Source organism: Malaclemys terrapin, chromosome 1, assembly GCF_027887155.1.
Source record: "Malaclemys terrapin pileata isolate rMalTer1 chromosome 1, rMalTer1.hap1, whole genome shotgun sequence".
NCBI lineage: Eukaryota > Metazoa > Chordata > Testudines > Emydidae > Malaclemys > Malaclemys terrapin.
The window spans coordinates 219,101,513-220,254,945 of NC_071505.1; the positions used below are offsets into that span (position 1 = coordinate 219,101,513).

Here is a 1,153,433-nt window from a genome sequence, read left to right on the forward strand (position 1 = left end):
CAACACAGAAAACAAAGTGTACACTGTTCACTTTATATTATTTATTACAAATATTTGCACTGTAAAAATGATAAAAGAAATAGTATTTTTCAATTCATCTCATACAAGTACTGTAGTGCAATCTCTTTATCGTGAAAGCTAACAAATGTAGATTTTGTTACATAACTGCACTCAAAAACAAAACAAGGTAAAACTTTAGAGCCTACAAGTCCACTCAGTCCTACTTCTTTTTCAACCAATCGCTCAGAGAAACAAGTTTGTTTACATTTATGGGAGATAATGCTGCCCACTTCTTGTTTACAGTGTCACCTGAAAGTGAGAACAGATGTTTGCATGGCACTTTTGTACAGGCATTGCAAGGTATTTACATGCTAGATATACTGAACATTCATATGCCCCTTCATGCTTTGGCCACCATTCCGGAGGAAATGCTTCCATGCTGATAATGCTCGTTAAAAAATAATGTGTTAATTAAATTTGTGACTGAACTCCTTAGGGGAGAATTGTATGTCTCCTGCTCTGTTTTACCTGCATTCTGCCATATATTTCATGTTATAGCAGTCTCGGATGATGACCCAGCATTTTAAGAACACTTTCACTGCAGATCTGACAAAACACAAAGAAGGTACCAATGTGAGATTCCTAAAGGTAACTACAGCACTCGACACAAGATTTAGGAATTTGAAGTGCCTTTCAAAATCTGATTGGGACGGGGTGTGGAGCATGCTTTCAGAAGTCTTAAAAGAGCAACACTCCAACGCGGAAACTACAGAACCTGAACCACCAAAAAAGAAATTCAACCTTCTGCAGGTGTCATCTGACTCAGATGATGAAAATGAACATGCATTAGTCTGAAGTGCTTTGGATCATTATCGAGCAGAACCCATGAGCAGGGACACATGTCTCTGGAATGGTAGTTGAAGCATGAAGGGACATATGATTCTTTAGCGCATCTGGCATGTAAATATCTTGCAACGCCAGCTACAACAGTGCCTGTTCTCACTTTCAGGTGACATTGTAAACAAGCAGCGGGCAGCATTATGTAAACAAACTTGTTTGTCTGAGCAATTGGTTGAACAAGAAGTAGGACTGAGTGGACTTGTAGGCTCTAAAGTTTCACATTGTTTTATTTTTGAATGCAGGCTTTTTTGTATACAATTCTACATTTTTAAATTCAACTTACATGATAAAGAGATTGCACTACAGTACTTGTATTAAGTGAAATGGAAAATACTATTTCTTTTATTTTTACAGTGCAAATATTTATAATAAAATATAAATATAAAGTGAGCATTGTATACTCTGTATTCTGTGTGGTAATTGAAATCAATATATGTGAAAATGTGGAAAACATCCAAAAATATTTATATAAATAGTATTCTATTATTGTTTAACAGTTTAATCACAATTAATTTTTTTAATTGCTTGACAACCCTAGTTTTAAGTCAACCTTGCATCTTACTCGGATCTTAATGGAAGATCACTAATTGAGTGATAAGACTTGACATTGTGTGATACTTAGTGTTATAATTATTCATAATAATACACCTAGTTCTTACATAGCACTTTTCATGAGTAAATCTCAAAATGCTTAACAAAGGAGGTAAGTGATGTCATCCCCATTTGTAGTAAGCACTGAGAATATGTATCTTAGGTAGAACCAAGTGCCTCCAACACTCCTGAGAGAGGTTATTATTTAGTACTTCTGCTGTAAATGGTGCAATTATAAAAGGAAGACCATATAAGGAAAAGCTAGAGGACTTACATTTCCAAAGTGACTAGTGGTTTTGGATGCCTCCATTTTGGGATTTCTACTTGAGACCCATTAAAGAGGCTGATTTGCAGAAACTGCTCACTACTCACCTTCTGAAAAGATGATTCCTTTAAAGTGTCAAGTTTGGCATACAAAACACTAGTTACTTTTGAAAATTTATCCCAGAGTTTTTTCAAATAAAGGAATATTGCTATAGTAGATCTTTAGTTTTAAATATGGGCAAACAGGTTTGGCTAAGAACCAGCTTGAACCCTCACTTGAAATCAAATCTTTGAGGTTTAAAAATGTTAGTTTAACTCAGAAAATCTCTTCTTTGCCTGCGTCTGCATTTCTGGTTTCCACAAGCCCCAGAAGTATTGAAACTTAAACAAGAAAAGTTGACCTCATAGTATTTCTGATGCAAACCAAAACCAAGGAACTATTATAAAAAATACCTGTTTTCCTGAAATATAATGCCTAATTTTTTAATCAGTGAGGCACAAATAAGCTTTGGAAAAGCATCCAAACTTTTAGATGTTTATCTAAATGGATTTTCTGAAGTTCTGAGAATTACTTGTCACTAATAAAAATGGCATCTTGTAACGTGTAGTGTTTGAAGCAAAGTTCATGGCAAGATTTGCCTCCTAAAGATTTATGATAAATATATAAACTTTAGTTTTATTTGGGTTTGGCGTTGTGGGCATTTTTTGTTAGAACTATGCATTTTTGTTTTCTGTTTGCAGTAATCTACTGAAATCTTTCTCTGGGCTAAAGGGGAGTAGGGAGTGGGACAGTTAACCTCTTCACAACAGAAGAAAGAGACCAAATCTAGAACTTCTGACCTATTTCCTGCCATCTGGACTTTAGAGATTTAGTTAAATTAGGGGCTGGATTTGTCCCTTTCCCACATTTCGCTTTGTACAACCAAAACCTTGACTGATGAGGTTATGCACATTTAAAACCAGTCTCAATATGCACACTTTGCTGGAAACAGAGACTGGATAAAACGGGAACTATTTATCCAACACCTACCGCCTTGAGGTGAAGATTTGGATAATATGGGACTTGGATGTGAGCCACCATGGTTTTGCTAAATCAAAACTTAACCAACAATGTTTTGTGAATCCATCCCCAGTTTTGCACATCTCAATTTGCTAATTGTACATTTGTATCAATATATTTCATTGGACTTCCTGGAAGTTCCCTTCTGCACAAAAGCCCTATCCATTGTGAACAGCGTGGTCATTGCTCTCAGATAACATGATCGTAGCTTCTCTGATGGGACTGCCAAGAGCGAGGGAAATGAATTCCAGCTGTGTTAGTGGATTGCTGATGTAGAGATATGTCCATTAAGATCTGGACTGAAACCCCTAAGTTACTTCACACAGGATACTAGGATACCAACAACTCTCACATTATTGACTTGGCTTGAATCAAACCAGCGATCTAGAGGTGAAAGGTTTGATATCCCATTACCAGTCCTCTGAGCCATCTACAACATTCAGTAGTCAGGAGATCTGAAAAATAATTTTATGTCAGTAACTAAGGACACTATTTCCATTTAAGAAAGCACATGCATTTTCTTTTCTCTTTCTTTGTCTGTATTGATGAGTTTACTGATTTTCATATGGATGTTATCAAAGGAGATCAAAATCTAACCCATGTGGTTAGGAATCAATATTTGGTTGTTAGTCTCCCTTTGTAGTCGATGTATGAGAGTCAGTTTGTTTCAGTGTGTCTTCTTGTGCGAATGTAAACCGATGAGGGATGCACAGATGCAGTCTCATGTCAGGCAGATGTGGCCATATGTTTTTGTCATGACCTGCTCTTCTTTGCTCATGCTTCTCTTTGGCTTCTTCTGTTCTGCTATTCTTGATGGTTTTAATCGCAGACCACGAGGTTTGCTGCCATCCTTACCTATTAGCTGCAGCAGCTTCCCAAGTGTTTGGGTTGACTTGGCCAGCTTTTAGGTGAGCTTTGAGAGTGTCCTTATGTTGCTTTTGTTGGTCACCCAGTGTACATGCTCCTGTTTTCAACCGTCCATAAAATATGGCTTTGGGGAGTTGTGTATCATCCACATGTACAAGGTGACCAGCCCAGTGAAGTTGAGGCTGTGTGATTAGGGATTTAATGCTGGTCATGCAGCACTAGCAGGGCCGGCTCCAGGCACCAGCGGAGGAAGCACGTGGCTGGGGCGGCACATGCTAAGGGGCAGCATTCCGTGTCCATTCCATTTTTTTTTTTTTTGCTTCGGCAGTTTGGGCGGCTTTTTTTTTTTTTTTTTTTTTTTTTTGCTTGGGGCGACTAGTCCTGAGCACTAGTCCAGGACTTCAGTATTTGGTATCCTGTCCAACCACTTGATGTTCCAAATCAAGTAATCTGTAATAGATTTACATGGGCCATGGATATTTATGACCCATTACAACAAAGGAATTTCCAATTTCATTTTTAATCCGAGACTTCAAGGGAAACTGTTTCTGCCTCTATTTCCTTTGTTTTGTCCTTTCATAGTACGCTATCAATAAGTGTCTGATTCTGATCTTATTTGGTGTTAATAAGGAGTAACTCTACTGAAGTCAATGGCATTACATCAGTGGTAAGCCAGTGCAGGTGAGAAGAATCAGGCAATAAATGTCTTGCTTTATCCACGGTTGTCCTCCTGTTACAAACAGTATTTCAAAGAGCCACATGTAAAAAAGCACTATTTCAAACACTGGCACAAAAGCAAGGTGCAATATATGTAAACACTTTCTTGTTATGCCTTTAATTTTCCTGCATTTGTTCACCACAGGAAATACTGACAAATAACCTGCTGCCATACAATTTGAGGATTAATTTGAAAAGAATCAATTATGTCTGTAAGGCCAGGCTGATTCACTTCATGTGAATGTTTGAAGAAAGCAGGAGTGATTATGGTTTTCATAAAAACTTGTGAGTGAAGCATAATAAATATGTAGGAAATGTTTCCACCGAGATAAAAAGACAAAGGATATATACTCCCCTTGATTTGCACTGGCCATTTCTAGGATATAAAGCAGTGTGCATTACTAAATATCTTAGTCCTGATTCTAAATCAAGAGAGCTACACTGGTATAAAATGGTTGTAATATCAGAATTAGGACCTGTGACACATAGGCCTATTGGTGGTGCACTACTCTGTGTCAGCAACTCTTGCCAGTCCTGACGTATTTATTATATACCTAATATACTGTTGTCTTAGGGCTGATCTACACTGAAAACTTATATCGGCATTGCTATGTCTCTCAGGAGTATGAAAAATCCACCCCCGAGAGACATAGACATGCCAGTCTAACTCCCGGAGTAGACAGTGCTAGGTTGGTGGAAGGATTCTTCTGTTGACCTAGCTAGGGCTTCTCGGGGAGGTGGATTGCCTACAGCGAATTCAGAATCCCTGCTGTTGCTGCAGTGAGTGTCTACCCTAAAACGCTGCCGCTGTGCTGCAGCTGTGTCGCTGTAGCATTTCAAGTGTAGATATAGCCATAATCTTTATCTAAAAGGTGTCATGTAAGGCATCCTATGCAAACTGGTAACACACTGGTCCCTAAATCATTGCATGATGTGTGTGTACAAAGTTATAAATATGTGATAGAGTTATGTTCTTAAAATGTGTTCGGCAAACAATGCATAAGCCATCTAGAAAGGGATAGGTATTTGCTTGTCTGACCAGCCTGGTTGTCAGACAGAGGCAATGAAGGAACATTTACATGCAAGGTAAACAAAGCCATCAGGAGAGCAAGTGGGGAAAGATGACCATTTAACAATCTCCCCTGAAGATGGAGACTGCATCCCCAGCAAGCCTTCCTGACTCTTGAAGCAGGGTCAATGAACTTTGGGAAGATATAAGGAGAGAGAAAAAAGGCCATTTTGGCATCTTTCACATGAGTGGACAAAGGACCTGAGCATTTTGAGATCTGTGAAGAATCCTGTGCACAGAGTCTGGTCAGCCAAGCTGGAAAAGAGACTTGGTGAGAAACACTTATTTGAACAAGAGAATCTAATTTGTTAAATCAAGTTTTAGTCTTAGAAGCAACAAGGAGTCTGGGGGCACCTTAAAGACTAACAGATTTATGTGGCATAAGCTTTCGTGAGTAAAAACCTCACTTCTTCAGATGCATAGAGTGAAAGTTACAGATACAGGCATTATATACTGACACATGGAGAGCAGGGAGTTACTTTGCAAGTGGAGAACCAGTGTTGACAGGGCCAATTCAATCAGGGTGGATGTAGCCACTCCCAATAATAGATGAGGTGGTGTCAATTCCAGGAGAGGAAAAGCTGCTTCTGTAATGAGCCCAGTCCCTATTCAAACCCAGATTAATGGTGTTAAATTTGCAAATGTATTTTAGTTCAAAGAGAAACAGCAGAAGTCTGTTTCTGAAGTTTTTTTGTTCAATGATAGTGACTTTTAAATCTGTAATAGAATGACCAGGGAGATTGAAGTGTTCACTTACTGGCTTTTGTATGTTACCATTCCTGATGTCCGATGTGTGTCCATTTAGTCTTTTGCGGAGGGACTGTCTGGTTTGGCCAATGTACGTGGCAGAGGGGCATTGCTGGCACATGATGGCATATATAACATTAGTAGGTGTACAGGTGAATGAGCCCTTGATGGTGTGGCTGATGTGGTTGGGTCCTCTGATGGTGTCGCCAGAGTAGATATGGGGACAGAGTAGGCAACGAGGTTTGCTACAGGGATTGGTTCCTGGGTTGCTGTTTCTGTGGTGTGGTGTGTAGTTGCCAATGTACACGGCAGAGGGGCATTGCTGTCGGATTATGAACAGGAGGCTGCCAGCAACTCTCCAAGACCACATTCTACAGGCCACTATCCTCTGATCCCACTGAGGAATACCAAAAGAAACTACATCATCTGCTCAAGAATTTCCCAGCTACAGTACGGGAACAAATCTACATGAACACACCCCCAGAACCCCGACCAGGGGTATTCTATCTGCTACCCAAGATCCATAAACCCGGAAACCCTGGATGCCCCGTCATCTCAGGCATTGGCACTCTTACAGCAGGATTATCTGGTTATTTGGACTTTCTCCTCAGACCCTACGCTACCAGCACTCCCAGCTATCTTTGAGACACCACCGACTTCCTGAGGAAACTACATTGCATTGGTGTTCTTCCTGAAAACACCATCCTGGCCACCATAGATGTAGAAGCACTTTACACCAATATTCCACATGAGGATGGACTACAAGCTGTCGGGAACAGTATCCCTGATGAGGCCACAGCAAGCCTGGTGGCTGAGCTTTATGACTTTGTCCTCACCCACAACCACTTCAGATTTGGGGACAACTTATACCTTCAAGTCAGTGGCACTGCTATGGGTACCCGCATGGCCCCACAGTATGCCAACATTTTTATGGCTGACTTAGTACAACGCTTCCTCAGCTCTCGTCCCCTAGTGCCCCTCCTCTACTTGTGCTACATTGATGACATCTTCATCATATGGACCCACGGAAAGGAGGCCCTTGAAGAATTCCACCTGGACTTCAACAATTTCCACCCCACCATCAACCTCAGCCTGGACCAGTCCACACAAGCGATCCACTTCCTGGACACTACAGTGCAAATAAGTGATGGTCACATAAACACCACCCTATACTGGAAACATACTGACCGCTATATGTACCTACATGCCTCTAGATTCCATCCAAGACACATCACACGATCCATTGTCTGCAGCCAAGCCCTTAGATATAACTGAACTTGCTCCAACCCCTCAGACAGAGACAAACACCTACAAGATCTTTATCAAGCATTCTTAAAACTACAATACCAACCTGGGGAAGTGACGAAACAGATTGACAGAGCAAGATGGGTACCCAGAAATAACCTACTACAGGACAGGCCCAACAAGGACAATAACAGAACGCCACTGGCCATCACATACAGCCCCCAGCTAAAAGCTCTCCAGCGCATTATCCACGATCTACAACCTATCCTGGAAAATGATCCCTCACTCTCTCAGACCCTGGGTGGCAGGCCAGTCCTCGCTTACAGACAACCCCCCAACCTGAAGCAAATACTCACCAGCAACTACACACCACACCACAGAAACAGCAACCCAGGAACCAATCCCTGTAGCAAACCTCGTTGCCTACTCTGTCCCCATATCTACTCTGGCGACACCATCAGAGGACCCAACCACATCAGCCACACCATCAAGGGCTCATTCACCTGCACATCTACTAATGTTATATATGCCATTATGTGCCAGCAATTCCCCTCTGCCATGTACATTGGCCAAACCAGACAGTCCCTCCGCAAAAGAATAAATGGACACAAATCGGACATCAGGAATGGTAACATACAAAAGCCAGTAAGTAAGTGAACACTTCAATCTCCCTGGTCATTCTATTACAGATTTAAAAGTCACTATCATTGAACAAAAAAACTTCAGAAACAGACTTCAAAGAGAAACAGCAGAACTAAAATTCATTTGCAAATTTAACACCATTAATCTGGGCTTGAATAGGGACTGGGAGTGGCTGGCTCATTACAGAAGCAGCTTTTCCTCTCCTGGAATTGACACCTCCTCATCTTGGGAGTGGACTACATCCACCCTGATTGAATTGGCCCTGTCAACACTGGTTCTCCACTTGCAAAGTAACTCCCTGCTCTCCATGTGTCAGTATATAATGCCTGTATCTGTAACTTTCACTCTACGCATCTGAAGAAGTGAGGTTCTTCCCCACGAAAGCTTATGCTCCCAATACTTCTGTTAGTCTTAAAGGTGCCACAGGACCCTCTGTTGCCAAATAAATCTGTTAGTCTTTAAGGTGCCACCAGACTCCTTGTTGTTTTTGTAGATACAGACTAAAACAGCTACCCCGATACTAGTCTTAGAAGCATGTGTTTACTTTTGTTTGCCTGTAACCCTTTCTATATCTATTCCGGATACTTGGCAACCATTAATCCCATGTCATTTTGTTAAATACCTGTGTTTTACTATAAACCAGTTCAGCACTGTTTGAAGAGAAGGGTGTGTTAATCCAAGTGTGCGAACAGGCTGCATCGTCTCTTTGAAAAGCAACAAACTAGAACATCTGAAAGTGTTGAGTGAGTGGGCAGGACACTACAGGGCCGATGGTTTTGGGGAAATTTGGGACTGGGAAGATGTTGAGTCACTCTGCAAGAAGTAACTGGGGTCGGTGGAAGTTAGGGTGTGGCCAGCATGCTTGTTAGGCTTGCTGTTGATGTCTGGGCTGTGAGCTGGAGCAGCATAGCATTTAAGGTACCCAGAGTTTCAGGGCAGGTCGTGACACAGCCCCTTACTGGTCTGGGTTGAACCCCAAAGCATCACAGGCCTTTTGCGTATTAAGAGGTAAACTACTGTTTTTCTGGAACCTGGGAATAATCCTCATAATACCCCTGTATAATACCATCCTTAGGAGGCTCTTGAAGTACCTTCTACACAATTGTTAAGGCTTTCATCACTACTGGAAGGTATGAATTATCATTATCCCCATTTTATAGATGGGGACTCTGAGTCAGGGAGAATATTGACTTGTCCAACGTCATGCAGAAAAATTATTGCCAGATCCAGAATCCCGAACTGCTGACTCCCAGTCCTTAAACTTTATTCCACTTACCCTCTACCTTAATAGCATTGATGCATATATTCAGCAAGCTTGTTGTGCATAGCATGTGTATTCAGTACATTCGGTGCACAGTCCATGAATGCGTCCATTGAAAATATAAAGAAGCTTACAGCATTCACTGACACTTCTTTTTGACATGTGCTAGTATTTAATGTTGCTGCTCCAGAATCGAAAATGAGCCCAGCATGAGGTAATTAAGGGCCCAGTTCTGTCAAGGGACTGTCCTTTCACTGCAGTGGGGCTGAGGGGACTCCATAGCTTGCATGATCAAGCCTGAAGTATACACAATGATATTTTCTACAAATGTACAGAGAAACTCAGTACCCTGCAACACGCTCCCCACATATTGAAAAGGTTGAGTTGGAATATAGCTCTGCAACGTCCCCCTGATGGGGCTGCAGTACAGCAAAATCCCCATGTACCAGGCCCAAAACGAAGAGGAAAATGGCACCCAAGAAAAGATTGCATCCATATATTGCAGCCCAGCTTCAGTCTGTTTCAAATGCATAACTTAATAGTTGAGGATCTAAGTGGTGTTTTTTATAATGTTTTTATTACCATTATTGTTAATAGAAAGGGAGGGGGCAGAGGTGAGTAGCAATGAAAAAAAGAGATGAAAGGCAAAAGCTAAACCCCCAGATATATTAGACAACAACTTCAATTAGATTGCTCCATTCATTTCAATAGTGGTTTTCAGATGGGGTAGAAATATCTGAAGTGATCCGCCGTTATGGTGCGGCTGCACAGAGATGAGCTTTTTCCACACACTGATTGGACGATCTTCGTAATCCCCAACCCGTAAGGACTGCCATTGCTGATGCTGAACGGAGTCATTCTCTTTCTATTTCTATATTGGTTGGGTCTGGCCCTCTTCAGCACAGAGCCTCGGCAGTTGTTTTTATTCTAAACTGCATGATATGGTAGATTAGCAATGCTGTCCTTCTGGACTGATGCCAGATGAATGCAACCTCCATTACCTAAAGACTTCAGGCTACAACTGAGCATAGCAACACAAAGGAAAAGAGCTTCCCCTCAGCCGCCTGAGTTTATCAACATTCCGAAAATGTTTGACTGATGAAAGGGAATGCTTTTGCCACATTCCTCCAAAATTGTTTTCCTTAACAGTGATAAAATGTCATTTTCTCAGTGGTGTGCAATATCTTTATTTCCCTCTGACTGTGGGAGAAAAACCAAATTACCTCTAGCTTAATTGATATGGTTTTACTTGTTGGTTTTTTTTGTTGGTTTTTTGCTGCTAATATCTTTAGCGTTCAACAATATTTAACTGATTTCAGTTATGCAAAGCCAGGCATGTGCAGCCGTGAATTAAGGTGGCCTGAAATCCAAGTGCTATCATTTGATGGGCATAATCGAGTATAAATAATACATTCATCTTTTAGAAGGCCTTTTCCAAACAACTTCATTCCTCAATACACAGCAAGGAAAGGAAATATACATTTTTAAAGCATGAGAGAACTCCAGGCAGTTTCAGGGAATGCACATTGATTAAACAGCAATTCTGTGACATGGTTCCTAATGAGCAGAAAACAACATCCATTATTTCAGATTGCCAAATCAATCCCAGCTCCTTTTCTTTCTGGCTTCTCTCTCCTTTAGAAATATTTGCAAATTCCAGTCTGCTGGAAACCCACAGCACTCGTGTGACCACAAAAACACATATGCAAGCGCATGTGTATACACAGAGCAATGGAATTATAACCATTGCACTCTATCATTTCGTGCTTGCAATTTAAAAGAGGTTATTTATTCTTGGTTTTAGCTTTGATGGAGAAGTAGTGGATTTTCTTATGTTCTCACAGTTCAGAAGGTTAACAACTATCCCATGTCCATGCAAAAAATGTTCACATCCACGTCTGTCCTGGATTTCTCAGCAATGAATCCACTGGTCTTAGTCCCCCACCCCCACCCCCCATGTGTGTTAAAGTTACAATCCAAGGATTTGAAGAATTTCAAAGGGAGAACAAAGAGTCACTAATGAAGACCACATGTGCAGCGCACTGGGTCCCTCTTACTTTAGTATGGAACAAAGCTGAACAGTCAGAGGCTGCTCTCAGAAGAGGAAGCAAGGGGACCTCCTTTTCTTTCCCCCCATTTACCCACCAACAGTTTCTGAATTAGGATCACAATTATTTCTGACATTGCCATTTGATGTCAGAATAATCTGAGGAGAGGGAGAAAAAAGCATCTTTACAGCAGAATGTTGTAAAGCCAAGAGAATTTGTTTCTCTGCCAAAGTTTCAGTGACATCCCCATAATCACACCCGCATACTTAAAAATGTACTACAGCCTTTGGCTTAGGGGCAGCACATGGTGGTGTTACTTTTCATGAAGGATGACCCATTTTAGGGATGCCTCTGCTACACAGTCTCCAAATCTGAATTAAGTCAATATTGTAAGTAGAGAAGGGCCCCCCCCCCCCCCCCAAAAATCACCCTAGTTCTGAATGCTGCAAACTTTGAGGGGGGGGTCTGAAGTCCAGAGCTGAATCTCTCAACCGTGGCTCATCTCTGATTGTAACTAACTACAGTTGTAGGAAACTTTCACCAAATTATGGATTTTGGCACTTGACAAAAGCAGTTTTCATATGCAGAAATGAAATACATCCTCAATGTTTGCAGTGAATTCCCTTTGCCAACGCATTTGGATATGGTACTCTGACTTCCTGTTGCAACAAGCTGTTTAACAGTTGTGGCTTTCCATCCCCGAGGTGGCTGTGTTTCCGTGGTGAGTCAAATGATTTAATTTTTACTATGTACTTTGTAAGGCACTTTTGGGTTCTTGGTGAAATTTACCAGGTGGAATGGCCCTATAAGAAGGTCTCAGTATCCTCATCCTCCAGGAAAGAGAGACACTGCAGCAGTGGACAGGGGTGAAGGGAAGGGTTTAGTAGCGCCCTCCCTATCCTCCTGCCTTCACCCTCATTGCAGCCTCTCTGACTGACAGCTCCTCCTGGATGTCTTATTCTTCACTGAAACTTAACATGACCAAAACCCAGCCCCCTTATTTCCTCCTTAACTCCACCCCTCACCCACATTCTGTTTCCCTGTTGACTACCATACCATCCTGTCTGCCACTTGGACCCCAAACCTAGGGTTATCTTGGTAGAATGGGAGGGGAAGGAGCAGGGGTGAAAGTAAGTCCAGTGACTTCCTGGTACGCTGGGGCCAGCTCTGGCCCCCGGAAGGGGCGGGGCCTAGGGCGGAAGGGGCGTGGCTGAGGGAGTCCGAGCCAGCCCCAGCCCATCCTGTAAGGTATGTTCCCCTCCACCCCCACCGGGGTAGCAGCAGCCCGGTGCTCCGGGGGCTATTTAAAGGGCCCAGGCCCCCCCTGCTTCTACCACCCTGGCCCTTTAAAGAGCCGCCGGAGCCCTGGAGTAGTGGCGGTGGGGCTTGGGCAGCTATTTAAAGGGCCGGGGCGGTAGAAGCAGTGGGAGCTCCCGGCTTTTTAAATAGCCCCCGCAGCCCTGCTCCAGCAGTGTGGCTCTGGTGGCAATTTAAAGGGCCTGGGGCTCCAGCCCCTGCTGGGAGCCTCAGGCCCTTTAAATTGCCCCCTGGGGAAGCCGGGCTGCCCCGGTACGGCAAACCGGCTCTTGCCGGTACGCTGTACTGGGGCGTACCGGCTTACTTTCACCTCTGGGAAGGAGTCAAATATCCAAGCTGTATCCAAATCCTGACACTTGTCCCTGCACATCATCTCTAAGATCTGATCCTTCCTTTCTGTCATGACACCTAAACCCCTCATTCAAATACTCATTGTTTCCTGACTTGATTATTTCCCCTCCCTGGCTGACACTAATCTCAACCTCCTCCAATCTGTTCGAACTGCTAAAATGCTCTGACCATATCCTTCCATCTCTGAATTTCTTCACTGGCTCTATCTCTTCCGCCACTTCAAGTTCAAGATTCTCATCCTAAACTGTCTGTCCACTTCTTGCACAACAATGGTCCCTTCTAGCCGTGGAATCTATGGAATCCATGCGACTGTCTGTCTCAATGGTTTCCACCAAACTGCTCTGTATGCATGAAGGCCTTTCCTGAGCTGGTCCACAAAGCTATTACTCTGTCCCAGTTCATATGCCTCCTGAAGACCCATTGCTGCCAGGATTACAAGAAATTAGATGGTTATAAGTGGAAAGTATTATCACGATGAAGCCAATCATCACCTTAACAAATTCACTTGGGTTAGGGTTAGGGTCTAACCTAACCTTTGTTTGTCTGTGAAAGTGCATCAGGACAGTCTCTCTCTCTCTCTCTCTCTCTCTCTCTCACACACACTTACACTTACTTACTTACTGCTTGTTTATATTAGAGATTTAATGGGGTAGATGAGCATTGTGTAGCTGGAAGGAATATTTCCTCTATAAAAACAGAACCACAATACTAATATGTGGTTGTAGGCTCCTGCCTGTAAAACGGTGTCCATTTTCTGATAGGTAGATGGTGCATTCCACACTGATTTCTGTAACGTGGCTTCTGACAATTTACGGTTTGTTTCTACAGCAAACTATTTCTGCCCAGGAAGCTGCTCACAACCAACAACAATTGGGAGGCGGGAGAACAGGGGAATTTTTTGGAGGCGAAGTGGGAGGGGAGGGAAATGACCTATTGAAGAGTTATAGTGAACTTGAAAGAAGGGGCTGGGATTGGCTATTGTGAAACAGAAAATATTGAAAGCTCTTGAGGGATCATAGAACTTTCATACAATCAGTTTTCAGTAGAGGATTAAGCCACAGTGTATATGACTTATGAGTAGTTTGAGAAATTTTGTTTATGCAAGTTTACGCATAATTGATCCAGGGTTAGCAAAGCATTCCAAGGTTTTATGAAAACATGTTTTTTTAAACAAATAAACATTCCTCTGCCGCATTTACAATCTAAATTCAGTGCTGGCACTTCAGCATTATGCTAGTCCATGAGAACACAAGAGCAAAACTGACTACAACCCAAGAGCAAAATAGATTAGTCTAGTAGTTTCATTGCCTAAGCAGATAGGAATGCAAAAAGTAAACCCAATAAATAATGAAAAGTAAACTCAAATTTTAAAATTGCATAAGATTTCATAATCCAAAGTGTAATTTGTCACACAGTAAAGCTTTGTTTAAAAAACTTGGTTTTTAACCTGACAGTTTATTTTATATTTATATTTGGATCTTTTTGATATCAATGTGGAAGGGATTTCTCTTCTTTAGAAGACAATGGCATTACACATGCAAACCTGGAGAATTCTCAGAGTTTCAGGCAATTCTTTGAACTCTGTGTTGGAGTCAGTTCACCAAATAAGGCATTCTAAACCTATTTCTGCTTTTTCTGGATTTCTCTCATCGCCGCTGGGTTTTTTGCTGAGTATTTTGTCTGCTTTCCAAACATATAGCGAGGTCTTGAGATTTAAACCAGCTGTGATCTCATTCAATACTGATCGAGTTAAATTCAGTTAAATTGTGCTGTGCTCCTCCTGAAGGGAGAGAACATGTGGCTACAGCAGTGAGAGCAACTATGTGCTGCTAGGACATAAGAAAAGGAGTGCCTTCTGCTTGGCTGAAAGGGGAAACTCTCTTAGCACTGTCACTGCATGGATAAAGGAGTGTGGATTTGGTGTTGATCTTCCACAGATATACAGACCAAAGATCCAGTCCTGGTCACTGATTTTGCATACCCACTTTTTGCATATAGTTGGCATGTTTTGGATGTGCTCTTGGCTTCTGCAAAATTGCTTGATGCACAAAACTGGGCTATGGGGAGCACACCTCCTCAGAGACCCAGGTTGGAAATTTGGCTCTGAGTATTCCAGGTTAATACAATCCTGTGCAACCCAGCAGCATTCCCAAGGTTGTTGGATTTACTGTTCATTGCACTGGCTGCCATTTCCCCTGAATGTAGGGTTTGTGAGGGGAGAGGCACCCACAGTTTGCCTTGAGGACTGTCCTGGAGAGAATCTCATTATTGTTCAATATTGTTTGGGATATCTCGTGTTATTAAGTAGCTCTCTCCTTTGCGGGCTGTTTTCTTTCCAGCCCAGTTTGTATGTATTTATAAAAGGGGGAAGGGGAAAGCCAAGAAGCATTCCTGTGGCCTAAATTCCCAGAGTGGGCCAGATACCTCTGAGGCTACGTCTACACTATGGGGGGGGATCGATTTCAGATACGCAAATTCAGCTACAGGGATAGCGTAGCTGAATTCGACGTATCTGATCCAACTTACCCCGCTGTGAGGACGGCGGCAAATCGACCGCCGCGGCTCCCCCATCAACAGCGCTTACTCCTACCTGGGCAGGTGGAGTACGCGTGTCGATTCGGTGATCGACAGTCGCGTCCCGATGAGACACGATAAATCGAGCCCCGAGAAATCGATTTCTACCCGCCGACCCGGGCGGGTAGTGAAGACAAGCCCTGAGGGTTTGTCATTGCCCAATAGATATGGCCATTGATTATCTTGATAAAACTTAGTAGCAATGGCCTTTGGAGACAACATCAGTCTGGCTTATAGCTCTCCTGGTCTGTGTTCCTTCTGTGAAAACTTCACCCCTGCAATGCTCTTGCCAGTCTTTGAAGGCTTGGTTGCCAAGTGATCCAGACAGCACTCCCAGAAGCACAGCCTCAGAGGCACCCCCATAACTCAATGCTTGAAATAAACACTAGTGTTCACTTCTGCACTACTCTGCCAAAAGAGTATGGAGTTTTATTAACAGCTTGCTGTTTTCACAGTTCAGCTACACGGATGGTAAAATATCCCATATCGCAGATCGAGATAATGCTGTTGAAAATAAGGGCAAAAGTTCTATTCATAAATACTAAGATTTGGGAAAACCCGACATCATCATGTTGTAAATCCAGATTGGATTACTACAGAGCAGGCAGTTTTCAGAAGAGATTGACACACTGATATGGATAAAATGAGAGCCCTCCTCAAACCTTTTTTGTCTAAAGGTTCCTCACCTCCCTGCAACCATTTCTTACTTACAGTGGCAGTTTCTGTTGGGCGGAGGAAGAAAAGAGCCATATGCCCCACATACCCTCCTGGCAGCAGGTCTCCTTCCCAGGGGCCTGACAGTACAGATCTGTACTCCTGGTTTTCTGCAGTGGGACTCAGTAACCCCTCCACTGTGTGGAACCCCTGTTCAGGAGGTCTCTCACACGTAGGCTTTTGTCTTCTGCAGCAGACCTCTGTTCTTCTGTTGTGGGGATGGTGTAAAAACACTCTGGGATTTAGGCCCAGAGTGCACAGTGAGACCCATATAGACTTCTCCCGCCCTCCCATCAGAACAACTCATCCCATAGGGGAGACAGGGATTTCATATGCTTATTAATTTACAATCTTTCAGTGCACTTTGGGTATGAACTGAAGAGTAGTTTTTATACAGGAAAGTGCCACCTAACCCAGGATACTCATACCCCCTAATCTGGGGTCACTAGCACTATTGTATTTTGTAAGGACTTTATGATGAATAAATATAAATACTCCTATATCAACTCCCAGTATAAGTTTGACTCAACCATAAAGTGTGGCTTTACTCTGCAAAGTGCCTCTATACAAATGATTTTGAGGGATTGCATGTTAACTTTCTATCATGGTCTCCAGAGTAGTGGAGATAGGGTTGCCAACTTTCTAATGGCACAAAACTGAACACCCCTGCCCTGTCCCTGCCCCTAGGCTCCGCTCCTTCCATGAGGCCCTTCCCCCACTCACTGCATCACCCTTCCTCCGTCACTTGCTCTCCCACACCATCACTCACTTTCACCGGGCTGGGGCAGAGGGATGGGGAGGGGGAGGGCTCTGGCTGGGGGTGCAGGCTCTGGGGTGGGACCAGGGATAATGGATTTGGGCTGTGGAAGAGGGCTCCAGGCTGGGGCAGGGGGTTGGGGTGCGTGAGGGGGTATGGGATCTGGGCCTGGAGTGTGGGCTCTGGGGTAGGGCCAGGGATGAGAGGTTTGGGATGCGAGGGGGGCTCAGGGCTGGGACAGGGTGTTGGGTGGGTGCGGGCTCTGGGAGAGAGTTTGGGTGCAGGAGGAAACTCTGGGGTGTGGGAGTGGGTTCTGGGTGTGGGGTCTCAGCGGTGCTTACCACGGCTCCCAGGAAATGGCCACCAGGTCCCTTCAGCTTCTAGGCACATGGGCGGCCAGGGAGGTGCTGCACGCTGTCCTCACACCTGCAGGCACCGCCCCCGCAGCTCCCATTGGTTGCAGTTCCAGCCAATGGGAGCTGCAGAGCTGGTAGTAGAGGCTGGGGCAGTGTGCGGAGCTTCCCTGGCCTCCCATGCACCTAGGGGCTGCAAGGACATGGCGGCTGCTTCTGGGAGCCATGTGGAGCTAGGCCAGGCAGGGAGCCTGCCTTAGCCCCAGGCCCCTGCTGCGCCACCGACCAGACTTTTAATGGCCCAGAAGATAGTCCCGTTGGGAGCCGTCAGGATTGTTTTTCGACCAGGCGTTCCAGTCAAAAACCGGACACCTGGCAACACTAAATGGAGAGGCAGCTCTATTGTATTTAAATTGAGACTTCCTTTCTATTTAATATGAGCTCGGTTTTCAAGTAAACTGATGGTTTTTTGTTTTTTTTTTTTTTTTTCCAATCCTGAAATAAAATGTGCTGCAAACCCAACCTGGGCTTTGAGTCAGTCTGGGATTTTTCATCCTTACCTATTTTCTTTATCGGTAAACGTTCTGCAAGGCCGAATTAGTCCCTAAATGACACCAGTTTAGCCTCATTACCTTCAACGGCTGTAACTGCTTGGAATCCAAGAAACAGTTGTGTTGATGATGCCCAAGAAGTAGACTCCATTTCCCTTGTTCACTGCTATGTTGGCTCTGCAGGGCTAAGCAGGAGTAACAAACAATGAAAGTTTGTCTTGATAAAGAAATCATCAAATATGATGCCAGGCTTGGACCTGCTGAGTAAGAAGGTGCTGTTTTGTGCATAGTCATTTTTCAGAATAGAACTACATAACCAAGATCTTGCTCCGGAGAGAGCTCTGTGAGGAAATGTTCACAGAGAGGATTTCTGGTAAGAAATGTTAAGATTCTGGAATATGCAAGAGCTAAGTGTGCAATGGAAAATAAACCTTTCCTAGAGCGCCAAGTAATGTTTTGTATTTGTTGTATTTGATGCTTCTGAAGAAGTGAGGTTTTTTACTCACGAAAAGCTTATGCCCAAATAAATCTGTTAGTCTTTAAGGAGCCACCGGACTCCTTGTTGTTTTTGGGGATACAGACTAACACGGCTACCCCCGATACTTGGACGGTTATGTATTTATGTGAATTTTGGGGAATAAAGGAAGAGTTATGGGCAGAAAAAGAAATTATGCTTGTAAGGTATGTGTGTAGTGCCTGCGCTGTAGGTCAGCTGCCTTGTGATGCCTTCCCCCCCTTTCCCCCTGCCATCCTCCCCCAGTGGGAGAGAGGAGAAGAAGCATGACTTTCCATATTCACTGAACTATAGTCTGTCTAATTACGAGGAGCTGCATGAATAATTCGCAATGAATAATTTAGCCAACAAATTGAGTCCCATTTTCTATTCATGGAAATGTATTTGAAATCATTCAATGAATTTTTATATGTAACAAAGAGCTTAACAGACCATTAATGAGTCCATAAAATTAGAGATGGGTTTGAACCAAAACCCTGAATCCAAAGACACCTGAACTTTCCAAACATTCCTGAACTTGGATCTGAATTCTATGGTTGGGGGCCAGATTGTCTTCTGTGCCAAGTATGTCTTGGCATGCAGGAGGAGGGGAAATACATCCAAGAACTAGTTACAGCTCCTTGATTCTCACTCTGCTCCCGCCTAAGCTCTGCATAAGCTAGTGCAGCCAGGGGCCAGCTGGCTATGGTCACTTGCCCCACTCCTGACACATCACTTCACTTCCCCAACACGCCCCCATTGGCAGTTAGTTGTAGAAGCCAGCTCTCCTGGCTTTATACGAGTTCAGAATTCCTCTCTACCAAAAGAATATTCTCAGGTCATCAGCAGTCAGATTACATCCCCTTTGTGTCGCTCTTGCATCACTGAGCTGGACCTGTACGCCTTGAACCTTGAGTAAGCAGCATGAAGTGGGCTTATTTCCGTTGGAAACTTTTTAAAGAAATGGGCACATTTAAGTGCAATTTTCATATAGCATTCTAAGGAAAAGATAACATATGCTTACAGCTGACTAGGAAATAGTTTTCCTGTCCCAGGAAAATGTTTAAGATTTCTGACATGTTAAGTCTTCTGCTCTGGGACAAAATGGAGACCTTTCAACTTTTTTCATGTAAAAGCAGCAAGTGAGATGCCAGATTAAGAAACAGTCTTGTGGTTTGGGCACTTAGCTGGGAGACTACCTTCAAGTCCCTGCTCCAGAATGTTGGTATCCCACATCCCAGAGAAAGAGTCCATCTTTCTCTGGTCCCATGAATACTTAATTATTTATATGAAGTGAAACAGCTCCAGCAGGAGAGACAGACAGAGGGAGACTTGGTCTAGAGCCCAGTGGACTCTGAATCAGGCAGAGAAGGGATATAAACCTGGGTCTTCTGCCTCCCAGGTGAGTGCCCCAACCAGTGGGCTCTTGGCTAATCTGAGGTAGTTTTGACTACAAATTCCCTTCTGGATCTGAAAAATATTCTTGATGAAAATTTAATCAAAACTGATATATTCCCATGAAAAGTTTCCATTTTGACAAATTGGCATTTTCCCACAAAAGAGTTTTATTCAAAAATTCTTGACCAGCACTACATGTATTAGATCAATTCATCGTTTGAAATAGCCAACATCTAGAGAATAGCATGGCCTATGGAAGCTGCCCTGAAAAATGAGAGCAGAACTATGATTACAATACAGTAAATTATGACTATAAAATAATATAAATTGCTTGGTTGTCCATTGCATTGCTATGTTTTATATTTGTTTAGTTCATCAGTAATTTCCTCTTTCCTAGGATCACTACTCTGTGTTCCTTTGCTCTAAATTTGATCTTGGTGTTTTACATTGCACTGTTCTCTGGTACTGACCATCCAATAGTGCATGGAATTTGGATCTGTGCAGGTATTAGCCTGATCTCTGAATAGCTGTACTTAATTTATAACTAAACTCTGCAAACAGTGCAAGTATCCCATAGTGGTTTCATCTGCAATATCCACGTCTTTCTTGAATCAATATACACTGCCCCGACATTTGGCTTAGACAGCTTCAGTACAGACACCCATCACATATAATAAGGCTGCTGAATAACAAATGTAGAGGTGGACAGTTCTTTGAATTCTGAAAAAGCAATGGATTTTGAAATCAATAAATGCAGAAAAATATTCAGCATAACTGAACCTGCTATCTAAAGATATTTTTGCTCAGACCTGTTGTTATCCAAGCAATCTAAGGCATGGAGAAAATGGGATAAACTTGTTATTAATAATAATAATCTATTTTGACAATATAGATGATGTCTATGTGGTTTGGGGAGGCAAGTGAGGGTGGTGCAAAGCTCTCTCTGCCAATCCTGTGGAATGTCCCAGCTGAAGTTAATGCTGCCACAAGTGGTGTTGAGTCTCCTTTTGAGCAGCCAAGAGAGAATGCAGCCAAAAGGCAATATGCAGCCAAGGAGAAGGAGAGACAGCAGAGCAAAGTGGCACTATATACAGATGGTTCCTGCCTCCACAGAGATAAGGAATTCCTTCCACGTGGATTTCTGAGGATCTGTCAGGGAAATCAATGACTAAAATCTTGCAGACTTTTCCTGCTTCTCTGGCTCCTTCCCCCAGATTCTCCAGGGGGAACAGGGCGACTTAACTAACATTTGCAGCCTATCTTTTTAAATATGAATTAAAATCTTGTTTGAGATATAATTTAAAGTGTGACCAAAAAAAAAATCTCTCCAGCTAGTCTTTCAGTGTGGGCTGTACCTGCTTGTATGTAAATAGGGGATGCTGTTGCTTACAACAGCTCCCTTTGAAAGCTCATCATCTGAATGCCTCGTGGCATACAAGGAAACATTCCTTGGACTAGGGGTGGAGTTTGATCACCCAAGGGGAAAAAATGTCAACATCTGTCTGTCACTGCACAGCGAATGGCCAATTATCATTTTTTCTGTTTCTGTGAGCGCCAGTCAGACAATGACCCTGAGCTCCATCCTTTGTTTCCTGCACCATTTCCCACCACAGTTCCACCTCTGATATGCAAATAGAGAAACTGCAGTTTTTGTCTTACTGAAAAGATCTTTGGGCACATTCACTGGGTCAACAATCCAAACTTCTGCACAGCGATTCAGCCTGCTGTGTGAGAAGCAGGGTGCCCAGGGGGCTTTCCTCCCACATCCTTTTTTTTTTTTTTTTTTTTTAAACTGGAATTAACCATCTGGCTGTTTGGTCCTCAGAAAAATAGCTGAACAAATTATGACCTGACACACAGTGAGTGAGGACTTTTCAGTTGATAAGTGATAAGCGGAACTGGCACTCCAGCGCAGAGTCACTGCTGCACTCAAATGCAACTCATGACCGGAAAGATAACCGAGCTCATCTACTTTCAAAGGCAATGTGGACCTCAGAGAAGCGGTGCAGCTCAGTGGTATAAAGATGTTTTGTGCTTCTACAATTTGCTTGTTAATGTTATTTTGGTCTTAATGTACTACATTTTGTTTGGAAAATCAAAATTGTTGTCACTTGGAAAAATAAATGCCATGCATTTGACTCTGAGTATGAAATGGAAACCTAATGACCTAATCCTATGTATGTACTGGTAATGCCATGAAATAATAACTCTACATCTGGCTGAATAATGTTTGTAAATATTGTATTGGGTGGCTCTTTTTCCCTGTCCCCTGGTGAAATGGTATTGTGGAAGTCCCAGCAGGATGTGCATTAGTGGGCAGAAGAAAGACAAGGTGTTTAAAGGTGCATGATAAATAAATTGATAAGTGTATGTAATATATATATCACTGAACTAACTGTAAACTTTTGTGAATAGTTCGTTCCTTTTGCTAATGCCCTAGTGATACCATGATTGCCTTATAAAAACAGCAAGTTGGGCAGGTGCTTTGACTGAAAAATTTCAAAGGCTTCCATTAGAAACATAATCTGTTTACAGGCACAGTGAGATGCCATCGTTATTCAGAACGATTAACATATAGGAGTCCATCTATTGCAAGCGTCCAATAAAAACAGCAGGACAGAAGCCCCAAGGACATCAGATCAAGGTGGCATTTAAAAGCTGAATAAGCAAAGTAGTTCTATAGTGCTATGACTTTTAAATGATCCTGAGCAGAATTCTGTGAAGCACTGCTAAACTAACATTCCATCAAAGAGCAAAGGAGATAGCTGTGTGTGTGTTTCTAATGAGACTGCCGCGTTAATAAAGCCCGCTCTGTAAGTAATAGTATAATAAAACCTGTCCCGTGTCATAATTCATTAATCCCTCTTTTCCCAGACCAACTTTATAGTGGTGTTCATATGCTGAAAGAGACAGATGAAGCTGTCATTTGGATCCAGAAACATCCCAGTTTGGAGATTGCTGCTAATTGTTCCTAGATAAGAAAGTTAGCAAGATGTACATGTCTGTCTCCAGACTTTTTTTTTTTTTCCAGAGTGTGATCAAGATTGTCATCTTTGTCTATTCTGGTTGGGCAAGGTACACTTTTGCTTCACTCCGTTAGGCGCTGGTCCTTAAGCCTTTCCTCATGCATGAATTCCTGTTGACTTCAGTGGCTAGAAGTCTTAGGTATGAGCATTCCGATAGTTCATTGGAAGTGCTGAATGTTATATATTCTGCTGTTTCACAATGAAAGACTGCTTAAAAAGGCTTTCGTAGGGTGTAAATCAGTGAGGAAGCAGGTGCAGAACTGCCCCTCACCCCAATTCCTTGCACTGTATGGAAAAAATGGATCTGAATTGTGTTGTGAAAATCTGTAGTTTCTGAATCACAAAAAGTAAAATCTCCATTTCTGATCATGCATGAAGGATTTTCACTGCTGCACCCACAGGTTCAAATCCTGAAGGAATATTTTAAATTCATAGTTTTTAAGGCCAGAATAATCATCTAGTCTGACCTCCTACATAACACAGGCCGTAGAATTTCACTCAGTGATTTCTTCATCTTGTCCATAACATCTGATTGAACTACAACATATCTTTTTAAAAAGACATCAGAACAGGACATATTATTGCAGTGATGGTCTCACTAATGCCATATGCATTGGTAATACCACTTCCATACTTCTTTTCGATATTTCCCCATTTATACAGCCAAGGATTATATTTGCTTTCTTAGCCATTGCATTACATGGGAGCTCACGTTCATTTGGTTATCCACCATGACCTCCAACTCCCTTTCAGTCACAGCTTTCCAATACACTGGATTTCTTTATCTTGCAAGCATGACCTATTTTTGTTTTGTTTGTTTCTAAGCATATGACCTTGCATTTAGCTATATTAAAGCACATGTTGTTCGAATGAGGCTAGCTCACCACGCGATCCAGATCACTTTGTAGAATTGACCTGTTGTCATTGTTTACCACGCCATCATTTTTTGTGTCATACTCAAGATGATTTTATGTTTTCTTCCAGGTCACTGACAAAGATACTGAATAGTGCTGCCCCTTTTTGGCCCAAGGAGTTAGCTAATATTTGGGACTTTGCCAGGTTGTTTCTGTTAGGAGGAGAAATTGATGACAGGGTATTTCTGTGGTGCAACCCTCTTTATTTAGAAAGAATCTACACAGTCTCCTGTTTCCCTAAACATAGAAGAAACAATCAGGAGGCAGTTTCCTTGTTCAGAAATCCAAGTCTGCCTTTCCATGCAATTCTGTGCCTAAAACAGCTCTGTCTTTCAGCTTCCTCCCAGGGAAATGCTCATGGTTGCTTTTCTCACTTTCTGTTGACTTTCTTATCACTTTCCACCTCTCCCACACAGATACACAAAGCTGAAAACAATCTCCCTACACCTGCATTTGCAGCCAGTCCCAAGGGAAACCTCTCTGCCCACCTGGATAGCTTAGCATCTGATCAGCCTTGTCATGCAGACCATTGCCTTGAGCAGTGACTTCCCATTTTTTTCAGCTATTGCTACACCAAGGAAAATTTAATTGTTCCTTCTATTTAGCCTAATTGAGTTAGTTAGCACAACTGTCTATATTAACCATGTTTGCTTGATGGCAGCCATTAACACATTCCAGCATAATTAGAGAAGTGGACCAAGAACAGATCCCTGTAGCACCCCACTAGAATTATCACTATTCAGCGATGATCACCTGATTTACAATTACTTTTTGAGATCTATCAGAGAGTTTTTAATCCATTTCATTTGTATTACCTAGATCAGGGGTTGGCAACCTGTGGCATGAGTGCCAAAGGTGGCACATGGGCTGATTTTTAGTGGCACACTGCTGCCAGCTGGGGTCCTGGCCACTGGCCCTGCTCAGCCCACTGCCAGTTTGGATTACGGAACCCCAGGCCAGCAGCAGGATGAGCCGCTCAGCCCACTGCCAGTCTGGGGTCCCGGCCACCTGCCCCTTGCCAGCCGGAGTCCCAGCCACTGGCCCTGCTCAGCCTGCTGCCGGCCTGGATGATATGGATAAAATGAGAGCCAGTCCTCTGTGCAGCATAAGACAATATTACTTTGGGTTTACACCCAAAGGGGGTGTGCACATGAGTGCTGGGTAAATCCTCTGAGCTGATTTCAGTCTGTATCTGTAGCTGGGTGTGGCCTTACCTGTGTGTGTGCTGGAGGAGGCTTGAGGGCCTGGCACAGCAAGGACAGGTATGAGGAAGCCCAGGCTGGTGGAATGGACAGGCTCAGTGGGACCCTGGCACAGCTGGTGGCACCTCAAAAGGGGGGGTCCAACCTGTCACACCGTGCACCTTGTGTAGTCACTTACGTCTGTGAAAAGTGAGTGTAAAACATTACCATCCTGACCTGGTAGCATTTGACATTCACTTTGCACCTGGGTAAATGACTGCACAAGAGGCAAGATGGTGGAGAACTAGATCTGGAGTGCAAATGATCAAATATTTCTCAAGAATCAGACGTTGACACAAATGGGAAGTTCCTCTTCTTTATACATTTGCTTTTCCAGGGCAGAGGTGGGATTATCTTTTTCCAGCTAAGGGCCTGATCAAGGGTAGTTTGCCATAGACTTAAGGGGGAACAAGTTCAGCCCCCAAATGGAACTTTCCATTTGCTGGTAAAACTTTTGAGACCATTAAAACTTTATTCACCTGGATCTCTTCAAATTCTTTTAGTATGCAGTGTAATATTCTTGTCTGGGGTGCATAAAACAGGCCTAATTCTAATGCTATTTATAATGGCTAATGTCCCTGTCACTATGTCTTCTCATTTCCTCCTGTTGCTGCTCTTATTCCACTGGGTGAAAATCAGAACCATAAAATACCTTACTAGTCCATGAGGGGGGAAGTTGTTGAAAAAGTACAAAATGATACTCTCTGTGCTTTAAGGGCTGGATGGAATGTAGTTTTCAGACATAGCCCACACTGGAATGGGGGTTGGCACAGAAAGATGTGCTGTAATGGGAGCGCCTAATGTGAATGTTTGCTGGGGCTTCTCCTAGGGTTTCCAGGGAGCACTTGGTGTAGCAGCAGCAAGCTAGGTCACATCAAGACAGGATGCATCATATGCTTACTCCTCACATTAATATGGCTATGCTGGCCAGTGTTCAGAAGGTGGAACAATATCTCTACTCTCTCTATGTCTTTACTGCCCCTTTTTTGAATGGTCAATGTCCCCACCAGTGGTAACCGCCCACCACCACCACCCAGGTTATTACTATTATTATTTGTTATGGTAATGACTAAGGCTCCAATCAGTTATGCTGAGTGGGGTACAAACATGGAAGATGAGGACCCCAAAGGCTATATAAGCACTGGTCAGCCACAGTACAGCCCAAATACTGTTGTTCATATGCTTCTATTTTTGTGTTTAGTAATGAGCGCCATAAAGAGCTATATGACCAGTAGAAAGGCCACTTTCCTCTGTTGTTTGATTTTCAATTGTAATGGCTTTCATTGTTTCAGGTTTCAGAGTAGCAGCCAGGTTAGTCTGTATCAGCAAAAAGAACAGGAGTACTTGTGGCACCTTAGAGACTAACAAATTTATTTGAGCATAAGCTTTTGTAAAAAGTAAAACTGTTTTCCCATGCTAATCCCCCCCCCCCATTGTTACTCACAACTTCTTGTCAATGGTTGGAAATGGGCCATCCTGATTATCACTACAAAAGTTTTTTTTCTTCTGCTGATAATAGCTCACCTAATAGCTCACCTTAATTAATTATCCTCATTACAGTTGGTATGACAATACCCATTTTTTCATGTTCTCTGTGTATATATATTTTCCTACTGTATCTTCCACTTCATGCATCCGATGAAGTGGGCTGTAGCCCACGAAAGCTTATGCTCAAATAAATTTGTTAGTCTCTAAGGTGCCACAAGTACTCCTGTTCTTTTCATTGTTCCAATTTCACAAGACAGGCACAGCTTCTCTTCCCCTACTATAGATTCTGAAATGTAGGTTAGGTGGAGGAAAGGATTTTTTTTCCAGGATACATGATTTCAAGAGGATCCCAAAAACACAGCATTACTCAATTAAAAAGAAGAAAAGCAGACGCGTTGGCTCATACTCATTTATCAGTAGCTGAAGTCAGTTACATTACAGCAGGAAAGAACTGAAAGGGAAATAGGAAAATGTAACCATTTTTTCTTTTAGTTCATAAATGTTGCTGGTATATTTAAACCCATAAACAGAAACATATGTTGCAAGTTACTACCAGCTGCATGCCAGTTTGCCTGTGTGTGGTCAAATAAGGCATCAGGGTTTAGAAATAAGATTGTGTAGTAATTCAGAAGCCTCTATTGCCCACTGTAAAGTGGACATATTGACAGGCTTCAGCCCAGTTTGCTTTTATGTCCAATAGTACCCCCATCACCAGATAAAGAAACACATCTTAAGATGGTTAAAGAAAACTTTTGATTGCATTCGCTCTGGCAAGGAATCACTTATCTACAGTTGTGGTTGTGAAATCCCTACTTCTTTATTGTTTTGTCTTTATGATCCCCACTTCTCTATTGTTTATCTGTATGGTCTCTGTCTGGTTCTTTGATTGTTTCTGTCTGTTGCATAACTAATTTTGCTAGGTGTAAGTTAACTATGGTGGTGGGTCACGATTGTTTAAAGAATATGTTGGGATTGGTTAGAAAATTGTTTAGTAATATTTTAGTAAAATGCTTGATTAAGGTCTAGCTAAGCAGGACTCAAGTTTCACTATATAAACTGGGGTCCAAAAGGAAGTTCTTTGGAACTAACTCCAGGACACAGCCCCAAGATCAGAGCTGTCAGACCTCAACACCCTGCCAATCACACTGTGCAGAAGCTGGAGTCCCCTGGTGACCTGATCCTGACTGGCCAGCAGCAGAAGTTTATGTGCCTTATTGGGAGTGGTGAGCATTGCATGCTTAACGTGTGCATTCTGTTTTGGTGATTGTTAATAAATAGACTCTTTCACTGGTAAAAGACCCCGCAGACCCATAGGGCCCTAAGTCCACAGGGAATGAGTGTTTGCTCTGAGTCCACAGGTAATGGGTATTATACCCTGAGCCTGCGGAGGAATAGAGCCTGAAGCCCAGAGAAGGGTAAAGTTAGGTGCCTTTCTCCTGGAGCCCTAAGAACTGGGAAAGGGTGGGGGTGCCTAAATTAATAGGGTTACACCTTGAGCCAACGGAAGGGTAAAGGTGGGTGCACTAGAGTGTGCAGGTACCAGGCTAGCCACCTAGATTATGTGCCTAGGGTCTTAAGTGGGCATGAACTCAACATGGCTAGCTCATGCTGCCGTTGCTACACTCTATTTTTAGCATGCTAGTGTAAGTATGTCTCCACAAGCTGGAAATCACATCCCCAGCTCCAAGTGTAGACACACCCTTAGAGCTAGAAACATTATCAGGGCTCTGGCAAGGGGCCCTATTGCTCCAAATAGACTATCTGAGCTAGGTCAGAATTGAAGGAAATGTATTCATCGGCAATACCAAGAGGGATGAGCTGGAGTGCCGATGAGAAGCACAGTCAGGAAAGATACAAATACTTTACTCATGGATTGTATTTTCTAAATGGACAACCAACCTAATTCTCAATTACTGAGGAACAATCTCCACTCATTGATATACTTTACTTTCCACAACCAAATCTCGGTACAACTTTTCATGAGTGATGTACCCAAGTATTCAGATTCTATTGTATTGTTAAATCTATTCACCTAAATTTGGGTTATTGCTGATTATGTACTCTATGTTTTATATGACTTTTTAATACAAACTTTGTATTTGTGGATAATCTGAGTACTATACCCAGATGTACAGACACTCGTTTTCCAACCTATGTATTATATATATATATATATATATATATATTAACATTAGCTTTAATAAAAAATTTATACACTGTCAAAGGTACACTACCCCAAGTCTTCTAGAGATCTTGCCTGCTTCAGGCACTGTGCCTCTGAGTGTTTCTACAGTTTTGCAGCTCTGTCTCACAATCATCCCCCCATTATTGGCAACAGCAGGGAGCCACAATCTAGGCCTTTGATTTATACAGCAGCTCAGATTGCCTCTGTTAGTGACTTCAATTTCTCGCTGTCACTGCTAGGTATCTAGGACTTAGTTTCCATTTATTGTACTCTGTATTCTCTGTTCCATTTCTCATTGCTACAGGTTCTCTAACCACTAGATGCCTGTATGCATTTTCCAGCATTCAAGCAATAAATTGGCCACTGGGGCCTGGTTTAAAATCTCTTGCTTTCAAAACATGCTTTGCTTCATTTACACCTGAAAATACCAATCACTAAAAGGGCAGATGGCCTGAATATGTAAACATTATCATAGGTATCAGAGGAGATGCTATAGCTGAGGAGAATATATGATGCTAACGTTCTTTTATAAGCCACAAGTGGCATCTTTGAAATATAGAGAGCTGGGGTCTGACTTGTATTGGGAAAATTGTAGCAATGAGAAGGGTTGAATATAATTTGAACCATCATGTGCAACAATATAACAATCTCAATTGATGAGGTTTTATGCCTTTGAATTGGTTTTGTTTTTCTGAAATGATTTTTTGGTCGTTTTCATGATATGTGCAGTGGAAAGATTTACTGCCAGAAAAGAAAGGGAAACTTGTGCTGTTAATCAGACTATAGGGACCCTCAGACCCTTTCTTCTCCCGACTTCCTTTGTCTTTCTCAACCCTTTTCTTGCCCTTTTGGGATTTGACTAGCCTGAGAATTATAAAGAAAGAATATGTGTATATGCTCTTTTCTTCTATAACACCATTCCCCACTCTCTCCATATATAATGACCGAAGAATATAAATGTCAAATGAGCCCAAACAGAATGTTTCAGTTGTCTGTTATGTACATGCTGCATAAATTAATGACAGATGCCTTTTTCTCACCCCAAAACAGATGTCATTTTCCCCTTGAAGCATCTCTTTTTGGATTCCTGAAATGCTTTTTTTGCTTTGATAATTGCCAGTGAACAAACATGCCTATAGCTGGAGGGAGAAGAAACAGAGGTTGAATAGGTATTTCTGAAGTATTGATCTCTTTTCCCCTTCAAAACAAATTCAGCTGAAATGTTTATTCTCCAGGCAGCAGCTAATAGGAAACACTGTGTAGACCGCAAAAAGAAGAACAGGAGTAACAGCCGTGTTAGTCTGTATCCGCAAAAAGAAGAACAGGAGTACTTGTGGCACCTTAGAGACTAACAAATTTATTAGAGCATAAGCTTTCGTGGACTACAGCCCACTTCTTCGGATGCTGTAGTCCACGAAAGCTTATGCTCTAATAAATTTGTTAGTCTCTAAGGTGCCACAAGTACTCCTGTTCTTCTTTTTGCGGATACAGACTAACACGGCTGTTACTCTGAAACTTGTCACTGTGTAGACCACATTTTCTTGGGCTAAGACAGTCTTATATAATACCACAACCTTGCAATCAAATTCTACCTAGGACCAAGGATTTTATCACTTCTCATATGAGTATATGGTGCTCCATCCTGGTCCTATGGTCTCCTAATCATGTTACATGGAGTTTTAGCAGTGCTTGGTAATGGCAAATCATTTCATATGTATGTTGGCTCAGCTGGCCCTATGTCAGACCTCAAATGGTTTAAGCATCAGTTCAAACACATGAAAGGAAATGGCTCTCAAAAAGTGATTACCTAGGAAACTTTAGTTTAACATGGTTAACAGGAAAACAAGTTGAAAGGGGTAATTGTCATCTGTTTGTATTGTGGCTTTTGACTTTCTTGCTGCAAAGGAATGCTAAACAGCTTGCAAGGCCTTCCCTGTATCTGCCATCTCTCCAGTTAAGATTACTCAAGCAGAAAAATACAGTGGTAGAAAAACAAAAAGTTTACAAACCAAAATGCACTAGTGGCCATTGTTATATCTGAAAAAGCAGGTTTTTTTCAGCGAATGAAACTATAACTACATTTTTAGCATATTCTTCAAATTCCTTTAAATGGCAGCAGATACTGTCTCACATAATACAATATTATGTCAGGGTATTCGATTCAGATTGGCCTAATGATTTGGAAAGTATTCAGGCTTTTTGTTCTGGGATCATTGTAAAACTTCACTATGTCAGTGGCTGTTTATACCTGTCTCGCTAGATAATTTTTGAAAATTGTGCTCTGTAATTGATTAATGTGTATGCAAACCATTTTTTTTTTCTTTTTACAGGTTGACTTTGGATTCTATGACTGCTAAGGAACCCTCTTCTTCTCTGATCTAATTTGGTAAGATCATCACATACAATAAAGCCTAGCTTCACTTTCCTTTAAATTCTTTATTATTGCCCAGGATCAAATAGTCATGTGGGCTCATTTTCTGTGCAGAATGGAAGCAGGTTAGAATGAGAACAGCTAAACTGTACAGTGATCTACATTGTATGTATATTAATTACATCCTTTTGTTTCATGCACTATTGCAATGGGTTATTTGAATATAGGGGTGTAGTGAGGCCGAGTGGCCTCCCTCTGAGTGGGAGAGCGAGGGACCATTGCACTCCCCTTGGAGAGCGGAGCCTAGATCACCCCGCCCCCCTCGCTAGAAGTACTGGGGCGTGGCCAGAAGTATAAAAGGCAGGCTCTGCAGCACAGTTGGGGCAGAGCCTACGGAGGAGAAGGATGCTCCGCCTGTTCTGCTGTGGCCCAGAGGGGAACCTATGCCTGGCTGTTCCCAATCCCCAGACGCCGATGAGGACTGGCCTGGAGTGCCTGCCGCTGTGTATCCTGAGGAGCCGGAGGAGGCCTGGAGGCTACAGGTACCAAACCTCGGGTAGGCAGGAAGTGGCCCAGGAGCAGCCATGGAGCAGCTGGCTGCAAAACCAGGCGTGGCTTGGTTGGCATGCTGCGGCTGGATCCCCGCTGACACAGAAGCAGCTAATCCTGCCCCTGCCAGGGCCCTGGGCTGGGACACGGTGGAGTAGGGTGGGCCTGCATCCCCCCGCCACCCCACCCTGGGGTGGCTGACTCCCTATACGGTGCAGGGAAGCTCTAGCCCTGAGGAAGGAGCCTCCCTTACCAGCTCACCCATAGACAGTTTGTTTGCTGGCTGCCTGAGCCCCGCCCAGGCTAAAGCCAGCCCTGAGACTGTTGGTAGCCTAAGCCTCTTCAAGCCCAGGACCAAGTTCCCCTAAGAACTGTTTATTTGCTGGCTGCCTGAGCTCTGCCCAGACCCAAGCCAGCCCTGATAGGCTCTGTTTAAGGGCTGACAGCTTGAGCCACCCAAACCCAGGCTAAAGCCCGACAGTGACTAGTGATCACCCAGCCCTATTGGCTGTCCTGCGGACTCTGGTCCTGGCCAGACAGGACCAGCCTGAGTGGCCTCCCTCCGAGCGGGAGATTGAGGGACCATTACAAGGGGTTATTTGAATTATTACAGGAATCCAGTTCTCCTGAAACAGAGATCTTGAAAGTATCAAACTAGGTTACAAAATAGCTCCATCATCTCTCTCTTATTCTTCTAAAACAATGCTTTGTATTGGCACAAGGTATGAGCCTTTGAAAATAGCACAGTTAAAGCAATTAATACAATAACTCTACATTGCAGGTACAAGCATCCCATGATTTGTGTCTCATTATAGCTCAGCTTGCTCTAGATGGATTTGATTATACAGAATTAGCACAAGTCCAAGACAGTCATGAGGAGAAGCCCCAATCTATCCCAGGCTGGGGGCAGCATGTGGAGAGGAGGATACTGACGATCCAGTGCGGGTTTAAAGTACTCGTTATAAATCCGGGACACAAACACTCCGGGAAGGATCATATTTTCAGTTAATAAACACTGTTGCCAAGTTTTAAAACTTGTTTCTCCTCTCCATAAAATATCTAGAAAGGTGATGACTTTGGCAGTTAGTTAAACTGATTTAAGAGGAGACAGCGTAGGTGACGCAGACTGTTCCCTTTACAGCTCAGACTTAAAATAGGGTGCTGTAAATAACCTGTTCTGTTCAACAGAACCTTGTACAATCCCAGATAATTAATACATCATCTGCGCTGACATTTGAAACACTAGTATAGGTTTCAGCTTTGTTTGATACACAATGAGGACATTTCCAAAGAATTTACTGGAGTCTTTTAGATTCTTGCCATAAAAGTTTCTGCTCATGGGGCCAAATCCGCAACTGGTGTAAACTGGTCTATTTCCATTGAAGGCAGGTGAGTTTAATGCATAGTGTTATTCCTGCTTAGTCAGTTCCTCGCAGGAGCAGCGAACATCATTTTGCTCATACAAGTGAATTTACGGGGCTTGCGTCTCCTTTAAAGCCAGAGTAACTCCATTAGATTCATTGGAATTATGTAAAACTGATGCAAGTGGTGAATTGGACCTGCCACGTTTTGAAATCCTTTTGATAAGTTCAAGACCAGCCCCTGATATAAAAATGAAAAGACCCTCTTGTCTCCTGTTTTAAGGAAAGTCCCCTGTAATTTAAATTTGATCTGTTTTTGATGGTGACCTTCCATCTAACGAGGTGAGACCCTGAAGCTGCCATCTTTTTTGCAATGCTTTGAGAAGTTAATGTTGGTATTAATGTTAACACCCCTTGACTTATATCTGTGGTGTCAACTGTCATCTGTTTATTTGGTACCTATAAAGGTTAAAAAAAAAAAAGGCTGCTCTGATAGGTGTTTGTTTTGAATTGTAATGATTATGGTTACTACAGAACAAGAATCATCCCTATGATGGGATCTGGCTGAATCTTGAACCAAACATGTGGACCTGATCCTCAGTTGGTGTAAAACTGATTGTCTTGGTGTACACTCACCCCCAAGAGTACCCCCGGCCACGGTTCAGGAAGCTGTATTGCAGGGACTCTTCCCACTGTAGCACTCCGTTTTGGCAGCCAACCTGGTACTGCAGCAGTGGTCTTCTGGGTGACCCAGCCCTCCAGCTTAAAGGTTCAGTCGCCTTCTCGGCCATCCAAGTCCAGCTGTAACTGTTCAATTTCCAAGCTGGCTTCCCTGGCTTCCAAGCTGGCCTCTTCAGTGTCTTAACCTAGCTGTCCATGCAGGCAACAGCAAAGTCCCTCTAAATCAAACTGAACTTAACAGAATCACACTCTTCTTTCACAGAGCAGCAGGTCCCAGGGCTTGTCACTGGGCCCCTTAGTAGAGCTCAAAAGTATAAACAAAATTAAACATCCCTCCTCAGGCAGGAGTCTCTCGTCCCTATTGGCTCCTCTTCACCTCTCTGTTCCTCTTATGGAACACCAGTCCCAACACTGCCTCCCTGGGGAGTTAGCTCCTGTCCCCCAGCTCTCCAGCCACAACCCAGCTCAACTGCTCTCCTCCTGATTGCTGGGCTTCCTCCCCTTTTAAGTGCTACATCCAGCAACGGTATGGCAGGACTGGGCTAGCTAGCCCTGGTACTCTCGGACTGTAAAGGGGCAAGCTCCCTTCTTACATTGATGTACTGTAATTTTACTGAAGTGCAACACTATCTTGAAGGAATCATCCTAGGGATTTATAGCCTGGGGAGACGGAGTTTGTTAACTGGCTGAATCTCAAGTGAAACATACCAGGTAGCCAGTTAGACATGCACCGGGGGGGAGTGCTCAGCTCTCCTGCCAAATAGCATATATGCTGTGGTGTGCACCACACACTAGCCGGAAGCGCATCCTTTTCCATTCAGCAAGAACAGTACCAGGCATATTCCCCTGTGCCTACCCCATGGAATCCCACTTGAACAGCAAGACTTGAGGAGCAGAGAATGCATCTGTCAACATCTCTGCTCTCCTAAAAGCTCTGACCAGAAATGCGTACAACCTGCAGGTTTTATGGGCCAGAGATTCAGTGGATGTAAGTCAGCATTGCTTCATCAAAGTCAGTGAGTTCCCATGAGACTTTCTGCTTCTGGAAATATTAGTATTAATTGTGTGTATTACTATAGCATCTAGAGGCCACCATTGTGCTAGACCAGGGATCGGTTTGCCGCTTCAGGCCAATGGGGGCTGCAGGAAGCAGCACGGGATGTGCTGGCTGTGGCTTCCCACAGTCCCCATTGGCCTGGAGCGGCGAACCATGGCCAGTGGGAGCTGTGATCGGCTGAACCTGTGGATGTGGCAAGCAGGGCCGGCTCCAGCATTTCTGCCACCCCAAGCAAAAAAAAAAAAAAAAAAGCCGCAATCGGCGGCGGCAGTTCCTTCGCTCCTAGAGGGGGTGAGGGACCTGCCGCCCCCAAATTGCCGCACATGCTGCCCCTCTCTCTTGGCCTCCCCAAGCACCTGCTTGTTAACCTGGTGCCTAGAGCTGGCCCTGGTGGCAAGTAAACAAAGCGGTGCAGCCTGCCAGGGGGCTTACCTTGGCGGGCCACATGCCAAACGTTGCCGATCCCTGTGCTAGACAGACCAAGGATGGGAGGGGAAAGAGAGATGAAGTGACTTGCCCAAAGTTACACAGCAGGTCAGTAGAAGAGTCAGGAATAGAACTCAGGCCACCTGCCTCTCAGGCCAGTGCCCTTGCCATTGCCCACATTGCTTCCCTAAGAGGCAGCCCTACAATGGCCTCCCTTCTTCTGTTTCTGCAGTTCTTCTTCCACTGCCAACTAGGACCAGGAAGTACAGAGACAAGAAAAGATGACAAATAAGAGGCATGTCATTTGAACATTTTGGAATATCAAAAAATGGCTCAGTCCAAAATGGTTCCGTTCAGATTCAGTTTGAATTCTGGATGAAGGACTACATCTATTTTATTCAAGTCAAGTAGCCATCTTTAGCCTTCACATAGTTTTATATTACAGTTGATCCTTCTGGGAGAAATAGATTTGAGTTTCTGGAACAGGTGATGGTCAACTCTAAAAACGAATAGTTTCCTCAACGTTATTGCCTCCTTCAGGGACCCAGGTAACAAAACCAAACCCAAAGCCTTAATGTACAATAATGCATGCTGTGAACCGGGTTTAATTGGGGGAGGGCTGGGGTGGCTGTGGAAGTTATTTTCAGGCAACATCTGCATCTATCAGGAGTTCTTTATTTGCAAAAAGAATTAAGAAAAGCTACAGGGGTAAGAGTATACACTAGGGCCCCAACAGAGGAGGATCAATCATACAGATGGAACATAAATGAGAAGGTCCAGAGGAACAGAAGGGAAGTGTGCTCTTGTAATGGAAGTGAGTTAGCTGGGGTGCAGTATATTTATCACATATGGTCACCATGGTGTGGGGAGGAATAAGTTAACAAAAAAAAAAGATTACAAATACATTCACATGTGAAAAGTGGTTAGCTAAGAAATGTAGCCACGCTAAGGCAGGAGTCATTTTTCCATAGCTATACAGTATGGTCTTTTTAATGATTCTAGATGAGATGAATATGCATATTGCTGTTGTTCAATGAAATTTCATCCCTCAGGCTATCTGTGGGGAACCAGGAATGCCCTGGTGAGGCTGCTGGCTCAGAGCCAGGAGACCTGCCTGACAGTGGAAAAAACTGCTCCTGCTTCAAAAATGCTCTGGGTAGAGAAAGGCTGTTCCCAGAGCTTCATCCAATTATAAAACCAGACAGCAGAAAGACCTTTTCCCCTTGGGAAGCTGTTACTAAAACCAGGCACAGCGAGTACAGTGCGTGACTATTGCATTTCAAAGAGAAGTTTTACATGCGAGGGTAGGAGAGCAACCCCAAGGCCTCCAGGTGCAGGGCTGATCCAAGGTCAAATGGAGCCCCTGCAAACATCAGAACAGAGGCCCTGGCACTGCCTCAGATCACACAGACTCAGCACACATTAGACCTCCTTCCATTGAGAGGTTACTGAGTGCTGGGAGGGGGTTGCTGCAGTTCCAGGGGCCATAACTGAATAGTCCAGGTAAATCAGAAATCACAGGGAATAAAGTGAAGTGTTTGGACCTGGTTTGTTGTTGTATTTGACACACCATTCTAGGATCAGACAGCAGGAGAATTCAACTAGTTTCCTGATACATATGGAAGAATTAATTAGCAACAATATTTTGTTTGTGACAGTCACAAGCAAAATCTAAATGAGATTTGTGAGTGTCTTGAACAGACTCTGAGAACATATCGGCTTATTATAGTTCCTATACAGTAATACTAAGATTTGAAGAGAAAATGGGAGAGATGAACACATATGCATTGAACAAAGACTGACTTTAAGGACACAGTTGAAATATAGTTGATACTCTGTATGATAATTAAGGCCCTTTGTATCCCATGATTCTCTAGCTATGGAATTTGCTATAGATCCACCTGAAAGGATAACTTTGAGAGGTGTGAACTGTCCCAAGCCTCTCAATGGGATTGTTAACTCTTAAACCTAAATATGTCAGTTTAAATTGAAACACATTTAACCATTTCAGTGCTATTCATTTTAAAAGAAGCATCCAGCTTATCACACAATACCAAATGCCTCTCGTGTCTACCCAGTTGTTCCCAAACTCAGCTGCACTGACCTCCATCTTTCCACCTGACAACTTCCGCGCAGTCATGTCTTGTCGATACAAAAATCTGTGACACAATGAAAACCAAACATGTGGGGCAGTGTTGAATACGTGGAAGTTAATATCAGGAAAAATAACACAGAGGTTATGGTATTGTATTAGATTGACCCTGCTGCAGACTTTAGCTCCAGTTTGGTATGGGGTACACAGAGCCCTATGAACTACAGCCAACAGCTGGAGATGACAGCCTCTTCTATCCAAGGGTTTCAGATCAGGAACGGCTCAGAGGAGTATGTTGTCATAGTCTATTTGATCAGAACAACTGGTCTATGAAGTTTAAAAAAATCAAGTAATCTCTAAGTAGCGTAAATAAACATTTAAATAGCTAAACGTGTAATGCATGTTTTAATCAGACCATGAAATATTCTCTATAGAACAAAGAAAATATGAAATAAGGAAAAGATAACTGTGAATTCGAAGGCTATAGTACCATCAACAGTGTCTGCCTCTCCTCCTTTTCCCTTTCTCCAACAGCTGCCTCTGCATTCTTCTTAAACTAACACTAGACTAGAGTGGCTTACTATCCTGCTTTGGCTGTATTTCCTTCACCATTCATAATGGTGGCTCCTCTTTCTCCACTGAAGTATTCTTTAACTTCTTCAGTGGCCTCTCTGCTGCTAGAACAGCTCTTGCTTTGTTCTCTAGTGGCTCTTAATTAACTGGAGGAATCCCACAATACCTGGATGTAATTACAAGAGTTTTCTCCTTGTGCTTAGCACTGTAATCCATTTATTAGGCTGCGTGTATGTACTGTTCAACTTTCTGAAGTATCCTGGGATGGTTTTTGTACATGTCAGACTCAATTACCTGGGAATTAGGTTTTCGTGTTTTGCTAAAGACTTTTTCATTGAAAAGTGGATTTTCCTAGGATAACTTATTACAGCACCACTTCTCACAAGTAAAGCCTATGGATAGTAGCCCACAAAGTGCAGTTTTGTGGATGTGAGTGTGTCATTCTGGTGACACTGTTTCTGGGACAATGTCACAGCTCAGTGTGCCAATGAGTATATGCTCGGAATTTCACTTCAGTTAATAGTGATAGGAAAGCATTCTGAGGGCATTGTACTGGAAGACAATGCACATTCAAGGAGGATTCTTCAATAAAACCATTTTCCAGGGGCAAAGCACATCCAGCTGTTTGGGGAGGACCACAATATAAAGCAGGGCGCAATACTTGTTGAACCTATGGAACCTCGTGAAATGGTTAGTTTTATTTAGACAGAAGAAAAACTATCACAGAGCTTGTCCAAACTCCAACTGACCACTGTAAACTTAAATCTCACTTCTAGCACACTTCACGTGGGACATGTGCATGTCTTAATTAGGCACAATGTCACTGTATCCAGATTTAGAGATTTTTTTCCCCCCATATTATTTCTTTTGGTTGTAAACCAAAAGCAGACAAAATTCGGCCCTTGGCTCTGAGAACACATACAGGGATGCAGTACTGCCACCTATTGCAAGGGTGTAGGACACACAGTTCAATGAAATTACTACCAGATACATTTCGCTAGAGCATCCATCAACTTTCATCTTCTACAGTGTTTCAGGCAAGGGCGTCAGGGGTCTGTGACTCAGGCTCCTTGGTGGTATCCACAGTGCTCTGCAGGGTGCTAGTGGGGTCTCCACCAAGGATGGCATGCAGCTCATTGTAAAAGCAGCGAGTCTGTGGCTCAGCACCAGATCTGTTGTTGCACTCCCTGGCCTTTTGGTGTGCCTGCTGCAGTTCAGGAACCTCATTGCTTCAAATCCATCCATGATGTCCTGCACATTCCTTAGAGTCGCAGATATGATCACATTTACATTACAACAGCATGTACTGTGGATTTTCCAATTCCAAAACAATTGTCCATTGATCAGTGGCAATACGTCATTGAAAGCTCCCACAGTGCAATTGCCACTCACATCTTCACAGTGCAGTTCCCAATCAGGTGTCCATGTGCTGGAAGGAAGGTAGCCTTTCATAGCCATAAGTTTCACAGCCATTGCTCATCATCCAAAACCAAATTGTATTATGATGCAATTCCTCCAGTCAGTGCTCATTTCCCAGGGCCAGAAGCCACATTCTACCATCTGCAGCTGCTCCGTGAACGCCACCAACAGCCTTGATTGTCTCTATGTCCCTTAGCAATTTGTCCTCTAAGAAATCGTCAGAATCCCCCATTGTTGATGTACTTCCTACACCTCTACCAGAGGACTGTTCATCCTGAGTTTGCAATGTTCATGAGAATACACAGTTGATTCTGTCACAGTTAACGAACAGTGATGCGTGCCACATGGGTTTGTGTGATTGGAAAAAAAAAAGAGCTGTGGAAAATTATGGGATTGGGATGGCATTAGGGGCTGGAGAAAGATGCATGATGGGAACTTGACCCCTTATGCCCAGCCCCCCTGTGTGACTCATGTATGTCTCCCTATGCACTGCAAAAATTCCCCAAAAGGCATTACACTGGAAGGTGGCACATGGCACACTGGGATACCTAGCCATCATGCACTGCACTTTGCATCGACACAAAGACCTCCTGGTGAGCATGTGAAGCACTGACACAAGGTGACAATTATGTACGCTCGAGTGTTATACTAACCATGGGAGCTTTTGAGTCACAGCCAGGAGAGAGAGCTTTCCAGGGGAACACACCTTCTGTCTCCCCTCTCCTTGGCTGAGTGAGCTAAGGAATGTATCTTTGTAAACACAAAGCTGCACAAGTTCGTAAAGGGGATGGGGAGAACACTGGGTTTGACCAGAAGAAGGTCTCCAAGCAGTTTGTGTCTGGAAAAGAGACAGGAGTGGGATGATGCTCTGTCATATGAGCATTGCAAGCACAGACACACAATCCTCTGGTACTGGCAGAGTGACGAGAACAACTGCATCAGCAGTAGAGGACAGATTGTTGTGGGACATAGCGAAAAACAATCCAAGCTTGTTGGTGGTGTTCACGGGGCAGCTGCAGGCAGCGGAGCACCATTTCTGTGTCCAAGAAATAAGCACAGACTGGTGAGATTACATCTTAATGCAGGTTTGGAATGATGAGTTGAACTTTTGGATGCGAAAGGCCACATTCCTGGATCTGTGAGCTCATCCCAGGTCAGGGAGACCAGAATGAGAACTGCACTGACAGTGGAGAAGCAAGTAGTGATTGCACTGTGGAAACTTGCAATGCTGGATTGCTACTGGTCTGTGGGCAATCAATGTGGAATTGGAAAATCCACTATGGGGGCTGTGATTGACAGAGCCAGGCGAGTACCCAGAAGTCACCTCCTACAAGACAGGCCCAACAAAGAAAATAACAGAACACCACTAGCTGTCACCTTCAGCCCCCAACTAAAACCTCTCCAGCGCATCATCAGAGATCTACAACCTATCCTGAAAGATGATCCTTTACTCTCACAGATCTTGGGAGACAGACCTGTCCTCGCTTACAGACAACCCCCCAACCTAAAGCAAATACTCACCAGCAACCACACATCACTGAACAAAACCACTAACCCAGGAACCTATCCTTGTAACAAACCCCGATGCCAACTCTGTCCACATATCCATTCAAGTGACGACATCATAGGACCTAATCACATCAGCCATACCATCAGGGGCTCGTTCACCTGCACATCTACCAATGTGATATATGCCATCATGTGCCAGCAATGCCCCTCTGCCATGTACATTGGCCAAACCGGACAGTCTCTACGCAAAAGAATTAATGGACACAAATCTGACATCAGGAATCAAAATACTCAAAAACCAGTGGGAGAACACTTTAACCTGTCTGGTCATTCAGTGACAGACCTGCGGGTGGCTATATTACAACAGAAAAACTTCAAAAACAGACTCCAAAGAGAGACTGCAGAGCTAGAATTGATATGCAAACTAGACACAATCAACTCCGGTTTGAATAAGGACTGGGAATGGCTGAGCCATTACAAACGTTGACTATCTCCCCTTGTAAGTACTCTCACACTTCTTATCACACTGTCTGTACTCGGCTAGCTTGATTATCACTTCAAAAGTTTTTTTTTTTTTTTTTTTTTTTTTCCTCTTAATTAATTGGCCTCTCAGAGTTGGTAAGACAACTCCCACCTGTTTATGCTCTCTGTATGTGTGTATATATATCTCCTCATTATATGTTCCATTCTATATGCATCCGAAGAAGTGGGCTGTAGTCCACGAAAGCTTATGCTCTAATAAATTTGTTAGTCTCTAAGGTGCCACAAGTACTCCTGTTCTTCTTTTTACAAGAGTGTTAGAAAGCTACAAGTAGGGCCTTTTCTTTCCAAATCAGCAGATCACCACTGGCAATGATGAAATGCCAATAGTGATTCTGGGGGACTGTGACAAGGTTGGGATTCACCACCTCAGCACCTCCTGCTGGTTGCCTCTGGGAATTAGCTCTGTCCAGTGGCGCGCCCCCTCCTGGTGGTGTCCCATCCGTCATCTCGCCCTTGGTTGGCGTCTGAGCCCGCGTCGCTCACCAGCTCGCGGTATCTGTTTCAGGCCACTGCCCTCCAGCAGTGCCCTTAGTCCATCCTCGCCCCCTTCCGGGGGGGGGGGGTGTCAATCAGCTATCTCTCTACACCCCAGCCAATGTGGGCAACTGCACCTCCAAAGTCACACCCCTCTTGGCAGGGGGCTAGTGCAGCTCAAGACGGCCACTGCTGTCGGCCGGGTGTAAGGCAAGGGCGAAGGGGGGTACCCAGGCCCACCCACTACTCTGGGTCCCAACCCAGGGACCCTCTAGTGGCAGCCAGGGCCAGCTCCAGGCACCAGCTTGCCAAGCAGGTGCTTGGGGCGGCCACTCTGGAGAGGGGCGGCACGTCCAACTATTCGGTGGCAATTCGGTGGACGATCCCTCACTCCTGCTCGGAGCAAAGGACCTTCCGCCAAATTGCCGCCGCAGATCACCATCGCAGCTTTTTTTTTTTTTTTTTTTTTTGGTGTTGCTTGGGGCGGCAAAAACCCTGGAGCCGGCCCTGATGGCAGCCGTCCTGCCCTCCTTCTCTCCCTCCGTCTGTCCACGTCCCTGGGCTGCTTCCCCTTTGGCCCCTTGCACCAGCTAGGCCCTTCCCCTCAGGGCTTGCAGTCTGGCAGACAGCGGGCTGGAGTTCCCTTCTGCTCCCTGGAGCCTGCCCAGCACTGCGCTGTCCCAGGTGCAAGTCTCCCGCCTCTGGAGGCAGACCTTCCCCTGTCAACAGCCTGGGACAAACTGCCTGCTCCCTTCCTGAGCAGCCTTTTTATAGGGCCGAGCCGGGCCCTGATTGGCTGTCTCCAATCCGGGCCCTGATTGGCACCCAATAAGCCCTTCTTTTATTGGCTGTCCATCTGCGCCAGGCCCACTGGCCTGCTCCAGCCTAAATTCTCAGGGAGTGGGGCAGCCTCCCCATTACAGGGACCCAGCCTACCCCTTGGTCCTCTGGCTCATTCCTTGACAATACCAAGGAGAGATTCAACTACCATCTCAGCAAGTGCAGAATGAGAGTTGATAGTGCTTTAGATAGATTTAAAGGACAATGGTATTTACTGACAAGATTAGATCTCAGTGAAAAAAATATCCCAATGGTTATAGCTGCCTGCGGTGTCCTGCATAATATCTGTGAAACAAAGGGGGGAAAGTGGATGCTGGGGTTGAGGTGGAGCAGCTCTCTACTGAGTTTGGACAGCCAGACACAAGGGCCATTAGAAGAGCTCAATGCGAAGCTGTACAGCTGCAGGAGGCTTTGAAAGAGCACTTAACGTGAGCCACAGTGATTCATTGTAGTGGACTGGGCTCTATCCGGCCCTTAAATTTTGGGGCCCGTTAGGAACTGTGTGGTGCTTGGTGCACATCTATGGCTATAACACTCTCAATGCACTATTAATTTTGTGGTGCTTGCTGTGCATTTGTGATGATTACACTCTGTCACTGATCCTATGAGTTCTTTCACAGTGGGTGGGTGCTTTAAGTACTGGTAGGCATTTTGCAGCATATGTTGTGAACTAGTAAAGATGAATTATTTTTCCAAAAATAGAATTTTATTGAGTAACAAAACCAGTGCAAAAAATCTGTTAAATTTAAAAGCAAATATATTAAAAACTTAATTAACTAATGAAGCAGAACTTAAGGGGAAAGAACATTCATGTCAATTTTGGCTACACATACACCAGTCATAGCTCTTTCAAGTCAGTGTAGCTATGGTAGTCTTTATTGTCCCTCCGGTGTGGTGTGGAAGGGGTAGGGATGCAGCCCCTGATGCCATGTGGAATGTTGAGGGGGGATTGTAGGGATGTGCTAAAATGGATTTCTCCGTGGATGGCAAGGCGGGGGCAAGCCAGTGACTGTTGAACCTGTAGGTCCACAAGAGTCTGCAGCATCTATGTTTGCTGCTAGAGAATCCCCATTATGTTCTGGTGCATCTCCCTCTCCTTTTCTTGCTGGGATCTTGGGCCTTTCTTCTGTCCACTTTTTCCTTCTCCACATAGTCTGAAATATTCACCCTCCAGGCCCCCTGCTCATGGTTTGATGCAGCTCTGGCTTGCAGGATCTCAGTGAATATGTTATCCCAAGTCCTCTTCTTTCTCCTCTTCAGCTGGGTCAGACATTCCATGGGTATGGACGGGGAGACCCTCAAGACTGCAGTGGCAGGAGCTGCAGATAAACACAGAGAGGTATAACTGTCAATATAGTCACGATGCAAAGCAAAAGTTAACGTTCAGAACTCCCTTCCTTTGCTGCCCTAAAGTTTTAAACAAGATGTGCTCATTGACACTTCTGCTTGGGCATGCTCACGCACAGTACCACTCACAGCACCTGCCAGGGTGAGTATGGCCCACTAGGGTTGAGGGAATTGAGAAGGGAAATGCTCGGTTGCATGAAACTATGAGCCTGGGGCCATGACACTGAGTTCTGGCACCATGTTCCACAGGAGGTGGTGATTTTAACTATCATCTCACTCCTGAGGTTAGCAAAGGCACAAAGAGCACAGCTGCTGCAGGCATCCTGAAGCTGCCTGAGCCCATAGGCCACTAGCCGGTGCACCGCAATGCTGCCTGCTGAAGTTATCGCCGACTGGCGTAGGAAAGTGTCCTCCTGCAGTGGATGAAATAAGGCAGCCGCCCCTAGAAGCCTTCAGCAGAGGATTGCAGAGTACCTCCATGATAGTTTCATTGAGATCTCTCAGGAGGATTCAAGGGACATCCCTGTGTCCCTAAACAAACTGCTCTACATGTCCCCCTTCCCTCCTGCCCAACTCTACAAGGGAATGAAAAGTAGATAGCAACATTTGCACTGCATTGTCCTCAGTACATTGAGTGTCTCAATGGCATTCGAGGAGGCAGACACATGCACAACTAGGTTGACAGAAGGCTGCTTAGGTCGACCTAACTTTACAGTGTAGACCAGTCCTTGCAGGCATTGAGGCCATGTGGCCTACCCTTAGGAAGGAGTGGGACCTCTTGGGGGTCTGGCACACTGCAGGGGCATATCCAAGGCACTATTTAAAAGTCAGCACATAGTACAGATCCTGTGGATCTGTGACAGATGCACTTAAAGTTAAGCCCATGCTCAAGGCATAGATGCCAACTCATCAGTGCCTCCCTCCACCCAGCACCTCCGCCTGCCGTGATCAGCTGTTCTGCAGCGTGCTGGGGGAGCATGGGGGAGAAGCAGGGACAGGGTGGGGCCTTAGGGAAAGGGATGGAGGAGGGTGGGGCCTGGGGTAGAGCCGGGGGAGCACTCCCTGGCACATTAGGAAGCCTATGGCTCAAGGGGGTTGCTGAATCAGGGTTCAAGAGCTCTCTCTCCCAAATTCCTAGCATGAGGAGATAGGCCCATGAAAGCCAATTTTGTTCCCCATATTAAGTTTATCTCATGAAGGCAAAAGGAGATAAAGATCAATGAGAGGTGGAAAGTGTTGCAGGGATAGCTGCAGGCTAGCAAGATCTGTTAGAGGGCTATAGGGACAGTGGAAGAGAATAGCAGCCATTTTGGGACCCTCTGTCTTTCTTCTCCTCGGTGGGTTATATATCCATCACCAAACTCTGTCTTCAACAGATGTTTAATTCAAAGCCGCAGGAAAAGGTTCAGCTTAGTTTACATATAGTTGAATATGTTTACTCATCCCTAATTACAAGCTGCACAGTATGAATTATAGCACGGCTGAGAGCAGGATCCAGCACTTGACACTGATCAATGACAATCGTCTCTTGCAGAGAAGTCTATCCAATGGAATGTTTTCATGCTCCACTGGCGAGACACCTGTCACAGCGTGTATTAAATGATGTCTGATGTCAGAAGCATTGGTTACATAGGGAACTATTCCTCTCATACCCACAGGAAAATAGAACAAAAATCATTTGCTTTCTCTTTCTGAGGGTGTATATTAAAGAAAAGCTGGGGTCCCTAGAGCCTGGGATAGGTGACTTTTTAGTTTCTTAAAAACCAAAATAATAAAAGAATTATATAAGGAGATCTGCTGAAGGAGAATTCAGTAATATACGGTACAGGGCATTAGCTCTGCATAATGTGTATATGCACTCCCCTATACACACTAGCAGGAAATGTATCACCCATTTAAAATATAATATTTACATCTCTTTTTTCCTCCAATTCCAGCTGATAATAGCAAAAATGACCTCACATCTTTGCATTTCCTGAGAATTAATGGAAAATGTGGATGAACTAGTGCTTTCTTCAAATGTGGGATGTCAATATCATGAAGGAAGACCTGGGGCATTATAAGGCTCAGCAGTTCTTGAACCTGGGCCTGTTGAGCTACTAAGGCAATGAACAACACCACATTGCCACCCAGCTGCAACAGTAGGCAGCTTGTAGTCCGCTAACCATGACCTGATTGAGTTGGGAATTGGTCCTGCTTTGAGCAGGGGGTTGGATTAGATGACCTCCTGAGGTCCCTTCCAGCCCTGATATTCTATGATTTTTATGACACAGACCATGGGAAGTCCCACTTCAAGGGGCTTCGACAGGCAGTAGCCTCATGACTCCTGATTGGCTCCCCGCCCTATATAAACCCCAGGGGCTTTCTAGGAAATGTCAGGCAACAGTGTGGACCTTCTATAGCTGCCACAACTATTTTTGCTCTGGCTTTGACCTTGGCTTGATTTGGACTCACCTCCTGACCTAAAACCCAACTTGAACTCTGATCCTTTGTAGCAACTCCAACTTAGAACTGGACTATGAACTCCTCTGCTATGCTTAGCCTCAGGTTTGACTGTGCTCTGACCATTGGTCATGACTGCCCTCATCAGGATCCTTAAAGGTATATCCCCCAAAGAGCTGCAACTATAAGTAAGAGAACAGTCCTGCAACTGGATCATCAAAGGTGTTGGTGGTGTTATTAATTATTATTTATTTGTTTTACCGAAGTACCTAGAGCCCTTGTCATGGGTCAGGACCCCATTGTGCTCGGCACTAAAGAAACCATACAAAAACATGGTCTCTGCCCCAAAGATATTTACATTCTAGTGGGTGTGGGGGAAGGGAAAAGTATTTCTGTAAGATATGCTTCAGTTCATCCACAAGTTATTGGGTTTGATAGTGTTCACTTGTATGATAGGGCAGACTAATTCCCTCCACTACGGGAATGACTTGGTGAATTTCTAGGGCCTGTGATTATGCAGTCAGACTAAATGATCGTAATGGTCCCTTCTTGCCTTAAAATGAGTCTATGAACATCAGGGCGCTTTCTGTGTGCGCAGCGCTGGAGGGAAAGACCTGGCAACTGTCAGTAGGAGCTCTAGGAAAGGACCTCCACAACTTGAAACACTCAGAAAAGCAGCTGAATCTCCAATCCCTCTGAAGGGGACTGTGATGGGTTGCCTCTCCCCACCCCGGGGTGCCACCTGGTGTACTGGGGTACCACTGAGCCCGCCTGTTCCACCAGCGCGGGCTCCCTCACCCTGTCCTGCTGAGCCAGGCCCTCAAGCCTCCTCCATCACACACAGGTAGGGATACACCCAGCTGCAGAAAGACACAGACACTGAGATCAGCTCTGCGTGGGAAGGCTTCAGCTAAGGAATTGCCCAGCACTCAAGTGCACACCCCCTCTGGAGCGTAAACCCAAAATTTGTCTTGTCCTCCGCTGCACAGAGAACTGTACCGCGTAAGCTCATGAAATTTGCCCCCTCCCTCAATGTGGAGGAAGATATGCACAGCTTTTGCCCCCCCCCAGTTATAAATTCCACAAACTGGTTTTAGAGAAAACAAAAACAAGCTTATTAACTACAAAAGATAGATTTAAAATTATTATAAGGGATAACAAACAGATCAAAGCAGATTACCTACCAAAATGAAACAAACACGCAATTTAAGCTTAAGATACTAAAGTAACTGGTTACAAGTAGTAATTTCACACCCTAAATGTTGTTTTAGGCAGATAGCAGAGGTTCTTGAATACAAGCTGCTCTTACTTGCAGCTTAAAACTTCTGATGTTTCTTTCACAGGCTAGACAGCTTTCCAGCCCGGGCTCTGCTCTTCTCCGCCTGCCCCAGTCTTTTTTCTTAGATGTTCACAGCCATCATCTTGGGCGGGAATTCAGTAAAGAATGAACACTGATTATGTCTCTTCCCTGACATAAATAGGTTTTACATATGGTTGGAATCTTTTGTCTTCCCACCCCTATCACTGGAAAAACACTAGTATTCTATCATGGAGTCCAGTACAGGTGACTTGATCACATGACCCTGCAGTGTCAAAGCAGCCATGAGTCAGAGGCTGTTTATAGCATCTCAGGAAAGCTTCCCAGGAAGGTGGGAGATTAGTATCTTCAAGGACCTATTATTTTCCCTAATGGTCCATTGACTTGTTCCCAGCTAGCCATCTAGACTGATTGCATTCTGTCTAGTGGGCATTCCCCATGTGTAAACCCAATTTGTAGTACAGATATATAGTCAATGTTCCTAACTTCGGATACAGAAATGATATATGCATACAAATAGGATAATCATATTCAGTAAATCATAACCTTTCCAATGACACCTCACATGACCAATCTTGCATAAAACACATCTTAGTTATGCCATAATTATATTATAATAATATTTCTATGATTAATATGGGGTGTAATGTCACAGGCACCGTTCAGTTATTACATGTAACGTCGGTTGCTAAGCATGTATGCCCTAGCTGAGTAAATGACTTTACAAGGTGGACATAGTCACTCACTCCCCTTCCCCCCTCTTTGACACAAGGGAGGGAGGCTCCTGGACTCAGCAGGCATGCCATTTCTTTTCTAAATATAGAAATGTTACAGGCAATCAGAAAGGAGCCAGACAACCGCTCCCCTTGTAATGAACCTTAAACAATTACACAGCTAGATTAATTACTTGGGGATTTCCACAAGGCTGTTACTAAGGTAACATGAGAAGGTGTGTTTAAACATGGCTGAATGGACTGTACACACTTGGGACTGTATTGTGGCTTTGAAGCAGCAGCCTGCATTGTGGGTTTCATATATTACAAATGCTGAAAAAGTGGGGAGTGGGGGAGAGAGTAGGGACCACACAGCACCGCAAATTCCTGGAGACATTCTGGCTGTCTCAGACAAAAATTCTGCCCTGGCCTATGAGAACACCAGATTTGGGTTCCTATTCCAAACCAGCCCTGTGAGCTCTGGGTTTTTGTTTGTTTTGTTCAGACTCATCTCCAATGCTAAAGCTAAAGGCGGTTGACTCAGAAGACTGTAGGGCTCATTGGCTGGCTAAAAGTCTCCCCCTGCTCCCCGCCATTATATCCATGTTTCATGTTTACCAGCTTGGATGTTAACATTATTATATCTGTGGTTTACAAAGCACACAAGATCATTGCTCTCCCTCTCCCCTGCAACCAATTTTTTCCATAGATTCTTAGGAAGGCATGTGGCCTTTAACAGAATGAGCTCTTAATTTGTCCTGTATTGTATTATTCTCTTTCTTGCACATTCTAAATAGAAAATGAGTTACCTTTATGGAGCATGGCACAGCCTAGACTACTTATGGATCTAAGCTCACTGTACTGCATCAGCACGCAAATACTCTGTAATTCTGCAGGTAAAGGCAGGTTGTGGCTGGCAGTGCACCTGTGCAAGGGGGCAGGTCAGTATGCATGCTTAGGTTCTGGAACTAGGGGTTCTGGGGGTGCTGCCGCACCCTATGGCTTGAAGTGGTTTCCATTATATACAGGGTTTACAGTTTGGTTCAATGGCTCTCAGCACCCCATACTATACAAATTGTTCCAGCGCCCCTGTGTGAGTGAAGACTTTTCACCTTACACCTCTGAACACACTCCCACAGAGAGCACAAGGACTGTGTGAGGCTAGCTTTGTGCTGGCTGTATGTTCCCCAAAGGTGGTGGGGTGAGGATGGAACTCATTTTAAATCAGCCAGCAGAATTAAGATGTGGAGATGGAATAGATAGGGGAGAAGTGTACCTGGTACCCTTTGAATAGGAACCCAAATCTAGTTCTGAATGTAATGCCAGGCCCTAACCTTCGTAATGGCCTGAACCATCTCACCACCCGGGAGGTTGCACTTTTTACTTCTGTTGGGCTCATGTTATCTCTATTTTTTCTTGCAGATACTTTGCATCCTCTTCATATATTCCCACTGCTGACAAAAGACACTCTCCCTGACCTCTTCAGTTATTCAGCTCTAAAGCTGAGCTGGGCTTCTGAGCCTGAAAAGAGTCATGGTGACTTGTTTTTTTTTTATTATTTGTGGGCTTTCCTTTTCCTTTTATCAGGTCCCTGACAGTGACCAGTGTACAACCGTGGATAGAAACTGTCATGTTTACAAAAGGAACCATCCAAAACCACTAGAAAAAGCAAAACAATACATCGTTGAGTCTGAGGAGAGCTGTTGCAATGGCAGGAAATGGATTAGATAACCTTCTATCTCCTTCCATCCCTACTTCCTATGAAATAGAAGTCACTCCAGTAGTTGCTCCAGTGACATAATTCCTCGTTTTCCTGAGCTCTTACAGAAATACTTCCACAGGTGAACTGAGGAACAGTCATTATAAGGTTTTGAGGCACTTGGGGCCAAAGAAGGAGGAGCTGTTTTCTTTACAAGTGTCCCATAGTGCGGCAGCTGATATCCACATGTAAGGTTGTGTCTGTACTGCACAGTCAACCTGGGTGATTGGCACCCGGGTTAGTGTAGCTTTGGTGTGAGTCCCCAGTGCAAAGCCCCACCCATGTTACTGTGTCCTTGCTGTTACAGGACACACCCATGTGTGCCTGGGTGCCTACCCCATGGTTCTATGTGCTGAGCAGGGCCGGCTCTAGGCACCAGCAAAGCAAGCAGGTGCTTGTGGCGGCACATTTTCAAGGGCGGCAAAAACCTAGAGCCGGCCCTGATGCTGAGATGCTCTAGAATTCTTTCACAGTTGAGGAAGAACATATGTCTGTCCTTCATGGGGAATTGAGAGAAGTCATTGGAGGACTACCAGTGCTCGAGTAGGTTAGCCTGCATTCTTCTCACTGCAAAGTGGGCATGTTCCAGCCTGAGTTAAAGGGGAGCCTGTATTCTAACCCATCCCCCACATAGATAAAGTAGCCTGGGCTTAAAGCATCTCCAAACCAGTTCCGAGATTTTTCTGTGTGTTTGGGGAGGGGAGGAAGGATTTAAGACTAAAACCTGAGCAAGAGCCTGAGTTAAGTGTGCAATGTAGACATACTCTTGTCAAGCACCATTAACTCCACAAAGCCAGGTGACACTACCTTTCTCAATGTGCATGGCCCATCAGAAACCACTTTACTTATTGGACAGACCAATCTCTGAAAAGCTGTCTTTGAGATAGGTCATTAACTCTTTGAAACAGGGCTATTAAAGGTCATTGCATCCTCAATGGGCTCTCTTAGGTGATGTCTTCACTGCCACAAAGTGTTTTTACAGCACTGTAACTGACATGCAATAGTTCTCTCACTGTGAAATCCTAGTGGAGGCGCTTCTCTTCATTGACAAAAAAGATGGGTTTTTTGTTTTGTTTAACCACAGGACAGGATTTAGATTTACTGCAAGGTAAACTAGGTGAGGTCAGCCCCAGGCAAGGTACATTGCTGATCTCACTTAGCTACCTCTTAGTAAACACTGCAGGTGCCTTGTCTCCACTTGGGATTTTTCAGCAAGATAACTCTTGCATTTGCTATCTCATTGTAAAACAAACAAAACAAAACACCTTTTAAAGCAGTGACAAAAAATTCAGAGGCAAGGCACCTGTAGTTCTTAGCCTAGGGTACCTAGGCAAGGTCAGTGTTATGCAGGGCCAGCTCCAGGCACCAGCTTAACAAGCAGGTGCTTGGGGCGGCCAAGGGAGAGGGGCGGCACCTGCGGCAATTCGGGGGCGACAGGTCCCTCACTCCCTCTAGGAGCGAAGGACCTGCTGCTGAACTGCCGCCGCCGATCGCGGCTTTTTTTTTTTTTTTTTTTCCAATTGCCACCGCTGATCGCGGCTTTTTTTTTTTTTTTTCCTTGGGGCGGCAGAAATGCTGGAGCCGGCCCTGGTGTTATGCTCCCTCCCATGCCCCCACCCCCCAATGTTGACCTCTCAGTAAAAATTTTATTAAGATGTGTTTTAAAAAGACGTGAATGATACAGAGCTTAAGCATAGAAATTTCTGGTTATCAGGGAACAATGTACAGATTATCAAGGGGTGCAAAGTTTGGTTTAAGATCGGATGGCGTAGGAATATAAAATCTGCAATATCCCCAATTGGGGGTAAAAGGTTAACGGGTCAAAGTACAGACATTGAGATATGAGGGTATGTTGTTCATATAATGGCTATGTTCAGATGTGGAATATAATGAGTGGATACGATGATGAGGATGGATTGACCCTCATTTGGTGAGATTTAACGTTCAGTGAGTTTATGGTTCCAATTCATATGGTCCAACGGATGAAGTCTCTTGGTCCCTTTCTCGTAATCGATGCACAATGTTGCTCCGGCTCACGCCTCCTGGTACTGTCGGTGGCTGGTGATGTGTTCAATGTAGATGTCCCTGGACCATCGGATGGTACCTTGCCGTCTCTCCACTAGGATTTCACAGCAGGATATCTAGTGTGTGGTACGTCTTCTGTAGTAAAAACACTTTTTTTTAGCAGTGAAAAAAAAACTTCAGCTTTGGCAGCAAGTCCAAAATGTTTTTGTGTTCCTAAGTAACCAGGGAAACCTGAGCTGAAGAAGAACTAAGACCTTATCTACACAAAATATTTGTATCTGTTCTGGTACAGTTAAAGTGGGACAATTCTCCACTATTGTAGATATTGTTTTACCATACTGTTTGAGAAGAACATAAGGAACCTTTATACAGCATGAATGCATCTACATTACGGTTGTGTCCATATAATCATTTTGGTTTTTAAAAAAAAAATCATGCCCCGTAACTGATATAGTTATAGTGGTACAAAATCTGGGTGTAGACCAGGCCTTAGATGATGAGAGACATGTCTGGGAAGGAGTGGAGGGGCAGGGAGAAAGGCTCTTTCACTTGCTGGGGTCAGCGTGGCGTTGGAACTCAGGCACTGGAGTTGGAGCCAGAGTTTGTTTGTTTTGGAACATATACACATGTGTTTCCTTTCTATAACTTAAGCTGAGACTGCCTGGCCTAGTTTATCTGATGCAAGCTGGGTTTTTTGTTGGTTTGTTTTTACTCCATGTTCTTCTCTGCTTTTAATTAACATTGGTCTTATAAATAAATCTGCTGTGGGTGTGGGGAAGTCTGTCGTCAAGGAAGGAAAGGCACTCTGCAACCATCTTTATCAAGAAGTTATGGGCAAAAGTGCCCTCTCCTGGTGTTGCAAAGGCTGTGGCAGCCAAACACCTGGTGAGACACCAAGAGGACCAAGGAAGAGATGAGAGTTGGCAGAGAGGTCAGGTACATCATTTTCAACATTAAAAATATGTAACCTAAGTAACTCTAGGACGAAAATAGGTCTCTTTCAAAATGAGAAGCAGTTGAGAGAGATTTTAGGCCTGATGTTTACATCTTAAACGTTAGCCCTGCAGAATATCCTGTATGATGACCTTAGCCCTATTGGGTTGCTTGAGACTGAAAAGGAGAGAGTTGAGGGCATTTTTGTATTGATGCAGCAGCAGAAAATGAAAGCAAACAGATGGACACACCACTTTGTATGTACAGTCGAGCCTCGATTTACACGGTGGTTACGTTCTTGAAAAAACACCGTGCAAATAGAAATTGCATAAAAAGATACCAAGAGTCTATGGGAAATCGGCAAGGCTGGCTGGAGGTGGAGAGGTGGCCCCGATCCCTCCTGGCCCATCCCTGCTGCCTCCCCTCCCCTGCCCCTATCATTGCCCATCCACCCACAGTTGGGGCCCACCCAAGTGTCCAGTCCTGGCTACGCCACTGATCTGCACATCTTGGCAACTGCGCTGCACCATGTAAAAGTGAATCCATACCATGTACAAAAATAAAGGGTCACAATTTATTGACTGTGCATAGCTGAAACTGTGCAAAAAAATACCATGCAAATCGAGGTCTGACTGTATTTATTTTGTTTATTTTCATTTATTGAGGATTTATTTTTGTGCTCTGTGTACTAATTTCTTGAGAATTGACAAATAACTTCCTGGAATATTTTCACCCCCTGAAGAACTTGTCTTACTGTAATAAGTTCCCAGAGAACACAAGATGGTCAGAGGGACTTTTGTTCCTATTCTCCCACAAAGAATATCTTGGGGAAAGACAAGAAAATCTAATAAAAGGCTACATGAAGGAGGAAGAAAAGTAGAATAGCTCTTCCTTAGAAAGATGTCTTATTACAGCCCATGAATATAGCACTGTTACAAGTCAGAGCTTACTAGGAGAAACAAACAGGCCTCTAACCATTTGACTGCTGCTGAAATTTTCACCTAAATGAAAATTTAGGGACATATCACTGATTATACCAGGTACATCTCAATGTTCCACTAATATCAAGGGGTGATTGATGGGCAAAGGTAGCATAACAGCAGCAGAGTTAAGCCAGGAACTCCTTGTGGTGCTGCTTGTTAGGCTACATCATGACTTTCAATAACCTTGTAGACTGAAAATCAAGATCTATAACTAAAATTGCAAAAAGTAATAAATATGGATTTTTCTTTGCTTTGTGCAGAGCTGATTCAGTACTGTTCACTTATTACTCTCTATCCCCTCCCCCCTCCCTGCATATCTCTCTCTCTCTCTCTCTCTCTCTCTCTCTCTCTCTCACACACACACACACACACACACACACACACACATACACACACACTTGGCTTTCAAATGTTCTTCATGGAATTAGGGTTGGAAAATAATGAAAATGATCTTGGCAAAGGGCAATTTCTATAGCCTTTCATTTTTAGAAATAAAATGTATTCATTTCAGTAGGTTAGTGCTAACATAGTAGATTTACCAGACTCTAGGCAGTCCTTTCAGTATTTCATCTATGCCAGCATGTTCACTTTCAAATATTGATATTAGATATTATCGTTGCTGTTGTCATCAATCTAGAGCCACATATATGGTTTGTTTGTTTTTTTAATCTGTTTGCCTTATGATAGAAACTATGAAGAGAATTGGTGAGAGGAGGTTCTGTAAAGTCTGAACGGATGTATGAGCAAGAGGAGTGATGGCAGTTCAGGTTTCCTCCTCCTGCTTCCACCACTGTGCCTCAGCTCTGATCTGGAGGGACTGCAGTGACAGGTCAGCATTAATCTGTCATTCTCTCGTATTAGAGAGACAAGGTGGTGAGGTGGTATCTTATTGGACTGACTTCTTTTACAAGTTGTCTTTCTCACCAACAGAAGTTGGTCCAATAAGATACCACCTCGCCATCTTCTCTCTCTAATACCTAATAAAGTGTTGTAGTGGTACCGACACCACTACAATACTGCAATAACTCATATGAGCTAGAGTAGTATTAAGTTGAGGGACTTATAAAACAATTATAGCCTCTGTTTTTCTTTGAAGGCAGACTGAGACAGAATCAGGTTGTCACCCCCCTGCCAGGACAAATAACATGCCAAAGCATGGTCATTGGGATAGAACAAAGAGCAGATAACCCATGGTGTGAATGACACTGAGAAAGTATGCAGTGGACATAGCAGGAGGGACACAGGGCAATCTCCTCCCCTGCAGAGGTACACCAGTGGTGGTGGGGGGTACTGTTGCTTTTTGAAGGTTGGATGGTCACTGGTAAACCTGTCAAAGCCCCGGGGAAAGAAAAGGACAGCAATTGCTGAACCAAACTCAGACTTGCTAAGATGATCACAATGAGTTGTGGGAGGAAGTTTCAGCCAAACCCCTGACTTGATGATAAACTTGGTTTAATTTAAAATACTGATGTTGAATGTCATAACTAATGAAGGGGTTAACCACTGTTGGCTACTTGTGTGATGTACCTAAGCTGACCTAAGTGCCGATGTAGACATGGCTAGGTGAGAGAGGTTGTAGATAATGTTTTCACCCCTCAGCTCATACTACAGTGGTGGAGTAAGCGTCTGCACTACAGCAATGCAGCTGCCTCTGTGCTGCTGTAGCATTTCTAGTGTAGACATAACCTTAAGTTAGAGGGCATGTCTACACTACCAAAGTAAGTCGACCAGACTCACGTCGGCGTACAGCTGCCACAGTAATTGCTGTCCTTTTCTCCCCAAGGGCTATGACAGGTTTCCCAGTGACCATCCAGCCTTCACAAAGCAAAGTATTTTTATTTAGGACAAAAGCATTACAGAGGAAATATATCTTAAACAGTAAACAACTTATATGCATGTGACTCATACTCTCCATGGAGTCCCTGGTAGGTTTCAAAGTCCTTCAAGCCCTTTCTTCAGGATCTGTCCCTCTTGGTCACTTATGCCATATCAGTTCTTCCATCCAGTAAGAGTGACCCTTACTATATAGCAGGTTGAGCACTCTGTACAACTCTCTGTTCTCTGTTTGCTGGGCCTCTTGAATTTGGTCAAAACCAGCATATGCAATTTACGTCAGGGGATGGTACTTCTACCCCCCTTGTTTAGCTGTCTAGAGATTTGTATTAATTACCCTCTAGTGATGTTAGTTCATTCATGCTTAGTGACTTGCCCTCAGTCACTGCATTGCATGTCTTGTGTCAAAGAAAGGAATGAATCCCTTCTTTACCGGTGTGTAACAATACTTGGTGAGAGGGGAAACTGAGTCACACCTATTATTCCTTAACTATATAGCATGTTTCCCAGTTCTCCACAGGCAGAACTGTAAGTATAGAAATAGAGGTCTGAACATGTGACCAAGGGTAAAAGGGATTGTGATCCCTTGCTCAAATTGTGCTGTGAGGAAGCTGGCTGAGGTCATTGTGGGCATGGGGAAAGCCAAACTAACTGAATAATGCCCTGCTTGATTACACAAGAATATGGAGACTGCTGCATCTTCCTTCCCAAATAGACCCACAAGACAGCTGCTGTAGCCACTGAGGGCACTAAGAGAGTCTAGTGAACTGGAAGGTACCAGACACTATATTACATCCTTCTAATTATGTCTTGCTGCTTTTATCCATTTATATAGCTACCCTTTACATTTTCTTTAACTCATTATTATTATTAATTATAATTATTTATTATTTTATTATTGTTGTTTTTGTTTATTATTTATATTTATTATTATTTTGAAAGCATACAGAGGCCAATCACTATCCGGATCCTTTTGTGCTAGGTACTATACAACCACATAGGAGGACACAGCCCCTTCCCCAAGGAGCTTGCAGCCTAGTTTAAGACCATACAAAACATAGGCGTGTATCAAACAGTAGGAGGTAAGGGGAGAGAACAGTAATAAGAACATACATTTACACAGACTGACTATGTGCAAACTTTATTGTTCAGAGTCCTTTCCTAAATATCAGTGATCCTCCACTGGCCCTCTAAACAGTCATTATCATCTGGCCTTTTCCTGTACTTGCTGTAACAGAAGTAAAAGCTGAGGAGAGCTTTGAAAAGGAGTGGATATTGGCTATACAAACTAGTTGGGGGAAGATATTCTATGCATAATGGGTGGAGTAAGAGGAATCATTAAAATGCTTGTGAAAGTAGACAGGTGGGTGGGGTTTCTGCATGGTAAGTAGAAACCTGCATAAATGGTGGTCATCAATATTCATTTGAATGTTCAATAGCTTTTTGGCTGAACCATGATTGTGCCTCTTTGTCTTCACTGTTTGTGAGCATTTCAGTAACTGGGTTTTCACTCCCTTGCGTGGCTGGAGAATGGCTATTCTTCATATCAATACCTATATTCACACATGTGCAAGCATATGTGCAAGTAAACAAGAGTATTTTGCTATTTTTCACTTGCTTTTTGTTTATTCTCCTGTTCAAAATATTAAACATCCAGTCAGGGAGCAGAAAGAATTCTATGAGACTCATACCGCAAATGAGCAAATACTGAAATAGCAAAAATAGTCAAAGTGAAAAGTGTATGAGCAACCAACAGTTGAAGACTGTTCATTTAAAATATTAGGAAAATATAGATGAATATCAAATACATTTGGATAAATCAGTCTGAGCATGAACACAGAAAAGGTCAAAATCTGTTGGATGGTTCATATGTGATGAAAATTTGAATCAAGTATAAAGTTGGGGTGAAATTTGCAAGAAAAAAAAATAAGTGCACAAATTGTGTACTCATAATTGTATATACAGGTATTAAAATTGCCTGGGTAACTGGGATAAGAGCATAGCAAATGACTAATTAGGCATCTAACTAGCAATTTTCATGCTATTTAATCTAGGCTGAGTGTGAAGTTTTGGTAATTTCATGTGCACATTCTGGGTGTTCCTTTGCATCCATTGTATGTAGACTTTGGCCTTAAAATATTTGCACATTTATTTTTTATCAGTTAATAAATACTGAATCACTCCTTCCAAGCCATATGCTGAAATATCAAGAGTGTATCTCTGCTGGCAAGGAATACAGCAGCTGCATTGGATAAAGCATAAGTATTGTACAGAAGAGCTAACTAATGAAATGGCACATGAATAGAATATTCTTTTAAATGTATTTGGCTACTTCAGTACATCCTGTTTATGTTTTAATCACTTTCTCTAGCAGTGTACGGACACTCCCCTCTTGCTGGCTTTCTACCAGATGGATTTTAATAACCAATTGTTGCATTTGTAAGCACTTTCCTGGCTCTTAGTAATTGCTCTTTGCAATATTTAAACATGTGGCAAAGAAATGCCAAATTCTATAGCCATATCCCTCAGCTGCTTAGAAATGATTTTTAAATAGATCTTACCCTTTGAGATTTCTGTTAAGTCACTATCTTCTTTGCACCCCAATCTTTTTGCTGTTCATCTCAAACCCTCCTTCCTTTATATGCAACAGGCTTTTATCTTCTGGCCCTTATTTACCTTTTCCCAACCCCACTGTACCAGTGTTGAAAAGGTATGAGTAAAAGGAGAATCAGGAATTTTGGGCTACATCTTAATAGACCCTAGGGGACTGCCATACTGGAATTCTACCCCACTCCCTGCCTGCCCTTGACACATCCTCTCCCACTCTGAACTCACCCGTTATACTGGGAGGGGTGGGTTAGAAACACTCACAACACTTGTTCCATCTGGGAGTTTTCCTCCCGTGGAATTCTCTACTGGGCTAGATTATGGCCCCTTTATATCTACTGAGTGGTGCAAAAGGGCTTCACACTGTGTAGGGAATCTGGCCCATTGCTTCAGGGTAGTAGTGGCAGAAGCTCCCTGAAAGTGGAAACCCAAACTGTGGCCCCATCCCTGCGCTGCCTCTTCCCCGAGGCGCTACTCCTGCACCCTTCCCCCTGCTCTCTCCTCTCTCCCCCTTACCCGCCACCACTCGCCTTTACGGCCAGGGCTGGCCTTACCATGAGGTGAACTGAGGCGGCCGCCTCAGGTGCCAGACGGGGGCAGGGGGAGCACACCACTAGGATCCAGAGTGTAGAAAATTGTGTCTGCTACTGGTGCATATGTATTCTCTCTGCTCTAGATGCACAAAGATGGTAGAGTGCTGTTCTGGAGGAAGGAGGGCACAAGAGACATAGGCAGGCAGGATAAAAGGTGAGAGGGAATAACAGAAAGCAGCAGGAGCTGCAGGGAGAGAGAGGAGGAGGAGCCTCTTATGTACCTCTCTAGCACCCCCAGGAGCCTGCACTGATTAACACCAGCTTCTCAGGGAGCTTCCTGTTTCCTGCTGCTTCCCTGAACCCACTTAAGGAGAACAGGCAGTCAACTGAAGTAGTAGGAGCCAGTTAGGCCCTTAAGATGCTGATATCTTCCCTCACTCAGGCTCTGCTACCAGCCTGCTTATTTGTCCCCTTCACTGAGTGTTGAGAGCTGGCACAGAACAGCAGTCATGAATGAAAGATGAAAACGCCCCTCTGGGGCAGTATTCAGAAAAAGAAAGAAAGCAAAGGAAGCTTTTCTATCTAAGCAGGAAGGAGCTTATATAGAAGATACATAGACACAAATGTTCACGGTGAGCCTTCCAGCCCCAGTGAGGATGTGAGTGGTGAGGAGATGCCTGATCTTCCAGTTAGTCAGAGTGCAGGTGACCTGGCAGCTACTGCAGCATCCATATCTCCATCTCAAATGGATGTAACCATGCACATTACTGAGGAAAAGTGTAGATCGGAGAAGAGTGTGGTGGAGGCGCAAGAAACAGCTGCTGCTGAGTTTAGTTCCTTAAGTCTAGATGATCCAGGGCTGTGGACCCTGAGGGACTTCCTTGTCCTGCATGGGCCACAGCTAGTGAAAAACTCCATGTTCCCCAAAGACAATGAAATGAGAAGTTTCCATCCAACACATTACTGGCATGAAATCCCCAATGGTGACAAAATGGAGAGGCCATGGCTTATGTACTCAAAAACCCAGAATGCTCATACTGTTTTTGTTGCAAACTCTTCCAGTCTAATGTTCCAGCCACATTGGGGTCTACAGGAACAAAGGACTGGAAAAATCTGGCTAGAAATCTGGCATGCCATGAGAAGGCAGCAAATCACCAGAGAGCATTCCATAGGTGGAAAGAGCTTGAGATGAGACTAAGGTTAAAGGCCACCATAGATTATCAAAAAGAACAGGAGTACTTGTGGCACCTTAGAGACTAACAAATTTATTAGAGCATAAGCTTTCATGGACTACAGCCCACTTTTTCGGATGCATAGATTATCAGCATCAAGAGAAGATTGCATCAGAGTCTCTTTATTGGCAAAATGTTCTGAAAAGGCTCATTGTCATTGTGAGAACACTTGCTACCCAAAGCCTAGCACTGTGTGGCACTTCAGATTAGCTGTATGTGCCAAACAGTGGAAACTTCCTTAAAATTGTGGAGCTGATGGCTGAGTTTGATGCTGTACTCCAGGAGCATCTAAGAAGAGTCACCACCCAAGAAATGTACACACACCACTACCTTGGAAAAACAATTCAAAATGAGATCATACAGTTACTGACAACAAAAGTCAAACAGAAGATTGTGGCAGATCTGAAGTCAGCAAGATATTACTCTGTTATTCTGGACTGCATACCTGACATCAGCCATATGGAACAAATGACTTTAATGGTACGTTTTGTAACAATAGAACCTACTGAAAATGTCCCTGCAATGGTGACTGTCAGAGAGCATTTTCTAGAATTTATTGACATTGATAATACTACAGGAGCTGGTATGACAAATGTGCTTCTTAAAAAGCTGGAAGGTGGGGGAATTGCGATAGCTGACATGAGAGGTCAGGGCTATGATAATGGTGCCAACAAGAGAGGAAAGAACAGAGGAGTGCAGACATGGATCCGAGAGTTAAACCCTCGAGCTTTTGCATGCAGTTCTCATTCATTGAACTTGGTGGTCAGTGACGCAGCATCAGCTTCTAGTGAGGCTGCTGAATTTTTTAATGTAATTCAAAGCATCTATGTATTTTTCTCTGCATCAAATCATCATGGCAAATTTTGAAGCAACATCTGGAAACATCCTTTCTGACACTGAAACCACTGAGTGCCACATGATGGGAAAGTTGAGTGGAGGCGATAAAGCCTATCAAACACCAAATTGGGAAGATAGATGATGCCATAATTGCCATTATGGAGGATAATGCTATGACAGAAACTGTTTGTGGGAGAACAGTGGCAGAGGGAAATAGAATCACCAGAAACATAACATAACTTCAAATTTCTGTGTGGCTTAGTGTTGTGGCATGACATACTGTTTGAAATAAATGTTGTAAGCAAGAGACTCCAAGGTCTCCCTGTGGCCCGCACCATTTCCCGTAGCTCCCATTGGCCAGGAATGGTGAACCGCAGCCACTGGGAGCTGCGGGGGTCATGCCTGCAGACAGTCAAAGTAAACAAAATGTCTCGCGACCCACCTGCGTGCTGAATGTTGCCGACCCCTGCTCTAAAGAATAACTGCAGAAATGGCGTAATGTGGTTCCATGTTTCTTACTGATTCCATCAAATTTGTAAAACCATCCTGGGAGCTGAAAGTCAAGCTGTAGCTGAGATCCAACAACGTCATAGTAAAAGTTCTGCAATCGAAACTTATTTAATGGTTCTGCTGATGCGTGAGTCAAAATGAGACCCAGCATAATCTCCTGTACTGCAGCTCTGCTAGCACTTGAATATCAGCTTAAATAAAACAGGAAGGCAGACTTCTTTTTTTGTCATTTAAGTCAGCAGAGAGTGACTCTGAATACAAACAGGGAACACTGTTGTTGACGATAATGGCGCCATTTTGGTCCTATAGAAGATATTACCAAACCTACCTTGTCTCTCATATCCTGGGACCAACTGAGCTACAACAACCCTGCAAACAACCTTTTTTGCCTAATCACTTTTCTGATCATAACTTCTCTTTCATAAAACACATTTATGTATTTATTACATTTTTGCACAAAGCCTATCAAATAACTGATGAAACTGTGCATTTGACAGTGTTACTTTTGTCTTCACACCAGTACTTGCTGTTAGTTGTGTTGGCAAATTTAAGACTGTATCAGCATAACATATCATTGTGATATTTAAATCGGGTTATTTTTCTTTCTTGGCTGTGTTCTAATCTGTTACCAAGCCATTATCTACAGATAATTTCTAGCACAAAATTGTGCTTATTCCATCCAATTTGTTATTCTGTATGGGCAATGTGTTCCTGGGCATCTGTAAATATTTTGGTTTCTTCTTTTTCAGCATCCACAGCAGTGGAGCTTTTCTACACCCCATGAGTTTCCCACTGCTAAATCCTTGCAGAGGTGATGATGTGTTTATGCAGAACATCTGAAAGTTAATTTCATTGTTTTCAGTGATAGCCAAGAATTTCATGTCATATCAGATGGGGGAATTTTCAACACATTACTGACATGTAGGTGTAAACTGTGTGAATGATGTCCAAGGTATTCCTGGTATGCAGCTCAGTTCACAGTACAATGTCAATATATCTCTCTCTTCCTTCTTGGCTCCAGTGTTTACATAAATATGCTTGGCCTCACTTCAGTTCCTCTCTTTATTTGAAACTTCTGTTTTCACTGATGCATGAGAAATACTCAGCAAAAATTAAGCTGTGGAGGAGGCCTCCAAAAATCTGCATGTACTTAAGTATTAGGGCCAGATCCTTAGCTGGTGACATAATGCAGCCAATGAAGTCAAGGATTTATACCAGCTAAAGATCTGTCTCTTAAATGTCTCTAGGACCCCTTGAAATTCACTTCCTCTAAGGCCTAGTCTTCACTTACCGGCTGGTCCGGAGGCACGCCATCGATGTTCTGGGATCAATTTATCGCGTCTGGTTAAGACGCGATAAATCGATCCCGGATCGATCCCGGAAGTGCTCACAATCGACGCCGGTACTCCAGCTCGCCGAGAGGAGTACGCGGCGTCGACGGGGGGAGACTTCCGGCCGCGTCTGGACCGCGGTAAGTCCGGAGTAAGGTACTTCGAATTCAGCTACATTATTAACGTAGCTGAATTTGCGTACCTTAGTCCGAAGTCCGGACTAAGTGTAGACCAGCCCTTAGTCACAAGAGGAGCAGTATGAAATGTGGTGGCTAGGTTTTCACATGGTTTTGTCAAGCATTTTCTTTGGCTTAGCTGCATGGATGTTTAACTAACCCAAATAGCCCAAATTTTGCTCTGCATTTCTGTTTAAACCATACCCCAAAATCATTAAGTTTCACCTGGTTTTGTTATGAGATAGCATACAAAGGCAGGCTTCACTTTCTTTAGAAGTGAGTCAGGATCCCCCTGCGGGTTTGTGCATCCTAGCCAATCTTTCATTGGCTCTGCTCTGAGTGTTCAGATTGAAATGGAGACCAACAAGGAGTGAGTTTTATGAGGTTTGGGGGGGTTAATACAAACCTGGTCCTAAATGGCTTTGTTGTTTGGATTGTGCTTTTACTTCATTCCAGCGCTACTTGCAATGCGGCTTTCTGCAACAAGCAACCCATCTATCTAGCTGCCTATCTCCAGTACTTGCTGGTACCAGTTGGGCCTTGTGTACCATGAGAATAACGTCTCTTGCAGTATTGTGGTACTTCTATTGCAAGTTCCAGCTAAAACCAAAAAACGAAAGGGCTTTTAAAATGGAAAAAAACTTTGTCAAACTTTGTCAAACAAAAAGAGGGGCAAGTTTAGAGTGCTTTGAGCTTTATGGACCTTCAACTTTTGGTAGTGGTGGTAGGAGTAGTCAAAATGTCTGTGTCAAGATCACAGTTATGTAAATGAGCCTTATATTGTCCTAACAGAAGTATTAATAAGAAAATAAATCCACTCTAACAAAAAACTGTGGAGCTAACATGACGAATGCTAATGTTGCCATGTGCTTTCTTGATTGCTGTTGTGACACTGGCAGACCCGGTCATGCTAGAGTATTCAGGTCAATTCATGGTGTATTAGTGTAGATCAAAGTAATGGTTAGGTGTATAAGACTGTATTTGGTGTTTAAACTTCATGAAAACTAATGGGACATTGTTTTCACTTGTCTGTTATAATGTAATAGCAAACATTTACATTGTGTATACTCCTGTAACTAAATAATCCATCAAAGAAATCTTGTGAAATGCTAATGAAGGACTTCAAAAGGAAAATGCTAATTTCAAAGCAAGTGGTCATTATATATGATGTTTAGAGGTCGAAAGACTAAGTGCATTCTTCACTCACTGTCATCAAAGGAAAATCCCACATGGGTAGAGACACTGTCAGCTTGTCTTCTGTCAGAAGAAGATATAAGAATGAATTCAAAGAAAGATCCTTCATCTCTGGACTGTTGGGACTCTTAGAGGGAAGTGTACCAGATGCAAAGCGGAGATCCCCAGAGACAATCTGGGTACCCCGAGGCAGGGATGAAAGTAACTTACTGGTACGCAGGACCGGGGTCCTGAGCAGGTGGGGGGGGGGGTCCCTCGGACAGAAGGGGGCCTTTTAAATCTCCAGGCCCTTTAAATCGCTGCCACTATCCCGGGGCTCCGGCAGCAGATTAAAGCGCCTGGGGCTCCGGCTTCAGTAGCGGCGGCCGGGTGCCCCGGGCCCTTTAAATCACTGCCGGAGCCCCTTGGTAGCAGTAGCTGCAGCCAGGAGCCACGGGGCTCTGGCGGCGATTTAAAGGACCAGAGGCTCTAGCTGCTGCCAGAAGCCCAGGGCTCTTTTAAATTGCCAGCCTGGGGAAGCTGTCCCCTGCCAGTACGGTTGGCTGTGTACTGGCTCTTGCCGATATGCCATACTGGACCGGACCGGCTTACTTTCACCTCTGCCGAGGGGACTTTTGGAAAATGCCTTTTATTACATCATTGCCACCATTTGGAATTACAAACTGTGATTCACCCGTGCATGTGTTTTACCTTCTTTAACCTCTCAATAACTCTCATTCTTTTGCTTAGTTAATAAATTGCTAGTTAGTTTATTATTGAATTGGCCACCAGTGTTGTCTTTGATGTAAGATCCAGAGTACCAATTGATCTGCCTAAGGGGACTGTCTGTGACTCCATGGTGAGACTGGTATAGTGATCCAGGAGTTAACATTTGTTACTGGCTTGGTGAAATCTAGTTATATAACATTGTCATCGGCGAGCCCTTGATTCGAGGATAATCTCTACCAGGGATTTACATATGGGTCCTGAGATGACTCAGGAGTCCAATCCTGGAACCACAGATCAGCCCGCAGCAGGCACAGACATTTCCTGGCAGGGCAGCTGAGAGAAAGTTCTTTCTTTTTCCTTGCTTCTCTCTTTTTTCAGCTTCAAGGGCAAGGTGCTTCTCCTCAAAGTAGGCACTTGCCTGTTGGAGGATGTGGCACCATTGGGGTCGGTTGGTAGCTTTCTTCTCCCAGCTTGTGATGTCCACATCAATTTTCTTGAGATATGCTTTCAGTGTCTCTTTGTAACATTTCTTCTGACCACCCCAGGATATCTGACCATGGGTGAGCTGAGAGTAGAGGACTTTTTCTGGGAGGTGAGAATCTGCCATCTGCACTTGTCCAACTCAGCAGAATTGGTGCATTATGATCACTTCTTCAATGCTGGTGACATTGGCTTCAGTGAGGATGCTAGCATTAGTGCGGCGATCTTTCCACTTGATGTGAAGGATCTTCCTGAGGTATCTTTGGTGGTATCTCTCCAGACTCTTGAGGGCCTATCGGTAGGTTACCCAGGTTTCACATCCATAGAGGGTGTAGGGATGACAACTGTCTTATAGAATCTTGGAATCCTTCCACACGTCACGGTCCGTGAAAATACATCAGAGCAATTTCCCAAAGGTGGCACTGGAGCACTGGATCCTGTGCTGGATCTCACTGTCAATTTTTGCATTTTGAGAGAGTTGGCTACCGAGGTAGCAGAAGTACTCGACTGTCTCTAAACTTTATCCCTCTATGGGTGGTGGGACATGTGCAAGGCCTGGGCAAGCTGATAGAGCACTTTAATCTTCTCGATATTAAATGAAAGTCCTAGGCTTCGGTAAGCTTACCAAAGTTTAAAGAACATTCCACCAGTTTGGGGTGTCTGCTGTTATTTTCTGACAGTCTGCCCTGAGATAGCCTCTCCATACAACGTGACAGCTGTATCCTATCTTGCATCCTTCATTTATTTGATGTCTATTGAGCTCTTCAAGGCAGGTACTTAGGGTCTGATCCAAACCCCACTGTAGACAATGGAAAGATTCCCACTGGCTTCAATAGGTTTTGAACTAGGCCCTTATTCTTCATGGTTATCTCTAAGGTCCTAGAATGGTAAATGATACTCATAATGACCCAAACCAAAGTTTTGGAACCAAACACTCCCCGCAGACTTAGTGGTTGTTTGTTGTTTTGTTTCATTTTTTTGTATCTGGACCCAGATTCTTCAACTTGAGTCTTTCTCTAGTTTTGTGTGAAGGTTCAGATCAGTTGTGTGAACTAATCAGTTTTCACAGCCAAATCATCTATGTCCCGTACTATGGACTGCATTTTATTCCAGTTCTCTAACTCAGCTGAATTATTTTCCAGATTTCTTCTCCACAGTCTTCGTGTTGGCTCGACTCTAGCAGACAGTGTCTAGTACAATGTTATCTTCCCCGAATTAGTGGAATTTCCCCCAGTTAGTGGGAATTGTCTCTTTGCTATGGCCTATTTTGGCTCACATAGTAATTCTAGCCCATTTTTTCTCATTTATTTTCCCTGAGATCTGCATTCTGATCTATTTCTAATTCGAGACCCTGCAAGCTTGTGTGCACCTTTTGTTGGATGAGCATGAATCTTGCTTAAAAATTCACAATAAGATTCAAATATGGGAAAATTTTTTGTTCAAACCGGAACCTCCAAGGCCTGTCCTCTGAACCTGTGCAAACCAGATATCAACACACACAATAATCTCCAGTTAGTTCCATCTAGACTTGGATGGGTTCACACTGCTCTATTTTTCATTGATCTGCCAATGGTTTCTATTTTACTTGAACTGTGTGGTTTCTTTCTAAGTAAATTGTTACTATTTTATTTTCATGCTCTATTAATCCATAATCCCAACCTCTCTGCAGCAACCTACTCCACGTCCTCTCCCCAATACACCTTGTTAAAGTAATCCATAAGACATACTTTGAAGAACCATCAACTTAATTCTCTAGCAAAAGAGAGGGACTCTTTAGAAAACTGGATACTTTGGTATAAATTAACAGAGGTATAGAAATTAATAAATATCCTTTAATTACAGTCTCTAGTGGTCTGACCAACTAGAGTTCTGGGCAGATATGGAGTAGGAAAATGGAATGTCACTTTCAAGGAAAATAAGGTCTGAGATGGTATTCTTTTTGTGAAAACACGTATATTAAAAATAATGCCTTTGAATAACAGGGTTAACAGAAGCTAGGGGACTCTAAATGAAAGAACCACTGGTCTGCATTGCCAACTGATGAATTCTCTACTTCAAGAGGAATATGACTAGTCACTACTTTCCAAATGACACCCAACAAAGTACAGCATTAAATCTTAATAAGTACAAATAATCATTCTTCATATAGAAATCTCTGTGCACTCAGACACCTTTGGTAAAAAAAAAATCTAGTCTGAATTATAAGCAATAACAAGTAAAACCAAAACTGCTAAAATTGCTATACCGCATAGAAAGTACCCCTTTAACTTATTATCCTGTTTTATTCCAATATAACATAAAATAAGCCCTGATAGTGGGTGGTGGGTGGGGGTGGTTGTTAAATGTACTAGATACTAGAAATGCAGGACCAGCACTAGAGCTGCATTAGAAGAACCCTGCAGTGGAATGCCATCCTAGAACTGATTGGTAAGGTCACTGCCCTCTCCTTGAACCCCCATCTCTGCAGTAACACTTTTATCTATGAAGGCTAAGTTTATGTGCATATATTTTTTAATTATAGGTATTTGATTATTTCTTTGTCCCACCAACACTTGATACATCACTTGTCTATTTAGTCCTCAATCCTGCAAAGACTTAAGCACATACTTCATTCTGAGCACATAATTCCTCCCATTGGCTTTGAGAATGTGTGTAAGTCTTTGTAGGATGAGGGCATTAGGTTGTCAGCTCTCAGGGCAGAGACTGTCTTTTACTATGGTCCACATTAGGAAATTAGCTTGGCATAACTTTGTCACGCCAGGAAGTGAAAAATCCACCCCCTTGAGCGATTCAGTTAAACTGACCTAAGCCCCGAGAAGTCTTCCATTGACCTAGCTACTGGCTCTTGGGGAGGTGGAGTACTACACCATAGGTTGCATCTTTGCTGAAGGTGCAGTGGCAGCGTTTTAAGTGTACACAAGCCCTAAGTGTTTGTACGGGGCCTAGCCCAATGTATCCTCATTCCTGCCAGTGATTGAGGCCTCTGAGCACTAATAGAAAGTAAATATTAAATCACAATTACAGGGAATGATGATGTTTTGGGTAGAGGTGGCTCAATATCCTTTTGTAGCAGTGTGTGTGAAACAACTGTGAACGTTATTAGGTTGGGACCACAAACATTTTTACAGTGTGGACTATAGTTGAGTAGAAAGAGTCTCATGGCCACATCTTCTACCATTCAGAATTGTGTGAGCCACACAATTACAATTACACTTAATTACAATTGCACAGCCTGCCTCCCCTCCTAGTCACAACTCTACAGCACACCAACACGCCCATTCACAAACACACATGGTCCCTGGGATAACTACAGCAATTGTTTACATGGGAAAGCTCTACTAGGAAACACTTAGTGTATTTGTTAGCTTTTATTACTGTGATTTAGCAGCTGGAAACAAAGCAGCTTAAACTATGTGACCAGCCAAATCTGCACAGACCAACAGTTGGGGAGCACTGAAATAGCTAGATGCATCACACAACGTGACAAAGCTTTTACTTCCCTTGAAGTCTCAGGACTGTTAATTCCTGTAAAAAAAAAAACACTTCAACAATAAAAACAAAGGTGGCTTGGGGGGATTTCTATGCTACTTTTTTTTAAAAGAAGTGCCACTGAGACTGTTCTATGGTTGGCAAGAATATGAAAATGTGCTAGAGTCAGAAAGAAATGAATACTGCAGCAGATGTTTCATGCCAACACATCTCAAGTAAATTAAATACTTTCATAATACACATTTTCTGTGAGGAATTGGCATGTTTTTTTATTTGCTGCATCATCTATCTTTTGCATTGCTAGATGTGTCCTGCTCCTACAACATGTAATTCTGGCAGTTTTTCTTAAGTAATAAAAATATGTTTTCAATTTAGGAAGCAGCTCTGAGATTATATAGCTCCTTTTCCCAGCTTAAATGAAGGCACTAACTGGCACAGGGTGATCTGTCATCTAGAGCCATCTCATATGTATACTTTGGAAACTGTGTTTGGCAAAAAGTTCAATCTACAGTGTCAATGGATCAGCAGGGATCACTTTGTAGGCTCAGCAACACAGAAAACAAGACAAACAAACGAACCATTTTCTAGCCCCTTCAATATTTTGCAGTGCCTCGTATTATCCACTCTTATGATTCATGGCTATCAATTACCTGGGTCAAATAAGTGATTTAAATGTTGGAAATTTGAGGAGCCATCTTCAGTTACAATGGCATTGATTCAAAACTAAAGTAGAACTGGCGGTCGGAGCTGACTTTCCAGCTTCTATTAACATCTTAATTGATCTTTATCCTAATACTGTAAATACCTGTTGTACACCTATGTTCCTTCAAAAGGCATTTTAAGGATGTTTTTTGTCAGACATTTGTCAAAATCTGCAAAGGGTTATGTTTAGTGTTCAAATCCTAGCAGGAATCCCATGCCAAATAAGATACTGATAGCAATCGAAATGCAAAATTGGTCTCCAGTCCCGCATTTGGATGCGCACAGGCAGACCCATGTGCCTGTGTACAGCCCCAGTAAATTTCAGAGGGCTGAGTAGAGCTAAAAAGAAGAGCATACACAAATGGTGTATTGTTATGGTGCTTTCCTTATCAGATATGTCTGTGACTAACTTGACTCACAGCAAAACAGTGCAGGCCAACAGAGTATCTATCCTAGTTCCAAGCTTTTAGCTGTCCCCGCTCTGCCCCTTGTTCCTTTCTGAGTAGCAGCCGTGTTAGTCTGTATCCGCAAAAAGAACAGGAGTACTTGTGGCACCTTAGAGACTAACAAATTTGTTCCTTTCTGTTTTCCCATACTCTGACACTCATCCTCCTTCTAAAGCAACAGTGTCTGAAACACATAAGAGCTTGATTAATTATATGTAGAATTTAGGCAAGGCAGAAGCAAGTCTTTTGAAATGAGGAGATTGGGAAAAACAGCCTCTCTCTTTCAAACTTAAGTATTTCAGAGTTAATTGGTTAAAAAAAAAAAAGGAATTTATTCGTTGCAATCTCAGCTATTGGGACCAAGCTCGGTAGGTTGCACCTTTAACTCGCATTGACTTCAGTGCGTGTTTGAGTGCTCAGCAGCTCAGAATTGATTGCTTTAGAACCCACAAAGAAATACATGCATAGACCTTTACATTTTCATGGTGTCCCACTGAAGTCAATGGGATTCAGTGCAAGCTTCAGGCCTGTCTGTCTGGATTCCTTTTCAGGACAAAGTTTTGTTTGATATCTGTTAGATCTGGGCACATGCTCCAGCAGGGATTTCACAGTTGGAGAACAGACCAGTTCACTGGTATGCTACTTTTGCTCAAAATGGATTTTAGTCTTATAAGAATGTGTTTAGTGTTTAAGCTCTATGAAATACTTGTAAATTGCTGCATGCATTAATCTCACTTGTAATGTCTATATTCCATGCTATAAGAAAATATGTGTGTTTTGCTTTATAACTTTGAAAATGTTTGCTCTGAACTTGTGAACACAGGCATGGAAATTGTCCCTCCCCCAACTCATCCAGGGGGACTATTAAAATTTAAGCAGGCCATTATAAGGCAAAAATTTTGTTAATTGCCCCATCCACCTATGGAGAAGTATGTGCTGAAGGCCTCATTAGATAGCTTTGAATGCTGGTAGTGGGAAATAAAAATAGTTGACATGAAGATTTTTCTTCTCTTTGCTGTTTGAACTCTCACAGGGTCAGACAAACCAAACTGAACTTAGAGATCCCCAAGGGATATCTCCTGGATCTGTCCTGAAAGAATTGACAGATCTCTACAATTGTGTCATTCTTAGGATTTAGATGGTAACTCATTTGTGTGTATATGTTTACTTGATTTAACATGTAAACAACTCTCTCATTTCTTTTTCCTAGTTGTTAAACCTTTAGATAGTTTATTACAGGATTGGCTACAGGTGTTGTCTTTGGTGTAAGATCTAGGGTACCAGTTGATCTAGGGTAAATGACTGGTCTCTTGGGACTGGAAGCAACCTGAATATGGAGTGATTTTTGGTGTAAGTGACCATTTATCACTAAGTCTAGTCTGCCAGGGTAGCAATATAGACTAGAAGTCTGACTCTATGGTGAGACTGGTATAGTGATCCAGTTCACATTTGTTACTGGCTTGGTAAAATCTAATTATGGAACACACCAACAGTGTGGGGTATCTGTCCCATTTTATGGATCTGATATAGAAATTAAATGGATCCAGAAGTACAAAAGTTGATAAGGAAAAAGAACGGGCATAGCACTTAATTTGGCATTGTAATTATGTGTCTATAAGGTAGCTATACAAAGATGTTAACATTAATGTGTTTTACAGACTTACCTAGCCTCTTTTGCTTTACCTACCACTGCGTTTTTAAATTGGTGTTTACTAAGACCTGGCCTACACTATACAGTTATGTCGACCTAATAATGTCTGTGTCAACACTAGCAGGTCCCTTCCGCCAATGTAACTAACCTGCTCTGTCAACTTAATTACTCCACCTCTGTGAGAGGTGTAGCACTTAATTCAGCATTGTAATTATGTGTATATAAGGTAGCTATACAAAGATGTTAACATTGATGGAAAGTGGGATTAATATATAGCCCAAAGTTTATCTGCTTTAGGCAGGGAAACCATTGAAAGTACTTTGATATATAGAAGGCCCCGTGACAAACTCTAGGCAAGCTTTGCAAGAATTAATATTCACAATAACCAAAAACTTAGGCTATGTTTATACTACCATCTATATCAGTAAAACTTATGTCACTCAGATATGAATATTCCACCCCTCTGAGTGACATCAATTATGCCGACATAAGCAGTAGTGTGCACAGCACTATGTCAGTGGAAAAAGCTAGTGAGAGAGCTTTGGAGTCTGGTGTTCACTAAAGAGGCTTGGGGCTGTAAGCTACAAAACTGCTGCTTTTTGTTCCTTTTGCATTCAGAGACTTTGTACCTTCCTTGTAAGTAAACAAGATTTCATCATATCAGACTCCAACAATTTCTACTTCCAACTGGAACATCCCCAGAGCCCCAAACTTTGACCAGTCGTTCAGGTCAAAAAAGGGTAACAGTTGGCTCAATCCACTGCCAATATGCACCGGTGAGAGGTGAGTCATTCTCAGCATTGACAGTAATTCTGTGTTTCATTTGTTTGTTTGCTCCTTGTTACTCAGTACAGTAGCTGACCTGAAAAAAGCTTAGTGCCGGAGCTTCTTGCTTTGCTTCCCTAAAGTGATGAAGCAAGGGAAGAACCAGCTACCTAGTTTCTCAGAATTCGTTACATACTGCAGAAACACTTCATAACTTATTTGGGTCTCTTCCAGAACAAAAGTGGTTTTAGGGACTTTTCCTAAACACAGAGTAATTTACAGGATGCGTACCGGTAACTGCTAAATAAATAATGTGACTAAATCAGTGGTTAGCAGCAGCTGTATGCTTTCACAGATAAGACTGAGATGTTTTGGTCTTTGAACTTTAATGTGTTTTACAGACTTACCTAGCCTCTTTTGTTTTACCTACCACTGCGTTTTTAAATTGATGTTTACTAAGACCTGGCCTACACTACACAGTTATGTCGACCTAATAATGTCTGTGTCAACACTAGCAGGTCCCTTCCGCCAATGTAACTCATCTGCTCTGTCAACTTAATTACTCCACCTCTCTGAGAGGCGTAGCACTTAATTCGGCATAGTTAGATCAACGTGGTGGCAGTGTGACATTGCGTTGCTTATGTTGACTTAACTGGCCTCCAGGAGCTGTCCCATAATGCTCCACTGTGACCACTCTGGTCACCATTCTTAACTCCGCTGCCGCCCCAGCCAACTACACAGGAAACAGCCCCTTCCCTATTAAAGGACCGGGAACTTTTGAATTTCAATTTCCTGCTTGTTCGGCCTGGAGAGCTCGCCTGCCCAGCAGATCAGTCCAGTTCCAAATGCGCTCCTGCCTGGAGTACACAGGAAGTGGTGGATCTTCTGAGTCTGTGGGGAGAAGATAGGGTTACCATATTTTGTGCCTCCAAATGGAGGACACTCCATGGGGCCCCGGCCCCGCCCCCAGCCCCGCCCCTTCCCCAAAGTCTCCGCCCCCTCCCCTGCTTCCCGCGAACATTTGATTCGCAGGAAGCCTGAAGCAGGTAAGGAGGGTGTGGGGGGAGGAGACGCGGCCCAGGCTGGCCTCCCCGGCGGCTCCAGCCTGGGTCAGCTCGGGCCCTGGGGTGCTGGCCCCGGGCCCGAGCACCCCCGGCCCGCCCAGCTCTGCTGGCCTCCGGGCCCCTGGCCGAGCACCCCCGGCCCGGCCTCCGGGCCCCCGGCCGAGCACCCCGGCCCGCCCAGCACCGCCGGCCCCCGGCGGCCCGGCGCACCCCCCCGGCGGCCCAGCACCGGCAGCCCCCGGCGGCCCGGCGCACCCCCGGCGGCCCAGCACCGCCAGTCCCCGGCAGCCCGGCGCACCGCCCGGCACTGCCGGTCCCCGGCGGCCCGGCGCACCCCCCGGCCCAGCCCCCGGCCCAGCGGCGCCGGATTTTCCCGGACATGTTCGGCTTTTTGGGATTTCCCCCCGGACGGGGATTTGAGTCCCAAAAAGCCGGACATGTCTGGGAAAATCCGGACGTATGGTAACCCTAGAGAAGAGGCTGTGCAGGCACAGCTCCAATCCAGCTGAAGAAATGTAGACATATACGAGCAGATCACGTGCGGCATGGGGGAGAAGGGCTACACCAGGATCACACAGCAGTGCTGTGTCAAAATCAAGGAACTGCAGCAGGCGTACCAGAAAGCAAGGGAGGCAAACAGTCATTCTGGTTCAGCACTCCAGATATGTTGCTTTTACAAAGAGCTGCATGCGATTTTCAGTGGCAAACCCACCACAACTTCCCAGAGCAGCGTGGATACCTCTGAAGAGTCAGAGTCCCCAGACACTGCAGGCAACACTGAGGAGGAGTCTTGGATGAGAAGGAGGAGAAGGAGAATGGGAGACAGGCGAGCGGGGAATCCATTGTCCCAAAGAGCCAAGAGCAGTTTGTAACCCCAGTTGCAGCACAGCAGCATAGTTGAGTGTGCTGGGGAAGGAACCTCTGCTAAGTATGTCATTCCAATTAATATTTTGGGATCACATGTTCTATTTTTAATTTTTTTTAAACCAGTTGAGGTAGAGTGGCTATTGCCTTCCCAGTGGCCACACCAGCTAAGCACAGGGTGCCATGAGAAAAAGATTGTTTATGTGCACAGGCATGTCCTGAGAATCCTCCATAGAGATCTCCAGGAAACTTTCCTGGAGGTGCTCTGCAATCCATTGTAGAAGGTTTCTAAATAGAACTGCATTATTTCTTCCACTGCGGTAGAACACTTTTCCACACTGCTCCAGTATTAATTCAAGTGGCATCATTGCAGCACACAGCATAGCAGCATAAGGACCCGGTCGCATATATGCCGGTCTGTACCCGGACGCATATATGCCGACTTTGCGGGTGCTCCAGGGTGCTTAGCACCCACCAGCAGCCAAGCTCCCCTCCCTTCCCAACTGTGCCTCCTGCCCGCCAGCAACCCCACTGATCAACTGCTTCTCCTCCCTCCCTGCACCTTCCACCCAGTGCGGATCAGCTGTTCCGCGACATGCAGGAGGTACTGGGAGGAAGTGGGAAGAGCGGGTGGAACTGGGAGGGAATAGGCAGGGCGGGGGATGGAATGCGGGCAGGAAGAGGCTGGGTGGGGGCAGGCCTGGGGCTGACCAGGGGTTGAGCACCCTCGGGGAAGGTTGGAAGCCGGCTCCTGTGTGGACTCTTGCGGCATCTGTTCCCTTGACAACTCTGTTGCAGTCAGGAGCATGATATCAGCTAGGATGACCTATGGGAGACAGCATTCCAACATCGCCGTACTCCGCCTGCCCCCTTCACACATGTTCCACTAGGCAAGGGGGGGACAATGCAATATCCCTTCCACTCAGCCCCGGGGTAGGGTGCCAAGAACAACAGTTGCACACATGATGAGGTATGACAGGCAAGGCCGCTGTACTCCTAAAGACAAAATGAATGTGTTCCCCCCCACCAATTTTATTCCACTGTCTTTCCAAGGTTTAATTCTTTGTCAGATCTTTCAGCATTTATATATGTGTGCAATAAAAGTCCATGTCTTGAAAATGAAATCATCTCTATTAATTCAAAGCGTGGGGGGGGGGGAGGGGAGGGATAGGGAAACCGAGGCACGGGGATATGCACAAGAAAGAAACACAGTGATCACAGCAAGCAGCGATCACAGAAAAGCAACACACATTGCTATGGGTCATTGCTAAAATGGGTTTTCAAAACCTCCTTGAGCTGCATTGCTCTCCGCTGAGCTCTTCTTATAGCTCTGGTATCTGACTTCTCAAAATTAGCAGACAGCCTGTCTGCCTCCGTGCCCCACCCCAGTGGAAACTTCTCTCCCTTTACTTCACATGTATTATGAGGCACACAACCTGCAGCTGTAACCATGGGGATTTTTTTCACTGAAGTCTAACCTAGTGAGCAAACCCCTCAAGTGGCCAAAGGCACATTCAACCATCATTCTGCACTTGCTGAGCCTATGGTTGAACCAATCCTTGCTTCTGTCCAGGTGTCCAGTGTACGGCTTCATAAGCCATGGGAGTAAGGGGTAGGCTGCGTCTCCCAGGATCACTATTGGCATTTCAACATCACCAATGATGATTTTGCGGTCAGGAAAGAAAGTCCCTGCTTGCAGCTTTCTGAACGGACCTGTGTTCTTAAAGATGCTCCTTCCCAGACCATCCCAAGCTGATATCGGTAAAACACCCCCGGCAATCCACGAGTGCTTGCAACACCATAGAAAAGTATCCCTTTCTGTTTATGTACTCTTTGGCAAGGTTGACCTGTGCCATTTATTGCCCTGCCACAGTTAGGGAACCCCACTGCAACAAAACCATCTGGTATGTCCTGTACACTGCCCAGAGTCACTACCCTTCTTGGCGGAAGGCAATTAATGGCCCTGCACACTTGGATCACAGCAACCCCCATGGTGGAGTTACCAACTCCAAACTGATTCCCTGCTGAGCGGTGGCAGTCTGACGTTTCAGGCTTCCACACAGCGATGACCACTCGCTTCTCCACTATCACAGCAGGTCTCATTTTAGTGTCACTGTGCTGCAGGGCTGGGGAGCGCTCCACACACTGTTCCTGGAACGTGGCCTTGCACATACAAAAGTTCTGCAGCCACTGCTTGTCATCGCATAGCTGCATAACCATGCGATCCCACCAGTCAGTGCTGGTTTCTCGGAACCAGAACTGGCACTCCACCATGTTCAGCTACTGTGCAACTGCCAACTGTAACAGGGAATTGTTTCATTCCATGACTTCCAGCAGTGCTGCTTATGGTGACCAGATGTCCCGATTTTATAGGGACCATCCCGATTTTGGGGTCTTTTTCTTATATAGGCTTCTATTACCCCCCCACCCACGTCCCGATTTTTCACATTTGCTGTCTGGTCACCCTAGTGCTGCTTGAAGGACATTGCCATGTTCTACATGGCAGTTCCTCTAGCAGCTTTGGAAACACTGCAGGATAAGTTGCGTGGTGTTTGCAACACTCAGTACAATAGTGCACAGCTGAGTGGGGTTCATGCTTCTCTGGGGATGGTGTACGCGCAGCTATGCCAGTTTTTTGAAAAAAAAGGGTGTGAAATACTATGGGATGTGGATGAAATCAGGGGAGGGAGAAAACTGCATCTTGGGGTGTTAAAGCCATGTTCCCAGTCACCCCTGCAAGAATGTCAAACATTTTACAGAAGTCTAAATATATTACATCAATACTATTTCAGCTCATAAAAAAAATATCAATTTAGTTTGACAGGATCTATTTTTCCATAAACCCATATTGATTGGCATTAAATATATTACCGTTTCAATCTTTATTAATCGTCCCATATCAGCTGCTGCATTATCTTCAATTGGGTCAATGTCAGACTGACAGACCTATGATTACCAGGATTATCCTGTTTACTCTTTTCAAATATTGGCACGACATTAATTTTCTTCTAGACTTTGGAACTTCCCTGGTGTTCCAAGACTTATTGAAAATCAACATTAATGGTCCAGTGTGCTCCTCAGCCAGCTCTTTTAAAACTCTTAGGTGCAACTTATCTGGACTTCCTGATTTAAAAATCTCTAATTTTGGGACATGTTGTTATCATTCTGATATACTAGTGAAATTGAAAGTGTGTTATGATATGACTGCATAATCTGTTTTTTTTCACAAATGCAGAATAGAAATATTTGTTGAATACTTCTGCCTTTTCTGCATTATTATTGATAATTATAGCATTTCTATCTAGTAATGTACCAATACAATGATTAGGATTCTTTTTGTCCCTAATATATTTTTAAAAACCTCCTACTTATTGTCTTTAATGCAGCTGGCCATAGATTTCTCCTTGTGTCCCTTTGCTTCCCTTATCAATTTTCTACAATTCCTAGTTTCTGATTATATTAATTACTATCAATTTCCTTTTCTTCCATTTTATATTTCAAAACTCTTCCTGCTCAATAGGCAAAATTGTGACCTGAATTATATACTACCGATACTGTGGGTCACAGTGTGAGTGGAGCAGGAGAGCAGTCTCTGTAGGTTACTTCTCCTTTTTCATTAACAAATTGGCAGGAGTGGGTGGAGCCTTAATTCTGCCTCCACAACTTGCTAGCCAGAGCAGTTGAGCTGGTGAGAAGGCGAGTCCTATAGCTGGCTTAGATTACTTCTTCCACATCCGTTACTGTAGTAGCCCAACTACACAGTGCCGCTTACTTGAACTTATTTGGGTAAAATCACAATCTAGACCCAGGTTTAATGGGCGATTCAGAATTGGGATTTGTGATTTGCTCATTATAGAGTTAAGCACCAGGTGCAACATTTGGATACTGACAAGAGTTTCAGTGTTTAATCCAAATAACCTCCAAATTTGGAGGTTGCTCGGATCAGGATTTTGGTTCAGGCCCTCCAGTACAACCTTAGCCCAAAGCAATTTATTTCCCTAAACTGTGAAAAATTGATTTGGACATTTTTCACTTGCAAAACAAAGTTTTAATTGTTTAGAATGTTTTGCATTTGTACAACTGAAAATGGCTTTGTTTTTAAAACTGAAATTCTGTAGACCACAAATCCATAATAGGAATTTATTCCCTTTAGGTATTTGAGGGGAAATCACAATATTGTATTTAGAAATGCAATTTATTGAGTATGTTCCTCATTTTTTCTAAATACAACCTCTTAGATTTTTAGCATGTGCATTTTAGTGTTTGTGGCTGGCAGCTAGATTGACAGCATATCATTATGGAGTATCTGATCAGTAATCCACATGCTAAGAAGGATTTATGTGAGAGACCATAACAGCTTAAGCATCAGTAAACAACACATAACATGGGACATATATAGCAGATATTCTCTAAATAATAACATGGTCAAAATATGATAAACCATAACAGCAGCCTTCCATTACAATATTCTATTGGGAAAAAATTCCTGTAATGTCCAAAGCAAAGTACCTGTTTAACCAGGTAAATAAAAATCCTTTTAAATGCAGCTAAATACATATTACATTGATCCTAAGTACATATTTGCATGAATTACATTCAGCTGACTGAAATATCAGAACAAAAGGTGCCATTCCAGTCTAGGTCTATTTTATCAACTTCCATGATAAAAAGGTTTTCTTTTTCCTCTTCCCTTTTTGAAGTTTAAATCACAAACCCCAGAGGAATTCACAGGGGAAGAAACCCCTCTATATTTAAATATTGCAAAAGCCAAGAAATTCAAAAGGTACATTTAAGTCAATACTCTTTTCTGATTCTTGTCATTATGCCCCTGTCATGTATCGTTTCTCTGTTTCCGCAGATGTAGCATCGATCTAAGCTTTGAATATCCTGGCTTTCATGGTTTGTATCAAGATGTAAATGTGATCCAAACTCCTTTCTTTACCTCTGAGATGCAGGCACCAGGAGCTTTGATTTCCTTAATTTCATTCATCATTCTGGAAAGGTAATTTTCTATTCTTGTTGAGTACATTGGGAAAGGTGGACTAGTTCTGAGCTCATCAAATATAATCACAATGCAGTGATGCGTGGTTGTGGTTTTGTTGTTGTTGCTGGTAACAGTTCTATTCTCAAGAGCTTTCACCTAGCCAGGTAACAGAACATTATTTACAGTTTGATTTTTAATTACTCGCTACATACTTGGTTCCATTTCTGCATTATGCAGCCAAAGAGCTCAACCCTGAAGTTGCTAAACTCCCTGGCCATCACCCAGCAAAGTATTTAACCATGTGCTTAACACTGAATAGCTGAGTAGTCCTGTGCACGTCAGCGCAAAAGTGTTTTGATGGATCAGAGCCAGAGCGCTCAGCAACTTACAGGATTGAGCCCAAAGTAAGGCTCGGTTAGTTTTACAGGGGAAAATATGGAAGAAGAACATCCTAGTCTGTAAGCACTCAGAAGGCAGGCGCAGCACTTCTGTTAACTGTTGGCCTGATTCAGGGCCAGCTCCAGGCACCAGCCCAGCAAGCAGGTGCTTGGGGCGGCCAAGGGGAAAGGGCGGCACGCTGGGCTCTTTGGCGGCAATTTGGCAGCGGGTCCGTCAGTCCCTCTCGGAGGGAAGGACCTGCCGCCGAATTGCCACCTAAGAAGAGAGCGGCGCAGTGGAGCTGCCACCAATCGCGATCGCGGCTTCTTTTGTATTTATTTATTTTTTTTCTGCCGCTTGGGGCGGCAAAAATCCTGGAGCCGGCCCTGGCCTGATTCAATGCCCACTGAAGTCAAACTTAGCGGGGTTTGAATCAGGCCCTGTATAATTAGCGAGGCAATCCCGTGACTTGTCAGGCTTCTGGAAATAAATAGGGTGATATCCTCAGCTGATGTAAATCAGTGTCGCTCCATTGACTTTTTTGACTGACCTGTCCCAATTTACACCAGCTGAGGATCTGGCTCCTAGCACACAGTGAATATACCAGAGGCAGTGTAACAAAGACAGTATCATAGGAACACCCTGATATCTTACATCTCGCATATTAGTGTCTTTAATTCCTCAGCCAATACCTCCAGCTTTGAAATAACATTACACTGGGAATACATTTTTAAAAGTTATTCTATTAGTCATCTGTGGTTTATTTCAGCCCTGTGTGTATCTGGCTGCACCTCTCAGAATATGGCCGCTAATGTGACTCACTCCAAGATGATTATGTTGCGATTTCAACCAGCTGCTACTTGGACTTGGAAGCCTTGGTGAGGCTTGTCTCTGTAATAATTCTGCATTTGGTAACCTTGGTGATGCGAGTATATGCAGTGATTCTTCTGGCATGGATACACATTCTTTTCCCCTTATCTATTCCTTGAGGATTTTAGTTTTCACCTTTTTCTCCTGTACCAGCAGGTGGCCTGTCACATCTCTGATATTTCAAGTAAATCTCAATGATTTCTCCATTTTCCCTAACTGTTCATTTCTAGAATATAGGATTGTGGTCCTGCCCTGGAGATAAAATGACACTTACTGGTGTCTAGTTGTTGTTGTCACTTGCCCTATGGACTGCCTGCTGAGCTGTCAGCCTGAACAGTGGTTTTTCGTCTGCTTCCAAAGTAACATTTTTTTCCTTTGCCTTTCGTCCAGTATTTGTAAGCCTGGTGTTTGTTCAGGTCAAGCAGTTCTTATGGAAAGTAAAGTCTTTGTTTATGTGCCCATTAATAGCCATGCTGGAGAAGATACTTCTACTGGCAATATCTGAAATCCAACAGAACTAGAAATGAATCTTCATCATGTTTTGCCTCCTTTAAGATATTTTTCACTTTCAGCCATCCTGCTCCTCTGGAGATGTTTCAGTGAGGCAGGTTACGCTCAAACTTCCTTCACAAATTCCTAAAATTCTCCACTTGAGAACTGGGGTCTACTGTCAGTAACTGGAACCTCTGATATTCCATTCCTTACTTGTTATAATTCAATAATCGTCATTCTACTGCTTAAATATGGTATAGGCTAGGCAGAGTCCCTTCTGCCTTCTCTGTCTCCAGCCAGTCCTGCTTACATGTGGTGATGGTCTGCCCCCTGCTCAGAGAAGCACACCTCACCCTTAAATACAATCTCTTTCCTCTTGCCATGTGCCCAGACTGAAAAGATACAGGCATGTTGGCCATGTTGAAGCCCCTGTGTAGAAAATGCATTGTTCCATGGGGGTGTCTGTTGAGAGAAAATCCAAGTTGATGGCTCCAGATTATTCTGTGGTGGCTTCTCAGTGAAGATCCTCCTTCCACAAAATATCAACAGGAGTACTTGTGGCACCTTATAGACTAACAAATTTATTTGAGCATAAGCTTTCGTAGGCTACAGCTCACTTCATTGGATGCATAGAATGGAAAATATAGTGAGGAGATATATATACATACAATGAGGGATAGGGGGAGGGATAGCTCACTGGTTTGAGCAGTGGCCTGCTAAACCCAGGGTTGTGAGTTCAATCCTTGAGGGGGCCACTTAGGGATCTGGGGCAGTACTTAGTCCTGCTAGCAAAGGCAGGGGGCTGGACTGAATGACATTTCAAGGTCCCTTCCAGTTCTAGGAGATAGGATATCTTCATTAATTTTAAAAAAAAATATTTAACATGAAAAGGTGGGAGTTGCCCAACCAACTCTAAGAGGCTAATTAATTAAGATGAACTGTTGTCAGCAGCAGAAAAAAAACTTTTGTAGTGATAATCAAGGTAGCCCATTTAAGACAGTTTGACAAGAAGCTGTGAGGATACTTAACATGGGGGAAATAGATTCAATGTGTGTAATGGCTCAGCCATTCCCAGTCTCTATTTAAGCCTAAATTGATAGTATCTAGTTTTTACTCCTGTTCTTTTTGCGGATACAGACTAACACGGCTGCTACTCTGAAACAAAATATCAAGTCCCTTTCCCAGGCAGGGCACCTGCCTGGAATGCATTACAATATCCTGCCTTGGGGAAAGTTAGGCTTTGATGAGTACATAATACAAAATGGAGTTCATGGAGCAACATGGAGTTCATAATTTGACACAGATCTATCCCACTGGGTCACACAAGGTCACTTGTGGGATGTTCCAAAGCCCTCTGAAGTCAATGGAAAGCTTCACATTAATTTCAGTGAGTTTTGGATAGGGTCTTAGAGTCTGAATTTGCATTTTACTAATTTCACTGGGTCTTCAAGGCAGTGTTTACACACTGAATTTTTTTTCATAAAATTTCCCACTCTTGCTATCACAGAGGCAGCTCCAAAGATGATGACAACATTGGGAGTGCTAATGTAGTAAAGTGACCAGCATTTTATCCACCAAAAAGGGGGAAAAAACAACAACCCTCATTCCATTTTCCCAGGAGATTCTGGAAAAAGCGCAGCGCACAGAATTGGCTCATATTATCAAAAATCTGCTCAGTATAGATGCTACAGGGGATTTCTGATGAAATGATTTAACCAGACCAGTTAGGAAGCTTATGTAAAGACAAGTTAACAAGCGTGTGGGTCCAGTTGTCCCAGCCTGATCTATGCTCTGACCTCTGCACATGGACACCCCTCCTGCCCACCCATGGGGGTGACAGTCACTCACTTCCATGGTACCAGCCATAAGAAGGGGGTTCTATGCCAATCTTTGGGGAAGGACAGATCCGGCTGTATTTTGTACATCATCCCCCATCACTGCAGAGAAGAATATTCTGAAAAGTTAATACAGGCTCCGATAGTGTGGCGAGGAGATGGGGGGGTGGGCATGGTTTCCCCTGGGCAATACAGAAGCACAGGGCTTACCTATGAATTCCCAGGATCAACAGTTTCTGCAGGACAAACCTCCTACTTCTTCTGCAGGGGAGCTAATCCCTGCTCCTCAGTTGAATGATCTGTGAGAGAAACCTTATGGGGCTATCCTTCCTTGGTCCTCCCACAGGTTTCCTTTAGATAGGGAATCCATGTCTGACTGTAGAGGAAGGTTTCAGGTTTCTCAATGGGAGGGTGTAATGTGGCCCCATGTGCCTCAAAGTTGCAAAGGATTCACCTGTTTGAATGGGATGATATAAAAATGCCTGTGAGTGAGCCAGGAATACTCCCTAGGCATGTTTAATACCTACTGCAGCGTTCGCTGGGGCCAGCATTTCAGATGGCCCAGGTTGGGGACCATGTACAGTATTAAAAGAAAAGGAAAGAGTCGGATATGTAATTTCAAATAATTTGCCAAATGTGGTGAGTGTAGCCAAGCGGAGCTGCTGCTAATAAACATTCTGAGTCTGGTTTCAGAGTAGCAGCCGTGTTAATCTGTATCCGCAAAAAGAACAGGAGTCCTTGTGGCACCTTAGAGACTAACAAATTTATTTGAGCATAAGCTTTGTTAGTCTCTAAGGTAACACAAGTACTCCTGTTCATTCTGAGCCTGGTGACCCTGAAAAATGAACAGCACAATTTTATTTATTTGTGTATTCATTCATTTATTTATTTATTCTTTTTGTGAACTTGAGGGTAAGAAAAGGACAAAGGGACCCAGGTACCAAGCTTGGACCTGGTGGAAGTTGAGTGAGGGTGAGATCAGGCTTGATTCTCTACTCACCCACACCAGCGCAACTCCATTGACTTTAATCACATGAAACCTCCGTTACCCTGGCGTAAGGGAAAGGAGAATCAGCCCGTTTGTGTGTAGTGGGGCTGCAGCCAGCTATTGAATGAATCTGAGCATCTGGCCAAAGAACCACACTGACATTTACTACAGCGGAAAAACTGGCTGGCTCACATTCTCCTTCCCTAGCTAAAGGAAAGAGGATGCCTAGGCCGAGAGCTTGTGTGGGGGAGACATTTAAGAGGGGAAACAATCACATTTTTCTCCTTGAGTTTCTATTTTCCTTGTCTGAATAATGATCCTTCAGTATTTCCCCAGAAGGGGTATCACTTTCATAGGGATGTTATTGCCAAATATCTATCTTCAATGTCGAACGCTCCCTGAGCAGAACACATAAACAGAGTGCTGGATATGAAGTGGTGCTGATAGCCAGAAGCTGATAATGAAAGTATTCTTTCAGGATCTTATGTAAGCTGTGGTGTTCGGCTGAACCATTTTCCACTGTGATAGTTGAGTGTGCATCATTGTTATGGTCCTAAACAAACAAATAATATTAGCTGATAGAATTAATTCTTATATTTGTATTCTCTGATGTGTGTATTGTTAATCACCTCCACCCAATGAATATTTCAGCTGTTTACTGCAATAGAACACTTTTATAATAACTAATCCCCCGCCCTCCCTACTCCTTCTCTGGCCCTTTCACTTGCTTTAGTTAAACACAATGAATTAACCCCTGGCTTACAAGTGACCCTTCCCAAAATACTGCTGAAATCGAATTCATTTTCACCGCTTGATCATCACGTGTTATGCTGCATGAAACTGCAATACGCTATGAAGATGCTGGATGGTCCTCCTGTGGACATGCTGCCAGCAGGTTCCACTTTTCTAGATATGTTAATTTCTGCTGCTGCTTCTATAAGAATAATGAATGGTTGTGATCAAAGAACTGAGATCTCATCCCGCTAGGTGCCGTACAAAGAGAAGTAGACACAGGGCCAGAATGTCAAAGGTGTTTAGGCATCTGAAATGGAGACAGGCACTTAAATACCTTTAAAAATCTGGCCCATAGTCCCTCCCCTAAAGAGTTGACAAGCTAAGGGCCCCATTCTGGATTGAGAACCTTGCCGACAGCCCGCTGACTCCATCTAGGAAATAAGTTTTGCAGATAGAAAACACATTATAGCCAGAAAGCAGAAGTCAGTGGGTTCTGCTGAGGGTGCCAGGTCTGCCTGCACAATGCTCAGTGAAAGTGTGGGGCTAGGCCCTGAGAAGACAAGTAACATACTGATGGGGAGGAAGGGGGAAGGGAAACAAATACATGCAACAAATTTTTATATACATTTGCTAGTAAAAAATTGTTAATGCATAATCACCTTTGCCCAGTTGCCCTTTAGTTGCCTGCCCCAACTGCTTATCATCTTGACCATTAAACATTGGCTGACAGAGAGGAAAGATGGAGTTAATTGTCTCCAGGTGTCCTGGTAAGAAAAGTGGGATTGTGTTCCATCTGATCACAATAAGCCTGGCTTTTGTGTGTCCAATATTTTAAGTAATTAATACAGCATAAATTCTTAACAGTCAGAGCAACAAGAGAGGAAAATATCTGGAATCTTTATCATTCCAATGTAAACATTTTTTTCCCAATTTCATTTTTAAGGGGATTCCTAAATAATGTTAGTTTTCAACTTTGGATTATTTCCTGTCAAAACTTTCATAAGAGAAACTAAAAATTGGATGGAAACACCAGGTTTTGCAATTTATACTAAAATGTCACTAAAAGAGTTCCAATGCCTAATTTCTCAGCTCTCTTATGTAATTGTAGAAACTGCATTATGTACCACTTAAAGCAAGAAATAAATACAGTCAATGTAAGCCATGGAAATAAAATAGGTAACACTTCTTCAGATAGACATGAATTCTCTCTACTGATATTTTTACTCTAGGTACATTATATCTGCATAGTGGGCTTAGAGCCTGTAAAGCCTCCAATAAATAATAATAATGATGTATTTATTCTTGTGGTAGTGCTTAGAGGCCCCATTCAAGGATCAAGAGCCCCATTATACTAGACACTGACACAGAAATGAAAAGTGGTCTCTGCCTGTCACAAAACGTTTTGTAGTTTCATTTTTAATTAATCACCACAGAAAGAGAGGCAGGTTTTTCACAGATTTTTGCATCAAAAGTGTCTCTGTTTGTCTTTTCTAACTTTGGTCGCCTCTAGGCAGGACACACAATCCAGCTAGTTTGGTGCTTAGTTGAAGCCTGATTTAAACATGGTTGTTGTAATACTGCTGAAATCAAATTTATTTACACTATTTGATCACCACATGTTATGCTGAGTGAAACTGCAATACGCTATGAAGATGCTGGATGGTCTTCCTATGGATGTGCTGCCAGGTTCCACTTTCCTAGATCAGATCCGTTCTTCTTCGAGCAGTCACAGTGGTTGATAGGTTAGATTGCAACCTAACTGTGGGTTGGCTGGCCATTGTGCATGAGATCAGACCTCATTACAACCATTCTCTGGACTCTTTCAGGCCAGTTTTGCCACAGCTAAAGCTGACTGAATAAGGAAGAAAAAATCCTTCAAATGTTCGCTTGAATTTTAGATGAATTCACTTCAGTCATGCTCATAAGTTTTATGGCACACAGATGTTCATGGAAAGCAAATTTCAAATTTGCATTCATGAATATTCATGGTTGCTGAACTTTAAATTCACACATGTGACTATTTGCTCCATAAAAGTTTACATTCTCTTCCAATCAGGGGGCAGAAATGATATTATGTGGCTTACATGACCAATCACTGCGAAATAACAGCTTAAATTTCAAATGTACACGGCGAATCTATAGAGTAAAAAAATTTAATTGATATTGACTGAATACATTTGAATCTATTTGAGGATACTGCATTCTGCTTGCAGATAGTCTGTGAGCAAAAAAACAAAGCTTATTTGCTGAATAATGTTTTTGTCAACTAATCACGCAACTCCAGCTGCAACAGCATTTAAGCATTTAAATTTGTTAGTCTCTAAGGTGCCACAAGTACTCCTGTTCTTCTTTTTGCGGATACAGACTAACACGGCTGCTACTCTGAAACCTAGCATTTAAACAGTCCTTAAAGATAGCTCTTAAACATGCTTACTTATCCTGGGTAGACTTTTTATACCTTTTGAGGCTGAGGTAGATACAAAACTAGAGAGCTAGCTCTGTAATCATTTATACCGTTCACCTTTACGCATTTGCAAAACTGTCTATAAATAATTTTCTTATCAACTTCCAGATGTCTTTACACCAGCTAGGCCAATTCTACATGATGCAATTAATAAACAGCCCCAAAATTTTCAGTACTTGACATTTCCTTGTTTAAATAATTCAATCTCTAAATATGCTTGAGCAAAGATTAGCAAAATGCTATCATCGATATTCAATGCTTATCTGATGCTCAAAACCTTATGAAATTCAGTAGTGTAGTAGAAATTCAGTAGTGTGAGTGCTTCTCAAATGCTTGTGAAAAGCATTTGTGTGTGTGACATGGGTAATCTTTCATGTCTCTGTGAACTACAGAATTCCCACATAATATCATACTAAAAACATTTGTATCTTAGCACAAAAAGGGCTATGATTCTTTGAGCCTCCAAATCTAGAATGTCTTTTTTTAAAAACATAGATTTAAACTCTTTCATGTTTCCTAAAATAAGAGCTAATATACATTCAGTAAAACTTTTGTTTCCCTGTGCTGTGTTTCTAATCTCAGCCCGGGTCTGTCTATCTCTTTGTATTTGTGTGTGAAAAGAGAGCAAATATGAATCTGAAAAGCTACAAAGGGTCTCAGCTGTTGTGGTTTGTTGGTTTAGATCTCCATTCACTAATGAAAAACATAATCCCCTTCCACATGCCCCACTTTTAAACCATCTTTTATTTACAGGCTTTTAAAGATTTTCATGTTCCTGTTTGTATCAGCTGAAATTCCTTCAGTTGTAAACAGAATTATTTGGAGGAATGAATTTGGTGCAGGGAAAAAAAAACAACTAAGAACCTCTGTCATGATTGTTGTGATGTTAGGAAAAATATCTTCAAGAATAGAAACTATTTTCATTTCCATCAAATCAGATAATGTGTAATAATTCCAGGACAATGAGCCAGACTGAGCTAGTTATTAGTTTTGATTGATTAGTATCCAGACTGACCGACAACTGGCTCCTACTCTAGCAGAAACAGCCTCTGAGCATTGCAAAAACATTTTAGCTGGAAACCACCCTCTCACTTAATTGAGATGTAGAGTATTCCTTACTAGTTGTTCTAGTCAGCTCTGGCAAGAACCCTAATCTCCGCTACCTCAGGGCATGCAGATGGTACAACACAGAATCTGCATATCTACTAGCACTACAGCCATTAATGCTTTTTACTGAAGTACATGCTGTCTTTGATATCCTTCATCCAGGAACAATATCTCACCCAGTCAATCAGGCTAACCATTTCAAAAATCTTCCTTTGTTTTGGGTGCTTTGATTTATGGGTCATCCAACTTGAGACATATATTTGACTCTGGTATTAGGGTTATAATACAATAAACATTGTACCTCATGTTCACTACCATGTATGGCCTTTTTATTTTGCCATTCAGTTCTCCTCCTGTCATTATTATAAAATCATATCCAGCCCAGATCAACCTTGGAAGATCTATGGAGTCAGCACAAAGCTGATTTGTGAGCTCTTTCTGATTGGTTTTGTTAGTCTTGTGGCATGCGTGAATCTTCGCTCCCCGCAGTCTGCATTTTGAGATTGTCTCTGAAGTCTTGGATTATTCTCCCTAATTAGAGAATGAGCAAGCTGTTATGAAAACATTTGTGACAACATGAGCTGTGTGATAAAAGACATGAGGTCTGTCTCCCAAGAACCAGGATATAATGCAATGAAATTTGATGGAGCTGACTGGAGTTCAAGCATAACAAGTTTCTAATATTGGGGTCAGCTGGGATGCATGTCTGTTTTTTGCTGCCAGTGTGCTGTAGGCTTACTTCTCTCCTGGGTTTGGAGTACTGGAAATACCTGCTACTTCAGACTATTCCATCCTTCGTGGGTGGTTCTTCTGCAATTTTTCCAGCCACAGGCTGTGCTCTGGAGATGAAGCTTGGGGGTACAGTGTGAAGTACTGTCTATGATGTATCTGCAATATATTGTTTTAGGAGTAACTATCCATTTGTCTTTGCATGGCATGACTATACTGCCATGGATCTGCATTTGGAGCTCCTGGCATGGGAAATAAAAATCTGTGGCAGGATATAACCCGAAAGTGATACTGGAAGGGTATAGGCCAAGGCCCTCAAAGGTATTTAGATTCCTAACTTTCATTGATTTCAGTGGAAGTTAGGAGTCTAAATATCTTTGAGGATCTGGGCTATAGCTGCTACTACATGAGTTCTACTAAAAGTACCTATTAGTGGGTATGTTGGGCCAAATTTTGAAAAACAGCTTCCAAAACTCACCTTCAAAATGTGTGAGTGCACTTCTCTGCTGGTGCCAAATAAATGTGTCCACACCTTTTGACAGTGCAGCTTTGGGGAACTGCTTTGAAAATGTAGCCCTTGAAGAGCTTCCAAGTGTTGACCTGGATCTATAATGCCTTATATGGCCGTGACCCTCATTGTGAGCTAAACCTAAAGGTTACGTCTACACAGCAAGCAGAAACCTGTGGCGGCAAGTCTCAGAACCCTGGTCTACAGACTCTGGTTCACACAACGGCACTCAAAATAACTGTAGCTCCTCCCAGGGCTTCAGAGTCCAAGCTCCAGCCTGAGCCCAAACATCTATACAGCTACTTTTAGCACCGCAGCATGAGCCCAAGTCTGTAGGCCCAGGCTCTGCAGGCTCAAACTGCCATGGGTTCCTGCTTACCATGTAGACATATCCTAACTGGCTATGCATGGGAGTAGGAGGGAGTAAGGATCTATCCCTTTGCCTGGGCTGTAAGATCCAGTCACAGGTGCAGCTGCAGAGCTTTCCCTAGGAGAAACTGGGTGCAGACTGAGTGAGGTGGGCAGAGACTAGGCAAATCCAGCAAAGATGGCTGGCTGCATGGGGGATGAGAAGGAGTATCAAATACACCCTGTAAAGGGCTGTAGTCAGTTACTGCCTTCTCTCCCCTCTATCACAGCCAGGGAGACCGGGAGGATGGGTGGTCTCTGAACAATGCCTCCTGGTGCTCCCTCTGAGGTAGTGTGCCTATGCAATATATCCCTGACTATGGACTGCATGCAGATAGCATGACCTACCTTCTCTCTCTCCATGTGGTTGTGGCATTTGAGGTCAGCTAAGGGGCCTGAGCTGACATTCTTATAGTTAAAAACCCAGGGATGGTAGCAGGGTCCTTGGTGGTGCTTCATGAGTCAAACTTCACTTCCTCCACTGGTCTGACAGAGCTGGAGTTTGATGGCCTTTAGGGCACAATGCAGTGCTCACTGTTTCTTAGGTATTAAGGGGCTAAATCTGTGCATATGAAACCATCACTGTGTCCTGAAACAGGTTGTCAGGGTGCATTGTTATAAACCTAAATACAAATAATGACTGGAAACCAAAAAAGAGAAACAGTTTGCTGTTACTTTTTGTATGGTAGAATAACAACAACTTCCAGTGCTGGCATGCCGAGTACCACTATTGGCATGGTCAGGGAGAAGCTGCTTTTTGGTTCACCTGCTGCCCAGAGCGGCCCTAGTTGTTTTGCCATCCAGGGTAGAAAATATTTTCAGCTCTTTTCCCATAATCCCTTCCTGCTGCAGCAGGGGAGGAAAATGGCCAAATGGCACAGCTGTATGGTGCCCTCTCGGAGTTGGTGCCCAGGGAAACCACCCTGTTTGCTCCTAGAACTAGGACTGCCTGTGGACAAAGATGGGATCCTAGTTTGAGGCTTGGCTGAAGTAATGTGCAGGATGCATGTCAAGTAGGCTAAATTCTGCTCTCAGCCTACACCAGAGCATAATTTGGTCCATCAAGTGTAGATGCCAGATCTGGTGCTCAACTAATTGGTTAATCTAGAACTGGCCATCAGTTGGCAGATGCATAAAGAAAGTGAATTCAAAGTTCTAAATAATGTTAAATTCTAAATAACATCCTTGCCATCCTCACCACTTGTGCCAAAAGACCTGGTGGTGAGAGGTTTTCTACAGCTCTTTCTGGAGTTGATCTACAAGAACCAAGACACCCTGGAAACTTTGCTCATTAGCAGATTGATCCAGAGCTTACTAAAATTAGGGGGCAGCTTTTCATTGATTTCAATTACCTTTGAAGGACCAGAGCCTGTCTATGTGAAGAACAAACTATTTTCTAAAGCTTGAGTTAAACAATGAGAACTTAGCTGCCAAAGCAAACTGTGAATGGTTTTCTTTTGTTCACTCCCTTCTCCCACTGCCCTCTCTCTTTTACCTGAAAGTTTGGTGTGGAACTGCAATGGTGTTCCTCACAAACAGATTAAGAAGGGAAGCACCAGGCCTACTGACAGATAGGTCTGTACTTGAGAGTGGCACCATTGCACCTTGTGCTAGTGTGTATAGTGGGTCCACATTACACCTCTTGTTCAAATGCCACACTCCCTGCAAGTGCTGATGGGCCTGTGGAGTGTTATACACACCCCTAGCTCCTCTCCCTTGAGCAGGAACATAGTGTCTATGCTAGGTAGTGTACGTTTGCACTTGTTCACTCTTCTGGTTTCATCTAATGAACCACATGAAGAGCAAGGTATGCTTTGTGCTCACACTTGCAGAGGCCACACCAGAGAGTCACCAGACTCTCTCCAAACCACGGCTGAGATAACTTAGGGCCCAATTCTGCTCAACCTGCAGTCAGTGACAGCTTTGCATTTGAACTCAATGAGTGCAGGATCAGACCTTCTGTCTCTAGCTGCGCGTGCGCACACGCATACACACACACACACACACATTGCCAGATATTCTGATTTACACTTGGTATGTTTATATGGCCTGAGCCAAAGCTTACTGAAGTCAATGGATCAGGCCCATCTTGAACAGTGAATGTGTCTAAGCGCAATAGTAACACAATGTTGCCCAAACAAGGAAAAATAGTTTAGTAAAATTCCTATGGAATTATGAATTAGTTCAATGTAACTATAAACATGGTTAAACCAAGGATGTAACAGTATGCACTTTAAAGTGAGGATGTTTTTTTCCCAGCATTTATTCGTTTGAATTCCAACAGGAAGGAAATGGTTTTATGGATTTGGATCTGGGCCCAGTCTGCCTTTCCTTAGCCCTCAGCGCTCGGATATGGGAAATAATGTCCGAGGACCATTCCACATGCCTTCTTTCCCTTTTTTATTAATATTTAATCTTAAGCTTCATTGTTTTAAAATGTTGCTATTGCTTCCCCCCGTCCCCTCAGAAAATGAAAACAAATGCAACAGTTTCTTTAGTCATCATTCATTCTCTTACTGCTCAATTTCCAGATACACATCTATGCTGCTCTTCTCACTAGAAAACACATGCTCATAAACAAAAGCATTTTAACCAGTCTGTGGAGTACACTGAAAACAGCCGCCTCTTAATTCCCAGAGTAACCTTAGACTTTACTGCAAGCGCTAGCAACATGTTTTCAAACAGATGTTTAAAAAGTTGAACGCTGGACAAGTGCCCTTCCAAGGTCATTTAATGTGCAGCAGAATCGTGGCTGGTTTGTTTTTGAATACCCAGTGCATGAATGGTTATTGTCTCTAGCATTTAGAGTCCTTGAAATAAGACTTAAATAAGGCCCAGTCTTTGTGCTGGTCCTTTGCACAGGGGGAAATTTCAACCACTGAAAATATTTTTAGAGTCTTTTAAAACTCAGTTAGTTTCAAACCATTATGTTCAAGGACTTAGGAACTGTTTTTCAGCTCCCAGGTGGATGTGTGCATATCTGGAGGTACTTGTGCAATTCCCCTAGGAAGATGCTTTGGGCAAAGGGTTTGGGACATGAACTGAGTGCTAGCTTCCTGTTTGGGACCCACAGATAGGGAGAGGCAGGTGAAAAATCCCCCTTCATTCCCCTCAAACAACGAGGGAGGACTGTGGCCTAGAAAGGGTGAAGAATGGTTTGTTGGAGCTATTGCTTGTTCGGACTTGTGGAGTTTTCCTAATTCCACCAGACAGCTGATTTAAGCTACTTTATCAGACATCAGCCGCATCGCTACAGGACAAGGTAAAAGAGATCCATGACAGGCTCATTGACTCTAAGCTAATGTAACTCACACACTGAGGAGTCAGAAAAGCAATTAACAGGATGAGATGAGAAGGTGTAGGCTATGCCTTATTTTTACATACCCTTTAGTTGATATACCTTCTTTGGGTTCCTCAGATTAGACAACGTTGTGATAAAAATGCTGGCATATAATCTATGCTAGTACTCCCAGCTTTGCTACCACTGGTGGATCTGCTTCAGTGACAGAAATTGTAGGAAATTCAGGTCCAGAGTTGATTTTAGATCCTGAGCCTTCCCCCCCCCCCATTAAACTCAGGGGAGGGGGGTGTCTGGATCTCCGGTTTGGATTTGGACCCATCTCTACACAAAGGCTCTGGAAAGCAACAGATAGTTTAGTTGTGTACCCAGACCTTTTGGGCCTAGAAGTCAGACTCTCTCTCTTGCTTTCCTCGTATGGCTCAGGCTTGTTAGAGTAATTGAATCCTAAGTTTTAAAAGTTGTAAGGCAGTGATGGGACTAGTCAAAATGTCAGAAACGCTACAAAAACAATATGATTTTATTTATCAAAAATGCTAACAAACTGTGTAAATGTATGTGACCCAAAAGACTCAATGGCTTTTCTTTTAAGACTGTGCACAAGAGTAGGAGGATACATCCTGGGGATCCTGGCTACATTCCAGTTTCTCCCAACCTTAATTTCCCCGATCGTTTCAATTGGATATTACTGGTGGACACAGGTCAAAAGTTGCTAGTGTCACCCTTGAGATGGCTGTGTAACTCACACACCAAGGGCCGGCTCCAGGCACCAGCTTGCCAAGCCGGTGCTTGGGGCGGCCACTCCAGAGAGGGGCGGCAGGTCCAGCTATTCAGCGACAATTCCGCGGATGGTCCCTCACTCCCGCTCGGATCGAAGGACCTCCCGCTGAATTGCCACCGCAGATTGCGATCGCGGCTTTTTTTTTTTTTTTTTTTGCACCGCTTGGGGCGGCAAAAACCCTGGAGCCGGCCCTGCACACACCTCCTGGTTGTGGTGCTCTGTTCCATCTAGTGGCATTGAGACCACTTAGAGAGAGTCAAATGAGTCTGCTCTACAGCCTTAGCTAAGAGCCAGTTGGCGTTTCACTCATATGGTAGAGGCTCATGCACTAAGCTACAGAGACCCCAGGTTTGATTCCACCTCCTGACAACTGGGGTCTGTCAGCATTACAGCCGCTCAGTGTTTTAGCTCAGAATTTTCTCACGAATCTGCTGGTATTTGGTGTTCTTAAGGCTTCCAGCTTAGGGCTTCTCTATACTTGCAGCAGCACAGCACCACTGCAGTACTGAGTGAAGATTTAACCTAGTGCTGCCTGCACCAGGGGTGAAGTGATTAGATATCTATGTATCGATCTGTGTTCTCCTTACTTTTTGTTGGTTTTCTGATGCATCTGTCTCCACCAAAGCTAGTTTCTGATCACATTTCAACTGTCACCAGAGGAAATTGACAAACTCTCAACTCCCTGAACTCTGCCACACCCATGCTGTGTCCCTAGGTTAAAAAAAAAAAAAAAAAAAAAAAGCTTTATAAGGGCCTCACATAATAGCAGCTCATAGAGTAACTCATGAACTGTTTCAGTTAGCCCTGCTTGAGTTCTTTTCAGCTTAGTCAGTTTGGGAATGAATTATCTGGTCCTCACCAAAATTATTCTATGTTCATGTTGCTGTAAAACGTCTTTGAAATGGTAACGCTCAATTGGTGTCTCTGCATGGCTTCAAAGGCTTGATTGCCCAAGCTGAATTCCTTTTACAAACTTCATTTGAATAATAAACTAGCAAAGCCCAGCATAGTCAGGTTATCTGTTAGCTCTGACCAGTAGACTCTTTGAAGTGTTAATTGTTTAATTGGTCAAAGCTCTCAGACCTTGTAGCTTTTACAGCAGGTAAAAAGCCCTTACCACAGTGTTGTGCAGTCAACATTTTAATAAGGGGCTGCTGAAACACTTTTCTCCCTTAGCTACTGATAAACCCTGTGCCCCAGGGGTGGATGTGCTCACAGAGGAGAGAGGAAAGGAAAGAATGGGGAATCTATCATTTCAATAACAATGCTGTCTCAGGGCTTGTCTACACTGGCAAGTTTCTGTGCAGTAAAGCAGCTTTTTACCCTCAAACTGCAGATGTGTACACACTGCCAAGCCATTTTGTGCACAGAAACTCCTCAGTTGCAGTGTTGCAAAAAAACCACCTCCACAAGAGTCATAAGGCTATTTGCTCAGAGGGTCCAGCGCTCTATTGCCAGTGTGGACACTTGATTGCTGTCTGTGCTGTAACTGGCTTCCAGAGCTGTCCCATAATGCCTCAAGTGACCAAGTGGCCACTCTGCTCATTGTTTTGAACTCTGCTGCCCTGGAGACATGGCCCCTCCCCTTTCAAAGCACCGTTTCTGACAGCTGTTGTGCGCTATGCTTCGGGTGACCAGATGTCCTGATTTTATAGGGACAGTCCTGATATTTGGGGCTTTTTCTTATATAGAGGCCTATTACCCCCCACCCCCGTCCCGATTTTTCACACTTGCTGTCTGGTCACCCTGATCTGCTCCAGGACACAAAGCAAACCATGAATGTGGAATGCTTGTGTTGCTGAACACAGAGGCAGGTGTCTGTGTGCGTGTGTGTGTGTGTGTGTGAGACAGAGAGAGAGAATACTGTGCAGAGAGTCCAGGGAGGGAGGCGGGGGCTGATGTCGGGGTTTCCCCCTCTCCCAGGACTGGTTGCTTCCTGCCGCTGTCTGAATTTACAAGATAGCATGCTGATACACTCTCTGGCCCACAAAACACACTGTCTCTCTCCCCCCCTCCCCCTCCCCCTGTCACACACTCCCTCCTGCCACACACACTTCAGTTGGAAAGCAGCTGGCAATGTAGGAGGATGCCCATGGAACAATGGGATTGGGAAACCTGCATCATGTGACGCTGTGCCTGCCCCATGAGGCATTGCAAACCCTTCCCAAAGCACCCTGCGGCCAGTGCACAGTGGGATAGCTACCCACAATGCACTGCTGTCTTTGCCGTAGCAAGAGCTGCTGACATGGATGCGCTCCAGTGTCACAAGGAGCACAGTGTGGACACGCAACAGTGGTTTAATTCCAGCATTTTAATAAAAGTGTAATTTGTGGCGCAGAAACTTGCCAGTGTAGGCATACCCTCAGAATCATAACTAAGCTGCAGTCAGTAAATTTATATTTTTACTTTGCTTATTTCGTGAAACATGTACTGAGTGTATTGTTCAACCTGAGTAAATAGAGAGGCAATGTGACCTATTAGATAGAACATTTGACTGGAACATGGGAGACCTCAGTTTTATTTCTGGCTTTGCCACTTGGGTGCCCTTGGGCAAGTGACATTACCACTCTGTGCCTCGGTTTCCCCAGCTGTAAAATGGAGATAACGATGCTGAGCTCCCTTGTCAAGTGCTTTGAGATCTATGGATGACAAGAGCTATATAAGAGGTAGGTATTATTACTATTACATTGAAGATGGGAGCCTCTTTTCTTGTTTTTTTTTAAATACCTGCCATTAGTCCATTCCAACCCCCCTACCCGTGCCCCAAACCATAATGTTACAGAAGTACTTTTATGTAAAGTTGTGTGAATTGTAGATTTTTCTGTTCACTGGCAATTCCGACACTCCCCTCCCCTCCAATCGTGTAGATTTGGAATACTAGTGTACTTTAATTTTTAAAAAAATAAAAAGGACATTTCAAAAATGAAGTTATTTCAAATCAAAATGTCAAAGCAAAATGTTTCCATTTTCAGATTTTTTTTTTCACTTTTTTTTTTCTTTTTACCAAAACAATTTGGCAAAATAACCACAAATTTGCTAAATACTTTAGGGTCACCCAATCTTCCTTTTTCACTGAAAGGTTTGGGCAAAATTTTTTGCCCAGCTCTAGTTTTACAAGTCGTCAGATAAGTCACCTCATCACAGAGTTGATCAAAGCAACTGGAACTGGGGAAGTATTCAGAGAGAAGATAATTACCTCAGGCAGGGAAACCATTACAACTCCCCTGTTGTCAATTTGGTTGCAGAATTTTAACTAACTCTCCCCTCACCCATTTCCCAGTACCTCATTGTTGTACCCACAATACAACTATATTTAAAATAATGTCTCATGCCTCTATTTTAACATATTGTCTCATATATATATTTCATATATTGGGTCTGATCTGTTTCCTACTGAAGTTATTTATGGGAGTTTTCACATTAAGATAAATGGGAGCAAAACTGGGCTATTACATATGCATGATAGCTTTTATGAAATACAGTAAAAAACTGAATGACACAAAGTTTCAAGCAAGGCCTTTTTATTGGAGTAACTAAAAATATAGTCCAGATCCTCAGTGGATGTAAGGCAGCTAAATTACATGTAAGTCGAGCACCACTGAATTGGAGATAGTCTGATTTACACCCGCTAAGGATATGGCCTTTAAGAGCCATTCTATGCATCCGATGAAGTGGGCTGTAGCCCACGAAAGCTTATGCTCAAATAAATTTGTTAGTCTCTAAGGTGCCACAAGTACTCCTGTTCTTCTTTTGGCCTTTAAGAGTATAAAGTGCAGGCTTTAGAGAGTTTGTTTCTTCATCAAGCCACAGGGAAGCAGAACAAAGAGAAAGTAGAAAGTTTTCTGGCATGATGGTGCATCACATTTCATTCAGAGATCAAAGGAGAAACACAGGAGACTAGGAGGTGCAGTTAGGAGTATATCCACTTAATAACACCGTCTGAATTAAATGACACGTGGCTTTATCAATCAGAGTGAAAACTAAAGGAGAGGATAAAATGAAAGGATATAGTAGCAGGAAAATCTCCTGAAGTTAATTGACCCCTTTGGAACTACGATTGACAGACACCTGAAAAGCAGAGTGATGTGTGAATCTGGACAAACTAGTCATAACAAATAATTTATTAGATGAACTTAGCTCTTTTTCTGTCCATGTATTGTTCATGAAGCAGACCTGTGCCGATTTATACTTGCTGAGGATCTCACCCTAAAAGTATAAAAGGAAGGTTTTTGAGATCACTGGCTTGTCTACACAAGAAAGTTGCACTGGGATAACATAAAGTGTGAATTTAAACCAATATAGTTAAATCAATGCAAAAGGCTGCATGGAAGCTTATTTTGGTAGAAGCATCTTAAGTTAAACGTAAGTAGGTTAGGAACAGCTAAACCAAAATAAGCCACTTCTCTACTGAAATAAATGTCCACACAGCTGTTTGCACTGATTTAACAATATTGGTTTAATATTCAATTCGAATTATACCAATACAACTTTCTCATGTGGACAAGCTCTTAGGCCTCATCTACACATAGGTTTTGTACTAGTATAATTATGTTCTTTAGGGGTGCAATTTATTTTTACCAGTATAGCTATATATAGGTACAATCCCTAGTGTAGACACAATTATACTGGTTTGAAGGTGCGTTACCAGAAGTTAAACCAAAGTAAGACTTAGGGCATGGCTACACTTGCGAGTTAGAGCGCATTAATTCACGACACGTCCACACTGGCAAGGCACGTAGAGCACCTGGACTCCACGGCTAGAGCGCTCCTGGTAATCCACCTCGGCGAGTGGAATAACGTTTGATGTGCCCCTGCTGGAGTGCCGAGGTGCCAGTGTGGATGCCCTGGTCTGTTAATGCGCTCTGATCGTTGTGTCCCACAATGCCTGTTCTAGCCACTCTGGTCATCACTTTGAACTCTACTGCCCTGCCCTTAGGTGACCAACCATCAGATCCGCTCTTTGAATTTTGAAAATCCCCTTCCTGTTTGCTCAGCCAGGCATGGAGTGCTCTCAGCAAGTCTTTCCAGGTGACCATGCCTCCACGCGCCAGGCGATCCCCAGTATGGAGCAATGGCGAGGTGCTGGACCTCATCAATGTTTTGGGGGAGGAAGCTTTCCAGTCCCAGCTGCACTCCAGCCATAGGAATTATGATACCTTCTGGCAGATATCAAGGGACATGATGGAAAGGGGCCATGACGGGGACGCTCTGCATGCCTAGATGCGGAATAGGGCGTTGATGTGCTCTCTCACATCACGGTAATCAGCTTCAGTGATCTCTTCAAAGGTCTCATCCAGGAGTTGGGCAATGCGCTTGTGCAGGTTTCTTGGGAGAGCCACTGTGGTCCTTGTCCCAGTCAAGCTAAAATGTCCGCGCCGCTGTGCTGTGAGGGGTGGAGGGACCATTGCTGCACACAGGCAAGCTGCATATGGGCCAGGGCAGAAGCTGCATTGCAGTAGAAGACCCTCCCTTGCTTCCCAGGTCACCCTCAGCAGCGAGATATCTTCCAGGACAAACTCCTATGGAAAATGTGGGGACAGTGTTCAGAATAGGGGCCCCCTGCCGCTGTTGGCTCTCCCCAAGGCACAGAAACCCAGAGGACAGTAGGGCCATGAAACAATCAGTCCCCCTGGACCCTGTGCTTACTCACCATTTTGGGGCTCCCATGGGTTATGTGTGCTCGCTTTGGGATGGGCAAATTATGCTATTGTGTAGAGCAGGGATCTCAAACTCAAATGACCACAAGGGCCACATGAGGACTAGTGCATTGGCCCGAGGGCCGCATCACTAACACCCACCCCGTGCTGCCCCCCGCCCCCGCCCCCATGAATGCCACAAGCAATCTCGTGTCGTATGCATTACTTGAGTTGATATCATCGTCGGAGTCCTCACTGTCACTTTGGATCTTAAGGAGTAATTCGACTGCCAAACGTGACATGCTGGCGAGACTTGTCAGCATATTCCTCAGCAGTTTGGGCTCCATTCCCGCAGATCGAAAGGGAAGACAGAGCGCGCAGTACAAAAAACGTTGAAAGTTGGCACCAAATGTGGACAGAAGCACAGGAATTGCTGGGATACGAACCGATACATCACGGGGCGTTGGGACAGGACCCAGAATGCCCCGCAGCCACCGCCCCCTTCAGCCATAGTGCCAGAATGGGAAGAGGTGCTCTGTGGGATGGCTGCTCATAATGCACCTCTCCCAATGCCGCTGTCATTGTGAACAGACTGCGGCGCTTTCCCTACTGCGCTCTACGAAGGCTGGTTTAACTCAAAGCACTCTACATTTGCAAGTGTAGCCATGCCCTTAGTCTACACTACAGAGCTTTGGCAGCATAGCTATGTTGGCTAGCAGTGTGAAGAAAATCACCCCACAGCCAACACAGCTATGCCAGCAGAAGCGCTAGTATAGACACAGTTATACCAGCAAAAGAGTCCAAGCTTTTGAACCCCATGGGGCTTCTCTCTCACCAACAGAAGCTGGTCCAATAAAAGATGTTACCTTCCCCCACCTTGTTTCTCTGATATCCTGGGACTGACCCAGCTGCAACTACACTAGCACTTGCTGTGTGTTGTTCATGCTGTGGGAATGGTAGTCACACAGGGTATCTGACTCTCCATCCATTATATTGTTGTTGTTTTCTTCACCATTGCAACTGTTTAGCAGTTCCACACTTCATTGTGGAGTGAAAAGCAGTGTGAGAGAGTTAAGAAGTAGACTCAGGATGTGGTTTCTGTTCTCAGACCGCATGATTGAACTTTCATAAATAGGAAGGACTGAACAAGTCATTTCCAGGTTGATCCTTCACAAAGAAATATGTTCACACTAATATTTGTTAGACCGTTTCTTTTCATGAACATGCTTGTGAACAAAATTCCCTTGTATGCATTTCTATAGGAAAACAAAGGAAAAGGGATGTGAAAAGTATCAGAACAACTGTGCCTTTATTTGAGCAAATGTTGATGAATAATTTCTTGCAGTATCTGCCTACCTGAATTTTCTCTGAAGAAGTCTCAGTCTAGGTCCAGACTTCATGGGTTGGGCAAAGCTCACAAATTAAACAACAAAATGCACAACATTAAACAACATTAACATTGTGCATTTGTTTAATGCACAACATTAAACAAAAAATGCACAACTAACTGTAATTGTCCCTCTCAGTGTGAAATGTTTTTACAGAGCTCTGCTTTTCATTTCAGTATTTATTGCAGGCTCATATTCTCGGTTGACTTGCAACAAGCTTGTTAATTAATAAGCAAGAGAAACTGAATATAACTGCTTGAAAAAAGAGTAGGAAGTGCAAGATTTTTTGATGACACATATATGGCCCCATTACTGTAGTATCCGAGCACTTCACAATCTTTAATGTATTATCTTCACAACACCACTGTGAGGTAGAGAAGCGCTATTATCTCCATTTTACAAATGGGGAACTGAGGCACAGGGAGGCTGTGGGCCACTTTTGTAAAGGTACTTAGGTGTCCTCTTTTAAAAATTTGGCCCTAGATGACTTGCTCAAAGTCACATGGGAACTCTGTTTTAAGGAACTTGATTAGCTTCAAAACTGAGTACCAGTTGCATAGTGGCAATAGAACCATTGCTTGCATAGATTCTCTGTCATGGAATTTGGGTCCTGATCCTAAGCTTATTGAAGTAAATGGGAATCCTTTCATTTACTTCTGTGGGTTTAGATTAAGCCCCAAAAAGAGCAGTTTTGCTTATTGCCTTGTCCTGCTTGTGAGTTATACCATGCTTAATGTAAAGCTATGCCCATTTTCAAGATGCTCAAACAAAACAGCAGATAATTAGCTGTAAAATGTGAATGTCTTTGAGGTGAACATAACTGGTTTTCTGGTAGTCTGCATTATGTTTATCATTATAGGTAGATCTGTACTTATTAGAGGATGAAATTTGTCTCAAAAGGAACAGACATTCAGGAAACCCCTTTTCTCAGTCTAACGTTTGTTTTTATAACAAGGGAATAAAAAGAGATTGAGTTTAGAAAACTGAGTACAAACAGATGTTACAATTAGGAGAATTAATTAGTATTTGTCCAGTGGTTTGAACTTGTACATCTCTGAAGTTATTTCTTTTTTTATCTCAACAGAAAATTGCTCCAGCTCCTAACACACACTCTAGTATTTGTCATGATCTTCAGTAGTACTTGCTGGTTCTAAGATGTGTAGGGAGCAATGTATTTCTGAGACCAGCTTTGCATAAAGCCTACTAGGGTGCTCAATGAGAAGCTACTTTTCTATTCTATTCTATTCTGCTTCTTATACTTCATCCATAACTGTGAATTCTGGAAGAGTTGTTCCCTTAAGGTACCATGAAGGTCCTCATTTCAAGGGTATGTGAAATGCTATACAGGGCACACAAAAAGTGGATCAAATTCATCTTTGGTGTAACTCCATTGAATTCTCCACCAGATGGGCAATTCTGCTCTAATACTGGCAGATGCAACATCTCTTTCAAAAAGAGGGTTTCTTTTGTTAAAAGAAAGATGTATTTTAGGACATACTGGAATTGGAGAAACAACAAGGAGTCCGGTGGCACCTTAAAGACTAACAGATTTATTTGGGCATAAGCTTTCGTGGGTAACAAACCTCACTTCTTCAGATGCATGGAGTGCTACCCCCTGATACTTGACACCATACATGGAATTGGAGAGTTTCTTATTAGGTTTTCCTCATGCCTGCTGTTAAAGTAAAAAACTCTAGAGGTCTATGAACCTTAAGGCTAATGGTCACGAGGTGTTTCAGCATCTGACAAACCCTTTCCATGCTGGTCTTCTTTTAAGCCACCACATTCCATGTGACTCTAGCAAATATTTTTCAGGGCAATGGTCCAAAAATAAATGGGAGCCTGGTTGAGGCTTCAGAAATTTAGACTCTTTTAATGGGGCAGTTCCCCCATTCAGAAGTGAAGCTAATACAGAGCTATTAAAATTAAACTGAAAATATAATCATTACAAATTGTTTAGTGGATATGAAAAACAGTAATTATATATGACTGATTACTCTGGGCCAAAGAAGTACTGAAAACTGGCTATTCCCATTCAAGTCAATGGGAATGGTGGGTGCTCTGATTACTTTTAGAATATTTTTGTATCTTTCAGCACACTAAGCATGTTCAAATTAGGAATTGTGTTGTTACTTATAATTAGGGCTGGTGCTGGCATCCCAGCAGAGAACCTTAGAAATGCCTCCAATCTGGGCCTAAAAGCATAGAATATCAGGGTTGGAAGGGACCTCAGGAGGTCATCTAGTCCAACCCACTGCTCAGAGCAGGACCAACCCCAACTAAATCATCCCAGGCAGGGCTTTGTCAAGCCAGGCCTTAAAAACCTCTAAGGATGGAGATTCCACCACCTCCCCAGGTAACCCCTTCCAGTGCTTCACCACCCTCCTAGTGAAATAGTATTTCCTAATATCCAACCTAGACCTCCTCCACTGCAATTTGAGACCATTGCTCCTTGTTCTGTCATCTGCCACCACTGAGAACAGCCGAGCTACATCCTCTTTGGAACCCCCATTCAGGTAGTTGAAGGCTGCTATCAAATCCCCCCTCACTCTTCTCTTCTGCAGACTAAACAATCCCAGTTCCCTCAGCCTCTCCTCATAAGTCTTGTGCCCCAGACCCCAAATCATTTCTGTTGCCCTCTGCTGGACCCTCTCCAATTAGTCCACATCCTTTCTGTAGTAGGGGGAGGGGGAAACTGGATGCAATACTCCAGATGTGACCACACCAGTGCCGAATAGAGGGGAATAATCACTTCCCTTGATCTGCAGGCAATGCTCCTACTAATGCAGCCCAATATGCTGTTAGCCTTCTTGGCAACAAGGGCACACTGTTGACTCATATCCAGCTTCTCATCCGCTGTAATCCCCAGGTCCTTTTCTGCAGAACTGTCGCTTAGCCAGCAGCTCAAGCACTCTTCTGTTTGGGGAAAATAGGTAGTCAATTTCCTCATTTAGCATTAGGGCAAAAGAAATACAATACAAAATTAAATTGAATTGTATCTTCAGATTATATCCCCAAGAGCTTTACTGAGTTAAGTACACTTACAGTTAATTAATGCATGATAGGAGAGGGTAGAAAACTTTAAAGGCAACTATATAGGCATAGATAAAAAGATGTTTTCAGATCAGATTTGAAAAGAGATTAAGGGCATGTCTACACTGCAATTAGACACCTGCGGCTGACCCATGCCAGCTGCTTTGGGTTTATGGGACAGGGGTTAAGGGGCTGTGTGATGCTCTGTACCTCAGGGGAACATCCTGCACCCCCATGTTCATCTTTATAATATGATTGTGTGGTATCCAGTGCAAAGTTTGTCATGTCGGGTGTCTTTGGATGCACTGAGCATTGTTGTTATAGTAATGTTATAGGCTGTAATTTCAGTGAGGCTGAAAATGTGTCCTCATGGCTTAAAACAAGCCCAGGCAAAAACTCTCCAGGAGCAGAGAGGCAGCTCTCCCCTCATCAGGGCATGTATGGGACAAATCCAGCCCAGCATCACAGAAACAAAGGACACTGGCCTAGGCAGCAACAAAGGATCTGTTAGACTCTCAAGTGAGTCACCCCACTTCCTTTGGTCAGTTTGGGACTGCGATGAGGTAATGCTCACCTGACTCTGAAGGGAGGGGGGGAAAAGCCAAGAGGGAAGAAAGGACATGTTAAAAGGGAGAGACATTGCCATGCTCTTCCTCTCTCTTCCACCTCCATCCACAGACACCACACCAAGCGACTGAAGCACTGATCAAAGAGGAGAGCCTGGCTGAAGGGCAACCAGCCAGCCTGTGGTGAGAAGCATCTAAGTTTGCATGGGCACTGAATGTGTTAAGATCAGCTTAGAATGCATTTTGCTTTTATTTCATTTGACCAAATCTGACTTGTGGTTTGACTTATAATCACTTAAAATCTACCTTTATAGCTAATAAATCTGTTTGTTTATTCTACCTGAAGCAGTGCGTTTAGTTTGAAGCGTGTCAGAGACTCCCCTTGGGATAACAAGCCTGGTACATATCAATTTCTTTGTTAAATTGACGAATTTATATAAGCTTGCAGCTTCCAGTGGGCATAACTGGACACTGCAAGATGGAGGTTCCTAGGGTTGTGTCTGGGACTGGAGATATTGGCTAGTATCATTCAATTACACAATCCAAGCAGCAGCTGCCCAAAAGTGCTCACTCACGTAGCTGGGAGCAGCTTACATGCTAGAGGCTGTGCGGAAACAACCCGGGAGTGGGGGTTCTCACAGCAGAGCAGGGTAAGGCTGGCTCCCAGAGTTGAGGATTGGAGTGACCTAGCAGATCACCAGTCCAGATAATACCAGAGGGGAACTTCACAGGCTGTTTGCATTGTTTACAATATATACATTCTGGCTCAGGCTGAAGCTCAGGGCTCTTGGACCCTGCAAGGTGGGAGGGTCCCAGAGCGCCAACATCTACACCACAATTAAACAGCCCCTTAACCCAAGCCCCACGAGCCTGAGTCAGCTGGCATAGGTCAGCCGCAGGCATCTATTTGCAGTGTAGACATACCCAGAGAGTCAGTGAGAAGGAGAGATTTAGGAAGGGCATTGAAGGAGAGAGCTCTTGCACCAATAAGGGTGAGACTATATCATAAGAACACTAATTCCCACTGTTCACAGAAATCCATTCTAGAATCCCATTCACTGTTACAGACTAGGGACTGAATGGCTAGGCAGCAGTTCTGCAGAAAAGGACCTAGGGGTTACAGTGGACGAGAAGCTGGATATGAGTCGACAGTGTGCCCTTGTTGCCAAGAAGTCTAACGGCATTTTGGGCTGTATATGTAGGGGCATTGCCAGCAGATCGAGGGACGTGATCGTTCCCTTCTATTCGACATTGGTGAGGCCTCATCTGGAGTACTGTGTCCAGTTTTGGGCCCCACACTACAAGAAGAAGAACAGGAGTACTTGTGGCACCTTAGAGACTAACAAATTTATTAGAGCATAAGCTTTCGTGGACTACAGCCCACTTCTTCGGATGCATATAGAATGGAACATATAATGAGGAGATATATATACACACATACAGAGAGCATAAACAGGTGGGAGTTGTCTTACCAACTCTGAGAGGCCAATTAATTAAGAGGGAAAAAAAAAAAAAAAAAAAAAAAACTTTTGAAGTGATAATCAAGCTAGCCGAGTACAGACAGTGTGATAAGAAGTGTGAGAGTACTTACAAGGGGAGATAGTCAACGTTTGTAATGGCTCAGCCATTCCCAGTCCTTATTCAAACCGGAGTTGATTGTGTCTAGTTTGCATATCAATTCTAGCTCTGCAGTCTCTCTTTGGAGTCTGTTTTTGAAGTTTTTCTGTTGTAATATAGCCACCCGCAGGTCTGTCACTGAATGACCAGACAGGTTAAAGTGTTCTCCCACTGGTTTTTGAGTATTTTGATTCCTGATGTCAGATTTGTGTCCATTAATTCTTTTGCGTAGAGACTGTCCGGTTTGGCCAATGTACATGGCAGAGGGGCATTGCTGGCACATGATGGCATAGATCACATTGGTAGATGTGCAGGTGAACGAGCCCCTGATGGTATGGCTGATGTGATTAGGTCCTATGATGATGTCACTTGAATAGATATGTGGACAGAGTTGGCATCGGGGTTTGTTACAAGGATAGGTTCCTGGGTTAGTGGTTTTGTTCAGTGATGTGTGGTTGCTGGTGAGTATTTGCTTTAGGTTGGGGGGTTGTCTGTAAGCGAGGACAGGTCTGTCTCCCAAGATCTGTGAGAGTAAAGGATCATCTTTCAGGATAGGTTGTAGATCTCTGATGATGCGCTGGAGAGGTTTTAGTTGGGGGCTGAAGGTGACAGCTAGTGGTGTTCTGTTATTTTCTTTGTTGGGCCTGTCTTGTAGGAGGTGACTTCTGGGTACTCGTCTGGCTCTGTCAATCTGTTTTTTCACTTCAGCAGGTGGGTATTGTAGTTTTAAGAATGCTTGATAGAGATCTTGTAGGTGCTTGTCTCTATCCGAGGGATTGGAGCAAATGCGGTTATATCTTAGAGCTTGGCTGTAGACAATGGATCGTGTGGTGTGTCCTGGATGGAAGCTGGAGGCATGTAGGTAAGTGTAGCGGTCAGTAGGTTTCCGGTATAGGGTGGTATTGATGTGACCATCGCTTATTAGCACAGTAGTGTCCAGGAAATGGACCGCTTGTGTGGATTGATCTAGTCTGAGGTTGATGGTGGGATGGAAATTATTGAAATCATGGTGAAATTCCTCAAGGGCTTCTTTTCCATGGGTCCTACACTACAAGAAGGATGTGGAAAAATTTGAAAGAGTCCAGCGGAGGGCAACAAAAATGATTAGGGGGCTGGAGCACATGACTTATGAGGAGAGGCTGAGGGAACTGGGATTGTTTAGTCTGCGGAAGAGAAGAATGAGGGGGGATTTGATAGCTGCTTTCAACTACCTGAAAGGAGGTTCCAAAGCGGATGGATCTAGACTGTTCTCAGTGATACCTGATGACAGAACAAGGAGTAATGGTCTCAAGTTGCAGTGGGGGAGGTTTAGGTTGGATATTAGGAAAAAGTTTTTCACTAGGAGGGTTGTGAAGCACTGGAATGGGTTACCTAGGGAGGTGGAGTCTCCTTCCTTAGAGGTTTTTAAGGTCAGGCTTGACAAAGCCCTGGCTGGGATGATTTAGTTGGGAATTGGTCCTGCTTTGAGCAGAGGGTTGGACTAGATGACCTCCTGAGGTCCCTTCCAACCCTGATATTCTATGATTCTATGATTCTCTTCCTGTTGCAATCTCATGGGCTTTTGGTACTTGACAGGGGTGACAACCAAATGTTATTTATTTATTAAATAAATTAAAATAATAATCCACACCTTGAACTTCTGAGTAAAGAGATATTCTGAGAGTATGTTAATCAGACATAAAAGAAATCTATATTGAATCTATATAGTTGTCAGTTTATTAAATAATTACTATAGCTATTTACAATTCAATAATAGGAGAACTCAAGGAGAGGAGGAACCTATTCTACAGATGCAATATTTCTTGATTCAGTCACTGAGTGCTGAGTGCTTGTATACTATAAGTGATACTTATACTATACTGAGCACTTATACACTATAGTAATGGGTTTAAACTCAGTTGTAAAGGCAAGGGTAGTGTGGATATGGTCTTTATTGGAACTGACTCTAGTAACTCATTTTTCATGGTGATTCGTTCTGACCCTATTCTCTGGGCTGCCAGGAGTTGTACCTTTAGCAATCGCTCTTCTGCATGGCTTTTACAGTTCCCGTGACCTAGTGAGACTATGATTTCACTTTGGCTTATTGCTCTGCCTTTGGTCAAAGAAAGTTACTGTGACAAATTGTAGTAGGGCATGTTTTTCAAACTGCAGTCCATTATATTAAACATCACTTAGCACATCTAATCTCAGTCTATCTCTCAGGAAGGTACTCTAATCTGAACCATGTCTTCAGATGATCAGCTCACTGATTCTTCCCAGAATGGAACTTGCTGAGATTTTTTGCTGCTATGCTTTTGTCAAAGCTTTAGCAACAGTTAGGAGGACATTTTCTGCCCCTCAGATACCCATCAAACTTACTGAGAATCTTCAGGGAAGTCCTTGTTCAGCTTTACTTCCGTTCATATGCCTGTTGTGTTATCCCGCATCCTTCCCTTTCAGATGCACCAGAGCAGTAATTTCCTTCTTCCCTTTGGCAGAATTCTCTGGGTACAGTGTGAATAGTAACTAAGGCTCCATCATTACTAAAACTATGATTCTGTAATTGGTTCGTTATAAGATAAGCCATTTGGTTTGTGTCCACAACACAACATTTCTGCTCTCACAACTGTGATTTTGTGCCCACACCCAGCGCTCTGCCTAACCATATTGCTATGGATCCATTCTAGAATAATCTAGGCAATTATCGCATAGCACCTCAGCAGCAGCTACTTGTCCCTGGGCATTTTCTCAGAACCCCCATCCCCCCCTTCACAGGATTATTGGACTGCTATGCTAGTTACCAGTGTCCTTGTTTGAGTCCTTCACCTGAGTATATTGCAGCTACACTTCATCTTTCCTGGTGCTATACAGCAGCTTACTGACTCCATTCTGATGCATTTTCTGATTATGTCTTGCTGATTTCAAGTTGGCTTGGATGCTCTTCTCGCTGCAAATAAACGGCAAGAGCTCACAGCAAGTCTCACCCTCCTAGCAAGTGAATTGTCCTGACTTTTCCATAGCAGAGAGCTGGTGGATGTGGTTGCTTTTCAGCTCAAAATATTCAGCTATCTGGACAGTTTTGTATGAGTGCCATGATCAGCAAACAAGTCCTACGCTCTTAAACTAGCCAAGAGATTTCAGGTTACTCACACAGCCAAATAACCATTTGTGGAACTGAACTTGTTCCATGCTGGCAGGGGCATCATCCAGTAAAGAGTCACTGGTTACTAACCGTGTTGTGTGGACAGGAAACATTGGCCAGATCCACAGCTGGTGTAAATTGGCCTGGCTCCACTGGAGTCACGAGAAGATGGGGACTAAGAGAAAAGTAGGAAGGAGAGAAGGGAGGAGGGAATAGTGACTGAAAGATCTAATTCCAAACGGTCACTTACAAAGCACCTTTTATGCTCATTCGGGCTAGTCATTGAGTAACCACAACACATTGCTTAGTATTTCCAGTAGCTAGATGATAGCCTTGGGTAGCCCCCAACCCCTCCCCTTCCACACCCCGAGTCCTGCCCCCGCACGAGGAGCCCCAGCCATGCTGGCCAGCCGCCCCAAGCAGCCCCAACTGCCCCAGCCCCGGGCTGGCCCGAGCAGCCCGGGCGGAGAATGAGAAATGCAATGCACCTCCCCTCCTGAGACGCTGAGCTGCTCAGTGGAAGAATGCTGAGCTTTTTATATGTGCCATGCAGCTTCCTGGGTGGCTGAAGAGGCAGTATCTATTACTCAGCTTCCTGGGTTCATCAGTGATCTCTCTGGAGTCCAGGGAGAATACTGATGAACCCAGGAAGCTGAATAGCAGATACCACCTCCTCAGCTGCTCTGGAACCTGCATAGCGCATAATACTAAGGGCTTGGCTACACTTGCTAGTTACAGAGCAATAAAGGAGCCCCGGGCGCACTAGCTCACTACCCGTCCACACTGGCAAGGCACGTGGAGCTCTCTGACTCCACGGCTACAGCGCTGCTGGTACTCCACCTTGGCGAATGGAATATCGTTTGCTGCGTCCCCGCTGGAGCACTGCGGTGCCAGTGTGAATGAGGTGTTGCATTACTGCGCTCTGATTCACCTCCGGAAACATCCCATAATCCCCTTAAGTCAAGTGGCCACTCTTGCCATTGTTTGAACTCGCTGTAGGAATCTGGATATGCCCTTTCAAAGCTCCGTTTCTGACAGCTGGCTGCTTATCTGCTCTGGGACAAAGGAACCATTATTGAGGAATGCTGCTTGCTTTGAGTGAGTGAGCGAGAGATAGGCGGGCGGGGGGAGGTCTGCTGCTGTCTGAACTTACAAGACAGCATGCTGACACGCTCTCAGCCCCCCCAAAAACCCACTCTCTCTCCCTCGACATACACATAACACACTCCCTGTCACACTCCACCCCACTCCCACATTTGAAAAGCATGTTGCAGCCACGTGCATGCTGGACTAGCTATCACAATGCACTGCTCTTTGTGGCATTGCAAGAGCTGCTAATGTGGCCACACCAGTGCACTTCCAGCTGAGAGTGTAAACACTCGGCAGCGTTTTCCCTGCTGTGGTCTCCAAAGGCTGGTTTAATTTCCAGCGCTCTACAACTGCAAGTGTAGCCATGCCCTCAGTAAAAACACTCAACCTGTCATCCCACGGCAGCAGCTGCACTGGGGAAGGCTGAGCCTTCCCTGGCCCATTATACCTGCCGCCTATGATGGTAGCTACTCACTAGAAAGGCTATTAACTGTTAGCAGAGGCATGATGGCATTGCAGCAAAGGATTACGAGTCAATCTGAAAAGTATGGAAGAAACAAAAGCACACCAGGCCTGCTTCAGAAGAGTGGAGAATTTTGATCTGAACTCAGTGTTGCCTCTTGAACTAGGAAGAGGTGATTAGAAGGCAGGTCTGGGAGTTAGGAGATTTGTTCCCAGTTCTGCCATAGACATATTTGGTGAGCTCTGGAAAGTCCCTTCACTTTTCTGCTCCTCAGGCTCTCCAACTATAAAATTGGTATAATAGCGATCTGTCCCACAGGGGCATATTATGAGGCTTAATTCCTTCTTTAGATTCTGGTTAATGATAAATGCACACGTGTGGAAAGGAATATTGACCAAGATTTTGAAGGGTACTTGCTGGGAGTGGGAGAGGGTCATGCTATAGTTCAGAAAATCAGGACTGCTGCCCCTGCTTGTGATAAAAAATGTTTTCTGGAAACTAGTCAGACAGCAACTGCCACAGTGGTCATAGCATAAAGTATTATTGTGCTGATGCCACTTCTGGGTGTAACTGAGCATATCGCTACAAGGGATTTTTTCTCATCCTTTGAGGAAAGGCGGGGGGCTACTCAGGCAAACTCATTCTGTGAAAGAAACCTGTGATGAAAGGTTGACAGAGGTCAGGGAAGACATTTTAGTATATTGGGAAATAAGTTGCATGTGGCTAACTCTGGTAAAAATTACATTAAATATTCTGTCTCAGCCCCATTATCCACATATGGGTAAAGAAAGCTGCTTAAGGTAGCTCATGCTAAGTACTTCACTTTAAACAAAAGAGAAAACTTTCTGGAAACATGATTATAAACCTACCTCTTTATTTTGGTCCGAGAGGATAAAGCTGATCAAGGAAATGATGCAAATTTATTTATTTATTTGCAAACATTTATTTCAAGTGGCTGGACTACTCACAGTCTTCTTCTATGAAAATATCCGTGTCTGACTTGTTTGCACATTCAAGTAGAAGCTCAACAAAATCCGAATAATGGGTACTGAAGTCAGAAGAGAGGTCTTCCCAGAAAGATGTGCTTCAAAACTAAAATAAGAGTAAAAATAAAATTTGCTTTTCTGGTGGAAAGGAAACAAATAATCAAAGCCAAAACTGTAGAGCAGCAGCTCCATATTAGAGGTAGGCTAAACCCATTTTGAGGTAGGGCTGCACATTGTGTTTGGGGCTGGATTCCCTGTGTCCATTGGTCAGCAGTGTCAGCAATTTGTTTCTTGTAAGCAATCACTACAGCTCTGGAAGTTAGGGCCAATGCAATAATGACATTTCACAGTATCGCCACCTCCTGTTGCATCATATGGCTGAAATGTGCTGTGCCAACATTCTACTTATTACATCATTTTAGACCTTGTAGAGTTCTAGAATTCTTTGAAAATGCCTTTTGAAAGTCTAAGGTGTCCAAATTGTTGATTGAAGTGAAGGCAACTGTTTCAATGTGTTTCTTGATTCAAAATCTCTTCATGGTAAGTGGCTTGGGCTTTGAACTCACTGCCAAAAAAAGGAGTGTTTTTAGTGTGGAATAACTAGCCCGCATTACCTATCCAGCTGTAAAATCCTAGTGGAGACAAGAGCACTGTAGTTTTACTGTGAGGTAGCTAGGCGAAGTGAACCATGGGAGTAGTGCGTGGAGTGGAGCATTGACCTCACCAAGGGATGTTTACACTGCAATAAAAGACCCATGGCACAGCTGTGGCTGGCCTGGGTGAGCTGACTTGGGTTTGTGGGGCTTGGGCTGCGGGGCTCTAAAATTATAGTGTAGACAAAGCCTCGGGCTGGAGCCCAGGTTCTGAGACCCACCCCCTGCAAAGAGCCACTTAGTTTTACCATATTAAAACCCCATCATTTTTAGACATATCCTTGGATTGCATATTGGCCTGTAGTATTGTGATGTTAAAGGATTTAAATGCATTAGGAGTCTTAATTTGAATTCCCTATTCTGTAACACTGTGAGGTGTGTATCCAAAGAAGAGCTGGTGAGGAAATGTTTATTTTTCCACTGGAAATTTTTGATTTGAAATTTTCAGAGAAAATTTTCTCTTTCCATTGCAAAACTGAAAAAGTTTTCCAAACTTTGCCAAAACCCAAAAACTTTCAGCTGAAAATGTTTAGATTCAGTTTGAGGAATGCAGACGTTTTCTGTGGAAGTTTTTATTTAGTTGGAAAACCCAATTTTCAATGCAAAATTTTCAACCAGCCGTAGTTGTCAGGCCTTAGGGCCCTACCAATTTCAAGACTTTGTAGCTGGGAATTTCAAAGGCACTTAAGAGAATTAGTATGAATATCTTTGGTAGTTGGATGCCTGATTTCCTTGGGCTCCTTTGAAAACTCAACCTATATCTTTTAAAACCAAGTTTGAGGACAGGTTTATTTTGTACCCTTTCCTAGTCATCTGCTATCTCCACACATCCAATTTCTGAAGCCATGTCTATATGTACAGCGCTGTAGTGGCACAGTTGTACCGGTACAGCCAACCACTGCAGCACGTGTGGGGAACACACTCTAAGCTGATGGGAGAGAGCTCTCCTGTCAGCATAAAAAAAAACACCCCCACGAATGGCAGAAGCTATGTCTGTGGGGGAAGCTCTCCCACCAACATAGCACTCTCCACACAAGCATAATTTATGTCGCTCAGCGGGATGGTTTATTCATGCCGCTGAGCAACATAAATTATGTCGGCATAAACTGTAGTGTAGATATAGCCTGATTGTAAGCTATGTTTATTCCCCTAGTTAAAAAATAATTTTAAAATCTGTAATTATTGGATCTTAACAAGCAGATATCTTTATACAGGCAGAATACCCTGGCTGAATATGCTCTTCTTATGAACTTGTTTCTTTTTACTACTATGTTACATTGATTTTTTTAAAAAATAGCTATCAGTGGTCTTGTGGTTATTCTGAAACCAACACACCCTTTAAAGATCAGCGTACTAGATAGTGCTGTTCCTGGAGTACCAGGACATAGCTGGGGGTGCAGCGTGATTTTGTGAAAACTACACTTCAGTTTGCCTCATTCTTCAGCAAATTTCCACGGTAGGCTTCAGACTTATTTTTCAATAAGTGCAGTTTTATTTAAGAGCCAATCCCATCCACCTCAGATGAGTACATATTGACAGTGGGTGGGGCTTGACACCTGCTATCAGATCACCACTCCTCAATCTGCCAGATAAACAGGATCTCTCTCTATCTTTCTGTACCAAAAACAATAGCAGAGAACATAGCCACGGGACACCGTCAAGCACTCAACTCAGCACCACGAGTAATTTGTATTTGACTTGTAATATATACCCACTCTGCATTTTCTGTTACCTCCCAAAGGGAGTTGAAAGAATAATTTCCAAGCCTGAGAGTGCAAGGAGTGATGCAGTGAATTAGACCGCAGTGGCTTGCAACCTTTCCAGACTACTGTACCCCTTTCAGAGGTCTGATTTGCCTTGCATACCCCAAGTTTCAACTCACTTAAAAATTACTTGCTTACAAAATCAGACATAAAAATACAAAAGGATCACAGCACACTGTTACTGAAAAATTGCTTAGTGTCTTATTTTATCATATAATTATAAACCAATTGGAATATAAATCTTGTACTTATATTTCAATGTATAATATAGAGAGCAGTATAAACAAGTCGCTATATGAAATTTTAGTTTGTACTGACTTCACTAGTGCTTTTCAATGTAGCCTGATGTAAAACTCGGCAAATATCTAGAGGAGTTGGTCCCTGAAAGACTTCTGTGTACCCCCAGGGGTATGTGTACCGTGGTTGAGAACCACTGAATTAGAAGTGCAGTGTGTATCAGATCCATACAGACCAATATGCAATTCAAGTCAGTCTACCTTGAAAGCTTTGTAAATTGAAACTGGAAGGTGTAGAGAAACCTGACCTCTCAACACTTGTCAGGGCTGTAAGCAGTCACACACCCCTAGTTTCCTTTACCTTTAGATGGGTAGATACGTACATTGTACCCTTATGTTTGTGATTTGGATGAATGGGGAAGGAAGAAAAGTCCTGTATACGGGCTGACACTGAAGATAACCTGCATGATACTTTGTATCATCTGAAACTTAGGTTTTGAGCAGGAGTTTTTGCATGTAGAGTGCGCTAAGGCAGGGTTAGGGGGTGGTATTTCTGCCAGAAGAGGAGGGTACGGAACAATCTATATATAAAGTAGAAAGTGGTTTCCACAAGAGGCCAATGGAGGTAGACCAGCTTTCACCACATGTCAATTTGTTCGTATGTGTTTGACTAAAGTCTGGGTGGCCAGCTTGTTGCTCCTTTCCAGAAAGAGAAACTCATGCTTCTGAAAGCTGTGCATGCTGCATGGTTTAGTGAGTCCATAGCCAAAATAGCTTTAATCATATAATTTATAAGTTTATAGTGAGGGGAAAAAACAGGTTTGTCAGAACTGGCGCAAATATTGTGCCTATATCATACACACACCGCCTTATCTCTAAGTGAACCTCACCAGTTCTGCCTAGTCCAATGGAAGTGAGGTAATCTGGGGCAAAGTACATGGCTACCGCAGGATGAAGAAATCCTGTTTTCAGTTGAAGCAGGGAAGTGAGTGACTCATGCAGTACAAATAGCAGAGCTGTGGGGGTAGCATTAGCAGACAATTGCTTATAATGACTATAGCATGCAACATAATGAATGAAACACTGAAGAAAATGAGTTCTCAGCAAGACCTTTCTATGTGAATGGCAAGCCTCTGGTTTAAAGCTAAAGCTCAGGATCTCAAACCCTGGGTTTGCCGTGTTCATTTTGAAGGTGTTAAAGTACATCCCCTTAGCTGGGGCGAGGAATAAAGCAAGTAGACAGGGTGTCCAATTTACCAGCGGAAGACAGAGATGACCACATTTCTCCTTTACTGGCTTCAAGGGATGTGCAACATGATAAAAGAGAATTAAAATTATAACAGGGTTCAAAAAAGAACTAGATACATTCATGGAGGATAGGTCCATCAATGGCTATTAGCCAGGATGGACAGGGATGGTGTCCCTTGCCTCTGTTTGTCAGAAGCTGGGAATGGACGATAGGGGATGGATCACTTGATGATTACCTGTTCTGTTCATTCCCTCTCGGGCACCTGGCATTGGCCACTGTCAGAAGACAGGATACTGGGCTAGATAGACCTTTGGTCTGATCCAGTATGGCCGCTCTTATGTTCTTATGTTAAAAGAGAAAATGCACTTTTGAAAGCTGTGTTTTCCTTTGGCTTTTGAGACCCAGCATAGAAAGGATGGGGGTCTGATTATTTTTATTCTAGTTACAGTTAGGTCTGTAGTGACATACCACATCCACTTTACCATCTGCAAATACCTTCCTGCTACTTGACCTGTGGAAGTTGATAATACAAGTTGACTTCTGGCCAAAGAGGGAAGGTTTCTCTGAGACAAGTCCAAGTCTCTTGTGAACCAGCACCATGGGCAGCAGGTATAATAGACCAGGGGAGGCTAAGCCTCTTCTGGTGCAGCTGCCACTGACCCGCTGCCGGACACCGTGGTGCCCCACCTGTGCTGTGGCTCTTTCCCTCCCTGCTTTGCCCCTTCCCCAAGGCCCCCACTGCTGCCTCTCCTCCAGTCCACCCCCCAACCCCCCGGAGATCTGCTCGCCATGACCCTCCTCTCCTCCACCCTTCCCTCCGGAGGTCCCCGCCGTTTGCCACATCCCACTTTTCCTCCAACCCCTTCGTGGAACTCCTCTGCCTGCTGCTCTCCGCATCCCTCCTCACCCCTCATCCCCGCAAGACCCCCCCCCCGCCCACCATCTCCTTCCTCTCCTCCACACCCCCACCCTCATGAGGCTGCCTGTCACTCAACACGTCCCCCCTCACTCCTCACCCCCACAGGGGAGGGAGGTGGAGGACAGGAGGGAAGTGGTGGGTGGTGAGGGCCTTACGGGGGAGGAGAGGAGGGATGCGGCGAGCAGCAGGGGGGCAAGCAGGGATGGGGCCGAGCAGGGTAGGGGACGGGGGCTGGGGCAGAGCAGGTGTGGAGTGTGGGCGGGGACGTGGGCAGAAGAGGAGGGACAGGGAACTAGCCTCCCCCAGGGGTAGCTTCACCCGCTACCCATGACCAGCACTCAGGTCACTTAGAAATCATGTCACTACTGTACCGTCAGGAACATCAAAGGACCCCAGTATGTGACATGTATTAATGTCAGTCCTAGACGCACTGCTACTCAAAGGCTGAACTTTCAACTGTCCCAAGCAATACCAATTTGGGGACATTATATAACTTCTACTAATTGCCTGATACTCACCATCAGTTTCATTTAATGTAAAGAACCCACCCAAATTGCAAGACTTGTTCACTAGTTTCTAAACGATTTTGGCTCATTTCTAGTTTTAGCTTACTAGTTTGAGTTGTTTCTATTCAAACATCAATATTGTCCACTGACTCTGTCCTGATGTTATCTAACAATGGGATGTGTTAGCTATCTATGTTGTAGGCTACATTTCAGCTACTATAGATAATCGCGTTGTGCTGTGTTTCTTGATCCCAAGAAATCCAGCAACAGTCTTCTAATAAAAACAATGAAGAGTACTTGTGGCACCTTAGAGACTAACAAATTCATTTGGGCATAAGCTTTTGTTAGTCTCTAAGGTACCACAAGTATTCCTTGTTGTTTTTGCTGATACAGACTAACATGGCTACCCCTCTGAAACCAGTCTTCTAATAGTGGCTGCTGTTGCTCTAGCAATATAGTCATAGTGGGGAGAACTTAGGTTTCCTAAGACCCAGTTCTTCTTTTGCCTAGTCTTAATAAAAAGAAAATCTAGGTGTTTGGGTGAAACTTTAATAAAGTCATATGGGCCTTGCAGACATAGAGTGATGCAGTGCCTCCTGCTGTTGCTATGGTTTCTGTGTCTCTGCTAGTGCCCTCTGACCATAAGTCTCTTCCACCTAAGTTGCTTCATGAAGCTCTTTTGACAGAGGAGAAGGCTGTAACTCATGTGGCTTGCCTGATAGTTGTTTCTTCTTTCAGAGGCACTTTTGACTGGATCTTTAGTAATCCACTGTGGCTCATATACATTTTTTTGTTGGTTTGGTGAATTCCTCATTAGAAAATATTCATCAAGCAAACAATTAAAATCAGCGTCTTCCCCGGCACAGTTGTCCACAATGAAACAAAACTAGGAGAACTTGAAGAAACCTAGGCAAAATTCTCAGCAGAAAGCTAACGTGGAACAAAAAGTAACCAATGTACATACGCTTCACATTGCTGTTAAAGGGCAAGGAGAAAACAGTCAATGCAACAATTTATCCCATTCATAAAAAGAAAGATGATCCAGTGTATTACAGAAGAGAGGAATGGAAAAATCTATTTGGTTATTCTTTCTCTCTTCCTCTCAGTGCAGGATTGTTCTCCACCATATATTTTCTAATCCTTTTCCGGTTTTGTTTTAAATATCTCAGTCAGTTTACTTTCTCTCACATTCTTTGTTTAGTCCAGTCTAATAGTTCTCAAATTAAAGAGTTTTAGTTCATGGTGAATATTACATTTCCCTTTTCTGAATTTCAGTCCATTTCTCCTCGTTACACCCATTTGGCCCAACATAACCGGTGTCTCTCCCTACATGGTATTTCTTCTTTTGAATCTTTCTTTCCTCAACTATTAACTTCCATTTGATTATCCTTTTGAAATTGAATAAGGCCTCTGCTTAATTTTTAAATTCTGTAACCTCAAACTGAAAACTTCAAACTTTTCACAAATATTTGGAAAATTGACAAGTGTCCAAATAAGAGCTGCTTGGCTACTAGTACTACGCATATCTGAGGTAGATATCATCTATATTTTAGCTTTGATACCTGTGATAAATGAAGGGGGGAGGGGTAGCTCCCTTTTATGGACACCCAGCCAGCCAGTTGGCTATAAAATTCCTCTTAGTAGCTGTTCTCTACTTGCTTTACCTGTAAAGGATTAAAAAGTCCCCCAGGTTAAAAAAAATAAAAATAAAAAAAGGAGTGGGCACCTGACTAAAGGAGCCAATGGGAAGGCTAGAACTTTTTAAAATTGGAAAAAAGCTTTCCCTTTGTCTCTCTGTTGTTCTCTCTGGGCTGAAGAGACGGGGGACAGCTGAAATGCTGTGTAAAGTTTGGACCAGGTATAAAAATTCATCGTCCACACCTAGAAGGATTCATTGGGACAGGGAATGTTTAGAAAGACGCAATTAGGTTTATTTCTGTTTATTGCTTGGCTTGTGGACTCCTCTGTGCTAACCCCAGATGCTTTTGTTTTGCTTGTAGCCTTTAAGCTGAGCCTCAAGAGAGCTATCTTGATGCTTAATTTTTGTAACTGTTTCTTTAAAGATCTAGCAAAAAGCCTAAGTTTCAAATGTATTTCCTTTCTTTTTGTTTTAATAAATTTTGCCTTTTTTAAGAACAGGATTGGATTTTTGTGTCTCTAAGAGGTTTGTGCACATGTTGTTTAATTAGCTGGGGGCAACAGCTGATTTCCTTTGTTTTTTTCCTCAGCTCTTCCGCAGAGGGGAGGTGAAAAGGCTTGAGGGTACCCCACAGGAAGGAATTCCCCAGTGTTCCTTCCTGAGTTCTCAAAAAGGGGGAGTGTTGCACTTGGGTGGTGGCAGCATCTACCCATGCAAGGTCAGAAGCTGTGACCTTGGGAGTTTAATACCAGACTGGAGTGGCCAGTATTAATTTTTATAATCCTTGCGTCCCCTCACCTTCTGCACTCCAATTGCCAGAGTGGGGAATCAGCCTTGACAATACCCAATACTGTTGTCACAAAATAGAAATATCTGGGCATGGTGCTGAATTAAAAATCTGGGAGCCAAATTCTGAGTGTTGCAGCCTGTTCGGTTATCAGCCATCTGAAATAGAGAACTCAAAAGTTTAACTAACTGTGCAACATTATGATTTATCACTAACCGTTCTCACAGACTGGTTAAATGGAATACCCTTGATGTGCTTGAATGGGTAAGGTCTTTTGTAAAATAGGTGGTAAACTAGGAATTTTAAAAGAGTCTGTTAAAGATTAAGAGTTAAAAGGGGCCATGATCTCATATATTTTGATGCCAATATGAAACACCTTTAAGGGCTCTGATTTTCAGAGTAGATGCTCAACATTCTCTTAAAAGCAGGCCTCTTTAATGTTTCTCAAGTTGGGCATCCAAATACTGAAGCATCCAAACTCACTAGTCGCTTTTGAAAATGTAGGTTTTGTTGCATCCTTATTCTTTCTTTTCCTCTGTTTGTACTTGTGGGGACAATTTTTCGAACATGGCTCTGATCCAACCACATAAAATGGTGATGGGCACAGTAGAAACACATGGATCTCAATATCACTGATGGAAGAATAAGATTACTTTTTTGCTGAATTTTTGTGTGTGAAATATTCATCCTTTTTTTTTCCCAGCAAAAGTCAAAATTCAGAAAATTTCTAACAGCTCAGGGTCTCAATGGTTCATTCATGACCCCCACAGATGTTTCCTTCCTCAACTGAGTATATTAGTGTGCTTTTGTAAGTTACACACATCCAACACTGTCATCCCATTACCAACAACTGTGAACCTACAGTATTATTTCCTTGTGGACATTCAGTTTCTTGTAACATACATTGATTTCTGTGATTGTACATACAATAGTAAGGTATGTCTTAAAATACACAATTACACTGCAGAATGATGCTGTCAGTGATAAATAAATGCTCTGCTTTGACAGATGCAAATATATATTCAGTAAGTACAAGATCATTTCTTGTTTGATTTTTGCTTTAGCCCAGTCTATACCTAACACTCAAGACAGTGAGGACAAGTGGGTTGAAGGGAATAAAACAACACTAACATTTAGTCATCATTTTAAATTATTTCATTAATAGTTTATGCAAACATATTTCAGACTCTGAATTGCTTATGCAATATTTGCCACTAGTAACATAACTATTTGTAATTCAGTATTTGAGTAATGTGCTTGATTACATGATCTTTGACTGGCTGACTCCCAAGGCTACAAAAGCTTTCAGGTTGGCCAGGGAAATCCTTCCACTGTGGACATATATATTTCTGATGTGACTATATATTTCCAAGAGTATTCGGGACATTTTTTTTCTTCTCAGGAACATACATCCAAACAAAAATGTGCACCCACAACTGTGCAGTTTTAATTTGAATGTAATTTGCGAATACTCATTTGGAGTTTTGACTCAGATCTAAACAGCAGGCAAAGATACATTTCCCCCCCCCAAAAAAAAATTCCTATCTCACTGCTGATTCTAATATCACCTCTTTGAATTAGAAAAACCTATTTCAGGACCTGAAATAGTAGCATCCATCAAAGCCCCTGATGGACATTGGGATAGACACACAAAGGATTTTGGGTGCAAACCTGCCACTTCATGTGCCTAAGTACAAAATTTAGATCCTCAAAATCCAGACTCAGTTGCTGCCTCACCCTGTAGGTACCTAAATTCCCTATGCACCTAAGTTTCTGTGGGCAAAGTGCCATAGGTGCCTAATTTCCTGCCTGTAGGAATGTACAAAGCCATGTAAGTCCTGATGCTGTCTAAGCTCTGGCGTGATCCTTAAACTAGGCATTCTCTGCCTGTGGGGCCCAATCCAGTAGGCATTCTTAGAAGCTGCCTTAGAGCACACATACTGGATCAGGCCCTGCACAACAAAAAGGGTATCAGTCCCTTTCTACCAGATCAATAGCCTAGTGGGGTTAGAGCATTCACCTTGGCTGTGGGAGACCCTGGCTTAACTCCCCCCATCTGCCTCACTCAGATGAGGGATTTGAACACAGGTCTTCCACCTTCTAGAGGAGTGCCCTAACCACTGGGTGGTGGGTCTCTCTCTTCTTGACTGTTTCACTTTTTAAAAAATACTTAAATATTAATTGGTTTCAGAGTAGCAGCCGTGTTAGTCTGTATCCGCAAAAAGAAGAACAGGAGTACTTGTGGCACCTTAGAGACTAACAAATATATTAGAGCATAAGCTTTCGTGGACTACAGCCCACTTCTTCGGATGCATATAGAATGGAACATATATTGGGGAGATATATATAAACACATACAGAGAGCATGAACAGGTGGGAGTTGTCTTACCAACTCTGAGAGGCCAATTAATTAAGAGAAAAAAAACTTTTGAAGTGATAATCAAGATAGCCCAGTACAGACAGTTTGATAAGAAGTGTGAGCATACTTACAAGGGGAGATAGAATCAATGTTTGTAATGGCTCAGCCATTCCCAGTCCTTATTCAAACCGGAGTTGATTGTGTCTAGTTTGCATATCAATTCTAGCTCAGCAGTCTCTCGTTGGAGTCTGTTTTTGAAGTTTTTCTGTTGTAATATAGCCACCCGCAGGTCTGTCACTGAATGACCAGACAGGTTAAAGTGTTCTCCCACTGGTTTTTGAGTATTTTGATTCCTGATGTCAGATTTGTGTCCATTAATTCTTTTGCATAGAGACTGTCCGTTTTGGCCAATGTACATGGCAGAGGGGCATTGCTGGCACATTAAATATTAATGGGGCCAGAGAGATAGTGAGAATGACTCTAAAGCCCGGTGGCTCATGCATGCACCTGGGAGACACAGATTTCAGTCTATGCTCCAATGAATAAAGTATTTCAAAGTGGAACAGCTTCTACAGTCAGCTCTTGTGTGAGACATACCCTTTAGTCTAGTAACTGGGGCCATCATCCGGGGGGAGGGAGACACAGATTCCAGTTCCTGCTCTGACTCAGGAAGAGAGGGAGGGGAGGAATTGAATCTGTGTCTCCCACATCTGGGGTGAATGCGCTAACCACTTGGCTACAGGTTATAAAAATGGGTTCGGGGGAGGGGCATCACCACCACCTCTCTCATTTGTTTGTTTACAAGAAAGGGCTGACATCATGTAAGTATCTGAGTTCAGTCAAGGCTTCATGGCTGTGAATCCTGCGTGGAGATAGGCATTTCCGTCTGGTTCAAATTTAGGTGCTTAATGCCCTCTGAAGGGCGGGGCTTAGGCCTCATCCTTCTCAATATTTCCTCTGGGCTAGCTCAGCTTGCTGGCTTCTGTGGATCCCATCCCTAAGTGCCTAAATCTCCCCATGCACTGTACAGGGAGCCTGGGCACTTAACTCATGGCGGAGGATCCACTGGGTGGTAAGGCAGCTAAAGTCAGGCATAGCAACTCTGTGTCTAAGGGCTGCTCTACTCTACAAAGTTAGGTCAGCATACCTACATTGCTCAGGGCTATGAAAAATGTCATGCCTATGAGATGTAATTAAGCCAATCTAAGCCCTGATGTAGACACTGCTAGTCAGAAGAAGTCTCCCATCAACCTAGCTACCACCTCTTGAAGGTGGATGGAAGAATCTCTTCCGTCTCTGTAATAAGTGTCTACATGGCACTGCTACAAGCGCTGTAGCATTTCTAGCATAGACATGCCCTCAGTCCCCTTTGTGGATCTAGCTCCATGGCTACTCCGCTGCTTTTCGGAAATGCTGGATAACTCCCAGGCTCTTCATCTAAAACCCATTTTTCCAAAATGGATAAAATAAATTAGGTTTAAGAAGCCTCTTTATAAGGCATGAGTGCAATTCCCAAACTTCATAAAGAGTGGTGAAGAGCCTGAGGCCCATGTTCGGGGGTATTTGGATGCAGTTTCCCAAATACTGGGCGGGGGAAGTGGAAGAAGTGGGATCTAGTTTTAATTTGACCCATTATGGAGATAGGGCGTTATCCTGAATTTTGAATCGGGGCTGGCTGTAGATGTTTTGCCACTCAGGGCAGAAATTGTTGGCAGAGCAACCCGCTCCTGAGCAGCTGAGCAAAGAAAGAAGGAAAATAAAAAGAAAAGACAAATTAAAAAAAACAGCCCAGGGATATGCCCTCTTGGAATATGGTGTTCAGGGCAACTGCTCTTATCACTCACCCCTAAGGCTGGCCCTGATTTGGATCCAAATCCAGACTACCTCAAAACTCTGAGGTGTTTAGATATGAGTCTTTTGGTGCACCCCATTACAACCAGGGGTGGCTCTATGTAATTTGCCGCCCCAAGCACGGCAGTCAGGCAGCCTTTGGCGGCATGCCTGCGGGAGGTCCGCCGGTCCCATGCCTTTGGCATACCCGCTGCCGAATTGCTGCCGAAACCGTGGGACAGAACCCTTTCACAAAGGCTGCTTAAACACTGAACCATTGGACTGCTTGTATGATCTTGGGAAATCCTTGAATTCCTCTCAGGCCCCAGTTCCTCATTTGTCAAATGGGATAATACTTTCTCCTTCCTTTGTCTGTCTTATCAGTTTGGACTGTAAACTCTTTGGGGCAGCCTGATCCTTACTCTGTACATACAACTCAGAGCACAATGATGGTCTGTTCTCTGGTTGGCCTTCTAGTGTTACTGCAATATATATAATAACCACTCTCTTAGTGTATTATGGGACAGATTCTGCCCTCCTTACTAAGGCTTTAGCTACACTAGACAGCTTTTGGCAACACGGTAAAAGTCGGGCAGTGTAGCTGCTGTTTGTCAGCACTTTTGCCAACAAAATACTTTCACCCCTAACGAGCGGCATTCACATTGTCAACAGGACAGTGCTCCTGCTGACAACGCACTGTTCACACTGATACTTGCTGTGGCAAAACTTTTGTCTTTTGGGGGTGGGGTGGGGGGTTAGCACCTCTGAATAACAAAAGTTTTGTCGCTCAATTACCAGTATAGACATAGCCTAATATTGAGTAGTCCCGTACTCTCTAAGTGGCCCCATTGTAGGCAAGAGGGCAGAATCTAACCATTGATAAGTATCTCAATGTCCCTCTGTTTATATTCCCTATCATACCACGGGCTAGATTCTGACAGTCTCATTCTTGCTGAATAAGATCTTATTCCATTAGTAGCCTCACTGAGTTCGGGGGGACTACTCATAGAGTAAGGCGCTACTCAGTGTGAGAAGGGGATCAGAATGTGGCTCTTTGGTAATCTGTGCCATACCCAACACCGCAGCTTTTTCATTGCATGCACTCCTCTGCCTCCAGTACATCATGTATTTTATGAACTGCAAAATTCAGCCAAATAGCAAGACAAGTATGCTTGCTCTTCCTCACTTTCCTCTGCTGTGACATTCTGTGAGTGAAATCAATCAATCAATGATTTTTCGCAAAAAAAATTATTTTTGCCTGTGTGAAACCACCAAAAGAAGAAGAAATGTATTGGGGTTTGCTTGATGTGCAAAACCATTTTGCACCTCTTTAGTTCTTCCTGTTTTTGTTAGTTTCTCTCCACTGCAGTTATGTTAGCATCTGGCTCTTCTCACAGCCAAGGAGGCAGCATTTCAGTAAGAGCTGTCCTGCTGTGCTTAAACGTATTTAAAATGGAAGAAAAATGTAAACGCTGATGACCAAAGTGACTGTGAGCATTGTCCACTCCAGGCTACCATCGCTTTTGAACTTAGCCTGGGCAGGCAGCCACAGGAGAGGAGGCACCAGCTTCTTAGTTTGAATGCAGCAACCCACCCTTTTAATGCTGGAGTGATTTTATGCAGGAGCCTCTGATGTATGCAAGGCTAGTCTCTGGCATCAAGCAAATAGCAGCACAGGAATGCATTACAGATTGGGGGAGGGGAGACAAGAGGAAGTTCATCTGTGGAAAACAGAGGCTTCTTTTTCTGTTTTTACACAGAGTTATTTTAGAGCTCAGGCCAGGCAATTTCATGATTCATCAGAATCTGTGTTTTCTCTTCAACTACCTGTATCCATGCGACATTATTTGCAATTACCTCAAGAAACCAGAAGCTTAATGGGAGTGTCCTTTGTGAATCAGTGTTATTTCCATGCAGTGGGTGCTGAAAAGCTATTACAGCTGTACTATCTCTTGGTGACTGGCTGGGTGCCAGGATGAAGGATTCCTTTATTAACTGTATCCCCCCCCCCCTTCCCTTTTTAGCAGTCTTTCAGAGTGTGGTTTATAATCTAGCATGTAAGTAACTACATGCCATTTTACATGCACCATAAAAGAGCATTGTAAGCAGAAAGGCTATGTGTCTCTTTTCAAATAGCTGTCAATGTGCGGAAAGGATGAGGGAGAAAATGAGTTCAATGCTTTTAGCCAAATGTTTGCTCCTAGTGCTGCTGAAAGGAGGGCTCCTTTGACAGGAGCATGTTTCTGGTAATGCATAGAAGCTGCTGGCTCTATATTTTTCAGTGCTTTAGTAAGTAAAGGCTCCTGTTGGATAGGAGCATTGCTGAATAGAAATTTATCCTCTAATGGGTTGGGAACAGCTGATACGGATGGTTGAATAGTTTGAACTGATCACAGAAGCTATAAGGTATTCACCAGGAATTCTTTGAAATACTTCTTGAGTAGTTTATCTCATTTGCACTGATGCTTTGTAAAATGCTCAGTATTTTACTACAAGTCCTGGTTTGTCTTATGACTATATTCAAAAACTGCATACATATTTTCACTGAGGGAAGTAGATAGCTAAGGGGAATGGTAGGACAATGTAGTCCCAAGACTAGCAGTCTGGGGGGTGGAACAGTGTCCTTCGCCCTTCCTCTCCTCAGTTACCCAAAGGGTTGCTTGGCCACAGCTGAGAGGTCTAGTCCCAAGTGTCTAAAGAGATAAAGGGTCTCAGCAATGGAGGCACATAATGGTTGCGGCTACTTCTAAAAATTCAGGCCTGCCCCTATCTGGACCTCAATTTCTCCATCAGTAAGATGTAGATCAGGGGTCAGCAACCTTTCAGAAGTATTGTGCCAGGTCTTCATTTATTCACTCTAATTTAAGGTTTCGCGTGCCAGTAATACATTTTAACCTTTTTAGAAGGTCTCTTTCTATAAATCTATAATATATAACTAAACTATTGTTGTATGTAAAGTAAATAAGGTTTTTAAAATGTTTAAGAAGCTTCATTTAAAATTAAATTAAAATGCAGAGCCCCCCGGACTGGTGGCCAGGACCCAGGGCAGTGTGAGTGCCACTGAAAATCAGCTCATGTGCCGCCTTTGGCACGCATGCCATAGGTTGCCTACCCCGATGTAGATAATAAAGCTGCCCATGTCCTTATGTTGTGTCTAGATCTTCAGTGAAAGGCACTACATAACGGCTGGAAAAGTATTACTCCTGTTTATTACGGTTACCATATTTAAGGTTTTAAAAAGAGGACACGCCACAGGGCCCTGCCCCGCCCCTTTCCCGCCCCAACTCCGCCCCTTCCCCAAAGTCCCCATCCCAACTCCGCCCCTTCCCCGCCCCAGCCCCACCCCAACTCCGCCCCCTCCCCTGAGTGCCCCGCATTCCCCCTTCTCCCTCCCAGCCACGCGAAACAGCTGCCCGAGCGCTTCCGGCTTTACGGTTTGCTGGGCAGCCCCCAGACCTTCAGACCCGCTGCGCCCCCAGCTGGGCGCTTCCCCAGCGCAGCCGGAGCCCGGGAGGGGAAGCACCCAGCCAGGGGCGCAGGGTCTGGAGGTCTGGGGGCTGCCCAGCAAACCGTGAAGCCGGTAGCGCTCGGGCAGCTCGGCTCTTCAGCTGCACAGAGCTGAGGTGTCTGGGGGGAGCAGCAGCAGCCGCCGCCACAGCGGGGAATCCGCTTGCAGCTCACAGCCTGCCAGAGCCGCTCAGGTAAGCAGGGGACTGGGGCAGGGATGACATCATTTTCCCGGACATGTTCGACTTTTTGGCAATTCCCCCAAACGGGAATTTGAGGAGCCAAAAAGGTGGAGATGTCCGGGAAAATCCGTACGTATGGTAACCCTATGTTTATTTTATGAACTCTGATGAAGGGTTTCTAAAACACAGAGGAAATGAACTGGTGGGAAAATACAAAAGTTGTGCTGTTGAAGTAATTGAAGGCTGTTCATGGCAAATTTTCAAGTTCCCAGACAACCTGGAAGCCTCTACATGTGATAGACATTTACTCTGCTCATGGCAATTTATTTGCATGGGAACCTTTACCTGTTTTCACTCATTCGGTGCTGTTAGCACCTCTTATCAAATATTAGTGCAACAATTTGGAGAGCTTTTATTTGGTTGTTATTGCTAAGAAAATATTTCTCAGGTATCCACCACATTTGTCTTTCCTTATCTATGTTTTTCAGTCAGCACAATGTCAGGGGTATACCAGAGGGCAATGTTAATGTTCCCAGCATCCAATTAAGCCACTAGTCACATCAGTATGTAAATCTACCAAAACAGCATGACATATTTTATGCTAACCTTAGAAAGAAAAAAACAACCCATCGGTTGAGGAGAAAATGGAGAAACTAGGGGTGAGATTATCACCTCAGCGCTGGCCCCTTTATGCCACATAAAAGGGCCCTAAAAACCTAGTTTTAACTTGGGAAGGGGAAGGACCAGTAGTATAATTGAGGATACAGGAAGGTAAATGGAGTTTAACCACTTCTCATTTGGGGAATATAGAGTTTAGTTTAGATTAGTACCCACTTCTTTTTTTACTACTGCCTCACTGGGGAGGACCTAATCCGCACAGGAACTGTATAAAACAGCTGTGAGACTGCCTTCTGAGGACCACCAGGCAAACAGAATAGGATAATGCAAAGGTGACTTAAGCCACCATAGCTCTCACTCCTCCTGGGCTGCAGGTTTGTGCTTGGCTAGCGTTCCTTAGATCTATTATAATATAATATATGGAGATATACCTATCTCATAGAACTGGAAGGGACTGTGAAAGGTCATTGAGTCCAGCCCCCTGCCTTTGCTAGCAGGACCAACTACTGATTTTGCTCCAGATCCCTAAAGTGGCCCCCTCAAAGATTGAACTCATAACCCTAGCTTTAGCAGGCCAATGCTCAAACCACTGAGCTAGCCCTCCCTCCTAATTAGATCCTCTTTCAATATGTAAAGGAGTGTAATGTACATGCCAAGGAGCTGAAGTAACGGTATAGGTTAAAGCAGCAGACAGAGGTGATGGGGGGGGGGGGGCATGTGGGGTCACGTGCCTCCTAGATTTTCTGCTTGGTTTGTACTGAGCATGCTCACACGGACTGAGCATGTTCAGTAACATTGCTGAAGCTGGCTACCCTCACTCTGACCTCTTCTCTACCTCCTCCTCCCTTCACCCCTCCCCCGCAGGTCATCTCTGGCAGAAGGCAATCTATTTTAATTTACAACCGTTCACTTTCCTGTTAGTTGCATTTCTTTCTCTAATCCTGTCTTCCAGCCCCTTAGCATGAGGGTTACCTAGGACTCCATTAGATTTATGACAGTGTAAAAAGAAGGATTGAAGTTTTTATTATGAAAAGAGGGTTACTGTGATGATCGGAAATCTGAGGACAATTGTAAAAATTGATGTGCAGCTTACGTGTGTGTATGAGACTGGATTGTGATCTGAAAGGGAGACTGCAAGTGTTGGCCGGATAAGAAGGTTGTGAAAAGTGATCTCTCTGAATGTGCATGTCTGGACTGAAAGGTAATCTGCAGAAAAAGAGCTCTCTCAATGTGTGTGCCTGTGAGAGCAAGGCTCTGCTGATGCAGTTTGAGAGACACTGGTGTTTAAGAGGATGCATTTGTTCTTGAGTCCAGGTGAGGTAATGGTCTGAAAGGTGCATGGCTTTCAAGATTGGCATCGAGTTTTGGATATGAGATAAGGTTTTTAACCCATTCAGTGATATTTTAGGAGCTTGAACATGACCTTTTCAACAACCACCAGAAATCCCCACATATTCTGTCCACGGTGAGCCCTCCCTTCCCTATTAATCTTTTTTTAAATAAGTTTAATATAATAAATAAGATCTGATATTGGATAATTAGAGAAGCTTAAGGATGTGAACTTGTTCTGTGTTTGTACAGCTCCCTAGCACAATGGAGTTTGGGTTCATGACTGGGGCTACTGGGTGCTATGGTAATACAAATAACCAATAACAACAACTGGGGCTCAGATTGCTACTGAGGTATAGAGGTTTTACATGAGGAATGGAAAACCTAATAGTAAGCAAATTAGCCCTGAAAAAAAGGTGAATATAAGATGATAAACCAGAAAGTTTTGCTCCCTTAAAAAGTATCTGGTGTCACTTAATCTGTCTGTAGAGGAGTTGCCAGCCACACATAGCAAATAATGTAAATACCTAATGTATGCCCCCAAACTCTACAAAAACAATCTGCTGACAGCAGCAGTCTGCATTAGCAAAATGTCACCTGGGTGGATAAAGGATAAAGAGGTCTCTGGAGTTTCACATGTCAGACATAAGGGGAAAAAAACCCTGAATGTACATGAAATTATCATGCGCTGGTGTTTGTTTTCTTTCTTTCTTAAAAAAAAAACAACCTACAAAGAAGTTGAAAATCAGCATTTTAATGAATTATTTGACATACAAAAGCCTGGATTCTTTATTCATGAAAATATTTTAGATACCCAGGCAAAACAGTCACAAATCATTATTCTCATTGCAATTGTGCTGAAATTTTTTGTCAACATCTTTCATTTTCAATTTGCATCAGTCCAGGGCTTACAGACGTTGCAGTATACATAGTGACATATTGAAAAACCAGGCTGTGCTGAGGCACGGAGGCCCTACTCTCCTTCGGTGGCAAGTACAGTGGGTGCTTCTTTTTGGAGTAGGTATTTTGCAAGTACTCCCATTATTTATTGAACAGAAAGTTCTGTCTCCCATAGATGAAGTTGTGTATGTGGTGGGGTTAGACACATACAAGAGTCATAAATAATGGAGCTGGACGACCCTTGTGTGCTGCAGTCTTAAAGCCAGATGATACAGGGTGAGCCGTGGGGAGCAGTTGTATCGTGCAAGTGATTTATTAGTGTCTACTTTTAATTTAAGGAATATTTATTTCTAAAGATGGACGGGGGGCTTTTAAATAGGAGGCTTTTATCAAGTGGAGGCTACAGGGGCCCTTTAAGAATCTTTGATTTATGAGTAATAAGGAAGCAGGAGGCTTTCCAAAAGCTGTATAAGCTTGAAAAGGCAACTCTTCTGTCTCTCACCCAAGCCTCAGGAACCAGGGTCAGGCTCCACGGGGAAAGAAAAGGAATTTATGTAAATGCATGAACTCTAGCTGGAGGCTTAGCTAACGTATTTTACTCCCCAACTCCTTAAAATCTGAAACAAAATCTTTCTGCAAAGTTGGCTGACCAGGCCTGCTTCTGTTTTTTGGTAAACGGATGAGTTACGTTGTGTTTTTATTCTCATCACCTTAATGGAAACTGACCGGCTTTTGGAAAAACAAAATAGTTTATCAACCTGGTGACAGGCAGTGAAATGAATATGTTACTGTTTACTTGTAGGACATTTTATATTAAATAGAACTCCCTTAATGTACTCTAGATCATTTTTACATGAGGAATGGAAAACCTAATAGAAAGCAAATTAGCCCTGAAAAAAAGGTGGATATAAGAAAAACCCCTTTGAACAGCTTACATTTTCTTTCTTACAAATGGAGTGAGAACAAATCTTAAGGTTCAATTATCCTTCTGCAGGGTAGACCATCACTGAGGGGAGAGAGGTCAACCAGCCAAAAGCCAGTGCCTTGAACATTAAACCTATGTACAGCATCATGTCTCCATGGATGGGAGGGAAAGCCACTATACCCAGACATAGTCAGCACTTTTCCTAGTGCGCTCTGGATACGTAGTGGGGCAGGACCATGGACTTGCCTTGCCATGTTCCCTCTGGGGCCACTAGCACTGCAGACAATGCTGGCGGCCCTTCTCCACCTTGCACTTCACCACCTAACTGTTCAAGTGACAGCTTCCTCTTGTATGGACAAAAGGACATCCCTGTACAGTACCTTCTCAACATTATGTGTTTATTTACTTAGTTATTTGTAGTACCATGGTCCCTAGGAACCCTAGTCATGGATCAGGACCCCATTGTGCTAGGCATTACACAAACACGGATCAAATCCCCAGCCTACCCATCATCTCTCATTCACTCTCGAGCTGTCAATGCTGAGCTCTGATTGGCCCATGACATCCACTGCCCACTCGTTAAATTTTCAAATAAGCACTTTTCTCCCATGCTGCCCCAAACACTTAGCTTTGCTTGCAGTAATAAAACTGTAAGAGTCCCATAACAGGAGACAATGAACTAATAAACTCAGCCACTGCTGGGTCTGGGGAATAACTGGCAAAATGGTAATAATGCCTCTGTTAGATTGTCAGGTTAGCTTTAGCAGATGGTTTTTCCTTCATCAATAAATTCTGGTACTGATTCAGCTGATCTCAGCAATCATTTCTGCCAGGTACTGTTAAATCACATATAACAAAGCACCATGTGACTAGCAGCTGATGATGACTGACAATATTTGCCTTAGATACACAGGTAGATTCTACTCCCATGGTTCTGCTAAAGCAACAGGGAACCATGCAGCGTTTAGATAAACAGTATGTTGTCTCTTGTTATTGTTTGTACTGCTTGAGCCAGTCTCACAGTCACTGTGGTATCTCAACAGCATACACAACATCTTATCAAGACAGTCTGACTACAGGAAAAAAAAAACATTTAGGGCAGACATGTCTCCCTTACACACCACCTCCACAAATCAAATACACAGAGAACTGTCAAGAACAGTATGTCTGTTCAGAGCGCATAGCAGCAGGCAAGGCCAATCTCTCCCTGGAAAAAAGATGTGCTGAATGTATATTTCATGCCTAAACTATTGTAGCTCCCTCTGCTATGGCGTCCCCAACTCCCAGCTCTCCAGACGCAGGCAGGTGCAGCATGCCACTGCCTGTTTTTATCACAAGTGCAAGGAAGCATTAACCATGTCACCCGTGCTATCAGACAACTTCCCTGGCTCCTCATTCTTTCCTGGGTCCCACTCAAAATAGCCTTCTAAACAACAAAATGTAACCTCTCAGAGTGAAATTCCTACCCGCCCTCCCAGTGTTTACAAATGGGTTTTGTGTGGGGGAGGAATATGTGGAGTTATTGGGGAATGAAATCCATCCACCCTTCCCCCTCCCCCCTCCTCTTAGGGCTTGGTTATTTTTCTGCAGAGGCGGAGTCTCACTGAGACAGGAGTGGGGTAAACCACCCAAGGAGTGTGTATGGAAACATAATGCCTGTGTAAGGCTACGTCTACACTGGCACTTTCATCGCTAAAACTTTTGTCACTCAGGGGTGTGAAAAAACTGCCTCCCGCTCTTCATTGGAGGTGGTTTCATTTTGTCGCCAGGAGAGCTCTCTCCTGGTGATAAAGAGCGGCCACACAGTGCACTTTACAACGGCGTAACTGCAGCCGCACAGCTGCGCCATTGTAAGGTGTGCAGTGTAGACATACACTAAGAGATCAGGGATTCTCAGGCACTGCCATTTGGCTGCCTGGAAGAGTTAAACATGAAAAACATTACTGGGAACCTTTATGGGTAATAGCAGGCCCTCAAGGTATCTGACCAAGGAATAGGTAAGTGCTGTTTATATGTAGCTAGACTTTGTATTAAAAGAGGGATCATTAAATCCAAACAGGCTCTCTTTGCAGTTGAATATGGCTTCCTTTCTGTAGGGCTGAAGAGCACCTAGTTGAGGCTGACCCCTTGCTCGCACTGGACGTTTACCAGGCTCAGTTACAGTCATTGGTGTAACTTTGATGGTGCAAATCTCTACTTTATACAGACAAAGTATTGTAAGCCACCATTTGCACCAATGTGGTGTATGCCAGATTAGAGCAGGGATGAAATGCACTGCCGTGAACTGCAGTTTATAGGAGCTTTGCCTGTCTATACTTGGGGTTTGCGTCATTGCATCTAGAGGAGTGGCTGATGTCCCCAGTGTAGACAAGGCCTGAATGAAGTGATGGCTGAGTGACAAACCAAGGATTGAAGGCCTCAGTGTGGTTGAGGCAGGATTAACACACACACACACACCCCAGAATTTGGGAAAGGGGATGAAATCCTGGTGCCACTGAAGTGGGAGTTTTGTCATGGCCTTCACTGGAGCCAGGATTCCACCCAGAGCCTTCTGAGGCAATTAAAATAACAGTTTTGATGCTTGAGTTTGGTGCTTGTTAGCTGAAGCACCAAGGCAGAGCTGCGCCTGTGAATTATAAATATGGCTCCTGCATTAGCTCACCAAATGCCTTATTCAAGAGTATAAACACACTAGGAAATGTGCTCTTGGATCTTCATCCACTCACTTCTCTGCCACTGAAAAACTGACTCACTCAACAACTGCAAGCTCTTCTTCAACTCCTCAGCAGCTGGGCTAGTAAATAAACAATGTGGTGGGGCCTACATGACTCTCAGACTCCTATAATTAGTTTGTACCCAGGATTATTATCTAGCAAAAGTAGAATAAATGAAAAGGGGAAAAGGGAAGGCCTTAAAATAAAGCCCCAACCCTTCACTGAGCTCCACCCATGCAGACCCCTGTTCAGGGCATGCGTCTGACGAAGTGGGTATTCACCCATGAAAGCTTATGCTCCAATACATCTGTTAGTCTATAAGGTGCCGCGGGACTCTTTGTTGCTTTATACAGATCCAGACTAACATGACTACCCCTCTGATACTTGACTACCTGCCAGATGTAACTTCTCATTGCCAAGGTATATGCAAATCCTAACCTGGTGGTGTCTGGGGCTCCCAAACCCACAAACTCTGAAGCTGCTGCTTCTAGAGAGGAAAGACTTAAACAGTTCTTCCCCTTCCTCTCTTGGCAGAGGAGAGGAATGGGGGGAAGTTCTGAATTGTCACTGTTGCTGTAGAAAGCTGCAGCTGGAGGAAGCAGGTGCCATGCAGCTTCTTTGAAGCAGCTTATCCATCTGTCTGCAAACCGACCCCTGCCTTCCTCCCCCTTAATGCCAGTGTTGCTCTTTGGAGCAGTATGTGTAGGAAGGCAGTAAAGTGTGAGTAGTACTCAGTGGCCTCTTGCTGACCACTCTGGGGAGGGTGAGGGTAGTGAGGACCGGTCGGGGGCTAGCCACTATGGATTGAGTGAGGGAGTGAGAAGAGGCTGGTATGGGAAGGGGCACTCCACAAACATGTAGAGAGGTCCCATGCTTTGGATATGCCTGCCCACCTAGTATCATTGTGCTCTGTGTTTGAGCAGTAACAAACAAGAGCAACGTATCCAATCATATGCTTCACAAAGCAAATAATCACTATTAAGGTTTGACCTATATTCAAGCCATTTGCTAGTTTTCATCTTCTGTCCTTAAATCTGTTTCCATTTCATTCTGTTCAGTGTGTTGCAATACTTAATTCAGGAGCTTATCTGCTTATTCTGCTTCCTAAAGCAATATGGATTTTTGGTGAGACATACTGAAAATTGGTCAGGATACAGCAGATAGATGCTTCACCATCTCTCTGTACGCAAAGTGGGAGAAGATTGTTCCTTCATTCCTGGAAGCCAGATTTTACCAACTTTACTTATGTTGTTTTGTATCTTATTCCACAAGAAGGCTCACTTATTACAATGGAACTACTGGTGGACAAAGGTATGACTCAATGGGAATAAGTGAGGCAGAATCTAATCCTTCAGTAGCTAAAGAGATAGAGGAGATGAAAAGAAATTTACGCCTTGATAACAAAGCGAGACAAGGTGGATGAGGTAATATCTTTGACTGCAGGGGTGCCCAACCGATGGCCCACGGCCTACCAGAGCATTTCATAAGGCCTGCAGCCTGCTTCAACACAATATACGAATGGTCGATTCATTAGCATTTTGTTGTCATGTATATATCATTTTAGTTTACACAAATGCGTAAATAGACAATATTGTCCATAGTAAGAACCTATCTAAATTCATATGAAACAAGCTGAACTTAAAAAAATATAAATCCGTACAGGTGACTTTAAATCTTATCAAAATATGTAGAATCTGTTTGGCCCACACAAGGTTGTGCTTAGGTTTATGTGTCCCTCCTGAGTAATAAGGTTGGGCACCACTGTTTTATTGGACCAACTTCTGTTGGTGTGAGAGACAAGCTTTTGAGCTACACAGAGCTCATCTTCAGATAATTAAGATCAGATTCTTCTCTTGCTGGATTAATTACCATTCTAACCTCACAAGGGTGTCATAAAGCCTAATTAATTAGGGCCAAATTCTGCTGTCAGTTACACCAGTGTAATCTAGGGTAACTCCACTGGATTTACAGTCATAGTCTCCATCTCAAGGAAAATTTAGTGCTTGCCTCTAGTCTTGTGGTAGCCAACTGTCTAGGAATCCGATAGATATCTTTTCCTGCTGCTCCTTCCAGGAATCCAACCAGACTAATATTTAAATAAATAGTGTTTTCCACGCATTCTAGTTTAAATGTGAGTGACTTATTTGCTTTGGTCTTTAGGGCTTTTGCTTTTTTTAAAATCTATATAAGACTAATTTGTAGTATGGTGTCTATTACCATAATTTGTTTTTCCAGCATATCATTTTGTCTGCCAGGCTCATCACTCTGGAGCCCATCTGGTCTCGTTTGTTGTTTAACAAAGCTATCCCAGGCTGTGCAAGGTCCATTTAATTTTCAGATTGCCTCAGAAGAGCCTGTAAAGAACTCTAGAGCCTCTTCTGTGAGGCCTGTGTACAAAATGGTGCAAGCAGGTTATTTCTGCAACACTTTTGCTACATTTTACTGATAAAATATCACACTGTGAAGAAACACCAGCCAGCAGTGATTTGTTTGTTTGTTTTTCTTTTCTTCCAGATTTTTGAAAGGGCAACACTTTCCAAAATCCCTTATCCACTGCTAAATGAAGGGAAAAGAAACTCCTGAGTAGGTAAAATTGAGGTAAACCTACAGTAACCTCACTGAAAACAGTAGCAGCCAGTAGCAAATGAGAATGTTTTCTTCAGTATGAGAGAATAATTTTCATAATTTACGTAGGACTTCAGTTTATGAGAAGTGATTGGCATAGATCAATTCTTATATATATATATATAAGTAAAATATTACAGGCCCTAAGATATAAGCTAAAGATCTTCCAACATTTCCATTACTAAATAATAAGAAGTTGTAGATAATCTTTTATTGGGCTAGTTAAACGATAAAATGTTACAGGAAAGCTTCTAAAAGTCCTTGAAAATTCTTGAAAGCTTGAGTCTTGGAAATCAGTTGAATTGGAACCATCCTTCACAGATAGGTGTCAGCTCTAGCTTTGATTATCTCCAAGTTGAAGGTGATTCCACAACCTCTTACATCCAGACCTAGCAAAGCACTCAGATACGGGCTTCCCTTTGAGCAGTTTTGTTGATTTCTATAGGACTACTCCCATGTTTAATGTTAAGCACACGCTTAAGTGCTTTGCTGGACTGGAGTTTTAGCAAGTTCACTGGAGTAACTCTAAATCAATAGGAAAGAGGGGCATAGATTGTCTTTTTGTTTTGTGTTTGTACAGCACCTAGCACAAAGGTGTTCTGGTCCATGACTAGGGCACCTGGGCACTATGGTAATACAAATAATTAATAATAACAATGATTATAATACTTACTATGATGTCTTACATTGTATACAGTGCCTTTCACCACAAAAGGTACCCCTATGAGGTAGGTAAGTATTGTCTTCTCCATTTTCCTTGTGCAGACACTGAGGCACAGCAGTCTTCCTTTACCATTGCCCTGTTGTAACTTACACCAGTCCAAAGTGAGTCCAAGGTGAGCGTAAGACACTCCATTTCTGGTCTGTTATGTTACAACTAAAGCGGGTGAAATTCAGGATTTCCTTCCCTTTGATATTTGTTTTCAGCCCTGTGATAGGCTCTCTGGCACCCCTTTGGGGGTATCCCTTTCTTGTCTTGGATGTCATTCTCTGGAAACTGGCATCGCTGTTGTCTGGGTTCCAAGCTTGGGGTACAGCCCTTCAGCTGTGCCTCTTAGGCCATCTGCCCTCTTCCAAGGTGTTTCAAGTAGTCCAAGTGAAAAAGGCAAAATTCCTCAATAGCTCACAAAAAGGGCCAGTCCTTGGGAGGAAAGTCTGGGCACCTTATCCCTTGCCTAGGAAGGCTGTTCATCCAGTCTTGAACCAGACAGTCCTCTTTTGGGGTGGCTTATCCCCCATCTGGTGCTGGGACAACCCAGATGTGATTTTGTCCGGTATCAGACATGGGATTCCATTTTTAAGAGCGCACCACTCCACCCCCTGTGGTTATCCAGTTATGGATGGATCATGCATGCAAGGTCATGCTGGCCAGGTGTCATGGCCCCCATCTGGCATGACATCACATGCATCGCTCTTCCAACAAATACCAGAATGTCCAGTATTCCAGAAGCATGTGAGTGGCCTCGCTACCCTTGTGTGTCCACCAACCAAGGCTGTGCCAGGGCTCCAAAAAGAAAAGCTGTGGTCTCTATTTCCTCAGAGGGCTAGGGTTCCTGGTTCTCTCAAGCAATTTCCCAGTAGACAGCTCCTGGGAGCTCTGGGCCCTAGCTCTCTTTGCTCTTGAATGTCACAGACTGAGCTGGGATTCTCCCTTTGAGGCCTTGCCCTTCTCCAGGATTGAAAGACCTCACAGGTGCAGTGAGTTGGGACTGACTGGGCCCAAAGGAGCACTTTAACCCCTTCTTGACTGGGGCCGAAAGTTGCCCCAGCACAAGCTCAGATTGGGACAAAAAGGTTGGAAATACTGCAAAACACTGTGATTTGGAAATGTCAAAATGTTTCTTTTGGGTTTGTTAAAGTGACCTGAAACACTTTGTTTTGAGTCAGTTCAACACTAAACTTCATTTCCCTATTGTGGCACATTGCTTCCTGGGAGTTTAGTTTCAGAGCCTGATGCCCCCATTTTCCCCTATGGGCCAGGCTCCCTGGGTGGACACATCTCCTAAGATGAACTGAGAATCATGTGTCTACTATGATGCACCACAGAGCTTGGCCAAAGAGGGTCCGCATTGCATTATGGGAGATGTAGTCCTCCAGTGAGTGTAGCCCACTGGAAGGAATGAGAGCCCAAACTGCCACTCCCATGAGGCAATGTGTCATGATAGAGAAGTACAGTTTAATGTTGAACTGATTCAAAACTAAATATTTCAGTCAATTCAACAAAACAAAATATTTCAATTTGCTCCAACTGACTCGCATTGAATCTTTGCTTAGATTTTCCCAACAGAAAATCAAATGTTTTATGGCCAGCTCTAGTTACAGCTCCCTCTGTGGCAGTGTAAATGACAAGACAAGGGGCAGCACAACAGTGAGTTCGACTTAGGTGATTTAAGTCATTTTTCCAAGGTCGCACAGAAAGTTTGTGGCAGTACATGCAACAGAAGCTTTATATCCTGATTTCCAGTCTTTTAAATATTGCCTTCAGGTACATTACTGAATAGCTTCAAGTGCCATTTTAATCAAAACATAAAAAATGCGTTTGACATCAGTGTCCAAATATATCTCCTCTGATATTTTCTCAAACAAAAATACTTGTAAATTTTAGGCCAACAGTAAAAAATTAGTCCGGCAAGTTTGGGATCACTTTTTATCTAATTTTTTTACTTATTTTACTTTGACATTGTTTTTATTGATTGCCTGACCAAGTGAGGCAGTTCAAAAATCTAATATGTCTGAGGCAGCTTAAATTCCAGATAATGCAAACTTTAGACTAGCATATGAGTCCAAGGAAATGTTGAATATCAGGGGGTAGCCATGTTAGTCTGTATCTACAAAAACAACAAGGAGTCTGGTGGCACCTTAAAGACTAACAGATTTATTTGGGCATAAGCTTTCGTGGGTAAAAACCTCACTTCTTCAAATGCAGAGTGAAAGTGAGGTTTTTACCCATGAAAGCTTATGCCCAAATAAATCTGTTAGTCTTTAAGGTGCCACCAGGCTCCTTGTTGTTTTTCAAGGAAATGTTGTCTATTGCCCAGACTTGGTGAAATCTACCTTGCCTCCACAGTTTGCTTTTTGAGCAACTACCCTCCCCCAATCCTAAGCAGACACATCCCTAGTTATTGTCACGCTCATCTTTACATTGTTGATTGTCAGTCATAGCTATTTCCTAAAAGCATGGCATAATTGGGTAATCATATTGCAGATAATCTTGTTTATTGGATCTCCTCGCCAGAGCAAAGATTTATTAATAGCTCCTCTTGAGGATTTGTCTCCTTGGATACACCTTATACACGAACCCCTGAAACATGTCCCATAAATATCAGAGCTTCTGGTTTTCCAGCTCCAGATATTAACGGGGCTTCTGTTTTCTCCATTGTCTCTCTTGAAGACTGTATTTGGTGGGGAGGATGTTTATGAAGGAAGGCAGGCTTCCTGGAAGACTTTTTGAGCTTAGTTGTTATTTAAAAAAGATCAGCATATAACAAACAATTAGGTATTTTACACTAGATTCAGGCAGTTATAATACACCAAGGAAAACACTGTAAATTACAAATATTAGTTCAAAAATCAATATGGCAACACTGAAGAAGTGAATGAATATAACCAAACATAGTGTTAGGCTTTGTCTTCCCCAGATTGTTCAGCTTTAACTATATGGGTATAGTAACAATGCCCAGTGTGGACAGAGTTATACCAGTAAAAAGTTATACCACTCACCCTGCAGCCTCTGTGCCCCCCACCCGTCCTGCTCCTCCTCGCCCTGCAGCATCTGCACCCCCCTCCTCCCCCCCGCTTGCCCTGCTCCCCTGCTCACCCAGCAGAGGGAGAACTGCGGGCTCCACGTGGACCCAAACACTGTGCCGCGCTGCTCTGCAGGGAAGGGGGAGGGACTCTGGCTGCTAGAGGCCTCAGTGGCTGCGAGTGGCTTTCAATCAGGCCCAGCCGTCCAATCAGCCGTGCCACACTCTGCATGAGGGGAAGGGGGAAATCCCGGACATTTCTACTTTATTAGAAATCCCCCTTGGACGGCCGTTTAAAGGTGAAAAAGCTGGACATGTCCGGGGAAACCCGGACAGATGGTAACCCTAATCTATAGGTTTAGGTGGCAACTGAATGGGGGTTTTGTGAATCGCACTGCCATCTAAACTTGGGCTTTAGGCATCTAACCCCCTTTGTATTCACTAGGCATAGTATAGTTCACAATTTAGCCCAGACATATCCCACCCTGTCACAGTTGTGTCTTCAGCCCCAGCAGATTTCCTGGGATCCACAGATCTAGGGACACCGACAAGGAGGCATCTACAACCTCTCTAGGCAATCCCCAGCTCTCTGAGAACACAGCTGCATTGGAATGGTTTTCTATAGCCATGGTTGTCAGGTGCAGGGAGAGGTCCCACAAGTTAATGAAGCCTCAAGGTGAATTAATTTTTTGCTATCTTTTTCATGGCAGTTCAGAGGGCTGATACACATCTCCCAGTCTGATCATACATCACTGTAAGTCAGTGATTTGGGACAGAGCTGGGGGATGTGTATTAACCCTCCTAAACCTCCTGGAAAAACCAACATGAGCAACAAAACAACACCTTCCTGGTACCTACTAGCCCTCCATAATGGAGGGTTATAAACACTCTGCCTCCCCCCCTCCCCTTTCTGGGGCTAGTCCTTTAAATTTGGCAGACTCAAACAGCTGCAACCCTAAAGTGGCCATTTTGCAACTGATTGCTTCTGGCTACATCTCTTCAAGTTGGTAAGTTCCTGTCCTGTTTTGCCCCATTTTCCCCTTTCTTATTGCTGAGGAGATGGTATGTTCTCCCTAATCCTTTAAATATTAATTCAGTATGTGAGTGTATGGCTGCATCTCTAATTTCTCCTTTCTTTTTGACCCTGTAAGAGTAGCATAAAATATATAACAACCAGTGCTTTGCAATCCAGATTTTTAGGGGTTGGAATATATCAAAAATATATGCTCCTAATTATGCCACAAATATTCTCCTTAGTTTGGGGGGGGGGGGAGAGAGGCATGTTTTTACACCTCTTCTAGAAATACCATTTTTGAAAACCGTTCTTTTTTTATTCTGCAGTATCTATCACAAAACATTGCCTGCCTCTGTGGTGTCCTTTGAAATACTGAATTTTGGAGAGGAGCAGGGCAATATTTGTGTCCAAGTATCCTCTCTACTTCTTCATCAATGACCAGATATAGACTGGCCTCAGGAAAGAATATAGCAAAGCAATTAATGCTTCATAAAATTATAGGTTCATAGATTCCAAAGCCAGAAGGGACCGTTATAATCATCTAGTCTGACCTCCTGCATAGAAAAGGCCATAGCACTTCCCCAAAATAATTTCTAGAGCATATCTTTTAGAAAAACATCCAATCTTGGTTTAAAAATTGCCAGTGATGGAGAATCCACCGTGACACTTGGTAAGCTGTTTCAATGGTTAATTACACTCACTGTTAAAAATTTACACTTTATTTCTAGCCTGAATTTGTTTAACTTCAACTTCCAGCCATTTCACTTGGGCAGAGCAGAAAGCTGTGTCTGAAAATAATTTCCCTGCTCTTAGGTTCTAAAGATCAGGTTTGTCTGCCAGTATGACTAGTTTCCTAGGAATCCTCTATTAGTTTTTCATGAGGAGGGCATTCTTGACATTCCAGTTATTTCACCAGTGGCTTGCTACAGCTTTCTATGGAAGTTACAATGCTTTTTGTTGTTGTTTTAAAGTCTGTGTTTGTGGAAAATTATAGAGGCAGGGCTGCACTGATTTGAGTGTATTTAATATAGGTACCCACGTGTTAACCAAATATTGAAGGCCTTGTTTTACAGCATTAAGGCTTCATCTACACATGGAGCTGGGGGTGTGATTCCCAGGGCAAGCAGACATACTTGCTAGCACTCTAAAGATAGAAGTGTAGCTGCAGTAGCCCAGGCAGCAGTCAGTGGCAGCACAGGCTAGCCATTCTAAGTACAAAACTGCCCAGCTCCTATGGGTATGTACCACGGCTACACTATGGTTTTCAGAGTGCTAGCTCAATGAAAGCTGGTGTGAGTATGTCTACTCAAGCTGGAAATCATCCCTGCCCCAGTTCCAAGTGTAGGCGTAGCCTCAGGTGCTCTAAAAATAGAATGCAGTGAGAGAGAGAGCTGTGTGTGCTAAAGTGTAGCTGGCTAAGGCTTCCACACTGCAAGCTGCTTAGTGACTTCAGTGGAACTCTGTGGGGCACTGGGCATCCACCTGCATTCAGTAGCTTAAAGGGTCAAGGTCTAACTGACAAAATCTGATCACTACAGTGGCTAAACTGTAAAAGAAACCCCAGATGGGAATGTGTATCGGTTTTCTTTTTTTGGAAGAAGTAGGGCTTTGAGGTGGGGGGGTCATTCTCAGAACTAGTGCCAGTGATGGGACATTTGTGTGACTATCTGCTCTCCTGTGGTGGTAACTGGGTCACTATCCAGTCCTCAGTGAGGTAGAAATGCATTTGAAGCTTCTCATGTTCAACTGAAATTCAAAGAGCTATGGGCAGGTTTCAACAACGTTGGTATTTGCTAACTGGGTATTATGAAAAACTTTCTAACTATAAAGGTAGTTAAGCTTGGCTTTTAAGGGAGGCTGTGGAATCCCCATCACTGGAGGTTTTAAAGAACAGGTTGGACAAACACCGGTCAGGGCTAGACTTGATGACTTCTCAAGGGCCCTTCCACTCCTACATTTCTATGAAAGTATATATCTTCCAGAGAGGCATCCAGACTTGAACTGAACACCAGAGATGGAGAGTCCATCACTTCCCTTGGTAGTTTGCTCCAGTGGTTGAACATGCTATAACTGTAGTTCATCCCAGCCCAGTATAATCTTACCTTTTTTTAAAAAAGCAATCTACGACCACTACCTTACGTTTGACCTGAGCTAGATTTAGAAGTAAGTGAACTGTCTCCACACTAATATCATTTTATTGCCTGGGACACATCAAACATTATTGCTACAGACAGTATCTGTGCTTGGAATGAATGGTTCAAAGAACTTCAATTTTAAGAACCATTTATTTGCTCATATAAACAATAATGAGATATTACAACCTGTACAAGAATAGAAAATTCATGCTGTCCAATAAAAATAAAGTACCGTATATCCACATGTTACTACGTTATCTCCCAGTTGTGAAAGATGCTGTTCTGCTGAGTAGATTGTCTATCACCTTTCTCTAGCTACAAGGGAGCCAACCAGTTCTGCTGATCTTTTGGCTCTGTCGCAGTGGTTGCTGGATACAATAGGTCGTGATCTAAGCTACAGCTAACAAAACGTATAAAGGACCTGGGAACACTTCACTGCACTATTGACTTCATGGCAGAACACAAAAGATCCATAAGTCAAAATTAATTATATTGTCTTAAAGAGAAGCAGCATGATCTAATGGGTAGGGTGCTAGGGTCTGATTCCAGAGACCTAGATGCTATTCCTGGCTCAACTTGGGACAAGTCACTTTTGCCTGTGCCTCTATTTCCCCTTCCATCTTTTGTCTCCCTTGCATATTTAGATTGTAAACTCTTTGGGGCAGGGTCTATCTCTTAGATTGAGCTCCTCTCCCCACTCCCCCATTTTGGCTGGGGCCTCTGGGTGCTATTGTAATGCAAATAATTATTCATTGGAGTATACCATCTCCAGATTGTTACAGAATTTCACAGTGAGAAGCAGTGGCTTCTTCTTTCTTTTTTGAAACTGTGATACTAGGAAAAAATGCCATGAAATGGTTAAATTCCTGTAGAATCTGTACTTGCCATTCAAATACTTCCCCTTCCTTTTGTTTTTAACCTTGTTTTCCTGTCATATGCTAATGCTATCCTGTCCCCCACCCCATCCCTTGCTGCCAGCTGCATTTTTATGGGAACACATAGCTCCATAGAGCTAGTGACAATGTGGCTCTGTAAATGGAGCTGGAAGGGGCGCTGATGCTGGGTAGTGCAGCCAGTATTCTCCGGAGCTGCTCATAGGCTCAATATCCCTGGTCTGAAAACATTCACTCCCACCTCCCTGACCTTGATAGCCACTTTCCTGCCTTTGATGGTTACAGGAAGAATCCAACTAAAATCCTACTCTGTACTGCAAGTGTGTGTGTGTGTGTGTTTATTATCCATGTGCCTATCTGTATAAAATGCTAGAAGAAACATCAGGATTATTTTGAGCCATTTGAACACCAATGTTTATTGAACTCTGCTGCCTGCTAGCAAGAGGAAAGGCACATAAATAATAACATGCTGGCTCAGTAACCATGGATTGTGAAGTAAGAAATAATAATGGGTCTACAAAAGGAAAGTTTAGGGGGGGAAATACCATAAGAAATGTTAGAGGAGGCAGTAATGAAACCAGAGACTGGGTTGGCAGTAAATACCTTTCAGAAGCAAAGAAAGGGAGAAAGAAGTAGTGCAAAATCATTCTAGTGAAAGGAAGCATGAAAGACTTGTAATTACTATTAATATAGCATTGAAAGTGCAGACCTTCTACAGATGCATCCAGGAGGGGAAAAGGAAGTGAAGACAAACCAAAAAAAAAAAAATAAAATAAAATAGTTTGCTGATAGGGGAAGCTGAGTAATGAATGATTGAGGTGGCTGAAATAATAAATGACTGCTACTGTTTAGCATCCTGCTCCTTACTTTAGTAGCAACCTCCACCCCCCAAAAAAATCCCAAATCTAAATTATGGAGAACAGAATGCATACAATTCTCATAAAAGCTCTGTGGATTAAGAGAACATACTGCGAGGGGGGTGGCTCAGGATTTCAGCAGCTCCTCCCTTTAAAACTTCAGAGAAATTAGTGACCTAACTCTTCACTGAGTTACACCAGTTTTATGCTGGTGTGATGCCATGGCCTTCAGTGAAGTGTTACTGGTATAGTGGAGAAGCAGGCCCTACACACTTGCGTGCTTTTCTAGAGCAGAGAGCAGACATTGGCTGAGGGAACAGCTACTTTATTTCTATAGGTTCCTGTTCAATTTTATTAACTCCTTCTGGAGGGTGGAAGGGGCCAGATGAACAACAACCTAATGCTTTCACAAATAGCTTTTTAAATAAATATTGGCTGGGAGAGTTCAGAGCCATTAGATACCCTAGAGCATGATAATAAGCAGCAATGTATTATGAGCAATACCTGACTCACTGTACTCCTGTGACTAGACCACTGCCACTTGAATTTCAAGATCTCCTTGAAGCACCAAGTATTTGTTTAAAATGCAGCCAATTAAAATGCAGATTTTTTTGCAAGAGTTTCTACCCATATTTGGCATCAGAGTTACTTCATTCCGCAAACCTTATCACACATACTGACTAGTTTTGAAACTCTTTATTCAAGAAAGAAACAAACCAAAGAAGGAGGAAATTTACTTTGTTTAATAAGAAATGTAGAAAAACTCACATTTTTCTTTAGGCGGCGCCTTGCTTCCAGATAATTTGCATTAAAATGAAAGGGATCTACATAAATATGCAGAGGTAGCTTGCAAGGGATTGGTTAAATGTGAGATTGCTAAAGGCAGCTGATGCAACTAGGGCAAAGGCCTTGGTCCTGTGACAGTTGTATCCTTTCTCTTTAACAATCTTGCATGTCTTGCAAACTACTTCTGCCTGTCTATGCAGATCCCTCTCATTTTAATGCAAATTAGTTTACTCTAAAGAAAGAAGCAAGGTATCATCGAAAAAATGCAATGTTATCCACATTTACATTAAACTTATTGGAGGATGGGGAAACCACAAAGCAAATGAAAAAAGACAAAACTCTTTCCTTGCCTGGCTTTTCTCTTGCTGAACATGAGACTTCAAAAGCATCAGCAAATCTGCAAAGATGATGAAGTTTCCTTACAAAAAAAGGCAAAAAAGAGGTAATATTCAGATCAAAAGTATGCCCTGTGATTAGTCAATATGATATTAGGTATATGGAATGAAGCAAGTCTGATGCCAAATATGGAAAGGGTTTCTTCCCTAACCTGCATTTTAATTGGCTGGAAGGGTTATATTAAACTAATACTTGGTGCTTTAACGTTTGTTGCAGGAAATGTTGACGTTAGCAAGATTTAGATCCATCGTGTTTGGGCAACGAGGCTGGGTCTCTCTGCTCATCTCTGCTGTAGTCTTGTAGGACAACAAAAAAGACGTGGGTCTGTGTATGATTTTAGTGTCTTTCGGACGCAGACGCTCCTGCTGTTTTATGGTATGCCAAGCAGTGAGGGTGACACATGAGACACATGCTCTCACTACTGATGCTTCACCACATCAGAGTTTTCCTTTTTTTTTTTTTTTTTTTCACTTTGGATGCTAGCTTCCTGGTAAACTTACAAATGGAAAATATGCCATCTGAGAAAATGAATGCACAAGCTCAGCAATAATAATTAAAAAGAACGACTTCCATTGAATGCAGAGAATGTGGATAGGGCATGAATGTGCTGGCCCAGCATAAATGAATGTGCTAAGACAAAAATGTCAGCTGCTTTCAGGAGCTTGCATACACCTTAACACTTTCTTGTGACATGTTCTCAGATGAGTTTGCTCCTCTGCTTGCGCAACCACTTTTTTGTTATCTGAGATACACTCCATGGGATTAAATCAAAGCCTGTTGCATAACTGGGAAATGAGTTCCAAAGAGAAAGAAGATAATAAATCTAAGCCTTATTTAGTGGAACATGCCAAGACAGACATAACTACCCCTGCACTCAGTTAAATAATAGCAAGTTTTTCCTACCAAACATGGGATTTCTTTAAACCCATTTAAAACTCGCTTTATCTGGGAAGATGAGCTCTGAAATATTTCACAGGGCATGGGAGGAGGGGGGCAGACTGGTGAGAAACTACTCGCGCTCTTTTCTTGTCCTTTTGTACCTCTCTTCCTGTAGTTTTCCTTAGACTCTAGATAACCTTGTGGCACTGGGGTCTTTTTATTAGTTTTATTTCTATAGCATTGTAAGCATACATGGTACTGTGCCAAACAAACAACAGGCCTCTGGTCCTAGAGAGTTTACGGTGTAAAGGCAGGAGCTGGTACAATGTAAGTACAAAGTGGTACTCGGAATTTTCCTTTAAATAGAGAAGCAGTGCCTGGGGTCACTTGGCAATTTTGCAGTTCAGCAATTCAAGTTCCATCTGGACCTGATCCTGGAGCCCTTATGCTTACTTCCATTGACGTGAAAGGGAGTTTTATGGCCATGATTGAAAGCCCACTGAAGTGAGTAGGAATTATTTTAATTGACTTCAATGGGCTTTAAACCAGGCCCTATGGGTATGTCTCTACAGCAGCTGGGAAGTGTGATTCCCAGTGTGGGTAGACTTGTACTAGCTCAGGTTGCCCTTGAGTGCTAAAAAATTTTTTAGCCTAAAAATAGTAGTGTGGACACTGTAGACTGGGTGGTGTTTCATGCTAGCTCAGGCCCAGGGAGTTGGGTGGGCAGGGGTGGCTCCAGGCACCAGCGCAGCAAGTGTTTGCCTGGAGCGGCAAGCCGCGGGGGGCGGCCTGCCAGTTGCCGTGAGGGCGGCAGTCAGGCTGCCTTCAGCAGCATGCCTGCAGGAGGTCTGCCAGTCCCGTGGCTTCGGCAGTAATTCAGCGGCAGGGACTCTGAAGGCACAGCACTGGTGGACTCCCACAGGCCTGCCACCGAATCTGCATGACCAGCAGACCGCCTGCAGGTGAGCCGCCGAAAGCCGCCTGACTGCCATGCTTAGGGCAGCAAAAACCATAGATTTCAGAGTAGCAGCCGTGTTAGTCTGTATCCGCAAAAAGAACAGGAGTACTTGTGGCACCTTAGAGACTAACAAATTTATTAGGGCACAAGCTTTCGTGGCTGTAGTCTAATAAATTTGTTAGTCTCTAAGGTGCCACAAGTACTCCTGTATTTTTAAAAACCATAGAGCCGCCCCTGTGGGTGGGCTTGGATTTAGGTGGCTAGCCTGACCCAGTACCAGTGCCGCAACATCCACACTGCTATTTTTGGCATGTTAGCTTGAGCTGAGCTAGTACAAGTCTGTCTGCCTGTGCTGGGACTCACACTACCCTGCTGCTGTATAGACATACTCTAGACTAGATGGCCAAGATTTGCAAAAGAGATTAGTGATTTGGGGTTACAATTAAAAAAAGACTTTCAAGTGGTGTTAGAGCTCATTTCAGCCACAGCTGAGTTTAAAATATATATATACCTAAAACCACACATGCATGAAGTGCTTCATTAGTATAAAGAAGCCAACTTAAATCCACAAAAGCCAGAAAATTCATCATTAAAGTCATCCTTGACAAGAAAAACTCCAGCATTCTACAGAATGGGTTCTACTCACGATATGGGGAATTTTCAAAAGAACCTAAGTGACTTAGGCACACAAGTCCCCAGGAAGATCAGTGGTTACTTCGGCCTTTTGTTTCACTCTACATCTAGTTACAAAGAAGACTCATTTTGTTGTTTATCTGTATTCTAGAATGGCCCAGTCAAGTGAGGGCCCTATTATGCATGATGCGGTACAACTGCATAGTCTCTGTCTTAGTCAGTGATAGGCCAAGTTAAAACAGGATGCAAAAAGGTGGACGTAACAAACTCCAGGGCTGTGAGAGTGAGGGCCAGGGTGATAGTGAAAGGAACATTGGCTGTGTAGTGACTGCAGAGACTAGCTGTGTACACATTTTACAAAGGATTTTTTGTTTGAGGTGTTTTAAAGGTATGCACAAATAGGCATTAATCATTAGCCCTTGCTGCCACCTGTTAATGCCAAAGTGCTTAAAGCATCCAGCAGAACTATTCTGGATAGCGAATAGCTAGGGAAATTTAGGCTGCCTCTGCTGAAGCAGACTTGAACCTTTCTTACAGTGAACTTTACTATTATGGTTTGATTTGACTCAAATTGATTCTTTCATGGTGATAGATCCATGCCCAAATGGGACAAATGTAGCATCTTCTCTCGTTACGTTTCTTGGGCTCTCCCTCAGGGCCAGTAAAATCAAATCAGGAAGTAAGACTCTAATGTTTGAGCTTATTTAATACCTCACTAAGGAAGGGCAAGATCTGGCTTCCCTCAGGCAAGCAGTGAAGTTCGTGTTCAAGTAGCTCTCTTGAAACTGGTAATTTTGCCAGTCATCATCCTGCCTTCCCTTTGCTTTGGGGGTAAGTTATCGAGAAGGTTGTGATGAGGCAAGTTTGCTGTAAACCAGAGCCCCCTGACTTCCCTGATTCATTTTAGCCTGGGAATAGTATAGGGTATGCAGTAGTCTCACGGAGTGAAGATCATCTTTTAAGGTCATCTGAATAGAATTTCTTCTGGAAGCATCAGCAACCTGACAGCTCCCAGTGGTGGCGCCTGCCTCATTCACTGAATGGAGATACTGAAATAGCAACCAGTATTTCTACAGAAGCTCTCTGTTGCCACATATAGGCTTGGTGTACGCTGCGTGCGAGGGCTGTGATTTCCCCTGCCTGTGTAACCATACTCGTGCTAGCTCTCGTACTCACTGGTTTCAGGCAGGTTCATACGCAGCATGGCTCAGCTGGGCCTCTGCTGCTGCTACCCATCGTACCATGGCTACGCTGCTATTTATACTTGTGCTAGCTCAATGAGAGCCAGCCCAAGTTTGTGTACACAAGCAGGGAAATCACCCCCCTAGTTTGTAGTGTAGACGTAACCATAGAGGAGTAGTGCTGAATTTGTAATGAAAGAGGTGCCCAGGCTCAAGCGATTTTTTTTTTTACTTGCATAACTGACATGCCAAACCCGGAGGTGCTGGGGCTATGAACTGCCAAGCGCTAGAGGTGCCAGGGCTCAGCTGAGCACTGAGTAGTCGCAAGTAGGAGCTGCACACCCATTGTGGTAACACCTCCCCATGGGTAATGTAACTAAGAGGTGCTGAGATTGATGCTTATCTTACGCATTATAATGATGTAACACCACTGACTTTACTGGAGTTATTACTGATTTACACTAGTGTAAATGAGAATAGAATCAGGCTTATTGTTTCCAGACGGGAACAATCACCACACAAAAAAAGCATCATGCTTTGGCCACATCATACTGGGGGATTTGAAACTGCAAAGTGCTTAGAGACCCCAGTCACAGCTACCTGTAAGTAACAGTGATGACCACACAACAGTAGATAGAATACCAGATCTCAATGTGTTTTCCCCTGACCTGTGTCTGTGGATTTAATTGACATTTTTTATTTGAACGTAGTTTTATTATGGTTTAATTTGCAGGGGGGAGGGGGAAATTTCACTTTTACTATCTCTGGTAAGGATTATCCATGTTTTGTGCATTTTTCTTAGTGTGCCAAGAGCATGCATTGTACCATATCTTTCTACAAATCTGCGCATTTAATATCATGGTGCTGGGGCCCTTTGTGCCAAATGATTTTCTTTATTGAGCCAAGTTATCTTCTCCTTGAAATAGGGGGTTTCTAGTAGAAATACTGATGGATCTTTAACTCTAGCAGTGATAGAAAATAACTGCTACAATGAACTTACTGAACGCATGCTGTGTCGTGTAACCTTTATCTTGAGCCATAAGAAACAGGAAACCTATGTGGGTTTTCTTGCAACGATTTGACATTTATAGTTGCTTTCAGAGCAACAGCTAGTGAGATTATGCAGCAATGAACATATGAGAGGGAGAGAATTTATCAGAGAGGCTCCTGTCTGGCTATGGAATGCAGTAGAAAGAGCTCCACTTGAGCTTTCAAATCTTCCTTTGATTTTCCTCCCACTAGTTTGTCTGTTTTCATCATCCAATGGGGTGCTAAGCAAACTGCTGTAAACTAGGTGATCCTTACATTTGGAGTGGATTTAAGGAAACAGCAGGATAGCTCTTAAGGTGTGCTACAGTCCATGCGGTTCTCTCAGCTGCTCAATAGGACTCACAAGGGAAAAAAACAAAATAGCATTTCTTTCTCCAGTATTATCCAATAGGACCTCAAATATTCTTTAACACAAAAAGACAAAATCCATCTTCCATCTTAGTGAATGTCTTCCCCAACAAAGAGCTAAAAAAAGCTGTTTAATACTCCCCTCTTGCTGTCTGCTCTCCTGGCCAACCAATGTTCTGTATCATCATTGAAGTAATCTCTTTAATATAATAAAGCACTGTTGGGGGTGGGTGGGTCAATCCAATGAGAATTGTCTGTGATAGCAGGGTACTGGCCTTGATGACCTATGTTCCAGTGCAGGATTTTTCTTATGTATTCGAGATTTATGTTACTCTTAGGACACATTTTAATAAATATAATCTTGGTCTTGGGGACTGTTCAATGTGCATCAATAACTACAGCTGTAATAAGAGGTAATTCTTTGGGTGTTTAAGGATTTCTTTAGCTGTGGAAAGCATTACTCTTTCCAGAGGGGTGGAGGAAGAAAGAAATGTGGTATGATTTGAAGTAAAATGAGTCAGGAATATGGGTTTTGTTCCCATGAAAAATTTTTGATGGAGATTAAAAACACTTCATTTTTATCTAACTTTTTCTTCAAAAGTTTTTGGGTTTCGGGGGGGGAAAAAAACAAATTGCTTTGGTGGGGTTTCCACAAGAACCTGATCTGTTTTGTTGAAATCTGATATTTCTCACAGAAATTTCTGTTATGATATAAAACACTTTTTGTTTGTTTGTTTTTGTTGAAGAAAGGTTTAGAATTAAAAATGTTTGCCAGCTCAGATTCAAAGAGTATCTGTATGCTGAGGGCCAGGTTCTCAAAAGTGCTCAGCTCCCACAGCTGGGACTAGATTGCTAGCTGGGCTTAGCTTCCATTTACACACCAAAATAAGTAGCCATATTTTCAGAAGAACACAGCACACTGGACGCTGAGCTAAAATCTGGCTGCAGCTATGAGCGTTGAGCACTTGAAAAATCTGGCCTTGAGTTCTTTTGAAAATCTGACCCAGCATGTCAAAGGTTCTTTGCATTCAGTAATATTATGGGAGTATATTCCAGCCTCTCTGATTTTCAAAACTATAAAGCTAAGAGCTAAAGTAACCAATAAACTAACTGTGCATAGCCCTCACTGTCTGTCACTTGGATGTGTTTTCCTTGGAATCACCGTCAAATTCTTCCCAGCTAAACTGAGTGACTTATGGGTTTTAAGTATTACAAAAATATCCTTCCATCCACCATGACAGAGACTGAAACTGAAGTTAAGAAAAGCATCCAAAACAGATGATACCAAGAGAGAAGTTTATTTACTTAATAGTGTTAGAATACAGATATTTAGGCCTGTTTGCAAAGGCCTATACTTTAAGAATTTAGGTGTATTTTTATTACTAAGCTAGTTACAGAGGTATAAAAGAGACAATTAAAATCACTCTCTGTATGTGTAAGGGCCTTTTTTTACTGTGACAGTCTGAGGCCTTGTTTTTAGGCTAAGGCCTTTGGCTAAGTAGCAGAGGCAGCCATAAACTGGGAAGTGTATGGTTACATTTTTACATTCCAAACTAGTTACATTAAAATAAGGTGCTATTGGGCTGTTAAAAATACAATTCTGTTCTGATATTTTTATCACCTTTAGAGAAAGGGATGAGCCTAGAAGATGTAAAAGAAAACTTAGTTTAATACCATCCTGTCTGGCATGAACTTACGTATTAATAGCTGGAATGTAAAATCCTTATTTTTGTATTGTTTTATTACTGTAGTTTTTACTTTTCTATTGTTTGTTTGTATAATCTGTGTCTGGTTCTGTAATTGTTTTTGTTTGCTGTATAATTAATTTTGTTGGGTATAAAACAATTAAGGTGATGGGATATAATTGGTTAAATAATTATGTTACAATGTGTTAGGATTGGTTAGTTAAATTTTAGTAAAATAATTGGTTAAGGTATAGCTAAGCAGAATTTTAAGTTTTACTATATAGTTTGCAGTTAATCAGGAAGTAAGGGGGGGAATGGAAACAGGGAATGGGGGTGGGAGAATTGAAATCATGTTTTGCTAAGGGAGGGGGGGATGGGAACAGGGACACAGGCAAGGTAAAGAAATAAGCCCTCTAACAAATAGTATTACTTTGTATTTTGTTCCAGAAGTGTTGAAAACAAGCTTAGTAAAATAAGACCTTAAATTGCATAAACTTAAGCTAACAGCCAACACAATAGGCACAGATTTCAGAAGGGACTGCCTAATAGCACCTGTATACCCCAATTTTGCACCTTTGGAGGATGTGGGTGCACAAAATGGTTAATTACGCACTGAAGAGACAGTGTGAGTAAAAATGGGATTTGTGACCCTAGAACTCAATGCTGCTAGAGGCAGGATACCTCCAACTAGATGCTGTGTGCCCTACACTCCCCTGAAGTGAAAGAGAATTGAGGGTGTTCAGTGTCTCTCAGGAAGTATTCAGTAAGGTTGCAGGATCAGAATCTAGGCAGGCACTTCTGAAAATTAGGTTCCCTCTCTGATGATGATCCTTATGCCTCTCAGTTACCCTTAAGGATTATAACAGCTTGCAATATTTGCAGAGAGGAAATGTATATTAGAAACAGTACTGCAGCCTTTGATAACACAGGGGCAGCCCTCAGGGACTTTCAGATGGACCTTTAGTATAAGACAATATTCCTTTTTTTCCTAAGGAGCTCTGCAGTGAGGTAAAATGGATGCAGAATTTTGTACTGTTGGGATATTTTTTTATCTCCAATAAGCACCAGATGATAATTTGTAATCACTAAACTACTTATGCAAGCTCTCTTTGCAACATTCTGTGGCATGGCTCCTGAGACTCCACTTGCAAAGAGGAGTCAGACAGTGAATTTATTCTATGTTCTTGTCTTTTCTTCCCTTGCTTCTCTAGTTTTCACCCTTGTGAAATAATAAATTCAACTTACAAAGCACTGGAGCACTCCCCAGAGAAGCACTAAGGCTGCTGTTTGTCAATATAAAACCATTTTAAAATGCTTTTAAAAAATTAAAGACTGGCCTCTGAAAGCTTAACAAATGACAGCAGCTGAGGGCAAAACGGACTGAGAAAAGTAGGAAAAAGAGCTGAAAAGGAATAAATATGGGGTTGCCAGAGTGGTCAAACTGCAAAAAAGCTTAGGAAGAACCAGGTTACTTGTACTTTAAAGATGTACTTCGAAGATGTACTTTAAAACTGGGAAGAGGTGGCCATACGAGTACCTCAATTCACTCTGAGCCCTCTCATCTTCCCCCAGTGCTCCTGTCCATCCAGTCCCCAGCAAGCTCCTAACCTGTCACATTTTATGTAAGCAAGACTGCAAATCTGGTGGTTGCTTAAAAGTGTTTGCCTGTTTTTGTGTCATATCCAAAATGAGACTTTAAGCACGGTATAAACAACAGGGTTATCAAGTTTTAGGCATTCTACTGTTAGAGGAAGTTTGCTCCTAATTCAGCTAAGTATGTGCTTAAAGTTGAGCACATGCTTAAGTGCTTTATCTAATGCATAGCAATTTAGTTAAGTACAGAGCCAAATACTTTCAATATTTAAAATTTGCTAATTTTGGGGGGGGTGTGTGTGTGTGTTCTTCACCCCCTTCCCCCTCAGGAATGATAAAAAGTAGTAAAGGCTTTAGCAACTCTGAAAACAGAAATGAGAACCAGTCTTGTGGTTGATCTCAGTTCCCTGTATGCTTTTGTGCATGTTCTACCAATCTCAAAACAGAACATACAAATGTGGGCTAGACGGGGGGAAGGGGAGGAGAGGGGGAATTCTACTGATTACAATAGACGCGTAGGAGTTCAGAGTTCTGGATTCTGTTCCCAGCTCTTCCCCTAAATCATTGTGTGACCTAGGACAAGTCATTTAATCATGCTGTTAAAAGCTTTCAAATGCACCCAAGTGATTTAAGAGTTTAAGATTTTATTTTACGTCATTTGGGCATTATGTCTGTCTTGTTGAAAGTCAATGGACTTGGGCTCCTAAGTGCCCAACTTGCTTTTGAAAACAGGACTTAGGCTCCTAATTCACTTAGGATACTTTTGAAGATTTTTGCTCTTTATGCCTCAATTTTCCCATAGGAACAAGGGGCCGATACTACCTACGTCACAGGAGTTTTATGAGGATTAATTCATTTCTAATGTAAACTTATTTGAGATCATTCTATAAGAAGTACAGTGTATCGTTCTTTCCATTACACAGTAGGGTATAGACTATAGAATCTGTTATAGACTCTTATTCCAGTTTTCAGGCTGAATAGTAAATAACATGCAACCAGTTTAATAGTAAATAATAAAATGGTCCAATGCTGCTCCCATTAAAGTAGATGGTGGAACTCCAATTGATTTTCAGTGGAAGCAGAATAAGGGTGAATTCTCTAGTTATCAATGTGAAGCATTAGAACTAACTACTTACATGATCTTATCTGCCTTTTTCAAAAATAAAGCAATTAAATGTAATTGCCATATTAATTACCAAAGTCATAGAAGTAACACAAATACATTTTATTATTGTCTCATCACTATAATAGCTGCATAATTTCTTCCTTCCCATTTGTATTTTATATATTTAAATAGAGAGGAAAAATTGCCATAAGAGCTGTTTACTGGGCATTTAGTTAGCCATTCATTCATTCTTCAATAGATTTTTAAGGCCACGTTTTAAATACTATATTGTAAAGGTAGCGAGGCTAAACTGAAACTAGCATGAAGAATATTGATGAAATATGCTCAGTTTCAAATGATGGCAATATCTCACTTAACTACAGCTCTTCTGAAGGCTCGGTTTCCCATTGGGATTGAACTGAACCAATCCACTGTGTAGTTTCAGGTTAGTTTTCCTTCTTTCCACATAGGATTATTTACTCCTTCACTGCTCCTGCATGAGCAGAGAGTCACGAGTGTCATTTGGTAGCACTGAAACTGCTTTCTCCAAAAACTAAGATGGGATTCTTGTACACTTTGTTTCACAGCCTGGTTGGACAAATGGACCAACTTTTGTGGTGTTTCCTTTCTAAGCAAGGAATGCTGTGCTTTTTAGAGTAACAGCCGTGTTAGTCTGTATCCGCAAAAAGAAGAACAGGAGTACTTGTGGCACCTTAGAGACTAACAAATTTATTAGAGCATAAGCTTTCGTGGACTACAGCCCACTTGATAATAAGTCAATATAATGTAACTGAGATAGTTTTAGAGAAAATACGGTAATAAGTGAATGTAAGTAACTGGGATATGCCTCATGCAAAAGGTCTCTTGTAAGGTATCATTACAAAGCTTATAATCTACTGAGTGTGATCATCTGATTTGTATAAATGTACCACTCTTGTATCTAAAACTAGAAATATAAAATGTAACTCTGAGGGCCTATTGTAATTGTGTAAAGTGTGGACCATTAATGATGGTTTGGAATCTTGATGACTCCCATTGTCTCCCCGAAGAAGTGGGCTGTAGTCCACGAAAGCTTATGCTCTAATAAATTTGTTAGTCTCTAAGGTGCCACAAGTACTCCTGTTCTTCTTTGTGCTTTTTAGTTTAACATTTTGCTATAGCAGGATAACAGCATCATTCTTTCTTTGAAGCAAAACTCATTCACTCAACCACAAGGGTTGGGAACATAGAAAAAGGGGTTTGTGGCCAAACTTGCATAGGAACTGCCAGACAGGATCAGACCAATTTTTCCATCTAGCCAAGTATCCCTTTTCCTACAGTGGCCAGTACCAGATGCTTCAGAGGAAGGTGTAAAATATTCATAATCTGCAATGTTATGCATGAATAAACCTGGGGCACATCCTGCCTTTTTTCCCCTCTAGTTTCTCATCATTGTTCCTTTCTTTATCAGGTTCAATTTCCACTGTCAACAAAGCTTCCCTTGCATCTAAATCAGACAGCGGAATAGTAATTTCCAACCAGCTAAATATAGGCAGATATTACAGCAATAAAAAATGAAGGCTGGGTCACACATTTTAGGACCATTGTCCTTTTTTAAAAATGTGGTTTGATTTCTTGACTGAGTCTTTCATTCCTGGAGGTGGGAGCAAGCAGAAATCAAGAGAGCCCAGGAAATGGCAATTTTCTATAGTTTTACCAGGTAAAACCAGCTATCGTTTATTTGTATTTTTGCAAAGACGCTAACAATTTCCAAGGGAAGGGATATGTACAAGATGGAGAGTAGCCTGTTATGGAAATGTTTACTATGTTACCTGTGCTAAATGTGTTGCTGTGTGTACCCTACATTGGGGTTTAGAGGCACCCAGAATTCTAGGATGAGATTTTCAAAAGTGTTTGGGTACCTCAATTTTTATATAACTTGAGAAACCTTACAGGAGCCTGACTTTCACAGCTGCTGAATACTCACTCTATGCAAATCAATCCCCTTTATTGCATGTCAAGCTGGCTATCCAAAAATTGATGCACCCCAAGTGATCATTTTATAAAATCTAGGCCTGTACACATTATTGTGATAACAAGAGAGTTCTCTTGTAGCTAGATACAAAATAGAGCAGGTCAAGATAAAAATCATTCCATGGGGGGCAAAAGTGAGACGAGAAATTGATAGATTTATGATTCAAAAAAAGGTTCCATAAAATCAAAAAAGAGGAAAATACAAACATATGGAACATCAACCAAATATAGTACAAGGACATGCAGTGATTATTCAGTGCTGAATGGAAACAATTGTATCACTTGGAAAATTGATGGCTATCCAATTTTGTTTTTCATATAGTCTGATATATTGGGTGTTCAGTGTCTAATGTTAGAGTGTGAAGACTTTTTGTGCACCTCTGCTAGCAGGAAGGGGCTCAAATATCATGCCCCTGATTTGGAGAGGTCAACTATGGCTCATGAGGGAATTCCCTCTGGAGGAGAGCAGACAGCCCTTTCACTGAAGGACTAAGACAACTCACAGTCCATACCCGATACCTCTAACAAAGACCTCCCAGTTAAACAAGTAAGACAGGAATTAGTGTTCTGAATATTTTGAAGGTGAAACACCAACCAGGGAAATAAAACCAAACATTTTAAAATAAAAATGCTCACACTTCCATACACCATAATGGGGGGTGGAAAGGGTATATACTTAGCTTTTTTTCTTTAAAAAAAAAAAATTAATACCACAGGCTAGATCCCATTGAGTCATGGTAAAATTGCCATTGATATCAATGGGGCAGGATCAGGTGGAACTAACATTACATGACTCATCATTCAGCTCACAGTCTGCAAACCTAACTTATCTCAGTCTATTTACACTGTAAGCTCTTCAGAGCAGGGACTATTTCTTATTATATGTTTGTACGGTGCCTAGTGCCTTGGGACCCCAAGGTGCTAGTGGCATACAAATTTGTAGAGCTCTATTAAAGTATTATAAACTGCTTCTCTCCCTGTCGCAGGGAGGGTATGACCTCAAATACACTGTCTTGTTTATAATCACTATTTCTGTTTGCTGTAGTGTGGAAGTCTCTCTGAAGGCAAAGGCACACCATGTAATGTACCAGCCACCTAGAAGCAGGCACCCACCATTCACCATTTTCCATGGCCCTCAAAACTTGGCAAAAGTATTGAAATCCTCTTCCATTTTGAATGGGTGGGCATTTCAAATCCCCCATAGATCAATATGGTGTTTAAAATGGAAAGGAGGAAGGATCCCCACTCAGTCAGATGACTCAATATCATTGCCGCAGTTTTTCTCCAGAAAACATCAGGGCTGTTTGAACACAAACTGCTTTAAAATTACCCACCATCAGAAGATGCGCAATGAATTTGTTACTAAAAGTGCCATAAATCATGTTTTGCTTTGCTTGCTGCTTAGAGGGTAATTAAAAAAACATTTAAATGGAAAATAAATTATGTGGAAAACAGAAATTGAATTTTCATGCAACAAAACAATTCAGTTTTAACTGCACCTAGGGCCCATGGTGGAAAGTTCCATTTTGTTTCTTTATGGGGCTTCCAGTGTAAAATGCCCCCAAACTCTAGTGAACCGTGTTGTATATGCAGCTTGACCCAAAAAACTTGTCATAGCTCAATCAAACTCTTGTGACTAGATGCTCTATTTATGTGAATACCTTTCTGGAGCGGTTCCTGGCAAATGAGCGCATGGTATGAAGCGGTATAAACTCAAAATGAACGGTGATGGTATTTGAGTAAATCACACCAGAGATTGTGCCCTCCTCTTTGGGTAGGAGGCTTATTTCTCACTGACATTAGTGCTTTACCCAAAAACAATGGTAGTTAGTCACAGCAGGGCCTGCAGGGACCCTTCCATTCGGAACAGTCTGAGGGCATGTCTACAGTACGGGCACTGCAGCACTGAAGCTGTGCCGCCATAGTATAGATGCTGCCTAGATTGGCAGATGGGGGGAGGGAGGGGGTTCTGTTGCTGTAGGTAATCCACATCCCTGAGCAGTAGTAGCTAGGTGGATGGAAGAATTCTTCAGTCAAACTAGCTGTGTCTACACTGGAGGATACTTTGCTTTAACTATGGGCCTCAAGGGTGTGATTTTATTTTTTTTGCACCCTTGGGTGACCTACTTAGGTCGATCTAAAGTGTAGACCAGATCTGAGGCAGGTAATACTACCTTGTGCAAAAAATGAAGATAGCATTATCACTAATAAGTCTGTTTTTCAGTTAGTCAGACTAAATCAAAAAATAATCTGGTGTGGAACAAGCAAACCAATCTTAAGAGCATAATTTTCTTTCTGGCTTTAGGTTAACCTACAGTCAGGCTGGAAGAAAACCCCAGACCTGAGCAAACCTGACCTCTGGGAAAGTGTGGGCATGAATCAGATTTTTGTAGCTGAAGCCCATCTATTCTAGAAATGGCTGCAGGCATTTTATAGTGAAAGTCATTTAAATCCCAGAAAGCACATTGCAACTGAGAGTCTCCAGTAGGGTGACCAGATCACCCAGGTGAAATATCGGGACGCGGGGGGTGGGGTGGGGGGCCGCAAAAAAAAAAAGCCGCCGGAGCTCCACACCCCGCCCCCGCACCAGCTTGCCTTCGCCTGTCTCAGAGACACTCTGCCACAGCTCAGCCGCCGTGGGCCCATGCCCGCCCCGCTTGCCCCCCCCCCAAACACGCACACACACAGAGCCCTGCACAGCTCCACTAGTCACTAGACCAGCCCCTTTCTCAGCTAACAGCTCTGGTGTCCCCAGACCAAAGCTCCCCAACCCCCGACCACCCCGTGAGGAAAGCCAGTCCTCCTTTCCAGCTCCCCGGGGCCACTGGACTGTCCGGGACTTGCCCCCAGTCCAGATTCGAGTCCAACACACCCAGCAAGCAGCGCCCCGGGCCAACTTCCAGCGGTGGCTGGGCCTGCAGAGCCGAAAGGCGGCGCAGCCCAGCGTGGAAGGTGTCTCGGGCTAGGCGGCCTGCGGGGGCAGGTTTGAGAAACCCCTTCCCAGGCTGGGGGCTGCTCCAGCTGCCGGCGTGCAGGGCTGGGCTGGAGGGGGCCGGGCAGCGCTGGGCACAGAGAGCGACGCTAAGACGCGGCGTTTGCGGGCCTGGGCTGGGCTCGGCTGCCGGCGGAGGGGCCCCGGGACAGCTCGAGAGGCAGGCAAGGTCCCGGGAAGACGCGCGGCCGCGGAGGGGCTGAGCTCCTGCCTCGACTCGGGAACCCCTGGCGCGGCGGCTGCAAACGCGTCTCGCTCGCCCCAGGCCGGGCCCCTCCCGCCGCCGCCGCTCACTACCCAGCCCAGTGCGCCTCATCCCTGCGGCGGGACGGGCAGGGGACCGGCTCCCCCACCCGCTGAGGAAGAGGCTCTGCGCGCCAGCGGCCAAGCTCCGGCTTCCGGTCCCTCCTCAGTCACCCGCCCCCCACGCTGAGCCAGCTGCGGCCAGGGGAGCAGACTGGGCTGGCTGCAGCGTGCCCAGAGAGTGCTTGGGGAAGAGGCGGGGTCAGGGCAGGGATTTGGGGAGGGATCCAATGGGGGAAGGAGGGGACGGAGTCGGGGCGGGGGGGTGCAAGCGCCGGAGCGGAGGGCAAAATTGTTTGTTTGTCCAGTGTCCCGGCCGAACATCAGTCGGGACGCGGGACAAACAAACAGATATCGGGACAGTCCCAATAAAATCGGGACGTCTGGTCACCCTAGTCTCCAGAAAGGCTTTTCTTTGGGGATTGTTTCCATTGCAGGCCATCAATGGTGATTTTAAGCACCATATCAATTAGACCTGTTTTGAACGGAATTATATGACGAAAGGAAGCATGGTCCAGTCTTTCTGGACTTCAGTTCCCAATCTGTAAAATAGGGATAATAATGCTGACCTACCTCACATGGGTATTATGAGGGCAAAAATGCATTGAAGGCCATGAGTTCAAGGCCATATAAAGGTATGTCTACATAACTAAGAAAAATCTGTGGCTCACCTGTGCCAGCCAACTCTGGCTCACAGTACTCTGGCTGTGAGGCTGTTTCATTGTTGTGTAGACTTCTAGGCTCGGGCTGGAGTCCGGGCTCTAGGACCCTGTGGGGTGGGAGTGTCCCAGAGCTCAGGTTCCAGCCCTAACCCAGAAGTCTACACAGCAATGAAACAGCCCGCTCTCCATGAGCCCGAGCCAGCTGGCACAGGCCAGCTGCAGGTTTTTGGTTGCTCTGTAGACATACCCAAAGATACTTAAGATAGGTAATGCTTAAAAAGATGATGACAACTAGTGGTCTTCCTTTATGATGTCGCCAACATTGCTAATACCACTGGAGTTAAATCAGTGTTAGCAATAGTGCCCTAGTGTAGACTCCCAGAATTAGAACACAGCAGTCTTTCTGCTGGATAATCCAAATTAGGTTAGATTAGGCCTAGTCCTGCATGGATCTAAGAGGGACCATCACAAACTCAATCCTTGTATTTCCAGCCTGCAAAGTGCTGTCAGTGGTACTAGAATCCCTATGGGAAGGTGGGGCATGGCCTCCTCTTCTCTTCTACTCTGGCTGGCAGACATGAGCCAGTTTTGTGGAAATGCATGCTGAACCCTGTGACAGAATGCTTCTTGGACAAAGAAAGCCACAGTGCAACTTAAGTGTTACTGCTTCCCCAGAGCTTTTGGATGCACTGTGGCTTTCTCAGTCCATAAAATATTATGATCTAAGTAGTTTAAACACTAGATCGAGCTAGATTGGATCCAGTGGAAGGCTGGATTAGACTCAATATGAACACTTCATAAAGCCTGGATAAGATTCGGGAAAACTGAACTGATCACGGTGGTGGGGTGGGGAATGTAGAAAGCTGCAATGACAGCTTTATCTGACTCTGGCGGTGTCTAGGTGGGGGAGGTGGCACCTGGTACACTCATGGACTGTCATCTGTGGCTGATTCTTGGAATGGCCTCGATAGGTTCTGGAGAGAATTGTGTCCAAGCCTTCCATGGCTATGGGGTGGGAGACATTTACTGCAGTGAGACTCCTTTGAGGACAGAAGGGAAGTAATGGAGGGAGAAACTGTATGTGGGGAGGGTGGTTGAATACCTTGGAAGGCCCCCCAAATAATTTCATTAATAAATGTTATCACATCTACATATTTACCCTTGTTTTGTCTGTGGGCCTCTAGCAATTTTAACCTATGAAGCAATTATTTGTTTCCATCATAGCTGTTATACTTTGGGTTGTTTGATTTATTTTTCCATGGGGATGAAATCATGTTGCATGCATTTTATTCATGATGGACATGGAGAAGGCAAATAGCCAATGAATAAAAATAGGCTGACTTGCAGAATGTACTTTTTAGGACAGATTGGGCCAGACCAGTCATGTTTATACTACTGGTTATTTTTATCCAATTACCAACAGATGCTTGGTACCAAATGGGGTAGGAAGTATTTCTGAGCATAAGAAACGGCCATCGCAGAACACATGGGAATTTCCAGTGTTCTAGAACTCAGGAACAGGGTAAAGGAGTGGATGAGTTGATGTGGTATAGGTTCTAGATATTGTTTACAGTACTCGCTTGTGCCTATTTTCTACTGTATGTCTTCATCAGAGAGATCCGAGTATTTTAGGAAATTTAAACCCACAAAACTGAAAATAGACTTGATTCAAACAACCTAGAAATGTTGTGACCTTTCCAATTGTATCTTACAATAAAAAGACCAAAAATGGGGCTTTCAAATATTAACAGGATGCTTGCAGCAACCCAGGAATTGGGGAAGGACTGATATATTACTTCACCACTCTTCCACTTTCTTTGATCAGCAGCCAGTTTTCTCTGCATAACAGATACAAGATGAAGAAGGCCAGGGGAGGGGGAAAAGAATAGGCTAAATGCATAGGACAAGCATATTTGAAAAAGAGATGTACATTCCAATGTTAGGAATACATTTACAATACCTTAAATTCAAGTCTATTCTCTAGAGATGTAATGTTTCAGAATAGCAGCCGTGTTAATCTGTATCCGCAAAAAGAACAGGAGTACTTGTGGCACTTTAGAGACTAACAAATTTATTAGAGCATAAGCTTTTGTGGACTACAGCCCACTTCTTCGGATGCAAGTGGGCTGTAGTCCACGAAAGCTTATGCTCTAATCAATTTGTTAGTCTCTAAGGTGCCACAAGTACTCCTGTTCTTTTTTAGAGATGTAATGTCACCCATAGTAAAGTAATACAACATATCCTGATTCTATAAAATATTACTTTAAACATGTGTGATGGAGTGACTACCATAGTCAAAACTAAATGGGGCTACAGTAGAAAATTTCTGGTAAACATTGGCCTGCATCAGAGGTCAGTGTTGAGCCCCTTTTTGTTTGCAGCTGTGGATGGATGTGTGATGAGTGAGACTATACGAAGGGATTTGCCTTGGAAGATGCTGTTTGCAGATGATTTAGAGAGTGTGGAAGATTGTGAGATACAACAAGGCAACTTTGAATAGCGGCAATATAGTTTTGAGCTGGCTAGCCTGACGGTACATGTTAGTAAGACTGAGGTTATGATATCTAAGGGAGGAGCACTCACCATAAAGGATATTACAGGCAGAGAGCTTAGAAGAGTGAAACAACTTAAATACCAAGGATCAATGGCAGCTGATGATGGTGAAGCCCAGCATCGTACTAAAGCTGCATGGTGCAAATGGCGACAGCTGACCCCAGTTCTCTGTAAACAAAAGATGCCAATAAAGTTAAAAGGTAGAGTATAAAACTGCAGTCTGACCCATCTTAATGTACGGAACAGAAACTTGGCTTGCCACAAAAAAGGAAATTCGTATGCTCTCCACCATGGAAATGAAGATGTTGAGATGTGCCAAGTATTTGAACTTCATGATAGAAAATGAAACAGGGTTGAAAGGGGATTCATGCAGTTTGCTCCAATTGAAGACAGGTTCAGGGGTGGCAGGTTTGTATAATTTCTAGTGATGCCCAGACGGGTCCAAGTCTTGCCCCTCCCTCCCCCCACACCTGCCTGGGAGGGAGTTTGGGTGTGAGAGGGGGCTTGGGGTGCAGGCTCTGGGAGGAAGTTTGGGTGCAAGAGGGGTGTGGGCTCTGGGACGGAGTTTGGGTGCTGGGTGCAGGCTCTGGGCTGGGGTAGGGGGTTGAGGTGCAGGAGGGGGTGCGGGGCATGGGGCTGGACCGGGGATGAGGCATTTTGGGTGCAGCAGGCAGGCTGCCCCAGGGCAAGGGCCAGAGAGGACTCCCCCCACCCCCCAGCCCTCTCCCTGCCAGCAGCAGTGAGCTCCGGGGGAGCGGGGACCCCCTCCCTGGCACGACACTCACACAAGCCCCCCCAGGTTGCTGTTCAGGAGGTCCCGCCAGGATAAGCTCCCTCCCCCCTGGAGTTGACTCGGAGTCGCCTGCTGGGGAGAGGGGTATGCCATGCACCTCCTCCGGCACAGCAGCAGCCGCCTCAGCCTGCCCCTGGCACCGCTCCCTTGTAGCGGGTGGTGGCAACGGCCGGCGAGGGAGCGCAGCACGGAGCTGCAGGGGGCAGCTGTCCACTGCCCAGGGCAGGGAGGGGCAGCAGGCAGGGCTGGTGGAGAGACCCGGCCATGAACAATGGTGGAGCCCAGGCCGCTGGGCCCTGAATTTGCTGGAGCCCGGGCACCACAGGCCCATATAACTCACCGCCCCTGGACAGGTTCAGGGAGGTTAGGCTCCCTCAACCTGGTATGGGCATATCCAGTGGAGACTGGAGAACTGTGTCAGTACAATGACTCTTGCGATGACCATGGATGGAAGATGACCAAAGACTCGGCACGTGGACTGGATACCAGCGGACCTCAGAAAGACCAATCTGCATGACAGCCTGGCGTACGATCATGAGTTTTGGAAGAAGGCTGAATAGGAAAGTTGCAAGAAAGAAAAAGATTAAATACCTTCCTAGTTACCCTGTTTCCCCGAAAATAAGACATCCTCCGAAAATAAGGCCTACTTACAGTTTTGCCTCTCGTTGTAATATAAGGCATCCCCCCGATAATAAGACCTCCCAGATAATAAGGCATCCACCGATAATAAGGCATTTTTCATTTCTGAAAAATAAGACATCCCCTGAAAATAAGACCTAGCGCATCTTTGGGAGCAAAAATTAATATAAGACACTGTCTTATTTTCGGGGAAACAGGGTAAGTAATTAAAAAAATAATAATAAAATTCAGTCCTCTGTGTCATTCATTCAGACCCTCCACAACAAAGTAAAACAGAAATCTGTTCTTGGTTTTTTGTACATCTATGATCCAGTCATAGAGGTTTGAATCTGGTACTAGAGGTAAAAGATTGGGCTTGGCTCCTAAATCATTCAGCTTGTGTTTGCTTTTGCCACAGTTGCCCCAGCAAAGCAGAATACTAGGCATATTCTCAGTAAGTGATCTTGCAGACACATATAAAATTGTACTTATTGCTCTTCCTTGCATAAGGGTTGCATTTTAGATGTTCTAACATAATGAGGCTTGTTTTAGTTTAAGGTTGTGAAAGAATTAGGAGTAATTTAAGTGACTGTATTGTATTTTATGTCTCATTATGTAGACTATTTTATCATCTTTCTTAACAGTTAACCCTATTTCACTTCCTCTTTCGTCTTCCTTCCATGCTTTATGGCACCACAATGCAGTGTTTCATCATAAGTTAAAGACTTAATATTTTCTTCTATTTTTCCAATTCTTTAACTATCCCCACAAACTAAAGTATTTGGCATATTCAGATCACATCACATTCATGGGAAATATTTTACTGCTAGGTCCCCTGTCAAATAGGCAGTGAGACTGCTGCTTATTACACCACCCACGCACGCACAGTCATGTCACTATTACCTTGTCTTCTCCCATTTGTTTTTCTCCAACTGTTGTCTCATCATAGACTGTAAACTCTTTGTTGCAATGCCTGTCTTTTTTCAAAGTGTGTACAGCCCCTAGTACATGGGGACTTTGAGTAACGTGACCTCAGAGTAAATGTTTTAGATCATTATGCAATAAATTGAGTGTTTAATAGCATGACCTCTTTTAATTACTCTGTCACAATACAAATACTAAATAATTACAATAATAAATTTTGCAACTATTGCATTCAGCTTTGAGCAGGGCCATGCAGAAGTTCTTGGAGGGCCAGGGCAAAGTTTGTCATGACGAAGGGACAGCTGGGCCAAACTTGAGTGACTCTGCAACCCCATGTGCCAGGTTGCAACACCACTCAGTTCAGGAGCCCTCTCAAATGGGGGGCCTGTGGCAGCCTGAGCCTTTTGCCCTCTCTTCCCCCCCCCTCCCCCCCGCCAGATGGCCCTGGCTTTGAGCATCTCATAATGGAGAGAATTCTGCAAAGAGTAACAAACGGGACTAAGGGACTGGTGTCACTGACCTGGGAGGAAAGATTAAAAAGCACAAAATTATGTACAGTTGACTAAACAGTGACTGAGGGGAGCTCTAGTAATTGTCTACAAGTATCTGCAGAGTGTAAACTCAGCGGAGAGAAAGAAACTATTCAGAGTGTCAGTCACTAATGCAGTGCCACAATACAGGAAAGCTGCCAAAGCTACTGCTCCAGTGGTGTGTACCCACTCAGTCACCCAGAAACCACCTCTCTGGGTCCACTACTCTAAAGTGTGATCTTCTGTTGTGCAGCTAACGCTGCTGTGCCAACACAAGGAAATACGGGATTAATATTTATTTACCTACCTACCACTGCTCGCTTTTCCTCCAATCAAGAGTCTGAAAGTACCATGTATTGTTCTCCTCCTGTCTTTAGCCATTTCCCTACTGTGTCACCTCATTTACATAACATTCTCCTGAGCATCTCAAATTGTTTTGATGAGTGCTTTTCTATTTGGTTTTGGATTCATTATTTCTCCTATTTCCGAACTAGGTAATCTCAGCCCAGGTGCAAAGGCAGCCGACAGCCCTGTTAAATTAAAAGCAATGGGCACAATATAAAAGGAGTTTCTTCTATCTCATCTGTACAAGCCTGAGATTGCTGCCTGGTGCATGGACTATTTCATTTGAAAAAGAACAAGGAAGAAATCATCATGATTTGCAGCTCTGGGATAGGCAATGGGATAACTTACCACTTGGAGGGATCTTCTGTGCCTTTGTAAACTTGGTAATGCCAAAAAACACAACATTTTGAGCACAGGGGGGCAGAGGGAGGGGACTGGGGGAAATGAGCTCTTTCTGCTAAAACCTACCAATCATGTCGACATTCCTCTGCATTACAATTTCAGCTGAAATGATTGAAGCTGAAAGATTGTTATGCTTTTCTTTGGCAGCTCCTTGGTGCATTTGCTGGGAGGTGACCTAAATGTTTTTCAAAGGTTTAGCTCAGCCTGCACTCCCCATGCTCTTGACAGTCACGGAAACTGTAAAGAAAAGAGAGGACTCACAAAGGAATTTATGGTCTCTGCTAAGAATCTGTGCATTGCGTTGGAGCTGAGCAACTTGATAGGTCTATCTGGGAGAACCCTGATTCTTAAAATAATAATTTGTGTTTGAAAAGACCCATTAGGCAACTGGTGGATTCTCAGTCACTTGAAGTCTTTTAATCAAGATTTGAGGACTTCAGTAACTCAGCCAGAGGTTATGGGGCTATGGCAGGAGTGGGTGGGTGACATGCTGTGGCCTGCGATGTGCAGGAGGTCAGACTAGATGATCATAACGGTCCCTTCTGGCCTTATCTAGGAGTATGATCTAGACCCTCTCCCCCAGCACAACGATTCCTTACAATATCTTTCCTATTGTTTTTGCCTAGTTTAAATGCCCCAACGATGGGGAGACTTCCACCACAGCTATGGGGAAACTGTTCCCAGTATTATAGAATGCCCTCTTGGGAAGATCTTCTTGATATTAAACCTTAAATTTTCTTTTGTTAATTTTCGTCCCAGTGTCTCCCCTAACTTGTACCACACTAAGTAATTTCTCTTTTAGGGCCAGATGCTGAGCCTTTATTCACACTTAGAATCATCTTACTTCAGTACTAGTCCCATTGGCTTCAAGGGGGCCACTTATGGAGCAAGACCTTACCCATGTTGAATAATATATCAGAATCTGGCCCTGAATGTTTCCATCCTTCAAATAGTTGCAGATGCCCGTTTTTAGTCATTGCTTAGCCAAGAAGAACCTATTTAGTTTCTCCAACCTCTAATAAGTCACTCCCTCTTGTTCATTAGTCACTGTTAATTACCCTCCTCAATACATGCCGTGAATGCAGCAAAAAAGCATTTTGTGAATATTCCTGTGAATAAAACACACTGATTCACTCCACCAGTATCCTAGACCACCTTCACTTGATTATGTGTTAACAGTTGAGTAAGCAAGGTTTTGTTCACAAGAGGGTTCATAGAAAGAAAAATCTTGGTGAATTCTGGGGTACATAAATAGCCTTGAGAACAATCACACTGAAAATGCTATAATGGCGATTATGGAAAAGTGGTCTTATTATTTGCACAGTAGATTTGTCCAGCTGATAAGAATATTTGTGGCTAATTAGGTCACCTAATCAGGGAACGGAAATGATGTCATATAATTTAGCTGATCAGTCATGCAGCATGAACAGTGACTATTCGTAGTCCCTGGGTTATCAGAATCAATTTGTTCCGAGATCACCTGCATACAGAAAAAGAATATATCAATCAGATGTTGAATTATCAATTATAATTAAGTCAGATATAGTTTTCAATCCTTTTCTGCAAATCTGTAATCAGTTCCGGGCACCTTAACACTGGGCCGATGTAGAAAAGTCAGAAAAAATTCTGCCACTTCCCGGCTCAATCTTGTGATGCTTCAATAGATGCAACCCAAAACTGCACTATGCTTTTGTTTTCCCCTGCCATTTTGAACAGCAAACTCGTATCCAATTTTCAGGCCACTGACACCCTAGGCCTCTGCATTACTGTTTCCATGGTTTTGTCTTCCTTTATATTACACATACACACACACACCCCCGCCCGGGGATGGGGGAAGAGGTAGAGCAGTGGTAAATGCTACTGTGCGATGCCTGTCTGTAATGTTTTCACCATTTTTACTGTTGAAAATGTAGAAACTGACCATGGTACTTAGAATGGTTACTGAGAAGAGAAAAAAGTAATATGACAGAGATATTGCCCTAAACGCTGGTGGTGTGCACATTTCTAGGGTCGCTACAACACTAGAACCTAACTTGGGTGTCTTGGGCCATAAAAGTATGTTGCCTACTGGCATTAAAAGTCGGGGGTAGAGGGGAATATTCCAAAAGCCGTGCATCCTTTTAGGATACGTCTACACTGTATCTGGGAGAATATTTCCCAGGGCAGGTAGACAGGCACAAGCTAGCTCTGCTTGAGCTAGCACGCTAATAGTAGCAATGTAGCTAGGGCAGCAAGATGGGCAGCAGCTCCGTTTAGCCACCTGTGTACCACCAGGTGTCCCAGTGGGTTTGTACTCAGGCAATTAGTCTGCGCGGCTGCCTGTGCTATCCCTGGCTACGCTGCTCTTTTTAGCATCCTAGCTCAAGCAGGATCCCAGCTACAGTGCAGATGTACCCTTAAAGTGCAGCTAGAAGGTTACATTTCTCCTATCTAAAAAAAAAAGAACAGGAGTACTGTACTTGTGGCACCATAGAGACTAACACATTTATTTAAGCATAAGCTTTCGTGGGTTACAACCCACTTCATCAGATGCACAAAGTGGCTGGGAATGGAATGTGAAAACGGGCAGAGGCTAATGATCTATGTAGTTAAGAAAGGGTTTTTCACACACCCACCCAGAGGGAAGCATGGTGGCTCATCCCCTCCTAGTGCCTGCTGGGCCACCTCTCTCCCTCTCTGAGCACTGCAAAAGACAGTCAAGGTGGTGAGGTAATTAAGCTTTTATTGGACCAAACTGGTTCAATAAAAGCTATTACCTCATTCACCATGTCTCCCTAATATACTGGGACCAACATGGCTACAACTACACTGCAAGAGGCAGCTCCTGGCCAGGCATTTTGCCAGTTAGCTGTGGGGCTGCACTGTGTGACCCTGCCGATGGAGGAAATAAATCCTGGAGGAGTAGCTGATGCTGCTCTGAGCAGCATTAACTAATCCCAGGTTTTTATGTGAGCTTCAATATGCAAAGGAAGGGGAACAGACCATGTAGATTTGCTGTTATCTGGCTCCTTGCCAGCTCCTCCCCTCCTGTGTAGCTTGTCAGCTGCCCAGATATTCTGCAGAGGCAGGGAAATATCTCACGTAATCATCCTTCACTGCCACATGGTACCTCCATGACATTGTGTGTTCAGTTTAGCTTCCCTCCTGCTCACGACTGGGCAGCCCAGGAGCCCTTTCAGTAATATTCATGTAGGAGACTATATTTGGAATCATGGCACTTTCTTTGTTGAAAAAGAACAAAGAACATCTTTCACACAATGGAACAGACATTCCAAGGGACGGAATAGTTTCTGTATTTGTGCAAAACTCCCCCCCCCCCAATATTTATGTTAAAATGCTAATTTAAAAAACACATGCAAAACCTTTCCATTGGCTTCAAAATATCTGCAATTCATTGATATATGCCATAGAAGCTGTTGGAAAGTTTATAAGTGCCATTTGTTATCACAGTTACCTTAGATCTCCCTATGGAAAGTCTTGTTTCAGCCTGCTGTGGTTATTAGCAAATGTTGACTGTTCAGCGGCTGTCACTAGGCTCTGCAAATATTCCTCCAGCAAGAGTCTGGATTGGAGAGGGTAGATAGATGGTAGAATAGCACTTTTTTATGAGTTCACAAAAGAAACTGCAGTAATTAATTTAGAAAGAAAATGAGTCAACACAACAGTGCTGAGAAATATTTTTATGGAATTGTAATCTACTTCACATATGTAGTTGTGTGTGCAATAAAGGTTCTGATTTTTAACAGGTTGCCACTACATATGTTAACGGAAATAAGATGATAGCAAAAAACAAACACCCCCGCCCCCCAAAAACAAACAGGCAAAGCCTACATAGCTAATTCTGCTGTTTCCATACAATTGCAAATGTGACCCATTGAGAGCCATTAGGACTAGCATGTACTACGGAGGGGAGGAGATTAGAATGTTGTCATAAAACTGACAGCTCTTTTTAAAAGGCCATGCCCACATTAACACTTCATGGCTGAAAGGTGGAATTTTTGATGCAACTCAATTCCATTTAACCTTCACAAGCAGCTAAGAAGGAACCCCTGCTCCCTCAGCACCCCCTCTCATGCACACAACTGCTGTTGGAAACAAACCACATTTGTACACACCCAGATTGATATAAATGAGCACACATTTGCTAAGGAAACTTCGAGTTACCTCGGTAAGTATGTAGCAATAATCCTCAGACCGAGCTCCCCTCCGCCATCATGCACATTGTTTGAATGCTCAGTTTTGCTCATAAGAGTGCTCTTGGGCAAGAATGTCGATTTACAGCAAACGTATTGCAAATGGAATGGGCTGATTACTTAACTCTGCAGTCCAAATTAAATAAGTGGGTTGCTTTTTTTAGCTACGCAAACTGAGTGCAAGTGTGAGGCCTCTTAGTTTTCTTTTTACTCTCCCCAATTTCTTCTCTAATTCCGGTCTGTTATTGCATCTCCACCAAGCTGGAAATCATTCGTGAAGCTCGTTCACTCCATTCCCTCTTGGGATAACAGCAAGGATCAGACAGAATTGCCTTTTGCTTTATGAAACAGGCACTAGCTCTGCTATGGGACGGCTGGGAAGTGCTTGTCAGGTCCTTTTCATTATCAAATGGCACCCAGCTGGAAGTCTGGAATTCAGAGACGCAGGGGGAGAACCACGTGTGCATGAATTGTTAAAACTGTCTACTTGCTGGGGGGAAATTATCCTGCAACAATTGAATAGCTTTGCCTCTCACTGGAAGAAAAGGGAATCCCAACGGTTGCTAAAAGCAGAAGAGAAACCAAACTTCTCCTTGCACTGTCTGTTCAGAATCTGATTGTGGCGGCTGCTGCTGCTGCCTTCTTGAGCTTTTTGCGTTTGCTGCAAAATAATTTGCATGTGCAATATTTAAAAAAAGATAAATATACATTATAAAACGAGAGATGAGCAGAGATCTGAAATTCTCATTTGGCTAGAAACTGACCTTAAATTGCCACTAATTCCTTGTTGAGTAAATAATCACACAGCTCTAGCAGCCTTGGGATTTAGTTTAAACACACACGGAATGAAAGCATACTGCTGATCAGTTTTAAAGTAATAGTTTTAAATGATGTGCAGCTGGCCACAAGTCAATATTAAATCTAAAATATTGAGTCTGTTAACTCTAAGGCAAAGGCCAATGCGTAGGATCTAGGATAACCAGATAGCAAGTGTAAAAAAAATTGTTATGGGGTGGAGGGCAACAGGCGCCTATATAAGAAAATGCCCCCAAAATCAGGACTGTCCCTATAAAATTGGGACATCTGGTCACCCTAGAAGGATCCATTCAGGAAGATTTTCAGAGGGGATGCCTCTTCATGAAAGAATATATCTGTGTTACTGGATTCTGACTGGTGGGGGTTCACAGCCAGAGCCCATGACAACAGTTCAGACTATTACCCTCTCAAATCCAAACTAGTGAATGAATTGGAGGAATCTTCCGCTTACCTGACTCCCAGAAAAACATGCTTAGTTATCCTTGTCATCTGTGACAGCCACAGACAAATCCCATATTGGATATCAGTCTTCCCCTGATATGGAGCCCCAGTGCTCACCTGTCACTTGGTCTAGAAACATGTTCATTGCTGTGAAATTGGGCTAGTTCTGTTCCATGGTTCCGTCGTGCAAACAAAGAAAGGGAGTGCAGCAACAATAGCTGTGGAGTTCTCCTTTTAGGCCCGATCTACACTTAACATTCAGATCGACCTAGCTATGTTACTCAGCAGTTTGAAAAGTTCACACTCTTGGGCGCAGTAGTTCAGCCAGCCTAACCCCTGGTGTAGACACGATTACGTCAATGGAAGAATTCTTCCATCAACCCAGGGCTACCACTGCTTCTGGAAGCTGATTACCCACATCAGTGGAAAAACCCCTTCTGTCAAAGTAGGAAATAGCTACAGGATGGCATTACAGCAGCAGAGTTGCAGCACTGCAGCTGTGCCATTGTAGTGCCCGTAGTCTAGGCATACCCTTACGCTCTTTCTCTTCCTTTATTTCTCACCCTGACCTATCACAAAAAGCAAGTATTTTTGTTTTGCCTAGATTAACAAAAATAGCTAAGGCTTAGAAGCCTGGTGTTCATTTGACTCCCATTTCTTAGAGGTTTGCACACAATGCACTGTGGTTTGAACTATTGTCCCTGACAGTGTCTAGCTCAAATTACAAGTATTTTAAGAAGCAATGCCAGGCTTTGCTTTTTTTTTCATTGTGAGCAATCAGTTTTGTTTTGTTTTCCTGCAAGGAAAACGGTGGTATGTTAAATAGGGACTATATCTTGTACATAGTACATTGCTTCTAATGGCTGTGCTTCCATCTAAATCGCCTCTACTCCAGCCATAATACATTTCACTGAAGTAACAGGCTGGCAATCAGCCAAGATATTAACTGAATTAAGTCAGCCTAAATGGCGAGATTTGATGGCTAAAGTAGTCAAACCAGGTTATTTTATAAAAGATAAATGTTGGGAGGGTTTTACAATTAAGTAAAGCTAAGAAAAAAGTTTCAAAACTTCATACACACACACACACATATATATACATATGAAGGATTTCATGTTAAAATAGCCAGTAACAGGGCTATATAGCTCAGGCAGTTAGTAATGGGAGTAATTAAGTTTTCTCATACTTCAGACCTTTTTTGCACTGGGATTTTAGCCACCTATGAGCACAGCCATGCAAACCCCTGGTCCAGAATTGATTTACACCTGTTCAGTTCAATTTGCCTCAGTGCAGCTGCTCTAGGTGGTTAAAATCACAGTGTAGGCAGGGCCTCAACCACCGGTTTGTATTCAGCATAGGCCAGTAGTGCCACAGTTATTACCAGTTGGTGGCTGGTTTATAATATGAATGAATTTGATCCAGTCCAGTTTATGGTGAAAAGTGCCATTTTTAAAATAGACACTGAACTGGCATCTTTGTTGGCAGTTTCAGCAGATAAACTGCCTGGAAATGGAACTAACCTCTTTCTTTGTGCTGCAGCACGTCAGGATGGCCCAGAGACGCTTGTACTGCTTTGTGCTGAACTCACATGCTGTGGGCTGACAGAGGACATCAGACTCCAGAGATGTCATCTTTCATGAACGTGTATTCACTTTGAGAAACCAAAAATACTAAATAAGGAACTGCAGTTAATGATGGTATAGCTCCTTGAATTGCTAAATAAGCAATTCCATCAAGTATACTGTGTCATGTATTTACATGGTGTCATTTCTGAAAACACTCTTTAAAAATATAAAATTGATATTGTACAAAATCCTCTGTGTGTGTGTGTGTATATAATATAAATTTTTCTTGCCTTCCAATATCTTCTACAGGTGCATGTCACCTTTCCACATCCATTCCCTTTAGTCATTACCTAAATTAATCCAAAGAGAGAAGCAGTACTAATCTTTCATATGTTATTGCAGGTCATAAACTGAAGACACAATCACACCACCACCCTACCTAGCTAGAGTCTCCAAAACTCCAAGCTCATATGCTTGTCTGCTTCATACATCTTACAAGCTCACAATATTCTTCACATCCTTATATGATCAGGATTTGCAGTTGAATCAATGTACGGTAGGACAAAATAAAAACCTAGTGTTAAAACAGCACATACAACTCCCAGTCATCCTGACTAACCTAGCATTTGGGTTTGGTTTTTGTGGGATGATTTTTGTTTGTTTGTTTGGTATTTTTTTTAATAAAAAGCCAAAAGCTTCTCCCTAAAGCAGACCGTATTAAAAATGTGATCGCAATCCATCTTCCTCCTTACAGCTCCTCCAGGCTTCTTCATGAAAGAAAAATGCTTGGCTCCCCAGCAAAACTCTCAGGCTCCAGGGACATATTCAGAGATGTGATTAGTTTCAAGCAGGATTTTTTTAGTCGGGGTCTCTGTCTATAAAAAGCTCAGACACACTCGTACTTGTGCATTATTAATCGGATCCTCATTGGTGCTGCTTCTGTGTTCCCCATTAAGACTCAACCTCAAGGTCTCTTTACTGACTGCACAGTTTCATGGACATGAATCAGAAGAATTTTTGTCCTAAAATTTTATACACTTCTATTCTGAGGGCATTAGGACCCAGGTGGTGCCTTCCCTCCCAATGTGCCTTAGGGCAAAACTGAAGAGAGATTCCAGCTAGTAGGGACAGAAGCTGCCAAAGCAGGGACTTCTGGACATTCAGGGCATGTCTACATTACAGCCAGGGGTATAATTTCCAGGACCCACATTAGCTTTGATCAAGCTCGATGCTAAAAGTAGCAATGTAACAGCAGCCGCTTGGACTAACTACCTGTGTATAGGTTTCAGAGTAGAAGCCGTGTTAGTCTGTATCCACAAAAAGAACAGGAGTACTTGTGGCACCTTAGAGACTAACAAATTTATTAGAGCATAAGCTTTCGTGGACTACAGCCCACAGCATCCGAAGAAGTGGGCTGTAGTCCACGAAAGCTTATGTTCTAATAAATTTGTTAGTCTCTAAGGTGCCACAAGTACTCCTGTTCTTTTTACCTGTGTATAATCCCACCCGATCCCCTGGGCACATTCAGGCAGCTAACCCAAGCTGCTGCAGCCATACTGCTAGCTTCAGCACACCAGCTCAAGCAGAGCTAGTGTGTGTAAGTCTGCCTGCCCTGGGAGTTGCACCTTCCAGCTGCAGTGTAGACATATTCTCAGAGACCTTTCAAGAGTTTTGATTAGACTTTCTCTGTCCTGGACTGATTGGCTGTTTGTGCCAAACCTCCCCCTTGCAGTCTCTTCACCTCAGCGTCACTCCATACCTGCCACCTTTTACCTTCTTCTCCCCTGCCCTGTCCCTCTCATGCTCCTTCCCTTTAATGGCCCTTTGCCCTTTCCTTTTCTTACCATTCGTCTGCCCCCCTTCTAACTAAGGCCATTTGTTCCAAATATTGTCTTGAGACTAATAAAGCAAGAGAATCATATAAGACAGTTTAAACATTCTAGGCTGGATTCTCTGGGCCAGCTGGCCTGGGCGTGGCACAGGAGCAGACAAAGGTAGCTTTATGCTACTTTTATGGTGTCTGTCCTACTCTTCCCCACCACTCCCAATTCTTGGGATGTCTAGTCACAAGTCTGATCCCCAGCATGAAGTTGCCTATGGCCCCAAGGGACTGTTCCAGCAATTGGAGATGACTACGTTTTAGATATGTTCTTGCCACTTCCTCTTTCCCCAAACATGCCCGCAGTGCTAGATGTTGAGGGGGACCTACACGATCAGCATATTCCCCTATTTAGGGGAGATCCTCCACTGGACAGTTCTGCTCCTTTTTATGTGGCACAAATTAGCATGAATAGTCAAGAACTTAAGGCCTGATCCTGATTCATTAATCCAGTTGAGTTACTCCTGATTTATATTAAAGTCAATGGAGTTGCACTGGTATAAAGCCGGCAGACATGAGAATAAAATCAGGTCCTACAACTGGTTTTACAAAATGTTATCATAGTGTTATGCACTTGCCAGACAAAGGTTTTCATTGTATGTGTGTAGCCAAGGTGACCCACACAGATTAGGACTCGTTACTTATTACAAATAGGTTATCCAAAATATTTGATAAAAACAATAACACTTTAAGAAGGGCAATTACATGGAAGACCTGAACTAGTCAGGTGGTTGAAGATTCTTGATCTTCAGTCACGTGTCTCATAAAGTAACAGTGGTATGTGGTCTATCTAGTAGCAACAGGCTATCTTCCAAAGCTTCGGAATGGTTAAGCATCTAAAAATCTGGACACTATCAAAAGCTTATCTGAACTGCAGAGGCCTCTGGACCTTTTTTAAACAATCAAACAAATTGGAAGCAAGGTTCTTATTTTAACTAAACTGGCTTGCACATCCCTACTATCTAATGTAGTTGCACACCTTGTCATCTGTTGGACCTAAACTGAAACCCTGGACCTGAACCATAACAGTGAGGGGCTTGAAATCAGAACCCGTATCTTGGTCTTAATTTCACAGCTAATCTCTCTCTTTATTATCCAAACACTTCCAAACTTGGGAGGTTTGAAATCTGAATCAGGGTTTGAATTTCATGGCTTAGGCTTATTTCTAGTCATCACTTTCAAATTAGAATCCATATGCCTAGCATTGAAAAATGAAAAATCTACACAAATTAATCCCCTTTTAGCATGTGTGACGAACTGGGCCTGTTCTCACTGTGGTCTGTGAATGCTGACAGGGAAGTGTGGCTGAATAGTCTGCATTGGGGGATGGGAGACAGCCCGAGGGCGCATACCTAAGTGTGTAACACGAGAACCCAGGGAGGGGTTGAAGGCCAGGTGACTCCTTAGCCCGGGAAACTGAACAAAGGCTGTGGGAGGGGTCGCTGAAGCCAGAGTGTGGGAAGCAGGCTGGAGAGATGGCTGGGGGGCAGAGATGGCTCTGACCTCCCAAGGGGGGCTGGGACCCCAAGATGGACCAAACTGAGGGGGTCCCTGTTGTCTGTGCCCGCAAGACCTGTCTTGGACTGTATTCCTGTCATCCAAATAAACCTTCTGCTTTACTGGCTGGCTGAGAGTCATGGTGAATCGCAGGAAGCCGGGGGTGCAGGGCCCTGAGTCCCCCAATACTCCGTGACAACTGGTGGCAGCGGCGGGATCTACTGCACCCCGTGGACGGCGCTTCCTGCAGTAAGTGACTGGGAAGCTGGGCTGGAGAGATGGCTGGGAGGCAGAGATGGCTCTGACCTCCCAAGGGGGGCTGGGATGCCCTGGGACCCCAAGATGGACCTAACTGAGGGGGTCCCTGTTGTCTGTGCCTGCAAGACCTGTCTTGGATTGTATTCCTGTCATCCAAATAAACCTTCTGCTTTACTGGCTGGCTGAGAGTCATGGTGAATCGCAGGAGGCCGGGGGTGCAGGGCCCTAACTCCCCCACACTCCGCGACAGCATGTATGGCACATACTCTGAAAAATGGCATTCAAGGATTCTATAGATTTAGCCCCCACCCCATAGTGGACAGGCATGGGCAGAGCCCAGTGAAATTGTGTGTACTATATCTCAGCAACTAGAACTGATCAGGAATTTTTCAACAAAACATTTTTCATTAAAAAACATTGATTCATCAAAAATGAAATGGTTCATGGGATAGGGTCAGATGTGACAAATTTCCTGAAAAAAGTTGAAGAAAAAGAGTTTTCTTTCAATATTTTCTAAATTCAAAGTTTTTGGTTTTTGGTTTGGCTTGAAATGACTTCTTGTTTTGAAATTTAACTTCATTTATACGAACAATCAAAGAATCATGGAATCTTAGGGTACATCTTCACTACCCGCCGGATCGGCGGGTAGCTATCGATCTATTGGGGATCGATTTATTGTGTCTAGACGAGACGCGATAAATTGATCCCCGAATGCGCTCCCCGTCGACTCCGGAACTCCACCAGGGCGAGAGGCGGAAGTGGAGTCGATGGGGGAGCCGCGGCCATCGATCCCGCGCTGTGAGGACGGGAGGTAAGTCGATCTAAGATACGTCGACTTCAGCTAGGCTATTCTTGTAGCGTATCTTAGATTGATTCCCTCCCACCCCCTAGTGAGGACCAGCCCTTAGAAATGTGGGGCTGGAAGAGACGTTCAGAGCTCAAGTCCACCCCCACCCCAGTGCTGAGGCAGGACCAAGTAAAGCTAGACCATCTCTGACAGGTGTTTGTCCAATCTATTCTTAAAAACCTCCAGTGATGGGGATTCCACAATCTCTTTTGGAAGCCTATTTCAGACCTTAACTAACCTTATAATTGGGAAGTATTCCATAATAACCTAAAACTCCATTGCTGCAGATTAAGCCCATTATTTCTTGTCCTACCTTCAGTGGACACTGAGAACAATTGATCATTGTCCTCTTTATGACAGTCCCTAACATACCTAAAGCCTGTAATCGGGTCCCCCCTCAATTTTCTTTTCTCAAGATTAAACATGTCCACTTTTTTCCCCTTTCTTCATACATCAGGTTTTCTGACATCTTTCTTTTGTTGCTCTCTTTTGGACTCCTTTGGCACCCAGAATTGGACATAGTATTCTAGCTGAGACATTATCAGTGCCAAGTAGAGCAGAACAATTACCTCCCAGCTTTTACGTAGGATGTTCCTGTTAATACACCCCCGAATAATATTAGCCTTTTTAGCAACTGCATCATATCGTTGACTCACATTCACTATGTGATCCACTACAACCCCCATATCCTTTTCAGCAGTACAACACCTAGTCATCTCGTCTCCATTTCATAGTTGTGCATTTGATTTTTTCCTTCCTAAGTAAAGTACTTGGCACTTGTCTTTACTGAATTTTCATGATGTTAATTAAAGACCAATTCTCTAATTTGTCAAGGTCACTTTGAGTTCTAAACCTATCTTCCAAAGTGCTTGCAACCCCTCCCAGCTTGGAGTCATCTGCAAATTTTATAACATATTCTCCACTCAATTATCCAAGTCATTATTGAAAATATTGACTAGTACTGACCCCTGTGAAATGCATTAGATGCATCCTCTCAGTTTGACAGTGAACCATTGATAACTACTCTTTGAGTATGGTCTGTCAACAAATTGTGCACCCACCTCATAGTAATTTCATTTAGACCACATTTCCCTAGTTTGCTCTCAAGAATGTCATGTGGGACTGTATGAAAAGCCTTAGAAAAATCAAGATTAAATCATGTCTATTGCTTCTTCCTATCTACTAGGATAGTAGCCCTATCAAAGAAGAAATTAGGTTGGTTTGGCATGATTTGTTCTTGACAAATCCATCCTGGCTATTCCTTATAACTCTATTGTCCTCTATCATGCTTACAAATTGATGATTTAATAACAAAATTATTTAAAATGTTTTTTAAAAAAGGTTAGAAATGAAAACTTCTGATCTGACTTGGAATTTTTTTCATGTCAAAATTTTGTGAACATTTCTGAGATTTTGACTTTTTGTCATGGGAACATTTTTGGAAATCTTTCACCGTCCTTTGAAAGAGGGGTTGGCTACACTTGCAATTGTAGAGCGCTGGGAGTTAAACCAGCCTTCGGAGAACGCAGCAAGGAAAATGCTGCTGACTGTTTACACTCTCAGCTGGAAGCTCACTGGCTTGGCCACATTAGCAGCTCTTGCGATGCCAGAAAGAGCAGTGCATTGTGATAGCTATCCCAACATGCATGTGGCTGCAACATGCTTTTCAAATGCAGGGGTGGGGTGGAGTGTGACAGGGAATGTGTTGTGTGTATGTGGAGGGAGAGAGAGTGGGTTTTTGGGAGGCTGAGAGCATGTCAGCATGCCATCTTGTAAGTTCAGACAGCAGCAGACCTCCCTCCCCCCACCCAGCCCCCCGCCTCTCTCTCACTCACTCAAAGCAAGCAGCATTCCTCAGTAATAGTTCCTTTGTCCTGGAGCAGATAAGCAGCCAGCTGTCAGAAATGGAGCTTTGAAAGGGCATATCCGGATTCCTACAGTGAGTTCAAAACAATGACAAGAGTGGCCACTTGACTTAAGGGGATTATGGGATGTTTCCGGAGGTCAGTCAGAGCGCAGTAATGCAACACCTCATTCACACTGGCACCGCAGCACTCCAGCAGGGGCGCAGCAAACATTATTCCACTCGCCGAGGTGGAGGTGACTCCGCTGTAGCTGCGGAGTCAGAGCGCTCTATGTGCCTTGCCAGCGTGGATGGGGAGTGAGCTAGTGCGCCCGAGGCTCCTTTATTGCTCTGTAACTCGCAAGTGTAGCCAAGCCCTCAGATTCTTGTGGGACAGGAAAGCCAGTTGTTGCCTAGCTCTACTCACAACCCTATTGTTGCAATGAAATCCAGGAGGGTCACCCTCAGAGATCATAGCCTTGGACGTACATGGAGACATGAGCATCTGAAAACCCTAGCCCTGAATTCAGTGGAAGTTTCAGAATTTCACCCATAGTATAGATAAGCCTGAGAGAGAATTCTACCATGCAGACTGGCAGGATGACTTTCATTTGTGTATTACATCTATGCTAATCCATTCATATCCAAAGCAATGGACGAAAGAGAAAGCAAAGCTAGTATTTATCAGAAATGCATGTCAGGCAGCTGTCCGTTGCCAAAGGAGAACATGCCTAGTTTGCCCACATTGCCACAAAGGCCTGTCACCTTTAATGGTATGGTATTTCTGAGCAGATTACAAGAGGTTGTTAGGCATTTCTGTATGCTGTCACAGTAACTTGCATGAACAAGTAAATGCCATATGGTTCAGGATCAGCATATTGTATGCACTATGGATCAGATTCTGCTAGGTGCCAAATGCCTCCTGCAAGCTGCTTAGCCTGCTCCACTTAATGGGAGCTGAGGGTGCTCAATGTGTCCTCTGATCAGGCCCTTTGTGATACAGAATGCATACAGGGGCTTGTCTATGTGTGGAAATTAATCAGAAGAGCTACTGCAGAATAAACTATTCCATACTAGCTTTCTGTGTGGCCACTATTACAGAATAAAAGTGATTTGATCCGGGAATAATTACTTCTTATTGGAAGTGAATTAAGCTAAATTGAATTAAGGCCACTTTTGTTCACAATGAGAGTGGTTTTACTAATCCATTATACTTTTGGCTTTCACAACATCCAAAGAATTAGATAAATTCATGGAGGATCCATGAACAACATCCCCTGGCAACAAGTTCCATAGGTTGACTGTGCATTGTGTGAAGAAGTATTTCCTTTGTTTTAAACCTACTGCCTATGAAATTCATCAGGTGGCCCCTGGTTCTTGTGTTATGTAAAGGGCTAAATAACACTTCCTTATTCACTTTTACCACCCCATTCATGATTTTATAGACCCTTAGTCTATCATATTCCCTCTTAGTCTCTTCTCCAAACAGAATAGTCCCAATCTTTTTAATCTCCCCTCATATGGAAGCTGTTCCATACCTTTTATCATTTTTTTTTTTTTGCCCTTCTCTTTTCCTTTTCTAATATATCCATGGGTGATGGATATCATAGGCTGGCAAGGCTGTGCCTCCCCAAACAGACTGGCATGGCCCCGCCCCCAGACCCTTCCTGCAGTTCCCTGTGCTCTGCCCTGGCCCTGGCCCTGGCTGGCTGGGGCTGGGGCTGGCCAGCCTTCCTGCCACGGGGACTCGGGGCAGCTGGCGCTGGGGCCATAGTGGGGGTGCTCTGGGTTCCTGCAGGGGAGAGGAGACCGGAAAGGGAGGGGAAAGGCTGGGGCCTCAGGCACAAGAGGAGGGGCCAGAGGTTAGCCTCCTCCAATGGCTGGGTCACCAGCCGCCCATGAATATATATATTTTTTGAGATGGGGCAACCAGAGCTGCATGCACTATTCAAGGGGTGAACCTACCAAAGATCTAGTAATGGCATTGTGATATTTACTGTCTTATTGTCTGCCCCTTTCCTAATGCTTCCTAATATCCTGTTAGCTTTTTTGACTGCCACTACATGTTAATGAACTATCTGCAATGACTCCAAGATCTCTTCCTTGAGTGGTAACAGCTAATTTAGACCCCATCATTTTGTATTTTGGTTGGGGTTATTTTTCATTGTGCATTACTTTGTACTTATCCACATTGAAGTTCATCTGCCATTTTGTTGTCCAGTTACCCAGTTTTGTGAGATCCCTTTATAACTCTTTGCAGTTTGCTGTGGACATAACCAGTGATGAGCAGCCAGAATGTTAACAACCGGTTCCCTACCGGGTCTTCGGCGGCACTTCGGTGGCGGGTCCTCACTCGCTCCAGGGTTTCGGTGGAGCTTTGGCGGCGAAGACCCAGAGCGAATGAACGACCCGCCGCTGAAGTGCCACTGCCGACCCAGTAGGGAACCGGTTATTAAGCACTGCCCGGTGAGTACAAGCCTGAAATCCCCCCACCCTAACTGCCCCCCAGGGCCCCACCCTCTACACAACTCGCCCCATTCCCTGTCCCCTGACTGCCCCGACCCCAGGGGTGAAAGTAGAAATAGGGACTTACCGGTAGGGGCCTGGGTTAGGGCCAGCTCTGGCCCCCGGAAGTGGCAGGGCCTCAGGCGGAAGGGGCAGGGATGGGGGGGATCAGAGCCAGCCCTGGCCCGCCCTGTACTGGTAAGTGCCCTTCCCCTCCCCCACCGGGGTAGCAGCGGCAGCTGGGGGCTCCAGCAACAGTTTAAAGGGCCCAGGGCTCGGCCGCTGCTACCGCCCCAGGCCCTTTAAACCGCTGCCAGAGCCCCCAGCTGCCGCTGCTACTCCAGGGCTCCGGGGGCTATTTAAAGGGCCCAGGACTCCCCAGCTTCTACCACTCCAGCCTTTTAAATAGCCCCTGGAGTAGCGGCAGCGGGGCTCCAGTGGCTATTTAAAGGGCTCAGGGCAGTAGAGGCAACGGGAGCCCTGGCCCCTTTAAATAGCCCCCGGAGCCCCACTGCCGCTACCCCTCCTCCCAGGCCCGGCCCCCTTACCATGCTTCTCAGGGCAGCATGTATGGATGCCGTGCGGCCCACTGGAACTCGCAGCCCCACCCCCTTACCATGCCACTCAAAGCAGCAGGAGCTGCAGAGCTGCCCAGGAGCAGTCCAGAGCGCTGGCGCCAGGCTCTGCGAGAGGGGGGAAGGCAGGGGAGGGGCCAGGGGAGCCTCCCCAGCCGGGAGTTCAGGCGGGTCGGACAGGACGGTCCCACGGGCCAGATGTGGCTCACGGCCTGGAGTTTGCCCAGCCCTTTAACAGCCGGTTCTAAACCGGCTTCTAAATTTAACAACCGGTTCGCGTGAACTGGTGTGAACCAGCTCCAGCTCACCACTGGGCATAACTATCTTTAGTAGTTTTGTATCATCTGCAAACTTTGCCACCTCACTGTTTCCCGATCTATGAATGTGTTGAACAGCAGTGGTCCCACTACAGATCCCTGCGAGATACCACTATTTACTACTCTCCATTCTGAAAACTGACCATTTATTCCTACCCTTGGTTTCTGTCTTTTAACCATGTTCTGATCCATGACAGGACCTTCCCTCTTATCCCACAACTGCTTACTTTGCTTAAGCACTTTCGGTCAGGGACCTTGTCAAAGGCTTTCTGAAAATCCAAGTACTCTATATCCACTGGATCACCCCTGTCCATGTTTGTTGACACCCCTGAAAGAATGCCAGTAGGTTGGTGAGGCATGATTTCCCTTTAAAAAAGCCATGTGGACTCTTTCCCAACAAATTATGTTCATCTATATATCTGACAATTTGCCTGGTACCGAAGTCAGGCTTACTTGCCTGTAATTGCCAGTATTGCCTCTGGAGCCTTTTTAAAACATTGGTGTCACATTAGCTATCCTCCAGTCATCTGGTACAGAAGCTGATTTAAATAATAGGTTACATACCACAGTTAGTAGTTCTAGTATCAGGGGGTAGCCGTGTTAGTTTGTATCTACAAAAACAACAAGAAGTCTGGTGGCACCTTAAAGACTAACAGATTTATTTGGGCATAAGCTTTCGTGAGTAAAAACCTCGGATGCATCCGAAGAAGTGAGGTTTTTACTCACGAAAGCTTATGCCCAAATAAATCTGTTAGTCTTTAAGGTGCCACCAGACTTCTAGTTAGTAGTTCTGCGATTTCATATTTGAGTTACTTCAGAACTGTTGGGTAAATACCATCTGGTCTTGGTGTTTTCTGATTGTTTTATTTATCAATTTGTTCCAAAACCTCTCTAATTGACACCTCAGTCTGGGACAGTTCTGAAAAGAATGGGAATCTTCCTCACATCCTCTGCAGTCAAGACTGACGCAAAGAATTTATTTCACTTCTCTGCAGTGGCTTTGTCTTCCTTGAGTGCTCCTTTAACACCTCAACCATACAGTGGCTGCACTGATTTTTTGGCAGGCTTGCTGCTTCTGATGTAATTTGAGCCTCTATTATTGTGTTTTTAAAATGCTTCCATGCAGCATGCAGGTATTTCACTTTTGGGACTGTACCTTTTCATGTCCATTTAATTGGCTTCCTAATTTTTGTGTAGTTCCTTTTCTGAAGTTAAATGCTTCTTTGGTAGTCCCCCTACAAGGATGTAGCATTTAATTACATTATGGTTGTTATTACTGAGCAGTTCAGCTATATCCACCTCTTGGACCAGATCCTGTGCTCCACTTAGGACTAAATCAAGTATTGCCTCTCCTCTTGTGGGTTCCAGGACTAGCTGCTCCAAGAAGCAGTCATTAATGATGTCTAGAACTTTTATTTCTGCATCCCATCCTGAAGTGACATGTACCCAGTCAATATGGGGATAGTTGAAATTCCCCACTATTATTGAGTTTGTTATTTTTATAGCCTCTCTAATCTCCCTGAGCATTTCACAATCATCGTCACTATCCTGGTCAGGTGGTTGATAGTATATTCCTACTGCTATACTATTATTATTCAAGCATGAAATTTCTATCCATAGAGATTCTATGGTACAGTTTGATGCATTTAAGATTTTTGCTATATTTGACTGTATGCTTTCTTTCATATATAGTGCCACTCCCCCACCAGCACGACCTACGCAGTCATTTCTATATATTTTGTATCCTGGTATTACCGTGGCCCATTGATTGTCATCATTCCACCAAGTTTCTGTGGTGCCTATTATATCAATAGCCTCATTTAAATACCAGGCACTCAAGTTCACCCATTTTAGTATTTAGACTTCTAGCATTTGTATATAAGCACTTATAAAATTTGTCACTTTTTAGTTGTCTGCCTTCATGTGATATAACTGAACAGGCCTCTTTTCATTTTACTCTTTCTCTTCAGTTCATATCTGTAATTTATAAACTTCTACCCTCTCCTCTTTACTAGAAGAGAGAGAATCCCCATTAACAGATCCTCCGTGTGGGATGTCTCTGTCTGAACCACATGCTCCTCTGTACCTGTCGGCTTTTCTCCAGCCCTTGGTTTAAAAACTCCTTTATGACCTTTTTAATTTTATGTGCCAGCTATCTGGTTCCATTTTGGTTTAGGTGCAGCTCATCCTTCCCGTATAGGCTCATCCTTTCCCAAAAGGTTCCCCAGTTCCTAATAAAACTAAACTCACCTTCCTACACTATTGTCTCATTCACCATTGAGACCCTGCAGTTCTGCCTATATAATTGGCCCTGTGCATGGAACCGGAAGCATTTCAGATAATGCTACTTTAATCTCTTACCAAGAAGCCTAAATTTGGCCTCCAGGACCTGTCTCCTACCTTTCTCTATGTCACTGGTACCTATGTGTACCATAATCACCTGGTTCTCCCCTGCACTGCACCTTTCTATCGGCAATTTTTGCACCCTGCAGGCAATTCACCATGCGATTCTCCTGGTCATCACAAATCCAGCTATCTATATTTCTAATGATTGAATCTCCCATTACTATTTCATGTCTCTTCCTAATAACTGGGATTCTCTCCCCCAGAGAGGTGTCCTCAGTTTGCAAGGATACCAAGACATCATCTGGAAGGAGGGTCCCAATTATGGGATCGTTTCCATCTGCTCCAGTTTGATGTTCTCCTTCCCCAAGACTTTCATCCTTCTCAACAGCACAGAGGCTGTCAGATGTGTGTGTGTGTGGGGGGGAAGAGGGCGACCGCTGTACTGTGTCCCAGAAAGACTCATCTATGTACCTCTGTGTCTCCCTTAGCTCCTCCAGTTCAGCCAATCTGGTCTTGCAATCCATATAAATATCCAATCCTTTTTTACTTTGTCTGGATACTACTCAACATGAATAATATTGAGAAAATCTGTCCCTTAGCTTGCAAGTAAAGCCAAATAAGTGCTATTTTAGGTCTAATCCCCAATGTCTTCTCATTCTCCCATCGCTGCCCCAGGATCACCTCACAAATACTAACAAGAAAATGCTTGAAACAAAGTGATGACACTGTGATCCCATCCCGGACCTTCTCTTGTGTCTCACCCTCTATGGAAAACTCCTCTGTTGGCACTGGAGAGATGTTATCTCTCAATGCAATGACACACTTGGAGAAGGAATGTCTTCACATTTCTGGGTGGGCCTGCCAAACAGCTTTTTCAGGATTCTCCTTGCCCCGCCCCCCCAAATGTCACCCCCACACACACACCCGCTGCCTCCTATCTGCCATGGTTCACATGTGTATAGGGCTGACTTCAGGATTCTGAGGATGGTAGGTGTGACGACTGTGTGGAGCATGCCATTACTTACCTGACTCATATTATAAAAAAGTAGCAGGCAACAACACTGAGCAGTCACAATTTCAGTTCATTTTACTGGTAAGACTTCTTTAGATAAGGGATTAAATGTTTTTTAAAACCAATTATACATCCTGTAACTCCTCCAGCAGCAAGTCTCTTGCATTCTTGTACAGAGAGGCCTTTCTTCTAAGTACTAATGTACTAGGAGTCTACTTATTGCTTACACAGTTACACATGCTGTCTCTGGTGTCATTCCTGTAAATCCATTCTCAGCAGTTTTCTGGTATTTTCAACTAGGATAATATTTGCATAGTGCAAAAGATCTCCCCTCCCCCTCATAAAAACAAAACACAAACAAACTCAAGTTAGAAATACTGAAGTCTCTCGAGTGTCATATTTCCAAGGCTCTAATATGCTCCGCTCCCGCTCAGGGATGAGTTAATCATTTTGAGAAAAGTTGTTTCTGTATATGTTTGAAGGAAAATAGGAAATACCTGAGTTTGATAACAGTTGGGTTTGAATCAAAGCAAATATCGTGTAGTCAGAGCCTGGTTCACATAAAAGGGCGAGGTTGCTAGAAAATCATAATTATACAGCTTCCTGTTTTTAAAGATGTATTTCAACAAGGATCGCAGCCGCTTCAAAGCAAATAGGTGCCTGCTATCGTTAGGAAAGCACCGAGTGAGCTCGCCCCAGAATATTGCTCAGTGCCAGCAAGTTGCACGGCTCTCTTCTTTCTTAAAAGTGGTTCATGCTGGAAATGAAACGAGGCTTCCTTTTTTGGGTTTCAGCTACAGCGGGGTCAGTAAACGTTTGCAAAGTTGGACTCTCTTTCTGCTTTTGCTGTTGCACAAACTTTAGGCCTTCTCCTTGGCAATGCTGAGTGCGCTCAAAAGTTTAAGGTGCTCAGTGCCCTGCTCGATTTGGCCCTTTATATACAAAATGATTAAAACACAAAGCACACCAGTTATTTTTAGGGAAAAACATCCTGCAAACAGACCATTGCAATCTTTTATATAGCACCAAAATACCTCTCCTTTTCCCCCCACCCCCTCCAAAGAGAACAACTTATACTCTAAATTGTCTGTTCTTTGTACTACTTACTCTAAAAATACCATTTTATTTCTGAAATGAGAAAACAGGTTGTATGTTGCAGCTTGGATACTTATATTAAAGGTACAAACTTGCTAATCTTGTACATTTTCTTTTCTTAAAATATACTTTTTAGAGGCAGCAAAATGCTTTCGCTCTTTTACACAGCATATGTTGACCAGTTTAAAACAATGTCATGTTGGGCCTGTGATATAGTTGACTGGTTTCACGTCCACTGGGGTATGGCAGTGAATTGTCTTGAGTTAGTCAGCCACAAGTTTCTTGATCACCTCTTGTTGTTGGCATGGGTCACCTTTTCCAATGCTGGGAAGGGAGAGATGGAGGAGGTGAAACACTGCATGATTTCCTGTTTAATCAGTGTACAAACATTTGTACTTTAATCCAGAACAGTTTTATTAACTTCGATCACAGGGGTCTGTAGAGAAGCCTGAAGTTTGTCAACTCCTGGTCCACCTTTGCTGTCAGATGTTACTATGGCAACCACCTAGATTACCTCAGAATGATACAAATTGGGGAAATAGAACCCTTTTAAAAACAGGATTGGAATATAAACCTGGGGCAAGATGGTCAGGGATGCAACCCCATGCTCTGGGTGTCCCTAAGCCTGTGATTGCCAGATGTTAGGACTGAATGACAGGGGAAGGATCACTTGATAACTGCCCTGTTCTGTTCATTCCCTTTGAAGCATCTGGCATTGGCTGCTGTCGGAAGACAGGATGCTGGGATAAATGGGCCAATATGGCAATTCTTACGTTCTTAAGAATATTCAGGCTTTATTGCTAACAACATTTTTGGAAGAGATATTAAACTACACATTTCAGGAGTTAAGCCTATCTTTAACTATTCGAGATCAAGATGAGATAAAATGTGGAGACAGATTACCCCCCATCTACCTACTGCAGGGTTCTGACCTTCCCGATGAGGCATCTCGTGCTGGCCACTGTCAGAGACAGGATATTGAACTAGCTGAACCTCAGGTCTGATTCAATCTGGCAATTCCTTTGTTCCTATTTTACTCCTCAAACACTTCCATTGACTTACTTAACGAGTTGAGGCCTTATTGTTTGCATCACTGTATCTGCACCAATGCAACCCCATAGTGTAGATGTGCTGTCCTGGTGTAACTACCCCAGGAAGCTATCAGAGTAAATCACACCAGGGTGAGCCTGATGGGAAGTTACTGCATTGAGTAGTTCAGCTGGTGCATATGTACCTAGTATAAATAATCTCTAAGGTGTTACTCAGACAGAATCTGGCTGTCAAAAGGAAATTTGAAGCCGTCAGCCCCTCTTTCAATTGCTTTATCTCCTAAGTGTCTGGGAAGCTGTTAGAGGAAGTGAGGAGGCCTGAATATGTAGGGCACATGTGCTGGCTGTGAACTGTGCAGTCAGGAACTGTAAAAGACTTTTGTGAGCTAAAGCAACAGTTTCAGTGCTTTTTACCCTCAGATTTATTTTGCTTTGGATATATCCAAGTCCAGCGATATAGCTGGGAAAACAGAAGAAAGGGAGTTCTGATTTAAAATCTGTTGCAAACACAGCTCTCTGACTTCAGACTGAAGAGTGTTATGTAAACTGTTTAATCAGGAAAACAGAAGCTGGCTATGCCAAATGTGATATGCTTTACTCCCAAAGTCTCTCCAGATTTTACAGTATAAGCCTGAACTGAGTTAGAGGAAAGACCATACTCAGTCAGCTGTATTTCTGCTAGTGTCATTGGTGAAGGGCCTGAGCATGGGAAGTTCTCAGCATCCACGAGTCTCTGAACAGCAGGGAGGGTAGGATTGTGGGGCATGTGGAAGATGGGTGGAGGGATGGGAACCTGAGGGTGTGGGTGAGGACGGAAAGGACCTCTTGGAATGGGAGACCAACTGCAATGGGCAGAACAAGAAAGCAAGCAGCTTCTAAGAACCATAAGAGGAAACTGGGCTGGAGGTGTGACAAGTGGCCTCTGACATTGCACATACACCTTTTGTTCACTACAATACTTTTTCATGATTGAAAACAGTCATGAAGAATCGAGTTAGAGGTCCCTAGCCTCTGATTGCCAGAAGCTGGGAGTGGACGACAGAGATGAATCACTTGGTGATTCCCTGTTCTGTTCTGAAGCACCTGGCACTAGCCACAGTCAGAAGACAGGCTACTGGACTAGATGGCCCATTGGTCTGACCCAGTATGGCCGTTCTTATGTTCTTATTGCTGCAGTTTGTTCTGGGGTATTGGGAATGTAGTAGTACTATTCAAGTCACTGAGCACTGAATTTCCTGTTGTGTAATTCTCAAAACTGCCATAGTCAAAGTTATTTTATCCTTCCAGTCCCCCAAGCCCTGAAGCAAATTAGCTGTAACAGTCAATGATTTATTGTGAAATAACTATTACAGTGATTCCATTTCTATATGGGGCATGAGTCTGACTTTATGGCTAAGGTTTTCAGTGGGCACATGCTTTAGAGATCCTGGCTTTGCACATTGGGTGTTGTGCACATGCAGTTCAGGCACTGCAATACAGGGCTGCCCAGAGGATTCAGGGGACCTGGGGCAAAGCAATTTCGGGGGCCCCTTCCATAAAAAAAAGTTGCAATACTATAGTAACATCTATTTGGAAATGTAAAAAATAACCAGTAAAATGCATTCAAAAATTAATTTTTAATAATTTGAAAATACATGAAATGCATTATTTAAAAACATGAAATGCTTTAATGGTAGGTATACATTTGCAATTACATAATGGGCTGTCGCTGGGTGATGGTGATGGTTGGTGTCAATGGGCTGTTGCTGCCTGGGGGTGGCGCTACTGTTGCCCAGGGCTGGGTGGGGAGCTGGGCTCTGGGTCGGGGGGTGCCCAGCTCAAAGGGGCTGGGCTCAGAGCTGGAGGTCAGGACTGTGGGGGGAATGGGGTTGGGGGGTGTTCAGCTCAGAGAGGCTGGGTTCGGGGCTAGGAGTCAGGGCTGTGGGGGAGATGGGATGAGAGGGGTGTCCGTCTCAGAGGGGCTGGGCTCAGAGCTGGGGGTCAGGGCTGCGAGGGCAGATGGGGTCGGGGGTGCCTGGCTTAGAGGAGCTGGGCTCGGAGCTGGGGGTCAGGGCTGCGGGGGGGGGGGGTGCCCAGCTCAGAGGGGCTGGGCTCAGAGCTGGGGGTCAGGGCTGGGGGGGTGCCCAGCTCAGAGGGGCTTACCATGCTGCCTCCCCCTTCTCCCAGAGTCTCAGCGAACTGCGTCCAGGAGCTCCTGCCGCTCCGCCCACCGGAGCTCGCAGCCCCACCCCCTTAGCACGCGGCTCCGAGCAGGAGGACCTCAGGCTCTGCCTGAGCCACGCCGCTGCAGCGCTGTCCAGGGCCGCTCCTGGACGCGGCACGCTGAGGCGCCGGGGCATGGGCGAGGTGGGGGGGGTCTCCGACATTCTCGTGGGGGCCCCTGCGGGGCCTGGGGCAAATTGTCCCACTGCGCCCCCCCCCATCCCCCCCCCCGGCGGTCCTGCTGCAATAGTGTCTCAAAATCTGGGCCCAACAGTACAGTACTAAAGACATGCATTCCTCTGCTTTCAGAGTAGCAGCCGTGTTAGTCTGTATCCGCAAAAAGAACAGGAGTACTTGTGAGCTATCCCTCCCCCCTTAGAGACTAACAAATTTATTAGAGCATAAGCTTTCGTGGACTACAGCCCACTTCTTCGGATGCATATAGAGTGAAACATATATTGAGGAGATATATATACACACATACAGAGAGCATGAACAGGTGGGAGTTGTCTTACCAACTCTGAGAGGCCAATTAAGTAAGAGAAAAAAACTTTTGAAGTGATAATCAAGCTAGCCCAGTATAGACAGTTTGATAAGAAGTGTGAGAATACTTGCAAGGGGAGATAGATTCAATGTTTGTAATGGCTCAGCCATTCCCAGTCCTTATTCAATCCTTGAAGCTTGATTATCACTTCAAAAGTTTTTTTCTCTTACTTAATTGGCCTCTCAGAGTTGGTAAGACAACTCCCATCTGTTCATGCTCTCTGTATGTGTGTATATATATCTCCTCAATATATGTTTCACTCTATATGCATCCGAAGAAGTGGGCTGTAGTCCACGAAAGCTTATGCTCTAATAAATTTGTTAGTCTCTAAGGTGCCACAAGTACTCCTATTCCTCTGCTTATGGTTCCTACCCCATCCTTCCTCATACTTACCCTTTGCCTTTGATTCTCGCCTCTTGGAATTATCCTGCTACTCACACATTACATTATTAATGTCTTGATAATAGTTAGTACTTACATACCACTTTTCATTTTCCCAAGTGCTGGACTAACACTAAGGCCTGGCCTACACACAGATTTTTATACCAGTATAACTATTTCTGTTGCGGGCGGCGGGGGGAGGGGAAGATTTTTTTTTACTAATATATTTATATCAGTACAACCCCTAGTGCGGACGCAGTTATTCCAGTATAAAAGTGTTTTATGGCAGTGTAGCTATTCTCATATGGGAAGGGGAATTATTTATAAAGGGGTTGTAGCACTTTAACTCTACCAATACTTATGTGTGTAGACAAGGCCTAAGAGCCAGAGTTTGCCACCCTTATCCACACTGAGTAATTTCATGACTAGTCCTGGAACCAAGATATAGATGGCAAAAACTGGCCCTAACTAATGAGGCATCACAGCCCCCATGAATACAAGGAGTATTACTATCACCATCATGCAGATGGGAAAACTGAGGTCTTGTCTATGCACTAAATTCAAATGTACAGAGTTGCACCAGTTTTAATTAATCCAGTTTAGTGCAGATTCCTATGTGGACACTTTTATTTGGTCAAGAGGATCTTATTTTGGTTTAGCTCTTAGCTGCTTCTGAGGGCACGTCTTCACTACCCGCTGGATTGGCGGCAATCGATCTATTGGGGATCGACTTATCGCGTCTAGTGAAGACGCGATAAAATCGATCCCTGATCGCTCTGCCGTCGACTCCGGAAATCCACCGTGGCAAGAGGCGGCAGCGGAGTTGACAGCGGCGTGGCAGCGGTCGACTTGCTGCCATCCTCACAGCCAGATAAGTCGACCTAAAATACGCAACTTCAGCCACGCTATTCACATAGCTGAAGTTGCATATCATAGGTCGACCCCCCGCTGTAGTGTAGACCTAGCCTGATCAACCTAAACTAAACTGAAACAAGCTTAGTATAAACTGCCATAGAGTGTCCACACAGCCTTTTGTACTGGTTTAACTAAGTGGGTTTAAAATCCCACCTACAGTTAAACCGGTGCAACTCTGCGTGTAAACACTCTGTGAGACAAAGGATGAGTGGCCTAGCCAAGTCCCTCCAGTGGGTCAATGGCAGAAGCGTGATTAGAATTTCCTTGCTCAGTGCTCAATCCAGTAGAAATTGCTTTCTCTCCTCACTTAGCATTCTGATCTGTGGTTCTGAGGGGATGTGATATCCCTTTGGAATAAAGATGATGGTAATAGTAATAGATTTGATGGCTGCTGGATTTTATTTTGGTATCTTGAGTGCAAAATTGTTAGAAGGTACAATTAACATCTAGAATTGCCAGGGAGGCGTTCGGTTTTTAAGATGCACCGTGGGCAATATTATTTTAGGTGTTAGTAATTTTAACAGATTGTCATAATTTTAGTATTTATTTGATTCAACGAACATGAAGAAGGGTTGGTTCCTCAGAACCCTCCCTGTTGGAACCTCCTTCAGCAGCCTGGCTGGCTCACAAGCTCCTTAGAGCATCCCCCTGGGGATTACTGCTGTGTTACACTGGGAAAATATCCTGGTTTCTTAGCAGCTTATCTGATAGAAGAAAAAGAAGGTTAATGCAGCAGTGTCTGTGATGTTTACACTAACACATGCTTGGTCAGTTTATACAAATAAGTGAGAAATGTACTTCCAGTTCCCTTGCTTCAGAAGATGAGGCATTTCCTGTCTTGAATAATGGTAAAGAACATGTGCAGTCCATTATGCCTTATAGTAACACTCCTCATTCCCACGTTACCAGGAGGAGCAATGGAGCTCAGTGAAATCCATTTAAAATCTAAGAACTTGAGGAAATAGTCAAAGTTTCAGGATATTGGCATTTTATTTTCTCACTAAACATGAACCATTTATTCCCCACTTGCCTTCTACAATTGGTGTAGGTGTTGTTCCAATGCAGTTATGCAGAGAGCAGCTCTGCGCTGTTCATTTGTCTTTATCTAGCTTCAAATTGTGTTTTGTGGCTGAGTGTTGTTCATCAGTTTGGCATTCTTTTCCCCGAAAAATGAGAGAGCATTGAAGTATTTGCTGGATAATGCATTTCTACATGTGTGTTTGTTTTTACAGATTAAAAATCTGGCTTGGCACAGTATTTGCTATTGAAGTCTTTGCCTGCAGATATCCAGTTTTGACAGGGATGGCAAATCTTGGATGCTTATACTTAAAATGGCCTCTTCTGATAGCATGGTAACAACCAAGTTTATCGGGAAGTAGGGTCAAGGATAGAGGTTACTGTTGTAGCCCAGAAGATGCTCATCCTTCAGGAAAACTGAGACTCCAAAGGTGAAGACAGAATACACAAGTGTATGTGTAAGGGGAAAAACAACAGGAGGGAGTGGAGAAGGGATGAATTGAACAGAGAGGAAAGGATAGTACCAGCTGATGATGGATCCAGGGTGGGGAAAAGAAAAGTCCATGGAAGAAAAGAAAGATGGGGTAAAAATGATGGAGCTGGTGTTTAAGAATGGCACTTAGCAGCCAAGTGGCACTGTGATTAATTCTGTTCTGCCTTTTCCCACGGAGACCCTGGGCTTGCGTTTTAGGTACAGTCTCATACTCCCTGGACTTGAAGGAGAGAACACTTCATGCCACTCTGCAGTGACCCCTTTGTGCATTGATGAGCTCCCGAAGCAACTCCATCCCGTCCTTGTCAGCCACACAAAGAAATAGTCATGAATGAGCCTTGCAGGAAAGGAGGCTGGTGTAAAATAAGGTGAGAAATACTCTCTCCCGGGGGTTGGGGGGGAGGAAGAAATGACTGGCACACAAGGCTGTGCAAAATGTTAAGAGCAAACACTTCCCCATCACTGAAATTGCTCAAATAATTCCTTAGCCGTTTTTATGCTGAAATAGTTTCCAATATATCTGCCACAATGGGATGAGGTAAAAAGAAAGCTAACATTGCTCTGCAATCATTAGACTGCAGTAAATTGCTTACCATAGAAGAGGATCATTATAAGGTCATGTTCATTTATTTTTTTGTTCTGTCATTTCAGCAGTTGTAAAACTTTAACTTGCATTAAAGACAAAGTCAGTGGCCTGAAGCAAGCTGTGATTGATCTAAAGACTTATCTAGTCCCACCAAAACCCTAAAGACTAGTTAGTGCAGCCTCCTTACTCATTTACGATTCAGGCAAACCTTTCTTAGGCATGTCTAATTTACAGAATCTTCTTTTTGAACTGTCAGATTTTTTTTTTTTTTTTTTTTTTTTTTGGCTGCTGCTGGTTTGACTCACTGATAAGCAGAAGTGCAGCTTCCTTAGCCTAGGACTTTCCCTTTTGTTTTGTTCCTTTTTTTTTATCCTCGTTATTTAGGGTGGGTTGGGCAGGGAGTCTTTCCCATGTATCATCCACACTTTGCAATATGCAGGGATAGTTTAATTTAAGCTTTTATTCCACCTTTGAGAGCTTAAACAACATGTTTTGCCCCTATTCCCATTTCTCAAGCACACTACATCCTCATTGCTAATGAAATTGGCTCTGTCTCCTTTGAGATATGGGGTCAGATTGTTCTGTCAGCTACACCAGCGTAAATCCAGAGTAATTCAATGGAGTTGAGGTGAGTGAGTTACTCTAGATGCACACAGGGGTAACAGAGAAGAATTTGGCCTGCTGCTTTAACCACTCTGCTTGGACAGCCTTGTTTAACTTCAGAAAGCGTTGATGACTCAGATCAGCTTACCCTAGTTACATGCAGCATTCCAACAGGCTTCTTCTCTTGCAGAAAAATAGTGAACAGAAACAGGAAGTTCACATCAGGGTTGTTAATGCTGGAAAGATCAATTAATCCGGCTCTGCACCCCCATCTTTAGTTGCTTCTGTCTCAGTTTCACAGTAATGGAAAATGGGCCAAACCATCTAATTGGGTCTTTAGACACTAAATTTTCAAGTCTCTCATACAGTTTCAAGAGTGGGTAATTTGCCCTGATCCACTTTCTACCTTGAGATTAAAGTTGCAATGGCAAACATTAAATTTTGAATAAAATCATTCACATACTGTCAAGAGTTTGCCAGATTCTAAAACAGCTCTGCCATGGCTGAATAATAGTCTGGCTTCTTACAAGCACAGGCTTTTCAATCTCTTTATCACTTTCTTACATATACTGTCATGTTAATTGTGCTATGCATATCAGCAAACTCTGTCAGATCAGTACTTAAATGAACTGTAGTAAACAGTTTCCACCCCTTCTTTCTGAAGTGATCTTCCCTTCCAAACTCTCCACATCCAACCTGCTACACAGTGGGGACAAGCCAGGAAATGAAATTTCTCAGAATCTCAAGCTCCGGCTTGGAAGGCAGCCAGGATGCACTCTAGAGTATGAGCTCTGACAGCGGGCATCAATGCTTCTGCCTTAAATGTAGGTCATCATTCAGTTATGGAAATTCACTGCCTCGAATACTGCATGGGAAATGCCATGAAGCACAGCTTTGGAGAGACAAAGCAAATGTGTAACGTGGTCTGTGTCATAACTGCAAATGTGTGAATGGAAATCCTTCCGTTTTGCTTTAGCTCTATGTATTAAACACTCAGTTTGGGTGGCAAAGCAAATGGCATCGCTAAGCCAGCATATAGATACTTGGGAGCACATATAGGGCTGCTGTTAAAATAGAAAAAACTGTGACATAAATGAGGCATCTGTCCTTTGTATTTCTGAATGGTCTATGCTCAAGTAATAGTTCCATTCCAAGGGCTGGATTCTAGTCTCAGGGAGATGCGATGTCTGTGAGCTAATCTCCTCATTGTCTGCAGATCTCTATCCTCTGATCTGGCCAGCAGCAATTAATGTGAATCTTTCCTTGCCTGTAACACACACACACACACATACACTTGCTGTGTGGATCTGACTGGTGCTAGGTTTTCAGTTCCATATTGTTCAAACATAGCGTGCTTAGTTTTTTAAACCGTTCACGTGAGATTGACTCCCGCCTCTGATTGGCCCGCCCATGATGCCAGACTCCATCACCCACTAGTTAAATTTTCAAAAAAAGCACCTTTGTGCTTTCTCACATTCTGTCCCTCATGCTTGGGAGGAGCTTCCTATACACATCATGGTCCTCCTGCAAATCCCTCCTTTGTCATGGTGCCTACAAAAAATTTGGCATTGTTAGACCACAATCTACCATGCTGACCAATACTGTTGCCTTGCGCTCCTCCATCTGTCTTTCTGTATCCACCTTTTGTCTCTTGTCTTATACTTAGGGTATGTCTACACTACGGGATTAATCCGAATTTAGATAATTCGGATTTGAGAAACAGGTTGTATAAAGCCGAAATGAGTGCGGCCACACTAGCACAGTAATTCGGTGGTGTGCGTCCAAGTACCGGGGCTAGCGTCGATTTCTGCACCGTTGCACTGTGGGTAGCAATTCCATAGCTATCCCATAGTTCCCGCAGTCTCCCGCGCCCATTGGGATTGTGGGTTAAGATCCCAGTGCCTGATGGGACAAAAAACATCGTCGCAGGTGGTTCTGGGTACAGCCTCACTTCCTCCCTCCCTCCCTCCCTGCATGAAAGCAACGGACGGCAGACAACCATTTTCGCGCCTTTTTTCCTGGGTGGGTGAACACTGCAGACTCCATACCACGGCAAGCATGGAGCCCGCTGAGGTCAAGACAGCACTCATGAATATTGCAAACACCTCGCGCGTTCTCGTGGAGTTTATGCTCAGCCAGGACCAGAAAAACGAGGCGAGGAGGCAGCGGCGGCGGCAGCGCAGCGACAAGCATGATGAGGACATGGACACGGACACGGACACAGAATTCAGTGAAACCACAGGCCCCGGTGCTTTGGAGATCATGTTGTTAATGGGGCAGATTCTATCCATGGAACGCCGATTCTGGGCAAGGGAAACAAGCACAGACTGGTGGGACCGCATAGTGTTGCAGGTCTGGGACGATTCCCAGTGGCTGCGGAACTTTCGCATGCGTAAGGGCACTTTCATGGAACTTTGTGACTTGCTGTCTCCTGCCCTGAAACGCCAGAATACCAAGATGAGAGCAGCCCTCACAGTTGAGAAGCGCGTGGCGATAGCCCTGTGGAAGCTTGCAACGCCAGACAGCTACCGGTCAGTCGGGAATCAATTTGGAGTGGGCAAATCTACTGTGGGGGCTGCTGTGATGCAAGTAGCCAAAGCAATCACTCAGGTGCTGCTACGAAAGTTAGTGACTCTGGGAAATGTGCAGGCTATAGTGGATGGTTTTGCTGCAATGGGATTCCCTAACTGTGGTGGGGCAATAGACGGAACCCATATCCCTATCTTGGCACCGGAGCACCAAGCCACCGAGTACATAAACCGCAAGGGGTACTTTTCAATGGTGCTGCAAGCACTTGTGGATCACAAGGGACGTTTCACCAACATCAACGCGGGCTGGGCGGGAAGGGTTCATGACGCTCGCGTCTTCAGGAACACTACTCTGTTTAAAGGGCTGCAGCAAGGGACTTACTTTCCGGACCAGAAAATAACCGTTGGGGATGTTGAAATGCCCATAGTTATTCTTGGGGACCCAGCCTACCCCTTAATGCCATGGCTTATGAAGCCATACACAGGCAGCCTGGACAGGAGTCAGGAGCTGTTTAACTACAGGCTAAGCAAGTGCAGAATGGTGGTAGAATGTGCATTTGGCCGTTTAAAAGGTCGCTGGCGTTCATTATTGACTCGCTCTGACCTCAGCCAAAGAAATCTCCCCATTGTTATTTCTGCTTGCTGTGTGCTCCACAATCTCTGTGAAAGTAAGGGGGAGACCTTTATGGCGGGGTGGGAGGCTGAGGCAAATCGCCTGGCTGCTGATTACGCGCAGCCAGACACCAGGGCGATTAGAAGATCACACCATGAAGCGCTGTGCATCAGAGAAGCTTTGAAAACCAGTTTCATGGCTGGCCAGGCTACCGTGTGAAATATCTGTTTGTTTCTCCTTCATGAAAACCCTCCCCCTTTACTGACTGATTTTCTGTAAGGAACCCACCCTGCCCCTTCCCCCAGCTTTCTTTCAAACCAAATAAAGTCACTATCATTTAAAAATCATTTATTCTTTATTAATAGATTAGAAAAAGAGGGAGGGAACCCGGGTGGTATTTGGGAGGAGGATTGCTGGGAAGGAAAAAGCCACAAAGAAAAGGTTAAAAAAATGACAGCCTTTTGCTTGGGCTGTCTACTGGGGTGGAATGGGAAGGTGTACGGAGCCTCCCCCCCCGCGTTCTTACACGTCTGGGTGGAGGAGGATACGGAACATGGGGAGGGGGGAGGGTGGAACAGGGGCTGAAGCGGCAGTCTGTTTTCCAGCAGTCGTTCCTGAACCTCCACCAGACGCCGGAGCAGCCCCAGCGTTGCATCCTTCATCCTCTGGTCTTCCTGCCGCCATCTCTCATCTCGATCGTCTCTCCTCTCCTCACGTTGGTCCCTCCTCTCCTCACGTTGGTCCCTCCTCTCCTCACGTTCACTGACTTCTTTCCTATACTTTGAAACTGTTTCCTTCCACTCATTCAGATGAGCTCTGTCACTCCTGCTGGATTGCATAATTTCAGAAAACATGTCCTCCCGCGTCTTCTTCTTACGACGCCTTATCTGTGATAACCTTCGGGATGGAGGAGGGAGGCTTGAGGAATTTGCAGCTGCTGTAGGGAGGGGAAAAAAGAGAGAATTGTTTTAAAAGCTACATTTTGCAGAACAATGCTTATACTCTTTCACGGTGACCAACACTGTTCACATTACATAGCACATGTGATTTCTGTGCAAGGTCGCATTTTGCCTCTTAATGCTGAGTGCTTGTGGCTTTGCTGCTAGAGATCACAGGTCTGGGCAACAGAATTCGGCTTGCATGCGGCCATGGTAAGCCATTGTTTTACAGCTTCTGCACCCTCCTTTCCCACATACCAAGCATAGCCTGTAGAGTGCTGCAGAAGCCTGGCCAATCTCAGCCAGTTGGGGGGGGGCAGTGTGGGGGGGCTTGTCTGGGCCCCTTCAGGCAAGTAGAGTGCTGCGGTTTTTCTGTTAACATTCAGCAGCACCAGAAAACAAACTAACCCCCCCCCCGCCATGAATTCTCTGGGATGATCACGGTACCCCTCCCCCCACCGCGTGGCTGGTATCAGGGAAGATCCCTGCAGGCACCAAACTACCCCCCCCCGCCGCCGACCCCCCCCCCCTCGCCATGAATTCTCTGGGATGATCACGGTACCCTCCCCCCACCGCGTGGCTGGTAACAGGGAAGATCCCTGCTAGCCAAACGCGGAAAACTTCAGGGCCAATTTCCCATCTGCGCTTGGCTAACTGCAGGGAAGGATTTATTTTCCGCCACAGGCAAACAGCCCAGTAGGAACGGCCACCTCTGTCCCCTTAATTAAGTTCCCGTATTTCAACCAGGTTACCAGGAGTGATATCACTCTCCTGAGGATTACACAACAAGATAAAGAACGGATGTTGCTTGAATGCCAGCAAACACCGGGACCATACGCTGCCAGGCTTTGTCAGGCAATGATACCAGATTACTTGCTGCAAGCATGGCGTGGTCAAGTGTCCTACCATGGAGGAGGGAATAAGGATGCACTGCCCAGAAACCTTCTGGCAAGGCTTTCGGAGTACCTCCAGGAGAGCTTCATGGAGATGTCCCTGGAGGATTTCCGCTCCATCCCCATACACGTTAACAGACTTTTCCAGTAGCTACAGACTTTTCCAGTAGCTGAACTGACCGCGAATGCAAAGTCAGGCAAAGTAATCATTAAAAACCGTTTGCTTTTAAAACAAGTTTTATATTTTAAAAGGTAAACTCACCTGAGGTCCCTTCCATGGGGTCAGAGTCTTGGGTACTGGCTTGGGAGGCTTGGGAGGGTACTTCAGTCAGGGTGATAAAAAGATCCTGGCTGTTGGGGAGAATGGAGTGCTGTGTGCTCTCTGCAAGCTCATCCTCCTCCTCCTCCTCCTCCTCTACCCCATCGGCAGAATCCTCAGGCGTCGAGACTATCCCCGACCCAGAATCCACGAACAAAGGTGGGGTAGTGGTGGCAGCCCCCCCTAGAATTGCATGCAGCTCGGCGTAGTAGCGGCATGTCCGCGGCTCTGACCCGGAGCGACCGTTTGCCTCCTTTGTTTTTTGATAGGCTTGTCTGAGCTCCTTGACCTTCACGCGGCACTGCTCAGAGTCCCTATTGTGGCCTCTCTCCATCATGCCCTTGGAAATTTTTTCAAAAGTTTTTGCATTTCGTCTTTTAGAACGAAGTTCTGCAAGCACTGAATCCTCTCCCCATACAGCGATCAGATCCAGTACCTCCCTCACGGTCCATGCTGGTGCTCTTTTTCGATTATCAGCCTGCATGGTTACCTGTGCTGATGAGGTATCTGTGGTCACCTGTGCTCTCCACGCTGGGCAAACAGGAAATGAAGTTCAAATGTTCGCGGGGCTTTTCCTGTCTACCTGGCCAGTGCATCCGAGTTCGGATTGCTGTCCAGAGCGGTCACAATGATGCACTGTGGGATAGCTCCTGGAGGCCAATACCATCGAATTGCGGCCACACTAACCCTAATTCGAATTGCTAAAATCGATTTTGGCGCTACTCCGCTCGTTGGGGTGGAGTACAGAAATCGATTTAAAGGGCCCTTTACATCGAATTAAATGGCGTCGTTGTGTGGACGGTTACAGGGTTAATTCGAATTAAAGCTGATAAATCCGAATTAAAGTCGTAGTGTAGACCAGGCCTTAGTCTCTACCCCAAAGAGCTTACAATCTATCTTTGTGTTTGAACAGTGCCTAGCACATTGTGACATCTAGCAAAATACAAGTAATAAATAATACAACATAACAATTATACTATTGCACTTCTGAGAGGTATTGTGGCCAATGGTTAAAAAGAGGCACAAGGAGTCAGTATTCTTGGTTTCTACATCCAGCTCTGCTCTGACTTGCTATGTGTGACCTTGGATAAGTCACTTAGTCTTTCCGTGCTTCAGTTTGGTGGCCTGTGAAATGGGTATGCTAAGAACTCATGGGATGTTGTGTGACCAGTTAATTGTTTACATAACAGTTGTCAGCAGGGAATGAATCTGGGACCTTCCACTCCAAAGCATAGGCCTCTACTACTTTAACAATAGTTGGTAGCAGTAATAGGTTATTCTACTTTATTTGGATCAGAGAGGCATGATACATTTGGCAAATGTCTTATATTTATAAAATTCTCTAAGATCCCTAGATGGAAAAGGCTGGTACAACTTCAGCACACAGAGTTAATAATTTAAATAATATATCATAAATAATCTATTATTTTAGTATAAAACTCACATCCTATCACCAGGTCAACATTATTTATACTTTTCCTTCTTTTGCGTGATTTTGATTGGCTTGCATCATGTGATTTGCCTAGTGTTTGCGTTTTCTGAAGTAAAATGGAGATACAATGGAGCAAATCAATAATTGTATAATCACCGTGTTGTATGAAAAAATAGTATTTGTTAATATATATCTAGCCCACCTTTGGAACTGGAATCAGTGGAAAGCCCACGTTTCTCGGAACCACAAACATTTGGCCAGGACTGCATAGATGCTGAATGACAGGAGCAGAAAGAGTGAAGAGGCTTCTTCATCCTTTCTTTGAGAAAAGCTGATGGAGAGAGAGGAGGAGGAGAAGAAGAGAAAATGAGAGAAGGGGAAAGCCAGTGTGGGAAGAAGACAGTGATAAAGGAAGAGAGAAAAGTGCAGTGCAGAAAAAAGTCTGCATGTCATTTTCAGACAGCATCCTAGATTGGTGTTTGAGGTTCCAAACAGGAAGATTGATGACTCTGTAAGCAGAGAGTATGAGCCCTCAAAACTGGACAGGTTTTATATTTTCCTTTGCCTAGCTCTGGTAGGCTCTCCAGTCACTCTGCTCTCCTTCTAGACACACACTTAATGAATCACATTGACACTCAGGCACAGTAAATCACATCCCATCACAGAGCACTCACACTTCCATTCTCATACGTGCTCATTCATTACTATGGCTAGGTATATCACAAATAAGAACAGTGTCTTTCGCTTTTGGCAGCAGTTATTAAGTAACGCTGTCAAAGAAGGAGCGAGGCCCCCCCTTTCCCCAGCAGTCTCCTGTTGAATACTCACTCCCTGCCATTGAGACAACTGTCTGGATAAGGGAACAACTGATGGAAGAGAGGAGGTAGCCAGTACTCAAGTCCACTGGATTTGCATGATTATATGTGGGGACCGATGCATTTAAAATACTTTTAAAGCAAACTCATTCATTCAAGGTACTCCTAAGCATTTGGTTAAGTGAGACATGGGTTACTGGAATCATGATTCCACATTGAAGGTCAGGGTTAATCAAAGGCATTTGCAGTCTCTTCTTTTGGCATCTACATCCAGTTGTTGTTCTGGTCTCAAAATGACACATCTTCTACTTTCTTCTGTTAACAATAGAAGATAGCTGGGAGGACAGTTTTCTTTGCTTTAAAAGAGGCCTGATCTTTCATACATTTTGGTTTACTTTTAAAAAATATCTAAAGAGATACTCCCCACATTTTCTAAAAATTATAAACAGTTTACATGCCCCACATACTCATTTTTAGAAATAATCAGGTAATTGGGGGCGGGGGGAGAGGAATGGAAGCTTTTCCAAAGTTCTGATGCCACTTTAAAAATGAGATTTAGGCTGCTATGTCAGTTAGATGCTTTTGAGGTAAATTTTTTCAAATCTCCTACATTTATTATTAAAGGGGGTAAGCCTGATGAGATGTTGCAGGTATTAAACTTAATCACTTCAAAGAAATCCACCTAAGCTAGCAAAAAAATCCAAAGCTACTACCATTAAACATTACAAAACTGTAGAGCCTTGTTCATGTCATCTAGTAACATTATCTTATGTTGTAACATCAAAGTGAGAAAGATATGGAGACAGAGTTCAGAGGTGAATTGTGAGACGATGTAAGTTACACTGTGATCTACACTGGGGGGGGGGAAATCGATCGATCTAAGGGTACATCTATACTACCCACCGGATCGGCGGGTAGTATTTGATGTATCGGGGATCGATTTATTGTGTCTCGTCTAGACGCGATAAATCGGTCCCTGAATCGACGCCTGTACTCCACCTCGGCAGGAGGAGTAAGCAGAGTCGACGGGGGAGCTGTGGCGGTTGACTCGCTGCCGTGAGGACAGCCAGGTAAGTCGAACTAAGATACTTTGACTTCAGCTACGTGAATAGCGTAGCTGAAGTTGCGTATCTTAGTTCGACACCCCCCCCCCCCCGCCCCAGTGTAGCCCAGGCCTAAGTTACGCAACTTCAGCTACGTGAATAACATAGCTGAAGTCAATGTACTTAGATCAACTTACTGTGGTGTCTTCACCGCAGTGAGTCGACTGCTGCCACTCCCCCGTCGACTCTGCCTGCGTCTCTTGCAGCGGTGGAGTACAGGAGTCAACGGGAGAGTGCTCGGGGATCGATTTATTGCATCTAGACTAGACGCGATAAATTGACCCCTGCTGGATCAATCGCTGCCCACCGATCCAGCGGGTAGTATAGACATATCCTGAGATGCACTCAGCCTCCATCAGGACTAATTACACCCACTTTCCAATGTGTGAGTGAATGTAAGGAGATGCTTAAGTGGGTATAATTTACACACTGAGGAAATGTAAGTTAAAGTAAGGGGTGGCTTATTTATACCTTTGAGATACCCTCCTGTTAGCACAATTCTGGCACAATAGCCAAAATTAGTCAGGCCATAGGAATGTCCTGGCCATGCCCCTGGCATGCTTCCTGCTTTGACTGCTTTAGATTTATTTAGACTTGCCACAAAATTTGAGTCATAGAAAAAAACCCAGTTGTCAGACCAGTATCTGTTATGCCATGTCTCTCTCTGTAACAACAAGTGAAAAGGAAATGGATCACAGGAAGTTTTCGGGGGCCAACAGCTCCGGTAGCCCCTTGTTCTCCAAATTTAAATCACAGGGCTGCTTCTTATTCTGCTGTGGATCATCACTTAAAAAAAAAAAGGGAACTGGGCAAACTTTTACTTTCTGAAACAATGGCAAGAATATGCTACTCAACACAAAATCATATTGATCTATATCTGACCCATAAAAAGAGAGAGTGAAGCATGGTGCTCGGATGATTTATATATATATATTCCTTCATAAAACAATAGAACTTAGAGATAGAAAAACACCTCCTAGGCCATCTAGTTCACTTCCCCTGCCTGTGGAGGATTTTTTCTTGTTGCTTTAGTGCTAACATGCACAGTATCCTTTGGTTCTCATTGCATCAACAAGTAGTGAGAGTGGATGGCGGGGGGCGGGGGGGGGGGGGGAGGGGTGACTCTTAGAAGACAAGAACAATATATGTGGTGTGCAGAAAAGACGCCACGCCACACTCACTCCTGCCAGTGATGTGGGAATATAACCCTGCCCATAGCCCCACACCAGCCTGGGAGGTAGCATTCGCTCTGGGGAAAGGCACTATCTCTCCCCCACCCACACACCCAGGACTTCATCTGGTAGAGGACAGCTTTAAATTACAGCCAGGGATCCTTCCAGCAGAAACTGCCTAGAGATGGGCTGAATCAGTGCATCACCAAGCAGGCTGGCCACATTCCTTCTGCACAGAGCACCATCCTGTTTTGGGCTTGCACTGACTGACTGTGCCCCCCCACCCAGGCAGAGTGAGGTTCAAAGATGCAGCCCCTTCTTGCCAGACTTTCCACTACCGCAAACCCTTCCGCTGATGTAACCAAGAGTTGAAACAAGCCCAGGTGCTGATCCCGCAGTGCAGTAGCGGGGGCGGGCTGGGCTGCACCGTTACAGGCACTATCCTTCTAACTAGGCTTTGATGTTAAGTCCCTTCTGCCTGTGTCTGACAGTTGTTCAAGTAGATGTAAAAATATCCCATAGTGAGTTTCAAAAAGAGGCTAAGAAAAACTGGGAGCTCGGCCAATGACTTCCTCCCCCAGTGAAAGAGGTTTTAATATCCAAGGCCAGGCGTGTATGTAGGGCTTGGTTTCAGTTTCAGTCGTAACTGCCTTCCCCATATTTCCTTTCTACTTCAACCTCAGTGTTTCTCATCACAAACAGACCCTCCAACAACCTTCTCTCCTCTCTGTACAGCTCCCTACGCCTGATCTCATTTACACGCAGCGCTATTTACACTGCTCTTTGCACATCCAGAGTTGTGAAAAGGGGCCAGCGGGTCAATGAGAATGAGAGCTCACTGTCCATTAGGTGTTTGCCCGGCTGGGCTCCTTTGGAGTCTTGCACTCTTCTAAGATTTCATCTTCAGAGATATGCTGGATACACTCATTGCCTCCAGAATTTTGTTTGAAAGAACATCTTTCAAGCCACTTCTGTCTTTGTAGGGTAAAAGTCTGCTCTTGAGACATGGATCAAGCTGTGATGCCAATATATATTCTCTTTCAAATCTTTGACTAAAACAAAGGTCTGAAGGCTGAGTTTCAATCTTGTTTTCTCATCAGCATTTAAATTGTTTCCTTTAGTTTCTAATTCACATTATATTTTTCCATGGTAGATATGGCTAAAATCAAATGTACAGCAGTGCCCGTTTAATGTTGACGTGGCCTTTTTCAAGATATTGTAACCTGCACATGCAGGGCAATGGACTTGATGGGCTAACTGGTCTTTTCCATTTCCAATTAGATAGGATAAGTACTATATGTGACACTCTGTGCCTCGGGGAAACACCCTGCACCCTCATGTTCATCATTATAATATGATTGTGTGGTATCCAATGCAAAGTTTGTCATTTTGGGTGTCTTTGTGGTGCACTGAGCATTGTTGTTATAGTAAAGTTATAGGTTGTAATTTCATGTATATAGTTATGAGGCTGAAAATGTGTCCTCATGGCTTAAAACAAGCTCAGGCAAAACTCTCCAGGAGCAGAGGGGCAGTTCACACCTCATCGGGGCATGTATGGGATAAACCCAGCCCAGTCTCACAGGAACAAAGGACACTGGCGTAGGCAGCAACAAAGGATCTGTTGGACTCCTGAAAGAGTCACCCCCCTTCCTTTGGTCAATTTGGGATTAGGATGCGGTGGATGATTGGAGTGACCTAGCAGATCACCAGTCCAGATAACACCAGGGGAATGTCACAGTGGCGCAGCAAACAGGGTGTATGTGCGGCTTGTTACTCCAAGTGAAATTCACACTTTAAGCACTGATATTTGTGATTTTTAAGTGAGTCTTAAGTGCAGTGGCTAAGAAAAGTCAAGGATTGGAGTGACCTAGCAGATCACAGGTCCAGATAAAACCAGAGGAACATCACACTATAAACACCATGTTTATTTATATCTATATTATGATCACTCCCATCCCAGAATAATTGAGGGGACATCCCAGAATGTCTCGGGAACATTAAGCTGGCAATAATTTTTCAGCAGATGAAGTTAAGGGCTCCATCTTCTTTTCTAGTCCTGTGCTTGCCAGTATAGGCATGTATGGCTTTTTGCTGTGTACTGTTGCTATGTGCTTCTGAGTAGTTGTGACTCATCCAGAATATGTTCAGAAGAGACAAAATACCAGCTAAGGAAAAGAACTGCAAGAAATTTATTTTCTGCCAAATTCTGTGCTCTCCAACGCACAGAGTTTTGTTTTTCTTCAGGCCTACAAGGCCCATTACGTCGATGATGGTACGATAGAGGTACAAGAGCAGAACGCATAGGCAGGCACAGTGGCATCTTCATACACTAGCACCATTTATTAGGCTTCAGAATTGTGCATTTAAGGTAACTATTAGTCATCATGAACTGCAAAGATCAGGAAGGGAGTTTTCCCACCAACATTACTAATGACTGTATTGTGCCTTAAGATACAGCCCTGAGCACAGAATAGTATATAAGGCACTCAGTGCCAGGAGTAACTCTGAGAGACATTATGCCTCAGAGAGATCTCTCCTATGTACAGCTTCTTCAGAGCTTCTCCTCTTGTGTAGAGAGAGGGGTAATCTGCTACATGTTTTTTACAGGCCACAGCATACTTCCCCACACTTATGTCCAGCCAGATCCACACAGGAGAATGGAAATTGGAGGAGTTCCAGTCTGACTCTAAGTGAAGAAAATAGCATATACTGGGTGCTGGAAGGAACCTGACAGGAATATAATTGCCCTTCCCCTTCTCTACAATATTACCGTCCTATCCAGGGCCGGCTCCAGGCACCAGCTTACCAAGCAGGTGCTTGGGGTGGCCACTTTGGAGAGGGGCGGCACGTCCAGCTGTTCGGCAGCAATTCAGCGCATGGTCCCTCACTCCTGCTCGGAGCGAAGGACCTCCCGCCAAATTGCTGCCGCAGATCGCAATTGCGATTGCGGCTTTTTTTGTTTTGTTTTTTGTTTTGTTTTTGGTTTTTTGTTTGGCTGCTTGGGGTGGCCAAAACCCTGGAGCCGGCCCTGGTCCTATCTGGATGTAAAACCGAAAATGGTGGTGTATTAAAGTTACAGAGAGAGCTGCAAACTTCACTCATTATGTTTGCTACCTCAAGACTGCACCTCTATTCAGACTTGTTTTGTACTTTTAATACTCTGTTATACTTAGCTGGAATTTGTACTTTTCAGTGCTGTGTTTTTAATGCTAAGCTGAAATTTGTGTACATTCTGCAGGTGAGAAGTAAGTCCCTGAGCCTATATATCTAGCATGTGACTGAGACAAGGAGGCAGAGCACAGCTGTTCCACTTCTCCCAAAATGTGTACCACAGAAGCAGTAAAAATAAGAACAAAATGGGTCACATTCTTGTTCTCTTCTGAGTTCCTGCTTTGCTATTCACTAGGTCTCACAATGGAAAGCCATCTGATGGGCTGGTCATTGGCCTTTGTGAAATGAATTGGTGGTCTCAATCCAATTCCAACTTCCTGGTAGACTCTCATCCTTCACTGTAGCTGGCATGAATTGGCATATTTGTTAGTAGTGTCAGGAGAGGGAGGAAGTGAGAGATCGTAGAAATTGTCCCTCTAGGTCGGGTGAGAGGCAAGTTGATGAGACAATATTGGTGAGCCTGTCCTACTGTTGCTCATGATGTTCCCAATAAACAGATGGCTTCCATCTTCACGGCTGTCAGTCAAGCCACATTCCCAAACATGATAGTCACTATAAACTATTTTACAAACAAAATGAAAAGTAATTGCCCTACTCTTTGTGCTTAAAGGATACAAATGGCACAGCTAAAGTATCCACCAAAGACTATATATAACTCATTCTAAAGAATTAGCGGGACTAGCGGAGTCTCCATTTCCAACTGGTTTGCTCTCTCTACTAGTAGAACATGTGTGATTGGTTTGGTTTGGTTATTGTTCTTGTTCCAATGGGAGAAACAAAATCCCTTTGAAACGTTTAAAGTTACTTTAATTAGACTATCAATGAACTCCCTGAGTTCATGCCATAGGAAAAAATTTTACACATATGGGGCCAGATTCAGCCCAGGGATGCAAGGATGCCATCAGCATGAGTCAGGGCCTTCCCAGGTGTCAGAATGTCTGTTCTGAGTGAAGGTACAGTGATTCAAGGCACCCACATCCTATACTCCACGTACAGGCCAGCTTAGCTCCAAAATTACTCAATGCTAGTCAGGAATGGGGTGATATCATTTTACCCTGAAGCGGTACTATACAAGTTCCCAGGTAACTTCTACCTGCAATTATCTTATCGAGTTTGATCCACAGTTAAAGATGTCCTCCTCTAGTGAAACCTCTTTAGCTGACTTCTCCCAGGACTGAATTTCCCTGGGATGCAGCAGTCTCTCTTGGTACAGGGGTATGGGAGAACAATTTGACCGTCTAATACAAACAGAAAAAAGCCCAGGATATATTCATTCTTCCCCTCCCCAGCTGTAGCCCTTGTTGTGTGATCTTTTGCGGTGGACTGTCATACTTGACAAATCACGTGTAAATGTCAGAAACAAATACACTATTATAAATTACATGATTTTGCTGTGAAAATAGAGGCCTGTTCTATTCTGCTTAGGAATTTTGGTTCTTAAGACAAACTTAAACCTTGCTCCTTTCAAACACAACTTTTCCATTGGACTAAGTGTTTTAATAAATATTACAAGCTATGTTTTAATACCTCCAAATCCCCCCCTTCCCTTGTTCATCTCCAATTATCTCTGTAAAGCGCATTAGCTTACAAATGTGCAATATATGCCTTTTGTACCACATGTATTATAAGATGAACTGCAGCCATCCAGGATTGCTTCCCAACAGTATGGTGATTCAGAATGATTTGTATGACTAATGTGCTGCCTGTCCCTCTCAGGTACTTTATTTCAGCTTCTTGGCTGCATATCCAGGCTCCATTTTTATTGCCAGTTATCACAGTATTTGAAGTGTGGGTGTATTTCTAGCAAATAATCCACTTGGATTTACTTAGTAAATACCGTGAGCCATGCTTTCGTGAGCCATGGTTTCAGCTCATCTGCAGTTGTTATTACTTAACAATGTGCAAATATCGTGAAGTGTATTTGCTTGTTCTTTCACACCTCTTACTGAGCTGCATGTCGAAAGGTATAGGCCACAAGTGTGTTTCATACTGTGGCCCATTTATTCTGCTCTATTAGCACAAAATGTCTATAAACGGAGCTTAAATAGTCCCCGCAGAATAGATCATGGAGGAGGGTTTTCTCTTGATGGCATAGAGCCAATATGCCTTCCATACCAGCACCCTCCTAGCCCCCGCATAGGGGGAATGTAGGGATTGGCAGGCAAATAATGAGGAAGGAGGAGACTGGCATTGTTTTCAGATTGTTTTGTAGCAGGATAATGGCCCCATAAAGTGCTGTTACAAGTTGGTGCAATAGAGTAACCATGACACAGGCACAAAGGTAGCTCCCGGCTACCTTCCCTATGTCACTCCCCTGCCCCTGCTTTCCTGTTCTAAGGATGGACAAACAGGCATGCAGCACACAGAGCCACTTGGTAAGGCTAATTGTTGATGTGATGGGCTGTTTCATTTTTCAAGTGCTTTATAAACAATATGGCCACTTACACCGTGAGGTAACACACAGTTACCAAGATTTATACCAGGGTAATTGAGCTTAGAGTCTGGCACTTTGAATACTAAGATTATTATTTTCTACACGCTTGTGGGGGGAAAAAAATTGCTTGTTGCTGTCTTTTTCTTTTCTGGACCTGCTGAAGTTTCTAGCAGCACTAGATAAAACAGGCATTAAGTCTTCTAGATACCATGGCGGAACTAAGAATCTTTGTTCCTCATTATTGCACAAAATTTTGCAGTCCCCAAGCTGTTATGAAACATTGTACAGGGGTCACAACAGGAAGTACCATCAACAGTGAGTAAATAAAGCCACCCCTTCCTATTTTACAGATTTCAGAACTTCCTTATCCTCCAGTTCCAAATCCTCTTACAGCTGTTGCTCTCATTTATTTATGGATTTTAGTTTTTTCTGGTTTTTGCATGGGCTGCTTTAATGGGACCACCACCTGCTCCCTCTTACTGGCATTCTCTTTTTGCATGCAGGAAAATAAGTTTCAGCTTAATCGGTCTCCAAGGAAGACCGTGAAGCCATTGTCAAAGATCTGCAGACTGCATCCTGCTGCAGCTCTGCAGGAACTGATGTTGAGTCCTCATCCCCACTAAATATTAGTGGAATGATTCATTTCTTCTATTAAAATCTTTCACTAGCAAATCAGACCTGATGCTGTGGCTTGTAACAAGCAATAATCCTATAGTCTGTACCTGTTGACTCTAGCATAGCAATTTAATCAGAATTTGATAGGATTTTGAGGCAATCTGTTTGTTTATAAGCAGAACGAATAAATCCTGATAAAGTATTTTCAAAACTCAGAAGATAGATTACTTGTGCCCATGCCACATCAACAGCAGAAGCCAAGGCAAGAGTCATTATTTACAGATTTACATTATTTGCAGATACTGACTAGCAAAAATTGGGTCAGATCCTGTTCACCTTACTTACATGCACAGTCCCATTAAAATGAATGTGATTACTCATCTGAGTAAGGCAATCAGGGTTTGGCACATTATTTCCAACTCATTTAATATTCCAGCCCCTGATTCAACAAATGTTCTTATGCACCTTTAAGCATGTTTAAACTTAAGCAGCGAATGAAGCATGCTTCAGTGGCACTACTCAGGTACTTAAAATTAGGCCTGGGCTTAAATAATTTACTGAATAGAATTCTGTTAAAGAATTCACATCTTCTGAGGCTTTGTCTTCTCTAGGAAGAAAGGTGTGCTCTTAACATGAGTTGGCTAACATGAGGTAAGATCCTAATGAAGACAAGGCAATTTGTGGTTTTCACAGGCGTTAGCAAGTCAAGGTCAGCCCTACGTTTTCCCATAGTCTTTAATTCAACCTCCTAATGCGTGTGAAAACTTCAGACTCTATACAAACACAAAACAAAAAGACTGTCCCTGCTACTTGATTTTTAAAATTTTTAATAGTGGCTGTTTGAAACTCTAGCGATGTGCAGTGTGTTAGCGTTAGTAGGGAGAGAGCAGGTATGGTGGTTAAAGTACCTGATAAATTTGTTGATCCTGTGGGATATCTACCTTCATATACATGGTATGTATAATATATACATCCATATCTCTATATTGTGTGCACAATACATATAACATGTATGTGTATAATTATAAAAAAGAAGAAATATAGCTGAGCAGGCCTGCAGCAAATGCTGTTTTTGTCTTATTCTTTCTTGGAAAGGCTGCTCAGAAGAAATTAATAATTAATCTCACTCCAACAGCTGGTGATTGCAGACTGTCTCCCCATGCACAGTGCTTAGTCTCCCGCTTTTGTTTTAGAATTCTGTAGTCACTTCAGCTGGAGTAGCCCTCAGGCCTTACACTGCAAAGCAACCTCTGTATCTCCTGGATTATCTGCTTGTCACTGCCCAAGGCCTGTTGATTATCACTTCATCAAGCAAAATGAGGTAAGGGGATGGGAGAGGGATATAATGTAAGTGTGCGCCACAATCTTCCAAGGTTACTGAGGGGCTGGTCTAAGGTCTGAGCTGTTGATCTAATGATCATTTCTTTGTTTCTGTTAGATGGGACTGTCAAGGCTGCAGAAAAGCTTCCAGATAAATGACAAAGGAACAACACATACCCCAGCCCCCACCATTCAATCACTTTCCCTAAAGGGACAACTGAAAAATAGGGATGTGTAGCAGTTAGGAAGGATCAACCTTCATCAGATGCTTTATATAAGGGATTGGTGGGAAATAGCCTCAGCCCCCACAAAAGGACCCCGCTAAATGAAGTTAGTGAAATTTTTAGATTAAACTCTCTAAACAGAATTACAATAGAGTTATAATAATGTGAGGGGACTGAGGCTTAACCTGGAAAAGACAAAAAAATTCAGAGCATTGTAGACACTCCCTTCTTAATTCGTCACACTGCCTCTGAGTAGGCATGTCTTCACTAGCAACGGTAAAGCGCTGCTGCGGCTGTGTAGTCGTGGCACCAGCAGGACCAGAGGATTCAGGGGGCCTGGGGCAAAGCGGGGGAGCAGACATAAAAAAAGGCACCACCCGCTGCAGCGCTTGTACTCACCGGGCGGCGCTGTGAGTCTGTGGTGGCGGCGGGTCCTTCACTCACTCCGCATCTTTGGCAGCACTGAAGGACCCGCCGCCGAAGACCCGGAGCGACTGAAGGGCCCACCACTGAAGACCTGGATTGCCACCGGGTGATTTGCCAGGTAAGGGATTCTCGGCCAGGGCTTGCGGGGCCCCTGTGGGGCCTGGGGCCTGGAGCAAATTGCCCCACTTCCCCCCCACACCCCTCCCGGGCGGCCCTGCCTCCACGAGGGGTGTAGCTACCAGCGCTGGGAGCCATGGCTGGTGCATTGTCTACACTGCCACTTTACAGCGCTGAAACTTGCTGCACTCATGGAGGTGTTTTTTCACATCCCTAAGCAAGAAAGTTGCAGCACTTTAAAGTGGCAGTGTAGACAAGGCCCTGCTTGGCTACATTAATAAGAAAACACTTTAGAAAACTAGATTAGCAGATCCCTTCTATTTTATTTACTGTTTTTAAAGGGTAGACAATGCACGTAAGAGATATCTTACTACAACAGGTCATAAAGTCTAAACTGGGAGGTAAAATGGTGTAGTGGATAGGGCATGGCATTAAAGAGTCCTGGGCTCTATTCCCATCTCTGGCAAACCATATAACATTTTTGTCCCTAGTGTATGTCTGTTCTACAGCTGCTACAGTGGCACACCTACAGCTCTGCATTTGTGCCACTTGTAGCATTCTTAGTGTAGAAACCTCCTACATAGACTGAAGGGGTTTTTCGGTCAATGTAGTTAATCCACTGCTCCAAGAGCTACATTGATGGCAGAATTCTTCCATTGATCTAGCCACATCTACCTAGGGGGCTAGGTTGACCCAACTATGTTGCACAGGCACAAAACTTTTAATAGCTGTGACCAACATAGTTAAGTTAATCCAATTTTTAAGTGTAGACCAGGCCTTAGTTTTACCATTGGTAAAATGAGTATAATAATGCTTCCATACCTTGTTAAAGCACTTTGGCTAAGTTTTTTTCAAAAAATGTTTAGTGATTTTAGGGGCCTCAACTACTTGGCTCAACCAGTTTGAGATATCTTATATACATAAAGCAGCCGCCACTCTGGAAATCAGGCTGCTTTAAGGCATCTCAAGTTAGGCATACAAAATCCCATCACTTTTGAAAACCTTGGCCTTTGGGATGTATGCATGAGAAGTTCTCTAAGTACTAGTATTAAGTAAGAATGTCTTAAAAAATAAAATTCATAAAACAAAAGGCTATGCATGGACAAGTGTGTTTCAAAGGAACCTCAAACTGAATTCCAATTTTTCAGGCAATCTGTATTTGCATGTGCAGACCTGATGACCGGCAGGTATAATATCTGTCTGAACAATAATATCTGAACAATTTTAAAGCCCATAAAAAAAAATGGCTCCAAACATAGAGAACTCAAACACTTATTTTTTGTACCATATTGAAAAACATCAATTCAATGAGATGCCCACTTTTTTTTTAACATTCAGCCTCTACTTATGCAGCAACATGAAAAAAGAGATAGCAAACCACACACAAAATGGTTGAACTCTATAATGCAATCGTGTTTAAAGAAATAACAGCTCTTTCCCAAGATAAACACTTGCCTGCAAAGTTTCAGCTGAAAAATAATCTCTATGGCTGAGTTAATATTTTTTGAATGGAAAGATGCCTCGAAAGGAAATACCAACAGAACCTTTAGCAATAGCAGCCATGTCGTGTGCACTTCCCTGATGTGTGAACTTATTCGTTGAAATTCAGATACTGCTTTCAACAAACAACTGCAAAATATTCTTTTGTTCCTGGCTATTATTTTTTCCCTCTGCACTGACTAGTATCCCTCAGCAGTTTCAACATTAAGTCTGCTTCTAAGGCTAAACCAAAACCAAAAACATTTAAACTAAATCTACCCAGATAAATCAAATTAGCATGTAAATAATTGGCTCTCAAAGTCAGTGTGTTGCTATTTTAAATACTATATGCAAACTCATGATGTTTTGGAGCTTCAGTAAAGACTGAATTTCTGTTGCAAAAATTTCTGTCTCCTTATTCTTTTTACATGGGCATGTACTGTGCAATGCCAAGGACTTTCACTAATAATATTTATGGTGCAATAAATCTTCTTCCATATCATTTTTGTGGTTGATGTTACCTTTGGTACCTGGACATGTTCCAAAGTAGAATCTACAATTACTCATCCCCAACAATTGGTTTTAATAGGATCATTTGGCTAAATAACTATTTGATTTCCGGACATGTTTAAAGGTAGCACAGGAGGCTGACGCAGTGTTTAAGATCACTTTTCTCCATGGGATCACTATTCTGTCTAACGACATGCTGAACTGATTTTGAACTCTTGCAAGATGGAGAGAGAGAAAAGGGGGTACAGGAGACCAACAGGTCTTTACTACCCACTACCAAATCAGGTGAATGCATTAGTTTATGAAGCAAACAAACAACAACAACAAAAACAGTCCCCAACAGTGGCTTCATAATCTACACAGGTTCGAAGTTCATATCTATAACTCTTAGAATGCTCAGTCTTTCTATTGTGTTTACTAGACCTCACCATTCTTACTCTGTCTCCTCAGAAAAATGCCCTTGTTTCCTCTTACACTTTTATGATCTTTTAAATACAGATGCTCACTTGATTAATCATCTACACATCTTCCCATTACCTGCTTTCTGAGTCCAAATGTGGAACTCCCTACAGGGCAGGAGTGGTAATTTTCTTACTGACATCCCAATAAGTGCTTCATTTTACCATGGGCAATGCAGCATATGCATCTGCAACTTTCACCCGTGATTTCATCTAACTTCACAAGCTATGCAGGAGTGGGCCAGGTCAGTTTTTGAAGAATGATATAGCCTTGAGAAAATGCCAGGTGCTGCAAGAAGTACAATTGGCTATTTATTAGGCAATTCCATTGGACCCAGCCTGTTCTTAATTAACCCACCCGGAAGTTAGAGAACACCAAGAAGAAGGAGATGTGCTGACTATTATTGGTCATTATAATTGCATATTATTTTGCAGCATCCAAGTTTATGCTAGCCAGGAGTTCTCCAAATTCATTGCACCATGACCCCCTTCTGACAAAAATTACTACACGACACCGGGAGGGGGGACCGAAGCCTGAGCCTGGTGGCCCAGGGAGAGGGTGGGACAAAGCCAAAACCCAAGTCCCAGCCCCTGGGTGGGTGGGAGCAAAGCTCAAGGGCTTCAGCCCCATGCACAGGGCCTGTAACCTGAGCCCCGCCATCCAGAGCTAAAGCTCTCAGGCTTCAGCTTTGGCTGTAGGTGGCAGGGCTTTGGCCCCAGGCCCCAGCAAGTCTAATGCCAGCCCTGGAGACCCCATTAAAAAGGAGTCACAACCCACTTTGGGGTCCCGACCCACAGTTTGAGAAACACCGTGCTAGGCAATCTACAGCACAGGTAAACTGCGCAAGATCCTTGCCTTGTGGAATAGCTAACAACATGTTCCTGTGTGAATTTTGGCACAGCAGAGGATTTGGCTGTATGCTTTGTTGTGTGTATTTTGGCAAAGCAGAGGGCTTGTGAGCTGCTTGCTCCTAGAGAGTATATAAAATAATAGTGTTTAGCAAGGGATTTTGAAAGAGTTTTTTTACGATCCCATTAGCAGTTCTAAAATTAGGGCAAGAATTATCTGAAGAGGGTTATTATTTTAGATGTTTAATGTGAGAAGTGAGAAAAGGCAACATGGAATCTATGGGCTGTAAATGCAAAATAGAGGTGTTTTCTTTTTCTTTTTCCCCCAGTGGAAAATGCAATGATGGAAGCTATGCCAACACTACATATTAATTACACTAATGAGCAACAATGGGGAGGGGAAGGAGAATTAAGCAAACCCAGCTATAAATAATAAAATTCCATGAAAACTCTAGTGTTAAAAGAAATTGTTCTGTAAATGTTTATGCAGTTATGCAAACATTTTGTATATATTGCTGATTGGTAGATATTCTGGATATGACAAGAAAAATGTGAAAAGTCACATTTTTAGTCTGTCTTCTTGCAAAATGTACAGTAAAACATATCTTTAAACTAGTTTCCTTCTCACTCCATTTAGAAGACTTAGTAATACATCAGTATTGTAACTGTTGGGAACTTTTGTGGATCCTGAAATAGCTAATCTTTGCAGGACATTACAGCTGTAAATTACCTTTTGAAAACTTGGCCAGGAATCCACTAACCAAATGAATAGATTATTCAGTTATGAGGTACTACCCTGCCCCACCCCCCAGAAACCATAATGGGAACAGTTTGGTAGAACATCAGTCAGTTTTTCTAACTGCAATATTAATACTAGAGCCACCACTTTTCTGTTCTGTACCTTCAGAAGACAAAAAATTCAGTAGTGTAGTAGAATTGTGCTGGCTACTACAGAAAGGAATGTATGTAGCAAGATTGGCATCCTACCTGCCACTGCAATTCTCAGCACATTTTTCCTTATTAAAATAATACAGAATATTTCATTTTTTGTCTTGGTTAAGGTTTATATTTGTACGTTTAGAACTCTGGTTACATGGGATAAAACATGGACTTCATTTGAGTGGTTTTTCCTTCAGTGTCTTCAAATGATATCAATACAGGATGGCATATCTTACAGAAACACTGCCTTAATGTTCTTTCCTGACATTCAGGAAGGCTCAAAGTGGAATCTAGATGAAATAAACTGAATTTTAAGCAGGCTACATCTGTAGTCCTCAGCCTTCCTCTTGTCATCTGCCCATACATTTTTTTCTGTCATTCCTTCTCTTACCCTATAAATGGATTATTACTTGTAAATTATAGTAACTCAAGTGGTACTTTGTCAAGTAAAAAAGCTTATTGCCTTTGTGCATTTACTATCCTCTTTTACTGATGTATCCTCTAATATGTAGTAGTATTATTCCTAAAATATTATTCCATCAGTGAGCTAGAGGATTTAAATAAATTCTCTGGTCAATGAGCAATTCCACAGCCAAAGAAATATTATAAACCAGCATTCTAGTGCAGGATTAATGCATTGACTTTTCACCGGCAGACCAGACTGGCTAACGTCTATTTAGTGGTGTCAACTTAAACAATTACAATGATATTTGTCCACATCTCTCACACTCACACTCACACTCACACACACACACACACACAGAGCACAGTTGACTGGACCCAGTTCAACATGAGTGTCTCTTCAGGCTCTCCCCAAGGCTGTAGGCCCCTCAGTTAGCACAATGGACATACTATGAGCACAATGCCTGTCTCTCACCAGTATTGTCACACCCCAAAGGGGAATTAACATTCACCAGCTTCAATGGAAAATTGAAAAAATAAAGAAGCAAAGCAATGAAAACTTAAAGCCAGTGCTGTTGGAAGAGCATCGTGACAGTGGATCCTGTGGGCGGGGATACCCAGGTCCTCAAAGGTATATAGACTCTTAACTTCTATCGTAATCAATGGAAGTTAGGAGCTAAATACCTTAGAGCAAAGGTTCTCAAACTTCAGTGCACCGCAACCCCCTTCTGAAAACAAAAATTACTACAGGACCCCAGGAGGGGGGACCAAAAGCCTGAGCCCACCCGAGCCCCACCACCCGGGACTCACTTTGGGGTCCCAACTCACATTTTGAGAACCAGTGCCTTAGAGGATCTGGGCTAGAATTGCTTAGTATGGTTTGGTATGGCTGGTGGGCATAGATAGCTAGTGTATATAGGATCAGTGATGTAGTGTAACAATGACTGGTATCTGCCTCAGAATGCCTGTACGTACAAAACACTTGCATTGCAGCAACCCTGCTTATCCTTTAATATGTACTGGACGGCTATGTCATTATTAAAATAAGAACAAAAAAAGGCTTTGGCTTTTGCCAGTTCATTAGGACCTTGTTCATTCATGCTCCCTATGACTGGGCGCCCATTGTGAATGACTGAATTTTGTAAATTAGTGAGTAAAGATCTGATCCTGCTCCCAATGCAGTGAGTCAGAATTTTGCCATAGAATTCAATGGAAGCAGGACTGGTCCTGAATGACTTGATCCTGCATCACTGAAGTCATAAGAGGCTTTACCATTGACTTCTATTGGTGCAATGATCAGGCCCTAAAGCAAGTATGTGAAATAACAAACAAAACAAGGATCCCATGTCACAAAATATATTTTGTTAATTTATTTTGCCAGTGGTGATTTGTGTAATTATTTCTTATATTTCATAATTAAAATTGCCATTAATTATTGGATATATTATTTTACAGCACCCAAATATGTGATGAGCTCATACAGTACAAGTAAGAAGTGATGGGGATAGATGCTCCGTTGGCGTGGAGTGCTGTAGTTCCATTGACTTCAACTGGGGATCTGCCCCATCTTAATCCTGACGGAGGATGCTTTACATTCTAATTTCAGGCATGATGCAACAAAGGGATGGGGTCGGGTAAGAAATCAATATGAAGGGGTGCGTTGGGGGCATTGGGAGAGAAAAGCAGCAATACTTAGCCAAGGCTTGTACAGAATATGTGGTGTAGTCAACCCCCACAAACTTTGTATAAATATCTTAGCATCAATATACATAAGTATCTTTGACTCATTTCTTGTGGTAAAGGCCTGGCAGTAGGGTTAGTTAAAATAATGTAGTTTTAATATAATTCCTCACTCCAGCATCTGCTGCTAAGGCTTAGATGAGGCATTAAGAGGGACTGCTATTCTTCTGTGCAAATTATAAGTGCCCTGGTTTTACAGTCCTCTCCTGAGCAAGGACTGTAGGAACAGACTCAAGGAGTGAAGTCCTAGCCCCACTGAGTATGGCTGCAATATTAACCCAGTGTTTGAACTCAAGCTCAAGACTAACCCCTCTTCCATCTACACACAACTATCACTTACCCAGGGCTTGGACCCAGGGTCCCAGGACCCCATGCAGGTGGGGAGTGGTCCAGTCTGAATCAAACCAGGACCTAGACACAGCCCCACTGGACTAGTGCTCTGGGAGTCTGCCAAGAGTATTCCACAATAGCAAAGGATGACTTTCTTTGTCCTCTGGACAGTCAAATTTGGTGGACAGTCAAGTTTTCCCACGTTGCACCATGAAGAAATGGCTAGAGCAGCCACATTTTGGGAGGGTGCCAGGAAGTCTGGGATATGGGTGGTTGGATTCGGGCCCAGATAATGCAGTGTAGGTGTTGGAACTCCAGGTTATAATCTGGGGTTACAAATAAGTGTAGACACTTAAGACTAGATTAGCAAACACAGGGTCTGCTAACTCAAGGTCAAATGACCCTGGGCTTACTTTTCACTGTACACATACCCATTGAAGTCAATGGAGCTTTGCTATTGACTTCAGCAAGGTCAGGTTTTCACCCAGGTATGCAGGTTAGTGAAGTGTGGATTAGCAAAACTCTGTTCTGTTTAAGGAAATCCAGCACTCATGTTTCACAGTATTTTATTTACCATGAATGTTTTAGCGATTTGGTGATATATTTTTCACAGACTATTTTTAAGCACTTTCTTTTTTAACCCGTACAAACAATGTGTATCTGCAGCTTTTTGCCCTTGTCTTAAATAAAACTAACAGTAATAAAGAAGAGCTGAGGGTTTTTTGTTTTGTTTTGTTTTGCTTTGCTTCCTTTTTGCCCTTCTTGTTGAAAATTGCTATTTGAAAGTGCAGTCTCCGGGGAACAGTCACTTCCTGACCGTATTTGGCAAGAGAAGGAGTCTGTAATGCATGATACTTTTTCATACTGAGGCAGGAAGTTCTGGTCTTTGTGCTCTTCATGAATATATTTTACACATCTTTTTGCTGTTTTCTATCCTAAATGAAGATATATTTTAAATATCACAAAAAAATGTACTTGTTTCATGGGTAACAACTTTATTTGACAAGTTGAGTTCAAACTGAAACACAGGGCAAGCTTAAAGAAAACTTACTCAGTGAAGACTTACTGTAAAGGTGGCTAAGAACCAAAAATGTCTAATGAATATTTGAGTAAGTGAATTTACATTATAGAGCATATAAAAACAATTAGGGCCCGCCCCCCCCTTTCAGCCACTAACTAAAGGGTGGCTTAAAAAATAAAAGTAGTTTTGCCACCATGTAAATCTCTATACAAACGAATGTGTTACCAAGAACCCAACGCTTTTTGCAAGATAGCCCAGATGGAATCTGACAATTAGCACATTATTAGCTGAGCTTCATTTTTGGAATGCTAGGTACTTTACCTGGTTCTTATAAAATGTCTTTTCTCTTGTTCCTTGAGGAGCATCTGGATGAACTGAAGTTAAAAACAGATCATGGGGCCAGATGACCCACTACCAGGCATCTTGAATAATTATTCATACCTGTGTGAAGTGGGTATGAAACATGAGGGAGCAGATCCTGGCCTGGCACTGGCTACTTTGCACTATGATAGTAGCATGAAGTAGCTGTAAAACTGGTGGATCCTGCCTCTTGAGATTTCTTCTCTATGCCAGGAAATTATCAGGTAGCATACGCCACCCAGCTTCTAAGCCTCTCGTGCATAGGGTATAACTGAGAGGAAGGGGGTGTAACCAGGGCTTACTTCCTGGTGATCCCAGTGATGTTGGGACCAGGGGTAGGCCTGAGACCCAGTCTCCAGCCAGCCCTAGTATTGTTTGAATGAAAAGGTAACTTAGAGCCATACAGCCTCCTAAACTGTGTCAAGTGCAACTTGAATGCAGCTTAGAATCTGGGCCTTGGTAATGTTTAAAACTCACTTTGCAGCAGTGTTCATAAGTTTGCAAGGTGCAAGGCAGTGCCTAACAACCTAATGTTGAAAGTGCTAGGGAGGTTTTACACCCCCTCAGTTTTAGATCCTGGGCCTTCCAATGCCCATTATCCTGCACTTGTCCCCCACGTATTACTGTCTGGCATACTACTACCTGACAAAGCATGGTGCTGGTATTGTTACATTTTGCAGAAGTTCCATTTTGTTCTGAATAAGCCTGGACAGTGCACCTGTTCCCTCTGCTAAAATAATCTGGAGGAAAAAATTAGAATATGCACATGTAAGTAAGTACGTAAACTGCTTTATTGTTTTAGTTTTGCTCTATTGTGTTGGGCCATGAGGTAACTCTGTGCATTCCCTGAGTACTGTATCAGGAAGTCTGCAACAAGAGGAAATTTATCTTTTTCCCAAGGACAATGGAATATGTGTTAGAGTTTGGGGTTTGTTTGTTTCTCATAGGAGAGAGGTTTGTCAGGTTCTCACTGCTGTATTACTCACTTCTCAGTCCTGAACTAAATAAATCCCATTCTATAGGACAGGGTACATCCTGTCATCTGCCAAAACTGATGTTTGTGTTTTCCCCTGCTGACTTGAAAAGCTGTGCTCTATTGGTGAGAGAATTCTGAAGCCCAGGATGTCTGGACATTTTTTCCCCCACAGACTGTTGGTCTGGAGTGAGGAGATTCCATATATTTTATTGACATGATGTTCTGCGACACAGGAGATTAAAATCCCCCTCTTCAGAAAAGCTGGTGATCCAACTCCTAATGGGAAATATGTCAATGGCAATTTGATCAAGAGGGGAAAAACTTGTTCCAAGAGAATAAATCATTTAGTTTGAGATTCACTACATTAAAAAAATCTATAGTGATAATTCCCCTCTCATAGTAGTTTGACATCAATGTATAAGCATTTACTTCAGTAGAGCTCATCCTGATTTACACTGGTCCAAGAAAGAGAAGAATCAGGCCCTTTTTGGTACCAGCTGATTGTTAAGGCTAGGTTGTGACTGGCCCTTGGGTGGGTGCTCACAGAAAGGGAGGACACAAGCAACGTCCTCACCATGCACATCATGCACAAGGTCTAGTCTTAGATGCACATTTTGTGCTGGGGAAAATGCAGGAGCATGAGGAATACTCTTTTCATGCCCCCATTGTGGATGGAGAAGAAGTGGGGCCACAGCCAGACCCCTCTTCCACAGCAGCTCATGACCCTGTGGGGCAGACCCACCATAGGGAAGATGCTGCACAATTCGAAAGGACAGTGCAGCCTGCACATCTGCTGTATGTGCTCCCTGAGTTACCTTGGATGACATGGCCACAGGCCACAACCAATTCAGACTCTGTACTAACTACACAATTAGGTCCTTTATCACTGATCAAGAAGCTCTTTCCTCTTATGCACAGTCTGAATTTCCCTTCCCTTTTCCTGTTTTTGCATGAGATGTTCCTCCTAGTCTCTTGTGAGACTCCAGTGTGTGTGCTTGTGGCTGATATCTTTATGATTCACTGCTTATTGCTTTAAGGGATATAAAAGACTATTGAGTTTAATGGTCAATCCTTTATACATCCCATAAGCACCGAAAACACATGCAAAATGTTAATGGACAAAACAAACCTTTTCAATGACAAATTTAGCACATTCCATCCTACCTATAGTGCCATAGATTAATAAGCCAGTCTTTAGAGCATCCTACAAAGGTGTTAGCTACAAACCTGATTCTGACCACTACTATCAATGGGAGTTTTCCTGTGGACTTCAATGGGAACAGTATTAGGATCCTAGTGATACTATTACAACTAGGTTTCATTTTTATTAAATTATGTCTTTAGTTTATGATATATAAAATGCATTACCCAATTTATTACATAATGATCCAAAACCGATTTACTTTGAGATATTGGTTATTATTTACTTAAACTATTTCTAGTGTAGTAGAGGCTCCAGTAAGGGATTGTGCTAGAACTTGCACCCAGCAAAAATCTTTACAATCTAAGCATACAATGAGAGACAACAGGTGGACAGAACAAATACATGGGGGGGAAGGAAGGAGGAAAAAAGTAACTGAGGGACAATTATGTTTGGCATAACAACCAGCAGTCACAGCACACCCCTACACTTGCCATTGTCGACAGCTGGGAATCACTTCAAGAGTGGCCCTAATTGCTTTAGTTTATGTCACTAAATAGTGCCGATAGGGGTTATCATTTACTGTATATTTGTAGGCTGCCTAGCATAATGGGGCTTTGAACCTAATTGTTAGAAGAGGTTGTTGAATTTAGGAAGTTGTGGAAATACCTTTCCTGGTAGATTTAGAAGGAACAAATACAGCGCTCCTTCAACCATACTGCATTCCTGTTAAACAAGGTAACTTAGGAGCTCATAATACTTGGTAACAATCCATGTTTCATTCCATCTATGAAAACACACCCCATTCCATGTTTACCGATTGTTGTAGTGTATTGTTTGTTCATTACTATATCACTTCATGTATTTAGATTGTTTGCCCTTCATGTCAATGGCTTTGTACTTGTTTGGCATTGTCTCCCTACTGCACAATATAAATACATATACCAACTTGATACTACAGTAATGAGTGCATAGGAATGAAGACCGTGTTTAACTTTGGTAAATAGGGGCCTGATCCAAAGCCCATTGAAGTCAATGGGACTTGAGCTCTAAATGAAGACTTCAACTCATGCTACCTTACAGATGAATCCCAGGGATTTGTATGCATATTCAGACACTACAAGGATAAAACCACTGATTTTCTGTCTTTGTGAGAAGCACATTTTATTATTTTTAATTATTATTCCATGCATAGCTAAAGTTCCCCCTGTGGGTCTTGGGACTGAATAGGCCCACTGCTCCTCCTGCATGTCATAAGAGGCGACTAAAAGGGGGCTGTCTAGAGAGGGATGGGCTCCACCAGGTTAGGAATTCGCCCAAGACATACCATATAATGAGCAAGTCAACCCTGTCCATACCGGATTGGTCGCAGCCTGGGTTAATAATGACTGCACCATCCATCTCCCACCAGGGCAGATGCGACAAGTATACTACTGGTGTAACCTCAACAAAGAGGATCCGTGGAAGAGATAACATCACCATAGCCACATGGAATGTAAGGACATTGAGACAAATAGGGAGGTTGAAAGAACTCACGTACGAAATGGAACAACACCTGGCACCTCCCAGGAATCTCTGAGGTCAGATAGAAGAACTTTGGAGAGGCACCAACAGAAGAAGGCCATGTACTCTATTACAGTGGAGAGGACAAATGTGTCAAAAAGATATCAGGAATTCAGTATTAGGATGCCGCTCAATATCCAGCAGTCTTATTTCCATCCGTCTAAAGGCAGTACCATTTAATATCACAGTGGTACAAATCTATGTGCCCCTACAACAGACTATGACAATGAGCAAATTGAAGATTTTTACAATCAGCTCAATAAGGTACACAAGGAAGATATCCTGATTGTACAGGGAGATTGGAATGCTAATGTGAGTACTGATGCACAGGCAGATTGGCGAGATTATTGTGGCCCTTTCTGTAATGCGGTAACCAATGAGAGGATTGAGTCTTTTGGAGTTTGCCAGCTATAACAATCTGGTTCTTGCAAACACATTAGGAGCACATAAAGTATCCAGACAATCAACTTGGCATGCACCTGGTGGTCTACATCACAGCCAGTTCGACTACATCATGGTGCAAAACCGATTCATTCTGGGATTAACAGAGCTAAAACAAGGAGCTTCCCTGGTGATAATATTGGAAGTGATCACGACCTTGTGATGCTAAGCTTTTGGCTGCGGCTAAGGAAAATCTTCATGCCAAAATTCAGCAGAACCAAGTTTGACTTAGAAAGACTCAGAGACTGAAACTTTGGAGAGTCATTCCAAGCAACAACAACAAAAACGGAAAATTTGCCCTGCTGCTTGCTCTAGAGGAAGACATAGAAACAATGATGAACAATTTCAACACTCTAATGAATGAGGCACCAATGGACATCCTTGGGAAATACCATAAGAAGATAAAAACATGGGTCACAAATGCAATACTACATTACTGCAATACTGTGACATTAGAAGAGAACTTAAGAGAGACAAGAACAGCACCGAGGGAAGCTGATAAATACAAAGCGATTGGCAGAAAGATCAAGAAAGGAATGAAGGTGGCCAAAGAGATATGGACTGAAAAACAATGCTCTAAAATTGAAGAGTGTATCAGTAATAAAAATAGCAAATGAGCCTTCCAGGTTGTAAAAGATATGACGAAGGAAAGATGGATCAAAGCTAATGCAATTCAAGACAAAGAAGGGAACAGTCTTACAGAAGAAAGAGACATTATCAATAGGTGGACAAACTACTGCTCTGATCTATACAACCACCAGACGAATAGAGATCCTAGTGTCCTAGACAGCCCAGATTCAACAGAGGAGGACGACTTTCCAATACTGCATGAAGAAGTGGAGACAACTGTGAAATCACTCAAGAATGGAAAGGCTACAGGTATTGACTGATAAAATTCGGAGGAGAAATAGTAATAGCCATACTCACCAAGATCTGCAACAAGATCTGACAGACCAGTGTGTGGCCGTCAATGTGGACACAGTCACTAATCGTCCCTCTGCCAAAGAAAGGCAACCTGCAATTGTGTCAAAATTACCAGACCATAAGCTTAATTAGCCATCCCAGCAAAGTGATATTGAAAGTCATATTGAACAGATTGAAGCCACAAGTGGAAAATATCATCACTGAAGAACAAGCTGGCTTTCGTGCAGGAAGAAGTACCACAGAACACATTTTCAACCTTCGTGTTCTTTGTGAAAAATACTTACAACACCAGCAGGACATCTACCAAGTCTTTATTGACTTCAGAGTATGGCATGAAGCTCTCTGGACAACCATTAAGAAGTACGATTTTGGTCGTAAGCTTATTCTTACCGTTAAACAACTGTAGGCCAAGGCCAGCAGTGCAGTTCTTATCGGTGGCACAATAGGAGAGTGGTTTCACACCACTGCTGGAGTCCGGCAAGGCTGCCTTCTTTCGTCCAAACTGTTCAACATCTACTTGGCGGCATAATGACTGATGCCCTAGAAGATCACATATGCACAGTCAGCATTGGGGGGTGAACAATCTCAAATCTTCGGTTTGCTGATGACATTGATAACCTGGCAGGCAGCGAAGATGAATTTGCCAATCTTGTGAATGATTGGATGAAACCTCTGCAAAATACGGCATGGAAATCAGTGCAGAGAAAACCAAGCTGATGACAAACAACTGTGACAGGATCAGCTCACATATCACTGTCAGTGGTCAAGAGCTGGATACAGTGAAACAGTTCAAGTATTTGGGGCAGTCATCACTGTTGGAGGATCCAAGGCAGAAATTCTGGCAAGAACTGCGCAAACAACCATAGCAGTTGGCTAAAGCCAATTTGGAGGAATAAAACATCTCCCTGGAATCCAAACTGAAACTGCTGCATACTCCATTTTTCTGTATGCATGCAAGACATGGACCCTTACGGCAGAACTTGAATGGAAAATACAGATAGTAGAGATGAGATACTTCTGTAAAATTCTGGGCATCTCCTACTTCAACCACGTCACTAATGAAGAGGTCCGCAACATTATCACCCAATGCACTGGGTCATATGAAGACCTCCTGATGACCGTGAAGAAGCGCAAGCTGAAGTGGTGTGGCCATGTAACAAGATCATCTGGCCTATACAAGATCATTCTCCAAGGGACAGTACAGGGGAAGAGAAGAAGAGGTAAAGCGAAGAAGAGATTGATTGACAACATAAAAGAGTGGACAGGAATGGATTTCACAGAGACTCAAGCACTGACACACAATCATCAGGGTTGGAGACAATTGGTTGATTGCTCATCAGTGATGGTGCCCCAATGACCAATGCGGTTATGGGAGTGATGATGATGATAGCTAAAGTTCCCATCACCATAGTATCTGACTGCTCCGATCATACCACGATACCAATGGATGGTATGGTGAGAATGTCCTTTAAGCACCTGTCCTGGTGGGCTAAGAATTTTGTTGTATGCCAGGATAGCACCCTTGTAACATAATTTTTGTTAATTTAAGAGGTTCTGCACTCTTACAGTATTCTAAGGCAAGTAACCCTTTAGAAGAAATACAATTTGATGACAGTAACCACTAAAGATAAATAAGTGTTCAGTCTTGCAAGCTTCAGGCAGCAGAAGGTACTATTGACTCCAATGGGAGTTCCATGTCTAAGCTCTTTGGGTCAGACATCATCTTTTTGTTCTGTGTTTGTACAGTGCCTAGCACAATGGGGTCCTGGTCCATGACTGGGGCTCCTAGGTGCTACCACAGTACAAATAATAAATGATGAATGGCGGGCTTTCAGGACCAGGCGGTAAGTTTGTACTACTTGAACCATTTACCATGTTCTAAATACGGAAATGGAAGAACTGTCCCCTTGTCTTTCAGGATGGTTTCCTCCTCCTGAGACTGGAACTGCAGTAGTGGCAGATTGTATGTTGGCTGCAGTGTAAATAATCTGGAAGGGTAACCACATTTCAGTATCAGGGGGTAGCCGTGTTAGTCTGTATCCACAAAAACAACAAGGAGTCCGGTGGCACCTTAAAGACTAACCAATTTATTTGGGCATAAGCTTTTATGGGTAAAAAACCCACTTCTTCAGATGCACGGAGTGAAAGTTACAGATGCAGGCAGTGTTATACTGACACATGAAGAGAAGGGAGTTACCTCACAAGTGGAGAACCAGTGTTGACAAGGCCAATACAATCAGGATGGATGTAGTTCACTCCCAATAATTGATGAGGAGGTGTCAATTCCAGGAGAGGAAAAGTTGCTTCTGTAATGACCCAATCACTCCCAGTCCCTATTCAAGACCAAATTAATGGTGTTAAATTTGCAAATGAATTTTAGTTCTGCAGTTTCTCTTTGAAATCTGTTTCTGAAGTTTTTTGTTCAAGTATGACTACTTTAAAATCTGTTATAGAATGTACAGGAAGATTGACGTGTTCTCCTACTGGCTTTTGTATGTTACCATTTCTGATGTCTGATTTGTGTCCATTTATTCTTTTATGTAGGGACTGTCCGTTTTGGCCAATGTACATAGCAGAGGGGCATTGGTGGCACATGATGGCATATATCGCATTAGTAGATGTGCAGGTGAATGAGTCCCTGATGGTGTGGCTGATGTGGTTGGGTCCTCTGACGGTGTCGCTAGAGTAGATATGGGGACAGAGTAGGCAACGAAGTTTGTTACAGGGTTTGGTTCCTGGGTTAGTGTTTCTGTGGAGTGGTGTGGAGTTGCTGGTGAGTATTTGCTTCAGGTTGGGGGGCTGTCTGGAAGTGAGGACTGGCCTGCCTCCCAAGGTCTGTGAGAGTGAGGGATCGTTTTCCAGGATAGGTTGTAGATCGTTGATGATGTGCTGGAGAGGTTTTAGCTGGGGGCTATATGTGATGGTCAGTGGTGTTCTGTTATTTTCCTTGTTGGGCCTGTCCTGTAGTAGGTGACTTCTGGGTACCCATCTCATTCTGTCAATCTGTTTCCTCATTTCCCCAGGTGGATACTGTAGTTTTAAGAATGCTTTATAAAGATCTTGTAGGTGTTTGTCTCTGTCTGAGGAATTGGAGCAAATTCAGTTGTATCTTAGGGCTTGGCTGTAGACAATGGATCGTGTGATGTGTCCTGGATGGAAGCTGGAGGCATGTAAGTAAGTGGAGAAGTCAGTAGGTTTCCGGTATAGGGTGATGTTTATGTGACCATCACTTATTTGCACTGTAGTGTCCAGGAAGTGGATCTCTTGTGTGAACTGGTCCAGTCTGAGGTTTATGGTAGGATGGAAACTGTTGAAATCTAGGTGGAATTCTTCAAGGGCCTCCTTCCTGTGGGTCCATATGATGAAGATGTCATCTATGTAGTGCAAGAAGAGGAGGGGCGCTAGGGGAAGAGAGCTGAGAAAGCGTTGTTCTAAGTCAGCCATAAAAGTGTTGGCATACTGTGGGGCCATGCGAGTACCCATAGCAGTGCGGCTGACTTGAAGGTATAAGTTGTCCCCAAATCTGAAATGGTTGTGGGTGAGGACAAAGTCACAAAACCCAGCCACCAGGTGTGCTGTGGCCTCATCAGGAATACTGTTCTTGATAGTTTGTAGTCCATCCTCCTGTGGAATATTGGTGTAAAGAGCTTCTACATCCATGGTGGCCAGGATGGTAGTTTCCTCAGGAAGTCGGTAGTGTCTCGAAGATAGCTAGGAGTGTTGGTAGCCTAGGGTCTGAGGAGAGTCCAAATAGCCAGATAATCCTGCTGTAAGAGTGCCAATGCCTGAGATTATGGGGCGTCCAGGATTTCCAGGTTTATGGATCTTGGGTAGCAGCTAGAATACCCCTGGTCAGGGTTCTGGGTGTGTGTCCGAGTAGATTTATGCTATAGCAGGGAGTTTCTTCAGCAGATGGTGTAGTTTCTTTTGGTACTCCTCAGCAGGATTGGAAGATAGTGGCCTGTAGTAAGTGGTGTTGGAGAGTTGCCTGGCAGCCTCCTGTTTATAATCCAACCTGTTCATTATGATTACAGCACCTCCTTTGTCAGCCCCTTTGATTGTAATGTCAGAGTTGTTTCTCAGTGTTTATCTGTCTCCTTTTTAAGTATAGGAAAAGTAACATCTACAAATTCTATCAAAGCAATACATTACAAGAATGGTAGCAGCATTATCTCCCTGAATGGTTACTTTCTGTATCTCGGTAATAGGTAGGGGGAAGGAGGTGTGTGGGGGGAGGGGTAGTTATACATCATACCATGATGATCCTGTGATAGCTTTATCTGATAATAGCTTCTGCTGTTTGATTTTTATGCTAACATTGATTTCATGAAGCTCCTGATTTCATGCCTTAATTCTAGATGCTAAATTATTAAATAAGGTGAGGTTTTTTTCATGTTGAATATTTGTCAAAACATTTCTTAGCATGGTCTGCAGACTGCTGTTTCTAGCCTTTGTACTGCTTTCAGTCTTTATAAGAAGGGAGAGACTAATTCAGCTATTAAAAAAGAAAAAGTCACCTACACTCTCTCGGTAGATCTCTGAAGGCACATTTCTAATTGTCCCTTTCTAATATTGCTACTGTAGGTATGTCATAGTCATACTGTTAAATTTTATACTGTTCGACTTTATCTGTGAATGTTGCATATATGTACTATTGAGCAACAATGGGCAGCAATTTACAAGATATGTATCTAGGTAAGTGGACAAATATTAAGTTTTCTGATTTTGGGGTGCCCAGCTTGACATGTTACAGGGGCCTGATTTCCAGAGGGAGGGTGGGTACTTAGCATTTATTAACATTCGTGCCCATTTAAGGCATCCTAAGTTGGGCACCCAAAAAATGAGACACTCAAAATCACCAGTTCCTTAAAAAAATTAATCCTTTAGGTTAAACTGTGAAAATATCTAAAACAATAATGATGCTAAATATGCTGTTACATTTTGCAGTTAAGAACAGTTTTCAGTATCAATGCAGGAGTTACATCATAGACTATTTGGTGGTTGTTCAAAAATAATTTTACCACTGATATGACTCAACAGAAAAAATAAATGTATAGATGGAGAGAACCAAATGTGCATCTAGTCCATCTGCTTGCCTTATAGCAGGCGCTGCTTGCTATTTAACAGTCATGACCACTATAGTTTTGAATTCCACCTTCTTTAACTCACACCTCTTCTTGCCCTTCAGCATGTAAGTTACAACAATTCTGAGGGCTTGTCTAGGGGACACTAAGGAAAATTAAGCCAAATTAACTAAAGATGTGAAATTGATATACATACATTAAAGCACTTTTTAGTCCTATGTGGACGCTCTCTTTCAGAAGTGCAGTGCCCTTAGTTCACACTAGTTCAGTGGTTCCCAAACGGGGTTCTTGGGAAAAAATTCCCTAATGGCGGACAGAGCTGTCCCTAGGGACCCTGGGCAGCACGGGGCCAGCAGCCCGGAGCCCCTGGACTTCCAAGAGCGAAGCAGATCAAAGCAAGCCTATCTATCACACTGAGGAGATTTAAACTTCAAGACTCCTTATAAGAAATGGAAAGGGAGGTGGATATTTTTTGCTGTTTTTAAAATTAAATAGGCAGCTAGTATTGTTTTTAAAATTATTATGAAGAACAAGTTTAAGCTTTGTTGTAATGTGCGTTGTTTGCCTGGACTACTCATGACCTGAATGCTTGTGTAGGAGGAACTCTTTGAGTTGGCTTCTTAAATACCTTCATTCTGTTTCACATCTGATACTCCTTGATGAAACATAGGAGCCTTGTCTTATAACAGGCTTATTCAAAGTGATACAAGCTATGGAAGTGAGATCTTGGAAGAGTGTTGCCATTTTCATAATGTAATAAATAAGAATTAATAATAAATAGTGTGTAATAAGCATGTCATGAAAACAAATTTTATATTTCCAAGATCACTGCTTTTATAATTTATACTCAGGTAAAGGAGAAAATCCCTGGAAATATTCATTTTTAGGAGGGGGTTCGTGAGACTTGACATTTTAGTGAAAGGGGTTCACAGGTTGTTAAAGTTTGGGAACCACTGCACTAGTTTAATTCTCCTCCAAGGAGGAGGGATGTGGGAGATATGAAACATCAGCCATGCACCGTGTCCTTTTAACATAATGTCAGAAAATAAAGACAATAAGTCAATGACTATAACAACTCTTTGATGTTTGACTCAGTTCACTGGGAATTTGTTTCTCACTCTAGGCAAAATAATTAGGGTAAATACATTATAAAATGGACTAAACTATAATACTCAAGCCCGGTAGACAAAATTAGAATCAACCAAATAAAGTCGACATATTTCAGTTTGCACAGGGGAAGATAGTAGAGATGTTCCCTTTCCTAAATTTTATTTGCCTTGAGGATGGAACCTCTAGCTAATATGATATCCATAGACTATTTACACCAAGATATCCAAGTCATACCACTATAATAAATGGGGAGATCTATTTATTGTCTATTACTGACCCTAATGCTGCTCCCAGATGCTACTGACCATACAGCATTATGGTAAATGATCTAAATTATCTTTTAATATTAATTGATCAACAGCTGGAGTGTTCCCTTTAATACATATGTGCCCTGACAATATATACAACTAACTTACCATTCATTTGGTGAGCACAGGTGATGAAATGTTTAGGCATTTAAAAACATCATTTAGCACCTACTTTATTTACAGGGAAATATGCTTGCAGGTCTGAAGCAGATTGAGCAGAAAACATGAGGTGGGGTTTAAAAGGCAGGTGCAATTGGAAGCCTTTAAGCTACCACACAAAGAGGAAGAATTAGCAGTTATTTATTTCCAACCCTATTATTCGGGGCACAGAAGCCATTTGTAAGTATGTAGCAAAACAAATGGAAACAACTGAAATAACTGTTAAAACAATGAGAATAACAAAACTATTGGCTATTCTGAGCTTAGTTTACTTCCCATGTATATCAATATAAAAAGTGTTCAGAGGTGGACAAACATTCACTATCTATACATAGCTCCAATGCAGTCGTGTTTTGAAAGTGTTTTGGTTTAAACTGGGAAGCGGGAAGGAGACTTAGCCACCAAATCCATAGAGAGTGCAATCCATTCAGACTGCATAACAGCATCCATGGCCATCACAATCTTCCCCTGGCAGGACTTCTCCTACAACCTACTGCCCATGCAAGTCCCATGTACAGGGGAATAACTCATCACAGAGGGAGTTTTGAACAAATGTTAGTGCAGCCGCAGGCTACACCAATAGTTTGGTGAATTCAGTGCTAGCTGCTGTGGGGTGGGAAAGGTAATAATTCATGTGCACCTTGGACTTGCATCTTCCCGAGGATGTGGTTACTATGAGGCCTGACGATGATGGGATGATTATCACAGAGGTGCTCACCCTCCCCTTTCACTTGTAGAAAGGAGATCCGTGTGTGGATGTGGAGCTGACATGTCATAAGGTTATGAATTCTGAGCTCTAACCATATTATGAACACTGCATGTGACCTGGTAAGTGAGAGGAAGTTATGGTATATTGTGATTATTGGAATTTCCTGCATGACAATATTGATCTAACTAATAGGGGACTGTGGGAAGAGCGAAAACAGGAAAGTCACATAATAAATCTAGATAAGGACATCCCTAGACACACTGTGGCAAGCCGTTAGTTTCACTAATCCTGCCTCTGGCCTCTAAGAAGTAGCAAGTCTAATTTTGCCAAAGCTGTGAGGCTAGAGATCAAAAGAACACTGAAGAATTAAAAGCTTTTTGTCAGTGGCAGAAGGGAGTCACTTGTCTAAGGAGACAGGCTGACACTGAAAGAGAGACTCTGGGGAGTCTAAACAGTAGGGCCTGCCCCTATCCGGAGAAGAGCTAGATATGTGTACAGTCCATTTTATTGTTTTAAAGATGTTTTCTCTTAAATGCTTTTGTTCTAATAAATCATACTTTGCTTCAAGGAGGCTATTTGGTTACTGATTACCACTGCCATTGCCCTGGTGGGAAGAGAACTCCAAGGTCTGAGCCAAAGTCAGACCTTCTGGGGTAATCATGGTTGATACACAGAGGACTGCTACTCAGAGGCCAATGAGTCTGAGTAAGTGAATCACTCCACCCCAAGAGAAAGGTGACAGCTTGAGGCCTGAGACCCAGAAGGGTGTGTGCTCAGAGAGACCAGGAGGAGTTAGAGGGGCAGCTCACCCAGGAACTGTGTCACTGCATTATTCTTTGATTATCTCAGGCTAAGCATACTCGCCAGGAAAGATACAAAGGCAGATTCACAGCTGATATAAATTGCCATCGTTCCACTGAGCTCCATCAGTGGTGCTACCCCAGTTCATACTAGCTGAGAATCTGACCCATAATCTCCAAATTACAGACCGTAATGACAAATGTAGAAAACAGACACTTGCAACCTATTAAGGTAAAACTGGAGCAGGATTTACAACCTAACATTGATTTGTCAGAATGCTCATATATGTGAATTAAAAATATATTGCTGTTAAGTAGATGCAAATTAACACATTACCAGTTTTCACCCTGCATTTATATAACTGTTATAAATCTGTACCATATGTACCCTAATAATTCTAAATACTTTAAAATTACACTGGAGACCATTAGCCATCCATCAACTATTGGAATGTCTGCTTGATCAAAGAGTATTGGGTGTCTGGCCTCGCCATCAGAAATACTGTTTGCATATGTAGAGTGAACTGGGCTTGTGTTATGCCTCTTGTCTATAACTGATTAAATGTGTATTAAGCACCCTGAATTTGTGAAGATGGGCTTGTTACTTGCAAAACAGAAAGAACTGTGTGAAGAGCACATTGTTGACAGTCTATTATTGGATTAAAGATATTATATATTCTGCCTGTGTAAAAGAAACAAGTTATAAGGAATATACTAACATGGAGAAATTTCACAAGTATGGGATAATTTTCTGGACTTTATTAAATTTGATGGAGGAAGTCAATGCTTATAACTGAAATGCTGCAATGGATTATAAATAATTTAGCTTTCTGAAGAATGAAGAACGGGACTTGGTCATGTAATCAAATGATATAGTCACACAAAGAAGAAGAACAGAACCTGCACCTGCAAACATTTATCCATCTAAACAGGTACTTACAGAAGTAGCCCCATTGCCTTCTGCCCCTGAAATTCAGATTGAATAGCACCTTTCACACACATAATTCTGATGGGATGGCTCATTTGAATAAGGGTTTACAGACTTGACCATTAGTGACTGACAGATGAGTACTAGTTTATATTAATTTGTTCTTTCTATTGTCTGTTTTCTTTCTTTCCTCTTTTAATGCTGTTTGCTCATGAAACAGCACCGTGGCAGAGGACAGGCGTTGTAAAGACGACACTGCTGAAAACTGTATCACTTCTGTAAGAAAATCAATAAAAATGAATTTTTAAAAAGATGTCAAGTACTGGAGTATTCAGCAAGCCATCGATTTCTTTTTCCACCTGTCCTTCTTTTTTAATGTAGATTGTGTCTTAAGGCACGGCCCTGGGGTGATGCATAAAATGCCTCACCACAGGAGGAATGGTGACACAGGCACACCTTACAAGGCACAATTCCCTTCTTGCTTTCCCTACACCAGAAGCAAATTACAACAGCACCCTACCCATCCACCAGCTTGGTTGTAATGGCTGGTGTTTCATTGGGGTCCCATTTATCCCTGCCCACATGCTCTGAGGGGAGGAGGTGAAGCGGGAGAGGGAAGGATAAGCAGCAGGGGAGTAAGTATCTGAACCCAAGGTCCTAACCAGAGCCTACCCTTCCCCTTGTGTATGTAGTCCAAGTCACAACCTAGCCCTTAATCCCTTGGGTCTCAGTTTTTCACCTTCACTGATGTTTGTCTCGCATGAAAAGCCGCACTGAAAACAAAGGGGATACTAGTGTGGATAAGGCAGTATTCAGGGTGAATAGAATCTGAGCCTGTGATCACACTGGGAAAATTTCAACCTACACTTCATTGGAAATTACAGGGTTTTTTAAAATGGGGTCAAATTCTGCAGTTTTTACTTAGGCCAGTTTTGCACTGACTCAAATTCTGAAAAGGACTGAATATCTGCTACTCCCTTTGACTCTAATGAGAATTGCAAGCACCTGGCTTTTCTCTGGATTTGGCCTATTGATTTCAACGTGCATTTGCCTTAGTATACGTACACGTGTGCCATTTCTATTTTGTTAGCTCCTAGCCTATACTTAAGCCAAATATTTTTATTGTCTCCACATACAATCTAGCTGTACTGATAAAAATCTAATTGATTTCTGTGTCAGAACCTAGTCTGCAACTCCAAGGCACAACACTGAAATAATTTACAAGGAATCAATCTTCTATTAGCAAGTAGAGCAATATTACATATCAATAGGTTTTGGGTCTGCAAGTCCATAATTTGTAATAAATTCCTTTTTTCCTACGTAACTTTAACCTCCTTATAGATCTACACCTGTATAAGCACCCCTGGAGAATGCAATGTGAGAAAAGAAGCTACGCAGAGACTCAAATTTACTGATATGTCTAACAGAAAAGGCCTAAATGTTTCAAATCTCAGTAGATGTGTGGGCAGGATGTTGCCTGCGATTACTGTCTGCATTATTGATCCTCTTCTCACTAGCTAGTTACCACTAGGAATAAGTCAACTCCTTCAAGGAAAAAAAACAAACAAAACACTGTCCTGAAGCTGAGGTAAACAGTAAACTAAGATTATATGAATATTTAGATTAAATATCCTCTTCTTCCTGATGAACAGTCTATACTGTCCCTAATTCTGCCCCATTTGCTGATATTCCACTGGCCTACTCTGCTGGGTCAGCTTTTGTCTTTCTGTCTTGCTTATCTGAGGAAGAGTGGGAGGGGACGAATGGAGTGTTACACAGGTCTAGCACAGTTCTTGCCACCTGAGGCAGAAGATTTTTGGAAGGAGCCTCCAGTTAAAAGTTTGGCAGGATATCACTGCTGAGTGTGAGGGATTTGGAGATACCAGACAGCCCAGCAGACCTGCTGTGACACGGTATGAGGGATTCAAGATATTACCAAAGGCAGTGAGAGTGCTTGGTGGGAGAGGTGGCACTGTGATATTCCCCAGGGGTACGCAGAGCTGTGAGGTACCTCACCACTACTTGCCCTTAATATGAAGGAGTCTAGTCTGGGTTGTGCCTGCTGTGGACCTGCTACCTGAAACCAATGGCCACTGACAGCATAAGCACCACCTTTCAGGCCTTACCCTTTCTGTACAGGTAGTGACAGCCACACATCAATCCCTAAGTTCTCAGAGCATTCCCTGTAGCATCCTGCCCCTTATCCATGGGACACTCAGAGACTTACCAGGCCTGCTGTTCCCAAAGGAACAGTACACACCAGCTTTATTTGTGCATACCAGAATCAGGATCTTCCTGTAACACCGTTGGCAGCTGGCATTAAGAGGTTCTTGGGTCACGGGCATACGAAGAGATTTTGGATCAGGGCAGTGTGAGTGCTGAGGAAAAGACAAGGTTCATGGGAATGCAGAACTGGAATTATTGGGGGATCAGCCAAAGATAAAATTGTATTCAGAGAGTGGGGGAATAGGAACAGAGAGGAAAACAAGAAGTTGGGAGGGGAGGGGAAAGGACTAGGTTTGGGAAAAAGGGAGAAAAATGTCAAATAAAGAAGGCAGTGGGAAAGGAAGGAGAAAGAAGAACTTAGAAGATTTAATTAAATTTTACATAAGCATCCAAAGATGGGAGATCTATCCAACCCTCCAGGCCTTCTGATGAGCACTCATCACAGTTGACACCTGCCTGACAGGTACAATAGAAGCTAATTTAGGTTTTGTCTACACTACATAGCTTTTAGCGACACGGCAGTGTTGCTAAAAGTCTGGCAGTGTAAATGCTGTTTATCGGCACTTTTGCCGACAAAATACTTCCACTTGCCGTGGCAAAACGTTTGTCTTTTGTAGTTCAATTGGCATTAGAGTCTTGGGCCAAACTTTACAAAAGGGGATGCCTACAGTTAAATTCATATTTAGGCACTTACATAGGAGTGGCCTGATATATCAGATGCACTGAACAGCCACAAATCTCCCCAAGGGGCTAGGGGAAGCTGTGAATGCTCAGCACCTTTGAAAATCAGGGCACTTATTTGGGGCACAGGATTTGCAAAGGGAGAAATGTGAGTTAAGCATCTTTGGGTGCCTCACTGACCTTTGTCTTCCCCTTTTTCTCCCCCACTCATCCTAAATATGGATTTAGGAGCCTAACTTTAGGCACCTAGGTTTTAAAAAGTGAGCTTAAGTTATTCCAAATCTAAATACAGTGTCTGTATTTTCCCATGTTAGATACCACAGGCAAAATATACATTGATATCCACAGAATGCCCTATATTCTGTATTGAAAACAAAGTTGTGTAGGTATCATTGGCTCACCAAATCCCACCCAAAATATGTGAAGCGACATTTATTAACATTAGGATATTACTGTACGTGTGATTATACAGCTTTCCTCAATGATAAACATGCCATCATTTACAGACCTTTCAGAGAATGCCAGGCAGAAGTTTACTGTTCCTAGCTCTAACCTTTAAAAAGGCAGCAAGGACACTGAGAGCTACACTGACATTTCTCAATGGAACTAACACCTCCCACACGCTGCAGAGATGATTTTTAACAAGCGAAGCACCCGGGAAGCAGCCTGCTGTACATGTACATGTTTAGAACTGTGCAACATGCAGCCTTTTCCCTTAAAGGTTTATTCACCTGCAATCTTTTGTGCATTACACTAATACCTCTCAGTGAGAAGCCCTGCTACACTCATTTTGCAGTATTCTCCCATTTAATGCTGGCAAGCAAACTGCCATGCCCAAGGCAAGCTGCTGATTTTTGTACATTTCACAGAGTGGTCATTAAAGTTGTTCCCCCCAAAAAATGTGAACCTCTTCATGGGCGCTTAATTCTCTGCATGGTCCAAACAAGCATCAGCTGCTTTTACAGTCATGAATTGTGTGGCTAAGGCTGTCTAAGATCCACCTTGCTCTCTTTCGTGTGTCAGACCAGAGGGTGAACAATTCAGCCTTCCACATGAGACACTTCTTTTCCCTAATGCTGTTGGAATGATAAGGAATGAATAATATCACTGAAGCCTATAACACTCACTCACTTTTTACATTTCCCTAGCTATCTCTGGAAATGATTGCCCTTATAAAAATCATCACAAATTTGAATTCCTTTTAAAGCAGTGTTTCTCAAACTGGGGTCGCCGCCTGTGTAGGGAAAGTCCCTGGCAGGCCGGGCCGGTTTGTTTACCTGCCCCGTCCGCTCCCATTGGCCTGCAGCAGCGAACCGCGGCCAGTGGGAGGCGCGATCGGCCGGACCTGCGGATGGGGCAGGTAAACAAACCAGCCCAGCCCGCCAGGGGCTTTCCCTACATAAGCGGCGACCCCAGTTTGAGAAACACTGTTTTAGAATCATATTAATACCCACCTAGACACATCTTCATGAGAACCTCAGACCTCCTCATGGCTTCAGATGTATTCTTAGTCTGAGATTTGTTGGTAGGCCTGGCTATGCCACTATGAAGCATAGGCTGAAGTCTTAGGCTGAACAGTGATATTTCCCTAAAATAGCAACGTCTCTATAATTACATAAAATGAAGGTCCGGCTGCACATTCAGGCTACTTTGCACCACTCCTATGATGGAAAGCAGCAATAAATCCAACTTAAATGGCTGGTTAAACCAGCTTTATGGCTGCTCTCCATTAGTGGAATGGTGCAAAGCAACCCGAATGTATTGGTACCAACCAATCATTTTACAAATGTATCTTAAATTCCCCACCTCAACGATTTGTTACCTAGCATCATCCTTGAAACAGCTGCATTGGCAATGAATGTAACAAAATGTAATGGATATTTTTCAAGAAAGAGAAAGTGGGTATTTTCCAAGACATTTTCCAAAGTAGTTATAGGAAAAGACTGAAAATGACAAATATGAAAAACAAGGAAAAAGCTATCTTGCTTGCTTCCCTCCCTTTAGCTTCAACTAGTTAGCCCCCTTCCCTCTTGAGTGCTTCCCTCCCTCCCCACAAAAAAGCTTTTTTCCATTATTGTTGTGGTTTTAAAGAAACCATGTAAACAACTTGCCCTCTTAGTCTCTTCTTGCCATCAGGAAGCAAGGAGATACCAATACTATCTGTTGTTCTATAGGCAGATGAGCAAAAGATAAGGATGACTCAAGGTCTAGGCACCCCTGAATGGTCCACAGGCTAGAGTAAAACAAACTGCAGCTTAACAAGCACACAGGAACTTGGCAGCCTGCAACATATACAACATGGAGCAACAAATTGTCTGCCCCAGGAGCAATCTGGAAGACAGGCCTAACTTTGTCTATTCTGGAGAGGCAGATTGCAGTGCACCGGGATGAGACATGAAAAAAAAAGCAGAAGAAAAAGGTAAAAGCAGAACAAACATAAGTTGGCATCAGCAATGTTTCAGGCCTTGCTGGTTTCTCCTGTGCCCCTGAACGCAGAGGAGATCAAGGACACTGTGGAGATGATGCCTTTTTCAGGGAACGTATCCCTAAGGTAAGACCTTGCCACATTTCCATTTGAGAAGGGTGCTCTATAGCTGGTTCACTCTTCTTAATCTCTCCCTTGACTGACCATGTTAGGCTTCAGAAAATGGGTTTGATATCATTAGGATACTGGGCTAGATGGACCTGTGGTCTCACTCAGTCTGGCTGTTCTTATGTTTTTAGTTTACCTTTCTGCGTTAATCCTCTCAGTACCTCCACCTGGGACCTTCCCTTTCTCAGTGGCACATTGCTCTGCCCCAACCAGCCATAGAGTTAAATGCTACAATTTTAGTAATAACCTTCTTGGCCACCTGTGGTGCTCAGTCAGTGAAGAGTATAGTGCATGCTTATTCATAACCACATAAGTGGAAATAATCAAGGTGATAATGCATTTACCACTTGTTAATTATATGGTCATCCAAAACTCTTGTCAGAACAATCTTACTATTCTGGGCAATTGATGCAAGTTAGAACAGCCCTCAGCCTCTTCTAATTTATCCCAGGGAATGATCAGGTGTGGACAAGCCCCAGGATTGTGGGGTAGCTTACAATTTAAACTTTTAGAGTGAGAGCTCATCTTTTTGCTTTGTGTTTACAGAATGCCTAATACACTGGGATCCTGATTCATGACAGGTGGTACCATAATACAAACAGTAAGTAACAATAATAAAGCTATGCCAGTTCTCAAGGCACTCAGGGTTGTAAGTCACCTTGTTACCCCCTGCCTCCTGCATGAGGGTGACCTGCTTGTGCTTAACTGCGTGTCAGCTCCCTGACACAATCAGCCTGTTAGTCACCCAAACACTCTTCTCTGGGCTCTGCCAGCCCTTCCTTTGCCATGCAAGTTAAAATAAGTGTACCCAGTTCCCAAAGTGTTCCCATGTAGTGTGCAGCCACTTCTTCACTGAGCACTCAGAGAAATAGTAGGTCTGCTCTCCCCAAAGGAATTGTGTACACACTAGCTTGTATGATTCAACTAAGATCAGCTTCTTCTTTAATACCACAGCACTGAGATATAGTTATAGTGAAAACAACAAAAAGTTTTTTATCAGAAATTCAAGAGATCATGAATGAGGATAATGGAAACAAAGGGTTATATATAAAACAAAATCATAACATGGTTTCTAGGGAATAAACTTAACAGGCTAACAGGCTAACTTCCTGTCCAAAGCCTTTTTCAGTGCCTTCAACCAAGGCTGGTTGAGATCACATTTTTATGAATGTAAATACACTGTCCACTTACTTCCATGGTGCGGGATAAGGTTTGTCTTTTCTGCCTTCTGCTTATATCCCCAAAATTTATTGTTTGTAATTAGCGACAATATGCCCCCCAGCGGTTTATTTTTCCAGTGTGCTCTTTCCTGTTGACATTCACACCCCTTCAATAATTTCATATGCAAATAGGAGTCCACTGTGTTAGCTTGCAAAGTTTAATTTACATCCAACAGAGAGGTGGGTGAATAAATATCTCTTGTCTGACGGGAAACCTGTTTCTCCACCTCTGTTGTGATGCAGAGTCTAAGAACATATTTTCAGTATACATACATAACTCCGTACATAGTATCTGTATATACACCTCACAGCCAGAACAATGACCAATATGTCCCTGGTTTTTATTTATGTCCTCACATGACATTCTTTGGTGAACCAGAATGTACACACCAGAATCAGGATATTTTTGTAACCTTCTTGCCAGTTGGCATTGAGGGATAGATGGATCACAAAAACCACATAAGCATATGCTCCCTGCTAATCTACACAGACCCCAGAAGCTGGCCTAATATTGTGGTGTGGGGTAAAGTTTGTATTGTATGAGTTTAGGAAGGCCACATTACTCTTACATGGTAAAGCCAGGGACTAGCTAATTTAGAAATATTTTAGAGAGTTTTCAAAAAGGTTATTGAGATTATTTTTTCTATCCCTCCACCTGGCCTACTAATTTAGGTTCCATGGTGCTACGTGTGTAGGGATCAGAGGGAGCCATATAAACTTTAAAAATGACCTCTCTAGCCATAAATGTAAGGTCCAATATTTGAGTCTGGCCCCTCCAGAGCTAGAAACAAGTTTTGGATGTCTCATTGGAAAAGGGGATGCTTCCCTTTCCACTAGTGCAAGGTTCCCATTTCTGTGTCTGCAGGGTCAAGAGCTATCAGACCTTAACCCTGTCATTAATGTAGTGCCGATTGTTTTCCACACTGGGCTTTGAGTGGGTGTAATTTCAAGAGGAAATTCCATATTTGGAGGAAAGGAAGAAAAACATTTCCTTGGGAGATTTTTTTGTTTTTATTTGTTGTTGTTGTTGTTGTTGTTGTTTTTCAAATGGCAGCTGCAGGAAGCTGTTCAGAAATTTGGAACGTAAGAACTATTGCTCCATCAGATGTGTTAGTAGTCAGAGGGCTGGTGAGGGTCCTAGTTGTATGAGTAATTAATTTATCACATGACTTCTCATTTGGTTCCACAATTATCACATGATTATTACCTCCAGATATATTTGTACTTAACTAGAGTGACTTGAAAATGAATTCCAGTGCTAATAATTGTGTTTTGCAGCAATATTTCATCATTTCAAAATGTTTTAAAAAGCCAAAACATATGGTAAATAAGCACCAGTATTCGAAATCAAGTGAACACTAATATAAAGAACATTTGATATTTAAAGTATTATTTATGTTCTAGGTTCTAGTTATGGACTTTTTCTTAATTTCCCGATTTACGGCCATTTCTACCATCTCCTCTACAATCTCTCACTTATATGCATCCGAAGAAGTGGGTTGTAGTCCACGAAAGCTTATGCTCTAATACATTTGTTTGTCTCTAAGGTGCCACAAGTACTCCTGTTCTTTTCTGGCTAAGGGGACTTGGAGAAAGACACGCATCCATGCATTTCCTACTGGTTGGTGGCCAATAAGTGCACAAACTGTCCTTTGAATCAGATTGTAGAGGGAAGACAACTGTTGAGCTGCCCTAAGTGGAAATGCCACCCACAGCAGTAAGGTGCTGACAGGCAATTACGAGCTGGCAAGATTTACGGCTCTGGCACTCTGCCCTAGCTGCAAAATGTCCAGTAACAGTGTAAGCGCAGTGGGGGTAAAGACATATCCACCATAGAAATTTGTGTTCAGATTTATTAAAAACAGCTTGTAAACTATTATGGGTGAAATCCTGGCCTCATTGAAGGTAATGGGAATTTTGGTATTGATTTCAATTGGGATATCACCCTATAAATCTAGCTATCACATCTACATCTGTCTCATCTTTCTAATTTTGGCACTACTGCAGGTTCAGACCATCACAGGAAATTTGGGTTGACTGAATTATTTATTGAAAATAATAGTACATGCTAATTTACCACCACCCCATTGTCAAATGCCTCCTAAGCAGATTCTAATTTCTGCAAGGGTATTCAGTATTCACAAGGATTATGCAAAAAAATGTCAAACTATGGGTTGTTCTTGAACTGTTCACGTTAATTATTTGCTAACCATGGTGTGTGATTGGTCAATAAGGTCACATGATACTATTTCTGCTCCCTGATTTCAGGAATTAAACATTCTGAACAGCAGAATGATGAATAACACACAATTTTTTTGGATGAGCTGTCATGAGTGGGTGACCATCCAGATAATACGATCCCAGATGAATAACAGCAAATACGTTGCAGTACTTGTATTTGCTAATCATTTTTTCATTATTCAACACAAGAAACAGTCTATATTAGGTAAATAAATTAAAAAGCATCAGAAAATAAATCCAAAGGCATCAGAAAACCCAGAACAACAGGTTCCATATATTTTAAGAGATTTTTGCTTATAGCTGATAGCCTCCTTTGATGACTCTTCTCATACTGTGTAGTAAGTAGTGAGTAGTCCTATTGATTTGGGCCATAAAATACTACCTTAATGTGCATAAGGGTGGCAGAACCAATTCAGTGTTGCCAAATCTCACAATTGTATTGTGAATCTCACACTATTTAACATTTTTCTTAAAGCCCCAGCACTGGAGACCAGAGGTTTTGTGAGAATCTCAGGTTTTGCGTTTTCTTTTTTCCCCATTGTTTTAGTCCTTGTGGCTAAGAAGGAAAGCTGGAAAATGTGACCTCAGTGCACAGCAAAACAGAAAGCAAATTAAAAAAAAAAACCAAATGTATTATTTCTAAAAAAAAACCTCATGATTTTTGGGGGTCTGCCTCAGGATTTTTGAAAGCTCAAGGCAGCAGTATTGAAATCAGGCCTTTAATTTGGAAATCCTTCACTCAGAGCAGGAGGGAAAATGGATTCTTCCTTGTCACAAGTTATACAGCTTTAAAATAGGTACACGGTTAACAACAATGCTTTCTAAAAATAATTATATCACAGAGACGGTGGCAAATTAATCTGTCAAACAGTGAACAAATAACACAGAAATGATATATAAAATTGCTTTTATACAAATTAATAAAATAGACAGTTTTATTTACAATTCCATTTCCCATTCTGTTGCATTGCAAAGTGTATAAAATAAGCACATCAAATGCTGTCAGAGGAAACTGCCTTCCCCAGCCTTCTCTTACAGATTTCTAAGGTTGATTTGCATATTTGTACTAATGTATATGAATAAGTAAACTTCAACTATATTTTTAATTGCATTAAAGAAAATTCTACCATATGTGGAATTAAAATGCCCACTTTCTCTTTCCTATGTTATTTTTTGCATCATCCCCATAGCTTGGCTTATCATTTTCCACAGTCAAACACATGAATTACTTTAATATACCATTTGGACTTGTACTTATTCATTCCTTCTTTTTAAAAATAATTTTCTTCAATGGCTACGTGCGTTAGCCACATATGATTAAACTAAAAGCTAGAAATGTGTCTTCGGTGTTCATTTCTACCCGGTTACTAGGGAAGTAAAGGTTACTAAGGGAAGTGGTGTTTTATCACACATTCAGCATTGCACAAAAATAGCCTAAATGTTTGCATTAAGGAAAGGCTCAACAATTTTTTTCTATAAATTTAGTACCAAAGGAGCTATTTTGGATATTGGGAATGTATGTTTTCTGTTCAATACATATATCTTGCAGCTTGTATGACAGTGAAAAATCTTATTTAAAACCCTAAAATGAACAATTTGCTTCAGAGCTTGAAGGCACAGCTAAACGTTTCATAACCTAGGCAGTTCTCTAAAGCTGAGCCGCATTTCTGGTGGGGGTGGGAGAGACAGCACATCAGACATCATAAAGACTTTGTCTCTGAGGGGGCTGGGCTGATGTGGCTGCACAGCATGTGAGATCAAAAACCATATGTGCTGCTCTGTTTCAAATGACCTTTTCTCATAACCAGGTTTCTTGCCTGTAATTTTTGTAGTGAATTTAATACTGGTGAAAGTTGCTAGATTGACAGCGCTACAGCCTAAACCTAAACCCGTCTGTTTATTATCCACAGTATAGCTATAGAAGAGTCAGGAGCAACATAGTAGGTCTGATTCTCCCCTGCCTTGCACCTTGTGTGCTCGCTTACACTTGTGCTACGTGAATGTAAGATGCTACCATATTTAGAACTCTCTTTTCACACTGTGGGGAATGTTTTGCAGCCACTGTGCACTCACTTTGCACTGATATAAATGGCTACACATGGTGTAAAGCAATGGAGAATGAGCCCCAGTATTCTTCAAATCTGACCTGGAGGGATCACCATCAAATACTGGTGACTGTAGGGTGACCAGACAGCAAGTGTGAAAAATCGGGACAGGAGTGGGGGGTAATAGGAGCCTATATAAGAAAAATACCTATAAAATCCGGACATCTGGTCACCCTAGGTGACTGCATATATTCATTCAGTGGTTTGCCTCTCTATTGAGGATCCTGACAATAGGACTAATTCACATCAGTTGTGAAGTAATCACGTCCCTACTGGAAACCGGGCTGGAAACTCATCATATACTAACATCCAATGAATTGGGCTGTAGCCCACGAAAGCTTATGCTCAAATAAATTTGTTAGTCTCTAAGGTGCCACAAGTACTCCTGTTCTTTGTGCGGATACAGACTAACACGACTGCTACTCTGAAACCTGTCATTATGCAAGGCACTGCATTTAGCCGTCTGGAGTGGAAATCCATCATCATATACTATAGGCCACCAAACAGCCAGCAGATGGTAACACTCTTTGGACATTATTGACTTCTGGTGCATTTGGACCAGTGACCTAGAAGGGAAAGGCTCTATATCCAATTACCATTTGCCTGAGCCATCCTATGTTCACTTACACACACACACACTGCCTGAGCCATCCTATATTCACTTACACACACACATACACATTGAATTATAATTTATCAAAGCTGCAATCAAATAGCTACAGGTCAAGTTCATGAGTCATCCATCTAAATGCATGCCAAAAAAGGTAATGTGAAGCTACTGGTCCCAGTACCACAAATACATAATATTGGGCCAGCTCCTCAACTGGTTTAAATCAGCATAGCTCATTGATTTAAATGGAGCTATACCAATTTACACTGAGGAGCTGGTCCTCTGTGTCTAGTGCTCTAATTCTTTTAAAATATATTGCTCCGATATTGCTATGGTTTTCTTTGCAGAGAACCAGTGCAAGCAGATGCTCACTGCCACTCTAATTGACCACGACTCGCATACATACAACGTAGACTGTAACACTCTTGAATTTAGTCATATGCTACTTCCTGTGCTGGCTGATTAAGATCAGAAGCTAGGATGTGATTGTCTAAACGATTTTTCAGAGACTCAATTAACTGGTTTCCTGTACCTTTTCTACAATGCATGAGGAAGAAAATGAAAGCCTAAAAATCTAACACCACAAGCAAAGATAACATGACTTTATTTTCTAATGGACCACCCTAAACATAATGGAATTATCCTGAAGCATTTTTGCCAACAGATTTTCAATGGATTAAATCAGCATTTCACTGAGTCCCAGTTCTTAGAATATGTAGACTTCCTTATTAAACACTTGATCATACAAGATGCTGAATACCTTCAATTTTCATTGACTTCAGTGGGAGTTAAGGCCACACAGCATCTTACAAGATTGGGCCTTTATTCTGTTCATAAGTATTAAGCTAGAGGAATCAAGTTGTGCACTCATGCTGGTGAGAATTCAGTCAAGAGCAGAATTCATCCTGTGAAGTGGTGAGTGCTCCTAGTACCTTGAGTACGGACTAGGTGCACTGAGCATCTTGCAGGATTAGACCCCTGATCTATGTCTTACTCAGGGAAAAGGCTCAATGAAATCAATGGGGTTACCCCCAGGGATGAATTTGTCTCCATTGCAGTTCATTCACATGGCACCCCTGGGTACAGCTGATCCTGCATCAAGAAGAAAGTGCAGGACCAAGTGCAGGACCAAGTCTTACATACACCGAATAAGCTAAGATATTAGTGTCAAGTATCAGGGAGTAGCCGTGTTAGTCTGTATCTACAAAAACAACAAGGAGTCTGGTGCCACCAGACTCCTTAAGATATTAGTGACCTTCACAGACCATCCCCACAACACCCATATGAAAAAAGTGTCATTTCAGGCTGCAATATGCTTAGCCATGAAATCCTGGAGAAAATGGATGAAATCCTGATGCCCATTGCCTTTAAAATGGGTCCAGAATTTCACCCAATGTCATGTGACTGGGAAGGGAGATGAATGTGTACATATGAATTTTGCGAAGCAGATTATGTGAAATGGCATGTTACTGTCTCCTGGTTTACAAGATTGTTTTATTCCATAATTGATTTTTATTTTTTAAATTAACATGGATTTTATCCCCAAATTATTAATTTAAAATTTTACAAACCAGATTCTAGGTCAGATCATCATACAGTGACTAATAAGACAGACATTACCCAATGGAGCTCTGAACAGATCCAAACCATATTTAATTCTGCTGAATTTCATTTGCACAGAATACCCTTTATTAAACGATCATTAATAGTTTTACTTTTAGCACAACACAAAGAATGAGTGGTCAACAATAAGCAAAGGAGTCTGGCTACCCTTGTTGCCGTCTTCATGTATTTATTCTAAAAATTTAAGGTTCAGTTTATTATTGTATAGCCTACTAAACTGAATGCAGATTAATTACATATTTGCAGGAAGAAAGTGCAGTTCAAGGGTGAAGATACAGAATGGTTTCTATAAAAGGAAATGTTTTTAAAAAAAAATACAAAAATGCTGATTTATCTCAAGTTTGAAAAATAAATATTAGAACGAAGCATATTTACAGGAAAGCAAACAAAGTTAGCTGTGATGCATATAAATAGGAATGAAAGAAATCTATTTTAAGTGTTATAGGACTGAAATTGGCAAGAACATATATCAAGAGCCAAAAACATGTTTTTTTTTTTTTTTAAATAATCTCCAAAGGTCTTAGAGCATCCCACATGTTAACACAGGCACTTACGCTTCATCCTGTGATATCACTGTCCAAAAGATAGCACATCAATACCATCCAGGTTTTAAAACATTTTATTTGCATATTAAAAAAATTGTGCATTCCAATAATTAAAATCATTTGAACAAAAAAAAAAAATGGCACTCGATTAACTGCATTTTACAGCTCGCAGGACCTTGGTACAGCTTTGCATTTATTCGTGTGTTACTAGTTTACTGTAGTCCCACCCAAGTTCTTCTTTCATCAACATGCAAGCTCTTTCATGCCACCAGGACCAAACCCAGACAGGCAGATGGAAAGGCAGCGCGCCTTCATTCAGTGTCAGTAGTTCTCTCTATTTTTTGATGTGAAAGGGGCAGTACAGTCATTTAAACTTTATCCAACCTCTTTGCATCTTACAAAGTTAAACAGCTAAAAGAAGTAAAATAAGAAGGCAATGCTTGTGGAATGTACAGTGCATAATTTGGAAGGGCAGATTTCATTACGATTCACCCGCTTGCTTCTCCTGTTCAATTGCTGGAAGAGAGGGAAAAAAAAATAAGAATTTTAAAAATAAAGATGAAGTACTTTACTTTTTTTAAATATAAACTTTATATTTTTATGGAATATAGAAATCAACTGTAGATTTATAAAATTGGTAGAAAATTATCTTAATTGCAAAATGTACTAAATGTAACTTTACAGTGGTTCAGAAATTTTATATCTATTCAGTAATCATACACATATTTCACATAATGTATATGTATAAAAACTGTCTCTCTACCCGTCTTTATCTTTTCCTTGCCTTTTCTCTCTCCCTGTTAAATTATACATACTTACTTTCTTTTGAAGGCAGTGGATTTTTCTCTTGCGTTTCTGTTTTCTTCAATTTAGTCTTGTCAAATTTCTCAATTTCAGCCATATCTGGTTTGTCGGACATTTTTGCAGATTAATCTGTACGTGGAAAGGAAAGACAGTTAGACTCCTCCACCTTTTATTCAGAAATGCGTTACTCACTCCTTGATCTCCAGCCAGAACCCCGCCTCCCACCTCAAACTCCCTCTTTAAGAGGTACGTAATAGCCTCTTCTTTTTTTTTTTTTTTTTGTAATAAGATATATATTCAGCGAAATAAAATTCATCGTGTAACATGTGGGGTGAAATGGTTTGTACAAATCTAGCCAAGGCTGATTAAGGAGTTTAAAACAAAATCAATGCAGGAAATATGTTGTTTTATCATCAGATCATTTTTTTAAAAGTGGAAATGTAATCCATTATCAAAACAATTGCCTATTGTTGAGACTGTTTTCTTCTCATTAAAATCTCTTCAATGTTTCCACGTTGTTCTGAAGAGAACAATAGGAGGATGGTGCCTGGAAGAGGCTATTTATCTTTAAAAAAAAGATTTAATGCCCACACACAAATTTAAAAATGTAAAATAATGCCAATGCCAAGCAAGTGGACTATGCTAATCACATTCTCCACCTTGGGGTCTGTCTGCTCTTTCTTCCCTTAGCACATTTGGATGAAGTCCTGCATTCTTTTCTCCTCACAAAGAACTGCATGCAGCTGCAGTCTGAGGAAGCTCAAACCACCGCCCTTGCTCTGTTTGCTGCCTTTCTCCTTCTCAGCAATGCAGCCACACATACAACGCTGCCTGGATTTAAACAAAGATTTTCTTGTACAGATGCACACACACACAAACACTCACCCCTTCTTTCAGCAGCGGAAGGTTTAAACAATACCACCTTCCCTTTGCTCCCCTCCCTGTATTAGGAGTTTGAGATTTTAGCACACATCTGCTTGTGGTAAATTCCCTTCTAAATAGCAGGGAAGGAAGAAGTAATGCGTAGATCAACAAAATCTCCTGTTGGTGGGTCACAGATACTAAAATAGTCAATTAGTGTCGACAAAGATGCCAGCTTTTTTTGTCAAGCCAGAACAAAGGAAATCGAGAGGGCTTCCCCCATTCTTTCCTTAGACTCGCATTTAACATTTTCACTCAATCTGTCCAACTTTAACGACGCCACTAGTCTTAACCACTGGATTACAGTTAACATCTCTTGGGTGCATTTGAAAGCATCAGGAATATTCCATCCTGAAATTTAGTAACAAAGCAAAGGGCGTTGAAGAAGGACTTGGGTTAAAAATCCACACTCCTCAGCACAGACACGGGGAAATGCATGCTAATAAAAGGGGAGAGAGCGAGGGAAAGAAAACCATAGTTGAAATATAAATTGTAGCCTCACCACTGATGCTCTGCACAGAAGTCACTCTAGTCTTTGCAGCTGCTGCTCTGGACTGTAGTATAAACGCTGTCTCTGCATGAGCAGTTATATCCTCACTTCTATGCAAATGAGAGTGATGTCATTTTAGTCGACTTTAACCCTTTCTCTACACTCCCAGTTCCTGCTTCCTTTTTTATGTTGTTATTATTAACTATTATTATTTATTACACCGTGCTAAAAAAGCAAAAGCCAGCAACCAGCTCCCCCATGGAAAGCATTCGTTTTGTAGACAGCTGTCCCTGAAAAGAATGTTAGGGAATTTGTGGGTGTGAGATTCGTACTAATGCCAAACTATCACAAGGCAAGGCCTGTTGTAGCAGCTAGGACATGACATGCACCCCCGTACTAGAAAACGGGCATCGTAAATACAACACAGGGGGATGCTATCTCTGTGGTCCTAATGCAATGATGGAAGGCGGGAGGGGGGTGAAATGACAATGTCACTCCATGGTTCCCCTTCATGTCGATGTGAAAGGATTTTCCCCTTATATTTTTGTTTACAGTGATTATTGTCTTCTGGCCCTTGAACACTGTCTGACATCAGGTGGGTTATTGCATTTGGTGCTAAAATCCCAGCTGGGGGGGAGGAATCCCATTTTAAAATCACTCTAGTTAGAACAATACCTTTTTAACAGATGATAACTCTGGGCAATATCATGCCACCCATTATTAAGCAGAAATCTCAGTTGAAATTAATGGGAAGTTTTGCTTAAAAAATCAATGGCAACAATATGCTGGCTCCAGAAAATAGCATAACAAAGTGCTTACTGTTTGTAATTGCTGCTTTTCTTTCTTCATTTTTACTTCCTCTTAGTGTGTCTGAAGGCGGGAGGGTCCAGTGATAGCTGTCTTTTTACATTTTGCAGAGAAACTGCAGCCATGTTGTGACCATATTGTGCTGCATTTCCAAAACCCTGGTATATTTTTGCTCAAACTTTTTGTAGATTTCTTTTTGTTGAGCAATAGTTTCTTGCTGCTCATGTTACTCAAATTTCCTCACTTACAAAACCTCATCTCTATCAGATAGCAGACTCCAGGAGCTGCCCCCCTGCTGTCCTTGCGATTGTGCTGCGAGTGAAAGAAAGAAATCATATAGGCAGGCTTTCTCGCAGCTTCAGCAGACAATAGCTCTAAGGAGACCCTGACTTGCCCCTCTCCACCCCTACCTCCATTCACTACAGCTGGGTTATCACAAACCATGCATCTCCTTGTGTGCTTCAAGTTCTCATTCTTTGTGGTTGGAGGGCAGACAGAGGCATGGTATATGGATTTCCACAATACTAGGCCTCAGCTAAGCAAAGCCTGGGACCTCTCCATGCTGTATATTTCAAGCTTCCCTGCACCAAGCATTGCAAACATAAGCAGCACATCTAAAGAAGTAAAATGATCCATTTGTGAGAACACGAGGGTCTAGATGTTTGGGTAATTTTTGGATATGGGGGAGGGGAGGATGGCTGGAATATTGTTTCTGTGTATACAGGATTGGACAGTGCGCCAAACTATCCATGCAAAAATAGACGCGAAAAAGTTCAGTTAAATCTCTGAATTTTAACTATCCTGATTCATTGTCTCCTGGAGAATGGGGGAAAGGGAGTTTCACAGTTCACACCAAAAGGGCAAGGTTTGTGGGGTCCTGAATTGTGTATGTGGAAATTCATTTAATCTTCGCTGATCCTGGGACATCTATTTGGAGACCCATGCTGCCCGCTGTGTTGCTCCTTGGCCCCACGCCCTGGAAACCTCTGTGTGTGTATGTGTGTTGGAGGGCATTTGAAGCCACAATTCCTAAGCAGCATTAATTTACACTAATTAATTAATTAGCCTCTAAGAGTTGGTTGGGTAACTCCCACCTTTTCATGCTCTCTGTATATATATATATCTCCTCACTATATGTTCCATTGTATGCATCTGAAGAAGTGGGCTGTAGCCCATGAAAGCTTATGCTCAAATAAATTAGTCTCTAAGGTGCCACAAGTACTCCTGTTCTTAATTTACACTGGTCATTATGAATAAATCTATGCCAGTTCCTGAGGGGAGCATGCCACACAGAGTGGCTGCTAAATGGTTTTGCCTTCACCTATTACCAGGCAGGCTCCATAAAATCCACAGTCTTAATTTCATAGGGAGAAATCCTGGCCCCATTGGAGTCCCCGCAAAAGTCTCGTTGACTTCACTAGGGCCAGGATTTAACTCATATTGTTCACACAGGAGGCAATCCCATGTATGGGGGCAAAAGGGGTCAAGAAATTGTTTCCATGATCTGGGAAACACACAAGACTGAAGGCCAACGGAACTGTTTAGAAAAGAAATGGAAAAGAACATACAGTACTAAAGTCTCTTGAGAAATGGTTGGGACATAGATGTTTATTCTAGATTTTCATAATAAAAGGATCCTGGAATATTTTCTTTATTAAACACAAAGCAACTTTGCTAATATGTGAGCAAGATTTATAGGATAGCATTATGATTATTTCACGACTTCCAAATTTTGTGAACGTTGAATCTTGTAAATCTGAATAGTTAAAATATTCCAATTATTAGCCCATCTTTTTCTACAGGGTATGAAGTCAATTATGGCTCTACAATCTCAGATCTTTGGGCTTTCAAAAGGATCTTTGTAACCACTGAAATGAATGTTGCTAAAGAGTTGAGTGCAAATTTTTCTTGAAAATTCCCTGAGCAGACTGCCTATTTCTTCACTTCTATGGCTCCAGCAAACACTTATGCATGTGCTTATCTGTAAGTATGTGAGTGATCTCATTGTACTCTCATTGACTTCCATGGGGATACTTATGTGCTTAGAGCTAGGCATGTGTGTGAGCGTTTACAGGATTTGGGCCTGTATTTCTGAAAGCAGTTGGCCCAGTGGCAGGTACCTCATCTTTTGTTTCTTAGTTTGGGACAGATGCCCAGCTGGCATAAATCAGAGGAGCTCCATTGATTTCTGTGGTGATTTATACCCACTGAGTATCTAGCCCTAATTTAGATTCAGTTATGGTTCCGAATGCCAGAGCCATGCTAGGGCTCTAGTCTTTCAGCTTCAACTTGCCACCCTCCCTAGTCCCGCCTGCTCCCATGCACGCAGGCTGGGATATTTAGAATCTACTCCTATGATAAATACCGAAAGCCTGTTTATCGTAATACACTTATGACCTGATGCTGACATTTTTCTCCCATTGAAATGAATGTGCTTATTGAGTAATGGCAGGAAATAAACTGGAAGTAATTTCTGACTGTAAATGTATCTCTATAGGGCATATTTTATTAGTGATGGGAGTTACAGAATTTGCGTACCTTAGTGCCATACTTTTTAGGTATATTGTGACTGTGAGAAAGGTGCTTGATCATCCAGTACTAATCCATTGCAAAATACTCTAGGGGACAGGAAACTTCAAAGTGCACTTGAAGGTACCAATGCAAAGCTCATAAATAGACCAACCAGGACATAGTCTGTATTGGATAGCTGGCTTAGAAATTCTCATTCTGGATATTGATGATCTGTTAAATTTTTCATTACTTCATTAGGTTTTGTCATCAATTTCTTCTCCTGATTTTTTAAAAAATTTAAATCAATACATCTTCAGTGATGTAATGCCTCAGTGGACATGCATTCTGGTAGCTGTTTGCATGTTAAAGGCATGCACTTTTCCGCATGTTAGACAGGAGTTGGCCTCATGCTAATTTAATGTCCTGTAACTCAATGAAGGAACAAAAACACAGAGGCTGCAAATCCTGTCTCGTGTTTTTGCTAGTTGTAACAGGACAAATAGTGAATAGTGATAATAATTCAGAGCCCTCATGCATCATTTCATATATCCAAAGCATTGTACAAATATAACATCACCCATTTAAGGTAAATATTGCCCTTATTTTGCAGACTGGGAAGCAGAGATGCTAAATGACTTGCCCAGGGCAAAGCAGCAAGGGCCCAGTCTGAAATCCACTGAAATCAATGCAAGTATCTCCACTTGGGAGTATGTCATTGACTTCAATGGATGCTGGATCAGGCCCCAGTCAGTGGCAGTCAGAGATGTGATTAAAATTCAAGACTTGCAACCTGGTACTAATTCCTCCAGACTGTGTCTGAGTTAATTAAAACACATATACAGGGAAGTAATTATAGTAAAAATGAGGAACGAGAAATATCTATGTGACACAGTGGCAGAGATTAATTCCCATGTCATTTAGTCCGTTATAATGGAAAGAGTGCTCACTGGCACAATAAATAAATGAATGAATAAAAAATAAATCTGCATATAAATTTCTCCATCATCTGACAAGTAAACTTAGAGAAGAGCAACCAAGTGATTGGTTGTCCAGGATTTGAACTTCACATGAGAAATCTTATTCTCAGATGACTTTAATTGTCTGCCAGAATTTACTTTCTCTGCAGTTTGCAAAAAAGGTTACATAGAACCAGGAGTTGGCAATGAGAATGGAAAATGTAAATAAGAAGATGCTCACGTGTTGCAATTTTTTAAGTCTCTGCTAGACTAACAATGCTCCTTGTTGTAGGCTATTTGCTGACACCATGATTTTGCTATTATGATATAATTGAATAAAGCACTCAAATACAGCACTCAATACATCCCTTTTTATATTCCACTCTACTTGGTACTAATTCCAGCAGGTTATTGAGACACTCAAAACGTGTCCAAATCTTTTTTTTTTAGGTAGATATAAAAGTATTCATTTAACAGGCTATTTAAAGGGGCATACTATTTTTTCACAGGTTTAACTCCAAAAGAGCAGTTACAAAATGTCTCCTCCCAGTGCTAATTGGCTTTACAAATAATGTAGTCTCCTTTTTGTTGGGCCGGATGATGGAAAGTTTGCAACAGGCCATGACATTAATAAGGTAAAACTCATGGGGTAGCAACAGAGGGTTTAGGAAACTGAGGTTTATCTCTTGGAGTTCAAGGGCTTCCACAGGCTCTCATGGAGGGAGGAGGCTGCTGAGGCTCCCTTCTGCGTCTGTGTCTGGGTTTGCTTCCTTCCCTTTTGTCTGCATAGGTGAGCCCGTATTTCAATATGCACAAATAACAATACAAAGAAGTTGTTTAGAAAATAAGCCATTGTGACACGCTGATTAGAACGTTCTCAGCATACAGTCTAAAACCAAGGGCAGACAGTAAGAAGGCACTGCACTCTAGTTTTCAACTTCTGATGGAAGTGAGTTGTTTTCTTCTCACATTCTTCTGTCTGTTACGTACACAGCAGAGGGAAGGAAAGGTGGGTGCTACATTTCGGTGGGAGTATTTTATTGGCTGAAGTGTTTGTAAATACTATACTGAGTTTAAAATTTATCTAAAAACTGTGTATTTTTGTTATGCGAAGTATCTGAAAGAAAAGTAAACAAAACACTGCCAGGAAATCTCCTGTCAAGTCATTCTTCTCTTTCAATTTATGTGTGTGAATATAATGCTTTTGAAAGCATTGGTATAGTGCATGAAGGTATTGTGCAGACTTTACCATACAGCTCTGCTAATGCACCTCAGTCCTAACTAACAATACCCTTGCAATCCCAGTGCCAGGCCTCTCCTATGTAGTGGCTGCTAATCGTATCCTGTGTATGTGTCAACACAGAATACAATTAGAAATCTGAGGCAAATGAAATGTGACTACATAAAACATATAGAGTAAGGGTGGGGAAGAGAGGGAGATTGGACCTTTATGTGACCACTGAATGTGGTTTCCTATCTATGTAAAGATAAAGCTGGCTTTGCCTCCAAAATACCACAGCCTCTTTGTTGAACATATAAACAAACCAATATACCTGTATGTAAATGACAGGAAAAGAATTCTTATCACAACTTCCTTGGAGAGGGGATGGCCAAAATTAACACAAGGGAAGAAACAATAGCCAGTGGCACTAGACAGATTTCATTAGGAGTTAGGTGTCTAAATACCTTTGAGGATATGGGCCTACATACATAAGTGGTCCTAACTAGTACTATGAGATTTTTATGTTTTTAAAGTAGCACCATCTCTTATATTATAGGCACTCCAAGCCTTATACATTTGCTGTCTGGCTTTACTCACCCTGTGGTATAGTCCTGATTCTTCAGCTATTACTAAGATTCTTCCTTTTGTAGCAAGTTGCAAACATCATCATCAATTGTGCAGGGTAAGTTAGAGGGGAAGGTTCTATAGAAAGAGTCCAAGGGACTCTAGGTTTCCTCAGGCAAACACCACAAGCAGCATAGTTTTGTTTTAAGGGAATTTCTTGAGAAGGGGTGGAGGCAGGGAGGGGAGTCTGAATGCTTTGTCACTGCAGTCAGGAGTCAGAAAAGTGTATTGTTCGGGATATGATCAGTACGGTTCTTTCTTGGAACTGGCAAGTGTTGGGTCCCCAAGTTCATCTTTCAAGGGAGAGGGCTTTTTCATGATGTTACACAAGAGTGCAGTCATAGATGCCTGCTGGGAAGGGGAACTGTTGAGCAAAGTCACGAGTTTGTTTCTTTGGGGGGGATGGGGATGGAGGGGGGTTGTTTTCTTTGAGATACAAGATTGGCATGTGCCTGGGGCTGGCCCTGAAATTGTACATGTCTTGTGTTTGCAAGCAGGGCTAAAGATTGTTTGTCACTGGGGGGGAGAAGGGGGGGAGAAGGGGGGGAATAACATTGTTCTGCAGAAAGCACTATTTTTTTTTATAGAGCTATCGTTTCAACTTATTCATGCAGCACAATAAGGGCCAATGCCAGAGGTTAGTGATTGTGAATGCTTGTGACTTTTATTTTTAAAACTTCCCGTTTAGAGAAGTAAACCTACACACGAAAATACCAGGAAGGGAACTTGTTGTTCAGGACAAAAAGTTGGTGGGAGCTGCGGGGTGGGAAGGAGGGAGAGGGCTTTTGTTTTATTTCTCCCTCAGCACTTTTGTGGGGGCATCCTTCCCTGGGCACATATTCTCAGGATTAAATGCACCGAAGGGAGAATATCTCTGTTTTCAGGCATTAACACAATCTGGTATGTCTGCTTTTTTGTGGTATCACCTCCTACCTTCTCTGTTATTCATATTGTCAGTAGATACAGATTCATTTATATCTGAATGAAGCAAAAAGAGACAACAGATAGCTCATTTCCTTGTGATTATCTCGTGTCTCTGGTCACCTTGGTGTTCTGAAGCACAGGGTGATGAGGGCTAAAGGCTGAGTGACTTCAAACACCTCAGGAATGCAATAAGCTCTCAGAATGTTTTCTGGGGTGTGTTGCAGTTCTCAGGAAATTATCATATACACACTCAAAAAATCATTAACATACAGAGGGCAATTGCCAGCAATGTGTCATCACAGCCAGCCACTTAGAAAGCTCCATTTGTGTTTATGGGTCAAATACCCTTTGTAACTGAACTTACTATAAAACGTAGTAGCAGAGAGAAAAATATGCAGGCTCCAATCTTAAAGTCAAGGGGAATTTTGCTAGTGATATCAATAAGAACAGGGTGGAACCCATACTTTTTATTTATGTAATGTGCCTTAACATACGGAATTTATGTGAAACACACTTTCTGAATGGAACATTTCTTGACTTGGATTTACACCATCTAAATATTCGGCTGATTAATCTCACACAATAATTCTGGTAAAATCAGAATTCTGGGTTTAGAAACAGGAATAAAAGGCTAGATTGAATTATAAGTAAAAGTTCAATGTTTCTTTGCCCTTGAATCTGGATACTTAAAGCCCATGCTATTGTCCAAAGTTCTGTACACTAGCAGCGAACTGCTGCCACCAATAGGCTGGGATTTGTATTGGCACAAACGTTAATACTGTTAAAACATCCAAAATATTTGTAATAGTGTTCATAACTTTAAAAATGTGTCTAAAATTAGACACTTCGATCCATATTTAGGCAGCTAAGAAAATCTTATTAAGGTGCCTAAATATGGATCTGGAAAACTAACTTTTGTCATCAATGTTTGAAAATGTTGGCCAGTGATTACTAATTTTAATAGTTATCTGTTGTGATCATGTGATTTACTGACACATACTTCAGTAGTTAAATGGATAGTTTCAACGGGCACCATGAGTCCTTTTGGAGCTGTTCTCTTCTGAGCATAACAGGCTCTATTTACCTCTTGTTTACACTGGTGTTAGTCCACTGGGCTTGATTCTCAATTGTTCTGCCACCTGTAGTTATTTTCACCAGTGCAAAGTCAGTATAAAATGTTGCCATCTTGATTTGTTAGTGTATAACACACACTTCACTGTCTCTGTGCACAGTTATTCTTGAGTCAAACAGGACTGAGTGAAAGGAGAATTAGCCCTGATGTTTCTGACTAGTGTTGATGAAAACAAATCCATGTGCTTGGCCAGCCTACTACAGTGTTTCACACACTTGGCTAATATTGAATGTTTATTTAAGGGCTACTATCATCCTACTTTTGTCAATTTCACCAAAATCCAGTCATCAAGATACTTTTGGAAAATACATCTGCCTTTGAATCTGACCGGCTATCTCTTGCTTTTCAGAATTGTTGGACTAGGGCAGGGTTGGTTTCTCTCATCCTGGAGCTCATTAGTTGTGGACAGCTACTCGAAACACAATTAATCGCTGTTTGTTTTGTTTAATTTTTATGCAGAAGCTATTAAGTGGTTTATCTCCATAAGGAGAAAAATATTTTTTTGATCAAATGTATGCAGCTTCCTAGTCCTTTTTAAGTATGATAAGATTTATTAGAGCTATTTCTCCTGTCAAAAAAGTACCAGTATGAACGGAGTCATATGCTGCTAAAATGGGCCCAAACACCAATTCAATATTCAAACTGGCTTCACATATGTAAATATTATTGCTGAAAAGTGGAGAAACTAGGGGCTTCTCTATGTGATGTGGCAATGCACACCAGAGGGGTGTAAACTGTAGAGCACTCTTAATATGCTGCACTGTAACTGCCCTATGTAGATCCTGCTGATGCACTTGACAAGGTACCTAGTGCGCATTGATGTAGTCCCTTTTGAAAGAGTTCTACATTAACACACATCAGGAACCATTTAGAGTGTGTCAGAAGGGTTTGCAAGGGCAGTTAGAGTGCAACACTTCAAAGCGCTCTACAATTTACCCCCCTCTGATAGGTATTGCTGCACTGTGTAAAGAAGCCCTGAATTTTGTCCCAATTTTATCCAGGCTACAAGGGTCTAGGACACTGTGGAAGCAGCATGTTCTTCCCCTTGGGGGGGAAAATGCCTCATGCTGCTCTTGACAGCCTCCCTCTGGCTGATGTGTGGTGTAGCGTTAATGACCATTAATACAGCACTCCTGTGGCAGGAGGATTGCCAACTTTTGGGGACTGTGTAAGCGGTAGAGGTAAATAAGGGAATCTAAAATGCTCTTCCCTTCATTCCCAAAATTGGGACAACTAAAAATATTGTATAGCTCTTTCCAGAATCCAGGTGATCAAGTGAGGTTTTAATCAGTCCAGGAACTTAATTGCATTACCAGCAAGATTAGAATGTTCTGTCCATTTCTGTGAATATTAATAATCCCATGGAAAACTGTATATGAGGCAGAAGATTGCCTTAGTGTTCTGATCAAAAGCCTTCCTTCAGTCCACTGAAATTGGCTATCCACATGACTGCTGCCCTTCACTCCAGAGGCAGCTAAATTTTGGTGTGCTGAATGTATATAGTTTGAGAACTTTTGGATACTAGAGATTCTTTGGTCTGTGTATCCAGCCAAGAAGTAGAAAGTAGATCTGAACTCAATACTGCACATGAAAAAGCTCCAACATTACACAGGTTGATACTTTAGAATTTATGCCTTCACTGCTCATGAACTTCATATGAATCATATGGATAAATTATTCTACAACAGCTCTTCTGGAATATCTCCCCATAAAGATACTCTTATTCTGGAATAAAGAGTGACTACTTCTGAGTTATCTTATGAAATGAGCTAAATCAGGGAAAGGCACTCTTATTCCAGAATAAGAACATCCTCCCAGGAAGGTATCTAGATAGTTATTGCAGTATAGTTTATTCCACAATAGTAGTCTGGTCAATTTCTAAGAATAGATAAGTTCTTAGCACTTGGGAACAGTTAGGTTGCTGATGTGCTGAGACCATAGCCTATCATGCTGACCAGTAGTGTCTCATTGTTTCCTTGTACTCCCCCATCTGTCCATCTGTGTCCATCTGTCAGAAATTAATTTGTCAAATGAGGAGGCATTGGAACAAACCGATAATTTAAATTACAATAAGTCACTCTGTCTTACTCACTCACAAAAGCTTAGAAGGAGCTGAGCTGCTAACAAAAGCATACAGTCTCCTAGGAAGTCATCCACTATACCAGAGGACTGGAAGGTAAATAGTGTTGCATTTATTTTCAAAATTAAGATTTTGGGGGTAATTCTGAGAACCACAGACCAGTGAGTCTCTTACTTCAAGACCAGATACATTAGTTGAAACAATAATCAAATATAGTTATAATACCTGTTCATGACGTAGATGATAAACCATTGTAACTTCTTGAAAATAAAATTATGCCTTCCTCCCAACCCATTAGAATGAGAGAGTCAGAGGAATAGTGGGTAAAAGAGAATGGGTAACTACATTTATTTGGACGTTCAAAAATCTATTGGCAAGACTCTATTATGGAAACTAAGCCACAAGATGAGATGAAAGTACTGTCATGGATTAGAACCTGGTTAAGAAATAGAAATCAGAGTAGAAATAAATGGTCAGCTTTCACCAGGTTAACAGTGAGGGGCCAGAAAGCCCTGTCTCATCACATAAATAATGTATTAATGATTTGGGAGCCCCATCTGTTTGCTGTTGACTTACGGTATGAAGCATGAGACTTTATATTCCTTCAAATAAAAAATTACCCTAATGGTACTGTGCATGGTCTTATTAGTCATATAAATATTTAATCCTTTTGTGAATACTACTAAGCTCTTGATCTCAGCTGTATCTTGTGGCAACGAGCTCCACAATTTAATTATGTGTTTTATAAAAATATATTTTTATCACTTGTAAATTTGTTACCTTTCAATTTCATTGAATGTCCCCTTGTTGTATGATGAGACAGGGTAAATGAAAGTCCCTGATTAACTTTTCTCTGTCATTCATTGTTTTTGTATAACTCTGTCACGTCCCCTTTCACTCACCTTCACTCTAAACTTGTCCCAGTCTTTTCAGGCTCTCTTGACATAAAGATCTTTCCATGAATCTTGGAACCACTTCAATTTCTGATATATTATCTGGTTCCATCTATCTTCATATATATATAAAATAAGATGTGATGACTAGAACTCTCAGTTACACTAGGACTGTCATGACCCACATGTCTCAAACCTGGGTCCACATAGTCCCTGGGGGGCATCACTCACTAACCCTCCACCCTGTGGTTTGCTGGCATCAGCTAGAACTGGGACTCCTTGAAGCTCAGCTGAGATGGATGACTGCACCTCTGATGCCCAACCGCTGGAACACTGGAGCTCTTGATTGGCCCACTCCCTCTAGTGAAGCCAGAAAGAGAAACAGGAAGTTGTCTGTACCAGTGGGCTCCACCCTGCTTTGGACTGCTCAGTGCTCACCCAGCACTATGCACTCCTGACCTTGATCTTCTGACTCTGCCTGATTCCTGGTCTCTGACTCTTGGTTCCTGAGCTCTGGCTCATCTCCTGACCCTGACCTCGTTGTTCCCTGACTTGGCCTGATTCCTGGTATCTAACCTTCAGTTCCTGACCTCAGATCATGACCTCCTGGTTCTGAACCCCAGCTGGTGTGGGGACCTGGCCTCTCACCCTACGATAAGTAGATCCTGGGCTTGATAGTATGTATGGACCATGCAGTAATCCTCCAGGGGTGGGTCCTGTGTGAGAAGTATGGAACCAGCAGCCCAACCATTACCTCCAGAGACCCCGGGCTTGGGTAATAAAGTGCTGCAGGCCCAAGTCATGAAGCTGACCTCAATCAATCAGCTATCGTGGGATCAAATAAGCCAGCTTTGCGCAGGGAGCACTGCACTTTGGACACAGCCCACAGTGTCCTTTCCTAAACCATTACCAGAACGATTCAAGGGGAGTTGCCACTTCTGGGGCTTTGTGAACCAACGTTGCCATCTGTTCCTCTTGTGATCAGCCTGCTGATGGGGGAGGTTTTGTATTAGGCCTCCTCCTTGCTGGAGAGTAACAGACCTGTGCTGTCAAACTGAAACGTCTTCCTGGATGACCCACATTGTGCCCGTTGGCCAAGGCTGCTCTAAGGAAAGATGCTTCCTATGTGGCACTTCTGCTGTCTCTCTGCGGGCATGGAGTAGAGCTAGGCAGCACAGCGGTACCATTTCCAGTGAGGTCTGCAGGAGAAGATCAAAGATGAACTGGCCCACGTCTAGATGCCTTCACTGACCTCTCTATTCCATGTTGTAGATAATCAGTTACAGGAACAGAGGGAGGAAAAGAAAGGCTCCCTACAGCCCCCTGCTGTGGGTTCTGAAAACCCCAGAGAACACCTTATCTGTACCGTTACCTCAGCACCTGTTCCACCCACTGAACCAATGCAGATGGATCTGGCTTGTCAACAGCTCACCCCTGAAGAAAAGGAACAACACCATCACTACCACATATGCTTCTATTGCAGCAAACCTGGCCACACCATTTCTGCCTTTATCCTGCAAACCTCCAGGAGACAAGTCAGCTCTGGTTACAGGCTTGTCCCCTTACTGGCTTTGTGAGAAAAGTATTCCCTGCACCTCAGTCCTGACTGGGACATGCACCAAACTTGACCCGGGGACTTCGCATTTGCAGCTTCCTATCCAGCTGTGTATCCCTGGAGAGCCCCAATGAATTCCCATCCAGTGGGCCCTCATTGATTTGGGGAGCAGCTGACAATTTCATAGATGTAGCAGCAGCCTGGGCCTTGCAGATTCCTTTGTGATACAAGGCCACTCCAGTCTAATAGAAACTATTGATGGCTCCCCTCTGTCTTCGAGTCCAGTGATTTCCCTTGGAAACCATTTCCCAAGTGCACTAAGAGTATTGTGATTTGGTGGTATAGTTCAATACCTGCACTTCCCTCTTTCTCAGCATCTCCTAGCTGACCCTTCATAATCCACTCATTCACTGACAAGAACAGGAGGTCAGTTTCCCTTAAGAATTCTGTCAGCAGTATTGTCGGGATCAAACTGATGTTGCTCCAGCACCCAGGCTACAGAGGGCTCATGCAGAGATGATCACCTAGGCAGGGATGCCTGCCGAACATATGCCGGAACGCCCCCTTAAATATCATGATTACACTGACGTGTTTGAAAAGAAGCACACAAAAAACCTCCCTCCTCACAAGGACTATGACTGCCCACAGAATTGCAGCCAGGAGCAAAAAATACCATTTGGATGGATTTACAGCATGTCAGAATCCAAGCTGGTTAAGCTACCTGACTACCTTTAGGAGAACCTGGCCTGAGGGTTCATCTGCAAGTCAACCTCGCTGGCGGGTGTGCCAGTCCTCTTTGTCAAGAAAAAAGACAGCAGTCTATGACTCTGTCTCACTACTGAACCTTAAACCAGATGATGATCAGGAACCAGTATCTTCTACCAGTATCTTCTATCACTGATTCCAGAATTATTGGACCATGTAGGGGCCACATGTACATTCAGCAGATTGGACCTCTGAGGAGCCTACAAACTTGTGTACACCAGAGCCAAGGAGTTTGAATCTGCTACGGCTCCTTTGAATAGTTAGTGATGCTATTCAAGTTGACAAGCGCCCTGGCAATCCTCCAACATTTTATTAATTGTGTGTTATGAGATGTATTGGATCAGAACATGGGGGTCTTTCTGGAGTATATATTGGCCCTTTTGGATAACCCTGTACAGCACACCATCCATGACTGAACTGTCTTGGAGACATTATTGCAGCATGGTCTCTATGCCAAGCCTGAGAAGTGAGCATTCGACAAGACCTCCACAAAGTTCTTGAGCTTTAACCTGTCCCCTGAGGGAATCAAGATGGACCGCACAAAGTCCAGGCTGTCTGAGATTGGGCAGCTACCCCCTGTGTATGTGATCTACAGCAGTTTGGGGGTTTTGTAAATTTCTATTGACTTTTCATTCCAAATTTTTCGAAACAAATCACACCCCTTACCACTCTACTCCAGAAAAACATCCAGTTCCATTAGGCCCAGCATGCTTTTGAACAATTCAAGCTTACCTTCACCATCACCACCACCACTTCCATATTGGCTCACCCAGCTGTCATGCAAGCTTGTGTCATGGAAGCCAACATCTCCAGCGTTACAATTGGAGTTGTTTTCTTCTGAAAACACAGGCACAAGCCAGTATTGAACCCATGCACCTATTACTCTGGGACAGTGGTTTACAAACTTTTTTTCTGATGACCCAGTTGAAGAAAATTGTTGATGCCCGTGACCCAATAGAGTTGGGAATGATGGGTTTGGGGTGTGGGAGGGGCTCAGGGCTGCTGCCGAGGGTTGGGGTGCTGGGGTGAGGGCTGCAGGGTGGGGTCGGGAATGAGGGGTTCAGGGTGTGAGAGGGGGCTCTGGGTTGGGGCAGAGGGCTGGGGTGTGGGAGAGGGTCAGGGCTCTGGGCTGGGCGTGCAGGCTCTGGGCTGGGCCCGGGGATGAGGGGCTTGGGGTGCAGGAAGAGGCTCCAGGTTTGGGGGAGCTCAGGGCTGGGACAGGGGATTGGAGCATGGGCTTATCCCAGGCGGCTCCCGGTCAGCAGTGCAGTGGGGGTGCTAAGGCAGGCTTTCTGCCTGTCTTGCCACTGCGCTGCGCCCCGGAAGTGGCCAGCAGCAGGTCCGGCTCTTAGGCGGAGGTGTGCAAGCGGCCCCGTGTGGCTCTCACCCACAGGCACTGCCACTCCCCCCCCCCAGTACCCATTGGCCGGGAACCAGCCAATGGGAGTGCGGAGCCGGTGCCCGGGGCGGGGACAGCACGTGGAGCCCCATGGCCCCCCCGCCTAGGAGACGGAACTGCTGCTGGCTGCTTTGAGGTCGCAGCGTGGTGTCAGAACAGGTAGGGACTAGCCTGCCTTAGACAGGCAGCACCACTGATGGGACTTTTAACAGCCTGGTCAGCGGTGCTGACCAGAGCCACCGTGACCAGTGCCTTTCATTCCGCGACCCAGTACTGGGTTGCGACACGCAGTTTGAAAACCGCTGCTCTAGAAAAGTAATACCCACAGAGCAAAACAATGAGATCCTGGATAAAGAACTTCTGGCAATCAAGACTACCTGTTAGGAGTGGCAACATTACATAGAAGGGCCTTATCACCCGGTCCAAGTGTTTACTGACCATAAAACCTGGAGTACTTGTGCAGGGCCAAGGCTCTGAGCCAATGGCAGGTCTGGGGGACTTTGTTCTTCTCAGAATTCAATTTTACCATTACATACTGCCCTGGGACCAAAAATGGCAATGTCAACACCCTGTCCTGAAAGGGAGAATATGGTACTGACCAACGCGGCCTCAGCCAGGAACCAGCCCACATTCTCAAGCTTCAAAACTTCCTTAATGCAACTGTCCACCAGGCTCTATTCATACTGATTCATTCTGCGCCTGCTTTGGAGATTCCACCTGTTGAATTGGCCACAGTAAACAAAGAAGCACACGATACCCAGGAGGGAAGCACATTCATGAATGAATGTATTTACATTCCCCTGGGTCCTGCAAGTGTGACGGACCTACAGTTATGTCATGACTCTGCTTTGGCAGGACACTTTGGACACTCTAAGACCCAATGGCTAGTGACCCATTTCTTCAAATGGCTCCAAGTGCGACCCACAGTGCAGGCATCTGTTTCTCCTGCAGTGTGTGTGTGCTTGCCTCAAGACACCACTCTACAAACCTTGTGGTCTTCTCCAACTTCTGGAAACCCCATCCGGACCTTGGTCGGCAGTCGCCTTGGATTTGTCATGGAACTACTGGAATCCAACAGATTTATGACAATTTTAACTGTGGTAGACCACTTCACCAAGATGACCCACTTTATTCCCAGCACCAGTCTACCCTCTGCTGAGGAAGTCACCCAGCTATGGATAAACCACATAGACCAACTCAGTGGCCACCCAGATCACGTTACCTCTGATAGAGGGCCACAATTCAGTTCCAGGTTCTGGCATGACCACCAATCTCATCCAAAACTACCCACAATCTCCTGTAACCCAGCCACCTCAGACTGGTACAATGGATCCATCAAATTCAGGAGGAAGTGGGAGAAAAGGAGAAAACAAACTACAAACAATAAGGAGCAGGGCCCCACCTATTCAGTGGGACAAATACATGGCTCTCAACAGAGCACCTTCACATGGACAGACACTCTCATAAACTAGACTACCAATTCTTTAACTCCCATTGAATCTGTCAACAAATTAATCCCGTTACATTTGAGCTCCACCTATCCTATTACCTTCAAATCTACCCAATGTTCCCTGTATCACTCCTAAAATGATACTCAGAGAACTCATTTTCCCACAGGACACAACCAGCCACCCCACCCCCACCAGTGCACATGCAAGGCCAAAAGGAATATATATTCACTAAGTCCTAGCCTTCAAACTTAAACAAGAGAGACTCTGGTATCTAATTGACTGGGAGGGCTACAGCCCTGAGGAGCACACCTGGGAGTCAGCATAAAATGTTCATGCCCCTGCCCTCACGCAAGCCTTCCATGAGAGTCATCCTGGACTGATGTCACTCAGAGGGCACCTCTAAGAGACAGGTGGTATCATGTGCCACTGATCTCAAACCCAAGTCCCTGGGAGTCATCGTACTCCAGTCTTCCACCTGATGGCTTTCTAGCATCAGCTTGGATCAGGACTCCTTGAAACCCAACTCAGATAGACAGCTCCACTCCTGAATTCCAATTGCTGGAAAACTGGAGTTCCTGATTGGCCTGCTCCCCCTGCTTAAGCCCAAAGGTGGAACAGAAAGTTGTCCATGCAGCTGGGCTCCACCCTGCTTTGGACTGCTCACTCCGTGCTACCCATGCCTGATCCTGGTCTCCTTTTTTCTTGACTTAGTCTGATTCCTGGTATTTGATTCATGGTTCCCGATCTCTGGCTTGTCTCCTGATCCTGGTCTCCTGGTTTCCTGAGTTGGCCTGATTCCTGGTATTTGACTTGCGGTTAATATCCCTGTTACATACTAAGAGTCGGTATCCACTAACTCCAGTGGCCATTGGATGCCCAGGTCTTTTTCCTGGGTGGTTACAAGTAATTGAGAGCCCAGTAATGTATATGATTAGTTCAAATTATTCCTCCCATCTTGACTTTATCAATACTGAATTTCATCTGCTATAGTGATGCTTTTAACATTAATCACTGGGGTGGGGTGGGGGGGGGGGAAGGGAATAGAGAGGGAAGAAATAACATCATAAAATATATATTGGGCAGGTGGATAGTTGTGGAGTGGAGTGTTTTGTTGAGGTAATGCTATATGTAGCTGTGTATAAACTGTACTAATGAATTATACTGGGCAGATCTCTCATTTTCTGAAGTCGTTAAGACGTCAGTGAAAGCTGACAGGAAAAGTCACTATGCACAGAAAGCCACTTGTGATTATTAATATAATCCAGGTAGTTGTCCTTTAACATTTTAATAAAAATGTGTTAGATCTGTGCCTCGCTTCTGTAGTAATTGTCCTTGAATTAAAAAACTTAATAGCATCCATTACTTTTTATGTGGGCAAGCAAAGAGTATGACAATTGATAGTATCTAAAATAGTGTTCCATTAGCCTTAGCCTTTGTCCTGTAGTACTGTGCCAAAGTGGGCCTGGGGCACTGACCAACTCACTCCTACCTCATATTAGTCAGCGAGGTGAAGGAGACTGAAATGAGATGGTTATATAGATTGGTGCCTCAAAGATAGCTCTTGGCTCTTGCAGTCAAAATTGTATTTGAGAAAGAAAGATACTGTGTGTTTTCAATTAATGTATAACAGAAAGGAATGAAAGGTGAAGTGGTAATGGAGAAGGAATGAGGTCTCAAGTGAGACTGATCAGCCTGCTCTAGAGAATGGATCACTTCTTTTGGCCAAAGCATTTTTTTGGTGTAGACCCCAGAGGTGCTGTAAAATGACTTTTATGTAAATGTGAATTTAGGGAAACTTTTCCACAAGCATATTAATGAGTTAAATAAATCTGTCTCCTGTCACTTGGTACATTGCACCATTGTTGTTTGCAATGGTGTTGTAGTCATGTCAGTTCCAGGCTATGAGAGACAAAGTGAGTGAGGTAACATCTTTGATAACAAGATGGTCCAATAAAAGACATTACCTCACCCAACTTGTCTCTCACATTGCACCATTGTCATTCCTGCCTAATCTCAGCATTCCTGTGAGAGTTTACAAATAAATAAGCAGTCTGACATGCTTAGTCCTCTGTCGCTGGGAATCAGGAGGGACTAGTTTTCTTAGAAATATGAAAGATTCTCCTTTTCTCTCAGGCCCAAGCACTAACACATCAAGCATAAAGCATGATGGAAAACCATACAGTTAGGAAGTTAGAACAAGGCTGTTTTCATCCTGCAACTCGCTGTTTCACCCCCTAAGGGTGAAACAATTTCTGTTTATGTTTTTAAAAACCACTTATCAAGTACTCATATCTTCAGCTAAAGACATGGGATATAATTTTCAAAGGCACATAAGTGATTTGGAGCTGAGTCCCACTTTTAGCATTTAGGAACCAAGTTCCATTGAGTTTCATTGAAACTCCTGATTGCCTAAATCACTTTTGAAATGGCATTTAAACTGCTAAAGCGCTTAGATGCTTTTGAAAATCTTGCCTGTGATCATTTGGCTGACTGATGAGGATTCCAGTGAGGAACAGGCAATCTTAAGGGCAGTGTCTACTCCTGCATTCTGTATGCAGAGAAAACAACCACTGGATTAACTAGGAGTTCTGTGCAGGAGCAGGCCCTTTAAGCATCAATGATGATTAGCACAAATATGAAAGCTACAGTGAGAGCCTGTTGTTAAAACCAGTGCAGTTCCACTGGATAAAGTGAAGGCAAGTTTCCATGAGCTTGAGCTGTGTTATGTGAGGGCTTGCTGTGAACTAGGCCTTGATCCAAAATGCATTGAAATCAATAGGAAGACTTCCATCAACTTCAGTGGGCTAGATCAGGACGTATGTGCACAGAGGATGTTCAGGATGGGATGGTGACTACACAGATGCATTGAGTTATTCCCCCACTAGTGGGAGGGAAAGTAGAAGCTGCAGGGAGGTCTGAATTAGCTGCTGTGGAAGAGCAATTCTGTTTCTTCATAGACTCATGGGGCGGGTTACCAATGGAGCTCCTCAGTGCACAGCCCGACTATATTTAAAGGTTTTAAAACGTTTCTTCAGCATATTATCCAGACTTCCTGGCTAACCCTAAACTCTTTCAACCATAATACATGGGGACATATTTCACATACATTTTCTCAGGCTCTTATCAGTGAGCTACCTTCTTAGTAGTTCTTGGTACAATAGAATTTGGCATATAGGGATAATGAATAAATTTAAAGCATCAAATAAAACTCAACAATGGAGACCAACCCTTCCATCCCAAACAAATCTGAGAAGCTTTCACTTTCATGCACCCTCCTTACTGGAATGGGCAACAACTAAAGGACATGTATTCTTCTGAGACATTACTCCAACTCAGCACAGCACAAACACTACAGAGACAAAGGCAGATTCTTGAGTTTGATGTAACTGGATTGGGGTCTTAGATACAAGCAGCTCTCTGATCAAGTCAGGAATTAGGGGATTGACTTTTCCACTGGTGAGTGAGAGCCATTTTGTCTTGTCACCAGGAAGGCCCCCTGGTTTAGATGGGAGGCTTCCCTCTGTTGAAATCCTGAAACAGTTTTTCCAAAGGTGCTTGTATCCACTTCAGGCTTCCCTTCCTGCTGAAAGACTCCTGCTTCTATCTATTGCTCTACTCACCTATTCGGGCTAACACAAAGAATGAATGCGAAACAATAAATACACTGCTCCATTTTGAAAGCGTTAAGCCATCTGGCTTTATAGAATAAGAAAGCAAAGGCTTTTGTGTAGATTGTGTATTTGTCAAGACATCTATAAGCATAAATAAATGCAAAAGAATCAGCACAAACAGAGTCATAGATCCTGACTGTTAGAACTTTAAAAGGATCTAAATTCTAATGGACATTGGTGCCTATTTAAAAGTAAGTACGTCCATGCTGCAGTGCACTCGAGGAATTTCCTGCTGTAAAAATCCATTTCATTCAGTACCAGTGCAATGTATTTCCTACTGGACAAATTGATTTGTTAGAGTAGAAAACAGAGGAGTGCATATTTTTGCCCCCTCCTGTACATGAACACACAATTTTAGTCAAACCATGCTGGACTTATGGAACTTATGCAAAGTTTCAGATGCCTTGTAAAAATGTTGCATCTTTAGACCTTTTAAAAACATATTTTTGTGGGGTTTTAAAATGTACTGTGGAATCTATAGAAAGGTATCTTTTCTGAAATTGGTTACTTTACCTCTTATGGCTCCATGGGGAAAATGAAAGTCCTGAATTTATTTTGAATGTCACGGCATACATCAGATCATTAAGAGACAAAAGTTGCAACATCATGCTGAATCACAGTGCTGGGATGTGATTATTATTAATTATTATTAATAATGTTATTTATTGTTTTATTTATCTATTTATTTATTTATGTGGGACAAAAACAAACCTTATATTTTCCTGTAGGTACTGCTGCTGGTCCCGTTCCTCTTTCTTCTCCAGGCCTTCTCACACACTTCCATCTGTCCCATTCTCTTTTGATTGCATCGCTTAGCTGCAAGTTTCTTTTTCTGCACTGCCTATGCTTCTGGCATATCTACTGCTCTGTGTTTGTAATGGGACCCCATTTTCAGTTGGTCCCTAGGCACTGCCATAATTAACATGATTAACAGTAATACCACACTAGAGTTGATGATACAAAGGTGCTTAAACACCACGTTGAAGCGCACCTTGGAAATATTTTTCTTTGTTCTTGTTTTTTAGTGTGACCTTTGTTCACTTCCCTTGCCTATGCTACCTCTTCATAACACCGTCCCCAAGTTTGACCTGCATTTATCTACCACTTCCATCTGCCCTTCTTATCATAAGACCTAACACCTTTTGTCTTGCTAGGGCTCAACCCTATATCCTGACTGAGGGGTGATTCAGCCAGTTTTGAGAGAGGAAAACCAGCTTCTATGTAGAGCACAGAAAGGTTCCAATCAGAAATGCCAAACCTACTGAGCCAAATCATCCCCGGTCACTTATATCAATGGTGATACACCCGGGATAAATGGAGCCCACAAGTACATTTTGGTTGGAAGGTTTCCAGAAGTAAAATTGTCCACATTGTGCCTATACAATACAGATCTAGTACAGGCAGGGTTTTTCCCAATTTACATAATGACAAGTTAATTGGACACTGAATTAATGTTATTAATTTATACCATTTGGTGTTTGAACTTAATCACTGAAGTCCATTTTTGTAATGTACAAAAGATATTGGCACAAAAGATATTGGCAATAATTACCTGAAGGGACACTGTAAGGTTAGTAAAGCAAAAATTTGACCTACATTTTTTGTATTTCTCTGTTTGAAAAGTACATACCATTATTTATATGTGACATTTTTCCAAAACAAATGTTTCAGTGCTTTTTTCTATTAAAAAAAAAAATCAATGCTATCAACACAGCACTCGTGAGAAACCCTACAGCCTACAGTGATAAACTACTACCATTCCAAATACAATAGAGAAAAGAAAATCCTGCCAGGAAACATATTTCTGTTTTAAAATGTTAAGGGATTATTAAAAATCTAGAGATTACAAAAAAATTGAATTTAAAAATTAGGAAAATTGTCTTGATAGTATATGAAACACTAATTATGGCTATCGTCCAGGAAAGCACGTAAGCACATGCTCAGTTTTAAGCATGTGGGTAGTTCTAGCTATGTGTGAGGCAATTTGTGTGATTAAAGTTGAGCATGTGCTTAAAGTATGTTGCTGGATCAGGGCCTAGGATAGACTGCCAGAAAGAATAATGCTACGTGCAGATATTGTTAATGCTACATGCATGTGCTTTAGACATGAATTCCACTGATTAGTAAGCACAGTTTAAAGGGCACCAAATTTCAGAGAAATGTAATAGTTTTATAAATGGTATTTTAAATAGTGGAGGGCTATGGAACAGAATGGGCCTATTTACATTACTATTTACATTATTACTGGTGTTCATTTATGTTATTACATTTTAAGGGAAACACTGCACTCTAGAGGCGATCTCTGTTCCCGAACCAGGTAACAGTTTAAAAAAGATCATAGGAATGGAAGGGCAGATTCTCCATGTAGAGAAGACTGGTGAGTACTACATAAATAGCGAAGTACACTCCCCAAAGTGCACTTTGCTTTTATAAGCTAGTGTGACTGTTCTTTCCTTCTCCCCTTCCCACCTTGTGCCAAGTATTAAACAGCACTAAAGGAAGTTGATCACTGTTAAGATATAATTGTATATAGCTAACCTGTCTGATCTACTGCAGTAGTACAGTAGTCTTTGTGCATTTGCATAATTTGTGTAATGAAGCAAAAAATTCAGAGAAAAATCTGAATGTGTCCATTAGGATTTTCCAAATGGTGCTCCAATAAAATGAACTTCCAGATTAGGACTGGGAGTATTCAACAAACCTACAGTCTGATCCTGCACCTTTGAATCAGCCCCAACTCTTCTTTTCTGTTCCATCTGTCCTTCCTCCTCCATCACTGTCTCCCAACTCAAAGGACTCTTTCCTACTATCTGCTTGTATCTTCTGGATGAGCCACTAGATGGCCCACTATACCATATTCTTTCACCTGTTCTCAATCTCCCTCCTTATCTCCTTGCCAGCAGATTACAAGCATGTTTTGTATCCACTGTCCTAAGAAACCCTTCCCTCTACCTGCCTTTCCAACTCACTCACAGTCTGGTTTACAGTTAATCTCTAGATCTATTGGTGGATCTCCTGAGAGAAAGATTTTAAAGAAAATATTAGTTTGTACCTAGAAGCTTGAAAAATTCTTGGTACAATTATGTATTGGTACCCATGTTTTTACCGCATAGTTACATAAAATTACATGTATTTAATATGTAAGAAATATGTACTTGCATTGTAGGTGGCACATGTAGCAATGCATATAGTTAAGGTTGCCCAATACTTTCCATTATAAGACTTGTTTTCAGCTGCTTATAATTTTGCCAATCTCTAACCACTCAGCCTGAAATTTCCCATGTCAGGTGCCTGCCTCAGGATGAATTTTTGGTTAAGATTTAGCTAAAACAATTCAGCCATTTCCAAGTGTAAGCAGGGTCTGAATGAGCTTTCCCCTGATATCTAGACATGCCAGGTCGCTTAACTCCTCTCCCCTCCCCTCAGCCAGGGCTGGTGTAACCACTAGGTGAACTAGGCGGCTGCCTAGGGCACCAAGGTTTGGGGGTGTCAAAAAGCGGTGCCCAAAAATTTTTTTTTATACTATTGCTCCCGGCGGGGGGACGGGCCACTCGCAGCCGCGTTAGCACCTACTTCTGCGGGCGTCCTCTGCAACCGCAGGCCCCGCCACCTCCCTCCGCCGCGCTCCACATCACTGCCCGCCTGCGCCCCCCTTGCCAGCCTGGAGCTACCTCCTCCCCGAGCCTCCGGGCTGACGCATCGCTCCCTAAACCCTCTCCCTCTGGCTCTGGCAGTCCCAGACCCCCTGCCGTAGCAGTGGCTGCTGCCCAAGGGCTGCCGGCTGCAGATCGGAGCGGGTGACATCAGCCCGCCTGCAACTGGCCCTATTGACAGCAATGCAGTGGTCGGGGGGAGGAGGGAAAGGAAGAGGTGAGCGTGGCCACCAGTCCACCTGCGGGGGTGGATCATGGCCCTGCCAGAGGATACAGGGTTAAAGAGCTGCAAAAGTGTAACCATCCTCAGCACATGCCACCTTCCAAGGCTTCATCCCCATCCATCCCTGCAGCCCTGTGGAGCAGGTAAATAGAGCCCCATATTTGGGAAAACCAAGGCAGAGAACAGGGACGTGACTTGCCCAAGGTCACCCGGGGAGTCATTGTCTGCCCACACAAGGTATTAATCTGGGATTCAGGGGCAGCACTCTGCAAGTTTTCAGTGAAGAAACACGGCTGTCTCGAGCACTTATGGCTACTAGGAAAACCTTCCAAAGGTGATGGGCATCTAGCTGACACAGTTCTGTCTGCCTGAGTCTGCAGCCAGCCTGAGACAACAGCTCTAGGAAATGTGGCAGTAACTGTTAAGTCTAATTACGACACCGTCAAAGCCAGATTTTCATGTAACATGGGGGACCAGTTGCATGGTGCACCACCATTGCAAGTGTCCGAGCAACTCAGGTTAAGTGCACCTGTACCTGGGCAGGCTGCAGCACCCAAGAGATTTTTGTTCTCCCACTGAATGACAGCAGATGCACTAGTAACTTTACTAGGTAGAAGTATAGTGACCACATTAAGGCCATATCCTCACCACTCCCAGCATTGGGCCAACTGCCCCTCATAATTCTCCTGATTGCTTGTATTGTTATTGATGGGAGATCTGCTGGGGATTGAGGGGTGTATATGGACCTGCCTTTGCAGGCTCAGTCCTGGCCCAGCATTCGAAATAAATTGCCCTGAGTATCAGAAGTACTGAGAACCCTGGAGTTCCCACAGACATCAGGGGAACCGCAGGTGCTCAGCATCTCTGAAAATCAAGCCCAGAATGACACTGACGCCTCTGCCCTGGACCAGAGCTCTCTGAGAAAGGGGCTTCAGCAGCGATTGGTGTGGGGCAGAGTAAAGCAACCAGTACGGTCATGACGGAGGCTGGAACTCTGTCCTCGCCTCACGCCTGTGGGGAAGACAGGCCTTCAGACACCCCCTCTTGCCTGCATTGCACGTTCCAGCCCAGGAGCAAGGAACCATTTCACACCTTAGCGCTGGGGGGAGCTGAAGCCCAGAACGGGGAAGTAACTTGCCTGAAGTCATCCAGTGAGTTGGTGCCAGGGTGGAGAATAGAAGCCAGATCCCAACTCCCAGCTCTGTGCTCTGATCCCCAAAACAGTCCTTTCCAGATCTGGGGTGGAGGGGGACAGGAGGGACTCTAGTCACGTGCAGGAGACCCAAGGCCATTTATTTTCATTAAATATGTAGACTAAATAATGAAATTAATAATTTTTCAAGCTGGATGTGTATTAATTCTAATAAACAATGCCACGTTATGCAGCATTCATTTTTGAAAGTTTATAATAAGCGATACTCCGGGGTGTGGGGGGGTGCAAGGTGGAAGTTTCGCCTAGGGTGCAAAATATCCTTGCACCGGCCTTGCCCTCAGCAGCCAGGAGCAACTGTTGCTTGCTCCTCTCCCCTCTTCCCGCCCCCCCCAGCCTATTCTTTGCTCAGCCAATAGGAATGCAGAGGTGTATCTGGCAGAGCCAATAGCAGGGCTGGAAGCTTCTGCAGCACTTTTTAAAAATTCATTCCTGAAACAAATATGCGCAGGGAGTGGTGGGGGGAAGGACGCGCTCAAAGTCTGTGCTTAGGTCAGAAGATGCTTGCTGCAAATTTCATCATGATCTGCCATTCACCTTCACATGTTGATGTGTTACAAAGGCAGGAGCAAGCCCCCTTGTGACACCAGTAGACACAGGGCTGCTCAAGTGTGTGTGTGGGGGGGGGGGAGGGGAGGCTGCTGCCCCAGGCACATTCAGGGGATAATTATTATCCCCACAGACAGCCCAGCTTTGGAAGTTTCAGGCTGCAAGAGCAGCTGAAGAATGACCACCTGGAATCTTTCCCTGCTGTCAAGAAACAAACATGCTGTCACACCACAAATATTGTTTTAATTATACTTAAAACTTTCCCATTATTTCCAACTCTCTAATGTTTTGGGGAATGGCAGTACCCCAGAGTGGCCATTTATTCTGCCATTTAGTCCCATTTGTCTGTGAGGGTCTTTCCTTTGCCAGCAATGGGCTTTGGGTCAGGTTACTAGGTAAGTTCATAGGCTGTTACACACAAATGCAGATTCCTCTGTGAATGCCCTGATCTTACCAAATCTCCCCAGGGTTCGGCTTTTCTATGACCTTTTTCCCAGAACACCCTTTGAGGAGCTGCTGGTCCTTTATATGTCCAGATATAAGCAACTGCTGCCTTTTCGCAGCCATTTTATAGCTGTGTGTCTGCTGTGCTGTATGTCTTGCTCTTCTAACTGGTAAGAAATCTTAGCTTCTGTTTATTCACTCTTTAATATTTCTCAGGCTAGGTCTATACTGAGGGGAGGATCGATTTAAGATACGCAAATTCAGCTACGTGAATAGCGTAGCTGAATTCGACGTATCCGATCCGACTTACTCCGCTGTGAGGACGGCGGCAAATCGACCGCCGCTGCTCCCCTGTCGACGGCGCTTACTCCTACCTGCCCTGGTGGAGTACAAGCGTCAATTCAGGGATCGATTGTCGCGTCCCGACGAGACGCGATAATTCGATCCCCGAGAGATTGATTTCTACCCGCCGATCCAGGTGGGTAGTGAAGACAAGCCCTGAGGGTGGCAGAGTCTCACTAACTTGAGTACCATCCGTGAATTTCATTGAAGTGATGTTTACTCTCTCAAATCCTTCCAACTTAATCCTTTGTATTTATCATAACTGTTTGTATAAATCCTTCAGTGCACATAAACCCAAGCCAATCTGAACAACTTGTAAGATTTATCTGCCAAAATTTGTTCATTATAGATCCATGTTGCTAACATCCATCATTTAATTACACTCTAGATAGTGATTTTTAAGAGATTTTTTTTAAAAAATCTCTCTTTTAGGTACCTCAGCTACTTTTGAACAATCATTAATTTCATCCCTCCCTTCATTTGTTAATTAATGCACATACTTTCTCTCTAATACTACTTTCCCCCTTGGCAAACTTTTAAACTTTTTCATCTTAACCCCTGTAGTTTAGCATCAGCTCATTTATGTTAGTGGTGAAAGATCAAGTTACAACACATAATCTGAAAATTTCTTTCATGATGAATTAAAAAGATCTCCAAAAATATCATGCCTAAGAGTAATTTAGAGATCATTCAGTCACTGTGCTGGCCCTGTATACACCTCTACCCCGACATAACGCTGTCCTCGGGAGCCAAAAAATCTTACCACATTATAGGTGAAACCGCGTTATATCGAACTTGCTTTGATCCGCTGGAGCGCGCAGCCCCGCCCCCCCCGGAACACTGCTTTACCGCGTTATATCCAAATTCGTGTTATATCGGGTCGCGTTATATCGTGGTAGAGGTTTATTGTTAAGATATAGATATTCAGGCCTGTCTGTAAAGGCCTATACTTTAAAAATTTAGGTATATGTTTATCATTTAGCTAGTTATAGAGGTCTAAAAGAAAGAATAAAAATCATTGTCTGCCTGTGTAAGGGCCTTCTCTCACTGTGACTGTCTGAGGCCCTGTTCTTAAGCTAAGACCTTAGGCTAAGCAGTGGGAGCAGCCATAAACACGTCCTCACACATTTCAAACCAGTCATATTGAAATAAGGCAATCTGGGGCTGTTAGAAAGGTGATCCGTTCTATCACCTCCAGATAAAGGGAAGAGAGCCTAGGAGATGTAAAAGGAAATTTAGTTTGATAGTTTTCTGTTTGGTAAGAACTCACTTATCAATAGACATAGTTGGGAAACCCTTATGTCTTTATGGATGTAATTGTGAAATCCTCACTTCTGTATTGTTTTGACATTATAGTTCCCACTTTGCTATTGTTTATTTGCATGGTCTCTGTCTGGTTCTGTGATTGTTTCTGTCTGCTGTATAATTAATTTTTCTGGGTGTAAACTAATTAAGGTGGTGGGATATAATTGGTTAGCTAATGATGTTACAATATGTTAGGATTGGTTAGGTAAATTTCAGTAAAATGATTGGTTAAGGTATAGCCGAGAATATTACTATATAAATTAGGGGCAAACAGGAAGTAAGTTGGGATTCGAAAATAAGGTAAAAGGAACTTGATTTAAGCTTGCTGGAAGTTCACTCCAATAAACATCGACTTGTTTGCACCTTTGGACTTTGGGTATCGTTGCTTTCTGTTCACGTGAGAAGGACCAGGGAAGCGGGAGGGTGAAGGAATAAGCCCCCTAACATATATGATGGTAACCACTTCAAGCCAAGGGGTGCTGCACCCCCAGCAACTCTAGTTCCAACACCTATATCTTTAAAAAAACCACTAAATTACAATACCAATGGTTCTAAAACCAGTTTTAAAAAGCTACCTATCTGACTGAAAATAGTTCATAGACCAAGATTCCTGTGCAGTGTTTGAAACCCAAACAAGGAGCATGAGGACATTGAAAGGGAAATGAATTAAAAGTAATAGAACTGATTTTTTTCATTGTCTACACTTAGATAAATGCAGAAAGTAAAGCACACAAGTAGCTACCAATTACATTACATTTTTAAAATTCTTTCATTTGTAGTCGCCTAACTCAGTGTTGTCATTATTATCTACCTAGCCAGTTGTGCATTGTGGCAAAGTGGGTGAAGTATGGAAATAAAGAAATAGATTGGGCCAGTTTGGGGCTACTTTTTAAGTGACTTTAAGCTGTCAATGCAGGAGAAACCTAGACAACCTGGAATCTTTCCCTGCTGTGAAGAAACAAGCATGAGCTGCCACCACCACAAATAGTGTTTAAATTACACTTAAAACTTTCCAGTGTTTTCCAATCTCTAATTTTGAAGTGAATGGCAGTACCCTGGTGTGGCCATTTGTTCTGCCATTTAATCCCACTTGTCTGTGGGAGTCTTTCCTTTGCCAGCAATGGGCTTTGGGTCAGGTCCATAAGCTGTGACACAGAAACGCTGATTCCCCTGTGAATGCCTGGATTTTACCAAATCTCCCCACACATGGGGTGGGGGTACAGCCCTCTGGCTGCAGGCTTGGGGAGGGCACAGTCCCGGCCCCAACTGCAAGAGTGGGGGAGTGCGCAGACCCTGCTCCAGCTGCAGCCATGGTGGTCACACAGCCCTGGCTCCGGCCCCGGCCCTGCTGTGGGGCGGGGAGGGGGCAGAAAGAGGCAGGGCATGGGCAGAACAGGGGCAAGAGGGGCCAGAGTGGGGGCAGGAAGAGGCAGGGCAGGGTTGGGGGCTTGGGGAAAGGTGGAGTGGGTCTGGGGGCAGAGCAGGGGCGGGAAGAGGCGGGGCAGGGGTGGGGACTTGGAGGAAGGGGTGGACTGGGGGTGGGTCAAAGGCGGAGGGGAGGGCTCGAGCACCCCCCAGGTAGAGAGGAAGTTGGTGCCTATGCATGGGAAGCACTGCTTGGCTGAGTAGAGAGCCATGAAGGGTACGTACCCACAGGTTTCAGAAGTGTCTTTCCTCACCTAAGCAGTGCCTCACCATCAACAGTACTATTTATACCCATGCTGGGAAATGCGGGGAGAGCTGTGTATGTACCCAGCACCGTAAGGAGTGTGCAGTGTAGATGTACCTTTAAAGTACTGATGAGAAAGTCTTTATGTAACCAAAGCAACACAGGAAACATCAGCTAATTCTGAAGGATTTATTATAGTATACTTCTGTCTTTTGATAGATTTTAATATCATATCTATTTTTCCCTTGAGCTGCCGAGGAACTTACATGAAATTACCAAAGCTAATTATTAATCTTCATTTTCAAACAGAGAAGTTGTGGTTATGCGGCAAATAAAATAAAAGAAAGGAGGATCAGATGGGGCAATACTTCCCTTTTAATTCCTTATTATTTTTTTTCTGTGAGATAGATACTAGTTTTAAAAAATGTCTGGTCTCAGAATCATTTCCTTGGACATTTCACTTTTTTAAATGCATGATGAAGTGTTGGATTCTACACATGGTAGCATGAATATTTGTCTGTGAGCGCACATTGTTGTTTTTTGTACATGAAACCACTTGTCACATGCTAAAAATCTGGAATTTACCCAGGATATTATTTTAAGTAGGGCTGGTTTTTGCTCCTCTATGCTGGAATTTCCATATAAAAGGTATGAGATAGCTCTGTCTCTGTGTATGTAAATAGTAGTTTAGGTGACAGTAGATTGTGCTGAAAAATATGTAGCATAGTTCTTATTTATTTTATTTATTTATTTATTTAGGGATTATTAGGACTAATAAAAATGTGTTGTTGTGCACTGTAAATGGCTTCCTCTGTGCATCTCCTTACATCAGCACTTAACAGTAAGCAGGGCTTTTAAAGATAGGCATCTACTTTTTAAGGTCCCAGTCCAGCAAAGAACAGGGACTGCTCATGTGCTTTACTGGGTTGCGGCAGCAATGGGTATAACTAGGAATACTGAGATGAAACTGAGAAAAGCAAATATAGTATGAATGTCAGGAAGAACTTCCTGCTAATCACAATGTGATAAATGAAAAGGGTCGGGGGTAGCTCCCTTTTATGGACCCAGCCAGCCAGTTAGCTATAAAACCCCTCTTAGTAGCTGTTCTCTACTTGCTTTATCTGTAAAGGATTAAAAGAAGTGAGTGGGCACCTGGCCAGGAGAGCCCATGGGAAGGCTAGAACTTTTTAAAATTGAAACAAGACTCCCCTTTTGTCTGTCTGTGGTTGTTCTCTCGGAGCAAGGGGACAGGAAGAACTATGCTGTAAGAAGCTTGGGGCCAGGTATGAAAAAATCATCAGGATCATACCTAAAAGCTAACAAATTTATTAGAGCATAAGCTTTCGTGGACTACAGCCCACTTCTTCGGATGCATCCGAAGAAGTGGGCTGTAGTCCACGAAAGCTTATGCTCTAATAAATTTGTTAGTCTCTAAGGTGCCACAAGTACTCCTGTTCTTTTTGCGGATACAGACTAACACGGCTGCTACTCTGAAACCTAAAAGCTACTCATTTAAAACCCCAGATATGTAAGTAGATCAGGAAATGTCTAGGAAGACGTGATTAGGTTTATCCCTTTTATTTCTTTACGGCTTGTGGACTCCTCTATGCTAACCCCAAATGCTTTTGTTTTGCTTGTAACCTTTAAGCTGGACCTCAAGAAACTATCCTTGATGTTTAATTCTGTAGTTGCTCTTTTTAAATCTAGCAATAGTCTAAGTTCCCAGATATATTTTCTTCCTTTTGTTTTTTAATAAAATTTACCTTTTTTAAGAACAGAATTAAATTTTTATGTCCCTAAAAGGTTTGTGCACATGTTGTTTAATAAGCTGGTGGCAACAGCTGATTTCCTTTGTTTTTCTTTCTCAGCTCTTCCCCGGAGGGGAAGGGGGGTGAAAGGGCTTGAGAGTACCCCACAGGAAGGAATTCCCAAGTGCGCCTTCCTGGGTTCTCAAAGGGGTTTTACACTTGGATCGTGGCAGCCTTTACCCATCCAAGGTCAGAAAAAAGATGTAACCTTGGGAGTTTAATACAAGCAGGGCCGTCCCTAGCTATTCTGGGGCCCTAAGCGGGGGTGGGGGCAGGTCTGGGCTGACTTGGGGGCAGGGGTGACCCACCCCCAGCACTCACCAGCAGCATGGCTGGGTCTGGGTCGCTGCACTCCCGCCACTGGTGAGTGCAGCCCCGGCCCTGCTGCAGAGCTCAGGGGAGTGGGGGCGGGGCTGGGCAGGGGTGGGAAGAGGCAGGCCTGGTGTGGGGAAGGGGCGGGGCGGAGCAGGGACGGGGGCCCTGGGGAAGAGCTGGAGCAGGGGCTGGAGCAGCATGGAGCTGCGCAGGGCACCAGGAAATTTGGTACCCCCAAATTTCTTGGTGCCCTACACAGCTGCGTACTTTGCATATGGGTAAGGACAGCCCTGAATACAAGCCTGGAGTGGCCAGTATTAATTTTTAGAGTCCTTGCAGGCCCCCACCTTCTGCACTCGAAGTGCCAGAGTGGGGAAATCAGCCTTGACAACATATAATGGATCCTAGAACAGTGTCCTAAGGAATATAGTGGAAACATCATTGCTTGTGACAGTTAAAAGATTGGCTAAAGCTAGGAAATCTACTGTAGGGAAGCATCCTGTATCGGCAGGGGTATGGATTAAATGATGTAACAAGTCATTTCCGAGCCTAATTTCTAGGATTCTGTGATTAAGGGCTTGTCTACAGGGCAAGTTACTATGTGGCAAGCCAGGGCGTGACTCTACATTGCATGAGCTTGTCACACAGTGACATCTCGTGTGGGCCCAGCTACAGTGCACTGAAAGTCCCAGAGTGGAGCTTTCAAGTCATAGTGTAGCAAGCCGCACTCCAGGACTTTCACAGCACTCTAGCGGTGACCACATGGGATGTTACTGCACAGCAAGATGGTGTGTGTAGATTCATACCCTGGCTTGCCACGCAGCAACTTGCCATGTAGAAAAGCCCTGAATGGCATCATTGGACAAATCCTGCTGACTTACAAAAATATTCCCACTGAAATCAACTTGTATGAATAAGTAAGCAGGATCTAGTCCAATATCTAGACTTGCTAAACTCAGCAGATATGTCCTCACATAGGGTTACCATATTTCAATAGTGCAAAAAGAGGACACTCCACGGGACCCCGCCCCTACCCCAACTCCGCCCCTTCCCCGCCCCGCCCCAACTCCGCCCCTTCCCCACCCCAACTCCGCCCCCTCCCCTGAGCACCCCACATTCCCCCTCCTCCCTCCCGCCCCCTGCCTGCTGCTGTGCTGGGGAAGTTGCTTCGGCCCCCACTGCGGTGGAGAGCGGCGGGAGCCGGGAAAGTTGGAGCCCGGGGAGGAGGCGGTCCCCTTACCATGCCTCCCTATTTTCCCAGACATGTTCGGCTTTTTGGAAATTCCTACCGGACGGGGATTTTGAGGACCAAAAAGCCGGACATGTCTGGAAAAATCCGGACGTATGGTAACCCTACCTCTGACACTCACCTCTCCCTCCACTGGAGGGACTCCCTCGTCCATACCTGTCCCGGGGCCTTCCTTTAAAGAAGCATCCCCATATCAGCGTGGTCTATTTGGGAAAGATAATATTTACTCCCTTGTGTGGCTGAGCTGGGCTGTGACAATCCAACCCATCATGAGTACTGTGAGAAATGGGGCACAACACTAACCAAGGCAGTGTCATTTCAGGGACTGTATGGGCCTCAAAGTTCAAACAAACAAGCTATATAAAGTCCTTTTCTTTACTGGGAAGCCAAATGGAAGTTTTTCTAGAAGGGTATTTTTAGAAATCTCAGTATAATGACAAATTTCAATAATTTTAAATAACTTTTTTGTGAAATGATGCAGAGCACAATTAGTACAGAGACATGAATAGTGAGAGATCCAAGCTGGTTTGCCTGATATTGTGTAAAAATGTGTGTAAGTTTGATATAGAAGGCCTTGCCAAACTAATTATTGATGCATATGCAACCATCATCATAGACAGTGACTTGTTTATACTGCTCTATATACTATACCAGTGTTTCTCAATCTGGGAGTTGTGATTTATTTGATAATTTATATGGTAAAAATGAGAAAATAAGCAATTTTTCAGTAATACTGTGCTGTGATACTTGTATTTTTATGTCTGATTTTGTAAGCAAGTGTTTTTTAAGTGAGGGGTACTCAAGACAAATCAGCCTCCTGAAGGAGGTACAGTAGTCTGGAAACATTGACAATCACTGCTCTAATTGACCTGGATCAAGAATGTCTTTGTTTTACTTTCTATTTCTATAGTAAGGCTATTGGGATATCAGCATTAAAATACAGTCTCAGAAGGATTTTTTTAATCATGTTTTTAAGAAATTTCATAAATGGACCACTGCACTTCCCCCAAATTAATGAGTCTGATGTTTCATTTTTTAAGACCAAAGGTCCCTGCATCTTTCAAGTATTAGAGTGAGTTGTTTTCCAGAAATCCAAAGGTGGAAGTTCATTAGCAATCTATTGTGTGTAATACATTTTATAGTAACAAATAAAAAGGAAGTCACAACTGGTCTAGTCAAATTTGCTTCCTGTCCTCTAGTCAGGGACATATTTCCCTGCTGTCAACAGTTCTCTCCGGAAACAGCAAAAGAAAGATCACAGATCAATCTATAAACTGAAAAGGGTATTCCCAGAAACACTGAGAAAATGAATGCCAAGGGCTTTTGTTACACTTTACCAGGGAGATCAGGAGTGAATGCACCAAACCGAAAACTCACTGCTGCGGAAATAAACACTAAGGGCTAGACTCTGCTTGGAGACAGCAGAATCTGCTACCATTTGCTGCTCTGAGGTGTACAGTGCCTCACAGAGCTGGGGAAAGGAGGCAAGACCGTGGCTGGCAGTGCAGGAGAGAGTAAGGTGCATCGCTGGCCTCCCCTCTGCGCTGCTATGGTGCCGAGCACCCCCCTCGCCGGGCCCCCCAGGTGGGGGGTGAGGTGACACCCCCACGTGCCCCAGGCCGGGCCAAGCCGCGGTGGGGTCCCTGTCACTTTAAGAGCAGGGCTGGGCTGAGCAGAGCCGGCTGGGGGTTGCTCCGCTCCCGGCTGCAGGCTGATGCCGGAGCCCAGGCTGAGAGCCAGGCTCGTCTCCTGCACCAGCTCTGGGCGAGGCTTTGCTGCGGCTCCCCCAGGCCTCCCGGGCCGGGCCGCCGCACAGTAGGGGCGGGTTGCATGAGGCAGAGCAGGACCCAATAGGGCCGAGGGCTGAACAGGCCCGGCAGGGGGCTGCTGGAGGGGGGAAGCTGGGGAAGGGGTGGCACGGCCTCAACCCCCTGGGGCTGCCTGCCCCGCGGAGGAGGCAGAGGGGCGCAAGTCACAGCAGGACCACAGCCCCCCGGGGGAGGGGATCTGGGGCCAGCCCAGGGAGGCAGGAGCAGCCCCGGGGGTGCTGGGCGCGTGCAGGGCAGAGCCCCGGGAGAGCCCCAGCCCCGCGGCGGGCAGTGCTGCAGAGGAGGAGCCCGCGCCCCCCGGCGGGCGAGGGGATCCCCAGGCAGGGGGAGCTGGGCCGCCCGCGCCCACCTCTCGCGGCCGCTCCATGCTGCTCCCAGTACTGCTTTCCGCCGGCACGGCTGCCCTGTCAGCCGCTTTTGGATCTTTAAATAGCCGTCCAGGGGAAATCCCGGACATTTTTAACTTTTTACAAATTCCCCCCGGACGGCTATTTAAAGACCCAAAAGCCGGACATGTCCGGGGAAACCCGGACGTATGGTAACCCTATCCTCGCAGTAAACTTGTGAATAATAAAGGCCCCAGCCTGCTACTACTGAGGTCAATTGATATTTTGCTATTGATTTCTATAGCAGCAAGGAGAGGTCTTTAACAGTCATTTAAAAAAACTGTTACAGAATATTTTTATGGTAGCTTTTTAGCAGATGACCTTAATTTTTTTCAAAGATTTGTTTTGAATTCTAGGAAATAGCTAAACAAATGTAGGGGATAGTGTTCTCTTTTCAACCTATTCAGAAGTAGAATTGAGTTCTGAAAGAAAAAATAAGGACTTTGAATCCAATCCCAATACACTATGCAAACGCCCACAGAAATAGACTTTACAAAGAGCTCTAGCTCTACTAGTTATTGCTAGCAGCAATTATTAGCAGACTAGGCCTCTGATTTCTCATACTGTCATGAGATTTAATTGAGATAAAAGACAAGGGGCATGACTAGGAAACGAGACTTTGGGTATTTTTTCCCGCTTTGCAATAGCAGAGAAATGAAAGTGAAAATGTGAAACTACCTATAGAAATATTCCGAGCTCAGAACAGTCAGTTCATGTGTTGTTTCAAAGTTGCTTTTTGTTAAACTTAGAAGGATAGTGAAAACTAGACTTCCCATGACCTGGCATCACCTGATGTGACCACAGATTTGTGTGCTCCCAGTTTGCATCAGCACAGTATGAACCAATCAGTGACAAAGTCACTCTGTAAATGTCAAGAGAGAGAAAATTAAAAGTGGAGCTGGTCAGGAATTTTTCAATGAATCATCTTTTCCCCCCAAAATGCTGATTTGTCACAATAAAAACTGCTTGCAAAACAGGGCCAGTTTTGACAAATCTCCTGATTCAGAAAATGACTGGGGACAAATGTTTCAATAGTGTCCCATTTTGACATTTACCAAATGAAAAGTTTTGGGAGTTTAAGTCTCAAAAACTGTTTCAAATTTTTAGTAAATTTAGACCAAAAAAAAAAAAAAGGTCAGAACTGAAATTAAATATGATTGAACTGAACCACATTTTTTTCAGATTTTCAGTTTGTGAAAATATTTGAGATTTTGTCTTATTCCAACTCAGGATGGGAAAATGTATTGCTATCTGTAATTTTTGCAGGATGGAAAAATCATTTCTTGCCCAGCTCTAGTTATAAGGAAAAAGATAATAGAAAAGCTCCTATAAGCTTTATTGGGCAATGTATTCATTTCTGTTAAAGGGTCAAAGTACCACATCCAAAATCATTGACGTGAGTGGAACTGCTCAGGTATAACTGAGAAAAGTATTGCTCCATTGTGTTCTGTTTTACATTCAGTCAGTTGGATTCTCCCATTTAAGTGTTACTAGCTGATGACTTGTACAAACATTTTTGATTTTGTTGTCATCTAACCTTCATGTCATTGCTCCTGATAAGTGAGTTTGGTTTAGATCTTCAGTGGGGCCTATGGGAGTTAGGCACCCCAGTCTTATTGATTTCTAATGCAGTAGCTCTCAAACTTTTTTACTGGTGACCTCTTTCACATATCAAGCCTCTGAGTGCGACCCCCCTCCCCTTATAAATTAAAAGCACTTTTTAATATATTTAACACCATTATAAATGCTGGAGGCAAAGCAGGGTTTGGGGTGAAGGTTGACAGCTCACGACCTGCCCATGTAATACCCTCACGACACCCTGAGGGGTCCTGACCCCCAGTTTGAGAACCCCTGTTCTAATAGGATTTGGGCACCAAATTCCTTTATGTATACTTGAAACTATCAGCCTTTATTAATAGGTTTATCAGTGAATCAGTTTATTAGGATGATTTCCACTAATAGAGAAGAATTATTTTATTCCCTATGGTAGATAGCCATTTGCATCCATTAAGAGGATGCTGATGTAAGAGAAGACACAATTTTAAGGGTAATAATGCAGTCCACGAAGTTACAGAGCCCACCCAATTATATAGTGTAATATAATGCCCCATGCCAGGAGCAAGGGCAGTTACAAGACATCTGACACTGGATCCAAGCATGGGTAATTGATGGCTAACAACCAGAGTCAGGCAGTGAGGTCACAGTGCATACACTTTCCACGTGTATAACAGGTATACCAGAAAGCAAAGTCTGATTTTAAAGAAGCAAACATTCTAAATCAACACAAGACTAAAACACACAAAGAAGCACCACTAGCCCACTTGAATGTGTCCCTGTTAAGCCGCACCTATAGGTAGCTAAAGGTAAGACTGTTCTTAATTCTCATTAGCAAGTTAGACAGTTTTGGAAGTTCCATGATGTTAAAAATACAATTAATAATGGCTAATTACATGTATAATTAGTGGTGATAACTGACAAATATTGAGAAACAGTTTACACAAATCATCAGTACAGCACAGTATGTGTGTATATGATCTTCCACTTGCCTGTAGTATCATAACTGGCAGGAATTCAGGCCAAATGTTTGTTTCCTTCAAACTTCCTCAAACACATTAGTAGAGAATCAACATGTCCAATGATGCTGTTTTAACTAGATTCTAATTAGGTACTCAAAACTGATAATGTCTCAATACAAAGATATCTGTACAAGAAAGAAAGACATTTTTCTGTCTTTACTGTCATTTAATGGAATCTGTGTACAATGCATTATATCTTTTATAATTTTCTGTTAGCACTACACTTTTTAGATTTTGCCAGAAAAGGCCTTCAGCGTGTGGATTCTTAGGCCAGTCAAGAACAGAGCTCTTGCAGATCCTCCTTCTCAGCCTCAGGTACTGGGAATGCTGTAGCACCGGCTCCAGTAGAATAAACACAATCACATCTGTATTCTCATCCATTAGTCTCTGCAGAGCGATATAAAAAGCAGTTTTAAAGTTCCCGTTTTTCACATATCTTTCAGTTAGAACAAATATTGTCTTTCTGCTGTGATGGATGCTCTGTGCAAGGTTATCAATGACAGCCTTTCCCGGCTCCCAGTCCCTTTCCTCCAAACAAAGCAGAACGTGCTTGTCTCCATTTTCCTCTAGACGAAATCGTAGCTCATTTATTACCCAATCAGTTACTGCCATATCCTGAGTATCATAGGCTATGTAAGCATCATAGAGAGCTTTGGTCATGCCAAGAGATTTATATCCTTTTAGTTTTGCTGTACAAAAATAGTAAATATACCAGGCATCCCAATAAAATAAATGTTTTGTGATAGCTGTCGTCATAATGGTCAAAATAATGAAGAATGATAAACTAAAGCATATTGCTGCAATGTTATCCAAAGTACAGGCATATATGTCTAAACTTATGATGCTCTTCCCTCTTTGGTCTCCAGGTGTTGCACAAATGACATCTGTTGCCAGTCGTGGGATACTAACATTAACATAATGGTTTATCCAGTTTTTGAAATCAACAGTTGCACAGGTGCATTCGAAAGGGTTTCCTTTTAAGTCCAAAAGCTCTAAATAAATGAAGTTATCATACTGACGTATTGACTGGTTTATGGAAGGCAGCTCATTGTAACTTAAATCAAGGTGCAGCAGGCTGCTGGCTTTGTTAAAAAATCCATCAGCAAGCTGAGAAATCTTGTTTTGTCGAAGCACTAGTCTCTGAAGGGAAGCTGTGCAGTTGGCAAGGTTATCGGTTACAAAAGACAGTTCGTTTGAGCTCAGATCCAATAATGTAAGGTTCTGAAACCGTTGCAGGGCTGACCAATCAAAGTACTTTAATTCATTGTTGTTTATGTGTAGCTCAATTAGACTTTGTGGCAGGCCACAAAATGCCTTGGTGGGAATTTCATGAAGTCTGTTGTGGGATATGTCGAGGTGAGTCAGATTGCAGAGGTTTTTAAAAATATTTATGTATCTATTATCTCCTTTTTTCCATAAAATATCAAGGCGGTTTCCTTTGAACACTAATTCTTTCAGGGAGCTGCTTGTTAGATTAGGCTCTGTGAGTGTAAAAATTGCATTGTAACTTAAATTTAAAACTTTTAGATATGGAAGATTTTCAGTAAATCCCAATCTGTGTGTTATCCCTGACACAATAAAATAGTGTACGTTGTAGCTGAGGTCCAGTACCTCTAGCTTAGGCAGTTCATAAAATGCATAGTGATAAGCCAAATCAAGTTTATTAAAAGACAGATCTAAATATTTGAGATTAGGTAGAAAGATAAATTCAGTGCCATTCAAAGCTTGTCCAATGCCATTTGAAGACAAATTCAAACAGGCTATATCATGGAAACCTTTAAATTGCTCTTGGTCAATGAAGAAAATACTATTTAAGCTTAGATCTAATGATTTACCATACATGCTGCATTGGGGTTTGATTAAAGGAAAAATGGAATTATACACACTGCTACTGGATTTGCCTTCTGCCGGTAGCATACTATTTACTGATGGCTCAAGATCAGTATCTGTTGAACGACTTCGAATTACATGATTTTGGACTGATTCTCCTCTAATAACACTGTTATTGCTGCCCTCTAATATGGGTGATATCCTGTTGTCAGACAAAGAAATTGTAGTCAGATTAGCAAAGAGCTGAAACACACTGAAATCAATTTGCTTGATAAAGTTGACTCCTAAATTGAGGGTGTTTAGTTTAGTAAGATTTATGAGAGGCCGAAGGTGTTTGCTCTTAAGTTCCTTGAACACGTAACCTCTTAAGTGCAGTTGCTGGAGAGAGACCAGGTTGGAGAACTTAACTGAAATATTTATATACCTTGGGTATGATTTCCTTGCATAGTTAAAAGATAAATCAAGCACCTCCAAATAAGGCAGCTGGAGTAAAAACTCTCCAGAGGCTATTTCCTTTATTAAGTAGTTAAATTCAAGATGCAGCACCTTTAACTGAGTTGTGTTATAAAACCAGCTGGCAGGTAAGCGAATGAGAGAGGTGCTGGAGAGGTTTAAATTCTGTAAATTTTTCAGATGCTGGAAAGCAAGAGGATGTATTTGAATGGCGGAGTCCCCACTGCAAGGTTCACATGGGTAGGGGGCATTGTAGCACCTTGGACAGTTTCCACTTAAGTCAAGGACTTCTACATTAGACAGTTCATTAAAATCATCTTGGTTGATGGTTTTGATCTTGTTGCTGTTGAGGTAAAGTTTCCTTAGAGATGAAGGCAGTTTGCTTGGAACTCGGGTCAGGTTGTTGAAGGCGAGTGACAGGACTGTCAAAATCGTGAGGTCTGAGAAAGCCCCATTGTCTGCGAGGAAAGGTTTTTCGCAGGGATTCCCATAATAACAATTCCCATCCATATAGAGTTCTTTCAGTTGTGTGAGTTCTGAAAAATGTTGCCGACAGACAGAGAGCATGTTGTTATATCTCAAACTCAGTGAGGTTAAGGACAATGGCATCCCAACTGGTATTTTACATAGGTGATTTTCATCAGCTAGTAGTTCCCTTAGCTTTGTTAAATTAGCAAAAGCTCCATTTTCAATTACCATTCCTTTTTTACACAAATCATGAGCCTCTTCCTCTCCCTTAAAGTAGTGATTCCTGTTTAGATCTATTTTCATAAGATTATTCAGGCCCTGAAAAGATTTTTTAAACACCTCCTTTATAAGGTTGTCTGAGAGCTTTAATTCTGTTACATTACCATGCATTGCAGCAGGCACACTTCTCAGTTGACGGGCACTGCAGTCAAAAATGACGGAGGAGTTATTCACGCTGACATCACATGGCAGGGTTCTAGGATACTTGGTCTCAGCAAGAATTTCTGAAGTACCATAGGCCAGAAGTAGCCGCCATATCAGATTTGGGATTGTGGGATTCATGTTTCCCTTAAAAAAGAGAGTGTGCTTTTAATAATAATAAATAGGTGGCATTGGTATAGCAGTTTTGAAAATAGCATCATCAGTTCATCAATTCATGGGCCAAGATTTGCAAAACTGTATGCCTGAATTTCTGGTGCTTAACGTAAAACAAATGTAAAGGGCCTGATTTTTAGTGGATGGGGCTGAGCAGTTTCTGAAAAGCAGATCTTGTCAAGGGTATCTCAGCTTGAATACCCAAAAATACAGGCACCCAAAATCACTAGTCTTTTTTTGTACATTGTAGCTATGGTTTTTAAGACATTTTAGTTTGTCTTCTTTATCCCTCCCATTACAAGTGCAACCAAAAAGTTTAGTTACAAGGTTGATGGGAAATTATATATAGTATAGAAATTAATTATAATGGCATCTTAGTATCATCCAACCTGTGCACAGCATTAGGCAGGTGCCTTGTATATAAAATAGTATGTGTTCATGTGATTAAAGATTGTATCATAATGCATATGCACAAGGGAGCTGAATTAAGGTTGCACAGGCAAACTTAATTCTGGCATTTCCTAATTTTCAGTGATTGCCTTTGAAACCTTCATGTTCTTTTGAATATAAGTTTTTTTCTGTTACTTTCTAAAAAGCAAACTGACCCTCCCCCCCCCCCCGCCATCTGGCATCTCATAGAATCATATTGACACCCACAAGGGTCGTCAGAAGGGTGAGACCTTTAGATCCACCACGCAGTCCTCTACTGCTTGAGCTAGTGGAGTAACTAGCAGCATTAGTCGGCTGTTCTCCTCTATGCTGCACCAACCACTACAGGCAGATGAGACATATTTTGTCAGTGCATTTCTCAGCTATTTGCCAGACAGCAGAAGAATATTGGCATGCAGGAATCTAGACTCCAGTTGCTGGTTCTGGAGGGGAGTATTCTCCAGTGGTTACAGACTGTTTTTGCTTCTTTCCCCACCATCATGTCCCCCACACACTTTTGTGTCTGTACTTTAGCATGTATCCCCAGCCTGTCCTCTCCCCTTCTGTCCTATCCAGGTTGCTCCTCTTTCACTCTGTTCCTCTACTCCCCACACAACCTGCTCCTAACTCTGCCCCTCCAACTCTGCCCTCACTCCTCTGCATTCATGTCAGGATGCTTCTCCCTTCTTTTCCATGCTGCCTGGGTATCACTGGGGGTGGGGATGGGGGAGCACTGAGAGCACAGGAGAGGCAATCTCCTGCTCTCATTTCCTGTGCCCGGTACCACAATTACAGGGAAAGCCTTGCTCCAGCCCTGGAGCTGGACCACATTCAGAAATGAACAGCCCCAGTCTTTTCGGTCTCTCCTCAGGTGGAAGTCTTTCCCTGCCATCTGTTTGCCAGCTAGATTTCTTCAGTGATTTAAAAAAAATGGACAGCTAAACATCCTGATGCCGGTTTTAAAAAGCTCTACCTAAAAACTGCATAACAGAATAAATAGGGCACGTAGTTGTCAAAACAAAAGTAATATGGGAGAGGAAGTGGCGGGAAGAGCCTGGGAGGAGTACGAATAGGAAGGCACTGGCAACCAGTTCGAAAATGCTCATCCTGCCTCAGCCAGGCTACCAGTTAGGCATATGGAGCGGATTCAAACCTGTGCTCACAGGCACAGGGTTCCTTATCATTCATTGTACCAGTTCCCTTGAACTCTCCAATTCCTTCTCCCATTTTCTAGTTTTAAAATATCAAAGTATTTGGGGCCACGCTCAGACATGCTGGAGATGAACACAACTTCCTTGATTTCACCAACTTATGCCAAAGCTGCGGTAGACCCCATGAGTGTCCACATTTTGCCAAGAATCCAGCGTTGATTGGTGCTAATTTCCTGTATAAAAAGCTAGGTGGGAGGCATGTGATTTCTGTACAGCTTTGTGATTCCCCTATGTAACAAGCTAGCTGGCTGAGTTCACATGCAGTTTATGTTAACGGGACCCTGAAATGAAGACAGTAATCCTGCACAATCTACACATCCATGTTTAGAAGCAATAATTCAGTGCCACCTTTCCAACAGCATGTTACATGCATTTATTATTTGTTGCCTGATTCTTTTCTAGGGCTAATTACAGATGCTGAAATAAATGTATTAAAACAATTACTACTATGGCATCATTTGTTAGGAAAAACTTGAGGACACACAAGTCATGCAATTCAGTTTGAATTCAGTGGAGGTTTTGCCTGAGCAATGAGTGCAGGACATAACGTGGCTTTTACTGCTACTCTACAGAAATCACGTGCTTCCCTGAACATGTACAAACAGCAATTCCGGTTGTGAAATAGGAAATATGATTTATTGCTAGCAGAACACAAACAATTTGGAATAGCTTCTTTGACTTAGAAAAGGCTGATTAGAATTGCTTACCAGGCAGCATTTTCCTGGGAATTCACTCTACTACTTTTCCACTGCTTTACTTCCCTTTATTAGGATTATTGGATAAAAATTATTAGGGAATTATCCAAAGCCCATTGAAGTCAATCTAAAGACACCTATTGACTTCACTGGGCTTTGGATCAGGCCATGAAGGTTTTTACGTGACTATTATTGTCACAAAGAGACTCGCGCTTTATTTACTCTGCATTAACTGTCCCAATAGCAACGTTGGTTTGAAATCACTCCATGATAGCTGCTTGTGTCATGTTTAGAAATACCTGAAATTCTGAGGATCATTTTGACCCCCTGCTCCCAATGAAGTCAGTGGTAAAATTTCTATTGACTGAATTGGAAGCAGGAGCAGGCTCCTTGTCAGCATCTGTGGTTTACAAATGAGATGCCAGCAAAAACCACAAAAGCCAAAATATTTGAACCCTGTTTTGGAAACAGAGAATTAAACGTTAGATAACAAGTCAATTTAGCATCTCATTACAATCTTCAGGGAGTGTCTACACTGCAATCTAAGGTGTGATTGCAGCTCCGATAGACAGAGCTGCACTAGCCTGGCTAAAAATAGCTGTTTAGATGCAACAGTGTGAGCTGTACACATCTGCCTGGAATCCTGGGTACCAACATGTGTTGCTACAGCCCCCGCATCTACGCTGTTCTCTTTAGCCATATTAGCGCAGGCATGTAAAACTGCTGTGCGCACATCAGTTTGAGCCATTTGTAATGTTGTAGCCAGGCTAGTCCCAGGATATTAGAGAGACAAAGTAGTTGAGGTCATATCTTTAACTGGGCCAATTTTTGAAGTCAGACCTCAGATTGGAGTGTACAGCTGGTTCTGATCCTGCAAACACATAGGTGAATGAGTAACAGTTGTACACAGGAATAGTCTTATTGAGCTCAGTGGAAATACTCACAACCATGAATCTATTCACTTGTGTGTCTGTGGGATCAGAGACAGTTTTATCCTTCAGATGTCTTTAATTTTTTAAGATTCATGCTAAAGAGAGGAAAATTGATAGGAAGGAAACTCCTAACATGCTGAAGGCAAGATTCATAATGTGACAGACATATAAACAGGAAGAATGAAGGGGTGAAAGAAGTGGAAAGAAGAAAGGCAAAGAAGCCAAGGAGACCATAGTCATACTTTTTTTTATTATTATTTTGTAAAAATTGTGTTCAAGTTATATATCAGATAAAACTAGGTACTGTATGATCAAAACACTTTACATTTTAACAAAATTGCATTTAACTTAGAAAATGATGAATAAAAGCATCCAAGTTTTAGAATGATCTGTAAGAGATGGTAAATCTATACAACTTGATTGGTAAGCCACAGAAAAAGTAAGACAACATTTAAACAAAATATAACATTGTCTAATTAAACATTTTTTAAAAAAAGATTGAAATGTTTTTATTCCTTTCGACATGATAGAGTTACCAGTGCCACTTCCCAACATACAGCTGCAGCTTGCACAATACTTAAAAGCACATATTTCTTCCAAACTTCCTACTAGTTAGAGATTTTCTAATTAGATGCTGTGGTGCTGATTCGGATCTCGTTTACTCTGACATAAATCGGGTGGGAAAATCAAAGTTTCTTTAAAAATGGCTGAATGTATGCACTTTTGTAAAATAAAAATACTTACTTAATTTTTCTGCTATAAAAGATGTCAGTCCAGTGAAGAGTTTTTTTAAAAACAGAACAGAAGGGATAGGCACCAGAAGCTGATCGCACAGATAGTAACTGAAGTACACTGATCAACTTCCCCAAATTGTCACTACAGTGACAACAAAGCTGGCTTGTGGTTTGCTATAGTCCAAGTGGGAAGAACAGAAGCCACACCTATTTTGATAGTGTAATTTATTGATTCATTTGGCACAAGAATATGCTGATAAACTGAAATGACAAAACATGGCAAATTGAAGCATGGTTGAACAATAACTTTGTAAGCCAGGGAAAGTCCATAATAGAGAACAGAAAGCAGGCAAACTATTCAGAAGATAAAACATAAATCAGAGGGGAAAAAAAAAAAATCACAAAAGCTGAGATTTTCTCAGGCAGCATAACATTAGGATTATTCTTTGTTGTGTCTTTTGCCCTTTACACAATGAAAATTGTGGGAAGAAAGAAACCACATGAGCACAGTGGGATCCAGTTTACCATGTTTACTAATGATAACCAACATGCAAGGCCTAATTAACCTATACAGATTGCTGCTTTGGCTGGTTTGTAAAGTGTAGAATACAGTGAGGCCATTAGATGGCTCCCAAACTGCTTAAAGAAAGGGTGGGCAAACTTTTTGGCCTGAGGGCCACATCGGGGTTGTGCAAGTGTATGGAGGGCAGGGTAGGGAAGGCTGTGCCTCCCCAAACAGCCTGGACCCCGCCCCCTCCCACTTCCTGCCCCTTGACTGCCCCCCTCAGAACCTCCGACCCATCCAACGCCCCCTGTGCTCTTCATCCCCTAACTACCCCCTCCCAGGACCCCCCGCCCCTAACTGCCCCCCAGGATCCCACCCCCTTATCCACACAGCCCCCCCCGCTCCCTGTCCCCTGACTGCCCTCCCGACCCCATCCACATCCCCGCCCCCTGACCAGGGCCGGCTCCAGGCACCAGCATTCCAAGCAGGTGCTTGGGGCAGCAATCTGCAAGGGGCGGCAGTCCGTGTGTTTTTGATGCTCCAAGCAGCGTGCCGAATTGCCGCCGCAGATGGCGGGGGAAGTCCGTGGGCCGTTAGGGTGGCACGCGTGTTTCCGTGGCGGCGGCAATTTGGTGGCAGCTTCTATGTTCAGCTGCCCGCGGCGGCAATTCGGCGGCTTCTGTCTTCCGGCTGAAGACAGAACCTGCTGCCAAATTGCCGCCACCACGGAAATGCGCGTGCTGCCCTAACGGCACACGGACTGCCCCTGCTGTCCGCGGAGGCAATTCAGTGCGCTGCTTGGAGTGGCAAAAACAGTAGAGACGGCCCTGCCCCTGACAGGCCCCCCAGGATTCCCACTCCCAACCCTCCCTGTTCCCCACCTCCTGACCACCCCTCCCCCCAGAACCTCCACCCCATCCAACCGCTCCCTCCTCCCTGACTGCTCCCCAGGGCCCCCTGCTCCCTTACCCAACCTCCCCGCTCCCCGCCCTCTTACCAGCAGCAGGAGCTCGCAGCCACAATACCCGGCCAGAGTCAGCTGCGCTCCCCATGCTGCCCAGCAGGAGCGGCGGGCCAGAATGCGGCCCGTGCGGCGGCGTGGCTGCGGGAACAGTGGGGGAGGGGCCAGGGACTAGGCTCCCCAGCCAGGAGCTCAGGAGCCAGACAGGACGGTCCTGCAGGCCAGATGTGGCCTGCGGGCCATAGTTTGCCCACATCTGACCTAAAGGGATATTATTCTGTTCAGGGGCAGCTTTGAAAATTTTACAGTGAAATACATGCTCAGCTGAAAAGTGTAGCTTTCAAATAGTAAGGTGGCATGTGAGTGCTAAGTAAGATAGTTTTGCAAGGTAGTTGTAACATGCATACAACAATGTCCACATATTCATACGTTACTGTCTTCATGGCTGGAAGAGGTTTGATTTGTGTTCCCACCAACTTCACATGATTGAGGACCCCACCAGGTCCTTCTCTTCCCTCTCCCTTGCTCCTCGTCCCCTGACCACCCCCTCCTGGGACACCCCCCGCCCCTAACTGCCCCCCAGGATCCCACCCCCTTATCCAACCCTTCCTGCCCCCACCCCCCGCAATCTATCAAGGGAAGGAAGAGAGCCCAGAGACTTCAAAGTGTGTAGGTTTTTTGGCTGAGCACCTGTGAGATCAGGTTCATGTAATAAGCAAGGGACTGCCTGGTTTCAGTCTCAGCTCCTAGTCGGAGGCACACGCTGCATGTTATCTTGGGGGTTGGACTGGATTTTGGAGAGGTGAAGATATATTTTTCATTATCATGTCATCTCCTTCCCCATGCTTAAGTCAGGACCTATCAAGGTGAAAGACCAGTTTTAATTATTAGTTGGGCTGCCGATTCTGAGACATTATACTGCTCAGATGCACTGTTACAGGCATGGTGGAATTATAAGGCTATTTGCTATAAACAAACATTGACAGACTGACACATAGATCTGCACGCCCCCCTCCCTCTGTCACATCATCTTGCTAGGTCTCCAGATGACTTGTCACTTGTGAAGGGTTGTGGAAACAGGCTTGATACCTAATGCTCCAAACCAGAGCAACTGCAGCCCACAGAACTTTAACCATGCTGTGATTGTGAACGAAGCAATACCTCTGTGACGGTACCTCCCATAAGGCTTTATGGGAATATGAGATAACTGGAATATGTTTTGTGCTGCCTGTGCCATGTAACATATCTCTGTAAAGGTTATGGTCTACTATATCTATTCATCCTATTTGTACACATATATCATTTTGTACTTGAGGTTAAGAATATTGGTTGTATATTTGCTTAATTTCTAAGTAAGCTTTGTGAGGCATTTGGTCAGCTTCTGTAGGAAGGAATTCACAAGGTTAAGTACCCAGTCAGGAAGCACTTGGGGAACAATGCATCTTGGAGAACAATGCATCTTGGAATGCTCCGATCCACATAAGAATTCTTCCTGGAGACATACAAGATACCAGGTGGACAATGGCTTCTGCCTGTAAAGACTGAGTCATGCATGGACATGTGACTTGCCCAGGTGACTCCAGAATTCCATCTTGGAGCTGGACTTTGCATAGCAGTGAGGAGGGGGGGTCTCCACCCACAAGAGAAAGTCTATTTAAACCCGTGGGAGACCCCTCCATTTTGTCTTCAGCTGGCTAAGGGGAGACCTTCCCCCCGCCCCCAGGATACTTGGAAGAAACTGGCACAAAGGAGTGTGAGTGTTTGCTGGGCCCAGTCTAAAAGGAGATTAGTCTGTAAAAGGGAGCATTCTGGAACTGGTGAAGATCTTATCTGTATTTAGTTTGATTAGACATAGATTTGCGCATTTTATTTTATTTTGCTTGGTGACTTACTTTGTTCTGTCTGTTACTACTTGGAACCACTTAAATCCTACTTTCTGTATTTAATAAAATCACTTTTTATGTATTAATTAACTCAGATTATGTATTAATATCTGGAGGGGGGGCGGCAAACAACTGTGCATATCTCTCTATCAGTGTTATAGAGGGCAATTTATGAATTTACCCTGCATAAGCTTTATACAGGGTAAAACGGATTTATTTGGGTTTAGATCCCATGGGGAGTTGGGCATCTTAGTGCTAAAGACAAGCACACTTCTGTGAGCTGTTTTCAGGTAAACCTGCAGCTTTGGGGCAAGTAATTCAGACCCTGGGTCTTTGTTGGAGCACACGGGAGTATCTGGCTCAGCAAGACAGGGTGCTGGAGTCCTGAGCTGGCAGGGAAAACAGGAGCAGAGGTAGTCTTGGCACATCAGGTGGCAGCTCCCAGGGGGTTTCTGTGATCCAACCTGTCACAGTGGCGTAGTGGAACAGGGTCTGTGCACAACTGATTGCTTTGAGTTACTGGTAGTGATTTTAAGTGAGGTTTTAAGTGTGGTGGCTGGAGAACAGACAAAGTGGTTACTGGTTTGTTATTTTCTGTTTGCTTATTTCGGGTAAGGGAAGTAGGGACAGAAAAGGAAGCAAAGTAAGTAAGAAGGAAGATCAGAAGAAGCTAAAACTGCACTGGATGCAAATTTCCCAGAAAGGCTGAACACTGTGAAAGTCTTTGTTAACTAACAATCCCCTGAGCTGAGTGCATCCCAGTTTCAGTGAACTGCAGGGGTGTGTGGCCCAGCAGAAGAAAGCAGGAAAATGACTACCAGTGAAGCAGCTAACAAACTCGAGCTGGCTAGACTGGAAGCAAAAGAGAAAGAAAATGAACATAAAAGACTGATGGAGAGGGAGGAGGCTGCCCAGAAGAGAGCTATCGAGGCAGAGACAGCAAGGGTAGAGGCAGAGGCAACTGCCCACAAGAGCTATGGAGGCAGAGGAAACTGCCCACAAGAGAGCTATGGAGGCCCAGAAACATGAACTGGCTGTTATGGAGTTGAAGAGACAAAACCCCCCACCTGCTGGCTCACTTCCCCAAAAATCCACAAATGGGAGCGACTATGTCCACAGTCTGACGAGTCCAGCGATATTGCCGAATATTTCATCACCTTTGGGAGACTGTGCACCCTCCATGCCACCCCTGAAGATCAGAAGATGACCACATTGATAGCAAAATTGATGGGCAGAGCTCTGGACATATTTAATAAGATGCCTATTGATGATGCTTCAAAAACTATGGTAAATTTAAGGAACTGGTTTTGAAACAGTTTCAGGTTACACCTGAAACCTACAGGGTTAAATTCAGGAGTCTTAAGAGGGGATCTGGATTGAGTAATGTGGCTTATGTCAATGAAATGAGAGATTTGGTAAATAAGTGGGTGAGGGGGAAGACATTGCAAGCTTTGAAGGGATGTGTGATCTGGTTACTCAGGAACACTTCCTGAATATGTGCAGTGATGATGTAAAAAACAGTATTTATGGGACAAAAAGGTAAATGCGGTGGGTGAATTAGCTGGGTATGCAGACTCTTATGAGCAAGCACAAGCTGCAATCAAACATAAACCACTGGCAGAGGGGTATAAGGTTGGGGGAAAGCAGAATCACCGTTTTATCCCTGGGAAAAAGGAGGCTGGGCGGTCACCTCCCCATTCCCTTGGTACTCGTCCCAAATTTCCTGTGCAAGCCCAAGAGGTGCCATCATTGTAAGTCCACTGAGCACCTGAGGAATAAGTGTCCCTTGCTGAGTGGAAACAGGCAACAAGTAACACATGAAGCTGCGGCTTCTCAGAGCCAGGCTGTGGCCTCTTTTCACACAGGATTTGTAAAGCTTGCTTCCACACAACCAAACAATTAGTATATGCATGCTGTTAAAATTAATGGTAAAGTGCTTCTGGGATTGAGGGACACGGTGCTGAGATTTCTGTGGTCAGGAGGGAACTGATCCAGGAGAAGGATTTGTTGCCGGGTAAAATGGCAGAATTAGAGCTGGTAGGGGGTTACAAAGTCCTTGCACCTTTAGCTAAAGTACACCTGCAAACTCAGGATTTGCAGGCTGAACTGACTGTTGCAATGGTGGCACACAATTTTGCACTGTTTCTACTGGGGAATGATTTATTTAGTGTGGCAGAATCTGTCCCAGGGTTAGTTAGCAGTGAAAAGGTATCTTGTGCTAAAAGGAGTGGGGAGGGGTGAAGTCACACGGACTGCTGGGGGAATAGGAGGGTGTCTCTTAGATTCCTCTGCAGCAGTGAAAAAAATGCAGCTTCGGGGGCAGGGATGGTTGTAGCCAGTTCCTGTAGCCCTGGGGCTCAAGGCAAGTTCCAGAGGGAGGGGCTGGACAAAGCCAGCTCCTGTCCCGTGATCATCTCCCTGGGGGAGGGGAATGTACTACCTTCTAAGAGGGGGGCCACCACAGCTGCTGACTGCCAGGAAGTTGCAGGTTAGCAGGGGGCAGGGCCTGCCCTGGGGTGAACAGAGGAGTGTGTCCCAAAGGTGGAAGTTGGGGTCCTGGTGACCACGGCAGTGGAAACAGACCCCACGATCTCTGTAGCTGAAAGCAAACCCAACCTGAGTGAAAAGGGGGGAATTTTGCTGGCCAGTGAAGAGCCTACCAAAACTGGTAGCTGTGAGCCCACAGCTGGACCAGGGTCACCTTCCCTTTCGGGGAACACAGGAGTGTCTGACCTGGAGGGGAGCCCAGAGAGGGAAGCCCAGATGGAAGGTGAGGGGGAACTAGAGAGTCCGCCCACCTTTTGTAGAAAGGGACTTTCCCAGGAGGAGGGTGAAAAGTCTCCATTTAAAATGCCAGCCCCCTCTCCTGTGGATCAGGTTTTAAGGGAAACCTGGGGGTCAAGTCTCCTGGAGGGGGAGTCCATCCAGCTGAGCTGTTGGGAACAAAGTGGTGTGCCCAAAGGGGTCCAGAGCACCCCACAGAAAGATGTTGTTCTTGCTGCACTTGTAAGAGATAAAACTCTCTCTCCAAGGGGGGCGGGGGGAGGGAGACTCTGCATGGGTGGAACTTCACAAGGGAAAGGGGTCCAGCCCAGAGAAATTCCAGAGGGCGGGGCAGAGGGCAGGCATGGTTGCAGTACACCCCTTCCTGGCCAAAGACCCAAACACATGCCTGAATTAGAAGTTTTCCCCAAAGAGGCAGGAGAATCTACATCAGAGTGTCTACCAGAGGGCACAGAAAACTGGGAAAATGCAATAGACGCCAAACAAGTCAAATTGAGTGAACGAAGCCTGTCCACCGTAGATTTGCTGTTAACTTTGTGTCTTTTGCTAATTCACCGATGGGATAAAACAAAAGAATTCATACTAGTGGTAAACCCTTTAAAGATGTGGGACATACCTGATTTGTGGAAGAAACTGTTGTACGTGCTAGGGATGGTGACAAGACAGCCCCACAAGCAGGTTACTTTTCAGCCTATACCTGTAAACAGACTGGAAGCTTGGCACAGCAGCAAAAGCATAACAAACCCATGCTGCTATGTAGAAGGGGAAACGGAGGCACACCGCCTCATGGCATTGGTGGTTAAATGTCAAGACACCTCCACTTTAACAGATATTGCGGTCTGCATTCTGTTAGCAATACTACACCCCAACCTGTTTTCAGGCATCTGGGGACCAGGAACTCCAAAACTGGCTAGAACCCCTAGGAATGACATCATATGGTTTCAAGGTACTGAAAAGGAGTGTGACCAAAGACAAACAGGAATTTTACAGGTACTGCCTCCGCCATGGACAATGTCCAAGTCTCTGGCAGTAAGCTCAGGGGGAGGGTGGGATGTTACCTCCCATAAGGCTTTATGGGAATCTGACATAACTGGAATATGTTTTGTGCTGCCTGTGCCATGTAACATAACCTTTACAGAGATATGGTCTACTATATCTATTCATCCCATTTGTACACATATATAATTTTGTACTTGAGGTTAAGAATATTGGTTGCATACTTGCTTAATTTCTAAGTAAGCTTTGTGAGGCATTTGGTCAGTTTCTGTAGGAAGGAATTTGCAAGGTTAAGTACCCAGTCAGGAAGCACTTGGGGAACAATGCATCTTGGAGAACAATGCATCTTGGAATGCTCCAATCCACATAAGAAGTCTTCCTGGAGACATACAAGATACCAGGTGGACAATGGCTTCTGCCTGTAAAGACTGAGTCATGCATGGACATGTGACTTGCCCAGGTGACTCCAGAACTCCATCTTGGAGCTGGACTTTGCATAGCAGTGAGGAGGGGGGTCTCCACCCACAAGAGAAAGTCTATCTAAACCGTGGGAGACCCCTCCATTTTGTCTTCAGCTGGCTAAGGAGAGCCCCTTCGCCCTCCAGGATACTTGGAAGAAACTGGAACAAAGGAGTGTGAGTGTTTGCTGGACCCAGACTAAAAGGAGATTAGTCTGTAAAAGGGAGCATTCTGGAACTGGTGAGGATCTTATCTGTATTTAGTTTGATTAGACATAGATTTGCACATTTTATTTTATTTTGCTTGGTGACTTACTTGTTCTGTCTGTTACTACTTGGAACCACTTAAATCCTACTTTCTGTATTTAATAAAATCACTTTTTATGTATTAATTAACTCAGTGTATGTATTAATATCTGGGGGGGGGTGGCAAACAACTGTGCATATCTCTCTATCAGTGTTATAGAGGGCGAACAATTTATGAATTTACCCTGCATACGTTTTATACAGGGTAAAACGGATTTATTTGGGTTTAGATCCCATGGGGAGTTGGGCATCTGAGTGCTAAAGACAAGCACACTTCTGTGAGCTGTTTTCAGGTAAACCTGCAGCTTTGGGGCAAATAATTCAGACCCTGGGTCTGTGTTGGAGCATATGGGAGTGTCTGGCCCAGCAAGACAGGGTGCTGGAGTCCTGAGCTGGCAGGGAAAACAGGAGCAGAGGTAGTCTTGGCACATCAGGTGGCAGCTCCCAGGGGGTTTCTGTGATCCAACCCGTCACAGCCTCCATTTATGGCCACTGACACAGCTTCAGCAAAAGCTTGACCAGATGAGTTCTTCACAATAGTGAGCAGTTTCTTAAGCTTCCTTCCTGCACCTGTTGAGGTAGCTTAAGCACCTTCTCTGCAGCTCAGTGCTCCAACTTGCCTCCTTAAATACATTAGGCTGGATCCACTTTATTGTATGAAACATACCACTGAAAGTCAATCACACTCTCATTGAACTTAATGGGAGTTTTGCTAGTCAACTGAAGCATGACTGGGCCCTGTGTTAACTAGAGAAGGAGATAATATGATAAATACAAAGTAGGGATCAGATCTTTTCCGACATTTTGTGCATTGGTACTCATTGCCCTAGCCCTCAGGTGCATCCAAGCTGCACTTTGGGTAGGACCAGAAGGAGTGAGAGAGCAAAGGCTCTGGGTGAGATGACATAGAAATGGCTCTTCCAGCACTATGCCACTTGGGGATTCCCATAGGCCAAGATGGGCCAAATATCCAGCTTTACTGGGGCTGGGGCTTTGGCCACTGACTAGTATGGGAGTCTCACATGTGGAGTAGCTGCAGGATAAGGCTAGAGGTGAACTTCAGTAACTAGTTATGAAATGAATACGATATAACGGCCTATCAGAGGAACAAACCTGATCAAATCCTCACAATAATCACATGCATCCATGTGATGGGATGCGACTCACTATTGTGGCACCTTCTGCTGGCTGTCCTGAGGATTAGCTCTTTTCACCAGTGTGCCTTCTTCTGGTGATGTCTTGCCACCGTCACTTCTGCTCCTGGACTCAAGTCACTTCCAGGACCATAGCATCCTTTTCATGACACAGCCCTCTGGCTGTGCAACACTCTGTGCTTCCCCCCCTTCCAGGGGAACAGCAGTCCTCTGTCCAGCCACTTCCTCAGTGGCGAGTGGGGGCAGGGGGAACCCAGGCCTGCCTGCTACTCTGGGTCCCGGCCCAGGGACCCTGTAGAGGGCAGCCACATGCTGCATCCCCTCCAACCTCTCCAGTCTATTTCCCTGGGCCACTTCCCCACAGTCCCAGGACCTTCTCCGCCCTTGTCTCAGGGCCTCAGCACGCCAGTCTTAGCAGTCAGCCAGGAGCTTGCTCTCACTCCCCTGACCAGCACTGCTCTGTCCAAGGTGCTAGTTTTCTTCCTCCTGTAGGGCAGCCAGTCCTCCCTCCTTGAGCTCCACGGAGAACTGAAGCTGCTCTGCTCTGCAGCCCTTCTTATATGGGCAAGCCCGGCCCTGATTGGCTACTCCTTGCAGCCCCTCTCTAATTGACTGTCTCCTGCACAGCCTCCCTAGGGCTCTATTAACCCCTAATGGGCCAGTGTGGGGCAGACACCCCATCACAATCTAGTACAGAAAGAGAGGAATCATTTGAACAGATTATCAACATTACCTTATTAATAATAGTAATACCATGAATAGACACAGGGCCCAATCTTGAGCCTAATAAAATCTATGGAAAAACTCCGATTAGCAAGATCAGACTTCTAGTGCCTTTGATAAGGGGACCTGTAACGGGGTGATGACTCACCGCTACGGCGCCTTCTGATGGTTGTCCAGGGAATTAGCTCTTTCCACTCAGGAGTGTCTTCTGCAGGCCTGTGTCCCACTTGCCACTGGCCCCAGTGTCCCCCTGCAGTCTCACTGTGTCTCTCCTCCCCAGGGAACCCCCAACTCCCTATCCCCACCTCACCTCAGCCTTTGACTACTGCCAGTCACCATCTAGCCCCCACTCACTGGGTTGCACTGCAGTATAATTGCCACTCATCATTGGCAAGGAGGGTCTGGACCTGCTGCCTTTGCCTACCCTTGGGCTGCCCCTCTGCAACCACAGTACCTTTCTTGGCTTTTAACAAGGCCTGCAGCCTGGGGGATTTCCAGGCCAGAGCTCCCCAGCTCCTCTGGCCTTTCCCCAGCCCTGCTCCACTTTAGGTACCCTGCTCAGCTCCCAGCAGCCAGGCCCATCCCTCTCAGCATGTAGAGAGAGACTCTCTCACCTCCAGCCTAGCAGCCCCTTTATAGGGCCATCTGTGGCCTGATTGGGGTGTGGCCTAGCTGCGGCTGCTTCCCCAATCAGCCCAAGCTTAGTGTTTCCCCACCACAGCCCTCTTACAGGGCTGTTTTAAGCCCTTCAGGGCAGGAGCGGGGTTACTCCCCCGCTACAGGACCGCATAGCACTTTACAAACATTAATTTAGAAGTGAGTCTTACAGAAGTGTAAAGGGAGGTATGCAGAGGTAAAGTTAGTTGCCCAGGATCACACAGTATTAAAGAATAAACTTTCTATAGATGAACAGTAAATATTATTAAAAGCTGAAAATTCTCTGAGCACTGAGGTTATGCATTTCTCAGAATAGTTTCATATTACGCATTTTTAGCTACAGGGCTTTAAATATGCAAGGCAGAATCTTTGGAACATAAAGCTTTGTCACAGTTACATTAGATGAAAGGTGCTTCCCATAAAACATCCCCATTCAATCAGCAAGGAAAATGATGGGCTAACCCCTTTCTATATACTGTACACCCCATCATCTCGAATGCTGTTATCAGTTAGCACTACACTTTTTAGTCTTTGCCAGAAAAGGCCTTCAGCGTGTGGATTCTTAGGCCAGTCAAGAACAGAGCTCTTGCAGATCCTCCTTCTTAGCCTCAGGTACTGGGAATGCTGTAGCACCGACTCCAGTAGAATAAACACAATCACATCTGTATTCTCATCCATTAGTCTCTGCAGAGCGATATAAAAAGCAATTTTAAAGTTCCCGTTTTTCACATATCTTTCAGTTAGAACAAATATTGTCTTTCTGCTGTGATGGATGCTCTGTGCAAGGTTGTCAATGACAGCCTTTCCCGGCTCCCAGTCCCTTTCCTCCAAACAAAGCAGAACATGCTTGTCTCCGTTTTCCTCTAGACGAAATCGTAGCTCATTTATTACCCAGTCAGTTACTGTTGCATCCTGAGTATCATAGGCTATGTACGCATCATAGAGAGCTTTGTCTGTGGCTGTAGATTTGTGTCCTTTTAATTTTGCTGCACACATATAGTAAGTATACCAGACATCCCAGTAAAAAAAATGTTTTGTAACAGCTATCAACATAATGTTAATAACAACAAAGAATGAAACATAAAATAATGTTGCAGCAACTTCTTCCAGAGCACAAGCATGCAGATCAATAGAGACAATGCTCTTTTTTCTGTGCTTATCAGGGATTGCACAGTTGACTTTTGTTGCAAGCTGTGGTATATAAATATTAGTTGTTTGTATCCATTTTATGAAGTCACTATTTTGGCAAGTGCAATCAAAAGGGTTGCCCTTTAACTTTAAATATTTTACACCTTGTATATGAACCAGTGTTGACTGGTTCATATATTTTAGCTTGTTGTGACTCAAATCAAGGAACAGAAGGCTGCCATTTGTATTTGAAAAGTCCAGAGCAATCTCTGAAATCCTGTTACCCCTCAACAGCAGAGACTGAAGGGACTGTTTGAATGAAATATGAATAGTTCTGAAATTATTTTGACTCAGGTCAAGCAGCTTCAAATATTTCAGTCTGGTGAGGTTTGCAAAGATAAACACTTGCAATCTGTTGTTGTTTAGGAATAGCTGTGTTAGGTTTGGTGGCAGGCTCAGGAATGCTCTAGTAGGGATTTTTAAAAGTCTATTGTGGGATATATCAAGGTATGTTAGGCTACCGAGATTCTTAAAAAAATTTATGTAACTTTCATGTTTGTCGCCCCATAAAATATCAAGGCAATTTCCTTTAAACACTAATTCTTCAAGGGATTTGCTGCTTAACTGTCTGTCTGTCAGTCTGGAAATAGCATTCCAACTTAAGTTTAAAACCTTTAGCTGAGGAAGCTTTTCAATAAATGCCAGTCTAAGTGTGACTCCTGCCAGGCGAAAATAATGCTTGTTATGGGTCAGGTCTAACACTTCGAGAAGTTTCATTTCATTAAATGCAAAACCATAAGCAAAATCCAATTTATTATTTGATAGATCTAAATATTTGAGTTTGGTTAGGTTGAATTCAGTGCCATTGAAAGCTTGGTTAATACCATTTGAAGACAAATTCAAGCAGGCTATATCCTTAAAACTTTTAAACTGATTTGGGTTAATGAAGATGAGGCTGTTTGAGCTCATATCCAATGCTTTGCCATATGAAGAACACTGGGGTCTAAGAATGTAATACAAGTAACGGTCTATTTTTTTGTACTTTTGCATAACTGAAGGGCTCGGCTGGCCTTCTCGTTCCAGAGTTAGATGGCAATATTTTCGGAATGCCTTTTTTCCAACCTGTTCTAAAAGACAATTATTGTCCCCTACAAAAGGTGATATTCTGTTATCTGTTAAGTAGATTTCTGTCAGGTTACTAAAATTCTGGAATACAGCGAGATCAATTTGTTTAATAAAGTTTATCCCAAGATCAAGGATATTTAGCTTTTTTAGAGCAATTAGAGGTTTTAAGTGCTTTTCACACAGGTCTTGGAAAACATAACCTTTAATATATAATCGTTTTAAAGAGATTAGAGAAGAAAAATGTTGTGAGAGGTTTAGATACGATAAGTATACTTGTTCCTCAAAGTTGAAAGATAAGTCAAGTTCCTGTAAAGAAGTCAACTCCCGTAAGAATTCGCCAGAAGCTATTTCATTTTGTAAATAGTTAAATGCCAGGTGCAGCACCTTTAGCTGTGTCATGTTCTGAAACCAGATGGCTGGTACACTAGTAAGTGAGGTGCTGGTGAGAACCAAAGTCTTTAATTTGTTAAGATTTTGGAAAGCAAATTGGTGTATTTGAATGGAAGAGTTTATAGTGCAGGGTTCACATGGAAAAGGGGCATTATAACATCTTGGACAGTTCCTGCTTAGGTCAAGAAGGTGCAAATTAACCAGTTCATTAAAATCACCTTGGCTGATTCTTGTTATCCTATTAAAGCCAAGATAAAGTTCCCTTAGAGATGAGGGCAAATTGAGGGGCACTCGGGTCAGGTTGTTATAGGAAAGTGACAGCACAGTCAAATTGGTGAGGGCCACAAAAGCCTCATCCTCTATTTCAAAAGTTTTTCCACAGGGATTGCTATAGTAGCAGTTCCGATCCATGTAGAGTTCCTTCAGATTTTTGAGTTCTGAGAAGGTGTTGTTCTTAATAGAAACTATTTTGTTGGCATTCAGCTCTAATGAGATTATACTAGGTGAGAGACCTTTGGGTACTTCCTGCAGGTGATTGTGACTGAGAGCTAATTTCTCTAATTTTGTTAAGTTTCTAAACAAGCCAAGAGGCTGTGCCATTGACTGATTTATTGCATTATAGTTAAGGTATAACTGCGTAAGATTTCGGAACTTTTGAAAGATCACATTAGAAACATTTTTAATACGGTTATATGAAAGTATCAAACAGGTAGCATTGTCATTTATTTCCAGTGGCACTGCCTTTAAATGTTGATGCCTGCAGTCAAAGATTATGGAAGAACTACTGTTTTCTACATGCACTTTACAAGGCACTTTCTTAGAAACCCAGGGATAATAGAAGATTCCAGACTCCACATGGCTCATGAAGAGTAAGCAAAGCAGTTTGTATGAGATGGCAGCCATTTTATCCTAAAAAACAAACAAACAAACAAACGAAAAAAACAGTAAGAGGCAAAAAGGCATCCTTCAAAAAGTGGAAGTTAAATCCTATAGAGGAAAGTAGAAAGGAGCATAAACTTTAGCAAATGAAATGTAAAAATATTATTAGGAAGGCCAAAAAGAATTTGAAGAACAGCTAGCCAAAGATTCAAAAAATAATAACAATATTTTTAAGTACATCAGAAGCAGGAAGCCTGCTAAACAAGCAGAGGAGCCACTCTATGATTGAGATGATAAAGGAGTACTCAAGGACAATACGTCATTTCAGAGAAACTAAATGAATTCTTTCCATCGGTCTTCACATCTGAGGATGTGAGGGAGATTCCCAAACCTGAACCATTCTTTTTAGGTAACAAATCTGAGGAACTGTCCCAGATTGAGGTGTCATTATAGGAGATTTTGGAACAAATTGATAAAGTAAACAATAATAAATCACCAGGACGAGATGGTATTCACCCAAGAGTTCTGAAGGAATTCAAATGTGAAATTGCAGAACTGCTAACTGTGGTATGTAACCTATCATTTAAAGCAGCTTCTGTACTAGATGACTGGAGGATGGCTAATGTGATGCCAATTTTTAAAAAAGGTTCCAGAGGCGATCCCGGCAATTACAGGCCGGTAAGCTTAACTTCAGTACTGGGCAAACTGGTTGAAACTATAGTAAAGAACAAAATTGTCAGACATATAGATGAACATGATTTGTTGTTGAAGAGTCAACATGGTTTTTGTAAAGGGAAATCATGCCTCACCCATCTACTAGAATTCTTTGAGGGGGTCAACAAGCATGTGGACAAGGGGGATCCAGTGGATATAGTGTACCTAGATTTTCAGAAATCCTTTGACAAGGCTCTCTCACCAAAGGCTCTTAATCAAAGTAAGCTGGGATAAGAGGGAAGGTCCTCTCCTGGATCGGTGACTGATTAAAAGATAGGAAACAAAGGGTAGGAATAAATGGTCAGTTTTCAGAATGGAGAGAAGTAAAAAGTGGTGTCCCCCAGGCAGGGCCGTTCCTAGACATTGTGGTGCCCTACACAGCACCACTCTCCACGGGGGGAAGGGGAGGCTGGCCCCAAGCCTCTGTGGTAGGGGGGCAGGAGCAGGCTTGGGGGCCAGGGTGGAAACCGCCCCCCAGCACGAACTGGCAGAGTGGAGCAGGTGGGGGACGGGTTGCTCCACTTCCTGCCACCCGGTGATTGCAGGGCAGACCCACACTCATGGGGCAGCGGGAAGTGGAGTGACCTGGTCCCAGCCCGCTCTGCTCTGCTCCCCTGGCTCCCAGCAGTTCCTTGGGGGAGGGAACCGTCCCCCAGCAGTCACCGGCGGCGCAGCTAGGATCCGGCGGAACGGAGCGGGCTGGGGCCAGGTTGCTCCACTTTCCGCCACCCAGTGAGTGCAGGGCGCGCCCAACCCCTGCTGCAGTCCCCCAGGATGTAGCTCAGGGGAAGGAGTGTAGTGGGGGGCGGGGCTGGGTCGGAGCAGGAGTGGGGGCTTTGGGGAAGGGGTGGAGTTATACATATTACAATTACTTGAAATTAAATGACCACAGTCCTCAGCTACACCCAGTATCCACTGGCCACAGCTGAGGGAGGTGGGTGTATTTGCAGCTCCCCGATCCTGGAAGTGGCTAGGGATCAGTTTGCTTTCAATATAGTTTACAGCAGCCCTGCTCTAAACCAGGGTTTCCCAACTCATGTGTCTCTACCCAACATTGGGACACCAGAATGTGTCAAAGGGTTGTGTGGGAGTCCTGGCGCAGTGTTGAAAGGCAGCTCTTTGTGGCTTTGGTCCTGTGGGGTTGGCTGGGTTCAGCTCCCCACTCCAGGTGGGTTGTGACCTGGTGCTCTGGGCTGCAGTGCTGCTCAGGTTTGACCTGGACACCCTTCCATCATGATCACAGGGGGCCCAGGCCAAACCTGAGCAGCACGGCAACCCTGCAGGTCACAATGCCTAGAGTGGGGAGCTGAACCCAGATAGCCCCACAAGTCTGGAGCCACCACTCTGGTACGTTTGGTGTCTTTATTTAGTACTTGTTACATGGGAGTTTGGGCCTAACTTGGAGGATCTGGGGCCTACTTATTTCAGTGAACTTAGGGCCTGGTCCAATGTGCATGTGGAGCACATGATCCTGTATATGTACAACTATCTTAGCCTTTGCAAACATTGTCAGTTCTAGCTGGGTATTTATTAAAGTTGTGAGTGAATTTAGGCCCTGGGGATCATTGCATTAATAGCTCAGGCATGGGCCATGTATAGTGCAATTTCTCCATTCAGCTCAGCCACTGTTCACCCAAACTTCTGCTATACTGCTCCTATCTCTCTTGAGCAAAGACTGTTAGTCGTAGCAAGTAGACTGAATTATATGGTGGCTATGCCTTGTTCAGAAATAGGAGCTAGATTAAGATCAGTAAACGGAGGGCCTGATCTCACATCCAATAAAGTTAACCGGGTCTTTCTATTGAATCAATGAGCATGGGATCAGGCCCACAAACTAAAGTTGCTATATTAGCCGACTTTACCACTGAGCTCTTTTATTTGAGTATTGCTGACTAACACTCCCAAATTACACCTTTGGTTTTAAACATTCAAAACCTTCACATTCACCTCCAATAGATACCAAAAAGCAATGCGCAGCGCAACGTCGTCAAATTAGCACTCTAGTACAAAGTCTTCATATTGCTTGGGTGCCCCCTGTGTCAACAGATCAACTCATCTCAGTCACACATTCAGAAAATGATTCTGCTTTAACAATACTGAGGTCACTTTTAATGTTTTGAATGTGAGTTTGATAAGTTGGTGTATGCATTGCTTTTCGGTATCTGTCTGCTGGAGGTGGAGGTGAAAGCCTTATGGAGAGTGGTAGTGTCTTACCAATAGTGCTTTGGGCAATACAAAAGTGCCCAGGAACATAGGAGACTTTTCCCCTAGCTTCTTTCCATACTTTTCACATTTTCAGTCGGTTGGGCACGTCCTGATGCAACTTTAGCTACCATTATGTGACATTTTTGTGTTTTCTTTCCTACCTTTTATATATTTGTAAAATGAGAAGGCAAGTCATACCAGATTGCCTGGTAGCTTTGATGAATAATAAGGCTGGTGAGATGCATGGGAATATAAACTACAGTCAGTAGAGATGAAATTTGAACTCGTCTCTTTCCTAATTCAGGGAGCATTCAACTAGACTACAGGAATATTTGGGGGTGGGGGAAGCAGGCTTGCATATGTATGTGTGTGTCAGTCCCTGGCATCACTGAATTAATCACACAGCAAGTACAGATTAGCGCATTTTTTTCAGTTATGTAGGAAATTACAAATCATGACACAGATGAAACTCCCTTACGTATAACTGCTTTTATATTAGTCACTAAATCAGGATCAACAGAAGAATGAAACACAGCTCCCAGAGTGGTTTTTGTTTTCTTTCAAAGAGTATCCAGAAAAAAGATGAAACAATAAGGTGAAAAACTTCAAAAAAGGAGGGGTCATTTTGGAGCTCTGATTATTTTTTCTGTATCAAACCAGTTTCCATCAAATCCCCAGGAAAAATACAAAGAGTTCAGAAAGTTTACTTTCTATGTTTTGTGTGTTGCTATTTTATTGAGAATTTAACCAAATCGTTTTAATGCTCCTGTTACACTGAACACTCAATCTTAACTAGGGATTTGCAATCAACAACTCCCATCATAAAATGTTTGCCCAGTAACTTTTTCCCAATCTGCCTACAAAAGTTAAAATTTAAACAATGTTGCATCTCTAACTCCATGATCAGGCGATTCACCAACGACCAACTCAGGACTCGGATAAGAAAGAGTGAGGGCCTGATTTTAAAATGTATTTAGGCATCTAAAGATACAGATAGTTGCCTATTGTGATTTTCAAAAGCACCAAGGTGCCTAACTTCCAATTTGGTGCCTGAGTGCTTTTGAAGATCCCATTAGATGTCTATCTACTTTATAAAGCTAGCTCTTAGAGTCTGATTCAAAATCCATTGAAGTCAATGGAGAGGTTCCCACTGACCTCAGTGAGCTTTGGATCAGATCAATATAGCACTGTTCCTTTGCTTTCCTTGTGAGCTCCATTCCTGTAACCTGAAATCAGCAGCGTATCTGCCCTCTCTTTGTGTGGCAGATTAAAGAAAAAAGGATAGAAATTGTAGCAGAATGGAGTAGAAAATCAAATGTTGGAGCTGACAGCCTTGACAATGTCTGTTCATTAAAGAATGAAAGATAAGCAGTAAAAATGATTAGCAGTGATAAAGTTAGAACAAAATGTTAATTTTAATACAATGGATATAGTAGTTTTTTCTAAAATCCCTAAGAATTACTAGATATTTACTAACTTTAAAATATATATATGTGAGAAAATGGAAAGTTCTCAACTTATTCAAATAGAAATAGACAGTCTTATAACTGTACCACTTACTTACAGAAATGAAGAATTCTCACTAGTAGGAAGAGATACATCGATAATAATGTGTTCTTGCGGTAAAGAGCGTGTCCATGGAAATCAGTTGCAGAAGCCTGACTTGTACATCATTGGAGAGTAGCATAAAGTCTGCCTTAAAGAAATCCTTTTCTCCAGCATATCAAAAATCACTGCTGGCAAGAAATTAAATGTGAAATCCTCCATCTCCATTTATGTCCGGGTTTGGAAATAAACAGTTAATTTGAGCAGATAGTGCATGCTGCGTTTTTTCTATAAATAACAGGACTGTTTCAGAGTTAATAGAGACATACTTCTTACAAGTTTGCATTAAGAGCAGGAGTAGGAAGCCTTCAGAATTGGGAAGTGAAGAAGAGCTAAAAGGGAAGTCTCATGTTTTTAATGGAATCAAGAACTAAGAAACAGGAACAAGATGTTTTAAAGCAGGGGTCAGCAACCTTTCAGAAGTGGTCTGCCAAGTTAACCGTAATTTAAGGTTTCCATGCCAGTAATACATTTTAACATTTGTAGAAGGTCTCTCTCTATGTCTATATTATATAAATAAACTATTGTTGTATTTAAAGTAAATAAGTTTTTTAAAATATTTAAGGAGCTTCATTTAAAATAAAATTAAAATGCAGATCTTATCAATTTAGTGTGATCCTTGCCTGGGATCCTTGTCTGGAGTTCCAGCCACCAGCCCCGCTCAGCCCGCTGCCGGTCTGGGGTTCCATTCACTCAGCCGGCAACGGGCTGAGCGGGCCAGTGGCGGGCTGAGCAGGGCTGGTGGGGGGCTGAGTGGCTCAGTCCGCTGTCAGTCTGGGGTGCCAGCAGCACTCAGCCTGCTGCTGGTCTGGGGTTCCAGCTGCCGGCCCCTTGCCAGTCGGGGTCCCAGCCACCGGCCCCACTCAGCCTCCTGCTGGCCTGGGTGAGCAGAACCCCAGGCTGGTAGCGGGCTGACGGGGGCTGGCGGCTGGGATCCTGGCTGGCAGGACCTTGCCGGCCAGCCCCTCTCCCCCGACCTCTGGAGGGAGAGGCCAGGACCCCACCACCACTACCGTTGCTACCACCTGTGCGGGGTCCTTCCTGCCCGGCTGCTGTGGTTGCTGGAGCTGCTGCCGCTGTTGCATTTGTCCTGGGGAGCTGCTGGAGCCTGGAGGAGGAAGAGGACTGCGCGGACCATCGGCTGCTGGGGGAGCGCACAGGACTCTGGAGACCACTGTGGAGGGGTCCATTCAGGACTGAGTAATTTTTGAACTATGCTCTAGTGATGGGGGTCTAGACTGTGTCTGTGGGGACACAGGGGGTGTGGCGTGGAGCTCTGCTGCTCTCCTGGCCTGCCGTGCCCTATTGCCATCGTTTGGGCCTGCAGCAGCAGGCAGCTCGCACTTTGCCTTTTGGTGCAAGCGCTCGTGGGTGCACCTACCCCCCACCCTGGACTGACCCCTTCCCCTTTGCACCAGGTCCCCCAGCTTTGCCCCTTGCTGCCTACCCCATTTGCCCCTTGTAGCCTTTTGCCCCTCCCCAGCTTCAGTTTGTTTGTAAAAAAAAAAAAAAAGGACCTGGCGGACGGAACCCCAGACCAGCAGTGGGCTGAGCAGCTCAGCCCGCTGCCGGTCTGGGGTCCCAGCCACCGGCCCTGCTCAGCCTGCCGCTGGCCCCACTCAGCCCACTCCAAGCTGAGTGAATGGAACCCCAGACCGGCAGCGGACTGAGCGGGGCTGGTGGCTGGAACCCCAGACAAGGATCCCAGGCCCTGCTCAGCCCGCTGCCCGTCTGGGCTGAGCGGGGCCAGTGGCCAGGACCTCAGATTGGCAGCGGGCTGAGCGGCTCAGCCCACTGCCGCTCTGAGGTCCCAGCCGCCGGCCCCGCTCAGCCTGCTGCCAGCTGAGCGAATGGAACCCCAGACCAGCAGTGGGCTGAGCCACTCAGCCCGTTGCCGGTCTGGGGTTCCATCTGCCAGCTCCTGCCAGCCGGGATCCTGGCCACCGGCCCCCCTCAGCCCGCTACCAGCCTGGGGTTCTGCTCAACCAGGCCGGCAGGAGGCAGAACAGGGCTGGCGGCTGGAACCCCGACTGGCAAGGGGCTGGCAGCCAGAACCCCAGACCGGCAGCAGGCTGAGTGCTGCCGGCACCCCAGACTGGCAGCGGACTGAGCCAGTCAGCCCGCTGCCAGCCCTGCTCAGCCCGCTGCCGGCTGAGTGAATGGAACCCCAGGCCGGCAGCAGGCTGAGCAGCTCAGCCCACTGCCACTCTGGGGTTCTGGCCGCCGGCTCCTGCTAGCCGGGGGCTCAGCCACCGGCCTGCTCAGCCCGCTGCCAGCCTGGGGTTCCTTGGGGGTCCCCAGGCCAGCAGCGGGTGCTGAGTGGGGCTGGCGGCCGGGACCCTGGCTGGCAACGGGGCAGCAGCCGGAACCCCAGAGCGGCAGTGGGCTGAGCCGCTCAGCCTGCCGCCACGTGCCATCACAAATGGGCTCGCGTGCCACCTTTGGCACGCGTGCCGTAGGTTGCCAACCCCTGTTTTACAGTTTTATAATAAAGGCGAAGCATAAGTGTAATGGTATTCTGTACATCGAAAGTGTGAATAATGTCACATTAATAAGTCGGCTAATAATTTTATTTAAATAGAAGTCAGTGGCAGTATTCATGTGAGGAACTGTGAACCCCTCCCTCACAATGGTGAGCAAAGTGACTTTTAGATATTTCTGTATCTAGGTGGCTCACTTGATCACAATAAACACTCCTACAATGCTGTTCATTCAAGGACCTTTCAGTTATAACACCTCTTAGAGTAACGTTGTATGGGCACTGAAAAAAATCAGCCTATTTTCTATATCAAACATAAATAACACCCCACAAAGCTAGTAGATATCCCTAATATCTTTGAGAAAAGTCTATTTTGGGCTAAAATAGCCAACTTTTCTTCCTCCTTCTGAAAACAAAAGGAAAAGAACAAAATATAAGTTTCACATTTTGTTTTTCTTGAATGAACTAATTTGTTGGTGGATCTGGAGTTAACCCAGAGTATCCACCAGTAAAAGTTGCTTTGTTTAAATAAAAGCAAGTTTATTTCATTTTATTTTTTCTTTATAAGTTACTGAAAATGTTGAGCCTTATTCTCTTATTTACACCATTTTTACACCATTGTAACACCCTTGTCTTTAGTGGAATGATATCTGCATTATCCCATCCAAATACATGTTAACGATACTAGCTTGGGTGCAACTGCTCAAATTAAGCCCCTTCCTTCCAACCCTGTGTCAGGGCTTTCATTTCAATAAACTCATAGCTTCTGTTATTTACAATTACACTATCATTATCATGGAAACTTGCTAGATCCATGGAATTAATGGCCCCAGGTATCAGTATGTAGCAGGAATGGATTCCAACAGGGGAAAATCCAAGCTATTCCTGAAAACCGATAAGATCTGAAAAGGCAACAAAAAGGCTGAAGGAAATCTAAGTTTAAACCTAAAGCTTAAAAAGACGTATTGTTACTCTCTATGCGGCTCTCAACAGGTAAGTCACAGCATACATAAGTAGCACAGAAATCAGAATTTCAGGATAATGCTAAAATGGCAGGTGATCAGACATTTTCAAAATGCCCAAAGCACCACTCTTCTCACCCTCCTGGAGAAAATTGTAATAGCAACTAGTGACAGGCCACTTTTAGCTCCCAGTGCTGACCAGCAAAATGAATTTGAATAGCTCCAACCTCTGCTGGACAGGACAGGGGCAACTCAGTCCCCACACAAATTTCTGGGCCTGGTCACCCATTCACAAACATTTACAGAAAACCTTTGACATAAACCATAATAAAAACTAGACCCGTTTTTATGTCCTGGTGGGCCTTTTCATGAACTTTCAGAACAGTTCATAACAGACTATACTCGTTCAAAATATTGACAACTACAAGAAAATGCTTAAATGCAAGAAAATATTCTGGCTCATGAAGGAAAGCGCAACAAATGAGATGTGGCTAAAGAAACTAAAAGAAATATGAGAGATGGAACAGATCACAGCTGGAATTGGGAGTTGTTTCACTGCTGTGTTAGTCCAAGATATAACTCAAATGTTGCCCCTAACCCAACTCTTGTCCACGCACAAAAGTCTCTAGCTCGAGTTAGGTGGTGCTTCAAACTCCAGCTAGCTGGCCACCCGGGGGGTATGGGTTGAAGCCCAAGTGCTGCTGATGCTTGAGGTAGTGATGTAGTAGAAAGTAACTGTGTCACTGATGCTAAATCAATCATTCTGTGTGGCTCGAGCATTGTTTTGTAGTATAGCTGCTTTCACTCAAGCTAGGCTAACTCAAGAGGCGTAACTTAGTGTAAATAACTTGAGCTAAAAGGGTGCAGAACCCTTAGACAGTCCCAAAAGCAGTATATACACCGTTGGGCTTTACCTCACACTCTGTGGAAACCATACATGAAACAAAAAGAAATGATGGCCCCAACTTAAAACCAGCCAATAATATGTCAGCTTATCATCCATATAATGATCCCCAAACTGAACAAACCCAGTTACCCACTGTGACAGACCCAGACCAGTGGGGTACAGGAGTCTGGTAGAGGGCAAATATACTGGTCACTGGATGAGTAGTTTTCTGTTCCCTGAGTGACCAGAGCAGGGGCTGCACTAGAGTAATCAGGAACCTGCTAGAACCAGTTAAGGCAGGCAGGCTAATTAGGACATCTGGAGCCAATTAAGAAGAAGCTGCTAGAAGAATCAATTAAGGCAGGCTAATCAGGGCACCTGGGTTTTAAAAAGGAGCTCACTTCAGTTTGTGGTGGGAGTGTGAGGAGCTGGGAGCAAGAGGCGCAAGGAGCTGAGAGGGAGAGGGAGAGGGAGAGGGAGAGGGAGTGGGAGTGGGAGTGCTGCTGCTGGAGGACTGAGGAGCACAAGCGTTATCAGCCACCAGGAGGAAGGTCCTGTGGTGAGAATAAGGAAGGTGTTTGGAGGAGGCCATGGGGAAGTAGCCCAGGGAGTTGTAGCTGTCATGCAGCTGTTACAGGAGGCACTATAGACAGCTGCAGTCCACAGGGCCCTGGGCTGGAACTTGGAGTAGAGGGTGGGCCCGGGTTCCCCCCAAACCTCCTAATTGACCTGGACTGTGGGCCCTTCCAGAGGGGAAGGTCTCTGGGCTGTTCCCCAACCCACATGGTGAATCTCTAAGGAAAGAAAATCCACCGATAAGCGCAGGACCCACCAAGATAGAGGAGGAACTTCGTCACACCACACATCTTCCTACCACAAGCAATTTGTAAAACAGCCGCTTGCGTACGTCTCCATGTATAACATTGCCACAACAAACACCTGTATAAATCTATGCCTTGTCAAATCCTACTTTCCTCCCTTGGTATAGCAATACTGCACCAGTTGTTTGTGAACCAAATGATAGTTATAACTCTGTATCAATAACATGTGCACATTCCTATTTATATATTTACCTAGATATTTATTCTCACCTCTGTATATGCATATTAACCTTTATGCCCAATTTTGAATTTACTCTTAAAATCACTAGTGAACAGTTTCTAAAGAAAATACAGTTGACAATGTAGAAAAAGGAAGATTGGTTATTAGGAAGCATAGGCCAGTAGCCAGAATCAGTCTATCTGTTCCTTTATATGAGGTGGTGTAATGTATAAAAATTAATACTCATACATATATAAAAAGACATCTTATTAACAGTGTAACAGAAAAAATATGAAGCAATGGCAGATGTCTGAATGACATTATGACACAAAGAAGCCATCAACGCCACAAAAAATTTCTAGTGTCATTATTAATATAGCATCATAAATGTGTATCGTGCTTGACAAAAGATTAAACCTGACATACATGCAGCAGAGCCCGGGCCCCAAGTAGTTGACATTCTGAAGGCAGTTATTATGTAAACATAAATTTTATAATAGATTAAATATTTCAAGAAATAAAGTTGTAATAAATACATTGCCTATAAATATAAAGATACAGAAAAAAGTGACTATCTTAGCAAACATTGCCTTGTTAGAGAATACACTTTAGTCTACTACAGAAAAATGTAGCACAAGAACAGAAAGAAAAAAATACTGTTTATATGCAGCAAGTTTGTGTATGTTATTAATTCTGTCTCTATGATTTTATATTAGCTATTTTACTTTAACCTGGTAAAGCAGACTCTCTTCAGTACAATATAGCAGTGTAACAGGTACATTAAACTGTAAGTACTTACCATAGAGTACACCCCATAAAACTTTAAGAAAACCACCCAAAGTTTTCAAAGGTGACCAGTGATGTTGGTTGTCCAGCAAGAGATAACGTAGAGCAGCCTGATTTTCAGAAAGTGCTGAACAACCCTCCTCCCCAAATTAGGACTCTTTTTAATGCATTTAAAATTTGGCACCCAAATACTGAGACACTGAAAATCACAAGTTATTTTTTGAGAACTAAAGCTAGCTGTTGTAATCCCTTTCTATATACTGTACACCCCATCATCTCGAATGCTGTTATCAGTTAGCACTGCACTTTTTAGTCTTTGCCAGAAAAGGCCTTCAGCGTGTGGATTCTTAGGCCAGTCAAGAACAGAGCTCTTGCAGATCCTCCTTCTCAGCCTCAGGTACTGGGAATGCTGTAGCACCGGCTCCAGTAGAATAAACACAATCACATCTGTATTCTCATCCATTAGTCTCTGCAGAGCGATATAAAAAGCAGTTTTAAAGTTCCCGTTTTTCACATATCTTTCAGTTAGAACAAATATTGTCTTTCTGCTGTGATGGATGCTCTGTGCAAGGTTGTCAATGACAGCCTTTCCCGGCTCCCAGTCCCTTTCCTCCAAACAAAGCAGAACATGCTTGTCTTCGTTTTCTTCTAGTCGAAATCGTAGCTCATTTATTACCCAGTCAGTTACTGTCGCATCCTGAGTATCATAGGCTATGTAAGCATCATAGAGAGCTTTGTCTCTGGCTATATTCTTGTATCCTTTTATTTTTGCCATACAAGAACGATAAGTATACCAGACATCCCAGTAAAATAAATGTTTAGTAACTGCTATTATCATAATGCTAATAATAGTGAAGAAAGAAATATAAAATAATATTGCTGCAACACTATCCAGAATGCAAGCATGCAGGTCAATCAAGAGAATGCTATGCTGTCTTTGGTCCTCAGGGTTCATGCAAATGACATTTCTTGCTACTTGTGAGATCGGAGTTTTGGTTTTCTGAATCCACCTTATGAAGTTGCTGTTTTTGCAGGTGCAGTCAAACGGGTTCCCTTTTAATTTTAAAATCGTCAAATGTTGTATAAGTCCTGATAAGAAAGTTGACTGATTTAAGACTTGCAGTTGGTTGTAACTCAAATCCAGGTAGAGGAGGCTGCTGACTCTCTCAGGCAACCCAACGACAATCCTGGAAATCTTGTTCTCCCTCAGCAGGAGAGTCTGGAGTGACTGTGTGTAGTTGTACTGGATATCAACGGCCTTCAGTTTGTTCTGACTTAAGTCAAGCAACTCCAGAGATTTAAAATATCTAAGATTTTCCCAGCTGAGGGTATGTAGTTTGTTGTTATTTATATACAATATAGTTAAGCTCTGAGGCAGATTTTGGAAAGCCTTAGTGGGGATATTTCGAAGTCTGTTGTATGAGATGTCAAGATGTGTCAGCTTTTTTAGATGCTTAAACAATTGTATGTGATTCGTTTCTCCATTTTTCCATAAGATATCAAGATGGTTTCCTTTGAAGTCTAGTTTTTGAAGGGAGTCACTCCTTAGTTCAAATTTTGTTAGTGCAGAAATGTCATTCCAGCTTAAGTTTAAAATTTTTAATTTAGGAAGGTTTTCAGTAAATAGTAGCTGATGTGAAAAACCTGTCACTAGAAAATAGTGCTTGTTATAGCTAAGGTCTAATACCTCTAGGTTAGGTAGTTCTTTAAATGCAGAGTAACTGGTCAAATCCAGTTTATTAAATGAGAGATCTAAATATCTGAGTTTAGGTAAATAGATTAATTCAGTGCCATTGAAAGCCTGGCCAAGGGCATTTGAAGACAAATTCAAACAAGCTATATCCCCAACGCCTTTAAACTGATTTGGGTTAATGAAGAAGATATTGTTTAAACTCAAATCCAAGGCTGTACCATATGAGGTACAAAGCTGTTCAAGGAAGTAATGTGATTGCTTTTTTTTATCAGAATATATGACAGAAGGGTTCAACTTGTGTTTCCACACCAAGGTCCGATGATGATTGATCAAATAGTCCTCTTTGTTAAATGATTTTAAAAAACCACGCTTTTCTGTTGTTTGTGGGAATATTTTGTTTTCTTTCAAGTATATTTCTGTGAGGTTCCTAAAAGCCTGGAAGACAGACATATCAACTCTTTTAATAAAATTTATCCCAAGATCAAGGACATTTAGCTTTCTCAGAGCAAACAAAGGTTCCAAGTGCAGTTTATCTAATTCTTTGAAGACATAACCTTTAATATATAATCGTTTTAGAGATACTAGAGAAGAAAAGTATGGTGAGAGGGTTAGATATCGTGAGTATATTTGTTTCTGGTAGTTGAAAGATAGATCAAGTTCCTCTAAAGAAGATAAATTCTGTAAGAATTCTCCAGTAGCTATTTCGCTCATTAAGAAGTTAGATGCAAGGTGCAGCACCTCTAGCTCTGGCATGTTTTGAAACCAAATAGCGGGTACACTAGTGAGTGATGTGCTGGATAGAACCAAAGTCTTTAATTTTTTAAGATTCTGGAATGCCAGAAGATGTATTTGAATGGCAGAGTTTCCAGAGCAGGGTTCACAAGGAAAAGGCGTATTGAAGCATTTTGGACAGTTCCCACTTAAATCAAGAACTTCTAGATGAACTAGTTTCTTAAAATCATCTTGACTGATGTTCTTTATCTTGTTATGACTCAAATAAAGTTCTTGTAGTGACACTGGCAGTTTGGGTGGCACCCGGGTCAAGTTGTTGTAGGAAAGTGACAGCACAGTCAAACTGGTGAGGACTGAAAAAGCCCCTTCTTCCATGTTGAAAAGTTTTTCACAGGCATTACCATAGTAACAGTTCTGGTCCATATAGAGTTCCTTCAATTTTGTGAGTTCTTTGAAGGTGTTCTTGCTAATAGTAATAATCTTATTGGACTTTAGACTTAGTGAAGTAATGCTAGGTGAAATCCCTGCAGGCACTCTGGTTAGCTGATTGCCATTAAGATGTAATTCCTTTAAGTGTCTTAAGTTTGAAAAAGTTGCATCTAGTATTTTTAAAGGCTTTGGAGACAAATCAAAATTAGATTCTTTTGGCTTAACGTGCCAATTCCAGTTTAATTTAAAAAATGTAAGGTCCTTAAAGTTCTGAAAATCCTCTTTAGAAATCTCTTCAATCCAGTTGAAAGACAATATCAAGCCAGTAACATTTGTATATATTTCCTGAGGGACTGCTGTCAGCTTTTGTTTACTACAATCAAGGAGAATCGAGGAGCTATTCTGTTTTGCTTTTATTTTACAAGGTAGGTCCTTAGAAACCCATTGATGATGAGTGGAGAGACCAAACTCAGGTTGAATCAAGAGGAGTAGGAAGAGCAGGTTGTGGGGCATGGTAGCCATATTTACCTAATTAAAAAGAAACAGGCAGATTAATGGTTTTGGTATATTGTTGTTGACAAGTGCTGTTCATGCACATATAATATTTCACATTATAATCTTAATAATTTTTAAATGTGTGTCCAAACCACAAAAATATAAACAAAACATACTACTAGCATAGTGTACAGGCAATTTGTGATTGTTATCAAAATTGACCAGCAACATAATTTCAGTTATTTTATTACTGTTGTTACATACACTGTATCCTGTCCAAAATGGAATAAATTAATTTTTAACAGAAAGCACTATTTCTGAGGGAAATTTCTGTTAAGTTCTTTGAGCGAGAAGGACATTGTAAGATTTTGATGAGTTGTACTCATTACCCTGGTTTTGTTTAATCACTACTATATTTTTAGTACTTCAATGAAAAGGGTTAGGGTGTGGAATATTTAACAAATGCTTCCTTTATCCAAAAGGCTAATTAATCATTGTTAAATAGGAGTTTACAAAAACAAACAGAGTTTTAAACAGTCTGACTAAAAATTCCTTCAGCTTTCACTCTCTTGGCTCTTTACACTACTTTTCCTGTCCTCCTAAGACTTGCTTTTGAGGGTCTTAGCTAGCACATATTAGCTAGCATGTGTTAACAGCCTAGTATAGACATGGCAGTGTGCCTTTAACATATGTTAAGTGGTCAAATTAAAGTTAAACTGTACTCTAGAGATCAACTTGTGCAGTGTCTTTGAATTAATTAGGTGAGAAATGCCAAGGTGATCCTGGCAGGCAACCCACACTCCATGCTGCAGAGGAAGGCAAAACAAAAAAAACCAAACCCAGGTCCCTGGCAATATGACCTGGTGGGAGATTCCAGATCCCAAATCTGGTGATCAGCTGGACCCTGAGCACATGAGCAAGACACACTAGCCAGGCATCTATGAAAGAGGATTCTCTGTACCACTTCAAAGCATCAGTCCACTCCAACCAGTATTCCATCTCTCACCATGGCTAATCTTTAATGCTTCAGAGGAAAGTGATAAATTACAATTATAATTGTGCATCAGGGAAAACAAATTCTTCCTGATCCCTGCAGGCAACCAGCTGAAGCCCTGAAGCATGAGATTTGATTAGACCCATTATCTTAATGCAGAGCTATAAGTGTGATGAGCATATTGAAGGAAATGTAGGCAATCCCAGTCTCCTCAAGGTCCATGAAGGAAGAGATGAACAAGGGGACTCATATTCACAGACTCCAAGGCCAGATGGAACCACCACGACCAACCAGGCTGACCCTCCCCAACTAACCTCAACACACACAGGCTGTAGAATTTCTCCCAGAAGCTAGAGTAAAGCACGTCTTTTAGAAAGATACCTAATAGGTCTTAAAGACTCCAAGTGATGGCTAGTACACCACCTCCTTGGTAAACTCTTCCAGTGTTTAATCACCCTCACAGCTAGGAAATTGCATCTTATTTCAAGGTTGAATTTGTCTAAATTCACCTTCCAGCCATTGGATATAGTCTGCAAGGTTGAAAAGCCGCCCACTATCCGATATCTTTTCCCTGTGTGATGCCTCGATTCAGTGATCAAGCCACCTCTCAACTTTCTCTTCAATAAGCTGAAAGAGTTTCTCTCTTTAAGCCTCACATCATAAGTCTTGTTTTCTAGCCCCTATATCATTTCTGTGGCCTCTATTGAACTCTCTCTAGTGTTTCTTCATCCCTCTTGAGGGGCAGACACCATAAGCATACATGTAATCTAGTAGCAATCTTACCAACGCTGCGTACAGAGGCAAGATCACTTCCCTACCTCTACCTGAATTTCCCCTATTTATACATCCCTGGATCACAGTACCCCTTGTTGCCGCAGCATAGTCCTGCGAGCTCCTGTTGAGGCGATTCTCTGTGATGATCCCTGAGTCTTTTCTTAGTAACTGCTTTCCTCTGTCTTGGAAATGCTTGGGGGAAAGTAGGTCCATTAATTAATGAGAAGGGGAACAAAATGGTGCCTCAGCAATGGCTGAGGTGCTGAACTTTTTCTTTAACAAGAAAAATATACTAAAAAAATCATATCACACAGTACACTCTCACACACAAATATATTCATACATGAGATTTTAACTAATTTTTTATTGAGTTTTTATTTAGTTCTTAGTAACTCCCATGGGAGCCACCCAAACAGAGAGCTGGGACCTGAAGTGAGTGCAGAGGCTCAAGGCAATGCTCTCCAAAATAGGTGCTTAAAGTTAAGATCCTAAATCCATATTTACACACATAAAAAAGTGGCTTGATTTTCAAAAGCACTAATCATTTAGCAGCTGCCTTCAATGAGAGGTGCTGGAGGCACAGCACTTTTGAAAATCAGGCCATTTATTGAGAAGCCTAGCTTTAGGCACACATTACTGAAAACGTTGTCCACATCCTTCAAGTGGATGGTTCAGCATCTCCAGCAGATCCCTTCTGCCAGTCACAGGTCTGGAGGATGAACCACTCTCTATTCTCCAGAATCCAAACTCTGTCACCTTCCTTTGATGGCAGAATTTGGAGGCAATTCCTTGAGCAGAGTCTCACAGAGTTTAATTCCCGTGTGTAGAAGAATCTTGCTTTGTGTAAGGCCTTCAGTACTGTCCCACCTCGTGTGTGTGTGTGTGTGTGTGTGTGTGTGTGTGTGTGTGTATACACACACACACATACAACACTCAATTGATAGTAAAATATATCCTGATTTCAGGTTCAGTATGGGTGTATGTAAGTGAGTGTACACACACACACACAACAGGAGATTAGGAGATATTTTGAATATCAACTGAGTATTGTTAAGATAGGATAGATACTATGCTACAAATCATATGCGTTAAAAATTTGATGAGAGCATATCCTAAGAAATAACAAGAAGTTTGGCACAATATGTAATACTCCTGTCTAAACATGTCTAGCTATCACTCTGTCACACACACGCACACTGGCACAAGCTCACAAAGAGAGAGAGAGAGTAATAGTCAAATACATTTATGTTAAAGAATTGTTGACCTGTGAGTTTCAGCAGAGAGATTTAATCACTTACTTGCAGAAATGAAGAATCAACACTAGCAACTACGTAGATGATTCTAGTGTAGTGATGCAGTTAAGAGAATGTGCACTTTCCTAAGTGGTCTTCTACATTGTAGGCTGGCACAAAATCTGCCTTCAGGACATTCTTTTAAGCCATATAGATAAAACTTCTCCTACTGAGTGGTTGGCATGAAATACTTCTCCATCTGAAAGTAAATCCAAAACTAGTATTATGATGATTAGAGAGACTATTCCAATGTTAAGGTTGAGGCATATGATTTTATTTACACAAGCCCCCACAAAACAGGAAGTGAAGGGGAGTAAAGAGGAAGATCAAGAGCAAGTAGAATAAAAAATTAGGAAATATGAACTACATGTCTTCATGATGAGGGGGAAAAATAAAGGCTCAGACCATTTATGGTCAGTTAAACTTCAGATGGAATTATTCCACAAGACTAGGGGTATGGTCGTGTGGCCTGGCTGAATTCTATTTTTGATAATGACATTCTGCATACATAAATTCCCCCATTTAGTTTTACTAGAAGTTATTCTTCATTCCTCTCCGGTGACACTGTTGTGTAATCTTGCTAAGATAGAATAGCTACCGTACTTGTGAAATTCTTTAAAGCACTTTGGGCTCCTTCAGGGTAGCAGTTAACCATATTTAGAAAATGCTATTTGTTATCAGGAACTTATGAAAGCGAAAGAGTATGACTAAAGAGCAATAGTAGAAAAGTCAAAACAACATTAGATGTAAACATGAGAATAACACATCAAAACTAACAACAAAGGAGAGAGAATGACCTGGAAGTAAAAGAGAGAGGTATTAATTTTAATTATTTAGTAAGGAAATGAAGATTTAAGTGCTTGTTTCATTTGAAGTCAAACCTAAATGTTTGTCATAGTGTGATCCTGTGGGGTTTGTTCTGTTTTTTGCTGGGAGGGATTCTTTGGGGGTGCCAATATTCTATGCATTATTTAATTTGCCTTCTCTACTTATCCATCAGCCTATATGCCCTATATTATGGCAATCCTTCCTCTAGCCAAGGGAGACAGACAAGGCAATGTTCAAGGCCCATCAGCATTATCTGGCCAAGAGTCATTCGACCGTGATGTAATGTATTCCCTTTTAAACAAGAGGCTGCGCACTCTGCCTCCAGAGCAGCTCAATTTCTCCACAGGTGTACAGTCTGATTGTAAACTCTGATCACCAGGTGTTTTTGCAAAGCTGCCCATTAGACCAGCTCACAACCTTTGTTATTATTTGTATCACGGTGGTTCCCGAAGGCCCCACTCAGGCTGAGGACCCATTGTGCTAGACACCCTACAGGCAGATAGGAAGACATTCTTAATGGAAATTGTGTACAATGCTGGGCATTGTAATGAAAATTCTACCAGACCTGTTAACCAAACTTCGGTGCGCTCTTCAGTAGAGCTAGACAACAATTCAGAATAAATAATATAGTTGGCAAATGTAGTTCCCTTTTCCATTGTCTTCTATAAATGTAGACATTATTCATAATTGTTTGCCAAATAGTTTAAGCAAACTGATTTCAACCTATGGATTCTTTATGATTACGATTATTTGGTATTTGGGTTAACTTTACTAGTCTCCTAATATGGCATTGTTTCTATGCCCTTATTGGCAACCAAAGCTTAATAAATAAGAGCAGTGCCTAATTCACATCCCTGAGCAACATAACATACCGATTTAAGCTGTAGTATGGCCATTGCTGAAGTCAGGAGTAGTAAGGACTGTGGAATTTGGCACATATACTCAGTTGCTGCACTAATGCACTTATTTGAGGTCTGGAAATTCTGCATTATGGTGAGAGAGCCTTACGAAGCTCAAGCTATGTATTTTATTAAAGTGAAGGTTAGGACATTCTCTCTCATGCAAAAGATTTTAAATATTGGAACAACCTACGAAAGGGTGTGGTGAATTCTCCATCACTTGACGTCTTTAAATCGAGTGTGGATGTCTTCCTAAAAGATATACTCTGGCACCAGAAGCTATGGACTTTCTGCAGGAATTACTGGGTGAAATTCAATGGCCTGTGTTATGGAGGAAGTCAGATTAGGTTGGATGATCACACTGATCCCTTCTGGCACTAAAATCTATTAATGGTTTCTGTTGCTCCTCTGCCTGGCTGGTATTGCCCTGATCGTAGGGTTTTATGCCAGAGGAGGAAAGTATGAACTGCCAAAAGATTAACAGGCCTAAAACATTGTATATAGGATATTTAAAATCTTTTGCATGAGAGAGAGTGTGTGCTTGGATTGAATCCACAGCTCTTTATATTATGTCACATTAACATGTAGCAACCACACACCCCTTATATACAATATATTCATGTACCTCTGTTAGTCTCAATGTATTAGCTCGCTTTATGGTAGATACCTGGTCTACGAGTGGCAGGAAACACTGCCTAACTGCTTCTGTGAAGTTACCACCACAAACACAACCCTATTTCAGTCAAGTGTATGAATTAAAATTAACCAGTCTCCATTTTGTGTCATACAATTATTCACTAGTTCTGTTTTCACAGAGTGCATCCACTTATATTCACAGCTCTCATTTGATTGCCAGAGCTCTGGCCAGGTGAGTTTGGAGAACTAGCATGTAATATCAACTGTCAATTGTCCATTCCAGACTAGATTTTATACAACATTATTTCATATATTTGCAAAGTGCACGATACAATTTACTGTGCTCCATTTTTTAGCTGTTCTTTTCACAACAATCACTGTAAATCACAGTAACAATGTAGTACTTGAATGTGTTCCCAGTGTGCATAATTAATGACTGTAGAATGCTGTGACTATGTAAAGTGCCAAATAAATGTTATCATCAGCAAAGGATACAGTCATCAATTTTGTACATCAAAGATAACAGCCATTTATGTGAAGTTTCACGCATTTGTTTGCGTTTTGCACATATTGCTAATTTTGTAGTCCATATTTTTTCATGGCATTTTCAAATTCAATCAGTACATACTTTAATTATAGATACTTTTGTGTAATGTTTGGTTTTGCTGTCTCTAATCTGGGAAGAGATAAAGCCAATTAATATCCATTTGGATTGTTGAATATCTGTTGATGAGTATTGGGAATACTCTGTTGAATTTTGCAATATTTCTCTTCACATAAAATTCATTATATAATGATAATTTAAACACAGAATCCCAAAATATGTTCAACTATTTAAAATACATGCATATGAAATGTATAACAAAAGCTACAGATTTTATTTTCAATATACATTAATAAAGTTATTCATTTGTCAAACTACTAATATCAGAAATAACTTAGGGAACTTAAAGGAACAAAAACTAGTTTGTGCAACCATTGTAGTCCAAGAAATGACTATATTTCTTCGCGCTCACATTTTTGTTTTGTAATCTTACATTTCTTGTTTCTTTTGAACCATTTAAATACCTTTATTTGTCTTTAAAGGTCTTATTTTTAAAAAAGATATCTAGCATGTCACTCTTCCTAATATTCTTATTATAAAAATAACATTTATTGGATAGTTCTCGCTCTTCTGTTTTAAAAGTTCTTGTGAGGAGTTCAGGCATCTTGTGTGCAAGAAATAATTATTTTGTTTATTGTATAAGTAGTAAAATATTTGGGGCAACATTGTAAATGTAACACATTCAAAGTGCCTCAGTGACTTAGGTGTCTAAGTCCCATTGACTTTCAATTAGATTTAGTTTCCTAAGTCACTTTTGAAAATAGGACTTTGCTTATTAAGTCCCTTCGGGGCTTTTGAAAATGTTACCCTTGTTGAATCACACTTTTCTTGCAGCTCAGTGTCTGCATTAAGGAATTTGTGTCATTCTAGTAGGATTGTTTACTAAAATCATGAAATTTCCACACAGAAGAAAATGAATATATTTCTTTGTAAAGGTTAAAACAAGAATGGTGGGATATGTATGGGTTATCTGCTGCCAGCTGTGATCCCTGCAACACATAAGAAATATTTCCACAGTATCTGGGTTTTGGGGGTACTGAAAGCAACAACAAAAGTGTCTGTATATGTTGATCTGAAATGAACAACAATGAGACTGATTGTCCGTCCATATTTCCTATGCGGAGGGTAACCTCTACAGGCAGGGCCGGTTTTAGGAAATGCGGGGCCCAATTCGAACATTTTCAGCGGGGCCCTGGCAGGGATGATTAACAAAAAACAAAAAAGTAAAAAAAAAAAGCCTTTCATTTCTTCCTTGTATTATTTACTTTCCATAACTATATAAACAATAAAATTATATATTATGTACATTGCATCATATATGCTGTTGATCGGTTATTAATGAGCTCCGTTTCACATGTGTGGGTCCCCAGCACTCCCTGGGGGTGGTGTGCACATGTGCAGGGCTGGCGCAACCCATTAGGCGACCTAGGCAGTCGCCTAGGATGCTGCGATTTCGGGGGCGGCGACCGCGGCGGTATTTCCGCGGCGGGAACCTTCCATCGCCTCTGGGGGGGCAGCATTTTGGGGCGGGACCATCCGCCGCCTAGGGTGGCAGAAAAGCTGGCGGCGCACCTCCACATGTGTGGGTCCCAGCTGCTCCCTGCCCCCCCTCATTGAAGCAGGTGTGCAGGGTTACTGCCCTCGGAACTGCAGGGCACCAGTGGACATGGAGCTGGCTGGAGGCAGGGCAGGGGCTGACTGGAGGCAGGGTCTGGCTGTAGGCAGGGCAAGGGGTGCAGGGCTGGCTGGAGATAGGGGGGTGTGGGGAGGGCTGGCTGGCTGCAGGCAGGGTCGCAGGGGTGTGTGGCAGGGATTGGCAGGGCTGGAGACAGAGGAGTGCGGGACTGGCTGGCTTCAGGCAGGAGGGTGCGGCAGAGGTTGGCTGGAGACAAGGCAGGGGGTGCGGGGCTGGCTGCAGGCAGGGCGGGGGGGGCAGGACTGGTGCGGGTAGAGGGATGTGTGGGGCTGGCTGGCTTTGGGCAGGACCGCAGGGGGGTGCGGCAGGGGTTGGCTGGAGACAGGGCAGAGGATGCAGCAAGGGTTGGCTGCGGGCAGGAGGTGCAGAGCTGGCTGCAGGGCGGGTGGGACTGGTGCGGGCAGGGGGTGCAGCAGGGGCTGGCTGCAGGCAGGGCAGGGGGTGCGGGCAGGGGGTGCAGCAGAGGCAGCTGGAACCCCAGCCCTTTAAATAGCCCCCGAACTCCCGCTACCCCAGGGCTCTGGGGGCTATTTAAAGGGCCCGGGGCTCCCCTGCTTCTACCGCTCCAGCCCTTTAAATAGCCGCGGGAACTCTGGGGAAGCAGCGGGGCCCCAGCGGCTATTTAAAGGGCCGGGGCAGTAGAGCCAGTGGGAGCCCCGGACTTTTTAAATAGCCCCCAGAGCCCTGCAGCCCTACCCCAGGGCTCCAGCAGTGGGGCTCTGGTGGCAATTTAAAGGGCCTGGGCCTCCAGCCCCTGCTGGGAGCCCCAGGCCCTTTAAATTGCCCCCTGGGGAAGCTGGGCCACCCCGGTACACCATACCGGGGCCTGGGCGCGGGGCCCTCTGAGGCACGGGGCCCGATTCAGGGGAATTGGTTGAATTGGTCTAAAGCCGGCCCTCTCTACAGGGGCGGATGGTCAGCTACTTCTGTGGCCCTGGCCATCCCTGCCCCCATTAGCCTTCTGCAGTGTTCCATGGCTGGAGATGGGACTAGAGCAGGGGTGGGCAAACTTTTTGGCCCGAAGGCCACATCTGAGAATGGAAATTGTAGGGCAGGGCCATAAATGCTCATGAAATTGGGGGTTAGGGTGCAGGAGGGGGTGAGGGCTCTGGCTGGGGAGTGGGCTCTGGGGTGGGACCGGAAATGAGGAGTTCAGGGTGCAGGAGGGGGCTCTGGGCTGGGGTTGGGTGTGAGGGGAGAGGGTGAGGGCTCCGGCTGGAGGTGCAGGCTCTGGGGTGGGGCTGGGGATGAGTGGTTGGGGGTGCAGGAGGTTGCTCCGGGCTGGAGGGGTTCAGTGGGTGGAGGGGGATCAGGGCTGGGGTAGGGGATTGGGGCATGGGAGAGGTTCAGGGGTGCAGGCTCCATGCGGCGCTTACGTCAAGCAGCTCCGAGAAGAAACGGCATGTCCCCACTCCGGCTCCTGTGCGGCGACACGGCCAGGCAGCTCCGTACGCTGCCCCGTCCACAGGCGCTGCCCCTGCAGCTCCCATTGGCTGCATGCAGAGCCCCCAGGCTGCCTCACATATAGAGTCGGTGAGGGGACATGCCGCAGCTTCCAGGAGCCGAGCAGGGCAAGCCCCAGATCCCGCTCCCCGGCGGGAGCTCGAGGGCCGGGTTAAAACATCTGGAGGGCTGGACGAGGCCCCCAGGCTACAGTTTGCCCACCCCTGGACTAGAGGGAAGTGCAGTGTCTTACCACCACCATGACATACCCACCAGTCCCAAGGCAAAGCAATGGAAAAAATTAATTCAGCCCATGTCATTAACTTTTGTGCAGGCGTTCTTCCATGCTCGAACATCTCCTTTAAAGCAGAAGTTGAGGCATTGCCTGTGCCTGTAATGAAGCAGCAGGGTGCAGAAGTCTTTACTCAGTGTCTTTCACGTATTTATTTATTTATTTGTAGCAACTATAGTGTGCTAGTTGCCTTACAGACCATATAGCCTGACACATTCTCCACCCATCCCACTCCACTCCACCCCACCCCACCTCACCCCAGGTCCCCCTAAAGAGCATGCAATCTAACAGTAAACATAACCCAGGCCTCTACTCTTACTCCTTTGCATGGATGATATTACCCAACAAGACATTTTACAAGCAACAGCTGGCGAAATAGGGGGATGGGCTGATGAGGATTACAAAAATAAGGTCACAAGGTTACTTACTTGTTTGCACATCTTGTTCCACAATATTTACAAAAATTGAGGGTGTGTGGTCCTAACCCACTAAAATTCCCTTCCAGGGTCCAATGTGCCTTCCTCAGCCACCCTCCTTCTCCCTCCTACCACCTTCTATTCTTACTCCACGTGGCAACTGTACACATGCCATTTTGTGAACATTTCTCCTCTCCCACAACCAGAAAGCTGGCACCGTCATTCATTAGAGGCCAGGAGAGGAGCTTTGCCTGTTTCCTTTTCTGTCTGAGGGAGAAGGGCCTCTGTCAAGAGGTTTGCTGCAGGTGTCCAGGGTCAACAGCAGGGTCCAGGATTGTCATGGGCCAGTGACTGACAGGCCCCGCACAGATGTCTTGGTTCCTATGGGATAGGGATAGTTTGGGCCAAACTACCTCTGCCTACTCTTGCAGGAGCTCTAACTGCTGATTCAATACCAAAGATGGTTAGCTCTGCCTCTGGGAGTTCTTCAGTCAGCCCCCATGACTAGCATATGAGACTATTGGAAACCTCATGTCACTGGGTGGGGTGGGGGCTTTCTCCTGCTGGTGTCTGGCTGGAGGGGGCCCCACCTGAGCCACTGTTTTCTCCTCTCCTTCTCCCCACCCTACCTGGAGGAATAGCTTTGGTTGCTGCTGGTATAGTTTCTCACTCCCAGTGGTGGCAGGCCCCAGCCCTGAGAGAAGCTATTCCTCCCCAGCATATCTGGTTTGAGGAGGTAGGTGTGTGGAATGACTGCACGTAGACTGTTGTCAGCACAAAGCTTAGGAAAGAGCTGTAGAATTTGGCTCATTGTTATATATACAGGCCTTTCTGCCTGGATGGCATTGCCATACTTATGGGTTTCCATGCCAATTACAGGAGGGCATAGAGAACAATCAAAAGCCTACATAACACTGCATATATCACTTCTGCACAGTGCCCCTTGTCCATGTTAGTGCAAATACTGGTGCCATCTACTTCTTTATGCCTGTTCGCATCTCCTGTACATGAATAGAATAACTAATCAGGAAGGTGTGGAGAAAGACATGGGGATTTGGGACATTAGACTTTCTATGGTAGTGGGAGCCTGGGAAAATGTACTAAGACTATATGAGATTAGAGAACATATGACACCTGTATGTGCTGTGTGAGGGATTTTTATTATATGTTGGCCAAAAGGAAAACAGCAACAACAAAACACCACAGTTTTGTGGTTGTTGCTGCTTCATCACATCTCTACCTTTACATAGCATGACCTGCTTCTCTAAGGCAGACAAAAGCACAAAAAAGCAGTCAAAGGTTAGATTTGGTTTGGTGATGCTGCATGACACCTAGAATAATCACTGGGATTCACAAAGCCTGAGTTAGGTGCCTAGGCTCCCTAGACGATGAATGGGGAGAGATTAGGCACCTGAGCATAGGATTGACAAAAGCCAGCAGGCTCGGCAGCTCCGTGGCTAAGCTTGCCAGTGGGAGATGCAAAGGAGATGGGGGTGTCCTAAGCCCTGCCCCTCTCATGGAGATAGGCGCCAGAGTCCAGGCTGAAGGAAGGCACCTAGCCTTGCTTGAGATTCTCAGCTTTGACTCCTCTCTTGACAGTAGGCACCTATACTGTTAGCAAAAAAGAGGGGAGAGGAGGACTGTCCTTGCAACTTTTAGCCCCATGGTTGGAGTACTCACCTGGGATGTAGGAGACTCCCCCACCCCCAGTTCAAATACCTCCTCTGCTCAAGGGGAGAAAGGGCTTGAAGAAGGCTCTGCCACATCTCAGGTGAGTGCCCAAACCACTGGGCTATGCCAGTCTCTCCTGCTGAAGATGTTCCGCAGTGGGTGACTAATGAAAGCGCTATCGGAGCAAGGGGACTGAAGCCTGGCTCAATCACCTCCCAGATGAATGCTCTAACCACAGGCTACAGAGTCATTCTCCGACTCATGCTCTCTCTCTTGCTCTCGCCGGCCCAATGACTCTTTCATTATTTCATAGTGGAACAGCTTCAATAGGCGAGAATGAGACTCACTTGCACCAAAATAGTCTATACCCCAGGGGTTAGGGCATGCCCCGAGAGGTAACAGAACTGTGTTTAAATCCCATTTCACCAGAGGCAGCTTTGACGGCAAAAACTTAGATGCCAATTGAGTTTAGGCACCTACAGGATTAGGCAGCAGCAGCAGAGCAGGAGTTTTATGAATCCCATGGGGCCTGATTCTCAGATTTAGGTGCCTAAAGTGACAGGCACCTACTTCCTTCTGTGAAGCTACCCCCAAGCTTCTCTTAGTCAACAATGACAGTATGGGGAGATAATTATAGTCACACATTTTATTGTGAACTTTTGCTTCCTCATATTCAGAGCATTATTGCTAAAGGAATGATGGTCTTTCACATACACATTCAGGCCTGAAACACTGGCGAGGTGTGATTTTGTGGCAGTCTCATGTGACAACCAGAAAACAAAGACTTACAATTCATACACACTCTGCTTCAGGAACTCTTATGTTTAAATAACTGTTTCCATTGAGTCATTTCAATGAAAAAGCAGCTTTTCAATTAGGAAAGCAAAAATGAAAAAGCCTTTTAAGGGGAAAAAGACCTATGCTTGATAGCGTGCTTACAAAAGACAATCACTCTCTTTAAAGTGGAGTACAACATATGTAAGAAAAGAGAAGACCATGGATTATATTTTTGCTATGTAAACAGCAGGTCCTTTCAGATGCATTCTCACCACTGAGCTAGCTCACTGATATAATGTGTCTGGTGTGCAGCTATTACTGAGAATAGAAAGGTGGTGATAAAGGGGCTGGAACAGTCAGGAAAAAAGTGCTTGAGACTGAAGTTCGACCCAGGGTCTTCAGTTTGCAAATTCACAACTTTGCAGTCATTGTATGAATTGGTTGCCATTGTTTTTAAAATGTCCCAGCCATCTGTAATATAGAGATTAAAAAAAACAAAAACAAACCATTTTCTCAATTTTTTCTGAAACTGCACTAGCAAAAACGTATTTTTGTTTGTTTCTGTCATCTCTTCAAAAGGTCAAATCTACCAGGTTTGCTTCCACTGACAAGTTTTGCTGCCTGCAACATACCTTAGTAAGAGAAAGAAAGAAAAATAACTGGTGGAAAAAGAAAATCACTAATTTAGGGTTAGCAGCTGCTCTGCCACCCCGCCTTCATATCAGAAATTGTTATCTTGTGGGGTTAGGGAAACCCTACATAAAAACAAAAAAATTCATTTTAAATGCCAGGGGTTTTTGTATTGATGAGCCCAGAAAAGAAGTCACAGAGGACTCAGATGTGCCTTCTTTAAGCCTCTCATATGGATTCAATACTGTCCCGTCCCAAATTCAGAACCTTACCCCTCCCCCCCTCCAGCTCCCAAATTTGACACAAAAAAATCAAAGAGCTTCATAAATACACAACTATGTTTAGACATTGGTCAGTATGTACTAATGACGTGATAGCACAGGTTAGTGGCTAGGTTACTAGACTAACAACCAGAAGACCTGCCTTCTGCTCTTAGTTTTGCCACTGGTTTGCTGCGTGATCTTGTGGGAATCACTTGATTGAGCTGGGTGTCAATTTCCCCATCTGTAAAAGTGGGGAGAGTACAACTAGTAAAAGTGATTTGAGATCCCTGGATGAAAAGTGCTGTATAAGTGCTATTATCATTAATCAGTGGGAAAATTAGACTTGGTTCTCCGGTTTTTCAGATGAGCGCTCTACTACAGCTCTTGTTTTGAGAGGCCTTTGCAAAGCAAGGCTCAGCAAGCATGGAGGCAGGAAACGCAGATGACAAAGAAGTACATTTTCTATTTTTGGTGTGCAATGTTGCTTAACAGTTGGTTCCACTGGCAGCCCACACACAGCCAGCCTCCCACCCTCCTTTTGTTTTTAGCTCTCAACTACTATTGTGATGTTCCCTCATACAACACCCTGTCTGCAACATAGTATGCCTGCTTTATATTTACAGTGTATCTATCACCAGAGGGATTCCCACATGTTAGTGCTGAAGAACAAAAAGCAACATGATCTGGGGTTTCAAAGCATAGTACCAGCTGCACAACAGGACGTCTTATTTAGTCCACACCTTCCCCTTAGTCCTGCTCATGTTAGCATGGCACCAGCTAAGGAAGGATGGGTCCTGCAATTAATCAGCTGTAACCAAAGATGTATTTACAATCAAGATGATCATAGTATTATGATGGTCACACTATAATTAAGGTATAGAGGGGCACATCCCTACAGCACTTGTGACTGCCAATAAAATATTGCTAATTCTGTCAAAGCCATCCCATTAGATGCTATGATCTTGCCATAGGCTAAGAAGTGTTGAGTGTAGTCAGTAGTTGGTTATGCTATTTCAACAGAAATAACATATTTATGAAACATGTGGGGGCTTTGTTCACCAAAATGTTGCTAACAGGCTTCCAGATTTGCACCATTCTCTATGTGTTAATATAGGACCAAGTTGTCATTCCTCCCACATTGAGGCCCACTGACTCCAAAGGCTTGAAATCTGTACCATAATTAACTATATATAGACAAAGATAAGCTTTGCAGTGTGACCTGAAAGTAAATAAAGTCAGACACTGGGAGCCAGATTCAGAAAGGGTCTGAGGCATTGTGTTGCAACACCTAATTTTTAGGCGCATAGAAAATCACTGGGATCCACAATGCCTGAGTTAGGCCCTATACAATGAACGGGGAGAGATGGATAGCTCAGAGTGGCCTCCACAAAAGTCAGCATGCGAGGCAGCTCCTGGCCTAAACTAGCCAAATGAAGATGTTGACAAGAGGGTGTGTCCTAACTCACACCCTCTCAGGGAATTCAGTGCTTCAGTTCACAACCGTGAACCCTCTCCAAGAGACAGGTGCCTAAACTGTTTTGTGCAAGAAATGCCAGAAGAGATGCCTAGTAATTAGAGCACTCATCCACCCTGCAGGAGACTGAGGTTCAATCCTCCTGGCCCCCGTGTCTGACAGGGAGAAAGGACTCAGATAGGGTTCACCCACATTCCACAAGTGTGCCCATTCGACTGAGCGCTGGGATAGTTTGGTATGCAGCTCCTTCCAAGCTATTCCAATCGGGCTAAGTACTGGAATAGTAATTGGAGCAGAGACAAAGAAAATGACTCGATCGCTTGGTGATGAAGGCAATGACATGAGGAGGTGGGATACATTGTCCTTGCTCCAGTGAGTTAGTTATCTATAGTGCAACAGCTTCCACACGAGAGACTGAGGGAATCTCAGAATACCCCATAGGTCAGTGGTTAGAGCACTCTCCTGAGATGGGGGAGACATCTGTTCACCCTCTTGGGCAGAAGGAAGAAGTGAACCTGAGTCTCCTACAGTCTGGTTAAGTGCTCTAACCCTTGGCTGAAAGTTATAAGGTGGGTGTCACAGTTACAGTGTAACTGCACATGTATTCCCCCTCCACTTAAAGTTTCCTGTTCCCAGCCATTACCACTCTGCTTGGCTTCTACTGAGCATGTTCACACACACTGAGTATGCTCAGGAACACCTGCTGAAGCTGTTGCCCTCATTCTGCCTCCCCCCCCCCCATCGGCAGGTATGGGTCATCGCTGGGTGGAGCCACTTCTCTCTGCCTTCTAACCAGGCATTTTTAAGGCTACACTGCCCCCTGCCTTAGGGCATGTCTATACTACAGACTTAAGTCGATCTATGTTAGGTGGCTGATGGCTGGATGAGGGTCGCTGACAGGACCGCGGTGGGTGACATCCACACTACCCTCCTTCTGTTGGTGGTGGGCGTCCTCACTAGGAGTGCTTCCACCGACTGAAGAGATGCAGTGTGGGGGACTGAGAGCCAGGGCTCTCACCCCCGTACAGCTTCTCACAGGGAGCCCAGCTGCCCCCTGGGCTCTCAGGTCTCACTGCCGGGAGCGGGGGCCAGCCACCTGGGCTTCTCACCTCCCTGTTCCCTGCTGGGAGTGGGTGTCAGCTGCCCGGGCTTCTTGGCTCACTGAGTGGGAAGCCTCCGGGCAGCAGACTGGCTGGGAGTGGGGGGCAGCCGGGCTCTGGCTGCTCAACTTTCTTGTCAATTTCACGGCTTCAGCATGGAGCTCTGAAGTTGACAAGCCAGCCAACAGCCGATGTAAGTAAGGCAGTGTCTACACAGAGACTGAGTCGCCTGGTCCTAACCACACTGACACAAATGCTACGCCTCTCCTGGAGGTGGAGTTATGATGTCAGTGTAGTAGTGCGCTTACATCAGCGGGACAAGGCTGTAGTGTACACACTGACATAATTAGGTCAACTCACATGGACCTAACTGTGTAGTGTAGACCAGGCCTTACACTGTGATATCCCCAGCAAGCAAGTCTGCCTAATGGCCAGCGCTTGTGCTTTGCTTTCTCACCAAGGGCTATGACCAGTGTCTTGCCAGCAGTTACCAGTAACCACACAGCTCTTTCTATGCAAACACATTTATTCTTATGGTTAAAAGTATTGCAAAGAAAACATACATTAAAAACAATAACAGTTCATGTATACATGCTGAAACTTACCAGTAGTGACCCATCCATCTTATGGAGTCCTAGTAGGCCAACGTCTTTCCAACCCTTCTGCAAGGTTTGCCCCTCACATACCCCCTCCCCTGTCATCCCAACTTGGACAAAAGATCCTGTCCATTTGCTGGGTCACAAAAAAGGCTCCAAATTAATCTAAACCCAGACTGTTTATTCTTTGTCTGTGGGTCTCTGGAAAACCCAGCTTGAACTGGTATAGGCCAACCTCCCCAGGGAGTGGTACCTCTCTGGAGGTGATTCATTTTAATTACCCCCACACTGTTTCTAGTTCCTGGTGGAACTGTAGCAACCCTTCCCCTGAAGTGACATAGAATCCCCAGCCCACAGTGTTACGTAAACCATTCATATATTTACCACCAAATGGTTCCCACAGCTATTGCATACAATTGCAATGTGTGTGTCACAGCAGAGGAGGGGGATTGAATCCGGATCTCCCACAGCTTGGGTAAGTTCTCTAGCCACTGGGATAAAAGTTATAAAATGGGCACTTCCTTCTCATAGATTCTGAATGGGCCCCAATCCGGTAGCAATACCCTGACCACACCTACCAGCTCAGGCGCTGCAGGTGGGGTAGGCGGAGGAATGCCTAGCTTCCCCTGGATTGTTGCACTGCGCCTTTGGCATGTGGACAACCAATGTGAGGCAGCAGTGTGCATGCCCAGAGGCAGACACATAGGTGCCTAAGGAACTTTTACAGTGAAAATTTAGTCATGGAGTTAGTTTACACAAGGTGAGGCAGCAGCCAAGCAGGTGTTCTGTGAATGCCAGTTGCATCTAAATGTTGATTTAGGGGCCTAAAGTGGCAGTTAGGTGCCTAAGTCCATTTGTAAATCTGGCTCTGGTAGACCAACAGGGTAAGCAAGTTCCATTCTGAGACCCTCTCACAATTAAGGCAGAGGGCTCAAGCCCCTCAACTGACCTTCACTGTCATTCTCTTCTCTGAGGTATCCAAGCTCTAAATAATTTAGGGCATTTACTAACAATCTGTTGCATATAATTCTGTTTATTTCCTTTTTCTTCTTCTTACAAGCAGTGGTTAGATTGGGCTGAGATCCACCAGGACAGTGACCAGAGCCCAGACCCTCAAAGTTACTTAGGTGCTTGACTCCCATTGAAATCAATTGGTGTTTGACTCCAAAATACCTTGGAGGATCTGGGCCCAGGTATTTTTCTGGTAGTTGCTATTTTGTACTTTAACTATACTTTTTTTTAAAGTCTTTAGATCGTATGCTTGCAATGATCATCTTCAGAATGTGACCCAAATGTAAACCAAGGCAGAGTCTGTGTTTTAGTCCATGAGCGCTCTGAAGCAATAGTTTGGAGAGAAGCATGAACTGTTGCTTCATCTAAATGGGTTGGTAGCTCATTATGAACTAACTGTAACTTTCCAGCTGCAAGAACGGAAATGGAGAGAAGGAGGATGTGGGTTAGTTTCCTTATTTCCTAAGTTATTCACAGCTGGTGCTGTTCCTAACTCCCTCCCCCCCAGCCCCTCAGCTCAGGTTGGATAAGAGCTATTCCCTTTCCTCACACCCCACTTTAAAAAAAAAAAAAATCTTCTATGGTGAATGAAAAAATCACAACTTGTAGTAAAACGCTTGTTATCACAAGGGTGAAATGCTGTACTATTGAGAATGCAGAACATTGCACATGTGCAGATTGAAGGGAGGATTGAATAACAGTTGAATACAGTAAATTACACAGGTTCAGTTACATACACAAATATTACAGGGCATCCAATAAGGAGCAGAAAGGGAATGTAAAGGTCTTGGCATTTCAGTCTTCTCAACCCACATGTCTGCGTATTTGGTGTGGGGGACTGAGGGCGAACATGAGAGGATGGTGACATGTGAAGGCTATTTGCTACTCCTGCAATGATTCATGCATAGACAATGAGCACTGGCTCAGTCTGTGGTTAATGTGCTGCCTAGGAGAGGAGCACTGATCACTTTTCAGGGCACACCACGGCAGATCCTGCAGTTTTTATAGGCTGTGCATGAGCATCCCCACACCCAGTCACTCCTGAGTTTTGCTTATACTTGCTCATGAGTTGTGTCTAGGAATCATCTACACAATCCGTACCAACATTAATGGAACACCACCCTTCTTTACACTCGACAAATACTCCACACCCTTCATGTGGCCTCCATCTCAATGAAATAGGGGGAGAAGCACAGGGATGTCTTCTCATTCTCTCCATGAGAGACAGGTCTGAAGACAGGGGCCTAGGTGCCACTAGTCCAAAGCAGGTGGAAACAAAGCATTTTTTCTCATCCTCACCATTGGCGAGTGAAAATAGGAGGCAGGAGCAATGAGACTCTTCTGTTCCTGCCCCCTTCCCCTGTGCCCAGCAATAGGAGGCCATTCCACGTATATGGAGATGGTTGCGGGAGAAGCCAGTGAACACAGCTTCCTTTGGCAGAACAAACTCCTGCACTTCATGTTACATATCACACTTCATGTATGCATGTATGCAGTGTTGTAGCCGTGTCAGTCCCAGGATATTAGAGACAAGGTGGGTGAGATAATTATTGTTTATGTGCCCAACTTCTGTTGGCAAGAGAGACAAGCTTGCGGGCATCCACTCAATGTGCAGTGGCAGTCAAAAAAGTGAACAGAATGTTGGGAATCATTAAGAAAGGGATAGATAACAAGACAGAAAAGATCATATTGCCACTGAGAGCATGAACAAGTGGGAGTTGTCTGACCAACTCATGCTCTCTGTATGTGTGTATATATATCTCCTCAATATATGTTCCATTCTATATGCATCCGAAGAAGTGGGCTGTAGCCCACGAAAGCTTATGCTCTAATAAATTTGTTAGTCTCTAAGGTGCCACAAGTACTCCTGTTCTTTTTGCGGATACAGACTAACACGGCTGCTACTCTGACACTTGATCATTATCTGTTCTGTTCATTCCCTCTGGGGCACCTGGCATTGGCCACTGTCAGAAGACAGGATACTGGGCTAGATGGACCTTTGGTCTGACCCAGTATGGCCGTTTTTATGTTCTTATAAGCTTACACAGCTCTTCTTCAGGTCTGGGAAACATACTCAGTGTCACAGTTAAATACAAGGTGGAACAGGTTGTTTAACATAAGTAGTTAACACATATTTCAAGAGACTATTCAAGGTGAAGTGCCCCATTAACACTCCTTCAGTCATTGGGGAGGAGGGAGGTGAGAAGGAAGGGAGGGGGGGAAAAGCATCGGGGGCAAGAGAAGGGGGTTGTTAGTGGCTTTTGGATTGTTGTAATAAGCCATAAATACAGTGTTTTATTCAGTCTATGATTTTTTAGTGTCTAGTGAAGTTATGAATTTAAGCTCCCAAGCTTGTCTTTTGAAGATGTTGGGCAGGTTTTCTTCGAGAACAAGGACCAAGAGGTGAGATGTAGAGTGATTGTTCTGTGAAAAGTGTTCACCCACAGGTGATATGGTGTTTTTGTCATTTTTCAGTGAGAGTTCATCTGAGAGCATAGTGATTGTCTGTTTTCACCCACATAGTTGTTATTGAAGCATCTAGTGCACTGGATGAGGTATACCACATCTTGTGATAGGCATGTGTAGAATTCATGGGCCTTGAAAGGTGTGTTGCGGGGGGTATTGATCATCGTAGCAGTGGAAGTATGTCTAACAGGTTTTGCATCTGTTGTTCTGGCAGCATCTGGTGCTGCTTTGAGTTGGTGACCTACAGTTTTATATGTGAATACTGTTTAATCTAACAATGATCCAAAGAGCAGCAGTTTCAGGCACAGCTAAACTCCTCCTAGTAGTCCATGTAATACAGTAACGCAAGTAAATGGTCTCAAAGATATTTGAGCCAACCTACATGAGATGCTCTTAGCCTCCACTGAACTGAAAACTGGAAGCTATGATTCTGTTCCAAAACTGAGTCTTCCAGCTGGTAGTGCATTTTATCTCTATGTGTAGCACTAAGTGCCAGGTAAGGTGCATGTCATTGAAACAGCCTGGTTGGCAACTGGTGATGGTTAAATGTAAGGCCGTCATGTTGCAGGAAGACAAGTAAAATACTGTCTTTACAATATTAGTTGTCGCATATAACTTTTGATATAATGTCAGGCTCAAGTTATCTCCCATGCTTTGAAACCTTCTTCAAGTAAAATTTGAGTTTCACTGTCACCCAGTCTACTCAGTATCATACTAAGATTTTACAGGCCTGGGAGAGCTACACAGTTTCTCGGAACAGTTTGTTGTAGGTCATGTCATTGTTTGTCGCTAATGCATTTTTCAGACACTGCCAGAAATAACACTGGGACCGAGGATTGGTTGGCCACTCTAGGACTGAGCTACTGCACAGCCTCTTCCTCAGCCGGAGGTACTTGGACTTCTTCAGAGCTCTCTCAAGAAATATCAAGATAATCACATCCACTTTTTCATCCATAAGTCTCTGGTGTGCCATGTAAAATGCTGTCTTAAAGTTGCCACTTGTTGTGTACTTGTTAGTCAGCACAAATATGGTTTTTCGGCTCAGTTGTATGCTCTGGGAAAGGTTGTCCAAAACTGGTTGCCCCGGCAGCCAATCTCTTTCTTCCAAACATAAATTGAACTGTTTATCTTTTTGATCTTCCAGGTTTTCAACTAGTTCTTTCAAGATCCATTCAGTTACAGCTGGATCTTCGTTATCGTAGGAAATAAAAGCATCATAGCAAGTTTCTGGTGAATGTAAACGCCGATAGCCCTTTATCTTGGCAGTGCAGAAATGGTAACTATACCACACATCCCAGAAATAGAGGTGACTTGTAACTGTGAACACCATCAGACACAGGATAGCTGACGCTGACACAGAGTACAGGATCACATGAGAGGAGTCCAATTCGCAGGTATACAGATCCAATAAAACCACACTCTTACCTTTATGTGCTCCTGGGCCTGCACAGGTCACATCTGTGGCCAGCAGAGGAATCGTAACCTCAGTCTGGTTGATCCACCAAACAAACCACACAGCATCACAAATGCACTTGAAAGGGTTGCCATGTAAAAGCAACATCTCCAGATTGCTGATAACATTTTCTGGGAAGCTAGATTTCTTAATTATTTGGATTTTGTTTGAGCTGAGGTCCAAGTATTTTAACTGGAAAGCATCTCTGAGAAAGTACTTAGTCAGCCGTCGTATCCTATTGTTCTGTAGTATCAGTTTGTGGAGGGTTGCAGAGCAATTGGACAGCTCCCGGGGGACGGTACTCAACAGATTGTTGCTAAGATCCAAGGTTTCCAGTTTCTCCAAAAAGTGGAGTTTCCCCCAGTTGAAAGACTTCAGCATGTTATTGGTTAAGCTGAGTACCTTGAGCCGTGGAGGCATGCCTTCAAAAGCACCAGGAGGCAAAAAACTCAGAGAGTTGTAGGAAATGTCCAGTTGCTCTAGGTTAGTCAGATTCTTGAAAAATGACAAGTATCTAGTATCCCCATCCCTCCATAAAACATCTAAGTGATTTCCTTTGAATTCCAAAGTCTGAAGAGAATGACTTTCCATCCCCATACTAGTAGAAGTGGAAATTTCATTCCCATTCATCATCAGCTTCTTCAGAAAGGTCAAATTCTTTGTAAAATCAAGCTTGTGAGTAATACCTTCTGCCAGAAAATAATGTTTGTTATCGCTCAGGTCTAGAATTTCCAGATCTTTTAGTTCCTGGAAGGCAGCCGAGTACAGCAAATCAATCCGATTGTTAGAAAAATCCAGATATTTCAGTCCAGACAGAGGGTAGAACTCACTTCCATTCAAAGTCTGGCTGATAGCATTACCTGACAAGTTGAGGCATTTGAGGAAAGTGAGGTGCTGGAAGTCAGAGGGGTTGATAAAAAATATGTTGTTTCTGCTTAGATCCAGAGTTTCCCCATAACTGAGGCAGTCCTCATTGACGAAAGGTTGGAAGGAAGCAGACTCTTTGTCTTTGGATTTACAACTTCGCCCATACTCATCATACCTGAAATAATGCATTTCCTGCACCATTTGGGTTTTGTATTGATCTACTGAAGCCATAGGGATAGAACAAAAACCATGATTATTAAATTCACCTGAAGAAGGAGATATTTTATTTACTGAGAGGTCTATCATTTTAAGAGATGGGAATTTTTTAAACATACTCAAGTTAGCGAGTTTGATAAAATTAGTTCCCAGGTCCAAGACTGTCAAATTTCTAAGATGAAGCAATGGACGTAGGTTTTCTTGACTCAATTCTCTGAAAACATAACCCTTAACCCTCAAAATTTCCAGGTGTGAGAGGGAGGAAAATGTCTTAGACAGGTTCAAAAATGAAGAATAGACCTGAAGTTCAAAATTAAAGGAGAGATCCAGCTCTACGAGGTTGGGGATAAAGTTCAAAAAACAAGCTTCTCCAATTTCTTTGGCCAGGAAATTTTGGGAAAGGTCAAGCACTTTGAGATTCTTGGTGTTCTTAAACCAGCTACTGGGTACATTGTGAAGGGAGTTACTGTGAAGGCGCAGAATTTTTAATTGTTTTAAGGCATCAAAGGCCTTGTGATGGATCCAAATTGGGGCATTATTAGGGCATGGAGTACATGGAAATGGGGCATTGTAACAGCGAGGGCAGTTGCCACTTAAATCAAGAATTTCCAAATGGTAAAGGTCATTTAAATCATGTTCCTGAACTTTTTGAATCATGTTATTGTAAAGGTACAGTTCCTTTAAAGTGGATGACAAATTGTGTGGAATGTAGGTTAAATTATTGGCTTTCAGGGACAATACTGTTAAATTTCTCAAGTCCTGGAAGGCTTCTTCTTCAATTTCAAATGAAACATTGCATGGATTACGGTAATAGCAGTTCTGTCCCAGGTACAACATTTCTATGTTTCCAAGTTCTGACAAATTCTCTTTTGTAATGGAAAAAATGCTGTTTGCTTCAAGGCTCAGCAGGCGTAAATTAGGAGGAAGACCCCGAGGTATTTCTGATAGCTGATTTCCATCTAAGTACAATGACTCTAGCTTTGTGAGCGTGGCAAAGCTGCTGTTCTGGATTTGCAGTCTTCTGGTGCACACATGATCCTTTGGCCCCAGTCGAACAGGCACACAGTTGCACCTGAAATCAATCTCCACAAGATTATCAAGATGGACAAAGGATGTTGGGTAAATGTTTGGAATATGGTTAATGGTGAGAGTCAGGTTAGTGGTGTTACGAGGAATCCCAGGTGGGATTTTGGTCAGGCGACGATCACTACAGTCCACTATCACATTGGCTTTTGAAGCTTCTACCTTTACATCACACGGTAAGCTTTTAGGAAACCATCTGGCTGACAGCAGCTTGGAAAACAGGAAGAGCAAGAGGAAGAGCAATCTGTTTGAGGGCCATGTGTGAAAGGCCTGAAAAGAAGGAAAGAAACGCACATTGATTTAGTACAGCTGCAATATATATCTACAATTATTCTTCCTTTAACTATTAAATATTAGATCCCAAAGTTCTCTATTCAATAAAGCACTAAAGAACATTAAAGAACTTACTCAAAAGTGTTGTGAAAGACAAATTAAATTAATATACCAGGGAATTCTCTTTGGTTACTCTCCATTTCCGTGCACAGCTACATTATACTCATGTAGGCCCAGAGAAATCCGTCTGAAAACTTGTGTGGAATTAGGTAGCTCAATTTAAAAGGATTAAATAAACCCCACATAGAAATCTATCAAAACAGTCCAGCTGCATATGTTAACTCAGCAAGGAGAGATCTGACATTTGTTTCTTTTCACACTCATGATTTTCCCCTATATTGTACTTCTGTATATCCTTTGAGAATGTAGTAATATTATAGTTAAAGGTATAGGAGAAATGTTTCAAAGAGTTCGTTTTAAATACACGATAAGTTGTAGCTGTACAAAAGGAAGCAGTGAAATGACTATTGCACAAATTGCTGTCAAATGCACAAAATAAACAAATGGAAAAAATAGGGTGTTTGTGTTTTTAAGATACTCAGGTTCAGTTTACAATGGCGTAAGGGCTGGTCAATATGGAGACTTAGTATGTGGCAAGTTGGGGTGTACATCTACGGCAGACAAGCCTGCTGTGCACTAACTGGCCATACGGACCCCTTGCCACACACTAGAAGTTCCGTAGAGCGCTTCGATCTACTGCTGTGCGCTATAGAACTTTCAGTGTGTGGTAGCGGGTCCACTCAAAAACTTTGTGTGCAGCGGGCTAGGCTAGTGTGCTACACATTCACACCTGGCTTGATCTCCATGTGGCCAAATTGTACATTTTCAAAAAGTGACTAGTGACTTGGGTGCCCAACTTGAGACACATTAAAGGGGCCTGATTTTCAGCAGGTAGATGCTCAGCACCCTTTAAATCAAAACAAAATATACTATCACTATTTAACAAAATCACTATATACTTTTGAAAATTCAGGCCAGTAAACTAAGGTGTCGATGTAACAATGATAGGTTAAAAGGAATCAAGCAGAGGTGTACTTTTAAATTGGCTGTGTCCCTTTAACAAATAATAATAGCTAAATAAGAGAGCCAAAACCCACAGACTTTTCAGTTCACAGAATCTCCCCAAATGAGCTCTCTTTTCACACCTATCTTTGTGATTTTGGCCACTCTTTTTATTTATATTTGTATTGGTATGGGGGGACAGGAATGGGGAAGTAACCTTTCTCGGTAGGTCTAGTGGACATTTCCTTCTTTCATGTGCAGTCACTATTTTTTTGTTCAAGTAATATTATTCACTGAAGTTGTCAATCACCTGAATTTCAATACAACTGTAACTATCCTTATTTACTGTGTTATTTTGGGACTGGCTTTTATCTGGATCTTTTTTTGATTGGTGAATACATTCAATGAAAACTTTAAAAAAATTCAGAATTAAAATTTCTCCCTCAGTAATTGATGTGTAAGGAATGGAGAACAAAACATTACACACACTGCTTTTTAATGAAACGAGGGAATGTATTGACTAAATGTGGATGTTCAATTAAGCAGCTAATTACATTGAAAATCAGATGCTTAACCAGATGCCACAAGGTATGCCCAAGTGTTTCTTCAGTCCTGTGTGAACATCTTTTTGTTATTACAAGCCACCTGTTAAACTGAAAGTCTGGGAAAGTGCTGTTGAACACTAATTCAGACACACTTGGTAGGTAACATAGGCATTTTGAATATTTAGTTTTTCATGTTATATATGTTCTGCACACTTAAGTTGCTCCCCTGCTGCTCCTCCACCCCAAAATAGCCAGCCCCAGATGTATACAAAGGAGTTAACAAGAACTGAAAGAGACCAACCATGAGAAATAGATGGAAAGGCTTTCATGTGACACTGCATTTCTGTTCTCTAGGGTTAACAGTTGGTTTAAGAACTTCAGGAGATTTATTCTAACAACTTTCCAATATAAAGCTTCAGTACTAAAGTATGGACATAAAAAGTCATTTACCTAGGGTGACCAGATGTCCCGATTGTATATGGACAGTCCCGATATTTGGGGCTTTGTCTTATATAGGTGCCTGTTACCTCCTATCCCCGTCCCGGTCTTTCACACTTGCTGTCTGTTCATCCTACCTGATCCTCATCCAATTGAAGTCAATGGGAGTTTTGCCATTGACTTCAATGGCAGCTGGATTGTGTCCTAGAAGATGTTTTATGTCAATGAGACAAATTTCATTTATTTTCACAGAAGGTTCAGATCAGTTCTCTAAATTCCTGAGGAACTTCAACCTTTCCCATACTGTGACTTCATTTGACAACACCAAAAGGTGCCAGAACCCTCCTACACTTCCATGTAGCCATAGAGTAAGAGAAATTGGTTGCAGCCTCCAGGTTGAGAACTCGTGATTTAGATGAGATCGGTGAATAACGGGATAATAAGGGTAGATAAATTAGGTAATATGCAGAGGAGCAATTAAAAAAAAGTCCCCTGCGCAACTCAATATTTTTCATTAATAAACAATGGAGGTGGTGAAGAAGGAGGAAAAAAGGGAGATAAAGAGGGGAAATATTAAAAAAAAATTAACTGAAAACCAAATTAACTGGGGGAAAAAAACTGAAAAAATTAACTGAACTTTGAACAAGATGAAAAATTACCCACTGAAATCTTCATTTGGTTGGAAAAGGAATTATTTTTGTTAAAAAAGTTGCAAGAGAAAAATTTCAACAATATTATTCATCACTTCATTTTAAGGAGCACATTTAGTAAACTCAGTAACAGCACATACGCGATCGGTAACTTTTATAAGGGATAAGTAAATACATAAATGATTATTAGAATAATGAAAATTGCTACCAAAAGGGTGAGCTACAAACAGCTGCTCCTCTACCGACAGCAGGGTCTTCTCCAGAACCATGAGCAGGATACTTGAGGCTATACACCAATCATGAGAGCTGGAAGAGATGTCCACAATCTCTAGCACAAGGTTGCTAAGGAAGCCTCAGGCTCCCTAGCTCCTCTCCAGAATTATGGGGTGTGTCTGCCACAGAAGTCTGTGGGAGTTGCTCCACAAGTACTATTATAGGGAAAGACACGTCTAATGACAACCCATTGTGGGTAGCTCAAAGAGCCTGCTGGGAGTGGGAGCAGTGTGTTTCAAGGGGCTTACCTGGCAGAAGACCAGAGAGGCATCATCACGTGTCAGGAGGAAGAGAAGAACAGGACATAAGGATGCCTGTCCTTCTCCCATCCCCCAACAAAGACCAACGTATGTTTGTTGAACTCGAACTTTCAAGTTCAGGTTTGTACAGGTCTTGCTGTAACAGAAATGCTGTTGGATTCTTCGCTATGATGGTTCCCTATGGACAATTTAGACATTTTATTGAAACCTGTGCTTTGACACTTTTTAGATACATTCCTTAGAGAAGGATGGTGCTGTGATTAAGGTATTGGACTGTTACTTGGGAAACATGGGCTCAATTCTTAGCTCTGGCACAGGCACTGACTTTTGGTTTTGCTGTGGGTGATTTTGAAGAGGGGTGTGTGTTGGGGAGGGGGGCGCTCTGCCAGCTTGGGGAGGGGGGCTATTTTCAGCATGTTTATACGCTTCTTTTATATTCTAGTTATTGAATATGTGTCTATCATTGGTATCTTAATAATTTAATGATTATTAAGATAGTAATGAACTACATAATCATATTACGAATTACAGTATATTAAAATCATTGCACTCATCTACAAGCTGTCTTCATTAGTGACCCAGTCTAAAGACATTACATCTCACTGTGTAGCTTTCTGGATGAAACTGTCGGCAACACTGTGGCTCGTGAGGGCAGTACTGGGTTTACAATGGCACCAGACGCCGGAGGGGCCCAGTTCCACCTGCATTCTGTCCTGAGGCCCCATCCTCACTCAGCCTCTTCCCCCTGAGGTCCCATCCACCGCTCGCTCCTCTCCACCCCCTCCCCCCTGTGTGAGTGGTGGCAGGAGCCTTGGGGACAAGAGGCCAAGTGGGGGCGGGTTCTCAGAGCAGAGTGTGAGCTGAGCACCCCCCTATTTTTTTTTTCAGTGGGTGCTTGAAGCCTGGTGCACCCATGGAGTCAGCGCCTATGTCACAGGCTTCCTGTGTGATCCTGGGCAAGCTACTTAGGGCCAGATTTCTAAAGATGTTTTAAGTGCTTAAAATGCAGCTCTGTACTTTTGAAAATCTCTGGCAGCTATCTCCTATTGATTTCTGCATCTTTAGGTGCCTAAATACCTTTAAAAATCTGGCCCTTAATGTGTCTGTGCTCAGTTTCCCACCCATGAAATGGGGGAAGCACCACTTCTGTTCTTTCCTCACATTCATCTGTCTTATCTATTATGGTTGTAAGCGCTTTGGTTAAGAAACTGTCTCTCGAATTATTTGTCCACACTGCAGACTACTATAATACAAACAAGAATAGTGACTTTCCAAGTTCTTTGTAGAAAGGAGATGGAATTAGCAATAATAATTTGTGTCAAAGTCTTTGGAGTAAAAGAAATTGAAGTTAAAAAGAATAGCTGCAACCGTTGCAGTTGTTTTCTGCGTAGCCAGTTTGTTGCTATTGTTGGAAGTGCAAAAAGGGACTCTTTCTGCCTGATTAACATTTGATCAAGTGATCTATCCTCTAGGCAAATGCCAGCATGTCATTGTTTCATGTAAATCAACGTATTTTTATAATCTGACCGTGTAGCTGTCCATGACAATGTAAGGACCAATTATGACTTGTATAAACCCTATCGAATCCACATCTGACTTGCAGTATTCATCAAATATTCAGAAACAATGCACTGAGAATATTTTCTAAATGGACTTTTATCATCCCTCTTTGTTTCATACAACTTTTAAAGGCAAAATATAATTGGAGCAGAGAGAGAAAATAGCATCCCAAGAGATATGAACATTCTGGAAGATATTATTATTAACCTACTATAATACTAAACTTGCAATAAAATAGTAGGAGCAAATGTTATCTGTCCCCTGATCTGTGTTATTGTATAATGCCAACTATAATCATTACGACAAATTAGGTAATTGGTGTTGGGAAGGAAAGGGAAGAGGATACAGTCTGAAAAATCCCTCTCTCACCCACGTTGCAGTTCCCGTTCCACAGAGCTCTAAGAATATGCTTAAAGTGGAAGCTGAACCTACCATTTTCTGTGTTCTTCCAAGACTTAGAGATGACTTTTCCCCGGTGAAAACTGCAAATCAAAGGGAGACAACAGCTTGAAAGAGGTGCTCACTGCTTCAGCTCAGGTACAGAAGAAAGCACAAAATGGCATAACTCTTTGAGACAACAGAATAATGTTAGGATACTATTGTTTCTTCAGTCAAGATGAAACTTGAGAAATCAATTACATGTTAAACAGCTGCTGCTACTCACTTCCTCAAAGCTATATAGTTAAATTAAGCCTTTGGGACCTCATTTATTCCAGCCCACCCTCTACCCTGATAAGAACAGCTCAGGGTTTTATTTGTACTTATTTTCCCCTTTTCCCAGAGTCCACATTTGCTCATGAAGAAGAGGTGCACTGTCACAGATTCTATATAGCAATTCACTATCAAGTTTGCCATGTTTTTGTATAGCTTCCTTTTCAAATGGCCTGTTTTAGACAAATACAATCTCTCTCTCTCTCTCATACCTTCAGCGGCCAGATTGGCTATGGTTACTCCTACTCCAAGAATCTCCTGAGAAGCCCAGCTGAGGCGACATGGGTGACCACAGTGGGTGCGTAATGCCAAAATACTTAAGGAGGAGAATTAAAAAAAATGAACTGGGTAGGGGTAAGAGGGTTGCTAGAAAGGAATAACATCCACTCAGATGACCCCGATTTGCACAAGTTCAACTTCCTCTTTCTAGATGGCAATGTTGTTAGAAGCAGTGTGAATAGAGAGAGGATCCTGACATTAAAATAGTTTAGAACTGGAAATTTAACTATGATTAGTTAGGGTTCAATCCCGCTCGTATCAAAATCAACGATCAGGTCTCTTTTTGAACACCACCAGTATACCTGAAGTTGAATAATAAACAGACATGTTCCCTATTCTAAGAAGCTTACAGTTTAAATAAAAAAGGTAACATGAATCAGATACAAAATATACTAGTTCACAGCTATGGATTATTTTGGATATTTAATATCTTGCCCTGGTGGATTAATGGTGAAAGACTTTGTAGAAACAATGTTTTTTAAGGGTGGGGGCATTGAAGGAAGGTAACTAAGATGTGGGACACTGTAGTAGCTGATGTAGTTATACTGGTGCAAGCACCTAATATAGATCAATCTAGGGTACTAACATGGCTCCCATTACCATAGTATCTGAGTGCTTCACAGTTGTTTAATGCATTTAAACTCAGTTTTACAGATTGAGAACTGAGGCATAGAGAGAATAAGGCCAAGATCATCGAAGGGAGACATCAATAGGAGTTAGGAGCCCAAATACTTTGGAGGATCTGGGCCTAAGTGACTTGCCCATGGTCACACAGGAAGTCTGTGGCAGAGCAGGGAATTAAACCCTGGTCTGCCAAGTCCAAGGCTAGCCCCTAACTACTGGACCATCCTACCTCTGCTGTGCTTTTCCCCCACTCTCAAGACACAAAGAGGCATAATGGTATTTTGTTCTGAGCAGTAAGTGGCCACAATCAGGCCTATAGTTGCCTACATTCTGTACTTAATTCCTAAAGATATGTTATCAATACAATAGCATTTGGTTTTGCTGATAGACCCAGGCAGCTAGACATTTCTTTTCATAGATGGTACATTTAGTCTTTCACTTTCAGGTATTATAAATAATGCATCTGCTTTGCTAAAACTCTGCTTAGTTCTGTGAGACCTACAGATACATTTTTATAGAAGGAAAAATATTTTATAAGTGGTTCTACTTAATTTATGTAGGCAATCCAGTTAGAATACTTAACAGACCATCCGTCCTGAGGGCCTGCATATGTCTAATTCTTCTCTAAAGCTCATTGCATGCCTTTAGTGCATGGGTTCTCAAACTGGGGGTCAGGACCCCTCAGGGGGTCATGAGTTTATTACATAGGGGGTCGTGAGCTATCAGCCACCACCCCAAACCCCGCTTTGCGTCCAGCATTTATAATGGTGTTAAACGCATTTTTATATATTTTTAATTTATAAGGGGGGTCGCACTCAGAGGTTTGCTATGTGAAAGGGGTCACCAGTGCAAAAGTTTGAGAACTACTGCTTTAGTGCTATGGAAATAATCTGTTTGATGCATTCAATATTACAAAATGGATGTTCATTAAGGGACTGGTCCAAAACCAAATGAAGTTTAATGGGAGACTGTCCATTAAACCTGCAAGGTGTGTGTCACGCCGTCTGGAGTAGCTCAACTGTGAGTGCCAACTTCAGGGCAGACTGCCAAGAAGCAGAGCAGAGACCCCCAAACTGGTTGTATGTTCTTGTGACAGAATGCACCCCATAGTCACACCCTACACATGATTGTAATAATCTTTGTACTAAGTAGGCCTTGTGAGGTATCATTTGAAAACTCATAACTTGCTGATCAGTCATATATCATGGTAAAGTCCACGTAGCAACATTATGTATAAAATCAATGAACTTATGAACATTATGAACATAAACTGAAAGCATGACCGAACTGTTTCCCAAATAAGTCTGGGGAGTGGCTAAACCAATTTCTCAAAGATAAAGGGAAAGCTTATGCCCCAGCCAGGTGTCAACAAAATTGATGGGCCCTCATCTGTCAAGTGGCCATTCTGTGGCAAGAAAAGGGGGCATGGACAAAGACCTGCATTTTAGCAAAGAAATAGCAGGAAACAGTCTCCTTCCTCCACATTCTCAGCTGGAAGTGCTTTTCAAAGAGGGACTGAAACTACACAAAGGAGGGGCAAACACCCCAAGACACCCTTCTCTCTCTCTCTGGCCCATCTTATTCTCCACATTTGAGAAGACAAAGGAAACAGCCATTGGACTCTGGGGGAGAGGTCCTGACCTGAAGAGTTTGATCAGTAATGCTGTTGGAAGCATACAGTGAGAAACTTTACTTTAAATCAAATATACTTTGTTAAACTGGGCACTAGAAAACATTTTATCTTTATTTGGTAACCATTTCTTACTCTCATGCCTCATCTCACTTAAAATCTCTCTCTTTGTAGTTAATAAACTTGTTTAAATTCAAGTGTCTGAGTAACTCCTTTTAGGGTGGCAAGCTGTGAGTATATTATTCCCTTAAAGGAATAACAGACTTAATATATTTGGACTATCCAAGAGAGGGCTGGGCAGTATAGGACATACATTTCTGGGGGGAAATCCAAAACAGGGGTTTGTTGGGTCACCCTGCAGTATAATCAAGGCTGGTGAGAGCCAGGGTGTGACTAGCAGGCTGCAGTTAAACACACACATCTGGTGTGTGTTTATGCCTCCAGCTTCCATCCCGGACACACCACACAATCCATCGTCTACAGCCAAGCGCTGAGGTACAACCGCATCTGCTCCAACCCCTCAGACAAAGACCAACACCTACAAGATCTTCACCAAGCATTCTCAAAACTACGATACCCACACAAGGAAATAAAGAAACAAATCAACAGAGCCAGACATGTACCCAGAAGCCTCCTGTTACAAGACAGGCCTAAAAAAGAAACCAACAGAACTCCACTGGCCATCACCTACAGTCCTCAGCTTAAACCTCTCCAACGCATCATCAGTGATCTACAACCCATTCTGGACAATGATCCCTCACTTTCACAGACCTTGGGAGGCAGGCCAGTCCTCGCCCACAGACAACCTGCCAACCTTAAGCATATTCTCACCAGCAACCACACATCGCACCCTAACAACTCTAACTCAGGAACCAATCCATGCAACAAACCTCGATGCCAACTCTGCCCACATATCTACACCAGCAACACCATCACAGGACCTAACCAGATCAGCTACAACATCACCGGCACATTCACCTGCACGTCCACCAATGTTATATATGCCATCATGTGCCAGCAATGCCCCTCTGCTATGTACATTGGCCAAACTGGACAGTCACTACGCAAGAGGATAAATGGACACAAGTCAGATATCAGGAATGGCAATATACAAAAACCTGTAGGAGAACACTTCAACCTCCCTGGCCACACAACAGCAGATGTCAAGGTAGCCATCTTACAGCAAAAAACTTCAGGACCAGACTCCAAAGAGAAACTGCTAAACTCCAGTTCATTTGCAAATTTGACACCATCAGATCAGGATTAAACAAAAACTGTGAATGGCTATCCAACTACAGAAGCAGTTTCTCCTCCCTTGGTGTTCACACCTCAACTGCTAGCAGAGCACCTCACCCTCCCTGATTGAACTAACCTTGTTATCTCCATACTGATTTATACCTGCCTCTGGAAATTTCCATTACTTGCGTCTGATGAAGTGGGCATTCACCCATGAAAGCTTATGCTCCAATACTTCTGTTAGCTTAAAGGTGCCACAGGACCCTCTGTTGCTTTTTACACATCTGGTAGTGACCTGCATGCTAGTAAACCGTTTGTGAGTGGTGCAGGCTTGGAGCTACAACAGTAAGGTGGTGCAAGGCATCCCAGGTTGAGGGTCAAGGGTGACAGACCCCCCACAGGTCTGGATTTCACAGTTCTATAATTAGATTTCCCCAATCCAGTAATAAATGTGAACTCCTAAAGCACTATAACAGCCTTAACATTGAGTCACTTGGGCATTCCACTCTGTCTTGCCACCCAGGCAAGCTGGACTTAGTGATAGATGGTCGCTATATGCCAAAGATCACAAAACATTCAGGTTACTCCCAGTCCCAAAGGACCAGTCATTTACCCTAGGTCAATTTGTACCTTATATCTCACACCAAAGAGAACACTTGTAGTCAATCCTATTGTAAACTATCTAAGGATTTATTAACTAAGGAAAGAAATGAGAGAGTTATTACAAGGCTAAAGCAGGCAAGCCTATAAACACAAATGAGTTACAGTTTATGGTTTCAAAAGGTGACAGTTATAGTAATCTGTCTGCTCTGAATATCTTTTAAGACTAACCCAGGTTGACCCTGGAGATCTCTGCTTCTGTTTTGTAGCTCTGGTCCTGTGAGAATTCAAACAGCAAAAGAAGTGAACATTTTTCACCAGCTATTTTTAGTTCCTTCTTCCAGAATTCAAGGGATGAGCCCTTTTGCCCATAGCCTCTTCATGGGTGTAAGGGGGCAATTAACAGTCTTTGTGTTGTGATGTCTCACAATGTCCCATTTAGTTTTGACAAGCCTTCTTGGTGGGCAGGAGATAATCCTCCGGACTGGGATCACAGTTTCAGAGCAAACATTTTTAGTTACAAAACAAAAAAAAATGCTTAAATATTATCTTACAGCATGTGATAAAGATATTATAAGTGAGATTAATGCATGCAGCATCATAAAGTCTAAACACATTATTATAAGTCCAATACCCATTTTAACCATATTATCACACAGGGGAACGAGACTAGTTTCCAGCAATGAACTTGTCAGTGCTCAGCTGAGTCCTAAAGCTTTGGCAACAGCTGGCATCTGGTCTGTCAGTGTCACAGTGTTAACCACCGCTGAATTGTTACATGCTTGTTTAAAAAAAGCTTTGTGCCACCTATTGATTTAGGGGAGATTTTCAAAGGCATAAATGTTGGCTAAGCACCCAACGCTCAAAGACTTTCAAAGATGCGCCCTTTGAAAATATCCCCTTTAGTGCATAGCCACCAATGCACTAGTTTTAACTATTGTATAAACAAGTTTCCTTTTGGAAACCATAGTTATGCTGATTTTATTTCTCCAATTTTTTTTTCTAAATTGCATTTGGCAGTTACCCATCATGTAGCATTTAAGTTTCAGTTCACTGTAAACTGAAACTGCCTGGTGACTGGAAAGGCACATTAGTGAAACAAAAAGTCCCCCTACCCCGCCGGGTGAGAAATGTTTCAATCATCACACAACATAGAGAATGATATTGCCCTTTAGAAAGAGAGAGAGAGAGAGAGCATACAAGATAGCGCAGTGGTCTGAAACTTCAGACCTATGGCATGCTTCTCAGAGGCACTGAATCATTCTATTCAATGGGAATTGGGAATGCGCAGAACCTCTGAAAATAAGGCTGCTAGCACTTCTAGGAATCCCAGTTTCAATCACACAAGAGCAACACAACCTTTCAGCCATCTGAGGTAGACAAATTAAATTCCATGCAATGTGTCATGCGAAGAGAGGAGATAAACCCTAAGGCCCCGACTGCTCTGTGTTGACAAAGAATCCATAGCACTAGTCATAAAAGAAAGCATTTGCTCCTATGTCTGGCCAGTTCTCCCTTCTCTATTGTGAAGGTGAAAGTTGCTCAGTAGAAAAGTACTCCCACTGTACAGTGAGGATATCTTTTCCCTCCATGGAAGTGGCACAACCAAGAAAGGAGTCACAGAAAACATATTTCCACACAGACAAAACAACAAACGACTGCTGACCAATCCACAGGAGGCCTGAGACCTAAATGGTTTATGCAGCATTAACTGCTGTGACACGAGTCACAGAGTAGCTGATGAATACGAGCAACTGGCAGTTGTTTCAGGGGTGCCCATCTACAAAGCCACCTGCATCTGTTGGAGTGGAGACCAGGGGTTTGCCCTCCCCTGGATTTCTGATTTCACCATGCTATTACTTAGCCATTTACTGTAGTAATGTCACATTGGGTGCAATCTTCAAGGTATGATACTTACCAGGTGATTTAACAGGTAGTCACCAAATTCTTAGAAAAAAAATCTTATTCATTTTTTGATGAATATACAGTACAATAAAGCTTTAAACCAAAATAGACAGATGCACAATGTGGACCCCAAAGAGAAACGGATAGGAAAATGGAGAAAAAACAACAACAAATGGTCATGGCAGATAACTGTGGAACTGTAGGATCCTGACTGATAACAGTTACAGAAATCGTGGTGGTAAGAACTAAAAATACTCAAGACAATACACAAAAGAGGAAACATAGTAGGCCAGATCAGACTACGGAAGCCTCACCTCCAGCTGGGTAGAAACACAAACTGAGCTACATAATTAATTCAGTGCTTGCTTCTGCAAACCAGAATTAAATAATATTGCACTGTAAATAAAAAGGATTGATGGTCCAAATTCAGCTGTTTGAGGCCCACGGCAATAAGAACTTAACCCACTTGGTTTTGTGTTGTACAATTGATACCTGTTTGCTAAAACATAAATTTGTCTAAGTACATGCCAAAAAAATCTGTTTGCACTGGAATATGCCAATTTAAAAGTGACCTACCGAATCACTGTTCCACTGTCCCATTAAAATGCAGAGAGGCTCTCTCACAATACAGATTTAGACAATGGCAGCTCTTGGTCTATTTACTAGAGCTGGATGATGTGGCTAACTGGTTTTCCTATCGTCTAGACTTGACTGGGGTTTGAATGAGGTCTACTTAAGTGCAACATGGGTAGGAGACAGGTATTACTGGTTGTCTGGAGGGGAAGGAAAGCTGACGGAATAGCAAAGGAGCATTACTTCCTTGGCTGAAGAGGCATTCCCATCTGCTGTTACTGTAAGGGTATGGCTACACTACGAAATTAGGTCGAATTTATAGAAGTCGATTTTTTAGGAAGCAATTTTATACAGTCGATTGTGTGTGTCTTCACGAAGCGCATTAAGTCGGTGGAGTGCATCCACAGTACGGTGGCTAGTGTTGACTTCCGGAGCGTTGCACTGTGGGTAGCTATCCCACAGTTCCCGCAGTCTCCGCTGCCCATTGGAATTCTGGATTGAGCTCCCACTGCCTGATGGGGCAAAAACATTGTCACAGGTGGTTTTGGGTACATGTCGTCAGTTGCCCCTCTCTCCGTGAAAGCAATGGCAGACAATCGTTTCACGCCTTTTTTCCGTGCGGACGCCATACTGCTTTCAGCAGACTGTGCAGTAGGACTGCTAACCATCATCATCGAACGACCGCTTCCGCTGCCACTCTGCTCTCCTGGTGCCATGAATCCACCTCGCAGGTCCTCTCGTCATTCTGAATAAATATCTATTCTTGTGGCATCCACTGCAACTCTGCTCTCCTGCTCTTGTCTCGCCATACCACGGCAAGCGTGCAGCCGCTCAACTCAGCTAAGGGACACCGCCGCTGTTGTGTCCTGGTGCTGCTGGCAGCAGACAGTGCAATAGGTTGGCAAACCTGGCCATCCAACCACCACTTCCACTGCAACTCTGCTCTCCTGCTCTTGTCTCAATAGATAGCGAATTTCTCTATGTTGGCTGTCATGGGCTCCCGCTTCCGCTGCAACTCTGCTTTCCTGCTCTCATGAATCCACCTCGCAGGTCCTGTCATCGTTCTCTATAAATATCTATTCTCGTGGCATCTCTCTATAAATATCTATTCCGTCATCCACCACTTCCGCTGCAACTCTGCTCTCCTGCAGACGCCATACCACAGCAAGCATGGAGCCCGCTCAGATCACCGCGGCAGTTATGAGCATTGTAAACACCTCACGCGTTATCCTGCAGTATGTGCAGAACCAGAACCTGCAAAAGCAGGCGAGGAGGCGACAGCAGCGTGGTGACGAGAGCGATGAGGACATGGACACAGACTTCTCTCAAAGTACAGGCCCCGGCAATTTGGACATCCTGGTGGCAATGGGGCATGCTCATGCCATGGAACGTCGATTCTGGGCCGGGGAAACAAGCACAGACTGGTGGGACCGCATAGTGTTGCAGGTCTGGGATGATTCCCAGTGGCTGCGAAACTTTCGCATGCGAAAGGGCACTTTCATGGAACTTTGTGACTTGCTTTCCCCTGCCCTGAAGTGCAAGAATACCAACATGAGAGCAGCCCTCACAGTTCACAAGCGAGTGGCGATAGCCCTCTGGAAGCTTGCAACACCAGACAGCTACCAGTCAGTAGGGAATCAATTTGGAGGGGGCAAATCTACAGTGGGGGTTGCTATGCTCCAAGTAGCCAACACAATCACTGAGCTGCTGCTATCAAGGGTAGTGACTCTGGGAAATGTACAGGTCATAGTGGATGGCTTTGCTGCAATGGGATTCCCTAAACTGTGGTGCGATAGACGGAATGCATATCCCTATCTTGGGACCGGACCACCTTGGCAGCCAATACATAAACCGAAAGGGGTACTTTTCAATGGTGCTGCAAGCACTGGTGGATTACAAGGGACATTTCACCAACATCAATGTGGGATGGCCGGGAAAGGTACATGACGCTCACATCTTCAGGAACTCTGGTCTGTCTGAACAGCTGCAGCAAGGAACTTACTTTCCAGACCAGAAAATAACCGTTGGGGATCTTGAAATGCCTATAGTTATCCTTGGGGACCAGCCTACCCCTTAATGCCATGGCTTATGAAGCCATACACAGGCACCCTGGACAGTAGTCAGGAGCTGTTCAACTATAGGTTGAGCAAGTGCAGAATGGTGGTAGAATGTGCATTTGGATGTTTAAAAGCACGCTGACGCAGTTTACTAACTCGCTTAGACCTCAGCGAAACCAATATTCCCATTGTTATTACTGCTTGCTGTGTGCTCCACAATATCTGTGAGAGTAAGAGGGAGACATTTATGGCGAGGTGGGAGGTTCGGGCAAACTGCCTGGCCGCTGATTACATGCAGCCAGACACCAGGGCAGTTAGAAGAGCACAGCAGGGCCCGCTGCGCATCAGAGAAGCTTTGAAAACCAGTTTCATGACTGGCCAGGCTACGGTGTGAAAGTTCTGTTTGTTTCTCCTTGATGAAAACCCTCCCCCTTGGTTCATTCTACTTCCCTGTAAGCCAGCTGAGACCTCCCCCCTTCGATCACCGCTTGCAAAGGCAATAAAGTCATTGTTGTTTCCAATTCATGCATTCTTTATTAATTCGTCACACAAATAGGGGAATAACTGCCAAGGTAGCCCGGGACAGGTCGGGGAGGAGGGAAGCACCAGGTGGGGTGGGGGAGGAGGGGAGGAGGGAAGGACAAGGCCACACTGCACTTCAAAACTTATTGAATGCCAACCTTCTGTTGCTTGGGCAGTCTTCTGGGATGGAGTGGTTGGATGCCTGGAGGCTCCCCCCCCCCCCCCGTGTTCTTGGGCATCTGGGTGAGGAGGATATGGAACTTGGGGAGGAGGGCGGTCAGTTACACAGGGGCTGCAGCGGCGGTCTGTGCTGCCTTTCCTGCAGCTCAACCATACGCCGGAGCATATCAGTTTGATCCTCCAGTAGCCTCAGCATTGCATCCTGCCTCCTCTCATCACGCTGCCGCCACCTATCATCTTGCTCCCGCCACCTCTCCTCGTGTTCATTTTGTGCTTTCCTGGACTCTGACATTGTCTGCCTCCACGCATTTTGCTGAGCTCTTTCAGTGTGGGAGGACTGCATGAGCTCAGACAACATTTAATCGTGAGTACGTTTTTTTCCACCTTCTTATCTGCGCTAGCCTCTGGGACGGAGATTTTAGGGGGAGCCTTGAAACATTTGCAGCTGCGGGAGGAAAAAAAAGGGAGAGTAGTATTTAAAAAGACATTTTTTAGAGAACAATGGGTAGACTTTTTCCCGGGGAACCAAGCTGTTAACATTATATAGCACATGTACTTTCGGTACAAGGTCGCATTTTGCCTCCGAATATCCCCTTAATAAAATTCCCCTATTTCAACCAGGTGACCATGAATGATATCACTCTCCTGAGGATAACACAGAGAGATAAAGAACGGATGTTGCTTGAATGCATTCGAGTAGCTGTAGTCTTCAGGGCAAATTGATCATTAAACAGGATTGCTTTTAGACCAGGGGTCTCAAACTCAAATGACCACGAGGGCCACATGAGGGTTGGTTCATTGGCCCAAGGACCACATCACTGACACACACCCCTCACTGCCCCCGGCCCTGCCCCCACTTCACCCCTTCCATGAGGCCCCGCCTCTTCCCTCCCCTTCCCTGCCCCCATTCAAACCCCTTCCCTGAAGTCCCCACCCCAACTCTGCCCCCTGCCTGCCCCCAGAGGGTGCATGAAGGGTGTGGCGGGGTCTCAGGGCAGGGAGTTGAGGTGCAGCAGGGGGTTGTGGTGCAGGCAGGGGGTTTAGGGCATGGGGTTGGGGTGTGGGGTGCAGCCAGGGACTCAGGGCAGGGAGTTGGGGGGCAGAGTGCAGGAGGCCTTCAGGCTCCAAGGTAGCAGCAGCACACATTGGGGCCAGGGCAGGCTGCCAGCCCCGGCCCAGCTCCGCAAAGTAGCTGGAACCATGTCCCTGCGGCCCCTGGGGGAGGGGGATGCAGGGCTCCGCCCGCTGCTTGCCACGCCTCCAGGTACCTTCCTCGAAGCTCCCATTGGCTGCGGTGCCCCAGTCCCGGCCAATGGGAGCTGCAGGGGGGCGGTGCCTGGAAGCCAGGGCAACACACAGACAGAGCCCTCTGCTTCTCTCCCTCCCCCCCTGCAGCCACAGGGACGTGATGCCAACCGCTTGAGGGAGCGGCATGGGGCTCAAGGGGGGCAATCTTGCAGCTGTAGTTTGCTCACCCCTGGCCTAGAGGTAGGCCAGGGGGGTGGGGTGGGCGCGGGCCACAGGAAATTGCCCCGTGGACCGCATGCGGCCTGCAGACCGTGTGTTTGAGACCCCTGTTTTAGACCATGTATTATTTACAAAAGGTACACTCACCAAATGTGTATTCTCTGCCTACAAGGTCGGGGAGCCCTCCTTGAGAGGGTTGGGAGGGTATTGTCTCCAGGGTGATAAACAGTTCCTGACTGTCGGGGAGAACGCTTTCTCCACTTGCCTGAGCTACCCTCCTCCTCGTCTTCCTCATCCCCCAAATCGTCACCCCTGTTGCGTGAGACTCCCCCCTTCCAGGAATCCATGAACAGGGGTGGAGTAGTGGTGGGAGCACCCCCTAGAATTGCATGAAGCTCATCATAGAAGCGGCATGTCTGGCAGTCTGATCCGGAGCGGACATTTGCCTCTTTGGTAGGCTTGCCTGAGCTCCTTAAGTTTCACGCGGCAATGCTGTGGGGTCCTGTTATAGCCTCTGTCCTTCATGCCCTTGGAGAATTTTTCAAATATTTTGGCATTTCGTCTTTTGGAACGGAGTTCTGATAGCACGGATTTGTCTCCCCATTCAGCAATCAGATCTAGTACCTCCCGTTTGGTCCATGCTGGAGCTCTTTTGCTATTTTGGGACTCCATGGTCACCTCTGCTGATCAGCTTGCCATGCTAGCCAAACAGGAAATGAAATTCAAAAGTTCGTGGGGCTTTTCCTGTCTACCTGGCCAGTGCATCTGAGTTAAGAGTGCTGTCCAGAGCGGTCACAATGGAACACTCTGGGATAGCTCCCAGAGACCAATACCGACGAATTGCATCCACACTACCCCAAATTTGACCCAGCGATGTCGATTTCAGCGCTAATCCCCTCTTTGGGGAGGAGTACAGAAATCGATTTTAAGAGCCCTTTAAGTCGACAAAAATGGCTTTGTCATGTGGATGGGTGCAGGGTTAAATCCATCTAACGCTGCTAAATTCAACCTAAACTCGTAGCGTAGACAAGGGCTCAGTTGATATCTGGGGAGCCTAGAAGAAAAAAATTCCCCTGCACCCTTGTTTCAGATGTGAATTTGACTACATTTTATTTATAGCATCTATCCCAGCTGCTAAGCATATTGCACATATTTTATTGAGATTGTTTTTATACAAGGGTCCCATATCAGGTCCATAAATGAAATAGATGAATCAGAATTTCCTACATCTTTCCAAGACTGTCTCAGTTATCCTTCTCTCAATCTCCTCAGTCAACCCACATCTCCGCTATAAGGAAAAGCCTGGGGAAATAGGTGGTCCTTGTAACACGTCTAAAAAGATCATCCCATTTGAGCTGCTGAGCCAAGAAAGAACATGAATTGCAGAGGCAAGTCCTTTTCCACCAGTCACCAAGAATGCTCCATCAGCCCCCTCTTATCCATGCCACTGCAAAAATCCAATCTGCAGGAGTGTTTGGCTATACTTGACCAACACTTGAAGAGGACTCAAACATTAGTGAGTGCATGTTATTTATTTAGTACACCTTAAGGTAACCATTTTATGTATGTTCTTCAACAATGGCACTGGGTTCTAGCCATAACTCAAAACCTGTTGGTTTTGCTCTATAAAGCCTTTTATTATATGAGTGCTGTCTTAAAGATTACTTGTGCATTGCCCAGACAGTTGGGGCACTCAAGCTGGCAGTCACCAGATTAGTCTGTTAGGGGGCAGGGCTTTTTCAGTAAAGGGCCCTTGGTTCTGGAATATGCTTCCGACTTGCTCCAACAGAGCTAGAGTTTGTTCATCTTCCCCCCAAACTCTCCCAGGCTTGCTTGTTTACACAACATTTTCCCCGCCCAAGAGATGAGTTGTACAATGTGGGGTGGTAAATCTACCACTGACCATTTTAAAATCAAGATCGGATTTTTCTAAATGACATGCTCTGGAAATAGTTTGGAGAAGTTCTGTGGTTTGTGGTATACAGAAGGTCAGACAAGATGATCACAATGGCCTTTGAATATACAAATATGTTGTTTGTGGTATTGGCTTACATGATTGTTTTTACTGTAAATTCATGTACATACTCAAAGTCTTTACCACAAAAATGCAGTCAATTTTTTTCAGGTCTGCAACCTAAGCACTGAAAGGCAGGGGCCCGGGGGGGGGGGGGGGGGGGGGGGGAGTAGTACCTGATCATGTAATTGAAGACACTGGCATAAAGCACACACCAAACAACTTAACGTTCCACACAAATCTTAATTTTGGTGTTTTTAAACGTGCGTGCTTGTCTAATTTTTAATAAAATACTATAAAACACAGGATGATTTTGTATAGTAGTTCCTACCAGAGGGTTGTTAGTTTTAAAAAATACAAGTTCTGTCACGTACAACTTTAACACTACACCACATAGGTAGGTTTCAGAGTAGCAGCCGTGTTAGTCTGTATCCACAAAAAGAACAGGAATACTTGTGGCACCCGGGCTGTAGTCCACGAAAGCTTATGCTCTAATAAATTTGTTAGTCTCTAAGGTGCCACAAGTACTCCTGTTCTTTTTGCACATAGGTAGGGTGACTAGACATCCTGTTTTTAATAGGACAGTCAACGTAATTAAGCCCTCTGCCAGGTGCCTGCTTTTTTGCTAAATACAGGCAAATTGTCCCGTATTTTCTGCCTCCCCCTGATTTCAGTACCAACGGGTCCTGCTGCTGTCTGGAATCCTGCTTGCCAGCCGCTCACCCACCAATGGTGAGGGATGGGGGTCGACGATGGGGATGAGTGCACAAGGCTGATGGCAGGAAGATGCAGCATGCGGTGCCAGGGGTCTCCTACTACCGGTCCGTGAGCACAGCCCCTGCTGTGTGCCAGCTGTCGGACAGCAGGGCCCCACTACCCATCCTGTTTCCTGGTGGCTGCGTGATGCGGCAGCTGGTCAGTGGGAGCAGGCGGTGACCTCAGGTTGGGAAGATGCAACACGAGGTAGCGGATGAAGGCCTGTCCCAGGGACCCAGCAGGGTGAAGAGGGCTGAGAGCGCCAGGCAGGGAGGGGACTGACCAACCAAACCCATGTGTGAGAGAGGAGTAGGGGTGGGTGTAGGGTTGCCAGGTGTCCTTTTTGACCAAAAAGTCCAGTCAGAAATGCTGTCCAGACACTCAAAGTCCAGCTGTCACCCATGCCGGAGTCTCCCTTGCCACCTCCTCCAACATCAGCAACATGGGCAGTGGCAACAGCAGCGTCAGGGATGGGCAGTGAGAGTACTCCCACTCCCCCCCCCCCCCCCCCCCGACTCCCGCTGCTGCTCCTGCCCTGCTGCACCCCACACCCTCAACCAGTACCCCTACCTTGCACAGGTGAGTAGCTGGAGCACAGCACACTCCCCAGGTGCCACACACCTGTTGTGGCCCCTGCCCAGGGCCTGGGGCAGCCCAGGGGGAAGGGGGTCCCCACTCAGCCCCTGTGGGAGGATCTCTGTCATGCTGTTTGCCAAAAATCGTGAGAACGGCCTGTATTTGTATGCAGACCTCTTCAACCACTCACCAGCTGGCCTGTCTTCTGGACGCATTTTATGGTAATTTACACCACCACAGGATACGACAGTGGAATCTGCTTGGTGCAAGGAGTGGTCAGTAACGACCGTTCTTAATCACTCTCGTCATTGACCCAACCATCTGTCCACTGGGTTTTGATTTGCCAAGGCACCCGTGGTCATTTCTGAACCAGTTTCAAACAGGATCGGGCAACTGTGCTGCCAATCTCTTTAAATGTGATTTTTCAAATGACCTACAATGCAGCTGTGATCAACTTCAGACTATGTTGCATATCCTTGATGAGTGCCCACTGACTTATTTCGATGGTAGGCTACCGGCTATCCACCTGATGCCATCAAATGTCTGGGCATGTTGCACACACATTGATTTGGTAGAGTTAGAATTGCTCAATAATAAAGTTGGTGCTATTCATTTCATGTATTTCAATCAGAAGCAGCTAGAACTGAACTCCGGATTTACTAGCTTGCAACCCACTTATTTCTTTCTTTAGGCCAAACAGTATTTTGATGGGAAGAAGGGTTCATTTGGTCTATATGGCTGCCTCAAAATGATAGAACTCTGTCTTGGGGTCAGGAAGAATGCACAATTCACATGAAATGATCAGAAATTCAGGAGCAAGCTTATAACAAAATCTACTGAACACTTAATAAAGACACTTCCTGTGGCTTATAACTTCAGCAAGACCAGCTGGATATTCACAGGGTCATCAAAAGGCACTTCACCTCCTCTGACCCTCATGACCATCCTCTTAAATTATTTCAAGTCATTGCTCCAAATCCCCAGGTCACTAAAGCCATTCAAAAGCAGTAAGAAAATATTAGTTAGTAAAACTATTATGTCCCATCCCCCCAAAGCTAACCTCAATGTCAGAAACAACTGAACCATTTTTGCTGAAAAACTTTAAAATGCATAACCTGAGAAGCAAGAACTGCCCGTTAATATAGGTTTAATTAGATGCCTAGTAATGATAATTTAAACATTACTGTAACTATTTCAGTGCTTGTCAGAGCATTTGAAGTGGGAGAAGGATGAACTTATTATGAAGATCTGCACAAATGGAGGGGTAGCTTGTTTGGTGTCCAGGATGGCTGGGCACAGTTTGTAAGCAGGGTTTGGAAGAATACCACTGGCTATACTTCCCACCCCATCTCCATCCCCAACTCAATCCTTGTAATAAGTGGTCTCCATAAACCAATGCAACAAAAGAATAAAAGAAAACAACCACCTATAAACACAAGTAGTTTTAAGATTTATTAAGAATACTTGAGCATAGTAGTGGCAAAACAGTTCAACATTTCATTTGTAACAGAGCCCTGATCTGCAGAGCAAGACAACAGATATTGTCTATGGTACTGAACATACTAGCAAAAGAACAGGTAAGTCAAAAGAAAGTTTGGTATGATCATGGCTAATCAGCCATAGTTTTGGGGTAGACTTAACTGCAATATGATAAAGCTAGACATCTCTAAAATTAAGACTACAAAAGGTTAAATAATTCTATATAAAACCTTTTCTGCAGCAGGTAGGCAACAGATTCATCCTGTCACATTACGTTACAAGATTTGAAAATTAAACCAGGGCTAGAAGTTCTCAGTAGAAAGATACCTGAATTGCATTTTCTTTGGATTATTGACATGGATATGCTCACCACCACTATTCCTCTCCTTACTGATAAAAACAGTACAAGTGGATTTTTTTTTTAAATCCCTGAAAAGAGCTGGCATACCAAACTAAAGCAGTTTTAGAATCATATTAGGTAGACACTGGAATAGAACATTAGGCTGCCTAAGATGCCACAGAAAAATAAGCACATTTAAAGTTATACCATACCATAATACAGTAAAATTGGCAGAAATCAGGCTTTTTTGGCGGGATCCCCACAATAAAACAATTTAAAGAGACTAATTTCTAAGATATGGAAAATGAAATTGTAATTAACTACACCAGGTGGAAACCTGGATATCCTCTCATGATCTATGTGTGTGAATTTTATCCTAGCTCAACTGAAGCCTCAACACCTTTAGTGTGCTGTCTGAGTGCTCTCCATGCTTTTAGGTCATCAAGTCCCTTCAGAACTTGGAATTGTAATCTCCGAGAGTAAGGATTTTGATTTAGACAAACCCTTAAAATTACTAAAGGACTTTACCACCAGTACTTAAGGATAAGAGTCTCAACATTTCAACTGAAAACTTATTTTCACAATGGTTTTTGCTCCTTTGTTACTGAGTACCTGCGACTGTTGAGCAAGCAGACCACTCAGCTGGCTGCACAACAATAAAGATCTCACTTAACAGAATGGTCAAGCGCCACTGTCTGTAAGGAGGTCGGAAAGCTTTAAGAAATACTTTACTATACCACTAATACTAGTGACCATTAGAATTTACATGTTAACCGATGTATTAACATTCTTGGTTGACATGTCAAATACTGAACTATGAACAGGAAATCTGAAAACTGCAGCTGAGCAACATAGAGCAGAACAGAATGATATAGTACAATGAACTTTCCAGAGGCGGGGGGGAAAAAAAAAAAAAAAAAAAAAAAGAACCCATTTTACACACATACACAATCACTGTTTGAACTTCGGAATTTCATATGCTCCAAAATGTAGCCCACTGAATACTGTGTCAATAGTTCACTTTAATTTTGTTATGGAAGTCTCAAATTTTGTTTAAACGACCTACAAAGTGACAGACTCATGGTTAAAACTGAAGATGTAAATAAAGTTCAACAAACTTTAGTAAGTTACTTGAAAGACTAATGTATAGATACAAGATGCCTATAATTGACACATTTAGTTCTAAATGAAGCATAATCTTCTGAAAGTACAAATTCTATTAACTACCCTATGCAGAAAAGTGGTGGCTGTGGTCCCAGCTTTAGAGATTAGACATTTGAGGCAGTAGTTTAGTAGGAAGAGAACACAAGCAACTAATCTCTAATCTACAGTTATGCTGACCCCACAAAAAGTGAATTTGCCCAGCAATTTTTAATCGTGAGGTATATGAAGTAGGTGGGCATCAAGCTACCACAGAATTTCTGCCAAGTAAAAAAATATTTAACTGTTAAGGGAATACACATTTGATCGCTTATTCCAATGTTTAGTTAACAGCCTAGACAAGGTTCAATATTACACAGCAGGAGAACTACCGCATTGCCCATCCAACTTATTATTAAATATAAACTAAATATGAAATATTTTAAAATTGGGCTACCTTTGGCAGCCCCACAAATATAAAAAGTTTTGAAATGGTATTGACCCTCTCGCTACAGACAAATACAGAATCAAAAAGTTACCTGTAGGAATAGTCACAGGTAAGTATTGAAGCCTCCCCTTCAAAATCCTTAAGTGTATTCATAAGAGATTTTGCAAAATGGAGCTGTATTACCCATTTACAATGAACAAAGATTAATTAGAAAACGAAAACATCTTTAAGTATGCAAGAGCTGAAGCTTTTTACCAAGAGAGTCATCTCATCATTGAGTCGCATTATTTAAAAAGGTTGACAGTGCTGGTGGACACAACCAACAGGAAAACACTAATCTCTTGCAGTTATAGTGGAACATGGCTGAACAGGTAGGACACAGATTCGCCATTGTGTGTTCTTCGGATTGCCTCAGCCAGAATCATGGAAATGTCAATAACCTAAAGCAATCAAGAAAATACGATTTATTATACCACTAACACTAGTGACTATTAGAATTTACAGCATCTTTCTTCTAAGGAACTCAAAGTGCTTTACAAACATTAACTAGATAAACCTCACCTGTGAGGACTGCACTTACTATATCGGTTTTAAAAATTGATAAACTGACCACTAAGATTAATCCAAAACTACACAGCAAGGAATACAATCCAAGTTTCCTAACAATTTTATCCACTAGATGGCAATATCTCCTTGAAGTAAGATTAAAGAACTACAGATCTTTACCACAAGTCTTGTTTCTGTTAATACCAAATTGGCTTTAGTTTATTCAATTTGACTACTGTATTATATCAGAACTTAATGTGCCTTTTGGTACTCTCAAACTGAAGTAGCTTTAAACAAACCCCAAAAAACAACACCATCACAAAAAAATGGTTTTCCCCAGAAGGAACTCCCAAGGGAACACCAGGCTTTGTGAGGTTGTCCTGAGATGCATTCAAACTTTTTTTGGTACGATGTAACTTCTGCTGTCTGGTATTTCATAAAAAAGTTATTTTAAAACTATATCCTCAATACAAGGAACAAATCAAAGACTTCAATATAATAATTATATTGATATCTCATATGCAAACATAACATGATGTACATTGTCAGAAGGAAAAAAAGGGGGACTTAGTTTGACACACCAGTTAAATCACCCCCACCCCACGAAATCAACAGAATTATTCAGGAGAAGCTGCCATATATTAAGTCTTTTTAAAACTGACTAGATTTCACAATGGTATTTTAAAGGGACAGTCAAATTCTTCAATGTCATTTAGGAATAAGTTCTACAAACAAGACAACTGTCCAGTGAATTTGTGAACAGTATCTTTTATGTCAGTGGCATGGGATCCTAGCATCAAGAACTGAATTCTAGATTTGCATTTTATCAAGCAGATGAAAAGCTACACCAAACAAACACAATACCTGAATCTTGGGACAATTTTTCATTTTCTCATCCTGTGGGATTGTGTTAGTTACTACAACAGCCTCAAATGCAGCATTATTGATTCGAGAAATAGCAGGGCCAGAGAAGATCCCATGAGTCAGAATAGCATAAACTTTAGTGGCTCCAGCAGACACTAACCTAAAAAACATGGGGAAAAACAGAAAAGTTTGCAATGTATGTTTGAGCACATAATTCTAGTGTTACTTAGGAAATAGCAAAACCAGATAATCTCTTGGTTTAAGATCTAGTTTACATATTGATTCTTTCAATAGACTACAAAAAAGTAATAACCCCTGTAAAATCATGTAGTACAGTTTTGAGTATCTACTAGCTTGTATGCATGACAAATAACGCAATACCCTCGGATAAACCTTAAGTTCAACACTTTTGACATCCAGTGTATTAAAAATGTAATTTTTTATGTGTTAGGAGATTATATGCAACTTCTTTAGGAGGATGGGGAATGCTACTATAATTCCTCCAGTCACCAGCCCTTTGAAGCTTAACCCTGGAGAAGAGATCCATTTTCTGGTTGATTACTCATTCATGGTCTCTTCAATGGTTCAAACTGGATACTGGAGACCAGCAGACCAAAAAAGAACATTGGAATAAATAATCTAGTGGTAAACTGACACTCAGCTTGGAAATTCCATGGTCAGGAGGGAGGGAGAGACGTGGGTCTTCACCCAAGAGGTGATGGCTGGGAGCCAGAACCCTAGAGTGGGAGCCCTTGCTGGACCACTGAGGGGAAAACACAGGTGCAGTTGAACTCCGACAGTATGGATATTAGGAAAGGCTGACCAAAAGTACATCCCAGTGAGCTCCCTACACGACACTTGCTGGTGAATAATGGTGAACTAAGTCAATGGGTGTCAGTAGCTATTGTGATGATCTAAAATAGTTACACTTTAACCAAGGTTAGTCTACAATCTTAATTCCAATACTTTTTTTTTTTTTTTTTTTTTAAAGTTCAAACCAAGTAGATTGCTGGAGATACAACTTACTTGAACTGCATGTATAAACTATTTAGAAATGGACATTTTCAAACATCTGTGGCAATTACTTGGGATATGGGCTACATCTTTATTGTCCCGCGACTCAATTATGTTTGGAAACAATGAAGAAAGGACATAATCATTTCCAAGTTTCAGATTTGGGGATGGAAAAAAAAAAAAGTCACAGGATAAAAGTATTGCTTTACTGAACTCTTCACTCAGCTAACAGTGCCATCTATTTGTGCAGGTCAGGATCTTCCTCCTGTTAATGCATTACGGTTCTCTTCACTCTATTGAACTTTTGACAATTAGGCCCCATCTCATCTCTCTACAGGAGAGGAAACAGGAAACAAGACATACAACAGTTTTGACCACCCATAAAGGGATAAAGCAGCGTCTCCTGGTTATCTAGATGCAGTTTAGGATGGTAGACAGGCAAGTGAATGGGTAATAGGCCTCCCCCGGGTCCCAATATGGCCAAGGAGGAGGTGCATAAGGCATAGGAGGAGGCATCCAGGGGTGCTCATACCAGCCAGGTATTGGTGGCAATTGTGGGCCACGAGTAGTTGCAGCTTTACCAGAGGCTTCTGGAAAGGGGCCTCTATAGAAGTGAAGAGAGAATCCTGAGTTGACACTTTAGACTCCGAGGCAAGGTCTTCACCAGAATCCTCTTCCTCAAGCTCAGTCTGGAATGGTGGAGCATCAGGAGAGATCTGAGGTGAAACCATCAGTACCAAGTGAACTTTAGGTGATCTCCATGTCCCCTGTGTCAACAGCACATTAACACTGAGGAGCAGAGAATTGGACATCTCAGATACAGCCAGGTGCCAGGGAAACCAGAACTCCTGTGGTACCAAGAGTGTTATCGGTACAGAGCCTGCAGTCTGCACCAAGGTGATCGTGGCCGAGGGCGCTGACCGTACCATAAGTCTCAGGGTGCTCAGAGGGAAGCAGTCAGAACTCCACCATGCTTCTTCGGTACCGAGAAAGCTCTTCTTGGCACCTCGATCCATTAACGGTACCAATGATCTCTCCAGGACCGAAGCTTTCCCATCTTTCAGTCTAGCCATGCCCTGGGAACCAGTAACCTCACTGGTACATGATTGGAGAGCCAATGGCACCAAAGTAGCTGAAGATACTGATGACCTTGGCTTTTAGAGATTCTCTACCTATTGTGCTAGGGGAACATTCCTTTCACAGGAGTCTTGTCTCTTCCTCTTGGGAGCCCTGGAGGTTTGGGCCTCATGGAGGCAGCAGACTTGCTCAGAAACGGGAGGTGCCTTGGACTGGGTCAGAAGCCAGGCATAGAGAGCTCTCCATCATGAGGCGATGAAGCTTTCTCTGTTTTTTTCTGGCTCTTGACTTTAGTGCCAGACAAAACTTGCACCTCTGGGCAACATGCGATTCCCCGAGGCAAAGATGCAGTGAGAGTTCCTGACACCAACCAGGATCTCCTCCAGGCATGAAAAACATTTGAAGCCAGCCAAACATTTATAAGAAGAAGCTATACTATTACTACTTACTAACTAATGAAACTCAAACTATTAATAAGAATAGAGGCTAAAGTTGAGGAAATCTCAATGGGACAACTGCCAGACCTCTGTCTCAGGCTGGGGCGGTTGAGAAGGAACTGAGGGTGGTTCACCCATGCAATGCTATAACACAACAGCACAGGCCAAACGGACATGCTAGAAGTTTCTGAACAAAGGCACAGGAGGCACTAGTGCACCAGAATGGAACACCCTAGGGATGCTACTCAAAGAAGAGCTGGATCAGACAGAACCATTTAACTACCTGATTCAAGTTTTTGGAATTGCAGATGGTATTTCTGTAAGTTTGATGGGTGGGAGATAGTAAGAGGGGTCTGACTCCTCTACACTGTCAGAGACAAATAACACATCTGAGACTAGTAGCCATAATCTTGCTAAGTGATTCTTGCTTCAGTCAATTAATTAGTAATCATGGGATTGTAAGGGACCTTGAGAGGCCATCTAATCCAGTCCCCTGCACTTATGGCAGGACTAAGTATTACCTGGACCATCTTTGACAGATATTTGTCTAATACATACTGAGGTGCAGTCCACTGGCCTGGCCCCTCCCAACTGCTCCTTATGGAGTTGTGATGTTATTGACATGAACTGTGACCATATAGATCATTGTTGCAACCAAGGTCCTATAGTTGCACCAAATCTTGTACAAAGAGATCGAGTAAGGTGTCTATGAAAAGGTTGTAATTTGCTGGGTATGACTATGCTGTCTGTATGTGTGTATCGTGTGTGTGTATTTGAAGTTATAAATATTGGCTATGTACTTCTTGAGAATTGGCACTTAAGCGTTTCTTGATAGGACTATTCTGAGTAACTGACAATGGACCTTGGGAGACTCCAATCCACATCTGAGGAGCCTTCCTGGGAATGTTCAGGTGAGCAATGGCTACCACCTGCAAACTGAGTCATGCATGAACATGTGACTTGCCCATGTGACTCCAAACTCCATCTTGCTGCTGTGATTTTCCATAGTAAGAACTAAGGGGTTTCCTTCCACATGGCAGAAGACATAAAAGACTCTGGAAACCCCTCCATTTGGTCTTCATTCCTGTTTCTGACCTCTGGAGGAACTGTGCTTGAAACTGAAGCTCTGAATAAAGGACTGAACTGCGCATCCAAGCTGGGATGTTGGTACTCCAGAGACTTAACTGGTTTAAATCAGCAGTAATCCCATCAAACCTGAAACAACCTGAACTAAGAATGTTGCAATTGTTGTGTGTATTTGATTCCATTTAACCAATTTTAACTCATCTATATTTCTTTCTTTTTATGAATAAACCCTTAGATTTTAGATTCTAAAGCATTGGCAACAGCATGATTTGTGGGTAAGGTCTGACTTCTATAGTGACCTGGGCCTGGGGCTTCGTCCTCTGGGATCAGGAGAACCCTTTTTTCCTCCTGCGGTATTGGTTTTCATAACCATTCATCCCCATAAGGAGTGGTGCTGGTGGTGATACTGGGGAACTGGAGTGTCTGAAGGAATTACTTGTATGACTTCTCGTTAGCCAGTGGGGTAAAACCAAAGTCCCGCTGGTTTGGTGTGCCTTAGTAGTGAAGGACCCCCAGCCTCGGGCCGTGACTGCCCTGCTCTAAGCAATTTCTCCTGAATTGATACTCTCAGTAGAGTCCCGCCAAAGGCTGCTTTGTTACAGGAGTTCAAACTTGATTCATTACACTCTTTCTAGAGAAGGCAAGACAGACAATACAGTTCTATTTAAAAATACTGACAACAGAGTTAAACAAATTAAAAACAAAAAGCTAGCTGAAAACCTGGTTTGGCCACACAAAACCCTTTCCATCTGCTTAGTCAAGATAAGAACCATTTGTTCAGTCAGTACTGGCCCCTTTCATAAGGGGTGGAAATTTAAGTTAATTAGCTTTGTTTTTAGCTGTTTGTATCACCGAGTATCCAAAGTTGGCTAGAAAATGCAGAATAAACCTTTTCATTACATACCATATTGAAAAGAATTATGGTTTGACACATTAATTCTTCCAAAGTCACAAGATTTTTCTGAAGACCATTATGAATAAAGATCTGTAAACTGTAAAAGCTCCATCTGATTTACTCAGCCTAAAAAAAAAATGGTGGCATGTATATAAGGAGAGCACCTCTTTCAGCTGTAACTCTAAACTAGAACAGAGATCTTTTCCCAGAATTGTTGCATTAGATGAAGCAGGATTTCTAACAGTTAAAACAAAGCCAAATTATTTTTCCTATTTTGATTTGAGAATTCTTTTAAGTGTTTTTCACACCACACTATCATTTATTATTTGTATTATAAGAACATAAGAATGGCCATACTGGGTCAGACCAATGGTTCATCTAGTCCAGTAACCTGTCTTCGAGCAGCAGCCAATGCTTCAGAGGGAATGAACAGAACAGGTAATCACCCTGTCGCCCATTCCTAGCATCTGGCAAACAGAGGCTAGGGACACTTCAGAGCATGCTTATGCATCACTGCCCATCCTAGCTAACAGCCACTGATAGACCTATCCTCCGTCAACTTAGCTAGTTCTTTTTTGAACCCGGTTATAGTCTTGGCCTTCACAACATCCTCTGGCAAAGAGTTCCACAGGTTGACTGTGCATTGTGTGAAGAAATACTTCCTTGTGTGCGTTTTAAACCTGCTGCCTATTAATTTCATTTGATGACTCCCAATTCTTGTGTTATGAGAGGGAGTAAATAAACACTTCCTTATTTACTTTCTCCATACAAGTCATGATTTTATAGACCTCTATCATATCCTCTTTTAGTTGTCTCTTTTCTAAGCTGAAAAGTCCCAGTCTTATTAATCTCTCCTCCATACCCCTAATAATTTTTCTTGCCCTTTTCCAATTCCAATATATCTTTTTTGAGATGGGGTGACCAGATAGGTACACGATATTCAGATGTGGGTATATCATGGATTTATATTGAGGTTCTCAAACTGGGGGTCATTACTCCTCAGGAGGTCGTGAGGTTATTACGTGGGAGGTCGCGAGCCATCAGCTTCCACCCTCAAAACCCTGCTTCTCTATAACAGTGTTAAACATAAAAAATGACACCTCTACCCCGATATAACGTGACCTGATATAACATGAATTCGGCTATAACACGGTAAAGCAGCGCTGGGGGGGAGAGGGGAAGGGGCGTGTCTGTGCGCTCCAGTGGATCAAAGCAAGCTCAATACAACACAGTTTCACCTATAACGCGGTAAGATTTTTTGGCTCCCAAGGACAGCGTTATACAGGTGTATTTATGAGGGAGGGAGGGCCACACTCAGAGGTTTACTGTGTGAAAGGGGTCACCAGTGCAAAAGTGAGAACCACTGATTTATATGGAGGCAATATGATTTTTTTTTTTTGTCTGATTATCTATCCCTTTCTTAAAGATTCCCAACATTCGGATAGCCTTTTTGACTGCTTCTGCACATTGAGTGGATGTTTTCAGAGAGCTATCCACAATGACTCGAAGATCTCTTTCTTGAGTGGTAAGAGCTAATTTAGACCCCATCATTTATATTTATATTTATATATAGTAATATCAAAGGCCCCCCAAGAGGGGTCTGTCCTGCTAGGTGTACTATAAACACACAGGGAAAAAAAAGCTGCCCTGCTCTGAATTTACAGCCTGAGGTCCCAAGCCTGCAAATGTTTAAGCACGAGTAACTTTACACATGTGAGCTGACTTACGCTATGCATGGAAGTATTGGGTATTATGACTGCCCAAGCCTCGACATGCCCAAGAATACACTATTTTACTGCATTCCAGACTGCTGCTCTGCTCAGGGAGAGTGTTTGACACCTCATTGAAGAGCATTAAAAGCCAAGACAAAGCAACCTAGGGCCACTGACTGTCTCCCATGTACTGGCCTCCCACCACGGAATAACAGTTTCTCTATACAGGGGCCCACAAGAAGGGGCAAGAACAACTCATGGGGCAGGAGCAGATAGCACCATGAGGCTCTATTTAAGAGTAAGGTTGCTGTCGGGGGGTGGGGGGTGGGGAGGCAGGGGAAGAGGAGGGGCATGGGAGGTTTGATCCTCACCAATGTGACTTGCCAGAAGGACTCTGTCCAATCTGAAATGCTGACAGACTTTAGATTACCGTAAGTGGTCAGAGTGTATTCCAGAACTTCTATTTTCAAAGTTCTATAATTCTCATGTACTTTAAATGTAAAGTCACTCTGGTTAAGAAATTTCTTTGCGAAGCCTATGTTCCTTGCTTTTCTGCTACGTTGTCCCTGAAGGGGTCAAACTGGAAACTCAAACCACAGCATAGGTGGAGCTCTAAGGGAGCATGTATAAGCAACTAAGGAGCTTGGTAGGTCTCAGACACTGATTTCAAGGGCGATGGCACTCCAGATCCCAAGGAAGAAGTCAGACATGGGGTCTGAGGCTAGGACTGTGCCCTACAGATCTAGGGGGGAAACAACAACAACTAGACGCTAGACCCAGCTGAAATGGAAGCAGTGGGGGGAGGGACCAAGCAATTTGGCCAACTTGCAACAGACTGGTGACTGTACAGTGGGGTACTGGGTCAATTTGGAACAATACTTACTTGTCTGCTGCATGACATACTGTGCCACATGTGTCAGCCATGTCATCGACAAGAATAGCTATCCTATCTTTCACATCACCAACCAAGACCATTCTGTCCACTTCGTTAGCTTTCTTTCTTTCCTTGTGAATCAGAGCAAATTCAACATTCAGTCTATCTGCGATTGAAGTAACCCTAAGTTGTAAGAAAGACACAAACATGTTTTTGAAATACACTTTTCAGAAACAAGAGGAAAAGAAATTGCATGTGCCTGCTGTAGAAATAATTGTCTTTATATTTTAAGAAAAGAGTTACAATACACCAAAACATTTTCAAATATCACAAAATATTGATGTGGGTAGTAGCAACAATGCTGCTCTTCTGTTAAGCAATGGGGCGTACAGCCACAGTAGCATATTCATACTTCAGACGTATGTTTTTTTTTTTTTTTTTTTTTTTTTACTAACTTTAGTTTTCAGGCACTGAACTCTTTCCTTACAAAAGGTCACTATTCAAATATATTTAATGAGAACAGGAATGTTTAGCCATATTTGGAGCACATAGCAGAATTAATAATCCACTACTGCTTTTATATGGATGGAGAAGAGTATTCATTTCCCCAGTGTAAAGAGTCCATGTCAGAAAACACATTTTGATCTGGAAAAAATACAGATCAGTTATTACTTCTCACTACCCAACCTCCTCCCCACTCAGACACCCCAAACAGAATATAATATAATATTCAATTTAATATAATTCAGTTGTATATTAAGTTATGATTTAACATGGTCTACTCATATTTGAATTATAAAGATACATATTTAAGGGTTTACTACAAAGCACTGTAAATCAGAGAACTCACCTTGAGCACAGCCCAAGCAACTAGCTGTTTAAAGCCTAGTGCTACAAGCAGACTTTGCAATACATCAAGCCCTGATGTCCCCCTAATATGAAGAAAAGATAGGCCTGTTGCCTGATCTCTTTTTCAGCACTACAAGAAAGAACAAAGACATTGTGGGGTAGTGAAAACAGCCTTAGATTGCGTTCCCAAAAGAAAGGCTGCTGTCTAGGGGGACATCGGGGTTTGTCATATTGCAAGAAGATGGAAAAAACAGGTTATGTTTTAATTAGGAAGTAAACTAGAAAAGCTACATGTAGTTAAGAAATCCACCTCATTAGCTAAACACCAGCTTAATATTAAATGCTGAAGTTATATAGACTGCTGACTTCAAGAAAAGGAGATTTTAAAAATATCTAAAATATTTAAGTTTGAAACAAATATTGCACATCAGACAAATGCAGGCAAGTCAAAGTTTAGGTGTGTTAGTATCTTGTTGGCAAGTGCTATGCATACACAATACATCCCAACTATTCATAAGCTTCTAGTACAGTAGTTCTCAACCATAGGCCCGGGGCCACCCTGGGGGGTTGTGAGCAGGTTTCAGGGGGTCTGCCAAAATAAACCAGAGAACAGGGCCAGTAGACTTGCTGGGGCCTGGGGCTGAAGCTGAGCAACTTAGCTTCATGTGAGCCCCTGTGGTGTGGTACCCCGGGCAATTGCCCTGCTTGCTATGCCCTAATGCTGGCCCTGGCTTTTAATCTACTGGATATGCAGAAAAACAGTTGTGGCACAGGTGGGCAGTGGAGTTTTTAAGCATGTTGGGGGGGGGCCTCAGAAAGAAAAAGGTTGAGAACCCCTGTTCTAATAGATTATTGCAATATTTAAGCACAACTAGATGAGTTAGAAATAAGTAAATTCAGAATTGGGGCTATTTATAAAAAATGGCATTGTACGGATAACATTAGAAAAGCCTTAATATATAAAAGATCTTCACATTTAAAAATCACATTTCAACTGAAATGGATAGTACCATAGTTGGGTTTTTTAAATTAAAAACCTTATAGCCACTTGTAAACTGGAGTAAATGAGGAGGACCTGACTAATTTCATTCTCCGTGTCTCTTTTCTGATGTTCAACACTTGGTTAGTAATTCACAACATTCATCTACACGCTGCTTTTAATTACTGAAGATTTCATAGGATGCTAAGAGTGACCTCTTGTGGACATACTGATCTCTACTAAAATATTAAATTCTAGCCACTGCATAACAAATTTTTGACAAGATTGTTTAAGAATAGATTCTGATACCTTTTCATATTCAGATTGTAAAAAAAATTAAACTGTATTTTCCTTTAAAGTTACTGTTTCAAGTATTCCCCACACCAATATTCAATTAATCTTTAAAAATAAATAATCTCTCTCTCTCTTATGTATTAATAAAGACAGCCAGCATATAGAAGGCAATCTCAATCTTACTGAAATAGGGACTATTCTTATATACCACCCAAAACCACAGCTGAACCAGTATTACAATTTAGTTTCCAGAGGGTGTCATCTTTTAAATATAATCCCAAAATGACCTCTATTTGACTACAATGGGATAAGTCAAAGTATATTTACATTTTGGTACACTAGAGCACATATTTCACAATAGGTCCTGACAATGCAGGAGCACAAATAATCAACAGTAGTTTTATGCCTAACTTCAATCATAAAATACCTTTAATAGGCTGGCTAACAGGACAATGGATAGGGTTAGAGGAAGTGACAGAATCCAGATATTCCAAATCTGCGCAATCATATACATGTAAGCAGTGCTGTAGAAGAGTTGGTCCTTCCCTGGATATTAGAGACCAGCTGGATGAGGTAATATTGAACCAACTTCTGTTGGTGAGAGACTCAAATTTTCAAGCTTACATAGAGCTCTTTTTCAGATCTCACCAACAGAAGTTGGTCCAATAACCGATATTACCTCACCCAGCTTGTCTCTAATATATACAGCAGAACTCCATTTATCCAGACTAACTGGGACTAGGTCCAACTCTGATAATCAGAATTCCGGATAAACCGGAGAAATATGAGACGCTGCAGCATCATCTAGAAGCCACAGTAAGATCACCCAAGTCTGGCCCTGGAGTCCTGGTTGTTCGGTAAATGCAGAGAGCCTGTTAAGGGAGGGTTTGATAAATGGGGTTCTACTATATGCAAATCCTGCTATCCCATAAATATTTCCAGATCTAGGTCAAGATTATTCATTAAAAAAACCCAACATGCTGTTCTTCCAGTAACTTGTGTTACTGCTAATTATTTTTAGAAATCCAGAGTTAATTGTGGAGCTTGTATAGGTAGTCCTCTCTCACAGAATATAGTAATTAGCTGGGTAACATACATAAACGTCTCAGTCTTCTCATGTTAAAGAATATTTTTTCCCACTTCAAGAGGCAGTGTCTGATATCTTCATGTCGTAAAGTAATGCTAAATACAGTCATGTTAAATACAAGCAAATGTTTCTTGTAAAAAAAGCCCTTTAAGCAATTAATTTGATAAAACAAAAGTTTTCCTGACAGCTTGTCTCTGCCACTTGGTGAATTCTACCACAAGACTGAATTGTTTCAGGCCGGGGAGCGATGGGGGGGGGGGGGGGGGAAGAAGAGAAGGAATAAATACATCATATTGGACTGAAAAAGGAAGTCGCCTAATTGACTAGATTATCTTTGGAATGCTTTTTACAGTCTCTCTCCAAATCGGTAACTTCATTCTTCAAAATAGATTAGGTACATTAAGTAGCCAAGTGATCCCCTTCCCTTCTCTTTTTTGGCTGTTAATCATCTAAACTTGTGACAAACATGAGGCTTTGGTCAAATCAACTTTATGGCAGTCCTTCACCCGCGGGACCTTCCTGCCCAGCCCCTGAGCTCCCGGCCAGGGAGCCTAGTCCCCAGTCCCTCCACCGCTGTCCCCCCTCCTCCCACAGCCACGTCGGCCGCCGCTCCCACTGGGCAGCGTGGGGAGTGCAGCTGGCTCTGGCCGGGTGTCGGAGCTGCGAGTTCCTACTGCTGGTAAGAGGGCAGAGAGCGGGAGGGGGTTGGGTAAGGGAGCAGCAGGTCCTGGGGGGCAGTCAGGGAGGAGGGGACAGTTGGATGGGGTAGAGGTTCTGGGGGGGCAGTCAGGGGATGGAGAACAGGGAGGGTTGGGAGTGGGAGTCCCGGGGGGCCTGTTAGGGGGTGGGGATGTGGATAGGGGTCAGGAGGGCAGTCAGGGGGGTTAGATAAGGGGGCGGGGATGTGGATGGGGTCAGGGAGTTGGATGGGTTAGGGGTTCTGAGAGGGGGAATTAGGAGGTGGGAAGTGGGAGGGGGCGGATAGGGTGCAGGGGCCAGGCTGTTTGGGGAGGCATAGCCTTCCCTACCCAGCCCTCCATACAGTTGCGCAACCCTGATGTGGCCAAAAAGTTTGCCCGCCCCTGGACTAGATGACCTAACTGTTCTCCCCCTCCCTGCCACAATCTCCAAGTTTCCAGCTGATGGGCAGGGATTTCTTATCAGCAGGATGACCAACAATCTCTGCTTGAGAAGTGTTCCATCTATATGGCGTACTTTGTCACTTCACAGATAGCATGATTCAGAATTCTGACATCGATTTGTATTTGACCAGAACCAAACAAAAGATGATCTGCTGAATGAGTAATAATGGATGCCATGATTGAAGTAATATGCCATTAATCTAACACCTCCACATTTCCTCCCTGCTCCCCTAGCTTGTTTAATATTTCCACCAGATTATTTTTGTGATTACACATCACTAAACTTGAGTCAATAGATTGTCAACCAGGAATGCAACAACTTTTTTTAAAAATTATTATTATTATTATTATTATTATTATTAAAGAAACATGACTCAAGTATGCTCTTACCTAAACTCCAGCAGGTACAGTGAGAGTAGGCCACATGCTTGAATAGAGAAGGGAAATGTATGTAGCTCCAGAGAGAAGCAGGAAGAGGTGCAGTAACTGTGCTAAAGGAGCATGCAGCAGGAAAAGCCTCTTTCCTCCTGTACAGGGACTCAGCTAATGAGGCCATATTCAGGGAGAGAGAAAATATTTTCTTTAGAATACGGAAAATTCCTACATATAACCAAGAAAGAACTACATTGGAAGGACTATTGTTTCATTACAATGGAACTGGAGCCATCAGCATTTACAGCTACTGCCTCATACTATTTTCAGCAATAAAACAAATAAGTCAACCAAGAAGTATGAGCAAACCATTCCTTTCTGTGAAACAGACTGTGTAGTAATAGTTGAACTCTATGGACAATTTGCAGTTTGCACACTACCTTTTTGCTCCACCTGCATCAGGTGAGACTATGATACAGTTTCTCCATTCCAAAATATTCTCTTTAATCCATTGCAACACTGCAGGTTCTGCATACAAGTTGTCCACTGGAATATCAAAGAAACCCTGAGTACAATCAGAAAAACAGTTCTTAACATACATTAGCTTTCCACTACTCTTTGTTTAGAATAAAATCATTAGAAAAAAAATAAAAAACAATCACTTGGTCAACTTAAACATGTAGGGTAAGCTTTTCAAAACAGGAGTACTTGTGGCACCTTAGAGACTAAAATTTATTTGAGCATAAGCTTTCGTGGACTACAGCCCACTTCTTCGGACGCATAAAATGGAACATATATTGAGGAGATTATATTTATATACACATATATATATATATATATACACACACACACACATATACACACACACACACATAGAGCATGAAAAGGTGGGAGATGTCTTACCAACTCTGAGAGGCCAATTACGTAAGAGAAAAAAACTTTGGAAGTGATAATCAAGATAGCCCAGTACAGACAGTTTGATAAGAAGTGTGAGAATACTTACATGGGGAGATAGATTCAATGTTTGTAATGGCTCAGCCACTCCCAGTCTCTATTCAAGCCTAAATTGATTGTATCTAGTTTGCATATCAATTCAATCTCAGCAGTTTCTTGGAGTCTGTTTTTGAAGCTTTTCTGTTGCAAAATTGCCACCCTCAGGTCTGTCATTGAGCGACCAGACAGGTTAAAGTGTTCTCCTCCTGGTTTTTGAATGTTATGATTCCTGATGTCAGATTTGTGTCCATTAATTCTTTTGCGTAGAGACAGTCCGGTTTGACCAATGTACAAGGCAGAGGGGCATTGCTGGCACATGATGGCATCTCTCACATGGTACCATTCCAGTGCCAGCAATGCCCCTCTGCCCCGTACCTTGGCCAAACCGGACAGTCCTTCCGCAAAAGAATTAGCGGACACAAATCTGACATCAGGAATCATAACATTCAAAAACCAGGAGGAGAAAACCAACAAGTGCCACAAGTACTCCTGTTCTTTTTGCAGACACAGGCTAACACGGCTGCTACTCAAACTTTTCAAAACAGTGTTCTACACTGGCCTAATTCTGCTCTCACTGAAGTCAATAGTAAAATTCCCACTTACTTCATGTGCGTATAGTTAGGCCAACACAAGCACTTTTAAAATCCCACTCATTAGCAATAAAGGGAAGGGAAAGCATCACTAATGACTTTACACTGTAAAACCAGAGGGTAATTTTTGTGAGGGAGAAAGAAGTTATAAGCACATGGCTGAGTAAACTCATTCTCATGAAAAGCTGTATCTATAAAGGAACTTAAGCTAAAAGTAATATCTATTATAAATTAATTTCTTATTCTTTTAATATTAAAATAATAACTGCTAGAAATGAACACTGGTATTTCAAGACTGGGAAGTTAGCATCAGCAGAATAATGAACAAGTATTTTTTTTCCTTATAATTCTTGTACAAGATTGCAATGAAATAGTTTCCCACTTCTGAAAAACAGGTTAGATTACAAGTAAAAAGGACTTTGGTCCACACTTTAAAAACTATTGTGACTGGTAGTTCTGGTTAAATAGAACCTCAAGACTGGAAAAAGCAGGTATTTGCTAGTAAGAAATAAGACAGCTTTATAGTGTTGTGTGTAGGGACACTGAACAGTGACTACCTTGCATGTCTGGTTCTACCCTACAGCTATCAAGCAATCAACTCTTCACTTTCATTAACACATAATTGACAAAATAGAAGTGAAGAAAGCTTCATATCTTACTGTTACATTCAATTAACACTCATCAATTAGTATACAAGATTAGAAACCCCCATTATATTAGCAAAATACTTTAGTTGCACTAAATACTTATGAAATACTATAAATAGAAGCCTGCCTGTGTACTGTATGTGCTGGGGGTTCCAGTACACTTTGAAGTTTTACCCAATTCTATCAAACCCCTCAGATTTAGAAATATGAATGATATTAATATTAGCAAGTCAGCTACTTAGGTAAGGCCTGGTCTCTGTCCAGAAGCAAGGTTTGTTTCTCTTAAATTTTGTGTTAAAATTGTGTATATTTAAATAATCTTTGGGACAGTTTCCCTTCTCCCTGGAGCATCAGAATAGCCTCTCTCACACAGCTGTGAGAAAAGCAGAAAAAGGAATCCTCTGGCAAGGAGTTAACCTATCACATTAACTCAATAGGGAAACTCCTAGCTGCAGTCAACAAGAGCTTGTAATTACCTGTATCTGAGAAGCATGCAAATCCATGGTGATGATGTGGTCAGCCCCAGCAACTGATAGCATATTGGCAACAAGTTTTGCAGAGATTGGAGCACGACTCTGAGGAACAAGCCATGTTTTACAAAATTGTAAAAAGATATAGTCAAATTAAATTTAAGAGACATTATTAGATACACATTTAGAGATTTCACTTTACATGTTCTGTAATATCCCAACCTGATATTGTTTCTTAATCTCAGATAGAACAAAACAAAAATATCAACATACTGATGCTATGGAAAGTCAATAAAGTAGATAAATGGAATCAAGAAATGGGACAAATAACAAAATGGGTACAGAAACAATGAAAATGTGGGTTTTTTTCTATTTGAAGAATTCCTCACATCCAAGAAATGTATCTGAGTTGGCCATGAGACCCAGATAGATGATATTACTTCTGAATGTTGTTTAAATTAATTAGTTTGCTCATTCTACTTATTTCCTGGTAAATCAGGGAAAGGGAAGGGGATGGGGGGAAAAGAACTGTAAATCAGCAAGGAAAGGCAGAGAACACATTCATTGTTTTAACCTGAAGAGAAAGATCTACTTCTTGCTCACTGCTTATTTCAAATTTCAATGCCTCTTAAGTCATTGTTGGCTTTTCTTCCAATATTACCACTAGCAATGCTAATTTTATTTTAAGCCGTTACAATATTTAATACATTTGCCATTACTTAACTTCCTAATTTCTTCCTTACATAATCAAAATATTTCAAATTTAAAAAGTTTTTACATGCATTACTATTGGCAAAATTATTTAGAAACTATTTTTTTTAATGTTAAGCATGGCATTTAATAATTTCTGAAACATTGCACTGGCATTAGGAAGCACTCAAGATGGTACAGTCTTAAATCAAACCTAAATACACTCTTTAGTTACATGATCACAATACTTAACATTTATTTATTTATTTTACTAATTTAATTTATATAGAAGAATTATATCCTACTTAGGGGTGATATTAAAAAGGGAAAATTCATCTCCCCCCTCCCCCCAAAAATTTAGCCACAACTTCCCACCCTCTAAACTTTGTCTACCTCGATAGCAAGTAGAGGAAAAGGAGACAAAACGGTAAGTATTCCCAACTGTTTTAATTACAAAGTTGATTAAAATTTCAAAAATTTAACCCAGCTCTGATTATTTTCTCTTTTATATACTAGTACCACTGTCATACAGGTTTGTTTTTTTAGTGACATTGCACTAAATTCTGAGGACTGGTAAACACCTGCAACACCAATACCTTGTGGGATTTGATTCTTAGACTATGTATACAACTTCTCTCCTACGTAAGAAGAGTGTAGGCATCCAGGGGGAGGAAGGGGGGAGAAGTGGTAGTTGCCAGAGGGGAGGTGGAGTGGAAGGGACAGGATGCTATAGAGCAGGCCTGCACAACATGTGGCCCGGGGGCCGCATGCGGCCCGCGTGGGATCACTGTGCGGCCCGCGGAGGTTGAGTAGGTGGGCTCACTGTGCGGCCCACGGGGGGGTGAGTAGGCAAGCGGTGGGTGAGGCAGGGGTGGCTGAGTAAGTGAGAGGGTGGGCAGTGGCGGGGGGGCAGGTAAGCCAGTGGCAGGGGGGGCTGAGGAGGCGAGTGGGCGGGCAGTGGCGGGGGGTGAGTAGGCAAGCTGGGGGAGGGGGACTGAGGAGGCGAGCGGCGAATTGGTGGCTGACCTGTTCTACTGATCTGGTCTGGCTCCCATCCCCTCCCCCAGGGCCGGCTCCAGGCACCAGCAAAATAAGCAGTTTCCTAAACTGGGAGGCCAGACGTGTTACACAGGAAGGGGTGGAGTTGGGGCGGGGCCGGGGGCCTAGGGACACGGAAAAAAAGGGAGGGGCGGCCAAAACTTTTTTTGCTTGGGGCAGCAAAAATACTAGAGCCGGCCCTGCCCTCTCCAAGGGTTACAGCTGTCTGGAGGTTCCTGCCTTCCTCATTCACACCTCATTCATTCAACAGGGCAATTGATTACAAAGTGGGGGAAGATCTTATTCTACTTCTAGCAAAAAGACATTTTTCTTTTATCTTAATTATACTACCTTAGGGGCCCGCTATAACAAATTATCGAGGTTCAATACTGTTGTTTCAGTGGGGCGGCGCTGGGGAAGGAGGATTTGTTTCCGCGGGGCAGGTGGCCTCGGAGGGCGGTCTTTTGGCAGCACGGGGGAGGTTGTTTCCGTGGGGCAGGTGTTGTTTTTCAGGGGGACTGGGTGGCGCTGGGGGGGCTTGGCGGCGCTCGGGGGGGGGGTTCGGCCCTCAGTTGTTTTCTTTGGAATAATATGGCCCTTGCCGCTTTACGAGTTGTGCAGGCCTGCTATAGAGGTTCCTTCAGGTTCTCAGCACTGGTATCAAACCTACTTCCTGGTGGAAGATGTGCTGTATGTATGACTGTGACGTTATTGACAATCTGGGACCACATAGAACATGGTTGCAACCAAAGTCCTGTAGTGGCACCAAATCTTGTATAAAGGGGGGTCAAATGATGTGTCTAAGACAAGGTTATGGTTTGTTGGTTATGATTATGCGGTCTATATGTGTGCATCAATTTTGTAGTTGAAGTTATGAATATTGGCTCTATACTGTCAGTATTTCAAACTTATGCTATGCTTCTGGGTGACATCCCAGACAAGTTGGTGTTAGCTCTGCCTAGCCTGCTTGATGGCCCATTAAGGACCATCAGCAATACAATTGACCCATGGAGAGAAGGCAGATACGCCTTGTAACTCAGCAAAGTATGCAGGGACTGCCCCATGTGACTCCAGACTCCATTTTGCTGTAATTTTCCACAGTAAGGACAAAGAGGTGTTCTTACATCTGGAAAAGACTATAAAAGGCTGATGCCTCATCTCCACCTTGTCTTCAGTCCTGCTTCTTACCTCTGGAGGACTTTGCTACAAATGGAAGCTCTACACAAAAGACTGAATGACCCATCCCAGCTGTGGATGTACTCCAGAGACTTGATTTGAACCTGAAATTTATTCTAGCACTGCTACAAGCCTGAACCAAGAACTTTGCCATTTCTGTATGTAATTGATTCCATTTAACCAATTCTAACTCATCTATATCTTTTCCCTTTTATGAATAAACCTTTATATTTTAAATTCTAAAGGATTGGCAACAGCGTGATTTGTGGGCAAGATCTGATTTGTATATTGACCTGGGTCTGGGGCTTGATCCTTTGGGATCAAGAGAACCTTTTTTCTTTTACTGGGGTATTGGTTTTCATAACCATTTGTCCCCAAAAGAGTGGCACTGGTGGTGATACTGGGAAACTGGAGTGTCTAAGGGAATTGCTTGTGTGACTTGTGGTTAGCCAGTGGGGTGAGACAATAGTCCTCTTTGTCTGGCTGGTTTGGTTTGCCTTAGAGGTGGAAAAACCCCAGCCTTGGGCTGTAACTGCCCAGTTTTAAGCAATTGGTCCTGAATCAGCACTCTCAGTTGGGTCCTGCCAGAACCAGCATAGTTACAATGACTCAGGAGATAAAACTGTCTTTTTCTATTTGGCATTGGTGAGGTCTCAGCTGGAATACTGTGCACGGTTCTGGGTGCTGACTTTAGTAAAGATGTGGACAAACTGGAGAGAGAATCCACAGGAGAGCAAAATAACAGATTTAGAAACCTTGACCGATGAGGAAAGGTTAAAAACTGGGCATTTTTAGTCTGGAGAAAAGAAGACTGAGGGGGGACCTGATCACAGTCTTCAAACAAGTGGAGGGCTTTTATACAGAGGTCGGTGATCAATTGTTCGCCATGCCCAGTGAAGGTAGGACAAGTAGTAATGAGCTTAATTTGCAACAAGGAAGATTTAAGTTCGATATTAGGGAGCACAGATCCAAAACATCCAAGTACATGTTTAACTTGAAAATATCAGTTTTCTATTAACAAATTATTTTACAGGATTAATACCATGTCCTACACAAAATAAATAACTAAATATATAGCAGCATGACTGAAGAGTTTCCCAGTCAGTTTCATTAACCTAGCATAACCAATGACTGTTCCTTCCCCTTCAAGGAAATGTTAATGGAATGTTTTACTATTAGATTATACAGAAAAAGGGGTAGCTATCTAACCAAGGCTCCCATTCCCACCTCCACCAGCTGCCTGAAGAATAGTTAGAGCACTTCAGTTTTCCCACTCTAGTGGTTGTTCTTCACTTCTATTAACTTCTTCTCTTTTCCTACATCTCTATCACCTCTATTTCATGTTTAATAAAATATAGCATTTTTAAGTATTTATTTATTTATTTAATGTAACAACTGAATTAGTTTAGAAAGGGTGTACCCTTCTCTTTTAATGTACAGAAGTGTTGAATTACAGACAGACACTCTCCAAAACAATATAGCCCTCAAAACTGAAGTTAACTTATTGTAGGAGTTTTTCAAAACAGAAGACTGAAAACACACACAAAACCTGCACTTGTGAATAGACTGCTAGCTGAAATTGTCTATCAAAATATAAATAAGAATAATTGAATGGCTTGTCTTATTCATTTTGGTTACCAACAGTCCTTTAAGGATTATATAATAATTTTTGAGAAAGGCAAATACTGGCAATGTAAACAAGTCTGGTCAGTCTCCTAGAAGCATTTACAAAAGCGTATGGATTATCTTAAAAAATTTTGATCGGGACAAATGGGAAAGAAATTAGAGTGTAGTTTCATATTGGCTTTGTAATTCAAACACACCTCACCTACCTTGTCTTTCTTATCTTGCCTGGCATATGGAAAACATGGAATTACTGCAGTCACTCTGGATGATGATGCAATCTTGCAAGCATTGATCATTATTAGAAGTTCCATCAAGTTATCATTGATTTCTCCACAGCCACTCTGGATGATATACACATCTTCCCCTCTCACACTTTCACCAATCTCTACACTGAAAAAGAGTAAGGTTAGGCCAATGGATTATTTAAAGAACTTAAACAGAAGAAATAATTATAGGATCAAACAATAATTCTGAGTTCATGGAACGGATTTTTAAAAAGAAAGATCTACTGAGAGCTATTAGTAGTTAACAGTCCAATATGTGTAGAGTATATGATTGTTCATTTAGCACACACAGTACATTTTACTTTGTATATTGCAAAAAAAATCTGAACTTTGCTATTTTACTCTAAATGCACCACTTGAAAGGTTTATACCAAGCTGCATAAAATAATTACTGTTGATAAAGAACAGAAGCCACTCATTTAGTCTAACACTGAGGCTATGGCTACACTAGAGAGTTTATAGTGGCATAGCTGCACCAATGTAGCTGCACCACTATAAGCTCTCAAGTGTAGCCGCTCTAAGATAACAGGATAGAGCTTTACCATGGACTTAATTTAACCCCAATGAGCAGCAGTAGCTATGCCAGCGGGAGAAATTCTTTATCTGACATAGCACTGTTCACACTGGCACTTAGGGGTACGAATAAGCCAGCTCCCTGAGCGACAGAAGTTACACCAACCTAAGTGACGTAAGTTATGCCGACATAAGTGGTAGTGTAGACATTGAAAAGAAAATCTTAACTTGTTTTACATGGTTTCCTTGCCATCTCCAAAGGAGGCTTGGAGCATTAAAAGATCATGCCCATTAAAACATCTATCAACAAGATAGATTAGCATTATTTCATCACTCCACTCTGTTATTTGTTTCTTCAGCTAGAGAAAATATTTGCCTCTAGGCAGCTTTAAAAAAAGAACAATGAATTTTTTCCTCCACACTAAAAAACACTATTCAAATCAAGAAACTAATACTATTCTCAAATGCACGTGAAAAGCAGTTTTTACTTCAGCTCATAATTCAAAATGCTTAAAAACAGCCTGCCTTTTTTTTTTTTTAAACTGGGTTTGCTTCCTTTGTTTCTCTACACTGGAACGCAAGAGATTCCCTTTATTTTACTCTCCCTTCTTCCCCAGATTTACAACGTTCAGTTTTGCCTCAAAATTAATGCTGCATGCTTCCCAAGAAACTGCAGCATGCAATGTACTGACATCCCCTACCACAGAATGTAAAGCTAAAGCGGATTTAAAATGGCAAAGCGAATTTTTAAAAAATGCAATAGGCCGAGCATGGAGTACTACAATACTTTTGCTCCCTACAGGCCTAAAGGGCAAGAAATCAAACTCTTGAACCAAACCGAGACCTTCTGCATGGTACCAATCACAGACATTAAACTAACTTAACACAGTGTTAGTGTAGTCATGTCAATCCCAGGATACGAGAGAAAAGGTGGGTAAGGTAATATTTTTTATTGGATCAACTTCTGTTGGTGAGAGAAAGAGAAGCTGTAGAGCTTACACAGAGCTCTTCCTCAGTGTCACTCTGAGCAGATTTCCTAAACCTGAAGAGGAGCTCTGTGTAAGCTCGAAAGCTTGTCTCTCTCATTTACAGAAGTTGATCCAATTTAAAAAATATATATATTGCCCCAACACCTGGTCTCTTTCTCTTCCTTAAGCATACACAACATGCTCTAATAAATTTGTTAGTCTCTAAGGTGCCACAAGTACTCCTGTTCTTCTTTTTGCGGATACAGACTAACACGGCTGTTACTCTGAAACATACTATTCTTGTCTTAGAAAAAGTACTTCCTGCATGATAATACTATCAGCTATTTAAATCCATATCTAACCCAATGAGCCAGTCAGATTTATAAAGCTTCAAATGTCCTAGCCACATTGCCACAATGCAATCAGCAAGAACTGAAGCCCTGCTCAGAAGAGACTAGAGGGAGCAGGCATGGTTTCATGAGAGCCCCATAGCTTGGGAACTCACCCTAGTCCTAGTTCACCACCTTTCAGGCTGGCCCATTTGTTTTCTGTAGCTGCAAGGAACAAGGGTGACTCTGGTGGGAGACCATAAAAATCATAACTATATTTTCAGATGCATTATAATTATGAGGATTGCCGAAGGTTACACCTCACTATATCATAATTACAAATCTTAGTCTATAACAAACCTGTACCTGGGTCCCAACTACAGTACACTACTGGATGCTGAACATGCATGCACAACTGGAAAACAATGACGACTAACTTCTGTTGGACGTCTGGATGCTTTCATTTGCTGGATGGAGTAGAGCAGTGGCCCTCAACCTTTCTAGACTACTGAACCCCTTTCTGGACTGATTTGTCTTGCCTACCCCAAGTTTCCACCTCACTTAACTTCTTGATTACAAAAATCAGAAATAAAAGTACAAAACTGTCACAGTAAACTACGCCACTACCTCAGAAAGAACGCTGTCCTCAGGAGCCAAAAAATCTTACCGCGTTATAGGTGAAACCGCGTTACATCGAACTTGCTTTGGCCTCAAGCATTTCCGTTATTAATAGTCAGCAAATCATTTTTGTTAGAACTAACATGGTGTATGCAGTAAATAAATCTGTTCTACAATGGTTAAATTGTATCTCCTTTCTTTAATTACAACAATTATTTTATAAGTTTACTTAAAAGATACAGTATATTAACAACACAGATACTAAACACTGCTAAATGCAACCATGTTGGCTAGGTTTCATCAGACATCAATTGTTTGGTCTGTGTGTAATGCTTAGGAAAATGCAAAATTCACATAAAATATCAGAAAACTCTTTAATTAAACATCCTTACAAACTGTTGTAAAAAAGGATTTTGGTATTTTAGCAAATAGGAGCATGGGCCACTTTGTCACTTAGCCAACTATGTTATACGTAGATTGTTATGCAATATGAACTATTAAATACACTAGTCTGAAAACTTTTTTGGGGGTACAAGATGCTCTCTTATTCAAGATGCACCCCTTAACATTTTTTTAATTTAAAAAAACCTTGTTATACTTTGTTGCTTCATGCTTCTGCTCCACTTAGGAAGGAAGTGCTCCACTTAGGAAGGAAAAATCAATTTCACACATACAGAATGGGAAAAGACTGTACGGCAGAAAGGGATCTAGGGGTTATAGTGGACCACAAGCTAAATATGAGTCAACAATGTGATGCTGTTGCAAAAAAAGCAAACATGATTCTGGGATGTATTAACAGGTGTGTTGTGAGCAAAACACGAGAAGTCATTCTTCCGCTCTACTCTGCTCTGGTTAGGCCTCAGCTGGAGTATTGTGTCCAGTTCTGGGCGCCGCATTTTAAAAAAGATGTGGAGAAACTGGAAAGGGTCCAAAGAAGAGCAACAAGAATGATTAAAGGTCTTGAGAACATGACCTATGAAGGAAGGCTGAAAGAATTGGGTTTGTTTAGTTTGGAAAAGAGAAGACTGAGAGGGGACATGATAGCAGTTTTCAGGTATCTAAAAGGGTGTCATAAGGAGGAGGGAGAGAACTTGTTCACCTTAGCCTCTAAGGATAGAACCAGAAACAATGGGTTTAAACTGCAGCAAGGGAGGTCTAGGTTGGACATTAGGAAAAAGTTCCTAACTGTCAGGGTGGTTAAACACTGGAACAAATTGCCTAGGGAGGTTGTGGAATCTCCGTCTCTGGAGATATTTAAGAGTAGGTTAGATAAATGTCTATCAGGGATGGTCTAGACAGTATTTGGTCCTGCCATGCGGGCAGGGGACTGGACTCGATGACCTCTCGAGGTCCCTTCCAGTCCTATAATCTATGAATCTATGAATCTTTCTTCTTCGCCAGGTCAATTATGGATTTTAACTGCAGTATTTGCAGTCTATCCACATCCTGGCTTTCTAGCCACTTAAGACCAATCTCTAACCCTACAACCGCATCAGCAGCTTTGGGCGATGGCTCCGAGGGTTCTTCGTCACTATCCTCAGGGTTAGACACATTTTCTGAGGCACCAGGTGGTTGAGGGGCAACATTATGAATTATACCTACATCTGTAAGTCGTTCATAGGTTGGACACATAGCATCCACCTCCATCCACTCTTGAACATCAGCTATCCCACTTTGAGCCATAAGTTCCCTGTAGACTCGTTCTGCCTCCATGGCCTCTTCTTCCATAAAACCTTCAAAGTTGTTCTCATCTTAGTCTTCTTCCTCATCTTGGTTGTCGTCGCTTTCAGTGACAACAGCACTTTTGAGACCACGATTCCAACATTTCTCTATCGTTGACGGAGTGATTCCTAGCCAGGCTGTCTCTCCTAAGTTAAATACATCCAGCAAATTCAATGCCTTGATTACATCCATTATGCTACTATTGTCCTCAACAATTTTCTTTACTAAGGCTTTACGATAGTTCATTTTAAATGTGGCTATAATGCCTTGATCTTGGCTGTATTTTGGACATCGTATTCTTAGGGAGGTAGCTCACCTTTATCTTCCCATCTTTGCTGGTTAAGGTCTCAACTGGGGGGTGGGCGGGACAGTTGTCAAGTAGGAGCAATGTCTTTGGCTCCAGGTTTTGTCTGCATAGGTGGCTCCGGACAGCTGGTACAAAATATTTCTTAAACCATTCCTCGAAAATATCTGATGTCATCCAGGCATTTTTTGAATGGCAATAAATGAATGAAAGCGAATCCATGTTCTTGTGGTGGAAAGCCCTAGGTGACCTGGATTTGCCTATGCACAGAGGTTTAAGTTTACGTGAACCAGTTTTATTCACGCAGAAAAGCATTGTCACTCTCTCTTTTATCACCTTAAAACCTTCGGCCTTTTGTTCTTCGGTCCTAGAAGCAAGTGTTCTATCCGGCAGCATACAGTAACATAAGCCAGTTTCACCAGCGTTATAGATTTGCTCCGGAGCATAGCCACCCTCAATGAGGATCTCTTGTAATTTTAGCGGGTATCCGGCGCAAGCTTTTATATCTGCGGAACGCGTCTCTCCTGAAATTGTGACTTGCCGAATGCCATGACTTTTTAAAAACTATTAAGCCATCCACTGCTAGCTTAAATTTGTTACCTTGATGTGCAGAAGCGGCCTTGCCTGAGCGTCTAAAATTAAGATCCTTCTTCAATTTCTCCGTTTGTTTCCTTATAATGTCACCGGAAATTGGCATGCCTTCGGAGTGTTATTGGGTAAACCACGTAAATACTGCTCTATCTAGTTGGTTATCCAGGGCAATTCTTAGGCGCTTCCTTTCCAGGCCTTCACTTTCACCCAATTCAACTATCACTGACCGTAATTTTTCCACAGCTTTGATCCACCCTCTTAATGTTGATTCCCCCACTCCTAGTTCTTTTGAGATCTTCGCTTGGCTCATTCCTGATTTCAGTCTGTCCAAAGCTTCCAGTTTTTCTTTGGCTGTCCATGCCTTTCGTTTCCATGGCTGTGAACTGCTTGCCATCACGTCAATGGTATTTTAATACTGTATTAATGCAAACAATTTTTTAAAATTGTTTAGAAAACGTCAGCGCAGAGTTACAATGTTTCCAAAATACAACTAGTGAGACAACTTAAGCTTAGTCTATACTGCACGCAATTTAGAAATGAGATTAAAATAGGCAGGAGAGATGAGAACACCTAATGCAGGGGTTGGGAAATTTTTTGACCTGAGGGCCACATCGGGGTTCAAAATTGTATGGAAAGCTAGGTAGGATCCCCAGGATCCATTGACTTTCAAGAAAAAAAGATTGAGAAGCAGAGATATGTACAATACTACTTCCTCTGATTTCCATCAAGAGCAACTGAAATGTCTCAGGGGAGCACTGACTGACACTGAAAATAAAACCGATCAGCTTTGTGGGAGAGACTCCTTCTCTCTGCTAAGGCTAGCCAGAAATGCGGTCTCCTGGGTCTCATCCTATCAGCTGGGTGGGAACTATTTACTTACATGAAGTGCTTTGACTGCCCAGGGGCTGCTAGCACTGCTGCTGGCTGCAGGGGAGGGGGAGGGGGGATTTCTAACTCACACAGGCTCCCAGCTGCTCAGCCTGAGGGGGCATTTGTGAAACTCATTTAAAGACTCCCTCTGTGTGCGAAGGGGTAGGGCGGACAGAGCAATCCAGACAGCTCTCCCGCTCCCAGCCTCGGAGCAGCAGCAGCCCACACAATGGGGAATTTACATTTCCCACAGCCCAGAGCAGAGGGGGAGAGAGGAACTGCTGATCCAAGAGCTCCTCAGGGACAACCATATCAACTTCTTGCTCAGGAAGGAGTAAAAGCCTGCTCTGCCCTGGAAACGGACCATTTTTACCTGCTGTGGGAGGCGGCTTAGAAACTGCAGCCACACTGCTCATCTGTTGGCTCCCTGCCAAAACAGCTGATGGGCGGCTGCACACCACAGTTGATTGGTTAGAAATTATCCTGGTGGGTGCCAGACACACTGACGCGCTGATCCGCTGGAGCACGCAGCCTCGCTCCCCAGAGCGCTGCTTTACCGCACTCTATGCAAACCCATGTTATATCGGGTCGCTTTATATCAGGGTAGAGGTGTATCACTGAAAAATTGCTTACTTTATCATAAGAAATCAATTGGCATATAAATATTGCACTTGTATTTCAGTGCATAGTATATAGAGCACTATAAACAAGTAACTGTATGAAATTTTAGTTTGTACTGACTTCGCTAGTGCTTTTTATGTAGTCTGTTGTAAAACTAGGCAAATATCCAGATGAGTTGATGTTCCTGTGGAAGACCTGCGTATCCCCAGGGGTACGCGTACCCCTGGTTGAGAACCACTGGAGTAGAGGATCCAGAAGCTGTAGTGAATGGCTTCATGTAGATAAGTGTGCAGTGATCACCATGCTGACAGATGAAGACATCATTTGCAAAGTGTTGAGGATGTCAAATGCCCAGGAAAATGAAATTAAGGAGGCAGACGAATCAGCACCCCCTGGCCCATTTGCGTCTGAGGCAGTACAAGGGTTAGAGACTGCTATTGCATGGATGGAAATACAGGATGTTGAGGCAGTAAACATCTTACAACTCTGTCAAATGCTGATGTTGGCTCATGGAGCTTCCATGCAACCAGCATGGCAAAGCAAAATTGATGAAATATTCTTTTAGAACTGAGACTTAATGTTTAGAATTTTTATTTTTTTTAATTGAACCAAAACTGAAAATGTGGTGATGCGCTTCTGAATGTTCCATTTCAATTTGGGATTTGTGGTTTTTTGTATTGTGTTCTTCAATAAACTAACAGTACAGGATGCATGTCACAAGTAGTTATTTTATTAATTAATTTAGCCAACACCTTTATCCAAAGTGATTTCATTAACTTACTCCAGCAGTTTATTGTTCTCATTTTGATTGTCCTTTCACTGTAATGACCCCCTGGCTATAATGGACGAAAAGCTTGACTCTCAACAGGTTTATTATAGTGAGGGTGTACTCAGCGGTGGCTCCAGGCACCAGCACTCCCAGCGCCTGCCTGGGGCGGCAAGCCGCGGGGGAGGCGCCCTGCCGGTCGCCGTGAGGGCGGCAGTCAGGCTGCCTTCAGTGGTGAGCCTGCGGGAGGTCCGCTGGTCCCGCGGTTTCAGCGGCAGGTACGCCGAAGCCACGGGACCGGCGGACCTCCCGCAGGCGCGCCGCCGAATCCGCGGGAATAGGGACCTCCGTCAGGCAAGCCGCCAAAGGCAGCCTGCCTGCAGTGCTTGGGGCGGCAAAAAAGCTAGAGCCGCCCCTGGGTGTACTGTAGTTATTTTTTAAAAATGTGTCACGAAGCACCTACAGCAAGGATCGGTACACCTTGTATTGCATGTATACACATCTGAACAAACATTACAAACAGAATGGACTGTGCTCACTTAATGAGTACCTATTCAATATTTTGTTTTCTCCTCACTGTTCAGTGTGTAGCCCCATTCTGCACACTAAAAGAAGCAAGGGCTCTGGGGAAAAAATAGCAAGTGATCATGTAATTAAAGATTGAAGCATAATGCATATGCTTTTCAGGTCAGAAACAGGAATGTACAGGGAACCTTAATTCTGGAATTTTCTAACTTGTGTATGCTTGACTCTGCAAACTTAATGTTCTTTTAACATCGCTGTTTGGTGTGCAATTTCCTAAGTTTTTAAAGGAGGCAAAATGGTAAAACGGGAATCCCATCAGGGGGCATCATACTGATGTCCAGATTGGACAGCAGTAGGATTACAACATTCAGATCTACTACAGGTCTCTGTCACTTGAGCTAATAGACTAACTGATAGCAATGGTAGGTTGTCATCGTCTATGCGGACCAGCATTAGAGGCAGATGAGCCAGTGGGTTTCAATGATATTTGGTGACAGCCGAGGAACAGTGTGATTGCAGAATCTTGGGTTCCATTCTAAGCTCTTCGGCCTGTTCTCCCCTGCCCCCCACCCAAGCTTGACTAGTTCCACCCATCCCCTCCATCTGTCCCTGTGTCTTGTCTCTTCTCCTCCATTGGCTCCTAATCCCAGTCCCATTCTCCTTGCCTACCCAATTCCACTCTCCACACCTCAGGTTTCCCAACCCAGTCCCAGACTCCCCCATACCCCAGGATCTTCTCCCCACTCTCCAGTCCCAGTCTCACCAGACTCTTTGTCCTAATCTACTCCTTTCCCTCCCCTCTGGTCCAGCTTTTGTCCCCTTTACATTTGATTGACTGCTTCTTCCTCCATGCTACCTGGACACCAGCAGGTGGGAGGGGTCATTGACAATACAGGAGACAGACGCTTTCTGCTGCCAATTCCAGTCCCCAGTCCCAACCCAGAGCACCCATTACAGGGAAGGTCTGGCTTCACTCCTGTAGCCCTGAGGAAAAAGGTTCATGCAATTTCACTCTGCAGGCATGGCACATGAACTCTGGTCAACACTAATAGCTATGAGAAGCTTGAGCACACTCTGTGAGGATGGAATCTCTGGAGATTAGCTGTTAAGCTCCACCAAGTCTCTACTGATCATATGCAAACTGAGAATTTTCAAAGGCTTATAACTCGGCCAAATATTTGGGAGAATTTTCATAGGGATGGGTAAGGCACATCCCTGAGAGAGGCCACCCTTCTGCAAATTTCAAGTCCCTGCTCCAAAGCATGGGGGGCACTAGAACTGTTCAAAGGAAAGGTTGCCAGAATTTTATAATAGACAAAACAATTTTTTCCTAGCCTCATTCTCAAAACCGTTTTGAATGAAATTCCCCCCCACACACAAAAATTCACCCAAAGGCAGACACCCAACGTATAAAATTTCAGCCCAAATGGTTGAAGTCTGACAAAGTTATAAGCAACTGAAGACAGCGCCTTATAATGGGAAGTGTCAAGCAACCTTAATGATAGGTGGTGCTACCGGCCCCACCTATAATAAAAATTAATTTCATGTTAGCACATGGGAGCAATCAGTTTAGGCAGGGACAACAGTGACACACTTGCATCAAGTATTCGAATATCCAAGCGCAATTAAAATCAAACAAACATTATTTGTGCTGACCCTACTAATCTAGCTCTAAAGTGGACTTCTCTCAATCTCTCAGTAAAATTAAAATAAAATAAAAATGTATGAACAACTTCCAGCCATGGCCACCTAAAGTGAGCTCATAAGTGCTAAATAAGGATATTTCCCCCCAAGAACACAGTAAATGATGAATAAAGAAATCATCACAGCTTTGACTCGGTGCTCTTGTTGAAAAGAGCTTAAACAAAGTAAACACATGTTGCCCTAGCATGTGAGAACTTTGGGATAGGTCTGAAGGAGATTAGGAAAATGGTTCATAATATCACCATGTGCAAGAGCCCTGTAACATTTCTTCTGAACAAAATCTTTAAAGTTAAAAACTTATTTTTATGCCCACCAGGAGAACTATTACACAAGGGAAAGAGAAGGAATACGTGAAATGTAAAAAGGAGATACTGTACTGCCAAAGCTGAGAAATATCCTCAGAATGACAGAGAGAAGGCTTAGTGGAAGAAAGAAAAGATTGTAGCAAGTACAACAAGTAATCAATAATTTGTAAATAGTTATGTAGTTGGGGAAAGTTTGTTAAATGAAGTGTATTCATTTTTACTACATATAGAAAACAGTTTGTTATAACATTTTAACTTTCTTTGTAGCCATTACTAAAAATACTTCATTAAGATAGAACTCACATGAGACCAATAATGTAGTATATGCTTTCTGTATGTATATACCTTTGGGAGAAGTATATTCTAGTCAAAAGAGCAGCGGTTCTCAAACTGTGGGTCAGGACTTCAAAGTGAGTCATGACCCTGTTTTAATGGGGTCACCAGGACTGGCTTAGATTTGCTGGGGCCCAGGGCTGAAGCCTGAGCCCCTCAATGCAGGGCCAAAGCCCGAGGGCTTCAGCCCTAGGCAGTGGGACTCAGATTACAGGCCCTCTGCCTGAGGCTGAAGCTCTTGGGCTTTGGCCCAGCATGCCTGGGGAGCGGACGGGCTCAGGCTTCAGTCCCCCCTACTGGGGTCACGTAGTAATTTTGTTGTCAGAAGGGGGTCATGATGCAATGAAGTTTGAGAACCCCTGGATTAGAGTATAGCACTGGGAGCCACTTTGCCTGCGTTCTCTTTCTCAATATACCAATGACTGTTGCTTATCAATGTACTTGAGCTAGCCACAACCTTTAAGCCTACTGACCCTCTTGGAAAATGAGAGTAATGTTCCCTTCACTCACAGCGTACAGAGGTTTGAGGCCACGTTTTTCACCTCTAATACACAACTATTTTGTAGGCACAAGTCTGAGCTGTTAGGTCATGTGTTTGCAAATCTCTGCAGCAATGTGCACACAAAGATTTTAGGCTGAAATTAATGTTTTCATAGCATTTAGTGATCATCTAATTCAGAGGTGGCCAAACTCTGGCTCACGAGCCACATGCGGCTCTTTTACCATTAAAGTGTAGCTCGTGGAGCCCCCCCACTAACCCCCATTCTCCACCTACCAGGCTGGGTGGAAGGGGAGCTCGGGACCTCTGCTTTGCAGCGGAGTGGTGCAAGAGGGGCTTCTGCCCAGTGGGGAGGGAAGGGTCTTGGGGATTCTACCCTGCAGGGCACACATGCCAGGGCTCAGGGCTTCAGCAAGAGTGGAGCTCAAGCCACAAACCCCTGCAGGTGTGCCCCAGCTCTCGAACTTCGTAGACTGCCATATGTCTCTCGGAGGGCCAGTAAGTTTGGCCACCCCTGCTCTAATTAGAGGTACCACAGAAGTGAAAAAGTATGTTTGCCTACAAGAAGGTTTTCTCACAACTAGCTGAAGATAGTCATGCAACATGTTAGTACCCTCAATGTTTACCTTCTCAAAGTTCAGTATTGAAGAAGTGAGGCAGCAAAAACTAATCAGATTGGATATGCAGCTCATTCCTTAGCCACTATTCAGCAATTTAATAAAGGATAAATTAGTCAGAATTTTCCTTGAGAGACGTATGATCTTCTGTCAGTTGTTTGTCTAATTCTCAGCGTCTTCAGTTTACACCCAAGTGCATACAAAGTTACTAGAAAGATTCAATAAAACCATCTACTGTGAAGACAAATGAGAAGTACAACAGCACAAATAGGAGAGCAAGAATGAAATCAGTAGCCACTTTTTTTCTTAAAATACTAAGCTAACAAGTCAGAATTTGTAACGGATACCCTAGATATACTTGGGTTTGAAAGTATTAGATGTTTAGTTGTTAAAACATCAGCAAATGTCTACTTCACTGTACACACACACAAGCCAACAAAAACATATTTCCATCAACCAAAATTTATAGACAAGAAAAGAAAAATACTGCTTGAAAAGCAGAGTTTAGGGATTTCACCTTGTGTATTTTGACATGTGATGCTGACAGTTTAACAGTTATAAAGCTTTAACTTTTTGAATCAATGTTTGACATTAAATTGTGTGATCCCCTCCCCATAACATCCCACAACTGTTAAAGCAAAAAAAAAATAAAAATAGAAAAAATTCTTAAAAATAGATATCCAATCAAAATAATAAAAATAATAGTTGAATTCTGAAAAGCCTAGATATATTATTGGAATAAAGTGACTTTAGTAGATGTATCGGGACCTAATTACTAATTAATCCATTTTGGATTGTTTATGTTTACACAACGTAATTTAGTGAGGATATAGAGAAGGGGCAAGATCCATTCCTTTGCACTAACATTACAACTATGTTTTGCATAGTTTAATCAAATTCAACTATTTGGTAACACTCTGTTTACCTCAACTTCTTACATAGAGATTCTGTTGACTCTCACTGAGTAATTTTACCTTAGTGATATCTTTCATGGTAGGTTTTTTTTAACCACACTAACCAGCCAAAGTGCTAGATGCAGCTTTATGCTACACCTATTTGCTTAGAATTTATAGCACTTGTGGCACTTTAGATTATTACTCCTGGTCAAATTCTGCACCAAAAAATTAAAAATTCTGCGTACTTTGTCAAAAGAATGCAATATAATCACACCAGATTCAATTATTTTGGTAATTTATTTAATCTACAATACAGAAAAAAGTCACAGTAACTATTCAGCATTTCCTAAACACATGAAAGTTAAGTTACAAGTACTTGGTAATCAATAGCCTGCATTCCAGTGAAAATCCTGTATTTTCATCTAAATTATAGTACAGAAAACTAAGCTTTCAAGTTTTTCTCACTTAGTAATTTCCTCCTGTCAGAATGAAAAACTTCTCTCTGCATCTGCAAAGTTTGAGACAGCATTTACACAATTCAAGGCCAGTTTGGCAATATTTAGAATTCTCTCTTTCACTGAAAGCCAAAACACTTGGAGGTCTACAAAAATAGGTTGACTTTGAATAGCTTCAGGCACAATCTTTTTTCTGTAGTTTTAGCTCTTATTCAGGTACCTCAGGAAAAAGAAAAGCCAACCAGGTATTGCTTGAAAATACTCAGTGTTCTGGAAGGATAAACATGATGAGGATCAAATAATTTACAAGCCTTCAGAAAATTCAGACCCAGTTGTCCAAATGACAAATATTTCTCAAGCTTTTCAGAAGCTTCATGGAATGCCTCTTTAAAAAGAGATCTAGACAGGCAAGTCTTTCAATAGGAGATAAGTTTTCGGCCTTCCTAAATTTGAAGAACTTGGAGGTGCTTTCTGAAAGAAGCTCTAGATAAGAACTAAAAATATATCTGCAATTCTTCCTGAAGGTCAAATGCTTTAATAGTGCAAGGCTTCCTGCTCTCAAATGCCAGATTCAAGCTGAGAACAACATTGCAGGATGTGCAAAATAATTTGTCCCCATCCGCATGCAGTTTTGTAGGGAATTCTCGAGCACGAGAAGCTAATATAGCCATTTTTGATGCACGACGTGACAGCTGTTCACATTGTGCAAAAGACCAAATATCCCTTTTTGTAACTTCATCCGGACCTGGCTGGCTACTTTGAGAAGTGCTTGGTTCGGTCTGTCCTGACATTTTATTGACTACTTGACAAATATTTTATTTGCCCCGCAAAAGTCTTTTTTTTAAATGGGTAAGTAAAATAGAACCTGAGCTGTAATCTAACACCATTGTCCCACTGTGGCACAGGACAAAGGCGAGAAAGCAGAGATCTTACTAGCTGAGGACTCCCTTACTATCATTTACAATAATGCTCCTTTAAAGGAGCCTTAAAATTTTTACATGTGTTTTATGCTCCTGGAGGAACTGACTAAGAATGGGAACAATTCACTAATAATAGAAACATTAACAACTATGTAGGCAGGCTGCTACATTTTCTGCTATGAGGGGACAAAGCCTGCATCACGCTTACCTCCAAACAACCTGAAGCCCTATCCCTCCACACCCAGCACACCACATGAGCCAGCAAGAGGGACGTCTGACGTCTCCCCCGCGCTGATTTACATCTCCGCCAGCTGCTCCAAGTGCTTAAATAGATGCACCCGGGCTGCTGGGGAAGCTGTATGTGTGCCCCACAGATTCCTTTGCTTCCCCATTTTTCTGTGGGGAAGCAAAGAAATTGTGGGGGACATGAATTCTGTGTGCATGCGTGGCACAGAATTTCCCTAGGACTAGAGTATGCAGTTTTCTACAACTACTTGTAACAAGTAGGCACAAGAACAAATTTTCAGTGTTGTCCTAGACCACAATACTGCAAAGACTTGTGCCATGTTTAACTTCACTCACAGCAAACTTCACCATAACGTCAATGGGACTACAAGTTAAGGCTCGTGGACCATCCTTACACACATCTCTTGTATTAGTTGAAGGGCTCAAGCATGCAATTACTCAAGGAAACTCAAAATCAGGGAGATATCTGAAATACTCTGATACATTGTATGTTCCAAGCAGCATTAGCATTGATGAGGAATTTTAATCAAAATGTTAAAATGTAGAAGAAACCTGTGGTGGAACAGGAAAAAAAAGGGAGAGATGCAAATATTTGAAGACAGATTAAAGTACAGGCCTTACAGGTCCAATCATAGGATCCACCTTAAGTTACATACTTAAAAAGGTTTTTAATTAAAAACAAAACTAAGGTAACATTTTCAGAAGTGTTTAGGTTCTATTTCAAGAGTGACTTAGACAATTTGGAGTCTAAATCCCCAATGAGACTCAGGTGCCTAGTTCACTTTTGAAAATAGCACAGAGTCCAAAGTCATTTAAGGCAACTAGGTGCTTTACTCCCATTTAAATTAATGGGAGTTAGACACCTTAGGTGCTTTTGAAAAAAAAATCTCACAAGGCACCTAATACCTTTAAAATCTTGCCTTTTGTACTCTTCTGAGAATCTTATTCATTTTACAAATGATAATATTTTGATATACCCATGAGAAGCACAATAGATTATTTTAGTTCAAGTTTACAGATGAGTAATTTCAGGCACAAATGTTCAGACATTTGGTGCAGATGCAGAAATAGAACCTTTTGACTTGTGCTCCAATCCAGTGTTTCCCAAAGTATGGGGCATGCCTTCATGGGAAATTAGTTGGCTTGGGGGAGGGAAAAGCAGAGAACTCATCTGTTCTTCACTTTTGTTTTTAAATAAATAAAGTCGCTACCCATTAAGACTGCAAAGAAAGCCTTCAAAAATGGGGTGCTCATATTTCACTACAGACTTCTTTTCTATATGCAAGGCTTCTGTTCCATCACCACTCCAAGTAGTCTTACTTATTTACAGGCCCAAATTAAGGCAATCCAGGATTTTAGGCACATTTTGACACAGGACCTTCCTGTGGCCTAGCCCCACACTTAGTGGCAGGGTTGCCCTCCTCCAGCTTTCATGATTGTACATGGTTCCAAATGAGCTGTGTGGTTGACCAGTCCCTAGTTCGTGGTTCTACTGTACTATAAAGTGGGTGCACAACTGGTTGAAAGACCATACTCGAAGAGTAGTTATCAATGGTCCACTGTCAAACGGGGAGGATGTATCAAGTGGGGTCCCACAGGGGTCAGCCCTGAGTCCAGTACTATTCAATATTTTCATTACTGACTTGGATACGGGAGTGGAGAATATATTTATAAAATCTGTGAATGACACTAAAATAGGTGGGGTTGCAAGCACTTCTAAGGATGGGTTTAGAATTCAAAGTGACCTTCACAAATTGGAGAATTAGTCTGAAATCAACAAAATAAAAAATTCAAAAGAGACAAGTGTCAAGTATTACCCTTAAGGAGAAAAAAAAAAAATCAAATGCACAAATATAAATTCAGGAATAACTGGCTAGGCCAATGATCCCCAAACTTTTTTGTCCACCTCCCTCCCCCTTTCCTGGTCCAGGAGCAAGAGCCACAAAGTGGGAGCGGGGACAGAGCTGGGAGCTGTGGCCAAGAGCAGAGCCACAGCTAGGGTAAGGGCTGGGAGCCGGTGGCTGAGACCGGGGCCAGACCTGGGGCTGGGGCTGGAGAGGAGCTGGGGGCAGAGCAGGTCTCAGTAGCAGTTCCTCCTTGCCCCCCACGGAGGCTGGCCCAGGCCTCGCCGCACCAAACATTCCTCCATGCTCCCCCCAGGACAGCATGCTCCACAGTTTGGGGACCACTGGGCTAGGCAGATGTACTGCTAAAAGGGTCTAGGGGTTATAGTGGATCACAAAGTAAATACAAGTTAACAATGTGATGCAATTGGAGGGAAAAAAAAGACAGCTATTCTGGGGTGTATTAACAGAAGTGATCTATGTAAGAGGTGAGAGATAACTGTTCCACTCTAGTTGGCACTGGTGAGGCCACAGCTGGAGTACTATGTCCAATTGCAGGCGCCACACTTTAGGAAAGATGTATACAAATTGGAGAGCAACAAGATGTATACAGAAGGAGAGCAACAAAAATGATTAAAGGCTTAGAAAACCCGATCTATGACAAAAGGTTAAAAACCTGGCCATTTTTAGTCTTGAGAAAAGAAGACTGAGGGGGAATCTGATCACAGTCTTCAAATACATTAAGGGCTGTTGTACGAAGGATGCTTATCAATTGTTCTCCATGCCCACTGAAGGTAGGACAAAAAGAAACATGCTTAATCTACCGCAAGGAAGATTTAGGTTAGGTATATAAGGGAAAAAATAAATAAAAATAAACCCACTTAATGATATATGTAGTTAAGCTCTAGAATAGGCTTCCAAGGGAGGTTGTGGAATCCTCATCATTGAAGGTTTTAAGACTCGATTGGACAAGTATCGGTCAGGCATTCTCTAGGTTTACTTGGTCCTGCCTCAGAGAAAGGGGCTGGACTAGATGACCTTTCAAGATCCCTTCAGGCTCTACCTCACAGAATTCTATACTATGCAAACTCATAGCTATTTAGTCAGAAAATCCACTATAACAGATACAATCAATCAATAGGACTTTACAGTGCGAGTCTAAGGGCATGGCTACACTTGCAGATGTAGAGCGCTGGGAGTTAAACCAGCCTTCGGAGAACGCAGCAGGGAAAACGCTGCCATGTGTTTACACGGTCAGCTGCAAATGCACTGGCATGGCCACATGAGCATCTCCTGCAACGCCACAAAGAGCAGTGCATTGTGGTAGCTATCCCAGCGTGCAAGTGGCTGCACCACTCTCTTCAAATGGGGGGGGGAGTGGAGGGTGACAGGGAGTGTGTTTTGTGTATGTGGGGGGAGAGAGGATTTTTTTTTTTTTTGAGGAACTGAGCGCGTGTCAGCATGCTATCTTGTAAGTTAAGACGGCAGCAGACCGCCCCCTCTCCCTCCCCTCTCTTACACACACTCACAGCAAGCAACATTCCACACTAATGGCTTGCTTTGTCCCAGGGTAGATAAGCATGCCAGCTGTCGAAAACGGAGCTTTGAAAGGGCATATCCGCATTCCTACAGACAATTCCAAAACAATGACAAGAGTGGTCACTTGACTTAAGGGGATTATGGGACATTTCTGGAGGCCGATCATTGCGCAGTAATACAACACTTTATTCACACTGACACTGGGGCGTTTCAGCCGAGGCGCAGCAAGCTTTATGCTTCTTGTGGAGGTGGATTACCAGGAGCACTCCAGCTGCAGAGTCCAGGCGCTCTAAGTGCCTTGCCAGTGTGGACGGGTCATGAGTTAGGGCACCTGGGACTGCTTTACTGCGCTCTAACTTTCAAGTGTAGACAAGCCCTTAGCCTTAGCCAAGCCAGCGCTTTAATGTGGCTGTGTAGTTGCAGCACCAGCAAAAAAAGAGGGGAGTAACTACCAGCACTAGTGCACTGTCTACACTACCACTTTTCAGCGCTGAAACTTGCAGTGCCCAGGGGGGTGTTTTTTCCAGTGAGAAAGTTGCAGCACTGTAAAGTGGCAGTGTAGACAAGGCCTAAGATGATGTTCTCCCATGAGGTCATTCTCTGCCACATACTCACAACTGTTAATTTAACAGCTGTAGATAATTTACCTACAAGTTGACAGCAGGATGATTCTTACACCTTCCCTCTAAAAGCGAGGATACAGAAAGGCCAGCAGCATCCTTCTTGGAGACAAACTTAAGAATGGGGCAAAACAAAACAGCAGCCAATAACGAAAAATACTAGGCTCTTTTTGGGAGGAACAGATGTTCATTTAGGGGACGCCTACATACCACACAGCAATGGTGGTGGTGGTGGGGGGGGGGGGGGGGAGTGTCATCAAAACAGCATCACACACAACTCTTAAGCTTAATGCTTAAAACACACAACTCTTAAATACAATTTCTTCTCCTCCCTGTCTCCCCCAAATATCAAGATGCTGTAACAGATCTAAGCAAAGGTGTGATTTTAGTCACCTCATCATAGAATATCAGGGTTGGAAGCAGGGCTGGCTTTAGCAAGAGCGGGGCCCCATTCCTGGGGGCGGGGCTTACCAGCAAGCCCTGCCCCCCCAGAATCGGGCTGCGCAGAGCTGCTGGGGCCAGCGTGCTCGGCCAGAACCGGGTCCACCACCTGAGCTGGGTCTGAGCCGTCGGGGGTGCTCAGCCAGCACTGCTCGGCCAGGGCCGGAGCCCGTGCCCCGAGCCGGGCTGGAGCCGGTACACTTGGCCGGAACCGAGGCCGGTGCCTGATCCAGCGCGCTCGGCCAGAACCGGGGCCGGCGCCCTGGGGCCCGAGCCAGGCTGGAGCCGGGTCCGGCGTGCTCGGCCGGAACCAGGGCCAGCGCCCTGGGGCCAGAGCCGCTTGGCCGGGCTGGGTCTGGAGGGAGCCGCTCAGTCAGGACCAGCTGGACCGCGCCACGCCTCCCCGGAGCCCTCCTCACGCTCCCCTCCACCCCAGCTTACCTGTTGCTGCCCGCCTGCTCCTGCTTGTTTTCAGACTTCCCGCGAACATCTGATACACGGGAAGCAGGGGAGGGGGAGCATTCAGGGGAGGGGAGAAGGGGGATGTGAGCTGGGGGAGGGGTGGACAGCTGCAGGGCCCTTTTAGGCGCAGGGCCTGATTCAGCCGAATCAGCTCAATCAGCCTAAAGCTGGCCCTGGTTGGAAGGGACCCCAGACAGTCATCTAGTCCAACCCCCTGCTCAAAGCAGGGCCCATCCCCAGACAGATTTTTACCCCATCCATAAGTGGCCCCCTCAAGGATTGAGCTCACAACCCTGGGTTTAGCTGGCCAATGCTCAAACCATCAGTGCCCTTCCGGCTAGAAAGCTTTATTGTTCAGCCTTCTTGGCGATAATTTTTAAGTGCCCAGCTCAGGGCTGCCGGCTGGATAACGCGGTTCCCACCGCGGAAGGAGCGTGGCGGGCTGGTACATAAACACAAGGCGGCTCAACGCAAGAGACGGTGCCCGCGCTGGGTGGGGGAGGGGCAGCCCGGCAAAGGCTCAGGTGGCGGCGCCGAGGCAGGGGTCAGGCTCAGCGGGGCGGGGGCCGCCGGGGGTCAGTGTGTCCGGGCCGCCCGCCCGGGGGAGTGGCGTGACCAGGGCCCTGCGGCCCCACGCCGGGGTGCGGGGGGGGGGGGGGCGGACAGCGCCCTGGGGAGCTGGCCTGGAACCCGAACGCGGGGGCGGGGCCAGTGACGCAGCGGAGAGCAGGTAACGCGGGCCCTGCCCCCACCCCAAGAGCGGCCCCGCTTCCTTAACACCCCTCCCCCCCCCCGATGCCCGCCCGCGTCACCTGGTTTCCTGGTTGCTGAATTTCTTGGTCACCACCTTGCCCAGCTCCAGGCCCAGCCGCTCGGCCACGCGCTGGGACAGGTCCTGGTGCGAGCTGCCGCTGAAGAGCACGATGTTGGGCATGGCCGCGGCGGCGGCAGAGCTCGAGCTGAGGCTCCGCAGCAGAGGCGGAAAGAGAGAGAGCGCGGGAGCGCGCGCGGGCTCCGGGTCAAATAACAGGCGGTCCCGGGCCCGCCCCCTGCCTGCGCGCCGGGAGAAGGAGGGGGCGGGGCGGGACAGCGGCCCAGCCGATGGGCAGGTGGGGCACGTGACGGGGAGCCTGGGCATGGTGACCGTTGGAATGAGAGTGGCGGTTGGGGGAGGCGGTTAGGGGTGGCCAGGTTGGCTGACAATCAGGGGGGCTTGGGGCCCAGGAGAGCCCCCGGGGGGCAGCAGAGGGGAGCTGGGAGGCTGCGAACCCAAGATCCCAGCATCAGCCCGGGTCATCTCAGCACATGGCCCAGCCTTTGCCCTGACAGGGAAATGCACCATTATCCCGTGCAAAGGTTGGGCATGAGTTGAGGAGCACTAGGGAGCAGCAGCCTAATGCCAGCAATGTACAGGCCTGGCAGGGGACATTATAATCACTGGGGCCCAGCCCTTCCCCTTTCACTGTATTTACACAGACAGTTTGGGGTCCATGGTACAATCGTTCCCCTTCTCGCCATCTCTGAACGTAGGAGCTGTTATTTATCTGCATTGGTGACGCAAGGGGACAGGGCCATCATTCCCTCACCCGCATGCATCTCCTTCACGCTCAGTTGAGAGGGATCCACTTGTGCGATGACATCTCCCGCACTTGTAGCTTTGTGTTTTGAGTGATGCCATCAACTCGAATGCTAAAGTCATTAAAAATAATACAAGTTTGAAGTAGTCTGAGGTGCTGCACCTGCCCTGCCAGTTTTTCTAGGTTTATAATCAGATTTTCTGTTTTTTAAAAAGTATTTCTCTCTCCCCTTCTGCTGTGTGAAATGGCCACGCTGCCAGAGGGATTATACACACAAAATGCAGAAAGTAAAGAAGAGAAAAAAGTATGTTTGCTTATCTTTCAGTTACAGTATTACTTGTAACAACAATATGTAAAAAAAAATCCAGATATAGTAGTGAAAACATTATCTACTATCTGTTCTTATTAATTTAATCTGGTCGTGTCAGGTTCCTGGGAGTTTGAATGACCTACAATTTTATTTAATTATAAATCTCTTTTGGTAGTTTTAAAAACATATTAGTCTTTGTTATCTAATGCATCTTTGCTTCCCTTTCACTCAGCACTGTCTTGCCCCCTACATTTACCTACTTTCAGTTCCACACAGCCAAAAGCCTTTGGAATAAAGTCCCAGGAACACCTCAGTTTCCTCCAATGTAATCTGTGAAAATTGAGGCTCCAATGCTGCAAACACTTGTATAAGCTTAACTTCACTATCCATGATTTCAATGGATAGTAATGTTAAGCTCCTGTAAAAGTGCTTGCAGGAGCAGGATAAACTGTAATATTCCATATTTATGAAGTCTCAATATTAGGGCTGGTCAAAAATTTTCCATCATAATTGTTTCTGAGCAGAAAATTGGATTTTTTGACAGCAGGGCTTATAGCTGTCATCCCCGCTCGTCCCCACGCTGACAGCCCAAGGTGTGAGCTGAGTGCTGGGCTAACAGCTCAGGCTGTTAGCACTGGAGCAGATAGAGGGCCAGCTATGAGCACCAGGGCTGCGGGACTCCAGCTATCAGTACCCCATATGCTCCACTTCAGTCCATGGGAGCACTCCTGGTGAGGACACACACCATCAACAGAAGGAGCGTAGTGTGGATGTGAACCACTGCTTTAATTACTGTGATGGCTTTATGTCAATTTAAGTCGACTTAATTTTGTAGTGTACTGAAGCCCTCAGATGGATATAGGAAAAGAAACCGTCTTTCAATGAAAAAAGTTTTATTTTAGCTAGTTCCTCCTTTCTCCCAACCCCTGAAAGCAGAGAGATTCTTACCTGATGTGGGACATAAGAATTTTTCTCTTTCCTTGATCAAGAGAGATTCCTATTTCCTGATAATTAGCCCAGTAGTAGACCCCAGTCAGTTCAGCTGTGGCTAATTTAAGGAACCACAGTTATAGCAATTACCAACTAGCAGAACTGGGGCAATATAGGTAATTCTGCTGTGGAAAAGTATTGCTGCAGAAACCTGTTGCTATCTTCAAGACAGAGTTCTAGTAATGTAGGGTAGTGAAGATAAGTTTCTCCTAAGAATTCAGGAGCTGAAGTCAGAATCCTGAGGTAATCTGATTTCTAGGAAACTGTAAACTATTTTTGTTTTTCTATTGTTTTTTTTCCCCTTTCACCCATTTTACCTTCACTTGCTGTGAACCAACATTTTGCAAAGTTTTCTTGGTAAGTCAGCAGTGACATTCCTCTTTCCAATTTCCTCAAAATAAAACTGTTATACTCTGAGAAATGATTTATCTCATAGAACTGGAAGGGACCCCAAAAGGTTATTGAGTCCAGCCCCCTGCCTTCTCTAGCAGGACCAAGTACTGATTTTTGCCCCAGATCCCTAAATGGCCCCCTCAAGGACTGAACTCACAATCCTGGGTTTAGCAGGCCAATGCTCAAACCACAAAATGTCCCTGTGGGTTTCCACATTTATTGTCTCACAATGAATTCTGGTCAAAATTTGCTCTTATTGTAAATAACAATTTTTAATTTTTTTAAACTGTCAGCCTTTTCAGTGAGGCCTGGAAACTAAATGTCAAGTTGGTTCTTTCCTGCCTTTCACAGTTATCTCTTGTAAAAGATTCTGTGGGCCAAATTCTGCCCTCATTTGCAGAATTGCCAACCCCAAATGTTCATGAATCATGCCACAGATAGAGTTATGAAATTGATTTAAAATTTGTGAGATTTAAAATAAAAGATAATTAGGATCCTTTTTATTTGCATTGAGTTACCAGGGTACACTTGGGTCATATTTTCAATCTTTTCTCTCCAACCTTGAAGCTAGAAACTTCTTTTTTTTTTAATGAAAGCAGAGATTTTCACCTAATCACTTTTCTCTTGAAACTGAAGCTTTTAAAGGTAAACATCAAATATTGTGAAATTTGTGGGGAAAAAATAGCAAGAACTGACAACACCACAATTATATCTGTGTAACCCTACTGTCTTCATATTCTGGCACTGCAATTTCATTGTTTTCAAACGATGATCCAATTCTTCCAGAGCTGTACTGGTTTTTAAGTACAAATTAAAAATAATAATAAAAATAAAATTTTAAAAGGAATAAGAGCTTCAGGGATGTTTCACCAAATTCTCAGTACCTTGTTCTCAATTTCTTGCCTTAACGGCTTAACGATGTTGTCTTGTGAGTTATTTTAGCAATATTTCCAACTGCAAATGTTCAAAAACAAGTCAGGCCCCCCCCCCGGCTCATGACACAAAAATAATACATTTTAGGTTCTTTTTATTTGCCTTCAGCTTTCTGAGCCTTTAGGGTATACTCACTTCATGTTTTCAGAACTTTCTCTATAATTAGGAGGGCGAGAAACATAATTTCTTTTCTTTTTTCATGGAACGTAATATTCTAACGCAATCTCATGATTCTAGGAGTTGGGCTTTAAGAAACACACCAGTTATCACCAGACTTGCAATAAAATCTTCAGAGCTGGCAACAAGATGACTTTTGAGGATTTTTTATTTTTTTATTTTGTAAACTGCTGCATCCATTTATGGTGCTTTATAAGTGATTAGTAATTTAAAGGAAAACTGTCAGGTTAAAAGTTATATTTAAAACATTAAAAACATTATTTCTGCAAATATCATTAAAACTGAAAAAAAAATCTAATTTACTTTTCACCATTTGTGATATTGCTTAGTTCTTTTGGTTTGGAAAATGAAAATAAACTAACTTGTTTTTAGAGAGAAAAGGTGGGTGAGGTAATATACAGTATTTTATTGCACCATCTTCTGTTTTTAGTCAGTTTCTAGTCCATTTCAGTTTGCCACATGCTGGCACAATCCTGCATTGTTTGGGTTGCAAATACCAACAGAAGAAAATTGAAAACATTAAAACAAAACCTTCCCTTTTCCATTGGATCAGAGGACAACAAGGCCCAGCAGCACTGCTTCTTCCCCACCACACAGATATATATTAAGGACTTGACTACATTGGGAATTAGCCCCAATTTTGGTCTTTGGTATAGCTGCAGGTTGCAAATCCTTAGTGTAGACAAGGAGAGCAGGGATTTACACAGGTGGAGTTTACCCCTGCTTGAGCTGGATTTAGGGTTCATTGGAACAAAAACATGAAAAATTCCATTTCAAGAGAACCAAAATGGAGTTTTTCAGCTTGTTCCCCAAATTCCCATAGAGTCTAACTCCCCAGGCAACCAGCTCTCTGGGCTGCTTGACTACCTGGGGAGTCACAGAACCCAGGAAGGCAGTTGCCTAGGGAGTAAGGAGCCTTGGAAGCCAGGAAGTTGGACTGCTCTGGGAGTCTGGCAAATGGACAGCTTGGAGAGGCAGCTGCCTGGGGAGTCGGGTAGCCCTGGGAGGCAAATACCTTTGGATTCGGGCAGTCCAGGACCCAGCTGCCCAGAGATCCCAGGCGGGCAGAAAACCAACCTGCCGGGTTTCTGTTCAAATTTTGGCAGAATCAACACATTCCTCAGGATTCTGTCAGATCACCATTTTCCAGTGGAAAACTGTTTCATCAGAAAATTTGTGACCAGCTTTAGGAAAGACACCAAAATGTTAAAATAATCTGAGACTGCACTCACTTTGCTATGTCTTCCTTTACATTGTTCAAAAGTCTTTTCAGTGTTGCCAGGAAGCCTGTGCAGAGGCAGAAGGCCACAGAGCTTGTTTGAAGGCATTGAGCCTCGTTGTAGATGCCCTGCTACCTGTGGATCTCAAGATCTCCGTGTTGGTAGAATACTACCCATTGTGCAGGAGTTGAGGAAGAGAATCTAACCACCCACTGAGTTTTCTTCCTTCCATTAGTCTCTGCAGGCGTTTCAGAGTCCAGGCTATAGCCTGAGCCCAAATGTCTACACTGCAATTTTTAGCCCCATGAGCCTGAGTTAGTTGACCTGGGCCAGCCGCAGGTCTTTTATTGAAGTGTAGACATACCCTCAGGGTCTGATTTTTATCCTGGGCAGGAGATGATCAAGCCTTCATTCTCTTATCTGAAGAAGTTTGGTGGGAAAGAGTATTATATGTTTTACAGGTTTTGGCTATTGGTTGGAGATGTTTACTCTGAATTTTGTTTTACTGGAGCAGTTGTAAAACTTGAATGCAAACAGTTGTTAGCAGCTCCGGGGCTGGAGCACCCATGGAAAAAAATAGTGGGTGCTCAGCACCCGCTGGCAGCCCCACCAATCAGCTACTTTCTCTCTCTCCCCCCCCCCGTGCCTCCCGCTCCATGGATCAGCTGTTCAGTGGCATGCAGGAGGCGCTGGAGGGGAGGGTGATGAGTTGGAGTGGGATGCTCAGGGAAAGGGGCGGAATGGGATGGGAAGAGATGGGGCAGGAATGGAGCAGAGGCGGGAAGAGATGGAGCAGGGGTGGGAATTGGGGAAAGGGATGGAGTGAGCAGGGCTGGCTCCAGGCACCAGCCGAGCAAGCTGGTGCTCGGGGTGGCAGATTGAACGAGGCGGCATTCCGCCCAATTCTAGGGCGGCACAGCCGCTTTTTTTTGTTGTTGTTGTTCCGCTCCGGTCGCCCTGCGGAGCCCTCCCGGCAGGCTGAGCGATGTGGCGGGAGGGGCCGCGTGGCAGTGCCCCGCTGTAGGCCTGGCCGCCCCGCTTCTCTCTCTCTCCCGCCTGCTCCCTCCCCCTCCCCCTCCGCTAGCCGGTCCCCCTGCACCCGCGCTCTGGCCGCGCCGCAGGTTTTTGTTTTTGTTTTTTTGCTTTGCCATTCTGGCCACCCCATGTTTTTTTTTTTTTTATTTTTTTTTTATTTTTTTGCTTGGAGCGGCCAAAAAGCCAGAGCCAGCCCTGGGAGTGGGGGATTGAGCACCTCCTGGCAAATCACAAAGTCAGCGCCTCTGGTTAGCAGTATGTTATATTTTTGATATAATTATTATAAATGTTGCCAGTGATTTAGGTAATGGGCAAACAATTCTCATATAAATACAACACTAAACAAAAACATAAAAAATAAATGACTGCAGCATGAGTACAAAACGAGTCCAAGTTGAAGCAAATGCAGAAATGATACCAGAATTAAATCAGGAGATGTTAATAATTGATATTGCTAAAGGCAAAGTTTCCAAATCAGTTTACATTCTGATACAATTTATTACAACAAGGAATGGAAGAAAAAGCTGGAGGAAGTTAGCCAACTGGAACATTGGTTATACTCATTTTACACTATAAAGGTTTTCTCCATGACCAGAAGGGCAAAAAACTTTTAAATAAATTAAAACAAGCATGGATTGTTGATAGTAAAGTTAATACATTTGTCATAATCAACAAAGAAAAAGTCCTATTTAGCTCAAGTGAGAGGATGAAAGGAATTCTGCAAGGCTCTTTTATGCATCTCAGATTACCAAAAAGTGTGGTGATTTTGCTGAATGTTACAGAAATGAATGAAAAAAATTTCCCCTATTTTACATCAGCACGAGCTGAGCAGTTGCCTATAATGTTCACTTTTAGTGTGAGGCTAAGGGAAGAAGCCTTTTAAAAGTTGAATAAGAAAGCATGTACTTCTTTACATAATTATTTAAGAACTTTATAGCATACTCAGTGGTCTTTGTTTTTACTATGAGTTGTCACATTGCAGACCCTTTGAAAAGAACTACCTAAGTTTGCTTTCTGGTATTGTAATCTGATCCCAAATTACTCATGAGACACAGTTCTAATACACCTACAGATACTCTGTCAAAAATATCAGTGTATAAAATAGCTTGTAAATAAGACACACAGTAATAAATCAGCTGAGGAGCTTTATTATTTTCATAAAGACTTCAAAACCTTTATATATAAAGTTATTGCCTTGTATTCAAGGTCCCACTTCATAGAAATCTCTAGTCATGTTCTCCAGGATTCATTTATTATTTATACAGAAAAGAGACATTTTTCATCACTCTTCCTCAAAATTTAGTCTGGTTTGTGATTTATCAGCCTCATTTCTTTTTTCTTCTTCATTCATCCCTATGGAATCATTCCCTAATCATCCACCACTCAGATGTAGAGTACCCACAGGAAAAGCAATACAAGAAACATTCACTGTGGTGAAAGAAAAGCTCATTTAAAAAAAAAATACTCCATACAAAAAGTGAGTACATAAGGGGAAATTCTCTGAGCAATTCAAGTAGAGTCTCAGGATCTTCAAATAGGGAAAGAGGGAAAGCTCTTCTGTCTCTACCCCATTCCTGGCATACCTCCAAATCTCCCATGAGTAACTGTGCATGGAATTCCCACTGATCTGGTCTCCACGCCCCTGCCTCTATTTTTGTGAAGGGGAACTACACCTGGTCTGCTGCCAAAGGACCCTTTACACCAAGGGTCAGCAACCTTCAACACGTGGCCCATCAGGGTAATCCGCTGACGGGCCGTGAGACATTTTGTTTACATTGACCGTCCGCAGGCACGGCCCCCTGCAGCTCCCAGTGGCCGCGGTTTGACGTTCAAGCTTTCCCCACTTATATATATTCACAATGCAGCTGCAAAGAGCATTCTTTTAGCCTGTGACTGGCCCCTTTGAGAGGGAATAGGGTCCAGTGCACCTATACCTGATTAGCTGCCTCCCAGTTGGGGCTAAAAGAAGTCAGTTGGGCCACATACAGGGAAGACAGGAAAGAGCTGCCTGAAAGCACAGACTGAGAGCAAAGAAAGGGGCAGGAGAGTGCTGCCTGGGAGAAACAGGGAACCTGCAGGGAGATGAAAACTATGTGTAAGGGGACTGTTGCCCCCTTACTAACACTCAGTGGGGGTGTTTTGGTTGGCTAGCTCCCAGCACTAAAAGGGGAAGGGTCGATGGCAAATCAGGAGCCTGAGACTGACTGTCCCCAGGAACAATGGGGAGAGGCCAATGCTCCAGATCAGCCTGATTGACAGGGCGGGCAGGCTAATCAGAGAGTCAGGAGGCCGGGGGGGGGGGGGTCCCGTCCTCCGTGTGAACTGGAATGGCCTGAGTCAGACAGAGTGGGGCCGAGCTAAGGAGAGAGCAGGGGCCCGAGCTGAGCTGCTGGGAGCAGAGCTGCAGCCCCAAAGCCAGAGCACAGCCCAGAGATAGCAGAGCTGTAGCAACCAGAGCCAGAGGGGCCAGACAAGCAGCCAGGAAGCAGGTCAGAGCTGGGAGCAGAGTCACAGAAGCAGCCTGCAGAGCAGAGCTGTTCTGGGGGCAGAGCTGCAGCAACCAGAGCCAGAGAGGCCAGAGAAGCAGCCCAGGGTGCTGAGGCAGAGTGGAGCTGGAGCAGTCTGGAGCTGGGGCTGGGGCAGTCCGGAGCCGTGTGCAGTCCGAGTGTGGTGAGCAGCTGGGGAGAGTGAGGGGGACCCTGGGCAGTGGGCCCAGCACAGGGAGACGCCTCAGCCAAGAGGCCTTGCAGGCCAAACTTGCAGGGGGATCATAACCCCGACCGGGCAGGGGCGACGCTGGGAAGAAGGGTCCTGCCACCTAGAGCCTGAGAGCGTGTGGCCACCACCAGAGCAAGTGTCCAACCCACAGCGTCCCTGCAGCACAGACAGGGCCTGAGAAGCAGGCCTGGGACCTACAAGGAACAGACTGAACTGCCCTGACGTTCCAGAGACACTGTTTGTAATGTTCCCTGCCACAGAGCGGGGTGATGTGTTTTCCTTTAACCTTTCCCATTTTTCCTTATTCTTTTTTAAAATTAATTGTTAATTAAACAACTTGTATTTGCTTTAAATTGTATGGAATAATCAGTGGGTCAGGGAGGTGCCCAGTGCAGAGAGAGTACCCCGGAGTGGGGACACCCTAGCCCCTGTCCTAGGTGACCACAGCAGGGTTGCGGGTCGAGCCCCCCAGGAATCCTGGGCCCAGCCTTGTTGGGGTTACGAGGACTCAGCCAGACAGGAGAGTGGAAGGGGAGCCCTCAAGGGCAGGGAGGCCTCTAGGTAAAGGAAGTGGGAGCGGGGACTCAGATCCTTTCGCTAGTCCACTTCACCGAGGTAGTGCAGAAGCCAGGAAAGTTCCCCACAATAGCGGGACCATTCCCCCCGCTTACATATGCAGTCCCTCTCTGGGAATAGGGAAGAAGGTCTACAAGCCCAGTGGAGGGGCCAGTTTGCCGACCTTCTTGATCTGGAGAGCCAGTGCCAGGAAGCTGAAAAGGGCCAAGTTGATGGACTGTATTTTGGGCCAAAGAGTCATGAGACTTCTGGTCACTCTCAAGATGGATGGCCTGGAGTATGGGGCCCTGGAACAAAGGCAGAAAGGAACTGGGAACTGAGTTCTGGTGGACTTATAGCTGGGTGACCTGGCATTGATGTCCCTGAGGAGGAGAATTGAAAATCGCTGTACCTGTCTATATTTTATTGTGGGAATAGGGAGAATGGTTTTACCATGAGGTTTTTCCAGACTATTGTATGTGTACAACCCCCTCTCTTTGAATCCCTTCACTAGCTCCCCTGTTCTATTGCACCAAAGTGCTTGGCTTCACTTTCAGGACCCTTTATGGACTATCCATAGCCTACCTATCATCTCCCAATTACTGTCAAGATGTTGACTCCAACCTCTGATCAGCCCATGATGCTGGCCTCTATCATCCATGTGTTATATTTGCATACAAGCATCTTGAAAAGGAGAGTTGTAGTTGTTCCCATAATCCACTATTCTGCGCCATCAGTTCCCTCTATAATCTATTTGTAACATCATAATACTATCTAGTCTGGTTAGAATTGCAAAAAGTACATTTGCAGTTTAAGATGCATGACTGTATGAACATTCCCAAAGATGAGCAGCAGCGTGAATGCAACCTTGGAGGGAAAAACTCAAGCTAATTCTCAGAACAAACAGAGAAGTATAACAAAGATATATTTTTATTCCTTCCTCAATTATCATCCTGCCTCTCCTTGTCCCAGTAGATCTGGCTCACAGTTGGTAGCGATAGGAGTTGGACTCAGTTTTCTGTGCTCATGAGTCTAGCCGTCGAATCTCATCCTGGCCTGGCCATTTGTTCTATTCTGCATCAGGGACAGAACTATAGTCACAGCCTAGTCATGCAGCCTTCATGAGAGAAGAATCCCTGCTACTGCAGACATGGAGATATCAGCCTCTGGTGACAGTGAGGAGACCACTAAAGGAAGCAGTCAGGATGGAGTTGAGGCTGGTGAGCTGAAAGTTGGGGGAATTTCTTGCTCACTTGCAGATGCTTGTGACTTCTCTGAGTCCAGACTTGCAACTCAATAGACTTTTCAACTCTCCTGTGGATCTACAAAGAAAATCCATAGTCTATAGAGAAATCCCCATCTGATTGGCTGCCTTTCCCTATTAGGGTTGCCAACTTTGGTTGGATGAATTCCTGGAGATTTCATCACATGCCATAATCTTTAATTAAAGAGTAATCTTTAATTCCTGGCGACTCCAGGAAAATCCTGGAGGGTTGGCAACCCTATTCCCTATCCTCTTACATTCTAGGGCAAAGCAGTCAAACAGAGCTGCTACAGTTGCTGAGGGCAGAACCTGGTTCCCTGGTACATGAAGTAGCCAGTGCTTTTCTCCCCTTGCCCTGCAAACAGTGGAGAACAACAACAGCTTCCTGCTGTTCTGCCAACCACCCTGCGGCGATAGGGAGAGGACAAACCAGAAATTGTGGCAGCTGCTGGGGTCCCAAAAGCCAGAAGGGAGGAGCTGAAGAACCAGGCTGGTAGGCCCTTACTCCTACATCACAGCAGCTGAAGGCATTGCTCTTTTCATAGGACAGGAGGGGCGCAAAGACCAGATCCCAGTAGGAGAAGCAGAGCTGTGACTGAGCACAGGGCAAAAGCTGCAGTGAGACAATCGACACGAAGGCAGTTGCAGAATTAAATGTGTGTGTATGTCTGGGGTGTTTGTGCATATTGGGGAGAAGAGGCAAAATGAGATGTGGTGGAGGTAGAGGGGTTTTTTGAAGGGGGAAGAATAAATTGGTGCGGGGGAGACAGAATTATTGTGGAGTTTAGAATTAAATGATCTGCATTTCTAAATTATGCACATTTATGCAAATTAAAATTCTATATGTTTTGGTCTGTCAGTGTTGGCAAGTGTGCCGCCTTGTGACACCACTGCATCTTACAAACAACTAAACAGCAAGCAAGCACATGGCACAGCAGCTCACTACTGAGCATGTGGCAGTGGCTGAAGTAGGAGAGAGAGGGTGTATTGACTAGGGTTACCATATTTCCACAATGAAAAAAGAGGACACTGGGGGGGGGGGAGCCCCGCCCCTGCCCTGCCCCCATCCACTCCCTTCCACTTCCCACCCCCTGACTGCCCCCCTCAGAACCTCCAACCCCCCCTGCTTCTTGTCCCCTGACTGCCCCCTCCTGAGAACCCCCCACCTTAATTGCCCCCCTAGGACCCTACCTGTCCCCTGACTGCCCTGACCCTTATCCACTCGCATGGGTGGCAGGTTTGTAGAAATTTTGGTGGTGCCCAGAACCCGCCCCGCACACACACCTGCCTAAGGCTCTGGGAGGGGGTTGTGTGGGGGGAGGAAGTCTGGGGTAAAGGTCCTGGGCTGGGGATTAGGGTGCAGGAGGGGTCAGGGTGCAGGCTCTGGGATAGAGTTTGGGTGCTGGGTGCAGGCTCTGGGCTGGGGCAGGGGGTGGGTGTGCAGGAGGGGGGTGAAGGGTGCAGGCTCTGGGATGGAGGTTGGGGGTGGGAGGTGGTGCAAAGGGAGGGGTGCAGGCTTTGGCAGGGAGTTTGAGGGCAGGAGGGGGTGTGTGGGGAGGGGGTTTGGGAGGAAGTTTGGGGATAGGAGGGGTGCAGGGGTGAGCAGAGGATTAGGGTGCCGGGAAATGAGGGTTGGGTCTGAGGATGAGGGGTTCATGATGCAGGAGGGGGCTCAGGGCTGGGGCAGAGGATTAGGGTGCGGGGGGATGAGGGCTGGGACTGGGGATGAGGGGTTTGGGGCGTTGGAGAGGCTCAGGCCTAGGGTGGAAGGGCAGGGTAAGGGCAGCCTGCCTTGCCATTAGTGGATGGGGGGCACTAGGACCCTGGGGCAGCAGACAGCAGTTGCTGCCGGCGTAGGAATGTGCTACTCCGGCAGCACAAGCAGGAACAGGAGAGGCGGGGGCAGGAGGGGGAACCTACGGGGGGGGGACACGCGCAGAGGGGGGGTGGCAGCTGGAGGCCAGGGACCCATCCAACCCTCCCCCTGCTCCCTGACTGCCCCCTGGGACTCCCCTTACCATGCCCATGCTAGTCAGATGCTGGCTCAACGTGTAGGCAAAACACGCTGCCCGTGGGGCTGTTTGTGTGGCTATACTGGGCTGCAGGCAGCAGGGGAGGGGCTCTGGCTGCTGGAGGCCAATGGGAGCGGCTCAATCAGGCCCAGCCACCCAATCAGCCGCACCGCACTCTGCATGGAAGGGAAGGAGGGAGGGGAGGGGGAAAAATCCCGGACCTTTTAACCTTGTTACCAATTCCTCCTGGACGGCTATTTAAAGATGCAAAAGCCGGACATGTCCGGGGAAATACAGACGGATGGTAACCCTAGTATTGACAGGACACTGCTGGCTCTACATCCCTGCCCTCACCCTCACAAGAGCTCCTAGTGCTGGAGGCATAGCTGAGGTGAGGAATAACTGGTGGGAGGAAGGTGTGCTGGGGCAGGAAGCATCATGACTATGGCACTTTAATATCTTGGCTATTCCCCACAGAGAGGTCATAGCAGCCAAGGTGCAATTATAGGGCAGCCCTAACCTCCACCTGGGGCCAAACAGACCTCTTCAGTAACTTCAGGATATGGGAGACCCAAGCTCCCATTGGTCCTTGCATCCTTAGAAGAGGGATGATTCTGGGCCTAAGAATGTCCACTGGAGTTTCTCTGTCACTGTTTTTACAATTCATTATGAATCTTTGCCCTGTGGGAGGGAGAGAGAGAGAGAGCGAGTGTGTGTGTGTCTGTCCGTCTGTCTTTTTTCTGAAGAGTTAGAACTGATCTATTAATCCAAATGTAGGGCTCATTATTGAATTAATTTATGTTAAACACCTAAGTACTTTTTGAGTGACAGGCAATATAAAAAGTATTTAATTAACTGATGAATGTGTATTATATAAACTACATTTTAGAAAAATGCATAGATGTTTATCTATTCTGTACAAATATTCACAATATACTAAATCAGAAGACTCTCCTCAGACTCTCCAGCAAAACTAATGGTATTAGTGAGGGTACAAAAATCCTGTTGCTGTGTCCAATTTGTTTTCTGCTGATATGAAGCTGTTGAACTTCCCAGTGAGGAAATGTACAGTAAGTCCATAGAGAAAGATATCAAATATTACACCATCTTATAGAGACCTGGAGCTAGTTGTTGTACTGCAGGACTTTGCTGCTGGCCAACAAGGTGATCTCTTACAGTTTCATTAGATGTAATCGATCCCTGTTTTATTTTCAGCAATTGTGTTTATCTTATGTTGTAGCCATTAAAAACAACTTTAAACGCTTAATTCAAGATAATTTTATACCTTTTTGATTTATTATAATCAATTAGATACTACACAGAGTCCTTTTAGATAACTAGATGTAGGGTGACCATATTTCCCTATGCTGAATATGGGACACCTGGTAAAATTACTCATATTCAAGCAAGTTCAATGGCAATCAATCAGAACTATGCTGTACAAACAGTCAAATTAACATCAAGTTGATTGAGCCCCCGTTAAAAAGAAATACTGCATAGTTGAATTCTTTTTATTTACCTTCTTATCTTTAAGGCTTTAGGGTTCACATGGGGAGGGGTGACACACACACCCCTATTTCCCCAACACACATACACACACTCATGGGGAGAGGTGACACACACACACTTCCATACACCTCTCTCACATGGGGGGCGGTAACCAACCGACCCTCCCCTCCCTGCCCAGTGCTCTCCGCCCTCCATGCCTGGCTGGGCCCCTGGGACAGCCCTGCCTCTCCTGGTACCTGGCACCAGGTCTTCCCGAGGCAACACGTGGGGGCGAGGGCACACAGGGTCACATCCTCCTCCCCCCCCAGATTTCTGCCAGAGTTCACACCAGAATGTGGCCTGCAGCAGCCTTTTGGTAGGGTTACCATATTTAACAAATAAAAAAAGAGGACCCTCCACGGGGGCCTGGCCCTGCCCATTTCCCACCCCAGCCCCGCCCCTTCCCACCCCAACTCCGCCCCCTCCTCCCTCCCACTTCCAGCCATGCGAAAAGGGCTGCCCAAGCGCTACCGGCTTCACGGTTTGCTGGGCAGCCCCCAGACCCTGCACCCCCGCCAGTGCTTCCCCAGCGCAGCTGGAGCCCGGGAGGGGAAGCGCCCAGCCGGGGGCGCAGGGTCTGGAGGCTGCCCAGCAAACCGTGAAGCCGGTAGCGCTTGGGCTTCGGGCAGCCCCTATGCCTCCGGACACCTGCGCCCCTGGCCGGGCACTTCCCCTCCCGGGCTGCGGCGGCGCAGGGTCCGGACGCATGGGGGCTGCCCAAAGCCCGTAGCGCTCGGCTCTTAAACAGAGCCGAAGAGTCAGGGGAGGAGCAGAGTCGCCGCGGCCGCAGGCTCTGCTCCTCCCCTGACTCTTCGGCTCTGTTTAAGAGCCGAGCTGCCCGAGCGCTACCGGCTTCGGGCAGCCCCCATGCCTCCGGACCCTGCGCCGCCGGAGCCCGGGAGGGGAAGTGCCCGGCCGGCGGCTGGGGTCCGGAGGCAAGGAGGCTGCCTGAAGCCCATAGCGCTCGGGCAGCTCGGCTCTTAAACAGAGCCGAAGAGTCAGGGGAGGAGCAGAGCAGCTGCAGGAGGGGAAGTGCCCGGTCGGCATTTTCCTGGACATGTTCGGCTTTTTGGCAATTCCCCCCGGACGGGGGTTTGATTGCCGAAAAGCCGGACATGTCCGGGAAAAACCGGACGTATGGTAACCCTACTTTTGGCACTGTGCGGGAGGGAAGGGATGACCTAGCCCATGTCTTTGCAGAGTTTCTCTCTTTCCCCTCACCACCCCTCCCCCAGTGTGGCTAGAAGCAGCTTGTTCCTTCCTGCCCATACAGTGGTGAAAGGCTCCAGGCTAACACCTCCAGGCTGCTGCTAGCCATCAACATAAGTCAGCCGCCTCTGGCTACAGCACAGCAGGAAGGGGTTAAGCCCTAAGGATGCATTGTGCAGGAGCTTCAGCGAACCCTACCAGAGAGGTGACTCAGCAGGGGAGGGTGCCTAGGGGACAGAGCAGACCCGCGCTCCCTGGGGGCAGGACCCAGGCCGGATGGGGGCGCGGAGGTTTGAAGAGGGTTATTAAGCCCCAGGAACTGCTATGAAGCCTGCAGATTCAGGGCAGGAATAGGCTGGAAATCATTCCCCCCACCACCACCCCAGAGCTTAGCTGAGGGGCCGAGAGGCTTCCCTGTGCTAGCGCTGTGTGGGGCTTTGGCTCATGCAGGGCCCGGTTCCTACTGGCCAGCACCCCAGGCCAGAGGGTCTTGGGCTTTCCTGTGGTGCTGGGCCAGCCAAAGGCAGTGAGGGAAGGAAGGAGCCTGATGGCTAGGCTGTTGGTGAGCTGAGCGCTCTGACCAGAGGCTGGTTCTCCGCACAGCGCTGGGAGTGGGACGTGCCTTGCCATGGGGATATGGAGGAGCAGCGGGGCTTGGGAGGGAGAAGGGGCAAAACAGGGAGAGGACAGCGAGAGGGTGAGCACATAGAGGGCCGCTGGGTGGGCAGCAGAGGCGATATGTAACCGGCGGCCGCCTGGCACCTGCCTGCACTCACCAGCCCACCACAGCTCACAGCGCGCAGCCAGTGCCAGCTGAAAGCGGGACAGGGGGGTGGGGCACTGCTGGCTGAGAGCCAGCATGCATCAGGGGCTGCACTGACAGACCTCAAGGGGAGCAGCTGGTCCCGTGCGCTGCATCTTCGCCCTGCCACCAGCCTTACACACCCACCCCCATCGTCAGCCACTGGACCCCCACCCCTCACACTCACCGCTGGTGGGCGGGCAGCTGGCGAGCAGGGATCCGGCCAGCAGCAGGACCCACCAGTACTGATGTGGGAGGGAGACAGAAAATATGGGACAATTTGCCCGTTTTTAAGACAAAGTCAGGACAGCTGCAGGAGGGTTTAAATATGGGACTGTCCCTTTAAAAACGGGACATCTGGTCACCCTAACTAGATGGCAACGTTGCTCAAGAAACAAACACATTTTACTGTCCTATAATATATAATCTCTTCTTATTCATAAAATTGGTTCACAGAAGGGACAGAATGCTGGGCGCACAATGGCATGACCAGGGCAATATATTTTGAACGGTCCACAGCATATTGATACTTCCTTCCAGTCTGTTGTCCTGACTCTTCATTGTCCCTGAACATGGCACTCCACTCCCCCTTCCAAGCCTCACTCACCCCCTCCTCCTCTAGTACCCTTCCTTCCAAGGCCAAATGGGTGGTTGTAAGATGTCCAGGTGATATATTTTGTGCAGCTCCCAAAACTTTGCCTAAGTCCCCTCAATTTATCAGACCTATATGCACAAAAACATGCAAAAATAGATTATACATTAAGGGCCAGGTTGTGATCTCCCTACTCACCTTGTATAATACTTACTCTATGAAGAGTTCAGTTGAAATCAACAAGGTTGCTTGTGAAGTAAGTTACTATTTGGTATGTGTAAGGGTATCAGAATCTGGCCCTAGATGACTCTGGTAAATTGAAAGGAGTTATAGAAAAAAATTACAGGGCACTCAAAAGGTTTTGGCCCAGATCCTCAAAAGTACTTAAGTGCCTAACGCCCATTGATTTCAATGGGAGTTGGGCACTTACATACCTTCGAAGATCTGGGCCTCTGTGTAGAGCTTCTTTTCCAGTTATTCTTCACCTCCACTGTATGTTGTTTCTCTCTTCCTCCATTGTTGCAATGCCTGTTTTCTGATGGTATAATACAGGGGTAGGCAACCTCTGGCACGCGTGCCAAAGGCGGCATGCGAGCTGATTTTCAGTAAAAAGAACAGGAGTACTTGTGGCACCTTAGAGTTTTATTATAATTTTGTTAGTCTCTAAGGTGCCACAAGTACTCCTGTTCTTTTTGCGGATACAGACTAACACAGATGCTACTCTGAAACCTGATTTTCAGTGGCACTCACACTGACCAGGTCCTGGCCACTGGTCCGGGGGCTCTGCATTTTAATTTAATTTTAAATGAAGCTCCTTAAATATTTTAAAAACCTTATTTATTTTACATACAACAATTGTTTAGTTATATATTATAGACTTCTAGAAAGAGACCGTCTAAAAAAGTTAAAATGTATCACTGGCACGCGAAATCTTAAATCAGAGTGAATAAATGAAGACTTGGCACACCACTTCTGAAAGGTTGCCAACCCCTGGTATAATAGCACAGTTGCTCAGTATCCTAGTCAGGGCCTGCTCTCAGCTATGTGACTATCACATTAAAACTTCAATGGTAGGAACTCACCTAGTCATCACAAAATCTTATTTTTTGTAATCCTGTTCAACCCCCAAGCCTCTCCTTTTATTTGTCTCTCCCTCACTCATTGTGTCATGGCTAAATTCTGGGTTGTGAGTCCTTCAGCACAGGGACAGTGTCTTCCTGTATGTGTGGATCATAAATTGCATGTTGTGGGCAGTACCGGAATATCAATACTAATTTCTTAAACTGAAAGGGACTACTTAAATAAAGCTACGTGTATGTTTCATTACAAAACCACACAAATTTGCTTGGATTCTAATATGAACAAGGAAAGAAAAACTAGCTAGGTTTTATGCAAAACTTTTTGACGCCCATAAATCCTTCACAGAAATTGGAAGCAAAGCACTTTGTGATATCTGGACAGTTGGACACACATTTCAAAACTCAATTTCATGCTTTTGTTTTGGAGTACATGTAAAACTTCCTGCTAAATGTCATGTGGTATAGGTGACATGACTTACTACATTCATGAGCGAGAGAGAGACTGGGCCTACCTCACATAATCCCAGGGGTCAGCCATATGATTTGCTCTCTCAGCAAGCAGCTTTGTTTAACTGATCTCTGTAATTCCAAAAACCTCCCCAAAAGAATATCAAATGTACTATTTCTGGAAATTGAAGCACACAGACTTAATATAGGCCAGATCTTGCTCACCTGCGATAAATCTCAACAGGGGGTTGCCAAGTGGTTCCAGAGAAGAAAACTCCATGAGGATCTTCTTATGCAGTTTTTCCCTAATAGTTTAGTTGGGGGGTGGGATTTGACCCCCCCTGCTAGCCCTACACAGCATAGGCTGAGGGACCTATGTCCAAACTTTGCGAGAGAGGATAGGGAGGCCAGAGCCTCTCTACAGATTTGTGCCTCTGGCAGCTCTGCCCCAATCTCTGACCTTCCCTGGCCTCCCCTGGGCATGGTTGCCCTGGGACATTGCAGAAAAGATAATGCACGCCAGACTGTGTTACCTTTCTTGTCCAATCTCCATGGCACTGGAGGGGATGATGTGTCCCTTCCCTTCCCCCTTTTCTCCCCATGTTTCTCCAGTAAGCCTGTCTACTTTTTTACCAGTCCACAGACCAGCAGGGAGGCTACTGAGGGTTGCCAGGGAGGTGGGGGATGCTGCTGGGGAGATGGTTGAGCACATGCATGAACTGGGGATACAATCTCCTCTCCATCTTTATGTAGATAAAGAACCTAGCAGGAAAAGGAGGGGAACCTTTTGTTTCTCTTTTGCCCTTGGCATAAAGGTTTATATGGCCCCCCTGAGAGCCTCTGAAGAAAGGTATTTTATATGTACAAAGTATTAACTGTTGTTATTAGTGTTAGGCAGGCCTCTGGCCTGTGCACAGAACACAGTATAATTTAAGATGTACAAAATTTTAATGCAGCATTAAGGTTGGGAATAACTTAATTTAGTTTGTTGGGAAGCCCAGAGAAGCTTCTTGTCATACTTACTAATGATAGTGTCAGTTACTGTCATAACTATAAAGGGAAGGGTAACAGCCCTCCTGTGTACAATACTATAAAATCCCTCCTGGCCAGAGGCTCCAAAATCCTTTTACCTGTAAAGGGTTAAGAAGCTCAGGTAACCTGGCTGACATCTGACCCAAAGGACCAATAAGGGGGCAAGATACTTTCAAATCTTGGTGGGGGGAAGGCTTTTGTTTTGTGCTCTTTGTTTTGGGGGAGTTCGCTCTTGGGACTAAGAGGGACCAGACATCAATCCAGGCTCTCCAAATCTTTCTGAACAAGTCTCTCATATTTCAAACTTGTAAGTAAACAGCCAGGCAAGGCGTGTTAGTTTTATCTTTGTTTTCTCAACTTGTAAATGTACCTTTTTACTAGGATGTTTACCTCTGTTTGCTGTAACTTTGAACCTAAGGCTAGAGGGAGATTCCTCTGGGCTCTTTAAGTTTGATTACCCTGTAAAGTTATTTTTCATCCTGATTTTACAGAGATGATTTTTACCCTTTTCTTTAATTAAAAGCCTTCTTTTTAAGAACCCGATTGATTTTTCCTTGTTTTAAGATCTGAGGGGTTTGGATCTGTATTCACCAGGGAATTGGTGAAGAGTCTCTCAAGGCTACCCAGAGGGAATTAGCATATTGGGAGTGGTGGCAGCTGACCAGATCTAAGCTGGTAGTTAAGCTTAGAAGTTTTCATGCAGGCCCCCACATCTGTACCCTAAAGTTCAGAGTTGGGAAGGAGCCTTGACAGTTACTATAGTCAGTCTCTAGCTCAACTATTTTTTATTTTATTTTGTGCAAAAATTATATATATAAAATATAGTATTTGTAAAATTCATCTCCAGGCAAGATGAAGTGGTCCAATTATTTTCCTTTGTGTCACACTGTCATATTGGGAGAGATAGCTCAGTGGTTTAAGCATTGGCCTGCTAAACCCAGAGTTGTGAGTTTAATCCTTGAGGGGCAATTTAGGGGTGAAAAAACTGTCAGGGACAGTACTTGGTCCTGCTAGTGAAGACAGGGGACTAGACTCTTTCAAGGTCCTTCCAGCTCTATGAGATAGGTATATCTCCATATATATATACATATGTTCTGGCATGGTAACTCCCTGTAGTCTAAAACAACTGTGGATTTGGGACTCTGGAAGATAAAACCTTGGGCTATCTTTAAGAAAGTGAGAGCCCATTGTGACATTCTATACCTTGGAGGGAGCATGCTGAAACCCACATATTCCTCATTTTCATAGAATCATGATCTTATGTATAAAGCATGCTTTGTAAGGTATCAAGGGAAAGGTTATGATCTGCTGAAAGTCATTTCTCTATCCATATATGTATATCATTAATGCATACGAAGTTATGAGAATTGTGTATTATGGTTGTCACTAAAACATGCTGTAAATTGGGGGAATCAGCCAGATATTAGCTTCCCAGAGGCAACTAGCAAGGAAAGTAACCAATGCCTGGGCGGGGTGTCAAACAACCCATCAACAGCCATTGTCCAGCAAGAGAGCTACAATGCAATGACTCACCTGTATGAGGCCACACCAGGGGAATTGCTCAGCCTTGCTTGGAGCGACTCAATGTAATGCTCACCTGACTCTGAAGTGGGGGGCAAAGCCAAGTCGGAGAAAAGGACATGATAAAAGGAAGAGACATTTGCCATGCTCTTCCTCTCTCTTCCACCTATATCTACAGTCACCACACCAAGCGACTGAAGCACTAATCAAAGGGGAGAGCCTGGCTGAAGAGCAACCAGCCAGCCTGTGGTGAGAAACATCTAAGTTTGTAAGGGCACTGAAAGTGTTAAGATCAGCTTAGAATGCGTTTTGCTTTTATTTCATTTGACCAAATCTGACTTGTTATGCTTTGACTTATAATCGCTTAAAATCTCTCTTTATAGTTAATAAGTTTGTTTATTCTATCTGAAGCAGTGAGTTTGGTTTGAAGTGTGTCAAAGACTCTCCTTGGGATAACAAGCCTGATACATATCAATTTCTTTGTTAAATTGACTAACTCATATAAGCTTGCAGCATCCAGCAGGCATAACTGGACACTACAAGATGAAGATTCCTATGGTTGTGTCTGGGACCGGAGGTATTGGCTAGTGTCATTCGATTGCACAATCCAAAGAGCAGCTTGCATGCCAGAGGTTGTGCGTGAACAGCCCAGGAGTGGGGGTTCTCGCAGCAGAGCACGGTAAGGCTGGCTCCCAGAGTCAAGGATTGGAGTGACCTAGCAGATCACCAGTCCAGATAACACCACAGGGCAAGGTCACACCCATGTAATCTAAACTTTCTTGAAAATCATGGGTTTCAAAGTTCAGCTCAGACTTAAGCAGTACTAGGGGTTCACCTTCTGTTTAGACAAAAGAGACCAAAAAGAAAAAAAAATCAATTTAAAACAGTGAAAAATAAAGCAGACAGTGGGAAAGAGTGGAAAACAAATAGAAAGAGATTGTATTAAAGAGAGAGAGAGAGAGTGACGCAAAGAGGGATAGAAAAACTATACTGAAACATTAGCCATACGCTACCCAGCCACCCTCCCGCCCTTAGTTTTCAGGGAAAATTTTTATCTCTAATTCACAGCAATGACTTGCAGATCACAAACTCAAATTACAATTTCTATCTGCAAGCCCTGAAAACTCAACCCACTGAATGTAGAGACTTTCTTTCTCACATGCCATCCCCAGTAACAGAGATTTTGCAAGTCAAATTATGCTGCTTTCTGTGGGGTTACAGAGCTATCACCGAGGGCAAAATTTTATCCGCAGGCTGATTTATTACTGAGATGAAGCACAAACACAAAAAAAACATTTTGATTTTTACTTCCCATGTTGATTTTGCAGGGCCATCTGTGGAGTGGGGGAGGGATGAAGAAAAAACAATTTTACTTGAAAATTGTTCCAAGTTGATACAGGACCAATGAGACACAAACATGGACTCCACAATGCTGTTTTTAGAGTCACTATTCAGATATGTATTTCTAAGTAATAAGGGCATTTTGAGGTTCCATATTGATAGCGTCTCACTAATTTCGATATTTTGATTAATTTCTAATTTCTAGTCCAACAAACTCCCCCTGGGCTCTGACAGTCAAGCTGGTTTCTTTCCATCTCTTATAACAACACAGTTTGTGCAGGCCAAATTATACACTCAGATAAGCTGACAACTATACATGTGTATGTCATCAGTGACACCTCTGTGACCTCTCTTAAAGCCAGTGTACAGCTGTCCCAGAGTTTCATTTGTCCTTTAGAACTTTTATTACATGTGCAGATCCAGAAGTCAGAAAGAGGCCAGCATGACGGCCAAATCCCAAGGTGAGTTTGTGGGGGCCATACTTCTGAGGAAAAAATATTTTAACTTGCAAAGTGAGCAAATTGGCCATGGAAATAAATGCCTATAGAACCCTATGTCATTATTCACTTTTTAAGATAGAACTTCATTTAAGGTGAAACTTAATGAGTGCACAAACTCACACACAAACCAGAATGGCATATTTTTATCTAAACCCTTCTGAACCCAAACTGATAAATTTTTGATAGCATTAATGACAAATATCACCAGACTTTGCACCTTACAGGATTTTAAAGCCTGTGGCAGCTTTTAAAGTTCTGGCTAGTTTAAATCAAGTTTCACTGATTGATGGCTAAGAACCTGAAATTCATTAAGCTTAAAGATTTACCAGTTCTTCAGCTTTGCCAACTCTCTCAGTGACAGGAAAAACAGTTAGAGGAGAAACACATGAAGAGTTCTACTTCAGTGAGCTTTGAGGGAGTGAGAGGGACTGAGCTATAAGTATGTGTGTGTGTGCTTCAACTTGGAACATACATGTACCAGAGACAGACAGAAAGAGTACACATTTTCCTGAATTATAAAATTAGAAAACAGACCCTCTCTCCCAAAGTCATGGGAATTAAATAAAGCTCATGAGTTTTATACCAGCCTCGTGCTTTTTTAATGTCTGTCTCCTGATTTGCACGTTTCCTGGTTGGCAGTAACACAGGAAGTCCATACCGGAAAATACCTCAGAACCTCATGGGGGGGAGAGGGGAGAGTCATTTCCCAAGCTTAGAATAAAGTGGCTTCCAGAAGATGGTACTTTTGAAAGTGACAGCAGAAAATTAGCTTGCATTAAACAAATATCACGTGCTAGGAAAGAACATAGTACAAGGGACTTAGCAGTGCTTCCTTCTCTGCCACCTCCACCATGATTAGGCAAATTGTGGTGTGAGTACTAAAACTGTTTGCACTCCCTAGGTTCAGTGACACTGTATCTGAGTGAATTCAGAGGACGATGGCTTTACTTCTTAGTCTCCCACACTTGGTCATTGTAATAAATGACCATGGACAGCTTTTACTTCTGTACAGATTTTACAGAAGATTGAAATCTTTAATGAAAAACACATAAATCACAGAAAACAATTTCAATCTAATTTGCCTCCAGGCAATTCAGGCAGTAATTCTTATTGACCTTAAAGATTTTTTTTAAAAAGGTGTTAAGCTAATGGCATTAATAAAGTGTTATCATCATTAATGTTTCCTTGTAATTCTGCAGGGCAAATAGCTAGTAGCTCATTGACATTAAAAGTCTCTGTGATTTGATTCGGTCTCCCAGACTTGAAGGATATGATTAAATTAGTTTCTACAGAATAGATGGCTGCTGTGTTCCTCTGGTTCCTTTCCTCCCCCTGACAACTAGACTCAATGTCAGCATTGAGTCTTATGCATCTCATGTGAACTCCATTGTGCAAAGTTTCAAAAGCCAGTAGTGTCAGAGAGAACCTCATGTGCTTATAAATAAATTCACAGATTAATTTACTATCAGTTTTGAACAATTAGGGTTTCTGAGCTCAGTCATTCTTCTAAAAATATTTATTGAAAAATGAAATCTGACAAGAAGAAAGGGTTAAACATTCTGCAAAATGAATAACCCACAGAAGACATGTGGGGAGATAATGTTTGTGTTTCTGTGTATTTACATATGTATAGTAGGGCGGACATGTACTCAACAGTCCCTGTCTATGCTGTATTCTGATAATTCAGAGGTCAAAAGAACATCCTATTATGTAAATGAATTGTAAACATGGGATATTTCAGTATTCATCTCTCTTTGAAATGTAATGTGAATGGTGGAGGAACAAGCAAATAGTATTATATTAATTCGTATAGCTAAGTACCGGTGATGGACCTCCTTCAAAGTCTTCCTAATTACCTTCTCTTCCCTGAAGAATTCCAACTTGACAGAAGACATGAAATTGTATAAAAGATCCTTGGGTCCTGATTCTGTCATCTCAGATCTGCTTAGACTTCATCAGGAGAAGTTTGAGTCACAAGACTGAGGTCCCAGTTATGCTGATTCGCATAACTCCCCTCAACCCCCTCCCCACCTACTCTCCCCTCCACCCCCGAGCACGCCACATCCCCACTCCTCCACCTACCTCCCAGCATTTCCATCCGGCCGCTGCCAAACAGCTGTTTGGCGGCATGCTGGGAGGGAGGGAAGAAGCGGAAATGTGGCACGCTCAGGGGAGGAGGTGGAGAAGAGGCGGGGCAGGGACAGGGACTTGGGGAAGGGGGTGGAATGGGGGCAGGGACTTTGGGGAAGGGATGGAATGGGTGCAGGGAGGGCGGTGCAGGGGGGGTAGCGCACCCACTGGGAACAGTGGAAGTCGGCACCTATGCTGGTACACCCTGAATAGGAGATTTGGACATTGGACTATGACCTATGGATTGAATTCTAAAGGAACTCTTTTCAACTACGAAGCTCACTATCTCTGATATGAATCTGCACTTCAATGACTTGAACTCATGTCTGTATGTATATTGATCTTTTTACCATACTCTCTCTCTTTTGTTTTTTAATAAATTTTAGTTTAGTTAATAAGAATTTGCTGTAGCGTATATTTGGGTAAGATCTGAAACATTCATTAACCTGGAAGGTAATGTGTCCAATCCTTTGGGATTGGTAGAACCTTTTCTTTTATATAATGAAATAAGATTTACAGAAATTTTCATCATATTTGACTTGGGTACCTGGATGGAGGCCTGAGGCTGGATCACTTTAAGGGAACTGTGTTGTTTGGACTTCTGAATAACCAGTAAGGTAATAAAGAAGCTGTTTTATGCTGCCTTGGTGAATCTAAGTATTGGAATATCCACCAGCTTTATGGGGATTGTCTGCCCCCTTCTTTACAATTTACCCTAATTGAGTGACTATAGGTGGCTCTCCACTAGGACCACGGACACAGCAGATATTATTTTCTTTACCTCAGATTTTAAATCACTTTTATAATAAATAAAAATGTTACATTAGCTACAGTACCTTTTGTCATAAAAGATCCCCAAACTCTTTATAAATGCTAAATCATGGAGTAATTGAAACCACTAAATATGTTGATGTCACAAAAGTCCTTACCTAGCATTGCTGATGATCGCATATATTTTCAGAAGTCCTTGATTAGACTACTTCCATTTATGTGCCTAAGTACCAGTAGGAGACTAAGGGCTTGTCTACACTGGCAATTTATAGCGCTGCAACTTTCTCGCTCGGGGGTGTGAAAAAACAAGTCCCTGAGCGCAGCAAGTTTCAGCACTGTAAAGCACCACTGTAGACAGTGCATCAGCGCTGGGAGCCACGCTCCCAGAGCTGGTAGTTACATCCCTCAAGGAGGTGGTTTTTTTTAGAGCGCTGTGGTCACACACAAGCCATGTTAAAGCACTGCTGCAGGCAAGACTCAGTCTAGAGATAACGCGGTTAGTTCAATCAGGGAGGATGAGGCCCTCTTCTAGCAGTTGAGGTTTGAACACCAAGAGAAGAGAAACTGCTTCTGTAGTTGGATAGCCATTCACAGTCTTTGTTTAATCCTGAGCTGATGGTGTCAAATTTGCAAATGAACTGAAGCTCAGCAGTTTCTCTTTGAAAAGAGGTTTGAAGTTGAAACCCCCCACCCCTCATAAAAAAAAGTTTAGGCAAAAGCCCTCCTGACCCTTTTGAGTTCGATAGTGGTGGGAAAAAATGAATTTGTACTATTATCAGATATTGACTTTTTTTGGGTCTGTAGCAAAAACAGCTGTAGTTTGTAAATTGAAATCTTCATAGCAGAACAATGTATTGCAGAATACAGAGTAGCAGCTGTATTAGTCTGTATCCATACAAAGAACAGGAGTACTTGTGGCACCTTAGAGACTAACACATTTATTTGAGCATAAGCTTTCGTGGGCAAGAACCCACTTCCTGGGATCCGATGAAGTGGGCTGTAGCCCACGAAAGCTTATGCTCAAATAAATGTGTTAGTCTCTAAGGTGCCACAAGTACTCCTGTTCTTTTTGCAGAATAGCTGGTCTAGAAAAAAATAATTATTTTAAAAAGTAATGAACACTTGAAAATCATGTACTGAGAATTCATAGCAGCGTTTTGCAGAGATGGAATGGCATAAAGATGGTATTTTCTGTGTTGATAGATGATCTCTTCTTATGTTCAGATAAAGATCCAGGGTGAAATCCTCACACAACTGAAGTCAATGGCAAAGCTCCTATTGACTTCAATGGGGCCAGGATTTCATCTGTTGATATGCTAAGATCCACCATCTGCCTTTGATACCATTGATCATGAGATGTTGCTGACTTGCCTGTGGCCCATAGCGGGCGTAGATAGGCTGCACTTTGGATCTCTCCCTTTTTTGCTGAGTATTTCTGCTCATTATCCCCAAAGGTGATGCCATAGGTCTATCACATGGGGCCATTGGGAAGTTATTTCTTTAGTTTGTTTCTTAATTTCTCAATTTGTGACCTTAGCTGCTGTGAAATGAGCATTTGAGCTGCAGTGACCAGGACAATTTTCTTTCATGGCCAGGAAGTTGCAACTTTTCTTTTGTATGCAACTCTTCTGCCAGGTGGAGTTGGCAGCAACAAAGGTCAGGTTCAATATCTAATTGTTTCTTTTCAACAATACAACACAGAACCAGCTTGAGCCTCCACCAATAACGTGGGAAAATTACACACCATCCCTGGCAGCGTCTAAGAGGCGATACTTCCCCTCTCACAAGCACAGAGTCTGAGTGTAGAAAAGAAACTTTTAATGGAAGGTGGGAAGTCGCCTGGCGTTAATTAGGGAAAATGCCGCTAGCAGGATTCATGATCTGCACTGGCTGCCTATTTGTTTCCAGATGAAATTTAAAATGTTTGTTTTTTGACTTGTGTATCCATTTATAGCTTGGGATGAGTCTATGTGAGAGCCACCTCTGTCCTTTTTCCACACAGCCACCTTTGCAATTAGCAGAGGGCTTCAAGCTTTAACTGAGGGGGTTTCCAAGACAGGAGGCCTCTGCTGTAGAATTAATGCCCAACTTTGCTTGTTCCAAAATCTGTCTTTGTTTTTTGGTTTTGTTTTTTTAATGTCATGCTATTGTAGGTAGGTGGGATACTGTTTGGCCTTCAAATTTATTTTTGGTTGGTTATTTTCTTTCTCCGTAGATGAGAATAAGCTATTGTTTCTATGAGTGTAGAGTATTGGATGAGATGATCGGTTACCCCAAGGAGCTAGATTCTGAATAGTATTGCAGCCCTTTGATTGGAGGAGCTGAGAGATTTTTCAGTGTTGGATATATATTTCAAAAAGTAAAATATTAGTATAGAATGAACTCTAAGCCTGCCATCATTGATGAGTACGGCTGCGAGTTTGTCATGGAAGTCACGGATTCTGTGATTTTCCAGGACCTCTGTGACTTCTGCAGTGGCCGGTGTGGCTGGCCTGGGGGCCACCTGAGCAGCTTGGGCAGCCCCTGGGCCAACCACACCAGCCGTTGCTGGGGCAGTCTCGGGCTACTGCTCCCCCAGCAGCAGAAGTTTGGGTGTGTGTGGGAGGGGGCTCAGGGCTGGGGGTTGGGGCACAGGAGGGGGGTGAGGGCTCTGGGCAGTGCTTACCTTGAGGGGTGCGTGCCAGCCCTGCCAAATCCCCCCCCCCCCAGCACCAGTGAGAGTCCTAGCCCACCCCCCGAGCACCTGCAGTGCCCCCCAGACCACCCCCCTAAGCATCTGTGGTGCTCCCCGGGTGCCACCCCCCCATGAGCACTCCCCACCCAAGATTTAGTCAGGGGTATTTAGTACAAGTCATGGACAAGTAACAGGCCGTGAATTTTTGTTTAGTGCCCGTGACCTGTCCATGACTTTTACTAAAAATACCTGTGACTAAAATGTAGCCTTATTGATGAGGTATAACACAACTGCTCTTGTTAAACAAAAACAGTTTCTATGTCCATAACCTACCTTATCTTGCCAATGCACTTTTGTTTGTGCATCAGCATCATTGACTGAGGCCAGCACAACTGTTACAGAGCCAGAAGGGGGAGCACAAGTACAGCACATTGAGCCAAATTTTACCTTCATCTCTCACTGAAGTCAATATAAGTTATATCCCTGTTTCCAAAGCCAGAATTTGCCCCATTTTGTTTATGTGCAGGAAGGTCTGCCAAACTCGTGGCTATACACTTATATTTTAGCATCTCTTTGTCATGAAGTTGTAGATTACAATCAAGCTTGAAGATTTTTTCTGATTACATTGTAACAGCTTTAATGTCATGTTTGGACCTAAAATGTTCACATTGTCAAGTCATGTGGTGCTGATTCCGTGGGTGCTCCAGCCCTGGCGCACCCACGGAAAAAAATTAGGGGTGCTTAGCACCCACTGGAAGCCAGCTCCCCCCAGAGCCTCCCTCCCGCCACGATCAGCTATTCCGCTGTGTGCAGGAGGTGCTGGGAGGGGGGGAGAGGGAGGAGCGGGGACAGGTTGTTCTTGGAAGAGGGGGCAGAATGTGGTGACGACACAGGAAAGGAAACAGAACGCCAGGTCTGTGGTAGCTAGAGAGCTTTAAAAGCCTCAAGCAAAAAGCCTCCCAGGAAAACTTTTCCTGGGGTTTTTATTTCTCTCCTTGCTTTGTTTACAACACTTCTTAGTGGTTACATTCCTGCGCATAGAAAAGCCAGGCAGTATACATGCACATAAGATAACGAACCATCTCTTGAGCGCGTGAACACCAGCTGCGAGGGAACAATCAAATCAGCCAAATAAGTTTCCCAAACACAAACGCTGGATTGAAGGTCACTCCTGCCTCGTTGCCATGGGGGCAGTTTGCCGCGCCCGTGGGCTGGCGATTCGGGAGCTATGCATTCCTACAGCAGAACTGGGTGGGAAGTGGTGGGGCGGGGGTGGAGTGGGAGTGGGAAATGATTGGGTGGGGGCTTGGGAGAAGGGGTTGGGTGGGGGCAGGGCCTGGGGCAGAGCAGGGGGTTGAGCACCCCTGTTACTCAGAGGAAGCCGGTGCCTGTGGTAGGCACTACCCTGATACTGTCGTGACTGGTGCTCTATTGGTATTCAAGAGCTGCTGCAGAACCTAAGAGGCCCACCTTAGGGAGTCAGTGACTAAAATTCAAATATATTTTTTTTTCTGTGTAACTAAGACTCAGGAGGTCAGTTGAGAGCTCATTGTGGGCACCAAGATGTGCAGTTGCCTTCTGTATTTGGGAGAAGGCATATTCAAACTCTGTACATGGGAGAAGGTTGGTTTATGACAAATAGAGACTATGTAAATATTCTTTGAAAAAAGTTAAGCCTTAAAAGATATCTCCTCCCTAATACTATTGGTGGTGTCTGGTTGTTCCTCGAAGGAGGAAGCAGGGATAAGGACCACCCATCTTACTGAACTCTTGAGCAGCAGCAGATCACAACTTCAGTTCCTGTGTTTGGAAGGGCACAGGGACCATCCCCTCCTTATGATTGGTGGGACACAAGACACTTCCAAAAAGGTAAGACATGGCCCTGTCACTCTACACAGCACAGCCTTCTGGTGTTGGGAGTGTGCTCCACCACTCCTGAAGCAATATAGCACAGGGTTTATATCTTATGTGTACCTTGTAGCTCCAAGAAGGCAACTTTCCCCTTTGGAGTTCCTCTTGGGTCAGTGCAGTTGAATGCCTGGTTCAAAGGCTTAGACAGGGACTAGTACTGTAAATGTCACTAAAGAGGAATGATTCTGAATGGCTTATCTTATATATAAATAGTAGTTTTCATTCTTTAGACTAGTATTCATAATAACTCCATGAGTTTCAGAACCCCTGTTCCTGTTCATACTTAGCCCACAATTTTGCAGTCTTTTGCTGTTGTTTAAGTGAGGAAAGAATAAGAATACATTTGTCTCCTAAGCACCCTTTTCTTGTGACTGCTATTTATAGGAAACATTAAATTTTGGAAGGATGGGGACTAATGTGACAACTCCTGAATAGCATGCCAATGTTATATCTCAGTAGAGGATTTGGGAGGCCACCCAGATAGGTTTGAGTACTTTATACAAATGTAACCCCTGTGGCACTTACCTTGGTTCCTGGGTCTCTATGCTAGTAACTCAGGGGGAGGCGCTGTCCCTGGATGGTAGGGGGACTCAGGGCAGGCTCAGAGTCTGCTAGGCAACCAAGATGGAGAGAAGAGAGACACTATTTTGAGTGATGGGCCCCTGATGGTTCAGGGGAGTTATAGCCATTGTGCCTGGATGGCCACCAACACACCTGATCAAAGGAGGAGCAGCATTTGAAGGTATCAAGTATCAGAGGGGCCGTGTTAGTCTGTATCCACAAAAACAATGAGGAGTCTGGTGGCACCTTAAAGACTAACAGATTTATTTGGGCTTAAGCTTTCATGGGTAATAAACCCACTTCTTCAGATGCATTTTTACCCATGAAAGCTTATGCTCTAAAAAAATCTGTTAGTCTTTAAGGTGCCACAGGACTCCTCGTTGTGTATTTGAAGGTATGAATAAAAGACTCACGGCACGGCCACAGCTGGCCCAGCTCAGCTGACTCAGGCTCATAGGTCTTGGGCTGTGGGGCTATAAAATTGCCGTGTAGATGTTCTGGCTTGGGCTCGAGCCCAGGGCTCTGAGACCCAGCAAGGGGATAGGGTCTCAGAGCCCAGGCTCAGGCCAGAGCCTGAACGGCTACACAGCAATTTTTAGCCTTCAGCCCTAGTCTGAGTCAGCTGACCTGGGCTCTGAGACTTGGTACCATGGGATTTTTCCTGCAGGCCAGACATACTCTGAGAGAAAGGGACTGGGAGGTTAGAGTTCAAATGATGGACAAGAAAAAAGCCCAGGAAAGTAGAGGTAACCTGACCAATAAAAAGAAGAACAGGAGTACTTGTGGCACCTTAGAGACTAACAAATTTATTAGAGCATAAGCTTTCGTGGACTACAGGGCTGTAGTCCACGAAAGCTTATGCTCTAATAAATTTGTTAGTCTCTAAGGTGCCACAAGTACTCCTGTTCTTCTTTTTGCGGATACAGACTAACACGGCTGTTACTCTGAAACCTGACCAATAAAGAAAGTCTTCAGTAAAATGCCCATCCTTGGGAATAGTATGAGAGGGGAGAAGCTACTCTGAGAGAGGGTCTGGAGCCAGCCACTGAAAGGGTAGGACTTGCTGTTCGGTGAGCTTGGAAGTCCCAGGCCTGCATGCAGGGCTCCCTGAGAACAGGCCTCTAGGTACCTGGAAGCAATATCTCTAATGCTAAACTGTATTATACAGTTCAGCCATTAGGTGACACTGTTTGTAAAATACCTTATTTAAACGAACCTCAGCCACACCTGGCAGAGCATTAAAGGATCTTATGACAAACACATCTTGTGTGTATAAGTAAGCTCTACAGCCAGTCCATATCTGGTACAGGAACATGACATGATGTCAGGAGTAATCTAAGAACAGAAACAGAAGGAACAAAGCAACAGAGGTTGAAGGATCTTATGGACATCCCACACTTCAGTGCCCCAGAGAATTTCAGCTTTGACAAACCTTCACAGTAGACAGACTGGAAGCAGTATTTTGCAAGACTTTGAATTGCAAACAAACTCCACAAAGAAACTAATGATATACAGGTATCTTCTTTAATTTATGCTATGGGGAAGCAAGCATAGCATATCTTTAAATTCTTTGAATTTACTGAAGACAGTCACAAAGATGACATGTAAGGATTCTGGTTATGTTTGATGCATACTTTATACCTCAGAGAAATGTGGTTTATGAGAGAGCATGTTTTCACCAGAGAATTCAAGAACCAGGGGGAAATGTTGAATGTTTTATAAGAGATTTGCATTCATTGGCTGAAAAATCTGATTTTGGGAATGCAAAAAATGAAAATATCAGATAAAAACCTATCACAGCTGTCACCATGCCTCAATGGGTCCCAGCTGAGAATGCCAAATTCAGGACAGACTGCTGAGAAATAGAGCAGACTCACCCCAAACTGGTGGTTATTCTATCATTAGATTATACCATGCCAGTAACAAAAGTGAACTTCTGGTTAACAAGAAGTCAAAAATGTAGTCTCCTTAGGCATTCCAGCCCTTGGATCATTGCTCAGACACTGGACTTTATGATGAATAGTCACTGAAAACCAATTTAATCAGATATAGGGTCCTTCTAATCCCCAGGGATCAGCCATTTAGCCAGGTCAATATATAACTCAAATTTTACCCAATAAAAAGATGCCAATCTTTTAATAAATAAAAATTAAAGGTTTAATAATATAAAAAAGAAGAGAGTTATAAATGTTTAAGATATCATATACATATAAGTGATTGCAAAGTCTTTATATCAGGTTTATAGCAGTGATGGAATAAACTGCTAGCTTGCACAAGTCTCTCTGGAATTACCCAAACAGATTGGGAGTCATCAGTCCTTTTTCAGAGCTTCCTTGATAGAAATCTAGTCCAGAGAAATGAAGCGGGAAATGAAGACAAAATGGAAATGTCCCAGGTGCGTTTTTTACATCCTCTGCCATCTGCATAGAAATGTAATGTCCCAAACAAAGTCCGCAGCCCCTGTTTGTGAAAAGTTACTGGCCCAAGATGGAGTCCAGGGTCACATGAACATATCACATGTCCTTACATAGTTTGCTGAATCACAGGGGGTGGCCATGGGCCCCTCAGAGTTTGAGGCTTCCACAGGAAGACCTACTGGATGGGGTGAGTTTCTTCTATGGCCCATTATTAGAGTGAAGTGTCCTTAATTGGCCATCAATACATAGTTATCTAGCCTTGATGTAAATCCTATCTGGTGGTTGTTACCCAGGAATACAACACATGTATAAGATACACATACATAATCAGTATTCATAACTTTAGATACAAAGATGATACATGGATTTAATCAGGATAATCATATTTGATAGACTGTAATTTTCCCATTGACACCTTACATGACATATTTTACATGAGAGTTGTTACAATTATATAATTGTAGCAGCAATGATACAAATGGTCATTTTCAATCATAAAGCATCACAACAGCAACTACAACTGAAGAGAGATTTAACCCTAGCTATACCCATACAGAGAGCAAAGCAGTCAGAATTAGTCAAACAACAGAACAAAAGGCAAGAGCAATTTGAAAAACCTGAAACTAACTTAGAAGCTATAAACAGACTCTTGAATGTCAAAAGTCATTATCATAAAACCCCAGAGGCAAGATAACACCCAGGCTAAGAGGGACAAATTTCAGGTTACCTGCACACGGTGTAGAAAAAATCATATCCCAAGACATGATGCATATCCAGCCAGGGGCACACAGTGTAATAAATGTATGAAGTATGGCATTTTGTAGCTGTTTCCGCACAAAAGCAGTCAAGGAGTTGACTCATATTACAGACAATCAAGATCCTTTGTTTCTGCAATCTATCACTTATGATGACATAGGGCCAGCCTGGAGACTGAAACTGATACTCATGGCAAGCCTATTGACTTTAAAATTTACTCAGGAGCTGATGTCACAGTCATCTCAGAAGGGACTGACAATCACCTTCAGCCCATCTCAGAGCTGAAGTCACCTAACACACCTCTGAGTAGCCCCGAAGACATTCTGAACTGCATGGGCCAGTTCACTACAGAAACAGCTTACAAAGACAAATAATATACATTCAGATTATATGTGATCAATGGGCCACAGACCAACACCCTTCTCAGCTGCAGCCCATGATGGACCTAGTGAGAAAGGTAGAAGAACTCATTGAATATTTGGTGATATTGGACTTTTGAAAGGAGATCGCCTTCCTCCGCAGCATGGGGCATGGATCTCTAGTAGGAGGGTCTCTGCTGATTGAAGTCACTTAAAACAGGATTGGGGACTTCAACAGCAGAGTCCAGGGAAGGGGTAGGGACGGTTTTATGGCCTGCAGCATGCAGGGGGTCAGACCAGATGATCATAATGGTCCCTTCTGACCTTAAAGTCTATGAGTCTATGAGTCTATGAGTACAAATGACATTAAGAAACAATGCTGAACCATATAGTGTACATACACCTTGCAGGATTCCTATACCATTACTTCATAAAGTGGAAACTAAATAAAATAGGATGGAGCACATTGACATAATCGAGAAAATCTCGGACAACAGCATGTTGTGCCCTAAGGGTACCAGTTGTAAAGAAAAATGGAAAAATATTAATCTGTGTGGATCTTCAAAGACTTAATGAAGCAGTTATGGGAGAAAATATATCCTTCCAACACTGGGATGACTTTCTCCCCAAAGTGAAAGGAATTACAGTATTCTGCAAAGTGCTCGAGCAGATTCTGGCAAATTCTTTTAGCCAAAGAAAGTGCTAAACTGACTACATACATCACACACTTCGGGAGATTTTGCTTTCAAAGGTGACCTTTTGAGACTACCAGTGGAATTGAAATTTTCTAAAGAACGATGGCAGAACTGTTAAACACAATGGAGTTATAGTTTTCATGGACGATATTCTGATATATGCATCTTTGATGGAAGGACACAAAAAACCCTCAACGAATTCCTAAGCCTAATCAGTCTGGACCAAAGCTAAACAAGGAAAAATGCATTTTCTGTCTACCCAAAATCAAGTTTTTTGGACGATGCATTTGACTTTGGGGCCAAATCAAGAAACTGCCTTCTAAAAGGAAAAAGAAATGAGCTCAATAGCTCCAGTTTTCAAGTACTATGATGTGCACAATCTGACACCACAAGCTACAGCCTATGTGGTATTTTGTTGCATCAATATGGCTCTGAGTGGAAGCCAGTTGCAATTTGTTCTCACACACCTACAGAACCTGAAAAATGATATGCACAAATTGAAAAGGCATGCCTGGCAAGTGTATGGGCATATGAGAACTTTTATAGATATCTGTGTGGACTGGATTCATTTACACTGATAATGGACCATAAATTGCTTGTAACCCTCATCAATGGAAAAGACCTGGATCAACCACCACTGAGATGCCAACATCTATTGCTAAGGTTAATGTGATTTAACCCAATTGCTAAATATGTTCCTGGGGAAAATCTGGTAGTAGCAGACACTCTGTCAAGAAGCCCTGCATTTGTACTCAACTACCCATGAGCGCAAAGATGACGTAAAGGCAGGGAATCAAACTGAACTCGAACCTGAACCCGAAAAACAGTTCCGATAGGTTTTTGTTGAGTGAACCGGAACTGAAACTGAACCGAAAATTTCTCAGTCACATTGAACCTAAGCTGAAACCAAAACTCCCCCCAAAACACCCCAAAAACCTGGTGTCTGGTTCAAAATAACAGGGTTCAATAATCAGGTGCTGAGGAAGGGTCTTTTGGGGGTGCTGAGGAAGGGTCTCTCTCTGCTCCAACCCTAGAGAGAGAGGGGCAGAGACTATACTTCTCAGGATGCTATTGCAGGAGATGAAAAGAGAGGGGTTCTGGGATTGGTAGTTCTTTTGTCTGTTATGTCCAGGTAGCGTTCTGCCCATGGAACGGAATTACAACTCCCAGAACACCTCCCTCCCCTCTCCATCTTCTCCCTCTCCCTATGTCCCTTTGAGTGCTTGTTCCTGCTACGTAAGTCAGTGTATAAAGGGCATTTTCAGTGATGAAATACTTTTTGTCACCTCAGTGGTCAAATATGACTGACAGAGTTCTGGAAGATATTGTACTAGTAGGTGCAAATAACTTGTTTAAAATATATTTTTTCTACAGTGAAAAATATTTATCTTTTTTTTTAGTAGGAGTTATAATGGAAGCATAGGAGTGTGTAACATTAGTCCTCAGGAAATGTATCTGAACCACTTCAAACAGGTTCAAAGTGATTGAACTGGTTACCAAACCATCATTCTAAGTTAGTGTCTAAATCAGAGAGTTAGAAAATATTGATGAACGCAAATCAGACCCAAACCAAACCTTTTAATGGTTCCACTCCCTGCATGTGTACGTGGATGCTGTGGACACATACAGACCTGTGTCAGGAAAGACTACTCCATCTACAAAAAGTAATCTCGACAGACACGTAACTTCAGGAAGTTCTAAGTTAAATTTGGGGTGGCTGGCCCAAGTATCCAAAGGACACTATAGAAGTGACAAGAAACTACTTTGCACTGGACAATTAAGTGAGTCAAATGGACAATTAACTGAGTCAAATGATTAAATGTTCTTAATGGCATCATAATTGCAAACAAAATGAGAGGAAAAAATCCTAAACCTCATCCATGAAGGTTCAAGAATTAACTAAATGCCATGAATGAGCCAACCAGTCAGTGTGGTGGCCAGGCATCAGCAAGGACATAAAGACCAAAGTATCTGCATGTGAACACTGCAGAACTAATAGACCAACACAACACAAGGAACCTTAACTAGCAACACATCTACCAGACAGACCTTGGCAGAGACTAGCTGCAGATTTATGCAAATTCAGAGGACATCATTACCTGATCATCATGGACTGTTTTTCCAGGAATATCGAAATAATGTTAGTATTATTGAGAAACTGAAGTGCGCTTTTGTTCACTTTGGTATTCCAGAACAACTAGTGACGGACAATGGACTGCAATTCACTGCAGCAGAATTTAAATAATTCCTAATGAAATATGATTTTTGATCATATTACTAGCAGCCCACATTACCCACAAGTGAATGGAGAGGCCGAGAGAGCTGTACAGACAGACAAGAAAATCCTACAGCAGAAAGATCCATTAATTGCTCTTATGTGTTAGAGATCAACACCAATAGCAGCTATTGGATATAGTCCAGCCCAATCCATGATAGAAAGACAATGCGGGACTACTGTTCAACTTTGGAAAATAACCTATTTTCAAAGTGGCCAAACCTGAAGAGAGTAGCCAAATCAGATAAAAAAGGTTATAAGAGCTTCCGAACCCTTTTTCAACAGACATCACAGGGTTAGAGAACTGCCAGGTCTAAAAACTGGTGACCATGTTCATGTCAAATTAGATGGAGAAAAAGGATAGACAACTTCAGCTGTCATGAAGAAAAAGAATCCAGATCATATGTGATCAAGACCGACAGAGAAGAGTTCAACCGAAACTGTCAACATCTACAGTTTGTTCCTATGAAAGAACAATCCACAGAACAAACTCTACAGATGGCAGGTGCCGAACAAGAAGAGGACAACTCAGGGATTCCAAACCGGCCTCAGTCAATTGTTGCAACTAATGGACAGCCAGATGACCAAGTTGTTATGCATTCGGGTCATGTAATTAGAAAACCAGTATGATTCAGAGACTTAACAGACTGATACATACTGAACTTCAGAGACACAATATTGTAAATGGTAGGAATGTCGAATTTAAAGGGTGAGATGTAATGGAATGCTAAACTGTATTATACTGTTCAGCTATTAGGTGGTATTGTGTATACAATACCTTATTTAAACGAACCTTAGTCATAGCTGGCAGAACATTAAAGGATCTAATGACGAATACATCTGGTGTATATAAGCAAACTCTGTAGCCAGTCCATTTCTGATAGAGGAACATGATACCTAAGCTTGTGCCTTTCCCTGTTCAAGATAACCCCCTTTTACTTCCTGTTTAATACAGTTACTGTGCTGAATATATTGTGAGTTGGTGTTCCTGTGCGCCGCTTCCACCCACAGGCGCTGCCCCCACAGCTGAGCCTCCACCCTGAGGTGAGCACTGCCTGGATCCGACACCCCAACCCCCTGCCCTCAGCCCCTCCTGCACCCAAACTCCCTCCCAGAGCCCACACCCTGCACCCCCCTCCTGCGCCCCAACCTCCAGCCCCACACCCGCTTCTGCACTCCGAACCCCTTGTGGCTGTTCCTCCACCTAGGAGCAGCAGGGACACATCACCACTTGCGGGGAGCCACGCAGACCCAGTAAGGAGCCTGCCGGCCCTGCACCAACCGGAGTATAAACCAGACTTTCTATGAAGATCAGAAATGCCAGTTTATAGAGCTTTCCGGTTGGTAAAGTGCTGGATAACACATCTTTTACTGTAGTCTGAAAATGTGAAGTAACACTCATGTTATTGTTAATCATGGTCCTGGTCTGTAGCAACCTGGAAAATTTTACTCAAGCAACCAGAGTTTGGCACTGGTAATTTCCCCCATTTAAAAATCATTGTCAGCATCAACAATTAGTTACTTCAATCGATTTTAATATACATGGATAAAGTAGAAAGTATAATGTGATAGCTGTTGTATGACTAACATGTATATTATCATACTCAGACTTTACCCAGAGAAGCATCTTTCTTCAAGTGCATATGATTGACTAGCACTGGAAAATTTAACTCTAATTTCATTTTTTTCTGTAATCATGGATTTGAACTCTCTCCAAAAATCAGATCACAGAAAATATTTTTAGATAGGCAAACCCAACTATGCCAGCCACTTCTTCCACTGCCACTTCTCAGCGACAGACAAGTAGAAAGCAGTCCCCAGCAGAGGGCCACATGGCTATGCAAAAAATTAACTGAGGTGAATATGCAGCTTGCCTTTGTTTTTTTGTTGTGTGTTTATTTTCACACAATTCTACTGTAATGTTTCCTTTTTTGTGCCAACAGATAATTCTTTAGGTATATATAATATAAGTTATTTGCCTCAAAAGTATCTTTTTTATTACCAGAAAAAGGTAGAATGGCCTCTGCCTTCATCACCTTTTCAAGGACAAATACAGCAAATCTATATCAAGTTTTTATTCCATTTTGAGATGGCGATATATAGTTGAGATGGTGATTTAATAGTTTGCTTTTTCACACTGATATGCGTCAGAAATAACAAGGTGGAGCTGGACAGTCCTGAAGTTTGAGCAAATTTAGATCCACATCTGAATTTAGTGACTTAGGTCCAATTGATTGCATCTAGTTTTTTTCTGTAGAGGCTTTAGTGCCTAGTGCCTTTAGGGTATGTCTATACTTACCTCCGGGTCTGGCGGTAAGCAAACGATCTTCTGGGTTCGATTTATCGCGTCTTGTCTAGACGCGATAAATCGATCCCGGAAGTGCTCGCCGTCGACACCGGTACTCCTGCTCCGTGACAGGAGTACGCGGAGTCGACGGGGGAGCCTGCCTGCTGTGTCTGGACCCACGGTAAGTTCGAACTAAGGTACTTCGACTTCAGCTATGTTATTCACGTAGCTGAAGTTGCATATCTTAGGCCTTGTCTACACTACGAGAGTAGTTCGATTTTACTTAAATCGAATTTTTGGAATCGATATTGCAAAGTCGAACGTGTGTGTCCACACTAAGGACAGTAATTCGACTTTGTGAGTCCACACTAACGGGGAAAGCGTCGACATTGGAAGTGGTGCACTGTGGTCAGCTATCCCACAGTTCCCGGAGTCCCCGCTGCCCATTGGAATTCTGGGTGGAGCCGCAAATGCCTTCTGGGTAAAAAAAAGGTGTCCAGGGTGCTTTTGGGTAACTGTCGTCATCCGTCCATCACTCCCGCACTCCCTCCCTGAAAGCGCCGGCGGGAAATCAGTTCGCGCACTTTTCTAGTCAGTGACAGCGCGGACGCCACAGCACTGCGAGCATGGAGCCTGCTGCAACCATCACTGCAGTTGTGGCCGCTCTCAACGCCTCGCAACTTATCATACACCTTTCCCTGAGGCAGATGCAGAAAAGTCAGGCGAGGAGGCTACGTCAACGCGGTGATGGCCTGAAGTCTGAGAGTAGCACAGACCTCTCAGAAAGCAGGGGACCCAGCGCCGAGAACATCACGGTGGCAATGGGTCATGTTGATGCCGTCGAAAGGAGATTCTGGGCACGGGAAACAAGCACTGAGTGGTGGGACCGCATAGTGCTGCAGGTCTGGGATGAATCCCAGTGGCTGCGAAACTTTCGCATGCGGAAGGGAACTTTCCTGGAACTTTGTGAGTTGCTGTCCCCTGCCCTGAAGCGCAATGACACCCGGATGCGAGCAGCCCTGACTGTCCAGAAGCGAGTGGCCATAGCCCTGTGGAAGCTTGCAACGCCAGACAGCTACCGGTCAGTCGCGAACCAGTTTGGGGTGGGCAAATCTACCGTGGGGGTTGTTGTGATGCAAGTAGCCAAGGCAATCGTTGATGTACTGCTGCCAAAGGTAGTGACCCTGGGAAACGTGGAGGCGATCATAGATGGCTTCGCAGCGATGGGATTCCCAAACTGCGGTGGGGCCATAGATGGAACTCACATCCCTATCCTGGCACCGGAACACCAGGCCAGCCAGTACATTAACAGAAAGGGCTACTTTTCCATGGTGCTGCAAGCACTGGTGGACCACAGGGGACGTTTTACCAACATCTACGTGGGATGGCCGGGCAAGGTTCATGACGCTCGTGTTTTCAGGAACTCTGGTCTGTTTAGACGGCTGCAGCAAGGTATTTACTTCCCGGACCACAAAATAACTCTTGGGGATGTGGAGATGCCTATAGTCATCCTCGGGGACCCAGCCTACCCACTAATGCCCTGGCTCATGAAGCCCTATACTGGCGCCCTGGACACTGAAAAAGAACTCTTCAACTACCGGCTGAGCAAGTGCAGAATGGTGGTGGAGTGTGCTTTTGGACGTCTCAAGGGGAGATGGAGAAGCTTACTGACTCGCTGTGATCTCAGCGAAATCAATATCCCCATTGTTATTGCAGCTTGCTGTGTGCTCCACAATCTCTGTGAGAGCAAGGGGGAGACCTTTATGGCGGGGTGGGAGGTTGAGGAAAATAGCCTGGCTGCTGATTACTCACAGCCAGACAGCCGGGCGATTAGAAGAGACCAGCGGGAAGCGCTGTGCATCCGGGAGGCTTTGAAAGCAAAGTTCCTGAGTGAGCAGGGTAACCTGTGACTTTAAAGTTTGTGTATTGAGAAGCTAAACCTGCCCCCATTTCTTTGCCCAGTTAATGTTGACTATCCTATCCAGTTACATACCCCCTTCACCCCACTTCCAACACACGTTTCAAAATAAAAATAGTTCTACTTTGTTAAAGCACACCGTTTTCTTTAATACTGTATTCGCGGGAATTTTTTAAAACTGGGACGCAGACTGTGGTGCGGAGCGGGTGTACTGTAGTGGCGCGAATGCAGCTTCTAAACTCAAGGATTGACAGGCTCCGCTGCGGTGGGATGGTTGTTTCAACGGAGCCTGTCACCCCTCCTGATAGGGACTGTGTGTATGGGGGGGTCTATGTGACTTTGTGGCAGGGGGAGGACGGTTACAGATCCCCTGCTGTGTGGCTCTGTGATCCTGCCTAAGGACCGCCGCTTAAGATCTGTAACTGCCCTCCCCTGCCACAAAGTCACAGAGCAACCCACCCCCCACCACATAACATGAAAACAACCTCCCAGACTAACCAGGGTAACTAGTCACTGCATCACTGCACTATGTATGTGCCCTGCTGCTGTGCCTGCCCCCGACTATATACCCTGCCAAAGGTGACTGTCCTGTCGAATTACCAACCCCCTATCCCCCCCTCCTGCAAAAGAACATGATGGAAACAGTAGTTAACAGAAACGTATTTTTTATTATCAACCAAACATGGAACTGGGAAAGTGAAACTTGGACGGGGGCTTGTGTCAGGCGGGAAGGAAAGAACTTGTCAAATTTTGGGGAATGAGAGCCTTCTGCTGCTCGAGCTCTCTGCAGGGGTGGAGTGAGAGTTAGCAGGGACTCTGCCGCCTCTCCTTCTGTGCACTTTGGGTGAGGGGAGTATGGGACTTGGTGGCGGGGGCGGGCGGTTAGAGATGGACTGCAGCGGGGCTCTGTCCTCCTGCCTCCGTTCCTGCAGAACATCCACAAGGCGCCGGAGCGTGTCCGTTTGCTCCCTCATTAGTCCAAGCAGGGTTTGAGTCGCCTGCTGGTCTTCCTGACGCCACCTCTCCTCCCGATCCATGTTGGCTTGGTGCATTCGGGTCAAGTTCTCCCGCCACTGGGTCTGCTGTGCTGCCTGGGCTCTGGAGCAGGCTATAAGCTCCGAGAACATGTCCTCTTCTTCTTATGCCTAATCCGCGCTAGCCTCTGGGAGTGTGATGACAGGCTAGGTTGTGAGACAGTCGCAGATGGGGCTGTGGGAATGGGAAAAAGGGAGTGAATTCCTCAGAAAGATAAATGTAGTTGTGAACAAAGAACATAGTCTTTCTCTGTTAACAAGACCATGCACAGCACCTCTCACATGCGCACTCAGCACAAGGTCGAATTCTCGGCCTTCGCATTCAGTGCCTGGGGTCTTCTACAGCACATTTGAGAAGCCTCTCAGGAGAACGGAATTTCTGTTGCAGGCAGACATGGTAAGCCGTAGACTTGTGGCAGCTTAAAACTTTAATATTAGCAATGGCCTCATTTCACATTGAAATCAATGTCGGTCCCTGCTGCCAGCAATTCGGCAAGCAGGAAGTCTGCTCCTGTCCCACACCCTCGCGGCTGTCCCCGGGAACGATCCCTTTCGGCTGCCCCTCTCCCGCCTCCACCGCGTGGCTGCAAACCAGCGGTTACAGTTCTGTAAAGGAACGGCAAAGCAGTCCCAACACTAACATTCCCCTACCTCATTCAAAGCAGGTCATCATGAGCGACATCACCCTCATGAGGATCTCTGACAGCGAGAAAGAGAGAATGCTCCGGGAAAGCCTGCAAAGACCAGGGCCGTATGCCGCCATGCTGTGCAGAGCAATGATTCCAGAGTACTTGATAGTCTCGTGGCGTGGCAACGTGTCCTACTACGGAGGACCCAATAAGGCCGCTCTCCCCAAGAACCTAATGCAGCGGATTTCCAATTACCTCCAGGAGAGCTTCCTCGAGATGTCACAGGAGGATTTCTGCTCCATCCCCGGACATATAGACCGCATTTTACTGTAGCTGCTGTAGCAGTGACTAACCAGTAGAGCGGCTTGGGCAGGACAATCATGCAAAACCGGACATTGCTAGATTTTTTTTCAATAGTTGCACTGCCCATGACTGAATCGTTAAGCTAATCAAACTAATCATGAGAAACCCATTTTTTAAATTGTTAATATTCCTGTTCTGTTACAAATAAATGTTTAGATTTTTACAACACTTACTGGCTGATCCTTCCCCAGATTCTGTGTCCGGGGTAACGGCTGGGGAGGGTTGGTAGGGGATCTCTGTAAGGGTGATGAAGAGATCCTGGCTGTCGGGGAAATCAGCGTTGTGAGCGCTGTCGACTGCCTCGTCCTCCTCATCTCCTTCCTCATCTTCCCCGTCCGCTAACATGTCCGAGGATCCAGCCGTGGACACTATCCCATCCTCAGAGTCCACGGTCACTGGTGGGGTAGTGGTGGCGGCCGCACCGAGGATGGAATGCAGTGCCTCGTAGAAACGGGATGTCTGGGGATGGGATCCGGAGCGTCCGTTTGCCTCTTTGGTCTTCTGGTAGCCTTGTCTCAGCTCCTTGATTTTCACGCGGCACTGCGTTACATCCCGGCTGTATCCTCTCTCTGCCATGTCTTTAGAGATCTTCTCGTAGATCTTTGCATTCCGTCTTTTGGATCGCAGCTCGGAAAGCACGGACTCATCGCCCCACACAGCGATGAGATCCAAGACTTCCCGATCAGTCCATGCTGGGGCCCTCTTTCTATTCTGAGATTGCACGGCCATCACTGCTGGAGAGCTCTGCATCATTGCCAGTGCTGCTGAGCTCGCCACGATGTCCAGACAGGAAATGAGATTCAAACTGGCCAGACAGGAAAAGGAATTCAAATTCAAATTTTCCCGGGGCTTTTCCTGTGTGGCAGTTCAGAGCATCCGAGCTCGTACTGCTGTCCAGAGCGTCAACAGAGTGGTGCACTGTGGGATAGCTCCCGGAGCTATTAGCGTCGATTTCCATCCACACCTAGCGTAATTCGACATGGCCATGTCGAATTTAGCGCTACTCCCCTCGTCGGGGAGGAGTACAGAAGTCGAATTAAAGAGACCTCTATGTCGAACTAAATACCTTCGCGGTGTGGACGGGTGCAGGGTTAATTCGATGTAACGGCGCTAACTTCGACAAAAACGCCTAGTGTAGACCAGGCCTTAGTTCGAAGTGGGGGGTTAGTGTGGACCAGGCCTTAGCAATTGGTTTGTTTTTTGTTATTAGGAAGATGGAGAACCCCCACCCGGGCTTTGTTGTTGTTGTTGTTGAACTTAAAATGAGTCTACTAAAGAGTCAGCATTTTCATTTCATGCTTTTAATAAATAGGGCATATTCCCAACTTGGTTTTGGTTAACACCATTAAAATATGCAGCTTTGAATTCCCATGTAACAGATCTTAATAAATAATGGTGATTCAGTCTTTAATAGTTGCATAGGAAAGAAGTTTGAAGTTTTTTATTCAAGACTGCTTGAAGCTGTGATGATAATGGAAAAGGTAGGGCTGACTGACTGACACAGGGCTATTCTAATTTAAAATACATAACACAGCAAACCATTAAGAAATCCGACTGATGACCTGGAACCAAGCACAGATTAAGGAATGTCAGACTGTGAGGTTTTCCTATAGACACTGACGCTATGGCTACACTACCACTTATGTCAGTATAACTTATGTAGCTCAGGAGTGTGAATAAGCTACCCCCCTGCGTGACATAAGTTACACTGACATAAGCACTGGTGTGAACAGTGCTATGTTGCTGGAAGAACTTCTGCTGCTGACCTAGCTGCTGCCGCTCATTGGGGGTGGATTAATTAAATTGACAGGAGAGATCTCTTCCACTGGTTTAGGGCAGGGATCGACAACCTTTCAGAAGTGGTGTGCCGAGTCTGCATTTATTCACTCTAATTTAAGGTTTTGCGTGCCAGTAATACATTTTAAAATTTTTAGAAGGTCTCTTTCTGTAAGTCTATAATATATAACTAAACTATGGTTGTATGTAAAGTAAATAAGGTTTTTAAAATGTTTAAGAAGCTTCATTTAAAATTAAGAGACTGTCTAGGAAGAAGTATGACAGAAAGGGATCTAGGGGTTATAGTGGACCACAAGCTAAATATGAGTCAACAGTGTGATGCTGTTGCAAAAAAAGCAAACATGATTCTGGGATGTATTAACAGGTGTGTTGTGAGCAAGACATGAGAAGTCATTCTTCCGCTCTACTCTGCGCTGGTTAGGCCTCAACTGGAGTATTGTGTCCAGTTCTGGACACTGCATTTCAAGAAAGATGTGGAGAAATTGGAGAGGGTCCAGAGAAGAGCAACAAGAATGATTAAAGGTCTTGAGAACATGACCCATGAAGGAAGGCTGAAAGAATTGTGTTTGTTTAGTTTGGAAAAGAGAAGACTGAGAGGGGACATGATAGCAGTTTTCAGGTATTTAAAAGGGTGTCATAAGGAGGAGGGAGAAAACTTATTCATCTTAGCCTCTAAGGATAGAACAAGAAGCAATGGGCTTAAACTGCAGCAAGGGAGGTTTGGGTTGGACATGGTGCGGTGTGTAGTTACTGGTGAGACTATGCTTCAGGTTGGCGGGTTGTCTGTGGGCGAGGACTGGCCTGCCACCCAAGGCCTGTGAAAGTGAGGGATCGTTGTCCAGGATGGGTGGTAGATCACTGATGATGCGTTGGAGAAGTTTTAGCTGGGGACTGTATGTGATGGCCAGTGGAGTTTTGTTGGTTTCTTTCTTGGGGTTGTCTTGCAGTAGGAGGCTTCTGGGTACATGTCTGGCTCTGTTGATCTGTTTCCTTATTTCCTCGTGCGGGTATCGCAGTTTTGAGAACGCTTGGTGAAGATTTTGTAGATATTGGTTTCTGTCTGAGGGGTTGGAGCAGATGTGGTTGTTTAATTGGTTTTTAATTGGTCTTTCTCATGCTGAAATTATAAAAGACATCTGAGTGGCCTTAGTGACACCCAGGATGGAAGGGGTGTTAATGGGGAGGACACAACATTGATTCTTCTGGAATGTATAACAATTCATTTTTGGAAACAAATCTTAGTTTCTTCTGACTAAGGTTGTGGCTACACTACAGAGCTAACGGCAGTGCAGCACCGATACAGCTATAAGCTCTCTAGTGTAACCGCTCTAAGGGCTAGTCTACAATGGCAACGCTAAAGTGCTAAACCACCTCAACGAGGAGCATAGCTCCCAGCGCTGGTAGCACAGCTTCCATTGCTGGGGCACTGTTAACACTGGCACTTTACAGCGCTGCAACTTGCTGCGTTCGGGTGTGTTTTTTCACACCCCTGAGCAAGAAAGTTGTAGCGCTGTTAATTGCCAGTGTAGACAAGCCCTAAACCATCAGGAACCAATCCATCCAACAAACCTCAATGCCAATTCTGCCCACATATCTACACCAGCGACACCATCACAGGACCTAACCAGATCAGCCATACCATCACCAGTTCATTCACCTGCACGTCCACCAATGTAATATATGCCATCATATGCCAACAATACCCCTTTGCTATGTACATCGGCCAAACTGGACAGTCCCTATGTAAAAGGATAAATGGACACAAATCAGATATCAGGAATGGCAATATACAAAAACCTGTAGGAGAACACTTCAATCTCCCTGGCCACACAATAGCAGATTTAAATTAATGGAGATATCCCATCTCCTAGAACTGGAAGGGACCTTGAAAGGTCATTGAGTCCAGCCCCCTGCCTTCACTAGCAGGACCAAGTACTGATTTTGCCCTAGATCCCCAAGTGGCCCCCTCAAGGATTGAACTCACAACCCTGGGTTTAGCAGGCCAATGCTCAAACCACTGAGCTATCCCTCCCCCCAGGTAGCCATCCTGCAGCAAAAAAACTTCAGAACCAGACTTCAAAGAGAAACTGCTGAGCCTCAGTTCATTTGCAAATTTGACACCATCAGCTCAGGATTAAACAAAGACTGTGAATGGCTATCCAACTACAGAAGCAGTTTCTCTTCTCTTGGTGTTCAAACCTCAACTGCTAGAAGAGGGCCTCATCCCCCCCTGATTGAACTAACCTCATTATCTCTAGCCTGACTCACTCTTGCTTGAATATTTATACCTGCCTCTGGAAATTTCCACTACATGCATCCGACGAAGTGGGTATTCACCCATGAAAGCTCATGCTCCAATACATCTGTTAATCTATAAGGTGCCACAGCACTCTTTGCTGCAATTAAAAATTGTGCGTCAATTTGATTTTAGTTTTTTGAAGGTTTTTTTTTTCAGGAATTGTATTTTATCTTTATTTCAAATACATTCATTGTATAATTTGATAAAGTGAAATAGAAAGATATGGATGGAGTTAGAATTCAGTGTACTATGTCCTGCAGCCAGTATGATGATTAGTGGTGGACTCTGGAGACGTAATTCTGTCTCTCACTAATACAAAAGGGCTTCTAGGTTAAGAAGAATGTGGAGTGTATTAAAATAGTAAGAAAAATGGTTTCAGAGAATTGATATATCAAGGGACATTTAAAGGTAAGCTGTCAGAATGTTGAGTAAATCATTAAAAAAAACCTATTCCCTCTGTTACTGTTAACATTTTAGCTTATTAAAAATGATTTTTTTAAATGTTACCTTTTACCACTTATGCATACTTTTGGTTGGAAGAACTGCTTAGTGGCCTAAGCAACAGGACTGAAATACCTAGATATAAAGGGGACACCCACTGGGCTGTATAGATCTTCCTTTTATCACAAAATATTCTTAATCACATTAAATTTGTGCATTTTACACCTGTAACTCTATTGTTCCTGTCATCTACAACATAATTAGAAATGCTTCTACTAAGTATCAAATGTATGTCGTTTGGAAGTGCTCGTTCCAGGTCAGCAAACAATGCGGCAGCAGTCCAGCACCGGGAGAGTAAATTTAAGGAAAACAAACAAAACAAAACAAACAAACAAACACATTGCCTCAGCTGCCTCTCTTACTGTGAAATGGGGAAGTTTATTAACCTAGCAATCTATTCAGCAGAGCTGTTCAGATCAGATTATGTTTGCATTCTGAGAAACAAAAGCTACAGATAAGGAAACTCATTTTCCCTTTGTTACTCATAGCACAAGGTTGGGGTTTATTTTTTTTCTGTTTGTACTTTTCTTTGGACCTGGGCCTATCAGTCCTACAAGATCTAGCTAGATGGAACATTGTACAGTTTTTGGCAGGAGAGAACAAGGCACGCAGCTGAAATGAAATTATAGCCTGAATTAATTAAATTCATTAGCTGAATTAATTAATTAAATTCTGTTTTATTTGTATTCATATACACATTACAGCCGAAAAAGCAGTGGATGGATTATATCAAAGAAGATTGTAAGAAGGTGGACCTTAGCGCTGCCTCAGACAGAAAAAGATGGCAGATACTCGCATGACAGCCTGACCCCATATGATGGGATAAGGAGAAGACAAAGGAGATATTCATGAAAAAAAAATCTATTCACTTTTCTCTTAAAGTGTACAGAACATTCTAACAGCTGGAACTGAAGGTAATTTAGTTTGTACTTTTTTATTGCTCATTTTATGCTTCATATTAACTTTTACTTCTTTCAGCCATCACTCCTCTCTTCATTTTATGTTTCTCTTGTTCCAAATAGAAGTGTAGAAGAGAGAAAATGCCAGGCTCATACCCTCTGAACTTGAATTCACTTAGAATGCTGATTTAGCCACTAGAGAACTGGAGGTCATATTAAAAATATTTCCATACAGTTAGTTTCACTAGAAATTACTTTATACATTTTAAGAAGCATTGTTTCTTATTTTCATCAAGTATGATTTTGCCAGCTGAAAGCCCATGATAGCAGATACACTGCAAGAGGGATCTAGCTATCTTTTACTTTACCAAGCCTGGACACAAATAGGAACTGTGCTCTTGCGTGCTGTATTGCTCTGTGATTTAACTTGCACAAATGTATGGATATAACATAATTGAATGTTCTTTCAGTGGGCTGGTTAACCTTTCCATAGAAAATGACATCTCAATTTGCATTAAAATATGTAATAAGCCCATTACAAGCAATTTAAAATAAGTGTTTCTCTATAAAATGTTTGAGTAGTACGTTAAATGACTTTGGAACACAAATTTGCTCTTCCCATATTTCCTTTCTATTGGTCAGATGTTTATTGTTTAAAGGATCTAAATCACATTATGATATGGTCTTGGAAACAGAATACAAGATTTAATAGGACTATATTGACTATAACAGGGTTCATAAAAGAACTAGATACATTCATGGAGGATAGGTCCATCAATGGCTATTAGCCAGGATGGGCAGGGATGATGCCCCTACCCTCTGTTTACCAGAAGCTGGGAATGGGCTACACTTGATGATTACCTGTTCTGTTCATTTCCTCTGGGGCACCTGGCTTGGCCCCTGTCGGAAGATAGGATACTGGGCTAGATGGACCATGTAAACCTAAGGATGATAAGAGGTCTGATGATAGATTCTTTAATTACATGTTCATATTCTGTTTTTTCCACAGGACCTCTGTCTCATTCTTTCCACAGGCTGCATGTGCTCTGGGGATAGATCAGGATTGTGGAGTGAAAGGAGGCTGTTGTCCATAGAACCCCTGCCTCATTTGTTACACAAGTTGGAAGGTGTGTACCTTTTGTGGTTGCCAGGAAGCAGAGTGCCTAAGGCCTCGCAAAGCTAAAAGCGCTCCCTACGCAACCAAGGGGGAAGGGCCACTGAACCCAGACCACAAGTAAATAATGAGGACAACAAATAAAATAGAGGGACAGGAGTGAATTTTAAAGATTAAAAATCAAGGAATCAGAAGGGGATGCTGAGCAGAGAACTCCCAACTGTGCCCACTGCTCCTTAAAGGCACTGACTAAGGCAGGGGTTTTCATTTATTCACTCTAATTTAAGATTTCACGTGCCAGTAATACATTTTAACATGTTTAGGTCTCTTTCTATAAGCCTATAATATATAACTAAACTATTGTTGTATGTAAAGTAAATAAGGCTTTAAAACTCTTTCATTTGCTAAACATCACCAGAAGTCCTAAGTCTTCTTGTTTCACTAATCATTTATAAATTTCAACACACTACATGTACAGTGATGTGCAAACTTTCTGTGGGATTCAGGAACTCTGTATGTAATTTGTTTTCTTCAGATTTGCCTTGTTTTGTAGATTGGCTTGAAACATTTTATTATTAGAAAGTATTCATGTAGCACCCAGATATGCAATTAATAATAATAATCCCTAGTTTTGTCATCTGTAGATCATCTCTAAGCATCATAATCCCCATTTTAACAGATGGGGAAACTGAGGATCAGGGAGTTGAAGGGACTTGCCTGAGGTTAGCCAGCAGCAAGCACAAAAAGGGAGGCTGTAAAACAGCGAGAACATTTTAAATGAAAGTCCTCCCCAGAAAATTTTGAAATTTCAAATGCAATTTCATGCATTTTAGAGCAAGAGTGTAGCCCCTCTCCCCACCAAATTCAAACCAAAACAAGAAATACATCCAGGCAAGCAAACAAGCCACCCTAACATTTATTTGGATTTCTAAAATAAGCTGTCAGTGAGGAATTAAGTCCTAATAACAGGACAAACCCTTTTGAAAATCACATTCTTAAATTTTTTTTATTAATTATTGTTACAATTGTTTTTGGACCTGAAAAAAGATTAGAAACATATCTACTTTTGCTGTCTGTTGTGTCCGTTGGATAATATATACAGTAAGTTTCTCTTTCTCCCCTGTATGATGTAACGTTTATGTCCCCCTGTTGACGGGGTCTTTCATACAAGAACAGAGGGGAAAAAATGTTAAATATTTTTAACCCCCCTCCCCCCGCCACATTGGCAGTGAAATAAATCCATACAGAAAAGCCAGCTGGATTTCAAAGTGATCACAGCCCTAGATCACTCTCTATCAAGTGCTTGATTTACAGAGACAAGGTGGGTGAGATAATGACCAACTTCTGTTGGGGAGAGAGACAAGCTTTTGAGCTTCACAGAGCTCTTCAAGTCTGCTCTGAAGAGCTCTGTGAAAGCTTGTCTGATTCACCAACAGATGTTGATCCAATAAAAGCTATCACCTCACCTGCCTTGTCTCTCTACTATCCTAGCACTACAACTACATTGCAAACAAGTGCGTGCTTTGTCAATCTTATCATTGCATTAAGTCATGGAAAGAGGTATATGAGAGGACAGAACAGAGAGCCTCTGCGCAAATGGCTTTGGCCTCCTACAGATCCCAAGGTAATCTACCAGGTTGGGGAATGGGGCCCACTGGATGGGATGATGATCTCCACAAAGGGATCCTCAAGAGTTCCTTCCTTGGGGCTCGTCTGTTGCTCTTTCTCTGAGAGGGCTGAGCTGACCATTGTACTTTATAGTCAAAGTACTGTACAAATGAAATAACTACACCCCCCTCCCCCCCACACACTTACTTGCTCTTAATATGTACTGTACTAGGCACCTTGAGAAATGTAGTGTTGTTCTGCTCTGATTGTTCTCACAAGCTGTACATTTGAAATAGGTGGTTTTTTTTACAATTATGCTGCGATGAATGATTTAGAAAAAATATTGCAATAAGTACATTTCTTGTAAAAGGATATGAGATATTTTTGAAACTAAAACCCCATGAAACATTCTGGTAGAGAAGTTTTTCTCCATTTTTTAAATTGCCTGATAAAACAAGGTGAAAATAAGCAATAAAAACTGGCAAAAATGTAGAGCAGAACCATGAAAGCCTAATCATAATTATCTTCAATGTATGGAAGAAATTGAAATCAAGGGGTTAAAAACGGCCAGTAAGCCAAAGTAATTTGTGGATAGGGGTCTAAATTAGGGCTGTCAAGCGATAAAAAAAATTAATCCTGATTAATTGCGCTGTTAAACAATAATAGAATACCATTTATTTAAATATTTTTGGATGTTTTCTACATTTTCAAATATATTGATTTCAATTACAACACAGAATACAAAGTGTACAGGACTCACTTTACATTTTTTATTACAAATACATCGCTTTATCATGAAAGTTAAATTTACATTATGTAGAAATATGTAAAAAAAACCCTGCATTCAAAAATAAAACAATGTAAAATTTAGAGCCTACAAGTCCACTCATGGTCGAGTGCTGGAGTTACCTTTGGAAATCTCATATTGGTACCTTCTTTGCGTTTTGTCAAATCTGCAGTGAAAGTGTTTTTAAAAAAAACATGTGCTGGCTCATCATCTGAGACTGCTATAACATGAAATATATGGCAGAAGGCAGGTAAAACAGAGCAGGAGACACAATTGTCCTGCAAGGAGTTCCATCACCAATTTAATTAACGCATTTTTTTTAAACGAGTCATCAGCATAGAAGCATGTCCTCTGGAATGGTGGCTGAAGCATGACAGGGCATATGAAGGTTTAGCATATCTGGCACGTAAATACCTTGCAATGCCGGCTACAAAAGTGCCATGCATACGCCTGTTCTTACTTTCAGGTGACATTGTAAATAATAAGCAGGCAGTATTATGTCCCGTAAATGTAACAAACTTGTTTGTCTTAGCGGTTGGCTGAACAAGAGGTAGGACTGAGTGGACTTATAGGCTCTAAAGTTTTACATTGTTTTGTTTTTGAGTTCAGTTAGGTAACCAAAATAAATCTACATTTGTAAGTTGCACTTTCACAAGAAAGTGATTGCACTACAGTACTTGTATGAGGTGAATTGAAAAATACTATTTCTTTTGTTTATTATTTTTAGAGTGCAAATATTTGTAATAAAAATAATATAAAGTGAGCACTGTACACTTTGTATTCTGTGTTGTAATTGAAATCAATATATTTGAAAAGGGAGAAAAACATCCAGTATATTATAATAAATTTCACTTGGTATTCTATTGCTTAATATTGCGATTAAAACTGCGATTAATTGTGATACATTTTTTAAATCACAATTAATTTTTTCGAGTTAATCGCATGAGTTAACTGCAATTAATAAGCCAGAAAGCCAGAGTCTAAATAAAATGTAGTCCTATGTGGATAAATGCTTCACAAAAAGTGTTGTTGAGATTGGAATAACTCAGCAGACACAACTGACCATTTCAGACAGTAATGGTTAAGTATTATTTGGGTGAGAGACAGCTGTAGAATTAGGTGTATGACATGTAGCTACAAACCAAAGTTACTGGGTCAGACCAACAGAAGAAACTAAAAATTAAATATTCAGATTCGTTTGGGAAGCTCAGATTATCCATTTAAATTGCATATTGACTTTGATGTAAAACTGGCAGCATACAGGGCATGCAGTCTTCCATTCACAGTGCAGAAAGCAGCAGAGGAAAGGAGAGGCAAGAATGGTTTGATGTGATAGAAAAGGTTGAAGGCCTCAGTCCCTTGGGATGGTCCCTGAGAAGTCAGTAGATATTAGAACTTCAGTAGATATGGGGATAGCACTGTTTATTCACAGCACAACCATTTTAAGGGCCAACTGTTGTCCCTGTTGTACAACCCAAGTGGGCAGACTGTCGACTAGAGAATTCTGTAGTTCTCCATGTGACAGAGCAGCAGCAGAATCACTCCATGTCCCCTGCTGGAGCCTCAGGAGTGGATTATCCCTCAGTTGCCATATGCTCACTGAATGGATGACAACGACTAAAGCAGTGGTTCTCAAACTATTGTACTGGTGACCCCCTTTCACATAGCAAGCCTCTGAGCGTGACCCCCTTATAAATTAAAAACACTTGTTTTTATATTTAACACCATTATAAATGCTGGAGGCAAACGGGGGTTTGGGGTGGAGGCTGACAGCTCACGACCCCCCCATGTAATAACCTTGTGACCCTCTGAAGGGTCCTGACCCCAGTTTGAGAACCCCTGGACTAAAGGATCCAAACTAAAAATGGATCCTCTGGCTTCCCTTCCAGTCATCCTGCATATTGAGTCACAGGGATTCCCCATGAAGCTCTCTTCAATATCCACCTTCTCACGGGCTCTGAAAACCTACCCACTGTGTGGAAGGACCACATCACATGCACTGAAGTCAAAGCTCTCAGTGCTGGCTGGGAGTATAGGGTTATCAGACTTCACGCCTAACTAATTTAGATGTGAGGTAGAGATGTCAGAGATAGGTCTGAGATCAGACACAAACTTTGTTATACTGGAATTAAGTTGAGAGCACATAACAGTAACTGTAGTTTGTCTTGACGCTGTCCATTGCTCTAAAACAGTGATTCTCAAACTTTTTTTTTTTCAACAGACTACTTGAAAATTGCAGAGGGTCTCGGCAGACCACTTAATGATCTTTCCAAATGTTGTTTGTACCATTAGCCAACTATTGTAAAGCACTTTGGATAAAAGCACTAGATAAAAATCTTAATAATAATAAAAAATTTTTTGTTCTACAAATAAAAGCACACAACTCAAATTTTAATATCAGTGGTCTTACCTTTCTAATGCGATTGATGTGCCCTTTGTCCCCCGCTGCGGCAGCCCCTGAGCTGGGGCTGGGAAGGAGGGGGGGGGGTGTCTCTCCCCAGCAGCCGCAGCCCTGGAGCTGGGGAAAGTCGTCTCTTTCTCTGGCCGCCGCAGCCCCGCACATCCCAAATTTCCCCCACCACCTCTTCTCACCCCACTGCCTCCTCCCACCTACTCCCTATTTCCCCCAAGGCCACCACCTCACCTTACATGTGTATCTTCTCCAGGGTCCAGGCACCTAATTAGTGGAACCAGGCCTGCATGGCTCCACTAATTAGGTGGGTGGCCCTTCATTCTCTTGTGTGTATCTCCCCAGGCGCGCACCTTAGAGGGAACTATCCGTGGACCACCTGAATGGGGCTTGCGGACCACTGGTGGTCCATGGACCACAGTTTGAGAACCTCTGCTCTAAAATTATCCTGCATCCCTGTCATTTATTCACAATCCTATAGTTTTATTTCCTCGGGCTCATTTTGTTGAGGTCTTGATTACTGTCTTCATAGCTTCAATGGTGAATTATCATGCAAAACAGATTTCTGATCTCAGTTCTGAACCCCCACCCTCCCAAACTCCTGAATGGAATGAAGTAAATCATACAGATGGTGTCTTTTGTCTACATTGTCCTTTGAGTGAAAACTCTTAAAGCATAGAAAACAACGAGGAGCATTGCAGTATATAACCAAAGGAGGACTTAAAATGATTTCATTTCTCTCTGAAAAGTGAATTTAAAAACAGCATTATAGGAGTCTAATGTAGGAGTCTCATGTTTAACATTTCTCAATGATCCCTATATCATCATTTAAAAATATGCTTTTTCTAGCTACTGTTATCTGCACATTCAACATTAGAGTCAAACTGCATTCCTCTGGCTCATGTATCATCAGCAATAGTAAATATTTTGCAAGCCTAATACTGCCGTCATCTGTACAAACCCATAGTTTTCCAATTCTGCTGTCCATTACACCACAGGAATCCCATAATCCTGCCGTGGTATTTCACAGGTGTAACTGATGGCAGCTTTTGGCCTTCAGAGATGACTAACAATTTTATTGATGGAGTATGAATAAGGCTACGTTTTAGTCACAAGTATTTTTAGTAAAAGTCATGGACAGGTCATGGGCAGTAAACAAAAATTCACAGCCTGTGACCAGTGTTCCCTCTAATTTTTTATGTCCATGTGCGAAATGAATTTTGTTGTGTGCACCAATATGGAGGTGATGTGTGGCATATCACCTTCACATTGGTGCACATAACAGAATTCATGTGATGGGAGTGGGGCCAAGGGGTTTGGAGTGTGGGAGGGGGCTCAGGGCTGGGGCAGAGGGTTGAGGTGCAGAAGAGGGGGCAGGCTCTCGCTGGGGGTGTGGCCTCTGGGGTGGGGCTGGGGATGAGGGGTTCTGGGTTTGGAAGGGGGCTCAGGGTTGGGGTTTGGGGGAATGAGGGCTCTGGGGTGGGGTTGAAGGGTTCGGGGTGCAGGAGGGGGCTCAGAGCTGGGTCAGAGGATTGGGTGCAGGGAGTGAGGACTCCGGCTAGAGGTGAAGGCTCTGGGGTGGGGCCGTGGATGATGGGTTCGGGGAGTGGGAGGGGGCTCAGGGCTGGGGCAGAGGGATGGGGTGTGGGTTCAGGGATGGGGCCTGGGATGAGGGGCTTGGGCTGAAGGCTGCCCAGGGGCTGCGGTGGGGAGAGAGGACTCCCCCCAGCCCTCTCTCGCTGCAGCAGCTCGGGGCTGGGGGAGAGGCACCTCTTCCTGGCTGCGGCAGCTCCAGTGGGGCTGGGCTGGGCTGAGGGAGGGGCTCCTCTTCCCCGGCCGCAGCAAGTCCAGGGCAGGTCCATGTTTGGGCTGGCAGGGAGAGGCGTCTCTCCCCGCTGCAGCAGCAGCTCTGCGCTGGGGCGAGGTGCTGGTGGAGGGGCACCTCTCCCTGCCGCAGCCCTGAGCCCCTGGGTGGGGCTTAATAGGCAGCTGCGTGGCCGCACCGCTTAGAGGGAACTTAGCCGGTGACCTATCCATGACTTGCAGCACTGAGTCCCAAGGTTTAATCAGAGGTGTAGTACGTGTGCTTGGGGGGGTGCTGCAGGTGCTTGAGGGGTGCGCGGGTGCCAGGGCCGGCTCTAGGATTTTTGCCGCCCCAAGCAGAAACAATTTTGCCTGCCCCCCCAACCCCCCGTTTTTTTCTTACCTCACCCCCGGCCCCACCTCAGCTCCGCCCCTTCCCCAAATCCCCAGCCCTGCCTCCTTCCCCCAGGCTCTCAAGCCTAAGAGGGAGGGAGGGAGGGGGAGAAGCGGGGCGCGCGCCGCGACCACTCGGAGTTTCCCCCTCCCTCCCAGGTTTGAGAGCCTGGGAGGGAGGGGGAGCAGCAGCGCGCAAATCAGCTGTTTCGCGCGCTGTGGGATCTCCCCCTCTCTCCCAGGTTTGAGAGCCTGGGAGGGAGGGCGAGCAGCGGCGGGCGAGCGGCAACAGCGGAGGTGAGCTAGGGCGGCCGGGGCACATTTTTAGGGGCGGCATTCTGGCGCCGGCCATGCTGCCCCTAAAAATGTGCTGCCCCAAGCACCAGCTTGTTTTGCTGGTGCCTAGAGCCGGCCCTGGCGGGTGCTCAGGGGAGCCTAGGGGGTGCTGCAGGGGCACAGGTGCTCTGGGAGGGGGTGCGGCCCAGAGGAGTGCCACAAGTGCTCTGGAGGTGTGCGGCCCGGGGGCTGCCAGGGGTGCTCTGGGGATGTGTGTCCAGAGGGGGGCCATGGGTGCGTGGGGAGCCCCGCAGGTACTCAGGTGGAGCGGTCCAGGGGGTACTGGGAGTGTTTGGGGGGGCAGTCCAGGAGGCACTACGGGTGCTCGGGTGGGAGCAGCCTGGGACCCCCATTGGTGCTGGGAGGTGAGGTTTGGCAGGGCTGGCAGGCTCCCTACCTGGCTTCTCGGAAGTGGTGACAAGTCCCTCCCTAAGCTCCTAGGGAAGTGCCACCATGTTAATTATTAAAGCAGCTCACTCTGATTATTTCAAAGAGAAGAGCTGCTGTCCCATTATTAGTTCCTGTAGACTGCTATTTCCACTGTGTAGAAGTAGCAGATTAAATCAGGAACTATAGGATCATCATTAAATGGCTCTGATGGGTTTTTCAATTGCCAAGGGCTTCCAAACCCTATTATCACAGTCAGAGGATCTCAAAGTTTTGTTTAGAGAACACTTGGAGGAAAACAGAATTGTCCATTAAAAAATATGGTAACTGTCTCTTTCCCTGCCTCCATTCAGCCAAGTCAAAGAAGTGCACAAAATATTTTTCAGGGATTTCAAAGCTGTCACAGTGGCTTATTATTTAACTTTCTTTTGTCCAAAAATCAGCACTTGTCACTTGCTGAGCTTCATATGGGAATTTATAAACTATGGATAATATCATTGCTTCATTCTTAGCAGAAAACTCTTTGGGGTAGAGTCCATCATTTTGTTCTGTGTTTGTACCTTGCACAATGGGGATCTGGTTGATGACTGGGGTTACTACCTGCTATGACAGTACAAAGAGTAATAATAATTAATAATATTGGTAATGAAAATTAAACCGGCATGGCCAAATTCATGTTTGGTGTAACTCCATTAACTCGAATAATCTGATTTCAATAGAGCTACAACTGAGATGAATTTAAGACAAAATGTTCAAATGTGCCTAAGTGACTTAGGAACCTAAGTGCCATTTTTTTCAAAAGTGATGTAGGCACTTAGAAGCGAAAACTGCATTGTAAGTCAATTGGGATTCAGCTCCTAAGCATTTAAGTAGCTTTTGAGAATGGGACATAGGCATATCTGAAAATGTTACCCTTAACTCCAGACTTGATACAGGTGTCTAAGCAGTGGAAGAATGTGTCTCAAGAAAAATAATTCACTTAATCTTTTCAGTGCAATATGCTTAGACATCACTGCCGAGGGAGATGAAGAAGATCTATCTTGACAATTTTACTGCTGCTCACAGTGAAATAGCAGCTGTAAAATTGAATGGCAGCAGTGAAGCTTACCACAGTCTTTTTCATTTCACTTTGTTGCTGTTTGACAAAGCTATAAACTGAAGCAGAGTCTCTGGAGTTGTCTGTGTGCAGACGCACGAAGACAACACTGCTTGCTTGTCTTCACACTCGGTAGGTTATTCATTGCAATCACACTCTTTATTTTTTTAGCAAATGGTTCAATTCTGGTGTCTTAGGCCCCCTCACTCAACAAAGAAAGCCTCAATTTTGCTACAGCTGAGTAGGCAAATGCAGTTTTCAAATCAAGACCTTTATGGTTGTTGTTATTACATCAGCCTCTACATGCGAGATTATGAAAAACATGGGCCATAATACCTACACCAGGTACAACCCAGTAAGTTAGGGTGGATATTTTCAAAAGAGCTTAGGGATTTAATGCTTTCACTAGGGCTGGGTTGCCTAAAGCTCATAGGCACTTTAAAAAAAATCTCCCCTTTAAAGCCTAAGAGTCGCTGAAACTCTGATTTCTTTTACCTTGCCTGTGTTGCAACTTTAATGCTACTGTATATTTTACAGAAAAGTTCTGATTAGAGAAGCTGTCACAAAATGCCCTTTCTATCACCAGTAAAAGAACCTGGATTCTTTGCTAAAAATGTTTCAGAGGTTTTTTTTGTTTGTTTTTTGGTATTTTCTTCCAAAAGATTAATTTTATTTTGAAGGTGTTTACATTTAAACATCCAGAATCATCTGATACGAATTGTAAAATACGTTAATAAAATAGACATGATTCATTTATTTATGTTAAAATTGTACAAGAATAGTAACTTCCTAATGGTTTTCCTTTGGTTTCTGTTCACCAATGAAAGGATTTTAGACCGGGCCATTAGGTTCTTCGATCTTCAATGAAACCAATGCATTTCTCGCAGTTCTTTCATCATAAAAAAAATAACCCCATTTCACCTTCAATGTCCTCCACCCTTCTTCCCTACCTTCCACACAGTTATCATTTGGTCCCAAAATGCAGCATTCTACCATATATATCAGATACTATCATTTTCTCTATTTGCAATATGGAAACATTTCCTAGAAAAGAAGCATCAGGTAACCAGGCAATATGAACAAAAGAGTTATTTATTATATATATATTCTCTAGTAAGTCATAATAGTCTCTTGGATTTTAAATGTCTTTTTGCTATTTCCAATACTTAAAAATTATAATTTTAAAACATTAAATACTGTGTTATATACATTATGATTCAATTTCTTATTTCTAAATGTGGATGTAATGTTCTCCAAATGGAAATTCGGAGGGAACAGGAAACAATTCCTCTGACATCACAGGCTTTAAAAGCTCACATCATACACCTGTAGATTTGACTATATGAAAAATAGCCAAATGTCAATATGCTCTTGTGGGATTCTTTGATTTTTTGTTTTTGTTTTTTTGTCATTTTATTTAAAATATAAACAGAAGGATAGATCTGGCCAGTACTTTGTCAATGTTCGGTAGCAGAACTGTTTTTTTTTTTTATCTCATACTTATTTTTTATAAAATAACAAAATATACAGATAGAGGGAGCTGAGTTTGTTACATTAGTTCATACACATACAGTAAACAAAAGGTTTTATGTATGGCTTCGCAAAGGTAGATTATGAAGTGATGTTTGTATTTTATTTGTTTAAAAGCATTTTAAGAGAACTTGTTAGTGTGCTTACAATAGCGGCCATGGTAGTCGAATGTCGAGCCAAGAGTTTAATGCTAGGATCATCGGAGGTCTTGTCTGACACTGTTTCTGCAGCTTTCAGAAGACAAATGTAGTTTATTACGACCTCATCTATTTTAGCTATAATTTCCTGCTGCTGTGTTTCAGAGTTCATGACTTTCACTAAACGCATGCAGGCTTCTGTTAAGCAACAGAGCACTTGAAAGCTGGAAGTCATAGCTAGAAGCATTTCCTCGGGGCTTTTATCAGCCATGGCCATTTTCCTGCAGGCACTTCCCAACTGTCTTGATTCTATAGATAACAGTTGTTTAAACTGAGAAAGTTTAAGGTCATATGTTCCCGGATGTAAATCTTCCCTCCTCCCCACACTTGCTCGGACCAGAGAGAGCAGCTCATTGGCATCTTTTTGTGCTGCAAGAAATCCATCAGGCATTGCATAAGTTTTCTCTTTCATCACATTTATTCTTGTGATTTGTGCATCAAAGGCCATGTCACTGAGATTCATATCAGTTTGGACACCTTGGTCTTCAGCATTGCTCTTGTCATGTGTACTATTTAGTATCTGTTTAGGGGACTCAACAACTTTCTTCTCATTTTCAATGGAAAAAGACTGGCTGGCTGGTTCTGGTAACGAACACGGTATCTGTGGTTCATAGAGGCATGAGAGGTGGTTGTTGTCTCCATCATCTTCATCATCCTCATTGTCATTTCCTCTGCTTAGGAAACAATAGCTAAATGGGCCACGGCATCTCCAGTTGCTGGCATCTGACTTTCGTAAGGGCAACATTCTGTACTGTTTGGAGTCCTTCTGCATGGAGCTGGTGACTGAAGACCTTTTATTGTCTTTGACGTCAGTGCTATCATTCATAGAACTTTGAGAATAGCTTTTGGATAACTTTTTGCCCAGAGGGAGTTCCACCCTTTTTTCGGACTTGGAATCATCTCTTGCAGCAATGTCTAGACATTTCAGACTGAGTGTAGCCTTTTTCTTCTCAAGAAGCATCTCAATGCCTGTGGATCCTGCAGTGACGCTGCTGCTGCGTCTCAATACTTTCCTGCTGTGTGGCATTCTGAGGCTTCCTCCCATCATGTCATATGGCCATAAACTAACTGCTGCCCCACATCCCTGTTTTACTTTAGGAATGTCACAAGAGTCTTGATTTTGACTTGGCACCTTTGATTCTGAGTGAATGTTGGATGATAGCATGATGGAGTCAGTTAGAGGCTGTTTAGGAAAAGCTGAAGGCATGCCCCCTCGTCTTCCCTTTCCAGGCTCTGTGAAAGCTACACTAGGGGTAGTAGAAGAACAGAGAGAATAATTAAGCATCACACTGATAACATTCATAGAATGAATTTCCAAATATCTTTTATGGACTTTTTTTAAAAAAATGACCTGTCCTAACAGTATTTTTCCAGGACCCCCATTTCAGCTAGTACCATGCATGAATAGTAATGTGTCTTTCAGCAAATAGTCATATGTCTTTGTGTTTCTCTAAACATGAAATTAAAAAAAAATCTATCAACATATTCTCATTTATGAATAACTGACTACTCCCTCTATTACCACACTGTGACTTATAATGTGAGGCAGCAGAAAATTGTTCCATAGAACTTTCATGAACATCACTCCTCTGCTAACTGGAATGGAAGTTTCCCATTTAGTATTTAAAGGGATATTGACAGGTTAAAAATCCCTTATGTTACTAAAATGGAAAGAATTTTGAAAATTCCATTTATTTTTATTCTGTTTCGCAATACACTTTTTTAGGCAGTGAAAAGAAACTGTTCCACTTTTGCTTCTCGTCAGTTTCATTTTTTGGTTCTCATAAACTTACACAATGCTGCTGTGTTTCAGTTGCAACCAGTAAAGGGGAAATGTTTAGACCCCAACCAAATATTGTTTTCAATTAAATTAAAAACAAACAACCCCCCCAAACCAAGATTTTATAAAATCTCTTAACATTGGATCTTAAATTATGTGATTAAGATACTGCACCTAAGCTATCCTTACAGGAAACTTATGCAATTGGTTTTTAAATTAAAAGGATGCATAGTTAATCCCATTTCTTTCTCTTCTTTACAGTTAGTGCTCTAAGCCTTTCCTGGCCTATCAATAACAACACACTTTTCATATTGTTATCTGGAGATTATTCTGTGCAACTATTTTAGCAAAAGTCACTTATTTTAGCCACATAGCAGGCAAATAGTATATAATATATGATAATTAAATCACAGATTCCCCCGCTATCCCAAATTTACATACATTGTTAAAGCTCATATGGCTCAAATATATCTAGCTCTACAGAAGTATCCAGAAAAACAGAAGAAACAACATTTTAGAAATTCTGATGTAGCATTCAAGCAATGTTCTTTCCAATAGACAGCCTTGTCAGGGAGATTGGGAAACATTTTTAAAAAGCTAATGCTAATAGAAATGTTTTCCTGAGTGTCAACGTTGTAATTGGGGTTATTTTAGCAAAAGCCACACAGCAGAACCAGAAAGCGAGAATGAATAGAAACAGTTTAGACGTAATTTCACTGTCCACTCTAGGTTGACAATATGCATTCAGATAAGAGATGATGTAATCTTCACACTTGGTTTTTACATATACACCCTATTAAATATGTGTCTTTAAAAACACATGCTTTGAAATTGCTGTACCTGTAGTTTCTTTAATCTTGGGGATCCGATGACATCCATCTCTCAAAGTGCCAAACAGTGGTTCGGCATTAACTGCTGAATGAATGGCAGGCATTGTCATTCTATGACACACAGCTTCTGACTGCTGATGTAGTTCCTTGTATGTTGTTCCATGATTTGGAAGAATGGCAACTCTTTCATCTGCTGGAATATAGCCAATGCCCTTCACAGATGAATCCGAGATAATGTGCTTAACATCAGAGGTACAAAGAGGAGATTCGATTGGGGTAGCACATGGGCTACTGCCTGTGCTGCATCCTGCATCCACTGAAGAACACTGGGAGCTTTGCAGAGAAAAATGGCCTTCACTTTGCAACGATGACATGCGCTTGGTCAAGTGATATTCACAAAGTCTACTCACACTCTGCTCAGTTTCCGGTAGCTTTGAAGAATGTTCATCTGCATCTTCTGAGTCATTTAGGTCTTTGGCTGAAGACACATTAGTCATATCAGACAAAAAGTTTTCACCTGGGCCAAGTGCTGAAGTATCACCCTCATTAACTTCAGGATTCACTTCATTCTTAGAGCCAGTATCTGTTTTACCAAGACCAGAAACTCTTGGAAATGTCTTCCCATTCACTGTTTCTGAGCTTGGTTTATCTGCTGCTTCATCATCGGCAGCAACATACCATCTTTGGCGAAAAGCAGTTCTCTCCACGTTAAAAGTGCTTATGCGTTGACCATCTCTTGAAGAAAGAGTACCACATATAGCATTTAGGTCTTCATCAGTCTCTGCTTTTTTAGTTCCCTGATGCTTTTTCACAGTAGCATTACCATCACAGGCTGCTTTCACTTCACCATCAGTCATCTTATTTTTCCTTTTACTAGTGCAAGAGTATACCAAAGACCCCATGTGCAATTTGCTAAAATAGTCAGTGACAGATTTTGTTTCCATGGTCTCTGGTTCCATTTCCATATTGTCTGAATGAAGAATCTGCTTCGAAGGCACAACTTTTGACTGCAGCTCAGCAGCTTGACGACCAGCTATGGACTGTGAGGATTTTGCAAGTGGTCCTCCAGCCTGATTCTTAGCAATGGGGAACTCTGTTTGCTCTTCCACAAGGGGTTGGTAACCTTCACTAGTGGTCAAAAACATACGTGTGGAATTTTCTGACTGTCTCTGTGCTGCGGTTAGTTCAGAACTTTCAGTCATTTCAGAAGAGTTTGTTTCATTGCCAGAATCTGAAGATGACTCAGGGCTATATGCTCGCAAGATTGCTACACCTGCATGCCACAAAAAATAAGAGCCAATTAATGAAAGCATCGGAGGCACTTGAATAAACGGATAAGAAAATGGGGTGTGTTAAATATAAAAATAAAGGGATTTTTATGGTTTATTTTAAAGCATACTCCAATTTTATTGCATAATCCCCAAGAAAGGTAATTTAGCAACATTATGGTAGTTCCACCACGTGATATGGAATGTGAGGTGTGTACATGATGGTAAAAACATATAGAATGGAATGTTTCCAAGGCTAAATGGCGCAAATGGATGAAGTGGAATGATGTTCAATGAATAAATGTAACTATGGTGAAAGAACCTGAATTGTCATTCGTCTGCTGTTCCTCTGAAGCAGCCAAAGCCTCTAGTGCTTGAAGAGTGGAGACTACAGCATCATCTAGCCCCTTGTCACACTTCCCCTCAGTATTAGTAGGGACAGCATCAATGAGTGATACTGGAATGTCATCATTTCCTAGATTACTAGCTTGCTCCTTGTCTTCTATATACTGTGTTGTTTGGTGCTGAGAGTCTTCCTCGTCTGAACTGTCCCGGAAGCCAGGTGGAGGAGCAGCAATGGCCATGTTTAAAGAATGTAATAAGAAGTCATCTTCATTATCATCACCTTCCGGAGGGGGGAGTGATGTCAAATCAATAATATCATCACTTGAACCAGAAAGACTGAGAATGGTAGGCCTACTGATTTCTCCTACCATAATGTCCTCCTCACAGCTAACTTCATCTTCATCTTCAACATCATCTGTGTTTTCCGCATAACAAATGTCATGCAACAAGGGCTCTTCTATCCCTTCTGCAGCTCCAAATATTTTGCCATCATTTATGCTTGCATAAACAGAATTTGTAGCAAACTGAATGCTTTCAACATCTGGAGACAATTCTAGACCTTTAATATCATTGGTACTACTAATATAAATAGCTCTCTGTTTGTCCAATACTTCTGGACTTTCATCCAGAAGTCTTTCATAGCCAAGGGTTTGGGGACTGATACCATCCAAGCTGTGATCTCCAAATATAAAGGATACTTTTGCTCCCCTTGGAGAGTCCTGTGCTTTCTTGGTAGATTCCAGTCCTGAGAGTGACAGTAATGACTGCTGGTTTAAACTTCTGTTTTCTCCTGCCTCCATGGAGTCATCTTGTTTGGTCAGCCCCTGATCGAGTCCACCTGAATTATAGGTATTTTCTATGTACAGATGCCTGTGGTCTTTTTGACACATGGGGCTTTCAGAAACTTCTGCAGTCTTCTGTTTTGGGTCTACAAATGTTCTTTGGGCCTCTTGAGCCCCTTCAGCCATGAATGTAGTAGTTTTTGGTACACAGTTCCACTCAGAAGCATGGAGGTTATACTTCCCTCTATTTTCATTTCCTACAGTTTGGCAAAATAAAAGCAACAGTCATTTAACAAATGAACTGTTTCATCAAATTTTATAATATTGACTTGTTAATTCTGAATAAGCAATGTTTTAAATATAGAACAGCTGCATAAACTTGTCCCTTTTACAGTCAAACCATTTTCAAACTCTCCTCTACTTCAAGCCATGGAGCTCTTGGTTTAAGAATTAAGATTAACTGGATGTTTTTATGCTGTGAGGGCAGAGAACTAAACTAAAACTAGGTGAAATGATAACCCAGGACTGGTTGATATGATAATCTAAAAAAAACCCAGCACCTCACATTTCTGCATGAAGACTCTGGTTGTATAAAATGTTATAACCCTGTATGCAAACAGATGATCAATTATTTGTTTCACTGTGGCACGAGGAGGAATACATTAAACATTTTATGTTACCATTAATACGAACAACGGCTGAACCTTAAAATACTATAAAGCCGAATTTATATATTACAACTCTAGGCCCCAAACTAGCAATCAGATCTGAATGGGCATACCCCTGTACCTGCACACACACTACTACTGATATCAATGGAATTTTGTCCGCGTGGGTCCAATCACAGGATCAAGGCCTTGTTTTGTAAATGTGACTTCTGTTAATGCATTATGCAATAAATACCTGTTTCTCGGTTTCCTGCATTTTTCTTGTTGGCCATGTTAAATATTGAGCGCCTTGAATCAACCAGTAGTCTATAGTATCCAGCTGTTAAACAGGCAAGGTTCATTGCATCTGATGATTCCATTAGCAAAGTAATAGGCTATGAAGGAAACAACCAAGTCTTCGTTACGGCTATTCATTCTTAATACATTTACTTGCTGAAACATGGCTTATTAAAATTAGTATATTTATAAAATGTAAATTATAGGAATTATTTCAGAAATGCTACATTGGAAAATCAAAAAATAAATTAGTTTTCCTCAACTCTGAAAGGTCTGATTGAAAACAATATTTAGGGTACAAAATGTTCGGAGAGATGAGAGCTGAAGCAAGGAAAATGTCTAACTGGACATTTTAAATTCACTTGATGCTTAACTAATATTTGTATTGCTGTCTATATAATTATTATTAATAAAAGCTTCAATTCTCAAATGAGTTCTAAGATGCTTAACATCTAGAACTTATTAAAAAGTTAATGTTGTTCATAAAATTTTAGAACTAAATCTTTCACCTTTCTCACTGGTGTACCCTGTGGTTCGTCTACATGACAAGTAACTGCCTGGCAAGGCAGGGTGTGGATCTACAGCCCAGCGCCTTGCTGCACTGTAATGGCCCATGTGATCATTGCTACAGCTCACTGAAAGTCCTGGAATGCCACACTATAGCAGTATCTACATTTATGGGAAGATTTTATTGGACCCTCCTGCAAACTAATAGACAATTGGTCCTGAAGGAGGCTGTGTACTTGCCCTCTTGATCAAAACAAAGTTCTCTGATCATAGCTGTCTAAGACAAAGCACAAAATAGGGTATATGTTGTTTTTTTTAAAAAATCCATAGCATAGAATCTTAAGCCAATACACATGGTGTTGACATAATTCCATGACACCCTTATTCACATAGTACTTCACATGTGCAGTTTCAGACGTGATGAGAAAATCCAGGCAATTATTATTATGATTATTTATCATTTTGCTTCTGGGCAATTTGAGATTTTGTTCAGAAATACAGGAGCCTTGGTATAAGGACACATGCTTGCCTCAAAGCAGTCAACCTTGGGCATAAAATTAATACAAATTATTACCCAAAGATGAGTGAGTCAATTCTTGTTATGTTAGTGTTAAGACGGAGCAGGTGTGCATGTATATAGAGAGGTGTTTGAAATGCTTTCTTGATGCTGAATTTTATGAGATGATCAATAAAAGTAGATGATTTCCAGAGAGATTTTAAATGCCAAGAGTATTACTGTGACCTGCTGTTCACCCTTTTCGTAACCTAGAAGCAACTAAACTTTTATGGATGACTTTTGGGAAGTAACATGGTAGAGAGAATACTAAAAAGGAAAATTAATGGTAAAAGAAAGACTCAAGCTGTTTACACTTTTATAGAACTTTTCAACCAAAGATCTTAAAGTGCTTTACAAGCATTAACTAATTACGCTTCACAATAACCCTGAGAGATATTGTCATTCCCTTTTACTGATTGGGGAATGAACACTTAGGCCACATTCACTAGTGCCGCTACAGGCAGATGTAAATTACCCCTTCCTTACTCAGGTAGGCCCACTCCCTCCTCTTGCATCCCATGGAGGAATTCATCACAAGTGGAAGGCAAATGCTGTTAGTGATGCCCTCATTCTGGATTTCTGTCAAGGGTTTGAGCAGCTTTATTATGTACTTAAAGTATTTCCCAGTTGCTATGGTCATGCCTAGTTTCCGGCCAACATCAGTAGGCCTACCCACTGTGGTGAAACTTCTGTTTCACGTTATTTTTCAGTTATTGATAATCATATGCAAAATGTCCATATCCTTATTCATGTGCCATCATAACACTACTTTTGGTAGGTTTTTCCTTTTGACAGGAAGCAGAATAGGTATTTTGATCCTTTTGCTAATTAGTCCATATAAATCTTGCGCGACTTATTTTCCTTGTCATTCTTGATACTCGCCATTTATATTTCTCTTCCCTCACTGAACTGCCAGGTCACTACAGATTACTTCTCTGCTTTATGGTCTGTGTTGCTTAGCTATTAGTATTAGGGCTATCAAGCGATAAAAAAAATTAATCGCGATTAATCGTGCTATTAATTGCACTGTTAATAATCGAATACCATTTATTTAAATATTTTGGATGTTTTCTACATTTTCAAATATATTGATTTCAATTAAAACACAGAATACAAAGTGTAGAATACTCACTTTATATTTATTTTTGATTACAAGTATTTGCACTGTTAAAAAACAAAAGAAAATATTTTTCAATTCATCTAATACAAGTACTGCAGTGCAATCTCTTTATCATGGAAATTGAACTTACAAATGTAGACTTATGTACAAAAAACCTGCATTCAAAAATAAAACAATGTAAAATTTTAGAGCCTGCAAATCCACTCAGTCCTACTTCTTGTTCAACTAATCGCTCAGACAGACAAGTTGTTTATATTTGCAGGAGATAATGCTGCCCTCTTCTTGTTTACAATGTCACCTGAAAGTGAGAACAGGCGTTCGCATGGCACAGGCGTAGCCAGCTAACGATGTGCTAAAGATTCACATGTCCCTTCATGCTTCAGCCACCATTGGAGGGGACATGCATCCATGCTGATGACAGGTTCTGCTCAATAACAATCCAAAGCAGTGAGGACCGACACATGTTCATTTTCATTATCTGAGTCAGATGCCACCAGCAGAAGGTTGATTTTCTTTTTTGGCGGTTTGGGTTCTGTAGTTTCCGCATCAGAGTGTTCCTCTTTTAAGACTTCTCAAGCATGCGCCACACCTCATCCCTCTCAGATTTTGGAAGGCACTTCAGATTCTTAAACCTTGGGTTGAATGCTGTAGCTATCTTTAGAAATCTCACATTGGTACCTTCTTTGCGTTTTGTCAAATCTGCAGTGAAAGTGTTCTTAAGATGAACAACATGCGCTGGGTCATCATCCGAGACTGCTATAATATGAAATATATGGCAGAATGTGGGTGAAACAGAGCAAGGGACATACAATTCTCCCCCAAGGAGTTCAGTCACAAATTTAATTAACACATTTTTTTTAACGACCATCATCAGCATGGAAGCATGTCCCCTGGAATAATGGCCAAAGCATGAAGGGGCATATGAATGTTTAGCATATCTGGCACATAAATACCTTGCAAAGCTAGCTTCAAAAATGCCATGCAAATGCCAGTTCTCACATTCTGGTGGTATTGTAAATAAGAAGAGGGCAGCATTATCTCCTGTAAATATAAACAAACTTGTTTGTCTTACCGATTGGCTGAACAAGTAGGAGGATTGAGTGAACTTGTAGGCTCTCAAGTTTTACATTGTTTTGTTTTTGAGTGCAATTATATAACAAAAAAAAAAATCTACATTTGTAAGTTACACTTTCACAACAAAAAGATTGCACTACAATACTTGTATGAGGTGAATTGAAAAATACTATTTATTTTGTTTATCATTTTTACAGTGCAAATATTTGTAATAAAAATAATATACACTTTGATTTCAATTACAACACAGAATACAATATATATGAAAATGTAGAAAAACATCCAAAATATTGAATAAATTGCAATTGGTATTCTATTGTTTAACAGTGCGATTAAAACTGCGATTAATCGCGATTAATTTTTTTAATCGCAATTAATTTTTTTGAGTTAATCGCATGAGTTAACTGTGATTAATCAACAGCCCTAATTAGTAATATAAAGTAGTTTAGCTTTCTTAGATTCCCATCTCCTGGCTCCTTCAAACTACCTGGTCTTAAACACAGAGGAAGGATGATCTTCTGATTACATCATAGGACTAGGAGATTCCTGGGTTTGCCACAAAACTTCTGTGTGAACAAAATGAGTCATTTAATCTCTGTCTCAGTTTCCCCAACCACATAATTACCCCTAAGGGGTGCTCTGTGACATTAATAGCTATAAAGCACTCTGGGATCTTCTGATATTGTTATTGTCCAGGGAGCTAAAGAATAGAAGGTGCTCACCAGCCACTAATGTTTTCTGGTGCATCTAGATCAAGTTGCAGCAATATTATCAACTTAAATATATTGAAATAATACTTGTCAATAAAAGTTAAGTGTTTGAAAGAAGAGCTTGGTAAATATTCCATGTGTATTTTTTCCATATACCTTTGTAAGAAAGAGGAAAATTGGTAGCATCCTTAGCTTAAAAGTATTGAACTTTTGCATACTGTGATATTTCCCACTTTAAGCTCTATTTATCCTCTATACAATTCTATAGAAAGTCTATGAAAGCTTCCACCATAAAGCTTCAAGATCTTATAAACTGCACTGAGAGGATGTAATATGCAAAATTCCACTCATTTCCACTGAGGCAAAGAGCTCAGTAAGATTCAAAAGAGGATCTTACTGAACTAACCTCGTTATCTCCATACTGATTTATATCTGCCTCTGGAGATTTCCATTACTTGCATCTGAAGAAGTGAGGTTCTTACCCACGAAAGCTTATGCTCCCAGTACTTCTGTTAGTCTTAAAGGTGCCATAGGACCCTCTGATGCTTTTTACAGATTCAGACTAACACGGCTACCCCTCTGATAAAAGAGGATCAGACATTTATATGAAGAATGAGAGCCCCCACAATTACATTAGATAGAATAAAAAGAATTCAGAAGAGTTACGGGATTGGGAAGAAATTTCCCTTCTAGGTAGGTTGTTCCAGAGCTGTCCACTGTGGGGTTTCTCTTACCTTCCTCTGAAGCATCTGGAACAGAATACTGGACTAGATAGCTCATTGGTCTGATGTGATATGGAAATTCCTATGTTCCTAAGTAATCAGCTGTATGCCATTTGGCTAAAACAGTTCTACAGTACACGTTCATAATATTGGTAGCGTGAAACATTTATAACAAAATCATGCACAACTTTATCAACTATTCCAATACAGAGGGAAAATGAAAATCATGTTATTTTAAGATACTAAATTGATACAAATCAACAGTCAACTTACTTTTACATCTAAGACATGGAGCTCAACTCTAACAGTGCTCTCATCTTCTGTAAACATCTCGATCCTGTTAACGTGGCTAAAGTCTGCTAGCAGGGCCACCAAGTTCGTTTTGGTGTTGATCACGTGGCTGATACCATAGCGGGGCCCTACTAACAAAGTCACTTCTGAACGCTTTTCTCCTTGCTGTAATATAAAAAGAAGAAAATAAAAATTAAAAAGAGTAAGAAACCTGACAGGTTTTACCGAACAAAAATAAAATAAGATGAAACAAAAACACCACTTCTACCGTTTCATTTTTATGAGATTTTCATTTGCACAGTATTTCTTTGCCATGAGTTAGTAAGTTCTTTGGTAAGAGGCAAAACCAAACAAAACCAACAACAGGTACATGATTGTACTAGATTTATAGTAAAATGCATAAAATAAAAGTTATCTTGTCACAATTTATTTTTGTTAGAAACTGACTGCATTGTGGTTTTCATGGGTGGATGTAGAGTATATGTCTTAAAAGAATAATTTTTTTATTCAACAACTTTAGTATTTTATAATTATACCCATGGTATCATCCACCAAATGAATGCTACCTCCAAGCTACAAATCAGAATACAACGGAAGACATTTTCAAGAAGAATGAAATAAAAGTATTTGTGTGGTTTGATCCAATATAGTGTATATGTTATTTTAGAATGTTTGATTTGGACTTGAACTTCCTTAAAGCAAATGTGTGAATCAGGCAGATACAAATTAATTGGAGAAAATTATCAAGAAAATAAAGGAAAAAGTTACCACTAATGTTGCCTTGAACACACGCCCCCCGTATAATCGCAGATCGCTGAGGAACTTGAGATAATGCACCTTGGCTTGCAGAGCAGACAGCTGAGGAGAAGGAAACTTCTGATGTTATTACAGGAGTAAGATGCAATGGGGGAAATCAACACATATGGAAATGGAAGAATTAAAACATGATTACACAGCCTAAGGAGACTGGACCGTGACAAGAGCTCATCAGACTGACGATAAATCATTACATATTTGACTTCCTGATGAAGGAACAGGATTTCAGATCTTGGAATTAAAATCTTATTTATTTTGATCAGATGTACTCAAGACTCATGCATGGGTTGCATCAGGGCACTGCAAGTACATTGGAACTTTTCCAGTAAAAGGAAAATGTTAGACTACTTAGATTAAACATCTGTTCATTGAGGGATTTCAAGGGTAGACTGGAGTTTCTATTCATAATCACCATCAGTAGCAGTTCTTTAAAATTTGGTTTACCAATGTGAATTTAAAAAGAACGTGATGTTTAAAAAATTGTTAAGAACAGCTATACATGGCACATTTTGCTAGATACTTGTGATATATAGGATTTTATTTCTAAATTACTTCTAAGAAGTTTTTTTTAAACAAACAATAATTTAGTCACTTTTCTACTACCCGTAACAGAGGGTGAACCTGAAAAATAGAAAGAGAGACAGACAAACATGCCATAATTTATTTCCACGAAAAATAGGAATAATTTACAAATAGGTTTAAATGAAGGTTTTGGGGGGCAGGAGTGTGGTGTTTGCTTGCAGTTTCATTTTTTGGAGAAAACAAACAATTTAAAAATTAAGAACTAAAGTACAATTTTTAGACTGAAAAAAAAAAAAAGCTCTTCAGCTCATACAAATAATGTAGCCCAAAATCTGCAGCCCTTGCTCAGGCAAAAACCTCAAAATCCACAGTTTAAAAAAATATATTTTGCATACAAATCAAGCCCTCCTTAGTTCCAAAAAGTGGGCACATGGACAAATTGCTAAGGAGGAGTACAAAAGAATAGCATAAGCATGTCAGAACAAAATCAGAAAGGCTAAGGCACAAACTATCTAGGAAGAGATCTAAAAGGCCATCAGACAAGATTCTTTAAATTCATTAGGAGCATGAGAAAGACGAAGGAAAGTGTAGGCTCTCTACTTAGTGGGGAAGGAGAGCTAATAACTGATGACATCAAGAAAACTGATGTGTTTAATGCCGATTTTGCTTCAGTCTTCACAAAAGATTAATGGTGACCACACAATATTAACAACAACGAGGAAGGAATGCAAGCCAAAATAGTGAAAGAATAGGTTAAAGAATATTTAGATAAGTTAGATGTATTCAAGACAGCAGGGCCTGATGAAATTCATCCCAGGGTACTTAAGGAACTATGTGAAGCAATCTTGGAACCGTCAGCAAGTATCTTTGAGAACTCCTGGAGGATGGGTGAGGTCCCAGAAGACTGGAGAAGGGCAAACATAGCACCTATCTTTAAAAAGGGGAACAAAGAGGAATAAGGGAATTATAGCCCAGCCAGCCTAACTTCGATACCTGGAAAGGTACTGGAACAAATTGTGGAAGCAGAGATCTCTGTTTCCACAAAATTATTAAACAATCAATTTGCAAGCATCTGGAGGATAATAGGGTTATAAGGAATAGCCAACAGGGATTTGTCAAAACAAACTTAACCAACCTAATTTCCTTCCTTGACAGGGTTATTGGCCTAGTGGATATGACGAAAGAGTAGTTATGATATATCATGATTTTATAAGGCTTTGACATAGTCCCACATGATATTCTTATAAGTAACCTAAGGAAGTGTGGGCTACATTAAATTGGTATAAGGTGGACAACTTGTTGAAAGACCATATTCTGCAAGTAATTATCAATGGTTCACTGTCAAACTGGGGGGACATATCTAGTGGGGTCCTGTAGGGGTCAGTCCTGGGTCCAGTACTATTAAATATTTTCATGAATGATTTGGATAATGGATTGGAGAGTATGCTTATAAAAACTTATGATAACACCAAGGTAGGAGGGTTGCAAGCACTTTTGAGGGCAGGATTAGAACTCAAAACAACCTTCACAAATTGGAGAATTGGTCTGAATTCGACAATATGAAATTCAGTGAAGGTAAGTGCAAAGTACTTCACTTGGGAAGGAACAATCAAATACACAACTACAAAATGGGAAATAATTGGCTGGACAGTAGTACTGCTGAAAAGGATCTGGGGGTTGTAGTGGATCACAAATGGAATATGAATCAATGTGAGGTAGCTGCGAAAAAGGCTAATACTCCAAGGTGAATTCACAGGAGTGTGGTGTCTAAGACATGGGAGGTAATTGTCCTGCTCTACTCAGTACTAGTGAGGCTTCAGGTGGAGTACTGTGTCCATTTCTGGGTGCCACACTTTAGGAAAGATGTGGACAGATTGCAGCAAACAAAAATGAAAAAAAGGTTTAGAAAATCTGACCATTGGAAATTTTTAAAAACAGGTTGAACAAACATGGCAAGGATGGTGTAGGTTTACAGGGTCCTGCCTCAGCACAGAGGGCTGGACTTGATGACTACTCGAGGTCCCTTCCAGCCCTGCATTTCTATGATTTTACCACTCCACCCTGTCCACTGGTGTAACTCATGCCTATATTAGGAAAATTTGAATAAATACGTTTATCATGCACTGCATCTTAAAAGTCTCCAGATTTAGGCTTTAGTACTCAGCCTTCTACTGAAAATGTCTTCTCCTATCCCTCACTAGGCATTCAGTGCTGGGGACAGATAGCTAAAGTAGTCAAGTGGAACACAATGATTGTGAAAGGAGACAAAACCTCAGATAGGAAGGGTCCTAATCATTGAAGGGAACCAAATTTATAGAAGATAACCACTTCCTGGATTTACTCCCAGAGTGGACTGGTAGCCACTACAGACCACCAGGGTTGTTTTCACATTGGCCTGTCCTGCTAAACATGCAGGTAGCTGCACTATGTATTACAAGAGAAGCCCTCAGCAGAGCACATGATAGCAGCCCAACTGAAGGTAATAAAAAGCATAGATAATTTTGTCAAGGTGTGCATCAGGGAGGCAGCATTGTAATCTCTGTCCTAACTGAAGATAGTGTAAACTATTGTGGGCCACTATTGCCAGCTGGGAATCCAGCAGCAGGGATGGATTCAAACATACCTGAACCACTAGGATAAAATATATACAGCTGACACCATTTCAGCTTTTGCTGCAGCTATGTAAAGGGTACACATTGGTTTGTTCAGTTAAAAATTTGGCAATTAGCTTTTAGTTAAACCTCTAACGTTTAGCAATACTAAAATAAACACAGATTTATGGTTGTCTCTTGGGTCCTGAGCTGAAGCCCATTGAAGTTAATGGGTGTCTTTCTGTTGAGTTCAATAGGTTTTGGATCAAGCTGTTGGTATTCTCCCATTCACAGAGTGTCCCAGTATCTAAAAGCTGCATATACACCTCTACCCCGATGTAACGCGACCCAATATAACACAAATTCCGATACAACGCAGTAATGCAGTGCTCCGGGGGGGGGGGGGGGGAACTGCACGCTCCGGTGGATCAAAGCAAGTTCGGTTTCACCTATAACGCAGTAAGATTTTTTGGCTCCCGTGGACAGCGTTATATCGAGGTAGGGGTGTATATGGTATAGATGTTTTCCACAGGCAAATATCCATAGACATTTTCCCTCACAGTTTTCCTGGTTGAAGCAAAGGCTTAATACCAAACTAGGCATATTATAACAACACGGAAGATTCAATTACAATAAGGGAGATAATTTATCAAGTGACATCTTGCCAACTGTGGTCACTTTACCCTGCGGCGCCAGAGCAAATCATCCTGTAGTACCATGAAAATGTCTTATGTCTGTGCCAGGCTCACAGGTTAACATAGCTTAAAGCATTAGAGGCAGAGAGAACATAATTCTCTAACAAGTTTGCCATTAACAGCAGGTGCTAAATGAATTTAAAAAATCCTGGTGGTTAATAATCAATTTTCCACCATTCTCAAAATGAGGAGATGGTTTAGCTGGGGTATAATTAATTATTTTTAATTGTTCTTGGAAATGTGGTAATAGGCACTGAAAGTTATACAGTCTAACAATCTTTGAAAATATACTGGCTAGGTATTTCTCCAAAGAACTAATTTTAAACATTTCCCGTGCATGCAGTCCTCTCTGGTCTTTAAAATATATTTTCCATTAAGATGCAAATACCTTTTTACCCGGAGGAACTAGGTTTTGATTTGCTTTGACAAGGTGTGAAAGTGCTTTCTTTATGTTCTTTTCTTTCATGCTTTGCAGCACAGCAGATGGAAGAAAAGTCTCTAATCCCCATTCTTTTCTGCAATAAAAGGCATATCTTTAATTTCACATTCCTGTGTTGATTATTTATCTAAGACTAGATGGTGGCTGTGATGCTGAGTAAATGAATGCCTGAAAGCACAGGGAGAGTTGGTGAAGGCACCAGTTGTGCTATAACAGATTATTTTCTGAACTCAGTGTACATACTGTTTCATAGAAAAATAAGATGCTTTAACATTTGCGGTGTGAGGCTCTCCCTACCCCAGGGATTTTCCAAGCTGTTTTCAGAGACTCAGAGATTCCTCTCATTTTAATCTTTAGTTCCTCACCTCCAATATATGAATAGATGCAGTAATATACACATAAACCGTGGTACAATTCTACATTTTCTGTAAGGAACATTTCTTAAGGCACAATGGCAAGGGTTTACTTGCTCTGTTTTATTTGTTCTTTATTAGGGGTTTTTAGACCTATATTTCATATTACACCCCACTATGAGCACATTGGGCCAAAGGTTGCACCAGAGTAACTGAGAAGGCAATTTAGCTCAGCATGTGTTACACAACCTTTGTATTTGGAGACAGCTGGTATGCAACAGTCAAGGATTAATCAGTTCAAAATTGGCAACTGCACCTCTCCCTCCGGGGCCTTGTGTTGTGCTGACCATCCTTCTGGATGGGGAGAGCTGTAAATGTTGCCCCCTCAAAAGTGAAGCGGAATCACTTCCAAATTAGCCATAGGGATCACATGAGGCTCTCAGCTCAGTGCTCCGGGGTCTGTGGCAATCTCAGAGGAAGAGAGGTTTAAAGCTGGTGTGTTTCAGGTACAGGCCATCTTGCTAAACGTGGTTTAGTCAACAGATGGGCAAGTACAATACGAGAATTAAAAGTGCACTGAAAGCACACAAACCTAAAATCAGGATATGCAGACAGACAGACCAATCGACCAACATGCAAAAGACCTACAAACACTCTCTAACCTTTGTTTTTGAGGAATGCTCTATATGCTATACTTACTCAATATATTTGAGGGAGATTTTCTGAGTTTGTCTGGTGGTCACAGTCGCAATATACATTTGTAATGCAGCCAGCCGCAGAGCAATATCATATTTCAGCTCAGGTCCAAACCTCTCCTGAACCACATCATTACAGCTCTGCCAAAGAACCAGGAGAGGGAGCATCAAATTAAAAAATCTTTGACTTAAAAAGCGAGGCATAAACAAGCTTTTATTGATTGATTTTAAAGATGGCTGCATTATGGATTAACCCCATGCTGAAAGGTGGCATTACACTGACAGTAAGCTATGTCTCTCAGATATGCTGGGTATTCATGAAGGTCTGGGTGCCTCAGAAGAATCCAGGTAGTTGCCAAAGAGCAAATGGCATGTGGATTTTGATACAAGCATGTTTTGTGTGCATCCCCGCTGTGTGTGCACCATCTTTCCCATCCTCCAAGAGATTTTCCATGAATGACAGTACAGGACAAGAAACGATTGCTGAGAAGTGCTGCCGGCTCACTTCCTTAAGCCTCCTAGAACTGAATACTCTTTGGAAGGATGCCACAGTATTAGCATATAAGAGGTATTTTTGTGAGGGCTTGGAGGGGATAGGGACTTTGCTGGAAAATAAACACCTGCACATCTCTCTGATTGTGGTGGGTTTAGGTAACATAATCAATATGTTTAAAAATCAGGACCCTCCCATTGCCCAATTTTTATCTGTGAAAGCACAAATGAAAAAGTGCTTTCAAAGTTGCTATCTACATGTTTTCTTAGCTTATACTAAGACTGGTTATGTTTTCACTTACCTGTACATATAGATATTCAAAAGCAACTGGATCTCTTCTTAAAAGGTCAATGGGATCCTTTGGGACGAAGCTGATTCTGAACAAACATCTCATCTTATGGGAGCTTGGCCTCTGGGTCACCTAGAAGAGTGCAATCAGCTTATTAGCACTTTGAAACACTGGATTTGGAATGCTGTTCTTCGTTTTAGACACCTTAACCCTGATCCAGAGCCCACCAACATCAAAAGAGAGACTTCCATTGTAGCTGGTTTGGCAAAATGAAAATTGAACTTTGTCCATCTTTAAATATGTATGTTTGTGGGACCAGGAGCAGCTGAAGATTTATCAGGACACAAACTGCCCAAACACATCTAAATGCAATAAAAGTACTGGATTCTTCCAGTGCAATGTGTCAACTGAAATGCTGGCTATAGTTATTCTCCACTGGCAGTGAAGTTGTTCCATGAAAAAAGTGACTTCACTTTAAGAGACTCTCACTGTATGACTTCCAAGTATGAGATTGTGGCAGCCCTCAAAGTAATAGATTAAATAGGTTTTGTTTGTATGTTTTTTTCTCATTCACAGAACATTTGTTGACAGGGATTTGCAAGAAAATCTTATTGAAAATTACTTTTTGAGAAAATAAAACAATAGGTGGTGGTTCCGGGGAGGAACCTTATTTGTAAAAGGGATTTGATCCAATCACTATTCAGCACTTTTTTAGCTATGTGATTCTAGACCAAGAGATTTCTCCAAAGACTCTTGTACTACATGATGACAATAGAGTCATCCACCATTTCAAGATAAACTTCTTTGATTGACAGGCAGCATAAAACTTATGAAAAAAGTAACAGCAGGCTGAGCATATTTACATGGTAGCATAAAGTCGAGCTACCAAGTAAGTTGTGGGACAATCAGATGAAATGGTCATTTCCCACTTCTGCTACAATAAAATATTGTCAGTAGCAAGTGTATGTGGTAAATTGAAGTAGGAACTCCAATGAAGAAAGCCATAGAATAATGCATAATAAATGTAGTCCATTTAATTCTACCAAATCTGGATAGAAAGGTAGCATTTTATATTCTTTATAAATATAACATTATATATTAACAATTTATAATCATATTATTCCATTCATTGATTGACAGAAGCTATGCTTAGCATTAAAATCTTTTAAGGAATAACTGTCTTGCTCTAGCAGTCTTTGTAATATATTGTGTATATATATATATATATAATAATATTTAAAAAAAACCTCCAAACCTTTAGATTATCCTGCACTTTCTCTGTATCTCTGTTCCCAAATACCTAGGTATAGCGTGTGTGTACACATAAAAACTCTGAATGGGATTTTCTTAAGACCTCTGTGTTGGCCTAACTCTGCTCCCATTGATTTCAATGGAAGCTTTACCATTGACTTCAAAGAGGGAGCAAAGTGAGGCCAGCACTGAGTGCCTCTGAAAATCCCACACTCTTTGTATAAACTACACACAAAAAATTCTGTTCAAAGAATGTTCAGGTTGCATAATCAAGCACTTCAAAGTTAAGAAATACAAGATTTAAGGTTGCACAGGCCTCCTTGTGCATATGCATCGTGATACACTCTTTAACTACATGATCACAGGGCCCTTGAGAGTTGTAATTATTTTTCCTTAGGACCCCTAAGCTTTTTTGGAAAGTTTTGCTAAAATAGGTGGGCAATGACTAGAAGGAAGACAGCTTCAACTTACACAGATATATCTTGGTAACCAGGGAGGATGCAAAAGACTAAATCGTAAGTATTTAAATGAGTTTTGATAAACTGAATAAAGTTCTCTGGCCTGTTGCAATGAAACTTTTTGTCTGTTCAATGATTTTTATGAGTAGTACTATATATGATATGAAAAAGGATATGATACATATTTTCTAGCTATACATATGATCACTTCTGAAGTTTCATATCCCTTTGTAATGGGCTACCAAAGCATCAAAATATGATGTCTAGATAATAGACAAACTGACACTCCGGGAGAGCCATAATATCATAACCAATAATCATGTGTAGATGCTGGTAGTGTTTCATTCAGTGCATCTTAATTAATTCACATAAGTAATTGGAGGAACAGATAATTTACAGATGATCTAATATCAACTTGCATGTATTATTACACCAACCTGAGCTAGAGTCTCCTGTTCATGTAGCAAGAGAAGTTTGGTTCCAGCTCCTTCAATCTTCTGCTCCAGCATCAATGAAAAGTGTTCAATACACTTGATGGAAAGCTTTTCTTGGAGTGTTAAGATGACATCCTAATTAAGAGAGGATTTATAAAATGTGATTAAAATCACAAAAGGCTTGAGGCTTGATTTTCCATTGCCTTGCAGATTGTCTAGTCATTTACACAAGTATAAAGTGGAAGTTAAATACTCCAAGTCAGAATGGTTGTGTTTTACTCTCACTTTGCACAGCTGTAAACAATTATACAAGACAGAAACAAGTGCAGAATAAGATCCTTTATGGTTAGGCTTCTCTGAGTTAAACTCCAGACTTTTGGGACCAGATTTTTAGAATTGTGTATGAAAAATGTATGTTGTATATAAAATTACTGTGATGGATGGACTTTTGTGGCAATTGAATGTGTAAATTATGTTCACACAATTCTGAAACTATATGCCTCAGATTCACCCTAAAAATAGGCAATATCTCCCTCCAAAAGAGAGAACATAAACCTCTCCAGCATTTCAAAGTGGGAACCACCAAATCACAGGGTGAGTCTGGACACAATTCAATGAATCTGAATAGATTTGTTCCTACAGTGAAGGTTTTTAAAAAAAATATGCAGTCAAAACTCTTGTTAAGAAACATTAACACCCCTGCATTGTAGAGCCATATTTATATATTTAAAAATGATCAAAATAAAGTCAACAATATGACATGTCTCCTAGTCAGCACCTCCAAAGTTGGGGTTTTGTTTTCATTATAAAAGCGAGGCAGGTGGGGATTATAGCAAAACTCTTTCACAGTGACATAAATCTTAAAATAAGGGTGATCGTTTCAAGTGTAATTGTTTCTAAAATTACAATTAAGTATTAAATTGTCTAAATCCAATCTTTATTTCACCCAAACCTGTTCAACTATCCCTAATTATCACGCATATCTAGATCATTAACATCATTCAGCAATTATTGTTAGTTTGGTAAGTGCAGTGACAGTAGGGAAGACAAAATAAAATCGACATTGAAATGCAGATTTACGATATACTGGTGAAATTATTAAAGCATTTACATCCATCCTAATGATTGTTAGATATATACATTAGGGTCCAGATGGATAGGATTTACTAAAGAGAGCATCTGATGAATAACAATCCAACTACACCTCTACCCCGATATAACGCGACCTGATGTAACACAAATTCAGATATAACGCGGTAAAGCAGTGCTCCGGGGGGGCGAGGCCGCGCACTCTGGCAGATCAAAGCAAGTTCGCTATAATGCGGTTTCACCTATAACGCGGTAAGATTTTTTGGCTCCTGAGGACAGCGTTATATTGGGGTACAGGTGTACTTTAACAGAAATTAGGCCAAAAGTTGATTAGGTAGATTAATAGATCAATTAACCATTTTTCATGGAAGTATAACAAATTGGTGCAAGAGTGGAGTGTGTGTGTGTGTGGTGGTGATTGGACAGGAGTCTATAAACCTTAAAAAATAAACCATGTCATTAATCAGTTGCAAGCTACCATTTAAATAGTGTAAGTTACTATTATTACTGAGTTGACTCAGAGGGAATTTAAAACCTACCCAGTCAATCTAGTGTTATTGACACTTCTAATTTGTGCTCAGACACAAACAATATAACAGTAATTTGAAGAAAGATGTTTGCTAAAGAGAAGTAATATGACACTGTGACGTGCTGTTTACTAATTGCTTTTTCTGAATATGCTAATAAGAGGTGCATGCGTCCAATTATTAAAACCAGCCAACATTTTTCTCTTTAAAATGTATAGCACCTGATATTAATTCCTAACCAATCTTCTCTCCCAGTTCCCAGTACCTTATAATCAACTAATCAAAATTTCCCTGCCTTCACTTCAGTAAAAATCTGTCCTTACCACTGCAGCTGAAGAAAACTGAGGTCAAACTGATTGAACATCATGAAATAAACACTATAAGAATCATGTTGATAGAATAAAATGGGAAAATTTTGAATAAACGGTTGTGATAGAAAACATCAGGTGCAGAAGTGGAAAAGAAGAAATCCCTCAAGCCACTCTTTATCTACTTATATGATCCTCATCACCATAGCACCTTGAAAACTCACCTGTGACTTTGACAGAGAGAAGTCATCCTGACAGAGCTTTCTCGGGCACTGGTCCTAGGCTATGGAAGGAACTCCCACAGGAACTAAGGACCATCACAAACCTCACCCCTTCCACTATAACTGCAAAGTGCATTTCTTTGACCTTGCTTTCTCTAACATAAACACATAGCAATGTGTGTGTGTACGATATCACCAAACAAAACACTCCACTGCACACATGCGGGACCAAACACATGACAGCTGTTAGGTATTGGAAGGTGCTCAAATATTACAGTGATGAGTGAGGTAGAAGATCCTACCTAGAACTGAACAGAACAGGCTCTACGCCCTACTTGCATTAACTGTATGTCACAGCTTCATCTTGTGATTTAGCATCTCTATGAAATATGTTGAAGAAAAGGAGACAATACACTGAACAGTTTATTGTCAGAATAACCCTACATTATCCTGTCCTGATTTCACTAGACTACAGGCTAGATGATATTCAATTAGCAACCAACATCTTTATCTTCTTGCCTTCTGACTTTGCTGACAAATCATGCTGGCATTTGGCAGAATATCAAACCTTAGCAAGGTCCATGCATATAATTAAATTAAGCTGCAGTCACATTAAAATTATCACTCCTATTTTTGCTTCATTGATACAACATTATGCTTTTATTGGCAGAAAACCATAGCAGAATCTTATTACTTCTTTACTACCACATCTATGAAGCCAGCCATGAACAACACGATGGTCCAGGCTCAGGCTCAAATTCTGAGACTATTGGAGTTTTTGTTTTTCTATTACAAAGGCCTTGCAGAATGCTTTAATAGCATCCTTGGCAGTGTATGTTATGAGGTTTGGTAGATTAGCCTACCTTTATTGAAGTACTGCAGTCAAAACGGAAGGATTTGGTTTGCCCATTTTCAAGATATACCTTCAGTACATTTGGCATGAAGAGAAGTGAATTGTCCTTAACAGTTTCCTGTTAAAACAGTTTAGTGAATTAGATTACACTTTGCATGCAACAAGAAGAACATAAATTTTATTCTATAGGGAAGGACAGCATACAGCAGGGAAGGCTGGTGATGTCTGAAAATGGTATGTTGGATCAAATCCAAAGCAGAATAGCAATGCCTCGCCTCAGGAGACTCCAGTGATATGCAGTATAGCTAGTATAGCTGCATGTGACAGACGAATTGTTAGACTGCATGTCCACAGTGCTGAAACTATGGTGCTAGCATTAGCTTTTCCATCTGTATTTGATAAATCTGAATACAAATAAATGACTACCATAATGAAAGTTCTGTCCTCATTTACAGCAGAAATCTGTATTTTCATGTGGAAATGATTCAGTTGTTTGTTTTTAAGTGATAAGAATGCGGCACAAAATCCCTGCAAATTTATCAATTTGAACTGTCCTTTTGCACCATTGTTTTGTTTTCTACAATAATGTTGTGCAAGAAAGTGTGATTTATGCAGATGCAATTAGAAAATATCTATTTGGGAACTATTTATCACATTACTGTAAAGTTACATTGTATAACAGGCTGACCTCTCATGATGTCAAATTAAACTCATATGGTCAAATTTATCCCTGGTGTACCTTCATGGACATCCCTAAAGATGCATCAGGGATAGAACTGGTCAATACTCTTTCCTGCAATGTGTAGCAGTGAGGGCTGGTACCAAACAGCAGGATATGAATACAGATCTGGATTCTGAACTAGAATTGAGTGAATTAATGATTTTTTGGTTCAGAAAAAAATGGCTAATTTCAAACTGAAACTGAATTGTTTAATTTCTTCCTCACTGAAATGAAAACATTTCATTTGGGTTGATTGAAAAAACATTCAAAAATTTTCAAACAATATTTTTGAAATGAAAGTCAAGTCAAGTCAAAACAATATTTAATTTCAAAACATCAATTCAAAATGACATTTTGTTTAGAAAATGTTATTCAAAACAAAATGTCAAAATAGTTAATTTAGAAAATGTGGAAATGAACCGTTTCAACTTCAAAATCTTTCCTCATCATTATTTATTTGGCTAAAACTATTCATGAACTGGTGAAAATTTTCAGTCGTCCTGAAACTGCATTTTTTGGCAAATTTACTATTCAACTGAAACATTTTGCCCAGCTCTATTCTGAACACCTATATTTTAGGGCTGTTGGGATGTGGGGTTTTGGCACAGGCTCCTCCGAAGTCATTTTTCACCAGCAAGTGGCACATATTCCTGACACCTGAAGCCAATTCAGAAACCTAAACACCTTGAAGTCATTGTTTAAAATAATATTTCCTCAGATAAGTTAAAGAAAGAATTTTTTAGAAACTAGAAGGTCAGATGCATTAAAAAGAATACAGGTTTTTTTTAAGAATCCGGTCTTGTTTACTTGAACTGTATGAGTAAAAGTTGATGTTACATGTTACTGCTATGACTCTGGGTGAATATATTATTTTCCTGTTTATTGTACACTGTGCAATTTAAATCTTAAAACTGAAACAGATAAAGATTTTAAATTAAAAATGAAAAACAGAAGGCGATTATTGGTTTTTCTAAGTGAAATTGCCGATTAACAAAATGAAAATTACGAGTTTGCTCTATGTATACAAAGATCTCAGAAGAAGACATAAGTGAATCATCATCTTCTGGCAATTTATAAAACAAGCAAGCAAACCAGGAGTTCTTCTTTAAAAAGCTGTGACTTTGGAAGGAGGGATGACATACTACTTCACCAGAGTTTACAGGTTTTCCAGTTACAAAATTTCCTTTAAAACAACAACAAAAACCCCCACAACTCTACAGAAGAAAAACAAATCCTATGCTAAATTAAGATATGAGCCACATGAACTGTAATCCTACTGGAATTTTAAATTTTATATTTACAAAAGTTTGTAGTGCTCTCAGCCTAGTTAATGGGCTTTAATTTATTTAGACATTTTAAAATGTGCCTGTCCAAAACCTCTACTATATTTTCTACAATGGTACCAAAGTTGTGCTTACTGTACATTTTTCCCTGTAGAACTTTATAGAGTGCCTTTGACTGAAATGGTCGTGTTCCTTCTTCAAATTAAAATGGCTTGAGGTACTCACTGAAATCTGGCCATTGATAATAACCTCTTCAGAGAAGCGCACTTTGACCGGGTTGGACTTCAATCTTGCCTTTTTTGCAGCACTGATAAATGCTGATTTAGGAGACTGGAAGAAATAAATAAAACGTCATATAATTCTCAAAGCATAACCTATCCTTCTTGCCTCAGTGTCCTATACTCTCCATTTTCTCATATGTCAGGTACTCCAAGTATATGACAATATGCTCTGTGCATTGTTAATCAAATAATTAAAGAAAATCATAGTATTCCTGGAGGTATGGAAAAATTAAGTAGATACAGACACATGCACTGAAAGGTTGCAGCTTATTCAGCGACCAGACCGGAGCAATACAAAGTGCTCACACAGTCACTGGGATCTCCTCATGGGGCTTTTTCATTGATTGCTGTCAACCATGCTTGTTTGCATGAGTGAGCCCTGATAAGTGACCAGTCAGTGACCTTTTATTCAAACACCAAATGGAAAACTTTTGCACTGTTTAATCAATCATAGAATATCAGGGTTGGAAGAGACCTCAAGAGGTCATCTAGTCCAACCCCCTGCTCAAAGCAGGACCAATCCCCAACTAAATCATCCCAGCCAGGGCTTCGTCAAGTCTGACCTTAAAAACCTCTAAGGAAGAAGATTCCACCACCTCCCTAGGTAACCCATTCCAGGGCTTCACCACCCTCCTAGTGAAAAAGTTTTCCCCTAATATCCAACCTAAACCTTCCCCATTGCAACTTGAGACCAGTACTCCTTGTTCTGTCATCTGGTACCACTGAGAACAGTCTAGATCCATCCTCTTTGGAACCCCCTTTCAGGTAGTTGAAAGCAGCTATCAAATCTCCCCTCAGTCTTCTCTTCTGCAGACTAAACAATCCCAGTTCCCTCAGCCTCTCCTCAAAAGTCATGTGCTCCAGCCCCCTAATCATTTTTGTTGTCCTCTGCTGGACTCTTTCCAATTTTTCCACATTCTTCTTGTAGTGTGGGGCCCCAAACTGGACACAGAACTCCAGATGAGGCCTCACCAATGCCGAATAGAGGGGAATGATTACGTCCCTCGATCTGCTGGCAATGCCCCTACTTATACAGCCCAAAATGCCATTAGCCTTCTTGGCAACAAGGGCACACTGTTGACTCATATCCAGCTTCTCATCCACTGTAACCCCTAGGTCCTTTTCTGCAGAACTGCTGCCTAATGTTGACACACACACACATACTCACACACACAGTCTCTGAAAGTTTTGCAATCCCTGTAGCATCATTAGCGAGGCAAGGGGTATTTCCCAATTAATACCTTCCCCATTGTCCCCCAAGAACCCTTGGCATTCTCTAAAATAGCACCTTACTTTTGCCATTATTTCATTTCTCCATGGTTTCCCCCTTACAGCCTTCTTTGGCAGGATATCACATAGATATACTGAAGTGCACATGATGTTTATAAAAAATAGAGATATTTCCCTCATTCTCCCACTTTTGGAAACTGGTACAAAATTATAGATAATTCACCACTGACCCTAATTTAGGAATCCTCTAGTCTACTTTTGTCCACTGCACTCCACACCAAGTTCACCCAAGGCCAAATGTTCAGTTGTTAATCAAGAAAAATTCTCATTGAATATTGGGAGTTTTGGCTGAGTCATGATTGGATGATTTGGCCTATTTTTAACAACAAATTACTTCTGCTCAAACAAAAAGAAAATATTTCTGCTTTTAGCAGCAGTAGGAAAGGTGTTAATTTGAGATCAGTAAAATACTTAGGGCTCCTGGGGGAGATTTTCAAAAGCAATCAGCTTTGGTCTGACTCTGCCCTCTTCTCCCTCCCCTCCACCCCGCCCCTCCGCCCCCGAGGTCACTGGGTGAAATACTGGCCCTGTTCAAGTCAAAGGGAGTCGTGTCATTAACTTCAATGGGCCTCAGATGTCACCCACTGACTTCAACAGTTGAGGTTGGCCAATGGTGAGTATATTTGAAAATCCCACCCCATGTCATTGAAGAGTTATTTCATTAGCTCTGTAAAATTCCAGTACCCAAAAGGTCGGTTGGTTGGTGTGTGTGTGTGTGCATGTGAGAGAGAGAGAGAATTTAGTGCATGAATGGACTGATAGTCCTGGAATTAATTCTCCATTATCCACAAAGCACAGTAAGCAAACATGATTCTGGGATGTATTAACAGGTGTGTTGTGAGCAAGACACGAGAAGTCATTCTTCCGCTCTACTCTGCTCTGGTTAGGCCTCAGCTGGAGTATTGTGTCCAGTTCTGGGCACCGCATTTTAAAAAAGATGTGGAGAAATTGGAAAGGGTCCAGAGAAGAGCAACAAGAATGATTAAAGGTCTTGAGAACATGACATATGAAGGAAGGCTGAAAGAATTGGGTTTGTTTAGTTTGGAAAAGAGAAGACCGAGAGGGGACATGATAGCAGTTTTCAGGTATTTAAAAGGGTGTCATAAGGAGGAGGGAGAAAACTTGTTCACCTTAGCCTCTAAGGATAGAACAAGAAGCAATGGGTTTAAACTGCAGCAAGGGAGGTCTAGGTTGGACATTAGGAAAAAGTTCCTAACTGTCAGGGTGGTTAAACACTGGAATAAATTGCCTAGGGAGGTTGTGGAATCTCCATCTCTGGAGATATTTAAGAGTAGGTTAGATAAATGTCTATCAGGGATGGTCTAGACAGTATTTGGTCCTGCCATGCAGGCAGGGGACTGGACTTGATGACCTCTCGAGGTCCCTTCCAGTCCTAGAATCTATGAATCTACGAACCTTGCCCAGGAATAGTAACCATGGAGTTAGTTCAGCCTCCATGTCCTTCCAGGCCCTGGCCTTTGTTAAGACTAATTAAAAAAATATTTTTTGTGATGTAAACACCTGGCTTCTAGAAACTAGACTGATATCAGAAACTCATTTCACACAGGCTACTGAATAGCCATTAGGTGGCAAGAACTACAGCAACTACAGATATCACCAAACACAAACTGGGTGCACTAGGAGTGAAAGGTTCTGTATTCTATTAGTAAACCCTAGCATCATCCCAGTTCCCTGAATCCAAACTTGAGCCAGGAAACATAAGTGTCTCCCTTCCTCACATTCATGGATCATGCTTATCTGCCCTTTCTCTGACAGCTCTGACTGTAAGCTGCATATTAGAAATGTTATATGACAGGAAATTCCCAGGTAAGACTAATTGGGATGAATTGCAAAAACCAGTTCTGTAAATAATACAGAAAGATCTGAAAAGATTAGAAACAATGACCCAGAAAACAACAAAATGAGAATCAGGTTAGAGAAATGCAAGCTAATTCTTCTGTGGAAAAATAATCCAAGGCGCTCACATTCAGTGAGAGGGGCAAAACATAGAAAGCAGTAATGTAGAGAGAAGTCTGGGTACTGTAAAGTTTGGGGTGGGATGTCAGGGATCCTGAACCAGGCATTTCTTGAGGAAGTAAAGATTCATGCCTGAATACAGGTTTGAGTCAGGAAGAGGACATTTTGGGGATAGCAGGATGTTATTTTGCTAGGGTTTGTTTGCCTATACCTGCTGTCAAAATCTATTTGGTCACAGCAAGAATTTACGCAAGGGAACAAAAAACCAAAACAAAACACAAAGTAAAATTTCACAGTCCACATAAGTTCCCAGTGAATGATGTAGCACAGTAAAATTTCCAGAGCTGTAACCTTCCTCTGAAATGCTTTAGGGAAAAGACCACTTGCTTTCTGGTTGTGAACTGATCTGCTAATGGACACACTTCAGGGCTTGGCAAAAGGAACATTGCTGCTGTGTGACGCTCTATAGCAATTCAGGTTTGTTGAAATACACTTTTGTCAGAGGGAGAAAGAATGGTGCACTGGTCCCATTTAGTTTCTTTTGATACTCTCAAGAAAGCTTGAGAGGGAACTAGAATGAAGGTCAGGTTTCATATCAGGATCCCCAGATAAGTGAAAATACTGCACAACCCACAATTTACATTTATTCTGGTCTAATCATCACCACATGCTAGAGAATTCAAGGCAACAAACATGGAGAATGATTCTTTCCCCCCAAAATGTAACTGCGTTAGTCCTTTATCAGTCTCCTGACAATTTTTTGTTAGAGAGACCCAACACAACACGGTCACTAGATATCAGACGCTACATGAATGACCAGAAGGATGTATATGTGTATCTGTTCAGTGTTTTCAGGAGCACTGAACAGAAGATGACTTCATATTCTCAAAGATTTAGGCCCAAATGTTCAAAAGTTGCTTTGGAAACTGTCTGGTCAATTGTAGCGTATGGGTTGAGGCCCCTCTGGCAATGCTCTCCCCACTAGCCAGGGTGTGACTTTAACATATCTGGAGGCAACGGGGACACTCTCCTTCCTCCAGAAGAGGCTGAGGTTTATATTGCCCAGGGGAAGTGGCTGGGGCAGTGCTACACATGCTCCTTCTACTTCCCCTCACCCTCTCAGAATGTGTTTGTGTGTATGGGAGAGAGAAAGGGTGATGTTTCCTTCTCATTTCTTCCCTTCTCCAGTGTGTGCAGGGTGCTATCCCACACAGTATCCAAGGAATGGAGCCTTATCTTTCTACTTCTGGTGCCAGTGGAAAGTAGAGCCATGAGTGGGCTGGCTGATTGGCTCTCACCTGACAAGGCAGGGAATAGTTACTGCTTGCTCTTAATACTGGTAAATCACCAATTTGGCTCTGGTCCAGCCCTGCCCTCACCCACCTGTAATGGGCTTCCCATACTGAAAAAGGTAGAAGGGAGGGGAGAGTCTTCCCTGCTTACAGGCAATCAGGCTGACCACACTCCAGCGCAGCTGCCAGAACTGCCAATTGTGGAGGCTCTGACCAATAAAGAAAACAAGCCTAGCTATAAAGGAAGGAGAACAGAGGGAAAGGGAGGCAGAAAGGCCCAAGATCACAAAGGGCCACAGCACCATGCCAGGCTGCCTCTAAGAAACAAACAAGGAAACAAAAGAAGGCTGCAAGCCCTGAAGTTGAAGGATGGAGAGACTCAATTTGGGTTCAGAGTTTATGGACTGGTCTAATTGTAGGTGAATTGAAGGGGATCAGTTAGGAAAAAGCTGGAACCGCAAGAAAGACTGCACCAAGAGCAGGAGACACGCCATTAGAGCTAGATCTCTTATGATGCCGGGGACTAGGCTGATTGACAAGTTTTGTCTGAAGCCTGGAAGGAATTTTTCCCATATGACAATATTGGCAAAATTGCTGTGTGGGTTTTCTCACCTTCTATTTGGAATCTCAGAAATCTTGGTTGGGGGTTTAAATTATATTGTCATAACTTTGCTGGATACCAGAGCTATTTGTGGGTTTAAATGGTTCCAAAATGAAGTCCCTGTAACACAATGGGTTGCTTGGACAGGGACCCTGAGTGTACCACTGCATGATGAGGGGACACGCCTCTATGTCCCACACAGCTTGGAGATCCCATTTCTCCTATCTCCTGTGTGGAGGAAGGGAGAGGGCTGGCACTCTGGCTTCCAGCCAGGGACCCTGGACAGGCCTGAGGGTGTAGAGTGGCCTTTGCCCTCAGACCTGCCCTCAGATTTATAGAAGCCAGGGCCATTTGTAAACAGTGAAAATTTGCACTGGAACAGCCCTCCCAAATATTTGGACAGAATTGTCCCAGCTGGTTAAGAATTTTAATAATGGTGTGGCCTCTGCATTTAGGCATACTATGGCATACGTGTCTCATTGTTTTCATGTCCACATCAACCTGGCTCTTGGTATTTTCATTCTAATAGCTGATGAACTAATTCAGAAAAGAAAAATAGTTTTTATTAACTTTCATAATTCATATGTCTAACAAAAGACCAGTAAAAAAATAGAAGGGATATGCAGTACGTGAGTTCCATCTTAACGTCTTCATATTTGTAGCCTGAGCATACCAGTGATTAATGAATCACAGGGTGGCAGGTTCATTTGTTTCTGATGCACCATCTTTTAGCCAAATGGAAGACATTATTCTCAGTTAATGACCTTAAGCAGGAGGTATTTACACTGATGCAATGTGTCTGTCATTGTGAGATATTTGCACTGTCTGTGATAAAAGCATCCTAATTAGAACTATTTTTGCAAATGTGAGGATCCATTTCAATGGAGGAATCAGAATATGTAAATGCAAACTAAATACTAGCACAACCTAAATAATGCCAAGTATCAAAGGGGTAGCCGTATTAGTCTGGATCTGTAAAAGCAGCAAAGAGTCTTGTGGCACCTTATAGACTAACAGACGTATTGGATGCATCTGACGAAGTGGGTATTCACCCACGAAAGCTCATGCTCCAATACGTCTGTTAGTCTATAAGGTGCCACAGGACTCTTTGCTGCTTTTAAATACTGCCAATAATAGTTTTTTCGGTTAAGAGTTCAGATTTAGCTTTGAAGTTGTATCATGTTTACTTGTGTATAGACAATGAAATAAAAATACCTTTCTCCCTATGGTCTAAGGTTTTATTCTCATGGACAACTTCATTAATAGTTCAATCAGCCAACAGATAGCACACTCAAGACTCTTATATGGTATCTCAGTTAGTTTGGTCTGTGAACAAGATGGAGTAATACACCCTTGGAGGTTTGTTTGGAGGGTATATAAGGGTGAAGACTGAATACCACCTTCACACCCCGTGGCTTTTCACCCCATATACTTGACATTACAATCTTACAGCCCTGATCCTGCACAGGGATCCACAATCATAAACCCTTGGTCTCATAAGCCTCAGTGGGGCTCTCTATACACGTGGATGTCACTGTTGCAGAGTAAGAACTATTCTACTGAAGTTTTATTATTCTTGTTTGCAGTGTTGTTATAGCATGTTGGTCCCAAAATATTACAGATAAGGTGGGTGGGTGTACCTTTCCCAAACCTGTAGAAGAAATCTGTATAAGCTCCAAAGCTTGTCTCTTTTCCCAGCAGAAGTTGGTCCAATAAAAGATATTACCTCACATACCTTGTCTCATTATTCTTCTCATTATGTTAACTTTTCAAAATTGGATCCAATGTTTGTTAACTTACGCTAAAATTAGGTCAACTTTTGTTAGTGGACCCAGTTTTAAGTGAAATAGTTTTCACTGTGAAAATGGAAAATTTCATCATTTAGCACATTTTTTGCAGTCAAATCACAGTTTTTGTGAAATTCTGAGAAATAAAACGGTTTCTACCATTTTGCATAAGCCCTGCTCAGACTCCTCTCAGAAGCAGGACTGATGCCACAATATAGCTTTACTGATGCTCAGGAAAGGGGACATTTAGCAGCTCAGAATAAGGTAGCAGGTAAAAACCCTAAACAAAACACCAGTTTCAGACTAATAGAAAAGGGAAGGAAAGTCACTTTGGCAAAGTGCATGTCAAATCAGAGTCCACATTCATATGCTTGGAAAATAAAGTAGTTTAAAAGACTATACTTATTTGTATACATCCAACCTCAGTTTTAGGTTTGCCAGTGCTTACGGCCTATAATTGATCTGTAGTTTACTATGAAACAAAACATATTCCATGCTGGGCACAAAATAGGGAAAACTGTATTCATACAAGAAGAATGTGTTGATGTTTTAGTCCAATAAAATTAGTTGATGTTTTGGTTTGTCCCTGGTCCCTCAGGTCAGTTCCATGAGACAAAATTTAGCAAGTAAATAAAATACATGAACATATTATGATGAATAGTAAGTAATGTACATAGACAAATTAAATATACCAATACAAAGCCATAAGTGAAGCTGTTCACTCAGACATCTCAACTGGTTTGCAACACCAACAATGCATGTATAAGTACTGTAATAAAATAATGGAAAAAAAAACCTGAAAAATCAGATTTTTACTGTACAATACATAATATTGGAGGAAGGGATAGCTCAGAGGTTTGAGCATTGGCCTGCTTAACCCAGGGTTGCGAGCTCAATCCTTGAGGGGGCCACTTAGGGATCTGGGGCAAAATCAGTACTTGGTCCTGCTAGTGAAGGCAGGGGGCTGGACTCGACTCAATGACCTTTCAGGGTCCCTTCCAGTTCTATGAGATAGGTATAGCTCCATATATTGTTTTAACCACAGTGCACTGACGGATTATTTTCAATGTACGGTAACTGTTAAATTTTTGACCCAGGAATTTCAATGCTGAAGTAGCTATCCTATTCCTGGCATTTGATAACTGTTTGGGGTTTTTAAAACAATGTTGTGAATCAGAGCGAACCAATTATATTTTGCTATTTTTAGTGCAGTTATTGGCTATGCACATACACAGCACATGCCTCCAAGGTGAAGAATTGCCGATACTTATTTTAATGAAAGCATCGTGGAAAAATCAACTGGTTCATTCTATAGTAAACAATGATGAGTCGCTAAATCATCAGACATCCAAGTTTACGGAGATGATCCCAGATGATTCTACTGAAACCAAGGATTTGTTCCAGATTTAGTGGAATGCTAAATAAATAATAAATAAAAATAATAAAATAATAAATTAATGGAGATGTCCTGTCTCCTAGAGCTAGAAGGGACCTTGAAAGGTCATCGAGTCCAGCCCCCTGCCTTCCCTAGCAGGACCAAGTACTGATTTTGCCCCAGATCCCTAAGTGGCCCCCTCAAGGACTGAACTCATAACTCTGGGCTTAGCAGGCCAATGCTCAAACCACTGAGTTATCCCTCCCCCCATGCTGGAACATATCACCTGGCCTCCTACCTGGCCTATTTCTCTCCATATCTATACTACTGCTGTGCTGATCTCCTGCGCAGTTATACCTCCTTTGATACTCGGTATTTGCTACTCCCCTTACTCTTGCTGGTTATGTCTCATGTGGAAGTGGCCTCTGTTTCTTATTCAACAGCTGAGAGGCATAAAGGAAAAAGTGTGTGTCTGTGAGGAGTGGTTGGTGCTGCACTACACTCAGCTCTACAGAGCAGCTTTTGCAGGAAGGACAGTAGGTCCTGTGACTGAAAGTATCATCAGCCAATCCAGATCCAGCCACCAGAAGGAAAGAAGAGCATGTGAGGAAGAATAAAGAGAGAACTGGAGGAGGGTAAGTTTAGGAGGGAAAGGAGAACTAGGGGCAGAAGAGGGTGGAAAATGAGAGCTGGAAGGGTAAAAGGTAAGACAAAATGTGTTGGAAAGAGAGGACCAGAGAGAATAAGCTTGAGGCACTCTTCCATTTTTCTGACTGGAGAGAGGTAATTCTTGATTTAGTCCTAAGTGGCGCACAGGATCTGGTGAACATAGCTGAACCACTCCAAAATAGCAACCATAATGTAATTAAATTTAACATCCCTTTAGGGGAAAATTGCCAAAGAAACCTACCACAGTAGCATTTAACTTCAAAAAGAGGAACTATACAAAAATGAGAGAGCTCGTTAAATAGAAATTAAAAGGAACAGTCACAAAGGTGAAATTCCTGCAAATTGCATGGAGACTACTTAAAGACACCATAATAGAGGTTCAAACTAAATGTATACCCCAAATAAATATAGAAATAAAAACAGTAAGAGGACCAAAAGAATGTCACCATGGCTAAACAGCAGAGTAAAAGAGGTGGTTAGAGGCAAAAAGGCATCCTTTAGAAACTGGAAGTCGAATCCTAGTGAGGAAAACAGAAAGGAACATAAATTCTGGCAAGTCAAGTGCACAAATTTAATAAGGCAGGCCAAGGAGTCATTCTGTATAGTTCTCTGAAAACATGTACTCAATGTGCAGTGGTAGTCAAAAAAGCGAACAGAATGTTGATAGATAACAAAACAAAACATATTGCCAGAATGCCACTATATAAATCCATGGTATGCTCACATCTTGAATATTGTGTGCAGTTCTGGTCACCCCATCTGAGAAAACATATATTATAATTGGAAAAGGTACAGAGAAAGGCAACAAAAGTTATCAGGGGTATGGAACAGCTTCCATATGAGGAGAGATTAAAAAGGCTGAGACTGTTCAGTTTAGAGAAGAGACGACTAAGGGGGATATGATAGAGATCTATAAAATCATGAATGGTCTAGAGAAAGTGAATAGGGGAGTGTTATTTACCCCTTCACATAACATAAGAACTAGGGGCACACAATGAAATGAATAGGGAGCAGGTTGAAAACAAATGAAAGGAAGTACTTCTTCACACAAAACCGTCAAATTGTAGAACTCGTTGCCATGGGATGTTCTGAAGGCCAAAAGAATAAATGGGTTCAAAAAAGAATTAGATAAGTTCACTGAGGATAGATTAATCAGTGGCTATTAGCTAAGATGATCAGGGATGCAACCCTTGCTCCGGGTGCCCCTAAACCTCCAACTACCAGAAGCTGGGACTGGACAATAGGATGGATCACTTGATAATTGTCCTGTTCTGTTTATTCCCTCTGAAGCACCTAGCACTGGCCACCGTCAGAGACAGAATACTGGGCTAGATGGACCATTGGTCTGACCCAGTATGGCCATTCTTATTTTCACATATCCGATGCTGCCAAATTGTTTGCACAAGTGCATTCTGGGAAAACCTGGACAGTTATCGCATACTGCCTCAGAATGGGAATTGTGTGCTTGAAAAATACCTTCAAGGAGAAAAGCCATCAACAGGTGGGGCAATGCAAATCAGGGATCTTGTACTGCACATGGAGGTGGGAGGAAGATAGATTGGCTTGGCAGAATTCTTTTTTTTTTTTTTAATACTTTCAATGGATAATATACATGTTTATTTTAAGAATTTTTGCTGTTTTTATTTATCTAAATTTTCACACTTCTGGGAAATTATCAGGGAGTGTCAGACAATAGAGGGCTGAGACTGTAATTATGTAATGCCAGTAGCCACGGAGCTTCAAAAAGTTAAAGCTTTATAACTGTTAAAACACAGCTTGTCAACATCACATGTCAAAATATACGAAGTAAATTTCCTTATATCAAAGTCTAGTAAGTTCTCAAGCAGCATTTTTCTTACTTTGCCCATCTGTAAACTTTGATTATCATCAATGGAAATATTTTTTTATCAGTTTGTGTGTGGACGGTAACTAATATTTACCGATAGACAAGCGAACCTGTTATACAAAACACAGTTAGGAGGTCATGCCCAAACAACAAAATAGCTGTTCCTGGAAGACCACAAGGTATGATACAAGACTTCTGTTAGGAGTGCTACACTCAGTGACATTGTTACTAACCAAGGTTTAACCATGTTATGTGCAGACAGATTTAGAGCCAACTATGCCTCTAACTGATTAAAAACTTGTTTAAAAGTTGTTTGCAGTGTTGCTGTAGCTGACTTGGTCCCAGCATATTAGAAAGACAAGGTTTTGTTTAAAAGTTGTACTTTGGACAAGGTCTAAAGAGTAGGTGTGAAAAAATGGCGAAGTGCCTAGGTTTTTTTAAAAAATGTGGTTTGAGATTGGCTACAAAATCATGAGATTTAAAAAAAAAATACATTCTGGGTTCTTTTTATTTGCCTAATGGTTTCTGAGCCTCACTTCATGTTTTCAAGCTTTTCTCCAGAACTGTGAGGGCTAGAAACTTATTTTTTCTTTTACATGAAAGCTGGGACTCTCTCCGAATTATGTGATTCCAGGAACTAGGTTTTCAAGGAAAACTCCAAATATCATGAGACTCACAAGCAAATCACAAGGGTTGGCTACATTGTCTATAATTCACATGCTCACATGAGTCTGTGTAATCTACTGAAGTTTTTCAATAAATGTTGACTTTGTTTGACATATGGATGTATATGTCCAAAAGCACTTCTTTTAAAAGGCCATAAAAAGGAAACTGGACTTGTTTGTCCTTTTCCATCACACTACCTTACATTCCAGGGTTGAAATCCTGGCCCCACTGAAGTCAGTGGCAAAATTCCTAACGACTTCAGTGGGGTCAGGATTTTACCCTAGGAGTTTAAAGGGTTAATGAAGAAAGTAGCATATCAGACTATGAAATGAGTTCCATTCACAAAGTCTGAACACATAACACAATAGGCCAGTTAATTAACTAAACTGAATAAGATACCTTGTGGGATGGTAATCCATTTACAGAATAAAATGGTTTCAAATGATAATCAAATACCAAACTTCCAAAAAAACAAAACTTTAAACTACTTCAAGTGCTTCAGCTGTTCAATCATTTTCTTATCAGCAGAGATGATATTCAAATTAACCTGGGAAAGATTTATTAGATTGACAGGAAGAACAAAAGATCACAGTATTTTGTTTTGGTTGTAATTAAAATGAATGAGCTTAAACAAAACCTATCTGTAAAGTTTTAAAAAAATACTAAGTGAATTACATTGAGTAGCAGACCAGAGTATTATCAATCTGCATTATTGCTATTTTCACCTACAATTGTAATGGACAGTTCGTTTTAAGCATGAAAACAATACAAACGCTAAACACAGCAAGTGTAAACTGTTCTCTTAGGAAAAATAATAAAGAAATAACGATAAGCCTGTAATTCCCATTGGTGGGCATTTTTCCTGCAGTAATGGGAACACAAATGTTCCTCAGGAGTAGAGCTGGATGAAATTTTTCTAATAAAATACTTGTCAAAACTGCATTTTTTCAAAACTAAAATTTTTCATTAAAAATGTGATTTTTGATTGTTCCTTTCTTTATCCCCCTTCCCCACTTTCACTGGGAAAATGAAAACAAGTTAAAAAGAGGGGTAACCTGGGCTAAAGAAAATGAAAAAAAGAAAAAGAAAAACATAGAACATTTTAAAACTAAAATCTACAGTAAATAGTTTGTGAAACATTTTTAATAAAACTAAAATCATTCCTTTTTGAAACCAGCAGAATGAAAACTATTTCAAATTTTGTCATGAAAAATCTTGACCATTTTCCAACCAGCCCTACTCAGGAAAAATGGCCTTTACCACACTAATGCCCGAGGTGCCCCAGCACCTCTATTCAGCAGGTGACTAGTATACCTATCTAGCAACAAAAGAACACTAGGAGACTAACCTGGTTTCTGCACCTGCTAGAGTTCCATAGTCCCAAACAGAGTGCAGGCATTGTCTGCTAGCTATGGGGTATGCTGAGGTCCCTCGCCTTGCAGTGCATAGTCCGTGAGGGGGGAGGGGTAGTATAAACACACACACAAATTAGTTGGATCTGCTATTCTTTTTTGAAGAAAACTATTGTGTGTCCCGATTCCACGCTATTTCCCTTGGCTCTGGTCACTGTGAGCACCTGTCCTTCTCCTGACCCAAAACATGGCTTCAACAGACATGAGCAAAGTTTAGTTCAGTGGTTCTCAAACTTTTGTACTGGTGACCCCTTTCACATAGCAAGCCTCTGAGTGCGACCCTCCCTTATCAGTTAAAAACACTTTTTTATATATTTAACACCATTATAAATGCTGGAGGCAAAGCGGGGCTTAGGGTGGAGGCTGCAGCTCACGACACCCCATGTAATAACCTCACGACCCCCTGAGGGGTCCCAACCTCCAGTTTGAGAACGCCTGGTTTAGTCTAATGGTGGGTGCCTCACAGTTAAGGAGAAGAAACTCTTTATTTTAATAACATTGATGGTTTTACTCCACCTTGCTATTTAATATCTGTGTTATAATGAGTGTAGGACCAGGAGGTACCTTGGGACAGGCCTACTGATTTGTGGGGCCCCAAGCAAGAGTAGGGACTCCCGTCTCCTGGAAGCATGATCAGGTCATGAGTTACATTCCCCTCTGGTCCACCTGCTGGAGGAAGAACTGTGAGTATCCTGAGGTCACATGGGATGAAAGGCCCCAATCAGCTGCTTGGTTTGCTTGTGCTTAAGGTTGACCTTGAGGTAATTCTGTTCTCATTTTAGTCACAGTTCATATAGGATACTACTTCACATCAACGCCAGGTAGCCCAGCAAAGGAGAGAGCCTGATCATCCAATCAAAAGCAAAACAACCTCAGGCCAGAACACTGCACAGATGTACAGTGTTACACTTTACAGTCAGTACTGAATATAACAGCAGCTCACTGAACTACATATAACTGCATTACAGGATATATCCCTTTTTTTCACATGACTTTAAAGCAAACACTCAAATCAGTCAAACGAGGGACTACACTGACTTGTTCAAAAATGTGTGTAAGAGAACTTTTTTTTCATGTTTTATATATATTTATTATAATCAAACAATTAAACATACAGTGATCCTAATTCTGCTCCCAGCTACCTCCGTGAGACTTCTGACTACAATGGGGTGGCATGTGCATGACTGGAGGTAAAGTCTGTATCTCAATATTAGTAAAATGATCTTGGTTAAAAAGAAACAAAAGAATGAAGGTAAATGGTCCTGTGGTGCCTGGCCTGCACATATGTTTAATGGGGCCAATCCCCCTGCTCACTCTGCCTCAAGTATTCTAGTGCAGTAGTCATTGTACAGTCTTGTTGGAGAGTGCATGCACTGTTTCCTGCTATAGCCGCTGGTGGCATTAGCTACCTGGAAGGATACAGGATAAGGGCAGATTAATTAACGCCCCATTCCATAGCTGGGACCTTATAGCTGTGTGTGTGTGTGTGAGAAAGAGAGAGAGAGATGTGCAGTGTGTGAGATTGAGAGAGAGAGAGAGAGAGAGAGAGAGAGAGATGTGCAGTCCTTTGGGGATCCTGGCCTTTCTTCCCTCCCTCTTTATTGCAGTTAGTGTAGTTTGTAGCTGAGGAGTCGCAGCATATGCCCACCAGGACTGGATTCTCATTTGCTTACCTACACACTAAGATCCAGGATTCACACAGGTTCAGGATTGGTCAGCTCAGCGTAGAACATGGCCGTAAAGCGCTATCGTACTGCTCAACTCCACATATTTGAAATAGCACCTTTCAACTAAAGATCTCAAAGTGCATTGTAATCCTGATTTATGCCTCACAACAGCCATGTGAGGTAGGTAAGTAGCCTCATATAACAGAGCTTGAAACTGAAGCACAGAGAAGTTAAGGGACTTGCCCACAGTCACCCAGCAACCTACTGACCAACATTTTCAAATTAATTTCAGGAAGATTGTGAATGGAAGGCCTAATGGGGGTTGAGTCCCTGCCCTGAGATGGGAGACCCTGGGGTTGGGTCCTACCCCTGCGGGATGTGATATGTTTGGGGGAGGCAGGGGGTTGTGTTCTGCCCTCAGGAACTGGGAAGCCCGGGCGGGGGGGGTGGAGAGCAAGCCAACCCGAAGCTCACCCTGGAGAGGTGGCTCTTGTCACACAGGGCTGGCCCAGCTCCCCATTCCTGTGGGCTGGCTCTCGCTGCAGCATTTACTACTGGAAAACAGGCTGCCATATGACTTTCTACTAAGCATGTGCCTCTTTGACAGTAATGTTTCTAATGTATAAAGTGGGACATTTAATCTGACAATGGCTAATATATTTAATCTGTATTCTGTAAAAGCAATTACACCCTGGACGCACTGATTTTTCCACCCACACAGAGCTAAAGTTTTAGCAAATTAAATCTACATATAAGGTTGCCTATTTCAATATTTTAATCCTTTTAATCCTTTACTATTGGTTTAATTCTCCTTTTACAAACATATAAGCGGGGAGGGGAAGCTGGCTATATTTATCTTTCATCACAAAATGATGTCTCAATGAACTGAGATTCTAGCCCATCAATGGCCCTTCCTGTCCAGCTCAGCCTCCCATCCAAAAGACTCAGCCCCTCCAGATCCTGAGGCAATACGAGTTTTACGCTCCTTTCAGCCTCCTACCCCCTAGACCCAACTGGGGCTCCTTCTCTCTCCCCACCCAGCACTGAGCCCCCTACAGGGGAAGGTGGCAAGCACCTCTGCTTCCCGCGTTCCCTGCTCTCCCCGGCTGCTTTTCTCTCAGGATCTCCCTGCCTTGCCTGAGTCTCCTTCCTAAACACACACAAGCCATGCCCATCACTCCCGCCTCAACAACAGCAAGCCAGCATCATCCCTGTCTCGTAGGGAGTGAGCCAATGGAGCCATTCACTTTTGAGCTCTGGGATTCAAGATGGCAAAGCTCATGACTTCCCATTCCAGCAGCCACTGAAGCTCTCTCACCACAGCATGCAGATGGGGTTTTCCCCTCCCAACTCCCTGCTCCACCCCATCCTGGCCCTGCCACTGCCAGATCACCTGTCCTGAGATCCCCCTCCCACACTGCTGGAGATAACATTATTAAATCAGGAGTTGGGAGATTTTGGTTACAAATAGGAGTCTCGCTGACATACTGTGAGAGTTGGTCAGTCTGCCCAGAAAGTCAGTAGGACTGCTGGGAATAGAACTCAGCCTGCTGTTCTAAGCACTAGGTATACTCCTAGTAGTACAAGTCAAAACATACCATTATTATTTAAATCACTGTTAAATTGTTCCACTGATGTACGCAGTGGTATATAGTCTTACATTTTATCTTCAAAGGCACAGCCTTTGTTTCACTTATATTTTTTGTTATGTAGATAAGATAGAGACAGACAGAAAATAGGCAGACAAAAGCATCTATGTTGCTAGGAAACTAATTCAGAAAACAATATAGATACTTACAGGGTAAGGCTGAACAACAGTCAGGAGGATCGATTCTTTGCAGCTTCTGTAAGGGAAAAAAAACCAGAGTGAAGATCCATACTTTCATGTTCTAAAGATAATAAGCTTTTCTTTCTAATGGAGAAAACTGTGATCCTGTGGCCAAGTGTTTATTACAATCACATAGCAGAGCATTAGAGAGATGAATAATATACCAAAGTCACAATGAATATAAAAAATGAAGTGTTTTCCAATGTAACAAACCAACCTGACTTGAACCTTATTATGCAGTTTATACTGGGAGATATTATTGGCTTCATCAAACAATTGTGCATGGCAATGATAGCTTTCCTTACTGAGCGTGGAATAGATTTGGATTCATCAAATCTGTTTATTATTTGCAAACTACTTATTTCTTTCACTGGCTTAATAAAATGCAGTTGTTTCTCATGCTATCCAGCTCCTGCAGATTTAGAGCCAAATTCAGCTGAAGATACTGGGGAGGGATGGGTAAAAGTGAAGGCAGAATTTGGCCCCGAGAGTCTTCCTGAATTCATCTTTGGGAACTGGGGGAAAGGAAGATTTTGAGAATATCCCATTTACAGTAAAATATTTACAACATTATCAAAGAAAGATCATTCTTTCAAAATCTTATAGCTCTTCTTTGGGTAAAACCAGTGAATTGAAACCAGGTAAGCAGCACAATTATCTGAGCAGGTGAGTTTACAAGACAACCCTAAATTCCATGTCAATGCTATTAAAACTGGAGAGGAAACCACTAGGAAATTTTGCATGATCAAGTGATTCTGATAACGTAAAGGACAAATAAATGCTTATTTAATTACCAAAAGAGAAAACCCAAGTCAATACTTCATTTATTACATCATTGGATTGCTTGTTTTTTTATTAGCTAAGAAAAGGTTAGTTGCCATTTTGTTGAGATGGAGTTGATTTTCTGTAGGTTTTCCTAATTTCAAATGTAATTAATTGCCTGTTTATGTGATTTATTGCCTGGCCAAGTGAAGTGCAACTAATTTGAATGCCAGAACTGTTCAGTAGAACAAACTAAAATAAATCACAATTGTAGGGTTAAGCACCATGTCACTGGTTCTGTATGCAATCACCCTGTGCTGCCAATTTACTGTATTGAAATACCATTGAAAAAAATCAATGGAACCGTGGGAAAAGGAAATAGAGGAGACACTCAAGGACTGGTAAGGAAATCTCTTTGGAGTGTACCTGGTGAAGTCAGCATTTTCTTGCAGGGTTCCAACACCTGCTAAGAGAATTGGTCAACAGACTAGCCCAACCAGCCTATCAGATTCTACTCCTGTCAGTGGCATTGCACAGGTGCAACAGGGCAAACTTTGACCATATATTCTTGCAAATTTATAGTCGAAATGATAAAACTTCCTCAGTTCTCACATCAACTTCCCATTAATCATGATATCTGCATTATTTCATTAAAATAGTACAGATATCCCCTTGAGCAAGAGGAATTGAAAGCTTTGGTTTTGCCTATTGTATCCTCTATCTCAGGCAGAAGAAGAAGAAAAACAACAACCATCACAACAACACTAACGACAGTGAAGCTTTGGAAGAGCTACATATGGTACATAAATTAAACATCCTTTCATAGAAAAGTCTACAAATCATTTTAGCCTAGTTAAAATAAATAGTCGCTTGGAGGAACATTACATGCATGAATTTTTTATTTTCAGAAATCATATTCTGCATTTAGGGCTAGACTCTATTAGTAAGATTTATTCACTCATGAAACAGTGTGTACTCCTTGACTCATAGTGCTGATATTTCTGAGGAAAAATAGCAAATTTTAGGATCATGGAAGTTTATAGAGGGAATTACCTTAAACCTCTATTAAATTAAAGTTCATAGATTTTAAGAAAATCTCAATCCTGTGTTTATAATCAACTAATAAAAATAATAGAACTATATCTGGTTGAGTGAAAAACCTACTACAATTTTGGGCAACCAAAAATATGTAATAAATGCAATTTATCATGTGAAATCTCATCACTATAGATATGGTGTCTACATATTTATCTATATATCCATCAAGGTAGGTAAGTAGACTGATTTACAGACAAATCTGTAATATATTGAAGAGCCACGAGGCACATATTTCATGTCCCATTGGCCATCTTCCTTGCCACCACTAATCTCCCCAGGAACTTACTCTAACATTCCAACCATTGGGCATGTGACAGGGTTTTGGGTATAGGGTTGCTGATTCAACCCTCTGCAACAGGGCCGGCTCCAGGGTTTTGGCCGCCCCAAGCAGCCAAAAAAAAAAAAAAAAAAAAAGCCAAGATCTCAATCTGCGGCGGCGATTTGGCGGGAGGTCCTTTGCTCCCAGCGGGAGTGAGGGACCGTCCGCCGAATTGCCGCCGAATGCCTGGACGTGCCGCCCCTCTCCGGAGCAGCCGCCCCAAGCACCTGCTTGCCAGGCTGGTGCCTGGAGCCGGCCCTGCTCTGCAAGCCAGCTCCCATTTAGGGGAATAAATTAGAGCTGGCTGGAGATAACCTGGCCCTGATTGGGGAAGCAAAGACAGCTGCTGCCTAATTAGTCTGGAGCTGTATAAAAGCCTCAGGGGAAGAATGCCAAAGTGGGAGCAGAAAGAAAAGGAAAAAGGCAGGGAGGTAGCACCTCTCTCTTATAGGTGGTGAAGGGACAACCGTACATGGTGAAATGGTGGTGGGAATAAGCCTGTAAATAAACTGCACCTGTGGTTACTAACCCCCAAGGTCTCAGAGTGACTTTGTGGACCTAGCCAAGGCAGGAGCTGAGGGGGCTCTGCTACAGGCAACTTTAAAGTGTTGTCATTTAAAAAACGTAATTTGTCATAGAAATGTTTTCCCTCTTTAATTCTCCTTAAATTAAACCTGTCCAAGACCCAGGATAGGCAAGATTCTGACTGGACGAGTATCAGATTTTTTTTTTTTTTATAACAAAAAGATCACTAATTTAAAATTCTATCTTGGGGGCAATTCCCAGCTTCCTAATAGGACCAGCACTTGCACTGGAATGACCTTTGAAATTGGACCATAAATCAGGCATTTTTAGGTATAAGGCAGCATATCTGGTCATTTTTAGATATTTTTAGGGCTCCTTCTGAGCCTTGTACAATTGGACTAGTAATACCGAGGCACCTGGCTTTATGGACAGAGAGGCACACAAAGAAGGCATTAAAGTACAATTTTTAAAGACTCTAAAACATTACTTAAAATAGTTTTCTGTAATACATATGGCTCATGCAAAATACACGATGGTGGCATATAATGTAAATGTTTTATCACCATCTGTTTGAGATGATCTGGTGCGTACCTGGTGAAGGAATAATAATACCTTGCTCTTACATAGTGCTTTTCATCTTTCAATCTGAAAGCACTTGTATCATTATCCCACTCACTCATGACTTCAAAACTAGCCCAAACTCATGCTGATGAAACCCTTACCATGCACATCACCATATAATTCCTATATAGAGATAATGTGTATATATACACATGTATATTAAAACTATAAAACCTGTAAACTACACTACTCCATCAAGTGTGTGTGTGTATGTGTGTGTGTGTATATATATATATATATATATATGGAGTATATATAAAGTGTACATATATGTACACACACACAACCCACTCATCCCCATCCCTGCCGGATATGTGTGTGCTATTAGATATTAAATACATACATAAACTGATCACATGACCTAATTTAAATTTGCACCTTTGCTCTCCCAAAAACTCCAGGAAGGCAACAGCACAAGACAAAGACAAAAATCTGTCAAATTTTCCCTTTGCACAAGCCTTCTTTTGTCTTTTATCCACATACCTAAAGTATAGTTTCAGAAGGTATTTGTGCATATCAAAATGTGTGTAATTTCCATCAGATTTCCACATTTTTATTCTACTGATCCACCCATCACTTAATGAGTTGAAAAAAGATTGTAATCAAAAGTAGAATTTAGACCACACAGGCTAAAAGACCAAATCTATATTTCATGGCATTGACGAAGCCTCTAGATTTTTAGGGTGCTCTATCATCTGCCCAGCCAACAAAGAATTCAAGTACCTATAGCCAAGTTCTCTTCATTTCAGGAAAGGGAATTAACTGAGAAGTACAAATCTACAAAAGTTGCAACGAGAATGGGAAATTCAGTGGCTCATCTCTTTGACCTTTGCAAAGCCCTGTATTATGATTATATTTGTCCATTCCACCTACTCCTTGCAGGTACTTCAGCCATAAGAAAAAGAGAATATCAATAGTCTGAGAATCAAATTACAGAACATTTAAAAAGATCGAAGTAGTATTATTGAGTATTATCTCTCTCAGACAACATGAGGCATTAACATTCTGATGCAGTGTTAGTCATTAACTTTGTGAAATTGCAGGTGGGGAAATACGGTCCCTCTTTTGCCATTTCATGTCCATTTGAATCAGAGACAGTGGCAGAGTGAGTCGGGGCAGTATCACGTGGAGAGATATGGACCAAGGAAGTAGTTGTCTCTGTGCTTCATAATCATAGAAAATACAGTATGTAAGGAAGGAGAGTGAGGGAAGGGCACAATCTGTATTCATTCTTAAGAACTGAGAACTAGAACTTATTTGCTATCCATTTTACTGAAAAATATGAACTCTTTCAGCACTCAGATGCATACTAGGTATCTCACTCTGTACAGATAAGGAGGCCAAGTCCCCAGCAAGAGCAGCTAATGTATTCAGTACTTAGAAATTGTATTACACGACAGCAGTTGTATTTATATTATGTCAGTCAGGGATGCCCTCCCTTTTAGGCCCAAACTTATCTCTGAGCCATTCAGTGTGAATCATGAGATTCTACAACTATTGTTCGGCAATGCAATGATAACAATGACATCACTAAGATCTTCCTTCTCTGAAATTTCTATGCTGTTTCTTGCATTTTGGGTCTTTGCCATATGTGACAAAGGTCTGTGTTTCATATTTCAATCTTGTTGGGTTGAGAATTATGACTGTCACCAGAGACTCCATACATAATTACATTTTCTGACTTAAAGAAATGTAGTGTTGTGTTCATCCCCTGAGTTAAAATCTGGGAGCCAAAAGTAATAGGTTGGCAAAAATATCAATCGTATTCAAAGCAAAATGAAGCCATTTTTAACTTCCCAGAACTAGGCTAATAAAAGCTCTGTGATTATACATTTTAATGCCATTCATTACTGTAGACATTAAGACAGCAAAAGATTTTTCATCTTAAATCTGAGATCAGTCTACTGTAGTCCATTTTATTTGGCTTCATAGGGTTTGCTTTTATTTTAACTGCATATCTCTCTCTGTGTGTGAGACACACACGCACACACAATATCCCTGAGTTCTTCTACATGAGTTATCCTTATGTAAGGGGTCCAATCTATTTGGAATTTTAAAGTTTCTGGCTGACTGTTCCCCTGAGAGACAGAGGTTGTCCCCAAGCTCCATGTGAATTTATGGGATCTAGCAGAGGTCAGGGATATTTCTTAAAGAGTCACTGGAGCAGAGGACTGAACCCTGTGTCTCTCACCGCACCAGGCTATAAAGTTATTCTCGCTTGCTCTTTTTCTCTGGACCAATGACTCATTATTTATCCACAGCAGCACAGCTTCAGTAAGAGAGAGATCGAGGGAGCCCCACATAAGTCTATCCCATGGTCCAGTGGCAGGACACCCCTCGTTAAATCCCTTCTCCTAGTCAGATAGAGGGAAGAACTGAACCTGCATCTCCTACACTTTGGGCCACCACCACGAACGTTAGGCATGTTTGGAGCACATCTACTAGATCAGGCCCCACAGGCAAGTGAAGCACTTTTTCTGCCTGTCTTCCTCTGGTTTGTGGATAGAATTGGGGCTTAGGTGGGAAATAAGCATCCAGACACCTGAAGTGAGGCAGCAGTGCAGATGCCCAAAGGCAGAAACTTAGGCACCTAGGCAACTTTTACCTTGAATATTGAGGTGCTGAATGAATTTAGATGACTACAGGTTAGAGAGCACTCCAGCGGGTATTTTCTGGATTGTAGTGGAGCCTAAACCTGGGATTTAGGCACCTACCTCTGGGGATTTGGTGAGTAAGTACCCTTGTGGATCTGGGCTTGTGACTCAGCACCCTCCACAACTCAAAGCTACGGCTAAGAGCTCATAATCAGCTCCACGGTGGTACAGAGTACCAGGTTAGAATTCTGGGTGAGAGCCTCACTCCTGGCCTCTTTGTAAAAGATCTGGAGCAGTGTAAAGGGGGTCTTAAAGCCCAGGTTCTGGTTGTGGCAGAATTCCTCCAGTACAATCACTGAAAAAGACAGTCAGATGGATGCCTCCCAAAGACCCCTTTGCAAGCGCTGCTATATCAGGGATGAGGCCATAGTACACAGCACTGAGGAAATTCCAGGCAGCCCTGTGGCTATAGGGTAGCCCTGGGGGGCTCCCATAATTGAGACAGGCACCCAGAGCTATGTCTACACTAGCACTTTTGTCGGTATAACTGATGTCGCTCAGGGGTGTGAAAAAACACTCATCTGAGTGACGTAAGTTACATTGACAGAAATGCTGATGTGGACAGTGCTACGTTGGCGGGAAAGCGTCCCTTGACATAGCTACTGCCACTTGTTGGGGGTGGTTTAAGTATGTAGACGTGAGAGCTCTCCTGTCAGCATAGAGCAGCTACATGGGAGACCGTACAGTGGCGCAGCTGCAGAGGTACAGCTGTGCCGCTGTGCGCTCTCGGGTGGGCTGAAGTACAAAAGCGGCTTAAGACTCTTGGAGAACCTCATCCATGGCAACTGGTAGGAAAATACAATGAGCCTTGGGGATGTCCAATGCCAATCGACCAGAATTTCTAAAGGCACTTTGTGGTGTATTTAATTATTCCTAGCAGTATTTTAGTTTGGATCGCTGCACTGATTCAGGAAAAAGCATTAAAAAAAATCTCATTGAGAGATTTAAGTCTGATATTACAGATGTGAAGATTTCCAGAAGCAGAATTAGTCTGCATGTGAAGCTGGTAGTTTTGCAGGGTTCTTATTCAAACAAATCTGACCCCTCAAATAGTTCAAATAATGGATGCTTAAAATGGCCACTGCCACATAAAAAGACACGAGCATACGATTATTACTGCACTGCAGGATCAAGCAGAAGTAGAAACTAGGCTGAGAGAGAGGAGACACTGATTCTAACATAAATATCTTCAATAATAGCAACAGGAATACAGAAAATTACTGTCAAAGCAAATTGCTTTTTATATAAATGTTCTCTCTTTTAAAGGTTTGGCACAGTGTGAAAGTCGATCTTTAAAACTCTCATAGTCTGCAATTGGCACTAATTGGAACCCTTCTTGGCAGTCTCAGCACGGGGCCAAGGAGTGAGTGTGTGTGGAGATTGAATTATTCTCTTGCTAATAGAAGTGGCCCCATCAGATCAGGATTGAGGCCTTTTGGCTGATAGTGAAAGGAAGCTTGTGTTGCTGCTATAAAGATTTTGGGGAGAAAGAAGCCCTCATTCTCTAGGACTGTCGGTCAGTTTTACGGGAACTGATTTCACTTTAATTTTTCCTTTATTGTCATTATGGTGGGGAAAGTCCTAGGAATTCTACCTATTTAAATTTCACTGTTTTACTATCTAAGAAATTACCACCACCACAAAAAGCAAACCAAAACAAATACACCGCCTAAATTGCCAACTGTTTCTATAGGACCCTCAATATTTTGAGCTCCATTTACAAGAATACAAGTAACATCATAAGCTATTTGGAAGCGCCAACTAGAGCAGATTGTGGCTTAGCAATGTTATTGTCTGGCTACACAGAAAGAAGGCTAGGAAACATTTGACATGGGTTTAATTAGGCCGCAATTTTATTATTAGATGTGTCAGACTACCCAGCAGATAAACGTGTACAGTGCAGGTAACCCCATGTTTATTCTGTAATTACCCGGGGGGCTTTTACCAGCTCCCCCTCCTTTTCCATCCAGGTCCCTCCAGCAAATCCATAGCTGGGACCTTACCATCCACCCCCCTCGTAGGAGGGTTAAGGTGGGCTATAAGAATGGGGGGTTGGCTCCCTGCCTTATCAGTCATAGGAGTCCCCAACTGCCACCTGTTTGTTCCTTTAATGAACACCTCTTTTTAAATCCTTTTCCAAGCCATTTATTTGGTCACTATACTTTCCCTATGGAATATGTGCACTGACATCCGCCACAAGGAGGTGCCAGTGATTTGCTTGACTGCCTCCCCCGCAAACCCAGTCGGGTTCCCAGACATCTTTTACTGCCCCTCCTTTTATATTGGGCAAAACAAATAGGTTCCCAGGATTTACAGGGGAAGCCCATACCCCCTGAATAATTTGGTGTCCCAGGATGTCCAAGTTGCTGAGCTTTTTATAACCCCAAGGGATTTGGCCACCCCGCTGTCAGAATCTGTTGAGCCTTGTCCACCCGGGTGGCGCTCCACGGCTCCCAGCCAGATCCTGCATTAATGCATGTCTGACAACACGGCTCTGCATTAAGCCCCTTCTCGTTCTGGGCAGTAATTAAACTCCTTTATACATTCCCAACTAGTGTTCTCCACATCATGTCAGTGACTGCTGACGGGCCCATCAGCGCACAGCAGTGGCATGAGCTGGTCCAATAACATGCTTCTCCTTTCATGCCAACGCAACCTTGCTCCATCACTGGACCCTGGTTGCCAACCCTTAAGGCCACTAGGACATCCGCCTATGTGCATAAGAAAAACAATCCTGTGCCCACAGATCCACACCATTGCCTCCATGGCCGGTTTGCCTTCATCTGGAATGGAATCACAACACATTAATGACGACTGACCACCCAAAGTTGCACACCATATTGTATGCCTCTGAATGCCAACATCCAATTGTCAGAATTGCCGGTGCCCCTGTACCCCGCTGCACCACTGCTGTTGTGGCCCCTGATTGCGAATGGCTGAGAACCAAATTCCATAAGGCAGAACCAAGCTTCCAGCCTTTCCGGAAGATAGCAAATGGTGCCCAGTCTCCTTGATCACCATCGCAAGTTTAATATCCCTGCTTGCCCCTCCCGGTGTACATCACCCAGTTCCAAGCCCCACCTTAACAGTGCCCCTACATAACCCAGGCATCTGCTCACTGATTCCAAAAGTACCAAAACTGTTTTTAAGAATGCTGCTCTGAGCAAGGCCATTTAGATTCCTGAGGATGTTAACTGTGATGTGCCTGCATGATTGCTGCATGGGGCCACTGGAAAACAACCACCCTGCCAGCAACCTTTGAGTTAAGACTGCTGTGTGGATATGGATAACCATTTAGCCAAATGACAAATGTAACAGCCAAGAGGCGATTCCAAGATTGTTAACATTGCTAATTGACGGGTTGCACATCACCCTGTGTACCGCAGCAACCGCTGCTCTGTAATGGGCCACTGGGTGACCAGCCTTTCTGCTCCTGTAATTGCATGAATTTATTGAGACTTGTCCCACAGCTCTGACATGTGAAAGGAGTCAGTGGATCTCCATGCTACATCGCTAACCATCCTACCCTAGGTTCCACGTAGCTAGCAAAATTCACTCAGGTTCTTGGCTGGCTTCTGGTGCCAGCTTCCAAAACCTGTTTTGTAAAAGTGAGGCAAGGCATCTGCTATGCCAGTATAAACCCAGGAAAGGCAATAAAGTAATGGAGATTATCCTGGAGCCTATTTGAGGACCAAGCCCCAGAAGATAAACCTGCATGTTATGTGCAGGTCATTGTGTGAAAGGCCTTGCTACCCTGCCCTCAATTAATTCCTGTGGAATCCCATGTTTGTTTGTTTGTTTTTGTTTAAACCACATAGCCCAACCACGCCCCTGACTTTTAATATGTTTGCTTGACAGCACATTACGAGTCATCCACACCCATGACTCGTAGTGGTTTTGTTTGACAGTGTATTATTTATAGTCCTCATCAACAAAATCCTAAACCCACAGAAATGTGCCCCCATCTGCTTTATTAAGGTACTTCCAAATGAGCAACCTTAACATCTCCAGCTGAACTGGAAATGGTGCCCATGCCAACCTATGGGTGGCACTTGATTTAACTCCTATGCTGGTTCCCCCAAAACAAATGCACCACCCAAAATGCTAACGGTTTATATAGAACCCACAATATTTTGAGCTCCTCTTGCAACAATACAAGCACTATCCGAAATTCTTTGGAAGCATCAACTAGAGCAGATTGTGGCTACTCAGCTGTTTAGCAATGTTAATTGCATCGAGTGTATTACATCAGTTCTTTGTTTCCGCACTGGCCTCCAGTACAATTTAAAGTTATTTATTAGATCAGCTTTCTCTTCATACAGCTCTGTGATCATTGTTATCAGTTCAAGTGCTTAGGAAGGCTGATACGCCACCAATTTAATTCTCAAGGGTGCCATGGCCAGTAGCGTTAGGTGGAATGTCTTCAGCCCTAGAGTTCACATGCCCCACTGATCCAACAGAACCAGCATTGCTCATTGTGACCAGTGTGTAGCACAGGGAGCCTGACTGATGTGCATGTATATTTCAGTAGGAATGAGTCTTTCATCCAGTCATAATTTTCTGGCCACTTTGCACTGATGTAAATGATTACACAAGGTGTAAGGCAGCAGAGAACCAGGCCGCAGCTGTGTACGGTATACTCCCAGTGAGAAAAATTGACCTTTTAAAAATGGAGCTCACTTGTCTAATAATTAATTGTTCAGCTTTCCTCTTCTAATTAGCCTTTCTGCTTGTTTGTTTTACAGGATCAAAAATAGATAAATGGAGACGAACCTTCATCTGGAACTCGGAGATAACTCAGCCAGGACAAAGTTTTGAATGCTGTGCACTCTCTTTTGTTAATCACCAAAGTTCCAAGAGCTCTGAGGCAGAGTTAACTTTAGATGTATAATCAATAAGGTGCAGTGAAGGCTGGCCCCAAGATGGCTATTTATCTCATGTCTCTAAGAAGGGAATTACAGAAGTACTGTAAATTACTTTAAAGCAGTATACAGAGGAGGGAGATCTCACTTAAAAAAAGGCAGCTCCCATTCTCTTGAAAACTAAGACTTATATTCATCAGGCCACACTGTTGCTATTGCAGAATTGTGTGTATTGTCTCTGAGTAAGAGTGTTTCCTACAAAAATGGATGCACAGTTTTGGACAGAGTTTCCAGACAAGACAAGTGCAATTTAGTGCATACTTTCATGTGTGCACATACAATCAGTTATATGCAGGTGTGGTGGGGCGATTGCCCACACTCAGAGAGGGTGGGCTGCAGCAGGTCTAGGCGCCTGCGCAGCCGCCCAACCAATCAGGGAAGGGCTTACAGAGGGCCAATCAGAAGACAGATTGGGGCCAGCCAATCAGGGCCCGCCTCAGCCATATAAGAGACTGCCCAGAGCAGGAGCAGTCAGTCTGTCCCAGGCCTTCAGAGGGGAAGGTCTGTCTCCAGAGCTGGGAGGCCAGCACCTCGGACAGCGCAGTGCAGGCCAGCCTGAGAGTGGGAGAAGGCCCTACTCCATAGCCTGCTAGGCGGCAGGCCTGGGAGGAGGAGGCCTAGCGTAGCGAAGGGCCATTGGGGAAGCGGTCCAGAGGGATAGTCAGAGGAGTAAGGAGGAGGAAGACAGTGAGACTGCCACTCGAGGGCCTCTGGACCGGAACTCAGAGTAGTGGGCGGGCCTGAGTCCCCCCCCCTTTTTCCCCCTTTGTTTGCTGTGCTACCCCGCGCACAGCCACAGACCGCAGGGAGCGGCCGGTCAGAACCACACCAGGTCCTGGACTGTGAGGATCGGACTTGAGGGTGTGGGACTGTTATTTAACACACCTCCCCCGGAAGGGGGTGTGAGTGGACAAGGGGCACTGTCGGAGGACAGTGCTCCGAAAGAGGACTCCGTACCTGGAGGGCGACGTAAGTCCGCGGCCCCAACGCAGGTGGAACGACAGGCTAGACGCCACCCGAAGGGGCGCCCTACTGGTTCGAGCCAATTCCCCAAGACGACCAAGAGGAGGCGCCACAGCGGTGAGCTACAACCCTGTCAGACGTGGTGGAGAATGCGGGCATAGCGGTCCGCCCCTGATACGAGGGGCCAGCGCCAAGACTGCGGACTATTGCCCAGAACAGTGTCTTGCGCGGACAGACGGTCGACCCAGATTGTGGGTACAGACCCGGACCTACCAAAGGGGTCCAGAGTGTGGGGATTGAACCAGGAGTAACCCGCTGAACCCCAACATGGAGGCTGAGAAGTTATTAAAATGGCTGCTAGAGAAGCAGCAGGAGCAGTCGGCCCAGCAGCACCAGCAGCAGATGCAAATGCTGCAGCAAATGACCACTCAGCAGCAGCTGCTGATGACTCAGCACCAAGAGAATCAGCAGCAGCTCCTCTGAGAGTTGGCCACCCAGCAGCGGGTGCAGCAGGAACATTTGGTGCAACAGATGGCCGCACTATTACGACCGGCAGGAGGCACCCCTGCCGTCCCCATGGGAACCGGACTGGGGGATACCCCAGGGGCACTACCGATACGTCTCACCAAGATGGGGCCCGAGGATGACCCAGAGGCCTATCTGGTGACATTTGAACGGGTGGCGACTGCTGCCGGGTGGCCCTCAGAACATTGGGCCACGTTACTAGCCCCTTATTTGACGGGGCAGGCTCAGGCCGCATATCGGAGCCTCGACCCCCGGGAAGCGCTCGAGTACGCCCGAGTCAAGGCGGCCATTCTAGACCATACCGGCATTAGCCCAGAGACCTACCAACAGCGTCTCCGCAAGGAACAATATCCTCCGGGGGCCCGACCTCGCGCTGTGGCCCAACGCATCCGAGACCACTGCTGGAGATGGTTGAACCCAGAGGGCCTGACGGGACCCCAGGTCGCGGAGATGGTAGCCTTAGAGCAGTTCACCCAGATCCTACCCCCGGGAGGGAGGGCCTGGGTACGACGGCATCGCCCGGTCACCCTCTCCGCAGCAGTGGCCTTAATGGAGGATTACTTGTCGGCAGAGGGGGCGGAGACACCACCCCGAGCGACCGGAAGCCTTGATCGCAAGGGCGGCGCAGAGAAGGTAAATTCTCGTGGGGCAGGAGCCTCCAAACCACTGGCAGGCCACAGCCATGGGCGTCCGAGGCCTCCCAACCCTGAACCCTGACCCAAGTTACTACCGGGGACGACTTGGAGGGAGCGACAGCCCCCAGAGCGAACAGGCCCCCCCGGAGGAGGCACAAGCCCAGCCGAGTCCCGAGAGAGGTGCTGGGACTGCGGTCAAGAAGGACATTTCCGGCGAGATTGCCCTTTTATGGACTGCGGCTACGGGCAGGCCTGGATGGCCGGACAACGGGCCCGGAAGAGAGGGGCAGGAAAGTTGATAGTCCCGGTCCGGGTTGAAGGGAACCCCACCAATGCCCTCGTAGATTCGGGGTGTAGTCAGACCCTCATACGAGAGGGGCTGGTCCCAAATCTCAATCTTTCGGGGCCCCCGATCTACCTACAGTGTGTGCATGGGGACATCTGCCAGTATCCCACAGCCTGGGTCAAGATGGGAGTAGGCTGCCGAGAGGAGGGTCTCCGGGTAGGAGTGGCCCCTAGGCTGGCCTACCCAGTGGTGTTGGGACGAGATTGGCCCGGCTTCAGAGAGATCCTCCTGAGATACCAGCCACCCAAGACCCAACCAGACAGGACCATAGCACCGGGGACGGGGCTGCTTGGGAGTAGGCTAAGGGATGACCCCGGCGAGGGGACCTCCTCGACGGCGGAGACCCCTGCGAATTGTCCGGGAGACAGACCTAAACCAGATGGGACGACCCGGTTTTGCATCGACTTCAGAAAGGTCAACGCTATCTCTCGTTTCGATGCCTATCCGATGCCAAGAGTGGATGAACTGTTAGAGCGCCTCGGGGGAGCCCAGTACCTGTCAACCTTAGACTTGACTAAAGGATATTGGCAGATCCCACTGACGCCAAACTCCCGGGCGAAGACTGCCTTCCCTACGCCTTTCGGCCTCTTCCAGTTCGTAACCATGCCGTTCGGGTTACACGGAGCCGCAGCCACCTTTCAACGCCTGATGAACAAGGTCCTCCAACCCCACGACCAATACGCGGTGGCGTACATAGATGATATCGTGGTTTACAGCCTCGACTGGGAGAGCCATTTACACCACCTGGCAGCAGTGTTACAAGCCCTCAGAGCAGCCGGCCTGACAGCTAACCCAGCGAAATGTCACTTAGGCCAAGAAGAAGTGACCTACCTGGGATACACGGTAGGAGGGGGGAAACTAACACCCCTGATTAGCAAGGTACAAGCCCTCAGAGATGTACCCACCCCCACGACGAAGAAACAAGTACGCCAGTTTTTAGGACTAGCTGGGTACTATCGTCGTTTTGTGCCAGACTTCGCATCTATAGCCGCCCCCTTGTCAGACCTAACGAAGAACTCCCAACCTTGACGGGTACAGTGGACTACGCAATGCGAGCGAGCCTTTAACACACTCAAGGAACGGCTCACTCAAGAACCAGTACTACGACACCCCGACTTCGCAAAAGAGTTTATACTCCAAACAGACGCTTCGGAAGTCGGCCTGGGCGCAGTACTCTCCCAGGAAGTAGACGGGGAGGAACATCCCGTACTGTATTTAAGTCGGAAGCTGTTCCCCCGGGAAAGACATTTTTCGACGATAGAGAAAGAGGCCCTGGCGGTACGGTGGGCTATCAACGCCCTACGTTACTACCTGCTAGGGAATAGTTTTAAATTAATCACAGATCACGCCCCATTGCGATGGATCCACAGCATGAAAGACACGAATTCTAGAATTATGCGGTGGTACCTCGCCCTCCAGCCTTACGACTTCCAGGTGCTCCACCGACCGGGTAAGGCCCATACTAATGCCGATTTCTTCTCCAGGCTAGGGGAGGAGGGCGAAGAATCGGATCAGGGAGGGGGATCCGTAGCGCAGGGGGTGGTCTGCGAGGGGGCAGCCAAGCCCCCATCCAACTGCCGAGGTCCTAGACAGTTAGCCCTGACGGCAGAGGATCCGTCACGGTCGTACGGGGTGTGTCCCAAATGCACGGAGAGCGTGAGAGGAGGGAGCATACCCCAGCCTAAGCAGACGGTCGTGGGAGAAGAACCCTTGCGGGAAGCCCCGGTGGAGGACCAGCCCACACTCCTGGAACCGCCGGGGACTGTGACTTCTCCAGGTCGAGAGGGAGCCTCACTGTGGGAGGGACCAGCCGAGGCGGTGGACCACGAGACCCGTGGAGAATCAGGGGACCCCTGGGACACTCCGGCAGCTGAACGGATAGGAGGCAGCTTCAGGGAATCGACAGACTGGTACGTCGGACCTGGTAAGCCTCAGCGTGTTTCGGTGGGATCCCCCCGCTGAGGCGGTGGATAAGCCAGGTTGCCTGGTAGCAAAGACTAAATTCCGTGACTTTGGGGCCAGTAGGCCATGGGGCCCCGTGACAAGGGCTAAGTTTCTGGACTGTGAGCCGGTAAGCCGAGCCACTGTGGGATAAAGGCTAAGTTCCGAGCTCCTGAACATTAGGCCGATTAGGATACCCCCCCCCCCCCGGGAAGGTTCTTAAGGGGGAGGGTGTGTGGTGGGGCGATTGCCCACACTCAGAGAGGGTGGGCTGCAGCAGGTCTAGGCGCCTGCGCAGCCGCCCAACCAATCAGGGAAGGGCTTACAGAGGGCCAATCAGAAGACAGATTGGGGCCAGCCAATCAGGGCCCGCCTCAGCCATATAAGAGACTGCCCAGAGCAGGAGCAGTCAGTCTGTCCCAGGCCTTCAGAGGGGAAGGTCTGTCTCCAGAGCTGGGAGGCCAGCACCTCAGACAGCGCAGTGCAGGCCAGCCTGAGAGTGGGAGAAGGCCCTACTCCATAGCCTGCTAGGCGGCAGGCCTGGGAGGAGGAGGCCTAGCGTAGCGAAGGGCCGTTGGGGAAGCGGTCCAGAGGGATAGTCAGAGGAGTAAGGAGAAGGAAGACAGTGAGACTGCCACTCGAGGGCCTCTGGACCGGGACTCAGAGTAGTGGGCGGGCCTGAGTCTCCCCCCCCCCTTTTTCCCCCTTTGTTTGCTGTGCTACCCCGCGCACAGCCACAGACCGCAGGGAGCGGCCGGTCAGAACCACACCAGGTCCTGGACTGTGAGGATCGGACTTGAGGGTGTGGGACTGTTATTTAACACACCTCCCCCGGAAGGGGGTGTGAGTGGACAAGGGGCACTGTCGGAGGACAGTGCTCCGAAAGAGGACTCCGTACCTGGAGGGCGACGTAAGTCCGCGGCCCCAACGCAGGTGGAACGACAGGCTAGACGCCACCCGAAGGGGCGCCCTACTGGTTCGAGCCAATTCCCCAAGATGACCAGGAGGAGGCGCCACAGCGGTGAGCTACAACCCTGTCACAGCAGGTGACACATTAGCTGCACATTGGCACATATATACATTAGATATACAAAACTCTGACCCTTTGTGTCAACATAATTGTAGAGGACTTACACTGCAAGTGCAAGTGGAGGAGTGCAGAGCAAGCCTTCTCTGGCAGGCATATCAAATATTCTGCTTTCTACAATAAAACCAGAGCATACACTGTCAAGATGAATATTCTCATGTTACAAAAAAAAGGTAGAAATGTTAGAAATGTCTAGTCTTTTAAATATTTTTCTCATGCTCTGAATTCCTTGGGATGTTTCTAATGTTCCTAGTGGTTCAGATCCAATCTAGTTGGGGCTGGGTGAGGGAAGAGGCACTGGGCGAGTCGTGTTTTTGAATGAGTTTCAGGATGTAGAGGCTGTTTTGTGATCAAAATAAGTTTTGGAGACTCCCTCGGATGTCTTGAAATTATCTGGCCATTTGATTTTTACCCCATCGGTGGAAGAAGGCAAAGTATGTTTAGGGAAATATGGGAGTAACTCTCCAAAACTTGTGACTTTTACTAAGTGATTACTTCCCATTATTGTTAGAATATCCTTGGAGACATAAAGAACTGATATTTTTCTTTTCACTGAATTGCAGATCCTGTCAAGAAAGCCCCCTCTCTAAGTAGGCTCTGTGCTGCTCCACTCGTTATAGTAACAAGTGACAGCCCAGGACTGAGGTAATCAAAACTTTCACTTCCTGCAGGGGATGTAGAGGTCAGCCACAGATGACACCTTATTGAATACCAGGGATGGACTGGTACTTTCTAACATAGCACTAGTGAAACACAGACAGGATTGCTTTCTTAGCATTAATCCCCTGAGTGGACACTTTCAATCTGAAGTAAAGTGGCCTTACTTCACTGTAGTTTAATCCTCCCTGGAAAGGGAGAGACTTAAAGTAACCTGGCCAGAGGGCTGAGTCATGGGAAGTGTCAGACTACCCCCAGCAGGGGATGCTAGGGAAGGAGAAAAAATGGTTGGTAGCCTTTCTGTTGTTCTTTGAGATGTGTTGCACATGTCCATTCCAATGCAGGTATTTGTGTGCCCCGAATACAGTTGCTGGAAATTTTTCCCTTACTGGTATCCATTGGGTTGGCTCTAGCGCCCTCTGACGTTGCACACTCATGGCGCTGGTATAACGCCCTGCCAACGCTGCCCTCCTTTGGTTTCTTGTTATTGACTATCTCCGAAGAGGGGATGGAGGATGGGTTTTGGAATGGACGTGTGCAACACATCTCGAAGAACAACAGTTACAGAAAGGTTAGTAACCATTTTTCTGCTTTGAGTGCTTGCACATGTCCATTCCAATGTAGTCAAGTATCAGAGAGGTAGCCATGTTAATCTGGATCTGTAAAAAATGACAAAGAGTCCTGTGGCACCTTATAGAGTAACAGACGTTTTGGAGCATAAGCTTTTGTGTGTGAATACTCACTTTGTCAGATGCATGTGAGTCATGCAAAACATCTGTTAGTCTATTAGGTGCCACAGGAGACTTTGTCGCTTATTCCAATGTAGGTGACTCACAAGCAGTTGACCTGAAGGTCGGTTCGGAGATCAAGGGCAGGCTGACTGTAACATGGCCTGGCCGAAGCCAGCATCATCTCTGGCTTGTTGTGTCATGGCATGGTGCATGGTGAACGTATGAACCGACGACCAGGTTGGGACCTGCGCTAAGGAAGTGGCAGAAGAGGCTTGAGACCGTGTCGAGTAAGCCGTCAGGTTATCTGAGGCAGGCTGCTTGCAAGGGTGTAACATGTCTTGATACATGAAGTGATCCATGATGAAATTCTTTGTGCAGAAATGGGGAGATCTCTCATCCTTTCTGCGATTGCTATGAACAGCTGAGTTGATCTGCAGAATGGTTTGGTCCTTTGTATGTAGAAGGTTTGCGTATGCCGTACATCCAATGAGTGGAGTCACTGTTACTCCGTGTTCGCATGTGGATTAGGTTAGAACACCAGCAGAAAAACTGCTTGACTGAAATGGAACTAAGATACAACTTTCGGGAGGAATGATGGGCGTGGTCGCAACTGGACCTTGTTTTTGAAAAAGACCGTATATGGGGGCTCTGAAGCGAGAGCTTGGATCTCTGAAACCCATCTGGCCAAGGTGACGGCCACCAGGAAGGCTACTTTCCAAGAGAAGTGTATCAGCGAGCATGTTGCCAATGGTTCAAATGGGGGTTTTGTAAGCTTAGACAGGACCAGGTTTAAATCCCATGGAGGGGTGGGATCCCTAACCTGTGGGTACACCCTCTCCAGGTCCTTGAGGAACTTGACTACCATGTCATGTGAAAAGACAGAATGGTTGTTGATCTTGGGATAGAAGGCCGAGATGGCTGCTAGATGAACCTTAACCGAGGAAACGGCTAGCCCTTGCTGTCTTAATGAAAGCAGGTAGTCTAGACTGAGCTGCAGAGAAGACTGCAGAGGCAGGACTCGTCATTGTGAACACAAGATGGAGAACCTCTTTTATTTTGCCAGGTAGGCAACCCTGGTAGATGGCTTTCTACTGCCCATCAGGAATTCTCGGATGTGCTCTGAATAAATCTGCTCTTCTGGACTTAGGCAGGGAGCTTTGAGGCCGTCAGATGCAGTGATGTGAGATTTGGGTGAAATATTCAACTGTGATCCCTGGATATCAAGTCCATGTGGGACAGGACCTCTAAGGGCATCTCCACTGACATGGTCACGAGGGAGGAGAACCAATGCTGTCTATGAGGTTGACTTGCGCTCCATCCTTCTTGATCTTCATCAAAACCTTGTGGATCAGTGGGGTAGGCAGAAAAGCACAGTACAGGTGTATTGCCCTGAGTTCTTCTTGGGTCCAGAAGCCTTGTGTTCTGATAGGTCCTAAGTGGGCTCTGCCGCCGAGGGCTGCTCCTGCCCAGCCTCCATTGTAATGAGGTTCAGTGAGCAGGGCCAGCTCCAGCACTTCTGCCACCCCAAGCAAAAAAAAAAAAAAAGCCGCGATTGCGATCGGCGGCAGCAATTGGAAAAAAAAAAAAAAGTTCAGCGGCAGGTCCTTCGCTCCTAGAGGGAGTGAGGGACCTGCCGCCCCCGAATTGCCGCAGGTGCTGCTCCTCTCCCTTGGCCGCCCCAAGCACCTGCTTGTTAAGCTGGTGCCTGGAGCTGGCCCTGTCAGTAAGAACCAAGTTCAGGGGATGATAAGATGGGGAGTACACTGTGATTAGCCAGGCTTGCAGAGGCCTGAGTCGGAGTCTTGCGTGCTGTACAATGCTCATGCACAATGCCATGTGGCCCAGGAGGCTCAGGGCTTGTCTACACTAGAGTGTAAGTCAATGTAAGTTACGTCACTCAGGGGTGTGAACCACTCCCCCCTGAGTGACGTAACTTACATCGAATTAAAGCAGTGTCAACACTGTGCTATGTTGGCGCTTTTCTGAATTGGGGCCTACAGCAAGTGTTTGTAAGCAGAGGCAGTGGAAGCTTGCTTTGAATGGTGGGGAGGGGCGGAGGTGCATACTGAAATCTAAGCGTAATAAGCACGGGGAAAGTCAGAGGGAACAGGAGGCGGTCTGAGTGGTAGGGTGACCACACAGCAAGTGTGAAAAATCAGGACGGGGGTGGAGTGGGGGTAATAGGAGCCTATATAAGAAAAAGACCCAAAAATCGGGGACTGTCCCTATAAAATTGGGACATCTGGTCACCCTAGGGTGGGTGCTCTGTGCAGGGAGTGGGGGGGAAGTTGGGGCAGAGCAGGGAGTTTGAGATAGGAAGGGGAGTCAGGGTGGGTACTCTGCATGGGGCACAAGGGGAGCTATTCAGACTCTGCCTGATCATCCCCGATCCTGCCTGTGTTCCAGCCCAATCCTCGGCACGCAGACATGGAAACGTTTCAGTCACTCTAGGTCCCGCTGTCGCCTCCACCCCCATCAGCTCCGGAGCCCCACCCCTGTCCTGAGTGCACAAAACAACTCGCTTAAGAACTATGCGTAGGGGTGAAAACATAGGTCAGTCCTCAAAATATTTCTATTGCGGGGGCACTGCCGCCCGCTGCTCCCTTCTGCCCATGCCCAAGTTCTACCACTCCTATTTGTAAGCACAGAGTGAGGTTTGTCAGTCTTCCTAAGGCAGCAGTGCCCAGTCTTCGCAACACAGAAAACTGCATTGACACTAACTTGCATCCACCTGTCGACACTTTTTAATTACAAAATATGGTAAATACAAACACTCATATTTGCTCAAACACATCATCCTGGAGAGAGACAGAATAATAGTTTATTTTCTAATTTACCCAGAATTAAAAAAATATCCCAACATAACATCTAGAAGATCAGCTAGCTTTATTCTCATTCTGCAGTTACATTCTGTGGCTTGCATTTTAGGATTTGGCAGGATTCATTTGGCCTATGGGTCATGCTTTGAGCATACCTGCCATCAGGTTTCCTCTCCCCACCCTGCAAGTTTTCCAGCAGACAGCTCTGTCATAGGCAAACTTTGTCAAAGATTCATTATGGCCAGTGACACCATTTTTTATGTAACAGCTGGGGCTGGGATGGGGAGGGGGGAATCTCTACACCTCCAGTGACAAGTGGGTATGTATAATGGTGGTTTGTAATTCATCAAATTGTTATATACCGGGGGAAATGAGAATGGTTTATCCTTCCAGTGATACTTGATGTAAGAACACTCAGTAAGTACATAATTTATGAATGCTGCAAGAGCAAGGTGAGAATTAAGGTTTCATAAACACCTAAATAATGCTTGGCTATACTTGCAAGTTAGAGCACATTACAACAGCCCCAGGTGCCCTAACTCCTGAGGTGTCCACACTGGCAAGGCACTTAGAGCGCCTGGACTCTGCAGCTGAAGTGCTCCTGGTAATCCACCTCCATGAGAAGCATAAAGCTTGCTGCGCCTCGGCTGAAACGCCCCAGTGTCAGTGTGAATAAAGTGTTGTATTACTGCGCAATGATCGGCCTCCAGAAATGTCCCATAATCCCCTTAAGTCAAGTGGCCACTCTTGTCATTGTTTTGGAATCAGCTGCAGGCATGCAGATATCCCCTTTCAAAGCTCAGTTTCTGACAGCTGGCATGCTTATCTGCTCTGGGACAAAGCAAGCTATTAGTGTGGAATGCTGTTGTTGCGTAGGGTTACCATTCGTCCGGATTCCCCCGGACATGTCCGGCTTTTTTCAGTTAAAAATAGCGTCCGGGGGGAATTTGTCAATGTCCGGACTTCCCCCGCCCCCCATGCAGAGCGTGCGGGGCTTACAGGGCAGCCGGCCGGATGGTGCCACTCGCAGGGGCTCCGGCAGCCAAAGCCCCTCCTCCACTTCCCCCCTCCTCTCCCCTGCAACTTGAGACCACTCCCCTCCTCTCCCTCCCTCCCCCTGCCCTGCATTCACAGATCGCCGGCCGTCGCCTCGGCCTCCGGCAGTCTGGAGCTCCGACCCTGCTCCCCTCCCCCGCTGTCGAGCGCGCTGCTCTGCAGCACAGTAAGGGGGCCGGGGGTCAGAGAAGCGGCAGGGAGGTTCTGGGGGGGAGGTAGTCAAGAGACAGGGAGCAGGTGGAGGGTTGGATGGGTCAGGAGTTCAGGGGGGGCTGTCTGGGGGTTGGGGGTGTAAGGTTTTGGGCAGAGTACGGGTGGGGGGGGTTTCAGGAGGGGGCAGTTAGGGGACAAGGCACAGGGAGGCTTAGGTAGGGGGTGGGGTTCTGGAGGGCAGTTAGGAGCACGGGTCCCAGGAGGGGGCAGTCAGGGGACAAGGAGCGAGGGGGTGTTTGGGAGTTCTGGGGGGGGGGCTGTCAGGGGGCAGGAGTGGGGAGAGGGATCAGAGCAGTCAGGGGACAGGGAGCAGAGGGGTTTAGATGGGTCGGGAGTTTTGGGGGGGGGGCTGTCAGGGGGTGGGGAGTGGTTGGATGGGGCGTGGGAGTCCCAGGGGTCTGTCTGGGGGTGGGGGTGTGGATAAGGGTTGGGGCAGTCAGGGGACAGGTAGGGGGTAAAGTCCTAGGGGGCCAGTTAGGATGTGGGGAAGGTCACAGGAGGGGGCAGTCAGGGGGACAAGGAGCAGGGAGGCTTAGGTAGGGGGTGGAGTCCTGGGGGGCAGTTAGGGGCAGGAGTCCCAGGAGGGGGCAGTCAGGGGACAAGGCGTGGGGGGGAGGGTTGGGAGTTCTGAGGGGGCAGGAAGTGGGAGGGAGTGGAAGGGGCGGGGCTAGGGCAGGACAGGGGCGGGGCTAGGGTGGGGCTCCTCCCATCCTCTTTTTTGATTGTTGAAATATGGTAACCCTATTGTTGTGAGTGTGTGCGTGGGGGGAGGGGAGAAGAGGAGGGTCTGCTGCTGTCTGAACTTACAAGACAGCATGCTGACACACTCTCAGCCCCCCAAAACACACTGTCTCTCCCCCCACATAACACACTCCCTGTCACACTCCACCCCCTGCCATTGGAAAAGCATGTTGCAGCCACTTGCACGCTGGGCTAGCTATCACAATGCACTGCTCTTTGTGGCGTTGCAAGAGCTGCTAATGTGGCCACGCCAGTGCGCATGCAGCTGAGAGTGTAAATGCAGGGCAGCGCTTTCCCTGCTGCGGTCTCCAAAGGCTGGTTTAACTCCCAGCACTCTACATCTGCAAGTGTAGCCAAGCCCAAAGCCAGGTTAGGGAGGTGAATTTAATATTTATAATGTAATAAAATGCAACGTTGTACTACTTATACATGCTGTATCCCAAAATACTTTAGAGATAATTAATATTAATTAAAATAAGCAGTGGTGTAGATATATCATATGATAGCTAGGCAAACAATGTCAGAGAAAGAAGTTCAGATACTGTAAAGGATAAGTTTTAAATTTGAAATGAGACAAAGATTCTTGTACTTACACAGAAATATAGGACTGTTCCTGATGTCACATGCTGCAGAGAAGACCTCTTACATCATCAGTGGTGAGATTGTGACTGAGATTTTCACACATAATTATATGATTTTTAGATCTTATTTCTAAGAACAGTGCATTAAATATTGCCGAGGCAATGTTCATTTGAAATAAGGTACGTTTTTTAGGATATTTAATTATGCTGAAAAACAACCATAACCTTTTACAATAGTTATTCCAGCTTTCTGACTCTTGCAACGAGACCCAACAGCTATAGCATATGCTTATGAGAGGCTCCAGTTGTCGACATTCATTGATATTTTCCCTATCCTGTTAGACCAGTGCATGGTGTATGTTGCAATACAAGGATAGTGTTCTTCTGACATATGCTTTTCATATGAAGCTTCCAATTGTTTTTTTTTCTGAAAATCATTTTGGTAAACTGTTGAAGATTAGAAGACAACCTAAATCTGCTAGATTATCTTCTAGATAATCCATTAAACATCTTGGGAATGTTTTGTTTTATAGACTTAATAATAATACCTAACATTTATGTAGTGATTTTTGTGTCTGAAGCACATTAAAACCATTATCTAAGCTTTTAGTAATAAGCCCAGTAACAGAAAGAGAGAAAATGAAGAGGGGGAAAGATGCTTTGAAATGAAGTACATTTCTTGATTTCTGAAGCATATTGAATTTTCAAGTGCTATATTACAGAGATTGTGCTCTCTCTCTCCCTGATATTATTAGGTTTATTGCTCTTGGTTAAAAAAGATATTCAGCCAAAGAGTAACCCCTTTTTTTCTTTCAGCTGCTTGAATGCTACTTTAATTCTTATCTACTTTTGAGGACTAGGCTTTTTGACCTAACCTAAGAGTTTCATTCCCTTTCCTATGTGAAGAAGTTTCTACTTGAGTAAATTTTAAACCATTACACATTGACATAGAGACAATTTAAAGAGCAAATCTTCCAACAGAACATGACTTATTTAGTTCCACATTAAGCAAAATTTAAGTGGTCACTGGCTGACTTTTTCTGTTATATCTCCAAGGTTAGACCATTGGCGGACACTGAACTGCAGAGACTAATTCAGAATGACTTTTGCTTACTGAGAGTGGGATGGAAAATTGGTTGGTTGGTTGCCAAAAACATACATCCATGTGCCACTGGAAGCTGCACAACCCATGGCAAATGAGATTTTATAATGATTTTTGTTAGCGGCTAAACTGGGGACCCGTCTTAAGTTCTCATGCACATGGCACAGTAATTCAGACCAGAATCCTGGCAACCAAACCCCTTCATTTGTGCGTCTGTATATGGAAGTCTTTTCCACATGGAAATGATTGCCATAAATCTCTTCCTCCTAACCCAAGAAAGATTTGAGAAAATGGGCAGAACCCAAGCAGAAATTCAGATTCAGCAGTGTTGCTGGCCAGTTTAATACATATTCTCATTCATTTATATAATTTACTGTACAGAGCATCTTGGGCATATGTTTTGAATCTGGAGTGTGTAAAGCTCTAAAGCTACACTTTTCTTTTTACTTTAAAAAAATATTTTAAAATCAGTAATAGGGTAAGTTGTTAATCTATTCAATGTAAAACAATGGGTTCAATTTTTTCTTTTATTAGTTTTCAGAGACTGAAAAGAATATCTTGGCTAATTAAAATCATTGCATTTATGCTCATAGCACTCTGCAGTGGAAAAAAAAATATTTTCTAACGGGGGTGGTATGCGTTACCAGTAATGTACATAATTTGTTTTACATTATCTTTGACAAAATAAGCTTGCTACTAAAAATATTTTAGGTAAACTAAAAAGCAAATGCATATTTATCAACAATTGTTTGCAAATTTCACAACATTCACTCATTCAGAGTGAGCAGGAATCTTTCCTAGGCAAGTGATATCAACTTCTGCAGAATCTAAGCTTTCATTAGTAAAGGAGGTTCTATCCCTTACTATTGTGAAGATAAGCTTCCAAGTCTGAACCAAGTGTAAATTGATGCAGGGTTGAGTTCCTAAGCCTACTGCTGCTAAGTGCTGCTGCGGCTCAGAGCTTTGCCAAGCTGGAGCAGAGTAAAAACTAACCCGTTTTGTTAGGGTTCACCGTTGCTATTCAGAATCCAGAGGGAAGCAGTTAACTGACAAGAATCAGGTAAACTCTCAACTGCTGTCTGGGGAAAACTCTGAGCAGTAGCAAACTCTGGAGCTGCTCACTAGCGCTGGATAGGAGAGGGGGTAGAATAGTAGACAACCCACCTTGCAGCAGCTGGGAAGCTGAGGGAGTGAGGGAGGAAAGATTAAAAATACAGTAAAGTCAGGCAGGAAAAGAAAATATAAAAAAAAGCAAAAGAACAAAACTTAGAGAACACATTGGATGAATTTGACAGGTATTTGTTGAATAATTCATTTGACAACCACTTTTTGTAGTATTCGACCAGCTCTTGTAGCTGGTCACAAACTATTTGAGGAACAGATAAATTCACTGAATTACACGTGCAAAGAATATTTATTTTTCTGTTATTCAATCAGCCCTTAAAATATTGAAAGGATTGTTTGCTCCACCGCAGGTGCTGTGTCCCCCTCTGTAACTGCAAAGCACCTGTCGCTAACACACTTTGAACACTAACAGAAGCAACCTTCTAGCTGCTGTGTGCCGCATCTGTGCTACCCTGCTTCCTACTTGATCTCTGCTTTTGGTTCTTCATCACACTGAAGAGCCGCAGCATCTGCCTCTGTTGCTGCTCAGCTTTCCCAAACTGAGTGAAATAGCAGATGTGTACGGTCACAATTCAATCAAGTATACAACACCTGCAAGAGACCAGACCTACATCATTCCTTTAAATTGCAGGGGGCATGGCATCACAGGGCTTTTTCATTCTGGTTAGTAGGCATTAGGTACATTTTTCAAGCCCTCAACCTTTTCTTTTGGATTGAGTTGTTTTGGCTTCCAATGTGAATTATGAGAATTGCTCCCATGTTAGTCATATGTAAATCATTATTAATTATTTTTGGAGTGAATATTGATGCTGATGAAGATTAGGGACTGGTATTGCCAACATTTGTTTTTTCATTAAATAGTAGGTATGGCAGTGGCAGCAGAAAGGTTACACTGCCGCTGTCCCTATGGGTATAAAAACCATCTTTTCACAGAGTGACCACTTAATTAGTTTTCCAGGTTCACAGCATTGAGATTCTGGGTTCAATTTGTTGAAGGTGATGATGGCAGGGAGAATTATCTTGGATTAATAGACCCAAATCATTGCTTACACATTATGTCTCATGCAGGCCACCTTACAATTAAAATGCCCAGCACCATGGGCCAAGTACTCCCCTTCACATCCACGAGGGGAAGGGAGCAAAAGGCAGACGATCCAGCCTGCGAATGTGGTTAAGAGAGTTCTAGCTCTGCAGTACATTTTCCAGACAGAGCAATCTGAGAACAACCCAAGTCATGAGTTTTCCCTTTCAACCCCTTCCTTAACTGCATGTAATACAAGAACACTTTCCTTCAGGGAAAAACATTTAACCAGGGTACAGTATTGATTCAGGGAAAAGGTATTTCCATGGCCATATTAATAATTTCCATAATAATGTTTCTGTGAAGTAATCTTGTCACAAACAAAACTCCGCTTTCAGGTTTTACAGTAAACAGGGAAGGGGGCAGGGAGGGGATGGAGAGGTTAATAACATACATGCAGAAGATAGAAAATCTGGTTAAATGTAGGTTTTGGTCATGTGAGAGAAAATAGATCTTTTGTATACTCCTGACTCATCTTGTTTTTAAAGCTTTTCACCCCACAGGCAAAACATAACTTTAAGGACAACACACTACTACTGATCTCATTTTATGCTTTTAGACTCCATGTTGCAGGGAAGTGAAATCATAGTCGGATCTAGTCACAAGGCATGCTTTGGTGACTGGATTAGTTCATCATAGTATACTAGCTACTTACACATTTTCAAAGTCTCTGTTTGGCTTTAGAGCTTCCAAAAGTTACTGTAGATCAGTCGTCTCCAACCTTTTTACGCACAAGATCACTTTTTTAATTTAAGTGCAACCCAGGATCTACTCCGACCCTTCCCCGAGGCCCTGCCCCTTCCCCGAAGCCCCGCCCCACTCACTCCATCCCCCCTCCCTCTGTCGCTCACTCTCCCCCACCCTCACTCACTTTCACCAGGCTGGGGAAGGGGTTTGAGAGCGGGTGTGGGCTCTGGGCTGGGGCCGAGGGAAGTGTGGAAAGAGGCTCCGGGCTGAGCCTGCGGCAGGGAGTTGGGGTACAGGAGGGAGTGAGGGGTGCAAGTTCTGGGAGGGAATCTGGGTGAAGGAAGGGGCTCCGGGCTGGGGCAGAGTGTTGGGGTAAAGGAGGGGTGCGTGGGGTGCTGGCTCTGGGAGGGGGCTCAGGGCTGGGGGTTGGGGTGCGGACTCCTGTTGGGCGGCACTTACCGTGGGTGGCTCCCAGTCCGTGGCGCAGCAGGGCTAAGGCAATCTCCCTGCCTGCCCCGGCCCCACGCTGCTCCTGGAAGGGGCCAACCCCCTGCCTGCCCCCGGCACCCCGCTGCTCCTGGAAGGGGCCAACAAGCTCCCTTGGCTGCAGTTCCCTGTTCCCGGCCAATGGGAGCTGTGGGGGCAGTGCTTGCAGGCAGGAGCAGCGCATGGAGACCTCTGCCCCCCAGGCTGCGTGGGCATGTGGGCTGCTTCTGGGAGCGGCGTGGGGCTGGGGCAGGCAGGGAGCAAGCCCTGCTGGACTTTTAGCGGCCGGAGAGCGTGATCGACTGGGAAAGTCTCCAGGATCGACCAGTCAATCCTGATTGACCGGTTGTTGACCACTGCTGTAGATGGTGTGCAAGAGGAAAGCCTTGCCTGAAGCTAAAGCAGCATCTTTGGGGAGCATTGCCTGACCCCAATAACCCAATAACTGAAAATGGATATCATTATTTCAATACATATTTAAAATTAAGAAGCCAGTCATGAGAATCTTCCATGTGGAACCGGGAAGGCTCATTGATTTTTGTCTACAGACAATGAAATTAGGGTCCAGAGACAGAGAAATCCTCTCCATGGTCCTTGCTCTCCTGACTGTCATCTGTATCAGGATGTCTCATCGAAGACTAAGGTTATACATGTGGTTCTTTCTAGAAGTCACATCCCAGTTCTATGCACATTTTACAATTTTAGCAGCAAAAAGCAGTGGTTCTCAACCAGGGATACACATTCCCCTGGGGGGTACACTGAGGTCTTTCAGGGGGTACAGCAAGTCATCTAGATATTTGCCTAGTTTTACAACAGGCTACATAAAAAGCATTGGTGAAGTCAGTACAAACTAAAATTTCATACAGACAATGACCTGCTTATACTGCTCTGTATACTATACACTGAAATGTAAGTACAATATCTATATTCCAATTGATTTATTTTATAATTATATGGTAGAAATGAGAAAGTAAGCTATTTTTCAGTAACAGTGTGCTTTGACACTTTTGTATTTTTATGTCTGATTTTGTAAGCAAGTAGTTTTAAAGTGAGGTGAAACTTGGGGTACACAAGACAAATCAGATTCCTGAGAGGGGTTCAGTAGTCTGGAAAGGTTGAGAGCCACTGAATTAAAGGGGGAAAAAAACAAACAGAGCTACATATTTGGTGACTACCTTACAGAAACCAAAGAATCCTGTCACAATTTTATGTCAAGGCAGAGATAATATTCATTGTATTCTTAGTTATATAACATTTCATTATTAAACTCATTTCTGCCTAGTACTCCTCCTGCCTTGATGGCTGAACGCAGACAGAGCACAATATGTACTGCAAAATATCAAGCCCCTCTTGAAATCAAGGCCATGGTTTCTGAGAATGTAAACTGGGAAAAAAAATCACAGTTTATTATGTAATCCGCATTGCCTAGATATTAAAACAATGTTCGGACAATACAATTAAGAAGATATATTTTGCAATTACATAGGGAAAAAAAAATCTCACTAACATCCTAAGCATGGTAACACGCTTCAGACAATTTGTGGAAAAATGAGGTAGTTAATCTTTTCTGCCATAACAGGACAATGATTTAGAGTGCAGTATTTTGGGGGCTTGCTTTTTTCCCCCTCCAGTGTACATTTCATTCTGTTCTTCAACAGCCTTGTACGTTTAAATCTGTTATTTTTCTGAGAATGTTCACATAATTGACACAGTCATCAGCTTCAATAGCTCCCCCTCACCTTAGTTGTAATTTTGTGATAAGCATAAGGGCTTCCAGAGCCCTAGCAGTTGATTTGGGTGTGCTGACAATGATCTACCTGTGCAAGAACAAATTCTTCACTCCAAGGGCAGGCATTAAAATTCAATACTCAGAGGGAACGCACCAGAAGGTTTAGCATACAAAGGACATAGGCTGAACTCCTGATTTAAAGGGTAAGTGTCAAAACACAGAATTTAAACTACACTTGTCAAAATTTAATCTGATAGAGGTCAATCTGACATCACTAGTGCCCCATGGACATAATAGTCTTCATTGCATGGTCACAGAGTAGCTTTTTTTCCCCTCCTACTGATTGAGAATTTTACTTAACAAAGAAACAAAGACTTTTTAAAAATTAAATTTAGGGCTAGTGAAAGTTGCCAGACTGTCAGTATTGGATATTTAAACTCTCTCCCCATCCTTTGATCAAAGGCCCAGATCCTCAAAGGTATTTATGTGCCTAACTCCCATGGGAACCAATGCCACCTACTGCACAATGGTTGAGGGTTTAATAAAAATATAACAGTAGAAAACAATCCCTGACTGAACATCTTCTTTTATGTAAATCTAATCAAGGCCTTGGGAATTGTTTCTAAAATCTTGTGCACACAATTATTCTTTTTTTTTAAAAAAGAGAAATATTTATTATATTTCCTGCTTTGCCACTCTAGAAACCTCACCTTCATTTCAATGAAGTTAAAAGGTCTGTCTCAGAGTATGAGTTCCTGTTCTGTACATTATCAACAGTCACATGATTATGTAAAAGCAAGGAGATAGGGGAGGGAGTTTTCCTGGAAGAACTGGACTCAAAGTTAGCAGAGAAGATTCTACATTAAAAAGGAAGGGCAAGGAGTTTTTTTCAGCTGTCAGACTCTTCCCTCCTCCTCTCCTGCCATCTGCCAGGAAATTTTCAAAGCTTATATCTTCCCTGTAGCTCTTTTGAAGAATGGAGGTCAGGCTCACAGGAGGTAAGGTAAGCTTTCACAATGTCTCAAAGGTCACCAGAAAGGAAAAAACCCAGAAGCTCAGCATTTCAACTAACTACATCGGCACACTGAAAAGCCCATTAAAAACTGAGACTCTTCCTCACCTTATGCTAGGAGACAGAATGACTAACTCTTCTCTAGGCTGTACGGCACACAACAGTTGTCAATAGCACTTATCTGTTCTGAGAGGTTCTAGTACACTGAATATAGAAAGTTCCCACTGGAAAGTGTCTTCTTGCTTTAATCATCACAGTAGTATTGCTGTCTGGCTATGATTCTCAGAGTTTAATAGTGTTAGTTGAGCTCTGTGCCATTCCACTGCGAAAAGACACCAAGGCCACATGATTTCCTCCCTTTGGAAAAACCATTGTCGGAGCCACTGGTGAGGTAAAACAGAAAAGGTTCTCCATTTCATCCCATTAGGTGGCAGTGTTTGCTCACTCCCTCATCCCCACAAATCTTACAAATCCATGGCACCCACAGGAGGCCAGAGACCTCTGCCATGGCTCTGCTTCCCACTTCTCCTCAATAGTGTCTTGTAGTGTGGTTCAACTGGCTTCAATTGTCCCTGAAGCCCCCACTGGGGAGGGGCAGAAGAGATAATAAAAAAAAAAAAAAAAATAATGGAGATACCCCATCTCCTAGAACTGGAAGGGACCTTGAAAGGTCATCGAGTCCAGCCCCCTGCCTTCACTAGCAGGACCGAGTACTGATTTTGCCCCAGATCCCCAAGTGGCCCCCTCAAGGATTGAACTCACAACCCTGGGTTTAGCAGGCCAATGCTCAAACCACTGAGCTATCCCTCCCCCCAAGTATCTTTTCTGGAGATTCTCCATTGGGCTAGAGAGGGAACAGTGTGCACCCCCCTCCCAATCTCCCCAATTCTTCCCTTGGCCCATCCAGTCTCCATCCTCTCCTCCAGAGCAGACTCCAGATTCACACAGTGCTCTCCATGGGATCTAGAAGAGGGGACGGGTGGAGTTGGGGGTGATGATGCTGTGGAGATGGATGACTCATTTACTAGGCAAATGACTCATCCATCTCCACAGCATCATCACCCCCAATTCCAGTCCTCCCTTCTCCATGAGAGTGGGGAGATCTGCATGCAGAGGTGTGTCTCCAAATACAGATCTTGGAGCAGGGGGCAACTATCTTTGCACTAGAAAGATCTCACAAGGCTCCTTAATACAAGGAGACCCTTTACTTTCATATACAGCAAGTGAGAAGGAGATAGTGTAAAAGACTGCAAGGGACTGTGGGAGGGAAGAAAGCAAGGACCTCTAAGGCTCACTGTGGAGATGTCAGGATACAACTCATGTAAAGAGGCCTGAATATTTATTTGGATACCAAGAATATTCGGAGTTGTTTTTTTAAATGGTAAGCAAGAGTTTTACAAGGGATATAAACCCTCATGCTTCAGGGTATAAGACAATCTCTAGCTGAAGGGAATTTTAGGAAGATGCCTTCCTTGGGGCAGGTTATTCCATAACTACTGTGGTTTCTTGCACCTTTCTCTGAGGCAGCTGGTTCTGGCCACTGTCAGAAACAGGGCACTGGACTAGATGGATGTTGGTTCTGATCCAGTATTGTAAATTCTTACATTTCCTTGCTGGGTAACGAGGACACTATTTATTAATATTTATGATCAAACACACATTCAACAGTTGTGTATGGTACTGTAGGTGCATTGGCTGTCATTTGCCTTTCATCTCAGTTCATTAACTCCATTAGAACTTCAGCAGTTGCAAACAATGCGACAGTGAGCATAACAGAATGTAAAGGTAAACTGATGCTAAAAAATGTCTGGTGGGCTTAATGCTTAAGCCAAGATGGATGTCCTATGGAAGAAGGCAATCCCATTAAAAGAGCACAATACAATTTATTCCCTTTAAAGGTACAATGTCAAAATCCCAAAGGTTCTGATAGGATGATTTAATCTACATTGTAACGAATACGAGTTTTAAAGAAGGAAACATTTCCTATGCAGGGTTGAAAACCCAAAACCCAAACAGCATTTTGGAATGGAAAGTGAAACACCACGCAGCTTAAGGAAAGTGAAAAACAAACAGCAAAAGTGGTAAAAAGTGAATTAGAGTTCTAAAACATTTTTGTTGTGATGATCTCTCACCTATAACACATAGGGTGACCGGATGTCCTGATTTTATAGGGACAGTCCCGATATTTGGGCTTTGTCTTATATAGGCGCCTATTACCCCCCACCCCTGTCCCGATATTTCACACTTGCTGTCTGGTCACCCTAATAACACAAGAGGAGAAGGCAGCTGTGATGAGGTAGGAAGACATTCCTTACAACCTAGCTGGCAAAGAGGACTCATGCCTGCTGATGGGAGGGGGTTAGAGTGAAGGCAGCCAGGTTCAGCAGTGTTACTGAGCATGCTCAGTACAAGCCAAGCAGCAAATCGGGGGGGGGGGGGGGATTGTGACCCCACATGCCCCCCCCAATGCATCATCTCTGCTAGCTGGTAAACAGTAACTAGAGTCCCAGCCTATTGTGTAGCTGACATTTGTTAGTCTCTAAAGTGCCACAAGTACTCCTCATTCTTTTGAAGTCTGTGTGTATCATGATTAAATATTGTTTTATGATATATGTTGTATTTGTGTAAAAATATTTTATCACAGTTAGCTACATTTCTTAGGTTACAACATAATGGAAAATTAAATTTAATTGAAATTGCAATATTTTACAGGAGAAGATCAATTTCAGTGAAATTTTCTCCTGGGAAAATAGAAACAAAGCATCTCTGGTGCAGCTAAGTCAAAGCGGGAGATCCTGGGTACAATCAGAGATGTACTACAGCTGAGGAGAGGGATCTATAGGGGAGAATGAAGCATGAGGTAATAAGGCGGGTGAGGATGCAGATCAATGTAGAACTGATCTGAAACAAAACTGTGTTCTAGGTCAACAAACCAAAATATTTCTATATTTTCAAATTGAATTTTTTAAACTCTTTTCCTTATACAAACAGTTTTAATATTTCAACATTTTTGTCTCCATTTGGAACAAAACAAGTGTTGAAATATCAGAGTTTCCTAGGGGACAGAAATTCCATTTTGCAACTGTTCTAGTCATAATCTGCCTTTATTATATAAAACAGAGAGAGAGATTGACTTTGAAGTATCTATATCTTATGTTTATTTAAAGTCCCTCTGGGAGCTAGGCCTAGTGTTGGGTGCAGACCTAGGAAAGTCCAGTGGTTAAGGTATACGATAGTGGTTAGAGATCAGTTACCAGCTCCTCCACAGACTTCTTGTGTGGTCTTGGGCAAGTCACTTAGTTTCTCAGTGCCTCAGGTCATCGTCATGATAGATGATAAACTGAACATGAGTTCCCAAACACGATCCATGGATGTTCAAACCAGGGAATATCAAGCAGGAGTAAGGAGTGGTATTACTTCTGTAGATGGCATGAGTGAGACCAATACTAGAATACTGCATCCACACCGAATAAAGGATGTTGACAGTTGGAAAGGGTTCAGAAAAGAGCTACAAGAATGACTCAAGGTCTGGAAAACATGCTTTATATGAGAGATTTAAGAAGCTTAATCTATTTAATTTGTCCAGGAGAAGGTTAAGACGTGACTTGATCCAGTCTACACGTACCTACATGGGGAAGAGATGTCTGTTTAATCTAATAGAAAAAGCATAATGAGATCCAGTGTTTGGAAATTGCAACCAGATATTTTCAGACTAGAAATAAAGTGCATTTCTTTTAACAGTGAGTGTAATTAAGCATTGGAACAACTTGTCAAGGGATGTGATAGAATCTCCATCACTTGAAGTCTTTAAATCAAGACTGGATATCTTTCTAAAACAGAGCTATAACTCAAACAGAAGGTATGGGCTTGCTGCAGAGAGGGATAGCTCAGTGGTTTGAGCATTGGCCTGCTAAACCCAGGGTTGTGAGTTCAATCCTTGAGGGGGCCACTTGGGAATCTGGGACAAAATCAGTACTTGGTCCTGCTAGTGAAGGCAGGGGGCTGGACTTGATGACCTTTCAAGGTCCCTTCCAGTTCTAGGAGATGGGATATCTCCATTATTACTGGGTGAGTTCTTTACCCTGCGTTATGTAGGAGATCAGACTATATGATCATAATCATAGAAATGCGGGACCTTGATAGGTCATCTAGTCCAGTCCCCTGCACTGAGACTGGACTAATTATTATCTATTCTAGACCATCTCTGAGGAGTGTTCGTCTAGCCTGTTCTTAAAAACCTCCAGTGATGGAGATTACACAGCTTCCCTAGGTAATTTGTTCCAGTGCTTAACTACTCTAAAATCAGGAAGTTTTTCCTAGTGTCTAGCCTAAATCTCCCTTGCTGCAATTTAAGCCCATTACTTCTTGTCCTGTCCTCAGTGGTTAAGGAGAACAGTTTATCACCCTCCTCTTTATAACAACCTTTTACATACTTGAAGACTGGTATCCTGTCCCCCTTCAGTCTTCTCTTCTCCATACTAAACAAACCAATTTTTTCAATCTGCCATAGGTCATGTTTTCTAGAACTTTAATTATTTTTGTTGCTCTCCTCTGGATTTTCTTCAATTTGTCCGCATCTTTCCCAAATTGTGGTGCCCAGAACTGGACACAGAACTCTTGTTGAGATCTTGCCAGTGCTGAGTAGAGTGGAAGAAGTACTTCTCATGTCTTTTTGACAAAACACCTGCTAATACATCACAGAATGATATTTGCTTTTTTTGCAACTGTATTTAATTGTTGATTCATATTTAGTTTGTGATCCACTATACCTCCCAGATCTTTTGCTACAGTACTCCTTCCTAGCCAGTAATTTCCTATTTTTTATTTGTGCAATTCATTATTCCATCCTAAGTATAGTACTTTGTATTTGTCCTTATGGAATTTCATTCTATTTATTTCAGACCATTTCTCCAGTTTATCGAGATCATTTTGAATTCTAATCCTATCCTCCAAAGCACTTGCAACCCCTCCCAGCTTGGTATGTTTGCTAATTCACTCAGGAATCAAATAAACAGGACAGGATGACGTGAATTTCTTACATTGCTCACGTTGGAGTATAATGTAATTCCACCAGCAAAATGCAAAGCCTACCCATTGTCACTTGTACACTAGTTTGTTATATCACACAGAAGTGGCTATGGTCACTATACCCTTTTGTATCTAATTTAATGTAAGGAGACTCAAGAAAATGTCATGGTATTAACAATATGTAGCACATTACAATTATTAAAACATAATTTGCTAGAAGTGACAGTGCTGCCTCCCTGTCTCCCCAGTGCCTAATCTACTAAAACATCTCACTAACAAAACACTCCAGTGAAGAAAACAAAAAATACTAATCTGCAATTGACCATTATTGTACCTTAAACATCATTTAATCTGCTAACAAAATGGCTCAAGAATTTGTTGGTGACTTGATGCCATCTGCACATCTAAGGACCGATCCTTTAAGGAAAAAAATATATTTTAACATTCTATTTATTGATTTTAAGCGTGTGAACAATAGAACATTCCCAACCATAAAAATACTAAAATACATATTATTTTGTGTGCCATGTTATATACTAAAGCCATGCAATCCTTTGCTATCTAACAATAAATGCTCCCTTCCCCAAGGGATTGTAAAAGGAAATGTTTGACAAACATATTTATAAAGGGACCACAAAAGAGAGCAAAGCCACATGGCTTGTGCACCAGCCCTCAGTTTACTTAGGAAAAGTATAGTATAATAGTTCTCCAGCAAAATGGGCCTAATCCAAAGCCAATTGAAGTGAGTGGAACTCATTTAATTGATTTCAATAGAATTTGGATCAGACCTTATGCAAAATGCCTCCAAAATTATTTATAACAGCAGTATATCTATCCTGCTGATTTATAGAACACACAGGGATAAAATAAAAATGTAACATCTTTTAAAGAGATGTTTATTCATATTGATCCTAAGAGATACATAATTTTATGATAAAACATCATCCCAAAGGCCAGCCATTCTGACTATTGCAGTTCCATTTCCCATCAATATACCTAATCCTTGCGGGCAGGTGTGTAATCTCCTCATATGGGTGTCCACTGGGAGTACCATATACAGACAGATGAAAATGGAAGGTATTCCAAGGAAGCGAAACCCATTTTTCCCTGCTATATGTACTATATTGATAGTATAAAATTCAAAACTAAACTATGTTTGCATATTCTGGATGTGATATGTCCTATGAATGTTTATAAATCAAAATAAATAATAATTATAAGTAAACAATTGTAGAAAGGTGCCTTTATCTAAATCAGGCCTGCACAACACCTGCGGGCCACATGCGGGGGGATTCTAAACCCCATGCACACATCTGTCTCGCGTCCCAACCGCACATTGGTCGGGACACCCTTTAACCGCTCGCTCACCATCACCGCCAAAGTCCCGAGGCTGGCGTGGCGGCGCTTCCTGGGGCAGCTCCCAGTGGCGTGCCTGCCCGCCGACAGGAGCCAGCAATGCGGGTGGCTGAGTCCAGCCCAATCAGAGCTGCGGGGGCGGGGCTTTCAGGTGCACCCCCCCCCCTGACCCGACACCGGCGCAAGGATATTTTTGCGCCCTCGCGCGCCCCCGCCCCCTGCCCCAAGCGGGACATGGGCATGGAGCCAGTGCGTGCTGCCGGCGCGCCCCCCTCCCGCCCCAAGCGGGACACAGGCATGGAGCCCTCGCGCGCTGCCAGCGCTCCCCTCCTCCCCCGCCCCAAGCGGGACATGGGGATGGAGCCCTCGATGAAGTGGGTTTTAGCCCACGAAAGCTTATACCCAAATACATTTGTTAGTCTCTAAGGTGCCACAAGTACTCCTTGTTTTTTTTGCTGATACAGACTAACAAGGCTACCACTCTGAAACCTGTCAGTCTTCAAAAGGTAAATTAATCCCTACATTTATGCATCTATAACATTGCAATATTCTAAACCAAAATTTAAAAATTAGTCACTGAATGATTTTGGGTTTTTAAGAAACCCATTGTGTACATCATTAACACATTGTAATTTGTATTTTTGTTATGATTTGTGTCTATTTGTGCACTTGTCTATTTAACCTAATAAGCAAAAGTTATAACTATAGAATAGGAAGCAATTTGTGAACATAAAGTGCAGTCGCACGGGTAGATATATTCTATGGTACCTCATGAGGGTCTAAGTACTTTGAAAATCAGGCTATTTAATATGGATTTAGGAGCCTAATCTAATCTACCTATCTATCTACATGTGGAGGTAATAATCATTTGATAAATCTACAGAGGCATGTGATAAATTTATCGTGCACCTTTGATTTCCTCACCTGCCATCTGCCCATTAATCAGTATGCCCCAGGATTTATTCTAATAGTCACATCCCCTACGCAGTTTCAATCCCATTTTTGAAAAGTAATTTGCCAGAGAAACATTGCTTCCTCCTCGGCTAATATACGGAATTTTTGCCAAAATTATTCCAGCTTAGTGCCTAGGATGGACTAGATTCAGTCCCAGACCAGAGACAGATTTTCCATACATGACTAACTTGGATTTGAAATAAGAGCTTTATCTCATTGGAAAAGGGAAATTCCCATCTTCCTAATGCTTCCAAACATTGGATCTTGTTATGCCTTTTTCTGTTGGATTAAATAACCACATAAATACTTGTAGATTGTGATCAAGTCACCCCTTAACATTCTCTTGGATAAATCAATTAGTTTGAGCTTCTTTGAAGGGAGAATTCCCAGCTTCCCTACGGGACACACACCAAGTGCTGCTACCAGTGGAAGGACTCAAGATGACATATTTCAAAGTTTGTCATTTTTTATGTGTAACAATTTTAGGTCATTCTAACGCTCTCTGAGGTCAATTGGCCTCATGCTAATTAAGGCCATTGACTTTATCAGAAAACGGATACAAAAATAGTTCCAATAAATATTCAAAAGTCTACAAAACAGTTTTTCCTGTAACACATATATGGCATGAACACAATACATGTGATATGAGATGGCAAAAAAGGTTTAATTGGTTCTCACTTGGGATAACCTGCATAACCTTGGGGTTTTGCTACTTACGAGCAATGGAAGCATACCAAAGTTATGCTGATAAAACCTTTATATGCCATGTCACACAGTCATGTTCCCATCTCTCTGTATGTATCTTTACATATATATACACACAAACAACATATTTATGATACAGTATTTGTTCTATAGAGAAAGGTCTTAAATTATATTAGCATACTGTAAACATGCCTAATACATTGAATAGGATTTAGATACTTAAACATGAGAATATGTTGCCTCTTTTTTTCCAGAAAAATAATGCTTAAAAGGAGCTTGCCTATCTTTTTCCATTTCCTGGTTTCAATATACAGCTTATTTCCTTCTTTGATTCTGTGCCAATTATGTGAATTACTGCTGACCTCAGCAAGTCTGCTGGACAGTCGCTCAAATGAAAATGTCATATGATCATGGTTGCTATGGTACATTCATAAATAGTTTCAATTATCTTATGACTTAATAAAACTACTAATTTATTTGTACCAATATTTAATTCAAAGGCTTTTGATACAAGTGGAAATTTCAGAGAAAGAGCATAAGAGGAATGGGCGGGAAGAGGGAGGGAGACTATTTTTAGTCTAAAAGGCCAACTTTAAAAACACACAACATTGTCAAAAACATAGTGAAAAAAGCAGAAAAGGGCAGAGATTTGTTCATAAGCTAAAGAATTCAGGAGTATCTGGAGAGCAAAACAGATTGATCAAGTGGTTTTAATATTTTGAGCTGTCTTCTAAAACTAAGACTTGTTGTTATTCTCTTTAAAGTTTTGGGCAGACAATATTGACAATTTTTTTAAACCGTGAGGTCAGACATATTGTAGTGATGCACAGGAAAAAAAAAACATTGAAGAGAAACAGAATGGATGGAGTGAAAATTTCACTACAGGGATTTAGCCTCATGGCTCCTATTTCTATAAGTAAAGTATAAAAACACAAGAATGTTCAGCCAATGGTACCATTTTACCCCCCCCCCCCGAGAAAAAGTCTTTTTTGTGCACTGAGGTCTGACTAGAAGACCTGCTGAAAAGTTAAAAGAAAAGTTAAAGAAAAGTGGATGTCGTACTGTGGTAACATCTCGCAGTAGGAGGTGACAAGACCTTTGCCTCTCTTGAGTTCTTTATTGTTTGACCTGCAATCAGTACAAACTTGGATTTCACTGAGCCTTCTGGTTTAATTAAACTGAATTACCGGAAATAAGAGTGAAATCAATGGACTAAAATGATTTTTTGTTATAGAGAAGGTAAAATAGTTCAGAGCCTCCAGCCTGTGGAAAGAAGTACAAGAACTAACAAAACAGTTTACATTTCATCACATACTGTTACTAGCGACACACTGTACAGCAAATCTGCCTGTGGGGAGAAGCTGTCAGTTTTTATTGCATTTTGGGTTCCATCTCTGAGGTTTGATTTTTGAAATTCTTATTTTATATAAGGTATAATATGAAGACAAAGTAAGAATACTGAATCCCTGAGGGAGACACTCTGTATGAAATAAAATCTGACTAAACGTTTCCCTGTTATTGCTGCTGCTGTTTCCTCTAGTCCAGTGGAGGCTGGAACATGTTAGCGCAAGTAGAAAGTCAAATAGCTAAAAAATATCAACTTTGGAAACTGACTAAGAAGAAAAAAACGTGCACAAGCTCAAATTAGGTATCTCTTACCCTTTTTTCCATTATTGAAATGTATTATCAACTGGAGCAAGTCTATCATCACTCCCAATATAAAGACAGGTTTGGGCTGAACGTAGGACTTTCACAGTTGGATTCTGGTCTTCTCTATCTCAAATGTCTGGCAGACTCCACGGTGAGTGCCTTTAGAAGCTTTCAGCAAATCTTTTCTCTTACAAGGAGTCTATCTTTGACCATTTGTATTTGCTACTCCTTTTTCCTTTCTATCATTTGCCTTAACTGGGAATTCATCCTTTTTGGCCACTGAAATTCAATTATGGTCCAAATTTTTAAAAGGTAATTAGGCATCTCTTATTGAAATCAAATACCTAAATACCTTTAAAAATCTGTCTTTATATGCTTAACCCTTTTGGCAGTTCTCTGGTTCTGTCTGTCTGGTTAATTGGTAGAACTTGTCAGAAAATTTTGGCAAAAAAATGTCCATTTTGAAAAGCAAGAGAATATTTTTACAACAATTTCTGGACCAGCTCTAAGAATTGGCGTCAGAAGTACTTCATTTTGATTGTAAAGCGAAAAATTCATAAGCATGAGCAAAAAGTACTCAGACAATACTTGATGCACATGTGAAAGTTTGGGTTTTACTCACAGGCAGGTGAGCAGCAAGTCCTTGACTTGTATGCACACATTATGCATTTGTACAATTAAAATGGGTCTGTGAAAAATATGTGCACTTTTGGAAATGTGGCCCTTAAAGATACACCATTGACATGAAAACTAGTTCATTTTTAAAAAGGAAACAAAAATAGTTTCAGAAACTACACTTGCTTAAATCCACCCATGTCTGTCATTCACTTGCCAGTGTATCTTGATCAATAGAGATATCAGACATTCTACCATCTTCTGATGCTTCGTTGTAACCTGTCCTCTTACATGTACATGTTGAGGGATCCCCAAAACCTGATTAACTACCATGTAGATTTTATTATCAAAGCACAACAAGGAGAGAGAAAGACAATAAAAATCACACTTTCAGTTTGTCCCATTGATTCTAAAGCATCTTAATCTTAGTTTTCTGCATTTTATTATTTTTACATATTCCCAGTAAGATTTAATTTTGTCTAAATTTCAGGTAAGTGGGAAGTCAGCTTCCATCAGACCGGAAAGATAAAAGCTATCCTTGTTGGTTCCATCCAAAAAAGTCATTTTGCACAATTTCTTTGCTCTTAGCACAGCCATTTCACATCTCCTTGTCCTAACTATAGTGTTCACTAACCATACAGCAATTTGTTACTGAATAGCTGACCTGAAATTTATCAGCGATAATTCTTCTTTCCAAAGAGTAACATGGCATGATGATGTCATCTGAGGCATAATACTTCATTTGGATGACACATCAAACCCAGGAATTTTGAAAAGGTCAGAGTTAGTTACTGACAATTTGCTGGTTTTACAAAATATCCAGCCTGATAAATTTGAAAGAGGACTTATAAAAATAAAGGAATGAAGGGATCACGTTCTGAACATTTTGATTATTGCATTTCACTTTGTTCACTGCTTGTGCCCAAATCTTTATAGAGTAGGTCAGTTTACTGCTCTTTAAAGGTAGGTGTGAATGTGTGCGCATTTCTTTTCAGACATAATTACTTAAAAAAAAAAGAACTTCTATGGTTGATCTTAGTTTTTAATAATAACAAATAATACTTTAGATGATTTCCCCATCTTTAGCTCTTGAGCTTTAACAAGGTGGGTAACCATTTTTAAACCCATTTTACAGATGACCAACTGAGGCTAACGTGATCAAGCGGCTTATGTGATGTCTCTAATCTCACAGAGCCAGTCAGGAATTGAACCCTAGTGTCCTGACTCCCAGTTCTATTCTCAGTTGACGTGACTCGAGGTGCCCATTATGTAAAAATCTTTGTCCCTTTGAAGTCAAAGGCAAAACACCCACTGACTTCAATGGGTTTCACCCCTTCTATCGGTGAGTTCTCTAACACGTTCAATACTAAATCTCAAAGGCTCAGAACAATGATGGTTCACACCAAACCCTGAAACAAAACATGTAGTACCTGGTGCTATTGGATTTATCCACTTGAGCTGCAAGTACAATACCATCACGCAGACACATATATATAGCACGCTTATACTTACAAATACTAGGCTAGAGTAATAATCCACAAGCACTGGTTTACTGAAATACTGACTTAACATACATGTGATCTACTGGAAAAAGTAGATTTCAAATGTCTTGGTCGATATGTAATATCTTGGAGAAATATATGGTAGTACTTGACTATATTTGATTTTATTTATTTTGCTATGTTGTTGTTGAAGAAAGAATCTCTTTTTACCTGCCACGATAGAGTGACATCCATATCCATCAAGCGAGTACATACAGTCTATCAAGTGAAACTCCATAGCAGTGTGCATGTTCAGCCATGATGGGTAGATGGATAAAGAAGATGCATCCTGTATTTAAATCCCATGGTAGTGATTAAATGCAATATGCACCTTCTTTAATTGTAAAATTAGAGCGAAAAAGAAATTGTAAAATTACAGGGAAAGAACCTTCCAGATCTTTATGCTGCAGGATATGCTAATTTGCCAAGGCAATGGTTACTTCAGAAGTGGTTTTCAGTCACTTCTCTTAAATATGAAATAGGGCTGACATCACATAATGGATTGAACTATCCTCAGTTGTTCTAATTTGCAATTAGTCTTTTCGTGGAATACTGCAACAACTGAAATACTGTTATTACAGCAGTAAATTAGTCTCAGAGACCCCATCTTTTTTCTAACATGAAAATAATACGTTTTCCTCTAATAAAACATCCAAATACCAAGAAAAATAACCCCAAGAAAACACTACTGAAACGAGAAACAAACAATGATCTATGAGTGAGTTTTGCAACAGAAAAAAACCAGACTATTTATGGAAAGAACTGGAGGCCTACTTTAATAAAAGGAAAGAATTTTTACATTTACAGTGGTATTAAAGCAAAGAGTGCTGTTATCAAATCCTTTAATAGCCAAACTTTATTTTTATTCAGCAGAGGTGGAGTTTGTTATATTGGGTGAAAATGTTTGTGTGTCACTGTGACATTTTGGGTTCACCCAGGCCAGTAAGGCATTAAGGTCTGCCTAGTAATTGGTGTCTTGTGGCTGTGTAGCTTTGGTTCAGAGCTCTGGTCCCAACAGCTTCCTAGCAGTTGACAAGACTCACCCTGGCTTTGCACAACCAGGTTACCCAAACGCAGGCTAACCTTAAAACCCTTTCAGCCCTGAATTAGCCCAAAATTGTCCCATTGTAGGGACCAGTCCCTCTCACAAGACCCTCACAGAAAAAGTATTAGGGTCTCTGCCTCTACAACCTGTCAGCTTACTAGAAGCACACACTTTACGGAATTTACCCAACACTGATGATTTATAATGAAAGCAAAATAAGTTTATTAAAGAGCATGGATTAAATGATATCAAATAAAAGAATAAAGGTAGAGACAGCCCTGGACATTCAATAACAGACTTAAAAGTGGCCATTCTTCAACAAAAAAAACCTTCAAAAACAGACTTCAACGTGAAACTGCAGAACTGGAATTAATTTGCAAACTTGACACCATCAAATCAGGCCTAAATAAAGACTGGGAGTGGCTGGGTCACTACAAAAATTAATTTCCCCCCTGATGATACTCACAACTTCTTGTCAACTGTTGGGAATGGGCCACATCCACCCTGATTGAATTGGCCTTGTTAGCACAACAAAAAGTAATTTTCCCTCTGTTGATATTCACCCCTTCTTGTCAACTGTTGGGAATGGGCCAGATCCACCTTGATTGAATTGGCCTCGTTAGCACTGACCCCCCACTTGGTAAGGCAACTCCCATCTTTTCATGTGCTGTATATTTATACCTGCTGTAGTGAGGTGGTGGGATACCCCACAGCCCCACTGAGGGCCGAACCTCCCCTACTGCCAACGTGGGTGGAGCCACCGGGTCCGGCACCCGCCCCTTAGAGGTCACAGCCCTGACCCGGAAGTATAAAAGCCCGCCTGCAGAGCTCAGTGGAGCACATGCTGGCGGAGAGAGCAGACGTCCGTGGCCGAGCTCCCGCTTGGGAGAGAGCCGCAGGCCGCGACCGGCCTGCTGACTTACCAGGCCTGCCAAGTCTACCTCTCGCCAGGTACCCTGAGGAGGACTGGCCAAGCCTGCCCCACGCCAGCTACCCTGAGGAGGAGCCGAGCCTGCCCCGTGCCAGCTACCCCGAGGAGGAGCCGAGCCTGCCCGGTGCCAGCTACCCTGAGGAGGACTAGCAAAGCTGCCCCGTTCCTGCTACCCTGAGGAGGAACCGAGCCTACCTTGCGCTACCTACCCAGAAGAGCCAATGCTGGTGGAGAGCACCGACGACACTAGGACGGCCCAGGTACCATACGAGGGGGAGTGTGGAAGTAGCCCGGGGGCAGCTGACCCCAGTCTGGCTGCTGCACTGCCAGAGCCGATGTCAGTGTGTTGCGGCCAGGATCCCCACTGACAGCAGCGAACGTCCGTCACTGCTAGGGCCCCGGGCTGGGACGCAGTGGAGTAGGAGGGCCTGCGTCCCCCCTGCCACCCACTCCTTGGTTGGCAGACTCCCCCCTTTTTCCCTGGTCTAGAGAGGCTGGGACCTGCTACAGACCCTGACCCAGCCCCTGCTTAAGGCCTGGGTTACTGACTAACTATTTGCTTGCTGCCCTGCCCTGACCTAGGGCCTGGGCTGCTACAAACACTGACCCCCTTAAGGGCCTGTTTGTCTGACTGACTATTTGGTTACAGTCCCGCCCTGACCTAGGGCCTGGGCTGCTATAGACATTGCCTCAGCCCCTGTGTAGCGAGGTGGTGGGATACCCCACAGCCCTGCTGAGGGCCGAACCCCGGCCGAGACTACTACATCTGCCTACTATTTTTTTCACTCCATATCTGATGAAGTGGGTTTTAGCCCATGAAAGTTTATGCCCAAATAAATTTGTTAGTCTCTATGGTGCCACAAGGCCTCCTCGTTGTTTAAACAAATAAAAGTGAAAACTCACATCTAAAAGTTTAAAACTTCATCTAGCAGGATACCATCTTTTTTCAAGATGTTTTTTCCTCATCCACAGTCTTTTCATCTTTTTACTGGCCAACGTGGCCAGAACCAATCACAGAGAACAAATTGCTTGGTTTCTGTCTCTTTAAGGTGAAGGATCAAGATGGAGTCTCTCTCTGTCCCTTATATTCCCAAAGGAATTGTCTTTGTCTTAAAAGTAAGGAAAGCCTCCTGGTGATTCAGTCTCTTGTGTCTGTCTGGGATGCACGAGACATGTTAATTCTCTGTCTCTGGAGTTCAGTATAAACCCAGCTAGTTTAGCTTGATGGCTTTGTTTACTGCTAATAAGTAATTGAGGTAAAAACTTGTTGCTTTGTCTAGGCAAACCTGTTTATTCCCTTTACCTATGTTAGGCTGTCTGGTCTTAAACATGTCCTAGTAACATTACAGAGAGAGAGTTTATATCTGTACACATAATGTTGTTACATACATTTCACAATGAAATTGTTGTTACATATATTCCACTGTGGTGTTAGTTTTCAAATGATACCTCAGAAGACATATTTTGAACAAATATTATTGCAGGAGTGTGTAGGGTGAGTACAGGGGTGCCTTGGGTCACAGACATTGTAAACGTCATTAAAACATATTGCTAAGTAAAAATACTTTAATTTGCCAATCTTAGAATGAGTATATGTGTATATAAAATATATGTACATACATATAAAACACACATACTTCCTAAATATTAACACTTTCAAAATACTTACATTACGTACATACATAATACACACACACACACCCCTTACATACATATACATTACATTAGGAGACAAATGACTCATTAAAAAATAATTACCTAACCATGATAAAACTGAGTTGGCTATATTGACTTGTTTACCTGTGGTGATGCAAGTTTTAAACTAATTAATAAAAATAAGAAATGTTGCTGAGAAATGTAATACTACAGAAGCTCCAAGGACTTCAAACATTTAGTCAGCAATTAATTTCTATACCATATAACATGTTTAGGTTGACACAGTTCATCTCCTTCAAATACACAAAACTCTGCGTTGACATTAAAGCTATCCCCTAGTATGGGAGATAGCTAATTATTCAGTGATGAATTTAAGAGTCACAGTATTTGTATCAGCTGTATAATAAAAACAAGATCTGCAGCTACTGCTACAATGTTGCACAGTCTGTTCTTTAAATAGATCTTACTCTATTTGGTATTCAGTTTGCCTACTCCTTGCCTAGATATTAGTGATACATTTATAAATGAACTTGTTTTCAAGTCATCTCCTTTTCCCAATTTTCCCTAATTTGCTCCTGAAGAGACCCCTTTTAAAATGCAACCACCAGTTATTCATAAAAATGTGACCTGCCTTTTTTAGGATATATTATAAACATGATTGCTGTATCTCTTCCTTGAAATAGCTCAACTGAGTAGAATACAGCCCCAAAGCCATCGAACATTACCAGAGATAATGAGAGCTTACATGTTACAATTGCAAACCATGCACTACCAATATCTCTGCAACTGTGGGTTTCAGTGATGACCTGGACTTTAATTAAATGTTACTAGTAAAGAAGGAATCAAGGAAAATGAGATGGATGAGAATAAACTACAGACACAGTTCATTATTATATAATGTACATCCTTGCTAATCTCTAGACCTCACAGCCTAGCAATAGTATTCCTCAATTTACAGACTACTTAAAAACAGATAAACAAAAAAATCCTTTACTGTGTCTCTGATGAGAAACCTTTTAACTACCTAGATGTTGCTTCAGTGCAGAGTTAGGCAGTTTATAGGAAGGTTAACATCTTTACCAGTTTTAATATAACCAGTTCTAAAATGCCCTCCAAGTCATGTAATAAAATATTAAGATTTCATGAAGAGATACAGTGATGCAACAGTGCAAACTTTCATACTACTAAGTGTATCTCCTCCATCATTTACTAAAGCTGGTGCACCCTATATCACAATAATTTTCTACTCATTTTGTATCACATAGGAAGGAAAAAGTTAATGAGGAGCTTTGGCATTAATAGCACCCACTCCAAAGGAAAGCAAGTGAAGCAAAACGGTAGCCCCTGGCAATTTTGAGGAAACAAATGCCGCAAATGTACTGGTTGGGAAAGTGGTCTTTTCTAATGGCAGAATGGGAAAAGACAGCTATATAATTTCATCACAATTCAGATACCATTTTTTGGTGTGGATTCTGAAGTATAAATCTTTTCTTTCTTTGAATTTAAAGTTACATTTAATCAATATCCCCATTTTGATGTTCTCTTCAATAACAATACTGTTCTCACAAAGAAATTTCCCCATTACATTTACTTGAATTTGATTAGTATGCAATTAGAAATTAAAAAGAATCTATACTCTGATATAATATTCAAGACTTGGCTCGACAACTCTAATTTTGATATACTTTTGTTTGAAATGTTGAGTCCTGCCCATATTTCAGTTTAAAACATTTTATCGTTGTGTTAAAACACTTTTAAAGCTTTATTCTATATTTGGCACAAGACGGCTATATTTTCAAATGAGACTGATTTTTTTTCTTCCATTCTCTACAACTATAAAAGCAAATCTTTTCTTGGTTTTGCACTAAGCTTCCTGGCAGGGTTGGATAGAAGCAACTTTCACATAGCTAATGCTAAGCAGTTCTTATACCTGATCTGCAGTATACAATGAGGTCATGCATCCTCCTCCCCCCCCATTCCCTCACTCCTGCAATATTATGCGGTTATATCTTTTTTATATATATCCTTCTCTGGGAAGACAGCTTACCTGTCACTGACTGCAGACATATGCCTACCAGTCAGAAAGCAAGATTTCAAAATTTCCTCTGTCTGCGCTGCAAACTGAGACAAAGCATCGCTTTCAAAGATATGAATGTGTCCGACCCAAGAATGACCTTGGGTTAGATACGGTATGAAAGCGATGCACTACTGTACTGGCGCAGTGATGTGGTGACTGTATGCCTTGTCTAATCATTCCAGATGTCCACGTTGAAATGATGATAAGCTCTTTATGTGGAATGATGTACATACTGCTAATACAGCCCTTTGTGAAACTCATCAAAGAAAAGGCAACTTCTGACAAAGTCCCAGAGACAGGCACATGTAGAGAGCAGTGATACAATTCAACTACAAGGAAAGCACCATGAAAAGATGGAATTCAACAACACTTAAAGGATTGTTTACAGCAGCATAGCTAAGACACTAAAGAGTCAATATGATCAAAGAGTACTACTTTCATATTCAACATGGATCTGCTTCTCAATGCCCCTTCACAGACGGACCTCCCTCATATTTAGACCCAATTTGCCTCAATCCTAATTAGACAGTCTATTTTTCCTATTACTGTAAATTACTGACACCAGGGGAGGGAGATGGGGCTGTATCCCACTGTTGATAATGGGACTTACATGTTATACATCCCAAACAATCAGGAAAAGAATATAAACTACAACATGATAGTATTTAACTGGTCATTGAAACTTCTTTGCCTTTATACTACATAAAACTATCTATCTGTTTCATACTGCCACCCATCACTGTAATATCTCAGTGCTTCCACATAAAATCAATAGCAAAGTTCCTAAATAGACCCCATAGAGACTTTAACACTTTTTGTGATAGATCTCTGTTTTAGGAATTTTGTTTTTATTTGTTGGTTCAGTTGGTTGTTACAGTTTTTTATTTTCTTTTATTTTTCAGGGATGTCATGTCACTGTTGTGGGTATCTTTCTTGCTATGGTAGAAAATAATTTTTGAAAAGGAAGGTATGCAGCATTTCCTAAAGATGGTAAACTTTTGAGTCACCCAGTCTCCTACAGAAGTTTTATTCCACAGCCAGATCCCCTTGACTGAGAACACTTTGCCCCCAACTCTCATGCGCTTCATCCTATGTATTGTGATCTGCATCATCCCAGAGAATCACAGCTGTTGTGGAAGTTCATACATTGAAATTCAGAACTGACTCTTTTAGAAAAGCGTCACAGGCAATTTACTTTCAACATTGGTGATTGCCAGATTTGGAGAGAAGGACCCTCCATTTAACCTATCAGCCAAAAAATGTATACAATCAGATCCTGAAATTTCCCCTGACACCTGCTAGCCCAAGGAAAAATCGTACTAGCCCAAGGGAAAAAAAATACATATAACACACTGCCCTCTAAGAGTCATGCCTCTGAAGTTTAAAACAACTGTGTACTATATTTATTGTCAATCAACTTTCTATTTAATAAATTTGTTAAAACATACTCTAACTTACCCCAGCTCCTGAGTTTTGTTATGCTTTCTTTTATCTCTATGGTTTCACTCCACTTTTTTCCCACTGCTATACATCATGTTGCATCTTTTCCTTCTCTCTTTCTCAACCCCACACTAAACTTCATCTTTCTTTTCCTACCGTGTCTTCTGTTCTCTATCTTCTTTCTCTCCTTCTCCCTCTGTTTTGTACTTTTTATAATGTATCCCCCTCATTCCTCACATTCACCCACCCAACACATAGCTACTCGCACAAACTCACATGCCGTACACTCAAGCACTACCCAAAAGCCCCTCCGCATCCTCCCCACAGACACATATATGCACTTATCCACTCACAAGCTCACCTCTTCCTGCCTTTCCCAACCCTGAAGGTAAGAGAGCCCCATATCCTAGGCTACTCTGTTTCCTCTTTAGTCCCACTCCACTACTGTCCTGAAAAACAGTGTAAAGCAGAAACCACCTGGCCTACTCTGCTCTAAGGATTGTCCCCACAACCCACCCCTCAGGGAAGAAGCCAAAAATGCCAGATTCTCTGTACCCTGTCCCAATCAACTCGCCAACCTGTTCCAACATTTCCCTTACCCAAGCAACCACAGGAGTGGGTTTTTAGAGCCCTGCATATTATACAACCCTTAATCATCAGGGTAACCTGTCCTTCAAGCACAACTCTTTTGCAGATACTTTAATATATTTTTTCACATTTATTCATACTCCCGCAGTATATATGTAAGGAAATTTCCCGTCAGTAATACGCAATTCCACCAACATTTGTTATAAGCTCAGTAACATTATTTTCCACTTTCTCTGCTCTGAGAAGGCAAGAATGCCACAATATCAAGTGACTGTACTGGCAGTAAGCCACTGCGCTCATGGTTTATTTGGTAGGACGAAGGCATCAACTACCTGACAAGGTCGATGACTCTCTCCCTTGGAGCAGTGCTGACTGGCTCATCATTAATCATTATGATCTGATCTCCTGGTATAAGTTTTCCTTCAGAGGGGCCGCCTGGAGAAAAGTGAGAAATAAGCAGAGGTTAGTAGACCATTATAAACACATGGACAGCCTCCTCTATTGTGCAGGTATTAGATATGGTTTGGCTTGGAGGTCTAAAGCACTTTGCTGATAATACACCCTCACCAGAAAGCTAACAACCTAAATGTACATACCACAGTGCCTGATGTTAGGCTCCTAAAATTATATTTAGGCACTTAAATAACCAAGACCTGATTTTCCCCAACAAGTCAATGGGAGCTTCAGGTGATCAGCACCATTGAAAATCAGGCCACTTTTATTTAGGTGCCGCTATGGAATTACAATAGGACTCTAATGTTAGGCGCTCGGATATGAAAGCTTTGGCCAACAGCTTTGGTTTCCAACTCTACTGAAATGTAAGGTTATGATTTCTTGGTGGTACATCATCCCCTTGTAGAAGGTTGAGATGAGCAAAACTCAAACTTCTGACCACCAGGAAATTCCTTTTTGTTCTCTAATAGTGTTAGATGCAATCCTGTAGGTGAGCGTGAATGGGTTATCAAAGGAGGTGAAGAGCCTATACATTTTCAGCAACTGTGGGGTTGGCCGAGCAAAGGTATATGTGTTACTAGGGCATATTGTGGCAGTGCTGCAAGAGGGTAGGGTTACAGTTGCATGGGCAACCTTAACTGCGCATTTCCTAGTTTTCAGAAGATTGAGTTTTGCTCAACTCAACCTTAACTTTGTATTAACATAATTATTTGCCACTGAATTTCCTAGGTTTTTGACCAGGAAAAGAAATGCTCCTGTTAGGAATTAATAGCCTGAAGAAGCAAGGAGGACATCATCATCTGCTATAAATGAATTCGAGTGCTGTGTGTAATACTGGAGCAGTGGTCTAAGGCAGTGGTTCTCAACCTGGGGTTCAAGGCAGAGGTCTTCCAGTGGGTACATCACCTCATCTAGATATTTGCCTAGTTTTACAACAGGCTACATCAAAAGCACTAGCAAAGTCAGTACAAACTAAAATTTCATACAGATAGCCGCTTACTATACACGGAAATGTGAGTACAATATTTATATTCCAATTGATCTATAATTATATGGTAAAAATTAGAAAGTAAGCAATTTTTCAGTAACTGTGTGCAGTGGCACTTTTGTATTTTTATGTCTGATTTTGTAAGCAAGTAGTTTTTAAGTGAGGTGAAACTTTGGGGTACGCAAGACAAATCAGACTCTGAAAGGGGTATAGTAGAATGGAAAGGTTGAGAACCACTGGTCTAAGGTAAAGCTGGTAAACTGGGGTACACTGTTCCTTTGGGAATGGAGGATATGGGATTTCTGTGGGCATCCAGGGACCAGTGGCTGGAAAACACAAGGACACTTTGAAGGGACTTGGAGCCATCTATTGTCAACTTGCAGGGCAAAGACAGAGGAGAGTGCTGGAGGCATGTGGCAACAAACTTACAGCCCTGGATGCCCCCAAGATGCATCACATGCAGGTTGGGGTGCACTGTCAGAGCTGTGGAGTTGGGGTTCAGGCAGGTTGGGGTGCACTGTCAGAGCTGTGGCATAGAGCCCTGTGCCCGATTAGTGCAGAGACCTGCAGCAGGACCAGGATCCGGCAGGTCCCACAGGACCTGCTGCCATAATAGTGGGAGCATGTAGGAGTGGGTATTGCAGGATTAAAAACAGTCCCGTGCAGGGCTCTAATGTGCAGTTTATGGGGGTTGAGGTGCATTGGCAGAGCTGAGGCAGCAGGGTGGTTGCGATGAGGGGATTGAAGTGCACAGGCAGAGCTCAGGGTGCAAGGGAGTTAGGGTGCACTGGCAGAGCTGAAAGGGTGCCATGCCTCCCTTGTCTGAGTCCTCAAACTCTCTTGCCTCCCATACCATCCATTTCCATTTCTGCCCCCCATAACATTACTGGTTCCCTAAACTCCTCTCCCCCAGTTCCCACACTCCTCCGTCCCCTGATACACCTCCCCTCCCAGAAAGCATTCACAGATCTAATTCCTCCCCACTCCCACTAATACTTTGATTACATTGTCCCCAGAAGAAAATTGCTAGCCATGACTCACAAAGGGTAGCAACCCTCCCGGTCCAGAACTTCTTTTGTCTTAGGTGAGGACTTACGATGAAATTATTCTTAGTTATATTAATTGAGGAGTGAGTTCACAGCAATCAAGAGGTCCGTGATTCATCCCTTTGTTAATACTTCTCACTTTAACAGTATAAGGCAGCAGAAGGAGATTCTTTTTTGCGGGGGAGGCGGGGAGGGCTGTACCTCGGGAAACCTTTTGGTCAAATTTGGATTACCAATGCTACTCCACACATCCCCATGAGGCACACCAAATTTCAAAGCATCTGATTAACCATTTTGATTTTAAAGCACTTAAAAGAGTCTAGCTTTAAAGCATATAAAATGTTGGAAGAGACCCTCTAGTCATTCTTCTGTATTGGTGCATGTGCAGTGTAAAAATGTACATTTTCATAAATACTGTTCTCAGTTTGAGTCCTCCAAAGATTTAATGAGTGCCAGGCACTCCCTTGGGCAAAACTTGACAGACTGAGACCATTTTGACCTGCATCAGATCAATAGTTTGATCTCTAGTTCTGGGTAAAAACAAACAAACAAAAACCTAGAAACTTAAAAATCTATTTTGGGGAACATCTGTCTCAAATGACTTCAGATTTGGGTTATTAACCCTACCTGGTACTCTGCTAAGGCACAACAGGTTTCAAAAAATCTGACTAAGCATGTTGATTTTAGAGGACTTAGAAAGATCAACTTTTACACAGATGTCATGATGCAACCTTAAGTATAGTGGCACTCCTGCACCACTATAACAACAACTTTACTCTTTGGAAGCACACAAAAAGCTTTTTGCTTCCCATAACAAGCTCACGGAAAAGGAGCACAGTGTCACAGCCTCAAATGAAACATTATACTTGTGCTAATGTCTTGTCTTTAAACTTTGTAACCATGATATAAAACAGAAGATGAAATCTTAAAAGAAAAAAATTCTTACTGCCGGACACAATTCATTCAAACAACAAGCTGAAGCTGTGCTTATATCTGCTTGGTTTGGAGGTTTTATTTTACTTTTGAATCCACTATAAATGGAGTTTCACTATGTACAAATGCACACAGGTTCCACTGTATTTGTCCCCACTCTTACTTTGGTGATTGAATATAAATATGCTTCCCCAACTGGTCTTTAAATATGAGAGTTACACTAAATAAAGCTATTTTGGGGGAAAAGAACTGTCTGAGATTAATCAGGACTTCAGGGGGGCCAGATCCTAACTGCATAATTTGCTTTATTTGCAAGCAGTACAAACACATTTTGCACACACACCTGGGCAAATCACATTTAGATGTTCTACCGGCAGTTTTGCTTGTCTTCTGCTCTCTACACTGGCTTCCAAAAGAATATTGAAAGTTCAAGGTCTTTGTCCTTGTCTGCAAGGCAATCTATGGCCTGGGCACAGCATGTCTGTAAGTTTGCCTAAAGCTTCAGGATGAAGACCATGATCAACAACTCCATTCCTCAGGCACAATGGAACTTTCTATCACAAAGGCAAAATTCCTCTATATAGGAAACAGAGCTTTCTCAGGGGCCAGTCTGAGATTGTGGAACGAACTCACCCAAGAACTAATGGTTGTCACAAACCTCACCACCTTCCCCGACAAGTGCAAGGTGCATTTCTCTGATCTTGCCTTCTCTAATATAAACACAGTGCAGTGTCTATAAAAAAAACAAACAACCAAACCCCAGCAACAACAAAATCCCTACCAAAATAAAACCCTATGCTGAACACTCAGTTCTCACCCTGATGAGTGGATGAGAGAAGAAAGAATCATACATAACATAGTTTAGTCACATAACTGAATGCACTACTGGAAGAGGTTCACAAACTATGTGAGGAGGGTGGTATAAGAAACTATACAGAATAGAAAAAAAATAGAATAAAATTCTTTCTTTAAATGAAGTTGGTCAACTAGTAAAGTCTAACAATAGTAATGGCTAAAAATAATAACTATGATATTGGCTTTTTGCTGCTAACAAATTTATGGGCTTGGAACGACTGCAGTGAGAAACAATATTCCAAAATACAAGCCCTTACAGAATCATAGAATTGTAGGGTTAGAAGGGACTGCAAGGGTCATCTAACCCCCTGCCAAGACGCAGGATTTGTTGGGTCTAAACCATCCAAGACAGATGGCTGTCCAACCTCCTTTTGAAAACCTCCAGTGAAGGAGCTTCCATTACCTCTCGAGGCAGTCTGTTCCATTGTCCTACTGTTCTTACAGTTAAGTTTTTCCTGAGATTTAATGTAAATCAGCTATGGTGTAGTTTGAACCCATTGCCTCTTGTCCTGCCCTTTGTGGCAAGAGAGAACAACTTTTCTCCATCTTTTTTATGGCAAGCTTTCAAGTATTTGAAGACTGCTATCATATCCCCCCCCTTAATCTCTTCTTTTCCAAGCTAAACATACCCAATTCCTTCAGCCTTTGCTCATACAGTTTGTATTCCATCCCTTTGATCATCTTTGTCACTTGCCTCTGGATCCTTTCCAGTTTCTCTACATCAGTGGTTTTCAAACTTTTTTCTGGGAACCCAGTTGAAGAAAATTGTTGATGCCCGTGACCCAGTGGAGCTGGGGATGTGGTAGGGCTCAGGGCTGGGGCAGAGGGTTGGGATCTGGGGGTGAGGGCTGTGGGGTGGGGCTGGGAATGAGGGGTTCAGGGTGTGGGAGGGGAGGCTCTGGACTGGGGCAGAGGGTTGGGGGGCAGAAGGGGGTCAGGGCTCTGGGTACAGGCTCTGGGGTGGGGCCAGGGATGAGAGGTTTGGGGTGCAGGAAGGGGTTCCAGGTTTGGGGGAGCTCAGGGCTGGGGCAGGGGATTGGGGCACAGGATTGGGGCATGGGCTTACCTCCAGCGGCTGCCGGTCAGTGGCACAGCTAGTGTGCAGAGGCAGGCTTCCTGCCTGTCTTGGCACTGCAGACCGCGCTGTGCCCCAGAAGCGGCCAGCAGCAGGTCTGGCTGCTAGGTGGAGGCCCGCAAGCAGCTTCACACGACTCTTGCCCAGAGGCATCATCTCCCCCAGTTCCCATTGGCCCATTCCCGGCCAATGGGAGTGCAGAGCTGGTGCTTGGGGTGGGAGCAGCGTGGAGGCCTGTGGCCCCCTGCCTAGAAGCTGGACCCGCTGCTGGCCGCTTCCAGGGCGCAGCACGGTGTTGAAATAGGCAGGCATTAGCCTGCCTTAGCTGGGCAGCACTGCCGATGGGACTTTAACGTCCCGGTCGATGCTGCTGACCAGAGAGACCCAGTGCCTGACATGCTGCGACCCAGTACTGGGTCGCAACCCGAAGTCTGAAAAACACTGCTCTCCATCCTTTGGTGATCAAAATGGGACACAGTACTCCAGCTGAGGCCTAACCAGTGCCGAATAGGGCAGTACTATTACCTCCCATGACTTACATGCTACACTTCTGTTAATACAAAGTTGCATTTGCTTTTGTTGCAACAGCATCACATTGCTGACTCATGTTGAGGGCATGATCCACCGCAACTCCCAGATCCTTCTCAGCAGTGCTGCTGCCAAGCCAGTTATCCCCCATTCTGTATTTGTACTTCTTCCTTAAGTGTAGGACCTTACTTTTGTCTTTGTTGAATTTCATTTTGTTGTCTATAGCCCAGCCTCCAATTTATCAAGTTTCCTTTGAATTTTAGCTGTATTCTCCAAAGTATTGGCAACTGTCCCCTAGCTTTGTATCATCTGCAAACTTGATCATTATGCTCTCTATATCTATGTAGTGGGGCGGACTGCCCCAATCCCTGAGAACGTAGGTTGCAGCAGGCCAGTAGGCCAGCGCAGACAAACAGCCAATAAGAAAACGGCTTATTGGGAGCCAATCAGGGCCAAGCTCAGCCCTACATAAAGGCTGCCCAGAGCGCAGTGCTGGGCAGGCCTGGGGGAGCAGAAAGAAACTCCAGCCTGGTGTTTGCCACACTGCAGGCCCTGAGGGGAAGGGCCTAGCCGGTGCGAGAGGCTGAAGGGGAAGCGGCCCAGGGATGTGGACAGACAGAGGGAGAGGAGGAGGGCAGGATGGCTGCCACTAGAGGGTCCCTGGGTTGGGACCCAGAGTAGTGGGCGGGCCTGGGTCCCCCCCTTGCCTTACACCTGGCTGATGGGAGTGGCAGTCTTGGGCTGCACCAACCCCCTTCCAAGAGAGATATGACTTTGGGTGTGCAGTTGCCCACATTGGCTGCGGTGCAGAGAGACAGCTGATTGATCCCCCCGGAAGGGGGTGAGGAGGGACTAAGGGGCACTGCTGGAGGGCAGAGGCTCGAAAAGGACGCTGCAAGTGGGGAGCAATGCGGGTCCATGTGCCAACTGAGGGTGAGATGATGAATGGGACACCACCAGGAGGGGGTGCTCCACTGGACGGAGCTAATTCCTGGAGTCACCAGCAGGAGGCGCTGTGGTGGTGAGTCCCAACACCGTTACAACCTACATCTAGATAATTAATAAAGGTATTAAACAACACCAGACCCAGAACAGATCCCTGTGGAACCCCACTTGAGACCTCCCTAGTCCAATCTGACATCATTCTATCATTATAAAGGCATGTAAGCATATCAGAATTTAGGGTAAGTCTACACTGCAGTTAGACACCCGTGGGTGGCCTGTGCCAGCTGACTCAGGCTCGCAGGGCTCGGGCTAATGGAGCTCAGACTAGCGGGGCTGTTTAACTGCGCTGCAGCCTGAGCTCTGGGATATTCCCACCTCATAGGGTCCTAGAGCTCAAGCTCCAGCCTTAGCCCGAATGCTTATACTGCAATTATACAGCCTGAGCCCCTGAGCCCAGGGCAGCTGGCATGGGCCAGCTGCAGGATTTTAATTGCAGTGTAGACATACCCTCAGAATGCTATCTAGCATTCATGATTCACTTGGTTACTGGAATGCATTAATAGTACTCGCATGTGCCATGGTATTTAGTCCCAGTGGGCCTCAGTCAGTGTAAATACGAGTTCAAAATTATTAAATTAAATTCAATTTAGAAAGAAATCAAACCTCTTAGCAGACAACATTAAAAGTCAATGCAGTCATGCTGGAAAGCTGAGCACATCCATCTCACTGCCAGCAATACAGCCAGCACAGAAAGGGAGTTAGTAAGTCTCAAAGCCCTGCTTTTGGGGCCAGGCAAGGGGAAAAATCATACCTGGTGTTACAGAGCGTACAACAACAGGTTTTTCACTGCCAGCCACAAAACCGAATCCCAGTACAGGATCCCTCCTCATTTCCACTTTACGAGGGGCTGGAGGGGTGATTTGGCAGCTCTCTATTCGAGGGTCTTCAAATGTGGCCGACTGTGTCATGTGACTGTAGGGAAAAAATGAATGAAAAAAAGAAAAGGATCATTAAAATGTGGTTTTGTGGTACCTACACAAGCCAAGCACCTTGCACTTACAGGATAGGAGGAATATTTGAGATAGTCTCTCTGAAAGAACCAAAGTCTCATCTTATTTAATGTTTTACAATCTTTTGTATTTGTTTTCGTACATAGAGGATGATAATATCTCAGATTAAAGAGCTAACTTGCTAACCAATACTTATACCTGCACACAACTTCCACATCTGACAGTACAAATTTGACCAACTCTAAATATATGAGAAAAATCAAAGTTTCAGCATTTTTATTTTGAATTTTTCATCCTCCATTTGCCGGGGAGAGGAGGAAAATAAAGCAACCTTGTATTTATTTAAAACATTACAATTACATTCCAGAAAATGAAGTGCCCAATTCTCTGCTGTAATATGTGTGAGAGGAGAGGGCATACCCAGTCAACCTGTAGCCTTAAGTATAAAACGTTCAGCACAGTTTGCATATATTTGAGCAGCCTCAAGCACTCTGGAAACAAATGTAACACTCAATTGTATATTTAGAACACTGGATCATTTGTTTTTTGGATCAACAGAGCAAGAAGATTAATACAGAGGAGAAAGGAAAATGAAAGGGAAGAGAAGAAAGGAAAACAATTGGTGATAGCTCAGTCTTATTACAGTACTAGGTAAAATCAACCCTCAAAAAGATAAGTCTTGGTTTATTCTGGGAGAATGTCACACTCAAACTCTGTGCATAAGAAATGGCTAAAATCAATTAATTTAAGCTATCAAAGTCATATCCCAGACAACAGAAGTCTTTATCTGGCAGGAGAAGATCGTGCTGGTTGGAGGCTGCGGCTGGAGGCTCTGCTCCTCCCCTGACTCTTCGGCTCTGTTTAAGAGCCGGGCTGCCCGAGCGCTACTGGCTTCGGGCAGCCCCCATGCCTCCGGACCCTGCGCCGCCAGAGCCCGGGAGGGGAAGTGCCTGGCTGGGGGCTCAGGGTCCGGAGGCAAGGGGGCTACCTGAAGCCCATAGCGCTTGGGCAGCTCGGCTCTTAAACAGAGCCGAAGAGTCAGGGGAGGAGCAGAGCCGCCATATTCCCGGACATGTTCGGCTTTTTGGCAATTCCCCCCGGACGGGGGTTTGAGTGCCGAAAAGCCGAACATGTCCGGGAAAAAGAGGACGTATGGTAACCCTATGGTTGACGCTAATAGGACTTAGTCTGAGTCAGAGCGAGTCAGCTGAAACAGCTTTGTACCTCTGTGCAGGGTCCTAATATTTGCATTAGGGTGAGTCAGCAAAAAAGAACCTGCTGTCCTGTCCCAGCTTATTCTATTACTACAAATGTATTTTCTCCTAGTTTGTATAGTATGGCTCACATATGACAAATTGAGTATCTTACACATTTTGGATCTTATCTCTTTATTTCTAAATTGGCCTGTGTTATTTAATATTTTTCAGTGACCTAGATGAAAATATAAAATCATCACTGATAAAGTTGCCAGATGACACAAACTGGGGGAGTGGTAAATAATGAACAAGACAGGTCACTGATTTAGAGCTACCAGGATCACTTGGTATGCTGGGTGCAAGCAAACAATATGTGTTTTAATATGGCTACATCTAGGGACAAAGACTGTACATACTGCATGGGGGACTCTATCCTGGGAAGCAGTGACTCTGAAAAAGATTTGGGGGTGATGGTTGATAAACAGTTGAACCTGAACTCCTAGTGCAATGCTGTGGCATAAAGGGCTAATGCAAATCTTGGATGCATAAACAGAGGAAACTTGAGTAGGAATAGAGTGGTTATTTTACTTCCAAAGTTGATACTAGTACAATCAGTTCTGGAATAATGTGTCCAGTTCTGGTGCCCACTGTTCAAGAAGGATGTTGATAAATTGGAGAGGGTTCGGAGAAGAGCCATGAGAATGATTAAAGGATTAGAAAACATGCCTTATAGTGATAGACTAAAGGAGCTCAATATATTTAGCTTCACAAAGAGAAGGTTAAGGGATGACTTAATTACAGTCTGTTAGTACAGACATGCTAAGTTCCCTCTAAGCTGCACGGCCACGCAGCTGCCTATTAAGCCCCACACAGGCACTCAGGGCTGTGGCGGGCAGAGATGCCTCTCCCCAAGGCCCGGGCCTGCCACAGTGCCCCTCCCCTGGCCCTGATCGAGTCCAGTGCCGAAACTGCTGCGGCCAGGGGACAGGTGCCCCTCCCTTGGCCCTGTTCCAGCCTCAGGGCCGCCCAGAGGATTCAGGGGGCCTGGAGCAAAGCAATTTTGGGGGCCCCTTCCATAAAAAAGAGTTGCAATACTACAGTAACATGTATTTGGAAATGTAAAAAATAACCAGTGAAATACATTCAAAAATTAATTTTTAATTTGAAAATACACAAAATACACTATTTAAAAACATTAAATGCTTTAATGGTAGGTATACATTTGCAATTACATAATGGGCTGTCGCTGGGTGATGGTGATGGTTGGTGCCAATGGGCTGTCGCTGCCTGGAGGTGGTGCTACTGTTGCCCAGAGCTGGGTGGGGAGCTGGGCTCTGGGTCGGCGGGTGCCCAGCTCAGAGGGGCTGAGCTCGGAGCTGGGGGGTCAGGGCTGTGGGGGGGATGGGGTCGGGGGTGTCTGGTTCAGAGGGGCTGGGCTCAGAGCTGGGGGTCAGGGCTGTGGGGGGATGGGGTCAGGGGGAGTGCTCAGCTCAGAGGGGCTGGGCTCAGAGCTGGGGGTCAGGGCTGTGGGGGATGGGGTCGGGGGGAGTGCCCGGCTCAGAGGGGCTTACCATGCTGCTTACTCCCGCCTTCCCCCTCTCCTAGAACCTCAGCAAACCACATCCAGGAGCTCCTGCCGCTAGACCTGCCGGAACTCGCAGCCCCGCCCCCTTACCACGCGGCTCTGAGCAGGAGGACCTCAGGCCCCGCCCCGCTGCTGCAGCGCTGTCCAGGGCCGCTCCTGGACGCGGCGCACTGAAGCGCCGGGGGGATGGGGGAAGGTGGGGGTGGGGGGAGCCTCCAACATTCTTGTTGGGGCCCCTGCGGGACCCAGGGCCTGGGGCTAATTGCCCCACTTGCACCCCTCCCTCTGGGTGGCCCCGCCCAGCCGGGCCTGGACCTGCCACAGTGGGGAGAGGTGCCTCTCTCCCCTCCCAGCCCAGGTGCTGCTGCTGCTGCAGCAGGGAGAGAGAGCTCCTCACCATACCCCCACCAACCCACTGCATCCCCAACCCCACCCTAGAGCCCACACCCCCAGAGCCCTCACGCCCTGCACCCCAACCCTCTGCCCCAGCCCTGAGCCCCTCATCCCCAGCCCCACCCCAGAGCCCACACCCCCAGACAGAGCCCTCACCCCTTTGCACTCCAACCCTCTGCCCCAGCCCTGAGCCCCCCCCCCCCACTCCAAACCCCTTGGCCCCACCCCACCACATACATTTTGTTATGTGCACTAATATGGAGGTGATGAGTCACACATCACCTCCATATTGGTGCACATAACAAAATTCATTCTGCACATGGGTGTGGAAAAACTAGAGAGAACACTGCTGACATGAGGAACAAATATTTGATAATGTGTTCTTCAATTAGCAGAAAAAGGTATAATATGATCCAGTGTTTGGAAGCTGAAGCTAGACTAATTCAAACTGGAAATAAGGGATCTATTTTTAACAATGGGGATAATTAACATTAGAAACACTTTATCAAGGGTCATGGTGGATTCTCCATCACTGGCAATTTTTAAATCACAATTAGATGTTTTACTAAAAGATATGTCTAGGAATTATTTTGGAGAAGTTCTATGGCCTGTGTTCTACAGGAAGTCAGACTAGATGATCACAATGGCCCCTTGTGGCCTGGGAACTATGACAATGAATGAATTCAGCCTGTAAATCCCCTCTTTTCCTATACATCAAGTAATGTTAGTAACAACCGGCCCATACCCTGTCTCCTACTTCTGCCCTCAAGAATCTTGTAACATTTTTCTATTAATATTGGGTCAATTTTTATATGACGTTTAGAAAATCTGACCACTATTCTGATTATAGTGGTTGAAATATAGTACTTATGTCAGTATCTTCAGGTCCCCCAGAATCAATTCCAGCTATGGATTTGGGTTTCCAAAGCTCTTGTCTTTAATCAAGACCCTGTTCTAGAGGATACTGACATTTCAGAAACTTGCCTATTTAACATTTTAAACTGCACTTGGGTAGGGATCATGAGGTTTCAAACATTTTCCATTTGTTTTTCTTTATCTCTCAGTTGAAATCCCTACAACATTCTCCTCTAAATTATGTTAAAGTCCTATGTCTAATCATTTTCTCCTGGTGATTGTAGCCTTAATTTCTGTAACAGGTTCTTTCTCATTTGAGGCTGCCATCAAGTGAAGTATTTACAAAATGGTGAATAAGTGAGTGATTTGGAAGCCAGTGCCTGAGTCTTGGAAAAATACTAGCCTTTCAGGATTGCTGTCCTTTTCTGCCTTTGTATATTTAGGTCCCCAGGTACTCTAGCATTTAGTCTGGATTGAATAAGGAGAAAATGGTGTCAACTGTAGCATCCCAGATAACAAATTCCTACAACAGGAACAGGGGCTGTTCAAAGGAGCAGCTGTGCTCTTTGATGCCTGGTTCCATCCTTTGCATCAGCTTATCTTAAGATTCCTCAGTGGCAGCACAGTATCTATTATCCAAAGCCTAAAACAGAATATCAGCAGGGAGCAGTCAATCACGATTTTGAGTAGCGCGGCCTGTTTTAGTGGGTTTTTTTTTTAAAAGGCTATCCACCTGCAAGATATCATCTAATAAGTCACCACAATTTACACTTCCACAAATGACTGTGCAGAACACTCCTGTATATAGGAACCTTATCCAGAAGGATTACAGGTGAACAGCAAGATGAATGTACAGGACTCTGTCACAGGGTAGCACTGGCCTTTTAAGGAGGAAGAGATCAGTGCACCTGTGATTCCTCAACTATTTCCTAACTGGGTTTTAAGAGAGGGCATCTGGAATGCAGAGGGGGGACATCCTTGAAGGAACTCAGGAAAGGGCACTTTAGTGCTGCCAGAGATCAGGAGACTGCGGGAGGTCCCTGTAGAAGGTTCCTGGGAAAGGCTGAAGGCAGGGGAGCAGCAGCGGGGCTTATCCACTGACATCTCCATGCTGTAAAGCTGGAGCCAGAGGAATGGAGAGGGCTGAGGGATGGGGGAGTAAGGAGGCTCCCCTGGTGAGAATTAATTCCCACCAGAGAGGCTGTGGGGATTCCCACTAGGAAGAGTGGATTGCAATGCACAGAGCAGAAAGCCTGGGGTGACTGTCTGGGTAAATGGGTAGAAGAGGACAGAAGAAGAGCCCTGGTGTGGTGGAAGCTGCTGGTTTGAGAGATGTGCTATACTGATGGACTAGAGGATATGGGATTTTAAGAACAACATACACTGCGTTTGAGAAATGGACAATGATTGGGACTTCTATGTTAGGGATGATTTGAACTATGTTTTAGTAATCAACTGGCCCCAAAGCACGTATTAGTGAATCAAGAAAGCTTCCAGTGGAGTTACTGGGGACTCTGAAGAAGGGAAACTGAGGCAGGTATGACTGTTGTGCTATGGCCTACTGTGGGAGGGTGCTCCAGGTAGGGTTTCCCTAGGACAGACCCCTATTAGAGATAAGATGACTACTTAAAGCTTTGTGACGGCTGGCAGGTGTTGACACAGATACTTTTCCTCTTCCGATCTGCCCAATATTGAGGTGCCAGTTGTAGCACCATAGTTAGGGCCCTGCCAAATTCACAGCCATGAACATACCTGAATAAAGACAGGGAGTGGTTGGGTCATTACAAAACCTAAACCTAATTTCTGCCATCCTAATTTCCCCCTACTGTTACTTCAAAAGTTATTTTTCCTCCCTTGGTATCCTGCTGTTAATTGAATTGTCTTGTTAGACTGACCTTACACTTGGTAAGGCAACTCCTATCCTTTCATGTATTTATACCTGCTCCTGTATTTTCCACTCCATGCATCTGATGAAGTGGGTTCTAGCCCACAAAAGCTTATGCCCAAAAAAATGTGTTGGTCTCTAAGGTGCCACAAGGACTCCTGGTTGTTTTTGCTGATACAGACTAACATGGCTACCACTCTGATCCCTGAGAGAACGGAGAGTGGGCTGGCAAACCCAAAGAGAGGGGAGCCAAGTATGTAGGAAGAGGCCCAGGGAAACAGCTCCAAGGATAGAACATGCCTTGGCTACAAGTTATAGGTTCCTTGGGCTGGAACCCGTGTAAAGGGCAGGCTTGGGTTCTACTAGCCACTGGGTAGTGGCACCAGGTGTTGACAACATCTGCTGGGCAGCTGGTCCAGAGGGACTGATTTCCCTGGAAGAGGAGAGCCTTAGAGACCTGCTGGAGGGCCAAGCCATGGGCTCTCTGCTCCATGGGCACAAGAGGGCTGCCACTCCAAGAGCATGAGAAGCTATAGACTGAGAAGATGGGTAGAGAGTCTGCTGAGGAGGGTGCAGCATCTGGCAGAGCTAATCCCCAGGATGGGCAGGAGGAGGTGCCATGAATGGTGAGGGAACCTCATCACAGGGAGGGAGTTTGTGTGTGTGTGCACGCATGTGTGCATGCACACAGAAGAATGTGGGGGTTTAAAAGGAAGGTGAAAACTGGTGTGGGTGTGTGTGCATGTGCACAGGGGAATGTGGTGAGGTGCAACAGGAAGGGGGAAATTGGAAGAGGGAGGGGAAACCTGGGGTGGGAGTACTCCAGCACCTTTGCAAAGAAATTGCAAACCTAGTTTAACTGGCCAGTATGCTCTAGTTGGTTTGCACTGCTTCAAAGTGGCATAAAACAGCCAGAGCATACTCGAGTGTCTGGCCATAAGTCTTTACATTTTTTAAAGTGATATCTGCCACTCATTAGACATCTTACATAGGAACATTCTCTTTGAGGTCCATGAGTGAAATTTTTAATTTTAAACCACAAAAATACCCAAAGGAATTCCCAGACAAAAACTAGTTAAAATGGAGTTCAGATTGAGAATATGTATCTGTAATTTTAGGGTAAAATACATTACAGGGATATCGTAATTATCATGCACGCTATTATGGAAATGCATAGTTAAGACGCCCCAACAACTTTATCTATATCCTGCAATGATACCCAGAGAGAAAACAATTCTAAGGTGTCTTGACAAATTTAATATAATCTGACTACAGTTACTAACATTCAGTAGTCATAATCATATGGTTATTGCATAGTGTCATGGGATGGGGCAGCTGCCCCTCACTGGCAGAAAAGGGGTTAAAAGCAGCCCTAGGGAGTTGTCACTGGGGGAAGTGGCTGGGCAGTGATTGTAGGTCCTCCGGAAGGGGAGAACATGGAGCATGGCACAGCTGGAGGGCAGTGTCATGAAGAGGATGCCCAGTCAGGGGAGTGACATGGGTCCAGGAGCAGAGGTGCTGGTGGGTGAGACACCACCAGAAGAGGGTGCAGAGCTAATTCCCAGTAGGAGGTGCCGCAGTGGTGAGTCGCGCCCCATCGCACTACAGCCCAGAGCTAAAGTTGTTTGTATACCTCATTTGTGCCTTTTCATACTTCAGCATGTTTGGAATTCTTTTAAATTTAATCTGAACACTGAATTTCATGGGTTTATAACACTTGGTTTGGGATAATTACAACATCTCTGTAATGTAGGTTTTGCTAAATTACTGATCTGTACTCTCAATTTCAAACTCCTTATATCATTTTTTTGCCTTGAAATTTGGCAGATGCAGTCCTATTCAATAACTGAAAGGAGAGAGAGAGAGAGAGAGAGAGAAAGTCTACAGAAATGTCAGATCTCTTGGATTACTGAGTGACTGGCAATTGGATTGGAATGGAGGTAGGATTTTCCAGCAGAAAGACTTCCTGCCCTGGTTTCAACGGTATCCATATTGCTCAACAGTGACTGTAGAAACCTCATTTTTATGAATTAAAAGATCAGGGCTGTATATTATTGATTAAGGCTGTAATTGTCTCATTGACATTCAGAAGAAGTTGGTACCTTAAACCCTTTGGAAAATCTTAGCCTGAATGAATAATATCTAAGTCAGAGGTTGAGGCAAAGTCAGTATTTTGTGGGTGTCTGACTAATGTAAAAAAATGGAGCGGTCTGTAAGAAAAAGAGGTGGATTGATCAAACCCTTATATATTTTCAAACAAAATTTAATTTACTGAGGCTCAGCTAAACTATATTTTCTTTTCTTTTAATTTTTTAAAAAACTTTTTGTGAATTTACCACATACAAAAGCTGCAAGATTGACAGCCATTAAAGAGCAAAGTTTATTCACAATTCAGAGGTGTGATTGCAGCAGGCGTGGACACAACTGATTTACATAGGTTGCAATCACACCTCCTGATTGCAGTGTAGATATAGTCCTAGATACACTCCACAATTCCCTTGCAATGTACTTCGGTACAGGGCAAAGGACAGAAACAAGACTGCCAACCCCAAACATTCAAAAATGAGTCACGCCTTCCAAAATCCAGAGATTGGCTTAATTCTGAGATTCCCCCCCCCACCCAAAATAATAACTTTAGGGTTCATTTTATTTTCTTCCTGTATTTTGACCCATGAGGGTGTGCTCAGATCACATTTTTGAGCTTTCCTTTGAGTGCCAGATTTTTTTTTAGATGAAAGCTGTGATTTGTACATAATCCCTCATCTCCAGGAGCTGCTGTGTCAAGTAAAACCTCCAGATACTTGATATCCTGAGACTTGGGATAAAACTGTGAGACATGGCAACACTGCTTGACATTGCCTATATACCCATTCAGTCCTTGGCTTCTCTGCTGAGACTGCCACAGCAATGATGACAATTAAAGCCAATTATGGTGGCTGAGAACTGGAATAAGACCATCAAACTCATTTCACAAAGACTACCTAAAAAACTAGATGGTAGCAACTTGTGGTCACTATCAACCTGTCTATTTTGAACTAGTAACCTTGAGATGAGACACTCTATATCCCTTTTCCCAGTCCCTTGTACCCTCACATGTGCTTTTTCTCTAAGTTAATTTATACTCTGAGGTTCCATGCACATTGTTTAGAATTAGGGCAGTTAAATCCGCTCAACAAATATGCATCAAGCTTGTTTATTTTTCTCCTGGCAACAGGAACACTGGAAAAGATATTAAAATATTTAGATAGGCTGTTAAGGAAAGTGGGCATCCGAAGAAGTGGGCTGTAGTCCACGAAAGCTTATGCTCTAATAAATTTGTTAGTCTCTAAGGTGCCACAAATACTCCTGTTCTTTTTGCGGATACAGACTAACACGGCTGCTACTCTGAAACCTACTACTGAAAGAGAATCTGGTGGCTGCATAAACTCTTTACTGTCCAGTAAAGATGAAGGTAATTCACAATTGGAATTGCAGAATTTCTTTTTAGAAACTAATTTATTTTAAACAGTTCATGAAGGAGTTAATGTCTAGACTTTAATAAAACCCCGATCCTGTATTTCCATTGTTGCAATAAATGGTGATGCCTGACAAAAGTTGACTAATTGTGAGAGTGTATGGGTCAATACCACAGATACAATTAATAATTGCAAGAATTGTCCTAGAAAGAAAAGAGTCTGATCATTTTTCTGTCAGTGTCAATTCTGTTTTTTCATAAGCTTCTTCAGTGGTTAAATTCTCTAAAGCAAGGTAATTTATAACACCCTAGAACATGTCAATATAAGCCATCTGGATGAGCATATGGTGAAAATGTAATTAGAAAGAAAAAAGGTTTTGCTGGTTTCAGAAGTCGTCGTCGGCAGCTTTTTCATGAAATTGGATACAGTGAAATCTGACATGCACAAACATTTTCCAGACTCCTTCTCCTCCTCCACTTCCCATGTGATGTATACCCCAGAGCAAGATAAAGTGAAACAAAATCCTAACAAACAGAACCTGCATGATTATCAATCTGAAAGGGAAAAATGCAGTGTTTTACCCTCATTTTCAAGCAGGTATTGGGAGAGATAATCTGCTACTGCAGATATTTTACAATGACAGTTACCACTCTGATATTGATGATAGGATATTAAATACATTACAGCTTCCTTCTAAATGCTGCCTTAGGAAGGTAAGCAGTTGTGCAATCTGTTAGACTCAAATCATGAAAGGATTTGGAAATAAGCCCTACTTCAAATTCAAACTACATCTACAAATTAGCAACTGTTTGCTTGAATTTTGTTTTGTTGTCTAAGAACTCCAAAGGCCAAAGTGTTTATTTTTTTTCTCTCAAGATACTCTCAAACATTTTCAGGCCTCTGTGTATTTAAAGTTTGAGCCTAGCTCACTGCCTTAAGACACCTGGGGCACAAGCCACATAATGGAAGTGACATAGTACTTCTCAGTGGCACTGAGGGCTGAAGGAGAAAAGGGACAAACAGGGATGGGTAGGTGGGAAGAGACTCTCCAGGGAGGGAAGGAACTATGCATAACAGGAGAGGTGGTAACAGAGAATAGGAAGTCACGCTGCCTCAACTTGCTTAAGGGGGGAAGAACTTATCCCTTTGTGGAAAAATGCTATGGCATTTTTGAACCATCCCTTTGAATTTCAGAGAGAACCATCTCAATTAGATTGACTTTTCCACAAGGGATGAAAACAAAACATCTAATTTTTCAAAATCTAAAACATTAGTATCAGAAAAATGCTGTTCACTTGCACCCTTGATTCTGCCAGCTCCATGGGATTGCCGCAAAACACCAATCCACTCATCTCTCCTTTAGTAACAGCATTCACCTCTTGATATATACAGCCAGAATGGAGAGGCCAAGCATGATTTAGTAAACAGTTGGCAATGCTGATTTTCATAGTGACCACTGTATTGGTGTCACTCCTTCTCTGATACATCCAAGCAACTCTGTCCATTGAAGGCTCAAATTGGACCTGGAGGCAAATGGAGTGTAGTGTTGCCCCTTTTTGACCCAAGCAGATATCCAAAATTCAGAGCCCTGGGGATGTTCCAGTTGGAAATAGAAATGGATGGAGTCTGAATCAAAGAAAATACCAATCTTGTTTATTTACAAAGAACGTACAAAAAGTCCTCCTTCTCCAAATGCAGGAGGAAGCAGTTTCTTAGTGTACAGTCCCAACCCTCTTTAGCCAAGAGAGACTCAGAAATGCTCTCTCTAACTTTTCCCAGGGTCACACTATGCTCACTGGGTACTGCTTGGCTTTCTTGCTTTTTGCTTCTGCTTGGTATAGTCTCAGTTTGTGTATGTTCTCTCACACATACAGCCCCCCCAACACACCTGGTCACAATACCGCCCCCACCACATGGTGCTCATTTCCGGGCAGACTCTAAGGGCAGGTCTACCCTACAGAATTACTTCAGTATAACTATGTCAAAGCTACGTATGGAAAAATCCACACCCCTGAGCAACGCAGCTATACTGACCTAAGTGTTGGTGTGGACAGCGCTATGTTGGTGAGAAGGCTTCTCCCACTGACCTTGATACTGCAAGGTGGATTAACTATGCCAACGAGAGATTCCTGTCCCATCATCTTAGAGCCTCTTCATTAAAGTGTTACAGAGGCACAGCTCCATTGGTGCAGCATTTTAAGTGTAGATCTGCCCTGACAGGCCTTTTCTTAGGTGTGGCCCCTTAACCATTATCTGAAATGAAGGGCATATTCACACAGCAGTTTGAATGAGGTTTTAACTCAACCCATAACAGTAATACATTCTTGGTAGTCCCTCCTGCCCAGGTGTTGGGCTGCTGCATATTGTTTCTTGGCCTGGTTCTCCTCTCACATACATCAGGCTAACTTCACTGACATCAGGAGTTACTCTTCATTTGACATGCTGTAAGTGAGAGAAGAATCCGAGGCTTTCTATGTGGCCTTGACAATTAGTTTTATGGATAGAGAGAGCTGACAAATCATTCTCCTGGTCTAGATAGGCCCACAGAATAACAATTTCATGAAGGCTTGTACAATAGTTTCTGTTTAGAAGCAGAGTTATTACTGGTTCTAAAAATAGGAGGTGTTGACACTTACTGGATGATGATTTAAACTACACTGGAGCTTTTCCATGAAAGGTGTTTGTTGTTTACCTGAGCAAAGCACTTTTGATTAAAAAACTAATTGGAGCTGTTTTAAAAATGAGCTGAAACTTAGTTTCTTGCCACCTTCTTTACATGCATCAGTAAACCCTGTTGCTGAGCCTAGTGGAATACAACTCCTAAAATGAAGGGGAGAAAAAGGCCAGAGGAGTACTGAATTGAAAATATACAGTAAATTAATTGGGGTTGAAAGAGTCCACACCAAAATGGAATGAGCAATTCTTATTTGTCCTGCTTCTGACAGGTTTCATTCTAAGTGGAATGACAGTTATCCATCTGCTTGTGCCTACCTAAGCACCGCATATCAAGCGGAAACAGGCCTTCAATGAAGCCCCTGAGCATTTCTCTCTCAGCAAGAATAAGGAATGGATATGTCCAATCCATCGTGAAGAATTCACTTAACCAGCAGAGCAAGACAAGAAGAGAAAAACCTCAAATAAGGTCCTGGCTTCTGATGTGCTGATTAGAATATGCAAGCGCCTCACTAGAGACTGTTCAGATGAGATCAAACTTGCTTTTAGAGGCAAGTTGCCATCTCTGTAAACACGGAACGAGGGTGCCCTAGCAGCATGGTGAATGGGCCTGTTGCAATAAGAAAATGTGGAGCACACCATATTAGAGAATACCCATCAGACCACATTGCGACATCTGATATAGCCTAAGCACATGACTGAAATACTGTCTGTTATCATGTATGTGAGAGACTTATCTATGTAGCTTCTATTACTGTAAATAGGATTTGGAGAGGAAAAATCACCCACAATGGAAGTAGAATGTGAAAAATTAACAATATTATTAATAATTAGGGCTGTCAATTAATTGCAATTAACTCATATGATTAACTCAGAAGAGTAATCGTGATTAAAAAATTAATCACGATTAATCGCCGTTTTAATTCCACTGCTAAACAACAGAATACCAATTGAAATCTATTAAATATTTTTGGATATCTTTCTACATTCTCAAATATATTAATTTCAATTACAACAGAGAATAAGAAGCGTACAGTGCTCACCTTATATTATTTCTGTTTACAAATATTTGCACTGTAAAAATAATAAAAGAAATATTTTTCAATTCATCTCATACAAGTACTGTAGTTCAACTTCTTTATCGTGAAAGTACAAAACATAGATTTTTGTTGTTACGTAATTACACTAAAAAACAAAATAATGTAAAACTTTAGAGCATACAAGTCCACTCAGTTCTACTTCTTGTTCAGCCAGTCGCTAGGAGAAACAAGTCTGTTTACATTTATGGGAGATAATGCAGCCTGCTTCTTATTTACAATGTCACTTGAAAGTGAGAACAGGCGTACGCATGGCACTTTTGTAAGGTATTTATATGGCAGATATGCTAAATATTTATATGCCCCTTCATGCTTCAGTCACTACTCCAGAGGACATGCTTCCATGCTGATGACGTTTGTTAAAAAAAAAAATGCATTAATTAAATTTGTGACTGAACTCTTTGGAGGAGAATTGTATGTCTCCTGCTCTGTGTTTTACCCACATTCTGCCATATATTTCATGGAATAGCCATCTCAGATGATGACCCAGCACATGTTGTTCGTTTTAAAAACATTTTCACTGAAGATTTGACAAAACGCGAAGGTACTAATGTGAGATTTCTAAAGATAGCACAGCACTTGACCCAAGGTTTAAGAATCTGAAGTGCCTTCCAAAATCTGAGAGGGATGAAGTGTGGAGCATGCTTTCAGGAGTCTTAAAAGAGCAACACTCCAATGCGGAAATTACAGAACCCAAACCACCAAAAAAGAAAATCAACCTTCTGCTGGTGGCATCTGACTCAGATGATGAAAATGAACATGAGCCAGTCTGCACAACTTTGAATAGTTATCGAGCAGAACCCCTGTGATAAATGAAGCAGGTGAGGGGTAAGCTCCCTTTTATGGCCGGCCAGCCAGCCAGTAGCTATAAAATCCCTCCTAGTTACTGTTCTCTACTTGCTCTACCTGTAAAGGGTTAAAAAGTCTCACTGCTATGCATAGGTAAAAGGAAGTGAGTGGGCACCTGGCCAAAAGAGCCAATGGGAAGGCTAGAACTTTTTAAACTTGAAAAAAGACTCCCCTTTTGTCTGTCTGTTGATGTTCTCCCGGGGACAGGTGGACAGGGCAGTAGCTATGCTGTAAGAAGCTTGGGCCAGGTAGGAAAAATCATCAGTATCGTACCTAGAAACTACTCATTTAAAACCCCAGATATGTAAGTAGATCAGGAAATGTCTAGGAAGATGCAATTAAGTTTATGCCTTTTATTTCGTTATGGCTTGTGGATTCCTGTGTGCTAACACCAGGTACTTTTGTTTTGCTTGCAACCTTTAAACTGGACGTCAAGAAAGCTATTCTTGATGCTTAATCCTTGTAATTGCTCTTTTAAAATCTAGCAATAGCCTGAGTTCCCAGATGTATTTTCTTGTTTTTTATTAATAAAATTTACCTTTTTTAAGAACAGAATGGGATTTTGTTAAGAGGTTTGTGCCCATTTTGTTTAACTAGCTGGTGGCAACAGCTGATTTCCTTATTTTTTTTCCTTTCTCAGCTCTTCCCCGGAATGGGGGTGAAAGGGCTTGAGGGTATCCCAAAGGAAGGAATTCCCAAGTGTGCCTTCCTGGGCTCCCAAAGGGGTTCTGCACTTGTGGTGGCAGAATCTACCCATCCAAGATCACAGAGAAGCTGTAACATTGGGAGTTTAATACAAGCCTGGAGTGGCCAGTATTTTTTTTTTTAAAAAGAACAGGGGTACTTGTGGCACCTTAGAGACTAACAAATTTATTAGAGCATAAGCTTTCGTGGGCTACAGCCCACTTCTTCGGATGCATATAGAGTGGAACATATATTGAGGAGATATATATACGGACATACAGAGAGCATGAACAGGTGGGAGTTGTCTTACCAACTCTGAGAGGCCAATTAAGTAAGAGAAAAAAAACTTTTGAAGTGATAATCAAGATAGCCCAGTACAGACAGTTTGATAAGAAGTGTGAGAATACTTACAAGGGGAGAGAGATTCAATGTTTGTAATGGCTCAGCCATTCCCAGTCCTTATTCAATCCTGAGCTGATTGTATCTAGTTTGCATATCAATTCCAGCTCAGCAGTCTCTCGTTGGAGTCTGTTTTTGAAGTTTTTCTGTTGTAAGATAGCCACCCGCAGGTCTGTCATTGAATGGCCAGACAGGTTAAAGTGTTCTCCCAAAAGTGTTTTTGAGTATTATGATTCCTGATGTCAGATTTGTGTCCATTAATTCTTTTGCGTAGAGACTGTCCGGTTTGGCCAATGTACATGGCAGAGGGGCCATGATGGATATATCACATTGGTAGATGTGCAGGTGAATGTGCCCCTGATGCTATGGCTGATGTGATTAGGTCCTATGATGATGTCACTTGAATAGATGTGGACAGAGTTGGCATCGGGCTTTGTTACAAGGATAGGTTCCTGGGTCAGTGTTTTTGTTCAGTGATGTGTGGTTGCTGGTGAGTATTTGCCTTAGGTTGGGGGGTTGTCTGTAAGCGAGGACAGGTCTGTCTACCAAGATCTGTGAGAGTAAAGGATCATCTTTCAGGATAGGTTGTAGATCTCTGATGATGCGCTGGAGAGGTTTTAGTTGGGGGCTGAAGGTGACAGCTAGTGGTGTTCTGTTATTTTCTTTGTTGGGCCTGTCTTGTAGGAGGTGACTTCTGGGTACTTGTCTGGCTCTGTCAATCTGTTTTTTCACTTCAGTAGGTGGGTATTGTAGTTTTAAGAATGCTTGATAGAGATCTTGTAGGTGCTTGCCTCTATCTGAGGGATTGGAGCAAATGCGGTTATATCGTAGAGCTTGGCTGTAGATAATGGATCGTGTGGTGTGTCCTGGATGGAAGCTGGAGGCATGTAGCTAAGTGTAGCGGTCAGTAGGTTTCCAGTATAGGGTGGTATTTATGTGATCATCACTTATTAGCACAGTAGTGTCCAGGAAATGGACCGCTTGTGTGGATTGATCTAGGCTGAGGTTGATGGTGGGATGGAAATTATTGAAATCATGGTGGAATTCCTCAAGGGCTTCTTTTCCATGGGTCCAGATGATGAAGATGTAATCAATGTAGCGCAAGTAGAGTAGAGGTGTTAGAACAACGCTTCCTTAGCTCTCGTCCCCTAAGTCAGCCATAAAAATGTTGGCATACTGTGGGGCCATGCGGGTACCCATAGCAGTGCCGCTGACTTGAAGGTATATATTGTCCCCAAATGTGAAATAGTTGTGGGTGAGGACAAAGTCACAAAGTTCAGCCACCAGGTTAGCTGTGACATTATCAGGGATACTGTTCCTGATAGCTTGTAGTCCATCTTTGTGTGGAATATTGGTGTAGAGGGCTTCTACGTCCATAGTGGCCAGGGTGTTTTCTGGAAGATCACCGATGGATTTTCCTCAGGAAGTCAGTGGTGTCTCGAAGATAGCTGGGAGTGCTGGTAGCGTAGGGTCTGAGGAGAGAGTCCACATAACCAGACAAGCCTGATGTTAGGGTGCCAATGCCTGAGATGATGGGGCGTCCACGATTTCCAGGTTTATGGATCTTGGGTAGCAAATAGAAGACCCCTGGTCGGGGTTCTAGGCATGTGTCTGTACAGATTTGTTCCTGTGCTTTGTCAGGGAGGTTTTTTTAGCAGATGGTGTAGTTTCTTTAGGTAATCCTCAGTGGGATCAGAGGATAATGTGATTCCCCCCAGAGTGGGGAATCAGCCTTGACAACCCACCATCAGAATGGACTCCTGTCCTCTGGAATGGTGGCTGAAGCATGAAAGGGGAATACAAATGTTCAGCATATATGGCGCGTAAATATCTTGCGACGCCTGTTACAATAATGCTATGTAAACATCTGTTCTCACTTTCTGGTGACATTGTAAACAAGAAGCGGGCAGCATTATCTGCTACAAATGTAAACAAACTTGTTTGTGCGATAAGCTGAACAAGAAGTAGGACTGTGTGGACTTGTAGGCTCTAAAGTTTTACATTGTTTTATTTTTGAATGCAGTTATTTTTTGTACATAATTCTACATTTGTAAATTCAAATTTCATGATAAGGAGATTGCACTACAGTACTTGTATTAGGTAAATTGAAATATACTATTTCTTTTGGTTTTTTTTTTACAGTGCAAATATTTGTAATCAAAATAAATATAAAGTAAGCATGGTACGCTTTGTATTCTGTGTTGTAATTGAAATCAATATATTTGAAAATATGGAAAACATCCAAAAATGTTTAAATAAATGGTATTCTATTATTAACAGTGTGATTAATCATGATTAATTGTTTTAATCATGCAATTAATTGCACTTAATTTTTTAATTGCTCGACAGCCCTACTAGTTGTACATTCATATTTTTCTTTTGTTTTAAACACAAAAGACAGGCTCCCTAATAATTATTTAAAATGACAATCCACAAAGTAACACCTAGCAAGCACACCACAGAATGCAAATGAATTTTCCAGTTAATAACTTACGTAAGCAAAAAAGGTAACCCCATTCCGCCCACAGCCCCAGCTGTCTGCCAAAGACTTAGCAAATGGATGGGGTTTGCAGTGTGCCCTAAATATCAACAATTTATTCTATTTCAGACCTCAGTGAAGAGCAAGCTCCAGCGCCAAGAGCCCTCATATAAAATGCCCCCCTGGCAGCCCCCTCTTTCTTGCATCTCTACTGACTGAAACTGTGTCAGAATCACACGTGGGGGTCTCTCAGGTATGTGTAGTAGGGACATTATTAGCTGGTACTTAAAGAAATAAACTCCCTTTGTTTCACACTTTAATAATTAAATGTAGTCTCCTCGTTGAGAAAGGGAACTGATGAGCAGGTATAGAGGTGGGCTATTGAATGACTAAATTGCTTATTTCCATCCTTTTCATAGTTTGTCAGTGGGACATGCAGACTAGAAACCTTGAGTCAAAGGTAGGTGGGGTTTTGGGGGGGGCAGATGGGAGGAATATATATATAGAGAGAGACATACTTTTGGGGGCAGGGACCATCTTTTTCCTCTGTGTTTGTAGAGAGCCTATCATACTAGGGTCAGGTCCATTACTTGGGCTTCTAGGATGGAGATTAATAACGAGGAAAAGACTGATAATTTCATCCACCACTTTCTTACAAGGCCACTCTATTTCTCTGCTTAAGTGATGTGTGAGTAGCAACATAAATGTTTATATTTAGTCTCACCGTGTGTTGAGAAGAAGCAGCCTAATATTAGACCTGCTATAATCTATCCATAACTCATGGGTTTTAAAGGTTTAGATATTATGTAGCATAAACCGCGGTATAGTTTTGTTGAATGCAGCTCACTGGACTCAGCTTCTTTATTGCAGCTTTGACTTCGCGCAGGCATAAGAGCAAAACAAACCTGTAAGAAAGCATTCAGTTATGCATATCACTCACACACATATAGGGAAAGAATCTACTTCAGTGTAGTGAGCTGTCTCTTATTCCACAGACACTGCATGTATTCTTCTCTCTGGAGACTCATGAAGCTTATGAAGATACAATGCTTTCACAAGGAAGTTCTGTTAATGCAGTGAAATAAAGCAAGTGTGAGAAAGAGCTCTTTATAGTGTGGCCACTTTACAGTAGCTGTTTAACATTAAATAAAAGGGATCTAGAGGCAACAAAACGTGCATGGAATATGTTTACCTGCTACAGAAATTACCGAGATTTTGTAGTAATCCCTAAAATGCAGAGCTGAGAGTCTCAGCATTCTTCTTCTTTTTGTTACTTCCTATTTTGGAAAAGGTGGGAAGGAAAGATGAAGGGAACCCCCCCCTTGCTCATTCAAAGTGTACAAATAAGCAGGATGACTGTTACTGACTACTAACCTGCCTCAACTTCTCCCTGACAAATGATCATAGAGAACAAAATTTAAATAACCTGGAATGACACATTGTACAGTAAGGAGGTAAGTTTGTCCAATAGAGTTGTCATGTGAAAATTAAACTTGGGATATAGGGGGAAATGTGTTTGTTAATTAAATTTTCCTGATAGATCATGGTCTGTCCTTTAACACAATGCAGCTAAATGATTTTCTGTGTCAACTTCCTCCATAAAGCGGTTAGCAACTTTCTTTGAAAAGGACATATCTGTCGTTCCCCTCAAGATATTGTACATACATTGAAATTAGGCCGGGGGGGGGGGGGGGGGGAGGAGGATAAGGATCATACTGGGCCAGTGGAGAGTTTTATTTACTCATCTTTATAACAAACACCCTCTACTTCACTGGGAACATTTACAACACGTTACATTTCACAATATGCAAGTATAAAATCATCAAGGTTTTTAAAATGTGTATTTCAGTGCCCAGCCAGGGATCAGGTCCCCACTGTGCTAGCTGCTGCACATAGAAGAAAGAGAGAGTCCCTGGCCCCAAAGAGTTTAAAGTCTACTCAAAAGCCCTCTCACCCAATTCCACACCCCTCCATCTACCTTGTACTCAAATGCCCAGAAGAAGGGGGTGGGCTTTTAAGTCCAGTAGGGTAATCTGTCTTGCCTATAGCAACCAAGCTGGGAAACAAACTCCAGATTTGGGGACACTCACAGAACCCACCAAGATGCCACACCAGCAGCCCTTTTCCTTTAACCCCAGCTTGTGTATCTCTGCTGTTCTCAATTTTGGAAAGATAAGGTAAGAAAATAAGCAAGCTCTCTGATAACCAGATCCTGAACCATTTAGGGCATTACAGTTTAAAACCAATACTACGAACTTCACTCAAAAACCAACAGCCCTGATTTACAGCAGACGTTGGGCCATTCAGTTCACTGCCTCAGCCTGGTCAGAGAAAATGGAGGAGGTATGAAACTGGGTATCATCAGCATCCTGAAGACACTGTAGGTACACATGATTTTATGGAAGGTTCTGTGCAACACTTAAAGACCCAGGGTTTGAGTGGGGTTTAAATGTTCACATGGCCTTTCTGCAGAACAGGTGCACTGTGATGCATTTTGCCTAGACTGACTGCAAAACATTGTCTAAAAAGTTAATAGCAGGCTAGCAAGAGGATTTCTAAATGAGTTCCTTAACCACTATTGGTCTATAAATATAACCATCCACAAATAATCATTTTATGATCTGGATATGGTAAATGAGCTATAGTTAAGCATGTATAAGTGTTTCCATTATAAACTCCTGTTTTCATGTTGTGGAAGTCCCTTGTAGAAAGATTCCCGTGGCATAAAATTTGATATGTCAATACATTGTGTCATGTATTTTTCTCGATTTACCCTCTTTTCTACCATTTATTACATAGAGCTGAGAGGGTTATATGCTGATCTGTCAAAAATAAAATATGTGCTACCTCATTATTTATTTACACTGAACAACTACACTGTCAGTTTAATAACAACCTTTCAGCACTGTCCATAATTTATTTTGCTTTTCAAAGAACCAAAGCTTGGAAATTATAAAAATCCTGGGTGAAATCCTGACCCCAATGAAATCAATGGAAAAACAATCAACTTCAATGAGGTCAGAATTTCATCCTCAAAATTTAGGTAATGTAAAGAACATTACAAGAACCAAGTATAAAGTTATAAGTTTAAGGTTTTGACTCCTTGTTTGTTGTAGATTTGTATCATATTCTGAACTCTCTTTAAAAGGGACAAAGTAAAACTTGAAATCTAGTGAACTGAAAAAAAAAAAAAATTACCAGTAGGTTCAGATACTGCACCTAACCCCATCTTGCCAATTTTGGGGGCATGAAATCACATTTCCTATTCTATTCAAAAATATTTTCTCTCCCTTATATTCTGGGAATTAGCTAGAGAAGTAATAGAAAACTACTGATTATAAGAATCTGAAACTGACTACCAGTATACACAAAAGGCTGTCAAATGCACAAAATAAATAAAGTGTAAAAATAAATAATGACTATTTTTCTCCTCTAATCTATCTTGTTCAGTTACAGTAATCTTAGGTTTTAATTATAACAGTAGGTACAATACTTTTAGGTAGAAGTGTTATTTTTATGTTATCCGTGTCCCTTTAAATATCTTTCTGCCAATATATACCTATACCTTTATTAAAGTGGTAGTGAAAGCAACGGTGTGAGCGGTAGTGAGTGTTAAGAGGTATGTAGGAATTATTTTATATTCAAATAAAAAAAGTAGCAATTTAAAAAATAAAAATAAATAAAGGACAAATAGAATATATATTTTCCATACTTACTCAAATGGGTTTGGAAGAAAAAAAGCCTTTGGGGGCAACATTAAAATGTAAAAATAAAAATTATGATACTTCTTCTAGGATAGAGTATGTAGTTGTATTTTCCTCTTTCTAAATCTGTGACTAACATGCATTTCAGAGACAAAGTGAGTGAGGTAGTATCTTTTATTGGACCAACTTCTATTGGTGAGAGAGACAAGCTTTCAAGCCACTCAATATTTTTCTCAGCCTGAAGAAAAGCTCTAAGAGTGTCACAGCTAAATACAAGATTGATCAGATAGTTTACCATTCAAGATAAAGTGGCCCGTTAACACCCCTGTAGTCATAGGACAAAAAGCGGAGTTAGTGGCTTACAGATTGTTGTAATATGCCATAAATCCAGTATCTTTATTAAGATCATGTATTAATAACATGCATTAGTAATGAAAACTATCACAAAGACTAGCAAAATTTCAGACTTTTCTCGTAAATGATTTTTTCGTTCATTTCTTATGCTTTGATAGGAAAGTGAGAATTCCTAGGAAATTATTCATTCAGAAAGGGACAGATAGAAAATGAATTTCTCAATTTCCAAGGGAACTAAGATTTAAAGTGTAGAAAAAATTGTTAGTACAGGCATTTGAATGATTGTGATCTCTTTAAACTACAGTATAGACCAAAGACATTAGACATGGACCAAAATATTACGACTTTAAGACTGGAGTAGTAAAACTGTTAGTTATCTAATTGATATCACCAGCTACGCTAATCTATTTCCCTCTGCATTATTTAGCACAAGTAACCACACTGGAGTTAACACAAATAGTAACTTTGCCCCTCCGTCTTCATTGCCAGTATATGATTTGTCATGTCACAGTTTGGATTTTATTATGCTTTGACCATAAAAATAAACATAACAAAAATAGGGCTAGCATTCATTCAAACAATGCCCTAACACAGTTATGTTCACAGTCAAATCGCCCCTGTATTGGAATGCTGATTCTCTCTCTCCATAAGGAAGAATATAACCTTGTCTTTTTTGAAAAAAGTGAAAAGATAGGAAGGATTGAAGGATTAGATTTTTATCAGTAGATGTCAATAAACATAGATTTCACTGTACACACACACAAACTGATGCAAATATATTTCCATGTTTGATAATCAAAGTTTACAGAAAAATGCTGCTTGAGAACTTAGAGTTTGATTTAAGGATATTTACTTTGCATATATTGACATTTGATGTTGACAGTTTGTGTTTTCACAGTTATAAAGCTTTCACTTTTTGAATCTCAACATCTATTGTCATTTAATAATTGTCTGACCCCTCTCCCCATAATTTATTCCACAGTGAACATTTAAATTTATAAATAAATATTGACACTATCTGTCAAAATTATATAAAAAAAATCTGCCAAGTTTATAAATATAGGAACAGGCAAACTAAATTAGTGCTGCCTTTAGGTTAAAGGTCTTAGATCAACAAACTAACCACAGCAGGTACATGTGTGCAAACCATTTTTGTGTGCATTTTTTTGACCTTGTGTTTTCTAACATAATACATAGCAAAAAACAAACAAAAAATCCCCCCTAAAGCCCTATTAAAAGAAGACACTGTTCTACACATGCTTCTCCCCCTAGATGAGAGCGCAAACACCACATGACAGATGTGTAGTCTCATCGCACAGTGCTCAAATACTACAGTGATTAGCATGGTATAAGAATCTTTAGCAAAGAGAAGAGAATGATAATAGAGGAGAGAGTATTTTGAGATATTCAGCCTAAATATTTTCCATTAATACTGCATATTAATCCTCTAATTTTTCAAATACCACAAAATGTTTTATAATATTTTATATTACATTAATGTACCATTATGCAAAACTCTAATAACTGTACAAATGAATTAAGGGGAGCATAATAGTTCCAGTATATCTTATTGTATCAGTTTCTCTTTTCACCATTGCAAATAGCATAAAGTGGAGTTTTACATGGTCTCTAAATAAGCATTTAATTTTGATGAGATAGGCATATGAAGGTTTTAACAGGGCATTTATAATGTTATGCATTTTTTTTAAAATAGCAGATTGAAACTCAAATGTAATTAACATAATATTATAATGGGCAGAACAATGTTAATGAAAAATGCAATACTTTTATGTTTAATTAATATTTAACAAAAATGTAAAATAGTTAAGCAACATATGCATGCTTAACGTCAGAACTTTCAGTAATTAAGTTTACTGATATCCAATTAATTTCATGTAGGCTTCCCTGTTAAATCCTAATTGAATTCCTAAAACTACTTACAAACATAATGCATGATACTGAGAAGGGCTGAGCACACACAACTCCTACTGATTTCAATGGCGTTACAAGCAATTAGTCCTTTTCAGTATCAGCATCTTACAGCCTGATTTTCATAAATACTGACACAACTTCAGCTGAAGTCAGTGTTAGCCACAAGTGCTCAGCACATCTGAAATAACAGGCACTCATGTATTAATAAGAACTTATCACATTTACTGCATTTGATTTGAGTTAATTATATGTCTAGAGAAGTTCCCACTTTCCTCATATGAACATTTATACACTTTTTAAAAAAATCAGCTGATCAATATACCATTGACTTACTGAACCCAGGGTATGCAAAACTCTGGAATGTCTGTTGAAATGTGTGTGTAAAGCTTTTTTTTCTGGTTTCAATTTACTTGGATTCTACAATGGATAATATGAAACATTTATTTTGTACTGAAAAATAGTACTGTTATATTCCAGGCAAAAATCTCTAACTTTAAAAAAGCAAAGCTGAGGTTAAGAATTCGAGCCCTCAGAATTAGGGCCATGCAGTCAAGGTTAAAAGCAAAGCCTCTAGAATATTATTTTTACTTACTATAATAAATAATGAAAACTGGAATTTCTATACAATCTCACACATGTTAATTTACAGTACATGCAGTATTCAGATATGACTTGATTTTTTTTAAGTTTTCAAAAGACCTAGAAACAAGCCAAGTTTGAAGGAAATCAATTGAATAATTTTAAAGGTACAAACATTGACATTTTAAAACGTTTTCATTTATTCCTTTTTATCAATTCACGCTTAAGAGTCATGATAGTTTAGGGACATTTGTGACACACCAGAATTGGTTTTACCCATAGATGTCAGATGCCTCAGCGCTCAGGACACCTTGGAACAGGAAACCACACCTGTTTATATTTGAAATGCAACTCCTCGGGGACTGAAGGCTGATTCTCATTTATATTAAGTGTAAATGCAATTTATACCACATCTGTGTGCAGGATGTTAGGGTAAATGAGTCAGGCCCTAAATATTTCAAACCTGCTGTTTAAATCATACTTCTTCAGAAGAGCCATTTTGTTTTTCAGGTCTGCAGAATCCAATAGAGCTATATTGAGAAATATTGGTGTGATGGATGGTGTCTTGGCTGACACAACATGGACCTTTAGAGCTGAAAGCATGAACTGATCTAAAGAACCTAGACTCTGTAGCTGGAGGCTGTAACAATGGACCGCACCACACCTTAAAGAAGAGGACAGTATCTGGCTTGCCAGGGGAAGGGTTACAGCACTTTAAGGGTGGAGGGTGAGAGAGAGGCACAGACGCTGTTGCAAAAGCAGAGTGGGTCAGTGTCGTGATGCTGATTTATCCCCGAGGGACTGGAAGGGCTGGGGTATTGATAAAGGGTAAGCCCAGAGGGAGAAGCCCCTTTTCCCCAGAGCAGGTGGAGCAGCACCCACCCTCTGACCCTCAGGAAGTGGCAAAATGGCCGGGACTCGCTGTGGGCATTGTGCTAGCTGCTTCTTTCTAGGGGGGCTGGGAAGGAATTTTTCCCTCACCACCAGATTGGCTAAGATGGAGTGAAGGGTTTTTCGCCTTCTCCACAGCAGGTTCAGGGAGAGGGAGGATTTGTTACAGTGAGTAGGGAAGGGAGTTAGGCTATGTTGTTACAACTCATGGTGTAAGTTTGAGGCTGGTGGCCAGTGCAGGTACTCCACAGGGAAGGTACAGTGACCAGATAAATGGCTTGGTAAAGGACTTAAGAGGTGTTCCTTAAAGGATCAGAATGGAGGGTCAGAGGGAAGGTTTCAGGGCACTTATGACTGGCATGACCGGGAGCCAACCACCCTTCCTTTACAGCCCACCTTAACTCTCATTCGAGGTGGGGGATGGTAAGGTCCCCGCAATGGGTTGGCTGGGGACCAGGATGGAGAAAAGGGGGCGCTGGCGGAAGTCCCCGGGTAGATATTGAAATGATCATGAGGTTACCTGCTCTGTACACTTTAATTTGCTGGGTAGTCTCAGACATCTAATAATGTTGCAGCCTGATTAAACTATATCCAGTGTCTCCTGTCCTTCTTCCGATATAGCTGGCCGATCATCCTCAGCAGATCAGCACAGAGTGGGACCTGCAACACCCACTCACCATATAGCTCCCCATCAAGGAATCAGTGACCTCTAGACCATAAAGGATGAGCTGCTTCAGCAGGAGCTAACCAGCCAGGGCTTTTTAACTGGGGGCTGTAATAGCTCTTATCTTCTGTGGATCAGCACAGAGAGGGACCTGTAACACTCATCCCTGGGTAACACCGGTACGGCCAGCTACTGAGTAAGGGGTAAACCTGACTGCTGCCCAGAATCATGCCCGAAACTGTCAGTTCATTCTCAGACCTCAGTCAGCAATATTACTCTGAAATGTCTGTGCTCTGGAAGTGCATTTTGGGTCTCAGCATGTAAATAAGCACACCGAAGGTCCCACTTTGCTTTGGAATCCCATGTGCAGTATCCTCTGACACAGGTAGCTTCACCAGTAGGGCTGAGATCACTCAGGTCAAATATTTCTTGCATTTTTATAGATTCAAATGTATGGTCCCAATCAGACAAAAGAGATATTACTGGGTCCAGTGCTTAACACTCTCAGTAGTCCCAGTCATTTCCGTAAGTAGAAAGCACTGGCACTGAGTCGTCCTGTTCACTCACAGTGGCAAGCACTCATGAAAGTAACCGTTTTACAGGATTAGGCCCTATCTTGACAGGAATGGTGTCGGGCAGAAGCTGGGAACGGGTGACGGGATGGATCACTTGATTAAACCATTTTACCTGTTCTGTTCATTCCCTCTGGGGCACCTGGCATCGGCCACTGTCGGAAGACAGGATACTGGGCTGATGGACTGGTCTGACCCAGTATGGCCGCTCTTACATTCTATATTTGTCAGGTACTGAGGAAAGCAGTTTGCAAAACGTTTTTAAAGGTAAAAGTAATATTTTTGAGAATTATGTAGTTTTGACTCATGCAATATCCTACTGCCCTTAAGTAGGATTACATTTTAATGTTTCTACTTAGCTTGTAATTTGTTGTCTTCACTCACAAAATAAAGAGTCCATTCCATAGGAGATGTATACTCTTCAGTAGACAGATTGACTGTTCATGTTTTTACACACATCAGCTCAAAGATGAGGCACAGTTACCCAGACAACAGATCTTTATATGTTTTCAGTTTGCATCAAGTCAAGTCTATAAACAGAGCCAGTCTTCACCATTTAATCATAGATTTTTTTTTATTTAATAAAATATGCAAATCAAATTTTCATTATGCCACAAATCAAGAACTCATGATGATTGATTACAGAGGTTTCAGTAACTCAGTTTTGTCAAGGAGCCTAATTTTACAAACCAGATAAATTATATAAAAATGAATAAATAAAAAGGAGAAAAAACAGAACCTACTCCCCCCATCCTGCAAATTCTGTTTTAGAACTCTGTGCACCATTTCACAGAAATCTTAAACTCACACACGCTATTAAAAAAGCGAATGGAACTAAAAACGCCACAACTCTCTTTACTATGTTTTTTAAATGGATTAAACATCTGGCGAGGAAGACAGCCCACTCCAGTGAGGGATATGTAATCTGCTCATTGTTAGGTCCAAGCCATTTATGAACACCAGCAACTGATGTTGGAAATGGTTAATATTTTAAGTCAAATTCATTTTCAAAGGTCCTCTAAGTATCACTTGTTCAGGGATCATTATGTTTGTCCATTTTTGTTTTGCTACTAGGAAAATAAATCATGTGTGGTTTAGAGGAACATTCACGTTTTTAAAAGTTTTCAATCTGAATTCTGTAGAGTAACACAATGGTTCAAAGTAATGATGCCAGTCCTAGGAAAATATTTCTGAATCTTGACTTTTGTTCAGAACCAATTACATGCAACATTAAGGAACCAGAACAGCCTGTAACTGCAGCCCGTTTAGTTTCTCTCCTCCTACCCTTCTAGTAGGAACAGATACATAATAGGAGCCACCTCTATAAACAAATGACCTTATATCTGCCACAGGTCTTTAAAATACACAAAGCTGGCTTCCACCAATATGGACCACTCAACAGATAGAAATACATCCTCCCAGTAAGGAAGGAAACTGGAGTAGCACTGGCAGAAAATGTAATCAGGTACCTCTAAACTCCAAACGAGGAATCAGCTAAGACCTCCTGTTGACAAGGACATCTAAGTCACTGTTAAAGAGAGAAGCCCCACAACTTGATCCCAAATGTAGCATATGACCCCCCACCATACCACAGTCACAGACAATCCAGTCTTCTTCCCATATCTCTTTTTTAACATCTAAAAGAGGTTGTTGCAGGAAATCACGAGGCATCAGTGCCCCAAATGCCAGCAGTATGCGGATGATACCCAGCTCTACATTTCATTCACCTCTGATGCTAACAGCAATGTCTCCCAACCCTCTGCCCCCACTACCGCTGCTCCATGCCTGGCTGGGTAGCAGCACCTGGATGGAAAGCTGAAACTGAAATCAGGCAAGACAGACGTGATGCTGGTGAGAAGAGAGAAAAATGTTGAGGTCCTGGCAATCATTATCACCTCACCCTCCATCAAACTGGTCTGCCCTCAGTGTGTCAAATCAGTCTACAATCAAGGAGTGCTTATAGGCTTCTGGCTGCTGCTGAATATTTAGATAGTGACGTGGCAAAGGTTGCTTTTATCCCCACCTACAGTTAGCCATAGATTGCACTACATCTTTTTCAACATGGATGTCACACCTCACCTTGTGTTCCGCCTGCCATGGAAATGATCCAAGATTCTGCAGATATTTCCTCTTCTCACAACAAGAACAGCAATCCCAAAACAAAGGGAAATCAAAGCAAGACACACAGGTGGGTAATAACCATGAACCAGTTAAGTCAGCAACAGTGTGAACAAAACTTCATAACACTCCAAATGGGGGGTATGTAGCAGCAGGTCCTGAGTAACAGGAAACAAACAGGCACAGGAAGCAATAAGCAAGAAGGCAATGCACACCACATCTACACTGCACAGGTACGGCCAGACTCAAAGGTAAAGCTCTTGACAGAGGGAAAGGTGACTCGCTCAGCAACAAGGCCAAAGCTGTGGTACTCATTGCGGGATGAGAAAAGAATGAACACAACTTTCACAGCCTTCAAAAAGGGAGGAGGAAAAAGATGAAGGCAAGAGGAGGAGAGGAAGATTGAACAGAAGTAATAGTGTATGTGTGTGGGGGCGGGGAGATTAGAAGTGGGGAGAGAGAAGGATTAGAAAAAAAACCCAACCATCTCAAGGAGAAAAAGATATGCACTGTGACTGTGGAGGCATTTTGATATTACAACGATGGGCGCTATTTAAGAACCTAGACAAAGCTGAATCAAGACTAGCATTTGGCCCTAACAAGGAGGAGAGCCTGCTACGTATATTGACAGCTAATAGAGTCAGCTCAAATACTAGTGACCTATGCTTTTCATACTGGTGACCACGGTACCAGTGTGCAAATGGCCATCATCATCATTCATGCATTTCAGGACATGAAAACACAGCACAAGGCCTTCTCACCAACTCTTTTAATAATGCTACCAATATCTGTCATGAACTTCAAACATAGTCATTCTTCGTCTCTTGGCAAAATTAACCTTACTTGGGATTTACTGGTGATTTATTCTAGGACCTCACTAAAAATTAAAGTTTTGGTATTTTAAAACTTAGTTTCTTTGATCCCTACAATTTCAGAGCTCTCCTGAAAATTGGCCTGTATTCATCTCTCATATTGAACGGCCAGAACTCTGCATTTTGCATTCAGTTACAGCCAGATGAATCCCTTACCCTGAAATTGAGTGGCAAGGCCTATCCAGTTAAATATGTGCATGCAGCTCTTTTTGTGGTGCTCACCTTCCTTTGCTTTTCTGTGCACTTTCCTTTCTGCTCCTTCAGGCAAGTCTACAATGCCAGTGTAATCTTCAGGAGACATTAAAGCTGTGCTAGCCATGCTGGAAGTATTTAATTTACTTTCTAAATCATGATGCAAATTCTCTTTTGCTGGAGGTTGGGGAAGGAGAGGGAATGGAGGGGCTGAACAATTAATCCCCCGTGTCAGTGGAAGAGTGCGCTATAACATTTTGATCAAGCTCCTGCAGGTTTCAAAATATGGAATATTTGGGATTCAGAGCAGGCAACTCTCTGCAGCAAAATTAGCTATTCATCTCCATTTTTCTGTATATAAATGAGCAAACAAGTTATAGGCAAAGTGTCTGTCTATATGGTCTGTTTAATAATTCTGAATGCAGGATTCTCCAGAGCACAGACGCCCAGAATTAGTGTTAAATCTATTTCTAGCACTGAGTTCTCACTACTAGTAAATGTTAAACTGGACAACAGAATCTACCATAAAAACTGGGAAGATAAAGCAACAAAATGGTTGCCACTTCCATTAAAAGACGAAAATGAAATTCTTCAATAGGCACAAGTATGGCATAAGTGACTGTTTATTGACCAGAAGAAACTACTAAGCAGACAGGGCTGGATTAAACTAGGTGCCTTTATACATACTGGGATCCCTTAATAAAATTATATTCTGGTTCTCGGTTTGTAATCTGCCTAGCACAGTGGGGTGCTGGTCCAAGACTAGTGCTCTGAGGCTCTATGATAATACAAATAATAAGCATGTCACGCCTATCACCTTACTGGTTTAGCGCTTTCCGGAGATGCGCCAAACAAATCATCTGGTATCTGTCACATATGGTCACTTTCCTAACTGTTTATTAAGAAGCACTATGTGATTTGCATTTGTGACGATCAGGCTGAAGAAGTGCACCTTGCACTTGGAATAGAAAGTGCTGAGATTTGAGATGGCCCTCAGTATCCACGGGAGTGAGTTCTACCATTTTGCACAGGCCTGTGAGAAAATTCCATCTACTGCACAAACAAGATTTATCCTTGCTGTCGACAGTTTCATCATCAACTGGGGACTTGTTCCCAGAGCACAAAGTGATCATTTAAGTAACCTGAGCCCAGATTCCTTAGGAGTCTTGAAATTAAAGACGGAGATCTTTTATTTGATGTGATATTCTATAGGGAGCATGTATAATAAATTGAGATCACGTCTGATGTTCTGACAGTAACCTATTCTGATGATGTGCTGCAGCCTTCCATATCAGTTGAATTTTCCATATCCAGGTAGATTATGTTGCTGTAGTCTCATTGGGAAGTAACGGAGATGTGTATTTTTGAGGTCAGGCCATCATCCACAGGTTGGGGTCCAGCCTCCTAGCCATCTGGACATGATAGAATGCATTCCTTGTGCATACTGCTATGTGAAAGCTTACTATCCACAAGGAGTTCAGGAGAACTCTACTGCTGTCTATTTTGACTAAATGTAGGTCCGTGTCTTTGACTAGTGGAAACTACACTCTGTCTGCTAACTCCTAGAAAAGTTTTCTTCTGACAATAAGAACCACCTTCTTCATGCTGGATTTTAGTTTCAATCAGTTCCATAATCAAGCCTCAGCTATTTAAGTGTTAATTTCAATAGGACACCCCACTGCAAAAGGTGGGGAGGGATAGCTCAGTGGTTTGAGCATTGGCCTGCTAAACCCAAGGTTGTAAGTTCAATCCTTGAAGGGGCCACTTAGGCAAAAATCAGTACTTGGTCCTGCTAGTGAAAGCAGGGAGCTGGACTCAGTGACCTTTCAGGATCCCTTCCAGATCTATGAGATAGGTATAATCCCATGAATTTCTTTCTGCCAGTGTATAATTTTGGGGGACGGATAGGTCAGTGGTTTGTGAGTTCAATCCTTGAGGGGGCCATTTAGGGATTTGGGGCAAAAATCTGTCTGGGGATTGGTCCTGCTTTGAGCAGGGGGTTGGACTAGATGACCTCCTGAGGTCCCTTCCAACCCTGATATTCTATGATTCTAAAAACTTCTCTCCCTGGGGACAGGATGAGAGAACAAAAACATGACAGATGTTAGTCATGTTGCTTAAGCACTACTGGAAGTCACTCATATACTATGGGCATGACAGCATTATAAGAACCTGAATAGAATAATTATATTAGCTATAACAAGCATATCACTATAACAAACTGGCAGAAGCAATGGTTTAGTGTGAAGGTCTAGCACACATCTATTGAAATGTTCCTCATAAGCTAAGTAAGCAAGGTGTTACTTTCTGAGATAAATATAAGAAATCCAGATACGCTTCCAGTATCAGTAACGTAGTGGTTGGCAGACATGGTATGGTCTTCTAGGTAGGCAGACATGGAAAGCTTATGGGAATTTTAGGGTTTCAAATACCCTTAGCTCCCAACCTCCAAAGCTGCAGTTGGATCATACATACAGACTAGTATACCCTATGCATTGTATAAAACTCAACTATACAAGACAAAAATAGAACCCTCTAAATTTTCACCCGCCTGACAGCAGTCAGTGAATTTATAGGTTCTCTTTAAGGCAGTTAGTAAGGACCTAAAATGCACCTTAGATAGATAACAGTTAATGATTCCTGTTTTACTTTACTTCTGTGCAAATGGTCTACTGATTTACTCATGCTTACCAAAGACAGCGACTAATAAAACATTGGAGGGAAAATATAGATCTATATATTGCAATTTGCTTTCGTTCTGGGTACTTGGGAAAAGAACTTTCAAGTCTCCTTTTAAGAAACTCTGGAAGAATAATTCATGCTACCAATAGGTTGCCAATCAAGATACAAAGGCACAGAAATCAAGGTTCAGAATTAGCCCAATTCACTGTCTACCTCTTCAATTCAGATAACAAATCTTTCTTAAGTATATATGTCCCTGTCAGCCCTGTTGCTGGTGCCTGCTGAAAGTTGCCACTGAACAGTCGTGGCAGGTGGCTGCAGTAGCTGTGGGCTGCTATGTAGTATGTAACAAATGAATGCAAGAAGCACGGCTAAACCAGCTGGATGAGAGTGTTGTATAAATATATTTTGTAAGCTTCAGTGACACCATAGGATCTTCTTATTCTAAGTGCATTTAAGTGTTCTTAATCAAGTTCTCCAAGGACTTATATAAAATGGGATCTTATCGAAGTAGGAACCCCCTACTTTCCCAAGTGGATTAGTAATAAAAGTGAATATTCATATATGGTGGAAAAATTGGAATTTTATTAAGAGAAAAATACTTTCAATTTATTTTTAATTCACCAGATACTTCTGAAGTCAATTTAGTACCATATGAGATTATAAGAAATCTGGGGCTGGGAATATACAGTATAAGTGCACAGCTCCTAACACAATGGGGATTTGTGAGAGTCCACATTGTAAGATAATAAACAAAGGATGATAATAAAAGACTTAGAAACTTAGGGGGCTTAAATTTATGATGATCTTGCAACTATTCTGCACACAGAACTTTCAGTGAAACCAGTGGGAATGCCACATGCAGAAAGGGCTACAGGACATGACCTTATAACTATATTATATAGGAGTCACTTATCCACTTTCTGGCATTTAATGCAGCAGTAATTGAACTGCAAACATCAACATTACAAAATGACAACACTTTCCTGGGCACAATCCAAAGTCTATGTTATCAAAATAGCAATATTTCCCATATTGAATTTAGAAATGACTCTGTAATTTATGGGTAACATTAACTATTTTTTTCCAATAGCTTCTAGAAGATGCATGAAATAACACACGAACCAGCAGATAAAACATATTTTGGGAATCGTTCTGTTACATATCTTTTAAAAATACATTAAGAAAACATTAAGATTGCATGCTTAAGTACACAAGAGTTGGGAAATGAAAAAGTTAAGGTTGCACACACAAACATTAACTCTGCCCCTTTTGCATAGAATCTAACTGCATGCTATTTATCAAATATTACAGTATCTCGTTTTTTCCTGTACAACCACATGTATGGCACCGTATAGTATTCCATTACTTTGTGTTTGCCAGATACACAGACCAAGAAAGTTTTTCTATAAAAATACACCGTATCTAGTTCTTACACTTTGTAATATAAATTAAATATAGCAACATAGAGAATTAGTGAAATGTTGCTGTTATTTATAGGCCAACTAAGTATGCAGGTAGGTTAGTTTTATAGTCAAATGCCTCAGTTTATGAATTGCTCTTTAGAAAGACTATGCTGTGTGTGTGTGTGTGTGTGTGTGTGTGTGTGTGTGAAAATCAATTAATTCCCCGAATAGCACCCTAAGGAAGGTTATATTGCTAGTTAAAAATGAACAGTATTGTATATGTCTAAATAACTAAATTACTAATATATATTTCCCAGAGGAAAAAAAATTTATTGCATAAACATTCTAAGTAGGCTTGACCATAGCTCAAGATTTTCCAAAATATCTACTTATTTTGGCGGTCTTCTTTTTTGGATGCCTAACTTAAGATGCCTTAAAAGAGCCATTTGCAGAAAGCTCTGAGCAGATAGCCCTGAGAATTATGCCTCTTTACGGTGTCTCAGGTTGGACACCTAAAATCACTAGTCATTTTTAAAAATCCTGGCCATGTTGAAAACGTAAAATGAAGGAAAAAATGACAAGGCATGACACATATACAACATGCAAAATTGCAGAAAAATTATGATATTATATGATAATTCCATAGTCACATATTTTTTAAACAAGTAAGGACTGTATTGTAATGCATAAGCACAAATGGGCAGAGTTAAGGATGCATGGGAAACCTCTGTGCTATTATTTCTTGACTTTTGAGTGCTGAACTGTGTAACCTTAATGATTCCAGGGCATCTCAAATGTGTACATTGAGTCTTACAAGATAAGCACCTTCATTCACTGTGCACATTACAAGATAAGCCCTACCTTATTCACCAAATAAGGTAGGTACAGATTTGCATGCAGCACTTTACGAGCTTAGTGTTATCTTTGTCAATGTAATTTGTATACTCAGAGAGCAATTTGTGCGAATCCAGAAAGCCATTTTCAAACAGTCACAACGCAGTCACATGAAAATCAGTTTTCATCAGAACAAAGAAAGACATTTTTCAGTGAAGGATATTTCCCTTCCATATTTCAACTTTCTATCCTCAGCTTTTTCAGCACTAAGTCTGGTTTAAAAAACAGATGCTTTTTAAAAAACAAAAAAACAAAAAAACACAACGTTATGAGGAAAATGTATTTGTTTCCACCGTACTCAGTCTCACAAATGGCAAATAGTTGTATCATATTTGCTCAAACATTAAAAAAGAAAATCATGTTTGGAATTTGTCAGAGATGAAGTTCACAGAATTTCAGTCTGAAATTTGAATGTTTTGGAAAGTTCTGAGTAACTGAAACAGGAGTTTAGAATGAAAACAGTCATGCAATTTTAAATATAGGGGCCTTTGCCAGTCCCACTATATCCAGAGTGGCAAGCTGATTATAATGGCATCAAATGAATCTGCTTTCAAACACATTAGTTTTTAAACCTGCTTAAAAATGCCTCTCAACTATGGGGTTAAAAATTTATGAAACATTTATTCAGCCAAAACTGCCTTCTTTGTTTATATTTTGAATAATACATACAATTGCAAGCAACTCCACATGGGAAGTCAAAATTTGAAGATCTTTAAATGTAGCTCAGTAGAAGGTTCATTAAAAACACATCATGTTGCTAGGTAATAATCTATTATAATTTTGTTTTGATCATTTCAGATTGCTGTCTTGACTTCATTCTAAAAGTAAATTTTGTTTCATTCTATTGCATGGAAAAATAATTACTCCAACTCCAAAAGATACCTTTTATGAAGTGAGTGAAACCATTATTTTTCTTTATCCTTCAAAGAATTAAATATTTATACTCAGGGAAAAGGAGCTTGTATTACAACTCTGAAGATACAAAAAAAAACTGGTTTAAAATGTAATTGTCCTGCCTTATTATATCAAAATATAAGGATGATTTTAATTGCTGGATGACTTACGCAGAATCAAGTACAACCGAAACGTATCTATTCTTGCAAGAGATTTTCCATATGATCTGTAGCAAATAAGGCGCTGATTTTGCAAACGCTTACACACGCTTCTGTTATAAACTGCATAAAAGAGCCCCATCAAAGTCAGTAGGATTATTTATGTGCTTATAGTTAAGCATGTGCATAAATGTTCGTAACATTGGACTCTAATATGATACTGAAAGGATTTCTGCTTACATTAGCAAACTTCCAACTATAACTGCTTCAATGGAGGAGAGAGAAAAGGAAGGCCATATGCTGCCAACTGAAAACTTCACAAAAATCCCAAACACATTTTGACTATTATTTCCAATTAAAAAGCAAAATTAAAATGTATCATCTATAATTATGCAATTCTGAACTGTAAGCTACAATTACTCAGACACAGGTAGTGAGGTTAGTATTGGAAAGCTGAAGTGGTTGGTCAAATGATGGAAGTGCAGAGGGGAAGAAAAGAGAAAAATCAATTGTTAGAGGTCATTAAACAATTGCAATGTTACAGCTCATATGCAAAGCAGTAAAATATCATAACAAAAGCTTTCCTGCCAGATCCATCACTGGTATAAATCAGTGTAGCTCCACTGAAGTCAATGAAGCCATGTGGATTTACACCACCTGAAAATCTGCCCCTTAATTTGTTAAGTCAGCGCATGTCAATCATTCTTAATAAAGCTATGTCTGCAATGTGAAATCAAGATAACATGAACGTAGTCCATATAAGAGAGTTAATAAAGTTTTCCTTGTATTAATTTTTAGCCTTTATTTACCAACTGCACTGAAATGCATTATTAAACAATGAACAACATCTCTGAGGGAGATGTGCAGTCGCAGTAACTTAGTACATAAAAGCCTAGCATGAGGTGCATACTTCAAAACCAATAATGTTCATGTTTGGGGACAACGACACTGTATTTTTTTTAAATGCTAGATTCTCTCAGATTACCTGTCTTCACAGCATGCATGTTATCTGAAGCCATTCCTGAGTCCCAACATAATTTATTAATATGGACAATGTATCTGATTATATTTGCCTACATGGTTTTTAGGTAATTTGAGTAAGGTAATTTGAATATTATTGTTATTACAGTACTATTAATCTTTCATCTAGCAGCAATAGCGTTTGCTATGCATTTTGCAAACAATAATGAAAACAAAAATTCCCTCTGCCTAAAGAATTTAGCCTCAAAATAAGCAACATACAGATGTTATAGAAGGATGGGCTATAGTGACAACAGAGTGACTGAATGGACATGCTTAGCTCCATGTCTAGTTGGCAGCCGGTTTCAAGCAGACTGCCCCAAGAGTCAATCCTGGGGCCGGTTTTGTTCAATATCTTCATTAATGATCTGGAGGATGGCATGGAGTGCACACTCAGCAAGTTTGCAGAGGACACTAAACTGGGAGGAGTGGTAGAAACGTTGGAGGTTAGAGATAGGATACAGAGGGACCTAGACAAATTAGAGGATTGGGTCAAAAGAAACCTGATGAGGTTCAACAAGGACAAGTGCAGAGTCCTGCATTTACGACGGAAGAATCCCATGCACTGTTACAGACTAGGGACCGAATGGCCAGGAAGCAGTTCTGCAGAAAAGGACCTAGGACAAGAAGCTGGATGTGAGTCAACAGTGTGCCCTTGTTGCTAAGAAGGCTAACGGCATTTTGGGCTGTATAAGTAGGGGTATTGCCAGCAGATCGAGGGACGTGATCATTCCCCTCTCTTCGGCATTGGTGAGGCCTCATCTGGGGTACTGTGTCCAGTTTTGGGCCCCACACTACAAGAAGGATGTGGAAAAATTGGAAAGAGTCCAGCGGAGGGCAACAAAAATCATTAGGGGGCTGGAGCACATGACTTGTGAGGAGAGGCTGAGGGAACTGGGATTGTTTAGTCTCCAGAAGAGAAGAATGAGGGGGGATTTGATAGCTGCTTTCAACTACCTGAAAAGGGGTTCCAAAGAGGATGGATCTAGACTCTTCTCAGTGGTACCAGATGACAGAATAAGGAGTCATGGTCTCAAGTTGCAGTGGGGGAGGTTTAGGTTGGATATTAGGAAAAACTTTTTCACTAGGAGGGTGGTGAAGCACTGGAATGGGTTACCTAGGGAGGTGGTGGAATCTCTTTCCTTAGAGGTTTTTAATGTCAGGCTTGACAAAGCCCTGGCTGGGATGATTTAGTTGGGAATTGGTCCTGCTTTGAGCAGGGGGTTGGACTAGATGACCTCCTGAGGTCCCTTCCAACCCTGATATTCTATGATTCTACTCATAAGATATAGAATCTTTGCTTTAAAACAATATTTAAAAAACTGAGCATCCAGAAAATGAGGAACACATTGTAAGTTTGGTGCAAGTGGCTTCCCTAACACTACGGAGCTGTGAGCACGGGCGTGTACTTGGCGCAGTTCACTCCCCTCCCGGACACCTGCCTCTTTTGCGGCGTGAGGGAGACCCTGGCGCACGTGTACCTGGAGTGCACCAGGTTGCAGCCCCTATTCTGGCTCCTCCTAGATATTTTATTACATTTTTGGTTGCACTTTTCCCCTCACCTTCTTATTTACACACTACCTATCGTGGCCCCACAAAGTCGCGGGACCTCCTTGTCAACCACCTCCTAGCCTTGGCCAAAATGACCATCTACAAAACCAGGGAGAGGAGGTTGGCCGACAGGGTTTCTTGCGACTGTGGGGCCTATTTCCGCTCCTCAGTCCACTCACACATCCGGGCAGAGTTCTTCTGGGCGGCGTCCACTGGCTCCATTGACACCTTTGAGGAGCAGTGGGCGCTGTCCGGGGTTCTCTGCTCGGTGTCCCCATCAGGTTCCCTTCGTTTAGCCCTGTGACCTCACTCCCGTTCCTGTTATATCATTAGTTGTCCCAAGCAATTACTTGGATTCCCAAACCGGTGGATCCTCCCCTTAAGCTGGGGGGAGGTCCTTTAGCTTTCGCCCAGCGACTTCCTGGATCCCAACAGGACTACAGAAGAAGTCTATGGTAGAGACAAAGAGAGAATCCAGCTCTTCAGGGCAGCATTCAACTGCTTTACTCATGAGTCCATCCGTTCTCTTCCTGCAGTCTCCTGCCTCATTCACCACAGACCTTCCAACTTCTGAAATAAAGGAGGCAGAGGTCCAACAGAAAATAGTCTCTTTTATTACACAACCCTGATTCATCACCAGAGCAAGTTCATGTGCTTAAAGACTGTAGCATAATGTAAATGCACAACAGGGCTTAATTAAGGCTATTTCCTAACTTGTGAGTGCTTGACTTTGCAATCTTAATAATATTCTTTTAATTTAGTTCTTGCTGTGTAATCTCCTAGGTTTTTAAATAAGCAAAATTAAAAAAAAAGTTCCATCATATAGAAACACACTAACATCCACATTACTCATCAGCAGGGTTGAAACCATTAAATCCACCATACAGACCTCTGCCACTTGAGGTAATGATAGCAATAGTAGGCTGTCACTCCTATGTGGATGAGCCCTAGAAGGGAATGAGACACTTTGCTAGTGGGTTTCACAGATACCTGCCAACAACAGAGGAATGGAGAAATTCAGACATCTTCGGTTCCATTCCAAGCTCTGGAGGCTAGTGTATCTAGCAGTCACAGACTTTTCTGTCTGTCCCCCTTCTGAAGTTTGACCGCTTCTGCTCTGTCTCCTCCAACCTGTCCCTGTCCCAGTGCTGCCTCCTCTTTTCTGCGTTCTTCATCCCAGTCCCATTCTCCTTGCCCACCCAGTCCAAGTCTCCACCTCTCAGGCTTTTCGCCTCAGTCCATCTCTTCTTTCCAGGGCTCCTCATCCAATTTCAGTTTCCCCCCTAACACACACACAGTTTCCCTCCCCTTTTCGTCCAGCTTTTGTCTCCTCTACATTCGAGTCAGGTGGCTTCTCCTCCACCCTGCCTGTGTATCACGATCAATGGAATTGGAGTCAGAGGGCCCATGTTCCTTGGAGGGACTGTTGTTGAAAGAACACCATGGGAATAGAGAACTTGGTCACAACTGAGCCACATGGACAGAGCAGTCCACAGGGTTTAATAAGGTTCCATTTATTCAACTTAACCTGCATTCAGCTTCACTCTTTACAACTGAAACAGCCTGGGTGCCAGCAGGAGGGTTAAGAGTACAGGAGAGATAGACTCCCTCGGTTCTTGTGTTCGGCCCTGGCCCAACCCAGAGCAGCCAATACACGGAAATGTCTTTCTGACACTCTGTAACCCTGAGATGGAGCATGCTCAGTGGCTGAGTGTGGGCACAATCCAGTCACATGTAAAAGCTCAAGCATGGGTGAGTTTTTGCTGAAGTCTGAAAAATCTACTGAGCATTTTTAAAGGTTTATAATATGGCCAAATTTGGGCAGTTTTCAAAGGAATGGCCAAAGGCACATCCCAGACATAAAGTCCATTTCTCTGCCAAATTTCAAGTCCCAGCTCTAAACTGTGGGTGCACTAGAGCTTCTTTGATAAAAGGCTTCCAGAATTTTATAACATGGGCAAAACACTTTTTTTGCTGGTCTTGGTCTCAGAATCTGCTGAGCCATTTTGACTTAATCAGCCTGAGGCAGGCACCCAGCAAGGAAAATTTCACACCAGATATCTAAAGTTTGGCTAAGTATTAAGCCACTAAAAGCATGGTTTTATAATGACAAGTGTCCAACCATGCTTAATATTAGATCAGGGGCGGACAAACCTTTTGGCCTGAGGGTCACATCGGGTTTCGTAAATTGTTGAAGGGCCGGTTAGGGGAGGGGGTCGTGGCCTGGCCCCCACCTCCTATCTGCCCCCCCCGGGACTCCTGCCCCATCCACACATACCCGTTCCCTGTCTCCTGACCGTCCCCAGACTCCTGCAGCCTCATCCAACCCCTCCTCTCATTCCTGACGCCCCCCCCGGGACCCCTGTCCCATCCAACCACCCCTTCTCCGTCCCTTGACTGCCCCCAGAACCCCTGCCCCTGACTGTCCCCTGCTGCCCCATCCAACCCCCCCTCCTTCCTGACTGCCCCCCCGGAACCCCTAGCCCCATTCAACCCCGACCACCACCCCGAACTCCCCTGCCCTCTACCCAACCCTCCCCCCCTGCTCCCTGACCCCTTACCGCGCTGCCTGGAGCACCGGTGGCTGGCGGTGCTACAGCCGCAGGCCACGACGACGCCACTACGCAGCACAGAGCACCGGGTCAGGCCGGGCTCTGCAGCTGCGCTGCCCCAGGAGCTCACAGCCCCGCCGTCCAGAGCATTGTGCTGGCGGTGGAGCCGAGCGGAGGCTGTGGGGGAGGGGGGACAGCAGGTGAGGGACTGGGGTAGCCTCCCGGGCCAGGAGCTCAGGGGCCAGGCAGGACGGTCCTGTGGGCCGGATGTGGCCCGCGGGTCATAGTTTGCCCACCTCGGTATTAGATAGTGCTACCAGTTCCCCCTATAACTGAACTCAAATTTTGCTGCACAATTTTTGCATTCTCTAATATATAACAGAGAGTACATTAAGAAACACAAAGACAAAACTCTGCCGGAACAAAACAAAACTCTGCACACACAATTCTCCCACTGGGGAAGCAGATGAGAGACTGAACAAATCACTTGTGAAAGATGATAGTCATGTTGCTTAATACACTACTTAAAGGTGCAGATATACTATGATGATGAAGGTGGTATAAGAATAGAACAGCAGTCCATAACCTGTTTAGTTGTTTCATTTCCTGTGGCCATACTAATAGAGGACGTTCTAGTATAGTATGTTTTTTCTTCACTAAATTTTTTTCAAAAGTAGCTGGACTGGTGATCCTGTTAACTGGTAGTTAAGTAATTCTGGATAGTTACTCATATTACAGAGAAATCGACAGAACTGCAAGCAAAGCTGCTGCACGTAGGGGAAGTCTGGCACACAATTAGTGGAGTGATTTATGGTAAAAGGATGCCCTGACTACTTGAGAGACAACCACAGAAAACCATGGTAAGACCAGCCCTTCTGTACAGATCAGAGACATGGGCGACCAAAGAGAGGCAGTTGAGAAGACACGAAGCCATTGACATGGAATGCTTTAGGGTAGTGAGAGGGATGACATTGCTGGACTGCATGCAGAATGATGTAATCAGAAGTGAGACCAAGGTCTGTGATATCAAAGAGAAGCCACAAGAGAAAAGGCTGAGATGATATGGATATGTATGAAGGATGGATGAAGGAAATTCTGTTAGGGAGGCATTTGCGTCTAGCGTTCACAGAAAAAGAACAAGAAGATGGCCAAGAAAACAGCAGATAGACTCTGTATGGGAAGAGATATGGAGCGAGCTTTGGTCTGGCAAGCCCAGAAAAGATTAACTGATCCAGCGAAAGTGGAAGAGGAAGTAGCTGTGTAGCAAATGAAATATTAAAGATGCAGTGGCATGGTCCATTTGTGACCTACAAACCAAAATATTGCATCTTCTTGATTTAATTTGTACATCGCCTTAAAATTACTTTAATTGAAACAGTAAACAAAAATAAATAAAACCTTTGTAATATCATTCATAGAAAAGATTGGGATTGTTTCCCTAAGAATAAGGGGATGAATTACAAGGAACATGACAAAATCATGAATGTGTTGAAAATGCAGTGTAGTTGTACCCATATTGGTCCCAGGATATTAGGAAGACAAGGTGGGTGAGGTAATATCTTAAGTTGGTCCAATATTACCTCACCCACCCACCATGTCTCTCTAACGTACTGAAAGGATGGATAGGGCTTTTGTTCTACCTCTCTCATAAGAGAACATTCAATGAAATTGAAAGGCAGCAAATTCAAAACCAATAAAAAAAAACTTTCATACAATGTGTAATTAGACTGTGTAATTGGACAATAATATATTGTTGAGGCCAAGAATTTAGCAAATTTCAAAGAGGGATTGGCTATTTACATGGATATCAAGAATAACTAGAATTATAATAACTAATAATAAAACAAAAGTTTGGGAAAGATTAAAAACCTCATGTTTCAAGGCTTAAGACAATCTTTAACAACATGGGGTTAGAACAAGACTTTCATGGAGGGCACTCTATCCCACATCTGCCTATTATGGGGTTTCTTGCATTTTCCCTCTGAAACATCTAGGCTCTCAGAGTCCAGATGCTAGAAACCATGGGTTTGTTCCAGTATGGCAATTCCTACCCTCCTATTTTTGAGCAGCACTGTTGTGCTTGACACTATTTCCTTTGTTGAAACCTACTTGCCCACCAAGGGTAATCTACTATAGTCTGCACATTCTTACAATGTATTTGAAGTCGAGCATCACTTGGGTACTCTGGGGCATAAGCTGCCCCTTCTCTGCAGCTGTTGGTGGATTTGCTCAGAGGAACCATTTACTCTAGCTGTCAAGCACTACATCATGTTTATTGAACATTGAGGAAAAATACTGTCTGCAGACTGATGTTTCGAAAAATCAACCTGCAACTTTAGGTTTAAAGAAAGAAGATTATTACATAGGACGCCATAACTGCTAAGGCTTTGGAAGCTCACATCATTTCAATGACAAATGAATTCAAAGGTGTTTATTCTGGAGTCTGCAGAATTGTCAGATTTGCACATTTATAAAGCATGAGGCTTTACATTACTGATAGCAGTAGAATTGATTCAGAAATGTTGTGCCAGCTCTCACTGAATACATTTACCATAGTACTGTACCAGTGCATATGAGCTACAGAATCCTGCACCTTGCAGTCAAAAGCATATTTCAGATTTCAGCAATTATTTTTTTTTACCTGTGTGGGTAAAAGATGACAGTCTACATATCTTGATGAAATTAATTGATTCATCCCTGCCCTTATCTGGACAATAATATAAAACTCAAAGATGTTAGTAATAAAATATTGCTGATGCACTGAACGTCTTGTCCCCGTATTAGCAGTTCAGTTTAGTGCTTTCACTTTAATAAGATTGTAGATATTACATCTTTTCCTGAAAGACTATTTTTTGCTGTTCCTGCTTATAAATAAACGAGGAAATACATTTCTTCTGCTATCTCCTGATGAAGGCAAAATAGCTTTTTACGGAGTTGTCATCCATCATACTGTGGCAGTGTTTAGAAAATAGTGACTACATTGTATCTGAAGCCAGATCAGTTTTTTAGAGTATGCCTTGATTTAAGCAGCATACTGCATCAATTCTCTAAAAACATTGGTCTTTATTCCAATTTTAAACTGGCAGGCTAAATTGCCTTGAGCTGTCTGTAAAACAGAGCTGATTAAGCTGACCTACCTGTTTCATTGGTATTTGTAAAGCCTTCCAAGATCCTCCAATGGTTGGAAATCCACTGCCCATCTATAACCAGAATGCTTAGCTTCTGTGTTGCCAGGGTCTAAAGAAAATTCTAGAATAGGTAGCCAGATAGAGGGTTTATATGAATAAGACGATGCTGATGGCTGGTCCAATGCTTAGGATGTTAGCTTGGGACTAGACACCCCTGTTCAATTCCACAACAGACTTCCTGTGTGACTGTGAGTAAGTCATTTAGTCTCTCTTGGTGCCTCAGTTCCCCATCTGTAAAATGGGGGTAATACCACCTCACGGGGTATTCTGACAATAAATTGATTAATGATTGTGAGATGCTCAGGCATTATTATGATAAATGGGGCCATTTCAAACAGATATTAAAATTGGTCATTTAAAAAGTGTCTTTGTTAGTAAAAGTCTAATTTTGCTTTTTAAAGTCTCTTCATAATCTGTTACCACCAAGAAAAAAATGTGGAACAACATGCTAATGTATTTTATATTATACTTTCACACACAACATGATTCTGGCCAATATTTCCAAGCCTGAGCCTGGGATTTTCAAAAGGGGAGTGTGACGGGGTGCCTGCCCTGCACTGGCCCTGAGAGGGTTAAAACCAGCCTAGGGAGGCTGAGCCACAGGCAGCCAAAGGAGTGGGAAACAGCCAATTAGGGCAGCAGCTGCAGAGAATTAGGGCAGTGGCTGGACCAGCCAATCAGGGCCTAACCGGTCCATATAAAAGGAAGCTGCAGAGCAGAGCAAGGGAGTCTGCTGCAGGGAGCCCTAGGGAGTAGACTGGCTTACTAGAGGGCTACAGAGAGACCAGCACCTGGGGAAGGGCAGATGCTAGCCAGACCCAGGGAGCTAGGGAGCGCTCCTGATGGGCTGCCAGGACTTACAGGCTCGAGGCCCTGGGAAGAGGGCAAAGGAGCTGGAGGCAGGAGCAGAAGGAACTGAGGAAGTGGCTCAGGGGATAGAGACAGTGAGCTGGAAGGAAGAGGCAGCAGGAAGCTGCTGTTTGCAGGGTCCCTACATTGGGGCCCGGAGTCATGGATGGGCCTGGGCACCCCACCACCACTAGCCACTGAAGGAGCGGCCCAGCTATGGACTGCCAAGCCCCTGCGAGGAGTGATTGGACTGTTGTTGAAGGAGTCCCCTGAAGGGGGGGAAAACCAGATGGTGACACGGCCGGAGGACTGTGCCACGAAGCAGACGCTAAGAGAAAGGAGCCGTAATGGGTCTGCAGGTGGAAGCGAGGACGGGAGAACCACCACCACTCGAGGGTGCACCCAGTGGGATGGAGCTAATTCCTGAAACACCGAGCAGGAGGCGCCAATGTGGCGAGTGACCCCCTTGGATCAACTTCTGTTGGTGGAAGGTACAAACTTTTAAGCTACACAGAGCTCTTCCTCAGGCCTGGGGAGGGAAATCAAAGTATCTGAGCTAAATACAGGTTGGGACAGATTGTTAAGCATAAGGGGTAACCCATTGTAGGAAGACACTTGCAATAAAGTGGACAATTGAGGGTTAGACTTGTGTATAAGGGGTTTGAAGCAATTAACAGTTGGCAGTCTGTGGAGTGTTACAAATTGTAATGAGCCATAAAACCAGTGTCCCTGTTAAGTCCGTGGTTTTTAGTGTCTAGCAGAGTTATGAATTTAAGTTCCCACTATCTCACCTTTTGAAGATATTGTGCAGGTTTCCTTTGAAGACAAGTACTGAAAGATCAGATATTTAAAGATCACTATGTGAAAAGTTCATTGACAGGTGAGATGGTGTTTTTGTCTTAAGTTTTGTGTGAGAGTTCATTCAAGAGCAAAGTGATTGTCTGCTTTCACGCACATGGAGCATGTATAGGATCTCTGGATCTTGAAAGGTGTGTTGATCATTACAGCAGTAGAGATATGTCTGTAGGTTTTGCATCTGTTATGGCAGCGTGTGGTGCCACTTTGAGTTGGTGTCCTGTTTGTGCACTGGGATGACTGATCCTGGGGATGATCAGTCTGATGTGTAAGGAGTAGGTGGATGAAACCTCAATCTACTCTAGTCTCATACAGGATGTGCAGTACTGCTTGTTGCCATGTAGGTGGGAATTTAGGTAAACAAACTTCCTGCTCCAAGCAGCTGTAAGCAAATTCTTATCGTGTCCTAACTAGGCCCTAACATCCTGGCATCATTGCAAAGGGCTCAACTGCTTACATAAAATCAGACTCCATTTCAAGAGATGGATTAGGCAGCTGTGTAACCATTACACACTATGTTCAAGTGCTAGGATTCCCCGTTAGGACATTGTGCCATAGATGCAGCTGATCTCATGATTCAGCCATTAACTTGCTTCTGCTTTAACTGTAGTCTGAAAATGAACAGAGCTGTTTCTAAGCAGAGAGAGAGAGAGAACACTATGGAAGTTGGAACAGAGACTATTGTTTTGATAACTGTGACTGGATTTAATGTCCTATGGTGCTCCTAGCCAGCTGTGGTAGAGCTGCCCACGTAAAGCCAGCTGAGCTAAGGGCCTTTGTGAAACCTAGATGGGTTACGTTCCCCATCACATCTCTCATGCTTTTGAAATCTTGTATATTTTAAAAATCGTAGGCGTTGTTGTGGAGGAATCCAAATGGATGCTTTGGGATTCTTCAGCACATAACAGTTATCTTTAACCAATCTAAATAAAAAAAAACAAACCCCAAACACAACCTCTTTTCCTAAAGGGTGTTAGGAGCCTGGGAGATACCTTTTTAGTGTAATGCTGAGAATGGATTCATACAATTAAATCCCTATGTACTATTTGTGTAAGTTGGCACAGCTGGCCCTCACGACAAAACAAAACGTTTTATCAAGATGACTTTTCTCAAAGTCTTTATTGTGCAACTTGAGGCACTAGCTGGATTTTACAACAACAAGTTTTTAAGGAAAAAGTACCTTCTCAGGCTGCAGATAAAACACTGCTCTCTCCATATGGTAAGCACTGACTCCTAAGAAGTTTCCTCCTGGCTGGCTAATGGTGGGTTTTTTGTTTTTTAATGTAGAGCTTCCTTGACCTCCTAATTTTGCCTTAAGCCTCCATCTATGTCTCATTACCTCTCCCTTCTACACCTACAAGAAACCTGAGCAGGGAGCTGAATCTGACTGCTGGTGCTTTGGTATAGCCCCTGCATCTGTCACATGAACTTTAAAACATGCCTCTATGAATCTATGGATATGGGATTTCATTTTTTAAACCTTGGCAGATTTAAGCCCCTACAGAGACAGAACAGTTTCAAGTCAGCACAAACTGTACAAGCCAGTATAAGAGTATTCAGTATTTATTTGTCCCTTTATAAATGCACTCAATACATCTTTGGGCAGGTATAATACTTAGCATGATTCTTAATAAAAAAAAGTCTTTCATCTAAACAAATACAAAATGAATTAAACCGCAAAAAGGTGCAGAAAAGCAAATGATCTGTAACATATGAGACCCAACAAATCTGGACTCTGTCAGACCATAGGGGGAAACAAATTTCAGAATCAAGGTCCCTCTACTATGAATACCCCCACTTCAGCCAAACATTTACATAGAGAGACTCTTATCCTGAGCAATCCAGCTTGAGATCTCTGCTGCTGTGAATGTACACATGGAGAGAGAGAGATTTTCTCAGATATTGATGACCCAAGCCATATATTCAACCAGCAGCTTGAATTGCACCTGAAGTGAATTGGAAACCAATGTAGTTGGTGGGCAGCTGTATTTAGAACCAGCTATAGCCGGAAGATGGTCTTCATGGGTGTCATATACTGCGATAATCTAACCTACAAGTCACATATACATGGTTTATTTAGCCAAGTTCTGGATCTAACAAAGGATCACAAGTAGTTTACAAGATAGATTTTAAAAAAAGGAGATTTTGGGAACAAGCACCTACATGCATCCAAAAGCATCTTCCGAACCGCAGACCTCTTTGATGGACAATCTACCTCAACATGGGGGACAGGGTAATCATTACCTGAATATCCTTCATCTTACTATCAACTCCTACTTGCTCTTATCAAAGTCCACATCCTAACCAGATATTGGGAAAGACACCGTGCAGCCTGGATTTGCCAAAAACAAGACATACAGCTGCAGATCATTCATATGTTGATAGCATTTTGACCCAAATAGATTTACAACCTGTCTCCAGCAGCCTCAGTCATAAGTTGAATGGGAAAAGAGGCAGAAAAAAAAAATCACAATCCTATGTAAAACTGACTTCCAGGCAGATAAACATGACACCAAAATCACCTTCAGGGATCTCTTAGAGAGGAAAGAAGAGAACCAGTCTAGGGTAGCACCCTTTATCCCAGTGAATGAACACTAGAGGACAAACAAAGCCTGGTGGTTAATGCTTCAATGAAATAGATTCAGCATGGACACCTCATGTTTATCCATCAAGAAGAGGAGATACTCAACCAATGTGACTAGTGCAGTTCTATACTGTATTGTGTCAGAGCTGAATTGAAAGGGACCATGAAAAGCTGAGGACTCCAGATAGCACCACATTTGCCTTACTACACCCTCCTCAACAATCTTTCTTTAAATGAAGTTCTGAGGCAGTGGTAAACAAACCAGCATCAAGAAATATACAGTGGAGGGTAACTAGCCGCTTACCATTCCACAAGAAGACAGGAAGATCTCAGATAGCAATTAGTTTCATGGTAAAAGAGGTAGCTCTTTTAGGGCCTCTGAGCAAACCAGAAAAGACATTACACTTATGCCTTCCAGACACAGATCTGGCACCATGAAAATATCCAATTCATTCTGAATCCAATCAGTACACTCAGTAAAGTAAATGAGAAACTCCTTGCTGGTTCTGTGTATCCCAGCAGAGGAAAATGAGATTAATAAATCTATCCAACAGCAACATCTGTGCCACTGACTGGGATGTAACAGATGCAATGGAGAAAAGTAAAGGTTAACTGTCTCTACTACAGACACACCATAGGGATTTAAAAACTCTGTTGTTGTCAATCTAACTTGGAGCATGATTTCTGTCATTGACATTCCAACATACACCCTATGCAATTCATTGGTCAAAAGTCATCTGCGTACAAAATTGATTTATGAAGATAACGTGAAGAATGCATTTAGAAGCTACCATATCAATGGTTAAGGACAGATCATTGTATTGTCCTACCATGCCATCAACAGAATGTTATGACAGCAGCCGGAGTATTCTTCTAAAGAAAAGTCTAAAATCTGATTGTGTTCATGGGATTCCATGGACAGTTCAATGAACACTTTGCCCTGATGAAAGCATAGGAAAAATACACACATATATAGTCCTTTTGAAGTAACTTTACTCGTGTGTGTTTACAGGAAAGACACTAGAAAGGAAAATTGCATTCCATAGTGTGGTTGCAGACAACAATTCTCCCCTCCCCACTTAAAATTGTTGAAAGGTCCCTTTTCATTTAAAAATGAAGAAAAAGAAGCTGTCAGTCTGTTGAATTTATTGAATTATGGCAGTCTCCTTTATATTACATTCTATCTGTATTCTAAACAAAATGAATCCCAGGTTTTAATTAGGGAACGCTGATTAAATCCCATGATCCTACACATTTTCATGTCTGTCATGTTCCTATTTGTAATTCTAGCTAATTACTTCCCCTGTCAGGAAAATATTCTCTGATGTCCCAAGATGCATCACAAGCACTTCAATCCCTTTCATTTTACATCTCACAATATTTGGTGCAGAAAATTTAACTTCAATTGGCTGTTGCTATTAGGGTAAAACTAGGAATATCTCTGCACTGTCAGCAGGTTTTTACTTTGTGTGCCTAATCCTCGTTGCCATGGTAAAATTTAATTGAACAGCTACACAGTTTAATTGGTTTATTTTAAATTGAGGCTTGTTTCATAGAACAGCATAGGATACTAGTGAACATTAGACAGATAAAAGACTTTTTAAATGTTCCAATGAGTCACACTGCTGTTAGTGACTAGATTAGCTTGGGTGCAGTTAAGATATTTATTTGCTCATTTTATGCATTCATAACATACACCTACAGTGTGTCCGCTTAACACTACAGTTGGGAGCTCAACATTTTGAATGTAATGAAGTAGTATTTTATTGTAGAAAAGGTAATTTAAAATAGGGCCACATATAGATAAGAATTAAAGTTCTGTAGTGTTTCATTAGCATTATAAGTATCCCTTATTAAAACAAAGTACTACACTATTCTACAGTAATGCTCCAAACAATTACATCTTACAATAGGATTGCGTTTTCATAGATCATTATCTGTTTCTTTGTTGGCTCCAATATCAATTTCTGCTTCTAGGAGATTGAGGAGAGCATGATTGCTGACAATCTGTGTGCTCTTAACATTATTTTAAGGGCTGTTGCAAAACCATAAATACCATATTTCCTGTAAGGTGTACAATACAATAGGTAATTGTTTCAGATCCCACACATACATGACATGAAGCTCTGTTTGGCTGGACTGTATTCCTTAAAGGCACAACATCAGTAAATTTTGGTAATTTTCATCCCCTCCCCCCCTTTCTCCACTTTTCCGCAATTCCTTTGTATTAGGCATAGGCTAATTTTTCTCGTGTGTTTCTGGAGCGCAAATCAATATGGTTCTCTCATTTACAGTGTTTCCATTCAATGATCTTGACTAGGATTGTTAATTTGTTAGATTTTTCTACCTCTCTTCTTACTGGCTGGCTCTGCAGAACCTGACCATAGCATTTTGTATTCTAGGTGCTACATAAACAGGAATTTATGCTTTTATTTAATTCCTCTATAAAAAGAATGGTATGGAAAACAGATACTTACAACCTAGGGATAAGATTCTTCACCAAATGAAGTAACTTGCACATCACCCGCTGAAGGGCATGCTGAAATATTGATGTGATGTTTTACTGCACATACTTACTGGTATTGAAGTATAAGTTATTTCATACTATGAGGATTCTACAATGAAAATTAGTTGAGCCCGCTGAATAAACAGGATGTCTTCTGAAGTTGGACACACGAGTTCCGCAGATCCCAACGCCCTCCCCTATTTGCCAGGAAATCTCCATCTTTTATTCCAACTAATTTCCATCACACACCCCAATTCAGGATGCAAGATCTCTCAGACATCCATGGAACACTAAGCTTCGGCTCGCATGGCATATGAATTTGGAAAAGGTGGTGGGTAAAGGTCACAAAATAGATCCTGAATGTTGAGACCAGGACCCTGAAATGAATGGCTTCACTGTGCTATCAAAATAATCCTACCTGCCAGCTTATGCTTTTCTGAAACAACAATTTCTCTTCTGCTGAATACGGTCCATTAATATATAACTTAACCTAAAATTAAGTGTCTTCTTTCTAGACTAGACTAGTTTATTATCCCTCAACTCTTTCTGAAGGTCATCTGTCTTCCCTGGCCTTATTGTTCATTTAGTTAGAATATGGTAATCCCACATGCCAATGTTATATCATTATTTGTTTGAAAAAAGGATTTCTCAGTCAATATTCAGTTCACTACATCTCTTGTATTTTATAAATAACACAACTCTTTCTGAGAGTGAAGGACTAGTGTTAAATTCAGTGTCCCCTCTTGTAAGAAGTTTGATTAATCTAACAGTCATTTTCCTTTCAAAAAATGTACGAAAGTTGTTTCTAAGCAGACCATTGACACTTAGGTTGCTCTATATTTTTTTTTTCTGCTTCCTCTTAATTATTCCGCTATCCGTTAAGCATTAATTTGTGTTTGTGCTTCCCTGTTTTGTCTTTTACTCCAACTCCCCTTCCCACTGGAACAATTCTACCTCTCAAGAAAACATCAGTTGAGGGAGCAGGTGCAAGCCTTATGAAGCAAATTCTCCGGCAGGCTGAGAGAGATACCATACTTTCCCCTTACAGCACAGTATTCATTTTAAATATCAGTGGCAGGAAGAGTAGAAAAATAGGAATTACCATACCAATCAGAAGAGTTGTCCATCTAGTCTATCTTGTCTCTGTGTCCAGTATCAGATACTTCAGAGGAAGGTGCAAGAAACCTCACAATTACAGAATAACCTGCCTGAAACGGATGGATTTATATCTGCTCAAATTTAAATTACATTTTTTTTTAAAGGATTCATTAGAGATGTTGCCTTGCATCTGAAGAAGTGAGGTTCTTACCCACGAAAGCTTATACTCCCAATACTTCTGTTAGTCTCAAAGGTGCAACAGGACCCTCTGTTGCTTTTTACAGATTCAGACTAACACGGCTACCCCTCCTGATATTAGAGATGTTTGGAATCCTACTAAGCATTTTGGCCTCTGTGGCAGTGAGTTACACACGTTATTTATATAGGTTATAAAAACAAACTACTACTTTTTCGCACTGTTAAATTTGTTGCCTTTCAGTTTCACTGGATATCTTTGTTCATGTAGAAAAGGTGAGCAGAAACTCTTGATAGACTAACTACTGTTCTTCATTTTGTATACAGTAGGCCCACTTTCAAATGGTTACATTTATCCCTTCACAAACTAATTCTTACTGAAACTTTTTTTTTTTACTTTTAAATTTTTAGAGAAGAGAATACACCCACAGACCTTCATAAACTCAACCCTGAGTGGTTTTGCTGTGCCTAAGTGTATGGGGGAAGAAGAAATTTACTGAGTTGGGCCTAAGTGGAGATGCCCAACAAGAGTCTGAAATAATGAATCTGATTCATCCTGCTTGTCAAATAAAAGTGTTATTACTTGCCTCTAAGGACTGACATGATCATTTGAGAGGATGAAATACAAACAGGTCAGCTTAGCCCACCAAAATTACTATTTACAATTTAATAAACTATATCCTAATGTATCATATGCAATCTATATAAAATTAGGTGGAAATTTCCCTACTGTAGTTTTCGGTCTGCACTCTTCTAGAGCATTCCTTCCACTCAACTTGTGGTAACACTGTGAAAATGCTGCTTCCAAAAGCAATGCAAGGCTAACCCATTGCCGCCTCCTCTTCTGCCAGTTTGCAAACTGTTCAAATAAACTGTAGCTGGTTTCTGCACTACCTCAATGTGATTCTTCTCTTGGACAGACAGTTGCAGGATGGCAACACAATCAGGCAGTGCACAAGATGGCAACATAAAATCACAATTATAGATATACAAAGTAGCTGCTGCCTCAAATTTTCATGGTGACTCTTCTCCGAGACTAAACTGAGAGGTGATTTACACTACAGTAGTTCTTCCAAGAACATGGTGAGGTAACAACCATGAGACCTTCACCATACTCTATCCCTTGAGATATCCTTGAGAACCTTCTGATGGAACAAACTCTAGAGGGATATTACAAAAGAAGATCAGCTGATCTGGAGATATCCTAGAGAACATATTGACAGGCAAACTGATTAGTATGCTGGTGAGCCTCACTTCTACATCAGGTATACATTTTTGGTTCTTAGTAATAAGGGTGTCTGAATGGCTTGCCATTAATAATATCAATGATTGTTTGCTGTCATGACCACACTATCAGCAAGCCAGCTGTACAAACTGTATATGCAAGAAGGGAGGAAAACCCTGTCTGCTAGAAGAGACAACCAAGCTTGCTGTTCTAGAAACTGTCCAAAAGGACAACAAGCAGCAAAATAGTTAGATGAAGTCCAAAGGATGTAAGTTCAGGTAAAACACACAGTATGACTTACAGACTTATCACTTGGCAGCAAAACAGTCCTTCTGGCTATAGATATATTGTGAAATAGATGAATTGTGTGCGCTTTGGTGTTTTATGAAGTCATGAATTACATGACACTATTGACAGGATTTTTGTTTACAAGCACAGATGACTTTGGACAACAGCTTAGCCATCCTGCAACTGTGCCATTGTTTAGCTAGGCAATGATGGCGAAGGACAACAATTTCACAAGCCAAAATTCACAAAGCTGATAACATAATATGCCTCAGGAAAGAGAACTGTGATCTTCAGATACAGCTGGCAGAAGTAAAGGAGAATACTATGCTTGAAAATGTCTGAATCACATGTGAAAAACAGCAGTGGGCAGGGATGATAAAATATACTGCAGGACACTTCAACTGATGTAGCCATTGGGACATACCAATGCAGCAAGACAGAAATTTATCCAGTCTAAATCAATGGGTGGAGTTAGAATGCACTCAGTCAGCAATCTGAGTATGTCCTTGAGGATACAAGCGAATGAGAACATGATGTAAGTTAAACAAGTTGAGATCATTTTGGGGATTTCATCTGGGAACAACATAAATGATTACATCTTGCTGGAGCTGCTGAGTACAATCCTACACAATCATTGTAATCTTGATTTTTATAGTCTTGAGACTTTTTTGAGCAGACTGTGAAAGATGTGTCCAACTCAGTGTTGGTTTGCTGGTGTGGCCAAATGCTGATCTGAATTAAAATGGAGGCCAAACATTTCCCCTTGTGATCTACAACAGGTTGGCAGGATTCCCCCACTCCCCAAATGCAGGTCACATGGGAACACATGAAACAAACAAAATCAATTGAACAGTGGAAAATTTGGTGTTTTCTGTTCATAGGTGGGTTATGCAAAACTTTGTTTCAATTCACCTGGGTTCATAGCCTCTGAATTTTTACTTGAATGAACTAAACAACTAAGTGAAACTCAGAATCATCGTGTTTTACATGGCTTCCTCCTGAAACCCTATGATTACTCCAAGTTCATTCTATATCCATTAATAAGCCTGGCCTATATTTCAGGTTAGAATTCAAATCCACATTGTAAAAATTTCAGATTATGGTGTATTATGTATTCTATATAATAAATGTACAGAAAATAGACCAGCAATACATTAAATATATGCTGTTAGCTATTCTGTACTGAGCATCCTGCATTATATTGTTTGTGTTTTAGGATTAATATGAGAATTAACATGATACAATTGCCATCCCCATGCAACCTTTACTAAAATTAGTTGTTTATCTCATGAAGCTGTTGCAAGTGAGCAAGTTTTTTTTAAAAAAGGAGTAAGTGAAGTTCTACCTAATAGAATTTTAGCTAATGGAAAACTTGACCTAATTCAAGACAATGTCTTTTGAAGTTGTACAGGATGGCCATTTTGCATCTTGTAAAAAGGAGGTAGTGAATTGATAGTCACTTCTCAAAGTATTTCAAATTAAAGGCTTTTCTATCAATTCTGCAAAGTGTTGTCAGGCAGTGGAAGCTACCATTTATTAGCTCAGTGCACAGGTGCAGTCCCATATTTGAAAGAAGGAACCAAATCTACTTCAGTGAAAAGAATAAACTTGTCTTAGTAGCAGGGGTGTTGAAACAATTTTTATAGTGGGGGTGCTGATGATGGAAACCATGTATTTGGTGGTGTTTTACTACTACTTTAAGCCAGGGAGTGATCTAGTTCCAACACCATTGCTTAGTACTCATGCCAGAAAGCCTTTGCATTGACACCACATAAGTACCTTTCATTTCATATAGATGCTATCAGATTTTCTTTCCCCTTAATTTCATAACTACAATATGTTTAAATGTGGCCTACTGTTAAATGGATATATACATATGACACAAAGTAAATAATGCAACTCAAAAGCAATTGATGTTGCATTGGATGAACTATTTCATTTGCTTATGCAGAACCAATCTGCAGCTTGTATAGTGATATTACACCTCTACCCCGATATAACGCTGTCTTCGGGAGCCAAAAATCTTACCGCGTTATAGGTGAAACAGCGTTATATCGAACTTGCTTTGATCCGCTGGAGTGCGCAGCATCTTATGTTGACCTAATTATGTCAGTGTGTGCACTACAGCCTTGTCCCACTGTATTGACATAACTCCACCTCCATGAGAGGCGTAGAGCTTATGATGGTGTAGTTATGGCAAAGCAGTGTCTGTGTAGACCCTGCATTACTTACATCGACTGTTGGCTGTCAGAGCTGTGAAATTGACAAGAAAGCCCACTCCCAGTTAGGCTGCTAGCCGGAGGCTCCCCACTTTGGGATCCATGAAGCCTGGGAGGCTGCTCTCCCCCACTCCCAGCCGGGACCAGGCAGCTGGGTTCCTGGTGGGGAGCTGCATGGAGCTGATCCTCACACTGCCCCTCTTCAGTCGGTGCAAGCGCTCCTGTTGAGGATGTGCACTAGCAGAAGGAGAGTAGTGTGGGCATCATCCACTGCAGTAATTACTGCGGTGGCTATAAGTCGACCTAACCTAGGTCAACTTATGGCTGCAGTGCAGATATATCCTGAGGTACCAGCACCACATTTCACACAGGCCACTGGGGCATAGATGGTAAGGACCATCATTCACTAGCAACCGTTGCTAGATTTGAACTGGTGACTCAGTGTAGCAGTAAATCGCTTCAAATCTCAACTAAATTCTTGAGCTATTCACTCTCTGAAAGTAGCTGTTTCTAATGCACCCAAATGATAGTGATTTAATGTAATATGCATTACTGCTTCAGAGGGATGATGCACGCTGATCAGAGTATGTTTTAAAAGCTAGTGCTATCCTTAGTCATCATTACAAAATGTCTCCTACAGTAACATGTACTGTGATTATTCTCATATAAAGCAGTGATTGTCAACCAGGGGTACATGTATCCCTGGGGTACAGAGGTCTTTCAGAGGGTACAGCAACTCATCTAGATATTTGCCTAGTTTTACAACAGGCTACATAAAAAGCACTAGCAAAGTCAGTACAAACAAATTTCATATAGAAAGTCACTTGTTTATACTGCTCTATATACTATACACTGAAATGTAAGTACCGTATTTATATTCCAATTGGTTTATTATAATTATATGGTAAAAATGAGAAAGTAAGCAATTTCTCAGTAATAGCGTGTTGTGACACTTTTGTATTTTTATGTCCGATTTTGTAAGCAAGTAGTTTTTAAGTGAGGTGAAACTTGGGGATACGCAAGACAAATCAGACTCCTGCAAGGGATACAGTAGTCTGGAAAGGTTGAGAGCCACTAATATAAAGTACACGATAAACAATGCAATATAACATCCAACCAGTGCGGTCCACATACTTTATCAGCAGGCAAGTGAGACAGACATGAAGTACCAAAGGACTACATAATCTTATCCCACCAGAGCATTCATTCTTTCCCTTCCATTAAATCAGTATATTTGTTTTCGTATATAATATGAATTCATCATTGCTTTGATTACTTTCAGCCTTACTGACAAAATGTTAATTACTTTCAACCCACCTCAGTTCAATATATCTGCATGCAATAACTTAAGTGAATCTGAAATTCATTAAGACTTAGCCCCTACGTATATGATAGGGGATCCTGCAAGTCTGATAAACCCATGGCCCTAAGCTGGTTATGTTTGGGACTTCCAGTCACTGCCAAAGGAGAGACTGAGGCTCAGATAGGATGATACACAAAATTCCTGGGCCCATACCAGTATCGTAGTGATCTACGGTCATGCTGCAATGTAAAGGCTCTGATTGCAGGTACCAAGCTCGGTCTTTCACCATGGACTAGGAGAGCAGCAGAGGCAACACCCTTAGTCCCTAAGGGAAGAATCAGTTCACATCTGTGCTGCCCAAACCCTTCGGCTAATTCAAGGAATGTCACGACAGATTGCCTAGGGAAGCTCCAACTAGCCCTCCTTGCCAAGGGATGGACACCACAATGAGGAGCACATGGAAGCAAAAGACTGAAAAATAACCTCACTGATTAAATTTAATGAAACTACCTTTGTGATGGCTGCATCTGTTATGAAACTAAGAAAGATGTGAGGCCTCCTTCAGCACTGTGTTGCTCCAGTTTTGTGCTAGTTAACTGCATTGATTTTTAGTGGAGTTACACCAATATATCACTGAAGTAATGCAGTGATGAATCAGGCCCATTAGTTACAGATCACCTTTCATCTGCCTCAACACTCTGTGTAGTTAGCCACCGTTTAACTGTTTAACCATCATGAAAACACGGCATTTCAGAGATGACACATGCCAGCCATTAAAATGGTGTCAGTAACACAGCAAAACAGTTTAATCATAAGAAATGATGACAAATATTGTATCTGGATATAATGAGAAGGGAATATTAAAGAGGTAGAATGTCTTAATTGTCCATATTGGCATCTGTCAAGGACAGGAGCCTTAAACAGTGCCACAGAATTGTTAATAACCAGAAGTTGTCAGGACCACAATTCCCAATCAAACCTAAGGATGTTCAGCAACAGACTGCCCATCCTCCATGTCCAACACCAGACAGTGCCATTAGTTCAGTCACCTTTTTTTCCAAAGAGTTTTCCCATCTTAATTATGACCAAGTCAAACCATGCTTAGCTTTTAGTAAGATGGCTATACTTATCAACCAAGTACTTGGGCATTTTAAACATTAAGAGTTTAATCAGGTACCAGCTACAGCCAAGTCAGCTTTTTTTCCATCTGTGGACAGCTAAGAGGTTGCTGCACTTTTCTTTCAGATGTGGATCGTTCCTTAGCTTGGTCTCCATGAGATTAGACGACTACTGACATGAACTTTATGTGGGGCTATATTAAATCTGGTGCAGAATTTGGTGGCAATGAGCATATTAAATCTATGCTCTACATCCTGCACTGGCTGCCTCGTGATTTCCAAATTGATTTTAAGATGTTGGTTTCGACCTGTAAAGCACTAAATGATTTATCTAACACACTGGCTCTCTGTCAGGGAAATACTGTCCTTGAGTGGTCTGGATAAAAGAGAGGGAGTGGCTGGCAGGATGTTCTCGGCTAGGCCCTCCGCCTTTGGAACTAAAGCCTGGTCTACACTAGGGAATTAAGTTGGTATAACTATGGCACTCAGGAGTGTGAAAAACCCACATCCCTGGCTTGGTCTACACTACAGAGTTAGGCTGCCTTACATCAGCCTATACTGATCTAATTACATCAGTGTACACACTACAGACTTCCTCCCGTCGATGTAAGTGCCCTACTTCACCATCCTAATAATGCCACCCGCATGAGAGGCGCAGGGCTTATGTCAGTGTAGTTAGGGCGACACAGTGTACCTCTAGACACTGCATTACGTACATCGGCTGTTAGCTGTCATTCTTGTCAATTTCAGGGTTCCAACATGGAGCCCTGAAATTGACAAGAAAGCTGGAGGTGGGCTCCAGCTAGAGCCCAACTGCCCCCCCATCCCGGCACCCTGCTCCCACTCGGGGAGGTAAGAAGCTGCTCCTGGTAGGGAGTGGGAAGGCGAGAAGCCTGGCGGGCAGCTGGGTTCCCGGTGGGGAACTGTGCAGAGCTGAGACCCCTGTCTCTCAGCCCCCACACTGCCCCTCTTCAGTTAGTGGAAGTGCTCCTGATGAGAATGCACACCACCAACAGAAGGAGGGTAGTGTGGACATCAGCCACCACAGCAATTACTGCGGTGGCTGTAAGTCATCCTAACACAGATTGATTTAAGTTTGTAGTGTAGACATGCCCCCTGAGGGACGCAGATAAACCGACCTAACCCCTGGTGTAGACAGCACTAGGTTGATAGTAGAATTCTCCCATCAACCTAGCTACCACCTCTCAATGAGATGGAATACCTACTCCCATGGGAGAAACCCTCCCATTGGCACAGGTAGTGTCTCCGCTGAAACGCGACAGTGGCCAACTGCAGTGGTGCCGCTGCACCAATGTAGCATTTTAAGTGCAGACAAGCCCTAACTTCTTTCCCAGTTCTGCAAAAACGTGGTAATGTTCATCTTGTTTCTCTGAGCTATGAGGAAATGGGTGTTGGAAAGGGCTGGGGGTTGCATGCAAACTCAACTAATTTCAGTTGTTGATGTGCGAGAAATTGACGGGCCTGCTTATGTTAGCGTTTTAAAAAAACTGTCAAGGGCATCCAGAACACCAGTTGGGTGCTCTCCAATTACAGTTTGTATACATCCAAATAAATAAATAAAATAAGTAAATAGCTAATTGCAGCTAGAATAATGGCCCCAAAGGGACTAGAGGGCTATCATCTCTAGAATGTTAATTTAGTATCTTTATGAGCACTAAAACACACTAAATATAAAAGCTAAACACTAGGGTCAGTATAATTTGGCATCATAAAAGGCCCTTTTGACTGTTAAGGAATTTTGATCAGAGCATTTCTACAATATTTTGAAAGGCAATAAAACAACATGGGGCCTCGACATATTAAAAGGGAATCAAAAAAACAAAAATTGCAGACAGAGGTGATAATTACCAGTCCGATATTAACTTTGAAAATGTTCTATTAATTTTTACAGAATTTATGAGTGCTAATGCATTCAATATAGTAAGGTACAGCTCTGTACTGATCCATGAGAATTAGACCATCATTCTGTGACTATCATCATTCTGGAAGTCAGAGAATGCAGGAATCAAGCTTAATGGTTGTCTTCACTAGCTAGATACTACTGTTAAAGCAAATGACAGCTACAAAGTTCTGGGAAGGTCCTGTCTAAATTCTTTACTAGGCCTTTGTAACAATAGCAAAAATGCACAGTTCTAAAAGATTCTTCCCAAATTATATACCTCACCTAGTGCATGTTGGAAATAGTCTTTGGGATTTTTAGTTACTGCTGGGTAATCAAATTCAGTAAAGCTGATAGTTAAACACTAAATGACTAAAATATTTCAGAAAGAATCCTGTAAATGGAAACACCACAGCACCTTGAATTTAGTCTAGCAGAGTGTAAGCATAAGAAATCGAGAGGTAATTATTAAAGGAAACTATTGACTTTTTAAAAGCATTTCTGCTGGCTAGTAGCTGGAGGCACTAAAACACAGTTTACCCAAAAAGATACCTGAAGTACAGTAACTCCCCACTTAACGTCCTCTCGCTTAACGTTGTTTCGAGCTTACATCCCTGCTCAATTACAGAACATGCTCCATTTGAAGTTGTGCAATGCTTTGCTATAATGTTGTTTGGCTGCCTGTCCACAGCTGGCAGCCCCACATCAGCTCCCTCATGCCCCCCCCCCCAGCGCCTCACGCCGGCAGACCCTGCAGATCAGTGCCTTTCCCCTACTCCCCCTGCGGCAATCAGCTGGCTTGCAGCGGTCAGGAGGAGTGAGGACTCGGCGCGCAGGCTCCCCTTCCTTCCCCTGCCTCCCGAACGCCGCAAATCAGCTGATTGCCATGGCCAGGAGGCCGGGGGTGGGGGGGAGGAGGGGGAGCCTGCAGGCCGAGTCCTCGCTCCTCCCCGCTTCCTCCTGACTAGGGTTATCATTCGTCCGGATTTACCCGGACATGTCCTCCTTTTTGTGCTAAAAATAGCGTCCGGGGGGAATTTGTAAATCACTCAAAATGTCCGGGATTTCCCCCCTCCACCGGCAGAGCAGAGCGAGTGGCTGGGAGGGCTGCAGGAAAGTCACGGGCTGGACTCCGGAGCAGCTGTAGAGGAGCTCCTCCTCCCCCTCCTCCCTCCCTCCCTCCCTGCATTCTGAGCCGGCAGCTCCTCCTCCCCGGCAGCCCCGCGCCCTGCTCCAGCAGCACTGTGCAGGGCCAGGGACCGGGTTGTGTGTTGTGCTGGGGAGCGCAGCCACGTGTCCGGCTCGCACAGAGCCCAACACCCTGTTCTGAGCAGCAGGGTAAGGGGGCCAGGGGGCAGGAGAAGGGGCAGGGAGGTTCTGGAGGGGGCAGTCAAGAAACGGGGGGGGTCGGGAGTTCAGGGGGGGGCTTTTTGGGGGGAGTGGAGAAAGTTTTGGGCAGTCAGGGTACAGGTAGGGGGTAGGGTCCTGGGGGGCAGTTGGGGGGGGGTCTTAGGAAGGGGCAGTCAGGGGATAAGGAACAGGGAGGCTCTCTTAATGGCTCTCCATGCGTCTCTGGACCCTCTCAGCTGTCGGGCTTGGACGGAAACATTGCCTGAGGGTAGTGAGAGAATGGGTTATCGGTGAGGTGGGTGTGGGCGTGAGCCTGGTCAATAGGGGCAACCCCTACCAAGATCTGAGCCTTTTCTCACACGCCCGTTAGAGTTCGACATTATGCTGTTTGGGACCCCTCTTTGAGGAAAGCCTCTGGATTGCAAGTCCAACCACTACCTCCTCGTGGTGAGAGTCGGTAACTGGCTTGGATAGCCAGGCGGATTGCGGAGGACGAACCCACATCCCACATTCAGTGGGGTGTGGGACGGGGTTGGGCAGCCCCATATGGTGCCACATGGATGCCCCCCTGGTAAGGGTAGCCTCCCCCAGGTACGGGTTGACTCCCCCTGGTAAGGGTTAGATTCCCCCTGGTAAGGGTAGTCTCCCCCAGGCACGGGTTAGTTTCCCCCTGGAAAGGGTAAGTTTCCCCCAGGTACGGGTTAGTTTCCCCCTGAGAAGGGTAAATCTTTTAGCTATGGAAAAAAATAATTTATATTTTTATACCGGATTGGCGCTGGACCGGGTTAATAACGCCCCCGCTGTTGGCTTTGATGCCCCGGCTGACAGTGTTAAATATATTAGGGGTGTGATCAGGGTCGCTGGACCAATGGATAAAATGGTGTGGACTATAATGAAGTCTCATGAGAATGAGAGTGAGAATCAAGTCCTCCCAGTGGAGCATGGAGAGGAGGTAGAGGAGAATGTTTGTGATGATCATGGTGAGGAGATTTTATCTATCTTACCGATGGTTTTTACAAGGGACACTTTTAATGATTTAACTATGGACAGTTTTAATCCAGATTTTAAGTATTTAAGTACATTTGATGATCCATATGTTAGGGAATCGGGATATCTTAATGCTCATTTAGTTAATGGGTCTAGTTTATTAAATAGTTTTAGACCAAGTACTGATTTTAATAGGGATCGTAATAAGGATCTTAACAGTACTGGTAGTAATATAAATATATTAGAAAGTAGTTCGTGGAAGGATGGGGTTTTTTATTTAGAGTATCCCGTTGATAGTTTTAATTGTCCAATATGTCCCCAGATATTACCAACTTTTGGTAAATGGGCCAAACACATTAATGTGGTTCATAAAAGTAAAGCCATACGAGTTGTATGTAGTAAATGTGGAAAATCTTCTCAATATCATAATATAGCTTGCCACTACCCCAAGTGCATACCCAAGAAGGCGGATACCCCAATGAAGAGCCATACGTGCTCGGTCTGTGGGCTTGGTTTTCATACTAGATCTGGATTGAGCCAACACTGTAGACATAGACACCCTGCTGTGAGAAATGAGCAAAGAAAAGAAGATATGGCTGCTAAAAGTAAGATCAAAGAGGGATCGACTAGATCTCGTATATGGACCAAAGATGAGGTTGCGCAGCTTATACAGTTGGAAAGGAAATATATTGGGAAAAGGAATATAAATAAATGTATTGAGAGCGAGATGAGGACCAAAACGAATAAACAAATATCAGATAAAAGACGAGAATTAGCAAAGAAGAAGTTAGTGGTAACAGGAGATAGGGAGGAAGTGACTGAGGTAGAGGACATTAGAGTAAATATATTAGAAACTCCGCCCCCAAGAGAGAGGATTTTCCCACTAAAAGGACATCCAGAAGTGGATTTAGTGGAGAAAATATGTAAACGGGGAAAACAAAGTAGGGAGGGAAGAGAAATAATAAATAGTTTAGGGGAAATTGAAGGATTATTAAAGGAGGATTTAACAAAAGCTCTCGGATGGGCAATGTTGGAAAAATTATGTTATTCATTAGTAGAGGGAAAGGACCCTAGAAATGAAAGTCAAATAGAGTTGGGGAATAAAGGAAAAGGGAAGATGAGAAAGGAGAGGAGAAGGAAGCAATTTAATGCAATTAGGAGATATGCTACAAAGAAAGCTAAGTATAAATTCTATCAACAATTATTTGATAAGGATAGAAGAAGATTGACTCGCATTATAATGGGAGAGCCAGATAAGGCTAAGTGTGCTATCCCTATGAAAGAAATTGAGGAATACTATGTAAATATTTTGGGAACAATTGGACATGGTAATATGATAGGGTGGCCATCATCCACAGAGAATGCGGATAATGATATATTAATGAGTCCGATCTCTGTGGATGAGATTAGAATAGCTTTAAGAGAAATAAGAAAAGATAGTGCTCCTGGCCCAGATAAAGTAAAAGTGAGCAATTTGTGGGATATTTTTAATTTAGACTCCTTAATACTTACAAAAATTTTTAATATATGGTTTCTAAATAGACAGGTACCAGATGAATTTAAGAAAAATAGAACGATTTTAATACCAAAGACACAAGATGAGGAGGAAATGAAGAAGTTAACATCTTGGAGACCATTGACAATTGGGTCAGTTTGGATTAGAATCTATACCAAAATATTAGCAAAAAGACTGGTGGAAACAGTTAAGATATGTAGTAGACAAAAAGGGTTTATATCCGCCCCTGGGTGTGAGGAAAATATTGCTATATTAGATAATTTGATTAAAGGGGCTAAACGAAATGGGAATGAAATTGCAATAGTGTTCGTAGATCTGGCTAAAGCATTTGATTCTGTGGGACACGGACATATAATAGCTGGGTTGAGAAGATTTGGTATAGATGAACATTTTATAGATATTATTAGGGACCTTTATGATAATTGCACAACTAGGGTATGGGTGGGTGATGAAGCTACTGAGTCTATTTTAATTAGGAGGGGGGTCAAGCAGGGTGACCTGTTGTCCCCAATTTTGTTTAATATTGCTATGGATCCCCTTTTAACTAGATTAGAAGTAGAAGGAAGTGGTTTTTATGTTAAGGGTAATAGTGTCATGTCATTGGCTTTTGCCGATGATGTGGCAATTTTAAGTAGCTCATATAAAGGAATGATCAAAAATTTGGGTATCTTAGAGGAGTTTTGTAAAAATACTAATCTCTCTGTTAATGTGAAGAAAACGAAAGGCTTTCATATTTTAACTAAACATAAAACCTATATAGTTAATCCTAAGGATAATTGCAGATAGGGTCAGAGAAGATTGAATATGTTCAACCAGGGGATTTTGAAAAATATTTAGGGGCTAGAATAGATCCCTGGATAGGTGTAGGGGGACCGGTACTTAAAGAAAAATTGAAAGATTGGAGTGAGAATTTAATTAAGGCCCCATTAAAACCGGCCCAAAAATATTAATTTTACAGACATACATCTTACCGAAGCTATTTTATAATCTTCTTTTAATAGAACCCCCTTTTAATCTTTTAGACGATCTCGATGTGTTAGTTAGAAAAATAGTTAAAGAGATTTTACATTTACCTCAGTGTACCACAGATGGGATATTTTATTCTAGAGGTAGGGATGGTGGTTTAGCTCTCACTAAGTTTAGTGTGCAAATCCCAAATATGTTAATTCGTAAATGGAGGAGACATATTGTCTCGAGAGATGATTGGATGGACCTATCTTATCTATATGCAGGAGAAAATCTTGTGGATAAAATATTGTCATTTAGTACAGTAACATCTCATCCCAAGAAATGGAGGGAAGAGGAATTTTTAAGATGGTCGGAACTGAGATGTCAGGGAATAGGGATAAAATATTTTTAAAATGATTTAATTAGTAATTTGATTTTTAGAAACTCTAGTAAAGTTAAATCGTCAGCGTATATCGCAGCATTGCAGCTTAGGGCAAATATTTATCCTACTAGGGAGACATTAGCAAGAGGAAGAGGAGGTGTGAATGCTCTTTGTAGATGGTGCGGTAAAGTGCGGGAGACTGTTCCCCATATCTCAGGACAATGTTATAAGACTAAGAATGCTAGGATAAAAAGGCATAATAGAGTAGTGTCTGCAGTTGTAGATAAGGTTGGTAAATTAGGGTGGAAGGCAATGATAGAGCCCCATTTGAGAAATAGTAAGGGTGAGTTAAGAAAGCCGGATATTATATTTATAAAAGGAGATACAGCAGTGGTGGTTGATGTTACAGTGCGATGGGAGGATAATGCCGGAAGTTTGGAACAAGCCCACAGTGAGAAGGTGGCTTATTATCTTGAGTTAGAGGAAGAAATTAAAAACTTAACGGGAGGTAAAAATATCCACTTCTTTGGTTTTGTGCTTGGGGCGCGTGGCAAGTGGAGTGAAGGTAATAATAATTTGTTACAATTATTGGGAATGGACAGAAGTAAAAATTTTAAGGAGAGTATATGTAGACTTGTTTTATATTCCACTATTGGTATGATGGCTATATTCAGTGACAGGTAAAGATCCCGGAGTTTCCATTCCGTGTATCTTGCCAAAACTAAATTTTAGCTATTTTGGTTTCCATGCTCTAAATTTTCAAATTTTTAATATTGTTTTGAACATTAACATATTTAGTGTTATTCAATATCTGTCCTTCAATAGAATGGTTTTAATTATATAATAAATACTTATTAATGGATGAAATTCCAATTTAAATTATTAGTTTATTTTTTTTTTAACTACTGGATGTGGATGCGGACTGGCCGCGTATAGTAACCAGGAAAGGGCAGGTAGTCACGCCTGTACATAAATAGGGGGTGGGGTTCTGGAGGGCAGTTAGGAGCAGGGGTCCCAGGAGGGGGCAGTCAGGGGACAAGAAGCGGGGGGGGTGGGGGGCTGGGAGTTCTGGGGGGGAGCTGTCAGGGGGCAGGAGTGGGGAGAGGGATCGGAGCAGTCAGGGGACAGGGAGCAGAGGGGTTTAGATGGGTTGGGAATTCTGGGGGGGGCTGTCAGGGGGTGGGGAGTGGTTGGATGGGGCGTGGGAGTCCCAGGGGTCTGTCTGGGGGTGGGGGTGTGGATAAGGGTTGGGGCAGTCAGGGGACAAGAGGCAGGGAGGCTTAGATAGGGGGTGGAGTCCTGGGGGGCAGTTAGGGGCAGGGGTCCCAGGAGGGGGCAGTCAGGGGACAAGGAATGGGGGGAGGGTTGGGGGTTCTGGGGGGGCGGGAAGTGGGAGGGGCAGGGGCGGGGCTAGGGCGGGGCTCCTCCCGTCCTCTTTTTTGCTTGCTGAAATATGGTAACCCTACTCCTGACCCCTGAACGTCGCAAGCCAGCTGATTGCCGCCGGCAGGAGGGAGGGGGGAAGGAGCGAGGACTCGGCGCGCAGGCTCCCCCCTTCCTCCCCTGCCTTCTGCCCGTGGTAATCAGCTGGCTTGCGGCGTTCGGGAGGCAGGGGGAGCCTGCGCGCCATGTCCTCACTCCTCTCCCCTGCCTCCTGAACGCTGCAAGCCAGCTGATTGCCACAGGCAGGAGGCAGGGGAGGGAGGGGGAGGATACCGCATGCGGAGTAAAGGGGGAGGAGGGGCAGGGAGAAGAGGCAGGTTAAGGGTGGGGGTTTGGGGAAGGGGTGGCGTGGGCAGGCCAAGGGTTGAGCCCCCTGCCCCTGGTGCTTGCAGAGTAGGTGAAGCTGCTGCTGCTGCGCAATGTGCTTGTTCTAGCCTACAGCACTTTCAGCCTCCTTGCCTGCCTCATTGTCTCCAGTGCCAGTGGGCTGTGCCTGTGTGGGGTAAGGTAGGGGCACCTCCCAACTATAGCACTGTACTGTATGGCAAAAAATTTTTTCCCTGGAACCTAACCCCTCCATTTACATTCATTCTTCTGGGGAAATAGGATTCGCTTAACATCGTTTCACTTAAAGTCGCATTTTTCAGGAACATAACTACAGCGTTAAGTGAGGAGTTACTGTACTGACACACATTCCAGCCTGTAAGGTCATGTGATATATGAGTAAGTTTTGGATTGGGAAAAATGCTCAAGTCCAGGGATGAGAACTAATGGCTGTGGGCGAGGGCGGCTAGGGTAGGCTACACCATCTCAATCCTGGGCTGGTTTAGAGCCCTTGGTATAATTTAAACACTCTGAGGCCTGTTTAAATTTCTGTTGCTCAGGGCCTACTCAAAATCTACATGCTGTGGTCCTATCCCCAACGCACCTTTCTTGCCTCCATTATGTCTCCTATGCCTATGAGTGAGTTCTGCCTCAGTTTTTGTGCTAGGAGAATTCTCCTTTAACTAGATTCACAGCTTTCAGGGCTCCTTTATAACATTCCAACCCTTTCACCTTGTGTAAAGAGTGTGGCGTGGGGATGAGGATCTCACCCCAGATTTTCAAAGGAGCTCAGCACCCAGAGCGCCCATTAAGAACAATTAACAAAGTTAGAACCATGGGAGCTGCTGGGTGCTAGGGACTTTTGCAATTTTGGACACTTAATTTAGGTGCCTTAACAAGAGCTGAGCTCTTCAGAAATTCTGACCACCAGTTCTAGATGTTGAGCACTTCTGAAATCCTGCTTCTTAAAAAACACTTAGCCTGGTCTTTGCAGAAGTAAATTAGACTGATAGCAACAAATAGAGTAAAACCAAATGATGGTTCTGCTACTTCAGCTCCATTTGTTCTTAGCAAAAAAGTGTTCCAAACTACAATCCAAACCAGAGCTCCACTTACTTACATAGGAAAATCTATTTTAATCAGAGGCACATAAAGAGTTCAAAAGAGTAATTATGGAAAGTTTTAAAGGGAAAAAAAGCAAACATAACCTTTGTTTACAATCTAATCATTCCTTTTAATTTCTCTTACAATCCTTTAAACTCAGGGGCAAAGGATCATGGATCTTAGCTGTGCAAGCAAATGGAAATCTAAGAATTAGATTACACACTAGATAGGATCAAAGAATTTATTTTCTCTTTGCCAGTATGATGAATGTATTAGGCAAACTAAAAGGAATCACATGTCAGAGATAGAGCAGATTTGTTAGTCCCAGTCAAAACTGATTTTTTGCCTCATTCTTTAAACCTGGGGGGGATGTTTTGTGAATCATATTTACTGTAACTCTTCACTGTAAGGTTCTTTTCTAGGAAACTGTCTTCAGCAGAACATCAAATACCAAGAAAAACAAATCCTTAAGTAATCTGTTTTTCTATCAATATCAGAAGATATCAAGGATATGCAACCATGAAAGAGACAGGATACAATACAAACTGGCCAAGACCATCTCTTTGTGCACAAACCAGAACAGTTGAGCATTACCATGGTAAAGCTGAAGCTGATGTCAACTCAAGGTGCAGAGAGAAAGAGTGCTAAGTACTAGAGTTATAGTACTGAACTGCAGCCTTCATCCATTTGTAGCAAAAGCTCATGCTAAATCTGTTCAACCTACTTGATGAAGTAGTCTCTCCCATCTCTGTTTGTCGTCATCTCCCATCCATAGGGTGGGCCCTGGTTCAAGCTCCAGGTTCCTGAAGGATGTGGCCAACCTGAAGACTTCGTCCTGTGGCTGCAAATTAGCAAAAAACAAACACTTAGAAACAAAGGAAAAAGTCTGATTTTTCTAGTCTATCAATACTTGCATACCACACGCACCATTGTGGCATCGGAGTAGCTTCAGATCTGTGAAATATTCCCTCAGACAATCTCCTGGTTGCAGAAAGGAGGCTTTTCAGTTTTAATTTCAATCAACTTATTCCTAGTAGTTATGAAGGAATGTGATTTGCAATCATTTATAAGGTCCTGTCTGTGACAGGGACTTGAACCCAGGCCATGGCCACATGTATCTATGTACACATACCATTATTTTTCCTATATATTGCAGCACAATCATGAGAAGAAAAAACAAATAGACAAAAACAGTCCTCGTCTTTGCTAACTACTCTGTTCCAGTATGATAAATTCCCAACACTTATAGTTTAATCACAGAATCCTTGTGGCAAACTATGCACGTTAATGCACTAAATGGCACAAGAGGCTATGTAAATGTTCAAGTCCCATGTGATGCACACTCCTGTTACTATCAACCTATTATTTGTTTCTTATGTGGTAATAAAGAAAATCCATCACACTTAGGTACTGTATAGGGATGCTGTATCTGTTCTATATGTATTTGTAATTACATCCATTTATTATCCATTATTTCTCCTCCTTCAAATAGCTTCTTGCAATTCACATTTTTTCAGCCAGCATCTTGCTGCTGATCTCCACTTCAGCACTCTCCATTGCTGATCTGGGCCAAACTGTACCACCCCAAGGAAACACCTACAAGAAGGGTACATGGAAGGTTCATCTGTGTTTCCAACTAAGGACCCCATCAGCCTGGATAGGTTTTGGAATGTCCACACATAAACAGGGAGGTCTCAGCCCCATAGAAAGTCAACTTTTATGACCTGGTCCTTTGCCCTCTCCTGCAAGAGACGTCCCAGGTCCTGTGAATAAACGCCACCACTCAGGGAGTTATAGGCACAGAGCCAAAGTCAAGACTCGTAACAGCATGAACTGAAGCACGGATATCTGTGTGGAGTGGGAAGGGATGCAGGGGACACCACGATACATAGACAGAATCCATTTAGAGACCCTCCAGACCCTGAAGGAGAAGGGATGATCTGGTCCCATTTTAGGATTTTATTATATAAAAAAAATAAACCCCACCATGATTACACCATGATAACCCAATTGATTACACCATGTAGTTCATACATGCTCTTCCAAGAGCTTTTCTGCCCCTAATTCTTCAACCATATAACCCATTCCTCTCTCTATCCTGTGCTGGTGATAACTTTTACTCATGGTATTTGTATAAGCCACATTGTAAGCAGGAGCCTCATCTCAAATTTACCATAATGACCACCGATGATGCTATTTAAATAATAAATAAGACATATCTATATCCACCTCTCTTAGATATATCTATTTCCTCTAGAGAAATACAGAGTGAAGTGTAACTTAGCGAGCACTTTAAAAAAAAAAGAGAGAGAAATAGCTGTCTATGGGTAACTCAACAATTCATTCCAAACTGCTGAATTCTATAACAGTGTACATAGTTTGTCTTTCCCGAAAGAGTAATGAATCATTAAAAACAAACAAACTAACCTCTTTTTCATTATTCGAAGGCTTAATCACTATTGAGGAAAGATACAGTGCTTCAAAATATAATTTACATGTAAAATAGAGAATTACAATAGAGTGCTAGAGATTGCCTGAATTTCATTACAAATCACACTAAGTAAGCACTGTATCTTCAAGGAGTAGAAAAAACATTTCAAATAAGCATATCTAAACATAGGCATTTGCAATAAAACAGAGCTTAGTTCTAATATTTGAGTTTGCTGGAAATCTTAATAAAATTAACATTACTCATGTTAAAGAAACAAATAAATGTCAGATTTGCTACATTATCCCAGATAAATGCAACTAAACCATTCCTGATTAAAGTAGTTTAACAAATCAAGTGTTCTTATTAAGAAACAAAGTAATGCTTTTAAAAATGAATCTTCAATAATATTCTGTAGCATGCAGACTCATGTAAAGCTGAACTAATGCAGTCTTGTATCCCTCCCAGAGCTTACAGGCGTTTGACAGAGGAAGACAAGAACAGTTGAGGAGCCTATATTGAAAGCAAAAACATCAGAGTGGGAGGTTTTAAAATGAGTAGTAAATTGCCTTCAGAATATACCCTATATAGTTCATAGACTGATGTCTCCAACTTCATGGATCTCAAATTAATACTTAAGAGCTTATCTAACACATTTTAACACTAATTTTCATGGTAGCACTAAAACTACCTAGAAACTGTGTGCGTAGACATGTGCCGTAAGAACCAATTATCCCAGGTTTTTTATAATTTTAATACTTTTCACTTAAAAGGTAGACACTACTGCTCACCTGTTTGTACCTCAGTTTGTCCCTCTGTAAAATGATACATTATTTAACGTTGTAAAACACTTTGAAATCTACTGTTAAGCAGTGCTATGTATGAGCTAAGTATTATTATTAATGTTCCCATACTTCCCATGCACCTTTTCACAATTCATGAAGACCTAGATAATCTTCCCCCATCCAAATATAATTTTTAAATTGCTGCATTAATGGAGCTCAGGGTCAATTAACATTGATATTTCCCAGCAGTTTGCACAGCATGAAGAATGAAGGAGTATTCTGTATTTTTTTTTATAAATATCATATGCACTTCAGTTTAGCTGCTTGATATTATTCTGCCCAACTGCAAGGAGTTAACTCAAAGTAGGCTGTTGGGAAGAAACAAACAGGAAACAAAACAATGCCAATGAAAAGGTCCTGTCAGAGAGAATATCAAGGGTTCTTATGGATACAACGGGGAAGCTATTAACTTTGGAGCCAGGCAGGTGGATATTCCAGCTAGACTAGCAAGGTTTATTCTTCTCAGGCTGGAACTTGGGATCAAAGAGGATATTAATCCTCTGAAAACTCCAGCCTAGAGATGAAGTGGGATTCAATGGGCAGAAATGGCTGGAGTGGAGTTTCTAACAAGGAGCCTGGAGGATGTTCCATGGGAGATCTATCAACTCACAGCCCAGGAGTTGGAATAGCTAGGCTGAGTGGAACTTACCTAACATGGAAAGGATAAAGTGCAAGGAAAGAATACATTGTAGGTGAGAACCAGGGGGACAGGCCTTGTGTTGTTTTATCCCTTTTACCGCTTACTATGTACCTTTGGGTGAATAAGCAATGTTTGTTCTGATAAAACTGTTGAGTCACTTTAATCAGCCATTTGTCACAGACTCCCTAAGAGAAATTTTCTTGCAGGTGCCTAGTATAGTTGATTCTAGGGTGACCAGATGAGGGGCGGGGGGGTCGCCGGCGGAGGAAAATAAGAAAAAAAAGGCGGAGTGCCGCGAAATATCAGGACAAATTGCGTCCCGACCGAAATATCAGGACAGTCCCGATTTTATCGGGATGTCTGGTCACCCTAGTTGAGGCTGTCATGTTTACACAGTCAGAAAACAAGGTGGCTATGGTGGCCCAGTTACCCAGTCTAATAGTGGTTGGACCACAGAGTCCCCCCTTGAAAGAGGTGCAAGAAGCCAAACCTGTCACCTAAAGGGTGCACTCGAGATGGGACTAAAAGTAGTTTAAAGCACAGCTTGCCCTGTACCTGTGACAAAGTAAACCCAGGTTGGAAAGCCATTTGTTTATAGCTGGGAATCTTGCCTTTTTCCTAGTTATATATAAATGATCTCTTGGCTGCCTGTTCATGTGGCCCCCTCAATAGTTGGTCAGACTCTTCATCTAGTGCAACCATGAGATGGGATGGGCAGTCTGCACGTGGTAAGTGGGAAGGAAGCATGCCCCCAGAGCAAAATGCTAACCCAGGCAATGGGAGACCCGGATTCAATTCTTGTTGGGCCACAGACATCCTGTGGGATCCTCAAAAAGTCCCTTAGTCAGGTATGACTAAATTTCCCATCTGTAAATTGGGGATGATAGCAATTTCATACCTCACAGGAGTGTCATGAGGCTAAATATGCTAAAGATTGTGCGGAGAGGTAGAGTTACACCCCAGCTTGTTGCACACTAACTCTCTGTTTAGACAAGCCATTTGTTTACATCCTCTGAGTTTCATTTACAGTTTTTGATTCAAATGTATGGAAGCTTGAGTTCAAATTGGTTCAGGCCTATTACAAAATCCATGAAAGTATCTAAGTGCCAGCAACTGAAATTATAGAGAACGGTTGTAATCTCACTTGGAAAACTATATCACAGCTCTATTTCAGAATATATTTACACACACACACACACACACACACAGAGAGAGAGAGACAGATTGCATCTCATAAATGGTCAAGTCAAGCATGTTAGTCTAATTGACTTAACCATTCAATAGGTGAAGGAAAGGCATTGTCCAAGTTCATGAGGGAACCAGGCAGCCCTTACTGATAGATGCAGCCTGCAAATATGTGGCCTCAATCTGATCACTCCACCTCTGAAGTAATTGAGCTTTACTCAAAGATGGTGTAGAAAGTCAAAACTAGGGGGCTGAACTATTGGATTTGTCATAAGATAGGCACTGGCTATGTCTGAGGCTTGTTCTTGCTACCTAGTATGATACACCTCTATCTCGATATAACGCTGTCTTCGGGAGCCAAAAAAATCTTACCGCGTTATAGGTGAAACCACGTTATATCAAACTTGCTTTGATCCACCGGAGTGCGCAGCTCCGCCCCCCCAGAGCACTGCTTTACTGCGTTATATCCAAATTCGTGTTATATCGGGTCACATTATATCGAGGTAGCGGTGTACTTGGAAGTGAAATTGAAGTTCTTTAGGGGAATTGTCCAAACACACCTTGAGCTTCAGCTCGGTAGATTAAACACATCTTTAAACGGGTAGATGTGGCATCTTTTATACTTTAAGGAGCAGACTCTGCAAGGCAACTTGTTGCTGATGCCAGGAGGGGCAATATAGGACCGGAATGCCAGTCAGGCCAGGCTGCTCATTCTCCTGATACTTGTTATTTTACATCTAGTTCCATTGAGCTGAGTGTCTACTAGTCCTGTATGTAAAGAGCTGAGCCACACAGGAAGCAATACTCTGCTACCGAATATCAGAAGGCAAGTCCAGAATTGTAGCATCTGTAGATTGGTTCCCCACATTAAACCAGCTAGTTTGCTGATCAGATTGTTTCTTGTCTTTACTTTCAATGAGGTCTTGGTAAGGTGTTCCTTGAAAGTCAAAGTATTGTCCAGTGCAACATCAAGATACACAGACTTTGGGTTGTGAACCATCCAGTATCCATTCAGGAACATGCTGAGCTGTTTGTTGGCCTTTGTATGGTATAAATGGAAGCAACTGGAACCTGTCTTTTACAAGGTTTAAGTCTCCATCTTTTGCAGTAGTGGGCCATCTCTTTCATGACAGCATTCAGGACTTCTTCTGGATGATGAAGTGAAAACCTGAGTCTCCTATTATCGGTAGTGTGCATAATATATATGGCTAGGGTGTGTTATGAGTCTATTTATCACATCTACATGTACTTAGAGAGTCCTTAATCTACAGATCAATGATCCATCTTGTCAATAAACACAGTATTTAGATTGAATAGTATTCAGAACATGAATGATTGAAACCATTACAAAAAGTAGCTAATGAAAAGGCATATTGCTCAGTATCTCCTTTTATACCTCAAAACTGAAGCCACTTAAATTTTTGAAAGCATATTTTTATTATCCTAATATCCTGCTGGTTTTAGGGTTTTTGTTTGTTTTTCCCCTCAAATCACTCCATTGTTAAATGCTAATAACTTAAAAAAACAAAATGGAAACTGGAAAACTAAACATGTTATTTCTATGACATTTAATCTGCCCCTGCCTCAGGAATAAAAATGCTTAGCCCAGTTCTCCCTCATTCCAGAAGACAAGAGCCTGCACTGAACCACTAGCCCTGTCAATCTTTCTATTTTAATGTGGAAAAAAAAAAAGAGAGACTGCACCGCTGCGCTATCAAGATCAATTGTCATAGCCTCCTATCAAAACCCTACTGCAGAGCAAGACACACCAGCAGGCATACAGTAGACACAGAAATCTTGTTGCATGATCCAGGACAGCTGAAAGGGTTGTTATCTCTGCACACACATAAAATGTTGAGGAAATATTTTACATGGCCTGTTCTGCCCATATCCAGCAGCTATTCGGTGGAGGTGAAAGCTCTCAAAGCACTTGTCTATAGGAGATAGCTCTAGTTTCACATTGAACCATTTCTCACTCAACAAGAAATATTATACGCTGTGAAGGAATCCACCTATGTGCCAGAGCCCCCACTGTTTGGATAAAGTAATGGATAAGGGTCTGGACCTGACACTGCATGAGAGAATGCACAGGAAAATAAATGAGATGTACCTTCTGATAAAAGAATGTGTCAGGCAGAAAGCCAGTCATATTTAATTTTAAGAAAACAACTGGGAAAAATATTTTTAGGTGCATACTTGGCGTTGACTCAGAAAAACCACATGACTCCAACAAGACAAATCTGCTCTTCCCTCCTCCAACCAAAGCTTCCCCGGGTGATTTACTAACTGACTCAACAAATACACCCAGAAGTATACAGCACAAGCACAGCTAGAGAAAATGAAGTGCATGAGTAGGACTCAGACATACATTACAAATGAAAAAGTCACACTAAGACCTCCAACCACCGTAAGCACAGGAGGGGACTCCTACTCACTTCAGACAGAGACCTCAGTGGGGCTACACACAGGCTAAAAAGCAACAGAGGGTCAGGTGGCACCTTTAAGACTAACAGAAGTATTGGGAGCATAAGCTTTCGTGGGTAAGAACCTCACTTCTTCAGATGCAAGAAGATGTCTTGCATCTGAAGAAGTGAGGTTCTTACCCACGAAAGCTTATGCTCCCAATACTTCTGTTAGTGTTAAAGGTGCCACAGGACCCTCTGTTGCTTTTTACAGATTCAGACTAACACGGCTACCCCTCTGATACTTCACACAGGCTAAAGTTAAGCATGTGTTTTCATGCTTTGATGGATCAGGGTCATAGCGAACAAACAAGAAATTGTTAGTTCTCATACATCATGTATGTATTCTCAGAAGCCCTACTACAAATGAAACAAACCTTAGGCAAACCATCCCACCCATGTGCTTAGGCTTCTAGAATTGAATTGATGGCAAACTGAGTCGGGGGAGGGAGAGAGAGAGAGAGAAACTCTATGCTGGGGGAGATGGGAAGAACCACTGCCTGGCCCTAATGTCACATTTCTTTTCATATTTACATAATTTGAATAAGGATACCTTCCTCAGACAAATCCCATGGCCTTTCAACAGGCCCTTGCCCCCATTCAACATACAGCTGTTTCAGACAAATACACAGAAATGTCACAGTGTACCTCATCTTCTAGCATCCAAACACAGTTTTCCTCCTGGGTCTGCTGTAATCACACAATACAACTAGAGTTCCACAAACAAAGTCTACCCCTCCTGGAGTACAGATTAACAACATACAAAATACAATAACTCCTCATTTAAAGTCGTCCCAGTTAACATTGTTTCATTATTAGGTTGCTGATCTATTAGAGAACACACTTGTTTAAAGTGGCGCAATGTTCCGTTATAAGGTTGTTTGGCTCGCCCCGCTGGGGAGCGGGGTAGGTGTGTGAGGGCTTGCCCCATTCCGCCAACAGAGCACTCCTGCCAGGGAGCAGGGTTGGGGAGCGGGGGCTTGCCCCATTCCACCCACCTGGCGTTCCACCTGGGGAGCAGGGTTGGGGTGTGGGGCATTCCAGCTGGCGAGTGGGCAAGCCCCTGACCCAGCTCCCCAGCAGGAGCGCCGGATGGGCAGAGTGGGGCAAGCTCCTGCGCCCCAACCCCACTATGCCCTGCCTCAACCAAGCTTCACAATCATCATTGGTGAGTACAGTATTAAATAGTTTGTTTAAAATTATTTAAAACATATACTGTATATGTATATAATGTCTTTTGCCTGTCAAAATTCTTTTTCCCTGGAATCTAACACCCCCCCCCCCACACCCCTATTTACATTAATTCTTATGGGGAAATTGGATTCGCTTAACATCATTTCGCTTAAAGTAACATTTTTCAGGAACATAACTACAATGTTAAGCGAGACGTTATTGTATGTCTCAACACTTGTACTGGAAAACCCCAATCATTCACACCGCCTCCTCAGGCTGTCCCATCCCTCTCACTGGGGATACAAAGAGCCCTTCTACCTTTGTGTCATAGGTTCACAAAGTCCTACCCCCTAGTTGCCTGGGTTCACCTATTGGCACAGAGGTTCCAGGAAGTAGTCACCCTTCCCTGAAGAAACGGAACAGCTAAACTGTTCCCTTTCATGTCTCTCAGCACAGACACTCCCAATTATTAATAATAATTACTGAGCTCATAAATCTATGAATTATTCCTTGCTCTCCACAGGTCTCACATGGCAATGCAAAATAGCTTGGTTTTTATTCTCCTTCCTCCCAGCCTACAAGTCTAATGGCACTAGAAATCCCAGAATTCTTATAATATGAGGGCATAAAAATCAGGCACAAACCCGAGCTTAATACTGAACCCCTACAAAAGGGCATAGCTCACCATGAGACAAGGTTCATCTCCCTCTAATAAGTTCTAGCTCCCAATTTATCCACTGACTGTGTGAGCTTCCAGACTCATCTCAATGGGGTGATCATTAAGATGCCTCTTAGGCAGTCTGCTCTATGTCTAGCCCAGCAGGAACTTCAGTATGTACACTGGGCTGAGCATCCCCAACTATTGCTGCTGCCACTCTCCTCAAAGGGAGGCATCTGCCACTGCCAGGCTGCTGGTAGAAAGAAGGGACAGGGTCCTGCTTGTTGCTGATCTTCTGGTATTCACACAAGAACCCCCTTGGTTCCTGCTCCCTGTGTGAGGGCACTCTAGCTGCTGATGCCTTTTTGGAAGGAAGGGAGGGAGGTCTTTCAGTTGTCAGGGAAGGCTGTTGCCTGAACTACCTGCACCCTCTGGTGTAGGGGTTGACACAACATTCTCTAATAAAGTGGCTGGTGAGAGGTCAGGATCCCATCCCATCCAAAATCAGGAATCATAGAATTGTAGGACTGAAGGGACCTCAAGAGGTCATCTATCCCAGTCCCCTGCACTCATGGGAAGTATTATCTAGACCATCCCTGACAGGTGTTTGTCTAGGAAATGATGCGCTGGTGAAGAGAGAGGCTCTAGCCTTCCCGAAAAGAAGCAGTGGCAGCCCTTGCTTCACCATCCCAGCAGATAGCTTGCATGGGGATCCATGCTAGGGGTGGTGATGGCATTCATAGAGCCAGAGTTTGGGAGTGGGGCCTGGAGACCATGTTTGGAGCCATGCCTAGGACCCAGGATTGCCATAATCCACTCATTGTACCCATGTGTGTCATCACGTGTAACCCAATCTAAGATCTATATGCAGTCCATCCGCAGTGCTGCCACAACTCATCTTCGAGCCCAGAGCTCTGTCCACATCACTTCTTTCACGAGTCTCCTCACTGGCACTGCCTCCCCTTCAGCATCAATTCGAAACTCCTTACGCTCAGTTTAAAGGCTCTGCACCTCTCTGACCGGTCGACATCTCATCATTAGTTGCCTGCTATTTCCCTATTTTGAACCTGCACTCCATCAATTACACCTCCCTCCACATATAATAACCCTTGTATGCAATTCTAATCACATACCATTACTTCCGTGCTAGTTTGGGGATTAAAAACATTCAGGACACACTATAATTAGACTCTTTTCGTTGTACTCCTCCCCTAGACTTTTTGTGAGCTCGTTCCTGTTCTTCTATTTTTCTCCTCCTCTGTGTTCCAGTTCATCCCAGTGCGAAGAATAAAGCTACAAGTAATGTGATGAAGTGAATAAGGCACTTTTTGCTTCCAACCAGGCAGACTGCTCTTTGTTATTATTTATACTGTGGTGATGTCCAAACTTAGGTTCAGGGCCTCACTGAGCTGAGGTCCTTACAAACATGTTTGTAGACATGGTCCCTGCGTTGGACACATGATAGCTGGAGCTCGTGATTGTTGCCCAATGATTTAGTGGTTATGGATTATTAATGATTTGATTTCCAATTAATTACACAGTAATGAGCTGGGAGATTGTAGGGTTCTAGTCCCAGAATCAGGCACAACAGAATCAAGATTATCAGGTTTAGTATCTGGCTGGGAACCCCAGTGTGCACAACGAAGACATGCACACTACGGGCAAAGCAAAACTCTAAGCAATTTTATGAGCACAAGACAAATGCTCCCAGCCACATAAAAAGAAAGCAAAAAATACAGAAGTATAGTAGTATCTTTTACCACTCCTCGCATATACTCACACCCTTTCTTGGGAATCTGATGGTAAGAGACAATGGTCCTGCTCTGTCACTGGCATGCCAAACGAGTCTGAGGATCCAGATTAGATCAGATCCTTCTTACTTAGTGGTCTGGCCTATTAAAGGGCCTAGGGACTGTCGTGAATATTCATACAAATACTCAGCCTCCCTTGTCCATATCTACCTTCTTCACCCTAATTATGTTGTGGTGTCCTTACCCTATAGGTTAGTATATTAATTATTTTAGCTTATTACCATCACCATTATCAATTCGTTCCCAAGGCAAGTTCACAATTAAGCATTTGCCAACATTTTATCCTAAAATATCCTAGCCTAGTCTCAGTTCCTTGTTCCTGTGGTTACCTGGTAGCACTTTATACAGCCTTCTCCCCAGCCCCCCAGCACCCTGTTTCCAATTCCCCCAAACCCAGGGTCACTGACAGGCCACTTATCTCTGCCAGAGTTCATAGCCCTCAAAGTCTTATACTAACTGCTTAAGCTAATGTCTTACAGCAGTAGTTCTCAAACTATTGTACTGGTGACCCCTTTCACTTAGCAAGCCTCTGAGTGTGACCCCCCTTACAAATTAAAAACACTTTTTTATATATTTAACACTATTATAAATGCTGGCGGCAAAGTAGGGTTTAGGGTGGAGGCTGACAGCTCGCGACCCCCCATGTAATAACCTCGCAACCCCCTGAGGGGTCCCAACCCCCAGTTTGAGAACCCCTGCCATACAGGATACAGGCCTGCAGGTTCCTTGCATTACTGCTAAGTAAAGTAAAACACTAAAACTAGCTCTCTTGGCTACAGGATAAAGCTAGAGCTGGTTGGGGAAATGCCAACAAAACCTCCTCTTGAAGGAAGAATGCCCTGTAGCTCCAGGAGGTCATCTAGTCCAACCCCTTGCTCAAAGCAGGACCAATATCCCCAACTAAATCATCCCAGCCAGGGCTTTGTCAAGCCTGACCTTAAAAACCTCTAAGGAAGGAGATTCCACCACCACCCTAGGTAACCCATTCCAGTGCTTCACCACCCTCCTAGTGAAAAAAGTTTTTCCTTATATCCAACCTAAACCTCCCCCACTGCAACTTGAGACCATGACTCCTTGTTCTGTCATCTGGTACCACTGAGAACAGTCTAGATCCATTCTCTTTGGAACCCCCTTTCAGGTAGTTGAAAGCAGCTATCAAATCCCCCCTCATTCTTCATTTCTGCAGACTAAATAATCCCAGTTCCCTCAGCCTCTCCTCATAAGTCATGTGCTCCAGCCCCCTAATGATTTTTGTTGCCCTCCGCTGGACTCTTTCCAATTTTTCCACATCCTTCTTGTAGTGTGGGGCCCAAAACTGGACACAGTACTCCAGATGAGGCCTCACCAATGCCGAAGAGAGGGGAATGATCACGTCCCTCGATCGGCTGGCAATGCTCATACTTATAAAGCCCAAAATGCCATTAGACTTCTTGGCAACAAAGGCACACTGTTGACTCATATCCAGCTTCTTGTCCACTGTAACCCCTAGGTCCTTTTCTGCAGAACTGCTTCCTAGCCACTCGGTCCCTAGTCTATAGCAGTGCATGGGATTCTTCCGTCCTAAGTGCAGGACTCTGCACTTGTCCTTGTTGAACCTCATCAGATTTCATTTGGCCCAATCCTCTAATTTGTCTAGGTCCCTCTGTATCCTAACCCTACCCTCCAGCGTATCTACCACTCCTCCCAGTTTAGTGTCATCTGCAAACTTGCTGAGGGTGCAATCCACGCCATCCTCCAGATCATTAATGAAGATATTGAACAAAACTGGCCCCAGGACCGACCCTTGGGGCACTCCGCTTGATACCGGCTGCCAACTAGACACGGAGGCATTGATCACTACCCGTTGAGCCCGATGATCTAGCCAGCTTTCTATCCACCTTATAGTCCATTCATCCAGCCCATACTTTAACTTGCCAGCAAGAATACCATGGGAGACCGTATCAAAAGCTTTGCTAAAGTCAAGGAATAACAAGTCCACTGCTTTCCCCTCATTCACAGAGCCAGTTATCTCCTCACGGAAGGCAATTAGGTTAGTCAGGCATGACTTGCCCTTGGTGAATCCATGCTGACTGTTCCTGATCACTTTCCTCTTCTCTAAGGGTACGTCTACACTACCAGCCGGATCGATCTATCGGCGATCAATTTATCGCATCTCATCTAGACGCAATAAATTGATCCCCGAATGCGCTCCCTGTCAACTCCGGAACTCCACCGCTGCGAGAGCCGGAAGCGGAGTCGACGGGGGAGCAGCGGCCATCGATCCAGCTTCGCAAGGACGCGAAGTAAGTCAATCTAAGTCGATCTAAGATCTCATAGCTGAAGTTGTGTATCTTAGATCAGTCCCCCTCCCCCTGTGTAGACCAGGCCTAAGTCCTTCAAAATTGATTCCTTGAGGACCTGCTCCTGTTCTCAGTGGTGGCAGATGACAGAACAAAGAGCAATGGTCTCAAGTTGCAGTGGAGGAGGTTAAGGTTGGATATTTGGAAAAACTATTTCACTAGGAGGGTGGTGAAGCACTGGAATGCGTTACCTAGGGAAGTGGTGGAATCTCCATCCTTAGTGTTTTTTAAGGCCTGGCTTGACAAAGCCCTGGCTGGATGATTTAGTTGAGGTTGGTCCTGCTTTGAGCAGGGGGTTGGACTAGATGACCTCCTGAGGTCTCTTCCAACCCTGATATTCTATGATTCTATGATCAGAATTTGTGCTCCTAACCTTATTTTATTCAGATGGGAGGCATCTGTCGGCTTCCTGTAGAATTTCATTCTGGAACCTGCCTCTAGTTTTCCCTGTAGCAGCAGCAGCATTTTACAGTTTTCAGATCTGAGAATTTTTCCTTTTTCATAAATTGCTCTTGCTCTCCCCTCTCTTTTTCTCTCTCCTCTTATTCCCCACCACCACTGCATTCCACTAGGTTCAGCTGCTTTGGTTGTTCACCTGCTGTTGTCTCATACATGACCCTCATATTATCTTCATTTTCTCACTCCCCCCCCCCACATTGTTATTAACGCTGTGAACTCATTGTATACAGTCACAAGAAAAAACAGTTACTAACCTTTTGTAACTGTTGTTCTTCAAATTACATATGTCCATTCCATGACCTGCCCTCCTATCCCTTTACATCTGAATTTCCAGAAAGAAGGAACCGAGGGGCCGTGGGGATGGCTGTGTTCTTTATACTGGCACTAGCATCCCGCAGCAGCTGAGGGCACTCAAGTTACCCCAACTGGTACCCCTGAGGGAAAATTTTTGGTGACTGTGCGCAGGGCACGTGCACACCAAGAGTAGAATGCACATGTGCAATCACTCAAAGAAAAATTCTCTTTTTTGTTGCTGTGGTGGTTTTTGGTTTGAGGCTCACTGACCCCATTAGAGCTAGTCACAACTTCAGAAGAAATTATTTTCCCTTCAGAGTCTAGTCTTGTGAGTGCCTGAATCTAAATTAACAGGCAAACTATGGTTTGGGCCTGGATTTTTTAAAAAGGCTTGTTTACTTGAGTTTCAGTTGCTTGTCTATAGGATGCTGCAGCTATGTGTAGGGTGACCAGATGTTCCGATTTTATAGGGACAATCCTAATATTTGGGGTTTTGTCAAATATAGGTGCCTATTACCTCACATCCTCTGCCCCGATTTTTCATATTTGCTGTCTGGTCAGCCTAGCTATGTGCTATTATACAACATTATTATACAGAAAGAGTAACAGACTATTTTTAAGAAATGAGGTGTGTGCTGGGTTGCTTTTCTGCTTAAATGGCTTTTTTGACCATAGGCTCAAGTTTATTCAATGTTTTAGAAAAAAATGGACTGGTCAGTAAAACATGTTTGATACTTTCTTGCTTAGTAAACAGACAAAACTTGATTTCTGGAGCTAGTCTTTTTAAAATGCCTCATTTCTTAGCAAATTTGTGCACTTGTAAAGTTCTTACGTCATGGCTAACACCTTTGTATGGGTGATAAACAAAATTCATGCTTAGTATCATATAAGCTGCGCTCATACTTTCCATAAAATGAGAAGCATCAACATTTAAATCCTATGCCTGACAGAACAGTAATTGGTATTAGGGAAGACTATTGCATTATACAAAATTAGAAAACGCAAATCTTTTTTGTTGCTCTTATGTTAAAAGGTCTTGTCCCATTCATGCAGCTAAATCGTTTTCTCCCTCCCAATTTTTCCAATGTAAAGCCCAATCATCTACTGAAAAGTCTCATTCATACTTAACTTGTGCTTTGTACCCAGAGAGAAAACAAGATCCAAATGTACAAAAGGAAATCTATAGCCACTCTTCCCTTAAAAAACAAAGAAAAAACATCTGCAGATGTTGTAGAGTTCATGTACTGCTCCTAATAATCACGGTTTATGGCAGTACAGATTAGATCATTTGGAATTTAACACTGCAAATTTTCATCGTATTTTAAATAAATGATACAATATATTAACTAGTTTGTTACACACTACATATTTTATGTAGCATGAAAACTTGCCATCTGTGTGATTCTAGGTACACTTTACATATTCATTAAAATCTGGATCGGCGCACTCCATTTTGAAAAGTGCACGGGAAATATATTTTTATGTGTAATAAGATTATTATTTATATAGCAGTCAGAGCAAACATTGGAGGTGAGAGCTGAGTACAACACACACCAAGCAGTGTGATGCAGTGTTTGCAGATGGTATACAGTATGGAGTAAGTGTTTATTTATGAGGGAGAAGCAGGAGGGGCTTGCTGCATATTAACTTGAAGGCTGTTGTGCATGTCCACGACAGAATGAGAGAAGACTCTAGTCAGGAGTGGGCTAAGCAAAGAAACGGAATAGTGTAGACAGAAGCAGAAGAAATCACAGAATCAAGGGGAGAGAAAAGGGGAATAAGGGGAGATGAGGACAGATATGAAAGTTACAGGGAGCAATAAAATAAAAAGAAATATTAAGAAGAGTTTCTCCCAGTTTCCTTTCCTATACCATACATTAAATGAACCAACTCAGCAAAATGTCTCATAACATTTTCTATCTCTTGAGAATCTCTCTACTTTGTCAAATAAACTTTTACTTGCTTTCCCTATAAACATACTTAAGAGCTGTGTGTTAAGTGGAGTGATGATCTGAGGTATAGCCGGTAAGCTGAGGTGTACTGCTTCTTTGGAAGCAGTGAATCTGAATACTGTGACTGTCTCATGCAACAGGAGCTGGACACTCCAGGGAGATGCTTGGAGATTGCAGTGTGCTTATCATCACTAACCTGGAGAGAGAGAGAGAGAGAGAGAGCGCGCGCGAGCAGGACCAGCATAGTTCTAGAGCAGTGGTCTCCAAACTTTTTTGATCACGCACCCCATCAGTAAAAAAATTTTGAGCATGCACCCCCGGCTCCCGGCCGAACTGCCGAAGGAAAAAAAAAGCGGCGCTGCTCCGGCGGCGCTCCTCTTGCCACGCACCCCGAAGGATCCTCTTGCGCACCCCCTGGGATGTGTGCACCCCACTTTGGAGACCACTGGTCTAGAGGGGAGTGTTTGTGTTGCCCATGGCAGATGGACTTGGGGAGCTGACCACTGGCAGGCACAGACAAAGCTTCCTCATGCCAAGGGATGCTCCCAGGAAGCGTCACAATAGAAAACTTGTTTTCACATTGAGAACCAGCTGACCTGGTTACCAGAATCTCTTGTTGCTTTGGTGAAAGAGATGCTTCTCTTTACCTGTGGTCTGGTTTACATCATAATAGGGAATGAGAGTTGAATATTGTATTTTAACCTACTGAGCTATTACATGAATGACAATCCCTTTTCATGGAGAATCATACTATCCTAGAAAGAAGTAGAAAACCTCAAATCTCCATATAGTTTAACCTATTTAAAGCACTCTGGACACAGGCATCCTTAAGAAAACAAACATCAGTTTGAAGAAATTCTGTGTTTCAGAAACCATAAGCACATAGTGCCAGGAAAACAGGCCTGATTCTCTGTTGCCCTAAACCCTGTGTAGTCTACACACCAGTGCAAATTGAGTGTAAACACTACCAAAGCACTAACTTTGCTCAGGTATAAATAACTACACACGGTGCAGGGCAATGAAAATGTTTGTATTTTTAATTTTAAATATGAAATGTTCCTTAATGAACATTTGGTACTTAGATAATCAAAGGTACTGAAAGAATCTAGAGCATATTCAAGGACCTGATGAAATATTTGACTTACGTGTTAAAAAGCTAACATGAAGTGAAAGCCTTTGGAGGATAGCCAACCAAAAAGCATCATAAGAACCCAGGGGTCACGACTCCTAAGGCTTGTTAAATGCTTGATTAGAAGTTATGTAGACATTGTTCAGAATCAAACAGAAGCAATGACAGCATGTAAATCATATACGATCAAGAAAGCACAATAAACAGGTACTGATACAGAGGCTGAAGATTTATATAGCTGTTTCATCCTACTGATGTTGAATCACATTAAGGCTGCTGGAGAAGATGACTTCAGTGATTTATATAACTGTTTTAAATATGTTTATAAAGGCATCAAAGAATGTAGATGGATTGTATAAAACAAGATAAGGACACTTCAAAGTTGGCATTTTTTCAAAGAAACAAAGTGGCTGACACAGGAATTTGAACCTAAGGAGGAAGAGTCATGCAAAGTCAACCAAGATGATGATGTCAGCCAGAAGAAAGGAAGTCTAAAAGAAGGTTTGCAAAGACAGCATAGAGGACAAGTTTTTTTAATCAGAAGAATTCATTCAAACAGCAGCTTTGTTTGGTTTTCTTCTTTTAAAAATAAAATAAATAAATAAAAAAGAATGTGCAACTAAAGGCAGAATTCCTAACAGAGCCTAGCTTGGGAACTAATTCAGTGTATCCTAGACCCCAAATACATATAGTAGACAAAAGGTCCATTCATGTTACAGACCTTTCACTCTTCTCTATGCCAATTGACCTAACCACTAGCTCAAGGGTGGTTTTCAGAAGGAAAATTCTCTCTGTAAGCATGAAACCACTCTGAAATATCAGTGGAATAAATCACCGTCAATAGCTGTTCTGGTATTTGGCACTGGAAACCTGAAGCTCCAAAGAAGGTCAGAGTTTTCAAGAAAGATACAAAAGAAGAAAACCTGGGGGGGCGGGGGGAGAGGGGACAGAGAGAGATGGAAATAATTGCCAGCTAAAATATTATCTTGGAAATGAACAAAAATTAAAGTGAGTCAATTAAAAAAAAAAAGAAAAAAAGTTAAAAGTAGTTTCAGGAACTATACTTTCAACTGAATTCCCCTCACAATTTTTGTGGTGTTACAATCACATCTTCTGGCTGTTTAAGATGTTTAAGATGTGTGAGAGACAGACACAAACAAAAGGTGATGGTGATTTACTGCCTATAGAGGGGAAACAGTGAAATTGTTTGCGCATTTACACAAAATGCTGTCAAAAACAAATAAGGTAAAGAAACTGAAAAAATAAAGAAACCATTTTTCTCTCTTTCAGTTTTAGTGATCTTAAAATGAATAACACTAATAGGCAAATATTTGCAGATCAAAATGTGATTTTTTTAAAGTTCATAATGTAGCCTGACTGTGCAAAATTAACTCTAAAATAGCACAATGCTAAGTTATGCCATAACATCACTCACATATTGCATTCAAAAACATACATATAAGATAAACATCTAAAATTAAAGTTATGCCAATGGTGTCTAGGCTTGCTTCCTTTGAAAAAATAACTGCGGATATAATGATTGATAAATGGGCAACTTGCTCCATTAAGTCTGAGAGGCGGAGCAATAAAACACTTGAGGTAACACTGGATTATTGTGTGGGTCTACGGCGTAAAATGCTTCATTTCCCATTTTAACCTTACAGTACTCTGTAGTAATGAACAATTATCCATTTTTTTACTTCAAATTATACAGTCTGTAAAAAAATCAGCAGAACACAGAATTAATAGCTTTTTTAAAGCACACACCGGTGCCTTCATTACATGACCTCTCCTTTTCTTGGCAGTCAAAATATATGCTGTCAGATAGGTTCTAATCCTGCTTCCAAAGGATATGATTTGATGATAATGTTATTAAAGGACCAGAACACTAAATTAGCCCACTGTTTCCAAAGATTGTCAACTCAGAATTTTTTAAAAAAAGGCCGCTGCAGACTTTTAGATATTACGTTACAAATCATAATATTTCTCACTTTTTTTTTTATTAGCCAGAGCTGGTGTATCTCAGACCTTAAACAGTATCCTGTTTTAGATAATAAATACAAAAGGCAGCTTTTAAAATTACAGTGTGCCAGGTGTGTGGGGGGTGAGGAGGGAGAGGGAACCAGCAGTAGTATGGAATTGTATGATTTAGAAAAAGATCAAATTCAAATAATATTTTCCCTTTTATATGAAGTTGCTAATATTTACTTAAGTATAGGCTCATATCAGAAAACAAATTGTAACAAGTATCAAAACACTGGAGACAGTGACATATTTTAGTCTATGTCAGATAGGTCTGTGATTCATATCATTGTCCCAGCCATGCAGAAAGACTGGATACGATGGATGTGGTTGAATTAGGTTGTAACTTTATTCACTTAATGTACTTGAGAATAGCAGGCAATAAACCATCCCATCCAGGTCAGCATTATTTCTTCCATCATTTACAGTTATTTGGGAGGGCTACTATCAGCCCTCCCTCTTTCCAATCTGAACCTTTACTGGGACCCTGCCACTCTCCCCTCATATAAGGTTTGGGGATGGAGGTACTGGGGGGAAAGCAGAGTGGTTGTCTCCCCACTGTATCAAACATTAGTCAACCCAACCCCACTGTCCCCAATTTCCTTAGAGGATGCCTCTCCACAAGACCCCTTCCAAATCTTGTTTACCTGCACAGGACACCTGCCAAACCCGTTGTCTGTTAAGTTGCAACATATCTGACCTACCCCTATCCCTGACCAGCTGTGGAGAAGGCAATTCCTCCTGCCTTCCCCCCTCCCCACCTGGCCAGTGCAGCAGAGCAGGAAATATTCCTTCCCAGCCCCAAAGGAACAAGGTGACTAGTGAAAGGCCCACGACTGAACATACAAACCTGGCCTTATACTGATCCCATAGGTCAGAGCTGTTGGCCCAAGACAGAGAGAGTTCTTACCAAGGTGCACGGGTATAAAGACCCAACCTTCTCTCCAGACACATGTTGGGCTACTGTTTCCCCAAATCTGTTCCTGCCATGTCCCTTCCCCCTGGACTCTGTCCAGATGAGTTCCCTTTTCCCCCTCTTCACAATTCTTTTGAGTGCTGCTCCCTAAAGAGGCTTCACCTTCTTTCTTTCTGTAGCCAGACAAGGACTCACTGCATCATTTTCAGGTAGGTGTATGGTGATGTACTCACCACCCATAGTGCCCCCTTGTATCAGGGTGCGATGCTGCAAGAGGACCTTGTCTCTGGTGCTTGCTACTGGCTGTCTGCCTCTCACTGAATCTTCCATGGCTTGGCCCATTGGCCAAGTCACATAAAGTCCAGTCCCCTTCTGGGATAACAAAAGGTCCAACTAGAACTCACAGGTATATGTCCAAATAATAATTCTTCCACGCCTCTTGGGCACCACCCAAGTGTTCTTACTGGCCCTCCCTCAGGTCCTCCCTCCCAGGAGCCTTAATCTGCATATACTATTGCATACCCCATCCTTAGGGACTGGTATGGGGAACCAAGGCCTACCCTCTACTCTGGGATCTAGCCCAGGGATCCTGCATTAAATAGCTTTGTCTGTTCCTTCAGACGTACTGCTGTTTCCCTGGGCCACTTCCTATCTATAAGTCCCCTTAGCTGCTTCCCTACAGCCTGTGCTTAACACAGCCACCCTTTGGTACTTAGGCCTGGGGCTTCTCCCTCCCCAGCTGACCTAATAAGTCTTCCACTTCTTATGGGCTTCAATGAAGTGCTTTTACTGACTTCCCTGAGGGCTTCCCCCACAGGAACTCTGCTGGTTCTCCTACCCGCAGAAGAGTTGCTTTCTCCACAGTATCTTTTTATTTCTCCTCCCCCTCCGATCTCTCCACTCTGTATAGTCTTGTCCTCACACTTTCACAGCTGGAGTCACTAATTAGCCTTAAATTGTCCTAGAATCTGGAAACTAGCTGCTAGGTCACAGGCAAGGCTGAGCCTTGCTTGCCTTAAAGGGCCAGCCAGCTTGTGGCAATAAACAAATACAAAACCTGTGAGCATTTCCACTTCTAGTAGGTGTATCAATCAGTGCACAATTTAATAAAGAATGTTGATTTGTTCACCATGTTTTCTTTGCTAAACAACAGTAGGGTTACATTTACCTGGACTGACAGTATTCACAAAATAATATTTCATTACATGCCTTGGAAAATGGGTTACAGTATATTTTTGTGCAATAAATGCCAGAGGTTTAGGAAATTTAGGTTTGTGCTTCAGCACTCCCATCAAGTGTAATCAGTAATCTAGCAGTACATTATCTAAATCCTGATGGTCCAGCATTCAGAGATTAAAGCAATTACAATGCATTAGCAACATGTGCTCTAATTTTAGTTTTCCTCCCGCACCCTGTCAACCCTTGGATACAGAGAGACAAAAGTTAGAGTAACTGTCAAAAATGGAATAAGAAAATGAACACTATGTCATTGTTATTCCATTGGAGAATAAGCAGATTTCATTCCTAATCATTTTCTTCATCCATCATGTCCTTTAATATGCTGCGTTATATCACAGCAATCTCCTGGCTCCTATCTACCATTCATATCTACCAATCCCACCACGTTGCTTTGATTTTCAATTGCTCAGTCATTTATGCCAGCAGAGAGGTCAACATAGTTATACATGGGACCACAAATAAAAGGCTTTTAAAACTGAAATGAAAGCTATGCTAAGGAGAAATAAAGAGGTGTATTTTTAAATGCATTCACATGATTGCATCATTTTCTTTGATTTTCCTTTAGTGTCAAAAACCAGGTTTATTACAGAGACAGGTGATGATGTAGAATCTTTTATTGGACCAAATTCTGCTGATGAGACAGACAAGCTTTCGAGCTTACACAAACCTCTTCTTCGGGTCTGGCAACAACACTGCATGAGAGCCAGGTTTGGCATTCAACTGGAATGCCATTTTTAATACCAGTTCTCTCAACTAGATGGGTTTTAACCTCAACACACAGTTTCTTTTATATACATTGAACGGCAAAGACCATGACTAAATTCAAGACGCTCAGCTCAATGTTAAAGACAAACCCAGCAGGTTACAAATGGTGCACTTTTTAATGCCTCATGTTTTAACAGATATTTTCATACTGCACAGATCTTTTTCTGCACTACACTGCGAAACTAAAAACTTCCTACTGCTACAAACGTATGTGACACAGCTAGCTTTATTTCACTTGCACACAGTGGAAGACTGTTTGGAAAACAAAGATGCTGCTTAGAATTTTTGCTTTACTGTTTCATGGCCTACACTTTGATCTCACTTGTAGATGCATTTCTTTTCCATTGATTTTAAGATTAAAACTAAACAGAAAATGTGATGTAAAAATGTATCTGTAACTCTCGAAGAAGAAACGGAGGTTACTTACTTGTAAATGGAAGTTCCTCAAGATGCTTGCTCCCTATCTGTGTTCCACATGTGGGTACATGTCCGTGTCATGTGCCCAAGTCCAGAGATTCTTAACAAGCAGTGTCCAATGGCCCGCAAACGCACCCTCTCCTTATATTCCAGACCAAGAGCATAAGAGGCAGCGTGAGCCAACACCTCTCCAGTTCCTCTTCTTACCGTGACTTCAACAGGATCTAAAGCAGAGCGGTGGATAGTGGAATACACCTAGGTACCACATATCCAGAAGAATTTCCAGTTACAAGTAAGTAGCCTCCATTTCTTCTTGGAGTGCTGATCTCTCTGTGTATTCCACACATGGGTAACTGATAAGCAGTATTCAGACCAGAGGAGGGTGCAAGGATGTCGGCTTGAAAAACTGCAGTCCCCACAGCTGTATTTGCAGCAAAGGCCTCAACTAGCACATAATGTTTTGTGAATGTATGACAGGAATACCAGGTAGCTGCTCTGTGTATGTCCGGTTTCAGTAGAGATGCTGCCGAAGCAGCTTGCACTCTCTCATGGAGCATGCCCTTACCCCATCTGGGCAAGGGACATGTGCTAATTGGTAGCATGTGATGATGCAACCAGAAATCCATTTAGAGATTGTCTGAGAAAATACTGCTTGTCCTTGTGACCCTTGTTCTATAGCAAGAAATAGAATTGGTGATTTTTTGATTGGTTTGATCCTTTGTAGGTAGAATGCCAGGGCATGTCTGGCAGGGGTGAAAATAGAAATAGGGACTTACCAGTACGGGGCTGGGTTGGGGCCGGCTCTGGTCCCTGGAAGGGGCGGGGCCTTGGGCGGAAGGGGGCAGGGATGGGGGGGGTCAGAGCCAGCCCCAGCTCACCCTGTACCGCTAAGTGCCCTCCCTCCCTCTCCCCCGCTGGGGTAGCAGCAGCAGCTGGGGCTCCGGCGGCTATTTAAAGGGCCCAGGGCTCGGCCCCTGCTACCGCCCCAGGCCCTTTAAACCGCTGCTGGAGCCCCAGCTGCCACTGCTACCCCACAGCTCCAGCAGCAGGGCTCCGGCAGCTATTTAAAGGGCCTCCAGCCACTGCTGGGAGCCCCAGGCCCTTTAAATTGCCACCTGGGGAAGCCGGGCCGCCCCGGTACTGCACACCGGCTCTTGCCGGTATGCCATACCGGGGTGTACCGGCTTATTTTCACCTCTGATGTCTGGCATCCAGGGAATGAAGTCTTTTCTCTTCAATGGAAGCATGAGGTTTCAGGAAGAAAACAGGTAAGTGGATAAGTTGGTTGACATGGATGAAGGTGAAGGGAGACCTTCTCCTTGTGAAAAATACCATATGGTGGATTGACATGAGAGTTGCCATCTTGTTCACTCTTGTGGCCGAAGTAATAGCAACTTAAAATACAACCTTCCTGGAAAGGTGGGGCATGTGGCCAAAGGTTCAAATGTTGGTCTGATGAGTACTGACAAAACTGTGGTCCCATTGGGGTGTAGGCTTAAACACTGGCAGAAAGGTCCTGACTAGGCCCTTCAGGAATTTAACTGTTGTTGTGAGAGTAAAAATGGAATGCCCATCTACTGGAGGAAAGAAGGCATTAATCACTGCTTGGTGGACTTGCAATGAGCAAAGGGAAAGACCTGAGTTCTTCAGTGACAGGAGATAACCTAAAATGATTGGAATATCTGCAGAGTCTGAGGAAGACTGATCGTGCTCTGATTAGGTAGAGAAATGTCTCCATTTAGATAGTTAGCAGGTCCTAGTTGAATCTTTCCTACTCTGAGTATGAATGGCTTGAATGATTTCCGAACGTGAGCATTCTAGATCGAATGCCCATCCAAAATTCAGGCTATGAGGCTAAATGGGTTTGGATTGGGGTGTCTGATTTTGCCATCTTCCTGAGTTTGAAAATCCAGGAAAAGATGTATCCTGAGGAGAGGACAGGCTGACATTCTTAGATGTTCTGGGAACCAAAACTGTCAGTTGGGTGCTATGAGAATGACTCTAGCCCTGTCATAATGGATCTTTCACAAGACCTGTAGAAGCAGGGGGATGGGAGGAAAGGCATGTCTGAGTTGGTCTGTCCATGGTAACAAGAAAGCATCTTTGCTTTTGTCATGACCCACAGTTGCTCTGGAGGTTTCCTATTTGTTCAGGACCTGGAAAGATCCTATTGTGGTGTTCACCATTTAGTGAATACATCACTCAGGACAGAGTTATGTATTTACCACTTGTGATCTGCAGAGAAGTGCCCGCTTAGGCTGTCTGCTACAGAAGTCTAAGCACCTGGTAGGTATGTGGCTTGGACAGAGATGTGGTTTCTGATGTACCAATTCTAAAACCTGACTGCTTTCAGGCAGACGGGGAGAGACCTTGCTCCATCCTGCTTATTTATATAAAAGACCATGGTGGTGATGTCTGACATTATGTGGATAAGGAGTCAATGTATGAGAGGGAGGAAGGCCCTGAAGGTCAGTTGGACTGTTTTCAGTTCCAGGAAGTAGATGTACCATACCACAGGAAGTAGATGTGCAGTCTGGACTCCCTGTAGGGTAAGGCTGTTCAGGTGATTACCCCATCCTAGAAGGGATGCATCTGTTACGATGGTGTCACTGATGGTGGGAGTGTTGAAGGGGACTCCCACTTGCAACTCATTCTGGGTTTGACCACTAGGTAAGAGAGGTGATGACGCTGGTGGGAACAGTCACTCTGGTGTTCATGTGGTCCTTGTCTGGTGAGTAGATGGACCAGAGCGAGGCCTGTTGGCAGTGTAAATGAAGTCTGGCAAATGGTGTCACATAAGTACATGAGGTCATGTGACCTAGTAGAGAAAGGCACACTCTGACGTAGTGTTTGGTTTGCGAATAACGGGATATCAGATTGCTCATTGATTGAAATCCTTCTACTGGGAGGAAAGCTCTTGCTGAAATTGAGTCCAGTGTCACTCTGATAAAGTTTATCATCCTTACGAGAGTCAAAATGGATTTTTCTTTGTTCACGCAGCCAGCAAGTGCTGCTAGAAGATGGAGCAGGAACAAGGTCACCAATCTGACCTCGTGGTTAGAGTGACTTGTCAGGAGCCAGTCATCCAAGTATGAGAAGAGTGGGTAGCTGTGACATCTCATTTGGGTTGCCACCACAGAGAAAACCTTTGTGAAAACCCTGGGTGCTATTGCTAGTCCAAAGAGAAACACACTGAACTCTTAGTGTTTCTGAACTACCAGGAACCAAAGAAACTGTATATCTACATGAAAATAGGCATCCTTCATGTTGAGAGCCACAAACCTCATTCCCTCCTGTAGGTAGGTAGATTATTTATGCTAGTATTACCCTCCTAAATTTTGACTTCTGAATGAAGATGTTCAGTTGTCGAAGGTCCAGAATGGGTATCCGCTCTCTGTCTTTCTTGGGAACGAAGAAGTACGGAGAATAGAACCCCTTCCCTTGCTACTGAGGTGGCTCTCATTCTATTGCCCCTCATTGGAGAAGATAATCTGTCTTTTAGCAAAGAATATGCTCATGAGAGCGGCCCCCAAAGGGAGAGATATTCAACAGAGTAACCATGGTGGGTGATTTCTAGAACTCACTTGTCTGCCGTGATAGAGTCCCAGTTGTGGGTAACAAAGTGAGAGAGATCTTCCAAAGATTGGAGGGGAAGGGATAGATGTGGCTGGTATCAATAAAGATAGGCATAGATGTGGCTGGTATCAATAAAGATAGGCAGTTCTCAACTGAGGTGTCGAGAGAAGCCCTTAGAGGGTGGGTGGGAATGGATAGAGGTCAGAGTAGTAGAGAGGGCTGAAAATCAAGGTCTTTGAACTCTCTGTTGCTTGCCCAGAGGCTTGGCTGGACAGTGGTGGTAGAACATTTGTGGAGGGGGCAGTCTTGGCCTATATACCTGCCTGTGATGTTTTTCTCTTTGGGGCCAGGGTTTAAATTCTCAGAGAGCATGGGGTCAATGTAGGATTGTGGAGACTCAGTTTTCTTGCTGAATAAGTCTGACTCGTTAAATGGTAAGTCCTCTATGGCATTCTGCACCTTCCTGGGGAACCTCAGAAAGTGAAGCCAATGCTTCATAACTATACCAGCAGCTAGCCCTCTGCATGCCGTGTCTGCTGCACCCACTGCAGCTTGTAGGGATGTTTTTGCCACTAGTCTGCCTTCCTCAATGAAGGTTTGAAATTGGGCTCTGTCCTCAAGGGGAAAATTGTCCTTAAAGTCTGCTAGTCTAGAGTAGTTGTTAAAATCGTGTTTTGCTAACAAAGCCTGAGTGTTGGCAATACAGAATTGCAGGCTTGTAGAGGAAATACCTTTCTTCCCAAAAGGTCCAACCTCTTTGAGTCCTTGTAAAGCTGGGGTGATCTTAGGATGTTGTGATCTTGCTCTTTCCATGGCTGCCTGCACCATCAGCAAATTGGGTGCTGGGTGGGGGAAAAGAAGCTCTGCTCCTTTGGCCTCTCAGCTCTTTTAGGTGTGGGGGTATGCCAGACAACCTCTGACTGGCACCACTCCCAAGATCATGCTTGGAGGCGTGCTGATTGTTGGTTGGGGCCAATGTACAGGGGAGAGTCTCCTTGGCCCGGATCAGTGAGGTTTCATGGACTTCTGCATAAAATGTTTCCTCAGCTGAAGCTCACAAGCTTCATGTGTTTGTAGGGGAAACAAGCAGCAGATGCTGCACTTTGCAGAGATGTGCATCTCATCCAAAGAGTAGAGGCAGCATTGGTGGTCATCTTTCAGAGAAGAAAAGAGGCCAAGAGAAACAATTCTTGAAATCGGGGACTCTGGGCATAATCTCAGACTGTGGGGATGAAGTGCCCAACAAGGGGGAGAAACAAAGCTATACTAACCATAGCATATAAAATTCAAACCATGCTAATATAAAAACAATTTACAATATCTGTTCACAGGCTATAAGAAGCTGGAGAAATCTGTGGATACAGTGGATTCTGATTCAGGCCATGCAGCGGTAAGAAGGAACTGGAGAGGTGTTGTCCCACACTGTCACGTATGCCCTCAGTCTGGAGCACGCAGAGAGCAACTGTGCATGTGCAGGCCAACAGACATTGCTGGTTAAGAATCTCCAGACTCAGGTGCATGGCGCTCATGCATACCCACGTGTAGGGTGACCAGATGTCCCGATTTTTTTTTTTTTTATAATGGAGATATCCCTTCTCCTAGAACTGGAAGGGACCTTGAAAGGTCATCGAGTCCAGCCTCCTGCCTTCACTAGCAGGACCAAGTACTGATTTTTCCCTAGATCCCCAAGTGTCCCCCTCAAGGACTGAACTCACAACCCTGGGTTTAGCAGGCCAATACTCAAACCACTGAGCTATCCCTCCCCCCTATTTTATAGGGACAGTCCTGGTATTTGGAGCTTTGTCTTATATAGGTGCCAATTACCCCATCACCCCCATCCCGATTTTTCACACTCGCTGTCTGGTCACCCTACCCAGGTGTGGAATACACATAGGGACTAGCACTCAAAGAAGTAGTCTAATTTTCCTCTAATTCAATACATTATCAATACAGTGCTCTAAATGTGGCTGGTGCTTTAGCAACTTGTAGAAGAGAAAGTATTGGCAAAATAAACATCTGTTATTACATACATTCAGAGCTCTTAAGGTACAGGATCTATCAAAGGTTAAGTGTCTGGTTGGATGAACTGCCTGTGCCTGTAAGACTGTTTTCAAAAAAAAAAATCACCCATGATTTATGCTTGTTGTTGCTGAATAAACTAGAGTATAGGACCCCTGGCAATGCAAACCTCCTCTGGAGAGAAGTATGCAAGGTGGCCATTGCAAACTCCTCCACTGTGGTGCCCACAGAAGGATAACAACCCCCCTAAGAGTGGGTTAAGGGTAGCTGGGGAAAGAGATGTGGGCAGAGGTCGCACTGATTCAACACGTTCTCTCTGCAATCACTGCCTATGGGTTTGCAGCAGAAAATGCAAGTGCCCCACACTAATAGAATCAGCAAGGAAGAGCACCAACTGTGGAAACGTGACCTGCCCTCCCCCAAGATGCATATACTCTGCACCAGAATGGGCCACATTGCTGCAGGAAGGCTCACTGTGCCAATAAGGGATGAATGCAGCTCTAGCACAGGGGTCAGCAACGTGTCCGTGGTAAAAATTTGGAGGTCCATGGTAATTCTTCAAAAAATTGAATGACTGAATGACATAACCCACCTCCCTCCCCACGATCACCCATGTCCGTCACTAAGTACGGTAATTTTGTTAAGTGTCCGTCGCGCAACATGGTGGTGCCGACCCCTGCTGTAGCATATCCACCACATGTTACGGCTGGTTAAAAAAAAAAGCCAAATTATTCAATTTAAACCATTTTATACACTATACTTCACATTGTTGGTGCTTACTACTAACAGTATTACAGTGAACTGGAATGAGATGGTCCCCACTTCCAATAGAAGAAATCCAGGGAGAGCAGGATTAATTTCCAAGTGTGATGTTTACTACACTGAAATGTTTCTAATCTTTTCAATCTTCAACTAAGACTTGCTATAGCAAAATTTACCATTATCTACCCAATACAACCCCTCACTCTATTTTCACTTCACTGTTCTTTGCCTCCTTACTTTCTATTCTAGTTTAAGAACTTCTGTACATGAAGTTGTTATAGCCCTTTATAATCTTTAATGTATTTATCTTCATATACACATCTTCCCATGAGGTAGGGAAATATTTTTATTTCCATTTGACTGATGGGGAACTGAGGCACAGAGAGACTTAGGGCTTGTCTACACAGTACTGCAGTGCACTCTAAAGACGTGTGATTTATAAAGCACTCCTATACGTTGTGCTCTGAGTGCGCTGTGTAGACCATGCTAGTACAAACTAAAATATAATTCATGTTGATACAGTTCTCTTTCAAATGGAGGCTATGCACTAGGTACCTTTTAGTTCATGCCAGCAGTCACTTGGCAGGTGATGGCTGAGAATCTGTAAATTATTGTTCAGACTGTCAATATTTGCAGACAGTCATAAGGCTGTTTGGACCTCATTAGTTCCAGTGCCCGGGTAAACATCTCCAATTCAATCTCTTGAAACCATTACGTCTATTTACCTTATGAACAAGAATGATTACACTTTAACAACTCATAACTTACTCCCATGATGTGTATTTTCTCTCTCTCTCTCTTTCTCTCTCAAAAAATGTTCTCCAGAAAATAAAATCTATTTGTTAAAAATCACATCAATGCGATATCTCTCATCAACTGGCTGTACCATGGCAGATAGACTTATTGGCATATTAGGCAATGAAATTTTTTTAAAAATAGGTTCTAAGAATCTACGGTGCTATTAATAAGGAATTTAAAAACATGATGTATCCTGAGAATATCACTTTAACTGTACGCTTTTCTAATTATTCTGAACTTCATTTTCATAACTACTCATTAGAAGCCTTGTTAGCCTCTAGCATTTCCCTTTCTTCTCTACTTTTTCTTCTGTAAATCTTCATAGCTCTGATGCAATGTCGTACACTAATCCAGGTTTGCAGTATCATCATTATCTCACCTAATTTGTGGTCTGTACTACAACCCAATGTTAAAGTGACCTTATTGTCAAAATAAAAAATAAAAACCTGGGGCACTTTTGTGGTGACATATTTAAGATTATGAAATAGTCAAAAGTTAGAACACCTTTTTTTAAGTGTGCTGGCATCACTGCTGCCAGCTTCTGATTTAACAGTGAAATGTGTGTGTATCTCAGAGTGGAGGATTTTTTCCAGTAACTTAAGTGTTCTGAGTTTGTCATGCCACACTGAAACCTCTAGCACAGAGGGAAAAAAGAGCAGCCTCGATGGTGTCTACACTAGAGCTGGGTGAAAAACAAACAAAATGGTTGCAAAAATATTTTTGGTTTGGAATTTTCAAAGAGAACTGATTTAGAAAATTCTACACCTTTTCTCCTTTTTTTCTCTCCTTTTCTCCTTTCACCATTTTGGCACTGAATGGTTGGGTGTGGGGGCGTGTAGGGAAGGCTGAGGGGAGAAAGGGAGAGAAAGGTTTGAAAAAAGAAAAAAAAACAAACGGAAAAAAAGGAAAATCAGAAATGAAGTTTTCACTTATGAAATAGCAGCTTTTCAAAAGGTCACAGTCTATTTAACTTAATTTTTCAATCCAAATCTTGTTCAGCAGATGAACACTTGTTTCATGTACACGCAAATCAAAAACTACTTGTTATGTCTTAAACTAGGTTTATATTAGGTATTAAAAATGTTTTGATTGATGAAATAACAAACAGGACATTTCAGGTATCCTGAAAAGTTTTTGAGACACCAATACAACAACAGAAAAACTGAATTGTGCTAAAAAACCTCATGACATATGATCGCTTTACCCAATTTTCAGTTAGACACTGAACTGATTGTTTTATACGTCTACATAATATCTAATAAAACTCACAGCTCCCTATTCTGATCAATGTGGTGGACCTTATGACTATTTGGGGTATATAAATATATATATATATACACACACACACACACACACACACACACACTTAGGGAACGTGTCTACACTGCAGTCAGGAGGTGTGACAGAAGAGAGACAAGTTGGGTGAGGTAATATTTTTTATTGGACCAACTTCTGTTGGTGAGAGACACAAATTTTAGAACTACACAGAAGTTGGTCCAATAACATAGCTTGAGTAACAATGGAAATGAAGCAGCAACAGAATGAGCAGGATCTGGGTAATCACACCTCCCAATTGCACTGTAGACATACACACACACACGCTATATGTAGGAAAAGAAAATGAGGATAGGTTTGAAAAATGACAAAATGGATTATGCCATGAATGGTCACAAGCTCTGAACATTTGCATACCTTACTCTGAATTTTGTTCTCACACAGAATGAACAAGCCTCGCCCTAACTCTCCCCACAATGAAAAAAGATGCTTCTTAAATCTTCTCTCTCATAATGCTTTGCTTTCAGCCTAGTTTCTGTACTCCTGGCCAAAAGCACAACCCCCCCAGAATACCCTAGTCCTGAGCAGAGACAGTAACAGTTATGCCTAGGGTTTCTCTTTGAAGGGCCAGCAAGATCTATTACATTCTCTCAGTCTTCTCTTATTCTGCCCTGGATCAATGACTCCAGAATATTTTCAGGTAGAGTTCAAACTCTCACATCTCTAATTACCTCACCCTTCCTTTGATCTCTTTTAAAAATGGGCATCATGTTAGTTTCTCTTCAACATTGTGCGGTCTCTCTAGTTTCTAGGAAACTGCTGGTTTTGTTGTTGTTGTTATTGTTTTTGTTTAATTATTTATTTTTTATTTGTAATTGCAGGGGTCCTGAAAAAAGGAGTTGTAGGGGGGGGTCACAAGATTATTGTGGGGATGGGGGGCTCTAAAGGCAGAGCCACTGCCAGCAGCAGCACAGAAGTAAGGATGACACGGTATGGTACTCTTACTTCTGCGCTGCTGCCTGCAGAGCTGGGTCCTCAGTCAGCAGCTGCCACTCTCCAGCCACCCAGCTCTGAAGGCAGCAGCACAGAAGTAAGGTTGGCATGGTATGGTATTGCCACCCTTACTTCTGTGCTACTGCTGGCAGGGCGCTGCCTTCAGAGCAGAGCAACCACCCGATAGCCGCCGCTCTCTGGCTTCCCAGCTCTGAAGGGTGGAAATACCACAATCCTCCTAAAATAACCTTGTGACACCCTCCCCCCCCGCAACTCCCTTTTGGGTCAGGACGCCCAGTTTGAGAAATGCTGGTCTCCCCTGTGAAATTTGATTGGTATAGGGTAAAAGCACACAAAAGACCAAATTTCACAGGGTAGACCAGATTTCATGGTTCGTGATGCATTTTTCATGGCTGTGAATTTGGTAGGGCCCTATTTATCAGGAATAAGACACTTCCCCCTCTTCCACTCCCCCCATTTCACTTGTTTATTTCTCAGTATTAAATATATTTCAGGCATTTCGTGAAACTTCCCTTTGAATGCTTCTATTTCCCGTTTGTCTGCGCTTTTATTTTACTTCACTAGTATGCTGCGTGCAACAACACATTCATGTTTAGAATTTTCTTTGTCGATACCTTCAGCATTCTTTACCTGCTCCAGATTGTGGGACTCACTCACCTGTCCTATTTTCAAATCGCCATTAACCAGTTCACTGGTGGTTTCTGAAGTACCGGCTTTTTTTTTTTTTTTTTTTTTTTTTTTTTTAAGAAGTGTCAGCATATAAAACAATTCATTTGGGATATTCAAGGTAATGTTCAATAAATGCATGGTCTTTCCTGCTAGATTCAGAATTAAGATAAGGAAGTTCCCTTCTTAACTCCTTCTGTGAAGTTCAAGGGTAGTTCAGGGGTTCTCAATCTTTTTCTTTCTGAGGCCCCCCCAACATGTTATAAAAACTCCACAGCCCACCTGTGGCACAACTGGTTTTATGCATATAAAAGCCAGGGCCTGAGTCAGGCGGTACCAAGCAGGGCAACTGCCTGGGGCCCACGCCACAGTGGCCCCCGTTAAGCTAAGCTGCTCAGGCTTTGGCTTCAGCCCCTGGTGGTGGGGCTCAAGGCCTCAGGCTTCAGCCTCATATGGTGGGGCTTCAGCTTTCTGACCTGGGCCCCAGCGAGTCTAATGCTGGCACTGCTTGGCGGACCTCCATGAAATCTGCTCGTGGCCCCTCAGGAGGCCCCAGACTCCTGGTTGAGAACCATTGCTGTAGTTGACCAGTGCTCAAATAGACTTGTACACAGCATATAAAGATAAAATGTCCTTTATAATCCCAATCAGGCTATTAACGATAAATTGTTTGTGCCATTTGTTCCTTTAATGAATGAATAAACATTGCCTCAAAGTTCACCTCATCCCCCCAAAATACGTGCGCTTGCTTACTGCATTAAAAATATGACCTCCCTGTTTTTTGCTGGAGGACTCATTGGACAACTGTAGAAATAATAAGCATTATACTATCACAGGACTTTCAAACCCAAATGAGCTCGGTGAAGCAAATGACTGGGGAGGGTGAAAGAATTCAGAACTCCTCCCTACAGCCAGTTGAAGGGCCATTGGGAAGCTAGAATGGATTAGCCAGGTCAGCTCTGGAATAGAAAAAGGAGAGAATTTGCTGCCTACCAGCACAGCTGCCGGAGTTAGTTGCTCCTTGGTCCCCTGACCAACCAGGTCCTCACCTGCCTCTCCTGAGTAAAGCTCCATGCACCCCCATCGATCCCGTTCTCTTCCCTCTTTGATGACAGCAGCAGCAGCCAGTGTCCATGTTTACAGACAGCTATCATTGGGTAGCTGCTATCCTGATTACAATGATCATTAATTTTCCCTATGAAAGGGTGGGGGGCTTGTGGGGACCCATGCAGAGGGTACTGTCCCTTTCCTTTTTAAATTTCACACAGTTTAAAACTGAACTTCCCCCACCCACCAACACTTTTCTAAAGAGTTTTGGTCAGTCAAAAAAAAAAATCGCCTCAGACAAACTAAGGTGGGGGGGGGGGGCGGAGAAGGTGTTACAAAAATACAAATATTTCCTACAGTTATTTTGTGCATGTGAGTGTGCACGTACAAACAATTAGAAATTTGGAGAGATTGGTTTTAAATTCTGATTAAATTATAGCAAAGACAACGTGAGGCTTGCAGATTATATTTCGTGAAAGGCCTTAGTACAAAGGTGCATAAAGTGCAGAGCCTGTGCTTGTTTGTGCAGGTGAATGTAGAATCTGACAGCTGTTCTTTGTGCAGGATTTTCAATACTACAAAAGGAGGACACAGCTAACTGCTGTGGCTGCTAATTTCTCACATTGCAGCATATGGAGCTACATAAATTCCATTAGTCCATCCATGTTAAAATGTCTTCATCCCCAAAATTGCGGGGCAAACATTTAAATCACTCCAGGCTTAAATATATCATGGACTTCAAGAGAGCTCTGTATATCAAGCATTGACAGGACCGAGCCCTTGATAAAGTTCATCCTCAGCTAAACTCTGGCTATGCATTAATTCATTCTAGTAACTTCTAGTGGTTAATATAAACTATCCTGTCATTCAATATTCTTATCACAACTCTTTAATCCTTAGCTCTGATTTTAAGAGACTAACTGCTGAAGGCAAATAAACCAGCCAGTGGAAAAAGCATGTTCTCACACTACACATGTTTTCGTTACCGTTTGCTTTTCAATGGACAAGAACACAACTGTAACATAGACATACTAGATGATTACATATGAACAACTGTATTGGAGAAATTTTCTTAAACTGTTTTCCTCCTTAAATCATTCATCCCATTCACCACATAGTATTTGATTTGATAAGCCAATTGAGGGTAAGTATTCTAAAACACTTTCAAAATGCTATTTCCTTTCTCTATGTCCAAGTTTCATTGAAATAGCCCATTTATCTTGACTTTTTGCCTGTTTCAGCTTAGCGAAAGCAATTACTAGTCTACTTTGAAAGATGCATCAGCTTCTGAAACAGAAGAGGGTGACCTTCACGGAAAGTTTCTCTTCATCACTGTACTTTGGGAAGGCAACCTCAACCCAAGGAAAAGGGCCTGTCATTCAACTGATGAAAGAAAGACAGCTCTAGTTTATGGCTTCCCTAACCAAAATGAATTTACTCAACTTTAGAAAAAAAATTCCTCACGTTCTCTGAAATTGTTCAATGTCTCTCCTCATTATATTCATGCAATTAAGGCTGATATGTACTTAATCCTATTACTTATTCTTTTACTTGTAAGGTAAAGAAAATGAAATACTCTTCTATTCTACTGGAAGACAATACCCATTGGTCTAACTAATAAAACAGACACACTAGAAAGACATTTTTTTGGAAGGAGGCCAGTAAACCAGTCTAGCTTCACACACATCTTTGAGTGAAATATGGCTCAGAGCTTTGCACTGCAACCTTTTAATTTTATGTATGGATGAATGAAACATATAACCCAAGCCAATACTGATTACAATGTCATTTCTATTTAGATATAAATACCTTAAGCACAAAGTTTTCCATCCCTATTAGGGGGCTTACCTTAGTTTTTTAAATCTACATTTTCATCAAACATTTACCATGGCTTGGAGCGCATTTCTACTTTTGTACCTTTGTTTGTGTGTGGGACTTCCCTTTAAGGCACAAAACACTTGATACTACTTACATCATATCACACATTTACACTTGGAGGTTTGTCTTTTGATGTTAGATTTTTTCTAATCTTGCCAGATCGATATCCAAAGACCAGTTACAGTGACAACAACTTGTGTTTCACGTAGCCGCATCAGTAGATTATTTTCAAAAAAAGCCACACATTTGAAGTCATAAAAAAAGCCTCACATATATGTGTTGTGGCTTGATTGATAAGTACTTTGGAAAGTCTTCATTTCTTGTAAATATATACAAATCCTAAGAGATAAAAAAATCCCTTTTCTTCCTTTTGAAAATCATATTTAAAGTACAACATAAATCAAACTCCACCCTAATGCCAGTCGGTGGCACCATATTTGGCTGCTTTGTTGAATGCCATGCAGTCATGTAGAGAAATTGCACAAGAAAGAAGGACCACAAGTGTGAAACACAAGCAGCATGATTTTTATTTCCCATCTTAAGGGAAGGCTTTGAATGATATACCAGGAGCAATATTAATCTTGGGCATTTTATTCTCTTTTTCTTTCTTGGAGGAATAGTAAAGTGAAGAGACCTTTTTTCTTTGCGCAGGATGACAAACTGAAATATTCCTTCAGGCACTGCACTCTCATTTCACTTTTCCCAGACAGTATGATTTACTGCACGCAGTTGGCGATAAAGTCGTTCTACTGTTGATATTGACATGGAGGGGGTATGGGATTGCTGAAGAAAAACTGGAAAGTCCTTCTGAGTAATAAAATCATTTGATTTATAGCGTCCCCCCCCCCAACTCCTGCTGGAGTACTCAGGGTTGTACAGATAGACACATTAGATAGTCAACACAAATGGAAAAGAAATAAAATTAGGCTTAGTTGTAAATTTGGAAAAGAATTGTGGGAAGGCATGGGGACCTCAGTATTTTGGATCCTATCAGATATTTTCCTGTATCTAAGCTTACAATCAATACAATGTTTTTTATTTTTAAAAATGTACGCAATTGTAGTTATCCAGGAAATAGACATAAGCAATGGCAAAGCAGTGGCAAATGGTGTATCCTTTTTAAAGGTTGGAGGGTCAAATTGTAATGTACCAAACCTAATGGGGGCTTTGACTTCTGGATAAATGTTCAGAAAAGTTAACCACTACATCGAATCTGTCTCCCTCCAGCACTGAGACTCTAGGCAGGCAGACCATATTCTTCATGACAGTGGTGCTGCAGTTACCAAGGCTGACAGTGCTTTTGGTTTGGCACTTTGTGGATCTGTTGTACAGAAACCTCTCCCTCATCCCTTTCTTCCCTCATTTCCCCGTTTCTATCTGTCTTCTCCTGTTTTACTACTATAATCCCCATCCTAATGTGTTATGTCTACATAGTATGTTTGGTTTTGTACTGTCAGGCTTTGCAGCTTCAATGAGCTGTAAAATTGCACAAGTCTGTCAGTGATCCTGGGATGCACGTATTTGGAAACATACAAAAAGGTATAATTTTTTGCTTGTTTTTTTCATATAAAAGTCAATAAAAATTAATCACAAAAAAAGAGTGGAAGTTGGAAAAGATATTACTCATCTGCCATGGACTGACCATTGCCTCCTTCAGTTTGAGGAGAGGGAGACCTACTGGGTGCCTAGTAGTGGGTTTCCTGCAGCCTTTAGGGACAACTGACCACTGTGAATGGTTTAATAGGATTTTATTGACTAATCTTTTGTCCTGCACTACTGGCCCCTAAGTACCCTAGCTCAATCTATTTAGTTTATCCAAGAGAAGGTTAAGAGGTGACTTGAACATGGCCTACAAGTGCCTTCATTGGGAAGAGAATTCTGATAGCAGATGGCTCTTTAAACTAGTAGAGAAAAGCATAACAAGTCCTTGTAGTGGGGAGCTGATGCTAGACAAATCCAAACTAATTAACCGTTGGAACAAATTACCTAGGGATGTAATGGATTCTTCATCACCTGAGCTCTTTAAATCATGATTGGATCTCTTTCTAAAAGAAATACTGTTACTCAAAGTGAAGTTAGAGGCTTGATGAAGAAATTAACAGGTGAAGTTCAGGAGATCAGACTAGAAAGTCATGATGGTCCCTTCTGGTTTTAAAATCTATGAAAAACCTTTGCCACCAATTTTATCCTTTAAGGTCCCAACGGTTTACAGATGACCCATGACAGATGAATCAAAAAGGGAGACACAGAGCACCCTAAGGGACACCTCATGGGGAACATCAACATTTGTGATTTACAGATGTTATAGGTACCATATCATGGTTGTGAGAAAGGTGATGAAATGTTTTTTTACTCAAGGTTTTATAGTAGCTAAAAGTTTCAATTATCCAAAATCTGATTATGGGACAAGTTTTCTTCCTACGCCTCAGAATTAATAGTATGATCAGAGGGGAAGTGTGAAAGGAAGCACTGAGGAGAAGGGAGAGAAATTTTGTCCCAGAGTTAGAATTTTGATAATTCAAATCAAAGCAGAAAGCAGAGAAATTGATGAAAACAAACTCAAGTTGCTCTATGCTGCTGAAAACAAACAGGAATGAGTAGACTGCAATATACAAGAATAGGGATAGTGAATGAGAGAAGGATCTTCCTCCTTGGACTGTCTACATTCTTCTGTATCAGTGATGGGAATAAACTTCTGATGTGATGAGTGTTTCTACATGAAAAAAGCAACACTATGACCTATTCAATTCTGGGGGGTTTTGTCTCTCTTTTCTTGTATGTAAATAAGCTTGTAGAATGAACAGAAAACCTACTCTGAGATTAGAAATCTTTAACTACTATAAAATCTGGAGCTAGCTACTTAAATGTGGAAGTCTTTTGAAAAGCAGATTGCATGTGCATGCATTTTAATTGTCTAAGACTGCTGGCCTCCAGAATTGTCATATAAAGCTTGCCCAAGAACGAACAAGAGTATCCTGTTGTCTAACTTGCTCAGCTCATGTCCTGTGATGTCATCCCAAGAGATAGTCTCAGATCTCAATTCCCAATGTAAGGTCAGTCCTTTCAAATACTTCAAACTCTGCTCTGCAAACCAATCTTCTTCCAATTTACATTAGACCCAGAAACCAGATAAATACATTGGGTCAAATTCTGCTCTAGATCATACCAGCCAAAGTAATTCATTTATCTTCCAGCTGATTTACTCCAGAATTATGACACAATAGAAGTTAGTCATTGTCAAAATGTAAACTCTACATATTGACTACAAAAGCATATGTATTTCTGAATTTAATTCTATTTATTTATTTGTTGGCAACTTTACATTTATCTTGTACAACCTAAGCACCATCAATTTTTCCACTGAAGACAACACTGGGGGGAAAATATGCCTATCCTTCAAACAACAGATAAATGAAATAATGCAGTTACTGTGGATATTCTGCAGTGACTATTTGTTATCAATTGGTCCAATAGCTTTGGTTTTGCTTCCATGTCAGCCTTCCCCTCTCTGTGTAAAATTATAATCAAACTCCAGACATGAATATAGAAAGGACCTTATGGCTTAAAAGTGTGCAATTTTTTTTCTCTGGTTTGGACTCAATTGGAACAGATTAACTTAATGTTGCATGAAAATAAATGAAGTGCCATCTTAATTAAAAGATAGTAGTACCATGTCCTTTGGCTAGGCATCAAGCAGGCAATTTTAGACTTTTTTTTTATTAAGTAAAAGTCGGTTTATCCTGATATTCTCTAAACTAGCACTTTTATCCTGATTTATTTTAATACACCAGGCTGCATGTCCAAGCACCTGTGAATTATCTGGCTTTCATATAACACAGCAGAACAGCATCCTCACATTGGGAGTTTCTGTATCATTAAAATTACTCTTCTGAGCTAGACTAAAAGTCTCCTGGGCAAAATACACCATTACTATAGATCAGGTTTAAATATTAAAACTGATTAAAAACCAAAAGCATAGGCAGCCCAGAAATCTAGTGTCAATGCAGCGGGCTGCCCTGCAGGGGAACCGACTCCTAGTGGTTGAGAGTACTGCAGGAGCAGCAGTAGTGCTGACAAGCCCCAGCACCTCATGGAGGATGTTGCACATTCACCCTTCTGAAGATTAGCCTGATGAAAAGATCAAAGCTACTGTAAATATTTTCAAGACAGATTTCTTCTGATATTCACTATCTTGCTCACAAATTTAGTGATCAGATACCACCAAATCTTCAGCAAAAGCAGTTTTCATCTCAGTTTGAAAATCTGCATATTTAAATTAATTTGAATTAATACAATTTATGGATATACACAAAATCCTGGCATATTCAGAATGAGAATACTCCGCTATGTTTATTGAGAATTGTTTGTTCATCTTGCATCATCACAGAGTGAGCAGTGTGAAATAAAGGACAGCACAGCAACAAAGAGACACATACATCCCTTCTGGCATTACAAGACACACACATACACATACACACACACACACACACACCCCTTCTCATCCAGGATATTGCTAGAACAGGTGGATGGTATTAATAAGGAACCAGTAATTGTGTGACATCCTTCCCTCCCTCCCCCGCAATTTTGTCATTTATTTGCTTTCATCCCCCTCAGGTTATTTAACTAAAGTTTAAAAAATTATAATTCTTAAGGTCTCTGTTATTTACCAGTTAAGTACTGATATCACACACATCAAACGTGACGAAATGTTACCTGCATGACAAAATGCAGATCCATGCTATAAACCGCATTTATTATGTATCTGTGACCACCTCACCCTCACTCTGCCCACTAATCCATCTCCATCAGGACTATTTTTAATATTACCAGCCTCTGAACAGTTCCATACAGCTACCTTTAAAAACAGATGATACAAATGTTTTATTTTACCTCAAATATGGAATGTCCCTCCCCAAAAACACACATGCCCTGGATGGGCAATATTCAATCATGCACCTATGAAAGGTTCAGGCCCAACATCTTGCAACCCATCAAAGCTAGAAATGGGAGTTTTACACCAGGTAGTTTTAAACTTGGGCACAGCATACACCACATCTTAACACACGGAGACTGTCTCATGGATGCCACCCCTCCCATTCACCATCATGTGGACCACCTCCCTTCCCATTGACATAACAACCCTGTGACAACTACAATGATTGCTTAGCAACATCAGAGTATTTGCAACTGTTTTTAATGCAATTTAGTAGCTGGAAACAAGAAAGACAGTTAGCATCATGTGACCAGCTAGCTCTCCCAAAATCACCACCTGTTGTTCATAGATCACAGCTTAAGGATCAATGCTTTCAACTTGGAGTTCTCAAACTTCATTGCACCATGATCCCCTTCTGACAACAAACATTACCACATGACCCCGGGGGGGAGGGGGAATGAGGCCTGAGCCTGCCTGAACCCCACCGTAGTGGGCCTGTAACCAAAGCCTTGCCACCCAGAGCTGAAGCCCTTGGGCTCTGGCTTCAGCCCCAAGCTTCAGCTTTGGCCCCGGACAGTGCGGCTCAGGCTTTGGCTTCAGCCCTGGGCCTCAGCAAGTCTAAGCCAGCCCTGGCAACCTCATTAAAATGGGGTCGCAACCCACTTTGGGGTCCTGACCCACAGCTTGAGAACAGCTGCTTTCAACTGTCAGAGAGGAGAATTTCCCAGTTGTTCAATAGGACAGCACAGCCATGTTAGGTTTCCAAATATTGGACCTTTAAATCAAAATGTTATTATGTATTGAAAAGCTATTTAGGTATTTTTATAATAGTTCCTATAACATTATTTAAAATTTACTTTTCTCTGAGTCCTATATTGTTGGGCACATGGTTAGAGATCCTGGCCCTACTAAAGTAAATGGGAGTAAATTGACTTCAGTGTTGCCAGGATTTTATCCATGGTATCTAAGGAAGCCTGGCTGCATATGCAGAGAAAGACAAAAAAATGCCAAGCAAAATTTTAACTCCCTAAAATATGTGCCATTGTCAATACTTGATGCTGAGTAGTATATACAAAGGTTTATTAGCACATGATTGGAACGCTATCCAATACCCCACTTGTGGCTTCAACTTTGATGAGTATTGCAGCAATACTAAATTCATATTAAGATATGTCATCATGCAATCTCTATTCATTATTATCATCATGAAAATGGCTCTTTAAACAACTGAAAGTATATAAGCAATTAAGACTGTTTCTTGAAAACCTAATCTGAAATCATACCAAGTATTCCTATTAAGTTCTTTTCTGTATTATAGCAATTACTATAAACCCAGTTGTGTTATAAAACCATCTGCACTATAAGAGAAATCAGCAAAAGGTGCACAGTCCTGTAGGGGAAAGAATCTGTTACGCCATTGGCATTTCCACACTCAGCCAGCAATCAGGCAGGTAGGTTAAGTTGGTAGATAACTATATGTCTTTGGGATTGCTATAGCATCCATTACCAAGAGCTGCTGTTATGCAGGTTTTCAATAAAAATTCCTTGAATTGTGACAGCTTAATGATTCTTTTTTGTGGATATGTTATGTTATTGACATACTGTGAAAGCATTAATTCCCTTGCCAGAGCCTCTTCCATCTTCAAAGTGACATGCTGGTCACTGACATTTTTCAACAGATGAGATTTTTAAAAATAAAAATCCTTTCAGATGTATAAGAAGTTGTTCATGTAAAATATTTTTGTACTGTTCATGGTATTACTCCAACTGCTTAATGGATAGTAGAATATTTTCCATAAACTTTCAGGTTAAAACACTAAAATAGTGTTACTTTTGCAGTAAATATATTCTGTATCTACAGCGCAGTCTGCATATAGATTTGGTTTCAGCATAGATTTGGATTTTTGAATTCAAAGTATTTTCTTTTCATCTGCTTTACATTGTTCTCCACATTGTATTAAAAAAAGACCCTTATTTTTAGGCAAAATGCAATGAAGTAACACATTGTTTTATTTTATGTTAGCCTTTCCGAAGCACTTGGCAATTCAATTATGAAAGCTAACACTTACAATTAGACAATGACTGATGCCAAGTTAATCAGCATCTACAGACAGTGCCAAGTGTTAAAGCAATGATATTCTTCAAAGATGCTTAAACTTCCATTAACCTTGTTCTGTCTCACACACAGCAGATACAAAAGGAAGAGAGTTCTTATTTAGTGAGGTGAACATCAATGTTGAGCCACTTGTTCATGGCCAGAAACCAAGGGAAGTAAGAAACAATGTAGTCATAATCTCTTTCACGAAGATAATCAAGTTCACTTGAAAACACTCTGAATAAAGAAAACAAACCCTAACCAGCAACATTTGGAATAACCATACTTAGCAGCTTAGCAAATGAGGCTCCTTCCTTAGACACAACAGACCTCTTGTGGATGCGTAGTGGGTGTGTGAACACGGCAACAGGGTAAGAGCAGATCCGCAAGCAGCAATCAGTAACCATGTCTGCATTAAATAAAAAGCTGCTATACGTTAGCTTCTGTGCAATGACAAATAGGATTACACTGAAAAATACGATGAAGTAAATGAAACAGTGCCCCTCTAGAGAGATTTTTATTGTAATAAAATAATTATGCAGAATCCATGTACTGTCTGAGATCCTTATCTGATTGAGAAAAGAATAAACAAAGCATGCCTTCAGATTCTGGAAGGCATCGGAGGACTCTAAGTACAGAGATTTTAACTAAAAAAATTCTTAATGATTGCGTGTGCACTTTCAAGTGATTACTCCAGAAATGTTGTGAATTGCCTGCCTCTACATCCTTTAAAAACTTAACCAGAGGAGAACGACAAAGCCTCTATTTGGGCTTCAGAAAACATATCAAGGCGAGGAAAGAAAGCACTGAACATGGACCCCAAATTATTCTGAACTCATTAGTGCTGGAAGGGGAAACAGAGAGGGCATATGAAGGGGAAAGTATTTGCTAACATATTTTCAAAACTGTGTGACATTTCAGTTGTATATGCTGATCCAAACATTAATGTCCTGTCCTCCCCCTCCTTCCCACACCCCAGTATATTGTCTTAGAGTAAAACTAGCTATTAGCCAATTGTAAGCTGTTCTCTTTCATTTTCTTTTCTTTTTAAATTAATGTGGATTTTTGTCCTCAAAGGTAAAAGACTCGAAACACTGCCCAAATGCAGGATGATACCTCCTGAAGCACCTGGCATTGGCCACAGTCAGAAGACAGGATATTGGTCTAAGATAGACATTGGTCTAAGATAGACATTGGTCTAGCCCAGTATGGCTGTTATGTTTTTATGTTTTTCAACCACATAGCTCAGTCAATGCAGTTCCATCTTCACCTGCAATACTTCTGCTGATATTAAAAGGAAAATGTGTGTTTCTTAATGTCAATCAGGGGTGAAAGTAGGCTGGTACGGTGTACCATTAAGAAGTGATCGCCAGTACCAGCCAGTACACAGCCAATGTTAAAGTGTTGTGGCGGCAGCGCTTTAACATTGTTGCCCCTTTTGCTCTCCCCCCAAGCTACTGACGGGAGGGGGCAACAGGAGCAGCTGCCCCGGGGCTGGTGATTTAAAACGGCCCAGGGCTCCCGGATACTGCTGCTGCTACTGCGGCAGCGGTCGGAGCCCTGGGCCCTTTAAATCACCACCAGAGCCCCGGGCAGTGCGGGACAGGCAGCACAGATGGGCTGGCTTGGCGGAGGCTGACCCCCAGCCCCACCTAGGGTGACCAGACAGCAAATGTGAAAAATCGGGACGGGGGTTGGGGGTAATAGGCACTTATATAAGACAAAGCCCCATAAAATTGGGATATCTGGTCACCCTAGCCCTAGCCCCACCGCTTCCACTTGAGGCCCCACCCCTTCCGGAGCCAGGTCCCCATACGGGTAAGTGCTTAATGTTACTTTCATCCCTGTGTTCAGTTAGCATCAGGTATCAGTTCAGACAACAGATATAGGTTAATTCCTACAGACCCTGAAAGCAAAACAAACTCTAAATGATTTGTTGTGTTGCGAACCAGGAAAAACAACTTCAGCAAACAATTCGAAAGATTCTACAACTTTCACCTCCTCTTCAGTCTAAGCATTTCTTTTATTTCTAAAAAAGAAAAGGAACTTCTTACATGTATAGAAGCACTCTCAGCACAAAATGAGCAGCAGTGGAGGGTGCTAAACAACCAACGCAAGTATCAATACTGGACTCATCTGTCTGCTCTAGCATTCTGTACGGAGACAGTGTACTCTAGACATAACAATTAATTTTATAGTCATAGGCTATAAAATCTAGACAGTTTTTTGTACATAACCACATAATAATAATGAAGGGTGAAGAAGCAAATGCATTTGTCCAGTGGCAAGATAGAATGAGCAAACACTGCATCGGGAGGAGGAAATAAAAAGCTCAGCTCTACAGATCCCAATTTATTTCCTTTTTATATCCTATATCCACCATCTTCATGGTATAGTCTTTTAAAAATTTTTTATAGCATTCTATACCACCTCAACAATGCAAGGTCAATAATACATCATTACCTCCTGATATTTTTATTCCCCTTTGCAGACACAACTGACACTATGAAAAATCCTTTCAACCAGTGCATTCAAATGACATTTGTACTAACACAGCCAAACTGAAATTCTTGATCTAACCAGTTCTGCCCAGTGGCCATCCCTTGCAGGCTTTGCACTCTTTTTCCTGCATATTGAGCCATCACGCTGGCATCAACACCTGGCTTCATAATAATTGTACATATTGCCAAACAGGAAAGGCAAGAATACACATGCAATAGCTTCCTTATGAATCCCATCCCTTCTACCACAACTCCTTGTAGTTAATTCTATTAGAACTGAGAATACATCACAATGAAAAATGACATAGCATAAAACATTAACATTTCAAGTACAGAATGTGTCCTCATTATTCCAGGTATAGCTTTGATAATACTAGTTAACATGCAACCATTAACAGATGACTGAAAATGAACATTGGGCATACAATGCAATACAACCTTAGTAACCATGCTGTGTAAATTTTGACTAAATCCATAACCACTTAATGAGCTCTGTGAGTCTTAATATAGCTGCCTTAAACATTATCTGCTGTCTTGCAAAGGCAAAATTCCCAGTGAATGTACACCTGAACATTATTTATAAAAGTTTTGTCTTCAGAGACACACTCTTGAGCCAGAAGCTGATTAATTAAGCCACTTGCAAGGTAAACCAGATTTAACGTTTTCACCAACTTTGGGGGCAAAATTCATATTTGTGACATTTCAAATAGGAGTGGGATAACAACATTATACAAGAACACAGAGTAAGACAGCACTTCTCCATAACTTCATGTTAACTTGGTATTAACCATAACCTGGGTTAACAAACTCCTTAGCTATCAGCCTGTTTTTTTCCAAAGACACCTCAACGTTGAAGTTTACTTATGCTAGGATTATTATTTTGTACATAACAGAGAGCATTCAAGTTATTACAATAAATTATTTCTTGTACCTTTCCTTTAAGGACTTCAAAGCAGTTTACAACCTTTATTGAATTAAGCTTCACAAAACTCTCATGAAATGTTATCATCCATCCCTGTTTTACAGATCGGAAAATTACAGCGTGGAGAGACTAGGTCACACAGGAAGTCTGTGGGAGACGATTGAAGTAACATCTCCTGACAACTCAGTCCTTTGCTTGAACCCAAAGAACAACTCTCTCTCTTCTCTTTTTAAACAGAGAACAAATGGGTTAGCCAAACCAAACTGAAGAAATATGGCACAAGCTATATTTTCTTAGTTGCATGGTTTGCAACAAAACAGCACAACACACAGAAATATTCTCCTCAACTGCCTAAAAACTTTACTGGCCACAGCAGTGAATAGAAGCAGTGGATTTCATGACACTTTCAAACAACTCAGGAATGTTTTGCCAGTATAGTTATACCAGTATTGCGATACCAACAAAACCCTCTATTGCGACTGGTGTTATGTCTGTATAAGAGTGCTTATACTGATGTAGTTTTTTTTCAGTCCTGTATAAACATGTGTATACTAGGCTTTTGCTGGCATAGCTATGCCAATAAATCATAAGTGGAGACCAAGCCTTATACTTTTAGTGTTTTCTCTGCAGAAGTCAAATACCAGATAGTACTGTGATAGATATTAGAATCTCATGCATTATCTTTGATGTAACATATTGTATTAAGTTTGTGTGTCACTGTGGGACAGAGATTGTAAGCAACTCCAGTGGGGAGGGGTACCACAGCTCATCCAGGAACCAAAAACAGTGTGTGTGTGGGGGGGTCATTAAGGTAAATCACTTAGATTGTAAACTCCCCCACAGACGTACCAACTCAGGGAGCTTTGCATATACTGGAGCAAACAAGGGTTCCCCAGAGTCCAATGGACAAAAAACACTTCAAGACAGCCGCTTTTCAACAGCAACGCCTCAAAAAATGGCAGAGCCAACCATACAATGGGGATAGAAAACACACTGACTAGAGGAATTGCCCACAGTACAGACAATTTCATGACAATAACCTTCCTTTTGTAGCCTATTTGAAAAAAATCTCTGCGGTTAATTTAAGATACCTTAAATATCCTTTATGATATTTAATGCCACTGATATTTATATATCTAGGGATTCCTTGTCAAGTAGATAGCAATATAATGTTCACAGTGAGTTAAATATTTATGTTACATCTTATCAAATTACAACAAGTTAAAGCATTTTCTTCAAATTAACTCTTCATTTTTCACCTGATCCCTCTCTTCAGTCTTCACTGATCCCCTGGGAAATATTTTCACAGTGGAAAGCATGCCGTGTCATCTTTTTATTTCCCAACCTCCTTTTAAACTCTTAGACTGTAGTGCAGTAACCTGCATTAATCATTCATGACTGTATAAATATATGAAAAATTAATAGCCATCTAGAATTTCAGGGTGTCCACTTAATGAGTTGGGACTGCCTCAGGTAGTAGCACCATGTCCTCAACAGTATATATATATATATATATATATTAAAAAAATAATTTTCAGTAAGGTTAATCAAATAAGATCATCTGCTACAAGACGAGCCTCTAGGAATTATGATTAGGCCATTTAAAAATAAAATTCAGGCATCTTTGTTTCTAACTGTTTTTTTTTAAATGTACTTCCTGCCATTAAAAAAACCCCTAACCCAGGGGTGGCCAACCTGAGCCTGAGAAGGAGCCAGAATTTACCAATGGACATTGACAAAGAGCCACAGTAATACGTCAGCAGCCCCCCATCAGCTCTCCCCCCCGCCGCCGCTCCCACCACCTCCCACCCCCTGGCAGCCCCGCCAATCAGCACCTCGCTCTCCCTCCCTGCACCTCCCAATCAGCTGTTTCATGGAGTGCAGGAGGCTCTGGGTGGTGGGGGGGAGAGGAGCGAGGGCATAGCAGGCTCAGGGGAGGGGGCAGGACCTGTGGCAGAGCCAGGGGTTGAGCAGTGAGCACCCCCCGGCACCTTGTTAAAGTTGGCACCTGTAGCTCCAGCCCTGGAGTCGGTGCCTACACAAGGAGCCGCATATTAACTTCTGAAGAGACGCATGTGGCTCCAGAGCCACAGGTTGGCCACCCCTGCACTAACCTTTCTTCTTGTTTACTACAAAAAATCTTCTCATAACAAGTTCCATCAAAACTATTAAATTCACTACTAAAAGGTTTGCAAATATTATGAAAAACCTGGTCCAAGTTTTGGGTTTGTAGTGAAACTGAAAACCAGGAGTAGTCGGTCCGGTTTTATTTTAAAAGTTTCTTGTTGGATGAGATGCATTTTGGTAATGTCAATAGGAGTGATGTTTTATGCTGCCGTAAGTCAGTTAATGCAACAGTTTCCAATGTTATGCAGCACTGAATAATACAAAAACAAATTAAAAGATGAGATTCAGATTATGTCATGACATTGCTCAAATGCCCTGAATTGTGCTCTGCTTTCCCCTTTCAAAATCAGAAGTACATACAACTGCATTCAAGCTGAATAGGACGGACAGCACTCCTGTGCATATCTCCAGAACAGCTGCTATCAGTGCCTCTATCATGGTTTCACCAGACAGGCTGTGCCAATCTTAACTCTGCTTCAAGGTGGTAATTCACTGAACTACAAGAAGCCCTCATAACAGTTCATTTTTAGAACCACCAATTTTGGCCTCATCAGTAGTAATTTACAAGCTTTTTACTGGTGCTGAATCATACACCTGGTACATTTATAACTAGCCATAAAAAGTTATGACAACTGCACAGCACAATATTAATAATAAAAACTGGCTGCTCTTTTAACTGTTTGTAAAAGGGCACTGACAAGTTGTTAGCCAAATATTGATCGTTATAACATAAATCAGCCCTAAAATTATTTTCCTTTGAGAGAAGACATTAATAAAATGACAAGAAAAATAAAGACCGAGGCAATTCAGATGGAATGAATAAATAACAAACAAAAACAAGGTATTTAAAGTCAACCTCATGACATTTTAAAAATGAATTTCCACACTGGTTCTTCAGAGAGTAAAGCACTATTTGCATCCCCATTGCAATGAACTATTTTATGATCAGGAAAGGGCTCACTACCAAGACTCGTGATGGATTCTCCATTATGGACCATTTTTCAATCAAGATTGGGATGTTTTTTTCTAAAGCTGTGCCCTAGGAATTATTTTGGGGAAGTTCTATGGCCTGTATTATACAGGAGGTCAGACTAGATGATCCTTAGAATCTATTATTCCATGACCTGTAAGGCTGTGTAAGTATATATGTTGTGTTTCTGCATGTCCTTAAATAATAGATAGCCCTAATTTATTCAAAACTACTTTATAGTTACCTCTGAGCAATTCAGGTAGTTTTCCAAAAAAATCAACACAATTTTTACAAAATGAAAAACATAGCTCTAGATTTCACATATTTCATGGGAAATTAGGCAACCTGTAAGCCAAATAAAACTGTATACATTTGTAAGGTAGAAATTGTAGGTTGCAGGGCCCATTCTATCCTGACTTCCGTTTTCCACTGCTTCAAGTTTCCACACACTCACACAAAATTCCTTTGGGCTAAAATTTCTCATGCTTAGTCTCAGCTCAAAGGTGAGTTTATTCTGGGAAGTCTGTATATATTTAATTGTGCATAGTAAGCAGACTGGGCATTCTGCCACTACAGAGGAAGACACAACAACTACTAAATTTTCAATTTAAAGGGGCTGCTCCTGCCATTCTTAATCTGGCAAAACTCTAATTTACCTGGGGTCAAATTCTAACCCCATTGAAATCAATGGTAAAACTCCCTTTGATTAAATGGGGCTAGGATTTCACCCCTAGAGTTTTGCCTGCATGAGAATTACAGCAGATCTTCTCTTGGTCTTTTAGGGTATGTCTCCACTGAAGAGTTCTTCTGGTGTTGCCTCTGACCATTCTCCTAGCCACACTTTGAACCCTCTAACTCAGTGGTTCCCAAACTTGGTTCAGGGCTCATTCAGGGTAAGCCCCTGACAGGCCATGAGACGCCTTGTTTACCTGGAGCGTCTGCAGGTATGGCCGTTGGCAGCTCCCAGTGGCCGCAATTAGCCGTTCCCGGCTAGACCAAGAGTTTTAGAGCAGACAGACAGTTTTTAGGATTGTTCCCTAAAATCAGACACAAATAACATAGTTCAAATATATTACACAAATGTGGATGATCAAAGCTTTGGGTTATGTCCTATTTTTAAAATGATATGGAATTTTAGAATTCAAAAACCTCGCAGGCACAGAAGAGGAGTGCTTTAGGGATACGAATTGAGAGAGAAGCCATTTGGCCAAATAGGAGCCAGCAAGCATCCTATAGAAAGAGGCATGAACAACAGATAAAGGCAAGAGTTTGAGAAAAATACAGTGTGAATATATATGTACCCTTTCTTTAAATCCAAAGCAGATAGTCAGATTTTTTTTTCCTTCGGGTGGGGGAGGGATATAGGTAAAATTCATGGTTTTCATGGTAGAAACTCTACAGTGAAAGAGATAAAAGCTTTAGGGATAATACTTTTTTTCTTATTCCAATAAAGTTCCTTGTTCAGTGCAAGAACAAAACAATTCTTTCTGCAATTTTTATCACTGTCACATGACTGGCTGCTAAGGAGGGAAAATTGGAGGAAATTAAAGCAGCGATGTAGGTAGGGTTGGAGTTTATGCTGAGGATTCCTATTCTGAAATCCCTGGAGTTATATCAGTAAGAATTTGGCTCCTTGTTTCCATCATCTTTCATTCGAAAGAATCTGAAGTTAAACTGATATATAAACTACACTTCACTTGCCAGATTATTAAAAATAATAGATCCAGTTCTGGTTACAAAGGGGTAATTCCACTGGCTTTGATGTAGTGACCCTCTTACACTATTGTGAGATCAGAATAAGAATTTGGCTTTAAAGCTTTGAGATTAAAAGGTGTGCACTAATCTAGTATTCCTTCCTCCTCCTTTTCACATTCATAGTAAAAGCTTTCTAATTGTTTTATTCATGAAAACTACTTGCAGTAGAGGTAACTGGATCAGAGTGATTTCATTTAGTAATTCTTTCTAACAGAGTGGCCAGAATTTTTACCAATTTGAGTAATCAGCATAAAAAGAGAGGAATGAGATTGTAACTGTCTCTTTTGCATCTTCTTGTAACTATTGTGGCAATAGCCTAATTCATGTGTGAAAGCAATGGCCTAGATAGGGTATGTCTTGCTGTGATGGGGTTTTCACCCTACACCAGCTCTGACGGGTTAAGATGGCACAGATAGGACCAATTAGCCTTATAGGATGCACTTATTGGAGAGTCTGGCTCGATTGAAAATTACAGCCAATAAAGCCCGGCGGGGGGAAAAGCTAGCTAAAGTATAAAGCCAGGAAGTTTGCAGCAGAAGGGAGTTAGAGTTTTGTGAACAAAAAAGAATGTTTGCTGAAGGAAATTGTGAGCTCTTACATGTCTGGGTACAATGTAAAAATGACATAATGAATGGAAATTTCAGCATATAGTAACTCAAAAAAATCTAGAGACAAAATTAAAAATACAGGTCCAGGTAAAGACAACACATGTAATTCAATGCTTAAGCACTTACCGGAAGAGAATTTAAGAGTTTTATTGAAATTATATGGGGAAAGGATATACTACCATCAGAATGGAAGCAAGCGGTGGTATACCAATAGGAAAACCTGGCAAATTGCACACAGGACCTGATGCTACTCTATGGCTTGGTCTACACTAAACCCCCAAATCGAACTAAGGTACGCAACTTCAGCTACGTGAATAACGTAGCTGAAGTTCGAAGTACCTTAGTTCGAACTTACCTCGGTCCACACGCGGCAGACAGGCTCCCCCGTCGACTCCGCGGTACTCCTCTCGTCTAGCTGGAGTACCGCAGTTGACGGCGAGCACTTCCTGGTTCGACTTATCGCGTCCAGACAAGACGCGATAAGTCGAACCCAGAACTTCGATTGCCAGCCGCCGAATTAGCGGCTGGGTGTAGACATAACATAGCTGTCCACAAATAGGGTATTTGGGCCAATTACAGAAAACTTAAGATAACTGGGAAAGAAACCAGGGGGATTTCAAAATGGGGAGATACTTGGGGATTTAAGTTCTCACTTGCTAAAACAAAGGGAATGATCTTTACAAAAAGAAAGACTAGGAAAGAATGGAACCTATATCTCTATACAGAAATAATAGCGGTAGTTCAAAATTTTACATTCTCAGGAGTTATGTTCCACAGCAAACTTATTTGGAAGAGTCATATAGATCAGTGGTTCTCAACTAGGGATGTGTGTACCTCTGGAGTACACAGAGGTCTTCCAGGGGGTACATTAACTTATCTAGATATTTGCCTACTTTTACAACAGGCTACATAAAAAGCAGTTGTGAAGTCAGTACAAACTAAAATTTCGTCCAGACAGTGATGTGTTTATACTGCTCTATATATTATCCACTGAAATGTAAGTACAATATTTATATTCCAGTTTATTTATTTTATAATTATATGGTAAAAATGAGGAAGTAAACTATTTTTCAGTAACAGTGTGCTTTGACACTTTTGTATTTTTATGTCTGATTTTGTAAGCAAGTCGTTTTTATGTGAGGTGAAACTTGGGAGTACACAAGCCAAATCAGACTTCTGAAAGTCTGGAAAGGTTGAGAGCCACTGACAGAGATAAGATCAAGATTAAATGTTAAAGATGGGCTGAATCTGCTTTAAAGTATTTCTGAGAACAATTGGGGTGTAGACAAAAACACACTGTTGATACTATATAGCACAGTCATAAGACCAGTTTTAGATAATGGATGTCAAACCTTTAATTCAGCTTCTAAATCAAAACTTAAAATATTAGCGCCAATCCAAGGCCAAGCTCTACCAATTGCAAGTGGTGCAAGCATTACAACTCCGTTGTGTGTGCTGCAGGGGGCAATCACCAAAATGACTATAAATTTAAGGATGAAATAGTTAGATTTAACTTCTTGGGCTAAGGAAACAGTGAAGGTAAGAGTACTAAATGAATATATGAGGATTGTTGGGAATTAATTGGACAAGAGTAACTGGGTGCCACAAACTCCCATATGCTAACATGGTCAAAAGGTGGCTAAAAGAGTTGGGTGAAAAGGAAGGACTGGAAGAAATTAAAATCTTTAGTCATTGGAAATCAGATTATAGCTGGACAGTTATCTCTTCAATTGTGGATTTGGAATTATACAATAAAACAAAGGGAAGAACAGAACTGTCAAATATGACAACTAAGATTTGTGTGTTTATACATGGCATATGAGGTCAGCATTGCCAAATCTATGCTGATGGCTCTAGAGATGACAACACAGGCAGAGTGGGAACTTTTATATCCCTGAATTTGGAATTAAGAGATCTATGACACTATCCAATTTTGTGGCTATTATGATGGACGAATTGATGGGCATAGTGTTGGCTCTGATCTGGATAAGGGATGTACATGCCCAACTATGATTGCTATCCTATCTGACTCTTTATTGGGTATAATGGTGATTAGAAAGGAAACCATGGAAAGCAGAAATGACTTAATCAATGAACTACTGTTCTCAACTACGAAGATAGCACAATTAGGTAATCATATAGTAATAGTCAGGAGTCCAGGGCATGTCAGGATACTAGTCAATGAAAAGGCAGATAAAGCAGCAAAAAAAAAAAAAAGTACCTTAAAAATGAGGCGGTTGATATAAAGATCCCTCTACGTAAATAGGACTTCAAAAGTTTGGTTAAGAAAGAATTTAAGAAGGAATGACCAGAGCTATGGACCACAGAGGAAAAAAGGGCATAGGTTCTAATAAATAATAATAATAAATTAATGGAGATATCCCATCTCCTAGAACTGGAAGGGACCTTGAAAGGTCATCAAGTCCAGCCCCCTGCCTTCACTAGCAGGACCAAGTACTGATTTTGCCCCAGATCCCTAAGTGGCCCCCTCAAGGACTGAACTCACAATCCTGGGTTTAGCAGGCCAATGCTCAAACCACTGAGCTATCCCCCTCCCCCCCATATTTCTATGAAATATGTCCTAAGCTTGAGGAGAATAGTATACTTAATAGCAATGATAGCACTATAGATATCATCAATGCCTCTCACTGGTCACTGTGACCGAATAGTAATTTATATTTCTGAAACCACCACAAAGAGAAGTTGTGGGACACATGCAAAATCCAAGCAACAGTTGAGTATCTGCTGTGTCAATGCAGGGACGATAATATAGAAAGAAAGATTCTTTATGGAGAACTGAGACGCCTCAAGGTGAAAGAATATAGTTTGAAAGGATTGGTAAGAGTACCAGGAAAGTAGGGTAGCATTAGAAAAGCACTACTTTGCTTTTTTTAAGGATACAAGACTGGGTGAGAATATAGATTTTTGCTTATTCAAAAACTGCAATAGATGGTGGTCAGAAGCTCACATGCTGAGGCTGACACACCATAAAACAACCAGAAATGAAAAGAAAAACAAAACAAAACAAGAAAGGGGTTCCAGTGTGGAATCCAGCAGTCACTCTCTGGGTTTGGAGAGGGAAAAGGAGGAAACCCAGTAATCCTGGCCCTGAGGAAAGGGTTTACCCAGAGCGGCGAAGAAGAAAGCCTGAGGGGAAAAGAATAGGAAGCAGCCCAAAGAAAAAGCAACAAAATCAGAGATTGTGCAGACCTTGCGGGGTCCCTGGGCTGGGAGCAGGGGGTGGGTCCAGGTTCCTCTACAAGCCACTGGGAAGTGGCACAAGATCATGGGAGATCATTGGACAGTTGGTCCAGAGGGACTTTGGTACCCTGGAAGGGGAGGACTATATCATGACCTGACTGGAGAGAGAGAGAGAGAGAGAGAGTCACAGTGTGAGTAACCAACAGAAGGGGGCGCCAGATCGGGTGGGAGCTGATCCACAGATGTAGCCACAAGGAGGTTCCACCTGCAGTGAGTGTACCCCGCTACACTTGTAATAAAATTTTAATTACCCCACTTACTGTATTGTAACTTGTGCTTCTTGTTTTGTGAAGACCAGACATTTAAAGGCCACAGCAAGAACAACATGCTTGAGCAAGGCTCTTCATTTGGCAGAGTATAATTCCTTCCCCTTCATTCTCTTTCTCTAGGTTCCTATTCCATGCCTCTCTTCATGATATTAGAGTGCCTCGCCATGTAGAGTAGTGGGATGTTATCTACCTTTTTCTGTTGACTGTGCAAGTTTCCCAAATGATAATAGGAATAGACCAAGAAATATTACTAGTTATACAAAGATCCTCTCTGAGGGAACATTCAATTTGAGACTAGATGTATAAATGAATCATTTTAAACTATAGGAATTCATACACAGAAGTCAGAGAACGGTGACTAGAATTGTGGCAGGATCAGGAAGGCCAATGTATCCATTATAAGCCACAATTTTGAGATTTAATTTGTTAAATATAAATACTAAAGAGTCAGCGAAATGACAGAAGAAAATACAAGTATAAGCATGCCTTTCAAGGCTTCCTGTCCCTTCAGTAGAGGTAATTCTTCTAATCATTGTCTTTATACTGCTGAACGGTTAAGAACAGAAGATTTAGAATTAAGTACATTAGATGAAGATAGAGAACCGCACTGAAACTTTTACCACGGACTGGTATTTTGCTAAGTGGAAGTGAGGCTGGGGGAGGAGGAGTAAGAATATGTCTGGGATATCATTTGGAGAGTTCACTTTAACATATTTAGCTGCAATGAGCTCCCACTTTCCTGTTGGGTCAGCATAGTGATGATACTTATTAATCCAGTTTGCTACTGTTTGTATAGAGAATAGAACACTTCTCCAGCTCACCTTTTTTAACCTTTGGAACATTGTCAGATGTGTATTTGTAAGTGGGTGGAGAGACAGAACCTATTTCTGGGGCATACATGACAGTGTGGTGAAGTATAAAGGTTTTATCAGCATGAAAGTGGAATAGACACTTGATAACACGTGACAAAGTCTTCAGTAAATTGTGTATGTCTTCCCAAGTGAATGCCGACAAAACCTTCAAACCACACCAAAATGTATTTCGTTTACGCCACATACCTTACAAAAAAAATTATTTTACGTATGATTTAGAGGTCTAAAGCATGTGAACAAAATTCAGGGGGAGCCATAAAAACATGTAAAAGAGAACTAAAGTAGGTTTTCTAGACATAAATAAGTCATGATTTGAAGGTCTGATATGGGGTTTTCTTGGCATTTTTACCTGTAGAAGAGCAGTTACTAACACAGAACTGACTCTTGCCTGCCTTGAGCCTCAGGCAAGGTAATTTGGTGGAAGGACCATTTCACTGGCAAGATTTTTAAAAGTCAGCAGCTGTTTGAAGTTGCTACATGTTACAATAAATCCAAATGAGATGAATTAGTGGAAAAAATGACAGATGAGGTTGTCAAAGGTGCATGATGAGTTTGTTTAGTACATGGCTGTGCAATTTATCAGCTGCACATATGTAATTTTATATACGTTATTTTACACACATACCATGCAACAAGTGTTTTTTCCTCCTAAGTATTTGTTTGACTAACATTTGGGAAATGCCATATGTTCTACAGATGAAATGTAACCGAATTCTTGGCATCCAGGTTGGTTTCTTGTAAAGAAGCATTAGCAGCCTAATATTGTTTTAAGCATGAAAAGCCCTATCTTTTCTATTTAATGGAGCAACTTATTTATTTGGTGTGCTATAAGTAAGGCTATGATTTTGTCACGGAGGTCCCGGAAGACATGGAATCCGTGACTTCCTCTGTGATTTCAACCCCGATGGCTGGGAGCTGCAGGGTCCCGCTGCCTCCCACAGCGACAGGGAGCTGTGAGGCATCCCCACTGCCTGAGGCAGGGGGCCCCCAAGCTTCAAGCTGCCATGGGCAGCAGTGGTACCCTGCAGCTCCCCACCACCACAGTGAGTCAGGGGTATCCCCACAGATACCGGGGGGCAGGGGGATCCCCAACAGCTCCCCATCACAGTGGCAGCAGGCGGATCCCCGACAGCTCCCAGCCGCCAGGAGGGGGCTGAGGGATCCTGCAGCTCTGAGTCCCCACAGGTGGTGGGGGCCCTGGAGCTCCCAGCCACCCCATAGCTGCCCAGCACCTTCCCATTTTATCATGGATATTTTTAGTAAAAGTCAGGGACAGGTCACAGGCTTCAGTGAATTTTTCATTATTGCCCGTGACCTGTCCGTGACTTTAACTAAAAATATCCGTGACAAAATCTTAGCTTTAGCTATGAGACAAATGTCAATATTTTATACAGAGATGGAAAGTATTGAAATTAAATCCATAAAGCCCAAAACATACCAAGTAAAGCTGGTTAAATAAAAGGAAAATGATTTTCCCACCAAAAAAAAAAAACTAAGTAGCTCCCATTACAGTTTCATTACAATGTGTCTGAAATGGATACATCATCCGTTCTTCAGAGGTTTAAAAAAAATTACCAACATTTTTATTGAAATAGTTTTTGAAGTTTTCCATTGACTGAAAATCCAGTTTTCAAATAAACAATCTTTCATGATTTAAAAAAGAATTCTGATAAAATATTTCATAGAAAATTGCACAGAATCCAGAATGTTTTTATAGTAAAGACATCTTTTATCAAGTTTTAGATTTGCAAAAAAGCCATTCATCAACTACAAAAATTTTTTTGGAAAAAGTTTCAAATAGCTGTAATGACAAATAATGTAGAAATAGTGCTCTTTATAGTTTATAACCTTTACACTAAGGATATGTTGTAGTCCATCTATTATTACATTTTCAGGTTTGTTAGAAACTTGAGAGACCCATTTTCTGCATACAACAGAAAACTATAAAATAACATAAATGCTACAGTTTCCGAACACAAGACTATGCCTGAATAACACTGAATGCTTATAAAAGAAAGAAAAGCTAATTCTGATAATAAATAACCTTATATTCTGAGTGAACATAAGAATGGCCATACGGGGTCAGACCAATGGTCCATCTAACCCAGTATCCTCTCTTCTGACAGTGGCTGGTGCCAGATGCTTCAGAGAGAATGAACAGAATAGGGTAATTTTGAGTGATCCATTCCCTGTCATGAAGTCCCAGCTTCTGACAGTCAGAGGTTTAGGAATACCCAGAGCACAGGGTTGCTTCCCTGAACATCTTGGCTAATAATATTGACGGCGCTGAAAGTCCAAATACACTATATTGACTGGTATCAGAGGGGTAGCCGTGTTAGTCTGAATCTGTAAAAAGCAACAGAGGGTCCTGTGGCACCTATAAGACTTCCACAGACAACCTGCCAACCTTAAGCATATTCTCACCAGCAACCAGGCACTGCACCATAACAACTCTAACTCAGGAACCAACCCATGAACAAAGCTCGATGCCAACTCTGCCCACATATCTACACCAGCAACACCATCACAGGACCTAACCAGATCAGCTACAACATCACCGGCTCATTCACCTGCACGTCCACCAATGTTATATATGCCATCATATGCCAGCAATGCCCCTCTGCTATGTACATTGGCCAAACTGGACAGTCACTACGCAAGAGGATAAATGGACACAAGTCAGATATCAGGAATGGCAATATACAAAAACCTGTAGGAGAACACTTCAACCTCCCTGGCCACACAATAGCAGATGTAAAGGTAGCCATCTTACAGCAAAAAAACTTCAGGACCAGCCTCCAAAGAGAAACTGCTGAGCTTCAGTTCATTTGCAAATTTGACACCATCAGATCAGGATTAAACAAAGACTGTGAATGGCTAGCCAACTACAGAAGCAGTTTCTCCTTCCTTGGTGTTCACACCTCAACTGCTAGCAGAGCACCTCACCCTCCCTGATTGAACTAACCTCGTTATCTCCATACTGATTTATACCTGCCTCTGGAGATTTCCATTACTTGCATCTGAAGAAGTGAGGTTCTTACCCACAAAAGCTTATGTTCCCAATACTTCTGGTAGTCTTAAGGTGCCACAGGACCCTCTGTTGCTTTATATTGACTGAATCATCCTTGGTCATATGCTCATTGACAGCCTTAAATAATTCTAATAGATTGGTGAGGCATGATTTCCCTTTACAAAAGCTGTGTTGACAACTCTTCCCCAACTTATCATGTTCATTTACATGTCTGATAATTCTTTTCTTTACTATAGTTTCAACCAGTTTTCCCAGTACTAAAGTTAGGTTTGCTGGCCTCTAACTGCTGGAATCACCTCTGGAGCCTTTAAAAAAAAATCAATTTTACATAAGCTATCCTCCAGTCATCTGGCACAAAAGCTGATTTAAGCAATAGGTTACATAACCACAGTTACTAGTTCTGCAATTTCATATCTGAGTTCTTGCAGAACTCTTGGGTGAATCCCACGTGGTCCTGGTGACTTATTGTTTAATTTATCAATTTGTTCCAAAACCTCCTCTGACACCTCAATCTGGGACAGTTCCTCAGATTTGTCAACTAAAAAGAATGGCTCAGATGTGAGAATTTCCCTCATATTCTCTGCAGTGAAGACTGATACAATGAATTCATTTAGCTTCTTTGCAACAGCCTTGTCTTCCTTGAGAGCACTACTGGATCGTGTATGCAGTCCACAGATGTGTCGGAAAGCATGGTGCAAGCAGGTGGCCTTTCCCAATCTGCTCTAAAGCAAAGTCCACAAACTATGCTGAGTGAATAGTTCTTCTCCTGCCTGGGGTTTGGCTTTATTAACAAAAAACAAACCAAATTAACTGACATTCAATTCAGGATTCCTATCTCAGCCCACACCTTCCATCTAGACAGCCACTCCTATCTCCCTTATATCTGGCCTGTGTAACAAGTCACCTGTCAATCAGCAGAACCCATTTAATCTTTTTCCGGTACTAAATCGGGGAGGGAGCCTGGCGGGAGGAGGTGGGGTGGTGGCTAGATGCGGGAAGGATTCAGGCAAACAATTCCAAGCCTGTTTCACATGGCAGACCTAATACACAGAACCTTGTTTATCTACCATCGTCAGCTCCCTTTAGCCTTCTGCTAGGCAAATTATTTCTTTCTCCTATACTATTCCTGAACAATAATAATGTAGCTGTGCAAAAAATCAATTTATCCAATAATGTTTATTTCCTTTGAAGCTGGTGTTCCTTTAATGTTAACTTTTACACAAATAGTTTCCCAGGTAAATCTAAGGGGCAGACACTTTTCCAAAAGAGAGATGGGATATTATCATAATCTATTTTTGTCTTCAGGTGCCCACTGAAATGTAAGACCTTATTCTACCTTCTTCTAATTATAATCTGTATGGCTTCAGCCAGATTTTGCCTGACACCAAACTGTACAGAAAAATTGTATTCTGCTGGTATAATGGAAATGAATTAGTGAGGGAGATAATAAGCATTACTAACTTTCAGTGATCCCTGAAAATATATTCCTTAATAACACGTTGTTTATCATTGGGTCAGGAGAGAAAGAAAGTTGAGAGCCATTCTGTAAAGACTTTTAAGCTGTGTTTGGTTGCTTAATGCAGCCTCTAGCTTAGTATAATTGAATAATCTTATTATTCAAGCAGATTTAAGGTTTGGTCTCCTACATAGCAAGAGAGTGCCCGAACTCCTGGGCTACAGGCCAGTCTACAGTAGGTGTTTCTCCGTCTCCTGTTGAAGCTATTCCACTTTGTATCAATAAATAGTCCTTGGGGCAAAGAAAGAGTGAAAATGATTATAGCCTGGTGGCTAGGGCACTCACTTGGGAGATGGGACACCCAAATTCATGTTCCTGCTCCAATGACTATTTAATTATTTATCCACAGTGGAAAAGCTTCAATAGGTGAGAATGAGAGCAACCCCATAGCCCGGAGCAAATATCCTCACCCATTCTGTAGGAGACCCAAGTTCAAATCCTTTCTCCCCAGCAAGAGGAAGGGGGAACTGAACAAGTATCTCCCATATTCCAGGTGAGCCTTAACCACAAAGCTAAAATTTATGAGGGAAGCGGCAGCAGCTTCTCCTCCCTCCATTTTGTGAATCTAATCCCTTAAAAGCACCAGCAAAACAAAACATTTTCGGTGGAATTAAACATTTTGTTCCACCCAAAACAGACTTCTTTTGATGATTCACCAAAATTTTTCAGAAATTTTCAAATTCAATTTAAACCCCAACCTTTCTCCCTCCCCCCCGCTCTTGACTTTTTGGAAAATCAAGTGAACCAAAAAATCAATTATTCATCCAGCTCTAGTGGCCTGGCTCAGATGTCTCACTTAGCTACTTCCCAATGCCATTTTAGAGACATACAGCAGAAATCATTTTAATTTTACAGCTTTTTAAAGATAGCAAATCAAATGAAACATAATCCCTTGCTGAGTACCATCTATATGTTAATTCAGTTAACTGAACTGATATTGAGGATTATTATATATATATTTATAAGATATATAGGCACACACATAAAATAATTTGCAATATCAGTTCAGTTAACTGAATTACCCTCAGTTTCTCCAACCCAGGAGCTTCTGTCATTTTGATCCTGGACTGATGTGAATCACTCATTGTTACAATCACCATCACTGAAATCCTGGGCCCATTGAAGTCAATGGCAAATTTTCACATAATAAAAGGTATTTTCTATAAATCTAAACCAATAAATAAATTTCCTCTTTCAAAAAAAGAGCTTCTTACATCTTTTGTCACTATGGAAGCAAACAAAACATGTTCTCACACACATAGGCACACTCCAAATGTCAGGATCAAATTTTTGTCAAATAGGACATCCTTGGTTAAATGAGGCTTATGCCACCTAAATGACCAGTATCTACCTAATAGAGTTTGGTCTATGAATTTGTGTTTGAATGCAGATTCAGAGGAAGGAATATTAATTCTCTAGAACTGCAGTCATAACATTTTCCTGGACATTAATCATTATTCATACTATGGAAGAATGAACATTGCTTTGTAACTGCTACAGAGTATGTCCTGAATGTATTCGTTCTCGATGGTATATACTTCTCTCCTCACGATGATGGACAAACAGACAACGTCTTGCTGCACTTACAATGGAAGTTGGGAACAGAATTCAATTTGCAAATACACAAATCAAATACAACTGAAATAATAAGAACACCACACAGGCTATGCAGAGGAGCAACAAACCTTTTGATAACTACAACACCCAACAACAACAGAACCAACCAAGCACACTGAAAATTTCTGGTAGTTATATAGTGTTTGCTCACTAGACTGAATACAGCACTTCATCATAATATGATTACACTGGAAGTCTGTGCATGTTTCTATGTTTTATTAAGCTCCATATTCACTTAAAAAGGACCAGAACAAGGAATTGTATTTTCTACATGAAGGAAAGATATCAGCCTAGCAGCTGATGATCACATTTTGATATAAAACAGGATATAAAACTTTATGAAACAGTTTTGAAAACACTCATGCAATTTAAGTTATTTTTTCTTCGCTTTCTTAGAATTTGGGGGTTCCCTTGGTTCACTCATAATTAATCAGGTATGTTTAAACATCTTTTTACTATTTCACCCGGCAGTTCTTAAAGGCATGAGTGTCACAGCATATATTAAATATGTATAGAGTCAGACATCGCTTTCATGATTAAAGTCCATTCTCGAAAATGACATCAAAAAGCTGTACAGATTATATACGATAGAATCTGCTAGCTGTTGGATAGAATATATCACAATATGTACATATTTGTTAACAATACCCCAAAAGCAAATAGTGGGCTGTTTCAACCTTTCATTTAAAGCAAAAAACAAAACAAACCTTCGTTGCATGTTACCTTGAATGAAGATCATTAATAAGAAATGTAAGATACAGAGAATAAGTGAAATATGGAAAAGATCAAATCAGATCACACCAAGCACAATATAGAGTTCCACGTTGCTTTTTTGCTTTCATTCATATATGCTGCCATTAACCTTAAATTCTTGGATTTTTAATGTATGTATGTGAGCTATGGCCTGCTTATGCAGGATTATTTCCTGGATACTGAAGACCCACATAGGTGTTTTGTAAAATACTTCTTGGGCCTGCAGACCAGATACTGCCAAATAGGAGTTAACCTCACTTGTCAATGGGTGACACTTGCTTAATGACAACATTATTGTTGGAGGAGATTGAGGGTGAATGCTGACCATAATCTTACAGTGTGGTATGCTCTGGGTGAAAACCTGACTCCGGTAAACTCTATGGCAGTTTTGCCTTTCCAGGATTTCACCCTATAACTTATTACTGTGTGGATACCCTGGGGTGAAGGATTCATGATTACCTTATTGTTTTCCCCGTGACGGTCTGGAATGGAAATGTTTTTTTCTGTTTACTGAAATGGGAGAAATATGGAGCAATTTTCACATATGGCACCCATGGTGAGAGTTTTCTCACATGAAGTAACTGAAATATTTCTGAAGTTTTAAGGGAAGAGGTTAACCTTTTACCACCTTCACAAACATCATGATGCCGTGATGTCCGTGGATTCTTACTGACCAGGCTTTTTTCCCCTGGACTTTCCTACCTTCTTACATAACTGAAGCTTGTTTGCAGTGTTGTAGCTGTGTTGGTCCCAGGAGATTAGAGAAACATGGGTGGTGGTAGTGAGAAAATACCTTTTACTGGACCAACTTCTGTTGGTGAAAGAGACAAACTTTTCCCTAGAGTTATTCTTCAGTACCTGTGTAGCTTGAAAGCTTATCTCCTCCACCAACAGAAGTTGGTCCAATAAAAGATACTACTTCATCTGCCTTGTCTCTCTAAAATGTGAAGTTTGACCATCACAGCAGGATGTTGCATCATGACACAGTATTACAGCAGTCTGAGGATATTTCAGGACTGTTTCAGATCCTGCAAGCCTAAGGATATGGGAACATCCAGCTCAAAATTGGGACAGGGGAAAACATGAACATGCCCATCTGGTAGGGTTTGATTGATTTCATCTCCCATTAATTGGCTCCTCTTACCCCCCTCCTAGCACTCATATATTAGCAATTTACAGCCAAACTAGAGAATTCTTCTTCATTTTTTGTACAATTTTTCTTGTTAAGCACTTAAAATGTAATATAAAAGCACTTAGCCACATTTTTATGTACTGTCTCTATTGTTCAAGTATTAGACTTTCCATTGTATTTTACATCAAAGACAAATGTTAAATAGTTGTTCACCCAACCTGAGTTATATAACACACATTTTTCCAAAGAGGAAATTTTTCAAAGATCTCTTTAAGCAGCAGATATTGTTAGATCTTAAAATCCCATTTAAAAAGTAAGCTCAGAAAATCAATATTGTTTCCATTTTGAAAGAAACCATAAAAAGAAGAAACTTGGTAGAGTTCGAGATTTTGCAATCCTCTCTAATTAGTTTTATGTACCCAATAATTAGTTTAAGTTTTCAGCCCCTCTTTTTCCCCTTTAAGTTAAATTCTTTTTTATTTTTAAAACAAGTTTGATTCTTTTTCTCTCTCCTTTCTTTGCTCCTTAATGTTGGCTCTTCTGTGTGTTTTCCCCTCTAGCATGCTCTGTTCCTTGTCTCATCCTATATTTTCTCTTGCCCCTTTTTCCGCCAGTTTCTTACAAGTGACCCCTCAACTTGAATCCTTTTTTAAAAAGTCCAAAGTGGTTATAGAAAGTACATCCACCCAAGACACCTGGCGAATTGTTGTGGTTTGCTTTTTTTTTTTTTTAAACATTTCTTTCCCCACTTTTGTTGTGAGTGTGGGGAGAGGGGAAGGAGAGAAACCCTACTGAGGCCCTGATCCTACAGGAGGATCCATGCAGAGAACTATTGATTTAGATAGAACTTTGCACTGGCACAGGTATACACACTAATGAATACATACTAATGAAGATCAGGTCACCAGTGAGCTAAGTAATTGACTATTGCAGCAGAAACTGTGAAATTGATCACAGCATATAGAGTTTTCTCTCAAATGCATGAAGTAAAAAAACTGGGGGGAAAACAAAAACATTTTCCCTCTACTATTTCATTTACAGTAATTATAGGTGCAATGTGTAGAAATACGCGGTCAACAATTTTCAGAGAGAATACGATTTTTTTTAAATTAACATGTTCCTGTAAGTAGAATACAAACCCTATTTGAGTTCCATTTTTTAAACCCACATTGTTTAAGTGGGAAAAATTAGGCAAAGTGAGTTCATTTCTCCTTAACAAAAAAAGGGGAACAAACTGAAAATATTTTTTCAAGGATATGTAATTCAGACAGAAATATTTTCTCTATATATGATCCTTTGCCAAGAGTTATTTTTTCTGTACAAATGTGAAAATATCAAAATTGTTGACATTAGAAGGATGGCAAAAATAAAATAGTAGATGCCCATCAGTTTTAAAAGCATTTTGATATTCCCACAACTCCAAAATGCCTTTATTTTACACTTACGTGTTTCAGATTCAAAGTACATAATAAGGAGGTACTAACTTCTGTTAAGATGAATATCAAGAATTATTGATGTGAGGTCATCTGGATTTATTTGAAGGCATAATAAATCTGGATATTCACTGCAATATGATTTAATCATTATAGGCTCTTTTATGTATAGAGATAGTTTCCTGCCATTGGTTTTGGTAGAGTATTTTATGCCTTTTGTAAACTACAGTACCCCATCTGGTGCTTTGCAATGGACAGAGCTATACATCAAGCAGTCTCTTTCCAAAGAAAACATTGCTGGATTGTGGGCTGTTTTTCTATCACTACTGATTCAATAACTAGAAAAAGCACCTGATGTAAACATCTGGAAATGGAATGCAAATCTGATGCAGAGATTAGCCAAATCTACATTATATATTTCCATGTTTACTCTTCTTAAGATCCACATGTTAATTTGAAAGCATAAGTAATCATTAAGGTGTATAATTTGGCATATTTTATAAGCATTTTGTGATATCCTCTTTGTTTGGCTTGTAAGGTTATACACACAAATAAATAAGACTTGTTCTATCAGCCCATTTATATTTACCAAAGGGAAACGTAATGGCTTCTTCATTACATTCTCTTATTTTTATATATATATATATATATACACACATACACACACACACTCTATAGAACTCAAATAATTGGGAGCAGCATACAAGCATCAAATGGCAGAAATTGGCCTACATTATTTAAATGACTGGGAATTCGTTGAATTTTTAGAAAGTAGATTATAGAAACATTTCTTTTTCAAAATATAAAACAGATATCATTACTATAAATAAGAAGCTCAAAAAGCAATTAGATAAGAGCACAACTTAATATTCAGAACTGGTCAAAAGAGACTATTTGAACTTTTTCCAACAGAAAATGGTCTTTTTAAAAAGCAAAAGCTTTTGCAAAAAGCTTCCAGTTTTTTAAATGTTCCATTTTTTCCACTGAAAATTTTGATATTTATATTTTCAGAATCCTCTCACTTCTTTTTTCTTTTTGTCACTAACTGCAATAGAATAAAGTTCTCCCTACCCAACACACTTTTTCCATTTTTCCTTTGGCCATTTGGTAACTTTTCAATAATTGAAGAACTTTGAAAAGTCAGACAGTGGCCAAAGAAAAAAATGAAAATGCGAAGAAAACCCTAGCATTATTTATTCAATTGCATTCAGTATGAAAGAGAGTTAGGGGAAAAATAAAACACAGAAGTTTCAAAATTCCAATTCCACATTTTTTTTGAAAAGTTTCAAAAAACAAAAACAAAAAATAATTTTGAAATGAAAATGACTTCAAAATCTGAATTTTTTTGATCAGGTCTATGATGCTGTACTCTTATTTTTTTTTTTTTTTTATTCTCCCCAAGAGGAGATGCACCGTTCCTGGAGACACTGCAATACCGGGTCAATGCATGGGGTGGACAGAGCAAGCTCCTATTCCATCCCCCTGTTCCAAAAATCAATTTAATATACAGTCCTCAAATAAAGGACATATCAGATACTAAACTGATAAGAACAGATTTAAATTTTATTAGAGAATATTTAAAAATAAAGACGGTACAAACGATTCAATACTACACTTGACCAGAGCTCAGAGAGCTCCCAGTTTTCTCTGCCTCTGCTTTTGGTACGCATATCATTCAGAGGCACCATTAGGTTCATTATCACTGCCATCTCTCTACAATACCTGAAGAAGAGCTCTGTATGGCTCAAAAGCTTGTCTCTCTCACCAACAGAAGTTGATCCAATAAAAGATATATCTCACCCACCTTGTCTCTCTATAGCTCTACCATGACAGTTAGCCAGATATATTCCTTAACCTTGCAAGGTAAAGTAGGTTCAACCAGAGCCTACAGACTGTCTCTCTTCTACTGTGCACTCAAAATGAGATGGCTTCTTTCACCAACGTGGTACAGAGAAAACAGTAAAGTTACAGTAAAGAATTGCTTCCCAAAAGGGACTTGTCATCTGCAGCTAATGTAGGTATTTTCATGAAATGAAAAAGAAACAAAATTAAAGCATGATACACCTTTCTATACTCATTCTTTGAAGCATCACTAAATTCAAACAATAGCAATAGACTTAACTCCATAGTAACTAATACCATTAGATGTTCATTTTTTGCTAGGGATGGAGTTACAACAATTCACATTTCAGGAAATTATTTTTTTATGAAATCCTTAAGAGCTCAAATACATTCCAAGCTGTCTCAGGTAAAAGGCTTTTTTCCCCCCATTCTTTGTCTATAGTTTATTTGTCCCCTTTCTATTGTAAATAATGAACAATGTAATGGGCAAAATGCCCTACCAAATAAATCTATCATTTTGCATAGAAAGTGGCTCGTGTTTGAATGAGAAAAAAGAAAATGGTATAATTTCATAAGATTCTGTTTTCTTGGAGTTGAATTTAGACTAAGAGGAAAGAGGAACTGAAAAGGTCAGTAAATGTACTTCATTTATTTAGGTTTTTTATTTTAATATTTAAGATCTTTATAATACTGTACATTTATGCAGTTCCCTGATGTTATCATTTGAATTATGCATTTTCTTATGCTGAGATTTGGGGATCAGAATAGAACTGCTCGATTTCATTTTATACTCCTCTATTCTGATCCCTGAAATACTTGTGACACATTCCAGTGATTCCTGTAATGATACCTTTAGAGCATCCCACACATTTATATTAACCTTCAGTTGAGTTCACAAATATGTTCCTGAAAAATCCTGTTGCTCAAAAAATCCTGTGTGTTCATCCAGCAGTGTGAGTAAAAACCAACTTAATTGTCCTTACTTGGATGAGATCATATGGGGGGTACACTACATTCTGTTTGAACTGCCCACATCATTCTTTTTTTTATCTATTCCAAGCAAAGGAAAAGAAGCGAATAAAACCTTGCTGTGGCAACAGTGGGAGAGGCAAAGGATTAGAGCTGTGCTATTTAAAGTAGTAGTAAATGTTTGAGTTCAGTCTTCAGCTGACAGTACTGTGAGATATTAAAAAGGTAGGTTGGGGGATCTTTAGCTGTGGTCACTCTGTCACAGCCAAGTCCCACCATGGCATTTCACATCCATAGTGAAAGACAGGGCTGAGGTTTTATTTACAGTATTTATTAATCACGTCTTCCCACAATAGGAACAGAGGCCCTTGTCAATGCTTAATTTTGTAATTATGGACTGTGTTTGATGGCTGGATGGGTGTAGACTGTGAGGGATGTTCTTAAGGGATACTAGATATCCAGCTCTGTGGAAGAGATGCATCCCTGTGTGTTTTACTTTGTTTCCTCTATAGCCTCTGGTTCACTTGACTAACCTCAGTAGCAGAAGGGCTAGATGCCCACAGAATCCATCTACCCCAGACCTCCAAACGCAAGTGTCCTACTCTGGTGAAGGGCAGCAGTTCTGTGGTAGGATGGTGACCATCGATTTGAAAGTTGGAAATTCTGTCTGAGGTTGTTTAAAAGGATTCTTGATTGTATGCTTCCATCTTTGCTCGTAATGCATTGCTTTCTAGAATCTTTTGTCTGTCAGATGGACCTTACTTACTTGGAAGTCCTTACTGGTTAACTCAGTTCTGTCCCTTTAATGGCTACCACCTGGTGGCTAAGAGGACAACAAGCATTAGAGTAGGAATCTAGAGGAACAGGGGAATAGAGACTGTGTCTGAAGGGGAGAGAGGACTGATTCTCCAAAGTTTGTAGTGGGCATGGTAAGTGAAGGTCAAAAGACTTTTTCCAGATGTAGACCAGCGATCAACATTTATTCTGGTCCTCTCTGGGGTTCCATCTGTGGAACATAGAACACTGGCTGACAGGGACCCGACTGACCCCGTAGAAAAGTTCATGCTGATTAATGCATGTTCTTTGGATAACGAGGTTGTCATAAACCATAATTCAATCATAAGGTCCCTGACTTTGCATGCATTACTGAGATTTGTCTGGATGATTCATCAGAGTTTATTGGCTCATCTTTCATTGGTAATATACTCAGTTTGGAATGAGCACAGAGAAGGCTGGGAAAATAGTGTAGCTGTGCTGATTGCATTTATCCTCATATGAAGGAGGACATTCAGCTCAGAAGCAGGTCTGAACGTGTCCACACAGCATGAGAATCCCTAGATAAAATTAAATCTGGGATAGTCCTACTGCACTGCAGATCTCCCCATCTGACAGGAAGAGAGGTTTTTGTCCAGTATGGTACCGGAGACAGCAAGTCTTTTGTTCCTTAGTTGCAGATGATTGCTCTGGTGTGTTGACTAGGGGCATGGCTACACTTGCAGATATAGAGCGCCGGCAGTTAAACCAGCCCTTGGAGATCACAGCAGGGAAAGCACTGCCATGTGTTTACACTGACAGCTGCAAGTGCAGAGGCGTGGCCACATTAGCAGCTTTTGCAATGCCACAGAGAGCAGTGCATTGTGATAGCTATCCCAGTATGCAAGTGGCTGCAACGTGCTTTTCAAGTGGGGGGTTGTGTGGAGTGTGACAGGGAGCGTGTTGTGTGTATGTGGGGGGAGAGAACATGTGTTTTGGGGGACAGAATGTGTCAGCATGCTGTCTTGTAAGTTCAGATAGCAGCAGGGGGAAGGGGAAAACCCCAACATCAGTTCCCACTCTCCCACCTCTCTCTCTCACACACACACACACACACACACACACCCCTGCCTGTGCAGCAGGAGCATTCCACAGTAATGGGTTGCTTTGTCCCGGAGCAGATAAGCATGCCGGCTGTCAGAAACGGAGCTTTGAAGGGGATATCCGCATGCCTGCAGCCGAGTTCAAAACAATGACGAGAGTGACCACTTGACTTCGGGGGATTATGGGATGTTTCCAGAGGCCAGTCACAACCCAGTAATGCAACACGTCATCCACACTGACACCCCAGTGCTCCAGCACTCTATGCTTCTTGTGGAGGTGGATTACCAGGAACACTCCGGCTGCAGAGTCCAGACACTCTAAGTGCCTTGCCAGTGTGGACACCTCAGGAGTTAGGGCACCCGGGGCTGATTTAAGCGCTCTAACTTGCAAGTGTACCCAAGGTCTAAGGTTCTCATGGCCACTATGGAACTATTCCAGGCAGTGGATGGGTCCATGTGTATGCACATTTTCGATCTTATTTTTGGACTGGGAGTAAAAACTGAAGTATGAAGACTACAGTGCCCCAAGGTCTTCTCCTAGTCAGATCTTTACCTCCTTCACACTGAGGTTAGGGCTCATTTTTGCACCCACCATGGTTGATGCACTGATTGGCCTCCAGAGACTAAAGGATACTAGCTGTGTTACAGTTACATTGGAGATAAAATACCATGCGGCCAGTGGTCTATTCTATAAATGTCCAGGTAAAACACTGTCCTTATCCTTTTGGTTTTATGTTATTTACTTATTTATTGCTTGGTATTTTTTGTCCAATAATTATCTCAAATGATTGTACGTGTGTTCAGAGGCCACAGGAGGAAGAGGGGTATCACACTACACTCCAAAACCCGTTCCCTTTTCCCTAGGGTTACCATATTTTGAGTGTCCAGAAAGAGGACACTCCATGGGCCCCGCCCCCGCCCCAACTCCACCCCTTCCCCAAAGTCCCCGCCCCAACTCCGCCCCCTCCCCTGCTTCCCACGAACATTTGGTTCGCGGGAAGCCTGAAGCAGGTAAGGGGGGGCGAGTGGGGGGAGGAGGCGCGGCCCAGTCTGGCCCCCCCGGCGTCTCCAGCCTGGGTCGGCTCGGGCCCTGGGGTGCCGGCCCCGGGCCAGCCCCCGGCCGAGCACTGCCAGCCCCCGGCCCAGCACCCCCGGCCCCCGGCTCAGCACCGCCGGCCCGCATGTCCCGATTTTCCCGGACATGTCCGGCTTTTTGGCATTTCCCCCCGGACGGGGATTTGAAGTCCAAAAAGCAGGACATGTCCAGGAAAAATCCGGACGTATGGTAACCCTACTTTTCCCTCCTGTTTTTGCAAAACATCTAGTTTCTTGTTGGACTGTTAAAATGTTTGGAATAATAACCCATCTAATGCTATTCTATAGCCTGGTTTACTGATACTTTCAGTTTTTAAGTCATACACATGGCAAGAATCCAAATAGCATTTAATTTTTTATATGGGTGCCAAATCACAATACAATAAGTCACAGACTGCCTGAAGCGGAATATAATCCATGATGTATAGATTTTTCTCCCTTTCTTTTACAGGTTCAGATAATGGATGGGAGATTTCATAAGCTGTTCTGCATCATAGGATTCGGTCGGAACTAACACACTGAAACCATTAACTTTTTCATAGCAAAACTGATCCATTAAGAAAGGACAGGTAGTGTATGTAAGCCAGATGGAACCATAAAAAGACTAGTACCTTGTTGTTTAGCAGAAAACGATCCCATTTTACAATCAGCTGAGTGTTTAAAATATGTTCCTAATGTCCTTACTAGCTTTCTAAGTTTAGGGAAGTGCTACAACATACTAACCAATCCGTTACATAAACTTGAATTTTATGCATAGATGCACTCAGTATTACTCATCTTTAAAAAGTGTTTGAAGTGCTCATAATGGCATTTCTGATACAGTTAGTACTGACATGTATGTTAACAAGGGGAGATGGGAGAGTTGGAATGTATATTGCTAGAATGTCAATTACAGACTTTCATAAAATGCAGCATGCTTTCTACGAATTTTAATTTTTAATGGAAATTTAAAAAAAAAAGTTTTCTATTTTCAGCTCTGATTCTTCCCAGCAGTCCTCTCTGACTTCCACCCTTCAAGACTTTTACTGTTTACTAAGCTCTCTTTGATTAGTAAAACTAAGAAAACAGAACTGCAAATACTTGCCGACTACCACAACATAGACAGCATCCTCAATCTAGTGATGACAAGTTTTTGAACTGCATGGCTTCAGTTTTGGGAAATAATACATTATGCCACTAATGCCGCTGAGGAGAGCATGAGCTAAATAAAATCTCAGGGATAAATTTATAATAGATTAATCTGATTGTATGCACCATCCATCCTGTTTTACTCCATTCATTGTCTATGATCCTATTTGCAAGAGTAAGCAGTTGCCAAATTTGAACATGTGATAGGCTACAAGTTACTGCTAACCCACCTATGTAATTTAGCAGGAGTAGATAGCTCAGCAATATAGTGGCTGCAATCATTCTTCTCCAGCAGACCTTGGGGAGTGGTACTGAGTAAACTGCTTCCATTTTCCAAAGACCCACACTTCTGGGGTACCACAGAGACCCTATCCACACTTCTCTTTCAATATCTACATAATACCATTGAGAAAGAGAGAGTAACAGGCCCTGAGCTAACACCATGCCAATGATATATACATACTGACACTCCCCATTCTCAACCAATACAACTACCCTCACTACTATGATGGCAGAATGCCTACAAGAAATCAGTTCTTGGACGAAGAGCAGCTGGCTAAAGCTGAATCCAGGAAAGATTTAAGTGAGACTGGTCAGAAAGGGGAAATGCTTTAAAGAACTAGCTTCCACTGAAGGCATACGACTCCTATTCATCAAAGTGGTGTGAAGCCTCAGAATCCTCTTTGATTTCTCACTAAGCTTGGATAATTTGCTAGTATCAGTATCTAAAAGTGATATCTTTCACTACACCTTGCTACAAAATTTTGTCCTCCTGGGAGGGCCTGGCCACAGTGATCTATGGATTTGTCACCTTCAGGTTGGATTGTTGGAAATGACTCTCAAGCGGAATGTGAAGTTATTTGCACAGGCTCTTGCTGGTCCAGACTGTAGCTGTCCACCTTCTCCATATTCTAGACATCCATAAGCACATCAGATCTGTGCTTATGCACCTTCACTGGCTCCCAGTTAACTTTCAATGCCAGTTTATGGCATCGGTTCTAATTTTCAAAGCAAGCAATGGATCAAGCCCCAGCTACATTAAAGACCCCATTTTGATCAATGAACCACTTGGACAGCCGTATCCCTCTGTGGCAATGCAGATTTCAAGGCCCAGGAAGAAGCACATAAGATCTGGGGATAAATCATTCTTGGTAGAGGGGATCCAGCTAGAGAACAAACTTCCAGAAGAGATCAGGCAAATCCAGAATATGACCATCTCTAGGAAATGCTGTAAACTATCCTCTTTGAAAAAACTTTTCCACAAGAAGCATGACACTTACAATACTGATACTTTCTTCTGTGCAATAAACCCCTCCGAATCAAAACAAACCTGAAAAATGTACATTAGTAAAATAGAAAAGATTAAAAACAAAAATGCTGACCCAAAAAGGGAGAAGTTCCATGAACTATACTATTGCTATTGATTTTGATTTTACATGGGAGCTGCTCAGATAGTATGGCGATGGGTGACAGCATACAATGAGAGAGACAGAGAGAGAGATTGGATTCTGTGAATCGTTTAACAGCAGTATCTTAAGAGTTTATATTTCAGAATATTAAGCAACGAACACTATATAAGGCTGACTACATGGGTAAAGGTCCGTCCTGCAAAATGAGCATCCAGTTCCTACTGTTACATATTCCTATTTCATATTTATAAAAAGGTGTCAGTTTTCAATTATGACCCAACAAAGGCAGTGCTGAAAGCTGTTTGTGTCACTTTAGTTTTGTAGTTAAGGTGCAAAATGTAATTTTACACATAAAGGTAAAAGGGATTATGTTGTTCCAAATTATTCACCTGAAACCTTAATGCTATGAAACTATTACACTCAAACTAGCATTATCAAATACTTCATAGGATGCTTTGTCTGCAAACACTAACAACGACCAAATATGTCTGAAGCTGAAGCAGTATATTTATTAAATATTTGCATAAAACAAAACCACACGTTATTTTCTAAAGGAGACATCATTTTAAAGGTAGACTGCAAACAGTTTGGGACAATTATACTTTTTATCTGAAAGTGAATGAGGCTTTGGCTCCACAGTGACTTACACACTTACAAAATTTTACCTTCTCTTTTACCGTTTTTATTTGAGGCGCACTGCATTTATCAGTGGAGTTCACTCATTTTTCCAAAACCTGCATAATTCACTTTTAAAACAATACTGGGATGGCTAAGTTAATTAAGAAAAGCAACTAACTTACAGTACTATGATAGCATTCCTACTTGGAAACCCTTACGTTAAACTCCAGAGCTATCTTTTAACCCCCCAGCCAAACCAACAATTCAAATACACCACTTCCTGTCAATCTGTAATACACTCCATGCATGAACCATTGTGTCTAATATGATACATTATACACCATATAAAATAGGAGATAACCCCAGTGTTATTTATTGTTAAACTGCAAGTCAGAATGTTGGGGGGCAGGGGTTAAATGTGACATATGAAGGATGAAGAGCTCTGTGAAGCTTGAAAGCTTGTCTCTCTCACCAACAGAAGTTGGTCCAATAAAAGATATTACCTCCCCCACTTTGTCTTTCTAATATGAAGGATGAGTCAGTTGAGAAAATAAATCCTTGAACTCTAAGACATCCAGCTTTACAGAAGGGAATACTGCCAACCAATGTAGCTGAGATTGCTGATCTAACTTCCAACACACAACAATGTCTTTTAGGATGTTCTATATTTTAAAAAATGCTGTCAAGGTAAGGGACTGGATGTCTCAAGGGACTAGCCATGGATATTGAGACTTTTACAATATCCCTTTGCCTGTGAGTGGAATCCAACCCAGGTTGGTATGATACAAATAGCTGCTATCTAGCAGAGATTCTTTGGCTATGTGAAATGAGTTGGTGGTGTCAGCAGAGTTCTCAAATAAATCATGTCCACATTCCGTAAGTCACCACTATGATTGACACTAATTGGCAACGTCAGCAGAAACTCCAAGGATTTTGGTGACATGGGGCCTGATCTACTATCTCAGTATTAGTGATGGAACCACTAGACCAGAGTTAGACAAATCTGAAAAGGAAACTTAAAGCATCTTCTACTCAAACTGTTCTGGAAACCAGAGTATTTCAATCCTGAGAGAGACATCAATATACCTGTACATTTCAATTCTGTATGTATGTTTAAATAAAGGAGTAGTTTCCAATTCTCATACCTAAACTAGTCTAAGTGAAACATTTAAAATACTCTTCATTCCACAACATTTAGAAAACGGCTTCAGAAAACTATTCAGCAATTTTACTACCCAAACAAACTGGTTTTATTGCTCAGAGGGAGTAACACGTCTCCCATTAAACACTAACGAGAGCTGCACTGTAAATGCTCCATGCTCAAGATGAGATTAGATGCCAAGAAGTTTGATAATTGATGGAGTGTCTTATTTTCTTCAGTCCTTTGAAGAAAACTGAAAATCTCTTTTTAATGCCTCCATACCGTACTCACATATACATTAATTCATTTTGGGTGCATAAAAATAGCTATTCAGCAAAGATGTAACTCGAAAGAAAAGAGACAAGCAGAAACTATATAACGAGCCTTCAAGAACTCAATTGCATACACCCAGCATGGGTGTAGCATGGACCTGAAATGTGAAAGAAGACAAAGGAAAGGAGATAAATGCATGTTAAGACTATCTCACAGATTCCTCAAAGATAAGAATATATGAAAATGTAACTATTGACTATTACTCAATGGACCAAATTATTACTTTCCCAGCTAGACGCAAGACTGGAAGGTATTACTATGAGAGGCAGCCAAGCTTCGGATTACATGTGTTTTCATCAGTTTCTCAAGGGAGTACTTGTCAACTGGCCTAATCTTTCAGGAAATTAGTCCCTTATCTAATCTGCACTAGAAAAATGGGGCGGGGGGGAGAGGTGCAAGGAAATCTAAAAAAAGTAGGTCAATTTGAGATTCAACCTTTGGAACAGCACTTCCTTCTCCTATAAAAGCAAAGTGATTACAAATAATCCAAATTATTATTTTTTAAATCTAAAGATATTCAATAATGTTATTCCTATCTTAACAGTTGGCACAGAAAAAAAGAGCTGCTCTACTATGTACTGTGGAGCGTGAACATGCTAAATAATACATTACTGTTGGGGATACTGACAGAGCAACTGTAATTCTGGTTACACTTTAGAATAGTTTTATAAAATCTAGTGTGGAGAAGTTCCGTTTCATGTAAACTGTGAAATTGAGGGCACTGAAATTGTACATGGGTTTTTTTAAAAAGTGGCACACATACAGGAAGAATAGTGGAACTAATATAGGTCTCAGGATGCAGGTGGCTTCATTCTAGGTTAAACCCTTCCATATTAATTCAATTGTTATCTCTAATGTTTCCTAAGGCTCCAGATTGGTGTTAGCATTATTCATATCAGTGAATAAGTTTTGCCCGATTCCAGTTAAAATGTTAGATAATAATGTATATTCCACCAAATATATCAAGTAGAAACAAACATTCTTTTTTCCATCTTGGTAAAGTTCTAGGAAATCCTATTTGTAATTTTAACTTGATGGAGAAAACACACAGTTTGCCCCCTCTATTATACATAAGAAGCTTTCAAAACATTCAGGTTAAAATTGCAATACCATCATAACACAAAGCAGATGCTACAAATCCATAATTCTTGTTGGATAGTTTTATCTATTATTTAGTTCCACTGGGAAATAGTCTAAATGGTCCATGAACATTAATGAGTGATTGCAGGTTTGCGGTCACCCATTAAAGCTGAAAATGTAAATGATACATTTTATTTTGTAGGCTTTTTTGCATGAAATATTAATACAACGTTGTAACATTTGTAACTATCCACTAACAATCCCAAATGATGCAGCAGCCCATAATCTGGGAGCACAACATTTTCTATATCCATCCCCCACAACAGAATTAATCTGCAAAACTACTTGTTCTAAAGTGAACAAAAACTCAAAATAGAAGCTTTCAAGTCAAGTCTATTGATTGGCTTTTTTAGCTTCTTTATAAAAGGAAAGAAACTAATGGAGACATTTGTGAGATTCAGCCCAAATGATGTAATATGGGTAAAACCGTGGCATTGATTTTTTTCTCCTTCTGTATGAAAAGACAGAAACAAACAAAATGTATCACATAACTGGAAGCTTATAAATTCAAATCCAAATGCTCCTTGCAGTCCCTTTTACAAACAGAATTAAAGAAGCATTCCCATTAAAGTTTTCCTTCAGCACTCACTACCTCATATGTCATGCTTTTTAGAGTCCTTACTAACAACCACAGTTGCAGGGTCATAGTTTCTACTGTGTAGCTTATTGCTAACTAGTGACTCAGACCTTATTTTGACAGAATTCATGTAGCACGCTAACTTCAGTCAGGCATGGCAGGAGTTATCATAAAGGGTTTTTCACACCACAGAAACCAGAAAATAATCCTAACATATATGGCAAGTGATAGTACAAGGTTATTTAATACAACAGTGCAATTTGGGAAACGAGAGCGCACAAGACCTGCTGTCATCCTGCATGCTGAACATGCAACACCCATCCTTCAATAAAATCCTGCTTTTCCTCACAAGTTTAAATGTTATATTGCAATCACGTCACTGCTCTATTTTGGGGAGGTCATATTGCTTGACCAAAGTAGTAGTACCTAACCAAACCTGAAGGGAAGCCATAAATAAAGTATATGGCCATAAATGAGAATATCAGTTTACCCAAAACAATGCTGACTCTCAGAAACAAGATCAGAAATTTGGCCTCTAGAAAATTCAAAGAATCACAGAAATTAGAGAAGAGAGAGAGCCATTAGGAAATCTTCCAGTCTTCTTTCCCTGCCCACAGAGGTAAAAACTCTACTACCTGAAACAGTTTATTACATTGGTTTTTATAGTGGTTTCTATTCACTGTCCGTTTTGAAGTGTGAACATGGCTGCTATGGGTTAATAGGCAGAAAATTACTAAACAACCAGCCTTCATTACCAACCCTTCCCCCACCCTGTAGTGAAGCAAGCCTCCGATTGAAACATTTTTGGCAGGTGAACTAAGGCAAATTATGCCCTGTTCTTTCCCCCTCTTTTCTAATACAGGCTCTTTAATCCAAGACTGGATATTGCAATTATCCCATGTGAAATGCATATTTTTATGCGGTTTTTTGCAGTTCGGGGGTGGGAAAGACACCATTATAACAATTATACGGCCAAATCCCAGGACAATTCTATAAACATTATCCTTTCATTCTGCATGTAAATAATCGTCTACTACAGTCAAGACATCCTTTGCTGATTGGCAAACAAAAAACTATGAAAATCTTTCTCTTCAAAGCACAAAACAAACTAAGGAATATTAAAATGAATAATCAGAAATTCAGTCATCCTTTCCTATCAAGAAGATAGTCTTTGTATTGTCTTTCTGGGGAACTATGTGCAATGGCATAAAATACCAAGAAAAGTACCAATAGTATTTGTGACAAATGACAATTTCCTGCATTTTCTTTGGGATGTATCATTGTGGGCCAGGGATTGTATATAATTCCATGGAGAAGGATGACCACAGCCCTCCAGGAACTAAGAACACTGGAGGGTGATTAGGCAAATTCACTCAAGTTCTAACACCTTTAGAGAGGTACCACCACTTGGAGAGGCTCACATATACTGGGTCAAATGGAATTTTCCAGAGACCAACAGACCAAACAAAAAAGGACACTGGGATAAATAGCCTGAGTTTAAACTGGCTCTTTCTGATCCAGCAAACAGGTAGAATCTTCTGTCCAAGGGACAGAGGGAGAACAAGCTTTAGGGAAGGGTTAAAAGGACTAACACCTGCCAGAGCCTGAGGATGGAATTGGGGTGACTTCTTTTAAGCTTTTTAAGCATGTGTGTAGGTTCTTCTATTGTTTCGAATATGTTTTCTCTTTCACCTTAAGAATAAATGTGCTCGCTCAGAAAGAGCTGTGTGGTAACTCATAATTGCAAGCAATTAACCTCTGGAGAGAAAGCAAAGTGCAGACCTGGCCTTTTAAGCTGTCTGGTTTGCTGGGGATATCACAGTGTAGGCAGGGAACTTGCAGCCTGGGGGGGGGGGTGTCTCTCCCCAAGAGAGGTAATGGCTGGGAGCCAGAAGCCTAAAAGTGGGTGCCCTGGGTGGACCACATTGGGGAATGAAGGTGCAGTTGCTCTGAGCCGTGACAGTATTATCAATCTCAAGGAATTTTCATTTAGAATGTGAAAGGTGCAATTTATAATTCCAAAGTCACATCACTGCACACTGGATGAAGAGTGCTATGGATGGGAAAGTACTACGCCTTTCATTAGTTTTGTGAGTGTAAACAGAGTACACATACTGTCCCAGAATGCACTCTGGGTACTTAGGTTGGTAATCCATAAGTAAGATAATACAGTGACAAGACATCGGAACTTCAAATAAATAAGAAATTGTTGACATCTTCTGAATGTTGAGGTTTTGACAGAAAAAAACTCTTAGAAAATGAAAGATTAATCAGTTTATATGTGTATACATACAGAACATAGTGCATAGTGCATTACTGTATCTTTTAAAATGAAATAATAAGCTTTTTAATATGAAAGCATATTAAGGTTTCTAGAACTATGGTACATACCTTATATATGTGTTTGAACAGAAAATGAATCTACAGACAATTTTACACAGCCAATCTATAGACAATTTTATATAGCCAAGGGGAAGCCTCTTGTGGCAAAGACTGCAGTAGAGCAATGGACAAGTCGGGAACTAAACTCAAAAGAAACAAAATTAAAGTGTTCTAAGTTAAGGGAAAGTGTGGGAGAGAAGTTAGGGTAAGCAGTACAGGATAAGTATCTGAAAACAGATTTGATATCAGCAGAAGAGGAGTGGAACCAGCTCAAAAGAACATGGATTGCAGCAGCAGAAGAGTTTGTGGATGATGCAGATTAGGGATGTAAATCTAGTTTAAAAAGTTAACTGTTTAATCGGTTAATCGTTTAAATGATAGAATTTTATTTGTTTAAAGGGAGTGGGGCTGGGGTTGCTCCTGGGGCCAGTCGGCTGGCCCTGGGACTGGGGTCAGCTGGCGCTGCACGGCCGGGGCCCAGCGTGCTAGGTTCCGGCCAGTGTGGCACGGCTGGGGGTTAATGGTTAATGTCGGTTAACTGGTTAGACTAATGCATTTAACATTTTACATCCCTAATGCAGACGGGGAAATCTAAGGGAAAGAGAGGAATGGTGGTGGACTGATGAACTGCAGTTAGCAATCTGAAACAAGAAAATGGTGCGTAAAGAAAAATAAATGAATTGACTGAGTACAATGAAAGCAAATACAAAGAAGCAAAAAGAGAGCTATGAAGAAGGCCCAAGAGTGCTCTAAATGACCTTGTAAACCACTTTACACTGAGCTTGCAAACTATCCAAATCTGGCTGGTAAAAAGGTCTATAATTTTGCAAAAACGGGACACAAAGGGAAAGAGGATGGTACTGCAACACCATTTGTAAATGATGACCAGGGGACACTCTTAGAATATAAATATTCAGGCCTGTCTGCAAAGGCCTATACTTTAAGAATGTAGGTGTATTCTTACCACTTAGCTAGTTATAGAGGTGTAAAAGAAAGAATCAAAATCACTGTCTGCCGGTGTAAGGGCCTTCTCTTACTGTGACAGTCTGAGGCCTGGTTCTTAGGCTAAAGCCTTCAGCTAAGCAGCAGAGGCCAACCATAAACTGGGAAGTGTATGGTCACATCCTTACATTCCAAATTAGTCACATTGAAATAAGGTGCTATTGGGCTGTTAGGAATACAATCCTGTCCTGATATTCCTATCATCTCCAGAGAAAGGGAAGAGCCTAGAAGATGTAAAAGGAAACTTAGTTTGATAGCATCCTGTCTGGCAAAAACTCACTTATCAATAGCTGAAATGTGAAATTCTTATTTCTGTATCGTTCTATCACTGTAGTCTCCACTTCCCTATTGTTGTCTGTATAATCTCTGTCTGGTTCTGTGATTGTTTCTGTCTGCTGTATAATTAATTTTGTTGGGTGTAAACCAATTAAGGTGGTGGGATATAATTGGTTAAATAATCATGTTACAATATGTTAAAATTGGTTACTTAAATTTCAGTAAAATGATTGGTTAAGGTATAGCTAAGCAGAACTCAAGTTTTACTATATACTCTGCAGACAATCAGGAAGTAAGGGTGGGAATGGGAACAGGGAATGGGGGTGGGGAAATTGGAATCATGTTTCGCTAAAGGGGGAATGGGAACAGAGACACAGGCAAGGCTCTGTGGTGTCAGAGCTGGGAAGGGGGACACTGAGGAAGGAAACTGGAATCATGCTTGCTGGAAGTTCACTCCAATAAACATTGAATTGTTTGCGACTTTGGGTATTGTTGCTCTCTGTTCATGCGAGAAGGACCAGGGAAGTGAGAGGGTGAAGAAATAAGCCCCCTAACAGACACTGCTAGTAATACCCAAACAAATGAAGAGACTTGGAAACAATATTTCGAGAATCTCTTAAATGAAGCTAACCCCCTTTGAGTAGAATTGGCAAATGTGTGTTCCTATCACGATGCCTGAGTCTGACATAATTGAGGAAGAGATGAGAAATGCTGTCCAGAAAATGAAGAGCGGTAAGGCAGTGGAACCTGATGAAGACATGTGGACCTGGTGAGAGTCTTGGGCAAGAGAGACATAGGATGGATGAGCAGAGTGGTTAAATCTGCATGGCAAGACAACAGAATTCCCAAAGATTGGTACAGGTCTATCTTGGTCCCAATAAAAAGGAAAGCATTCATGAATGCAGAAACTATTGAGGGATAAAGCTACTGTTTCATGGAATGAAGATACTGAGAACTGAAGATGCATTTAAGATTAGGAGAATGGTGGAACCCCTTCTCAAAACAAGAACACTTCATCTGTAGAAAAGACAAGAAACCATAGATGCAGTTTGTAATTTGGCAAGTGATAGAGGAGCAGTTAGAGTATCAACAAGACAGCTTCTGGACTTTTACAGACCTTGGAAAGGCATACAATAGAGTGGACAGAAGGATGTTTACGCCAATGCTGAGGAAACATGGAATGTCTAAAGATTTAATAGCTATGGTGAATGCACTATATAGATCACTTAAAACAGTGGTCTTAGTGTGTTTTAGAATGACAAGTCCCTTTGAAGAGACAAGGTGGGTGAGGTAATACCTTTTAACCCTGGGACCGACACAGCTACAACATTACGTAAGTCCCTTTGAAGTGAAAGTCTGACTCCATTAGGGGTTGGTCCGCAGTCCACTGCTATTTATCATATTGATGGATTATGTCAGCAGGAAGATCCCAATGGGAAAGAGTGCGAAGCTGCTATATGCAATAAGGGCACCTTCAAAAGAAGATGTAGGGGAAACTGTAAATTAGCGGCATGACCAGCTAAGCAGACATAGGATGACAATGAACATGACCAAAACTGAGGTTATGTGGATCAGCAGAGGTGCTGGGGGGAAAACTGGATATAGAGATTAATGGAGTTCAACTAAACCAGAGTGACCAGTTCAAATACCTTAGCAGCTGGATTACAGAAGACAATGAGCTTGACCATGAGATACAGTACAGACTGGGCAGCACTGGAAGAGTGTGGAATAACATCTCCCTTGTTGCGTATAACAAGTGGATGCCCCTGAGATTGAAATACCAACTGTATAGAATCCTGGTGCACCCCATAACGCTGAATGGTGCAGCAGCATAGTGATAAAGAGACAGCAGATTTCAAAATGAAAGCATTAGGATGGACAAATGACCAGGGAGGAGTATAAAAATATTGCTCAGGCATGCAGGAGTGAAATCAGGAAGGCCAAATCACACTTGGAGTTGCAGCTAGCAAGAGATGTTAAGAGAAACAAGAAGGGTTTCTTCAGGTATGTTAGCAACAAGAAGAAAGTCAAGGAAAGTGTGGTCCCCTTACTGAATGAGGGAGGCAACCTAGTGACAGAGGATGTGGAAAAAGCTAATGTACTCAATGCTTTTTTTGCCTCTGTCTTCACGAACAAGGTCAGCTCCCAGACTGCTGCACTGGGCAGCACAGTATTGCGAGGAGGTGACCAGCCCTCTGTGGAGAAAGAAGTGGTTCGGGACTATTTAGAAAAACTGGACGTGCACAAGTCCATGGGGCCGGATGCGCTGCATCCGAGGGTGCTAAAGGAGTTGGCAGATGTGATTGCAGAGCCATTGGCCATTATCTTTGAAAACTCATGGCAATCGGGGGAGGTCCCGGATGACTGGAAAAAGGCTAATGTAGTGCCCATCTTTTAAAAAGGGAAGAAGAAGGATCCAGGGAACTACAGGCCAGTCAGCCTCACCTCAGTCCCTGGAAAAATCATGGAGCAGGTCCTCAATGAATCAATTCTGAAGCACTTAGAGGAGAAGAAAGTGATCAGGAACAGTCAGCATGGATTCACAAGTCTGACTAACCTAATTGCCTTCTATGAGGAGATAACTGGGTCTGTGGATGAGGGGAAAGCAGTGGATGTGTTATTCCTTGACTTTAGCAAAGCTTTTGATATGGTCTCCCACAGTATTCTTGCCAGCAAGTTAAAGAAGTATGGGCTGGATGAATGGACTATAAGGTGGATAGAAAGCTGGCTAGATAGTCGGGCTCAACGGGTAGTGATCAATGGCTCCATGTCTAGTTGGCAGCTGGTTTCAAGCGGAGTGCCCCAAGGGTCGGTCCTGGGGCCAGTTTTGTTCAATATCTTCATTAATGATCTGGAGGATGGCATGGAGTGCACCCTCAGCAAGTTTGCAGATGACACTAAACTGGGAGGAGTGGTAGATACGCTGGAGGGTAGGGATAGGATACAGAGGGACCTAGACAAATTAGAGGATTGGGCCAAAAGAAATCTGATGAGGTTCAACAAGGACAAGTGCAGAGTCCTGCACTTACGACGGAAGAATCCCATGCACTGTTAGAGACTAGGGACCGAATGGCTAGGAAGCAGTTCTGCAGAAAAGGATCTAAGGGTTACAGTGGATGAGAAGCTGGATATGAGTCAACAGTGTGCCCTAGTTGCCAAGAAGGCTAACAGCATTTTGGGCTATATAAGTAGGGGCATTGCCAGCAGATCGAGGGACGTGATCATTCCCCTTTATTCAACATTGGTGAGGCCTCATCTGGAGTAATGTGTCTACACTACAAGAAGGATATGGAAAAATTGGAAAGAGTCCAGCGGAGGGCAACAAAAATCATTAGGGGGCTGGAGCACATGACTTATGAGGAGAGGCTGAGGGAACTGGGATTGTTTAGTCTGCAGAAGAGAAGAATGTGGGGGGATTTGATAGCTGCTTTCAACTACCTGAAAGGGGGTTCCAAAGAGGATGGATCTAGACTCTTCTCAGTGGTACCAGATGACAGAACAAGGAGTAATGGTCTCAAGTTGCATTGGGGGAGGTTTAGATTGGATATTAGGAAAAACTTTTTCACTAGGAGGGTGGTGAAGCACTGGAATGGGTTACCTGGGGAGGTGGTGGAATCTCCTTCCTTAGAGGTTTTTAAGGTCAGGCTTGACAAAGTCCTGGCTGGGATGATTTAGTTGGGAATTGGTCCTGCTTTGAGCAGGGGGTTGGACTAGATGACCTCCTGAGGTCCCTTCCAACCCTGATATTCTATGATTCTATGAAATCAAAATCCATGATGTGGCTTACAAAAACCAGGAAGCACAACTTCGCTGCCTCAGACACAGCAGAGGATGAATGAAAAGGCTCCGGTGAAGATAGTATGGCAGGAGAGGGTGGAAGGGAAGACTCTGAGGAAAGCCAAGGAAGAAATTATTTGTGGATCTAAATATTAAGAAGAGATTTTCCATTTACAAAAATAGAAATGATACAAAACAGGTAAACTGCAAGTTGTAGAAAGTTGGAGAGCAAGTTGATCTACAAGCTTATTATGATAAAAATTCCATTTGTTTTTTTGTTTTAATGAGCTATATGGCAAGAGATAAATAACAAACCATGCAGATTATTTCAATCACCTGGTGTGTGGAAACATTTGCTGTAGCGATAAATAAATTAATATAAAGAGCATGTCACTAAGCTATCTGTCAGGAACAACTCAGAAAGATCAACTCTTTTCTCTCCAGCAGAGGTCACATCAGTCAACAGGAATTATTGGCATGATTTTTGGGACAGGAAAATAAGCTGACTAGCCAAAATAATGGGTATTTTGTAATGGAATATTTGCTGCAGTGAAAACACCAAGAGCTATCTTAAACAATGTCAGACTATTTCTATTTTTAAGAAGCACTGATTTCTACAAAGAAAACTATTCAGTTCCATTCTCATTATAATTTTTTCTTTGAATTTGGTACAGCTGTCCCTTCTTTGAAAGATGTATGAAAGTCTTGTAACTTAAAGCACAGGATTTTTTTGTTTGTTTGTTTTACTAAAATGAAAGTCTTGTCTACAGATGGTATCAGAAGTCACCATTTTTAAAAATACCAAGCCTCTAACAATGGCCTTTTGTTCTCTATTCAAATGAGATATAAACTTAAAATTAAAGACTGCTGATACCGCCAAACTTCATAGGGATTATAAGAGTAAAAGATGGAATAGTGAGCTGTGATAAAGAATGAATAACATCCTCTGTGAAAGCTCTCTCTCACTGTGTAGATTGCCTGATCTAATGGCTCTTGAATGGGAGTCAGGACTCCTGGGTTCTATTTCCACCCCACTGCATGAACTCACTGCATGAACATGGGTGAGTTACTTAACTTTTTGTTCCTCAGTTTACCAGTCTGTAAAATAGCTTTAATAGGTGACCTATCTTTCTGTTCCAAGACTGATGTGTTTGTAAAAGCACATTGAGATACTTGATGGAAATAATATGCTATATGGATGTGAAGTATTATTGTTCTAATGCAAGTAGGAATCTTCAGGATCCGTCTTTGTAGGCTGTCACCCTTCATGCTAATTAAAGTGTCATTATAATATGGTTTGTAGGCTGCCTGTCCAGAGACATATTTTAATTAACTTGTTGGACTATTTTTGATCAAGATTAAATACTCACAAAACACCACCAAATAACCTGGTTTATATAACAGTTATCTATACTCTCCAGTATAATAAAACCGATTGCAAAATTGATTGCTCCCATCAGAAACTCAAAATCCAGAAAACATTAACTAGCTCTAGTAGACAGCCATTTAAAGACGAGAAACATGACAGGCTACAAACACTAACTAGATGGATGGACAAAATGGTTCCCTGTAACCAAAAATGTTCTGATACCCTGTGGAAATGTCCAATTATACCAATTCATGAAGATTTTAAATTTTCCTCTGCCTCCAAGAACTTCACGGCAGTGTTGTTATTTCAGTGTTATCTTTTCCTCCATTGTAAGGTAGCCAATATCACACCCACACTGCAATACTTTTAATTTGCATCAGCAATCAGATATTGTACTCCTCATCAGCTTCTGAAGCAAATTGTCTCAGCTTTCTTTCTAAGTCTTTGTCACCCACAGAGACTTGAAATGATTTATGTTTCAATTGGTTAGTTTTAAACAGAAGCAGCAGAAAGATTCAAAGTGTGTGTGTGAGAGAGAGTGCACACATGCATACCACTGCCATTCTTCCTCTATCTATGCCCTCTGTAGTTTCCTCCATTCTCAGAAATGCACCCCTCTAAGTCAAGCCCTGTATGTTAACCTCACCTCAAAAAGGCCTCTCGTCCAATCATGTCTTAAGCCAACAAACCACCTGAGGTTTATGAGCAGGACAGATATTTAAGGCTGGGATAAGTGTATAGACAGAGGGAACAACATTTGGGAGGGAAGTCAGAGAGGGGACTCAGCTAGCAAACTGTTGAATGTTCATCAGCTAGGTGACTGGGCAGCAGAGCTGGTAGTTTCACTCCTGACACCCTCTACTGGTCAGAGAACTATTTAAAACATTTATGCGGGCAGCTCCATCCACACTAGCATGTCACCAGCCAAGTCTGAAATGGTTCAACCTCAGTCACTCTTTGCTCTGAAAGTTCAAGGCCTGTTTGGAATGTTTCTTAGCCATTCTGAAAACCCAGGGAAACATTTTCTTTGTGGATGCAAGGTACGTATCAATTGACTAGAAAGGGAACAAACATTGTTGAGAATAGCTCTAAAGGTATTTATGAGATATCTATGGCCAAACAGGTTAAGAGCAATAGAGAGGAATTTTTCCAATACATCAGGAAACAAAAAAGGAATGCTAACACTGGGTCCATTACTAAGGGGAGGTAATGAAATGCTGTATTGAAAGCAGACATGTTCAATAAACAATTTTGTTCTGTATTTGGAACACATCTACCATAGGTACGTCATCCTAGTATCAGAGTGCCTCAATCCTTTAATGTATTTAGCCTTGAAATACCACCATGATGTAGGAAAGTAATATTATCCCATTTTATAAATGGGTATTTGGAACACAGAGAAACTAAGACTTGCACAAGGTCACACAGGAAGTCTGTGGTGGAACAAGGACAAAGTTGGTTGATATAATACACTTCATACAGCGGTGATGAAACCACCTAAGATTCCATTAGAACGTTGTGTGGTTGTAAGTCAAAGAAGCCAAGTTTATTATGTCAGCACTTTTATCAAGCAGACTTTGGTTTTGTCAAAGAATAATCTGAGTTTGTTTATCAAGACCTTTTTCCATGAAACCAGACTGATTTGCATTAATTACACTATTGACCTACAATTTTTATTGATTGATTTCCATATTTTCCATTCCATTATTTTTCAATGTCAGGATAACCAGCCTATAATTATCCAGGTCATCCCATTTATCTTTTGTAAATATTGGCACAGTGCTGGCTTTCTTCCAAGCCTTTGAAATTTTCACATTTCTCTAAAAAATTATTAAAAGCAATATCGACAGTTCAGACAGCTCCTTAGACAAACACTTAAAACGCAGGAGTGTAAGTTACCTAGACCTGTCCATTTTAAAATGTTTAATTCTTGTAGATGCTGTTTAAGATTCTCTTTAGTTACTTTTGAAACAGAAAGTATGGAGAATGAGATAAGAGAGGAGACTGACAATCTAGAAATACTTAACTTCAGTAGCTGCTGTTTTATAGATTTTCTATTTCAGCTTTCTGTTCCATCTTGTATCTGGAGATTACCAACTCCACTGCTGCTTACCCTTCCAGATCCTCAGTCAAACAAGCCCATTCAGAGACAGTGGACTTCTCTAAATCTCCATGTACAAATCCTAAATTCTTCTTATATTCCTCAACTTGCTCTGCTCCTTGTAGAGAGTTTTAGACTTCTTGATGTGGCACCAATCACACTCTGTCTAAAATCTAATATAAGATGATTAATAACAAGAGTTTGCTTTTGCCTCCTGTTCTCTATGTGCAGAGCATGAATAATTGAAAGAAAGCATCTCTAATTTTAATTTATTGTTCCCAAATGGATGGCGTTTCCCCCCACCACCACCCAGAAGATGGGAGAACATCATGTCAAGGAGCTGGCCTTTGAATAACCATAATGTATACATAAGCTCCTCTGCCTTATTTATTTAGTACAGTACAGAAAAAATCTCTTAACATTTGTCAAATTAAAAGCAAGCTCCCCCATTGCAGCAATTATGACCTCAGCTGAAGTAAGCATAAAAATAGGATATATCATGAGTTTTTGCTTAAAGCCAAAATTATTACTAATGGCCCTTTCCATAGCTGCTGGGTTTTAACTATCAAAAAACAGACCAAAAATGGCAGAAGGCTTGCTACTGCTAAAGACATGTTGGATCCCTAGAGACAGATATCCACTGCATTATTAAAATTGCCCTTGAGTATTTTTTTAAATTATAAATGAGGAGGTTTAATTTATAAATTAAATTATGTGAGGACGGTTGTGATGGAGGCTGCTGAGGAGTCTTTCAATGAAGGTCACACTGGAAACTACACGGTGGTAGTAAAGACTCTGGGAGCCTAGTTTTTTCAGTTCTGTTTAAGATGTATTTATTGTATTATGTTAAAGTGTGGATATATCACAATTAATTAATACACTTACAGCTAGTATAAAAAAAGTCCAATACATTTGCATGTATTATTCAAGTACACTAATATACTCACATAGATTCCAAGGCCAGAAGGACCCACTGTGGTCATCTAGTCTGAACTCCTGATCATCTAATCTGATCTCTATAACACAGGCCCTAAGTAATTCCGAGAGCATATCTTTTAGAAAAACATCCAATCTTCATTTAAAAATCACCAGTGATGGAGAATCCATCACTACCCTTGGTTAATTGTTCCAATTAAAAATGTATGCTTTATTTGCAGTCTGAATTTGTCTAGCTTCAACTTCCAGCCATTGGATGGTTTATACCTTTCTCTGCTAGATTGAAGAGCCAATTATTAAGTATTTATTCCCATGTAGGTACTTAGAGACTGTAATCAAGTCATCCCTTTGTTAAGCTAAATAGACTGAGCTCCTTGCGTCTATCACTGTAAGGCATGTTTTCTAATCCTTTATTAATTCTTGTGGCTCCTCTCTGAACCTTCTCCAATTTATCAACATCTTTCTTGAATTGTGGGCATCAAAACTGGACACTGTATGCATACATCATACACAGTATGGATAAACCACAACCCCCAAATCTTTTTCAGAGTCATTGCTTCCCAGGATAGAGCGCCCCCCCACACCCATCATGTAAGTATGGCCTACAGTCTTTGTCCCTAGATGTATACATTTAGCCATATTAAAACACATTGCTTGCACATTACTCTGTATCTGTGACCTATCCTCTTCATTATTTACCATTGCCTCCATTTTTGCATCATCAGCAAACTGTCTCAGTGATGATTTTACATTTTCTTCCAGGTCATTAATACAAATCTCAAGTAGAGAAGGGTCAAGAACTGCAAAACACCATTTGAAACACACTCTTCCAGTGATGATTCCCCGTGTACTATTCCATTTTGAGACCTATCAGTTAGCCAGCTTTTAATTCACATCATGTGTGTCATGTTCATTCCTGGTTTCTAATTTATATTCATTACTTCACCTTTCTTCCATTTGTTATATATTTTCATTATTATTTTATATTATTATTTTCATAGCTGCCTTCACTTCCCCTCCAAACCAGATTTTTTTTTTAACTTGTATGACTGATGTTTTGAAAAGGGTGACAGTCCCAACTGTAGAGATACAGACATACATTATTTCAAACAGTGTCAAATGCCTTCTTTGAAAACTATTCTGAGCAAAATTTGTCCCTTGTAAAGAATAGATCTCATTGCTAGACACATACCATATACCCTCAAAAATTGCAAAACTCTGTTTCAAAAGATAATAAAAAAGAAAAGTATTAGTTTATTTTAATTTTCCCCTGCAATATATTGAGTTTTGGAGTACCTCTTGTTTTTCTCTTTGTAGTCTTAAGGAAGCAATGAAAACCTGCCCACAAGAATTCTCCTTTAAACCTAAATTAGATTAGTTCCTGCCACTTATGGCAGCAACCTGTGCCAAAATTCTATGCACAGGCTTTTTGTAAAACAGGAAATAATATTCCAAAAACTTTCCTTCGGGAGTTCAGAATGGATTTGAAAGATCCAGGCTCTTAGATGTAATGCCAATGTTTTATCCATGCTTTCACCTAACTCCTAGATGGCATTTTTATAACTTTCAATTATACAGTAACAAAAGATACATCTAGTTCCTTTTTCAGGAAGCAAGCCAAGAATCAAGTACAAAAGATTCCTTTAATTCTCCCTACAGAGTGGTATGATTCACAATTTCAAGTACTTTGATAACTAGCTTGGGATGAGAATTAAACAACTTAATGTGGGCCATCAAGATATACTACAAACATCACTGATAAATCTATAATTTAAACTGAGAAGCCATAAAAAGAATTGGCAATACTACAACAGTACCAATTGCATTGACTATGACAAAAAACAGATTTGGGAGCAACCCTAAATTCATACACTATTCCTAAGGCTACCTGAAAAGCAAGACCTAAAGGTCTTTGGGGCAGGGACACCTGTTTGTTCGGTATTTGTACAATGCCTATCACAATGGGATCCATCACTGGGGCTCTTTTGAAGAGAGGACACATATTTCAACAAAAGAGAGTGTCGAGCACCCTGCCAGCTGATTACTGAAATTACATTTAAACAAGCTTTTTAGGGAAGACAGCACAATAGCTGCTTTCTGTCCAACCAGTTCGTATATCACTACATGTTGTGATTCCATAAGATCTGACAGGCTAGCTAAACAGTAAACCTTGGTTGTGAAACCTCTATATAGCAACTAGCTGTTGATGAAATGGTACTGATGATTTACAGCAAGTATCACACTTCCCTTGGAGCTGAACCAATGCCCTATAATGGTGTAGGGGACAATTTGCTGCTGGGAATGCTTTTTTACAGGTATGGCATGAAACAGAAATTGTGAACATGGCAGGTGCTGGCCAACCTGTCTAGTCTTTATTGTAGCGGATGTATTTGTTGTTTTACAGGGTTTTTTAAAATGTGTGTCTAATTGTGATTAGGTATGGTCAATGAAGAACTTTCAAACACAGATCACACCTATTTTTTATCACACCCATGAGGGGAGGCTAGTGAAAAACTGATCCTATTTAACACCCTGTCTTACAAGGGAAAACCAACGAGGAGCCCAGAATGAGAAGCATCTTTTTCATAATTCAATGTCCACATGCAAACAGCAATAGACAGACTATATATCAAAATAACCAAAAAAGACTAGATGCAGAATAAGCTCTTTTGAAAATTGTCTCACTAATATATTCTTGAAATACCTGTTCGTTTTATGAGCATTTTGTAACTGAATGTCTTAAATCCACAGCCACTATTTTGAATATTCAACTCTAAAGTTATTAGTGGTATTCTTTATTTTCAATATCCTCCTCCTCCACTGCCTCTAACCACTATGATCCTGGCTGATTCTGCTAAATGCAATTTTCATTTCATGGATGGACTCTTTCAACATGAGAAAACAAATCAAACATGTTTATTAAGAACTCAACTTCCTCTTGATACCATTGCCTGTTAGAATACTATGTTTGTCATCATTTTGTTTCCAGGCTCTGTTAATTAAAACACAGAGAAAAATCAGGTCATATACTTCTTCAAATTTGCTACAAGCAAATTAGGAGCAGACTCCATCCCTAACTCAAAGAAAATCAGAGAACATGTAGATTATTGCTCATCTTGAGCTATACTAACATACCCTCCTTTTAACTTTATTTTATTTCAGTACAAAGGGGTTGCAAGTTACACTGGGCAAAGGTCTAGGGCTTGCTATAGTAAGACATGGACCAGTGCGAGATATACAGGAGGTCAGACTAGATGATCTAACCTGAAACTCTAAACCATGAGACTAATATCAATTATACAGCCTAGTATTTTAGGACCTGTCAAGGCTAGAAATGAGTACGTTGAACAGTACCAGTAGAAACCTGGATTTATCACCTTTCTAATGGTATACAATATATTACAGACCTGGTACATAATTCTGATTACCATCTTATAGATTCATAGATTCATAGATTATAGGACTGGAAGGGACCTCGAGAGGTCATCGAGTCCAGTCCCCTGCCCGCATGGCAGGACCAAATACTGTCTAGACCATCCCTGATAGACATTTATCTAACCTACTCTTAAATATCTCCAGAGACGGAGATTCCACAACCTCCCTAGGCAATTTGTTCCAGTGTTTAACCACCCTGACAGTTAGGAACTTTTTCCTAATGTCCAATCTAGACCTCCCTTGCTGCAGTTTAAACCCATTGTTTCTGGTTCTGTCCTTAGAGGCTAAGGTGAACAAGTTCTCTCCCTCCTCCTTATGACACCCTTTTAGATACCTGAAAACTGCTATCATGTCCCCTCTCAGTCTTCTCTTTTCCAAACTAAACAAACCCAGTTCTTTCAGCCTTCCTTCATAGGTCATGTTCTCAAGACCTTTAATCATTCTTGTTGCTCTTCTTTGGACCCTTTCCAATTTCTCCACATCTTTTTTAAAATGTGGCGCCCAGAACTGGACACAATACTCCAGCTGAGGCCTAACCAGAGCAGAGTAGAGCGGAAGAATGACTTCTCGTGTCTTGCTCACAACACACCTGTTAATGCATCCCAGAATCATGTTTGCTTTTTTTGCAACAGCATCACACTGTTGACTCATATTTAGCTTGTGGTCCACTATAACCCCTAGATCCCTTTCTGCCGTACTCCTTCCTAGACAGTCTTTTCCCATTCTGTATGTGTGAAATTGATTTTTCCTTCCTAAGTGGAGCACTTTGCATTTGTCTTTGTTAAACTTCATCCTGTTTAACTCAGACCATTTCTCCAATTTGTCCAGATCATTTTGAATTATGACCCTGTCCTCCAAAGTAGTTGCAATCCCTCCCAGTTTGGTATCATCCGCAAACTTAATAAGCGTACTTTCTATGCCAATATCTAAGTCGTTGATGAAGATATTGAACAGAGCCGGTCCCAAAACAGACCCCTGCGGAACCCCACTCGTTACGCCTTTCCAGCAGGATTGGGAACCATTAATAACAACTCTCTGAGTACGGTTATCCAGCCAGTTATACACCCACCTTATAGTAGCCCCATCTAATTTGTATTTGCCTAGTTTATCGATAAGAATATCATGCGAGACCGTATCAAATGCCTTACTAAAATCTAGGTATACCACATCCACCGCTTCACCCTTATCCACAAGGCTCGTTATCCTATCAAAGAAAGCTATCAGATTGGTTTGACATGATTTGTTCTTCACAAATCCATGCTGGCTATTCCCCATCACCTTACCACCTTCCAAGTGTTTGCAGATGATTTCCTTAATTACTTGCTCCATTATCTTCCCTGGCCCAGAAGTTAAACTAACTGGTCTGTAGTTGCCTGGGTTGTTTTTATTTCCCTTTTTATCTTGTCTTTTTCCTCTCTCATTTCAGTTATAACACCATTTTTAACCCACAAGACATTGACAGGAATGCTTTCTTACCATTCAAAAGGTGATGTAAATCAGTTTCTAGTGAGTCTCCAGACAGCAACCTCGAAAACCATAACAGAATTGAAATTGGGGGAAAGTAAAATGGCAAATCAGAAGGAATGTTGGGGAACGGGATTTGTGACTTGAAAGAAGGATTTTTCCTGTGCAGCAGACTTTTATTTGGAGTCTATGACAGATGAGTTCAACATCTAGCAGCTCTGGTACACATGGAAAAATACTCAGTAATTTCAAAACCAGGTGGCCCCTGCAATAAAAGCATGCTCTTTATTTTTCCCATTTCTGCTTAGATGTGACTGAGCATAACAATTACATTCCTCTAAGATTCAGAATCTATGGCAGACAAACCCAGCAAATATTTTTCTAGTGAATTCCAAACTAGTTTTAATTTAGTACACAAAAGTACATACTTTATATAAATATATGGTTTCTATTAAATACTGTGCTAAGAGAGCTGTATTGGCTACTGCCTGCCTAACACAAATAAATACCAGATCTATTATTTCTCTATGAAAACCAGGGTTTAAAGCAGCTAACAAGTATCCCAGGTCATATTTTTCAAGTATATACCAAGAAAGAATAGTAGTTTTTGTGGCTATTTTCCCTTATCAAACATTTCTTTAGTATCCTATAACTTTACTTTATAAGCTTCTGATATCAGGAACTTTACAAGTGCAGACCACAGCAATTCACCTATTACATTAAATTTTAGGACCTTCTACTGACCCCAATCTGCACACACAACTCTCCTTGACGCCCACAGTTCTTAAGGTTAGTTAAAAAATATTCTGACTATACTCACTCATATACTAGAGATTAAGGAGCTCTCCTTAAGGGCTTGATTTTGATCTCACATCATTCCAAGATCCAAGAAATTAGATAAAAATTTGTGTTTTGGCTCCTAGCTGAATAAATGTTTAACGTGCTATTTTATGGGAAGAGATATTCCTTCCTGACCATGTACTGTAATGGTAGTCTTGGAGCTCTACTCTGGGCGTGGGAGGTGCAGTGCGTGAGAGAGAGATACCAAATGGTCACATTTACTCTCCCCCAAGAGGTCCTCCAGCAAAAATTTTTAAAATACATGATAAAGCAGCACGAACAGAAAAACAACAACAAAAAAACCCACTGCACATGACAATTGTTTTTAAATTACTTAAATTGCAGGACATCTTCATGACCAGATTTTCAGAGATGTGAGGCACCTGCAGCTCCTCTCATCAGTGGGATTTCTGGGTGCTCAGTACTTCTGAGAATCAGGACATCAAATGTTTAAAAACTATTTCCAACAGCTTTGAAATTCATTCCATGATATGAGAGGCTTATTTCAACTATCTAGTATAGCTCAGGCCTTTTTTACTTCTAACCTATGATACAGCTGAGGCTCTTTCCTTCTTGCATCTGAGGAAGTGAGGTTCTTACCCACGAAAGCTTATGCTCCCAATACTTCTGTTAGTCTCAAAGGTGCCACAGGACCCTCTGTTGCTCTTTCCTTCTGTTTTCCCATACAGTTTGATAGAACTGGTCCATCTTTTTTCACAGAGAGTTTATAGGCTTCAGAAATCAGTTATGTTAATATTTTATTTTAAATACATGAATAAAGATCATAAAACTGAAAATGAGAAATTAATTGCAATCAAGAAATATACATATAGTAAACAGACTTTCAAAACTTAAAATAATCTTGTAGCAAGTGCCACAACCATAAATATTCTTATACTTTTCACAAAAAAATTTAGAATAAAGAAAAACAAAAGGATATTTTGTCCCCTGATGTTCCAAAATCAATTGGTTTTTAAAAAAACAACCCAGAAAGCAGGCACTTTCCGGAGTCTTTTAAATGACAATAAACTTTAAAATGCAGTTCCATCCTGAAACTGCAAAATGTGATTGTGGGGTGCCATATTTCTTGCTGTCTCTCAATTATTTCCAGATCAAATGTGCTAAATTACAAATAAAGAGGTTTTTTTCTCACTGCTAGCCCTCTAATCTCAACTGAGAACTCAGAATCAAATCAAAATCTTGTATTTTCATGCATCACTATGAGTTCTCCCCCCTCCAACCTCCCCCCCCCAAAAAAAGTTCTGCAGTCCAGGTTACACCCTCAGTAACTCTAGTATAACTCCAGTCCCATCAGTGGGTTTGCAAAGGACCTTAATAAAGGTGTAGCTGGTAAATATACTAAAACAGTCTACAAAATAAAATCTGTAGATGATATGCAAGGAAGAGTAGAATTCAGCTCACTCTGTCTTAGCTGAGTTGACTTACAATGGTAACAGGAGAAAAAGTTTACATTTTGTTACTAATGTCTGCTGATCAACTCTGGAAGCAGAGGGAGCAGATAGGTTGGATATGACATGAGTTTGGGCCAGTGTGGTGTTTAGATGCTGCATGTGATTATTAGAACAGAGAGCACTGGCTGTTGGGAGTCTGAAAGGACAGGAAGCAGGAAGGAGAGGGGAGGAGTTTTGAGGAGGCTGGGAGAGTTACAGAGTGTGCAGCTACAGCTTGGAAAAGAGACTTCCACTGTAAATAAAGTTCTGTTGAAGTTGTTAATACTTTGCTTGGTGGATACAACAGCCAGGCAGGGAGGAGTAAAAATATGGTATATTTAAACAGTCACTCGGTAGAGGACATCTGCAGTTTAAAGGAAAATGGTCAACTTAAAAAATATAAAAATCGCATTCTGTCCATAAATAATTTACCTATTATTGTTCCCTATAGGTAACTGCTAAGATTACTGTAAGCGAAAAATATTAGAGAAAATAATTCGGTGTATCATTTGTTTACTCTGTGCATTTGATAGCACTCTGTATATAGAAAGCATTACTATTTCCTCCCTACTCTGTACAGGGAATCAGTTCCTCCTTCTACATGAGCAAAGCAAGAGGAATGAGTGAAAATAAAATGTCACTTTAAAAACAACAAAAATCAGCACCAGGACTCAAGGTCAGGTGTAGAACTTCATGTTATTTTAATTCGTTTTTTAAAATAGACCAGTTTTAAGTTGATAATGTTCCTTTAAGTAATATAAAAGAATTTAAGACACTAGGCAATAATATTAACCCATACTGTCCAGAATAGATGTGTTAAGGTGTAAGGTGAGTCTTAAGCTGCTTCACAGAGTGTCCTAAGCATTCTGGTAAAACTTTTAAAACTTTCAAAACCTTCTTTGGTCGATCAACACAAAAAATGCTCTACATTGAAAAACATTTCCAGAATCATACTCCTAGTACCTTTTTAGCAAAGCTTTCAAAGTCTGGAAATACTTAATGCTATCTCTGCATTAGCCTGGGATGTCATTATGTTGCTTTTATAGTATCTCTGGAAGTAATCCTGACAACCTGAACTCTTCTGCTGCATCCCATGGTTTGATCAGGAAGCATTTTTCAATAGCACAGCACGAGTTTCTTCTCTATATTCTGTGCTTCCCACCTGCACATATTTACTACTTTACTGCTTATACACACATTCAAAAAACAAGCTTCATGACTCTACATGAGCGAAAAGCAGCTGTCCCTGTCAGATATGTAAAATAAAGAAAAACGTCATCCTGCTTGTGATCACTGAACTACATACAGCCCTGTTTTACAAGTGCATACATATCCTCACATAACATCTGGAAAATGTAAAGTAGAAATGGTTCTGAGCTGGAAAGTTTGGTTCAAGATCCAAATTTCCTCAAAATTCAAGGTGTTCACATCCTGAATTTTCAGGATAATTTCTGATGCACAAAATTAAAATCTGAATGGACAATAGAATTTTCCTTGTAATTGATGTGGTACTTTTGTTTGTTGAAAAAGTTAGAACAAGATGCCATAAAATAGATTATGTTAAAGAAAAGCTGTTTGTGCCTAACTTATACTGTATTCTTAGGGAGACATGGTTTTAAAAAGTTAATTCTGGTAAAAATACAAAATCTTTAAAACAAGGTTAGAAAGACCAATGGCAACCAGGTCACACAAGTTAGAATGATCTAGAAGCAGCTTTAAATTTGTTTTACACACATTTTTCAGAGCTTCAGAATTGCCTGGTTTAGCCCCATTTTTCTCTTTCCCAGTTTTTTCCTTATCCCCTTACACACATCTAAATATCCACTACCTAAAACCAGAAATAAACAATGTAAACTAGCCCTTGATTGCATACTGCTCCTCTGGAAAGAGATTATAAAAAGAAAAATATATCGTTAGCACAGAGATTGGTGGCTCCTATGCTTATTATAGCAGCACTCAGGAAGAGGAAGTTTTTAAATATCGGTTGTTCATACCAGTTTTACCAGCTCCCAAAACCTAATGAGGCTCTAAAAGAAATAAAATGCTGAAGAGGAACAGTGGTTTGAGCATTGGCCTGCAAAACCCAGGGTTGTGAGTTCAATCCTTGAGGGGGCCGATTGGGGAGGGGGGGAACTGTCAGGGACAGTACTTTGGTCCTGCTAGTGAAGGCAGGGGACTGGACTTGATGACCTTTCAAGGTCCCTTCCACTTCTATGAGACAGGTATATCTCCTTATATTATATTAATAGTTATGCTAAATATCTGCTGTGGCTCATGGTGACCATCCATTGCATACTTCAAGGGACATCTCTTATTTTGTGCCTAATGTCCCATGACTCACATCCAGTAAGGAGCTACCTGGAAACATCTGTCTACATAAAAATTATGGCCAAACTTTTCAAACCTGGGGGCCGAAACCTATATTTAGGTTCTTAAATAAAAGCAGCCTGATATTCAGAGGTATTAACCATTTTCAATCATCTCTGTGGGGGCTCAGCATCTATGATAATCAGGCTATTTTTATTTGGGAGACTAATCATAGATTTAGGAGCTTAGCTTTGGGCTTGACAATATTTGCCTCAGCTTTCAAGCAAGTGTTATGCAAAAGCTAATATCCTGTGATCTAAAGGTATTATTTTATACCATAAACAACATATTGTATGTTGCATCTTAAAATGCGCTGTCCCCACATATCTTTTCAAACAATTGTTCTTTATTCCCTTACAACGTAAGTGGTTGCACTTCCTGTGCTCTGTTATGTAATGAACAACATGTAAAACCAAACCAAACTAAGTACCAATCAGAATTTACATTTCTTATCTAAAGAGAAATTCAAAAGGATGGACCAAATACAACCCGTAGTTGTTTTTACATATTAAAGGAGAGGTATAAAAACTGGTTACAATATGGGACATAGTGGAGGAACCCTCTTCTTCAATTTCACTTTACAATCTCCTTTTTCCTAAATTGAAAACGGATCCCTCCTCTCAAAACATCTAATTTGTTTCCTCTCTCTAGAAGCTATTTCTTCGGATATATTAGAACCCAGAAAAAAAATTCTCCTCTTCAACAACAACTGAACTACTGCTAATGTTTCAAAATACACCTTAAAATTGCTTAATGAATAGTAGCTGGCAAATAGATGCCTTACAATATCCATGGCAGACTGAGCCACTATAACTAGTGGAAATCCACCCTAACTCATCCTTCAGCAATTCCCCTATTAAATTCTCTTTCTCAGCAGCAAGCAATAAGACTCCAATTAGCCACCAATTTCAGATCTCAGTTTCAGCCCCACATACTGTAAATGCTGCATGTTGTAACTATACCCTATTGGTGCATTCCCATTTCTTCCCAATTAAATCTCCAGTGTCTAATTTTCTTGACTAGATGTTTGTCACTACAGCTTTGAAAACAGATACATTATGCATCACATTTGCAGATGGAGAACTCCAATTGTTGCTAGTCATTGCCCCACACCTATGACAACAGATGCTTATTCAGCTTAATATGTCAATGCCCAACTCTAATATGCAGTAAACGTCAAGCTTCTGAAGTGGCAAACTGAAATCAAGCTTTGTCTAGCCCTGGAAATAACACCCAGTAGTGGGATGGGGGCTTGGCTAGTGAACTTGATGTTTTTCCAAGCACTTTGTTAAATAAACTCTATTCCAGTTTGCAAAATCACTGTACTCAATCTTTATAAAGAAACATTCTGCATTGTAGATTTGTCATGGTTCAGCACTTTGGCTCAGAACAGGAATGAAATACGAGCACTGAGATGTAAACAACAACTGCACTTTAGTTCTGCTAGATGGCTGAGAGTTATACCTAATCAATATAATAAACGACTTTGCTCCTCACAAGAGTTTTGTGTACAGTTTAACTATTCAGATATTAGAAAAGCCAAAACTAGATCCCAGTCGTTGTGTCAGAAAGATCATTCCTGATAATTAACACCTTTTTAAAGAAGCTGGTCTTAGTTTCTTAGAATCATCATTTGTAAATGTATAATTTATAAATGGAAGAAACCCAAAATCTTTTGTGATGTGAACATTCCAACAGACAAACTAAATGCACTCAATATATAGATTATAGCTGAGAGAGTCATAAGGGCTTCCACTAGCCAACCTATCAGTCTCTGGAGAGGAGCGTTCCTTCTGATTCATTGCCTTGCTTCCTTGTTTTATATTCGCCCTCTTTGTCATCTCTCAGCTCCAGCATGTCGAGAAGTCCCCCAATCCTTTTACAGAGTTCCATTATTATTATCATCTGCAATTTAACCTGTCACAGAGTCCTTGGGAGTGCAGAACAGAACACAATGATTAACAGTTGTTTTTATAGCATTACCATCATCTCAGCCTCATTCCATCCTTTGGATGAGAAATTAAGACAAGGTCTTGCTCAACCTTGGTGGCTGTCTGGGTAAAAGTTAAGAGATCCAAATGCAATTCTGAAAACAGCTGGGTATCCTAGACTTTGTATGAACTATTGATGGCACCATTTTCATACACAAATAACTACTCTAACCAATTTCTTTATAAAATGCTTTGAGATTTTATAAACTATCCAGGGCAGGACAATTTCACTGGTATATCCAGTAATCCCTATTCTAATCCAAAAATGATTATACTAATCATGAAAAGACAACTATTTCACTATCCCTCAGATTAAGATGCTAGAAAACAGTATGGTGAATACATTAGACTGTAAACTCACTGGGGCATGAACTACTTATATTTGTGTCCTGTACAGTCCCAGTACAATGTTGTTTTAATAATAAATAACCAACAACCACACAGCAAACAAAAACCTTGTTTTCAATCGAAGTAGTACTCAACTTTTTTTTTAAACACATAGCTAGCTCATTACTGGCTTCACAGCCTACAAGATACCTTTCATCTTTCTTTCATCTTGCATCTGTTTGTTTATTCCTTTGTCTCTGCTTAGGGTGAGCGTTTATTAATTTTTCTATAACAATTAATGGATTGCACTGCTTTCTATAGCAATGAACAGATGTTTCTTTTGGGGAAAAACCTCCAACAGCCACACAAAGTGTGGAATGTCCATCTTTGGAAAATTATATCTGGAGGCAAAGAATGAAGAAATTCTCAAGAAACTTGGGGATGACATTTCATTTCTCATAATCTCATGTCACTCTATACAACATGTCTAACCCAAAACATTCCACATAAGGAAGCAGCTAGTAAAAATAAACAAAGATACACCTATCCCACAACATTTAGCAAAGGTATGTTTAGTGCAGGATCTAAGAGGGAATTGGTAAATGTTACTTCACCCCTTCCTTTGCATTCCTTCAATCCTTATGCATTTTAAAGCAGCTTCAATTCTGTTCTAAACTGCATGAAGTTCACATACCCTCAATAAGATGTTCCAGTGCCCAGAGATAGCCGGAGTGCAACAGCTTTGACCACATCTCCTAGCTAGGCCGAGGGCTTTGAGGTATGTTGTGTAAGTTTAGCTCACTGGTTCACACCAGACAAATCGTTAGCTGGCCCCCTATGCATAATGGCGAAGCTTTTGTACCCCCCATGCATATGGCCAAAAATGGCTTATGATCTCTTCCCGAAGATACCATGTTAGAAAAAGAAGTTAAAATGCTCAACTGTGAAATCGGTGGGGCTCAACAAGGATCATGGGGATCAGTTTTCAAGACTGGAGCCTTAGTTTAATTTCAACATCCCTCTGACACACAGCTAAATGCCAGGTCTACAAACTGAACCTGCGATTTTAAGTCAGACTTGATCAATTATGGTTTAGCCATCAACATTGGTACAGCAGGGTGTGATTATTGAGGTGTTTCTGGCTAATATTCATTCAAATTTGTTTTCATTCAATAACATGCCTAAACATACGTATATAGAATTATATCGAACAGATACAAAGCCATAAAGTAGAGATAAGTCTGCTATTTATTATGGAAAAAATACTGGTAATTTCTCATTTCCTTGCCCACTGGTCTGAGCGCTCTTCCTGATGAGTCTTGCTCCATTGTGATGGGGACTCTGATTGGGTGAAATCACATAGTCCATTGCGGTTCCACTGCATTAACCCAAGCCAACATGGCTTTTTTAGCCAGCATTAAGAGCAAAGGAGCTCTAATAACTATTTCATGAAGTCTTAATGTCATTAATGCCAAGGATATCTCACTGGGATATTACAGGAACAACACTTTCCAACACATCCTTTATTGTGTTGCATCATGTCATGCTGAAAAGGTTGTATTACTTTACATGACCATATTACATGAAAATAGGGAGCGTCTTGTAATTCACATTTATTACAAATGCTTCCCTCTTTTTTTTATATTGCTATTTTACATTTTTATAATGTTCAAAGATATATATGCATGCAAAATGTTTCATGGCACCATGGAGAGCAACAAAATTCTGTAAGCAACACTTCTTCTGCAATAGGCATTGCTTACTCTTTGAAGAAACAAGAGCCATACAAATCTTGCTGTAATTTATTCTATTTTCTATCTCCCTATTAAAATCTTACGTCAGGTGGTGACAATCTGCTAGAAGTTTATTTTTAGTTGGCATTGTATATTGTACCTCTAACACAATCCTTTTCTATTTATTAAATATAATATAATATAGTCAGTTCCAGAGACTGTCTCTAGAACTCATTCCTCACATATCTGCCACATAATAGAGAACTACAGAATCCTGTACAGTGTAATCACATGAGCAATTACTAAATATCGGTGCAGGTTTTTCAACACACTTACTGAATTCATCCAGCCCTTCTTTGCAAACTGACAACTCCTTCCTTTACAGGTTCATTTTAAACACACAGTCACTCTAGCTTTGTTTATGGTCTTTCAACTAATAATGTGATTTTCTTCTCCAAGCCCATAGATAAAACTAATTATGGAACTTTGACATTTACATTCTCTGTAATCTTAAACATAGAGGAGAAGAAAGTCTTGAAAACTGAAAAAAAAAGTTTTTCAATAAGATATGAGGAAAGATTTTCAAAGGCATAAATAGCAGTGAGACAACCAACTCCCTTTGAAAGTCAGTGGGAGCAGAAGACCTAACTGCCCTTTGTGTCTATGAAGTTATCATCCTATGTGTTTTATACACAAAAATGTCTGCAATAAACAAAGAGGACTTTTATTTGATCATAAATTAGGTGTTCTAATCATCTTTCTCCCTGTAGACCATCACAGCACTCCTTCTCACACTATTCACATGCCCTTAAACATTTTCTCCTGGTTGCTAGTTTAACAGTGAGAGTAATTAACCATTAGAACAGAGGTTCCCAAACTTGGTTCACAGCTTGTTCAGTGTAAGCCCCTGGCGGGCCGCAAGATGCTTTGTTTATCTGAGCATCCACAGGCACGGCCACTCGCAGCTCCCAGCAGCTCCCATTGGCCAGGAACAGCGAACCGCAGCCACTGGGAGCTGCGAGCGGCCGTACCTGCGGACGCTCAGGTAAACAAAGTGCCTCGCGGACCGCCAGGGGCTTACCCTGAACAAGCTGCGAACCAAGTTTGGGAATTCCTGCATTAGAAGAACTTACTTAGGGATGTGCTGGATCCTCCATCACTTGAAATCTTCAAATCAAGATTGGACTTTTTGTTTTCAGAAATTGTGCTACAGACCAATTATGCTACAATTGTGGCCCACTACAGAGTAACTGGCACTTTTCTGTTAAGCATCTTAAAAAAATCTGGTACTGGCTAGTGTGAGACAGAAGACAATGGACTAGGTAGACCTTCGTAATCTGATCTGGTATGGCAATTCCTACATAACTAGATTAAAAAGTGTCAATTGAATATCAAAATGTAACTTGCATCAAAAACTGAAGTTAAATTAAATCAGCAGAACTCAATAGACTCCACAATAACATATTTCTAAATCAGATTTGGCAAAAAATATAAAATCACTTTTCCCAGCCTTCTTTTCTGTGTGGCCTGGACTATATAATTTTAAAATTACAACCTACTAGTTCTGGAACAAGCCACAGCTTTATTACACTAGATCTTGTGATTCATTAAAATCAAGAAAAATGAATGCAGAATCCCACTATGTGTGTAGTCTGCACATACACTTAAGGTTAAGTAAGACTAAGTATTTCCACAGAAGAAGAACTTCATGGACAGCAGTGGCAAAGGTTTTTTTTTTTCCCCAAAAACAAGGATGAGTCCCGTCCCCACAAAAGATCTCAGCTCTGATTTTTACTTGTCTTGAGAAATCAATTTAATTCCTCACTAGCAGGGATCAATAGGCAGGTTTTAACAGGTATCTCCATTTCCAAAACCTCCAACACTAGTACATCAGACACCTTCACAGCTTTCTGCAACAGCTATAGAAACTGGGACCACATTAGCTAACACCCAGTTCTGAAAACTATGGACATGATTTCCATTGCTCTCACACTTGATAGTAGAGAAGATGCCCAAAGGGGCCATCTGTTTGTCACTCTGTAGTACATACATTAAAATTTACTGGGAGAGACTGTAGAGGTTGACCAAAAAAATTAAAACCTAACATATAATATTGATTCCAACTTGAGAACTGGCTAAGAGCGGTTATTTAGTAAATCCACAGAAAGGAGAGAAGGTCAAACAAGTATGTAAATGTATTGGTTGACTGGTTATTATTGGTTTGTTACTGAATCAGAGGCCTCAGTGCATAAGAGCACTAGGGCTAGATTAGTTCTGATAGTGGGTGGTATTCAGCAAAATGGGTTGACCCCCATCTTAGCAAAGTAAGCAAGAAGACTCTTTCAAGCACTCTCCTGACATGATGAACAATATGCAGCTCTAAAGTGCATAAAACATTAATCTTGAGATTTCAGAAAAGCCAGAAACTAACTTTTATCACATACACTTGTTAAATGTTCACTAACAATATTTTGATTTTACCCTGACTTCTTTCAGATAATCCCAAGAGAAAAATTGAGATGATAGGCGTCTCTGAAAAAGCAATTAAAAACAGACAAATTGGTGAAAATATATTATTTGATAACATCAAAATCTAATTGAATTGTCCATCAGATTTGAAATGGTTGTCCATCCCACACGAAGGTTAGTCTCTTACCTCTTATCTTTACCATCTCATTCTCAGAGATGGTAAAATTCAACGGTATGTTATTCCTTTTTCTTGCATTTCCACAGGCACAACGAAGAGTTGTCTGCCAGTCTCTATCACCAAGAAAAAAGAATATTTCACCCCAGAGTGCTGGACATATGATGAAGGCACTAGGAAAATCCCTTGGACTGTAATTATATTGCCAGACTATTTCTTCCCTTCTCTAACATGGGGCATTTACTGGAATCTGAGAGGGCATCCACCTCCTTCACAATAACCTATAGCACAAGAAACAGTAGACTACACTAACAATTCCACATAGGATTGAATAACAATGATGTGCACATAATACTTTGGTGTAAAAATACAGCTAGGAAAATCATCCATTCTGAAAGTCCATTAGACAGACACCCAGGGCACATTATGAGAGCATTTATTTTTATTTGCACAGCATGCTTTATTACACTAGATCTTGTGATTCATGTCATTCTAGTGTCCGGTACCATTGCTGTAGTTCCAACACTGTGCAAACAATCCCCCAACCTCCACACACACATCCATGATTATAAACACAAAATTACCACTGTATATAGAAATGTCAATTGTTATGAATGTTCATTAGTGCGTGGTTTATGATAAGTGATAAAAATGGTATTAGGACCATTTGAAGTATATTGTTCATCTGACAATATTCCAATTCCCCGAGATAGCGTGCATGGAACATGTTATTACCTACAACGCTGTTGTTGTAAAGCTTTTAAATTACAACCAATCAAGAAAGAAATTTATTATGCATGTGAGCTCAGCTTACACCTATGCAGAACTTGGATCCAAAGAGTGTGTAAAGAGACATGTCAAAGCAGCCATGAGATCCTCCTGGTTACACAACTGCTATACACTTATTTTTTCCATGAATACTAACCAAAGTTTTTTGACATGCCAGCTACAAAACAGAATTTGCATTTGTGAAGTAAGTCAGGTTTCTTTAACTCAAGAACTTTTTTTTTAAAATGACATTTTCTCCCACAGAAAGTATTGCAGATTACATTCACCTAGCAAGTGAATACCATTTGCATTACACATAGCCAAATCAAAAGTTTCTTTGGATTTGTATCCCTGCAAAACCTTTCACACCCACCCAGTGTAGTTTGGGGTAGGGGGAGAGCTCCAGTCAGGCAAATAGGGCCGCATGTTCAGGGGCAGATGAGAGGGCAATGCCTCCCCTGCCCCCAAACTACGCCCATGCCCCCACTGCTGCATCACGAAGAAAAGGAAAAAAAAAAGGATTCTCAGCATTACAGTCCTGTAAAAGAAGCCTTTGATTCTCAGACTTTAATAGCCCTGACAACACCTGTGTTATATAGTTCCTTAAATATTAAGAAAAAATGTTATTGGGTAGCAATGCGTAACTGATAGCTAGATACAAAGGTAGAGGCACTTTCAAAGGAGAAGAAAGTTCTTTCCTTCAACTTGAAAAATAGACCAGTAATTTACAAGAATATATAAATGTCTTAGCACTCTAACTCTTCTCTTTGGAAAAACTATAAAAAAAACATTGGACAAAATAGAAATAACCTTGTATGCATCTGCAGTCTTACCTTTTCCTTACTGTGATCAGTTAGTGTTCTTCTTAAAATATCCCACAGAGACGCAAGATGATGCCTGTACCTCACCCAAAAGGGGTATCTGACTCCATGTAATCACTCAGTGCAGTATGGAGAAAATGTTCAAGTTCAGGTTCAGTGCTCTGTACATTGGTTTTTAAGCTGTTGTAAATACCAAGTGATAGAAACAACCATGTCAGCTGCAGAGCCCTTATTTTTTTTTTAAAAAATTGCTTGGTCTAGGAAATGCCACATGCATGGAATTATACATTTTTTTTCAGCTCCAGCTGCAGTGCTGTCACAATTTAGTAAAAAAACAAAAAGAAGGCTGCAAAAACCTGGAAAGGCATCTCTCATCCTTTTTCCCTCCCAGAAAAATGCTATCTATCCAATCTCAGGGATGCAACCACAAGTGAAAAAAATTATGAAGATCTAACTTTATTGTAAAACAGTTTTGGTTTAATTTCATCCAGCCCAGTGCTGTGCAGCAATCCAAAAGCTTGCCAATGATTTTTTGAAGTACACGTTCAGTATACATGGAGGCCAGCGGATAAAATATCCAATAAACAGCAGTATGAGCAGCAGACAGCTTAACCTTTCTCCTGTCTTTAAAAAATGCCAGGCTGTTCTCTGTTTGCTCAAGACTCTTCTTTTACCAACATTCAGTTTGAATGAGCCGGTGCAAATGCACTGCTCAGCCTCTCATAAGAACAGGATGCATTTATGTGAAACATGAGGAGAATGCCTAATGCTGAAACATACTCTCTGCATCCTCAATGAGATTTTATTACAAGGCTCTCTTACATTTCACTGGCATGTATTATCATGCCTGCAATTATTCCACATTTTACAATTATTCATTATATGTATACTTGTATATATATTCTGTATATACACATATATTAGATATACATTCGGTGTAAAAATAGAAATAGAAATTATAATGTGTCCCCCCCATGGATTTACAATAAAGTGGACAAATTCTATTATATCTGTATGATAACCCAATAAGGAAGATTTTTGAATAACAATCTAATTTATTTACTGGTACTATTCACGTGTGACGTGAACATGTGCATTATTGTACGTTCTATTTGTATTTTACACAGATAACTTACTAGACATTAAGACACTTAGAAATATAACAAGATATTATTGTCAATACTGGGCTAAAAATAATTGTGCTTTATCCCCTTTATTAGTAATCCATGTGACACACACATTAATTTCTAAAGCTCCATGATAGTAATTTGCATAATAATTGTAAAAACTAAATATACTGAACTATCCAGATTCTGTAGTTCTTTAAGGACGACTATATTGTAATGTTAAGCGTTTGGACACTGCAGGATGATTTTGCAAATTATTCCTTCTATACTGCTTTTCATATTAGGTCATCCTTCTTGGGTTGGGATAACTAGATTTAACCAGCCATCAAAAAATAACTAACAGGCTTGGCAAACACTGAGTTTTTCTTGCCATCCACATATAATTCTACAGTTCTCAACCATTAAATTATTATTTATATTAAGTAGCACTTCCACACATTTAGGAAATCCCAGTCTCTGCCCAGAGAGCTCACATTCCAAGACAGCAAGCAAGAAATTACAGGGGCGGGGGAGTTTAAACTATGGTCATCTAGCCATAACAACAAAAACAGGTAGTCTGTTTTCAAATTACTGGGGGCAAAGGTGCTGGTTTGCTCCCTGCTCAGAACAGTCACCAAACTTTGAAGCATGATTGACAAAGATTCTGCATCCTATCTCACCATCATCTCCTCCACATCTCCTTTTAGTCAAAGAAAAATGAAAAAAGATTACTAACCTTAAATTATGTTGCCTCTCTTTTTTTGGTTTTTAAATCTATTTTTGTTTATCTCCTTGCTTTCATCAAACCCCCCATTTCATTCCTTTTAACTCTACATTACAATTCTTCAGTCTCTTTATTTATTTGCCTATTATTGAGCTACCTCCTTCTTATAACATCTTTTCTTCATTACCACCTGCACTCTGAGGTTGCACTCTTCATGAATTCTTCACATTTGGCAACAGCTGCATCCTACCACTTGCACTCTGGGACTTGGTACACCAAGAATATTAAATTTGCAGCTAATGCTGGTGACACGCTGTTTCCAGAAAATAGGTATTTCAGACTTGCACTTGCCTCACTTTGCTTGATAGGGAGTTTCAGAAAGGCCATGTGTGTTCTGAGAAATGCTCTGCTCTCACAATAGCTGCAGTGTTGCAGGGCTGCCCAGGAAATTACAGTAAAAGTCATCAGTGCCTTTTATGACCTAGTATGACAAGCTGGCATTATGCCAGTATAACACACTAGTTCAGTTCAAACCTTGTTGGTACTTACCACTTTTCAAGTAAATTCCCTGGTAATTTATAGGGATTAGAAAAGTTGCACAAATGCTTTCAAGTTTCTTCCTTATGTACACACAATTGTTTATGGAGTGAGGTACCGGTAATATTAATGATGAATAAGGATGGCAGGATTATCTGGCTCTTAGGTATTTAGTTCTCTACCTGCTTTTTTCCTTTTTCTTTCTTTCTTTTTTCTTTTTTTTTTTTTTTTGAGGGGGTGGGTAGGTGATGGGGAGGGAGGGCAGAGGGGAAGTGGGGAGAGGATGAAGGAGAAAGGGTAGCTTGCAAAAATGTAGGATAAGATTCCACTGAGTTCCTTTATGAGTTTTGCATCCAATTAGGCATTAAATAGTCAATTGGTGCAGCATATATATATATTGGTAGAAAAGGTCAAGTAGTATCATTTCTGTCCTGTCAAGTGTCCATTGGAATGTGACCCTAATTTCTTTCATGGATGAAGGCACAGAAGGAGCAATTGTATTCCTATCAAAGTTATAATGAACATTTGCGCTCAGAATCGGAGCTCTGCCAAAGTACTGCTGCTGGGAGGATTAAATTAGCTAATGTAGGTAAAGCATTTTCAAGATGAAAATTATAGTAATAATGTATGTATTATTATGGCTTGAATTGGGATTTTTCTTTTGGCTTCATCCAGTATTTTTTATGTGAAAGATTCTGACCCTGTAAAGACTCATGCCATGGATAATTTTATATAAATTTTAGGTTTAGACTATTACTATTGGGGTATCTTTTGCTCTCTGTTTTATTTGTTGCTGTAAGCTTATTAAAATGATGTGTTAAAAGGAGGCTTCTCTGGTGGTACGCATAGATGGAGAGGAAATGTTATGATTTTGTATTTGATGTAGTGCACCTTTAAATTGCTTTAAATATAAGGAGTTAACATAACCAGGAAGGTGAGGTTATATCTTTTATTGCACCAATTTTTGTTGGAGGAAGGTACAAGAAGTTAACCTGCCAGTCTGCTGGGGGATCAGAACTGCGAATCAGTTCAAGATGGCTGAAGTATACTCTCTCATGAAAACATATTATTGCTCAGATTTTCAAACTTTTTCTAAATCCGTATTTCGTCACCTGTATAAGTGGCCTGAGTTTCAAAAGCACTGAGCAGAAATTCCTGCTGAAGTCAATGGAGACTGATGGATACTCACTACATTTGAAAGCAGACCGCTTACTTAGTGGTCTACATATGAATTTATAAGCCTAACTTTATGCTCTCATATTTAAAAGCATTTTTCCCCCCGATTTTTTAAAATCTGAAATCCAGACTGAAAGCACGTTTTCCTCATTATGGATAGAAAACATAATGTTCCCGTGTCAAAACTTCACAGAATCATATTGTGCTGTGAAGTAGGGTGACCAGGTGCCCGGTTTTGGACCAAACACTCGGTCAAAAAGGAATCCTGACAGCTCCGGTCAACACTGCTGACCGGGCCATTGAATGTCCAGTTCGCGGTGCCGCAGCGGGGTTGGCAGGCTCCCTGCTAATGCCACGGCCTGCGCAACTCCTGGTCCGGAAGCAGCTGACATATCCGGCTCCTAGCCTAAGGGGCTGCCAGAGGAGGTGGGGGGGGGAGCAGGGAGGAATCTGCATGCTGCCCCCCTCCTGCAGGAGCAGCTCCCATTGGCTGGGTCAGGGCAGGGGAGGAACTAGCACCACTTGCGAGCATTCAGCAAGTGGCTGTTGAGGGGTCACGTGGCACATGTGCTTCTCCTGCTGCTACCTGGCCCTCTTCTCGCGCTCCTCGTGTGGCTGGGCTGGAGCTGTGGTGTGTGCCCTGCTGCAAACTGCGGTCTGTCACCCCATCACCGACACCCAGGAGTTGGAGGTATGTGTATCCCTGTCTCTGAGTGCTGGGAATGGGGCTGCACCCCCATCCCCCTCACTGTAACCCTCCCCATCCCACCCCCCCAATCCCCCATCATTGCATCTCTCCCCTGTCCCATTCCATCCTGCCCCCCACACCTACCCATTTCAGCCCTGTACCCTTTACAGCACTCTCCCACCCATCCTTTCCACCTCCCAGAGCCGCCACCCCCATGTCCCTCACCCCCCACATCCCTGCACCCCATTCACCTCCATACACTGCTGCACTCCCATTATGTCCCTATACATCCCTGTGCCCCCGACATCCTCATGCACTGTAGCCTTCTGCCTCCCCCTGCATCCCCATCCACCCCACATACCCCCCCACTCCCTCCCTCTCTCCTTCCCTGCCCTCTCTCACCCCCACCCTGCTCTCGTCCTTGGCCTCTTTCCCTCCCCATCCTCTCTCCTCCACCCCTCTCCCCCATCTTTTCCCCTCTAGCCCACCCTCCTCCGTTCCCGGCTGGGTGATTCAGGCAGCCACTGGAAAAGTGTATGAAAAAGTGTCTCTGTGTAGGCAAGTATGTGCATGTACGCATTGTATGTGTGTAACAGACTGTGTTTTTTTGTGTAGGAAGGTGTGTGTACTGCCGCATGTGTGTATACCGGTGTGAATAAAATTTGCAGCCTAACTCTTTGACTTTTATTCCTTTTGCTGACTTGCACACAAAAAATTCACGACATAAAATGTGTGTATTCATTTCATAACACGTTTTTAAAATAGACGGGAACTCTAAAAGAAATGTATTATTTCTTAAAAGTGAATGTTGATGACTAGTAATTGCAGAAGAGCCAATGTATCATACATTTCTCCCCACCTTTGTCTAGCTTCAGTATTAACTCTTTATTGCAGACTCTCTTTTTATGTGTATGTCCAGCACCTACCACCCTGGAGCCCTGAGCTTAGTTGGGGTCTCTAGGCATTTAACAATTGTAATAATAAATAATGTGGAAGTATGTCTGTTAGTGCATGCTTGATGTGTATACATGAATACACATGTGTATCTGCATGAAGGTGTGGGAGTCAGTTTCTTCATATTTATTTTTATACGTATTTGGACAGGTGTGCATCCCGGTGGTTGTGCTCGATGGATTTGTATTTGGGGTTTGGGAGTAAATCATTGCAGCAGTGATAAAGTGTGGCCCTAATTCCACACATAAAATTACAATAACTTTAGTGAACAAAAATGTGGTGCTGGTTACGAAAAATGGGAAGAAGGGAGGGAAAGAATCATTAAAACTTTTGTGAAATTTCATTTTTTTTTAAATTACCCCTTTTGACTATTTTGCTGCCAGCTCTAGCATCCTGTAACAAATAAAACCTGAATTTAGCATAATACATCTATCAAAACAATAAATATGCCTGTTTGGGCCTTGCAGGGAAAATGAGCACGTGAGAGAGGGTGGGGGAGAGCAAGCGATGGAGGGAGAGAGGGATGGAGTGAGCAGGGGGTGGGGCCTCAGGCAGAGGCAGGGCCTCGGGGAAGGGGCGGGGCAAGGGTGTTCAGTTTTCTGGAATTCGAAAGCTGGCAACCCTACTGTGAAGCCCACTGAAACCAATGCACTTGATTTAAAACAGCAATGTTCTTTTTGTGTATAGTATGTGGGGCTTCTCCCATCCCACAAAGAGCTGACAGACAGAATACCCAAATAAATATTGGGCAGCTTGATATTTGAGTTGTTCATTTTTACTGTGATGTAAAATGTTATCTTCTGCGTGTAATGGCCCTAGCTGAACATAATTCCAAGCACAGAAAATATCTTGTGTAGGGTTTTTTGTTGTTGGTTTTTTCAGAACCAGAAATTTCTTTTTATTTTTATTTGGCAGAACAACTTGACCAGTTACCTACTCTAATATTTTTTTTATTTTAATAGGCAGAAGGGTGCAATAAAAAGGAAATATCCTGATATCAAGCATCAACATAACATTAATATCTGATCTGCATAATGTAACAGTTGAACCAATGTGCCATATTTTGTTTAACTCTATTTATAACTCTGAATAATGAGTTATAAATTTGAAGTTACTTCCCTGCTCGACTGTGGTCACCACTTAACTGTTTCAGAATATTAGATATAACCATGACATATAACTATCGTCCTCTATCTCTGACCTCCTGGACAACTAATGGTTTTAATCAGGAAAGCATATAATCCTATACAACCAACACATAAAGGAATCAGAATATGAAATCTTTCTGTTCATATAAATATAATGTTAAAGACCATGACCAAATCTAAACATGATATACCATCAACCTTTTCTAGAGAAGTTCAAGAGCAAACACCAGCTACAGTCACCTCTTGGCAAGTATGAAATTAATCCCAGTTTTAGAAGGAAAGCTATGGCGATTCTTAAAAAGGCTTTCATAATAACAAAGGAACTGGATGGATAAGTGTAGGAAAGAACAGCCAGCTCTCTCACTGTGCAGGCTAACTTGAGGAGTTATGGGCTGTGGGGTATCCCTGTAGTCCCCAGGTGCCAAGAAGTCATGGATTCCATGACTTCATAACTTGAGGAAGGGCTACTGGTTCAGGCGCTAGCCTAGGACTTGAAAGACCAAGGTTCAAATTCTCTGATCTATGTGACTTTCGGCAAGTCACTTTGCCTCAGTTACCATCTGTAAAATGGGGATAATAGTTCTTCCCTACCTTGCAGAGGTGTTGGGGGATTAAAAGATTGTGAGGTGCTCAGATACTACACTGATGGGGGCGTAGAAGTACCTAAAACAGAGATGACTAACACCACCTGTATACAACAGGGAAGAGACCCTTATTACTTTAGAAGCACTAACGATTTATCAGAAGTAGTTACCTATAGGAACCTGCACAGAAATCAAAATTCTCATCTTGGTGCTTGATATTAGACAATGCTATGAGGAAACTTATCACAAAGGAATGATGCAGAGACTTCTCCAATATTGCCCCTACTGGCTCCAATACTTGGAAAGCATCTCTGTAAAGGAGAAATACAGAGTATGAACTAAAATAACAGAGAGATAGTCTTATGATCGGCCTAGTCGACATAATTATTCTTACACAGCTAGTAGAGGCACTGTATTAACATAGTCACAGCCAACTTGTGGTTATGTTTCATATGGATATTGGGCCAGATGCACCATCAACTGGAGAGTGGGTTGCAGCAGCACAAAACAGCTGTAACTCTACAGTTTAGGGGGACATTTGCAAGGTAGGGCATGTAAGAGGCCTACATTGTCCCAAAAACGGTCAGTGCAGGCCAAAACACAAGATTTGGCCAGCTCATCTAGAAAGCCTGCGGATGCAACAGCTCTCTGAAGAAAATCTGGTGTGTTTTAAAGGGCTCCACCATTGACAGAACCTCTACAACCATATTGTCTGCACAATGGTAATTTCCCATTCCGCTGAGAGTCATTGCTGGTGCAGGAAGTTGGAATTTGCACCTCTGTGGGCCAGCTTTGCTGAATCTAGCCCAATAGGTTGTTTTGAACAAGCCTCATAAATGTTCTGACTGGTATTTCCAAAGACAACTAAGGGAATTAAATGCCTAACTCCTATTGAAATTCAATGGGCACCTAACTCCCACAGGATCCTTTGCAACTCCTCACAGACTCTATATTTAAACTACTTAAGGTACTGACTTGCAACAAACAGCATTAGTCGAAATAGAAGCTACACTCCTACCCAAATCAACTGTTTCTGCCATTGGACATAACTCTACTGAGTCATCCCATTTCCCATCCTTCCTTTTAAGTTAAACATTTTAAAAAAATAAGAGTTTGGTAGAAATCATTAGAAACTAACTTAAAAGCAAAGACATGAGAAACTCAGTGTTTGTAATTTTGGGGCAGATCCTCAGCTCATTAATGGAGCTGTGACAACTTACACAAGTTGAGGATCCTCCCCTTTACCATGAGTCTCAATGTTTGGAATCTTTCTTACAATCCAGCTACTGGATCCATGTCATTACTTCATTTTTTTAAAGGTACACTTGTAGTCCTAATTTTTGTGGAGAAAAGCTTGAAAACGTGAATCCTGAGGGCTCAAAAATAACAAAGCAAAAATCATCCCAAAAATATTTTTTTAAAATCTCATTACGTTTTTGGGGTGGGGGTGAACCCATAAATTTGAACTGCATTCTTGGGCTTTTTAATAACAAATATACACTGGCCTATGGTGAATTCATTTTGTTATCTCTAGTCCTGAAATGCAGTCATCATTCTTAGAATATCTGGCCACCTGCATTACCTTGGTTTCCATTAGGTTACATTCTGTACACATGTACAAGAGAGATCCTCTCATGAACTATCTCCATTACCGCCTTCCCAATCCCAGCATCTCTCATACATCATATCAAAAGACAAATACCGCACAAACGCTGACAGTGTACAGAAATATCCCAGATGATGCAGAGTTCTTATCCCCCTATATGCATATGCCAAATTTTCATTAATATAGGTTCTCTCTCTATGTATGTTAGAAGTATGTGCTCTTTTGACAGTCCTCTTCAAACACATCTAACAATAAGACATTTATCCTATTATAATTTCACCGCCATTTTGGTTCTCCTTAAGTCTTCCTGGGCTATTTTGTATTGCTTCTTGCTTTCATTTTCTTTCTCCCTTTAATATTTTTCTCGGTCTCTTCTACAATTTCTTCCGGTCTCCAACCTGCACTTTCTCCTTATGATGTGCCTGTGTTTCCTCTATTTCTCTTCTACTTTGTTTTAGTTGTATCTGAGCCTGTTTCACAGTCTCCTGCTTCCTCAGGCTTTTGTTTCTCTCTCTCCTATTGTTGTCTGTCTCTTGTTCCTCTCCAATAACTCAGAATTAGCAAACTGGCTCAAAGATTATAACAGTCTGCCCATACTGCACTTCATTAGTTTGGTCAGTGTGCAGAGCAAGGAAGTGGAACTTAAAAGATTCTGATCAATTTGCTGCCACTAAGCAACTAAGGTTTAGGAGTCCTAGAACAGAAGCAATTAAATATATGTGTGTAGAATGCTATAGATCCACAGTGACTGTTTTGAAGAATGAGACATGCACAATTGAAACTTTCTAGGATGAGAAAATTGCCCTTTGTTTCAGCTTGCAGCCTTCACCATTAAGACAGAAACACAACCGTTCCACTGATCACAGAGTAATGACTACCGCTCTGCGAATAAACTGATTTTTTGGTTTGTTGACAGTTCTGAAAATATTTAAAAAATCATTTGAGGTCAGACAAAATCTTTAGTTTGACTTGAAACGATTCATTTAAATTTAAATAATTTTTAATGATTTTTTAAAAATAAAATTGATGGAAATTTTCAAACTGTCATTTCAAATAAAAAAATTGAAACATTTGAAAACGTCAAAACGAAACGTTGGCATTTCAGGTGAACTGCACCTATATTCCCCCTTCCATAGTCCCTCCAGGGCACCCACTTAAAAGATTCCAGCTCCAAAATTATCACTTCTCTTGGGCAGAGACTCATGTCTTACTCTTTGCTGACTGGCAGTTTTTAAGACTGCACAGATCCTAGCTATGCATTGTGATATCTCCAGCAAGCCGGCCAGCATGCCTAAAAGACCAGAATCTGTGCTTTGCTTTCTCTCCAGAGGCTGTGATCAGTGTATTGACCACAGTTACAGGTTACCACATAACCCTTTCTCAGTAAGCACATGTATTCTTAAGTTGAAAGTATTATAGAGAAAATGCATTAAAAACAATGAAAGAACCCACATGCATGCTAAAAAGCTTACCAGAGGTCACCTCCAACTCCAGCCTAAGATTCTTAGTAAGTGTCAGTTCTTCAAAACCCGCAACTGGGTTTTCTCCATGGTTACAAGTTCATAAACATTTCTGATTCAGAACCAGAACCCATGCTAGGCAGTTCAACCATTTCTTTACACATCTCAGGCTTTGATATCTAGTCTCCAAAAACAAGTAATCAGCAGACAAGCACCCTCCCTTTAAGATGTAGCTTCAAGAGGCTGGGTTTCTGCATAGCCAGAGGGGGGAAATTTGCATTAACCTGTATTGAGATATTCCCCAGGAAATCCATGTAACATTTATAGTTCCAGAAATCCATGCTTGCTTGGTACATTTTCAATATAGTTCTTTGAACTCCCAGGTGTCACATCTGTAACATCTCCACCTTTCGAGAGGTTACACACACTCCCAGCCCACGATAATACATAAAATATTAATTTAATACACTGAAACCCCAAAGATACTTAAATTTAATTCAGTAAGGTCTCCCAGAACATTGCCATATCTGTCACACAAAGCATTTTGATTTTTTTTCAGCTATTGTGGGGGCTGGTGGGAAGAAAAGGGCCAAAACAAATCAGTGAAGTTGTCACAAATTTGTGAAATGTTTCCATGGACCCAAATCTACATTTTTCACTAAAAAATGTGTTGGTCAAAAAATTTCTCCCAGCTTCAGTCACAATTGCCAAATTATTATATAAAATATGATGTCACACAATCTGCTGCAGTTGCAGGTCTTCAATTTCTGTTTCTAGAAATTACAGGAGATCATGCCATCCTCAGTACTTCTTCCTGATTACTAACCGAAGAAACCAAACACTGGGGTTTAAAATGAGTTGGTAAGATAGTGAACTGCTCATAGACTTTTAAGGCAGCTTCAAATGCAGTAGATCACAGATTCATTAGAATTCAAACAGAGTTCTAAGGGGCTATTAATAGCTAGTCCATTCCTCTAGATGGAGGACTGATTACATTATCCCACAAACATGGGTGTCAAATCCAGTTTGGAACATCTCTAGGGCAATGATATCACTAGCTCTCCTAAGAGCATGTTACATTGTTTAACTATATTCACAGTTCTCTAAGTTTCAGCTTAATTGTGACTTTCTCCCTGCTTAAAGCCCATTACTTCTTTTAATGCTTGTCATGGTTTGCCATCTAAATGTGTTTATTTTTCAGAATCTGTGTAAGTGATGCAACTAATCACACTGAAAATGTTGTGCTGCTTCACAACATTTTTGTTATTTGATATGACAAGTAAGCAGAGAGCAGGCACTTTGACTACTGGCTGTTTCTATTTTTTAAAGAATTTCCATTCTATTTAATATCTCTGGGCTGGCAGCTAAATCAATTCAGGACGGCCAATATATCCATGCACCAAAGCCACACAGCTCCATTTAAGCATAAGCAGTTCAAAGTACATGCAGCTCTGTTGTTTAAAAGACTTTGGTTCCCTGCATTAAGGACCTGGGAGATGGGCCAAACAGGCCGAGAGTTTGAAGAACACATTTACGTTTCCCCAAGACTATTATAAAATAAATGAGTAAATATGAGAGAGAGAGCGAGAGAGAGAGAGAGAGAGAGACACAGCTGCCTGGACTACATGTACACATGATTGTGTCTTGCCTGGAAAAACATTTATGTTGTAGAGAAAACAACTGTTGTAAATATGCTTTTGCTCACATTTAAGTGTCAAGACCTGTTTCAATTTATTCTCTCTTCTGTGATTGAAGTGGTGCTAATTTTAGCTAATATTTCTTGCTATATTTTTAAGCTAATAAGAAAATCATTTTAAGTGGAAAAACACCATTTCCAGTAAATTTGCTGTTTTCTGCGACTTGGTTGCCACTAGCCCAGATGATGAGGTTTGCTCCTCCTGGCTGTCAAACAGACCAACCAAAACTGATTACAGAAGAGATGAAAAATATTTACTTTCCTAAGGGAACAGCCGCACTCTGCCCTCTTGACCATAGCTTAAAAAGAATGTCGTCCACAGCCAATACTATCTAATGAGGGCCCCCTATTTGAGAACATAAGCAAAAGTTGACCTGTCCTCTCTGAAGGAATCTGAAGGGCAATTAGCTTCTATTGTTGCCTCAGGTGGGATTGGCATTGTTACAACTGAATCAGGGAAAATTAATGAGGGACTTGCTTTTTCAGTTTTTGCTGTCCTCTCAATTGAGGGGAAATGGGTTCTTTTCCTATCTAGATGCCTACCAGAACTTTTAGGTGAGTGCTTTGTGGTGATAATGTGAGATTTTTTTCCCTTCCCCAGTTCATTATTAGGGCGAGTTCCCAGAGCATGGTGAGGTTGAGGTTTTTTCCCCAAATTGGTTCTAAAACCATATCTGGGATTCCATCCTGGGACAAAAAAATCACTCAACATTACTGCAGCTGTTATCACCACGATTTTGTCTGCTTTCCTGAGCTTGCCCAGGGAATGGACACAAAAATTCTGATGGTCCAATCCACAGCACAGGTAATATGAAGCAATCTCAGGTTAACAAATGCCATAATATCCTCACGTCCTGATGGCTTTTTTGGGGGTAGAGTGAAGAGTTTTCCATTTTGAACCTCCAAATTTTCGTAAGTCTGTTAATCCATCGGAAGCCTTGGAATCTCCTCCCCTCACAATTACAGTACTTTGGAATAGCAAAGTAGCCCATGGGAAAACCTGATGCAGATAAAAGTAGAGTGGACTGACTATGCAAGTGTCAATGTCATTAAACAGATTTGAGGAGGGGCTCTCTTTCGTTTGTGAGGAGATGCTAGCCTTGGGAAGAGGGTGAGAAGAACACTGAATTCTATAAAAGTAACATTTTTCTTTCCCCAGCAGTAAGAGGATCCATTAATCTCAAGAAATATTTGCCAGTGCTCCCTTGAAACAGGCAGTGATGCCAGCAGGGTAGTGAATGCCACCTAACAGAAGGGACAGAACAATCTTTGATGTATACAATGGTGTGCCCAGATCGCAGCAGGGGGACACGCATTATCAGCAATTTATTTAATTATTTTAGTGTGCAAAGTTATAAGCTGAAATAAACAGATATAATAAATCATGCTTTCCCATGCCTGAACACAAACATTCCCATTAGCAAGCAGGGTGAAGAAGAATGAACATGGTAAAGTAGGAATCCTGGTGCAAGAAGGCAAAGCTCCAGATGAATGCTTCAGGAGAACCCATATTAAGATACAAAACTGAAGTATATACAGTTAATAAGAGATTATATTAAATAATACTAACAATAAGCAGCTACCAAATACTATATGGGAAAACATATGTGACCAAGTCATTCTGTGTCTGACATCTATTTTTTTCATTACTTAGCTAGTAGACCCTTTAAAATCAAACTAAATGAAACAAAACATTGATTGCAGCACACCAGTTTGCCGATGGGTAATCACATATACAACGTCATGGAAAAAGTCAAGGGGAAAAGGGTCTAGCCATCCAATAATTGACTACTGCTTAAAAGCATATTTGTTCAGGATATTTTTAATAAACATAACTAGGCCTTGGCTATCTGCAGGGCAGAAACCTGCTATACAGCCTAATGTGCCATAAACATTATCTCACTCATTGGTTTTAAAGTCCAGTTACAAGCCATTAGTAATGACACCTAGGGTGAGCTAAATAATCTCCTTCCAGGGACCAAGCAAATGATATTTACATTTGAAAATTTTTAACACAAGTCCCACTACTGCTCACAGACGTCCAGTGATGAATTAATGATGCCATTTCTCGTACGAGTCTGGTGAGGGTTATAAATGAATCCTGCACACGTCACTACGTCTTTTACATTTAAATCACTGATCGATGATAGGCAAAAGTGTCTCTGGAGACCTGCAATGGTAACTTACAAAATTAATTATGGCTAAGAGAGAAAAATATTATTCTTGTGCAAGAAAGTTTGGGAAGCCTTAGAGAAGAGTGATAATATGGGAAAGGACAGTACTACCAGGATTGGGGTTAATTAGTGATCCTCAAAGAGGAAGACAAAGGAGGAAACAAGAAAAAAGGAAGAAACAACAAAAAATTAATTCACAGAATAACAAGTGTCCTCCTTCAAACCAAATTGCTAACGAGCTGCAAAGGAGCCAGCAGAAGCCGCAGCTAAGCTTAAAAGGAATTAGCAGTGCCCTAAGTACAAGAAGTGGAGCAATCACAGTCATGCCCCCAGTATTATCTTCAGGAAATTCTCCTCTAGGAATATGATTGATTGATAACATTTGTAATATAAGCAACATACCATACTGCGGAGGCAAGGAAGGATAGATTCTTACTCTGGGCTCTAAGATTCCAAACTAACTTTCACCACTGTAACCTGTAACAAAACATTTCACATTTAAAAAAATAGTCTAAAAGACCCAACCATGTATAAATATGTGATATGTACTGAAAAGCCTCTACAGAAAATGGTAGCTGCTTCAATGATCAAATTCAATATGAAAATTAGGGCTGTGACTGGGTCAAGTCCTCCCTTCCCAATACACATGGTTTATAAACCATAGGAAGAACCATATTAAATTAAATGTGTCCTTATTAACGCTTAATAGCTAATCTTTTTCTGTGAGATATCGCTTCTTTTTTATTTAAGGCTGAACTTTCACCAATGAAATGGTTTGAATCAGATTAGAGAAGGGCTAAAAACATATTTATGCAAATGAGCAGGTTTGTATGCATTTTGTGGTCACTTTCTGTTTTACAGCAAAAAGCAAGTGCTAAGCTTCCACAAACATTAAATGTGCTTACCCATAAGCATTTGCACCAGAACCCATATAATAAAAATGGTATTCACCCAATCAGGACAGAGGAAAAAAATAGGTCACATATCTATTTGATCTACAGCCAACAGTTTGAATTTTAAATATCAAGTAAAAGAGATAAACCAAAAAAATAATCCTTTGAACAATTTTGAACAATGAATAAGTTTGAAAAAAAGGTTAGTATGTCCCTGGTAACTCAGAGAAAGACAAAATTCATTAGATAAAATATTCATTAGAAATTATTCACTCAGCTCTGTATCTGATATTTCTTTTTGGAACAGAAATATTTCTTTTCTTCATAGAAAAGGGCTTAAAATACATCAATCTGTAACTACATTGCTAGAAAACATACTACTACTTATTGATATGTGAATTTACAAGTATTTCATTAGCTATAAAGGGATTCTAATACCGCTTCCAGAATACAATGGAAATATTCTGAATTTTTCAAAGGAAACAAATTGTACCTACAGGTTACAGATTTCAAAATAAGTCCGTGCCTTTGTTCACATCAGAGTCTCCTTGCATGCAAAAAATTAATGAACATTCCCCTCTGGTGTTGTCTGGACCAGTGATCTGCTAGACCACTCCAATCCTTGACTCTGGGAGCCAGTCTTACCCTGCTCTGCTGTGAGAATCCCCACTCCTGGGCTGTTCACGCACATCCTCTGGCATGTAAGCTGCTCCCAGCTACTTGCATGTGAATGACACTAGCCAATATCTCCGGTCCCAGACACAACTCTAGGAACCAGTTATGCCCGCTGGATACTGCAAACTTATATGAGTTCATCAATTTAACAAAGAAATTAATATGTACCGGCTTGTTATCCCAAGGGGAACCTCTGACACACTTCAGACAAAATGCACCGCTTTAGGTAAGAATAAACAAACAAATTTATTAACTATAAAGATAGATTTTAAGTGATTATAAATCAAAGCATAACAAGTCAGATTTGGTCAAATGAAATAAAAGCAAAACGCATTCTAAGCTGATCTGAACACTTTCAATGTCCTTACAAACTTAAATGTTTCTCACTACAGGCTGGCTAGTTACTTGATTAGTGCTTCAGTCGCTTGGTGGTGGTGGTGTCTGTAGATGTAGGTGGAAGAGAGAGAGCCAGCATGGCCAATGTCTCTCCCTTTTATCATGTCCTTTCTTCCCTCTTGGATTTGCCTCCACCGCCTTCAGAGTCAGGTGAGCATTACTGAGTCTCTTCAAGCAAGGTTGAGCAAATCCCCTGGTGTGGCCTCATGCAGGTGAGTCATTGCATTGTAGCTCTCTTACTGGACAATGGCTGTTGATGGGTTGATTGACACCCCGCCCGGGCGTTGGCTACTTTCCTTGCTGTTGCCTCTGGAGAGCTAATATCTGGCTGATTCCCACAATGCACAGCATGTTTTAGTGACAACCATACTACACAATTCTCATAACTTCATATGTATTAATGATATACATATACTGTATGGAGAGAGAAATGACTTTCAGCAGATCATAACCTTTCCCCTGATACATATTAAGTATGCCTTGTAGGGTAAAATCAGGATTATATGAAAATGAGGAACATGGGGGTTACATTACGCTCCCCCAAGGTATAGAATGTCACAATCTTGATTAGGTTCTTGAGTAAAATAGTAAAAGGAATTATCTGCACATAATGTTATGCTTTCAGGAAACACACGCACAATTAAACTAAGTTTCAAAGGTTGGTATTCACATGGGAGAACACAAATTCCCATCACACTTGGTCCTCTTAAGGATGGTATCAGAAGTGCTCCTTTTGCAGCTTGATTTCAATCACTACCAAGACACAAAACTGATGGAGGAGGCAAAACTCTATATCTTTACGAACACAACAGCAGCAGCACAACCTCCTGGTTTTTAACAAGATGTAGTAACAATGCACTCCTCTGGGGTATCCTAGTGGTGAAGAGAGTCCATCTCCAAAGCTTATTTCAGGCCTGCCTTTGAATATGGAGCTGCGCTCAGCTTCCAACACAGAGAGTCTCCTCCTGAGCCTTTGAAAGCACAACCGTGCAGGGCCAAAAGAGAAAAAAAAAATCTCCTTGTCTTAAAAGATTTACTACCCCAATTGTGTATAATAGTATACATGTAATTACAGGATCAGGGAGAGAGGCATTTCTTCTAGAAAGTGTGATCTCTGATTTAAAACAATCTTTAGAGATCAAAAGGTTAGCAAACCAAAAGCCAGCTGGTACATATTTAATCATCAGGATCAGGGTTAGTCGGGCATAATTTATTAAGTACAATCTGTTTTTCAAATGAAATGTTCATAAATAGTAATCCCCTCCCCCCCTCCCCCGCAAAATTCCATAGCTGTAGTTTGTGTTTGTACCATGAATAAAAAATATATTTTTATTTCTAAAAATCAAACTCTTGCTTGGTAGTTTTGGAATATTGTGAAAATGAGCAAACCTTCAATGTTTTATACACAGCATAGTATATCAGCTGCATTATGGTTCAGGAGATGCTTAGCATTAATTCTTTCCTCGGGGCTTTCTGCTGAATATGCCAAGCAAGAAAACGTCAACTTGGCAGACAAAATGGCTGCTTAAAAGCAAAACAAGTTCTCACTCCTGAAAAAAAGTGATTCAAAATGTGAGACATGCTGCCAAGGTCTGTTCATCTATCCCAGATCTGTAAATATTCACTGAATAAATCATGAATTAATTAAAATCAAACCACAACCATCACGTGTACATGTCTTGCTGAGTAACTGCAGGATGTTATTCTAACCCTTGTCCTACCTCTTTTTTCCCCTCCTTTATTGTTTATGAATTTTCTAGTTTTGCAGCTCTGCCAACCTCTCTACTTACAAAATCATGACACAGACTAAGAAATTTGTGTATATAGAAATATATACTGCATGATGTTTTGGCTCTACATTCTGATATTTGAACACTTTGAAAAAAAGCCCACTGACCCCCACTTTTGTGTGCATGCCTCAGGATAAAAATTAATTGCACACACTATACTTCTCATGTGTACTGAATTTTGCTGAAAATTCCACATTCAAGTTGAATCAGGCTATCCATTCCACTAACTGTGCAATGTTCTGCAGACAAGAGAGAGAGATTCCCACCCAAAAACCTTGTAGCCTAGGGTCAGGTGCACTAAGTGGGATCCAGAAGTTCTGGTCTCACCTCTGCCATTTATATTTCTGTACACAGCAGATCCTTTTATTACTGACCAAGACCACACAGTGTCCCACAGAAGGCAGTCAAATATTAACCCACCCAATTATTCAAGTAATGGGCTGAGGCAGCACAAGCTCATTCCAGGCAGAACTTGGAATAGGACCCAAGTCTCTAACATGCCAGACCCAAGTCTTAGACACATTCTCTTTCAAGCTGATTATGTTACATCATTTTTCTTTGGCTATCCTACCTCTAACTAACCAGACTCTCCCCCCATTCCAAAGCTGGGTATAGAATCCAGAATTTCTTATCTCCACTATCTACTGCTGTCTAGCAAACAATTTCAAGAGAAGGTCTTGAGCAGTGTAAGACGGTGCAAGGTTGGGGGGATTTGCTGGTGTCTCCCCGTGCATATTTCATGAGTGGCATTCATGCAACTTAGCTGGATGTGTCCCTGCATGTTGTTGACGAGTGATCACAGCACCTGGAGGGGTTTGCTGTTGCTTGTCACTAGCAAAGCATCCTGAGAGACAGCTCAGGCTGGACAGTTAAGGGGGCACAGTAGTCCCACAGTTTCAGGTTGTACCTCAGATATGTCACACCCTCCCAGCAGGCGCCAGCAGCACACCCAAGAGAAGGAGTTGAAGGGCTAGGAAATGTTCTTTCCTCTACTCTCCCCAATTCCTTGAGCCCTCCCTGCTTTATAATGGAGGTAAAGGCCTTTGCTGTCATCTCCATGGGACTTCAAGTTGCTCTGTCTATCCTTGTAAGGCTCTGGCAGATTTTGTCTAAATTTTAGAGTGCAGAGCAAGGCATGAGAGCAATGACAACAGTGGTCTGCTCTAGTGTGAACAGTTGCCTCCCAGATCACTGCACTTGCAACAATATTTTGCCTTTTGGTGTCATGTCTGAATTTAGGTTTTAAACCAGTGGTCCCCAAACTTTTCAGAGTCATGCCCCCCCTTACCAGAGGGGGCTGGCAGCTGGGCCTGTGTCCAGCTCCACTCCCAGCCCTACTCCTAGCCTTGGCCCTGGGCTTGGAATGGAGCCGCGGCCAAGGCTAGGGAGGGGAGCGGGGCCACAGCCAGGCCGTGGTGGGAGCCAGTAGCTGGGCCCATGGCTAGGTGTGGAGCCAAGGCTGGGGCCGGGGCCAGGCACAGGATTGGGGCTGGGTGATGCTTCCTCCCTGCCTCCTGTGGGGGCTGGCCCGGGCCCTGCTGCTCTCCCCATAATGTTCCTCTGTACCTCACAGTTTGGGGACCTCTGTTTTAAGCTCTTCAGGCAAGTGGTCGTCCTTGCACACTTTACGCCCCAAAATAATAGCAAGTAACAACAATAACTAAATGTGATCACATAGCTATTTTCTTTACTGTTGTGACTGGTTTACTTTAAAACAATATCTGTATTGAATATATATATTTTATAGATGGGCAAATATAGTGCCCATCTATAAAAAGGGAAATAAAAACAACCCAGGTAACTACAGACCAGTTAGTTTAACTTCTGTGCCAGGGAAGATAATGGAGCAAGTAATTAAGGAAATCATCTGCCAACACTTGGAAGGTGGTAAGGTGATAGGGAATAGCCAGCATGGATTTGTGAAGAACAAATCATGTCAAACCAATCTGATAGCTTTCTTTGATAGGATAACGAGCCTTGTGGATAAGGGTGAAGCGGTGGATGTGGTATACCTAGACTTTAGTAAGGCATTTGATACGGTCTCGCATGATATTCTTATCGATAAACTAGGCAAATACAAATTAGATGGGGCTACTATAAGGTGGGTGCATAACTGGCTGGATAATCGTACTCAGAGAGTTGTTATTAATGGTTCCCAATCCTGCTGGAAAGGCGTAACGAGTGGGGTACCGCAGGGGTCTGTTTTGGGACCGGCTCTGTCCAATATCTTCATCAACGACTTAGATATTGGCATAGAAAGTACGCTTATTAAGTTTGCGGATGATACCAAACTGGGAGGGATTGCAACTACTTTGGAGGACAGGGTCATAATTCAAAATGATCTGGACAAATTGGAGAAATGGTCTGAGTTAAACAGGATGAAGTTTAACAAAGACAAATGCAAAGTGCTCCACTTAGGAAGGAAAAATCAATTTCACACATACAGAATGAGAAAAGACTGTCTAGGAAGGAGTACGGCAGAAAGGGATCTAGGGGTTATAGTGGACCACAAGCTAAATATGAGTCAACAGTGTGATGCTGTTGCAAAAAAAGCAAACATGATTCTGGGATGCATTAACAGATGTGTTGTGAGCAAGACACGAGAAGTCATTCTTCCGCTCTACTCTGCTCTGGTTAGGCCTCAGCTGGAGTATTGTGTCTAGTTCTGGGCGCCGCATTTTAAAAAAGATGTGGAGAAACTGGAAAGGGTCCAAAGAAGAGCAACAAGAATGATTAAAGGTCTTGAGAACATGACCTATGAAGGAAGGCTGAAAGAATTGGGTTTGTTTAGTTTGGAAAAGAGAAGACTGAGAGGGGACATGATAGCAGTTTTCAGGTATACAAAAGGGTGTCATAAGGAGGAGGGAGAGAACTTGTTCACCTTAGCCTCTAAGGATAGAACCAGAAACAATGGGTTTAAACTGCAGCAAGGGAGGTCTAGATTGGACATTAGGAAAAAGTTCCTAACTGTCAGGGTGGTTAAACACTGGAACAAATTGCCTAGGGAGGTTGTGGAATCTCCGTCTCTGGAGATATTTAAGAGTAGGTTAGATAAATGTCTATTAGGGATGGTCTAGGCAGTATTTGGTCCTGCCATGCGGGCAGGGGACTGGACTCGATGACCTCTCGAGGTCCCTTCCAGTCCTATAATCTATGAATCTATGAATCTATGAATCCAGGAAACTTGCACCCCAATAAGAACAGGTGCAAATATAAAAATGTTAAAAGAAAGCAGGTGATGTGCAGAATAAAACATCAATATGAAACAGAACTGTTACACCAGCTATTCTTGTGTTCTAATCAAAATCCTCTTTCACAATGGTAGAGATAATTTGCTCAGCACCATAATGTCCATGAGGTAAATTTGGCAGTAACACGAAGGCCCAGTGGGGAAAAAAGGAACCTCTATCCTCTCTTCTCTTTCATAAAGATGTTTTTGTTTTATTTCAGTTGTTTGAAATTACTTATTAGAGCCATTAGAAAAAGCATCTGGTAAATACTGTCAAAGCCTGAAACTCACGATTGCTAAACAAGAATGTTGTTGTTCTGGGTCTTATTTAAGATTCAGAGTGCAACACAAGTAAACTCAAAAAGTGAAAAGGAATTAAATTAAGTCAGTGACATTAATGTGCAACCTGTATGGTGGCAAATCATTTTGATTTTACAAACATGTCTGATCTTGAGATTCATTATGTTTTCACTTGATTCACAACAAGACCGTGGACGTGATTCTGGGACAGATATGCAATGCATTTAAAAAGATACACTGCTTGAAAAGGTCTTACTTATATTATGGAAGGACACAGGTCTTACCCAACCACATCCAAAGAATATACAGCTAGTATTGCATGTTTTTTTTTCTTTTTTGATATAGCAGAAAGACTATTTCCTTCCCTGCAAACTCTATCTTTCAGGGGAAATTGTACATTGAACTTTTATAGCATAGCATTTCTGACCCTTGAACTCCATGAAAATTAGAACTGGTCAGAAAATAGCATTCTTTTCATGAAGAAATTTGGACAAAACACATATTTTTTTCAAAATTTTATGTGGAAAATTTTGGCAAAATATAAAAACACGAAATATTTCAACTGAAAACTGAAATATTTTTATTTAAAATGACACTATCGTGCCACATAGGAGTTGTAGTCCTGGAGTTTATGCTCGATGGCTGAACTTCATCTCCCATGATGCATCAGTTTCTCCCTAGTAAGGGAAAAGAATTCATTATACCAGTCTCTGGTTGTGGTGCATAATGGAAGATAGAGTCCAGCCACAGAACTCAGCCTACAGAGGAGAATGGGAGTATAAACAGGATAAGCAACTCCTATGAGGCACTGCAGCACCATTTTGACTCAAAATATTTCATGTTTAGGGCATTTTTTAGACAAAATATTGAAGTTTTCTGCAGAAAGCAGAGTTTGTTGAGAAAAACGTGTTGCACTGAAAACCCAATTTTCCATTAAAAATAGTTTTTGATAGAAAATTTTCATCCAGCTCTAATGGAAATGTCTCACAGTATCTAAATCTACATGTCTAAATCTACATGTACCCAAAGCGATGAATGTGAGCAGCTCATTCACTATGTATGTCTATTTACAACAAGCATATAAATCAAAAGTCAAACCAAAGTTTTGATATCTCCCACAAATACAACAATGAAGACCGTATAGACTCTAGAGTGAAATGGAAAAGTTTAACACAGCACTACATACAGCCACTATGTCTGTATTGGGAGAGAAAGGATGTGATGCTAAGCAACCATGGATGATTCAGGAAATCGTAAACTTATTAAATGCAGGATGAGAATGTAAAAATAGGAAAAGTGAAGGAATATTGAAAGTTACACAAACAAATTAAAAAAGCAAGCAGAGGCAAAAGAAAAATGGCTAGAACAAAGATGCGATGAAATCAAAGACTATAAAATCAGACATAACCACAAAGAGGTTCATCACACCATAAAAAAAAAAAACATGAAACAAATAAAGAATCAAGAAAAGGAATTAGTGGTATTATAACTAAGAAAGGTAGAATATGCTACAAAACCAATAGTATCCCGGAAAGATGGACAGAATATGTTGAAGGAACTTTTTGATGATTCTGAAAAACTGGAAAATGTAAACATCGAAATAAAAGAAAAAGCACTGCCTTTTACAATGTGGGAACTTGAAAAAATACTAAAAAGTATAAAGCAAGGAAAAGCAGCTGGGGTGGATGGTATTGTTGAAATGCTACAATCTCTGAATAAAGATTCAAAAACTTATGAGCTAAAACATTTTAATCAGATATATATTAGGGTTACCATATTTAACAAATAAAAAAAGAGGCCCCTCCATGGGGCCCTGGCCCCGCCCATTTCCCACCCCAGCCCCGCCCCAACTCAGCCCCTTCCCCACCCTAACCCCGCCCTAACTCCGCCTCCTCCTCCCTCCCACTCCCAGCCACGCGAAAAGGGCTGCCCGAGCGCTACCGGCTTCACGGTTTGCCGGGCAGCCCCCAGACCCTGCGCCCCCGCCAGCGCTTCCCCAGCGCAGCTGGAGCCCGGGAGGGGAAGCGCCCAGCCGGGGCACTGGGTCTGGAGGCTGCCCGGCAAACCTTGAAGCCGGTAGCGCTTGGGCTTCAGGCAGCCCCTATGCCTCTGGACCCTGCACCCCCAGCCGGGCACTTCCCCTCCCGGGCTCCGGCGGCGCAGGGTCCGGAGGCATGGGGGCTGCCCAAAGCCCGTAGCGCTCGGCTCTTCAACAGAGCCAAAGAATCAGGGGAGGCGCAGAGCCGCTACGGCCGGAGGCGCTGCTCCTCCCCTGACTCTTCGGCTCTGTTTAAGAGCCGAGCTGCCCGAGCACTACCGGCTTCGGGCAGCTAGGGTCCGGAGGCAAAGGGGCTGCCTGAAGCCCATAGCGCTCAGGCAGCTCGGCTCTTAAACAGAGCCGAAGAGTCAGGGGTGGAGCAGAGCCGCCGCGGGAGGGGAAGTGCCCAGCCGGCATTTTCCCAGACATGTTCGGCTTTTTGGCAATTCCCCCTGGATGGGGGTTTGATTGCCGAAAAGCCGGACATGTCCGGGAAAAAACGGACGTATGGTAACCCTAATATATATGCAAGGAGACCTTCCAGAGGACTTTAAGAGTTCAATTGTCATTCCTCTAGCAAAGTTTAATAATGCCAGAGTACATGAACAACAATGAACTATAAGTCTGGTAAGCCACACTCAGAGTTTTGTTAATAATCGTTGGCACACAGAAACATCAACATCTCAAGACAAGAATTAGCAGAAGTCAGTTTGTTTTCCACCCAGGAGTAGACACGAAGGAGGCAATTTTTGCCCTGTAGCTCTTATGTGAGCATGTGATAGAAGTGCAAAGGGAAATGTGTGTGTGTTTTGTGGATTTTGAGAAGGCATTTGATAAAATTCAACATAACAAGAGGATACATATCTTTGAGAAATGTAGTACTGATTCTAAAATCTACAATAAATGTATTGGAGACAGAAAGCAGCAATCTGAATGAACTATGAAATATCTGAGTACTGTATTGCAGAATCAAGAACAGTGTATGCCAAAGTTGTGTCCTACCTCTGCAACTATTCAAAATATACATAGAAAGTATAATGAGTGTAAGTTTAGAAGACACCAACCAGGGCATACATGTCAATGACGTATACCAGGGGTAGGCAACCTATGCACGTGTGCCGAAGGCGACACGCGAGCTGATTTTCTGTGGCACTCACACTGCCCGGGTCCTGGCCACCAGTCCGGGGGACTCTGCATTTTAATTTAAATTTTAAATTTTTAAACATTTTTAAAACCTTATTTACTTTACATACAACAATAGTTTAGTTATATATTATCGACTTATAGAAAGAGACCTTCTAAAAAGGTTAAAATGTATCACTGGCACGCGAAATCTTAAATTAGAATGAATAAATGAAGACTCGGCACACCACTTCTGAAAGGTTGCCGACCCCTGATGTATACATCAACGTAAGATATGATGACAACTTACTTTGTATTGCTTCAACTAGAGAAGAACTTTATAACATGCTTATAGCTGTGAACAATGCCATCAAGAAATATGGAATTACAATCAACATTATGAATTCAAAAGTATGATAATAGGTAAACACAGTAATGCACAAGGTGGGCAACACCTATATCTCAGGTCAAGTGGTAAAACAAGTAAATAGTTTCCCCTATTTAGGGAATCTAATATCAGATGGAATATGCAATGAAGAAATCAAAAGGATTAAGCTTGCAAAAAATATATTCAGAAACAGCCAAAGACTCCTGTTTTGTCGAAAGTTAAAACTATACATCCGGCTCAGACTGCTGAAGTGCTACATATGATCAAACCTCCTGTATGGATGTGAGAGCGGGACACTTAAAGAGGACAGAGACAACTCAGGGCATTTAAGTTTTGGTGTTACAGAGGAAAGTTAAAAATTAGCTGGATAACCAAACTACAAATGATGAGAAGGATGAATTTTAAAAGTGCACAATTACTTTAAACTTTGAATACCCTGACATCTGGGATATCAGCAGTACTGGTGGAAAATAGAACACAGATCTTCTCATACTGGTGGGGTAATTTTTAAAGTGTTTTTGCCACTTTCACAGCATTAAAAGGAGATGCCGGGGGGGTGTTATCGCCTGATGGCCTTCTGACTACCAATTGCTGCTGTGCTGTTGGCCAAGCAAATATAACAAGCTCACACTGCACATCTGCCCACCAATTTAGTCCATTACAGAGCTGTCTAGATTTTCAGAGTTGTTGCCTATGCTTCAAAGTTGAACTATTTATATTATTGTCCAGGGTAAGAAACCATGGTCCTATGCTCGTGGATGCTACACAGGATTGTGTACCATATATCTACCCCTTTTATCAGACAAGAAATAGTGTGGCCAATTCTCAAAATATTTGGTGTTTTTCTTAAAACCACAGTTTCTGGAATCAGATTACATATCTAGGATTGCCAACTTTGTAATATTTAAAAATCAGACATTCCAGCAGGAGTGTGAGAACCTCTCCTGGCCCCACCCTTTCTCCCTTAGGACCCTCCGCTGCCCTCCCTTTCCCACAGGCCTCACCCCTGCCCTGCCTCTTCCCACATCCCACCATTGACTCCTGCCCTGCCCCTTCCCACACACCCCATTCGCTCCTCTATCCCCCTCCCTCCGTCACTCACTGGTCTTCCCCTCTCTCCCCCACCTCTGCCCATGTCAGGAGGGACTCGCCTTCAGAGCAGGGGCTGGGAACTGCAGCCACCCGATGCAGGTAGGTGGTGGTCCTGGCTGAGTAGGGGCTGGTGTGGGTGATGACTCGGTGCCTGCCCTGCTCACAGTAACTGGACGTTGGGCATTCAATCAGTAGATCTGAGCAGACACTGTCAGGTCCCCTTTCCGACTGGACTTTCTGGTCAAAAACAGGACACCTGGCCACCCTAACACGTATCTCAGCTTTCATGGTTTCAAAAAATAAGCTTCCAGAAATCATAATTGTGGCAAAAAGCATGAAAATTAGAACCCTAAAGACTCAAAGCCAGAATGCAAATCCCCAAACAGATCTGTGTCTATTTATTAATTCCTATTTGTTTTGTGAAATACATATGATTGTAACAATGATTGTGAATTGGATTATCTATTTGCTAGCAGGATCCTGTCACACACTGAATAGAATATGTCTTGAAAAATATGATCAGGCTATCAAGGAGATATCAGCAGTAACTGGGTTTCTCGGTCTCGAACAATGGAGTTTCTGCCAGCAGGGGCATTTGCCTTTGAATGCACTATCTCTTCACAGAAACATGTTTAGGGGAAATGATGGGTGCTGAAATCCTCCCCAGCCTGAGCACATGAGTGGAAGAGCTGCAGTTTTTCTCCAGCTGACCTCTTCACAAGAGGTTACAGATGGCTTTTAGAAAGAGACAGCCTCTCTAGCAACAGGGGAGGGTATTGCCAGAACCAGAAGACTCGGCAAGGAGAGAGGGAAGAGGGAGCAGGAAAAAATTGGGCTCTCTGAAAGACACTAACCAGAACCGAAAATATTCCCAACAGTGGTGAGGTCACTGAGGGAGGGAATTGTGTTCAAGTGTTTGTTGGTTTCCTACAGATCTGCAAATCTCTTGACTGCTTTCTAGGAGTAAAATTTGTTGTTTAAGAATTTCCTTAGCAAGACCTGTCTATTCCTTCCTATACCTGTCATGTTATCCCCAAAGAGTTAAACTGCAATCTAGAGTGCAGCACCAGGAAGTGAGAGCATTAGGTACTTGGGGTCTTCAGCATTGGTCTCAGGGTTGAGAGCAGTTGGACTGCAGGGCCCCTTTACCCTAGGAAGGGTGCCATATAAGAAATGTGCATCCCAGGAGTATACCAGAAAGGCCAGAGAGAGACACTGCTCAGACCCAGCTGGGTTGGAAGTACATGGGATCCAAAAATTTACCCAATACAGCAGACCAGTGACCCCCCCACAAGGGGGGGATGGGACGACTCAGCCAGGATTATAACAGTATTATTTTTAAAATCTCACAATCTTTAGGCCAATCTGATGATTTTTGATGGCCTGAATTATAGTTTTTGAAAGCTTTGCATTAGCAGCACTGGGTCCACAGCCTAGCAATGCAAAGACGTAGCAACTAAATATATCTATTTATTCCATTTATTATTTACCATACTATTTACTGTTCAGACACCTAACCAGCTAGGTCGAATATCACCTGATGATTCACTCAGTCTCTGCTATTTGCCTTCATATCTGCTCTGTCCTTGGTTGCCTCCCTTTCCACTGTATCAACCCTAATTTTCCACAGAAGATTGAGTGGGAATTATATATCAATTCAGCACCTCACATTACAATTTACACCTGGCCTCCATGCAGCCAAACTTTCACTCCCAGCACCAATGAAACCCAAGTTACTACAAGCTTTCCCTAGGGAGCAGCTCAGGCATAGTGGTGCATTGTACTTCAGTCACAGTTTAAATGCTGAGATCTGAACATGGCCTGTTGTCTATACGAAAAAAGGATTTGAAAATACAGACTATAGCAGTTGAGATGTATACTTAACATTCTGATATGCTGTGCCCAGATAACACTGTATCTGGAAACCTGACATATCTGAAGATTCCACTAACTGAAATAAGGCTAGTTATTATTCCTCCCAAGTACATCTGTTCCTATTATAATCCCTCTGGTTTCAAAAGCATCTCTTTCCATCACCGGACAATGTTTGACTTCATTGGATGAATTGTTACATTGCTAGGAAGGATTCATTTGTAATTGTTAATGTTCACTGATCTGATAGATTTTTATTTCACAATCATCATTTATATTGCTAAGGTGAAAGAAAAACAAAACAGCACAAGCATGCATGCACATTGGGAGAAATCTAGAAACAAGCTTCCATAAACATCAAGAAAGGGCCAACACAAATTTCCCCAAATTATGTCTTATATTGAAAAAAGGCACTTTAAATAAAATATGCAAGGGCAATTCAGCCTTAATCGAAGACTATACAGTCACTGTTAACAACAGTAAATTTGGCACTTAATGTTTAATGGCCATATACTGGCCTCAGTCTATATTCAGAATTTCCATTAACATCAGTAGGATTTCTACATGAGGACAATATATGGACCCATTTTTCTTGGGTAAATCTCCAGTCTTTGTTTTAGGTAGAGAAGTTCCCATTCTGTGCTCCTTCCCCTTTGGAAAAATCCATCTCTGGAATGAGAACAGGGAAACAGCCTGGAGTTGGGGTAGCTGGATTCAGTGAGAGACTAATATGAAAAATATTAATGTTATGAAGATTTTTATGTAGAAGTTAACGGTACTCCTGCCCTCAACTCACACTGCATTCAGTACAAAAAAAACCCACCTATCAGTTCAAAGTAAGCACAGATTACATTAAGCCACAGGTTTTTTAATTTTATTCCTGATTTCGGAGGTTAAAATTGTATACAAGGGGCCTAGTGTTGTGGATAGGTACATTAAAGAAACCAAAATAAACACACATGAATCTACTGTAATTTACTCAGTATGTTCTATGGTCCCTTTTACACAATGAACACCACAACGAGCCCATTGTGGTAAGATTTCTACAGGGTCTATAACTGGTTCCCTAGCTTAGAATAAAGCTTTTAACTAAAGAGCTCCAGTGACCAAAATATAAATCTTTACATCAGGAAAAACTGCCTAGTTATTGGATTCTAGGAGTTGCCACAATAGAACAGATCAGTGGTTCATCTACTTCTATCATCCTGCATCCAAGAATGCGACTGCAGGATCTGAAAAATAATCTATAAAACCCTCCATAAACGCACTCAAATTAGCAAACATATACAATACTAGGGAGATGGGAAAGAAGGAATTTTCCTCATCATGACCCATCTTGTGATCAGTTCATGTACACTGAAAAGGATGGACGGCCCTCATAATTTTTACCTTTGCTAATGTAACCACAAATACATATAAATGTTAAATCTCTTTTTGGATCTCACTAAGATATTTAACCCAACAACCTCCTGTGTCAATTTAGTTTCAACAGTTAATTATATGTTAAAAATACTTTGTTTTTTGGGGGGTACTTTTGCATCTGCTTAAATCTGATGCCTTTTAATTGAGTACCTTTGTATTCTTGTTTGTTTGCGCTTTTTATATTGCAGTTTTACATCATACATAAATACATGAAAAATGAATCATTTTAGAAAGTATTACAAATATTAGCCCCAAAGCAGAAGACAAAAGGACTCTTTTTTTTTTAAACTGAAAACGAGTCTCTTGGTGCAAGTTCCTTAATGTGTGTGTGGAGGCCTGGAGAAGAGGAGGGAGGCGGAAAATTACGAAAGAGTGTAAACAAACAAAAGGAGTCACTTAATATCCTAGGAAAAGCCAAGATAGAACAAATACAATTATTACTCATTAACTCACAAGTCATTGCACTCATTATCCATATGGTCACTGTAGCTCTCAAATGATTAATTTAGTCTCACCTAGGCAGATCTAGATGATTCCTCTTATTTCATTTGATTATTTTTAAGTCTGATATACATTGCCAATTAAGGAGAATCACGAAACACACACACATTCATTAATATTGTAGCTTATAGTGATTTACAGGAATATTAGAGACAGAATTCAGCACGAAAACCTTTTAAAAAAGAGAAATATCTCCCTGGAAAGGTCCATGAACATAAAAAGCTTTTCATTTTAGTTTCAATTAATGTCAATGTCATATTTGCCTGAGAATAAACTACAGAACTGGGCATTTTTAAAATTATCATCATCATCCTTCTCCTTTCTAAACAAATAGTCTACATCATTTTAATAGAGCGGCATGAAACTCAAAAGGTTCACATAACAGGTATACATGCAAACATTGTTCTCAGTTTCAGATGGGCACATTTCCCCTCTTCCTCTAAAGATTAGGGTTTTCATCAAATCCAAAACCATACAATGAAAATTACTTGAAACTGTTTAATTTTATCTTGTTTCACACTGCAACCCTGTAAAATCATGAATTTTATATGGTTCAAATCCGTAAGTCAGACCATGTTCAGTAGAAATGTTTGCAACCCATCATCAAGCTAGGACCAAGTCTCAAGTTTGTAATGAAATCCTAAATCACATGATCTTTGTGTAGTTTTAGATTTCTTTGCAAATCTCACATAAATATTATTAAATAATAATTAAATAATAAAGCTAATATCTCTTACCTCATATTTCGGGTTACTAATAATTTTTGTTGACCATTTTGGAACAATTTCTATTTTTGCTACATCTTTTTTGAGATAACTAAAATACTGTTGTTTTTTGATCAGCTTAAAGACCCACCATTTATTTATATGATATGTTTTGCCTTCTTCTCTATTCCTTTTTTAGTACAATCTCAGGCCTTATTCTCTTTTTGACCCTCCACTTAGATCATTTTTCCTGAGTGGTCACAAATAATTCTGAACCTACCAGTGTATCTCTAATCTTCACTAATCAAGAAATCATAGGTCTGAAATATTATAATCTCTTGATCTTTTCTATCAACTATTTTGTTCAATCTTTAAATGACAAGTTAAGGAGGTGCTATTTACCCTTACAGAAGCCTCGCCCATCTGTCCCCATCATTTTCTAGGCCATCTATAACTATTTCCTGTTATTTTAACAAGTATTTTTCCTGACACTAAAGTAAGGCTTCCTAGTGTCCTGTTTCCTGTAAGACACTCCAGTCCTTGGTATAACTAGTAACTATAATATGTAATTTATCACTAAAAAGTAAGCAGCTCATTTATTTTGGCCTTTAGTTCCTTCAGAACTCTGCAATAAATCACCAGGCCCACATGGTATTTATCCAAATATAATTTCTCTAGTTGTAGCGTCTCCTTTTTTCAATACTTCTGTCTGCATGACACCACCTGTAAAGCGTAGCTCTAGGGTAGATATTTCCCCATCATTCTTTGTGGTGTTTAATGATGCAAGAAATCATTTAGCTTCTCTGCAATTTCCTTCGCATCTTTGGTGACTCTCATTACACCCTTATGCAGGACTTTAACTTATTTTTGGTTCAAGGAGAAGGAATCTTCCAGCATATTCCTGTGGATGAGAGGGAGGGAGTGTTCAAAAATGTGGTTCAAGATAAAGCACTCTTGGTTCTGAACACATAACCAGTAAACAGTGATTCTGTCCAGTGTTCCCTGTGTCTAGGGTAACCAACAGGGAGACAGAAAGGCAGGGCTTGTCTACTCTAAACGAACACTTAGTTCGTAGAGAGCTGAGATGTACTAGCCTGCCGTGCACTAAGTGTCCAGGTGGACCCTGCTGCCAGGCATTAAAAAGCTCCCTGGTGAGCTTTAATCTACTTTCAAAGCAGGGTATCACCTCACCTTGCCATGAACTAAACAGTGGTTTAGAAAAGCCAGTAACTTGTAGCAGCCATCCAGTTGGGAGAACAGAAAGCATTTACAGACCTCACAGGGAGAGTGCTTAATCCCAACAAGACCAATGAGTCAGGAAGAGAGTGGAGGGAACCACTACTAATAGGGGGGAGGTGAGAAAGAAGGTGACATGGGCAGGAGTGTAACAAAAAGCCCCTGTTTGGCACACTGTGCCACCCTTATTCCAAGTGGAGCCACTGGGCCCCAATATACCATAATTCGGGGGGAAATGGAAGAAGGCTCTCAACTTAGTCCCCCCTTCACTCCCTCAAACTCAAAACTGAAAAAGGATTGGCTGAGGAACCTATGAAATGTCTAATTTTCCTGTTAAGGGATCAATTTGTGTCTGGAAGAACTCATAAAACTGAGCAACTTCTGCAAATCGGTTAGCTAACTTGCAGGTCCAGATGCAGTCTCTCTTACTGAAACAGACTAACAGGACCAAATCCTACGAACAGGAAACAGGCAGAAAGAGCTGAGTGCAGGGAAGGAGAGAAGCCACCTGGTTGTGGTTACACTGAAGGACTGAATCAACACTCTAGAAAATGAATAGGATGCTCGTCAGAAGAAGATCTGTGTTAGCCTCCAGGAAGTCCTGCAGTTAAGAAGGAAGTTCCAGTACCTGCAGGAGTAGATGAAGGCTGAGATGGTCCAAAAGCAAGAAAAACTGACAACTGCTAAATGTGCCAGGTGCCCGGCACAACACAACAGGATGGTCTGATCACAGGGATTACCCTTTGCCAGGGTCAAGAAGCATTGTCCCTAAAGAAAAGGACATGCCAGACTCAGCTGGAGAAGGAGCAAAGTAACAAAGAGATGGTGAATAACCAGCTCAAGAAAATTAAATCTGAAGGTCAGCCAGGTAATATGAACGTGAAGTCCAACTTGTAGGGTCTGAAAAGCCCAATGACATCCAAGTACCAGTCTTTCCTCACAACCGTAGAAACAAGGATAGCCCAGCTGGAAAAGCCAAGGGACTCAGAGACCAAGAAATACCTGACTGCTGGCCACCAAGCAGCTGAAGTGGGAAAGCTCTTACACAAGGGAAAACCACCCAGAAGTTGGAACGGGAAGGGCTCAAACTAGTCCTAGAACTCGAGAAAGAGCAACCCCAGAATGAGCTGCAGGACATGAGAATGGCAGTTAAAAGACTAGAAGAGTGTCTACCAAGACCGTCAAACCTGTATCTCTGGTTAAAAGAAAGTAACTGAGAAGCTTTGAAACTCAGGCAGGAATAGACTCGGTCCTGGAACAAGTTAGGAAGGACTAAAGAGGACAACTCAGAAAAGGACAGCTATATCACAAGAGCACTAGTACATGTGATATGGCGGAAATCGTGGCAATAACTTACCAGGAGGTTGGTGTCTATACATGCGAGTGGAGCGAGGACTCCGACGTTCTAGAGGACTATTCAAAGAGAGGAGTGGAACACCCCTCAAAAAACTGGATACTGACATGCATAAATGTGGAGATTGTGTCTGCAAATGAAACTGTGCTAATGGTGATACCCACTACAGCTCCCCAGCAACCCATCCACTAATAAGTTGGAAGGAATTATAAGAGAAGGTTACTGCAGCTGAGAGAATCAGGGTTGAAGTCCTTGCACAGATGAACAGCCTACAGACACACAAAGCAGAGGACTTGCCGGAGCTAGAAAAGATGCACTCCTTTAGCATCCATGTCTTGGCTCAAGTCATAAAACAGGGGCAGAGTTGGCCCACCTGAGAGCACCCTCCGTAGGCTTAAGATCCCAAGCTCCAGCCAGAACTGCAACTTCAAAGTGCTGACAATACATATATTTTTAGAGCACTAGCGCAAGCCCCACTGGCCCAAGTCTGTTGACCCAGGTTGGGAAGGCTTGCTGATGCAGGCTGTTTACATGTACTCTAGAACAGTGGTTTTCAACCTCTTTTCATTTGTGGACCCCTAGAAAAATTTTGAATGGAGGTGCGGACCTCTTTGGAAATCTTAGACATAGTCTGTTGACCTCCAGGGGTTCGCAACCATAGGTTGAAAACCATTGCTCTAGAAGACCAGATTAACTAGAGACTTGGTTAATTTTAAATTTTGGAGCTGAACCAGGACTCTGAGGTGAAGACTTTATGAACCATTTGTTGTACTTGTTCCTGCCCTGAAGACTTATTAAAATGGGGGCATGCTATTTTGCTAATGCGTGTTGGCTTCTCCTTGCCCCAGGCTGTTAAAGCTGCCCAGTCAGGGGAAATTAAGGTTGGGCACACTCACAGCACCACATCGGGCCACACAAGGACTGCCCATAACTTTACACACATCTGTGACTTTAATCAAGTAATTATGCAAGACTTTAATCAAAAGTTCATCCAAATACCAAAACTGCAGAACAATTTTATTTTCTGACTCAGAACACTTTGAAAACCGAAAGTCTTTATTATGAGGAGTATTGTATTCAGCTCCAATCCATTTAGGATAATGAACCAGATTCACATTAGACAAAATGACAGGGTCAAATCTAGACATATATGAGCTTTAAAATGGTCGAACACCCAGGGTTATATTAAAAAATTCCCAATCAGCTCTACATCTGAATCCCCCCACCCCTCGCCAATCCACTTGTTTAACAAAACTGCTTTTTATTGGAAAATGTCATTTGTCAAAACAAACTTTTCACAGGAAAGGTTTCTCAGATCTGAGAGTGAGTGAGTGAGTCCCACCCCAGAACAGCCAACAACCCAGGGACTAAAACACTCATCTGGGACACCCAGATTCAGATCCCCTGCTCTGCCCAATTTGCAGGAGGCTCTTGAACCCTCATCACTGCCCTAACCACCACCAGCCTATTTGCTGTTCTGGGGTGGAGCTTTCTCAACCTCTCCTGTTGTAGCTCTTCCAATTGTATAAATAATTACATATTCATTGGCCCAGCAAGAGACTGACTCACGATACAGCCCAGTGGTTAGAGCACTCAGCTAGGATGTGGGAGACCCAGGCTCAAGTCCCTCCTTCAAGTCAGCCAAAGTAGGGTCTTGAACCTGAGTCTCCCACCTTAATGCCCTAACCACTATTGGCTATTCTAGGGTGAGTCTCTCGCTCTCACTTTTCACAACATAATTCAAAAAGGTCTCAAGTTTTCTGATGATGAATACAAATTCCTAAAATCTTCACAATTTTCATGGCACAGGAAAACCATTTCCCACTCAGCTCTATCAGATGTACTTAAGTAATACTAGTTAGTAGCTAACTTATCAACTCCTTGAGTATACACTGTAATTATATTAATCATAAGAAGCTCTTCTGATAATCAGGGAGAAGTCATACTCTGTGTACCTCCACAGAAATTCCATGGAAATTATTAGCACCTTTATATACTATACATGGTTACTGAGAAAATTAATCTGACAATTATCACAAATCAAATGTTAAACTAAATTAAAAATCAAAATTTAATAAATCCCAGCCACTACAGAATGACTTTTAGTGTTTTGAGATGCAAAAAGAAATTATCCAGTGTCTTATAGTGATACATCCAAAAGATAATCTTTTCATCAGGAATTTTAAAGGATTAAAATTACTCTACACTTGTTGTAAACATAATATAACTTCCTTGCAATACCTCAGTTACTTCTTTATATCAACATGCAGATTACTGATTAGTACTGCATCAACATCATGGACAGAACACATATGCTCACTCTGCATTTAGCAAAATCAAACTCTTCGCTTCAGTGAAAACATATTAACTCTGGAACTGGTTATAAATGAATGCAAGGCAGAAGACCTCCAAGCAATGCTTTGGTTTTGTTGTAGCCATAGGAAAGAAATGCATCACTGCTCATCCCTCACTAACATATGGGTGACCTCAGATACATATTTGACATAAAGCTAGGCAACAGACTTTAAAGAAGAATTTTTAAAGCAATATTTTACTACACTCAAGTTGTGCTTACCATCAGATTACTCCTTCACTGTCAAGGACTATAACATAAGGATTTGTTTTAAAAATTAAGATAAGAGATTTCAAATAACATACAAAAATATCTACCTTACAAAATATATTAACATCTAAATCTAATATATTAACATATAACTAGCAATATTTCCAATCAGGAGACTCAGATAACAATCTTATAAAGAATTCAAAATGTTATAACATAGGAAGTAATGTTTAACAAGGAAATTACATCAAATTCAAGTTTAAATGTCTTTAGTTGACCTCTTAGTCGATAAGTAAAACTTTGGAACAGGATACATGTTTTTGCACCTGTCACATTTTGAGACTGAAGTTAAGAGTTTCATTTGTTCAATATCTCATTAAGCATTTTCTTGCTTTTGATAATACTATTCTTATAAGTCTTCTGGACTGTCTGTTTAAAGTAATTTACATTAAATCATTTAAAATACAAATATGATAAAACACAAAGCATCTAGGTCTAGAATATGTCTTGCATATGCACAATAGCTTCTGATCATAACATTTTAACTTTTCTACATTCCAAAATCCTAGAAAAATCTCCAGACACCCCCAATAAAATAAATAAAACCAAATATCAAATGATTGGCAATGTAACTATAACAAATCTAAGTTCTTTTTCTCATCAGATCCGGTCCCTATATATGTTAAGACATTGCTACTGTCTTTAGTAACCGAAATAAGATTTTAGTACTTTTTACTCATGTGAGCATGGCAAACCTAATAGTTATGAAGGATTGAGCTGGGATATTTTCTGACACATGAATCAGCAACAGAACCACTAATTATTTTCAAAATACAAGGCCAAGTTTCACCCTGAGTTACAATGGGGATGCTCTATTTATTTAGGACCTAATAGAACAACAAAATAGAATACACACCACAGCCCTCTCTTCACAGGGGCCTAGATTAGTTTCTTCTGTAACTGGCTTTGAGCAACATATTATTTATTTCTTTAGAGAAACACGTCTGCATCATAGAGAAAATCACCTCTTCCAACCTTCTGGGCTACAGACCTGACTGTTGGCTCAGTGGCTTGGCCCAGTGCTCCCAAGTGCTCTCACCAAGCAGGTGTTATATACTGTCTGGCAGGTTAGTTGGTGGGATAACATGGGCTACTCCACTTGTGTAACCCCTACTACTCCTATGGGGGTGAGGAGCTGTTGGCCCAGATGAGCCATTGGCTGGTCCCAAAAGCCAGCATATGCAGTCAGAGGCACTGATCTAGGGTCATGGAGCTGAAAATCCTGTGATTTCAGCTTTGAAAAACTAAGTTTTTGAGTGATAAGAAACATTATCTGAATCTCCCCCATTTTAACTCCTTTTTAGCACTTTCATGAAGTAATAAGTGACAACTGATTCTTTTAAGATTGCTTAAAAGAAAAGCTAGTGTGGAACCCAGCGTACCATGTTTTAGCCCATAGCAAACTGTTACAGCCAATTTAATAAAACCTTTCAACAGAGGCTTATTTTATTTCAGCTTTTGAAAGTGTTGTGAGTTAGTGATGAAAAGCAAGTAGCAGTAGTCTGGGCCCGGCATACTGCAGAGAGACACCAAGAAATTGCTCCCCATGGCACTGCCAATGTCTTTTGGTCTTGACCACAACATCCCAAACACTGGCCTCTCTTGACCAAAGACGGTGAAAACATTGGAGAGTTTGGTAATAACACCGGTCTACAATATTTGAGAAGTCGTCTGCTTCAGAGATAAAATGTGCTATTTATTATGTATTTTGGTGTGCTGAATTCAAATATGACAATTAAAACAACTGATTGGCTACTGTTTCTAAGATATTTAAGTTTTTACATTTTATGTCTACGTATATTGTGTAGATAGTAGAGTTTTAATCATAAATTGTAAACCTAGGTCTTTTCATGTGTTTATGGTTGCTTTACATGATATTTCACCTGTCCTGTTCATGGAACACTTTAAAAATCAGCAAAAGGGTTATATAAATAAAATTTATTATGAAACAAAAGGCAAAAAACTATTATGTACAGAGTTTAGTCCTATTCAGTGTCTGCTCGGCGCTTCTTGGCTTGTCTCTTGTATTCATTAAATGGAGCATCTCTTGTCACTGTTCAGCAATAGTCTGCAAGCATTGATGGGCTCCATTTGCCCTGATAGCGTTTCTCCATTGTTGCAATGTCCTGGTGAAATCTGCCGGCCGTGCTCGTCGCTCACTGCTCCGCAGTTCAGTGGAAAAAAATCTAGATGAGAGTGCAAAAAATGTATCTTTAGTGACATGTTGCAACCAAGGCTTTTGTATGCCTTGAGGAGGTTTTCCACCAACAACCTGTAGTTGTCTGCCTTGTTGTTTCCGAGAAAATTTATTGCCACTAACTGGAAGGCTTTCCATGCCGTCTTTTCCTTGCCACGCAGTGCATGGTCAAATGCATCATCTCGAAGAAGTTCACGAATCTGAGGACCAACAAAGACACCTTCCTTTATCTTAGCTTCACTTAACCTTGGAAATTTTCCACAGAGGTACTTATAAGCTGCTTGTGTTTTGTCAATGGCCTTGACAAAGTTCTTCATCAGACCCAGCTTGATGTGTAAGGGTGGAAACAAAATCTTCCTTGATTCAACAAGTGGTGGATGCTGAACACTTTTCCTCCCAGGCTCCAATGACTGTCGGAGTGGACAATCTTTCTTGATGTAGTGGGAATCTCTTGCACGACTTTCCCATTCGCAGAGAAAACAGCAGTACTTTGTGTATCCAGTCTGCAGACCAAGCAAGAGAGCAACACCCTTCAAATCGCCACAAAGCTGCCAATGATGTTGGTTATAGGTCACCTCAAAAGTTGTTTCATGTTATCATAGGTTTCCTTCATATGGACTGCATGACTAACTGGAATTGATGGCAAAACATTGCCATTATGCAGTAAAACAGCTTTAAGACTCATCTTCGATGAATCAATGAACAGTCTCCACTCATCTGGATCGTGAACGATGTTGAGGGCTGCCATCACATCATTGATGTTGGTGCAGGCTACAAGATCACCTTCCATGAAGAAGAATGGGACAAGATCCTTTTGACGGTCACGGAACATGGAAACCCTAACATCACCTGACAGGAGATTCCACTGCTGTAGTCTGGAGCCCAACAGCTCTGCCTTCCTCTTGGGTAGTTCCAAATCCCTGACAAGGTCATTCAGTTCACCTTATGTTATGAGGTGTGGTTCAGAGGAGGAGGATGGGAGAAAATGTGGGTCCTGTGACATTGATGGTTCAGGACCAGAAGTTTCATCCTCTTCCTCTTCCTCATCTGACTCAAGTGAGAATGATTCTGGTGCATCAGGAACAGGCAGTCCTTCTCCGTGGGGTACTGGGCGTATAGCTGATGGAATGTTTGGCTAATGCACAGTCCACTTTTTCTTCTTTGACACACCTTTCCCAACTGGAGGCACCATGCAGAAGTAACAATTGCTGGTATGACCTGTTTGGCTCTCTCCAAATCATTGGCACTGCAAAAGGCATAGATTTCCTTTGCCTGTTCAACCACTGGCGAAGATTTGTTGCACAAGTGTTGCAGCATATGTGTGGGGCCCACCTCTTGTCCTGATCTCCAATTTTGCAGCCAAAATAAAGGTGATAGGCTTTCTTAACCATAGTGGTATACTGCGCTTTTGTGATGCAAAAGTCACTTCACCACAAACATAGCGGAAGTTATCTGCACCGTTCACACAAGTACGAAGCATCTCTGCTCACTTTGGCTAAACAGAAACGTGTCCCTTTGCAAAATCAAACACTGACAAATAAGAGAGCACGACACTGTATGATTTCTAGAGCTGATATAGGGCAATTTGTTCAGCAGAGTGATGTAAGCTTCGTTATGATTGCATCATCCATGACTTCTAGGAATAACATGATGCAATTCATATCATGTATGACACAATACCAGCTTCAGATTGCATCATTCATTGTTTTGCCTAAAAAGCAAGTACTGTCCAAACCCAGTCATAGATTTATTCATAGATCCAGTCAAAGATGTATTTTAGTCATTTCTGGTTTAAATTGAGATCTCTTCCCTTTATAAAACTCACTTATCCTCCGCCATTCCCAAGTCAAGGGTCGTATATACTGACCCAATAGCATATCTTGAAAACTAGAGCCAATCAACAATTTTAAGCATCATTTTTGTTCTCAGTGACCCAGAATTAGTAAAGTTTGACTACATTTATTTCAGAAGCATTTTGGCTGTAGAGCAGTGTAATATAAATGGAAGTTAGTGCACTTGGTTTTTAAATCTGTTTATTGTGACCTGATCATCATTTGAACCCATGACAAGTTAAACACACATAAGCCATTGTGCCATCTATGTGTTTAATATCTATTTTTCTCTCAAACTTTTAAAGAGGGGTGGACTGACATTTGGGAGCAAAAAGACGAGCAAGTCTTTTGTAAACTGTGTGTTTTAATTAATGGAATAGGTGACCAGAGCAGATGATGGGGACTTTTAGATTTTTAAAATATAAAATTGTAATGTAAGAATACAAGTTTAAAACAATGATTATTATAATTCTCATGATGCAAGTGGAGTTTTTTTAAAAATATGGCAGCTTCTTTATAATTCCTTCCCCGTCTTCTCCCTAAGAAAGCCAAGACACCCTTTCCTGGAGCTCTCAGATTTCTGTAACTTCAAGGGCATGCATACAAGTGGGTACCAATTTAAAAAACAAGATAAAATAATAATTTAAGAATCTTCTAAATGAATTATCAGATATACTTGTGCAATTAAAACAAATTCTATTACATCTGAGCGGGGCGGCTCTATGTTTTTTGCCGCCCCAAGCACGGCAGTCAGGCGGCCTTCAGCAGCATGCCTGCGGATGGTCCGCCGTCATGCGGCTTCAGCGGCGTTTCTGCGGGTGATCTGCTGGTCCTGCAGCTTTGGCGTACCCGCCGCCGAATTGCCACCGAAACCGCAGGACCGGCGGACCTCCTGCAGGCACGCCGCCGAAGGCCGCCTGACTGTTGTCCTCACAGCGGCCGGCAGGCCACCCCAGGCTCGCATTTGGTGCGCTGGTGCCTGGAGCCGCCTCTGCATCTGAAGATTTATCACCTTGAAGTGTAACAGCACTTCCAAGTCTCACACATAGTAGGCAAATTCAATCTTAAATATCAATATTAAAAGACAATAGTTATTGTGCTATTTTCCTTATGGAAAGTCTAAATGCATACGCAGATTAAAAGTAACATGGAACTGACAGCACCTTCCTAGAAAACTACAGAGTATGCATGTTGCATTCTATGTATTTTCTAATGCAGCACTACACTTTTTTAAACTAAATTTTATTTTAACTGGGGACTAAAACAGGAAATCAAACCTGTAAAGCTTAAAAAAACTTGGCTATTGTAGATTCTGTACCTCTATATAGTACCTCCGAGGTCTCATTTATTTGAAAAGTCATATTTTCAGTACAAGAAAATCTTAACTTTTTAGAGTATAGAAAAATGAATAAAATTCCTTTTGCCCCTTTTATATAAATAGCTCACTCCTCTGTGTCCTTTAATTGAACAAAGCTGATTACTTCTGTAACTACAATCAGCAATCCTATGAGTCCGTATGGAAGCAATAACCCATCATAGTGTTAGGAGACAGTGTACTCCATACAAGACATAAATCAGAAGTCTGAAGACTTGTGATGATTCAAGAGCCCATTAAATTTTTCCCAGCAGTAGTGGTACAATGGCCATTTCTAATTTGGGCCAGTAATATTCTGACCACTTAAAATTCCCCTTATCGCAGTTGGATTAGCTCTTCAAATCCTTATGATGTGGTGAAATGTTAAAATATGCCATCTTTCACCTCAGAAGAGACTTCATTTTAGTTTTTGATGAGCTTAAAAACAGTTCTCCGCCTTGATCCCCATTGTAAGATTTGGTTTTAAAAGCCCTCCATGACAGCCTGGGCTCCACACCTTAGTCTGACTCTATACCCACAGAGCACTATTTGAATCTGGAATGGAGAAGCCCTCTACTGGGTAGCCATGGAATGACTATATGGTTGCCTAATATCTTCCCCGTGCCCCTCCCGCCATGCCTCTTTAAAAAAAAAATTAAAATGAGCCCATTAATTTTTGAAGGGTGTTTGCAAAAATGAAAAGGGAAAGGAATCATCTCATTGACCCCTTCTAGAATTCCTAGAGCTGGCTTCACCTTCAACCATACAGTGCCCCTACCATCATTTCACTAGTACAGGAGTTACAATCTCCAACGTGCTAAAATAGAAATGCTGAAACCCTGTGAAGTATAATGCTCCACACTAAAGCACAAAACTGCTGATATCCTATTCCATAACTGTATAGTAACTGCACTTATAATTAAATTTCAGTAAGTAACCCCACACTGGCTTTTGACCATAAATATGTAGAACACTTTTTTTTTTACTTCAAGGACTATTAAAATATAAGAACAAAGATGCTTTATACAAAGTCAATAGTATGCTAAAAATTGTTTCCATTTTTAGACATTTTCCTCCAGGGTACTCTATGCATGTGCTATTATTCTCCGAACTAAAACAAAAACAAAAACAAAAGATGAAATATGGGTGCTGGAAAATTTTTGTTGTTGTAAAATTGCACTCATTTTGCTCAGCTCAGCAACTCTATATGCCAGTCCACAAGATAAGACATAACTGTCACCAAGAACAAGAGTGAAATCATTTGTGATACTAACACCCTGAGAGCATGAGCATACTAATAATGAATAACGATGATAAAATAAAATAATAAAGATGGTAAACTAGTTCTCAAAATGCTCTGTTAGTATTTAATTATTTTAAAAATCTTTTTTTCATTTTTAAACATTAAAACAAAAAGTTTTGCTTTCGACTCTTCGAGCAACATTAAAGTACTTTAGAAACTGGTTTCATAGTCTTTTCCATTAGGTTCCCGTATTGTTTCGATCACAAATGACCATTCTTCAGCAATACGGGCTGCATCTAGCTGTAGGCTGAGACATGCTAAAGAACAATGTGTATGAAAAGTATTTGCATACTTGTTTACCCTTCACCATTTGCAATGAAACACGAAATTGGGCTGGGAAGCTATCAATCTTCTCTTCTAGAGGCTACGCTAGATTATGGATGCATCAACACAGCCACCCAGGGACTGAGCCACTTCCACTCCCCACCAACTTTCCCACTAACCCATCCAGCCTACCTTCAATTCAGCTTCATTTAAAAAAAGAATTATACTACCAGGCAGGATAGAAGAAAACAGCCTTTACCACATTACCTCACTGTCTTCTACAAGATTGTGTCTTACTCCTGCTGCTACTGTGTTATTTTTTCCTCAGTTTTCTGTGATGGTGATCTTCTCTCTCTCATTTGCTTTTCCTCGGCCAGTTCCCTCTCTTCTAAATCCTTTCGGTCCACAGCTTTGGCCCCAATTTCATCAATCGATGGCCAGCCATCAGTGTAGTTGTTCTGGTGCAAATTCTGATAGCAGCTCAGGAAAGCCGTGATTAGCCCTGGAGAAGTTTATCCAGGTTTCGTGCAGGGGTATGCTCCACAGGTGTAAAACTACAACTTTCCTTGCCTAAGCCTGGGATTTGCAACTACATCTTTTTCCTTCTTTCTCTAGTTCTCAGCCTAACTCTAATGCTCACTCAACCTTCTCCCCATTTTTTCTCCCTATCTACCCATGCAATGTTTTTCCTCCTCTCCATGTTCCCAAATACACATCTATTTCCCTCTCTCCCAAAATGTGATTTATCTTCCTTCCTCCACATCTGCCCTGATGTCTCCTTTCTGGACTCCCCAATCTGCCTGCTCTACCTCCTCCTGAATCTCCCTTCTCCCCCTTCTTTTCTTGGGTCCCCACTATCTCCCTCTACCTTTCCGATATCCCCTTTCTCTCACTGAGTCACCATTCTCTCTTCCTCTTTCCTCGAGGAGGTAGTGACACAAATCGTACTCAGACCACACTTATGTGTGTGCTCACAGCACAGGGAAGAAGTGGCACCAATGCAGCATTCACCAGCTACAGCAGCAGACCTTGCTGATGCAAGGCAAGGGAGTCAGCAAATTAGACATGCACGGCTGGCCCATGCCCTCTCGGCTTGGGCTAAGGAACTGTATAACTGTGGTGTAGATGTTTGGGCTCAGGGTGGAACCCGGCTGTGGGACCTTCCCCCAGGCAGGGCCCTAGAACCCAGGCTCCAGCCCAACCCCCGACATCTACACCACAATTAAACAGCACCTTACCTAGGGTTGCCAACCCTCACAGTTTCACCAGGAGTCTCCCGGAATTGGGCTCTGTCTCCCGGAGGCTACTGAAGCCAAACTGGGAGATTTTAGGTGCTAAAAGTCCGGCAACACAATGGGACTAAGGCAGGCCAGGAACTGCAGTCAATTGGAGCTGCGGGGGGGCAGCGCTTGTGGTCACGAGCAATGCATGGAGCCCTCTGTTTCTCCCCCAGGGGCAGCAGGGACATGCGGGCCTCTTCCGGGAGTGGTGCAAGGCCAGGGCAGGCAGGGAGCCTGCCTTAGCCCCACTGCGCCACCGACTGGGAGCTGACCGAGGTAAGTGCCTCCCGGCCAGAGCCCACACCCCTCACTCCCACCCCCTACCCCAGCACAGAGGCCCTTCCCACACCCAAACTCCCTTCCAGAGCTGCACCCCACACCCACTCCTGCACCCCAACCCCTTGCATGGTGAAAGTGAGTGAGAGTAGGGGAGAGCGAGCAACCAAGGGAGCGGGGATGGAGTGAGTGGGGCGGGGCCTCAGAGAAGGGGCATGGCAGGGGTGGAGCCTCGGGGAAGGGCCGTGGCGGGGGGGGGGGGGCAGTAAGGGTGTTTGGGTTTGTGTGATTAGACAGTTGGCAACCCTAGCCTTAACCTAAGCCCTACGAGCCTGAATCAGCTGCCACAGTCCAGTTGCTGGTTTTAATTGCAGTAGATATACTCCAAGAGGTTACAGTAGATAAGAGGCCTCTGTAACCAACATGCCAGTTCGCCACTGCTGACTACTGCGGATGACGATTGAGTGCCTTTGTAGGCTAGGAAAGATTTACAATTTTGCTTCTAAAATGCTACTGAAAGGATGTACCAAAGTACTGCATCTTTTCTTTAAAATAAATAAATAAATAAATAAAAGTCTTAACTTAATTGAACAGTTGTTATTGACCTTGTAACTTCTGACATGTTGCCTTTTAATATAAATTATATAGTTCATTCTTTTAGCTCAGCACAAATGGCTTTAATTAAAACATAGGTATAAATAAGATTTTAAATAAATGTTACCATTGCGTACTGTATGTCATTAGAGTATAGGGTGACAGAGAAACAGAAACAAACTAAGCTTTTGATTGGGAAATATTTTATCTATGCAATGGATAGATACGAAGACCCAATGTGAATTACTGAATTTGGCGAATGAGTTATAGAAAGCATAGAAATGTAAAGATTCTAGTCACAAAGTATACTTTGCTCATTTGGGTTGACAGCTGTGATTTAGCTGTAATTATTTACAGTGCTTCATAAGTTAAGTAGTATGTTTTGTAAAAACATAAGACTTCATTGTAGCACCTGCTGTTGCATTTCTGTTGTGAAAGAGAAAGACTACCATTTTTATTTTATTATTCTTAAAAATTCTTAAGTGGGAGAGTTAGTGAAGTGTGGTGACGCTCTGATATATATCATTAGGAATAAAAAACTGAAATGTCTATGATGACATAGTGCAAAAGGAATTATTTGTTGGCTCTATTTTCAGAACAACTCTCAACAATTTTGCTGAGTTAAAATACAAGACTCCTATTAAACTACAGTTGTTGAATGTTGCACATGGCCATTTTTGCCACATTCTTTAATACCGAGATCTATAGGAACTTCGAGAATATTGACATTAGACTGATGATAAGCACTGACACAGTGCGTACAGACACCCAGTGGTTTTTGCTGGAGCCAGTAAACTCAGACAAAGTAGGAAGCAGCAGACTTGTAATTAGAACTGAACAATATTTCATTGTGATTTCATTATCTTTTGATCATCATTTAATGGTAATACTTCTACAGCTAAGGGGAAATGGCCTGAATTTGTCCCATGCTTCTGACATGACAAATTACATATATAGAAGAATGTCCAGGACATACACCTTAACACACTCAAAATCGCGTTCACCAAACAAGGACACTCCACCAGAGAAGTACATTGCATCACGGAATGGTCCACCCAAATATCCCAAGAGAATCTGCTTCAATCCAGAAATAAAACCCCCTTCAACTGCACACCCCTAGTTGTCGCCTACCACCCCACACTGGAACCCATCCAGGGTATCAAACATCTACAACCCATACGCAATGGTGACCCCATCCTGAAAGAAGTCTTTCCTGAACCCCCTCTTCTAGCCTTCAAACAACCTTCCCCCATCATCTCCCCGCAACCTCTCCAAGCTCCCCGCAGACCAGGACCCACCAACTCAAAGCAGCACCAGACCCTGCCAGAACAACCGATGCAAAACCTATAGACCTAACTCGACTGCTACAATGATCAACACCCCCACAACACACCTTTCCAGATCCAGCGGTCCTACACATGCGTATCACAACATCTAGGGTACCTCATCCAGTGCACTAAATGCCCCGATAATAACCATGTGGGTGAAACCAGACAATCACTATGCTCAAATGAATTCACACAGGAAAATGATCAAAGACAAACAGCCTATGGGTGAACACTTTTCTCAAAGCGATCATTCTATGTCTGACCTATCAGTTCTCAACCTCAAAGAAACCTGCAAAACACCTTCAAAAGACGAGTCTGGGGGCTTAAATTCATCACTGTGCTAGATACTAAAAATCATGGTCTTAATAAAGACACTGGATTTATGGCTTATGACAACTATCTGTAACCCACTAAGCCCCACTTTTTATCCTACGACTACAGGGGTTATAATTGGCCACTTCACCTTAAATGATACCTTAGAATATGTGCTGACTACTTATGCAAAACTATCAGTTTGACCTTGTATGTAGCTGTCACACTCTGAATACCTTCCCACACCCGAAGAAGAGCTCCATGTAGCTCAAAAGCTTGTCTCTCTCACCAACATAAGTTGGTCCAATAAAAGATATTACCTCATCCACTTTGTCTCTCTAATATCCTGGGACTGACATGGCTCCAACAACATTGCAATACACACAAGCCTACTCCTGGCTTGGGCTAGGACCGCCTTATAGTTGAAAGGGGCACAAAAGCCCTGGGAACCAAACCACCCAGTTGACACATTCAGACTTTGAGAATGTGAGCTGAGTCCCTGCTGGCCAGGTTGATGTAAGGCACCAAAAGTGCTAGTGCACTATGGTGTGCACCTGAAGACTAAGTAATAATGGCTGTATGCATGTATGTGGACTGGGGGGAAAGTCTGAAAAATGTGGATGGAAAATGGTGGCTCCAGAATGGAAAGGAGACAGAGAGAACGTAGGTGAGTTTTCAGGTCAAGGCAAAGTCTGACATGGCAATTCCCTTTTTTTCATACTTGGGAACTGGGGAATAGAGTTTCAAATGTTAAGAAAATTAAAGCAAACAAACAATTGTATACACAAAACTCTTTAAAACTGATATTTATAATATGTGGTATAAAAGATCCATAGATACAAAGGGCTACACACTGTGGCCACAAAGGAATTTGTAGTTTTAGCCAGAGAGAAGTCTCATCCTTATACTCCAAAACAAAAATCACTAATATTTGAACTAAAGGAGAGTCTCCATTAGCACCTGTAGCCTTCAGGCTCATGACACACATTTGAGAAGGTCAAAGATCCCATCCAGCAGAAGGCAGAGACCCACACACAACTGCCAGTACATATATTTATTTTGATTTGACATTTAAAAATGCCCACACAAAACTCTGAGTACCCCAGTGATAATTAAGTGTGTAATGAACAGGTCGGATTATGAACAGGAGGCTGCCAGGCAACTCTCCAAGACCACATTCTACAGGCCACTATCTTCTGATCCCACTGAGGAATACCAAAAGAAACTACACCATCTGCTCAAGAAATTCCCAGCTACAGTACGAGAACAAATCTACATGGACACACCCCCAGAACCCCGACCAGGGGTATTCTATCTGCTACCCAAGATCCATAAACCCGGAAACCCTGGACGCCCCATCATCTCAGGCATTGGCACACTTACAGCAGGATTATCTGGCTATTTGGACTCTCTCCTCAGACCCTACGCTACCAGCACTCCCAGCTATCTTCGAGACACCACCGACTTCCTGAGGAAACTACAATGCATTGGTGTTCTTCCTGAAAACACCATCCTGGCCATCATGGATGTAGAAGCACTTTACACCAATATTCCACATAAGGATGGACTACAAGCTGTCAGGAACAGTATCCCTGATGAGGCCACAACACGCCTGGTGGCTGAGCTTTGTGACTTTGTCCTCACCCACAACCACTTCAGATTTGGGGACAACTTATACCTTCAAGTCAGTGGCACTGCTATGGGTACCCGCATGGCCCCACAGTATGCCAACATTTTTATGGCTGACTTACAACAACGCTTCCTCAGCTCTCATTCCCTAGTGCCCCTCCTCTACTTGCGCTACATTGATGACATCTTCATCACATGGACCCACGGAAAGGAGGCCCTTGAAGAATTCCATCTGGACTTCAACAATTTCCACCCCACCATCAACCTCAGCCTGGACCAGTCTACACAAGCGATCCACTTCCTGGACACTACAGTGCAAATAAGTGATGGTCACATAAACACCACCCTATACTGGAAACCTACTGACCGCTATACGTACCTGCATGCCTCCAGCTTCCATCCAAGACACATCACACAATCCATTATCTACAGCCAAGCCCTAAGATACAACCGAATTTGCTCCAACCCCTCAGACAGAGACAAACACCTACAAGATCTTTATTAAGCATTCGTAAAACTACAATACCAACCTGGGGAAGTGAGGAAACAGATTGATAGAGCAAGACGGGTACCCAGAAATCACCTACTACAGGACAGGCCCAACAAGGACAATAACAGAACACCACTGGCCATCACATACAGCCCCCAGCTAAAACCTCTCCAGCGCATTATCCACAATCTACAATCTATCCTGGAAAATGATCCCTCACTCTCACAGACCTTGGGAGGCAGGCTAGTTCTCGCTTACAGACAACCCCCCAGCCTGAAGCAAATACTCACCAGCAACTACACACCACACCACAGAAACACCAACCCAGGAACCAATCCCTGTAGCAAACCTCGTTGCCTACTCTGTCCCCATATCTACTCTGGCGACACCATCAGAGGACCCAACCACATCAGCCACACCATCAAGGGCTCATTCACCTGCACATCTACTAATGTTATATATGCCATCATGTGCCAGCAATGCCCCTCTGCAATGCCAAACCGGACAGTCCCTCCGCAAAAGAATAAATGGACACAAATCGGACATCAGGAATGGTAACATACAAAAGCCAGTAAGTAAGTGAACGCTTCAATCTCCCTGGTCATTCTATTACAGATTTAAAAGTCACTATCATTGAACAAAAAAACTTCAGAAACAGACTTCAAAGAGAAACAGCAGAACTAAAATTCATTTGCAAATTTAACACCATTAATCTGGGCTTGAATAGGGACTGGGAGTGGCTGGCTCATTACAGAAGCAGCTTTTCCTCTCCTGGAATTGACACCTCCTCATCTTGGGAGTGGACTACATCCACCCTGATTGAATTGGCCCTGTCAACACTGGTTCTCCACTTGCAAAGTAACTCCCTGCTCTCCATGTGTCAGTATATAATGCCTGCATCTGTAACTTTCACTCTATGCATCTGAAGAAGTGAGGTTTTTACCCACGAAAGCTTATGCCCAAATAAATCTGTTAGTCTTTAAGGTGCCACCAGACTCCTTGTTGTAAGTGTGTAGTTATCGTCATCATTATTATTTATATGACAGGAATGCCCAGGAACCCCAGGCATGGATCAGAGCCCCATTGTGCTAGGTGCTGTACAAAGAACAAAAATAGAACTGAACAGAAATACAGTGTAATTTTTGTTTTACAGTGAGGATAATAAATCATTGTAAGACGTTACCTAGGATGTGATGGATTTTCCCTCACTTGGAATCTTTGAATCAAGATAGGAAGTCTTTGTAAAAGATATGCCCTAGCTCAGACAGAAGTTATGGGCTTGATGCAGGAACCACTTGGTGGAATCCAAGGCCTATATGTTGCAGGTCAGACTAGATTAACATAATGGGAGCTGTTCTCAACTTAAAACTGTTAATCCATGAAAAGACAGCCCCTGACCCAAAGAGCCCCCAGCACCATAAATATAACTAAACTAATTCCACTCTCCCAAGGTCTTCAGTAATCAAAAAACAGAGATAACAATTTCCCACAGCCAGAAGACAATAAAAATGAAGACTCCATTAAATTTTTTTACTCCCACCAATACCCTACGCCCTCCACAGAAAACTATCAGACAAATGGCTGGTTTAAACTATGAACGGTATATGTACATTATACAATTCTGTAGTTCACTATGGTCAAACAGCATTTGAACACATTCTTTACAACTAAAATGCTGTGGTCCAGTACTACCTATAAGGATGCGCATTGCTGAATGTATTAGCATATTTTGGTATCACTTCCTCTACTAAGCCTCTTCACTTCTTTCATATGCTCTACCTGTTGCTCTGTTTTATATCTTCCTTTTGGTTTTCAAGTGCTTGAAGTGCTCTGTAAGAGACTTTACTGTACACAGAGTAGTGTATCTTTGGTCATACACTTTACTCCCCTCTTCCTTTGTACACAACTAATGCTTATGCTATTTGTCAAAATGTTTCCGATTCTGTATATTTTAAAGTTACTTTAAAAAAAAAATCACAAGACTACTGGAAATGACGTAATTGTTCGTTAGTTCCAGGGAGTTCCATTTCAAGATTTTGGAAGGAAAGGGCTTAGCATTATTTTTTTAATATAGGAATAATTTGTCATGATGTAGGCTAGTGATTCTTGTTACAGTACTGAAAAAAAAGTTAGCGGAGATACTATATAGAAATTAAAAATATATTTTTATATAGCATTTGCTAATAGCCACTGTTATGTCTACTGTTTGCTCTAAGATGAGGTAATGTAACTGACCTTCTTGCCCACTATACCCTTATTTTATATATATATATATATATATATATATATTTTGTGATAGACCCAGATCAGTTGGGAACAGCAGAGTAGCAGAAGGGAGATATACTCACCACTGGATAAGTAGTTTTCTGTTCCCCAAGTGACCAAGCAGGGGCTGCTCCAGGCTAATAGACCACCTGACTCCAATTAACCTGCTAAGAGTCAGGTGAGGCAGTTAAGCACCTGACTCTAATTAAGGCCCCTCTGATGCTATAAAAGGGCTCACTCCAGTCAAGCCTGGGGGAGCCAGAGGAGAGGAAGTGTGTGTGAGGAACTGGGAGCAAGAGGTGTGCAAGAAGCTGAGAGTGTGTTGGCGTACTGCTGGAGGACTGAGAAGTACAAGCGTTATCAGACATCAGGAGGAAGGTCCGGTGGTGAGGACAAAGAAGGTGTTGGGGAGGGCATGGGGAAGTAGCCCAGGGAGTTGTAGGTGTCGTGCAACTGTACCAGGAGGCACTCTAAACAGTTGCAGTCCACAGGGCCCTGGGCTGGAACCTGGAGTAGAGGGCGGGCCCGGGTTCCCCCCATACCTCCCAACTCCTGATCAAACACAGGAGGAATTGACCTGGACTATAACTTCTACCAGAGGGGAAGGTCTCTGGACTGTTTCCTGACCCACAGGGTGAATCTGTGAAGCGAGCAAATCTGTGAAGCGAGCGCAGGACCCACCAAGGTAAAGGAGGAACTTTGTCACAACTGGTGTCAAGAGTGGGATTTGGGGTGCACAGCGTGGCAGAAGGAGGATGATTTAAAAAAAAAAAAGGGAGAGGGTTTATTTATTTTTTCACCACAATGGATGACGTAGTGCGGGCACTGATACAAGCTACGGCAGCCCAGCAGGAGGCTACCTGTGTCCAGGCAGCCATCCAACAGGAGGCAGTATGCTGCAGCAAAAGACTAATCACCTGCTGATGGACCAGGCTGCTCAAGACCGAGCTATGTTGCGAGAACTGGTAAGCCAGGTAAAGACCCTTACAGAGCTGAACCGTGGCCATGATGGGATGCGGCTCATACGGGCTAGCCATTGGCTGCAGAAAATGATGTGGGAGGATGATGTAGAGGCATACCTTCTGGCCTTTGAGAGGACAGCCCTACGGGAGGCCCCAGTGTCTGGCATCCTTGCCCCATTCCTGTGTGGGAGGCCCAGAAGGCCTACTATGATCTGCCTGAAGAGGCTGCAGCAGACTACCCCCAGCTGAAAGCAGAGATCCTGGCCAGATCTGGGGTAACGACTGCAGTACGGGCCCAGCGGTATCACGAGTGGAGGTACCAGGAAAACAAAACCTTGTGGTCCCAACTGTATGACCTCATCCATCTCACACGAAAGTGGTTGCGAACTGAGTCCCGGAATCCAGAAGAGATACCAGAGGTTCTGGTCATTGAACAATACATGAGGGGACTACCGCCAGACCTTCGCGCCTGGGTAAGCCAGAACGAACCCTGCACCTACTACGAGGTCGTCACATTGGTAGAGAGGTGAAGGACGGCGAGGGAGCTGATCCGACCAGTTAAGGAAGAGGCACCCCAGGTTAAATTAGCAGCACCAAGCCCCAAAGCTCGGGTGACTGGGCCACCAAGAGGGCCCAGGTGGAAAAAGAGAGGGGCTGGAGGCCCACTAGAGGCCACAACGAGTCGGAGCACTGAGGGAGAATAGGATCGGGATGTTAGACTGCCCAAACCAAGAGACCTGGGAATGCCTAGGGCTCCATACAGATGTTATGCCTGCGGGGAGTGGGGACACATAGCTGCACAGTGTCCCAATGCTGAGGAGCCTATGCAGTGTAACTTGGAGAACTGGGCAGACCCATGCTCCCTAATCCATCTTGTGGGAGTCTCACTAACCCCACATATGTATACCAGACCAGTGAAACTAAATGGGGTAGAGACCACAGCACTTGTTGATTCGGGGAGTGCTATCACGCTTGTCTCGGGGAAGCTCATGAAACATAGTCAGCTGCTGTGGGCTAAGCATACGGGGATAACCTGTGTCCATGGGACAGTTGGTTATTACCCCAACATCCCAGTAAAAATCGAGATACAGCGGAACACTACTGAGGTAGCAGCAGGTGTAGTCCCTAAACTCCCATACCCGGTGCTCATAGGGAGGGACTTCCCAGGGTTTGGAGACTTACTCCCGGTAAGGGGAGTGGAGAATGGGGGAAACCCTGAAGTTAGTGAGGCATCCACAGTAGACTGTCAACCCCCAGTCTTCTCTGAAATATCCGCAGATTTGTTCTCCACTCCCAGACAGGGTAGAAAGACAAAAAGGGAAAGGAGGGCAGCTAAGGCCTTGGGAACCCGAATACTGACCCAAAGCCAGAGGGTCGCTCTCGTAGGTAGGTGGACCCGAGCAGCTGAAAAGGAGGCCACCCAGGAGGGAGAAGCACCCGAGTCTGACCCCCACCCTAACACTTCTGAACCAGTAGAGGCAACAGAGACTGGCCCCCTAGATCTCAGGCAGATTAGCCCCGGGAGAGGAAATTTTGGACGGGACCAGGCAGAAGACCCAAGGTACGACAACATTAGGAAGGAGGTGACTGAAATAGATGGGTCCCCGTGGAAGGGAAAACCCAGGGACCAGGACCCTACTTCATAATGAAGAAGGATCTCTTATACCCGGTTGCACCAGTACAGGGGCAGAAGGTACAGCAGATCCTAGTATCTCAAAAACACCAGAATGCTGTATTCAATCTTGCCCATAGTCATCTTTTTGGGGGACATTTGGGGGTAGAGAAGACCCTGGCCAGGATCCTACGACGGTTCTTCTAGCCCAGAGTACTTGAAGAAGTGCGGAGGTACTGTGCGTCCTGCCCAGAATGTCAGCTGCACAGTCCCCGTCCCCACTTGAGGGCACCTTTAGTACCCCTTCCCATCATAGAGGTTCCCTTCGAGCAAATAGCTATAGACCTAGTGGGACCCCTGGAGAAGACTGCCCGGGGCCACCAATATATACTTGTCATTCTAGATTATGCTACTCGCTACCCAGAAGCCATCCCCCTGCGAAACACGGCCTCTAAAACGATTGCTAAGGAGTTGGTGGGGATCTTTGCCCGAGTGGGGCTACTAAAGGAGATATTAATAGACCAAGGAACCCCATTTATGTTGAAGCTAATGAAGGACCTCTGTACGCTGCTCCATATACATACCCTGAGAACTTCAGTCTATCATCCGCAGACTGATGGGTTGGTAGAAAGGTTTAACCGAACCCTCAAGGCTATGATAAGGAAGGTGGTAAGTCGGGACGGGAAGGACTGGGACACCCAGTCCTTAGGTTCGCTATCCGGGAGGTATCTCAGGCCTCAACTGGATTCTCCCCATTTGAGCTGTTATATGGGCGCAACCCCCGAGGCATCCTGGACATAGCCAAGGAAATTTGGGAGGAGGAACCCAGTGAGGGGAAGAACATAATAAATAAATTAATGGAGATATCCCATCTCCTAGAACTGGAAGAGACCTTGAAAAGTCATCGAGTCCAGCCCCCTGCCTTCACTAGCAGGACCAAGTACTGATTTTGCCCCAGATCCCTAAGTGGCCCCCTCAAGGATTGAACTCACAACCCTGGGTTTAGCAGGCCAATGCTCAAACCACTGAGCTATCCCCCCCCCCTAAAGCTATCCCTCCCCCCAATAGACATAATAGATCATGTGCTACAGATGAGGGACCGGATAGCCCGGGTCACTCCCATAGTGAGGGAGCACCTAGAAAAGGCCCAAGAGGCCCAGCAAACCTACTACAATCATCAAGCCAAGGTTTGTCAGTTTCAGCCCGGTGACCGAGTAATGGTACTGGTACCCACGGCCGAAAGTAAGCTGTTGTCCCAGTGGCAAGGGCCCTACGAAATAGTTGAACCCGTAGGGGAAGTAAATTAGAAGGTGTGACAACTGGGACATCGAAAACTAGAACAGATATATCATGTCAACCTTCTGAAACCCTGGCATACCCGAGAGGCGTGCACAATGGTTCGGGAAGACTTACACCCAGGTGAGGGTGTCTCCCAATCTAACGACAGCCCAGAAAAAAGAGGTAACTGAGATGATCGCCCAATATCAAGATGTATTCTCAACAAAGCCGGGTCACACAACTGGGACATATCATCACATCGTGACAAACCCTAGGGCCAGAGTAACAATGAGGCCCTACCGGGTGACAGCAGCCAAAAGGGAGGAAATAAAAGCGGAAGTCAGGAAAATGCTGGAGATGGGGATCATTGAAGAATCTCACAGTCAGTGGTCCAGCCCAATAGTGTTGGTGCCCAAACCTGATGGCACCATGAGGTTCTGCAATGACTTCCAGTGACTAAATGAGATATCCCAGTTTGATGCCTACCCTACACCCCGCATAGACGAATTAGTAGACCGTCTGGGAATGCCCGGTACTTAACGACCCTAGACTTGACAAAGGGGTACTGGCAGATTCCCCTAACTGAAGATGCAAAGGAGAAGACGGCGTTCTCTACACCAGAGAGTCTTTTCCAGTATACGGTCCTTCCTTTTGGACTACATGGGACCCCAGCTAAACTTCAGCGCCTCATGGACAAGTTATTACGCCCCCATGCCAGCTATGCTGCGGCCTACTTGGATGACGTGGTGATTCATACCCCAGACTGGGAAACCCACTTGAAGAAGGTGGGGGCGGTCCTTGATACCTTCAGGGGAGCTGGCCTTACAGCAAACCCTGTTAAGTGTGCTGTGGAGTTCACAGAGGCCAAATATCTTGGCTACGTGGTAGGAAAAGGTCTGGTGCAACCTCAACTGAACAAGTTAGAGGCCATCCAAAATTGGCCATGACCAAGTAGTAAGAAGCAGATCCGAGCATTCCTAGGGGCGGTGGGGTATTACCGGCGTTTCATTCCCCATTTTGCCACAAGGGCAAGTCCCCTAACGGACTTAGTGAAGGCCCGTGGTCTAGATCCAGTCAGATGGTCCGACACAGCAGAGAAGGCATTTGCAGACCTACGGACTGCCCTCTGCAGTAACCCTGTATTGATAGCCCCGGATTTCACCAAGGAATTCATCCTTCAGACAAATGCATCCGAGGTGGGGCTAGGGGCTGTCCTGTCGCAGATGGCTGGGGAAGAGGAACACCCAAATTCTCTACCTCAGCAGGAAACTCCTTCCGAGGGAACAAAAATACACAGTGGTAGAGAGAGAGAATGCCTCGCCGTAAAATGGGCCATGGAAACATTGTGTTACTACCTGCTGGGGCGCAGATTTGTCCTCATGACCGACCATGCCCCTCTTCAATGGATGCAACGGAACAAGGAAAAGAACACAAGGGTAACCAGGTGGTTCTTATCCCTCCAACCTTTCCAGTTCCGCATACAGCGCAAAGCAGGGAGTCGCCATGGCAACACCGATGGCTTATCACATGACACTGTCTGGCGTCCCAAGTTGCCCAACCCCTTGGTGTTGAGCAGGGGGGGAGGGATATGTGATAGACCCAGACCAGTTGGGAACATCAGAGTAGCAGAAGGGAGATATACTCACCACTGGATAAGTAGTTTTCTGTTCCCCAAGTGACCAAGCAGGGGCTGCTCCAGGCTAATAGACCACCTGACTCCAATTAACCTGCTAAGAGTCAGGTGAGGCAGTTAAGCACCTGACTCTAATTAAGGCCCCTCTGATGCTATAAAAGGGCTCACTCCAGTCAAGCCAGGGGGAGCCAGGGAGCCAGAGGAGAGGAAGTGTGTGTGAGGAACTGGGAGCAAGAGGTGTGCAAGAAGCTGAGAGTGAGTTGGCGTACTGCTGGAGAACTGAGAAGTACAAGCGTTATCAGACATCAGGAGGAAGGTCCGGTGGTGAGGACAAAGAAGGTGTTGGGAGGAGGCCATGGGGAAGTAGCCCATAAAGTTGTAGGTGTCGTGCAACTGTACCAGGAGGCACTCTAAACAGTTGCAGTCCACAGGGCCCTGGACTGGAACCCGGAGTAGAGGGCGGGCCCGGGTTCTCCCCATACCTCCCAACTCCTGATCAAACACAGGAGGAATTGACCTGGACTGGGGTAGGTCTCTGGACTGTTTCCTGACCCACAGGATAAATCTGTGAAGCGAGCAAATCCGCCAATAAGCGCAGAACCCACCAAGGTAGAGGAGGAACTTTGTCACAACACACACACACACACACACACACACACACACACACACCCCTTTTAGTCCATGCATATAACCACAAGTCATTTTGCTGTATCCTCAACTGAAAGCTTGTACTGTGAACTATTGCTTCCACTGATTATTTTGTTTTGTAAAATGTTAGTGTATACCCTTGAAATGTTTGCAAAATTGGAATTTTAACGTTTCACAGTATGAAAGATCCCCAGCAACTGTATTATCTTTAAATAATTATATCAGCATGCAAATGTAAATCCTAAACTTTAAATTCCTGGAATACTGGGTGTTGGAGTTTTTGTTTTGTTTTTGTAAGGAGGGAGGTGACTAAAAAAAGCACTGAAAGATAGTCATTATGCAAGCCACCAATAATACAGTAAAAGCTGTTTTATCCGGCATGTTGGGGGAATAGTGGGTGCCAGTAGGTGAAAAATGCCGGTTAATTAAGAGAGAGTGAGTTTGGGTGCGAGGTGTGGACTTGAGGAGGGAGTTTGGGTTTGGGAGGGGGCTCAGGGCAGAGGATTGGGGTTTGGGAGGGGTTTCAGGGTGCCGGATCCAGGGGCCACTCACCTTGGGCAGCTCCCTGCAAGTGGCGACCTGCCTGGCTGCTCCGAGGCAGAGGCGCGGCAGGTGTCTCTGTGTGCTGCCTCCACCCGCAGGCTCCGCCCCCAGAGCTCCCATTGGCCATGGTTCCCAGCCAATGGGAGCTGTAGAGCCAGCGCTCAAGGCGGGATGGGGCAGCGCGCAGAGCTGCCTGCCGCACCTCCACTTAGGAGCAGCTGGTCAGGTCGCTACTTGTGGGTAGCCCCTGAATTCAGCCCCCACTCCTGCGCCCCAAGCCTCCTCTCGCACCCAAACTCCCTCCCAGAACCCACGCTCCAGACCGCCTCCTACGCCCCAACCCTGTGCCGACCCCATGCCAACCAGACTATAAACTGGCATTTCGATGAAGATCAGAAATGCCGGTTTATAGAGCTTTCTGGTTGGTGAAGTGCAAGGTAAAACAGCTTTTACTGTACATCTTTTTAATTTTCTGCATTCCCCATACTAGCTTTTTAATGGTTCCACACAGCATTTGGATTAAGGAGCATTTGGAGAAATAAACACTTTCCCCGCTGTTTTAATTCAAAAACAATTCTCGGCTGCTGAACAAAGGAATGAATATGCAGCAAATGTATCCTAATGAACAATGGCCTGCAAGAAGAAAACCTTAAATTTCCACATGAAACATATGGCAATAAAACAATATAGTGCTTCAATTCTATGGTGAGGGAAGCTATAGAAATAGCTTAGATAGATATACCTAGTCAAAATAAATGGGGGCGTACAATTCCTATCTATTCAGAAAGTAGCTACAATAAAGTTAAGCTTTTCAGAATTAACCTGATCTAGTGAAAGCCAAACTGCACTGATAGACATTCCATAAAGCTCTGCAGAAGTCAATGGAGTTTCACAAGATTTATGTCTGCAGTATTTGACCCCCAAGAGACTCAGTTCAGAAAAAGCAACATCCCCAGCTGCTTGTCCCTGGAGACTGCAAAGAGGTCCCTTCACAGACATAGGGATAGAGAAGATTTGGGGGAAGGAGAGGGAGAGTAATTAAAAATGTTCTATTTGCTCGCGCTCGCTCTCTCTCAACTTTGCCCAACCTAATTACAATTTGTGGCTGTTGGGTTCCTGAGATTCATGTTGGGGAAGACAACTGGTACCATACTCAGAGTACTCCAGGCACCTTAATACAGAGGAAGATTCCTCCCCAATTGCTGTGGAGAATGGACATCATTTAGCCAATATGAGAACAGGAACCCGAAGGAGAACATATTTTCTTAATAGTTGCCAAGTTTTATTCCTAATGACCTGGAAAAATAAGGAAGAAGCAAAGTCAGGGCAAATATTATCGAACCTTATTTTGTGTATAGCAGAAAAATAATCAACTATAGATACAGATCAATTTCACAAATACCCTTCATAGTATTACAGAGTTAATCTACTGTAGGAATAGGTCAAAAACAAAGCAATTTGCCTCCTAGCACAAGCACAATCGTCAGCAGGAGAGCTTCATCTTACCTTCTGAGCACAAAGTATCAACACAGCAGGATTAGCAAGATAAATATTAGGAGTGCTGGCTAAAACTGGGCAACTTTTTTCAGTGAAGATTGCATTTTTCAGCAAATTAAAACTATTTGCAGATTTGACATGAATTCACCAAATAGTTATGGCCAAAAAAATTTTTTTTCAAGACTGTGGAGCCATTAATGAAACAGCCGGAGGAGATGGTGCCACCACCTCCCTTATAACCTTTAGCCCAGTGGTTAGAGCACTCATCTGGGATGTGGGAGAGACTCATTCAATTCTCCCCTCTGTCAGATAAGGAGAACAGATTTAAAGAGGGGCTATGGAATATTATGATACAGGCCTCTCCTGTTTAAGCTGTTCCACTGTGTATAAATAAATTAATGGTCACGGGAGCAGAGACTTGACCTTGGGTATCCCACCTCCCAGATGAACGCCATAACACCAGGCTAGAGAGTCATTTTCATGCCCTTTCTGGCCCAATGACTATTCAAGTATTTTGTACAAAGTGGAACAGCTTCAGCTGGAGAGATAGAGAGTCCAATCCCATAGTACCCTAGAGCTTTGTGGTTAGGGCACTCACTATGTTCAAATCCCTTCTCCACATCAGGCAGATTTAATGGCTTAGATAGCAGGCAGTTGTGGCACCATCGCCTCCTCCTCAAATCTAGCCCTTTAAAAACTCCCAGAAACAAAACATTTCAGGTGGAACAAAATGTTTTATTTCACCTGAAACTGGATTTCAAATTAGCAGAACTTTCAAAAATGGTTCAACCCAAAGCACTCCCTCCTTCCCCCTGGAACTGCTAGCAAATGGGGGGAAAAAATCAACTATTCACCCAGCTCTAGTCCTGGCCATCTCTTTTCACAAGATAAATACAGGATCCCCTAGTGGGAAAAGGGACACAAAAGTGCTATGGTTGAATTTGAACTTGAGGTCTTCTCTGGTGACACATCTGGTCCTAATGTCACCCAGGGAGAGCCATACATGCCAGGCACCTGGCTATTTCTCTTCCACTGCTGACAGCGAAAGAAAAGTCGTAAAGGAACTAGGGAAGAGCTTAAAATATTTAATTGACTGATTAAGTGAGAATATTTCCATGTCCTACTTCCAATAGTCTACCATTATTTTTATGACGTAGACAATTTTATTCTTTTAATTCCAGATGGAGCATTAGGATTGTCCTCTCTTACTAGTTCTGATACAACACATACTTATTCAACGACGTTTCTGAAGTGTTTTGTTTTAATTTGATTTTCCTCTTTAAAACAAGGAAGACTACAGGCTGAAGATGTAATAAGCCTCCATGACCTCCTGAAGTGGAGTATCTAAATCTAAGCCCATAAATGGAGCAGGAAGAGATAGATATTTAAAATAAAGACTTCATGGTTTATGAAAGGTGAGCATGTACTCACTATTTGGGGCTGCAACTTTTAACCTGTGAGGTACTATATTTTGTTTTGTACTGCGCCTCTCAAGCTTTCTGTTGAGCCAGTCAGTCTCCTGCAGAGGAGTCTCAGCAACCTCCCCAGGCCAGCACAGTCATATGTATATCTGAACACAGCCTCCAAGGCCCTGTCCTGAATTTTCAAACATTAAGTGCACATGGTTTCTGTGACAGTCACTTACCCTCATCAAAGGGCAAGATCTTTCTTGGAATGCTGTCATTTGCAATTAACAAGAGCACAGTGATGGAAATCGCCTCAGGGAAACATTTAAATTCCTTTGAATTCTCAGAATGCATCCTGACAGGCCCACAGGGCACACTCTACTTCCTGACCCGCACAATGCCGTGTGGAGTTGAATAGTTGTAAGGGATAGTTCTGTGCAGATGTTGGCTGGTAGTGCAGGCAGTCTGTTCAAAGGAAGTTGTCTGTTCAAAGCTACAGACTGTACAGATTGTGAGTAAATGATATACTAGGAATACTTGTGTATCTCTAGGTCTCAGAGTGGTAGCCGTGTTAGTCTGTATCAGCAAAAACAACAAGGAGTCCTTGTGGCACCTTAGAGACTAACAAATTTATTTGGGCATAAGCTTTCGTGGGCTAGAACCCACTTCACCAGATGCATGGAGTGGAAATAAAGATTTAAAGCAGGTATAAATACATGAAAGGATGGGAGTTGCCTTACCAAGTGTAAGGTCAGTCTAACGAGACAATTCTGCTGTTTATTGAATTGTCTCGTTAGACCAGTGGTTCCCAAACTGAGGTTTGTGAACCCCTGGGGGTTCATGAAATGTTACAGGGGGGGGGTCTCGGGAAAAAACTCCCCAATGGCGGACAGAGCTGTCCCTAGGGACTCCCGGCAGCACAAGGGCCAGCAGCCCAGAGCCTCTGGACTTCCAAGAGCTAAGCAAATCAAAGCAAACATATCTATCACACTGAGGAGATTTAAACTTCAAGACTCCTTATAAGAAATGGAAAGGGAGATGGATATTTTTTGCTGTTTCTAAAATTAAATAGGCAGCTAGTATTGTATTTAAAATGATTTTGAAGAACAAGTTTAAGCTTTGTTGTAACGTGCGTTGTTTGCCTGGAGTGCTCAAGACCTGAATGCTTGTGTAGGAGGAACTCTTTGAGTTAGCTCCTTAAATACTTTCATGCTCTTTCACATCTGATACTCCTTGATGTAACATAGGAGCCTTGTCTTATGACAGGCTTATTCAAAGCGATACAAGCTACAAAAGTGAGATCTTGGAAGAGTGTTGCCGTTTTCATAATGTAATAAAAATACTGTAATGATAAATAATAATTAATAATAGTGTGTAATAAGCATGTCATAAAAACAAATTTTATATTTCCAAGATCACTGCTTTTATAATTTATACTCAGGTGAAGGAGAAAATTCCTGGAAATATTTATTTTTAGGAGGGGGTTCAGGAGACTTGACATTTTAGTGAAAGGGGTTCACAGGTTGTTAAAGTTTGGGAACCACTGCGTTAGACTGACCTTACACTTGGTAAAGCAACTCCCATCCTTTCATGTATTTATACCTGCTCCTGTATTTTCCACTCCATGCATCTGATGAAGTGGGTTCTAGCCCACAAAAGCTTATGCCCAAATACATTTGTTAGTCTCTAAGGTGCCACAAGGACTCCTGGTTGTTTTTGTGTATCTATAATTATATGAAAATCCTTTCATTTCTCCCTTGCAGGGGAAATAACCACCTGACTTAAGGCCAAAGGTTCCTGACCACTCTGTAGTGCTGACAGTATCCTTGTACACAGGCTTAAAACTCAGGCAAACAAAGATGAGAAAAGTGCAAGTCATTAAAGGGTATTTAATGCTTTTAGCAGGTAAGGGTACTGAATGTCAGGGATTAAACAGAGACCGACACTGCTCTGGTAGGAGGACCAGATAGTGTCCAAAACAACAACAGTAAAAAAGGAGATTCTACTCATTATCCAGTTTGTTAAACACAGCTGTTACATGAGGGTTTATATTATAATTGATTTTCTACCAATCAAAACCAATATGTTCTGTTTTCAGGATTGCAGTGAAATTAATATACCAAGAATATCCTATTTTTAATTTTACATGTAGAAATAAGCTCACATTCTTGGCATCTTGAATGTTACTACTGCATATGCTAGTGACAAAATTGTTTAGATGCCACACAATTATTTTGGCAAAACTTGTTGTTGGATCCCCATTGCAGTTTATGATTTAAAAAAAAAAAAAAAAAACACAAATCAAATCTTTTCTGCTCCAGATGGGACAATAGGCTGGAAGCGTCCATGCTTGTAAGCCACGACTGGCATAAGAAAACAGATGTTCTCAAAACAAAACATCTTACTGATTACTTAGCCAAGCACTAAGTGAGGCATATTTGATGTGGATGGTAAGCACTGTTTAAATAATAAGTGTTAGAACCATGGTAATTTTGCAGATAACAAATCCATCAGCTATCATACTAGCAATGGTATCACAGCTCAGGCAACACACCCAATACTTTGCCCCCAGGCATACACGTATCATGTCTGCCATCCACCACGCACTGAAATTTCAGAGTGTTTGGATGTCATGCCCCTACTCCCTACACATTCACACATTGCCTGTATCCATGTCAACTATGACAGTAATGCTTCTACAATGCTCTCCTGCCTCTCCATATTAACAAATACCTCTGTAGAACTACAGATCAGTATATCAAGTAGTTTAGATCGGGAAAAGAGGAGGGTTTTTTTTCTTTTCTTTTGAAGTTTGAGCGATTGTTTTGAGCCAATCATGTCAGACTTGTACACATGAGCATCTCAGCCCACAGCAGCTTGAAATGTGTGGTGCTGTGAAAGGCAGACTCTTCAGTCAACAGCTGGTTCACGTGTGTTGGTTTTAACAAAAATTTGTCAACAGCGAAAGAAAGGTATGTTCAAAGAGGGCCACTATTCATAGAACAATACAAATATCAACTACCTGTGAGATTTCCCCCTCCACCTTATCCCCTTCAAAAAAGGACTGAAAGCCCAAATACCTCTCATCTCAGAGTCAATTTAAAATAAACAAAACTGCTATAGGTAGGGAGCATGAGTATCCTTATCTGAGTGCCACTCGGCATCCAGAAGCTCTTCCCACCTAGATCTTAAGTTCCCAAGTGAAATCCCAGAGGCCCAGCCCCCACCCTATGCTCACGAAATAAAACTTAAATTGAGAGACATGCAGTACCGTATCATCCATCTACTCTGTGATCCCCAAGAGGAAATCAACTACAACATGGAAGTAACTACTGGAGCAGATTTCATTGTTAATCTGCTATATGTAACCTTTTTAGAAGCTGAGTCTACTAGGCATGAGAGATTCATCAATTCTTCTGGCAGATTAAAACAGGCACTCCACAGTAGATTCATAAAATTAAGGATAATAATTTCTGAAGTGTATTCAGATGTGAACACACAACAGGGTTGCTACCAGCCTCAAATTGTACAAGATTTTTTATTATTAATCCTGAAATAAATTTTAGGGCGTGTGACACATCATTGTGTTGTGGTGTTACAGCATGATAGCATATCACGATGAGTTGATTTAATGTTGTAACACTGCAATGGATGTGTAATTAATGTGGCAGAGAAACAGATGAAGAAGGCAACCAAATGGCAACCATCAATTTGGTTCACGGCCAGCTATTCTTCAGTATATTTTACATAATGATAGGTATAGTCACTTACAAAATTGCCAGTGCACCCTTGGGTATCTGTAATTATCTATGAAAATGAGGTAAGACCAAAAATTATTAGATCATTGTACATATTTTCAAGATAACTGACATATTTGGTGCTATTTTATACTACCACACAACCTGGCACCATTCATTTAAGTACCTGAAAGATGCTAATCTAATGGAGTTCAAGAAAAAAAGAAAAAGTGAAATAATTACAGTAAAAAAAACCTAGTAAAGATGAATATGCTAAAACATTCATCCTTGAGGGAAGCAGTAACTTGTCTGCCCACAATTTCTCATGTAACTTTAAGTATCTAAATTGAGGCTTAATATCAGATCTATACGGCAATCAAACTTTACATATGCTAATTGTGGAAACAGTGCATCTTCCTTCACATGTGAGCTACATACACTTCACAGAGAAAGAGGATATTTTAATTAAAGTTTTCTTCTTGAGCTTTTTTATTTACATACTCTTTTGACTTAAAGAATTTTCAAAAGGATGTGATACACCTGGAAAACATGAAAGTTTGTACTTGTGAGACGAACATTATCAATTGGGACACTTAAAAGTTCAAAACCTATTCTGTACCTAAACAGACAGCTATAATGAGTGGCCTCCACCTAGATAAACAATTAAATACTAGGGTGATGGGCATTATATCTAAAACTATCTTGACTAGATGATAGAGCAAGCTAGAAGCCTTTAGCATACTAAGAGGTTTCCAGTTCAAAACCTGAAGGAATAGCTAGCCATCCCAGCTAAAAGATGAGCCAGTTAAGGAAGTAAATTAATTTGCCAGATTTTATATAATTTAAGTATAACAGGAAGTGCAGATACTGGGCCAGCTTCTTAACTGGTATAGACGGTCATTGCTCCATTTACTTCAACTGAGATATGATGATTTACACAAATTAAAGATCCGTCCCAATACATTATTTCTATCATATTTTATATCAGACCTCAAGCACAAGAACATTCTGATTGGAACACAGTTCTAAGACAAAAGGACAATTCATGCCTTCTTTTAAGGAACAGAAGCATATAAATCCTGTCCTTTATCCTGCTGTTACAGGAAAGGATGGCAAAGTGTAGCAATTTATTGATTTCTCTAATGCAACGAGATATGGAGAAATGCTTTTCACAGTTTTCTTATACAGCACTCTATAGCTAAGAAATCAGTGGGAGTGTATGCACGCACGCACACCCACCCACCCACCCACACACCACAGTCAACACATAGTAAACCTTACGCTCCAGTATTGCTAAGAAACAGTAACAGTCTGTGAAAGCATTCTGAATATTGGCATGCATGTGAGCATCCCAGGCAACCCACTCTGCCTCTAAGATTCCCAAATCCAATAAAGCCTGAAAATTTTTTTTTTTTAAACTAGACTAGGTTTTTACTCAGCAAGGTTGGCAACAACAGATGTGTACATTCCCTGTCAGGGCTAATCATCAGTTTTGAACAGAAACACGGTCTAGTAGGTAAAATTGGGTATTCATGAAGCCCACATAGGGAAATGAACTAATTCGAAGTCTTCAAATACGATAAACAAATAGGTCACTTGTACAGTAATCTCTTTACTAGTTCAGTCATTTCTAACTATGCAAATAGATCTGATAACCATTTTGGGGGAGCGGGAAGAGGAGGGAAAATGTTTTTTTTTCTAGACTGCAATCGTTACATTGGAAGGATAGAATTACCAAATCAGAGGATGAGGAATGCAGTAGATGTCAGATATCTTAATTGTTATATGGAGATGAAAATAATGTGTTTAAGGCAAAAGATTTGGATTGGGGGATTGGATTTGGGTTCTATGCCTTGCTCTGCTAAAAACTGCATGACCTAGACAACTAGCTTAACCTATGTGTGCTTCAATTTTCCATGTTATAAAATGGGGATAACACTATTTTGTGTTTTGGACACCTCAGTTCCAGAAAATGCACACAACTTGGAGAGAGTTCAAAGAAGAGTAAGAAAAAATAATAAGAGGTTGAATGGTTTCGACTGTAAGTAAAGACTGAAAGTTGTATAATCAAACAACCAAAACTGAGACGTACCACTTGGAAGCAGTTATATTTAATCCAATATTTCCTACACTTACAAGCACAAATATTATAAATACTACATTCATTTAAATTGTGAACACTATAGCTTGGTTAACCAAAGATTAATGGAGTCAGAGGAAGCATGACAACTGTCTACAATTTTTGAATAGTGTAAACACCAAGGATCAAGAGATATTAATTAGGTGTCACCAGCTTATTCAAATCCAATTAAAGTCTTTTTCCTTCCTTCCCAAAGTTCAAGTCTTTAAAGGGAGGCAGCCCCCGCCCCCCCGTGCCCAAATTCCCACTGGTTCAGATCCTTCTTTTCCAAGCATCTGTCATGTTCTCCAATACTCTGCTTCTGGGCTCTGCCCTAGACTTCCAGGGTTACTTGTCAATCTCCACAAATCCAATTTCTATAGGGTTACCAATTTTGGTTGGACATATCCTTGGAGATTTCATCAAATCACAATCTTTAATTAAAGATGAATTTTTAATTCCTGGAGGGTTGGCAACCCTAAATTTTTACCAGCTCCCACTTTCAGCAACAGAATGCCATTCCTGAAGTTGACTCTAGCCCTGCCCCCTCTGGAATGAGCTGGATGAATGAATGATCCCCTTCCACTCCTAGCCGTCAATGGATAGGTCTATACTGAAATTAGACACCCATTGCTGGCCTATGGGTGCTCAGGCTAGAGGGGCTATTTAATTGCAGTGTATACATTCGGGCTGCAGCCCAAGCTCTGGGACACTACTACCTTGCAGGGTCCTAAAGACTGAGCTCCAGCCCAAGCCCAACATCTACACCACAATTATACAGCCCCTGAGCCCGAGCCTGTCAGCTGGTATGGGCCAGTCACGGCTTTTTAAAATTGCAGTGAAAACATACAATCTGAGAGGGCGGTGGTTGATTTGAGCCTGCCAGATCATCTACAGCTGACTGGGTTTGCTGCTGTTGCTAACCCTCACCTCCTCACTCCCCGGAATGTGACTGTTCACTGTGTCACGTTAAGCTAGTACAAGGGGGTAAGCTTAAAGATACTTCACTCTGAGTATCATGACAAATTGTGTGACACGTTTATAAGTGGATGAAGCCCCACTGCTTCTGTCATTTAAAATTAAATTGAAAAATGAACTAGAAAATATGCTGCACTAGACTAGAAGAAACACTACCCAATGTGTCGACTAGATGACTAGATCTTCCATCTCTAATTTGAAATATTATAGTGTCTATGAAAACTTCCATATTGCAGGCACTGCAAATGCATCACATAGTTATCTCTGATATCACTTACAATCCTAGCAAATGTGCCAAACTCTCCACAAACATCTTTCCAGTCACCTAAAAGAAATGGATCTTTAAATGTTTTGCTCTAACCAAGTGTGCTATCCCACATTTTAAACCATTTTTGCCATCATTTAGTCTTCAGAATTTTAAAACATGCCAAGTAGCACCATTTCTTTCCACTACCTTTCTATCTGTAAAAAAATAGTCAGAATGAGTCACCCTAGAGGTATAAATCACACTTCTTTAATGTTCTTCAATAATTATCTCGTAATTTTAAAAAGGCAAAATACATGTTTATTCCCAAACTCACCCTCAGTTCAAATGACCTTTCAGCTGACACGGTTCCTCCAGATTTTAAGCTTCATAACTCCTCTTTTACATTGTCAATTATGTGTCAGAATTCAAAGCTGTAGACTTCTAAAGAAAGCTGTCCCCTAGGAAGATCACAGGCCAATCCTCTAGCTTTCTGCACAGAGCCTAATTCAGAGCTAAAACCACAGTTAGGCACTGAAGACATTTTCATTTTGACATGCTTGTTTGCCTTCCAGTTGAGAACCACAGAAAGAAATTAAGTAGCTTCAGATCATTCGGTGTTTATAGTCATTATTCTAAACTTACTAAAATGGTACTCTGCATCCTGGTGAGCATCATTAATGGCCACTGAGGTGAATTTTATTAATGCCATAACAAAGCTGATGCGATAGCCATCCTGCAAGAATAAAGTCTCATCCTGGCTGCCACAGCCTACCTACTCCTTGCAGGGTGACCTCAACAGCCCTTCCAGTCCCAAGTCTCCCCAAATCCATCTACACTGGGTTCTTAACTACCAGACACATGGACTTTTCCACTCTGGTTCATCACCCCCAAAGGAATGTAACCTGCCCCCAGTTATCAGTTTGCTTCAGTACACACACTCCACACAACAGAGAAGGTGGGTAGGAAAAAGGATGGAAATTAATATTTGCTACTTAGGGTTGGACATAATTACTAAAGAAAAATATCCAAGCTGTAAAAAAGGTGTTAAAACAATATGTAGTGTATTGTATTTTAAAAAATTAAAAGTTTCATTTTTCAAATACACACCCTTGATGCTGCTACTAAGATCCTCTGCTCTACAGGGAAGTGTACAGGATACGCAATTTTAAGTGTTTCCTATCCATTCATTCTTTTTTACTGACCTGCTTTTGTTATTGTGTTTATTACTTGTATTCTAGTAGATGCTCCAGGACCCAAATTAAATTGTGACACACATGCTGGTGAGAGCTGTATAGACATATATAGTCCCTACTCTGAAGAGCTCACAATCTAAATATACAAGACAAAGGGTAGGAGAAGGAAAACCATTATTATCCTCATTCTACTGTTGAGGAACTGTAGCATAGAGGGGCAAAGTACTTTGCCCAATACCACACAGAAAGTCTGCTGCAGGGCAAATAACTGAACCAAGATACCTGAAACCTAAGACAATCCCTTAACTACAAGGCCACTCTTTCTTTCTATGGATGTCTTAAACCTGGCATTTGTTTCCACAAGACAGGTTGTTATACAGGCAATTCAAAATTTGTACCTGTATTTATCTGTTCTGCACATGCAAACAGATGCGCCTGCAAATACTGTAGAACCCAGATTACTTGAACTGCCTCCATTAGTGGAAACAGTTCAGTTCAGATATTCAGCAGTTTGTTAGAGTGGGAGTTTTCAGGATTCAATCCTATAGCAATCCTAAATTACAGGAGCTTAACTGCACACTGTGAAGGAGACTTTAGAATATTCAGTTTTATGGCACTTAAATGCTCAGGAGAACTCAAGACTCCCACTTTCCCACATTCATCTATACTTGCTGGTATTTCAGTTAATAGGCAAATCTTGACTATCTAAATCATCTTAAAATACCATAAATTAAAAAAAAAAAAAACAGCCTCAAGATACTAAACATACCCAAGTCCACTCCCTGATTTTTGTGGTTTTATGTTCACATTTTCCTGTTTTCCCCAAACATTTTACTCTCTGATGTTGCCGTATGGAAAAACCCACACAAACAGAGATAACTGGCTGATTGTACAGTGATTATCCACAAAGTGCTGCAAATGAACAAAGTAAACAAATGGAAAATAGAAGTATTTTTCTCTAAATTCTTTCAATTATAGTAATTTTAATGTTACTTGTAACAAGAGCAAGCACAAAATTTGTAGACAGAAGTTTGTTATTTTTCAGTTCACAACATTCCTTTGATTGTTTGTCATTGGTTTTTCTTCTTCGTAAGTGCGGTTGTATTTTTACAATTATGCTTTTTTTTTTGGATACATTATTAGGTGCTTTCTTTTAAGCTCTACCACTGCTGTACTTATGCTCTGTCCCTGGTCTTTATGGATTACTGTGCATATGTTCAAGTGCAGAGATGCTGAAAAAAGTGAGGCACATCAGGAAAAGCTTCTTTTCATTTTTCTTTAGAGTTATATTGCCCCTTTGATGTACATGCACGCAACTCCCCATTATTCAATGAAGTTATGCATTTGCATTAGAAAAAATTCTCCTTCATTTGCAAAGGGCAACAACATACACTGCTTCTGACCGTGAGAAATTCCTGCAGAAGCGTAAAATCAGTACTGATAAAGTTTCCAGATGACACAAAAATTGGCGTACGTTAAATAATGAAGGACAGGTTACTGATACAGAGTAATCAGGATCGGTGGGTAAGCTTGGCACAAGCAAACATGGATAAATGGCAATGTATTCATCTAGGAACAAAGAATCTAGACCATACTTACAGGATGGGGGACTCTATCCTGGGAAGCAGTGACTCTGAAAAAGATTTTTGGGTGGTGTGGTGGATAATCAGATGAGTAAGAGCTCCCAGTGTAATGCTGTGGCCAAAAGGGCTAATATTATCATTCATGTATAAACAGGGCAATCTTGAGTGGGAGTAGAGAGGTGTATTTGGCATTGGTTAGATCTCTGCTGGAATACTGTGTGCACTTCTGGCGTCCACAGTTCAAGAGGGTACAACTCGTAATCAATACAAATGGTTTGATTATTGTCAGGTGGAGAAAAACTTTCAGTCTGCTTTGAATAAGAAACCTGAGGTCTCACAGGTTAATCCATGCCAGCTGAGAAGTCTGTAAGAATAAAAATGGGAAAGATTGAATTTATTTAGAATGGTTCTCTCTTCTGGCTTATTTTTATTTCTTTTTCATGTGGGTCTCAGAACACTGACCACAGAAGTGAAACAAGAAAACCCAGTGGAAATGGCATATAACCAGTTTACAGCCACATCATTGTTTACTCCTTGGATAGTCTCCTTTTTAACCAATAAATCTCTCTCTCTCACACACACACACCTCTTAATCATTAAGACCTGTTTTGTTTCACAATTCACTGACTTCACTAACAAAGGGTACATCTACACTACCTGCCATATCGGCGGGTAGTGATCGATCTATCGGGGATCGATTTATTTCGCGTCTAGTGTAGACGCAATAAATCGATCCCCAATCGCTCTGCCGTTGACTCCTATACTCCACTGTGGCGAGAGGCGGACGTGGAGTCGACAGGAGAGTGGCAGCAGTCGACCACGTGCCATGAGGACGCAAGGTAAGTTGACCTAAGTTACGTTGACTTCAGCTACGCTATTCTCGTAGCTGAAGTTGCGTATCTTAGGTCAATCCCACCCCCCGCAGTGTAGACCAGGCCAAAGAGTGATAGCTCTTCTCATAGCTAAGGACTGTGAGGACTCCTACAACATCATAAAGTAACTTACGTAGCACACTTACTTAGTTTTATAGTGATACAATCACTAATGTTAGTGCCATCAAGCAGTTTTAGTCATCCCTGGTGACACTAACATACTGGGGTTAATCCCCTTGAGAAAAGAAAATATGGTACTCTGTGGAATACATATACTGTAGTTCAGTGCCATAAGACCAGAGCACCTGAAAGCTTTATGTGCTCCCTAGAGGGAGCTGTGTCCTCCTTACCTTGCAATTAATGGAAAACCCAAGCATTGGGACTCCTTCAGGTTTAAAGGATGAGGCACAGAGCACCAAGAAAACGTCTGCTCTCTGTGACACTATCCTCAGAAGATGTGCTAACTTACCCACAAAAAACTTGTGATCGTATTTAAAACATTTACAATCTGTATTGACCCTCCATAGCTGCTTCTGAGCACCTATAGGAAAACCTAGCTAATGATAAAATGGATCATACCAGAGGTGCACCAGTGAACTGTCAGAGAGAGGAAGCTATCCACATGGGAGTCTTCTGCTTCCACTGATCTAAATGGTGCCTTTCTCATGGATTACCCCAGGCTCTGTGACACTGAGAAGGCTCACCACCCTCACACTCCACTGCCACCCGCAACCCCTCTCCCTTGAGGAGTGGCTTTGCAGGTGTAGCTCCCATTTGTAGTTTGCCTGCTCCTGGAACTCTGGACTGAGCCTCTAACGGGTTCTACAATTATTGGAATACAATAATGGCTACTAATCTCCCTGCCTGCTTGAAGTCAGTAGTTCAGACAGAATGGAACAGAAACTCATGCTGAGGCCAATATAGAGGTTTCTGCATGGAGTGATCTGGACAAGCAACTTGCTGGCCCAATGATGAGCCACAGCCCGACTCCGAGACCAAGAGACTGGGTTCGGGTTTGAGCTTTTGAGGCTGGGAGCTGAGTGAGAAGCAGAACAGCTCACGGAGTCTCTGATGAATTCCCACTCCCAACAATGCCATACACAGCCTGATGCTGGTACAAGTTTGCCTAGTCTCAGAGTAGCTGATAAAACTGTGTACTATGCCTGTGTTTCTCCAGCACTGAGGGTACAAGTAAAAGTCAACACCAGTGACAGAAGCTGTCTTTTCTATTTTTGCTATTCTCTTCTCTCATCCTTGTGTGGGTTTGTCTTGTTTTGTCTTCTAGGAAATGGGATCAGACTAACCGCTCCAGCTCATCTTAACTAACTTCTCCTTTCCCCAAAAAGGACACTTATTACCATCTAAAAAAAATGTCAGACAAGGGTTGTTGTTTTTTCTTCTAAAAATCCTTTCCCGTAAAAGGGAGAGGGAACAAGGGATATTGTTAAAATAAATGCCTTATTTAATACTATACATTTCAAATGTTTCAATTGTTTTTCCTTCTTTTCTGTATCTTTAATAACAGGTTATAAGGATTTTTAATGGTGTGTTTGCCATGGTACTAAAAAGGCTGAAATCTTTGTTACTAAACTCCAAACCTTGTTCAAAATCATTTACTGTTGGAGAGTGACTGGGTTATGTTAACACCTTTGGCCTATATATTCCATCTAAATTAATACTTGGTAGAAACACCAGGCAGCACAAAAAGAAAACCCAACCCATGTGAGGAGAGAAACCACTCCAAGTAGCAAATACCAGGGAAGAGGCTTACGCCACAGCTCGAAGGAGGGGCTTCACAAGAAACTCTGCAGAGTCATTCTCAGAATTTTGCTCCTTCTGGCTACATCCTGCAGGGCCTTTAATTTTTGAGGCACAAGAAAGGGATGTATGTTCAGTACAGAAAAACTCTTAAGGACATGACTTTGAAGCAAACATCAAAGATAAGTAGTTGCATCTTATCTTAGAACACAGATAAACCAGGAGTGAAGTCTCAGGAGTGCTGAAGATGCTTATCATGCAAGTTGCAATTTAGTGCTCCATTTGGAGCTGCCAGGAAGGTATGGTTCAGAAGCACAAATAGATATCTTCAAATAGGGACAGACTGTTTTATTTCTTAGTGAGTGAAGACATCAATAAACAATGCTACAAGGCTGCAATTTACATTTTGGTTTAAGTAAAAGCAGCTATTTTTTATTTCACTTTTTTTTTTAAAACCGGCTATTACCAAGGCTTGAGAATAGCCGGCTTCTCACAGATCAGCTCTACAGACCCATGTGTTACTTCCCAAACAAAATTCAATGAACCTATTCAAGCACTCCACATGCTCCTTCTGAAATCTAATTCGAGTATTAACTTTCACTTGGCCTGAGGTCTTTAAAAAAATCAAAATATATTTTCTTTTGTGGCTCTTGCTCTCAATGCAGCATTTTCATACGAATTCCTGTTTGGCCTTCTCTCTCAAACCATAACTCTCCCCCCACCACCACCCACCCTCCCTCACACTCGCACTCTCTCCTGTTAATAAAACAGGCTACTTAGTCTTAAAACCAATTTGTACTTCAGTCAGAGACCTGACAACCTGTCCTGAAAGCAAAGAAATGGGGGAAAGAGTGACTTTGCAATATTTTGTTAATTATGTCTCCTATGTACTATCATTAAAGAGTAACCTGCAGCAGTACATGCACATTGGCTGACTATTATGCTATTCCTTTGGGTAAACAAAATACTAGATTCATTTATGAACAGAGGTTTCTTCAGTAGTTATTACTTATAACTAGGGACTACAACAGACTAATCACTACCACTCTTGTTTCAGAGAAGTGTTCTTTATAGTGTGTTAATCTTTACATTCTTTGGCGTCACTGTTCTCATACATTATATCTGACTGTCACGTATATTTCAGTGCCTCAGATTTTGCTGAATGCTCAGTTATGGTTTTAAGTACATTCTAATTAGTTGGGCTGAAAATGATGTCAAACAGGGATGTGTGTGCTTATAACTCTTTAATTCCTTCTAAATAAATGTATTTCACTATCATTAGTAACATGGCTTCACAGTAGCCATACTCACTACATGGCTACCAAACTTAGTTTATAGAGATACAATTGCTAGTGTTAGTGTCATCAAGCAGTTTTAGTCATTCCTGGTAGCACTAAATAAAAGAAGCCATAGTTTATGAGCAAAAGCAGACAAGTCCTTTAGAAGGGCTTCCTTTACCACCAAAATGAATTTCAATCAAATGCCCAGAATCTTTAGGTTTCAGAGTGGTAGCCATGTTAGTCTGTATCAGCAAAAACAACAAGGAGGACTTGTTGCACCTTAGAGACTAACACATTTATTTGGGCATAGATGGGAGTTGCCTTACCAAGTGTGAGATCAGTCTAACCAGACAATTCAATTAACAGTAGGATACCAAGGGAGGAAAAATAACTTTTATAGTGGTAATGAGAGTGGCCCATTTCAAACAGTTGACAATAAGGTGTGAGTAACTGTAGGGGGAAAGTAGTATGGGGGAAAATTAGGTTTAGGTTTTATAATGACCCAACCACTCCCAGTCTTTATTCAGGCCTAATTAGATGGTGTCCAGTTTGCAAATTAATTCCAGTTCTGCAGTTTCACGTTGGAGTCTGTTTTTGAAGTTTTTTTTATTAAAAAATTGCCACTTTTAGGTCTGTTATTGAGTGACCAGGGAGATTGTTATTGAGTGGCCAATCTTTTAAAAATTTAAGAAATTACACACTTAGGAAATACCAGAACTGAAGTTGCCTATGCCACTTTAATTCAGTCCCCTTGTGCGTACAGGTTATGATACAAACTTTAATTGCATGATCACATGTTATTTTTTTTCCCCCACAGGATCCTGCCTCATTCAGTGCACAGGCTGGAGCTGCTCTGGGGATGAAGCAGGGTGGATAGTGAAGACAACTTGTCACTTCTCTGTAGGACCCCTGCTTCCTGGTGTTCCTCTTACACACTTTACAACTCCTGGAACAAATGAAGCATAGGTCGTACGGATAAGTGACAAGTTGTCTTCACTATCCGCCCTGATTCATAGTTAAAACTACATCAATGTTTGCATTATAAACCACTGTTTTTCCACTGTGCTTTAAAAATATGTTTAGCATGCAAAGCTACAGCCTCAGACTGGGTTGAGTGTACATTAAAATTTACGGGGAAAATCCTCATTGGTTTCAGAATCTTTTTATTTTAGTAAAAAGAACAGGAGTACTTGTGGCACCTTAGAGACTAACAAATTTATTAGAGCATAAGCTTTCGTGGACTACAGCCCACTTCTTCGGATGCATACAGAGTGGAATAAATATTGAAGAGATATATATACACACATACAGAGAGCATAAACAGGTGGGAGTTGTCTTACCAATTATTTTAGTAGTCTATTAAGAGATCACGAGAATTGGCACCACTGATCTGCATGCAGATGACTGCGTCATTCTTGCACACACAGAGGCCAACCCGCAAAGCACCCTAAATCTTTTTGCAGATGCCTATCACAGCCTGGGTCTCTCTCTCAACAATCGGGAAAACTAAGGTACTCTACCAGACCTCACCTGCACAAACTACTCTTCGTACTCCACAAATCACTACCAGTGGAGAACCCTTGGAAAGTGTGGACCATTTTCCATACCTTGGCAGTCACCTCTCCCAAACAGCCAACATTGACACAGAAAATGAATACAGAATCCACTGTGCCAGCACATGCTTTGGAAGACTAATCAAATGAGTTGTCAATAGGGATCTGCAAACAGGCACCAAGATCTTGGTTTACAAGGCAGTTGTCATCCCCACCCTTCTCTATGGGTGTGAGACCTGGGTAACCTACAGATGACATCTCTAGCAGCTTGAGTGGTTCCAGCAGCCCTGCCTCAGGAGGATTCTCAGGATCAGCTGGCAAGACCGACAGACTAACATCAGCGTTCTCTCTGCAGCCAACATCAGCAGTATAGAAGCGCAGGTCATGAAACACCAACTCCGCTGGGCTGGCCACTGTGTACGTACGCCTGACACGCGCCTCCCGAAGCAAGTACTCTTCTCTCAGTTAAGTCAGGGAAGAAGGGCATGCGGAGAGCAGTGGAAGCATTTCAAAAACATACTAAAAGTACACCTTAAAAAGGGAGGCATCAACCCAACAAACTGGGAGGACTTGGTGCGAATCAGAATACATTTTGTACATGGTTTTAATTAAATGTTTTTATTGCTAAGTTTCTGCTTTTGGCTTCAGATATATAAGATACAACACAGGGGGGGAAAAGGGTGACTACCACTAAACACACCTCTTGGATTTGATACTACCATAAGGTGCTCTCAGACCAGAGCAGCGAGCATAATTTAAAACAGACAGACAGACAACCTGTATTTACTTTCTAGGTTATATCATGTCATTCTCAGAAACCCTTGATTGTTTATTAAGGATTTCATATGAAAGTAGGTATTCCATTCAATACCCTTATAGCTCATAGTTGGATACTACATTGCAAACCTACAAATATTACATCACTTAAATGCACCCAAAAAAAAGCAGTATTTGATGGCTTTATCCTCAAAAGCAAGAAAATGAATGAGAACATTAACTCTACCCCTTGTAGTTATGCATACCGAGAGGTAGAGCTGGGTGACATTCTTTGGAAAAATAGATTATTTGCCCCAAAAATTGGGTTAACTGAAACTACTTGTGAATTTTGTGTCAATTTTGGTGAATACGTTCAGTTGAACTGATTTTTTTTTTCAAACAAACTCTTTTTACATTTCCAAAATAGTTTGTTCTGATTTTTCAGGCTAGATTTACTAAACACTAGAGGAGGAAGCACAACCCCATTTAAAATTTTTAGCCCAATGGTTGAGGGCACCTCACCTGGGATGCAGGTGATGTGGTTCAATTCCTCTATACTAGGGCAGCCACCTTCTGATCCCCCACCACTGACCACCAGAGGCTCAAATGTGGGCTGCCTCTGCTTTCCCCCTTAAGACCTCCTCATGGTCTCTCTCATGGTCCTCCTCACTCCCTGAGGTTGGTTAAATAATAGAAACAGTTCAACACAGTCCTCAAGGTCCTCAAAATAAAGTCCACCACCACCACCCAAAAGTTCATACTCAGCTCCGGCTCTTCGGCCACACACAGAGCTCCTCTTCTATCCCCAGCAAGCCACCATTCCTAGCCCATCTTAGCGGGAGCTCAGCTTTCTGGCTCTGGCTTCCTTCTCTTGTCACCATCTTCCCTGTTCTGTGGAAGAAGGCAGCCCTCCTTCAGAGAGCGCCTCTCAATTAGCTGGGAAAGAGGGTGTGACGTTTCACTCCATATCCTTCATGAAAATATGCTTATGATAGGGATATGACATAACTGAGCTATACTTTATGCAAGATGGCTCATGTGAGATATCATTGGAAAGGTTATGATTTACTGAATGTGATTATCCAATTTGTATGCCTGTATCATTTCTGTACCTGAAGATAGGAATCTTAACTATGTATCTGTATTTCAGATGTGTTACTTTGGGTGTCAACCCCAACGAGCCCTTCAGGTACAACAATGGAAAAGCCAGACCTGGCTAATGGCCCATTAGCAAAGACAATGGACTGTGAAAGAGCTTAGTTTCCCTGTGGACACTCCAGACAGCTTAGGAGTAATGGCTGCCACAGGCCTGCAGAGACACGGGTCTGAGTCACCTGTTACTGGACCCACCCCTTGGAAGACCAGTGTTCTTCCACTGGGAGACAAAGGGTTCCTGCCATACACAAGAGCTATATAAGGCAGGGGAATGACATCATCAGGGTTCTCTCCTCTGCCTCCCCACCCAAAGAGACACTGAAAGACCTGGAAGCAAGAACTGAACTGGGGGGAGAAGGACTGAACCCAAGCTGGAAGGGCACCTAGCTTGTGAGTAATACCTGAGGTCTCAAGAAGGAGATCAGTGCAGCTGCCTTTCAAAACTTTCTGTAATCTGCCTGCAACAATATCTAGGGTGAGAAATACTATTTGTAACCAATTTCTATAGGGAAACTAGCTTAATTTGTGTGTTTTGTTTTATTTGCTTAGTAATCTGCTTTGTTCTGTTTGCTATCACTTAAAATTCACGTTTTGTAGTTAATAAACGTATTTCTTGTTTAAAATATAACCCCGTTTGTGAAATTCATAATGGGGGGGGGGAGAGGTGTAAGAGGCTGTTCATACCTTCCTTCACATTGAGGGAGGGGGCGGATTTAATAATATACTTTAGATCTGCACTCCAAGGGAGGTGGACACCAGAGTGCTGGAGGTAGGGTGACCAGATATCCCGATTTTATAGGGACAGTCCCGATTTTTGTTTTTTTTTCTTATATAGGCTCCTATTACTCCCTACCCCCATCCAGATTTTTCACACTTGCTGTCTGGTCACCCTAGTTCAGGGGTCGGCAACCTTTCAGAAGTGGTGTGCTGAGTCTTCATTTATTCACTTTAATTTAAAGGTTTCACGTGCCGGTAATACATTTTAACATTTTTTAGAATGTCTTTCTCTATAAGTCTATATATAACATAACTAAACTACTGTTGTATGTAAAGCAAACAAGGTTTTCAAAATGTTTAAGAAGCTTCATTTAAAATTAAATTAAAATGCTGATCTTAAGCCGCCGGCCTGGGGTTCTGTTCACGTAGGCCGGCAGTGGGCTGAGCGGGGCCTGCAGCCAGAACCCCGGCTGGCAAGGGGCCGGCAGCCAAAACTCCAGGTTGGCAGCGGGCTGAGGGGGGCCGGCGACTGGGACCCCAGATAGCAAGGGGCCAGCAGCCAAAACCTCGGGCCGGCAGTGGGCTGAGTGGGGCCAGGGGCCAGGGTTCCGTTCGCTGGCTCCTGCCAGCCAGGGTCCCGGCTGCTGGCCCGGGGTTCTGGCTGCCGGCCCCTTGCCCCAGCCGCCAGCCCCGCTCAGCCTGCTGTCAACCTAGTGGTCAGGGAGGGGGGTGGGGATGTGGGGGGTGCAAGAGTCAGGGCATGGGGTGTGGGGAGTGCAGGAGTCAGGGCAGGGGAATGTGAGGGCCTGGGCATGTGTGGAGGATGCAGGAGTTAGGGCAGAGGGCTGGGGGCATGTGAGGGGGTGCAGGAGTCAGGGCATGGGGTGTGAGGGGGCTGGGTATGTGTGGAGGGTGCAGGAGTCAGGGATAAGGTCGTGGGGGGGATGAAGTGGGCTGGGATGCAAGGGGGGTGCAGGGGTCAGGGCAGAGGGCTGGGGGGGGCTTGGATCGGGAGGGGAGTGCTCCCAGCCCCCTGCCACCTGAGCGGCTCAGGGCAGGGAGCTGGAGGAATACGCCCCGCTCCTACCCCCCTTCCCCTGCCTCTTCTCCGCCTCCTTACCGGTCTGAGCAGCGAGGGCGCTGGGGCTGCTCTTCTCCAGTCCCTCACAAGGGCCATCGGCGGCAGGGAGGGAGAGGAGGCAGGGCTCGATGCAGCACGCTGGGGGAAGAGGCAGGGGGAGGGGGAAGCTTGGCTGCCGACGGAGCCTGCCCTACAGCAGCAACCGGCAGGATCAAGCTTGCTTCTGCCCCCTGCCCCCAACAGAGAGAGCGGTAGGCGGGGGCGGAGAAGAGTGGGTTGGGTCGGGCAGGATTTTTAATGGCACACTGCTGCCTGCCAGGGTCTGGCTCAGCCCGCTGCCGGGGTTCTCAATTTCTGTGTCATTCTCCAGTTGGGTGTGGTCCTGCCAGTGTGTGTGCTGGAGGAGGCTTAATAGCCTGGCTCAGCAAGACAGGTAAGAAGGGTGCCCAGGCTGGAAGAACAGGTGGGCTCAGTGGTATCTCAGCATATCAGGTGGCATCCCAAAGGGGGCAACCCATCACAGAGGGGAACTCTGCTCTAAGCTGCAGTACGGGGCTACTGGTCCCAGGCCCTTAAGAGGACAGTTGCCTGTGGCCTGGTCCCCACTAAGCCCCCACTTCGGACTAAGGTACGCAAATTCAGCTACGTTAATAACGTAGCTGAATTCGAAGTACCTTAGTCCGAACTTACCGCGGGTCCAGACGCGGCAGGGAGGCTCCCCCGTCGATGCCGCGTACTCCTCTCGGCGAGCTGGAGTACCGGCGTCGACGGCGAGCACTTCCAGGATCGATCCGGGATCGATTTATCGCGTCTTAACCAGACGCGATAAATCGATCCCAGAACATCGATTGCCTGCCGCCGGACCCTCCGGTAAGTGTAGACATACCCTTAGTAACACCGACAGACCCCAGTCGTCGGCGAGCAGGATTGAACCTGGGACCTCTGAAGCTTAGTGGATGAGCTTCTACTGCAGGAGCTAAAAGCCATATGGCTGTTAACTAAGGCTGTCGAGCAGACTCATTAAATCTCTCCCTAAGTCAGTGATCACCAACCGGTCAATAGGATCAACCAGTCAATCACGAGAGGATCTCCCAGTCAATCGCAATCTCCGGTTGCACAGCGGGGCTACCACAAAGACTTGCTTCCTGCCTGCCCCGGCCACATGCTGCTCCAAGAAGTGGCCAGCGTGGCCCTGGGGTGGGGTCGGGGGCAGAGGTCTCCCTATTCGCACTGCTCCTGCCTGCAAACACTGCCCCTGCAGCTCCCATTGGTCGGGAATGGGGAGCTGTGGCCAATGGGAGCTGCAGGGGTGGTGCTTGCAGAGAAGGGCAGCGTGCACCTTTCAGGAGCAGCGTGGGGCTGGGGCAGGCAGGGAACCTAAGCCTTGCTGTGCCGCCTACTGATAGCCACCCGTGGTAATTGCCACCCGATAGGAGGCTGCACTCCCAGAACCGGCACCCTGTACCCCCTCCTACACCTTGACACTCTGCCCCAGCCTGGAGCCCCCTCCTGCACCCAAACTCCATCCCAGAGCTTGCATCCCTCACCCCCTCCTGCATCCCAACCCCCTACCCCAGGCTCAGCCCATAGCCCCCTCCCACACTGCGAACCCTCGGCCTCAGCCCAGAGCCTGCACCCCCTCCCGAACCTCAACCTCCTACTCCAGCCCAGTGAAAGTGAGTGAGGGTGGGAGAGAGTAAGCGACGGGGGGGTGGAGTGAGTGGTGTGGGGCTTTGGGGAAGGGGCGGGGCCTCAGGGAAGGGGCAGGGTAGATCCTGGGTTGCCCTTAAATTCAAAAAGTGATCTTGGATGTAAAAAGGTTGGAGACCACTAATCTAAGCGGTCTCGGTGCCACTAGATGGGACAGAGCACCACACCCAGGAGGTATGTAGGTTACACATGGGTCTCCCCAGTCCAACTACTAATTCCCTGGGGCCACTTCCTCTCTTCCAGCTTTGGCCATTTCCTGAGACTTTGTTCTAATGCTCTGGGAATGGGGTTTTCTGGCCCCTCTCTAACCTTAACATGTCAGTCTACTTCATTACATTCCCTCATGCCTGATTTAGAGTAGGGATTTAAACCTGGATCTCCCACTTCCTAGGCAAATGTTCTAACTAAGGGTACGTCTATACTTACCTCCGGGTTCGGCGGTAAGCAATCGATCTTCTGGGATCGAGTTATCGCATCTTGTCTAGACATAATAAATCGATCCCGGAAGTGCTCGCCATCGACACCGGTACTCCTGCTCCACGAGAGGAGTACGTGGAGTTGACGGGGGAGCCTGGCTGCCACGTGTGGACCCACGGTAAGTACCTTGCAGTTCGAACTAAGATACTTTGACTTCAGCTACATTATTCACGTAGCTGAAGTTGTGTATCTTAGTTCGAACTGGGGGGTTAGTGTGGACCAGCCCTAAGAGACAAAGCTGGTCTCTTTCTCTCTGGCACAATGACTACTGAAGTATTTTATACAAATTGGAACAGCATCAAGAGAAGAGACGGAGAGCCCTACTCCAGAATACCCTAGCCTGGCGGTTAGGACAGTCACCTAGGAGAGGAAAACCCAAGTTCACCTCCTCCTCCTCCTCCTCCTCCCATTTTCTGAATCTACTCCTTCATTTTTTTATTATTTTTATATATTTGTTTTTTAAAGAAAAACAAAAGTTTAGAATGCCAGGAAACAAAATGTTTTGTTTGTCTAAAACAATTTACTTTTTTTGATTCATTGAAATTTTTGCTGAATTTACAGTTTCAGCTCAACCCAATTTTTTTTCTCCCCGATTTTCTGGAGCTGCCAGTAAAATGAAAAATCAATTATTCACCCAGCTCTACTGAGAGGGTCTTTCACTTGATCAGAGTAATGTTGTCTAGTGGACAGAGTTCCTTACTGGCACTTGTAGGTATGAAGATGGACAGCTGAAGTCTATTCCCAGGTTGGCCACTGGCCTCAATTTCCCCATCTGTCAAATGAGGATATTGATGCTTTCCTACTTGGTAAAACATTTTGAGATCTATTGATGAAATGCACTATATAAGAATTAGGGATTATTATTATTAGATGATCACATAAACTCTGGTCATCGAGACAAACGGTGAAACACTGGTTCCATTGAAATCAATAGCAAAACTCCCATTGACTTAAATGGGGCAGTATAGATAAAATTGCCAAGAAACAGGTTTTGTATCTATTGATGTAAGTAGTGAAAAAGCATTTAGAGACATTCAAGTGACACAAGAACAGCAACAAAATAACGTTAACAACCCAATATCTGTAGTGCAATATGTTTTTATATGTTGCCAAAAGGTCAGGATAAAATATTTAAGTGGTCACTGCAAAAACTTTCAATAGACATTTTATGTTTAACTTTGTATCATTACAATCTATTTCCAAGAAAGAAAGCTACATTATAAAATGATCTTATTTGTATGCTCAACATATCAATCTGGATAATGAATTTTTGTATCATTGAACAAGAAATATTTGTTTAAACAAAGCAAACTGACTAACTCCCTAGGTCTACACAGCAAAGAAAAGCCCACAGCTGGCCCATGCTGGCAGACTTGGGCTCACAGGGCTTGGGCTGTGGAACGGTTTCATTGCTCAGTAGACTTCCAGGCTCAGTCTGGAGCCTGAGCTATGGGACTCTCCCACCCTGCATGGTCCTAGAGACCAGGCTGCAGCCCAAGCCCAGAAGTCTATATAGGAATGAAACAGTCCCACAGCCCAAGTCAGCTAGCACAGACTAGCCGCAAGTATCTAGTTGCTGTTTAGACATATCCTAAAGACCTATGACAGGCAAGGTTTCAGATTCTCTCAATTTTGTTAAATATATATATATATATAAGAGCAAAAATACAGCAAACATAACATTTTTCATTTTTAGCATGCTAATAATTTAAAAGTGGCTAAACAAAATATTGCCAGACTTGACAGAAAATAAATTACATCTCACATCAAGACCAAAACATGAGACATTTCATTTAGAAAGAACCATTTGTACCAGTGTTATGATAATGTGAAAAAATGTTTCTATAGAAAACAACTTTAAATTCTAACTATAGAATTGCTAGTAAGTTGCTCTAATAGGAGGAGGAGAAGGTATGAGTCAGCTAAAGTTATAGCTAGTATTAAAAATACACAGCATTTTTATATTGAAAAGAATGAACATCTACTAAACATAATGGACTGGTATTGTCACCACTATCTCAGAATTTCCTGTCTTAACTGCCCTCCTTCACCTTTGTGTGATTTCACTGCATCAGCAGCTGCAATCAGCATGATTTAGTATTAACCACAACTTGTTATCTTCAGCAATTCCTTTACACAGTGAACTTGGAAAAGCATCCCTAGTTCATGTAACATTAATGTGAGTACTAATGGCTACAATCAAAAGTGCTATCAAGAATTGAGAGATTTTATACCATCCCATTTCCCCTCTGCACTCTACCCCCAGACACATGGTTAACTTCAAATAGAATCAACTACAAATGCGCAGTTTTTTTTTTTACCAAAACTTTTTTCACCAACAAATGCAGATTCAGGTCAACAAGCATTTTATGAATTCATATTGATTTCAGCAAACTGTTTAGGTTGAAATGAAAAAAAATTAGAAACTTCAAATGAAACATTTGGCTTTTTTATGCTAGATCATTCAGGTACCATTCACGAAACAGGACGATGAGGGGAGTGGGGCTATAGTGCCTCTTATACCCAATAGCCCAGTGATTAAAGGCATTCACCTGTGATATGGGAGACCTAAGTTCAAACTCCCCTCCCTCCTAGGTCCACTAGGCTACAGAGTGGTAGTCTCGGTCTCTCTGGCCCAATGACTATTCAAGTATTTTATACAAAGTGGAACAGCTTCAATAGGGAAGACAGAGAGAGAGACTCACCCTAGAAATAATCTGGAGCCTGATTATTAGGGCACTCACCTGGGGGGAGAAGGGGAAGGCGATCTAGGGTCAAGTCCCTGCTCCAAAGGGGAGATTTGAACCTGAGGCTCACACACTGGGGTCTTTTGTGTATAAAGGGGAGTACCCCCCCCAGTCTCCATTTTGTGTATTTAATTTCCCTTTTTTTTTTAAATTCGGGCCCAAAATCAAAACAGACATTTTAAGCTGAGTGAAACTTTTTGTTCAAAACAAAATTCTCTTTTTCAATTCACCAAAACTTCGGAAAAATTTTGGGTTCAGTTCAGGTCAAACTGATTTTTTTTTCCTCCCCAATTTTTCAGAACTGTCAGTGAACTCAAAAATCAGTTATTTCCCTGGGTCTAATCGTGATGACTCCTGCAGAGTAGAACCAATGGCATCTCAATTTATACTTTTGTAGAAATGTAAAATAAAGCATGTAGTGAGGAGGTGTGGCTCCCCACTGCCCCGGAGGGGGAAGAGCCCATCTGGAGGCTGGAGTGGGCGGAGCTAAGGAGCTCTGAGCCCGCCCCTCAGAGGGTCAGGCGGTGAGCTGGAAGTAGAAAAGCTCGCCCTCAGAACTCAGTCAGGCCCCATCCGCTGGAGAGACCAGACGTCTCCAGTCTAGCTCGTGGCTGGGAAGACCTCGCAGCCCAAGGCGGCTGCCAGGAGTGCCCGGGTCTGCCCTGCGCCCGCTATCTGGAGGAGCTGCCGGGCCTGCCCTGCGCTTGCTATCCGGAGGAGCTGCCGATCAATCCCTGCCCTGGCGAACCCATGATCCTGGATCCCCCAGAGACCGACACCAGGACCCAGGTAGGCCCCGAGGGAGAGTGTGGAAGTAGCCTGGGGGCAGCCAATCCCAGTCGGGCTGCAGCACTGCCAGAGCCTATGTCAGTGTGTTGCGGCCAGGATCCCCACTGACTAAGCAGTGAGCCTTCTGCCACTGCTAGGGCCCCGGGCTGGGATGCAGTGGAGTGGGAGGGCCTGCGTCCCCCCTGACACCCAACCCATGGGTGGCAGTCTCCCCCTCTCCCAGGCCTTTGGAGGCTTGGGCCTACTATTGTTGCCCCGCCCTGATCTAGGGCCTGGGCTTAATACTTTGTACTATTGGTGCTTAGCCCTGACTGAGGGCCTGAGCTCCTGACTCAGCGTTTGTGGCCCTGCCCTGACCTAAGGCCTGGGCTAAATACTCCTGCTGGTTGCTCAGCCCTGGCTAAGGGCCTGAGCCCCTGACGTAGCATTGGTGCCCCGCCCTGAGCCAGGGTCGGGCTTACTGCATCTTCAGGACCGCAAGGGCTGCCGAGGGAGACCCTGCAGCTGGACGAAGTACCCAAGCACCAGTGTGTAGTGACCTGGTTTGGCTCCTTGCCACCTCGGAGAGGGTCGAGCCCTGGCAAACCCTTGTACAAAGCACTAAACCCCACTAATTATATGGGCCAATAATGGAGCCATGAAATATTTTGTAAATCATATATACAAATAACTTAAAATTTTCGGTTGTTTAGTTAAGAATGAGCTACCACATTTTTGTTCATACAGAACACTTATTTTCCACTCTTAACTGGGTTAAGTTTATCTATTCTTTCTGCTTTATGATATCTGTTCCTAGGAGGACTGCTGAAACAAAATATTATCTTCACTGTATCAAACACAGTTTCAGACCAAAGTGACATTACAGCCAAATGTTGCTTGAAGTGACATGAAATCTTCATGACTAATAAATTTGAGATCTCCGTAATAAACAGAATATCATGAAATGTAATCATTTCAATTCTGTCAGATCTCATCTTGGCTAAATAATAAGAACTTCAGGAATCCTCAAGCACAGAGTTCCCTAATTTTTTGCTGGCACGACCCCATTTTAATGAAGAATTCCAGATAGCATGGAGAGCAAAACGACATCCTCCACACAGCATGGCCTCATGCGCATCATATGTATGAGGTCAGTGTGTGTGGAGGATGCCATTTTGTAGAGCAAAAGGGATTGCCATCTGCTGATTTGGGGTCATGACCCACAATTTGGGAACCATTGCTTTAACAATTACCTTGTCATAGCAAACAAGATACCCGTCAATCAGGAAGAAGGCTCACAAATGATGAACACAGCAGCCCCAAGACTGATTCAGGTAGTAAAATAGCATTTCCAAAAATAAAAGTCCTATAGGCATGTTTATTGAAACTCAAACTGACAGTTACCCTGGTAAAATGTAGCACATGCCATAAGAACAGCCATTCTGGGTCAGACCAAAGGTCCATCTAGCCCAGTAGCCTGTCTTCCAACAGTGGCCAATATCGGGTGCTTCAGAGGCAATGAACAGAACAAGTAATCATCAAGTGATCCATCCCTTGTCGCCCATTCCCAGCTTCTGGCAAACAGAGGCAAGGGATACCATCCCTGCCCATCCTAGCTAATAACCATTGATGGACCTATCCTCCATGAACTTATCGAGTTCTTTTTTTAACCTTGTTATAGTCTTGGCCTTCACAACATCCTCTGGCAAAGAGTTCCACAGGTTGACTGTGCATTGTGTGAAGAAATACTTCCTTTGGTTTGTTTTAAACCTGATGCCTATTATTTTCATTTGGTGACCCTTAGTTCTTGTGTTAAGAGAAGGAGTAAAAAGCAGTTTTTTGTTTACTTTTTCCACATCAGTCATGATTTTATAGAAGTCTATCACATCCCCCCTTAGTCGTCTCTTTTCCAAGCTGAAAAGTCCCAGTCTTATTAATCCCTTCTCATATGGAAGCTGTTCCATACCCTAATCATTTTTGTTGCCCTTTTCTGAACCTTTTCCAATTCCAATATATCATTTTTGAGATGGGGATACCACATCTACATGCAGTATTCAAGATATGGGCATACCATGGATTTATATAGAGGCAATATGATCTTTTCTGTCGTATTATCTATCCCTTTCTTAATGATTCTCAACATTCAGTTCGCTTTTTTCAACTGCCGCTGCACATTGAGTGGATGTTTTCAGAGAATTATCCACAATGACTGCAAGATCTTCCTTGCGTGGTAACAGCTAATTTAGACCCCATCATTTTATATGTATAGCTGGGATCAGATGCGGCTCCAGGCATCAGTGCACCAAGCACGTGCCTGGGGTGGCAAGCTGCAGGGGGCAGCCTGCCGGTCGCTGTGGGGGCGGCAGTCAGGGAGCCTTCGACGGCATGCCTGCGGGAGGTCCGCCGGTCCCGCAGCTTTGGCAGTAATTCAGCAGCGGGTATGCCAAAGCCGCAGGACCAGCAGACGTACCACAGGCATGCCGCCGAATCTGCGTTACCAGCCGGACCTCCCGCAGGTGCGCCACCGAAAGATGCTTGACTGCCGTGCTTGGGGCAGCAAAATACATAGAGCCGTCCCTGACTGGGATTATGGTTTTTCAATGTGCATTACTTTGCATTTATCAACATTGAATTTCATTTGCCATTTTGTTTCCCAGACACCCATTGCCGATTGCCTACACTGCCAAATAGCAGCAGGGCTAGCAACAAAAATTCTAAATTTTAAACAAAAAAGGAATTTTCAAAAGTGTGTATGAAAATTTCATTTTGTTGTTGTTTGTCTCAGTCTAAATTTGACATTTTGACAGGAAAGTTAAAATTTCTATTAATTTAATCACCAAAATTTCAAATCCTTGAAGGGTTGACTAAAAAACAAGACACTTTTTAAGAAAGTTTTGATTCTTTTTTCAACCAACTATAATGTCCAGTTTTGGAACCTTGTAATTTTTCTTGTTCTGCAGAAAGTGTGTGGTTATTGTTGAGTTTTTTCGGTCAATTCTATTCAATGGATTTCATACAGTACAGCAGAAAATGTCCTACACAGAGATGGAATTTTAAGTTTCCAGAACGTAGAAATTCTCATGAGCAAGTTATATAATACCATCATCTAATACTGTTGATAATTGCTATTTCTAATGTTACTAGTTTCAAGGACTTCTATAATTTTATATTTCCCAGGGTTTCATTTTTAATTCGTTCAATGTAGACAAGAACAGCAAATGCCAAAAAAATAATAATATACAAATGTGAATATATCAATTTTGGCTCAATGTTTGGCTTGAATTATGTTTGGATGCATTCAGGGGAGCAAATGACTCATCCAATATTTAGCCTGAATGACGAAAAACTCACCATGGTAAAAACAGAGAAAACAGCTTTATCTCAAAGGAGAGGTGTTTAAAAAAAAAAATGAACAGGAAAACATGTACAAGGAGAAAGAAATAGAAGCTTGTCGTCCCCTCAGCCCTGTCTAGTGACTAACTGAAGGAGTTAAAATGACAGTTTAATCAATCAAGAGAAAAAGAAAAGTGTCTATTAAGCAAGTAAGCCTTAGTTAAAAAGCCGACTGGAGTTATCTAAAGAAACAAGCTGTCAGCAATCACATAGTATAATAAAAATGATATGCAAAAATGTTGATGACAGCAACAGTTGAAACACTATTTACACAAATGGTTGCATATTAAGGCAACTTTTAAAAAGTCAGCTAAAAAATATGCACAGAAACTAATGGCGATACATTTTTGTTCCTGAAGGCATCAGACCAGCTGTGATTCTGTACGTTTCAAATTTGTTTAAATGAATATTTATATTTTTTTTCTACAGGAATTATATTTAGCAAGAAACAGCAGATGTTGTTGCCTTTACAGATGCAGGTTCTGTTGCAAATTAGAATTCAGCACTAAATATGACCTGCTTCACTCTGCTACTTGTCAGTTACACAGGACAGCCAGAACTTGTGAGAAGAGCTACGTGTTAGCATCTTTTCAGTCTCTACAAATTAAATAGCAGGCCAGATTTTCAGAAGTCAGAGGCCCAAGTCTGCACACACAAAGTTGCACGTACCAAAGGGCAAGTGTCTATGCACTTGAAATAAGTGCTAGTGTAGACCTGGCCTGAGTTATGTCAGGAAAACTTCTTTCACACCTCTGAGCGACATAAGTTTTCCTGGCATAAGTGCTCATATGCACAGTGCTATGTCGGTGGGAGACGTTCTCACTATCGCCACTCATTGAGCTGGTTTTATTATGTCAATGGGAGAGCTCTTGCCTGTTGGCATAACATGGCTACACAAAGAACGGTTACTTACCTTCTGTAACTGTTGTTCTTCGAGACGTGTTGTTCACGTCCATTACACATTAGGTGTACGCGCGCCGCGTGCACGGACGTCAGAAACTTTTTCCCTTAGCGGCTCCCGTCGGGCCGGCAGGGCCCCCTCCCTCCTGCCAGAGCGGTGCCCTGCTCTAGGGTGTATATATACATATGTATATATATCCCTGCCGACCCGACCCCTCCGGTTCCTTCTTGCCGGAGACTCCGACAGAGGGGAAGGAGGGTGGGAAGTGTAATGGACGTGAACAACACATCTCGAAGAACATCAGTTACAGAAGGTAAGTAACCGTTCTTTCTTCTTCGAGTGATTGTTCACGTCCATTACACATTAGGTGATTCCCAAGCTTACCATTGGAGGTGGGTAGGAGTCAAGGTACAACTGACTGTAGCACAGCCCGTCCGACCACCGCGTCCTCTCTGGTCTGATGGTGGATCGCGTAGTGGGCTGTGAACGTATGTACGGACAACCAGGTGGACGCTTTACAGATTTCCTGGATAGGGACCTGCGCCAAGAAGGCCGTTGAGGACGCTTGGGCCCTAGTCGAGTGGGCCCGGATCTCTGGGGCCGGAACATTGGCGAGCTCATAACATGTGCGTATACAATGCACAATCCACGCCGATAAGCGCTGTGTCGAGATAGGCAGGCCTCTCATACGTTCCGCAATGGCAATAAACAGCTGAGGTGATCTACGGAACGACCTGGTCCGCTCCAGGTAAAACGCCAATGCCCTTCAAACATCGAGGGTATGTAGGCTGCGGTGATGAGGGTCCGTATGGGGTTTAGGGAAGAACACCGGTAGACAAATGTCCTGTCCCATGTGAAACTGCGATACCACTTTCGGGAGGAATTTGAGGTGCGGCCTCAGTTGCACCTTATCCTTATGAAAAACTGTATAAGGGGTTTCTGAAGTGAGGGCCCTCAATTCTGATACCCTCCTGGCCGATGTGATGGCCACGAGAAACGCCACCTTCCACGAGAGGTGCATGAGGGAGCAAGTGGCTAGGGGTTCAAAGGGGGGCCCCATGAGCTTAGTTAGGACTAGGTTCAGACTCCACGCAGGGACCGGTGGGCGCGAGTAGGGAAACACCCTCTCCAGCCCCTTGAGGAATTGGGCCACTGTGGGGTTGGAGAACACTGACACTCCCAACTCTCCCGGATGGAATGACGAAATGGCAGCTAAATGCACTTTAATCGAGGCGGGCGCAAGCCCCTGATGCTTGAGGTGCAGTAAGTAGTCCAGGATCGACGGAACTGAGGCCTGTAGAGGCTGTATGTGCTGAGGCTCGCACCAGTGGGAGAACCTTTTCCATTTGGCCAGGTAGGTCGCTCTTGTGGAGGGCTTCCTACTACTAAGGAGAATTTGTTGAACCTGGTGAGAGCACCTGTGTTCCGCATCGTTCAGCCAGAGAGATACCACGCCGTGAGATGTAGCGATGACAGGTTCGGGTGGAGCAGGCGACCCCTGTCCTGTGTGACTAGGTCGTGATGGAGGGGGAGGGTGATCGGGTCGGCTATGGACAATTCCAGCAGGGTCGTGAACCAATGCTGGCGTGGCCAGGCCGGGGCGATGAGTATAATTGTCACCCTGTCCCTGCGGGTCTTGAGGAGGACCTTGTGGATGAGCGGGAATGGAGGGAAGGCATACCTCAGGCTCCCTCCCCACGGAATCCTGAAGGCATCTGCCAATGATCCCGGGCTGAGGTTCTGAAACGAGCAAAACTGAGGGCATTGACTGTTGTCCTTGGTGGCGAAAAGATCCACCCGGGGAAAGCCCCACCTCCGGAAGATTGAATGCAGGACGTCCCGCCTTAACGCCCATTCGTGCATTTGGTAGGATCGACTGAGGCGGTCTGCTAACCCGTTTTGGATCCCCGGGAGATACGTTGCAATAAGATGGATCGCATGGGCTATACAGAAGTCCTATAATTGGAGTGCCTCGCGACAGAGGGGAGAGGACCGGGACCCGCCCTGCTTGTTTATATAGAACATGGCGGTAGTGTTGTCTGTCAGGACTGCCACGCTGTGACCTTCTATGGTGGTGTGGAAGGTCTGACAGGCGAGGCGAACCGCTCTCAGCTCCTTTAGATTGATGTGAAGCAACCTGTCCTCCCTGGACCACAAGCCTTGGTTCCGCAGTTCCCCCAGGTGTGCCCCCCAACCCAGGTCCGATGCATCCGTTACTAACGTCAGAGTGGGCTGTGGGGCAGCGAAGGGAATCCCTTTGCAGACCTGCTGTTGATCGAGCCACCAGCAGAGCGAGCCCAACCACCAGATCCAAGGGGTCTCTGTTGGGGCGGTACATTTGGGTAAACCACAACTGCAAGGGCCGGAGCCTTAGGCAGGCATGTCTGACTACATGTGTGCAGGCTGCCATGTGTCCCAGGAGCTGCATGCAACACCTTGCCGTTGTCGTGGGGAACTTCTGGACTGAGCTTACGGCCCTCTGAATTGTCAGGAACCGCGACTCTGGGAGGCTTGCCCGCGCGGTCACCGAGTCCAGGACTGCACCTATGAAGTCCAGTCTCTGTGTGGGAGCTAACGTGGACTTGGGTACGTTGACCAGGAGACCGAGCCTGCCGAACATCTGTAGAGCCAGTGACACGTGAGAGCAGACCTCGGCCTCCAACCTGCCCGCGAGGAGCCAGTCGTCCAAGTACGGGAACACGCGCATCCTTCTTTTCCGAAGGAAGGCTGCTACCACGGACATGCATTTCGTGAATACTCGTGGTGCTGATGCCAGGCCAAAAGGCAGGACTGTAAATTGGAAATGGCGCTGGTTGACGGTGAAGCGCAGGAACCGCCTGTGGGCCGGATTGATGGTGATGTGAAAATAGGCATCTTTCATATCGAGGGCAGCGTACCAATCCCCCGGATCCAGGGATGGGATAATAGTTCCAAGGGAGACCATACGGAAGCGTGTTCTGACCAGAAACTTGTTTAGGTCGCGCAGGTCTAAGATAGGACGGAGGCCTCCTTTCGCCTTGGGAATCAGGAAGTACCTGGAGTAGAATCCTTTTCCCCTTAGGTCTGGTGGGACCTCTTCCACTGCTCCTACTGTAAGAAGGGTCTGTACCTCCTGCATGAGAAGTTGCTCGTGAGAGGGGTCCCTGAAGAGGGACGGGGAAGGGGGATGGCAGGGAGGGGGCGAGGAAAACTGGAGGGTATAGCCCGCCTTCACTGTGCGCAGGACCCAGCGGTCCGATGTTATGCGCGACCATGCCCAGTAGAAATGGGACAGGCGGTCCTTGAAACTCAGAGGAGGATCCGGTATGGAATGTGGTACGCTGTCCTCGAGCGTAACTTCAAAAGCCTGGTTTGTTCCCTGGCTGCGGCTTGCCCTGGCCGTGACCTTGGCTCTGGTTAGGCGTATTGTTACGTCTCCGCCTGTTATCCCTGCCACGACGGCGGTACGGTTCGTGCCAAGGGCGAGGGTGGTACTGCCTCTGTGGAGGTTGAGGCTTAAAGGGCTTGCGCTGTGTCACCGGGGTATGCATTCCTAATGACTTTAGGGTTGCTTGTGAGTCCTTAAGGCTATGTAGCCTGGCGTCCGTTTGGTCGGAGAACAAGCCCGAACCTTCAAACGGGAGGTCCTGCAGGGTGATCTGCACCTCTGGCGGAAGGCCTGAAGCCTGTAACCATGCCGAACGCCTCATCACTACCCCTGACGCGATTGTTCTAGCCGCTGCATCGGCTGAATCCAGGGAGGCCTGCAATGAGGTCTTGGCCACCACCATCCCCTCGTCCACCAGGGCCGTGAACTCAGGATGTGCGTCCTGAGGTAGGGAGTCTTTGAACTTGGAGACTGATGCCCAAGAATTAAAATTGTGCCTATTTAGAATCGCCTGCTGATTAGCGATCCTTAGCTGGAGGCCCCCAGACGAATAGACTTTCCTTCCGAATAAGTCCAATCGTTTTGCCTCCTTGCCATTGGGCGCAGGGGCTTGCTGGCCATGACGCTCTCGCTCGTTGACCGCCGAGACCACCAGCGAACAAGGAGACTACGAAGCCACTGGCCATCCCCAATGGGGCCAACCAAGCCAATGGCCGTTCTGGACACCCTGGGCCTACCACCAGCAAGGGCCCCCATCCAGGACCTCGAGATCCGGGCCTCCGCGGTACCGCCCACCCTCCCACAAGGAGGCAACGGTCTCTAGACCGCAGGAGCAGGAGGGAGTGGACTCGGCACCGAGCACGGTACCGTCCCAGTCCCACACCGTGGGACAGGCCCCAGAGGAACAACCAGGTGATGAAGGGTTGCAGGAAGGTGAGGATGGACAAAAGGCCCTGACCTCTTCCTCCTCGCCGGACGAGGCAGTAGCAGGCACGACAGTGTCCGGCCCTCCCCCAATTGATCATCGGGCGCACCAAGACCTGCTTCGCCGGGTAGCCCTCAATCTGGGCTTGCAAGCGGAGGAGACTGTACAACAGGGGGACCCCATGGTCGACATCCTGAGCCCGGAGGGGCCCTCCAGAGTCGCTCTCCCGATTATACGGACAGTCCAGTCCAACTATAAGACGGTGTGGCAAACGCTGGCCTCCAGTGCACCAACTGCAAAAGGCGTGGAGAGAAAATACTTCGCCCCGTCAAGAGGGTTTGACTTCCTCCAGGAGATAGGAGTCAATATATCTTTGGAGTCCTTGACCATGGAGCATCATCTGAGATGAAGTCCTGCTGGGGAACTCAGCCAATAAAGGGAAATAGGGACCATGAGGCAAGCAAACTATAATTCCCATGAGGCACTACAGCAGCACAGCACATCAAAATATTTCCACCAAGAACAGACATATTTGGTCTTAAAGCATTCTGTTTTTCAATGAAAATTTTCTGAAGAAAAGATGCAGTTTTTTTGTACATTTTATTCTGATGAAAACAATTTGACAGAAAATTAGGTTAATTGACCAGTTTAGTCCAGCCCTATTTAAAACCAAGAACAAATTTCAGCCTTATTTTTCTGAAACTGCTGAAAGTAGTTTGTCCTGGTCTGTGCTTGCATTTAAATCACGTGCAGCTGAACCCATTCTTAGCAAATGGTAGTTTTTTCTAATGTAGACCCTACCTCAGACTTTATCTAATAACACATTTATTATCTCAAACAGGAAGCACCTTCAAACTATTAATTATTATTATAGAGTGTGAAAATTATGAAAGTGAGAGCACTCCACAAATCACAATAGTAATTATAGTAAAATGTTAATGAAATGTCCAATATTAATTTAGCAATCTGTCACTTTGGTGTGTGTATGTATTTTTATATATATATATATATATATATATATATATATATATATATATATATATATATATATATATAAAATGCAGTACAGTCAATAGTAATGTATTGTCTTACATGTTTTGTAACGTCCATGGGGAACCTACTACAGACACAAGCTAAAAGCTAAAGTTTGGCAATAAAAGAAATTTAAATATTCAAAGTGAATGCAAATCTGCTTTTGATAGTCAAACAGGGCCATCTCCAGCAAATGAAAATCAATAAAAATGACAGGAAGACTGAATTAAGGCATAGCTCCTCATCATTTCAAAGAGCATAAAAATTTACATATTTATTCTCTGCAGTGTCTGACAGGTTTTGGTTTCAAACACTTCACCTTTTTCAGGCAGCAACCCATTTTACCAATAAAAAGCTAAGCACTGCAGAGCTGATTTCTCTTGAAGTAATTACGCTTCTGCTGTGAAGTAAGAGGTTTTTTTAGGGCCAGATTCTGATCTGCAAATCCAGGGAAAACTGACAAGAATCTGATTCTAAGTTTCCCATTGTTTCAGGTTATTTTGGTGCCCAGTTGAAGATAAAAGAGCATTTTTAAACTGATCATAAGGAAGGATCATAACAAATGTTGCAATAGTTTGGAATGAGGATATGGGCAGGGTTGAAGGGGGGGGGGGAAAAGCCGGTACAAATTACCGGGGCCCAGTGGTCCGGAAGGGGGCCCAGGGCCTGGCTTCCCTGGCTTTCCCCCCCCCCCTTCTGGTCACCTTACTGGGGCCCAGCGGTACGGAAGGGGGCCCGGGGCCCGGCTTCCCCCCCTCTCGTCAGCCCTGTTTTGCCGATCCGCCCTTGCTGGGGGGGGCCCGAAAAAAAATTTTCACCAGGGCCTGAACCCGCTCTCAGCAGCCCTGGATTTGGGCTATATTTCACTCAACATTTCAGACTTCAGCAGACTAATACTCACTTCCAAACAAGCTTGTTCTCCTTGTCTTTTTATTACTACATAAAAGAGTATTGGGAAAGTCAGTTGTGCATGCACTTATTATTGTAACAGAAAAAGAAACAATGTACATAAAATGAAGTCTTCGGATCCTGTTTTTCCCCTAAAACTATGAACTTAACTACAATTAAAGTTTGAATTTGGATTATGTCCAAAATATTGAATCAAAAGGCACCCGTGAATAGCGAAGTATAAATAACACATTGGAGAGGAGCTAGAGCCCTGTACAACCACTTTAAAGAGTCACAGTGGAGTCTGCCTAGCTAACACACAAGTTATCCTTTGGAATTTACCCTAATGTCTAAGTCTTACATAGGAGAAAAATTAAAATGATCTCAAAATGTATGACTAAACTGATGTGCAGTTTGTTGCAAAGAGTCTTCTGCCATATTTAATATTAAATATGTTATTTGATATGTAGCCCCTTTCTCCTCTTCCCTCCCTCCAATCTCTCCCAGTTCTCAATTTGCATATTCCCTTATGGTACCTACTCATATCTTGTATCTGAATCTAGTTGATGTCACACATCTTTCGCACTTCTGCATATCCATGTATCAACACTAATTAATCTCATATTATCATGGAATGGATTAAATGTCTATCCTATTCTTCCAACTCTGAAACTTTGAATCTGGACATTTTTTTTCTTTTGTTTGTTCTATTACCATTAGTAGTTCTACTTTCATCCCACCCTTTCCTACCACTGTAGCCATTCAACTGCCAAATCTCACCCTCATTGCCCATTATGCTCCTCACCCACCTTTTCTCTTTCTACAGGATAACTGAATTTGCCAGTATAATCTACACAGGCAGGAGGTAATTAGTAAAGTCATTTTTGCCCTGCATACTTGAACTAAAAATTGTTCTATTGCAAAGTTTCCCACTACCATTAGGGTTGCCAACCCTCCAGGATTCTCCTGAAGTCCCCAGGATTTAAAGATTAATCTTTAATTAAGGATTATGTCATGTGATGATTCCAGGAATATGTCCAACCAAAATTGGCAACCCTAACTACCATTAGTATGGGAAAAGGGGTCAAGCAGCTTTATACCTCACTAGAAAGACTGCCCCTCCAACCACACAATGCACATCATGCTGTGGAACTGGTTCAGTGGTAGCTGAGGGAGGTATAATCCACCAGTATCACTTCTTGCACAGCCTTGGGTTTCCCCCAGACGTCTTCCATTCAAACACTGGCCAGGCTCACGCTGCTTAGCTTGCAGGATTTGGCAAGATCAGAGTCTGGGTTCCATTACTGAAAGAGTAGGCTATGCCTACACTACAAGCACTACAGTGGCACAGCTGCAGCGCTGCAACTATTCTGCTGTAGCATTGCAGTGTAGGCACTTCCTACACTGCTAGAAGGGGTTTTTCCACTGCCGTAGTAAATCCTCTCTCCAAGAAGCTGTAGGTAGGTTGATGGAAGAATTCTTCAATCAACCTAGCGGTGTCAACATCAGGGCTTCGGTCATCTTAACTATGTCTCTTAGGGTTGTGAATTTTTCATCCCTGAGCGATGTAGCTAGGTTGATCTTTTCGGTGTAGATGAGGCCTTAGTGTTTCCTTTTGGGGGGAAAGGGGGGTAAGCTACAAGTGAATCAAATAATTGAGAAAAGAATAATAGTCTTTCAACAGGTAACTTTCTGCACCTTAAAGCTAGGTGCCCTAGCTACTCTAGGGCTAACAATCTGCACCATGAATCCCACGTGTAAAACTAAGAGCTATAAAACCTTGTAAAAGTGACCTAAAAATGACAGTTTTAGTCCTTCATGTTTCAGCCCTGCAGGACTAGAAGCAAACAGTGCGTCTTCCCCCTCCCCCATTCCTATTTTAGAATCATTTTATGTAGTTTTAACTAATGCTATTGGTTTGCATAATCTGCAATCGCCCTGATTATGCAGTCTGGTCATACAGATGGTTAGCAATATAAATCTCTTAATATACTCACTCTATTGCACAGGAATCTTATGGTCAATGAATGTTAAAGAGTCACCTCATGTTCTGATGTATGTTCTAAAACATGGGGAACAAGAAAAAGTAGGATTTGCCTACTTTTAGCCCCTTCTAGTCTAGTAACAAGTCTCTGAAAGTGTTCAGTTCTGGAAACTATACATTTATAATGGACAGTTATGCAATGCCATGCCTATGCAGGAAGTTTTTTTTTTTAAATCAGTGATTTTTATCTACCCTGAGTATAGTATATCTGTGTTCTTCTGCACAATTAATAAGTATTCTTTCTCAGTAACGTTCTCTTTTGCTGGAGACTTGGCTTTCCTTTTTAACCTTTACTGGTCTCATTGAGCAACCATGGCAAATTAATTTCTCAGTCACTCTTTAAATACCTCAGTCAATTGCAAAATTCTTTGCAAGATGAGCATTAGTTATGGGTTGATAAACCACTCACTAATTGTCTTAAGTTATTTGCATGTCGGGGGGGGGAAATCAATCAAAAGAGCTCTTCTTGATTTGTGGAAGATGAAATAAAATACTGGAATGATAAGATACTGGAACTGGAACCTACCCTGGATGAAGGAATTAGGAGAATGGTGGAACCCCTCCTCAAACAAGACTAGTTTGGGATTAAGAAAGGATGAGGTAGCATAGATACCATGTTTGTACTTTGGCAAGGGATAGAGAAGAGGCTAGAACACCAAGGGGATAGCCCTAGACCTAGAAAAGATGTACAAGAAATTGGGCAGACGGATGCTCACACCACTGCTGAGGAAATAAGTATCTGTGGTGTCTGAGGATTTTATAACTATCGTGAATGCCCTATATAGATCACCTAACAAAGTGATCTCAACATGTTTTGGAATGACAGGTCCCTTTGAAGTGAAAGCATGCGCCAGGCGTTGGCACTCAGTCCAGAGCTATTTATCATATTGATGGACTATATCAGCAGGAAGATTCCAATGGAAAAAATGTGAGAAGGCTGCTATATATTGCTAACATAGCAATAATGGCATCCTCAAAAGAAGGCTCTAGAGAAAATAGCAAGCCAGTGACATGACCACCTAAGTACGGATGGGATGAAAATGAGCATGGGGGTCAGCAGAGGTGCCACAGGGAAACTGGACATCGAGATTAATGGAGAGAGACTAAACCAGTTTAAATACCTTGACAGCTGGGTCACCGAAGATGGTGAGCTTGAACACGAGACACAGGCCAGACTTGGGAGTGATGGAAGTGTGTGGAATAACATTTCAGGTGTTGTGACAAGTGTATGCCACTGAAAGTAAATGCCCAACTGTATAGAACAACGGTGCGCTCCACAATACTGTGTGGTGTAATCGCACAGGCAATACAGAGAGGGCAGCTTCAATGCCGAGAGGTGCTCAAGAGGAGAGGTCTTCGCACCATAAGAGTTACATGGAAAGACAGATTTCAAAATGAAAATATCAGAATGGAAGTCAACACCTGTGATGTGGTTGACAAAATCCAGAAAGCACAATTCAGTGCTTAATTTGTGCCAGGGCTTGCTACGACTGAGCCCCAGCACCTATGGGCTTGCTGCATCAGGTAGGAATGTAAAAAAAATTGCTTGAGCCCCAGCATCTTTCATTACAAATTAAGCACTGCCACAACTTTACTGGTTCGGACACATGCCGAGGATGAATGAAGGTAATCTGGCAAAGGTAGCATGGTAGGAGAGGGTGAAACCGAGCAAAGCCAAGGAAGCAATTGATGGATTGCATCAAAAAAAGGTAAGTAGGTGGATCTTAGTGCTGCCCTGGGCAGACAAAGATGGTGTATGTTTGCATGACAAGTCAACCCCAGTTGATGGGATAAGGAGAAGAAAAAGACAAGTTGCTGTCTTCAGTTTTACACTGATTTTCTTATGCAGCGTGGATGTCACCACTGTGGTAAATGGAAAAAAAAATGGGGTTTATGAAATTCACATTCCTAGCTAAACTATGATTTGGTCTTTAGACATGGACAATCATCTGGCATATTCTTCAACAGCAAATCTGTTTTGGATAGCATTAACATGAACTGACTTTCAAGCAAATGCTAGGTCAGACCTTGGACATAAAAAGAACTTATGTCCAATGCCAATCATGTAGGATGTGCCATTAAAAGGCCCATACTCCTCTGAATGAGCCATACTCAACATGACAGCAAAAATATAGCTAACAGCTCACTCAAAAAGATGAAATTAAATGTTAGACATACCTAACAAGTACAAACAGAATGTGGGTAGCAGTGAAGTGTTGCTTAGCAATATGGCACAAGCATGCCACAGAAGGAACATCTATGCCAATGAAGTGAAGAGATGCATCATAACTCTTACCTTATTGTTATTTAAGTGTTATGAAATTATTCCTAGAAGGCTAGGCACATCTACAGACAAAGTAAATATATCATCATCAAGAGGTAAACAGGGGGCCAAAGAGAGCCCTACTTCGGGTAGAAAGTGATCTTTCTTATGAGCATTCAAAATAAACAAGCTAGCCTTCCATTCAGTAGGCGGGTGAGAGCGAATGAGAGTGGGAGTGGTCTCCACAACCCAGGGAGCAGCCTGGAGAAGGACCAGAAAGCATTACTATGAGCAATCAACACCTCCACAAAACACACTCACCATGATAAAGGAACGCATTAAGCCTTATGTAGCAATATGCAAACCAAGTGTTCAAAGGAGATAGTTTCATGAAGATTTTGAAATAACTGATATGTGCCTTCATGAGACACTTTTGGCTAAGACTGATCAAACAATAAAGGGTGCCTAAAAACTGAGTCATTTAAAAATATCCCTCTCAAAATAACAGCAAGTCAGCGATGTTTAGCTCTTTTACAACAGGGATCATGTAATGCTGACATTACTAGGAAAAGTAGTAATTATTGTCCATTTGTTTGCTGTTACACTTATGACTTGGAAAGGTAGTTGGCTGCATAGCCTACTTTCTCAGTCCCCCTGCGGGGGGAATAGAGTTTGGCCACTGCTACATGGATAAGGAGGAAATGTACCACTTCACAAGACAAACATTCACAGATGGAACACCACTATCAAATGTCCAATATTTTCTAATTGATGAGGGGACTGGATGGCTTAGTAACTTTTGCTACACACACTACCACATGAATGAACATTGCTGACTCACAGCAGCTGAATAGAAGAGCTCAGACCAGTATTCAATGGGCAGATATGATCACAAAAATAATCGAGCCAAACATACAACTGGCAACAGAGGGGAAAAAGGATTAAAGGGACATATGGACCAAGCTCTTCTCACTCCTGGAAGCAGCAGGTTTAGATGAGGCACAGACTGATAGGACAATTCTGATGAACTTGTGCACTCCTGCCCTGTTCTGTGAATAAAGTGACCTTGATCTCAGGACTGTTGGTTCAGCTCCCTTATGAAGGATCTCCTTTAAGAGGGGGAAAAAAAGGATTTGACATGGAGCTACACCTTAAGATCTGGAAATTATAGCTAGGACAGGACATGGCAGCCTACCCACTAAGCAGTATTTTCCTCAGGGAACAAGTTGCCCTGATTACCCAAAAATCTGTTCTGGCTTCTGTAGTATCTTGTGGAAGTAAATCCCGGCCCACTCAAAGATATGGAATGAATATTCTTGTATTAGCAGCACTCCAGCCACCTGCTACACATTCAAAGAGCGTGTGCCTTGGACTAAACCCCACGAATGCTGGGATTTTCAAGTTACAAAACAGTGATCTTAGAGGAAAACATCATTACAACATCTACCAATCCCAATTTCTGCAAGTAGCTTAGAGTAGAGGGTTTGATTTGTAAAACCCTCAAGAGTTTGGGCCTTTTCTAACTTAGAGATCACATCTCTTTGTGATTCCATGGTAAGTTGCTCAGTCCCCCAGTCCTCTGATTAAAAGGGAGGGTACTGCTGGCAGGACATCCCTAACAAGAATCAGAGGGGTAGCCATGTTAGTCTGTATCCACAAAAACAACGAGGCGTCCGGTGGCACCTTAAAGAGTAACTGATTTATTTGGGCATAAGCTTTTGTGGGGAAAAAACCACTTCTTCAGATGCATGGAGTGAAAATTACAGATGCAGGCATCTGTAATATGTTGACACATGAAGAGAAGGGAGTTACCTTACACGTGGAGTACCTGTGTTCACAGGGCCAATTCAATCAGGGTGGATGTGGTCCACTCCCAATAATTGATGAGGAAGTGTCAATACTAAGAGAGGGGAAATTGCTTTTGTAGTGAGCCAGCCACTCCCAGTCCCTATTCAAGCCCAAATTAATGGTGTTAAATCCCTAGCAAGAGATCCTCAACTTTGGAGTCCATTAGAGTCTTTTACTGTCATTCTGAAGCGTTCTGCTTCGATTACAGCTTCAATGTTCTGTTTATGCACTAAGTGATTCTGGATTATTATATTTTATAAGTCTAAATAAGTAGTGCTGTTGTGTAATACTAAATTTGGGATCAGGAAGAGCACCAGGCTAGATCTCTGATTGTGACATTTAGCACAATTAGGTAAATGGCAGAGAGGGGGGAGAAGGGAATACAAATACAATGCCAGTGAAGTATGGTCAGTGTTAATCATGGGGCTTATAGCAGTGAAGCTCCCGGATTTCAGAGAATTATAAAAGTAAGGAGAATCTCAGCTCTCACTTTGAAACAAAAATTACAGTAGAACCTCAGAGTTACGAACACCAGAGTTACAAACTGACCGGTCAACCACACACCTCATTTGGAACTGGAAGTACACAGTCAGGCAGCAGCAGAGACAAGAGGAGGAGGAGAAGCAGCAGCAGCAGCAGCAAATATAGTACAGTACTGTGTTAAATGTGAACTACTGAACAAATAAAGGGAAAGCAGCATTTTTTTTTTTGTTGTATAGTAAAGTTTCAAAGCTGTATTAAGTCAATGTTCAGTTGTAAACTTTTGAAAGAACAGCCATAACATTTGTTCAGAGTTATGAACATTTCAGAGTTATGAACAACCTCCATTCCTGAGGTGGTCATAGCTTTGAGGTTCTACTGTAAGTTTCTTGTGAAGACAGCCATAAAAATCTAAACTGATCTCAGGCTCAACTGATTGCTAAAGCTGAAAGAAACAAGCAGTTGGGCCTCCATTTCTACAGCAGGAGGCTAAGTGGGCCTAAAAAGAACCTCCAAACATATACTTTGTTTATGTAAAATGAGTCCGTCTCCCATAGGTTGAGGATATCTCAAATAATTCTCTCACTAACCCATCCCTAAATCCTTAAACTCCACTATCACAAGTCTGACCTAAGCCCGATCAGCAGTAAATTGAGTTCGGAGAAAACAGATGAACGGACATTTGTTTTAGAAGTCCATCCCAAAGTGAAAAGTCTGGCTTGGTGTATGGCATTAATCTGAAGCAACTTGTCCATATAAATATTTTAAACTAAATCACGAGACTGGGAAACTAGTAGGTGGGTTAAGAGGGAAAGGAACACAGAGAAGTAAACATTTAAAATGAAGTCATAGCCTTCATCATCCACATGTTAAATTTTCATATAAGCACCTTGTGCTTATCCCCATGCTGCCCCTCCTAATTAGGAGAAGCTCCCCATAAACATCTTCCAAACTAACTCAATATCCTCTTTCAAAACCCTCCTTAAAACTCTCCTTTGAGGTGAAGCCTAAAGGAAACTTGACATCAGCGAGATTGCTTATGTGCAGAGACCCCTGCCTACCATGCTGACCAATACTGCCTCATTGTTTCCCTGTATTCCTCTGTCTCTATCTCTCTGCCTTGTTTTATACTTAGAATTGTAAGCTCTTTGGGGCAGGTACCACTTTTTGTGCTGTGGACTAGGATGCCTGCCTAGATGCCACAATGATACAAATACAGAAATAAATAACCACCTGCCCAATTAGTGACATTTCCAAATTCAAAAATTTAATTCAAGTATCTCACTAAAAGTGTGGTTCTGCTTAACCATGCATTCTTTTCTCCTTAAGAGAGAGCAGTTATGATGGATCAGGGCTGGTAAATGAGCAGGTTGCCACAACAACTGAACATATTGCCACATTCTTGCACAACCACCATGCAAAGAAGACAAATGATTGATTATGAAGATGTTGGGATATGCCACTCAGTCTCAGCGGTTGGTATGCGTTATTTATCAGAAGTTGCTATCAATAAGACAGCTTCAGCATGTTTAATTTGAATTTATTGCCACCCATAGCTCTGGACAAAACTAGCAAAAAGCCAGGCACACACACTTTGGAACAATATCCACAATTAAAGCATCTGATCTCACCCTGATGTAAGACAGGAGTAACTCCACTGAAATTACACACCAGCGGAAGTGACTTTTGAGTGTTGGACTTTGAAGGTTCTTTAATGTAGTTTTTTGTTGTTGTACTAGTTATAAATATGTGCACTTCATAGGCCCAATTCATTACCACTGGTGCAGGGATGTTCCAGAGCTATACCTCCCTGTGCCAGCTTGATTTGCTGTGCTGCAGGTGGTTCACACAAGACAGGGACATACAGTGGATCCCACATCTGATCTCCCTTGAGGTTTCTGGTAGGGAGGGCAGCTTTCTGCTCTGCTGGGCTTTTTGTAGGACACCTGAGGGAATAGACTGCCTTGTGGCTGCAGTACCACTGTACAGGGAGGGATAGCTTGGTGGTTTGAGCATTGGCCTGCTAAACCCAGGGTTGTGAGTTCAATCCTTGAGGTGGGCCACTTAGGGATCTGGGGCAAAATCAGTACTTGGTCCTGCTAGTGAAAACAGGGGGCTGGACTCAATGACCTTTCAGGGTCCCTTCCAGTTCTAGGAGATAGCCTATCTCCATTAATTTTTTTACAGCCTATCCTTGAACTCTATGGACACTGTTGGCTATCTTTTGGGAAGTGTTGGCCAGTCATAGGTCCCCCAGGGAAGGGGAAGTTCCCAGTAATCCAAGCACCAGTTGAACAATTATTAGTTTTGTCAGAACATACTAATAGCTGTACTTTAAGATTTTTCTTTCAAGTATCGCCTCTGTCCAATAAAATGGACTGAGCCACTTGGAACACTGTATTTGGTAAGGAAGGAAATGTGGTGAGGAAAGCTATTGAGTAACTGACAATTCAAATAAAATTTGTCAGTGCTCAAAGTCCAATTAAAAATCAAAACATTTCCGCTACATACCTGTACTGTTCTATAACCCCTTTATTTTAAATATATTGTATGAAACAATTAAAACATTCTGCAAAGAAAGGACTCATATCTTGCTGTATTTGCATTCTGTGTAAATCTGAATTTTGCACAGTTCAGTGGCATACAGTTCCCCATTTATAGGGCTCAGCTGCTAGGGTTTAGGATATACCTACAGTATATGTACAGCAATACACCTCTGAGAGACACCACGGAGTTGCAAAAAGAGAGAAACGTTCACACTTAAACTGTGCCCATCTTCTCCCCCTCTCCCCCAATGGAAAATCCAAAAGAATATGCCTCACTAATTCGCCAAAGAAAAACTCAGCAAAGCTTCCAAAGGAGTCAACTGACCAGATGAGAGCTGCTCTCAGTCCTTACACAGCAGATGACAGAAGGGCCCTGCAGGCACCAGCTTCAGAATCGTTATGGTGCAATCATTGCACATGGATTGATAACATTCTTGAACAATCTCGCCAATGAATTAGGCACAAACACACACACAATGAGCATTAGACAAGCCAATCTATTTTTTCCATTTCTCAGTTACTTGTACATAAAAACACATTTGTAATAGGCAATGCCAAGGCAGCCTCAATTAATTCTTAAGGCTTATGCCCCTCAAAGAATCCCAGGACAGTGACGTAGTACAGCAAGCTGTTCCAAATACCCACATTTCTTGTTAGAGGTTCAGGAGCAACAGGGGCATGAATATCTCCTCTTGCCAAAATACTGCAAGACAACATCATCTTTGAATTTCAATAAAAGAGCTGCAAGAGTTTTCTTAAGAAAATGATGGCTCACTGGAACAAGTGGTTTCTTGATCTATGGCATTTGGAGGGTGCCTTTTACATAACTCCTGAAAAACAGAGGTCTCATTTGCTTTGTGTGGACCTTACACATCCCATAGCACTTTTTTATATATATAAAAAGAGAAATGATCTTCTCTGGAGTCATTGGTCAAAAATTTCCCATTATAAATGTTGTGCAGAGTACTACGCACTGGTAGGCATCCACCCTAGTTTGATTTTTGGATATTCAATTTACGTGACATATTTTGATATTGTTTGTGGTTTATCATATGGAACATAAGGAATATATGCCTTTTAAAGCATATGAATACATTATTAATAGATTGATGTAGGACTGGGGAAGGGGGTTGTTTGTTTTTGCAATTTTCAAAATACTTTTATAATTACAAGCTATACACATATACATAAGTATAACTTGACCTACTTTAATTTGCACACTTTCCTAAACACGTGTATTAAAATGAAGTGGTATTGGGGATTTTTGTTCTGTCTTCCATATAACTCATTACCCTAAATCAGAAGGTATTTGATTATCTCAAAAAAGGTTTTCCAGAATGGCTCTTTTCCTTCATGAGGGTCAGATTTTGCCTCCATCAATTGTCTAGAGCCCTTTAAAGGCAATTGTATCTGGTACTGTATTAAACTTGGATTAATAAACCAAGCATGTTAACAAATCCCTTCCAAGCACTGTATTTGCTAGAGCAGATAACCTGCTTCAAAAACGACCTAGTGAATTGGATGATAAACTTGCAGCACCCATTCATTTTTACTGAAGAAAAAAAAAAAAGACATCCTTAAAAATATTTCAGGATCAAATATTTCACAATTATTAAAATACAAAACCTGTTACATTTGGGGGGGGGAGGGAGTAGCATATGGGCAATTCAATTCCCCCAAATGCCAGATGGGCCACATGCTATGCTGCAATATTCACCAGTTTGTATTTACAAATTTACAAACAAATCATCGAGTCTTGAGAGACAAATCCTGACCAAAAAGAGTGAAATAATAATAATCTGAGAGATTCTGAGTTCCTTGGACACCACAGGTACTGAATAATCCTTGATTTAATAAATAGTTTGATATTACTCTTTACTCTTCTCTATATTTATACATCAGTTGATTTAGTACTTCATAAGGAGGCAGCGAAGCTTGCAGTCTTGGCCTTGTTAAATGCACAAGCCTGAAGAGACTTTCAAAGAAAGCTTTCTATTTTGATACAGCCAAAGAAGCCATTGACAGCCAAGATGCACTGTAGGATTTGGAAACTGAGTTCATGGGACAGAGTGAGGATGGAGCACAATGAAGCCAGGATGCCAGTCATACTGGATTTCCAGCAAGTTAGTCTAGTCTTGGGCCTGAAAGCTTGTTACATTTGAGTTCAAGTAGCAGCTGACAGGCTCAATGGGTATAGTCTTGAAAAGCCCGTACTCTAATGCTTCCTGGTTCCTAAAGCCAGTTGATATAAGTTGGGACTGGTAGCTAATTCTTTAGTTCCAACACAGGACTTGAACCTGGTACCAAATGTTGTCATGGCTCCTCTCTTAGAGTCCTTGATGGCTTAGGGAACTGACCAGAGAAATTACACTGCAGCAGAAAAGGGAGCATCAGTATCTTTTAACAATCACTTTACCTAGTCAGCAGGCTCTTCCTGGGCAGAAAGAGGAGACACCTTTTTAATACTGATTTGGAAGAATATCTCCTGGGCTTCAGCCCACATCTTGCTAAAAGTTATGAAATAGATGTGTGGAAGCTTTTACAGAGACTTTTAAGGGTGGTGCAGAGAATAGCTGAATGATAGTCAGATCAGACTGAAATGATTAACTGCTTTGGGAGGTCCCAAGCCTCTTGACTGGTACAGAATATCAGGGAGAGGTGAGGAATTTTTCCTCACCTTTTAATTTTCTTTCTTTGGAGAATTTGTACTGTAGTCCAGATTCCCTTCTTGCAAGATTTTGGTGCGTACATCATTACTGAGAGTTTCAACACAGAATTACCAATATGCTGACATTACTAGTGTTACAGCTACTATCTGGTATCTCTACAGCATCTTATGTGACAGCATCTCAGAGCATTTTACACACATTAATTGAGCCTCACAACCCCAACGCAAGATGCGAAAACATATTTGATCATTTCCCATTGCTCATTAGAGACAGGGAAACTGAAGCAAAAAGGTTGAGTGCCTGGCCCAGAGTCACATGAAATGTGGCAGTGCTAACAACAGAATCCAACTTTCCTGATGCCTAGGTCCAGTGCTTTATAAAGAACGTATGAATTCATCCTGCGGAAATCATTGCTGGATTTAAAATATTTTCTCTTATTGATTTATATCTACCTACTATTAATTCATCAAGTGATCTCTGATTCGGTTACATTGTTAAAGGAGGAATGATCTATTTTTACTATATTCTTAAACACCTCACATAAATCTCCATTATGCTTCTCCTTTCAAGGCTAAATCACCCTAGTTTATACGATTCTCACCTCATATCTAAATTTCTTCTTGTAACTATTGCATTGCCCTTCATGGACCTCTTCAATCTCGGCTATATTTTAAGGGTCACCAAACAAAACAGAACACAAATGAGAGCACCCCATTTTCACAATGTGTTCTGTACTATCTTCTATTCCTTTATTAGTGTACCCCAACATCTATTTTAATCTTTTAATTGCCACTGCACATCATCAATTGTGCTATCCATGATGTTTCCTAAATCTTTTCCTCAGAGGATCCTGTAAACCAAGAACCCATCAGTGTATAGACAAAATAAAATTATTTTATGGATTAGTTTGTGCCACAAACAGTTTCTCTCAAGTTCCATCTTCAGTGCTTTCAGCCTATTGAGTAGCTGCATAGATTAGGAACGAGATGGCTGCAATTTAGAAAAGTTGCAGAGGAAGCTTCCTAGCTTTTTTAATTTACTTGAGCAACAGGGATCCCTCACCGGTGTGTGCTGTGTCTGGGGCCGATGGATAGAGTTATTTTTTGTACAGGTTATTTGAAAATACTGAGTGATGGTTGTTGCGTCACCGTCTCATTTTTCTACGCAGCATCTCTGGGGGTTGTGCAACTAAAAACATAGAACATTCAGATTTATTATATGAGGGCACACTGCCCATGGAACAGGGGCACATCCCTTCTCTGTCCACCTAAATCTGCAATATGGAGGACCGGGGGGTGAGCAGGTAGCACAAGTGGGTGCTGCAATCAGCTGGGGTAGAATTGCAAGGCAAGTAGTGTAACAAGCAGGAGAGTGTATGTTTGTGTCTGAGAAATGATACACGGGCTGCCACAAAAACTACAGGGGGTCAGAAGAGAAAATTAAACAGCCATTTGGGAAGTCCTATTTAACTGAATCATTCACAGTTATCAACAGATTGGGTGGTATAGGAATAGGAGGAGAGGGAGAAAAGAGTAGCTGGGAGGATGAAACTGTGGATTTGGGGGGGGAACTGTAGATAAAATAATAGGATCTCTGATTATTTTGCTGCATTCCAAAAATATTCCCTGCTCACTCTTTTGTAGCAGTAAGCACCCTTCACACACACACCCCCCAAACACTTGTGTCTTTTAGCTTCCCTCCACACAACAATCCACTGAATTTAGGGTTTCCCCTTCCAGCAGTTCTGGAATTCCCTTCATCCTCCACTTGCATAGGGAGGGAGAAATGATTCCCATACCCATAAGGCAGAGACTCTGGCAACTACTGCTGAATCCTGGTCCCACTGAAGTCAACGGAAATTTTGCTCTCACCACTATCACGCCGTATAATGTAGAATTTAAAAGGGAAAAAAAAGAGTGTTCCCTTTGAGAAATATTTTCTTTTTCTGGAACACTGAAACACATCAAAGAAGATTTCTAAAATGTACAAAACCAGGAGATTTTGCAGAATCAGTCTGAAACTTCAGGAACAAGAGATCATAACGTCTTTCTCTTATGTCTCACTACACAGACTCTGTGAAAGTCATATAAAAAAACGTCATATTCCTTTCTACCCAAAGACAAACCTACACAAATAGTCCAGTTCTGACTAGCCACAAGTACTGTACCATTCCAAAGAGGATGTGCGTACTGTGAAATAACAAAAGGGAGTAAAATAAATCATAAAGGGAGTAAAATAGAGAGAGCTGCTGAGGGTATCTTGGCTTTGTCTCATTTGAAACTGGATTATAGGGAACATTCTCACATTAGCGAGGGAAAGGGCTATATGCCTTAACAGAGCTTTTCCACTTCTAAGCTGGTGGGCGGGGGGAGGAAGAGACCTAAATGAAGCATCTAAATAGAGAAAGAATCCCACATACAACCTAGTCCCTAGGGGAAAACTGAAATGGTAAAGGATATCGGGGGGGGGGGGGGGGGGGGAAGAGAATGTATTTTCCAGCATTTCTGCCTACAGCTTAAAATCCAATCCTGAAAATTGAACTTTACCAGCTAAAGGAGGATGATAAATGTAATTTATACACATTATTTAAGACAGCTCTTTTCAGGCTATACCAGTCACATGACATAATAATTATTTTAAGATACATGTTTGGCATCTCACATGACTGGAAACTCTACAAAGAAAAACCTAAACACTGAAAATACATCCCAAATTTGCCTATTACTATCTGCACTACTAGCCAATGGATTAAAGAAAGCAAATCCTCACTCAGGTCTAGAAAAGTCTATGTTAAATACTGGATATGACATTTTACTGAAATCACTGTAAAATTTGTAAAAATGTATATAATGACTTTGAAGCTGGGTCACTTAGGGTAGCATTTGCTGCTTAGAAGTGATACACTGCAATAGTGACAGAAAGCAAAGGTTGGCATTCCCATTACCATTCCTTGGAGGGGGGGGGGGAGAGGGAGGAGAGGGGATTTAAATGTCATCCCATTGACTGCTGGAGCCAAGTACTTGATTTTTTCTGCCAAAAAGAGCTTCTCCAGTTGGACAGCTTTCCCAGGGAAAAACTACCTGCTAGTTGTCATCTGCAGCTATGTCTGGATGCAACTGAAATATTGAGATATTTCTTGGCAAATCTCAAGGAATAAAAATCAAACAAAAATAAAATATTGATTAAGTAAATCGCCATAAGTAGCATGGAACCATTACTTAGATCCTGGGTATCTATTTTTTTTTCCTGAGCTCTGCATGGTATCTAGCAAAGTTGCTCTGGAGAACGCCTGGCAAACCCTAGATAAAGGAAGATGTTTAAAATGTGGCATGTTTTGGCTTCTTGGAGGGGCAATATAAGCTGTGCTTTTAAAAGCCTAAATTGAAGATATTTATTTTCTGTGGTTTCTGCAGTTCGGTAGGGTTTTGCTTCGGATGCGGATTTATTTATGAACCAAAAAATGCCTTAAGGATGCACCAGATAAAAGGAGGTAGATAAGAGCAAATTGCATTGTATTCCAAGAATCTCTGTCGATAGAGCAGCAGAAATGAAAATTTAAATTAAATTAATGGAGATATCCCATCTCCTAGAACTGGAAGGGACCTTGAAAGGTCATGGAGTCCAGCCCCCTGCCTTTACTAGCAGGACCAAGTACTGATTTTGCCCCAGATCCTTAAGTGGCCTCCTCAAGGATTGAGCTCACAACCCTGGGTTTAGTAGGCCAATGCTCAAACCACTGAGCTATCCCTCCCCTCCCTTAAAAATCAATTAAGCAGTATTCCAAATTCAAACACAAGGATTTTCATTTTAATTTTTTTTTGAGGGGTGGGAGACTGCTGTGTTGGTTGGTTGTGGGGGTGGGAGGGGTTGAGTGTTGGGTTTTTTTAGTGCGGGTAGGTGCTGGTTTGTTTAATTCTTCAGATTGATTTCAACATTGCCAATCCTCCTGATATTATCACAAGCCTTGCAATATTAGTTGTTCTTCTTTAAGCACCAGCTCCTGGAATCCTGGGAGAATCCTGGAGCGAGTGTTTGGTTTTTTGTTTGTTTGGGGTTTGGTTTGGTTTTGTTAAGGAAGTAAGTTTCTAGATATCATGGCTCTGAAGAAAAGCTTAAAAAAAACTTAAATCTTACGAATGTAAAAAACCAGAAGGCAAATAAAAAGAACCCTAACTTTTTGTTTAATCTCATGATATTTAATCAACATATGTTGCTGGGGCTTTTTGGGGGGGGTGGCAGGGGGGAGGAACGGAGAAGGGAAGGGACTGCTTCATGTTTTTTTTTTTTTTTAAATGCTTGGGGTTGGCAGTACTGAGACTTCATACAGTTTACTTCAAGTGTTAGACCAGGGGTGGGCAAACTACGCCCCCTGGGCCACATCCGGCCCGTCAAACCATTTAATCCACCCCTCAGCTCCCGCCTGGGAGCAGGGTCAAAGTTTGCCCCGCTCCAGCGCTCCAACTGGGGGAGGGAGGGTGTCAGGGGCTTGTCCCGCTCCGCACGGCTCCCAAGAAGCAGCCAGCATGACCCTGCTCCAGCTCCTACGAGGTGGAGGCGTGGCCAGGCTGCCCCGCATGCTGCCCCGTCCACAGGCGCCGCCCCCACAGCTCCCATTGGCTGTGGTTCATGACCAAAAGGAGCTGCAGGACGGGGCAGCACACAGAGCCTCCTGGCCGTGCCTTGGAGTCAGAGCGGGGACACGCTTCTGGGAGCTGCTTGTGGTAAGCACCTCCAGGAGCCTGCACCCCTGAGCCCCCCAACCACGGCCCAATCCCCTGCCACAGCCCTGATCCCCCTCCTGTCCTTTGAACCACTCGATCCTAGCCCAGAGCCCTCACTTGTACCCCAAGCCCCTCAACCCCAGCCCCACCCTAGAACCTGCACCCCCAGCCGGACCCTTCATACCCCTCCACCATACCTCAATCCCCTGCCCCAGCCCTGATCCCCCTCCCACCCTCCAAACCCCTCAGTCCCAGCCTGGAGCCCACTCCTGCACCCCAAACCCCTCATCCCCACCCACAGCCCTCCCCCGCATCCCAACCTGGAGCCTCCTCCAATACCCTGAAATCTTCATTTCTGGCCCCACCCCAGAGCCCACACCCCCAGCTAGAGCCCTCACCCCCTCCGGCACCCCTACCCCCAATTTCATGAGCATTCATGGCCCGCCATACAATTTCCATACCCTGATGTAGCCTTCGGGCTAAAAAGTTTTCCCAAACTGTGTTAGACTATATTTGAAATTCAAGCTGTTTTGGTTACGTGTGATTAATCACACAAGTCATGTGGTATTGCTTTTGTTCCCTGATCAGAGAAATGTAATTCTTCTAACAAGAAACCACTGGGTTTTTGAATCTCTCAAGAAGCAGTAGCAGTCAAAAGAGTATTTCCAAAGTTCCCTAATGTTTAAATCTTTTCCTTCCACAAAGGCGTTGGACAAGACAACATTTCTAAATGAATTTGTCGATTGTACGATTTATTGGTGAGGTGAAAATTACAGTTTAATTCTCTCTTGTGAAATCCATACAGACACAGTTGTGAAGGGGGGGGGGGGGGGCACATCCTTGTTTGGCTCATTTAACTGCCTCTATGCCAGGGTTTCAGTGAAGGATCTTTGAATCTCTCTCCCTAAGCTGTGTCAAGCAGTGTCCCATCTCACATTTAGCACACCACTTCTTGTGCAAATATTTGAGTCATGAGCTTAAAGTTCACTGCCCAATAGCAAGTAAAACTGAATTGTTTTAATATTCACAGGAAGGCACCACAAAAGGGGTACAAGCAAGCCTGAAGTAACACATGGATATTTGAGCAAATACTCTCAGGAAACTAAATCATTTGGAAAGCTCAATCCTCAAACAGTGGGTGGGAAGTCTGACAAATGAAACGTGTCTCTTATGTGGCACAAATCAATAGAACATGCAAAAAGTAATAGGGAAGGGAAAGCAGCAATATAATTACATATATTACACATATACACCCACACGTGGGGCAAAGCCTGAGACAGGAAAGCGAAGGCAAAGCTGTGCACAAAACACATGGATTTTTGTGTCTGCATGTTTCTAAATTACTGTCATAATAGCAAGTCCTCAACATTAATGTAACAGTGCAATCGCATGACCAAACTAAGGCAACATAAATATAAATGTAACTCACCTGTTCAGCAAATGAGAAATACTGAGATTGTGCATACAAGACAAGTTAGGGCAACTAGGAGATCAAAAGCTGGCTTTAAAGAGCAAGTAAAGGAATATTTTTGTAAGCCAATGAACAGCCTTTTCCTGCTGCAAAATATTCTAAATAAAATTACTACAACCATCTCTGCATTCATCTATCTAAAATCACTGAGAGATTCTTAAAAGCAATGCACAATGACACAATAGGCATCAGACCAGAGGCTCAAGCTCCAAATATAACTAAAAACAAATCCAAGGTATTGGCCATCAGAACATAAAAAACTTGTACATGCTGTCCAAATTCAGTTTCTTTGGGTAGGTTTTTAAACCGCAAGAGGGAGGCTAAAGTTCATCCAGTATCTTGTTTAACGTGTGTGTGTGGGGGGGGGGGTGTAATTATACACATGCATCTGCACCATATAAAAAGCAAAAAATCTATGCTAATGCAATGATAAAGCAAGGGATTATTTTACAGGTCCCATGCACTTCAAACTCCCCTATGCTCACCCTGAACAAGCCCTCACTGCACCTGAGAATGGAATCCAAATGGGGTCCCATTTACAGCCAAAGCAATGACTGCACAAGAGATAATCGGCTGGTTTTACCTAGGACTTTATTGCCTTCACTCTGAACTCACCTGTATTCACACTGTTAGTGCCTCGCTTTGCCTTCGATTGCTCATATTGCAGGTGGGTCAGGGAGAGCTTTGTATGTGCTTGTGATGGGGCGTGACTCACCACTGCAGTGCCTCCTGCTGGCTGTCCAAGGAATTAGCACTGCACCCTCTTCAGTGGTGTCTCACCCGCTGTCACCTCTGTTCCTGGACCCATGTCACTCCCAGGACCGCAGCATCCTCTTCAGGGACACTGTCCTCCGGCTGTGCCACACTCCATATTCCCCCCTTCCACAGAGACCTGCAGTCCACTGTCTAGCTTCTTTCAGTGGCTCCAGCACCTCTTTGCACTTGCATCAGGGCCTCAGTCTGCAGATCCCTACAGCCTGCCAGGAGCTGCCTTTAGCTCTCTGGGTCTCTGCCTGCAGCACTGTTTGGTCCAGGGTGCTTGCTGCCCGCAAGGCAGCCAGCCCTCCTCCCGTCTCAAGTTCCAGATAGTGACTGCCCCTGCTGTGTTCTGCAGCCCTTCTTATACGGGCCAGCTCGGCCCTGATTTGCTGCTCCTATAAGGCCTTCTGGGATTGGCTGCCTCCTGCACAGCCTCCATAGGGCTGCTTTTAACCCCTTTTCTGCCAGTGTGGGGCAGATGCCCCATCACAGTGCTTTATTAAAACATTTTGTACATGTGCCCAGAGCTTTAGATGGGCACATTATAAATAAATCAACATAACATACGAATTGAAAACAGCATTTCTATCTTCTTGTTACTGCTATACTGTCCCACTTCAGGTCAGTGCATTTCAGTTCCTTCCCAAGTAATTTATGTCTTTGTGCCAGGAGCCGAATGGATAGAGAGAAAGTTCACAGGAGGCCCAGGTGAAGGACCAAAAAGCCCTCAGTGGCATTTCCTGTTATTTACAGGATTATTGTTCACTCAAAAGAACCCAAACTGGCAAAGCCTCCAATCATATTCCCCCACCATGTGGTTTAAACGTCATACATATAGTGTACATCTGATCTAACAACATATAAGAAATAGCGAGCTAGTATATCTGCAGAGCTCTCTATCCTGGTTTCTAGTCAGCCATCCCAATCTTTCCCTCTCACAAGAGGAGCCCAGTCACTTTTTAAGCATCTGACCTTAAACTGACCAAGCTACATGAGATTGTTTCAGATCAGGGAGACACTCTGGAAACTTTTGCTAAGATTTAGCCACCCCAGACCACCTGGAAAGAAAAAACAAATCATGCTTTCTAGTCCCTCCAGGACTTACTTTAGGCGCTAGCAAAAACCCATCACAGACTCCTAAAGATTTTTAGATCTATATTAGATTACAAAGCACAATGACTTTGATCACATTAAAAATCCATCCGTTCTTTCATTGACAACACCCCTAATGTATTTAAACCATCACGAAGAGCATGTAACGTATGTCACTTCAGGCACAATATTAATTACCTTTTCAATTTCAGCGTCAAAGCATTTTTTTCCAATCTAAAGGCCTAGCCCTGCTCTAAATCACTAACAAAGAAGCTGGAAAATGGCAGCTTTGTCACCACCTCCATGGAACTCACTGGTGACTATATATATTCTGGATGCAAGTTTTCTTCTCAACTCTTTTCTGTTCTTGGTCACTGTTCTCAAGTGTCTCTATTTGTATATTGGTAGATAGAGTGCACTGGTTTGTACTTCAAAACAACAAACATATTAACAAAATCTGTAGTTTTCTGTTTTCCAAGGTGCTCTCCTAATACTCCATAGCTATACCATTCACTGCTACAACCTAAGAGGTTGCTCGTTATTTCAGCCAATCATTTAACTGATATTCAGTCCTTCCTGCAGTGGCAAGCATGGCCTGTAATTCACCAAAGTTAATCACATCATTGGCACTGAGGGATGGGTCACAGGGATTTTTTGAAAAAGTATCACATGCACTGCAAAAGCTTAGGTCAGTTGTATGGTAAACATATACTTTTTTTTAATCGGTAGGTCTCTTCCTCCTCCTCACTGCTTCTAGGCAGCAACTTCAGCATTAAACACTTCAGTGCAGCAGAAACTAAAAAGGGTATGGAATTAGACCAAGAGGTAGTTGTATTTGTAATGTACTGTACAAACAACATTTGTTCACTTTTACAGAAAAATAAATGAATTATTTCTAGCTCCCCTCAATCTTACCTCAAAGGCTGGGAGTATAAATGAAGTGGGGAGGATAAGACCTCAGGATATAGCCCACCTTTTCAAAACACATACTAGTAAAATCAATATGCAGTGAGAACTCTTATACTTCTCACAAGATTACAAAGGCAAAATAGATTTTTCAGTAAGCAGGTACTGTATGTTTGCTTTTCTTCAGTCTTATGGGTTGTTTATTGTGGTCTTAACTGTGAAAATTACAGGCTGAATTCATGGAAGGGAGGAGGAAAATTACCCCTCTGTGGACATGATACAACAATTCTATATTTCTTAGAAAAGGATCTTGAATTTTTTTGAGTTTCTTTATCACATCCTACTGAAGATGCATGCACTTGCTTCTGGTGGGGCAGGTTTGAGAGTGCAGATTTCCACAAGGGAAAAATCAATAAATTGGTCCTTCTTGTATCTATCCTCTTATCCGCTCAGCTCCCTCACTGTCACATTATTCCCAGATAACATGAACACAAAAGGCCATGCTTATGTAACCCTTCTCCCAGGTAGTATCAGCAGCAAGAAGGGCTGGGTTCAATATCTAGGGCAGTGGTTCCCAAACTTGTTCCATCGCTTGTGCAGGGAAAGCCCCTGGCAGGCCGGGCAGGTTTGTTTACCTGCCACGTCCGCAGGTTCGGCCGATCACGGCTCCCAGTGGCTGTAGTTCGCTGCTCCAGGCAAATGGGAGCTGCTGGAAGTGGCACAGGCCGAGGGACGTGCTGGCCGCCCTTCCTGCAGCTCCCATTGGCCTGGAGGGCAAACCGCAGCCAGCGGGAGCTACGATCCGCCGAAACTGTGGACGCAGCAGGTAAATAAAACTGCCCGGCCTGCCAGGGGCTTTCCCTGCACAAGCGGCGGAACAAGTTTGGGAACCACTGATCTAGGGAATGTTCTTAAAACAAAACCAGCTCAAACCCCCCCCGCCACCCAGAAGTCTGGGGAAACTAATGGGCACCTCTAATAGGCAATACATCTTCACTGGCAAACACAGAGTTTGTTTATGAAACAGAGAAAACATTTTATTAAGGAAGAGTGAACACAGCATTAGCTTGGAAAAAACACAACAACGACTCAAAAGTATGCAAACAATAAATAGACACTGATCCTACTGTATCTTGGACAGCAACCTCAGTTTCCCACCTTGTGGTGTGAAAGTCCAGTGGACAAAGGTCCCTTTAACATTGCACTCACAGTTTGTTGTCTAAGGCCAATGAAGTCCCTGAGGCTTCAGGTGGGTTCACCAGCCCTAGGGGAGGGAGCGGGGTGAATGATGCTTCTGCTGCTGTTCTGCTATGTCCTTTCTCTTGTCCACTCCCACAGCACCACAACCACCTAGCCCATTTCTTAGTTATTTCAGCTCTAACGATTTCACTGAGTAGCGTGGATCCTCACTGCCACTGCTTTTTCCTGTGCTGTCTTACACCAGTACACTTCTCTGTACCATATATAGGGCTCAACCCCTAAACAAGCTTAACAGGGATTTCACCTGTAGTGACCCCTGAGAAGAGAGGACTCTCAATTGAGACTATTAAGGTCTGTCTTTAAACACTAGAAGGGAAGGATTAAATAGTATCTAGAACTCTTAAAGTCCTCACCACCAGCTAGGAACACCTGTCCCTGCCCCTTTGTCTCTTTCGCTTAGATTTCACTCACTACCGCACACTTAGTGACTGAGGTACAGTTATAATGACCTCTCAAACAGGGCATATTAAGTACAGTTCTGTTACCCTTTAATCAGACAGTAAGGGTAACAACAATTCATTACCCCTTCATTCAAGACTTAAATGAATTTTAACACAATACAGCCAAAGTTGATCACCCTGGGAAAATAGGTGTGTCTATGTCAATACAGTCTGCTTTGAGGTCTTTTCCTTCACTTCATCAATAGATGGACAGGAGAGCTCATTCAGACCACTATCTTACACTTACATAAATGACGATAGACCTAGTGAATCTGATTTGTTGTTGTCATTGAGGTGGTGTGTGTGTGTGTGTATATATACACACACACACACACACACACACACACACACAGAAGTAATGCCTTCAAGCTAGTCTCCTAGTCAATAGGGCTTAGAACTGCAGCTCTGCGTTGTTATCACAACTCTGCCGCTGACTCGTTCTGTGACTTTGGGCATCTTTACCTTTCTGTGCTTCCATTTCCCCACTCACCCTTGTCTGTCTTGTCTATTTATATTGGATACCCTTTGGGACGGGGACTGTCTTTCACTACACATTATATTATTTATGACATGTCTGTCAGGTAAAAAGGGAACTACTGAATTTTTGGCACTCTTAAATTACATGCTAAAATGCATGTTTCAATAGCTTGTCATGCTACTGTAATTTTCATGGAATTCTATTTTTGTATATAGTTAATTGAGGAAGGGAAGAATAAGAATTCCATTTATTTCCTTTTCTCATTTTAAACAAAATAATAAGACACTGTCGGGAAGCCACATTCAGGAAAGGAAAACAACTATGGAGTTTAAAGCCCAACCAAAAACCGTGCATTCAGGGGTTAAAATTTTGCAGTTAACATTTCAATGTTTTATAGCATGCAGCAACACAATTATTATCTTTTTACTTAATATAAAAAAGAAATACAAAATTCAAGCACAAAATCTATATGCCAAGATTTGCTCAGAAATGTACTCTGCCCTCTAATCATTTCTTAATGCAGATGAAGTGAAGGTGATTTGGCTTTCCTGGAGGCAGTGCTTCCTCCCAGCAATAAAATGCTGTTACTAGCAAGCCTGACCGGCAGACTGCACAAGGACAGTAGCTATTGGGAGCCCCTAAAGTAGTAACATTCTATTAGAATTCTGTACATCAGCAGTGGCACAGATCCCTTGCCTACCATAAGTTATAATGAATGATTTAATAATGCTACCTATCAGGCACTCTCTATTTCAAAACAGCCTTACTACATTACCACGACTATACAAGGCCTTAAAATTTTCCTTGCTTGAGGTTCAATAGCTGTTCAACATACACATATTGCATTGATGACTTATTGGCTGGAGTTACCCTCTAAGTATATAAACTCTGAAGCACGTCAGTATCATGAATGGCGATTCAGGTGGCTTTGCAGATAAAAAGCATTTGAGTTTTATCTCAGCAACAACTGCACTCTAAACAGATTCCACATCAGATCCTTTTATCATTCTCTACTCCATTCTCAGCATATTTTAATTAATAGTCTTGTTATTAGCAGTCTTTTTTTTTATTAAAGATGAGATAATTGGTTAAAACACAATGAATTGCCAATGGCAGCTAATCTGATTCAATTGTTTTTTTAAATGGCCCCTTCCCTCCATTTTTAATAGTGTAATTTTTTTGTTTTTTTAGAATCTTTCATCTAGTCTCCTGTTGCTGTTGGTTGACAGACTGCCTCTCAAACCACAATAAAACTTCCTATTAAACTATTCCATGGGTGCTGCTTCTACCCAGAGAGACTGAATGTTCATGGTAAACTAGCAACTAGCCAGAACTTTAAGAAATTGCTTACGTGGTTAAAAAAGCTATCAGGGTGGCATCATCTTTCTCCAGCCTGGTTAGTTTCAGTATGACAAGGAAATATGTCCATTTAAAGAAATGTCTATAATATGCTCCTTTCAGCAAATATGATGTGACCTTTCTGCATCATTTACAGTTAATGAAATAATGAGGAGGAACTTGTGCTCAGTCAGTAAACTGTGCACATACTTCTATCAGTTTCTTTGTTTCATAATCGCAGATCCCTCCACCATCAACCTCCCCCCAGTAACTCTGTGTGACACTGCCTTCTCTAGCTTTATGCATCAGCAGTGAGCATGCCAGTGTAAAGAGACAGAGTTGAACAAAAGCAGGTGTTTTTGTCTCTAGAGAACACTTTTCACATACTGTATTCTGAAGAAGCGTATCTTGAATATGTTCAAGCCATTATTACTATTGCTGTGTTCTCTTAACCAAATCACTACTGAAAGTTACCCTGCTTCCTTGTGTAAACTCTCACTCACTGGAAGTAACTGCATCACCACAAAGAGTGTTTTATAAATTCAGACAGTATTTTAGATGTGTTTTAATTTAAAGGCATAATTATATCAAAAATGTAACAAATTCTGGGGTAGCTTCCTGGCAAACAGGATTACAGTAGTCTGAACTGAAAAAATGTGTTAATGGACGATGGCAATACATTGTAATAGGACTATACATTTGCAAATAAAATATGGCATGTTCAATGCAATAAAAATGTGCACTTGACAAATATTCATAAACCAACTTATAAATCATAAACCATGAGCCAGTGTTGCAGTAGTTTTACTGTAGAGTCCTAAGAGGGCCCCCAGTGGTTCTGCAAATCAAGAAATATTTGCACAAACATAAATTCATTGTAAAAAACTTATGGGACATTGGAAAATAAAAAGGTTAGAAGATATTTTTCTTATCAAACACACACTGAATAGATAAATCTGAGCTGAGCACAGATACTGTTGGTGAGTAAATAACGTCTATTAGCTATAGGAGTACATTAGTTGGTTTGGCTCTTAACAGCTTACAAAAGTAGAGATAAAACTGGATTTTTGTCACTAAAGTCAGAAGATCTGACTCTGAACTCACAGAAAGATTTGTGAATAAGAATATGCTTTTTTTTCCTAGTCACATCTGGCCCCATTTCAGAATCAAACTGTACTTTGAGAAACATATATCCTTTTGTCATACAGCTAATGCAGCAAAGAAATACAGAAAATATATGTAGATGGGAAGTTATTTTTTAAAAAGAATGTTTTTCAAAGTCTTGATAAAGAATCACCAGGTCTAAAGTTCCTCCACATATAGTAAAGTTTCAGGCCAAACTTTTATCGCATCTTGGCAGAGAGGTGGCTTTGGTCTTTCTGCACTAGGCACCGTCTAAATGGTTCAAGTGTGAAATAAATGAGAAGATCTCAGAATAATGCATACTCTGACAACAGGTGTTGAGCTGGTTGCCCATTATTATAAGCTTCATTCACTTACAAGCAGAAGTGTTCAAAGCAATGGAGAAACAGGTAATAATATGGTAAATAATTCACACGTTGTTTTTGCAAGATGGACGACTTAAAGATAATGGGGCAGATAAAAGAAAGAATTCCAGTTTGCCAGTTTACATTAGGCCCTTAGTATTATTTTAGCAGAGAGAGTGGTAGAAAATAGCACAAAAATGCTGATTATATTTTTCAGTGATGGAAACATTGTGGTCCCAAAAACCTAATAGACTCAGGACATGCACTTATGATGCAGCTTTCAGAACTTGTGAGGTTGGACAAATCCTCAGATGCGCTAGTTAACTGAATTATAAAGACAATCTAGCTGAAATAGCATCTGTTTGCCTTCCTCCTGGGAAGAAGACAAGACTGTTTGTGTCATTGGTGTACAACAGAATGAGGTAAGACACAGTCTTACAGTAGATGCCAACTGCCAGTTGGTCTGAGACTCTGGAGACACCCACATATGGTTGTCCTGACTGAGAAATCTTTGGACTTACTAAATGTTCAGCACAAACACCCAAGAAGGGGAGGAACAGGAAATAAAATACACATATAGATTGAATTTCTTTACATCAATATTAGGCAACAAAGGTTGTTTACGTCTTCAACATATTCTATTCTGGCTAATGTACTATAAACAAGTATCAAAGGGGTAGCTGTGTTAGTCTGGATCTGTAAAAAGCAACAAAGAGTCCTATGGCCCTTAAAGACTAACAGATGTATTGGAGCATAAGCTTTTGTGGGTGAATACCCACTTCATCATGCGTCTTTGTTAGTCTTTAAGGTGCCACAGGACTCTTTGTTGCTTTGTGCTATAAACAGTTTTCAGTCCACAGTAAAATCTTACCATGCTTCCGCTACATATTCCCAGGCCTAACAATAAGGATAAAAAAAATATCCTTCAAGATCCTAACCCCATTTTTTGTGAAAAAAGGAAATTAAAGAAGGAGAAATATTTGAATAGCCATTGAAAAACCGTTTCCTCACAGATTATTGAAGCAATGGAAACTCCTGGAAAAAAAATCAAAAGCTGCAGTTGCTGTTCTGAAATTAAACTTACATTATGGTCGGCTTCTTTCTGCACTGTAACAAAATCCCTGATATCTAAATCTTTGGCTCTAACTCCTTGCCTTGAAAGCTAGATCTGACAGCTCACTGTCTTTGAATTTATAGGTACTTCCCCCTGGTACTTCCTCTGCTACATGCTATGTAATTTATACACATTACTCTTCAGAAAGACGATTGTTTGAGACAGCATAAACAACACCACACATGCAAGTCAAACTTAAAGAAAGAGCAGCCAGAGAAGGAGTACAAGTCTGATAAACAAATGGCTTTGCCAGAGTGAACCCAACCACTCTATTGAATAATTCTGCCACATACATATAGTAACTTATATGCACTTTTACTAGTAATCAAGTCAGACTTTCATCCCATGGCTTTACCTGGGGAAGAAAAAGAGCATGTGAAAACACAGACTAAAGACAGCTCATGTAGAATTTAGGAACAGAACAGTACACAAGAACAAGACTATGGTGGCAAACATGACTTGGCATCCAGTGGCAACCCTTCCACTGACACTAGAAATTGACACGCAAGTTGTGAGAACAGCCTCCTTGTTTTTAGGAGATCAGTATGATTTCATTCCTTGGAGATCAATATGAGCCCACAACTTAGGTATGATATGTTTCTCATATTTGCCAATTTCAAAAAAAAAACTTCATGTCTTACAAAGAATAATTTGGAGATAAATTAGACCTGCACTCAGCTGGGCCTGTTTGTTTCACCTGGACTTTTTAAGAGAGGTAAGAGAGTCAAACAAAACATTTCATTTTGTTTATGTAAGAATCCATGAGACTGAACTCAGCTCTGCACAGCATAGGACAACTGACATTCCCACGTTGCCACTAGGAGGGAATGCAGAGCCACCTCCCAAGAGCACAGTGGAGATTAGGTGCCGCAGGAAGTATTGCCCAAAGGGTCTAGAGCAGCGGTTCTCGCAGGCCTCCCACGGGAGGTGCAGGAATGTGTCAAGGGACACAAGCTGTGTGGGGTTTGGGGTTTTTAAGAGCTCTGGCTGTCGGCCCCAGGTGGCTCATAAAGGTGGGGATAAAGGAGACAGCTGGATAAAGCAACCCGGGCTTTCCTTCCCCACCCACATTCCCTCACCGGAAGGCATCCTGGGCTCAAGTTCTTCTCCCCTCCCCCAATCCTTCACCTGGAGGCGGCAAGGCTCTGGCTGTCAGCCCCAGGGTGGCAGCAGCAGCACAGAAGTACGGGTGGCAATGGGGCACTAAGTCTACTCTGAAAAGTGATACTGACAAATATCACTGTTCACACTGCCACCCTTACTTCCCTGGTGCTGCTGGCGTGGCGCTGCCTTCAGAGCAGTGTGTCCAGCCTGCAGCCACTGCACTCCACTCTGCCTTCAGAGCTGGGTGGTGATATACGTACTTGTGGGGGCGGGTGTAAATGACTACAGACACAAACAAGGTGGGCCCGATCAAATAAGTTTGAGAACCACCAGTCTAGAGAGACAGCATCCTACGGCCCTCTGATTGGCCCATGCTCACTATTTAACCCTGTGGGGTTGTCCAGGAAGTTGTCTGGGCAACCACCCAGACTTCTCCAAACTACTCCTTGCTTCTGATCTCCAGTCTCTGACCCCAACCTGCCTCTGACCCTGCCTCCTGATTACAATCTGGTGCTATCTCCGGACTCTGACCCTAGGGTTATTCTGACATGCCATGAGTCCCAGCTCTAGCTATTACTCCGATCCCTGCTCACTGACTGTTGCCTCATGGCTGTCATTGTCTTGATGACACCAGCCCAGACAGCCTATACCCCAGTCCTTTACAGTTTGAGGGGTTTTTATTTTTAAAAAGTAACAAAAATCAAGTAAAATTTGAAACAAAACAGTTCAAAAGATGAAACATTTTGTTTTGAAAATGTTTAAATGAAACATTTAGACTTTCTGGGGATATTTTTTTTCTCTGAGCTGAAACAATCTGGTGAATTTGCCACAAATTCACAAAATATTTCTGTCAACCTGAATCTGCATTTTCTGGCAAAAAAAAAAAAAAAACAGCCAAAAAATTTCACTCGGCTCTAGTAGGGAAACTGAGGTATAAACCAGTGTATGGGGGTCTTAATCTTATTTGATTAAGAGCTGTTGCATGGCAGAGGGGACGAGCTTACTAAGTTGAGCATTTAGTTTTATAACTTTCAATATTGGAAGGGCACTCAGAGACTATATATTAGATACCTTTTTTTAAAACAGGAAATGGGGAAAATAGCTCACTCTGAGCTGACAGTGAACATTGACCCCAAATTCAGCAACAGAAATCAGGGTTCTGCCAGCAATTAGAGACCCTCCAAAGAAATATTTTCTTTGCATGGAGTTCTCCCACTCAAAGATTCTCTAGAACCTGTGAAGAGCTGGCTGTGTCAAAATGGACCCATTCTCAGTGGAGCTGACTTTATGGAACCCGACCAAGCTGTAGCTGAGTGGGTAGAGCTGACTTCAGAGAAGTGGACTCGGCAGTAGCAGGCCTGGTAGATCTGAATACCCTGAGCAAGTCCTGGCCATTGTAGATCAGAAAGCATGATGGTGGTGGAGACTTCACAGAATGAGTCTGAGGAAAGCCACTTCCTCAGGCCCACTTGCCCTCCCCTGAGCTTATAGTAGAAAGAGAGAGCCTGAAGCATGGGTCTGGTGCAAGGTCTGAGGCCTGAACCAAAGTCAGCAAAAGTTATGCTATGAGCAACAGTCAGGCCCTGCAAGTCAGTGTCCGGTACACGAACTCGGCACCAGTATTGCTAGAATTGCTAAAACACACTGAATATGTAACCACATTCCAGCAGGCCAGCATAAGAACACCCCAATCTAGCACACGATAAAATGGTTTGACAAAAGTGATGAATAGGAACGTTTTGTCTGAAATATCAGGATGAAAGTACAAGGGGAGGTAATAAACATCATGAAACGCTTAAGGTGATACGCAAGTTGTTTATCCCAGATTGTTTGTCTCAGTCTATAAATGTTGAGATACCTCTCCTTAACCCTTTGTCCAGCCTAGGGGGCAGTGGAAAGTCCCACCACTGACTGAGTTGCTTCCATTGTCACGGGCATACATGTGTTAGTGTACCTTAAGCATTGAGCCAGAGTATGTTAAGGAGGAGTTCATCATCTTTAAATTTGTCATCAGCAAAGGATATCCCAATGGGTTAAGTTCCAAAGAACAGAAAAATTCCTGATCACTGATTTCCACACAGCAGGTGCTACGGTACAGAAACAGAAGGAGTCCAAAAGAACAATAGAGCAACACTTCATTCTTTGCAGTGCATTTGGTGTGCACAATTGATGGCACTGTCACATGTACAACTCTACTTCACATCTGCACAACAAACAACAAACCAGAGACCACGTAATAGGGAGAGTACTCCTTCCAAATAAAGGAAGGAGTACTCTCCCTATTATTATTGTTCAACTACCTAAAGAAAATGAAAACTCAGTACAGTAATCATAACCTTTCATATTCTACAATTTTGGAGCAGGTGTTACACAGTACAGTAGAACCTCAGAGTTACAAATACCTCACAAATGGAGGTTGTTCATAACTCTAAACAAAACGTTATGATTCTTCTTTCAAAAGTTTACAACTGATCATTGACTTAATAGAGCTTACTACGCAGAAAAAAATGCTACTTTCCTTTTATTTTTAGTAGTTTATGTTTAACATAGTACTATAATGTATTTGCTTTTTCTTTCTTCTTTTCTTTTTTTTTTTTTCTCTCTGCTGCTGTCTGAATGCATACTTCCAGTTCCAAATGAGGCATGTGGTTAACTAATCAGTTTGTAACTCTGAGGTTCTACTGTATCTGTTTACTCACTTTAAAGGGATATTAAGGAGCAAAACCCAAAAATGTTTAGGTACAGAAAATGGCATTTCATAACACACTTACAGTTAAGAGACAAGATTTTCAGAATTTGAGTAACCTTAATGGAGCTTGATTTTCTGAAAATGGAATCTATTTAAGGACACTCAAGTTGGGCATCCAAAATTTGAATCATTTAAGCTCACTAATAAATTTTGAACATCTTGGCCTACAAGTAAAAATTGTTTTACTTATGATATAGATTAATAGATAAGGCCAGAAGGAACCATTACATTTATCTAATCTAACATCTTGCCTAACATAAAAAGGTAAAAATTTCACTCAGTAATTTCTGCATCAAGCTCAATAATTCAGAACAAGGGAATAATAATATTGTCATCTCAAAAACATTGCAAACTATAAGCTAAATCAGTTTGTTTGCTCAGCACGTACAGAAAATATCCTTTTTAAAACATTTGCTTTTTAGTTTTTTTGTTTAAGACATACCTTCTGCCAATTGTGCCCTAATCCTCTCTTGACAATTAGCATCCATCAGCCTTGTGGATAGGTTACGTAATTGCACTGATAAGTAGAATCCAAAAGATATTACATAATAATAAGATAATACCTCAGCAACATGTTTGCACTTTGATTTCCATTTTATTCTATAACCTTAAACACAATTGTTCTTTTCTGCTCATTTGTATATATTTAATCTCTTCAAGCAATTAAGGCAGCATCTGTAATATTACCATGAGAGAAACAAGTTCAATAAACTTCTCTCAATGTATTTGCTCTCATTTACAAATAATTCCAAATGTATATGGAAGAAAATATAATCATATTTCATAATGAAACCTAACAATCACTTGTCTTCAGGAAAATTTATGAAATAAACAATATGAAAACCATTATATAAGAACCTAATCCCATACTTCATGAAAGCTTAAACAACTAACCAGCATTTCAGCATCTATCATATTTCACTTCTCATTTTGTATGTAATCATCCTCTTCCCAGAATAGAGGAGATTACCCTCCCCCCCACATTTGTATCCAATGAGGACGAAATACTTACATGAAAAAGTATCCAAAAAAAGGTATCAGTTATTCTGATAATTTTCCTCCCTCTTCACAAAAAAAATGGGGGTTTTGTTTCCACTTGCTTCTCTAAAGAACACTTTCCTTTGAAGTTTAGCATAGTATGAACAAAATTTGTATACACTGCACTCTACAGTATCTAACATTCTTCTGTTACTATGGTTATCTGCAAACTCTAGTTTGAGTGTTGACCAAATGTTGGTGATATTCACTGTTACTATTATCACTGATAATTAACTAAAAATGCATCTAACTTTTCATATGCACTGTTGTTGTAGTCATGCACCCAGGGTATTAGAGATGAAGTGAGTGAGGTAATATATTTTATTGGACCAACTTCTGTTGGTGAAAGAGACACGTTTTTCATCATTTATCCTCCCAGAAACAAGCAAAACTGCAGGATGAAGTGTGAGTGTATCAGTCAAAAAGTATAATATAAAGCTTTAAATAACAACCAGGTGCGGGGGTATAATAGGCTCTGCCTCCCCTAACGCTGACGCCGGAGCTGGTTGTGAGTTTGGGTGGGGAAGTTTTTGCTTTATTATGCCCATGCAGGTTCCAGGGCGCCTGAGGAGGCAGTATCTGCTATTCAGCTTCCTGGGTTCATCAGTAATCTCCCTGACTCCAGAGAGATTACTGATGAACCCAGGAAGCTGAGTAGCAGATACTGCTGCCTCAGCTGCCCCAGGACCTGCCTGGGGCATATCAAAAGCTCAGATTTGTCTTCCAGCAGAGACTCTGTGGCTTTTCCTGTGTGGCTTGGGGTCTGGGGAGGGGAGATGCAGTGCAGCTGCAGCTGGCCTGGGGCTCCTCTGGGCAAGTGAGGATGGGTCGGAGCTCCTCCAGGCAGGTCGGGGGGGGGGCCTCGGGGCTTTGGCCAGCCCAGGGCTCCTCCAGCCAAGGGGGAGGGGAAGGGGGCTCATTGTTCCAGCCATGGGGGGGGCAAGGGGTGTTGGGTGTCCAGCCCGAGCAGGGGTGCAGGCAGAAGGGGCGGAGCCGGGGATTATACTCCCTGAAGGGGGACTCCACCCGCCGCCCATGATAACAACCCATTTGTCAAAAACCCAGTAATGACTTGACATATTTTATATCAACAGTTCATAAAACAGCATCATGTGAAAGATAACATTCCAGGGCCAAAAAGACAGAAGATGGTCGCCATTTATGGCACCCTGTTCATAATGTTACAGAATAAATAAGTAAACAAATAAACAAATCTACTCAAAACAAAGGGGTATGTGGCATTCAAATACCATGGCAATAAACATTGTATAAATGCCTAGAAAGATAGATTAAACACAAAGAGCAATAATTACTTGTGGGGGAATTCTGTGCCAAAAAGTTAAAAATTCTGCACACAATATTTTAAAATAGTGCAAAATTCTGCATATTTTATTTGCCAATATAATCATGCCAATTTAAATTATTTTGGGAATTTATTTCAAAAAGCTGTCAGCAAGTATGTCTGTAACAATACAGATTAAAAAAAAGATGCCTAATAAGGAATCTATTCCCTGAATATTAATACAGAACTTTGAATAATTAATTTAAACAACAATACAGAAACATATTTCCTGCACCCCTCAGAAGCTGTGAAAAGGTTTGGGGGACTCAGGGGTAATGGAGGAGCTGAGGGAAAGGAAAGCAGCCTGGGAGTGAACCTGGAGTGTTGTTGGATGTTGGTGGGAGAAGTATGGAACAGTTTCTTTGCGGGTGGGGGAGGGACTGTTAGAGAGTTGGGGAGCCTCCCCCATGCAGACCCTGGCTGATGCTGAGCCTCTCCCATTCAATCAGGCACATCTGTCCCGAGCCCCATGTGGCCCTGTAGCCCTCTCCCTCATCTCCATTTGGCCCTGGAGCCTCCCTACCCCCTTGTCCCTATGTGGCCCTGGAAACCTCCTCCCATTCAGCCCCTGGCTCAATGCTGTCACCCCACTAACTCCTGAGCCCACGCCCCAGTCTGTCCCTTCCACTAGCTCTTCTGAACCTCTGTCTGTGACCACCCCCTCCCCACACTGCCTCCTAACCTGATTCCACAGGAAGGCTGCTGTGATGAACACAGCCGACAGCTAGCTGTTATTGCCAGTCAGCTGGCTGTACTGACACCACAGTGGCCTTTGGTGGGCAAAAAGCGGAAATGCAGCACTTCTTGGGCAGAATGTATTTTCTGTGGGGAAAAAAATTCTACACTGGAGATGAATTCTGTGCATGCACAGTGGCACAGAATCCCCAGGAGTAAATAATGAACCAAGCAGCCTTGGCATCACACTACACATAGTCAGGATACAAAAGCCCACTGGAGCTTCCTATACTTTATTGGTGTAAAGGAGAGTGATACAATATATTCAGAGTTATATATCCAAAGCAATGTTAATTTCAATCTGATCTAATGCTGAAACTTCTGGTGTTAATCTTAATTTATTCTTTATAGTGGATAGCAAAGAGCCACCACATCTGTCTAGGCAAGCAGACCACATTGCATTTGATCATCTAGGGGGGAAAAGTATTGTCATAGCAGGAATATCATTGTCCCAACACTCTGTCAAGGAAATCACGATTTTACATTGGCACTCCCAGTATACATCTAGGGTTTGTCTAAACTAGGATAAAAGATACAGGGAGAGAGGGAGAAGAAAGTTAGAACATGTTAGCTTGCATGTTCTACCTAACATACTGTATGACTCCAGTGTAGACTTGACAAGACTTCACCATAATCAACTACCATGTGCTGAAGTACAACTTGCCAAGTCTACACTACAGTTTTAGAATGTGCTAGCTAACAGGTTCTGTGTTTCATCCTAATCTAGGCATACCATTGACACAGATTAACAAAACGACTTGCACCATAACCTAGGTTTTTTGGCTTTTTATCAGGTTCCCAAATAAATCATTTCACATGTGTACAATTTTCAAAGTACAAGCAAACAGAAAGATGGCCAATCTTTGAAATTTCATTGACTAACACTTACAAAAATACTGCCAGTTTCCCAAAGTTGTTTGAATGTTTGTACTGAAAACCATATCTGTAAAAGTCACTAACATATTTTACCTTTATACAACTCTTGAGCTAAGAAGAGAAACAAGTAGTTAATCCAAGACTGTTCATTAGTTTAAATGAGCAGCTGTGTCATACATCATTTTTCCTTTCAAATATTTGTTTAGCTCCTCTTTTATGTACTTTACACTAGATTTGCCAATAGCTGCCTTCAGAAGTCTATTCCTTGCATTAACTTATCTCATTGTAAAGAGCCTCATCTAAATTCCTTTGGCAGATGACCTTCCCTTATTCTTCATTTGATCTGCTTGTTTCCCAGTATTTGGCACATCTCAAATAGCTCTATGATAGACATCCTATTTATTTTAAATAGCCCATTCTACCTTACTTTGTCTCAGGTACATTTAGCGCTCTTATGCACATAGCCTTCCTGCACTTAAGCCTTTTTTTATTAACAAGTTGAAGTTTATTCCTTCCATCAAATATTTACATAAGAGGTTCATTGTATAAAGAACTAATATAAACTGCTGCACAATTTCATTCATTTACCTCTCTTTCAACTGCTTGAATATTCATCATATTTCGATCCATATTCATTTGAGATATACCCTTATCAATTACTAGTTTAATGGGGGTTCTACTATTATTTACCCAGTCATTAATGGTTGGTACTCTCTGAAAGTGTTCTTTTCAATAAATCTGTGTTAAACAAACATTCATTTAAGTCAATTTTGATGCATTTAATATGGTATTAATCCTAATTTTCCTGTTAAAAGAATGAGTTGAATGTCTTTTGGGTTTCCATTCTGATCTCCTTTCTTCTATTCAATACTTCTTTTAAAGAAGAAGTTAAAGAAATATAAGTAGCATCTCTGCCATAACAAAAATCGTGACTGCTGATGGCTAAAACACACATATTTTTGGTCTGTTTTCTGAGCCCTAAGAAATAAAGTAAAAAACTTGAGAGATTCTTTGGTTTTTCCTTGACACTTCATTGTTGCTGAATACATAATTCAGTAAAAGCTAAGGCTGGAGGAGGGAAGGAGGGGCATACCATGGGATTCACTGCATTACACCACATTAAGAAAAAAGTAATCTTAAAATATTTACAAGTGATAATATATGCTGTGTTAAAACTCACTAGATATATTTATGCAAAAATAGTAAATGAAATCTCACATGAATCCTGAGATGAACTATAACTGCAAATTTAAGTTATCAATTAATAGGATCAAGCAGGTCGGTAGAGACAGCTTTTTAAGATGTGTTATTGACCCTTAAATGTTTGTTCCCTCTTGCCTCACTGATAGGGAAACAATTTAATTTTAATGCAGTGCTTTGCAAAAATAGGGTAAGATTTATACCTCAATTAATTTACCTCTTACAATGCTGGTTTTATTTTTAAAAATAGTCTTCTATATACACCTCTACCCCGATATAACGCAGTCCTCGGGAGCCAAAAAATCTTACCGCGTTATATCGAACTTGCTTTGGCCTCGAGCATTTCCATTATTAATAGTCAGGAAACATAGCTGGCCCTGCCCCCTATCCGACACCCACCTACTTCCCACCCGCTGACTGACCGCTCAGAACCCCCGACCAATCCAACTCCCCGCTCCTTGTCCCCTGACTACTCCCCCCAGAGACCAACGCCCCTAACCACCCCTCCCAAGACCCCACCCCCTATCTAAGTCCCCCAATCCTTGTCCCCTGACCGCCCCCTCCAGAGACCCCCCCCATCCCTCATCACCCCCAGGACTCCCACGCCCTATCCAATGCCCCCATTCCCCATCCCCTGACCGCCCCACCCCCAAAACCTCAGAACCATTCAATCCCTTATCCAACCCCTCGGCCCCGGCCCGGCACCCTTAACACACTGCTCAGAGCAACGTGTCGGAGCCAGACACGCTGACACGCTGATCCGCCTTCATGCCCATGTTCCATATCACCACCCTTATTGAAACCAAGTATTCATTAGTTTTTGGGCTATACGCAGATTAACTTTAATCTCCTTCCCATCCACACTCCACAGTGGCCTAATCCTATTCTTCTTTATTCTCTTTTTTTATTATACAGCTAAAAAAGCCTCATTTATTTTAATTTTCTTGACAAGAGCTAATTCAGCTTGATTTTTTTAGCAATTCTCACTTTATTCCTACATTCTCTAACCTTCAAGGTGTCACTTTCTTTGCTGATCAATCCCCCTTTCCATTCCCTCCAGGCTCTTTGATTATGCCTAATAACCTTTTTGAAGGGTTTCATCCAGTTAGGTGTGAGGCTTTCCCTAGCTTAGGATGCAAATTTCAGACAGTTTTTTGTATAGCTGATTTGAAGATTTTCCAAGCCTCCTCCACATTTAAGTCCTTGAGCTTTTCAAACCAGTTGATTTCATTAACTAATTCCCAAAATCTTCCCTTTTGAAATAAAAAGCCATAATTCATTTCCTGGTTTTGAGTATCCTTCCATTTAATTTAAACTGAATCAAGTTTTGATCACTCGACCCAAGGGTATTTCCTATGACCAGCTCTTCTATGACTCCTTACTGCTTACCAGAATCTAGTCTAAACTGCATCACCTCATGCTGGTCCAGTGATGAAAAACACTGTCGTCTCTCGCATCGAGGAGTAACTGGAGCTACCAGTATTAGTAGCATTTATTCTCCAGTCTCTATCCTAATAGAACCTCTTTTACAATCCTTCTGCAGTGACCTTGACCCAAACAGGCTCTTTTGTCCAAATAAGCACTTATTTCTTCACAATTCACTGCTCTGTTGATGTACAATGCCACCCCAAATGCTTTACCTTGATTCCTATCTCACCTCAACGGCACATACCCTTCAGTATCTATATTTCAGTCATGAGTGCTATTCCACCATGTTTCTGTAATTCCTATAATATACTGTTTGATCTCCTGCACCAGTAGTTCAGGTCCTCTTTTTTTATTTCCCAGACTCCTTGAATTCATGTACAAGAATTTTAGTTGTGTGCCTCAGATCTCACGCAGTTTTCTGTCCAGATTAGGTATAGTCCCTTCACTAACTGTAACACCTACCTACAATTCTAATCAATATTTTTAATTTCTTTCCACTTGCTGAAAATACTCCTACCTTGTGATGTTCCATTATCCCTTACTATGTCTTCATCAAGCTGACTTTCTTCCTCTAGCATCAACACAGTTGTGGAGATAGAGTGAACTGAATTGCGTTCCCGGTCACGTACTATAAACACAATGGTTAAGTTCCAACTGCAATGCTGCCTTTTGCCCTTCCTTATACTCGTGCCACTTCTTTGAAGATGGGGTAGCAAAATATGGCCTTGCAGGATCTTTTTTACAGGGATGATGATGTATAAATCAGCAATAAGTCATTGTGACTTTCAGTTCAATTTGAGTTTGCAAGTAGGGCTGTTAGAAAAACAACATTTTACTTAAATAATTTGTGCAAATTTGTTCTGAAAACCACAGAGACACAACAAACAGGCTCTGATGGTGTCATTTTCAGACATTTTTCAAAGTAGAAGGACACGATAAACAAGCTAATGTTGGGTCATAAGGACTCCATTTTAACTGAGCTGTATTAGATACTGTATTTGCTCCTTGGAAATCTTACTCCCAAAGTTATTCATTTCTATTTTTATGCTGAATGACAAAAATGTTGGGGTGATTCAAAATGATGAGGAAATGTGAAACCAAAACATGTTACTGTATCAAATATTCTCTGCGAGATCTGTTTAGCTCTGTAATCAGTGTTGTTACTCAGTAAGTAGTACTGGGTCAGAATAATAATCACGGAACTTTTCATTTTTAAAGATTTCAAAGTGAAAACTTTTCAAAAAGTGACAATCTATTTGAAAATAAAATATAAAATAGCCCGTACAAAGCTTTTGGGAGCCAAAAAAAAGTGTTACAGTGAGATATGTATTGGTTACAGTAAGATTGTATTGGTCCTGCTTTGAGCAGGGGATTGGACTAGATGACCTCCTGAGGTCTCTTCCAACCCTAATATTCTATGAATAGAGGATATTATATGGACTCCACTGGCTTTAGGTGCTACTCTCCATGAAGCTAACAATATGATGTATATACCCAACTCCTTTTATGGGATCTCTTTACATTTCAAAGTGATACCAATTTATTGCACAGAAACTATATTGTAGATTGTACACTGGTTTAAAAATCTCCCTACAATTGCACTAGATGTTTAGATGCATTGTTTTGCTAAAATGATAATTTTGTCACCAATGTTTTCTTTGTACAGGGTACGTTAGTAGTTTGCTTCAGCATTACCCCATGTACATTAAGTGTATTTACTTAATAGCCAGATGTGTGATTTAGAGCCTAGACTTCTAAGTCATTTAGGTGCTTTTGAAAATTTTACTTTTTGCCTTTTCATTCAGTTAGCATGTGAAACTTTAAAAGTTAGATCAGACAAAACAGTCAAGGTATAATGAAGGGAGCAGAGATGGGCAAACAGATTTTGGTTCACTCCAACATTTTGCTTTTGACAGATCAGCATTTTCCAATGGAAAAATATTCCATTGGAAAAATTCCAACCAATAATTAAGGTTGTCAACATGGTTTTACTAAGGGTAGATTTGATTGACAGGCCTGACTTACTTCAAGGAAATTACAAGTTTGGTTGATAAAGGTAATTGCATACATGTAATATATTTAAACTTTTGTAAGACATTTGACTTAGTATCAGAGGACAGTCTGATTAAAACATTAGCGCTAAACAATATCAGTAAAAAACATGTTAAATGGATTAAAACTAGCTGACAGATCTCAAAAAACAATTATCAATGGGAAATCATTGAATAGGGTGCATGTTGCATTCCACAGGGATCAGTTCTAGCCCTGACACTATTCAATATTGCATCGATGATGTAGATGTAAATATAAAATCACTGCTGATAAAATTTGTGGATGGCACAAAGATTCGCAGAGTGATAAATAATGAGGAGCACAGCGGGGAATAGTGAGTAGGAATAAGGAGGTGAGTTTATCTCAGCATTGGTAAGACTGATACTAGAATATTGTGAACAGTTCTAGAATCCACATATTTTAAAAGGATGTTGAAAAAGTGGAGAAGTTGCAGAAAATAGCCACAAAAACATTTTGAGGTCTGCAGAAAATGTCTTATCATGAGAGACTTAAAAAGCTCAATCTGTGTATCTTATCAAAATGAAGACTGAGAGTGAGTTGATTACAGTGTATAAATACCCTCAACAGGGAGAAAATTCCAGTTACTGAAGGGCTCTTTACTATAGAACCAAGAACCAATGGCTAGAAGTTGAAGCCAGACAAATTAAAATAAATAAGAATTGTGCCTTAATAATGAAGTTGATTGACCACTGGAACAAACTTCCAAGGAAAATGGTGGATTCTCCATCAGTTTCCCTATCAAGATTGGACTACTTTCTGGAGGATATGCTTTTATTTAAACACAAGCTACTGAGCTCAATGTAGGGGTAACAGAGTGAAATGTAATGGCCTGCGATATACTGGAGGTCAGACTAAATGACCTAAATCATCTCTTTTGACCTTAAACTCTATGAATCATTTGGTACTGATAAGATAAATGAAGTATTAGTAATAAATTCACACAGGATCAGTGACTGCTCCATTGGACATAAATATCTTGGCTTCTCCACGACACATAATTCCCCTAAGTAGTTCAGCCTTTCTATGTAGCAGCAGGAGACCATTATCCTGTGACAACATGCTATTCCACTGATATTATCTCACTTGATTTTATATAATGGGGGATAGGAGTAAAATTATTCCTCAGACGGCTAGCTTTTATTCAGGTTTTAGTTCTCACATGCACATTATAGCAAATCCACATTTTAACTTTTTATTGCTTCAAATATTATAAATTTGAACAAGCGTGGCTTGTATGCAATATGAGTTTTGGTTAATACTAAATGTGGCTAAAATTTAACTTTGCTAATAACTTTCTGTAATATTTGTCTTAATATTGTTTTAATACAAATACACTCAAATTGTCTGATGTCATAATTGCAGAACCTAACACTAACTGACAACATTTATTAATTTCAGAAATAATTATTTTGGGCCAAAGAGAAGGTTCATCTCATAATTTGCCCTCATTCTGGCACTTCAGGCTTTTACCTTATATCCATATCTCCTCTACAGTATAGCTGTTAGCTTGACACTGCTCATCTAAATTACCTATGCTTCCCAACCTGAAATAAAATGTTTTATGTTGGCACGTCCAGATATTCATTCTTACCACCACCTGTACTATGTGTGTCCATCTGCCAAGAGATTAGACAGAAGAAAACAGAACTGACCTCTGAATCTAAATTGTTTCCTGATTGCTTTGCAGGAAATTGTTCCATTAGGTGTACAGCAACGCCTCTAGTACGAAGAATGCAGCAACTAGACTAAAATTATTTCATTTTATTTGAAGTGTGTAAATACCACAATATGAAGAGAAATGGGAAGACATAAAGGAGGGATAGTGAGATCTATTAGATGGTATAATAGCATCCAAAGGAAAGTGGCTGTAGCGCAAGGACTTGGGACATTCAAATCAAGAATGGACAGAATACTGGAAAATAAACCATAAGGAAAAGAGATAGGCACAACCTGCAGTTTGGCTGTTACATTTTTCAAAGTTTGGAGGTAATGCAAATGCAAGGTTTCATTCTGGGCTCACATCTACCATGAAACAAGCCCACTTTGGAATGAGGATACCTTTGTTATCTAAAAGGTTTCTATGGTCATTTCTATGATTGATCTCTCTCAAAATGTGAATAGTTCATTACAAAGTAATTTTCAGCATTCCAGTTTAACTGTGTTCCTCTACCTCACACAGTAACAGAAATAGTGAACTGTTTTTTCTCTTCCTCTCTCACCCTGGTCAGACTCTTCAGCCACATTAATCCTGAATTTTACCTAATGCCAAAAATTAAAGCTTAACATTTTTTCCTGCATAATGCTTTCTCATATATACAGAAAAATATTTAAATATATTTGCTCATTTGAATTGTGCCTGGAAATCCCTTGGAAACATTCTTTTCCATATTGCTAATACTTTGGCAGAGACCATTTTTGTCTCAGAGAACAGTCTTGTGTTAAAGTCTCAATTAGGAACCAAATTCTATTGTGAAATACATCAGTATAAATTAATGTCATATTGTGCTAAGCTATGTTTGCCACCTGTTCAGAGCTTGCTATCTCTGGTTCCTAACCTAGACCATTGTGTTTTAGCAGTGCAGGCTTCACAGCTTCCTATGCAAATAGGTTTGTTACAGACACACAGTATAACAATGTCATTTTAAGCTACTGGGAAGAAAAGAAAAATGAGTGAAGCAAAGCAAATGTCAGAGTAACTTGAGGCCAAAAAATGAGCTTTGAAACTGTTATTGAGGTAATTCTGCAAAGAAAAGTCTGTCTCTTTTGAACTCCTGTATTCTGATCCTGTCATGTTGCATCAGTACTTGAAATATGAATATGCAATTGAGACACTGTGCCTCATCATTAACAGTCTTGGGCCTGGTCTACACTATGACTTTAATTCGGATTTAGCAGCGTTAAATCGAATTAACCCTTCACCCGTCCACACAACGAAGCCATTTATTTCGAAATAAAGGGCTCCTAAAATCGATTTCTGTACTCCACCCCGACGAGCAGAGTAGCGCCAAAATCGATATTGTCATTTCGAATAAGGGTTAGTGTCGCCGCAATTCGATGGTATTGGCCTCTGGGAGCTATCTCACAGTGCACCATTGTGACCGCTCTGGACAGCAATCTGAACTCAGATGCACTGGCCAGGTAGACAGGAAAAGCCCCGCGAATATTTGAATTTTATTTCCTGTTTGCCCAGCGTGGAGAGCACAGGTGACCACAGATAGCTCATCAGCACAGGTAACCATGCAGGCCGATAATCGAAAAAGAGCACCAGCATGGACCGTACGGGAGGTACTGGATCTGATCATTATATGGGGAGAGGATTCAGTGCTAGCAGAACTTTGTTCAAAAAGACGAAATGCCAAAACTTTTGAAAAAATCTCCAAGGGCATGATGGAGAGAGGTCACAATAGGGACTCAGATCAGTGCCGCGTGAAAGTCAAGAAGCTCAGACAAGCCTATCAAAAAATAAAGGAGGCAAACGGTCGCTCCGGGTCAGAGCCGCGGACGTGCCGCTTCTACGCCGAGCTGCATGCAGTTCTAGGGGGGGCCGCCACCACTACCCCACCTCTGACCGTGGATTCCGAGGTGGGGATAATCTCATCAGCTACACCTGAGGATTCTGCAGATGGGGAAGAGGAGGAGGAGGACGAGCTTGCGGAGAGCACCCAGCACTCTGTTCTCCCCAACAGCCAGGATCTTTTTCTCAGCCTGACTGAAGTACCCTCCCAACCCAGTATCCAAGACCATGACCCTATGGAAGGGACCTCAGGTGAGTTTACCTTTTAAAAATATAAAACTTGTTTTAAAAGCAAGCGTTTTTTAATGATTACTTTGCCCTGAGGACTTAGGATGCATTCGCGGCCAGTACAGTTACTGGAAAAGTCTGTTAACGTGTCTGGGGATGGAGCGGAAATCCTCCAGGGACATCTCCATGAAGCTCTCCTGGAGGTACTCCAAAAGCCTTGCCACAAGGTTTCTGGGCAGTGCAGCCTTATTCCGTCCTCTATGGTAGGACACTTGACCACGCCATGCTTGCAGCAAGTAATCTGGTATCATTGCATGACAAAGCCTGGCAGCGTATGGTCCCGGTGTTTGCTGGCATTCAAGCAACATCCGTTCTTTATCTCGCTGTGTAATCCACAGGAGAGTGATATCGCTCATGGTAACCTGGTTGAAATACGGGAATTTAATTAAGGGGACAGAGGTGGCTGTTCCTACTGGGCTGTTTGCCTGTGGCTGAAAAGAAATCCTTCCCTGCAGTTAGCCAAGCACGGGGTACGGGGGGAATTGGCCCAGAGCTTTTCGCGTTTGGCTAGCAGGGATCTTCCCTGATACCAGCCACGCGGTGGGGGGAGGGATAAAACGATCATCCAGAGAACTGGATGGGGTGGGGGGGTTAGTTTGTTTTCTGCTGCTGAAGGTTAACGGGAAAACCGCAGCATTCAACGGGCTTTGCTTGGCATGTGGGAAAGGAGGATGCAGAAGCCGAAAGACAATGGCTTACCATGGCCAAATGCAAGCCGAATTCTGTTGCCTGAACCTGCGTCTGTGATCTCTAGCAGCAAAGCCACAGGCACTCAATATTAAGAGGCAAAATGTGACCTTGCACAGAAATCACATGTGCTATGTAATGTGAATAGTGTTGGTCACCATGAAAGAGTATAAGCATTGTTCTGCAAAATGTATCTTTTTAAAAAATTCTCTCCTTTTTTCCCTCCCTCCAGCAGCTGCAAATTTTTCAACCCTCCCTCCTCCATCCCGAAGGCTATCTCAGATAAGGCGTCGGAAAAAGAAGACGCGAGACGAGATGTTCGCAGAAATCATGGAATCCACCCGCAGTGAAAGAGCTCATCTGAATGAGTGGAAGGACACGGTTTCAAAGTATAGGAAAGAAGCCAGTGAATGTGAGGACAGGAGGGATGCTCGAGATGAGAGGTGGCGGCAGGAAGATCAGAGGAGGCAGGATGCAACGCTGGGGCTGCTGCGTGAGCAAACAGACATGCTCCGGCGTCTGGTGGAGCTTCAGGAACGGCAGCAGGATAACAGAGTGCCGCTACAGCCCCTGCATACCCCCCCCTGCACCCTCACCATGTTCCATAGCCTCTTCACCCAGACGTGTAAGAACGCGGGGGGGAAGGCTCCGTACACCCTCCCATTCCACCCCAGTGGACAGCCCAAGCAAAAGGCTGTCATTTTTTTAACCTTTTTTTAGTGGCCTTTTCCTTCCCGCCAATCCTCCTCCCAAACCCCACTCAGGTTCTCTCCCTCTTTTTATAATCAATTAATAAAGAATAAATGATTTTTAAATGATAGTGACTTTATTTCCTTTGAAAGCAAGCTGGGGAAAGGGGGAGGGTGGGTTCCTTACAGAGAATGAGTCAATAAAGAGGGCGGGTTTTCATGAAGGAGAAACAGAAATTTCACACTGTAGCCTGACCAGTCATGAAACTGGTTTTCAAAGCTTCTCTGATGCACAGCGTTTCCTGGTGTGCTCTTCTAATAGCCCTGGTGTCTGGCTGCGCATAATCAGCAGCCAGGAGATTTGCCTCAGCCTCCCACCCCGCCATAAAGGTCTCCCCCTTACTTTCACAGAGATTGTGGAGCACACAGCAAGCAGCAATAACAATGGGGATATTGGTTTGGCTGAGGTCTGAGCGAGTCAGTAATGATCGCCAGCTACCTTTTAAACGGCCAAATGCACAGTCTACCACCATTCTGCACTTGCTCGGCCTGTAGTTGAACAGCTCCTGACTACTGTCCAGGCTGCCTGTGTATGGCTTCATGAGCCATGGCATTAAGGGGTAGGCTGGGTCCCCAAGAATAACTATTGGCATTTCAACATCCCCAACGGTTATTTTCTGGTCCAGGAAGTAAGTCCCTTGCTGCAGCCGTTTAAACAGAGTAGTGTCCCTGAAGACGCAAGCGTCATGAACCCTTCCCAGCCAGCCCTCATTGATGTTGGTGAAACGTCTCTTGTGATCCACAAGTGCTTGCAGCACCATTGAAAAGTACCCCTTGCGATTTATGTACTGGGTACCCTGGTGCTCCGATGCCAAGATAGGGATATGGGTTCCAACTATCGCCCCACCACAGTTAGGGAATCCCATTGCAGCAAAGCCATCCACTATGACCTGCACATTTCCCAGAGTCACATTTTGTAGCAGCACCTCAGTGATTGCTTTGGCTACTTGCATCACAGCAGCCCCCACAGTAGATTTGCCCACTCCAAATTGATTCCCCACTGACCGGTAGCTGTCTGACGTTGCAAGCTTCCACAGGGCTATCACCACTCGCTTCTCAACTGTGAGGGTTGCTCTCATCTTGGTATTCTGGCGCTTCAGGGCAAGGGACAGCAAGTCACAAAGTTTCATGAAAGTGCCCTTACGCATGCGAAAGTTTTGCAGCCACTGGAAATCGTCCCACACCTGCAACACTATGCGGTCCCACCAGTCTGTGCTTGTTTCCCGGGCCCAGAATCGGCGTTCCACAGATAGAACGTGCCCCATTAACAACATGATCTCCAAAGCACTGGGGCCCGCGGTTTGAGAGAATTCTGTGCCCATGTCCATGTCCTCATCACGCTTGTCGCTGTGCTGCCATCGCCGCCTCCTCCTCGCCTCGTTTTTCTGGTCCTGGCTCAGCATAAACTGCACGAGAACGCGAGAGGTGTTTACAATGTTCATGACTGCTGTCTTGAGTTGAGCGGGCTCCATGCTTGCCGTGGTATGGAGTCTGCAGTGTTCACCCAGGAAAAAAGGTGCGAAACGGTTGTCTGCCATTGCTTTCATGGAGGGAGGGGTGAGGCTGTATCCAGAACCACCTGCGACAATGTTTTTTGCCCCATCAGGCACTGGGATCTCAACCCAGAATTCCAATGGGCGGGGGAGACTGCGGGAACTATGGGATAGCTATGGGATAGCTACCCACAGAGCAACACTCCGGAAATCGACACTAGCCCCGGTACATGGATGCACACCGCCGAATTAATGTGCTTAGTGTGGCCGCATACATTCGACTTTATAGAATCGGTTTCCAAAATTCGAATTATATAAATTCGGATTAATCCCGTAGTGTAGACATACCCTTGATGTAGACTTAATTCACCCAAGGCCTAATGCTATTGAAGTCAGTAGAATATTTATTATTCATTTAAAGGCTGAAGAATCAGGTCCCAAACCAGTGACATCTTTAGCTGTTCCACAGAGCATTAAAAAAAAGGCTGTTTAGTCCATACCAGAAGCAGCAACCTCCCTGTTCTCAGTCCCTCAGCCCTGCTTATTTGCACAAGAAAATTCAATAAATCAGATTTAGTTAATCTGAATCAATTTGTCAACTCTTTATGTACTCAGATTTGAAAGCTCTGGATTAACATACCAAGGGAACAAATATATCGAAAAAATAGTTACCACTTCACTCTTTTCTACACCTACTGACATACATTTCAACACATATACTCTACTATATAGCAGTTGTATTTATAAAGACTTGCTGTACATGTAATGAACACACTATAGAATCTGATTCATTAACAAACAGATGGTGCACATTTTTTCTAGAGATCTTTAATACATCAGTCAAGATGTGGATTACATACACAAAATATATTGGCACAGAAGAGAAGAGGCAATTTGGCAGGGTCTAAACAAATGCAGATTGAAGTGTGCAAGCTCTACTGCATATGAGAACCAGAATAAATAACTCATTAATGTTCACAGAACAGACCCCAAGAGCTATAACTGAAATGTATGTGGATCCTTACATAATAAATGGTAGCACCCATCTTTTGGTAGAAAACTGATTAGTTATACTCTTCATTTTCAAATAATTATATTTTTTGTGACTAAATACTGGGATGAGGAGAAGAGGAGGAGGAAGTCTTATAGATTTTAAAAGTTGCAACAAAATGTGAAATCTCAGTGCTATGCAATATCTATTTTCCCTTAAAACACTAGAAAAAGGGGCATGTGTCTCCTTGTCTGTAGGAGGAAATAGAGCAATTGTCATGATTAGTGAGCACATTTAAAGACACAAATAGCCTTAGTAAATTTTTGGCATCTACTTTACAGGATATAAAAGTCAGACAGTCTCCTGCTTTTGAGTTCCCCTTTCTTGTATTTCAGAGTAGTGCATGATTAAGGTATGTGACTTTACACAGAAAAAGATAAGGAACAATATACTACAACAACAAATCGTTTTAGTAGTAAAAGAATGTGCCTGAGCTCTCAAGGTAAGATTCACAAGAATCTTGCAAAAATTAGAACATTTTAATGATTCACTCCACATACCACATGAAGGCTATAATTAAAAATAAAGCCTTTTCTTAAACCGTTTACTCCTCTCAATTAATTCTAGAAGTGTCATTCTGTATGTTCCCCTTCTGCCCAGAAACTAATGCAAACTCAGTAGCTCTGTGACAATTTGCAGAATCTGTCTGTACAACTTATGAATTCTCAGTAACATTGTGAAGTTGCTTTTAGGAAAATGGCTGTATCATGGAATGTCTCTATGTCTATGTGCTTTCACCTTTGCTGACAAGTCTGTAAGCATATCTCTCCCAGACTAGATACAATTGACAGTAGTTAACCTTAGCAACTACTCTGACCAATTAATTGGTTTACTAAGGAGGCTGGCTGGAGTTGGGAGAAGCCACTTCCTCCAGTTAGTCTGCAGGAGGCTGGGGTTTGGAGAATGGAGAATTACCAGCAGCAGGACAAAGGAATCTGGTGTTGGTAGTGGAACAAACTCGGAGCACTCAGAGAGACTCGGGAAGGTTTGGGCAGGAGACAGGGAAAGAAACAGGCATGCTTTTGTAGCAGGGGATGCTCAGGTTAGCTGAAGGAGCAACCATGTCAAAGCAAGCTGACCTGAAGGAGAGAGAGAAGCTCCATGATTAAGACAAGCTATGTGTTACAGCAGAAGGATGTCCCCAGAGGACTCTGATCCCAGCCCAAAGAAGCCTTAGAATGGTAAAAATGTGTGTGGGATTTATTAGTTTTGTTTATATCTGTGTATTTCATATGCAGTTAAGAGAAATGGTGTGTTAAAATTCATTCTGTCTGTGTCTTACACCTATCACGTGCCCTTGAAGAGTTAACCTGTGGACCCAAAACACTCACAGGGCTAGAGTTCTGGGAGAGGGTATATCTAAGCTATGGAGAATCTGGGAGGGTCAGTACTGGTCCCAGGGACTAAGTTCGGGGCAGCTGAGAAATAATGTGACTAGATCTGCTCCTCCATCCCCACCATGCCAATAGGCGCTGTTGATTGTGTGTGAAGGCAGCAAATATTTCTGTGCAGAGGGGGAGCTCCCTTTCCACAGCCCCACTTCAGATTTCTCTGTACTGCATTGTAGTGCAGGTGCCACTAGCTTCAATGTTGGTATTTAATCCTATCTGTGGTAAGTCAATCGCATGATCTGGACTGGATTCATATATGGTACCAGTCCTCTTTGTTTGACAGGTTACTCCAGTAACAACTCTAACCATCTCTTTTATTCATCCAAACTCAGTTTTTCTACAAATTGTCACTTGCACCCAATTGAACCAATGGAATGGTAAATAGCTAGGCCCAAAATGCTGGCATGAGATAAACACATAAGGTTCCCATTGCCATTGACTTCACATAGCACATACATGCAAGGAGAGAATCTAGCTCCAGCTCAACAATGGATTTATATTTTGTAGAGTTGTAAAAAGAAAAATCCCCTACCTGAAAATTACAAAAAGAAAATTAAATGGGCAACAGAACTCCCTTCCTAGTCCCTCCAGATCTAAACCCATCTGAATCTGCTCTCCATAGCAGCCTGTCCCAACAGATGCATCTTCCAGCATGCCCTAAGGACCAATAAACCAGGGCTATATCAGACCAAGGGGAGAAGTAGAGGAGGGAGCTTGTTGCAGATTTGAGGGCCTACCTATAACAAAACTGTTATACTATCTGTATGACACTATTTATGATGATGATGTTTGACATGCCAACATTATATATCAGAAACACTAAGTCCAAGACATTTGCAACATCACTAGAACCCAATGTTAGTTTACAAGCATCTTTGTTCTACAGGTTGGTTTATTACTCACATTACTACAAGGAGTTTATAATCTGAATATGAATAGACAGCAACATCTGAGATGTTACAGTAAAGTTCAACATGGATCATATTAGTTCCACTTTATAGAATCTATTAGCCACATTTTATATATTTATTTTTCTCTCTGTGGAAGGATATGGTCACAGTTATTTAAAAAAAAACAAAAAACACCTCATTATGGATGAAACTGGTACACAGAATATCATCAATTCACATCGGTGGCTCCAGAAGGCACGGCAATGCACTATATAATAATGCATTATCACCTAAGGATGAAATGTCAGAGTTCAAATATTGACATGCAGAGGCTCTCCAGGTACTGAAAGTTGTGTAATGCTATTTTAACATGAAAATCCAAAGGACTGACGTCCAACTAATTTGTTAGATTAATTAAAGGTGAAGTTGGTGGGGCTATTCCGTAATGCTTCCCATTATGAGATTGTTCTCAGCTACTTAAATCTTTGCCAAACTTTTAAGAGTTCGGGCTGAAATTTTCCAGGCTATGTGTTTGCCTCTAACTGAATTATTATGGAAAGTGTCAGCTAAAATGTTTCTGGGCCATTTGTGAGAATGAGGAGAGGGAAAATTATGTTGTTTGGAAGAATTTTTTAGTATGGGTTAATCGTTTCAACTGAGAAGCTTGAGCACTTCCATGCTTCACAGCAGGGACTTGGAGTTTGACAATGATGCTGACATCCTAGTGTCAGGGATGTGCCTTTTGCCATCTCTATGAAAATCCACCCAGATTTGGTCAAGTCATAAGCCCCTAAAAAAAAAAAAAAACGCTGTAGCCCATGTTAGGTTTGTTAGAAGCTAGCTAGTAGTATGCTCCAGTGATTCTGTCTGTGCAAAGCATGCTCCATCCGCACATATCTCCTATATACCAACAAACTAATCATGTGTATCCCTATGTAACAACTGAGCATGTTCCATCCCAAGGTTGCAGGGGCTGAGCAGAGAGTTTACTTGCAATTGCCCCTCCTGTCTGCTAAGGGCTGCTGTGGTGCCAAGCACTGGAATTAAGAGCAGGGATATTGAAAGCATAGGACCAAGAGTGAGGAGAAGAAGGAGGAAGCAGCCTACCTCAAATGCATAGGGGTAGGGAGCAGAATGGAGGAGAGTAGTGGAGGAGAGAGGGGATGGATAAGGGCAGAGGATAATGGTGCGTAAGGATCTATTACCACTAGACACTGGAACTGAACCCAACATTCTTCAGCTGTCAGAAAATATCTGAGAAGCGCACTGGCAATGTGTCTCACATCCCCCTACAGTAGTTCAACTAGAAGCTAACAGCTTGCTACTGCTGTCAGTTACTCTATTAGCTCAGGTGGTAGGGGTCTGTGCAGTAAACCTATTGGTCCCAGTGCTGCTGATGACTAATGTGGGGATCAGAATAGTTCTATGTCAGGGATCGGCAACCTTTGGCACGCGGCTCGCCAGGGTAAGCCCCCTGGCGGGCCGGGCTGGTTTATTTATCTGCTGCGTCCGCAGGTTCGGCCAATCGCAGCTCCCACTGGCCGCGGTTCACTGCTCCAGGCCAATGGGAGTGGTGGGAAGTGACAGCCAGCACATCCCTCAGCCCGCGCAGCTTCCCACAACAGGTAAACAAACCAGCCCGGCCCGCCAGGATGCTTACCCTGGTGGGCCGCATGCCAAAGGTTGCCGATCCCTGTTCTATGTCATGGAATTTCTTCTTTCAGGATTTTGTTTGTTTCTTTTTTAAATATTAGGAAATTACATAAAAAGGCAGAAAATTAAAATCATTCTTTTATGCAAAATCAAGGTTGCAAAAACAAGCACTCAAAAGTTAGAAAAATCCAGAATTAACATTGCCAGTGCAACTTCACCATGACCCCACTGTGCATACACATTATGATCAGATACTACATACTCACTATCCTGCTTCATTTAGTGCACAGAATGGATAGTGCTCGGGGAATGAATCAAGTCCTTGTAATAAAGGATGCTGTGGTCTGCAGGACCCCAGCCTCATTTGTTGCAGAAGTTAGGAGGCTTGTAATGAATGAGGCAGGGAACTGCAGGAAGAGAAAGGATGGTTTTGTAGTGTAGGCAGCTGAATGCTGCTCTGCAGAACTGGATTTTATCCCAGCCTCTGCCTCAGAGTTCTTATGTGATTCTGGGCAAGTCACTTAAACCAAAATGTTCACAGGTGGTCACTAATTGTGTGTTCCTCATTTTCTAGGTGCCTGACTTGAAACACCCTGGGGCCAGATTTGCAGAAGTACTAAGTGCTCACAACTGCAAATGAAGGCAATGGGAGATGTACTTTGAACATATAAAATGCTATAAAAAATGCTGAGTACTCTGAAAAAAATCAGACCCTAACTGTTTCAAGTTGGACACCAAAAATTAATGGACTCATTACAATCTTGGCTTTAATTTCTCTCATCTCTCAGTTCCTCATCTGTAAAATATGGATAATAATACCCACACACACACACCCAAGTATCACAGGGGAGTGAAGATAAATTGATAAGTGTTTGTGAAGCACTCAGATAGCATGGTGAGAACACCATAGAAACAGCCATGAAGAAATTAATTATTCTATATTCAGTGCAGGGTTTGGATGGTGCACTGTCAATTGTCCACACACTGAACAATGAGAAGAAAAGAAAATATTGAACAGTTGCTCATACAGTGAGCACCATCCATCCTGTGCACTGGGTGAAGTATGGGATCATGTAATTAAGGAGTGTATCATAATGTATACACACAAGGAAGCTGAATTAATGCTGTAGGGGCATGTTAGTTCAAACCCTTCCTAACTTTTCAATTTTAATGTTATTTTAACATAGGGTGGGATTTTTGGGGAGGGCTGGTTTTTTTACATGCTCTATATAAAAATATATTAGTAAAATAAAAATATATCATTAAAATAAGATAACCAGGCTACTACTGATCTGCATCTCCCCTGAATTTATTTTAATGAAAAATCTTGAGATAAGATTAATCCTGGTAGTAAACACTCTGATAATTAGTATCTATTTGTAGGACCAGATCCCATGTTTGCAACTTACTTTTTTTCATTAAAATAAATGCAAGACCATTATAAATTACCAATTTCTGATACAAAATTTGAAGCAAAAAGCAATCACAGCTGTAACATAACACTGTTGAAAGGTATGGCTGATTCACTGAACTGATTTCAGATGCAGGCATTTTTAAATTGACAATGGCAACTCGAATTTGGACCAAAAATGTAGCTTTTGTTAAAGCAAGTTTTATCAAAACCTAAATCCAATTACAGGTTTAAAACTTTCCAATGGGGAAAAAATGTTTTTAAAGAATTAAAAATAAAAATAAAACTCAACCCAAGTAGTGCAGCATTGTGACAGCAAAAAAAGTCCAAGAGATTAGAAATAAACAAACTACACTTCTACCCTGATAGAACGCTGTCCTCGGGAGCCAAAATTTTTTTACCGCGTTATAGGTGAAACCGCGTTATATCAAACTTGCTTTGATCCGCCAGAGTGCGTAGCCTGGCCCCCCCCCGGAGCACTGCTTTATATCCTAATTCATGTTATATCGGGTCACGTTATATCGGGTACAGGTGTACCTAGTATGGAGTACCTAGTACCTGGAGGAGACAAAAAAATCCTGCGCACCAAAGGCAATAGAAGTTAATGGAACTACTTGCAGTATTACATGTTTCCAAGAACCATTTACTTTTTTCATATTTTCAATACTGATGACTACTAAGATGTTTGGGTCTTAATACAGTACAAGCTTTCCTTTTTAGGCCACAATCCTGCAAACATTTATGTAAGTGCAGCATTCCTTTGAGTTCAGAGCAATTACTCATGTGCATGAAGTTTAGCATAGGTTCAAATCAATGGCAGATAAACAACATGGTTTCCTATTTCCACAGGAGCTTGGCAAGGCTGTATTCTATCACTGTCATTGTTTAACACTGACTTTGATTGGTTGATGGATACGCTTGAAAAGGCAGCTCTCAGTGGCACTGAGCTGGACAACATTCTGTTTCGAGATCTTGAATATGCCAATTATACTGTGTTGTTGTTGGCTCAGTTTGGTAAATTGCTGCAAATAATGGCCTATCTGGTCAGGCAAGAAGCAGTGCGCATTGGTCTGGTTATTAATCCAGATAAAACTACACCTTTGGTCATTATCATCTAGCAACCTCCAGCTCCAGATTACAATCAGCTCAGTATTAACCTGTCTGGATGGGACATTGAGCACATGAAAACTGTAAAATACTTCAGCAGCATCACAGACTTTGTTGGAGGGTGTCTGAAAGATGTGGACGCATATATTAGCAGCTACTACTATGTTTCGGACAGTTCATTGGCCTCTGTGGAGATATTGTGAAACCTGCCACAAAGCTGTGGGTCTACAGAACCATGGTTATGCCAACTCTATTGTACGGAAGTGAAACATGGGCACTGAGGAATGCTGAAGAGCGACAGACTGACACTTTTGATTCTCATCATCTTTGTCATATGTCCTATATCAAGTCCCTGGACAAGATCAGAAATGAGGATATTCAAAGCTGAACTCAGCAACCGCCTCCATCATGTAGCCTTTAGGGCTCTCCTGCTTGCTTGCATATGTATCTTTTCTTATGAATTTGATCATTCGTTACATTATAGGTTTGTTATTTGTTATTATAATGGGTTTATCAATTTATATGAGAGTATTTTAACTGTAATAAAAGAAGCTACAGGCAACATCCTGTTGGTTAAGCTAAGGCAAGTTAACATATATATGATCAAGAGCTTTACCCTAGATAGGTGGTGATTAGCTAAAGTATACAGTATATATGTGTGTGACCTTTCACATAGGTAAGTGGGCCAGTTAAAGCAAGTTTGTGGTTAAGGCCAACCAAGTTCGTGGCTTTTTCAGACTTAACAGGTACACCACAAAGAACATGGAAACAACCGGTTAGAACAGAAATAACAAGTGAGGCTAATAGTCTCTAATAGTTACAAATATGTCATTCATATGAACGAACATGCCAGCCTACAGAGTAAATGTACCCTAACATTTTTATGTGTCAGGAAGTTGTTTGGACATGGAAGGAGGGTACTTAGGGCTCAGACTCTATAATAGGGGCAACCTACCATGTTGGGTAGTTTTAGCTAGTTCATTGTTAGTTTGTCATTGTTAGTTCTTAATTGTTAGTTGTAAGTAAACTCTAAGTTAGCTTCTGTAGTCTTTCTATAGATTTAGCTTTTTCTAAAGTTCTTCACCTCTTACTCAAGACTTGAGGAATCTGGACCATTAAAGTCTCTTGGTAGGCCAGAGGCAAGGCTGGTCCTTTCTGTGATCACCAGGTTATCAAGGAAGGGTGAGAATAAATTAATCGAGAAACCTTATAGTATACAATACCACCTATACTGCTAAAACAATATTACTGCTTTTGTAATTGATAATTTGATTGTTATTCCATTTATCTCAATAAAAGGCTTAAAGCTGCCCTTTGTTCTCAGTGTGAGTTTCCTTGTCAGACATCTCAAAGGTCCCTGCAAATTCTGTGTACCCTGATTCTGGGACAAGAACCTTATTATCTTCTGATCAGATTAACTGGCAAGCCTATAACTCATTATCTAAACAATATTATTAATCTCCCATAAAATCAGGCAACAATCAGCATTTATTCAGATTTGCTGGCTTTCTTGGTAGGGATATATTATTAGAATGGAGGACCAACAAATTCCAAAGCTAATGTACCAAGGAATGAAGCTGCACAGCCAGCAATCACAAGGGTGCCAAAAGCTTTGGTAGCATGATAAGATTGCCAGTGATGGACATAAACTGAATATATAGAAACAGACCACCTGAAGGATCTAGCCAAAGGTCGATCCAGGTGGTGCTCAATCTGCAAAGAGACCACATCCCTTTGGGATTTGCCATAATGATGATGATCAAGTTGAGCATCTGTGTGTTTGCAGGATCAGGGCCCTAATCAGCCTATTACTCATCATGCCCCATTCCTACACACACACACAATTTTAGCCCCAGTTCAGTGAAGCACTCAAGCACACAACTAAGTATTTTGATGAACGGGGACTTTGATAAGTAAACCAATGCAAGGGGGCATCACTGAATGAATCAAGAAAAAGGAGAATGATGATAGAACACAACTTTTTAGTTACATGCATGTACAATGGGAATCTAAAATAGTGAGGAAAAAATACAGAGTGTAACAGTTAAATGGAAGCTAGGTCTTTAAAAAATGTGCTTAAATATTCCAATGGCTCTTTGTAGAAGGAAAAATTCTAATCCATACACTATATTCAAATATTAAGCAATAAAGTCTAGCACATAATCAATATGAAACTGCTAAATTGCAAAGTTGTTTGATTCAGAAGATTTATTTGTACAAAATCTGTGCTCCAAAATACTACATTATGTGTGGAAATTGTCCAGTGTCCATTAATCAGAATTCAAGTTTTAATTGAACAGAACTGTGGAATATTGAATGTGTGTTTTTCATGTAATTGGCAATGCTTACAAGAAAATCCATCCCCTACTAACTGTGTTACTGGAGGAAGAGGCATCCATTTTAATTCTGACCTCTCTCCCAGCATAATGTACATCTTAAAATCTTGCAGCTAGCATTATTTGATTTCTAGGTTTACCCTCTTTTTTCCCATTTCCCTGGTCAAAGGCCTACTGAGGTCAGTGGATCAGGAACCAAGTGTTCAAGAGTCTCAATTTTAACACAGAATGACATAGGGAGATGGGAAAAGTTAATTTATGAGAAAAAACACTGGCAATCTTCTAATTTCGCTCTTATTTTCACTTTTTTTCAAGATCCATGCCAAACGCACATGGTCTCTGGATGAAATGACATAAAAAGAACAAAATTATGTTTCATTGTATTAAATAATACGAGAGCTTCCATTTTGTATCCGTACAAATTTTTTAAAATTAGATACAAAGGTTGCTGATGGTATTACACAAATTTTGTTTTGTTAGAAATGATCTGTAATATTACATTAATGCCATAGAACTGTTCATTTCTGCTAAGACCCAGCTAAAATTTTAGTCTGTTAGTAACTTTCAACAAGGCTTTTCGACTTCATATCACTTTAGCATAAATAAAATTTAAAAAAAAATTTGCTAATGTGAGAGGATGTGACATTTGTGTTTTAATTGTAAAACCAAACAATACTTTGACACTAATATGATCTGCTAGAACATAAACAATAGCAAATTTATAGTATTTTATTGATTATTTTAGCTGTATATGAAAAAACAAATCTTACAATTCAGTAAGAAATTAAACATGATAGAAGGTCACTTAAGTAATGTCTAATGGAATTGAAACTACAATAGACTTTCTACAGAAATTCCTTGTTGTTCCTCATTATTTCAACACAGGATAAAAAAAAAAACACAAAGAAAGAGACAGTGGGAAAAGAGAAATCTGTCTTCATTTCCCCCCCCAACCAATGTTATATGTTTATTTGCTTAATGTCATGATATAATAGAGAATATCACAAAAATGTGCTGCTAAGTCATGGTGATGGGAGGAGGGAGGGAAAATGTGCTGGTAAAGAAGGGTGAAAGCACTGAAAAAAGGAGGAACAAGTGCTTGAGAAGCCAATAAGAGCTTGTGTGCCTGAGATTACCAAATATCTTGAGGTAGATAACACCATTGCAAAGCCTAGAATGAACACTCCCCAAATATTTGTGCCAGAAGACAAACATATATTGTTTCTCCTAGTAAACCACAAACATTTGTATCCTGGAACAAACATTTGGAGAGTGTCCATGCTAGCCTTTACAAACGTGTTAGCTACCTTGAGATAACTGACAATCAGTTAACTCATGGTAAATCTCTAGTGCAGACAGCCTCCCAAGACATTTACACTACATGTCAAAAGTATTCACAAAATATTTCAGTACAGTGGATAAAAATGTTTAGTTCAAAGGAATGATAAAAACATGGCGAAATAATTAAATAAAACTGTTTATCATCCTGTGTATCCACTGCATATATATCTACATACATACTGTACACAGACACACAGCACTTACATATACATACACATGATTAAAGTAAAATCTCTGACTTACAGCCCCCATGAGCGAACAGATCTACCAGGGTTGAAGCCTTTGCTCATGCTTGTGGACCTTGACCCTCTCTCCTCAGGGTCCCCTTGCTCTCCGTCTAGGTTACTCTTGAGAAGCCCATTCCTGGATTCAAAAGAACAATTTAAGCAGAGCTCTAGGGGCCAACTAGGCCCCATAAACTGAGGGTTGCTTTTATTTTTAAGTGCAAAATGAGTTTCATCTTCCTCATCCACCCCACCTGCTTACACACACACACACACACTTTTCCTCTCAACCCATCTGTTTTACACTGTTTAATCGTTTGTATCCATCTTGAATAGCCCTGCACAGCCACCGTATCCACAAAGAAACAGCCAGGAGGTAGTGATACAGAAGACTCTGATCACCACAGCGCAGTCCCCGCTTCCCTGCTTTGCTGTTTCATGCTAATTTCAATTTTTTTCTCCAAAATAAAAAGGTGATGGCACCCAGAATTATAATGACTGGAACTCCACAACAAAGACATAATTACTCTTCCTACCTCAGAGTTGCTAACATTTCATTTTTAAAGTCGCAATAAAATAATTCATATGAACAAGCTACCTCACCCAATTGTTCTTCTGGAGAAAACTACTGAGGCAAGATCACCCAGAAAAAGTTTGGAAAAGTTGAAGCAATTTGGTATGTTATGGTGCAATTGATGTGATTTCCAGTAATTAGCTTAAAGGGCTGCCTGTCTGACTATGAAGAAGACAAAAGCAATGCATTCTTCGTAAGGCATAAATTATTTAAATTTTCTCCCCGTGTCATTTTCTTCCATCTCTCATCACTTCCACTCTCTTTGCTGTTTCTTCTCCACCTGTCTTAATCCTTCAGTCCTGACCCCAAGTTTCTACCTTTTCACGTTGGTGTCTGCCGCCATACACTAAATATCAAAGAGATATTGCTACTTGTGCTTTCATCCACATAAACCTGTGAGTTTTCGGCATATATTACACTGGCCCCCACACATCCTTTCTGGTGCCTTCCTCTGTCCTTGGTGCCTTTTCCCCATTGTTATTGTATCATGATCCCGTGTACAGTAAATTGGGCCTTCTCAGAGCATAAACCTCCTTTTTCAGATATGCCAAATCATTTTTTTTTTTTAATGGGCAAGGATGAGCACTTCAGACTTTTCCAACACTCTTTTCACTGGCTTCCCACAGAATTTCAAATCAAGTTCAAGGTCTTGGACTTGGCTTCAGCCAAGGATATCTAAAAGATCAACTAAAGCTCCAGGATGAAGACCGTGGTCAACAGTTTTGACACAATGGAACTCCCTAAAATAGGGGTAAAACTTCTCTGTACAGAAGACAGCTTTCTCAGGTGCCAGTCTGGGACTCTGAAATGAACTTTCACAGGAACTATGGACCATCTCAAAACTCACCATCTTCCCCTCCCATGACAAGACACATTTATTTGACCTTGCCATCTCTAACATAAACTCATAACAACATGTGCACGCGCGCGTGTGTGTAAAACCCCAAAACACTCCACTGCACTGCACACACTTCTTGCCCTGTGAAAAGGGTGAGAGAACAAACATGTGACAGATGTTAGTCATGTTGCTTAATGCACTACTGGAAGGCACAGAATAAGAATCTATATAGTATAATAAAGATGCAGCAGAGCAAAAATCTCTCGATGCCCTCTTGAAAGAGTGTTCCAAAGGGAATAGGCGCCAAGGCAATGCTTCACCCACCTCATTGCCAGGAACAGAGCCGGATGACCAGGAATGTCCCTGCCAGGGGTGGAACCCTTCTGCCAATTCTCCTGGAGATGACAGCACCTTATCCAACATCTCCTAGCCCTTTGCTGAACATTTCATTTATTTTTCCCTCCTGCTCCTCTGCCAAAACCTCCCTCTTCCCCATTCCAATTTGCAAAGAGTATTCTAAAAGGCTGTGGGTGCATTTCTGATGAGAATGCATATTTATTCATGTTATGCATATGCGAGTACTGGCAATGCTTTTTGCTTTCTGAGAACATTCTGGTGAATACACAGTTCACTCAGGCAAATGTTAGTGGCAAAGTGAATAAAAGGTGCAGATCAGAAGGAAATTTGAGTTTTATTTGCAGAATATATTTGCCCATTTCTACCCCAAACAGCAGAATAGGCAAGTAAAAAATGGCAGTGGCTGAAGAAACCATGTGAACAGCACTGTGATGAGGTAAGCTTACTCATCTACTGGGGAATGTTTATGTTACAGTCCCATGCAACCCACTTTACAGATTTCACATAAGCAGTATTAAAATCACTTAACCATCTCTTATAAGTGAAGTAATGAACAGTAGTAAATATTATCTTCCAGACTGCGGCCATCAGTCATTCTCTCTAATCCAACTGAGATTGACAGCAATAAATCCTCATAAGACAAAATGTGTTTTATGACTTTAATGCACTCAATTTCAAATTACTTGCACAGAAGTATCATAATTTGGTATAAACTTATAACACTACATTTTATCTATTCTGAGGCGTGCCCATCATCACAATAATATCGCATGCAGGACACACTGCATTTTGCTGCCAAAGGATCTGAACTTAACCGGTGTCACCACCATTTGTCCTCATTAATGCAACGCTGCCATAATACAGGGATGGTCAAACTTTTCTAGACATGTGGACCTGGGTGTGTATAGAATTGAGGCTTTGGGGCACGGGCATTCCGGGAGTGTTGTTCTGTCTCACTGACACATCACACTTCCTCAAGCCACTGAAACTTTGCTTGCCAGCTCATTGCAAGTCTCCCACAGCCAAAGTCTCTTTTACAGGGGGAAAAAAAACGCTGTTATTTCTGATTTGTGCTTTAGCCATCTCCACCTTCAGGCATGGATATGGCAATTATAGAGGACAGCACATGGGAATATTCTATAGTCTTTGAGAATTGCGCTGGACCATATTAGGAGTACTATTGGAAAACGTGTGGCTCCCACACCATACCTGAGTCACCCTTACTGTAATGCTATCCTTACGTAGCACCTCTCAATGCGATGCCTGCATGATCACAGCTCTAGGGAAACATATCTCCCTGCCCTCAGGAAATTAGTCTGACTCAGAAATGAAAGCACGTCTTTTCCAAATTCAGCATTATAAATTATCCAGGAAATAAAAAGTCTCTGAGAAAGGGAAAGCTATTCATAACCAATGGGTTAAGTCACTTGCCTTTTATCTCTAGGGATGAGGCTTCCGATTGGCACAGTTCCCAAACGAAAAAGATGTCTATCAGGGCTCTGGTGCCTTGGCAGGTACATCCCTGCACCTAAAGTACTGCCAGGCTTGTGGGGCAATTTTCTTATGGCTTCCCTCCCTCTAATAAATAACACTATCAGCGGATCGCGTCATTTCCTTAAAAATTAAAGAGAGCACAAAAATAGTCTCGGAGCCTTCTAAACTGATTTCAAAGAGCCTTCAACTGAGTAACTTCAAAATGACAGTTCTGCTTTAGTCTCCTAGAAAAGCTTGCTAAGCCTATGAGTATAACATCATAACCTGCACATCTAGGGTAAGAAAGCAAATAGTTACCGACATACATTTCTGGATTTCTACCTTGACAAAGAACTGCAAAACAAAACATGCAAATTACTAATAAGATTGTGGGTTTGTTTTTTTGATTAGCCATCCTGTGCAAAATATCATTCTAATATAGTGTACTCCTAGGATAAACTAATGAGGCCAATATTGAAATGCAAGAGACGCTGCTAAGGGAAGATTGTACAGCGTTCTTGAAATTCTGGTTAGTTTGGGTAGGAAATGGTTTGCAAATCTGCCAAGAGACCTTTTCTCCCAAAACACAGACCACAGTTGTGAGTGACTGATTTACAAAGTAAGAGATATTAATCACCAATGCCTTTGCTAGAGAATATTTGCCAGCTAAAAATAGGCTGAATTACTGCTTATGGTTCTTAGAAGTAAATGTACTAAGGTAATGTACAGAACTTATGTAAGAATACAAAAAAAAATCAAGTGCTCGTTTTACAATAAGCTCTCCACAAAGCCGGTACCTCATCAAAATGGAAGTCTTAGCAAAAATACTACATGGTCTAAAATATAATCTAACTTCTACATTAAATAAATTACAGTAACTCCCCACTTAACATTTTCTCGCTTAACGTTGTTTTGATCTTACGTCCCTGCTCAATTACAGAACATGGTCCATTTAAAGTTGTTTCGCTATAACGTCATTTGGCTGCCTGCTTCGTCCACAGCTGGCAGCCCCACATCAGCTCTTCTACGCCCCCCTCCCTCCCACAGTGCCTCCCATCAACCGGCAGACCCCACGGATCAGTGCCTTTCCCCTACTCCCCCCGCGGCAATCAGCTGGCTTGTGGCGTTCAGGAGGGAGGAGGAAGAAAACAAGGACTCAGCACGCAGGCTCCCCCTCCCTCCCCTGCCTCCGGAATGCCACAAACCAGCTGATTGCCGTGGGCAGGGGAGGGAGGGGGGAAGAACAAGGACGCAGCGCACTTCCCCCCTCTCTCCCCTGCCTCATTAAGGGGTATGAAAAATTCATGCCCAGGAGTACTGTAGCTATGCTGATGTTACTCTTGGGGTAGACATGGCTAGGTTGACAGAAGATTGCTTCCTTCAACCTAGCTACCATTGCTCAGGGAGGTGCAGTTCCTACAGCAACAGAAAACCCTCTTCTGTTACTGCAGGATGTGTTTATACTATGGTGCTACAGCAGAATTGCTGTGGCACCACAGCTATGATGCTGTAGCTCCAGTAGTGTAGACAAGCCCTAATTGCAGGTAATTTCAAAACTGTTACACAAATACAAAGCCATTGATTAGCACTAACAGGCACAAAGAGGCTAACTGAGAAGTTATTAACATTCGCGGTGTTGTTGTAGCCATGCTGGTCCCAGGATATTGGAGACAAGGTGGGTGAGGTAATACCTTTTATTGGATCACCTTCTGTTGATGAAAGAGACAGATTTTCAAGTTTGTTATTATAATAACTGATACAGCTATTATTATAGTTATTAGCAAGTGATTAACTAACATAGGGCTGCATGGGGGACGTACTGTGGATTCAGATAACTAGGAGTTTCAGATAACAGGAATTCAGAGAACTGGAATTGTACTGTACACTACCTTTTCTAGTTTTGACTGTAATTCCCTCTTACGCTTTACACACCCATGCTTCCAAGAGCCCAAGCCATTCTGACTTCACTCGCCTAACTTCCATGATAGCCTATCAGTCTTATTGATATCATTCTCACACCTTCACCAATAAGGTTTGTTAATTTGTGTTGCCTCCACTGTTTTAGCAAAAACACAGTACGTAACCATCAGGGCCGGCTCCGCCGAAACAACACCCCCACCCCCGCGCGCCGCCCCGCCCCGCCAAAACACACTCCCCCCCCCCCCCCCCCAGCGCCGCACCGCACCGCCAAAACAACCCCACCCCAGCGCCGTGCCACCGAAACAACCCCACCCAGCGCCGCCCTGCCCCACTGAAACAAACAAAAAAAAACCCTCAAGCGCCGCCCTGCTGAACCAAAAAACAAACAAACCCCGAGCGCCGCTCTGCCACCCGAAGATTGGCCGCACCTTACAAGGTGCCGCCCCAAGCACATGCTTGGTCGGCTGGTGCCTGGAGCCGGCCCTGGTAACCGTGCAGAGCCTAGACAGACAGACAGACAGAGAGTGGCTAACAGTTTTTGTTTTAAAACATTCTATGACAAAGTGAAGAAACAGCAGGAAGAATAAATATTTATAACCCACAGAACACTTCTCACGGTGTTTTATGAAGGTAAATTGGTTGCTGGGTTTTAAATAGAGTACTTGACAGATGGGTTTTAAGTGTTTCTCTCCAGCAAAAGAACTTGCAATATGCTTTAATGGAATGGTGAGAGAGCAGAGGGAGTGAGGGAGCTGCCTGCAGGAGACCTGAAGCCTGGAGCAGGCTTGCTAAATGAGCCAGACAGAGACACCTGGCACAGGAAAGGAACCTCCAGCGGCTAGTTCCTTGTAAGAAAACTGAAAGCAAAAGCCACAAGGGAGTCAGCTTGGGCAGGGCAGCTACAGGCTGGTAAGAGGTTCTGCGAAGGAAACTTTTCCTGTTCCCCCAGGCTCTGAAGTAGGAGCCATGCCCAAGAGACAGATTTTTGGGGACTCTGAGTGATTGGGGAAATTCCTTTTTGTGTTTGCTTTCTAGAACTTTGTAAATAAAGAAAATCAGACTCAAAGAAGGGCTGTTATTGAAAGAGAAAGACTGTGACGTTTCTTTAAGAAGCCCTGAAGAAGGGGGGGAATATGGATGGGGCACTGCAGAGGCACCCCTGACCACAAGGGAGCACTTAGGTGGTGGCCACCCCATGACAGGGACATTAAGTATTTCATTTCTGAAGTGATTGACTTACATGATCACAGCTAAGCAGCCTCGTGAGCCTTTAGCAGTGGCACCAGTGGTCATGCAAGTGACGTTTCTAATCTCACTGCTGTATGAGATAGACTAAAAGTCAAATTTCAAAGAACATATGCAAATAACTCCAAGTTCATATTTTACACCTGGCCTAATGCTAATTTTAGTATTGTTCCACCAAGCAGTAAAAATGCTGATGTTACAAGCACGATTACTTCTACGGACAAAAAATGGCAATAAAATCAAAATAATTTTCATATTTGGGTACGTTTATCAACAAAAAGATCTAATTGTTCATGGTTTATAAAATAATAATCCGTTTTATGGTTGTTTTTTGTAATTAAGAATGTCTTCTAGGGCCATAAGAACCTGGATTATTTATTTGTACTGATTTTAGCATCAAAGAATCAGAGAATCAGGAAAGAAAAACATAACTGTACAGCCGCTTACTTTCCAATTAGAATGTTGTGCTGCTCTAGGGATCTATTTTCCCAAAAGCCGGATTTTCCAGCAGCGTAGCCTTTTTAACTCGTTTTGGTAAAAGAAATCAAATATTCTGACAGCTATGTTCTTTGGAGCACTGTCAAATTTGGAATTAGAAATATTTTGTCTGGTTTTGTTTTAGGGAAACTGTTAACTGCCCAGTCTATTACAAAACATCTTTGGAGATGCTGGATTACAATGATGGGCATTTGAGGAAGGTGGGGAAAGGGAGGGGACATAAAAATCTATGGCTTCCTCTAGACAACGGGTAAGAGTTTACAAAGCAAGAATTAAAAAAAAAAAAAATAGTTTCCTTGAATGGACCGAGTGATTTTTAGAATGTCCCCATCTGATATAAAATTTCTTACAGTTCCCAAATTAAAGCAAGTCTGCATTACAGTAAGAAAAATCCTGCAGATATCTAACCAAAAGGTTTTCTGTTTCTTTGTTTTCAACAATTAGCAGACAAACACCTGTCAACCAACTGAGAGTGCCAGTTTCAGATTCTCAAAATTTTATAGCATTTGTTCACTTAAGACAGATAATACAAAATCCATAGAGATTTTTTTTAATCTCAATTTAATTTTCAAATTAGTAACCAAAGTTTAGACAGATATATATATCTCCACACACATTAACAATCAAAGTGCATCAGTCTATAGACTTTTATAAACCTTTGATTACAGTTTATATTTTAAAAAAATAAAATACTGCACCATTCAGCATACAGAAAAATGTAATTAAAAAAACCTTCCACCTACCTAGGTAGATAGCAGTTGTTGGCTTACAAACTCCTTGCATTGATTAATATGATGAACTAATGAATAAAGTAATTAACCAAAAAAATGCAAATGTCTTCAAGAATTTTTATTCCAATCCCTTTGTCTCTCTCTAACACATACAATATGGCCAATCACAACTAAACCATGATGGATGAAATAATCTTTGACCAGAGGAAGTTTCTGCCCAACTCTGATCAGTGAGTGACTGGCTTATGCCCTGAAGCATAAGGATTTCTGTATGGATTTCTCTCTCTTACACATTTTATCCTATCCAATGTAACTGTGGATATTTCCATTATCAATATAAATATCTATTTCTTTTTTTACTTCTATTTTTTACTCTTATCTTAGTACCTTGTGGCAAAGAGTTCTACAGGTTATATATATGTTGTGTAAGGCTATTTCCTTCTATCCATATTAAATATGCTGCCTTTCAATTTCACTGAATGTCCATCATTCTTTATTATTAGAAAGTGTAAATAAAAGAGTTCCCCATTTACCTCGGTTATTCATGTATTATGTCCTCTCTTATTCATCTCCTCTCTAAACTGAACAGTCCTAATCTTTTCAATCCCATATCATATAGAAGTCTTTCCATGCCTCTAATTTTTGGCACTTGTCACCCTTCTATTTCTTCTAAATCTTTTTTGCAATATGGTGACCAGACTGAATACAACATTCCAGGTGAGGGTATAAAAGCAATTTACATAATGTAATTGTAATATTTCCAGGATTACTTTCTATCCCATTCCTAACACATCAGAATATTTTGTTTGCTTTTTTGATCACCACTCTACATTGACAGGAAGCTTTCATTGAGCTTTCCACAGTGATGTCCAAATGGTTATAGTTAATTTAGAACCTAGCAGTGTGTATGAGTCCTTCAAATTATTCCTTCCAAATAACTGACAGGGAGACTTCAAAACAAAACACTCTAGACAATGTGCTTCTAGAGCTTTGCTGGCATTTTAATCTGGAATGAAAGAAAGAAGGGCCACTAAATGTTTATGCGGTTCCCATCCGGTGAAGCAGATTCCTGGATAAATTCAGAAATAAGCTGGGCAAGCTGCAGATGATCAGTTCTTCTGTCACCATCAAGTGTCACTGCAATCAATCAGCATTACTACAGGGACACAAGGGACAGTGAAGTCATCTGTCTAAATACCAGAGGTATAAAGGAAATGGTACATATTTTCAAGATGTTTCAGGGTGTGAATGTTGCCTCTTTGTAAAAAAAAAAAAAAAAAAAAAAAAACACCTGAAATAAGATCTGATAATTATCTAGAATAACAAATAAGGGCAAACAAGAAATTTATAAATTTAGGGCCAAGATTTCCAAAACTGACTAGGGATTTGGTGGTCAACGTCAGCCACCTTAAAAGCGCCTGATTTTCAGACGACACATGCTCAGCCCTTTCTGGAAAAAAAAAATAGAATTAAATAAAAATCCAGCCCCTTTATGATGATGTCTTAAGTGGGGCACCCAAAATTACTCTCTGCTTTTGAAAACCATGTCCTGGGTATTTAGCAGTGAAATTCTTGTCCAGTAAAATAATTAATTGCGAAATCAAATCCACAAATCAAATCAGTTACTGACAGTTACACACATGAGTTTTCCATTCAGTTGATTGTAACCATGATCACTGTTTGAACATTTGTGTCATATTTTATAGCATTTGCTACCACACATGAGACATAAGTCACTGCGTACCAAAACATAAGGAATCCCACCATGGAGAGTGATTTATTAGGTTTATTCACATAATGAAAAAGCCTTAACTTTTGACACAGTAGGCATGAGTTATGATGACCTTACCCAAGAGTGAAAGAAACACAATCACACTTCACAGATGACACATTCCATTTATTCAACAGAGATTAATTTAGGTTTATTTTAAAGGGCTATAATTTTATATACAGCAGAACTTTGTTTACCTGGTCTAATTGGGACCAGGGCCAGCTCAGATAATCAAAACTCTGGATAAACCAGAGAATGAGAAAATGCGATGCTGCAACACCAGCTAGCAGCCACAGGACAGATCACCCGCTTCTGGCCCTGGATTCCTGGTTGTTCGGTAAATGCGGAGAGGCAGTTAAGTGAGGGTCTGATAAACGGGGTTCTATTGTTCATACAGTTTGTCTTTTTTAATGCAGCATATTCGGTAAATGGATCAAATCAACTGTCAAACTAAGCTTGAAAACAGATCATGTTATCTACATATGTAATGCAAATTTTACATTCCCAGGAGAGAAGGCTGAGAGAGAAGACTGCCAACCATGGAGCTGTCGCATCAGAAGCATTCCACCAAAACTTGAAAGCAGATGCAAAATCATGGGGCATGGCTCTTCTGTTGAACAACCCTGAGAGCAGACGTTAGACCCTTGCATAAAATTGCTGACTGCTGTCTACTGAAGATTTGTACCAAATGCATGACATTAAATCCATTCTGGATATGGGGAGGTGGTAGGGGCCCTGTAGGCCAAAGAAGCTACACTTCTACAGGCAGAACCGCAGCAACAGTCAACTTAGGGAGAAAGCTTTGGCTGGGATTTCAGTTACACTATTAAGAACATGAGAACGGCCATACTGGGTCAGACCAAAGGTCCATCCAGCCCAGTAGCCTGTCTTCCGATAGTGGCCAATGCCAGGTAATTCAGAGGTATTATTTACCTTATTAATTAAGAAACCCCAAGAAGGAGGTGATTTTGCCTATATGAAATGTGAGCAAAGTTTGGTTGGAGGAGGGTGAGACCACCACCTGAACTTAAGACCATTTCACACAAATTTTGGCATCTGTTAGTTCACCAAAATAAATTAATAAATGAGAAGATGAGGGGAAGAGTTAGAAATAAATCTGTGCAGACTTTTGGCTCCAGCAGCAGCTACTTTAATTCTATTTGTCATTATGTACCAAACTTTTTCAAAGATCACATGGAAATTCAATAGTGAAGTTACCTTCATTCAAGGATACCAAAGAACTGCGTAAACATTAATTAAACCTTATCACAATCCTGCTTCTGAGCAAGCAGTGAATCTGGGCTCTTAGAAAGAAAGTAAAGCATGAGACTGACATAAAAACTACTATACATGGAGAAAAGGCCAAAATGTCTCCCTTTCTTCATAAACAGGCAAAACAAAACTAACATTGAGTTATTTGCTGTGATTCCAATTATCTAACAACTTCCATGTGACATGTGTCTTAATGGGGCTTATTTGGTGCTCTAAAGGGGTCACTGTTTTCTAGGATGCAAGGGAAGAGCATTGCCAGTGGATGTGGCTTCGAAGGCTGGATAAACCTGACAAACTTATATCATAGCCAAGATTGCCAAGCCATCTTGACTCACAAGCTGTCCCAATTACGTAACATTATTGAAATGGGGGATTTGACAGAATAAATCTTCCCGAGTGAAAAACAAATGAAGGGCAAATAAAATGGAGCAGAATGGAAGCCACAAAGTGTATTAGAAAATCAGAAGGCAATGAAGAGAAAGAAATAGTGTATATTTGGGGGTGGGCGAGCTTAAATAGCTGAAATAAGAACACTGGGGAGAAGACTGTTCAGTAATAACTAATATCATTTGGTAAACACAAGCTGTTTTTGGTTGATACAATATATATAATAGGATCAACTCCAGAATCAGTAAAGGCAGGTACTGTGTCTTTAATTAGACTGCTAATGGTTATGTCAGTGAATGAGTCATTTTAAAAACTGATTTGACTAACACTGTTTTATTTAGTCTTGTGTAAGAAACATTTCAACACCCCACAAACAGATTAGTTCATTTTCTGGGAACTATAATATAATCTGAAAACAAGAGATCAACTCAATGTCATTAATGCCTGGTGAGTTTAAAACAAATGAAAAAGGAAATATTTCCCACCATGTACACATATGCCATGTAATTCACCAGTACAGGAGGTCATGAGGTGGAGATGAATTGTTAAAAGAGCTGAATAGCTTACCATTAATGACACGTAGCTATTCATGCTAAGTAAGTGTGGTAATGTCCCTTGCTTCAAAGCATAAGCATATAATCTACCAGGGTATGGAAGGAACTTTTTTCTTCTTTCCCTTTTCACATACTAAACTATTAAATCTATGCATTTCCTCTGAAGTAATGGCCACTGGCAGAGGCGGGATAACCAGATTTGATGAATGAGTGAATCGTACACTATGGCAAATCCTGTACTCCTTAGTTAAACATCCGCAACTCTCACTTTATATTGCCATACTTGCCAAATCTCCGTACCACCACCTCCACTGCACTGTAGCAAAGCCTTGGTATCAAAATGCTATATATTTATGTCTACAAGAGACCAGAAAGTTACCAAATAGAGATGTGATGTGTTTAATAACCACATGTGATAGTTGGAAATTAATATTCTACTTTCAACAGATACCAAGACTCTGACCTTGTAAATCTTTTTGTATCAAGCTCTTAGCAAGGAGCAAAAAAGGCACTTGTTCCTACTGATTTCTATTCTATGATTACTGCATACAAACTTGTCTTCTCTATGAAACTTATACTGCAAATTTGACAACTGGATAAGCATCTAGACATTTGGCGTATTTTTCACTACCTTCTTAATCGTATCTCCTGACAAGTCATTCTTCACAAATATTTGTATAGCTAAATGAAAATAAAGCAGAAAGAGAAATTCATTTTACTGAACAATTCAGGGAAGAGCTCTTTTTAAAACCTTTTCCATAGAGCATTTGTTTGGGATTTTTTTTACAGTATTTATATTTATCAAAACTAGTTGATAAATATATCAACCTTTTTACTACCTATCATTTGACACTTTGGAATATTTACCATTTGATATAGGAAACAGGTTAGAATAGAAAAACTGTCTGCCTAAACATTCCTTCGGGTTTACAAAATGTATATGCTTCTTGTTTAAGTGATAAAAAAAACACTGTTAAAAGAAGATTAAAAGTATTTTAAGTTAATTAATGCAGCCACAAAACATCCATTTTCAGCTTGGAAACTGACAACATAAGAAAACAAGCCATTAATAGTCTCTGATTATTCTCTACGTTTTCAGAAACATATAATCATGACACGTATAACTGTAGTAATATCCATAAAATATCCTTTTTCTAGTTCAGACACAATTTTCTCATTAGAACTCCTCCAGAACTTAGAGGACATAACTAAGATAGCCTATATAACCAGAAACTTATTGTTATGAGGGAATGCATGTTCTTTAAGTTAGTTACAGGTCAGAGCATTTGGTTCATATTATAAAGCTGAAAATTATGAGATTTTAAGCTCTGACTTTTTTGCCAATTGGAAACTTCATACTGTACAAGCAATGCAAAATAATCCTTTGAAAGCTCGCTCGCTCTCTCTCTTTCTGTGTGCTTCTAGCCTCAATGAGGTAAAATGCAAAAACAAAGGATCCTTAACAAAACTGTTTATACTAAACAGAAAACAAATTTTCTCAGGAGGACACAGAACAGGAGTCGGGGGATAACATTTGATGCCCCATCATGGGTGAGTTTAGTGAAACAGGTATTTATCACCACAGGATACTGTGAAAAAGGAAAGGATGTAGAGGTGATCTAAAGACAAAGACTTAGAACAAAGAACAAGCTAATCTTTACATAAAGATCGGCTATTCTTGACTGATTGCTTCAAATTCACTCAATGCAAATAAGATTTTGTTAACCAGCACATTCCCTAACTTGCTTTTCCCTACTTCTTTTCCACGGACCCCACAGGGCCAACACACTGAATAGTACAGTACAAGGAAGGGAGAGAGTACTTTTTATGATGTAGTCACTCTGTCTCTCTTTAAGGTATGTCTACACAAGGAAGAAGGTGTGTTTTTTTTTTAAACATGACAGATAACATGTGATACCCAACACACTGTAAAAATCACATGTATGCAGCAGAGATGATTGGAAAATTGTATTTTTTCTCCCCAGGGAAAATATGTGATTTTTTTTAATCAAAAAATGAAAACCAAAGATTTTTGAGCCAAAAACACTTTGCTTTTTCCAACCAAAAACGTTGATAATCTGAGGAAAGCAGATACTCCCCATGAAAAATTTTGTTTAAATCAACAACCCAAATTTCTGTTGAAAAATAGTTTTGAGGGAAAATCTTTGACCAGCTCTACTGGAAAGGGTAAGTTACAGTTGTATCTTGATTTAACTGGTTGAGGTGCAACCCAACTAAATCGAGATAAAGCTACAACTTGTCCTATCTGCATTAGAATTATACAGTTTTATATATCACATTAAAAAAGCACATATTTTCCCTGGCACAGAAAAGGCCTTTTCGGGTCCTAGGTCATTAATAGGATCACAGAGCAGGAATATTTAAGCTGAATATGAATATATATTTCACTCAGAATCAGGAAGAACTACATGATCTAATGACTTTTTTTCCATCTGTAGTTTAGATGATTCTATATTTTAACCTTCCCTCCACCCCAATCTTCATCTATAGAATCTTTCCTCAAGATTCTAATGCCATAGAACAAGAGGTAATATAGGTGTGCAGAGGTCTTCTGAAGATGCATAGCCATTACCTGGCTTGTCAAAAGAGGTTCCTTACTGGGTAAGGAATTAATCTACTCCTAATTCTTGCACATTCATTGAAAGGTCATTTCCTACAATAGATTACTGAAAGCTACATAAAAAGTTTGTAAAACAGCCTTATTCATTTTTTGCATATGGTCAGCAGAACTGTTACACCTATATCCATTCCTAAAATGGATACTCACGTATACAACTAGGAAGTCTCAGTAGGATACAGTAGTGTACATTTTGGAAATTCTTCATGATATGTAATACGCAGTCTGCAATTCCATTGCTGCTCAACACAAATCCATGAGGAAAAGGAAAGCATTGTATGCAAATTAGTTACTATTAGCCCTGAACACTTGAACTATACATAAGTGGCTTATGTTATAGCAGATGATTTGGAGAAAAACAAACTTTAGACGGTTCTACTTTGAGCAAGTTGAAGTCAATTAAGTTACTCAGGAATTGGAGTAAATGAAAGTAGTGTCTCATTTGGTCTGAATTGGGCCCAGTGACTTTATTAGATATGGACCATTTTCAGATATGGAACATACTGTAACAAAAGGAAATAAACAGATGTAAGATGTATAACGTGCATAATTTGACCTCCACCATTGGGGCAGCTATTAGCAGTTCTGTCAGAGTTTACTGCCATAGAATAATGGGCATTTTGGACTTGGCAATACTGGCCTTTTTAGTAAGCAGATTACTATAAAACAAAAATTGAAGATTTAAAAAAAACAAGCAAAAACCAAAGCTAATGAAATCAGGAAATCCATAAGCAAAACATGAAAGGTTTTATAGACCATCTACTTTACCTAGGCTGTATAATACAGAAAATGTTATGTAACCGGTTTCCTCTTATTATATATAAGATTAGCAGATCCTCTGGATAACAAAGACCTGTATCATTCAAAAATTTCAAGAAATATGTATTATAAAGATAAGTGATTAATATGCCTATACTGAACTGGAAGGGAATACACCATTCTCAATATCACTATTCCAATCACGATATGGTCCATTGTAAAGGAATATGTGAAAACTGTCATCATATATTCAAAACACTTCCTTGAGACTCATTCATGGAAAGTTTCACAACATTTTATGCAGGACTGTAAAAAGAATAATTTCTTGAAGAGACATAAAAAAATCAAAAAAGGATGGATTCCCCAGCAACACCATGTGATTTTGACATACAATCATACACTCTGTCGTTACTCTCTCACTTTTGCCTTCCTTCTCATTCTATGCAAGTCTCCTCTTGCTTCCTTATTATTCTACTCCAGTGCCTCTTGTTCTTCTAAGACCACTGTGCCTTATATCCCAAAACCCATTGTAGTTAGTAAAAACTAACATTAACAGTTGTTGAGCCCCTTTTAATACCTTTGCTACTAAAATGAAAATTGAATAGCTTGCACTCTGATAATCACTGAAAATATTTTTATGATAAAATAATTCCTTACCTGAAATACTTGCTTCTTATCCCCAAAACCATTTGTAACTCTGTTGTGGAAACCCCTAAATTGTCCTGTAGCAATTCCCTTTACAGTCAATAGAATGATTATCATCGCCTGCTCTTCTGGAAAGAAGCCTCACAAATCCCTTTGCTTAGCAGGAAAAGCTCCTCCTGTTTTTACTTCATCCCACTCCTCCTTTAAATCATTAGTTAATGAAGAACAATTTCATACAGTCTGGACTCTTATCATGCCTGCCCTACCAAGTTGTGTTATATATGTGTTCATTACACCTCTTTACAATATCTTTATTTTAGCAACTTTTTCCTGCAATACTTCTGATCTAGGTTATTAAGAGCTCCCCAAAGTGGTTTTCTTGCATGTTTATCTACGTCAGTGTTTCTCAAACTTGGGACGCTGCTTGTGTAGGGAAAGCCCATGGCGGGCCGGACCGTTTTGTTTACCTGCCGTGTCCGCAGGTCCAGCCAATCGTGGCTCCTGCTGGCCGCAGTTTGCCACTCCAGGCCAATGGGGGCTGCAGAAAGCCGCGGCCAGCACATCCCTAGTCCCGCACCGCTTCCCGTAGCCCCATTGGCCTGGAGCAGTGAACCGCGGCCAGTGGGAGCCGCGATCGGCCGGACCTGCGGATGAGGTAAACAAACCGGCCCAGCCCGCCATGAGCTTTCCTACACAAGCATCATCCCAGGTTTGGGAAACACTGATCTATGTAATAATCAACCTATAAAAAAGAGTTCCATATAGACTTTCCACATAAAGAAAGGCTTTCAGAGACTCCTACTGCAATTATAGGCTCCAATTCAGAAAACCACTTCCATACATGCTTATTCGTATCCCTCTTCAGTAGAGCTTAAGTCCTATTGAAGTCAAGAGGATTTAGGCACATGCTTAAAGTTAAACATGTGCTTAAGTCCGCTTCCTGAAAAAAGGTGCTTTCCTAAATCAGATTTCCTCAAGAAATGGTGTGTCTGTCCTGTTCTTTGGGGACAAGTGTCTACACCACAAAAGCCATATCACAGTTCATGCCACTGTACATTTAAAAAAAAAAGTAAGAAAGAAAACTGAGGCCAAGGCTTGCATGGGAATGGAAACTGAGCTCTCTTCTCATCCTCCCAGAACAGCACATTAGCCGGATGCCAGATGGAAATTTACTTTGCTCCTGCATATGCTCTACTTAGTCTGAAGACAGAATATTTCAGTTTTCAGGGTAGGGTTGCTACCTGTCTTGCCTTTATTCACTGACCATTCTACAAGTTCATGACAGCCTATAACAAGGATTCAATAATTACCAGCCTTTGCCAGACCAGAGATTTATTATTACATACAATGGTAATAATAATGTCGTCACTACAGACATATGTCTTTATACTATATGACACGTGATAAAATATAACACCACTATATAGCAAATAATAAAACATAAGGTAAAATGCATTAAGTCAAATCTTTCATTGAACAAAGTGCCACGTCCTCTCAAAGAAGAAAGGAAAGATGAATTAATAGTCTTTGAATTATCATCCAGAGTAATAAAATATTTTCCAGATTTAAATTACCTCCCTTGAGCATAAGGATAATCATATGCTTTATTACTGACACATTTTTCGGTAAACAGTAGAAACAACTCACATGCTATGAGATATAGTCATTGAAAAGAGTACTTACAATAAAAATAGTATGCAGATGATATAGCCTACATTTTACTGACAGATAAAAATCTTCTTTATCTTTTAATGAAGGTTGCTAGTTAACACTGAAATTGAAAAATAAACATGCTAAGGAAAGTCACAGTTAAAAAAACCTAAACATTTAAATGTACTGAAATGGTTTACAGAGAAGATACATAAATATTCAGATATCTTCACCAACCGCTTAAAGAAATACACAATACACACAATAAAATATCCCACTGCGGATTCCAAGAACAACCTTAACTCTGCCAACTATACACCTGCTCACCCTCAAACTACAGTAACATGGCTTTGGGTCTGAAGGTGTATGCCTGTAGCCCAGTGCACCTGTTATGGCCCTTGGCTCCTTTAAAAGTAGGAGCCATAATTGCAGGTCACATGCTTGCTCATAGGCCCATGTCCTACAAGAAACAGAATACAGGGCTTCCTGCCTCTTAGGCAGGGGAAGGCCATGGGAGGGACTCTCCTCTTCAATCAGGCAGAAAGCCCAAGAAGGACACCTACAGGGAGCAGAAGCCAGCTGTGGAGGGCTGTAAGAACCATGAAGCCCCAGAGACAAGGATTAAGACAAGACAGGGGCAGTGTTTTGGGTTACTTTGTTTTGAATCATTATTAATAAATGAAATCCCTGAAAAGAGAACTGAAGCTGTGCTATTGCTTGGAGTGAAATTTCACCTTCCTCCGCTGCTGGATCAGCCCACCAGGTTCCAAGTCTGGAAACCCTTGCAAGAACCTAAATTACATATAGGGCTTGGAAAATTTAACAAATATCTAACTAGGCAGAGGTATATATGAAAGTCAAGAGATGCTCTATCAGTGATGTCCATGAATCGCAGTAAGAAACGCAGCCCCAGGCACACCACAGCACCTGGGAAGAAAGGCTGAGTGCTGGAGTTTATGCCAGAGTGCCATCCTGCATGCAGCAGGCCTTTATTTTTAAAAATCTGACTCCTGGACGTCCACTTGGGACTTGGCTAGTGTCAGCCAATTTTCCTGGTTTCAGATATTGTAGTGATTGCTGGTAGTATAAAACCTTAAGACAGATATCTCTAAATCTGAAGTTCTCCTTTGTAGCACTAAAGCTGTTGAAAGATCAGAAACTTGGTTTCTTTCTCCCCTATCCAGAACTTTGTGGTTTCTGCCAGGGGTAGGGTCTCTATGAATACATCTACACTGCAATAAAAAGACCACTGTCTTAGAACCTGGGTCAATTGACTCAGACTTGTGGATCTCAGGCTGCAGGGCTAAAAATTGCAGTGTAGACATTCAGGCTCACGCTGGAGCCTAGGCTCTGAGACCCACCCCCATCACAGGGTTTCAGACTTCATGCTCCAGCCTGAGCCCAAACAGCTACACTGACATTCTTAGCCCCACAGCCCAAGTCCCCTGAGCCCAAGTGAGTTGACCTGGGCCAGCCTCAGCCATACCATAACTCTATTATTGCAGTGTAGACGTACCCTATTTCTCTGCTTCTCCCACCACTCCTAGCTGCTGTGAGATGGAATAAGTCTCCACTACCTTACTGTTTTCCTACAACTTCCATTTTGTGGATCTTCCTTCCCTGTGATTAACTCCAAAGCCTGCCATTGCTCAGTTATCCCAACAAGCAACAGCGGCATGAAACTGACTTGACTCTTGTCTCAAACAATCTTGCCCACAGGATAATGAACAGCAACAATGTAAGTGACTGGTCTCTAATTACTTTCATTATGTTGCTGCTTGGCAAAGCTATGAACAGCAGCAGAGGCACTAGAGCTATTTGTCAGCAGATTCTGGAGGACAACACTGCACTGAATCACATTCACACAATATTTGGAAGGGTAGCTTTGCAAATATGAAAGCTCATATTTGTGGGGAATAGGTTAGATCCCCACACTCATCAGTAAAAGCTTCCTATTCATCAGCGAGTAGATTTTCAAATCCTGATAATATAGACCTTGAATGGGAGCTAAACACCCTCCAAACCACCACTTACCACTCTTACAGTTCACTGCCTATTATTATTATTAGAGACACAAATATTTTGCCTCTCACCTTCCATATACAGATCACCACCTTAACCCTCCTCCACCCAAAACTTCCCACTTCACATCATGCTCTCCTTCACTATTACTACTATAAGGCTCAAAACTCTCTACACACCATCCGCTCTCTAAACACATATTGTCAATCTCATTATCTTTCCTTCTTATCCTCCCAGTACAGGCCAAAGATCCTATACTCCAGATGGACAATGTATCCACATTTACCCAGGCCTTTGCACATGCATACAGTGTAGACCACACAATACCCCACCTAGACTAGTCCATTATTTAAGGCTTCTCTATACTTAGAAATAACTCTCTGAGTGGAATAGCTATTTTGGTAAGTTTCCAAGTCTAGTCAAACCCTTATTTACCAAGGAAGAGAGAGAGAAGTCAATATATCTGAAGAATATTATGATTTTCAGTTGAGGTCAATCATTACACATTTTTCAAAATTAACGAACAGAACATTTGTTGTGAAGCATCTAGGGTTGCCCGCTTTCATCCTTCTTCACCAGGTTATTCCACCCACCAACGCTGGTATGTATAGATGTTTGATGTAACAGTTGGTTCTGCTATGAGAGGGTAGTCTTTAAAGGGCTTTATGCAGAAAGGTAATTAAAGGGGATGACACATGGACAGTACCCTGGAAGTAAAAATTACATAGAAAGTTTGAAGGACATGATAACTAATTGTGTGTATAATTTCACATCAACTGGTTGTCTACTTCTAGAGAAAAGACAGAGTTTATGTCCCATTTTATGCCTATTGCAACTATGAAGTCCTACCGAGCACCTCCATAATACACAAAAGGGGCCAACACAAACCTTAAATACTCACCTTGACTATTACAATTATAAATTCCAATAGTCAATGGGATTATTCACATGGGTAAAGTTACTTACTTACAAGTAGACAGAGCCTGTGCATTGGTTTTCAAGGAGATTTATCTAGATCGAAAGTTTGAATGAGTGATAACTAAGCTATTTTTTTAACCTACAGGAACTCAAAGAAACATTATGTAATGGCCAAGATCCTGACAACTCTTGTTCCAAGTGAGCTGTCCTGCAGGATTAGACTCTAAATCAAGAACAGTCTGACCCGTTTCTCCTGCCCCCCAGACTTTTCAGAAAAACTCTCCTTTGCCTTTAGGAGAAAACAGGCAGTTTTCAGGTCCAAACAGATACAGAAGGAGCTAAAAATAGGGCTTACAGTGGAAACTGGTTGCTCCATAAGACTCTCTTCTACAAAGAGAAATGGGAAGATATATCTAACAGTTACCAAGGAAACAGCAAAGTTAAGTCCTGTGTACGCTATTAAGTGGTTTAATAACCAGAAAATAAGAGCGAAAAAGTAACTCCACATAAAACTGATTTATTGCAAAGCACAGCATTAACTCAGTCCAATATCTGAACTTCATAGTCCTTATATCAAATGAAGCTGGATTTGAGCTTTGAAACCTGTCATTCAGTTGCAGAAAGAACTTTGGTTTGCCTGAAGAGAAAGCGTAATATGCTGGAGAGCTTTGTCCGGGTAATGGCAATAGGTATGCTGTTAGTCAACTACAGGTCAGAGTTAGGGAAGAAAGAGTTATTTGAAGTTAAACTGACTCTTAAAATGTAGAAGAATCATTCCTAGTTTATTGATTTAATGATACTGTCTTCTGTGCAACATCCTTAACAGAGCCACTCTAGCTAGAGCAGACTAGGCAGTTGCCTAGGGCGGCAGATTTCTGCGAGTGTAAAGTTACCCAGGTTCCCTCCATTGGTGGTGGCAGGAGATGACCTGGGGAGGGGGTGATTACCAGCCGGGGCTCTGAGAAGCATGAAGTGGCCACCTGCCAGGCTGCCAAGGAAGCGCTCCCGCCTCATCCTCAGCTGCTCCCCATCCCCGTTGCGGGTGAGATCACAGCCACAGCTCAGACACAGCTCAGGGCTGCTGCTGGCGAATGCTGTCAGGGCATTGGCCACAAGTGCCGCAACCCGCCTGGCTCCATGTCTGCACCCAGCTTGCACCTGCTGCTCCGCGTCTGGTCCCCACAGGCCCTGCTGCCCAGGCAGCCACTGGCTCCTGCCCCAGTTGGGGCCACTGCTTCACCACCACCATGTCCAGGCTCTGACGGTGCTGTCATCCCGCAATTTATGAGCCCAACAGTGAGGAGCTCATCTGGAAAGGTGCCGTCAGGGGCAGACTAGGGAGTGTGTGGGTTGCTGGGTACCAGGTGGGCTGGGATGTGGACTGGGATAGGCTGGGGTGTGGGGGGCTGGGCCAGGGACTGGCAGTGCAGGGGCCAATGTGCAGGGCCAGGTTGCAGAGAACCCCACTCCGTCCAGTGGGAAGGAGTCCACTGTGCAAGTGGGATCAGCACCTCCAGCCTGGGTGGCTTCGTTTCGGGGGAGGGAGGGGTTATGCTGTCCCTTAACTAGAGCCTTTTGGGGTGGGAGCTGCCCCCTGCTGGTGCCCAGGTCCCACTGTGGTTGAGCTGAGTGGCTCGCTGTTCAGGGGTGCTAAACTGGGGTTCCCTCCTCTCTTGAGCCTTAGGCAGCTGGTGCCAACCCACTCACGAAGGGCCACTGGGAAGGGCAGCCCCATCTGGGGGTATCACTCTGAAGCCCCAAGCTGGGGTCTGCCCTGTGAGCCTCTGCCCCGGAGTTGGGGGTTGCAGCAGCTGGGGAGATGCTGGGGACTCTGCCACAAATTCCTGGGCATGTTGGGGGTGCACACTGAAGTTTTGCCTAGGTTGGCAGATTGTCTTGAGCTACGTCTGATCCTTAACCACTGCCTGCTCTGTCCATTTGATTTGAACTCAAGTGTGACATTTACTGCAAGAAAGGGTTTGTTAACCCCGGGTCCTGAACAAAGAAGCTAAATAATTAAATATATCTTGAAACAAAAATCAGATGCCATATTACTCCTTAGGATCTTGTCTATACTAAATAAAATTTTCCCTAAAATGTTCCACAATTGTTACCACTGATGCAGTTCCCCCAGTGGTAGTAAGAGTGAGAGTGGTGGTGTAGACCAGGTTCAGGAGACTGTCCGTGTTTTAACCATCATGTCAGGTAAACTTGTTCTGAGCAAAGTTAGACAGCCAGGTAGTTCGAATAGTAGCGGTTGTTCTATACTAGCACTCCCTTAAGTAGATTTTTGATCATGGTAGCAACAGTGGTAAATTTAGGGCAAAAGGCTTGAGTAAACACAGATTATAACATCACACAACTTCAGTCCACCCAGTGCTTGCTATAAAAATCATTTTATAGAGTTTTATAGAACAATCATTTTGACAAGGACTGTACGTGTATGCCACAGAAATAACATATATGCTTCATTTCTACAACAAGCCCTCCCCTCCTCCAATGGCATTCCACTTCAGAAATGGCAAAGGCCAGTGCTAACCACTAAACCATGAGAATTCAAAACACTCATAGCTACTCTGATGCAAAGCGAAATCCTTTAGGAAGATTATCTGCACCAAAATCAGGAAAATCCTGCAACTACAGCACTTTTATACTCCATCTTTGAGAAATAATTTGGTTTCCCATAACTCTTTTCTCAGTAATACTTACTATACATTATTTTTAACCATGGGGAAAATGTTTTCAGTGGGGGGGGGGGGGGGGAATTCAAATTGTGCATGTGTCTCTGTAGCCTTGGGCCTAACGACTATCTAGAGACAGTTCCTTCCACACCTAGAGGCCAGCATTCTGTTGACAGTGAGAGAAAAATTCTTTGGAAGGAAAAATATTTAAATCAGACACCAGCTCAAGCAACCAGATGTGTGCACCTGACAAGAAAGGGCTAAAAAAAAGACCACATTCACTTACTCCCTGGGGTTTATGTGTGATGGTACAAGGCAGCAATTCCAATCTGATTATGATTTCACAGCGTCTCTTTAAAAATCACCTCTATTGTGTCTGAGATTTTGTAGAGCATGAAAGTGGTTCGCACTAAACTGAGCACCATACTTCACAGCACAAAAGTCAATAAGTCTTAAATAGATTGCGTTTGGTTTGGGGAGACTGTCAATCACGGTGTGTATTTTGAAAATGCTGCTCTGCTATCTGTCCAACCTATCCGAAGTTCCACGTCAACCCCCACAGGGGTAAGTAACTGTTGCCTACAGCTACTTCCCCGGCTAGAGCACCCTCACAGCTGTTTGCAACCTGAAAGGAAACTAAAGGCAGAGCGCCGGCTTCACATTTTCAAACAGTTTGAACCACTGATCGCCCATTAACAACAACAATTTTTCATCACAGCCCAAGACTCAGAACCCCACCAGCTTTATCTTCGCAGCAGCCTTGGGACACTTTTTTTTTTTTTTCACGATCCCACAGCAGGTGCCAGGGGGAAAACGCCATAAGCCATCCCCAGCCAAACCCCAGGACCTCAGCCCCAGTGTCAGGTAAGCGGAATGCTGCAGCAGCTCTGGCGGCGGGGTTTGCTAAAGCCCCCTGGCATGGTCTTTCCGCCCCCCAACCCCCCGGGGGTCAGCAGCCAGGGGCCGGCACTGCAGCGGGGCGCGCACAAGGGGGGCTGGCTGCTAATGGAAAGGGAGCAGCAACCTACCCCGAGAGCTTTGCAATCTTCACAAAGCTGAACACATCCATCCATGCAGGCAGCGAGCTGTGCCCTCGGCTCGCTCACTCCAGCGGCAGCAGCCCCATGGTGGGGAGGAGGTGGTGCCCGAGTCTCCAGCAGCAGCAGCCCTTGCGGAGGAAGGCGCTGGCGGCAGAAGCTGCTACCCCCCTCCGGCCGGGAGCTGGGCGTGCAGCATCTCGGAGCAGCAGCAGCATTGAACTGCGGGCAGCCCCCGCCCGGGGAAACTCAGAGGCTGAATGGCTGGGGAGGAGACGCTTCAGCTCAGGCCCCCGCCGCTCTGTGCGCCCAAGCGGCGGGAGGCGGCAGCGCTCAGGAGCCCGCTAGTGCTTGCGGTACCCCCCAGAGCAAAGAGCTGGGGGAGGGGGAGCCTCTCTGCCAGTGTCTCCCCCGCCTGGGGGTGGGCGCAGCCGGAGAGGGCGGCAGCAGGAGAAGCAAGCGCCGCACGCTGGTTCCCTCCGTAGCCGGCGGCTGCCTGCTCCCCACCCCACCGCGAGCTGCCTGGAGCTGGCCCGTGCAACAGAGCCTCCCACAACGCAGCCCGGGGGAGACAGCGTGCGGTGCAGGCACCGGGGAGGGAGGAGAGATGATGGAGAACACACACCCCCAGGCTGGGGAGGAGGCACTTGCTCCTTGGGGCGGGGGGTGGAGGAGAGGCGCACTTGTGCTATACACTGCAAGAGAAAGGCACCCTCTTGAAGGGGCCCATTCCATGAGGTGGGGCAGGGAGAAGAGGAGGAGCCCAGCTCAGAATCCACTTGGCAGGCAGGAGAGACGTCGGGGGGATCCTACCCCCCTATACAAAACATCTGCCTCCCCAAAGGACTCCTGCTCACCAGTCACCCCTCTCCCACAGTACTGACCTTTCTCCCTTTGTGGTAGGGGAGGGACCTGGTGGCCTTCTTGGCCATCACATGAAGCACTAAGCATAGACCACATGCTGAACTTGGACTGTTGACCCAATCTGGTCTAGGAAATTGTAAGTATGGAGAGAGGTAAATAGTGGTGTTCCCCAGGAGTCTGTACTGGGACCAGTGCTGTTCAACATATTCATAAATGATATGGAAAAAGTGGTAAACAGTGAGGTAGCAAAATTTGCAGACGATACAAAATTACTAAAAGTAGTTAAGTCCCAAGAAGACTGTGAAGAGTTACAGATGGATCTCACAGAACTGGGTGACTGGGCAACAAAATGACAGATGAAATTCAATGTTGATAAATGCAAAGTAATGCACATTGGAAAACATAATCCCACCTATATATATAAAATGAGGGGGTCTAAATTAGCTGTTACCACTCACGAAAGAGATCTTGGAGTCATTGTGAATAGTTCTCTGAAAACAACCACTCAATGTGCAGTGGCAGTCAATAATGCTAGCAGAATGTTGGAAATCATTAAGAAAGGGATAGATAATAAGACAAAATATCATATTGCCTCTATATAAAGCCATGGTATGCCCACATCTTGAATACTGCATGCAGATGTGGTCACCCCATCTCAAAAAAGATATATTGGAATTGGAAAAGTTACAGAAAAGGGCAAGAAAAATTATTAAGGGTATGTAACAGCTTCCATATGAGCAGAGATTAATAAGATTGGGACTTTGCAGTTTGGAAAAGAGACAACCAAGGAGGGATATGATTGAGGACTATAAAATCATAGAGAAGTGTGGAGAAAGTAAATAAGGAAGTGTTATTTACTCCTTTTCATAACACACAAACTAGAGGTCACCAAATGAAATTAATAGGCAGCAGGTTTAAAACAAACAAAAGGAAGTATTTCTTCACACAATGCACAGTCAACCTATGGAACTCTTTGCCAGAGGATGTTGTGAAGGTCAAGACTATAACAGGGTTAAAAAAAGAACTAGATAAATTCATGGAGGATAGGTCCATCAATGACTATTAGCCTCTGTTTGCCAGAGACTGGGAGTGGGCAGCAGGGGATGGATAACTTGGTGATTGCCTGTTCTGTTCATTTCCTCTGGGGCACCTGGCATTGGCTGCTGTCAGAAGACAGGATACTGGGCTAGATGGACATTTGGTCTGACCCAGTATGTCCATTCTTATGTTCTTAAGTATGCTCAGGAGCATGGCCCTCCCATTCTCATGCTAGGAGGGAGAGGGAGTGCACATGGGCAGTAATCAGTTGCTCACACTGCTGTGATATGATTTTTGCATCAGCCACACAAATGACAGTTTAAGAAAAGAGGTCACACTGGTTAAGATAAAACATTGCAAAGCAGTTTCATGGGGATTTAGTTTAAATTAAGAGCATTCCCTGTTAAAGCATTTGGGAAATGGGACAACTGATTCTTGTGTTATAGCATACCAGAAGCCCACATAGAAGAGACACAGCCTTGATCCCTAGTCCAGCAAGTGGCTTCCAACAAATGTAAGGGTCCAACCTCTCAGAGCCATTTGCAGGATCAAGGCCTTGGCTTCTAGTGAGGGAGCAGAACAGGAAACTGGGAAAATTCACCCACAAATGTACCTAAAGGCATGCTTCCTGGAATTTCCCACCATGGGAATGTATTTTCTCCTCCTCTGTATTTTTCTCTGCTTCACAATTTCAATTGCTAAATAAACTGATATGCTCTTTACCCCACAGAGTCCGATTCTTTTTGAGCAGCTTTCCCTCAACTCCCACACTAACCAGGAATTTCACAAGTGACAACAGAGCACAATAGGTAGACTCTAAAAGCCAGAAAAAAAACAAGGCACCATTTTTTATATTAACTTTTACTGGTACTAGTACAAAAAAGAACAGGCAGTACGAACACTCTGCGTGACTCAGGTTTCAAACTATTCTTTTAAAACAGAAACAAAGAATGATTGATTGTCTGTTTACATTGTGAGAACACTGAACAACTGGCACAAAATCACTTGCTGATCTACCATACGTGTGCGTGATAGCTGCACATTTTAAAATGTGTAATGAAGTATTTTATGCTAAGCATATCAAAACATTTATTGCTTTCCTACATGCTACTTACATTCATTTAGAATTATACCAAACTTTAAGTAATTGAAGAATCTGTGCCTGCCAGTCACACTACTCTATTGATTGGCAAATGTTACAAAGATAATGCAATTTCAGCTGGTTAGAAACCAGTTTTTAAAGGTATTATTTATATAACCTCAAAGCAGGCTAGGCAAACAGTAAGGAGCAAGGTATTACAAACAAAGGCCCAGATCTTGCAAGGCTTAAGTATGTGCTAAACTTTACACACTATGAGTCCCAAATAGTACTAATGAAGCTGATGGAACTACTCACAATATGTAAAGTTAAGCACATGCATACATTTTTTTCAGGATCAGAGCCAAATTATCAAATTACTATTTTACAATTTGAAGCCTAACACAAAGGTGGCTTTACAGCATAGTGGTGAGGGCCAAAGAGAACCATGAACCAGGCAGACTTGGGGATGAAGAACCAGACACTGAAATGCCTGGTGTCTCATGATCTGCTTGTGAGGAACCAAGATGTAGATGCTACAGGGGAGATGGCAGATTAACAAGCTGGTCAGGATGAGAATAATCATCTGATAAGAAGCCATCTACACCAGTTATGCAGCTTCTTATTGTTACAAGTATTGATGGAGACTGATTTTTCAGGCTTATGGCCAGGAAAGCTATTTCAATAGCCTTAATTGATACGCTATATGCTTTTATAGATTCAAAGGAGGGTGAAAGTGTTCACCCTGGCTCCTCCTTTCCCTTTTTTTGCAGCCCAAGTGGCAGCTGTCAAGTCCTTGCCTCACTCACCCCATTTGGTTTCCCCATGTGTCCCCATGGTTGTCTTCCCCAGACCTGCTACACAGACCACTATTATTGGTTAGGATGAAATTCCCAGATCAGCGTGCACTGTGAGTGGCTGAGTCGCACCACATGGCTGGACTAAAATGGCAGATAAGAGCGGGGTGAGAGGAAACGACAATGTAAAAAGTATCAAATTAAAACAATTGTATTGCAAGGAATTTCATATTAGGCACTCTGGCCAAAGAATTTTATTTACTTAACATTTTATCACTGGTCCGCGTGCCAGCCACAGGCACCTAAGTAACATGCTGCTCTTGTGTAATTGCAATCACATTTCATTCCAGCTTTTTTTTTTAATTAATGCATGAAAAATAGTCCTAGACAGATTATGCTACAGCAAAGTGACACAAACCATAAGAGTCTGGGGAATAATTACACTACATAGTCCACCTATTGTCAGATACAGATACTCTTTTGAAAATCTCATAGAGATACCAATTAATCCAAAAACCTCTCCAAAAAAAGAATCCATGTCTTCCAATCACACTTTGTGGAAAATGTGTTCTCCCTTTTACTCATGCAGATTTACATGAATAGAACTGGTACTCTGAAATCATCCATGCAAATAACTAGTGCAAACTTATCAGACTTTCCCCTCTCTTCCTCAAATATTGCCTTTCTCTTGCTGTGTCTGTCTGCAAAGAAATGTCTAAAGCTTGTCTTTGACTGCAATGAATAACATTTGTTAGTCCAGTTATACTAACCACACACAGCTTTCTTTCTCTCCCTCACCATTTCACTAGTGCTATTCTGGCAATAATCTGATCTTTCTACCCAATTGCATTATTGTGGGTGGATCCTAATTAAATATCCTTGCTATCTCTGGTCCAAGGTGAAAGTGCGTTGGAAGAAATTACTGGAATTTGAAAATGAATTCAAAATATTATCTCATTCCTTAGTATTCTGAATGGATGGATGGGATATTGTTACGGTTATTAACCATCATCTTTTTCTTTTCTAATGTAGTGATCACTGCAGCAGTACAAGTGTCCCAGACCAGGTGGGGAGACAAACGTGGAACAACTCACATAACTGAGGTCAAGCAAAATCATGGAATCCCTATTCTAGACATACGCAGAGCCATGAACAAGGAATCAGACCATGTGTTCTTGTCTGAAATGCACAAAATGAGGGCCATGTTTTAGCTCTGTGTTACTAGGGAATGGGTCAAGGGGGTTGAAAAGGAGACTGGGGCTCCAGAGTCAGTGCATAAGTACAAAGCTTCTGCATGTATGGACTTGGCCTCCTGTAATGCCTCTGGAATCTATGAGGATTGAGGGTGAAACTACATCTCAGTCAGAGGGAAGCAGGACAGACTTCACCTACCCAGTGAAACAAGGCAGGAGAAACTTTGGAAGAAAGTGATCCATCATATAGAGAGAGCAAACAATGGCTCAGTATGTGGTGTGACAGTATTTTAACAAGAATTTAACAATTCATACAATGAGAACCCGCTGATGCATGTCACCAGTTCCCTAAGTTATAAATTCTTGTGCCAGACAGGATGAATTCATTCCAAATTATGAGTTACAGTACAACAGGCAGGGTTACTTTACTGCAACCCTGAGGAAAGGCTCAGAGCACAGAGTTTCCACAAGTTAAACTTACCAATGCTCTCAGTACTGTCGTTGAACCTTCTCCTTGAGTATCCTGTCCATTGACAGTTATGGAACTTGATTGACTTACACACAAAGGGGAATGTAAAACCCTACCAAAATCACAAAGTGTCATTTTTTGGTAATGGTTTGTAAACTAATTTCATTTTAGAACATTTTGCATTTGCATCTACATCTACAATATAAATCCCAGCAGTCATTTCTCAGAGCTGAATCTGCATATTATTATACATACCAGTTCCAGCCACAGAAGCATCATGAACGCAGAGAGTACACTACAATAGATGTAGTTTGGGCTGTTTAATAGAAGTCATCCATGTAGCTTATTCATTAATATTAGATGTTCTGCGTATGGTGTTATCATTTACAGGCTGTAGTCACCAAAATATGACAAGATTGAACTCACACATACACACCTGATATTTTAGTCATTTGCGGTAAAGGTTTATGTAAATATTGCATGAGAACCAACAACCAAAAGTAGCATAATATACATAATACTTATGTAACATAAATAATCAGCCAAAGACAAAATTTCTAATTGTTTAGGAAGTTGACATCACTTATTGGCTGCATTTCCCTCTGTATTTTAATTCATATAACAGAATAGCAAATATGGGCCTTTTAAGAATATTTTATTGCCGTGTGCTACTTTTTTAAAGACAAGTTGTTTATATAATAATTTTAACCATGACACTGTGTACCAATGTTTTATATTATTCAACAGTGAAATGTCCTATATCTGGCTTTTAAAAACCTTAATTTCAGAGACTATATCTGTGTCCTTGTGTTAGATATATTTCTAAAGAGAAGAGACTCAACAGTTCAACCTCCTTATAAAGCATGTTGTTGTAACAGAGACAGCAATTAATAATGCTTCTGCACCCTGACTTAAGAGTAGATTTTCTTTGAATAATACTACCTCTTCATAACATCTACATTGCACTGGTTCCAGGGATGCTGTTGTGAAGGTGCAGTGTAATTATCTTTAGAAATTAGCTTTTTTATTTGTTGCTATCAAAATACTTTTGCGTGTGTTTTTTCTTTTAAGGCACACTGAGCCTAAGTTAGAAACACAGAGCGGTAGTACTACATGAGTTGGGCTGCGAAGGAGACTAGGTGCAAGTTATATCAACAAAATGGACCATTATGTTCATTATTCTATCTACATAATGAATACAACTTGGTCCCGGACAATTTATTTTAAGTTAGGAGAATTCCTGCCCCATTGCAAAGATACTATTTGAAACCTCTTGAAGGGGCTGTGATCCAAGCTACCATCAATTTCCATTGTAAGTAACTTTTAAGTCTCGCTTCCATATTTTTTCAGCAGATGAGTTGAAAACTATCTTAAAGGTGAACTACACTTTTTTTTAAGTAAATTGTCTGAAATTCTAAATCATTTAAGGAAAACATGCATAGTCTGTAAAAATTATGAAAAGAGATTTTTAAAATTGAAATGCAGGGGGGGCTTAAAGGTTCTGTGCTTCTCCTACAATAGGTGATGATATCACTAATATAAAGGATCGTATGGTGATTGTGTATTTAGATAAGAGAGGTATTAAAACCAATGAACCAATATGATATTGCTGCATGGATGGCAATCTCAAAATGGCAGTGAAGGATACAATTTCATCAGAAGAATCTGGTTCTTACCAAGTTCACAGGCAGTGATGACTGATCATGATAGTATATGAACTCATCAATAATTATCTAACACTTCTTATATTTCAACCCTTTATATTCATTTTAGTCAGCCTTGAATTTTTAGAGTTGACTGTGCATGTGTTTGAGAATCCATTTGTTTATCCTTCTCAAAATACATATAACTCTCTGAAATGTTATGACAGTTAGAGATTTCCTCCATGTCCATGTATATACAGTCATAGAGTCATAGGACTGGAATGAACCTCGAGAAGTCATCTAGCCCAGTCCCCTGCACTCATGGGAGGACTAAGTATTATCTAGACCATTCCTGACATGTATTTGTCTTCTAACCTGCTCTTAAAAATCTCCAATGATGGAGATTCCATAACCTCCCTAGGTCTCCAGTGCTTAGCCACAATGACAGGAAGTTTTTCCTAATGTCCAACCTAACCCTCCCATGCTGCAATTTAAGCCCATTGCTTCTTGTCCTATCCTCTGAGGGTAAGAAGAACAATTCTTCTCCCTCCTTCTTGTAACAACCTTTTATGTACTGCTATCATGTCCCCTCTCAGTCTTCTCTTTTCCAGACTAAAGAAACCCATTTTTTTCAATCTTCCCTCATAGGTCATGTTTTCTAGACCTTTAATCATTTTTGTTGCTCTTCTCTGGACTTTCTTCAATTTGTTCACATCTTTCCTGAAATGTGGTGCCCAGAACTGGACACAATACTTCAGTTGAGGCCTCATCAGCCTGGAGTAGAGTGGAAGAATTACTTCTCGTGTCTTGCTTACAACACTCCTGCTAATACATTCTAGAACGATGTTAGCTTTTTTTGTAACACTGTTGACTCATATTTAGTTTATGGTCCCCTATGACTCCCAGACCCCTTTCTGCAGTACTCCTTCCTAGGCAGTCATTTCCCATTTTGTATGTGTGCAACTGATTGTTCCTTCCTAAATGGAGTACTTTGCATTTGTTCTTATTGAATTTCATCCGATTTACTTCAGACCATGTCTCCAGTTTATCCAGATAATTCTGAATTTTAATCCTCTCCTCCAAAGCACGTGCAACTCCTCCCAACTTGGTATCATCCACAAACTTTATAAGTGTATTCTCTATGCCGGTGTAGTGTATTAAATTGCTTCCCGTAGCAATGTGCTACTTATGGTGTACTATTTATGGTTGCCAGTCCTGGTGCACAGTAAGTAGCACATTCCTACGGGAAGCAATTTAATACACTACACCCGGCTGCTCTCGCAACTGTACTGCATGGCAGGAGCTTGGAGCCCCGCCGCCCAGAGCGCTGGCGGCATGGTGAGCTGGGGCTCGGGGCTAGCCTCCCCGACCAGGAGATCAAGGGCCAGGCAGGATGGTCCCATGGGCCAGATGTGGCGCACGGGCTGCAGTTTGCCCACCTCTGTTCTAGATGTTTGCAAATTGATTGCTTAATTATTTGCTCCATTATCTTTCCAGGTACAGAAGTTAAGCTGACTGGTCTGTAATTACCTGGGTGGTCCTTATATCCCTTTTTTATAGATTGGCACTATATTTGCCCTTTTCCAGTGTTCTGGAATCTCTCCTGTCTTCCATGACTTTTCAGAGATAATTACTAATGGCTCAGATACCTCCTCAATCAACTCCTTTAATATTCTAGGATTCATTTCATCAGGCCCTGGTGACTTGAAGACATCGAATTTGCCTAAGTAATTTTTAACTTGTTCTTTTCCTATTTTAGCCTCTGATCCTACCTCATTTTCACTGGCATTCACTATGTTAGACATCCAATCACCACCACCTTCTTGATGAAACAAAGAAGTCATATAAGCACCTGTACCATTTCCACATTGTCTGTTATTATCCCCCGCGCCTCCGCCCCTCATTAAGTTATGGGCCTACCCTGTCCTTGGAGAAGAAATTGACCAATGTTGTCAAGAAATTCCTTCACCCTCCTTGAAGCTAAACACCAGCTAGTACACATGTCTTTTTAAATACTACATCTTGAACAGAATTTTTAAACAGGCATGAGTTGGTCTTTGGCCCCTGCAAACTCTTAAACACTAACAAGAAATGATGTTTCAGGTCTGCCACATAATCTAAGAGATTTCAAATTGGGTGCAGAATTGAGCAAGCATCGATAACCTAGTATTTTTTTCTTGGTAGTTATGAAACTAAGAAATCCAGAGAGGGATATGTTCATACATTTTAATTTTACTCTGGTTGATGAACAGCCTAAAAACATGCAGTATTATATTGCCCAATGTAAGCAGGCACTCTAATAAGTGCAATAATTTTGCTGAAGTCAGAGTTTCATAATTAGATGCAATACAAGCTGGTTGATTAAAATAAATGGTGCGCAGAAGACATAGGTTACTGTTATGAACTGAACATTTCATAAGCTGTATGAGTCTTACATTTAAAAAAAAAAGGTCACAGGTTGGAGCAGACAGACAGATGAGATGGAGATAATGAGCAGGAACTCAGTCACAAAGTATGATAAAATCTTGCAATAAATAAGGTACTGTGGTGCTAAGCAGTGATGTTTACAAAGAAATGGCAAGGAAGTATAAGAAATCTATGATGCATTTGTTCTTTTTAATATAAGATGATCTTCTACTTAAGGTAGAATTACCTTTTTCTATAGTGGATATGTATGAAATATTAACAGCACACAATAGAGAGAGGTGGAACAAAGAATGATTATTAGAGCCAATAGCTCTCTTAGTGGCAAAGGCCCTGATTCAGGAAAGCAGCTAGCACGTAAACATCTGCAAAGCTACTTCATTATCCACGTTCAAATCCCTCCTGAAAACTCTCCTTTGATGCGATGCCTACAAAAGGCTTGACAAGAGTTAGGCTGCTGTTCAGGAGTGTTGGAACTATTTTTATAGTGGGGGTGCTCAGAGCCATTGAACTAAACTGTAAACCCTGTTTATGATGGAATCCACTTCACGGCAAAAGGTGCTGCAGCGTCCCTAGTTCCAGCACCTATGCTGCTGTTGTGCTGTGACCACTGCCTATCACCAATATTGTCCCCTTGTACTCCCCTGTCTGGACCCAGGTGTTGTCTCTTGTCTTAGTGTAAGTTCCTTGGGGCACGGATAGTCTTTGGTTCTGTGTGCAGTGCCTGGCATAATGTGGTCCTTGTCCATGATTAAGGCTCCTAGGCACTCCAGTAATATAAATGAATAGGGCTGTCAAGCAATTAAAAAAATTAATCGTGATTAATCATGCAGTTAAACAATAATAGAATACCATTTATTTAAATATTTTTGGTTGTTTTCTACATTTTCAAATATATTGATTTCAATTGCAACACAGAATACAAAGTGTACAATATAGTTATTTTTATTACAAATATTTGCACTGTAAAAAACAAAAGAAATAGTATTTCAGTTTACCTAATACAAGTACTGCAGTGCAATCTCTTTATCATGAAAGTTGAACTTACAAATGTAGAATTATGTACAAAAAAATAACTGCACTCAAAAATAAAACAATGTAAAACTTTAGAGCCTAGAAAGTCTATGCAGTCCTACTTTTTGTTCAGTCACTTGCTCAGACAAACAAGTGTGTTTACATTTGTGGGCGTAATGCTACCTGCTTCTTGTTTACAATGTCACCTGAAAGTGAGAACAGGTGTTCACATGGCACTGTTGTAGTCGGCGTAGCAAGATATTTACATGCCAGATGTGGTAAAGATTCATATGTTCCTTCATGCTTCGACCACCATTCTAGAGGATGTGTCCATGCTGATGACAGCTTCTGTTTGATAACGATCCAAAGCAGTGCAGACCAATGCATGTTCATTTTCATCATCTGAGTCAGATGCCACCAACAGAAGGTTGATTTTTATTTTTTTGGTGGTTCGGGTTCTGTAGTTTCCACATAAGAGAGTTGCTCTTTTAAGACATCTGAAAGCATGCTTCACACCCCTTCCCAATCAGATTTTGGAAGGCACTTCAGATTCTTAAACCTTGGATCAAGTGCTATAGCTATCTTTAGAAATCTCACACTGGTACCTTCTTGCGTTTTTTGTCAAACCTCCAGGGAAAGTGTTCTTAAAACGAACAACATATGCTGGGTCATCATCTGAGACTGCTATAACACAAAATATATGGCAGAATGCAGGTAAAACACAGAGCAGGAGACATACAATTCTCCCCCAGGAGTTCAGTCACAAATTTAATTAATGCATTATTTTTTTAACGAGCGTCATCAGCATGGAAGTATGTCCTTTGCAATGGTGGCCGAAGCATGAAGGGGTTTACGAATGTTTAGCATATCTGGCACGTAAATACCTTGCAATGCTGGCTACACAAGTGCCATGTGAATGCCTGTTCTCCCTTTCAGGTGACTTTGTAAATAAGAAGCGGGCAGCATTATCTCCCACAAATGTAAATAAACTTGTTTGTCTGAGTAATTGACTGAGCAAGAAGTAGGACTGAGTGAACTTTCTAGGCTCTAAAGTTTTACATTGTTTTATTTTTTAGTCACAATGAGAGAAAAATGGAAGGATGCAATAATAGGCAGGACTCCATATATTCTGCTTGAAAAACGACAGATCATGGAACCTGATCCTATGGTTTCTTCAGCACAATTGTGTGGCAGCCTGGAAGTTCTGTGGCAGCATCACAACTTTTTTTTTTTTTACTAATTAAGCATGAAAAAGAATAATACCATCGGTACATCATTGTCTTCTTTATTTTAGTATTTAATTCCTTTTGTTTTACTATGGCCCTCCATTTTCATTGTGCTTTAGATTCTTGCATTGCCAATGTCTAACCACACTATAAATGTTGTCCAGTTGGGAAGCTAGACATATTGGCAAATGACTAAAGGTTAGCTGGAGTTTTTAGCCCACAGAAAGGCATGGAAGGGGACTCAGGATTGTGGAACAGGCACAGTGGGTCGATGTTTCTTTTAAAATGATCAAATCTAAGGAGAGATTTTAAAATGAAAAGGGTTATTCTAATTTGGATGATGAGACCATTCAAGGGGACAGAAGACAAGGGAGATATACCAGTAACTGGAAAAAGGTGGGTTGTTTATTACTAATTTTAAAAATCTCCAGGAATATTCAGTACTGTTTATTCCCTACCAGCATAATACCACACATTTAGCTGTGGCTTGTAAATTCTTTAACTTGTCAATCTAACAAACACTGTATGTTCTTTCATTTTCACTGTCATAATAGGGCACTACCGTGGTATACAAGAAATGCTGTAAGCTTTTTGCTCTTTGTAAACTTAATAAGGGATATATGTCAGGTTGGAGGCGAGGGAGTAAGGAATGGATAAGGATTTCATGATAAAGAACAAAAATAACTATCAATGACCCAAGGTAAAAAATATGTTCATGCATACACACACACTCTCACACACACAGGTTTTCCAAAATTAATTAAAAATCTCACAGCCATTGTTTTCAAACCTAAGTGCCTAAAGCTAGGCTCCTCAATCCATATTAGGCACTTAAATAGAAGTGACCAGAGTCTCAGAAGTGTTAAGCACCCACAAATTCCACTTGTGTTGAAAGAAACTGCTGGGTGTTCAGCAACTTTTGAAAAAAAGTCAGGCCACTTCTATTAAGATGCCTAAATATGGATTTAAGAGTCTAACTTTAGGAACCTATGTTTGAAAATGTTGGCTCACATCTCTAAGGATAATGCAAGTCATTTTTTTATCCACTAAAAATGCCATTCTTGTTCTCAATAGCCGGATTAATAAATCTCTAAACATGAATTATATATGAGTTCTCACAAAGATTGATAGTTATTTTTAGCTTGGGAAAGTAATATTGTGCTTCAGGTGCTATTCTTGCCCATGTAACAATCAGAAGAGTCAGTTCTGTGAATCAGGGTCCAGTTTTGGCTTGAACAGTGTGTATAAATGGTGTGCATATGCAATGTGTTATAGTGCCTGCATTAAGAATGTTGTTTCTTCCAGGTGTAAGACTGGACTACAAATCTCAATGCGGGAATAAATACAGTAAGGTAGTTACTTGTTCAGCATACTGAGTAATACGATAAGGAGTCTTCAGCGGATTTCAGCTTGAGGCATTTCTGATTATTCAAGTGACGACTGGTAAGATGCACTGGGGATTTTAATTTCAATTGGGATAATGCAATGCTTCTAGAAAAGAAATAAAGCACTATAATGTGGAACAAAAAAGCAGATGGAACATTGCACCCACGGGGTGTATGGAAAGACTGATGGGAGCCCAAAACCACAAATGGAAATCCAGGCAAACACAATCTTCTTGGAAAAAGTATTCACAATTCTAGTGAATCCATTGCAGCTGACACTGAAATACTCCAAAACCTGAGTCCAAATCTGAAAATATTTCTTTACCTTATTACACCATTGTAATGGTTTGGGATAGATGGTGTAACATCAACCACTGAGGCCATGAGAAAACAAGCATTCTAGGACCCATCAGCAGATACCTTATAGACAAGGATCCAAAAACCTGCAGATTAAGGCATTGATTATCATTTGGCTTTGTTCATTTTTTTTTACCAGAATCTGTTTGCCTAGCTCATTAGGCAGACTGACAAAAGTATGTCACATCTGTTTGCCACACTTTGCTTTGGCTGCAAAATCAAATCTGGGTAAAATTCAGGGACCTAAATTGTCCCGATCCCAGTACTCAGAGATGCTTCATTCCCATACCTTTTGCAGTACTCTTGGGTAGCACACATGGGAATCAGCTGTAGGGAGCACTTGGGGGCAGGTCCTTCAATTCTCTCCCACGAGATATCACACTACATGAATTTAGTGTGGCCACTTTAGGCCTGATCCTGCATGATAATCCACACATGTGGACAGTTACACCCATATGGAGGCCTAAATGGAGTCGATGAGGTGCTCCAAAGCATAAGGATCTATCTGTGCTGATCAGTTCACAGGGTTGGCACCTTTCAGAGAACAATGTAAGATCACTCTCTTTAGGCTTTCTACTGAAGACAGGCTTTTAGAAAGCACTGACATTTAGTCATCTGCCAGCTCTCTCTTCTTTTCAGACTAGCAATTTATATGCTATGTGGGGGTTGTTGGGGACACTGTTACTTGCTTCTAATCTAAATGTTGTGAAGTGCGCCCAGATCTTCTATTGATAGGTATCTTATACATTTATGTAAAAATAAAAACAATTAAACAGTGGTTATATTTCTTGAAAGAACAGTAACACTTAATAGGCCTTAAATGGATATCACCCTATCTGCCAGAAGGAAAACCATTTTTGTTTCCAAAACTGGTGGAGAAAGATTCTTACCAATACACAAGTGTTTGCTGACTGCACTGTGTCTGGCACATTCCAATGGTTAAAAGAGAGAAGGTTTTCAGTAGGGTCCAAGAGGTCAGTACTTGGCTCTGGCAGTCTGGCCTTGGCTACACTTGCGAGTTACAGTGCTGTAAAGCCACCCACAGCGCTATAACTCACTCCCCGTCCACACTGGCAGGGCACTTACAGCGCTGTATCTCCCTGGGTACACCGCTGCAGGTACTCCACCTCCCCGAGAAGCATAAGAGATACAGCGGAGTGGCTACAACTCACGGGTGTGAGTGTAAACGCTTGCAGCGCTGTACTAATCACCTTGTCAAGTGGCCAATCCTCTCCGTTGTTGTGACTGGCTGCAGGAATGCGGAAGTGCCGGTTTCAAAGCTCGTACCACAGAGAAAAAACAAACAGTTTGCTGTTTGCTTTGAGTGAGTGAATGAATGAGCAAGGGGCCGGGAGTTCGGAACTTGCAAAATAGAGTGCTGACACACTCCAAAAAGCACTCTCCCCCCACCACTCCCTGTCACACTCCACCTCACCCCACCCCACCCCATTTTGAAAAGCACTTTGCAGCCACGTAAATGATGGGATAGCTGCCCATAATGCACCCCTCCCAACACATTGCAAATGTTGCAAGTGTGGCCATGCCACTGCGCTGGCAGCTGTCAGTGTGGACAGACTGCAGCACTTTCCCTACTCAGCTGTACGAAGACAGGTTTACCTCACAGCGCTGTACATCTGCAAGTGTAGCCAAGGCCTGTGAGCATTGGTATTTTCAGTTCACTTCTAGTTTTCAAAAATGACTGAGGTTCAGGGTTCTTTCACGTTTATCAGCCAAAATATATCATTGAAGCTGCCAAGAAGGTCACTGCTACTTGCACTAGAGAATATGGTTCTAAATGAGATTTTTTCTCTTTTCCCGCAGAAGGGCAAAGGGTAAGGGAAAAGGGAGCTATTCTCTTATTTTCCCTTACAGTGAATAGAATACATTACAGACTGTGGGTTTGAATCAACCCCAAGAGTACAGTATAGATGGTTATAAGATGGTATAAATGTCTTCTTCACTTTCTGTACAGAGACTAGTACAGTTATCTGTATGTGTACTATACCAGCAATGTGCTGTTATTTTTTTCAGGGTTAGTCTTTCAAAGTTACGTATGTGCATATAGCTGTACTTTCCTAACTTATGTGAGCAGACCCCTAAATTATACACATCCTTTGGGTTTTTGTTCATATATTTGTCCATTACCTAATTAAATGGCTAATGAGAAAATCCAAGGTTATACTACAGCATAACCTAGATGACGAAGCAAAACAAAACAAAGCAATTCATAAAAATGAGCTAGAAAAGGTTGGATCTCAGTGCATTGTGAGTGATACCCTTATGACATGGCCAAGTATTTTACTATCGTCAGATTGCTACTGAATTGCCTACTTTATTTAATGCAAGATACTGGAAATGGAGGTCACATGCTGCTGGGCCAATGGAGTTTTAAAAGAATCCAACCAAAACTCAAAATGGTAAGCCAAATAAGTGGTTATTGTGCTAGTTGATGCTGAGCACTACTGAAAGTCTGACCACTCCACTTAGGTGCCAAACTAATTGAGCCAGGAATTAGTAAAGAACCCATCAAATCAAAATAACCCCTATCCATGAGAGTACAAAATGGGGACTTTAACCCAGATTCCAATTGTATAGCTTGGACTCATTTCTGCTCAAGGAAATGTGTTTCTTTAAATGGTGTTAAACATAGTTTCAATTGACTTCAAGCTAAAATTGTTTAAATATTGTTTCAATCCTCGCTAAACAGTCTTTGAAAACAAATATAAATATAAATTTAGCTAATCACCATCTCCACATTATGCATTTATTCTGGTTACTCGTTAGTGGAAATCCATGGATCAAGGTCTATTATCCATTCCCTTTCCCCTAAACAAATTATTAAATAGCCAAAAAGCTGTTACAGTGTGAATATGAATTAAAATTTACAGCAGGTGTCATAACTACCACGCCACTTAATTCCTGCCTAAATTATTTGATCCCTAGTTGGTGAGACTGTCATAATGTCACTCAAGTTCCGGTGAAAATAGGAGGAAAGGAGAAAAAGTGGCTTTGATCACCCTGTTGTAAATTGCCTTGAGAAAAGCAAGCATTATATAACCAAACTTTGAACAATTGGCTGCTTTTCTAGTACCCTGAATACTTGAATCCATACCACTGCAGCTGTAACATTCATGTATAATGTTATTCACATTCTTCAGTACAATTTGATACAAATCTATGTTGCTGAAAAGGAGTTTTAGTCCCCCAGAGTTGCTCAACATTACACTTTTATCTAGTTTTCCACTTGGTATAGTGTTTAGTTTAGACTGATCAATTTGGCTGCAATCCTCCATGGATTGATATATTTTTCTTTTCACTTTCATTCTTTCTTATAGCATTTAAATAAGCTCCCTGTTTGCAAAGGAGATAAACTGTACCATAGCACTGAGTCTGCAATCATATGAAGTCGAGGCTTATCTAGGCAAAATGGAATGGAGTGCCACAGAATTTAAAATCAAATCATCTTGTTTTATTATAATGGATGCATAGGTTTAAATAAAAAGCTAAATACAAATTAAAGGTCATAGAGATCCATAACTGCTTCAGCAAGGTTAAGGTTACTATTTTCATTATTATTTATGTAGCAGTAAGTGTACATGGTCCTTTAAGGAACCTGACCCGAAGTATTTACAATCTAGGAGCCAGACCACTGAAATCAACAGGAGTTTTGCATGAATAAAGACTGTAAGGTAAAGCCCAAACTTAGGCAGATAGCATTAGTTCAGATTTTTTTGTGCCAAGACATTGCAGCAAGTATTTGCCAGCCCCAGGATTTGAAAATTGAGAGAGCGACCGCCAAATGCCATGAGATTGGCATAAAATAATGAGATTTTTAAAATGTTCACACTCTGGGTTTTTTTTTTTTGCCTTTTGTTTTTTGAGCATTTAGAGTGCACTTGGATCATGTTGTCAAGCCTCTCTCTGCAATAGGGTGACCAGATGTCCCGATTTTATAGGGACAGTCCCGATATTTCGGGCTTTGTCTTATATAGGCGCCTATTACCCCTCACCCCTATCCTGATTTTTCACACTTGCTATCTGGTCACCCTACTCTGCAACCACAAAGGCTAGAAACTTTGCTTCCATTTAAAGAAAGTGAGATTCTCATGTAAACACATGAATCTACAAGTTGGGGTCTTAAAGAAAAAACACCTAGTATTGCGTGACTCAAAATAAAATCAAAGTCAGAAACCTTCAATATAGCAATATATATGACTTCACATTTGTCAAGCGCTTGACAAATATTAACTAATTAATTTTCACAACACTCTTTTAGGGTTAGGAAGTAAGTATTAACATCATTCCCCTTTTCTAGGGGGAACTGATACAATGGGTTATTTTTTTATTTTATAAAATGCACTTACAATGCATCTTTAAGTGCAAATTTAAAATGGAAGCTACATTAAACAGAGCTAATAAATCTCAGTTAAACAGCTCAAACAAATCCAGTTAATGCATTCAATAAAACTTCACACACACACACACACACACACACACACACACACACACACACACACACACACACACTCTCCACGCTAGCTAGTTGCACAAAATTTTGCCTGAAGATTAACGAAGTCTGAGCTTCAATCTCAGTCACATTACCTCCCCCGCATATATTTCTGGGGCACTGTAAAGGGGCCTTAAACTGGGTGTAAATGTCACTGTTGGTGTTAGTTATATTTACAGCCACTTTAAGGCCCTTTTATACTTCCAGAGTGGTGCAAAGGGGCCTTAATGTAAATGAGAATCAGACCCTCTGCCAGTGTGAGACCAGTGTGGGGAGTGAACTGCATAGTTATTGCCTCTTCACCAAGCCCTTTCATCAACCCCATGATATATAAATCTGGGAGCTTCCAGTTGATGTCCACTGTCAGGACTGACACAAAGGAGAAGAGGTTGTAGAGAATAGGAAGTGGATAATATCCCTTTAAATAGCTTAGGAGCTCTCTAGGGGTCCCACTGTGTTCCATGTTTTAGAAACCAGCCAAAGCAGCAGTCTGTCTATGTGACTAGGCCTTGCTCTGCATATTTAGTAATTATGGTTGTTTGGACTGCACTGTGCTCACGTGGTTTCGTCACATTATTATTATTGTGTAATGGGTAAAAAAAACAAAAAAGAGGTTTTTAAAGCCTGGTCTACACTAGACTTAAAACAAAAAATTGTCCATTACTGCAAATGGGACAGCTCCACAAGTGGTAGCAATGTTGGAAACTTTAGCAGAGACCAAAAAGTCAGACAGCTACCAGAATTGTTACCACCATGTTATCTAAATCTGTGCTGAGCAAAATTAGAAAACATGGTGGTAAAAACACTAGTGTCCCATCCATACTAACACTCTCACCATTGCCTACCATTCCTGCTTTAAAAACATTGGAGTAGCCACATAAGATCAGACCCATGGACCATCTAGTCCAGCATTTTGTCTGAGACAGTGGCCAGTCCAAGATGCTTCAGAGGAAGGTATAAGAACCACACAGTAGGCAGATAATCTGCTCCCCATATAGGTCATCCTCATCCTGGTCTCTAATAGTTAGAGATTGTCTTAAACCCAGAAGCACAAGCTTTAATATCCCTTCCAACATTTTTATTGTCATCAACTATGATAAATCTGAATGTTCTTGACAGCCAGTCATATAGAATAAAAAGTCTAGTGAATACAAAGCTTAAGGTAGCAGGACTTTCTAGGCCAAAGCCAACACCTTGAATTTAATCTAGGAATGAACTAGATGCATAGTGCAAAGCAGAGGTGTCCTATGCTCCCTGTCATGCCACTGAAGTAGAGAGGCAGCAATGACAGACCAGAACTTTGCAGTCCCCCATGCAAGAGAATCATTAGGGCAGAAGAACAATTGCCCAATATTTTTCTTCATTTGATCCATTCCCAGAAGAAAATAAGGGATTGCTGCTAATTCCTGATTATTGAAGATATAAGTGAGTTATGCAGGTAATGCAAAGAAAGTGTAAATAAGTCCCTTATACCCTTATGCCCTCTAGGGGAGTGTGAACGAACATTTGGGGGGCACGCAGCGGGGCTGGGACCAGCCCCCACAGGGGGCAGGATGGGAGTTCCACACTTCTGCCCTCAGACCAGCTCCATCTCCAACCCCGTTGAGCCCTCAATACTGCTCCACCTCCAGGCCCAGCTCTGCCCTCATGCCCTCTCCGCCCCCATATCAGCTCTGACCCCAGTCGCAGCTCCACTCTGCATTCTGCTCCAGCCCCAGTCCAGCTTTGCCCTCATTCACTCTCCGTCCCCAGACCAGCTCAGCCTTTAGCCCCAGTTCCTCCTCCATCCCGTTTCACTCCCAGCTCTGCCTTCAGCCCCAGCTCCGCTGCTGAAGAAGCTTTGGGTGTGAAGTAATGAAGGGGGGGCCCAGAGAGATTCCATTACTGGCGTGACTGGAAATGTTTGAGCACCACTGCTTTACAGATTAATTATTCTAAAACTTTTTTGCAAGAGTTTTAAAGATTTTTACTGGGACTATTTCTTTTAAGCCTCTTTCTACAACACTGGTTTCCTTAGTTACCAAGTACAGTCCTTGAAATGACAGAAAAGGTAGTATTTATAAATTTTTAAAATTGCTAAAAATATCTACAATAGTTTTTCTATAAATCAGGGTGATTCAGGTTTGTAGTCTGATATCTCACGATTTACCAGAGCTAGAAACAAATGTTTTATATTATTCCACACCTCATCTGGAATGTGGCATCTGCTTCTAGCACTAAATGATTCATGTTATATCAGACTTTAAACTTCCACTGGTCATAGTCTGAAATGGATCAGTCATGGACTTCACTGTAACCTGAACAGAAATTGAACATTCAAGGAAACTAGTTTTGGGAGATTATTTATTAGTAATTATTATTATTATTTTATTAAATATGGTTGCTGTTAGAAAGCTACTGATAAGTTTGGATTGTAAGGTTGAGTCCCAACTGAGTAGACAGCTTGCAGGTGGGGAGGTAAAAAGTGGGACAAGTTATTTATTTCATGGTTCTGCAGCTCATTTTATGGCTACCAAAATTAAGAAATTTATTCTATGTGAACAATATAAATAAGTAAATACATATATGGCATACATGAGATCACCATCAGGACCATATGCTGCAATGCAACATCATAGTCAAATTGGACATCTTTGGCTTTTCCAATTCAGGAAGACGAAAAACCTTTTAACTTTAAAACACTTCTTATGTAGCCGAGACTAAGGCTGGGTCTACACTACCCGCCTGAATCGGCGGGTAGAAATCGACCTCTCGGGGATCGATTTATCGCGTCCCGTTGGGACGCGACAATCGATCCCTGAATCGACGTTCTTACTCCACCAGCAGAGGTGGGAGTAAGCGCCGTCGACGGGAAGCCGCAGAGGTCGATTTTGCTGCCGTCCCTACAGGGGGGTAAGTCGGCTGCGATACGTCGAATTCAGCTACGCTATTCACGTAGCTGAATTTGCGTATCTTAAATCGATCCCCCCCTGTAGTGTAGATGTAGCCTAAGAATAGTAGTAGAAATATTTCGGAAAACCAGGATATCATTTATCTTGATTCCATACCTAGTGAATTGCTCTGCAAGTCGCAAGTGTAAAATGAGGCTTTTTATGTATTTTTTCATATATTCCAAGACTAGACGGGACCATTGTGATCAGCCAACGTGATCTCTTGTATAACACAGGCCATAGAACTTCCCCAAAATATTTTCTAGAGCATATCTTTTCGATAAAACATCCAATCTTTATTTAAAAATTGTCAGTGATGGAGAATCCACCATGACCCTTACTAAGCTGTTCCAATGGTTAATTACCCTCATTGTTAGAAAATGTATGCCTGATTTCCAATCTGAATTTGTCTAGCTTCAACTTCCAGCCACTGGATGGTGTTATACCTTTCTCTGTTAGATGAAAGAGGCCATTATAAAATATTTGTTCCCCATGTCAGTACTTATGGACTAACCAAGTCACCCTTTAACCTTCTCTTTGTTAAGCTAAATAGATTGAGCTCCTTGAGTGTATCACTATAAGCATAGGTGCCAACTCTGTAGGTGGTTTGGGGCTGGAGCACCTACGGGGGAAAAAAATAGTGGGTGCTCAGCACCCACCAGCCACCCGCTGATCACCTGTTCGGTGGGCCCAGCTGATCAGCTGTTTGGCAGTGGGCAGGAGGCACTGGGGGGGAGGAGGTGGAGCAAGGGCAGAAAGAGGCTGAGCGAGGATGAGGTGCACTCGTGGAAGGGGTGGAGTGGGGCAGGAAGAGGTGGAGTGAGGGCGGAGCCTCAGGGGAGGGGCAGGGCCTCAGGGCTGAGCGAGGGTGGAGCACCCACATGGAAAAACGAAAGTCAGCACCTGTGATTATAAGGTATGTTTTCTAATCTTTTAATCATTCTTGTGGCTCTTCTCTGAACACTCTCCAATTTATCAATATCCTGCTTGAATTGTGGGCACCAGAACTGGATACAGTATTCCAGCAGCAGTTGTACCAGTGCCAAATATCATTTCTACTCCTACTTGAGATTCCCCCATTTATTCATCTAAATATCACATAAGTCCTTTTAGCCTCAGCATTGCACTGGGAGCTCATGTTCAGCTTATTATCCCCCACAATCCCCAAAACTTTTTCAGAGTCACTGTTCCCAGGATAGAGTCCCCTATTGTGTAAGTATGGCCTACATTCTGTGTTCCTAAATGTATACATTTAGCCATATTAAAATGTGTATTGTTTGCTTGCTCCCAGCTTACCAAGCAATCCCAATTGGTCTGTATCAGTGTCCTGGTCTCTTCGTTATTTTTGGGTCACCTTCCAACTTTATCAGTGATTATTTTACGTTTTCTTCCAGGTCATGAATAGAAATGTTAAAAAGAGTAGGGTCAAGAACTGATCCCTGTGGGACCTCACTGGAAATACACCCATTCAGTGATCATTCCCCATTTACAATTACATTACCAGTTAGCCAGCTTTTAATGCATTTAATGTGCCATGCTAATTTTATATCTTTGCAATTTTTTAATCAAAATGACATGCCGTACCAAGTAAAATGCCTTGTAGAAGTCTAAGTATATTACATTAACACTATTATCTTTATCAACCAAACTTGTAATTTCATCATAAAAAGATAACAAGTTAGACAGGTTCTATTTTCCATACACCCATGTTGATTGACATTAATTATGTTGCCCACTTTTAATTCTTTATTAATCAAGTTCCATATTAGCTATGCCATTATCTTGCCCAGGATTGATGTCATACTGACAGATCTATAATTACCCTGGTCAGCCAGTCTACCCTTTTTAAATATTGACACATTAGATTTCTTCCAGACTTCAAGACTTATTGAATGTCAATATTAATGATCCAGTGTGCCCTCAGCTGTTTTAAAACTCTTGGATTCAAGTTATCCAGGCCTGCTGATTTAAAAATGTCTAAATTTAGTAGCTGCTGTTTAATATCCTTCTGAGATATTAGTGCTATCATAATATAGCTACATCATCTATATTGTTCCAAATACAGAAAATAAATGTTTATTGAACACTTCTGCCTTTTTTGCATTATTCATAAGTCTTCCATTTCCATCTAGTAATGGTCTAATACCATTGTTAGGATTCTTTTTGTTCCCGCTATATTTAAAAAACCTCCTCCTTGTTGTCCTTAACTGGGCTGGCCATAGATTACTTCTTGTGTTGCTTTGCTTCCCTTATCAATTTTCTATAATTCCTATCTTCTGATTTATATTCATCATTTATATACTATCAACTTCCTCTTTCTTTCATTTGTTATGCATATAATTTGTATACCTGCCTGCTTCCTCCCTATATCAGGTTGGGTTTTTTAACCAATATTGCCTTCTTCCTCAACTGTGGGATTGAAGCTTTTGGGGCATCTAGTAAAGTGTTCTTAAATAATGTGATTATTGTTCACATTTTAATGATTAGATACCTTTTCCTAGATGATTTGGCTCATAATCGTTTTCAATTTTGTGAAACTGGCCCTTTTAAAGCACCAGTATGTAGTTCGCTGGTCTGGACTTTATTCTGTTTGCACTTTATAAATGGAATTTTGTCATGATCATTTTAATTTTTAGTTCTGTGATCAGTTCCTCTATATCTGCCAAGATGAGGTCTAATACAGTTTCCCCCATGTTGGAGGCAAAATTTTGTATTAGGAATTTGTCATCTCTAATAAATAGAAATTCAAAGGATGTTTTAGTATTGGCAGCATGTCTCTCAAATTGAAGTCCCCCCATGATCACACAGCTTTTTTCCTAGACATTATAGATAGGTACGTAAGGAGGCGGTCATCCTGTTCTCCAGTGTGATTTGGTGATCTGTAGCAGACATCAGCTAATACCCCATCATGTGCTTTATCTATTAGAAGATTGATTCATAATTTGAAAGAAAGTGATCTTGAATGTTTATCAGAGACTCAGAAACAGGTAATGCCATTTTTGACATTGAATGCCACTCCCCCTCTCCTTTTGCCCACTTGATCCATCCTAAATAGGTTATAAGATTCCTATAATGGGAATCACCCCACCAGATCTCAGTAATACCAAGTAGATCAAATTCATACTCATAAATGAGCAATTCCAATTGCTCCTGGCTGTTACCCAGATTTCTAGCATTGGTGTATAGGCCATAAAAGAATTTCTTCTCTTCATGTTCTTTGATTCCTTGATTAATTTTGTTCTCAAGCTCTCAATTGTATGCTGAATTCTCCTATCTTCCCTCTTTTAAGCTTCTCCTTTTGTTATTAATTTAAATGTTGTCTTGACTACTTTAGCCAGCCTATCCCCAAGAAGATTGGTCCCCCTTCTACTGAGATGGAGGCAGTACAAGTTATACCTCTCCTGCTCCCTCTATAAAATGGACCAATGTTCCACAAAACCAAAGCTTTCCACCCTACACCACTTACTTAACCAGCAGTTCAATTCCAAAATCTTCTGCCTTCTGTCTTTCTTCATTTGTGGGACTGGAAGGATCTCAGGAGATCACTTGTACATCCGTCTTCTTCAGCATGCTTCTAAGTTTGCTGAAGTCATCTATTATCTGTGATATATTCTGTGACACAGTGTCATTAGTGCCAATATGAACCATCACCAACGGATCCTTTCCCATTTACTCCAAAAGCCTACCCAATCTGAGAGTGATGTCTCATGTCTTGGCTCTGGCAAGGCGGCACAATGTCCTTGTAGAATGTTCTTTCAATTCTTCTGAGTATTAACTCCCCAACAAAGGATTGTCTGTCTTCCCTGGATGGTTGGAGAACTCTTTGTGGGCAAGCTTGATTTTCCTAAAGTTTGGCCAATCTGCCATCCACAGGTGTGTCCCATACATCTCTCTGTTCCCTTGGATCAGCTGGATCTGAAGAGATATCTTCACAGTTTCCATGTTGAGGACCTGGTCTTGACTGGAAACGTCTAGCTGTGAGGAATCCCTCCAGGTCCTCTTCCTTCTAGTGGCTAATGCCTACCCATCCTCATCTATCTCCAGACATGTAGAATGCTGCCATGACCTATTGTCTCTAGTGGTTACAAACTGCCATACCTACTCTCTGTCTCTCTGTCTCCTTAGTGTCCAGCTTCTTTCTTCCTTGAACCTTTTGTACCTTATCGTCCAAGCCAACTTGCCTCCTAAATAGATCTGCCTAGACTGCAAGTATCACAGGTGACTTTGGTGGGTAACTTGTAATTGCACAGGGCTCTATAGGACTTGCATGCTGATCAAAGGGATGACATAGCTGTTGCTGAAATCATGAAATGTTACAACAGAAGCAGAGAACCCTGGACTCTGGTCTACACTGGTAGAATTTCAGTTCACTTTTTAATCATAATCATTATTTTCATGGCAGCATAACTTGCAGGGAAGATATTTTGTTTTGACATTGTAATAGCATCCCCATAGACTTGCACTGAAATAATTTTTCCATAGTTGATGTTTGTCCATATCTCTTCAATGAGAAGATGTAAATGAAAAATAAACTTTCTGACCAGTAACTAGTTCACATGTTCAGCAGCTGCCTTTGAAAGTCAAGTGTTTTAACCAGTAATGAAAACAAAATATAAAAAGTGAGTAGTTCCCATTAAAGACTGCCTTTAAAGTTTAATTATTTTAAATTTTAATTTGTGACATCTTGTTAGAAAAGCAATTGAAACCATGGGGATTGTTTTTATTTTTCCTCTCTAACAACAAGAAAATGACTAGACAGATGTTTCATTGCAGATTTGTTTCAGACTAACGTAATTTAAAAATATCCAAAATATAATCCCTGCAGAACATAGCTGTTCAGAATTACAATACTGAGAGAATTTTAACTAAATGATAACAAGGCAAAGAGTGTCCCTTTAATACAATTACAATAATATTAACAAGAAATGTGAAATGCATGAAATGATGACAGACATCAAAAGATGGTTGTATTATAAGATAATATATATTGTGGATGTCTTGAATAAGTTATTTCCCTCTATATTGATTATTCAACTCCTTAAATAAATATGTTTCCCAGGAATATAATGCACTGGTTAAAAGAACAGAAAAATACTTGTTTAAGATTTATTTTGTACTATAAGGTTGTGTGTTTCAAATCTAGGTAAACTGTACTAGTACAAATCACAATGTACCAGTGCTAGCCTGGCTTTGCTCTAGTGTAGGTGTATCAGAGCAGCTACTCCAGTGTTTCAAACCCAATACAGACAAGCCCTTAGTTCATTCTTTGGCAAATTATGGCATCAACTTTTGAAAGGTCTTAATATTTTAGTTTTCATAGTCTAATGCAGAGGTGGCCAACCTGAGCCTGAGAAGGAGCCAGAATTTACCAATGTACATTGCCAAAGAGCCACAGTAATACGTCAGCAGCTCTCCCCCCCCCCCCGCCATCAGTTCCACACACACCCCCTCCCAGGAACTTCCGATCAGTTGTTTCGTGGCATGCAGGAGGCTCTGGGGGGAAAAGGGGAAGGAGCGAGGGCATGGCAGGCTCAGGGAAGGGGGTGGGAAGGGATGGCATGGGGGCAGGGCCTGTGGCAGAGCCACAGGTTGAACAGTGAGCACCCCCCCCGGCACATTGGAAAGTTGGCACCTGTAGCTCCAGCCCTGGAGTTGGTGCCTATACAAGGAGCCACATATTAACTTCTGAAAAGCCGCATGTGGCTCCGGAGCCACAGGTTGGCCACCCCTGGTCTAATGGAACAAGCAGTGACAGATATGGTGTGTGATATGCTTCTTTACCTGAATTTGCCATTGGAAAATCTGAGTGAATAAACCTACAACAGATTCAGCAACTTGTCAGACAAGTGCACAGTCTATTAGTTTCAGGAAGCAAGAGTGCCACTTGTAGTATTTGCCCCACTGTTTAAAGCTGTAGGAACCTTGTAGCTCAGGATGCAATGGAAGCTTCACTTGTAAGCCATGTTGCTGCTGAATGGTGAATGTTGTGGACACTAGTGCTGGTTAGAAATTTCCAAAACATTGAGGGGAAAAAAAGAGCGAGAAATTCCATTTTTGACCAGCTTTAGTAGACACGTTTTGTGGTCAGCTAAAGCTATTCATTTCACGTTTATATGGATTAAAAAACACACCTCTGTAGGGCTGTGCAATAAGATTGCCCGATTCATCTGCCTGTTCTAAATGTTTTAAAGATTGGACATTACTGATAATCTTTCAATAGCAAATGACTGCGTCCAAAGTGTCCATGAGTCACTGTGGAGATGTCCAGCTAGAAGTTTGGAGTGTTGATGTAATTCTGCATTATTATTTTCACTACGGTGGACTTAGGTACCCCAGTCATGGACATGGCCTGTGCGAGGTGCTGTACCATTAGAATAAATAGATGGTCCCAGATCCAAGAAGCTGTACACTCTAAGTACCATTTACTGAATTTTTGCATAGTTTTTGCCTTGCATTAGTACTGTATTAATATAACAAATTGAAATACCAGCCTGACTGACTAGCTATATTGAATTTGATACTGAAATTTGCATTTGTTTAACAAGAAATCAACTTACAATAAAGTATCCTTGTAGCCACTTATGGTGCAAAGTTGGTCACTGCTCCTCACAACTGTCTCACCTTCAGAAAGTCTCTTTGTGGACCCATATGCATCAGGAAGGATTATCATTATAGCAAATAATCAAACATATATACACCTTCTTTGTAGGTCTATATGATCAAAATAGGTCTCAGACACCCTTCATATGCACAACTGCCCAAATCCTTGTGGGGCCAGTATGACGCTACTGCATTTATTTGGGATTAGATATTTGTTATTTACTACTGTGTCTATTTAGAAATTTGTGAACCCAAGCTGTATATCTTTCTTAAATCTCAGGAACCAGATCCTCAGCTGGTGTAAGTCAGTTAGTTCCATTAACTGGCTCCAAGAATGGACCATTTGCTATACTATGAAGCGTATTAAAGGAACTGGACAATTTGGGGATGTAGAACTGTTTTACTTTTCTTTATCTGAGATTTTAAATGTGATCTAGAAAATTCCCATTTCCTCAAATTTTGATTTGCGGCTTTGTCTATGCACTTATTCAGTACAAAAATCATGGACCCTTCCCATTCAAATTTCAGGCCAGGCAGGGCCGGCTCTGGCTTTTTGGCCACCCCAAGCAAAAACAAAAAACAAAAAACCTGCAGCGTGGCCGGAGTGCGGGTGCAGGGGGACCGGCTATGGGGGGGGGGGAGGGGAGCAGACGGGAGAGAGAGAAGGGGGCGGCCAGGGCTACAGCAGGGGCGCTGCCACGCGGCCCCTCCCGCTGCGCCGCCTCTTGCCACCTGCCGCGAGGGCTCGGCTCCGGTCGGCAGGGAGGGAAGGAAGAGGACTGCTCTGCAGGGCGCTCTGGTTCTCTGCGCCACCGCGCCCTACAGGGCGGCCAGAGCGGAACAACAACAACCAAAAAAAGCAGCCGTGCCGCCCTAGGATTGGGCAGAATGCCGCCTCGAACAATCTGCCGCCCCAAGCACCAGCTTACTCAGCTGGTGCCTGGAGCCGGCCCTGTGGCCAGGACACAAGAACATTAGACTTGCCATACTGAGTCAGACCAGTTGGTAGTGCCAGATGCTTCAGAGGGAATAAACAGAAAAGGGTATCACTGGCTTCCAGTTCTAGCTTCTGGAAGTTGAAGGTTTAGGGACACCTGGAGCAAAGGTAGCATTCCAGACCAACTTAGCTAATAGCCATTGACAAACATATCCTCCATGAACTTTTCTAATCCTTTTTTGAACTCAGTTACACTTTTGGCCTTCACAACATCCCATGGCAATGAGTTCCACAAATTGGCTGTGCATTGTGTGAAGGAGAACTTCCCTATATTTGTTTTATACCTGCTGCCTATTAATTTCATTGGTGACCCCTGGTTCTTTGTGCTATGTGAAGAGATAAATAACAATTCCCTATTTACTTTCTCCACACCATTCATGATTTTATAGACCTCTGTATATACCCCTTTAGTCATCTTTTATAAACTGAACAGTCCAGTCTTCTTAATCTCTCCGGGATATGGAAGTTCTTCCATATCCTTAATCATTTTTGTTGCCCTTCTTTGTACTTTTTCCAATTCTAATACATTTTTTAAGATGGGGTGACCAGAACTGCATGGAGTATTCAAGGTATGGGCGTACCATAGATTTATATAGTGGCATTGTGATATTTTCTGTCTTATTATCCATCACTTTCTTAATGGTTCCTAACATTCTGCTAGCTCAGGGGTCGGCAACCTAGAGCACGCATGCCAAACACGGCACGCGAGCCGATTCTGAATGGCACGCTGCCTGCCGGTGAGAGGAGGAGGGGCGGAGGGGCCGGAAAGCGCCACACTGGGGGGAGAAGCGGGGGAGGAGGGAAGCTTGGCTGCGGCAGGACCAAGCTTCTGCCTCCTGTCCCAGCAGGGGAGAGCAGTGTGTGGGGGGGTCCCGGCCCCCAGCCCCACTCAGCCCCCCCACCCACCGCTCTCCCCTGTGGGGGCAGGAAGCAGAAGCTTGGTCCCGTGGCAGCCAAGTTTCCCTCCTCCCCTGCTTTTTCCCACAGCTTGGTGCATTCCGGCCCCTCTGCCCCTCCTCCTCCCTCTCCCTGCCCGGATGGCCCTTGCGAGGGGGAGGGGGAAGAGCGGCAGCATGCACACAGCTCCGTAGAGGAGGCAGAGAGAGGTAGGGACGGGCCTTGGGGAAGGGGGTGGAACACCCCCACAAGCCGAGCACCCCAGCCTTCTACCCTGACCACCCCATACCCTCAGCCTTCTACCCTGCACCCCCCACAACCCCAGCCCTCTCCCCTGACCTCAAGTCCCCCCAACACCCAGCCTTCTCCCCAGCACCCCCACACCCTTGGCATGTGAAACCTTAAATTAAAGAGAATAAATGAAGACTCGGCACACCGCTTCTGAAAGGTTGCCTATCCCTGTGCTAGCTTAATTTGACTGCCATTGCACACTGAGCATATTTTTTCAGAGAACTGTCCACAATGACTCCAATAATTCTTTCTTGAGTAGTAACAGCTAATTAAGACCCCATCATTTTGTATGTATAATTGAGACTATATTTTCCACTGTGCATTACTTTGCATTTATCAACATTAAATTTCATCTGCCATTTTGTCACTCAGTTTAGTGATATCCCTTTGTAACTCTTTGCAGTCAGCTGTGGACTTAATTATCTTGAGTAATTTTGTATTGTCTCCAAATTTAGCCTCCTCACTGTTCGTTCCATTTTTCCAGATCATTTATGAATATGCTGTACAGCACAGACCCCAGTACAGATTCTTGGGAGACCCCACTATTTTCCTCTCTCTATTGTGAAAACGGACCATTTATTCTTACCTTTTGTTTCCTATCTCTTAGCCAGTTTTCACCAATCTATGAGAGCACATTCCCTCTTATCCTGTGACTGCTTAGTTTGTTTAGGAGTCTTTGGTGAGAGACCTCATCAAAGGTTTTCTGAAAGTCCAAGTACACTATATCCAGTAGATTGTCTTTCTCCATATGTTTGTTGACTCCCTGAAGCAATTCTAACAAATAGGTGAGACGTGATTTCCTTTTCCAAGAACTCTTCCCCAACATAGCATATTCATCTATATGTCTGATAATTCTGTTCTTTAGTATAGTTTCAAAGAATTTGCCTGGTACTAAAGTTAGATTTACCTGTAATTGCCAGGATCGCCTCTGGAGCCTTTTTTTAAAAATCGGTTTTACATTAGATTTCTTCTAGTCATCTGGTACAGCGACTGATTTAAGCTATTAATTAAATTCCACAGTTATTAGTTCTGCAATTTCATATGTGAGTTCCCTTGGAACTCTTGGGTGAATACCATCTGGTCCTAGTGACTTATTACTGTTTAATTTATCAATTTGTTCCAAAATCTTCTCTACAGACATCTCAATCTGGGACAGTTCCTGAGATGTGTTACATTAAAATCTCTTAAGTGTGGGGATCTCTCTCACATCCTCTGCAGTGAAGACTGATAAAAAGATTTCATTTAGCTTCTCTGCAACAGCCCTGTCTTCCTTGAGTGTTCCTTTAACACATGGATCGTTTAGTGGCCCCATTGACTGTTTGGCAGGCTTCCTGCTTCTGATGTACTTAAAAAAGCGTTGCTGTTAGTTTTTGTGTCTTTAGGTAGTTGCTCTTGAAATTCTTTCTTGGCCTGCCGTATTATACTTGTACTCTTGACTTGCCAGAGTTTATGCTCCTTTCTATTTGCCTCACTAGGATTTGACTTACAATTTCTAAAGGATGCCTTTTTGCCTCTAGCCACCTCTTTTACTCTGCTGGTTAGCCATTATGGAATTTTTTGTTCTCTTTTTTTCTTTTAATAATTTCGGGTATACATTTAGTCTCAGCCTTTATTATGGTGTCTTTAAGTAGTCACCATGCAGTTTTCAGGCATTTCACCCTTCTGACTGTTTCTTTTAATTTCTGTTTATCTAACTTCCTCATTTTTATTTAGTTCCCCTTTTCAAAATGCTACCATAGTAGGGGGGTTTCGGCATTCCGCACCCCTACAAGGATGTTACATTTAATTATATTATGGTCACTGAGTGGTTCAGGAATATTCACCTCTTGAACCAGATCCTGTGCCCCACTTAAGACTAAATCTAGAATTCCCTCTTTTCTTATGGGTTCCAAACAGGGCCGGCTCCAGGCACCAGCCCTCCAAGCATGTGCTTGGGGCAGCACCTGGAGGGGGGCGGCGCTCACCTGGGGAGAGAGGGGCCCTGGCCGGGCTCGCCACACTCCCCCCGGCGCTCCAGCCGGCCGGGAAGAGCGGGGCCGCCCTCCCCCGGCACTCCGGCCAGCCGGGGAGAGTGGGGCCGTGGCCGGGCTCTCCGCCCTCCTCCCGGCGCTCCAGCTGGTCAGGGAGAGCAGGGTCCCGGCCAGGCTCTCCACCCTCCCCCCGGTGCTCTGGCCGGCCGGGGAGAGTGGGGCCGCGGCTGGGCTCGGTGCCCTCCCCTGCCGCGTTCCCTGCCGGGGGCGGCAAGAAGCTTTTTTGCCTGGGGCGGCAAAAGAGCCAGAGCCAGCCCTGGTTCCAAATAAGCTGCTCCCAGCTGTAGTCATTCATGGTGTCTAGAAATTTTATTTCTACATTCCTTCCTGAGGTGACATATACCCAGTAAATATGAGGATAGTTGAAATCTTCCAATATTATTGGATTTTCTGCCTTTGTAGTCACTCTAATCTCTCTGAGCATTTCATAATCACAATCACCATCCTGGTCAGGTGGTTGGTAGTATATTCCTGTTGCTATACTCTTATTATTCAAGCATGAAATTTCTATCCATACAGATTGGTACAGTTTGATTCATTTAGGATTTTTACTTTGACCCTATGCTCATAGTGCCACTCCCACACCAGCGTAAACCTACTCTGTCATTCCTATATTTTTGTACCCTGATATTACTGTATACCATTGATTATCCTCATTCACCAAGTTTCCATGATGCCTATTATATCAATATCCTCATTTAATTCCAGGCACTCTAGTTCACCTATTTTAGGATTTATACTTTTAGCATTTGCATATAAGCCCATGTACATTTTGCCAATATTCAGTTGCTTGCCTTCATGTGTTATATTTAAATGGCACTCTTGTCCATGACTGTTCCTCACTAGCTCCTGCCTGTACTTTACCAACTTCTTTTCTATCCTTTTTACTAGGATATTGAGTTCCCCTTTTAATAAACTCATCCCCAAGGAATTTCTCTACCCAAACCACCTGCTCCTCTGCACCTGTAGGCTTTTCCCCAGCATGCTGTTTGTATTAGACCATGATGTCCCACAATTTCCCCCAGTGTCTTTAAATGGATGTCAAACAAGATGAGTGATTGTGTAGAGCCTTGAGGGTATAGAACATGGAATAGAAACAACATTGGTTGCACTGATGGATGACCTCCTCTTGTGCACTGACAGATTATTAGACTTTTCTGAAGCATTCAGTACTAATCAATACAGTATACTATTATCTTGCCTTGAAAGAGCAGCAGAAGTTAATGGTTAAGCACTGAGCTGGAAGAGATCCTTCCCTGTGGCTTGCAATCACAGAGTGTTGGTGGTCAGCTTCTCCTTTGCTACCAGGCCTGTGAGGATCATCAAGGCTCTATACCATCCCTCATCCTGCTCGACATCCATTTAAAGACATTAGAGGAAATCACGAGACATCATGCTCTCAAATACCAACAGTAGGCATTCTTGCTCACTCACTTACAGGGCTAGTAGCATTGTTATCCAACAATCTCTGTTTCTGACCAAGGTCAGAACATGGGTGAAAGGCAGATGACTGCAACCAAGCCCAACCAAGACAGAAGCAATGCTAATGGGAACACAAAACATCCGAAAGAATAGCTGCCACCACCATAGCATCTACCGTTATTAAGGGAGTCTGTTTTCAACATAAGCAAGTCAATCTGTGTTCTTATTCCTCATGGTTTCTGGTCACGCACACAGAAACAGATGCCCCCCTTCATCCATGACTGGCAGAAAGTCTGAGCTCTGTACTCTTGGAAAATGACCTGGGCACAGTGATCTATGCCTTTATGATTTTCAAGCTGAGTTACTGCTATTCATTGTACCTGGCAATGAGTGTGCTGACCTTAAAAAGACAACCACTTGTCCAAAATGGAGAAGCTATTTCTTGAGAAACACTAGGTGCACATCACCCTTGGGCTTCTATATTGGCTCCCCATAGAACACCAGGTTAATTTCAAGATAGATTGCCTCATCTTTAAGACCATCCATGCAGGTTATTGGGCAAGTTACCTAAAACAGCACCTCACCCTAGAGAAGCAAAAGCTTCCTCAGCAGTTATGTACCACAGGAACAATGAGACTGTCAGACTCAAGGATCAAACCCATGCAAATGGGGGAAAGGGCTTTTTCTGCAACTGGCCTAAGAAGATGGGACTCCCTTCCAGAGGCAGGTAAGAACACACACAGATCTCACTGCCTTCAGAACTAAATGCAAGATGTCCCAAAAAGCAGCAACAGCAGCTGCTACTACTACTACGGAAAAGAAGATAGAAGGGAGAAGAGGAGAACTCTTTCTCACACATATATTAAGAAAAAAAAAGGTGTGTGTGTGGGGGGGTGTTCCAACCACCGTCTAAGGAGGAGGGGGAAATACAGTGCATGTGTTGGACCTGAGTGCACTATAGTACATTAGTTCAGACTGTCGGAGGCACTCAGATACTGTGGTGAAAAACACCTGATAAGAACCAAGATGGATAGATCAGTACCTAGTTTGCTTTAGATAAGGGGACTAAGTGCAACAAAGTTATAGAGCACTGATATCCCATGTTTCTTTTAAGAACATATTGTCTTTTATAACAGTATTGGAGTATAGTCTTATGGCTAGAACTAGAGATGGGAGTCATTCTTGGGTTTTATTCCAGGCTCAGTCATTAATTAGATGTTGCAAATGAAGGCAAGTCACTTATCTTCCCTGTCTTTAGTTCTTTTATCTATAACAGACATATTAATCCTTCAGAGAGTGTTATGAGATTAATTAATACTAGTCAAGCATTTTGAGATTTCTAGATATATCAGGTGATACATTATTATCAAATGCTGATGGTTACTGTCTTTCAGAAAAATATTTTTTAAATGTGAATTCTGGAAAAATGAAAATGTATATAGAAAGGTGGATTTTTATCAAAACAGTGATCCATGATTTTATTCACACTGGTTCCTGGGCATGAGAGCTGCACCAGACTCCTCTGATGGTCAAGAGAGTCTATGATGCGGAAACTTGTGCCACCTAGTGCCACTGCTTCACCACCATAAATCATTTATTGTTGTGGGATGAATTCTGTCTGTGTCACAAGATCAAAGCCACTGCTAACAACAAGCCTTCCAGGATTTGACCAGCTGCCTTGCCAAGAGGACATAGAAAATGCCAACAGAATTTTGTAAGTATTGGGATCTTATTATTTGATTACCTTTATATGTATTAATAATAAAATCACCATTTAAAAATATGAACATCCCCATTGACACTCCTCATTACATTTAAAAATTATTGGAAGTAACCACACCGGGGTAGTAGTTTTTAGACTGCAAGATCTTAATATTTAGTCATTGTGACAGGGTTCACTCATCACAGGTGGTGCCTCCTCCTGATTGCTCTGGGGATTAGCTCTGCCAGTTGCACCCTCTTCTGGCAGTGTCCCTCCCATGGTCCTCTTGCTCTGCAGACCCCTTTCACTCCAGGAACCTCAGCCTCCTCTTCGTGACTCAGCCCTCCGGCCAGGTCACTACGTGGTTTCCCCTTCCAGGAGTTACCTAAAGTCCTTCCACATAAACAGTCTCAGGCAGTCTTATCCAGCACTGTCCCGATGTTGCCACTACCCCGGTGGCCAGTAGAGGAACCTGGGCCCACCCCTACTCCGGGTTCCGGTCTAGGGATCCTGTACCTGGCAACTATGGTTGCTTTCCCTCAACCCTTGTTGCTCCTTCCCTGGACTCCTTCCTACAGCTTCTGGTTCTCCCCACCCCCACCCCCCCGCTCCCCTTCCCTGGGTGTACCAGCTCAAACTCCCTCCTCGCAAGGAGTAACTGTAAGATGCTCTCTATAATCCAACACACCTCTCTTCTTCCAGGGAGTGACTGCAGACTACTTCCCTGCAGCCCCTTTCTGTTGCTAGTTTCCTGGATTTATAAACCTGGCTCAGATCCTCTCCCTCCTGGACTTCATCAAGGGGTAAATTAGGCCTTAGCACTCCCTGGCTTTCCTACAGGTGCAGCCGATAGTTCAATTGGCCTAATTTACCCCTTCAGGCCTTGTGTGGGGTGGACAGCATGTAAATAGCAACTGTGATTGAATCTTATTTTATTTTAATGAAGTGATGCTCTAGAGTTGTAGTACAGTGTAGCTCAAAGAAAGAAATCTGAGATGTGACTGAGACACTGTACTAAGCAGAGAATAAAAATTAAATATATACATAATGGAAAAAAACATTTTCCTTTAGCAGATGACACTTAATTAGCCTGATATTGAGAAGGGGAAAAAGAGGAAGAAAATACAGATCTTCCTGGAAAAGTGCAATAATCATAAATTTGTACAAGAAGGAAGACTTACCTTGCAGTAAAGCTGTCTAGATTAGTTACATATAGACAAGACCTAGCTATAAGACAAAACGTTTTAATATGAATAGTAAGTAGTTGCAGGAGGTCTCATGCTGTATCTGAACGTATGAGTTTAATATAGAAAATGGGCAGGGCGTGGGAGAAACAAACAGACACAATGGAGGATTGTTTCCTAAGGTTAAACTAGTAATTGTATTTAAACAAATGACTAGCTGTTTTAGTTTCCCTTCAGTAATGGTTAAACATATAATAATAAAAAAGAATTATGATTGACATTGCAGTGGGGCTGGGATTAAAGTAATCTGTTTTATTTCTGGAAACAATGTTTCCCCTCTTCTTATTACTTTGCGTCAGAATTGGGAGAAGTGAACTCTTACATAACCAGGTCACAGTGAGCATATGCTATCCACCACAGAGGGTTGGAGAGTTCTGGTGTTGAGCTTGCCTGTATGTATATAAAGAGAAGGCAAGCATGAAAGGGGAGTATTATGTGGTTAATCCCATGCTAGCTATAAAGCCAACATCTGACAGAAAGGGTCACAACAAAAGAGTGAGAGAGAGAAAGGGGTAAGAAGCATGAAATGAGGTATTGGTGTTCTACAAATAATTTGAACTGACACACATTTGTTTGGGGGTGAACAGTATCTGCCTTTCTTTCTGCATACAGTACAAAAGGGGTATATTTTCAGCAAGAAGCATAGAAGAATAATGGGAAAGGTACTCTACATTCTTTGTTCACTTCTCTGCTAGCTCACATCTTGGTCTTCAGTAAATTCTGCTAACACATTTCCCCTCAACATTTCATCTGTAGCAGAATACTTAGGCATTTTTCTTTTGAACTGTGATTCATAGTGTTATCATCAGTGACAGATGAATCTCACAAAGCTCAAATTTGGATTCAGTTTGGATAAGCATAGAAAAGTTCAGATGATTCTCAGAAATGTCTGTGGACTATCCAGCACTTTTGAGTTTCTCAAACAGAGCTGAAAACTTGACAAGTGCAGTGTTTTTCATGATTTCAGATATTTTTGTTTTCAATCAGGGTTGTAAATATAGTCAGAATAGCTCTTCTTATAGTACTTCAGCATTTCTAGTATACTGAAAGCAGAAAAAAATATTTCTTCTTCAAACTTAATTTGTTTTGTAGATCACACTATGACTTAAGCCATGTCTGATTAATACTTTCATTATACCGTATTGCATTCAATGCTATGAAATTACAATATGTGTGTAATATATTTTATTAGCTGATAAATAATTTGTTATAAAAAGAGACTATTTTAAACCACAAAGCAAATGGGGAAAGGATAAATGTTGAGCTTTTAGCCTTCACTGTACATTTCCTGACTCTCTATATTGCAAAAATGTTGATAATGCATCATTAAATTTGTGAAGCAGAGCACACACAGAATGAGGATATGTAAGAGAAGTGGGTTGACTCCTAGAATATAGAGAAATTAAACTTGTAATCACCACGGTCCAGGGCAGTAAGCTCTGGTAACAAAGGCTCTATGCTACTTAATTTGGATTTTGTTTTTATATTTTTTGAGTTCATTGCTTGTAAGACTGCATGGAAAGAAATGTGTCCGGGGATTTTTGCCAAGTTAACCTCTGCAATAAAACTTTAGTTACAGAAGGTTATTTGTGTTCAAACCCAAGCCTTCACTGAACTTTTTCATTCAGCGCTTCACTACTGGAGCTGCTACACACCACATATATGGTGGTATCTATTTGATAAATTGCATAGCCAGGTGATAAAGTGAATTTTTTTCTGCACCTTTGACCGTTTCAGCTGCACTCTCCCCCTGCTCCATCTCCATCATAATTTATTGTAACATTCCAGACACTTGTGCGACTTGGAAGTGCTTCTATTTTAAAGATTTTTTTTTCAAGTACAACCTGTCCAAAATATTTTACTTTGTTCTCCCTGAAGTACATTGACCTCAGACTTGGAATGGGCAATATATATATGCCTGGATTAGTGACAGGTTGATTGTCTTATCTCACAACCCATTGGGGCAGAAATAAGGATTTTATTGCATTGAAAATGGGTGAGTCACAGTTTTCCAATGGGATACATAGTGCTTTTTTTGGTGTGTCTGTAGGTTCCATGATATCAGATCGCATAATTATGACATTATAACATACAGAAGGGCTATTTTAGGAAATTTTTAGAGGTTTCAAACATTTATCAGTTATAATGTTTCCTCCTATTCAAGACCTATACATTTGGGCTTATATGATTACAGCACCTAGCTTTAGAACTGGTTGGAAACTTTCCAGTAAAACAGAGTTTCGCTGGCAAATGCCAGGTGCATTGGACCTAAATTGTCTTGTGAAAGCAAGCAAGGTTTGAGACCAAATCCTGCCTACCAGGATTCCAGTGGAACTTATCTGCCAGGCTGGTGGGCTGCTGGTAAGCCCAGATTTCCCAAACCCACTGCTCTGGGGCAGCCCTGCTATATGGACTGCCTGAGGGCCAGGCAACCCAGTGTCTGTGGCTCTGATTCAATCCTGCCCTGCCAGGGCTTCCAGGCTCCTTGCCATGGAGCTGGGATGTCCTGGGGTGGGTTTCCAGGGTCTAGCTTCCAGACTCTCGGGCCAGCTGGCTCACCATGCTGCTGATTCCTGAACTGACCTGGGGGTCCTCAGCCCAGAGGCAGTCCACATGGCAGGTCAGCCTCAGAGCCAAAACCCTGGGAGTCCCAGCAGCAGTTGATTGAAATTGACAGTAGCAGTGGTGAAACTGACAAGCCTGTCAATTTCTGTTAGCAGCTGCATGTCCTGGGGAGCATATTTTGTTTTGGAAACACCATGTATTGATGGTTCCCATTTTTTTTCAGGCTTTCCAATTCACAAGAAATTTAGGAAAAATATGGTTTGTCTGAGTTGTAATGAAACCAATTTTAAAATATCAAAATCTCTCATTAATCAGAAAACCTAAGTTTTGGCCAGCTCTACCTAGCTTTGCAGACAAAGGAGTACAAAAGATTTGATTCTCTATTATTCTGCACCCTGTGTAGTTATTTGCACCAGAAAAACCAAGTGTATAGCATTACCATTCTGATTTGTAGCATTTTATGCCCATTTTGCACTGATGTAAATAACTACACAAGGGGAAAATTAGCTTCAAAAGTTTTAATAAATTCTCTGAAACATTACTAAAATAATTATTCTGGGAAGTGTAGCAAATGGTGAACACGATATGAGGTGGAGTGGCATGAAATTTTTATAGGCATAAGTTTGGGGTGGCCACTCAAGTAATGAGGCTAACCCCTATTCACACTGTTAAAGTCTGTAAGCCATGCTACATCATTATGGATCCTTTCTGTACTTACATGTGCACGCACACACACACTGCTATGATAATATATGGATACACAACTTGACCTAGCACTGAAACACAGTTATATATGAGATGGAACATGTTTGCTGTTCAGCACTGCACAACAGCTGTGGACATGCAGTCCACAGTGAGCAGTAATACCAGATTCAGTTGAAACTACAGAGAGACTATAGGGAGGCACAATGTAATGATCCAAACTAGAATTTCTCTAGGACAATGGGGTTATAGAACTCTACTTTCTCCAAGATTTTCAAGGGCTCTTTAACAACCACATGTGGACAGGACATCCATTGTGACCATAAACTGACACCTCCATTAGCACAGCATAATGCGGGGGGATTACATATTAGCATGGTACTGACTCAGAGGCAAGAGGGGCACCTCTAATCATCACTACTACTTACAGCACCTAGGTGTTCCTTGGAGGATTGCCATCCAAGTACCAATGAGGCCCAGTTTAGCTTATTTTATGAGATCAGATAAGATTACTACCACTGTGGTAGTATTGTAAATGTAGGTTATATAACACCTGCATCCACTGGGGTCACTTGCTCTGTAAAAATGTTTTCATGTTCTCACTTGGCTTTTCTTAAGAAAGCTGCTGATGTAATGGCACTAGAAAGATGCCGTCAAACCATACAAACTGTATTTTGAAGAGCACTGAGAATGCTTTGATCAATGATACTGGCTTATTGTTTTAAGCATCCTGCTATGTGAAGGTTTCCCTATGCCAAACTCCTCGTTTTTTGTCTGTTTTTTTTTTTTTTAAGGTCTGTCAATCTTCATTTACAGTACTTGTCCATGTGAGAACATGGTCTTGGTTCTGATAAAGGAGTATTTTAGGTGTATATTCACAAGCAAGAAATTAACATTTCCAATACCTTAATCTGCCTAGTACTATGATACAGTTCGACCATTTAAAAAACGACTCTTCAAAAATAACTAAATATAGACAGGAGCTTTCCCAGGGCACCCCATTCACGGCCTGGGATAGCCTTGCAAGCACCCTACCTCAATTTAATTCTGAGACCTCCCAGAATAATTCAGTCACAGCCCTGGTCTTTAAAAACAATATTCCCCTTCTCTTGGTGTCTAATTTATTCAATATCATTTTCCCAGCCTCCCTGGCCCATAGCTTGCCCTTCAAGCCTAGGGTTTCACAGTCCTCCTTCCTGTGACTGGTTTCCTTCTTTTCCCCAGAAACTCCTCCAGCAGCTAGTTTCAGCAGCTCTTTAGTTGCCCTCAGGCCTCTTCCTTTTAGCCCTCAGATTGGCCTGTTTTTTCACATGACAGGAAGGTCATGTGACTAATCATTTTCCCGCCTAATGAGGCAAGTTAAGCTTGTCACAGGTGGACTGGAGCCTATCACCTCTTAAAAGGAGAGCCACCAGGTTGCCAGAATAAGGGGGGGCCAATCTCCCCCACTTTGAAAAGTGGAGCGATGGGTGGGGTCTTGAGAGGCGGTACAGGAGCGGCGCCTTGGTGGGAAGGAGTGGTGCAAGGGTGGGGCTATGGTTCAGGCGCCTGGTTCCCCCTCACACACACACTTTTAGGGCACTTCTGCCACTCCTGACAGCCACCCTCTGATACTAAAATAAACAATAAAAAAAGAGAAGACATGACTAATCTAAAATCCTTCTGTTTCTAAATAATTGATCATAATTCTGCATCTGGCCTTCTGCCAAAATGCTACCTTTTTTTTTTCTTATTTAAATTCTTATATTGCACTATAATGTCTGAATGCCAAAAGCAGTGTTCTAAATCCCTGGAGAGAAATTTGGTTTGTTTCTAACTGGGGAAAGATGGGAAAGACAAGATAAATTCCCAGTCTTATGCAGTCCCCTATGGAAAGTGTCAATGCAATATAAAGACACTTAAGCTTTTGATGTCTCTGCAAAAAAAATCAGCAAGACCTGAAGAGCTCTATGTAGCTCAAAAGCTTGTCTCTTTCACCAACAGAAGTTGGTGAAATAAAAGATATTACTTCACCTACCTTATCTCTAAGAAAATCAAGGAATTCAGAGGGATGTGAAAATAGGTTATGGGTCTTTTCTGGTTGCACAATTAGTCAAAATAAAGACTTGAAACATGATATTCAGAGCACCCCTTCCCTACAGAGGTGAGTAAAATGGTATGTCTAAGTGAGTAAAATGTAACAGTGGCACAGAAAGCCACTAACTGTTACAATGCTGGCCAACATTTCATAGTCATGAGCTGTGTTGGTGCATTTGGCTAGAACACAAGGCTGTGAATCATGCAGCCAGAAGGCCACACAGAAGCCAGTTTGTATGGTGTGTATAAGAGGCATTCAAGGAGTATAAATCAGAATGAAAAAGGAAATCAAAGAAGTTAGCTCTTCTGCCACAGAGCTATAAATCACAACACCCACATACATAATTTTTTAACACCTCCTCCCCCAAAAAACTTTCCCCAAGCAGTTAAAGATATTATAGGTCTCCTATAAAAGACAAGGTGCTGCAACTATACAGTTGTCCTCCTACATTCACCATCTAGAACAAATGAGATGAACATCTCTCACCATTAGCCTAATGGTGAGAATGTAGCTGAGTTAAGTGTTCTCACTATTAACCTCAACCACACTATTCCATAAGGAGATTAAGTATAAGAGAGAATGTGTCCTAATGAGCAACAATACCAGCAATCAAAGATCTCCTTTGGCTAATTTTCTTGCAAGCAGCCATTAAGAATATTCTTACCAGAAGGAGTAGAAAGAAAGGTTTAAAAAAAAAACAACAACAAAAAAAAAAACACTGGCCAAGACTTTCAAAAGTGACTTGTAGTTTGCGGGCTTGTGCTAAGCACCCATCTTCTGAGAGTCAGGCCCCTTCTAAATGTCTCAAATTGGACACCCAAAAACTGGGACAATTAAAATAACTTTTGTTAGTTGTGGGCCAGAAGAGAGAGATTAACTGTACTTGAGGAAGATGCACAGAAGCAATAGCTTCCACGAAAAAATATTAGTTAAACTAACTAACTAAATAATGCTACAAAGAACTTTGTACATTTAATATTGCTGAAGTTGGTGTGCTCTATGGTATTGTGGTACAATAACAGCTCCATAGATAAGGTTGTGTTACAGAGTTCTGTTTTAACAGAAGCCTTAAACCTTTACTTTGTAAAAATCTCATTGAAGTGGCAAAACACAGAACTAAATTTTGGGTTGTATTTGAATTTTTCATGAGATTTGATTTAAAAAAAATTGATACAGAGAGAATAATAAGAATCTAAAAATCACTACTTTAGGAAATTTTTCACTGGGTTGTCTTACTTTTCTTTGTGCCCCTTTTGCAAGAAATCTAAAACACTCTGGGCCCTCTCCTTTGGCCACAGTCACTCCTCCTGTGCTGAATCCTGAAATATCAGTCATATATAGGGAGTGTTCATCTATAAAGCATTGTGTAACTCTTATTCTGTACCCGTTCACTCTCACATATTGGAGAATGTGCGCACCGAGGTGAGCCCAGTGAATTGTAATCTGAAAACAAATTTGCCAAATCAGAATGAACATGATTACTCACTTTGGGAGAGAGACTATCTTCTTAAATACCCATACTGCCTAGGGGAAAGCAGAGATGAATAGTTCAAATCTCATCTGTAACTGCTATTTAAATTTCCATGCAATTCACTGCCTGTGTTGATTAAATTCATGAAGCCCTCCCTAGAAGACAGGGAAGAGCTGCTGAGCAATCCCACCACCCATTTTGAAAAGAAGTTAGTAGAGAGCCTCAAGGAATTAAAACTCCTGATGGCAGTCTACTGGTCTGGTGCTTTATTTACTTACTTTTCTAAATAACTGTTTTAATTCAGTTGTATCAGTAATTATGCAAATATCAGTCAAACCTTTTAAAAAGGTTTGTGGTCCAGGACACCCAAAATAGATTAAAAGAAACCAAAATAGACAATAAACAGCAAGAAAAAAAAACAGTTTAGCTTTCTCAGCTGCATTCTGTGGTGCATCTTTTGGGGAGAATGCTCAGTCTTGTGCTTAAATATGGGAACGGGAGCCAGGAATTCTGGGTTCTAATTCAGCTCTGCCACTGACTTTGAGAGAATTTATGTCAATAACTTAATGTATAGATTTTGTGGCTCTTTACAGTCACAAAGTTCTTATTAAAACATTAGTTTGTCTTCACAACACCCCATGCAGTAAGTAATTGAAAGTATTATTACCTACACTCCGTGCTTCCATTTTCCACCTGTAAAATGGAAATAATAATTCTCACCTCCCTCACCCAGATATGTACAAAAGATTTTGAGATCCTTGGATGGAAGATAATATAGATATACAATTTATATTACTCAGCCATGTTCAGCCTATTCAGCAAGCATCTTCATGGCCTGTAGTTGAGCTCCTATTTGTTCTCTCTCTCTCCCCCAACCCCCATGGAGCCCAGAATTAGTCTTTGCAGCTTTCAAGGCTCTCAGTGAAGTCTGTTCAACCATCCACACTCATGTTCACTCATAAGCAACATAATCAAATGATAGAAATGTAAGGATTTTTAAAAAATCATGAAACTCAGAATCTTTTAACTCCCATGAAAGCAGAAATTTAAAAAACCCTACTTTAGCACCCTGCACAATACATGGCATCTGCTCTTACAGATGGGAAACTTACCTGAGGGCTTGTCTACATCGTGCATTAGTCTGCACTAGAGGGGTGTAATTTCTAGTGCACACTAGAATGTCATGCACTAACTGGCCCATATGGACCCTGCTGGCATGCACTAGGAGTTCCCTAGAGTGCACATAAATGTAATCCCATTTCAAACAGTAGTACATTAAAACATGCTAGGGAATTTTAATGAGCACCAGCAGGGTCCCCACAAATTAGTTAGCGTGCAACACCCTAGTGTGCACTAGAATTCACACCCCTGGAGGGGACTAATGCAGACAAAACCTGTTTTGAACTGCGAGACCATATCTCTTGAATTCCATCCCTGTCTCAAATCACAAGACCATCCAGCCACCACTACCTAATCATCGTGCTAACAGAGCTATATTTTTAACAAATGGCTAAAATCATAAAGCGGCAGTGAATTAAGTTTAATAAAGATAACCCATTTTAATTCCAAGAAGTCCAAACAGCATGTATAAAGTGAATGGATTACTTTTATATCCAGAGGGTTTCTTCCCACCATTAAATTCTTGGTATGAATTAGGTTTATGTGCAAAACCATCTTACGTGGTAGAAATACATTCATACATCTTTCCTCTATTATAACACTTATGTAGAAAAATAAATTCCAGTTAATGTTTCCAATAATGGAATAAAATAAAGTGTGTGTGATGGTGTGGGGAGGAGTTATCCAAGAATAAAGGTGTAAAATCCTAGGAGATGCTCGGCATCTGAGACCACTCTGGACTTCAATGGGAATCTAAGATGCTGAGTACCTCTTAGGATTTGACCCTAGAAATGTATATAGCAAATGATTTAATCATCTATTGAATTTTAGAACCATCACAAGTTAACACTATTGTTGCCTTCACCACAACATATTATACAAGAAAACAAAATAAATGGAAATAATCTTTCGCAAGTGCCAATAATTTAGATTTACGGGGTAATATATACATATTGCAGCTTCTAACAGATTGCCAAAATACTATTCAGCGACTTTCATTTTTAACCCTTTACATTTTATCATCACTTATATTATCAAGGCTAGAAAAGTGACTAATTACATTAAAGAGCTAAAATGGGGAATATAAACATTTACCAAATGGATCATCCCCTACAAAGTGTGAAGCAAGCTCTCTTTCTGAAAGAATTTTGGTATTAATGTTTAATTAGATGATTTTTCAAATCCTGTTTGCTCTCTACAATCACGTTATTCCCTCTCCCTGGAGATATCCTGATAGACTACTTGCAGTAGTGTAAATGGAATTATGAATAATAATAGTAATAATATATTGTATAGAGCTTTTCATCCATACATCTCAAAAAGTTTTACAAAGGAGGTCAGTATCATTATCCCCATTTTACAGATGGAGAAATGGAGGCACAGAAAAGGAAAGTCACGTACCCAACGTCATCAGCTGAGTCAGGAACAGAACCCAGTTCCTCTGACTCCCAGTCCAGTGCAGAATCCGCAAGGCAATACTGCCTAAATAATAGAAATTAAGAGAACCCAAGCACATTTCTGTATAATTTATATCACTTCTTTTTGATTACTAGTTTCTCTTGCTTTCACTGCTGAAACTCCCTTAGTGTTTTCTAGTCCACTAGCTAAACATTCTTCAGGAAAAATTTAAAAAAAAGTTCTGCCATTACATCACAGTGGAAAAAACTTGGACTAAGCTTCCCATTGAGTCCAATCAGAAGTTTTACATGAATAAGGACTGCTGGTTGGAAGGTAATAGGGGTATTTTCAAGAGAGCCTAAGTGACTTAGGAGCACAAAATCCACTGACTTTCAATGGGACTTAAGCCCATTTTTAAAACTACACTCTAAAACTCAAATCCAGTAAAACACTTATGCAGGCAAGTGTTTTGCTGGGTTGTTGGGAAACAGACTGCTCACGAGCTTAAATTTAAACAGATGCCTAATTGCTTTGCTGGATCTGGGCCTATTTTACTCCTTACTTTTATTAACATCTTCAAACTTGTCTGCCTGAAGTTAGGCACCTCCAGAAGTGGCTCAATGTTCCAAGGTCTTGCTCAGCCACAAGTTCCATCAACTTCAACCCACCGGTAATGGGAGCTGCAAGCTCCCAGATTCTCTGAACACTAAGCCGCTTTAATGTGTATTTAATGCCTAAATACACATTCAGATACCTAACTTTAAGCACCCAGATTTGAAAATGTTTATTTATAATTGGATGACACTGGATAAGCAATGTTAACTGTTTGTTTGACTTTTCAAAGCCTGGCCATATTTGGTTTAATTATAATGTAGATCCAGGGGTTCACTTTTTCTTTATTTAGGAAGAGATTGGCCAATGACTCGTATATGGCCATTATCAGCCACCTGGTCCTCTCTCCTCTTTCTTCCACGGAGACCAGTTGCAGGGCTGGTCTCAGTACCCATGTGCATTCTCTCCCAGGCCTCCCGAGACTGCTAACAGGGTGACTAACGAATGCCAGATGTAGTAGTGGGTTTTACAATGTAAATATCCATACACTGAATGAAGACTGAAGTGACCAATTCATTTCTCATAAACCCCCCAGTGAAGGGGGCCACTTGCTGCAGGTGGGAATTAGCTCTCACCCACCTGACACTCTCCTCCAGTAGTTGCTCACAGCATGGTCCCTCTCTCTGTGACTTGGGATGCTCCCTCTTTGTGACTCAGCTCTCCAGCCAGGTCACTATATAGTCCCCCCCTCACCCACTTCCAGGGCCACAAAGTCCCAATGGACAAGCTATCCAGACATTGTCTCAAACAGTCTCCATTTCAAGTCTTCAGGTCCTGTGCCACTTTTCCAGTGGCTGGTAGGGGAACCCAGGCCTACCCACTACTCCAGGTTCCAGCCTATAGACTCTATGGCTAGCAATCTAAGTCTGCTCAGTTTCAGCTCTTGTTGCTGTTTCCCTGTCTCCTTTCTACCCCACCGCTATTTCCTGGCCTATCTGTGGGTTTGCCACCAGAGATTCCTCTGCTCCCCGTAGCTACTGCATCCTTCTTGGCCTCTTACTAAACTCCCCAGTCTGCGACAGGACCCCAGGGCTTACTTCCCCCTCTGGATCGCCTCTCACCCCCACTAAGGAATGAGTGCTAGCCTCCTCCTTGTAGCCCCTTCCTTCTCTCACTTCCTGATTTATAATCCTATTCCATCTGGGCTTCATCTGCCTTATCAAGCTCTGGTTCCCCTCCAGGTGCAGCATATAAGATTAATTGGCCCCCCTCTGGCACACATTAACCCACTCAGGGCTTGTGAGGGTGGATACCCCATAACACCCCACTCAAAAGCCAGCAGATGGTAACAGCTTTTGTCAGTGCTGATTTGAGTTGAATTCAAAAGGTGACCTTGAGGTGAGATGCTCTTTATCCCATTACCAATTCCCCATCCATCTAATCCCTCTTGAACACTACCCTTATTTCCAGCAAATTGTAATGTGCTTTGTCCTATGCCATAGTTCTTTAGTTACTGTATCACAGCCATAATCCTCCCTCCACGACCTTTTTGTTCATGGCGATCCATCTTCTTCCACTCCACAAATGCCATACTCCTCCTCAGTCTTATTTTTTAAATAGCCTGGGTAAAGCACACTAATGTTCAGGAAGTACGTGTGATTTAAATATTTTGATAAAACTATCAACAACCTTATTACAACATACATTGCCTCATATATTTAACTTTTTTATTCTAAACACACTTAGGTACAATCTGCAGTACAGATTTTGTGAAAAACACTGCTATTAGTCACATAAGAATATTTGTGCATATTATTACCTACCATACTAAAAATATATCCATATAAGCTTTTCTACACATTAGCATGGTCTTTGCAGTGCCACAAGGGCATCACCAGTCCACTCTATGGAACATACAGCAGCAGGGATTATGGTTCAGAAGGATCCAAGACTGATGGGCAAGTCAGAGGTCAGCTGAAGGGCTAGTCAATTTTAAAAACTGATTCCCAATATTAAAAGAAAAAAAATTATGAGTGTTACAAAAAGAGTCATAAAATGCAGTAGTCAGCATTGCAATAAACACTACTTTCATATGTCTAGAGACAGGTACATTTCTGTCTGTTTTGTTCAGTCTCTCCCTCTGCCCCCAATAGCAGAAGAAGAGATATTTAAATATACAGTAAAATGTGTAAAAATCCTGACATGATGCTCATAAAAGACTAAACTGTCTTTGACCATTTAGCAGGAAGATGGTATAATATATTAGCAAAGAAGCAATAATAGCAATTCTGAGCCATATAATCAGAAAAGGTCACTTTAAAAGTGTGAATAAATATTAATAAACTCAAACCACCCACCCATGTTGATACAGCCTCTGTTAGTAAAAGAGCAAGCTAGCAGGTTGCTTACAGATGGTATTAGCAGCCTAATGTAAGTTTATGTTTATACTTTCTTCACAATTAGTGCATTACAATATTCAAATTAATTCACTATCTCTTTAAGAGGGCACCATAAGACTGAATTTACCATTCTTTTTGTAATCCTGATGGCCAAATTGGGTGCTATTATGAAGAAAGCCTTATTTATAGCTACCTGTTTATTAGCAGTTATTGAATGGTGCTGAGAGACAGCAATATTGTTCTAGTCTAAATATGGAAAAATATTGTGTACCTCAGATACCTTGGATTGTCAATGATAATAAGCACTAATGTAATGAAGCACTGAAGTGTGGCAATGATGAAATAACAGCTATCTATAACTCTTTCTGAAGTCATACATGAGCAGAATACATAGATTCAGTACCCAATGGGAATGAAAAGCTATGTTTCATTTAGAGAAGATTAGTACGTATGAAAAAATTAACTTTCCCAAGTTTTCTTTTCAGCTAGGATTTGGCTCAATACACTTGGGTTATCTGAGAATGTGGTACTAAAGGGTTAACTGGAAAAATTAAAACCTACCTGTGGAAGTGTTTTCAGTTATCAGTTAGTTTATTTGATGTCTCTTGTTTGTCTAAGTTTACATTCTATGGAACAAATTCTGCCCATTCTAACACCTCCAGTGCAAGTAAACCAGGACAAAAGCAACCATTAAGATATTATAAATGTAATAATTCTGCTTTCCCATTGGTTTCAATACCAGCCAGGTACTATCTAGCAAAAGGTCCAATATAATATAGTAAAATAAATTGCAATAAATTGAGATGCAACACAGAGTAAATAAAAATGATAATTAATTAAACAGAAGTTTGTATAAGAAGAAATGAGTTTCGGGTCAGATATTTCTAGTTACTGACTGGCCAGCTGGGTAAGTGACCAGCTGGTTATTAACTGCTAAGATATGCCTTCCCTATCAGCCATTGTTGCAAAAGAAGTAATGTTCTGGGAACTTAGCTCATGAGAAGTCCAGCTAGGAAAGCTTCCTGATTCAGAACATGCAAGTAATCCTGTCTCTAAAATGCTATGCATTTACCACACTAAAATTGGTATTCATGTTGCCCACTCTGCCCCATCTCCCACTGCCCTCAGATACATTTATCTAGGCCCAGAAGATACATAAAGAATATGACACCTTATGGCAAAATCCGTGGCTGCCATTGCTGGGGATGAGGAAAAAATCTCAGAGATTAATCAAGTGAACTTTACAGTTAATAGATACCTGAGAGAACGGAGCATTTTAAAAGTAAGGAAAAATCCAAATTTAAATAAGATGCAGTGTCTTCAGTACAAAAGAGGAGGGCCCCTGGCAAACAGGTACTTATAAAAACAATAAAGGATTAAGGAGATTTTTTTCCTGCTGGGTACTGGCATTTGGATGGCACAGAGCCTAGAATTGGATTACCTTTGAATTTTCTAAATTGTTTTCATGAGAGGAACCTTTTTTGACCCTTATGAATCAGAAAGAAAGCTTCTCAGAGACAAGGGAAATTAATTTATATGAAACCTTCACTTCTATATGGATGTCCAGGGATACACCTACTGAAGAATTTTTTTAAAAAGGCTTGCACTGATTAGGTCAACTGGGTGCAGAGTCAAAATGCATGACCTTCAGCAATGAGAACCATAGATCTTTTTGAATCAATTGATTCCTTAATTATTGTGGTTAAAATAAACAAATAAAATAAAACAAACAAACAAAAAAGACAGGCCTGTTCAGAATTTAGGCATTTGGATTAGTGTAAGTGAGGTAGCAACTAATACAAAATACATATGATATGCCTCTTCCTGGTGGCAGATTGCATAACATTTCTCTTATACAGAATAAGGTTACCAAATTCCTCATAGCATCCAATTTATCCACTTCAGCAAATTATATGTATCTATTCAAATTAATGATTTGTTTGTAAAGGGCACTTAGATACTAGTTAAACTAATAATGTGTCATCATTATGACAATACACTGTAGCAATTTTTTCTGATGCTTAAGGTTTGAAACATTGGCCTTTGAGGGAATTTTTTTCTTTCTCAGATAAGCAGGGTTCTTAGCAGGGTAATCAGTGTGTTTTCTTGCTCTAGATTACTGGGCGGGGATCATCTATTAGCATCTGGTAGATGTATCCCACTTCTTTCTGCAACAGCAGGAGGAAGTGGGTAGGTGGGACAGACCTCAGTTGTTCCTGTCCTTTTTCTCCATAGGTCGTCAGCATCTATTAAGCTGTGATGCTCTAGATTCAGCATGTGTGTTAAGAAAAAATAATACAGGGTTTTTCACTAAGACCAAAAATGCCATTTGGGTGACAAAAATATTTGTTAATAATAAAAAAAAATAATATATGGATGTATACCTATCTCATAGAACTGGAAGGGACCCCCAAAGGTCATTAAGTCCAGCCCCCTGCCTTCACTAGCAGGACCAAGTACTGATTTTGCCCCAGATCTCTAAGTGGCTCCCTCAAGGATTGAGCTCACAATCCTGGGTTTAGCAGCCAATGCTCAAACCACTGAGCTATCCCTCCCTCAAAGTTTAAAATATACTAAAATACATTTTCCTCATCTTTCCAAATGCAAATACAAGCCAAACAAATCTCTCCAGGCTAGTTTTATATTTCTTCCTTTTAAATAACTGTTTCTATCAAACACAACATATTTAAGTTTATCTTTCTCCCTATGCCTGGAGCTCTCTCTCAGTTCAAGCCACCACTGGCCAGATCCTCAGCAGGTGTAAATAAGTATAGCTCCATTTGGCCCTATGTGTCTTCTGAGCTACACACTTACAACATTAAGAGAAACTTCACTCCCAGTCTCACTAAGGCCTTGTCTACGTTGGCATTTAAAAAAAAAAATCTCTCCCTGCTGCACAAGCACGAGTGCATATCTGACTGGTGATAACAGGAGGAGTAGGACCAACCCCTGATGTTTTTAAGTCCCTGTCATCTAGACCTACTAGATGACATGGCGGTAAATGCTTGTGTAGTCTCTACTAGCACTGTGACTGGAGCTACCACAGATGGAGTTGCACTGGTAATAGTGTAGGATTGGGCACATCAGGCCCCAGAATGAAGTAAACTGGCAGTATAGCAGCAGCTGGAACAAGCAGAAACTTCTGTGTCCAGTTACTGCAGAACTGAGGCAGGCAGGCTGCCCGTCTCTGTGATGTTCCACTGAAGATTATACAAGAGGAGCTGGTAACATAGCCTCCTCCTTAAGAGCCAAGAAAGAGAGCTAGCCAGCTGTCACCAAAAGTATGCTAAGCGAGGAATGGGATAAACCCCACTAAGTATTGCTAGCTGACCTATGTGGGTGGGGGTAAGAAGGGCCCTTAAGACTGCAGGGAGAACTGAGGGATCCTTTGGAAGGAAGGGGGTATCCCAAGACAGAGCAGCGTTTTATTTTAAACTCTGCCTGTGTTTGTCCAAATGCAGCTACAGTTGCTAAAGAGCACCTGCAAACCTGTCCAAATCCATAATAAAAGCCCAAATCAAGCAATGCATTTGGACCACACTATGCACATTTCTCACAGCTGTAACCCAAAGCTTTTGGACAAATAAGTTCATTTAAATGGAGGAGCAATATATAATATGCATCAATCAATGTAAGTTATCAGCATGTCAGTGAACTAGGTGTTTTGCTTAAACAGAGGTCAATTTAAATGGGGGAAGTGTTGTACTGTGTCTCTAAACTGCTACCAAGGCTTTAACCTGAAGTTCAGTGGAATGATAATTAGCCTCTGTTTCTGTCCATCTGGGAAGCTAGGTGGGCCTCAAGGTCACTACAGCTGCAGAGGCTAACAGCTATCTTAGAGAAAACCATAAGCAGACTGTGATAACCATTAGCATATATGCAAATAAATGCCAGATTTCTTTTAATCATTACAGCTGGACAAATACTGAAAAGCATTTTCCAGAAGTGAGTGAATTTTTAAATGAATTTGTTCCAGAGTGCTTGCTTTTTACGAATATTCTAGCATTTGAATTTATTGGCAAGGAAGTCCATGCAACAGTAAATCTGAATTGAATATTGCGCAGTATTTATGGAGAAATTATTTTAAATTTGTGTTCATACCAGAAGCCTCCACTCAACAAACAGAAATAATACCATGTGACCTGTGTCTCCAAACAAAGCTTGAATTTCAATTATCAAACGCTTGCAATGAATAGCTTGCATATGAGCTGCAAATCAAGAATTATTGACAGAATTCAAATAATGGATACATTTAATGTTATAGTCTTCATAAACAGAAGAAAAGGTACAATTCATAAAAAACCTCATGATTTTTTTGTACACTCCTCTTTATAATATTGCTTAAGCATTACCTGAGAAGCAAAGACCTCTGGTACTGTGTATTTCTGTGAATATTTCATTATACAGTGGTTCACTTTACAACACGTCCAGTGTATGGTACACTATATCTTACGCAACCTGAGTGTCTTTCACTGCAAGAAACTGAGAACTGCAACATGAAATTTATTGAAATACTTGAGACTCAAGACACCGGTAGCAAAAATAACAGAAAATGTACCGTGAGCAAATAAATAAATAAATAAAGGACTGTAACACAAGGCAGTAATTTCTTCACTTAATCTTGTCAGTAAAATCAGAGGGAGAGAAACCACAGTTAAATATCTTTTCCCCTGTATCTGAGTAAAGAAAGTGTTGAACACAGAGTAGACTAGGCAGTAACATTAGTTCCTTTCAGAAGGAGGCTTACCTTACAGAGATCAGGTACTGTAACAGCATAGGGCTGGCTCCTTGTCTCTGCCAGTGCAGCAGACCATAAGAATGCTTTCCCTCCTAGCCACTGAAAACATTCACAAAGTCAGAGAAACATAGGCCGACATTTTCAAAAATGGCCTCTGATTTCGGGTGCCTAAAGATGCAGATAAGCACCTTGTGGGATTTTCAAAAGCACCTAAAAAGGTTAGATGGGAGTTAGGCACCTAACCTGCATAGAGATTCTTGAAAATCTTACTAGGTGCCTACCTGCTTCTTTAGGTATCTAAATACCATTGAAAATCTGGTCCAAAGTGTCTGAATTTGGGCACCTAATTTGAGACACCCCAAATCAGTGGCCCTTTTGGGAAAAAATAACTCTTGGGGTTTTTATGCCCCTGTTAGTACTGAGTTCAAATAGTTTCAAGACTGATTTTGCCAATTAGATTCTCTATGCTTTGTTTTATGGCCAGTGCTGAGGGTTGGGGAAAGAGAGGGGAGGAAGACCCTCTAGATGGAAAGAGTGTGCTAGAAAGTGTTTGCCAATCTAACAAGGGGCCTGATTCACTATTGTAATACTGCACTTTTTCTCTGGTGTAATTCAGCTTATTTCAATGGATTGGTGAATCAGTCTAATATTTAGTCAACTTTATCTTTGCATTTTAGAAATATATTCAAATTAACTTAATGCTTCTGAAAGTTCCTAGATTTGACAGGTAAGGATATTACAAATCTTTTTGTCCAGAGGAGATGTATAGAATACTTACCCTGCATTACCCTGCCAGTAATTCTCAGCCAAGACACCTGGAGGAACTACCTCTAATGATGGAAGGGCTTCACCTAGGCTATTCACTCCTTGGCCTCTGAGATTAGTAACAACTGTAATAGTATTTTTGTGTCCACTTTGAGACTTTCACGTCCAGGTCACCAGTTCAAAGGTCACCATGATGTTACCATCTAACAGGATTATGGTGGCCTATGTTTGAGATCACCAATTCATTTTACATAGGTCACCAAACTATAGCCAGATGGTAACCACACTCTTTTATGACAGCCTTGGCTATATTTGAACTGCTTTTTAATATTTGCCTAATGCTTGCAGCAAATTCAATCTGAATCTCAAATTCTCACCTGCTGTTGTCTTACCCACCTTTTTCCCTTGTGGAACAATTTGCTAGAGTTGTTCACACCTAACTTGCCTGCCTGTTTTCCAAGTTTCCTTTTGACAATTTGTGTAGATTTTAGAAAAATAATGATTTCAAATGTTTAGTTAACATAGACACACAAGAGATGGGAAAACAGCAGAGATCAAAGCTTAAGAGCAGCCACCATACATTGAATTAAAGGTCTGAGAAGATTTTCAATACTGGTGGCCTGTGGCCACATTCAATGAAAGCACAGTGACAGAATCAATTAGTCAGAATTTTTCCCTCCCAATAAACATGACAAAATTACTTACAAGTGGCTTATTTAACTCTAGACAGATGTCAGCTATTTAAGGTGCCTATTGAACTGACAAGATTCACAAGTTTGAGAAGGTCACAGATCCAACTACATCACCTAAATGAGCTCTCCAGCAGAGCACTTTTAGTACTTGTGCAAGCTGTGCAAGAGCTGTGATGGAGAGCTTAACTGTGCCTATTAGAGCCAATGTCATTCCACCCTCTGCACAGCCTTCCATATAATGGTGAAAAGCACAATATAAAAACCTAAATAGGTGAGATATTAACTAGCAGCAAAAATAGGCTCTACGACCAGCAGGGCAAATTTTTGGAAACCTAGTATTAAACTGGGCAAAAACTGCATTAAATGTGTTACTGTGTTGCCATCACAGCTTGCCAGGTAGGCACCTGATCATAGTAAACACAATGCAAGTTAAACAAAGACTGGCAAGTCAATTGCTGACCTGGCTCAAAGCCAGCCTAGCTTTGACTCCCCTTTTGTAAGTTTGGAGTGCCTTTCACTGTTTCAGGGTTGGCCTTGGCCCTAGCAAGTCATTTGAGCTTTGCTGGGAACAAGTTTTTGATTGTGGAATTAACCAGTACATCATTAACTCTTTACCACTGTACTCCTACCTAGAGAGTTTAATTACAGCATGTCAAACTGAGGACAGAGCCCCTCACCAGTTGAATCATAGTGATAAGGTCTTTTGTATGTTTGTTTCCCACTTGCGTTGTGAACTATAAGAATAATACACCCCCTTTTTGGTACAATGCCAGGCCTGTCAGATGGGTCTTTCTTAGTTTAATTTGGGCAACATGTTTCTTTGAATTTTTCAAAAGTTAAAAAATTAGCAGAACCAATAGTTGATTTTTAACTCCCTTCGAAACTGGCTTTCTTGCCACAAAGAGATACTAACTGGCTCCCAAAGCACATTCAGTGCTGTCCATCATTGTTGAAGTTTGTCATCTTCCTTGCATGACTGTTGAGGGAATGGTGCTTTTATGGTGCTCAATGAGTTAGGAGTGGAACACTTGAGACATCACTCTGTGACTGGGCAGGGGAGATGTTAGTGGTTGCCCAGGCACAGAAGCCACAAGTGTTATTTTCTAGTGAAACAGACTTCAATCTCCCCTGTAAGCTCACTTCACAGCCAGCCTGTTGAGCACGCAGTGAAGAGTGTGCCAAAATGAAACCTGAACAACATGCTGATGCAGATTGGATGCTAATATTGACACCGGCTTCAGTGGGAACAGAGTTAGGCCAGTGCTGAGAGCTTTTGAAAATCTCACCCTACATCTCTAATGACTCAGTTCTGTACAGTAAGTGGCACAAGGACATCCTGTCCTCTCAAGAGGCCTCATTTCCCTACCCATTCTCTATCCTTGGCATGCCCCATTTCTTGACCACTGATCACAAGTGTCATGTCCCTCCAGCAACTTATAGGGCTTCAACATATTATTTCTGAATAATGTATTCCTTTCCATGTGCTGTGTTTCTCCTAAATTCCTTGTTGGCTTTAATTAAGCTTGTGCAAGGTTTGCAAGGTTATTTAGTGTCTGGAGAAGAACTTGCATGGTAAGCATGCTTTCCGGCACAGATCCAGCTGCACGGCAGAGCCCTTATAACCAATGCTTAGGGAGTTTGTGCATCTTTTGTTCTGAAAGATGCATTAAAGGAATGACACCTAAAAAGACATTTAACAAACATTTCTCATCCTGTTATACCTACACCGTAGGACAAAGAGTGTAATAATAACCTACCTTTATTGTATATAGTGCTTATCATCTGGGGGGAGGGATGTCACAAAACATTTTACAAACTAGTCATTAAAAAAGACTTACACTTAATATCACTGTGATGTGTAAATGTGTACGACTCAGATCATCCCCTCCCACAATACATTTCTGCAGGGATCTCCTTATAGAGTTTCCATCACATTGTTCCCTCACAGGGCTAGGGTTTGCCTTGCTTTGCGTAACAGACCACGGGGTCCCCAAACCTAGGAGATCCCTAGTGATCTATGGGAGGCCATGGTCATTGTCATCTCAACAGGCTGCCATCTCTCACCAGAGACACGTTATCAATTACTCCCTTTGCCTGCAGCAGTCCCTCCCTCCTGCCACCCCGGGAGAATGGGAGAGCCACCAGCTCTGTAATTTATTTCAGGATTTTTCTGTGGGGCCAGGGGCAGATATAACTATGAATGGTTCCCCTTCCTATCCCTGACCTGCCACTCCTCCTCCTAGCCCTGGATTGTCCTCTGAAGGATCCAAAAGAAGAGAGATGATGAAATAGGAGAGGGGGACTGGCGACTTCTATTAGTCAAGATGGTCAGGGATTCAACCCTGTGCTCTAGGTGTCCCTAAGCCTTTGACTGCCAGAAGCTGGGACTGAATGACAGGGGATGGACCACTCAATAACTGACCTGTTCATTCTCTCTGAAGCATCTGGCATTGGCCATGTTGAAAAACAGGATACTGGGGTATATGGGGCATTGGTCTGACTCAGCATAGCCATTCTTATGTTCTGATGGTCTTAATTAAAGCCCTGTTTAGTAGGTTAGTGTTTTACACCCATTTTAGAGATGGGAAAATACAGGCTCAAAAAGGATACATGATTTGTCCAAGCTACACAGTGAGTCAATGGCAAAGTTGGAAATAGAACCCAGGATTCCTAACTTAGTCCCATAGAATCCTGACTCCCAGTCCCATACTCTAAGTTCTAGAAAACGGTGTCAACCACATTTGAATGCAATATACTTAAACATCTTTTGAAAATCAATTTCCCATGCAACAAACCCAAATGTGTATAGAATACAATGACATCTTTTCAATGGGTAATTGATATGTGAAATAATCTTGGTTTTTAAACATAAACAAAACTCCTAGTGCATAGGAAATCACTTTTTAAACACAAACAAAACTAGTACATAGGAAATCAGTTTTTAAAGGAACATTTTTTTCAAATGAATTTTCCAGGTGCAAAATTGAAATATATTGATACAATAGCTAAATGAATACTTATTTTTGGGTCAGATTTATTAAAAAAGACAAACATAGTTCACACCAAAACTAACATTATAACAAACTTCTAATATATGCACAGTGAAAAAAGAAACTCAGAAGTTTTCTGCAGTGCTACAACATTTTTAGCAAGTTAGCCAGTCTGTCCATACTACAATTTTGGTGAAGCTCTGCCTAGATTAGCTCAATTCAAAGGTCAAACCTTTCTCAATGTTTAACTAACTCATTTCAAAACATGTTTTATCATTAAGTGCACAGGAGTGTGGATATTTTAAAACATATTGCCCTTGCAAAGTATGCATATATTTAAATATTTATGTTCTCATTAACTTAAAATATGAAGTACAAATGTATTAGATTACTCACTGAATCACAGTAAAGATTCCCAATGGATTATCGTAAACGTCCATTGTATTTAAAGTAGATTGAAGCTGTCGGCAATGAGAACTGCTCCCGGAACTCAGCAGTCCTGGGCTGGAAATCTTTGCTTTGTGTCTCTCTCTGTCTCATAGAATCCTGTTGAATATCTCTTGCTCAGGATTTACCCTGTTCAGTGCGCCAAACCACATTAGCAAATAAACTGTTAATGTTGCATTTGTTACTTAAGAGTCAACTACTGCCTTTTCTACTACGGTGACACACATACATTACATACCATGTCGATAAAACAGACATAGGGGGATCAATGTGAAAACCGCTGTCCCATGCCATAATGATTTAGTGACAATTTAAAAATTATTTTGGAGTTTAACCTTGAAACATGTCCTGAGATTAACCTGAATAAACATAGTTATAATATGCATTACTATGAGCACAGTATATAAGGCAACACTTTATGATAAAACAGCAATAGTCATTTTCATTGTGCTTTTAGACTAATATTAATGACACACTAGTGGTGTCTGGTGGTCGTAATAATGGAACTATGTAATTTTTTTTTATTTTCTCTCCTTCTGATTGGATTAATGGTTACATATAAGAAAACGTTACCCTCTGTATTCATCGAAGAAAAGTGTTTTCAGTGACTGTACAAAACAGGCTGCACTGTAAGGCATGGAATCTTTGTCAAATGAATATCACAGTATGAACCAGTGCGCAGGAATTAGCAAGATTTTCAGAAGTTATTAGTGATTTGGGGTGCCTCAGTTCTTAAAGAGGCTTGATTTTCAGAGGGTGGGTGCTGACCCAAAATCACTAGTCAGTTTTTAAAATCTTGGCCTACACAGTGAATAACATTTACAATTACCTAGGATAAATAGATCAAATTTAAAACTTGCAGCTATTTCCTACCTGATTGAATTGATACAGCGATATTCACTTTAAACCATACTGCAATAAGAGTAATACTGCTGAAAGAATAGCTAGTCATTCCCTAGTGATGCCATATGAAAAGTGAACTCCAATGAAACAACTCCAATAACAGACTATATCAGGGAATCAAATGCTCCTGAAAAGAAATACCACCATGCTGTTTTACGAGGAAGTATAATCATGAACTTGATGGCTAAACTACAAGTCTGAGTCGTTTATCCCAATAATGGAACCAGATTGCTGCAAACAGCTGTAGTGTAATTACTGTTGTGCTCCAAATGTTGAAAATAAGCTTTAGTAAAGCTTAATTCAACAAAAGAATTGTGGACCAGGCCAAAGAAACTTTATTGACACAGACCCCCAGTGGGAGCAGCACAATGGAAGAAGGAGTATGTGGCTGGAAAGGTGAGGGAAAGTTCATGGAAAAATCTATGCAACCACTATGAGGAAGGCTCATTAAAAATGCAATCTTGACATCCTGCTGGATTGTTATTATATTAAGAATCTCATAAATTCCCTAAATGGAGAAAGTAAAGATCCAGAATGGTCTGGATTCTTTAAAAATGTAAATCTAATGCCAGACTAAGAGCGCTAGAGACTTAATTTATAGGACATGTGTTCAAGCTTCAGCAGTGAAAACTTCCTCAAAATGCCATGGCCTGAAGGAACCATCATGGCATGAGAAGGTAGTTTGGTCTCTGTACCAATTTAGCTCTTTGCCTCTCTGCTGAGACTGCCACAAAGGTGTTGATGCAAATATGGGTGGTATTTTTTTCATAGAGGCAGCTATGAACAATTCATCGCATGTAGGCTAAACATCATGTCACCATTTCAGTGCTATCCACCTGAGTTTGGTTTGAACCAGTGATGTAAAAGTGAAAGATTTCACATCAGAGAGGCAGTATGGTCTAAATATGAGACTGGACGACAGCAATACCTATTCTAAACCTAGCTCTTATACCGACTTGATGTGTGACCTTGGGCAAATCATGAACAGAAAGTTATTCAAGAGTGGCAACTGATTTTTGAAGCTCAACTTGAGAAACGTTGGGCTGGATTTTCAAAAGGGCAGAACACTGAAGATAAGGGGAGATGTGGATGCTCAGAACCTTTAAAAATCAGACACAATATATCTCAAGTTAGACACCTGAAATCAGTGATCACATCTGAAAATGTAGGGTTTTATTTAAAGACCATTGAAAGCAAACAGTATCTTTCCACTGACTTCAGTGGACATTGGCTCCGTCTTTTAGGCTTTAACCTTTCTCTGTTTCAGTTTCCCCATCTGCAAAATAGGGATAACACTTGCCTACCTCAAGGATTAATTAGGTAACCTAGGCTTTATACAATGATTTGAAAGATGCTGAATGTTATTATCCCATACAGTCTCCTGATCCACCCAAAGCCCCCTTCAATTAAGCCCTGAATATTCTGATTATCTAAACTTTCAGGTCTTCTCCCCATCATATTTCTCAAGCTGGACCCTTTCCTTCTCCTGACTTCAGGTTTTCTCAATGCCACACAACAGGCTTATACTAGGCTCTCTCACTTTACTAGAATACATTGCAATTAACTCTACTGGACCCAATGCAGTTACAGTGGTGTAAAACCAGTGTCAATGAGAGGAAAACCAGGTCCTTTAGCTTTTTATGTACCTGATTTGTAGATGCATTCCATATGCTAAATCCTCACATCTGCTCACTCAATGATTGGCATACCTGCGATAGGGTGACCAGACATCCCAATTTTATCAGGACTGTCCCAATATTAGGGGCTTTGTCTTCTATAGGATCCTATTCACCCCCCCCCTCCACCCCCCCCCCCCGCCTCCCTCCTGATTTTTCACCCTTGCTATCTGGTCACCCTAACCTGGGGAGAGAGAGGAAATAAGTGGTTTTCTACCACTTTATCCTTCTACTGATCCTGGGTGCAGTTAGAGGCTGGCTCATCCCTAGTTCAATTAGAATAGTGGCAGGGCTGCTCTAAATTGTACTGGCTTGTCATGACCCTCTAGGTTACTTTACGCTGGCAGGAATCACCAGAGCACGGCACACACTGGCCATGCTCCCTTCTGTACCTGACATGGCCTCTCCCAATCCCTATCCTGGGAAAGCAGGCAAGGGTTGGTGCAGGCCCGTCTATACTAGCCCTACACCAACCTAGGGGCTTCCTCAGATGGTCTTTTAGGGCAGCTTTAAGTCCCCTTTGCTCAGGCCGAGTGGTGTTTAATTCCCATAAACTATGGGCTTGATCCTCTTTTTACTTGCACAAGTTTTACGCCAGTTTGATTCCACTGGCTTCAATAAAGCTTCTAAGGAGAAGGATTCCCTATAATTTTGTAAAACAATGTGTACACTTATAGAACTCTGTATGAATAAAAGTAAATAAAATAGTAGCAGAAGTGAGCTCTGATTAAAGTTGTATGTAAATTAGTTGTATCCCTCTCGCTGCTGGTAAGTTGCCAGTGTGGCCTTTGGAGCTGTAAAGCATGCACACCACTGCTTTATAGAAAATAACAAGGGAACAAAGCTTTACCTTACAGTGTTGATGACACAGGCTATGTAGCATTTCCATAGACAGTCGTTTCCTTTGAGAAACAGTTTGATCATGTAGGGTAGCTAGGGCAATTATTAAGCCATTTGCTGGGAAAACACTTTAGAAAAATAACATCATACTGCTATAGTCAAAGCTAGTTAGGAGAACAGTGAATGGCTGCATGTTGCGGTACAGCAGTTTATCTAAACAGAGTCACAATTTACGAACTGCATTTGATCTCTGCATTTCTTAGGGGTGTACTGCTGTTCAGAGAGTTAGTGTGTTTATCATTTGTGTTGTATGGATTACAGGGTATCCAGTGTATGCTACAGTACATGGACATAGTTTATAAATAATGCCTCCAGACAATGTCCACTCTGGCTAGCGTTTTATATTGAACTTTACACCCTCAAATTGTAGCTGTACCTCTGGGAACCTTCACTGTGCTATTATGTTAAACTACCATTAAAGCAAGATGGATATTGGTTTGCAGTCTTATACTGGGCATCCATGCTGTCAGTGCTACAATTTATAGAAACACTACTGAAAGTAATGCTTACTGTTGTGAGTAGTCCTATTAACAAAATGGTGACCTTCAGAAAAGCCAATGTCTATTACAAACATTTAAAATATTAGAGTTTATATTCTTAGCAGCGGTTATGTCAAAAAAGATGCATTGACAATCAATGGATCTGAGCAAAACAAATGAACAACCAACGCCCAAAAGACCCTCACATACAGACACCCTAAATGTTAAATCATGGATCTATGGCTTGATGCAAAGAATGCTACAATACATGGAGTTATATTAGAAAATTTGATTGCATCTGGAACCAATTCTACAATACAGACACTTTGTACTGGCTATCCACGCATCTCAAAGTGATCTGTAAAGATGGATAAGCAGTACTATTCCCATTTTAACAATAGAGAAAAACTGACACACAGCAAGTGATTTGCCTAAGATAATATCACATACTGAGTCACATACTGCCCTCTCGATCTATCTCAACAGGTCTCCTTAATACTTAATACTGAAATACTTAGGGCCAGATCCTCAGCTGGTGATTTCAACTAGATTCCATTCATTTACAACAGCTGAGGATCTAGCCCTAAATATTGGAGTTAGATGATGACTGTTTCTGAAGTACTAGATTCATAGACTTTAGGGCCAGCAGGGACCATCGTGATCATCTACTCTGACTTCTAGAACCTCATCCACCCACTCACTCCTATAATAGTAACTCTGGCTGAGTTACTGAATTCCACAAATCATGATTTAAAGGCTTAAAGTTACAGAGAATCCACCATTTATTCTAGTTCAAGTGACCCGAGCCCCATGCTTCAGAGGAAGAAGAAAAGTCCCCAGGGTCTCTGGCAATCTAACCTGGGGGAGAATTCCTTCCTACTCCCAAATAGGGCAGTCAGTCAGACCCTGAGGGTGTCAGTGGAACTCACCAGCCAGATACCTGAGAAAGAATTCTTTGTAGTAACTCAGAGCCCTCCCCATCTAGTGCACCATCTCCAGCCATTGGAGATATTTGCTACTAGCAGTCACAGATGGGCCACATGCCACTGTAGGCAATCTTATCACACCATCCCCTCCACAAGTTTATTAAGCTCAGTCTTGAAGCCAGTTAGGTTTTTTGCCCCCACTGCTCTCCTTGGGAGGTTGTTCCAGAACTTCACTCCTCTGAGGATTAGAAACCGTCATCTAATTTCAAGCCTAAACTTGTTGGCGGCCAGTTTATATCCATTTGTTCTTGTCTTCACATTGGCACTTAACTTAAATAACTCCTCACCTTCCCTGGTATTTATCCCTCTGATGTATTTAAAGAGAGCAATCATATCTCCCCTCAGCCTTCTTTTGGTTAGGCTAAACAACCCACACTCTTTGAGTCTCCTCTCATAAGGTAAGTTTTCCATTCCTTGGATCATCCTAGTAATCCTTCTCTGCACCTGTTCCAGTTTGAATTCATCTTCCTTAAGCATGGGAGACCAGAACTGCACACAGTATTCCAGAGGAGATCTCACCAGTATAATGGTACTAACACTTTCCTCTCTCTACTGGAAATATCTCACCTGATGAATTTTAGGTGAGATATTTCCTTTTTCACTGTTGCATCACATTGGTGGGTCATAGTCACCCTGTGATTAACCAATACACCCAGGTCTTTCTCCTCCTCTTTTGCTTCCAACTGATAAATCCCCAGCTTATAGCAAAAATTCTTGTCATTAGTCCCTAAATGCATGATCTTTCACTTTGCACTATTAAATTTCAGCCTATTATTCTAGTTTTCAAGTTCATCCAACTCTTCTGGTATGAGGTTCCAGTCTGCCTCCGTATTGGCAATACCTCCCAACTTTGCGTCATCCATACATTTTATTAGCACTCTCTCACTTTTTGTATCAAGATCATTAATGGAAATGTTAAATAAGTTTGGTCCCAAGACTGAGCCCTGAGGAACTCCACTAGTAACCTCCCTCCTGACAGTTCACCTTTCAGTATGACCGATTGTAATGTCCTTTTTAACCGGTTCCTTACCCACCATTCAATTCTTGTATGAATCCCAACCCTCTCCAATTTAGCTAATAATTCCCCCTGTGGAACTGTATCAAATGCCTTTCTGAAATCCAGGTAGATTAGATCTACTGCATTTCCTTTGTCTAAAAATTCAGTTATTTTCTCAAAGAAAGAACTCAGGTTGGTCTGGCACAATCTACCTTTTGTAAAACCTTCTTGTATTTTATCCCAATTACCATTTACATCTATGTCCTTAACTACTTTCTCTTTCAAAATTTGTTCCAAGACCTTGCATACAATTGAGGTCAAACTAACAGGCCTGTAGTTTCTCAGATTACATTTCCCCCCCCTTTCTTAGAAAGAGGTACTATATTAGCCATTCTCCAGTCACAGGGTATGATCCCCAAGTTAATGGATTCATTAAAAATCCTTGCAAGTGGGCTTGCAATTTCATGTGCCAGTTCCTTTATTATTCTTGGGTGGAGAATATCTAGGCCCCATGATTTGGTCCCATTAAACTGTTTGCGTTTGACTTCCACCTTATATGTGGTAATTTTTACTTCCAGACCCTTGTTTCCATTACTCACCTTGCCACTACCCCTAAGCTCCTCACTCCCCTTAGTAAAAACTGAGGTAAAGTATATTTGTTTATGTGCTGGGTCCTGCCTAGATTATCTTTGATCTCCACACCAATCTGAGTGTTTAGTAGTCCCACTTCTTCTTTCCTTATTTTCTTTTTATTTATATGGCTAAAGAACCTTTTACTATTGCTTTTAATTTCCTTTGCAGGTCCAGCTCTGGTTAGCAGTTCTCACTTCTTCCCTATCCATATTTACCTTTTCTTGCTGATACATTGCATCTTCCATTCTTTGTAGACTTTCTGCTTTGTCTTAATCACCTCTTTGAGATGCTTTTTCATCCAGTTTGGTTTGCGACCCTTCCCTATGAATTTTTCCCCCTTGCTTGGGATGCAAGCTTCAGATAGTTTCTGCAACTTTGACTTAAAGTAATTCCAAACCTCCTCCACATTCAGATCCTTGACTTCTTCAGTCCAGTCCACTTCCCTAACTAATTCCCTTCATTTTTTTTAAGGTTTGCCTTTTTGAAATAAAGGACCCTAGTCTATCCCTCCATTTAGTTTAAACTGAATTAGCTCATGATTGCTCGACCCAAGATTGTCCTCTACAACCAGTTCTTCTATGAGGTTCTCACTACCTACCAATACTAAGTGTAAAATTACTTGGATGGCAAGAGAGAGATCACTTGATCATTGCCTGTTAGGTTCACTCCCTCTGGGGCACCTGGCATTGGCCACTGTCGGTAGACAGGATACTGGGCTAGATGGATCGTTGGTCTGACCCGGTACAGCTTTTCTTATGTTCTTATGTTAAAATGGCATCACTTCTTGTTGGTTCAGTGATCATTTTATGAAGATATCTATCAGCTATCATATCCAGAAATATCTAGGTTCTATCATTATTGGTAGCACCTGTCTTCCAATCTATTGCAGGGAAATTAAAATATCCCATAATCACACAATTCCCAGTAGTATTTATTTCATTAAAAATATAAAAGTGGTCTCTAACCATATCCAGATTGTATGGTGGGGTCTGTAGCATAGTCCGAGCTCTATCCCAGTGGAGCCTCTGTTAGCTTTGATTAGTATTAGTTGTATTTATTTAGAATTAAGCTTATGTTTAACTTCCTGTTTATTGAAGTTTATAGTTATATATATATCCACTGATTTTAACACTGCAAAGTTATGTAAAGCATTTGACATGCTTAGAAATATGCATATGTTACCATCTGTTATCATAAAACCAATACATAGAATATTTTAAAAAATGAACCTGATTTTCAGATATATTGCACATTTGTAATAGGTGTTATTACCACATGCATTTTTAGATTAGTGGGCAATGGAAAATAAGTATATTTTCCTTCAAACATTAAGAATCATATTCTTCTACCCTTCCTCATGCTAAATACTACCATTCTGGGACTACTCCCAGAGGCAGGTACTACTCACAGTGAGTAAGGGTGGCAGAATCTGCTCCTTAATTAGTGGAATGAATAATAGACAGAACGGTATGGCTACACAGCAGCTGGGAGGTGTAATTTGCAGTTTGGGTAGATATACACTTGGTAGCTTTGATCAAGCTAGCAGGCAAAAAATAGCAGTGTGACCAATGTGGCTTGAGCTGAGTATGTACCTCGGATCTCAGATGGGACTGTACTTAGGCAGCAAACCCAAACCGCCATCCATGCCACTGCGACCAAACTGCTATTTTTAGAGTACTAGCTCGATCAAAGCTAGCATGTGTATGTCTACATAAACAGTTCCCAGCTGCAGTGCCGATGTACCCAGAGAGAAAAATCTTAGCACGGGTAAACCTTGCTTTTCTCTCTTATAAAATAAGATGTATGCAAATACTAAGGCACAGTTAGTGGGATCGTAGTCCTTACTTCATCTACCAAATAGAAAGTGACACTTATTGTAGGTGCACGCTATGGGGGTCATAGAATTGTGACACAGGAAGACTTGTGCCAATTGCAGGTCGATATCAGTTCTAACTTGTCACTGACACAGAGATGCCCTGGCAACCAAGAGAAACAAATTATGGTCAAGGTTAAACTGCTCACACGTGGTTTCCTAGTGAGTGGCAAGCCAAATTCTTTCAGAATAATGAGTGGGTGGCAATCGTTCACTCAATCTGTCATTTTCAGTGGACACTGATTTCTTTTGAGGATTGAGCTGCAGAGGCATCTACAATGCAATATAAAGAGTCACTGCATTGTGGAGGTGAAAGGCTGATGTGACACAGCAGCATCACACAGGAAGAGGATGCATCTTGTTAAATGTTGCTTGTGGTGCTTGAATGCAGAGGTGCTACATCAACAGTGACAAGCATCACACCCCCAGTGCAAACAGTGGAAAAACAAGTAACAATTTCAAGCAGCATACACACTTCCCAAAGGCAAGTCTCCCTGGGTGCGAACTGCTGAATACGCTTCGTTTTTATTTCGTTATTTTCCTGTGGGCTGGGAGTGGGTGAGCACATCTGATTAAAAACTGAAACTTGTTTAAAATTGGGCCCTGGTCAGAAGTATATGTGCAGAGCTGGACACTGACACCTGAATGACAATGACTGAAAGATGTAGGGAAAGCCTAAGGTGAGTCCAGTCGAGCTTCCTTTTCAATCACTCATCTCTGTGTGTAGCTCAATGGCCCCTCCAGCTGCCACAGCTCCACCCCCATGCCCTCAGCTGAGTGGTCCCTCTGCCACAGGCCCCTCCAGCTGCCCTCTGCCCTCTTCCCCCCACCCTCCACTGAGTGGCCAGCTCAGGAGGGTCCCTGCCCTCAGGGACAGCCTGTCTGCCCTGGGAATGAGGGAAGCAGATGGAGGCCAGGGTGGAGGCTGCGTGAGGAGAGGCTGCTAGGAACCGGTTGGCAAGGTGGCAGCTGAAGTGCAAGGGGGTGCTGGGGTGACAGCAGTGGGGTGAGTCTCCTGCTCGCCCAGAGGGGCTACACGCGCTGGCCTAGGGAAAGATGGGTTCCACTCCCCAAGCAGTCAGGGAGGGCATCAAGTGCTGGCCCCAGAGGTGGACATGGCCTGACGGGAGGCCAGAACTGCAGGTGGAGAAGGGGTCCCGTCGCACAGAGCCGAACGCCCCCTGAGGGAGAGCCCCCCGCAGCATCAAATCCAGGCCTGACATCAACCTTGTCAATTTGTGGTTACTGGAGAGTTTATTGGGATTTAGAGATGGCTGCATTGACCCTCCCAGAGCCTGTTTCTCCTCGGGCCACGCTGTGCTCCTCAGTACCCAAGGAAACAGTTTTGAATGTAAACAAATCATATAAGTCGGAGTGAACGGCAGTGATCACAGGTTAAAATGGTAAAAAGGGCATTAGGAGTATCCTGGGGCTTGCCCAGAGTTGCCCATGGAGAGACTGATGTAAGCACCCAGGAACCCCTGGGCTCAGTCCTCCCTGTGTGGTGCATGTCCTGTTTCCACGGGCCCGGGAAGGAAGGTCAAAGCAGACTGGTACTGGGGGGAAGTGAATTGGAGCAGGGACTATGATCCTTTCATCACTCAGGTCAGTCGGGGTATTGTGTACATAGAGAAATTCCCCTACTATTGTGGGGAAAATCCTTCACTTACACTTAGGGATAACTTACTTGCCAGAACCAGTCTGTATTCATTTTGCTGTCTTCCTCTAACAGTGTTATGGTAAAAAAAAAGAAATAGTGCAATGACTCTTGGGTAAAAAAAAGGGTAAAAATACTGGCCACAGGAATTCTTACTTTGCTTCCCTGCCTGTTACTGAGGTAGACCCAAAACCTTACAGTGTCTCCATTGCATGCTTATCATTACAGGAATTTTTCTAGGTAAATTTGCAGAAGTGACCAGTACTTTGGGGAACTTCAATTTTGGGATCTGACTTTGAAAAAAAAATATAGCGGCTACTTTCTGAAAAATCAAGCACCTCAGCATGGCTTAAAATCACTACTAGTCTCTCTTGAAAATTTAAGCCTTTAACCTTTTCCCCGAGTGATTGTGTGAGAACACCATTCCTAGGTTATGGGTCTCCAAAGAGACATGTAAGTATACTTAATCTCAACATCTTCCTTATTCCTAGTTTATGTGTAACCTAGTTTTCTCTGCTGAAGGTTGTGAATAACAGATGTCACATCATTGTCCTTACTGTCTTAGCTAAGCTATAATTGAACATAGCTTTTGGTATGCTCTCAGCATTGTTTGTATATTGCAAGTCATCCAAGTACTAATATTGAATTTCTTCCACCGAAAAGTAGCCCCTAGGGCAAAAAACAAACCAGAAATAATTACATTCATCTAGTGAACCACGGACCTCATTTGAATATCATTGCCTCATCTCACTGTGTTGTGCACATAAGCTAAGAATAGATTATTTCCGTCTGACATTAGATTGTTGGTTTGCATTCCAGTGAATCCAAGATGCTCTACTTTGAGCTCAGGAAAAGCTAATGCTTTAGGTGGGAGGGAGAAGGCATAGGACTTTTTTTTTTTTTAAGACCTATTATGTGTTCTATTGCAAGGTCTGTCGCAAAACCTTCCAGTTTTTATTTGAACCCATTTTATACAGCACTTGCCATTTTCTACGGACCAATATTTTTATCGCTTCCAATCTGTAAGTGTTAAATGACAGGGGATATATGTCAGCCTGGTTATATGTCTGGTTTAAATCTCTTTGCATTCTACCTGAAGCTCATTAGTCCTCTTGTTTCTGTGCTGTCAGCAAGTTGAACCAGTTCGCAGTTAGTGCTTTCCTTGGAGTCATTCATATAAATTAGGAACATCACAGATTCAAATGCTGACCAACAGTACATGGGATTTCACTTAATATTTCTACTAAGTGTGACAAAGCTCTCTTGCAGGTGCATCACGTTTGTTAAGTTATTTATCATCTTTTTAATTTGTTGCACTGCATTTCTCCTAGCACACACTGTAATGTGGGCAGAAACCTTCAGTCAAGTGGCATTTATCATGGATCATTTCAAAATTTAGGTTTGTATATACGATACAATGTTGCATGTTTCCTCTTCTACATATGTCTCAGCACCTGATGACTAACATTTTAAATTAAAATATCAATATACCTGAATACTGTATTTTTTTACCATTTTTAAAACTAATCTTTTCAGACTTCTCCTTATATTTATATTTTTCAAACATAAAAATCACATGAATTATATATATATTTTTAAAATTACAGAAAATTATCAAATAATCTACATAGAAAACCTTCTATGTAGGTTCCTCAAATAACTCAGCACCAGAATTATATAACACTGTCAAGAAGATGTTGTTGTCTAGTGAATTAGACCAGATGGACTGCTGGTTTCTAGTCTCGGCTCTCCCAGTGATGCTCTGGGTGAATTTGGGACTCCTCAGACTCTCTCTGAGCATTAACTTACTTATCTGTAAAATGGAAATAATATTCACCTACTGTATAGCACAAAGGTATTTTATAGTTTAGTAAATTATTTGTAAAGCTCTTTGAAGACTTTTGTTAAACGATGCATGTAAGTGAAAAGTATTTTGTCACCTCTTCAAAATTCTCCATATCAATGCAGATAAATGCAAATATTGCAACTATTTTTCAAATTGCAGGTGTGTTATTGTAATTGCCTGATCCAAAAACCATTTAAGTTAATGGAAAAGTTTCAAATGACTTAAATGGGCTTTGAAAAAGGCCCTAAATGCTTTGCAATCTATAAAGGTTCAATGATAAACTAGGTTTTATCAAATGTTTGTTAAAAGTGCTGCACATTATTAACTTTTCTTTTAGCAAGGACATTGCCAAAATTATGGGAACAAGAAGCACAGTTGTCACCACTGAGGTCCTCAATATAATTTAGATAACATCAATAATGTCACACAAAAGAGCAGTTAAAGTATATCACCTACAGCATTATAGAGTGAATGACAAAACCACTTTCAAAAGATTCACATCCATGATTTTAATAAAAACAAAGAGGAACAATCATGAAAGCAGAAGTACACGTTCATATACATAACAATAGCCTTCCTTTCTGGTACATCATTTGTGAAGTGATTTACTTTTTAACAGATGGTGAATAAGTGATGCAAATGTAATGTTCTGTTTTTTCACTCACAGAATGCATTTTTTCTGCAAGGTCGGTTTGATCCAAAGTCCATTGAAAGTCAATGGCTGTCTTTCTATTGATTTCTACCATCTTTGGATCAGGACCAGAGTGATTCATAATGAATTACTGTGTTATGCATTAATCATGGATCTGAACTTGTTCCTATTGTAGTGAACAGCAAAGTAGTGGCCTCAAGAGTCTTTATCTTTAGTTATAAACTAAGTCATCTTTGCAATTCTTTCTGTGCTTGATGGCCAGAAATTTGGCAGAAACTTGGACTCATGCATTCAGGACTGATTAGTGCTTAGATCTTTGTTCATATTTTTTTTAGGAGAGTGTCTATATGCAATGTGATATGGCAAGTATGCAGATGATAACACAAGAGCATAAAGAAACTACTTCCAGGGTGTAAAACAGATTAATTTTGTTGGATCAGAGAGTAAATGATTTCTCGCCGTTTATTCTTCTGGCTTCTCTTTTTAGTCTTGTTTTAATTGTGCTTTAACAAACCCCATAAATTGCTAGTGTAAAACGAACTAATTACATGGAATACAAAGAAATCAGAGTTAATTTAAAAAACAAACAAAGTAACTGTTCTATGGCTATTATATGACCTATCTTTAAGTTTAGAGCTGTTAGAGTTCAACAGGAACACTTCTCCAGCTGTTATCATCTACCTTTCTGTAGCCAATAAATTAAAAAAGGGAATGTACCAAGATCCTAGGGTTACAGCCCCTTTGGGATACAATGGGCCAGATTCATCCAGGAGGTAACTCCACTGACTCTTCAATAAACACTAAACACTAACGACACTGGGCACATGGGCATGGCCAGCATCGAACAAGTGCGTGCCTCAGTTTCCTTCTTTTTGGGATAATGAGCCACTGCACAGATTGGGGTAGGAATTAAGAGAGGACCACAAGGGTGGATCCATGGCACAGACCATACAAGAAGATTGCACAGTACGACTGGGATTCCTATCCCTTCCCCTCTCTGTAGGGCCAGGGAAGGTGGTGTCAGTGACCAGGATGTAGGCGGTTGTGCCTCGTGGTTAAATCGGAGTCAGGCCTCATTTGTCAGGCAGAAGTAGAAAGCCTGGGATTGAAGCCTGGAGTCATGGGCCAGGTGCCAGAGCTAAGGATCAGAGCCAAAGCTTGAAGTCTGAAATCTGAGCTGAGATTCAGGACTGGGTTACCTGGAGCGAGAGAAGGCTGGAGCCAAGGCAGGAGCAGGGCTGGGAACAAGCATACATGGAAGCTATCACAGCTATGGGCAAATACTTTGAGCAGCCACCAAACTACTGCTGTTGCTGGGCCTAACAGCTGTTTACTGACTCTTCCAGGCAATCAGGCAGTGCAGCCAATCAGGCTGCCTACAACAGACCAGCTGTGCTCATTAGGTTGTTTGGAGACTGACTTTGCTGCAGGGCCTGATTCCTGACATGTGGGCAGTGTTGAAGCCTCCTTAAGTGGAATGGTTATTCCCACATATGAATGATAGTAAGTAATAATTTACTGACATGAGCAGTCCCACTGGAGGGCATTGGCCTACTCAATATGAGTAAGTGTGGCAGAAACACAGTGAGAATAAGTAAATGACTCAAAGGGAAAGTTTGTGGAATAAAATTCACATCTCATAGTCCCAGTCCAGTGACTTAATCACATGACCGTCCTCCCTCTCTTCAATAGGTTTGCACAGCTGACTGGAAGTTAGTTGGGCTGGTCAAATTTTCAGTTAAAACTGTTTTTCAACAAAAAAATGGGTTTTTGACTAAACAATTCATTTTTTAAAAAGTTGGCTTTCTGCAGAAAATTTCCATTTTCATCAAAAAACTGAACACTAAAATGCTGAAATGGAATGCTGAAAACCAAACCATTTTGATTCTGAAATGCCAGATTCCCCAATAAGATTTAATCTTCACAGGACTGCCTCCCATCACCTATAGTACATCATGAAAAATGTAGCATGATCAGGGAACCTGCTCTACAAAGGAGAATTGAAGTAAGAGACACGCTAACTAAAACACCCATAAGGCACTGCAGCAGCATTTCAGAATCAATGTATTTTGATTTTGGAATATTTTGGGTTTCGATTTTTTACCAAAAGCTCAATATTTTTTTCAGAATAAAAAAAAATCCATTTTTGACCAGCTCTAGAACTTAGTAAACAGTTCTACTGATGATACCCAAAAAAGGAATAGAACCCTGCTCACTCTCAGCTTTGTTTATTCTGCAGGACTAGGAGGAGTTAAAAATTGACAAACTTTTTTCCATTGAAAAATACTATTTTATCAAATTCTAAATATGTTTCCATGACAATTTGGTTGGGAAAGTTTCTTAGATCCAGGATTGAATTTCTGGTCAAAACAAGAGAGAATCAGGGACTGCAGGGACTTGAGCTTTGGCCTCACATCCCAAGTGAGTGCTCTAACTACTGGGCTAATGACTATTATGGGGTAGGAATTTCTCTCTTGCTCTCTCAAAGTTTCATTTTCCGTTGGATGCAGAATGAAAACAAAATTTCTAAACTGATTTTTTTCATTAAATGGAAGTGTTGTTTTCTGGCCAGTGCACACATGCATGCATTCTTTCTCTCACTATATTACAACTTCTGCTTGTCATGAAAAGGAGCAGGACTGAATACACATAGGGAGTGGATTCGTTTAGAAAGAGGGTACATTTTTATATATTAACTTTTCAAGTAGAAACACTCTGCAAATGTAGCCACTTACACATCAAGTATAAATCCACTTCCCACTGTTTGCAGAGGAGACATACACACATGTACATATACTGAAATTGAAAATAAGGACTCCTGTGCACCTTTCCCACTCCATGTGCTCCCTGCCATATGCAAACTGTCAGTCACACTGCAGGATACAGCAGTCAGAACTGCTGGATAACAGGCCTGCAAAAAAATGTCTTTTCAAATCTTCCCCAAAAGTATCTCAGCTTTTACACACTGAATTCCCATCTGATAGTAGCACGTGTTTGGGAAAGGCCCAAACCTCTGTAAAAAATTAGATGATTTTGTATGCCTGAAAACTGTAGGTGGCACAGTTATTTATAGCTGTACTGTATGTGGCAAACTATAAGGAGCTGAAAATAACCCGCCCAAGATATCCTTTGACAATGTGCACCTAAGGCAGTGGCTCTCAACCTTTCCAGGCTACCGTACCCCTTTCCGGAGTCTGATTTGTCTTGAGTACCCCCAAGTTTCACCTCACTTAAAAACTGCTTGCTTACAAAATCAGACATAAAAATACAAACGTGTCACAGGACCCTATTACTGAAAACTGCTTACTTTCTCATTTTTACCATATAATTATAAAAGAAATCCATTGGAATATAAATATTGTACTTACATTTCAGTGTAGAGTATAAAGAGCAATATAAGCAAGTCATTGTCTTTATGAAATTTTAATTTCTACTGACTTCGCTAGTGCTTTTTATGTAGTCTGTTTTAAAAATAGGCAAATATCTAGATGAGTTGATGTACCCCTGGAAGACCTCTACATACCCCTGTGGTACGCATACCCTTGGTTGAGAACCACTGACCTAAGGCATTTTGAAAAGGTTCAGGAGGCATTTTTTAAAAATATTCTTTTCATATTTGTATTCCCTATCTGTATTGAAGTTGAGGTTAGCATGTGTGCTGTTACTGTGAAAAAGGACACAAATATGGACATTCACTCATAATTCTTTGGGATTTACATTCTGCCATTCCGAATAACTGTACTCTAGAAGATGCATTCTCCGGGTCTTTCAGTTTAGTTTACTTAGAAAAGGGCAACCTTTTCTCTTCTCTCTGCATGTTTATCTCTTCCAGGTGGCAAAGGGTTATGTTTTGCAACTGTAATGAACATGTGTTACTCTTCTATTATTTGTTTTTAGGCAATATAATGAGATGAGGGCTAAATAAGAATGAGCTCTGAAGCTGTGTGTTTACAAAGGACATGGACAGGGCTGGCATACTGACTTGCCCTCTGGGAAATAAAGGTTGCTGCCCTATGTGGGATGCTAACAAAGGAATTAATACTATCCCTTGAATGGGATGCACTTTGGAATCGCATCAGAGTACCAAAAATACAGAGGGGTGAGACTCTGGGCTCATTTCTGCATACGTCACTAATCAGAGACTGAGATTGTTGCATGCTCTGGGACATTGAAATAGTGCCATAACTAACTGTTGCAAGTGCTGAAATTTAAATACGTATTTATCCAGTGTCTGTGGATACCAACTAATAACAGGCTTCCTAATCTAACCCATCTCTGCATTAAGCGGGGGAAAAAACATCCTGTGGCTCTGGTGGTGCAAAGACAGAATTCCCTCCTCATCTCCTGAGAAAATGATTTATCCTAATGTGGGGGAGCTCCCAATGGGCAGAGTCGTCATGCTCAGCTCCTACACCACTCTCCCACTGCAGCTCCAGCATAGGGGGCATTGGAGCACATCACTCCCCAGATTTCTCCGAATGGTAGATGGTTCCTTGGTGACCATTGCCAGCTGCTGTGACTTAGTACTGCCTAAGAACACTGAATGGATTTCCGCCTGAACTGACAATTTGTCCCCTGATGTTTATTTTTGGCCCATCATATTATTCCCACTTCCAAACTTGTACATTAGCTTCCTGTAAAATTCTTATGGATTTAGACATTATTTTATTAACCTACAAGACACTTAGGGGTAAATCCCATGGATCTCTCAACCACCAAAGGCCTTGAATGCAGTAACCTGGTGCTGCTGTTTCACTGTATGGTGTGTGTTGGGGGAGGGCAAACTGTGGGAGGCAGGTCCACAACCACCGTGCGCAAGAGTTGTGTTCTGCAGGAGGCTTTTTGAGATCAGGACAGGGGAAGTTGCACGGGTAGCCACAATGCAGCTCCATTACTGCTTCTCTGCCTGAGAGAGAGGACTTCTTCATTTCTATCTGCAGACAAGCTGTTTTACTCAGGCTGTGCATTGAGATGAGGATTTGACCTTTAATTGCTATAGACCAGTTTACCTGACCAACTGCTTACTACCATATGTTTTGCAGCTGCTTACTAAGGTCAGAATCAGATGGCTACTTAGTTTGTCCTACTTATAACCTTGTAATATTGAGAGCCAGAGCTTTTTCTAATTATGCTGGTCGATTGTTAAACTTACTTTCTATCTCTACTTTAAAACTGCCCAGTCTGTTTCACCATTTAGAACTACATTAAAGAAATACATTTGTGACTGCTTTTAACAGTTCTTAAATATTGATCATTTTTAATTAGTTTTATTGTAAAACACCCTTGTGGATCTGGTCAAGGACACAGTATAAATGCATTGTGGTGGTGATGTTGACCCAGCACAAATGTCTTCAGTTCTTTTATCTATATCTATATCTATATCCTGCACACTCTAGGAAAGACAGACAGGGTTTTATTATAAAATATGTCTCCCATGTATACTGAACGTGGCAGTCATTATGTTTTGTTTTTTAATTAAAGTCACACAAACTGGAATGGGAAAAAAAAGTTTCTGCTTTTAATAAAAAAGTGCTACAGTTTCCTCAGGAATGGACCCAAATAGTACAATGTACAATTATGATACTGCAGTGTTTGTGGGGGAGGTGTCATTGTACGATTTTTGTGACCTTCTTCACATAAGGCAGAATATGATAGTGAGTAAGAAACGTTAATTATTTTAGACTTGATTCAGTTTAAAAAATAACGAGTTTCTGTGTTGCAGTAGCCCACACAAAGCCATAGAAGCCAGATGTCTTTTTCCCTCCTCAAATTCAAATAAATCCTTTATAAATTAGTGTGGAGAAACAATAGAAATCCAGTTTTAATTATATGCTACAATCAAGAGGGCATTGTATACCCGAATTGGCAAAGCCTGTTGCTGTGTATTTTAAGCAAGATGAAAGTGACAGAAGAAACGAGAGAAGGAAAAAAACCCACAGCATCTGTACTATAGGATGTTGTAGGGAACCGCTTGATATTTATTGTATTTCTTTTCAAGATTTTATATCTAGTACCCTTCTTGTAACATGCAAGAAAAGGCATTAAGGAGTCTCAAACATATTAAAATGAGTTATAAATTAATTTCTTGGAGTCAAAGCCACAGATCCCAAAGGGATGTTAACATATATGTCATTCCTTTTGGCACTTAATGAGGTTCTGTTAAATCCTTCATCATTAATCTTTACAGAAATGAATGAGGACAAGAGGGGAAAATACCCCTCCACATTCTGCTATTTATAACTTCATGCAACTTACCAGAAGTAAGCAAAATTATTATAAATTTGCTTTCTTCATTAACTTGCTGTGTCAACTGCCAGATTTATACAACTGCCTTTGTAATATATCAAAACTGCAGTGTGGCAGATTCCAGAATTAATGCCCACACTGTCATAAATATTGAATTTTCTAAGTTCACCATCTGATTCCCCCCTCCCCCACTCCAAACAGAACAGATCAAAATAATCAGCTGTTTATGCTTCAGGACACTTACTGTGTAAATTTAATGTTCTGTTCTTGATTAGGAAATAAGATTCAATAAGTTTTTTAAATGCGGCTGCCAATAGCTTTTGGCCAATAGGTCTCCCAGTACTCACTCTCTTCTTTTCTCCAAATTTTGCTAAGCACAGATTGAAAGATAAACATTATCATCAATATTAGTTTTATGTATAAAGATTTTGCTGTATCATATTAAAAACATAAATTTGGAATCACTTGGCACTTCTCATAGTTAGTCTATAACTGCAAAACAGTAAATCTGAAGTTTTTTGGCTCTAAGGTACTATTGGTAAAAAAATCAGTGTAAAATAGATGGTAGGGCTAATGATATTTAGCAAAGAATAGAGCCGAAAAGTTTTTCACCGCGAATAATATATGCTGACCATCAGCAATATTATTGTCAGCTATTAGCAGTACAGCATTACTTGGGCAGAATAACAAAAGAGTGTTAATGATTGAATAAGCTTATTCTGAAATAATATATATATAAATTACAGTTAACTATATTAAAGTGATATAGAGTATCTGCCAATCAAGGGATTGTTAACTGGCTGTTTCATTTCTTATCTGCATTTGAAACTATTTGCCTCATCTCACCCTGTGACTCAAAAGGATCAAACTGAATTCAGGTCTCAAAGATTTATTTAATATCCCTAACCCCAGTATAACATTTCACTACCATAAGCCTCATTCAGATAAATGGAAGTTTAAAATATATATATTTTTTAATATAAATTGTTTCAGCACTGGCTAAGCTCCCCCTTGTGGTCAGACAACAGGCCACTGTATTGGACCCAACCCTTGGATCCCACGTGCATTTAAGCATGCAATAGCAGTCTTAGCCCAGAATTTCCTCTCTTCTGAAGATTGTATCTGTTCCTGTCTGGATACTAGCATACATTTTTAGAGTGCATAATTCAAAATAAATAGGATTTGCAACCCCTTTGAAGATAACTATAACATCTAGTTTCAAAGGTCGGCTACATGTTTAGTCATGTGTCACAACCCATCTGTTGATCACAGGCCACATGGAACCACAAATCAAAGGGCCAAACTCTAACTGTCTAGATGCAGCAAGTTGCTTGAAAACATTACTATTGAAATAACTAGTAAAGTTGACTACAGGAAAACTGAACATAAACAAAAAAATCAGTTGCATCAATGGACAAAACTGAAGTGGGACAAACTCAGTAAATTCACATAGGATAATGGAGATAAAAGTGAAGGAAAAAGGGGTTGAGAACAGTCAATAGCTGGAACAGAAGATTAGGCATAGAGCCATTCTGGGGGATTTGGGCCAGATATAGCCTGAGGCTGTACTTAAGCCACTCTGGGCTTGCGATGTTTAGATGTTAGTTTGAATGGCTATAAAAGTTTAATTAATGTCTGAGTGGGAGTACAGAGTAAGTTGAATGGAGAATTACAATGCAAAAACTGCTTTCCCACAAAGGATTTGTCTATTAGTTTTGTATAAATTTAAAAAACCTGTTAAAATATGTATGTTAGGGTTTTTTCCTTGTAAAAAGCCTTTAAAGAAACTTGTCAGAAGGTTTAGATTTTGTATCATAGTCTTGATAATTATTTCATAGCTGTATCCATTTCCTTCCATTAACTCAGAGGTTTCTTTATAAATATTTTGCAAAAAACAAACCAAAAGCCTTTGCATTTGCATTTTTGTTACACAGACAACTGAGAACAATGTATTTGTTTAACATTATGTAAGTGGCTGTGCGGAACCAAATGGCAAAACAACTGAAAAATTTAATGTTTTGTCCAGTAATGGTAAACTACATGAGTCCATGTTTATTGACATACATCAATCACCAACTGTGGTCAGGTAGAATTTTTCCCCATGGTAAAGCACTGCACAGCTAATTGTGTATGGAGTTGATATCTTCCTTCTGAAGTATTCAGCACTAGCTCACTCAGCCTACCGGATTCTGCACCAGATGAACCATTAATATGTTAAATATTTTATTTATATTATATATATTACATTACATGTACATCTGGAACAGTAGTCTGTGTCTAACTCCATATATATTTACACACATGAAAAAAGTACATAATAAATGCAAGTCATCATATGAATGTAACATCCATATACATTGACAATGGCATTTACTACGTCTCTTTGAAAGCATCTGCCCACTGGTTCATCTCCATTGGGCCTTACTCTAGCATTCCATAAACTCTGCACCACAAACCCTTTTCCTTCAATCACACAGTTTATAAAAAAAATTCAACCTGCCTGAGAATGCTTCCTTTTTCCTACCCAAATGCAGAATTCTCCACTCTTTGTCATCCAAAGTAACACTGGTCTATGGATTGGGCCAGGCAACTTTCAATCTTGCAGCAGTAACAGATTTATATAGCTGGTACAATATCTTGCTATCCATGAGGACTAGAATTGGGAGCCTTATACCATTTGAAAGCAGATTTTACAGGTCTTTAGAGGATGAACAATATATCTTATTTTACATCTTCATATATCCTTCAGGAGCATCTATATGTGGCTGTCTGACTGAGTTCCTGTTGAAGTGATCACTTTAATACTTCTGGGCTTTTATTTATTGCATTAAGGATAAAAGGGGTAAACAAGGGTGATGTCGTGGTAGGAATCTACTACAGACCACCTAATCAGAAAGAAGAAGGGGATGAGGTTTTTTTTAAACAACTAACAAAATCATCCAACGCACGGACATAGTGATGATGGAGGACATCAACTACCCAGACATCTATTGGGAAAATATCACAGATTATCCAACAAGTTCTTGGAATGTATTTATTTCAGACGGTGGAGAAAGCTACTAAGGGTGAGGCTGTTCTAGATTTGATTTTGACAAATAGGGAGGAAGTGGTTGAAAAAAGTGGAAGGCAGCTTAGGTGAAAATGATCATGAAACCATAGAGTTCATGATTCTAAGGAATGGTAGGTAGGAAAACAGCACAATAAAGATAGTGAATTTCAAGACGGCAGACTTTAGCAAACTCAGGGAGTTGGTAGGTAAGATCCCATGGGAAGCAAGTCTAAGGGGAAAAGCAGTTCAAGAGAGTTGGCAGTTTTTCAAGGAGACATTAGTAAGGGCATAAGAACAAACAATCCCACTGCATAGGAAAGATAGGAAGTATGGCAAGAGACCACCCTAGCTTAACCAGGAGATCTTCAATGATCTGAAACTCAAAAAAAGAGTACTACAAAAAGTGGAAACTAGGTCAAATTACAAAGGATAAATATAAACAAACATCTAGAGATAAAATTAGAAAGGCCAAGGCGCAAAAGAAGATTAAACTAGCTAGAGACATAGGAGTAACAAGAAAACATTCTACATATATATTAGAAGCAAGAGGAAGACCAAGGACATGGTAGGCCTATTATTCAATGAGGAGGGAAAAACAATAACAGAAAATGTGGAAATGGCAGAAGTGTTAAATGACTTTTTGGTTTCAGTTTTCACCAAAAAGTTTAGTAGTGATTGGACATATAACATAGTGAACTCTAGTAAAAATGAAGTAGGAACTGAGGCTAAACTAGGGAAAGAACAAGTTAAAAATTACTTAGGGCTTGTCTTCACTTACTGGGGGATTGACGAGCGGCAACTGACGCATCAGCGGTCGATTTAGCGGGTCTAGTGAAGACCTGCTAAATCGATCGCAGATCGTTCTCTTGTCAACTCCTGTACTCCACCGGATCGAGAAGAGTAGGGGAAGTTGATGGGAGATGCTCTTCCATCAACATCGTGTAGTGTGGACCCTGCGGTAAGTAGATCTAAGATACGTCGATTTGAGTTACACTATTAACGTAACTCAAATTGTGTAGCTAAGATTGAATTTCCCCTGTAGTATAGACAAGACCTTAGACAAGTTAGATGTCTTAAAGTCACCAGGGCCTGATGAAATACATCCTAGAATTCTCAAGGATTTGACTGAGGAGGTATCTGAGCCATTAGTGATTATCTTCAAAAAATCATGGGAGACAGGAGAGATTCCAGAGGACTGGAAAAGGGCAAATATAGTGCCAATCTAGAAAAAGGGGAATAAGGACAACCCGGGGAATTACGGACCAGTCAGCTTAACTTCAGTACCCGGAAAGATAATGGAGCAAATAATGAAGCAATCAATTTGCAAACACCTAGAAGATAATAAGGTGATAAGTAACAATCAGCATGGATTTTTAAGAACAAATAATGTCAAACCAACCTAATAGTTTTCTTTGAAAGGGTAACAAGATATGTGAATGGGGGGAAGTGATAGATTTGGTATATCTTGACTTTAGTGAGGCTTTTGATACAATCTCACATTATCTTCTCATAAACAAACTAGGGAAATACAATTTAGATGGAGCTACTATAAGGTGAGTGCATACTTGGTTGGAAAACCGTTCCCAGAGAGTAGTTATCAGTGGTTAACAGTCATGCTGGAAGAGGATATCAAGGGGGGTCCCAGAGGGATCTGTTCTGGGTCTGGTTCTGTTCAACATCTTCATCAATGATTTAGATAATGGCATAGAGAGTACACTTATAAAGTTTTCTGGGAGGGGTTGCAAGTGCTTTAGAGGGTAGGATTAAAATTTAAAATGATCTGGACAAACTGGAAAAATGGTCTGAAGTAAATAGGATGAAATTCAATAAGGACAAATGCAAAGTACTCCACTTAGGAAAGAACAATCAATTGCACACATACTAAATGGGAAATGACTGCCTGAGAAGAATTACTGCAGAAAAGGATCTGGGAGGTCATAGTGGATCAAAAGCTAAATACCCTGTTTCCCCGAAAATAAGACAGTGTCTTATATTAATTTTTGCTCCCAAAGATGCGCTAGGTCTTATTTTCAGGGGATGTCTTATTTTTCAGAAATGAAAAATGCCTTATTATCGGTGGATGCCTTATTATCGGGGAGGTCTTATTATCGGGGGGATGCCTTATATTACAACGAGAGGCAAAACTGTAAGTAGGCCTTATTTTCGGAGGATGTCTTATTTTCGGGGAAACAGGGTATGAGTCAACATTGTAACACTGTTGCAAAACAAAGAGCAATCATTCTGGGATGTTTTAGGGGGAGTGTTGTAAGCAAGACACAATAAGTAATTCTTCCCCTCTACTCTGCCCTGATAAGGCCTCAACTGGAGTATTGTGTCTGGTTCTGGGCACATTTCAGGAAAGATGTGGACAAATTGGAGAAAGTCCTGAGGAGAGCAACAAAAATGACTAAAGGTCTAGAAAACGTGACCTATGAAGAAAGACTGAAAAATTGGGTTTGTTTAGTATGGAGAAAAGAAGAGAAGATTGAAGGGGGATATGATAACAGTTTTCAAGTACATAAAAGGTTGTTACAAGGAGGGTGAAAAATTGTTCTCGTTAACCTTTGAGGCTAGAACAAGAAGCAATGGGCTTAAATTGCAGGAAGGTCGGTTTAAGTTGGACATTAGGAAAATCTTCCTAACTGTCAGGGTGGTTAAGCACTGGAATAAATTGCCTAGGGAGGTTGTGGAATCTCCATCACTGGAGATTTTTAAGAGCAGGATAGACAAACACCTGTCAGGGATGGTCTAGATAATACTTAGTCCTGCCTTGAATGCAGGGGATTGGACTAGAAGAACTCTTGAGGTCCAACCAGTCCTATGATTCTATGATTATTAATTATAGTTGGTCACCTAAAACTTTGGATAGGTGTCTTTATTTTTAAAATCTTAAAATCTAAAAATAGATAAATCTGCCCCGCCCCTAACTAGATTACTCTTCCCAATAGCTCTAATTATTGGAATTCAAGAACCAATATTCAGACTGGTCCTCCATTTTTGTAGGTTCAATTTTGTAAAAACAACTCAGTCATGGTTTTTCCTGACAATTCACAGCAGATGCAAACTTGTGAGAACAATTTATTGGGTTCTTGCAAATGGAGGCCATGTTTGAATTAAACCCTCACCTTTTCTCTGAAACCTACTGTTACCCTGTGAAGAGATGTGTTCTTTATGGCCAAAATGTTTGAACAAGGCTGACAAGAGTCAAACTCTTAAATTTATTTTAGACGCCTAATAAATGGAACCCTAACTTTAGGCACCCAGGTTTGAAAACTTTGGTCTATCTCTTTAGGTTAGTATGACAAGTATGGGTACATTTGTTTTGAGACTCATAATGAAGGAACAAAATCAGAGGAGTGTTACCAGAGTAAGGACTACAGTACCAATGAGTATATAAGGCTAGAATGTTCTTGTTGATAACAATGTGGACTTCTGCATGGTGATCCCTGTTTGGTAACTGCCTAGAAGCCAGATTCTGCAAACACATATGCACCAAGCTCTCTTGAACTACTCACATAAGTAAAGTTACTTGGGTGCATAATTAACCCAACAGACAGAGAGTTTAGAAAAATAATGTGGTTATTTGTGAGTATCCCTCAGTAGTTATTGGAGGGGCACTTACTTCTCTGACTGTATAAAAGTGAAACAAAAGTGCTGTGATTTTATCTGCTTCAATCCTTCTGGTTCTCTGAGCTTTTAAGTAGTTTCCGACATGATTCTTTTGGAAAAGAGCACAAAATTGATAAAATTTCACTTTTGCTCATACAATATTTATGAGAATCAAAATGGTATTTTTGATGATTCCCAGTTTATTTTTAAAAGGGAGTTTTTTTTTCTTAATTAGGAATCTTGATGTAAGCTATGAAGTCTCATACAGACTTTCCAATATCATCAGAAAAACCCTGCTCTATAAACTAAGAGTAGAAGGAATCTTAAGTTACAATCGGTATTGAATTTGAATATAAAATATATGGCACTGTATTAACCTCATCTGGGTAATCTCCATTAACAAGTTCTACCCAATGACAGTGCAGTTTCTGCAAAAGCCATGCTGCTGACATAGGAGCAGGGGTGCATGGTGCACCGGGAATGCTGAGGCTATCCATCTGGGGGCAACTCCTTTTCTGTCAGATCTGTTGGAGGAAGGGAAGGGGAATCCTCCTGTGGTCCTCTAGGCTCAGTGGTGTTGGGTGATATCAGCCTTGCCTCCAATACCATAGCTTGCCAACCCCCTTATCCATGAAGGGACAATTTACAGAAAAGTCCACAAGGGGAACCTCCCAGCATTGTCCTGCCTCTCTAGATCCCTCCCACCCTGTGGAAGGGCTGATCGAATCCTCTGTTTGCAGAACCTTTGATTTAACTAGACCTGTGTGCGTGCTGACTATTGAACCACTCACTACGTAATCTGTCCAAAGCAGAGCTACAAGGGGCACTGTAATTTCTAACAACAGCACTAAATAAGTGAGTTTAGGAAAGAGTATACCACATTTTCCGGTAGGCAGGAAAGATTCAAGTTATCTTATTGCCAATGCCTGTCTATCTCCCCAAAGTGAGCCAATGCTTTATAAGCAATATTATATTTACAGTGACCTCAGTGGAAGTCACTTCTTTAGCCAAAGAGGGTTTTGCTACTTGACAGGCACTAAGGCCTGATCCTACTTCCATTAATTAAAGTCAAGTTTTGTCATTGAGATCATTGGGACTAGTATCAGGCCTTAAAGAGGTTTATATGAGTCTAATCCACTATAGCACCGCTACGTTCAAACAAGATAAAATTGTCAATGAAAAGTGTCTAGATCAAAGTCCTAGTTCAACCTCAATTTTATCTGCAGCATTTTATGTCCATTTCCTTTATAACAATGTCTGCAATAATAATAATAACTCCTTTCATGCTGAAAGAGCCCCAAGTGCTTTACAATCAGGAATCACTTCACTCAGTCCCAAAGAGCAGCCTCCTTTGGAGAGCAACAGCAGCTAACAACACACAACAGTGTCAGAGTGAATAATATCACATCTGATTGAAAGTGCAGGGAGACCTTAAGGCCGCAGAATGCAGTTACCCAAATAGTGATGTGTCCAGAATGCCACCTTTAAGTCTTGCAAAAAAAACTGCCACTGGACAAGTGCTCAGCATCTTGATTTTTAAATTTCTCATCCAAAAAGAGGCTGCGATGTGCCCCAACACCATACTTGGACACTGGAGCAACCCTCATTCAGAAGAATGCAGCCTACCAAAGCCTCGGTTCAGAAAGGATTCCTGTTCAGAAAATCACTTAAGCATGTGCTTAAACTTAAGCCTAAAAAGTGGGCAGTCACATGCTATACCAGATGAAACTTCTGAATGGCTCTCAAGGTTAGCCTCAGATACTGTACAATGGAATAATCCAGTCTTGAGGTAACAGAGCTGTGGATTTTCACATCAGGACTCTACATCTAAAAGGAATTTCCTCAACCTTCTGGCAAATGAGTGATGAAAGAAGGCATTGCTATCCACTACTGTAGTCTTGGTGACCCAGGAGCAGTGGGTAGTCCAATAAACTTCAATGTTGTAAACTACTTTGATGATAGAAGGGTAGACACCTTCAACTGATGGAGCAGACTTTGCTTTGACAGTCTTCACTCTGCTTTCCTCTTCCAAGCAGAATCATTTCTGTTTTCCTGGACTAAGCCAGCTGGCTTTCATCCAGATCCCTACTTCTGCCAGGCACTGAGAAACAGCTCTGTCTGGGTTTGTTAAAAATGAGATGTACAGCATATTGCTGACTGCAGCCTGTACCCTGTTTCTGTTTAAAAATTTTGTGGTTCCCCCAATGAAAAAACAATCAAATGTTCAATGAAACCAGTTCTACTGCAGACAGATCCAGTAATATCAGCATGGATATTAATATCAGGTTGGCCTCTATTCGTTGTCCTGGGGAGACTGTAGAGCACCATGATTAATGTTGTTTCCATGTGGCATATCTCAATCTGAACCATTATTATAAGGATCCTTAAAAACTGGGTGCTGGCTGGAAAGGTCATTATTGTTTACAGCTGAGGATACCTTTATAATTAAAAGCAAAATCACGCATGTTATAAGGAGGTATACATCTGAAGTTATTTCATGCAGTGTGTACACTACCAAACATTCATTATTCATTTAAACTAAAGTATTTGCTAAGCTTCCAATATCAAGGAAAGGTTCCATCCTGTTATGTTTGGAAGAATAAATCCCCTTAAATATGTACATCCCAAGGATGAAATGTAGTGAGTGATCAATACGTAGCTGACAAAGACTTTTCCAGTTTTGTAAAAATAGCTTTCTGTTATGAAGGCATCTATACATTTCCTAGCATTCCTATTAGTTACATTACAATAAGAACAATGAATCATTATTTTGTTACTTAATAATTGCATATTAAATCATATAATTGTCATAAGTTTGGGGGTTGATAATTTCCCTACAAGAGGCCATTATGCAGTCAAAGATCAGAGGCCAAAATACTCTGACTACCTCTTTGGCCCATAATATGCCCTGATACATCCTTTATTTGGCACAAAGGGGGCATATCAGATCTAACCCTTGGTCTCCAAGCTCCACCTCTCACCAAAATAAGGTCAAGGTCACACCCCCTCTTTTTTTTATTTTTTACTCTTGAAGAATTAGTTTGAGTTTCTAGTGACAATTTAGGTGAACCTTTGTTTTGTTTAAATCTGTGAGGCAAACCCACAGCCAAACCAGGGCTGCTTGCTCACCTGCCCTTCCAATAAAAACAACAAGGAGTCTGGTGGCACCTTAAAGACTAACAGATTTATTTGGGCATAAGCTTTCGTGAGTAAAAACCTCACTTCTTCGGATGCATAGAGTGCCCTTCCAATAGCATCCTGAGGGAGGGTGCTTCCAGTCCACCCATCACCCCTGGCCTTCTGAACCTTGCCATTGGGCCCCTGCCCGCGAGCCTCCCTGGCCATTCCTGACACGTAACTGAGCTGGCTGCATGACATCTCCAAACTGTGCCCAGGAAACATCTGTATGTGGCTTGTGCTCCACATCGTTCATTTCCATGCCCTTGTGTCATGCCCTGACTCCAAGTGGCGGGACATCCTACTACCCTAGGAGGGCAAGGAACCACAGTGGGCAAGTCCATATTCCACTCTGGTCCCACGGCCCACTGGGGATATTAGTTAGAGGCTCCTTCATGGAGCCGTGAGTGTGGGTGTGTACCTGGCATAGTTCACCACCTTCCCCAACACCTACCCCTTTTATCAGGAGGACTAGAAGGCTTATGTGGGTGAAGCATGACTGTTGTCCCAGCCATTACCCTATATCTCTTTTCAGCACTGTATCTAGTCTGAAATGAAAAGCCTTTTACTCGTATTGGTATTTTAATAGAAGTCTCAAAAATGCAGTGCTGTGTGTTACAAGAAAAACAAAGCACACAGGAGATCAGATACTTAAAAACTTCTCTCATTTACAGTCAGCACTTTTCAAACAACCCTGCATTCTATGTGCTCACTAAATGCCACCGAAGTGCAGAAAATAGCTTTTGTCAACTTTAGTTCCTTTTAAGCGAGACAAAAGGCACCATATTATATTTACCCCAAAAATGAAATAGCAGCCATTTTGTTAGGTCTGTTTAAATTACACTGCAGCAGGTTTTAATGAGAGTAATAGTATTGCTCATTACATTAATTGCTAACTTTGCTTTCTTTTCTTATCATAAGAAATGAGTAGGGATTTGCTAAGTGGTCACCTTTGCTCACAAAGACACATACTAATAGGGCTGTTTTTTAGTTGTTGTTTTTTTAAGTAAAGCCATACTGCACTGAATAAAGACAACCCTCACTAATATGTGTAAGGAAGATCATTTAACCATATGAAGCTCACCACAGAAATGACTGCATTGGATGTGGGTGAATCACAAAGAACAAACCATTGCTACTGATGGCAATCAGACCCAGCCATTTTTAGGCTTCATTACACTGGGTTAACATTTTAATTAAGTGGACAGTTATTAGTGATTGTTTAATGAGGAAGATATGAATGTACTAGATATTAACTGGGATGTGTTATCTAAATATTTTCATTGTACTTTATAATATACTAAATCTACCATTATTTTAAAGCTTTTTTTTTTTTTCAAATTAGGTAGCTAATAAAGTCTCTAATCCTGCCATTTATACGGACTGCACAGGTGGACTGCTGCAGGCATGATAACTTCTAGGCTTGGGGCCTAAGCAACCACATACGAAAATACTTTTCAGGCTGTATGGATCCAATCTCCATAAGCTGGCCAGCAAACAGGCAACCTTCTTTCCTTGAGTTCATCTTATACACACCTAAAGAAGTATTGGACACTAAAGGACAGTCCACCAAAGATTTGTGAATAGAGGTGAGCAAAACTTTGCAGATAGTTTATCTGCTGAATACACAGTTTCAATTGACTAGAAACTATTCACTAACTTGACCTTCCACATCCTAGATGAGGGCTCTAACCACCAGCTTATAGAGTCATTCTCACCTTCTTTTCCTGTCCCAGTGACTATTCATTGCCATTCATTGTGGCAACTCATAGTTATTCACATTGTACAACAATACCCCTATCACTAATCTGCCATAGAGTATGTCAGCACTAGAGTTGGAAGGTATATATTCCATCCTAGGCAGCTAGCCTCTTTCACTGGTCTTGCTACCACAGCTACACTTCTATTTTTAGTGCGCTAGTTTGATCAGCGCTAGTATGACTATGTCTTGTTGAGTCAGAATTCACACCTTCCAGCTCCATTGTAGACATACCCTTAGTGGTTGGACTAGTTCAGCTCATAGATGAAGAACAGCTGATTTAACCAGAACCTGAGTGAAATACAGATTATGCTGGTTGGCAAAGGAAAACACTTTGAGGAGCTTGCAGACAGATGCAACCTTGTTTGGCTGAAGATGCCTGCAGGTAACAACTGGACATGTCAATCCACAGTCTCTGAATAACCCTCCCCTCCTTGGTGCTGCTAAGAAGTCACATAACACATATTACTTTTAGGCAAGACTATCATCTATAGCTGAAAAAGAAATGCACTCCCATCCTGGTGGATGATGACCTGGCTTCACTAATACATACCTTCGTCACCTCTTGGCCATACAACAACAATACTATCTACTGGGCATGAAGACATCAACCCTAAGCAAACACCAACTAGTACTGAATGCTGCAGCATGTCTCCTCAGGAACAAGGGCTACAGCAAGCACATCATACCAGTCCTCTGCTCCTTATATTGGCTTCCCGTAGAATAGTAACTCAAGTTCAAGGTCTTAATCCTTAACTTCAAGATCCTCAATGGACCCAGGGCACCTAAATTCACCTAAAGCTCCAGCATGAAAACAGTCCTCAGGCACAATGGAACAGTCCACTGTAAGGGTACTGTTCATTGGTTCAAGAAACTGAATTTTCTTGAGACCCAGTTCTAGACTGCAGAATGAATGAAAAACCACAATCCTCACCACCTTTAATTCCATTAAAAGGCTCACTTGTTTGACCTTGCCTTCCCTAATATAAACACAAGGCACAGTGACCATATATATATATTTTTTTAAATCCTACAAAATTTCCAGCTGTGAGAGTGGGGGGAGGGGGGCAAAGAACCACATGTAACAGATTATAGTCGTGTTGCTTTATGTACTTATGGACAGTGTTTAGATACTATGGTGATAAGGATGGTATAAAAACCTCAGTGGAATTCAGTCTGCTAGTGGCTATTCTACCGTTTACTGGAAAGGAAAGTAGGATTGTTAGGAGGAATTACTTAGTAACTTTACCTGTTTAAAAAATGTAATTAAAATTCTGGGTGCACCAAAGCTGACCAATATCTATCACAGCTTTGAAAACAAAGAGTTACAGTAACATTTAAATTGGTTATCAGCTTCTGTAGGATTTGTTTAAAGTCAGTTAGCTCACAACACCTCCTTTCTGCTTTCTCCATGTTACACTAAAAATCTCTTTCTCTAAAAAAGTTAGATACCATTGATTAGTCTAATTCCTGATGTTACTTAATGATTCAAAATCACACTGTAAATCGAGTTCTTCTTGAGTGTCTTTTTGATGTCTGGTTCAAGTTCCTTATCTTAATGTATTTTCATTCAGTAACTTGGGTTTGAGAGATATGGAGATAGAGATATACTTTGTTCGTGCTGCTATTGCTGCTAGTGCTACTGGTTTCAGGAGCTCCTGCTTACTCGCCCAGCAGAGAGTGCAGCTTGCTGATTTAGCAGACCTCTATGTTATTCGTAAAGCAAGATTACAGGCTCGGTTTGGTAAAGAATGCACTTGGCCTGATGTATTGTTGACAAAGCATGTACTAGTGCCCCATAAGAGCTACAGGTACACTAACACATATATGCCTGCGACAAGATACCTGCTCAATCAACATAACATGATGCTGTCCCTTAGACCAGTACAAAGATGCCCCCCCTTCCACTCTCCTTGTATACATTGATACAACTAAATTATGTATTACATTCTGTATGCTTTTGGTTATTTTGTACCTGCTAGTTAACACAAAACCTCCTCATCCATTACACTGTCATCCCCCCTTATCTTTACAAGGGGTTGGTGTGCACTCAGGTACCACCTAAGCAGTTCAGTCAAGGCCTATTCTGCTTCATACTCTTAGTTACGGTTAGGGCTCCACCAAGGCCTACAGCTGGTACTTCATAAAATAATGGTATCTGAATTATGACAGTATAATCCCTTTGATGGTCTCTGGTGATCTAATAAAGCATCAGAACAAAGCTAGGTTTGCTTACATGAGCACCAAAATTCTGAGAAGGAATTATAAGCCTGATTTCAAAATAGGAACAGAAGAATGTACAGTATGTACTGTTACACTGGATCAGACTAATGATCGGGGGAGGGATAGCTCAGTGGTTTGAGCATTGGCCTACTAAACCCACGGTTGTGAGTTCAATCCTTGAGGGGACCAATTAGGGATCTGGGGCAAAATCAGTACTTGGTCCTGCTAGTGAAGGCAGGGGGCTGGACTCAATGACCTTTCAAGGACCCTTCCCGTTCTAGGAGCTAGGATAAGATAAGATCAATCTAGTCCAGTGTCCTGTCTCTGATGGTGACTAGGAAGATGTAAAATCCCCAGAGTGGACAATTATGTCTTTTTTATAATAATGGATCAGACTCCCTCAATCCACTCCCTTCAATGCCATGTTTCCTCTAGACAGAATCGTCTGGATGGCTTCTGCTCCCTGTGCTGCCTTCACTTCCATACCCAAAATACCCTCTCTTTCCTCTGTCTCACTCCCCTCCAAGGTCCCAAATGGCTTGCATTTCCTCTGGTCCTTTATAGTTTGTACTACTAGCCTAAAAACTCTGCTGGTTTTCACCTCTGCTTCATGGAGTTGAATCTACAATCCTCAACAGTAGGATGTTAGTTTGAGGCTCTAAAAAAATACCCAAGAGTTTTCACACAGGTTGCAAATCAGTGCGAACAGCAGAAACTGCTGAAGACTTATTTTTCACTCTGTGCACTAGGAAGTGATTTGAAGGGTGGAGGCTGTCGACATCTGTAAGTAGAGGGAGGTATAATAATATTCACCCAGAGAACATTGTTGGAGCCAAAGAAAATGGAACACAGGTGTCCTTTTAGACCTTAAGGACATCTTTTGACACCCATCATGTATAAGCATCAGTAGAATGTTTACATACTGTCAGGGCCGGCGCAACCCATTAGGCGACCTAGGCGGTCACCTGGGGCACTACAATTTGGGGGGCGGCGACCACGGCGGTATTTCGGCGGCGGGACCTTCCGCTGCCTAGGGCGGCAGAAAAGCTGGTGGCGCTCCTGCATACAGTGAATACATAGTACATACCATGGACATATTTTCATTAAAAATCACAAACATTTCCTGAGGGGAGCATTTCCCCAATTCCCCCATGGTCTGAAAAGACATGTGCGCATGGTTTGAGGCTGTTCACACTGCAGAACGTAACAATGTTTCTACCTTAAACAGTCTAACAATAACTCCAAATCTCAAGAGACTACCTGTACATTAAAGACACACAACACCTCTATGAGTTAGGATTGTCATACTCATTTTATAGATGGGTAAAGGTGGTACAGAAAGGTTTAAGTAACATTTTTCTAAAATTTGGGTGACCATATGTTCAGTTTTGGCCAGGACAGTCCCTTTTTTAGGTCCTGTCCCAGCCATCACAACCTTTTTGACAAAACTGGGCATTTGTCCCGTTTGCTCTTGCCAACTGATGGAGGAGGAACATGCACTGGGGGTAGGGGGAGAGGCAACGCCAGCTCTGCACTGGGGGGAGGGCTAGGGAGAGTGGCTCGGGCCCACCAGTCCACCCTGCATGCATGGAGGAAGAGGGGGGCCTCAGGTGGCACTGCACAAGGGGGCTAGAGGGGGGGCTCAGCCAGTCCCACGTTCGGGCTTGCAGTGGGGGGGCTCGGAGGACCAGCCCCGCACAAGGGAGGAAGGGGACTGTGGGAGGGGGAGATGTGGGTGTGGAGCTCAGAGGACCAGCCCTGTGCATGGGAAGGCAGTGGGGGGAACTTGGAGGACCAGCTCCCCCACATGGGGCGAAGAGGGGTTGCGGGCAGGGGGCGGAGGGACTCAGGCTGGCCCTGGGTGCTAGTGGGGAGAGGGACCTCAGGCTGGCCCTACACAGGCGGGATGAAGGGAGGACTTGGGAGGCCCTGTGCACAGGGGGCAGGGGCTCGGGCTGGCCCCAGGTGCGGGGGGAGGGGGCTTTCGGCTGGCCCCAGGGGGAGGGGGACCTCAGCCCAGCCCTGCACCAGTGAAAGGCAGGGAGTGCTTGGGCCAGCTCCACATAGGGGGAGGGTGGGATTGGGCTCAGGCCAGCCTGGGACTGTCCCATTTTCACTTTGCGAAAATATGGTCATCCTATCTAAACTAATCTCTGATTTTGGATGGCTATCTTGAGGCAAGTAGAGCCTAGTGTTAAGAGGCCAACCACAAAATCCATATCAATGGGACATGCAGGTGCGTAGCACCTCTGAAAAATCAGGCTCAAGGTGTCTCAAAATGAGGCACCCAAAGTCATAGACCATGTCTGAAAATCCTGGCATAACAGACTTACTAAGAGTCATGCAGCAAACCAGTGCCAAAGCCTGGATTAGAATCCTAACCCCTTTTTCTTGGTGTAACCCCACCAGTCCTCGTCAGTCATAAGGACATACATTTTTTTCATTGGATGGAGTTTCTAAAGTCCATGCAAGTGGCTTTGATGAACTATCCACTGTTTAAAATAATATTTTTATATATCCAGGGAATTACATCTAAGCCAATTGCATTGATTTTAGAAACTCCGTCCAAAGAAAAAATGTATGTCCTTATGATTAACAAGAGAACACTGGCAGACTGGTCTCCCTTGCTGTTTTCTGCTCTGGGACTCTTTTTGATTAATCATGGAAGTTATGGTTCAAAATAGATAAGATGTGTGAGAGAGATGACACATCTGCCAGGCATTTCACATAATTGTGTTTTACAGGAGGAGGAAGAGAACTTATACAGAGTTACAGTAATAACCTTTCCATGGATACTGAAACGTTTCATATACTTCAAATCAAGAGTGGGAGGAAACTGTACCTAAATGACTACTGCAAAATGACAGGGTGGAGGGAAATCTCTAAAGATCCCAGATGCAGAGATGGAAAAGCTACTGATCAGATTCTTGGAGGGTAGAAAAAATGGGACATGTTAACATTTCCAGCTTATCTAAGAGGTATAAAGGGTCTTGCCATACAAAAAAAATTTTCAATTAATTTTCAAATTTAAAATTACTAAAATGGAAATAACTTAGCATTTTCAGATTCTTTTTAATTTGTCACTAGTCTCAAACTTAAGATGGAAAAAACAGAGGCTGGCTAAGAGGTCAAATAATGAGTGGGGAGAGAAAAAAGCTAAAGCGCTAACTGCTAAATAAGATGCATATCTAGCAGATTACACAGTAAAATTATTTTGTGATGTTGTCCTTTTTCTCCCTATAACTCAAGAGAATCCCAGCAGCATAAACTAATGTTTTTTAAACTGTAAACCATTAGATGTACTGTAACTAAGGAAACTATAGTGATTTATTTTACAGAAGATGAATCTTCTTTTATAATAGAATAGGAATAATTAATTTTGAAAGGGTCTAATTAGGGGAGATATTGTCCAACCATCTAAAATTCAGCTACACTAAGTAAATGTACCAGATTTGTATACGGAAATAAATGGAACGGAAGTACTCAAAAGGGTGAACTAGCCGGAGCAACTGACTTTAAAGTGAATTACGTTCAGCAACAGTTGTTGGGGTTTTTTTAGTTTGTATCCAGAAAATGACTGAAGCTCCAGAAGAACGTTTGCAGCATTCATTTGCTCATGTTTGTTGTTTTTCCAAAATAACAGTTTCTCTTTCTCTACTGCAATGAAAGTGCAGATTCACTGGTTGAAAACTATACTGAAACAAATTCTACCCTACATATCTTGTTAGGCTGCAATCCCTTTGGGTTTACAGAGCATTAACTTATTTGTGCTCAGAAAGGATTATATTATATATAATATATATATATTAAAATCTTTGATATTCTCAGAATTAGAAGTTACACAAAGTTCTAGTAATATATGGAAGAGCCCAAAAAAAAAAAAAATCATGGATGTGGAGATGCCTAGGTAATTAGAACTGCAAATGAATAATAATGTTAACAATCATTATGTGCTGAATTTTAATTAAAAAGATAACTCCTTGCTCTAGCTCACTGCACCATAATATTAGAGTGCCACTTCTATTCTCTTCACAGCAGTGAGTCAGAGCCTGTTCAGTGACAGCACATACACAATGACACACATTAGTGAAGGAGGCAGTACATCCCTGCAACAAAGCTAGAGGCAGCACAGCAGCTTTCAAGCATTAACACGTGAATAGGCACAAGCAAGGTCAGTTGGAGAAGAGGGCTATCAAGAGTGGTTGTGAGGGAGGTGGAGGGAGGTAGGGCACTATCCAAAGAGCTTCATGGGCGGTATCTCGGTGTCAGCCTTTTAAAGCTTGCTTTCCTGTTACATTATGGAGGCAATACCTCTGAGGCCTAGAACACAAATGCCAGCAACACTATGCGAACAAGAAAAAATCATCCATCTAAATATCTTGAGCTGTTCTTTTCATCACAATGAGCGAGGTGCTCTGTATTCTTCTAATGAAGCCTATTATTTCTGTTCCTTACACTTTCTACAGCGTGGTATTCAATGCCATATTACTGAAAGCTTCCCAGGATGAGTCTTTCCTGGAGTGCACAGTGTGTGTCAATCAGGTGCTTTTCTATGTCTGTGAAATAGCTTATTTGGTTAACAAGTGCTTGTGGAAAGTACATTTTATGGGCAAAATCTCTCGTATTAAATGGCTAACTTGTACCATTTAGGCTAAGTACAGTCAAGATTGCATATCAGGAAATGGAAACTGTATTACACAAACGTCTCTTTAATTGATCTTCAGTTAGTGGCTGAAAAAAAAATGTTAAAAGAAGCCTCAGTCTGAAACCACTGAAGATTATCTACAGCTTCTTCATAAACTGGATCTTCAGTGTGGTTGACCCCTTTGCCTACCTCAATTGCACTATTCATAGTTGTGACATTCCCCTCTGGTGTTATCTGGACTGGTGATCTGCTAGGTCACTCCAATCCTTGACTCTGGGAGCCAGCTTTACCCTGCTCTGCTGTGAGAATCCCCACTCCTGGGCTGTTCACGCACAATCTCTGGCATGTAAGCTGCTCCTTGGATTGTGCAACTGAATGACACTAGCCAATATCTCCAGTCTCAGACACAACCCTGGGAACCTCCATCTTGCAATGTCCAGTTATGCCCACTGGACGCTGCAAGCTTATATGAGTTCAGCAATTTAACAAAGAAATTGATATGTACCAGGCTTGTTATCCCAAGGGGAGTCTCTGACACGCTTCAAACCAAACGTTCGGCTTCTGGTAGAATAAACAGATTTATTAGCTATAAAGATAGATTTTAAGTGATTATAAGTCAAAACATAAGTCAGATTTGGTCAAATGAAATTAAAGCAAAACTCATTCTAAGCTGCTCTTAACACTTGCAGTGCCCTTACAAACTTAGATGCTTCTCACCACAGGCTGGCTGGTTGCCCTTCAGTCAGGCTCTCCCCTTTGATCAGTGCTTCAGTTGCTTGGTGTGGTGTCTGTAGAGGTAAGAGAGAGGAAGAGCATGGCAAATGTCTCTCCCTTTTATCATGTCTTTTCTTCCCTCTTGGCTTTGCCCCCCATTCGGAGTCAGGTGAGCATTACCTCATCACAGTGCCAAACTGACCAAAGGAAGGGGGGTGACTCCCTCAAGAGTCCAATAGATTCTTTTGTTGCTGCCTAGACCAGTGTCCTTTGTTCCTGTGAGGCTTGTCCCATACCTGCCCAAATGTGGTGTGAACTGCCTCTCTGCTCTTGGAGAGTTTTTGACAGGGCTTATTTTAAGCCATGAGGATACATTTTCAGCCTCATAGCTATATACATGAAATTATAACCTATAACCTTACTATAACATTACTGTAACAATTATTATAACATCACTATAACAACCATGCTCAGTGCATCAAGAGCCTTCCCAAGACATCCAACATGACAAACTTTGCACTGGATACCACACAATCGTTTTATAAAGATGAACATGGGGGTGTAGGGTGGTCCCCTGAGGTACAGAGAGTCACAATAGTGTCAGTTCATCAGCCGCCAAAGGCAATATCTGTGTTCTTTGCAACTGACACTGGTGGGCTGAGCAGCAAGACACAACCATCTATCGTGTCTTACTGGTCACCATCTCACTGGTTATATTTCAGCTCTTACTTCATGTTAACAAGTCACCTCAAAAGAGAGTTGCACAATTACTCTTTCCAAAATGAAGATTCTTCTATTTTTTCATTAAGAAACCCACTAAAAGGGTCCCTTTCAGTTCAGTTCCTGCCAAAATATTAGAGACTAGCAGTGCAGCGCTATCCCACTGGGGGCCCAAAGCAGGAATATTCCCCCCCCCAACACTAATAATTCATGGGGGGGCCCTGGAGCTGCATGGGGCCTTCAGTATTTGCTTAGGCTGCTTATGCCTAGTGCTGGCTCTGGGAACTAGATTGTAAGACTTTTTACTCAGACTGACAGTGAGCCGTCTTATTGACTTCAGTGAGAGTAGTTTAGGAGTAAGGTACTGTTCTGTATGAGTAAGTGTATCAGTATGGCCCTAAGATATTCACACCAGCCTTATCTTAGCAGCCTACAATTTTATACAATAGTAATGATTTGTTCCCTTTCAGTATTAAGTAGGGTGCAACTGAGAGCAATTACTGTATGAAAATCTCTCTGCTAGTGGCATGAATAAGTACAGTTATAGCATTCTTTCAATCCTCATAATCTATCATTGATCACATCTCCCAGCAAACTAATCTACACTGCCAGGACTCAGTCCTGCACCCTTTTCTCAGGCAAGTTGTCCCTCCTCATTTAACAAGTCCCATTGAAACCATTGGAACTACTCACATAAATAAAGAAGGACTGCTTGTAGGAGTAAGGATTGCAGAATCTGGCACCTCTTTCCTAATTAAAGCTACAGTGGGTGTTTCCAAAGCTTTGGCCATTACTGCACAAGATGCTAGTTCCAAGCTCATTTTGTTTATTTTATTTTCCTGTCTGATTTAAAAGCTGGGTTTCGGAATCTGACCAGATGGTATGGAGGACAGAATGGCTAGGAGATTGGGGCTGATATGCCAGACTTGCACTTGTCTCAGTCAGGAACAGACCTATGTCAGCACACTTCCTTAATGATTCCTGCTCTGGCAAAGATGAAGAAGAGGGAAATGCAGGCATTGTTGTCAGTGTCTGACCCATTCCTAAATTGCAACCAGGTGACAAAGGACAACATGTGCGCGCCCGCACACACACACACACACACACACACACACACACACACACACACAGTGCCAGAGCCTGAAAACACTGAAGTAACTAGCCCAAAACTGTCACTGATATCAATAAGAGCAGGATTGGGCCCCAGCCTATCCAGAGCAACAATACAAGATTAATTTTGAAACCTGCTTTCACAGCTATCGCTCGTACCTACGTTTTCAAGGAGATTTCACTATTTGAAAAGTTTGCAGGGACAGTAAGTAGCAGTTTGTATGTTTGAGAGACAGAAAAATTACACACAAATGAAAAATTCAAATCAGGGTAAATTTTTGATAACCTGCAATTCAAAACCAATTTGACAAATTCTCCTCAAGCTTTCTACAAACTAATAGAATGACTTTCTGGCCAAATCGATTTTCCAAGCCAAAGTGATAGGGGGACTAATATAGGACTATATTACGGAAGTTGGCTTCAACCTGAATTATGGAGTGGATCTTTCCTCTCCTAATATTATCAGTAATAAGAAATGCACAAAGAACCAGGCTGTAGCATGATCTGCCATCCATTGATGTTACTGGGACTCTTTACATTGGACTTTAGTTGTCTTTGCACCAGGCCTTTGCTGAGCTAACCAGATTGTTTAGTCTGTGCAGTAGCATCTGTTTTGTATGTCAGCTTCTGTGGCAAACCAATCATTCTCTGTCAAGTTTACTATATACTTCAGAGAAAACGAATATTTGCCTTTCAGTTACAGAGATGTCATTTCAGTGGGTTTTCCTTCCCAGTCACTGGATTTTATATTTAAAGATTTCAAAAGTACAATTGCTCTTAGGCACTTGTGATCTCACCATCATCCTTTGCTTTTCCCTAATTAAGTGGAAGCTCACGGGAAAAGTTCCAGCTGTAATTAATTCTTCTCCTTTATAGGAAGTGCAAATAGGACAACCTGTGAACTAACTCTCAGCTGTGATTTTCTCATTTTATTGAATTATTCATGATTTTCATCTGTTTCGGTATTCGTTGCTGTCAGTTACTGCACATGCTTTTTTAGATTATGCTGTATATCTGCATGAATTGACAGGCAGAAGTTTTTAGCATCTCTTCCTACAATGAGTAACAATTCATGCAACCAGTTAACTTGATCAAACCTTCAGGGAAAAAGCATATTGGATCAAAAGATATTCTTTGAAATGACTTCTTTTGACTTACTTTACATACTATGAGTGGAAATCTTTTAGATGCTGAATTCTCCTTGAAAACTATATCTTTGCCTGGAAAAGAGTATATTCCAGCTTCCGGCATCTATTAATATTACAGTAATGAAACCTTACTTATAGCCAACAATAATATCTTTGATTTGGACACAGATTTGTTTTCTATAGCTTGTATGTGGGGAAATGCACACGAGTGCTAGTTCCAGGGCATAAGTGAGATTTGAGTGAGGGGTGCATGAAATTTTCAAATGAGTTGGGCTGGATGAGTGCAGAGAGTGTAAGTACTAAAGGAAGGGAGCACACAGAAAAGGATGGGCATGGGAGTGGCATGAAGGATCAGCATCCACAGCCTATTTTCATATTGGGTGAGGGCAATTCAAGATTATGGTCCCCAAAATCAGCTTATCAAGGATTTGGCAGGTGCAAGCCAAGAGGTACTAATACTGGTGGACTCCCTAGAGATCAGAAAATAAGAGAGAGCAGCTGAGGCACATTGGCACACAAGCGGCATGTTCACTTAGAGTGCCAGTGGCAGCTCATCAATATGGTGTCCAAATTGCCATTCCTATTTCAAACAAGAGGTCTACATCTCTCCAATAGCAGGGTTTACATCTCTCCAATAGCACACTCCTAGGAAACCATGACATGCCATCTACTGTAACCCCAGACAGTTGGATGGCCACTACCTGACCATTCAGTCCTACAACTCTATCCAACTCACTATGAACTACAGCTGCGAGAGAGGGAAGAGTAGGCAACATAGTGGGATAGCCCACATTTTCAAAATCCCACTGCTGTAACATACATAAATGTTATACATAGACAGAAAGATGGGGAAATGGAAACAAAGAGGAAATTACTTGCCCAGGATCACTCAATGAGTCAGTAGAACCAAAACCAGAATGTGTCCTATCTTTCGGTCCCCTGCACTAGATTATGTTGCCTATCGGTGTATCATATGGTTGCCTCTTCTTCTGACAGCAATGTCTCAGGCTGAAGCCAGCATTACCCTTCTGCTGAATGGTAGCACATTTAAGGCCTTGCAGGTCAGCTTCCCAGTGGAGGAGAAATCTGTGACATGGAGTCTGGGTATATTCTAAGTGTAACTTATTTTGGTAAAATGTAAAATACAGTCCTGGGACTGAGAAGCTGAAACAATATGCAGGCAATCCCTTCTTTCAGACATTTCAACTCACCCAGTGCATGGTTCCCAGAGAGCAACGCTGCCTCAAAAACTCACTCCAGTCAGAGACCAAGGCAGAGAACAAGCTCGTCTGCTGCTCACACAGCCTCCTCAACCCACAATCTGCTTCTACCAGAACCTTGCATAAGCAAAAACTAACACTACAGCACGTCTTCCTAAGATTGACCATTTACTTGCAAACTGAGAAAAAGAATCTGGTCACCTGGTGACACCTTCTATAGCAATATTTTACATAATTTTCTGCCACTGAATGACCACCAACCGTGAAAGTCATGTATTATTCTTACTGTTAACAATAAAGGTCATTTTGGGAAGGTTACTGCTGCTAGGGGAAAGAAAGTAGAAAAATAAATTTTACTATGAAAAAATCAAAGAGAATTAAAAGCTTCTTTCTGTTTGCAAATATACACATCTATAGCACTTTTCTGACGAAAATGCTCACCAAAAAGGCAAGTGATACATATTTAAAATAAATTCTGCATTCAGAGCAAGAAACCATAATGCAACATTAATACTGAGATTTTAACTGCACAAAAGTAATGTAATTCAAAGTTATGGTTCCCATAGCAACTGTAACTTGGCCCCCTTGCACATCTCTAATAGTCTGTATTAATATGGTATTCCTTTTCATGCCCTAAATTGTATGTGCAATGCGGCCATTGATTTAATTGTTTGAAAATCTCAAAGTGCTTTGTAATGAAAATTAAAGATAAATTGTAACATTCTGCTATGGGTCTTTGTTGTAATTTAAAAGGTCTGACTTCTTCCCTGGTACAACTGCACTGACTACAAAGAAGCTGCACCAGGGAGGAATTTGTCCCAGGATTTGGAAAAAGCAATTATTCAGGAAATAGAGTTCTACAAACCTTTTGCATTGAAGCCCCCAAATAGGCAAAGCTCTCCTAGTTTGGGGTTGAAACATGGAAATGAAACCAGCAAATCTTTGTGAAAAACATATGAGCTGCATGACCGTTAATAGGACAGGGGTGGGCAAACTACGGCCCACGGGCCAGATCCGGCCGTTTTAAGCCGGCCCTTGAGCCACACTAAGCGGCTCGTCCCCTCTCTAGCCAGGGTGCTGGGTTGGGGGCCACACCACACGGCTTGGTCCCGCTCCAGCCGGGGCACTGGGTCAGGGGCTGAGCCGCGTGGTGCGGTCCCGTTCCGGCCGGGCCACTGGGTCCGGGGTTGCACCACGCGTCTCAGCCCCACTCTGGGGGGAGCTGGGTTGGGGGTCACACCCTGAGCCTCTCCCCATGTCCCAACCCCCTGCCCCAGCCCTGATCCCCCTCCTGCCCTCCAAACTCATCCGTCACAGCCCGGAGCACCCTCCGACACCCCAAACTCCTCATTCCCAGCCCAGCGCCCACACCGTCTCCCGCACCCCAACCCCAATTTTGTGAGGATACATGGCCCTCCATACAATTTCTATTCCCCGATGTGGCCCTCGGGCCAAAAAGTTTGCCCACCCCTGTAATAGGATCTGGGCTACTCTCCAAAGCCTGGAGACCCATTTTAAGGATTAAATAGATATTTACTGGGGAACTCTGCCTCTTCTTCCAGAAAGGCACTACCGGTACACTGAAATTCTCACTCTATGTATTCAACTCCTGGGCATAAGTTTCTGACCTAGAGTTGCAGTGTCTCTAGACCAGAGTTCTCAGGCTTGCACTCTCTTGCTTGTACAAAACTCCAGTTCCTGATATAGGGAAGGTAAATCAGTCTGAGTTCCCCTTTCTTAGAGGGGCAAACAAGCAAGCTAAAATGCTTGGAGGAGCAATCAAATGGCTCAATTCTGGGTCTCCTGTACTCAACGGGCAGATTGGGAGGGGTAAATTGGTGGTGCTTAGCGCCGCCCACTCATGACAACAAAATGAGATGGCAATTGTGGGCTCGTCTCCACTAGGGATTTTTATCATGACCAAATAGGATTGATGAGAATCAAGTTAGCTGATGGGAGCCTGTCAATACTTTGCCCTGTTTTACATGCTGCCAGCTGTTGTGGCCACTATCATGTCAGCTAACTCAGCTCTTCATGATTGTGCTTGAACATGAGGACATTTAGTAACATAGACCAGCCCACGGTAGAGTGTGTAGCACAGCAAATGATCGTCCTTCTACTTCCTTGTATGTTTTGTTCAATAGTGAAATAGTTAAATTGACCTTATACTCTTCTAAAAACTAAGTCCCATGTGCATCTAACTCAGCTTTGCTGAATACCAACACCATCATCTTCACTTGGTAAAACTTCAAATACAGTTGCATCGTTCAAAAACAAACCGATACAAAAGCAGAGTTCTTACTTTACTAAGCTCTGTGTGGGTTTTTTTTTCAGGATTTGGGTTACAGCAGTGCCAATGTGCAAGCAGTAGGTGGTCTAACTTCTCATATTATCATCTGAAATAGCAATTTCACACACTGGTTGTTTCATCATGGCCTTTAGAGGTTTTTTAATCTATCTGGACCCAGCGCTCCATAATTCCTTAACCTGTCCCCAAAATATTTTGTGTAAAATATTTTTTAAAAGCTGAAATATATTAAAATTAGCTCTCCCACTCCTCATTAAAATATGCTGATAATTCTTGCCTCCACTGTGATTTGTGTTCCTAAAAAACATATCCCACACTAACACTTCCACAATCGCTACAGTAGGTAGAGCTGAGCCAGTGGTGGCGAGAGTGGGAAATCATAATGTAGGCACAGTTATAGGTTTCAGCAGAAAAAGGCCTCAGGAACCCCACAGCTCCCTTTGTATCACTTTACGGAAGTATTCAAGACTAGTGTTCTTTGCTCACCCAGTTAGAGAGGAGAATAGTTTTATATCTCCCTCACTAATGGTCTGGGAGAGGTTGGTAAATTCAAATCACTGACTTTTCCTCCTTGGCACCATTATCAGAGCCTACCCAGAGTTTACAAAGTAAAAGCTACTTGGTGGACTCAACTCATACTCTAGTAGGCAGCAGGCAAAGCAGCCAACTCTTATAACATGCACTGTGATGTATGACCTCTTTTGTCTATCACAGTTCAAGGCATCTGCACCTGTATTTCCCCTCAGTGGGCCAGCCAGGGCACCCACCCTCAGGCTTCCAGCTCCCCCAGCCGTCACCTCTGCGGAGATGAGACCCCCAGCCAGAAGGGAGAGAGACACCTATCTCCGGGCTGAATAGTTTCCTGCCTTCGCTATGTTATTTCCAGTGGAGACAGGCTGCCCAAGCAGGCCTGCTTACTTTCTCTTCAGAGATGGTTAACACTAACAGTGTGACTGCCCTCAGGTTTTCTCTGTAGTGCTCTTGCCTTAAGAATAAAATAGGCTTGCAAAAAAAGAGCTAGTTACCACACAGAGAAAACATATTCAAAACAATAAAAGGATATACACACTTGCTAAAAGGCAAACCAGAGTTCACCTCAACCCTAACATGGGCTCTGGCAGGAGCAGTCCATCAACACCACTCCCCAGGAGTTTCCTTGTGGTGTCAAGTTCATCACAGCTTCACCTCAGAACAAGCACCTAGTCTTATGGGGCTTCAATAGGCCCAACCGTTCCCTAAGGATTGGGCCCTCCATGAATCAGGGGTCCTGTCTGTTTGCTGAATCAGAAGGCGGCCCTGAGCCAGTTTTAAACCAGGCTATTTATTCAAAATTCTTTTTTTAGCTGTTGGTCCCTGGAGAATCCAGTTTGCACTAGTATATGTAGACCCCAACAGGGGATGACTTCAAAGGGCTGATAACCAAACAAATTACATTAGCACCCACTTCCTCCGAGAGAAGTAACATGAAATTCCACAAGAACATACATGCAACTGCATTTTTAACACTGTGGATCCCAAAGGTATCAACCTGATTCGATGAGGTTTAACTTAATTCAGTATAATTTATCTTAATTCCATAAGGATTGTCCATGATATTGTCAGTCTGTCACTCTGGTTTGTGGTGTTAATAGCACTGATTTTGGGCTTGCTCCTAGATTTTGCTCTATGTTGGCTGCTCTTGGCTGTAATCTTCACTTTGTTAATAATCAAAGAGTGGTCAGTTTCACAATCAGCACTGTGAAACGTGCAAGTGTTCTGCACTAAGGGTAGCTCTTTCCTCTTGATGACAACAACGTCTAATTGGTGTCGGTGGCCTGATTGTGGATGTCTCCATGACACTTTGTGGCGATCTTTTCCTGTAAAATATGAATTGGTGATGCACATTTGATTTTGGGTGCAGAATTCAAGAAGTCCTTGGCCATTCTCATTCATCTTGCCAATGCCAAAATGTCCTACGCAATCTGACCATGAGTTGTTGTCTGCGCCGACTCTTGCATTGAAGTCACCGAGGAGGAAAAGTTGCTCAGTTGGATGACTTGATGCAAAGAGCATCCTTCTCCTCGGGGCTAGATTGAGTGTTGGTGCATAAGCACTAATGATGTTCACAGAGCCAATGGTTATCTGAAGTTTAAGTGAGATGATACTCTCTGACTTCCCAATGGGTGTTTCTAGGAGCTTTATCCACTTGTTTCTCACAGCAAAACCGATACCATGGAGATGATTTTCTTCGTTGCTTTTACCTTGCCAAAAGAAGGTGTAATTGGCCTCTTGGACAGAACCAGCATCTGCAAGTCTTGTTTCCTGTAGTACTGCAATGTCAACACTGAGTTTGTAGAGCTCATAATCTATCAAATCTGACTTCCATATGCTGTTGTGTATTGTAGGTCATCATCATTTATCAATCCTGGACACATGGTCCTGACAATCTATCTTCCAAGCCAGAAAGTTCTTGGTTTCTTATTTTTGCCAGGTGCAAGGTTTCCATCTGCCTTTCAGCTTTTGGTCTAGCTCCATGCACCCCATTATCAGACAGCTGTGGCGGGTCAGCACCTAACTGTCTGGGAGCTGCCCAGCTTTCTGGCGGGGATGGCTGACCAATGGAATGCAGTGATTCTTCCCACCATTGAAGATGACCCATGGCACCCTCCTCTACGCCAATCAAGTGAGAGCTTATAACCTGTAACTGCTACCTTCTGTGTTGAATCCATGTTTCTATCTCTGGGCATGTGCACTGCTGCTTCACTCTAGGCATCCAGATGCCTATCTCCCAAAGCAATCTATGAACTGGGGGAGAGAGGCAGCAGAAGAGTGCCTGTCTCACCTGTTGCACCCAATCCGGTAGGTGTATCCAGAGGCCACCTGCTGGACAACTTCCTATTCAAAATCTGGCCAGCGGTCATTCCACTGCCCACCTTAAACTTTTAGCCCATGGTTAGAGCTCTCATCCCGCTCAAGAGCATACTCAAACCAATGAGATATGGGATATTCTGATGTGGGGGCTCCCCCGGTCTCTCCTGTTGAAGCCCTTCCATTGTGTCTAAATAATTAAAGAGTCATTAGAGAAGGCAGTGCTTAATTTGTGCCAGGGCTTTCCAGGGCTGAGCACTGGCACCTGACAGTTCACAGCCCCAGCACCTCTGGGCTTGCTGAATCAGATGTGCATGTAAAATATTGCTTGAGCCCCAGCACCTCTTTCATTGCAAATTAAGCACTGGAGTAGGGAGACTAGAACCTGACTCTTCCACCTCCGAAATAGGTGCCCAAACTACCAGCTACAGATCAGCCTCACTCTGTTTCTCTCTGGCCTAATCATGCTTTATTTAATTCAAAGTTCAACAGCTTCAATAGGAAAAATTAAGGGACTCCCTATGTCAGACTATCCCATAGATATCCCATTGATTTCAATGTAAGTGAGGAGCCTAAATACCTTTGTGGATCTGGGTCGCTGTGCTTCAGTTTCCCATATGTAAAATTAGGATAATAGCACTTCCAGAGGCAGATTAAGATTTATTGCAGCCCTGGGCACAAAGAACATTTGGGCCCCCTACTTTTTAACAGGGGCAAAGTAGCCTTGGGCATGTGTGGAGCAGTAGCAGCGGGGGCTGCGCTTTGCAGTGGGGAGCTGATAAGGTGATCAGCTCTCCTGTCGCAAAGTACAGACCCTGCTAGTGGTGTCAGCCTCTTTCTGGTGGGGGGCTGAGGTGAGCTTTAACCGCCCTTGCCATGGGGCCCCGCCCCCTGCTCCGCCTCTTCCCCCCATGGCCCTGCCCTCTGGCACCCAGGGAACCCCGGTTGCTGTGGGGAGCCCCGGACCTTCCACCTGCCCTGGATAGCGTGCCCCCAGGGGCAGGGACAGAGGCCAGGGGCTGTTCTTGGGCCTCCCAGCCCCCTGCCCAGGGCAGCAAGGAGAAAAGGCTTCTTCTAGGTGGCAGGCTATAGAAGAAACATTGAGTTTTCTTCTGTTTGGGGAAGTGCTGGTAACTGGAAGCCAACATAATAAGTCAGTGCTCCAGTGTGGGCAAGGAGATGTACTTCCTTGGGGGTGGGGGGAGTTGTTTTTGTGGTGGGGGGTTAGAGAACTACTTAAGCCTACCCTGAGGTCCACCTTATAAATCAGACTGATTTACTCCAGCACCTTTCTCCCACCCCCATCCCCGAGGGAGAAATGCTGAGGCAACAAAAGAGATCCCTTGCTGTCACTGCCACCACACACCCACCCACAAAATTTGGACACAATGTTCAAAGTGAAGGCATACCATTCATTGATAATATTCCAATTTGGACTCATTTAAGTAATTTTCTGTCATCTGCAAATTTTGCCAGCCATAATAAATGTATGAAACACCATTCTTCCTATGGATCCTTGAATCATCCCACCTTTTGCCATGATGAAAACTGAGCATTTATTTCTACTCCTTGTTTTCTAACCCTTGGCTAGTTTCCAATCCTTTACAGTGATTTTAATTGTCACCCTGTGACTACTTAATTTCCTTAATAGCCTCATGTGCAGGACTTTGTCAAAGGTGTTTTTAAAAGTCCAAATAAATTATGCCAGCCAATTCTTTGTCTGCTACTTTGTTGATACGTTCAAAAAATATTAGTAGATTGGGGGCATGATTTTCCTTTACAGAGGCTGTGCTGATTTGTGCCTGTCATGTCTTCATCTTCTTGTAGATGTTTTATAATGCCCTTTAATTATCATTTCAACCTATTTACCTGGCATTGAAGTAAGACTTGCTAGTCTATAATTTCCACAATCATGCCCCAGCACTTCTCTTACAGATATCCTATATTTGCTACTGTACTGTCAACTGATTTAATAATTTGTATGTTTTTGTTAGTAACTCATCGACTTCATGCCAAAGTTCCTACAAAACCCTGATGTAGAGGTTAGAGCCAGATCAGGGATGGATGTGTTCTAGTACTGGGATGGAAGAAGTAAGGATTTAAAACACTCTTGAGTGAATACTATCCAATCCTCCTTTTAAATTTATTATTGCTTAATATAGCAATTGGTTCCAGCATGTCTTCTTTGGACACTTCAGTCTCACAGTGATTCATCTTTATTAGCAGGAAAAATGAGCCATCTCCCAACATCATCTCTGGTGAAAATTAATGCAAAGAAATAATTTAGCTTCTCTGCAATGTCTTTAGCTTCCCTTTTTGTTTTCTTGACTCTCTAAGAGTTCAACAACCCCACTGATTCTGTCACAGGTACCACTTCTGATACTCTTAGAGAGTTTTTTATTATATGCTTTTCTATTTTAGGCTATCTGCTCTTCAAATTATTTTTCAGCCCTCCAGCTTCCATTTTACTTGATATAGTTTATGTTCATTGCTATTGGTTTCATTTAGGCTAGAGTCCAATTAATTGTTGGGAAATGGCTCATTAGGTAAAAGTTTGCTTGAAAAATAGAATAGTTCAGTGGTTGGTATTTGAGCCTAGGATATGGGAAATCTGTGTTCATTTCCTTTCTCTCCCACAGACTTCCTGTGTGACCTTGGGCAAGTCCCTTAGGACATAATTTTCAGAAGTGGCTAGTGATTTTGGGTGCCTGCCTAACACCTTAAAGCGTGCTCAACACCATCTGAAAATCAGGCTTTTTTTAGTTGCCTCGAGTCAAGGACTTGAAAAATTGAGCCATCTTAAATCACTTGTCACTGTTGACCTTGGGCAAGTCACTCAGTCTCTCTGTTTTTCAAGTGTAAAATGGGATAATAGCACTTCCCTTCCATAAAGGGCTGCTTTGTGGACAAATACATTAAAGAATGGAGGTGTTCAGATCCTATGGTAATGGGGCAAGGTAAGTACCTTAGATAGATAAACTTGGATACTTCCAGCATTGCCAGGCATCAAAATGAACCTAATTACACGCCTTTCGAATATTGGCTTTTTAAAATTTTTCCCCCTGTAGTTCAGGTGATGAGGAACGTAAAGTATCTTAAGACGCAGCAGAGCACATGGTGCAGACAAAAAAACAAGCTAAGGGATAACATGAGCATTCCTTTAAAAGATGCCAGTTGATCCAAACATCAAGGATGAAATTCTGGCCCTATTAAAGTCAATGGGAAATTTTTCACTGACTTCAGTAAAGCTGGGATTTCAAGGTTTTCAGGACTGTGGAGTACCTGTAGTAAGCAGCAATATAAATAAGTGTCTGAAATCCTGGCCTCATGGCAAAACTCCAAGAGAGTTCAGTAGTGCTAGGATTTCACCCCAAGTTTATTTCTTGGGCTGGATTTCTGCCAGTCTTACTCGTGTTGAGCAGTAACCTACTCCATGACTTGCCCTATTGAAAATTAATGGAATTACTTGTGGAGTAAGGGTAGCAGAATCTGACTCTTAGTCTTCTTTAAGGGTGTATGCTTGATGCACTTCAGTTTCTATTACTGGAAATGTTAACTTACAACTGCCTAGGAATGTGCACAGTGCTACTGTAACTACTTAAAAGCACAATGCCGAATTTGTTCCTTCTACAGCACATTTTTCTGTGAGAGGGAGCAATATTGAAATTACTCCAGGGATTTCCAGACACTGTATAAATGCAGACAGCACCATTTAATATTATGTAGACTTTTGGACTTCATCCAGCTGTACCTCTTTAGCTACCTCCTTCCCTCCCCCCACGCCAGACACACACAATCCCAGGAAGACTATAAATCAAGATGGATTTTTTTCTTTCACATCTATGATGCACATTTTTCCTTTTCAGTCTTTTTTGTTGGGCATAATATATTTTGACTTTGTTGAAAGTGGTCTATGCTGAGTTGGAAGTGTGCATGTCTAATTGTGACCCTAAGAACTCCTCAATGCCAACTGGCAAAGCGTTCACTGTCATGTAACAGCAACTCCTATCAGGCCTGACAAACTCACTACACCTAACACATTGATGTCATGGTATTTATCTATGAAGAATGTCATTTAAGGTATCAAATGAAAACTTATATCATACAGGTCATCATAATCATTGTGTGATATACGTACAGGTAACAATTAAGAAGATGTATGTTTATACTGAAAATATATGTAAACCAAGCAAACCAGGCAGAATTGAGAAGCAAGGTTTTCCTTGACAAAGAAATGTTGATTTACCTGTCTGCCCTGGTCTCCGATACAAATAGAGCATGGGAAAAGCCAACACAAAGCAAGCTTTATTTGCATATTGTCAACAGGAAAAGCAAATTAACAGAAGGGTGAGAAAAACAGCACGGACACCCTGGCATCTGCAATCAGCAGGGGAAAACTTTGTCTGGGGGTATGCTTCTAAAGAATCCATTTCAAAGGTTTTCTGGACTATAACAAGGAGGTAAGAGAACCCTTTGGGGGGCCTTCACTGAGGAAGCAAAGGGGAATGCTTTTTGTGTCCACGAAAGCTGGATCCTGGTTCAGAGGGTTGGTGATGCGGAGAGGTTACTGTAGGTGAGATACTTATCTGAGACAAAGATTTTAGCCTGTTAAGGTTATGTTTAGTGTCTTAGCAGTGTGTTACACTTCTGTTTCATTTGTAACCATATCTGTTTCTACTACCCTTATTCAGTATCACTTGAATCTCTATCTTTGTTAATAAACATCTCTTTGTTTTTATCATAACTGTGAATTCTTAGTTGAATCAAGTAAGCTGGTGATACTACCTCTTTGGAGGCAGCAGACTTGGCAATTAGAACATAAGACTGGTCATATCTGATCAAACCAATGATCTTTCTAACCCAGTATCCTCTCTTCCAACAGTGGGTGGTGCCAGATGCTTCAGAGGGAATGACCAGAACAGGGCAATTGTTGAGTGATTCATCCCCTGTCATCCATTCCCAGCTTCCATCAGTCAGAGGTTTAGGGACATGCAGAGCAGACAACCCTGAGAGTCTCCAACAAATGCTCGATGTCACCAGCCAGGCTGTCAACTGGATGGGACTCCACTTCAATGCTAGGAAATGTGCATCTCTGCATACTGATGGCACTAGAAGGGACTCGGTCCAGGTGATGCTGTTTCAGATCCAGGGTGAATCCACGATCTTACTTGAGTATGGGCAAGACTACCAACATCTCAGCACGCCCACAGTTTTTCGTGTCCAGCAGACACCTGAGGATACCACTGCAGCGATCCTATGGGATGTGGCCAAGATTGACTCCTCCCTACTGGCACCATGGCAGATCAACACCTTGAACAACTTCCTGATCCCCTGTATTTCATTTGCCTGAGGGGATCTGCCGTGGCGAAGGTACCCCTCAACACGGTGGACAACATTATAAGGCAGCTAGTGAAGAAGTGGATGTTTCTTCCCCAGAGGGCCAATAATGGGCTGGCGTACATCTCACACAAGCAAGGCAGTGCCAACGTCCCTTGAATGCGTGATCTGTGTGACGCTGTGGTGATCACTCACGCTTTCCACCTTCTGACGTGCCCAGATGCCATAGCAAGGAACATCGCAGTGAGTGCTATGCATGATGTCATCAGGAAGCGAATTGCAAGGATCCCCTCCAACCAAGATGTCACCACCAGTTCAGCGGCTCCTTGGAAGGCAAATTTGGAGGAGATGGGGGAGACTTTGCTTCACTTTAGACTCATGCCTGCAATGCTATACGACTCCTGGAGAAGCATATTACCTGCCACTGGACATGGTGCAAGGAATATCAGGAACTAGGAGTCTTGCCACAGGCCAAGAATACAGAGCATACAGTCATCACTCTAAGAGGTAGAACTATGCTGGAGAGGACCCTGATGGATGCCATCCATTGGCAGTACATGGAAAACTTGAGACAGAAGCCCGACCAGGGCAAGAACTTCAAGGTGATGTGTAAATGAGACATCATCAACCATTTTCTCCCCGGGGCAGTTTCACCTGATTTGCCGACTGGAGGTTCATCCAGATACCCCAGCTCAATTGCGTCCCACTGAACGGGGAGCTGTCTGCCACGGGAATTGGGACAAGCAATGCAGAAAGTGTGGCTATGCCAATGAGACGCTACCCCATGTCTTGCGCAGCTGCAAGCCCCACTCCAGAGCCCAGCAGCTGTGCCACAATGCCATCCAATATCACCTACTCAAAGCCGTCCCACCACCCACGGGGAAGCTTGCCTTGAACTCTGGAATGGAAAGCTAACTGTGACCAGACATCATCATCATTAAAGAGGAATGGAAGAAGATCATCATAGTGGACATCACAGTTCCCTCCGAGAACAGGACCCCGGCCTTGTGCAATCCCCAAGCTCAAAAGGTGGACAAATATGCCCCTTTGGCTAATGCCTTGAGAGCTAGGGGTTATGAGGTTCAAACACATGCTGATTGTCAGAGTCCTGGGCGCATGGGACCCCAGTAATGAGCGAGTGTTGCGGGAATGCAGAATCGGTCAGCGCTGCACTCAGCTGATGAGCCAACTCATGGTGTCGGACACCATCAGATGGTCAAGGGACATCTATTTAGAACATATCACCAGACATCGACAATACCAGGAGTTATGAGCTGGAGTGTCATTGAGAAGCAAAATCAGGAAAGTAACTGAAATACTTCTCTGATGGATTGTATTTACTGAGGGACAACCTATCCTAAATTCTCAATTACTGAGGGACAATCTACAATCATTACTATGTTTGCTTTCCACAAGCTACTAAAACTTTTATGAGTGATGCTATGTGGATATTTGGATGATAATATTTGTACTGTATTGTTAAATTTATTAACCTTAATTTGGACTATTGCTGTTTATGTACTATATGAATATTATGACTTTTAAACCAAACTTTATACTTTTGGATAATTTATGCATTATACCCAGATATATAGACACTCTTTCCTTAATCTGTGTATTAGATAATTTTAACATTAGCTTTAATAAAAATTTTAAAATATGTTCTGCAATTACTGTGAGTGTCCAATGACAGGGACTGGATACCACAAGGGAACACTCTTCAAGGGGGCTTGGGGACCGGAGTGCACCAAATGTTACCTGCAAGGCAAAGTAAAGGCTGGCAGAGTCCTAGGATAGCTATCAGACTGGGGTAACTGGGAGCTGTCACCTACTTAACCTTGGAAAGACTCTCCTTTGCTAAGCCATAAAAGTAACAAGGTCATCCTTGGTTCTGGGCACCCCAAGAAAACGTCATGCTAATATAATAATTCTAGAGCCAGCTGTTAACTAGCAAGCCATTCTTCCAGGTGTCCGTAAGTGAGCACATCTTCGGATGCTGTAGCTGCTAAAGGATGGAGATACAGGAGGGAAAATTGAGTCAGCAGCAGTGGAGAAAGATAAGACAAGGGAGCTAAAGCCCTCCCTGGCAGCACAAGGACCAGACCATAATCCTGACTACAGACACTAGGGCAAGTGAAAGGCCCATTTGGCATATGACTAAACGTATAATTCAGTGATCAAAAAGAAAGCTCAGACTTTGTTTGTGTAGAGCCACAGGCCACACAATCTATTAAAAAATTGAAGGTGGGAAGGAGCTATAAGACTTCCTCCAAATCTTCAGTAAAGGTACCCTTCTGCAATTCAATGTACTTAGTAACGTGAGCCATGAAATACTCATCAGCTCTTTCTGGATGGCATCTTTCCCCGAGAAGATCAGGACTCTATAGATTGTACTGTCAGAATGAGGACGAGCAAGTGTAAGGCCCATTTCTGTTGCATGCTAAACTCCTATTGGAATCAACTGTGGTGTGTGGGCAATAGGGTCCATAGCTATCATATAATGTGAACTATAGTATTCAGATATCAGAAACACAGAACACAACGAATAAATATCATTAACAAATGAGGACATAAAAACAGTTAAACCCAATAAGCCCAAGGGGGAAAAAAGGATGAGCATCTAAAAACTGAAAATTTAGAACAGTATACTTGCATGAATGTCCATAGCAAACTTTCTATCATCCCAGACTCAAAATACAATTCATGCACAACATATGTACATTACAGACCAATGGATGAACAAATCAAGCAACATCCTCTATGGCATTGCTATACATTTCTCATGATGTTGGACATGTGGTCCATTCCAGTGATCCATTTCATTCTGAAATGAAAATCTTGCCTAGTGGCGCACTAGCCTCATAAGCACTATAGACTGAAATGAATGAATAATGACAGAGAGGTACTGAATTTTTAGCAGGCAATTTTCTGTCAATAACTCTTCACTTAAAGTCGTCCTGGTTAACGTTGTTTCGTTGTTACGTTGCTAATCAATTAGGGAATGTGCTCGTTTAAAGTTGTGCAATGCTCCCTTCTAACATTGTTTGGTAGCCGCCTGCTTTGTCCACTACTTGCAGGAAGAGCAGCCCGTTGGAGCTAACTGGTGGTGGCTTGGAACCAGGGTGGACCAGTAGCCCCCCATCTGCTCCCCTAAGTTCCCTGTGCGGCAGCCGCCCAGCAGGCTATCAGTTGCCGGCAGTTCAGCTGTCCCTCCCCCCCACTGCCATGTGCTGCTCCTGCCCTCTGCCTTGGAGCTGCTCCTGGGAGCCTCCTGCTTGCTGTGCAGGGGAGGGGGAAGAGGAGAACTAATGTCAGGGTGTCCCTCTCCCCTGTTCCTGCACCCCACTTACTCCATCTCCACATAGAGCGGGGGCAGGAACAGGACAGGGCTCAGGATGGAGAGAGCTGGCCGCAGCTGCTGTCTCAAGTTCCTGATCTTTTTAAAGGCAATGTACTTAGAATGTGGTATCTGTGTTCAGAGTGGTAGCTGTGTTAGTCTGTATCAGCAAAAACAATGAGGAATCCTTGTGGCACCTTAGAGACTAACAAATGTATTTGGGCATAAGCTTTCGTGGGCTACAGCCCACTTCATCAGATGCATGAAGTGAAAAATACAGGAGCAGGTATAAATACATAAAAGGATGGGGGTTGCTTTACCAAGTGTGACATCAGTCTAACAAGATAAATCAATTAACAGCAGGATACGAAGGGAAGAAAAATAACTTTTGAAGTGGTAAGAGAGTGGCCCATTACAAACAGTTGACAAGAAGGTATGAGTAACAATAGGGAGAAATTAGTATTGGGGAAATTAAGTTTAGGTTTTTTAATGACCCAACCACTCCCAGTCTTTATTCAGGCCTAATCTGATGGTGTCCGGTTTGCAAATTAATTCCAGTTCTGCAGTTTCACGTTGGAGTCTGTTTTTGAAGTTTTTTTTGTTGAAGAATTGCCACATTTAGGTCTGTTAGTGAGTGATCAGAGAGATTGAAATGTTCTCCTATTGGTTTTCGAATGTTATGATTCCTGATGTCAGATTTGTGTCCATTTATTATTTTGCATACAGACTGTCCAGTTTGGCCAATGTACATGGCAGAGGGGCATTGCTGGCATATATCACATTGGTAGATGTGCAGGTGAATAAGCTCCTGATGGTGTGGCTGATGTGGTTAGGTCCTATGATGGTGTCCCTTGAGTAGATTTAGACAGAGTTGGCACTGGGGTTTGTAGCAGGGTTTGGTTCTTGAGTTGGTGTTTTTGTTGTATGGTGTGTAGTTGCTGGTGAGTATTTGTTTCAGGTTGGAGGGGCTGTCTGTAGGCAAGGACTGGCCTGACTCCCAAAGTCTGTGAGAGTGAGGGATCATTCTTCAGGATAGGTTGTAGATCCTTGATGATGCGCTGGAAAGTTTTAGTTGGGGGCTGTAGGTGATGGCTAGTGGCGTTCTGTTACTTTTTTTGTTGGGCCTGTCTTGTAGTAGGTGACTTCTCAGTACCCTTCTGGCTCTGTCAATCTGTTTCTTCACTTCACCAGGTGGGTATTGCAGTTTTAAGAATGCTTGATATTCTGTAGGTGTTTGTCTCTGTCTGAGGGATTGGAGCAAATGTGGTTGTATCTTAAAGCTTGGCTGTAAACAATGGATCATGTGATGTGACCTGGATGAAAACTGGAGGCATGTAGGTAAGTATAGCGGTCAGTAGGTTTCCGGTACAGGGTGGTGGTTATGTGACCATCACTTATTTGCACTGTAGTGTCTAGGAAGTGGACCTCTTGTGGGGACTGGTCCAGGCTGAGGTTGATGGTAGCGTGGAAATCGTTGAAATATTGGTGGAATTCCTCAAGATCCTCCGTCCCATGGGTCCAGATGATGAAGATGTCATCAATGCAGTGCAAGTAGAGTAGGGGCGTAAGGGGATGAGAGCTGAAAAAGCGTTGTTCTAAGTCAGCCATAAAAATTTTGGTATACTGAGGGGCCATGCAGGTACCCATAGCAGCCCCGCTGACTTGAAGGTATAAATTGTTCCCAAATCTGAAATAGTTGTGGGTGAGAACAAAGTCCAGCCACCAGGTTTGCTGTGATGGTATCGGGGATGCTATTCCTGATGGCTTCTAGTCCATCTTTGTGTGGAATGTTGGAGTAGAGGACTTCTACATCCATAGTGACTAGGATGGTGTTTTCTGGAAGATCACCAAAGGATTGTAGTTTCCTCAGGAAGTCAGTGGTGTCTTGAAGATAGCTGGGAGTACCTAAAGGGACAATGCACATCTCTCTCTCTCTCCCACACACACAGGGTGTGTGTCTCTGTCTGCCACGCTGTCTCCCCTCCCTCCATTCATGCTGCCTTGTAGAGTGTGAGGCTACATTAACAACATGTTAACCCTGGAGGGCTCAGCCGAATGCTAGTTCGTCACTTAGCAGTAAGGCATTCCCTGGGAAATATCCGACCCTCTTCCACCCTCTAACTTCACCACCTCAATCAAGCTTCACAATTATCATTGCTGTGTAGAGTATTAAATTGTTTGTTTAAAAGTTATACTGTAAAATATAGTTTTTTGTCTAGTGAAAAAAATTTCCCTGAAACCTAACCCCCCCACCTATTTACATTAATTCTTATGGGGAAATTGGATTTGCTTAACATCACTTTGCTTCAAGTAGCATTTTTCAGGAACATAACTACAATGTTAAGCAAGGAGTTACTGTATTAGCTATTTGTCATTTCTTTAAACAATGCAAATATTCCTCATGTTTTGCTATTTTGAACAATGAATCTACATGCATTTCTACCCATTTCGTGGGGCATTGACTTTAAAAAGTTGCCTATAAATATAAACTGACATAAGGTAGCCCACTGTATGGAGAAAGCGGCATAGCATATCTACATTTCACAGCATAACTACAGCATCAGGAAACACAGTTACCAGCAAATAATGCAGTGGCCTGAAGGTGAACATATGGTATTTGTCATAATACTCAGCTGTGAAGCCTGTCTGTATGACTGAAGGAAAAAACCCAAAGGAAACAATTTACTTTCTATGGAGTATATTACTAGACTGATGCAGTAAGTAACCTCTGTTTTCAAAGGTTGGATGTTAATTTCAAAAACAACTGTTGAAATTGTTCAGGGTTTTTAACAACAAAACACAACCCACAGAAGTCTGAGTGATCTTGTGACTCTCCTTGTAGTCTACGAGCTGAAATTCAGTGGGCTTACTTAAACCCCAAATTCAGAAAACAATGCGCTTTACCTCATTGTACACATATGAAATATGGCATAGGTGTGCAAATAGGCCTTAAAGATGAATAAATTAGTCACCATTTCATTGCAAAGAGAGAAAGAAATGGGCATATTTTTTCCTTGTGTTCCACAGCCAAATGGGTTATGGGAGAAAAAATGCAAGGATTGGGTCTTTTAAAAAATAGCATACAAATAAAGCAGAAATTAAGTGTTTACATAATTAAATGTGATAGGTAAACACTATAAACCTCATTTTTTCAATGGAATATTCATCTGCTCATTCTAATGATAGTACAACTGACACCTGATTAAATAAGTTGGTGCAGTGGATCCAGTGGATCATCTGCCATTGGGGCACAAGGGAAACTGACTGGTGGCTGTGCTTCGAGAGAACTATTTCCATTTATTATAAGTAGGGTCCGACCAAATTCACAGTCCATTTTGGTCAATTTCACAGTCATAGGATTTCAAAAATAATAAATTTCATGATTTCAGCTATTTAAATCTGAAATTTTACACTGTTGTAATTGTAGGGGTCCTGACCCAAAAAGGAGTTGTGGCGTGGGGAGCACAGAATTATTGTAGGGGGGTTGCAGTACTATTACCCTTACTTCTGTGCTGCAGGTGGTGGCGCTGCCTTCAGAATAGGATGGCCAGAGAGCAGCGGCTGCTGGCTGAGAGCCCAGCTCTGAAGGCAGAGCCACCGCCAGCAGCAGCACAGAAATAAGGTTGGCATGGTATGGTATTGCCACCCTTACTTCTGCGCTGCTGCTGGGGGGGTGCTGCCTTCAGGGCTGGGCGCCTGGCCAACAGCCACTGCTCTCCAGCCACCCAGCTCTGAAGGCAGTGCAGAAGTAAGGGTGGCAATACTGTGACCCCCCATCCCTAAAATCACCTTGTGACCCTCCCTGCAACTCCCTTTTGGGTCAGGACCCCCAGTTTGAGAAATGCTGGTCTCCCCCATGAAATCTGAATAGTATAGGGTAAAAGCACACAAAAGACCAGATTTCAGGGGTGGAGACTACATTTCACGGTCCGTGATGCATTTTTCATGGCCGTGAATTTGGTAGGGCTCTAATTATAAGGGTTAGACTGTGATGCCAGTTTTGTTGATCATTTTCTTAGACATTGGAAGGCAGTAATTTAGAGGTAATAATTAGGGCTGTCAAGTGCTTAAAAAATTAATCGTGATTAATCGCGTGATTAATCACCCTGTTAAACAGTAATAGAATACTATTTATTTAAATATTTTGGGATGTTTTCTACATTTTCAAGTATATTGATTTCAATTACAACACAGAACACAAAGTGTGCAGTGCTCACTTTATATTTATTTTTGATTACGAATATTTATGCTATAAAAACACAAAAGAAATAGTATTTTTCAATTCATCTCATACAAGTACCGTAGTGCAATCTCTTTATCATGAAAGCTGAACTTACAAATGTAGAATTATGTAAAAAAAAAAAAACCAACTGCATTCAAAAATAAAACAATGTAAAACTTTAGAGCCTACAAGTTCACTCAGTCTTACTTCTTGTTCAGTCAGTCACTCAGACAAACAAGTTTGTTTACATTTGCGGGAGATAATGCTGCCCATTTCTTGTTTACAATGTCACCTGAAATTGAGAACAATTGTTCACATGGCACTGTTGTAGCTGGCGTTGCAAGATATTTATGTGCCAGACGCATTAAAGATTCCTATGTCCCTTCATGCTTCAACCACCATTCCAGAGGACATGTATCCATGCTAAAAAGGGGTTCTGCCCGATAACGATCCAAAGCAGAGGAGACCGACGCATGTTCACTTTCATCATCTGAGTCAGATGCCACCAGAAGAAGGTTGGTTTTCATTTTTGGTGGTTCGGGTTCTGTAGTTTCCACATTGGAGTGTTGCTCTTTTAAGACTTCTGAAAGCATGCTCCACACTTTGTCCCTCTCAGATCCTTAAACCTTGGGTCGAGTGCTGAGCTATCTTTAGAAATCTCACATTGGTACCTTCTTTGTGTTTTGTCAAATCTTCAGTGAAAGTGTTCTTAAAACGAACAACATGTGCTGGTAGGGTGACCAGAGGGCAAGTGTGAAAAATTGGACGGGGGAGCGGGGTGCCTATATAAGAAAAATCTCCCAAAATCGGGACTGTCCCTATAAAATCGGGACATCTGGGCACCCTATGTGCTGGGTCATCATCTGGCTTCAGGAAATAAACTATGAGAATCTAGTATTCACCCACGAAAGCTTATGCTCCAATACTTCTGCTAGTCTATAAGGTGCCATAGGACTCTTTGTCACTTTTTATGAGAATCTAGTTCAGCCATTATGTTGCTGGCTTGCTTCCTTCTCTCCCAGTAGCCAGGAGAAGGGGAGCTTTCTCTTCTCCTTCAAAGAGGTCTCAAGAGAGACCTCTTCTCTCAGCTACCTATATAGGGAAGAAAAATATCAGCAGTGCATGATGTTGCCTCAAGAAGGGATGACAATGCCACATCACATAATGAAGCAATGTCACAATTCAAACATTGTCATGACATTTCAGTGTGATTCTTGACAAGATTGTTTTGTGACTCTCTCAGGAGACAGAGGCTTTGTGTGTGCTGAAAACTGAGTGCTGCTATTTTAACATGCAAATCAGAGAGACAGATGTCAAATTTGAGAATATTGCCAGCTTTATATAAAAAACTCTGCAAACACTGCCTGGATTAGGTGGAGAACTTTGGCTTTTCCCCATGCCACCATCAGCATGTTTAATACAACTGGCTATCTTAGGGTTTTATACTAGCACTCATCACCATAGTATCTGAACGCATTCTATATAAAAATCAAAAGTAATAGCAAAGTCCCTAGTGAAGTTCATGGAGTCTCTGGCACTTTTCCCTTTTCAGGGTGAAAATTCTGCTTTGGGTAAGTTCTCTTTCTTGTTTGGGAGGGTAGAGGGGAGCTGTAAGGAGTGTGGGAATAAAAGGGTGTTTGAGTTCTGACGGTCACCTATGATGGGAAGGCTTTCCCAAAAAGGAAGGCTTTGCAACATCTCCTAAAGATGGTCAGACTCTGGATTTGCTTGATCTTGTCTGGGAGATTGTGCCATAGCTGGATCCTCTTGACAGAGAATGCTTTGTCCCCAGCGCTCACATGCTTCAGCTTGGGCTTTGTGATCTGCATCATCCCAGAGGCTCGCAGGGGTCGTGTGGTTCATAGATTGAAACGTAGTCTTTGATGTAGCTGGGCTTGATTCATTAGTAATACACACGAGAGGATAGGTAAATTGGATAAAAAACAGAAATATTTGCCAAATCGAGTTTCTTAATCTTAGAATAAATCAAAGGGTCTTTGGGGACAGGGCCGGCTCCAGCTTTTTTGCCACCCCAAGTGGCGAAGAAAAAAAAAAACAAAACATTGAGCTGCTGAAGTGCCGCTGAAGAGGACAGTGAAGGACCTGCCGCCGAATTGCCGCCGAAGATCCAGACGTGCCGCCCCAACAACAGACGGAGTGCCACCCCTTTCTATTGGCCGCCCCAGGCAAGCTGCTTCCTTCGTTGGTGCCTGGAGCCGGCCCTGTTTGAGGATACTTATAGACTTTAAGCATGGATATAGCCTTCCACTAAAATAAACATAGATCAGTTCACTGTTTTCCTTGCTTTAAAATTCATTCTTTGTATGCAGTATTTAAACAAGACACACGTATTTAGTGTCAGCATCCCAAACTTTTAATAGCACATTAACCTTCAAAAATATTTAATTCAAGGGGACAAGAGATACTAACCAAATTAGTAATAAGATTCCAGTGAAGACTTTTTCTATTCCATCTTATATTAGCCAACATCCTCATGGCTAACATATTCATGTCCAGCATGCATTATTGTTTCCAGACGGCTTTCATTCATATAACATATAGACTTAGTTTAAAGAAGCTTTTTCTGCAGGTAGGTCAGAATTTTTCAGACTTTGTCAGAATTGCTTAGCCATAGGTTTAAGACACTTTCATACTTATTGGCAGCATTATATTTGAATTATTTATCTGAAGTGTTGTCTAAATCACTCTGTCTGACCTTATTTTCCCCCCTTTTGTTTAATTTGGCTATTTGTTTTGTATTCCAGCAACCTTCCATATTATTAAATTGTTCAGTCTGTAATGTGTGGCAGTGCTCTGTTCAGCACCAGTCCTTTCCTCTTGAATTTGGATTAGTAGTAAGTTGCATATATTGGGCCTGAATCTCCATTGCCCTGGACCTTGTGCAATCAATTACACCAGGACAAAGTCAGAATGACAGTGGTTCCTACCCACAATGCACTGGAATAAATGACTACATATGGTGCAGGGCAAGAGAGAAGAATAAGGCCCATTATCTTTAGCTGTATGAACTAAGAACCAGATCTTCAAGGGTAGTTAGGCTTCTGAGGATCTGGCCCCAGTTCCTTGCTGTATCCTCCATTTGAGTTTGGGCTAGGGTGACCAGATAGAGATGTTGACAAATCAGGATGGGGATGGGGGGATTGGGGGAAATATATAAAACAAAGCCCCAAATATGGGGATTGTCCCTATACAATCAGGACATCTGGTCACCCTAGTTTGAGCAACTCCATCCGTCTTTTTTTTTTTTTTAAGCTATTGAGATATCACTTTTTACTTACTCCCAAAGTCTTGAATAATTTAGTTGCCTCTTCTGCCCCTTTTGACAGTCATTCTTGAACACAGCAGTCTAAATGACTGCCTTATTTTCTACCAGAATAACTCAGTCCAGTTTATGGTCTACGCCTCTTTCCAAAATTTGGTTTGATTATACTCCCATCATCAGGGCTGGCTCCAGGCACCAGCTTACCAAGCAGGTGTTTGGGGCGGCCACTTCGGAGAGGGGCGGCACGTCCATCTGTTCAGAGGCAATTCGGCGGACGATCTCTCACTCCTGCTCGGAGCGAAGGACCTCCCGCCGAATTGCCGCCGCAGATCGCGATCGCGGCTTTTTGTTTTGTTTTGTTTTATTTGGCTGCTTGGGGTGGCCAAAACCCTGGAGCCGGCCCTGCCTATCATGAAGGAAATTACTGATGATACAACTGTTTAACCCATAGTATGTGTGTGCAACCAGCAATCCTGAACTATGCTATCACCATTGATAAAATTAATCTAAACCTTAAGTAGTCTTCAGAAAGACACTCTCCAAATGGTATTGCAATTCCAGTAATAAAATGGCCTTCATGTGTTTTACTTTAAAGTTTATTAGGCTCCATGTTATATATTTTCTAATGGTACTTATTGTGGTTTAACGAAGAGACAGCTGACTTCAGATACTTCTAGAATGTAATAATCAATCAATAATTCAAACCAGTTTCTAATTTTTCCTGAGTGCCCATTTGACTCTACAAAACCCCAAAGCTGAAAACATAGCTTGGGTATTTGCGCACTCATCTACCTAATTTTCAATTGCAAATACCTGCTCATGGAAATACAGACACACAGTGACTGCAAAATATGAGATCATAGAAGAAAAACATTGGCTCCAACTATAGAAAGCTGGAAAATGCCATTTCTTGGATCACAAATACTAAAGCATAGTGTCAGTGAGAACAGCTTGTATAACCCGCTGTGTCCTTATGCTTCATATGGTCACTCTCACACTGCATTTTTTTCAAAAGCAGAGTAAATAGTTCTACCCCCAGTTCTACCTCCAGCCCCAGTATAAACAGACATGGCATCTTGTTTCACATGGGGTCAAATAACTTACAACTCGGCCCTGATAATGTGGTCTCTTCTCAAGCTTTTTTTTTGGGCATGGAAGATAATAAAATCTCTCATACAGTAGTTATAAACACAGATGATGATTATGTGTAAATATTTTTCCTCAAGATTGCAAATACAAAATATACTTTTGGTTACCAGTCTTTTATTGTTACCTCAGTAAGCATCTCACTAACACTGTATGAATTTGGAATATGAATATATCATTTTAAAAGCTGTATATTTTAAAACTGCTACTACTTCAAACAATTCTGAATTATTATTTTAATTCATATTGCAGTATTGTGTGGAGGTTTCAAACAAATTCAGGGGCTCATTGTGATTTTGAAGGTACCTGGAAAGAAAACACTCTCTCCCACAAAGTGCTTACAATGTAAGTGGACAAGACAAAATCATGATCCCCATTTTACAGATTGGGAATGGGGGTGGAGGGAAAAGAGAGAGAGAGATTAAGTAACTTGCCCACGGTCATGCAGGAGGTCTGTGGCAGAGCCAAGAATAGAAGCCAGTCCTCCTGCATCTCAAGCTAGTGCCTTTACCACAAAACCATGTAGCCTCCAGGTAGTTTAGCCTTTATACTGAACTTGCAAAATGTTTAGATTGTGGCTATAGCACTTTGATATTAAACCCATCTCTGCTTAAAACTTTTTCTTAAAAAAAAGTAAATGTAAGGTAAGGAGTTGAATCGAGAAACACACACATCAGTTTTTCTTCCTTTGTTGTTTACCCTTTTAAAAAATAATCATTAGTTTGTGTTCCAAACAGCAAGTATAGGTTATTTACAAGCAAGTGCTGCACAGGTTCTCTTTGTTGTGGTACATCAATTGGAAGTCTACTGCCTTCACATGGCATCCCCTGCAAGCAGCGAAAAGCAAAGCTAAAGTCAACTCAATGCAAAATGACAGGTTTCAGAGTGGTAGCCGTGTTAGTCTGTATCAGCAAAAACAACGAGGCGTCCTTGTGGCACCTTCTTAGAGACTAGCACATTTATTTGGGCATAAGCTTTCATGGGCTAAAGCCCACTTCATCAGGTCCACGAAAGCTTATGCCCAAATAAATGTGTTAGTCTCTAAGGTGCCACAAGTACTCCTCATTGTAAATGCAAAATGTAAGCTCAAGTTCTCATTGTAAAAAGTGAAAGACAAATACAGTCTGACGGAATGATCATCCAATTGGTCACCATTAGCATTACAAACCTTATCACTGAGGTCTGCTCTCAAGGTGTTGCATCTCAATATTGAGGGAATCTCAGGGCAGGTCTACACTACCACGTAAGTTGATCTAACTTACATCTCTCAGGGATGTGAAAAAGAACCTCCCCCCCCCCGCAGAGCGACACAAGTTACAGCGATCTAAGCACTGTCCACACCAGCACTATGTTGGCAGGAGACACTCTCCCACCGACAGAGCTTCCACCTCTTGCAGAGGTGGAGAAATTATGCTGACGGGAGAGCACTGTCCCATCGGCATACGGCGTCTTCACCAGATGCAGCTGTGCCGATGCAGCACTTCTAGTGTAGACCTGTCCTAAGTGGCCAAGAGGGCCACTTCCTCCATATCTTCCTCCAGTTGGCCACAGACCATGAAGCACACATCACCCTGCTTCAGGAAACACATTCTACTACTGACACTCAACTACCAATTCCTGGCTTTGCTCTGTGCCTCATCTCCATCACAGGCAATATGGGATGGCATCCTATGTTAGGGAAAGCATTCCAGAAACTTCAGCAGCAGGATCAGATCCACATGATTATTGACTGGTAGGCTGTAAAAGTGAAGGACCTGATTCTTATCAATGTCTACAAACCTCCATCTTCCAACTGTCTGATTCCTTTCTTACCATCTTCTCAGAACCCTTAGTCTTCAATTTTAATTCACACCATTCCCCCTGGGGATGATGATGTGGATGGAATAAGGCTAGAGGAGTGGGCATTGACAGTCAACCTGCACCGTCTATATGATCCTAAGCAGCCAACCCCTTCCTATGGCAAAAGGCAGACCTCAGTTTCTTCTCCTGACTTCACCTTTTCTATAACTGGGAAACCCCCTTTAAGTGGTCATAAAGCATGAAGTGCTTGATTTGTTTCCTAGCATCAGCATCAGCTATGCCTGATCACAATGGGCATCCAAATTCCAACTACATGTGGCCTCCAGAAAACTCTGCAGAATGGAGGCATCTGTTCCAATTCGAGGTGGAGTCTCTTGTGGGTAAAGGCCTGGAATCAGATATTTGGAACAGTTCCATCTACTAAGTTTTCTGTGATAAAGTTCTGGTTGCTGCAAAGAAAATGGTACCCTGGGTATTTCATCAACAACTAATTTCTGGATGATCATCCGGTACAACTAGACTATCATCATCACTCCCATAACCGCATTGGTCATTGGGGCACCATCATTGATGAGCAATCAACCAATTGTCTCAACTCCGACGATTGTGTGTCAGTGTTTGAGTCTCCGCGAAGTCCATTCCTGTCCACTCTTTTATGTTGTAATCCATCTCTTCTTCTGTCTACCTCTTCGTCTCTTGCCCTGCACTGTCCCTTGGAGGATGATCTTTGATAGGCCAGATGATCTTGTTACATGGCCATACCACTTCAGCTTGTGCTTCTTCACAGTCATCAGGAGGTCTTCATATCCACCAAGAACAAAGAGGAGGTTTTTGTCAGCAGTAGAGGCCTTTTCCACCTTCTACATCAAACCAGGCAAGAGCAACTGAAAGAATCTGTTTCCAAATTGAACTTCACACAATCCAGCCACAATGCCTGGCAAGATATTAATAGACAGAGGAGATTCTAGTCTGAGCAAGAGGGCATACCCAGACACAGCAAACTCCACTGCATCCCTGCTGGTGGCCAATGGCAGGGCTCCTAATGCAGGTAAAGTTTTCAGTCATGTAGTTAAAATGATGGCTTCTGAGAGATGGCAGGCTCCAAGTGGGGACATGAACCTGATGGCTCCTTTACTGATCAGGAGCTCAACCTCATTATATGTCAATTACAGCATAACAAGGCTCCAGGTCTAGATAACATCCACAACCAGTTTCTCTCTCACTTTGGGCCAGTCACCAAAAGCTGGCTGCTTTGATTTCTGAATCGTACCCAGGATTGTAGCATCTCAAAAGCTTGGCACAGAGCAAGCGTAGCTGTTCCCAATCCAGGGAAACTGTTGAGAGACCAAAGAGCTACCCAAGGATCTCTCTGCTGAGTGTTACCTACAAGCTGATGAAGAGACGAATCCTGATGTGGATTAATGAGGCAGTTGTTCCCCAGCTACCTTGTGTTTAGGCTGGATTCAGGAGGGGATGATGCACCCAAGATCAGATACTTTGTCTGACTCAAAATATAAAAAACACAAGAATCAGGAAAGAAAGTTGGTGCTGTCCTTATTGATCTGACAGCAGCCTTTGACACTGTCTGGCATATCCAGCTTACGGCAACCTGCTGCAAGTTATCCCTTGTAGACTGATGGTGCAGTTCATCCGAGGAATGATTAGCAACCAAAGCCTCATCCTGCAAGTCCAGGAGAAAATTTAGTTGCCCGAAACATCTCCTCAATGGCCTTTCACTAGGGTCAGTTTTAGCTCCCCTTTTGTTCAATATACACACATATGACCTTCTTGAAACAGGCTGAGAAGTATGTGTATGCTGATGACATCTGTACTGCTGACATTGGAAAGGATATCCGTAGGATTGAAGGGAATCTCAGCCAAGCTGTGGACATTTTCACCACTTACTTACCACAATGGAGACTAATTCTTAATGAAATCAAGACAGTGGCAACTACTTTCCATCTAAACAACTTGCTAAATCAACTCATCTCGATCTGTGTACAAGGACCATTACTGCTATTTCAATCAATTGGCACATATTTGAGAGTAAAACTCCACCAGGGCCTGGCATATTGACCTCAGAACACCTAGAATACCTGAAAATAAAGATCTCTTCCTGTATTGCCTTGATATGAAAACTATTGGGAGTCTTCTGGGAGCAGATCCTTAAGTCCTTTATATATCTGTATTTGTCCTGGTATGGGAGGGCGCAGTATGGGGGGGGGGGGGCGCAGCTGCCACACTTAGCTTATTGAATTCAGCTACTTGTATTATTAGTGGCTGCTTGAATTAGATACCAACCTCCAGTTTGTATGTGCCAAAGCTTTGACAAGATGCCAGTACTATTACAGCTGCAAGCTATTACATTTCTGGCTGACCGATTCCCCATTTTCAGACAGGAAACAATATTCAGCACCAGTTTGAAGGTCTGCTTGTATTCAGGAGAAGGATCCCACTTCTGCAGACAGGGGTGTGACACCATGGCTGAGCTCTCAACACCCCTTTGCTATGGGAGCTCATGCTCTCCTGCACAAGAATGCTACTGGCCTTTGCATTCCACAGATGATCAGCACCACCAGGGAGCTGAAAACTGTATTCTTATTCTAGAAGCATTTGTAGGAAAGAAAATCTCACAAACTAACTACATTCAGGAGTCCATTGCTGCACCTGCTCCCTGTCCACTTGATCACAGATCCTGGACCTGACCCATCAGGTGACTCTCTGGCTTGTCCAGAGTTGCTGTAACTATGCACCAGCTTGGCCTGGTTTCTTCTCCACACTGCGACTGTGGGGCAGTGTTGCAGACAATAACTCGTGGTGGAAGAGTGCCTAATTAGACATCTGGAAAGCCGTTTGCAATGCCTAGTCTCCCTTGACGCAGAGGTGATCCTCTGGTTACGAAACCTGGATATTGAGCTTTTGCCCCCGTGCTCAGGGTGTAGCTGATTGCTATATGTGGGGACAGGAAGGAATTTTCCCCTGGGTCAAATTGGCAAAGACCCTGGGGGGTTTTCATCTTCCTTTACCACATGGGTCACTTGGAGGTTTAAACTAATATAAATGGTGAATTCTCTGTAACTTTAAGTCTTTAAATTATGATTTGAGGACTTCAGAAACTCAGCCAGAGATTAGGGGTCTAGTACAGGCGTGGGTGGCTGAGGTTCTGTGGTCTGCAATGTGCAGGAGGTCAGACAAGATGATCATGATGGTCGCTTCTGACTTTAAAGTCTATGAGTCTAAGAAAAGGAATTGTTACCCAATAGTAGGTAACATCAGTGTTTCTGGTGTAGTAATGTTGTGCCAATAAATACACAGAAATTGGCTTAGCACTGTTATATACATACATGTACACAAGTAATTGGTTTAACATTTATGGGTGTTTGCTATACCAGTATCTACTCTAACAGAAATTTTTTTGGAGCAGTATTGTTATATACAAGGCTATATATATCAGGGTCTTTTTTTCCCTAACAAATTGGATGTTTCCTTTTCTAGTAACAGTTTTGGAGGAATGGCTCTCCCATGGCTGCTGTGGGTATGGAAGACTATTCACTACCCTCCAGTGGGATTTTATATTTACCCCAAAGTAAGAAGATCAGAAAACACATATGCACCATCAGCATGAATACATTTTACAGTTCCTCCATTGGAACATGATAATATCCCAAAGGAAGTCATTAGGCATTTTTTTTTCTCCACATTAAATGAAGAAGCAATATGACTCATTCCTAAACTGTAAATGAATTTTAAAAGCCTTTCAGAGCCCCAATCAGTGGTGTTATATAAACCGGCAATTCAGAAGATCATCCTGACCTGTGAGTCCTTAGCAAGTAGATTATGCAGGTCAGCTGCAGTACACACTCTCTTTATATATTCATTGTGCATCAGGTCAAGCATATGACTATGAAATAGATCTCTGGGGCCAGGTGGAACCATGCGTACTGATAAGGAAAAGCAAACTATAAAGCAATGAATTGCTGTTCTGTTTGAATTAATGCAGTTTTATGGAACTTGAGCATGTCCATTTTAGTTTTAAAATATTGCTAAAGAGCAGTGAATGAATAGCTTACGTTTCCTAGCCATTTTCACACTTTTTTCCCTGCAGCACCCTCCTCTCTCTTAAGTCTCTGCTATGGAAAGTGACACCAATGCAGCCTTTCCAATATAATTACATTATTGTGTTAACTCTTTTCTTGTGACAGGAGCTTTTGCTTAAACACTGTTCTCAAATATCATCCCTTCCAGCCTATCCTCCATCTGCCAAAATAGCATTGCTTCAGGCCTATTTTTGTCCTTTCCCTACTGCCTTGCCTAACAGTGGTTTGTTAACCTGGGGGCAGACCCTCAGCTGGTTCATGGAGCTATGGCTATTTACACCAGCTGAGGATCTGCCCCCTGCTGTTGAACCTTCTTGTTATGAACAGGTGATACAGCAAAGATTAGGGAAAGCAGACAGGCTTCTCTAAAGAACAGGGGACTGTGTGACTGGGGAGTTCTATACTGTGGTGAGCCAGTAACCGAATCCTGCCATTGTGAGACAATTTACAGCAGTGGAGCATTCCTTTATTATTATTTTATTTGTTATTTATGTTGTGGTAGCAAGGTGTCATGGGCTGCTCTGGGGATTAGCTCCACCCAAGCTGAATCCCCTTCCCGACTCTCATTCACACATCCCATATCCTCTCTCTCTGTGACTCAGGGTGCACTCTCTCTCTCCATGACTGAGTTGCTCCATCTTCATGGCTTGGCCCTCCAACCAGGCCACTATAGCTTTTTCCCCCTTCTGGGGTTCAAAGTCCCACTGGATCAGCTCTCCTCATCTATGCCAGACTGTCTTCCAAGCCAAGGCCAGGTCCTTGCCGTTTTTCCCACAGCTGGTAGGGGAACCCGGGCCTCCCGACTACTCTGAGTTCCAATCCAGGGACTCTGTCTAACAACTCCAGTCTACTTGCTCCCTACTTGCTCCCCTATTGCTATTTCCCTGGACTCTTTCCCGCTTCTCTGCACAATCTTCTGCCCCCCCCCGAGTTTACTGGCTCAAACTCCCTCCTCACAGGAAGTGAATGCAGACTACTGCCCCTGCTGCCCCCTTCTGGTCTCAGCTTGCTGGCTTTAGACAAGCTGTGACCAGGGTCCCAGTGGGGGCCAGCTGAGGTCACTCAATTACGGTGAACTGCAAAGAAGGGGGCAGACAATCCCCAAAAATGGTGGATATTTCAATACTTAGATTTACCAAACCAGCACAAAACAACTTCTTAATTACCTCACTGGTTATTCAGGACTCAGTATCACGGTTCCCTTAAAGTACCCATCCTCAGGCTTCCATCCAGGTACCCAAGTCAAATATGATGAAGATTTCTGAAAATCTTATTTCATCATATAAAAGAAAAGGTTCTACCAATCCTAAAGGATTGGACACATTACCTCCCAGGTTAATAAATGTTCCAGGTCTTACCCAAATACACGCATATAGCCAATTCTTATTAACTAAACTAAACTTTATTAAAAAACAAAAGAGAGAGTATTGTTAAAAGATCAGTATACATACAGACATGAGTTCAATTCTTAAGGTTCAGATTCATAGCAGAGATGGTGAGCTTTGTAGTTGCAAAGAGTTCTTTCACAAATAGTTCATAGGTTATAGTCTAATGTCCAATACCATTTCATGGTGTTCCAGTTTAGGACTGGGATCTCAGTCCTTATGGCTTAAACTTCGCCTGTATGAAGCCTCAAGCAGATCTGAGATGGCAGAATGAGGACCCAGGGGTCTTTTTATACAGTGTTCTAGCATCCACTTGACCATGCAGTCCTGGGTAAACAATAGGCTTTTGCTTTCTAAATACTACCAGTAATTAGTTACACAAATTAACATAAGGCAATTTATCCATTAGGCAATCTATCACAAACTTCAAAGAGACATATAGAAAATGACATTACTTCACCCAAGATTCATCTAAATGTTAATATTCCCTTTTGATCTTTGGATTACTAGCTATAGTGACAGACAGGTAGCATCTAAGATACACACAATTAATATTACCTCTAACTTTTAACAACATAGGTTTGCATTTCAAAGTTCTAGCCTATTTAGCATGAATGCCCTAATTACCATTTGCAAACCTTTTCAACATGACTTTAAAGGTTGGCTTTGGGTCATCCAGCCTGCAAGCTGTTTAACCCTTTTTGGCCATGAGTTATATTTTGTATAATATTTGTTGCAATTCTATAACAGTGGTAGCAATAATGATTTGCATGGTTATATTTTAATCAGACAATGTCACACAAGCTCAGTCTGCTTTTGCCCAGATGGGCTTGATCATAAATTAGCCTTTCAATCCCTCGCACTCCCCCAGGTGCAGCCTATCAGGTTAATTGACCTAATTTAACCTCCTCTGCCTTGTGTGGGGTGGATACACCATTATGAGCCCAATGACTTTAGTTAGACTAAAACTTTTCAGTTTTAGAAGTGCAAAAATCCACTGCAGAATAGGCCCAAACTACAGTGTTAAAAGGTTAGAGATTGTAAGGGTGCAGAGGGTTGATCATGTTCATTTAGTCTGACTTCTGCATAAAAAAGGCCATAAAACTTCACTTAGTAGTTCCTGCATAGGATCCAATAACTTGTGGATGAACTAGAGCATCTCTTTCAGAAAACAGCCAGGGTGAACTCCTAATCTAACTAAAGTCAGTGGCAAAACTGCCAACTCTGATATAAAGATTCCAAGTGATGAAGAATCTACCACATCTACTGGTAGTGTATTCCATTGATTAATTACCCTCATAATGTGCATTCAGGAGCTGGACTTTCTCAAAGGAGTGCTCTCATCTTGAGCTTTTCATAGATTTCATAGAGTTTAAGGCCAGAAGGAACCATTAGATCATGTAGTCTGACCTCCTGTTTATCACAGGCCATTACATTTCACCCATGCACCATGATACTGAGCCCAATGACTTTCGTTAAACTAAAGCTTTTCAGTCCTCAGGAGAATAAACTGTTAGTCTCTCCTGTTCTCTGCCTGTGGTATACCTAAGGATTCACCAATGTCTGGGGCCACCACAATGGCAGGGAATTAACTAGGTGAGACATGCCCAGATGATCCCAACAAGTGATCCATGCCCCATGATCCATGCTTCAGAAGAAGGCGAAACACCCCGTGTCCCTGTCAATCTGACCTGGGGAAAAATTCCTTCCTAACACCAAATCTGGTGATCAGTTTGATTCTGAGCATGTGAGGAAGATACACCAGCCAGGCATTTAAAAGAGAGGATTACCTATACTATCTAAGAGTGCTGGTCTTCTCCCTCTGGTGTCCCATCTCCAGCTATGGCCAAATCTCTGTTGCTCCAGAGGAAGGCAAAAAAACAAACAATCCCCTCCCACAACCCCAGAATATATCTGGGCAATTGTGCATTGTGGGGGTGGGGGTGATCCTTGCTGCTCCCTGCAGGCAACCAGTTAAAGCCCTGAAGCATGGGATATGATTTTAGTCATTGTCTTAATGCAGCACTGCATGTGTTTGGAGAATATTGAGGGCAAAGCAGGCAATCCTGTTCTCCCCAAGGCCCATGAAGGAAGGGAATGAACAGGGGGACTCATAGATTCACAGATTATAAGACCAAAAGGGACCACCACGACCATTCAGCCTAACACCTGCTGCTTCCACCCTCCCCCGCACACAGAAACCACAGAATTTCTCCCAGAAACTAGATTAAAGCATGTCTTCTAGAAAAAACATCTAATCTTATTTTAAAGGCTTCAAGTGATTGTGAGCCCAGTGCCTCTGCTGCTAAACTGTTCCAATTACTCTCACAGCTAGGAAATTGCAGCTTATTCCAAGGTTGAATTTATCTAGCTTCAACTTCCAGACACTGGATCTTGTTCTGCCTGTGTCAGCAAGGCTGAAAACCGCCCCCACTATCAGCTGTCTTTTCCACATGTAAGCACCTAGACACAGCAATCGAGTCACCTCTCCACCTTATCTTACACCTCACATCATAAGCCTCGTTTTCCAGCCCCTGGGTCATTTCTGTGGCCTCCTTTGAACTCTCTCCAGTACTTCCACTTCCTTTCTTGAAGTGCAGAACTAGACATGATATTCTAGTAGCAATCTTACCAATGCTGCATACAAAGGCAAGATCACTAACAGTCCCCTATTTATACATCCCTGGATCACATTAGCCCTTTATGCTGCTGCATTGCATTGAGAGCTTCTGTTGAGATGCTTATCTACAATGCCCTCTAAGTCCTTCTCTGAGCCACTGATTTCCAAGGCAGAATCTCCCAACATGTAGGTATAATCTGCAGTCTTTGTTTCCAGATGTACTACTTTTCATGTGGCTATATTAAAATGCACTGTATTGGATTGTGACCATTTAACCAGGTGATTCAGATCACTCTGAAACGGTAACCTGCCCTGACCATTATTTACTATACCACCAATCTTTGTGTCACCTGTAAACTTTACCAGTAAAGACTTTATATCATCATTTAGATCATTGATAAAAATATTAACTAGCATTGGACCAAGAACCAATCCCTGCACTATCTGGCTAGAAATGGCCCCACTCAGTGATATCTCCTCATTAGTAGCTACATTTGGAGAGCTGCCAGTGAGCTAGAGTGCCCTGTTAATTCCATATAAAGCAAGTTTTTTAATCAAAGTGTCATGTGGTACAAAGGCAAAAGCCTTGGAGAAATCCAAGTACACTATATCAACACACTTGCCTTTAGCAACCAGATCTGTAATCTTGTCCAAAAAGAGAGAGAGAGAGAGAGAGAGAGCAGGTTTGTTTGACAAGAACTACCTTCTGTTAAACCATCCTGACTGACTAAGTATATTTTTGTTGACAGCGTCCTGAACTAACTATTCCATTATTTTACCTGGGCTCAGCTTCAGGCTAATCTGTCTATAGTTCCCTGAGTGATCTCACCTTTACCCTTTTAAATGTAGGAACTACCCCGGCGGTCCTCCAATCTTTTGGAATTTCCCAGATTTGGTAAAAATTCACATCAGTGTCTCAGAAAGCTCCTCATCTTGTTTCTGGACTGGTTTTGTTTTGGAATTATCTCTAGTGTCCTACAATCAGCCATTAAATATATTCAGATATACATCTATCTTAACAGTGTGGTCTCTTGGTTACTGCAAAAGCAATAACATAACCATTTTTAATGATCTGAAAGCATATTTCCCTTTCCAAAGATTTCAGTTTATACACAGCAAACGGCTTGGGAAAAAAACATTCTCATTTGGGGAACTATTAAGCTATTTTTCGTCTACTAGTACTGAGAAAAGTAAGGAAAAGAGAAATAAAGAAATGAGAAGTTTATTAGGGGATATATATTCCTTCTGTGTAATATAATGCTTGAATAAAAGAAATGTTTCTTTCTCAATATGATTAAAACAAGTCTGAATGCACCCGTTTAGTTTCTAATAAAATAACACTGGCCCTTGGTTCGCAAGCACTACTGGAATATAGACTTACTTTCTACAGGTGGAGGTAATTCAACCAATACAAAAAAAACCTAGACACTAACATTTTTATATAGTCTAATGAGTCTGGCAACTGATGATTAATGTTAACATTTTTTACTTAAATGTCTGGGATATTATGACAAGTAAAGTCCAATCAGCTGTTACTGCATTGCAGAGCTCCAATGAATCACTTTCCCTATTGGCAAGAAGAACTAAATTGGCCCTGCAAAGCTTGTGAGCTTTAGTACATAGGGGTTAGGTTGTTTTGCTCAGATTTTGGGGTGAGGAATGCTTCTGGCTAAAATGATAAAATATGTGAGAAATAGAGGAAGAAACCAGAGGAGAGTTGTGGGACTGATGCTAAATAATTATTTTCCCCTGAGGTGTATCTGGTTAGCAAAAGAGAGGTCAAAACAATAATCTGTTAGTAAAATTTGCTTTTAATTTTAGAGATTACATACTTTAAACACAAACTAGTTTGGGGGACTAGAACTGGCTTCTAAGAAGCTTTTGGTGAGGAAGAGGGAGTGAGGGTATGGAGGAAGGGCTGTTAGGATTTATAATCTGACCCCACCCCCCATTAACTGCATGTCTGTTGTGATCCAACCCTTCCCATAAATCAAGTAGAGGAAATGGCACACAACAGTTGCTGAGTGGAAGAGGAACTAACACTAGTAATATTCACTTAATTTGATGTAGAGATGTTTGTCCTTCCTACTTGCTAGTAATGCATTTTAGGGTATGTCTACACTGCAATCCGAGGTGCGACTGTGGCATGTGGTGATATACCTGAGCTAGTTTTGATCTAGCTAGCTGAAATAATGATAGCATTAAAGCTACAGCAGCATAGACAGCAGCACAGGCTAGCCACTCAAGTACGTACCCAGGGTCATGGGCTGGTGCAGCCCGGGTTGCTGTAGCTTCACTGATATTGTTGTTTGAGCTAGAGCTAGTTCAAAGCTAGCTTGCATATATGGACACATGCTTCAGTCACACCTCTGACTGCATTGTAAACATTAATGCATTGCTAGCAAGTAACGTGCAAGCATCTCATGCCCCTGATGGGGTGAGCAACAGAGTAGTAGCCTGCAGTTCATTCAAGGTAGGAGGGGAGCATAAGGCCTCTTGCCTGCTCAGAAGAGCCAGGAAGAGTTAAGGTGGGGTAGGGGCCTTGCTGGGGCATGGGAAACAGGCAGCAGTGCAGTGAAGGTTAGCTCATATTGTCAAAGGATCATTCAGTGCAACCAAAATAACACTGTACCCACAGGATTACAAACTGCAAATTCTTGCTTTATTTAACAGCCTCATGGACAACTGGGGGAGGGTGGTGGGAGAGAGAACACCCACTGACAAACCAAAAGAAGGGAGGAGTGGAAGGAAATGTCTCCATCCCTAATACTCTGGGTAATCCAGTTAACCCAATGATGACCACTTTACTACAGCACATGATGTGGAGAAGCAAGAAGCATTCATAACAGAACTTGGCTCCCATTTCTCAGTTGGGTGCCTCAGGGGTTCTCAGGACTAATTCATTAAGCCACATTTTATAATTCAGCACTAAAATTCAGAATTAATGCAGCTTTATGGATGAGACTTTAAATACGTAGCAATCAGGAAATTCAAAATCTCTGGTTCCATCCATGAATTTGCTACTCACAAACAAAGAACAAGTCTACATTACCACACTACATTGGCGCAGTTGCACTGGTGTAGCCGCGCTGCTGTAGCACATCGGGTCATGTTCAGCTTTGGAATCTTAACATCAGGAAAACATCCTGGTGAGCTGTTACTGAATTCTTACTGACCCATATACTTTTTAGGGTTTATTGAATTAAACTGCCTATATTACTTTCTTCGGGCTGGTCTACACTACCACTTAAGTCAATGTAATTTATGTTGCTCAGGGTGTGAAAAAGATACCCCCTTTGAGCGACTTAAGTTACATTGACCCAAATGCTGTCCACACCACTGACATAGCTTCCACCTTTGGCCATGGTGGAATAATTATGCCAATGGGAGAGCGCTCTCCCCAAGAATTCAGTAACAGCTCACAAGGATGTTTTCCTGATGTTAAGATTCCAAAGCTGAACATGACCCGATCTCTTGCTCTGATAGATTTAGATTCAGAAATCCTTGCTAAAATTCTGACTTTTGGGATTAAAAACGATCTTTTATATAAATCAGATTGATTAAATCAAGATTTGGCACATATGACATAAGAGACTTCTGTAATACTATTCATTTGGCTAACAAACCTAACTCTACTGGTGACCCCCCCAGTCCATTAATGACAAGCAAAGAATCTGGTCAGGTAGAATGGGATTACTTGTTCTCCTCTTTCCATTAGTTTTGTTTTGGTCCCAGTATCATGATAATATTGTTATGTTTTACATAAGACCATAATTGTCATATTGAAAGAGACCAATGATCCATTTAGTTCGGTAGCCTCTCTTTGGCATTTGGTGATACAGGCTATTTCAGAAGGCATTAAACACCTATAATAGACCTAAATGTGGAAAGAATACTTCCTTACAATAGTAGGTGGTTAGTTTATACCCTACAGCATGACGGATTGATAGCCTTTACGTTAGCTAAAATAATTTAAAACTACGTGTGTTCATATTTATATGCTTTTTTGAAACAGAGGCCATGTCTACACATACAAGTTGCACTGATTTATCTTGAATCAAATTGAAAACTGATTTAGTTAAATTGGTACTACTTTGGGTGTTGATATATAGGTTTTATATTTATGACTTTATCTTGCACTTATAAATGTGCAGGTGCTAGTCAAACCAGTACAGGTCAAGTTTAAATCGGCGTAAGGGTGTTCACACAGAGAGTTGCTTTGCTTTATTTAAATTAGTTTAAAATCACACCTGTGATGGGGTGTACAAACCCCACACAGGGCTGGAAGGGGTTAAAGGACAGTACGGGCCCAGGTAGCCCAACCCCTACAGAGCATGCTCCAACTGGAGAAGGGGTTGTAAAGGGAGCAGCCTAGCTCAGAAAGGAGAGGATGGGAAGGAGGACAGCCTTACCCTGAAGGGGCCTGACAAGAGTGCTGGAGAAGCCTCTGTGAGGAATAAGACTGTTCGATGAGCCTGGCAGGGGCTGATGGTTTGTTTACCTTTTCTTTTCACCATAGCTGGGACTGAAAGCTGGAAGAGGAATGCAGTGGTAGGAAGTGACTTAGGAAGGGTAACTCTAGGGTTACTATATTTGAACTTTCAAAAAAGAGGACACTCCTTGGGGGGAAGGGGGTAGCTCTGCCCCCTATCCACTCCCTCCCACTTCCTGCCCCCTTACTGCCCCCCACAGAACCTCCAACCCTTCCAACCCCCCTGTTCCTTGTCCCCTGATCGCCCCCTCTGGGACCCCTGCCCCTAACTGCCTCCCTGGAACCCCACCCCTTATCTAAGCCTCCCTTCTCCTTGTCCCTGACTGCCCCCTCCTGAGACCCTCCCGCACCCTAACTGCCCCCTAGGACTTCACCCCCTACCTGTCCCCTGACTGTGCCGACTCCTATCCACACCCCCACCCCCTAACAGCCCCCCCCCCCAGGCATCTTTGGGGGTCAGACACTGTTGACCCTTCTAGGGCCCTGGGTTGAAGCTTAGTGGGCCCACACTCCCCTACCTCTGCCCCCACTACAGGAGAGACTTGAACCATCTGTACTCCTCACTGTACCTCTGAGTAGAGGAGGATCATGACTGTAAGCCTGGCCAACCATGAGGGAGCGCTAGGTGTGCTAAACACTGGGCTATCTAACCCACAAAGGACTCTATTACAACACCTACAGTGAAACCATGGCAACTGTGTGTGTAGCACACGCCTTCCTAAGGTGTTTGCCTCTATAAATCCTGTGGCAGTGAGTCTTCTAGATAAATCAGCTAACAGCCTCTCACTTAACTCTGTTCTCAGCCCTCCATTGGTATAACAAAACCATAGTTGTGTGCTACTGTCCTGAATATCAAAGTCAAGATTTTCACAGTGGCCTGATTTTCAGAACTGCTGAGCTCTCACTTCAGTGGGAGTTACTGGCTGCTCAGCCCTTTTGAAAACTAGGCCACTTATTTACCCACATAAGTAAGGATTTTGGACCCTAACTTTTGGCACCTATTCTTGAAAATGGCCACAAGTTCTTATAAACTTTGGAAAAACTAAATTGTTTCCTTATAGGAAATATCTATTATTACTAGGGCTGTCCAGTTAACTCACACAATTAACTTAAAAAAATTAATTGTGATTAATCGCAATTTTAATTGCACTGTTAAACCATAGAATACCAATTGAAATTTATTAAATATTTTTGATGTTTTTCTACATTTTCAAATATATTGATTTCAATTACAACGCAAAGTACAAAGCGTACAGTGCTCACTTTATATTATTTTTATTACAAATATTTGCACTGTAAAAATGAAACAAACAGTATTTTTCAATTCACCTCATCCAATACAGTAATGCAATCTCTCTATCATGAAAGTGCAACTCACAAATGTAGATTTTTTTTGTTACATAACTGCACTCCAAAACAAAACAATGCAAAACTTTAGAGCCTACAAGTCCACTCAGTCCTACTTGTCCAGTCAGTCACTCAGACAAACAAGTTTGTTCACATTTACGGGAGATAATGCTGCCAGGCTTCTTATTTACAATGTCACCTGAAAGTGAGAACAGGCATTTGCATGGCACTTTTGTAGCCAGCATTACAAGGTATTTACGTGCCAGACATGCTAACCATTCGTATGCCCCTTCATGCTTTGGCTGCCATTCCAGAGGACATGCTTCCATGCTGATGATGCTCGTAAAAAAAATAATGCGTTAATTAAATTTGTGACTGGACTCCTTGGGGGAAAATAGTATGTCTCCGGCTCTCTTTTACTTGCATTCTGTTATAGCCATCTCGGATGATGAGAGAAGGAAGCAAGCCAGCAACATAGTGGCTGAACTAGACTCTCAGTGTATTTCCTGAAGCCCACCCATAGCCTCCCCCCATTCAGGGCTCTGGGCTTCAGGTGTGAGGTGGGACTCTCGGGAAGGGTCACCTGGGCTCAGGGCTTGAGCCCCACAGGAGCTTGCGGGGTGTGCCAGGGCTGGGGGCTGCGGAATTCAGCTGCAGACCCCCTGAAACCAGTTTGCTGACCCAAGGCACAGGTGCTGGAACTAGTTCTTATTTCTTCCCCAGTTATGGCCTAAGGCAACAGTCAAAATGTGTGGCAAGCAGTACACGATGGCCATTTCTTACACATATCCTACTCCATAAAGGGCTTCAGTATGGAGGTGAATACAGATCTCTACATTTTCAAAAGCTTACGTGAGATTTCAGTCCCATTAACGTTAATGAGGAGTCACACTACTAAATCCTCAGGCAGAGTTTGAAATTATACATTAGGGTTTCTACCAACAGACTTATCTGCTTCTCCATATGATACGATACTGGGAGGATGCTTTTAATTTAAATACATGAACTCCTCCTTGATTACCAAATACCAGAACACATGGCTAGTAATGGTGGGACACAGAGCTGGAGGAGGAGCATAATATGGATGAATTGTTTGAAAACTAATACGTTTCTTCTCCATAACATGATCATCCGTCACTGACTTATTTCCAGAAAGGACATATCCTTTTCCAAAAACCATTGGATTTCAATTAGTTATGTGTGTCTGTATGTATGCTCACACACAGATCCACCAGTCTAGTCTCAGCCCTCAGGAGCTGACACTTGGAATAGACAGTATGCAAAGCAAATCTAATATTTTCTGGTCAGCTATGCACCCTAAATTCATCTTCCAGAAACATTCAAACAAACAAAGCTGTACTATATAAAAGCTTGTGAGAACATAAATAAAAAGGAATTTTATATAAAACATGGTCACATCAAATGGCACATTAGAATTCATGAAGTATTTGTGACATTTTCTCAGCTTCTCTCTCCCCCCAGTATTCATGCAGCCCTAATGAGTCAGGCAATGTTTGGGGACTGCCTATCAGAGCAGATAACAAAGGGTACATAAAGATAATTGGTTGACTGTCTCAGGCCTGGTCTACACTACGACTTTAATTCGGATTTATCAGCTTTAATTCGAATTAACCCTGCAACCGTCCACACAATGACGCTATTTATTTCGATGTAAAGGGCCCTTTAAATCGATTTCTGTACTCCACCCCGACGAGCGGAGTAGTGCCAAAATCGATTTTAGCAATTCGAATTAGGGTTAGCGTGGCCGCAATTCGATGGTATTGGCCTCCGGGAGCTATCCCACAGTGCATCATTGTGACCGCTCTGGACAGCAATCTAAACTCGGATGCACTGGCCAGGTAGACAGGAAAAGCCCCGCGAACATTTGAATTCCATTTCCTGTTTGCCCAGCGTGGAGAGCACAGGTGACCACAGATAGCTCATCAGCACAGGTAACCATGCAGGCTGATAATCGAAAAAGAGCACCAGCATGGACCGTGAGGGAGGTACTGGATCTGATCGCTGTATGGGGAGAGGATTCAGTGCTTGCAGAACTTCGTTCTAAAAGACGAAATGCAAAAACTTTTGAAAAAATCTCCAAGGGCATGATGGAGAGAGGCCACAATAGGGACTCAGATCAGTGCCGCGTGAAAGTCAAGGAGCTCAGACAAGCCTATCAAAAAACAAAGGAGGCAAACGGTCGCTCCGGGTCAGAGCCGCGGACATGCCGCTTCTACGCCGAGCTGCATGCAATTCTAGGGGGGGCTGCCACCACTACCCCACCTGTGTTCGTGGATTCTGGGTCGGGGATAGTCTCATCAGCGACGCCTGAGGATTCTGCCGATGGGGGAGAGGAGGAGGAGGAGAATGAGGATGAGCTTGCAGAGAGCACACAGCACTCCATTCTCCCCAACAGCCAGGATCTTTTTATCACCCTGACTGAAGTACCCTCCCAAGCCTCCCAAGCCAGTACCCAAGACTCTGACCCCATGGAAGGGACCTCAGGTGAGTTTACCTTTTAAAATATAAAACTTGTTTTAAAAGCAAACGGTTTTTAATGATTACTTTGCCTGACTTTGCATTCGCGGTCAGTTCAGCTACTGGAAAAGTCTGTAGCTACTGGAAAAGTCTGTTAACGTGTATGGGGATGGAGCGGAAATCCTCCAGGGACATCTCCATGAAGCTCTCCTGGAGGTACTCCGAAAGCCTTGCCAGAAGGTTTCTGGGCAGTGCATCTTTATTCCCTCCTCCATGGTAGGACACTTGACCACGCCATGCTTGCAGCAAGTAATCTGGTATCATTGCCTGACAAAGCCTGGCAGCGTATGGTCCCGGTGTTTGCTGGCATTCAAGCAACATCCGTTCTTTATCTTGTTGTGTAATCCTCAGGAGAGTGATATCGCTCCTGGTAACCTGGTTGAAATACGGGAACTTAATTAAGGGGACAGAGGTGGCCGTTCCTACTGGGACGTTTGCCTGTGGCGGAAAATAAATCCTTCCCTGCAGTTAGCCAAGCGCAGATGGGAAATTGGCCCTGAGTTTTTCGCGTTTGGCTAGCAGGGATCTTCCCTGTTACCAGCCACGCGGTGGGGGGAGGGGTACCGTGATCATCCCAGAGAATTCATGGCGGGAGGGGGGCGGCGGCGGGGGGGGGGGGGTAGTTTGGTGCCTGCAGGGATCTTCCCTGATACCAGCCACGTGGTGGGGGGGAGGGGTACAGCGATCATCCCAGAGAATTCATGGCGAGGGGGGGGGTGGTTAGTTTGTTTTCTGGTGCTGCTGAATGTTAACAGAAAAACCGCAGCACTCTACTTGCCTGAAGGGGCCCAGACAAGCCCTCCCACACTGCCCCCCCCCCAACTGGCTGAGATTGGACACAGCTCGTGTGGAGTGCTGCCACTTCATTTCCCAATTCTGCAGCACTCTACAAGCTATGCTTGGTATGTGGGAAAGGAGGGCGTAGAAGCTTACCATGGCCGCATGCAAGCCGAATTCTGTTGCCCAGACCTGTGATCTCTAGCAGCAAAGCCACAGGCACTCAGCATTAAGAGGCAAGATGCGACCTTGCACAGAAATCACATGTGCTATGTAATGTGAACAGTGTTGGTCACCGTGAAAGAGTATAAGCATTGTTCTGCAAAATGTAGCTTTTAAAACAGTTCTCTCTTTTTTCCCCTCCCTACAGCAGCTGCAAATTCCTCAAGCCTCCCTCCTCCATCCCGAAGGTTATCACAGATAAGGCATCGTAAGAAGAGAACGCGAGAGGACATGTTTTCTGAAATTATGGAATCCAGCCGCAGTGACAGAGCTCATGTGAATGAGTGGAAGGAAACAGTTTCAAAGTATAGGAAAGAAGTCAGTGAACGTGAGGACAGGAGGGACCAACGTGAGGAGAGGAGGGACCAACGTGAGGAGAGGAGAGACGCTCGAGATGAGAGGTGGCGGCAGGAAGACCAGAGAATGAAGGATGCAACGCTGGGGCTGCTCCGGCGTCTGGTGGAGGTTCAGGAACGGCTGCTGGAAAACAGATTGCCGCTTCAGCCCCTGTTCCACCCTCCCCCCTCCCCATGTTCCGTATCCTCCTCACCCAGACGTGTAAGAACGCGGGGGGGGGAGGCTCCGTACACCTTCCCATTCCACCCCAGTAGACAGCCCAAGCAAAAGGCTGTCATTTTTTTAACCTTTTCTTTGTGGCTTTTTCCTTCCCAGCAATCCTCCTCCCAAATACCACCCGGGTTCCCTCCCTCTTTTTCTAATCTATTAATAAAGAATAAATGATTTTTAAATGATAGTGACTTTATTTGGTTTGAAAGAAAGCTGGGGGAAGGGGCAGGGTGGGTTCCTTACAGAAAATCAGTCAGTAAAGGGGGAGGGTTTTCATGAAGGAGAAACAAACAGATATTTCACACGGTAGCCTGGCCAGCCATGAAACTGGTTTTCAAAGCTTCTCTGATGCACAGTGCTTCATGGTGTGATCTTCTAATCGCCCTGGTGTCTGGCTGCGCGTAATCAGCAGCCAGGCGATTTGCCTCAGCCTCCCACCCCGCCATAAAGGTCTCCCCCTTACTTTCACAGAGATTGTGGAGCACACAGCAAGCAGAAATAACAATGGGGAGATTTCTTTGGCTGAGGTCAGAGCGAGTCAATAATGATCTCCAGCGACCTTTTAAACAGCCAAATGCACATTCTACCACCATTCTGCACTTGCTTAGCCTGTAGTTAAACAGCTCCTGACTCCTGTCCAGGCTGCCTGTGTACGGCTTCATAAGCCATGGCATTAAGGGGTAGGCTGGGTCCCCAAGAATAACTATGGGCATTTCAACATCCCCAACGGTTATTTTCTGGTCCGGAAAGTAAGTCCCTTGCTGCAGCCCTTTAAACAGAGTAGTGTTCCTGAAGACGCGAGGGTCATGAACCCTTCCCGCCCAGCCCGCGTTGATGTTGGTGAAACATCCCTTGTGATCCACAAGTGCTTGCAGCACCATTGAAAAGTACCCCTTGCGGTTTATGTACTCGGTGGCTTGGTGCTCCGGTGCCAAGATAGGGATATGGGTTCCGTCTATTGCCCCACCACAGTTAGGGAATCCCATTGCAGCAAAACCATCCACTATAGCCTGCACATTTCCCAGAGTCACAAACTTTCGTAGCAGCACCTGAGTGATTGCTTTGGCTACTTGCATCACAGCAGCCCCCACAGTAGATTTGCCCACTCCAAATTGATTCCCGACTGACCGGTAGCTGTCTGGCGTTGCAAGCTTCCACAGGGCTATCGCCACGCGCTTCTCAACTGTGAGGGCTGCTCTCATCTTGGTATTCTGGCGTTTCAGGGCAGGGGACAGCAAGTCACAAAGTTCCATGAAAGTGCCCTTACGCATGCGAAAGTTCCGCAGCCACTGGGAATCGTCCCAGACCTGCAACACTATGCGGTCCCACCAGTCTGTGCTTGTTTCCCTTGCCCAGAATCGGCGTTCCATGGATAGAATCTGCCCCATTAACAACATGATCTCCAAAGCACCGGGGCCTGTGGTTTCACTGAATTCTGTATCCGTGTCTGTGTCCATGTCCTCATCATGCTTGTCGCTGCGCTGCCGCCGCCGCTGCCTCCTCGCCTCGTTTCTCTGGTCCTGGCTGAGCATAAACTCCACGAGAACGCGCGAGGTGTTTACAATATTCATGACTGCTGTCTTGAGCTCAGCGGGCTCCATGCTTGCCATGGTATGGAGTCTGCAGTGTTCACCCACCCAGGAAAAAAGGCGCGAAAATGGTTGTCTGCCGTCCGTTGCTTTCATGCAGGGAGGGAGGGAGGGAGGAGGTGAGGCTGTACCCAGAACCACCTGCGACGATGTTTTTTGTCCCATCAGGCACTGGGATCTTAACCCACAATCCCAATGGGCGCGGGAGACTGCGGGAACTATGGGATAGCTATGGAATTGCTACCCACAGTGCAACGGTGCAGAAATCGACGCTAGCCCCGGTACTTGGACGCACACCACCGAAGTAATGTGCTTAGTGTGGCCGCATCCATTTCGACTTTATACAACCTGTTTTTCAAATCCGAATTATCTAAATTCGGATTAATCCCGTAGTTTAGACATACCCTCAGTGACCGAGAACAAGGCTTAGCAGGGCGGAAGTGAGGAAAATTATTAAACTATTTTCTCTCCCTCTCTCTGCATAACAGTTGGAGATTCCCCAAAGATGTCTAGCAAGCTGGCAAAACAGTACCTTGAACAGCTGTCCATCCCTTACAATGTGTACAGCTGTACGAATGCCACTGCAGTGTAGCCATCTGCAGAGCACCACATGCCAGTAGCTCCGCTTCTGGTAAGCTGAGAGGAGGATTATTAGCCAAAAAGTCTATACTAATGGCAATATTAAGAAACTTTCCTGCCTCTCTGCTCTACTTTAATTGCCACTTTCTCTTAGATTTTTTTTTTTTTTTTATAGATTTTCTGCCCTGGTATACTACTGCTTTGTGCATGTTCCCACATCAGCCAGCTAATTTTTTATTTTGCTAGAGAAAGGCCCAAGTGTGAAGTTTAGCTCTGTTCTAAGTGGAAATTTCCTCACATTCATGAGGTGGGGGAGTTCAGATCCAAAATTCCAGTTCAGACCAACCTCTAATTTTTTATGTATCTTTAAACAACCTTCCCCCCCAAAAAATTATGTAAGCATGTCTGTGTCATTTGGTGTGGTCTAGTCATCAGAGTAAGAAACTTGGAGTCAGGACTCCTTACATCTATTCCTTGCTCTGTCACTAGTTTGCTGTCAGTGTCCTCAGAGGCCAACATCTTCAGTGTTGAGGTGATTATCCTGCACCAGCTGAGGTGGAGCGGGTACTGTGTGCGCATGCCTGATGTACGCTTGCCAAACCAACTGCTGTATGCCCAACTCACCAAAGGAGAAAGAAAACGAGGAGGCCAAAAGAAACACGTTAAAGACACCTGCAAGATAAACATCAAGAGATGTGGCATCGACACCACACACTGGGAGACAGCAGCCCAGGATAGGGATAACTGGTGAAGACTTGTCAGAGAGGGAACATCTACTTTTGAGGGAAATCGCTTTGCCCTGGTCGCAGAAAAACACCAGAAAAGAAAGGAAAGACAACTGTCATGCAGCAATTGTGGCTCAGTTGTGTTTTCCAACACCACCTGCAATGTCTGCCAACGAGCCTGTGGCTCTAGGATTGGACTCCTCAGTCACCAAAGGACCCATGAAAAATAAAACATCTGAAAGAGATCATCCTTGACCTCGAGGGATCGCCAATGATGATGGTTAATTTGCTGTATGACCTTTATTATTATAGGCACAGTTGGTAGCAGTTCTTCCCTTTTCTTAGACACATCCCTCTGTTTCTGTCACCTCACGTGTACAATGACTATTGTCATATTGGCTGCTGCAGAGTTGAGGGGCTTTGGTATCTGATGGTTACACAGCTACTTGAGACCCACTGATAAAATGTGTTTGAGCTTCAAAATATTATTATTCTATCTTCAAGTGCAAACAGGTGTGTGAATTATACAACTCAATAGGAAAAGCTTCTGAATACATGATAAATAAGTGTGGGTGGGTGGAAGGGAACAAATACCATATATAAGGGAGGATTATAAAAGATAGGGGAAAATATAAAAGGGTACGGTGATTGTTTCTGAACTATGTATTCGTATTTATGGAGAGCCAGGCTGGAGTCACTCTTTGATGCTGAATACATCCATTGAAGTGCCCAAAAGACAGACCTAATCAGAGCAGGAAAAGACAGTTTTTAAAACATATTTTTAGAGTAGATTATAGAGATTGCATATGGCATTTATGTGTCTCAACAATTTTGCTAAATAGACCATGCATTTTGACAAGCCTGTGGCTGTACATTTGCCATGGAAATAGGGGTTGTATAACATCACAGATGAAACAAAAGTTCAGCCTTTGAAAACTGTGGGGGTGTGCCACTAAAATGTTTGCTTTTAACATTCAGCCAGCTAGTGTTCTTTTAGAGAATACATGGGAAGGATGGATGCCAGGAGCAAACTGTAAATTAAAGACAGAAAATTATTAAAACAAATACCGAGGGTCTGACTTAAGCTATCCAGTGAAAAAATAAAGATTGCCTGGAAATGGGTGATCAGGGGACTGGTGAGGCACAGGATACATGGCTTTTCAACTCTAGGTTGTTAGTACAAATCCAGCCCAGGCTGGTAGTGAATAAGGGTTATCATGTGATGGCAAGTTGGTGATCCTATGAAATCAGCTGTCTGCCTAGTCACAGGTCCACATTTCAAAATCATGCCTGGTAGTAATCTCAGCAAAGAGTGGGCAAGAAATGAGTGGGCAAAGAAACCAAACTACCACCTGGTTCCTTGAGGTGGTTCTTGGACACAGGACAGGTATGTTGATGGGATGGTGTTGGGACACTTACTCTGTGGCCAGGGAGAGAGAGCAGGTTCGGACCCCGGTGAAAAAAATTTTTCGGGCCCCCCAGCAAGGGCGGACCAGCTAAATAGGGCCAAAGTGGGGGGGGGGGGAGCCAGGGAAGCCGGGTCCCCTTCCGGACCGCCAGGCCCCAGTAAGGCAACGAGATGAGGGGGAAGCCGGGCCCTGGGCCACCTTCCAGACTGCCGGGCCCCGGTAATTTGTACCGGCTTCCCCCTTCTCTCGTCGGCCCTGTCTGTGGCTGTTGCTGTTCAGTGGATTAACAGAGGGCTTCCCTCTCAAGGGCTTTCAATACAGCACTTTCCCTGCCTCTTCACTCTCACCCCATTTTGCTCTCCCCTTGCTCGAGAAATGCAAAAATTAAAGGAACATAAAAAAATCAAACTCTTTGAATTTCAAAAATGTTGGGATCAGTTTGTCTTGGCTGAAGGTTTGTGTTTTATAATTCATCTGATCTGGCTCAGCCTAGGTACCAGCAACACTAGCATGACATCACGATTTTTTAAAAATTCATCTACTTATTCCTCATGTGATGTCACAGGGATAAATCCTTTTTTTCTTGGGGCACTACAAAGGGAGAGAAGCTATAGAAGCCATTTTCCCTATGCATAAGCACCATGAAAGGATCACTACATAGTGCTTAAGACCCACATGTCAAATGGAGCCTGGACTGCGGTTTTGTGTGTGGGCATGTGGGAAGAAGGGAGCTTTCTTGACCCCTAGCCAACCAATAAGTATATTCCTGTCAACAACCAAGGTGCACATTCTTCCTGTTCAGAGTAGCAGCAAGGTGTGCTCCAGAATGTGCCTCCCTTATCAGCCCCTCTGAGAAATACTGGCAGGATTTCTGTAGAGAGAATAAATCAGTTAACATCTCTGTTCCCCTTCCTTGGCTGGCAGGGACAGGAATCATCAGCCCAAGCAGATGATCTATCAAGAATATTTTTATGTAGAAGTCCTTTGTAATAAAGTGGGAAGGAACTAAAGACAGGATCTAAAAATTTATGTTTCACAACCTTGCTATCTCAGATTTCAGCTCTGAGTTTGCTGGCTTTTGTTGGTTTACACTAAATCACATGCTTTTTAACCCCATTCATTTTGTATCAGATTTTCAAAAGTAGCCTCTACGATGGTGTTTACAAGGTCTGGGTGTGCAAAGCCTGTGTTACCATACTCCACCTGGTATTTAGGAATACAGTTTGAGAAGTTAGGCTTGTAAATACTCAGTTGGCCTCTAGTGTGGATTTTGCTCATAATAAAATGATAACACTAACATTTTGGCTGCTACAGGTGTTATATCCTTTGAATTTATGTAGTCAGTGACAGATGACCCGATTTTATAGGGACAGTCCCAATTTTGGGGTCTTTTTCTTATGTAGGCTCCTATTACCCCCCACCCCCTTCCCGATTTTTCACATTTGCTGTCTGGTCACCCTGTCAGTAAAAGTGAGCGCGCTCTCTGTATGTGCTGTATCATTAGCATTTAAATATTAAACTAAGAGAAGAAGGTTAGTCTCATGGGGAAGGCCCTGGATTGGGATTTGGGAGATCTGCATTCAGTTCCAGCCTCAGCCATTGACTTCCTGTGTGACCTTGGAAGGTCTTAATTTCTTAATTTCTTAAAATACTTAATTTCTCTGTGCCTTAGCTCCCCATCTGAAAATAGAGATGGCAATACTACTTCCTCTCTCTGCCTCTTCTGTTTAGAATGCTAGGTCTTTGCAACCAGAACTGCCTCTTACTATAAGTTTATGCAGCTCATAGCACACTCGGGCTGTGATCATAGTTGCAACCTTTAGGCCCTACAGGAATAAAAACAAATACTAAAAATGCAAGTGTTCTGAGTTAACCTTTTGAGCCAATGAGCTAATGAAATGTAATAGGTTAAGAGGAAATGGTGGCAAAAGATGCAGAACACTGTTGTTTAAGCCCCAGATGCTCTAATTTTGACTCTGGAATAGTATTAAAACGTCCCTTGTCCCTTATCATTGTCCATCCCACTGACCCTCATCCCTGTACTCAATGATCATTGGATGGTAGTATCCTTCAGCACTGCCTAGCATAACTAGTACATACAGGATATATGCTTGTCATGGGGCCAGTGCCCCTTCAGGAAGGATGAGAGTCTAACTGTCCCCTGTGCGTAATATCTGGGAGCAGTCAGATGCTCAAGGTGGTGCCCCTTTAGCTAATTAGAAATGGAGAAGCTGAGTTAGGAGACTGCTAGGACAGTATAAAGAGGAAGTTGCCCAGTGGAGGGGAGAAGCACTCTCTAGAGAAACCCTGTGACTGTTGCTGGCTGGAGGAACCCACCGGAGGAGGAGGAGCAGGCCTCTGTGGGCCCAAGAGAATGGTTGGTGTCCCTGAGGAAGGGAGACAGTGGAGAGCTCCGGTCAGTAAGCTCCAGGAAGAGAGCTGGTATCTGTCTCAAGACCAGAGAGTCTACAGTTTGATCCTGACTCTTGTAAAGGGAGTAGGAAGATGAAGCGTGTTGACAAAGAGAGAGACGCCCTAAAGAGAGAGCAATTAACTAAGAGGCAAGCTCTCCAGTGAGGAATAGCAAACAAGAGACTAAACCCCTGTGTGGATGGAGGCAGAGCAGCTATGGCAGTTAAGTGGGGGCTGCTGGCAATTTACCTATGAGAGAAGACAACAATTAGATGATGACTCCTGTGAAGAGGAAACTGATGCCTGGGACTATTTCTTTTGCAAGTTTATTAGTTATTAATGAATAAACTCCTCCCAAACAAGGGTTTTTGAAGGTAAAGTCTGAATCAAGACTGATTTATATAGGCAAAAGGGTAACTGAGGCATGTGACAAACTGGTACCAGAAGTGGGATCTGGGTCCCCGCCCAACAATGAAGGAGGACTGAGGACAGGGTTTCCCATCATGAATAGACTAAGAGAAATCCACAAGAGACAGGATCGCCCCCTGGGAGTTGGAATAGAGGAGCAATTTGGACATGGAGGAAGTCATGCGGATCCTGCAACAACAGCAGTGACATTAGAGCAGCAGAAGGCGATAACCATGAGGGAGGTTGATTCCATGGCTGACCTGCTGTTGGTGACTGAGATAAGGTGAGTTTAGCAAGAGCTCCAGAACATGCAGATATGGTCTCCCCATCAGGATTTCTCTCGACAGTGTAAGGAGACATGGGGCTACAATGACTATGCAAGCTGGATGAGAGAGGAAACCCAGGAGGGAGTACCCCCATGTACAATCTGGTTAAGGAATAGGAGGGTTCAAGAGGGGTCTTGAAAGAAAACCCCCTATAAAAAAAGAGGACTCCCCTCACAACTGGGGGGGCACTTCTTCCATGATGAAACAGTGGGTGACATAAGGTCTAGGAGACCGTAGGCAGTGCTGTAATAAGGGAGACAGGTTCCTGAATGGAGACCCCAACAGAGGATGGCTATGGAGGGAGATGGCTTCTGGTTTCAAGTCATAAACACTCAGGTAGATTGGGGAATGTTAGAGGATACCAGGCAGGGGAACAAGGAGACCCTAAGCTTATAGTTGGTGGGCGTGGCAGTGGAAAAGCTGTTTGAGCTGAGAGTGTAGAAGAAAAAGGAAGTTTCAAGAAGGGGGCATTGCGAGTGGTGAGTATACTACCTTACACTGCACCAATAGACTTGCAGCAGACAGATCAATGTGCCATGGTTTCTATCAAATTTATTTTCCATTTGAAACACCTGCTAGCCATATACATGGTATGGCTACTGGAAAAAGGGTTATTACATGGAGGTTGGTGCATGGGGTTAATGCACCTTCTATTCCTTCTCTAATCTCATTGATTGAGAAGCTTAGTAGCAGACAGCCTTTTTGCCCCTAAAATCCTAAATCTGCCCTTGAATTTTGGTGTCTTAGCATACATCACAGATAGCTACAATCCAAAGCAGTCCATCAAGTCTTGTGAGCAGAGACTACAAACTGCACCTAGATAGGAAACCTAAAATACACCAAATAGCAAAGATCCAGTTACTGTAGCCTCCCCCACCCCCTTTTACCAGTCAAATTACTCGATCTATTAAAATCACAGAAATCACAGACCCTTCCATTTCAGTGCACTGGGAGGACTGTATTAAGCTCAGTCAGCAATTATCTGTAATACAGGATAAAAATCTTTACTCTGAAAGTAAGCTTTAAAAGGTCAGAATATAATCACTGTAGCCGAAGGGTCTTTTTAATGTATGTTAGGCAGCTGGGGCAAAGTAATATAACTGAAAGGCAGTCATAGAAGTTGAGTGTAAACCATAAAACCATATTGTTATATCAATCTATCTGGCAGAGTTATGGATAGAGCAGTAACTAAGACCCTCAACATTTGTTTTAGTATGAGTTTACCATTATTCATCACCTGGTAAATTCCATTTTTATCGTGGCCTTGTATGATCAAGCACAAGAGTGCAAAACAAAACAGGGAGAAATGGGAAATCATACCAGCAAGTCAGTGGGCAATTCAAACTGCATGCAAGAGTCAAGAACGCTCTAAATTTAAAATATATTCAGATTGTAGTTGCTGTGCCATGATTAGGGCTGGGCCCAGGAACATTGGCACTTTATACTGTGATGGAATTTCATGCCCGTTTGCAGAATTGTCCCCTTCTGCTTTAAGTCAACTGATCCACAGAACTCAACATCCAACTCAGTCCTATATGCCAATTCTTCTTCTAAAGGGTGCCCCCATTTTAGCTCAGTTGCATTTGGCTTTCACTCCCAAATATATCCTAGAATCCATGTCCTGGAATAATTCTCCAAAGTAGCAGACACAAAAGATTCCAGCTCTCACATGACTACTCCCAGAAGCTCACATGATTCTGGTGAGACAAGAGTTAGCTTTTCAGAAGAGGAAGCAGATAAGCAGAAAATCCACAGTCAGAATAGAACAGTTTGGGGTGTTGGCAGCTTCATCATACTTTGATTGTTTTTGCTAGGTCTGGATCAGACCAGGCCAAAAAGTACAAACTCTTGTTCTATTCGTATCATGAAATGCCTTTTCCAAAAGTTAGACCATTCAAAAAGTCACTTTTTTAAAGGCCATTGGATTTACAAACATCTCATTTGCTGCTTGAACTTTGGAAATGAAATGGATCTAATTGCAGTAATAAGATTGAATTTATTTTTGGTTAATCAAAATCTTCTCACTGGATTTTGAAGTAAGAGTTGGCAGATTGAGAGGTAAAATTCATTAGCAGAACTTTAACTTATTCTTTTGCTATGAGAATAATCTCTTGATGAAACACATTCCTGATGGATGTACTAGTGGGAATCTCAGCAGTTTATTTATTGCAAATAGTAAGCTCTATTAAATTCAACAGGAAAAAAAAAGTTGTTCAAGAGAATTAGACATGCATATATATATATATTTGTGTAGGAACGGTCAACTCCCATCAGGCACAAATAGTGAATTGGAAAGTAATATCTATAAGTGCATTGTGACTTCTTATGGACTTCAGAATGCAGACTGCCAAAGCATTTGAATCCCTAGACACTGGAAAAGCCTAAGTGGTGGAAACTTAAAGCTGGGAATGAAAAAACTGTCAAACCAGGAATAATATGTAGACAGGGATGTGTGAAGGACTACTGGTTCAAACTAAAGTTAACTTTGCTGGTAACAGCACATGAAGTCCTAGGAATGATGAAACCACTGCCAAAAAGAGTAAGAACATAAGAATGTCCCTACTGGTTCTGACCAAAGGTCCATCTAGCCCAGTATTCTGTCTTCCAACAGTGGCCAATGCCAGGTGCCCCAGAGGGAATGAACAGAACAGGTAATCATCAAGTGATCCATCCCGTCACTCATTCCCAGCTGCTGGCAAACAGAGGCTAGGGACACCATTCCTGCCCATCCTGGCTAATAGCCATTGATGGACCTATCCTCCATGAATTTATCTAGTTCTTTTTGGAACCCTGTTATGGTCTTGGCCTTCACAACGTCCTCTGGCAAGGAGTTCCACAGGTTGACTGTGCGTTGTGTGAAGAAATACTTCCCTTTGTTGATTTTAAACCTGCTGCCTATTAATTTCATTTGGTGACCCCTAGTTCTTGTGTTATGAGAAGCAGTAAACACCACTTCCTTATCTACTTTCTCTAAATCAGTCATGATTTTATAGACCTCAATCATATCTCCCCTTAGCCATCTCTTCTCCAAGCTGAAAAGTCCCAGTCTTATTAATCTCTCCTCATACGGAAGCCGTTCCGTACCCCTAATCATTTTTGTTGCCCTTTTCTGAACCTTTTCCAATTCTTATATATCTTTTTTGAGATGGGGCAACCACATCTGCACACAGTATTCAAGATGTGAGCATACCCTGGATTTCTATAGAAGCAACATGATATTTTCTGTCCTATTATCTATTCCTTTCTTAATTATTCCCAGCATTCTGTTCGCTTTTTTGGCTGCCGCTGCACATTGAGTCGATGTTTTCAGAGAACTATCCAAAATGACTCCAAGATCTCTTTCTTGAGTGGTAACATCATTTTATATGTATAGTTGGGATTATGCTTTCCAATGTGCATTACTTTGCATTTATCTACATTAAATTTCATCTGCCATTTTTGTTGCCCAGTCACCCAGTTTTGAGAGACCCTTTTGTAGCTCTTTGCAGTTATCTTTCATTATTTTGTATCATCTGCAAATTTTGCCACCTCACTGTTTACCCCTTTTTCCAGATCATTTATGAATATGTTGAATAGGACTGGTCCCAGAACAGACCACTGAGGAACACCACTATTTACCTCTCTCCATTCTGAAAACTGACAAGAAAGGAGACTTGATGCCGAAATCCTCAAGTTAAAGAATCTGCTGAGGGAAAAAAAGGTAGCCTTCAAAAAATAGCAGGCCAGTGGCTTGAGCAGTGATAGATGGCGTATACAGAGGCCAAACAAGGAGGACAAAAGAAGTGTTGCAACAGCTAAAAGTATGGCTTATGATGAGTTATGGAACTGATTACAAAGGCATGAAGAAAAGACTAGCTATAGACTCACCAAGGAAAGAGAAAATGGCAAAAGATATGAATGAGTTTGTTTATATTAGAAATGAATATAATATTCTGCAAACAAATGGTGAATGAACCAACATAGTTTAGAGTGATTATTTTGAAAGGCTAATGAATGAGAAGATCCCAAGGGAGGAACTAACAATATGTAAACCTATCTGGGACGGGATAGATTCCATACATGAGGAAGAGGTTGCAGAGGAACTAAGGAAAAGGGAAAAAAAAAGTATCAGTTGGTGGGGTGAAGTCATTGGAAAGTGAAGGCATCAAGTATCTGACAAGTTTGTTCAACGATATTCTTAAGCAAGAGAAAATGCCAGATGAATGGCATAAAAGTTTGATTGCCTATTTTTAAACAAAGCAGATGTTACAATGTGTGCTAATTTTTGCTCAAATAAGCTGGTGTCACAGGCGTCACAGGCTATGAAAGTGTGGGGGAAGATTATTGAAAAGCATCTACTTGGAATGGTTGAAGTTTGGAATGGTCAGCCAGGGAGGAGCATAGTTGATGCCATATTTGCGCTATGGATCCTCAAGAAGTTCAGAGAAAGATATGTATATATTTAATTATTTTTATTGTTAAACAGATTCTCACTGTGGAAGATGGGTCCAAAATTTCAATCATGATGGGTTCTTCAGTTCCCCCATACTATAGGAGGCACAGTCAGATGCTTTTGATTGGCTAGGTGGACTTGCCAGATACCTCCTACAGCTGAAGAGCCTCTCCAGAATTTTCTCTACCGCCAAAGGTGAAACAGGCTAAGAATCTGTTCTACTGTATGCTGTCCATCACCCAATTACTTTTTTCTTCTTTTTCCAGATCCTATTTTCCTCTGCTTTCCATTTATTTCTTTTTTTAGGTTGGGGTTATTGGCCATTTCAATGTACCCTATAGAGTTGTAGGCAATTGTGAGGCCTTTTACCATGCTCTCCCCGCAAACTAGTCCCTGGTAATGGCTGAAAAAGAAGAGAAAGGGCAGGGTCTGTACCCTGTGCTCAGCACCCTTCGCAAAAGTGTATTGAAGTGGAAAAGTGTTCCTTCTGCTTCTCCAGTCTTGCTACCATACCAGGCTGCCAGCCTTTCCCCAACAGGACAGCGCAGCAGCAGTTATGGACAAAGGAAGAGTCCCAGAAAGGCAAGGTGCTGAAGAAAGGGCCTGGAGGGCTCAATCTCTGGCCACTGACATGGACCAGACCCCATCACTGGGTGTTTCACCCCCGGAGGGTGTAATGTGGAGGCCCCAGTAGCTCCAGTCAGTAGATCCAGTTCAGGGTAAATCCCCAGGGGCCCTGGTTACCTTCCCTCCTCCCCTCTACCAGCCAAAGTACCATGACAGGGGCCGACATGTGTTGCCAGGGGACACACCCACCCTGGGTGTGCTGCAGTCAGATCACCCTCTCCGTTCTTCAGTTTCCCTGTCAGTGCTCTCTCTTCCCTTTGCAGCAGGGTTACAGAAGCCATTTTAGCACAAGGAGCTCACATTCCACAGGCAACCATTTTACAACAGGCTCCTGACACTGCCTCCTCATTGGCCATATTAGAGTCATCCCAGCCCAGCAGCATCCAATGGAAAAAATGGGGTATAGGAAACCATTCCTCATCCACTTCCCCCTTCTCCCTGGAGCTCACGTGGGAGAAAAAAAGGATCCGAAAAGTACAGGAACAGATCCCTAAGGGGTCATAACTCATAGGAGAGACAGCTTATCCAAGGAGCTGTCTATTCCTCCTTCACCCAACCCTATGAGGTGATCATTTGCACCAGAAGACATAAGTGTATAAAGTACAGTCATAGGTATTCTTCCTTGGACTCTTAGGACTACAAATCCTCAGCCCTCTCTCCTGGTAGTCCTCCCTCTAAGCAGAGTAAAGCTCACAAACACAGACATAAAGTAACAAAATCCTTTAAGTCTAGTCACTCCTCCTCAGAAGAAGATAAACTTTCAGAATCCAAGGCAGAGGAAACCCAAGAAGATCCCTGGAACTCTTGTTCCCTGCACATTATTTGAATCTATTCTGAGAGAGGCAGTTTTTCTTGGTATCTTCCCTGAGCATTTGGATGGAAAGGACAAGTATGAGAAGGAGGTCAAAGACACAGAAAATACTTGAAAATATTTTCAAACAGACTGTAAAACTGGCCCATACATTTCCATCTCAGCCACCCTGCTTAAGGTTGCAAAGGTGGAATGGGAAAACCCAGTGAAGGCAAAGCATCTGAGCAAAAATTCTACAATGTCCACCAGTCGAAAGTGTTCTTGATAGCGCTACCTAAAATGGATGCAGTCTTGTCAATCCCCATTGAGGACACAGTCATCGAAGGGGACTTCCTACCCAAAGATATCAATGATGAAAAGGTGGAGTCAGCCCTCCAAAGAGGCTATGAAGTGGCCACAGCAGCCCTCAGAACTTCAGCAATGGCGACTTTTTTCACAAGAGCAGTATTTGCTGATGCAAAGCCCCTGCTCTCTGACATCCCCACAAAGGTGAAAAGAGCCAAGGGGTTGGGGTCCTCCTTAAAGAAAATTTCCCAAATATCTGCTCTAGTTTCAGACGCCTGCCTTGATGCTTTCAGGTCAGATAGTGTCCAGTGCTGAAACAAGTAGATATTATGGCTATGGGGATGAAAGGGAGATATTTCTGCCAAACAGATTTTGGTAGCAACCCATACTTGGGAAAGAAACTTTTTGGGGACTAAGAGAAGAAGCCACTTCTGAAGCACCAGACAAAAAACAAAAAATATCTCTCTCCTCTGTTAATAACAAAACTCAGAAGAGAGTTTTGAAGCTGTCTTTCTGCCCTAGGCGCACTTTCAGGGATATGGAGCTTCATACAGATATGGTAAGAGAGGTGACAGATTCTCCAAGAATACATGAGGTAAAGCCAGGTACAATAAATCCAGAGGTGACTCCTTGTCCAGGATCACCCTTAAAAGCAACCTCTGCCACCCCCACTCCCCCACATTCCCTGAGGGAGCAAGTCTCATTCATTCACACCTGATTTACCACCACTATGAACAAATGAGACATAATTCTAGGGCATAGCCCTAGCAAATGCAAAAGGATTGCGTGCCCCAGATGTCTCCCATCTCCCTCAACCCATCCAAGAGGAAGGCTATGTTCAGGCAAATTGATCACTTCCTCCAAACTGCCTGCCCCAGACCAAGATAGCTATCAGGGCTGATACTCTATACTCCAAAGAAATCAGGAGGAGGATAGGGTGGTCCCGGGTTTAAAGACACTCAACAAGTCGATTCACTCCCACAAGTTCAAAACAGAAACCACTTAGTCCACCATGGCGGCTATCACCCAGAAAGATTTCCTAACCTCGCTGGACCTAAATGTTTCTACATCCTTATCCTTCCAGACCATAGATAGTACCTGAAGTCTGCATACAGCACTCATCTTTTGGCATTGCCACTTCCTGCAGTTGTATTCACAAAAGTCTTGGTGGCAAGAGTGACATTCCTATGTTAGAAACAGGGACATCTGTACCCTTTTCTTCACGAAATTCTGACAAACAGCTCCTTCAGTCAAGGACACACAACTGACAGTACACACCCTTCAGTAACATGGGTATATTAATCAATCTCAAGAAAAGCCAGCTAGTCCGTACCCAGGCAATAGAACATGTGGGGGGTTAGCTGGACACCACACTCCACAGGGCCTTGCTCTCCAGAGACTGGCAGGCATGGATTTTGAAGCAAATATACAAGATCCTTCACCGTCCACACTCTTGCATGAAGGACTTACTGTGTCTTCTAGGCATGTTCGTTTCATGCATATAGACTCATAGACTTTAAGGTCAGAAGGGACCATTATGATCATCTAGTCTGACCTCCTGCACAATGCAGGCCACAGAATCTCACCTACCCACTCCTATAGCAAACTCCTAACCTATGTCTGAGTTATTGAAGTCCTCAAATCGTGGTTTGAAGACCTCAAGCTGCAGAGAATCCTCCAGTAAGTGACCCGTGCCCCACGCTGCAGAGAAAGGCGAAAAACCTCCAGGGCCTCTGCCAATCTGCCCTGGAGGAAAATTCCTTCCCGACCCCCAAATATGGCGATCAACTAAACCCTGAGCATGTGGGCAAGACTCACCAGCCAGCACCCAGGAAAGAATTCTCTGCAGTAACTCAGATCCCACCCCATCTAACATCCCATCACAGGCCATTGGGCATATTTACCGCTAATAACACTGGTCTACAATTTTTGAGAAGTCGTCTGCTTCAGAGATAAAATGTACTATTTAGTATGTATTTTGATGTTCTGAATTCAAATATGACAATTAAAACAACTGATTGGTTACTGTTTCTAAGATATTTAAGTTTTTACATTTTATGTCTATGTATATTGTGTAGATAGAGTTTTAATCATAAATTGTAAACCTAGGTCTTTTCATGTGTTTATGGTTGCTTTACATGATAATATTTCACCTGTCCTGTTTATGGAACACTTTAAAAATCAGCAAAAGGGTTATATAAATAACATTTATTGTGAAACAAAAGGCAAAAAACTATTATGTACATAGTTTAGTCCTATTCAGTGTCTACTCAGCGCTTCTTGGCTTGTCTCTTGTATTCATTAAATGGAGCATCTCGTCACTGTCCAGCAATAGTCTGCAAGCATTGATGGGCTCCATTTGCCCTGATAGCGTTTCTCCATTGTTGCAATGTCCTGGTGAGATCGCTCGCCATGCTCGTCGCTCACTGCTCCGCAGTTCGGTGGAAAAAAATCTAGATGAGAGTGCAAAAAAATGTATCTTTAGGGACATGTTGCAACCAAGGTTTTTGTATGCCTTGAGGAGGTTTTCCACCAAGGTAGTTGTCTGCCTTGTTGTTTCCGAGAAAATTTATTGTCACTAACTGCAAGGCTTTCCATGCCGTCTTTTCCTTGCCACGCAGTGCATGGTCAAATGCATCATCTCGAAGAAATTCACGAATCTGAGGACCAACAAAGACATCTTCCTTTATCTTACCTTCACTTAATCTTGGAAGTTTTCCACGGAGGTATTTGAAAGCTGCTTGTGTTTTGTCAATGGCCTTGACAAAGTTCTTCATCAGACCCAGCTTGATGTGTAAGGGTGGTAACAAAATCTTCCTTGATTCAACAAGTGATGGATGCTGAACACTTTTCCTCCCAGGCTCCAATGACTGTTGGAGTGGCCAATCTTTCTTGATGTAGTGGGAATCTCTTGCACGACTATCCCATTCACAGAGAAAACAGCAGTACTTTGTGTATCCAGTCTGCAGACCAAGCAAGAGAGCAACAACTTTCAAATCGCCACAAAGCTGCCACTGATGTTGGTCATAGTTTATGCACCTCAAAAGTTGTTTCATGTTGTCATAGGTTTCCTTCATATGGACTGCATGACTAACTGGAATTGATGGCAAAACATTGCCATTATGCAGTAAAACAGCTTTAAGACTCGTCTTCGATGAATCAATGAACAGTCTCCACTCATCTGGATCGTGAACGATGTTGAGGACTGCCATCACACCATGGATGTTGTTGCAGGCTACAAAATCACCTTCCATGAAGAAGAATGGGACAAGATCCTTTTGACTGTCACGGAACATGGAAACCCTAACATCACCTGCCAGGAGATTCCACTGCTGTAGTCTGGAGCCCAACAGCTCTGCCTTACTCTTGGGGAGTTCCAAATCCCTGACAAGGTCATTCAGTTCACCTTGTGTTATGAGGTGTGGTTCAGAGGAGGAGGATGGGAGAAAATGTGGGTCCTGTGACATTGATGGTTCAGGACCAGAAGTTTCATCCTCTTCCTCTTCCTCGTCTGACTCAAGTGAGAATGATTCTGGTGCATCAGGAACCGGCAGTCCTTCTCCGTGGGGTACTGGGCATATAGCTGATGGAATGTTTGGATAATGCACAGTCCACTTTTTCTTCTTTGACACACCTTTCCCAACTGGAGGCACCATGCAGAAGTAACAATTGCTGGTATGATCTGTTGGTTCTCTCCAAATCATTGGCACTGCAAAAGGCATAGATTTCCTTTGCCTGTTCAACCACTGGCGAAGATTTGTTGCACAAGTGTTGCAGCATATGTGTAGGGCCCACCTCTTGTCCTGGTCTCCAATTTTGCAGCCAAAATAAAGGTGATAGGCTTTCTTAACCATAGTGGTTATACTGCGCTTTTGTGATGCAAAAGTCACTTCACCACAAACATAGCGGAAGGTATCTGCACCGTTCACACAAGTACGAAGCATCTCTGCTCACTTTGGCTAAACAGAAATGTGTCCCTTTGCAAAATCAAACACTGACAAATAAGAGAGCACGACACTGTATGATTTCTAGAGCTGATATAGGGCAATTTGTTCAGCAGAGTGATGTAAGCTTTGTTATGATTGCATCATCCATGACTTCTAGGAATAACATGATGCAATTAATATCATGTATGACGCAATACCAGCTTCAGATTGCATCATTCATTGTTTTGCCTAAAAAGCAAGTACTGTCCAAACCCAGTCATAGATTTATTCATAGATCCAGTCAAAGATATATTTTAGTCATTTCTGGTTTAAATTGAGATCCCTTCCCTTTATAACTCACTTATCCTCCGCCATTCCCAAGTCAAGGGTCGTATATACTGACCCAATAGCATATCTTGAAAACTAGAGCCAATCAACAATTTTAAGCATCATTTTTGTTCTCAGTGACCCAGAATTGGTAACGTTTGACTACATTTATTTCAGAAGCATTTTGGCTGTAGAGCAGTGTAATCAAAGATCAATTAATTGCCAAAATTAGGCTATCCCATTATACCATCCCCTCCATAAACTTATTAAGCTTAGCCTTGAAGCCAGATATGTCTTTTGCCCCCACTACTCCCCTTGGAAGGCTGTTCCAGTACTTAGCTCCTCTAATGGTTAGAAACCTTCATCTAATTTCAAGACTAAACTTCCTAATGTCCAGTTTATATCCATTTGTTCTTGTGTCCACATTGGTACTGAGCTTAAATAATTCCTCTTCCTCCCTGATATATTTATAAAGAGCAATCATATCTCCCCTCAGCCTTCTTTTGGTTAGGCTAAACAAGCCAAGCACTTTGAGTCTGTTTTCATAAGACAGGTTTTCCATTCCTCGGATCATCCTAGTAGCCCTTCTCTGTACCTGTTCCAGTTTGAATTCATCCTTCTTAAACCATGGGAGACCAGAACTGCACACAATATTCCAGATGAGGTCTCACCAGTGCCTTGTATAACAGTACTAACACCTCCTTATCTTTACTGGAAATACCTCGCCTGATGCATCCCAAGACCTCATTAGCTTTTTTAACGGCCATATCACATTGGCGGCTCATAGTCATCCTGTGATCAACCAATACTCCGAGGTCCTTCTCCTCCTCTGTTACTTCCAACTGATGCGTCCCCAATTTATAACAATTGGCACAGTCACAGAGAGACACCATAATGACAGATTCCGGTTTGGAGGGATAGGGAGCTCACACTTGGATACATGATACAAAGTCAGTGATGGAATCTCACTACACTATAAATCATTCTGAACCTGAGAGCAATTTGCCTAGCCTTCAGGCACTCCTCCTTACCTTAAACGCCAGACACATACTTGTGTTCACAGACAATACTACTGCCATGAAATACACAACCAGACAAGGGGGCCCACAGTTGAACTCATAACAAGTGGAAGTCACAACCTTCTTCAGAGAAGGCCAAGGTAAACATTATGTCAGTTCAATCCTTGCATATCAAAGGGGAAATGAATACCACACAGTTTAGCTTAGCCACAAAAGTATGGATCAGGAGGAGATGTGTCTCCACCAGAGGGTGTTTGACAGCATAGTCAGGACTTTTGGGAAACCAATATGGGATCTCTTTGCATCTGGCTCTAATGCCAAGACAAACAACTTCTATGCTACTGAATTTATGGACCCATCTCCCTTACAGAATGAAAATTCCTTGGTGACTTAGACAAATTTTCTAATTCTTAAACAGTAACAAATTTATTATCTGAACGCTGCTCCTAGTGAACAAATGACCACATCACAAGTTCCCTAAACCACCTTGACCCCAATCACAAATGGCAGTCTCATTACAGAGACCAAGTGCTGAATTAAATTAATTTTTATAAGCATACTCTTCCCTCCTAAAGATGATCTCCTCTCCGCTGTATGTGTTCTGTTGATCTATAAAGGACTTCACTCTTACAGTTGTTAAGCATGATGGTTCAGAAGCATGCTACCTAGTTTAAACAAAAATTAAGTAGCAATCACTTTTTTGGATAAACAAAAGCAGACAAAGGCTATATTTTGAGGCTGAACTGGTCTTCAGAACAAATTTTGACCAGAACACCAATCCTGAAAGTTTCTGAGAGCCCTTTACTCCCACTGAATTCACAGTGTGCACAATACCTCACAGGATCAAGCACAGACTTGTAGCAAAATTCAACTTGTCAGACAAAACCAGTGTGGTGAATAAGGTAACCAACCACATTTTAAGGAAAGAAAAGACAGCCCTATGACAAATAGTGATCAAAACTTATTTTTAAGGGGACAGCAGGCTTAAAAATCATAGAATCACAGAAAGGGCTGGAAGGGACCTCAAGAGGTCATAAACTTGAGCCCCCTGCGCTGAGGCAGGAGCAAGTAAACAGATCATCCCTAACAGGTGTTTGTCCAACCTGTTCTTAAAAACCTCCAGTGATGGGGATTCCACAATGTCCTTTGGAAGCCTGTTCCAGAACTTAGCTACACTTATAATTAGAAAGTTTTCCCTAATACCTAACCTAAATCTCTCTTGCTGTAGGTTAAGCCCATTACTTCATGCCCTATCTTCAGTGGACGTGGAGAACAATTGATCACCAGCCTCTCTATAACACCACTTAACATATTTTAAGACTATTATCAGGTCCCCCGAGTCTTCTTTTGTCAAGACTAAACATGCCAGGTTTTTTTAACCTTTCCTCATTGGTGAGGTTTTCTTTTCCTCTCTGGATTCTCTCCAAATTTGTCCACAACTTTCCTAAAGTGTAACACCCAGAATTGGACCCAGTATGCCAGATGACACCTTACCAGTGCTAAGCAGGGTGGGACAGTTATCTCCTGTGTCTTACATATAACACTTATATTAATACACCCCAGAATGATATTAGCCTATTTTTACAACTGCATCCCACTGTTGACTCATATTCAATTTGCGATCCACTGTCACCCCCAGATCCTTTTCAGCAGTACTACCACCTAGTCAGTTATTCCCTATTTTGTAACTGCATTTTATTTTTTCCTTCCTAAGTGAAGTACTTTGCACTTTCTTTATTAAGTTTCATCTTGTTGATGTTAGACCAATTCTCCTATTTTTCAAGGTTGTTTGGAATTCTTGTCCTCCAAAGTGTATGCAACCCCTCCCAGCTTAGTGTCATCCACAAATTTTATAAGCATACTCTCTGCTCCATTATTCAAGTCATTAATGAAAATATTGAATACTACAGGACCCAGGACTGACCCCTGCAAGACTCCACTAAATATACCCTTCCAGTGATTTCACAGTGAACCAACGATAACTACTCTCTGACATAGGCAGGCACATGGGGTGTGCCCAGGCACACCCCAATGACCATGGGCCAGATCCGGCCCCTCAGGGCTTTGGATCCGGCCCGTGCGATTTGCCCCCTGTGGTGCCGCAGGCCCCGCGCCGCTCTCAGAAGGAACCAGCATGGCACCATGTCCCTGGGGCCTCGGGGGAGGGGGAGGGCAGAGGGCTCCATGTGTTGCTCCAGGCACCGCCCCCCACAGCTCCCATTGGCCGGGAACGGGGAACTGTGGCCAATGGGAGCTTTGGGGGAGGTAGTGCGCGGAACCCTGTGGCCCCCGCCAGGGGCCAGGGCAGGCAAGGAGCGTGCCGCTGCAGGTAAGCAGCACCGGGCCAGAGCGCGAACCCCTCCTGCACCCTCCACCTCCACCCCAGCCCCGTGCCCTGAACCCCCTGCCTGCATCCCTCCTGCACCCCAACTCCCTGTCCTGAGCCCCCTGCCGCACCCCTCCTGCACCCCAACTCCATCCTGAGCCCCCGCTGCACCCTCCTGCACCCCAACTCCCTGCCCTGAGCCCCCTGCTGCACCCCGCACCCTTCCTGCACCCCAACCCCATGCCCTGAGCCCCCTGCCTGCACCCCTCACCCCTTCTGCACCCAAACCCCCTGCCCTAAGCCCTCTGCCTGCACCTCACACCCCAACCCCCTGCCCTGAGCCCCCACTGCACCCTTCATCCCCATGCACCCCAACTCCCTGCCCTAAGTCCCCTGCCTGCACCTCACACCCCTCCTGCACCCCAACCTCCTGCCCTGAGCTACCTGCTGCACCCTGCACCACCATGCACTCCAACTCCCTGCCCTGAGCCCCTTGCCTGCACCTCTCCTGTACCCCAACCCCCTGGCCTAAGCCCCCTGCCTGCACCTCGCACCCCACCCCCTGCCCTGAGCCCCCTGCTGCATCCTGCACCCCAAACCCCTTCCCTGAGCCCCCTCATACACCCTGCACCTCTCCTTTGCCCCAATCCCTTGCCCTGAGCCCCTTCATGCACACTGCACCCCCTCCCACACCCTGCACTCCCTCCTGCACCCCAACCTTTATGATGTTCGCCTTTAAAAAAAAATAAATTCCCCTGGGTGCACACCCTAATGAAATGTGTTGCACATGCCTATGCTCTCAGAGTATGGTCTTTCAACCAGTTGCTCATCTACATTATAGGAATTCCATCTAGAGTATCAGGGCGTAGCTGTGTTAGTCTGTATCCACAAAAACAACAGGGAGACCAGTGGCACCTTAAAAACTGACAGATTTATTTGGGCATAAGCTTTCATGGGTAAAAAACCTCACTTCTTCAGATGAATATGAACCCCTGCTTTTTACCCACGAAAGCTTATGCCCAAATAAATCATCTAGACTATGTTTCCCTAGTTTTCTTATGAGAATGTCATGTGGGACTATCAGGTCAAAATCTTGACTGAAATCAAGATTTGTCATGTATACTGCTTCCCCCCATCCACTAGGCCAGTGACCCTGTCAAAGAAGGAATTTAGTTTAGTTTGGCATGATTTTTTTTTTAAACAAATCCATGCTGGCTGTTGCTTATAACCCTATTATTCTCTAGGTGCTTGCAAACTGATTGTTTAATAATTTGTTCCAGTATCTTTCCAGGTATCAAAGTTAGATTGCTAGTTTATAATTCCCTGGGTCCTCTTTGTTTCCCCCTTTAAATACAGGTACTATGCTTGCCCTCACCCTCCTCCATGAGTTCTCAGAGATAATTGATAACGGTTCTGGGATTGCTTCAGCTACTTCCTTAAGTACCTTTTCCAGGTCCTGCCATCTTGAATATATCTGATTTATCTAAATATTCTTTAACCTGTTCTTTCCATCTTTAGGCTTGCATTCCGTCCCCCTTGTTGTTGATATTACTTGGGCTGGGTATCTGGTCACCATTAACTTTTTTAGTGACAACTGGAGCACAATAGGTGACAACTGGAGCACAATAGGTGTTAAACACCAACATATTGCTGCTATTAGTTATCACCTCTCTTTCCCTGCTAAGTAGAAGACCTACACTTTCCTTCATCTTTCTCTTGCTCCCAATGTATTAGAAAAACCCTTATTGCTTTTTATGTCTCTTGCTATGTGTAACTCGTTTTGCGCTTAGCCTTTCTGCTTCCATCCCTCCATTCTGGGTGTCTGGGTGCTGGAGATAGGTGACTTGCTGAGCAGTTTTTGGTTACAGTCTGCAGCTTTGGGACCTGGGTCTGTGTTGCAGAAGACTAGCGTGTCTGGCTCAACAAGGCAGGGTTCTGGAGTCCCAAGCTGGCAGTGGAAAACGGGCTCAGAGATAGTTTCAGCACATTGGGTGACAGTCCCAAGGTGGTATCTGTGACCAAACCCGTCACAACCCCTATCATGATGTCATCCCTATTATCTTTAAACAGGACTTTCAACTGGTCTGCATCTCACCTCCTTGTGGACCTCAGAATAAGTGCATTTATCCTTGATGTATAATGCAACCTGCACAATGTTCGCTTTTGTACAATCTTGTCTTCACTGTACAAAAGCATCTTTGGAATGATTATTGCCTGAAAACATACTTTTAATCTATTATTATTTTTTGCTTCACACATGCTAATCTATTGTTATTAACTATAATAAATAATAATAATAATAATAATAATAGAGGACTCCATCAAGTCGGGGCCCCATTTTTCTTGATCATAGTACAAACATGTAGTAAAATGACAGTCCTTGCCCCTAAAGAGAGGTAAAATCTTTTAAAATGTTTCTTAGTAATTCCATATTGCATACATGACTATATAGGAGAGGTGATCACATTTTGAAGACATTCAGTAGGATACTTTTATATTAAAATTACTCTATAATAGAAAGTGGCCCAAATGCGAACATATGGAATAAACACCTTCATGAACTCTGGGAGAGGTCATATCCAGATTCAAACTACAGGCCAGACAGTGAAATGTGCTGGGTACCTTCAATTCCCATTCATTTCAGTGGAAGTTGAAGGTGCTTTGCACTTCTTCGGATTTGGTCCAATGCATCTCAGGCCCTTCCCTTCAATAAAGGAGATACCTACATCAAAAATGAGATTAAAGCAACCTACAATTTTTCTAAATAGAGTATATTTATTGGAAACTATAAACATGTGTGAAGCAAAAATTACATCTTTACCATGTACACAAATCACTTATAATCAGTCTGAGTAGTTAACAAATTGTGTATAAATAATCATGGGAAGGTCAGGCAGCTACTGAATTTCCATCCATGTACAAAGTGAATAAAATCAACATTAATTGGAAAAAATTAGGAGCAGCAGGGACAGGTTGCCACCGCTTGCATGGAGCCACCTGAGGTGAGTGCTGCCCGGATCCGGCACCCTGCACCCCCATTTACGCCCCAGCCCCATGCCCCCTCACGAACCCAAAATCCCTCCCTCTTAGTTAACTGGAATTTTTCACTTTCCGGCACCCCCCATTCCCCCAATATGCCGGATAAAAAAGGTTTTACTGTATTATGATTGTTTGACTTTGAAATTTTGTTCCTGTGTCTGTTATTACTTCCCCTTCTTTTTCTTCTAAAGAGAATGACTAAACAATATGCATAACAGTATGAGAGACCTGAGTGAATAATTTGCACAAGTTTCAGTTCAGCTTCTTTTTCTGCTGGTATAACGTCCACAGCAAAGAGGGATATTCTCATATTATATTTTTAAGCACACGATACGGGTTCATGCCCGGTTTTCTGTGAGCTTTCAGTACTCAGTATTCTTAATGCAAAGGGCCAGAGACTTGGCCCTGTTGAACAATGAAAAGCTGCCTTAGAGCTGTCTTATCCAGCCAGTTGAGAATTCCTCCTGCGGGGTGCGGAGGAGGGAGAGGGGGACGGACAGAAATCTGGCAGATCCATACCACCCTCTCTCACCCTGCACAGAGGGCGTGGTGGGGGAAAGAGGCACGTCTGAAGAACTCAAGCTCTGGTGATCCATTACTGGAAAGATTCCTTGCAGTTGGTGCGGCTTAGAACTCTGCAGCTGCTCTAAGAGCAAATTGGGACCAAATCAGTGCCAAGGATCAGTGACCCTCTACAGTCATAATGCAGAAGGGTACATTCTAGTTCTAATGTCCAGCTTGCATACACAATCTTGTCACAAGGGACGGCAGTGAATAACAGGAGAAGAAAAATGTCTCCTCCACAAAGATGGTTGAATCATCGCAGTGCTGCTTTGCAGTGAATACTGAAGCCTCGGGGCTGCAGTATCCCTCTCCTCTGAAAGGGTGAGGGCATTGGCTGCTGGATATGCATAACAGCAGATCAACTAGCCCTATCATTCCCTCTAAGTCACAGGGAGACCCTACTGAGTTCTGTCCCAGACCCTATAGGTGGAGCAGATCCCTTGCTCTCCAAACCTCATTACTCTAGCTGCAGTAGTTCTCCTTTGTTCCAGGCCTCCAGTGCCCATCAGGGGTAAGGGAGGGCTGGACATACCTGTAGAAAATAGACGGCACCATTAGCAGAGCTGCGAAATATTCACTTTAATGGGACAACTTCTATATCTGAAAGATGTCCACTCTATTTAAAAATTGCTTCCATTAATATACATATTGATTTTAAAGGGCATTTGAATATGATTGAGTATTGTCAAACAGCTTTAGAAGAGTTTGCTAGAGTCCAATATTTGTATATTGATCAAAAGAGACATCACCAATTACTACTGAAATTCTGCTAAGATTGCTCTTTTTATCAAGATTAAAACATGAGAAAAACTTGACTTTGCCATTGCATCAGGCTAAAATATCATACCGTCAACATCCTCTCTCTCCCTCTCTCTCTCACACACACACACACACACAAATAAATTCATATTCTGGGCTTTAATACTGAAAGATACAATATTTAGGTAACAATCGTTATTCTCAACTAGCCTATATTGCAGGGGTGTGTGGATCTTTTGAAAATATAGACTTTCATCCAATCCTTTAAAAAAAAAAATCAGTATTCAGACAATAACATAGCCTGTAGCGACTCTATCTGCTATTTCAATAGCTGTAGTATCTAGCTTTATCATCTTTCATTCTAAATTACTTTTAAACATTTAGTATTTCTTTGGAAAGTCTGCATGTGTACAAATGAAGGAACCATCAGAGATATACATGGTCCATTGTTCTCCTCTGCCTAGATCATCCTCTAACTGTGCTCTTGACCATTTAATACACTTACATATATGAATGCGAAGTGTCAAATGTGCTTTGTTGTTCCCTTATGTAACTCAGGAATGGTTCTCAGATCTGCTAACATGTCTTCAGTATGTTGTGAATCCTGTGAAAATCATAAAAAGGAAGCTACAGAATTCATTGTTTTTACTCACGGGCAAAACTGCTCCTCCTCTTCTTCATATGTGACCTTGCTGATGTCCCAGGAAATGCAGAGGGTCTGCTGATTTCTCTCTTCACCAAAGTCCCTCTCCATGATAAAAAACAGGAATAAACTTGATCTTTCCAAGGGTAGAACTATTCTTGCTCTTCCCAAGAACGCAGTCCTGTTTTTGGTTCTTTTCAGAAGGAGAATGATGGTGCAAGCTAGAGTTACTTTGTCAGTGCACCAGCAGGAGAGGGGGGAAAAAAGCTAGAAAAGGGATTGTGTGTTTGTGTAAGAGACTGGGAGGAGTGTGGCAGTAAGTGCTTGGAGGCCAATCAAATTTCATCTTTCTGCTAGTTAGAAACAAGATATGCTTAAGAGGTCATGTGCCCTGAGTGATTTACAGAGGCAATGACTATCAGAGAAGCCGTTGAGGTTTTCTCTTTAACAGAAGCAGGATCTGTATTGATATTCAGCCTGACATTCAGGCTTATAGACTTCCCATCAAATATCCAGGACAGTGTCAAAAATGTCAAGCCACAAAAACATATTTTTAAAAGCCACAAGAGGTTACTTTTTTCCAATCTGTTAGCAAAGCTTGGAAGCTTAAATTCCTAACTTTGCTAGACATTAAAAATCGTGGTCTTAATAAAGACACTGGATTGATGGCTTATTACAACAATCTGTAAACCATTAACCCCCTTTTTTTGTCCTGTGACTGCAGAGGTGTTAACGGGCCACTTCACCTCGAATGGTCCCTTAGAATATGTGATAATTAGTTATGCTAAATAAACTGACACACCTTGTATTTAGCCAGGACATTCCGAGTACCTTTCTCAGACCTGAAGAAGAGCTCTGTGTAGCTTGAAAGCTTGTCTCTTTCACCAACAGAAAAAGTTGGTCCAATAAAAGATATTACTACACCCGCCTTATCTCTCTAATAGCCTGGGACTAACACAAATTCAACACAGCAAACATATATTTCTTTATGTAATTCAGCAGTGGAAGAAGCTAATAGTATGTATGTATGCATGAAATATGTAGAGGATTCTCTGTTTACAGAAGTCAGGGTATACGTAACCTCATACTTCGAGTGTCTATAGGCGTATATAAATGGGATTCTTTCAAGGAGGATGTTAAAGTAGTTCAGGTATTTACAATATCACAAACCAAAAAACAGAGGCATGTATACAAGAACAGGCCAAAAGCTCAACTAGTCTGGGATTCTGTGATTATGGACTACACTGAATGATTTAAAGGGATACTGTAAATTCAGATGAGCTATTTTAAATAATGTGTGATTAGAATCTGTCCCTTGAGCAGTCTGTCGATATATTGGTCTGGATTCTCTAGTCTGCCTAATTCATTTTGCACCACTCATCTGGCACAAAGTCAACTTAAAGAGGCTGGAGGTTACCCCTGGAAAATTCAAACTGCGTAGGTGGAATCTTTACTGGCATAAAGCTGGCAGAGGCAGTTCCATCACTTCCTGCAACAGAACCCCATTTCCTGGCATAAGGGGAAGCAGGGGACATGCCAGGGGAAGGGAGGGAGCATGCCAGAACAAGACTCCACTACACCCAATTCTGCAATGGGGTTAGGACTTGGAGAGACCTGACAGAAGCATCAGTATAAATTAAGAGGCCCTACCGCAGTTTAAATTTATGCTGAGGCTGGACAGCTGAGAATTAGGGAGCAGTGACATGCTCTGTGACATCATCTCTGCTCAGACACAGTGGATCATCAAGCCCACTATTTGAATTTTGCTTTTATATATCAAAATTCAAAAAAAAATGAGAGCGCGCGCGCGCGTGCTCTCCAGGCCTGGGCTGCTGTCACACTCAGGGATTTCCTCAGTACAACAAGAGGAAATGCTTATGGTGGGAAAAGAAGACCTTCTACCTTCAAGCAACCTACCCCCTTGCACGGTATGTTCTCAGCATAGCTCAGTCATGCTTCTACTCCGCTATTTATACTCATGATTAGGGCTCCACGTCTGTCATGGAAGTCACGGATTTGGTGACCTCCATGACTTGTGGCTGACCCCAGGACCGCCCAAGCAGCTGATTCCGGGGCCAGCTGCTCAAGTGGCCCTGGGGACAGCCACAACGGCTGCTGCTGAAGTGGCCCTGCAGCCAGCCGCACCAACCACTGCTGGAGTGGCAATGGGGCCAGCCGCACTGGCTGCTGCTTGAGAGGTGCGGTTGGCCCCAGGGACCGCCCAAGCAGCAGTCCCTGGGGCAGCCGGAGCCCTAATCATGAGTATAAATAGCCGAGTAGAGGCATGATTGAGCTGTGCTGAGAACATACCATCGGTTTCAGGCAGGTTTGTACTCAGCACAATTCGGCCGTGCCTCCACTGCCACTACCCACGCTACTGCAGCTATACTGCTATTTATACTCATGCTACCATCTGTATACAAACAGGGGAATCACAGCCCCAGCTCAGTGTGGACATAGCCTAAGTGACTTGCCCAAGGTCATGCATAAAGTCTGGTGTAGAACAGATAATTGAACCCAGACCTCTGTAGTCCCAAACTAATGCCCTAACCACTGGGCTATCCTTTCTATCAATTGTTTTTTGCACAGTCTTTGTCTTTAGGCTTTGCTTACGCTAGAAAGAAGCCATACACATGTAACAGAATTACTGTACTGGTGGAATGAGTGGGTGTTTCTTGGCGTGCACACACAGACAGCCCCTAAAGGGTATGGTTACTCCAGTGTCTCAGGAAGTAAGTCCCATGTTTCAGAGGGGTCTATTCATCCTACCTGTAGCAGGAAGGGAAAAGTTTTGATAACAGCAGGAGGGGACCTGCCTCTGTGTCCTTTTCCAGTAATAAAAAGAAATGTTTATTTGATTTACTCATCCTGTACTAGTGTCATTATTCCAGGGCTTACACACGCAAGGTCACTTAACACCATTGCAGAACCTTTGCAAAAACAAAGTGCCTTGTTTTTTTAACTGAAACCAATTTGATGGCTTCGGCCAAGCACCTGCTGGGTTTATCACATCACAGGACTACTAAACAGTTTGCCAAAGATTGCCGGCCTCTGTTCAGAAAATCCAAGATTAGAACAGCAGGGTAGAAATGAGATTGTTGGAGATCCAATGGGAAAGTATTGCTCAATGTTAGACAACACAATACTTACACTTAGCTACTGCTACCAGTCTTTCATTGTCATGAGCATTAAGATTCAAACACTTACAATACATGTATGGCATACCACCTACAAGAAAACACAAAGAAGTGCACCTTCAAACAGTTCTGACTTAGCACTGTGGAGAACAGGAGGAGATTTTTAAAACAGGTCAGAGATATGCATGCTTTTAAAAAAAAAATTCCAAAATTATGTCAGTCACAAAACATTCATTTTACCTTCTTTCAAAGAAGATGAAATATTTTTCAGGGAAGGCTTATCTTTAGATACTGTGACATTGGTAACAACAACATGAAGATCCAGATGACTTCTAAAGTAGAAAAGATAAACATTTATATTAAATATATGGACAAGGCCTCTGACTGTGGCAGAGTACGTCTAAAAAAAAAACCAGACAGACAGGATGTAAACTATGAATCCACCTCCTTTAGAGCTTGAGGAAAAATATAAAGAGCACGTGACACTGCTGAGACCATAATGCGTGACCGTAGGCACGGGACTGCCAGTTGTAGGGAGAGGGAGGACAACATTTTCTCAAGCCCTAGAAAGTAGGAGGTCCATGAATAAACGAATAGAAGGGAGATAGAAATTTCCAGTCCTTCTGGGGGGAAAAAACAGTCTCTCTCACCTCTCCCATGCAAAACAATGGCAAGGGGCAGATGTTATGCAAATTGTGTGTGTTATGCATACTCTGTTGTCTAGATGGGTCCTAGCAGATGAACCAGTGGACACTGGGTATAGTAAAACTTTGCTCAGGTTTCTTTGCATTACAGAGCAGTTGTTCAAAAGAAGGGTTAGTACCAGGCCCACCAACACTAGTCCATGTGATCTATGGCTAGTGACTTGGAGCTAAGTGTCATAGAGAGACAGAACATAAAGCATAAGGAACCACCAGATCATGTAAATGGTTTCTCAGGAAAGTAGGGCACAGGCAGGAGAAAGGAATAGAGTGTGCAAAAAGAAAGGAGGCAGAGATCTGCTTCTTGGCCAACAGGGCATGACGCAGTGGTGCTTCAGCTGGGGTTTCTGCAAATGAAAGGGTAACCTGCTCTCCAAGGTAAATAGGCCTTGTGTATATTTTGTAAATAAATTACATTGGAACTTATCCTAGGTCCGTCTCATCAATATTTCTTTCCCAGATGGAAAATGACCCGCTGCAAAGCCTTTTCTTTTGTAATCTGACTATCCAGGAGTGAGGGGCTCCGTACTTTATTCAAAGTAGTGCAAAGTCTATCATGCTGACTGATGGCTCATTGTTTCCTTGTACTCCCTATCAGCCTGTTTATATCCAGCTGTTGTTTCTAGTCTTAAACTCAGACTGTAAACTCCTTGGGGTAGCTACAGCCTTTTTGTGGGGTCTCAATCCATGACTTGGGTACCATAGCATCTGAAGAAGTGGGATGTAGCCCACGAAAGCTTATGCTCAAATAAATTTGTTAGTCTCTAAGGAGCCACAAGTACTCCTGTTCTTTTTACCATGGGAAACACACCTAATAAGGGAGTGATCAGTGACCACTGTGCTCCAGCTATTCTACGCTGACAGAGAACTCTTGCAGCAAAGTGTAAATTACAGAAGCCCCAGGGCCTACTATAAATTACACTGGAGGCTGTTTTCATCCCCAGAATACGGAGATATAAAAATGATGTAAAGTCTCTTTATCTTTCCTATTCCCCCATTCTTGATCGAAGGTTCTGTCCTTCACCACTTCAGCCTAAAATGAAAGTGTCCCAGATTCTCTGCTGTCTGAAGAAATTCCTCTCTCTCTCTAGCGGGACTGCACTTGGTGTTCTCTCTTCAGACCACATCTAAAATAAGCACATTGCATCAATTTTGACATTTTTTATATTGAAAGTCAAAATAAATATGAGTGCATTTCAGAAAACACTTTAAGGAACTATGGCTCTTCTATTATTTATGAAAATATTATACATCCAGATTTGCTTTAATATAAATAGTATCAAGCAGGAACAGATGAGAATAAAATATTCAGACTTACTTTTAATAATCCTACCTCTCCCCAAACTCCACATCTCGTGTGGCAAATTGCTGGCACTATTATGAGGGGTCCCGCGCTTTCTCTTCTTGTGGGGGTTCAGGGTGCCGTTTCTCACTCCTGAACTGGGGTATCAACAGTCCCACTATTGTCCTAGAAAAGTGGAGTGGAGAGGGAGGAACCTGGGCCCGTCCTCTACTCCGGGTCCCAGCCCAGGGGCCCTAAGGATAGCAGCGAACCACTTGAACTAGTGATTCCTGGATCCCAATAGGATCACTCTCCTGCTGCCCTCTGGCCATGCTATAATCACACTCCCCCTTAAAGATGTATTCATTCCATTCATGGAATACTTCAATCTACAGTGATAAATCCTAGAGAAAACCCTACCTTGGATAGATTCAAGTTGGCAAAGCCAATTTAGAAAAATTATCTGGAGTAAAACATCCACTAGTTGTCTCATTTAATTGAACCTCTTATCCAGAACCTTTTCTTATATTATCTGTTTAATTTAGCTAGGAACAAGGAGCTCTGTCACAGGGTGGCACTGGGCCTTTAAGAGACAGTAGGGCCAGTATATCTGTGTCTGGTCACAACCAATTGGCTATAAGAAAAGGCCCCCTGGGCTCTAGAGGGGAGAAGCCTGGGTGAACCACATCTGAGAGTTAGTTGGGAAAGAGGCAGAAAAAGCAGACTTGGGGTTCTCAGTGTTGGCTTCCTGGGAATAGGGAAACAGGCCAAAAGCAGAAATTCCCTCAGAGTGACTGCCAGAGTCCTCTGGGAGGGGAGACAGTGGGAACCAGCTGGTGGAAAAAAGGACCCCTCGGGAGAAAAGCCCTGTTGGCAGTGCTCAGTGAACAGAGCATGGAAGGACTGAAAGATAAAGATGAGAAAACCCTGGAAGCTGTAGCCCAGGATGGGCAGAAAAACTGTTTTGTTGTGTATGCCTATGTTTGGAGAAATAAAACTGCCTGGAAAGAAATTCTGGGTGTGGCAGTGAGTCCTCTGTGAGCTGGGGAGAAGGCCAACTTGTTACAGGCTCCACACATTATTCAAATGATCAATTATCCCATTGAGAACTGGAGTTAATTGCAGCAGGTCACTGATGGGATCTTAGGGCACCAAGAGTGCAACCAAGTTACTCTTTCAGTCTCACCTCTGGTGCTAATGATGCACTTCCACGGTACCCAAAACTCCCATTGAATTGGGAATAATTCAGGATGCATGGTATTGTATGGTCAGATATTTAAGTGACTGGTGTTTTTGGTCTTTAATAAGTGACTGGTGAACACCAGAGTCTGATTAACATACAAAAAGCTGTACCTGCCTGTCTGTATTACAAACAGAAGAAGTCGAAGGAAAAACAAAGACTTCATTCCATTTTCAATGCACTTAAACCTCCCTCCCTCTTCGGGTATTATGTATTTGGATAAATGATATAAAATAAGACCATACAATTTTGGAAAGAACTTACTGAGATGTCTGTTTATTTTTAAATGAGGTATGGTGACACACATATGTAAGAGTCTCTAGATCAGGGGTCTCAAACTCAAATGACCATGAGGACCACATGAGGACTAGTACATTGGCCGAGGGCCACATTACTGACACCTCCCCCCACCACCCTAGGCCCCGCCCCCACTCCACCCCTTCCATGAGGCCCTGCCCCCATTCCAACCCCTTCCCTGAAATCCCCACCCCAACTCTGCCCCCTTCCTGCCCCCAGGGAGGGCAGGAGGGGTGTGGGGTGGGGGCTCAGGGCAGGGAGTTGGGGTGTGGGGTGCAGGAGGGGTTCGGGGGGCGGGCTCCAGCCCGACGCGCACCAGGGGCAGGGCAGGCTGCCTGTCTGCCTGTCCCCGCACCGCTCCGGGAAGTGGCCGGAACCTGGGGGAGGAGGGGCACAGGGGTCTGTGTGTTGCTGTTACTTCAGGCACCACCCCCAGCAGCTCCCATTGGCTGGGAACGGGGAACTGCGGCCAATGGGAGCTGCTGGGGGCGGTGCCTGAAGCAAGAGCAACACACAGAGCCCTGTTCCCCCCCCCTTCCCCACGTTCCAGCCGCTTCCCAGAGCAGCAGGGGGCAGGGCAGGCAGGGAGCCTGCCCTTCCCCCAGTGCGCGTCGGGCTGGAGCCACTCTAGGTAAACGCTGGGGGGGGCCGCGAGGAGCTCACGGGCCGCAGAAAACAACCCCGCGGGCCACATGTGGCCCCCGGGTCGCGTGTTTGAGACCCCTGCTCTAGATAAAGCCCATTTAGTTTGAAGTTTATGAGAAGACATATGATTTCTCTACAGACACATTTCTCAGATGTTCTGCTTCTTTTGACCCAGTCCTACCTCCATGGAGACAAATAACGAAACTCCCATTAACTTCAATTGGAGTAGGATTGGGTTCTTTATTTAGTGTAGTTTGGATTCTTCAGCATCAGGAAAGAAGCAGTAGATTTATGTTAGATAACTTAGAAGATTTTCAGAGGCACAAAAAGGAGTTGGTGCCTACATCCCCTTTGTGCCTTACAAAATCTCTCCCTTACTTAAAAATATAGTAGATTATTGTAACAATATCGTACAAATGATTTTAGGTAATGAGCAATTTCCCTAGTACAGTCATGACACTTAATAATGGCTGTGAAATATACACAAGATCCAATCCTGAAAAAGCACGCATGTGTGATTTTACTTACATGGAGTAATACCACTGAAGTCCATGGGAGTACTCATAAGAATAAAGTTACACACATGCGTCAGTGCTTGTGGAATTGGGCCCATTCTTTGTAAATCTGCATATATTTTAATTGGCCAGCATTCATGGAGGGATGGGGGCCTTCTCCTGCAGCTGTACTCTTTGTGAATTTCCAATTAAAGTTACTAGGATTTCTACACGCAGAGCGTCTATGAGATCAGATCCTTTGTGCTGATACAAGAAAAACAACGGTAAACAAATGATTTATGTATTTTGATGAATAACTGACAAGAAAAATATAGCTCTCCCAGTTCAGCTCATTGTTCGTCCCTCCTACCCTACCACATAGCAAAATATCCAAACCCCGAAAGAGGCATTAAAATACTCCATCCTCCCTGAGCCTACCAACCCTTACCCATATCCCTTCTCTTCCCAAGAAGCTTGATAAAATATAGGCTTCGCAGGATGTCTACAAGGTCAACAACTTCAGGCTGTTTCAGACTGGGCAGGATTGAGTTTCAGGGCTCTCACAGGATACCCTGACAAAGCCTCCTTTTCATTTAAGCACCAAGTCAAGCATCTCTGCTGATTGCAATTGCAGCAATATCATGTATGTAAAATAATTAGTGGAGAAAATACAATACCCATGGCCAATCCACTCCAAGAGCCCTCGGAGTCCTGCATGGGTCAATCCTATAAGCTTTCCTCTTCAGCATCTAAATGAGGTCTTTGAGGGTATGTCCGCACTGCAGTCAGGAGGTGTGCTTGCAGTACATAGAGAGAGACCCCTGAGCTTGCTTGCTTGCTTGAGCTAGTTCACTAAAATTCGCAGTGTGACACTGAAGCCATAGCAACACAGATAGCAGAGGCTACCTGCCAAGAGTATAAGTCCATCTGAGAACCTGGGTGCATACTTGGGTACCTAGCGTGTGCTGCTGCTGCTGAGGTTTTACAGCTGTTTTTAGTGCAGTAGCTTGATCAAAGCTAGTTTGAATATGCCTAATGTGCTGTAATCATCTCCCAACAATAGAGTAGACATACCCTAAGGCACATTGTGTGGTGCAACTACTATCCTGGGTGCTAATAGCACATGGACAACATTCACCTTTGCATCACCTTCTTAATCAGTGTGGACAATGTGATTCCTCTAATGACAGAACATCTGAGTATAGTAGGGTCTGGATGAAATGCCACCTGGCTCAACCCATTATCTTTTGTGAACAACCGAAGAGTACAGTTTGTGAATGAAAGGGGGAAACAAAAGGTATCATACACTTGACATCAGAATAACTGTGTAGCTTTCATATTAGACAAAAGTGACACTGGCAGAGAGACAAACAGCACTGAAGAATGAGATGAAAATTTGACTTCACCATTCATAGAAGATTTCTCCTCCCACCAGTGGTGAGAGTTTTTAGAGTGCTCCTGGATAATTAGGGAGATGTGTTGACCTACTAGAAATGATTTCTATTGCTTCTCATCCCAGCAACACCAATTCATATACTTTTTACCTCCAGACTAGACTACTACAATTCACTATCCTTGGGACTGACACTGGGGCCAGAGCTGCTTATTCTGTATTGGCTACCATTCAAATTCTGGATCCATTTCAAAATCTTAAGCCTTGTCTTCAAAGCCTCAGAAGGACTAAGGACTAATTATCTCCATGACATTCTCTTCTCCCTACCAGTGCACTCAGTAGGGACAGAAACAAGGTTTCATTATAACCAAAGTCAGAGTAAACACCTATGGAACAAATCCTCCAGGATATCAGACTGAACTCATCTCTTCACCAATAGAAGGAACTGCGGAAACAAATACTCCTGTCTAGACTGCATTGATGACATTATCCATCAACACCCTTCCAAGGTCAGAGACCACTTTCAAAAGAAGGCAGAAGAGTTGTATCAAGAGGTAAATGAAGTACTTTTAATACTGAGCATCACAAACACTAAGGTAATGAACCCCACAGAAATGTCAATTAACTCGGACAGCTATGTAGTGTCGAGATTTTTTTTATTTTAAGAAAATTAAAGTTGGTGCCAGTGGATACAGTCTTTAAAAGAATAAATTTACTTCTGGTAAATAAGTTACTTCTGGTACAATTTCCTTTATCTCCGCTCTTATCTATATTTCAATTATCTCTTGTGAACAAAAGAAGAGTACACTTTGTGAATGAAAGGGGGAAACAAAAGGTATCATATACCGGACATCAGAATAACCTTGTAGCTTTCATATTATGCAACAACATGGAACAAAATACAGAAAGAACCCTTATCTTTTCCTCACAGATAAAGAAAAGAAAATACCTTTTTAATTAGTCAAATTGGTTTTACAATTTTCTTTTAAAAATATAAAATCAAATGGGAAATGTTTCTCAAAGAAGTTATTTTATGCATCGAAATGCTTTCCTGATGATAGGTTTACAAGGTCTCCACTAAATTAATGAGTTTTTCATTCACAGGTAGCCTTCAAAAGCTTGTTTTCATAGTTGCAGAGAACTTAAGAAAGTGGCTTTATTAAAAAAGTGGAAAATAAAGTTCTTCTCTTTCTAAATTAAGAGAAATCAGGAAAGCATTTTCCAGAAAGTACATTCTTGTGCCCAGGGTCCTCTCTGCTTACATTTCAGCCTGTGATGCTTTTGTTCCCTGTGGTTTCTTTCCTGGGGTTCTGGATCCAAGATGTCTCCCATACTCCTCTGTTTCATATCCTCCAACTACCTGTTTTTTCTGTTGACTTTCACATGTAAATGGGGTTCTCTTTGTGTTAGCTTTATAATGCTTAGTTTACACATGAACCAAGGCAGGTGATCCCACATCCCTTTGTTTGGCAAAACCAGCTTGCCAAACCTGCCTGGGACACAGTTCCTCAACACACAACTTCTTAAATATCACCGGTACATCTATCATGCAATAGTTAGGAGGACTGGTATGACTTAAGCTTTCTCACACGACCCTTTAGGGTAAATATTATGAAAGCAGTTTGTTTGTGCAATTGTGACTTTGTCAGGCCTGATAGGAGTTGCTGTTGCAGAACAGTGACCTTTTGCCAGTTGGCATTTAGCGGTTCTTAGGGTCACAGCCACCCATCCTGTTCATCATATGCCTGGGCTATTAGGGGAGTTACTGACAAGGTGCAGGTCAGAGCATCTTCATTATGCCAGTGATCTAAAACTTCATATTTCCATCTTTTTAACTCTGCTAGTCTGGTGAAAAAAAAGTTGTCCAATGCCTTTTGAGTTCTCTCTTATTGTTTAGTATTTGAATTACAGTACTGCTATTGGGCCCTATTGGGGGAGACACTGTACAAACATTAAGGCCTGGTCTACACTAGGCGTTTATGTCGAAGTTAGCGCCGTTACATCGAATTAACCCTGCACCCGTCCACACCGCAAAGGTATTTAGTTCGACATAGAGGTCTCTTTAATTCGACTTCTGTACTCCTCCCCGACGAGGGGAGTAGCGCTAAATTCGACATGGCCATGTCGAATTACGCTAGGTGTGGATGGAAATCGACGCTAATAGCTCCGGGAGCTATCCCACAGTGCACCACTCTGTTGACGCTCTGGACAGCAGTACGAGCTCGGATGCTCTGAACTGCCACACAGGAAAAGCCCCGGGAAAATTTGAATTTGAATTCCTTTTCCTGTCTGGCCAGTTTGAATCTCATTTCCTGTCTGGACATCGTGGCGAGCTCAGCAGCACTGGCAACGATGCAGAGCTCTCCAGCAGTGATGGCCGTGCAATCTCAGAATAGAAAGAGGGCCCCAGCATGGACTGATCGGGAAGTCTTGGATCTCATCGCTGTGTGGGGCGATGAGTCCGTGCTTTCCGAGCTGCGATCCAAAAGACGGAATGCAAAGATCTACGAGAAGATCTCTAAAGACATGGCAGAGAGAGGATACAGCCGGGATGTAACGCAGTGCCGCGTGAAAATCAAGGAGCTGAGACAAGGCTACCAGAAGACCAAAGAGGCAAACGGACGCTCCGGATCCCATCCCCAGACATCCCGTTTCTACGAGGCACTGCATTCCATCCTCGGTGCGGCCGCCACCACTACCCCACCAGTGACCGTGGACTCTGAGGATGGGATAGTGTCCACGGCTGGATCCTCGGACATGTTAGCGGACGGGGAAGATGAGGAAGGAGATGAGGAGGACGAGGCAGTCGACAGCGCTCACAACGCTGATTTCCCCGACAGCCAGGATCTCTTCATCACCCTTACAGAGATCCCCTACCAACCCTCCCCAGCCATTACCCCGGACACAGAATCTGGGGAAGGATCAGCCAGTAAGTGTTGTAAAAATCTAAACATTTATTTGTAACAGAACAGGAATATTAACAATTTAAAAAATGGGTTTCTCATGATTAGTTTGATTAGCTTAACGGTTCAGTCATGGGCAGTGCAACTATTGAAAAAAAATCTAGCAATGTCCGGTTTTGCATGATTGTCCTGCCCAAGCCGCTCTACTGGTTAGTCACTGCTACAGCAGCTACAGTAAAATGCGGTCTATATGTCCGGGGATGGAGCAGAAATCCTCCTGTGACATCTCGAGGAAGCTCTCCTGGAGGTAATTGGAAATCCGCTGCATTAGGTTCTTGGGGAGAGCGGCCTTATTGGGTCCTCCGTAGTAGGACACGTTGCCACGCCACGAGACTATCAAGTACTCTGGAATCATTGCTCTGCACAGCATGGCGGCATACGGCCCTGGTCTTTGCAGGCTTTCCCGGAGCATTCTCTCTTTCTCGCTGTCAGAGATCCTCATGAGGGTGATGTCGCTCATGATGACCTGCTTTGAATGAGGTAGGGGAATGTTAGTGTTGGGACTGCTTTGCCGTTCCTTTACAGAACTGTAACCGCTGGTTTGCAGCCACGCGGTGGAGGCGGGAGAGGGGCAGCCGAAAGGGATCGTTCCCGGGGACAGCCGCGAGGGTGTGGGACAGGAGCAGACTTCCTGCTTGCCGAATTGCTGGCAGCAGGGACTGACATTGATTTCAATGTGAAATGAGGCCATTGCTAATATTAAAGTTTTAAGCTGCCACAAGTCTACGGCTTACCATGTCTGCCTGCAACAGAAATTCCGTTGTCCTGACACGGTTCTCAAATGTGCTGTGCAAGACCCCAGGCACTGAATGCGAAGGCCGAGAATTCGACCTTGTGCTGAGTGCGCATGTGAGAGGTGCTGTGCATGGTCTTGTTAACAGAGAAAGACTATGTTCTTTGTTCACAACTACATTTATCTTTCTGAGGAATTCACTCCCTTTTTCCCATTCCCACAGCCCCATCTGCGACTGTCTCACAACCTAGCCTGTCATCACACTCCCAGAGGCTAGCGCGGATTAGGCATAAGAAGAAGAGGACACGGGAGGACATGTTCTCTGAGCTTATAGCCTGCTCCAGAGCCCAGGCAGCACAGCAGACCCAGTGGCGGGAGAACTTGACCCGAATGCACCAAGCCAACATGGATCGGGAGGAGAGGTGGCGTCAGGAAGACCAGCAGGCGACTCAAACCCTGCTTGGACTAATGAGGGAGCAAACGGACACGCTCCGGCGCCTTGTGGATGTTCTGCAGGAACGGAGGCAGGAGGACAGAGCCCCGCTGCAGTCCATCTCTAACCGCCCTCCCCCGCCACCAAGTCCCATACTCCCCTCACCCAAAGTGCACAGAAGGAGAGGCGGCAGAGTCCCTGCTAACTCTCACTCCACCCCTGCAGAGAGCTCGAGCAGCAGAAGGCTCTCATTCCCCAAAATTTGACAAGTTCTTTCCTTCCCGCCTGACACAAGCCCCCGTCCAAGTTTCACTTTCCCAGTTCCATGTTTGGTTGATAATAAAAAATACGTTTCTGTTAACTACTGTTTCCATCATGTTCTTTTGCAGGAGGGGGGGATAGGGGGTTGGTAATTCGACAGGACAGTCACCTTTGGCAGGGTATATAGTCGGGGGCAGGCACAGCAGCAGGGCACATACATAGTGCAGTGATGCAGTGACTAGTTACCCTGGTTAGTCTGGGAGGTTGTTTTCATGTTATGTGGTGGGGGGTGGGTTGCTCTGTGACTTTGTGGCAGGGGAGGGCAGTTACAGATCTTAAGCGGCGGTCCTTAGGCAGGATCACAGAGCCACACAGCAGGGGATCTGTAACCATCCTCCCCCTGCCACAAAGTCACATAGACCCCCCCATACACACAGTCCCTATCAGGAGGGGTGACAGGCTCCGTTGAAACAACCATCCCACCGCAGCGGAGCCTGTCAATCCTTGAGTTTAGAAGCTGCATTCGCGCCACTACAGTACACCCGCTCCGCACCACAGTCTGCGTCCCAGTTTTAAAAAATTCCCGCGAATACAGTATTAAAGAAAACGGTGTGCTTTAACAAAGTAGAACTATTTTTATTTTGAAATGTGTGTTGGAAGTGGGGTGAAGGGGGTATGTAACTGGATAGGATAGTCAACATTAACTGGGCAAAGAAATGGGGGCAGGTTTAGCTTCTCAATACACAAACTTTAAAGTCACAGGTTACCCTGCTCACTCAGGAACTTTGCTTTCAAAGCCTCCCGGATGCACAGCGCTTCCCGCTGGTCTCTTCTAATCGCCCGGCTGTCTGGCTGTGAGTAATCAGCAGCCAGGCTATTTTCCTCAACCTCCCACCCCGCCATAAAGGTCTCCCCCTTGCTCTCACAGAGATTGTGGAGCACACAGCAAGCTGCAATAACAATGGGGATATTGGTTTCGCTGAGATCACAGCGAGTCAGTAAGCTTCTCCATCTCCCCTTGAGACGGCCAAAAGCACACTCCACCACCATTCTGCACTTGCTCAGCCGGTAGTTGAAGAGTTCTTTTTCAGTGTCCAGGGCGCCAGTATAGGGCTTCATGAGCCAGGGCATTAGCGGGTAGGCTGGGTCCCCGAGGATGACTATAGGCATCTCCACATCCCCAAGAGTTATTTTGTGGTCCGGGAAGTAAATACCTTGCTGCAGCCGTCTAAACAGACCAGAGTTCCTGAAAACACGAGCGTCATGAACCTTGCCCGGCCATCCCACGTAGATGTTGGTAAAACGTCCCCTGTGGTCCACCAGTGCTTGCAGCACCATGGAAAAGTAGCCCTTTCTGTTAATGTACTGGCTGGCCTGGTGTTCCGGTGCCAGGATAGGGATGTGAGTTCCATCTATGGCCCCACCGCAGTTTGGGAATCCCATCGCTGCGAAGCCATCTATGATCGCCTCCACGTTTCCCAGGGTCACTACCTTTGGCAGCAGTACATCAACGATTGCCTTGGCTACTTGCATCACAACAACCCCCACGGTAGATTTGCCCACCCCAAACTGGTTCGCGACTGACCGGTAGCTGTCTGGCGTTGCAAGCTTCCACAGGGCTATGGCCACTCGCTTCTGGACAGTCAGGGCTGCTCGCATCCGGGTGTCATTGCGCTTCAGGGCAGGGGACAGCAACTCACAAAGTTCCAGGAAAGTTCCCTTCCGCATGCGAAAGTTTCGCAGCCACTGGGATTCATCCCAGACCTGCAGCACTATGCGGTCCCACCACTCAGTGCTTGTTTCCCGTGCCCAGAATCTCCTTTCCACGGCATCAACATGACCCATTGCCACCGTGATGTTCTCGGCGCTGGGTCCCCTGCTTTCTGAGAGGTCTGTGCTACTCTCAGACTTCAGGCCATCACCGCGTTGACGTAGCCTCCTCGCCTGACTTTTCTGCATCTGCCTCAGGGAAAGGTGTATGATAAGTTGCGAGGCGTTGAGAGCGGCCACAACTGCAGTGATGGTTGCAGCAGGCTCCATGCTCGCAGTGCTGTGGCGTCCGCGCTGTCACTGACTAGAAAAGTGCGCGAACTGATTTCCCGCCGGCGCTTTCAGGGAGGGAGGGCGGGAGTGATGGACGGATGACGACAGTTACCCAAAAGCACCCTGGACACCTTTTTTTTACCCAGAAGGCATTTGCGGCTCCACCCAGAATTCCAATGGGCAGCGGGGACTCCGGGAACTGTGGGATAGCTGACCACAGTGCACCACTTCCAATGTCGACGCTTTCCCCGTTAGTGTGGACTCACAAAGTCGAATTACTGTCCTTAGTGTGGACACACACGTTCGACTTTGCAATATCGATTCCAAAAATTCGATTTAAGTAAAATCGAACTACTCTCGTAGTGTAGACAAGGCCTAAGAGACAGTCTATGCCCCAAAGAGACTGCTATCTAAATGGACCACAGAGAAAGGGGTGGGAAGAGAAATGAGACAGAGCAGAGCAATATTTTCCCAAAGTCATAAAGCAAGGCCCAGAATAGAACTCAGATCGCTCTTATCTCATCAGTGGAAAAAAAACAAAACAAAACCATCAATCACTTACAGTTTACATGAATTCAGTTGCAAACCTCATAGGACATCTCCAAGGAACTAAAGTCTTCCTCCAGATTGAACTACTGCCTGAGTTTCTCAATAGCGTTGTTGACAGAAGACACTAATTTTCCTGATCTAGGAGAGGCTAGAGAGTGCACAATGTTGAGGTAAATCAATGAAGCAACTAAGGGATACATGATTCCATTGGCTCTGCTCACAAATTTTACATATAACTGCACTGGAATTGAGATTAAATTTCCCTTATTGAATTACATGGTCAAATTACATCAATGAGAGTATGGTGGTTTTAGTCTAGGGGTAGGTAACCTATGGCATGTGTGCCGAAGGCGGCATGCAAGCTGATTTTCAGTGGCACTCACACTGCCCGGGTCCTGGCCACTGGCCGGGCTCTGCATTTTAATTTAATTTTAAATTAAGCTTCTTAAACATTTTAAAAACCTTATTTACTTTACATACAACAGTAGTTTAGTTATATATTATAGACATATAGAAAGAAACCTTCTAAAAAGGTTAAAATGTATTACTGGCACGCAAAACCTTAAATTAGAGTGATTAAACGAAGACTCGGCACACCACTTCTGAAAGGTTGCTGACCCCTGTTTTAGTCCTTCCCTTACTTTGAATTTTGGGGTGGGAGGGGAAAATCAGCACTTATATTTGACAATTTTATAATTTTAAATGAAAGTTCCCACATCTAGCATTAAAAAACCTGCATGACAGATTAAGACTTTGCATGCCAAGTCTGTGCCCAGAATAGTGTGAGAGAGCCAAGCCTGAACATGCATAAACCAGAGATGATCATGGAAATATTAGCACAGCTTTAGCTATAGCACCATGGACAGCACACTGTGATATTTAAAATGTGGACGTTCACAAGTGTTACCTTTTATTCCTCTTCATGAGCTATCCATATCATGGATCACAATGCTGTAGAAAAAGCAGCATCGTGTGCGGTCTACTCCTGGTCTCCCAAGCAGTTGAGCAAGAAGTGGATAAAGCCCTGACTGCACTGCATATGTAGGTGAGCGGGTTGGAGGAGGAAATCTGTGCCAGATGTGGTTTATTCTAGCCCCTGCCTCAACCCCTTCCTAATCCCAGAACAAATGGGGGAGCAGAGACCATACTGTTGTCTGAGTCATGGTCTAGTTCCTAACTTGTTCATGGGATAGCACAGCAACATGCTGCCCCCACTCAGGGCTTGTGACAAAGTCACAACCTAGCCCTAAATTAGCATCTTTGGGTCAATAAAGCAGAAGAATACTTTTTCATAACGATTCACTAACACACAGTTGAAAACCTAGACTGTTTTATTTTTAGAAATACCAAAGCACCTAGCCAATTTGCAGTAATCACAGACTGGCAGACCCATTGCCAAGTACTGAATTTGTGACTCAGTGCCTAGCTCTGTCATCCTCACTCAGGTTGATTACTCTGAAAGGAATGCACCACACTTCATATAATGGGGGCAGAACTGCGCCCCTCACTGACTAAGCAGGATACATCATAAGTGTACTTTGTTCAACTTAGTTTAGTTTGAATAATAGTTTACCAGTAAATGTAATGTTGTATATTTTGTAACAATAATGGGATTTTAGTAACACAGGACCTCATTAGAGCATGTTCTATTAAATCTTTGAGAAGTGGGGATAGGCCACTAGCCCTTCTGTGCATGCTATGAAGTGTTCAGATGTAGCAAAGTGGAAATTAGTGAGATTATACTGTAATTCCTGTTAATACATTGTATTTTCTGTATCTCTTCACCCAATTTTGTATGAATATGGACACTCATGAAACTAAATCTTAGTTTCAGAAGAGTTAATTTGACTGACACTCAGCTGAAGTCATTATCCTCTGCTTATAACTACACTGTTAATTGTTGTTATTATGAGGTAATTATTAGGTTGCATACAGATGAAGAGTATGACTTCAGGTGAGGAGTGAAAAGATGGATTCCTAAACAAAGATAGTTTGTATAAAAGTATCCCTACGAAGGACAGATTGAACTCCCCACACTCATGTTGAGTAATAATTTACTCCATATGAAGCCCTATTGAAAAAATATGACTATTCGATCAATGTATTACTCAAAATAAATAAGGCATCCAGAATTTGACCCTTAATCAGCAGCAATGCCCCTTCTCTTCACCACAAGAAAATATATGGAAAGAGGGTCCTAAATAAAGTGTTTTACAAAGTTATTTCAACTGGCATAGTACATTTTTTTCAAGCATTTCATCTGTTCATGAAGAAATTGATCTAAAAGAAGAGATAAGCAGATCAAGGTAGTCTGATCAAGCAAAAAGGAGGCAATAAACACATTTCAACTTCTAATTAATCTATCAAAGCGCCATATGCCTTTTGAGATAAAAGAAAAAATGGAGCTTTTTTTCAAATGAAAGTTAGATGACTGTTGTCCTTTTCCCTCTAACATTGATTTTTCACCTTTTCTTAAGATATAGATTTTGTTTAACCTTTATCTAAGGAACATTTATTAAACTCCTTTTTCTCAGTTTAAGGTTAGCACATGTAAACGGGTAATTCACAGACTATTCAAGCCACACTGAAAAATGATAGAAAATGGTATTGAAGCACAGAACAAATGAACAGATTTGAAAACATATTGCATTTGACAACCAAAAGAATTGATGGATAGGGGATAAACTGCTTAGCCAATAACTTTCCTTTCAGTTTCTTTCATACTGTAAGTGCCCTTTTTTCCTTCTAATGCAATAGAACATACACTGCAGTACATTTCCCTTTGGAGAAATTATACAAGGTATGAATTTTAAAACATTAAACCAAAGACATTCTAGTTCTGGTGTTGGCTTCCTTAGAAGGATAAAAGTATTTCCATTCAAAGCAAAATATGTTTCTCCCACAAACTGTGCATCAGAAGCCCAGGTTGTCACTTTCATAGTTTGTACAATACCTGCATTGCATAGCCTTCCAATTGTGACAGTTTTTAAAGGCCAATTGAAAAGTCTGCTAATCGCCTCACAGGAATTGACAAGCATTTTAAAATATAATTTGTGGAATTGATTGGTCCCTGAGGAAAGAATAGAACATTTTTTACTGTCAACAACCACGACCCTTTTAAAAAAAAAAAAGATATGAATGATATTTTTAACAAGACAATTCTTTCTATATATTTAAATCAATCCTTGCATACTCAATATTTCAAAGAAGATAGATTCCATCCACAAAAACTAGCATGAACATACCTTTGAGTGTGCATGTGTGGACACACCTACACAAGTGGCCACACTGACTTCTTCTACTCCTGCTTTAGGTCATGATTCAGCAAGGTATTGGCCCAGTTTTAGTCATATGATTAGTCCCATTGATGTCAGTTGGAGTTACAAACTTAAAAATGTGCACTGAAGTACTTTGCTGCATAAGAACCTGAATGAGATAGATGATCTAGGTGCTCCAGCATTAAGGATTCAGACCACACGGCCACTCTCCTTCTGGTTCTGTTGCCTGAACATGGTTGTGGTGAAAACATGTTCAGTACAAAGGAATATTATCACCATAAGTTGAATACTTCTAGATTCTCTCAAATACAGACTGCTGAACAAAAGAAAAGGGTGGGGTGAGTGCAACCAGTTGATACTGGGTTCCCCAACATTTTTTCCACTGAAAATGCTTAAATTATCAAGGCTGGGAAGGAAAGGGAACAAATATGAGAAAAAGAATCATCTTGTGGCTAAAGCACTGCATTAGGACTCAGGAGATCTAGATTCAATCATCAGCTCTGCTGCAGAACTCCTATGCGACATTGGGCAAGTTACTTAGGGCTTGTGTACACTGCCCCACAAGTCAGACTACAGGGGTGTGAATAGCAGTGCACCCTAAAGTGTTGTGCTGTAACTTCCCTCTGCAGGCATGAACTAAAAGGTTCCTACTGTGCATCCATGTAATCCCCTTCAAATAGGACCATGTTAATGTGAACTAGTCTAAGACCCTTTTAGTTCACATCTGTAATGTCCTCAAGGGGGTTACAGTGCAGCCCTTTGGTGCACACTATTGGCACACCTGTAGTGCGAACAGTGGGGCAGGATAGACATAGCCTAAGTCTCGGTGTCTCAGTTCCTCAAATATAAAAATAGAGAGATACTTCCTTTGTCTGTCTTGTCTATTTGTAAAAGAACAAGAACTGTCTGTTACTGTGCATATGCATGGCACCTATCACTGTTGCCTTAGAACTACTGCAGTACAATTACATAACACTGAGACATTGGGAGTATGTTGCTCTATCTGTAGCAGCCAGTCAGCTGTATCAAGTGCTGTTCACAAATGAGAAGGAAGGAGCTTCCAAAGCAGTGCCTCAGTGTCCTGAAGTCACAATGCTGGGGTACGTGACCCAGGCAGTATCAGGATGCCAGCTGAACTACCTCTATTTTCAGAAATTAGGAACAAAAATGATCATAAAATTGCTTAAATGGAACAAACTTGAAACCTGTTCCCAACTCAAATTTAACTCCATTAACAGGTAAGCCAAGATTTTTTTTTAAAAGGTAAGTAATTATTTAGAGCTTAATCCTGCAACTCCCCAAATTCTCAGCCTCTCATAGAACATGGCCTGTTTTTAAATCAGGATTGGATGTTTTCCTGAAAGCTGTGCTCTAGAAATTATTTTGGGCAAGTTCTATGGCCTTTGTTATATGGGAAGTCAAACTAGATGATCACAGTGGTCCCTTCTGGCCTTGGGATTTATGAAAATGATCTTTGTTGCAGCACGTTGAATGGATATAAATAGTATAAAAATGAACTATTTGCCAAGATCGAAGAGGAGGAGGTTGCTGTAATTGACATACAAGATGAGTAGACCCGGACAAAAGATTTAGCTGTGTAGATGGGGAAGAAAGGCCAGTCTTAGAAATGTTACACAGAAAATAGCAGCAAGATATAGACATAGCCTGGATGTGAGAATCTAGAGAGAAAACTGAGTCAAGAGAGATATCCAGGTTGTGAGCCTACTGAAAACGAGGATGGTGGTGTTGTCAACAGTGACTGACAAAGTAGGGCGCGTGGAAATATTAAGATTCTGTTCTGGCCATGTCTAGCTTACCTGACGGCTGGACATCCATGAGGAGATGTTGAGAAGGCAAACTGATATTTTAGTTTGAGCAGAAGGAGACATGTCCAGAGGTAAATCTCAAGGGAGATAAATCTGCAAGTCATTAGCATGAAGATGATAGTTCAAGTTCTATTTATGAATGAGGTCTCCCAGAGACAGGGCGTAGAGGCAGAAGGGAGGAGGGTGTTGAAGATGCAGTTCTTTAGACGCTTTCCTGAATTGGGATCTCAATCTACTAGACATTTCTAAAACACTCATTGACATGTTATGGAGTGTGAATTCTACTTTAACAAAATTATGTAACACCATTAAAAAAAAGAAATTACCACACTCTGTGTGTAAGCCCTTGAGCAGATTTCTAAAGAACCCATTTCCAAAGACTATGAACAACTGATAAAGAATTTTTACAAATTGCAAACTACATCTGTGCTAACGAAATGCTGGTATAAACAGCTTTGTTCCATTGTTCTCTAAATGTATTCACTATTTTTGATAATCTTCCACATTTTGTTGCAAAGGGAATTTCACATTCATTAGCAAGCTCTCACAATGTAGAAAGGCATGGGATGATTTAGTTAATATCTTGCTTATTAATGTGGAAGCACAGAACAGAAGGCAGCACTTCATGATTGCATTTTAATAAACAACTATGAATAGTTTATTTTTAGTAAGTAGCTGGCAAGAACGAAGAGACCAATTTTTCTTTGTGGAATGATTCATTTGATGGATTCCACAACTTCCTTTGTTATTGCAGAAAGAAGGAATTGATAAAGGCCTTTTTTGTCCTCTTCCTGGCAAGGTAAATCTGCCATCTTTGTCAGTACAAGAATCTTGCATAGAAGAGGCAGCATGGCTCTGGTAGACTGGACACAAAGACTGAGATCCAAGCTGTCATGAATATAGGGGGAAGGGTAGCAACTTTTATGTATGCTTTGCAGCTGTACTGGATTGCCATACCTATAAAGGGTTAAGCAGTTCAAATAACCCAGTTGGCACCTGCCCAGAAGGACCAATGAGAAAATAAGATACTTTTCAAATGTGTGAGGGGAGGATTTGTTTGGTTGTTCTGTGGGTTGTTCCCTCTCTGGACAGAGGGAGAAGCCAAGCAGGTACAATATTTCCTGTAACATACACCATCTAAAACCACAGAAACTGTGAGTAGGGCAAGGAAATGCATTAGGTTATCTTTTGTTTTGGCTGTGGATTTTCCCTATGCTACAGAGGTAGTTTCATTCCTGTTTTGTAATTGGAAAGCTGAGCCCAGAGGGGAATCCTCTGTGTTTTAAATCTTTTTATTACCCTGTAAAAGTTACCTTCCATCCTGATTTTGCAGGTGTGATTCTTTTAATTTTTTCTTTATAAATAAAGTTCTTCTTTTAAGAACCTGATTGATTTCAGTGTCCTGAAGACAAAGGGTCTGGTCTGTGCTTACATTGCTAAGGCAACTGGTTGGTATATTATTCTCAATCCTCCCAAGGAAAGGGGTTGAAGGGGCTTAGGATAATATTTGGGGGGGATAGGGATTCCAAGTGACCCTGAATTTGTGTGTAAATCACTTGGTGGTGGCAGCAATATATCGTCCAAGGACAAGGAAAGGAATTTGTGCCTTGGAGAAGTTTTAACCTAAATTGGTAGAATATAAGCTTAGGGGGTCTTTCATGAGGGTCCCCACATCTGTACCCCAGAGTTCAGAGCACTCCCAAAAAATAACCTGACACAAGCACTCCCAAAAAATAACCCCTGCCTCTGCTACTGGCTCATTCTCTACCTTGGACAAAACATCTAGTCCTCACAACATCCCTCTACAGGTGCGGAAAGTTAGATTCATTCATATTTGTATGGCATTTTGAAGATGTAATACCTGACATAAGTGTAATCCTTCTGCAAGGGGATGCTGGCAACAACAGGAGCCACGTCTTGCTTTAAAATTAAAACAAATGGTTTAAGCCCCACCCAGAGCCTCTGAGATGGCCAAATATTTTCCTTAAATTTGACATACTGTGGTACAATCCAGACTAGTGGGGGGGCTGTATCATCCCTGCCCTGCAACCTTGGATGCCTTACGAAGTAGCTCCCACCTGGGCCACTCACAAACAGACTTCCAGCATGCAAGCCGCACTCTGAGTGTCTGTGTATAACTGCAGTCTGCCAGTCACATCCTAGCTCTCACCAGCATTGATTATACTGCAGGAAGAGCCCCAACACAATTCCAGTCCCAGATTTTCCTCCAAAAAGATATGTCCTGTACTGACGAGCCCTCTCCAGGACAGTGCAAATATATTAAGTCCATTATTTCTTTAAGGGAAAAATATGCCAGATTATTTTAAATGGAGTTACCTAGACAGTTCAACTTGAACACACTGGATTAGATAAAACAATAAAACAAGTTTATTAACTACAAAAAGATAGATGTTAATTGAGTACAAGTAATGAGACACAAAAGTCAGAAATGGTTACAACAAAAATAAAGGTGAAACACTTACTAGTGCCTAACAAACTATATCGGAGTCAAGCAAAATTTCTCATCACATTTTTCCAGTAAGGCTACTGACCAAACATCTTCAGGTCAGAACCTTTCCACAAAAAATGGTTGTTTTCCTTTGTCTTCTTAGGTGCAAAGCCAGAGACAGACTGGGGGGCAGAGGGTTTCCTGGGATGTTTCCCTTTCTTTTCATCGTTTCAGCCCCCCTCTTTAAAAAAAGATTTCCAGCTGGGAACTAGGAGACAAAGAGTCTATGTAGAAGGATATTCCCTTCCAACCTGTTTGAGATTCCATTGTTTTCCTTTCCTGCTTGAGGACTCTGTTAAATGCAAATTAAGGCAAACTTACACTCCTTTGTTCAAGACAAGCCTGTTTGATCAGTTTGATGCTACGCGAGTTTTGAACATGCAATCAACATCATACAACATCTTATAACTTGATTTACAGTGGTACCACACATTTTAATCAGGACAATACTGACTAGCAAATTATGAGTTTTCAAATGATACCTTACAAGGCATATCTTGTACAAAGATTATTACAATAGTGTGTAGGGTGTGAATACAGGAGTATATTCCATCACACTCTGAAATAATGCTTGCCAGTGGTGAAATATTGTCTGTGTATGAATTTTTAAGTAAGTGCTTATATACAAATGTAAGAAGTCTAAATAATAAGATAGGTGAACTTGAGTGCCTTGTACTAAATAAGGATATTGATATAATAGGCATCACAGAAACTTGGTGGAATGAGGATAATAAAATGGGACACAGTAATACCAGGGTACAAATATATCAGAAGGACAGAACAGGTCGTGTTGGTGGGGGACTGGTACTATATGTGAAAAAAAGCATAGAGAGAAATGAAGTAAAAAATCTTAAATGAACCAAACTGTACCATGGATAGAAATTCCATGCTTGAATAATAAGTATATAGCAGTAGGGATATACTACCGACCACCTGACCAGGATCGTGATAGTGACTGTGAAATGCTTAGGGAGATTAAAGAGGCTATAAAAATAAAAAACTCAGTAACAATGAGGGATTTCAACTATCCCTATATTAACTGGGTACATGTCACCTCAGGACAGGATACAGAGAAAGTTTCTTGACACCTTAAATGACTGCTTCTTGGAGCAGCTAGTCCTGGAACCCACAAGAGGAGACGCAATTCTTGATTTAGTCCTAAATGGAGCACAGGAATTGGCACACTTGGTAATAATGACCATAACATAATAAAATATAGTATCCTGTTGGGACAGGGGGACACCACAGCAGCCCACAGTAGCATTTAATTTCAGGAAGGGGACCCTACACAAAAACAGAAATTAAAAGGTACAGCGCCAAAAGTGAAATTCCTGCAAACTGCATGGAAACTTTTTAAAGACACCATAATAGAGGCTCAACTTAAATGTATACCCCAAATTTAAAAAAAATAGTGAGAGAACCAAAAATATGTCATTGTGGCTAAACAACAGAGTAAAATCATAGAATCATAGAATATCAGAGTTGGAAGGGACCTCAAGAGGTCATCTAGTCCAACCCCCTGCTCAAAGCAGGACCAATTCCCAGCTAAATCATCCCAGCCAGGGCTTTGTCAAGCCGGGCCTTAAAAACCTCCAAGGAAGGAGACTCCACCACCTCCCTAGGTAACGCATTCCAGTGTTTCACCACCCTCCTAGTGAAATAGTTTTTCCTGATATCCAACCTGGACCTCCCCCACTGCAACTTGAGACCATTGCTCCTTGTTCTGTCATCTGCCACCACTGAGAACAGCCGAGCTCCATCCTCTTTGGAACCCCCCTTCAGGTAGTTGAAGGCTGCTATCAAATCCCCCCTCATTCTTCTCTTCTGGAGACTAAACAATCCCAGTTCTCTCAGCCTCTCCTCATAAGTCATGTGCTCCAGACCCCTAATCATTTTTGTTGCCCTCCGCTGGACTCTTTCCAATTTTTCCACATCCTTCTTGTAGTGTGGGGACCAAAACTGGACACAGTATTCCAGATGAGGCCTCACCAATGTCGAATAAAGGGGAACGATCACGTTCCTCGATCTGCTGGCAATGCCCCTACTTATACAGCCCAAAATGCCGTTAGCCTTCTTGGCAACAAGAGCACACTGTTGACTCATATCCAGCTTCTCGTCCACTGTGACCCCTAGGTCCTTTTCAGCAGAACTGCTACCTAGCCATTCAGTCCCTAGTCTGTAGCAGTGCATGGGATTCTTCCGTCCTAAGTGCAGGACTCTGCACTTGTCCTTGTTGAACCTCATCAGGTTTTTTTCTGCCCAATCCTCTAATTTGTCTAGGTCCCTCTGTATCCGATCCCTACCCTCTAGTGTATCTACCACGCCTCCTAGTTTAGTGTCATCTGCAAACTTGCTGAGAGTGCAGTCCACACCATCCTCCAGATCATTAATAAAGATATTAAACAAAACCGGCCCCAGGACCGACCCTTGGGGCACTCCACTTGAAACCGGCTGCCAACTAGACATGGAGCCATTGATCACTACCCGTTGAGCCCGACGATCTAGCCAGCTTTCTATCCACCTTACAGTCCATTCATCCAGCCCATACTTCTTTAACTTGGTGGCAAGAATACTGTGGGAGACAGTATCAAAAGCTTTGCTAAAGTCAAGAAATAACACATCCACTGCTTTCCCCTCATCCACAGAGCCAGTTATCTCATCATAGAAGGCAATTAGGTTAGTCAGGCACGACTTCCCCTTCGTGAATCCATGCTGACTGTTCCTGATCACTTTCCTCTCCTCTAAATGTTTCATAATTGATTCCTTGAGGACCTGCTCCATGATTTTTCCAGGGACTGAGGTGAGGCTGACTGGCCTGTAGTTCCCCGGATCCTCCTTCTTCCCTTTTTTAAAGATGGGCACTACATTAGCCTTTTTCCAGTCATCTGGGACCTCCCCCGATCGCCATGAGTTTTCAAAAATAATGGCTAATGGCTCTGCAATCTCACCCGCCAACTCCTTTAGCACCCTCGGATGCAGCGCATCCGGCCCCATGGACTTGTGCACGTCCAGTTTTTCTAAATAGTCCCGAACCACTTCTTTCTCCACAGAGGGTTGGCCACCTTCTCCCCATGCTGTACTGCCCAGTGCAGCAATCTGGGAGCTGACCTTGTGCGTGAAGACAGAGGCAAAAAAATCATTGAGTACATTAGCTTTTTCCACATCCTCGGTCACTAGGTTGCCTCCCTCATTCAGTAAGGGGCCCACACTTTCCTTGATTTTCTTCTTGTTGCTAACATACCTGAAGAAACCCTTCTTGTTACTCTTAACATCTCTTGCTAACTGCAACTCCAAGTGTGATTTGGCCTTCCTGATTTCACTCCTGCACGCCTGAGCAATATTTTTATACTCCTCCCTGGTCATTTGTCCAATCTTCCACTCCTTATAAGCCTCTTTTTTGCGTTTAAGATCAGCAAGGATTTCACTGTTTAGCCAAGCTGGTCGCCTGCCATATTTACTATTCTTTCTACACATCGGGATGGTTTGTTCCTGCAACCTCAATAAGGATTCTTTAAAATACAGCCAGCTCTCCTGGACCCCTTTGCCCTTCATGTTATTCTCCCAGGGGATCCTGCCCATCTGTTCCCTGAGGGAGTCAAAGTCTGCTTTTCTGAAGTCCAGGGTCCGTATTCTGCTGCTCTCCTTTCTTCCTTGTGTCAGGATCCTGAACTCGACCATCTCATGGTCACTGCCTCCCAGGTTCCCATCCACTTTTGCTTCCCCTACTAGTTCTTCCCTGTTTGTGAGCAGCAGGTCAAGAAAAGCTTTGCCCCTAGTTGGTTCCTCCAGCACTTGCACCAGGAAATTGTCCCCTACACTTTCCAAAAATTTCCTGGATTGCCTGTGCACCGCTGTATTGCTCTCCCAGCAGATATCAGGGTGATTAAAGTCTCCCATGAGAACCAGGGCCTGTGATCTAGCAACTTCTGCTAGTTGCCAGAAGAAAGCCTCGTCCACCTCGTCCCCCTGGTCTGGTGGTCTATAGCAGACTCCAACCACGACATCACCCTTGTTGCTCACACTTCTCAACTTTATCCAGAGACTCTCAGGTTTTTCTGCAGTATCATACCGGAGCTCTGAGCAGTCATACTCCTCTCTTACATACAACGCAACTCCCCCACCTTTTCTGCCCTGCCTGTCCTTCCTGAACAGTTTATATCCATCCATGACAGTACTCCAGTCATGTGAGTTATCCCACCAAGTCTCTGTTATTCCAATCACATCATAGTTCCCTGACTGTGCCAGGACTTCCAGTTCTCCCTGCTTGTTTCCCAGGCTTCTTGCATTTGTGTATAGGCACTTAAGATAACTCAACGATCGTCCCTCTTTCTCAGCATGAGACAGGAGTCCTCCCCTGTTGCGCTCTCCTGCTTGTGCTTCCTCTCAGGATCCCATTTCCCCACTTACCTCAGGGCTTTGGTCTCCTTCCCCCGGTGAACCTAGTTTAAAGCCCTCCTCACTAGGTTAGCCAGCCTGCTGGCGAAGATGCTCTTCCCTCTCTTCGTTAGGTGGAGCCCGTCTCTGCCTAGCACTCCTTCTTCTTGGAACACCATCCCATGGTCGAAGAATCCAAAGCCTTCTCTCCGACACCACCTGCGTAGCCATTCGTTGACTTCCACGATTCGACGGTCTCTACCCCGGCCTTTTCCTTGCACAGGGAGGATGGACGAGAACACCACTTGCGCCTCAAACTCCTTTATCCTTCTTCCCAGAGCCACGTAGTCTGCAGTGATCCGCTCAAGGTCATTCTTGGCAGTATCATTGGTGCCCACGTGGAGAAGCAGGAAGGGGTAGCGATCCGAGGGCTTGATGAGTCTCGGCAGTCTCTCCGTCACATCGTGTATCCTAGCTCCTGGCAAGCAGCATACCTCTCGGTTTTCCCGGTCAGGACGGCAGATAGATGACTCAGTCCCCCTGAGGAGGGAGTCCCCGACCACCACCACCCTCCTCCTCCTCTTGGGAGTGGTGGTCGTGGAACCCCCATCCCTAGGACAGTGCATCTTTTGCCTTCCAATCGGTGGAGTCTCCTTCTGCTCCCTTCCCTCAGATGGGCCATCTAGTCCACTCTCCGCATTAGCGCCTGTAGAGAGAACATGGAAACGATTCCTCACCTGTATCTCCATTGCTGGTGCATGGACGCTCCTCTTTCTTCTTCTGGAGGTCACATGCTGCCAAACCTCCTCACAATCCTTCTGTCCCTGCTGCGCCTGCTCTGAATCTTCAGAACATTGTGGCCGTAGAAGCATCTCCTGACGTCTGTCCAGGAAATCTTCATTTTCCCTTATGCAACGCAGAGTCGATACTTGTTTCTCCAGCCCTCGAACCTTCTCCTCCAATATGGAGACCAGCTTGCATTTTGTGCAGACAAAGTCGCTTCTGTCCTGCGGAAGAAAGACAAACATGGCACAACCTGTGCAGGTTACAACAGCTGATCGCTCACCTTCCATATCACCGTCCTCTTAGGAGCTTCCTCAACTGTTGCAGGAACTACTGGGAGAAACCTGCAGATGAAAGCCTCAGTGCGCTCTCCCTAGGCGAACTCCCAGGCAAACTCCCGCTGTTAGCCTCTGCTGTTCGCCGCTCAGCTGGTTCGCTGCTGACTGCCCTTATATACCAGTCAGGCCCACTCAAGGCCCAGCTGGAACAAAGCACTCCCAATTCACACTTTTCAAACAAACAAGCAAGCAATCAAGCACACGGTCAAACTGACCAACTGTCCCAGCAGCAGACACTCAGATACTCACCAACACAGCCCCCCTAATGCAGCACTTAGCGTACCTCCTCTCGGACAGCTCCCAGGCAAACTCCCGCTGTTAGCCTCTGCTGTTCGCCGCTCAGCTGGTTCGCTGCTGACTGCCCTTATATACCAGTCAGGCCCACTCAAGGCCCAGCTGGAACAAAGCACTCCCAATTCACACTTTTCAAACAAACAAGCAAGCAATCAAGCACACGGTCAAACTGACCAACTGTCCCAGCAGCAGACACTCAGATACTCACCAACACAGCCCCCCTAATGCAGCACTTAGCGTACCTCCTCTCGGACAGCTCCCAGGCAAACTCCCGCTGTTAGCCTCTGCTGTTCGCCGCTCAGCTGGTTCGCTGCTGACTGCCCTTATATACCAGTCAGGCCCACTCAAGGCCCAGCTGGAACAAAGCACTCCCAATTCACACTTTTCAAACAAACAAGCAAGCAATCAAGCACACGGTCAAACTGACCAACTGTCCCAGCAGCAGACACTCAGATACTCACCAACACAGCCCCCCTAATGCAGCACTTAGCGTACCTCCTCTCGGACAGCTCCCAGGCAAACTCCCGCTGTTAGCCTCTGCTGTTCGCCGCTCAGCTGGTTCGCTGCTGACTGCCCTTATATACCAGTCAGGCCCACTCAAGGCCCAGCTGGAACAAAGCACTCCCAATTCACACTTTTCAAACAAACAAGCAAGCAATCAAGCACACGGTCAAACTGACCAACTGTCCCAGCAGCAGACACTCAGATACTCACCAACACAGCCCCCCTAATGCAGCACTTAGCGTACCTCCTCTCGGACAGCTCCCAGGCAAACTCCCGCTGTTAGCCTCTGCTGTTCGCCGCTCAGCTGGTTCGCTGCTGACTGCCCTTATATACCAGTCAGGCCCACTCAAGGCCCAGCTGGAACAAAGCACTCCCAATTCACACTTTTCAAACAAACAAGCAAGCAATCAAGCACACGGTCAAACTGACCAACTGTCCCAGCAGCAGACACTCAGATACTCACCAACACAGCCCCCCTAATGCAGCACTTAGCGTACCTCCTCTCGGACAGCTCCCAGGCAAACTCCCGCTGTTAGCCTCTGCTGTTCGCCGCTCAGCTGGTTCGCTGCTGACTGCCCTTATATACCAGTCAGGCCCACTCAAGGCCCAGCTGGAACAAAGCACTCCCAATTCACACTTTTCAAACAAACAAGCAAGCAATCAAGCACACGGTCAAACTGACCAACTGTCCCAGCAGCAGACACTCAGATACTCACCAACACAGCCCCCCTAATGCAGCACTTAGCGTACCTCCTCTCGGACAGCTCCCAGGCAAACTCCCGCTGTTAGCCTCTGCTGTTCGCCGCTCAGCTGGTTCGCTGCTGACTGCCCTTATATACCAGTCAGGCCCACTCAAGGCCCAGCTGGAACAAAGCACTCCCAATTCACACTTTTCAAACAAACAAGCAAGCAATCAAGCACACGGTCAAACTGACCAACTGTCCCAGCAGCAGACACTCAGATACTCACCAACACAGCCCCCCTAATGCAGCACTTAGCGTACCTCCTCTCGGACAGCTCCCAGGCAAACTCCCGCTGTTAGCCTCTGCTGTTCGCCGCTCAGCTGGTTCGCTGCTGACTGCCCTTATATACCAGTCAGGCCCACTCAAGGCCCAGCTGGAACAAAGCACTCCCAATTCACACTTTTCAAACAAACAAGCAAGCAATCAAGCACACGGTCAAACTGACCAACTGTCCCAGCAGCAGACACTCAGATACTCACCAACACAGCCCCCCTAATGCAGCACTTAGCGTACCTCCTCTCGGACAGCTCCCAGGCAAACTCCCGCTGTTAGCCTCTGCTGTTCGCCGCTCAGCTGGTTCGCTGCTGACTGCCCTTATATACCAGTCAGGCCCACTCAAGGCCCAGCTGGAACAAAGCACTCCCAATTCACTCTTTTCAAACAAACAAGCAAGCAATCAAGCACACGGTCAAACTGACCAACTGTCCCAGCAGCAGACACTCAGATACTCACCAACACAGCCCCCCTAATGCAGCACTTAGCGTACCTCCTCTCGGACAGCTCCCAGGCAAACTCCCGCTGTTAGCCTCTGCTGTTCGCCGCTCAGCTGGTTCGCTGCTGACTGCCCTTATATACCAGTCAGGCCCACTCAAGGCCCAGCTGGAACAAAGCACTCCCAATTCACACTTTTCAAACAAACAAGCAAGCAATCAAGCACACGGTCAAACTGACCAACTGTCCCAGCAGCAGACACTCAGATACTCACCAACACAGCCCCCCTAATGCAGCACTTAGCGTACCTCCTCTCGGACAGCTCCCAGGCAAACTCCCGCTGTTAGCCTCTGCTGTTCGCCGCTCAGCTGGTTCGCTGCTGACTGCCCTTATATACCAGTCAGGCCCACTCAAGGCCCAGCTGGAACAAAGCACTCCCAATTCACACTTTTCAAACAAACAAGCAAGCAATCAAGCACACGGTCAAACTGACCAACTGTCCCAGCAGCAGACACTCAGATACTCACCAACACAGCCCCCCTAATGCAGCACTTAGCGTACCTCCTCTCGGACAGCTCCCAGGCAAACTCCCGCTGTTAGCCTCTGCTGTTCGCCGCTCAGCTGGTTCGCTGCTGACTGCCCTTATATACCAGTCAGGCCCACTCAAGGCCCAGCTGGAACAAAGCACTCCCAATTCACACTTTTCAAACAAACAAGCAAGCAATCAAGCACACGGTCAAACTGACCAACTGTCCCAGCAGCAGACACTCAGATACTCACCAACACAGCCCCCCTAATGCAGCACTTAGCGTACCTCCTCTCGGACAGCTCCCAGGCAAACTCCCGCTGTTAGCCTCTGCTGTTCGCCGCTCAGCTGGTTCGCTGCTGACTGCCCTTATATACCAGTCAGGCCCACTCAAGGCCCAGCTGGAACAAAGCACTCCCAATTCACACTTTTCAAACAAACAAGCAAGCAATCAAGCACACGGTCAAACTGACCAACTGTCCCAGCAGCAGACACTCAGATACTCACCAACACAGCCCCCCTAATGCAGCACTTAGCGTACCTCCTCTCGGACAGCTCCCAGGCAAACTCCCGCTGTTAGCCTCTGCTGTTCGCCGCTCAGCTGGTTCGCTGCTGACTGCCCTTATATACCAGTCAGGCCCACTCAAGGCCCAGCTGGAACAAAGCACTCCCAATTCACTCTTTTCAAACAAACAAGCAAGCAATCAAGCACACGGTCAAACTGACCAACTGTCCCAGCAGCAGACACTCAGATACTCACCAACACAGCCCCCCTAATGCAGCACTTAGCGTACCTCCTCTCGGACAGCTCCCAGGCAAACTCCCGCTGTTAGCCTCTGCTGTTCGCCGCTCAGCTGGTTCGCTGCTGACTGCCCTTATATACCAGTCAGGCCCACTCAAGGCCCAGCTGGAACAAAGCACTCCCAATTCACACTTTTCAAACAAACAAGCAAGCAATCAAGCACACGGTCAAACTGACCAACTGTCCCAGCAGCAGACACTCAGATACTCACCAACACAGCCCCCCTAATGCAGCACTTAGCGTACCTCCTCTCGGACAGCTCCCAGGCAAACTCCCGCTGTTAGCCTCTGCTGTTCGCCGCTCAGCTGGTTCGCTGCTGACTGCCCTTATATACCAGTCAGGCCCACTCAAGGCCCAGCTGGAACAAAGCACTCCCAATTCACACTTTTCAAACAAACAAGCAAGCAATCAAGCACACGGTCAAACTGACCAACTGTCCCAGCAGCAGACACTCAGATACTCACCAACACAGCCCCCCTAATGCAGCACTTAGCGTACCTCCTCTCGGACAGCTCCCAGGCAAACTCCCGCTGTTAGCCTCTGCTGTTCGCCGCTCAGCTGGTTCGCTGCTGACTGCCCTTATATACCAGTCAGGCCCACTCAAGGCCCAGCTGGAACAAAGCACTCCCAATTCACACTTTTCAAACAAACAAGCAAGCAATCAAGCACACGGTCAAACTGACCAACTGTCCCAGCAGCAGACACTCAGATACTCACCAACACAGCCCCCCAATGCAGCACTTAGCGTACCTCCTCTCGGACAGCTCCCAGGCAAACTCCCGCTGTTAGCCTCTGCTGTTCGCCGCTCAGCTGGTTCGCTGCTGACTGCCCTTATATACCAGTCAGGCCCACTCAAGGCCCAGCTGGAACAAAGCACTCCCAATTCACACTTTTCAAACAAACAAGCAAGCAATCAAGCACACGGTCAAACTGACCAACTGTCCCAGCAGCAGACACTCAGATACTCACCAACACAGCCCCCCTAATGCAGCACTTAGCGTACCTCCTCTCGGACAGCTCCCAGGCAAACTCCCGCTGTTAGCCTCTGCTGTTCGCCGCTCAGCTGGTTCGCTGCTGACTGCCCTTATATACCAGTCAGGCCCACTCAAGGCCCAGCTGGAACAAAGCACTCCCAATTCACACTTTTCAAACAAACAAGCAAGCAATCAAGCACACGGTCAAACTGACCAACTGTCCCAGCAGCAGACACTCAGATACTCACCAACACAGCCCCCCTAATGCAGCACTTAGCGTACCTCCTCTCGGACAGCTCCCAGGCAAACTCCCGCTGTTAGCCTCTGCTGTTCCTTAAAAGAAGCAGTGAGAGGTAAAAAGGCATCCTTTAAAAAGTGGAAGTTAAATCCTATTGAGGAAAATAGAAGGGAGCATAAACTCTGGCAGGTGGTGCCACACACCCAAACTGAGTTACCTGAGTGCTACCTAAGCCACTCAAAGACAGACAGCCAATTTCCCAGTTCCTGAGGCTCACATCCCCCACTGGAGTATAAACCCAAAATTATACCATTTTACAGTGCACAGGATCTGACAAGGTAAGCTCATTAATAAAGTTCACCTTCCCCTCGATGTGGGAAGTTTATGCAGCAAGCCTGTGTTAACCAAGCTGAGATTTCCCCCCCCCCCCAAATTACATTCAAAGGCAAAGTGGTTTAGATAAAGCAAAACAACAAGTTTATTAACTATAGAAAGATAAATTTTAAGTGATTATAAGTGATAGCAAACAAATCAGAGCAGATTGCCTAGTAAACAAAAATGTAATCTAAGCCTAACATATTAGATAGATTGGATATGAATTAGCAATTTCTCACCCTGGCTGGTGAACTGCTTCCCCAGTTCAGTCTTTGTTCCTCAGGTGTTTCCAGGAATGTCCTTGTGTGGGGAGTGAGGCCACTAGATGATGTCACACCCCACCTTGTATAGCTTTACCATATGGCAGGAACCCTTTGTTCCAAACTCAGTTCCCAGACCAGTTTGTGGAAAAATACAGGTACCCAAAATGGAGATCGGTGTCATGTGGTCTGGTCACATGCCCTGCTGAGTCATAGCAGCCATTACTTACAGGCTGGCTGGAGTGTTCTCAGGAAAGCTAAACTCTTCCATGGTCCATTGTCTTTGCTGATGGGCCATCAGCACTGTCTGGCTTCTTCATTGTTGTACCTGAAAGGCTAGCTGAGAGTTTTCCAGAGTAAGCATTTGAAATACAGATACATAGTCAATATTCATACCTTCAGATACAAAAATGATACATGCATACAAATAGGATAAACATATTCTGGGAAAGTTATTATTTGCTATGACACCTTACATCACCTATTTTGTACAAAATGCATCATAATTATGCCATAATCATAATAATATCATTATGACAAATATGGGGTTTAGTGTCACAAGTACATCAGAAGCAGAAAACCTGCTAACTAAACCAGCAGCTAAAGGAGCACTCAAGGAGAATAACGCCATTGCAGAGAAACTAAATGAATTCTTTGCATCAGTCTTCACAACTGAAGATAAGGGAGATTACCAAACCTGAACCATTAGGTGACAAATCTGAGGAACTGTCCCAGATTAAGTTGTCATTAGAGGAGGTTTTGGAACAAATTGATAAACTAAACAGTAATAAGTCATTCACCCAAGAGTTCTGAAGGAACTCAAATGTGAAATTGTGCAACTACTAACTACTAAATCAGCTTCCGTACCAGATGACTGGAGGATAGCTAATGTGACCCCAACTTTTTTAAAAGGCTCCAGAGGCAATCCCAGCAATTACAGGCCTAACTTTAATACCAGAAAAATTGGTTGAAACTATAGTAAAGACCAGAATTATCAAACACATAGATGAAAACGATTTGTTGGGGAAGAGTCAGCATGATTTTTGTAAAAGGAAATCATGCCTCACCAAACTACTAGATTTTTCTGAAAGGGTCAACAAGAATGTGGACACGGGTGATCCAGTGAATACAGCGTACTTAGATTTTCAGGAAGCCTTTGACAAGGTCCCTTAGCAAAGGCTCTTAAGCAAAGTGAGCTGTTATGGGATAAGAGGGAAGGTGCTCTCATGGATCAGTAACTGATTAAAAGACAGGAAACAAAGGGTAGGAATAAATGGTCAGTTTTCAGAATGGAGAGCAGTAAACAGTGTTGTCACCCATGGATCTGTACTGGGACCAGTACTGTTCAACATATTCATAAATTATCCGGAAAAGGGGGAAACAGTGAGGTGGCAAAATTTGCAGATAATACTAAACTACTCAGGATAGTTACTTCCAAAGCAGACTGAGAGGCGTTACAAAGAGAGCTCACAAAACTGGGTGACAAAATGGCAGATGAAATTCAATGTTGATAACTACAAAATAATGCACATTAGAAAACAATCCCAACTATACATATAAAATGATGGGGTCTAAAGTAGGTGTTACCACTGAAGAGAGATCTTGGAGTCATGGATAGTTGTGCAGCAGCAGTCAAAAAAGGAATCATTAGGAAAGGGATAGATAATACAACAGAGAATATCATCTTGCCTCTCTATATATCCCTGGTACACCTACATCTTGAATACTGTGTGTAGATCTGGTTGCCCCATCTCAAAAAAAGATGTATTGGAATTGGAAAAGGTACTGAAAAGGGCAACAAAAAGGATTAGAGGTATGGAACAGCTTCTTTATGAGGAGAGATTAATAAGATTGAGACTTCTCAGCTTGGAAAAGAGACGTCTAAGGGGGGGATATGATAGAGGTCTATAAAATCATGACTGGTGTGGAGAAAGTAAATTTATTCCTTCCCATCACATAAGAACTAGGGATCACCAAACAAAATTAATATGCAGCAGGTTTAAAACAAACAAAAGGAAGTATTTCTTCACACAACACAGCCAACCTGTGGAACTCTTTGCCAGAGGATATTGTGAAGGCCAAGACTATAACAGGGTTAAAAAAAGAACTAGATAAATTCATGGAGGATCGGTCCATCAATGGCTATTAGCCAGGATGGTGTCCCTAGCTTCTGTTTGCCAGAAGCTGGGAATGGGCGACAGGGGATGGATCATTTGATAATTACTCATTCCATTCATTCCCTCTGGGAGTACCTGGCATTGGCTGCTGTCAGAAGACAGAATACGGGGCTAGATGGACCTTTGGTCTGACCCAGTATGGCTGTTCTTATGAACATTTTATTACAGGGAAATTGAACACAGCAACAATATATGTATTTAAACGACAAATAAATCATTTCCCACAGTGACTTTGGCAATAGTCCATTAACTCTGTTTCCAATGTTCAATACACAACTGTCCCTTTCCCACTTCTCTTCTCCCTTTGCCATGCACTAAACCCAACTCATGTCAGTTAGTAGTGTATTCCTAGAGTCCTGAGGTGCACTTGGGGAGGTCTGGTTCCAGTCCTTTGGGGAGTGCTGCCTGGTCCTGTCCTCAATCTGCACCACCTAGGCCAGCCATGGTGATTTCAGTTTTATTTAGCAGCTGGATAGAAGGAGCCTCACCAGAGAGTTTGCTCAGCTCTGCTGCTGTCCTCTATGGCTTCAGCAAAAAGCCCTGCCAGTGGTGCAGGTTCTTCAGTGGAGGGGAACTAATAACCTATAGGACGCTGAACAGAGTCCTTGCCACTGGGGATGCACTCTTTGCTACCAGATGGGAGCCCTTTTTCCTTCTTTCAGTTCAGGTTCCACTACCCAACCAATTCTGAGATTGTCTCCCAAAGTGTCACTGGAGGAATTCGAGAAGAAAGCTTACACAAATGAAGCTCTCTTTGTAGGCGTAGTTCCCTTTGCAGAGCATAGTGATTGTCTAGTTTTGTCCACATCATTGTTATTGGGGCATCTGATGCAATGGATGAGTTACATCACATGTTGCGACAGACGTGTAAGATCCTTGGAAAGGTGTGTTGGATGGGATATTGATCATTGTAGCAGTGGAAATATGTCTACAGGTTTGGCATCTGTTTTTTGGCAGGATCTGGTGCTACTTTGAGTTCGTGTGTCCTGGTCTGTGGGGACCTTGCTTCTGAGGATGAGCTTGGTGAGACTGGGAGGAGAGGGGGCTGTCTGAAGGCCAGAAGAGCAAACACTCTTGAATGAACTCACACAGAACAGTGATATTAAAAAAACTACAACCTATTACCTGCGGGTGAATATTTTTCATGGGATGATCACTCTATATCTGACCTATCAGTCCTTGTTCTCAAAGAAAACCTGCACAACACCTTCAAAAGACAAGGCTGGGAGCTTACATTCATAACTCTGCTGGACAGTAACAACTATGAACTTAACAGAGACGCTGGTTTTATGGCCAATTCCAACAACCTGTAACACACCCTGCTGCCTACTAATCCTCCATTGTCCCACCATTGTAGAGTTGTTTATTGCCTACTTCAACATGTGTGAACCCCTTCTGCTTAACAATCTGTCCCACCCTGTATTTAGCTTTCCGGTTTCCTTCTCCAGACCTATAGTGCTTCAGTGTACACACTTACTCCAGCAACAAGAAGGGCTCTCCTGTCACTGTAGGTATCCACCTCCCTGAGAGACAGTAGCTAGAAGAATTCTTCTATCAACTTAGGGCTAGCTACACCTGGGGTTAGGTCAGCTTAATTACATCACTCATGGATGTGGATTTTTCACGCTCCTGAAAAATATAGCTATGCCAGGCTAAATTTTCAGTGCAGACCAGCCCTTAAGCTTTCACCATTAGATTTTAGAATTCTGTCTCTTTTCCTTGCATCTCAACAGGATGATAGCTACAGTTGCTCACTTTTCATTCTTCCCTTCTCCAAGAGGGAAAAGCTTCTTAGATAGCTAAAGGTGTTTAGAAAGGAATTGAAGAGAGGCACCAGACAGACCAGGACAGAAAACTGGATGGAGGGAGATTATGTTTTCTATGCTCAACCAAATAAAAATAACCAAAATCTCCATGAAATGCCTTATTCAAAACCCATTGAAGTCAAGGGAAAGACTATTGACTATTGATTTTTAACTTTGGATAGGGGCCTAAAAATTCAGAGTAAATCCAAATGTCTTCCGAAATCTGAAACCCCACATTAATTTAGACCCACATTTAAATTTCGTTTTAAAATATTTATAAAGTTTATCAAGAGATGTTTTTATTGCATTCCTTAATTTTATTTTCAAGATGCCAGTAATGTTAAGATTTAATTATTCCCTCCACAGCATGTGCTGCCCAAACATTGCAGGACTGTGCTAATGCTTGAGAACCAGAAAGTAAAAGCAATTGAGCAGTTTTCATTGTCCAAACTAAGCAAAATGGTAAACAAACAGTATATGTAAATGATAAAATATGAAATAACTTTTAGTATCATATTGACTGTTTTTACAACATCATTGGGAAAGAAACAGGTATGTCTTTAAATATGATTCAACCTCAGAGAGAATTCGACATGGCCTACTTGCAGTCAGGAATGAAAGCAGAGTACAAAAAACCCCATAAGAAATCTAATCACAGTAATCTAAACACATGTAACACCAAGAGATAGATGGACCAAAGAGATGCAGATAAGCCTGACAAGCCTTTAGAGAACCAGCTGACAAAATTTCAACTGGGCCAAGAAAGTTCCTTGGCAGTACTAGCCCTGTCTACAGATAAAAATCAATTGTTAGGATAGTTGTAGCAGTCAGAAGGTACTCTATTCATAATATCATAATGCATGTAAGGGACCTTTAGCCAATTAGATTACATCCAAAAATGTGCTCGCTCTCTCTCTCACCCACCCATATACAGACAGAATTGTGTGCCAAGGACCTTTCCAAAGAATGGACTACAATATCAAAATTAGTCATGGGGGGTTCACCTACTACTTCTTCCTGGGCCATCAGTTTCCCCAAACAAAACACCTTGCCATATCTACTTTGGCAGGGCCAGTCTAGTCACCACATGGCTGACAGTTATGCTATTCCCAGATCAACTACAGCGGGTGCTTGCAGTGAGAACAGTCTGTTCTCCCCTCCATAATTCTGGTTGCTCTCGGCCTGTGTGGCAGTTTGAAACACTGACATTGCCTTCTCAAGGTTGTGATTATTAAGCCCTCTCTCCAGAGGATGGGTCAGAAATTAAATCAGTATATTATAGGAGAATCAGCAGAAGGAAGCTACAAGCTAGCTCCCCAAAAGACCGATGATTCATACACTTCATAACACTGTATCTTTCCCTAAGTGTTTTCTATCATTTTCAAATAGCATTATTGTTGTAAGCATTGTTGTGTGTAAGTGCAGTATTTATCTAAACTGAGGCTTTTACATTTCTGAACATCCCCAGGTCTAACCTCTGTCATGATGGAGTTACAGTAGCAATGCATTTTACAGCCAATGCAACTTTTTTTTTTTTTTTTAAATCTTAAGGAGGCCAAAGAAAGGAACGCATTTAAAGAAGGAATTTTCATTGTAATTTGAAGTTATACCTGTGTAGCAGATGGCTTAATTCTTCCACTCCTTGACTCTGGTTGCAATAGTCCTACAGAAATCCAGAAGTACGTACCAAGATTTTCAAAAAGCAACAGTGATTTTGAGTGCCTCCATTTTTGGTTGCCCAAACTGAGACACTACCCAGTCTGATTTTCAGGTGCCCAGCTTTTCTTTCTCTCTTTCCTAACAGTTCCCTTTAGGGTTTTTGATTTCGGCACTGCAAAAAATGGGGGCACCCAAAATCTTTGTTTTTGTCTTTGTTTTGTCTCAGTCACTTTTGAAAATATTGGTCTTAGTAAACTAATTAGAAGGGGAGGAATCATTTTCATTAACTAAAAGATTATATTTGACTTAGATCATGGGAAGTACCGGGTTTCAAAGGAAAAATCCTGTGCCATCCCAGCTGAAGGTAAAGAGGATACACTTCTTAGCTATTCCACACATGGAGAATGGACTATAAAGAATCAAGAAACAATACTGGTAACCCCGAAAGCTAAAGCTAAAGCACTGACCGTTTTTTGTATATGGCAAAGCCTGGGAAATCTCTTTTCTAAGCTACTTGTTCCATGGCACTAAATCTTCAATAGCTTCCCAGCCATAGAATGTACTTTCCCTTGCTGTGTATGTTTTTCAGTGGTTTTCATTATCCATTCATTAATGTGACAAGCCATTTGTCTTGGTTGATGTCTTCATGATGTGTATAGCTCTCCTCTTGACCCATTGGGAATTTCACAGATAAATCATTGACTACATTAGGAATATAGCAGGAGGCTAAATAAAATGGAATACATCTTCATGGCTTCTCTAAAATTCAACTTCCCAATACTTTTTTCCATTTGTTCACAAAAGCTTTGGGACGAATTATTAGCCTGTCAGGTCAGTACACATGCAAAAGGGGCATTGTTAGCCTTTTTAGGCCTTCAGGTTTACTTCGTTGCACTCGGGGGCTTAAAATGGAAAATATTGACATTATATTCAAACTCTCAAATGTCATGTGTTTGATCCAAACAGGAAGTCTGTTAGGACCAGGAAAATTAATATCGAAGAAAAACCATGTCATTATTAACCAGCACTATGCCATTTGTGCCAGCTACCCCCAAAACCTATATAAAATTACACAAAAGTAATAAAACAGGTCTCTGTACTGAAGATGGCATAAAAGGGTAAAAATAGGTACAACCCATTTTCATTTTCTCAGTCCCTGTTTTTCTAAAACCGTTATTTTACAGTCACTTTCAAACTCCGCTGACCTGAACTTTCTAAAAAAGTTCTACAGAAACATAGGGAATTACCAGTCAATCAGGCCCATAGCCCATTATCTTTTAGAGTCAGGTCCCTGACTTCCTATGTCTTTGTGTAGCACAATGGGATCCTAAACCTAACAAGAATCTACCAGGCGCTATCATAAAACTCAAGTCATAATAGTAATTGTCACAAACCTACCTTTTATTTTTAATGTCTCTAGTTGTAATTTACATGAGCCATGTTCCAGCATTCTAGATAGGAGAAGCTATTGATGTAATTTGCTATCCACACTGCTTGGCCTTCCAGAAACAATTCAAATTTGCTATTCCTTTGTTCCCATCAAACAAACAAAGACAAATCATTCTCCTCCTGCCCTTTAAATCTGGATAGCTTGTGATTAAAATTCCTGAACACCTCTCAAGGTGGGAGAAAATGATAGGTTGTGACACAAAAGTTCCTTAGCAAAGGGTCTGCTGTTCTTTGCAAACAGCTCTTATCTCAGACCTGACAAACTCACTACACCAAACTCATCTTAGAGAATATATATCCATAAAGAGTAACATGTAAGTGTAACCCTTCTGACAGGTGGAGCCAGCAGCAACAAGGGCTGGGTTCAGTATCTAGGGCTTCCTTTTCAACAATACAACACAAAACCAGTTCAAACTCCCACCCAGTGACCTGGGACAATTACACACCATCCCCTGGGCACCTCTGAGAGGCAATACTTCCCCTCTCGCAAGCACAGAGTCTGAGTGTAGCAAAAACTTTTAATAAAAGGAGGGAAGTAACTCAGCATTAATTTGGGAAAACACCACAGTTAGGGTTCATAAACACAAAGATGAGCAAAAGACCCACACCCAAGTAAGTTGGGCAGTGTCCTTTTCCCCTCAGGGTCTTAAGTCTAGCAACCCAAAAGTCCCTATAATGTGCCCATCCCTTGTCTGTACCCCACTCACAGTTGCTGTCCTTGGCCAGTGCAGCCCCAGAGTTCAGAGGTTCATCCGCAGAATCCACCTTCCACCATGTGTGGAAGGTGGGGAGGGTAAGGAGGCACCTTACACACTGCACTGCTCAGCCACTTGATCATTGCCCCCAACAGCCAATTGCCACACCTCTGCAGGGCTCTGCTCTGGCCCTTTCCACCAGCTTCTCTGCTAGTGGCTTGCTGCACCTCTCCACCAGCTGTCTACTTGCCAAGATGTCTTCAGGGCCCCCACACACACTTAACACAGCTCTCAGTGATTTCAGCTGTTAGTGGGAGAGCCTTACTGCTAGTGCACATTCTCTTGCAGTAGAGACACTATCCCAAAGTAGGTCTAATACTTAGACCGAAGTATCAGTGATTGCAGCTCCACAGCATGTAACAAGACTCTTAACTGAATCTAAATTAACTCTTTTATTAGACCATGAAGATGAGACAAGTCAAATGGTGTCTAGCACAAATACCTGTCCCCACCCTCTCTCCACTCATTGTGAGTTGGAACCCATGACCCCTGCCTAGTGAGTGCCGTTCAGTTGAGGGCGAATACCTCTATTGGGGTATGACAGGTACAGTTCTGCTGGCCTCGGTTAACACAACAAAGATAACAATCCTTTATTACTCCTGCCCCAATAACAAAGAGACTGGGGATCCAACACCAGCCACAAGTGATCATTTGGGCAAGCAATCCCATCATGCTGAGCACCTAGGCAGGGTGGGTGTGTCCATGCAAACAAGATCAGCCTCTAAAGTCTTTTTCCACAGCTCACCATTAGATGTCAGGGGAGAACTGATTCAGACTCCGCTTACATCAGGTATCTACGGGAAGCTCACAACTTGTCAAGATGCATAATCATTGTAAGATGCATGTATGGGTAGCATTTAAGGAATAATGTGTTTATATTGAAAGTATGTTTTATGGACGTGGAGTAAAGATTAGTCACCAGGGGATAACGTGTCTCGGTAATAGCTCATTGAGGCAGGAGCAAGTTGTCATCTCACCCTGTTTAGCAAGTGATACAATGCAGGGCTCAATTGTTTAGCCTTGCACAATACTAAGATTTCCAATGGAAAACCATCAGAGGCAACTGCAAACAAATGAAACCACTTCAAGGGAAGAAAGGAACATAGACAGGTTTCTCCTCTATATAAATAGGCACAAAAGACTCTTTCAGTATAACACAGAGAAGAGGTCCTCTGAATCCATTCACTGAGGAATCCCTTGTGGAGCAGAGATCTTTTCATAAAGATTTGGATCCTGTTTTTTGTGAAACCAGCCAACCTTGTAACAGACTGAACTTGGGGGGGGGGGGGGGGAGGACACCTACTTTATTAGCTAGGAAAGGCAATTATTCATAAGCGCAGACCCAGGTTTGTGTTTTGTAATTTTGGTTTGTATTGTAACTCTTTATTTCCACCAGTTTCTCTCATTTCTAGTTATACCTTTAACTTTTCTTAAATGAATCTATTTTTGTTTTATTATAAGTGCTCGCAGGTGCTGTGCGATTTACAGGTTTGGCGATTTAACGTAAAACTGTTAAACTGGGTCACACTGCTTCTTTGGGCGCAGAGGATCTGGGATTTCTGAGAAGCCAGTGTCAGGGGCTGGGCTGGCATAGCCCAGAGGAGACTACTTGAGTGGCTGAAAGGCTGGTGGTATTAGGGAGCTGACACCCTCCAGGCACAGGCAAGACTCCCTCATATTGGAGGCAGGTGGTAACAAGGTGTCTCACGATTCTGGGAACCCTGAGAGCCATCACCTAGGCCTGTGAGGCTGCCACTACACTGACATACTCTGGGAAATCTCCCACCATTGCATTACCACTTATACAGCTCCACTAGCAGCAGCAAGAGCAGGCGCATTAGTGTGGACAGGAGTCAGATGTTATTACTGTATTGTCTGACCCTAATCAAAGCCAGACTCATAGATCCAGTGGCAAGAATGCCCAAACCCTATCTACACTAGTGTTCCCAACATTCTAATCACCAGGGTAGCTGCACTGATATAGGGCAACAATGGGAGATTTCACCAACATGGTCAATGTATACACAGCCCAAGACTTGGAGTCAGATCACAAAGGAAATAAAAATGTGGTGATAAAGCTTGTTCCTGGTTGTTGTTTTTTTAATAAAGGCAGGCAAGAGAGCTTCAAACCACTTTGTAGGTCACACACACACAAATACAACAGGATGAAACAAAACACAACATTTAAAACTAAAATCTGAAGCACTCAACTTGTCATGAATTTAATTGCAAAACACAGGCCTTGGAAATGTATGACCAAGCAAAGGAAACAGGCAGAAGGATCAGAGAAGGATCTTGCTGTGATGCTGAGATCATTTCTTTCTAGCTTATCTTTCATGATGTTGCATTTTCTGAGGTGCAAATATTACATAAATAAAAATGGAATGACAACAGGATGCAACAATACATAGAATATTATTGTGATGGTTCACTCCATATGCTTTATGAAAATATGCTTATGAATTTGAATATGATGTAACTGGAATATGCTTTATGCAAAAGGTCTCTTGTCAGGTATCATTACAAAGTTTATAATCTACTGAGTGTGTTCATCCTATTGGTTTGCATGTATTATTTCTATGTCTGGAGTTAGGAGAATAAGATATAAACTTGTATCTCTGATGTAAACATATTAAGTAGAGGCTATTAAGGGTGCTCCAGAAACAATCAGTTGTAAATGGCCTTAGTTACTTGAAAGCTTTCCTGTGTACATGTGGGCCAGTCCATGGGGAATAGAGACTGGGGGGTCTTACAGTGACATGTGACCATGCCACCTGATAATGAAATCCATCTTAAATCTGGTACTTTTCCATTTAGAAGGAGGGGTGGAGACCCAGAGAGACAAAAGATTCTCGCCTTGTGCCAAAGCTAGAAAAGGGGGGGAGGGAGCACGACAAAAGGGGCTGCCAGTCATGAGAAAACCCCTGCTTACCAGCTGAGATGTCTGCTGAGACTAACAAGGAGCGTACCAGGAGAAAGGATTGGACCCAAACTAGGAAGGAGTTTAGTCTGTGAAAGAAGCTTATTGGAACATCTCTGAAGGTGAGACATTACCTCTAATCAGTTTCTTAATGTATTAGGCTTATTTGTATTGCATGTTTTGTTTTATTTTGCTTTGTGACTTACTTTGTTCTGTCTGTTATTACTTGAAACCACTTAAATCCTACTTTTTATACTTAATAAAATCATTTGTTTATTAATAAACCCAGAGTAAGTGATTAATATCTGGGGAAGCAAACAACTGTGCATATCTCTCTATCAGTGTTATAGAGGGCAGACAATTTCTGAATTTACCCTATATAAGTTTTATACAGAGTAAAACAAATTTAGTAGGGGTTCTGGCTTCCAGAAAGGCTGAACACTGGGCGCTGGGAAAGTCCCTGTTAACTGAGAAGCCCCTGGGCTGAGTGAATTTCAGTTTCAGTGAACTGCAGACAGGTGTGGCCCAACCTCTGGGTCTATGCTGGAGCTGACTGGAGTGTCTAACTCAGCAAGACAGGAGTGGAGGGACACCTGTTCTGGCAGGAGGGGTGTTCTCAGTGGTATCCCAGCTCACTGAGTGACAGATTTGAGGGGACTCTCTGTGACCAAACCCATCACAATTATATTATGCAAATGTGGGTCTAAAATAAAAGCTTTTTCTTGCAGTAAAGATGTCTGAGAGAACGTAGATAAACTCTCACAAATACAACTCCCCTTTCTTGTACCTAAACTAAACTCTGACCCTGCATAACTTCCTTTTGCAAAACCATGTATGTACAAAATGATTTCCCAGGGACGCAAGTGTGTAAGCCAAGTTCTGCAAACAAGACAAATTCTTTTCACTTCTTAGGAGTCACCATAACATCTGGGGAAAGCACTTAACATGTGGTATTAAACACTTTAAAATTATGGGGAAGTGAAAAGCAAAGCTACTGCCCACAGGACTTAAAAAAACAGAGGTAAAGTGGGTATTAAATATCTGGTTGCTCACTCTCTGTTTTGAGTGGCAGTTCTTATTCATTATGGCACTTTACAGAACAGTTCTGCCAATTCCCATCTTTCAAATCAATTTCTTCCTGTCTTATGTATCTTGTTCTTATAAATGAGTATTTACGGATTTAAATTTAGCAGCACATCTTTGCGTATGACTGCATTGTTTGGGATTATCTTTTTGTTCAGCGTTTGCAGTTACTGGAAGCTGGAAATCTGTGCCTACAGTTCCATCAAAGGAGAAAATGTTTACTGTGCCTCCATGGTATGGAAGTTTGTTAAAAACTTGTTGGTTTTGTGCCAAAGATACCACTTTGGCACCATCCCATTTTCCCACACATTTTAATGGCAAACCATTCTACTACAAGAAAGAGACAATGTCAACCCACTGTGTTCTTCTGGCCAACCTTTTATATCTCTCTGTAATAGATCATCTCGCAGTCTCAGATGAGCTGGTGGCATCTACAGATCGTTAGGCTGTTCATCTTTAAATATAATAAGTCATAGAACTAAAATTCCCAGTTAAACACATACAGGATCAAAAAGGGGCATGTGTTTAGATTAAAAGTGAGGTATCCAATAAGGCTATTTTCCCTACATGAGTCTAATGGTTATGATTTTAATGTGCAACTATATTCAGCACAATTGCAGTAGCATTAAAGGAGACACTAATGCCTTAAGAGCTGAGTCCTCTCTCATGAAAATGTACATAGAGGCTGGATCTTTAATCGCTCTCTGACCTTATGACAAAACACATTGTACAAGGTTAGTTTATGCAGCAATACAATTGTATTTACATTTGTTTTAGTCACCTCTTTGGTGCCCTCAATATAGTATCCAAGTGAAGTTTATTGTTTGAATTGTTACTGTGCTATTACCATCCAGTCAAATCTTGACACATGCAATACCATCCGAACATCAAAACTCCCAAACATACTAACACACTTTACAGCTCCAAAACAAACACACTGTCACTTCTGAAGTAGAACTGTTTCCAAACATGTGCATTTTTTTTTAATCACACTAAGACACATTTCCTTATGGCTGAGAACCTGAAGTACCAAAATATTGGACACCACCTCGTATACATATTTTCAGCCCAACTAAAACGAGGAAGTATTTGAAAGAAACCTGATCATGTGAGATTTCCAGACCAAAGAGACATATACATTTGGATAAGTAGCCAAATCTTTGGATGCTGAAACAGACAGAACCTCCAAGCCTTCTGAGGTTCGCCCCTCACTCCCAAAAGCCAGCAAGAATGCGACATAGGAAGGTATAAAACTGGTCTTCACTGCAAAGTTAACAAGTTATAATTCAAGTGTTGCCACTAAGTCAACTCCCATCCACACACAAAATCCCTTAACTCAAGTGCACTAGTGCTTTTAGCTAAAGTTGACTAGCCCGTCAGGGGGCATAGGCTAAAACTTTAATGAGCACAACTTGTTGCTCGTTAGCTGCTAAACTAGCTGCTAACACGACCATTCTGTAGTGTGGAGGTAGGCTAGCACCATTAAAGTGCTGGTAGTACTTTCATCCCTTCCCACAACTTCCTCCACCCCTGCCCAATAGAAGTTCTTCCACAATACACAGCAAGAGAATTCGTAGAGTAGCTCAGTTTCTGCAGAATATGCCTCCAGAAGTCTTAGCAATGCACAAACAACTGAAAACAGAGCCAGAGTGGACACACCAACAAGTGTTGTTTCAAGTGTGGCTGTGGCTGCTCTGTGCTCTCACTCATGCTAGGCTAATTCAAGAAGAGTAACCTGAGTGTAGATAACTAGAGTTAAGTCTACAGTAAAGACATATCCATATACTCGATCTTTCAAGGAGAGAGAAAAACAAATATATGGCATCTTGATGACTTTAAGGAAGATGAAGAGTCAATGTGCTATCAGTATAGCAAAAGAAGAAGAAAGGCCAATAACCACCATAGAATAGAAAACAATGGTGATTAACAAATCTTATTGTGTTTGTTACGAAAGCAAACAGACGAAGCTGGGTGTCTTGACAGGACATCTGTGACTGTGTTTAGTCCAAGAGAATGATGCTAACAGTGCTCTTGTGTAACTTTCATCTTGCTGGGGCTAAAAGGATGAAGATGAGATAGGACAGACTACATTGGCTTGTATTTTTTATGGCACGCTATTGGTGTTTCATTTCTGATCATAGATTCTTGTTAGTAGTTTTTGTGAGATAATTCAAAAGTGGAAGAATTTTTCTGAAATGGAAGGGGGCTTGTACTTGGGAAATCGTGACTGTAAGGCCTTGCCTACACTACATAGTTTTGTCGACAAAAGTCAGGTTTCATCGACAAAACAGTGGAAGTGTACATACAACAATGCTCCTCCTGCCATTTTAACACTCCTGCTCAGCCGACATAATAAAACTACCTTGATGAACAGCATAGAGCTTTTTGCAACGAAGTTAGAGCAACGCAGTGTCAGCATAAACAGTGTGATTGCTTTATGTCGTCCTAAGTGGCCTCCAGAATGTGCCCCACAATGCCCATTTTGACCGCTCTGGTCAGCAGTTTCTACTCCGCTGTCCTGCAGCCAGGTACACAGATATGAGCCCTTCCCACTTTAAAGCCCCAGAATTTTTGAAATTCCACTTCCCGTTTGCTTGGCATGGACAGTTCACATCGTATCTTCCCAGGTGACCATGCCGGCTTTCCACAGCAAACATGTCCCACCTGGAGTACACTGGAATTGATAGATCTCTGGGGAGAGGAGGCAGATTGCATGTGTCATCAATCAGAAGGAGCACAAAAGAGATACACAGCAGTGCTGTGCTAAGATCAAGGAGCCGAGGCAGGCAGCCATACCAGAAGGCAAGGGAGGCCAACTGTCACTCTGGTGCGGTGCTGAAAACATACTGCTTGCCATCCTTGGTGGCGACTCCACCTCCACTGTCAAGAGCCCCATGAGTCAACCCAGAGGATGAAATAGTGGACACAGAGGTAGAGTTGGAGGAGGATATGGGACAGGCGAGAGGCTCATCCAGTGGCGCGGTGAGCCAGGGCCTCTTTTGGACCCCAGAGTGGTTTAGCAAGTCCCAGCATTGTGGCTATAGTGTGCCTAAAGCAGAAGCAGGGGGCTCTGATAAGTACTTATTTTGCTTTGATCCTGAACTGCTATGTGAGGTAGAGGTGTCCTTTATTTGGTTACATGGTGCACATGGGAAAAGGGACTGAAACATTAGGTAATGTTTGCATTGGTTTCTCATTCCCCTGTGCAGCTATGCAGTGAAGGCCTAGGAAACTTTCCTGGAGATACTCTGCAATTCTTTGCTGAAGATTCCCTGGCAAAGCTACTTTGTTTCTTCCCCCAATGTAGGAAACTTTGCTGCGTCAATTGGCAATTACTTCTGCATGTCTCAAACAAGCACACAGGCCAGCAGCATATGCACCCAGTCTGAAACCACACACATGCAGGAGATGCACCCTTGCATCCTCGGTTACCCTCAGTAGTGCGATATCAGCTTAGATCACCCCCTCCTGTAGAAAACCATGCCAGGATTCAGAATAGTGCCCCTAAGCGCTTGTACTGATGCTCTTCTGAAGCCACCCAGACCCTTTGTCCCATCTTGCACTTCTCTCCCACAACCCTCGGGCCAAACTCACCATGTTTAGTGCTCTGGATGTGCTCCATGCTTGTCAAGGGAAAGTGAGAAAGAGGTGTATGTAACTTATGATTCAAGACTGTGAATGCACACACAATACTGACTTTGTCTATTATTTTTTTTGCCTCTCTAGATGAGCCCTTGAGGACCAGCTCCTACACACCAGCGGAGCACCTCTGGCAGAGAAGGAGGCGAATGAGGAGGAGCAAGGAGGACATGTTTTGAGAAGTGCAGCAACCATCTAATCATCACTTCAGCGTGGAGAGAGACAATAAATGAAAAACTAGAAATGGATAGCCAGGGGAGGAGACAGGGGCAGGAGTGAATAATAGAGGGTCAGAAGCGGATGATAAAGCTCATGAAAGACCAATCAGAGATGCTCTGGTCGGAACACATCCATGCTCAACTCCTCCTGCATTCCATGCCCTCGCTAAACTCCCCACAGACATTCCCCAAACGTTCCCAGCCCATCACAGTACCCCAGAGACATTTTCCATAATGACAGTTGATCTCACAGCTGTGTGTAAATCCCTCATTTCAGAGAGTGCTGCTCAAAGTCATAGCCCTGTTACTCTGTGTATTGTTAATAAAAATTTAGTCTTACAAAGATAATGATTCTTTATTTGTGACCTATATACAGTGGTTGCAGCAAAAATTCACACACAATGGCAATCAGCACATTTGCATACTACAATTAACATTCAGGCAGGAATCATTACAAGCGTCATTCAAAGTGGCAACACACTTGCCTGAATGCATTACAGAAAGACATTACAGTGGCTCATTGTCAACATGCTGTTTCAAAGCCTCCCTGATTCAAATAGCCCCCTAATAGCCCTGGTATCTGCCTTCTCAAAATCAGCTGCCAGGCGAGCCACCTCAATGCTCCACCCCTGGGGAAACTTTTCCTGCTTGGCTTCACAAATGTTATGCAGAGCACAGCAGGCTGCTACAACCATGGGAATCTTTTCCTCATTGAGGTCTAACCTGTCAAAAAGGCAGCACCACCAATCCTTTAATCTGTCAAATGCATATTCTATGGTCATTCTGCACCTGCTGAGCCTGTGGTTGAAGTGCTCCTTGCTGCTGTCAAGGTTTCTGGTACAAGGCTTCATGAGCCATGGGAGTAAGCGGTAGGCTGGGTCTCCCAGGATCACTACGGGCATTTACACATCCCCTATTGGAATTTTCTGGTCTGGAAAGAAAGTCCTTGCAGGCTGCTTTCTATACAGGCCAGTGTTCCTAAAGATGTGTGCCTCATGCACCTTCCCTGACACCCCGCATTGATGTCAGTGAAATGATCCCAGTGATCCACCAGCTCCTGCAATACCATAGAGAAATAGTTAGGGAATCCCATTGCTGCAAAGCCATCCACTATTTCCTGCACTTTGCCCAGAGTCACAGTCCTTCATAGCAGGAAGCGATTAATGGCCCTGCACACTTGCATCACTGCAACCCCCACAATGGACTTCCCAACTCCAAACTGATTCACAATTGACCAGTAGCAGTCTGGAGTTGCGAGCATTCACACAGCAATGACCACTTGCTTTTCCACTGTGAGGGTAGCTCTCATGTTGGTGTCCTTGCACCGCAGGACAGGGGTGAGTTCCACACACAGTTCAAGGAAGGTGGCTTCGTGCATACGAAAGTTCTGTAGCTGTTGCTCATCATCCCATACCTGCATCACAATCCAGTCCCATCACTCAGTGCTTGTTTTCTGAGCCCAATAGCAATGGTCCACCATGTGCAGCTGCGAATGCCAACATCAATCTTGAATTGTTTCTTTCCATGGTGCACAGCAGGGCAGGCACCATGGATTCCTGTTCAGATTCCCAGCTCATGAAATACTGCAGGATCATCCACATTGTGTTCATAACGCTTATCGCAAGGCTGGTGAGCAGTGCAGGATCCATGCTTTCAGACAGAGATGGCGTGCGCAATCAGGAGCAGTTAAAAAAATGTAGTTGGAAGCCCTTGGAATTATAGGACGGAGAAAACTGCATCCTGGGGTTGTGATCCCACCCCTATGATACACTGCAATCCATTCCCAGAACTCCTAGCAGGAGAAGGTGGCAATTTGCACAGTGGGATAGCTACCCACAGTGCACTGGTCTCTCTGTCAGTGCTAGAGCACCAACTGTGGATGCGCTCTGCGACACAAGGAGCAGGAGCAGCGCCAGGGTTTTTGGCGCCCTAGGCGGGGGTCCTTCCGCGCTCCCAGTCATCAGCAGCAATTCTGCAGCGGAGGGGTCTTTGGGGCACTTCGGTGGCGGGTCTTCCCGGTCTTTGGGGCACTTCGGTGGCGGGTCCCGGAGTGAGTGAAGGACCCGCCGCAGAATTGCCGCTGAAGACCCGGAGCGCGGAAGGACCCCCTGCCACCGAATTGCCGCCCCCCCCCCAACTCCTGGTGCCCTAGGCGACCGCCTAGATCGCCTAAATGGAAGCGCCGGCCCTGACAAGGAGCGTTGTGTAGACATGCATAAGCAATGTAATTACAGCAGTTTATGATCGTCAACATAACTTACATCAACTTAACTCTGTAGTGTAGACATGGCCTATGTCTAAATTATACATAGTTTTTGGTTACAAGTGGTTTAATGCAGCAATGTAATTAGAAACTAAAACACCAATGCCGTCTATGTGAAAAATCGAAGGCCCACTTTCACAATCTGGATCAAGAGTTATGGCAAGATGGGAGGGCTTGGAATGGAAGGATGTGGTTGTCTGAAGATTAAGCCACAATTTATAATTTAAAAAAATATAACATTGTAGTTCTTTTGAAGAATACAGATCATATTAACTAAAATATATTAAGCATTCATCTGGTCATCATCCCATTTTAACTGCTATTTTAGATGAAAATCCAATAAGTTAGCAAAATGATTTACAAAATGTGAAGTACATTTCACAGTGCTGATAAAGTAATTGGACACTTATAGTTTCCTTATTCACACAATACAGTTAAACTTTTAAGTCAGCCATTTAAAACGTGTCTTAAATGTGAAAAGCCTGTCATTTCAGCTTAAAGAAATCTGATTTTTCACAGCAAGTGTATGAATTAAGCTTCTTTGTTGTATTGTAAGACTCCTATAGGTTAGGAAACCATGTTGCCCTGCCAAACCCAGACACTTAATTAAATTTAAAGCAGACTTAGATTTGATACGATCAGTACAGAGAAGCGAAATATGAAAAATGAAACTGCAATAAAAATGGCTCAAGGCTGAATTATTTATCAAACTGGTGATCTTGAAGTCCATTAACAGCTGCAGGCCTTAAAAGCACGTGAAATTACTCAAACTGACAGTCCCAGCAGCAATCTTTTATAACTAGAGATGAAACTGCAATTCAAGCAAGAAACCAGAAGTTGCGTTAAAAGACCCTTATTGACTGCAGTTAGTCAGCATCAAAGCTTTTCTATAACATTAACAAGATATCTTAAACATAGTTCACTCAACCCTAAATATTAAAAAACAAAAAACAAACAAACAAAAAACCCACCACCAAACAAACCAGCTTTGTTCTGAGAGGTTTGTGAAAACAATATACATGGTCCTGTTGCACATACTTTTAAGAAATATATAGATGGGGTGCAAACTGTTAATATATTTTGTGGCAGGCGAAAAATACAGTGATTACGTTGGATTCCTCTTTTAAACAGGCTGTAAAACAATACACACCACATAGAACCAGTGGTGTAGCGAGGAATGGAACCTTGGGTGGGCCCTAACATATGGTGGATGGTAAATGACAGACTCGCACTAACCCTGCTCAAACTAGCACACTAAAAATAGTGGTGTGGATGCGGCAGCACAGACTAGCCACCTGATCCAAGCCCACCCAACTCCCTGGGTCTAAGGTAGGGAAGAAGCAAGAGAAACTTATCTGACAGGAGGAGATACCTGCCCCTGGTGCATACAGCTATGGCCTTTGGGAGTGCAAAATAAGGCGTGGGCCCCATGAGGCGGAGGAGCTGCCCCAACACCCGCACAGGGAGGAGGGGGGTCTGTGTTGGCTCTCTATGAGGGTGGTTCTGTAGCTCTCTGGCTCCGGTGTGCTGGATGTGGGGCTTCACTTGCCAAACGAGGCACATGCACAAGGTGGCTCAAAATGACACGGCAGAGCTGCTGGAGCATAGCTTTCTGATGTGCCAAAGTGTCAATGCATCCTGGATTTCAGGTGCCTGAGTAATGCTCAGGAGTACCTGGCAGTACTACAGCAGCAGCATATTCACGTGGCTACAACGTAGCTGGGGTGGCATGTAGAATTGACTATCAGTTTGAACGATCCCTTGAAAGTTTTCTTCCTTCAGCAAGAGTCAGTATGGGAGGATTTAGGCTTCTTAAATCCCTCAAAATTGCATCTTCCAACCTCATTTGAGGTTGGCTCGTACTCTACTTCCGTTAATTTCAGCTCTATAAGCCTTCTGTCAAAGCGTACCTTCTTCTGCACATTGGACATGACCCCATCATCACAATCATCTTATTCCCAGCTGATGCAAGACTGCAACTTGCTGGAAGTGTCTAAGAAGCTCTTCATTTGTGAGGAAATCAAACCAATGGATGTTAAAAAAATACACCGTAACTTTGGACAGTGAAAACTGTTTAGTTCTTTCTCCTCAGCTATTTTTAACAGCTACGTTTCTGCTCCATGTAACAGAGCTGTCATTACTACCATGTTGAATACTTATATCTTAGTTGTCACACAGATATCCCACCATCTAAACAGAGGCCTTTGAAGATGCTAAAATGCCACTGATGCAAGACCAATCTGACATGATTACTTCCGTTGCAGAACCTCCTGCTGTCAACTGACTACCCAGATAGATACACCTATTCACCCATTCAATGTCATTACCATCCATATGCAGTGCTGGCAGGTCATTGATTTCTGTTTTATGGAAGACGGGTTTTATCACCACTGATTTTAAGACCCATAGATTCTGCAATTTTTCACTGCTCTTTCAGCATTAGCTGTAGTTGGTCAGTAGCCTCTCAGAATCAGGTAATATCATCCACATACTTGAGATCCTCTATGACAAATCTCAAAATTTCATACCTCCTACTTTGGCCTCAATCAGCCTTGTCATCAGATAGTCTATTAGAATATTAAATAAGGTAGGTGAGAGAAACATCCCTGGCACACTCCTGCTTATACTGAAAACCAGCCTAATTCATCCATTGGCCTGCCTACAGCTAAATTCACTGTGGTATCTTTCCTGCACTAGGCACACTAAGTGCTCAGACACCCCATACTGGTGTAGAAGTATCCATGGTACTGTTTGACGCACTGAGTCAAAAGTAGCTGCAAAGTCTATAAACAAAGTCTATTAACTCCCTTTTGTTACTATACTTGTGTTTCAGTAACATTCCACACAGCATAAGATCAACTTGTGCAGAAACCACACTGGTTGTCTCTAATTTTTGGATTGAGACAATATTTCAGTTGGCTCAATGGTATGATCATAAACACCTTCCCTGGGATTGTCATCAAAAAAGGGAAGACGTAGCCCCCCCTTTCCCAATCTTCTAAAATGTGACCAGTTTCTCAAACTTTTAAGGCAACTCTATGAAGCCATTGAACTAAGTCCAGATCTACACTCTTAAGCAGTTCAGATGAAATATTGTCAAGACTGGGTGGGTTATCATTTCAGAAAATGTTTTAGAGGAAGTGATGCTGTGGACAGTGACACTAAACAGCTTTCTGCAGGGTTCATTTTGGATGAAGTTGTAGTTTACATTCTGGTGGGTATCCATTCATTACTTTACAAAAATTCTCACACCAATGCCTAAGTTGTGCATCAATATCCTGGCAGTGTTCTCCATTTTTGTCCTTAACTGGCAGAAGCCATGAGAACGGATGTCCAATTAAGGCCTTCAAAGTCTCATTTCTGGTCATGTCTTTCAAAGGTTTCCTCAATGCACTGTGCCATATTATTTCACCATTGATTATGATCATTTTAACAAGCCTTCTTGACTCTTTTTCAAGAAGCTTCTTTTCCTCTACTACCCATTTCCTCCTCCCCTCACTGACTTGCCTCTGACCTTCCCATCAGCACTGCACCTTTTTTTTCTCCCCCATAATTTGAAGTTATCATCTGTAATCCAGCATTGGTTTTTTACTCTCTTTAGTCCCAGTTGTTCTCCAGGAATCTCTGTGATAGAATCCCAAAATAAAGTCCACTCTTTCTCTATGGTAGCCAGCTGGCCATCCACAAAGTTGAAAATCACTCCTGCTTAATGATTAGCAATAGCTTTAGGACTACACCTAGCAGTACTACACCCTGCTCTGATTTAGGTAGTCGTGAGTGCTCACAGCCAACCCAGGCCCACCCATGGCTATGCTCCTGCAGAGAACAAAGAGAACAATTACAACTGCACACGCCAATGTAACATTTTCCATCTAACATTTTTCTTTAATTTTTACAGGCTATTGATTAAAGAGTATTCTACCATTATATTGTGGGTTGTGCATTCAATCATAAACAAAACTTTATTGGCAGACATTTTCAAAAATGGGAAGGGGAGCTAGCTAAATTTGGCATCTAACTCTGCATTTAGAAACCTTAAATAAAGAGCCTGATTTTCAGAAGTTTTGTGTACCCAGCAAACTGCTCCTTCCCCAGGGATCCTGACTGTACAAGTCACTTCCCCACCTCAGGTGCAGCATGGCTCATTTGCATGCCACATTCACCAATAGTCTTAAACAGAAAACAGCTCAATCATTTTGAAAACTTACAGGGACTTCTAAAGTGATGTAGCTTTCTTCTAATCCTAATGATTTGAAAGCCATGGGGAAAACATGTAAAAAATGGCCATAACATACAAACAGGAAGTGGAAAAGAAAATATTGTGCTAATGAGAGACAGACTAAAATCTCCCCAAAACAGTGCTTTGCATAAAAATAAAGAGAGATCATGTTTTAATAGTTTGGGTTGAAGGTGTTTAAGGAGTCCATGCCACATTACGTAAAAGCACCCCAACCCACATAATGCAACTGCTGTGTCAGCTAGAGCAGCAGTGTGTGCACTCACCTTTTTCCGCCTCCAAAAACAGAAGTGTGTGTTGCAGGAACAATTTTTATTTCGTATTATTACACCTTCTATTTCTTTAAAGAAAAATACTGCAAGCTCCCTTGTCTCATCCATCAATATGCTCCCACCCCTGCACTGAAAGGGATCGCTTTTAGGGTGTAACTCATTCTGTGCCAATTCAGTTCTTGGCCTCCATGCTTGGACTGTCAAGTAGGGTTGGGGGGTGCTTTTTCTTTTTTGTCTTAATGCCTTGCCACACTTTTGTACATGCACTTCAGTTCTTTCACTGCTTGCCTCCCATTTCATTTGGAAAAGTATCTAAATATCTATTGTACCCATGTCTCCCAGCACACACCCACATCATAGTGACCAAGCACTTCAGAATCTTTAGAAATACCCCTGTGGGGTAGGGAAGTGTAGTTATCTGCATTTTACAGATGGACTGAGGCCCAGAAAGATTAAGTGACTTGCCCAAGGTCACAAATAATGGTCGTGGTTTCCCCGTCAGCTGGTTTCTTGTAAAGTAATATTTCATGGATCACAATAATCTCAAAAGCTTTGGATGGCTTTGTTTAGCAGCTTGGTCTACTCTTTGTGCACAATCTATTGTACATTCCTAAGCCCCTAACATCTGCCACATACATCAATGTGGAGGATTTCTTCTTCTCATATTTATCTGTAATATCACTTGTTTTCAGAAAATTTGGAAGCACAGCAACCTTCTCCTCCCGTTTTGTGCAAAGTCCTTTTCCACAATGAGGGATTCAGGTTGTTCCATCTTTTTGCCAGACTTGCATCAAGTTGGATGAAGTTTTCAATGGGAAGGTTTGAGGTACAGGGTGGACTCCTTGGTCACTTCCAGGGAGAGACAGAGGAACGCCAAGACACAAATTGAAAACCTGCCCTGACCATATGAAAATGGACATTTCAACACAATTCTGTTTTGTGAAAATATTGAAAAGATTTGTCTTTTACTCCAATGTAGCATGGAAACAAATTACAAAAGTTGTTGCTTACTTTAATTGTTGTCCTCCAGCAAGCTCTATTTCTGAGCAAAAGAGCGTGACACACAAGATTGCTGTTAAAGCCTGAGCTGAATTGCCTGGCCTATTACATGACATGAGGCAGAGTTATAGAAAACTTATTCTTGTCAGCTGGCAAAAGCAGTACTCTATCGACTCCAGCGGCTACTAACATTAGTGTTACCTTAGCTTACAAAATTGCCTTGCATTTCTCAAAAATCTCCGTGTTTCTCATTTCTCTAAATTGGATTAACACATTCCGCAGTTTGTCTCTAACAAGCGCTTTCTTTGAAAGCACTTGTTATATGGTAGCATCTGTGAATCTGATTTTTACTTCTGTTATTATTCCAGATCACTTAAGAAATGTAACAATACTAGTTCCAATCTGCTGCTCCTGCTGAGTCCCACTTTACTATTTTACCATTTATAATTGTTCTCTATTGATTG

At 42.5% G+C, this 1,153,433-nt stretch overlaps 8 protein-coding genes, 2 long non-coding RNA genes and 1 other non-coding gene across 19 annotated transcripts; 3 read left to right on the forward strand and 8 right to left on the reverse strand.

Moving 5' to 3' along the window:
- The first annotated feature begins 214,443 nt into the window (after positions 1–214,443).
- LOC128830637 (uncharacterized) lies at positions 214,444–222,735 on the forward strand. Its single transcript, XR_008443625.1, has 2 exons — positions 214,444–214,552; positions 221,411–222,735. It is a non-coding gene; the product is annotated as an uncharacterized LOC128830637 (long non-coding RNA).
- A 28,716-nt stretch (positions 222,736–251,451) lies between these two features.
- On the reverse strand, positions 251,452–253,726 carry TMSB4X (thymosin beta 4 X-linked). The gene is made up of 3 exons (XM_054007679.1): positions 253,621–253,726; positions 252,213–252,326; positions 251,452–251,909 (listed from the first exon to the last, which is right to left on the reverse strand). Exons 2-3 carry the CDS (start codon positions 252,310–252,312, stop codon positions 251,875–251,877), a joined length of 135 nt encoding a protein of 44 aa, XP_053863654.1. The 5' UTR covers positions 252,313–252,326; positions 253,621–253,726; the 3' UTR covers positions 251,452–251,874.
- Positions 253,727–290,587: 36,861 nt separating this feature from the next.
- TLR8 (toll like receptor 8) lies at positions 290,588–299,236 on the reverse strand. Of its 2 annotated transcripts, XM_054007701.1 has the most exons (3): positions 298,513–299,236; positions 294,291–294,474; positions 290,588–293,975 (listed from the first exon to the last, which is right to left on the reverse strand). In XM_054007701.1, the coding sequence occupies exons 2-3, from the start codon at positions 294,466–294,468 to the stop codon at positions 291,319–291,321; spliced, it is 2,835 nt and encodes a 944-aa protein (XP_053863676.1). In that variant the 5' UTR covers positions 294,469–294,474; positions 298,513–299,236; the 3' UTR covers positions 290,588–291,318. The 2 variants fall into 2 exon arrangements, with proteins under 2 accessions (XP_053863676.1, XP_053863666.1); XM_054007691.1 differs by having other exon boundaries at positions 290,588–294,474.
- A 9,894-nt stretch (positions 299,237–309,130) lies between these two features.
- On the reverse strand, positions 309,131–317,259 carry LOC128825316 (toll-like receptor 8). The gene is made up of 2 exons (XM_054007714.1): positions 316,935–317,259; positions 309,131–312,481 (listed from the first exon to the last, which is right to left on the reverse strand). Exon 2 carries the CDS (start codon positions 312,473–312,475, stop codon positions 309,398–309,400), a length of 3,078 nt encoding a protein of 1,025 aa, XP_053863689.1. The 5' UTR covers positions 312,476–312,481; positions 316,935–317,259; the 3' UTR covers positions 309,131–309,397.
- Positions 317,260–322,983: 5,724 nt separating this feature from the next.
- LOC128825322 (toll-like receptor 8) lies at positions 322,984–345,644 on the reverse strand. Of its 2 annotated transcripts, none has more exons than XM_054007728.1 (2): positions 342,873–345,644; positions 322,984–326,511 (listed from the first exon to the last, which is right to left on the reverse strand). In XM_054007728.1, the coding sequence occupies exons 1-2, from the start codon at positions 342,966–342,968 to the stop codon at positions 323,383–323,385; spliced, it is 3,225 nt and encodes a 1,074-aa protein (XP_053863703.1). In that variant the 5' UTR covers positions 342,969–345,644; the 3' UTR covers positions 322,984–323,382. The 2 variants fall into 2 exon arrangements, with proteins under 2 accessions (XP_053863703.1, XP_053863712.1); XM_054007737.1 differs by lacking the exon at positions 342,873–345,644 and adding an exon at positions 329,545–329,627.
- Positions 345,645–346,749: 1,105 nt separating this feature from the next.
- TLR7 (toll like receptor 7) lies at positions 346,750–355,537 on the reverse strand. The gene is made up of 2 exons (XM_054016510.1): positions 355,453–355,537; positions 346,750–350,229 (listed from the first exon to the last, which is right to left on the reverse strand). The coding sequence occupies exons 1-2, from the start codon at positions 355,453–355,455 to the stop codon at positions 347,080–347,082; spliced, it is 3,153 nt and encodes a 1,050-aa protein (XP_053872485.1). The 5' UTR covers positions 355,456–355,537; the 3' UTR covers positions 346,750–347,079.
- Positions 355,538–372,868: 17,331 nt separating this feature from the next.
- On the reverse strand, positions 372,869–414,029 carry PRPS2 (phosphoribosyl pyrophosphate synthetase 2). 3 transcript variants are annotated; one of them, XM_054007753.1, is made up of 7 exons: positions 413,820–414,029; positions 394,222–394,405; positions 389,492–389,590; positions 387,226–387,350; positions 382,072–382,245; positions 374,968–375,127; positions 372,869–373,997 (listed from the first exon to the last, which is right to left on the reverse strand). In XM_054007753.1, the coding sequence occupies exons 1-7, from the start codon at positions 413,939–413,941 to the stop codon at positions 373,905–373,907; spliced, it is 957 nt and encodes a 318-aa protein (XP_053863728.1). In that variant the 5' UTR covers positions 413,942–414,029; the 3' UTR covers positions 372,869–373,904. The 3 variants fall into 3 exon arrangements, with proteins under 3 accessions (XP_053863728.1, XP_053863736.1, XP_053863746.1); XM_054007761.1 differs by having other exon boundaries at positions 394,222–394,400; positions 413,820–413,910; XM_054007771.1 differs by lacking the exons at positions 387,226–387,350; positions 389,492–389,590; positions 394,222–394,405; positions 413,820–414,029 and adding an exon at positions 386,804–386,916.
- A 29,589-nt stretch (positions 414,030–443,618) lies between these two features.
- Positions 443,619–468,363, forward strand: LOC128830639 (uncharacterized). 2 transcript variants are annotated; one of them, XR_008443626.1, is made up of 4 exons: positions 443,619–443,706; positions 462,344–462,553; positions 463,548–463,665; positions 468,269–468,363. It is a non-coding gene; the product is annotated as an uncharacterized LOC128830639 (long non-coding RNA). The 2 variants fall into 2 exon arrangements; XR_008443627.1 differs by lacking the exon at positions 443,619–443,706 and adding an exon at positions 451,790–451,855.
- Positions 468,364–473,546: 5,183 nt separating this feature from the next.
- Positions 473,547–926,621, reverse strand: FRMPD4 (FERM and PDZ domain containing 4). 3 transcript variants are annotated; one of them, XM_054007791.1, is made up of 17 exons: positions 926,003–926,621; positions 642,386–642,502; positions 573,496–573,656; positions 566,194–566,296; positions 515,828–515,873; positions 499,392–499,496; positions 497,173–497,280; positions 494,168–494,299; positions 492,034–492,153; positions 491,244–491,380; positions 490,141–490,267; positions 485,897–485,986; positions 485,111–485,293; positions 480,108–480,246; positions 478,400–479,461; positions 476,820–478,082; positions 473,547–475,441 (listed from the first exon to the last, which is right to left on the reverse strand). In XM_054007791.1, exons 1-17 carry the CDS (start codon positions 926,041–926,043, stop codon positions 474,105–474,107), a joined length of 5,271 nt encoding a protein of 1,756 aa, XP_053863766.1. In that variant the 5' UTR covers positions 926,044–926,621; the 3' UTR covers positions 473,547–474,104. The 3 variants fall into 3 exon arrangements, with proteins under 3 accessions (XP_053863766.1, XP_053863759.1, XP_053863773.1); XM_054007784.1 differs by lacking the exon at positions 926,003–926,621 and adding an exon at positions 902,061–902,146; XM_054007798.1 differs by lacking the exon at positions 926,003–926,621 and adding an exon at positions 902,061–902,146 and having other exon boundaries at positions 475,359–475,446.
- On the reverse strand, positions 708,628–708,812 carry LOC128830703 (U2 spliceosomal RNA). The gene has a single exon (XR_008443659.1). It is a non-coding gene; the product is annotated as a U2 spliceosomal RNA (small nuclear RNA).
- Positions 926,622–1,066,865: 140,244 nt separating the features above from the next.
- LOC128830640 (eukaryotic translation initiation factor 3 subunit A-like) lies at positions 1,066,866–1,068,778 on the forward strand. 2 transcript variants are annotated; one of them, XM_054016511.1, is made up of 2 exons: positions 1,066,866–1,066,982; positions 1,068,163–1,068,778. In XM_054016511.1, exons 1-2 carry the CDS (start codon positions 1,066,967–1,066,969, stop codon positions 1,068,753–1,068,755), a joined length of 609 nt encoding a protein of 202 aa, XP_053872486.1. In that variant the 5' UTR covers positions 1,066,866–1,066,966; the 3' UTR covers positions 1,068,756–1,068,778. The 2 variants fall into 2 exon arrangements, with proteins under 2 accessions (XP_053872486.1, XP_053872487.1); XM_054016512.1 differs by having other exon boundaries at positions 1,068,166–1,068,778.
- Positions 1,068,779–1,153,433: the final 84,655 nt, after the last annotated feature.

Coding starts and splice junctions, on each gene's coding strand:
- TMSB4X (XM_054007679.1), bottom strand. CDS start 252,312: ATGTCCGACAAACCAGATATGGCTGAAATTGAGAAATTTGACAAGACT. Junction 251,910..252,212: donor TCCACTGCCTTCAAAAGAAA/GTAAGTATGTAT, acceptor CCTCTCTTCCAG/CAATTGAACAGGAGAAGCAA.
- TLR8 (XM_054007691.1), bottom strand. CDS start 294,468: ATGAATCCCACAATCCCAAATCTGATATGGCGGCTACTTCTGGCCTAT.
- LOC128825316 (XM_054007714.1), bottom strand. CDS start 312,475: ATGGCTGCCATCTCATACAAACTGCTTTGCTTACTCTTCATGAGCCAT.
- LOC128825322 (XM_054007728.1), bottom strand. CDS start 342,968: ATGACAGGGGAGGGGGTATGTGAGGGGCAAACCTTGCAGAAGGGTTGG. Junction 326,512..342,872: donor AGATGGATGGGTCACTACTG/GTAAGTTTCAGC, acceptor CTTTTTAATTAG/GTAAATATGGCTACCATGCC.
- PRPS2 (XM_054007753.1), bottom strand. CDS start 413,941: ATGCCCAACATCGTGCTCTTCAGCGGCAGCTCGCACCAGGACCTGTCC. Junction 394,406..413,819: donor TTCAGCAACCAGGAAACCAG/GTGACGCGGGCG, acceptor ACTCTTTTTCAG/TGTAGAGATTGGTGAAAGTG. Junction 373,998..374,967: donor AAAATTGTCCCAAGATTCAG/GTATTGTGTTTG, acceptor TGATTGCTTTAG/GTTATTGACATTTCCATGAT.
- FRMPD4 (XM_054007784.1), bottom strand. CDS start 902,107: ATGAGCAAAGGCTTCAACCCTGGTAGATCTGTTCGCTCATGGGGGCT. Junction 515,874..566,193: donor AGAGTCATCGACCTTGTCAG/GTAGTTGATGCC, acceptor TTTCCCTTACAG/AAGCTGCAAAGAATCGATCC. Junction 492,154..494,167: donor AACAGGAGACTCTAGCTCAG/GTTGGTGTAATA, acceptor GCACTCTTCTAG/GTGACCCAGAGGCCAAGCTC.